Source organism: Chiloscyllium punctatum, chromosome 20 (genome assembly GCF_047496795.1).
Source record: "Chiloscyllium punctatum isolate Juve2018m chromosome 20, sChiPun1.3, whole genome shotgun sequence".
Lineage (NCBI taxonomy): Eukaryota > Metazoa > Chordata > Chondrichthyes > Orectolobiformes > Hemiscylliidae > Chiloscyllium > Chiloscyllium punctatum.
In genome coordinates this window covers 7,064,242-8,159,921 of record NC_092758.1, presented here as the reverse complement: position 1 = coordinate 8,159,921, position 1,095,680 = coordinate 7,064,242, and the positions used below count along the sequence as shown (strand labels likewise).

Here is a 1,095,680-nt window from a genome sequence, read left to right as displayed (position 1 = left end):
GACAATATTTGGCAAGAACTTTCAAAAGATGATTACAAGCAGATGATCGAGGTAAACGGCCGGCTGTGAAATGGGAAGCCTTCAGAAATTAGATAATTAGAGTCCAGTGACAGTATATTCCTATCAGGGTGAAAGGAAAGGCTGGTAGGTGTAAGGAATGGTGGATGACAAAAGAAATTGATGGTTTGGTTAAGAAAAAGAAGGGAGCATATTTCAGGTATAGGCAAGACAGATCAAATGAATACTTAGAAGAGTATAAAGGCAGTTGGAGTATACTGAAGAGGGAAATCAGCAGTGCAAAAAGGGGATATGAGATAGCTTTGGTAGTAGTGTTAAAGAGAAACCAAACAGTTTAACAAATATATTAAGGACAAAAGGGCAACAACTGAGCGAATGGGGCCCCTCAAAGATCAGCAAGGCAGCCTTTGTGTGGAACCACAGGAGATGGGGGTGATAGTGAATGAATATTTTGCATCAGTGTTTACTGTGGAAAAGGACGTGAAAAGTATAGAATGCAAGGAAATAGATGGTGATATCTTGGAACATATCCATATTACAGAGGAGGAGATGCTGAATTTCTTGAAATGCATAAAAGTGGATAAATCCCAGGACCTGATGAAGTGTAACCTAGAGCTCTGTGGGAAGCTAGGGAAGTGATTGCTGGGCCTCTTACTGAGATATTTGTATAATCAATAGTCACAGTTTAGGTGCCAGAAGACTGGAGGTTGGCAAACGTGGTGCAACTGTTTAAGAAAGGTGGTAAGGACAAGTCAGGGAACTATAGACCATTGAGCTGATGTTGGTAGTTGGCAATTTGTTGGGCGCAATCCTGAGGGATAGGCTGTACATGTATTTGGAAAGGCAAGGACCGATTAGGGATAGTCAACATGGCTTTTTGCGTTGGAAATCATATCTCACAAACTTGATTGAGTTTTTTTTGACGAAGTTACAAGGAGGATTGACGGGGGCAGAGTGGGAGATGTGATCTTTATAGATTTCAGTAAGACGTTCAACAAAGTTCTCCATGGGAGAGTGGAGTACAAGGTTAAATCTCATGGAATACAGGGAGAACTAGCCATTTGGATACAGAACTGGCTAAAAGGTAGTTGTTTTCCAGACTGAAGGTCTGTGACTAGTGCAGTGCCACAAGGATTGGTGTTGGGTCCATTAATTTTCATCACATATAAATGATTTGGATGTGACCATCAGAGGTACAGTTAGTAAGTTTGCTGATGACAGAAAAATTGGAGATGTAGTAGACAGCAAAGAAGGCTACCTCAGGTTACAACGGGACCTTGATCCGATGGCCTAATGGGCTGAGAAATGGCAGATGGAGCTTAATTTAGATAAATGTGGGGTGCTGCGTTTTGGGAAATCAAATCTTAGCAGGACTTATACACTCAATGGTAAGGTCCTAGGGAGTGTTGCTGAGCAAAGAGACCTTGGAGTACAGGCTCATTGCGTCTTGAAAGTGGAGTCACAGGCAGATAGGATAATGAAGAAGGCGTTTGGTATGCTTTCCTTTATTGGTCAGAGTATTGAGTACAGTAGTTGGGAGGTCATGTTGCGCCTGAACAGGACATTGGTTAGGTTACTGTTGGATTATTGCGTGCAATTCCGGTCTCCTTCCTATTTGAAGGATGTTGTGAAACTTGAAAGAATTCAGAAAAGATTTGCAAGAATGTTGACAGGGTTGGAGGATTTGAGCCACATGGAGAGGTTGAATAGGCTGGGGCTGTTTTCCCTGGAGTGTTGGAGGCTGAGGGGTGACCTTATAGTGGTTTACAAAATCATGAGGGACATGGATAGGATAAATAGACAAAGTCTTTTCCCTGGGGTGGGGGAATTCTAGAACTAGATGACATAGGTTTAGGGTGAAAGGGGAAAGATATAAAAGAGACCTAAGGGGTGACGTTTTCATGCAGAGGGTGGTACCTGTATGGAATGAGCTGCCAGAAGAAGTTGTGGCAGCTAGCACAAATGCAACATTTAAAAGACATCTGTATGGCTATATGAACAGGAAACGTTTGGCGGGATATGGGTCAGGTACTGGCAGGTGGGCCTAGATTGGGTTGGGATATCTGGTCGGCATGGACGAGTTGGACCAAAAGGTCTGTTTCCATGCTGTACATCTCTGACTCTATGACTAAGTGAAACTGAATCACAATATGCAGTATATTACTGGGAATACTGTCATGATTACAGTAGGCATTTATGTCCTGGACGATCATGGATTAGTTGGAATAAAACAGCAAATGTTAGAGAAACGCAGTAGGTCTGGCAGCCTCGTGTAGAGAAAACACTCAACATTCTTCTGAACATGCCCCATTAATTGTTTTCTCTCCAAAAATGTTACCAGGTCTGCTAAATTTTAGGATTTTTTTTTGTTTCAGTCCTCTAGCATGCACAGTTCTTTGTTTTGCTTTGCTTATTAATTGGAAATACAATTCCAAGGAGAATCAGCCTTTCTGCTGCTAGGGAACGTTATACCTATGTTACATAGAATACGAAAAAATACAATGCTTTGACTTGTGTTTCTAAAGGTCTCTGGATTTGCACATGCACCGTCCTTTGATTTCATGCAGTTGCAATAAATCCTGAAACAATATATCATTCAGGACAATTGCTGCAATTATTGTTTGAGTCTGTTCGTGTCGCTGTCTACCAATAAGAAGCTGAAACGCTGCCCTGCATCTGCAGTGCCTCATTCTCCAGCTAAAGGACCACAGCGAAAAAGCGACAAGTCCAACAGGGCCTGCCTATGTGCCGTGCAGCCATGAACTGCCAATTTCCTCTGTTCTGTGTTTCGTTTACTTCCTCTCTTCCATATTAAAGTAATGACATGCATCCGTACCATTATCCTGCAAGAGACAAGATAAGGTCATCGGTTTGCCGATCTATTTTACAGCAACATCTACCTAAGAACAATGGCAATAATGAGCGGACCTCTTTACGGAGCTTGCCCTTTGATCGGTTCCCGAACAGCAGGAACACAAGCCCTTTGTTGAGAAGATCGCTGAGTATTTGAGACCAAGTATGTGGGAATTATCCACGCGGACATCTCGGCTGTTCTTTGATGAAAGACGTTAGTACATTGAGGTTAATTTGGAAATTTGAGTTGTATTTGTTAATTAACCGCTGAGAGTCGCAATGGGGAGACATTTGTGTGGAGGTCATAGCAGTCAGAAATCTAATGCTCTGGGCACGTGGGTTCGAATCCCACAGCGGGAGGTGAGATTTGAATTTAAAGTTGACGTGAAGTCGAGAGCTGGCCTGATGGTAGGTTGATGTACAAATGCATTCTTTAGAGGGGTGGCAAACTACTGATCACAGCTACTGCATGTGACTCCAGATGTACAGTATATATTGTTAGCAATTTAAATGGATGAGCTATAACTGCTGATCAAGCTGATGAAGTCCTCATCCAGCAAAGCAACAAAAAACATGAATATTAATCTTCAATTCAAGAGGATTAGTGTCTATAGATAATCGAGTACTGGTTCAATTTTGTAAAGATAGCTTCCACGGCAGAGGGAGTATTTTACACAGTACCTGAAGAACTTTATTATTGAAACAGAGGGAGTCCAGCACAGGTTCATCAGACTTGTACCTCTGATAGCCTGACTGTCCTATGAAGAACATTGGGCAAACTGAAGGTGTATTTTCTAGGGTTTAGAAGAAGTGATCTCATTGAAACCTGCAGCATAATTAAAGGGAAGGACAAAACAAATTTAGATTTTGTTTGGATTTTATTGTCACGTGCACACAAAAACAAATGCATCCGAGTATACTGAAATGTTTTCATTGTCGCCACACACAATGGTCCGTCTTAGTACAAGTATTTCGATACAAAAAGTTAAAAATAAGGTAAAAAGAAATATGGAACAAAGTTAAAAGTTAAATATTACAGTCAATACATTTCAGATGCAGAAGGGATGATTCCCTTGGTTGGGGATCCTAGTGCTACCCGGGGCAATTAATATAAGGAATGCCCACGTTGGACGAGGATGAGGAGATTTTTTGATTAAATAGTTGCACACCCTTGGAAATCCCAATACAAAGTGCTGTAGAAGCACAATCTTAAAGGATGGTTTAACTATGCTTAAAACATACTTTGATAGTTTTCTAGCTACCAACGGGGTAGAGATTTGTGAGGATAAATGATGAAAGACATTAAAGTGTTAGATTAGTAATAATCGCGTTAAATAACATGACAGCCTGGCAGGCTGAATGACCTACTCCTGCTTCCATGTTTCTAGGTCCGATCACTGAAAATGTAGCATTGCGCCTGCTGTGAGTTCCATGGACTGCGTTCTCTTTTGGAAAATCTTCTATTGTAATCTGCTACCAGTGGCCTCATCTTTGGTGTCCACGTTGTCCATCATCAAGGCCGATCGTTGCGATGTAACATCCATATGTCGGTCTACTTTCTTCCTTCGAACTCTTAGACAAAACCTAACATTTAAACCATTTAGGATTCGTCACTCATTTTAACAGATTTGTTTTCGTTTCAAAAGCTATTACTTCCCCTTGTGCGTTTTTAAGATGATGGCCCGAGATCCTCACATTCTAACTCATTTTCGCTGTTTCCGTCCAACTCATCTTTTCATTCTCAACCTCACGAATATAAACAGTACCCACGCCGCACTTCAACATCTGCGGCTTCATGAGCATGTTTCATAAATCGCATTTACTTCTGCGATGTTAAAGCATAATTTTCCTTAATCAAGTAAATTATTTTAAAAAGCAGATTGAGGTATAGAACAATCGAATTCGGTGATACTTCAATCTTGCAGTTATTCAGTTTGGTGTCGATCAGATATCGGGTCAATTTTTACAGTGTTTAATGACTGTACAGTGAGATTTGAGATGCTTCAAAAAGTAACTCACGTAAAGGCTGCAAACACCAACGATTTTGGTCGATGTGATGATGTTCAGTTTGTTATGTTTATCAAAGAATATGAAAGGGCACGTAGTTGTCTATCTCATTCCTACCATGTAACCGCATGGGTTAATTAGTTTCTCGTAATATAGACATACAGGCATTTTCTTAGTTTCAACAGAATATTTAAATTTTGGAGCAGCGCACCTAATTATTGGGCATATACTTTCTTAGAAACGGTCAGGGTGCCGCTGTTTGATTCTGGACGAGGGATAATACGTTCACCAGAAGTGTATTCCAGTAACATTCAAAATGAAGTAGCGTAGGTGAAAAGAACCAAATAAACTGATTTGTGACGCCTCCTGAGGGAGAGAAAACAAAACTGTTACCAACGTAGCGATTACTGTCAGTGCTATTTAACAGAAGAAAATTAGCGTCCCGGAAATACTGATAGCTTTTTCAAGTACTAGCGATATCGAAACACTTCTAGAATCATTAACTCGTATTTAAAACCAAGAAATACTTATAAATTTCGTAATCTACGATTTATTAAAATTAAGCCGTGGAATGACAATATAACAACTAAACATGAACAACCGTTGATGACGAGAATGATGTGATTATCAAATGGCTCGGGAATCCGATACAGCACATTGAAAATGCCATTTGTGAAATGCGATTTGTCTGGATATTTTTAATTGTGCACCCATAATTTGACAAGAACTCTGAAGGGTCTAGCTTTAAGAATAGTTGCAGTTATTGGGCGAAACTCTTCGTGTCGCTGTCGACCAATAAGAACTCGAGACGTGGGAAGAGATCGACCGCCTCCTCTGAGACAAACAGAACCTTACGGGCAGTAGGTGTCTGCGTTGCTCCTGTGCGGTCACGGTCAGAAAAGCTCTCCAGGTGATATCCTTAACATTGCTCAGTTCAAAAATAGGATATTGATATAGAGCTAGTTATTTTTTCTGTTAGAATTGACGTATCAGTATGACAATGGCCACTATTCTGATGAGCCGAGTGTCCACCATTTTTTTGCTATGCATTTCTGACCTGGTTTCCGAACAACTTCGCTACTCGATTCCCGAGGAAGTGGAACGTGGAACATATGTTGGCAACGTCGCTGAAGATCTAGGATTAAAGGTTTGGGAATTGGCGAGTCGCAAATTTCTTCTGATTTCTGATTACTCGAAGAAATACATGGAGGTAAATGTAGAAAATGGTTTCTTGTTTGTTAATGAAGAAATCGACAGAGAACAGCTTTGTAGCAAAACCGCTGCCTGTCCACTCTCTTTCCAAATCACGCTCGATAATCCTTTGGAAATGTATCCCCTTGAAGTGGAGATACTAGACGTAAATGATAATTCACCCATCTTTTCGAGGAAGGAATTCTATTTGCAAATCAATGAGTTAAATGCGCCGGGCGCTCGCATCCCTCTCGAGAGCGCGCGTGATCTGGACGTGGGTACAAACACAATCAACACATACCAGATCAATCCGAACGAGCACTTTGATATGAAAGTGCAGACAAGAAGAGGAGGCAGTAAACGTGCCGAACTGGTATTAAAGAGGTATTTGGACCGTGAACAACAGTCAATGTTTACTTTGGTATTGACAGCCATCGATGGTGGGATTCCGCAGAGATCTGGCACAGCGCGGATCATCATTAATGTCATTGACGCAAATGATAACGCCCCCGTATTCGATCATGAAACTTACAGGGCGTCAACGTTAGAAAACACTGTGAATGGCTCTTTGGTGCTTAGAGTTCATGCTACTGATATTGATGAAGGGACAAACGCAGAGGTAACATATTCTTTCACCCATGATGTTTCCCAGAATATTCGTGATTTGTTCAAATTGGAACCTGTGTCTGGAGAAATCAGAGTTCGAGGTGTACTAGATTTTGAAGAAACAAATGTTTATGAGTTTGACGTCCAAGCAATGAATTCCGCTCCACCTGAATTGTCAACTCTTGCAAATGTTGTCATTGATGTAGTTGACACTAACGATAATCGTCCTGTTTTGCAATTAACGATGGTGTCCAGTGCTGTGCGGGAAGATGCTTCTTCGGGAATTAGTATAGCACTGATCAGCGTCACGGATCGCGATTCTGGCGAATATGGGGAAGTTCATTGTCAGATCCCAGAGAATATTCCCTTCAAGATTGAAAAATCTTTGAAGGGCAAGTACAAGTTGATTACCAATGGCTTTCTGGATCATGAGATTACCCAACTGTACAACATCTCCATTTCAGCCTGGGACGGTGGATTTCCTCCTCTTTCAGCAATGACATTCATTGTTGTTTCAGTAATTGATGTTAATGATAATTCACCAAGTTTTACACAGTCGACATATAACGTGTATCTGATGGAGAATAACGCACCCGGTGCTTCTATATTTGCTGTCAGTGCAAATGATGCTGATTTGAACCAGAATGCAGAAATCACTTATTCCATTGTCGACAATCGACAGCAAGAAGAAATACCCTCCTCTGCGTACTTTACGATTAACTCCAAAAATGGGAACATTTACGCGTTGCGCTCCTTCGACTACGAGCGACAGAAACATTTCCAAGTGAAAGCTCAAGCTCAGGATGCTGGGTCGCCTCCATTGAGCAGCACTGCCTTCGTGAACATTATTATTTTGGATCAAAATGACAATGCACCCATTATTGTTTCACCTTTAACATGGAACAACTCAGCAACAGTGGAGGTAATACCCCATTCAACACATCCAGGATATCTGATCACCAAGGTAATTGCCACGGATGAAGACTCTGGCCAGAACGCAAGGCTTTCCTACGAGTTATTGGAAACCACTGATCCTAGTCTCTTTACTGTTGGACATCTCTCTGGAGAAATTAGAGCAACGCGAGCATTTAGTGATCAAGATATCTTTGCCGTGCGCGTAGTCCTCTGCGTGAAGGACAATGGACAGCCGAGCCTTTCCAGCAGCGCCACAATATCCTTTATCGTAATGTCCAATGTTACTGAGAAATCATTTGAACAACGCGATGAACCCAGACACTCGGAATTTTTTTCAGGTATAAACAGTTATCTAATCATAATTTTCGGATCCACTTCCTTTTTGTTTCTCATAATAATATTATTTTTGCTCACCCTGAAGTGCAGACAAGATAGAAATACTGCTGATATTTATAGCTCTGCAGTCTGTTGTAATGGGAGAAATTCGACTGATGGCTTTAATCGGACACCAACAGGAAGGGATCCTTTGAATTATAGCGGGGCAGTTCAGACCGGAAGTTATCATTACAGTGTGTGCTTGTCACCGGAATCATCGAAGAGTGACTTTCTGTTTTTAAAACCTTGTCATTCTACGTTGCCTTTCAACGATCGGAGTGTTCGTAACAGCACCGCAAGAAACTAACCAGACAACAAACTATTCTTTCTGTGGCAGGTAATTCTTGATGAATAATTACGTACTATATTTTCAAGTATAGAGTCAGAGTCACTGCTATACAGACAGGATTTTCATATTGATACTGGAAAGTTTATTGCTCAAATTTCTCACTGCTGTTGCCATCCTGCCAGGGGTTGTATAATAGTTATCCTTGTTGAATAATCTAATTTTTTTCTGCTTTGAAAGTTTTTCTTTACTTGTATTTTTCTTGCGGCAGGTAATTCTTGGTGAATAATTATGTATTATACTTTCAAATATAAAGACACTGCTATACATAGACAGGATTTTCAAATTGATACTGAAAAGATTATTGCACAAGTTTCTCAATCCTGTTGCCATCCTGCCAGGGGTTCCATAAGAGTTATCCTTGTTTAATAATCTAATTTTTTCCTGCATTGAAAGTATTTCTTTACCTGGAAGTTATTACAATTTTTGTTCCTCTCCCCCAACAATCCTTTTAATGTTTCTGATTTTGATAACTACTGCTTAAAAGTTTCAGAAGGCTAATATTCTAACGGTGTCGAAAACCATTTACTTTGAACAGCATGTATTTCTCTTCTCTTTGAAGACCGGAGGGCACCTTCATATCAACGCATTGCAGGAAAGAAGACATTAATTTTGGACTTGAGAGTGCTCTGTGAAACAGTGATTAGAGAACAAGATGTTATTTTTTGCAATCATATGCGTTCAGGTGTCAACTGTGGTTAATTTCACAGGATTCTTACCAGATTATCCCTCCAACGTCTGTCCATTGTGCGCAACACGCTCGATGCTCTGCATGGCTTGTTTATCTTTTGATGTGGGCTCATGTGTTGGCCATTGCTCCCCCACACAGCATATCCGGCGATAGTTCACAGTTAACCACTTTCAAATCTTCGAGGAATGTTTGCTCTAGCCTCAACTTTAGAAGATTTAAATCATAATCCAAAACTTCTAAACATAAAATGCAAGCTGTATGTCGCGTGTCGTTCAAAAGGCGAGATATACTGTTCGTGATGCCCAGCTCTGGATAACAAAGATACTTGGCATACGTTAAAAAGAAAATCCTATTTTGATCTCATGTATATCAAACCGTTCCTATGACACTATTTCAAAGAATAGAGGAGTGTCCTTGTCACTATTCATCCCGAAATCAGTAAAACGCTGATTAACTTTCTCTTGCCTCGTAGCTGTTTTTGCCATGGTAGAATCATAGAACCGGATATTACCGAAGAGGCCATTCAGCCATCGAGTCTATCCCGCCAAAAAATACGCTAAATCTACACTCGCTCCACTTTCCAGCAATAGGCCCTGAACTTTGAATGTTACGATACTTCAAGTGTTCATCGAAGTAGTTTTCAATGTTGTGAGATTACCGGTTAAAGTTTACCTCGCAAGCAATTGATATCAAAATTCGCCACACCACCATGTTATTTTCGTTTGAATGGTTCGGACTGAGTCGAAAAGCTCTTATAGGGACCCTGAATCAGAGAAATGTATTGTGAAATCACAATTTCTTCTCTGCTTTAACTATTGTTTAATGTTATCAATTGGTTAATGCTTTGGACGTTATTAGTATTTTCCGGCTAACGTTCAATTATTAATAAAATAGTTTGGAAATTGATATTGAGAAGGTGAATATTTCATGTCCGCACCACAAGAAACAGTATTTCAGAGTTTACAACCACAGTGTCCCTTATCTGTAATGCAGACCGACCACCGTTTTAGAGATATGTTAATTGTATCTACCAATGTCTTCCTGCCGGCTTACTGATTCTCTCAGCAGGCAACTATTTTGCTCTTCTGTTAAGCGAACTGAAAATGGAAGAACTGTTACATTGCTCACAGAGAGTCTGGACAAACGTAGCGACACTGTATAATAAAACTGGGATATTTAACATAGTACAGATTGTTTTCATCTAATAATCGAAATTAAAGAATTCAGACTTTGGGCTCTCATGATTTTGACTGTTTGGTGGCACATAAATTTAGACAGTCAGGAACTGAAGTGCACTGCACTTCAAAAGCCTAATCTGAGATAAATCGTGGAACTTTTGTTTCCAAATTCCACGATACACAACCTTAAGATTGTTAGACGAATATCTCGATGCTACCCAATTGTCCCTACACGTGTGTTGGGTTGCTTCTGTCGTCGAGGACTCAGGAATAAAGCTGTGCATAGTGGAATTTGAAAAAAACAGTTCCATGATTTATCTCACCACGAAGATAGGGCCGTTGATGAAGTAGCTGAAGGTCGGTATTGGCCGTTATGGTGATGGCCTCCTGCCTTTTTTCCGGGATAAAAATGTTTGACGCATTTCATTTAACTTTGTTCCAGCTTTCACTGAATCCTACTTGAGGATCTCCTTTGCCTAATCGCGACTGTTTCAATTTCCATTGAGCTTCTTAGTTCTATATTCGGAAAATGCAGCATTGCTACCAATCAGGGCAGTTTATTTATCTCACAGTTTGAGTGACGATGTTTCGTAGGATTTGAAGATCAGTTGTAAAGATTTGCAGATGGAGTGATGCTTGCAGAATCCTCACTCTGTGCCACGCATAGATTTGCTAATGAGCAACTGTTGCTTAGTAGTACGACTGATACAGATTCCATTACCCTGATCCTCAATTATGGGTAGACCAACAGGGTGGGAGTTGGCTGGGTTGTGCTGCTTGTTTGAACAGAGCCCATCGAGACAACCTTTCACATAGATATTAGCAGTGTAGACGGTATAAGGAAATTCAGGCTAGGGCGCTTATTATTTAAACGAAATATACATGTCTCGCACGCCAGCTGGTGGTTTTGTCTGGTGCAAAATCGGTCGCGCGTTCAATGTGCAGTTTCATTACGTAGTGTCACATAGAGAGAATACAATGTGTAAAATATTGTCCTGGGCAGGAGTAGTGATTTCAGCAAGATAAATGAGCAAACTTTAATTACTTACTGAATGGCTTTCACGCTGCTCATCATGGAGATTGGAAGATAAACGAAAGAAAGTGAAATATTTTACTTAAATATCGCACCTTTAATTTTCAAGGTATCTTAAAATCTTTAGAGCCAAACACACAGTTTTGTTCATTTGGGAGATATTTATTGCTCGTCCCTAGTTGCCCTTGAGAAGGCGGTGGTGAACTACCTTCTTGAACTGCTGCAGTCCATACACTGTAGGTGGCTCACAATATCATTAAGAACAGAATTTCATGATTTTGACCCAGCGACTGTGTTTGGCGACGTATTTCCAAATCAGGAAGATGAGAGCCTTGGAGAAAAACATGCAGGCAGTGGTGTCCCCAAATATCTGCTGCCCTATCCTTCAGGAAGTTGGAGTGGGCTTGGAAGAAGCTGTATAGGGATCTAAGACGAATTTCTGATGAGTAATTGAAGTTGCAAAGCAGAAAGCACTGTCGTCGATTTGAGTCTACTCAGACCCCGAAACCACCCATAACGATAATGGGCAGAGTGTTGAGTGTATGTGGTGCTGTTGGATTAATTGACCACCACTATCTATGGTTGCATTCGGCACGATTTATTTCAGTGCCGGTGTGTGTGTGTGGGGGGGGTGGGGGTGGGGGGGGGGGGGAGGTGGGGGGGGGGGGGGAGGTGTGGGTGGGGGCGCAATTTGGCTGAAGAGCTAAACCTTCTTGTCATTTCGCAAAAGCTTCAATTTTAGCTTCACCGTGCTTATAGCTCGTTCGAAGTCTGCTAATGCAACTGGTGGATTTACGCAGAGAGCATATTAATTCAGGTTTTCTAATCTGAATTAATGGTAATGTATGGACGTGAGTAATTTAAAAGGCCTACAGATTGTGAAGCTCCATATTGTGCTGTTTTAAATATTACTGCTGTTGTCCCACATTACCAAATTAGTTTTCATACTTTAATTCATCGACCTTTGTTCAGATAGGAAGGCAAACGGCTCAAATGATCCACTGTGCCAGGCACTCCATCCAATTTTGACTGGTCAATTGGATGGTAATCCATGGTGGAGGACGAAAGAAAATTCAGGTTGTGACAGGCTGCTCCTTTATTGAGGTATTTTAGTTGTTAGAGGTGATTCCCTTAAATTGCAGGAGCAGGAATTGCTGTTTTATGTGCTGTTGCGTTGCTTTGGAACTTTGCGGGAAAAAGACGTCAAAGCAACAGCACTTTTAAAAGGGAGAAGGACAGACTAAGGCAGCACATGGTGAGGTCAGTGCAGGATAGAGAGAGAGAGACAGAGAGAGAGAGACAGAGAGTGAGAGGAAAGAACTCAACACTGCCAACTGACACAACAGTGAACCTGCGCAGTTACTTCCTTTGCTGTTTGAATTCATGTATCGCTGGACATCGGATTGCATCTGGTAAAATTAAAAAATAGTGAAATTCACAACTAATCTTGGAGGAACCTTTTGGGAGAGGTCACAGCACAGAAACGGACAAGTGAATATTTTTCAGTTTGGCCTATAGAACATCTGCAGCAGTGAGTGGAGTCGTTTCTTTCTTGATTATATGTTATATTGAGATATGTCTCTTGATTAAACTTAAAATATAACTCACAAGTATTAAATCAACCTGGAGCAGTATTTTTGCCGAGAAATGAGACAGTGCTATTTTCTGTGACTGTAGATTGGAAGAAGCAAAACTGGCCTTTAGTACAGTGATATGCTCTTCTTGTCAGATGTGGGAGTTTAGGGAGAGTTTACGTGTGACTGAAGGTTATATCTGCAATAAATGACGGTTTGCGTATCTTGTAAGATTGAACGATCAGTTGGAGAGACAGAAGCAATGAGGAATTTACAAGAGCAGAGGGATGTGATGAATGGAAGTTTTTGGAAGGGAAAAAAGTTGCAGATTCAGTCACATTGATGAGTTAACTCAAGGAAAGGTAAGAGAGGTAGGCAGGTAATGTAGGAGTCTTCTGTGGCGATCGCTATTTCAAACGAGCATGCTGTTTTGGAAAATGTAGGGGGTGATGGATTCTCAGGGGAATGTAGCAAGAACAGCCAGATTTCTGGTATCGAGATTGGCTCTATTGCAATGAGGAATACGTCGGGGTTCAAAAAGATCAATTGTGTTTGGGAACTCTCCCGTCTGAGGCGCAGATAGACGTTTTTGTGACCAGCAGTGAAAAATCAGAATGGTGGTTGCCTCCCTGGTGTCAGGATCAAGAATGTCTCAGGGAGGGTGCAGGATATTCTCAACGGGGAGAGGTCATTGTACAATTGGAACTGATGCCATAGGAAGGCAAAAGGAAGAGATTCTGAAGGGAGAACGTAAAGAGTTAGGCAGGAATTTTAAAAAGGAGATCCGCGAGAGTAGTAACACTGGATTTCTCCTGGTGCTCCGAGCTTCTGAGGGTAGCAATAGGAAGATAGAGCAGATGAATGTATTGCTGAGGAGCTGGTGTGTGGGAGAAAGACTCACAGTTTTGGATCATTGCAATATCTTCTGGGGTAGAAATGACCTGAACGAGAAGAACGGATTGCACCTGAATTGGAAGGAGACTAATATACTGGCAGGGAGATTAGCCATAGCTGCTTAGGAGGAATTTAAGTATTAAGATGGGGGTGGAGCCAAGGAAGATAGTGAGGAAAGAGATCAATCTGAGATTGGTACACTTGAGAAAAGAAGCAAGTCAAACAGTCAGGGCAGGCAGGGGCAAAACAGAGAACAAGGTGAAATTGATAAATTAAACAGCATTTATTTCAATGCAAGAGGCCTAACAGGGAAGGCTGATGCACTCACGGCATGGTTAGGAACATAGGACTGGGATATCATAGCAATTGCAGATTTGTGGCTCAGGGATGGACAGCACTGGCAGCTTAATGTTCCAGGATACAAATGCTACAGGAAGGACGAAAGGGAGGCAAGAGAGGAAGGGTCGTGGCATTTTTGATAATGGATAGCATTACAGCTGTACTGAGGGAGGATATTCCCAGAAAAACATCTAGGGAACTTATTTGGGTTGAACTGAGAAATAAGAAAGGGATGATCACCTTTTTGGAATTGTATTATAGAACCCCTAATAGACAGAGGGAAATTGAGAAACAGACGTGTAAGGATATTGCGATTATCTGTAAGAATAATAGGGTGGTTATGGTAGGGGATTTTAACTTTTTAAACATAGACTGGGACTGCAATAGTGTTCAGGGTTTCGATGGAGAAACATTTGTTAAGTGTATACGAGTAAAGTTTCTGATTCAATATGTGAATGTACTTCCTGGAGAAGGTGCAAAACTTGACCTATTCTTAGGAAATAAGGCAGGACAGATGACTGAGGTGTCAGTGGGGGAGTACTTTGGGGGCAGCGACAATAATTCTATTAGATTTAAAATAGTGATGGAAAAGGATAGTCCAGATCTAAAAGTTGAAGTTTTAAATTGGAGAAAGGCTAATTTTGACAGTATTTGGCAAGAACTTTCAAAAGCTGATTGGGGGCAGATTGTTGAGGTAAACGACTGGCTGTGAAATGGGAAGCCTTGAGAAATGAGATAACGCGAGTCCAGAGACAGTATATTCCTGTTAGAGTGAAAGGCAACGCTGGTGTAAGGTATGGTGGATGACGAAAGAAATTGATGGTTTGCTTAAGAAAAAGAAGAACGCATGTTTCTGGTATCAGCGAGACAAATTGAAAAAATACTTAGAAGAGTATAAAGGCAGTTGGAGTATACTTAAGAGGGAAATCAGGAGGGCAAAAAGGGGACATGAGATAACTTGGGCAAATAGTGTTAAAGAGAAACCAAACAGTTTAACAAATATATTAAGGACAAAAGGGCAACAACTGAGCGAATGGGGCCCCTCAAAGATCAGCAAGGCAGCCTTTGTGTGGAACCACTGGACATGAGGGTGATACTAAATGAGCATTTTGCATCAGTGTTTACTGTAGAAAAGGACGTGGAAAGTATAGAATGCAAGGAAATAGATGGTGATATCTTGGAAAATGTCCATATTACAGAGGGGGAGGTGCTGGATCTCTTGAAGTGCATAAAAGTGGATAAATCCCAGGACCTGATTAGGCGTACCCTAGAAATGTTTGGGAAGCAAGGGAAGTGATTGCTGTGCCTCTTCCCGAGGTATTTGTATCATCAATAGACACAGGTGAGGGGCCAGAAGACTGGAGGTTGGCAAACGTGGTGCCACTGTTTAAGAAAGATGGTAGGGACAAGCCACGGAATTATAGACCAGTGAGCCTTATGTCAGTGGTGGGCAATTTGTTGGAGGCAATCCTGAGGGATAAGACATACATGTATTTGAAAAGGCAAGGACTGATTAGTGATAGTCAACATGGCTTTATGCGTTGGAAATCATGTCTCACAAACTTGATTTAGTTTTATTTTAAGAAGTAACAAAGAGGAATGATGAGGGCAGAGTGGTAGATGTGATCTGTATAGATATCAGTAAGGCGTTCGACAAGATTCCCCATGGGAGAGTGGTGAACAAGGTTAGATCTCATGGAATACAGGGGAAACCCGCCTTTTGGATACAGAACTGGCTAAAAGGCAGTTGTTTTTCAGACTGGAGATCTGTGACCAGTGGAGTGTCACAAGGATTGGTGCTGGGTCCACTAATGTCCATCGTTTATATAAATGATTTGGATGTGAGCATAATAAGTATAATTCGTAAGTTTGTTGATGAAACCAAAATTGGAGATGTAGTGGACTGCAACGAAGGTTACCTCAGATTACAACGGGATCTTGATCAGATGGTCCAATGGGCTGAGAAATGGCAGATGGAGCTTAATTTAGAAAAATGTGAGGTGCTGCATTTTGGGAAAGCAAATCTTAGCAGGACTTATATAATTAATGGCAAGGTCCTGGGAGTGTTGCTGAGCAAAACGACCTTGGCATGCAGGCTCATAGCTCCTTCAAAGTGGAGTCGCTGGTAGATAGGATTGTGAAGAAAGTGCTTGGTATGTTTTTCTTTATTGGTCAGAGTATTGAGTACAGTAGTTGGGAGGTCATGTTGCTTCTGTACAGGACATTGGTTAGGCTACTGTTGGAATATTGCGTGCAATTCCGATCTCCTTCCTATCGGAAAGATGTTGTGAAACTTGAAAGAGTTCAGAAAAGATGTACAAGCATGTTGGCCGGGTTGGAGGATTTGAGCTATAGGGAGAGGTTGAATAGGCGAGGGCTGTTTTCCGTGGAGTGTCGGAGGCTAAGTGGTGACCTTATAGAGGTTTATAAAATCATGAGGGGCATGGATAGGATAAATTGACAAAGTATTTTCCCTGGGGTGGGTGATTCTAGAACTAGAGGGCATAGGTTTAGGGTGAGGGGGAAAGATATAAAAGCGACCTAAGGGGCAACCTTTTTCACTCAGAGTGTGGTACGTGTATGAAATGAGTTGCCAGAGGACGTGGTGGAGGCTAGCACAATTGTAATATTTAAAAGGCATCTGGATGGCTATATGAATAGGAAAGTTTGGAGGGATATGGATCAGGTACTGGCAGGTGGGACTAGATTGGGTTTAATATCTGTTCGGCATGGACGAGTTGGACCAAAGTGTCTGTTTCCGTGCTGTACATCTCTATGACTCTATGACTAAGTGAAACTGAATCACAATGTGCTGTATGTTACTGGGAATATTGTCATAATTTCAGAAGGCATTTGAATCCCGTACGACCGTGGATTATTTGGAACAAAACAGCAAATGTTAGAGAAACGCAATAGGTCTGGTAGCCTCGTGTAGAGAAAACACTCAACATTCTTCTGAACTTGACACAAATGTTTTCTCTCCACAAATGTTACCAGGTCTGCTACATTTTAGGATTTCTTATGTTTTAGTTCTCTAGCATCCACAGTTCTTTGTTTTGCTTTGCTTATTAATTGGAAATACGATTCTAGGAGAATCAGCCTTTCTGCTGCTAAATTCGTTATATCGATTTTACAAAGAATACGAAAAAAACATGCGATTACTTGTGTTTCTAAAGGATTCTGGATTTGCACGTGCACCGTCCTTTCATTTCATGCAGTTGCAATAAAGCCCGAAACAATATAACTTTCAGGACAATTGCTGCAGTTATTGTTTGAGGCTATTCGTGTCGCTGTCTACCAATAAGAAACTGAAATGCTGCCCTGCATCTACATTCTCCAGCTAAAGCACCACTGCGAAGAAGCGACAAAACCAACGGTGCCTGTGTATGTGCCGTGCAGCCATGAACTGCCAATCTCCTTTCGTTTACTTCCTCTCTTCCACATTAAAGTATTGACATGCATCCGTACCATTGTCCTGTAAGAGACAAGATAAGGTAATCGATTTGCCAATCTATTTTACAGCAACATCCACCTGAGAACAATGGCAATAATGAGCGGGCCTGTGTCGGACCTCTTTACGGGGCTAGCCCTTTGATCGGTTCCCGACCAGTAGGAACACAAACCCTTTGTTGAGAATATCGCTGAGTATTTGAGACCAAGTATGTGGGAATTATCCACGAGGATATTTCGGCTGGTCTTTGATGAAAGACGTTAGTATATTGAGGTTAATTTGGAAATTTGAGTTGTATTTGTTGATTAACCGCTGAGAGTCACAATGGGGAACATTTGTGTGGATGCAATAGCAGTCAGGAATCCAATGTTCTGGGCAAGTGGGTTCGAATCCCACGGCGGGAGGTGAGTTTTGAATTTAAAGTTGACGTGAAGTCGAGAGCTGGCCTGATGGTAGGTTTGTGTACAAACCCATTCCTTGCAGGGATGGCAAACTACTAGCCACAGCTGCTGCATGTGACTCCAGATGTACAGCAATGTGGTAAGCAATTTATATGGATGGACCATAAATTCTGACCAAGCTTAAGTCCTCGTTCAACAAAACAATAAACAAAGAAAACTGATTGACAGCGGCTGGAGTCCTAAAGTGGCTGCAGTAGGAAAGAGGCTCAGTGTCTGTTTTGGGCATTGAAGTTCTCCAATATTTCGCCCATAGCCTTGCATGTTACGAAGTCCACGTGCTCATTTAAATAGTTGTCTCTTGAGGCTTCCTGCTTTTACCACCGTTTAAGGCAGTGAAGTCAAGATGTCCACAACGCTCTCGCTGAAGAAGAAAAATCCTTAAATCCATTCTAAAACTCCTGATCCTTACGTTAATATTACGTCGTATTGATTATTGACCCATCTAATAAGGGGATAAGCTTCTCTTTACCTCGGCTTTTAATGCCCCTTCGAACGTTGTACCCCTCAATATCAATGCTCCTCATCCTTCACTGCGGTAAGAGAATCAATCACAGTTTACCTCTTCTTTTTTCGTAGCTGAATCGCTGCAGTCAAGACAACACGCTCCCTTATTTAATCACATCCTTCATCCATTGCGACCAGAATTGCATAATGCACCTGTTGTGACCAAACTTACGTTGTAATCAACTGAAACATAGTTAACTTGCTCTTGCTTTCAGGCAGGGCGACCAGAAGACAGAGTTATGCAGCGTTGTATCCGTTCTCTTTCTTTGCTAATACAAGTGGATAATTATTTGAAAATATTCCTTGCTGTAGTGCGAATATTATATGTAGACGATTTCCAAATGAAGATTTCAGTTGCAGCCCAGTCTTTCAATTTAGCTGTTGAAAGAGCGCAAGACCAGATGCTGGTCCTAACACAATCAATACTTCCTAGATCTTTCCTAAGAGATGGCTTGGAGTACCATTGCGACTGTGGATGGTATTTTAATTGAATAAAAGTCTGATCTCAATAACTAGTCGAATGGGGATGTAATTTAAAGTCTGCGATATTATTACTTCAATGGCATGAAATTGCAAAGTGTCGGTGTATAAAGAGACCTGGGTATCCTCATCAATGTGTCACTGAAATCTAACATACAGGTGCAGCAAGCTACTAGGAGAGCTAAACGAATATTAATCTTCAATTCAAGAGGATTTGTGTTTACAGATAATCAAGTACTGGTTCAATTTTGTTGAAGACAGCTTCCACGGCAAAGGCAGTGTTGTGCACAGTACCTGAAGAACGTTATTACTGACACAGAGGGAGTCCAGCACAGGTTCACCAGATTTGTTCCTCTGATGGCGTGACTGTCCTATGAGGAATATTGGGCAAATTGAAGATGTATTCTCTCGGGTTTAGAAGAAGTGATCGCATTGCAACCTGCAGCATAATTAAAGGAGACAAAATAGATTTAGATTTTGTTTCGACGTTATTGTCACGTGCACATAAATACAAATGCACGCACAATAGTCCATCTTAGGTACAAGCATTACGATAGAAAAAGTTAAGAACAATGTAGAAAGAAACAAGGAACAAAGTTAAAAGTTAAATATTAAAGTCGCTATATCACAGATGCAGGAGAGATGGTTCCCTTGGATGGGGATCCTAGTCCCATCAGGGACAATTAAAAATAAGGAGTGCCCACATTGGACTAAGATGATGAGATTTTTTGATTCAGTCGTTGTGAACCTTTGGAAATCTTAACACAGAGTGCTGTGGAAGCTCAATCTTCAAGTATAGCTTAACTATGTTTAAAACATACCTTGATAGTTTTCTAACTACTAAAGGGGTAGAGATTAGTGGGGATAGATAATGAAAGACATCAAAGTATTAGATTAGTAATGATCGCGTTAAATAACATGGCAGGCTGGCAGGCTGAATGGCCTTCTCCTGCTTCCATGTTTCTCAGTTCCGATGATTAAAAATAGAACATTGCCAGTGCTGTGCGCTCCAATGGACTGCGTTCACTTGTGGGAAACGTTCTATTGTAATCTGCTACCAGTGGCCTCATTTTTGCTGTCCACGTTGTCCACCATCGAGGCTGAACGTTGCGATTTTACACCGATATAGCGATCTACCTCTCTTCCTTCGAATTCTGAGACAAAATCTAACATTTAAACCATTTAGAATTCGTCACACGTTTTAACAGATTTTGTTTTCGTTTCAAAAGCTATTACTTCCCCTTGTGCGTTTTTATGATGATGGCCCGAGATGCTCGCATTCTAACTCTTTTTATATGTTTCCGTTCAACTCATCTGTTCATTCTTAACCTCACGAATATAAACAGCACCCATGCCGCATTTCAACATCTGCGACTTTATGAGCATGATTCATAACTCGCGTTTACTTCTGCGATGCTAAGGCATGATTTTCCTGAATCAAGTGAACTATTTACAAAAGCAGATTGTAGTATAGAACATTCGAGTTCGGTGATACTTCAATCGTGGAGCTATTCCGTTTGGTGTCGGTCTAGATATCGGGGCCATTTTCGCAGTGTTTAATGACTGCACAGTGAGATTTGAGATGCTTCAAAAAGGAGCTCAGTAAAAGGTTGCAAACACCAAAGAAATTGGTCGATGTGATGATGTTCAGTGTGTTACGTTTATCGAAGAATATCAGAGCGCGCACAGTTGTCTATCTCATTCTTTTCATGTTACCGCATGCGTTAATTAGTTTCTCGGAATACAGACGTATAGGTATGTTCTTAGTTTTAACAGAATGCGAGCAGAATATTGAACGTTTGGAGCAGCACAACTAATTATTGGGCACATTCTTTCTTGGACACGGTCAGGGTGCCACTGTTTGATTCTGGACGAGGGATGATAGGTTCACCATAAATGTATTCCAGTCACATTCAAAAAGAGGTAGCGTGCGTGAAAATAAATTGATTTGTGAGGACTAATGAGACAGAGAAAAGATCTGTTACGAATGTATCGATTTCAGTCTTTGCTATTTAACAAAAAAATCAGCGTCTCGGAGATAATGTTAGCTTTTTCAAGTATTAGAGATATCTAAACACTTTTAGAATCATTAGTTCAGATTTAAGGCCTAGAAATGCTTGGAAATTTCGTAACCGACGATTTATTTAAGTCGTGGAATGGCAATATAACAACTAAACATGGACAGCCGTTGATGACGATAATGAGGCAAGTATCAAACGGCTCAGGATTCCGATACAGCACATTGAAAATGTAATTTGTGAAATGCCATTTGTCGAGATATTTTTAATTGTACACCCATAATTTGACAAGATCTCTACAGGGTCTAGCTTTAAGAATAGTTGCAGTTATTGGGCGAAACTCTTCGTGTCGCTGTCGACCAATAAGAATTCGAGACGTTGGAAGAGATCGACCGCCTCCTCCGAGACAAACAGAACCTTACGAGCAGTTGGTGTCTGCGTTGATCGTGTGCGGTCACGGTCAGTAAAGCTCTCCTAGTGATATCTTAACGTTGCTCAGTTCAAAAAATCGGATATTGATATGCAGCTCGTTATTTTTTTCTGTCAGAATTGACGCATCAATTTGACAATGGCAACTACTCTGATGAGCCGAGTATCCATCATTTTTTTGCTATGCATTTCTGACCTGGTTTCCGAACAACTTCGCTACTCGATTCCCGAGGAAGTGGAACGTGGAACCTTTGTTGGCAACGCCGCTGAAGATCTAGGATTAAAGGTTTGGGAATTAGCAAGTCGCAAATTTCTTCTGATTTCTGATTACTCGAAGAAATACATGGAGATAAATGTAGAAAATGGTTTCTTATTTGTTAATGAAAGAATCGACAGAGAACAGCTTTGTAGCAAAACCGCTGCATGTTCTCTCTCTTTCCAAATCACGCTCGATAATCCTTTGGAAATGTATCCCCTTGAAGTGGAGATACTAGACGTAAATGATAATTCACCCATCTTTTCGAGGAAGGAATTCTATTTGCAAATCAATGAGTTAAATGCGCCGGGCGCTCGCTTCCCTCTCGAGAGCGCGCGTGATCTGGACGTGGGTACAAACACAATCAACACATACCAGATCAATCCGAACGAGCACTTTGATATTAAAGTGCAGACAAGAAGAGGGGGGAATAAAAATGTCGAGCTGGTATTAAAGAGGTCCTTGGACCGTGAACAACAGTCAATGTTTACTCTAGTATTGAAAGCCATTGACGGTGGGATTCCGCAGAGATCTGGCACAGCGCGGATCATCATTAACGTCATTGACACAAATGATAACGCACCCGTCTTCGATCATGAAACTTACAGGGCGACGGTGATGGAAAATATTGCGAATGGCTCTTTGGTGCTCAAGGTTCATGCTGCTGATATAGATGAAGGTACAAACGCTGACGTGACTTATTCTTTCACCAATCATGTTTCCCAAAATATTCGTGAGCTGTTCAAGTTGGACCCTATGACTGGAGAGATCAGAGTTCGAGGAGTACTGGATTTTGAAGAAGCCAATGTTTATGAATTTGACGTCCAAGCAATGAACTCTGCTCCGTCTGAATTGTCAGGTCTTGCAAATGTTGTCATTGATGTACTTGACACTAACGACAATAGTCCTGTGTTGCAAGTTACGGTGGTGTCCAGTGCTGTGCGGGAAGATGCTTCTTCAGGGGTTGGTATTGCTCTGATCAGCGTAACAGATCGCGATTCTGACGAATATGGGAGAGTTCAGTGTCAGATCCCAGACAGCATTCCGTTCAAGATTGAAAGATCTTTGAAGGGCAACTACAAGTTGATTACCAATGGCTTTCTGGATCATGAGATTACCCCACAGTACAACATCTCCCTTTCAGCCTGGGACGGTGGATTTCCTCCACTTTCAGCAAGTACATTCATTGTGGTTTCAGTAATTGATGTCAATGATAATGCACCAAGTTTTACACAGTCGTCATATAACGTGTATCTGATGGAGAATAACGCGCCCGGTGCATCTATATTTGCTGTTAGTGCAAATGATGCTGATTTGAATCAGAATGCGGAAATTTCTTATTCCTTTGTCGACAATCGACAGCAAGAAGAAATAGCCTCCTCTGCGTACTTTACGATTAACTCCAAAAATGGGAACATTTACGCTCTGCGTTCCTTCGACTATGAGCAACAGAAACATTTCCAGGTGAAAGTTCAAGCTCAGGATGCTGGGTCGCCTCCATTGAGCAGCACTACCTTTGTGAATGTTATTATTTTGGATCAAAATGACAATGCACCCATTATTGTTTCACCTCTAACATGGAACAACTCAGTAACAGTGGAGGTTATGCCACGTTCAACATATCCAGGATATCTGGTCACCAAAGTAATTGCCACGGATGAAGACTCTGGTCAGAACGCAAGGCTTTCCTATGAGTTTTTGGAAGCCAGTGATCCTAGTCTGTTTACTGTTGGACTTCTTTCTGGAGAAATTAGAGCAACGCGAGCATTTAGTGATCAAGATATCTTTGCCGTGCGCGTAGTCCTCTGCGTGAAGGACAATGGACAACCGAGCCTTTCCAGCAGCGCCACAATATCCTTTATCGTAATGTCCAATGTTACTGAGAAATCATTTGACCAACGTGATGAACCCAGACACTCGGAATTTTTTTCAGGTATAAATAGTTATCTAATCATAATTTTTGGATCCACTTCCTTTTTGTTTCTCATAATAATATTATGTTTGCTCACCCTGAAGTGCAGACAAGATAGAAATACTACTGAAATTTATAGCTCTGCAGTCTGTTGTTGTAATGAGAGAAATTCGACTGATGGCTTTAATCGGACACCAACAGGAAGGGATCCTTTGAATTATAGCGGGGCAGTTCAGACCGGAAGTTATCATTACAGTGTGTGCTTGTCACCGGAATCATCGAAGAGTGACTTTCTGTTTTTAAAACCTTGTCATTCTACGTTGCCTTTCAACGATCGGAGTGTTCGTGACAGCGCCGCAAGAAACTAACCACGACAACAAACTATTCTTTCTGTGGCAGGTAATTCTTGACGAATAATTATGTATTTTATTTTCAAATAAAGAGTCAGAATCATTGTTAAACAGACAGGATTTTCATATTGATACCGGAAAGATTATTGCACAAGTTTCTCATTCCTGTTGTCATCCTGCCAGAGGTTAGAGTTTTCCTTGTTTAATAATCTAATTTTTTTTCTGCTTTGAAAGTATTTCTTTACCTGAAAATTATGAAAAAAATTACTTCCCCCCCCCCGATCCTTTTAATGTTTGTTTTAGATAACTGCTATATAAAAATTTCAGAAGGCCAATGTTTTAATAGTATCGAAAACCATTTCATTTGAACAGCTTGTATTTCTCTTAAGACCTGAGTGTACCTTTATATCAACGGATTGCATGAAAGAAGACATTAATTTTGGACTAGAGAGTGCTCTGTGAAACAGTGATCAGATAACAATATGCTATTTTTTGTAATTCATATGCCTTAAAGAGTCAACTGTGTTTACACTGACAGGATTCTTACCAGATTATCCCACCAACGTCTCTCCGTTGTGCGCAACACGCTCGATGCTTTGTATGGGTGTTTAACCTTTGATGTGGGCTCACAGCATATCCTGCGATAGTTCACAATTACCCACCTTCAAATGTTCGAGGGATGTTTGCGCCAGCATTTAATTTAGAAGATTCAAATCACAATCCAAATCTTCTAAACGTAAAATGCAAGCTGCATGTCGCGTCTCGTTCAAAGGGCAAGCGAAACTGTCCGTGATGTCCAACTCTTGATAACAAAGACACCTGGCACAAGTTAAAAAGGAAATCCTGTTACTGATCTCATGTATATCAATCCGTTCCTCTGCCACTATTTCAAAGAATAGGAGAGTGTCCTAGTCATTGTTCATCACGACATCAATAAAACACTGATTAATTATCCCTTGCACGTAGCATTTTGTAGGAATGTAGAATCAGAGAATTGTATTACAGAAGAGGCCATTCAACCATCGAATCTATCCCGCCAAAAATACACTAAATCTACACTCGTCCCACTTTCCAGCACAAGGCCCTTTGAATTTTATGATGCTTCAAATGTTCATCCAAAAACTTTTAAATGTGAGATTACCGTCAAACGTTAACCTTGCAAGCAATTGATGTCAAAGTTCGTCGCACCACCATGTTATTTTCATTTGAAAGGTTCGGCCTGAGTCAAAAAGCTCTTTTAGGGACCCTGAATCAGAGAAATGTATTGTGAAATCACAATTTCTTTTCTGTTTTAACTACTGTTTTATGTTATCAATTGGTTAATGCTTTGGACGTTATTAGTATTTGGTGGCTAATGTTCATTTATTAGTAAAATAGTTTGGAAATTAATATTGAGAAGTTGAATGGTTCATGTCCGCACCACAAGAAGCATTATTTTAGAGTTTAAAACTACAGTGTCCCTTATCTGTAACGCAGACCGACCACCGTTTTGGAGAGTTGTTAATTGTGTCTACCAATACCTTCCTGCTGGCTTAGGTTTGCTGCTGATTCTTTCAGCAGGCAACGATTTTGCTCTTCTGTTAAACGAACTGAAAATGGAAGAACTGTTATATTGCTTACAGAGAGTCTGAACAAACGCGGCGACACTTTATAAGAAGACTGGGTTATTTAACGCAGTACAGATTATTTTTGATTATTAGATGAAAACAATGAATTCAGACTTTGGGCTCTCATGAGTTTGACTGCTTCGTGGCACACACATTTAGACAGACAATCAGGAACTGAAGTACACTGCATTTCAAAAGACTAATCTGAGAAAAATCGTGGAACTTTTTTTTTCAAATTCCAGATACACAATCTTAAACTTGACAGACGAAAATCTCGATGGTACCCATTTGTCCCTACACGTGTGTTGGGTTGCTTCTGTCGTCGAGGACTCAGGAATAAAGCTGTGCATCATGGAATTTGAAAGAAAAACAGTTCCACGATTTATCTCACCACGGAGATAGGGCCATTGCTGAAGTAGCTGAAGGTCGGTATTGACCACTGTGACGATGAACTCCTGCCGTTTTTTTTCCGGGTGAAATTCTTTGACGCATTTCATTTAACTTTGTTCCAGCGTTCACTGAATTTCACTTGAGGATCTCTTTTGCCTAATCGCGAGTGTTTTAAAATTTCCATAGAGCTTTTTAGTTCTATATTCGGAAAATGCAGCATTGCTATCAATCAGGGCAGTTTATTTATCTCACCTTTTGAATGACGATGCTCGGTCAGATTTGAACATCAGTTGTAAAGATTTGCAGAGGGAGTGAGGCTTGCAGAATCCTCACTCTGTACCACGCATAGATTTGCTAATGAACAACTGTTGCTTAGTAGTACGACTGATGACAGATTCCATTACCCTGATCCTGAATTAGAGGAAGACCAACAGGGTCGTAGTTGACTGATTTGTGCTGCTTATTTGAACAGAGCCCATCGAGACAACCTTTGAGTTGATGTCTAAGGAAATTCAGGCTATGGTCCTTTTTATTTAAACGAAATGTAGATATCTTGCACGCCACCTGGGGGTTTTGTTTAGTGCAAAATTGGTCACATGTCTAGTGTGCAGTTTTATTCCGTGGTGTCACATAGAGAGAATACAATGCGCAAACTACTGACCTGGACAGTAGTCGGGAATTGAGTAAGATAAATTAGCAAACTTTAACTACTTACTGAATGGATTTCAGGCTGCTTATCATGGAGAATGAAAAACAAACGAAATCAAGAGAAATATTTCACTTAAATATCGCACCTTCATTTTTCAAGGTTTCTCAAGCCCTTTCGAGCCAAACACAGATTTGTTCATTTGGGAGGCATTTATTGCTCGTCCCTAGTTGCCCCATGAGAAGGCGGTGGTGAACTGCCTTCTTGAACTGCTGCAGTCCGTGCACTGTAGGTAGGCTCACAATATCATTAAGAAAAGAATTTCATGATTTTGACCAAACGACTGGGTTTGGCGACATATTTCCAAATCAGGAATGTGAGAACCTTGGACGAAAAATTGCAGGCCGTCGTGTTCCCATGTATCTGCTGTCCTGTCCTATTTGATGGAAGTGGGCGTGGGCTTGGAAGAAACTGTATAAGGATCGAAGGCAAATTTCTGATGAATAATTGAAGTTTCAAAGCAGGAAACATTGTAGTCAATTTGTGCCTACTCAGGTGTCAAAACGACCCATAACGATAATGGGCAGAGCGTTGTGTGCATGTGGTGCTGATTGATTAATTGACCACCACTATATAAAGGTTGCATTTGGCTTGATTTATTTCAGCGTGGGGGCGGGGCGAAGCAATTTAGCCGAAGAGCTAAACTTTCTTGCCGTTCAGCAAACACTTCACGTTTTGAGCTTCACTATGCTTATAGCTCGTTAGAAGTCTGCCAATGCAACTGGTAGATTTACGCAGATAACATATCAATTCAGGTTTTGTAATCTGTATTAATGGTAATATATGGACGTGAGAAATTTAATCGGGCCTACAGATTGTGAAGCTACATATTGTGGTATTTTAAATATTTAGTGCTGCTGTCCCATATAATCAAATGGGCATTCATACTTTCATTCATCGAACTTGGTTAAGAATGGAAGGCAAACAGCTCAAATGATGCACTGCACTAGGCACACGAACTAATTTTGGCTGGCTAATTGAGTCAACTTCATTAGGATGGTAATCCAAGACAAAGGACGGGAAAATTTCTGGCGGCAACAAGCTGCTTCTTTTTTGAGGTATTATAGGTGTTGGAGGTGATTTCCTCAATTTCCAGGAACAGCAATTACTGTTTTATATGCTGTTGCATTGTTTCGGAACTTCGGAGAAAAAAAAGGCAAAACAACAGCTCTTTTAAAAGGCAGAAGAACCGACAAATGCAGCACATGGTGAGGTCCGTGCAGGAAGAGAGTGACAGACAGAGAAAGAAAGAAACCAGCAGTGCTAACTGACACAGCAGTGAACCAGCGCAGTTACTGCCTTTGATATTTGAATTCATGTATCGCTGGACATCGGAGTGCATCTGGGAAAATTAACAAACAGTAAAATTCGCAACTAATCTTGGAGGAACCTGTTTGGGAGAAAAAACAGACAAGTGAATATTTTTAAGTTTAGCCTACAGAACATCTACAGCAGTGAGTGGAGTCGGTTCTTTCTTGATTATATGTTTTATTGAGATATGTCTCTTGGTTAAAATTAAAATATAACTCACAAGTATTAAGTTAACCTGGAACAGTATTTTAGGTAACAACAAGGACTGCAGATGCTGGAAACCAGAGTCTAGATTAGAGTGGTGCTGGAAAAGCTTTTGCCCGAAACGTCGATTTTCCTGCTTCTCGGATGCTGCCTGACCTGCTGTGCTTTTCCAGCACCACACTAATCTAGACTCTAGAACAGTATTTTGTCGAGGAATAAGACAGTGCTATTTACTGGGTCTGTAAATTGGAAGAAGCAAAACTTAGCCTTTACGCTTTTCTTGCCAGATGTGGGAGTTTAGGGAGAATTTATCTGTTGCTGAGGATTATATCTACAATAAATGCCGTTGTTTGCGAATCATATCAGATTGAATGATGAGTTGGAGGGACAGTTAGAAGCAAAGAGGAATTTACAAGAGCAGGGCGATGTGATGAATGGGAATTATAGGAAGGGAAATAGTTGCAAATACGGTCACATAGATGGTTTAACTCGAGGAAAGGTAAGAGAGGTAGGCAGGTAGTGCTGGAGTCTTCTGTAGCTCTCCCCATTTCAAATGAGTATGCGATTTAGAAAATGTAGGGGGTGATGGATTCTCAGGGGAATGTAGCACGAACAGCCAGGTTTCTGGTATCCTGACTGGCTCTATTACAATGAGGGTTACGCCAGGTTCCAAGAGATCAATTGTGTTAGGGGACTCTTGCCAGAGGGACAGACAAACGTTTCTGTGGCCAGCAGTGAAAAATCAGAATGGTGCCTTGCCTTCCTGGTGCCAGGATCCAGGATGTCTCAGAGAGGGTGCAGGATGTTCTCAAGGGGGAGAGGGACCCGCAGGCGGTCGTTGTACACATCGGAATCAATGACATAGGAAGGCAAAAGGGTTAGATTCTGAAAGGAGAACATAGAGAGGTGGACAAGAATTTAAAAAGGAGATCCGTGAGAGTAGTAATATCTGGATAATGATGCTGCCAGCTACTGAGGGCAGGAGTAGGAGGATAGAACAGATGAATGCATGGCTGAGGAGCTGGTGTATGGGAGAATGATTCACATTTTTGGATCATTGGAATCTCTTCTGGGGTCGAAGTGATCTGTTCAAGGAGGAAGAATTGCACCTGAATTGGAACAGGACTAATATACTGGCTGAGAGATTTGCAAGAGCTGCTGAGGAGGATTTACACTATTAATGTGGTGGGTGCAATGGAGGGAGATAGTGAGGAAAGAGGTCAATCTGAGACTGGTGCAGTTGAGAAAAGAACTGAGTCAAACAATTAGGGCAGGCAGGGACAAAGCAGAGAACAAGGTAAAATTGATAAATTAAACTGCATTTATTTCAATGCAAGAGGTCTAACAGATGAACTCAGGGCATGCTTAGGAATATGGGACTGGGATATCATAGTAATTGCAGAAATGTGGCTCAGGGATGGATAAGACTGGCAGCTTGATGTTCCAGGATTCAAATGCTACAGGAAGCACAGAAGGGGAGGCAAGAGAGGAAAGGTAGTGAAGCTTTTGTTAAGGGATTGCATTACAGCTGTACTGAGGGAGGATATTCCTGCAAATACATCCAGGGAAGTTACCTGAGTTGAACTGAGAAATACGAAAGGGATGATCACCTTATTGGGATTGTATTATAGACTCCCTTATAGTCAGAGGGAGATTGAGAACAGATTTGTCACAAGATCTCGGCTATCTGTAAGAATAATAGGATGGTTATGTTGGGGGATTTTAATTTTCCAAACATAGACTGGGACTGCCAGTCTATAGCATTAAGCATTTAGATGGAGAAGAATTTGTTAAGTTTATACAGGAAAATTTTCTGATTCAATATGTGGTTGGACATACTGGAGAAGGTGCAAAACTTGACTTACTCTTGGGAAATAAGGCAGGGAAGGTGACTGAGTGTAAGTAGAGGAGCACTTTGGGGCCAGCAACCATAATTCTATTAGTTTTAAAATAGTGATGGAAAAGGATAGACCAGATCTAAACGCTGAAGTTCTAAATTGGAGAAAGGCTAATTTTGATGGTATTTGGCAAGAACTTTCAAAAGCTGATTGGGGGCAGATCTTTGCAGGTAAAGGGATGGCTGGAAAATGGGAAGCCTTCGGAAATGAGATAACGACAGACCAGAGAAGGTATATTTTTGTTAGGGTGAAAGGAAAGGCTGGTAGCTGTAAGGAATGCTGGATGATGAAAAAAATTGAGGGTTTGGTTCAGGAAAAGAAGGGAGAATATTTCAGGTATAGGCAAGATAGATCAAATGTATCCTTTGCAGAGTATAAAGGCAGCAGGAGTATACTTAAGAGGGAAATCAGGAGGGAAAAAAGGGGACATGAGATAGCTTTGGCAAATGGTATTAAAGAGAATCCAACAGGTTTTTACAAATACATTAAGGACAAAATGGTAACTCAGGAGCGAACAGAGGCCCCTCAAAAGATCAGCAAGGTGGCTTTTGTGTGGAACCGCAGGAGATAGGGAAGTTACTAAATGAGAATCTTGCATCAGTGTTTACTGTGCAAAAGGACATAGAAGGTATAGAATGTAGTGAAATAGATGGTGATATCCTGAAAAATGTTCATATTATGGAGGAGGAAGTTCTGGATGCCTTGAAACACATAAAAGTGGATGAATCCCCAGGACCTGATCAGGTGTACCCTAGGACTCTGTGGGAAGCTGGGGAAGTGATTGTTGGTCCCCTTGCTGAGATATTTGTATCATCAATAGTCATAGGTGAGATGCCAGAAGACTGGAGGTTGGCTAGCATGATGCCACGGTTTAAGAAGGTTGGTAAGGACAAGTGAGGGGACTATAGACCAGTGAACCTGACATCGGTGGTGGGCAAGGTTTTGGAGGGAATCCTGAGGGATGATGTACATGTGTTTGGAAAGTCAAGGACTGATTAGGGATAGTCAACATGGCATTGTGCATGGGAAATCATGTCTCATGAACATGATTGAGTTTTTTGAAGAAATAACAAAGAGGATTGATGAGGTAAGAGCTGTGCACGTGATCTATATGGGATTCAGTAAGGCATTCGACAAGACTCCCCATGAGAGACTGGTTAACAAGATTAGATCTCATGGACTACAGGAAGAACTAGCCATTTGGATACAGAACTGGCTCAAAGGTAGGAGACAGAGGATTTTCGTGGAGAGTTGTTTTTCAGACTGCAGGCCTGTGACCAGTGGAGTGCCACAAGGGTTGGTGCTGAGTCCACTACTTTTAATCATTTATGTAAATGATTTGGATGTGAGTGTAAGAGGTACATTTAGTAAGTTTGCAGATGACACAAAAAATAGAGGTGTGGAGGTGTAGTGGACCATGAGGAAGATTACCTCATTGCAAAGGTCTCTTGATCAGATGGGCCAATGGCCTGAGAAGTGGCAGATGGAGTTTAATTTAGATAAATATGAAGTACTGCATTTTGGGAAAGCAAATCTTAGCAGGACTTATACACTTAATGGTAAGGTACTGTGGAAAGTTGCTGAACAAAGGGACTTTGAAGTGCAGGTTCATAGGTTCTTGAAAGTAGAGTCACAGGTGGGATAGGATAGGATAGCGTTCGGTATGATTTACTTTATAGGTCAGAGTATTGAGTACAGGAGTTGGGAGGTCATGTTGTGGCTGTACAGAATATTGGTTAGACCACTGTTGGAATATTACGTAAAATTATGGTCAAATTTCTATCGGAAAGATGTTGTGAAACTTGAAAGAGTTCAGAAAAGATATGCAAGGATGTTGCCAGGTTTGGAGGATATGAAGTATAGGGAGAGTTTGAATAGGCTAGGGCTGTTTTCCCTGGAGCTTCGAAGGCTGAGGGGTGACCTTATTGAGGTTTATAAGATCATGAGGTACATCAATAAGATAAATAGACAAAGTCTTTTCCCTGGTGTGTTGGAATCCAGAACTAGAGAACATATGTGTAGGGTGACAGGGGAAAGATATAAAAGAGATCTGAGGGGCATTTCTTTCACACAGAGAGTGATACATGTATGGAATGAGCTGCTGGAGGAAGTGGTGGCAGCTGATCAGGTGTACCCGCGAACTCTGTGGGAAGCTAGATAAGTGATTGCTGGGCCTCTTGCTGGATGTTTGCATCATCGATAGTCACAGGTAAGGTGCCGAAAGACTGGAGTTTGGCAAACGTGGTGCCACTGTTTAAGAAGGGCAGTAAAGACAAGCCAGGGAACTATAGACCAGTGAGCCTGACCTCGGTGGTAGGCAAGTTGTTGGAGGGAATCCTGAGGGACAGGATGTACATGTATTTAGAAAGGCAAGGACTGATTCGGGATAGTCAACATGGCTTTGTGCGTGGGAAATCATGTCTCACAAACTTGACTGAGTTTTTTGAAGAAGTAACAAAGAACATTGATGAGGGCAGAGCAGTAGATGTGATCTGTATGGACTTCTGTAAGGCGTTCGACAAGGTTCCCCATGGGAGACTGATTAGCAAGCTTAGATCTCATGGAATACAGGGAGAACTAGCCATTTGGATACAGAACTGGCTCAAAGGTAGAAGACATAGGGTGGTGGTGGATGGTTGTTTTTCAGACTGGAGTCCTGTGACCAGTGGAGTGCCACAAGGATCGGTGATGGGCCCTCTACTTTTTGTCATTTACATAAATGATTTGGATGCAAGCATAAGAGGTAACGTTAGTAAGTTTGCAGATGACACCAAAATTGGAGGTGTATTGGACAGAGAAGAGGGTTACCTCAGATTAAACAGGATCTTGACCAGATGGGCCAATGGGCTGAGAAGTGGCGGATGGAGTTTAATTCTGATAAATGCGAGATGCTGCATTTTGGGAAAGCAAATCTTAGCAGGACTTATACACTTAATGGTAAGGTCCTAGAGAGTGTTGCTGAGCAAAGAGACCTTGGAGTGCAGGTTCATAGCTCCTTGAAAGTGGATCGCAGGTAGATAGGACAGTGAAGAAGGCATTTGGTATGCTTTCCTTTATTGGTAAGAGTATTGAGTACAGGAGTTGGGAGGTCATGTTGCGGCTGTACAGGACATTGGTTAGGCCCTGTTGGAATATTGCATGCAATTCTGGTCTCCTTCCTATCAGAAAGATGTTGTGAAACTTGAAAGGGTTCAGAAAAGATTTACAAGGATGTTGCCAGGGTTGGAGGATCTGAGCTACAGGGAGAGGCTGAACAGGCTGGGGCTGTTTTCCCTGGAGCGTCGGTGGCTAAGAGGTGACCGTATAGAGGTTTACAAAATTATGAGGGCATGGAAAGGATAAATAGACAAAGTGTTTTCCCTTGGGTCAGGGAGCCCAGAACTAGAGGGCATAGGTTTAGGGTGAGAGGGGAAAGATATAAAAGAGACAACTTTTTCACGCAGAGGGTGGTACGTGTATGGAATGAGCTGCCAGAAGATGTGGTGGAGGTTGGTAGAATTGCAACATTTAAGAGACATTTGGATGCGTATATGATTAGGAAGGGTTTGGAGGGAGATGGGCCAGGTGCTGGCAGGTAGTACTAGATTCGGTTGGGATATCTGGTCAGCAATGACGGGTTGGTCCGAAGGGTCTGTTTCCATGCTGTACATCTCTATGATTCTATGGTACAATTGCAACATTTGAATAGGAATGGTTTAGAGGGATGTGGGCTGGGTGCTGGCAGGTAGGACTAGATTGGTTTGGGATATCTGTTCAGCATGAATGAGTTGGACTGAAGGGTCTGTTTGTGTGCTTTACATCTCTATGACTATGACTCTAAATAACTCGAGCAAGTGACTAATGTGTCAATGGGGGAGAACCTTTGGGCAAGATATCACAATTGTATTAGTTTTAAAATAGCTGTGGAAAAGGACAGAATTGATCAAAAAGTTGAAGTTCAAAGTTGGAGTAAGGCCAATTTTGACAGTATCAGACAGGAACTTGTAAAAAATGATCATGGGATATTATTTGTCAGTAAAGCGGATGTGAGGCATTTAAGGATGAGATAACGAGAGTTCAGAAACAGTATTTTTCCATTAGTGTGAAGGCAAGGCTGGTAGGTGTAGAAAAAACTGGATGATTAGAGAAATTGAGATACTGTTCAAGCTGTTCAAATATAGACAGCTGGGATTAATTGAATCCCTGAAAGAGTATAAGGGCATTCAAGGTATACTGAAGAGGTAAATCAGGAGGCCAATAATGGGACATGAGTTAGTTTTAGGAGAAAGTGAGGACTGCAGATGCTGGAGATCAGGGCTGAAAATGCATTGCTGGAAAAGCGTAGCAGGTCAGGCAGCATCCAAGGAGCAGGAGAATCGATGTTTCGGGCATGAGCCCTTCTTCAGGCATGAGTTAGTTTTGGCAAGAAGAGTTAAGGAGAATCCAAAGACCTTCTGTAAATACATTAAAGGCAAAAGAGTAACTAAGAATAGAATAGGGCACCTTTTAGATCAGCGTATCCATCAAGGTGTGGAACCACAGGTGATGTGTGTGATAATAAGGAAATCCTTTGTATCTGTATTTGCTATGGAAAAGGACATAGAAGTGAGGGAACTTGGGAAAATAAGTAGTGATGTCTTACAGAAGAGGAGGTGCTGGACGTCTTAAAACACATAATTATATATAAATACCTGTGAGCTGATCAGGTATTTCCCAGAACTTTGTGGGAGCTAGGAAAGAGATTGCTGTTTCCCCTGCAGAGATACTTGTGTCATCTATTGCTATGGGTGCCAGAAGACTAGAGGTTGGCTAATGTGGTACCACTATTTAAGAAAGTCTGTGAAGAAAAGACGGGGAGTTAAAGGCCAGTGTTCCTCACATCAGTGGTGTGTAATTTGTTGGAAGGGATTCTGAGGGACAGGATTTACATGCAGTTTGAGAGGCATGGACTGATTAGAAATAGTCGGCTTGGCTTTGCATGTGTGAAATCATGTCGCACCAACTTAACTGAGATTTTTGAAGAGCTGGCAAAGAAATTGATGAAGGCAAAACAGTAGGCGCTATTTTTATTGACTTCAGAAAAATGTTTGAAAAGTTTCCACATGTGAGACTTGTTCGTAAGGTTAGATCATATCAATCCAGTGGAAGCTCGCCATTTGGATATAAAATTGGCTTGAAAGAAAGAGACAGAAACTGATGGTCGAGGGTTGTTTTGCAGACTGAAGGCCTGTGATCAGTAGTGTATCACAAGGATCAGTGCTTGGTCATTTATGTAAATGCTTTAGATGTGAATATAAGAGGAATGGTTAGTAAGTTTTACAAGTTCCTGTCCGATACCATCAAAATTGATGGTGGAGTGGAAAGTGGAGAAGGTTACCTCAGATGACAACAGTACCCTGATCAGATGGGCCAATGAGCCAAAGAGTGGAAGATAGAGATTAATTTAGATAAATGTAGTATTGCATTTTGGAAAGGCAAACAAGGGCAGGACATGCAGTTAATGGTAGTGCTCTGGGGAGTGTTGACAAACAAAGAGACCCTAAGGGCACAGTTACATAGCTCTTTGAAAGTTGAGTCATCGGTAGACAGAGTGGTTTTGAAGGTGCCTTCATTGGTCAGAACACTGAGTATAGAAGTAAAATGTCATTATGCAACTGTACAGGACATTGGTTTGGCCACTTTTGAAATATTGCATACGATGCTGGTTGCCTGTCTATCGGAAGAATATTGCTAAACTTGAGAAGGTGCAAAAATTATTTACAAGGATGCTGTGAGGAGTGGAGGAATTGAGCTGTAGGGAGCGACTGTGTAGGCTGGGGCTTTTTGCCCTGTGGAGAATTAGAGACTGAAGTGTGACCTTAGAGAGGTTTATAAAATCATGAGGGATGTGGGTAGGGTGAATGGTCAAGGTCTTTTTCCTAGGGTGATGGAGTTCAAAATGATAGGACCAAGATTTAAGGTGAGAGGGGAAGGATTTCCCTGAGGGGTAGCTTTTTCATGAGAGGGTGGTGTATGTATGGAATCATCTGCCAGAGGCAGTGGTGGAAGCTGATACAATTAAAACAATTATAAGGTGTTTGGATGGATATATAAATAGGAAGGGCTGAGAAGGATATGGGTCAAATCATGACAAATGGGACGAGGTTAGATTGGGGTGTCTGCTTGGTGGGGATGAGTTGGACCAAAGTGTCTGTTTCCGTGCTGCACAACTCTATGATTCTATGTAATAAACAAGGTCAATAACTGGTGTCCTATAGATGTAATTTATCTTGACATCCTAGAGGCAATTGTCCAATACATATACAACCACATGGCATTAAGGGTTATATATTAGTTTAGATAGAGGATTAGCTACTGAACAGAAATCAAAGATCAGGAAAAACGGGCCCTTTGCTTGTTTACAAGTCGTAATGGGATGCCACAGGGTTCTGTTCTCAAGTCCCGACTATTAACAGTTTATGCTAATGACCTGGATACTGCAATAGAATGCGCTGTAGCCAAATTTGTAAGTAACACTGGGTTGTGTGGGCATGTATGTCACAATGATGATACAAAAAATTTACAGATGGATATGGATAGGTTAGGTGAACAGTCAAAATTAGGTAGATAGAGTTTAATATAGATAAGTATGAGGTTATCAATTTTTGTCAGAAGGGAAAAATAAACAACTTACTAAGTGAAGAGAAAATTAAAAATGTTATTGTGCAGAGGGTCCTTGTGTCCTTGTGCACGAGTCACAGAAAGCTAGCATGTAGGTACAACAGGTGAAAAAGAGATCAGATGGAAATTTAGCATTTATTGCTGACAAATGGACTATCAAAATAGGGACAATATATAAGATAAACATGATTTGGTATCTGGATTATTGTGTACAATTTTGGTTCCTTTGCTTGAGACAGAATGTAATTCCTTTGAGGCAGATCAGAGAATGCTCATTAGATTTGTTGAGGAGATGAAAGGCTTGCCTTATGAGGAGATAATGCACAGTTAAAGTCCATATTTGCTTTAGGCTGGAGAATTAAAGGAAATCTAATTGAAGGATATAAAATGATCTAGGAGATTGACAAAGTAGAAACAGCGTTTTCCCTTTTGGAGCAACCTAAAATGAGAGGTCATAGTTTTTTGGCTAATGGGTAGCAGATTTAAAACAGAGATGAGGAGCTTCTCTCAAAAGGTCTTGAATCAATGAAACTCACAACTGCAGAGTGTGGTTAATGTTGGACACTGAATAAATTTAATCTGGAGTTAGATTTTTAATTAATAATGGGTTCACAGATAAAGGACAGCAGGCAGGAAAGTGGAGTTGAGGCTGAATAGAGAAGAATCATGATCATATCAATGGCTTGAATCATGATTATGTGAATTGCCTACATCTCCTCCTAGATTTTATGTTATTATCTGGCATTACAATCACTTAGGAGATAAAAGGTGTCATAAGGAGATTGGTTGTGAAATAGGTCACAATCAGAGGCTGGTATCCCAAAACCAAGTCAGCCTTTATTTACACATGGACAGTCCTTGACATTGATCCAAATCCTTGAGAGCCAGTTCTCAGAATGCAAAGGATGTCTGACATTTCTGTTCTTAATCATTAACCAGGACTCCCTGATTGGATGAGAATCAAAACTGTAATCATGAAATTCATATTCTATGAGGTCCTCATGCCCGATCTCTTTGCAATCACCACATTCCCCCCCCCCCTCCCCCACCTCCACCCACCCGAGTCTGAGGACATAGGCTGTTTATTTTTTTGTAGATCCTCCTAAGGCATTGTAACACCTGTCAGGTTCTTTCAGCTCTGCCTGGGATACGGGTGACACATAAAGCACAGTAGCTCACCTCTTGTGCCCCAGAGCATCTTGGAAGACATTCGTTCACTTCTTCAGGTGACAAAAGCATCGAGGCAGCAACATCCACCATGCCCATCTCAGATTCCAAAGTATCTTCAATGCTTGATGTAGGGAGTGAAGCCACAGGTTCCCGATTAGTTAGAAAGGCTGTTCAGGAGCTGGGCCTGTTTTTCTCCCAGACTCTTTATGACTTTCCAGGTTGCATATGGTCCACATACTTGATCAGGACCATCACACCTACCTGAACTTTATTCATCACTGGAGCTGACCTTATGACAATCATGCCTCTTACCCATAACAGGGCCATTCCTGTGGCTCCTCCACCAAATGTCATCCCCTGTAGTGAACTGTCTCTCTCACTTAACAGTCTTGTGTCTAGCATTGGTGTTCCTGGTGTGGTTTCACCCAACCCTCCAGGTCTAGGAAGATTAGGTTTAACCTGGTACAGAGTCTTCTAATTCACAACTCTGCTCAAGCTATCCCTGTAGTTGCATGAGGGGTGCACTTTAATCAAATAGAAACTGGGGCACAGCTTAGTAACTAATGGTTCTTTAAGCCTGCCTTCGAAGTTTGGACGGCTCTTTCTGTGAAATCATTGGATGATGGATGGTAAGGAGCTGTCCGTGTATGTTAAAATATCATTCAATTTCAGGAAATATTCAAATTCCCTGTTGGTGAACAATAGCTCATTACCTGTGACCAACAATTCTGACATTGTACGTATTGCAAAAGATGCATACAGTTTTTTTTATTGTCGCCCCCATGTTTGACAAATGAGCTGTATGCATGTCCAGCCACTTTGAGTGGGCATCCACAATGACTAAAAACATTGAGACCATGAAAGAATTTGCAGTATTGCTGTGTCACCAAGTCCAGAGTTTACCCAGTCATTCCCATGAATATGGGGCAGCTGATGGCAGTAACCTTTGTCCTTATTGGCATTCGGGGCACTGCCCTGCCAGCACGGATATGTCTGCATTTTATCCTGGACACCAGCCATAAAGTCTCACCAAATGTTCATTTTGATAACTTCTGGATGACACTCATGGAATTCAGCCAGTTTCTAGTGAGGAACAACCATTTTTTGCTCACCTTAATAGGATACTGTACTCTACTTTGATCTGGTCTCTCCTGGTCCAAAAATAATTCATTTCTGGTAGTGATAGTCCTTTACTTTCCCCCATCACCATAGACTGTTTCAGTCTTGCTTAGACTAGATCTTTCTTTGCTAAAACTCTGTTATTGACAGCTGTGACTGAAAGTGTATCCAAAAAATTTAAAACCAATACGGACCCTCCCAGTGACCGTACCACTGGTACTGTATCTGCCAATGGGAGACAGCTCAATGCATCTGCATTTGCTTTTTCCACTCCTGAAAGGTATTCCAATGTATAATTATATGTATTTAGGATTAGAACCTACTGATGAATTTGGCCAGAAGCTGTTGGGCGGGGGTGTGGGGAGCATTGTTTGGCCCACTTTAAACGGACATAGCAGGGACTTGTGCACCATATTATTACAGATATACATTCATTAAGGTATTGGAGGAAATTCTTGCTTCAAAATATGGCCACCAAACCTTCGTACTCCATCTGGGTGTATTTACACTGTGCAGTAGCCAAAGTCCTGGATGCATACACTATTGGACTTCTTCTCCATTGGGCCTTCTATGAGCTAATACGACTCTGATACTGTATGGTGTGGCTTCAAATGTCAGCACTTGAGATCTCACTTGAGATCATAGTGTGCGAATACTTTAGAGCATTATAATTGTTTCCTCACTTCCCCGAAAGCTATGGCTTCGCTATGCAAGCATTTCCATGAATGACTCCTTTTTAAGAGTCGATGCAAAGATGCCAGAATAGATGCTAGTTTATGTTTGAACTTTCCATAACAAGGAAAGTGGGCTACGTACCCTAGGCTCTGGTATAGACATGGGAGCTGGGCCACTTTTGATCATCCTCACTTTGTCTTCCAATGGTTGCAACCATGTCTGGATGATTCTATGGCACAAGTAGGTCACTTGGGTGCCTGGAACACACATTCTTTCCTTCTAAGGAGTAGACCTGGCTGGAAGAAATGTCTAAGGACCATGCCCAAGTTATTTAAGTGCTCCTTATTGGTTTTCCCTGTCATTAGCACATCATCTAGATAAATGGCAACCTGTGGTAGACCCTGTAAAATGTTCTGCATGATCCAGTGAAAAATTGCATATACTGATGATAGGCCAAATGGCAGTATCATATATTGATACAAACCTTTATGGGTGGTGTACTCATGGGAATCCTCATCTGATCACAACTACATGCACTCATGGCTCATGTCCAGCTTTCTGAAAGACAGCCCCCCGCTGAACCAATGTAGATGAATTTTTGTCAATCATTGGTTCAGATAAAATATGGAAGGAAATCTGCAGCTGAACAGTATGTACCATTTTGCACACCCTCAACTGATGAATCAGTGCTCATTCATGTTGAACAGAAATTGGAGGAAACACTGAGAGTGAATGAGTACAGAATTTACTGTGATTGGGTGAGTTCAGTGTTCACTATTAAGAGTGGTTCAGCAGCACCACTTTTGAGTGAGCTGGTGGAATTCTAAAATACTGTAGAGGCTTGACACCATCCAGGATAATGCATCACATTTGATTGGCCCGACACCAAGAAGTATCCATTCTGTCCACCGCCATTGACGCTCAGAGCAGCAGTGTGTACTATCTACAAAATGTACTGCAGAAATTTACCAAAAATCCTTAAGCAGCCCCTTCCAAACCCACAACTAGTTCCCCCTAGAAGGACAAGCGCAGGAGCTACATGCTGATATTACCATCAAGTTTTCCTCCAAATCACTTACCATCTTGACTTGGAAATACATTGCTTATTCCTTCATTGTGAAATGGTCAAAATCCTACAGGTCCCTCCCAAATGCCATCATGGATCTACCTACAGCACATGGATTGCAATGGTTCAAGATGGAAGCTTACCAACACCTTCTCAAGGGCAGTTAGGGATAATAAATAAATGCTGGTTCAGCAGTGACAGCCACATCCCATGTCCCAAATTTAAAGGAAAAAAAAACATTGCTGCTAAACTGAGTCTGTGGCGGGTGATGAGGGAACTATCGTGAGGTAAAAAATATACCAACTTCATCCTTGGTGAACTGACTCCTGCAGTTGCATGTATTCATGATAATATGGGTAGAAGTAACATTTCCACAGTCCTTCTGGAGTCAATTTTGAGCTTCACATTGAGAATATCCTTTTTGTGTTGTGGTAATATCATCATACTGAAATAGGTTGAGCAACTCAAGTCAGAATCCGTCAGGCACTGTGATTCACCAGCAGCAGAAAAATTGCATTCCAACAAATTTCAAAGCTCATAACCATGAATGTCACATCATTTTACAATTTATACTAAGACACCAAATCCACCCTTATTAAATGGAAAGTGTAGGAGGGCATGTCAAGAGTGGCCCATACCTATACATGAGGTGTTGACTTGTTGAAGCTACAAAATGAGGCCAATTCTTACCTAACAGCATAAGCAGCAAGTGACATGGATAATTGATACCACAGCCAACTGATCAGATCAAAGCCCTGCAGGTGCTTTCAGATTGATTCATTAATGGTAGTGCATAACCAAATGAATTACTGGAAGGAGTGGCTTCACAAACATTTTATCCTCAGTCAGTTGGAGCCCAGAACATCAGTGCAAATTATAAGATTGAAACATTAACAATGATTTTCAAACAGACTGGTGAGTGCATTATCCACCTTCCCTCCTCCTCAGGTCCACAGTATCATAAACACCAGACTTCAGCCAATTCTATTCAGGGCACATGATTTCACTGGAAACATTAGATTCTGCAGAGGCTCTAGACCTAGATAATAGTCTTGTGAGAGTACTGAAGAACTGTGTTCTGGAACTCACTGATTCATAATTTAACTATTTCTGATAGAGCTACAACACTGGCCATCAACCTGACCATGTGGCAAACAAATGAGTTATGTTCTGTGAAAAAAGTTGTAGAGTTACAATCTGGTCAACTACTGCCAATATGTCTATTCCCTATCATCAGCAAAATGATGCAGGGTGTCATCTACATCTACTTACTCAGCAATAACCTGCTAACTGACACTCAGTTTGGGTTCTACCAGGGCCACTCAACTCCTCACCTCATTACAGCCTTAGTTTAAACATGCACAAAAGTGCTTATTTCCAGAGACGAGGGAAGAAAGCATAACATTGACATCAAAGCTGCAGTTGATTGAGTGTGTTTTTAAGGAGCCCTGGCAAAACTGGAGTCAATGGGAATCAGGGGAATTTACTCCACTCGGAGTCATACCTAGCATAAATTGAAATAGTTTTGGTGATGGAAGGTCAACCATCTGAATGACAGGACATCTCCAGAGGATTTCCTCAAGGTCATGTTCTGGACTCAACCATCTTAGGCTGTATCACCAATGATGTTCCCTTTATCATAAGGTCAGAACTGAGGATGTTCACCAATGATTGCACATCTATCAGCATCATTCATGAATCTTGATTGACTCAAGTCACCTATGTCCAAATGCAGCATGACATGAACATGATAATAGAATCCCTACAGTGTGGAAGCAGGTCATTTGGCCTATGATATCCACACTGACACTCCAAAGAACATTCCAACACCTTGCCCTATCCTCGTAACCCTGCATTTCCCATTGCTAATCCACTTAATCTAAGCATCTTGGACAAAATGGGCAATTTAGAATGGCCAATACACCAAACCTGCACATCTTTGGAAGGTGGGAGGAAACTGGAGCACCTGGAAGAAACCCATGCAGACACAAGCAGAATGTGCAAACTCCACACAGACAGTTGCCTGAGATTGGAATCAAACTTGGTTCTCTGATGTTGTGAGGCAGCAGTGCTTACCACTGAGCCATAGTGCTGTCCCAAATAAATACAAGTCAGGTAGAAATCAATCTTGCAATCTCTGATCTGTAATCACATGTGTTATCCATTCCACCACTGACCCAAATGACAAAAGCTTGGATTGACAAGTGACAAATAATAATTTCACCATGCAAGAGCCAAACAATGACATTCTCCAACATGATGAAATCTGAATATCACTGTTGACAATCAATGGCGACATTATTACTAAGACTCACACTATCAAATTTCTTCTGGTCAAAGACCATAGCCCAGAAACTTAACTGGTGTGGGCTGGTTTGCCTGACCTTGGTTGTTGGTAAGATTGTAGAGTCCCTCATTAAGGATGGGTTTGTGGATTACTTGGAAGGACATGATAAAATACAGCAGAGTCAGCATGGCTTCATCAAGGGGAGGTCATTCATTACAAATCTGTGAGAATTCTTTGAGGATGTAAAGTGTAGGTGGGACAAAGGAGAGCCAGTGGATGTCATCCATTTGGGTTTCTGGAAGACCTTTGACAGAAAACTGCTAAATAAGATAAGATGATAAGCCCATAAGACATAGGAGCAGAAATTAGGGCATTCAGCCCATTGGGTCTGCTCCACCATTCAATCATGGCTGATAAGCTTTTCATTTCCATTGTCCCGCTTTCTCTCCATAACTCTTGATATTCAAGAACCTATCTATCTCTGACATAATCAATGACCTGGCCTCCACAGCCTTCTGTGGCAATGAATTCAATAGATTCACCACTCTCTGGCTTAAAACGTTTCTCCTTATCTCTGTTCTGAAAGGTCTTCCCTTTACTCTAAGGCAATGCACTCAGATCCTAGTCTCACCTACCAATGACAGTCAATGGTGTTAAAGGCAATATACTGGCATGGGTAGAGGGTTGTCAGACTGGTAGAATGCAGAACATACAGATAAAGTAGTCTTTTGCAGATGACAGGTGATGACTAGGGGAGTTTCACAGGGATCAGTACTAGGACTTCAACTTTTGACCTTATACATTAACAATGTGGATGAAGGAACTGAGGGCTTTGTTGCTAAGTTTGCAAATTATCCAAAGACAGATGGAAGAACAGACATTGTTGTGGAAGCAGGGAGGCTGCTGAAGGACTTTGAAATGCGAGATGAATGGTCAAGGAAGTAATTGATGGAATTAAATGTGAAAAGTGTGAAGTTATACATGTTGGAAGGAAGAATAAAGACATGAGCTATTTTTCAAGTGGGGAAAGGCTTTTGAAATCTGAAGTGCAAAGGGACTAGGGAGTCCTAGGTCAGGATTCTCTTCAGCTTAGCATGAAGATTCATTTGGTAGTTTGGAAGACAAATACATTAGTGGCATTAATTTCAAGAGTGCTAGAAAACAAGAGCAGGGATGTAATGTGGATGCGCTATAAGGCATTGATCAGACCATATTTGGAATACTGTGAGCAATTTTGGGCTCAGTATTTAAAAAAAGATGCGCTGGCATTGGAGAGGGTCCAGAGGAGGTTTACGTAAATGATCATGGGAATGAAGGGCTGGTCATAAAAGAAACAGTTGAGAAATGTGGGTCTGTTCTCAATGGGGTTTAGAAGGATGAAGAGAAATCTCATTGAAACTTAAAGGATACTGAGATGCCTGGATGGAGTTGTTGTGGAGAAGATGTTTCTACCAGTAGGAGAGACTGGGACCCAGAGCACAGTCTCAGAATGAAGGTATGATGAGGAATTTCTTCCGGTTGTAACTCAGTGGAACTCATTGCCACAAAAGACTGCAGAGGCCAAGTTATTGATTGCATTTAAGATAGAGGTAGGTTCTTGATTAGTAAGGGAATTATCGGGAGAAAGCAGGAGAAAGGGGTTGAGTAACATATCAGCTATTATCGAATGATAGAGAAAATTTAATGGGCTGAATAGCCTATTTCTGCTGCTATATTTTATGGTCTTATAGTCTTAATATGTTTCCAAGAGCAGGTCAGCGGCTATGAATCTTACAATTACTAACTCATCTTCTGACTCCCCAAATCTCTCCACCATAAAGTTTGAACTGACAACTTTTAGCTAATTATTTAAATGACCATTTATTTTGAGAAGCAGCTCTGAATTACATTTTATTAGTTATTGTAATGTTATAGACTGTACAATAATTAAAGTAATTAATGCATTGAGAAGGAATTGCTGAAATGACCTGATGTGATCAACTGAAGTAATGAATTCACTTAGAGATAATGGTGGTTGTAAATATTTGGATAAACTGAAGTGTAAAGTAACAGTTCTACTTAGAAAAACAACAGTTTTCAACTGCACCTAAAAATAAAGAGGATATACAAACTAGTATCATATAAAACTTACACCTCTAATCCAAATATGAATTCATTTTATTCTTTTCCTTGTCTCAGAATTCCACAAGGAATGGATTAGATCAATATGGTGCAGTGCTATCACATTCAGTCATAAATGGTGGTGGACAATTAGTCATTTCAGCGAAGGAAGAGGATCCACAAATGTCATCAATACTTGGACAAATTTAACCTGGCCAGTTACAGTCTCATCAGTTTCCTTTCCATCATCAGTAAAGATTTGGAATATATCATCAACAGTATTGTAAAACGAATTGCCAAAACGTAACATTGGAAACAATTCTGAGTGTGGCAAACTATTAGTTAACTTCATTCTGGATTAGTGGTGCAAGAAGAGCACAGCAGTTCAGGCAGCATCTGAGGAGCAGTAAACTCGACGTTTCGGGCAAAAGCCCTTCATCAGGAATAAAGCTTTATTTCTGATGAAGGGCTTTTGCCCGAAACGTCGAGTTTACTGCTCCTCGGATGCTGCCTGAACTGCTGTGCTCTTCTAGCACCACTAATCCAGAATGAAGTTAACTAATAGCTTGCCACACTCAGAATTGTTTCCAACGTTACATTTTGGCAATTCTTTTTATCCTTTTTAAACATATTTTTCAAGCTATCGAATTTTGTTTCAAGCATAACACATTAATTGCTGACTTAGTTTGGTGCTTGTACACACAGGATCAGCAGACTGTACTATTATGACCCTCCTATTCTGTTACTTGAATATTCATACAAAAACCATAATATCAGCAGTAAGAGTCTACAAAGCTTTCATTAAGTGACTTTTTGATGATGATAATAGAGTCCATAGAATTAAAACATTGCACAGTTCCAAATTCTATTTGTTTTTGTTTGAAGTTGTAAATACTAATGACATAGCAATGCCCTGCAACAAAATTTGACTTTACAATTTCAGTAATTCTTTTAAGAATTGCAATTTCAATAGATTTCTTATAATGGGATTTCTTTGGAAAAGAAAATCAATGCTAAACAATGATCTTCAAATAAATATTTTGGCCATCTGTGTTGAGAAAATGTTCTCAATGGAAAAAGTATGGTTGAGAGAGACGGACTGATTAAAAATGTACTTATGCACATTATTTAAAGAAGAAAGAACACAAAGTGTTTTTCATTCCCCCAGAAAGACAAATAAAATGTGAAGCATGTAGACAAGAATTTAACTTAGACATCTGTAAAGTGCATAATTCAAATTGCATGATGTGAGTATACTCTATTATGACTAATTGCCTGCATGAGTCTTCACACTCTGTTGTGTTATGTCGCTGTCAAAAGTGGGATAGATTGTGAGTATATCTAGCAACTCAAGACTGGACAACCATGAGGTGTTCTGGGCCATCACAAGCTTCAGAATTGTAATGTAAACACAATCTGAATCATCCTGACACAATATATCCCTCACTCTACAATTACCATCAACCCAGGGATCAGCCCCAGTTTAATGAAGAATACAGGAGGGCACGCCAAAAACAACACCACACATTCCTTAAATTAAGTAGTAAACTTGCCGATGCTCCAAAACAGGACTAACTTTGTGCAAACAATGCAAACCACGAGCGACAGACAGACCTGCGCAATTCTACAATCAATGAGTCAGATCTAAGATCTGCAGTTCTGTGATATCTAGTCAGGAATGTGGACAGACAAATTAACAACTTAGTAAAGATTGGGGATAAATATTCTTATTATCAATAATGGGGAACTCCAACACAGGTGTAAATATCTTTTGAAATAATCTTCAGCCAGAAGAGCCAAGTCGGTGATCCATCGCAACCTCATCTGGATGGCCCAAACATTGCAGATGCCACTCTTCAGTCCATTTTAGCATTTCTTGTGACATCAAGATATGGACAAAGGCATTGAATACTACCAAGGAGGGTTGCCCTGTTAACCCTTCAGCAATAGTGTTCAGGATTTTTGATCCAGAATGAGATGTGTCTTGAGCCAACTGCCCAGTATAGCCACAAAACTTCCAGTAATCTGTCCCTGTCAAAGATTGTCCATGTACATCCTCTACATAAAAAGCAGGATAAATAAAGCCAAGCCAATTACCATCCCACCAGTCCACTCTTGATCATCAGTAAAGTGATGTAAATGGCCTTCAACATTGCTATCAAGTGGCACTTGCCAAGCAATAAGCTGCACACAATATTCATTTTTGTATTCTGCCAGGGCCACTCAGATCTGACCACATTATAGTCATAGAGCAAAATGGAAATAGATCTGAATTCTGGAGATGTGCTAAACGTGACTGCCCTTAAACTCAAGTCTGCATTTTACTGAATATTACATCAAGAATCCCTATCTTAATTGAAATCAATGGGAATAAGAGGAAGAGGAAAATTATTTTTTGGTTGGAAATATATCTGGTGGAGATAAAAATGATTGATGTTGTGGGGATCAGTCATTAATGTCCAGTATATTTCTGCAGGAATTCCTCAGGGCTGTGGTCGAGGCTCAAACACCTTTAGCTGCTTCATCAACGTTCCTTTAGTCAAAAAGTCTAAATTTGGCACGTTTGCTTTGATTGTACAATATTCAGGCACCATTGATAATTCCTCAGGTACTGCATCTCACCATGTCCAAATGCAACAAGATATGAGCTTTGACCTTACAAGTGGCTATTATTGTCTGTACCACACAGGTGCCAGGCAATAGCCATCGCCAACAAGCCAAAACCTATCTGAGGTGTGGCAAATAAGCTGAATGGCAATTGGCATATTTAAAATGATTCTCAGATACTAAACTTACAAAGTGCAAAAGCAGCCATCCAACTTCATTGTAAATTTCGTTTGATCCAGTAAATAATATCACAAAACCATCTTTGAAGGATAAAATGCAAGTTGGTTGGTGCTTACTATCCAACCACATCCTGTCATTCTGTTCTGGATAGATGCACATTCATGGTGTTAGTTCTGCAAACAACAATTCTTTCCATAAAGATAAAGAATCCTTGGCTCTCAAGCATGCCATTGTACAAAAGACTTTAGCTTTTGTTGTGACAGGAGTGAATGGATATTGTCTGGGGCTATTTGAGGTGACAATGACCTGCCCCATTTCTTAATTAGATTACAGGCTGGTGGTTATCCTATCTCATTGCAGTGATGTCCTAAATGTCAGTCTTTCTAAGAAAAAAGTCAGCCTTTTTCGAGGTAGCACTGTGTTTGTAGATACGATAGGAACTGTTTAAAGTTCTGTATTGTTGACTAATTGCCCTGATTTACCAATGGAGACCATTGTCTCACTGGTGTAAAATAAATACTGCTTGATGTTTGAATGAATGACCTTGTGATGAGTGTGAGTTTGAAACACTCCACAACATGAACTGTTGACTGTCATGACCATCAATCAATCCCACATTATCAGCAAAGTTGATTTAGTATTGATCACAAAAATAACTACTGGATTGGGAGGAGGCAATGACCTGGGATTGGGAGGAGGTCATTGTCACCATCAAATAGCCCTAGACAATATCCATTCACTCCTGTCACAATCACAGCTAAAGTCTTTTGTGCAACGACATGCTTGGGAGCCAAGGATTATTATCTTTATGGAAAGAATTGTTTTTTGCACTGTTAATCCAGAGACCCTGAGAATGTTCTGGTTACCTATATTTGAATCCTGCCACAGCAGACAGAGGAATTTGAATTCACATAAACAAAAGTTGGAATTCAGCCTTTAATAATGACCATGAATCCATTGTTGAGACAATGCATCTCATTCAACTAATGTCTTTTAGGGAAGGAAACTCCCATCCTTACCTGTACAGGTCTAAATATGGCTCCAGATCCATAGTAATATGGTTGACTCTTAACACTGCTCTGGGCAATTAGAGATAGGTAATAAATGCTGCCTAGCCAGCAATGCCCTCATCCTGTGAATTAATAACAATGAAAAAGTTCTGCAACTAGAAAAGACAATCAGCAGCTAGAAATGTTGCTGGCTCCCCAAAGCCTGTCCACCATTTCCAAGGAATGTATCAGAAGCATGATGAAATGCTTCCCATTTTGTATGATGAATACAGCTCAAACAATATTCAAGAACCTTGACACAAACCAGTACAAAGAAGCCTACTTAATTGACAGTACAGTTACAAGCATTCACTCTACTGATGCACAGTAGCAGCAGTATGTACCACCTCAAGACGCACTGCAGAAATTCAACAAATATTCTTAAAATGCACCTTTCAACCCCATGAATACTACCATTATGTTTAAGAAGGGTTGTAAAAATATGGGGATACCATCACCTGTAAATTCCCCTCTAAGCCACTTATCATCCTGTCTTAGAAATGCAGATTTGCAAAATGCAGAAATGCTTATGTTTGCAAACCAGTTAAAAAATAGATCTAAATCTTATTTTGCAATTAACACAAAGAGAGGGAATGTTAACGCAATACAGTTATCTGACTATGAGCTGATAAATTTTAAGTCAATGCTCTAGTGCAGGATGCTGAAACACTCTAATGAGCAGCACTGTCATCTTGAATGTTATTAACCTGTTTCAAAGTTACAATATGTTTGTCAGCTGTGAATGTCTGGGCTAGTCCTTTTTCTCAGATATTTGGTCACTAAGACAACTGCAACTGTTGCAGATTTCAGGTAGAATATAGATTTTTCCTTCCACATTCTGAAGACCATTGATCCAAGTCACTTCATTCAACTCCTCAATTTATTTTGGCCATGTTTTCCAATAAGAATTTGAAAACAACCCCAAAAATTGTCAATGATACTTTTAAATAGGAAGGCCTCCAGTGCTGGTTGTGGTTATGTTTACTCTTAGTTAAATTTTCTGCTTCAAACTTTAAGAGAAAATGTCTTTAAAAGGGCTGTTTTGTTATTGTATCTCATTGATAAATATAACTCACAACATTACTTGTATTTGTGAGCAATTTGGATGGAAACAATCACTGGAAATATGGAAAAGAACCCATAAATGTGATCATGCAAATTTTATAATACTGGTGCCCCCATTATCTGAAAGTAGAGCATTCCTATGAAAACATTCGTGAGCCAAAATGACTTACAATGAAGAAGCAATTACCATTAATTTACATAGGATAAATGTCTGTGCATTCCCAGACTCAAAAATGTAACCTACCAAGTCATAACAAATAACACATAAAACTTAAAGTAACACTAATATAACAGAGCAAAGGCTATTAGAGGTTGGGGTGATGGGAGGTACAGGAGACTGTGGTGTGGGAGAGAGAGGAAGAGGGCTATCTGTTAACATCTTATTGTCATCTGAATCTATCAGGGCAGGCAGGTCACTAATGTCTACACTTGCTTCTATGACTGCCTGCCTCAATGTGAAAGGTTAAGGTTCATCATTTGCTGTGGCTGAGGTGGAAAGCTTGAAATGTGACAGTATGCTTCACTGCTTATCCTCAAGCATTTTTCTATTGTACATTCTTTATAGACACTGAAAACAAACTGCAAACCTGCCCTTAATCAACGTGTCCTTTCAAAATTAAAGTCATACTTTTCTGCAATCATTGCAGCACTGTCAATTGTTGTGAAAACCTCCACAAATGCTTCACTTTCAGCTCTTGGATAACTTCACCTTTGGGCTTTTCGCTATTGCAGTCTGTTTTGATTGTATCCTTTCCACTTGCAATTGCACCAGATCTTTATCTGTCAGTTGTTGCTCATGGGATGCCAGAACTTCTTCAACATCATCTTCATAAACTTCCACAAAATCAGTCTACTTATCCAAAGTCACTGTTGCCATATTTATTGTTGTTGGTTCAAAGCCTTTAAAATCGCTCACTGCTTCAGGACACAGTTTTCTCCAATCGCCATTTCTCATCGAGACTGTTCGCCGACCGAGAGCATCTCCAAGGTTGGCGATTGGCAACTCTATGTTGTACTCTTCCCAGAACTCTCGCAAAGATGCTTCAGAGTTGCCCTCTCTGTCAATGGCACTTACAATAAAATGCATCACATTTTGCAAATACTGAGCCTTAATTGTGGCTAATAGGTCTTGGTCACACTGTTGTAGCAATGACGTCGTATTCGGCAGAAAGAATACAACATGAATGTTACCTTCATAGTCGGCAATGACAGACAGATGAGCAGTACAACTATCAACAAACAGAAGGCACCTATTATCAGGGTTATTTTCTCTCCAGTATTTTTCAGCAAAAGGACTAATGTATCCATTCATTTACTCAGAGTAAAATCATTTAGGTATTCCAAACACTTGGATGTGACTGAAACACAACAGGAAATGTATTCTTATCAACGCTTTTAAGTGCTTTCAGATTTTCTGAATGGTATGCTAGTTGAGGCCTAAGGACAGGAGCACCAGGGGCATTAATAATAGGCATTCGGGTAAAACTATAGAAGAAAAGCAGGCAAAGGCACACAAGGCATTGAAGGAAGGCATCAAAGCGGTTGGCATACCTGTGATTTTTTTTATGTTAGTGTTAGTTTAGGTTTTATATGTTACTTAGTATGATTTGGTAGGTTATTTGTTTGGGCCTGGGAATGCCCAATAATTTTTCCCCTATGAATTAGTAGTTATTGATTCTTTGCTTTAAACATTTTGGCCTGCGAATGGTTTCAGAGGAATGCTCTACTTTCAGATAGTGGGGGCACCTGTGCATGTATATGACACACGTTTTTACATAACGGTACTATTTGGAGATAACCAAAAAATTGCAAAGAATCCATTTTTCTCTTCAATCTTAGCTACATTTTACCACCACCTCAGTTAGATTGCATTATTGAAACAATTTTGATTTTAAAATATTCTTGTATTAATTTTACCCTGTTTATTTCATCTACTTATAAATAGCAACATGCACCAACTCAGCTGGAATTTTGGCCTGTTCCATTGAACCTGTGTTAATGTCAAGATATAACTACGCGTCATGGCTCACCATGTTCTTTTGCAAAGTCAGGCATGCAAGGTGTGAGAAGTGGAACATCAACTGAAAATTCTAGGCCATTTCAAGTAAAGCAAATCTCAAAAATGATCAGATCCAGTTCAGGTGATCACAATGATGATGAGTTACATTGCTTGTGTGCATTCTCTGGCTGTGAAAATGCCAAAAAGACCTGTTTTTTTTTTCACCATTCCTTGTTGCTTTGATTAGCATCTTCTTGAAAACTTGCAATTTGTGAGGTGAAGCTGCTTGCAATCCAAAGAATTTGCAGTCACTTAATCAAACCAGAGGTGTGGGCACTATTGGCCAGGTTAGTGTCTGTTGCTCCTCCCTAATTAACTTTGAACTGAGTTGGTTACCAGGCCATTTCTAAACAGTGTTATGAATGAGCCACATTGCCACAACTCTGGAAGCATAGACAGGACAGATTGAGTTAGAGTGTTCTCCATGACAATGTTTTTCCCAACTACAATCAGCACACCAACAAAATCAACACATTCATCATATCAGTATTATTTTCCTTTACATTGGTATTTCCTGTGAGTTATCACAATGAGCTCAAGACAAAACACTTTCACAAAACTTTTCAAAAAGCCTTTTAAGATTCAAATCTGTAATAGTATCATTTTACCTTTTCTGAGACTAGATTCAAATCAAGATTTAATAATTGAATTTAACTTTTATCAGCTACAACTCTTTTAAGCAGTAAGTTCGGGATGTCCACAACTGGATGGCAAATTTTATTTTTGGCCTCGAATCCCCTCTAAACCCCCTGCTGCTTAAATTAAAATTTTGTCTGTTGGATAATGAGTGCTCTGCTAAGTAGAAAGGTTTGTTTAACTACCATATTTGTTTCTCTCAGGATTTTATAAACTTAAATCAGATCCACCTCAGCCTTCTCAACTCTAAGGACGATAACCCCAACCTTCATAGCTGAATCCTCTAGCCAAGGTGACATGCTCTGAACCTCTTGTGCACCCTGCCTAGTATAATTAATCCTTCCTATAATTTGGTGACTAGAACTGCACACAGTACTGCAGATGTGGCCCAACTATCAATGCACTTAGTTCCATCACAAGCTCCTTGATTATGCAAAGGACCCACTCTGTTCTACATCCTCAGGAGATTTCATACTCTCAACAAACAGTATTTGAATTCCATCTCAAACATCACAAACTGTAAGTACAACAACCTTTTATCTCCCCACCTCCATAACCAGTGCTCCTCAAACATTCCAGAAGATTCCCCTGGCCTCGGAATCTACTCATGCCATTAGCCATGCGGCTTATGCAGCTGCCACCCCCACGCTGATTGATGATGCTACTTCCGCCCCCATCATGGCCACTCCTACATGCACTTCCACCCCTCACAATTCCTCATGCATCACACGTGACATCACTTCCGCCTCTCACATCATCACTGATGCCACATGCTCAGTGACTTTCGCCACCCCTTCTGCCGTGGGGTCACCACCACTTCCGCCCCCACCAGCGCCACTCACCTGCATTCTGCAGACATGCCCTCCACAGACCCCACTGTCACTATCCCCACCCCCCCAGAACCCCGAGGGGAACACTACCCCTAATCATGACTCGACCCCCATTCCCCCCACTCCAGTTACAGGTTCCGCCCCCACTCCCAGCTCTACACCCACACCAGATCCCAGCTCCCAGCCCTGCCGAGTTTTCACCATCCCCCCAGACCTCCCCCTCACTGAGGATGAACGATCAGTCCTCAGCAAAGGACTCACCTTCATCCCCCTCCATCCACGCATCAATTAAATTAATACAGACTGTGACGTCGAACAATTCTTCCGTCACCTCCCCCTCCAAGCTTACTTTCACAATCAGGATTCCCGCCCACCTTCTGAGGACCCCTTCACCCACTTCCAACACACTGCATCCACCTGGACACCCCGCGCTGGCCTATTACCTGCCCTTGACCTCTTCATTTCCAACTGCCGCCAGGACATTAGCTGCCTTAACCTGTCTATCCCCCTCCCCCACTCCAAACTCTTACCCTCACAATGCGCAGCCCTCCAATCCCTCTACTCCAATCCCAAACTCACCATCAAGCCAGCGGATAAAGGGGGCGCAGTGGTAGTCTGTCACACTGACCTCTACACCGCTGAAGCCAAATGCCAACTCGAGAACACCTCTTCCTCCTGCCCCCTCGACCATGACCCCACCCCCCATCACCAAACCATCATCTCCCAGACCATACAGAACCTCATCACCTCAGGAGATCTCCCACCCACAGCTTCTAACCTTATAGTTTGGGAACCCCGCACTGCCCGGTTCTACCTCCTTCCCAAGATCCACAAGCCTGACCACTCTGGCCAACCCATTGTCTCAGCATGCTCCTGCCCCACTAAACTCATCTCTACCTACCTCGACACTGTCCTATCCCCCCTAGTCCAGAAACTCCCTACATATGTTCGAGACACCACCCATGCCCTCCACTTCCTCCCAGACTTCCATTTCCCCGGCCCCAATGCCTCATCTTCACCATGGATATCCAATCCCTCTACACCTCCATCTGTCATAACCAGGGCCTCCAAGCCCTCCATTTTTTCCTCTCCAGACATCCCCAACAGTACCCTTCCACCGATACTCTCATTCGTTTGGCTGAACTGGTCCTCATCCTTAACAATTTCTCCTTTGAATCCTCCCACTTCCTCCAGACCAAAGGGGTAGCCATGGGCACACATTTGGGCCCCAGCTATGCCTGTCTCTTTGTTGGCTATGTAGAGCAGTTGATCTTCCGTAATTATACTGGCACCACTCCCCACCTCTTCCTCCGCTACATTGATGACTGCATTGGTACCACCTCGTGCTCCCGCGAGGAGGTTGAGCAATTCATCAACTTCACCAACACATTCTACCCTGACCTTAAATTTACCTGGACCATCTCTGACACCTCCTTCCCCTTCCTGGACCTCTCCCTCTCCATTAATGATGACCGACTTGACACTGACATTTTTTACAAACCCACCGACTCCCACAGCTACCTGGATTACACCTCTTCCCACCCTACCTCTTGCAAAAATGCCATTCCATGTTCCCAATTTCTCCGCCTCCGCCGTATTTGCTCTCAGGAGGACCAGTTCCACCACAGAACACACCAGATGGCGTCCTTCATTGGAGACCACAATTACCCTTCCTACGTGGTTAAAGATGCCCTCCAACGCATCTTGTCCACATCCCGCACCTCTGCCCTCAGACCCCATCCCTCCAACAAGGACAGAACGCCCCTGGTGCTCACCTTCCACCCTACCAACCTTTGCATAAACCAAATCATCTGCCGACATTTCCGCCACCTCCAAAAAGACCCCAACCACCAGGGGTATATATCCCTCCCCACCCCTTTCCGTCTTCCGCAAAGACCGTTCCCTCCATGACTACCTGGTCAGGTCCACGCCCCCCCTACAACCCACCCTCCAATCCTGGAACTTTCCCCTGCCACCGCAGGAACTGTAAAACCTGCGCCCACACCTCCTCCCTCACCTCTACCCAAGGCCCTAAAGGAGCCTTCCACATCCATCAAAGTTTTAGTTGCACATCCAATAATATCATTTATTGTATCCGTTGCTCCCGATGCGGTCTCCTCTACACTGGGGAGACTGTGCGCCTCCTAGCAGAGCGCTTTAGGGAAGACCTCCGGGACACCCGCACCAATCAACCACACCACCCCGTGGCCCAACATTTCAACTCCCCCTCCCACTCTGCCGAAGGACATGGAGCTCCTGGGCCTCCTTCACCACCGCTCCCTCACCACCAGACGCCTGGAGGAAGAACGCCTCATCTTTGGCCTCAGAACACTTCAACCCAGGGCATCAATGTGGACTTCAACAGTTTCCTCATTTCCCCTTCCCCCACCTCATCCTAGTTCCAAGCTTCCAGCTCAGCACTGTCCCCATGACGTGCCTGGACTTGTTCTACCTGCCTATCTCCTTTTCCACCTATCCACTCCACCCTGTCCTCCCTGACCTATCACCTTCATCCCCTCCCCCACTCACCCATTGTAGTCTATGCGACTTCTCCCCATCCCCACCCTCCTCTAGCTTATCTCTCCATGCTTCAGGTTCACTGCCTTTATTCCCAATGAAGGGCTTTTGCCCGAAATGTCGATTTCGCTGCTCTTTGGATGCTGCCTGAACTGCTGCGCTCTTCCAGCACCACTAATCCAGAATCTGGTTTCCAGGATCTGCAGTCATTGTTTTTACCCCTATGTATTTATTGTCTTGACCAGCAAAGACAAATATCCCATATAATTTTTAACCACTTTCTATCTGCCCTATTACAGTCAAGGATCTATGACCATGCAAGCTGAGTCCCTCTGACTCTCTGTACTTCCTAGGATCTGACTATTCAATGTGAATGACCTTGGCTTGCTTATTCCACAACAAAATGCATCACCTCACACTTTCAGGATTATGTTGCATTTGCTACTATTCAGACCATCAGACCAGCAGTGGTGTAAGATTCAACACTTTTCTCCTCTGTTTTTACAGCAAGAAAAATGTCCACATCAATCCTGAATTGTAAACCATTTGTGAAAGTTGTGAATCGCACCTCCGAGGTTCATGTCTAGACCATTAACATACACAAGGCATCCAGCACTGAACCTTGTGCTATGCCACTGGACACAGTTTGAAAATCGCAAAAATATTTTCAACCATCACACTTTTCTTCCTGATGCTAAGCCAATTTTGCATCCAGTTCACCAAATTGTGCTGTATCCACAGAAGCACAGTAACCATGAAAATAGTAACAGAAATATTCCAATCATCCCCTTGAGCCTTCTGCACCATTCAATACAGTCATAGGTGACCATTGTACACAGTATCCTGTTGCTTCTTTTGCCCTGTATTCTTTGATTCCTTTAGCCTAAGAAATGTCTATAACACCTTCCTGAAAACATTGAATATTTTAGCCTCAAATGTTTTCTCTGACAGAGAATTCAACAGACTTACCATTCTCCAGATAAATTAATTTCTCCTTATCTCAGTCCTAAACTCAGTATCCTTAAACTGTGGCCTCTGGTTTTGGACTCCCCAGTCATTGGCACTCTCCTTCCTGTGTTTACCATGTTTACTGCTGTAAAACAAAATATCATTTTCTATGAAATTCACCCTCATTCTTCTATAACTGCAGTGAACATTGTCCTGAATGATCCAGTCGGTCTTCATATGTCAGTACTGCCATCCGAGGCGGGGCAGTCTGGTAAAACTTTGGTTAAACTGTTGTTGCTTTCTATAAAATCCAGAATATCCATCCTCAATTATAAAGATCAATGCTGCATACAATACTCCAGGTGTGGTCTCAGTAATACTTGATGCAATTGCAGCAAAGTATCCCTGCTCCTGTACTTGAGTTCTCTCATTCTGAAGGCCAACATGCCATTTGCCTTCTTCAACACCTGCTGCACCTGCATGGTTACTTTCAGCAATTGGTGTATAAGGACACCCAGGTCCTATTAAATCTTTCCCTTTCCCAGTCTATCACAATTCAGATAATAATTTGCATTCTCATTTTTGCCTACAAAGTGGATAAGCTCACATTTATCCATGTTATATTTCACCCGCCTTGCATTTTCCCACTTATTCAATTGATGCAAAAGACACTGAAGCAGGTCAACATCCTCTTTACAGTTCAGCCTTCTATGTAGCTTTGTGTTAACTGCAAACTTGGGGATTTAACATTCAGCTGACTTTTCCAAATCACTAAAATATATTGTGAATAATGGGATCTAATCACCCAACTGTTTCACAGAAAATGACCCGTTACAACTATTGTTTTCTGTCTGCCAGTCAGCTTTCTATCTGTGTCATTTCCAATGGTCTCTTAGCATCTTAACCAGTCTCACAGGCAAAACCTTGTTAAAACCTTTGCTGAAGTTTATGTGGGCTATATAACTGCACTGCATTCATATACACACCTCATCACCAGCTCAAACACTTCAAAGAATTTTGTGAGAAATGATCTACCCCTTAGAAAACCATGCTGACTTATTCTTGATTGAATTTTGCCTCTTCAAGAGGTGATTATTTCTGTTCCTCTGAATGATTTCCAATAGCGTCCTTACCAGTTTTGTTTGAATGCCCTTCTTAAATAATCATATCTCATTTGCTGCCCTCCAGTCTTGTGGTACCTCTCCTTTGGATGAGAGAGGAATTGAAAATTATTGTCAGAGACACTTCAATTTCCTAACTATTTCCATCCCCAGTACCTTTGGACATGTCTCATTAGTTCATTAGAAATAAGAGTAGGAATAAGCCTTCAGTCCTGTCAAGCCTGCTCCACCATTCAATGAGAGCATGGCTGATCTTTTCACGGACTCAGCTCCACTAACCTAACTACTCAGCATAACCCTTACTTCCTTTACTTTTCAAAAAATTATTATCTTTGTCTTCAAAATGTTCAAAAAAGTAGCCTCAACTACTTCACTGGGCAAGGAATTCAACAGATTCACAACCCTTTGGGTGAAGAAGTTTTACCTCTAATCAGTCCTAAACTACTCCCCCTTATCTTGAAGTAATACCCCCTAGCTCCAGTTTCACCTGCCAGTGGAAACAACCTCCCTGCTTCTATCTTATCTATTCCCTTCATAATCTTATATGTTTCTATAAGAGTTCCTCCTCATTCTTCTAAATTCCAAGGAGAATAGTCTAAGTCTATTCAATCTCACCTCATAAGCCAAACCTTTCAACTCCGGAATCAGCCTAGTGATCGTTTGTTGTGCCCCATCCAGTACCAGTCCATCCTTTTCAAGTAAGGAGACCAGAACAGATACTGCCGCAGCACAACCTTCCTATTTTTAAACTCCACCCCTCTATCAACGAAGGAAATGTTTCCATTTGCCTTTTTAATTACCTGCTCCTCCTACAAACCAATGTTTGGTGATTCATGCACAAGGACACCCAGATCCCTCTGTACAGCAGCATGATGCAATTTTTCACCATTTATATAATGGTGCATTTTGCTGTTATTCCTACCAAAATGGATAAACTCACATTTACCAACAATGTTCCCCATCTGCCACACCCTTGCCCACTCACTTAACCTATCTATATCCGTCTGCAGACTTTCAGTGTCCTCTGCATATTTTGCTCTATCACTCACTTTAGCATCATCCGCAAACTTTGACACACTATACTTTGGTCTCCAACTCTAAATCATCCATGGAAATTGTAAACAATTGCAATCACAACACTAATGCCTGAAGCACACCACTAGCCATTGATCACCAATCAGAAAAACAACCATTTATCCCCACTCTTTGCTTTCGGATAGTTAACTAATCTTCTATCCATGCTCATGCCTCCTTGCCATCAATTATTGCCATGTTATTTGCGTCTTCCACATGAAAACTGGCACAAAATACCTTTTCAACAACTTGGCCATTTCCTCATTTCCCATCATTAAATCCACATTCTTATTCTATAAAGAACCAATGTTAACATTAGCCACTCTTTTTCATTTTATATATTTGCAGGATATTTTGCAATCCATTTTTCTATTCTGAGCTAGTTTACTTTCATAATCTATCTTACCTTACTTGATAGCTTTTATCGTGGCTTTCTGCTGACCTATGAAGATTTCCCAGTCCTCTTGTTTCCCCCTCATCTTTGCCACTTTTGTATGTATTAGCTTTCAGTTTGATACCCTCCTTTATTTCCTTAGTTATCCGTGACTGATTATCATTTTTCCAACAGGCCTTCCTTTTCACTGCATGTACCTCTGCAGAGCATTGTGAAAATCACTTTGAAAATTCTCTATTCTTCCTCAATTGTTCTACCACATAGTCTTTGGTCCCATTCTACTTTAGTCAACTTCTCCCTCATCCAATTGCCAGGGTCTATTCTGTTTAAGCACAGGACACTGATACTGGATTTTACCTACTCATTTTCCATCTGTATTTTAAATTCAACCATGCTGTAATTGCTCCTTCAGAATGAATCCCGAAGTATGAGATCATTTACTATTCCTGCCTCATTACACAGGATCATATCTAGGATAGCTTGCAGCCTCATAGGTTCCATTAGATACTGTTTGAGGAAACTATCACAGAAGCATTCTATGAAGTCCTCCTCAAAGCTACATTGACTGATCTGGTTTCACCAATCAATTTGTAGATTAAAATTCCTGATGATAATTGCTGTACCAATTTTATATGCATTCGTTATTTCTTTATTTATTGCCCATCCCATTGTGATGTTATTATTTAATAGCCTATGGATTATGCCTCCCGATAAGATATTCCCCTTACTATTTCTAATTTCCGTCCACACTTTTTCTGCATAGAACCTATATCATCTTTTACCACCACTCTGATGTTATCCTTAAATATCAGAGCTACACCGCCTCACTTTCCTTCTTGTTTGTCCTTCCGAAAGGTCTTAGATATTTATCTCCCAGTTATGACGATGCTGCAACCATGTCTCTGTAATGGCCTCTAACTCGTACCCATTTGCATTCATTTGTGCTGTCAACTCATTTACCTTGTTGCAAATGGAGTGTGCATTCAGATAATGTGCTCTTAAGTTAGATTTATTCCTTCTTTTTGAATTCTAACTCCTCCAACAGAAGAACATTTTTTTTTAACATTCTCACTTTTTCTGACACTACCTGGCTTCCTCTTATCTTAGTGCTAAACTGCTCAGCTGTTTTTTGCTTTCTTATTTTCTGTCTTGATTCTTATTTTCCTTAAGCCCTTACCCATTCCTGCTAACTCAGAGCATCCCCTTATATTTCCTGCCCCTGCCAAACTAGTCTACCCAGCAGTGGTAGCAAAACCACCCACAAGAATGTCACTCCTGCCACCTACTGGGTGAAGAAAATCCATCTTAAGCAGGTCCCATTCACCCCAGAAATGGATGCAGATATTCAGGAATCGAAAGCTCTCTCTCCTACATCACTCCCTCTGCCATGTTTTAAGCTACCGAACAGCATATATCATCCTGCACACCCTCAGCTGATGAGTCAGTGCTTATTCATGTTGAACAGAAATTGGAGTAAACACTGAGAGTGAATGGGTACAGAATGTACTGTGATTGGGTGAGTTCAATGTTCACTATTAAGAGTGGTTCAGCAGCAATACTTTTGAGTGAGCTGGTTGAATTCTAAAATACTGTAGAGGCTTGACACCATCCAGGGTAAGGCATCACACTTGATTGGCACCACACCAAGAAGCATCCATTCTGTCCACCACCACTGATGCTCAGAGCAGCAGTGTGTACTATATGCAAAATGTACTGCAGAAATTTATCAAAAATCCTTAGGTAGCCCCTTCAAAACCCACAACTAGTTCCACCTAGAAGGACAAACGCAGCAGATATATGGTGACATTACCATCAAGTTTCCCTCCAAACCACTTACCATCTTGACTTGGAAATACATTGCCATTCCTTCATTGTGAAATGGTCAAAATCCTGCAGGTCCCTCCCAAATGCCATCATGGGTCTACCTAGAGCACATGGATTGCTATGGTTCAAGATGGAAGCTTACCACCATCTTCTCAAGGGCAATTAGGGATAATAAATAAATGCTGGCTCAGCAGTGACAGCCACATCCCATATCCCATAAATGAATTTAAAAAAAACATTGCTACTCAACTGAGTCTGTGGCGGGTGATGAGGGAACTATCATGAGGTAAAAATATACCAACTTCATCCTTGGTGAACCAACTCCTACAGTTGCATCTGTTCATGATAATATGGGTAGAAGTAACATTTCCACAGTCCTTCTGGAGGCAAGGTTGATCTTCACATTTAGAATACCCTTAAGTGTGTTGTGTGGTAATATCATCATATTGAGTCATGTAGAATAACTCAAGGCAGAATCCATGAGGCACTGTGATCCATCAACAGCAGACAAATTGCATTCAAACAAATTTCAAAGCTCATGACCCTGAACATGACCTCACTTTACAATTTATATCAAGGCACTGAATCAACCCATGTTAAATGGAAAGTGTAAGAGGGCATGTCCAGAGTGGCCCATACCTACAAATGAGGTGTTGGCTTGTTGGAGCTGCAAAATGAGACCAATGCTTGTCTAACAGCATAAACAGCAAATGACATGGATAAAGAATTCCCCATCCAACTTCAGATCAAAGCCCTGCAGATGCATTCACATTGAGCCATGAGTGGTAGTGCATAACTAAATGAATCACTGCAGGGGGTGGCTCTACAAACATTTCATCTTCATTCACTTGGAGACCAGAACATCAGTGAAAATTATAATACTGAAACATTAACAATGATTTCCAACCAGACTGGTGAGTGCATTATCAATCTTTCCTCCTCCTCAGGTCCACAGTATTATAAACACCAGAATTCAGCCAATTCTATTCAGGACACATGATTTCACTGGAAGCACTGGATTCTACAAAGGCTCTGGACCCAGATAATAGTCCTGTGGTAGTACTGAAGAACTGTGTTCTATAACCCAATGATTCATTAATGAAATATTTCTGATAGACTTACAACACTGGCCATAAACCTGATCATGTGGCAAACAAACAAGTTATGTTCTGTACAAAAAAAGTGTACAATTACAAATGGTAAATTACTTCCAATCTGTCTACTCCATATCATCAGCAAAATGATGTCGGGTGTCATCCACAGTGCTCTCAAGTAGCATCCCTAGACAGAATGGGCAATTTAGAATGGCCAATTCACCAGACCTGCACATTTTTGGACAGTGGGAGGAGACTGGAGCACCTGGAAGAAACCCATGCAGACACAAGGAGAATATGCAAACTCCACACAGACAGTTGCCTGAGACTGGAATCAAACCTGGTTCCCTGATGTTGTGAGGCAGCAGTGCTAACCACTGAGCCACCATGCTGTCCTAAATAAATACAAGTCAGGTAGGAGTCAAACTTGCAATCTCTGATCCACAGGCAGGTGTGTTATCCATTCCACCACTGGCCCAAATAACGAAAGCTTGGATTGACAAGTGACAAATAAAATTTTCACCATGCAAGTTCCGGGCAATGATCTTCTCCAACATGGTGAAATCTGAATATCACTGTTGACATTTAATGGTGACATGATTACTAAGACCCACACAATCAAAATTTTTTCTGGTCAATGGCCATGGCCCAGAAACTGAAGTGTTGTGAGTTGGTTAGCCTGACCTTGGTTGTTGGCAAGATTGTAGAGTCCATCATTAAGGATGAGTTTTCGAATACTTGCGAGTACATGGTAAAATAGGGCAGAGTTGGCATGGCTTAGTCAAGGGGAGGTAATGCATGACAAATCTGTCAGAATACATTGAGGAGGTAAAATATAGGTAAAACAAAGGAGAGCCAGTGAATGTCATCTATGTGAATTTCTGGAAGATCTTTGACAGAAAACTGCTAAATAAAATTAGACCATAAGACATAGAAGAAGAAATCAGGTCATTCAACCTATTGGGTCTGCTCAGCCATTTAATCATGGCTGATCAGCATTTCATTCCCATTCTCCCACTTTCTCCACGTAACTCTTGATCTGATTGATATTCACGAACCTATCTATCTCAGATATAATCAATGACCTGGCCTCCACAGCCTTCTGTAGCAACGAATTCCACAGATTCACCACTCTGGCTGAAAACATTTCTCCTTATCTCCGTTCTAAAAGGTTTTCCCTGTACTCTAAGGCTATGCACTCAGATCCTAGTCTCTCCTACCAATGGCAGTCTATGGTGTTAGAGGCAATCTACTTTCATGAACAGAGGTTGTCTGACTGGTAGATGGCACAGAATACATGTAAAGTCATCTTTTGCAGATAACAGGTGGTGACTAGTGGAGTTCCACAGGGGTCGGTACTAGGACCTCAACTTTTGACCTGATGCATTAACAATGTGGATGAAGGAACTGAGGGCTTTGTTGCTAAGTTTGCAAATTATCCAAGACAGATGGAAAAACAGATATTGTTGCAGAAGCAGGAAGTCTGCAGAAGGACATGGACATGTTAGGTGAGTGGTCAAAGAAGTAGTAGATGGAATAAAATGTGACAAAGTGTGAGGTTATACATGTTGGAAGGAAGAACAAAGTCATGAGCTATTTTCCAAGGGAGGAAAGGCTTTGGAAATCTGAAGTTCAATGAGACTAGGGAGTTCTAGTTCAATATTCTCTTCAGCTTAACATGAAGATTCATTTGGTGATTTGGAAGACAAATATATTAGCGGCATTAGTTTCAAGAGTGCTAGAAAACAAAAGCAGGGATGTAATGTTGAGGCTATATAAGGCACTGGTCAGACCATATTTGGAATATTGTGAGCAGTTTTTGTCCCAGTATTTAAAGAAAGGTGTGCTGGCATTGGAGAGGGTGCAGAGGAGGTTTAGATAAATGATTGTGAGGATAAAGGGTTGGTCACAAAAGGAATGGTTGAAAACTGTGAGTCTATTCTTCATGGAATTTAGAAGGATGAGGGGGAATCTCATTGTAACTTCGAGGATACTGAGATGTCTGGTTGGAGTGTTTGTGGAGAAGGTGATTCTACCAGTTTGAGAGACTGGGACCCAGAGCACAGCCTCAGAGTGAAGGTATGATGAGGAATTTCTTCCAGTCGTGACTCTGTGGAACTCATTGCCACAAAAGGCTGCAGAAGCCAAGTTATTGATTGCATTTAAGATAGAGATGAATTCTTGATTAGTAAGGGAATTACAGGGAGAAGGCAGGAGAAAGGAGTTGAGTAACATATTAGCCATGATCAAATGGAAGAACAAACGTAATGGGCTGAATGGCCTAATTCTGTTGCTATATGCTATGGTCTTAATGTCTTAATATATCTCCAAGAGCAGGTCAATGGCTATGAATCTTACAGTTACTAAGTCAACTTATGACTCCGCAAATCTATCCACCATAAAGTTTGAACCAACAATTTTTAGCTCATTTATTGAATGACCTTTTATTTTGAGAAGCAGCTCTGAATTACACTTTTAATATTAATGATTGTAATGGTATTGGCTGTACAATAATTAAAGTAATGAATGCATTAAGAAGGAATTGTTGTAATGACCTGATATAATCAATTGAAGTAATAAATTCACTTAGAAATAATGGTGGTTATAAATACTTGGCTAAACAGAAATGTAAAGTAACAGTTCCACTTAGAAAAACAACAGTTTTTAATTGCACCTCAAAATAAAGAGGATACACAAACTACTATCCTGTGAAACTTATAACTCTAATCCAAATATGAATTTATTTTTTTCTTTTTCTTGTCTCAGAATTCCAGAAGGAATGGATCAGATACAATTGGTGCAGTCGTATCACATTCAGTCATAAATGGTGGAAGACAATTGCACAGTTCAAAGACGGAGAAGAATCCACAAATGTCATCAATTCTTGGATAAAGTTAACCTCGCCTGTTACAGTCCCATCAGTTTCCTTTCGATCATCAGTAAAGTGATGGAATATGTCATCAACAGTATTCTAAAGCTGCATCTGCTTCGCAATAAACTGCTCTCTGCTGCCTGCTTTGGATTCCACTCGGACCACTTCCTTACTTCAGTACAGTCTTAGTTCAAACATGCACAGAAGAGCTTATTTCCAGAGGTGAGGGGACAGTGATGGACCTTGACATCATGGCCACATCTGATCAAGCATGACATGAAGGAGCCCTAGCAAAACTGGAGTTAATCAGAATCAGAGAGCAAAACAATCTACTGGCTGTAACCATACCTGTCACAAAAAAGGTGGCTGTGGTTGTTGGAGGTCAATCACCTCAGGATTTAACCATCTTCTGCTACTTCATCAACAACTTTAATTCCACAATAAGGTCAGAGGTTGGGGTATTTTACATTGATTGCACAATGCTCTTCACCACATGTGACTCAGATACTGAAGCAGCCCATGTCCAAATGCAACAAGGTCTAGACAATATTCAGCCATTGTCTGACCTGTGGCAAGTAACAATCATGCCACACAATTACCAGGCAAAGATGATCTCCGATAAAAGCCAATCTAACCACTCCTCTTAATATTCAACAACATTACCATCACTGAATTCCCAACCATTAATATCCTGAGGTTACCATTGAGGGGAAATGGATATGAACGAGCAATATAAATACAATGGCTACAAGAGGATATCCAGGGCTTTGAATTCTGCAGTATGTAACTCAGTTCCTAACTGCCAAAACCTTGTCCACCAAAAACAAGGCACAAGTCAGGAGTATGATGAAATATTCCCCAACTGCCTGGATGAGTGCAACTTCAACACGTACAAGAGACTTGATATCATCGAAGATAAAACATCTCACTTGACTGGCAACACATCCGTTCACATTGACTCCCAACACAACCAATTTTCAGTAGCAACAGTGTGAACCACGTGCAAAATGCACTGCAGAAACTCACCAGATCTCCTAGACAGCACCTTCCAAACCCATGACAACTTCCATCTGGAAGGATAGGGGAGCAGATACATGAGAAACAGCACCATGCAGTCCTAACTTGGAAAAATACCACCACTATTTCACTGTTACTGGTTTCAAAATCTTGGAATTCCCTCTCTAATGGCATTATGGGTCTAACGACAGCACACATACTGCAACAGTTCAAGAAACCAGCTCATCAATGCTTTCTCAAGGGCAACTGGGGAAAATAATAAATGCTGGTCCAAAGAGATGCCATCACTGCATGAGTGAATTTATAACAAAATGGGGAAATTGAAATCACCTATTACAATCACACCATTAATTTTTCATCTCTGAGGTTTGACTATGTATCTGCTATTCTAACCCTACCTGACTGCAGTTCTACATGTGTTGTGTCTGTTTTAAAGTTGCATGAAGTTATCTAATAGCTTGCCACACTCAGAATTGTTTCCAATTTTACTTTTGGCAATCCTTTTGATTCTTTTTAAACATATTTTTCAAGCTACCTAATTTTGTTTCAGGCATAACACATTACTTGCTGACTTAATTTGGTGCTTGTACACACAGGATCAGCAGCAGACTGTACTGTTATGACCCTCCTATTCTGTTACTTGAATATCCATACAAAGACCATAATATCAGCAGCAAGAGTCTACAAAGCTTTCATTAAGTGACTTTTTGATGATGATAATAGAGTCCATAGAACTTAAAACATTGCATAGTTCCAAATTCTACTTCTTATTGTTTGAAGTTGTAAATACTAATGACATAGCAGCACTCTGCAATAAAATTTGACTTTACAATTTTAGTAATTCTTTTAAGAATTGCAATTTCAATGGATTTCGTATAATGGAACTCTTTGAGAAAGATAATCAATGTTAAAGAATGATCTTCAAATATATATTTTGGCCATCTGTGTTGAGAAAAGGTTCTCAATGGAAAAAGTACGGTCAAGAGAGAACGGATTTATTAAAAATATATTTATGCACATTAATTAGAGAAGAAAAAACACAAAGTGTTTTTCATTCCCCAGAAAGACAAATAAACTGTGATGCATGTAGACAAGGATTTAACTCAGACATCTGTAAAATGCATAATTCAAATTGCATGATGTGAGTATACTTTATTATGACTGTTGTGTTGTGTCACTGTCTGTTGTGTCAATTGTGGGATAGACTGTGAGTACATCTAGCAACTCAAGACTGGACATCCATGAGGTGTTATGGGCCATCAAAGGCATCAGAGTTGTAATGTAAACACAATCTGAATCATCATGACACAATACATCCCTCACTCTACAATTACCATCAACCCAGGGGATCAGCCCAAGTTTAATGAAGAATGCAGGAAGGCATGCAGAAGCAGCACCAGGCATTCCCTAAATTAAGTAGTAGAATTGCTGATGCTGCAAAATGGGACTAACTGTGAGCAAACAATGCAAACCACGAGCGACAGACAGACCTGCGCAATTCCACAATCAATGAGTCAGATTTAAGGTCAGCAGTTCTGTGATACCTAGTCAGGAATGGTGGGCAGACAAATAAACAACTTTGTGGAGAATAAGGATGAATATTCTTAATATCAATAATGGGGAATTCTAACACAAATGCAAATATCAGGCTGAAGCGCTTGAAATAATCTTCAGACAGAAGAAAGAAGACAAAGTTTATCTGAGGTATGGCAATGAGATGAATGGCAATTATAGGTTTTTAAATGATTCTCAGATACTAAGCTTACAAAGTGCAAAAGCAGCCATCCAACTTCATTGCAAATTTGTTTTCATCCAGTAAATAATATCACAAAACCATCTTTGGAGGATAACATGCCGGTTGGTTAGTGTTTACTATCCAACTTAACCCTGTCATTCTGTTCTGGATAGATGCACATTAATGGCATTAGTTCTGCAATCAATAATTCTTTTCATAAAGTTAAAGAATCCTTGGCTCCCAAGCATGTCATTGTATAACAGACTTTAGCTGTGGCTGAGACAGGAGTCAATGGATATTGTCTAGGGCTATTTGATGGTAACAATGACTTCCCCCATTTCTTAAATTGATTAAAGGCTGGTGGTTATCCTATGTCATTGCTGTGATGTCCTAAATGTCAGTCTTTCTAAAAAAAAGTCAGCCTTTTTCAAGGAGGCACTGTGTTTGTAGATATAATATGAACTGTTTGAAGTTCTGTATTGTTGACTAATTTGCCTGGCTTACCAATGGAGACCATTGTGCCACTGGTGTAAAATAAATGCAGCTTGATGTTTGAATGAAAGACCTTGTGATGAGCGTAAGTTTGAAGTATTCCACAACGTGAACGGTTGACTGTCATAACCATCAATCAATCCAACATTTTCAGCAACATTGAGTTAGTATTGATCACTAACTGATTGGGATGACATAATGGCCTAATGGCATTATCGCGGTACTGTTAATCCAGAGACCCTGACAATGTTCTGGTGACCCATGTTTGAATCCTGCCACAACAGACAGTGGAATTTGAATTCACTTAAACAAAAACTGAAATTAAGAGTTTAATAATGACCATGAATCCATTGTTGAGACAACCCATTTAGTTCAACTAATTTCTTTTAGGGACGGGAAACTCCCATCCTAACCTGTTAGGTCTAAATATGTCTCCAGATGCATAGGAATATGGTTGACTCTTAATTCTGCTCTAGGCAATTAGAGATAGGTAACAAATGCTGCCTAGCCAGCAATGCCCTCATCCTGTGAATTAATAATAATTTAAAAATCTGCACCTAGAAAAGATGATCAGCAGCTAGAAATGTTGTTGATAATAACTCAACCCCTGGCTCCCCACAGCCTGTCCATCATTTCCAAGGAATGTATCAGAAGCATGATGAAATGCTTCCCATTTGGTATGATGAATACAGCTCAAACAATATTCAAGAACCTTTACACCAACGAGTACAAAGAAGTCTACTTGATTGACACTACAGTTACAAGCATTCCCTCTACTGATGCACAGTAGCAGCAGTTTGTACCATCTCAAGATGCACTGCAGAAAGTCACCAAAGATTCTTAAAATGCACCTTTCAACCCCATGAATACTATCATTATGTTTGAGAAGGGTTGTAAAAATATGGGGATACCATCACCTGTAAATTCCCCTCTAAGCCACTTAGCATCCTGTCTTAGAAATGCAGATTTGCAAAATGCAGAAATGCTTATGCTTGCAAACCAGTTCAAACATAGATCTGTATCTTATATTGCAACGAACACAAAGAGAGGGAATGTTAACGCAATGCTCAAGCGCAGGATGCTGAAACACTCTAATGAGCAGCACTGTCAGCTTGAATGTTATTAACCTGTATCAAAGTTACAATAGGTTTGTCAGCTGTGAATGTTCTGGACTAGTCCTTTTTCTCAGATATTTGGTCACAAAGGCAACTGCAACTGTTGCAGATTTCAGGTAGAATATAGATTTTTTTCCTTCCAAATTCTGAAGACCATTGATCCAAGTCACTTCATTCAACTCCTCAATTTATTTTGGCCATGTTTTCTAACAAGAGTTTGAAAACAACCCCAAAAATTGTCAATGATACTTTCAAATAGGAAGGCCTTCAGTGCTGGTTGGTGTTATGTTTACTCTTAGTTAAATTTTCTGCTTCAAACTTTAAGAGAAAATGTCTTTAAAAAGGCTGTTTTGTTATTGTATCTCATTGATAAATATGACTGACAACATTACTTGTATTTGTGAGAAATTTGGATAGAATCAAATCACTGGAAATATGGAAAAGAACCCATAAATGTGATCATGCAAATGTTATAATATCAGTTCCTCCATTATCTCAAAGGACAGCGTTCCTGTGAAACCATTTGGAAGCCGAAATGGCTTAAAACGAAGAAGCAATTACCATTAACTTACATGGGAAAAATTGCTATCTATTCCCAGACTCAAAAATTCACCTACCAAATCATACCAAATAACACATAAAACCTAAAATAACACTAACATAGAGTAAAGGCTGTCAGAGGTTGTGGTGGTGGTAGGTACAGAAGACTGGGCGTAGGAGAGAGAGGAAGAGGGTTATCTATTAACATCTTATTGTCGTCTGAATCTATCATGGCAGGCGGGTCACTAATGTCTATACTTGCTTCTATGTCTGCCTGCCCTGATAGATTGTGAAAGGTCGAGGTTCATCATCTGCTGTGCTGATGTGGAAGGCTTGAAATGTGACAGTGTGCTTCACTGCTTATCCTCAAGCATTTTTCTATCATACAGTTCTTTATAGACACTCAAAACATCCTGCAAACCTGCCCTAATCCAACGTGTCCTTTCAAAATTAAAGTCATACCTTTCTGCAATCATTGCAACACTGTCAATTGTAGTGAAAATCTCCACAAATGCTGCACGTTCAGCTCGTGGATAACTTCACCTTTGGGCTGTTTGTTATTGCATTCTGCTTTGATTGTATCCTTTCCACTTGCAATTGCATCAGCTCTTCATCTGTCAGTTGTTGGTCATGGGATGCCAAATCCTCTTCAACATCATCTTCATGAACTTCCACAAATTCAGCCTCCTTAGCCAAAGTCACTGTTGCCATATTTATTGTTGATGGTTCAAAGCCTTTAAAATCGCTCACTGCTTCAGGACACAGCTTTCTCCAATTGTCATTTCTCATCGAGATTGTTAGCCTACTGAGAGCATCTCCAAGGTTGGCGATTGGCAATTCTATGTTGTAGTCTTCCCAGATCTCTCACAAAGAGGCTTCTGAGTTGCCCTCTCTGTCAATGGCACCGACAACAAAATGCATCACATTTTGTATATCCTGAAACTTAATTGTGGCTATTAGGCCTTGGCCATTCAGTTGCAGCAATGACATTGCATTCGGAAGTAAGAACACAACATGAATGTTACCACCATAGTTGGCAATGCCAGGCGGATGATCAGTACAATTATCGACAATCACAAGGCACCTTTTATTGGGGTTATTTTTTCTGCTGTATTTTTCAGTTAAAGGACTAATGTCTCCACTCATTTCTTCAGAGTAAAATCATTAGGGTATTCCAACTGCTTGGACGTAAATGAAACACAACAGGAAGTGTATTCTTATCAATGCTTTTATGTGCTTTCAGATTTTCTGAATGGTATGCTATTCGAGGCCCAAGGACAGGAGCACCAGGGGCATTAATAATAGGCATTCGGTTAAACCTATAGAAGAAAAGCAGGCGAAGGTACACAAGGCATTGAAGGAAGGCATCCAAGCAGTTGGCATACCAAAGTGATTTTTTTTATGTTAGTGTTAGTTTAGGTTTTATATGTTACTTAGTATGATTTGGTAGGTTATTCTTTGGGTCTGGGAACACTCGAGAATATTTCTCATATAAATTAATGATAATTGCTTCTTTGCTTTAAACCATTTCGGCCTACGAATGGTTTCAGAGGAATGCTCTTCTTTCAGATAGTGGGGGCACCTGTTCACATATATGACGCATGTTTTTACATAACAATACTATTTGTAGGTTACTAAAAAATTGCAAAGAATCCATTTTTCTCTTCAGTACTATCTTAGTGAGCTACAGTTTACCACTACCTCAGTTAGAGTGCACTATTGAAACTATTTTGATTTTAAAATATTCTTGTATTATGTCATGATATTACAACGTGTGATGGCTCACCATGTTCTTTAGCAAAGTCAGGCATGCAAACTGTGAGAGGTGGAACATCAGCTGAAAATTCTAGGTCATTTCAAGTGAAGTAAATCTCTAAAATGATCAGATACAGCTCAGGTGATTACAGTGATGATGAGGTACATTGCTTGTGGGTATTCTCTAGCTGTGAAAATGCCAAAAAGACCTGCATCTTTTTCACCATTCCTTGTTGCTTTGATCAGCATCTTCTTGAAAACCTGTAATTCATGAGGTGAAGCTGCTTGCAATCCACAGAACTTGCAGTCACTTAATCAAACCAATTGACATGCTTTTTCTTTTCAGAAGTGGGGGCATCACTGGCCAGGTTAGTGTCTGTTGCTCCTCTCTAATTAACTTTGAACTGAATGGGTTACCAGGCCATTTCCAAACAGTGTTATTAATGAGTCACATTGCCACAAGTCTGGAAACATAGACAGGACAGATTGGGTTAGGGTGTCAATTTTCCTACTCAAATAGAAAGAAGGGTCATGTGGCACAGTCGTAGTATCCCTACCTTTGAAGGGGGAGACCCAGGTTTAAATCCCACCTGCCCCAGATATGTGTAACAACAACACTGAGCTAGTTGATTGGAAAAAAGCTCCTGTTCTAGCAGCTATTAGTCAATGAGACAGGTACTTCTTACAATTGATAACAGTCATTTGGAGACACACTGTTGCTGAATAAAAAACAACAATACTTTTAATCTTGCACTCATCTCAGACAATTTGTTCAAAATAACACAGGAAAAGTAAGAGGGCATGGAATTACCTTGACCAGAGTCAAACTGGGTAAAAACAATGACTGCAGATGCTGAAAACCAAATACTGGATTAGTGGTGCTGGAAGAGCACAGCAGTTCAGGCAGCATCCAACGAGCAGCGAAATCGACGTTTCGCTGCTCGCTGGATGCTGCCTGAACTGCTGTGCTCTTCCAGCACCACTAATCCAGAGTCAAACTGCCTGGCTTGTATTTAAATAAAGACTTTGCAGTTCCCTGTCAATTAGCATTAAATGGAGTATCCTCCATGACAACACTTTTCCCAACTACAATCAGCACACCAGCACATTTATTATATGCACTGTAAGTGTTATTATCCTTTACACTGGTATTTCCTTTGAGTTATCACAAGACATAAAACATTGACAAAACAGATCTTTTCAAAAAGTCTTTTAAGATTCAAATCTGAAATAGTTTCATTTTACCTTCTCTGAGACTAGATTCAAATCAAGATTTAATAATTGAGTTTAAATTTTATCAGCTACACCCCTTTTAGGCAGTGAGTCTAGATGTCCACAACTGGATGGCAGATTTTATTATTGGCCACGAATCCCCCATAAACCTCCTGCTGTTTAAATTAAAATTGTGTCTGTTGGATAATGACTGCTCTGCTCAGTGGAAATGTTTGTTTAACTACCATATTTATTTCCCTCAGGATTTTGTAAACTTAAATCAGATCCACCTCAGCCTTCTCAACTCTAAGGACAATAACCCCAACTTTCATAGCTGAAACCTCTAGCCAAGGTGATATTCTGCTGAATCTCTTGTGCAATTAAACCTGTTGGACTATAACCTGTTGTTGTGTGATTTTTAACTTATTAAAGACAGAATAGCCATCCTCAATTGTGGTCTCAGTAATGCCTGATGCAATTGCAGCAAAGCATCCCTGCTCCTGTACTTGAGTTCTCTCATTCTGAAGGCCAACATGCCACTTGCCTTCTTTAACACCTGCATGCTTACTTTCAGAAATTGGTATAGAAGAACACCCAAATCAGATTAAATCTTTCCCTTTTACCAGTCTATCACAATTCAGATAATAATTTGCGTTCTCGCTTTTGCCGACAAAGTGGATAAGCTCACTTTATCCACATTATATTTCACCTGCCATGCATTTTCCCACTTATTCAATTGATGCAAAAGACACTGAAGCAGCTCAACATCCTGTTTACCGTTCAACTTTCTGTGTAGCTCGTGTCAACTGTAAACTTGGGGATTTAACATTCAGCTAACTTTTCCAAATCACTAAAATATATTGTGAATACTGGGGTCTAAACACCGACTCCTGCAGTACCCAACTGTTTCATTGAAAATGGCCCATTACAACTAATGTTTCCTGTCTGCCAGCCAGCTTTCTATCTGTGTCATTTCCCATGGTCTCTTAGCATCTTAACCAGTCTCACAGGCAAAACCTTATTAAAACCTTTGCTGAAGTTCATGTGGGAGAAAGTGAGGACTGCAGATGCTGGAGATCAGAGCTGAAAAATGTGTTGCTGGAAAAGCGCAGCAGGTCAGGCAGCATCAAAGGAGTAGGAGAATCGACGTTTCGGGCATAAGCTGGGAAGAAGGGCTTCCCAGGAGAAGGAGAAGGTCGATTCTCCTGCTCCTTTCATGCTGCCTGAACTACTGCACTTTTCCAGCAAAGCATTTTTCAGCTCTGAAGTTCATGTGGGCTATATAAGTGCACTGCATTCACTGACACACCTAGTCACCACCTCATACACTTGAATGAATTTTATTAGACATGATCTGCCCTTACAAAACCATGCTGACTTATTCTTGATTCAACCTTGCCTCTCCAAGTGGAGATTAATTCTGTCCCTTGGAATGTTTTCCAACAGTGCCCTTTCCAGTTTTGATCAAATACACTTCTAAAATAATCAGATCCCATTTGCTGCCCTCTAGTCCTGTGGTACCTCTCCTTTGGATGAGAGAGGAATTGAAAATTATTGTCAGAGACACTTCATTTTCCTCCCTATTTCCATCCCCGGTGTCTTTGGACATGTCTCATTAGTTCATTAGAAATAAGAGTAGGAATAGGCCTACTTTCCTGTCAAGCCTGCTCCACCATTCAACGAGAGCATGGCTGATCTTTTCACAGACTCAGCTCCACTAACCTGCCTGCTCACCATACCCTTACTTCCTTTACTGTTCAAAAATTTATTATCTTTGTCTTCAGAATATTTAATGAAGTAACCTCAACTACTTCATTGGGCAAGGAAATCAACAGATTCACAACCCTTTGGGTGAAGAAGTTTTTCCTCAACTCAGTCCTAAACTGTCCTTATCTTGAAGCAATACCCCCAAGCTCTAATTTCACCTGCCAGTGGAAACAATCTCCCTGATCCTATCTTATCTATTCCCTGCATATGTTTCTACAAGAGTTCCTCCTCATTCTTCTAAATTCCAATGAGAATAGTCTAAGACTACTCAATCTCACCTCATAAACCAAATATTTCAACTCCTGAATCAGCCTAGTGAACCTTTGTTGCACCTCATCCATATACCTCACATTTACCAACATTGTTCCCCATCTGCCAGACCCTTGCCCACTTACTCAATTTATCTGTATACCTCTGCAGACTTTCAGTGTCCTCTGCATATTTTGCTCTGTCATTCATTTTATCATCATTCGCAAACTTTGACACACTATACTTGGTCTCCAACTCGAACACATCCATGGAAATTATAAACAATTGCAATCACAGCACTGATACCTAAAGCACACCACTAGCCATTGATCACCAATCAGAAATACACCCATTTATCGCCACACTTTGCTTTCTTTTAGTTAACCATCCTTCGATCCACGCTCATGCAATATCTGTAATGTAGTGTACCTTTATTTTATGTAGCAGCCTTTTGAGTGGCACCTTGTTGAATTTCTTCTGGAAATCCAAATATGTCACATCAATTGGTTCCCTATTTTCTGCCGTGCTTGCAATGTCTTTGAAGAAATACAGAGTTAGTTAAACATGACCTGACTTTCATGATCCCATGCTGCATCTGACTGATGGAACAATTTCTATCCAGATCTCCCACAATTTCTTTCCTGATGATAAATTCAATCATTTTACCCACTATAGAAGTTAAGCTGACAGGCATATAGTCACCTGCCTTTTTAAACATTGGCATCACATTCGCTATTTTCCACCTCAGAGTCCAGCAGATTTTGGTAAACTACCATGAGCGCTTTTATTATTAAACCTGCCATCTTCTGTAGAACCCTGGAATGCATTCAATCAGTGACTCGCTTAACTTTAGCCCCATTAGCTTGCCCAAAACTACCTCTTTCATGATGATGATCACTTCAAAGTCCTCATCAGCTATCAGCCTCCTTGCCATCAATTATTGGCATGTTATTTGTGTTTTCCACATGAAGACTGACACAAAATACCTATTCAACAACTTGGCCATTTCCTCATTTCCCATCATTAAATCCACATTCTTATTCTCTGAAGGACCAATGTTAACACTAGTCACTCTTTTTCATTTTATATATTTGCAGGATCATTTGCAATCCATTTTTATATTCTTAGCTAGTCTACTTTCATAATCTATCTTACCTTACTTGACAGCTTTTATTGTGGCTTTCTGCTGACCTATGAAGATTTCCCAGTCCTCTTGTTTCCCCCTCAGCTTTGCCACTTTTGTATGTATTAGCTTTCAGTTTGATACCCTCCTTTATTTCCTTAGTTATCTGTGACTGATTATCATTTTTCCAACAGGCCTTCCTTTTCACTGCATGTACCTCTGCAGAGCGTTGTGAAAATCACTTTGAAAATTCTCTATTCTTCCTCAATTGTTCTACCACATAGTCTTTGGTCCCATTCTACTTTAGTCAACTTCTCCCTCATCCAATTGCCAGGGTATATCCTGTTTAAGCACAGGACACTGATACTGGATTTTACCGACTCATTTTCCATCTGTATTTTAAATTCAACCATGCTCCTTCAGAATGAATCCCGAAGTATGAGATCATTTACTATTCCTGTCTCATTACACAGGATCATATCTAGGATAGCTTGCAGCCTCATAGGTTCCATTGGATACTATTTGAGGAAATTATTGCAGAAGCATTCTATGAAGTCCTCCTCAAGGTTGTATTGACCGATTTGGTTTCACCAATCAATTTGTAGATTAAAATTCCTGATGATAATTGCTGTACCAATTTTACATGCGTCAGTTATTTCTGTAGTTGTTGCCCATCCCACTGTGATGTTATTATTAGATGGCCTATAGATTATGCCTACAGATGACTTTTCCCCTTTACTATTTTCCCAGACATGACTTCGCTGCAACAATGTCTCTGTAATGGCCACAAAATCATACCATTTGTGATCATTTGTGCTGCCAACTCATTTACCTTGTTTCAAATTGAGTGAGCATTCAGCTAATGTGCTCTTGTGTTAGTTTTTATTCCTTCTTTTTGAATTCTAACACCTCCACCAGAAGAACATTTGTTTTGAAGCATTCTCATTTTTCTGTCACTTTTGAGTGAGCTGGTTGAATTCTAAAATACTGTAGAGGCTTGACACCATCCAGGGTAAGGCATCACACTTGATTGGCACCACACCCAGGAAGCATCCATTCTGTCCAGCACCATTGATGCTCAGAGCAACAATGTGTACTATCTGCAAAATGTACTGCAGAAATTTATCAAAAATCCTTAGGTAGCCCCTTCAAAACCCACAACTAGTTCCACCTAGAAGGACAAGCGCAGCAGATACATGGTGACATTACCATCAGGTTTCCCTCCAAACCACTTACCATCTTGACTTGGAAATACATTGCCATTCCTTAATTTTGAAAGGGTTAAAATCCTGCAGGTCCCTCCCAAATGCCATCATGGGTCTACCTACTGCACATGGATTGCTATGGTTCAAGATGGAAGCTTACCACCACCTTCTCAAGGGCAGTTAGGGATAATAAATAAATGCTGGCTCAGCAGCGCCAGCCACATCCTATGTCCCAAAAGTGAATTTTAAAAAAAATTGCTGCTAAACTGAGTCTGTGGCAGGTGATGAGGGAGCTACCATGAAGTAAAAATATACCAACTTCATCCTTGGCGAACTGACTCCTGCAGTTGTATCTGTTCATCACAATATTGTTAGAAGTAACATTCCTACAGTCCTTCTCTAGGCAATTTTGATCTTCATATTGAGAATACCCTTAAGTGTGTTGTGTGGTAATATCATACTGAAACAGGTCGAACAACTCAAGGCAGAATCCGCGAGGCACTCCGATCCATCAGCAGTGGACAAATTGCATTCCAACAAATTTCAAAGCTCATGACCCTGAACGTCACCTCACTTTACAATTTATATCAAGACACTGAATTAACCCTTGTTAAATGGAAAGTGTAGAAGGGCATGTCCAGAGTGGCCCATACCTACAAATGAGGTGTTGACTTGTTGGAGCTACAAAATGAGACCAATGCTTGCTTAACAGCATAAACAGCAAACGACAAGGATAAAGAATTCCACATCCAACTTCAGATCAAAGCCCTGCAGTTGCAGTCACATTGAGTCATGAGTGGTGTTGCATAACTAAATGAATCACTGGAGGTGTTGGCTCTACAAACATTTCATCCTCAATCAGTTGGAGAGTGTTAGAAATGGAGAAAAGTGTTGTTTTTGCAGATACAGAAAAAGCATGCAGAAAAAGGGGTCCAGCAGGAAAACTATTAACTCTGCAGGTACTTAGGGAAGTGTATCTTTACTTTTAGTGAATAATTATGGTAAATTAAATACTAATTCTGGAGTATAATCAATATAAGCAAGTTAACTCTTTTAAAATTAAGTTTTCAGCAAAAAAAACTGAGATAACCAAAATGCCTGAGCTGTACAAGAATGATACAAAATTGATGAAATGTACAGGGAATGGAATGTACCCAGTATTGATACAAAATGTATCTCAATGAACTGTCGACAAAATAATGCGCATGTCAGCACTAACAGAAAGGAAAATTGCCAACATGGGGAAGGGGAAACAATAAGGGTGGAGTGAAGATGGGCAGTTGTATAACCCAGTAAAAGAGATTGGGTAATTCGGAGTCTGGAGAGGTGACCTCACTCAGCTCAAAAGGTATGATTGTAAACTAACTGAAGTCTAAATTGCTCATTTGCTTATGCAATTGAAGCCCTTACTTGCAAGTTCGTAATAAATTGTCTTGTTTCCAGATTTGTTGGTCTAGTCTAAATATTATTGAGTTTGTTTCTTACAGAGACCAGAACATCTGTGCAAATTATAATACTGAAACACTAACAATGATTTCCAATCAGACTGGTGAGTGCATTATCCATCTTTCCTCCTCCTCAGGTCCACAGTATCACAAACACCAGAATTCAGCCAACTCTATTCAGGACACATGATTTCACTGGAAGTACTGGATTCTGCAAAGGCTCTGGACCCAGATAATAGTCCTGTGGTAGTACTGAAGAACTGTGTTCTAGAACTCACGGATTCATTAATGCAATAATTCTGATAGAGCTACAACACTGGCCATCAACCTGACCATGTGGCAAACAAACATGTTATGTTCTGTGCAAAAAAGGTGTAGAGTTACACCTTGGTCAATTTCTGCAAATCTGTCTACTTCCTATCATCAGCAAAATCTTGTCCGGTATCATCCACAGTGCTCTCAAGTAGCATTTACTCAGCAATAACCTGCTAACTGATACACAGTTTGTGTTCTACCAGGGACACTCAGCTCCTTACCTCATTACAGCTTTGGTTTAATCATGCATAAAAGAGCTTATTTCCAGAAATGAGGTGAGAGTGAATAACCTTAACATCAATGCTGCAGTGAAATGAATATGTTTTTAAGGAGCCCTGGCAAAACTGGAGTCAATGGGAATGAGGGGAATATGTTCCGCTCATTGGAGTCATACCTAGAGTAAATTTAGATACTTTTGGTGGTTGAAGGTCAGCCATCTAAATGACAGGACATCTCCAGAGGAATTCCTCAAGATCATGTTCTGGACTCAACCATCTTAGACTGCATCACCAATGATGTTCCCTCCATCATAAGGTCAGAACTGAGGATGTTGACTGATGATTGCACAACATTCAGCATCATTCATGACTCTTGATAGACTGAAGGAACCCATGTTCAAATGCAGCATGACCTGAATATGATCATAGAATCCCTGCAGTGTTTAAATTGGTCATTTGGCCTGTCAGCTCCACACTGATCCCTCCAAAGAACATCCCAAAACTCTGCCCTATTCCCATAACTCTGAATTTCCCATCACTAATCCACTTAATCTACACATCCCTCGATACAAGGGGCAATTTAGAATGGCCAATTCACCAAACCTGCACATCTTTGGACACTGTGAGGAAACTGGAGCACCTGGAAGAAACCCATGCAGACACAAGGAGAATATGCAAACTCCATACAGACAGTTGCCTGAGACTGGAAACAAACCAGGTTCTCTGGTATTGTGAGGCAGCAGTGCTAACCATTGAGCCACCATGCTGTCCCAAATAAATACAAGTTAGATAGGAATCAAACTTGCAATCTCTGATCCATAGTCATGAATTATCAATTCCATCACTGGCCCAAATGACAAAAGCTTGGATTGAAAAGTGACAACTAATGTTTTCACCATGCAAGTGCCAGACAATGACCTTCTCCAACATGATGAAATCTGAATATCACTGTTGACATTTAATGGTGACACAATTACTAAGACCCACACTATAAAGTTTTTTTCTGGTCAAAGACCATGTTCCAGAAACTGAACTGGTGTGGGTTGGAAAGCCCGACCTTGGTGGTTGGTAAGATTTTACAGTCCATCATTAAGGATGAGTTTGTGGAATACTTGGAAGTACATGGTAAAATAGGGCAGAGTCAGCATGGCTTCATCAAGGGTAGGTCATGCATTACAAATCTGTGAGAATACTTTGAGGAGGGAAAGTATAGTTAAGACAAAGGAGAGCCAGTGAATGTCATCTATGTGGATTTCTGGAAGACCTTTGACAGAAAACTGTTAAATAAGATAAGACCATAAGACATAGAAGCAGAAATTAAGTCATTCAACCTATTGGGTCTGCTCAGCCATTCAATCATGGCTGATCTGATTTTCATTCCCATTCTCCTGCTTTCTCCACGTAACTCTTGATCCCCTTGATATTCAAAAACCTATCTATCTCAGATATAATCAATGACCTGGCCTCCACAGCCTTCAGTAGCAATGACTCCCATAGATTCACCACTCTGTGGCTGAAGAGGTTTCTTCTTATATCCGTTCTAAAAGGTCTTCTTTTTACTCTAAGGCTATGCATTCAGATCCTAGTCTCTCCTACCAATGACAGTCTATGGTGTTAGGGACAATATACTGTCCTGGATAGAGATTTGTCTGACTGGTAGAAGGCAGAGAATACATGTAAATTCATCTTTTGCAGAATACAAGTGGGGACTAGTGAAGTTCCACAGGGGTCAGTACAAAGACCTCAACTTTTGACCTTATGCATTAACAATGTGCCTGAAGGAACTGAGTGCTTTGTTGCTAAGTTTGCAAATTATACAAAGGCAGATGGAAGAACAGATATTGTTGCAGAAGCAGGGAGTCTGCAGAAGGACTTGGACATGTTAGGTGAGTTGTAGTAGTAGTAGATGGAATAAAATGTGACAAAATGTGAAGTTATACATGTTGGAGCTATTTTCCAAATGGGGAAAGGCTTTGGAAATCTGAAGTGCAAAGAGACTAGGGAGTCCTAGTTCAGGATTCTCTTAAGCTTAACATGAAGATTCATTTGGTAGTTTGGAAGACAAATGCATTAGCGGCATTAATTTCAAGAGGACTAGAAAACAAAAGCAGGGATGTAATGTTGAGGCTATATAAGGTACTGGTCAGACCATATTTGGAATATTGTGAGCAGTTTTCGACCCAGCATTTAAAGAAAGATGTGCTGGCATTGGAGAGGGTGCAAAGGAGGTTTAGATAAATGATTGTGAGGATGAAGGGCTGGTAAGAAAAGAAACAGTTAAGAACTGTGGGTCTGTTCTCAATGGAGTTTAGAAGGATGAGGGGAAATCTCATTGAAACTTAGAGGATATTGAGATGCCTGGATGGAGTGGTTGTGGAGAAGATGTTTCTACCAGTAGGAGAGACTGGGACCCAGAGCACAGCACCAGAGTGAAGGGATGATGAGGAATTTCTTCCAGTTGTGACTTTGTGGAACTGATTGCGACAAAAGGCTGTAAAGGCCAAGTTATTGATTGCATTTAAAATAGAGGTAGGTTCTTGATTAGGAAGTGAATTATGGGGAGAAGGCAGGAGAAAGGGGTTGAATAACATATCAGCCATGATCGAATGGCAGAGCAAACTTAACGGGCTGAATGGCCTAATTCTATTGCTATATTTTATGGTCTTATAGTCTTAATATGGCTCCAAGAGCAGGTCAGCGGCTATGAACCTTACAGTTTCATGACTCACCTTATGACTCCGCAAATCTATCCACCATAAAGTTTGAACTGACAATTTTTAACGAATTATTTAATGACCTTTTATTTTGAGAAGCAGCTCTGAATTACATTTTATTAATGATTGTAATGTTATAGACTGTGCAATAATGAATGAATGCATTGAGAAGGAATTGTTGTAATGACCTGGTGTAATCAACTGAAGTAATGAATTCACTTAGAGATAATGGTGGTTATAAATATTTGGCTAAACAGAAATGTAAGGTAACAGTTCTACTTAGAAAAACAACAGTTTTCAACTGCACCTAAAAATAATGAGGATACACAAACTAATATCCGATGAAACTTATACCTCTAATTCAAATATGAATTTATTTTTTTCTTTTTATTGTCTCAGAATTTCACAAGGAATAGATCAGATTGAAGTGATGAAGTCCCAGCACATTCAGTCATAAATGGTGGCAGACAATTACCCAGTTCAGTGAAGGAGGAGAATCCACAAATGTTGTCAATACTTGGATAAATTTAACCTGGCCAATTGCAGTCCCATCAATTTCCTTTCCATCATCAGTAAAGCGATGGAATATATCATCAACAGTACTCTAAAGCAGCATCTGCTCAGTAATAACCTTCTCACTGCTGCCTACTTTGGATTCCACTAGGACCACTTCCTAACCTCAGTACAGCTTTGTTCAAACATGCAAAGAAGAGCTTATTTCCGTAGGTGAGGTGACAGTGATGGACCTTGACATCAAGGCCACATCTGATCAAGCATGGCATGAAGGAGCCCTAGCAAAACTGGAGGAAATGAGAATCAGACAGCAAAACAATCTGCTGGCTATAACCATTCCTGTCACAAAAAAATATGGTTGTGTTTGTTGGAGGTCAGTCTCCTCAGGATTTAACCATCTTCTGCTACTTCATCATCAACAACATTACCTCCATAATAAGGTCAAAGGTGGGGGTATTTTCCATTGATTGCACAATGCTCAACACCATGTGTGACTCAGATACTGAAGCAGCCCATGTCCAAATGCAACAAGGCTGAGACAATATTTAGGCATTGTCTGGCATGTGGCAAGTAACAATCGTGCCACACAATTACCAGATAATGATGATCTCTGATAAAAGCCGATCTAACCACTCCCCTTAATATTCAATAATGTTACCATCATTGAATGCTCAGCTATCAATATCCTGAGGTTACCATTGAAGGGAAATGGATATGAACCAGCAATATAAATACAATGGCTACAAGTGCATATCCAGGGCTAGGAATTCTGTAGTGTGTAACTCACCTCCGAACTGACAAAGCCCTGTCCACCAAAAACAAGGCACAAGTCAGAAATATGATGAAATATTCCCCAACTGCCTGGATGAGTGCAATTTCAACACATACATGAAGCTTGATACCATCGTGGATAAAACATCCCACTTGACTGACAACACATCCATTCACATTGACTCCCAACGCAACCAATTTTCAGTAGCAGCAGTGTGAACCATGTGCAAAATGTGCTGCAGAAACTCACCAGAGCTCCTAGACAGCACCTTCCAAACCCATGACAATTTCCATCTGGAAGGATAGGAGAGTAGATACATGAGAAACAGCACCACACAGTCCCAACTTGGAAATATGCCACCACTCTTTCACTGTGATTGTTTCAAAATCTTGGAATTCACTCCCTAATGGCATTATGTGTCTACCTACAGCACACGAACCGCAGCAGTTCAAGAAGGCAGCTCATCACTGCTTTCTCAAGGGAAACTGGGGATAGATAATAAATGCTGGTCCAGAGAGATGCCAAAAATGCATGAGTGAATTTATAACAAAATGGGGAAATTGAAATCACCTATTACAATCACACCATTAATTTTTCATCTCTGAGATTTGACTATGTATCTGCTATTCTAACCCTACCTGACTGCAGTTCTACATGTGTTGTGCTTGTTTTAAAGTTACCAGAAGTTATCTAATAGCTTGCCACACACAGAATGGTTTACAATTTTACTTTTGGCAATCCTTTTGATTCTTTTTAAACATATTTTTCAAGCTACCTAATTTTGTTTCAGGCATAACATGTTAATTGCTGACTTAATTTGGTGCTTGTACACACAGGATCAGCAGCAGACTGTACTGTTATGACCCTCCTATTCTGTTACTTGAATATCCATACGAAGACCATAATATCAGCAGTAAGAGTCTACAAAGCTTTCATTAAGTGACTTTTTGATGATGATAATTCTACTTTTTTTTGTTTGAAATTGTAAATACAAATGACATAACAGAACCCTGCAACAAAATTTGACTTTACAAGTTCAGTAATTCTTTTAAGAATTGCAATTTCAATGGATTTCGTATAATGTTCAAGAATGATCTTCAAATATATATTTTCGCCATCTGTGTTGAGAAAATGTTCTCAATGGAAAAAGTATGGTCGAGAGAGACAGATTTATTAAAACTGTATTTATGCACATTAATTAAAGAAGAAAAAACACAAAGTGTTTTTCATTCCCCCAGAAAGACAAATAAACTGTGATGCATGTGGGCAAGAATTTAACTTAGACATCTGTAAAATGCATAATTCAAATTGCATGATGTGAGTATACTCTATTATGACTAATTGCCTGCATGAGTCTTGACATACTGTTGTGTTATGTCTCTGTCATAAGTGGTATAGATTGTGAATATATCTAGCAAATCAAGATTGGACATCCATGAGGTGCCATGGGCCAGCACAAGCATCAGAATTGTAATGTAAACACAATCTGAATCATCATGACACAATATATCCCTCACTGTACAATTACCATCAACCCAGGGGATCAGCCCCAGTTTAATGATGAATGCAGGAAGGCATGCCAGAAGCAGCACCAGGCATTCCTTAAATTAAGTAGTAAACTTGCTAATGCTACAAAACGGGATTAACTGTGTGGAAACAATGCAAACCACGAGCGAAAGACAGACCTGCGCAATTCCAGTAAATAATATCACTAAACCATCTTTGAAGGGTACCATGCTGGTTGTTTAGTGCTTACTATCCAATTTAACCCTGTCATTCTGTTCTTGATGGATGCACATTAATATTGTTAGTTCTGCAAACAACAATTCTTTCTATAATGTTAAAGAATCCTTGGCTCCCAAGCATGTCATTGTATAACAGACTTTAGCTTTTGTTGTGACAGGAGTGAATGGATATTGTCTGGGGCTATTTGATGGTAACAATGACCTCCCCCATTTCTTAATTAGACTACAGGCTGGTGGTTATCCTATGCCATTGCAGTAATGTCCTAAATGTCAGTCTTTCTAAAAAAAGGTCAGCCCTTTTCTAGGTGGCACTGTGTTTCTAGATACAAGAGGAACTGTTTGAAGTTCTGTATTGTTGACTAATTTGCCTGGTTTAGCAATGGAGACCATTGTGTCACTGGTGTAAAATAAATACTGCTTGATGTTTGAATGAAAGACCTTGTGATGAGTGTAAGTTTGAAGTACTCCACAACATGAACCGTTGATTGTCATAACCATCAATCAATCCAACATTTTCAGCAACATTGAGTTAGTATTGATCACAAAAATAATTGTACTGGATTGGCAATGGCCTAAAGGCATTATTGCTGGACTGTTAATCCAGAAACCCTGATAATGTTCTGGTGACCCATGTTTGAATCCTGCCACAACAGACAGTGGAATTTGAATTCACTGAAACAAAAACTGAAATTAAGAGTGTAATAATGACCATGAATCCATTGTTGAGACTACCCATCTAGTTCAACTAATGTCTTTTAGGAAAGGAAACTCCCATCCTTACCTGTTCTGGTCTAAATATGGCTCCAGATCCATAGTAATATGGTTGACTCTTAACACTGCTCTGGGCAATTAGAGATAGGTAACAAATGCTGCCTAGCCAGCAATGCCCTCATCCTGTGAATTAATAATAATAAAAAAATCTGCAACTAGAAAAGATGATCAGCAGCTAGAAATGTTGCTGTAAAGTACTCAACTCCTGGTTCCCCAAAGCCTGTCCATCATTTTCAAGGAATGTATCAGAAGCATGATGAAATGCTTCCCATTTTGTATGATGAATACAGCTCAAACAATATTCAAGAACCTTGACACCAATGAGTACAAAGAAGCCTACTTGATTGACACTACAGTTACAAGCATTCTCCCTACTGATGCACAGTAGCAGCAGTTTGTACCACCTCAAGACACACTGTAGAAATTCACCAAGGATTCTTTAAATGCGCCTTTAAACTCCACCATTATGTTTGAGAAGGGTTGTAAAAATATTGGGATACCAGCACCTGCAAATTCTCCTCGAAGCCACTCACCACCCTGTCTTAGAAATGCATATTTGCAAAATGCAGAAATGCTTATGCTTGCAAAACAGTTAAAACATAGATCTGTATCTTATATTTCAATTAACACAAAGGGAGGGAATTTTTATGCAATACGTTTATCTGACTATGAGCTGAAGAATTTCAAGTGAATGCTCAAGTGAAGGATGCTGAATCCCTCTAATGAGCAGCACTGTCACCTTGAATGCTACTAACCTGTATCAAAGATACTATATGTTTGTCAGCTATGAATGTTCTGGGCTAGTCCTTTTTCTCAGATATTTGGTCACTAAGGCAACTGCAACTTATGCAGATTTCAGGTAGAATATAGATCTTTCCTTCCAAATTCTGCAGACCATTGATCCAAGTCACTTCATTGAGCTCCTCAATTTATTTTGGTCATGTTCTCCAATGAGAGTTTGAAAACAACCCCAAAAATTGGCAATGATACTTTCAAATAGGAAGACCCTCAGTGCTGTCTGCAGTTATGTTTACTCTGAGTTAATTTTTCTGCTTCAAACTTTTACAGATCATGCCTTTTTGCGGGCTGTTTGTTATTGTATCTCACTGATAAATATGACTGACAACATTACATGTATTTGTGAGAAATTTGGACAGAAACAAATCACTGGAAATGTGGAAAAGAACCCATAAACGTGATCATGCAAATTTTATAATACTGGTGCCCCCATTATCTGAAAGTAGAATGTTCCTATGAAACCATTCGTAAGCCATAATGGTTTAAAATGAAGAAGCAATTTCCACTAATTTACATGGGAAAAATTTCTATCCATTCCCAGACTCAAAAGGTCACCTACCAAATCACCACAAATAACACATAAAACCTAAAATAATACTAACATAGAGTAAAGGCTGTCAGAGGTTGGGGTGGTTGGAGGTACAGGAGACTGGGGTGTAGGAGAAAGAGGAAGAGGGTTATCTGGTAACATCTCATTGTCGTCTTATTCCATCAGGGCAGGCAGGTCACTAATGTCTATACTTGCTTCTATGTCTGCCTGCCTTGATGTGAAAGGTCGAGGCTCATCATCTGCTGTGGCTGATGTGGAAGGCTTGAAATGTGACAGTATGCTTCACTGCTTATCCTCAAGCATTTTCCTATCATACAGTTCTTTATAGACACTCAAAACATCCTGCAAACCTGCCCTAAACCAATATGTCCTTTCAAAATTAAAGTCATACTTCTCTGCAGTCATTGCAACACTGTCAATTGTAGTGAAAATCTCCACAAATGCTGCACGTTCAGCTCGTGGATAACTTCACCTTTGGGCTGTTTGCTATTGCATTCTGTTTTGATTGTATCCTTTCCACTTGCAATTGCATCAGCTCTTCATCTGTCAGTTGTTGGTCATGGTATATCAAAACTTCTTCAACATCATCTTCATAAACTTCCACAAATTCAGCCTCCTTAGCCAAAGTCACTGTTGCCATATTTATTGTTGATGGTTCAAAGCCTTTAAAATCGCTCACTGCTTCAGGACACAGATTTCTCCAATCGCCATTTCTCATTGAGACTGTTAGCCTACCGAGAGCATCTCCAAGGTTGGCAATTGTCAATTTTATGTTGTAGTCTTCCCAGATCTCTCACAAAGAGGTCTCTGAGTTGACATTTCTGTCAATGGCACTTACAATAAAATGCATCACATTTTGCATATATGGAGCTTTAACTGTGGCTATTAGGCCTTGGTCACATGTTTGCAGCAATGACGTCGTACCCAGCAGTAAGAACACAACATGAATGTTATCGCCACAGGTTTGATGAGCAGTATAATTATCGACAATCACAAGACACCTAGTATCGAGGTTATTTTCTCTGCAGTATTTTCCTGCAAAAGGACAAATGTATCCACTCATTTACTCAGAGTAAAAGCATTTAGGTATTCCAACTGCTTGGATATGAATGAAACACAACAGGAAGTGTATTCTTATCAATGCTTTAAAGTGCCTTCAGATTTTCTGAATGGTATGCGAGTCGAGGCCTAAAGACAGGAGTACCAGGGGCATTACTAATAGGCATTCGGGTAAATCTGTAGAAGAAAAGCAGGCGAAGGTACACAAGGTATTGAAGGAAGGCATCCAAGCGGTTGGCATACCTAAGTGATTTTTTTAATGTTAGTGTTAGTTTAGGTTTTACATGTTACTTAGTATGATTTAGTAGGTTATTCTTTGGGTCTGGGAATGCTCTAGAATTTTTCCTATATAAATTAATAGTTATTGCTTCTTTGCTTTAAACCATTTCGGCCTACGAATGGTTTCAGAGGAATGCTCTACTTTCAGGTAGTGGGGGCACCAGTGCACATAAATGACACATGTTTTTACATAACGATACTATTTGGAGATAACAAAAAAATTACAAAGAATCCATTTTTCTCTTCAGTACTCCCTTAGTGAGCTACATTTTACCACTACCTCAGTTAGAGTGCATTATTGAAACAATTTTGATTTTAAAATATTCTTGTATCAATTTTACCCTATTTATTTGGTCTATTTTTAAATAGCAACTTGCGTCAACTCAATAGGAATTTTGGCCTGTTCCGTTGAACCTATACTAAAGTCATGATATTACTACGTGTCATGGTTCACCATGTTCATTAGCAAAGTCAGGCATGCAAACTGTGAGAGGTGGAACATCAGCTGAAAATTCTAGGTCATTTTGAGTGAAGCAAATCTCAAAAATGATCACATCCAGATCAGGTGATCACAATGATGATGAGGTACATTGCTTGTGGGCATTCTCTGGCTGTGAAAATGTATTTTTTTCATCATTCCTTGTTGCTTTGATCAGTATCTTCTTGAAAACCTGTAATTCATGAGGTGAAGCTGCTAGCAATCCACTGAATTTGCAGTCACTTAATCAAACCAAGTGACATGCTTTTTCTTTTCAGAGGTGTGGGCATCACTGGCCAGGTTAGTGTCTGTTGCTCCTCCCTAATTAACTTAGAGCTGAATAGGTTACCAGGCCATTTCCAAACAGTGTTATGAATGAATCACATTGCCACAAATCTTGAAGCATAGACAGGACAGATTGGGTTAGAGTGTCAAGTTTCCTACTCAAATAGAAAGAAGGGTCATGTGGCACAGTCGTAGTATCCCTACCTTTGGAGCGGGAGACCCAGGTTTAAATCCCACCTGCTCCAGATGTGTGTAACAACAACACTGAGTTAGTTGATTGGAAAATAGCTCCTGTTCTAGCAGCTACTAGTCAATGAGACAGGTTCTTCTTACAATTGATAACAGTCATTTGGAGACACACTATTGCTGATAAAGAAGCAGTTATAGCTTTTCATCTTGCACGCATCGCAGACAATTTGTACAAAATAACAAAGGAAAAGTAAGAGGGCATGGAATTACCTTTGACCAATCAGAGTCAAACTGCCAGGCTTGTATTTAAGTAAAGACTTTGCAGTTCACTGTCAATCAGCATTAAATGGAGTGTTCTCCATGACAATGCTTTTCCCAACTACAATCAGCACACCAACACAATCAACACATTCATCATATGCACTATCAGTGTTATTATCCTTTACATTGGTATTTCCTGTGAGTTATCACAATAAGCTCAAGACAACACACTTTGACAAAACAAGCCTTTTCAAAAAGCCTTTTAAGATTGAAATCTGTAATAGTTTCATTTTACCTTCACTGAGACTAGATTCAAATCAAGATTTAATAATTGAGTTTAAATTTTATCAGCTACACCCCTTTTAGGCAGTAAGTTCTGGATGCCCACAACTGGATGGCAGATTTTATTTTTGGCCTTAAATCCACTCTAAACCTACTGCTGCTTAAATTAAAATTGTGTCTCTTGGATAATGAGCGCTCTGCTAAGAGGAAAGGTTTGCTTAACTACCATATTTATTCCACTCAGGATTTTGTAAACTTAAATCAGATCCACCTCAGCCTTCTCAACTCTAAGGACAATAACCCCAACCTTCATTGCTGAATCCTCTAGCCAAGGTGATATGCTGCTGAATCTCTTGTGCACCCTGCCTAGTATAACTAATCCTTCTTATAATATGATGACCAGAACAGCATGCAATACTGCAGATGTGGCCTATCATTGCACTTAGTTCCATCACAAGCTCCTTGATTATGTATTTACTATCTTGACAACAAAGACAAATATCCCATGCATCTTTTAACCATTTTCTATCTGCCTTATTACTGTTAAGGATCTATGACCATGCAACTGAGTCCCTCTGACTCTCTGTACTTGCTAGGACCTGACTATTCAACGTGAATGACCTTTGCTTGCTTATTCTGCAACAAAATGTATCACCTCACACTTTCAGGATTATGTTGCATTTGCCACTGTTTAGATCATATGACCAGCAGTGCTGTAAGATCCAACACTATCCTCCTCATTTTTTACAGCAAGAAAAATGTCCACATCAATCCTGAATTGTAAATCAATTGTGAAAATTGTGACTCATACCTCCAAGGTTCATGTCTAGATCATTAATGTACACAAGGCATCCAGCGCTGAACCTTGTGCTATGCCACTGGAAACATATTTGAAAATCGCAAAAATATCTTCGACCATCACACTCTACTTCCTGATGCTAAGCCAATTTTGCATCCAATTCACCAAATTGTGCTGCACCACAGAAGCGCAATCACCAAGAAAATAGTAATGGGCATAGACCAATCATCCCCTTGAGCCTTCTTCACCATTCAATACAATCATGGGTGACTATTGTACTCAGGATCCTTTTGCTGCTTTTGCCCTTAAGCCTAAGAAATGTCTATAACTCCTACCTGAAAGCATTCAATATTTTAGCCTCAATTGTTTTCTCTGACAGAGAATTGAACAGACTTACCATTCTCTAGATAATTTAATTTCTCCTTATCTCAGTCCTAAATGGACTACTCAGTATCCTTAAACTGCGAACTCTGGTTCTGGACTCCCCAGTCATTGGCACCCTCCTTTCTGTGTTTACCATGTTTACTGCTGTAAAAAAAAAATCATTTTTTATGAAATTCACCCTCACTCTTCTATAATTGCAGTGACCATCATCCTGAATGATCCAGTCTGTCTTCATATGTCAGTCCTGCCATCCCAGGTGGGGCAGTCTGGTAAAACTTTGATTAAACAGTTGTTGTTTTTCAATGAAGCCACAATATCCATCCTCAAATATGAAGACCAATGCTGCATACAATACTCCAGGTGTAGTCTCAGCAATACTTGATCCAATGCAGCAAAGTATCCCTGCTCCTGTACTTGAGTTCTCTCATTCTGAAGGCCAACATGCCACTTGCCTTCTTCAACACCTGCTACACCTGCATGCTTACTTTCAGCAATTGGTGTATTAAATCTTTCCCTTTCCCAGTCTATCACAATTCACATAATAATTAGCATTCTTGCTTTTGCCTACAAAGTGGATAAGCTCACCTTTATCCACATTATATTTCACCTGCCATGTATTTTCCTATTTATTCAATTGATGCAAATGACACTGAAGCAGCTCGACATCCTCTTTATGGTTCAACCTTCTATGTAGCTTTGCGTCAACTGCAAACTTGGAGATTTAACATTCAATTGACTTTCCCAAATCACTAAAATATATTGTGAATATTGGGGTCTAAACATCGACTCTTGCAGTACCCAACTGTTTCATAGAAAGTGACCTGTTACAACTATTGTTTCCTGTCTGCCAGCCACCTTTCTACCTGTGTTATTTCTCATGGTCTCTTAGCATCTTAACCAGTCTCACAGGCAAAACCTTCTCAAAACCTTTGCTGAAGTTCATGTGGACTATATAACTGCACTGCATTCATCTACACACCTAGTCACCACCTCAAACACTTCAATGAATTTTGCTGGACATGATCGACCCCTTACAAAACCATGCTGACTGATCCTTGATTCAATCTTGCCTCTCCAAATGAAGATTAATTTTGTTCCTCGGAATAATTTCTAATAGCTTCCTTTCCAGTTTTGTTCAAATGCACTTCTTAAATAATCATATCCCATTTGCTGCCCTCTAGTCTTGTGGTACCTCTCCTTTGGATGAGAGAAGAATTGAAAATTATTGTAAGAGACCCTATAATTTCCCCCCTTGCCATCCCGGCATCTTTGAACATGTCTCATTTGTTCATTAGAATTAGGGGTATGAATAGGCCTTCTTTCCTGTCAAGCCTGCTCCACCATTCAATGAGAGCATGGCTGATCTTTTCATGGACTCAGCTCCACTAACCTGCCTGCTCACCATAACCCTTACTTCCTTTACTGTTCAAAAATTTATTATCTTTGTCTTCAAAATGTTCAGTGAAGTAGCCTCAACTGCGTCACTGGGCAAGGAATTCCACAGTTTCACAACCCTTTGGGTGAAGAGGTTCTACCTCAGCTCAGTCCTAAACTGCTCCCCTTTATCTTGAAGCTATGCCCCTAAACTCTGGTTTCTCCAGCCAGTGGAAACGGCCTCCCTGCTTATATCTTATCTATTCCCTTTATAATCTTATATGTTTCTATAAGAGTTCCTCCTCATTCTTCTAAATTCCAATGAGAATAGTCTAAGTCTACTCAATCTCACCTCATAGGCCAAACCTTTCGACTCCAGAATCAGCCTAGTGAAGCTTTGTTGCACCCCATCCAGTGCCAGTACATCCTTCTCAGGTAAGGAGATCAGAACTCTGTCGAACCGAAGCATAAACTTCCTATTTTTAAACTCCACCCCTCTATCAATGAAGGACATGGTTCCATTTGCCTTCTTAATTACCTGCTGCTCCTACAAACCAATGTTTCGTGATTCATGCACAAAGACACCCAGATCCCTCTGTACAGCAACATGATGCAATCTTTCACCATTTATATAATAGTGCATTTTGCTGTTCTTCCAACCAAAATTGATAACTTCACGTTTATCAACATTGTTCCCCATCTGCCAAGACCCTTGCCCACTCACCTAACCTATCTATACCCCTCTGCAGACTTGAAATGTCCTCTGTATAATTTGCTCTATCATTTTAGCATCATCCGCAAACTTTGACCACATTATACTTGGTCTCCAACTCGAAATCATCCATGCAAATTGTAAACAATTGCAATCACAACACTGATACCTGAAGCACACCACTGGCCATTGATCACCAATCAGAAAAACCCATTTATCCCCACTCTTTGCTTTATGTTAGTCAACTAACCATCTATCCACGCTCATTAATACCTGTAATGCAGTGCACCTTTATTTTATGTAGCAGCCTTTTGAGTGTCACCTTGTTGAATTTCTTCTGGAAATCCAAATATGTCACATCCATTGGTTTCTTATTGTCCGCCACACTTGTAATGTCTTTGAAGAATTATAGTAAATTAGTTAAACATGACCTGCCTTTCATGAACCCATGCTGCATCTGACTGATGGGACAATTTCTATCCAGATCTACCACAATTTCTTTCCTGATGATAACTTCAATCATTTTCCCCACTATAGAAGTTAAGCTGACAGGACTATAGTCACCTGCCTTTTTAAACAGTGGCATCACATTCGCTATTTTCCAATGTGCGGGGACCACCTCAGAGTCCAGCAGATTTTGGTAAACTACAATGAGCACATTTGTTATTTCCCCTGCCATCTTCTGTAGAACCCTGGAATGCATTCAGTCAGAGACTCGCTTAACTTTAGCCCCATTAACTTGCCCAAAATTACCTCTTTCATGATGGTGATGACTTCAAAGTCCTCACCAGCCTCCTTGTCATCAATTATTGACATGTTATTTGTGTCTTCCACGTGAAGACTGACACAAAATACCTATTCAACAACTTGGCCATTTCCTCATTTCCCATCATTAAATCCCCATTCTTATGGGTGGCACGGTGGCACAGTGGTTAGCACTGCTGCCTCACAGCACCAGAGACCTGGGTTCAATTCCTGCATCAGGCGACTGACTGTGTGGAGTTTGCACATTCTCCCCGTGTCTGCGTGGGTTTCCTCCGGGTGCTCCAGTTTCCTCCCACAGTCCAAAGATGTGCAGGTCAGGTGAATTGGCCATGCTAAATTGCCCATAATGTTCGGTTAGGGGTATGGGTGGGTTGCGCTTCGGCGGGGTGGTGTGGACTTGTTGGGCCGAAGGGCCTGTTTCTACACTGTAAGTCATCTAATCTATTCTCTAAAGGACCAATGTTAACTTTCGCCACTCTTTTTCATTTTATATATTTGTAGGATCTTTTGCAATCCATTTTTATATTCTGAGCTACTTCACTTTCATAATTTATCTTACCTTACTTGATAGCTTTTATTGTGGCTTTCAGCTGACCTTTAAAGATTTCCCAGTCCTCTCATTTCCCCCTAATCTTTGCCACTTTTGTATGTATTAGCTTTCAGTTTGATACCCTGCTTTACTTCTGAATTAGAGATGTCGGAGTTGGACTGGGGTGTACAACCTGATGAAGGAACAACACTCCGAAAGCTAATGTACTTCCAATTAAACCTGTTGGACTATAACCTGGCATTGTGTGATTTTTAACTCCTTTATTTCCTTAGTTATCCATGGCTGGTTATCATTTTCCCAACAGACATGCTTTTTCACCGCACGTACCTCTGCAGAGCATTATGAAAATCACTTTGAAAATTCTCTGCTCTTCTTCAATTGTTCTACTACATAATCTTTGGTCCCAGTCTGGTTTCGTCAACTTCTTCCTCATCCAATTGCCAAGGTCTATTCTGTTTAAGCACAAGACACTGATACTGGATTTTACCTACTCACCCTTCATCTCCATTTTAAATTCAACCATGCTGTGATTGCTCCTTTGGAATGAATTCCTAAGTATGAGATCATTAATTATTCCTACCTCATAGCTCAGGATCATATCTAGGATAGCTTGCAGCTTCATAGTTCCATTAGATACTGTTCGAGGAAACTATTGCAGAAGCATTCTATGAAGTCCTCCTCAAGGCTGCATTGACCAATCTGGTTTGACCAATCAATTTGTAGATTAAACTTCCTGATGATAATTGCTGTACCAATTTTACATGCATCAGTTATTTCTTTATTTATTGCCAATCCCATTGTGAAGTTATTATTTGATTGCCTATAGATTATGCCTATCGATGCTTTTCTCCCCCTAGAATTTCGAATTTCCACCCACACTGATTCAACCTTTTTCTGCATAGAATCTATATCATCTCTTACCACCACTCTCTGTTATCCTTAAATATCAGAGCTACACCACCACCCTTTCCCTCCTGTATGTCCTTCCAAAAGGTCTGATGCTCCTGGATATTTAACTCGCAGTCATGACGACGTTGCAACCATGTCTCTATAATGGCCACAAAATCATACCCATTTGCGATCATTTGTGCCGTCAATTCATTTACCTTGTTTCAAATGGAATGAGCATTCAGGTAACGTGCTCTTATGTTAGTTGTATTCCTTCTTTTTGAATTCTAACACCTCCACCAGAAGAACATTTGTTTTTAAACATTCTCACTTTTTCTGACACTACCTGGCTTCCACTTATCTTCATGCTACACTGCTCAGCTGCTTTTTGCTTTCTTATTTTCTGTCTTGATTCTTTTTTTCCTTAAGCCCTTACCAATTCCAGCTAACTCAGAGCCTTCCCTTAGATTTTGATCCACTGATAAACTAGTCTTCCCAGCAGTGGTAGGAAAACCACCCACAAGCATGTCGCTCCTGTCACCTTTTGGGTGAAGACTGTCCATCTTAAAAAGGGCCCACCTAGCCCAGAAATGGATGCAGTTATTCAGGAATCAAAACCTCTCTCTCCTATATCACTCCCCCTGCATGTATTAAGCTGCCTTATGTATCAATTCCGTGCCTCACTATCACATGTCATAAGTAGTGTTCCAGAAATTATTACCTTTGAGCTACTTGTTTTCAATCTTGCTCCTAACTCACTTGTTTTAGTCTTCAGGACCTCATCTCTCCTTTGTTATATCTATGTACCTAGACAATGCACTGCAAAAATTCACTGCAGCAACACAGTAACCTGCTGGACTCTTGCACCAGGGAGGCATCACACCATCCTGTTGTCACTTGAACAGCTGCTGAAGCGCCTCTCTATTCCCCTAACGATTGAGTCTCCTACCACTATAGTCCTAACTGCCCTTTCTCCTCCTTGTGTACAGATGAGTGACATGTGGTGCTGTTGGTTTTGCTTTAGCTACAATTCCTGGAGGCATTATCACCATCACCAGAACTCAGCACAGAGTACTGGCTAGCTACTCCTATGGCCTTAGGAGACTCCAGCACTACCTGACTCATCTTATGCTTGCCTGCAATGTCACCCATTGCCTATCCTCCTGTGTCTCTTTACACTATGGGGTGACTATCACCTTGTAATGTACTACCCACATAACTCTCATTTTCCCAGATGTTTCTCAATGCCTCCAGACTTTGCTCAAGCTCCATAACTCTGCGCTCAAATTGAAGGTATTGACAACACCTCCTGCACTTATGTTGCTCATCAATGCAATTAGCATCCAAGAACTTCCACATATTACAGGTGGAGCATACTGCTTAAAAGAGCTGACATGCCAGCCCTTTAATTAACCCAAATATTACTCACTAAAAAAAGCTAATTCTCACTAACACATACTAATAGCTAACTAGTAAGTACAGCAATTTCACAGATTATTTGATTAGAGTAAGAAAATTTAATGAGTTATACTCACCCTTCAAACAGCCAATCAATTATCAGCTTGGCTGAGACATCACTCTGTAATCTTGCATTCCCTTTCACCAGAAGTTGAGTCTCTGCCCTCTGTCTGCTCCTGGCTCCGAGTTAAGTTTCTGTGAGACTAAGCCCGAAATCTGCACTGAGCTAGATTTATCGGCCTTATTGGTTTCCAAGTCGCCACCCTCCTATAGTTCCCAGCTCTGAGATAAATGCCTGCTAGACTAGGTCCATTATCTGCACCATGTTAGAATAAGAGCCCTCACTGTTTCTGAATCTCTACCCTCTAGCTGCCTCCAGCACTGAGCTATGTCCCTGTAAGACTATGCCCGAATTTCGCACTACGCTAGATTTATTGCCCTTACTAATTCCCAAGTCTCCGCCCACCGACTGCTCCTGGCTCTGGAGTTTGTCTCTATAAGACTCACCTAGGCCTTAGGGTTTATCATCTTTCAAGCCTTCTAAACCTGCTAATATTCTCTCTCTTGTGATGCTAATCCATTCAAATATATCACAGTCCCCCTCCCTAATTCATATGGCAACATTAACCTTCTCTGCAGTGAACACAGATGCAAAGTACTCATCTAAAACTTCAACTCTGTCTCTGACTCCATACACACATTGTCACTTTGGTCCATAATGGGCTCGTAAAAAAAAATGATTTTGAGACTCTAAGGATACTTCTATTCTTGAAGTAGAAGACAGGTTTAAACTTTTTTATGGCATGAACTGATGCACCTGAGAAACTAATTTCTGTAGGATCCCTGTAGGCATTTGTGTAAACAAGAGAAAATGTTAATGAAAACATTGCTGTGGAGATGCCAGTGTTGGACTGGGGAGGACAAGGTGAGAAGTCACATGATAGCAAGTTATAGAACAACAGTTTTGTTTGAAATCACAAGCTTTTGGAGCACTACTCCTTCATCAGGTCACTTCACCTGACGAAGGAGCAGTGTCCCAAAAGCTTGTGATTTTAAATAAACTTGTTGGACTATAACTAAGTGTTATGTGACTAATAAAAACATTCTAAGAGTAGCTTGGAAGGAGATTGTATAGGACAGACACTGAAAAAGAAAGAAACAGTAACATCCAGGGTGAAAGTGATTGCTTACACCTTAGCTAGGTTTATGAGATCTTAACACATTAACCTAAAACACCAAAGGGACATCTGCTTTATTTACTGAGTATGAGGGAAGAATAGAATATGGACAAAAGGATGCTGAAAGTATAAAGATTATCAAATCTTTTGTGTGCTTTATAGTTTTACTTCAGGTTTTCACTTTCAGAAGGAACTGAGAGATTGCTGCATGCTCTGTTTCATGGAGACTTGACTCATTCCTGCTATACCTGACTGTGCCTTACAAGCTGACAGGTTCTCCGTACACTGCATGGACTGCAAGACGTCTTCAGGTAAGGCAAAGGGCGGAACGGTATGCTTTCTAATGAACACCACCTTGTGATCAGACGTGGTGACCCTGACGAGCCATTGCACCTTGGACCAAGAATACCTTGCAGTAAAATGCCATCCCGACTATCTGTCACGCGGGTTCACCTTTGCCATCCTGACAGCAGTCTGCATACCACCCCAGGTGAATGTGAAGAATTCCCTGGATAAAATCTACACCGTCACTATTACTCCAGAGACAAAATTCCCTGAGGCCTCATTCATCATGGCCGGTGATGTCAACCAAGCCAACCTCAAGAGGATGTTGCCAAAGTACCACCAACCCATCCCTGCCCCACCAGAGGACCGAACAACCTGGACCACTGCCACACAACCATCAAAGATGCCTCCATACCCCATCCACACTTTTGGAAAACCATTCACAACTTTGTATTCCTCCTTCCAGCTTGCATGCAGAAGCTGAAATGATATGATCCTTACAGAGAGAAATACAGCTCTGGTTCATGGCAGGTGAAGAATGTCTCTGGGACTGCTTGGAATTGGTGGACTGGACAGTATTCAAGTACTCAGCATAAAACCTAGATGATTACGCCACCATTGTCAGGGACATCAATAGCAAATGTGTGGAGGACTGCAAGCCAAAGAAGTCAGTCCGGACGTACCCAACCGGAAACGTTGGATGAACTGATGAATCCACTATCTACTGAAGATGAGGCAAGCAGCATACAAGTTGAATGATCCAGACCTATAGAGAAAATCCAAATATGATCCCTGCAAAACCATCAGATATGTAAGAGGCAGTACCGGACCATGTTAGAAGCTCAAACCAACCATGTTTTGGGAGGCAATGGCCTCGTGGTGTTATCGCTTGGCCTTTAATCCAAGCCCAAAACGTCGATTCTCCTGCTCCTTGGATGCTGCCTGACCTGCTGCGCTTTTCCAGCAACACATTTTCAGCTCTGATCTCCAGCATCTGCAGTCCTCACTTTCTCCTGTTAATCTAGAGACTCAGGTAATGTTCTGCGTCAAATCTGACCCAGGTTCAAATCCCTCCACAGCAGATGATGTAATTTGGAAATAAGAATAACTAAAATCTGGAAATAAGAATCTAATGATAACTGTGAATCGATTGTAAGAAAAACTATCTGATTCACTGATGTCCTTTAGTGAAGAAAACTGCCATCTTTACTGGTCTGGCCTATGTGTAACTCCTGACCACAGCAGGAGTCTTAACTGCCCTCTGGGGATCGGGGATGGGCAATAAATACTGGTCTGGCCAGTGACGCCTCATCCCATGAATGAATTAGAAAAAGAGTATGGGCATTTGTTGCCTATGGCAAGGCCTAAACAACATAATTGGATACAGAATACAGCAGAGCAAGATAGCTGTCAAATACACATCCCGCCCTGATGTGCTCAATGCTTTTTATGTCCAGTTCAAGAAGAATGCCAATGGCATGGTGTCACCTGCCCCAACAGCCTTGGATGCATCTGTTCCTCTGTCACCTCTGTTGATGTCAGAGTGATCTTCCTAGAAGTCAACTCAAGGAAAGCAATGAGCCTGGATGGAGTCCCCAGCTGTGCACTTAGGTCCTGTGCGAACCAGCTGGTGGAGGTATTCACTGACATTTTCAACTGCTCCTTGCTCCAAGTTGAATTCCCCACTAACTTCAAAGAAGACCACCATCCTCCCATTAACTAAGAAAGCATATGCAACATTCCTTAATGACGACCACCCAGTGGCTCTGACGTCTATAACTGTGAAGTACTTTGAGATGCTTGTCATGGCCACATCAGCTCTAGCCTCCCAGCCTATCTCAAACCCCTGCAATTTTCCTATTGATGTAGCAGGTCCACAGTGGATGCCATTTCCCTAGCCCTGCACTTGTCTCTGGAACATCTGGACAACAAGGACACCTACATCAGACTCTTGCTCATCGACTACAGCTCCACCTTCAAAATCATTATCCCCTGCAGGTTGATCTAAAAAAATCAGTGACCTAGGGCTCAGCATCAACTTCTGCCACTGCATCCTCAGCTTCCTGACCCATAGTATGCAATCAGAGTAGATAGACAATTGCACCTCCTCCGTGAAAACATTCAACACTGGAGGCCCTGAATGATCCATTGTCAGGCCTCTACTAAGGCCTTTTAATACTCCCTGTATACCAACCACTGTGTAACCAAATTCTGAATGAACGCCACCTACAAGTTTGTTGATGACATCATCATGATAGCACAGATAGTGAACGATGAGTGAGAATACAGAAAGGACACAGCGGGCTTATTGACATGGTGTAATGATAACAACCTCTTTGTGAATGTTGGCAAAATAAAACAACTGATCATTGATTTCAGAAAGAAAGGAAGAGAACACAACCCCATCTACATCAACACAGCAGAGGTTGAGAGGGTTGAGAACGACAAGTTCCAAGGAATGACAATAACCGACAACCTCTCCTGGACTTCCCACATCGATGGGTTCGGCATGAACTGGAGATGAAACCCAGTATGGTCTGCAGGTGAGGCCCAGTGCAGTCTGGAGGCCAGGTCCTGCATGATTTGCTGGTGAGATCCAGTGTAGTCTGGAAGCCAGGCTCGGTGCACTCTGCAGACAAGGCCCAGTGCAATCTGGAGACAAGGCCTAGTAGGCACTGCTTTAAGGACTGTAGTGCTGAACTTTTTATTTCTTTATTTTACAATTTTTTTCACAAGATCCAGTACCTAGGTGCCTTTGTACCTAAGATGGCGCTATAAGTAGTGCCTTTTTAAACTTTTATTGCATTCATTTCAGTATATGTGACAATAAACTTAATTCTAATTCTACAAATTACAGACCTGTTCAAAATCTCCAGTCTTTTCTGTTTATATTTCAGCCTGTTCAGTTTGCATGTATTGAAAATAAACATGATTCTGATAGACATGACTTTGTTCATCAGCAAAGCTTGTTTTTTTTATTGATTTGTGGGATTATGTAAGGATGGTATTTATTTTATATTCATAATTTCCTTTGAAAATATAATATGACATAACCTGATTAAGTACTCCTGCTGTACTATTAAGCATGAGTGTAGAGATCTTGTTTAAGTGCTGGTGAATAAGCTGAAGTTTTTCCTTCATTTTTCACTTGTTCAAGTAAAGATGTGTGCAACTTTTAGAGGTCTTACAGTTGACAGCATTCTCATATATCAAATGCCATTGTGTCATTTGGCCACAGATACCACTATAATTTAATGACAAGGTATCAGAGCAGAAGTCTGCTATTTGGCCTATCGGGTCTGTGATGCCTTTCAATGATCTGAAATCCTCAACTTCACTCCATTCCCTTGGCTTATCCCCATAAAACTTGATTCCCTTTCTCACAAAAAATCTCTCTAACTTCAGCTCAGCTACTCAGATTAGACAGCTCTCTATAGAAGAGTTCCTCAGGTGAACCACTCTGAGAGAAGAAATAATTCCTCATTACTGTCTTAAAGGGATCTTCCTCAAGGGAAAAAGCTTAGCAGTATCTATCCCATCTTTTCCTCTAAGAATTTGATATGTTTCACCATACTATAGTCTTGTTTATCTAAACTCCAATGAGTGCTAGTCTAATCTGCTCAAATTCTTCTTAGGAGATCCAGTGCCAGCATTAACCTAGTGTACTTACTTTATCTTCTGAAGACAGATTGACCAATTTAGGCCTACTTCTTAGAAGAATCTGAGGAAGTCTAATTGAGGCTAAGAGGAGGCAGATTTAAACAAAGATGAGAAAGAATTACTTTTCTCAAATTGTTGTGAATTTGTACAATTCACTACCACAGAGTCTAGTGAATACTGAGACACAGAATCAGTTTAGAGGTGATAGATAGATTTTTAATTAGAAATGTTTAAAGGGTAATGGGAAGCAGGCATCTAAAACAAGTTGAGGCCGATGTGAAGTCAGCCAGGATCATAGTAAATTATGGAGAAGGTTTGAGGGGTTGAATGACCTGCGACTGCTTCGGTTACTTATTTTGTTTGGACTACCTCCAATAACCATACCTTTGTGTGTGCATGTATGTGTGTATTTTTCTGTGTGGGTTTGTAACTAAAATTATTGCAGTGTTCCAACTGGAGTCTGACAAGTGCATTGTATACAAAAACTGATATTGCCAGAAAAGCTCAGCAAACCTGGTAGCATCTGTGAAGAAAAATTACAGTTAATGTTTTGGATCAGGTGACCCTTCCACAGAATTGATGGTAGCTAGGAAAATGTTGGTTTATATGAAGAAGAGAGGGTGGGGGAGGGGGTAATGAATAAATGATAGATGGGGACAGAGCCCAAAGTGAGTGAAGAGCAGTTGGACAGAGAAAGGAGTGGATAACAATCTGGCTAAGAGGGTAAATAGCTGTTAGTGGCTAACAATAGGTGGTGTGCAATGGCAGACAAAGTGATAACAAGGCCCGGTGTGTGGGGTAGGGGCTAGAACATAGCAGAGTTTGGACTCAAAAATTATTGAACTCGATATTGACTCTAGATGGCTGCCAGGTCCCTAAGTGGAAAATGAGGTGCTCTTCCAGTTTGTGCTGAGATTCGCTGGAACACTGCAACAGAGATGCCTGCCAGGGAACACGTTGGCTAAAGTGACAGGCAACTGGAAGCCCAGAGTTTTTTGTGGACAGAACATAGATGTTCTGATGACTAGCCATCCAGTCTATGTTTCATTTCCCTAATGTAAAGGAGGCCACATTGTGAGCAATGAATGCAATAGACTAGTTTGTGAGAAGGGAAGGCAAAGCGCTGCTTCACCTGGAAGGTGTGTTTGTGTCCTTGGATACTGAGGAGGGAGGAGGTAAATGGGCAGGTGTTACACCTTTGGTGGCTGCAAGGGAAGGTGCCGTGGAGCTGTGGGGATCATTTGGTGTGAGGGAAGAGTGAATTAGAATGTTCCAGAAGGAATGGTCCTGCAGAAGTCAGCCAAAGGAGAGGAGGGGAACATTTATGGTGGTGGCACCTTACTGAAGCTGGTAGCAATGGAGGCTGATGATCTTCTGGATACTGGTGGGGAGGTAGATGGGGACAAGTGGAACCCTATCACTGCTGCAGGAGTGAAGAGAGAGAGGGAGGACGGAAATCTGGGAAATCCTTGGTTGAGAAAGAAGGTGGACATTTCATAGGCTCCCTTGTCAATGTTAGCCTCATTTGAAGATGTACAATGGAGATGGAGGAACTGGGAGAATGGAATGGCGTCTTTACAGGACGCAGGTTGTGAGGCTGTATATTCCAGGTAGTTGTGGGGGTCAGTGGGTTTATAGTGGATACTAGCGACCAGAAATTTCTATCCCCAGAAATAGAAATAGACGTCGAGGAACAGAAGTGATGAATTAGAGAATGATCAGGTGAAAATGAGGATGGGCTGGAAATTGGAAGCAAAATGATGAACTTTTCCAATTCTGAATGAGAAAGGAAAGCAGGACCCATGCTATCATTGATATATTGGATAAAGGGTTGTGGATGGGGATCAGAATAGGACTAGAGCAAGGAATGTTCCATGTACAACATGAAGAGACAGGCATAGCAGGGGCTCATCCAGGTATTCATCGTCACCCCTCTGACTTGAAGAAAATGAAATGAATTAAAAGAGAAGTTGTTGAGGATGAGGATGTGCTCAGCCAAGTGGAGGAGGGTGGTGGTGGGTGGGGATGGTTCAGGCCTTTACTCCAAAAAGAAGTAGACCATCCGAGTGTGAGATTGACATGTATAGGGATTGCATGCCCATGGTAGAGGAGGTGGTTAAAGCCTACAAACTGGAAATTCTGAAACTGGCATAACGCGGAAAAATGGATGTATGTGGGCAGGGACTGTACCGGGGGACAAAAACTGAGTCAAAATAGGAAGAGATGAGTTCTGTGGGCCAGGAGCAAAATTGAAACAATGGATCTGTCCAGGCAGTGCTGTGTGTGTGGATTTTGGAAGGAGGTAGAAGTGGGTTTGGGTGACTATCAGCTTGGAGGCAATGGGGGTGATGCCACCAGATGAAATGAGATCATTGGCCTTTATGGATTTGGTAAGTCGTGTTTATTTTTATATTCCATTTTCTTTGAAATGGAGGCTAACAGTTCAACTGCCTTCCTTATTATTCCTGCTGAACTTGGAGAGTAGCTGGTTGTGATTCATGTACTCAAATTCAAATAATATTTAGCTTCTCTTTCTTCCAAAGTGCATAGCCTCATAATTTCTCATATATTCCAACTACCTCATATTTACCCAATCACTTAACTTGGCTATATATCCTTCTTTGTGTCATTTTCACTTTGTGTCTCCACAACTATTTTTGTATCATAAATAAACTTCTCTATCATACATTCATTTTCATCATCAAAGTCATGCCTGCTAAGCACAACACTATCTGTTTGATTAGCCAATCCTCCATCTGTGTAATTAAACTACCCCCAACAGCATCGTGGTCTCTTATTGTATTAAGTAGCTTTGTGCACTGTACCTTAACAAATGCCTTCAGAAAATCCAAGATAATAGATATACACGCTCAACTTTATTGACCCAGTTTTTTATATCCTTAAAGAATTGTAATAAATTTGTCAAGTGGATTTCCCCTACATAAAGCCACACTGACACTGCTTAATTATATTATATATTTCTAAGTGCTCTACTATTGCAACCTTTCTGATAGAATGTAACATTTCCTAATAACAGATATCAAAATAGCAGGCTTGCAGTTACCTGTTTTTTATTCTCCTATTCTTTTTGAATAATGGTTTTCCAATCTTCTGGAATTTTTGCAAACTTTTATTAATTCACAGGTGTGTGTGTGTGTAAGGGGTTATGGTACTAATTGGTCGTGAGATGTGCTGACAGTTCATAGTCAAGAGTTCACAGTTCATAGTGAAGAAATTGAAGATGGTTGGGCCTAGAACAGTAACATGAGGAACTCCTGCAGAGATGTCCTGGAGCTGAGATGACTGACCTACAACAACCACCAACATCTTTCTATGTGTCAGGTATAGCTCCAAACAGTGAAGCGTTTGCCCCCATCCCCACCCCGATGCCCACTGATTCCAGTTTTGTTCGGGCTCCTCAATGCCACATTCAGTCAAAAGCAGCCATATGTCAAGGCCTGTCACTCTCACCCCATATCTAGAATTCAGCTCTTCTGTCCAAGGCTGTAATGAGGTCAGGACCTGAGTAGCTCTGGCTGAACCCAAACTGGATGTCACTGAGTAGGCTATTGCTGAGCAGGTGCAGCATGTAGGCACTATTAATGATAGCTTCTATCACTTTACTGATGACTGAGAGTTGACTAATCTAATGGCAATTGATTGGTTTGGATTTGTCCTGCTTTTTATGTAGAGGTCATACTGGATAATTTTCGAGGAGGTGCCAGTATTCTAACTGTACTGGAACAGGTTGGCTAAGGGAGCAGCAAGTTCTGGAGCACAAGTCTTCAGTACTATTGCCAGAATGTTGTCAGGCCCTGTAGCCTTTCAGTATCCAGTGTCTCCAAACTGTTCTTGATATCAAGTGGAGTGAATCAAATAAGCTGAAGACTGGCATCTGTTAAACTGGGGACCACTAGAGGAGGCCAAGGTGGATTATCTACATGGCACTTCGGGATGAAGGTTGCTGTGAAAATTTCAGTCTTATCTTTTGCACAGATGTGCTGGGTTCTTCTATCCTCCTCCAGTAAGTTGTTTAATTGTCCACCATAATTCATGACTGGATTGGCAGGACTGCAGAACTTACATCTGATCATTGTTTGTGGGATTGCTAAGCTCTGTTGATCACTTGCTGCTTATGCTGTTTGGCATGCAAGTCGTTCTGTTTGCTGGCTTCACCAGATTGACACCTAATCTTAACACAGAGGGTGGTGGGCGTTTGGAATGCATTGCTAGCAGAGGTGGTAGAGGCTGGCATGGTAGATTCATTTAAGATGCATCTGGACAGATGCATGAGTAGGTGGGGAGCAGAGGGATACAAATGCTTAGGAACTGACCAACAGGTTTCGACAGTACATTTGGATCGGCTCAGGCTTGGAGGGCCGAAGGACTTGTTCCTGGGCTGTAAATTTTCTTTGTTCTTTGTTCTTTGTTCAGCTGTGCCTGGTGCTGTTCTTGACATGCTCTCCTGCACTCTCCATTGAACCAGGTTTGATCTCCTGGTTTGATGGTAATGGTTGAGTGGGAGATATGCTGGGCCATGAGGTTACAGATTGTGCTGGAGTATAATTCCGCTGCAGTTAATTGCCAACAGCACCTCATCGATGCCCAGTCTTGAGTTGGTAGATCTGTTTGAAGTCAGTCCCATTTAGCATGGTGATAGCACCACAGAACACGATGGAGGTTATTCTCACTGTGAAGGCAGGATGTCATTTCCACAAGGATTGTGTGGAGTTCATGCTTACTGATACTGTGATAAACAGATGCATCTGCAACTGGCAGATTAGTAAGGATGAAGTGAGTTATGTTTCTCCCTCTTGTTGGTTCTCTCATTACTTGCTGCAATCTCAGTTTAGCAGCTAGAACAAAGAACAAAGAACAAAGAAAATTACAACACAGAAACAGGCCTGTCAGTCCTCCAAGCCTGCACCAATCCAAATCCTCTATCTCAACCAGTCACCTACTCTCTAAGGATCTGTATCCCTCTGCTCCCTTCCCATTCATGTATGCTGCTGTGCCCGCCTCTACCACCACCCTCTGTGTAAAGAACTTTCCACACATATGTCCCTTTACCTTTCCCCTCTCACCTTGAACTCATGACCCCTAGAAATTGAGTCCCCAACTCTGGGAAAAAGCTTTTTGCTATCTGCCCTGTCCATAACTCCCTTTGTTGACCTCAATCAGGTCCCCATCAACCTTTGTCCTTCTAATGAAAGTAATCCCAATTTACTCAAGTTCTCTTCATAGCTAACACCCTCTATACCAGACAGCATCCTGCTGAACCTCCTCTGCACCCTCTCCAAATCATCCAAATCCTTTTGATAGTGTGGCAACCAGAACTGTATGCAGCATTCTAAATGTGGCCAGCCCAAAATCTTATACAATGTTATGTCCTTTATTACCCAAACAACTTGATCGGTAGTACTGCCTGAGCCACTCTTGGTGGTGGACATTGATGTCCCCCACCCAGAGTGCATTTGTGCCTTTGCCATCCTCAGTGCTTCCTCTAAGTTTTGTTCAACATGGAGGAGGACCAATTCATCAGCTGAGGGAGGACATATTTAATAATCAACAGGAGGTTTCCTTGGACATGTTTAATCTGAAACCATGAGACTTCATGAGGTCTGGAGTCAATGCTGAGGACTCTCAGTGCAACTCCCTCCTGACAGTATTCCATTGTGCTGCCACTACTGCTGAGTCCAACCTTCCTGTGGGCAGAACATATGCAGGAATGGTGATGGTGGTGTTTGGTATATTCTCTGTAAGGTACCGTTCACTGAGTATGACTATGTCAGGCTGTTTCTTGACTGGTCTGTGAGATGTCTCTCCAAATTTTGCCTCTAGCCCCCATATGTTCATAAGGAGGACTTTGCAAGATCAACAGGACTGTTTCTGCCATTGACTTTTCCTAGGACAATGCCAGGTGATCCATGCAGTTCCATTTCTTTGAGACTTTGTAATGATTGGAACAGCTGAATGGCTTGCTAGGCCATTTCAGAGGGCAATTATGAGTCAACCACATTGCTGAGCATCTGGAGCCACATGTAGGCCAGACCAGGTGAGGATGGCAGATTTCCTTCTCTGAAGGACGTTAGTGAACCAGATTATCACTTGCCATTCATTAATTCTGTCGGCTTAATGTCTAATTGTGTCATCAGTAATATAAATTTTGTGCCTCTGTAAGTTGATAGGTGGTTCCTCTCCTTTATCATTCAGACAGACAATATGAGTATTAGTTAGACATACATGGTTATGGCCAATTTCACAAATGATTGTATCATTGAGTAGTAACTTTCTCCATGTGCAAGTACCCCTGCGAAGTTCTACACAGTTCGAAGGTAGGGGTATGCAAGGGGCATATCAGGCCTTCTAGGTCATTTTCATAATCATCCTCTTGGTGGGTTTGGTTGTTACCATTGAACTACTTGACATTAAACACAGGTGTCCATAACATGTCTCCAAACAAAGGAGGTCATGTAATAAACTGGTATCAAATTAGCTGATGCGTAGTATTTAAAATCAAAACACTACCGTTGCATACTCTGGCATTGTGATTTTAAGTTGAGCTAAAGCATTTAGTTAGCATGTGTAAGATGAAATAATCATTTCCAAGGCAACAGATTAGGATAGCAAGGAAATAGTTAGTTCATGCCAATGTGTCAAACCATAGCTCCAATAAATGATGGAGTATTTAACTAGCCTCAGCAGTAAGATTTGTTTCTGTGTAATATGTTTCCCCAGGCAGTGCTATTACCACCCCACCAAACCATGCTGGTTAGAAACTAATTTGCTAAGTCTCTATGTGCTAATGGTTTGACCCATACAGCAGATAATTTCAGAAATTCCCAAGTTAGTTGCCCAGCCTTAGGAGGCGTATTATTAGCGTCTCAATATCCATAGAATTCAATGCACTTATCCAGGTCCCTGCTCTGAAGAATGAGAGAGAATATGTCTCTTCTACCTCTGTAGTATTAATGGTATGTGCACTGGTTGAATATAAGAAGATAATTTATTCCCATTATCATTTCTACAATCATGGTTAACACAGCATTTAGTTTAAACGCTAGGGTACTTGTATCATTCAATTGCTGAAGATGTGGTAACTGTTTGGTTCTTGATGGGCCTTCATAATGCTCATTATCTTTGTCACATTTTGACATAATGGACATTCACTACATTACAATTTTCCATTAGACCACAGGGTGGTTTTGAGCTGGTGTCAGTTTTATAACCTACTTCAAAACAATCATATTCCAACTAGCGGTGTTTATGTCATTCAATTTAGTGCCGTGAATTAAAGGTGTGTTTGCATTTAACCTGACTGTAGGCTGGGCCTCAACCTAATTTGAGTGTCAACATTGGGCAGTAGTCAGCTCAAATTACCAGATTCTGCTAGAGAAGTGCATGTATTGTTGCATCTATAGGCCACATGCAACAAAGTACTGTTCACACTCGCTGGGCACCTAGTATTAGGACCCCATTCTATGTTCTATTTTAAGTTCTGGAAATATTAATAAACACTCCTGTGCCTCCCCCTTTAATTAACTTAAATCCCTTGTCATCTTGATTTACCTTGATTTACACCATCAATATATCCACCTTATTCAAAATGCTTCATGAATTATGATACAAAGCCTTTAAATTTGTTCTATTATGAAGGTTCCCTACACTTTTATGTTTCCTTCTAACAGTATGACACTCACACATTCTGTCCTTTCATTTTATTTCCTAGTAGCAATCAACCAGATCACCAAACAGAAATCCTACCTTCCACTTTATCTTCAATTTTATAATCTTCCATGAAAATGATCCCACCCTGCCCCCAATATTTAGTTGAAATTCTCATCAACCCGAGTTAAGTAACTCACCAAGATGTTGGTCTTAACATGATTCAGTTAGAGCCCGTCCCATCAGTACTTGTTCCAATATTACATGAAATCAAGTCAGTTTTACACACTCCAATCTTTGAGCCATGCATTTTTCGTGATTTAATCTTGATGACCTCTACTAATTAGTTTGTGGTTCAGGTAGTAATCTCGAGATTGTTACCTTTTTGGTTCTGCTTTTAAAGTTCATCCCTTGCTGCTCACATTGCCTCAGGAGAACCTCTTTTCTCTTTCAACTTATATCATTGGTACCTAAATGGACCAATTTAAATAGATCTCTTGTCACCCACTCCAGGATCCTCTCCAGCCCAGATGGGATATTCTGAATCCAGTCACCAGGAAAGCAACACTGTCTTCACAACTCTTGAACCTGGGGATGGAGAACAGAGTCTTATCCTCTGACTGTACTATCCCTCATTACAAATATATTTCTTTTTTGCTCCCCCTTCTTGAATGGCTCCCTGTACCATGGTGCTCTGGTTAGCTTGCTCATCCTCTCTTCAGTGCCCACTCCTATCCACAAAGCCAGCAAGAATATAAAATCTGTTAAACAAGCTCAGGAGCTGAGTCTTCTTCAGCACTACCTCCTGGATCTCTACTTGTCTCACTGGTAGTCATACCGTCCTAACCCTGACCAAATTCAAGGCAGTTTATCTTCGGGATGTGATTACCTCCTGAAACAATAACAATAATAATAACAACAGCTCTCTCTTCTCTGATTGTGAGCATTTTCAAAACTCAGACTCCAGCTCTTCTAGTCTAAGCTGGAGTTCCTCAAGCAACCATGACTTGCTACAGATGTAGTCAATGAGGACATCAATGTGATACCACATCATGCCTGTACAACATATTGCCTGCATTCTATTTGATTTCTCTGGTTCTTTGTTTTAAAATTACCTACTGGTGTTTAAGTTTGTAATGTGTAACTAGTTTTCCAATTTACCTTCATTCTCAAAGTAATCTACATTAGATAATCAAATTAATAGCTATTACCAAAGAATGAAATTATGCTTTTCCGATGATGTCACTCTTTGCATTTTTGCTGTTCCCCCTGATTCTGGGCTTCAATTGATTCTCTTAATAAAAGAAAACCTTACAAACTATGAAACAAAAAAGGAGGCACAAAGCACCTGAGTTTCCATTCTATCTCCAAAGTATCCAAACTATATATTTGCTCAGGCTGTGTCTCACTTCAGAGGTGATCTCTCTTTCCTGAGCATGCTAAATTAGGGAGCTGTGCTGTCTTCAATAGAGCTGAGGTGAGCTGAAATCACTCACTGGTTAAACTTGAATTGGAATTAACACCTATTGAGGCCTTATTCAAACTTGAGGTGATTTACTCATAACTGCCCTCGGTTAGTTGAGTTGGGTAACTTATTAACCTTTTAACTAGACACTGAACTTTAAACTTTTAAAGTGGAGAATTAAACGAAAGATTTACCAGTTCTTTTCCCACACTGCCTCCAAAGTCCATAAAGTGTGTACTCACTAAGGCTGTATCTCACTCTGGATGTGATTTCTCCTTCCTGACCACATGAAGCTTATTGCATCAAGTTTCCAAAGCAATCCTTTATCCAACTTACCACTTACTCAACTCTTGTGCAGTAAAATTGTTGAATTATTCAGTTGAATTAACTTTTTTCAATTAGCTAAGACACTTCTCGAATCTAAGGAATGTTTGTGCATGGCAACCATTGTAAAAAGTTAATAAAGTGTATTATTGTCATTATTGAAGTTTTGATTGTGTCTAAATGAGAAACATATTAATATGAGTTATTCTGTTAAAGTTTTTTTTAAAAAGTGGTCAGCATTCATTCTGTTCCAGTGTGCAATATCCCATATTTCTCAGAAAGAAAGTGCCCATCAACCCAACGATGTTAATGAAATGAGATTTATATATTTATTTTATTACAGGCAATGTTAATGCATTAAGGCCATTAGTTTTGTCATCAGTTCACTGAAGACTGAAATGGGATTGAGTAGAGAAGAGGTTTATTAGCTCAGTTTCAAAAACAGTAGAGCTGCATTCAAACGTAAGTTTTAGTTTTGTCTCTTAGTTCAGAATAGTTGAAGAATGCTAGTTAGCTCAGCAGAAGGTTTTAGCTTGTAAAGTTTCGAGTACAGGAGAGTTTGGATAGAAATTGATAATTATTAAAATTGAGACAGTTTAGGTCCTCAGATTTGGTAATGCTTCATGTCAGGAGACTCAAAAAGGAATCAACAAATGGTTGCCAATCCAAAGGAAGTGATTAGATTAGATTCTCCACAGTGTGGAAACAGGCCCAGAGGTTGGTGAGGTGGAAGGTGAGGACCAGTGGGGTTCTGTGCTGGTGGCGATTGGAGGGGCGGGTTCAAGGGCAGAGGTGCGGGAAGTGAAGGAGATGCAGTGGAGAGTATCGTCGACCACATCGGAGGGGAAATTGTGGTCTTTGAAGAAGGAGGCCATTTGGGTTGTTCGGTAGTGGAATTGGTCCTCCTGGGAGCATATGCAGCGGAGGCGAAGGAATTGGGAATATGGGATGGCATTTTTACAGAGGGCAGGGTGGGAGGAGGTGTAATCTAGGTAGCTGTGGTAGTCAGTCGGTTTGTAGTAAATATCTGTGTTGAATAAGTCGCCCGAGATAGAAATGGAGAGGTCTAGGAAGGGGAGGGAGGAGTCTGATACAGTCCAGGTAAATTTGAGGTCGGGGTGAAAGGTGTTAGTAAAGTGGATGAACTGTTCAACCTCTTCATGGGAGCACAAGGTAGTGCCAATACAATCATCGATGTAGCGGAGGAAAAGGTGGCAGTGTAGCAACAGAAGATGGACTGTTCCACATATCCGATGAAGAGGCAGGCATAGCTGGGGCCCATGCGGGTGCCCATGGCTACTCCTTTGGTTTGGAGGAAGTGGGAGGATTGGAAGGAGAAGTTGTTAAGAGTGAGGACCAGTTCAGTCAGTCAAAAGAGGGTACTGGTTGGGTCGGCGGGAAAGGAAGAAGTGGAGGGTTTGGAGGCCTTCGTGATGGGGGATGGAAGTGTACAGGGATTGGATGTGAGAGATGGAAGTGTTATGTTGCAATAATTGTTCGTAGGTCCATGGCTTTTAGTCATTTATGTTAAAGCTTTGAACATGAATACAGGAGATATAGTGAGTAAGTTCACAGATAACACCAAATCTGGTGGCATAGTGGACAGTGAAGGAAGTTATCACAAAGTACAAGGGGATTTCGATCAGATGGGCTCATCGGCCAAGAAGTGGCAGATGGAGTTTAATTTAAGTAAACGTGAGGTGTTGCATTTTGGTAAGGCAAATCAGCCAAGGACTAAAAGGTATAATCCTGGGAAGTGTTGAAAAACAAAGAAACTTGAAAGGAAAAATTCATAGTTCCTTGAAAATTGAGTTGTTAGTAGACAGGGTAGTTAAAATATGTTTGGTTTGCTTGATTTTATTTGTCAGTACATTGAGTATAAAAGTTGAGAGATCATACTGCAAGTGTACAAGACATTTTATAAGCTGTTTTTGGAGTATTGCATTCAATTTTTGACTCTCTGCTAAAGGAAAGATGTTGAATGTGAAAGGTTTCAGTAGAGATTTACAAGGATTTTGCTGGAGTTGAAGAGTTTTAGCTATAAGGAAAGGTTGAATAGGATGGGGCTTTTCTTGCTGGAGCATCAGAGGCTGAGCGGTGGTGTTGTAGAGGTTTATAAAATCATGAGGGACATGGATTGGGAGACTACCCAAGGTCCAAAACTAGAGGGCGTAATTTTAAGGTGAGAAAGGAAAGATTGGAAAGGGACCTAAGGGGCAACTTTTTCATTCAGAGGGTGGTGTATCTATGAAATAAGCTGTCAGTAGAAGTGATAGAGCTGACTGGCCAGCACTTATTGCCTGTTCCTAGTTGATCTTCCTTCTTGATATCATGCCCTCCCCCTACATGGGTTGACTCACTATGCTGTAGGAGAAGGAATTCCAGAATATTGACGCAGCAACAGTGAAGGAACTGTGATACATTTCCAAGTCAGAATGTTATGGGGCTGGATCTTAAAGGTGGTAGTGTTCCCACGTATTTGCTGCCCTTCTCCTTCCAGATGGAAGTGGCCATGGATTTGGAAGGTGGATCCTTGGTGATTTTCTGCAGGGCATCTTGGAGACAGTACACACTGCTGCAACTGAGCATCAGTGGTAGAGCGAGTGGATGCTTGTAGATGTAATACCAATCAAGTGGGCTGCTTTGTCCTGGATGGTTCAAGCTACTTGAATGTTGTTGGAGATGCACACATTCAGGCTAGTAGAGAGCACTTTAGCACACTCCTGACATGTGTCTCATAAATGGTGGACAGGTTTTGGGGAGTCAGGAGGGGAGTTACGCACTGCAGTATTCCTATCCTGCTCTTGTAACTACTTGTATGTGTGGCAAGTCTATTTGAGTTTCTGGTCAATGGTAACCCACAGGACATCAACAGTGGGGATTGCAGTGATGGTAGCACCATTGAATGTCAAGGGATGGTGGTTAGAATGGAGATGGACATAGAGTGGCATTTGTATGGGGTGAAGTTTAATTGCCACTTGTCTGTCCGAACCTCGATATTGTCCAGAGCTTGTTACATTTCAACATGGACGACTTCAGTATCTGAGGAGTTGTGAATCACATGGAACATTGTGCAATCAAAGAACAAAGAAAAAAGAAAACTTACAGTCCAGGAACAGACTCTTTGGCTCTCCAAGCCTGAACCGATCCGAAACCACTGTCTAAACATTTCAACCGATTCCTCAGCATGTGTAACCCTCTGCTTCCCACCTACTTGTGCATCTGTCCAGATCTCATGAACAAACATCTCCGCTTCTAACCTTATGATGGAGAGAACATCAATTCCAACATTAAAAAGGCATCTGGATGGGTATACGAATAGGAAGTGTTCAAAGGGATATGGGACAAATAATAGTAATGGGACTACATTAATTTAGAATATCTGGTTGGTTTGGATGAGTTGGACCAAAGAGACTGTTTTTGTTCTGTCTTACATTGTTCCTTGATGATTGTAAGTTATCTTACTTCTGGGTTATATGAAGGTGGTCTTGCGTGTAGCATGTGAATTGCCAATAGGATGTGGTTTAGGAGTAAGTAAAACTCAAGCTAAAATAGAAGTGCATCTTTATTGGCTGGACTGTATAAGGATGTGTGTAGATATTTACTGACAAGTCGTGCATATCAGTTAATTAGAAAACTTCAGGCAGTGATAAAACCAGAACCCTTAACACTCATTCCCGCATTTGTGGAATCTTTTATAATTCTTAAGTGATTGTATAGAAACCTTACCTAAAACAAAAAAAGGAAACCAATATTTGTTGGCCATAATGATTGTATCTACTAGATTTCCAGAGTTTATTCCATTATGCAGCATTGCAGCAAAAATGGTTGCAGAAGTGTTACTCAAGTGTTTTACTTGTGTTGTGAGTAAATCACTACCTTTAATTTGGCTACTTTTTAAGAAATCTCACAGACAATCAAGTACTGATACAGAATTTTTGATTCCTATACAGATTTTTGTTGTTCAGAGTCTGAAGTGATTTCTTAAAATGTCCTTTCATCAAAAACAAAACTGCATGTCTACAGCTTGCCTTCTTATCAAGTGTAATTGTTTTTTAAAAAAATACAGTTAGCCTTAACTGTCTTTACAAATACACAGAAAGTATATTCCTGTTAGAGTGAAACGAAAGGCTGGTAGGTATAGGGAATGCTGCATAGCTAAAGAAATTGAGGGTTTGGTTAAGAAAAAGAAGGAAGCATATGTCAGGTATGGACAGGTTAGGTTGAGTGAATTCTAAGAAGAGCATAAAAGCAGTAGAAGTATACTTAAGAGAGAAATCAGGAGGGCAAAAAGGGGAAATGAGATAGCTTTGGCAAAAAGAGTCAAGGAGAATCCAAAGGGATCTTACAAATAAATTAAGGACAAAAGGGTAAGTAGCAAGAGAATATGGGCCCTTAAAGATAAGCAAGGCAGCCTTTGTGTGGAGCCACAGGAGATGGCGCAGATACTAAACAAGTATTTTGCATCAGTATTTACTGTGGAACATAGATGGTGACATCTTGAAAAAGGCCCATATTACAGAAGAGGAAGTGTCAGATGTCTTGAAATGCACCAAAGTGGCTAAATCGCCAGGACATGATCAGGTGCACTCTAGAACTGTATGGGAAGCTAGGAAAGTGATTGCTGTGCCTCTTACTGAGATATTTGTATCACCGATAGTCACAGGTGAGGTGCCAGAAGACTGGAGGTTGGCTAACATGGTGCCACTGTTTAAGAAAGTTGGTAAGGATAAGCCAGGGTATGAGAGACCAGTGAGCCTGACTTCAGTGGTGAGCAAGTTGTTGGAGGCAATCCTAAGTGACAGGATGTACATGTATTTGGATTTGCAAGGACAGATTAGGGATAGTCAACATGGCTTTGTGAGTGGGAAATCCCCATGCCTCACAAATGTGATTGAGATTTTTGAAGAAGTACCTAAGAGAATTGATGAGGGCAGGGTGATAGATGTGATCTATATGAACTTCAGTAAGTTGTTCAATGAGGTTCCCCATGGGAAACTGGTGACCAAGGTTAGATCTCATGGAATACAGGGAAAACTCATCATTTGGATACAGAACTGGCTAAAAAGTAGAAGACAGAGGGTGGTGGTGGAGGGTTGTTTTTCAGACTGGAGGCCTGTGACCAGTGGAGCGCCACAAGGATCGGTGCTGGGTCCCCTGCTTTTTGTCATTTACATAAATTATTTGGATGTGAGCGTAGCAGGTATAGTTAGTAAGTTTGCTGATGACACCAAAATTGGAGATGTAGTGGACAGCAAAGAAGGTTACCTCAGATTACAACGGGATTTTGATCAGGTGGGCCAATGGGTTGAGAAGTGGCAGATGGAGTTTAATTTAGATGAATGTGAAATGCTGCATTTTGGGAAAGCAAATCTTAGCAGGACTTCTACACTTAATGGTAAGGTCCTAGGGAGTGTTGCTGAACAAAGAGACCTTGGAGTGCAGGTTCATAGCTCCTTGAAAGTAGAGTCACAGGTCGGTAGGACAATGAAGATGGTTTTTAGTATGCTTTTCTTTATTGGTCAGAGTATTTAGTACAGAAGTTGGGAGGTCATGTTGTGGCTGTACAGGACTTTGGTTAGGTCACTGTTGCAATATTGCATGCAATTCTGGTCTCCTACCTATCGGAAAGATATTGTGAAACTTGAAAGGGTTCTGAAAAGATTTACAAGGTGTTGCCAGGGTTGGAGGATATGTGCTATAGGGTGAGGTTGAATAGGCAAGTCTGTTTTCCGTGGAGAATCAGAGACTATGGGGTGACCTTATAGAAGTTTATAAAATCATGAGGGGCATGCATAGGCTAAATAGACAAAGTCTTTTCCATGGGGAGGGGGAGTCTAGAACTAGAGGGCCTCAGTTTAGGGTAAGAGGGGAAAGATATAAAAGAGGCCTAAGGGGCAACATTTTCACTCAGACGCTAGTATGTGTATGGAATGAGCTGCCAGAGGAAATAATGAAGGCTAGTACAACTGCAACATTTAAAATGCACCTGGATTGGTATATGAATAGGATGGATTTGGAGGGATATGGGCCAGGTGCTGGCAGATGGGTCTAGATTGGGTTGGGATAGCTGGCCGGCATCGACGAGTTGGACTGAAGGGTCTGTTTCCATGCTGTACATCTCTATGATTCTATGACTCTTAAATTCTTCTGCATGGCAATCTCTTCTCTTTGTGGTAATAAAGCATTCAGTTTATCAAGTCGATGTTGAAGCAGTTTTGTTTATAAAATCTTGCCAAGAAATGGCTAATTGTTTGATTCCCTGTGTAATAGCATGTTTTCTTTCTCTCTTGAACAGCTTATTCCAGAGAGTTATTGATGTAGGTAACAGTTTATCTTTTGTTGATTCATTCAGACCACAGTTATTAAGATTCTGATGTTTAATCTGTCAGACAAAATATGCAAAACTCACAAAAATACAATCAGATCAAGGATCAAATTTTAAATCAAAACAATTCAAGGAAATTATGAATAGCTTTAGGAATAAAGAGCAGCATGGTGGCTCAGTGGTTAGCACTACTGCCTCACAGCACCAGTGACCCAGGTTTAATTCCTGCCTCAGGTGGCTATCTGTGTGGAGTTTGCACATTCTTCCTGTGTCTGCATGGGTTTCCTCTGGGTGCTCCGGTTTCCTCCCACAGTCCAAAGAAATGTAGGTTAGGTGAATTGGCCATGCTAAATTGCCCATAATGTTAGGTGCATTACGTTAGGGGGAACAGATCTGGGTGGATTACTCTTTGGAGGGTCAGTGTGGACTTGTTGGGCTGAAGGGCCTGTTTCCACACTGTAAGAAATCTAATCTAATCTAATCTAATCTATATAAAATAATTCAAATCCAGTGCATGCCTTCCCGAATCACAGGGAGCAAGAGAATGATGACATCAAACTTTAAAGACAGTGTAAAGGACTTATAGTCAAGACCAGCCAGAGGATTGGGATAATAGACCTTTGCAAGTAGGGATACTCCCAATGAATCAACTGAATTAAGTTCATTTCAATTAGTTTTTGGGCATGAGGTGAGAGAACCATGGAAAATAATTAAGGAGAAATTGGTAAGTCTGAATTCAGAGATCATAAATTTTGACTATGTGTCAAATTTTAGGGAGATGTTACATACCCCACGTGAGTTGGGTAGATAATACTTAAAGGTGGCATAGCATGTGATGAAACAAAAAGCAGACAAGGAATCAAAAGTCATAACTTTGCTACTGGAAAGAAATGTTAGTGATACTGTTCATGTAAGATGAGCCCTTAAAAGCAAGATTTAGTGAGTCTTATCAAATTGAAAGGAAATTCAGTGAGATGAATCTTTTGATTAAGATGCTAGATAGAAAGAAATCTCACAGACTATGCCACATAAGTATGCTCAAAAAGTATTTTGACAGGTAAAGAGAAACAAAAGGAGTGTTTATTACTCTTTACAACACAGAGTAAAGAACCAAGTTCAGATGATTCTGAATTTGATTATACTTAAATTAAGTTGGACAATGAGAAAGTTCCCATAATATGGATAAATTATTGATTTACCTTTGAGAAGAAAGTCAAAATAACATGGAAGAGATAATACAATCACGTGGGAAGGTATGGCAGAATAATATGGAAGGAATAATCTGATTGTGCTTGATATAGATATAGGAAATGCTGTTCAGTTGAGCAACATCCTTCTAGACTTCCCCTCTAAAGTTGGCATAAATCCAAAAAGAGATTGAATGCATACTCAAAGACAATATAAACAAAGTGATTTGCAGCAAATGGAGCACACCCAGAGGAATGGAGAAAAAATGGGGATATACCCAATGATTTAATGTCGACTATCACAAAGTCAATGCTGCTACAATATCTAATTTATATTGTATTCCACATTTGGAAGCCTGAATTTAGAACGTGGGACAAGCAACTTGCATTTCAAAGTTGAACTTACTCAGACTTTCTTCACCAAAGAGTGAAAGAAATTTCAGACATTGTGACACTGAATGCATTGTATCAGTGAAGTCATGCAATTTGGTATGAAAAATGCACCAGACACATTTTAAAGATGAGCTAATAAAGTCATTTCAGGATTAGCAAATTGTGTGGTGTACATTGATTATCTGGTGATTTTTAGTCACATATGGAAGGAACATTTTGAGCATCTATTAGAATTGTTCAATCAACTTCTGAAGGTGGGCTGCATGATAAACATGACTAGCAGTGGGTTTGTAAAAGCCTTTGTCTTAGTTCTGGGCCATTTATTGAATATGGACAAATGGTGCCCCAGATTGTGGAATCATAGGGTTTTATGGAGTTTCACATACAATCAATGAATAAGGAAGTACTATGACTCCAAGGACTGAATGGCTTTTGTCATAAGTTCATATCGAATTTTAGTAGTGTCGTAGCTCCACTGACTGACTTGTGGAAGAAGTGCAGAAAACATGTAAGAGTGTTAGAAGGCATTTGAGAGTCTGAAACCTGTGTTAAGTACTGTCCTAGTGTAAGCCGCACCTTTTTGCGCATAGCCATTCAGAGTGGCTATGGATGCAAGCGATATCTGTATTGGTGCTGTATTCCTGTAAAAAAGACATGAGAAGGTAGAACGACATAATGGGTACTTTTGCCAGAAAAAAAATAATAATCACCAACAGAAATATTTCAGATATTAGAAGGTGACCTTGAGCTTGATGTTGGCATTGCAATATTTCGTACGTATTTTGCCAACAACGTGTGTAAGTCAATTGTATTTCCTGATCATAACCCCTTCATGCTTTTGGAAAAAAAATATAAAAATTGCTGACTATTTAAATGGAGACTATTATTGCAGCCATCCAAGTTGAAAATTATACACATGGCAGGATGAAAGAACGTAATTGCTGACGTGTTGTTACCACTTTGATGAAGGAAGCTTTCGATGCTGGGAAAGATGCACTGAACTGGGCTGTAATCGCGAATGTTTGCATGCTTAGAGTCAAAGCAATATACACGTCTTGTAATCTACGAATAGGGTAAGACTAAAGGTTTCTAACAAATGAAGCTACCTTTGTATATTGATGGTTTATTTCTTGAAGGGCGGAGATTTGATGACATTATGGGTTTAAGAGGTGCATTTTATCATTTTTTATGCGTAGTAGTTAAGATAGATGTGATGACCTGTCTGCCTCAAGCCAATAAAGAAAAGAGGGTGTGATACTTTGTGTTCTTTAAAAGCTGGAAAAATAGAAGCAGCCCGAATGAGTGGGATCAAATGACAACAAAACAAATATTTTAGTTTCTGCTTTTTGTAGCTGTTAGATTTGTGAACGCTGCTATTTCTTTATCCCCATCTCTCTTTCAGCCAAAAGCTAAGGTTATCTTCCTGTTAGAATTGCATGTGAATTTGTCTTTGCCAAGGACATGCTGATAAACTGATATTATGTGCAATTGTGCGCTAGAACTCACCATTCCCTAGCCAGGCTGTTCCAGTACAGTTACAATACTGGCATCTACTTAACAATGTGGAAAATTGCCCAACTATGTCCTGTAAATAAAAAGCAGAACAAATCCCACCTGACCAATAGCCGTCCCATTAGTCTACTGTGGCTTATCAAGACAAATGCTATCAAGCCACTCCTGCTCAACAATAATCTGCTCAGTGATGCTCACTTTCAGTTTTGACAGGGCCACTCTACTCCTGAACTCGTGAATTGAAGTAGAGGTGCCGGTGTTACACTGGGGTGGTCAAAATCAGAAGTCACATATTACCAGATTATAGTCCAACAGGTTTATTTGAGATCACAAGTTTTCGCAGTGCTGCTCCTTAGTCAGGCAAAGGCTGAATTGAATATCAAAAGCATCCGATTAAGTGCTGGGATTAAAGAAAGTATTCAGCATAAATTTTCAAACTGCAGGATGTAGCGTATGATAAGTCATTTATGATGTGAGAGAAAATAGTTTACCAGTAATCCTAGTTTTTGTTGTGTCACCATCGTTTTACCAGACCATTGGGGCTGCTATCTTATTAGGTGATGATTTAACTTGAGGGCCACCTGACCTCAGGCAAAGGAAGCAATTAAGAAGGAAACCCCGTCATGGTAGCCTCAAAATCTTGATGGGAATTAAACCGAAGGCGTCCTCATTGCACTATTTGGCAAAACGATAAGCCAGCCAAATGAGTTAAACCAATCCTAGCTGATAAAGGAGCACAGTTAAAATTGATCCTCCATGTGACCGACCCTTCTTGTAGTGAAGCAAAGCTGGCGTGTAATGTCACACCGAATTGAAGTAATACAAAGGTGGATGTAGCGGGCAGGTATATTTACAAAAAAACTCAATTCTGCACGAGCTACTTTCCTCCAGTGAGCTTTAACATGCCCACCATCGAAAATATAGATTGTATTCCAAAGAGATTACATGACTTTTAAAACGTGAACATTCATATCATTCCAGTCAAATCATATTGTTCGCAAACATAAAATATTCGATAAAAATTGAGAAGGAAGTAAAATTGTTTTGAAATGGTGAGAATTTCTGCGGTGTGAACACTACATTTCTTTCCCAGTAAAAACTCATATAGGGTGAATCTGGAGGGCAACTATTTTAAATTCAGAATTTGGAAATTGTTTTAAGGATAAAATATGGTACCACATATGTAGATGAGAGAAAAAAAATCTTGTTCTATAGGCTTGCGTTTTTATTAAATTTGGCGTTATGGAAATATTACACATGGTTAGTAATATAATCAGAATATTTGACAAATGCCATAGAAAGGAAAATGAAAATTCACAAGGCAGCTTTCAATAATCGGGAGATGTTAGGGGTTCCTTAAAATAAAATATAGACAATAACGACATTGTGAAAACGAGTGACTTGGGACCTTTCCCATCTCAGAATAGCAGAGGACTAACCTTTTTTTGCTACCAGCTCTTAAAATATTGCCATATTGCTGGATGTGCGGTATTGGACATTAATACATTTACATTTCCAAATATATAAATATGATTAGATGATATTACCCCATTGGCTTCTATCCAGATACGCATTGGGTCTCTTTTTTGTTGTCTCCTTTTGATAATTTTTCAAAGGCTACCTCTGTACTGAGCTCATAGTAGGGGATCCAGGTAACTTGCAGATTCAAGAATTTACCTGCAGGGATCAAAGGGACTAAAGGCCAACCATGTAATTTATTATATTCTGGGACAGCATGCTGGAGATTGGGAGAATTCTGAACTGACTACAATCAATTTTGTCTCCAACATGAAAGCATTGCTTAAAATTACGAAATAAATGTTGAAATAACTTAAAATCACCAAACCTTAACACAGTTGTTTCTGATCTTGGAATTCATAAAGTAACTTGATACAATTTGTGTTGCAGACGTTTCGTCCCCTGTCTAGGCGACATCCTTAGTGCTTGGGAGCCTCCTGTGAAGCGCTTCTGTGAACTTTCCTCCGACATTTATAGCGGTTGTCTCTGCCGCTTCCGGTTGTCAGTTCCAGCTGTCCGTTGCAGTGGTCGGTATATTGGGTCCAGGTCGATGTGCTTATTGATTGAATCTGTGGATGAGTGCCATGCCTCTAGGAATTCCCAAGGAGTTGCATCAAGGCACTGTTCTAAAGGGCTACAACACACTACAGTACATACACCAGAACTGCAAAAAGAGGAAGAACACCTATGCAATGTATTCGCCAAAAACGGATATCCGCGCAATTTCATCAACAGATGCCTAAGGGATGCCGCAACCCAAAGGACTAGCCACACTACTATACATCAAGATCATTTCCGAACTGACAGCCAGACTACTGCGACCACTAGGACTCATAACAGCACACAAACCAACAGCCACTCACAGACAACAACTCACCAGAACGAAGGACCCTATACCCAGCATGAGCAAAACCAATGTAGTGTTCAAAATCCCATGCAAGGACTGCACAAAACACCACATAGAACAAACAGGAAGACAGCTAACGATCCGCATCCATGAACACCAAATAGCCACGAAACGACACGACCAGCTATCCTTAGTAGCCACACACGCAGATTGCAAGCAACATGAGTTCGACTGGGACAACACTACTATTATAGGACAAGCCAAACAGAGAACAGCCAGGGAATTCCTAGAGGCATGGCACTCATCCACAGATTCAATCAATAAGCACATCGACCTGGACTCAATATACCGACTACTACAATGGACAGCCGGAACTGACAACCGGAAGCAGCAGAGACAAACCACTATAAATGCAGGAGGAAACATCACAGAAGCGCTTCACAGGAGGCTCCCAAGCAATGAGGATGTCACCTAGACAGGGGACGAAACGTCTGCAACACGAATTCTCAGCTCGGCGAACAGAACCACAACAACGAGCACCCCCGAGCTACAAATCTTCTCACAAACCTTTAACTTGATACAAGTTGTTACTTCAACAATCAATGGGAAATTTGCATGAAGTTTAAGGAGACGCACAAGATTAAAGTTTTAATTTAAAACAAGAATCAATGGAAACATTTGAGGTGATTTTAATTTGTATAAAATAGTAAAGGTTGTTTTGGAAGGAAATTATTTAGTCTCTAACTGAATCTGTCACTGCTGTGGTGAATACAAAACAAGACCTTAAAAATGTTGTTGCCATATTTGGAATTGAAATAATTTTAAAAGCAGGAATACAATCAAGTATAATGTAAAATAGCAACATTTGTGAAAAGTGTGCGTATTTTTTAAAGATAGAACAGGCAAGTAGACTTTGATTGTATGTGGATCCATACAGCTTGCATTATGTTTTACAAGTGCTTCAAATTAAATTTTTTGTGGCTGTAAGTTTTCTCCAGAGCTCCTAAATCGATTAAATTGGTAATTAGTCTGATAGCTGACTTATAATAAAAGAATAATAACAGTAATATGACACAACATTGAATGAGAATAACCCACGTTACATATGTTGAAATGGAGTATGCCAAATTAGAGGAATGTATCGGTGAAATTAATCTACCGGTAGCTTTGGAAACATGTTGGGCATATATGTGGCTGTACCCGTGATTTTGTTTTAAATAGTAAACTGAATACTTGACTTTCCCACCACAGGAAACACCAAGACCAACCAGTGAGGATGTTCATGGCCTTTTTTCGATATTTATCGTTCAATAAGATCAGCAGAATGTCACCAATGCATGCATGGTCTTGCTTAAATGTATCAAAGTTACCCGTCACAGCTAACATACCAAACTTTAGGGAATACACCGTGAGAATGCTCTGAGGTGTGTGCATCTACTTGACAGAATGGTTATTGATGCTTAAAGAGCAATGATATATAGTTAAATGATTATGATATTGACGTATTACCCATCGAGAAACTGATTTTACATTGACGTATTATTGGTGTGAGAGTATTAAGATAAATGTGAAGTAATTAGAATATTGGATTGGACAATTACAGATGAAGAGGTCTGAACAGAAAGACTTTGATATGTCATCTATCTGGAAAGCAAAGTTGTCGTTTAGAAATAGATAGGTTAGTTAATAATTAGTTATGAATGTTACAAATTATGTTTCCTTTGCAAAGAGGACGGTGTTGGAAATCAGTATCCTTTCAAAACTGAATTTTTCAATTATTTACAGTGGATTATGAGATGTAACTTGCTTGTTTACAAATTACTAGAATATGAAAGCCAAAGGAAATAGCATAAAAATCACAAGAAGCACGAAGCCCATGATCCCCTTCGAACTAATATTGATAATTTACCTGGTGCCCCAGGTTTCCTTTTATCAACACGTTTGTTTGGGAAGTACTAAGTGTCTTTTCAGAGAACTATCCGACCTTTACGGGCAAACAAGGTAACAATGATTATCCTGGCGTCAACAACTGCAGGCCATGATATTGAATAAAAAGGTTTCAGATAGGTAATTATAGATATAGATTTCCAGCACTCAAAGTAAGATATATTAACAGGTGAAAAAAAAGTGTGAGAGAGGGGAAGTATCGAGGGGAAGGTGATATCATCTTCTCTGGAGAAGGCCAAACATTCCAGGGAAGAATAAAGTCTCACATCACAAATTACCAGCAAACTCTGCGAAACATCATGCACGAACACACCAACGCATTAAATCGGAGGGGTTCTTTGCCTTCTTATGTCCATTCTGCAGAATTGCTTTAGATTTGTTTTTTTTTTCAGGAATTGCAAACTTGGTTTATTTTTCTCCAATCAAATAATGCGTAATATCGAAACATCTGCGTCATATTAAACAAAATAAACTATTTGACAATTGGGCACAGATGGTTGACTCCCGTATTAGATATTACTCTACCACATATCATATTCGCCTGGTCTTTGGAAATTTTGTAGTTTGGCATTGTAATGTGTTTTTTTCTTGTCGATTTTCGTCTCAGAATTTTGATTCTGAATGTTGCAATATATTCAAAATCCAACACTAAAAGATTTCTTCACAGCCAATAAAGACGTGGATCTCAGAGTTGTTTTATAACATTACAGCGCAGTATTCGCCCTTCGGCCCTCGATGTTGCGCCGACCTGTCATACCAGTCTGAAGCCCATCTAACCCACACTATTCTATGTACGTCCATATGCTTGTCCAATGACGACTTTAATGTACTGAATGTTGGCGAATCTACAGTTGCAGGCAAAGCATTCCATACCCTTACTACTCTCTGAGTAAAGAAACTACCTCTGACATCTGTCCTATATCTATCACCCCTCAATTTAAAGCTATGCCCCCTCGTGCTCGCCGTCACCATACTTGGAAAAAGGCTCTCCCTGTCAACCCTGTCTAACTTTCTGATTATCTTATATGTCTCTATTAAGTCCCCTCTCAACCTTCTTCTCTGTAACGAAAACAGCCTCAAGTCCCTCAGCATTTCCTCGTAAGACCTTCCCTCCATTCCAGGCAACATCCTAGTAAATCTCCTCTGCACCCTTTCCAAAGCTTCCACATCCTTCTTAAAATACGGTGACCAGAACTATACAAAATACTCCAACTGCGGTCACACAGAGTTTTGTACAGCTGTAGCACACACTCATGGTTCCGGAACTCATTTCCTCTATTAATAAAAGCTAAAACACTGTATGCCTTCTTAACAACCCTGTCAACCTGGGTGTAAACTTTCAAGGATCTGTGTCCCTGGACACCGAGATCTCTCTGCTCATCTACACTACCAAGAATCTTACCATTAGCCCAGTACTTTTCATTCCAGTTACTCTGACCAAAGTGAATCTCCTCACACTTGTCCACCTTAAACTCCATTTGCCACCTCTCAGCCCAGCTCTGCAGCTTATCTCTGTCTCTCTGTAACCTATGACATCCTTCGCCACTATCCACAACTCCACCGACCTTAGTGTCATCTACAAATTTGCTAACCCACCCTTCTATGCCCTCATCCAGGTCGTTTATAAAAATGATGAACAGCAGTGGACCCAACACCGACCCTTGCGGTACACCACTAGTAACTGGACTCCAGGATGAACATTTCCCATCAACCACCACCCTCTGTCTTCTTTCAGCAAGCCAATTACTGATCCAAACTGCTATATCTCCCATTATCCCATTCCTCCACATTTTGTACAATAGCCTACTGTGGGGACCCTTATCAAAAACCTTGCTGAAATCCATATACACCACATCAACCAGTTTACTTCCATCTACCTGTTTGGTCACCTTCTCAAAGAACTCAGTAAGGTTTGTGAGGCACGACCTACCCTTCACAAAACCATGCTGACTATCCCTCATCAAATTATCCTTTTCTAGGTGATTATAAATCCTATCTCTTATAACCTTTTCCAACACTTTATCAACAACTGAAGTAAGGCTCACTGGTCGATAATTACCATGGTTGTCTCTAGATTAGATTAGATTAGATTAGATTACTTACAGTGTGGAAACAGGCCCTTAGGCCCAACAAGTCCACACCGCCCCGCCGAAGCGTAACCCACCCATACCCCTACATCTACATCTACCCCTTACCTCACACTACGGGCAATTTCGCATGGCCAATTTACCTGACCTGCACATCTTTGGACTGTGGGAGGAAACCGGAGCACCCGGAGGAAACCCACGCAGACACGGGGAGAACGTACAAACTCCACACATTCTGTCGCCTGAGACGGGAATTGAACCCGGGTCTCTGGTGCTGTGAGGCAGCAGTGCTAACCACTGAGCCACCGTGCTGCCCTCTAGTCCCCTTCATGAACAGGGGAACCACATTTGCTATCCTCCAGTCTTCTGGCACTATTCCTGTAGACTATTTCGGTTTAAAGATCAATTCCAAAGGCTCGGCAATCTCTTCCCTGGCTTCCCAGAGGATCCTAGGATAAATCCCTTCCGGCCCATGGGACTTAGGTATTTTCACACTCTGCGGGATTTCTAATACTTCTTCCTTGTGAACCTCAATCCCACCTTGTCTAGTGGCCTGTATCTCAATATTCTCCTCGACAACATTGTCGTTTTCTAGAGTGAATACAGTTGAAAAATATTCATTTAGTGCTTCCCCTATCTCCTCTGACTCCACACACAACTTCCCAATACTATCTTTGATTGGCCCTAATGTCACTCTCGTCATTCTTTTTTCCTTAAATACCTGTAGAAAGTCTTAGGGTTTACCCTGATCATTTCCGCCAACAGCTTCGCATGTCTCCTTCTTACTCTTCTGTGCTCTCTCTTTAGGTCTTTCTAGACTACCTTGTAACCCGCAAGCGCCCTAACGGAGCCTTCACATCTCATCCTAACGTAAGCCTTCTTCTTCCTCCTGAACAGAGATTCCACTTCCTTTATAAACCACGGCTACGATGCTCTACAGCTTCCTCCATGCCTGATAGGCACATACTTATCTAGGACACTCAGAAGCTTTTCCTTGAATATGCTTCACATTTCTAATGTGCCCATCCCCTGCAGTTTCCTTCCCCATCCTATGGTTCCCAAATCTTGCCTAATCGCATCGTAATTGCCTTTCGCCCAGCTGTAACTCTTGCCCAGTGGCATATACCTACCCCTTTCTATCACTAAAGTTAACATAACAGAATTATAATCGCTATCACCAAAGTGCTCACCTACTTCCAAGTCTAATACCTGGCCGGGCTCATTACCCAGTACCAAATCCAATGTGGCTTCGCCCCTTGTGATCAAAGTCAGCAGGAATAGGCGCATTTAGAACGGATACCACGTTCAAAAAAACATTTTTTCCAAGGTATTTCAGTGAATTGAATCAGATAAACTTAATATTTCAGCAACCATGAATTAAATTCTTGAAAAAAAAATTACGAACATCTCTTGCATCATCTCACCTTCTCGAAAGTTTTTTTTAAAAATTGCATTATTTTCAATGATCAATTGCAAACAATAAAAATTAGACAAAATAAATAAAAAGTTTGGGAATAAAGTATTAACTAGATTAAGATTGAATTTTAATTGCGCACCATTAAAAAGACAACCTATTGGTGTTGGAAATCCATGAAAACAGTTCTGCTTTAAGAAAAGCATGATGCAGTTATGGGTCAGAACTCTTTGCGTCGCTGTCTACCAATAAGAAAGCCACACACTGTCAGTGATCTACCTCCTCTTTCTTTTCATACAAAACCCAGCGCAGAACCGACGAGCAACGCAAACGTTGCCCGTATCCGAATCCAGCCTACATTGACATATCAGTTAGTTCGAGATTTCATGTTTATCAATTTAATGTCGACAATTTCCTACACCGGGAAGGATATTTTATTTCACAAGACAACGATATTGGGCGGCATTGCGACAGATTTATATTTAGATCGAACGCGGAACAATGGCGAAAGGGCTCAACCGGCTGTACTATTTTGCATTCCTGACTTGCGTTTCGGATTTAATTTTCTGTCAAATACAATATGTGATCCCTGAAGAACTGGAGCGCGGTGCTTTTGTAGGAAATATTACGGAGGATTTAGGCCTAACCATTGGAGAGATGTCATTTCGCAAATTTCGGCTCGTCTCTGTTGACGGGATGCAGGTATTTAAGGTGAACACGGGGAATGGCGTCTTAGTTGTAAACGAAAGAATCGACAGGGAAATTCTCTGTGGACAAAGCGTGACTTGTTCTGTTTCTCAGGATGTAGCGGTAGAAAATCCTTTGGAAATGCACCGTGTCAATGTGGAAATATTGGATATAAATGATAACTCGCCCAGATTTCCCAAAATGAGATACGCTTTACAAGTATCTGAGGTAACTGCAGCTGGAGCTCTTTTCCCACTCGAGAGTGCGCAAGATGCAGATGTGGGTACCAACGCTGTGAGTAATTATGAAATCAGCACAAACGAGCACTTTAGCCTGAAGACTCGGACGAGAGGCGATGGGAGTGAAATGGCAGAGTTGGTGTTAGAAAACCCCTTAGACCGCGAGCAGCTCTCAAGTTTTCATCTGACACTGACGGCCTTTGACGGTGGAACTCCTCGTAGATCTGGCACTGCAGCAATAATCATCACTGTACTGGATGTTAATGATTATTCCCCAGTATTTGATCATCAGACATACAAAACTAACGCAGTGGAGAATTTACCTAAAGGTGCATTGATTGCAACAATAAATGCTGTTGATTTAGACCAGGGAACAAATGGCGAGGTGAAGTACTATTTAAGCAGCCACGTTTCTCACAGTGTGAGGGAATTGTTCAGTTTGGACCCCGCAACTGGGCAGCTCAGAGTTCAAGGTTCACTAGACTATGAAAAAAAGAAAGTTTACCAACTTGATGTGGAAGCTGTGGATGATGGTACACCCGCATTAGTTGGGCGTGCTGAAATCCTTGTCGAATTAGTTGATGTTAATGATAACGCCCCGGAGTTAAAAATAAACCCGTTATCCATTGAAGTAAGCGAAGATGCTGCAAGAGGGACTGTGATCGCGATAATAAGTGCAACCGATTCTGATTCTGGCGGAAATGGACAAGTGCGGTGTGAGTTGCCACCAAATATCCCATTTAAACTTCAAAAATCTTTGAACGGGCAATACAATTTAATAGTGAGTGACACACTGAATCGCGAATCCTCTCCGCACTATAATATTTCCATTTCTGCCTGGGATGCAGGATCACCACCTCTTTCCGCAAATAAAACTATCCAAGTTTCCGTTTCTGATATCAATGATAATGCACCACTATTTACTCAGGCGGTATATAATGTCTTCCTGATGGAAAACAATGCTCCTGGTACATCAATATTTGATGTTACCGCTTTCGACCCTGACGTGGGCAAGAATAGCGCTGTATCGTATTTTCTATTGGACAGTTTCACACATGAAAGTTCCGCGTCTGGCCGCTTTAGTGTTAACTCGGAAAATGGGCACCTTTACGCGCTACGCTCTTTTGACTATGAAATACAGAAGAAATTTCAGATCAAAGTTCAGGCTCAGGATGGCGGTACTCCCTCACTGACCAGCACTGCTCTCGTAAACGTTATTATCCTGGACCAAAATGACAACGCCCCAGTCATTGTCTCACCTTCAAATTACAGCAGTTCGATTTTGATTGTACCAAAATCTGCACATCCCGGGTACTTGGTGACCAAAGTAATTGCGACAGACGCAGATTCTGGACAGAATGCACGACTTTCTTACCAGCTCATAGAAGCTCCTGATCACAGCATTTTTCATGTGGGACTTACCTCTGGCGAAATTCGAACAACTCGAAATTTTAGGGATCAAGATGCTCTTAGACAGGCGCTTGTAATTTTGGTCAGGGACAATGGGCAGCCGAGTCTCTCTAGTACAGTTTCAATTCTCTTTACATTCCAAAGTAATGTTACTGAAAATACCTTTGAACAAAAAAGCAAACCTCGAAATCCAGAATTATTTTCAGATTTAAATTTTCTGTTGATCATAATTTTAGGATCAACTTCCTGCATATTTTTATTCATAATAATTTTTCTGGTCGTTGTAAAGTGCAAACAAGATAGGAATAGTTACTGTTACGCGTTCAGATTCTGTTGCTACAGACAGAGAAATTCAACGGGTGCCACTTATTGTCGAGACGTCACAAAAGCAAATTTAAATTATCTAGATTCTGCTCAAACTCTGCCAATTCGAGAATCATATAATTACACTGTCTGTCTGTCACCCGAATCCTCTAAGAGTGATTTTTTGTTTTTAAAACCCTCTAACCCGACATTGCCTCTGGATGATATTAATACTCGTGGTACTAGGTATGATTAATTGTGTTAATCTGCACTGTAATTAATTTGCAGTTTGTACCTCTATGAGTACCAAGAAAGAAAGGAATAAAACCTTAGACGTATGTTTTTTTTTAATGGCATGCTTGTAGGTCTTCCGTATTAGTAGAGACAGAGGCAAACCTTGTAGTTTTATTACCTGAAATGCTACTTTAGTATTAAAATTAGAATAGACGCTGAGCTTTTTCGGCAGTTAATCTGTTCAGTATCAATCGAGAACGCTGAGATAACAAATACATTGCAACAAGTAAGTCAATTCAATGGAACATGTTTATTCTTAGTGTTGTAATTCGTTCACTGCTTGTCATTCAACGAATCACGCTAACATAAATACTGTTGGTTTGGAATACTCGTGATATTCTATGAGTTCTTCAACACATTGAGACAAGAAACACATGGTTGGTAACGCATAATTCTGATTAATTATGGAGAATTTTTGAACAAGCAGCAGAAGTAATTATTCAATACCCAACCTTCCCCAGTATTGAATTTCACCAGAATTGATGTGACTGCAGCCTGAAATCTCTATTCCCCACTATTCATAACGTTTCACCACGTTATTTCAGGAGAAACGTTTCACTTTATCCTTTAAAAAGAATCAAAATTCTTCTCCCGCAAATCTTTCAGGAAGATACTTATAAAGACTTATAATGTTTTGCGACACGTAAAAAGTCCTCGTCTCTTTTTAAAGCAGGAAATCCCAGGTTTCTAAATAATCGTCGTTGGTTCTTGAGAATCGTAAACGATAAAACATCCTACACATACCTATTCTACCAAGACTCTTTGGAATCTTATATGGTTCAATCAAGTATCCTCCCCTTCCAAACTCCAATTTATGCAAAATAACGTTTTCAAACTTTATTTTTAAGACATCACTCATGGCAGGCATTAATCCAGTAAACCTTGTCAAGTTTATTGGATTAATTCATTTGCAATCTTCCGGACATAACATGAGCAATACAGTGCACTCCACATCTTGTTCACTGCTGTCCTGTACAAATTAACTATAATCTCACTATTTCTTACAATAAGTAATAACCTGGTAGAAGGTATAAAGTATTGGTCTCGTAACTTGAGGAAAGATGCAACACCATTGGAGGAACTTCAGTGAAGGTTCACTAGAAAAATTCCAGAGATTAAAGGTTAAACGTTTGAGGAGAGATTAAAAATAAAATTAAGCCAGACATCCCAAGTTTCCACACTGTCTGGTAAATGTTAATGTTCTAGCTATACTGCATCGGGGCACAGCAACTTTATTTACTGGGACACAACAACTTCTGGAGTTCATAGATTTGCTACTCTTGCAGATGGGTTGTTCGGCCCACAGTCATGCCAGTTGCATCAACCCAGTTTCACTCTATTCTCAAAAATGAGAAGAATACAAGAAGTTCAAATTCTTCTTAAATTTCAATCAGCACTTCTGTGTTAATTCTGCTTCACAACGTCCATACTAGTATGTTTTTGTTATGCATACAGGGGATGTGGACATCGCTGGTTTTGGAACAATTAGTGTCCATTCATAATTGACCATAGAGTAGTTCCGAGGAAACCCTGTGTGAGTCTGGATATGCGTGCAGGTCAGACCAGGTTAGTTTGCTTCCCGAAAGAACATTAGTGGAACTGATGTGTTTTCCCTCACAACTAGCAATGGTTTCATTGTCTTGTTAAACTCTTCACTTCAGATTCTTAGTTAATGTAAATTCCACTCTCTAACATAGCAGGTCAACCGTGGGTCCCCAGAACATTTCCTGAGTTTCTGTGTCAATAGTCTAGCGATGAGACCACGAGTCCATCTCAACTTTTGTGATAAAGCATACACATTAGAAGTCAAACCAGGATTAGCTGTGATTTTATTATATAGTTGTAAAATGTTGGTCTTGTTAGTATGTTCACATGTACTGTAATGAAACCGTATTGGATGTTAAAGGCTCAAGACTGGGTACCATGATGCACAGCTAAATACCAAATGTAGCAATAATTTGCATTTACGTGGAAGCCTGAACCATATAAAGTGTCCCAAATCAAAACAATAAATCACCAACACCAAGCCGCAGTAGCAGATTGTACTTTTGGTGACTGTGCGCCTTGTGAAAGTGGTTGATTTAAGATGTGTCTTAAAGGGACATGTAAAAGAGGCTGAGAAACTTGTGGAGGGCATTCCAGACGTTAAGGCCAAGGCTAGTAAAAACACTGGCTTCAAATCCAGACGTATTCACATTGAGGATTCTCGAGGGTCTAGAATTATACAAATGAGTTAAAGGTCTGGAGGAGCTTACTGAGGCCAAGAGAGATCAGACGATTTAAATTTATTTCCACCATTTTAAAATAAAGTTAGAATATGTAAATCAAAGAAGCAGATAATGAGAGTCAGTGTAATCCATCACAGAAAGGAGTGATGAAAAGATTTTTTTTTTATGATTTAACACATAAGGAGGTCTGTTTCGCAAATCCGTGCGTTTCTAATGGACAGAGTGGAGAAAGCTGGCAAGGAGAACGTTTGGATGGTTAAGTCTAGAAATAAAAAATGAATTGAGAAGTCTCTTAAAAGCAGAAGAGCACAAGCAAATGTGGTTAATTACATGCTTATCGATGTACAATGTGCAAATGGTTAGTTGTAAGAAAGTCCTCACAGTGTTTTTGAAAGTTCTTGTGAAGGTCAGCCGAGTCACCAAGTGGTAAACTATCTGAACAGTAATGGCAATATTTTAAACCAACAACTTCTGTTTTCTAATTTTCAGCTAGAGGGAGTTTCAGGATATTCTGAATAAGCTGTTTTACAATTTATAGGCAGAAGAACAATCATAACAAAGGATGACAACATAAAATTGTTGTGAATTGTTATGTGGATATAGTTAAGAATTACATGAAGGTGGGCAGTTGGGGATATAAATGTCAACCAAGCAGGAATAAGTAAAACAGTGAATTATAATAAGATTAGATAGATGAGAAATGAACCAGGCAAGTGCAGGTCCAACAAACTGTAGAAACGTAAAAGTTCAATGGAAGAGCAATGTGTAATAAATTCAGGAATAACATGCATACTACGCAATAACTTAATGGGTCGACAGTTGGAACTTGCCACTGTCATATTGGAGATGATCTTGTATTTGACAAGAACGTTTGATATTGTGACAGGCATTGAAACTTGTTTCAAGTTTTACAATAAAGGGTTCGAGGAAAACTTGGACGTGGATTCTCAAGGACACAGCACCTTTAGGCATTGTGAGGCTTAAAGCTGTTTACAAATGGTAGGAGGGATGTGGATTTGATAATGGTGGCATTAATTAGTAACGATGGTTTTGTTAACTGTTTAGAGATATGTTAATAATGTCAACATTGAAGGATACGGAGTGAAATTCATCACTGCTAAAGAATGTACATATTATGGCAGTATTGATCACACAATAATTTTGATAGAAAGTGAAAGAACTGGTTATGCAATATTAGCGAGCAGAAGTACCCATAGTACAATAAAATAGAACATAGAACATAGAACATAGAACATAGAACATAGAACAATACAGCATAGAACAGGCCCTTCGGCCCACGATGTTGTGCCGAACTTCTATCCTAGATTAAGCACCCATCCATGTACCTATCTAAATGCCGCTTAAAGGTCGCCAATGAATCTGACTCTACCACTCCCACGGGCAGCGCATTCCATGCCCCCACCACTCTCTGGGTGAAGAACCCACCCCTGACATCTCCCCTATACCTTCCACCCTTCACCTTAAATTTATGTCCCCTTGTAACACTCTGTTGTACCCGGGGAAAAAGTTTCTGACTGTCTACTCTATCTATTCCTCTGATCATCTTATAAACCTCTATCAAGTCACCCCTCATCCTTCGCCGTTCCAACGAGAAAAGGCCGAGAACTCTCAACCTATCCTCGTACGACCTACTCTCCATTCCAGGCAACATCCTGGTAAATCTTCTCTGCACCCTCTCCAAAGCTTCCACATCTTTCCTAAAGTGAGGCGACCAGAACTGCACACAGTACTCCAAATGTGGCCTAACCAAAGTCCTGTACAGCTGCAACATCACCTCACGACTCTTGAATTCAATCCCTCTGCTAATGAACGATAATACTCCATAGGCCTTCTTACAAACTCTATCCACCTGAGTGGCAACCTTCAAAGATCTATGTACAAATATACAAAATATTGATAGAAAGTGACAGAAATGCTTGTGTATCACTAGAGAGGAGAATCACCCATAATACAACAAAATATTGTTTTCTTTTGTCGAGATTCTGAATTCATTACATCCCCCTGATACAATTAAAATGCATCGTGACCTGGCAGCATGTTAACAAAAGGCCGAGGAGTAGCACAGAGAGTTTGGCATTTCGTGCCTGTTCATAGTTTCAATAATACCATTGCTCATGTGATTCTTATCTCAATTTTATTTTGCTGTTATGTGCAATAATCTATCGCTACTTGTTTATGAAAAATCTATAGCGCTCAAGTTTGAAGTATTTTGATGTCTCAATAACCTTCTCTATAACAGATGTTGTGCCAGCTGATGTATTGGTTACTGCGTTCTGTCTGCCTCCATTTTCAACGTAACTATTTTCTAATCTAACAGAACCTGAATATAGACAAATTGGAAAAAATAAAACCAACGAATTAACGATCTTAGTAGAGAATTTCTTATGAGACTATTTCACGAATCACTACTTTAATAATGAAATGAACTAATGAAGTAAAATGTCCTTGCTCTTATTTCTATTCCCGTCATAACAAGCAACAATTTCCCTTTACCCTTCACCACTTGCTTTACTTGCAAGCTAATTCAAGCTCATACCTACCTTCACCAGAACACCTAGATTTCTCTGTCCGTTTAAATTCGATAGCTCCTCTTCAGTGAAATTGTGCACTGATTCTTGGGTTTTCCTGTAAATTTGACTTATGCCCGTTATGACACGTTACACTCATGCTGCTAATTATTTGCCTATTCATTTGTTTATGTTCCATTGCAAATTGTGTACATCACCGTGTCAACAGGCATTCTTACTTTTTCCAGTGTCATTCGCAAGTTTAGCTGCATTCATTCCATTGGTAAAAGCCAAGACTGTGCTATGGATGGTAAGCATTATTTACAATCAGACAACCTGAAAAACATCTTTCATTCTCATTCTCTGCGCCATGCTTTCAAATCAATCTCTTATCCATTTTACCATTCACTCGTGTGTGGGTAACGTTTTGAACGATTCTGTTACATCAGTGTTTTCGAAGTCACTACAACCCTTCCAAAATCGAAGGAACTTTGACGCATTACAAGTATTGTAAAAGATTTTGAACTTACGTCATTACCGTTACTGAATCTTGGACTGAATTTAAATGTGACACAGATTGATACTGGTCATTCCTTTGAAGTTTCGAAAATGTTTCGAAAATCTGAAACCATTTTTCAACCGTGAGCTTTATCCTATATTGCTCAAAGGTACTTATTATTGGACCACTATGATATTTGCGTATTTTTCCTTATGACCGGCAATGTTAACTCAAGAGTGCCATCGGCTTTGTTTTTTCTCACTTCAGAAGGGTCAGAAATTGAATTCAGGAGAAGATTTTTCAGATCAGTGGAGAAAACTGCAGAGCTGAATTCAGAAGCAGATTCTGGTTTCCTCTAGTAATTCAACTAAGAAAGCCTGATACCTCAGCAAAAGTGTTTTTTTTAAAGCTTCCAGGCAAGATGAATTTGGATAGAGGTTGGCAACTACGAGCTATGCAAAGTTGAGGCGCTCATATTTCTCAACCTTTTATGTCAGCAGACTCGAAAAGGAATCAACAAACGGTGTCAACAAGTGACGTAACGACTAAAACAATTGAGATAGGTTTGTACTTCCCTGGGTTTAAATTCTTCTAATGGATAATGTTGGAAATCAGATTGAAATTTTGTTTTCATGTTTCTATTAATTTTTAAAAATTGGAATACAAGCATATCGAATATTGTTTGCATGCTTTATTACTTGGGAGCAATACAAATATTTTCTCGTATTAAAGCGCATCTTCAGACTTGTTTGACCAAGTTCCATTATATTAATTATAAACGTAAACGATCTGTCAGGCCAAGCTTGATTGTAACAATACAGCAGCTGAGATGAAAACGCAACCGATCGGCCCTCTATTTTGCCTGGTGAAGCTATAAATAAATGCTCATCAAACGTTTGAAGCAGGATTAAATAGCTAGAGCTAAGCGATTACAAATCAGATTAGATTTTTTTTTGCAATCCGTTCAAATCTAGTCATTAATGATGGACAATTACGGAACTAAGGGGAGAAGTACGCTTCACAAATATACCCAAGTTTGACCGTCAAGGACCCCAGACCACAAGTGGAAATATTAAAGCTGAAGTTATTGCAATCATCTTCAGCCTGAAGCGAACGAAGTGATTCAACCATCTTCGCCTTCTCTAAGGGATCTGAGATCTTTTGTTCCAGCACTCTCCTTTGCCCAATTGAGTGTTTACCATTACTGCAACAGTTATGTGTCACCTCGCCAAAAGTGTGGAAAATTGCCAAGATATATTCCACAAAGAGCAGGAAAAAATTAATTCAGCAGCCAATGGCCATTCAGCAATTCTCGATCACCAATGTTATCCTCAGCAGTTCAATGAAGTGTCAGTTGCGCAGTAGCAATCTGCTCAACTGTGCTTAATTCGATGTAAAGGATGGAGACTGACCTGATTACAGGCTTAGTGAAAAAAAATGAATTCAGGAGAGAGTTCAAAAAGTGTTCTCTTGAATAAAGTTAGTATGTTATTGTATTGATTGCAAATTACCTCGAATAGTTAAATAGGAGAGGAATAAGGGAAAACACTCCACTGTTAGACTTCGGCTGGAGGATTGTGTACAGTTGTGGATACGACATTATAGGAAAACTCTGAATGCATTGTCGAGAGTCGATGAAGTGCAGAATGGTTTCAGGAATGAAAACTTCAGTTACGATGATAGTTTGAACAACTTGAGACTGTTCTGACACGAAGCCTTGTGCAGATTTAGTAGAGCTTTTACAAATCATGAACGGGTTGAATAGAGTTAATAGGTAAAAGTTGATCCTGCGCCTGAAAGGAACGAGGAGAGAGAAAATATTTACATGCGTTTTCACTTCGCGTGTAGATCGAAGGATATCCTCAGTCTGGAAATGTGGCAGATAGAATCATTTGAGACATTCAAGAATGCATTTGAATTATTTGAATATTGATAATGTGTAATGATGTGGATGGACGTAGTAGAAAGTAGGAAATTGTCACAAAGCAATGATGCTCATTTGACCAGCCAGTGCAGACACAATGGGTCACGTATGTGCAGTTTGTGCTCAACCAATTTGTGATTTTGTGTTATGGTCATTCTTAACAAAAAGGAAATTTTCAATAATAGTTTCGTGACAATAATTTCAGCCTTAAACTTAAGCCATAAGTATTCATCAGGATAATGTCCTCGCATCAACCAATTCTTCCAAGCATTGCCAAAATTTAATGACTGGGATATAGAAGTTTTTTTTTCATTTCGTTTGAATGACCATCTGAGTATTGGTGATTCAAAGGTGATAGTTAGGGCAAGTGCGGTATTTGCATCACTATCAGAGGCAGTATGAGGGGTATGACGAGGTGAACAATTCATCTTAAATGTACATAAACTAGTGCGAGAAGCCGACAGAAAGTGTTTCAGGAAGTGAAGGAAAGAACCTGGTCAAACACACACTGAGTTTGAAAGGGTCAGTCAAAGTAACTTTGATAGGTAGATGAGGCATTAAAAATAGATCAGAAATACGACAAACTTAAAGTAACTGTTATTTTGAAGAGGTTCAAAATGCACTTTCTGATAGACTGAGAATTCATATAGAGGATCAGAGTTAAGACTGTAAAATTAGCAGCTGAAATGGCAGGCGGTTCATAAATCAAAGTTTGGCTTCTGACATCAATTTCAATCAATGAGAATAGAAATTGGGCAGCAAGATACATTATTGTTGCCTCTATCATTTTATTACAAATTGCAAGCAGTCATTCAGTACTCACCGCTTGAATCGAAAAACAAATCTCTAATTTTGGCACTCTGGATTAAATGCCGAATGGTGTAGGGGTGGGACCATTCGAGTCAGTTGATGCCAGAAAGCATGGCTGCGATGGAAGTCGGAGAAATAACTATTGGTGTCTTGAATACAGTCACATTACTGAGGACGAAGCGTTAGAGGTCTTAAAAAGCATAATGGTGGATAAATCTTTGGGACTGATCAGATGTGTCCCACGATAAGGTGGGAAGCTAGCAAGTAAATTGTGGGGCCTTTGCAAAGGCATTTGTATCATCTATAGCCACTGGAGAGGTGCCGGAGGATTTCAGATTGGCTAACGTTGTGGTTTTAGTTCAGGAAGGCTTTATGAGAATCCTGGGATTATAGACAAATGAGTCTGACATCCGGAATGAGTAATTTGTTGAAGGGGATTGTGCGACGTAAGATTCACATGCACTGTTTTCGATTGAGGCTTTTGAAGATGTAATCAAAAACATTGATGAGGCAAGAACAATAGAAGTTTTTTGCATGGACTTCAGAAAAGCCTTTGACAAGGGCCTGCCCAATGGAGTACTTAGTAAACTTAGATTACTTGCGATTTAGAGAGAGATTGTCAACTGGGACAACATTAGCTGGATGGTAGGAGACAGAAGATGGTGGCACTGGGTTGTTTTTCGGACGAGAGCTTGTGACCATTGGTGCTCCACAGGGATTTTTGCTGAATCCAGTCTTTTATTCAAACGATCTGAGTGATGATATTGGAGACGTGGTTAGTAAGTTTGCAGATGACACTAAAGTTGGTGGCATACTCGACAGTAAAGAAGGTTACCAAAAATTAGAATAGGATGTTGATTAATCGGGCAAATAGGCTGAGGAGTGGCAGCTGGAATTTAATTTGGACAATTGTGACGTATTTTGGTAAAATGAGGGACAGGACTTTTACAGTTAATGATATCGCCCTGATAATGTTGTGGAACAGAAATACCTCAGGGTTTCAGGTGGATAGTTCTTTGAAAGTTGCATCACAGGTAGACAAGGTGTTTAAAAAGGCGTTTAGAACACTTACCTTCCTTGTTCAGATTATTGAGCATAGGAGGTGAGACGTTAGAATGAGGTTGTACAGGACGTTGAGGAGGCCACTTTTAGAGTACTCTTCACAGTTCTGGACACCCGGCTGTAGGAAGGATACATTAAATAGGCGCGCATTCAGAAAAGATTTACCAGATTGTTGCTCGGCCTGGAGGATTTGAGTTATATGGAGAAACTGGACCGGCTAGGGCTTTTTTCAGTGGATTGCAGGACGATGTTGAATAACAAGCTAGAATTTCATAAAATCATGAGGGGCACAGATATGATGAATAGCAAGGACATTTTACTGAGGGTGGATGAGGTCAAACTTGCTGGCATATTTTTAACATGAGAGGAGCAAGATTTAAAAGGGACAGGAGGGGTATTCTTTCACACATAAGTTGGTTCATGTGTGGAATGAACTGCCAGAAAAAGTCGCCCATGCAGGTACAGTTGCAACATTTAAAAGGCATTGAGACACCTGCACAAATCGGAAAGGTTTAGAGCGATATGGGCCAAATGCTCCAAAGTGGGACTCGTATAATTTGGGAACCGAGGTGGACGAGTTGGACCGAAGAGTGTCTTTCTGTCGTGTATGAGTCCATGACTCAATGATTCTATGACATGACAATTTTGTAAAAGGAACATTGATAACTTCAAATTTCAACAAATAACACGTGGACAGAAATTGCGATAATTGCACGATTAAAAAACAACCAAGAACATTTGTTTCAAAATGTCAACTGATTACTTGGGATTGAATCATCTCTAGAAAACTTCAAAAGGAAATGTTCCAACTGCATAGCATGATTTCATGGGTCGTTCTGAAAGTTGTAACACCTTCAGGAAGCTGCGGTCTGTGTCATGTATGGCGATTTCTGGTGTAAATTCGCAGCATGAGAGAAGATGCGATTTATAATCATGTATTTTCATCTGAAAAATGCTAATTTTCGTTACAGTGTATCACAGACGACCATTCTCCATCAATTGCTTCATTTAAAGGAGGATTGTCTCTCAATTTGAACTGTTGGTTTGTCGTTCTGGATAATGCACAGTTTAAAAGAAATGAGAATATACCGGTTTATTTGCGAGCGTTTTCATGATTATTAAGAAAAGACTCAGTCAGAGGAAGGAGAAGACCAAAATGATGGTGAATAATGCGACTCGCCAAGGCTCAAAGGCCTCTTTCTGAAGGTCTCTAGCCATTCGGCTGAGCGTCAGTAAATCAATTGGGCGAAATAAACTACGATGCCTGCAAAGCCTGACGATAACTCTGTCGTTTCCTTGGCGGAAGTTCACTTTTTTTTTAGGTAGCAGCCATCGAGGGCTACTCATTAAGCCAGATGGCTGGGCTACCTATGAACACTGTGCAAAGAGGAGGTACCAAGTATGCTGTTCCTTCTGCAGTTGTCTATGTGATTGTTGCAGCGAACATCATGGGCAACTGCCTGATAAAGTGGGCATGCCCTGCACCCTACCTGCTCTCTCGCTCGATATCTCCTACACGTTGTAGTCATGAACATGTTGAATTCATAAAGTAACTTGATACAGGTTGTTACTTCAACAATCAATGGGAAATGTGCATGAAGTTTAAGGAGACACACAAGTTTAAAATTTTAATTTAAAACAAGAATCAATTGAAACATCTGAGGTGATTCTAATTTGTATAAAATAGTAAAGATTGTTTTGGAAGTAAATTATTTCGTCTCTAACTGAATCTGTCAGGCCAATGACACTGCTGTGGTGAATACAAAACAAGACCTTAAAAATGTTGTTGCCATATTTGGATTTGAAATAATTTTAAACACAGGAATACAATCAAGTATAATGTAAAATAGTAACATCTGAGAAAATTGTACGTATTTTTAAAAGATAGAACAGACAAGTAGACTTTGGCTGTATTTAGATCCATACAGTAATGCTTGCATTATGTTTTACAAATGCTTCAAATTACATTTTTTTTGTGGCAGTAAGTTTTCTCCAGAGCTCCTCAAACGATTTAAATAGAAATTAGTCTAATAGCTGACTTATAATAAAAAAAACACAGGAAAATGATACAACATTGGATGAGAATAACCCACGTTACATATGTTGAAATGGAATATGCCAAATTAGAGGAATGTATAGGTGAAATTAATCGATTGGTAGCTTTGGAAATATCTTGGGCTGTACCCGTGGTTTTGTGTTAAATAGTAAACTGACTTTCCCACCACAGGAAACATCAAGACCAACCAGTGAGGATGTTCATGGTCTTTTTTCCGATATTTATCGTTCAATAAGATCAGCAGAATGTCACTAATGCATGCATAATCTTGTATAAATGTACTAAAGTGTCCCGCCACAGCTAACATACCAAACTTCAGGGAATACTCGGTGAGAATGCTCTGAGGTATGTGCATCTACTTGACAGAATGGTTATTGAGGCCTAAAGAGCAATGATATATGCTTAAATTATTATGGTATTGACGCATAACCCAAAGAGAAACTGATTTTACATTGAAGTATTATTGGTGTGAGAGTATTAAGATAAATGTGAAGTAATTAGAATATTGGATTGGACAATTACAGATGAAGAGGTCTGAACAGAAAGACTTTGATATGTTATCAATTTTAATTACGAATGCAACAAAATAATCATAATCCAACGCACAAAAAATTACTTCACAGCCAATAAAGATGTGCAGCTGCAAAATTATCAAATTCAGCAGAAATAGGCGGATTTAGAACGGATAGCGCATTCAAGAAAACATTTCCCCAAGTTATTTCAGTGAATTGAATCAGATTAAGTTAATGTTTCAGCAACCATGAATTAAAATATTGAAAAACGTTACGAATGTCCCGTGCACCATTTCACCTTCCTGCAAGTTTTTTTTAAAAATGACGTTATTTTCAAAGACCAATTGCAAGCAATAAAAGTTCGCCAAAACAAATAAAAAGTTTGGTAATAAAGTATTAAACAGTTTAAGATTGCAATTTTAATTGCGCACCATTAAATAGACAACCTATTGGTGTTGGAAATCCATGAAAACAGTTCTGCTTTAAGAAAAGCTTGATGCAGTAATGAGTAAGAACTCTTTGCGTCGCTGTCTACCAATAAGAAAGCCACACACTGTCAGTGATCTACCTCCTCCTTCTTTTCATACAAAACCCAGCGCAGAACCGACGAGCAACGCAAACGTTGCCCGTTTCCGAACCAGCCTGCATTGGATGATCGCTCAGTTCGTGATTTCACGTTTATCATTTTAATGACGAGAATTTCCTTCACCGGGAAGGATATTTTATTTCACAAGACAACGATATTGAGCGGCATTTTGGCAGATTTATAATTAGATCGAACGCGGAACAATGGCGAAAGGGCTCCACCGGCTGTACTACTTTGCATTCCTGACTTGCGTTTCGGATTTAATTTTCTGTCAAATACAATACGTGATCCCCGAAGAAATGGAGCGCGGTGATTTTGTAGGGAATATTGCGGAGGATTTAGGCCTAACCATTGGAGAGATGTCATTTCGCAAATTTCGGCTCGTCTCTGATGACGGAATGCCGCTATTTAAGGTGAACAAGGGGAATGGCATTTTAGTTGTAAACGAGAGAATCGACAGGGAAATTCTCTGTGGACGAATTGTGAGTTGTTCTGTTTCTCAGGATGTAGCGGTAGAAAATCCTTTGGAAATGCACCGTGTCAAAGTGGAGATATTGGATATAAATGATAACTCGCCCAAGTTTCCGAAAATGAGATACGCTTTACAAGTATCTGAGGTAACTGCAGTAGGATCTCTTTTCCTACTGGAGAGTGCGCAAGATGCAGATGTGGGTACCAACGCTGTGAGTAGTTATGAAATCAGCACAAACGAGCACTTTAACCTGAAGACTCGGACGAGAGGCGATGGGAGTAAAATGGCAGAGCTGGTGTTAGAAAACCCCTTAGACCGCGAGCAGCTCTCAAGTTTTCATCTGACACTGACGGCCTTTGACGGTGGAACTCCTCGTAGATCCGGTACTGCAGAAATAATCATCAGTGTACTGGATGTTAATGATTGTGCCCCAGTATTTGATCATCAGACATACAAAACTAAAACATTGGAGAATTTACCTAAAGGTTCATTAATTACAACAATAAATGCTGTTGATTTAGACCAGGGAACAAATGGCGAGGTGAAGTACTATTTAAGCAGCCACGTTTCTCACAGTGTGAGGGAATTGTTCAGTTTGGACCCCGCAACTGGGCAGATCAGAGTTCAAGGTTCACTAGACTATGAAGAAGAAGAGGCTTACCAACTTGATGTGGAAGCTGTAGATAATGGTACACCCGCATTAGTTGGGCGTGCTGAAATTCTTGTCGAAGTAGTTGATGTTAATGATAACGCCCCGGTGTTAAAAATAAACCCGTTATCCATTGAAGTAAGCGAAGATGCTGCAAGAGGGACTGTGATCGCGATAATAAGTGCAACCGATTCTGATTCTGGCGGAAATGGACAAGTGCGGTGTGAGTTGCCACCAAATATCCCATTTAAACTTCAAAAATCTTTGAACGGGCAGTACAATTTAATAGTGAGTGACACACTGAATCGCGAATCCTCTCCGCAATACAACATTTCCATTTCTGCCTGGGATGCAGGATCACCACCTCTTTCCACAAATAAAACTATCCAAGTTTCCGTTTCTGATATCAATGATAATGCACCACAATTTACGCAGGCGGTATTTAATGTGTTCCTGATGGAAAACAATGCTCCTGGTACATCAATATTTGAAGTTACCGCTTTCGACCCTGACATGGGGAAGAATAGCGCTGTATCGTATTTCCTATTGGACAGTTTCACACATGAAAGCTCCGCGTCTGGCCACTTCAGTGTTAACTCGGGAAATGGGCACCTTTACGCGCTACGCTCTTTTGACTATGAAATACAGAAGAAATTTCAGATCAAAGTTCAGGCTCAAGATGATGGTACTCCCTCACTGACCAGCACTGCTCTCGTAAACGTTATTATCCTGGACCAAAATGACAACGCCCCAGTCATTGTCTCACCTTCAAATTACAGCAGTTCGATTTTGATTGTACCAAAATCTGCGCATCCCGGATACTTGGTGACCAAAGTAATTGCGACAGACGCAGATTCTGGACAGAATGCACGACTTTCTTACCAGCTCATAGAAGCTACTGATCACAGCATTTTTCATGTGGGACTTACCTCTGGCGAAATTCGAACAACTCGAAATTTTAGGGATCAAGATGCTCTTAGACAGGCGCTTGTAATTTTGGTCAGGGACAATGGGCAGCCGAGTCTCTCTAGTGCAGTTTCAATTCTCTTTACAATCCAAAGTAATGTTACTGAAAATACCTTTGAACAAAAAAGCAAACCTCGAAATCCAGAATTATTTTCAAATTTAAATTTTCTGTTGATCATAATTTTAGGATCAACTTCCTGCATATTTTTATTCATAATAATTTTTCTGGTCGTTGTGAAGTGCAAACAAGATAGGAATAATTACTGTTACGCGTTCAGATTCTGTTGCTACAGACAGAGACATTTAACGGCTGCCTCTCATTGTCGAGACGTCACAAAAGCAAATTTAAATTATCTAGATTCTGCTCAAACTCTGCCAATTCGAGAATCATATAATTACACTGTCTGTCTGTCACCCGAATCCTCTAAGAGTGATTTTTTGTTTTTAAAACCCTGTAACCCGACACTGCCACTGGATGATATTAATGCTCGTGGCACATAGGTTAGCACACAGTGCTAACCACTGTGCCACCGTGCCACCCATACAGCTATGTGGTGGTTTGTACAGCTATGAGTATCCAAGAAAAAAAAGGAATAAAACCTTAGACGTATGTTTTTTTTTAATGAAATGCTTGCAGGTGTTACGTATTACTAGAGACAATCGCAAATCTTGTAGATGTATTATCTGAGATGCTGCTTTGGTGTTAAAATTAGAATAGACGCTGAGCTTTTTCGGTAGTTAAACTGTTCAGTATCAATCGAGAACGCTGAGATAACAAATATATTGCAACGAGCAAATCAATGGAATGGAACATGTTTATTCTCAGTGTTGTAATACGTTCACTGCTTGTCACTCAACGAATCACGCTAACATAAATAACGTTGGTTTGGAATAATCGTGATATTATTTGAATTCTTCAATACATTGAGACAAGAAACATATGGTTGATAACGCATAATTCTGATTAATTTTGGAGAGCTTTCGACCAAGCAGCAGAAGTAGTTATTCAAAACCCAACCTTCGCCAGTATTGAATTTCATCAGAATTGATGTGATTGCAGCCTGACGTTTCTATTCTCCACTATTCATGATAACGTTTCACCACGTTATTTCAGGAGAAACGTTTCACTTGTCCTTTAAAAAGAATCAAAGATTGTTCTCCCTCAAACCTTCCAGGAAGGTAATTATAAAGACTTACAATGCTGTGCGACACATTAAAAGAGATCGTCTTTTTTACACAGGAAATCCAAGATTTCTAAATAATCATAGTTGGTTCTTGAATACCGTAAACAATAAGACATCCTCCACATATCTACCCTATTCAGACTCCTCCTCTTGCAAATATCAATTTATGCAAAATAGCGGTTTCAATTTTTATTTGTAAAACATCCATTCATGGCAGGCATTAATCTAGTAAACTTTCTCAGAATTGCATCAATATATTTGCATACTTCCTGACATAACATGATCAATACTGTGCACAACACACCAGATCTTGTTCACTGCTGTCCTGTATAAAATAAGCGTAATCTTACCACTTGCAATAAGTAGTAACATGGTATAAGGTAAAATGTATTGGTCTCGTAACTTGAGGAAAGATGCAAAACCATTGCAGGAATTTCAGTGAAGGTTCACTGGAATTATTCCAGAGATGAAAGGCTAACCTTTTTTGGAGAGATTAAAAATACAATTAAGTCTTTCATCCCTAATTTCCAAACTGTCAGGTAAATGGCAATGTTCTATCTTTACTGCATCGGGCACAGTAACTTTATTGACTCGGACACAACAACTTCTGGAGTTTATAGATGTGCAACTCTTGCAGGAAGTTTGTTCGGCCTACCGTCTTGCCAAATGCATCAACCTAGTTTCACTCTATTCTCAAAAAGTTCAAGTTCTTCTTAAATTTCAATCAGCACTTCGGCGTTAATTCTGCTTCACATTGTCCATACTTGTATGTTTTTGTTTTGCATACATGGAATGTTGACATCGCTGGCTTTGCAACAATTATTGTCCATTCATAATTGGCCGTAGCGCAGTTCCGAGGAGACCATTTTGTGAGTCTGGAGTTGCCTGCAGGCCAAACCAGGTTAGCTGACAGTTTGCTTGGCGAAAGAACATTAGTGGAACCGATGTGTTTTCCCTCACAACTAGCAATGGTTTCATTGTCTTATTAATCTCTTCACATTCTTAGTTAATGTAAATTCAACCATCTAACATAGCAGGTCAACCGTGCGTCCCCAGAACATTTCCTGAGTTTCTGTGTCATTAGTCTAGCGATGAGACCATGAGTCCATCTCAAGTTTTGTGGAAAAGCAGATACATGTGATGTCAAAACATGATTAGCTGTGATTTTATCATTTGGTTGCAAAAGTTTGTTCTTGTTAGTATATTCACATGTACTGTAAGGAAACCTAATGGATGTGAAAGGCTCAAGACTGAGCACCACAATGCATAGCAAAACAACAAAAGATAGCAACAATTTGCATTTACATGGAAGCCTGAAAAATTTAAAGTGTCCCAAAACAAAACAAAAAACAATCACCAACACCAAGCCGTAGTAGCAGATTGTACTTTTGGTGACTGTGCGCCTTGGGAAAGGGGTTGATTTAAGGTATGTCTTAAAGGGGCATAAAACAGAGGCTGAGAAATTTGGGGAGGGCATTCTAGACGGTAGGGCCAATGTAAGTGAAAACACTGGCTTCAAATCCAGAGATATTTACATTGAGGATTCTTGAGGGTCCAGAAGTATACAAATGAGTTAAAAGTCTGGAGGAGCTTACTGTGGCCAAGAAAGATGAGACGATTTAAATTTAATTCCACCATTTGAAAATAAATTTAGAATACGTGAAGCAGATAATGCGTGTCAGTGTAGTCCATCATAGACAGGAGTGATGAAAAGATTTTTTTTATGATTTAGCACATAGAAAGATCTGTTTCACAAATCCTTGCGTTTCTAATGGGCAGATTGTAGAAAGTTGGCCAGGAGAACGCTTGAATTGTTAAGTCGAGAAATACAAGATGAATTCCGAACTCTCTTAGAAGCAGAAGAGCACAAGCAAGTGTGGTTAATTACATGCTAATGGACGTACAATGTGCAAATGGTTAGTTGTAGGAAAGTCCTCACTGTGTTATTAAAATATGTTCAGCCGTGTCACCAAGTGGTAAACTATCTGAGTAGTAATGGCAACATTTTAATCAACGACTTCTATTTTCAGCTAGAGGGAGTTTCAGGATATTCTCGTTTGGAAGGTGAATAAGCTGTTTTACAATTTATAAGCAGAAAAACAATCATAACAAATGATGATAACTTAGAATTGTTGTGAAGGGCAGCATGTGGATAAAAATAGAAATATACCAGGGTGGGCAGTTGGGATATCAATGTCAACCAAGCAGGAATAACTAAAGCAGAGATTTATGATAAGACAAGATACGTGAGAAAAGAACCAGAGAAGTGCAGGTCCAACAAACTGTCCAACAAACGTTGTCTAAGGTCAATGGAAGATCAATGTGTAATCAATTCAGGAATAGCATGTATACTACTCAATAAGTCAATGCGTAGACAACTGGAACTTGCCACTGTCATACTGGAGATGATCTTGTATTTGACTACAACGTTTGTGACAGTCATGGAAGCTTGTTTCAAGTTTTACAATAAAGAGTTCCAGGAAAACTGGACATGTATTCTGAAGGACAGAGCGCTTTTAGGAATTGTGGGGCTTCAAGCTGTTTGCAAATGGTAGGAGGGATGTGGATTTGATAATGGTGGCATTGATTAGCAACGATGGGTTTGTTAACTGTTTGGGGATCTGTTAATAATGTCAACGTTGAAGGATATGGACTAAGACTCATCACTGCTAAATAATGTACATATTATGGCAGTATTGATCACAGAATAATTTTGATAGCAAGTGAAAGACATGCTTACAAAATACCTGTGAACAGAAGTACCCATAATACAATAAAATATTGATAGAAAGTGAAAGAAATGCTTATGTAATACGAGAGAGGAGAAGCACCCATAATACAATAAAACATTGTTTTCTTTCGTCGAGATTCTGAATTCATTACATCCCACTGATACAATTAAAATGCATCATGACCTGGCAGCATGTTTACAAAAGGCTGAGGAGTAGCACAGGCAGTTTGGCATTTCGTGCCTGTTCTTCTTTTCAATAATTCAATCGCTAATGTGGTTCTTATCTCGACTTTATTTTGCTGTTGTATGGAATAATCTATCGCTACTTGTGTATGAGAAACCTATCGCACTCACGTTTGAAGTATTTTAATGTCTCAATAACCTCCTCTACAACAGATGTTGTGTCCGCTGATGTATTCGTTGCTGCGTTCTGTCTGCCTCCATTTTGAACGTAACTATTTTCCAATGTAACTGAACTTGAATATAAACAATTTGGAATAAATAAAACCAACGAATTTACGATCTTAGTAGAGAGGTCCTTATGATTCTATTTCACGAATCATTGCTTTAATAATGAAATGAACTAATGGAGTAAAATGTCCTTCCTCTTATTTCTATTCTCGTAATAACAAGCAACAACTTCCCTTTACCCTTCACCACTTGCTTTTCTTGCAAACTAACTCAATCTCATGCCCACCTGTACCAGAACACCTAGATTCCTCTGTCCGTTAAAATTCGATAACTCTTAAAAGAAAGTGTGCACTGATTCTTGAGTCTTCCTGTAAATTTGACTTATGCTCGTTATGACACGTTATACTCATTCCGCTAATTATTTGCCTATTCATTTGTTTATGTTCCTTTACAAATGTTGTGCATCACCTTATCAACAGGCATTCTTATTTTTTCCAGTGTCATTCGCAAATTTAGCTGCATTTATTCCATTGTCAAAAGCTACGGATTGTAAGCATTATTTACAGCCAGACAACGTGAAAAAACAGCTTCATCTTCATTTTCTGCGCCATGCTTTCAAATCAATCCCTTATCCATTTTATCCATTTTACCACTCGTGTGTGGTCAACGTTTTGAACAATTCTGTTGTATCAGTGTTTTCGAAGTCACTGTAACCCTTTCAAAATCGAAGGAACTTTGACGCGTTTCAAGAATTGTAAAAGGTTTTGAACTTGCATCGTTACCGTTAATGAACCTTGGACTGAGTTTAAACGTGACACAGATTGATACCGGTCATTCCTTTGAAGTTTCGAATATGTCGGTATGAAACCATTCTGTAAGCGTGAGCTGTATCCTATATTGCTCAAAGGTAATTTTTGGTGAACCCCTATGTTATTGGTCAAAAGATATTTGCGTATTTTCCTTTATAACAAACAATGCTAAGACAAGAATGCCACCAGCTTTGTTTTTTTTTTCACTTCAGAAGGGTCAGAGATTGAGTTCAGTAGGCGATTTTTCAGATCAGTGGAGAAAACAGCAGACCTGAATTCAGAAGCAGATTCTGGTTTCCTCTCGGTATTCAAGGTAGTTGAAAAATGCCAGATACCTCAGCAGAAGTGTTTATTTTCTAGTTTCCAGGCGAGGTGAATTTGGATAGAGGTTGGCAACGATTAGCTATGCAAAGTTGAGGCGCTCATATTTCTCAACCTTTCATGTCAGCAGACTAGAAAAGGAATCAACAAACGGTGTCAACAAGTGACGTAACGACTAAAACAATTGAGATAGGTTTGTACTTCCCTGGGTTTAAATTCTTCGAATGGATAATGTTGGCAATTAGACTGAAATTTTGTTTTCATGTTTCTGGTAATGCTTTTTAAAACATTTTAATACGAACATATACATATATATTGTTTGCATGCTTTATTACTTGTTAAAGAGCATCTTCAGACTTGTTTGACCAAGTTCCATTATATTAATTATAAAGGTAAACGATGTATCAAGCCAAGCTTGATTACAGAATAGAACAATACAGCAGCTGAGATGAAAACTCAACCGATAGGTTTTCTATTTTGCCTGGTGAAGCTTTAAATAAATGCTCATCAAACTTTTGAAGCAGGTTTAAACAGCTCGATCTAACTGATTACCAGTCAGATTAGTTTTTTTTTGCACTCCCTTCAAATCTAGTCATTAATGATGATGGACAATTAAGAAACTAAAGTAACTAAAGAAACAAACTATGCTTCACAAGTTTGACCGTCACAGAGCCCAGACCTCAAGTAGAAATATTAAAGCTGAAGTATTTGCAATCATCTTCAGCCTGACATGCCCTCTTTCGCAGGGTCTTACCCATGATGGGAGTAAGAAGTTTCGCCAGTGATTCCAGCAAGCATGGTGCAGTTAAAATTGATGATTATTCTGACTTACAGTTAATACAACGCTGTTGTGTAATGTCAGGCATGACAGAAGTAATTCAAAGTGATTCATCCATCTTGGCCTCCTCTGAGGGATCTGAAGTCTTTTATTCCAGCACTCGCCTTGCCCAATGTCGTGTTTTCCATTTCAGCAGCAGTTGCTTGTCACCTCTCCAAAAGTGTGGAAAATTGCCAAGATAAAATCCATAAAGAGCAGGAAAAAATTAATTCAGCAGCTAATGGCTATTCAGCAATTTTAGATCACCAATGAGCAGATGGATGTTACCCTCAGCAGTTCAATGAAGTGTCACTTGCACAGAAACAATCTGCTCAACACTGCTCAATTCGATGTGAAGGGACAAGAGACTGATCTGATTACAGACTTAGTGAAAAAGAAAGATAAATTCAGGAGAGAATTCGTAAAGAGTTCTCTTGACTAAAGGTACTATTTTATTGTATTAAGTGCAAGTGCCAAGTGAATATTTAAAGAGGAGAGGAATAAGGGAAAACCCTCTACTGTTAGACCTCGACTGGAGGATTGTGAACAGTTGTGGATAGGACATTATAGGAAAACTCTAAATGCATTTTCGAGAGTCAATGAAGTGCAGAATGGTTCCAGGAATGAAAACTTCAGTTACGATGATAGATTGAACATCTTGGCACTGTTCTGACACGAAGACATGTTGAGAATTGGTAGAGCTTTTAGAAATCGTGAATGGGCTAAATAGAGTTAATAGGTGAAAGTTGTTCCTATGCCTAAAAGGAACAAGAAGGAGAAGGCAAATATTTACGTGCATTTTCACTTCGCATGTAGACCATAGTCTGGAAATGTGGCAGATAGATTCATTTGAGACATTCAAGAACGTATTGGAATTTTTTGAATTTTGATAATGTGGGTCGTGGTAGTGGAAAGCAGGAAATTGTCACAAAGCAAGGATGCTCATTTGACCAGCCGGTGTAGACACAATGGGTCACATATGTGCAGTTTGTGCTCAACCAATTTGTGACTTTGTGTTATGGTCATACTTAACACAAAGGAAACTTTCAATGATAGTTTCGTGACAATAATTTCGGACTTAAATCTGAGCCATAAGAATTCATCGGGTTAATGACCTTGCACCAACCAATGTTTCCAAGCATTGTCAAAGTTTAATGAATAGGACGTAGAAGTTTTTTTTAAAATTTCCATTGAGTGACCATCTGAATGTTGGTGTTTCAAAGGTGATAGGGCAAGTACGTATTTGCATCACTATCAGAGGAAGTATCTGAGCGGTATGATGAGGTGAACAATTTTCTTAAATGTACACAAACTAGTGCGGGAAGCCGATAAAAAGAGTTTCAGGATGCGAAAGAGATAACCTGGTCAAACACACACTGAGTTTGAAAGAGTCAGTCAAAGTAACTTTAATAGGTAGATAGGGCATTGAAAACAGATCAGAAATAGACACACTTAAAGAGAATGTTATTTTGAAGAGGTTCAAAAATTCACTTTCTGATAGACTGAGAACTCATGTAGAAGAGCAGAGTTCAGACTGCAAAATTAGCAGCTGAAATAGCAGGTGATGGAGAGTTGGTTCATAAATCAAAGTTTGGTTTCTGACATCAATTTCAATCAATGTGAATAGAAATTGGGAGCAAGTTGCATTATTGTTGCCTGTCTCATTTTATCACAAATTGCAAGCATTAATTCAGTATTCACCACTTGCGTCGGAAAAGAAATATTTGCTCTAACTTTGACACCCTGGTTTAAACGCGGAGTGGTGTAGGGATGGGACCATTAGAGTCAGTTGATGCCAGAAAGTATGGCTGCGATGGAAGTCGGAGAAATTAATATTGGTGTCTTGAATACAGTCACATTACTGAGGACGAGGTGTTAGAGGTCTTAAAAAAGCATAAAGGTGGATAAATCTTTGGGACTGATCAAATGTGTCCCAAATGTGGGAAACTAGCAAAGAAACTGTGGGACCTTTGCAAAGGCATTTGCATCATCTGCAGCCACTGGAGAGGTGTCGGAGGTTTGCAGATTGGCTAACGTTACGCCTTTACTCTTGGAAGGCTGTATGCGAAGCGTGGGATTACAGACGAATGAGTCTGACATCCGGAATGATTAATTTGTTGAAGGGGATTGTGAGACGTAAGATTCACATGCATTGGAGAGGCAACGTCTGATCAGGAACAATCAGCATGGCTTTGTTTGTGTGAAATCGAGTCTTCGATTGAGTTTTTTGAGGATGTACCCAACAACATTGATGAGGCAAGAACAGTAGAAGTTTTCTGCATGGACTTTAGCAAAGCCTTTGACAAAGGTTTGCACGATAGAGTACTTAGTAAACTTAGATTACTTCCGATTCAGAGAGATTGTCAATTGGGTTCAAAATTAGTTGGATGGTAAGAGACAGAATATGGTACTGGATTGTTTTTCGGACTAGAGCTTGTGACCATTGGTGCTCCACAGGGATCTTTGCTGGATCCACTATTGATTGTCATTCATACAAATGATCTGGGTGATGATACGGGAATCATGGTTAGTAAGTTTGCAGATGACACCAAAGCTGGTGGCATGCTCGAAAGTAAAGAAGGTTACCAAAAATTAGAAAAGGGTCTTGATTAATCGGGCCAATGGGCTGAGGAGTAATAGCTGCAATTTAAGATGGACAATTGTGAAGTATTTTGGTAAAATGAGGGACAGGACTTGGACAGTTAATGATATCGCCCTGATAATGTTGCAGAACAGAAATGCATCAGGGTTTCAGGTGGATAGTTCTTTGAAAGTTGCATCACAGGTAGACAAGGTGTTTAAGAAGAGGTTTAGAACACTTATCTTCCTTGCTCAGATTATTGAGCGTAGGAGTTGAGACGTCAGAATGAGGTTGTACAGGACATTGAGGAGGCCACTTTTAGCTTACTCTTCACAGTTCAGGTCGCCCTCCTGTAGGAAGGATACATTAAATAGGCGCATATTCAGAAAAGATTTACCAGATTGTTGCTCGACCTGGAGGATTTGAGTTATAGGGAGAAACTGGATCGGCTGGGGCTTTTTTCAGTGGACTGCAGGAGGATGTTGAATAACAAGCTAGAGTTTCATAAAGTCATGAGGGGCACAGATACGGTGAATAGCAAGGACATTTTACTGAGGGTGGATGGGGTCAAACTCGATGGCATATTTTTAACATGAGAGGAGCAAGATTTAAAAGGGACAAAAGGGGCATTCTTTCACACATAAGTTGGTTCATGTGTGGGATGAATTGCCAGAAAAAGTCGCCCATGCAGGTACAGTTGCAACATTTAAAAGACATTTGGACAGGTACATGAATAGGAAAGGTTTAGAGCGAGATGGGTCAAACGCTAGAAAGTGGGACTACTTTAATTTGGGAAACTATGTGGGAATGGACTAGTTGGACCGAAGGGTGTCTTTCTGTGCTGTATGAGTCCATGACTCAATGATTCTATGACATGACAATTTTGTACAATGAGCATGGATAAATTCAAATTGTAACAAATAACACGTGGACAGATAATGTGATAACTGCACGATTAAAAAACAACAAAGAACATTTGTTTCAAAATGTCACCTGATTATTTGGGATTGCGTCATCTCTCTAAAAATTCAAAAGGAAATATTCCAACTGCTTAACAGGATTTCATGGGTTGTTCTGAACATTGTTACACTGTTAGGAAACTGCGGTCTGTGTCACGTGTGGCGATTTCTGCTGTAAATTGACAGCATTAGAGAAGATGCGATTTAGAATAATACCTTTTGATCTGAAACGTAATGTCCTGCAAATTTTCGTTACAGTGTATCACAGACGACCATTCTCCATCAATTGCTTCATTTAAAGAAGGATTGCCACTTAATTTGAACTGTTGGTTTATCGTTCTGGATAATGCACAGTTTAAGAGAAATGAGAAAATGCCGGTTTATTTGCGAGTGTTTTCATGACTATTAAGAAAAGTCGCAGTCAGAGAAAGAAGAAGACCAAAATGATGGTGAATAGTGTGACTCGCCAAGTCTCAAAAGCTTCTTTTTGAAGGGTTCTAGCCATTCGGTTGTGCATCAGTAAATCAATGGGGCTAAATGATCTACTATGCCTACAAAGCCTGAGGATAGCTCTATCTTCTCATTGGCGGAAGTTCACTTTCTTTTTTAGGAAGCAGCCATCGTGGGCCGCTCATTAAGCAGATGGCTGGGCCACCTATGAACACTGTGCAAAGAGGAGGTACCAAGTATACTGTTCCTTCTGCAGTTGTCTATGCGATTGTTGCAGCAAACATCATGGGTAAGAGCCTGCGAAAGAGGGCATGTCCTGCACACCATCTGCTCTCTCTCTCTCTCTGTCTCTCCTATACAGTGTAGTCATAAACATTTTGAATAACGTCTAGAGGCAGAAACCGAGGCGATGTGTCACTACGGGTTATCCAACAATGCTGGGCTAACAATCCAGAGTTCGTTCAGACTGCTGCATGCATTCCAGTGAGAGATGTTGCTCCATCACTAATGTGCTGTATGATGAAGACCGTTAATCTGTAGGGTTGGTGGTGAAGGCTTTCATTAATTACGACAAGATGGCACTGGCTTACTTGGCGGTCTTAACGAGAATTCTTTCCCAAGCTCTATTAAATGCTTAACACAAATCCTGACAAGTTTCAAGACAGAGGTCACCTGGAATTGAATTGAATGTCAAGTGCAAATCTGATTGAATGCGGTGAACAAAGAAAATATCAGGCATAAATCTGAAAACAGTGGGACATTGCTACTGCTATCCCTTAATAAGGTCAAATGCCCATGATGCTCCTTGGTAAGTGTGGGAGTAAGAAGTTTCGCCAGTGATTCCAGCAAGCATGGTGCAGTTAAAATTGATGATTATTCTGACTGACTGTTAATACAAAGCTGTTGTGTAATGTCAGGCATGACAGAAGTAATTCAAACATGGAAACATGCAGCCGAAATAGAGAAAAAAAATCAGAATTCTGCGCAAGTTATTTCCCCCAGTGAAGTTAAGGACACCGACTATAAAAATTACATCGTATTTACAAAGAGATTACATAACTTTTACATTACCAGCATTCATTTCATTCTGGTTAAATCTGTCGTAACCCATAGTGCTTTTGATAAAAATCTGAGATTTAAAGTTGTATTAGAAAGAAGCTCAAATGTTTGGAAATGGTGATAACTTACTTTTCAAATTTAATTTCAAAATCAGTATTCTGTTCTGTGAAACCTGCAATTTCTTTCACAAAACATACAGGTGACTACTTCTGCAGGCATCCAATTTGAATCCAGAATTAGAAAATTGAGGGATTGTGGTTCATTAAGGAGAGGGACAAGTGGCTTGTTCGTATGCATGTTTTGTATGATGTTACGTATGAATGTCTTTTTGACATTCAGAACGTTTGAGTGAAGTTCTTGAAAGGTCAATGAAATTTCAAGACAGATTGTAATTACCTGCAGCTATCAGGATTTTCATAAAACGAAATCCATTAAATTGCCACATGGTGGCACTTCGTGACTTCGTGTTTGTATATCAGCAGTACACTAACTCTTCCTGCTAACAGCTGTTTATAATTTACCCATAAATTTTCGAATTTCCACATTCAAAAATTGCATTCCTAAATTTACTTAAGCTTGGATGTTATTATCCAAGTGGTCTTATATCCAGAGGCAGACTGGGTACTGTTTTCCATTTTTAAAGAGTTTCAAGAGCTACACAAGTGCTGACAGGACTGTCGTGTAGCTGGGTATCTTGGAGATTGAAGAAATTTCTTTCAGCCATTAACTTTAGATGATAGGGCAACAATATACTTAGTTGTATTCGGGGACAAGGTGTTGGAGAATGAAATAACACTGAACTGACTCCAATCACTTTTGTATCTAACATGAAAATACTGTTTAAAATTATCAAGCTTCAATGCATTTTTTTCGTGAAACTGGAAATGAATAAAGAAGTCCTATAATTTGGTATTTTCATGATTCAATGGGAAACGTACACAGAATTCAACAAAGAAACAAAAGTAAATGGAAACAACATAGGTAGCTTTGGATTATATCATCAGAATGGCAAAGACTGTTTCAGAAATAAATGATTTGCTAACTCACAAAATCTGTCAGCCCAAAAGCTCTGCTCAGAGTAACACAAAGAAAACCTCAAGAATTGTATTGTTATAATTGGTTTGGAATAAGTTCAAAAGAGGTAAGGTCAAGCATAATCTAGCCAGATTCTTTTCAGAAAATTGCATGTTTTTTTAGATAGATCACGTACGTAGTTGTACTTGGAAACGTACAATAATGATTGAATTCAGTTTTGCAAAATATTGTGAATGGCATTGTTGAAGAGTAAAGGTTCTTCAGAGCTCCTGATTCATTTTCAACGTCATTTAGTTGGATGATTTCATTGGAATACAATGATAATGACGGGAAAATGGCACAACATGGAATGGCAGTAACTCACTTTAGATACAGTTAAACAGAATACATCATATGAAAGCAATGTGCGGAAGGAATTCATTAATTGATAGCTTTGGCGATATCTTGGAGATATAAAAGGACTTATCCATTTTTTTTTGTATGGAGACCTGAATTGGATGATTTCATCTTCACACGAAAGACGAAACTTAGCAGTAATGATCGACATGTCTTCTCCTCCATTTTGATCATACAATAAGGTCAGCTGAAAATCAGTGATGCATGCCATGAACTTGGCATAATGGTGTAAGCGTGCAGAAGTTGAAAAACATTGCGATGGTTAAGCACAGCAACATCTGAGGAGCAGGAGAGTCGACTGTTCAGGCATAAACCATTCATCAGGAATGTGAAGAAGAAAGGGTGCTAAGACATAAATAAGGGGTGGGGATGGGGCTTGGGGGGAAGTTGGCTGGCAAGGTGATAGGTGGATGCAGGTGGGGAGTAATAGTGCTAGGTCGGTGTGGAGGGTGAAGTGGATAGGTGGGAAGGGAGATGGCTAGGTCGGACAGGTCAAGAGGGCAGAGCCAAATTAAAGGGTTGGATCTGAGCTGAGGCAGGGAGGAACAGATTTGGAAACCAGTAAAATTGAAGTTGATGCCGTGTGGTTGAATCTCCCAGGGCTGAAGATGAGGCATTCTGCCTCCAGTTCTAGGGTGACTTTGATTTGCTGTGCAAGAGGCACACGACTTGAATGCCTTTGGGGAAGTGGGAGGAGGAGTTGAAGTGGTCGGCCACAGGGCATTGGGGTTGTTTGGTGCATATGTCCCAGAGAAGCTCCCTAGCAATTGGATGGAGGTGTGGGGAGAGGCTTGGGCTCAGGTTCTATAGCTTCTGTGGTAACAAATGATGGTACCAGATATGGAGGGTGGGTTGGCGGGAAGATGTGGACCTAACAAAGGAGAAACGGAGGGGATGGTCTCTGCAGAATGCAGATAGGGATGGGGAGGGAAATATATCTTTGGTGGTGGGATGTGATTGCAGGTGGCAGAAATGGCAGAGGATAATGCACTGTATCTGGAGATCCGTGTGGGTGGAAGGTGAGGACTGGGCGTTTCTGTCTCAGTTGTTGGAGGAGTGAGGCTCAAGGGCGACCGTCTAGGACATGGAGGAGATTTGCTGGAGGGCCTTGCTGACAACGTGGGTTAGGAAATTGCATCTTCGAAACAGAAGACCACCAAGGAAGACCAGGAGTAGAATTGTTCCTCCTGGCAGCAGATACTGCAGAGGTGCAGGAAATGTGAGTCAGAGATCACCAGTTTACAGGGAGAGGTGTTGGAAGACGTGTGATCAAGGTAGCTGTGGGAATTACTGGGTTTGAAATAGATGTTTCTGTTGAAAGGGAGAGGCCCAGGAAGGGGAAAGAAGGTCCATGTGAAAATATGATCAGGGCAGAAGCTGTTTGTGAATTTGATGAACTATTCAACCTTCTCATGCTAGCTTGAGGTAGCACAAGGGAAATCTCCCCTCCCCACAGCTTATCCTAGATCCAACCCTCTAATTCAGCTTCACCTTCTTGAGCTGCCCTATCTGTCCATTTCCCTTTCCATCAATCCACTTCAACCTCTCCACCCACCTATCCCTATTACCCGCACTTGCAGCCACCTATTGCCTTCCCAACTACCAAGCACCCCAGACCCAAACTCACACCCCTATTTATATCTAAGACCCCTTCCCCATCCCCATTCCCGATTAATGCCTGAAAAGTCAACTCTCCTGCTCCTCGGATGCTGCCTGACCTGCTGTGCTTTTCCAGCGCCACACTTTTTGATTCTGGCTCCAGCATCTGCGGTCCTCACTTTCTCCAAGTGTGCAGAAGTGACAACTTCAGCAGAGATTTTTAAAACCCTAATAATTTTACAATAATCCCCATCTAAATGCTTGTGTCACTCCACAGCCCAATGTTTATTTAGGCCCCAATAATTTTATGACAACTCGCCCAGCCCAGCAATTCCATCATACTTTGCCCAGCCGAGTGACTATGTAAACCTCCAATCTAATGTTTTGTATTTCCCAACAATTTTAATACAGCCATTCCCAGCCCAATCATTTTATAACCTCCAATAATTTCATAACTCCATTCACCCCAATACTTTTTGTAAGTCCCCAATCTAATGCATACCTAAAGCCAAGTAATTTTATGGTATCCAAGTCGAGAGTTTACGTAACTCCTAAAAAATTTTATCACAACGCATCGAGCTGAGTGTTTCTATAATGCACACCCATTAATTTTTAGCACCACGCAGCCCAGTAATATTAAAACACCCAGCCAGACCAATGCTTATACAACTACCCTACTCCAGAGTTTGTTTTGTTTTTGTTATAAATCATCCAGCAATCTTTATAATATCCCCCAACACAGTAATTGTATAAGACCCTCCCAGCCCAGTGATTTCTTTTATTAACAACACTTGCGAGCCTAGTGTTTTATCAAACACCCTCACACAGTTTCAGTGATTTTATATGCGCCCCAGCCCAGTAACTTATAAGACGCTTCCAGCTCAATGCTTACATAAACTCTACCAGTGCAGTAATTTCCTAAAATAGTCACCCAGCAGTTCAGTGATTTTATAAATCTCCCAACCCAGTTTAATGTTATTTTTAAAATAACCTCCTCTTACCCCCAGCCGTGTGATCGTACAAACCTTCACTCTCAGCCCAGTGATTTCAAAATCACAGACTGAGAATGATCAGCACAACGGCGGCAACTGCACTGTTCTTCTTGTCCTATCCCCTTCCAACCACTCTCCTCACTGCTGACCTCCCACTAAACCAATGGGAGGCGCTGCCCAAAGCTGAAATATTTGCCTGCAGTGCACCACAGGCAATTTTATTCCAAACAGCAGAGCCTGGTCTCCAGTTGCCTTGGACCCATCTGGGCCACTGGTCCAAGACTTTGCACTGCTAAGCTCAGGTGGAAACCAATGTGCAACGGTTTCCCCACCTTGAAAGAATTCTTGCTCAGGTACCTTTCACACCCTCAGGATTAAGTTTGGGACCGAGAACATCAGGACCCTTACAGACAATCCCGCCAGTGACAGACCGGACTGCCATCGTTGCTCAGGGAACTCAGGTCTTATGATACTGACATTGCCACCCTGAGTAAAACTCAGTGGGGAGAGAAAGGACAGTTCAGAGAACAAGATGGTGGTTGCACCCTATTCTGGAAAGCTAAGTCCGAAGAAAAGCACTGCATCCATAAAATTGGCTTTGCAATCAAAACAAATTGGTGGACAACTCAGAATTATCCCCCTGCAGAATAAATGACTGCCTTATGATACTTCAATTCACCTTTGCACGGAACCTTTTGTCAACTATTCAGTGCATGTGCACCAATGCTCGATGCAACAGCTGAGGACAAGGAGAACTTTTACTCCAGCTTTGACCAATCGCTTTCAGGGGTCCATGCAGTGAACAAACTAATTGTCCTCAGTGACTTCAATGCCAAAGTCAGCAAAAGTGCAGGCCTTTGGGGCGATGTAATCAGGACAGTGGGAGTAGAGAAGCAAAACTCCAACGGCACTCACTGCATAACCAGATTCCACGAGCCTAATCTTCTCATCACTAACAAGTTGTACTGCCAAACAAGACAACATCACAGCACATGATCTCCAAACACTGGCACTTCCTCGATAGAGTAAGGGATTGGAAAGACATTATAATCATTCTTATCATGAAAGAAGCCGATGACAGCTGGAGAGATTATTGCTTGATTCCAGCCAGGATCAACAGAAATATAGCCTCCCCATAACAGAGTCAACAGAAACAGTACCACAAAAATGTTCAACATTAATGTTCTCAAAGACCAGGAAAATATTATCCTCAGACAACCAACTTCCCTACACAAATATAGCGATCCTTGATGATGCGGAGTCATGGGATGCCAACAACCTCTGGTCCACTTCATCATTAATACCAGCAAACACACTGTAAGACACTCAAAGAGAAAACACCAAGATTGGTTTGATGACAATGATCAGAAGATGAAAAAAACCGTTTAGCTGGAAGTACATGGCATTTCTGAGTTTAAAACAACAACCACATTCAGAAGAGAAAGGGTAGGCTTACAGGCCGAGGTCCAACAACAAAGCCACAACAGAAAGAACAGGTGGTGGATAGAGAAATTACTGGAAGGCAAATGAATGCCGACAACTAGGATATGCATGGTTTCTTGTGTGCCATCATGACGACTTACAGACTGCATACACATGGCACCACCCCACTTCTGGCTGAATAAAAGATAAAGAAGCCATCAACCAACACTGGGGGAGCAGTTCAGAGTCTTCCTGAACCACAAATCTGTCATCGATCCAAGCATCCTTCAAAGTATCCCACAACATGTGACACACCATGAACTCAACAAAACCTTCGTTCCGCACAAAGGAGAATAAGACGTCTATCAGCTTAACAGCAATCAGCCTGCGGAGAAGCCACACCATGAAAGAAGACAAAAGTGAAGACGGGCTGATGAAGGGCATTTGCCTGAAATGTTGATTTTCCTGCTCCTCGGATTCTGCCTGACCTGTTGTACTTTTCCAGCATCACTCTAACCTAGACACCATGAAAGAAGCCAGATGCCACCCCCGCTAAGGCATTGGGGCAAAGAACTCCTACTCTTGTCTGCCTTCTCTGGAAAGAAGTGAGCATCCCGGGAGTGCACCAAGATGCCACAGTTGTGAGCATTTTCTAAAACGAGAACAAGTCCGACTGTGGTAGCTACAGAGGAATGTCCCTGCTGTCAACTATTAGAAAAGTCATCACAAAGTCCCTCTTCAACTTTCTCCTCCTTGTGGCCGAGGAACACCTCACTATAAGGCAGCTGTAGGAGAAATGCAGAGAAGAATCTACCTCTGCACGTGGACTTCTTTGACATGACAGAGGCCTTTGACACCATCAATAGAGAATCATTATGGAGCATCCTTCCCTGCTTTTGCTTCACTTCAAAGATTGTCACCATCCTTCACCCGCTGCACAACGACATGGAAGTAATGGTTTTAACAAATGACATCACCACTGATCCATTCCCTGTTTGGACCAATGTCAAGCTGGCTGCTTCATCGCCTCAACACTTCTCTCTACATTGCTACAATGTTTTACCTCACTGCTGACAAGCTCCCCATAAGAGTGGAGATGACTTATGGAACCTGCGCAAAATTATTCAACCACTACTGCATTCAAGCCAAAACTTAAACCACCCCTACTAGTTTCATCGATCTGCTGTACACAGATGATGCTTGAATTTGTGCATTCTTAGAGCTTGTACTCCAAACCATTGTCAGCACCTTTACAGAGGCAGATGAAAGCGTGTTTCACTCTGAACATCCACAAAGTGAAAACCCTCAACCAACCTGGCGTGGCATTGTGGAACGAACCTCTGATCATAAAGATCCACGTGGAGGCCTGAGGGAACATTAATAATTTCCAATACCCTGGGAGTTCCCTATTTGCCAAAATCAGCTATTGATGAAGAGATACTACACTGCCTGCTGTGTGTGATTGCAGCCTTCATCCGCCTGAGGAAAAGGGTGTTCGAGGCCAACAATGTCAGATCCATCTACAGCTGACATCTTAAAGCCCTGGAACAGTACCACCAATGCTGCCTGCACAAAATCCTGTGAAATGGCTGGAATATAGATACAACAATACGACCAAATTCGACCAGGTCAGCATCCCCAGCATCAAAGCACTGACGACTAATGATGATCTATGATAGGCTGGGCACATTGTACGTGTGACTGACATAAGATTTTCCAAGCAGATGGTGCACTCCCAGCTTCGAAATGGCAGGCAAATCCCAGATGTACAGAGGAAGCACTTCAGTAATACCTCAATGCCTCACTGCTGAAATGTGGCATTCCCACAGACACCTGGGAATCACTGGCCCAAGACCACCCAAGTGGAGGAAAAGCATCCTGTAAGTTGTCATGCACTTCAAAACCTGCTGTTAGGAAAAAGTGGACGCCAGATGATAAGATGCTCCACTCACCCCTTCCCGTAATAACCTTCTGCCCATAGTGCAACCTTGTAGCCACACTGGTCCGTACAGTCACCCACTGACTCATTCTGAGAGTGGAAGAGAGTCATCCTCAGCTGTGAAGAACAGCGAATGAAAATGAATAGGAACTGGCTCTTAAATCAAAGTAAATTGGTAAGAGGTCATTACAGGGAGAAAGTGAGGACTGCAGATGCTGGAGATCAGCAAGGATGCCTTCCTTGAAAAAGCTCTCTGCATTGCTGGAAAAGCGCAGCAGGTCAGGCAGCATCCAAGGAGCAGGAGAATCGACGTTTCGGGCATAAGCCCTTCTTCAGGAATGGAAGGAGGAAGAGAGCTTCTTCACGGAAGGCGTCCTTGCTGATCTCCAGCATCTGCAGTCCTCACTTTCTCCTAGTTGATTTTCACCTACTGCGAATCCTCTTGCAAGGATGCCTTCCTTGAAGAAGCTCTCTTCCTCCCTCCATTCCTGAAGAAGGGCTAATGCCCGAAACGTCGATTCTCCTGCTCCTTGGATGCTGCCTGACCTGCTGCGCTTTTCCTGCAACGCATTTTTCAGAAGAGGTCATTACAACAAATATAAATTAATATGGATGTTTGGTTGGATAGCTGAATACCACCAAGCGATGGGTAAAATACTTAATAAGAAAAGGAAGATATTTCTTTGTCCAACTTGCTGAAGTCACGGAATAAGCAAAAATGACCCCAGTCAGTCTGCTGTGTTTTTGTTGTTTTCAAATGGGCTACAGAATACTCCCACTATCCTTGTACCTCAAACTAATTCTCTGCATGACAAACACATCATGATCACATCTAGTTCATATGGTCCAAATCAAAAAAGAGAAATACTAGGAAAGAAAAATATAAAAAGTCAGCAAGTTCGAGAATGTTGGCTTATGTGAAGTAGTCACTTAATGGTTGATACCAACTAATCTGATACTTTTGGTATCTTTTCTATGATAGATAATCAAAATATCAGGAAATCATACTTGTACTTTATAACTGGATAGGTTCGTTAATATTTAGTTGTGAATGTCTAAAAGCAGTTTTCCTTCGCAAAGAGAACACTGTTAGAAATTAGTGACCCTTCAAAGTGGAGGTTTCCTGTTACTTACGGTTTGGCACGAAATTTAATTTATACACTGTTGCAGCAAAAACGAACTTTGCATATAGTTATCGCGTGAAATCAAGGAAAAAGTGTTATGAAGGTGTGGAGGTACTGTACTTTTAAGAGAGTTACAAAGCTAGCAAGGACAAAACACACAGAGTCTGGAATAAGGTAACAATGTAACACTTTGTCGAAACAAATAGCAGCAGCTGCGTTGCTACGAACTAAAAACAAATTCAAACTCGGCCAATCAGTTTAAATTATGCTCAAGATACCAAAATTCAATCGAAATTGAATTTACTATTTTGATAATATCAAAAGCCAATAACATGATCTGAAGTTTTGGAGCATAAAACCGGATATTTTGAACAGTTGGACAGGAGAACTGCCAAGCAACCAACAAGTACTTTTTGCCAGCAGAACAGCTCTCTGAAAGGTACCTGTCTATAAGAAGTTTGTACAGCATAACATCGAAAAGACAACAGAGGAAAATCTGCAGAGGAAGATACAATGAGAAGATTTGATAGCTGACGTGTTTTGAAAGTTGATTTTTTTTTTGTAACTCTTAATCGGGATTTTTTTTAATATCAGACCAGTCTTGCAGAGTGGGAGGTAGAAGAAAGTTTTAAGGGAAAAGATTTGTAAATAGTTGTTGGTTTTGATATTCTCTGCTGGTCTTAAAAAATAAAGTTGTTAATTTTTACTTTAAATAGTGACCTTTGAGATAGCTATTTGGCTCTCGAAATTTAACCGATAACAGCAGGAAGTGAATCTTTTTTGTGTGGCTGGTTTAAAATAACAGATGGGTTTACCCAATGCCCTAACAAAAGACACAAGAATCATGTGAATTATTAAGGCCATGAAGACCGAGTGAACGAGCACCAATTCCTGATGCACCACTAAACGTATCCCAGTGCCAATGTACCATTTTGAGAAAATAATCGTTTGCCTTTTTAAAAAAAAATGATAAAGTACTCTTCGGTGAGCGCAGACAAGTGAGAATTGTCATGCCTGCATGATGAGTAGCTGCTTATGACATTGACTTAACGTTTTTAGGTTGGTGAGTGACACAGTACAGACTTGCAGCTCGCAAAATAAAATATACTGATACGTAAGAGGAAAATGCTTGTGTGACGGAGAGAGGGGCTGCAGGGAAAAGAACATCATCTTCTTTGGAACAGGCCAAAGTTTTGACGGAAGAATAAAGAACATTCCCATCACGGAATCACGTAAGACTGCAAAATATTAAGGATGAACACCCAAGCACTCTAAGTCAAATGGTTGGGAAAGGACACCATCTCCATTCTATCGAACAGCTTCTGTATGCTTAAAATGTTCTTATCTATCAGGGGTTGTACATTTCTTTTCTTTCTTGAATTAAGTTACATTTCATATCTGAACTGTTGCTTCATCCTTAACAGAATAAACCATTTGAAAGTTGTATGCAAATGGTAAACTGGAGACGTTTGATATATACTGCACCAAACACTATCTCGTAAATCAAATAGCTGGGAGGTGCCAAGAAATCTAGAAGTGTCGACACAGAATCCCTAAAGGCTATTCGCCCATCTAGTTCACACCAAAAAGAGCCCACACCTCTATTTCCCATGGCCAACTCACTGAGCATGCACATCCCTCGACACTCCAGGCAATTTAGCTTGGTCAATTCGCTCTATTGGACGAAATCCACAGAAACACGGATAGAATCGAACCCAAGTCCCTGGTGTTGAAAGGGAGCAGTGCTAGCCACTGATCCATGTGCTGCCCACGATATTGCCGTCATGTGTTTTCCTGTCAGTTTTCTCTTCATGAATTTGATTTGAGAATAACAGTTCAAAAATTCGTAATCCAGAAGAAAAAACATTTTCTGCAAAACCAAATAGATATGGGACCACCCAATAATCAAAATCAGTAAGAAGAGCATTTAGCAACGATGTCTGTCCATCAATGTATCATTTCTTCAATACTTCTCAAATCGTTGAATCAGTTTGGTTTAATCCAATAAACCTGAATGAAAGTATTGAAATAATAGGATTAACGCCCCTTAAAATTATTTCACCTGGATAAAAGTCAGTTTATTTTCCCATTACACTATCATTGCTTGCCAATAGCCAATTGCAAACAATTGATCTCCTTCAACAAGAAAAATACTTTGAGGATATGAAACAGCGTGAGGGCATTTTAAGTGTGCACCATAAAATAACTGCGATATGGGTATTGTAACTCCTTGCGAACAGTTCTGCTTTAAGAAATGCTTGGTGCAATAATGGGTAAGGACTCTTTGTGTCGCTGTCTACCAATAAGAAAACTAAACGCTGCAAGAGATCGACCTCCTCCCCCTCTCCTATCATAGAAAACACAGCGCAGAAGCAAAGAGCAGTGTAACGTCGCCCGCAACTACACCATCTTGCACTGAAAGATTGGCCAGTTCAAGATTTCACGTTTTGTCATTTTAATGTCGACATTTTTCTTGAGCAGAAAGTGTATTTCATTTCGTAGGCAATCAGATAAGAAACGGAGGGTAGACGACATTTTTGCAGATTTCTATTGGATCCCGAACCCACAACAATGGCGAAAGGGCTCAGCCGGCAGTTCTATTTTGTGATACTGACTTGCGTTTCAGATTTAATTTTCGCTGAAATACATTACGTGATCCCCGAAGAAATGGAGCGCGGTGCGTTTGTTGGGAATATCGCGGAAGATTTAGGCCTAAGCACTGGTGAGATGTCGTTTCGCAAATTTCGTCTCGTCTCTGACGATGGGAGACGTGTATTTAAAGTGAATATGGGGAATGGTGCTTTAGTTGTGAACGAGAGAATCGACAGGGAAATTCTCTGTGGACGAAGTGCGATTTGTTCTGTTTCTCAGGATGTAGAGATAGACAATCCTTTAGAAATGCACCGTGTCGATGTGGAAATATTGGATATAAATGATAACTCGCCCAGATTTCCCAAAATGAGATACACTTTACAAATATCTGAGGTAACTGCAGCAGGAGCTCGTTTCCCACTCGAGAGTGCGCAAGATGCAGATGTGGGTACCAACGCTGTGAGTAGTTATGAAATCAGCACAAACAAGCACTTCAGCCTGAAGACTCGGACCAGAAGCGATGGAACTAAAATTGCAGAGCTGATGTTAGAAAACCCTTTAGACCGCGAGCAACTCTCGATGTTTCATCTCATACTGACGGCCATTGACGGTGGGACTCCTCGTAGATCTAGCACTGCAGAAATGGTGATCACTGTGCTCGATGTAAACGACAATGCCCCAGTATTTGATCATCAGATATACAGGGTTAACGCATTGGAGAACTTACCTGAAAATACGTTGATCATAACATTAAATGCTGTTGATTTAGACCAGGGAACAAATGGTGAAGTGAAGTACTATTTAAGCAGCCACGTTTCTCAACGTGTGAGGGAATTGTTCAGTTTGAACCTCGCAACTGGGCAGATCAGAGTTCAAGGATCACTGGACTATGAAGAAGAGAAAGTTTACCAATTTGATGTAGAAGCTGTAGACAGTGGTACGCCAGCATTAGTTGGGCTCGCTGAGGTTATTGTTGAATTAGTTGACGTTAACGATAACGGCCCGGAGTTCAAAATAAGCTCGTTCTTTATTGAGGTCAGCGAAGATGCTGCAAGTGGGACTGTGATCGCTAAAATAAGCGCAACCGATCGTGATTCAGGTGAAAATGGGCAAGTGCGGTGTCAGTTATCACAAAATATCCCGTTTAAACTTCAAAAATCTTTGAACAGGCAATACAATTTAATAGTGAGTGACACACTGAATCGCGAGATCTCTCCCTACTACAACATTTCCGTTTCTGCCTGGGATGCAGGATCACCACCTCTTTCCACAAATAAAACTATCCACATTTCAGTTTCTGATATCAATGATAATGCACCACAATTTACGCAGGCGTTATATAATGTGTTCCTGATGGAAAACAATGCTCCTGGTACATCAATATCTGATGTTACCGCTTTCGACCCTGATATGGGCAAGAATAGCGCTGTATCGTATTTCCTATTGGACAGTTTCACACATGAAAGCTCCGCGTCTGGCCGCTTTAGTGTTAACTCGGAAAATGGGCACCTTTACGCGCTACGCTCTTTTGACTATGAAATACAGAAGAAATTTCAAATCAAAGTTCAGGCTCAGGATGGCGGTACTCCCTCACTGACCAGCACTGCTCTCGTAAACGTTATTATCCTGGACCAAAATGACAACGCCCCAGTCATTGTCTCACCTTCAAATTACAGCAGTTCGATTTTGATTGTACCAAAATCTGCACATCCCGGGTACTTGGTGACCAAAGTAATTGCGACAGACGCAGATTCTGGACAGAATGCACGACTTTCTTACCAGCTCATAGAAGCTACTGATCACAGCCTTTTTCATGTGGGACTTACCTCTGGCGAAATTCGAACAACTCGAAATTTTAGGGAGAAAGATGTCCTGAGACAGACGCTTGTTATTTTGGTCAGGGACAATGGGCAGCCGAGTCTCTCTAGTGCAGTTTCAATTCTCTTTATAATCCAAAGTAACGTAACTGAAAGTACCTTTGAACAAAAAAGCAAACCAAGAAATTCAGAATTATTTTCAGATTTAAATTTTCTATTGATCATAATTTTAGGATCAACGTCCTGTATATTTCTATTCATAATAGTTTTTCTGGTCGTTGTGAAATGGAAACAAGACAGGAATAATTTCTGTTACATGTCCAGGATGTGCTGCTACAGGCTGAGGAATTCAGCCGATGACTCCCATTGTCGAGGCGTCCAGAAAGCAAATTTAAATTATCTAGATTCTGCTCAAACTCTCCCAATTGGACAATCATATAATTACACCGTCTGTCTTTCACCCGAATCCTCTAAGAGCGATTTTTTGTTTTTAAAGCCGTGCAACCCGACATTGCCTCTGGATGAGATTAATATTCATGACACAGACACATAATATGGTGTCATTGCGCAATGAAATTAAGTTGCAGTTCGTACATTCATGTGTATCGTGGAGAAAAAAAATCAACCCTTCTACCTATGCTTTTTTAAAAAATCGAATGATTGGATCTCCCACGTATTAGTAGGTTTCATTCTTTGTAGGTCAGACATGGTTATCTGTCCATTTTTTTGTAGATTCCTCAGTGTGTTGTTTATCCTATTGGTGAGCTGTGGGGTGGGGTCAAACCCCCCTACCAAAAGAGAGACAACGGAACGAGGACATGCCGTAACCCAAAGGACTAGCCACACGACCATACATCAGGAGCATTTCTGAACTGACAGCCAGACTACTGCGACCACTAGGACTCATAACAGCACACAAACCAACAGCCACTCTCAGACAACAACTCACCAGGACAAAGGACCTGACACCCAACATGAGCAAAACTAATGTAGTGTCCAAAATCCCATGCAAGGACTGCACAAAACACTACATCGGACAAACAGGAAGACAGTTAACGATCCGTATACACGAACACTAACTAGCCACGAAACGACACGACCAGCTATCCTTAGTAGCCACACACACAGACGACAAGCAACAGGAATTCGACTGGGACAACACTACCAATATAGGGCAAGCCAAACAGAGAACAGCCAGGGAATTCCTGGAGGCATGGCACTCATCCACAGACTCTATCAACAACCACATCGACCTGGACCCAATATACCGGCCACTACAGCGGACAGCTCAAACTGACAAACGGAAGCGGCAGAGACAGGCCACTAAAAATGCCGGAGGAAACAGCACAGAAGCGCTTCACAGGAGGCTCCCAAGCACTGAGGATGTCACCTAGACAGGGGACGAAATGTTTGCAAGACAAATTCCCAACTCGGCGAACAGAACCACAACAACGAGCACCCGAGCTACAAATCTTCTCCCAAACTTTGAACTGAACGTTAGTACTTGAAAATCGTAAACGATAAAACATCCTCGACATAGTCACCCTGTCAACACTACTTTGAATCTTACATCGTTCAATCAAGTCACTTGTTTCTCTTCGAAACTGCGACTATACAAAAGAGCGTTAAAACTTTAATGATAAGATCCTCACTCATTACAAATATTAATCTAGTAAACATTCTTCGAACTGCATTAACACATTTTGACCTTTCCTGATATAACAGAACCAATGCTATGCACAACATTCTGGATTGGATGAATCGCTGCCTGTATAAATTGAGAGTAACTTTACAAGTTCTTACATTCAATTTCCCTCACAATAAGTGATAATCTGGAATAAGGTTTGTAATCCTGGTCTGCGAATTTGAGGATGGATGTAACACCATTGGCGGAAGTTCACAGAAGGCACGCTATATTAATCACAGTTAGGAAAACTTTTCGTTATAAGAAAGATTGAAAATACGATAAAGTCAGTCACCCCTATTTCCACATTGTCAAGAAACTGCCATTATTGTAGCTGTGAGGCGCAGCAACCTCTGGAGTTTGTAGCTTCGGTATTATTGCAAGAAGTTTGTCGGCTCCACCGTCTTGCATTAAGCTTCAATCTAGTTTACCCTGTTATCATATAGTGAGAAGAAAATATGAAGTTGAAATTCATTTCAACTTTCAATCAGGATTTATGCGTTAATTTTGCTTCACAGTGCCCATAACAGTCTGTTTTTGCTGTTTATTCACGGGGTGGGTGCATCGTTAGTTTTTCAAAAATTATTGTCCAATCTCAATTAACCATAGAACGGTTGCGAGAAAACTCGTTTCTGGGTCTGGAATTGCATGCAGGCCAGACCAAGTAAAAATGACAGCTTGCACCCCGAAAGGACTTTAGGAAAACACACGTTTTCCTCACAACTAGCAACGATTTCAGCTTCTGAGTTAATTCAAATTCTAAAATCTGCCACTGCACGTAAAACACAGGTCCCTGGAACATCTCTTGAGTTTCTCCTTTATTAGTCGAAAGAGAAAACCGCGACTCTACCGCAAATTTGTGACAAATCATATCCATAAGTAGTCAAAATATGATCAGCTGTGATTTAGTTACATGGTTCAGTAGATTGATAGGATTCTGTTGCTAATTTTTGTGCGTTTTAGAAAGTTCAAACGTGCTGTAATAAAAATTTATTGGATGTTAAAGGCTCAAAACTGGGCACCATGATACACAACAAAACAACAAAAGCTGCAATAAATTGCACTTACATGGAAACCTGAACCATTTCAAGAATCCCAAAGTGCTTTACAGAAAGGTTAAAAGAAAACAAAGAAAAACCGGTAGCAGATTGTACTTTTCTTGATTGTAAGCTGTGTGAAAGTGATTGGTTCAAGATATTGTGATAAATTGGAAAGCAAATTACAGAGGCTGAGATACTTGGGGAGAACATTCCAGACGCTAGGGCCGAGGCAAATGAAAACACTGGCTTCAAATCTGAAAATATTAACATTGGAAATTCTCAAGTGACCTGAATAATATGAATTAATTAAAATGTTGAAGGAGATTACTGAGGACAAGAGAGACCAGACTATTCAGGTATTCCAAAACAATTTCAATATCTAAATTGGAGAGGCAAATAATTAAAGCGAGTGTAATCCATCATTAATTAGTGTGATCAAAAGTTTTTTTTTTGTTTTAGGGCACAGAAAGATCTGCTTTGCAGACCCTTTCATTCATAATGTGTAGAATATGGAATTGTGAAGTCTGGAAGTGTGAATGATTTGGAAGCATCTCAGAAATAGACGAGTACAGGCAAGTGTGGTTACTTACATGTTTAGGGATGTAGAATGTATATTGGGTTGGCGTTAGCAAAGACATCAACGTGTGATTGAAAGCTCATGTAATGTTCAGTCGTGTTACCAAGTGGTAAACAATCTGAGTCGTTATGGCAGTATTTTAAGTCAATGACTTTTGTTTTCCAATATATAATTAGAAGGAGTTTCAGATATCCTCTACTGGACGTTGGATAATTGAAAATTTTATGCAGAAGAAGAATTGTGACCGATGATGATCATATAAAATTGTTGTGAAGAGCAGCATGTATATATATTTACGAATGTACCAAGATGGGGAGTTGGGGATATCAAAATCAGCCAAGCCAGAATAGTTGAAACAGTAGTTTCCGACTAAGATTAAAAAGATGAGAAGTGAACCAGAAAAGTAAAGGTCCAACAAAATGTTGAGCTGTCGAATGCCAACGGAAGATGAATGTGTAATCAATTCAGGAATAAAATGCATACTATTGAATGAGTAAATGGACAGACAATTCGCACTTGCTACTGACATACTTGAGATAATCTTGTAATTGACAAGAGCGTCTGATACTGTGACAGGCATGGAAAACTGAAGTTTTAACATCATGGGTTCCAGGAAAATTGGAAATGAATTCGGGAGGACTCAACACTTTCAGGTATTGCAGGAATTAAAGCTGTTGGTAAATGGTGGTAGGGATGGAGACTTAGATATGTTGCATAAACTAACAACGATGATTTTGTCAAAGTGATTTTTTGGGGATTTGTTGTTAATGTCAACTTTGAACAATACAGAGTGAAAATTAACATTGTTAAAGGATGTCCATTCCATGGCAGTATTGAACATATATAAGAAATTGATAGGAAGTGAAAATATCCTTTATAATATTAAAGAACAGAAGTATACACAACACAATGAAATATTTCTTTGTTTTTTGGAGATTCTAAATACATTATGTCCCACGAATATAATTAAAACATATTTGACTTGGCAGGATATTAGCAAAAGATTGAGGAGCAGCACAGGACGTTTGGCCTTTCGTGCTTTACTTCTATTCAATATTTCCATTCCTCATTTTATTTGCTCGTTTCGTGTAATAATCTATGGCTACTTTCGTACATGAGAAATCTATCGAACTCAAGCATTGAAGAAATTCAATGAAACAGTATCGTTCTCTATGGCAGATGCTGAACCTGTTGAGAAATGGTTTGCTGCGTTCTGTCCCCCTCCATTTTGAACATAATCACTTTCCAATGTAACTGAAACTGAATGTAAACAATTTTGAAAAAAAAACCTAAGAATGAACGATCTCGGTAGAGAATTCTTTAAGAGACTATTTCATGAGTCATTGCTTTAATAATGTTAAAGATCACGTTCTACTGAAGTAAAATGTCACTGCTCTTCTTTCTATTTCCTTCACTACAATCAACAATTTCCTTTACACTGTTCACTACTTTCTTTACTTGCAAGGTAAGTCAACCTAATACATGCACCAGAACACCTAAATCCCTCTGTCCATTGAAATTCGATGACTTCTCTTAAATCAAATTGTACACTGATTCTCGACTCTTCCTGCAAATTTGATTTTTTTAACGTTATGACACGTTATACTCATTCTACTAGTTATTTGTATTTTCATTTTATTTATCTGTGTTCCTTTGTAGATTTTGTGCATTATCTTGTCAACAGGCATTCTTACTTTTCTCAGTGTCACTGACAAATTTAGCTACACTCATTCAATTGACAAAAGCCAAATCTTTGCTATAGATTGTAAGCATTATTTAGAGCTAGAAAATCAATAACAATTCCTTTATGCTTATCCTTTGGGCCATGCGTTCAATCCAATCCTTTATCCATTTTACAACTCACGCAACTCTTATGTGATAAATTGTTTGAACGATTCTGTTGCATCAGTGTTTTCTAATTCATTGTAACCCTTTTAGAATCGAATGAAGTGTTGTGCATTACAAGAATCGTAAAAGGTTTGTACCAAATGTTATTATCATTATTGAATCATGGAATGTGTTTAACCAAGACATAGATTGATACTGGTCCTTCCTTTAAAGTCTCAAAAACGCCATCTGCAAACATTCTCTAACAGTGAATATATATCGTATATTGCTCAAAAGGCAAGTGCAAGTGGAACCTAAGGTATTAGTTGGAATGCACTTGCACATTCCAATTTTTGATAGGCAATTTTAATACAAGAATATCACCAACTTTGTTTTTCTGTTCACTTCAAAAGAGTCAGAGATTTAGTTCAAGAGAAGATTTTTTTCAGCTCAGTGTAGAAAACAGCAGAGCTGGATTCAGAAGCAAAATGCATTTTTCTCTCGTACTTCAGCGCAAAGTGATTTTGGTCGAGACTGGGAGTTATTAGATACAGGAAAGATAAGGCCCTCATATTGCTCAATACTTCACTTCAGAAGAATCGAAAACGAATCAACACATGCTGTCCACAGTCCACTTGAAGTAATAATGCAACTAAAATAGTTGAGATAGGGTTGAATTTTCCTTGACTTAAATTTCTCTTATTGATGATGTTGGAAATATGATTGAAATGTTGTATCGATATTTCCATTCATGTCATTCTAACTGTAATACAAATATATAGATATATTGTTTGTATGCTTTATTACTTGTTTGCAAGAAGATTGTTTTCTCTAGTTAACAAAAATCTTCAGACTCGTTTGATCACGTTTTATTGTATTAATTATTAAAGTAAATTATCTATCATGCGAAGCTTGATTATAGAATATGACAATCCAGCACCTAAGATCAAAACTCAACCAATAGCAGGGTGGCACGCTGGCTCAGCAGTAAGCACTGCAGTCTCACCGCACCAAGGTGCTAGGTTTGATTCTAGGCTTGGGTGAGTGTCAGTATGGAGTTTCCATATTCTCCCTGTGTCTGCGTGGGCTTCTTCCAGGTGCTCCAGTTTCCTGGCAACGATAAGGCAGTTAGGTGAATTGGCCTTACTAAATTGCCCATGGTGTTAGGTACATTAGGCAGAGGGAAATGGGTCTGGGTGGGTTACTCTTCGTAGGGTCGATGTGGACTGGTTAGGCCGAAGGGCGTGCTTGCACACTATAGGGAATCTAATTTTGGGTGGCACAGTGGTTATCACTGCTGCCTCCCAGCGCCAGAGGCCTGGGTTCAATTCCCATCTCAGATGACTGACTGCGTGGAGTTTGCACATTCGCCCCCTGTCTGGGTGGGTTTCCTCCGGGTGCTCTGGTTCTATCCCACAGTCCAAAAATGTGCAGGTTAGGTGAATCGGCCATGCTAAATTGCTCGTAGTATTAGCTGTAGGGGAATGGGTCTGGGTAGGTTGTGCTTTGGTGGGTCGGTGTGGACTTGTTGGGCCGAAGGGCCTGTTTCTACACTGTAAGTAATCTAATGACTCTTATATTTTACATGGAAAGCTATAATTAAATGTTTCTAAAACTTTGGAAGCAGGCTTGAATAGCTAGTTTAAAGTGATCACAAGTCAGATCAGATGAAATGTGTGCAGTATTTCAAATCCAGCCATTCATAGTGATTGGCAATTAAGAAATTAATGGGAGGAATATGCTTCACAAATATATCCAAATCTGATTTTTGAAACCTCAGCTGCAGCGGACTCACAGAATCCCTATAGTGTGCAAGCAGGCCATTTGGCCCATTGAGACCACACCGACCCTCCAAAGAGCACCCCACCCAGACCCATTCCCCTACCCAAGCCACAAGTGGGAATGTTAAGTCTGGATATTTACAATCACCTTCAACCAGAAGTGAACGAAGCCATTGAACCATCTTAGCCTCCTGTTATGTGATTGAGGTCTTTTGTTCCACTTGCCGTACCCAATATCATGTTTCTCATTACAGCTATTGTTACCTGTCATAGAGTCACAGAGTCTTAGATTGATACAGCATGGAAACAGGCCCTTTGGCCCGAGCTAGTCTATGTAGACCATGGGCCAGCTCGTTCTATTTGCCCGCATTTACTCCATATCCCTCAAAACCCTTCCCATCCATGTATCAACCGCAGGGTTTTTTTTAAACCCGCTATTGTACCTGCCTCGACAACTTTATCTGGCAGCCCATTCCTTACACGCACCACTCTCTACGTTAAAAAGTTGGCCCTTATGGCCTTCTTAAATCTTTCCCCTTTCACCTTACACATCTCTCCAAGTTTGGCAAATTGCCAAGATATATTCCATAGAGAGGAGAAAAACAAAATCAATTCAGCAAGGTAATGGCTGCTCAGTCATGTTCGACCACCATTAAACAGATGCATGTTATTCTTAGCAGTTCGATGAAGTATGACTTACAGAGAAACGATTTGCTCAATTCGCATTTGAAGTGACAGAGACGCGGAACTGATTATCTGCTTCCTGAAAGAAAAGATAAAATCAGGAAAGATTCATAAGAGTTTCCTTGACTAAAGGTATTATATTTACTTTATTTCAAGGAACGATTGGTAATTAAAGAGGAAAGGAATCAGGGAAAACTCTCCATTGTTAGACCATAGCTGATGGATAGTGTACATTTGTCGGCACTACATTATTGAAAAAATGTGAATGCATTGTCGAGCTTCCAGGACTGCAGAATGGTTCAAAGAATGAAGAACTTCAGTTACAATAATAGATTGAAGAACTTGGGACTGTTCTGAGATGAAACTTAAAGAGATTTGGTCATGATTTTACAAATCATGAGCATGCTGAATAGAGTTGACAAGGAGAGGGTGTTCCTGTGCTTAGAAGAAACAAGAAAGAGAAGGCAAACATGTAAAGTGATTTTCACTTCATGTGTAGATCCAGTGACATGCACAGTCTGGAAATGTGGCAAAAGCAACTTCATTTGAGACATTGACGAACCCATTTGAATTATTTGAACTGGATGAGCTGAGGATTATTCGAGAGGCTGAGAGGGTGATCGATAGAAGCTACAGGGACATAGTTACGCCGGAGAACAGAGGTAGCTGGGTAACAGTTAGAGGTGGGAAGGGGAAGAAGCAGGCAGTGCAGGGTTCCCCTGTGGTCGTTCCCCTAAAAAATAAGCATACAGCTTTGGAAACTGTTAGGGAGGACAGCCTTGCAGGTGTAAGCTGCAGTGAAGGGGTCTGTGGCTCTGAGACTCAGAAGGGAAAGGGGGAGAAGAGGAGAGCGCTAGTTATAGGGGACTCTCTAGTTAGAGGGACGGACAGGCGGTTCTGTGGACATGGGCGAGACTCTCGGATGGTTTGTTGCCTCCTGGGTGCTAGGGTCCGAGACGTCTCGGACCGTGTCTTCGGAATCCTTAAGGGGGAGGGTGTGCAGCAAGAAGTCGTGGTACACATTGGCACCAATGACATAGGTAGGAAGAGGGGTGGTGAGGTCATTCAAGAGCTCAAGGAGTTAGGCTGGAAGCTAAAAGCTAGGACAGACAGAGTCGTCATCTCTGGGTTGTTGCCGATGCCACGTGACAGAGAGGCAAAGAATAGGGAGAGAGTGCAGTTGAACACGTGGCTGCAAGGATGGTGTAGGAGGGAGGGCTTCAGATATTTGGACAATTGGACTGCATTCTGGGGAAGATGGGACCTGTATAAACAGGACGGGTTGCACCTGAACCAGAAGGGCACCAATATCCTGGGGGGTAGGTTTGCTAGCACTCTTCGGGGGGGTTTAAACTAATTTGGCAGGGGGATGGGATCCGGACTTGTAGTCCAGCAAGTAAGCTAGCTGTGTGTCAGGATGCCCAAGACTGTCGGGAGGCTGTGGAGAAGGTAGCACTGACAGGGACTACTTGCGGACACAGAGATGGGCTCCAGTGCGTATACTTCAACGCAAGGTGTATCAGAAATAAGGTGGGTGAACTTAAGGCGTGGATCGGTACCTGGGACTACGATGTTGTGGCCATCACGGAAACATGGATAGATGAGGGACAAGAATGGCTGTTGGAGGTTCCTGGTTACAGATGTTTCAGTAAGATTAGGGAGGGTGGTAAAAAAAGGAGGGGGGTGGCATTGCTAATTAGAAATGGTATAACGGCTGCAGAAAGGAAGTTTGAGGGGGATCTGCCTCTGGAGGTAGTATGGGCTGAAGTCAGAAATAGGAAAGGTGCAGTCACCTTGTTGGGTGTTTATTATAGGCCCCCCAATATCAGCAGAGATGTGGAGAAACAGATTGGGAAACAGATTTTGGAAAGGTGCAGAAGCCACAGGGTCGTAGTCATGGGCGACTTCAACTTCCCAAATATTGATTGGAAGCTCTTTAGATCAAGTAGATTGGATGGGGCGGTGTTTGTGCAGTGTGTCCAGGAAGCTTTTCTAACGCAGTATGTCGATTGTCCAACCAGAGGGGAGGCCATATTGGATTTGGTACTCGGTAATGAACCAGGACAAGTGGTGGGCTTGTTAGTGGGTGAACCTTTTGGTGATGGTGACCACAATTCTGTGACTTTCACCTTGGTTATGGAGAGAGATAGGTGCGCACAACAAGGAAGATTTTACAACTGGGGGAAGGGAAATTACGATGCTGTAAGACAGGATTTGAGGAGCATACGTTGGGAGCATAGGCTGTCAGGGAAGGATGTGGTGGAAATGTGGAACTTTTTCAAGGAGCAGATACGACTTGTCCTTGATATGTATGTACCGATCAGGCAGGAAAGAAATGGTCGTGTGAGGGAGCCTTGGTTGACGAGGGTGGTTGAATGTCGAGTAAAGAGGAAGAAGGAGGCTTACATAAGGTTGAGGAAACAGGGTTCAGACAGAGCAGTGGAGGGATACAGGATAGCCAGAAGGGACCTGAAGAAAGGGATTAGGAGAGCTAAGAGAGGGCATGAAAAATCCTTGGCGGATAGGATCAAGGATAAGCCCAAGGCATTCTATGCGTATGTGAGAAACCTGAGAATGACGAGAACGAGGGTAGGTCCGATCAAGGACAGTAGTGGGAGACTGTGTATTGAGTCGGAAGAGATAGGAGAGGTCTTGAACAAGTACTTCTCTTCAGTATTTACGAACGAGAGGGACCGTATTGTTGAAGAGGAGAGTGTGAAACGGACTGATAAGCTAGAAGAGATACCTGTTAGGAAGGAAGATGTGTTGGACATTTTGAACAACTTGAGGATAGACAAGTCCCCCGGGCCTGACGGGATATATCCTAGGATTATGTGGGAAGCAAGAGAGGAAATTGCAGTACCATTGGCAATGATCTTCTCGTCTTCACTGGCAACGGGGGTGGTACCAGGGGACTGGAGAGTAGCGAATGTTGTGCCCCTGTTCAAAAAAGGGAATAGGGATAACCCCGGGAATTACAGGCCAGTTAGTCTTACTTCTGTGGTAGGCAAAGTAATGGAAAGGGTACTGAGGGATAGGATTTACGAGTATCTGGAAAGACACTGCTTGATTAGGGACAGCCAGCACGGATTTGTGAAGGGTAGGTCTTGCCTTACAAGTCTTATTGAATTCTTCGAGGAGGTGACCAAGCATGTGGATGAGGGTAGAGCAGTGGATGTAGTGTACATGGATTTTAGTAAGGCATTTGATAAGGTTCCCCATGGTAGGCTTATGCGGAAAGTCAGGAGGCATGGGATAGAGGGAAATTTGGCCAATTGGATAGAAAACTGGCTAACCGGTCGAAGGTAGAGAGTGGTGGTAGATGGTAAATATTCAGCCTGGAGCCCAGTTACAAGTGGAGTTCCGCAGGGATCAGTTCTGGGTCCTCTGCTGTTTGCAATTTTTATTAATGACTTAGATGAGGGAGTCGAAGGGTGGGTTAGTAAATTTGCAGATGATACGAAAATAGGTGGAGTTGTGGACAGTGAGGAGGGCTGTTGTCGGCTGCAGAGGGACTTAGATATGATGCAGAGCTGGGCTGAGGAGTGGCAGATGGAGTTCAACCCTGCCAAGTGTGAGGTTGTCCATTTTGGAAGAACAAATAAGAATGCGGAATACAGGGTTAATGGTAGGGTTCTTAGTCAGGTGGAGGAACAGAGGGATCTTGGGGTCTATGTACATAGATCTTTGAAGGTTGACACTCAGGTGGATAGAGTTTGTAAGAAGGCCTATGGAGTATTATCGTTCATTAGCAGAGGGATTGAATTCAAGAGTCGCGAAGTGATGTTGCAGCTGTACAGGACTTTGGTTCGAGCACATTTGGAGTACTGTGTGCAGTTCTGGTCGCCTCACTTTAGGAAAGATGTGGAAGCTTTGGAGAGGGTGCAGAGAAGATTTACCAGGATGTTGCCTGGAATGGAGAGTAGGTCGTACGAGGATAGGTTGAGAGTCCTCGGCCTTTTCTCGTTGGAACGGCGAAGGATGAGGGGTGACTTGATAGAGGTTTATAAGATGATCAGAGGAATAGATAGAGTAGACTGTCAGAAACTTTTTTCCCGGGTTCAACAGAGTGTTACAAGTGGACATAAATTTAAGTTGAAGGGTGGAAGGTACAGGGGAGATGTCAGGGGTGGGTTCTTTACCCAGAGAGTGGTGGGGGCATGGAATGTGCTGCCCGTGGGAGTGGTAGAGTCAGATTCATTGGCGACCTTTAAGCGGCATTTGGATAGGTACATGGATGGGTGCTTAATCTAGGTTAGAAGTTCGGCACAACATCGTGGGCCGAAGGGCCTGTTCTGTGCTGTATTGTTCTATGTTCTATGTTCTATGTTCTAACATACTTAATGTGCAATGATGTGGGTGGTGGTAGTGGAAATAGGAAATTGCCACTAAGCAATGATATCCATTTGAAGAGTCATGCATAGGAAAGTTTCATGACAATAATTTCGGACTTAAATTTGAGCTTTAAGTGTACTCGCACCAAACAATGTTTCCAAGCATTATCAAAGTTTGATGATTTGGATGTAGAAGTATTTTTCATTTCGTTTGAAATGAAATTGCTGGTGACAGTGTGGGTACTGGCCATTCAAACAAAGGGTGGTAAGGTAGGGCTAGTGAGACAATTGCATTACTCTCAGAGGAGGTATATGAGGAATTGAAAAGAAAGTTCTTAGCTGGATATGAACTAGTGTCAGAAGACAGCAGACAAAGTTTTATTAAACTAAGGATGGAACATGGTCAAATATATATTGAGTTTGAAATGATTAAACAAAGTTACGTTGATTGGTGGATATAAGCATTCAAATAAATCAGAAATATGATACACTTAAAGAGACTGTCAGTTTGAAGGAGTTCTACAATTCACTTCCCGAATGAGTGAGAACTGGTGGAACAGCAAATGGTTAAGACTGGAAAATTAGTGGTTGAAATCTCAGGTGCTTAGAAGTCGGTATATAAATCAAAGATTGGCTTCTGACATCAACTTCAATCAATGAAGATTTGAATTTGGGAAATGAAAAATCCTCAGATGGTAAAGGAAAGGGATCTCTCATTGAAGATAGTAAAGATAGTTTACCTCGGGGTGATAAGGAAAGCTATTAGGGTGGAAGAGGCGTAAAAATAAAACTCAGGTGCATTTAATATAATAATGTAGGATCCATGACGTTGGAGCTTTGGTGCTTTATGAAAAACAATGGAAAGACAGATGTGATATTTTAGCTTAAACTGGTAAGGTTTATTGAAGTAGTAAAGGACATCTCAGTGAAAACTAAAGAACTGCAACAAAATGTACAGTCTAGTCCGCGGTTGGTTAATAAGAAAGTATCAGATCTTTAAAAAATAACCTTTCTGTGTAAGATTTCTTCATGTGTACAGGGGAGAAAAGGTAAATAAATAAAAAAAGGCGATAAAGGAGCAATTTAATTATTGATGGTGAGGGATAAAGCGGTGTGCACTTTGGAAGGAGTATTGCCAGAAAGGGTGCTAATATATCGGTTTTATGGGTGAAATGTGTGGTGTTCCATTGTATAAGGTGAGGTTGGAGAGTCCAACGAAAAGTGGTGAAGTTATGGTCGGTATAACAGAGAAATTCTCTGTTCTGAAAATGAAGCTTATCCTCGTTAATGATAAAGCTGGATCACAGGTGGGAGTGATGCCTTCTGTCGTTGAAAAGCCAACGGAAAATCAGGCAACAGAGGTGTGACAGAATGCGTAGTCTGGGATTGTTACTGATTGTGTGCTGACAAGGTGGCAAATTCACAGGTTCAAACACAAGGTAAAATCAAAGAAGAAAGATAAACAAATTGACACTAATTTGTCTGAGACTATATTTGATCATATGGTTGGAAAAAAAAGAACAAACCAATAAGTAAACGGCTTGCGATGCCCTTTTTTTCAAAAATTAGAATCATAGAGGCAGCGTGAACGTACGGAGACAAGATCGCACAAAGCCAAGACTTTAATTTAGTTTGTTGCTGAGGGGGTTTGGAAGCTGGTTGTGGAAACTGCTACACTTCTCTCTTTCTGCGACTTGCGGTTCTCTCCATGCTTCCTGAATCAGATGTGAAATAATCTGTTTTAGTGACTTTGCTTTGCATAGGATGTGTTTATGGGATGCGATCATATTGGAACAGTTACTGATTAATTGTTAAATAATCAGTTATTCTGTTAAATTTTCCAGTACAGTTACAGTTAGCCCGATTCTTCTTTCTTTTTTGTATATTAACTAGACACAAAAATAAAGTATGTTTTACATCCAGCCGAGTAGTGTGACCAATCAAATTCCATCTGGAACATAGCACTTTACACTTGCTTTTAAATTGGATAAAGTTTACACTCAAGGCAAACTCCTTGATATACCTGGTGGGCGTTTGGTTTGGTCCATTCAATTATGGAATTCAAGTTCCAACAGAACATGATTCGAATAGGGCTCTTTCTGGATTATCTAATGTTAATACTAATATGACATACAACCAATACTTTTCTCGTGACCTTTAGCATTTTATTGCAAATTGCAGGCAGCAATTCAATATTCACTACTTGCATCAGAAAATTTTATTTGCTGCCATTTTGAGATCCTAGAATACACGTGGGGCTGGGCATTATAGTCAAATTACACCACAAGGGCATGGCTGCTCGGAGACTCTGGAAAATAGTTCACATTACAGAAGAGGAGGTGCTCAACGGCTTAAAAAGCATAACAATTGATAAATCTCGGGGATCTGATCTACTGTATCCTAGGCCATTGTTGGAAGTTAGGAAGAAATTGCGGCACCCATCACAGAGATATTTGTATCATCTATACCCATGGGAGAGGTGTCGAAGCACTGGAGAGTGAGTAATGTTATGCCTTTATTTAAGGAAGGCTATAAGAAGAAGCCTGGGAATTACAGAAGAACGAATCTGCATCAGTGGCAGGGAAGTTGTTGGAAGGGATTCTGAGAGATAGGATTCATATGCATTTGGAGAGGCAAAGTCTGATCAGGGATAGTCAGCACGGCTTTGTGGGTGGGAAATCGTGTCTCACAAATTTGTTTGACTTATTTTAAGATGTAACTAAAAAGATTGATGAAGCCAGAGTGGTAGACATTGTTCACATGGAATTCAGTAAAACGTTTGACAAGGTTCCACATGATAGACTGCTTAGGAAAGTTATCTCACATGAAATTCCGGGACAGTTTGTCACTTAGGTACAAGATTAACTTGGTGGTGAAGACAGAATTTGCTGGTTGATGTTTTTATTTCTGACTGGAGACCATTGATGTTCTGCAGGGATTCGTACTGGATCCACTGTTGCTTGTCAGTTATGCAAAGGACTTGAATGGCGATTCAAGAGGCACAGTTAGTAAGTTTGCAGATGACACCAAAGTTGGTAACATGGTCGACAGTGAAGAATGTTATCCAAGATGAGAGAAGGTCGTGTTCAATTGAGCCAATGGATTGAGGAGTGGAAGGTGGAGTTTAATTTGGACAAATGTGAGGTATGTCACGTTTTAGTAAATTGAAGGACAGAGCGTATACTCTAATAACAGGACCCTGGGAACTGTTGTCTAACAGAGATACCTCGGAATTCAGGCAGATAGTTCTTTGAAAGTTATGTCACAATTAAACACGATGGTTAAGAAGGCTTTTAATATACTTTCATTGCAAAGGCAATTGAGCACAGCTGTTGGGATGTCATGTTGAGGTTGTACAAGACTGCTTTTGTAGTACTATGCACAGTTTGGTAGCCCTGCTATCGGATCAATGCTATTAAATTGGAACGGGTCCAGAAAAGATGGGCCAGATTTACCAGGACTGGAGGCTTCGTGCCCAAAGGAGAAGTTGGATTAGCTGGTACCTTTTTTCAATGGATGCATGAGATTGTGGAGTGACAATACAGCCGTTCATAAAATCATGACGGACATAGATAAGATTAACAGCAAACATCTTTTTACTAAGGTGGGGAGGTCAAAATTAGGGGGAATATTTTAGTGTGATAAGCAAAAGTTTTAAAAACGACCTGGGGGGCATGTTATCATCGCACACAAGGTGGTTTGCATGTAGAATGAATTGGCAAAGAAAATCATCAATGCAGGTACACCTACAACACTTAAATAAAATTTGGACAAATGCATGAATAACATAAACTTTGAGGGATATGGACCAATCTCCAGCAAGTAGGACTAGTTTAATTTGAGAAACTTAGTGGGGATGGGCAAATTGGATCTAAGGGTCTCTTTCTGTGCAGTATGACTCTCTGACTCTATAACATGACAATTTCGTACAAGGAGCATGGGTAACTTCAAATTGCAACAAATAACGTGCACAGAATTTGTGCCATCTATTTGTTTTACAAAGAGATGAAAACCAGCAGTACGATGAATTTTTCAGCATGCAGCTGCATGAATATTATTAGACACTCTTTGCTTGTGAATGCAATTTCCTGAGTTCTTCTCCATTATTCTATTTTCAGCGATGTCGAATTCTCTCAGCATTGGTATGCTGTCATTGTAACTGTACAGTGATGCAAAATACTTATTCATTTCATTTATGTTTGCCTTTGTCATTATCTACACTCGTTGTGTAGATAATGACAAAGGCAAACATACTGTGTCCGTCGTCTTATCTTTATCTAATGGTAACCTGAAAGTACTGGAGAAATTCAGCAGGTGAGAGTGAATCATAGTGAATACTTCAAGCCCAGTGCCAATTTCATACTTTGATTATGTGTAGTAAATTGTATTGAATAGCTTTCTTTCAATTTTGTGTGCTTGTAAGACTTGCATTTACATTTGTGATTAGAGATGTTTGTTACATTCAAATAGACGGTATTTATTATACTACAATTACTTTTGTAACTTCTCGAATTATCTGCTCCTTTACTTTGAGATTTGTTCTCTCCATCCTTTTTAACACAGAAGATTATTTCAGTTTTCTGCATTATATTTTATCACTTGTCCTTTCACTTGTTTAATCTCGTACATTGCCCAAATTTGACATAATTCAAAACATTTACTGATTCTTTTCAATAACTGCAGAAAGAAAATTACACTATTTGTAGTGCTTTCCACAAACGCTATGAATTATATTCGCTGATTTATTTGGGGGCAAATTTCATTTGCATGCCATTTAAGCAATAATTTAAAACATTGTCCTCTCTTACAATAACCACACAACTACTTTACCGCAGCTCTTCAACTTCTGAGAAGATTGGAGACCCTCTGCTAACTCTCTTGTTGAAATGAAAATTTCAGTATTTCGCATGATCAAAATGTTAGCAACAGACTACAGGGTAAATCACTTCAAAGTGATACCTCATCCTGGACAATCATCATCATGGAAACATATGAAAATTACTGGCAACTTTAGATGATAACATTAATTGTGCGTTGAACATGAGCATGACTGATATTTTCTCTCAAATGGATTTTCGATCCCATTCTGCATGCGACTTGATTCTACAAGAGACCAAAACGTTTCTTCAGTCATTTCTTGAGCCATCTCAGCCATGAAACTTCCCTAAGCTCCGCTGTGGCAACGTCTTTCGGAACATGTACATACCTAACACATGTACCAGAGACTCGGGTTCAATTCCCGCCTCAGGCGACTGACTGTGTGGAGTGTGCACATCCTCCCCGTGGGTATGCTCCGGTTTCCTCCCACATTCCAAAGATGCGCAGGTCAGGTGAATTGGTCAAGCTAAATTACCTGCAGTATTAGGTGAAAGGGTAAATGTGTGGGTGGCGGTCAGGGTCGGTGTGGACTTGTTGGGCTGAAGGGCCTGCTTCCACACTGTAAATAATCTAATCGAATTATGATTGGCTGTTTGCAGTTGGATAAGAGTGAGTGAATCTGCCCAGCTTCAACACGTTGATTGGTGATATTGTCGTCTATTTGCTTAACACATCTTGAGTTAGTCTTCAAAACACATTCGTCGCAATGTGTTTTCGTTCGTGAATATTTCAGTAATTTGGTGCCTAAGTCTGAGCCTGAGTTCACAATGGGGGAAAATGATCAATTTCTCCGACTATTCCAAATATATTTTGGGAATCGCAGACAGAACTTGCCATCTCGGCATGCAACGTATTAATTGCAATAATACAGTATACAGTATGCATTGAAATCCGTCGATGATTCGCCATTTTTCATCTTCTAATTTTCTTCTAGCTCCACGGAGACATCTTGCCTTTTCCATTTGTAATCTGACGGGTACCTGGTATTTTATAACTCATTCATGAGGAATATCCATAAAGCTAAAAAAAAGGGAACTTCAGAACTCCACACGAAGGGCCATCTACTTAACATTCACACTTTTCTCATTTATGGTGCTCTTTAACATAAAACCCCGTTAACATTCCTTTTTGTTGTTTACGCCACTCAAATATCTATTCATAGACCAATAACAAACATTGCATGATGATACTCCCAAATACAATCCGTGAAAGCCATTTAAGGAACTTTGCATATCTGTAAGCTCTTGGTGTTACTACTTCATATTAATGCCAGAAGAGATCTCCAACAGTCATCAGTTTGCATGGATGATTGCAACTCAAACAAAAGCAATTCTCATCTTCACTTCGATATTCAATAGACACTGTAACATTGTGCAAACATACAAAAACAAATTCTCATCGGATTAAAATCAGTTAGACTTCCCAACGAAACATTAAGTGAAGTTTCAACCAGAATGGATTGGAAAGAAAGTACATTTCTCCAGCGCCATCCAGCCATTCTAATTGTTTTACTCATCGTAAAGACTTGACTCATCACAGTCAACCCGCCAAATACTAACCTTTTTCTACCGTAGTATAAATTCTATGAGTTCAAATTTAGCATTCATGCATTTGTGCTGGTGATTGAAAGATTCAAATCTTCAGCAACCCGACTCTCATTTAAACAATTTTCAAGTAATGCAGTGTTAAGTGAGCTTGCAATACATTGCCAACTTAAAATAAAAAGAAGTTTTGACTTCATTGATTGGAAAATTATGTTTACCATTCTGTTTTGTTCTTTTACTTGTTTGTCTTTTGTCTTAAAAATTCTCTTATAACATGGGCGTCACTGACTTGCCAGGATTTATTGTCCATTCTAGTTGCACTTGAAAGGCGGTAGGAAGCTGTCTTTGTGAACCACTGCAGTCCATGTGCTGTAGGTAGACCTACAATTCTGGAGGGAGGAAATTCCAGGATTTTGACTAAGTGAAAGTGAAAGTAAAGCGATATGTTTCCAAGGCAGTTTTGTGGTTGGCTTGGAGGACAGCTTGCAGGTGATGGTGTTTCCATCTTTCTGCAACCTTTGACCTTCACGGTGGAAATGTTTGCATGTTTCCAAGATGCTGTCTAAGGATCTTCATCACATTTCCACAGTGCATGTTGTAGGTAGCATACACTGCTGCTATTGATCAAAGTGAATGCAGTTTTAATAAAGCAGGTTGCTTTGTCTTGAATGTTGACAAGCTTATTGAGAATTGATGGAGAATCACTGTCCAGCCAAGTGGGGAGTCATCTATCACAGCCCTGAACTGTGCCTTGTTGATGGTGGAAAGTAATTGGGGAATTCAGGAGATAAGTTACTCGCTATGATATTTCGAGTTTCTGAATCACTGCTGTAGCCACTGTGGTTATATGGCAAGTACAGTTGAATTGCTTGTCACTGGTAAACACCAGCATGCCAATAGTGGGGAATTCAGGAATGGTAAAGGTATTTCATATGATTGGCAGTGTTTAGAGGTTCTCTTCCTTGAGAATATGAACGGCCTTTGATGGATGTTTTGTAGAAAATTGTGAACCTCTGTAAAGGAGTCTACAGAACTGTCCACAGCCTTTGTAGGTATAATAGTTCAGTTCACACCATTTCTTTACTGGTTGATGGCTGGAACCCTTGCATGCCATACATGTTACTTGCCACTCTTCAGTCCAAGACTTGATATGGTCCACGTCATGTTCCATTTGAACACGGGCCGCATCGTAGCTGAGGGTTGAAAATGGTGCTGAACATTTTTTACTTCTGACGTTATTATTGAAGGAAGTGTATTGATGAAGCAGCTGATGATGACTGGTCTTAGGATATTCCCCTGAGTAACTCTGAGAAAGATGTCCTGGTGCTGAGATGGCTTCCGTCCAACAATTACACCAATTATGTTTTGCCCAGTTATGACTCAAACCAGTGGAGATTTCTGTTGATGACTCCCACTGATTGCAGTTTTGCTGTGGTTCCTTATTGCCAAAGCAAATCCCAAAACAAGAAAGCAATTACATACAGTTCCTTTTTTTTTCATTTTGATATAACACTGATTCTAAATTGCTTATCTGATTGATTGTATATGTGCATTTTCATATTATGACGATAGTTTAAAAATTCTGGAAGGGAATATTTTAAATTTGTTATTTTAAAACATGAAACACAAGCGTTTCAATGCCTATGTTTCAACTGCATGATTAAATGCCATCTATGTAAATGTGTTCCAAAATGTCAGCTGATAATTTGGCAATGCATTATCTCTCTGAAAATTCAAAAGGAAACATTCCAATTGCAAAGCAGGATTTCATGAAATGTTCTGAAAGTTGCAATACTTTCAGGAAACTGTAGTCTGTATTATATATGGTGACATTGTATACAAGTTGGCAGCAAAGGAATAGATATGATTTGTAATCATGCATTTTCATATGATGCATAAATTTCTGGTAATCTTCGCTAGTGTATTTTCCACTAATTCACAGATGTGTATTGTCCATGAATTCTTTTCTTAAACGAAAGATTGATTTGAACTGTTGGTTTCATCGTTCTGGATTCTCCACAGGTAAAACAAAAAAAGAGAAAATGCCACTTTATTTGTGAAAATGTTCATGACTCTTCTCAAAAGGCTCAGTCAAAGGAAGTCAATGAAACAAATCATGGTGGATACTTCGTCTCTCCAAGTTTGAAGAGCTTTTTTTTCTGATTGGTTCCAGCCATCAATAAGTAAAGCAATGGTAGGAACTGAATTATTATACTCACAACGCCTGTGTACAGCTTTGTCGCCTTCATTGTGGACGTTTAGAGGTTACATCCATCAGAGGCTGTCCATTAAGCCAGATGGCCTGGCCACTTATGAACACAGTGCAAAGGAGTGAGATTTAAGAAAGGGATAAGAGGCAATTATTTTTATACTAAGGGCGATTCATGTGTGGAATGAATGTCCTGAGGAACTGGTGTATGTGGGTACAATTACATTTAGAAGACATTTAGATGTTTACATGAATAGCAAAGGTTTGGTGCGATATGGTGCAGGACCAGGCCGATGGGAATGGTTTGGTTTTCTAATGGTCGACAAAAGGGGGAATGTCCCTTTTGTTGACCATTAGAAACGTCATCATCAAAGTCCTCCTCAACCATATACTTTCTGTGCGGGAGGAACCTCTCCCGGAATTGCAATGTGGCTCTCGACCACGGAGGGGCACAAGGGACATGATTTTCTCCCCACAATAGAGGCAGAAAAAATCCAGATAAAAGAATCTACCCCTGCATGAGGTCTTCTTCGACCTTATGAAAACATTTGCACTGTCAATTAGGAAGACTTATGGAGCATACTTCTCCAGTTTGGTTGCACTATGATATTTGTCACCATCCCTCACTTGCTACACAACGACATGAAAGTCATGGTAACCACAAAGAGCTCTACCACTTACCCATTCCAAATTCAGACCAGTGTCAAGTAGGCTGTGTCATTGCCCCAACATGCTTCTCGATCGGCATCACTGCAATGCTTTACCTCACCACTGACAAACTCCACAATGGAATGGAGCTAACTTATGGAACATATGGGAAGTTATCCAACTTCCAACGCTTTCAAGTCAAAACCAAATTCACCCCAACAAATATCATCGAGCTCCAGTATGCTGGTGATACTTGGATATATGCAATTTCAGAGGATGGAACCAAACAATCATCAGCACCTTTATGAGACCATGGGTCTTACTGTGAACATCCACAGGATAAAGTATCTCCAGAAACCTAACCTGGCATTGTGGAGAAAACCCCCGATCATCAGCATCCACGGGAAGGCCTTTGAGAATGTTTACCACTTCCTGTACCGAGGGAGTGTCCTATCAGCCAAATCAGCTATTGATGAACTAATCCAGCACCGCCTACAGTGTGCTAGTGCAGCTTTTGGCTGCCTGAGGGAAAGGGTGTTCGAGGCCAACAACATCAAATCCGACACCAAGATCATGGTTTACAGAGCTGTGGAGGTTCCCGCCCTCCTATGCTTACAGCAGTTACCTGGAAGTGCTGGAGCAGTACTACCAATGCAGTCTCAGCAAAATCCTGGGAATCTGCTAGAGAGAAACGTGCACAAACACCAGCATCCTCGACAAGGCCAATGTCCTCAGTATTAAAGCAAAGCTACCCTTGATCAGCTTTCATGGCTGGACACGTCGTCTTCATGACGGACAAGAGACTCTTCATGCAGGTGGTCTACTGCCAGCTTCGACACGGTAGATGTACCCCAGGAGGACAGAGGAGGTGTTTCAGTTATACCCTCAAAGTGAAGTGTGGCAATCTCACAGATGCCTGGAAATCACTGGCCCAAGATCGCCCAAGGAGAGGATGAGTATTAGGGGAGGTGTTGCAAACCTCAAGACTTGCTGTTGATGGAAGTGGATGCCATGTGGGAACAAGAAAAGGAGCATACTGCTGCATGAAGGTCACACTCATTCCAGCAACCATTTGCCCCAAGTACATCTCTTCATCCAACAACAGACTCCCATTGAGAGTGGAAGAGAGGGATCCTTGTCTGCACCAATGAAAACGAATAGGAATTGACTTTAAAATCAAAGTAAGATTGGTGAGACGTCATTACCATAAATATATATGAAGATGCATTTTCAGTTGGACAGTTGAAGGCTAAGGGTGGTGATGGGGGCGTGGTGGTTGGGGGTAGACTCAATGTGAAAAAATCCACCCAAAAATACTCAATAAGGTAAAAATGAGAGCTTACGTTCTTGTAAGTCCAAGCATCGTGTATGTTTGTAACTACATGCACCATTTAGAGCCAATGACTGTCCAAAGTCCTCAGAGGATATTTGGATAGTTTCAATGGAGAATCAGTAAAATACAAAGAGAAATATTGGGTAAAAAAAGGAATTTGGAAATCTGCTCTTCCAATTGGGAAATAAAGTGAGAAGGAATAGGCTCCACAAACTGTGAAGCGAGTAACTGGTTGTTACTCCGATTCATGAGTGCATATACAATGACGTGAGACATGAAACAGTTCCAGACCTACCACACGTTGTTCTGAAGAGGAGTGACATACATGTTCTGTTGTGAAATTAGAAACCCTGCTGTGCTGCGAGTTGCCTCCAACCGAAACATAAAATCACCCAATACTGGCATGCATGTTCAATAAAGATAAGCGCTGAGTGATCATAAATAGTGTGTCCAGATGCAGACCTATTGCTTCACAATTAATATCAGGACAATGAATGACTAATTGGGTGTGATATTTATCTGGAATGTTTCTAACATTCTGAAACTAAGATATAGGGTTTTTTATCCACCCTTCTAACATCATGGAATAATCAGAAACCATCGAGTAAGCATACTGTTTTATGCCATCTCTGAATTTGGCCACTGACTCTCCCATTATCCTTGGACATCAAAGAAATCCTCTATATACCAAACATAACACGATCACATCTAGGTCACAAGGTCCAGATCAAAAAATTGAAAGGCTAGGAGAGAACAAGTGGTATGACTTTGGAAACAATGTCAGTCGGACCCCTTGATGGAAATGTCGACTTACATTAAATAGTCACGTAATAGTTGACATCAACCAGTCTGATGCTTTTGGTATGTTTTCTATGTCAGATAATCAAAGTGTTAGGAAATGAAACTTGTACTCTAAAACTGGACAGATAAGTAATATTAGCTGTGAATGTCGAAAAGCATTTTCGCCTCTCAAAGAGGACAGTGTTCGAAATTAGTGACCCTTCAAAACGGACTTTTCCTTTTGCTTGCTGTGTGGCATAAGATTTAATTTACCAGCTAATTTACCTGAAACTAACTTTGTACATTGCGAGCACAATAAAAAGGAAAAGGCGCAAAAATCATGTGAATTACTGGTGAACTAGCACCAATTCCTGATCTGCCACGATAGGTATCCTATTATCAATACGCATTGACTGTTTTAGTGGGGCAGGCAAGTGACACTGGTCATCTGAGCATATTGACTAGTTATCAATGTCATTATCTCAAGGTTTTCATACTGGTGAGTGACACGGCATAGCTTTCCAGCTTACAAATAAACCATATTAAGAGTTCTAGGAGGAAACTGATTGCAAGAGGGAGAGGTTACAAGGAAGAGAGACATCACCTTCTTTCGAGCAGTTCAAAGGTCCGAGAGAAGAATAAAGAACATTCCCATCACAGAATCATCAAAGACTGCAAAATACCAGGGATTAACAACCCAACACTCTAAAGCCGAAGCACATAATCGCCATTCTATGGAACAGTTTCTGAGTATTTAAAATGTTCTCCTCTATCAAGAGTTGTACACTTCTTTTCTTCCTTAAATTCAAATTATGTATCATATATAAACTGTTGCTTCAGTATTGACATAATTAACCATCTGAAAGTTGCATGCTAAAGGCAGACTGGATACTCCAGACGTTTGCCCCAACAAGCACCGTATGGGCACTATCTTCATAAATTTCATAGTTGAGATTTGCTATGAAACCTAGTAATATCAACGTACTCTGTAAGAATGTCATGTATTTTCTTGTCAACCTTCACCTTGTAAGTTTGATTCTAAACGTAGAAAAACAGTTCAACGAATTAACAATGCAAACGAAAAACAGGTTTTCCTCATATCCAAAAAAAACATATAGGGCTGCACAATAATTAAAATCAGCAGAAACATGCTTTGAGAAACGGTACTTCATCATCAAGAATTCATTTTGTCAACACACCTCACATGGTTGAAACAGGTTGATGTAATTCGAAAAGCCTGAGTAAAAGTATTTTTATAAGATTGACGTCTCTTAAATCTTTTCGACTTCATTAAATACAGTTTATTTCTAAGTTACGCTGTCATTGGTTATGAGTGGGCAATTGCAAACGATTGACCTTCACTAACAAAAACCATACACAATATCAACCAGCGCAACGGAAGATTTTAATTGCGCACCATTAAATATAGGATTGATTGGTATTATAACTCATTGTGAGCAGTTCTGCTTTAAGAAATGATTAGTGCAATAATGGGTAAGGACTCTTTGTGTCGCTGTCTACCAATAAGAAAACCAAACCCTGTAAGAGATCTACCTCCTCCCTCTCTCCCATGATAGGAAACACAGCGCAGAAGCAAAGAGAAGGCTAACGTCGCCCACATCTAAACCATTTTGCACTGAAAGAACGGTCAGTTCGAGATTTCACGTCTACCATTTTAATGTCATCATTTTCCTTCATCAGAAATGCGTTTCATTTCATAGAGAGCCAGACAAGGAAATATATTAGGCGGCATTTTGGGCAGATTTACAATTGGATCGAACACGGAACAATGGCGAAAAGGCTTAGCCGGCTGCTCTTTTTTGTGTTACTGACTTGCGTCTCGGATCTAATTTTCGCTCAAATACAATACGTGATCCCCGAAGAAATGGAGCGCGGTGCTGTTGTTGGGAATATCGCAGAAGATTTAGGCCTAAGCATTGGAGAGATGTCATTTCGCAAATTTCGGCTCGTCACTGACGACAGAATGCAATTGCTGAAGGTGAATAAGGGGAGTGGTATTTTAATTGTGAACGAGAGAATCGACAGGGAAATGCTGTGTGGGCAAAGTGCGACTTGCTCTATTTCCCAGGATTTAGCGGTAGACAATCCATTAGAAATGTATCTTGTCGATGTGGAAATATTGGATGTAAATGATAACTCACCTACATTTCCCAAAATGAGATATGCTTTTCAAGTATCTGAGTTAACTGCAGCAGGAGCACTTTTTCCACTCGAGAGTGCGCACGATGCAGATGTGGGTACAAATGCAGTGAGTAATTATGAAATCAGCACAAACAAACATTTTGGAATGAACACTCGGACCAGAAGTGATGGGAGTAAAATTGCAGAGCTGGTATTAGAAAACCCCTTAGACCGGGAGCAACACTCGAGTTTTCATCTGACACTGACGGCCATTGATGGTGGAATTCCTCGAAGATCTGGTACTGCAGAAATAGTCATCACTGTACTGGATGGAAATGATAATGCCCCAGTATTTGATCATCAGATATACAACATTAACGCATTGGAGAACATACCTGTAGGTACCGTGATCACAACATTACATGCTGTTGATTTGGACCAGGGAACAAATGGCGAGGTAAGGTACTATTTAACTAACTACGTTTCTCACAGGGTGAGGGAATTGTTCAATTTGAACCCAGAAACTGGACAGATCAGTGTTCAAGGTTCACTGGACTATGAAGAAAAGAAAACTTACCAACTTGATGTCGAAGCTGTGGACAATGGTACGCCCGCATTAGTTGGACGCGCGGAGATTCTTGTTGAATTGGTTGACGTTAATGATAACGCCCCGGATTTAAAAGTAAACTCTCTATCCATTGAGGTAAGCGAAGGTGCTGCAGGAGGGACTGTGATCGCCATTATAAGTGCAACGGATCGTGATTCCGGCGAAAATGGGCACGTGCAGTGTCATTTGCCACCAAATATCCCGTTCAAACTTCAAAAATCTTTGAACTGGCAATACAATTTAATAGTGAGTGACAGACTGAATCGCGAATCCACTCCTTCCTACAACATTTCCATATCAGCCTGGGATGCAGGGTCACCCCCTCTTTCAACAAATAAAACTATCCACGTTTCGGTTTCTGATATAAATGATAATGCACCACAGTTTACTCAGTTGTTATATAATGTGTTCCTGATGGAAAACAATGTTCCTGGTGCATCAGTATTTGCTGTTACCGCTTTAGATGCTGATTTGGGCAAGAATAGCGAGATATCGTATTCCCTATTGGACAGTTTTTTAACTGAAACTTCCGCGTCTGGCCAATTTATTGTTAATTCAGAAAGTGGGCGCCTTCATGCACTGCGCTCTTTTGACTACGAAATACAGAAGAATTTTCAGATCAAAGTTCAGGCTCGAGATAGTGGAACTCCCTCACTGAGCAGCACTGCTCTCGTGAATGTTATTATTCTGGACCAAAATGACAATGCCCCAGTCATTGTATCACCCTCAAACATGGCGATTGTGTTTGTGCCAAAATCTGCACATCCCGGATACTTGGTGACCAAAGTAATTGCTACTGACGCAGATTCTGGACAGAATGCAAAACTGTCTTTTCAGCTCCTAGAAGCTACCGATCATCGCATTTTTAGCGTGGAATTTACTTCTGGAGAAATCACAACAACACAAAATTTTAGAGAGCAAGTTGCTGTTAGACAGGCGATTGCAGTTTTGGTCAGGGACAATGGACAGCCAAGTCTTTCCAGCACAGTCTCAATTCTCTGTACAGTTCAACATAACGTTACTGAAAATACCTTTGATCGAAAATACAAACCTCGAAATCCTGAATTATTTTCAGATTTAAATTTTTTATTGATCATAATTTTCGGATCAACTTCCTGCATGTTTCTATTTATAATATGTTTTCTGGTCGTTGTGAAATACAAGCAAGATAAGAATATTTATTGTTACACGTCTAGAATATGTTGCCATGGACAGAGGAATTCAACCAATGCTTCCCATTGTAGAGACGTCGCAGAATCAAATCTAGATTCTGTTCAAACTCTGCCTGTTCGGGACTCATATAATTACACCGTTTGTCTCTCACCTGAATCCTCTAAAAGTGATTTTTTGTTTTTAAAACCGTCTCACCCAACGTTGCCTCTGGATGGTATTAATATTCATGACACAGAGAGATAATGTAATACGTGAATGCGCAATCAATTTGTAGTTTATATGTCTATGTGTAGCACGCATCCCACAAAAAATATCAAACCCGAGGCATATGTTTCTTTTTGGAATGCATATTCTCCCTTTGGAGTAGAGACAGATGCAGAATTTGGAGATGCAGTATCTAAAATGCTGTTTTGTGATTGCTGTTAACATTAGAATAGATGCTGAATCTTTTAGAGTGTTAATTTGTTCAGTTTTAAATACAGAACGCTTTGATACCAAATGAATTGCTCAAGCGCAGCTCTTCTATTGAAGAGATGAGTTTTTGCAGTTTGCCTACTGCTTGTCACGCAATGAATCACATAAATTTAACAAATATCATCGGTTTAGAAATATTCCTCAATGTTTTAAATTATTCAAATTGGTTCCTAAGTTCATTAGATATAATTGCAGAATTAGGCCATTTTGCCCATCGAGTCTGCTCCGCCTTTCGATCAAAGCTGATGTGCTCCTCACCACCATCTTCCTGTTTTCTCTCCATATCCCTCCATTACCTGTCTAACTCTTCCTGAAATTTGCACACTGTCTCAGCATCCACCACACTTCAGCGTAGCGATCCGGGATAGCGAATTCCACAGCTTTACATGCCTTTGGGAGCAGTCATTGCTCTTAGATTCTGTTTTAAATTTACTACCCTGGATCCTAAGGCTATGACCGCTCGTCCTAGAATGTCCCATAAGAGGAAGCATCTGCTTCACATCTATTTCATCCACATCTTTTATCATCTTGAATACCTCAATTTGATTGCTCCTCATTCTTCTAAATTCCAGAAAGTACAGGACGAAACTGTTCAATCTCTCCTTATTTGACAAACCCCTCATCTCTGGGATCAATCTAGTGAACTTACTCTCAGCTACCTCTAATGCCACTGCATCTTTCCTCAAATCAAGGAACCAAAACTGTGCATAAAATTCCAGGTGCGGTTTCACCAATACCTTGTATCGTTGCAACAATACTTCTTTACATTTGTATTCTATTCCCTCAGATATAAAAGCCAAACTTCCATTTGCTGTCCTTGTCTGTTAGTTTTCTGGGACTCACAAATAAGATACAGTTCGCCATTTTACTTCACAAGAAACTTTCACTTCATCCTTAAAAAAGAATAAAGCATTTTGTTTTCACGATCTTTGTAACGACTCATGATGGTGTTTAGAGACAAATCAAAAACCTTGTCTCTCTTTAACTAGGAAATCCCTGATGTTTAAGTAGTGACTGTTCGAAACTGAAAATCGTAACTAATGAAACATCCTCCAAAATCCACTCTAGTAAGTCTGTTTGGAATCGTATGTAGTTGAATACAGCCCTCTTCTCTTCTTCTAAACTTCAATGTATACAAAATCATGTTTTCAAATTTACTTTGTAAAACACCTGTTCATTACAGGTCGTAATCTAATATATATTTTCTACGCTTCATCAATACATTTGAATTCTTCTTGGCATTTAGTGCAGTTTTGGGCCTCATATCTCAGGAAGGAGACTGGCCCTGGACCGTGTTCAGAGGAGGTTCACAAGAATGGCCCCAGGAGTGAAAAGCTTAACATATGAGGAAAGTTTGAGGTCTCTGGGTTTATACACATGGTGTTTAGATGGATGAGGGGTTCTAATTGAAACATACAGAATATAGAATGGCCTAGATTGAATAGAGCAGAAAATGTGTTGCTAGAAAAGCACAGCAGGTCAGGCAGCATCCAAGGAGCAGGAGAATCGACGTTTCGGGCATGAGCCCTGCTTCAGGAATGAGGAAAGTGTGTCAAGCAGGCTAAGATAAAAGGTAGGGAGGAGGGACTTGGGGGAGGGACGTTGGAAATGCGATAGGTGGAAGGAGGTTAAGATGAGGGTGATAGGCCGGAGTGGGGGTGGGGGTGGAGAGGTCAGGAAGAAGATTGCAAGTTAGGAAGGTGGTGCTGAGTTCGAGGGTTGGGACTGACACAAGGTAGGGGGAGGAGAAATGAGGAAACTGGAGAAATCTGAGTTCATCCCTTGTGGTTGGAGGGTTCCTAGGCGGAAGATGAGGCAATCTTCCTCCAGCCGTCGTGTTGTTATGGTCTGGCGATGGAGGAGTTCAAGGACCTGCATGTCCTTGGTGGAGTGGGAAGGGGAGTTGAAATGTTGAGCCATGGGGTGGTTGGGTTGGTTGGTCCGGGTGTCGCAGAGGTGTTTTCTGAAACGTTCCGCAAGTAGGTGGCCTGTCTCCCCAATATAGAGGAGGCCATTTCCCGCCGTACCAACCAGTAGCCTTCCACTGATACCATCCTTTGACTGACTGAACTGGTCCTCACTCTGAACAACTTCTCTTTAAAATCCTCCCACTTCCTCCAAACCAAAGGAGTGGCTATGGGCGCCCACATGGGCCCCAACTATGCCTGCCTCTTCGTAGGAGATGTGGAACATTCCATCTTCCGCAGGTACACTGGCACCACCCTCCACCTTTTCCTCCGCTACAGCGATGACAGTATTGGTGCTGCCTCGTGCTACCACGAGGAGGTTGAACAGTTCATCCACTTTACCAACACCTTCCACCTCGACGTCAAATTCACCTGGACCGTCTCAGACTCCTCCCTCCCCTTCCTAGACCTCTCCATTTCTATCTCGGGCGACCGAATCAACATGGACATTTACTACAGACCGACCGACTCCCACAGCTACCTAGACTACACCTCCTCCCACCCTGCCCCCTGTAAAAAGGCCATCTCATATTCCTAAATCCTTCGTCTCCACCGCATCTGCACCCAGGAGGACCAGTTCCAATACTGAACAACCCAAATGGCCTCCATCTTCAAAGATGCAATTTCCCCCCAGACGTGATGGAGATGCTCTCCACCACATCTCTTCCACTTCCCGCCCCTCCGCCCTTGAGCCCCGCCCCTCCAATAGCCACCAGGGCAGAACCCCACTGGCCCTCACTTACCACCCCACCAACCTCCATATACATTGTATCATCCGTCGTCATTTTTGCCACCTCCAAACGGACTCCACCAACAGGGATATATTTCCCTCCCCTCTCCTATCAGCGTTCCAAAAAGACCACTCCCTCCGTGACTCCCTCGTCAGGTCCACAACCCCCACCAACCCAACCTCCACTCCTGACACCTTCCCTTGCAACCGCAAGAAGTGCAAAACTTGTGCCCACACCTCCCCCCTTACTTCCCTCCTAGGCTGGAAGGGATCCTTCCATATCCGCCACAAATTTACCTGCACCTCCACACACTTCATTTACTGCATCCGCTGCACCTGATGTGGCCTCCTCTATATTGGGGAAGAACTCAGACTTCTCCAGTTTCCTCATTTCACCTCCCCCCATCTTGTCTCAGTCCCAACCCTCGAGCTCAGCACCACCTTCCTAACTTGCAATCTTCTTCCTGACCTCTCCACCCCCACCCCCACTCCGGCCTATCACCCTCACCTTATCACCCTCACCTTAACCTCATTCCACCTATCGCATTTCCAACGTCCCTCCCCCAAGTCCCTCCTCCCTACCTTTTATCTTAGCCTACTTGGCACACTTTCCTCATTCCTGAAGAAGGGCTCATGCCCGAAACGTCGTTTCTCCTGCTCCTTGGATGCTGCCTGACCTGCTGTGCTTTTCCAGCAACACATTTTCAGCTCTGATCTCCAACATCTGCAGTCCTCACTTTCTCCTAGATAGAATAGATGTTGGTGAGACGTTTCCATTGTTAGGAGAGATTCGGACTGGAAAGCACTGCCTTAGAGGAAAAGGCAGACTTTTGGAATTAAGATAAGAAGAAAATTCAGCCAGAATGTGATGAATCCACGTAATTCATTGCATCAGAAGGCTGTGGAGGCCAGGGCATTGACAATATTTAAAACAGAGATAGATAGATTCTTGAATATTGGGGGATGATGAGTTATGGGAGAAAGTGGGAGAATGGGGTGGAAAAACTTAGCCATGATGAAATGGCGGAGCAGGCTCATGGGCTGAATGTCTTGATTTTGTGCACCTATGTCTGATGGTCATATGACATAATCAATGCTGTACACAGCACTCCAGATCAGGTGCACTGCTGAGCTGCATAGCACGCATTATTGCACTAGCTTTTACATTCAATTCCACTCACAGTAATGGGTAATCTCGAGTAAGGTATAGGACTTTAGCCCACTAACTTGAGGAAGGATGTAACACCATTCAATGATGTTCAGAGAACGTTCCCTCGGTTAATTTCCAAAATGAAGGACTTGCCTTATGAGGAAAGATTAAAACTGCAATTAAAGTCGGTCACTCCAATATTCCACATGATCAATGCCAATATTGTAGATTTATTGCATCGACCACACTTGGAGTACCGCAAAGTCTGCAGCTCATACCTTCTTTATCATTGCAGCAATGTTGTTAGGTCCATGGTCTTGTAAATGCTTCAATCTAGCTTCACTCTACAATCATATAATGACAAGGAAACAAAACGTTCAAATGTTTCTCAAATTTCACTCAGCACGTGCAGGTTAATTCTGCTTCATAAATTCCATGCCAGTGTGTATTTATTATTCATACATGACATGTGAGTATCGCTGGTTATTACCCATTCTTAAACCACCATGGAGCAGTAACAAGTAAACTGTATTACTGCTGGTCCGGAGTTGCATGTCGGCCAGACCAAATGAAAATGACATTTACTTCCCTAAAGGAAATTAGTGAAAAAGATGCCTTTTCCCTACAATTCGCAATGGTTTCATTTTCTTATTAATCTCTTAATTAAAGATTCTTAATTAATTTAAATTGCACCATCTGCCATGATGGGTCAAATACGGGTCCCCAGAACATTTCCCGAGTTCCTGGATTAATAATCTAGCAGTACGATCTTTGGTCAAGCTCAAATATTATGAGAAATAAAATATATGGGAGTTCAAAATATGATCAGTTGTGAGCTTATTATATAGTAGAGCAGGACTGAGATTATCCTTATGCAAGTGTGTATGCCTGTTAGTACTTACAGGCGTTTCAAATGAAACCTTATTGCATATTAAAGTTCTAAGAGTGAGTACCAGGATGCCAAGTAAAACAGCTAACTTAGCAATAGGTTGAACTGACTTGGAATTAAGACCCATATAAAGTATCTCAAATTGCTTCGCAGAGACGTTAAACCAAACCAAATCAGAACAGCACCAAGCCCCAATAAGGGATTGTGTTTTAGCCGTCTCTAAGCTTTGGCAGGATTGAAAGTCGACAACTTCCGCCTTTCGATACTTAATTAGAGGGAGTTTCAGGAGATTTACCACTGGACGTTCAATAAACAGTCTAACAATTAAGAAACTGAAGACCAATCATAGAATCATGTCATCCCTAAAGTGTGGAAACGAGCCCTTTGGCCCAAAAAGTCCACACCCACACTCCGAAGAGTAACCCACCCTGACACATTCCCCCACCATATATTTACCCCTGATTAATGCACCTAACCTACACATCCTTGAACATTATGACAATTTTAGCACAGCCAATTCCTAACTTACACATCTTTGGACTGTGGGAGGAAACCCAAGCAGAATGAGGAGAATGAGCAAACTCTAAACAGATAGTGACCTTAGTCTAGAATTAAACCCGGGTTCCTTGTGCCGAGAGGCAGCAGTGCTAACCATTGAGCCACTTATCAATGATGTTAATGAAAAATTATTGCCGAGTGTAGCTTGTGGACATAAGTAGGTAAAAGCCGAGATGGGTAGTTGGGGATATTAAAGCAAACCAAGCGGCAATAGCTAAAGTAGTATTTTCTGACTAAGAATAGATAGGTGAGAAGTGAGAGAAGCGAGGACTGCAGATGCTGGAGATCAGAGTCGAGAAGTGTGATGCTGGAAAAGCACAGCAGGTCAGGCAGCATCGGAGGAGCAGGAGAGTCGACGTTTTAGTCATAAGCCCTTCATCAGGAAGTGAACCAGACAAGTGCAGATTCAAGATACTGCAGAAACAAGTTTGGTCGGAAGTGAAAACAAATTCGTATGAAATATTGGAAAAAATAATTGAATCAAATGTTGGTTTGTTAAATTGCAGATTTTAAATACATTATGTCCTGTCGATATAATTACAGCATTTTAGGACATAGCAGCGTGTTAACATAGGACTAAAGAGCAGAGCAGCAACAGACGAGTTGGTCTTTCAACAGCTCTCAGTCAAAAATTCCATCATTCCTACGATTGAAATCACAAGTTTATTTTACTGTTTTAGTGAAATAATCTTTGGCTCCCATGTATATGGGAATTCTAACAAGCTCAAGCTGAAAGAAACTTAATGACTCCATCTTCGTTGTTTACTGTTGGGAATATTTGCATACCCAAATGATTTTGTAAGGGGAAAATCATCTCTTCATCAATTTTAATAGCAAACGTTTTATCATTTAACTGTCTCTCCTAGTTGTAATCTCCTGTGAGGGAAAACGCCCTGCCAATGTCTACACTCTCTAGTTCACAGAGCAGATTACACGTAGAATTATTTTATTGTTATTATCACTTCACATGATTATTTCTTATTCTCCTAAACTCGTGTGGCTGAAGTTCCAATGTGTTCAAATTTTCTTCATAATGATTATGACGTGGACAAATGATCTGTGAGAAGTATCTCATGCACTGTATCCTTTTTGAAGTAAGGACAATGAAATTGTATACAAGCCTTCAGATATTGTCTCATCAGGTAATATGCATCATACCCATAAGGGCAAGAACCAGTCGTCTATTTATTCCTACTCCGTCATTCTTTAAGACCACTGGGAGCTGATTATCCACATTCTATCCAATCCGCAAAAATCTTGCAAGCTCTTAATTATAAAGAAATCCTCCATTTCTGCCTGAAAATGTTCAAAAGCGCTGCTTCCACCACATTTTGAGGAAGACAATTTCAAAACTCCACAAGCCTCGATGAGAAATAAAAATCTCTTAAATTTTATACTATTTACTATAGTCAAGTTTCTCCCATAAGAATAAACTTTTGTTTCAATCAAGTTGCCTGTTACTTTGTGAAACTCCAATGCTTCCAAGCATAAACTGTCAAATATTCTTGATGTAACAGCATGTCTGTCTCAGTTGTCAATTCAGTAAACATCTTTGAAAAACATTCAATATATTTGCATTTGTCGTTAAAACCAAGATTAGTGCTTTAAATAGTAATCCAGATGTGGCCCTACAATCATTCTGCTTTTGCATTGAATCCCTCACAATAAATTATGGCACCCTATTAGCCTTCATAATTACTTGCTATAACTGCATTCTAACATTTTGACAATAACACGCAGTGCAGCCATAACCCTCTACTCCTCGGAGCTCTGCAGTATCTCAATATTTAGATGATAGTTTTTTAAAATTAACCATTGAAATGTAAAATGTCACATATTATGCACCATTTGATAAATATTTCCACACTAACCTGACCTAAGTGGTATCATTATGTGCCCTCCATAAATTAGTTTCCTGACGAGCTTTGCGTCATCAGCCAATTTAGGAAAATATATTCAATCTCTTCATCTTTGTGACTTAGGCAAATTTCAAATTTGAGGCACTAGCGTTGATCCTTTTGGTACTGCAATGAACTCACCTTGCATTACAATAAGAAAAAAAAGTTTCTTTCTTTGTTAGCTCGGCAGTCTATTATCCATGTCAATGTGTTATTCCCTGAGCCATGAGCTTGAACTTTCTGCAATATCATTTGGTATGATACCCGACTAAATATCTTTTTGAAAAAAAGAGATGTTGCATCCAATTGTTCTTATTATAGATTCAAGAACAGCTTCTTCCCTACTGTTACCAGACATTTGAATGGACCTCTGCAATGTTAATTTTAATCTCTGTTCCTGCACCATCTCTGCAGCTGTAACATCGTATTCTGCACTCTGTTTTGCTGCGCTGATCTGCCTTTTTAACACGAAAAATTACACGTTTCATTCTATCTCAGTACATGTGACAACAATGAATCAATCAATCCCCTCTAACCACACTAACCTTTACTGCTTCATAAACATCTCACAATCACTGTTTCTCCTTGAATTCTCTGAAAGTAAAATTTACGTATGTGTCCTGAATACTTTGCTTTTGGACTGGCCTTTCGAGATATCTTATAGCATATTAGTAATAACCACTATAACCTTCTGCACAACAGACGTTAAACAACTGATACATAATTTCCTGTTTTCTGTCTCCCTCCGCTTTGATGATATTTTCCAATGTAACTGAACCCGAATGTAGACAATTTGTAAAAAGTAAAACCAAGACGTTATCTCAGGAGAGGACTCTTTATAAGACCATTTAACGAGCTGTTGCTTTAATGATGTTAAGTATCATGTCTGATCGAAGTAAAATGTCCCTGTTTTCATTTCTATTGCCCTCATAACAATCAACAGTTTCTTTTGCCCTGTTAAATGCTTGCTGTACATACAAGCTAACTTAATCTGATAATTTCACCAAACCATCTGGATCCCTCTGCTCTATTAAGATTGGTAACTTCTCAACTTACGTTGTTCATTGATTCTTGATTCTCTTGAAAGTTTGATGTTTTCACATTATCACACATTATATTTATTATATTAGTTTTCTTATTCACTTTATTTATCTATGGCCCATTGCAGTCTTTGCGCAATATCATTTCATTGGGCATTCTAACTTTACCCGGGGTCATAGGCAAATTTATCTATGCACATTCATGCAAAAATCCAACTGTTGCTATAGTTTCTAAGTATTATGTACAGCTCGACAATCTGAAAAGCACTGTTAATCCTTAATCTCTGCTTCATGTTTGCAGACCAATCTTTTACTCATTTTCCCACTCAACTCTTATGTGGCTGACTTTTTAACGATTCTGTTGCATCATTGTTTTCCAATCAGTTGTGGCCATTCCAGAACTGAAGGATTTTTTTGGCAAGTACAGCCATTGTAAAATACTTGCAACGTGCATTCTTGCCATTATTGTAACTTGGATTAAGTTCAAAGAGACAACCATTGACACTCGTCATTCCTTTCAAGTTTCAAAAAGGTTGCAAACACTCTGCATTAGTGAACAATATCCCATATTACTCAGAGGGCAAGAGCTAGCGGACTCCTGTGGTGTTAATCAAAATATGTTTGCATGTTTTAATTTATGATAGGCGATGCTAACCCATGAAGGCCACTAATTTTGTTTGCTCTCTATTTCAGCAGAGTTCAGAATTGAGTTCAGAATAGTTCAGTGTAGAAAACAGCAGAACTGGTTTCAAAAGCAAGTGTTGGTTTCCACTGATACTTCACAGTGTTTGACGAAAGCCATTTATCTCAACAGAACTGTTTAGTTTTCAATGCTTCCAAGCAAGGTTAGTTTGGATAGAAATTGACAAGTATTAGATATGAAAAAAAATTAAGCCCTTAGATTTGTGAATCCATAGTGTCAGCATACTCAAAAATGAAGCAAAAAAATGGTGTATACAGTCTGTATGAACTGATTTCACAACTAAAACAGATGAGATGGCCTATGTTTCCCTGGAAATCAGTTTGAAATGTTGTTTTGATGTTTCTGTTCACATATTTATAATTGTATTGCAATCTGTATATGTATTGTTTTATGCGCTATTGTTTGTGTGCAATAAACTTACTTTCTCTTCTTAAAGAACATCTTCAAACCTATTTGACCATGTTTCATTGAGTAACCATTATATTGATTATGCAAGTAAATGAATTATCAAGCCAGGTTTGATCCTAGAATATGACTATCCAGTTGTTCCAGTCGTTGAAATCAAAACTGAACCAATTGGTCTTCTATTTTCCCTCGTGAAACCACAACTAAATGTTTATCAAACATCCAAAGCAGGTGTAAATATCTGGAGCTTCGCGATTCCTGATCAGATCAGATCAAATCCAATCAGTAATAACGGTGGACAATTGAGAAACTAATAGGCAGAACACACTTCATAAATATGCCCAATCTTGAGGGTCATGAAGTCCACAACACAAGCAGTCTCTCTCTCTTCAGTCTCTCTCCTGTAAGAACCTGTGTTTTAACTCACCTTTTCGCCAAGATGTGTGTGTTATGAGATGATACAGGAACTTGGAACAACTCTTTATTAGTTGTGTTTTCGGTTCAGTTGGCGTTTCAAACAGCTATAATATCCTAAATTTGGTGTTCTTTTGTTCGTGTAAAATAAGTTCTGTTTTGTTTAAAACTGAGTGGTTTGACCAGCTGCATTGTTCCTGGGATAGTTACCTTAAAACAACTAGAAAAAGGTAGGTTCTATGTTACCTTCTTAAAATGTCTTAAGAGGGTCTGACCTGGTCCCCACAACAGTAATAATAATATACTTAAATAGAACAGAAATCAGGGAAAGCTCTCCACTCTTAGACGTCAGCTAGAGAATTGTGTACAGCTGTGCCACTACATTACATGAACGACGTGAATGTCTGCTCGAGAGTGCAAATGTGAAGAATTTTTCCACGAATGAGGAGTTTTTGTTATGATGATAGATTGACGAATCTAGGACTATTCTGACATGAAAATTTACAGAGATTTTGAATCAAGAACAAATTGGATAGTCATTTGGATATAGATAGTGTGCAATTATATGAGGGGTAGTGTTGGAAAGCAGGAGATTATTAGTAAGTAATTAAGCTTGCTTGAAGAGCCAATGCAGGCTCAATGGACCGAATAATTACCATCTGTATTCTTACAATTTGTGATTCTCTGATTCGTTGTTCTAGTCATACCTAGCACAAAGGATCTTGCAATTGTTTTATGACAATAATTTTGCCGAAATTTGAGCTGCAAGAGTTTATCAAAATAGTGCTTTCGCAACAAACATGGTCTTTTTTTTATCAGACATGGATACGTATATTTATAATTTTTTTCTGATTTTTATCATTCCTATTCCTCAGGTAGTGAAATACTCAATGTTTCTATGGAAATCGTGGACTGCATTGAGACTTCAACTGCTAAGTTACGAGTATTATTCAAGACACGCAAGTGCCAGTTAAAAGTCTGCTTTAGCAAGAGGAAAAGTGCTGTGATGGTCATGCGACTATTGATAAATCTTACAGCGATGAAGCCATTACCATTCTGATGTTAGCTTAACTCAGTAGCTTGAATGGCTGTTTTGCTAATGTAGGGAGTAATGCCATACGTACATTCAAGAAAACTGAAGAATTGCACATGCTGTAGATCAAAACACAAACATAAATGACCCAGTAAACCATTTAGTTGAAGTTCAATTCGAGATTGAATAAAGAAAACGTCTATGTCAGTGATGTCTACATCCTGTGAAAGAATAGTACAAAAAAACCTGGTGCTTTTATTTTGTGAGAACCAAAATAACTGCAGTTGCTGTAAATCAGACACAAAAACAAATTACTAGAAAGCTCAGCAGGTCTAGAAGCATTTGTCAAAATAAATCTGAGGTTTGAATCCAGTGAGGAAGGGTCACTATTCTCTTACTTTGTGAATTGGCCGCTGAAGCAATGTGTTGCACTAAAATTCAAAAATGTCCAATGTCGCTATTTACCAAAACATTTCTGCAATTACCTCCTTTTATTGCCCTACTATTAATTGTATTTCTGAAATTCATTAATATTGCTTATTCAAAAATTTCAAACCACAAAATCTACTAAATATGACGTTTATTTTGGATTGTTGTCACTCAATATTTTCCACACTGCCAGGTAATTTGTCGTGCAGTCTTGGAGGTATATCTTCATGTCTGAAATACCAAATACCACTTGCTTTAGTGTGACTCTTCCTTGTTTTGCTGAAACTTTACTGAAACATTTCAGAAAATAAAATTTGCATTAGTCATTTATGAGGCATTAGGCACTGTTAATTTCTCATTAAAAATGATACTAATATATGCATGACTCATTTATTGCTTTGCAATTAATTAAAACAATATTGTGGAGTTGTTCTCATCCTACTTTCTTATTGTGTTGTGTAATATCCAAGATTGATAAACTGCACCCTTCTCCTTCTCGCCAACTATGTTATCCAATAGATTTTTACCAATGGGAAGAACAGATAAACACGTTAGGACCATTCAGGTTACCCTTCGATGTCTGTTTTGAGAATATGCAAGGGCAGATCATTAACAGTCCTCAGGGGGTATTTTCGCACGCAAATGTAAAACCAGTTTACAGCACAATTGGTTTTTCATAGCATTTACCCAAAAATTAACACTGTGTTGATAGGTCAAAATGAATCGATTTTCAGGGGCTAACACGGACTCTTCTGCATAGGTTAGATTGATTACATCAAAATTAAATTCAACACATTGAAACTACAATTATAGCGTCATATAGATGTACTGCATAGTCATTTCTAAGATGTTTTTGATGTAGGGTGTTCCGTTGGTTTGTCTGTAGGTTTTGTTGTTGAAGGTGAAGGGTGTGGCAAGGCATAGGTCCAGTAACTTGATGATACTGTCTTTGCTGATGACGTTAGTGGTGTTTGGTGTAGTGTTTTGGGGACTTCTAATAGTGTAGTCGGTGTTTCCTTGGCCAGGTTAATATTGATTGACGTAAACAGGGCTGTTACATCAAAGGAGACCATTATATCATCCTCTTCTATCTTAGTATCTTTGATGGTTGTCAGGACTTCTTGGGTGGAGTGGGTGGAGTGGCGTGAGTCTTCTAAAGTGAGTCATCAGTTTAGTCATCAATGAGTCATCAGAACATTATGTCACCGAGGCAACACACATTGCAGCACAGAGGAACTGTGCAAAGCAGAGAAAAATTACCTATACCGAGTATTCAGAAGGAATGGATACCCAATGAACATAGTCCGCTGATTTCTTAGCAACAAACCCAAGCAAGCAGACAAAACAAGTCCAGAAACCCTAGCCACTCTCCACTACATTAAAGACATCTCGGCAATGACGACCAGACTACTCAGCTCCCTTCGCATCATAGTAGCCCACAAACCCACCAACACACTAAAACAACAGCTAATTATCTTGAAAGACCCTATGCAGTCACCAAGCAAAACTAATGCCATTTACAAAATACCATGCAAGAACTGTAAGAAACACTACATTGGACAAACAGGCAGAAAACTCGCCACCAGGGTAGATGAACACCAACTAGCCAGAAAACGACAGAACCCTCTCTCATTAGTATCCTTACATACAGATAAGGAAGGACACCACTTCGACTGGGACAATACATCCATCTTAGGACAAGCCAGAGACATGCATAAGAATTCCGAGAAGCATGGCATTTCAATCGGAACTCTATCAACAAAAACATCGATTTAGATCCCATCTACCACCCGCGAGAAAAAGAACAGGAAATGACATCACCACAGGAAATGACATCACCACTGGAAATGACAACACCAACCCAAAGAAACCAAAACATATAAATTGAAAGCAGGAATCATGTACAGTGCTTCGCCTGAGGTCCACTGAAAATGTTACCTAGTAGAGTGACGAAACATCTGGAAAAGAACCTTCCAGTTCAGCGAGCAAACCTACATCTAGAACCTCAACCTGAACTGCAAGTCATCTCAAAACTCGGTAAGTGTTGAGTATTGTTGGCGCATCACTTATACTGTCAAATGTGGAGTACTCCAAGACAATCCTTATTTGTGCCTTGTTGATGGTGGACAGGCACTGGGGAGTAAGGATTGGGTTACTTACTGTAGTATTCCGAGCCTCTGACCTGTTGTTGCATACATTGTGATTATGTGGTGAGTCAAGTTGAGTTGCTGGTCTACGGAAACCCCCAGCATTGCAAAACTGGGGAATTCAGGGGTGGTAATACTATTGAATGTGAAGAGGTAGAGGTTAGATGGCTCTTTTTACAGATTCTGATTGCCTGACATTTGTGTGGTGTCGATGTTACTTGCCATTTTTCTGCCTAAACCTGGAAATTGTCGACATCCAGTTGCATTTGAAAATGGGTTGTATTACTATCAAAGGAGTCACAAATAATGCTGAATACTGTGCAATCGTTGGTGAACGTACCCACTTCTGGTTTTATATTGGGAAGAAGGTCATTGATGAAGCAGCTGATGGTTTGTCTTACGACAATCCCCGACGAACTCCTTGCGGAGAGATATAGGAACTAAGATGGCTTACTGGCAACAAAATAATCATTTGTTTTTGTGCCATGTGTGACACCAACCAATGTTAAGTTTTCTCCCTGATTCTGATTGCTGATCGCTTTACTTTGGCTCCTTAATGTCAGGGGAAATTCTGAAAGGAAAAGGTAACAAGCTACATGCAGTTCTTTTTGCCATTTCGATGTGCTACTGCCCGACGTTACCTGCCTGATTAATTGCTTAAGTGTGTTTTTATATAATGATCAAGTTTGAAAATTCCGAAAGTGAGTATTTAAAAATTGTTACAATAAAATTTGAAGCAGAAGTTTTGCAAATCATATGTTTTAGTTGCCTGATTAAGTAACTTCCATGAATACGTGTTCCAAAATGTCAACTGATTATTTTGGAATGTGTCACGTCTTTAAAATTTAAAAAGGAAAAGTTCCAACTGTCGAGAAGGATTTCTTGGGATATTCTGAATGTTGTAATACATTCAGGAAACTGTGGTCTGTATTCACATATTGCAGGTTTGGATATAAGTCGATAGCATGAGAATAGATCCTATTTATAATCATGATTTTTTATATGACACCTAGTGTTCCAAAAAAAAAGTTGCAGCGTACATTCCATTAAATTCACAAACGCCTGTTCTCCATCAATTGCTGCCATTTTTTTTTAAAAAAAGCTGTTTAGTTTTAGCCGTTAGCTTCATCGTCCTAGATGCACTCGAGTTTAATAGATGAGAGAATTCTGGTTTATTTGCATCAATCTTCATGACTTTTACCAAAAGATTCTATGAGAGGAAAGAGGGCACAAATGATGGTGATTACTGCAACTCTTAAGTTTCAAGAGTTTCTATCAGATGGCTCCAGCCATCAATCTAATCCACATTAGGATGCACATCACTAACTCAATGTGATGAATTGAATTGTTGTGACTACAACGTCTGTGGACAGCTCTGCAGTCACCTTTGTAGAAGTTTACAAATATTTAAAGTAGCAGCTAGTGTGGATCGCTCATCAAGACATTGTGCAAAGAACGGGTATCAAATAATCTGTTCCTTTTGCAATTTGCTGTGTAATTGCTAGAGTAAACATCATGGGTAAGAATCTGAGAAGGACAGCAAGTCCTGCTCCCCACCTGCTCTCTCTCTATCATACTCAAGTGTAGTCCTACCATCAAAAACAGAAATTGCTGGAAATCCACAGGATGTCTGATAGCATCTGAGCAGAGAAAGCAAATTAAGCGTTCACAACTACTGTTCTGTTTTTATTCCTCATTTCCAGCATCTGAAATTCTTTCATATTTGTTGTTCAGACTATCACAAATCTGCTTAACAGAGACAGAAATAAAGGCTACGAAGATCAGAAACTGATTCGACAGCTCACTAACTGTGATACCCTACAATACCAGGCTCACAAGCCGAAATGTAAGATTACTGCATACCTCCAAAGTTAAGGCAGGGATGTCCTGCCACTGATCTGATGCTTGTTGAAGGACTAAATCTGTACTGCTGATGGTGTAGGCCTTCAGCAATTACTGCGTGTTCTCACTGGCTCACTTGGTCATACTATCTAGGATTCTTGCCCAAGCTCCATGAAACGTTAAACACAAATCCTGTAAAGGTACCAAACAAAGGTCAAATGGCATTGAACCGAATGTGGAGAAGATCTGATTGAGTACTGTGATCAAACAAAGTAGCAGGCATTATTCTGCAAAAAGCAGAACGGTGTGACTGCTATGAGATGGAAAGGTCAGGTGACCATGCTGTTCCTGAGAAAGTATGATATATATTTTCCAGTGGTAAAGTAGCACTTATAAAATCAGTTATTCTTCTGACCGACTGTTCGTGTCATGAAGCAAAGCTGACGTGCAAGGTCAGGCCGGACAAAATTAAGACAAGAACGAGAGCAAGACGGAGGCCCATGCAGCAGAGATAGCAATTACACCACCAATCTGTGCAAGTCCCTTTCTGCAGTGAAGATTAAGAGCCTTCTGTGAAAATTGGTAAACATGTACAAACAGATTGCACAATTTTTGTAATGCAAGCATTCATTTCATTTTTGCTAAATTTGTTGTAGCGCATACTGTTGTTGGTAAACATCAAAGGTTCAAAATGTATCAGAAAGAAGTTTAAATGTTTGTAAATAGTGAGAACATCACATTTGAAATGTAATTTCAAAGCATTTTGTGCAGTAAAACCTACAATTTGTTTCACAAACAAAATGCTGGTAGACTGAATTTTCAGGATTACAATCTGAATTCAGAATTTGAAAATTGGAAGCGTGGGTCAGAAAGGAAGGACAAGTGGCTGGTCTCTCTGCAAGTATGTCTTCTAAACCTAGTGGTATGTAATAATGCATTTTCAGACAATCAGAATGCTTACATAAAGTCAAGGAAAGAACAATTAAATTTCAAAAGACAAATTGTAATTGTAGATTATCCTTCCAGTTTCCACATTAATAAATTTACATTCCTAAATCTACAGTTATGATTGGACATTATTATCCACACTAAAGCTAGAAGTAGACTGGATACTGTTTTTCTGTTTTTAAACAGTTTCGAAAGCTGCCCAAGTACTGATAGCACTGGCGGAAAGCCAGGCATCTTATATTTGAAGAACCTACTTACACATAAAAAATTTTACAGTAATATTTTCTATTCTAATTGAAGACAACGTGTTGGGGAATGAAAAGAAAACTGAACTGACTGATCACTTCTATGTCAAATATCAAAGTATGGTTTAAAATCATCAAGCTTGGACTTTTTTTATTCCTCTGAAATTCGAATACAAAATTAAATATAAATTGCTATTTCAAATAATCAGTTGGAATTGTTCATGACGTTCAACGGATAAACAAACGTAAATAGAAACATGGTCGTTTTGTACGTATCAGAAAGGGGAATATTGTTTGAGAAAGAAATGATTTAGTACTGGAGAATCTGTCAACACGAAAAAAATACATTGCTGAGGCGAAAACAACGCAAAAACTTAATAATGATGTTGACATATTTGATTTGGAATAAGTTTAAAAGAAGGCAAAATTGCGAAAATTCTAGACAGTTATTTTTCAAAAAGTATATGCATGTTTTAAGGTTGAGCACACTAGAAAATAATCGTAATTGGAACATTACAGTAGTGATTGAATTCAGTTTTTTCCAAAATGTTGTGAATGACATTTTTCGACAAGAAAGTTTCTTCAGTACTCCTGACTCGTTTTCAATCGCATTTAATTGGGTGACACCTTAGAAGATAATAATAATACCAGGATAATCGCACAACATGGAATGGCAATAGCTCACTTTCGATGCAGGTAATTAGAAATATGATGTTAAAATTAAGCGTGTAAGTGCTGAAATATTTGGCAGATTTTGTGGCTGTATCAAAGCACTTTGGGGCCAGCGACCATAATTCTATTAGATTTAAAATAATGATCGTAAAGGATAGACCAGATCTAAAAGTTAAAGTTCTAATTTGGAGAAAGGCCAATTTTGACGGTATTAGGCAAGAATTTTCGAAAGCTGATTGGAGCCAGATGTTCGCAGGAAAAGGGCCGGCTGGAAAATGGGAAGCCTTCAAAAATGAGATAACGAGAATCCAGAGAAAGTATATTCCTGTTAGAGTGAAAGGAAAGGCTGGTAGGTACAGGGAATGCTGGATGACTAAAGAAATTGAGAGTTTAGTTAATAAAAAGAAGGAATCATATGTAAGGTACAGACAGGACAGATCGAGTGAATCCTTAGAAGAGTATAAAGGAAGTAGGAGTATACTTAAGAGGGAAACCAGAAGGGCAAAAGTGGGACATGAGATAGCTTTGGCAAATAGAATTAAGGAGAATCCAAAGCGTTTTTACAAATACATTAAGAACAAAAGGGTAACTACGGAGAGAACAGGGCTCCTCAAAGATCAGCAAGGCAGCATTTGTATCGAGCCACAGAAAATGTGGGAGATTCTAAATGAGTATTTTGCATCAGTACTCACTGTCGAAAAGGATATGGAAGATATAGACTGTAGGGAAATAGATGGTGACATCATGCAAAATGTCCTTATTACAGAGGAGGAAGTGTTGGATGTTTTGAAACGGATAAAGGTGGAAATATCCCCAGAACAGGTGCACCCTAGAACTCCGTGGGAACTAGAGAAATGATTGCTGGGCCTCTTGCTGAGATATTTGTATCATCAATAGTCACAGGTGAGGTGCCAGAAGACTGGAGGATGGCGAACGTGGTGCCACTGTTTAAGAAGGGTGGTAAGGACTAGCCAGGGAACGAGAGGCCAGTGAGCCTGACATCAGTGGTGGGCAAGTTGTTGGAGGGAATCCTGAGGGACAGGATGTACATGTATTTGGAAAGGCAAGGACTGATTAAGGATAGTCAACATGGCTTTGTGCGTCGGAAATCATGTCTCACAAACTTGATCGAGCTTTTTGAGGAAGTAACAAAGAGGATTGATGAGGGCATAGCGGTAGATGTGATCTATATGGACTTCAGTAAGGCGTTCGACAAGGTTCCTCACGGGAGACTGATTAGCAAGGTTAGATTTCAAGGAATACAGGGAGAACTAGCCACTTGGGTACAGAACTTGGGTACGTTTGCAGCTGACACCAAAATTGTCGGTGTAGTGGACAGTGAAGAGGGTTACCTCAGAATACAACAGGATCTTGACCAGGTGGGCCAGTGGGCAGAGAAGTGGCTGATGGAGTTTAATTCAGATTCCTTCATTTTGGGAAAGGAAATCTTCGCAGGATTTATACACTTAAGGTCCTAGGGAGTGTTGCTGAACAAAGAAACCTTGGAGTGCAGGTTCATAGCTCCTTGAAAGTGGTGTCGTAGGTAGAGATAGGATAGTGAAGAAGGCGTTTGGTATGCTTCCCTTTGTTGGTCAGAGTACTGAATACAGCAGTTGAGAGGTCATGTCCCGGCTGTACAGGACATTGATTAGTCAACTGATGGAATATTACGTGCATTTCTGGTCTCCTTCCTATCGGAAAGATGTGAAACCTGAAAGTGTTCAGAAAAGATTGACCAGGATGTTGGCAGGTTGGAGAACTTGAGCTATAGGGAAAGGCTGAACAGGCTGGGGCTGTTTTCCCTGGTGCATCGGAGGCTGAGGGTTGACCTTATAGAGGTTTACAAAATCATGAGGGGCATGGATAGGGTAAATAGGCAAAATCTTTTCCCTGAGGTGGGGGAGTCCAGAACTAGAGGGCATAGGTTTAGGGTAAGAGGGGAAAGATACAAAAGAGACCTAAGGGGCAACCTTTTCACACAGAGGGTGGTATATGTATGGAATGAGCTGCCAGAGGAAGTGGTGGAGGTGGGTAGAATTGCAAAATTTAAGAAGCATTTGGATGGGTATATGAATAGGAAGGGTTTGGAGGGATATATGCTGGGTGCTGGCAGTTGGGACTAGATTGGGTTTGGATATCTGGTCAGCATGGATGGGTTGGATCGAAGGGTCTGTTTCCATGCTGTACATCGCTATGACTCTATGAGAACCGAATTGGTAAATTTCATTTCAACACGAAGGCGACGATCTATCATGAAGATTGTCCTTGCCTTCTCCTCCATTAAAATATTTCAATCATGCCAGCTAAAAGTTAATAATGCATGACATGAGTATAACATACTGATGCAAGTGTGCAGAAGTGACTTGCTGTCTGAATTAACTAATATAAGGAAAGACATGGTGAAAATAAAACTGAAGAATGTATCTCAGACATCTGCATTAATTGTTATCAGGTCTGAAAGGCAATAATTACAGTATTGTCACGCAATTCATGTATGAGCTAACTTTTACATCAAAGTAGTATCGCTGTGAGGCCATTACAAAAAAGAAGTAATATGGATGCTCGATTTTATAGCTAAAGCAGAGAGGGTGGAAATAATTAATATTAAAAAAAACAGAAATGATACAGGGGAAGTGAGAGTTCAGAATCTTTTAAATTCAAGAATAATTTATTGTTGTAACTGTATGTATCGTAAGAGCCAAGGATAATCCAAAGCCCTCAGGAGATATTCAGATAGTTGCCGTGTAGCACCGGGAAAGAGAGCAAGACATTTCGAGAAACACAATGTCAGGAAAAAGGTGAAGCAGAAAATCGCTAGACCAGCTGGGATGTAAAGTGGGAAGAAACAGGCTCCAGCAATTGGGGAAGAGAAGAATAAACCGACCAGTTGTCACTCTGAGTCATGAGTACTTATGTAATGATGTGAAACATGAAACATGTTCAGGTGTGACAACAATTTGCTCTGAAAGGGAAGTGACATACGTGCGCTGTTGTGAAATTAGAAGTCTTGGTGTTCGGTGATACATTTTCATCTGAGACCTAAAATCATCCACTGGTGGCATAAATATTCAGAAAGAGTAAGGGCTGAGCGATTGCACACAGAATGTCTAGATGCAGACCTTCTGCATAACATTTAATGTCAGGCTGCTATGGGGCAGCCCAGGCACCCTCAAGAAGGCAGCTTAAACACTGTGTTTTTCTAATTCTAAAGGCAACTTTAAATTCTTGTGTTCCAAATGCAGCGAAACTTGTCAAACTGCCCGACATAATTCAAAGCATATTTTATTCAAACACTATAGTTATAATACAACAAGGAAGAACTTCGAATAACTTAACTCTACTGGAAAACTTAACAGAATCATAGATGCATTAGTTATTACTAATTAATAGTACCAATCCAGCAACATTCTATTACCGCACCATTTGGCAAAAAGAAAAGTCAGAAACAGATTGTCTCAAGTGCAATCCAGCAGCAGAGAAAAAAATAACGTGAAAATGCAGAGAAAATAAAAAAGCCAAGGAGACATTTACTGCAGGTTCCAACACTGTTGAGATTCCAACAGCAACTGATGAAAGCTCACTAAAAATCCATGATCTGTGAGAGCTTGACCACACCAATTCAGACCGTTTCTATAGTTCGAACTTTTAAAGAATCTAGTCCTCACAAGTTGTTTACCTGCTTCCGTCTGTGCTACATCTAGTCCTGTAGTGTCTCTTGAAAAGAAACCAGGACGAAATGCCACTCTGAAAACCACAGCAGCATCACACAGGATAATGAAAGATGGATCAGCTGTGATATTCATCCCATCTATAAGCATACCATCTATTTTTAATCTTCTGAACCAAATATGAAAGAAAGGTGTTTATATGTCCACACCTCCAAAGTCACAGTCCAAGAGAAAATGACTACAGTCAGTGTGCTATATGCTGCAATCTCAATTTGACCATACAATCCTCCCATTATCCTTGTACCTCAAATACATCCTCTGCTGGACAAACAAAAAAAAGGATGATTGCATCCGGTTAATATGGTCCAGATCAAGAAATTGATGCTCTGGGAGACAACATCTGTTATGACTTAATGACAATGGTTGTGCACAAAGTCCCCTTGGTTGAGAATGTTTTCTTACGTTATATAGTGCCTCACAGTTAATGTCAACTGGACTGATACCTTTAGTATGTTATCTACGATATATAATCAAAATATTAGGAAAGCAAACTTGTACGTTTTAGCAGAAGATGTCAGTTAATAATAGTCGTGAATGTCAAAAAGCACATTTCTTTCTCAAAGAGGAGAATGATATGCATTAATGCACCTTAAAAAATCGTTGTCCTACTATTTACTGTTTTTCCTACTATTCCTACTATTTGGCATGCGATGTAATTTATCTGCTGTTACAGCAGAAACTAATCTTGCATATTGCTTGCACATGAAATCAAATACAAAGTCACAAGTATTACTGAGGGCAGAGTGACCTCGTGAACTAGCGTAATGCCTGGTCTCGCACTGTAGATGTCATATTTTCAGTGCTTGTCTGATAAAATAACTGGCTACTTTTCTTGAAAAGAATGATAAACTTCTCTTCAGTAGGGGCCGGCAAGAAGCAATGATCACCCTAGCATCGTGAGTAGCCTTCGATGTCATTGAGTGAAGTTTTCAGATTGGTGATTGGCACAGTGTACATTTTCAGCTCGCAAAATAAAATGCATTAAGATGTGTCAGAGGAAAGTGACTGTGAGCGAAAGAAAGGCGACAGGGACAAGAGGCATCGCCTTCTTTGAAACAGACCAAAGATTCGAGTGAAGAATAAAAAATGTTTCCACCACAAATTTACCAAAGACAGCGAAATATCAGGGATGATCATCCCAGCACTCCAAATTATAGGGGTTCCCAGGCACCCTACCTCCATTCTACTGAACTGTTTCCAAGTATTTAAAATGTTCCCGTCTGTCAGATTTGTATATTACTTTTCTTCCTAAAATTAGGTTATGTGTTATATCGAAACTGCAGCTTCATGGTAAATAGAACAACCCATCTGAAAATTGCGTACAAATGGTAAAATTCATAGTTGGGAGTTGTAATGAAATGTAGAGATGGCAACATAGTCTGTATTAACGTAATGCAACTCGCATTAATGTATTTTTTCTGGTCAATGTTCTCTCCATAAGTTTAGTTTTAAATATTGAAACAAACAGTTCAGCGAATTCACACCCCAACCGGAAACAATGCTTTCTTCATAGCCAAAATGATGTCGGCCAGCCCAATAATTAAAAACAACAGAAAGATGCATTTAGAACCGACAATCACCGCCCCCCCCCCCCCCCATCAAAGAATCATGTTCCAAAACTGCACAGATAATAAATTAGATTGATTTAATCTAACAAACCTGAATGAAAGTACTTAAATAATAAGATTGACTGTCTTTAAATCATTTTATCTGGATTAAAGAGCCTTTATTTCTCAACTATACTATCATTAGCTGTTAGTGGTCAATTGCAAACAATTGAGGTTCGTTAAAAAAAAACTTTGGAAATAGCAACAAACGCAAGAGGGGATTTTAAATGCGCACCATTAAATACAAGATTCATTGATATTGTCACTCTTTGGGAGCAATTTTGCTTTTAAAAACGCCTGGTGCATTTATGGGTAAAGACTCTTTGTGTCGCTGTCTACCAATAGGAAAAGCAAACGCTGCAAAAGATCTACCTCCTCTTCCTATAATATGAAAAACAGCGCAGTAAAGAAGAGCAGGCAAAGTCGCCGACATCTACATCATCTTGCACTGAGGGTTCGATCAGTTTGAGATTTTACCTTTATCATTTTAATGTCATTTTTTTTATCAGAAAATGTATTTGACTTCATAGAGAGCGAGGTAAAACAAAGAGATAGGACGGCATTTTGGCAGATTTACACTTGGATCAAACCCGTAACAATGGCGAAAGGGCTCAGCCGTCTGTTCTATTTTGTGCTGCCGACTTGTGACTCGTATTTAATTTTCGGTCAAATAAAATACGTGATCCCCGAAGAAATCGAGCGCGGTGCTTTTGTTGGGAATCTTGCGGAAGACTTGGGCCTAAGTGTTGGAGAGGTCGTTTCGCAAATTTCGACTCGTTCCTGGTGATGGAATGCAGTTACTGAAGGTGAACATGGAGAACGGTATTTTAGTTGTGAACGAGAAAATTGACAGAGAAACTCTCTGTGGACGAAGCGCATCCTATTTTGTTTCTCGGAATGTAACAGTAGAAAATCCATTGGAAATGCATCGTGTAGATGTGAAAATCAGGAGCGATGGGAGTAAAATTGCAGAGCTGATGTTAGACGGCGAGCAAGAGTCAACATTTCACCTGACACTGACGGACATTGACGGTGGTATTCCTCGAAGATCTGGTACTGCAGTAATAGTAATTACTGTACGGGATGTAAACGATTATGTCCCAGTATTTGATCATTAGTTATACAGAGTTAGCGCATTGGAGAACATACCTAAAGGTACCTTAATCATAACATTAAATGCTGTTGATTTAGACCAGGGAACAAATGGCGAAGTAAAGTACTATTTAACCAGCCACGTTTCTCATAGTGAGGGACTTGTTCAGTTTAGACTCCGACACTGGTCATGTCAGAATTCAAGGATCACTGGACTATGAAGAGGAAAAGATTTATCACCTTGGAGTACAGGCTTTGGACAATGGCAACCCCGCATTGGTTGGACGCGCCGAGATTAATGTTGAATTAGTTGACGTTAGTGATAACGCGCCGAAGTTAAAAATAAACTCGCTATCCATTGGAGTACACGAAGATGTTCCAAGCGGGACTGTGATCGCTATAATAAGTGCAATGGATCATGATTCCGGTGAAAATTGACAAGTGCAATGTCAGTTGCAATCAAATATCCCGTTTATTCTTCAAAACTCTGCGAACAAGCAATATAGTTTAGTCGTCAGCGAAACACTTAATCGCGAAATCTCTCCTTTATTATAACATCTCCATTTCAGCCTGGGATGCAGGGTCACCCCGTCTTTACACAAATAAAAATATCTACATTTCGGTTTCTGATATAAATGACAATGCACCACAAATTACGCAGTCGTTATATAATGTGTTCCAGATGGAAAATAATGCTCCTGGCGCATCAATATTTGCTGTTACCGCCTTGGATCTTGATTTGGGCAAAAAATAGCGAGATATCGTATTTCCTATTGGGCAGTTTCATACATGAAACTGGCGACTGTACTGTTAACCCCGAAAGTGGGCAGATTTACGCGCTGCGCTGTTTTGACTATGAAATGCAGAAAAATTTTCAGGTCAAAGTTCAGGCTCAGGATGGTGGAACTCCCTCACTGACCAGCACTGCTCTCTTGAGTATTGTTATTCTGGACCAAAATGACAATACGCCAGCCATACTTCAAGCGACAGCAGTTCGGCTGTAATTGTACCAAAGTCTGTAAGTCCCGGATACTTGGTGAGCAAAAGTTTTGCAACTGACGCAGATTCTGGACAGAACGCACGACTTTCCTACCAGCTCATAAAAGCTACTGATCAGAATATCTTTAGCGTGGGATTTACTTCTGGAGAAATCAGAACAACTCGAAATTTTAGGGAGGAAGATGCTGTTAGACAGACGATTGTAGTTTTGGTCAAGGACAATCGGCTGCCGAGTCTCTCCAGTATAATCTCTATTCTCTTTACAATCCAAGAAAACATTACTGAAAATACCTATGAACAAAGAAGCGAACCTAGAAATCCTGAATTATTTTCAGATTTAAATTTCCTTTTGACCACAATTTTAGGATCAACGTCCTTTATATTTCTATTAATAATACTTTTTCTGATCGTTGTGAAATTCAAACAAGGTAAGGATATTTCTTGTTTCACATCCAGAATTTGTTGCTATGGACGGAGGAATCTAACCGATGCCTCTCGTAGTAGAGCCGTTCCAAAAGCAAATTTAAATGATCTAGATTCTGCTAGAACACTGCCTATTCGGGAATCATATAATTATACAATTTGCCTCTCCCCGGAATCCTCTAAGACCGATTTTTTGTTTTTAAAACCGTGTCACCCGACGTTCCCTCTGGATGAGATTAATATCCGTGACATAGAGCGATGATGTAATGAGTCAATATTTATTGCGATCAGTTTGCATGTTTCTACCTCTATGTGGTTTTTTTTTTGGAATGCTGGCTCCGTCTGTGCAAAGGTTGAGGCAGACGCAATCTTTGCGGATGCTGTACCTGAAATGCTACTTTGTGATTGCTACTAACATTAGAACATATGCCGGGCTTTTTCGAGACTTTGTCTGTTCAATTGAAGTACTGAAAATTATGATAATAACCTGTGGTGACAGGAAGAGATTACAGTGGAACCTTCAATTTTTAGTATCCTGAATGCTATTTATGTATTGTAGTTTAACCATTGCTTGTCACGCAAAGACTCACATTGTTTGAATGACATCCTAGTCGCTTTAGAAATATTGCAGTATGACTAGAATTTTTCAGAACACTTTGAGGGGAGTAACACATCGCTGAGTGCGCAAATTTCTGAATAATTTTGAAGCATAAAAAAGAACATGGAGCAGACGCCTTCTAGTTGAACCCTAACGCCTGCCTCGGCATTTAGTTTCATCATGGCATATGAGATTACTTTGATCTAATAACTTTTCACCACTTACGTGAGAAGAAACCTGCTACTTTGGCCATGAAATTATTCAAGACTTCTTATCCCAACATCTTTGCAAGAAGGCTCATTGATGCCCTTCAAGTGAGAAAAAAACAAACGTTCCCTCACAGTTTCATGTGGGAACACTGATGAAAATAGCTACCGTAAGGCCTTCAAAATCCTACAGGTTGAAACTTTCTCTCCGAACATATCCCATCAAGACTCCTTAGAATCTTTTATGGTTTAGTAAAGTCGGCTCTCCACCTTCTATCCTCCAACATGCACAAGAATATCCTGCCCAAACTTCCTTTCTAACACGTTTCCTCAATACTGGTGTTACTTCCTTCAAAGGGCATGAATATGTGGAAATAATTTTCCCAGATTATGGTGGACACCAGGGGCTTGAATGTATTTAGGGAGGAGACAGATTATCAATTAACACCGGGTTAAATGGTTATGGGGAGTTGACTGTAAAATGGAGTTGATGTCCGCCTTAATCATCTTAACTGGCACAGCAGACTCGATGGGCTCTTTTCTTTCTTTCGTGGGACGTTGCAGGGTGGACGAGCGCCTTATACATGCCTCTCATAACTTTCTTAATAGTTCTATCATGTCGCTTCTCAGGATCTGACGCTCCAGAAAAGAAATAATCCAGGTTTGCCCAACTTCTCCTGATAGCTAACGCACTCTGATCCAGGCAAAATCCAGGTAAACCTGTTTTGCACCCTCAGCAAAACCTCCACATCCTTCATATAGTATGACGGCTTGAATGACTTACAATTCTCCAAATATAGCTTAACTGAAGCTTTATGTAGCTGCAACATGACTTGACAACGTCTATATCCAAACGTCATTATTGATGAAGTAAAGTATGCCATGCATCTTTGCAATTTGATTCACTTGCGTTGCTGCTTTCAGGACGCTATTTACTTCCACCTCAAGATCTACCTGTGTGTCAAAACTATTAAAAGTCCTGTCATTTACTGTATACTTTGCTTTGGAATTTGTTCTCCATAAATAAATGAGTTCACATTTGTCGGATTAAATTCCAGTTGATATTTCTCATTCCAAATTTTGCAACGGATCCATATTCTATTGCATCCTGTGACAAATGTCTTCACTAACCACACTTCCATCACTTTTTTAAACGTTGGCTGCAAACGTACTAATCAGACCACCTGCATTCTCATCCCAATTAATTTATCTATGCTATAAACAACAGAGGTCCTGGCACTAATCCTTTTCCAACACTACCAGTCACAGAGCTCCAGTCAGAAAAAAACCCTCTATAACTACATTCTGTTTTCTATTGTAAAGCCAATTTTGTGTTCAACTTAGTTACCTATCCTGGATTCCATGTGACTTAACCAGTTGGACCAGCTAGCATGACGAAACTTGTCAAATGTTTTAGTAAAGGTCATGTACACAGCATCCATTAACTTACACTATTATCTTCTGCAATTCCTCAAAAGGTGCAATCAAATTTGTGAGACAAGCCCTCCACCCACACAACATTATGCTGACTATCCCTAATAAGACCATTCTTTTCCAAACACAAGCAAATCCTGAACCTATGATTCTTCTCAAATAATTTCCTTTCCACTGATTAAGACTCACTAGCCTATAATTTACTTGATTATTCCTGTTGCCCGTCTTAAACAAAGGAAATACGTTGCTTCTTCTCCAGTCTTCTGTGACATTGCCTGTGGCCAAAGGAAGATCGCTGTCAAGACCCTAACAATCTCCTCCCTTGCATCTTTCAGTATCCTGGAATGCATCCCATCAGGTGTTCATAACCTATCCACCTTAATGTGTTTCAAGACACCCAACACGTCCTTCCTTTTAATATCGACATGGACTAAAACATTAGTATAAGCATCCCTAATGTTATCATCAGACACGTACTTCTCTTTGGTGAATACCTGTGCAAAGTACTCACGAAGGCCCTCACCATTTTTTTCTGGCCTCATGCACTAAAGACGTTTTTTTTTGTTTTGCAACAATCCAAATAATAGACGTCATTATTTAAAAATCATGGCTCACCCATTTAAAGAGTAGGAATTTTTTTCTTTCTCTCTCAGAGGGATGTGAATCTTGGAACTCTATTCTAAAGAAAGTTGAGGTGTAAGGTTTTTGAAAAAGTCCAGGTTGAATGTGGATTTGAGCTTGCAGTCAGTTCATTAATGATTTGATGGAATAGCAGAGCATGATCTTGGACCTAAACAGTCTAGTTCTGCTCCTAGTTCGTCTGTTGCTATGTATGTTTGCATGTTATCCTGCAGTTCAGAGTTCCCAAAGTTTCGCCTCATACATAATATATTTCCTTTATATTATTCGTACTAAAGTAAACAATTTCATGTTTTCCCACATGAATATCCATTTCCCACATGTTTTCTGCTCACAAACTGTATTATTGTCTTTTCTTAGTCTTCTTGTGTCCTCATTTCAACTTACTCTTTATCTACCTTTGTTTCATCAACAAATTTGGCAATGATATCTTCAGTGTTGTCATCCATTTCACGCAACTAATATGTAAACTTTTGAGATATTTTCATCCATTTCTATGGGGTACAATTTGTCATATATTGCGAAACTGAAAAGAAACATCCATTTATAACACCAGTCTATTTAACTTTACCCAGCCAGTGTTCTTAGTCTGCCAATAATGTTATCCTTTGCATCATGAGTATTCATTTTCAGCATTAACATTTGATGTGACATTTCATCAAAAGTATTCTGAAAATCAACACACAACAATCTCCTTCAGCAACAGCACGTGTTATCTCCTTAAATAACTTCAATAGCTTGGTCAAAGAAGATTTCCTTTTCACAAAACAATGTTCATTGTTTGATTGCCTTAAACTTATCGAAGTGCTTTGATGTCACTTCTTTAGTTGTTGATTGCGAGACAATGTTCAGTTAAGTAGCCAGTAGTCTCCTGCGTTCTGACTTCCCACCGTTATTATTAAAGGAGTTACACTTAAAGTCCATGAATAATTGGGACCATCCTTGAATCAATTCAGTTTTTAGAAATCGAATCCAAAGGAACAATTATTCCGCTAGCTATTGAATTTATTACTCTCGGATGAAATTCAGGGTCCGGGCACCTCTTAGTTTGCAGTTCCACAAAGCTACTTTTACTGCTTCACTGATAGTTGTGGTCACACTGCGTTCTCCGACATTTCCACTTGATGATTTACATCTGTTTCTACAACGCTATTTGTGTACAATATAATGAAGGCCGATGCAAAATACTTGCTCCATTTCCTCTCTTACCCCGAACAAGAGTGAAGAATATTTATAATTTGTCTGTATAAATTGTCTCCAAAGTCTTTACAGCGTATTTTCACTGGTTGCCCTGTACTTCGTTTTTAATCATTCTAGACACGTTAAATCTCCAGAAAGAAGACCATTGATTTCTCTTTGCATCTTTAGATCTTCAAGGGTAACCGTTGAAATTGGAAACATTTAAACTTCCGAGATTAAACCCACTCTTGAACTGCTGTGCTGCGTCTAGTGATGATAATTACTCAACAACTTTATACAGGAAAATGTCTTTGCAGAGGGAATGAAGGGATGGTGATACATCTTGAAGTTCTCTTTTCACGAAATAAGACTATCCTCCAAATACCTGCAACCCCACTGTCTCATGGATTTGATTTATCTTGTGTAAGGAAAATAGAACGTTGCATTACATCATTTTAACGGTATATACTGAAGCCCTTTTGCTTGGAATAGAAATCGCTGTTAATGATTAGAAAGGTTAAACAGCATCATGAGAAACTAGAATCACAATTAATGTTGGTCGCTTACAGGTAGTATTGTATGTACCTTCTCGAAAACAAGCACTGAGCTATTCGGGCTTTATCTGTATTCAGTGTTTGATAAATTCTAAACATCGCGACCTAGATGGAGCAAAGATGAATAAAACGGGCAAATCAATTAATGTATTGATTTATTTTATTAAAATTGTTAGCATTTGTCAGTAAAACACTAAGAGATTTTCAGAGGGCACAAAGCCAATTTTAGCTTGCATATTCTTAAAAATCACAAACTATGTCGAACATTTTTAACAGTGGCAAATAATAATCTGAAAGTAGCAAAAGGGAAACATAGCATGAAATAATGAGAATTGGATGTTTATTATCTGAGTTGCTACAACTTCAGAAATAGATTGAGAAGGAAAGAAGATGAAGAGTTGTGGCATTACTGTTTAAAAATGCACCAAGAAGGAGGGGCATTGAGGAAAATGTGTAGAATTTATTGTAAGACTTGACAAACCAAATAGGAATGATTGCACGACTAGTCATATTCTATAGCCATAAAACTATTGGGAAACAGAGACCAGGGTAAACAATCTTCAAGAAAACATATAAATTTGCATTAAACTGAGAGTGGGGTTTTCTGGGATATTAATTATGCAAATGTCGACAAAGTTAATGTTGGACTAAAAAGATAACAGGACAGAAATTACTTTTGAAATTGGATCAATAGAAAGTTCATGTCCATTAGGCTTTTTGTTAAACTGACATGGATCCATTGCTGGATCTGGTGTTGAATACTGAGATGGACAAAACTGAACAACAGTTGCGTGGAACACTCTAAAGTGGTTATTAGGTCACCGAGTTTATTGTAGCAAAGAACGTTAATGCATGATAGTGACATAATCTTTTTTAACAAACCCTTCCCCTAACACTCCCTCACCCCATCACCACCTCGCTCCACCCATCCACTCTCCTGCCCTTATCACGCTACAATGTTTTCGCAGTATTGGTTTATTGTCAGAATTCACAACAGTGGTAAACACTAGGTTGTTAGCGTTTTATTGTTTTTTCAGCGCAATCAAAGATTGATTTTATTTAAGAAAACCAAAATTGGAAGACGGTTAGGACAGTTGTTGTCGTTTACAAGATGGCCGCCTGGATGCTTTGAGCTGACACAAAATGGCGGAAAGAGGTTGGCAATTATATGTAGCAGACGTTCACAGCCAGATTTGTGGTTTCCACACAGATTTTCTGGGTCACATAATGAAAGCTTTTGTGGGGTCTTAAAAGGGTCCTGGTGAGAAGAAACATTATGGAATTTACTTGGGTTTTATGAAAACAAGCAGTTCTAAACATATAAGCATTTTAATGAAGGGCATTTTTGAAACGTCTAGCGAAGTCACAGTCCGAGGTTTGTTACTTATTCAAAATTAGAAGAAAAAGCTTCTAATGATCCCACAATAATCTAGGCTGTTTGTGTAATTCTCAGTATATATTAAACATTAAAGTTGTGCTTTATAACAACTTCTGTGTAAGTACTCGTATAAGTAATGTGAAATGCAAACCACAAACATCCATACAGAGGTGTCATTGTTTTTTTTATGAGTAGCCAACTGTAAACATTAAAACCAGTCCCCCTCTCGATGGCAAAGAAGATGGAACAACGAATGATGTAAATAGAGAACATCTAAGAGAGCAAAAGAAGTTGGTGGGATAAACAATTGCTGCTAAGTTCAGATTCTCACATCCAATGATCCAGGGAAGAGTGACAGAGAGATTACAAAATAAAGGGTAAAGCTGTGATTGTGTCCCCTAGTTAGTTGTGAATTCTAAACAATTTTTGAAATGTCTTGGTAACGTTGTAAATTGATTGAATTCACCCTCATCAATAAAATTCCAATAGATGCTTTCTATTAATAGAAGAAAATTAGTTATGGAAATGTTTGGATAAGAAACAGTAAAGGATTAATTCAGTAATTAACCTCTAACTAAAACTAACTTAAAATACGAGAATCATAGGCATTTCAATTGAAACTGCAAGTCAGAATGAATGGTTGACGACTCTGGGTCCATACTCGATGGAGTTGAGAAGGATGAGGGGGGATCTAATTGAAACATACAGAATACTGAATGGCCTGGACAGATTGGATGTTGGAAAGATTCCATTGGTAGGAGAGACTAGGACTCGAGGGCACAGCCTTAGAGTAAATGAAGAACTTGTATAATGAAAATTAGTAGAAACTTCTTCAACTAAAGCATGGTAAATCTGTAGAATTCACTGCCATAGAAGGCTGTGGAGACCAGATCATTAAGTATGTTTAAGACTGAGATAGATAGTTTCTTGATTGTCATAGAAATCAAAGGTTATGGGGAGAAGGTGGAGGAAAAAGGATGAAGAATTTATCAGCTGTGATTGAATGGCGGAGCACACTCAATGGGTTGAATGGCCTACTTTCTGCTCCTAGGTCTTATGGTCTTATGGCTGTTTGATCTACAAGAGTGACGTGATAGTGGGTTTATGTCCAAATTTATCAAAAATATCACAGAATTGTAACAATTTTCTATTACAGTTGATTTTAAAAATGTATAACAACTGGTAGAAGTGAATGTCTTTTCAAACCTGCCAAACGTAAGTTGGTGCAGAATTTGGAAGAGTTCTTAATGATAAGCAAGCACTTAGGTTATTGGCAAATAATTCAATGCAGCTGGAAAATATAAATTGGAAGGAGTATAACTGTCAGAAGAATTGTAAGGTCCGAAAGACTGGTGATGAAGATATCTGGTAAACATCATGGGGCTATGGGAAGACCTAGGGCTGCCCATAGAGTTGGTCATCGTTGATTGTGAGTTTACTGAATTAGATGTATAAATTAGGGGGATGTGGCCAACAATGACACAATGTTAGGGTTGGAGGATTTGAGCTATAGGGAGAGGCTGAACAGGCTATGGCTGTTTTCCCTGGAGCGTCAGAGGCTGAGGGGTGACCTTATAGAGGTTTATAAAATCATGAGGGGCATGGTTCGGATAAAGAGACAAAGTATTTTCCATGGGGTGGGGAGTCCAGAGCTAGAGGGCATAGGTTTAGGGTGAGAGGGCAAAGATATAAAAGAGACCGAAGGGGCAGCTTTTTCACGCAGAGGGTGGTACAATGAGCTGCCAGAAGAAGTGATTAAAGCTGGTACAATTGCAAAAGTTAAGAGGCATTTGGATGGGTATATAAATAGGAAGGGTTTGGAGGGATATGGGCCGGGTTCTGAAAGGTGGGACGAGGTTGGGTTGGGATATCTGGTTGGTATGGATGGGTTGGACTGAAGGGTCTGTTTCCATGCTGTACATCTCTATGACTATAACTGACATTTGGATAAGTGCATAAACAGGAAAAGTTTGGAGGGGTATGGGCCTAACGCAGGAATGTGGGACTAGTTTGGGAATATGGTTGGTATGGATTAGTTAGACTGAAGGGTCTGTTTCCATGCTGTATGACTCCAGAAGTATTTAATTCGGAAGAGTTAATGTTCTCATTTTGCCAGCAGAGGGCAGCTTAGTCTGCTTTGCCTGCGAATTTTTTCTCTTTTTTTGTGGTAAATAACAGTGACGAACAGCTTTTGCAATGCTCAATAATGCATAAGCGCAAACCAAATTACTTGGGCTAACTTTGCGCACTCTCTTTTATCATCTAAAATGAATTAGCATAGTGTTTCTGCCTTGCAGCCGGAAAGCAAGCTTTAAATCCCGTCGCGTAGGTACTAGAGGTATAAACTATAGGTATAATAATCTACTTCCATTTAGAGCAATAGCCGTATTCTTAGCTGTTCTGTGACATCATGCAAGGCCATAGCTTTCTTTTTGCCCGAAGTAATTATGAACGTTTCTGAAATTTACCCTTTTTAAAAAAAGTCTCTCGTTAACTAAGAGCATAAACTACTGGAATTATTTTGTTTTTTTTTAGATAGTACGTTTGACGTGGCGAATGAAGAAGAGTTAAAATTCCGGGGCTGCTGTGATCTTTCATCAGAGCCATTGTGATGATCGTGAAAGTGAGATCCAAATGTATTTTCAACACAGTTCACAAAGAATCTTGATCAATCAGACGCACAAATCTTGATTGATTTATATTGAGAATGATGTTGTGACGTGGATAACACACGAACACACAGAGACACAGACACATCCATACATATAACAAAAGTAAAATCTCCAACTTTTATGTATAGGGGTTACAAGACAGTTTCCTCGAAAATGCGTTTATGTGCTGGGTTCCCCCTCTTGCACATTATACGTCAAGCGTTGGCCTAGTACAATTCTCGCTGGACTGTTAATCCAGACGTCCAGATAACTTTCTGGAGATCTGGGTTCGAAATCTGCTGTGGCAAATGGTTGAATTCGAATTCAATAAATATGTGGAATTAAGAATGCAATGATGACCAGTTGTGAATTGTCAAAGCCGCCTCTGGTTTAGTACAGCCATTTGCGGAAGGAAACTGCTATCCTTACTTGATCTGGCCTGCTGGGGACCCAGATCCACAACAACGTGGTTGACTCTTAACTGCCCTCTGGGCAATAAAATGTTGCCTCGCCAGCGATACCCTCATCCGTCCAAAGATCAAAAAAAAGTTAGTAACGACCGATTGCTCATGAATAGGTGCGTTCGTATTTGCTCAAATTTGAAAATTGATGAAAAAAGTGAAAATATATTCCTGTCCGAGAGACCTGTTCAAACTTTATTTTTCAATAAATAAAGGCTCTTCGTGTAGAAAATGTAGGAAACTTTTATTTGTGCGCCGCAATTCAAATCATACAAATTGCGAAGGATTCTGCAATCGTTCTGTCTTCAGGGCACACGCTGTAATAAAATGATGATATCATGATCATGTGCCTTGTAGTATACTGGTCGTATACCCATCTGGAGAGTTATATAACAAAAACAGCAAATGCTGCAGAAATACAGAAAATCTGGCAGCGCTTGTGGAGAGAAAACACAGTGAACCTATTGATTCCAGTGGCGCTTCATTAGAACATGATTAACAGTGGATTATTGAGAAGTCTAGATGGTAAGAGGTACCATATCATACATAGTTGTGGATCGTTTAGATCAGCAGACAGATTAAACATTCAATTGTTAGCCTTTATCGGGAGAATAAGAGGAAGCAGACTATGATGGTACTTTAATATGTATTCGTTAGGACGTAGCTGTAATTATGTTGTAAAACCCAACTATTTTAGTAATATAATTTGGCAAAGGAAATCCTCTGCCCTTACCGGTTCCGGGCTAAATAGGGCTCCAGTCCCATGGCAATGTGTTTGGCTCGTACCTGCAGTCTGAAATGGCCGAGAATTAAGCGATAATTTCACAAAAGGATGAAAATGGTTCGATGGGTCAAGCAATTCAGCTTTATTTCAATGTTACTCAGCGTAGCTTCCACATTCAGCAGTCTCTGCCCTTTGGGTAATGAAGGCAGCGCGGTGTTATTACGTAACTAACAATAGTTTAACTTCAAATGACACTTACCAAATCTAAGGTCATGGAGCTGACATTACAATGGGTGAGATGAACGTTTCAGGTCGAAGATGACGTTTGTTGAAATTCTGTTCCTCTATCCACAGATATTATTGGACCTGCTAAGTAGCTCCAATAATTTTGGTTTGCGTTTCAAATGTTGAAATCTCCGTTTGTTTTTAAGTAAAATGGATAGTGTCACTTAATTTTATTTGAACCAAAAATGAAGACGTTTAGCTCTGACTGAAAATCAAAAGTAAAATACAGAATTCTGACAGAAGCCGCTCTGAGAAACATTTAACATTGTTAAAATAGTGCCGTTTTGCACTTTCGAGACATGAACGATCCATCTTGTAAAATATGCTGAACCTGTGCACTCCGCAGCTTGAATGCGCTTTGTTTAGAAGTTATCTTGCAAGTATAAAAGAAAAATTTCCAAGCGATATTATTCACGTTTATCTAAAATATTAGTCGACAATAATAGCAACTTTAGCGTGAATTAGTCATGCATTATCGAAAGGCTGCCAAGGAAAATTGCCTTTCACCTAACCTGCAGATCTCTGTAGTGTGGAAAGAAACTGGAGAACTCGGCGTATAACCACGCAGACACGGAAAGAACCGGCAAACGTCACCCAAAGTTGGAATCCAACCGGGTCCCTGGAGATAAGAGGCAGCAGTGTTAACCACTGAGCCACTGTACTGGTCATTGCTTAAAATATATGAACTTCTCATACGTATATCCTCCGGATTTTCTTTGAACACTCAAATATGTGTCAAGCATTTTGAGACAAATGCGTGCTTCCAGGGAGATAAAAAATCTTGCTACAGTTATTGGCAAAGATTATTTGCGTCGCTGCCTGCCAATAAGCAACATTAGCTCTCTGAGATATAAAGACACCACAATTCCTTCTCCGCTGTTATTAAACGCAGAGCATAATCATAAGGAAAGGACGCAGCTCTTGCACCCCTCTCCGCGCCCCCCGCACAGCAAAAATCCTTAGAAGAAGCTCTTATTTGAATTTCTGTATAAAATATTGATCATTATATGCTAACACAACATCCAACCTAAACTGGAGCAACAATTGGGATTATTGCCATTAATTCTGATTTGAAACAAATAGAAAAAAAATGAAGTGATAGCAGATATACTGTACAGCTTAGTATATTTTCTGCTTCTGTTCTGCTTGTCCGACATGGTTGTTAGATAAGATTCTTACCAATTTTTGTAGATGTACCTTAGAAAGCATTCTATTGCGGCTTGGTATGGAAATTGCTGCGCCCAGGACGGTAAGCAACTAGAAAGAATTGTCCCTCACGCAAGCCAGCTTTCCATCTATTGGCTCAATCTGCGCTCTCCATGCTTTGGGATGGCAGCCAACATAAGCAAAGACCCCTCCTATTCAGGTTATTGTGTCTTTCAAGCTGTTCTGTCGGTCAGAAGGTACAAGAGCTTACACTCACGTAGCAATGGAATCAAGACCAGCTTCTTCTGTGCTATTGTTAGACTTCTGATCAGACCTCTCAGATTTTAAATGTGATGCTGATCTCACTATTTGTGTACCTTCTTTGCATTCGTAATATGCTTTGTTCTGCTACCCTTATGCACTTTGTGTCGAATGATCTGCCTGCACCTCATGCAAACCGAAACTTGTCAATGTGACAACAAAAAATCAGGTAAATTTCGCTTATCGGTTTTATTGTAATTTCAAATTGGTACATCGACTGGAAACGTCAAAGTCGACTTAAGTGTAAGTAATTGGGTGCTATAATTGAAGATATTTAATCGGCTTTATGAAAAAAGGAAATTATCTCGAGAGGTAAATGTGTAAAATGGTGCGTTATTTTTTAATGAAAGAATAGACAGGGAACTTCTTTGAATGGAAATCTCGATCTGTTCCATGTCTTTGGAAGACTTTCGTGAAAGTCATTTGGAACTTTCTCCTGTTGAAGGGGATATATTGGATACAAATGAGAACTCACTGCATTTTTTGAGCATTTTCATTGTCCATTTCTGAGTTAGTTGCACCTAGAACACGCTTCCCACGCAAAGGCATGGATAATCTAGATATTGATTTGAAAATGATGACCATTTATTCGATTAGTTTACATAAATACTTTAGCCTCAAAATGCAGACAAGAAACGATGGCAGAATTACTCTTTGTAAAACCATTGAACCTATAACACCAGCCATTCTTTGAACAGATATTCTCTGTTATAAACTGAGGTTTTCCAGGCAGGTCTTGCCAAATTCAAATTATTGCTACTCTAATAGACGTTAATTTTGACGCACAAAGGAATTCTGTATCCTCCCAAAGGGCACGTTCGTGATAAAGCTGCATTCATATTTACTTAGATGAACGTACCAACGCTGAATTCCAATATTCCTTTAGCAATTTCGGCTCATCCAAATTGCACAATTTGTTCAATTTATGTAGAGGAATTGCGAGAACAGTTTTTGTGTTACTTGCTTCTGAAATATCAAGCGATGTTGACGTTGATGTACAAACTATGGGCAACTTTCCAATTTTGGAACAGAGAAGGTTATGGTTCATGTATTTGAGAATGCCAGTTGTTGTGTATGGTAACGCTACAGCGGTAAGGTTGAAGTCAGTGACCAAAATGGCACCCAAGCAAGCGGCATCAGGTCGTGTGGTCACTTTAATCAGATAAACGATCGAGGTTCTGGGGCAACATTGGATGCCAAGTTCAGTCAATATCACATTCAATCTCCAAACATCTTCGCCCAATTGCTCTGCATTTTCAAGGAATGATAGCTGAGAACGTGATCAACTGCGCAATGCAACGCATCTATTTTAGCTTGGGATATTGGATCCCCCTCTCTACCTAACACTCAGATGATTGTCGTTTCAAATTCAGATATAAATGACAATGACCTGTGCTTTGCGCAGTACTCATACAATGCGCATATTATGGAAAATAAAACTTCTGCTCCTTTTTTTTCCTATTATGCTTTGAATCTTAATACAGAAGAAAAGTAATCGCCTATTCTATCAAGGGCAATATGATGCCAAATCTTTCTTGTGCTCCTTACATCACAATAAGGATATTAAAAAGCTTAGAATATCGTTGTATTTCACTCTGTTTCTTATGATGAGTGGAAAATGTTGCTGATCAAATTTCAAGCACAGTTATTCTGAAGAAATCAGAGCACCATGAAGTTTATCAAATAAGATAGTAGTAGGGTCGAAAAATACAATATCTTGATGAAGGACATTGGAGAATTTGTCAGTCCTCTTAGCAAACCAGGAAAACATTGCAGAGAAGGATTCACATTTTAGGATCATTGGACTCTCTTTTGGAGTAGAAGTGAACTGTACAAGAAGGACGGATCGCACCTAAATTGGAAGGGGACTAGTATACTAGCAGGGAAATTTGCTAGAGCTGCTCAGGATGATTTATACTAGTAAGGTGTTTGTATGTGTGTGTGTGTGTGGTGGTGGTGGTGGGGGGGGGGGGTGGGGAGTGTGGCTTGGGATCCAGGGAGATATTGAGGAAAGAGATCAATCTGAGACTGGTACAGTTGAGAACAGAAGCGAGTGAAACAGTCAGGGCAGGTAGGGACTGTATGACTAATAAATTAAACTGCATTTATTTCAATGCAAGGGGCCTAACAGGGAAGGCAGATGAACTCAGGGCATGGTTAGGAACATGGGACTGGGATATCATAGCAATAGAAACATCGCTCAGGGATGGGCAGGACTGGCAGCTTAATGTTCCAGGAAACAAATGCAACAGGAAAGATTGAAAGGGGGACAAGAGAGGAGGTAGAGTGGCATTTTTGATAAGGGATAGTATTACAGCTGTGCTGAGGGAGGATATTCCCGGAAATACATCCAGCGAAGCTATTTGTGTTGAACTGGAAAATAAGAAAGGGATGATTATTTGGATTATATTATAGACCCCGAATAGTCAGAGGGAAATTGAGAAACAAACTTGTAAGGAGATCTTAGATATCTGTAAGAATAATAGGGTAGTTATGGTGGGGATTTTAACTTTACAAACAAAGACTGGGACTGCCATAGCATTAATGGTTTAGATGGAGAGGAGTTTGTTAAGTGCGTACAAGACAATTTTCTGATTCAGTATGTGGACGCAGGTGCAAAACCTGACCTACTCTTCAGAAACAAGGCAGGGCAGGTGACTGAGGTGTCAGTGCGGGACCACTTTGGGGCCAGCGTCCATAATTCTATGAGATTGAAAATAGTGATGGAAAAGGATAGACCAGGTCTAAAAGCTAAAGTTCTAAATTGGAGAAAGGCCAATTTTGACGGTGTTAGGCAAGAACTTTCGAAAGCTGATTGGGGGCAGATGTTCGCAGGCAAAGGGACGGCTGGAAAATGGGAAGCCTTCAGAAATGAGATAATAAGAATCCAGAAAAAGTGTATTCCTGTTGGGATGAAAGGAAAGGCTGGTAGGTATAGAGAATGCTGGATGACAAAAGAAATTGAGAGTTTGATTAAGAAAAAGAATGAAGCATACGTCAGGTATAGACAGGATAGATCGAGTGAATCCTTAGGAGAGTATAAAGATAGTAGGAATATACTTAGAGGGAAATCAGGAGGGCAAAAAGGGGGACATGAAATACCTTTGGCAAATAAAATTAAGGAGAATCCAAAGGGGTTTTTTTTCCAAATACATTAAGGACAAAAGGGTAACTAGGGAGAGCATAAGGCCCCTCAGATCAGCAAGGCGGCCTTTGTGTGCAGCCACAGAAAATTGGGGAGATACTAAATGAGTATATTGCATCAGTATTTGCTGTCAAAAAGGATGTGTAAGATATGGACTGTAAGGAAATAGATGGAGACACCTTGCAAAATGTCTATTTTACCGAGGAGGAAGTGCTGGATGTCTTGAAACGGGTAAAGGTGGATAAATCCCCCGTGCATGATCAGGTGTACACGAGAACTCTGTGGGAAGCTAAAGAAGTGATTGCTGGGCCTCTTGCTGAGATATTTTTATCATCGATAGTCACAGGTGAGGTGCCAGAAGCCTGGAGGTTGGCAAACGTGGTGCCATTGTTTAGGAAGGGTGGCAAGGACAAGCCAGGGAACTGGAGACCAGTGAGCCTGAACTCGGTGGTGGACAAATTGTTGGAGGGAATACTGAGGGACAGGATGTACAAGTATTTAGAAAGGCAAGGACAGATTAGGAATAGTCAACATGGCTTTGTGCGTGGGAAATCATGTCTCACAAACTTGATAGAGTTTTTTGAAGAAGTAACAAAGAGGATTGATGAGTGTAGAACGGAAGATGTGATCTATATGGACTTCAGTAAGGCATTCGATAAGGTTCCCCAAGGGAAACTGGTGACCAAGGTTAGATCTCATGGAATGCAGGGAGAACTAACCATTTGAATACAGAATTGGCTCAAAGGTAGAAGACAGAGGATGGTGGTGGAGGGTTGTTTTTCAGACTGGAGGCCTGTGACCAGTGGAGTGCCACAAGGATCGGTGCTGGGTCCTCTACTTTTTTTCATTTATATAAATGATTTGGATGCCAGCATAAGAGGTACAGTTAGTATGTTTGCAGATGACACCAAACTTGGAGGTGCAGTGGATAGCGAAGAGGGTTAGCTCAGATTAAAACAGGATCTTGACCAGATGGGCCAATAGGCTGAGAAGTGGCAGATGGATTTAATTCAAATAAATGTGATATGTTTCACTTTGGGAAAGCAAATCTTAGCAGGATTTATACACTTAATGGTAAGGTCCTAGGGAGTGTTGCTGAACAAAGGGACCTTGGAGTGCAGGTTTATAGCTCCTTGAAAGTGGACTCGCAGGCAGATAGGATAGTGAAGAAGGCGTTCGGTATGCATTCCTTTATTGGTCAGAGTGTTGATTACAGGTATTGGGAGGTCATGTTGCAGCTGTACAGGATAATGGTAAGGCCACTGTTGGAATATGCCTGCAATTCTGGTCTCCTTCCTTTCAGAAAGATGTTGTGAAACGTGAAAGACTTCAGAAAATATTTACAAATATGTTGCCAGGGTTGGAGGATTTGAGATATAGGGAGAGGTTGAACAGGCTGGGACTGTTTTACCTGGATCGTTGCAGGCTTGGTGTTGACTCTATAGAAGTTTACAAAATTATGAGGGGCATGGATAGGGTAAATACACAAAGTCTTTTCCCGGGGGTTGGGGAGTCCAAAATTAGAGGGCATAGGTATATGGGAGATAATCATGAAAACAGTTGACACGAAGATTGAAATTAATCTCACTTTAAGCAAAAAATAAAAACAGGATATTGTGAATGTTGGAAATCTAATATGTGAAAAAAAAACCTAGAGCAACCTGGAGAAACACGGCAGAACTGACAGCATCAGTGGAGAAGAAACATGCATAGGATCAGCATCACTAACTATGCTAAATCTCATCAACAGCCTTTTCAAGCATTATTTTCTTTGCAAGCAAAAAACATGCCCAGTGAGGCCAGGTTTGGGTTCTGCCAGAGCCTCTCATTTCCTTTCCTCATTAGAACCTTTGTTTAAATATGGACAAAATAGCTGAACTCCAGAGGTGAGATAAGAGTGTCAGCGCTTGACGTCAAGTTCACATTCGACCAAGTGTAGCATCGAGCTGACCGAGCAAAAAGGAATCAATAGTTGTCAGGGATGAACCCTCTATTGGTTTGAATCATGCCTGGTACGTAAGGATATTGCTGTTGATGAAAGAAGGTCACCTCAACTCCTAGACATCTCCTCATGGAGTATCCAGGACTAAACCATCTTCAGCTGCTTTATCAATAATCTTCTGTCCAGCATAATATAATAAGAGGGAGTATTTTCTGGAGATTGCAGAAAATTCAGAAGCGTTCCTGACTCCTCAGTTAAGGAAGCAGTCCGTGCTGAAATTCAGCATGATACAGATAGTATCAGTGCCTTGTCTGATAAGGGGCATGCAGCATTTGCACCACAAAAATGTCAGCCAATGACCCTTATCAATCTAACAACGAGTCTTTGACATTCAGTAGTGTTACTATCAGTGATTGCCCAATCATTAACATCCTTCGGGTTACAATTGACTAGAAACTTAACGTGACTCGTCACATAACACCATTGTTTCAAGAGTAGGTCAGAAACTAGGAATGCTGCGACAAGTAACTCACCTTATGAGCCACAAAACCTGTTCACCCTCAATAAGGCGCAATCAGGAATGTTGTGGAATACTCCTCATGTGTCTGAATGATTGCAGCTCCAACAACATTAAAGAAGAGAAGCTTGACACCATCCAGGTCAGAGGAACCCGTCAGACTGGCACTACATTCACAAGCACCCACAATGTCCATTACTGACACTCTGTAGTGGTAGTGTGAAATACCTATTAGCTGCACTGCAGAAATTCGCAGAAGATCCATAAATGCACCTTTCATACCCATGACAATTTACATATAGAGGATCAAGGGTAGCAGATGCATGAACAACCAACTACAATTTTCCCTCCAAGCCGCTCATCATACTAACTTGGAAATGTGGTGTTTTCTTTTTCGCTGTCGCTTGATCACAATACTGGAATTCCCTATCTCCTGGTATTGTGTGTTAACTCGCAGCACATGGGCTGGAGATTTTCAATTAGGCAACTATTTATGTACAATAAATGCTGGCCATTCAGCGATGTCACATCACACGAGTGACTTAAAAATGCTTGACAAATGATTATGCACAGTTTAGATCAGATTCATGCTGGAAAAGCACAGCAGGTCAGGCAGCATCCAAGGAGCAGGAAAATCGAAGTTTCGGGCAAATGCCCTTCATCACGATGCTGCCTGACCTGCTGTGCTTTTCCAGCATCACTCTGATCGAAACTCAGGTTTCCAGCATCTGCAGTCCTCTCTTTTGCCTAAACGATTATCCACAAATTAGTAACAGCTGTGGAACGGATATGTGCGATGAGTAGTGACATTATGAAAGAGAATTCGACAGGTAATATCGCTGAATTATTTCCTGAACATTTTGGGAAAGGTAAAATAAAAATCTTTGAGAAAAAATGTATTGCATACCGATCAGTGATGGAGAAAATCATTATGATTCTTGTGGCAATGACAGCAATTTTTGGGAAGTAGAACTGGACTGTTGGGCGTTGATCACATCAATGCCAGGACAAATGCTTTTGAGAACTGTATAACTAGAGAGGTGGAAAAGGCTATAAACACAATGATGAGGGAAATGTTCATATGAGAGGAGATGTATTCAAGTTGGCGGCAAAATGTTCTAAATACAGTTTTCATAGCTTATTTCATGATCTTTGCAAGCCAAATCTCAATTGTCAACGATTTTGATGCTAGGACAAATATATCAGATTATGAAGTTTACTGGAGTGACAAAGAAAATGAGAGAGGGAGGAATAGAAACATAATCACATCCATGGTGAGAGAAGATACAATGAGAGGAAAAGAATCAGTTGTGCCTTTGTGGGTGGAATTGAGAAACCGTAAATCAATCGAAACAATAACATATGTTATATATAGACCACCTGGAAGCAGCTAATAAGTGTTATATTGTCTAAACACTGACATTAGGCAACAATATAACAATGGCAATATAGCATTAATGGGAGATTTTAATCTTCACATAGACTCGGAGAGACAGACATGCACCTGCCAAATCGTTTGTGAAATTTAGAGTATATCTGGGATAGTTTCCTGTAACAATATGCCTTGGCTGTGACGAGAGAGCAAATGGCATTTGATCTAATAATGAACAATACACTTGATTGAATTTGTTGCTTACTTCTTCGTGAGCACTTCTCAAATGTAGATCATAATATGATCAAATTTCATGTACAATTTGTAAGAGATAATTGTGACGATGCTGCACCTTTAACAAGGTTATATTGTCCTTTTATTTTCAAAAGCGTTTGTAAAGGAAGAGGTACCGATTTGTCTGAGATAGGGTCACCGGATCTGAAACATTACCTGTGATTGCTCTTCACAGATGCTGCCAGACCTGATATCTTTTCCAGCACCTTTTGGTTTTGTTTCTATTGACAGCTTCCGCAGTTCTTCCAGTTTCTCTTTTCCTCGATATGAACGACCAACTGAGATGCAATCTGATGAATATCCTAATTTATATCAAAATGTTTCCAGGACATTATTTGTAAATTGGATATCAAACAACTGAAGCCAACTGCCTGGAATCCATAGACAAAGGGAGCCTTTGGAGTTTGCTATTAGATTCTCACAACAATGTTTAAGGCAATTTGTGACCAACGCCAACAGGACTTGGAAAAGGATTAGACTTGCAATTTGATAATAAAGGTTCCCCAAATGCAGATACTTGGTTTACTCCACTTGAATTGATTTAGAGTAATTCTTTTTGAGATTCAATAAAAAATTATTCAGAACACAATCTGAAAGAAAAGAAAGATTTGTCCACGTGTCAGGCTTTTCTGACAAAGTCACACATTAGAGATCATTGGGGAAACTAAGACAGTACGGTTGGGATGGTTTACACCTGAAATATTCTGAGATCAGTATTCCAGTCCATCACCTAGCTGGAAAAGTAGGGACAATTTTACGCTCATAATGGGTTTAACAGCCCCAGAGAGCGGCGGGAGCTGGGCGGAAGTGAAGTCGGAGCGCAGAGCTGGTCGGGAAGGTAAGTGATTGTTATTTAAGAACTTACTTCGACGCCAACGGTCTTTTTGCAGCAGAGAGCGGCGGGAGCTGGGCGGAAGTGAAGTCGGAGCGCAGAGCTGGTCGGGAAGGTAAGTGATTGTTATTTGAGTGGAGAAAGGAACCCGAGACTCTGCACATATAGTGTCTCCCACCCTCCCTCCTCCTCTAACCTAAAAAGAAGGGACTCAGTCGGCTGAACAGATAAACTACTTAAGTGTTCTTGTTTTGGAGACTAAGTGCAGAGTTATGGCAGCGCAGGCAGTGGAATGTTCCTCCTGCAGGATGTTTGAGGTAAGGGTGACCACCGATGCTCCTGCCGACTTCATCTGCAGGAAGTACAGCCAGCTCCAGCTCCTCACAGACCGCGTTAGGGAACTGGAGCTGGAGTTGGATGAACTGAGAATTATTCGAGAGGCTGAGAGGGTGATAGATAGAAGCTACAGGGACATAATTACGCCAGAGAACAGAGGTAGCTGGTAACAGTTATTTTTAAAGTTTTTGCCTAAAACCGTCAAAATTAACCTTCCTCCAATTTCGAGCTTCCACTTTTAGAATTGATCTAATCTTTTCCATCACTATTGTAAAAATAATAGAATTATGGTCGCTGAACCCAAAGTCCTCCCCCGCTGACACCTCAGTCATCTGTCCTGCCTTATTTCCCAAGAGTAGGTCAACTTTTGCACCTTCTCTAATAGGTACTTCCACGTGTTGAACCAGAATATTTTCTTGTACAAACTTAACAAATTCCTCTCCATCTCAACCCTTAACACTCTAGCAGTCCCAGTCTATGTTTGGAAAGGTAAAATTCTCGACCATAACCACCCTATTATTCTTATAGATAATTGAGGTGATTGCTCCTCAACAAGAGCAGCCATCTCCGTTTTTGCTCACTGTGACACAAATACATATTGCACTTTTTTATGCTGGTTCCTATTTGTTCCGTTATACTTGTCAAACATGGCCTGCACGCTACGGGAGTTACTCAACTCAATTCCGATATTCACCTTTTTTCTCTCTTTTTGCACAAAGTTCTCCATAATAGAGTCAGCAGCGTTATAACACCAACGTCATAAAACAGAATACCATTATGCAGTTTGTTATTGAGCAAGTGCTTCTCAATAACTTTGGTCGGGACCTCTGTCCTAGCACTGCAGGAGTTCGACAGTGGCTTCGATCTTTCGTGGTTTGTTCGTAGTCAGACTTGCCCATAGCACAATTTGAACTGAGCACTTATCAGTTCCAGGGCAACGTTTCGTCCCCTGTGCCCTTCCCTTCTGTACACAGTGCACGTTATTCGATCTCCCTCACACATGATATATTAAATCCTTATCGGGTAGCTAAGTCATATCCGGACGTCAATTCGACTCTGTCCACCAGCAGACGACTGTAAAGATAGCAAAACCTCCACGCTTTTTGTCACCATGCACTCACCATCTGCCCAATAATGCCTCATTTTAATTAGTTCACGTGCTTTGTTTTGAAATATACGTATTTACGTCGGAAACTTCGCAGCGTCACCACTGATACTTTTCACTCGCGAAGCCCAAAAATGTCCTTCGTACAAGTTGGATAATATTCCAGTCCTGTTTCCAATTCACTGTTTACTGCCCGGTGCCCTTCCTTTGTGTACACAGTGCATAATATTCAATCTCTCATGTGATATTGATAACATTTCTCACTTATAGGAAGACATTCTCTCCCATTTTTCGAAGTTGCCACCTTTTCTCTCATCGCCGACAATGGTTTTTGCCTGCCAAGAAGATGACTGCCCATCTTCTTTCACTCCCTGCGCGTCTGAAACAGGTCACCACGAAAAAAATACAACTTTCCCCTACCACCTGCAACCTTCCTCTGCCCAACATGCAACACTGCTGTCGTTTTTGATATTGCTGTTCAGGAATAAGAATTCTGGAATATATGAGATAGAGATAGTGAGAGGTTTGAGGGAGAATGGGACTTGTGGGGTAGGGTGGCACTGTGGTAAAATTTATCGGGAGGAATGGAGAGGTGGCTGCTCAGAGTGGAGTGAGTGCATTCCGCGGACGGTGGTGTGTGTGGGGGGAGGAGGGGAGGGCGAGTGGAGTGCGTGGTGGCGGGTGTATATCGCGGGAGATGGGTGACAAGTGCGCTATTACATTGGACGCCATGACACTTCACCTGATACAGTTCGCTTTGCATTCCGCAGTACGCTTCACATCCGCCAAAGGAAATATGAAAGAAAATTCGTGTTATTTTAAAGAAAGAAAAATACGAATAATTGTCGGAGAAATAGTCTTCGTGGATGCAGCTATCGAAACCGTTAGCCCCTTAAGAAATCAGACTGCACATCGGTCGAGCAAAATCATCGACTAAATATTGAAAAGCTTCGCATAAGTACGTGAATGTACGTTTGGGGTGGGCCTCCCTTTGCAACTGCAGGCGCATGGGCGACATTTGAGACATTCGTCGCTGCATCGTATACTTTACAGATCACTTGCTAAATCTAAGCTGGAGGATATTGTCCTGGTTAGAACTGGATACTTTAGGAACCCTTTGGTACAGTATGATGCTTATGAGGACTTTTGCACGACAGTACTCGGAATGTGGTTTGAGTTTTATTGAAATGTAGTAGAAGCGGCCTTGCCCACCTCAGGGCAGGTATGCGTAAGGGAAAACCAACGAGAAATATTTGAGATGATATGCTGTTTTTAATAAGGAAAGTGGAAACAAATATTTTGTTTCGTGAGTGGCGATTTAACCGACGGCAGTTTTTTTTTAATTGTCAAAGGATTATGCAGTGTTTTAGCCATCGAGATTTGCGATCCTGAACAAATTACCTGAACAAGTGATGGAATCAAATTATATTAACTGTTACAAAGCAATTAATCATACATTTAATTGGAACGATTTTATAGGTCTATTGAGCAATAGGGCATGGGAATCAACTGGACAGTTTTCTCATAATGACACATTAACAAACACCCAAGTGGGCACTTTATGTACCTTTAAAATCTGTTTTATTAATTATTCCTTTTAAGTCGGATTGGAAATGTACTATTGTTCTCTGCAGATATTAAGAAATAAACTAAAACCCAGACTGAATTTCTCTGACAATGAGGAAGTCATGAAAGGAATGTTAAATATGCGAATAAATCATGTGAACACTGTATTGGAAACAGCGTTTGGAAAAACGTAATTGAGACGATTTGTCTCGATATACTTTTTGCTTGTATTCGTCATGGCATTTTTCATTATTCTAAATATATATCATTAGAAAGAAGCCATTACTTGTGTGAAGTGTTTGACTGTCAGAAAAGTTGAGGTCAAAGTTACATGTAAAGGGCGACAAATAGTCAATGGTAGTCATACCCTTTTAAAGTGATTTTAAATAAGTAAATGAATATATTAGTAGCATACAATTTTTTTTCCCACAAGTAGATGGTATTTATGTTGTGCAAGGTTAATTAAAAATTATCTATGTCCTGAAACAGCCTCGCTTTAAATGCTTGAATTGGGCTGGACTCTGCGTGACGCTTTGTACCAATAGAAAGCACGGTTGCTCTGAGAGATCTACCCTCCTTCATCTCTGATCGGACTCGAGCAAGAAGACAAAGGACCTCTGCAGCTAAGTATTGCGGCGTTATTCTGCAAGGCGGAGGTTGAATATTCACGTTTGTTTTCAACTTTGACATCGCTACTTGCAGGTATTATGGCTTCTCATAAAAATAACTGAGTGCGAACGGTTCAAGACAAAATTCTATTCCGTGTATACATCGATTCAGCAATAAAATAGCATGGCAGAAGGACGGAGCATTAGCTTAGCATCGCGCACCCTGCTTTTTTTACTTCGCTTATTTTTCGTCACTGATATTGTTTTGGGGCAAATTCAATATTCAATTCCGGAGGAACTAGAGCATGGAGCTTTCGTGGGGAATATTGCCGAAGATTTAAAGTTAAGTATTAGGAGAATGGTTACTCGCAAATTTCGTCTCGTCACTGATGAGACGTGTAAATACTTCGATGTCGACTTAGAAAATGGGGTTTTATTTGTTTCTGAAATAATAGAAAGAGAACAAATTTGTGGGCATATTTCAACCTGCGTAATTTCATTTGAAGTTGTGATGGAAAATCCTTTGGAAATATATAGCGTTGACGTGGAGGTCAGAGATATAAATGATAATTCACCTACATTTGTAAAGGACAAGATTTTCGTGGAAATCGCGGAGTCATTTGCCCCTGGAGCGCGCTTTCCTCTGAAGGGCGCACAAGATTTGGATGTAGGCAGCAATTCTGTCAGCGCTTACCGGATCAGTTCGAATGAATACTTCAGTCTCAACACACAGACCCGAAGTGACGGCAGTATAGTTGTTGAGTTGTTATTAGAGACGTCTTTGGACCGAGAAAAAGATTCGACATTTCATCTTGTACTGACGGCGATGGACGGTGGCATTCCCGAGCGATCGGGTACAGCGGAAATAATAGTTACAGTTCTGGATGCCAATGACAACGCGCCTGTGTTCGAACACGAAAAGTATGAAGTCAGCTTGTTCGAGAATGTCCCGCAAGGCTTTTTGGTCATCCAGCTCAAAGCGAATGATGCAGATGAAGGGACGAATGCTGAGGTACAATATTTTTTCAACACACATACATCTCAAAGGGTGCGTCAGCTGTTCAGGCTGAACGCTGAAAGTGGAGAAATTGAAGTTCAAGGTGTTCTAGACTTTGAAGAGTCAATTGTTTATGAAATTGAAGTGCAAGCTGCAGATAAAGGCACGTTATCACTGGCGGGACACACTCAAGTCCGGGTCACATTAATTGATGTCAATGACAACACACCCGAAATTAAAGTGACCTCAGTATCCAATGCAATCCCTGAAGATGCGGCGTTAGGTACGACAATAGCTTTAATTAGTGTAACAGACAGAGATACTGGAGACAATGAGAGAGTTGATTGTCAAGTGCTTACGGGCAGTCCTTTTAAACTCCAAGAATCTCTGAAGAACCAGTATAAGTTAATTACAAATGGCATACTAGATCGTGAAATGGTTCCTTTGTACAATGTGACCATTATTGCCTGGGACGCTGGGACTCCACCTCTTTACACAAATAAAACTATTGTGGTGTTAGTAACAGATATAAATGACAATACGCCGAGGTTTACGCAGTCTTTATATACTGTATACGTGAAGGAGAACAATGCTCGGGGTACTTCATTCTTTACAGTTACGGCTTTGGATCCTGATTTTGGACAAAATTCGCGCGTATCCTATTCTATTCTGGGTAACCAATACGAAGACTTTTCAGTTCCAATTTATATTGATATTAATTCCAACGATGGAAACATCTATGCGCTACGTTCTTTTGACTATGAACAAACAAAAAGCTTTCAAATTCGCGTGCAAGCAACGGATAATGGAATTCCTAAACTGAGTAGTAGCACGACTGTTACTGTGACTGTTCTCGATGAAAACGACAATGCCCCCGTAATCATTTCTCCTATAATGAGAAATGGTTCAGCGACTTTGCAAAAGGTACCTCAATCAGCATTTCCGGGATATTTAGTTACCAAGATAATCGCGTCTGATGCAGATTCTGGCCAGAATGCACGACTTTCCTTTCAATTACTTGGAGCTACTGACAGTAGTCTAGTCAGTTTAGGGCCTCAATCTGGGGAAATCAAGTTAGCTCGGCCACTTACTGATAAAGATCTCAGTACACAACGTCTGAATATCCTCGTGCAGGACAACGGAGAGCCAAAGCTTTCGAGCAAAGCATCCTTATTGTTTTCAATAATGAGCAGCGCTAATGAAACATTTGTTGAATCGCGTGATTTGCTCAAGAAAACCGAGTACTTTTCAGATCTTAATTTGTATTTAATAATTATTTTGGGGACAATTTCCTTGATATTTTTTGTGGCAATTATCATCCTTTTTGTCGTTAAATTGCGTCAAGGTACACATGTTCGTGATTACAATTCTAAGTTTTGTTGTGCGGGTTCGAATTCTTTGGATAACCGTAATCAGAGGCAGTCTCCAGGAGAATATCTGAACTATCTTGGAGAAAACCAAACAATATCTGTTCGTAATCGCCAGGACTATAGGATGTATTTATCCCCAAATGCACAGGGAACTGACTTTTTGTTCATAAAACCCTACGATGCAACTTTGCCCTGCAGTGAAGTGAAGGAAAATACTATCAACACCTCGACAGAGCATGCTGACGAAGCAATTACGTTGAACGATAGGTATCGCAAAGGGAAACAGTTAAATGTACGTGGCCAAGATTGATGCAAATGTGAGTTTAGTTTTCAATACCTGCCTAAGAATTTCAAAAGACTTCAAAAGTTCGAAAGTTGATTTAACCTCGGGCTATTTTCCAAGGTCTACTCCACAATGATTCAGATGCCATTCATGTCTTCTCTTATTTCCTCTTTTAATTGAACTTATGACGGTAGCGTTCTTGTTGTTTTTAACAGGATTAAATTAACATCTCTCAATCGTATTTTAACATTGTCACTGGTATGAATCAACTAACATATTTCATTTTCTGACATTTTCCTCTTTGCCAAAACGCACAGGGTTAAATTTTCAACATGTTCTGTGCGTAAAGGTGATGCTGAACATCGTCATGCTATTATGCTATTTTTTTTCGCTGATAGCAATGTTACCAGAATGTAGGTTTTGTTCAAAGGAACCGAGAGAACACCCGATCGTTTCAATACAGAACAGTGGAAGATAATATTGAGTACACACTGTGTCCAGTAGAAAAGAGTGAGTAATATGCACATATGGCTGGTCATCTTTGGACTATCCACGCCACTGTCAGGAATCGAAAAGGCAGCGAATGGAGGCGGGTGGGGCCAGGGTCATTTGCGGTAGATTCCTCGGCAGTCCCAGTTTAGTCAATGCATCTGGAGAGTGTTCCGCCCGACTATACTCCAAGTGAAAGCAAATGCATTCTTAGCTGATCCTGAACCATATGCCAGGTGTAACTTTTCTCGGAATCCGTGTTGTACTCTCCACTGAACAGTGCCCCTTCCCTCCCCCCAAATAAAAACACGCTGTAGAATTAGACTTGTATATTAAAGGGATATTCATGTTTTATAAAATTAGGACGCAACTTCTGAAAGGCCCAAAAGGATAAGCAGTATAACTGACACCCATAGATTTCGTTGAAATGTTCGTGTGAAAACTAAGCTTGCAATGTTTTTATCGTGGAGAATAGCTTCTTTCCCAATGGCTAATTGAAAAGAAAATACATGAAAAACTCGAAAATTATTAAATATTTCTCGCTAAATTTCGTACAAAATTAATGCAGTGAAATGTGTCTCATCGCCAATCCATTGTTCACAGTGGGGTGAACTGTGCATAATGGGAAAAAAAGCCCAGTGATATTAATTTGACTCCCTTGGTCAACCTTTTGAACTTAAATATCATGGTCAATATATACATCAGTTCAGGCAGACTCCTGTTATAGTAATATCAGCACACCTTTAAAACGGTGTGGAATTTTACATGTTCACTGGCATTTGAGATGGATTGCAAGCATTGCAAGCTAAACACATATTGTACTTTGGGACAAGTAGATTTGGCTTACTGTGCTGGTATTCCAATATAACATGCTCCAAACAACGAAGATAAGAAATACCTATTATAGTGAATTAACCAAATTATGAACTACATTTTGTCCATTCAATAGTTATGAAAGCATAGAAATCAATATTGATAAATAATTGTATTATTATTCCTTATGGGGTTTTTTTTTCTATGCATTAGTGCGATTGGATTGCAGTAGTTGTATTTAAATTCGATCAATTGGAAGTTTTATTGTCTGTTTCTCTATCGTATAGAACTAACAGGTTATATCTGTGCACTTCTATTAATATTCTCCATGCATTATTTACGCTAAAGTTAAAATGCTTTATCTTTTATACTACAGAATATAACAACAACATTTGGACATTGACAGAGTTCACTGGATTTCCCAAATGATTAATAGCAATCCATCGATGCCATTGCAACAATATTGAACTAATGACTTCCGTATATGTGTTCTTGAAGGATTTCTTTTTAATGGCTCCATTACCCAGCATGGTTCCAACGATATTAAGACTTTTCACAAATTGTAATGTGAAAATTAATTGTTATTTACCTGCGTGTTTTTTTTTGTCAGATGATATACAAACGTTTGAGTTCACAATTATTTTTGAATTGCTTGGATCAAATAAACTACTGAAATAATCAGTAGTGTGCAAAATGGATATGTTCTTAATTATTGTACGATGTTTTGAAGAACCTTGGATTTTGTATCCTGTAAATTTCTTAACCATTCACCGACATACACGCTTAATTTATCCGTCTGAATGCTATGCATGAAATGATACAACATGCAGCCATCAATACAGTCACCAGTGATACAAAAGGCCTTGTATTAAAGACATACTTGGTTAAGTTTGATGAAGAACAATTCTCATCACAGATGTTCTTCCGTGCTAATTTATGAGATTTCTTTATTATTATTCACTCGTGGAACGTGTGCATTGCTGACTCTGTCAGCATTTATTGTCTCTTACCAGATGCCATTGAGGGGTGGTGGTGAGATGCTAATTTATAAACTATTTGCGGTCGTGAAAACAGATTTATTTTGCGAGATAGCGACTATAACAACAATTAATTACTGTATTTCATTATTTACATTAAGCAGAATTCTGATTTTTTTTGTGGCAACGTTTAAAAGCATGACGATTTTACAACCAAAAATGAAGATGCTAGTCGACAAATATGTATTAACATGCAAACAAATGAACTAGGAGCAGAAATAAGCTGTTAAGCCATTCTCAGCGAGCTCTTGCACATTTAAAAATGATTAGGGAGAGTTATCCTTGGTATTAATAGAAATGAAAATAGTCAATAAAGTTAAATTAATGTCGATTGTCAAGATCTGACTTTTTAAAAAAGTGTTTTAGAAAATAATCAGAGTTGCAAATTTGCTAGAGGTCAGTGTGATGGTACAAGAATGGAAATGGGATTAGGACAGTAAGATCTTTGTTGACCACAGGTAATAGGCTGAACAAACCCCTTCTGTAGTCCAAACGTCTTCCAATCCATGAGATTGTCAGCATTTGTGGAGAGATGAAGCGTGTTAACATTTTGAGTCCAACAGGACAATTCTTCATAACTGAAGAGGGCTGGAAAATGATGTTTTTACACTGTTGCCCAAGACCTGTAGCAATTGGAGTAGATGGTGAGGGTGCTGAAAGCAAAGTACATAGGATTTATTAGTTGTGCAGTTGCCACCCATGCTCTTGCTCCTCCTCGCCCTTGTGAGTGTCATAAAGAAAACATAATTTTCCATCCCACTTTCATTCTGAAGTTGAGTCACATTGAACACAAAAATATTAACACCGTTTCTCTTTTCATACATGTTGTTAGAATTTCCGAGTTTCACTACCACCTTCTGATTTTGTAAGAAAATTATTCATTTTGCTTGGCTTGATCCTTTGGATGTAATCAGCTCTGGAAGTGAAGCAGGTGGCATTCCTCATTAAATTATATTTTAAAATGTTAGACCTTGAATAATCTACCTCACCAGTACATATTCAGAAAACAGAACACGGGATTAAATTGTATTCTTTGCTTCCAAACTCGCACTTGGTTTTGTTTAAATCACTTTTGGAATGGCAGGACAATCCTATGAGGGGATATTGGATACTGGCTCTGTGCCCATTAGAATTTGGGGGAATGTGAGATGATCAGAGTGTTTCCTAGGCTGGCTATAAGAAGGATGTTTTTCTTTTATGGCGACAAAACATTCAGATATAGTTTCAGAATAAGTGGTCTCCCTCCCCAGAAATACACGAATGATAGTTTTATAATTCTTTCGTGGAGTCACCAGAATCTTTTTCCACAGAACAAAATAAGAAATTTCGTTGTGAAATTAATTCCATGTGCAAGCAGATGGGGTTTTGACAGATGAAGGAATCGAAAGCTATGAGTAGACAAGAAATAGGGCTGAAATCACAACTGGATCAGCTAGGAACATATGTACCGTTGTTGCATTTGGGTTGAAGGATTAGTAGGTTGTCGAATACTAACCTGTGACCCAATAAAGCTGTGTTGTTATTGTTACATTTTAGTTTAATGAACAGTACGTAGTTACAGAGTTATAGAGGCACAGATTCTTACACCTCAGAGAGAAATACTTTGGCCTAAACTGCTCCATGCCGAAGAAAATGTCTATCTAGGCTAATCCTATTTCCTTGAAGTTGGCCCAGATCCTTCGAAATCTTTCTTATTCATGCATTTGCCCAAATACCATCAAACTGTTGTTAATGTTTCCGCCTCAACCACTTCTCATGGCGCATCATTCTGCATATGTACCACCTTCTATGTAAAAACATTGCCACTCATGTTTCCATTTATCCTTTCCCCCTTACCCTAAACTGGTGGCCTCTCATTCTCAATTCCACAAACCTGCCTAAAAGATTGAGTGCATTCACCTTATCTATGGCTCTTATGATCATATAAACGTCGATGAGATCCACACCTTCACCCCACTCCAGTCTCCTGCGCTCTAAAGCAGAGTCCTCAATTGTCCCATTTAAATAACTCAGATCGAGTAGACAGGATTTTTAAGTGGGAAGATGAGCAGCCAGAAGTCGTGGTACACATCAGTACCAATGTCATTGCTAGGAAAAGGGATGGGGACTTGAAAAGTGGATATAGCGAGTTAGGATGCAAGATAAAAGGCAGTACGAACAGAGTAATTATCTCAGGATTGCTATTGGTGTCATGGGCTAGTGAGGTTAGGAGCAGGGAGTAAGTACAACTGAACATGTGGCTGCACAGTTGTTGTAGGAGGGAGGGCTTCAGATATATGGATCGTTGGGGTACCTTACGTGGAAGATGGGACCTGTACTAGTGCGGCAGGTTGCACCTGAAAGGGAGAGGTACCAATATCCTGGGAAGGAGGTTTGTGAGATGTCTTTGGGAGGGTTTAAACTGATTTGTCAGTTGGGATAGTAACAGGAGCTACGGATCAGAAAATGGAGCAACTGGTAAACAGGCAAGTAAAGCGTGCAGAGTCTGAGAGGAAGGATACACAGTTGATATGGCTAAGTTGCAATCAGTATGTTGAGTTGATGTGTGTCTATTTTAACGCAAGAACTGTCAGAAATAAGGATGATGAACTTTGAGCATGGATCAGTACTTGGAACTATAACGTTGTCACCATTATGGAGACTTGAATATCACAGGCTCAGGGTGGTTGTTGGATGTTCAGGGGTTTAAGTGTTTCAAAAGGAACAGGGAAAGCAAAAAGGGGTGGGGGAGTGGCATTGCTAATCGGGGAGAGTATCACAGCTGCAGAAAAGGATGTCATCAAGGAGGATTTGTCTACTGATTGGAAGCCATAAATAGGGAAGGAGCAAACACTATATTGAGCGTTTTCTATAGAACCCCAGAAGTGCAGAAGTAACGGGGTTGTTTCATGGGTGACTTCAATTTACCTAATATTGATTAGAGCCTCCTTCGTGCAAATAGTTTGGACGATCAGACTTTGTCAGGAGTGTCCAGAATGTCATCCTGACTCAATATGTAGATAGGCCGACTAGAAGGGAGGTGATATTGGATTAGGTGCTTGGCAATGAACCAGATCAGGTGTCAGATTTCTTAGTAGCAGAACATTTCGGTAATATTAATCACAACTCCCTGGCTTTTATTATAGTTATGGAGAGGGATTGGATCAGGTTCTATCGGAAAGTGTTTAATTGTGGGAGGGCGAATACAGTGCTATTGGGCAGTAACTGTGGAGCATCAACTGGGAACATCCGTAGTGAAATGCATGACTGAAATGTGGAGGTTGCTTAGGGAGCACATGCTGTGAATTTTGGATAGGTTTATCCCAATGAGGCAAGAAAGGGATGGTAGGGTTAAGGTATCTTGGATGACAACAGAAGGCAGGTTACTTGAAGTTGAGAAAACAGGGATCAAACAGGGCTTCAGAGGATTATAAGGTAGCCAGGAAGGAACCAAATAATGGACTTAGAATAGCTAGAATGGGGCATGGAAAAGGCTCGGCAGGTAGGCTTAAGGAAATCCCCAAGGTGTTCTACATTTATGTGAGGAAAAAGAGGATGGCCACAGTAAGGTTAAGAGCTGAAAATGTGTTGCTGGGAAAGCGCAGCAGGTCAGGCAGCATCCAAGGAGCAGGAGAATCGACGTTTCGGACATGAGCCCTTCTTCAGGAATCATGCCCTTCTTCAGGAATCATGCCGGAAACGTCGATTATCCTGCTCCTTGGATGCTGCCTGACCTGCTGTGCTTATCCAGCAACACATTTTCAGCTCTGATCTCTAGAATCTGCAGTCCTCACTTTCTCACAGTAAGGTTAAGGCCGATCAGGGATAGTGGAGAGAACTTTTACCTGGAGCTAACGGAGGTTGGGAGGTCCTGAATGAATACTTTGATTCGGTATTCACTAGTGAGAGGGATACTGTCTTTCGTGACAACAGTGTGAAACAGGCTGATGTGCTCGAATGGTTTAATTTTAAAAAGGAAAGTTTGAAAAACATGAGGATAGATAAGTTACTTGGGTAACACGGGATATACCAAGATTCTAACAGGAAGTGAGGGAGGAGATTGCTGTGCCTTTGGCGATCATCTTTGTGTTTTCACTGTCGACTAGAACAGTACCAGATGATTGGAGAGTGCTAAATGTTGTTCCCTTGTTCAAGAAAGCAAATAGGGATAACCCTGGGAATTACAGAACAGTCAATCTTACGTCAATGCTGGGCAATTATTTGGAGAGGATTCGAAGAGAAAGGAGATAGGATTGTTTGTAAAAGCATAGTTTGATTAGAGACAATCAAAATGGCTTTGTAAGGGGCATTTCATGCCTCACCAGCACTATTGGATTCTTTGAGGATGTGATAAAACACATTGATGAAGGTAGAGCAGTGGGTTTGGTACTAATGGATTTTAGCAAGGCATTTAATAAGGTTCCCCAAGGTATTCTCATTCAGAAAGTAAGGAAACATGGGATACACGGAAATTTAGCTGGCTATATACAGATTTAGCTGGCCCATAGAAGACAGAGGGTGCTAGTCGATGGAAAGTATTTATTCTGGAGCTCAGTGGTGTTCCGCAAGGACTGACCTCTGCTCTCTGTGATTTTTATACACGACTTGGATGAGGAAGTGGAGGAGTGGGTTAATATGTTTGCTGATGAAGGTTGGTGGAGTTTGGATAGTGTGGGGGGCTGCTGTAGGTTGCAAAGGGACATTGACAGCATGCAGAGCTGGGCTGGAAAGTGGCAAATGGCGTTCAACCTGAAAAAGTGTGAAGTCATTCAGTTCGAATACAGAATATAAGGTTAAAGGTAGGATTCTTGGCAGTGTGGAGCAACAGAGGGATCTTGTTGTCCACATCCATAGATCCCACAACATTGCTACCTAAGTTGATAGGGTTGTTAAGAAGACATATAGGATGTGTGCTTTCATGAGCAGGAGGATTGAGTTTAAGAGCCACGAGGATATGCTGCAGCTCTACAATAGACAATAGGTGCAGGAATAGGCCATTCTGCCCTTCGAGCCTGCACCACCATTCATTATGATCATGGCTGGTCATCCTCAGTCAGTATTCTGTTCCTGCCTTATCTCCATATCCCTTGATTCCACTATCCTTGAGAGCTCTATCCAACTCTTTCTTAAATGAATCCAGAGCCTGGGCCTCCACTGCCTTCTGGGGCAGAGCATTCCACACACCCACCACTCTCTGGGTGAAGATGTTTCTCCTCCTCTCGGTCTTAACTGGCCTACCCATTATCTTTAAGATGTGTCCTCTGGTTCGGGACTCACCCATCAGCGGAAACATGTTTCCTGCCTCCAGAGTGTCCAATCCTTTGATAATCTTATACATCTCAATCAGATCCCCTCTCAGTCTTCTGAACTCAAGGGTATACAAGCTCAGTCGCTCCAATCTTTCAACATAAGATAGTCCCGCCATTCCAGGGATTGACCTCGTGAACCTACGCTGCACTCCCTCAATAGCCAGAATGTCTTTCCTCAAATTTGGAGACTAGAACTGCACACAATATTCCAGGTGCGGTCTCACCAGGGCCCTGAACAGGTGCAGAAGAACCTCTTTACGTCTATACTCAATCCCTCTTGTTATGAAGGCCAGCATGCTATTCGCATTCTTCACAACCTGCGGTACCTGCATGCTTGCCTTCATTGACTGGTGTACAAGAACACCCAGATCTCTTTGTACTGCCCCTTTGCCTAACTTGAATCCTTTTAGGTAGTAATCTGCCTTCCGGTTCTTGCCACCAAAGTGGATAACCTTACATTTATTCACATTAAACTGCATCTGCCATGCTTCTGTCCACTCACCTAACCTATCCAGGTCACCCTGTAATCTCCGAACATCCTCCTCACATTTCACCCTGGCACCCAGCTTTGTATCATCAGCAAATTTGCTAATGTTACTATTAATACCATCTTCTATATCATTAATATATATTGTAAAAAGCTGCGGTCCCAGCACTGATCCCTGTGGTACCCCACTGGTCACTGCCTGCCATTCCAAAAGGGAGCAGTTTATCACTACTTTTTGTTTCCTGTCAGACAACTAATTTTCAATCCAAGTCAGTACTTTGCCCTCAGTACCATGCGCCCTAATTTTGCTCACCAAACTCCTGTGTGGGACTTTATCAAAAGCTTTCTGAAAATCCAGGTACACTACATCCACTGGATCTCCCTCGTCCATCTTCAGATTTACATCCTCAAAAAATTCCAGAAGCTTAATCAAGCATGATTTCCCCTTGATAAATCCATGATGACTCTGATCTATCCTGTTACTGCTATCCAGATGTGTTGTAATTTCATCCTTTATAATTGACTCCAGCATCTTTCCCACCACTGAGGTCAGACTAACTGGTCTATAATTTTCTGCTTTCTCTCCCCCACCTTTCTTAAAAAGTGGTACAACATTAGCCACCTTCCAATCCGCAGTAACTGATCCTGAATCTATCGAACTCTGGAAAATAATCACCAACGCATCCACGATTTCTAGAGTAGAGCTGCATCCACGATTTCTACAAACCCTGGTTAAACCACACTTGGAAATGTTTTGTTCAGCTCTGGTCACCTCATTTTAGGAAGGATATGGAAGCTTTAGAGAGGTTGCAAAGGAGATTTACCAGGATGCTGCCTGGACTGGGGGGGCATGTCTTCTGAAGCAAGGGTGGGGAAGCTAGGACTTTTCTCATTTGATCGAAGATATTTGAGCAGTGATTTGATAGAGATGTACAAGATGGTGAGAGGCATAGATAGAGTGGATGGACAGAGACTTTTTTCCAAGCAGTAACATGCAGAAATGGCTATCACGAGGGGACATAATTTTAAGATGATTAGGGGAAGGTTTAGGGGACATGTTAGATGTAGGTTCTTTATGCAGAGAGTGGTGGGTTCATGGAATGTACTGTTAGCAGTGGTAGTAGTTTCAGGTACATTAGGGACATTTAAGTGACTCTGCGATAGGCACATGGATGATAGTAAAATGAAGGGTATGTAGGTTAGTTTGAGCTTAGAGTAGAATAAAAGGTCGACACAACGTCAAAGCCCAAAGGGTCTCTCCTGTGCTGTATTATTCTATGTTCTATGCTATCTCCCTATAACTCAGTCCCTTGAGTCCAGGTAACATCCTTGTAAATTTCTTCAGCACTTTTTCCAGTTTAATAACACCCTTCCAATACCAAGGCAACCAAAACTAAACACAGCACACAAAGTATGGCCTCACCAACGTCCTGTACAACTGCATCATAACTACCAAACTAAGGTTCTCGATGCCCAGTGTGTCAAACGCCTGTCTACCTGTGATTCTAGCTTCACAGAACCATGCACCTGAACGCCAAGATCCCTCCCTTCCATTACATTCCTTAAGGCCCTACTATTCACTGTGAATCTCCTGCCTTGATTTGACTTTCCAAAATGCAACCACCACACACTTTTCTATATTAAATTCCATTTGCCATTTCTTGGCCCATTTCCCCAGCTGCTTCAATCTCTAATAACTTTTCTCACTCTCCACAATACCTCCTATTTTAGTGTCAACTACACATTTAGAGATCATGCCTTGTACTTTCTCATCGAAATCATTGATAAAGGTTGTAAACAGCAATGAGCCCAGCACCGATCCCTAAGGCACAACAAAAATTCCAGGCCTCCTGTCCGACAAGCATTCTTCCACAATTAACCTCTGCCTCCTATGATCAAGCCAGCTGTGGAATCCAATTTGCTAGCTCTCCCTGGATTCCATGAGATCTAACCTTCTCAATGAGTCTATCATGTGGAACCCTATGAAAGGCCTTCCTGAAATCCATGTGGACTACGTCTACCACCTTGCCCTCATCAATCTGCCTGGTCATTTCATCAAAGAACTCTAACAAATTTGTGAGGTATGATCTCCCATTCACAAAGCCATGCTGACTACTCCTTATCAAACCCTGTTTTTTCAAATGCATATATATCTTATCTCTTGGAATCTTCTCAAGTAACCTACATACCACAGATGGTAACCTTGCTGGTCTATAGTTGCCAGGTATTTCTTTCCAGCTCTTCTTGAATAACGGCACATTTGCTACCCTCCACTCTTCAGGGACCTCGCCTATGGCTAGCGATGATGCAAAAATATTATCCAGGGCCTCTGCAATTTCTTATCTAACCTCTTGTAGATATTCTTGGATATTTCTGGTCAGGACCAGGAGAATTATCTACCTTCATGCATTCTAACATATCCAACACCTACCCTACTGTGTTATGGACTGTCCCCACGATATGACCACTAACCTCCCTAAGTTGCCAGGTCTACTTAATGTCTGATGCTACCTCCATGTTGATTCATCCCCCGATTTAGTTACTACGTTAACTTTAGTTTCACTCCAGGAGAAGAGTCATGTTATTCTCGAAATGTTAACTTGTGTATCTCTCCAGCAATTCTGACAGATGTGCTGTGTTCCTCTTGTATTTTCCCTCTTTACTTCTCTTTAACTAGCTCTGCTTTCATGCCTGACTTTTTGTACTGTGTTAATGAAAAATATTTCATCTGACCAAATCTACTATGATACATATACTTAATGATTTTTTTAAGTTGACATAAAATTATCATTAGACAACTGAAGTAATATACAAATGTTTCATGATGAACATTCATGACAAAAAAATGCCATGCAAAATAAAATGTAGCAAATAAGATCCCCTTATTCGCTAGCTTTGTCTATGAATCCCTCACTATCAATATGCTTTGGGTTGCCAGAAACTCAATTGCACATATCATATAAATACAATGGATGCAATAGCATGTCAGAGGCACGGAAACCTGCACTGAGAAACTCTTCTCCTGACTCCCCAATACCAGTGGACCACCTACAAAGCACAGTTCAGAAGTGTGCTGGAATGGTCCTCCCTGATCTGAATGATTACAATTCCAAACGCACTGAAGAAGCTTGACATCGATCAAAGCAGAGCAGTGGACTTGATTATAACTACTTCAACAAATGTGCACTTGCTTCCCCATTGAGCTTATTGCAGAAGTATGTGTGTTCGATTAGTTGCAGAAATTCTTCAAACTAATTACCACTCCATATGGAAGAATAGGGGCAACAGACACGCGGGAGCGTGGACATATGGAAGATCTTGGCCATTAACAAGTTCATTACTTCCAACAAGTCACGGGGCGACATTATGCGACAGCAAGTGGCAGATGTTACATAGAACACAGAAAAGTACAGCACAAAACAGGACCTTTGACCCACGACGTTCTGCCGTGATTTAATCCAAATGTAAAATATAGTAACTTAACCTACGCACCCCTCAACTCACTGCTATCCATGTGCAACTGGGACCTTGTGCGTCGGTCAGTCTGACGGGAGCAGTTGAGAGTTTTGACCTGGTACTTTGTGAGAATGAGTTTGGCTACTGGTGTTCCAGAATGGAGTTTTGAAATTTCTCTGCCTAGCCTCCCGTTATCAACTACTGGAAGTTCATCACAGAGAAACAAACTTATAAGTATTACCGAATTCTGAGTGTATTTTCAAAAAGTGGCACTGATTGACATCAGAGAAAATCAACGAAAAAACAATTATCTATGCCAGTGAGATAACACACCATGAAAGCTAACTATGCAATCTGGCCAGTTTTGGTATTTGCTTTTATTTATTCCTTAACTATGCTTGTTGGTCAGTCTGTCTTTTGTGTGAATGGGGCTGAAAACAGAAATTATTGGGTTTAAATATAAATGTTGATTCCATTACTTGGTGGTTTACATTTGCTCTGCTAAAGCTACAGTAGTGCTAATATTTTAATAAAGCTATAAACTGATGGTGAGAATTATGTACTTGCAGAGTCTGAGATAGTTCTGCTGAAGAGTCATTGGGTACATTTTAAGATTCTTTAAAAGTTTTAACTTTATTGTGTTGAGAATATAGGGGTAGAAAGGCGAATTTGGTTCAGTTGCCAATCCACGTGTTATAAAAAGTGGACTGAAGCATTTCAAGAAGACAACTCATTACCACTTTGTCAAATGCAACTGTGGGTGTGCAATAAATGTTGGCCAACTAGAAACATCCGCATCCCACGAGTGAAGGAAAATACTCACGTTATTTCAGAAACAATACCTGCCATGCTTAAGATTAATCACAAAATGGTGGAGCGAGGGAGTTTTGGATATAAGAGTTGCTTCTCTTTTTGAGCTTTTTCTCAGTGCTGGAACTGATTTCTTCCATTTCTGGCAGCAATAATTGCTGTTTTTATTTTTTTTTTCTTTACTTTTGGAACTTAAAAAACAAGCTAAAAAAAATGTTACTTTAAACGGGAGTAAAGGGAGGTTGCAGAGAATGGCTCGAGGTTCAACAAAAATTGGAGAGTGTACTTTCACAGCTGACTGATTGTGGAACAGCAAGCTTACAAACATCTCTGGAAATCGGAGTTTGTTCCAAGAAAACAAACAAACAGTGAAAATTTTACAGCTGACTCTGGAGAGACAACATTGTCGGAATTAAAGGCACCTGGGAGTGTCAGAGTATCAGCCAAGTGTTTGCTGTTTTAATAATTAGAAAATTCATAGTTTTTTTTTAATGTTTGAAATTCCATAATCGTGAGTAAGGTGGGATTTTCTTTATGTTTTACTGAGATCTGTCTTTTTTTTAAAGAAATTGCAGAACATAAGTAAAAGGTTAAACCAGACCAGTGTTTTTAGAGGGCTCACACTGCTACTTCCTGTGTCTGTAGATTAAGGCGCGGAGAAAGCCTTTAATACGACGATGTGCTCTTCATGTCAGATATGGGAGATTAGGGAGGATTTCAGTGTTCCTGATGATTATGTCTGCAGTAAGTGCATTTAGTTGTGAATCTATTAAAATATGAGTGAGAGAGACCTCCAAATTCTAGTATTTAAAGAAAATAATGTCAATTTATTCTTTAACTTTAAAAGTAAACATTAAGCAACAGTTGTTAACAACTCTAAGCCCCCCACCCCCTCAAAATTTCTTGTTATCTGCCTCCAACTCGAGAACAATATACTATTCCAATAAAATTCCATATTAAAATTACATCAACTTAATTTCAAAACTACAAAGTGCTAGTTATCATCAGTGTCTTTCTTCTTTTGGCTGAAGATCTCTCTGGGTCATCTTTTTTTAACTGTGAATATGTTTCATGTGAAAAAAAGTACCTTTGATAGAGAATGTTTTTGAATGGCAATCTTTCTCGATGGCAGTTACTCTGTCGATGACAGTTACTCTCTCTGAATTTCAATATGCCTTTTTTTATATCCCAAACATCAGATTGTCTCATTGGTTCGACGTTGGCAAAAATAGTAGATTGAAACTCGATTAGATTTTAGTATCTTAGGGCATAATTTAAACTGATTGGTTAAATTCAAATTGATGTCAAAACGGTAACCAAGGCTTCGCTTTTGCAGCCAAATGTTACACATTTTCAATTTTGCAGTACACTCTGAGACTGCTAACTAGACATATGACAGGTGCTTGTAAGCTTTCAGTGCAAAAGAGCTTTCACTGTCTCTTGAAGGTACAATACCCGCCTTCAACTTCATAACAATAGTAATTGAATGCATCGAATTTGTATCATGCAGAGGTCAACATACCAGATGTAAATGATAATTCCCCCAGTCTCCGTACTGGTGAGATGCATTTCAATATTGCTGAATCAGCTTCACTGGAAACACCCTTCCCTTTGGAAGGTGTGCACAGTCCTGATGTGGGGATCAATTCAGTAAGAATCTACAAACACAGTCCAACCAAACACTTTGTTTTGGATGTGCTGACAAGGGGTGAACCTAAATCAACTGAACTCGTTCTTGAAAAGACATTGAGTCAAGAAGAAGAAACCATATGTCATATGCAGCTTACAGTGATTAGATGGTTGTTCGTCAAACAAATGTGGCACCATTCCCATTACTGTTGCAGTTTTGGGGTGCAAATGATAATTCACCAATATATGAAGTCAATTTGGCTGAAAATGTATCAGTGGGTATGTTGGTGATGAAACTTAGCATTGCTGATAAGGTGGAAGGTCCAAACAGTGTTATCGAGTATTACTTTAGTTGTAAACTGTGAAAGCTTTTTCACTTGGAGTGCAGAACACATAGTCTGAGAGTTAAAGGACTGATCAGTTTCGAAGAAGACAAACGCTTTGAGATTAACATCATGGCTGAAAACAAGGTTCCATGTGCAGTTTCAGTGTATTATACTATGTTGTTGAATATTGATAATGCAAATGACCATACCTCCAGCACTCTCGGTGAGGATTCTCCACCTTGAAACTATGATGACTGTAATTATCGTGATGGACTTAGATTCATAAGGCAATGGATGAACCATTTGCCTCTTTCTAAGCACCTTCCACTTCGACAGAGTCTAATAATAAAGATCCCTACATTTTGGTGACCAATGATTCGCTGGTCAGAGAAACCATGTCGAAATATGACATTAAATTTCATGTACAGGCACTGGATTTCCCCACATTTCACGAACAAAACCACAGAACTCCATGAGACAGACGTTAATGAAAACCTGCCACAGTTTTCACAACCTTCTTAGAGGGGTTATGTTATGGACAACAGTATTCCTGTAACTTCCATTTTTTACAGTAATTGGAGTTGACTCAGACTTAGACAAAGTCTCTAAGATTTGCTATGCTATAGTGGACACTCAGACTGGGCGTGTTTCGGTTTTACCGACATTCCATTCATTCAGAATGCACATTTATGCAAAACATCAATTTGACTATGAGCAGAAGAAAACCATTCAATTCCATGTACTACCACAAGTTGCCGGATTAAAATCTCTGAATGTCAACACTATGATAAACTTGCTTTTCCTGGATCAGAATGACAATGAATCTATACTCAACATTTTAGTCGCTGAAGAGTCCTAGGATAACAGTTCCAGGTTTGCTAATCCAGGATATCTTGTGAAAGTAATCGCTATGGATGCTGATTTAGATCAGATTTCCTTGTTCAAGAAAGGGATTAGGGATAACCCTAGTAACTATAGGCCAGTGAGTCTCACTTCTGTTGTGGGAAAAGTCTTAGAGAGAATTGTAAGGGATAGGATTTATGAACATCTGGATAGGAATGATGTGATCAAGGATAGTCAGCATGGTTTTGTGAAGGGCAGGTCGTGCCTCACAAACCTTATTGAATTCTTCGAGAAAGTGACTAAGGAGGTGGCCGAGGGGAAAGCGGTAGATGTGGTGTATATAGATTTTAGTAAGGCGTTTGATAAGGTTCCCATGGTAGGCTACTGCAAAAAATACGGAGGTATGGCATTGAGGGTGAGTTGGAGGTTTGGATTAGGAATTGGCTGGCTGGAAGAAGACAGAGGGTAGTAGTTGATGGTAAAGGTTCATCTTGGAGTGCAGTTGGTAGCAGTGTTTTGCAAGGATCTGTTTTGCGACCATTGCTGTTTGTCATTTTTATAAATGACTTGGAGGAGGGTCTAGAAGGTTGGGTGAGCAAGTTTGTGGATGATACGAAAGTCGATGGAGTTGTTGACAGTGAGGAAGGATGTGTCAGGTTACAGCGGGATATAGATAAGCTGCAGAGCTGGGCAGAAAATTGGCAAATGGAGTTCAATGTAGCTAAGTGTGAGGTGATTCACTTTGGTAAGAGTAACAAAAAGATGGGGTACTGGGCTAATGGTGGGATAGTTGGTAGTGGGGATGAGCAGAGGGATCTTGGTGTCCATGTACACAGATCTCTGAAAGTTGCCACCCAGGTAAATAGTGCAGTGAAGAAGGCATATGGCGTACTGGCTTTTATTGGTAGAGGAATTGAGTTCCGGAGTCCTGAGGTCATGTTGCAGTTGTATAAGACTCTGGTGCGGCCGCATCTGGATAATTGTGTGCAGTTTTGGTTGCTATACTATAGGAAGGATGTGGAGGCACTGGAATGGGTGCAGAGGAGGTTTACCAGGATGTTGCCTGGTATGGTAGGAAGATCATATGAGGAAAGGCTGAGGCACTTGGTGCTGTTTTCATTGGAGAAAAGAAGGTTTAGGGGTGACTTGATAGAGATGTACAAGATGATTAGGGGTTTAGATAGGGTTGACCATGAGAACCTTTTTTCATGTATGGAGTCAGCTATTACGAGGGGGTATAGCTTTAAATTAAGGGGTGGTAGGTATAGGACAGATGTTAGGGGTAGATTCTTTACTCAGCGAGACGTGAGTTCATGGAATGCCCTGCCAGTAGCAGTGGTGGATTCTCCCTTTTTATGGGCATTTAAACGGGCATTGGATAGGCAAATGGAGGATAGTGGGCTAGTGTCGGTTAGGTGGGCTTGGATCAGCGCAACATCCAGGGCCAAAGGGCCTGTACTGCGCTGTATTCTTCTATGTTCTATGTTCTACGTTCTAGATTGCATGCCTTTCCTACTGAGTTGTTCATGATGCAAAACCAAGAATATTCACTGTTGGACTAAATGCTAGTGACATCACAACTGTCCGTCGGTGTAAAACTCAAGATTTTAAAGTATAGACTCTTGTTATCACTGTGGAACAAAATAGATATCTAATTCTATCAGCTTCTCCAACTATCGAATTCTCCATAACTGACACCAATACTGAAGGAATTTCTGGGCTTACGAGCGTTGCCCAAACGAGGTAACATTCGTTAGATTCATCCTTTCATATAATAATGTATATAGGTCAATCGCATTGCTTCTAAAATTGGTCTAATTGTTCTTATTGCCTTCATCTGCCACATGCACAGTGGCAGACATCTTACAAATTATTATTATTTAAAGAAAAACACACAGGAAACCATAAATACAGAAATCATTTTTTGGAGAGTTGCTAACTCTAACTTGCTTTCTAATTTTATTGAAGTTCATGGTATAGGGCGTCTTTCACAAGGCATAGCTACAAGTTATCTTCAGAGGAAACAACAACCCTTCTTAAGTCTATAGTTTTTCGACCACGTTGGTCCAGAGAAAACAACAATTACGTTAAAATAAAGGTTGACCCAGCTTGTTGAGAAAGGACTGCCAGGACATCAAATAATTTGACCAATGGTGCTGATGAGGTACAATAGGAAAATCATCAATATATGTGAAACAATTAACTTTGCTCATATTTAATTGTAAATGGTTACGATTGTATGTCCTTAATTTTTATTTCATTGTCATGACTATAAAATGCAGAGAGGGATGATAACGTCTTTATTAGTATGGGAAGACAAAATATCTGAAGTGAAATGTTTCTTAGTAGGTTTGGCAACGTTATTTGTGAAGACAGATAACGCACAACCGTTCACAGTATCGCCTACTACTCGGAAGAGTCCGAGTATGTTTGTTCGTTGCACAGTAATTCATGTGTCGCTTTTACTACAGAAACTATTAGTCTTCTGTAATTTGTAAAAGTTACCAGAATCCATTTCTTACTGAGAGTGTACATTTTATTACTTAATATCCGATAGCTTCTTACACATAGAAATCCGTGCATGATTTACCAATAAGGGCAACAAAACTCAGGTTAATTAATTCTAGTCTTAAGAATAAGGTAGCTGTTTTTAGAGCTGCAGTTATTCTCCCATGTTAATATTATACGATAGTGCATAAAATCTCCTGGATCTAATTGCGTGAAAATATACATTTCCTGTGTTCTCTGCTGCATAATAAGAGGAATCTGGTCTGTCTGCTGCTTTTAAACAGGACTCATGAAACAATATGTTGGAGCAATTTCCAGAGAATGTAACATAGAATTCAATATTTCTTATAAAATATCTAATTTCACGGACACTTGAACATTATTATTGACTCTGCTGCAGTGCAAGTGTTTTTCAAGTTGGTGGTTCAAGATCCAGTCCAAAAACCTCAACTCTGAGAAACCAGAGACAATATTGAATAAATGCCATTTAAAATAGATATGAAACAGAGTCGCTATTTCTAGTCGCATAACATTCGACCATCTTACCAAGTAAAACTTTGTCCACTTCAAGCTCGAATGTACTTAATATTTGAACCTCAATAGCGCCTTGCCGTTAAAAAAAAACTGAGAAATTTACTACCTTCTAAGAGAAGCATTCACCTTTGTCTTAAATATGTGATCCCCACTTGGATATTTTTCCTTATATTCTGATACTTTCACACAATAGAAAATAACCTTTCGGAATCTACCCTGTCAAGCCCGTGAAGCTTCCACCCTGCTTTTATGACCACACTGTCTAGTTCACTTTGGTTCTCAATTGAATGCCTAGAACTTCAATAAGGATTATTGGCGGTCATCCCAAGGAACGCCTGGAGAAGATTGATAGATCTTCTTCTGTTGGAGAATGTAAACACCTGGCATATAAGATATAATGCATTATTTCCTTTTATCAGTGCAGATATGAATGATGGCCAGGTCTTGTTGCAAATGGATCTCAGGAATTGTGAATGATGCCTAACGTAGTGCATTTGTCAGTGAAAGTACTAAATACTCACTTTACTGTGACAGGAAGATCAATGTTGAAATAGTATGATATTATGCAGTCAAGGAGATTACCCCATTCAACGATGCCTGAGATTGAGACAATTGAATCCCAATGCTGCCAGCTATCATTCTTTACTTCAGGTATGATTTCCAATTAAGATGTCACCTCAATAATTTCAATTTCACTTGGGTTGTGTGATGCAAGATTTAGCCAGATGCTGCAAATGTATGCAATTTTGTTCAGCATTTTCCTCAGGTCACTTGAGATTTCCAGTTGGGAGATGAGAGAATCACATGTAATTAAGCAGATATCTGATACCATATTCCTAATATAACTTGCTTAGTTAGCTTTCAGGTTACTTACCATGACATCCCTGTCTGCACTGGTAATGTTGCAAATCAAGGATAGGTGTTTATACCATTTTGTATTTGTGATGTTCATTCCTTGGTACCTAAGTGAGGTTAATGTCCATTTTAATTTTTCACCGTTCAATTATTGTAGTAGCAAGACATATTTCAATCTCACAGAAATGCATAATGAATCCGAACTATGGGAGAAAAAAGTCACTTCGACTTTAAGTTGGCATGAAGATTTTTGGTGCTACGTTTGACAAAATGAGTCCTTGCACTTTGCCTTGAGGGATTCTTCTGCTCATATACTGGATCCATCAGAAAAAAATCGAACAAAGGATTTTCTTGTCAGAACGTACTCCAGCAGATACAGATTTGTTTTTCTTCACAGTTCACTTTTGCTGTTTTCTGTGTTAACATACTGTCTAAAATACTACCTTAATTTCGATTTTCATTCAATTTGAATTCAATGTTTGTATTCATAACTGAATGCGTCAAATATCTTTTGAAATATTTCAACTGCAAGCCCATAAAGATTTCAATAGATAGTCAGCAGTGCATAAACGTGATTGCATCCCTAAATGTTTGAGATGATGCAGCTGGCATCAATGGGAGAATATTGAGACATGCAAAAGTAAGAGGTATCTCTGTGACAGACTGCAAATTCCTGAATGTGCCAGGGCAGTCAATGAAAAGGGCTGAAGGCATATGTAATCCTTCACTTGATTAGCTGACATTCCGAATATAAAATCCAGGGTGGTTATGCTGGAACTCTATAAATCACACTTGAGATCAGTGTGCAGACCTGGACACCCCATTAATGCTCGTGCATAATTGAACTAGACAGCTCAACAATGAGACTAATGGGGATATTGCTAGGAACGCAAATATCACTCTAGAAGGAAAGGTTGCATAGCCTGTGATTCTTTCCTCCTCGGATCAAAAGAGGCTGAATACATATTAGACTGAGATATACAACATCTTGAACGGCCAAGATCGAGTAAATAAGATGAATTTGTTTACCTTGGCAGGTAAGCCAAACGCAATAGGGAAGAAATACCAGCGAAGAGGTGGGGATATCACTACTGCAAGAGCATTGCAGTGTTCTTAAACCCATTGCGGGAATTACACGAGAGGCAGAAACCCTCAACCTAGTTAAAAAGAACTACATATGCACGTCAAATGTCGTAAGCTACAGGCTTACTGACCAAGTGCTGCGAATTAGAGTGTGTGGCTCTTTTTTTCCAGCAACTAAATGCACGATAGTTCCAATTCCTTCTTTCTGTGTTATTTAGTTTTATTATTCTAAGATTCTAGCTCTATGAGTTGGATAACAATTTGCGATGTCTGCTTCAAGACAATTCAATTTGCATCGTAATCAGTGACACATTCCCCCCAACTTTACCCACCTTTCCCATCGTAATAATTTTCTTGCATACATAGAAAGTCACAAAAGTCAAACGATAGTTGGACAACACAATTTCATGAATAGTGCGCCTGGAATTGGTTTCATGTGCTATATTTTCAAAATGTTGTATGTAAACCACAGACAGTCATATGGAACGCATGGATTTTTTTTAACAATGGCAAGAAAATCTACTGTGATAATATAGTGGTAGAGTTTTTTTTAAGGACCTTTGTATTTCAGCATGAACACAATCAAGAAATTTGTGGCAAAAAATTGCTAAATGAATAGTTTAAACATCATCTCAGTGTGGTTATACACAGAGATACTTTATGTCGCTATCTATCAATAAGGAGATGAAACGTTGGACTTCGAAGAGTTTGAAGTTTATGAGATTAATGTCGAAGCTAAGGAGAGTGGAGATCCTTCATTAATAGCACAATACAACGTGCGAGTGAATATTATGGACGTGAACGATAATACCCCTACACTGACCTTTCATTCAATTTCAAGGACAACCTCTGAAGATGTTCATATTGGGACATTGAAAGCGTTAATAAGTATAACTGATCAGGATACCGGTAAAACTCGATAAATGGAGTGTCAGGTTTCCTCAATCCTCCCATTTCATCCGGAATTTTCATTTATAAATTCGTACAGGTTCGTTATAAAAGAGCATCTGGATCCGGAATGTACTGCAGAATATGAAAATCTGTTACACACATGGACCACGGCACTCCACTGTTCTCCACCAACAGAACTATCCTTGTATATGTTACTGGCATTAATTACAATGCACTACGATTCCTACAACTTTCATACACCTTCTGTGTGATGGAAAACAATCAGCCTGGCGCTTCTATTGGATCAATAGAAGCTGTGGATATTGACCAAAATTCGCAGATTTTTGAACATCCACCTTCAAGGGCAGCCTGTGGCTTTGGATGTGTTTTTGATCACAGAAACCTGAGCCATTGTTTCACACATTAATTTGACGATGAACTACTTAAACATTCTGAGCTCCAAATTCAAGTTCAAGATGCGGGATTCCCACCATTGTCAAGCAATGTGTCTGCAAATATAATTATTCTTGATCGGAATGATAACTCTCCTGTAATACTATTTCTCGGGTCCACTAACTCTGGCAAGGTAATAGTGCCTCGAACTGTACATCCAGGTTACTTGGTCCAAGGTAATTGCAGTGGATGCCGATTCTTGCCAGAACGCACGGATTTTCTAAGAGCTTGTGCAAGTCACTGATGCAGTTATTGTACAATTTCTCCTGGTTCTGCAGAAATCAGAGCTGACCGTCCACTTGAAGGCAACCATGTTACCGCACAAGAGCTGGTGATCTGGTGAAAGATAAAAGTCACCCAACTCTCTATGCCAGGCCATGGTGACAACAACTGAAAGCTGCACAGAAATGAAACACAATACTAGGAACCTCACAGAGATTTAGATTTCTCTTCAAATTTGGCCTTTTATTTAATAATTACCTTGGCGTTAATATCGTTAATATTCATTGTTGTTATAATCACACTTGTTACAACCAATTGCTCTAAAGAACAAATGTGACTTCACCTCGGAGGTGGTTATTATCCAGGTGGTATTGCGAGAGCTCATTGAATGCTTCCAAACCTTACCGTCGTTCAAACGTCAATCTTCAGGTAGTACCGAATTCAAAACTCACAATAACTGTGCTTGAAGTTAGAGGCAGTGGATCCCTTTCACATGCGCACCGTTATGAAGTGCATTCGTTTCCAGAACCAAGTAAAATGGAAATCATGCAACCCAATAAAGCCAGATTCCCTCAGGGAATTGACGAGGACATCAAAACCAGAACTGAGAGCAAATTCAACAGACATCTGGGCTTGTATATCCGGTGAGGTGAGTCACATCTGTATTAAACTGAACAAAAACCGTTCCTATCTTCATTTAATTTGTTTACCTCTCTAATATATATCTAAGAAATATCCAATATGTTGAGCTTTTGTATGTTAGGAGATTTTTTTCTATTTTAGTTAACAACCCTAAGGCGTGTTGATGCCTTTAAATCAGGCAACAAACAGTAAACAATTATCAATTGGCCATACATTAATTTAACCAGGATGAGACATGAATGTAAATACAATTAAATCACATGGTAAGTCAGGAAATAGTTGTATATTTAAAAAAGTAAAATTTCACAAATAGTGCAGATTTCTAAACAAGTGATTATAGATGACAAGGATTTTGGTAGTACAAACTCAATGGACAAAGGGCCTCTTTGGTACTGTTTGATTATATGATTCTGTGATAATTAGCGCTGTCATAGAATGAAATGAAATACAAAGCGACTCAAAGACCAAGACAGAAAGGAATAAGCCATTGCACCATTAAGATAATTTAGCATTTTCATCTGAGAAATCTAAATCTAAAGAAACATCGATCGTCATTCTTGCTTCAGTAATCTAAGTTTGCTACGTTTCCTCCTTCTCTAACTTCTGATGTTTTAATCCTCCTTGAATTATCATGGCAACTATGTCATGTGATAATTTGATGAAAACTAACATAACTAATGTGGCCTTACTGAAAAAACTTGTAAAGCAAATCAATTTGCAACACTATGTTGTTGTCCATCTATACTTGTAATGTCGATCACTTATGAAATGCTCATGATGCATTTGATTCTTATGCTGCTCAAATACTGCATGAGACAAAGAGAACATCATATTAAGGCAGTGTAAATCTCTCCAACTATTCCTGGAAACTGGCCCTATGGGTCTTATTTACCTATGCTAGGTAATCTACCAGCATAAAAGACACTTTCATGTGCAGTTTGTCAAAGGGAGATTCAACTTCTTACATCGTGGAAGGGAAAAGTGAAGAACATATGAAACAGGAACAGAAATGGATCATTCAGCTTTTCGATCCTGTTTCACTGGTCAAAATGATCATAGCTGAATTAATTGCTGTTTTGGTTCTATTTTGTGGCCTTTCCTAATAACTAATGATTTTCATTGATATGCGCCTGACCAAACCTGCTCAAAATATATGAAAGATACAGCCCAGATCCTAATATTTATTTTATTTTGAGGCAAGCATAAGGAAGTGTGCTCCAGGTGTGATTCCATTGGTCCGCTAAACCTATACTTTAAATATTCACCTACCACTGGTAGAAACAATAATACTTTATCTCCACTAGCAAAACTGCAAAGCTTTGATTTCTTGTCTGCTTCCTATTTCGTCATGTGCTGTGTTACTTTAAATTCTGTCTAATCAACTCACCTGCTCTTTAATCTTTCCCTAAGATTTGGTACATAGTCCGACTGAGTGAACTCTGACTCATCAATTTCTCCTTAATGATTTCTGTGGTCCTCTCACTTCATATCCGAAAACTAATTCAAATGAACTGAATTTAGTTGATTCATTAGGTGCATTACTACTTGCAAAACGTACAAATGGAATTCCTTAGTTCCAATTCTCTGTATAGTATTGACTGTAGGCTTTTAACATTGTCTTAAAAATTTGATGCCATCATTCTAATATTCACTGAAATTCTAGATAGTATGCATTTGATTTAAATTGTTTTACTCCTAAGCCAGCCATAATTTCTTGAATAACTTTGATGTAAAATTTGATCCCTGATCCGATTGCATCTCTGTGGATAGACCATAATTTGTAAAAAAAAAAGTTGGACAACTCTTCGATAATACTTTTAGCCTTGATGTTGCATAATGGAATGACCTCTTCAAATTTAGTACACACTTCCATCATGGTCAACAAATATCGGTTTCACTTTTTGTCTTGGAGATCAATAGAGATGCTTGTAATAGTTTCTTCAAAGACTGGAAAAAAGGTATAAGTTTCATCACTACTTTACGTTTTCCTATGACCTGACAGGTGTGATATGGGACATGTGTGCAGCAAAACTCAACAACATCTGTAAGCAATCAAGGCCAATGAAAATGTTTTATGTTTTGGCTTGAGTTCCCCTTACTCCCAAATTTGATCTGTTGGTAGCACATTTTCTACTCACAACACCTCCTTTCTGTAACCCACCAGTAAGACAACTTGATGAAATTGTGAGGAAGGATCACTGGACCCAAAACGTTAATTCTGATTTCTCTCCTCAGGTGCTGGGCTTTTCCAGCAACTTCCAGTTTTTGTTGTTGATGTTGATGAACTTCTGCCCATTTCTAATTCGCCTGAATATGTTATACTCTCCATGTCCACATCAAGATTTCATTTTTAAGGTAATAACATTCTAGGATATACTCAGATTTGTCTTCTTTATATGCTTTTTGATACATTTGCTTTATTTTTCACATTTCTGAAAAATGTCAACGAATTTCTCCGAATCAAAATATCAACTTTATCCTCCATCTGCTTTTTTTCTCAACCATGTGATCATACATATTTCCTGACAACTAAACATCAACTGCTTTATCATTACTCTTTGATTTCTTCTCCTGTTTCAACCTATAGTTTTGTGATTTGGTTACCACACAGTCAGGAAAAACCCTAGGATATAGTCCCTGCAACATCTCAGTTGCCTGATTTTCCAATGGATTTACAACCACCGTGGGCAGCACTGCTATCTATAATTCAGTTATATTATTGCTGAATATAAACTGTATTTCCAGAACAGAGGATTTCTCTATTACTCCTACAACAAATTCATCACTATTTATTGGACTCTCCAACCTCACCTTATCCAATGGAACGCTTCTCTTTTCACAATGATTTCTACATATTTCCCTTTGTTTTCCCTGACAATATTCCAGAATTACATATAAACTCATCTCTCACCAACAAAGCTTGATTTGCTCCCGTATCTCTGAAAATCTCAATTTCATTGCATTCTCCTCCTGGGACTCATAAGTTAATCAAACGCAGACTGATAAATTATTTCAAGAGATCTGGTACTTTCTTAACGACCAATCCCTGTCCAGGCTGAACATTATTCTGCAGCCTTTTAGCTTTCATTGTGATCTCCATTACTGCTATAACAAACTCCACTGGCTTATCCAGTTTCACTAGCTACCCGATAAAAGAGCAGCCGTGCAGAAGCTTGTACTTCCAAATAAACCTGTTGGACTATAACCTGGTGTTTTGTAATTTATATGGTTATCCTGTTTTATCACATCCATTTTCCCAGTGTTTTTTTTTGTTTCATACCACAGTCACTGTGACTTTATGAGTCCTATATTAGTACATTAAAAACACCGAAGATCCTTTACTTCTCTTCCTCCCTCTTGGAATTTATTTTTAACCAGTGCCAAACTGTCTTTATGACTTTCAAAGCAATTTCATTTTCCTTTACTACCTGAGGATTTCCCTTTTCCACAATGTGTATGTATCACAGACAGAAGTTGTTGTCAGAAGGCATTTGATTTATGAACTAACTCATAATTATCTGCCATTTTCAGTTGTTCATCTGCAGTATTAATCTCTGCTCTTCCATATGAGTTGTCACTAGTTCAGAAAGTCAATATGTTTAGCTCCTCCACAACAATAATGTCTCTAATACGTCTAATCTATTTTCAATGTTCTAATCCACATATCAAAGTTAATTTGCTTCATCCTTTCAAACTCTACATACGTTTGACCAGAGTCCATGTTTGGATTCCTAAAACGTTGTCTGTAGGCTTCTGGTACTAATTTGTGTGAAGTTAAATTGGCTTTTTTCACCTCATTACACCACCTGGTTATGTGTTTGATAGTGACACAAGCACGTCACCGACTTTACCTAGCACCTTTGTTCATATGGTCAGTAAACATTTCATTTGTTCAGCCACTTTCTCAAATGGCCTCTACATCCTTCTCGTCGAACCGAGGCAATGCTTGGCCACATTTGAACAGATGCTCCTCAGGCCTTTGGCAATGATCGGTTTGTCCTTCCTTCCTTACCTGACGTTCTACTCCTACCTCTGCCATTTTCAGTCAACTTTCACTATTCATTGTGAGCTTCTCTAGATCAAAAATTCACTTTCTCCCTTTCTTCTCTCTTTATATCACTTTCTTCTGCTTTTAATAGTAATTCAAGCTGTAAATTCCCCATTGATATTCAAGTTTTAAAAAACTATTTTGCCCTTTGTTCTTGGTTCCACTGCAATTATCTTCCCCCCTCTCCTGTGCTTCTTTACATATTTCCTTTTACTTTTTTTTCTGGCAGGGCTACCCTTTCTTTTTCTTTTGCCTCTAATTCGAATTGCTTCATTTACAATTGAATTTTAGCTATTAGAAAAGATCTCGATTGCATTCCTGACAACTGTAAATGCTGAACAATAGCTGCAGTTACCTCCCTTTTCCTTATGGACAAAGGTAAGGTCAGGTTAGCTCCTGGGTTAATTTTGAAAGTTTTGCCTTACACACTTCCTGTAAATCTCTCTAACTGACTTGTTCCTCATCCAGGACACTCTTATGCACTGAAAGAGCCATATTTACACCAAGCACGCCCTATAATAGAATGCAACACCTGAAAAGAGAACACCATTACTCACCGCTCATTATCTTTGAGTACAACAATTTTACACCCAACTTGGAATGAGAGATCTTGATCCAGGACAAGCCCCCAAGTTGTTTTGGACCTGACCAAATCCCCTCAAAATATATCAAAAAGATAACTGAGACCCTAACGTTTATCTTATGTAAAGGCAAGAGTAAGCTACTGCGTTGAGATGTAGTTTGATTAGTCAAACTACTAGGTTTTAATCACAACACACTTTATTCTTAGACCACAGTTAAAATACAAAAATAAATAGCATAACTTTAACTCTTTTAGTTTACTTATAGATGTAATATATAAATTAAGAATAATTTTTTAATTAACTTCCAATCATCAACTGTTCCAGTGTAGCAACATTCCATCAGCACACCCTTGGCAAAAGCAAGATCAGCAAATCAGATTTTCTTCTGTGATATATGAAATAAACATCTAGCAGCATAAGGAGGATTGATGCATTTTCATTCAACATGAGAGTGCGCTTAATCTATCAGCATCAACCCCCAACTACAACTGAAAGTAAATTTAAAACCCTAGGTGTGTTTGAGCTTGACTCCATCCACTCATGCCTCGTTTGTCTAATTTTTTTTTAAAAACTCTCTGAGTTCAATGCTGTTTACCCATTACTTTGCAAACCGACAATCTTGCACCACTTCCCTGCAATAGAAACAGGACAGAACAAATCATCTTCCAGGCTGTTGCATCGACGAGTTCAGAAATTTGTCTAACTCAGATTTGACATAATGCCATGACTTCACTGTCCTCTGGAATAGAGGTTTTTTTTTAAATTAATGAGTCTCAATCCAAAATGGGACAAGCTTTTTAATTCCAGTCTTTGTTTTTGCTTCTAGACTTACCCAGAAGAAAACGTGTACTCCGCATTAACACTGCCAAGTAGCTTCAGTATTTAAATCTTTCAACAGTTTTCTACACAACATCAAGATCAGTTCTAACCCGTGCCTCATTTCTTCCCAAGACAAGGTTTCCTCCCAGGATTAGACCAAACATTTGCTTTCAAAGCAAGATGAACTGCCCATTTTATAAGGACAATTTAAAAAAAAAGTTATAAGCCGTATCCCAGTATGTTCTTGCCCATGTCCCGTCTAATCTTGTATCTTGTATGTAGGCTCAGTGTTACTGAAATAAAAGTCATTTCTGAAGTCCAGATGCTGCCATACATGAATGCTACCATTTTATTTTCATTCAGTATTCACCTCTACTTCAAAACGATGCCTTGGGAGGAATTGCAATCATTCTTTTTTATCTGGTCAAGGATAATTGGATAGCTATGTTTTGCACACTGCAATTCATAAACTAATTTTCCATTATAAGCAAGTTTCAACAAAATGGTCGATAATTTGTTAAAATCCGATCACTCGAGCTATAGTAGAGTACTAAATATGTCACTGGACGAGTAACCTTGGACAAGCATTGACTGAATTCTAAAGAGGTTCATTGAAGACTCATTGACCTACCAGCCAAACTGCTATCAATTTGAATTATCATCGAGAGTAAACATTACTGGGATGCAATATGAAATTCTGAGAACAGGCAGATTTAAGATAGATTTCTATGATTTATTCTGTAATCATGGATATGATTCTGAGACTGCAAACATGGTAAGGAGTATGTAGAAGGCAGAACTTGAGTAGCCTCATCCATTGCAATTTTCTAAGTTGTTAAAGGTTCTTGCAGCTTGCAGAAACAATTGCGACAGCTGCAGGGATCATTAGCAAACTAACTTTTACATAGAAACACCTTCAACAGGTAACCACCAGATGGACGAAGTGGTAATAGATGACAACAAGATGAACGGCTTAAGCATAGTGCAAACGTGCTGAAGACTGAATTGAATGCCCAGTGTTAGGGATCAGATGTTTGCTCTGAGCACGGAGGAAAATTGTGGTGGGTAAAATTGGATGGTGTGGGTGTGTGTGTGGGGGGGGGGGGGGGGGAGGAGGAGTGGTGGTGGGGGGGGGTGAAGTTGCATGGGTGGAGCGTGGCGGCCGCGTGGAGTAAAGACTCCACGTTAGTTGTCAAAATGGATTAAGTGGTTTTTGATTTATGGGGCACGGACACTAATTCTATAGAAAATTGGAAGTGTAACTTTGGCTGAATAATGTTGAGATAATTTTGTTTTAAGCAAAAAAAAAACAGGCCTGTAGACATGTCCTTAACCTAAATACTGTCCTGGTAGAATACATCATGTGAGTTGAGATGTGGCAAATCAAATGGAAACCAAAAGGATTGAAAATAGAACAGTGATTTGACCAATGGTAACCAGGGAGCGACAGAAAGCGAGTGTATGCAAACCAAGAAAGCATCAATAGATAAGGCTATGGCGTTTTTGTTTGGAAAGTGCAATATTAAGCATTCTATATCTGATGATATGATTGATAATATTATAGATTAATTGTTAGCAGAGATATCAGTACATATATATGAATTACTGTTCTATGTTCTAATTATTCACAAAGATGACTGCAGAGCAAAATTTCCACCTTAATATAGTTGGTCATTAAAAATTTAGAATAAAAATGTCACTAAGAAAAGGCAGTTCAATGTCACTGTTAAATAAAAATGCAATTAGTACAGTGGTGAGAGAAGACTGTAGCTGGAAAAGCCTATACAAAGAATCAGATTGTATAAAGGTAAGATACAGAAAGTAGAATGTCACTTGTGGCAGTCATTTATAACCTCTCCAGCAATGGTTAGCTTATAATCAAAACAATGTAGGAATGTATAAATCTGGTATTTAGGAAAGTTACTGCAATATATTTGGGCGAATTCAATCTACAAGTAAACTGGTGAACATAGAGGACATCCAGAAAATGAGCTCATGGAATGTATTCTGGATTATTTCATCATCCATTTCATTCTCAAATTAGCAAGGTCAAAAGTTGTTCTATATAATCGTATGATTAATTAGACAAGATTGGCAAACAACACATGCTCAAGCGACATCCAGGTGAAAGCTATTATAACCTAAAAACAATAGATTCAATTTGATGGGGAGAATTGAAAATCTTAAACGAGCAATGTAAATATGAAGAAATAGAGAATCAGTTGCAATGCAATGACAGGCTTTGAAGAAAGTTTTAATAATAGTGGGCAAAGGCTCATCCCTGTCAAAAAGATGGATTCTTTGAGAATAATCCGTAATTAAATAAGAAAATTAAGGACTGGGTCAAATTAAATAGATCATTACACAGTTGCAAACAAAAATCAGAAAAATGTGCAGTGTTTGATTCCAAGAAAGATACGATATTTCTATGATTCTATGATTAAAACGTGGATATATTAGAGAACAGAAGAAGCTAGCTCATAATGCAAAAAACTGATAAAGAGAGTTTCAAGAAAGAAAGTGAAAAGAATTGAGGAAATGGAGGACAATAGCGTATAAATGTAAGCTTGCACAGATATGCAAACTTAATATAAAAGGTTCTGTAGGTATGTGAAGACAAAAAGATTGGTAAGACAAATATAGATCAGTTTACAGTTGATCAAACGTGTAAGTTATCATGGGATGGTTAGAGACGGCAGACCACTGACTACATAAGTTGAGCTAGCTTCGCAAAGAAGCACACAAATAATTTTCCAAAAATATGAAGGATGACAGGACCTAGTGTGAGGAAGGAACAGAAAGAAATGAGCATTAATATGAAAACAATGTTGGGAAAGCTAATAGAATTGAATGTTATTAAATCCAGAGGGCCTGGTAATCAATGCCCGAAGTACTTGGAGAAGTCCATGCAGAAATAATGGATGGGTTGATGGTCATCTTTCGAGAGTCTATAGGCTGTTTTCACAAAGCTGGTCCTTTTTCTTTCTAAAAGTTGTTCCTTTTCTCAAGAATACTGTGCCCTTGATTTTTTTTCTCAGAGTGGTTATAAAACACTCCAGGCACCGAAATGGCTGGGTTTGGGACACAGGTATAGGGTATTGGACGCCTTTAGGCTTTTGCGTAAACAGATGAGAGTTTAGGCCAAAGCTTTTATTTTTTTTAGAAATAATCTGGAACTACAAGAGGGCGTGCCCAGTTCTCTAGTTGAGCAGTTTAGTTCAGAACATTAGTTAGAAGTTCAGCTGTGGCGGAGTATGCAAACAGCTTGCTAAACTCTCTCACCTTGTATCCTTCCAACTTCAAGCTGTAAGCTTTGTTTCATTTTTATTGTGTTCAAGGGATTTGTGTATTGGGACTGGTGTGCATATTTAGAACAGCATAATTAAGTCCAGTTTGGACAGCCTGAATTCTGTTGTTCGTTGTTCTGTTCTTTGTGTTGCATGGCGTAATTTTGTGAATACATTTTTGCCTGTTTTAAAACCTTGTAGTCAACCGAGCTAACTTACTCTGGGTAATTTTCACTGTACAATTAGTGAAACAAATCGCAAAGTTATGGTCTGGGCTGCCTGCTTAAGAATGTTTTGAGTGGTCTGCCCTAGTCCATAACAGAGTGGAGGTTATTTTTGTGGTATTTTAAATAGCGAATGGTTGGTGCCAGTGTCTTTATTTCGGGTGTTGGTTTGGTTGGGTAGAAAAGGATTCGGATAGCAATGCTTCTTTCAGTCACCAAGACTTTTCTGGAAGCAGACGAGGTGAACGCAGTAGTTTTGCAAAAAATGAGTAAGACCAAGGTGCAGGAATTAGTAGACAAGATGGGGTTGGAGCTGTCTCCTTCCGTGAGGAAAGGAGAGATAACTACAGCAGTAGCTCAGCATTTAAACTTGCGAAAAACACCATCAAACTCTATAGAGATGGCAAGAATTCAATTGCAAATCAAGCAACTTGAGTTAGAGACAAGAAATAAGGAAAAGGCAGCCAAATGGAAACAGCCTGAATTACGATTAAAAGCAGAACAGAGGGGGAAAAAAGAGAGCAGCAGAATAGAGGGAATTGAGAGAGCAGCTAAAGAAAGAGATAAACAGTGAGCGTTTGAACTTCAGAAATTGACACTTAAAAAGGGAAGTCAGCTTAAAAGTTTGGGGATAAAGAGAGTAAGGATGAGCAAACCCCTGTTAGTCAAAAGCCTAGTGAGAAACTGTTTAAGTATATTCAAGCATTGTCTAAAATTGATTAGAAGGATGTGGAAACCTTTATCACCAAATTTGTGATCCAAACTAAACTTGTAGGTAGGGCTAGTGAGGTCTTCGCATCAGTATCAAAGGAGGTTTCTGGGGAGCATGAGGTGAAAAAGCCATCTGAAGTGCATTTGAGCTTGTAGCAGAAGATTATAGACAACGTTTCAGGAATCTAACGGGGGCAAAGTTAGCAAGTGAAGGAGCTGATAATTATGAGCTGGTCCAGAAAACACGGTTCGGCTTCCAGAATCAATTTCAGTTCATGAAGGGGCAAGGAGAAATCCTCATGTTGAAAGGGGAATGTAGATCTCAGTAAAGATCATAAGGATAACTTACCACAGGGTAAAAAGGAAACACTTGAAGTGGACAAAGAAATTAAAATGCTTTGCGTTTTCATTGCAATAAAGTGGGCTACAGTAAATCACTGTTTTGGTGAGCTAGGCAAAGGCCAGATGCAGGAAAACAGAACAAGCCTGGAAATGTTGTTGGCATGGTAACAGAAAGCCCAATGGAAGCTAGAAAGATGAATTGGTGGCTGATTTAAGGAGGAAGTGCCAGATCTGCTAAAATAATATACATTCAAGGCTAAAGTTTATTCACATAGGCCATGAATAACAGACAAAGACATTACAATATTAAGGGACACCAGATTTTCTCAGTCTATGATGCTGAAGGATGAGGAGATGTGTACTCCTGAGGGACTATTGCCAGAAAAGGTACTGGTAACGGGAATTCATGGCGAGACAAGAAGTGCTCAATTATGTAAAGGGAGGCTAGAGTGTCCAGAGAAGAGTGGAGAATTTGTGATCGGAGTACTGGACAAACTCTCAGCTCTAGTAATGCAGTTTGTCCTTGCAAATGATATACCTGATTCACTGGTAGGTGCGCTGCCTATCCTAGTTGAAAAAACAGTGAAGCACTGCAGGAGTCTTATTTGGAAATTTTCCCAGTTTGTGCCTTAACGACGTCAGAGAGGAACAAGCTGAAGCAGGAGAGGTCAAATCGTATAGATAAGGAAGCTGAAGTTGTATTATCAGACACGTGTTTTGTTCAGGTAAGGGGGACTGAGCATGAGCAAATAGGTGAACATGCAAGTATCTTTAGCTCTACAAAGCTTATTGAGTTGCAGCAGGAAGTTGAGAACTTAAAACAATTGTATCAAAAGAGGAGGAGAGTGAATGCATTCCTGTGTATTATTACTTAATAAATGATGTCTTAATGAGTCAATGGAGACGTTCACACATTTAAGCAGATGAGAAATGGGCAGACGTTCATCAGATTGTTTTGCCAGTAGTGTATAGAAAGGAGGTGCTGTGAGTGGCGCATGAGCTAACACTTGGAGGTCATTTAGAATTGAAGAAAGCACAGGTTAAAATATAAAGACATTCTTGTTGGCCTGGACTACACAAGGTTGTAGTTGAAATTTGCCAGACGTGTTATACATGTCAACTAATCGGAAAACCACAGGCAGTAATAAAACCTGCATCTTTAATACCTATTCCATCATTTGAAGAAGTTTTCACAAGATTCTTGATTGATTGCGTCGGTCCCCGACCTCAAATAAGAAGTGAAAATAAGTATTCATTAGCAAAAATGGATGCATCGACTATATACCCATTGCAATCCCATTACAGTTCAAAGGTTTGTAAAAGAATTAATCAACACAGAACAAAGAAAAGAACAAAGAAAATTTACAGTTCAGGAACAGGCTATTTGGCCCTCCAAGCTTATCCAATCCAAATCCACTATCTAAACCTGTCGCCCAATTCCTAAGCATCTGTATCCCGCTGCTCCCCACCTGCCCATGCCTCTGTCCAGACACACCTTAAATGAATCTGCTGGTAACGTGTTCCAGGCACCTTCCACCCTCTGTCTAAAGTATGTACCATGAGTATTCCCCCTTAAACTTTTCACCTCTCACTTTGAAAGCGTGACCTCTCGTTATAATATCCTTCACCCTGGGAAAAAGCTTATCTCTATCTACCCTGTCTATATTCTTCAGGATTTTGTAGACCACAACCAGGTCCCCCCAATCTCCTTTTTTCTAATGTAAACAATCCTAACCTACTCAACTTCTCTTCATAGCTAGCACCTTCCGTACCAGGCAACATCCTTGTAAACCTTTTCTGCACACTGTGCAAAGCATCCACATCGTTTTGGTAATGTGGCGACCAGAACTGTACACAGTATTCTAAAAGCAGCCGAACCAATATCTTGCACAATTTTAATATGAGCTGCAGCATAATATCTCGTCTGATGTGGCAAGCATACCATATGCCTTCTTGACCACTCTGTCCACCTGTGCAGCCAGCTTCAGTATACAATGGACCTGAACCCCCAGATCTCTCTGTTCGTCAACATTTCCCAAGGCTCTTCCGTTTACTGTATAATTCACTCGAGAGTTAGACTTCCCAAAATGCATCACCTCACATTTGCTTGGATTTAACTCCATCTGCTACTTCTCTGCCCAACTCTGAAGTCTATCTGTATTCTTCTGTATTCTTTGACAGTCCGCTATGCTTTCTGCAACTCCACCTATCTTCGTGTTATCTGCAAACTTGCTGATCATATCAACAGTGCCCGCTCTTCCAGATCATTAATGCATTTCACAAACAACAGTGTCCCCAGCACTGATTCCTGTGGAACACCACTACTCACCTTTCTCCATTTCAAGAAATTCCCTTCAATTACTACTCTCTGTCTCAAGTTGCTCAACCAATTATTTATCCACCTAGCTAGAACACCCTGCACACCATGTGACTTCACTTTCTCCATTAGTTTACCATGGAGAACCTTATCAAACACCTTACTAAAGTCCACATACTAAAGTACTAATCGCAACAGTTATCTAGTTGGCTCTTAATTGTCTTCAAAAATGGCCTAGTGAGTCACGATTCAGTTTTGTTTAATAATGTGTTCCACAAAAGTCTTCTCAAGTGCAGTTCGATGCAGGCATCCATATCCCATGAATAACAAAAGGAAAACAGTCTTACGATGCCTTGACTGAAAAAAAGGAGATACAGGGTACGACTAACTACTAACATCGTGTTTGTAGTACGTATCAAGTAAGTGCAGTGTGAGTGGACGACAATGTCGAAGGGTTCAATGAATCAAATGATGGGAAACTAGTATCAGTACTTTCGGGAACTTAAATAATACATATACATATTTTGTAAAGTCTATCTTTTCATTTATGTGTTTATCAAAATTGTTGGCTGAAGTAGGGAAGAACAGTTATCGTTTTCAGGATTGCTCCATGTTATAAATAACAATTAATCTGACACTTACGAGAAGCATTGTCTATCTAACTGTTTGAGAAATCAGTAGATGAAGAGGTTTTAGGAATTGGAACTGGTAACTTCTATGCACAGATGAAGCTGGGTGACAGCAAGCAGTAGTTTAGCCCATGGACGAGTAATTATTTATCGATGACAAAAGCATTCTGCCTACCCATATCCATGTGATTATTTCTCAGGGAACTGAGCAGACTGGGGTTGGCCAAAAAATAGAGAGAAGCGTTTGATTTCCACTGGCACAGAAGCTGTCTCCAAGTACTCTGCAGTCAAACCCACTTTAAACCTCAGAAAACCAGTTTTTCGTTCCTTCACAGTTGTTTTAAGCAGTGGAGTTTGATGGCTTAGTCAGAGACATATTTAGAAGAGAACTAGCCACCTTACATATCTTGCAAACCAATAGCAGCACCCAGACAATAGTGACTGAGAAACATTATACAGATTATCACAGCAGCTCGTGAAGAGAAACCATTTCACTGCTTTCCAGAATTCCTATGTTCACAAGTTATTTGTCGTGCCGTGTGCTTTTCAACAAAAGTTTATATTTTAATTTGTAGCATTATATGCTGATTCTGTCGAACTGCTTAATACATAACTAGATTCTAATAACTTGATTTTTTAAAAAAAAAACTCTTATTAGGACAGAAACCATGGCCGTGTGTTCTATCAGCCTCAGTCTTCTATCAGGTAAATTGTGCGATTTCATTCATTTACTTTTAAATCTTTATTTTTTACGATGACTCCATTAACAGTAGGGCTTGAATTTCCAGAGAATGGTCCCAGTTATTCGTGACAATGTAATAAACATTATAATAATTTATTAATGAACATTGGTTGTTGCATATGTGTACTTTAAGAAAATGTCTGAAAAACTGATCCAAAAGATACTGGATTGCTATGTTTCTGTTCATCTAACAGGATGGTCGGCATCAGCTTGAATAAAAATTGGCTCAAGACCATAAAAAGACCAGTTGTCTGTAATAGGTGATTTAGTTTGTTCACACTGAAAGCTTGTGGAAGAACATAGATTGGTGAGCAGAATGGGTAACAAAATGCGGATGGACATTCGTACAGAAGAATATCAGGGTTTCTTTTGGCAGCCACCATAGCAAGAGACAGAGTATATGATGAATAGGCAAAGTTCGAAAGACTTTTGTATTGGATAAAATGAATTGCTTTTCAAGTCCATTGATCTTTCAATATACACAATGTTTTGTCGCATTAGCAACAACATCTATGAAATTTTAGACTTCATAGATAGATGTTTTGCATTCGAAAGCAGGGGATTACTGCAAAATGTATGTAAGAAATTTGTTGTGCCACATAAAATGTTCAGAACAAGTTCTCTGACCATGATTAATAGCAGAATTTCTTTTTTCATGGAGATGACAATACTCACAATGAGCCATATGTCATGTTAAGCCGTGGCTCGACATGTTGCTGTGAAAAGGGTGTCAAAGTATTTTGAACACTTCAAAATATTACAGGGAGTAATATTTCATCATGCTACAAATGAACCAATTAGTAATTTATAGAAAACTTTTTTTCCATTGTTTTGGTATGATCTTGTTCTCTTTTGACGCTCCATTGATCTGTCTAATAATCTTGTTATGCACACGAAATTGTTGTACTTTGGATTTTTTGGCCAATCGTCCATCGTTGTTGGCTTTCATATTGTCTCCATCACTCTTGTCTTTCCGCTGTTTAGTATTCACTTGTCTTCTTGTATAAGAGTGAAAGATTTTTTTTCTGCTAGTAGCTTCAGTAAACCTCACTATATTGGAACAGATTATAATTTCCCGTTCTCCAGATTTTTTTCTAATTTGCCCTTTCATTCCCCTCTCCAAATTTTTACTCTCAGTGTCGTCTGTTCTTAGCAGTTTTATAACAACGCTCTTGCTTTACTACATTGCTATGGAAGATGCTGATTCCCTGTTTGAATATAACTTTAAGACTTTCAGTCAAGCTGGTTTATCTTTTACAATTTCTTTCTCCTCATAATATTAATTTGTTTCTCTTCCAACTATTTCGCTCCAGATACTTCCTAACTTTTGAACATACAGTTTTTTTTTCCCCATTATTCAAGCATTGAAGCATTTGTTTTTGTAATCCGCTTTTAAAGTAGCATTTACAATGGTAATTCTTACATGGCACGTATTCAAACCACCAATTCAATGTTGCTCATTTATAAAATATGTGGATATTTCCAGTATTGTGTACAGGCATTCTCACTTAAGTTTGTTTCTTACAAATCACACCCATGTTCAGGTTACAGACCGTCGAGATTAGGACTGTAATCAATTTTATCAAACACAATCAAAATATTTCGTTTCCTCCTGCTCCTTAAATTTTGTGGCACACTAAGGCATCATTGAACTCATAGGTAAATATTCTCTCCAATGCGTCGGCAAAAATTGAGAGAAATATCGAAATAACCACACTAATGAGTTAGGTGTCAGTTATTAAGGTAACGGAATTTCCATTAGACACTAGACAGGTTGGTCATTTTCAAATTATTGCTTCATCCATTTGTATCTCGTACACGAGGATTTATTACATGAACTACAAATAGTCAACAATTTTCTTGTTTATTCTACTCGATAGTCACAATCGCAGGAGCATCATTATCTACGTTTTACGTGAATGTCAAGTAGTTAGACTGGCTGTGCACATATTTTGCAACGAAACTCTTAATATACCCCATCTTTCTAGTTTTATTCAACACTACATAATGATCTCATTCTTTGATCTCTAAACACAAATTTGAAAACCTTCAGAAAGAGTCACTCGACCGGTAAGCTTAACTCTGATTTCGCTCCACAGGTGCTGCCAGACCTGCTGAGCTTTCCTAGCAAGTACTGTTTTTGTTTGTGTTTGTCATCAGCGCTGTTCATACTCCCAACGCTCCATTTTACAACATATTCAATCAGCACTCGATACATGGATTTTTTTGTGTATCATAAGTGATATGAAAAGTTTGCAGATTTTAACTAGATTATATAAAGTACTGTGGGTGTATGAAACAAAGCAAAATTTTGCTGGAGGTTCCATCAAATTTATAACTACGTTGTATCGAATTTTCAAACCAACATTCTCTAAATGGCATGTGGAGTTTGTACATGACAGTGAAAAGATTGTGATAAGTGATTGAAATAGCAATAGATTTTTTAAATTTATTTTTAAAACAAAGTACACAATACAGCAATATGCAGGAACATTGATATTTTCAATTAAGTTTCATATGGATGTAATCTCATGTAGTTATAGGTGAAGACACTTTGTGTCGCTGTCTACCAATGAGGAGGAGAAATGCAGCCAGTGATCCACCACCCAACCGTTCACATCCGGAGGAGGATGCAAACGTAATGCTTGCGTTTATGTGGACCAAATGAGCCATCTCCTCTGCGACTGTTCCAGGTTTCGAAACCAAATCATGAATGACATTATTTATGGGAGAGGTAAATCACAGTATTAATCAGCATTTACTTCTACGCGCTGCGCAGAATTTATACCGCAAAAGAAATGTCGCGATCAGACTGCCATTGGATGTTGAACAAGCCAGCGATACCGTCCATCTTTTTGCTTTGTTTCTGGAATCTAGCTACGGGGCAGCTTCGCTACTCCATTCCTGAAGAGCAAGAGCCCGGTGCTTTAGTAGGAAATATCGCACAAGACTTGGGATTGAATGTGGAGGAACTTACACGCCGTAAATTTAGAATTGTCTCTGATTCGCCAGCGCAAAACCTGAATGTTGATCTAAAGAGCGGACTCTTAATTGTGGAAGGTCGAATAGACAGAGAACAACTCTGTGGACAAAGCTCGACCTGTTTAGTGCCTGTACAGGTCGTAATTGAAAATCCCGTCGAACAATATCGCGTGGATGTCGAAATCCTGGATATAAACGACAATCCGCCTAGATTCCCGGTAAGTGAAATCCGTTTGGAAATTGCTGAATCAGCCATACCTGGAACGCGCTTTCTGTTGCAGAACGCGCACGACTCTGACGTGCAAGCCAATTCCCTTCGCACGTACCAATTGACTCCAAATGATCATTTCAGTTTAGACGTGCAGTTTCGCGGAGAAACAAAATTACCAGAATTAAAACTGGACATGTCTCTAGATAGAGAAGAGCAATCAGAGCACAGCCTATTGCTTACAGCTCTTGACGGCGGATCTCCAATGAGGACAGGTACCACCCATGTAATTATTAATGTCTTGGATATTAATGACAATGCACCAGTTTTCGAACAATCTTTGTATGTTGTCAATCTAACTGAAAACGTGTCTTCGGGGTCTCTGGTGATTAAACTTAATGCGACTGACTTGGATGAAGGGTCCAATGACGACATCGTATATTCTTTCAGTAGTTATAATAAAGAGAGGATCCGTGAACTTTTTAGTATTGATGCTATTTCAGGTGAAATCAGGGTCAGCGGAATGCTGGACTTTGAAGAAGTAAGTACTTACGACATTGATGTGGAAGCTAAGGATAAAAGTTCCTACCCTTTATCCACACACTGTAATGTTCGGGTGAATATCAAAGATCTGAACGATAATGCACCTAATATTACTTTAAATTCCATTGCGAAAGAAGTACGTGAGGATGCTTCGAGAGGAACATTGATAGCTTTAATCAACGTGAAGGACAAGGATTCTCATGAAAATGCTTATGTTGATTGCCGCATATCTCCAAATCTCCCATTTGTTCTTAAATCATCTTTCAAGAATTCTTACATGTTGGTGTTAAATGATCCATTGGACCGGGAACGTGCTTCTGAATATAAAATTGTGGTAACGTGCTACGATCGGGGGAATCCTCCATTGACTTCCAACGCAAATATAGTTGTGCACGTTTCAGATATAAACGACAACGCGCCCAGATTTCTGCAGCCTTCATACACCATTTATGTGATGGAAAACAACGCACCAGGCAATTCAATTGGGGTAGTGAGAGCCTTCGATCCTGACGTAGATGAAAACTCACATCTTTCTTATTCAATTGAGGAGAGTGAAGTAAAGGGGACGCCAATCAGTTCATATGTGTCTATCAATTCTAAAACTGGTGTTATCTATTCACAAAAGAAGTTCGATTACGAACAGCTTAAACATTTTCAGGTCCACATCCAAGCTCAGGACGGTGGAGTTCCATTACTTTCTAGTAATACTACTGCGAACGTGATTATCCTTGATCAGAATGATAACCCTCCGATAATAAAAATGCCCAAGTCAATGAATTATCCTCAAATAGCTGTGCCCCGTTCTGCAGCTCCGCGACACCTGACGGCCAAGATAATTGCTTCTGATGCTGACTCTGGACAGAATGCACGGCTTTTCTATCAGATTGTGCAAGCCACTGATCTCAGTCTATTCACAGTATCACACAATTCAGGCGAAGTTCGCACTGCTCGCCATTTTAAAGACAGCGATGACATTTCACAAAAACTCGTCATACAGGTGAGCGATAGTGGACATCCACCACTCTCTGGCACTGTTACTCTTACGATTTCCGTCGCTGAACAGAGCGCAGAAATTCGCTCAAATTTTGCTGAACCGCATGAGGAATTAGAAAACGTTACCGATTTAGCATTTCATATAGTTATTACTTTGGGAGTACTATCGTTCATACTTCTAGCTATTATTGTTGTCCTCATTGCCCTCATTTGGCCTGTTAACAGACACATTGCATTCTCCAGACGTTGCGTGAGATGCTGCTGGGCCAGTGAATTCGAAACCAAGAATAGATTCCAAGGCTCGAACGTCAACCTGCAAATTGTGCCTGATCCTAAAGTTATTGCGAATGTCCTTGAGGTAGAAGGGAATGGATCCGTTTTAGATGCATATCAATATAAACTTCACTCGGCACCACAGGTTGGCGCATTGGAGTACATGGTTGTCGTACCATTCAGCCCAGGAACGTCTGGAATAAATGCCAGGAATAGTAGACCAACTTTGGCAGAACGTGACATAAGAGCGACTAATGACTGGCTTACGAAAATGAATAAGGTGAGTGCACACATTGAATTATAATACATGCAGCTTACAAATAATGTTTGCTGCACCATACAGCTAATTCACAATTCGAGGTTAAAATAAATGATGATGTAGCACTATATCCCCCATTTTATTTCCCAAATGATATGATTGATTTATTTGCCTATTTAATCCACTTTCATGAAAGGAATTTCAATAAACATGTTCGGAAATAATAGTATTTTGTCAATTCCCAACAGCTGCACATATTTTGAATAATGCAATAACTAAAAGAACAAAGAAAAGTAAACTAAGAAGTAGATTGTATTCACCAATAGCTCTGCGTACTAGGCTCGTTAACTATTGTTTAAGCTGTAGTGATAATAAACATGTAGGAAATAGCTGCGTTTTTCTCCCTTCTGCAAAATTCTGGCAACTGTCCACGGTCAACTATTATAACATATAATACCTGCGAGATCTGGGTAGGACTGATGGAATCTAATATATGGTACTATATTGTATTAAGTTGTATGTTTTTTTTTCTAGAAAACCAGTCATAATCATAAATAACCTCGATACAAACTGGTTAAGTGCTGTGCCTAACAATATATTCGGAAATCAAGCAGAGAAAATAATAGTGTTCTAATCTAACATGCGTTTATTGCTTTTAAAATACACTTCTGATTGTTGGTGTTTATGGTGCTTTGTTCAATTTTTCTGTGCAACCTTTTGAGTTTCCAATCACATTTCCTACCTATCGTTTTGTACAACCGTCTGAATACAGAACGGGATAATTCAATGTGTAGGATGTTAAATTGATAATTACGTGTTTTCTGGTAACTTAGTTGGCTCTGTGTTAGAGTTTTTACTGATTCTTTAATCAAAGGTAGTGGACAATGGACTTTTGTTCTTTCATTATTTCAATGAGTGCCTCCTTCAACTGTAACTGTTTGATTTCCTGTAACACCAAGTTGTTTCTGTTTGCCTTTCTATATTGGCTACATCAGAGATAGCCTGCATTTCAGCCCTTTTTTAAAAAATTTGGATTTCAGAGATTCTAAATTTCAAAATTTGAAAGTAAACCTTTAACTTGAATTTCCCTTTTTTGTGAATGTTGTTTGCGGTGGTAAAGACACTTCCTCGATAACTTCAGCTCATTGGAGAGTTGTGATTTGTTCTTCCGAAGCTCACGAATCAATAGGACCAGAAGGAGGCGATTCAGTCTGCCAAGCCTACCCTGTCATTAAATATGACCACGGCCGATCCAACACATCAGTGCCTCTTCCCAACATTATCACCATAAACCTTGATTGCAATGATATTCAGAAATGCATAAAACTATGATTTAAAACGTTCTCAAATACTACGCTCCCGCTGCCCCCGGACGATAGAATTCTAAAAATTCACAAGCCTCTGATTAAACAAAATGCCGGCCAAATCAGTCTTGAATGGCAACCTACGTAATTCAAAATTGGAGCTGCTTCCAGCGACTTTTTGATAAGGACTCCTAAATCCCTTTATACATTTTCCAAACGCTTAAATATTCAAGAAATAGTACGCATAATGTTTCCTCCTGCCAAAGTAGATAATCTCAGTTTTTTTTAAAATTGTGTATCCATTTGCTATTTTCTTGCCCATTCCATCATTCCTGTCCAAAATCTTCTGAAGCCACTTCAAGACATTCTCGCAATAAGCCTTGCTGCTTAGCTATATATCAAACAACAGTTTTGAAAATTGTATTTAGTCGCCAAGTCCAAATTTTTGAAATATCTGGTCAACAGCTAGGCCTAAGTACTTTTCGACGTAGTAACTCGCAAATTGTCGCTGTAAAAACACAAATGGCTCTATTTATGCCTTTCTCTATTTTCTGTCTGTTGGTGAATCTTCATCTTTAATATTGCCAATGCATTATCTTGTACTTTATTACTGCTAAATAACCTCTTGTGTGGGATCTTCATAAAAGCCTTGTGAAATTAGATGTATGATACACCCATTGACTCCCGTTTACGAGTGTTATGAGTAATATAGTCAAAGAACCCTCTCAAAAATTCGTTAAACATGCTTTCCCATTCGAAAATCCATGCTGATTATTCAGATATTCATTCAAGAAAACCTACTGAACGCCACTAAAAAGCTGCACCTCCTCACCACCCTGATCCAAGCCCCTGGCAGCGAGGGAGTCCCAGTCAAAACAAAGGAAGTTAAAATCCCCCACCACAACAACCCTATTATTCTTCGATATACTGCTGGCTGTTGGGAGGCCGATTGCACACCCCCATCAAAGTGATTGCACCTTTCCTATTCCAGAAATCTGTCCATATGACCTCCGTGGATGAGCCTTCCTAGGCGCCCTCTCTCAATACAGCTGTGATATTTTCGCTAATCAGCAATACAACTCTCCTACCTTTTTTGTGTTCATCTCTATCTAGCCTGAAACCCAGAAATCCCAGAACGGTAAGCTACCAGGCTTCTCCCTCTTTCATCCAAATCCTTATAATAGTTACAACATCATAGCAATATGTACTAATACAGCGGTTAAGTTCATCTGCTTTACCTTCTATATTCATCACGGTTACAAAGTAAACTTGAGATCGCCAGTCTCAATATGTTCAGTAACTTCTCACTCTCTGGCGTTGTCCTTAGTTTTACTAACCTTAATCTCAAACCCCACCTCGGTCACTTGTTAGCCTACTGCTCTGCTCCCCAACCCCTGCAACACTAGTTTAAACACTCCCGAGTGACGCAATCAAACCTCCCTGTCGGATATTGATGTTCTGCAGGAGGAAGTGTTGGGATCTATCCTGTTTGTGCACTGGCAAGGAAAGAATAGTTCTCAAAGCAGTGATAAGGGGAAGTTTCTTTATGTATAAACTTTCACTCAGTTCTCTCTCCGGTGAGGGTAAACATTCTCAAGAGTATCAATTTTGTCAAATTTACTCTTCATCTTTTACGTTTCAGCACAATCAACTCTCATTCTTCTGTATAGCTTGGTTTCCTCTCTGAAGGAAAAGTATATTTCGCAGAGGGAATCGATAAACTTTCATAAGACTCATTCCTGGGTTGATAGGTTTTTCCAATGAGTTGAAACTGAGAAGAATTCACGGAAAGTTTCCACAGTTTAGAAGGATGAAGAGCCATCGAATTGAACCACATTGAATTCTGACAGACCTCGATAGTTTAGAAGCTGGGAGAATGTGTTCTCTGATTGGAGAGCCCAAAACCAGAAGTCATGTCTCCAAATACGAAGTGACAACTTTACAGTTGTGAAGAGGTAGAATGTTTTTCGTTTGAGTGTGTTGGTTCTTTGGAATTCTCCAGAGGGCTAACGGAAACCATAAGATAATACGATATGGGAGCAGAATTGGGCCATTTGACAATTCCTGATGAAGGGCTTTTGCTCGAAACGTCGATTTCGAAGCTACTTGGATGCTGCCTGAACTGCTGTGCTCTTCCAGCACCACTAATCCACAATTAACTTTCCCTGTCATTCAAATATACCTGATACTTTTCTTAACCATATTCTCCTGCCTTCTCCCTCCAACTCCATGCTTGTCAAGAACCTACCTATCTCTGTCTTAAATGGAATCAATGACTTAGGCTCCACAACCTCCTGTGGCAATGAGTTCTACAGATTCAAGCCACTCGCTGGAGAAATTCTTCCTCATCTCAGTTCTAAAGGACTTTCTCTCCATTCTGTTTTTATGCCCTCAGGTCCCAATCTCTCCTGCAAGTGGAAACGTCTTCGCTATCCAGGCATTTCAGTTTTCTGTAAGTTTCAATTAGATCTTGTGTCATCCTTCTAAACTCCATCGAATACACACCTAGAGTCCTCAGCCACGCCACGGACGTTAAGCACTTCCTCCCTGAGATCATCCTTATAAACCTTCTCTGGACCCATTTCAATTGCAGCACATGAACCCTTAGATATGAGGCCCAAAATTGCTCACAGTGTTCCAAATGTCGTCTGAGCAGAGCCTTATACAGCCTCAGCAGTACATCCCTGCTATGGTATTCTGGCCCTCTCTAAATGAATGCTAACATTGCTTTTACCTTCCTGACTGCCAAATGAACCTGACTGTTAAGCTTTGGGGAATCCTGAGCAAGGACTCCAAACTTCCTTAGTCCTTGACGATTCCAGAGCTTTTCCCCATTTAGAAAATCATGTTAACTTCTATTATTTCTACTCTCAAGTTCAAAATTTGACATTTTTCTATATTGTATTTGATCTGATACTTCTTTCTGAAGAAGGGCTCATTCCTGAAGAAGAGCTCATGCCCAAAACGTCGATTCTCCTGCTCCTTGGATGCTGCCTGACCTGCTGCGCTTTTCCAGCAACACATTTTCAGCTCTGATACTTCTGTGTCCATTTTTCTAGCTTGTCCAAGTCTTCTACAGCTTCCCCACTGCCTCAATATTACCTGCTCCCCGCAGCCATCTTCGTGTCAGTGCAAATTTCTCTACAATGCTTCCAGTTTCGTTGCCTAGATTGTGGAAATGTACCATAAACAGGCATGATGCCAGCATTGAAGCCTGCGGAATACCACTAGTCACCGGCTGCCATTCTGAAAAAGGTCTGTTCATCCCACACTCTGCTCTCTGCCTTCTGCCAGTCAGACAATCCTCTGTCTGGAGTCACATGTCGGCCCGACCAGGCAAGTAAGATTTTTCATTGTCTAAATGAAGTTCGTGAACCAGATATCTTGTCGAGAATTGGGCAGAACTTTCTTTGTTTAAACGTCATTATGGTTAGCTTTCGATTCCACATTTTTACATTAGTTGACTTTAGATTCCAGCAGTTTCGATTGCTGTATTTGATCTCGTTTACCTTCGAGTCAAATGACATTAGCACTAGGCTACTATCTTCCCACTTATGCTGTCTTAGCCGACCTTGAAATGTATTTGAGAACAAAATGTTAAAAAGTTGAATATTCCAACTGGTAGACAACTTTAATTTAATGAGAACATTTCCTGCACAGTTACTTCACTTTTCATACTTTATGAATTCCAATTGATAGTACACATTGATGATCAAAATTGCATATCTAGGAACATTGGATCCCTAGGCTCTGACATGACTTTTAGCCAAAGTGTGTACATAGCTTATCCAGTTAAATTTCAGGACGCCAGAGACCCACTGCTTGTTTTTGCTTGCAGATTCGGTAATTTCGATCACTGTAAAAGTCAAAGGAATGTCCTTACTCTGTCGTTTTATTTGAGATGATCATTACCTGCCGATTGTCATGCCCGATAAATTGTTGCTTCTTCGAACCCAAATTTTAAGCGGTGCCCAGTGCATGTTGCGTGCAAGCACGTCCTTGTTTATTTTGCAAATACCGTGTAATCTTGAGTTAATATACCAACCTCTGGTCTTAAATTGAAGTGTCCTTGTGGTCTCTTCAGATCATGCGTCCTTGTGTGTTATAGTGTTGATTGCTAAACCAGCTCGATACGGTTGGGACCAAGAAGAAAAATCGTTGGAGAAATTCATCGGTGTCCAGCAGCACCTGTGGAGATAAAACAGAGTGAACATTTCAAGTCCAGTATCCATTCTTCATCTGAAATGTTGACTCAATTTTCTCTCCTCAAATGCTACCAGACCTGCTGAGTTTCTCCATAAATGTGTTATTGTTTCAGATCTCCAGCGTCTGCAGTTTTTTTTTTTGTTTTGTTTTATTGACATGGTTTGGGCTACGGAACGGCCTTAGTGAACGTTTGCAACAACGTCGTTGAATATTGATAAACTACAACAGCTACAATTAACTTTGCTTCAAACGTACTGCCGTAAGGCAGAGGAGAGATTAATATACGATTACCCTTTAATTCAGTTTTGCTTTGGCTTCCAGATACCACACTTGCCCAAAGGCTGTCGTGTGATCAAACAATTCACTCTCACCTTTACACGCGTTTCTGCTCTTTTGTCCATGTCTGTACCAAGGCTTAATGATTAATGGAAGCACGTAGTTCTGGTCATGGTGAATAGATGCTGCTTTGTAGAACTGCAAGCGATACTTTGCACCACTTTTTTTGATGATTGAGAGAAAGTTGGAGAATTGCTTACAGTCCTACTTTAATTGTTTCTGCACTTTGTGCCCCTGAATATTTACTTCCATTTGTCGGCTAGATGGCAGTGTTGTAGCTGTACTGGAGCAGCCTGATTAGAGATGCAGAGAGTCTTGGAAGCCAAACCTTCTTCACCATAACTGGGACACTAAATCTGTTCAACTATTTCTTAATATCATTGGCTAACATCTGGTATTTGTGATTCTGGAGATCTCAGAAGGAGACCGAGAGGTATTTCTGCCTGCTGCCCCTGGCTGAGTATTGTTAGAAATGCTTCCACTTTGTATTTTGTTCTCACATAAGTAGCTACAGTGCCATTGTTAGTACAGCTATCATAGTATCATATCAATACTGCAAGAATATTATCCAACTCCATTTGTTGTGGGGTTGCTTGACTCTGTCCCGATCATGTTGCTTCTTCTGGTTAGCATGAGTGTTGTTGTTTGTTGTAACTTAAACAAAGTGTTTAATACTTCTTGGCTACGTATGGCACGGCTTCTGGCACGCACTTCTACATCCCTCTTTGAAGCACGGTCAGTCTCCTTGTTCAAAAGCTTTGTCAGAGTTAGATTAATGTTGTCTCCTGGCCGCAGTTCTTTTGCAGTGCCAATCCTTTGTTTGTACTCACCAACAGCACATGGGACGCCGTTTTGAACTGCTCGTTCAGCTCTAGGTCTATTCGACATAATTCAGGTATTAACACAAGGTGATGCACATGACTTCAATGTGATGATTAGACTTTGCCTCCACAAAGACACTGGGCTGATTCTGTACTATGCAAAGTAATACAAGCACTAAACCACAAGCAGGATGGTCTATATATCATATTGACTAGCATATAACATATTTATTAGATAAGAAAATTACGATTTAATATGCATAATTTGTCAGGATATAGAACCATAAGGGATAAAAACAGAAAGTACTGGTAAACTGAGTCGGATAGGTAGCATCAGAAATAACGCTTCGTGTCCAGTTATCCTTCTTTATAGATGGTCACTGGATTCGAAACATTAACTCTGTTTTCTGTTCACAAATGCTGCCAGACCTGCTGAATTTATCCAGACTTGTTTTTAGATTTCCGGCATCAATAGTTCTTTGTTTAATGTTAGACTTGTAATAGATGTCTCCAGCCCGCACTTCTTAAGATTACCGTTGAATGGTTATGATGTAACCAAGTTTAAGTTCTGTTGGGCCTGATTTATTAGGCAGAGAAGGATTAACCAGTAATAAGTCTGAACAGAGGCAAGTCCTTCAGCAACAAGAATTACTTTATTACAAATAATAAGACAGTAGGGCACATGATCATTGAGAAAGTTCCATTAACTAGGTAAATCTATTGTTATTTCTTTAGATGGCTAAATGCGTTACATTAAATGTAGACAGCAAGACAGTGAGGACTGCAGAGCAGGGAGAACGTGGTGCTGGGGAAAAAAACGTAGCAAGTCAGGCAGCATCTGAGGAGCAGGAGAGTCAACGTTTCGGGCAGGAACCTTTATTAGGAATAGTCAACTAACAAAAGAAAAACTGTCTCAGAACTGGCGATCTACTTTCCAGGGTCAGTCTATTTCGCAATTAGTTCTGAGCTTGTAAGTATATGATCATCGAAATGTGAAAGTATTTGCATCCTCTGCACTTGTCTGGGGGAAATTCTTAAATAACCATGACCTTACAAATCAGATTTAACACCAAATAACCATTCACAGATATTGGCAAAAAGAGTAGAGGCAATAGAACAAAAATATGCAAATGAAGACAGATTCACTCCACGAAGCTGATATGGTACTATAATTTTTTAATCCCTTAATCTTGGATATTTTTTTTTCTTTAGTACTGAAATTTTCTATAAGTTTTGAATCAGCTTTTGTTAAACAACGGAGGCAATGTATTAATGGCATTTTCATAACGATGCACAACTGCATCTTGACTCCATTTTATTACCAAAATTGATAATTATTGAAGCTGTCATGTATAGTAGATTCGGTCCTTTAACATTGCTTGCGATCTGGGAAGACAGGTTTGTACACTGTTCATTATCTGACAAGATGTATCAATGTCGTGTCACCAAGGTGAGTGGTTGATTGTTTCCAGGCACTTGAACGTCAAAATTACTTGAACTAAAGTGAAAAACAATATTGAAAGTGTACTCAATAATTGTGCTTAGTCCTGAATTATACTTACGACCATGGTAAATATTCATTGAGATTAAGAATATGCAATTTAGACCTAAGGAATATTTTACCAGGTAAGTATCATGACACTAAATGGAAGTGACAATATAATTTGAATTCTATCGGTAAAGGTACAATGAAAGAACTGCATGTTTGCATTTAATTATTTCTTCTGCTTGCATAAATGTGAGCTTAGTAGGGACTTCGATCCAACAATTTCAAATATAAAACTTATTCTGTACCCTGATGAATAGTAAACAAATTATTATAATTTCAATATTTTCAATGAATTGCTAATATTTTCTCAGTGCAGTAATAGGTCGAGACTCTTTGTGTCGCTGTCTACCAATAAGGAGATGAAATACAGCTAGTGATCTACCACCCATCCCCCAACACCCGGGGGAAAAAAAAGCAGAAGGAATGGTGGTGCCTGTACAAACGAAGGAGCCATCTCCTCAAAAGATCTCTACGCGTTGCAGTTAATTCGTCACTCTGATCGATTTACTTCGAGTAAGATGCAGCACGTTATCCCCCAGAAGAATTTTTAAGGCTTGGAACTGTCATACCAGCAAAAGAAATGGCACAAGCCAGCAATCGCATGTTGCCGATAGCGACCATCTTTCTGCTTTGTGCTTGGAATCTGGTTTCCGGGCAGATTCGTTACTCCATTCCCGAAGAACTGGAACATGGTGCCTTCGTCGGAAACATCGGAAAGGATTTGAATTTGGCAGTGGAGGAACTATCACGCCGTAAATTCAGAATGGTGTCTGCCTCTTCAATACAATATGTGGATGTAAATCGTCGGAGTGGCGTTTTATTTGTTAATGAAAGGATAGACAGGGAGCACCTCTGTGGACAGAGTGCGACGTGTTTATTGTCTCTGGAAGCAGTAGTTGAAAATCCTGTGGAGCAATATCAAGTCGAAATTGAGATTGTCGATATTAATGATAATTCACCGATTTTTCCTAACAGTGAAATTCATCTGGAAATTGCAGAATCAGCGGTTCCTGGAGCGCGTTTTCTCTTGGAGCACGCGCATGATCTTGACGGAGGAAACAATTCTATCCGCACGTACCAGCTCACACCAAATGAACATTTTACTTTAGATGTGCAAAGTCGCGGCAGACGCATACTACCCGAATTAGTGCTGGAGAACTTTCTCGACCGAGAAAAGCAAGCAAAACACCGTTTATTGCTCACAGCGTTTGACGGGGGCTCTGCAGAAAGGACAGGTACCGCGCACATAACTATTACAATCTTTGATATTAATGATAATGCCCCGGTTTTCCGACAGTCGTTATATACTGTTAGTCTCATGGAAAACGTGCCAAAAGGTTCTTTAGTGATTAAACTGAACGCCACTGATTTGGACGAGGGTCCTAATGGTGACGTGGTTTACTCATTTAGTAGTCACAATGAGGAAAGCGCTTCGAAAATGTTTACGATTAATTCAACGTCGGGGGAGATCCAAGTGAAGGGAATACTTGATTTTGAAGAAACAAGTTATTATGAGATTGATGTAGAAGCTAAGGACCGGAGTGTACCACCACTATCTGCTCATTGTAACGTGCGAGTGGAGATCAAAGATGTCAATGATAATCCTCCGGATTTACTTCTTAATTCTATCTCACAGTCAATCAGTGAGGATACTCCCAGTGGAACGCTGGTAGCATTGATCGGTGTAACAGACCGAGATTCCAATAAAAACGGACACACGGATTGTTTTATCTCTCCAAACATCCCTTTTGATCTGAAATCGGCGTTTATAAATTCTTACAGGCTCATCACGAATAAAGTGCTAGACCGGGAAAGTATCCCTCAATATAAAATCACGGTAAAGTGCACAGACCGCGGATCCCCCTCACTCTCCACCAACAAAACAATCGTTGTGCAGATTTCCGATATAAATGACAATGCGCCACGCTTTACACAGCCTTCATACAAAATCTATGTGACAGAAAACAATGCGCCTGGAAGTTCCATTGGATCAGTGACAGCTTTTGATCCTGACATTGGTCAAAATTCTCAGGTTACATACAGAATTGTGGAGAAGCCTCTTCAGCAATTGCCAATGTCTTCATATATCTATATCAATCCGAAAAATGGCACTATATTTTCAAAACATCCATTTGACTACGAACAGTTTAAAAGTTTTCAGATCCACGTTCAAGCTCAAGATGCTGGTTTGCCGTCACTTTCGAGTACTGTTGCTGTGAATGTGATTGTTCTTGACCAAAACGATAACCGTCCTGTTATAATATCCCCTGGATCTAAAACGCATGTCAATTCAAGTGTTCTTCGATCTGCAGACCCAGGATATTTGGTAACGAAGATCATTGCTTCCGATGCAGATTCTGGTCAAAATGGACGACTTTCCTATCAAATTGTGCAATCCAACGATCCAGGTCTTTTCACAATTTCACGTAATTCTGGAGAAGTAAGGAGTGTTCGGCGATTTAAAGATACCGACGCGGAAACGCAAAGGTTAATTGTTCAAGTGAAAGACAATGGATATCCACCTCTCTCGACCACGGCCACTATTATATTGAAAATAGCTGCGGAAAGCACAAACACTCAACCGGATGTCAGTGAACCCCGCAAGGATTTCCAAGGTTCAGAGAGATTAACCTTTTACATCATCATAACTTTGGGAGCAACCTCATTTGTTCTGCTAATGGTTATCATTGTTCTTGTTGTTGCTGTATGCCCTATGGGTGGGAGTTCTGCTCATGGTCGAGGTTGCTCTCTTTCTAATTGTTGTTGCAGCAGAGAATTGGAATATCAGAGTTCGAGTGTCAATCTTCAATATGTACCGGATTCCAATTTAATTCCAAACTTTTTGGAAGTCCATGGTAATGGATCGCTTTCAGAAAACTACCGTTGCAAAATCCGTTCAGCGCCAGAAACAGCTGAATTAGCTTTCACGAGGTTCAGTCCACAAATGCCTAGAACGATTGAAAGGAACGTAATGAATATTTCACCACAGTGTGGAAAGCTGAAGGGTAACTGGTCTGAGAAACCCAATGAGGTGAGCAACTTTTTCACTAGTTAACACCTAAATATTAAAATGCTTATGCAGAATAAGCTAATGGGGTCGACAAGCGCACGGCTAATCTCTACATACAGGAAGAAGATCTGAGTTTCCAACGTTTTCTGCAAAAGCCCAGCGCTTTTGGAAACTAAATGTTTTGTAAAAGGGGCATGAGCAGCTTGTCCCTGTCGCATTACGCATTCTGAATTTCTTGCTTATTTTTTGGATATTGTAATAGTTTCATAAATGCCAGCTAAACCAATGGAATTCATGCAGTAACTTCAGTAACGTACTACTTAGCAAGAAAGCACAAAATCAGGAGAATTGAAGGTTTCTTCCAGTATGTCATGGCATTAAGTAACGGGAACGCTTCTCAGGCAAGTAGTAATTGCCAGCATAACTTCAATGCATAGAGTCACACAGCACGGAAACAGACCCTTCGGTCCAAATATTCCACGCTGACCATGTTCCCAAACTAAACTCATCCTACCTGCTTGCGTTTTGCCCATGACGCTCCAAGCTTTTCCTATTCATGCACTTATCCAAATGTCTTTTAAATGTTGTAACGCTACCTGAAACCACCACTTTCTCTCGCAGTTCATTCCATACACGAACCACACTCTGTTTAATAGAGCTGCCGCTTATCCTTTTTATGTATCTAGCCTCTCACCTTAAAAAAAGTCCCCTAATTTTTCACTCACCCACCTGAGGGAAAAGACTGTCGCTATTCACCTTATCTATGACCTATTATTTTACAAATCTGTCTAAAGTTGCCCCTCAACCTCCAATGCTCCAAGTAAAAATATTCAGAGCCTATCCAAACTATTTTTATGATCCAAACCCTCCAGTCTTGGCAACATCTGGATGCATCTTTTCTGAACCCGCTCCAGCTTAGTGATATCCTTTAACAGGGCGACTAGACCTGCACGCATTACTCCAGAAATTAATTGTAACCTTCCATCTTGCGAGTTCATGTTTTCTTGAGTGATGGTTAACTCTTTGTTAAGTATTGCGTGGCGTAGCTCAGGAGCCCCGTCTGACAACCTTTCGCTTTTGCAGCAGAGGCGGGCAGCGTATTATAAGCTTGCAGAATTCAGTTATCTTTGCTTCCCCTCGGTCCACTTCTTCGTCAACTGAAATTAGTGTTTTGACTCTTAACGTACGACTGTCGATTTCAGGGGCTTAAATAAGTCAGGTGGCTTCTAAAGCGCGGTTTCGCCATTCGTAAGATAATAGCTGATTTTATTATTTGACTGTCTCACCAAACCCAATAACATTTCACCCCCTCACTGACTAAGAATCCACTTATCTCTACGTCATTTCTTTTCAAATGTGTCGTGTTTTGAAGAGTGCAACGTTTATAATTAATGGTAGGGCCTTAGGTAGTGTTGTAAAACAGAGAGAGACCTTGGGGTTCAGGTACATAATTAGTTCAACTTTGGGGTCGTAATCTGTGAGGGTGGTCAAAAAGGCGTCGTGTTGAGGACATGACAGGACATTGGTGAGGCCTCTTCTGGAGTCGACCAAGTATGGAAAGGATAGCATTTAGCTGGAGAGAGTTCAGAAGAGATTTACCTGGATGTCGCCAGATATGGAAAGTTTGTGTAATAAAGAAAAGTTAGATAGGCTAGGGATTTCTTCTCTGAAGTATAGAAGGTAGAGAGCTGACCATAAAGAAGTTCATAAAATCATGAGGGGAAGAGATAGGATTAATGGTTGGTGCATTATCCCTAAATAGTGGATTTTAAGAGTAGGGGCACATTTTTAAGGTAAGAGGAAAGAGATTTTAACAAGATATGAGGGTTTTGTTTTTGCACAGAGAGTGGTTAGCATGTGGAGCAAACTTCCTGAGGAAGTGGAGGATGTGGGCAAAATTACAACTTTCATAAGACATTTGGATAATTATATGAATAGGAAAGATTTGAAGGTTATAGACCAGGAGCAGGCAGGTGAGATTAGTCTCGTTTGGGATTATCATGTTCGGCATGGTCTGGTTGGACAGAAGCGTCAATTCCCACGCTGTATGACTCTGTGATTTTATAAGTACCTATGACTACACGGGAGAGAGAAAAAAAAACTTCTCAGCGTCATCTGAAATGCATATCCCTTTACTCACTGACCCCTATATTTAGATTCTCCCACAGAAGAGGCATTGTCCCCATTTCCACAAGCCAAGACCTATCAGGATCGCATATCAACTCACCTCTGAATCTTTGAAACATTCTGGGCTGCAGGTGTAATCTGTCCTCGTAAGACAACCCAACAATTCTAGCTCTTAGTTAGCATACATTCTTTGAATCGATTCCAACCATTTACATAGCATTCCTTAAATAAGGAAATCGATATTTTATTTGGTTTTCTCGATAGGGTCTCATCAATTCCCTGTATCACTCAACCTCTCCACTTTCTACCAAGTCTCCTACAATAAGGAATAGCACTTTACTCCTTTCACCAATTGCCTGTGGCACCTGCAAACTAATCTTCTTGCAACATTGAGGTCAATTTACATCTCTGTGTTCTGCGATCACTCATCAATTAGAGAATGTCCTCTTTTCTTCTTCCTCTTGAAATGAACAATTTTAAATTTCTCCCAATATACTCAATTTGTTAGATCTTTGCAACTCATGTAATTCCATTGCAGCCTGCTTTATCTGATTGACAAAGTACTTTCCCATGTAACATTGCGCGATCAGGCTTTCTTACCTATTATTGTGTCATCACTCATTTCTATTCCAAAACCTTTCCACCAAGTCAACCTCCAATGGTCATGACCTTGGACCAGTAATTTCAAAATCGTCAGTGTCAATGCTTGTCATTTTCATAGCATGCTTGTTGCAATGTGAGTATGTGAGAAAACTGAGGCAGCCATGAGTCGAGACTTAGATAACCAAATGCAAAATCATCCATTCAATTAACTAGGCATTATTTTAACAACAGGTATTAGCTGAATTAGTTATTATGCTCCAGGATCTCTGGGTTTGTGCCTTAGTGACGCGAAGCAGTGTCAAATAAACGAGTGAGATAGTGAAGACAATACATTTTCAATATTTTCTTCAACGTGTCAGATGCTCTGCATGTCTCAGTAAAGAAGCAGCCAAGCTCGACTCACAATTTGTTTTCTCAGTCAGGTTGTTGTTCCATAATTTCTTAACCAACTTGGAACTATCTGCCACTATTCTGATTAATGTGTTGATTTCGGCGCTGTGTGACATATGATTATTGGATTTTGAGTCCAGATATGTAAAGCTATCAATGATCTCCACCATCACACAGTCAATGGCCTTAGATATTGTTATGGCAAGGTCTTCGATCAAACCATTGTGTTCCTAAAGTTGAAGCCAAAACAATAATGCAATAGCATATGCCATTTAAAGCTGAATGTGTTCCTTGATAAAGAGTACTGATGTTGCATGGCCAGCATAGAGAAACTCTGAATTGGTACTCTCTATCATGGATTTCACTTAAACAAAGCTGAAAAAAAATTCCATCAGTTCTACTATACAAACAGATATTGTCAGAAGGTGACTGAAGTCATTCGGCAGTAGCAATGAGAATAAGCATAAGAATATCAGTGCTAAAATACAACCATGTTTGACACTATTATGGACCTCAGCTGGTTCTGATATTGCTCAATCATTGTTGTCTTATCCATTGCAAGATTCTGAAGAGAGGGGTGATATTGAACAGCCTCAGTGACAGCCAATTTTCTTCACCAGCTTGTATAACCTACTTCTATTCACATTTTCAGATGCCTGGTGAGACTAAGGAAGGCAATGCATTGTGGGTTCCTACTTTTTATGACATATCCTTTTATCCTTTTATCTACTACAATGAGAACATCTTCAGCTCTTCTATTTTTAAATCTATAGTGGTTTGAGGTAGATGTCTTCAGCTCAAGATTTTCAGGTTAAGGAGGACAGCTTAAAAAACATTTCTTCACATTCTTGAGCTCAGTCTTGTTTTAATCGCTACTTCTTTACAGTGTTGCAATCTTTGCATTACACACACTTCGTGGCATTACAATACCTCTCCATTCGAGACAGTTATTGAGCATACTGCAGAATAGCAACCATTTCGTGCTTGGTGATTTCAAGTGGCATTTTTATTGGAGCATTCAATGCATTTAGTTACTTTTGGGAATGATTATTATTTAATAAATCAATCACACTTCTCAGTATTACAACAGCATTTGTAGGTCACCATGAACTCCGTTTCTGACATTCAATTTGACAGTTTTCACTCTGTAATTGTTTCTGACTTTCAAGCTGCTTTCGGAGAATCAAGTAGAATCGTATATTCTCAGTGGTGACTACTTTTACATCGTATGTTAGGTTTCTCTCATTTCTGTTGGAAAGGGATTTGTACCAAAAATGTAATGTATTTGAACTTTCAATATGTAAAAATTCCGTTAGCGTATCTTTCATAATAAGCAATCATTCTTGCAGTTATTCATGTCTATTTATCACGATTAAGTCCTCTCTCTCTCTCTCTCTCTCTCTCTCTATATATATATATATATATATACATATATAATATATATATCTGCAGTGCATTGCATGCAACATCAAGCATAAATGAAAATGACGTGTTGCCTGTGCACAAAAGGGCAACCAAGTTTTTTTTCTCAATATTAGTTAGGGTTGCCAGCAGTTTTCTTGAAATAAACAATGTATGCAAAATAAACAGTCATCTTACGCGATGGGGTTCAGACAAAAGTCAGGTGTTTAATTAAATATTGTTACTTTACCTTGCATAAATGTAGGTTCACCAACATTCAAGAAAAGTGACATAATCAGAGCAAATTATTTCTTCCTGATTGGCAATCAGCTATAAGCTTCAGCATTCACTCATTTCACCACTGACACACAGTGACAACAGCTTGTGCCATATATAAACAACTAACCAAAGATCTCGCGAAAGTACCTTCCAAACATACAACATCTGCCATGTCTTTAGACGAAGCCAGCAGATGCATGGCATCACCATGACTTGCAAGTTATCCTCCAGCATTTGCAGCACAATGACTCACAAATATGTCACTGTCCATTCTCTGTTAGTGAGTTAAAGCACTGTAAATTGAATTCTACAAGCACACGAGTTAATCCATTCACTCCAAGGATTCCAGTCTACCAAGGCGAATGCTCACCCACAACTTCTTAATGGTAGTTAGGGACTGGAAAAAAATGCCCATCAAATTACCTGCCAGCAATGCCCAAATTTCTTTTTATTTTCAAAAAAGAAGCAAAATCACACAATGCAAGGTTAAATATCTCAATAGTTTGGTCAACATCCAAAATTCAAGATTCGTGTCAGTGATATTTCATATTAGAACTTTCAGCAATAAAGATTTCGTCAGGAATAAAAGCAAGGATGGAAGGAAGGGAAATAATTAAATGAAACTATGAGATAACATGGAAATCGGAAAACAAATGGTGCAAGGCAAAGGGGCCACTAGAAAACTCAAATGTGCTCTCAAAGTAGGCAGAATTTGCAACGTTGTAGGCAGTAGCAATATTGTGTTCCTGCAAACTGAAGCCCAGGTAATAATCTGAAATTTCTGAACTCAGCATTAATTTCAGACATGTGTCTAGGATCTAACAATAAGTTACGATTGTCTTCCCTCAGTTTCTGTTAAGATTCATTGGAGAAAATGCAACACAACAAATTCGGAGAGATCGAAGTGAGCTTGAGAATGAAATTGTAGAAACCAAAAGTTCAAGGACAGAGTTATGAGTTGAAGAGAAGTGTTTCAGGAAGTGATCATATGATCTTTTCTAAATAAAACTGTATGGGAAATATTTTGTATGGAGATCAACAGAGTCGAGGGAAAATGCATCCAAGTCTGGATTTAAGCAGCGGAGAGGATGTCAACTTAATTTCAAGAAGGAGAACGAAGAATGGCGGTTAAGTGTAATGACTTCAACAGGCAAGAGCTGTTTAGTAGCATTCAGAAAGGGTTGGTGCTGCGCCTACATTGGAGAGGCCTCTTCTACAGTAAAGTGCCCAGTTCTAGTCGCCCAGTTATACAAAGGTTATCATTAAACTGGAGTGGGTTCAGAAGAGATTTACCAGGACGTTGCCGGGTATGTAAGGTTTGAGTTATAAAATAAGGTTGGGACTTATTTCACTGGAGCACAGAAGGTTGAGAGGTGACCTGATACAAGTTTATAAAATCATGAGGGATATAGATAGGGTTAATAATATTGTCTTAGAGGATGGGGGATTTCAGGACTAGAGGATCACGTTTTTTTTAAGTGATAAGAGTGAGAGATCTATAAAAGAGGTGCATTGTTTTCTACACGGGGGGGGGGGTGGGGTGGTTCACATGTGGAATGAAGTGGTGGGTGTCAGTACAATTACGATGTTTAAAAGACATTTGGATAAGTATATAAATAGGAGAGGTTTGGGAGGATATAGGCAAAGAGAAGGCAGCTGGGATTTGTTTAGTTTCGGATTATGTTGGACATGGACTTGTTGGACCAAATGGTCTGTTTCCATGCTGTATGACTTTATGACACAGTGACTATATGATTTCATCATCGAAAGTTGGGATACAGTTTCAAAGTTGAAGACGATTTCAAGTTGTGGCCGTGACCAATATAAAGAAATACTCGAATAACTGCAAAGGCACATTACTGAAATAGAGGAAAATACTAATACACTTCCAGAATTGTGTCTAATTAGCAAAACAATTGTATGTCAGTTAAATGTGAGGTGATACATTTTTGGAAAACTCTGGAAAGCAAATTATCACTGAATGTCTAAGTCGAGTGGAGGAGCAGATATCCCAGGGTACAGACACAAATATGCAAATATTTCAATACACGGGAAAAGTAGCAGAATGTGCTAATTTAGCGACTACATATGTAACCAAAATATGAACAGTCTCAGCTTTCTTTCTCTGAATTTTCTATATTTTTGCACTGGATGTGGGCACCCAGGGGGCCAGCATTTACTTTCCATTATTCATTATATTTAAGGAAATGGCTATAAGGTCATAGTCATACAGCACTGAAGCAGGCCCATAGGCACATCTCACCTATACTAAGCAAGTTTCCTAAACAGGTCCAATCCCATTTGCCTGCACCAATCTTCTTGGTTACCTCTTCAAATAACTCAATCAGGTTTGTGATAAACGATTTCTAACATACAAAGCCATGCTAACTGTTTCTAATCACTCCTCCCCTTTCCAAGCGCAAGTAGATCTTGTCTCTCAGAATCCCTCCAACAACTTATCCACCACTGATGTTAGGCTCATCCACCTGTACTTCCCTTGCTTTACGTTGCAGCCTTTCTTAAACAATGGCACATCATTAGGCACTGTCCCAGTCTTCCAACACCTCATCTGTTGTGTCGATGATAAAAATATCTTTACCAGGAGTCCTGTACTTTCTTCCTGACCTCCCACCGTTTTCTGGGCTAGATCGCCGAGATGTATCCACCTTAATGCATTTTTAGACCTCCAGCATCTCCTCTTCTATGATGTGGACTCCTTTCAAGACATCACTCTTTATTTCTCCGGATCCAATAGCTTGCATGACATTCTCCACGGTAAATACTGATGAGAAACATTTGTTTAGGATCTCTTCCATCTCCTGTCGCTTCTTACATAGAGGACATTATTGATTCCGAAGTATTCCGAAGTGTTACTAAGTAGCAAGACCCAGGATTTTCCCCAGAACAGGTAAGAATTTCGAAAAAAAAAGTGCAGACTGATTTATGAGGTCAAAGAAATGAATGATTAAAATAGTGAATGAGCTATAAAACGAACGGACTGATGGTATCGTGTTAGAACTGAATTTTCCCAGAAAAGTGAGTCCAGTTAACCACACTAATAGCGTCTGCTTCATAGATACTGAAAGACCTAATGAAAGACAAACACACAATAACACGCAAATGCTAAGATGTTCTTGTAGCTGTGATATTGTATGACTCGCTTTTGGGTCAAGGGCAACCAAGGTACTGATTTGGAAGTATTCAGCAATTGTTATTTCGTTTAATTCTGAAGTGAGAAATTTAGCTGAGAGTTTATTGGAAATGGTCCTTGTCCAGTGTATGTGTGGTGCAACTGCTCCGGACTGATTACTAAACTAAATCTGGATTTTTCTCGGACCTTTATGCAAGTAAAAACGTTATGATCATGACTTGAAGACTTAATAATAGACACGAGTAGTGTGAAATTGTCAATGATCTGCCATATCCTTCGACCGTTGGACAGATAAAAACTATGCATGAATCAGCTTCAGTCCAACAATATTGTGCTATTAAACTATTGAAAGCCAATTTCAGAGACTGAGAAGATTGATAGCCAGAAATCGGAACCACAATCACTGTAATTTGCTGTGTTTCAATTCTCTATTCCAATTCCCCAGCATTTGATGCAAATACCGTGTCCCTGAATGAACACCGATTTGATTTGGTACATGCATATTGTGGACTACTCAATGAATTGTGTGCTTTTCGCACACTGTCTGAATACATGGTGACGATGGGGACCTAAGTTTGAAGCCATACATCGTTATCTGCGAGCATGAAATCATCATTTTCAACAAGCATGAGCATTTTATACAAATACAAACTTTTCTTAAAAATGCCTCAGATTCATTTCAAGTAGACCCAATAGTAAAAATGTTGGCAAGACCCTGATCAAATGAAGGTTTTAAAAATGTTTGTTAAACATTTGGAAATATAACAGGTATGATAAGTCTTGAAATACTATTGTCATTGTTGTTGAAAAAGTTGGTTTGTCAAGTGAGTAGAAACACACATCGTTTTCAGTCAGACTTTTATTTGTATATGATCGGTGTGAAGAAGGGAGAAAATATAGTTTTAGTTTTGTTTTAAATTTTGAGTTCTGTGAATATTGACGAATTAGCTGGAAGTATGTTTACATGCATTAAGTTAAGCTTTATAATAAATCCTTTGAGGTGAATAGTTTAATGCTTAAGAAATCAAAGCAAGGAATTGTAAGAGAAAAATTGCCTGGTACTGAGCAATAAGATGATCTAAGACACTTAGAGACAGAGAAAAGCTCTTTTCTAAGGACAGTACTATCCAAACGTCAGCCCTTGACTTCCAGAGTAAATCAGATCATTTAGAAGCCAAAAACCGCTAACATCAGCAGTGCAGCTCAGCAGCTACCAAAATAATCAGAGCGAGGGCAACATAGTTGGAAGGGGAAAACTCCAGAAACAGAATGATGGGGTAGCAGAGTTTAAGGAATCGAAGTTAATAAATAAGTGTGCTGTTTTAACTGTCTCTTTAAGGGTCTTGTGAAGAGACATAAATTAATTTCGTGAATGCAAATATTTCTGTGAAAGAAAGAAACTAACCATAGGCCTGTCCTCTAAACAAATGGAAAAGGTTGGACCAGATCTAAAAGCTGAAGTTCTAAATTGGAGAAAGGCTAAATTTGACAATAACTTCCAAAAGCTGATTGGGGGGAAATCTTTGCAGGTAAAAGGACGGCTGGAAAATGAGAAGCCTTCAGAAATGAGATAATGAGAATCCAGAGAAAGTATATTCCTGTTAGGGTGAAAGGAAAGGCTGGTAGGTGTAATGAATGCTGGATGACTAAATAAGTTGAGGGGTTGGTTAAGAAAAAGAAGGAAGTATATGTCAGGTATAGACCGGATAGATCGTGTGAATCATTGGAAGAGTATAAAGGCAGTAGGAGTATACTTAAGAGGGAAATCAGGAGGGCAAAAAGGGGACATGAGATAGCTTTGGCAAATAGTATTAAGGAGAATCCAAAGGGTTTTTTACATTAAGAACAAAAGGGTAACTAGGGAGAGAATAGGACCCATCAAAGATCAGCAAGGCAGCCTTTGTGTGGAGCTGCTGAAAATAGAGGAGATCCCAAAACGAATATTTTGCATCCATATTTACTGTGGAAACGATATGGAAGATATAGAATGTAGGGAAATAGATGGTGACATCTTGAAAAATGTCCATTTTACAGAGGAGGAAGTGCTGGATGTCTTGAAACACGTAAAGGTGGATAAATCCCCAGGAACTGATCAGGTGTATCTGAGAACTCTGTGGGAAGCTAGAGAAGTGATTGTTGGGCCTCTTACTGAGATATTTGTACAATCGATAGTCACAGGTGAGGTGCCAGAAGACTGGAGGTTGGCTAACGTGGTGCCACTGTTTAAGAAGGGTGCAAAGGACAAGCCAGGGAATTATAGACCAGTGAGTCTGACGACAGTGGTGGGCAAATTGTTGGAGGGACTCCTGAGGGACAAGATGCACATGTATTTGGAAAGGCAAGGACTGAGTAGGGATAGTCAACATGGTTTTGTGCGTGGGAAATCCTCACAAACTTGATTGAGTTTTTTGAAGAAGTAACAAAGAAGATTAATGAGGGCAGAGCGGTAGATGTGATCGATATGAGCTTCAGTAAGGCATTCGAGAATGTTCCCCATGGGAGACTGGTGAGCAAGTCTAGATCTCACGGACTACAGGGAGAACTAGCCATTTGGATACAAAACTGGCTCAAAGGTAGAAGACAGGAGGGTGGCGATCGAGGGTTGTTTCTCAGACTGGAGGCCTGTGACCAGTGGAGTACCACAAGGATCGGTGCTGGGTCCTCTATTTTTTGTCATTAACATAAATGATTTGGATGTGAGCATAAGAGGTAGAGTTAGTAAGTTTGCAGATGAGATCAAAATTGGAGGTGCAGTGGACAACAAAGAGGGTTACCTCAGAATACAACAGGATCTTGATCAGATGGGCCAATGAACTGAGAAGTGGCAGGTGGAGTTTAATTCAGATAAATGCGAGGTGCTGCACTTTGGGAAAGCAAATTTTAGCAGGGCTTATACACTTAATGGTCAGGTCCTAGGGAGTGTTGCTGAACAAAGAGACCTTGGAGTGCAGGTTCATAGCTCCTTGAAAGTGGAGTCGCAGGTAGATAGGATAGTGAAGAAAGCATTTGGTATGCTTTCCTTTATTGGTCAGAGTACTGAGTACAGAAGTTGGGAGGTCATGTTGCAGCTGTACAGGACATTGGTTCTGCCACTGTTGGAATACTGCGTGCAATTCTGGTCTCCTTTGGAAAGATGTTGTGAAACCTGAAAGGGTTCAAAAACATTTACAAGGATGTTGACAAGGTTTGAGGATTGAGCTATAGGGAGAGGCTGAACAGGCTGGGGCTGTTTTCCCCGGAGTGTCGGAGATTGAGGGGTGACCTTATAGATGTTTTTAAAATTATGAGGGGCATGGATAGGATAAATAGAGAAAGTCTTTTCTCTGGGGTCGGGGAGTCCAGAACGAGAAGGCATAGGTTTAGGGTGAGAGAGGAAAGATATAAAAGAGAACTAAGGGACAACTTTTTCACACAGAGGGTGATACATGTGTGGAATGAGCTGCCAGCGGGAGTGGTGGAGGCTGATACAATGGCAAGATTTAATAGGCATTTGGATGGATATATGAATAGGAAGGGTTTGGAGGGATATGGATCAGCTGCTGGTAGGTGGGATTAAATTGGGTTGGGATATCTGGTCAGCTTGGATGAATTAAACTGAAGGGTATGTTTCATGCTGTCTATCTCTATGACTCTATTACTCTATCTAAGTTCTATTTTCATGTCTGTAAGGTTGTTGTCTTTCGACAAAAGGTTTAGAACTTGTTTTTTATATCTGTATTAGGACTGATTTCTGAAGATATTGAATTGTGCAATATAATTTGTGATTTATTTTCCCCTTTCACCTGAACAAATGGTTAGAAGACACTGTTCACTATTGCATTTCCATGGCAATCTGAAACAATCAGAGTTAATTTGCCTAAGTAAAAGCTTTTGGTAACTGCATGTAAATCTTGCATGGCGACATCTTAACCAATAAGGGTCCAGTGAGCAGTCAATCAGTGCGCATGCAGTACATATTCTTATTGTTTTTTAAAGCTGTTTTTCTTGCATCTGTCTTGTTTAGTAAAGTTTGAATAGGGCATTTTGCATAACGCTAGGATAGCCGGTCAAACCAAATCAGCCCGACATCACTGGGTTTGCAACAAAGTGAAATTAAAACATTCAATAAACCTCAAAAGTGCTGACATGTTCCTAACCAGATATTACAAATTACCGATTTTAGACCACAAATTTATAACTTAAACAAAAATTAACCATTTAGAATTCAGAATACAACATTCACAGAACATTGAGGAACAACAATCATATTTATTATCTAAGCTGAATATTCTTTGATCATAAATCCACAGGCACAGACAGACAGACAGACAGGCAGGCAAGAGCAGTTGAGTGAATTTTTAAAAAGAAAATAAACGAATGACAATTTTTCAGTTTGATGAATATGTCAACAATGAATACTAGACTGTCTCAAAATTCTTGGACAATAAGTTATCTTACAGATATATCTTGCTTGAAGTTCAAAGCCATTTGTCAATGCAATCAGCTTTTGCAGACATCTGGATATTTTTACAAACTGAGGTTGTTTCTTCAACCTTCCAAGAAGTCAATAATTGGAGAATAATTATACAGAGCCAAAACCAGATATTACCCAGTGCAGAAACTTCCAACGTAACAGTACCTCCTGGCCATAAACCAGTCAGAACCAGTTAATTATTTTTTTTCCTTTTTCTTTCAACATCCCCCATGGTAAGCTAACCAGTACCTGTCCTCCATTGATCGACAATTTAACATTCAAACAATTCTTAGACACTGAGCAGAGTCCTATTCTGCGCCAGTTCATCTTCAGTGTCTTTACAACTGTAATTAACATCGATGTAGGTTTGCTCACTGAGCAGAAATGTTCATTTTCAGACGTTTTGTCTCCATACAATGTAACATCTTCAGTGAGCTTGCAAATGAAAGCACTGGTGATATAGCCCACTTTGTCTTTAAATGTTTGGGTTTCCTCAGGTTGATGATGTAATTTCCTGTCGTGACGTCATTTCCTATTGCAACGTCATTTCTTCATTCTTTGTCTCAGGGGTTGGTAAATGGGATCCAAGTCAGTGTGTTGGTTGTTAGAGTTCCGATTGGAATGCCATGCTTCTTGGAATTCTCCTATGTGTCTCTGATTGGCTTGTTCTAGGATAGATGTGTTGTCCCAGTCGAAGTATAATTAACATGCATAATGTTTCCAGCTAGTTCCCAACATCAATCATCTGCCTTTTGTTCTTTCCTTCATTTATTTTTAAGAAGTACAAGTTCGAAGTTCAATATAAACTATAAGACAAAAAATGAAAATAGTGATGCTAAACAACCTGTTTTATCGGTGCTATTCAGATTATGAACTACAAAATAATCAATTTGCAGGAACAGCATGAGGCAAGTTATTTTCCCACATCACAATTTTGACATTTCCAGGGTTTACAACTGGTCATATTTTCCAAACAATCAGCCACTGTTACATCTGAGCTTGAGCGAGCCAGAAACCCTGCATCAAGTTCCATCTGTTTCAGATGTGTTTTGTAACATGGGTGAACTGCAGAGAGAGTGCATTTAAAGTATCCCCACAAACAGTGGTTGAGATTAATCAAATTCTGTGAAGGCTGGCACCAGTGATGCTGATGAATTCTGAAGGAGCTGTAATCATGGATCAACATGTTTTCACAGTATGTGTCTTGTACATTACAGGCATATTCTGCACTTGCTTTCACAGAAAATGTGAATGTTCATGTATCACCCTCTGCTCATTCGTTGGTTAATTTTCCCCAAACATGCAGTAATTTGGACCTTATATCTCAATCCATTATTGCTGAGAACATTTTAAACTCTCCCCAAAGCTTTTTTAAATTAAGGTATTCATCCATATTATGAAACACATCTCCAGCAGGTGAGACGTGAACCCAGTATTTCCAATTTAAAGGTAGAGACACTGCCAATGCTCTTTTGATATTACAGCAGTGAGGCAAGCAGAGAATGCTGCTACTTACATCAGCAACATGCAAGCAACTGGCAATTGCAATATATGCTGGCTGTCTATTTCATAATCATTTGGAATATCAATGCAGTGCATTATTGCGATTGGATTTTGAATTCCTCTTGCTCTATTTATGATGGTTAGACCTTACACAGATTAGTTATCTGATGGTAAATGAATGAATTTAATGTGCCTCAAACCTGCCACGACTGTTATTTCACATTTACATTGTTTCAGAGTCTTTGTTTTCCTTAGAGAAGAGGATCCCTTCGAAATCTAGGGTAAAACAGATATTTAACTGAGAATGTTTCATAGGCATTTAGCCTGGGAATCTAAAGTATGAGCTCTCTATGTTCAGATCTCAACCACCTACCTGGCCATGCAGTGCTACTTTGTCTTTTCCACATACAGCAGACTGGAACTTATAAATTCTAAAATCAGGATTTCCGTAAAGGACGAGCTGAGTATGCATTACAAGAAGGCAGAATTTCTTCAACCAACTTTTTTCTATCTGCTGAGTTTCACTCCTCCTACTTCACTGTTGCAGAAGATTTTTTTTCATCTTAAATGCTTTCCACGTGAACTACTCTACACAGCAATTTATGAATATCGTGTTAAATAAATGTTGCCATGTTGCAAAATCAGCTGAGCTGAGAATATGTACTTTCGTGTGTTGTTGCAGTGATGAGAGTCCACTTTCAAATTAGTTGTCTTGATATGTGACCTCTAACTTATATATGTCGATGAGTATCCACTCTGACCGGAAAATGAAAAACTAGTTGCAGGCATAACATTCAAAATTAATTAAAAACACAATGCTGTGAATGCTGGAGGTTTAGAATAAAAGAAAAAAGTGTTGGTAATAGCTTTGGGGAGCATCTATGAAGAGAGAAACAGCGAAAAGTGCTATATTTCAGTTATCATGTTTACTGAACTCGGTGCACACTATCTGCACGTCCTGGGTAGATGGCCGGAGAGTTCACATTGATTGGCGTACCTCTTTGCAATTCACCTCTGTTCCCACTGCAAGCATAAATCAGAACATTCAGTTGCTTGTCCCTTTTAAGTTTCTACTTTGCTCTCATTCTCATATCCCTGTCGTCGGCCTACTGCACTGCTCCAGTGAAACTGAAAAAAACTTGACGAACAGCATTTGATTTTTCAATTTATGACTTTACAGGTTTAGAAATTCAACGTTGGATCCAACTATTTTAAACCAAATCTTGGTGATCATATTGTTTTCTTCTCAGTGCTCGTCACTTCCACACCTCCATCGCACCCTTTATTTGTGCTTTCAGAAAGGAGCATATCCGGCCGAGGCACATGCATAAGGTCTTTGCCTCTTTTTCTTGTCAGCATCCCGCCCTTTGGTTCTGGACTAATGAGTCTCTATGGTTCAGTCTCTTAAGTTCACGTATCGCGGATGTTCTTTGTACTATTCTTCGTTCATCACCTACTCAAAAACAACCACATTTTCTCAGTTCCGATAAAAGATTATGGTCTTGAAACTTTAACTCTGTTCCTTTCTCCACAGATACTGCCGAATCTTCTCGTCATCGCTCGTACTTTATTTTTTTTTTAAATTTCAGCATAGTAAAGCGTTTGGTTTGAAAAATAAAGTATATCAAGTATTATGGGAAGCACTGCATGTGGACGCAATATTATATTAATGACAATTTCAATAGCGCAGCAAATGTAACATTTTATTTACATAATAGTACCTAAATCAATAGTAAATTAGCAACACCACTACTTTTTAAAAGTTGTGAGCTCGCGAAATTAATTTACTGATTTCAGAAAGTAATGTTTCTCATAATTTACATGATGTACAGCTTTAATGTGACCTCAGTGTAGTTATAGGCAAAGACTCTTTGTGTCGCTGTCTACCAATAAGGGGAAGAAATTTAGCTCGAGATCCACCACCCATCCCCCAACACCGAGGGACGAAAACAGGCAGATTATTATCGTTCAGATGAATGTACCGAGCTACCCCCTGAGAAGGTCTTCTCGGCTTTCGACGTACGTCGTTACTTTGGATGAATTAATTGATAATTCCAGGCAGAAGAAATAATGAGGGCCGAAAGACACATCTCTGCAGAGGAAATGACACACAGGGACGGTTTCTTCCTGTGCAGAAAGACTGCGATACCGTCCATTTTGCTGCTTTGTGTCTGGAACCAGGTTTCGGGGCAGATTCGTTATTCCATTCCTGAAGAATTAGAACACGGTGCTTTTGTAGGGAACATCACGAAAGACTTAGGATTCAATTCAGCCGACCTCGCAACTCGCAGATTCCGGATCGCCCTACAAGCGCCATTGCAATATTTCGATATAAATCTTCAGAATGGAATGTTATTCGTCAATAAAAGAATAGACAGAGAAGTACTCTGCGGGCAAAGCCTCACCTGTTTACTGCCTTTGGAACTGGAAATTGATGGTCCTGTGGAGCAGTATGATGTCGAGATCGAGATTATTGATATAAACGATAACTTTCCCAGTTTTTCAACCGGAAAAATCAATTTGGAAATTGCGGAGTCTGTCACACCTGGAACCCGGTTTAATTTAGAAGCTGCACAGGATCCTGATGCAGGAAGCAATTCTGTGCAGATGTACCAGCTCACCTCCAACGAACATTTCTTTTTAGATGTACAGACGCTTGGGAAATGGAAAATACCTAAGTTGGTGTTACAGAAGTCGTTAGACCGCGAAAAAGAATCAACACAGCGTTATTTGCTCACTGCTATTGACGGCGGAGTGCCTGAGAGGTCAGGCACTGCTGAGGTAACTATCATTATCTTAGATGTTAATGACAATGCACCAGTTTTCCAACAGTCCTTGTACGCTATTAGTTTAACAGAAGATACTCCTCTAGGCACTTTAGTTATTAAGCTTAACGCGACGGATTTGGATGACGGGTCCAATAGCGACATTGTTTACTCTTTAAGTGTCTATGGTGAGGAACAAATAGCGAAAGCATTTAATATTGATCCCAAAACTGGAGAAATCACTGTTAAAGGAATACTGGATTTTGAAGAAAAAAGTATTTACGAAATACATGTGGAAGCTAAGGATATGGGGACGCAGTCACTTTCCACACATTGTATTGTTCAAGTGGACATCAAGGATGTGAATGATAACGCTCCGGATTTGATTCTAAAACCGATTTCGAGCACAGTCAGCGAAAATGCTCCCACTGGGACGTTGATAGCGACGGTGAGTGTTACGGATCGGGATTCTGTTGAAAACGGACGTACGAGTTGTGATATCTCCCCGAATGTCCCATTTGAGTTGAAACCTTCCTTTAGGAACACTTACAGACTAACCACGAATGGCAATCTGGATCGGGAACATGCCCAGGAATTCGCAATTACTGTGACATGTGAAGATGAGGGACGCCCTCCACTATCCACAAGCAAAACCATGACTGTGCATATTTCAGATGTAAATGACAATGCGCCCAGCTTTACGCAAACTACATACACGCTCTACGTGACCGAAAACAATCCAGCTGGACATTCGATTGGATCAGTGTCAGCGTTCGACCCCGACTCTGAACAAAATGCCCAGATTGCTTACAGACTTCTGGACACCAAAGTCCAAGGCCATCCAGTCTCTTCATATGTTTCAATTAACTCAGAAAATGGCGTCATTTATTCACAACGATCATTTGATTACGAGCAGTTGAAAAGTTTTGAGATCCTTGTTCAAGCTCAAGATGCGGGACTGCCGTTTCTTTCCGGGAATGTCACTGTGTATGTAATTATTCTCGACCAGAATGACAACGCGCCTGTCATTACAACACCTAAGTCAATGAATTACAGCAAGGCGACTGTGCCTCGATCTGCCGATCCAGGATTTTTGGTAACTAAGGTAATTGCTTCTGATGCTGACTCAGGACAGAACGCACGTATTTTCTATCAGCTTGTGCAAGCCACTGATTCGGGTCTATTTGCAATTGCACGGAATTCGGGAGAAATCAGAAGCGTTCGTCGATTTAAAGATGGTGACGCGACCACACAAATACTAGTCATCCGGGTGAAGGATAATGGTTACCCATCACTCTCTGCTAGTACCACTATCACACTCATTATCTCTGAACAGAACGAAGAATTTCAGTCAGAAGTTGACGACTTCCACCAAGATTTACAACAACCTTCCGATTTGGCATTTTATATAATCATTTCTTTGGGAATAACATCGTTCTTGCTTCTTGTTGTCATAATCGCGCTTGTTATTGCCATTTGTCCGAACACAGCACAAGCTGACCGCAGTGGAAATTGTTTCCTGACCAATTGTTGCTATGCTACAGAATTGGACTCCAAAAGCAGAATGAAAAATCCCCGTGCCAACCTTCAGGTTGTGCCAGATTCTAAGTTAATTACCAACGTCCTTGAAATTCGAGGAAATGGATCCCTTTCAGACACATACCGTTACAAAATTCGATCAGCACCAGATGCAGCGAAAATGGAATTAATGTACTTTGTTCCAGTTAGTCCAACAACTTCTGGAGTTTCCGGGAAGAATATTAGAACATGTGCGTCAAGTGAATCTGCAAACATAGTGAACAGATGGCCGCATGTATCTAATGAGGTGAGTATATTGCGTTTCAGTAAAACAAATTTAAAAATGAAGACTGCAGCGTGATCAGCAGCTGAAGAGTCAGGTTTCTTATATTTAAGACGTTGATCCAGCTGTTTTCTCCACAGCTCTATTTTGACTCAGGTATAATTTTGTCCAACTCTCAGCTGTGTTTTGCCAGACTTTATGGTAGCTAACATTACATGTTTTGTTTTGGCAAATTGCAATGCATTGGTATTATATCATTCGGCTATTAAGCATTTACACCAAATTGACTACTTTCACTGTAAGCTATTGAGTAATCACAGCCTAACATCTAGTTTTGTCACGTTGACTGCCATCTCGTTGGATCTTTATTACGTAACAATCGCATAAATTCCTCAACTATTCATGGGCGTACAAGTGACTCGTATGGGATAAAACCAAGACGAATCACCCGATCAAGACTATTTAGTCAGCTAAGTACTTTATAAGTGCATGTACTCCTACTGCTAAATATGCCTCATACTCTGCCCATTAACTAGGTTAATCCATCACAAAAGATATGGAAACAACATGGCTCAAGACAGTGCATTTAGGGCAGTAAATTATGTAATGTACACAGGCCTAAATGAGATCGATACAGATACTTTGTGGATGTGATAGCATTTCAATTTACCAACAGCAAATTTAACGATCACAATGTAACAGCAAAGAACACGCGTTTGTTTAAATCGTCTAATGTAGTATCATTACATATTCCGCGTGATTAGGGAACGAACATTGGAGAAGTAAAAGTACTCTAAGTATTTGCATTAAATTGCTGGAGCATTTACAGTCAGCCATCACTTTGGAAGTAACTTCCAAGGTAGGGCAAAGCTGCAAAGCTACATTTTAGAGGAGAGATGGACAGTCACGTTAGGAAAGAAACACACTAAACGTGAAGGATTTATGATTTAGCATCTATTTTATTGTATTCAAAGTTTCGTAGATATTAAGACCTTGCATCTCTAGCACTGCGATTTAAGCCGACAAGTAACATCTTAAAGGTCGCGTTCCTCCGCTCGCAATAGCTGCAGCACAATTATAATTCAAGCAAGTTTTTTTTTAATTCATCCATCTTTCGTTGCGTTTGGTGCCATCGGTTCCTTTTCCAAGATTTATGTTAGAATCAGTTGTCTTTCACGTTGTGGATCATCATTTAACTGAATGAGCTGGAGGGAAAATACAATTTCCTTTCTCTTATACTCGAGAAACGTACTTACAAACATGCTTTTCAGATTGAACATTATGTCACGTGCGCTTTGTTCAATCTTGAAAACTATTTTTGACCAAATTATTGCTTTGTGCACAATGGGAAATATAAGTTTTGGTTGGACAACATCACTGGGGCTTTTTATTCTTTCCCCAACTATTAGCCCAATCTTTCTTTGACCTCATTCATTTCGACCTCCTGCAGTACGTCAATCAAGTTTGAGAAGCAATGATACAGATTCAAAACGATAGTAGGAATTACAGTTTGAAAGGTATTAAGAAGAGAGCACGAAGTAAAGGCAAACATATGAGATTGCAATTGTGAAGTATTGTTTATTAAATGTCTCAATATAGCTTAATGGGTGGGTTGATAATTAGAATCTGTGCAAGGTAGAACAAGTCTTGTACCAATTTCAATCAGGTAAATTATAAATTACAAGTTTATCAGAATATCATTCATTTAAATGATATCAGAACGACAGCTTGGGGTTTCATTGGGTTCTTTAGAAGGGGAGGCGACCAATAGAGTGGTACTGCAGGGAATTAGAACAGAGTTTAAAAGTTAGTGTATATGCCAAGTAAGTTTCAAGCCATCTACAGCTGTTTGAAATGGTGACCACATGAAGAAGATGATTAGAGTGCATTGTTTGTGAGAATACCTTGAGCATTCTCAATTTAAAATGGAGGATTAATTACTCAACAGGTTCAAAAGAAGATTGGGATAACGATAGCGTCGAGGGAACAAATATTTTGAAGTAGGTAGACAAAGAGTGAGTTTCTGCCACCAATGTATTATTTAACTCATGTCTATGGTTGATGATTCAACATGCAGAAAACCTTAGGGGAGACATTGGCACTCCAAGTCTTTCCTGCTCTCTCTTCCTGTGCTTTGCTTGGTCTGTGTCACTTGTTTTATCTCATATCATTCTAATGGCCTTATGAGAGTTAACTATATGATTGTGAGATATAAATGGAAGTTGTGTTTTGTGACTACAGTTAAGTCATTTAAGTCACTGTCAAATATCATAAGTATCCACTTCAGAGATCAAAAACATTGGATTTCATTCTGGTGAAGAATGCACAGGATACATTAGTTTGGCTTAATGCCAAGCCTTAGAATGAATAGTGTCTCCAGCAGAATTAGCTTATAATTCTTGCATATATCGTATCTATTTTACCTAAATTCTGACAAATCCTCCAGTACGTAATGCAAACTATAAGCCCACATGGGTTTCTTTTACTTATCAGCCATACGTACTCCAGATTAACTGCCTGTTACATTGGAGAACAGTTCATTTCTCTAAAAGGATGGGTGATGCATATTTTCAATTTTCATTCGTTACTTTGTAGATTATGTTAGATTTCAAGCTTTTCAAGCCACTTCCTCTGTGCTTCACAAACAGCATGTTGTTAGTTCTCTTGAGCTTGGCATCTTTTACCAAGCATGGACTAAGCTATTGAACAAAAGAGTTGAGAGGAGAGTTAAAGCCCTTGACAGTGAAGCAATAGTTGACTGTATGCTGACTACACCAAGGAGATTTTTTTTAAAAAGAACGCCTTGGGGAAATAGGGAAGATAAGGGAAATTCCTCATTAGTTGGAGTCATGCCTAGCACAAAGCAATAAAACTGTGTTTTCTGGATCCCGACCTCATTAATCCCAGAAATGCCTCAGAACAGATTTGTCTAATTAACCTGTTCAGAGAAATTATTACACACATCTGGGGCACATAGAAATTGAATCTGCCCTACTGGTACAGACGTAACGACACTGTCACTGCACCAGAAGTACTCTCACGATAAATTCCTCAGCATATAGATCTGGCCAACAGTCAGGCTTGGCCTGTTGTGATAAAAAAATCACACAACACACTTGGCAGGTAATGCCCACCTCCAAGGAGAAAAACAAATCTAAGCAGCTGCCTGGATGGTCAATGGTATTACCATCACTAAATGTCCCACTATTAACATCCTCGGTGTTACCATTAACCAGTGCCTGACAGGACCCATGGTCTGAATACTGTCACAGGATTAGGTCAGAGACTGAAAACTCTGCAATGAAAAACTGACTTCTTTTCTTTTCAAAGCCTGTCCACCATGGGCAAGGTACAAGTCAGGAATCTGATTGAATACTCTGTACTTGCTTGAATATCTGCAGCTCTGACAGCAGACAATTCAGCATCATCCAGTCCAAAGCAGCCTGTTTGATTGATTACTCATCCATAACATTCAATATTTGGTCCCTCCACCAGAGTTACACAGTAGCAGCAGTGTGTCCAATCTACAGGATACACTACAAAACTTACAAAAACTTCTTAGTCAACACCATCGAAAAATCACCTATAAGGACTAAGGTAGCAGCTGCAAGGTAGCCCCTCAACAAGTCACAAGTCATGCTCGCTCGTGTTGCCCTCCTGTCTACGATTCAAGCTCCTGGCATTCCCTTCATAATAGTACACTGGAGGTCCATACATCATATAGAGTACAATAGTTCAAGAAAGAGACTCATCATCGCATTCTCCATTACAATCAGGGATGTAATAAACATTGCCTTGGTGGGCAGCACTCACATGTATCACAGAACAAAAATAAGATGGAAATCAATTTTACTAACGTGAATCAACAACAGAAGTTGCTCGAAAACCTCAGCAGGTCTGGCAGCTGTGAAGAGTTAACATTTCGGGTCCAGTGAACCTTCCTCAGAATTAGATCTGAAACATTAACATCTTCAGAGATGCTGCCAGACCTGCTGAGCTTTTCCATCAACTGTTGTTTTCGTTTCTGATTATTCAGCATCCACAGTTCCTTCGGTTCCGAACCTTGAATAGTAGGATAAATAATTAGCTGTACTTGGTTCACTCAAGTATTCTATTGTAACCTTTGCTGGCCCAAGACTTGCATTCTAAATGAAGCTTGAAGCTATTGGGTGATAATTTTCAATGATACCAATGTGAATGTGTGTGACTTTTCAACTTGGACGAAACTCTGTGTGATATGCTGAGAAGGATCATGGGATGCACCACATTTTCTTGCATTCCTAACATTCAAATGGCTCCAAGACTTGATTTTATCTATTCAGGATAGGTTTTCATCTCACCATATTATTTTCAGATAACCTACTGATTATCCACTAATCCTTAATTATGCCTATGCAAAATTCATTAATTAATGTTGATTTTTTTGTGTAATAGTCTTGGATGGATTGCAGTACGCAGCCACTAAATTAGTAGATTCTGGCTTCACATTCTGCTCATCGACCTATATTGACACTTTAATATTTGATTGACATCATATCCACCAAATTGTACAAGACTTTGGTCCTTCTGCTATTACAATACTGTGTACAGTTCTGGTCGCCACATTACCAAAAGAATGCAGACGCTTTGGAGAAGGTGCAGAGAAATTCTCCACCTGGTATAGAAGGTGCTAGCTATGAAGACATTTTGAGTAGGTTCGGATTGTTTTCATAAGAAGAAAGGAGATTGTGGGGGGACCTGATTGAGTTTTACAAAATCATGAAGGGTATAGACAGGGTGAATAGAGATATGCTTTTTACCAGGGTGAGGGATTCACTAACGAGAGGTCACACGTTCAAGGTAAGAGATGAAATGTTTAAGGGGGATACACGTGGAAAATACTTTACACAGAGGATGGTAGGTACTTGGAACGCGCTGCCAGCAGAGTTAGTAGAGGCAGGTACGGTAGATTAATTTAAGATGCGTCTGGACAGCTGCATGAGTAGGTGTGGAGCAGAGGGATACAGATCTTTGGGAACTGGACGATAGGTTAGACAATGGATCTGGATCAGCACAGGCTTGGAGGGCCGCAGGGCCTGTTCCTGGGCTGCACATTTTCTATGTTCTTTCTTTATATCCCTAATATTCAACATTCCACATTCAATCCCTCCGCTATAATTGTACAAAGGCAGCAGTGTGTTGCATCTACGAGACTCCTTAATATGCACTAATTTGTTGGAGGGAGACTCTGTCTGAGTATTTTACTTGAGTGTTTTTGAAAAGACGACTCCATATATTGTTGAGGTTGGTGCAGTTGATGTAGTTTCTTGGACCCCAGTAAGACATTTAATAATATCCCACATGGAAGGTCAGTCCAAAAGGTAAGAACCCATGAGATCCAAAGGAAGTTAACAAACTGTATCCAAATAGGAGGCAAAGGATGATGGTGGAGGGTTATTTTGTAATTGGAAGTGTGTGACCAGCAGTGTGCCACAGGATTCTGGGTGGGGACCCTTACTGTTTGTTATCTACATTTATGATTTGGATATAAACGCAAAAGGTATGATTATTATATTTGTGAATGACTTGAAAATTGATGGTCATGTTAACAGTGAGGAGGATGATCTCAGATATTGATCAGATGGAAAAATAGGCAGAGTAATGGTAGATGGAATTTAATTCTCATAAGTGTTCGGTGTTATATTTGGAGAGGTTTCATAAGGGAAAGATACACATCATGTATGGTAGGTCCTAAGGGTGTAGTGAACAGCAAAGACCCTTGGTGTACAAGTTCATAGATGCCCAGAAGGTGTCAGCACAAGTAGACAGAGTGGCGAAGAAGGCATGTACCATCTTGCCTTCAATAGCTAGAGCATAGAACATAGGAACAAGGATGACTTCTTACAACTTTACCAAACATTGGTTAGGTGAAGATGGAATACATTTTTTTAAGTCTGGTCACCACACTATCAGAAGTAAATTATTACACTGGAAAGGGTGCAGAGAGGACTCACCAGGATGATGCCTGGATTGAAAAATCTCAGTAATAAAGAGAGGTTGCATAGACTGAGCTTAGCTTGGTGCAAGTGATGGGATTGGAAAGGTCTGTTTAACATATACAAAACCATGAAAGGCATTGACAACAGATTCGATTACCTACAGTGTAGAAACAGGCCCTTCAGCCTACATCGACCCTCCAAAGAGTAATTCACCCTGACCCATTTCCCTATATTCACCTCTGACTAATGCACCGCACACTACATGGCCAATTCACCTAACCAACATATCTTTGGACTGTGGGAGGGAAAACCGGAGCAAACCCACGCAACACGGGGAGAATGTGCAAACTCCACACAGACAGTTGCCTGAGGCAGGAATTGAACCCAGGTCCATAGCACTGTGAGGCAGCAGTGCTAACCACTAGGCTACCGTGCCACCGCTCCAACATTCGCTCAGGTCGTGAGAACCCCTTTCTGTGGCAGATGTGTCTAACACAAGAGGACAAACGTTTAAGGTGAGGAACAAGTGATTTCGAGAAGATCTGTGGAAATGTGTTTTTTTCTCCCCCAGAGACTTTTAATCATGTATGAAACGTGCTGCCTGAGAGGGTGTTGGAGGAACGTGCTCATAACCTGTAAGAAGTATCCGGATGAGCACTTAAAATACCAGGGCATAGTAGGTTTTGGTCCAAGTGAAGTTAAATGGGATTAGTATAGTGTAGTGGCTGTTGGTCAGTATATACATTGTCAGCCGAAGGGTCTGTTTCTATGATGTATGACTTGATGACTAATACAGCGCTTTTGCATTTTATTGGAGCTAAAAATCACATAAAACCAGGTTATAGTCCAGTAGGTTTATTTGGAATCACTAGCTTTCATAGCGCTGCTCCTTAATCAGGTGGTTGTATAAGACTCAGAATTTATAGCAAAAGTTTACAGTGTGATGTAACTGAAATTATATATTGAAAAAGACCTGGATAGTTTGTTAAGTCTCTCATCTTTTAGAATGACCATGTTGCTTTCAGTTCTTTCATATGTAAATCACAGAACTTCTTTAAAAGTTACATTCTCAAGTGGAGTTTAACCATTGGTGTCATGTCGCCTCGATAATGCATTTAACGTGTGAGGTGCCCTGTGTGAGACTGTCTGTGCCACAATGGTCAGACTGATTCTACTACAAAAAACGGATTTATAGAATCTTACATAGATTCATGCGGTTTTTGAACAAAGTAAAATGTAATTCTGCCAGTACAAACTCCCCCCACAAACTTATATGCGTATGTGTGCATGTGGGTGTGTGTGGGTTGGAGGTGGGGAGGGGGGTGCGGTTTAAGAGTGTCTGTCAGCGAGTGTGTGTATGTGTGTGTGAGTGGAAAGGAGTATAAGTCTGTGAGAGCGTGTGTGTGAGAGTGCAGGAGTGTATTTGTGAGCGTATGAGAGAAGGTATGCATGAGTGTATAGGTCTATAGGAGATGGAGTGTGTATATATGTGTGTGTGTGTGCGTGTATGTGTGTAGGAGTGTGGGTGTCTGTGTGTGTTGGAGTGTCTGCGTGTCTGTGTCTGTATGTCTGTGTTTATGCGTCCATCTGTGTGTGTATAGTGCAATGGGATCACCTGTAGTGTGACATGAGCCCAAGGTCCTGGTTAAGGCCATCACCATGGGTACCAAACTTGATTATCAGCCTCGGTTCAGTTACTTTTCATTGTTGCCTGTCCCGAAGTCCGCCTTGGGGAGGATAGTCACCCGAAGGTCCGAGGTCATATGTCCGAAATGGCTGAATTGTTCTCTGAATGGGAGGGAACACCCCTGTCTGTTGATTGTTGTGTGGTGTTCATTCATCCATTGCTGTAGCCTCTGTTTGGTCTCCCGAAACATTGATTCTCCTGCTCCTTGGATGCTTCCTGACTTGCTGCACTTTTCCAGCAACACATTTTCAGCTCTGTTTGGTCTCACCAATGTACCATGTCTCAGGGCATCCTTGCTTGCAGCATATGAGATAGACAACATTGGATTATTCACATGAGTACCTGCCACATAAATGTGGGAGGTGTCTACACGCATAATGGTGCTATCCATGTCATCATTCTGACACATCTTGCAACATCTACTGTGATAAGGTCGTATGGTGTTGTCCTGAAAGCCGGGTAGTTTGCTCCGAACAATGATCTGTTTGAGGTTTGGTGGTTGTTTAAAGGTGAGAAGTGGAGGATTGGGGAAGATCTTGGCGACGTGCTTATTCACATTGATAATGTGTTACAGGTTGCAAAGAACACGGCATAGTTTCTCAGCTCCTGGGAAGAACTGGACAATGAAGGGTAGTCTGTCTGTTGAAGCTTGTGTCTGTCTCCTGAGAAGTTTATTATGGTTTCTCGCTGTGCCACATTGGAACTGGATGTTGATTTGTTGAACATCGTACCTCATTCTTATGAGGGCATCCTTGAATGCCTACAGGTGCCCATCATGTTCCTCCTCATCTGAATAGATCCTGCGTATGTGTAGGGCTTGTCCATAGGGGATGGCTGTTTTAATACTTTTCAGGTGGAAACTGGGCAAGTGTAGCATTGTGAGGTTATCTGTGGGTTTGTGGCAGAGTGAGGTGTTGAGGTGTCTATCCTTGATGGAGATGTATGTGTCAAAGAATGGGACAGATAGTAGAAAGTAGTCCATGGTGAGTTTGATGGTGCGATGAAACTTATTGAAAACACTGTGAAGTTGTTTCAGTGACTTCTTGCCATGGGTCTGGAGGAAAAAAAAATCATCAATGTACCTGGTGTTTGGTGTTGGTTCGGGGTCCTGTGTAGAGAAGAAGTATTTTTCGAACCTGTGCATGAAAATGTTGGCAAATTGGGGCGCAAATTTGGTCTCCATGGATGTTCCATGTGTCTGGATGAAGATCTGGTTGTCAAAGGTGAAAATGTTGTGGTCAAGGATAAAGCGGATGAGTTGCAGGAGTGGTGCTCAGAAATTGGCAGCTGTTGGTGTTGAGTACTGAGACTGTTGCCACGATTCTGTAATTGTGGGGGATTAGTGAGTTTTGAGAAGATTTGTAGCCCAGGTTGAGGTTCTGGATGTAAGTTCACTCACTGAGCTGGAAAGTTCATTTCCAGACCTTTTGTCACCCCACTAGATAACATCTTCAGTGCGCCTCTGTTGATAATTCCTGCTTTCTATCTGTATGTTTGGGTTTCTTTGGGTTGGTGATGTCATTTCCTGTGGCGACATCATTTCCTGTGGTGATGTCATTTCCTGTTCTTTTTCTCAGGGGGTGATAGATGGGGCCTAAATCGATGTCCAACAAGAACTCTATCAACAAACACATCGAGTTAGACCCCATTTACCACCCCCGTGAAAAAGAACAGGAAATGACATCACCACAAGTAATGATGTTGCCACAGGAAATGACATCACCAACCCAAAGAAACACAAATATATAAATAGACAGCAGGAATTATCAACAGTGCTTTGCCCAGAGACTCACTGAAGATGTTACCTAAAAACATCTGGAAATGAATCTTCCAGCTCAGCGAGCAAACCAACATCCATTGTAGGGGATGCTGGTGTAGAGTGCTGAAGCATCCATTGTGACGAGGAATGTTCCTGCTTCAAATCTGTAGTTGCAACAGAAGCAGAAAGTCCCCTGTGCAATGGGTTTCAAGATGCCTTTGACATAGCCAGAGAGATTCTCACACAGGGTCCCATTGCCTGATAACTTTAAATGTAACTCTTAAAAAAGATTTTGAGATTTACACATGAAAGAACTGAAACCAACATGGTCATTCTAAAAGATGAGAGACTTAACAAACAATCAAGGTGTTTTTCAATATGTAATTTCACTTACCTCATACTGTAAGCTTTTGCTATAAATTCTATATCTTACGATCTTATACTTCCTAATCACCTGATAAGGAGAGCACTCCGAAAGCTAATGCTTCCAAATAAACCTGTTGGACTATAACCTAGTGTAATGTGATTTTTAACTTTGAGCACCTCGGTCCAACAGCGCCATCTCCAAATCATGACTTTATCAGCCACGTAACCTTTCAGATGAGCGTCAACTGAGCTACATTTGTTTGTCGCCTGTCTGAGGCCATACAAAAGAGAATAGCGAAATTCTGTCCGTTGACCTCAAACAATTCTAGTAAATTAGTTTTTCTGTGTTTTACTTCATTTTTAAAATGGAATTTGGGGCCATCGGATGAAGCTTGTAGTCTTCGGCGCAGTGGCGTGTCAACTATTGCTTTGGCAATTGGGAACGCCAGCCGAGACATCCGCCTGGCGACGGCTAATTAAACATTAGGGCATGACGTAGATGTGGTGTCCCTGTCTCTGAGCTAGGACACCAGGGCATAAGTCCCACCTGCTCCAGAAGTGCATATTTCTGAACAGGTTAGTTAAAATATATCGAACTCAGAATGTAGAATTTTCGAAGATCTGAGATTACCGATGCAGGGAGATGGTTTTGGGAATGGGGATGGTGTGGGCGGCGAGGGGGTTGGGGGTGGCATGGAGAGCCTCTTGAAAGTGAAGCTATGGTCTGCTGAGGAAGCCGAATCTGTCTTAAGTGTTAACAATGAGGGCGAAGGCGGGAAGTCCCAGGTGGCAATGTCAGGTTGATGGCAATTTCAGATCGCCAGAGGCATGAACGCTGATCCGACGCTGTCTTCTGTTAATTTCTTCTCCAGCCGTTCGGAAGATTCTACTATTGACTGCTTTTTTTCTGCTCTCCCTCAATTACGCTTGCTTAAGGTGATCTGCAAAAGAAGCAAAGGTTAAAGTGAGGTAAAACTTTTTTTCACTTAGCCAAGAGTTCGGGTTTAAATGCACTTCCTGGAAGTGAGTTTGGGAGAAGATTCGACTGAGGCATTCCATGAGTCATTGGATGATTACTTGTATTAAAATAATGTGTAAGGATATGAGGGAGAAAGCAGGAGTTGAGCACGAGTTAGTGATGCTTATTTAACGAATAGGGGCAAGATAATTGGACCAAGTGTCCTCCTTCTGAGCCGTGACGTTTCTCTGATTCTGTGACAATAGGAACTAAACATCGTAAATATTTATATCTCTCCGAAATGCTTTCAAACGTTCCCAGCCTCCGAAATATGCAATATAAATAAAGTTTATTTTTCCTTGTTTACGTTAATGACAGCAAAGTTCCGATCTAGAGTTAGCTAATGGCATCGAATGCATTCCTGTCAATCATCTGTCTTTCTAGTCAAATAGCTGCGGAACGGAAAGGTTTTCGAGAATATCCTCACCAGTTATTCTGCATTTGTAGTGATGTTTTGGTGTCGTGGCTCTTTCTTGAAGCTGCTTGTGTGAATTCGAGAGTACCTAGCTGAGGACAATGAGAATGATACTTGACTGAATTGAGGAAGAGGCAAGTATTTTATATGAAGATTTATGTTAATTTTTACTTTGCAATTCAGTCTGTAGGGCATACCAAATATAATCTATGTACTCAGTTGCTTCACAGTGAAGTGTACTGACGCCCTTTTAAAAAGCGCGCCTTCCCCTGTTCATTCATATCATGTCGGTTAGCTCAACGGACTCAATGCTTGGTGAGTGAGGCTAGTTCCCATGTGGCATTAGATTGTTTCAAAGGACTCTCCTTCTTAACCTCTTGCCACACCTGAGGTTTGGTAACCTTCAATTTAAACCACCACCAGTCGTTTCCTTTTAACGAGAGGGCAACTTTATCCTTATTATATCACGTTCAGGCAAAATCTGTTTAAAGTTAAATGGACAAACTATTGTGGTTACTGTTTTATTAAGAGTGAACTTGTAAGCTGAATTCAAGGAAAATCAGACTAAGCAAAGCATTTGCGGTGTAACAACAGATTTAAGTGTCTGAGTCAATTTATGATTATTTTTTTCGAATTTATTTAAGCATCTAATTTATCAAGGCCTACCAATGTTATTGAGGTTCTTTCAAAGGCAGAACTACAGACTGACTTCCATTGTGGCCAGGTCTGACAACTCAGTTTCATGGGCAGCCAGATTACTGCTGGATTAGTTATGCAGGGAACACTGGCTGTCAGCAAAATTAAGGCGATTCTTAAAACAGAAAGAGGGGTACAACATACACATTTTAAAAATTCATATGCAAAAAGTTATGATACAGTCAGCGTGTTATTGCCACTGCGCAACTAAAACTTTGTTAAGTTTCAGTCATAGGTTTACGAGTTCCCTGAAACTGGTCACCCCAGTTCAGTTAATTATGATAGCAGACTATTTCAAGTTCAATTTACTCGGTGATCTTTACACTGAGGAATGATGTAACTTTTGGAAGTACGATGTGTAATTATTGGATAAGACTCTTTGTGTCGCTGTCTACCAATGAAGAATTGAAAAATGAAGACATCCATCAGTCCTTCCGCAGCCCCGTACACACGCTGAAGAAGGAAGAGAAGGGAAAGCCAGCACCAGATTGCGGTTGCATCTCAGCCATCTTTGATCTCCTTTTATTCGAGTCATTCTACACTGGGAGGGCATGTTATTTATCAATCATTGTCCCTTGGACTTTGCACCAAGTCAAGAAGCTCTGATCGATATCTACACTTTATTACTATTTGCGACTGAGTTCGAATGAGAGGACGTCTTTACACAGATAATGCAAACGTCGTTTTCCATTATCTTGCTTTACGTCTGGGATTTTGTTTCTGCCCAGATTCATTACTCAATTCCAGAAGAATTAGAAGACGGCGCTTTCGTTGGGAATATTGCTAACGATATTGGATTAAATGCGAGAGAACTGTCCATCCGCAGGTTTCGGATCATGTCAGCTGCAAAGAAGAGGTATTTCGAAGTTAATTTAAAGAATGGTATTTTGTTTGTTAATGACAAAATTGACAGGGAGCAGCTCTGCGGCCAAACTCTTACGTGCTTGCAAAATATCGAGATTGTTACAGAAACACCATTAAGACTGTACCGTGCTGAGGTTGAAATACAAGATATCAATGACAATTCCCCCAGTTTTCCGCAGGATGCGCTACGTTTGGAGATTCTTGAATCAACACCTCCGGGAACTCGCTTTCCACTACAGAGCGCGCATGACCCCGATATCGGTACAAACTCTGTTCACACTTATAACCTCAGTCCAAATGATCACTTCACGCTGAATGTTCAAAACAGCAGTGATGGAACTAAGAGTGTATTTTTGGTGCTGGATAAATTCTTGGATAGAGAAAAACAAGCTGTACACACTTTACTTCTCAGTGCCTTAGATGGCGGGATTCCAACACGATCTGGTAATGCCCAAATTATTATCGCTGTACTTGATGCCAATGACAATGTGCCTGTATTTGATCAGTCTGTTTATTGGGTGAAAGTGATTGAAAATGTAATCGCTAATACATTAGTTATTAACCTTAATGCTACTGATTTGGATGAAGGCACAAATGCAGAAATAATTTACTCTTTTAGCAGTTACACTCCAGACAGATTGCATGAACTGTTTAGTATAGAACCTCATACAGGAAAAATCACAGTTAATGGAGTATTGGATTATGAAGAAGCCAACGTCTACGAGATTAACGTGCAAGCGAGAGACCAGGGTCCCAATTCTGTTCCTGCATATTGCAAAGTTGTAGTGGAGATTGTCGACATGAATGACGTCATACCTGAGATGACGCTGATGTCATTATCCAGCTCCATAACTGAAAATGCTACGATAGGAACGATGATAGCACTAATTAGCGTAGCGGATCCGGAATCTGGAGAAAATGGCAAAATTAGTTGTTATGTTCCCAATAACCTTCCATTCCGGTTGAAACCGTCTTTCAAGAACTCTTACATGTTGGTTATTCGTACATTATTGGACAGAGAAACTGTTCCTCAATACACAATTAATGTCACTTGTTCAGATGCTGGATCGCCTCGTCTCTTCACCAACAAAATCATTGTACTGGCGATCTCTGACATTAACGACAATGCACCACACTTCACAAAGTCAACGTATACAGCCTATATATTGGAAAACAATACGCCCGGAGCAATAATCTGCTCGGTTACGGCTTTTGATTCTGACCTCGGTCAAAACTCTGACATTTCTTACTCTATTATGGCGAGTCAGATTCAAGGCATGCCTATCGAGTCCTTTGTATCAATTAATTCAGAAAATGGAGAAATATTTTCACAGCGTTCATTTGATTATGAGCAATTTAAGAACTTTCAAGTCCACGTCCAAGCTCGAGACGCTGGAACCCCATCCCTCAGTAGTAATGTTATTGTAAACGTTGTAATCCTCGACCAAAACGACAACTCTCCTGTTGTCGTATCTTCCCTGTCAAAAAATGGAACTTACGTAATGATGCCTCGATCAGCAAATCCAGGTTACCTGGTGACAAAAGTGACTGCAGTTGATGCTGATTCTGGACAGAATGCCAGATTGATTTACCAATTGATCCAATCTACTGATAGAACTCTTTTTACTGTTGCACACAATTCGGGAGAAATCAGAACAATGCGACTCTTTGAAGACAGAGACTCAACTACGCAAGTGCTCATAATCTTGGTAAAGGACAATGGTCATCCTTCCCTCTCCACTACTGTCACAGCTACATTGTCGCTGATGGATAAGACTGCTGCAATTATGTCAGATGTTAGCAATCAACCCCAAGATATTGAGCAATCGACGGATTTCGCCATCTATATAATAATATCCCTAGGTACTGTCTCATTCATCCTTTTTTTGATAATAATTGCGCTCGTTACCACAATGTGCCACAATAGCAATGATCACAGCGACGATTGTTCTTTGATGCATTGTTGTTTTGGACGTGAGATTAGAAAGAATACATCGAAGCAGTCTCATGCAGATCCTCGAATAGCGCCCAACGTTCAACCAACTACAAATGTTATGGAAGTTCGTGGTACTGGATCACTCTCTGAGACGTATTGCCTGATTCGTCCAACAACTGAACGCGAGAATGGGAACTGCATACTTCTCACGCCTTTCGGTTCTGCAACACGTAGAAGCAATATCAAGAATACTGACGTGCATTTCTCAGAATACAATCAGCAAACAAAACAAAAGCCGAATATTATCTGTGAGGTGAGTGAAAGAAATATAAAACAAACTCAACCCATATCACTCGGACTTACGCGAAATGATATGACGAAAGTTGCAAAATGTGCATCGTTATTGGTGGGAATTGCCAATTCAGTCTAATACAGGAGTAAGGGTGAACGAAGAAATTACTAGATTTTATCAGTTCTATTATAATGCGTTATTTTACTTTTTTAAAAACAAAATCTCAGTATAGAGGACCCACTTTATCTACAGCACAATTTTTTCCAATTGTTTATTTCACTCTTCAATAATAACCTAAATAACCTGAGCAATGGACCGATAACAAGCAAGTTTCATTTAGAAGTTGTTGCTAAAAAGATTGTACAATCATACAGGGGAAGTGAGGGTTTGGGAGAGGAAAGTCATCCACACGATTATTGTGATCTGGAACTGCCTTCCTGAAATATGGTAGAGAAATGAATCAAACATTTATGCACGACTGAGTGCATCCCGAATTTTGCAATATTGGTTGAACTAAATGGGAAAACAGTCACATAATATTCAAATATATTTGTTCCAGTTTTATTCGTTTGCCTTCTGGAAGAACCTAACTACGTCCCTATGAATTTTCCTGCGAGTTAACTCCTTCCGTTGCTACGTTCAACAAACAAAACAACCTACGTTTGAATAAAACTTCCCAAGGCAACAGATTTCATTTGATGGATTTCTGGAAAGGTGGTGGCATTTTCATTCATTGCTGGTGCTTGCAGATGAGGAAAACTCCTTTCCACTCTCAGGGTGAGTCCGTAGGTGACTGTAGAAACCAATGCAGCTACCGCAGGCTCTGTTACACTTGTGGTAGAAGGTGGTCATGGAAAGGGGTAGATGGGACATTGATGTGGCAGCACCCTCCTTTCACAGTTATCACTTGGCTTCACTTTTTCCTGATGGCAAGTCAGGAAAGTTGCCTTCCCAGATGTTCCTCCTCCACTTTGGACGGTCATCGGCCGATGATTTCCAGGTTTGTGTGGGAATGCTGCACTTTACGAGTGAGCCCTTCAAGGCACCACTGAAGTGCTTCCTCTGTCCAGCTGGAGCTCCGGCCGTTTCAAGGCTGGGAATAGAGCACCTGCTTTGGCAGTCTTGTATCGGTCATATGGATCATGCGCCAGGCCCATCATAGCCGATTAAGGATAGTCAGTGCCTTGATGCTCGGGATGTTGGCCTGGTTAAGGACATTGACGTTCCTGCATCTTTCTTCCTCGTGAATTCACAGGATCTTGTGCAGGCAGCATTTGTGGTACTGCTCAAGCACCATGACGTGTCTGCTGTAGACAGTCCATGTCTCAGAGCACCATGGGAAGATGGGAACAACCACAGCTCTGTAAACCATGATCTTGAATTTGCATCTGATGTTGTCTTCACTGACCCTTTTCCTCAGGCGGCCAAAGTCTGTGCTGACTCATTAGAGGTGGTGATGGATCTCTTCTTCAATAGTTACTTTGGCCAACAGGATACTGCTGAGATATTGGAAGTAGACAATATTATCTCAGGCCTCCCAATGAACCTTGATGATTGGGGTGGAGGCATAGTTCTAATTACACTTATCTAATAATCTGGAAACTCAAGGTAATAAATTAATCATATTCCAAATTGGTAACATTTGAAATGTAAATGATATGAATAAATTCTGAATTTAATAAAAGCTAGTCTGAGTATTGGTGACAATGCAACTATTGCTGATTGTTGCGAAAAGTTTTGTTTATTAACATACATTCTTATTTGGTCTGGCCTAGATGTGACTCCAGAGTCACTGTAATGTTGTTTGTTCTTAACTGCCTTCTGTAAATGGCTCAGCAAGCTACTCAGTTCAAGAAAAAAATAGACAGGAATCTTAAGGTGAAGGAACCTCTACCACATTTGGATAGAATTCATCCTGCAGTTTGATAGGTAGCAGCTTGCATCAGACATAATGGTATTACAATTAAGTAACGTTAACTACAAAGATATGAAGGATGAACTGGCCAGAGTTACCTGGAAGAAAAACAGAGCAGGGTAGTACTGCAACAGCATGAATTTCCAAGGATAATTCAGGAGGCATTGCAGAGACTCATTCGAAGAAGAAATATACTGAGAAGAGGACTAAGGCCACCATGGCTGATAAGGGAAGTCAGAGACAGCAGAAAAGCTGTTGTGCAGATTAGTGGAAAACCAGAAGATTGGGAAAATTTTAGAAGTTAGCAAAGGAAAACCAAAACAAATCGATGAAATATGAGAGTAAGCTTTCCATTAACATAAGGCAAGTGTGGACTTTGGACCGCTGGAAAATGAGGCTGCAGAATTAGTAATGAGAACAACAAAATGGATGCAGAATTGCAAAGATATGTTGTATCAATCTTCATGGTGGAAAACACCAGCAGCATACCAGAACCTCAAGAGAGTCTGGAGCAGAGGTGAGTGTAGAGGCCATCAATCAGGCAGACGCTGAAAAGTCTGAAGTTGAATAAGTCACCAGATTGTTTTAAGGGTTTTGAGCTTACTGTTAAAGATGATATTTCAGAGTACTTGGACATGCACGGTAAAATAATTCATCAAGGAGCGGTCATATCTGAAACATCTGTTGGAATTCTTTGAGGTGGTAATGAGCAATTTAGGCAAAAGAAAGTTGGTTGAGGTAATCTATTTGGATTTCTAGAAGGCCTTTGTTAAGGTGCCATGCAGGACGCTGCTAAATAAGGTAAGTGACTATGGTGTGAGGGGAAAGGCATTGGCATGGATTGAGGTTGGCTGACAAGCAGAAGGAGAAAGTGAGGACTGTAGATACTGGAGATCAAAGTTGAGCACGTGGTACTAGAAAAGCACAGCAGGCTAGGCAGCATCCGAGTAGCATGTGAATCGATGTTTCAGGCATAAGCACTTCATTCCAGCACCACACTCTCAACTCTGATAAGCAGAAGGCAGAGAGTGGGATAAAGTGGTCTTTTTCAGCATGGCAGCCAGTAACTAATGCAATTCTGCAGGGGTCAGTGTCAGGACTAAAACTATTCATATTATACATTCATGAACTGGATGTAGGAACTGAGGGCATTGTTGCTAAGCTTGCAGATGACACCAAGCCATGTGCACGTACCTGTACTGTTGAGAAGGTGGAGAGGCTCCAAATGAATTTGGTTAGGCTCGGAGAATGGGCAAAGAAGTGACAGACGGAATACAGTGTGTGAAAGTGTGAAATTATGCACTTTGGTGAGAAGAATAGATGTTTAGACTATTTTCTAAGTGAGGAACAGCTTTGGAAATCTGAAACACAGAGGGATTTAGCAGTCCTATTTCAGGAATGTCTCAAGTCCAACATGCAGGCTCAGTTGGCAGTTGGGTGGGGGGAGGGGGGGAGGGGTGGGGGCAAATGCAATATAAACATTCATTTTGAGAGGGCAAGAATACAAGAACAACGATGTACTGCTGATGTTGGATAACACTCTGGTCAGAATATTGAGAGCAGTTTTGGAACCTCATATCTGAGAAAGGATATGTTGACCTTGGAAGGCGTGCAGAGGAGGAAAACAAGCATGATCCTCGGGATGAAAGGCTTGTCAGACAAGGAATATTGGGGACTCTGAGTTTGTTCTCAATGGAATTTATAAGGATGAGGGGGTACCTCATTGAAACTTACAGATTACTGAGAGGAAAAGCTAAAGAACTGTGGATGCTGGAAATCAGAAACAAAAACATAAATTGCTTGGTAAGTTCAAAAGGTCATGCAGCATCAACAGAGAGAAAACAGTGTTAGTGTTTTGGGTCCAGTGACTGTTCTGAAGAAAGTTGACTTGACCGAAAATGTTAACACTGCTTTTTCTCCATTGCTGTTGCCAGACTTGCTAAGCCTTCCCAGCAATTGAATTTTCTTTTCATAATATTGAGAGACTTGGATAGTATGGATGTGGAGAAGGTATTTTCACTGGTAAAAGAAACAAATACCCTACAGCATAGCTTCAGGATGAATGTACAATTGTTGAGATGAGGAGAAATTTGTTCAGCCAGATGGTGGTGAATCTGTTGAAATTGTTGTACAAAAGGCTGTGACGACCACATCATGGAGTTTATTTAAGACAGGTAGATAAATTGTTCATTACTTCCTAAGAGAGTCAAAGATTACTGGCAGAAAGCAGGAGAATGGGATTGAGAAACATATCAGCCATAATCAAATGGCACAGCAGACCCAATGGGCAAAATGGCCGGATTTTTCTCCAATATGTTATGATCTTATAAATGCTGGCCCTGCCAGTAAGACACACGTTATGGAAGAATACTTCTCATGTTTGAAGGACTTTTGTAGGGTAAAACTGTATAATAATATTCTAAATAAGGAAAAAACCAAAAGCTTGATGAAAGATGTAGGTTTTAAGTGCATTTTTATGAGGAGTGGAAGAGACATTTGGAAGGGAATTCTGGACAGTCAAGCTGAGATAGCAGAATTGAGAGCCACCAATGGTGGATAAAAGCATTAGTACATTAAAAAAATGGTCCAAATTTAGACACATAGAACAAACTCAAGACAGTGATAGTTTGTAACATAATATGAGCATACTGGTAATGGAAGGATTTTGTCTGTTTTACAATATTGCAAACAGAGTTCTTAATAAATTCTAGATGTTCAAGGTGCAAGATGAGCGAATTCATCATGACAGGATTTATGATTCTGTGGGTATTAGTATTTTTGTACTGTCATCTTTTCTTCTTATTGTACCCACTTGCATCGCATTAAACATCATTTGTTGATGGTCAGAAGAATTATTTTGGTGTTGTCTGTGATAATTGTGGCTGAGGAAGATAGTGGCTTGAGAGGGCACAAGATTCATTGAGGTGTCTTTTCTCTGAGATTCTCATCTCAGCTGTCCCCTTACAATGCATCTCCAAACAGTCAGCTTGGAAAAGTCACAATCATCTTTAACTAACTATAGCTACCAATGGCAAAGCTTTTATTTGAAATTCTTGCATGGTCTTTGTCGCACAGGCATTGATTGCACAGCAGGCCAAAACCCAATTACCAGTTTACGAAACAGAAGATATTTGAATATGTTGCTGTGATCCATGTGCTGATTGTGGTCTAGCCAGTGCAGGTGTTATTTAGTTAGCAATCGGTGTATGCAGATGGAATTTAGCACAGTCCATAACTCTGCCTTACGAATTTTGACCTGCCAAAGAACTCAAAGTTGTTTATGAGACAGCAAAGGTGGAAGTTGTTCAGAACAATCTGCTGCCAAATATTTATTGCCTTGATCTCATGACAGTAGAGAAGCGTGCTGAGAAGCTTGGTCAACTTACAGTTTTCTGTAGTCAGTTTGCTGTTGTTGCAGAGACTATTGCTTAGGTTGTATGTAACATCTGAAGATATTACAATAGCTGAGTTGGTCGATGTGAGACTGGAAAAGCACAGCACTTCAGATAACATCTGAGGAAAGTCAACGTTTTGGGCCGAAACAGTTTGTTAGGACTCGGAAGGGAATGAGAGCCCAGAAGTAAATAGAGGGAGGGCGTGGGGTGGGACTGCTGGAAGGGCAAGTGGAGTGGTGATAGGTGGATGCATGTAGGAGGTTATTTTGATTGGTCAGTGGGAAGGGTGGAGCAGATAGGTGAGCAGGAAGATGGACAGCTAAGTTCTGGTGAAGGAGGTGAGAGGAGGGGAGGGCTGGACATGGGAAAGGACTGGGGGTGGTGGCTTTTTGAAGCTGGTGAAGTCAATATTGAGGCCATTGGGCTGTAAACTTCCCGGATAAATATCAGGTATTGCTCCTCCAGTTTATATTTGGTCTCATTCTGACAACAGAGGAGGCTAAGGATGGATGTGTTGTCAGAATTAAAATGGATAGTAACTAGAACATCGGGTTCGTTGATGCATGCACAGAGCAGATGCTCTGCAAACCAGTCCCTAAGACTGCATTTGGTCTCCCTGATATAAAGGAGACTACACTGGGAGCAACAGACACAAAAGGTGAGTTTAGGTGAAGCGCAGGAGAAACTCTGCCATGTCTGGAAGGACTGTGTTGGGCTTTGAGCTGAGATGAGAGGGGAGGTGTAGATGCAGGTGCTGCATCTCCTATGGTTGCAGGAAAAGGTATTGGATGTGGTGGTGAAGTTGATGGAGAGTGTAGAGTTGACAAGGGATTTATGGAGTGAATGGTCCCTGTGGAAAGTGGATTGGTAGAGGAAGGAAATATCTGTCGGTGGTGGGGTCTGATTGTTGGTGGTGGAAATGTTGGAGGATTATGCATTGGATTTGGAGGTTGGTGGGGTAATATGTGAGTACTAAGGGGGCTCGATTCTTATTGTTATTGAGGGAAGGCAGTTTGTGGGCAGAGTGCAGCAAATGGAGAAGATGCACTTAAGGGTATCCTCAAATACTGAGGAGGCGAAGCTATGGTCCCTAAAGTTGGACGATATTTGGAATGTCCTGGCGTAGAACACATCATCCTGGGAGCAAATGCTGTGGAGGAGGAGGAATTGAGTATGGGTTATCATTTTTGCAGAAGGGTCAGTGAGAGGAGATATGGTTGATGCGGTTGTGGAAGTCAGTGGGTTTGAAATGGATGTCAGTGGTCAATTAGTTTCCAGGGATGGAGACAGAGAGGTCCAGGAAGGGGACAGAGGTGTCAGAAAAGGCCCAGGTGAATTTGAGTGTGGGGTGGAATTGTTGGCGAAGTTGATGAACTGTGTTCATTTGGTACCCATCCTTTTTGAATAGACTGTATAGGTGATTTTCCTCTGCTCTTGATAGTTCCTCTGTGCTGCAGTGTGTGGTGATGCTAACAAACCATCACACACTGCAGCACAGAAGAACTATGAAGAGCAGATGAAAATCACTTATATAGTGCATTCAAAAAGAACGGGTACCCAATGAACACTGTCTACCGATTTCGCAGCAGAAAACTCAAATAAGCAGACAAAATGCATCCAGAAACCTTAGCCACCCTCCCCTACATCAAACACATCCTGGAAATGACTGCACAACACTCTACCTCTTGGCATCATGGTAGCCCACAAACCCACCAACACACTAAAACAGCAGTTAATGAATTTGAAAGATCCTATACAGACAAGTCATTTACAAGATATCTTGCAAGAACTGTAACAAACACTACATTGGACAAACAGGCAGAAAACTAGTCACCAAGATACACGAACATAACTAGCCACGAAAAGATGTGACCCACTCTCATTAGTATCTTTACATACAGATGAGGAAGGAAACCACTTCGACTGGAACAACACAGCCATCCTAGGACAAGCCAAACAGAGACACACATGAGAATTCCCAGAAGAATGGCACTCCAACCGGAACTCTATCAACAAACAAATTGACTTGGATCCCATTTACCACTCCCCCGTGAGAAAAAGAACAGGAAATGACATCACCACAGAAAATTACAACACCAACCCAAGCTAACCTGAACACATTAATACAAAATGGGCCATATCACCAGTGCTACATCTGAAATTGAACCATTTAGCTCAGTGAGCAAACTTACACCCAAATCTCTTTATGTACTGTGAGAAGGTTCCATTTTGTTTCTTGTTATGGAATGCAAGTATAGTATTCAGCAACTTTCTAATGAAGCCTTGATATGTATTTGTCTTCAGTCTGAGGTAATGAACACTGACAAGATTTCTATCATTTTTGATTTGTAAGTAGACTGGTTTAGTAGATGAACATAGAATGCAGCAGTCCAAGATGGTGGCTTATTACTACCTCTTCAAACCTAAATAGACGCAAGTAATAAATGCTGGTCAAGCCTGCAAGCCATGTCCATTTTATCATGGAAAGGCAAGATCACATTGAGCAGCATTCAAATTCAAACAGTATGTTCAGCAGCTTAAATAGATCAGCTCTGCTCACAGGATTGCATGTCTTGTTGAGATCAATGAAAGTGTTGTAAAGTGATTTTCTATTGTTTGTAGAATTTTCCTTACAGATTCTAGACGGAGGACATCAAATAAATCTTCTAGTTATGTATAGACCCTGGTGTTAACAGGAGCATGAATGAACTTTTCAGTAACACATAGGATGAATCAGGGCAACAAATAATGCCATGTCAATGCAGTAACCAGCTTTTATGTAGGAATGGTCATGACTCAAAGTTCTTAAATTCTAAACAATTTTGTTCCACAAGGTACAATTATTAGACGGTGAAATCAAATCAATGTGATTTTAAAAAAATAAATGGAATATGTATCTGAAAACATGTGAAACTGTAGCAGAATATTGCATTTAATGAGATCATCTTAGCTATTGCAATTAAATCTGTGTAAATAAACTACAAATGTAATGCAATGGGGATTTCTAGTAAGACTTTTCTAATTTCCTGTGCAATATGGACATGACAGACTTTTGCCAATCCCTAACTGATTGAGATAAGGTGGTTGGGAGGTGCCATCCCAAAATGTTGCTTTCCTTGATGCATTGGAACGTCCAGAGTGCTGTGAGGAAGGGAGAACCAGGATTTTAGCCCAGAAGCAGTGAAGGAATTATGATATAATTCCAAGTCAGGATTGTATATGTCTTGATGGGCAACTTGCAGGTGGCAGTGCTTTTTTGCAGCAAGAACATAGAACACAGAATATAGAACAATGCAGCACATGGCAAGCCCTTTGGCCTACCATGTTTGTGCCGTCATGATGCCATTCTAAAGTAATCTCATCTGCCTGCATATGGCCAGTAATACTCTATTTCCTGCCTGTTCATGTTTCTACCTGAATATCTCTACTGTATTTGTAGGTGGTAGAGGTCAGCTGGATGGGCTTTGGTGAGTGACTGCATTGCAATTGGGAGGTGGGACACAGTGCTGCTACTTTAGTTCACTGGTGAAGGAAGCGGATGTTACAGATGTGGATGTGGCACCAATCGTGTGCACTGGATGATATCAAGTTTCTTGAGTGCATTCATTACAGTCCTGATTTTGTCTCATCGAAGAAAAGAGGTGAATTACATTTGACATAATTCCAAGTCAAAGGCGGACTCTTGTGATTATAGTATTTAGATGGCTTATCTAGTTTAGTTTCTGATGGAGATAATTAGCAGGTTGCTGATCGTGATGATAGTTAGATTCTCTCTTTGTTAAATTGTTAATTGCTTCAATGTGTGGGGGAAATCATGTCTCACAAACTTGATTGAGTTTTTTGAAGAAGGAACAAAGAGGATTGATGAGGATAGAGCATAGATGTGATCTATATGGACTTCAGTAAGGCATTTGACAAGTGTTCCCCAAGGGAGACTGATTAGCAAGGTTAGATCTCACGGAATACAGGGAGAACTAGCCATTTGGATACAGAACTGACTCAAAAGTAGAAGACAGAGGGTGGTGATGGAGGTTGTTTTTAGACTGGATGCCTGTGACCAGTGGAATGCCACAAACAATGGTGCTGGGTCCTCAATTTTTTGTCATTTGCAAAATGATTTGGATGCGAGCATAAGAGGTACAGTTAGTAAGTTTGCAAATGACACTAAAATTGGAGGTGCAGTGGACAGCGAAGAGGGATATCTCAGATTACAACAGGATCTTTACCAGATGGGCCAATGGGCTGAGAATTGGCAGATGGAGTTTAATTCAAATAAATGCGAGGTGCTGCATTTTGGGAAAGCAAATCTTAGCAGGACTTATACACTTAATGCTAAGCTCCTAGGGAGTATTGCTGAACAAAGAGACCTTGGAGTGCAGGTTCATAACTCCTTGAAAGTGGAGTCACAGGTAGATAGGATCGTGAAGAAGGCATTTGGTATGCTTTCTTTTATTGGTCAGAGTATTGAGTATCGGAGTTGGGAGGTCATGTTGCTGCTGTACAGGACATTGGTTCAGCCCCTGTTGGAATATTGTGTGCAATTCTGGTCTCCTTCCTATCAGAAAGATGTTGTGAAACTTGAAAGAGTTCAGAAAAGATTTACAAGTATGTTGCCAGAGTGGGAGGATTTGAGTGACAGGGAGAGGCTGAACAGGCTGGGCTGTTTTTCCTGGAGCGTTGGAGGATGAGGGGTGACCTTATAGAGGTTTACAAAATTATGAGGGGCATGGATATGGTAAATAGACAAAGTCTTTTTCCTGGGGTTGGGGAGTCCAGAACTAGAGGGCATAGGTTTAGGGTGAGAGGGGAAAGATATAAAAGACCGAAGGGACAACTTTTTCACGCAGAGGGTGGTATGTGTATGGAATGAGCTGCCAGAGGAAGTGGTGGAGGCTGGTACAATTGCAACATTTAAGAGGTGTTTGGATAGATATATGAATAAAAAGGGTTTGGAGGGATTTGGGCCGGGTGGTGGCAGGTGGGACTAGATTGGGTTGGGATAACTGGTTGGCATGGACAGGTTGGACCGAAGGGTCTATTTCCATGCTGCCCATCTCTAAGACTCTAAATTTATGTGGGATGAATGTTACTTGCCATTTTTCAGCACAAAGACTAGTTATTGTTTAAAACATACTACATATATACATGGAATGCATCAGTTCCACAAATGGTGCTGGATGTTATGCTATCATCAATTAATATTTTCACTTTTGACCTTAGGTAGAGGAATAATCATTACTCAAACAGCTAAAAATCATAAAGTCATAGAAGGCTACAATATAGATAAACACACTTTTGTCCCAGGAGTCAAAAACAGCTACCTAACTACTCTAAGCCCAAAGGTCCAGCAGTTGTCCCCATAGCTTTGGCATCAGAAGTGTACACCTTAATACTTCTTAACTGTTATAAGTGCTCCTGCCTTTACTATCCTTACAAGCAGTGGTTGAGCTTCTCACCATCCTCTGGAGAAAATATTTGTCGTCCCATCCCCTAGAAATCTTGTGCCCCTTACTTTAAATGTATGCTCCTGGTCATTAATCCCTCCACTATGGAGAAAAGTTGCTGTCTGTCCATCCTATCTATGTCAAAAATTGTGGTGCTTGAAAAAAACAGCAAGTCAGCCAACATCCAAGGAGCAAGAGAGTCAACATTTTGAGCATAAGCTCTTCATCAGGAGTGTCATTCTTCATGAAGAGCTTATGCTCAAAACTTCAGCTGTCTTGCTCTTCAGATGCTGCCTGACCTGCTGTGCTTTTCCAGCACCACAGTTTTTGACTCTGATCTCCAGCATCTCCAGTTCTCACTTTCTCCCATTCTATTTATGTCCCTCTTAAGTTTACACATCTTAATCATGTTCTCTCTCAATCTCCTCTGCTCCAAGAAAAACACCCCAGTCCAGTCACTCTCTAAAACTTTCCAGTCCAGGCATCATCCTTGTAAATCTCTTCTACACCATCACCTTCATCATGCAATCACATTCATCCTATAATGTGGATTCCAAAGCCACACACAATACTCTAACTGTGGCCCAAGCAAAATTTGATAGTTCCGGCATCACATCCATGCTTTTAGACACTGTGCCTCAGTGAATAAAGACAAACATCTCATCTGCCTTCTTCAAAACTTTATTTACTTATCCTGCCATCCTAAGGGGTCATTGGATCTAAGACACTATAACCTAAAGGAAACTGAAAGAACTGCAGATGCTGTAAATCGGAAACAAAAACAGAAATTGTTGGAAAATGTCAGGAGGTCTGACAGCATCTATGGGGAGAAATCAGTGTTAATATTTGTGAAGGTTCACTCTACCCAAAACGTTATCCCTGATTTCTCTCCAGAGACACTGCCAGACTTGCTGAGCTTTTCCAGTAATTTCTATTTTTAAATCATAAGGAAATCCTGAAATGATATTCTGAGGCTTAGATGATTTATCTTCAACCACCCACAACCCTCTTCTATTGTACCATATATGATTCCAATCAGCAGAAAAACATCCCCTGTGTTTACATTGATGCCAGTTTTGCTGGGTTTTTTTGAAGCTTATTCAGTCAAGTCAGGGGAGTCTCTTTCACATCGCATGTCAATTTGAGCTCTATTTTCTATGTTGGCACACATGAGACAATGAAGTTAGGTGAAAATCTGTCAGAACCTAAACGGAGCATTATTGAACAGGTTATTTCTCAGTAATACTGATTGATAGCACTATTGATGACCCCATCCACTACTTTGCTGACGATCTAAGATAGAACTAGAAAAGGTGGCTTTGTACACTTTTAACAAATATTGATGTTTTGAAAATAGTTCACATTACAGAAAAAGAATTGCTGGAAGTCTTAAAAAATATGAAGGTGGATAAATTTCCAGAAATTGATCAAATGTATCCCAGGATGCTATGGGAAGTTGGGGAGGAAATTGTGGGACCCTAGCAGAAATATTTGTATAATGCATGAACAAGGGTCAGGTGCTGGAGAACTGGAGGGTGGCTTTTGTTGTGTTTCTTTTAAAGAAAAGCTGTAATGAGAAGCCTGGAAATGATAGAGTTGTGAGCCTGATATCAGTGATGAGTAGGTTGTTGGAGGCGATTCTGAAAGGTAGGATTTACATGAATTTGGAAAGAGATAGTCAACATGATTTTATGCGAGGGAAATCATGTCTCTGAGTGAGTGTGTTTAAACAATAACCGAAACGATTGTTGTGGGCAAAGCAGTAGAGATTGCTTACATGGACTTCAGTAAAGCCTTTGACAAGATTCTGTGTGATAGACTAATTAGTAAAGTTCGATCACTTGGAATTCAGAGTGAGCTTGCCAATTGGAAACAAAATTGGCTTAACTGCAGGAGACAGACAATGATGGTGGAGGGTTGTTTTTCAGACAGGAGGTCTGTGACCAGCAGTGTTCCACAGGAGTCAGTACTGGATCCATTTTTGTTTGTCATTTATATAAATGATTGGGATGAGAATATAGGAGGCATGGTCAGTAATTTTGTGGATGACACCAAAATTGTTAATTTAGTGAAAAATGAAGAAGATTATTTAAGATTACAAAGGGATCTTGATCGACGGAGCCAATGGCTGAGGAGCAGGCAGATGGAGTTTAATTTGGATAAATGTAGGTTCTGCATTTTGTAAAATGAACAAAGGCTAGATAGGCTGGATGTTTTCACTGGCGTGTAGGAGGTTGAGGAGTGAACTTATAGAGGTTTATAACATCATGAGGGGCATGGATAAGGTGAATAGAAAGGGTCTTTTCCCTAGGGTGGGGAGTTCAAAACGGGTGACATATTTTTGAGGTGAGAGGAAAACATTTTAAAAAGGACATGAGCAGCAACTTATTTTACACAGAGAAATGTGGAATGAACTGATGGAGGAAACAGTGGATGCAGATAGAATTGCAACACTTAAAAGACATTTAGATAAGTACATGAATAGGAAAGATTTGGAGAAGTATGTGACAAATGCATGCAAGTGTTTGAGAATATCATTGGTGCAGACTAATTGGATTGAAGCTTCTATTTTCCTTGCTGTATAACTTTAAGGCTCTATGACTATGACTTTTCAGTGCACGCATGTATCCCTGTACTTGAGTACATAAGACAATAAACATAATAATTCAATCAAAATAGACGATTAGGTAGTAATTTGGAGAGTTGGATTTGTTCTGCTTCTTGAACACTGGACATGTCCAGACACTTGCTTACTTTGTTTGGTAGATTCCATCTTGTAGTTGCACTGCACCAGCTACACTGTACCTGGCTAGTTCTAGAGAATATATTTTCTATACTTTCAGCTCCATCTTCATCTACCTATCACTTTCCCAGCAACTTCCCCCAAACCCCAACCCCCTCCCATTTAGCTCTCAGCCCCCTTAGCCCACAAGCCTCATTCCTGATGAAGGCCTTATGCACGAAATGTTGATTCTCCTGCTGCCTGACTGGCTGTGCTTTTCCAGCAACACACTCTACAACTTTGATCTTCAGCATCTGTAGTGCTCATTTTGTCCTATTGCCAGAAAATTGTCAGGGCCCACAGTATTTGCCATATCCAATGTTTTCAATTGTTTCTTGATGTCACATGGCGTGAATTGAATTGGTTGAAAACTGCCTTCTGTGATGCTGGGGACCTCAGGAAGAAGCCAAGTTAAATTAATCATGCATGCAAATACTACAGCATTGCTTTTGGTACTGATATGCTCAGCTTCATCATCATTAAGAATGAAAATAATTAGGGAGCATCCATCTTCTTTTGTTTAATTATTCACCACCATTCTTAACTGAATATTCTAGGACTGCAGAGCTTTCATCTGATTTGTTAGTGGTCTGATTGCATTAACAGTATCTATTGCATTTTGTGCCTGCTGTTTGGCATGGAAATAGTCCTGTGCTGTAGTTTCATCTGACTGATGCCTCTTTTTTTTGGCACATCTGATGATGGTCCTGGCATGCCCTCCTGCACTCTACATTGACTCACAAGACTGCATATGCCATGGCCTTCACCAATCACCTTCTATGTCAAAGCTGCTGTCACATTTCACACAAAACCATCTGCCTTATGAACAACATCAATCATTTCCAGGATACATGAATGTCCTTTAGTTATTCAATGGCCATTTTGAGAGTCACCTCACTGTGTTTTCATTGCAACACAAACTGTTATCCAAAATATCTAACCTTCATGAACTTTTGAATCAGAACAATAATGTTTCAAAACAGACCTTAAATCCAGGTCACATCAATGCATTTGGCTTGTCATTGACAATCCTGTGAAACTTTATGAGATGTTGCCAATACTAATCTTGCCTCCTAGTCAGAATTTATCTTTGAACTAATGCCATATAACTAAATCAATTGTTCATTATCATACTGCTTTTTTTTGTGGGAATTTACTGTTAGTTATTTTCCCATAGTTTTGTCTGTGTCTGTTAAAAGGTATTTGATCCTTTTTTTAAAAAAAACTCCTTTATAAGTTGTTCAAAATTGTTGATGCCTGAAACTTTCTGTTTTTAAGATACACAATGTTCCAATCATTATAATGAATGAATTCATTGTCCACTTGGCTACACATTTGACATTTGATCTGCTATAATAATATTGGGGGAGCAATTGTGCTGCACCTTGTAAGCATCCTGTAACCAAAGTAATGACAATTGGAGCCCATTACTTTTCCAATAGAAAATGTGTCAGAAGGATGTTTAATGTCATTTTGATCAGTTGCTGGAATTGAACATGGGATGCTGCCTACAACATACAGAAGCATCATTTAAATATAACATTAAAGATCATGAGATCAAATCAATTTTGTCTCATGCTTGAATCTGGAATCAGATGGTTATGGGATACAGTCTGACAGTAATGACTTAGGCACAGAGGGCAAAGTCTTCCAGCCTCCAGATCATCAATGACTGGATATGTGACAGAAGTGTGTTAGAAACCTATGTAAGTTCTCACATATGAATTTATGTGCAATTTGCCTGCAATGTTTCACTAGGTTCTGACCTATGTATCTGCCTTTGAAATTTCAAACAATTTACAACCTTGTCTAATAACTGGGCAACTACACAATTAACAGGACCAATAACACCCCAGGCTATCTGACGAACATTCAGCTACCCATATAATCCCCAAAAGCTCAATTATCCCCAACCACCTGATGACACCACATACCCTACACAACGACTCTCCTGACAAACTATATCTGACAAACTGACTATTCCCGAGACACAACTATTGCCACTAGTACACAACATCCCTCCCCACCCCCTAAACATCTGATGATCTTACCAGTCTAATCTGACTCAGCTACACACCTAATCATGCTCTGATTACCCTACTACATCCAAGTTGACCCAACTAGCTCCAATCATCTGACTGTGACCCAATCTCTCAAATGGATATACATGACGACCACACTCCATCCAAACATGGCACAGCAAATCCTCAACACCAATCATCCCTGAAACCAACATGATAGGAGCAGTGATAGGTCATTTGGTTCTCCACCCCAGAAGCTCCCTGCCTCTTCAACCCAGAGGCACCCTGTGTCATTCCTGATGAAGGGCTTTTGCCCGAAACATTGATTTTCCTGCTGCTTGGATGCTGCCTGACCTGGTGAACTTTTCCAGCACCACTCTAATCTTGACTCTGATCTCCAGCGTCTGCAGTCCTCACTTTCACCCATTTAGTCCTCCATGCCTGTTCCACCATTCACTATGACCATGGCTAATGATCCAACTCAGTACCTGCTTCTCACTTTCTCTTCATACCCTTGTATCTATTTAGCCCTAAGAATTATAACTAATCCTTTGCAAATATTCAATGTTTTAGCCTCACTTTCTGTGGCAGAGAATTTCATAGGATCACCACTCCCTGCATGAAGAAATTTCACCCCATCAAAGTTGCAAGTTGCCTGTCCTTTTTCCTTAAAATGAAAACCTAGTTCTAGGATTTCCAGCTCCTTCCTGCATTTACCCTGTCTAATCCTGTTAGAATTTTATAAATTTCTGTTAAATGATGCTAACCTTTTCTGAACTCCAGTAAATATAGTCCTAACAAATCCAAAACCTCCTCATATATCAGTCCTGCTATCCCAGAAATCATTTCTAGTAAACCTTTGTTGGACTCCTTCCATTGTCAGAACATTTAGGGTGGCAAGGTGGCACAGTGGTTAGCACTGCTGACTCACAGTGCCAGAGTTGTGGGTTCAATTCCTGCCTCAGGCAACTGTCTGTGTGGAGTTTGCACATTCTCCCCTTGTCTACGTGGGTTTCCTGCGGGTGCTCTGGTTTCCTCCCACAGTCCAAAAATGTGCAGGTTAGGTGAATTGGCCATGCTAAATTGCCCACAGTGTTAGGTAAGGGGTAAATGTAGGGGAATGGGTCTGGGTTGGCTGCTCTTCGGAGGGTTGGTGTGGACTTGTTGGGCTGCAGCGCCTGTTTCCACACTGTAAGTAATCTAATCTAATCCTTTCTCAGATATGGAGACCTAAACTGCACACAATCTCAGGTATGGTCTGACCAAAGCCTTGTATTGCAACAGGAAAGTCCTGATCCTGATATTGAATATGAAGGCCAATATTCTATTTGCCTTGTTCATCTCCTGTTGCAACTGTACACTTTCAGTGACTGGAGCACAAAAACACTCAGGTCTCATTGCATCTCTCCATTTTCCAATCTACCATCACTCAGACAATAATCTGCCTTTATATTTTTGCAATTAAAGTGAATGACCTGACTTTATTCACAGTATAGTTCATCTGCCATGCATTTACCCGCTCGGTCAACTTGTCTATATCACAAACTCTTCACCGCTCACTCTCTTGACCAGCTCTGTGCATTTGCAAACTTGGAAATAATACATTTTGTTCCCTCATGGAGTCATAAGGTCATGGAGATGTACAGCATGTAAACAGACCCTTCGGTTCAACTCGTCCATGCTGACCAGATATAGTAACCTAATCTAGTCCCATTTGCCAGCATTTGGCCCATATCCTCTAATTTATTCCTATTCATAGACCCATCCAGATGTCCTTTAAATGCTATAATTGTACCAGCCTCCATCACTTCCTCTGGGAGCTCATTCCAAACACACACCACTCTCTGTGTGAAAACGTTGCCCCTTAGGTCCCTTTTATATCTTTCGCCTCTCACCCTAAACCTATGCCCTCTAGTTCTGGATGCCCCCACTCCAGGGAATATACCTCATCTGTTTATCCTATCCATGCCCCTCATTAAAATATATCTTGTAAATAGCTGGGGTACAAGCACTGATCCCTGTGGTGTCCTACTCATCACTATCTATCACTCAGAAAATTCCAAATATTTGTTTCCTGTCTGCTCACCAGATTTCCATAGACATGTCAGTTTTAGAATTAGAATTCCTACAGTGTGGAAACAGGCCCTTCGGCCCAAGTCCACACCAACCCTCCTAAAAGTAATCCACCCAGACCCGTCCCCTACCCAATATTTACTCCTGACTAATGCACCCAACCTACGCTTCCCTGAAAGCTATAGGCAATTTAGCATGGCCAATTCACTTAAGGGGTATGTTTGGATTGTGGGAGGAAACCCACACAGACACAGGGAGATTGCTCAAACTGCACACAGACAGTTGCCTGAGGCTGGAATTGTACCCAGGTGCCTGGCACTGAGAGGTAGCAGTGCTAACCACTGAACCACCATGCTGCATGAATTCTATCTCTCTGTGATCTTGAAAATCTTCAGTAGATTTGTCAAGCATGATTTGCCTTTTGTAAACCCATGCTGATTCTTTATAATCCTATCATTTCTTTTCAATAGTTCTGCTATTAAACCTTTTATAACTGACTCTAGTTTTTCTCCCCTCCTGATGTCAGGCAAGCCAGTCTACAATTTTCTATTTTCTCTATGCAACTTTTTAAAACTGTGGGGTCACATGAGCTAATTTCTAATCCATGGTAACTGTTGCAGTGTTGATAGAATGGGGAAGCAGTGGTGTAGTGGTATGACCACTGAACTGCTGATCTAGAAACTCAAGTAATATTCTGGGGACATGGGTTTGAATCCCACCATGACAGATGAAGTAATCTACATAAAGAAAATTTTGGAATTAAGAGTCTAATGATGACCATTAAATCATTGCTGTTTGTTGAATAAAAACTCATCTGGCTCACTAATGTTCTTTAGAGCAGAAAACTGCCATCCTGACCTGGATTGGCTTACCTGTGACTCCAGACCCACAGTAATGGACAGTTACGGATGAACAATAACTGCTTGTCTAGTCAGCAATATCCACATTCTGTGAATGGATAAGAAATAGTCTTGAAAGGTGACCAGAATACACCAACTGTTTCTAGGTCCATTTCCTTAAATACTGTGGGATGTGAACTATTGGGCTCTGAACATTTATCAACTTGTTAACCCATCAATTTCCCCAACACCATTCCTGTCCTAACATTGACTACCTTCAGTTCTTCTCTCTCACTAGACCATGTGTTCCCATACACTTTGGGATGCTATTTGTGTCCGCCTTTCTGAAAATTGAAACAAAATAGGTCTTTAATTGGTCTTCCCTCTCTTTCTTCCGCATTCTAAATTCCCCGGTTACTGACAGTATTTGTCTTCACTAATAATCTTCTCTTCGCATACCGAAAGAGGCTTTTACAATCAAGTTTTCTGTTCCCTGTAAGCTTACTCTTATACTTTATTTTCACCATCTTAGAGTCATAGAGATGTTCAGCACAGAAACAGACCCTTCGGTCCAACTTGTCTACGCCGACCAGATATCCCAACCCAATCTAGTCCACCTGCCAGCAGCTGGCCCATATCCCTCCAAACCCTTCCTGTTCATATACCCATCCAGATGCTTTTTAAATGTTGTAATTGTACGAACCTCAACCACTTCGTCTGGCAGCTCATTCTATACACGTACCACCCTCTGAGTGAAAAGGTTGCCCCTTAGGTCTCTTTTCTATCTTTCCCCTCTCAACCTAAACCAATGCCCTCTAGTTCTGGACTCCCCAACCCCAGGGAAAAGACTTTGTCCATTTATCCTATCCATGCCCCTCATGCTTTTATAAACCTCTATAAGTTCACCCCTCAGCCTCGGACAGTCCAGGGAAAACAGCCCTAGCCTATTCAATCTCTCTCTATAGCTCAAATCCTCCAACCTTAGCAACACCTTTGTAAATCTTTTCTGAACCCTTTCAAGTTTCACAACATCTTTCCGATAAGAAGGAAACCAGAATTGCACACAATATTCCAACAATGTCCTGTACAGCAGCAACATGACCTCCCAACTCCTGTTCTCAATACTCTGACCAATAAAAGAAAGCATACAAAATGCCTTCTTCCCTATGCTACCTACCTGCAACTCCACTTTCAAGGAGCTATGAACCTGCACTCCAAGGTCTCTTTTTTCAGCAACACTCCGGCAGACCTTACCATTAAGCGTAAAAATCCTGCTAAGATTTACTTTCTCAAAATGCAGCACCTCACACTTATCTAAATTGAAATCCATCTGCCGCTTCTCAGCCCATTGGCTCAACTGATTAAGATCCTGTTGTAATCTGAGGTAACCTTCTTTGCTGTCCACTACACCTCTAATTTTGGTGTCACCAGCAAACTTACTAACTATACCTCTTATGCTCACATCCAAATCGTTTATATAAATGATGAAAAGTAGTGTACCCAGCACCGATCCTTGTGGCACTCCACTGGTCACAGGCCTCCAGTCTGAAAAACAACCCTCCACCACCACCCTCTGTCTTCTACTTTTGAGCCAGTCTTGTATCCAAATGGCTAGTTCTCAATAATCCTTTTGTTTTTCTTTCTGAAATCTAAACTTTGCCTAATTCTGAAATCTGCTGCTTTTTTTCTTCCTTTTGGTCAATTTATATGCCCCTTCCTTGGATCTAATAGTATATTAATTCCACTTCTTAGCCATGGTCAGACCACCAGACCTGATCAATAGCCCATCAACTGACTACTCTTGAACCAGCTGCTTCCCCAAACCAAATCCATATTACCTGATATAACTAACAGCCAACTCAATCTGGTTAGACCTAGTCATCTTCTGACACTCTCACCATGTCCTGCCAACCCACTTAGGCATCTGATTGAAGCCTTGACCACACACCACCGTCCAGCCACCTAAGTCCCATAACCTGGCATTAGCAAACTCATCTGCCCTGAACACTTAACTAGGTTATTAAACTCAGATAATCCTTGATCCATCCCTAATTTGTCTCAATCTATACTGACCACTCCTTGATCCAACACCACTACATCTCTGACTATCTGACTTCCCCCAAGCAACCAACTACCATCCAAATCAGACTCAAAAAACAGCCTCATTAAATGACTAACCCACTCTGTTCTGACACACAATTTCATAACTCAACTACACACCTGAATCTAAAAGAAAAACAAAAATAACACAGAGAACTGTGGATGCTGGACTACTGGAACAAAAACAGAATTTGCTGGTGAAACTCATCAGGTCTGACAGCATTTGTGGGAGAAAAGAGTTCATGCTTTGAGTCCAGTGACCCTCCTTCAGAACAACTGACTGTGTGGTCTTGAACAGCAGTGATCAAAATATAAAATAAATTATTTAGCTCTACAGCAAATGAATTACTTCTACCAGCAGGACTTTGCTGTACAATAAAAATTAACGGCAGTTCTTTAACTTCCCTGGAGTCAAATAGTGAAATCTTTGCAATTTTTCTCTGAAATAATTGTAGAATAAGGGCCACTGTCTCTTTTCATTAGGAAACTTTGGTATGGTTGTGGAGTGCTGGTATAATGAGAACCAATGTCATACATAAAGTCTAATTTAGCAAAGTATCATACTGAAGTCATGGTCTGTTGTCGAGAATGTAGAGAGTCATCATCAGTATGATGAAGCTGGTTTCACAATTTGGTATAATTTGCTGCATACTTCACATTCTTCACAAAAAAGTCATCAAATAGCAAAGGTGGTTAGAATTAAGTGGATTTATACATTCAGAATAGAGAAAATAGAGATAAAAACCAACAGAAGAATATATTATTTTAGAGCTATCGAATCACAGTGTGGTACAGCATGGAAACAGACCCTTTGGTCCAATTCATCCATGCTGACCAGATATCCTAAATTAATCAAGTCCCATTTACCAGCTTTTGGCGTATTTCCTTTTCATCCTTCATATTCACCCATCCAGATCTTTAAATATTGTAATTGTACCAGCCTCCACCACTTCCTCTGCCAGCTCATTCCATATGCACACTACCCTCTGCATGAAAAAGTTGCTCCTTAGGTCCTTTTTAAACCTTTCTCATCTTACTTTAAACCTAGGCCCTCTAGTTTTAAACTCTCCTATCTTGGGAAAAAGACTTTGGCTATTCACATTATCCATGCCGTCATGATTTCATAGCGTGGGTTTCCTCTGGGTGCTCCGGTTTCCTCCCACAGTCCAAAGATGTGCAGGTCAAGTGAATTGGCCATGCTAAATTGCCCGTAGAGTTAGGCAAAAAGGGGTACATGTAGGGATATGGGTGGGTTGCGCTTCGGCGGGTCGGTGTGGACTTGTTGGGTCGAATGGCCTGTTTCCACACTGTAAGTAATCTAATAAAACCCGATAAGGTCACCCCTCAGCCTCTAATGCTCCAGGGAATAAAAACCCAGCTCTTCAGTCTCTCCTGATAGCTCAAACCCTCCAACACCAGCAACATCCTGGTAAATATTTTCTGAACTCTTTCTAGTCTAACAATATCTCTTCTTTAGCAGGGAGGCCAGGATTTAATGCAGTATTCCAAATCTCACCTGACCAGTGAGCTGGACTGCTGAAACATGACCTCCCAACTCGTATTCTCAATGAACTAACCAATAAAAACAAACATACCAAATGCCTTCTTCACTACCCTGTCCACCTGGGACTCCATTTTCAAAGCCGAATGAACATGCACCCCAAGGTCTCTTTGTTCAGCAACACTCCCCAGAACCGTCCATTAGGTGAATATATCCTGTACCAATTTGCCTTTCCAAAATGCACACCTTACATTCATCTAAATTAAACTTCATCTGCTGCTACTTGGCCCATTGACCCATCTGATCAAGGTCACATTGCACTCTGAAATAACCTTCTTCACTGTCCACTAAATCTCAAATTTTGTTGTCATCTGCAAAACTTATTAACCATTCCTCCTCTATTCACATACAAGTTGCTTATATAAATGACAAAATGCAGTGGACCCAGCGCAGACCCTTGTTGCACACCACTGGTCACAGGCATTCAGGTTGAAAAACAACCCTCCACCACTACTCTCTGTCACCTACTTTCAATCCAATTTTGTTCCAAATAACTATGTCTCCCTGTATTCCATGTTATCAAACCTTGCTAAGTGCTGGTGCTGGAAAAGCACAACAGGTCAGGCAGCATCCAAGGATCTGATCTAAACTCTGGTTTCCACCATCTGCAGTCCTCACTTTTGCCTAGTTGATTTTAACCTTACTGCGAATCCTCTTGCAAGGAGGCCTACCTTGAAGAAGTTCTCCTCCTCTATCCACAAGAATCTCAGTGAGTCTCTCCCTCTCACTGCAACCCCCAGGTCATCTCCTCTGCCCTGAAGCTCTTACTCTTTGCGACCTTTCCCCACCCTCCTCTCTGACCTATCTCCTCCATCCCCACCCCCATTCACCTATTGTACTCCTTGCTACCTTCTCCCCAGCTTCCCCCCACCCACCCCAACCCAATTTATCTCTCTACCCTGGAGGCTTCCTGCTCTATACCTGATGAAGGGCCATTGCCATATCATCAATTTTCCTCAATGATCCTCGGATGTTGCCTGACCTGCTGTGTTTTTCCAGCACCACCCTGAGCTAAACTCTAGTTTCCAGCATCTGCAGTCCTCACTTTTGTCACAACTTCTCTAGTCATCCAGCATTTCCTACACCTACCAGCCTTAACAGAAACGAACTGCGTCTGGATTCTCATTATCAACATCTGGATAGGAATAATGTGATCATGGATAGACAGCATGGTTTTGTGAAGGGCAGGTCGTGCCTCACAAACCTTATTGAATTCTTTGAGAAGGTGACTAAGGAGGTGGACGAGGGTAAAGCGGTAGATGTGGTGTATATGGATTTTAGTAAGGCGGTTGAGAAGTTTCCACATAGTAGGCTACTGCAAACAATATGGAGGTATGGCATTGAGGGTGAGTTGGAGGTTTGGATTAGGAATTGGCTGGCTGGAAGAAGACAGAGGGTAGTAATTGATGGTAAAAGTTCATCTTGGAGTGCAGTTACTAGCGGTGTTCCGCAAGGATCTGTTTTGGGACAATTGCTGTTTGTCATTTTTATAAATGACCTGGAGGAGGGACTAGAAGGTTGGGTGAGCAAGTTTGCAGATGATACGAAAGTCAGTGGAATTGTTGACAGTGAGGAAGGATGTGGCAGGTTACAGCGGGATATAGATAAGCTGCAGGGCTGGGCAGAAAGGTGGCAAATGGAGTTCAATGTGGGTAAGTGTGAGGTGATTCACTTTGGTATGAGTAACAAAAAGATGGGGTACTGGGCTAATGGTGGGATACTTGGTAGTGTGGATGAGCAGAGGGATCTTGGTGTCCATGTACACAGATCTCTGAAAGTTGCCACCCAGGTAAATAGTGCTGTGAAGAAGGCATATGGCGTACTGGCTTTTATTGGTAGAGCAATTGAGTTCCGGAATCCTGAGGTCATGTTGCAGTTGTATAAGACTCTGGTGCGGCCGCATCTGGAGTATTGTGTGCAGTTTTGGTCGCCATACTATAGGAAGGATGTGGAGGCACTGGAACGGGTGCAGAAGAGGTTTACCAGGATGTTGCCTGGTATGGTAGGAAGATCGTATGAGGAAAGGCTGAGGCACTTGGGGCTGTTTTCATTGGAGAAAAGAAGGTTTAGGGGTGACTTGATAGAAGTGTACAAGATGATTAGGGGTTTAGATAGGGTTGACCATGAGAACCTTTTTCCACGTATGGAGTCAGCTATTACGAGGGGGCATAGATTTAAATTAAGGGGTGGTAGGTATAGGACAGATGTTAGGGGTAGATTCTTTACTCAGTGAGTCGTGAGTTCATGGAATGCCCTGCCAGTATCAGTGGTGGACTCTCCCTCTTTATGGGCATTTAAACGGGCATTGGATAGGCATATGGAGGATAGTGGGCTAGTGTAGGTTAGGTGGGCTCGGATCGGCGCAACATCAAGGGCCAAAGGGCCTGTACTGCGCTGTATTTTTCTATGTTCTATGTTCTATCTCATTTTTGAAGGCCTCCACTTTCCAACTGTCCCATTACCTGCGAATAGCCTAGGTCCAATATTACATAACGAGATAGAGATAATCAGTGATCTAATGGCAAGGGATCACTTGGGAGGAGTGATCATGATGTGGGGTAATTTCAGTTTACAAATATGGGCTTAAATGTAAGCAAAGCCAATGTGAGAAGCATTGGGAAGGTCTTGCTGGGATAGAATATATGCTGATGTAAAGGATGTTGATCAAACCGTTTGTGCCTGTCTGCACAGCAGAATATGCAAACAACCAGCCATAATATAGGGAAACAAGGGAATAAAAATGAGAAACTTAAAGAACTTAATATAAGTAGATGATTAAAAAAGGAGGGTGAGAGAAAACTGGGAACTAAAGTTTAGTTATTTGGGCATCAATTGTAAATGGTTACAGTACATTTCAAAATTTACAATATCCAGCACCAATTTACAAAAATAGATTAGGTTTGTCAAATCTATTAACAGTTTGAAGCCTTTGCTAATGGTCTAGTTAAGAGAATGAGGTACATTGATTTTTGGAAGATGCACAATATATACATAAGATTTGGAATTAAGGATTAAAGAGCAGCAAACAATTCTCATTACAGCCAAAGTCCAAACATGGATAGAAGAATTGAATTCTTGAGGTGTGGCAGAAGAGACTGTCATGGACAATTTTGAAGATGATATTTTACTGATTATGGCATCAAAGGATCTAAGCATAACTTGACAGTATTGCATAAAAGGAACTTTAGTAGAAGATGGCTCTGGTTGTTTTGGGGCTCCTATTTAAATCCCAGGACATTGGTGCAAGGATTCCATAGGGGTGTGTTTAAGACACAAACATTTTCACAGCATTGTTAATGAAAGGACACTGTACTAACACTTACAGTTAAGTCCTAGAATTGGGATGCTAGACCACCAGAAATGAAATTCTTCTTCTTTTGTGCTATGTATGACTCAAACCAGTGAAGAGATTTCCCCTGATCGCTAATGATTTCAGTTTTGTTAGAGTTCCTTGATGCTGGATACAGTCAAATGCTGGTGAATTTTGAGAAGATTTTTAGCTCAGGTTGTGGTTCTGGATGTAGGTTTGCTCGCTGAGCTGGAAAGTTCATCTTCAAATGTTTTGTCACTATATGCTACCACATGGGTGGTCAGTCTCACTTCATTTTTAAACTCACCTCTTTTGTCCATGTCTTGTCTAAGCTACAATGAGGTTAGGGGCTGAAAGGCAGAACACAAACTAAGGATCTATGAACAGACTCATAGAATCATAGAATACATTAAGTGTGGAAGCAGTCCATTTGGTCATTTGTGCCCACACCACCCCTCCAAAGAGCATCCTGCCCAGACTCATCCCTCCAACCTAACCTTGCATTTTCCATGACTAATCCACCTAACCTGCACATTGCTGTACATAATAGGCAATTTAACATGGCCAATCCACCTGACCTGCACATCTTTGGACAGTGGGATGAAATCGGATCACCGAGAGGAAACCCATGTATACACTGGAAGATCATGAAAACTCCATGAAAGCTGCCCAAGTTTTGAATTGAACTGGGTCCCTGGTGCTGTGAATCAGTAGTGCAAACCACTGAATCACCATGCCCCCCCCTTATTATTGCATAGTGAATGCAGCTTGAAACCACTGTCGATAATTCCTTCTACCACTTTGCTATTGGTCAATAATAATTGGTGAGATGATAATTAAACAAGTTGGATTTTTTGTATATCTTGTGCAGGAAATAATTAGGCAATTTTTCATGTTGTCCAGCAGATGCAAATGTTTTGGCTGCACCAAAGCATTGTGGCTAGAGTTGCAGCTAGAGCTCAAACCCAAATCTTTCAGTACTCATGTATGTAAGGAGGAGTAGGTAAAGAAATTAAGATTGTAAGAGATATGGGAGCAAGTCAATTCTTGATGGTGAGAGATGAGGAGGTATGTAATTCAGAAGGGGTGTTTCCACAAAAGTGGAAATATTTGGAATTCATGGTGAGAAGAGTAGTGTTCCATTTGGTAAAGAGAGCTTGGATAGTCTGGTGAAAAGTGACAAAATGGTGATGAGAGAAATAGAGAAGTTTCTGATTCCAGACATACAGTTTATCTTTTGTAATGATAAAGCTGGATCACAGATGGGAGTGGAGCCCACTGTGGTTAAAAAGCCAGTGGAAAGTCAGGCAACTGAGGTTTTATGGGAGTATATCCTGAGATATTTTCTGATTGCGTGGTAAGAAGGTTGCAAAGCCACAAATTGAAGATGAATGAGAAATCAAGGAATCAAGATAAGGAAGTTGAAGTTCAATTATCAGAAACTATGTTTGATCAAATGGTCGAGAGAAAAAAAAACAAAAACAGATTGAGGGCAAAATGGATATTTTTTAGTTCTGAGAAATTAGCTGAATTACAACAGAAGCAGGAAAAACTAAAGCACTGGTGGTTCAGTGGTTAGCAGTGACCTGGATTCAATTCCACCTGCGTGTGATTGTCTGTGTGGAGTTTGCACATTCTTCCTGTGTTTGCAAGGGTTTCCTCCTGATGGTCTGACTTCCTTCACAATCCAAAGAGGTATAGTTTATGTTGATTGACCATTCTAAATTGCCCATAGTATCAAGGGATGTGCAGGATAGCCATGTGAAATGCAGTGTTACAGGGATAGGGTGGGTCTGGGCAATATGTTCTTCAGAGAGTCTGTGTGGACTTGATGAGCTGAATGGCCTTCTTCCATACTGTACGGATGGTTCTCTTATTAAAAGACATACATTGAAGAAGAACCTGAGTGTACTTGAAAATGAGATCTTGATGAGGAAATGGAGACATTCACATATTCAGGCGATGAGAAATGGACACAAAATCATTAAGTTGTATCACCGCTGGGTTATAGTAAGGAGGAATTGTGTGTAGTACATGAACAAGACATATTACAGATCAAAAAGTCTGAGATAAGCTGAAACACTATCAGACCCATACCTAGTGTAAAGCTCAGGAGCGATAAATAAGAACATAAGAATAAATTGGAAATCTACAATTTTAAATCAGAAGCCAAAAAATACCAGGTTATAGTCCAATAGGTTTATCTGAAATCACAAGTGTTTGGAGTGCTGCTCCTTTGTCAGGTGAAGTCACGTGACTTATGACTTTGTCCACCCTAGCCCAACACTGGCACCTCCACATCATAGTTATAATTTTAAGGTTTGATGCTTTCCTTGGCAGCAGTACCATAAGAAGACCATTAAAATATAGACATCATATGGCACACACACAAGAATATAGAGCATAAGTGAAGAAAGGGCTAAGAGTTGAGGGAGTCCCAGAAAAAGAATGCCATTTAAGTAAAATTGCATGCATCATGGAATCAAGCTTAAACAGAAGCTGATGCCTTTGGAGGGTTGTTTAGAAGAAAGACTGCAATTCTGCTTGAAAGAACAGTTTGTGAAGCTGAGGTTGTACAGCTGGTTAGTCTTTGCTATACATTCTATTCCAAGTGTAGTTAGTTGTTTTTATAGCAAATTAGAAATTACTAGTTAATTCCTGCATTGATTCTAATTCATGTTAAAGTTCCAAGAAGTGAAATGCTGGTTATTATGGTTTACTTGACCCTACAAGGATTAAAACTACAGACAACTTTGGACTTGGTGAGAAGTACAAATGAAAAATTACTTGTTCAAACAGTAACACTTTCAGAAAACTGTCACCTAATTCAGCAGCAGTGTTACAATAATCACAACCTCATTGTCTTCAATACTAGAAAACCTCTGAAGCACAACAAATTTCAGGTTGGCAGTGCCAGCAAAGTTGGCAGCATTTGAGCTCTCAGGCCTGTCCAATCTAATGGTTATTTCCTCCCTTCCTTCTTTATCCTTTGGTTTTCTTTCTTTCTCTTCATCGTCTTCCTGTCAGTGGCAGCAGGGGTGACATCATGGAGGGGAGTGACCGGAGCAGGACACTTGGCGGAGCAGTGGTGGTGGAGCCAGTGATTCTTGGTTGTGGTAGGCCCAGACTGAGGACTCCAGACATTGGCGAGGCAGCAGCGGCAGTGGACTCAGGGACTCATGGTCACAGTAGGCCTGGAACAAGGACTCCTGGTTGTCGGGGTGGTGGCAGCAGAACTGGGGGCTCCTCATTACAGGGCAAGTGTGGCTCCAGTACAGGACACAGCTTTGGCAGCCTGTCAGCAAGGTGGGCCCAGTGACAAAAAGAATAGTACCTGAAGAGTGGTAGTTGGTGATTCTGGCATGGGTGTTGTTGGTCAGCCAGATCAGGGTTTGGGACTCATGGTGGAGCCATGGAGCAAAAGTAAACTTTCTTTCAGCTTTGTCTTTTTATTCTTGAGGTATTCAAATGGCACCAGGTTGTGGTGACAGTTGAATTTTTTCACTGTATTTTACCATGTTGTTTATTGTAGAGTATAAGTGACATTAAATTACCATTCATTCATTCATTCAATTACCAGCAGGAAGTCATTTCGGAATTAGCCAAAATACAAAAATGTCTTTATTGGCTGGGACTGCAAAGGGATGGGATTGATCTTTGCCATGCATGTCATATGTGTCAGATAACTGGAAAACCTCAGGCAGTGATAAAACTAGCACCCTTAATACCCATGTTGGTTATTAAGGAACATTTTACAAAAGTTTTGATTGATTGCACACGACCCTTATGTAAAGCAAAAAGTGGGAATCCCTATTTGTTGACCATGTGTTTGACTGGATTTCCAGGGGCCGTTCCACATCACAGTATCATAGACAAAAGAATTGTATTTATAGAATGTTCGTATATTTGAACAGTTATTAGCAGTAGCTAACACATATATATTATTTTGTTAGTTACAGTTGTGCTCATTTTTTTTCTTTTGATGTATTTTAACTGTAGTGGAACAATAAAGTGTATTTTGCTTAACATTGAGTTGTTTGACCAAACAGGAATGTATGTCTTACACTTACCTGAAAATAACAATAACTCACTGGCTCATTCTCTAAATTCAATGAGAAGATAACTAAAAAAAAGTCAGTATCCTTGCTGAAGCCAGTTATACAAACATTTAGTCAAAGATCTTGCAAAACCATTTACAATGGACTGGACACTGTGTGCAGATTGCTGAATAACATCCCACCAGGACATGTTTTCTCGGCACTTAGTTGGCCAGAATTCCAGGACGACATATGGAAAATTCCACATTGAAACTCTGAAGCCCTTCATGAAGCATGGTAGCATTAACATTAATTACTGAGAGGAGATCCTATCAATTTTTTGAAATACAGCCAGCGTGACCAGCAAGCTGCAACATTCTTTAAGTTCAACCACCTAAAAGTTGAGGTAGAGCAGCAGCAGAGAAGGAGGTTAAAATGTCAGCACATCCTATTTTCCAGACCATACAACAATGAAGGAGGTCCTTTCTGCAGGTCCAGAATTAGGTTGTTGAGTCACATCAACATCCATGGAGAGAAGAAGTTGAGATGAGGATGCTAAGACAGGCAGTCACCGGGAGCTACCTCTGCTCTGGCAGCAGATAAAGAAACAATGAGACTTGGGCCTTCACTCACTTTCAGCTGGACATGTGGGAGACACCTCTACTAGGGGCTGTGTTTAAAAAAATATCTGAGATTGATACCATAAGAAGACTGCAAGTTTATTAGTTGGTAAAGAAGCTGTTGTTAAGGAGCAAGTCTGAGTAACATAAAACTGAAAAAATGTATTATTTATAAAAAAGAGTTATCTGTATGTATTTCAGTAAGGAACATGAGCAAAAGGGAGGTAAAGTTCAGTCATGTCAAAGAAAATTATAAAGCAAGCCAAAAGAGAAAAGTTAAAGTAAGTGAAGAAAAGTTAACAATAAGATTTTATAATGATGTTATATTTATTAGAGAGGCTATAAATAGATGGAGTCTTTTGCATTACAAGATGTCAGTTGGCCACGCCAAATAGATAGACCATGTGTCCCACATTAAGATATATGCAAAAGGTATCACCAGGTGCACAAGTTTGATCTCCAGGTATTGGAAAGTGAACACTGATTGAAGTCACTACTGTGCATCCACAAGACATAGGATGACTTGAAAGTAGGGCGGCACGGTGGCACAGCGGTTAGCACTGCTGCCTCACAGCACCAGAGACCCGGGTTCAATTCCTGCCTCAGGTGACTGACTGTGTGGAGTTTGCACATTCTCCCTGTGTCTGCATGGGTTTCCTCCGGGTGCTCCGGTTTCCTCCCACAGTCCAAAGATGTGCAAATCAGGTGGATTGGTCATGCTAAATTGTCTGTAGTGTTAGGTAAGGGGTAGATATGGTTGGGTTGTGCTTCGGCGGGGCGGTGTGGACTTGTTGGGCCGAAGGGCCTGTTTCCACACTGTAAGTAATCTAATCTAATCTAGGGAGGTGGACACTCTCTAGATTAAGAGTGTACAGCCAGAGAGGAAATGGGTGATTACCAGGTGTGACGATATTATGCATTTATGTTCTTTAATTAAGTTGCAATCAAGTCAATTCCTTTATTTTTATTTGTCTGTATTTTAATTATAGTGTATGAATAAACTGTGTTTTGTTTCAAGCCTGGTAGTTTGACACAATGCCTGACACTTACTTTAAAAAGAAGAGAAAAAAAGATCTAGACTTAGTTCCTGATATATTTTGAGGTGGTTTGGTCTGGTCCATAACACAGGCAATCTAAGAAATCCAGACACGCAGTGTAAGAGCCCTCTCAGTCTATGATGCTTGACAATCAGTAATCTATTTTGGAAACCAGAGAAATGATGTTTCCTGTGGTGAGTGCAGCCAGGGACAAATTCATGGCTTAAAGGATGTCTGACTTGAAAACGTGGTGATGGTCAGGGAAGAAACAAGAATGTAAGGGCAGTAGTGATGGGCAATACCTTTCTGCAGAAAAGAAACATGACTGCAGGATGATGCATGACCTCCCTGGTACAGAGTCAATTACATTGTTGATCAACTGCAGGGTCAGCACTTGAGAGAGCAAGGAGAGACATTGGGACCAACAATTTAGGTCGAAAATGAGATAAGGTCATGAAAGCAGGCTTTGGGTCCCCAAACAGCAGTAATCTCACATTTATTCCAAGTGACACAGGGGTATTCAACAGACTTTTCAAATACCTTTAGAACACTTTTAGAATACTGTGTATAATTCTGGTTGTCCTTTAACAGGAAGGATATTGTTAAACTTAAGAGGGTGTGGAAAAGATTTACAATGAGGTTATCAGGGATGGAAGTTTTGAGTTTCATTAGATTCCCCACAGTGTGGAAACAGGCCCTTTGGCCCAACAAGTCCACACTGACCCTCTGAAGAGCAACCCACCCTGACCCATCTCTGACTAATGCACCTAACACAATGGACAATTTAGAATGGCCAATCCACCTGGCCGGCAGGAGAAAACCAGAGCAAACCCATGCAGATATGGGGAGAATGTGCAAACTCCACACAGACAGTCGCCCAAGGCTGGGATTGAACCTGGGTCCCTGGAGCTGTGAGGCAGCAGTGCTAACTACTAAGACAGCTGAATAGGCTGGGGAGTTTTACCCTGGAGCTCGGAGGTTGAGGCATGATCTTATAGATGTTTATAAAATCATGAGGGACATGCATTGGGTGAATAGCCAAAATTTATTTTTTAGGGCCGAGGAGTCCAATACTATATAGCATAGGTTTAAGTTGAAAGGAGAAAGATTTAAAAAGGACATGAAATGTAATTTTTTCACATAGAGGATGGTGCATGTTGGATTGAGCTGCCAGAGGAAGTAGTTGAGATGGGCACAATTGCAACATTCAAAAGGTAACTGGATGGGAATGTGAATAGGAAGGGTTCAGAGGAACATGGGCCAAATGCTGGAAAATGGGACTAGATAAGATTGGGATGTTTGTTCATCATGAATGAGTTGGACTGAAGGGTCTATTTCCAAGCTGTATGACTCTATAGTAGACTTATGGTGCTATTGCTCGATGAGTAATCCAGAGATCATAGAGTCATAGAGTTATATAGCATGGAAACAGACTCTTTGGTCAAATTAATCTATGCCGACCAAGATTCCCAAACTAAATTCATCCCATTTGCCTGCATTTGGCCCAAATACCTCTGAACCTTTCCTATTCATGCACTATCCAAATGTTTTTTAAAAGCTGTAACTGAACAGACATCTACCACTTGCTCCAATAGTGCATTCCACAAACGAATCACCATCTATGTGAAAATCTTGTCCTTTAGTTCCCAGTCACATCTTTCTCCACTGACCTTAATAATATATCCCCGAGTTTTGAACTCACCCACCTTAGGGAAAAGACCCTTGCTATTCTCCTTATCTATGCCCCTCCTGCTTTTATGAACATATAAGTTCACCTCTCAACAACTTACACTCCATTGAAAATATCATGGTAGCAAAGGATTTGTGTACAGCTGGGAGTTGCCCTGAGAGTCCTCAACACTGACACTGGACCCCATGAAGTTACATGGCATCAAAGCTAATCAAACATGGGTAAGGAAATCTCTTGCTGATCACAACCTATAGTCTATACCCCAAATCAGATAATGAAAGAGTATTCCTTCATGTTGAGTAACACTTGGAGGAAGCCCTGAGGGTACAAGGTACAGAAGGCACATTCGCTGGGGACTTCGAAGATCACCACAAACAGTAATTGTGCAGCACCACTACTGACCAAGCCTGTCATGTCATAAAGGACATCACTGCTGACTGGCCAGTTGCCAACTCTCCGAGATAATAACATTTGGGATTAGTTACAGAATCCACGGTAGTGAAAGACAATGATCGAAATATCTCTCATTGTTAAAATCGTGTGTTATTCACTTAAGTACTTAATAAATTAATTGAGTTTTACAGAGCTCTAAGTGTCTCTGCTGTATGTTTATCTATGTATACCCTGTAGTCTCACAGAGACAGACTACATGAACAAACCAGAGAATCAGCCCTGGTTTAATGAAGAATACAGGAGCACTATGTATACCTATAAATGAGGTGTCAATCTAGTGAAGTGACAAACAGAACTACATGCATGCCAAACAGGATAAACAGTGGGAGATATATAGAGCTAAATGATTCCACAACTAATGGCTCAGATTGAAGCTCTGCAGTCCTGCTACTTACACTCATGAATGGAAGTGGACAATTAAACAATTCACTGGAGAAGGAAGCTCCACAGATATCTACATTCTCAATAGTGGAAGAGTCCAGTTTATTAGTGCACAAAATAAGGCTGAAGCATTTCCAGCAATCTTCAGCCAGAGGAGCCAAGTAGAAAGTCCATTGTGGCATTGTCTAGAAATTTCCATTTCCAACCAGTTTAATTCATTCCACATGATATCAAGAAATTACTGGAGGCGTTGGATACTACAAAGATTATGAGCCCTGATAACTCTCCAGCAACCTTCCTGAAGTATATGCTGTAGAACTTGATACGCCCCGAGCCAAGCTGTTCCAGTTCATCTCCAATACCCAATAATGTAGAAAGTTGTCCATGTACGTCCTGTACACAACATGTGTGATAAATTCAACCGAGTTAATTACCACCCCATCAATCTATACTCCCCATCAATAGTGCTATCAAGCAGCACATGCTTAGCAATATACTGATCATTGATGCTCACTTTGGGTTCCATCAGAACCTTAGTTTACACATAAAGAAAACAGCAGAATTCCAGAGATGAGGTGAAAGTGACTGACCTTGACATCAAGGCTACATGTGATAGAGTTTGCCATGAAGGCAAGTTAGAAAAAAAAACTAATCAATGGGTATTGGGGATAACTCTCAGCTGGTTAGACTCACACCTGGCAAAAAATAAGGACGACGATTGTTTTTCTTGGAGGTCAGTCATCTGAACTCCAGGATATCCCTGCCAGAGTTTCTCAGGTGAGTGTGCTACATCCTATGACCTTCAGCTGCATCATCAATGACCTTCCCCCCATTATGCATGGGCAGAAGTGGGGTTGGAAGCACCAGCACCTTCAAATTCCACTGCAAGCCACTCAACATGCTGATTTGGAAATAAATTGCCACGTCTACAGAGAGACTGGATAAAAATCTTGGATCACTGTCCCTGATGGCATTGTTGGTTTACTTCCATCAAATGGATTGCAGCAGTTCAATAGTAAGCTCAGCACTACCTTTACAAGGGAAACTAGGGCAATAAATGCTAGTTTAGTATTGCCTGCATCCCATGAGTGAATTAAAACAGAAATCATTCTTTGGAATTCTCTATTACTGACAGCCAGTGACGCTCAGTCTCTGGGTATATTTAAAGTAAACGTTAACAGATTTCAGATTACCAATGACATAAAAGGTTATAGAGATAATAGGAGTAAAAAATGTTCAAGTAACCTATTAAATGGCAGAAAATACTTGACGGGCTGAATGACTTACACCTATGTCCCTACGTTCCGATGGCAGAAACTCACGCCACTATAAAACATCATCCTCAAATCAAGGGACAGCGAATACGCGCACATTTTTCTATCTACACCACAACAGTTCAAGAAGTTGGCTCTCAATCACTTTCGCAAGGGTTATTAGTTAAAAGATAATAACGACAAGCAACAAATGCTGCGTAATTTCTTTACCTGCATTTAAACATGCTACGATACGGACTCGGATCAGGAGGTCACACGACCCTTCGAGCCTCCTCTGCCATTGGATAAAATTATAGCTGATTTAAATCTGGCTTCAACTCCACCTTCCCACTTAGACACACACCCTTTGACTTTCTTTTCAATTAATAATCTGTCTGCGTCAGTGTTCTGGGTCTGAGTAGAGTTTCTCAACCAAAATAAAAGGATGTCTTTTTACAGACACGATTGAGCTGAGACGTATTGCTTTCTGAAAGAAGCAGCAATTTTTCAATATTTAGGAGGAAATTACTGCAGCTCTGATGAAGAATCAGCTAGACTCAAAATATTAGCTTGTTGTCTCTCCATGGATGCTTCCTGGCCCGCTGTGATTTCCAGCATTTTTTGTTTACCGCACTTTATCACTCATCATTTTGGTAGATACAAGGTCAGAAATCCGGAAATATAGAACGTTTCAGGTCAACCGGAGGTACCAAAACGCTTTTAAAAAAATGAAACGATTTTGAAATGCCGTCAATGTTGTAATGTGGAAAAAACAACAGCCAAATTATGCATAGCAAACTCCCACAAACAGCAACATCACAACGAGAAAGCTATTTGTTTTGTGATTTTCGGGGATACCTGTTGGAATAACACTTAGGATAGTGCCATGGGATCATCTGCACCTTGAGAGCGCCGGAAGTGTATTTGTTTAACGTCGCACCCTAAACATCACATCCTTAGTATTAAGTTAAAAATCACACAACACTAAATTATAGTCCAACAGGTTTATTTGGAAGCACTAGCTTTCGGAGCGCTGCTCCTTCATCAGGTGGTTGTGGAGTATTTGTTTAAGTCTCTCATCTTTTAGAATGAACATGTTGGTTTCAGTTCTTTCATATGTAAACACAGAACGTTTTAAAAGTTAAATTCTCAGGTGAACTTTAACAATTGGTATCATGTCGGCGCAGATAATGCATTTAAGGTGTGAGGTGCCCTGTGTGAGACTGTCTATGCCACAATGTTCAGACTTATTCTAATCTAAAAAGCGGATTTACAAAATCTTTCATGGATTCATGCATTTTTTGAGCAAAATTAAATTTAATTCTGCAAGTACAAATTCAACCCACAAGCTTAAATGTACCCATGGGGATGGCCTCAACTTGGACCTTGGGTTCATGTCATACTACAGGTGACCCCACTGCACGACACACACGCAGACACAGACGCACACACACAGACTGATGCACACTCACAGAGAGACAGACACAGACACAGACACACTCCTACATACACACTCCTACAGACACACACACACACTCCTACAGAAGCATATACCCACTCAGGCCCATTCGCATATACAAACTCTCTCCCATACGCTCACACATACACTCCCACACTCACAAGCACACATGCGCCCTCTCACAGACTTATACCCTTTTGCACTCACACTCACTCACACACACTCTCTCACAGACACTCATAACCGCCCCCCGCACCATCACCCCCACACGCACACAGATCCGCATCCACACATACACATGTAAGTTTGTGGGGTGAATTTGTTACTTTTATTTTGCTCAAAAATTGCATGAATCCATACAAGATTCTGTAAATCCAATTTTTTACATTTGAATCAGTCTGAACATTGTGGCACAAGCAGTCTCACACAGGGCACCTCATACCTTAAATACATTATCTGGGTCGACATGATACCAACTGTTAAAGTGCACTTGAGAATGTAACTTTAAAAAAGGTTCTGCCTTTATATATGAAAGAAATGAAACCAACATGTTCATTATAAAAGATGAAAGACTTAACAAAAAATCCAGGTCTTTTTCAACATATAATTTCAGCTATATCTAACTGTAAACTTTTACTATAAATTCTGTGTCTTACAATCTTATACTCCACAACCACCTGATGAAGGAGCAGCGCCCAGAAAGCTTGTGCTTCCAAATAAACCTGTTGGACTATAACCTAGTGTTGTGTGATTTTTAACTTTGTTCATCCAGTCCAACACCGTCATCTCCTAATCATCCTTAGTATTGCGCGAGTGTCTCGCCTGAATCCCTAAGCCAATGTATTGCAGCAGGAACTTAACAAGAACGTTGAGTGAATAGGGAACAAAAGTTAAGAATCTGAACTTTCCCTTGGTGCAGGTATTCAGCTTCAAGTCACAGTATTGTGTAGGAAAGGTCATTGATCCCAGATTTTTTTCAATTCATCTAACACTCCTACTCTACTTTTATCTTTGCTCTATGCTCACCTCTCTGTCACCTCAGCAAAAAATTCAATCACGACTGTTAATCATGACTTGTCGTTAACCGATGTTGGCTGTCTTTTATTAGTTAATGCTTCTGCAGGTGGCTGGTAAAACAAAGTATGTTTTTTTCAACCATATAGGTTAAACCGTCTGCCTTATAACCGCCAGACTTACCCTTTTTGTAAACATAAGCGTAAACTTTCATATCTTCCAGTTCTCTGGCAGGAATCTAGTTTCTGAGGCTGAATTGAAGTTTGGATTAAGTTCCTTTGTAATTTATATCTTTACATGTTTTGGTAACAAAATGCATCTCACCGGACTGGGTGACTTATCCACTTGAAGTAGATGCAGGTTAAAGGTACATGAATGATGATTGACTGCGTGTACTTTAGTAATATACAGCATAAGATCACATCTTCTTATGTGTCCCGGTGTTTATTGCATTCGAGGTTTTTTCTTCCTTGGTCGTTTTATATCTGGTTGGCAGAGAATTTCGCCAGTATCTTGAGTTTGTGAGAAAGTGAAACTTTCGTGTTCAACTTTTCTGATGAGCACACATGAGGAATTCACCGTTCAGCCACGAAGAAACGCAGACGCCTTCAATATTCTTTAGCCGCCAACTTGCAGAACTTAAATGTTCAATGTTTGACTTTTGACCCACTAACACAGCACTCAGAGTTGAGTTGGAGTTCTGGGACAAGCGTTAAGTTAGACAGTCACTTTCGTTGCTCAGTACGTACACCGGAATACGTGTAACTTTCACACTTTGCATACGTCCATCTTTAATAAGCATTCAGTGTAATTATTGGCAAAGACTCTCTGTGTCGCTGTCTACCAATGAGGCGCTAAATGTTGCGAGCGATCTATACCCCCTCCCCCAATTCTACGCATAATGCAGAAACAGAGAGGAAACAGACTCTCACTGTTTGTAATCGTGCATCGGAACCGTTATTCCTGGTACTCTTATTCCGATATACAGATGTAAACTGGTCAGCGTTTTGCTTGATTTATACTGGATATCAATAATTGATTTTTTTTGGAAGGTGGAGTGTTAATTATTTTGTATCTTTGCGAATGCAAGGGCGAATTCGGACAGAGAATGCAAGCATTGTTTACAGTTTTCCTGCTTTGTATCTGGAATATCGGTTATGGTCAAATTCGCTATGCTATTCATGAAGAATTGAAGCATGGTGCCTTCGTTGGGAACATTGCTCAAGATCTGGGTCTGGATGTGAAAGAGCTCTCCAGTCGCAGGCTCCGCATTATGTCTGCAGTAAGAAAACGGTATTTCGAGATTAATTTGGAGAATGGCGTTTTGTTTGTGAATGAAGTGATAGATAGGGAGTACATATGTAGACAGAGTCCTGCTTGTTTTATGAATCTGGAGGTTGTTGTAGAAAACCCATTGGAACTCTACCGTATCGAAGTAGAAATATTAGATATTAATGACAATTCACCCAGTTTTTCAAAAGCTGAGATCCATTTGGAGGTCCTGGAGTCAGCGCCACCGAGAACTCGATTCCTTCTTCAGAGTGCTCATGATCCGGACTTGGGCATCAATTCTGTCCGTATTTACTATCTCAGTCCAAATGAACACTTCGCTTTAGAAGTGCAGAATAGCGGGGACGACAGCAAGTTCGTCCACCTGCTTCTCGAGAAATACTTGGACAGGGAACAACAGGCGATTCATCATTTGCTCCTGACTGCTGTTGACGGGGGATCCCCGGAGCGGACTGGTACAGCCCAAGTTATCGTCACTGTGCTGGATGTCAATGACAATTCTCCCGCGTTTGACCAGATACTCTACAAAGCCAGTCTACTGGAAAATGTACCGATTGGCACAGCGGTTATCAGATTAAATGCGAGCGATCCGGACGAAAGCACGAACGCAGAAATAGTGTATTCTCTCAGTGACCTCACTCCAAGTACTGTCCGAGAACTTTTTGAAATGGATTCACGAACAGGTGAAATCAAAGTCAAAGGGATTATAGATTTTGAAGAAACCGAGACTTATGAAATTATAGCGGAAGCCAAAGACAAAGGTCCATTTGCACTCCCCGTGCATTGCACTGTCCTCGTTGACATCAAGGATGTCAACGATAATGCGCCCGATATGACTCTGATGTCAGTATCTAATTCAGTCCGAGAGGATGTGCCTTCTGGAACTGTGATAGCGCTGATCAGTGTAACCGACCGAGATTCTGAAGACAACGGACTTACTACCTGCTTACTTCATCCCAACCTGCCGTTTGAACTCAAATCGACATTTAAAAATACGTACACGGTGGTTGTCCAGCAGCCGCTGGACAGGGAAACCATGTCTGAATACCGAATTGGAATCTCTTGCTATGATTCAGGATTTCCTCCTCTATCTACTAACAAAACTATTCCAGTGCAGGTGTCAGATGTAAATGACAACCCGCCACGTTTTGCAAATGCCTTTCACACTGCATACGTGATGGAGAATAACGCCTTTGGGGCTTCCATCTGTTCAGTTTCTGCTTTTGATCCTGACTTGGGTCCAAATTCCCACCTTACCTATTCCGTTTTCGACAGCCTGCTCCAAGGTATGCCCATCTCATCGTATGTCTCCATCAATTCAGAGAGCGGGATCATCTTTTCACAGCGCTCCTTTGATTACGAAAAGCTGAAGAATTTCCAGATTTATGTTCAAGTGCAGGATGCTGGTTTGCCGCCGCTGAGCACAAATCATACAGTGCATGTAATCATTCTGGATCAAAATGACAATGCACCTGTAATTATGTTTCCTCTAACAAGGAATGGATCCGCAGTAACTATTCCTCGACTAGCAGATCCAGATTATTTGGTCGTCAAGGTAATTGCCATTGATGCCGATTCTGGACAGAACGCACGGTTGTTTTATCAGCTTCTCGATGCGACAGATAAGAATCTTTTCGTTATGAGGATTAACTCGGGAGAAGTGAGGACTACTCGTCAAATTGATGACAGAGATGTTGCAGTGCAGATGATGGTCGTACTGGTAAAAGACAATGGGCATCCTCCTTTATCTGCCACTATTACCATCACGCTATCAATTGTTGATAGCACTGAAGACGTTATTCATGCCGTTACACTTATGCCTAGAGTCCCTGAGTATCCCTCCAGTGCAGCCCTGTATATAATTATATCTTTAGGGGCAATCACACTTACTCTGATGGTTGCGCTAATAGCTCTTGTTGTCACAGTTTGTCGCAGTTCAAGCAATGATGAGGACTGGTGTTTGTGTTTTGAACATAGCGATTCAGAAACGATATATCGAAATTCCAACTTAAATTTTCACACCGTGCCAGACTCCAGTCTAATTAAAAACGTTATTGAAGTACGTGGGTCTGGTTCTCTCGCTGAAACGTACTGCTATACCCTGCGGACTGCCTCGGAATCGGGTAAAGGTGATTCCCAATTCCCGACCCACTTAAATGCAGCATCCACCAGATGCCAATCTAATGCTGCTGATAGGTATTTTTCTGACTGTAATCTAAAAGAAATGGACAACGCCACAATGTTTGCCACTGAGGTAAGTGTCTTGGACTTTAAGACTTCATATTTATTTCATTATTTCCATTACTTTCATGCAAACAGCGGAAAACAGAGATTTTCATCTTTGAAGTACGGCAACTGTACGCTAAAGAGTGAACGTTCATTGTGCAATAGCAATTCTTGTAACCTTTTAATTTTCTCAGCTAATTTGTTGTTGAAAGTGGCTAACAATTTTGGAGTCTGAACAGTAATAGACCACTCAATTGTGAATTTCCATTGGTGGAACAGTGAGTGTTAGCATAATGATCAATTGGGAATCTCTACCTACCAAGCATCAAAGAGAAAGTGAGGACTGCAGATGCTGGAGATCAGAGCTGAAAATGTGTTGCTGGAAAAGCGCAGCAGGTCAGGCAGCATCCAAGGAGCAGGTTCCTGAAGAAGGGCTCATGTCCGAAACGTCGATTCTCCTGCTCCTTGGATGCTGTCTGACCTGCTGCGCTTTTCCAGCAACACATTTTCAGCTACCATGCACCAAATCATGTAAACATACCCTGTGTCAATAGTCTTCAAAATTTGAGATAACAAAGAATCTGCGAGTAAGCTTGATGTTCTCAGACCACATTCATTACCCAGTGCTCAAAGCATTTTACAGAAGTCCCATATTTAACACAAGATTCAGTGTGTTTATTTTCCAGACATTTTGTGATCAATGTGGGTTCATGGTCCTTCAATAAGCAAACGAAACATGATGACAGTGAGAACTGTAGATGCTGCAGAAGTCCGAGTCGATATGGCATTGTGCTGAACAAAAGCACAGCAGATCAGGCAGCATCTAAGGAGCAAGAGAGTCAACATTTTGGGCTTAACACTTCATCAGGACTGGGGAAGGGGAAGGGGCTGAGAGATAAATGGGGGTGTGCAGCATGAGAAAGGCAGGTGGGACGGCGATGGGTGAGTGAAGACAGGAAGTGATTGTGAAAGCTTTCCTTCCCCTTCCCCAGACCTGATGAAGAGTAATGCCTGCAATGTCGACTCTCATGCTTCTTAGATGTTGCCTGACCTGCTGTGCTTTTCCCAGCACCACACTTTATTGAATTGGACTTCTCTAGCACTCACGTCCTCACTATCTCCTAGTTGCTACAAATTGTACTGCAAAATCTCTCCCAAATATGCTGACCTTGAAAATGTTTTCCCCCACCCTTCACAAAGAAAACCACACCTTCCAGTGGCCATCAATTTCAACTCCCACTCCCACTCTCCTGATGACATATCCATTCTGGGTCGCCTCCACCACCTGTACACAGCCACCTGCAAACTGGAGGAGGAACACCTTATCTTCTGCCTCAGGAGTCGACAACCACACAACCTCCACATTGAATTCACCAGTTTCCAAATCTTTCCTCCCCTCATCCTATCCAGATCCAACCCTCTGGATCCACCCTCTTGATCTGGCCCTACCTGTCTATCTTCCATCCCACCTATCTGCTCCACACTTCCCACGGACCTATCACAATCACCTCTTACCTTCACCCAACTATCACCATGCCATCTACATTTCCCCAAGCCCCAAACCCTCCCCCTATTTATTTCTCAGCCCTCTTCCACCTTCCTAGTTTTGATGAAGGGTTATGCGCAAAACATTGACTCTCTTGTTCCTCAGATGCTGCCTGGCCTGCTGTGCTTTTTCCAGTGCCACACTTTACACAAATATGTAACATGGTGCCCATGCCATGTGTCCCAACCTCTGAGTTCAAGTTCCACTGCACCGATGTGTGTCAAAACATGTCTGAACAGGTTGATTGAAAATATCTGGGAAATATAGGTACAAACGAGCAAAAAGAATGGACCAACAAGTCTATTGAGCTTGTACCTGAAAGTAATGTTAATAACAAAAGAGTCTTCCCTTCAACAAATTAAACACCCAATCAACTTACAAAGGCAAAAGTAAGAAAAGTTAGGCAAAAGTTTAGAAAAGAACTCTACCTCTCTTTAAAAAAAGCAGATTATCCTCTCTGGTCCCACAGAATAATTAAAAATATATTCCATTATATCATAGAGACATATGGTCCAAGCGTAAATCCCACCTAGCTTCTTGGCCATTTGATGCAGTTGCAGGATCTGTCAAAACTTCTATATTTTTAACACATTTATAAAATAATTTAAAAATGTCTAATTCTGGACATCTGCATTGCTTTATTGTTCATCCCCAGTTGTCATGAGAAGGTGGGTGATTCAATCATTTTTTGTTCAGCGACTTCAGAATAAAGTCAAGAACCATGATGATACGGGACTCCAGTCATTACAGATCAGAACAACTATTGGCAAAATAAGCTGTCTGACACAAGTGATGCTTTATCTAAATTACGTGTTAGATCAGTTCAGGGAGCAGGTATTAATCACTAACCTGTATGGAATCATATACAAGTCAGAACAGTACAATACAAGAGAGCAATTTGCTTTCTGGCAGGAACTGTTCAGGCCCAACAATTTTAGGGAAGTTTTCTGGGGAGACTTTACATGTAGTAGTTGGTTGTTAGTGGTGGTGGTGGAGAGACAGGGAGTTGGTGGTAGGGGGGGAATGGCAGAAGAAGGCATTCAGGTAGGTTCTCTGATAATGTTACCACCTCCTTGGTGTTTTTCATGGAGAAGAGGATGTTCCACTCTGGCAGTGGTGGGTAGCCAGTTACAGTATTCAATACACAATGAATTGTGCTAACATGTTATCAATACACAGAACACATCTACCTCTCACAAGCCCACCCCACCGTCCCGTGTTTAAACACGTTTGTGTTCAATGATGACCCTGACAGCTCTAATCGGTACTTTTCATACCTCTAGTACTTTAATGTTTCTAAACTGAATGCAATTTCAAGGAGTGACATGACCACATGATCTCTTCTGATGTATAACCAATTCATTTGGCTGTTCAGTTTTTTGATTTGCTTTTATGCATTGATTCTACTAAGATCACTATCAAGTGCATTCCAGATTCACCCCTGAGTATACCAACACCAATAATGGAATATGCATTTTGTTTCCACTTTAGAAAAATATGTTTCAAAAACGCTGAAAGTTTTGAAGGACAAAGCAGATCATGCCTTGGTATATAATGAAGGGAGAACAAAATGTAGAAAGTAATAAGTAAAATCTCATAATGATCATCAGCAATAGAAACAAAATGCAATTAACTCCATAGTAAACTTTAAATTTGCAAAACCTGATGAGACAGTGGTACTTGGCGAAGTAATCTAGGATCCCAGATTAGGGTTTCAGCGACATTAATTCAAATCCAACCAAGACAGAGAGTGAAATTTGAATCTACTTTAAAACTAGAGTTTGAATTTTAAAACTTTAAACTTGAATCTGTTTCATCAGTCAGAGCACTGAGTACAGGAGTTGCGGCATTACATTACAGCTGTACAAGACATTGGTGAGCCACATTAAGAGTACGACATGCAATTCTGGTTACCCTGCTTTAAGAAGGATGTTGTTAAACTGAAAAGGGTGCAAAAAAGATATACACAGATGTTGCTGAGACTGGAAGTTTTGTTGGATAGGCTGGGTTTTTCTTCCTGTGAACCATAGGAGGCTGTGGGGTGAGGTCAGATATTTTAAAAATCATGTAGGGCATAGATAAGTCAAAATCTTTTCCCCAGGGTAGGGAAGTCAAGAACCGGAGTGCATAGGTATAAGGTGAGAGGGTAAAGATTTAAAAGCGTCTTGAAGGGCAAATGTTTCACACAGAGGTTGGTGCATATATGGAATGAGCTGCCATAGGAAGTGATAGAGACAAGTACAATTACAATATTTAATAGACATTTTGACAGGTACATGAATAGGAAGGTTTAGAGGGATATGGGTCAAATGTAGGCAAATGAGACTAGTTCAGTTTAGGAAACCTGGTCAACATTGGACGAGTTGGACAGCAGAGGCCTGTTTCCATGCTATGTACCTCCATGACTCAATAATTGAAATTAATAGTTCGTGTAATCTTGTAACAAATGTCAATAAATATAAATATTCAACTAGTTCACTAATGTTATTTAGGAAATGAAATCTGCTATCCTTACCTGATTTGATTTGTATGTGACTCCAAATGCACAGTGGTCTCAACTGCTCTATAAAATGACCCATCAATTTATTCAGTTCAAGGGCAATTATGGTTGGGCAATAAATGGTGCCCCAGCCAGTGACACAAATCCTATGAATGAATAGTTTAAAAAAATACACAACCACCTCAAAGAAAACTGTAATAGGTGCATACAAGTATCTGCAATTTCCTTGCTGTGGTATATAGCACTCTGCTGTGGATGTATACCACAGTGTTTTCACAGTACTTACACCACAAGGACTGCAGCAGTTAAAAAGTGAAACTTACACTTTTTCAAGAGCAATTGTGGATAGGCAACAAAATTGATCTTGTGAATAATACTTATATTCCAAGAACAAACAAAAATAAATCTGAAAATGCTTATAAATTATAATTGAAGAGCTTTTACAAATGTTTGCTCCCAACATAACAATTTCTCTACTAGGGGCAAGTTTTGGGAAGTTAAATTTAGAGTCCAACTGGCATACGTACAGTAAATTCTGTAGGTACTGTAGACTTTAGCACACAATTTTCTAGAATGTTTTCCATTGAGTAAAATTCTGACATGAAATAAATGTTTGTGAATTAATATTGAAATACACAACATTTCAAATATGTTTTAAAATAAAAATACTTGAAAAATTAAAACAAAAATTAAGTCAAAACAAAAGGGGCAAAATGCTGTAAGTAAATGTCATTTATTTGGCAAAATAAGCAAGAATAAAAATACAACAGTTTATATTTCTTTTATAATGTCATAGGAAATTTTTGATAAAGGAAACCAACCCTTAGGCCTTTAACATCCAAAGCATATAACTGATATCTCTCTAGTATAACATCTTTCATTTTCATAAAGAGATCCTTTGATCACCAGTCTGATCATCTCTGATCGTCAGATCTATTTCGAAAGGGGAGTTCCCTATTCAGCACTTGCAATGTTTTCTGCTGTTTTTCCTTTTAATTCCCAGCAATGATTTATGATATATCTTCAACATAAGAAGTTATTGATCTGTGCAGGGCAATGAAAACAGGAATTTAAATATTGATTAACTGCATGACCATATCTTAAACATTTGCAGGCAGCATCCTATCTATTTTCAGGAGCTGCACATTATTAATTACTTTCAACAAATTTAAAGAATATGAAGCTTGATTTACTGTCATTTCTGATGTAAAGTCATCAGTCTGAAACATTAACATTCTGTTCACATCTGCTAAGTTTTTCCAACATATTCTGTTTTAAATTCAGGTTTTCAGTACTCACAGTATCTTACTTTCATCAGAAAAAAGATACATTGTTTAGAATACAAAGAGGCAAAGCTATATTTTAGTTAGATATAAACTTGTTTACACCTCTTCTTGAGTAGCGTTTTTGCTTCTGGGTAGTGTACCTTAGGAAAATATGTTAGCCTTAGCGATACACCAGAATCATGTCAGTTCTAAAAAGATTGAATTGTGAACACTGGTTGCATGAACTGTTTTCTTTAATTCATAGGATGTGGGAATCACTGACAAATCCAGCATTTATTGCATATCCCTAACTGTCCTTCAGAACATGGTGATGAGCTCTCTTCTTGAACCACTGCAGTCTGTGTGATGAAGTTACTCCTGTTGTGATGCAAAGGAGGGAGTTCCAGAATATTGACCAGGTGACGATGAAGGAATGAAAAAATATTTCCAAGTTAGGTTTTGTCTGATTTGCAGGGGAAATTGCAAGTGATCATGTTTCCATATGCCTGATTTCTTTGCTGTAACAGGTATAAGAAGTCACAGATTTTGAAGAAACTAAGGTGAGTTTATGCAGTGCAACTTGTGATTGGCTTATACTGATGGTCCTTGAGTTATAGAGTCATACAGCACAGAAACAGACTCTTCGATCCAAATAGTCCAGGCTAACGATAATCTAAAATTAGACTCATCCCACCTGCCTGACTTTGGCCAATATCCCTCCAAAATTTATCATTCAAATAATTATCTAAATGTCTTTTATCTCTGTAACTGTACTCACATTCACTGCTTCCTCTGGAAGTTCATTTCACACACAAACCTGTCTCTGTATATAAAATTTGTTCCTCATGTCATTTTTAAACCTTTCTCCTCTCACTTTAAAAATATGACTTCCAATCTTGAAAAATCTCCTATCCAAGGGAAAAGACACCTGACATTTACCATATCTATGTCCCTCATGATTTTATAAAGCTCTATTAGGTCACCCATCAACCTCTTATGCCCCAGTGACAAAAAAAACCCAGCCTATACAGCCTCTCCTTCTAACTCAAACCTTCCACACCTGGCAGCCTCCTTGTAAATCTCATCTGAACCCTCTTTTAATGCAACGACCAGAACAGGACACAGTACTATGGAAGAGGCCTAACCAATGTCTTGTGTAACCACATCATAATGTCCCAACTCTTATATTCAAAAGTCTTTGCAATGAGGCAAGCATGCTAAATGTCTTCTTAACTACCCTATGTGTTACAAATTTTGAAGGATTATGTTACCTGAAACTCTAGTTCTCTCAGTTTTACAAGGTCCTACCATTAATTGTATAAGTTCTGCTCTTGTTTGTTTTACCAAAAACAATACCTCACATTTATCCAAATTAAAATCCATCTGTCACCCTTCAGCTTATTCACCAAATTGATTAAAATTTCAATTTCAAATTTCAAGTTTCAAAAGGTTAGCTTTTTTCACTGTCTACTATACCAACAATTTTGGTGTCCTCCACAAACTTACTAACCATGCCTTTTATATCCTCATCTAAATCATTTACATAAGTGACAACAAAAGGAGACCTAGCACCGATCCCTGTGCAGCACTGGTGGTCACAGGCCTCCAGCCCAAAAAACAACCATCCACTATTATTCTTTCTCTCCTGCTGTTAAGCTAATTTTGTATCCAATTGGCAAGCTCACCCTGAATCCCATATGATCTATCTTTACTAACTAATCTGCCTTGCAAAGTATTGTCAAAAGTTTTACTAAAATCTTTGTAAACAATGTCCACCACTGTGTCCTCATCAATCTTCTTGGTTACTTCCTCAAAAAACTCAAAGAAATTTGTGAGAAATGAGTTCCCTTGCACAAAATCATGTTGACTATCTCTAATCATTCCATGTCTCTCTACATACATATAAATCCTATATTTAAGAATCAGTTCCAACAAATTGCCCACCTCACAGGTCCATAGTTCCCAGGCTTCTCCTTAGATCGTTTCTTAAACAAAGGCACATCAGCCACTCTCCAACTCACCAGTCATCCAGCACCTTACCTATAGCTATAGATGATACAAATATTTCTGCAAAATGCTCTGCAATTTCCTTGCTAACTTCCCACAACATCCTGGAAAGTACTATACCAGGTTCTGGAGATTTAGCTACCTTTATATTTTCCAAGAATTTCTTCTCTGCAATGGGAAGTGTTTTCAAACATCAATGTTTATCTCCTTGAGTCTCGAGCTCCTGTGCAACTTTGAAATTCGAATGAGTGTCAATAAGTTGGGCCGCTTTGTCCAGAATGATGCTGAACATGGTGGAACTGCACACATCCAGGCAAACACAGTATATCATCATACTCCTGACTAGTGCCTTGTAGATGGTACAAAGGCTTTTAGGGAGCCCGAGATGAGTCACTGACCATAGAACACTCATCGTCCTACCTGATCTTGTAACCACAGTATTTGCATGGCTGGTCTAATTAAGTTTCAGGTGAGGCCAGAATATTAATGCAGCAGTCTAAGCAATGGTAACGCATTGAATGTCAAACAAAGGTGTGTAGATTCTATCACAATGAAAATGATAATCGCAAGGTACTTGTGTGGAATGTGTATAACGTTTGGTACGTTGTCTAGATATTGTTGTATGTAAACACTGATAGCTTCATTGTCTGAAATCTTTGTACCAGCATCAACAACTATTCTTAGGACTATCTTTATGATGAGGGTGTTGATTATTGCTCATGGAACTAAAAATGGTGTGCTCAGTACACCGCCCTGTGGAACTCCTCTCAGTGTCCGGCAGTTGAGGCAAATGGACTCCAATAATTAGAACAATTTCCTGTTGTGTAGGGTTATAACTACAGCCAGTGGGAGATTTTACCTGTCTCCAAGTGAATTGAACTTTATCATGTTTGTTTCAAAATGTTGCCTTCATGTCAATGGCAGTCACTGTAAGGTTATGTATGGAAATCAGGTCTTTTGTCTGTGCTTGGAGAAAGGTTCCAATAAAGTCTGAAGATGAGTGACCATGGCAGAATGCAAATGGACTGTTAATGAGCAAGTTATTGGTGAGTAAGCGATGCTTGAAGGTGTTGTCAGTAACAATTCCCATAAACAATGTTGATGATTGAAATTGGATTAATATGGTGAGAACTAGATTAAATTTGCCCTGCTTTTTGTTGATAGATTCTCTTTCAGTCAGTATTCATTTTTGTCAGGTAGATGGCAGTAGGTGGCAGTTTGTGAATGGCTTGAGTTGAGGCACATCTTGTATGAGAGTACATATTCAGCATTATAGCTGGGGCACTGCTGAAGCCCATAGCCTTTGTTATATTCAATGTGCTTTGCCAATTCCTTGTGTCAAATGGATTCATGAGAATTGGCTGAACACTGTTTTCTGAGATAGTAGGAACTACAAGAAGAGACTAAGATGGATCATCCACTTGGAACTCTTTGATAAAGATTGTTCTAAGTTCTTAATTTTCAACTTTGCACTCACCTACTGAACTCAACTATCAGAGATTGGCAATATTTAAGAAGATTATATCTTCTACTAAACCTTGTTTAGTTTCCCATCAACATTCAAGATTCCATATGGAATGTTGGTCGAGATTTGATCTTATCTGTGAACTTGCTTAATTTTATAAATTCATACCTTCAGATTTCGGTTGTTCAAGTCTGCACTGACATAACTATCACAAAATGTGCAGTAATATCAATTTCCTGCCCTTGTCCCATATCCCTGAATGTCATTTTATCTCATGTGCTCATGCAGATTCTTTTTAAAAGTTGTAAGGTTTTCTACCCCCACTACCTTGCCAGGCAGTGCATTCCAGATTTCCACCATCCACTGAGTGAAAATGTTTTTTCCCACATCCCTGTGAATATCCTGCTCCTTATCCTGAAATGATGTGCTGTTATGGATTAACGCCTCAAACAAAAGGAACAGCTGGTCTCTATGCACCCTGTTTGGGGATGTGGGTTTGAATCCCGCTATGGTAGATGGTGGAATTTGAATTCAATAAATATCTGGAATTAAGAATCTGATGATGACCATGAATTCATTGGCAATTGTCAGAAAAAAAACCATCCAGTTCACTAATTTCCTTTAGGGAAGGAAACTGCCATCCTAACTTGGTCTGGCCGACATGTGACTCCTGACCGACAGCAATGTGGTTGACTCTTAATTGCCTCTGGGCAATTAGGGATGGACAATAAATGCTACTTTATGGTCTTAACCACTCTACCAATCTTGGCATTGTCTGTCTGAAAACTTGCTTAATATTCCCATCACAATTTCATCCATATAATTTGCCTACATAAGAAACAATAACAGTCCGGGTACTGATCCTTGTGGTTCACCATTGGTCACCAGCTTCCAATTACTCAAACAGCCTTCTCCCACTACACTTTGTGTCCTAATTCTAAGCCAGTTTCTGATTTATCTCACCATGTTTCCCTCAATTCCATCAGCTTTAAACTTCTCAATTAGATTAGATTACTTACAGTGTGGAAACAGGCCCTTCAACCCAACAAGTCCACACCAATCTGCCAAAGTGCAACCCACTCAGACCCATTCCCCTACATTTACCCCTTCATCTAACACTATGGGCAATTTAGCATGGCCAATTCACCTAACCTGCACATTTTTGGACTGTGGGAGGAAACCGGAGCACCCGGAGGAAACCCACACAGACACGGGGAGAATGTGCAAACTCCACACAGTCAGTCGCCTGAGGCGGGAATTGAACCCAGGTCTCTGGCGCTGTGAGGCAGCAGTGTGTGCCACCGTGCCGCCCACAATTAATCTCTCATGTGGGACTCTGTTAAAAGTTTTGATAAAATCCATATGAACCACATCAAACTTTTTTCCCACATCCACACACTTGATCACGGTTTTGAAAAATTATTAATAATTTGTTACGCATGACCTCCACCTGAAAGCGTCATGCTGACTATTCATACGTAACCCAAGCCTTTCCAAGTCGATATTAATTCACTAGTTCAGAATTTTTACCAATAGTTTCCTGACCACTGATGTGAGAATCACCAGTCTGTAATTTCCTGGCTCATTTCGATCCCACTTTGTGAAAAGTGGAAACACATCAGCCATCCTCCAGTTCTCTGGCATGTCCCCCATGGCCAGAAATGAATTAAACATTTGTGTCAGAGCCCCTGCAATTTACTGCATTACTTCCTAAAGCAGCCTGAATGCAATTCATCTGGGCCAAGGCATTGTCTATTTGAAGTCCAACAGAGCCTCCAATATTTCCCCATTTCCTACGGCAAGCTGTGCAAGTTCCTCTCAGTCCGTCTTTCTGAATTCTATAACTGTGTTCTTCTTTTCCAGCATGAAGACTGAAGGTAAGTATTTATTTAGCACCCTTCCAGTATCATGTGGCTTCACATACAGGTTGCCCCCTTGGTCTCTAGTGGGCCCTACTCTTTCCCTGTATAACCTTTTAATGTATTTTTAAAAAAACTTAGGATTTGCCCTTATCCTGTTCACAAGTCCTTTTTCATGTCTCCTTTTTGCTTTTCTACTTGCTTTATTTTTGTCTGAAACATGCTGTTTCCACGATTGTGCAAGCATATATTTTATATATATTATAAGCATGTATCTTCAGAAGCTTTGCACCTCAACTTTAGACACATGTAGTTTTGATCCTGACATTCTCTTATACACTACTTCTTGAAACAGAGTTGGTCACATGGCTGGACTGTAATCAGAGTGAAGAATAAGTTCGATCATGAGGCTAGAAATTGTGGTTGCATCCAATTCTGCTGTTGACAATGGCTTCAAGATTTCTTCTGAATCTACCCCATTTCATTGTCATCAGCAATTTGTATGACTGCCCATCCAGGAAATTTCTGATCCCATTTAGGACAAGGGTGAAGCCACACAATATGATGGAAGGTTCCCTAGCATGAAGAAAGGATTTTGTCTCCACAAAGAATGTGACGTGGCCACTTCTACTATCATGGTCAGTTCTAAATTAGGTGAGATCAAGGTGAAGTCAGAGTTTTTTTCTCATACTGGTTCTTTCAGAACTTACCACAGGCCCAGTCTGGTGGCACAGTCCTTCAGACTTATGCCAACTTAATCAGTAGTGATGATACTGAGTGACTCATGGTGATGGATGTTGATGCTCCCTCACATTCACTACATTTTATGTCTTTAGGGCTTATTACTATTTGGACTACTATGGTGAACGCAACAGTGAATAATACTCATTTCTGTGAAACAGAAATCAGGGAATAATAGTAGAAGGCTTTTGCTTGGCTCACATCAAATGGTGTCCCAATAAAGACGTTAAAAGTGATTTAAAAATACATTCACCAAGTCAGAATTACAATCCTTTAAAACACTAAAGAAGTAGGCCACTATCTACCTATTCTAGATCTTCAAAAGAATTGCAAGTTACTGCTCATCCTCTATTCATTGTACATAACCCCCAACATTTTTTTGCGTATTCAATTTGTTTTTGTAATTACTATTGACTGCTGTAGTTCACAGATCCCACTGTCACCATTCCTGCATCCCAGAACCCTGAGGGGAACATCATCACTGCTCATGCCTCCACCTCCATTCCCCCCAACATCACGCCCACTCCAGTTACAGGCTCTACCCCCACTCCCAGCTCCACACCTACACCAGGTCCTAGCTCCCAGCCCTGCCGAGTTTTCACCATTCCCCCAGACATTCACCTCACTGAGGACGAACGATCAGTCCTCAGCAAAGGCCTTACCTTTATCCCCCTCCATCCATGCATCAATGAATTTAATACGCATCGTGACGTCAAACAATTCGTCCAACGCCTCCACCGCCGAGCTTACTTTTACAATCAGGACTCCCGCCCATCTTCTGAGGACCCCTTCACTCACCTCCAACACACTCCATCCACCTGGACACCCCACGCTGGCCTATTACCCACCCTTGACCTCTTCATTTCCAACTGCTGCTGAGACATTAACCACCTCAAACTGTCTACACCCCTCCCCCACTTCAATCTCTCACCCTCACAATGCGCAGCCCACCATTCCTCTGCTCCAATCCCAACCTCACCATCAAACCAGCAGATAAAGGGAGTGCAGTGGTAGTTTGGTGCACTGACCTCTACATCGCTGAAGTCAGACGCCAACTCGATGACACCTCCTCCTACCACCCCGTCAACCATGACCACACCCCCATCACCAAACCATCATCTCCCAGACCATACAGAACCTCGTCACCTCAGGAGATCTCCCACCCACAGCTTCCAACATCGTGGTCCAGGAACCCCACATCACCTAATTCTACCTCCTTCCCAAGATCCACAAGCCTGACCACCCCGGCCGACCCACTGTCTCAGCCTGATCCTGCCCCACTGAACTCATCTCCACCTACCACGATACTGTTCTATTCCCCCTAGTCCAGGAACTCCCCACATATGTTCCAGACACCACCCACACCCTCCACCTGCTCCAAGACTTCCATTTCCCTGGCCCCAATGCCTGATCTTCACCATGGACATCCAATCCCTCTACACCTCCAAGCGCCATGACCAGGGCCTCCAAGCCCTCTGTTTCTTCCTCTCCCAATATCCCCAGCAGTACCCTTCCACCGACACTCTTATTCGTTTGGCTGAACTGGTCCTCACCCTAAACAATTTCTCCCTCGAATCCTCCCACTTCCTCCAGACAAAAGGGGTAGCCATGGACACCCGTTTGGGCTTAGCTATGCCTGTCTCTTTGATGGCTACATAGAACAGTTCATCTTCCATTGTTACACCGGCACCACTCCCCACCTCTTCCTCCGTTACATTGATGACTGCATCGGCGCCACCTCATGCTCCCACGAGGAGTTTGAGCAGTTCATCAACATTGACATATTTTACAAACCCACCAACTCCCACAGCTACCTGGATTACACCTCTTCCCACCCAACCTCCTGCAAAAATGCCATCCCATATTCCCAATTCCTCCACCTATGCCGTATCTGCTCCCAGGATGACCAGTTCCACCAAAGAACACACCCGATGGCCTCCTTCTTTAGAGATCACAATTTTCCTTCTCACGTGGTTTAAGATGCCCTCCAACGCATCTCATCCACATCCCGCACCTCCGCCCTCAAACCCCACACCCCCAATCATAACAAGGACAGAACCCCCCATTCCTCACTTTCCACCCTAACCTTTGCATTAACCATATCATCCGCCGACATTTCCGCCACCTCCAAACGGAACCCACCACCATAGGTATATTTCCCTCCCCACCCCTTTCCGCAAGGACCGTTCCCTCCGTGACTACCTGGTCAGGCCCAAGCCCCCCAACAAACCACCCTCCCATCCTGGCACCCTCCCCTGCCACCGCAGGAATTGCAAGACCTGTGCCCTCACCTCCTCCCTCACCACCATCCTAGGCCCCAAAGGAGCCTTCCACATCCATCAAAGTTTCACCTGCACATCCACCAATGTCATTTATTGGTTCCGTTGCTCCCGATGCGGTCTCCTCTACATTGGGGAGACTGGACACCTCCTCGCAGAGAACTTCAGGGAACATCTCCGGGACACCCGCACCAATCAACCCCACTACCCCCTGGCCCAACATTTCAACTCCCCCTCCCACTCTGCCAAGGACATGCAGGTCCTGGGCCTCCTCAACTGCCACTCTCTCACCACCCGATGCCTGGAAGAAGAACGCCTCATCTTCCAACTTGGAACACTTCAACTCCAGGGCATCAATGTAGACTTCACCAGTTTCCTCATTTCCCCTCCCCCCACCTTACCTTAGTTCCAACCTTTCAGCTCAGCACTGTCCTCATGACCTGTCCTACCTAACAATCTACTTTCCCACCTATCCACTCCACCCTCCCCTCTGACCTATCACCTTCATCCCCACTCCCATTCACCTACTGTACTCTTTGCTACCTTCCCCCACCCTCCTATCTGACCTATCACATCCATCCCCACCCCCACTAATCTATTGTACTCTTTGCTACCTTCTACCCAGCCCCACCTTCTCCCCTCCCTCCCCCCATTTATCTCTCCACCCTTCCTGCCTCTATTCCTGATGAAGGGCTTTTGCCCGAAACATCGATTGTCCTGCTCCTCAGATGCTGCCTGACCTGCTGTGCTTTTCCAGCACCACTCTGATCTAAACTCTGGTTTCCAGCATCTGCAGTCCTCACTTTTGCCTTGCTGCCAGTTTTCTGTCAATCAACATACGACAATTCAAAGCCTAAAAACTAATATTCTTCTTAACTCCCCCACAGTATTTCTTTGGCCAATTATCTTGAAGTTGTGTGCATCAATTCCCCTCTGTCAATGAAAAGCAATTATTCTCAATTTGTTACATCAAAAAGTCTCGTACATTTCCTTGTTCTGATTGGAAACTTGCTGCTGAGCAAAGAAGTTGGAGCAGAAACAATCAAGAATTCCAAAGGGAAACTGGATGGTCACTTAAAAGAAATAATCTTGAAGAGTACAGAAACTGAATGAGAATCGACTTGGTTCTACATGGAGGCCACATGCCCTCCTGTGTCATAAATGTCTATGTCTCACTTTGAATAACTTTACAAAATGTTTCCTAAACCTTTTTTGTTTGAAGAGAACAATCCCAGTTTGACTAAACATACTTAAATGGACATAACTGAATTCTCTCATTTCATTGTTATTGATCTCCTCTGCATCTAATTTAAAGTTCCAATCTATTTTCTGTCATATAGCGTACAGACGTGAACAATCATGAAATTGCGATCTAACCCAAGAGGGAGATTATAATCAGAGTTTATCTCAAGGCAATCAAGCATAATAAAGACAAACAATTTCATTTGGGGGGGTATTCAGAAGAAGAAAGCAGTTTCCTAAAATTGGAGTAATGTCCTACAGGAAAAAAAAGAAGACATTTTTCTTCATATACAAGGTAATATAATTGTAAAGCTCCATCCTCACTCCCCACCCTAATAAGTCTGTGGATACTGCATCAACAGAAATGACCAAGACTGAGAATAACAATTTTTTGTCAGACAAGATTATCAAGGGTTTTAAATCAAAGATTGCTCAATGAAGGGGAGGAAGACATAAGTCCTGAACTAATAGAATCATAAGCCTTGACAGTCTGAATATCTTTCTGCTGTATCTCCATTACTAACACAGTTGCATTTTTGGTTAGGTATTGATGCTTTAAATGAGACTATCATAAAAGATGTGTGAGATGAGAATATAATTTTGTTTAATCACCTTTGTTGATCAAAATCCAGTGTAGAATGCTCCCTGACAAAATATGCTGGTAAGATAGATTGAAGAGACAGCAGATCTTACAGATTTGTGAGAACATAATAATGTAAAGTCCAACTAAACCGTTGTTGTTCTAAGCTGTTGCATTATTTGCAAGAGCAGTATAGTAACCCAACTTCTTCCTTATTACCTCCAAATACCTTTCTGGATAGCGATTGTTGAAAGGATTTGTAGCTCAGGTTGAGCTGGAAAGTTTGTTTTCAGACATTTCATCACCATAACCAGATAACATCATCAGTGAGCCTCTGGTGAAGTGCTGTTGGTCTATCTGGCTTTCTATTTATGTGTTTAGGTTTCTCTGGGTAGGTGGTGTCATTTCTGGCTCTTTTTCTCAGAGGATGATAGATGGGGTCAAAATCGATGTATATATTGATAGAGTTCCGGTTGGAATGCCATACTTCAGGGAATTCTCATGCATGTCCCTGTTTGGCTTGTCCTCGAATAGATGTGTCAAGTGTCTCAGTCAAAGCAGTGTCCTTCTTCGTCTGTATGTAAGGATACTAGTGATAGTGGGTCATGTCTTTTTGTGGCTAATTGATGTTCATGTATTGTGATGGCTAGTTTTCTGCCTGTTTGTCTAATGTAGTGTTTGTTACAGTCCTTACAAGGTCACACACACTGCAGCACTGAGGAACTAAAAAGAGCAAAAGAAAAATACCTATACTGCATATTCAAGAAGAACGGGTATCCAATAAACACAGTCTGCCGATTCCTCAGCAACAAACCGAAACAAGCAGACACAGTGTTCCCAGAAACCCTTGTCACTTTACCCTACATCAAAGACATCTCTGTAATGACTTGCAGACTACTCAAGACATCTTGGCATCATGGTAGCCCACAAACCTATCAACATACTAAATCAGTGGCTAATTAACTTAAGAGACTCTATACAAACAACAAGCAAAACAAATGTAACAAACACTACATCAGACAAGCAGGGAGAAAACTAGCCACCAGGATACATGAACATCAACTAGCCACAAAGAGATATGATACACTATCACTAGTATCCTTACATACAGATGAAGAAGACACCACTTTGACTGGGACAACACATCCATCCTAGGACAAGCCAAACAGAGACATGCACAAGAATTCCTTGAAGCAGGGCACTCCAAATGGAACTCTATCAATAAGCATATTGATCTGGACTCCTCTGAGAAAAAGAACCAAAAATGACATAACCCACCCAAAAGAAACCTAAATAACATAGATAGAAAGTGGGACATATCACCAGCGCTTCACTGGAGGCTCACTGATGATCTTACCTAGTCTGGTGATGAAACTTCTGAAAACAAACCTTCCAGTTCAGCGAGCAAACTTACGTCCAGAACGTTTTTGGATAAATTAGAATAAACCATTTGTTAAATGCATACTTATACAATATTATCCAACCTGATTAGTCACATATTTGCAATACATTTAATAGCAGTTACTCGACTTGTTACTTGAATGTAATGCTGCTCCTTAAAGTCCTTGCATTATGTCTGGCAGTCAGCAAGTGAAAATTTTAAAAATGGCTGAACTATCATGACGAAGGTAGAATAATTTGTGGGAAAATATCTGAGAAATGTAAACATAATAGGATGATAATAGTCAGAAATTTCAACTGGGGTAGAATTATTTTTAAAATGATTTGGAGATGCCGGTGTTGGACTGGGGTGTGCAAAGTTAAAAATCACACAACACCAGGTTATAGTCCAACAGGTTTAATTGGAAGCACACTAGCTTTTGGAGTGATGCTCCTTCATCACTATCACCTGATGAAGGAACGTCGCTCCGAAAGCTAGTGTGCTTCCAATTAAACCTGTTGGACTATAACCTGGTGTTGTGTGATTTTTATCATTTTTAAAAGTTATAGAGGAGACAGAATTATTGAAATGAAATGAGGAAAATGGCTTCAAAACAGCAGTTTAGGACTTAGCTTTAGGAAAAGCAGTTCAACAGTTGGAAGCAGCATTAGGAAGCCAACATTTTTGATAAAAGTCATCATGACTCAGTTAGATTTATGTTAATTATGAAGAAGGACAAAATAGACAGAGAGCACATTCTCATTTGAGGGAAAAAGAAATTTCAAGAAGTTTGATTATGATGTAGAAAATGTGAACTGCAAATAGCTACTTAAAAGTAATTCAATATCAAATGGTGTGAAAGACTTACGGAAAAAATATGGAGTTTTTTTATTCATATAGAGGATATGGGCTTTGCTGGCTGGAATAGCATTTATTATCCATCAGAAATTGCCCTTGAGAAGGCAATGGTCAGCTGCCTTCTTGAAACACTGTAGTCCATTTGGTGTAGGGACATCCATAATGCTGTTAAGGAGGAATTTCCAGGACATGGTGATACAATTCCAAATCAGTATAATTTGTGACTTGAAGGGGAATTTGCATTTGGGTGGTTTTCCCAAGATGGCAGTGGTCATAAGTGTGAAAGTGCTATCTAAGGGGCATTGGTGAATTTCTGCAGTGTATCTTGTGAATGGTTCATACTGCTGTTATTGTGTATTGCTGTTGAATGGACTGAATGTTTGAGAATGTGTGCCAAACAAGTAGTTTGTTTTGGCCTACATGGGATAAGGTTGAAGATACTGGCCCTGATAAGAGACTTTACAATGGGCTGTTATGTGAGTGGAGTTACTTTGAATCATTACGATCAGCGGAGAGCTAAGATTGCATGAAATCACCAACTGCTGTCTCTACTAAATGACGACAAATCATTTAGTATTGGTTACATGCAGAGTTGATTTCAAATAAGGCATATTCATGTCACAGAGACCTGTATAAAAGCTGTCCAGGAAATCCCTGATATCAGCAGCAACTCCAGAGACCAAAAGCTGTGAAGAAATCGTCTGCATCAGGAAGCATGATGAATATACTGAGAAGAACCCTCCTGAGTAATCATGCTTAGGTTTGGTTACAGATCCTGGGGCAATAAGGGATGGTGGTTGAGATACTTCTAGCAGTTAAAGCTTTGCATCATTCACTTAAATACTTAATAAAGTAATTCAGCTTGATAGAGCTGTAAGTGTCTCTTCTGCATCTTCATCTACATATGTACAGTTGTCTCACCGAGATGGGCAACACCAGCTTCTTGAGTGTTGTTGGAGCTACCTTCATCATGACAACTGGGGATTATTCCACCATACTCCAGCTTTGTGCGTTGTAGACAGTGGAGAGAAATTGGCAGTCAGGGCATAAACTATAGAGTGCAGGATTCCCAACTTCTGACTGGTCTTGCAATCACACTAGTGATATGAATAGTCCTAGATCAGTTCTGGTCAATGTTGAAGCACGAGATTCAGTGTTGATAATGCCATTGAATGTTCAGGGGAAATGCATAGATTCTCTCAAGTTGCAGTCTAACATTGGCTGCTACATTTGTGGCACCAATGTTATTTGCCACTTGTCAGTTACCTGGGTTTTGTATGGGTCTTGTTGTTTTGGACATGGACAGCTTAAATACCCGAGGAGTCGTAAATAATGTTGAACGATATGCAAACATCATCATACTTGATTTTCTGATGGAGGGAAGGTCATGGACTAAGCACGTGAAGATGTATTAAACCTGCCTCATCACACAAGGGGAGAAAGTGAGGACTGCAGATGCTGGAAATCGGAGTTGAAAAATGTGGCACTGGAAAAGCACAGCAGTTTACGCAGCATCCAAGGAGCAGGAGAATCGACATTTTGGACATCAGGATTGATGAAAGGCTTTTGCCTGAAACGTCGATTTTCCTACTCTTTGGTTGCTGCCTGACCTGTTGTACTTTGGCAGCACCAGCACACTTTTTTGACTCAGTACACATGACAATATCTAAAATGGCCAAACCTTTAGTCTGATCCATAAAATATTATTCCAGGAAATCATCCCAAGTACACAAATGAATTACTCTTCATGGCTACCTCTGCCAATCTGACCATTCCAAGTCACCCGTGATTAATGTACCACCTTTGTAACATGCTGATTCACTGCTGATTTATTATCTGTCCCAGCCTTAGATATTGTAAGGGGATCACAGATGACTACTACCATTTCATTTTCACTTCTTACCTCTAGCCATATGGATTCTATGTCTACTGATCCAAGACTATTTCTTGCTATCACACTTATTCAATTCTGCTCCCAAAAATGCTAAGCAACCTTGCTTCCTACCTGTCCTTTTGAAAGGTCACATACGCCTGAATACTAGGTTGCTAGCTTTGAACTCCTCATAAACCACATGTCTGTAATGATTAATTCATTTATTTTGTTCTGAATTCTACTCACATTCAAGGAAAAAGTAATCAATATTGCTTTTTTAAATGACTTTTTCTTCCTTTGACCCTAGTAACAGCAGTTTATTTTTCTGTATTTGTATACTCTGCCCCTTTCTGTTTCACTGTTGGTATGCCTTAACCTTCAGGGCTATGGAATAAGGGGTGAAAAGTATGATGAGTCATTTTTTTTAAACCAGCCAATGCTAATGATGAAGCAAATGACCTCTTCCTGCATCTTACAGTTCTGAGGTTACAGTAATGCGTTTTAACATGGACAAAACAAAAAATGATTAAACATCATTGTCAATACTTCTGCGACACAGCAATATCAGGTAATCAGCTGTTGGTGTTCCATTACTTTGTCAAAGTACTGCATTTTAAGTGAAGCTGCAGTTGCATTAGTATGAATGGTCACTTGACTCTTCCTTCTCAGCTGTGACCTTAATTGTTGCATAAGAATCGTCTAAAGAAATTAGTTCTGTGTTATTGAGCTTAACATGACAACTTTACTCTCGTGCCAGGATTACGAAAGCTGGATTCCCTCCTGTCCGTTTACATAACTAGACTCAAGATCATCGTTAGCGGTTTCTGTCGTTCATTGAAGTATTTTCTGTGCCTTTAAAGTCTACGTGTGGGAGTCATTTATTTTGATTAAATGAAGTGCCACCACCATGAATATAACACTGACGGAGAAAGAAATTTAATTTTCAGCAAATGGTTTCTTTCGCTGCTTGTCCCTGCTATCGCCTGTGCGTGGAATAGTAAACAGTGTGACTGTGCATTCGAGTTGCTTTACATCGCCTGGAACTTCCAATCAATGCAGCAGCCAAATGGATTCCGAATAATATTGAGATTGTCTGAACTGTTGTAAGCAAACTCTTTTTCGGCTAGACATAACTGATTATTCTTCAAAGCACACGTTTTGAATATAGCCCGGGAAAAAATAACAAGGACATCTAATCTTAAAAATCCGATAGGTTCATTATTTTAAGAAGATAAAAAAAACTTCTGCATTTAAAAAAACTATAAGTCAGCAAGACATGACAAATTGTTTCGTTTGAAGTTCGCTTAACCAAGTCTGTAACGGAAACTGGCAATAAGATTTCTCGACTCACAATAACATTTCTGGGAGTTTTATCTTCGCCATTGTTTTTTTTTCAGGAACTGACGAACACGGTGGCGGGAATGATTTCCACTGCACAAGTCGTAAATGCATGTAGCACGTTTAAAATACTAAAACAAAAAGCCTAGCTTTACAATAGTTGGTCGGATTTCATGCAATGTACACATACCCACACCTCTTTTATTTCTTAACTATTAACGAACTACACGCCAAATGACAACTTCCTTCTGCACTGTTGACGCAGTCCACGACTGTACCGTGCAATAATTGGCCGAGACTCTTTGTGTCGCTGTGTACCAATGAGGTACTCAAATGCTGCCAGAGATCCATCTCTCCTCCCCCTTACACCACGTACAGCGAAGAATCGGAAAGAAGGGAAAGCACTGACTCGGTGTTTACATTCACATTCAACAGCCATCTTTTCCATGCAGTCTTTCTCAACTATTGGGAACGGATATCAAGTATTCATCGCGACATTTTGGATCATACAAGTGGTTGGCGCCTTGGATTCCTACAGCACTCCGAATGCGAAGACTAATTCAGACAGAGAATGCTAGTGTGGTCTTTTATTTTCCTGCTTTGCATCTGGGAAAATGTCTCTGGACAGATCCGTTATTCAATTCCTGAAGAACTGGAACAGGGAGCCTTTGTTGGGAATGTCGCCAGGGATTTAGGTTTAGACGTGAACAAGTTAGCTAATCGCAAGCTTCGGTTAATGTCTGAGGCCAATGAGCGGTATTTTAAGGTAAACTTAGATAATGGAGAGTTGCGCGTGAATGTTAAGATAGACAGAGAGAAACTGTGTGGACAAAATGCTAGATGCGTGCTTACTAATAACATTATCATCGAAAATCCGGTGGAGCTCTACAGCGCTGAAGTTGAGATATTGGATATAAATGATAATTCACCCAGTTTCTCAAATGATGAGCTCCGTCTGGAGATCGTGGAATCAGTTCCGCTGGGAACGCGCTTCCTGCTCCCGAGCGCGCACGATCCAGACGTGGGGACCAATTCCATCAACGCTTACCATTTAAACGCAAATCAACACTTTGCCTTAGAGGTCAAGAACAGCAGTGACGGCAGTATAACTGCGGTCTTAGTGCTAACCAAAGTTTTAGATAGGGAAGCGTTAGCGACTCATCGATTAACTCTGACAGCTATTGACGGTGGAACTCCAGTAAGATCTGGCACATCCCAAATTCTTATCACTGTTCTCGATGTCGACGACAATTGGCCGGTGTTCGAGCAGGCAGTGTACAAGGTGAAGTTACCGGAAAACGTGCCAGTGGGTACTTTGGTTATCAAGCTCAATGCCACTGATTTGGATGAAGGTTCGAATGGTCAAATAAGCTATTCCTTCAGCAGCAGTACCCCAGCCGGAGTGCGTGACCTCTTCAGTCTCGGGTCCAGAATGGGAGAAATTAGAGTCAAGGGAGTATTGGATTTTGAGGAGGATAACTTTTATGAGATTAATATTGAAGCAAAGGATAGTATTCACTTTGCGGTTTGCAAAGTTGTAGTAGAGATAATTGACGTGAATGATAATGCACCCGAGATAACCTTAATGTCAGTATCTAGCCCGGTCCGCGAAGATGTCCAGCCCGGGACTGTAGTAGCACTGATGCGTGTAACAGATCGAGATTCCGGAATAAATGGACAATTTGAATGTCAGATTCCGGGTGAGCTACCATTTAATCTCAAGTCATCCTTGAAAAATACATATACACTGACCATCAGTCATCACCTGGACCGAGAGATGAATTCCCAATATACGGTCCATGTAATCTGCACTGATACAGGATCTCCTCCTCTCTCAGCGAACAAAACCATTCTGGTTCAGATTTCAGATATGAATGACAATGCGCCACGTTTTGCACAGCTTTCCTATACGGTATATGTCCCCGAGAACAGTCCTGCTGGCTCATCTATTGGTGCTGTCTCTGCTTTGGATCCGGATCAAAACCAGAACGCACATATTGTGTATTCGATCCTGAACAGTCTGGTTCATAACATGCCTGCGTCTGCTTACGTTTCAATCACCTCGGACACCGGTATCCTCTACTCCCAACGCCCCTTCGACTACGAGGAACTCAAAAACTTTCAGATCCACGTGCAAGCTCAGGATAGTGGATTCCCGGTCCTTGACAGCAACGTTACCGTCAACATTGTGGTCCTTGACCAGAACGACAACGCACCCCAAATCATCTCCCCATTGACCAACAACGATTCTGGGATCACTGTGCCCCGCTCTGCGGACCCCGGCCACCTCGTGACCAAAGTGATGGCTGCAGATGCGGATTCTGGCCAGAATGCACGTTTGACTTACCAGTTGCTCGAGGCCACTGACTCGGGCCTATTCACCATAGCACATGGTTCAGGAGAGATTAGGACAATTCGTCATTTCATGGAGAAGGATGACCCCATTCACAAACTCATTGTTTTAGTTAAAGACAATGGCCACCCACCCCTTTCAAGCACAGTAACCATCAATGTATTAATAACAGATAATAACGCAGAAACGCTATCCGATCGAATTCCTCAAGTCCATGATGTCCGTCCTAATTCTAACTTAGCTTTTTACTTGATAATTACTCTAGCTTCAACCTCCTCCATTCTCCTTGTGATTCTAATCGTCCTCATCGTGACCATGTGCCATTCTGATAGAAGTAGGTCTCGTTGCTGTGACCTTTCCCCATCCTGTTGCAATTTAAATCGGTGGCACACGGACGACACTTTTCCAAATTCCCATCTATATTTTCAAACTGTACCCGACTATAAAGGAACGCCACACTTCGTTGAGTTGGTGGGTAATGGGTCGCTCTCTCGAACATACTCCTACAAAGTTCGTCCAAATCAGTTATCAAGTAAAGGAGATTTCGTCTTCTTAGCACCGTACAATACAGCAACTTTGCAAAATGACGCAGCCAATACTGATACACTTCTAGCAGAGTGGAGAGGGGAGTTAACGAATAATTGGAAAAATCCACATTCTGAGGTGAGTTGTCATTTGATTTCACTAAATAATCTTGGCACAATCAAACTATGAACAACTAAAGTCATTACGTTCCAATAGTAATCTTGCAGTGTGAATTGAGTGTCAATGTCTTTCTTCTTCCCAGATGGTGATGTTTTCTGAGGAAGGGTCACCGACCCTCAAACTTAACTTTGATTTGGCTTCACAGATGCAGCCAGACCTGCTGAGTTTTTCCAGCACCTTCTGATTTTGTTGTTGGTGGTGAATGTCTTTCTTGCAGTTGCCCTGTTGGTAGTTGATACCTGATGCCAGATTGAACCTGCATTAAAAGGGTCACTGCAACTTTGCTGTCAAGTCAAGCTTTTTTGCCTTAAAACTACACTTAATGTTCAAATATATCCTGGGACCTGCATGGGCCAACCTGATCAAGAAATCCACTTTATTGCTTTCCTGATTTAGCTATGATGTACAAAATGAAAAGGTGTGCATAAGTCAGTGGAGTTATGGGAATGTTTAATACCTAATGGGTATGGCTGCTTAGATAAAGACAAACCACTTAAGTAATGAATAAAGAACTGCAGATGCTGAAAATGTAAAAGAAAAACGGAAATTGTTTAAGAAATTCAGCAGCTCTGACAGCATCTGAGAATGTTCTGCAGAACTGAAGTGGGGGTTACTGGGCTTGAAACTTTAATTTTGCTTTCTCTCTGCAGATGCTGCCAGACCTGCTGAGTTTCTCCAGCAATTTCTGTTTTTGTTTTATTGAGGTAATGCCTTCCATGCCTATCGGAAAAAAAACAAGGAAATTGGGATCACTGGTAGCTCAAGTCAAACTTTAGGTATCCAATATCATTTGCACCATAGTATCACATTAAACATTACATAACAGAGATGACATTCAGCCCATCATATCAGCACCACTGTATCCTTTGCTGTTTTCTTTAAATGATATGTACAGATGGGATCTAGTTCTAAAATTGATTGAGAGATATTGCATTGAATGAAACTCCAGTCCAATACCAAATCCAGTTTTAAAGATCTCTTGAGCTCCTGGGTGCCTTAGAGAACTGCACAGAGCTTGAAATTGATTCAGAATGTGGACATTACAATTACACTGTCAAAACACATTTTATTCATCTTCTAACCATCTGTGCAGAGGTCTCACTTGTAGTCCTGAAAATTCAATTTGGAAAAAGGCAGTAAAAATAAGTCACTGCACTGTTGTAATCAATATTGTAGCTTCAGGTCTCAGAATCTGTTCTGACTTGGAACAAACATAACTGAAACCTAACACATCAGTCTTTTCACTCCCTGTGGTTATAATATTATGGAGTGATTTTCAGCTTCTGCCTGCTTATTCAACACCTGATAAATGGATAGTGGACACACAAAAAGCAGGGGTAGGAACCCTTTGTTTCTCCTTCCACACATAAGGTCTGCATGATATAATTATCAGAAGGACTTCTAAATATGAAAATAATAGTCTTTCCAACTTCAGGCAGGCAACAATTTAAACACAAAAAGCAACATTATACAGCACATCATGTGAAACTTAGATTTCCATATTGCCATTCCATTAGAACAACAGAAACTGATCAATTTATTTGTACCTAATGGCAAGCTGAAGCAGTGGTTCTTAAAGTGTATGCTGGTAACACCTATGCAAAAATATTGCACATTCTTGTGCACCTGATCCAATCCTGATCTTCAAGCTGTGACAGTGAATGTGGTACTTATTTTGAGGGTACAGTTCATGACCTGCGTTAGAAGTAATCTGAGAAAGGAAACAAGTTAAATTACATCTTTTAGTTGGAAGTAGAAAACTCTCTGCATCTTACCAAGGAAGATTGTTAAAAAGATGCAAGCCCACAACAATATGGAGATCATGGTATTTTAGGGATCTGAACTGGACTAACACTATAAATATCATGCCTGAAGAGGAAGTCATAGGCCAGAAATCCAGAAGGGACTAACTCACATCGTGATTTCCCAAACTTTTCCACTGTCTACAAGGCACAAGTCAGGAGTGTTTGGAATACTCCGAGTTTGCCAGAATGAGTGCAGTTCCAACAATAATCAAGACACCATCTCGACAAAACAATCTGCTTAACTGCTTTATTCACTTGTGGGATCTTGGGATCACTGGCTGAGTCAGCATTTATTACCCTTCCCTTGTTTCCCAAGAGGAGATTGAGGTGTGTCACCTTCTTTAACTGGTGTAGTCTATGTGCTGTGGGTGACTCTCATGCTGTTAGGAAGGGAGTTCCAGAACTTTCATCCAGCAACAGTTAAAGAACAGTGATATAATTCCAAGTCAGGATGTGTGTAGTTTGGAGAGGAACTTACGGGTGATGGCATTCATATGTAACTGCTGCTCTTGTTCTTCTGATGAAAGTGGATGTGGGTTTGGAAGGTGCTGAGAAGCCTTGGTGAATTTCTCCAGTGTATCTTGTGCAAACTGCTACTGAGTGTCAATGGTAGAATGACAGAATGTTTCTGGATGCGGTGCCAATCAAGCAAGCTGCTTTGTTCTGAATGATGTCCAACCACTTCACCATTATACCAAAAGACGTCAGAACAGGAGCGTCTGTTTAGCCCCTTAGGCCTGCTCCACCTAATCAATAAAATCATGGCTGATGTGACACGCTTCATATCCACATTACTGTCCCTTACCCAAAACCTTTGATTCCTCGACTGATCAAAAATCCATTTACCGCCTAACCATAATCATCTATTTTAAATATATGCAAGGAATCTGCCTTCATGCCTCACAATGACAAGAAGCTTAAAAGACTCACAACCATATGAGAGAAGAAATTGTCCTCATCTCAGGCTTTAATTGGTGCCCTTAATTCTGACACTATGACATTTGGTCCTGTACTGTCGCATGAAGGGAAACATCCTCTTAGCATTTACCCTGTCAAGCCCTGTGAGAATCCTACATATTGCAATGAAATCATCTCTCCTGATTCTAAATTCTAATGAGTACATCACAGCTGTTTAACGTTTGCTTAGAAGTCAATTCCTCCAAACCGTGGATCACCCTAATGAACCTTCTCTGATTTGCCTCCAGTGTTATAATACCTGAGTATTGTTGGAGCTGAACTCATCCAGGCATGTGGAGAATATTCCTTCACACTCCTGATTTGTGGCTTGTAGGTGGTGGACAAATGTTAGAGTCAGGAGGTGAGTTACTCACTGCAGCATTCTTTATCTCTGACATGCTCTTGTAGCCACTATATTTACATGTTGAATGCAGTTGAATTTCTGGTCAATGCTAACCTACAGACATTGATTGTGAGATTTCAGTGATGGTAACAACATTGAATGTCAAGGTGGGGATGGTTAGATTGTCTCTTATTGGCGATGACTATTACCTGCTATTTGTGCAGCGTAGCTGTTGTTTGCCGCTTTCCAACTCTTTTGCAATTTAGACATGAACTGCTTTAGTATCTGAGGAGTCATGAATGGTGCTGAACATTGTGCAATTATCAGCAAACATCTCCACTTCTGACCTTATGATGGAGGGAAGGTCATTGATGAAGCAGCTGAATGTGGTTTAGCCTAGGACTGTACCCTGCAGAACTCCTGCAGAGATGCCTTGGAGCTGAGATGACTGACTGTGTCCATCTTCCTGGGTATCAGGTATGATTCCAACCATCTGAGAGTTTTCCCCCAATTCCCATTTACTCCAGTTTTGCTAAGGCTCTTGACTGGCATGATATCCACAAACATTCATTCCCTCATTTCAAAGCTCAGTAGCAGCACTCTATACAATCTTAATCACTGTAGAATTTCACAAATGCTACTTAAATATCAATTTCCATATCTACAGCCACTGACACTAGAGGAGCAGCAGCATAAGATACATGGGATCACTACCATCTGCAAGTTTCCCTTAAACTCATTCACCATCCTGGCTGGAAATGTGTCATCGTTCCTTCAGTGCCTTTCGGTCAATATCCTGGAACTCCTCGCCTTACAGCACTGTCGAGGTATCTATGTCAAATTGACTGCAGTGGTTTAGAAAGACAGTTCACCAATAAATTCTCAAGAGCAACTAGGAATAGATAATGAATGCTGGTCCAGCCTATGACATCCACATTCCATAAATGAATGAATAAGTAAAATGACAATCTGGATATTGAATTAACTCAGTGACAGGAAGTGGTGAGTGGTGGTAGATTTTTTATACTGAATGATGGATTGTGGTTGTGCTTCTTGAAGGTCAGCTTTGGATCCTTTAGGTCTTTTACTTCCCACAAACAATCTAAATAAACAAAGAACAAATAAAATGTACAGCCCAATAACAGGCCCTTCAGCCCTCCAAGCCTGAGCCGATCCAAATCTACTGTCTAAACCTGTCGCCTAATTACTAAGCATCTGTATCCCTCTGCTCCCCACCTACTCATGCATCTCAAATGAATCTACCGTGCCTGCCTCTACCACCTCTGCTGGCAACGCCCAGCACCCTCTGTGTGAAGTACTTGCCGCATGTATCCCCCTTAAACTTTCCACCTCTCACCTTGAAAGCATGACCTCTCATTATTGAATCCTTCACCCTGGGAAAAAGCTTGTCTCTATCAACCCTGTCTATACCCTTCATGATTTTGTAAACCTATTTTTGTAAACCATCTAGACTGATGTATTGGGAGCATCAATGTGATGCTTATAGTTGATATAAATATAGACAACTGATGAGGATAATTGTAGAAATCTGATGAAGTACATTGGATGGTTAAAAGCGAAGATGCATAATAGGATGCTGTGAAGTGATGCATTGAAGAAGGACTCATATGGAAAAACAGTATTCTATAAACTACAAAATTGTCAGAAGTGTACTTCAGCAGAGATCTTAGTGTGTATAGAAAAAGTATTAACAGCAACATGGAAAATTGTAGCTTGATTAAAAGTATATAAATAGCTTGCGTTTATATGTATGAGTAGACAGGCAGGAGAAACAAAGCGATGACACGAGAAATGTTACCTTTTAAGCCTCAGCTGGAATATTGTGGACAATTCTGGCAACACTTTTCAGGAAGGGTGTAAAGACATTATAAAGCATATATGAGAGGTTGCAGGTGCTGGAGATCAGAGTCAAAAGTGTGGTGCTGGAAAAGCACAGCAGGTCAGGCAGCACTTGAGGAGCAGGAAAGTTGACATATTCGGCATAAGCCTTTCATCAGGAATGTGATAAAAGAATTTCAGTTAGAAGGAAGTTTGAAAACATTAGGACTATTTTCCGTGGAATAGCTAAGAGTAAGTGGTAACCTAAGAAAAGTTTTCAAGATGATGAAAGGTTTCAATAAAATAGAGAACAACAATCCCTCCAGTGAATGAGACTATAATGAAGATCATTGATTTTGCATTTGATTGGTAAGAAGGGAGAAGAGGTAAGCTAAATTGAATCTTGAACATACTACCTGAAAAATTGTTGTAAGCTGTTTCCTTTAAAATCTATGAGACTGATTTGGGCATGTACTTGAGAATAAAGATCAATGAAGGTTATAAATCAAAGGTGAGGATTTGGGACTAAGCACAAATATTCCATCAAACAATCTGCTTTAGGAAAAATGGGCTGAATGGCTTCATTCTCTGCTGTAAATTTCTAGGGACTTATGATTATATTTCTTAGATCTTTATCTCATATCATTGACATAACGCTAATATATTCATGTAAACTTTTTGTCTCATATTCCACTAAAAGAAGATTTTGATTTTTTTTAAAGCATAGCCTGGATGACCCCTCATTGTTTAATACACAAAGGGTGGTAGAGATTTGGAACTCTCTTCCAAAAGCTGCACTTGATGCTAGATCAGTTACTAGTCATAAATCTGAGACAGATAAATTTTTGTTCAGCAAGAGTTTAATGAATATGGGTCAAAGGCAGGTATATGGAAGTAGGTAACATTGAATAGCAGAACAGGTTCATGTGACTGAAAGGCTTATTCCTGGTCCTGTCTAAAACTAAAATGAGTGTCAAATAAGACAGATGTGGTAATATTGTTTTATAGTGAGATGGTGAACTAATGAGTCTTGTTGCTTCATCATGTTTGTTGCAACTTGGTTACAGAATGTGAGTGATAGGGAATGGATTACATTTCCTGTTCTTCCAATGAGTATAAAGATAAATCCTGTAGTACCAGACTAGTTATGGAGGAAAGCTCCTTTCATAGCTGAAGCAACATTATTTAACTTTGCTTTCAGATGATCCCCTCAGACTGAAGCAGTATGACATTTTCCAATTTCCTTTGCAAAAGCCATCACTGTAGCTTGTTTTCCAATTTCATTACCTTTGAATTATAGATTGTTTTCTTCTGTAAATTTACACCCACCATGAAGTGGGTTGCGACTGCCAAAACTAATTTGTTTCAGAGATCGTTACAGCCAACATTGATTGAGAAAAGACCTTGCATTTAAATAGCACATTATGACACCCTCAGAAGTCCCAAAACACATATTCAATGAATCATTTTAGAGGTGCAGTCATAATTATTATTTAGTTGGATTTTTGAGAGGCATAGGAGTCAAGGACAATTTTCGGCAAACAGGAAAGAAGAGTTTTGAGCTCAATCGGTTTAGTCATAATTCGACCAACTAACAGAAGAGGTTCAAAGGGCCAAAAAGCCTACTGTTGCTTATAAGTTCTTTTTCCTATCTTCCAATGCAGGCAAATGTGGCAGCCACTATGCAAAAAAGGATAATCCCATAAGTGGCAATATATTTCAAAAACAAGTAATTGTTTGATTAAACAGTTTTCACTATATCGTTGGGACCCCATTCAACATTTATTTGCCACTCAGGTTGCCATCAATAATCTCTATTTACCTCTTCTTTATTTCTCTCCCTCTCTCAGCACTGTGTCCATGTGTTCTATTTACCACCCCACACCCCATTGTTAGTACAAATACCACCTTTCCTCAGTTGCTTTTGATCTGATGAAGCGTCACTTGACTTGGCATGTTAACTCTGTATTTTTCTGTACAGATGCTGCCAGGCCGACTGATGTTTTGAGCACTTCCGGTTTTCCTTTAACATTAAATGTTCATGAGGAAAGAAGACATGTAATTCAGAAAAAAAACTTCTTCAGCTAATGAGTAATGAAAATATCGATTTTGCTGCCACATAAACTATTGGAAGTCAATAATATAAAGGAAAGTCAGACACGCATTTGAGGGATGAATACAAAGGAAAATTCTGGAGATGCTTCATATTTGATATGTAAACAATAAAGAAACCCCACTGAAACCCAACAGGTCAGGCAGCATAGGTGAAGAGAAACCAGTTGAGATTTTAGATTCCTGGTCTTTCATTGAACAAAAAAGAAATAGAAATGTTGAAGTTTGATTGCTGTGAGTGGGGTGGAGCAGGGGCAGCAAAAGACAGGATCTATGAAAGGGTGATGATTTACATAATACCACATTTTATGATGCCACATCCAAAACAAGTGCCAATGCCTTGAGTGAAGGAACATAGATTGTGCCCACATTAAAACCATTTGTCTGAATCATGAAGGGACAAACTAAGAAATAAGACAAAGACCAACATGGCACACAAAAAGGCAGAAAAACACTAGAATAATGTTGTAGTAAGCTATTCAGTCCTATCTTTACATAGAACATTACAGCGCAGTACAGGCCCTTTGGCCCTTGATGTTGCGCCGACCTGTGAAACGAATCTGAAGCTCATCTAACCTACTCAATTCCATTCTCATCCATATGCCTATCTAATGACCATTTAAATGCCCTTAAAGTTGGCGAGTCTACTACTTTTGCAGGCAGTGCATTCCATGCCCCTACTACTCTCTGAATAAAGAAACTACCTCTGTTATCTGTCCTAAATCCATCACCCCTCAATTTAAAGCTATATCCATTTGTGCTAGGAGAAAGTGAGGACTGCAGGTGCTCGAGATCAGAGCTGAAAATGTGTTGTTGGAAAAGCGCAGCAGGTCAGGCAGCATCCAAGGAGCAGGAGAATCGATGTTTCGGGCATGAGCCCTTCTTCAGGAATGAGGAAAGTGTGCCATGCGGACTAAGATAAAAGGTAGGGAGGAGGGACTTGGGGGAGGGGCATTGGAAATGCGATAGGTGGAAGGAGGTTAAGATGAGGGTGATAGGCCAGAGTGGGGGTGGGGGCGGAGAGGTCAGGAAGCAGATTGCAGGTTAGGAAGGTGGTGCTGAGTTCGAGGGTTGGGACTGAGATGGGGGGAGGGTAAATGAGGAAACTGGAGAAGTCTGAGTTCATTGCTTGTGGTTGGAGGGTTCCGAGGTGGAAGATGAGGCGTTCTTCCTCCAGCTGTCATGTTTCCAAACCAAAGGAGTAGCCATCGGCACCCGCCTGGGCCCCAGCTATGCCTGCCTCTTCGTAAGATAAGTGGAGCAGTCCATCTTCCGCAGCTACACTGGCACCACCCCTCACCTTTTCCTCCGCTACATCGATGACTGTATCAGTGCTGCCTCATGCTCCCACGAGGAGGTTGAACAGTTCATCCACTTTACCAACACCTTCCACCCCCGACCTCAAATTTAGCTGGACCGTCTCAGACCCCTCCCTCTCCTTCCTAGACCTCTCCATTTCTATCTCGGGCGACCGAATCAACACGGACATTTACTATAAACCGACCAGCTCCCACACCTCCTCCCACCCTGCCCCCTGTAAAAACGCCATCCCATATTCCCAATTCCTTCGTCTCTGCTGCATCTGCTCCCAGGAGGACCAGTTCCAATACCATACAACCCAGATGGCCTCCTTCTTCAAAGACCGCAATTTCCCCCCAGACGTGATCGACGATGCTCTCCACCGCATCTCCTCCACTTCCCGCTCCTCCGCCCTGGAGCCCCGCCCCTCCAATCGCCACCAGGACAGAACCCCACTGGTCCTCACCTACCACCCCACCAACCTCCATATACATCGTATCATCCGTCGTCCTTTCCGCCACCTCCAAACGGACCCCACCACCAGGGATATATTTCCCTCCCCTCCCCTATCAGCATTCTGAAAAGACCACTCCCTCCTTGACTCCCTCATCAGGTCCACACCCCTCGACCAACCCAACCTCCACTCCCGGCACCTTCCCCTGCAACCGCAAAACTTGCGCTCACACCTCCCCCCTTATTTCCCTCCAAGGCCCCAAGGGATCCTTCCATATCCGCCACAAGTTCACCTGCACCTCCACACACACATCATTTCCTGCATCTGCTGCACCCGATGTGGCCTCCTCTATATTGGGGAGACAGGCCGCCTACTTGCGAAACATTTCAGAGAACACCTCTGGGACACCCGGACCAACCGACCCAACCACCCTGTGGCTCAACACTTCAACTCCCCCTCCCACTCCACCAAGGGCATGTTGGTCCTTGGACTCTTCCATCGCCAGACCATAGCAACATGACGGCTGGAGGAAGAGCGCCTCATCTTCCGCCTAGGAACCCTCCAACCACAAGGGATGAACTCAGACTTCTCCAGTTTCCTCATTTACCCTCCCCCCCACCTTGTCTCAGTCCCAACACATGAACTCAGAAACACTTTCCTAACCTGCAATCTTCTTCCTGACCTCTCCGCCCCCACTCCCACTCTGGCCTATCACCCTCATCTTAACCTCCTTCCACCTATCGCATTTCCAATGCCCCTCCCCCAAGTCCCTCCTCCCTATCTTTTATCTTAGTCCGCTTGGCACACTTTCCTCATTCCTGAAGAAGGGCTCATGCCCGAAACGTCGATTCTCCTGCTCCTTGGATGCTGCCTGACCTGCTGCGCTTTGCCAGCAGCACATTTTCACACCTTGTGCTAGCCATCACCATCTGAGGAAAAAGGCTCTCACTGTCCAACCGATCCAAACTTCTGATTATCTTATATGTCTCAATAAAGTCACCTCTCAATTTTCTTCTCTCTAATGAAAATCGCCTTACTCCATCCGCCTTTCCTCGTAAGACCTTCCCTCCATACCAGGCAACATCCTAGCAAATCTCTTCTGAACCCTTTCCAAAAATTTCACATCTTTCCTCTAATCCGGTGATCAGAACTGTACACAATATTCCAAGTGTGGTCGCACCAGGGTTATTGACAGCTGCAGCATGACCCCATGGTTCCGAAATTCAATCCCTCTACCAATAAAAGCTAATGCCTTCTTAGCAACCTTATCAACCTCAATGGCAACTTTCAAGGATCTATGTACCTGGATGCTGAGATCTCTCTGCTCATCTACACTACCAAGAGCCCAGTACACTGCATTCCTTCCAAATTGGCACATTTTGCTTTCGTGATGATGGAGATATTGCTGGAGCCTTATCCAGTGTGTTGTTAAACGTCCACCATCATTCGTGACTGGTTGTAAAAGGACTGCAAAGCTTAACTCTGATTAAGTAGTTTTGGCATTTCTTAGCCCTGTCCATCACTCACTGCATATGTTTGGCATGCAAGTAGTTCTGTTTTGCAGCTTCACCAGTCTGACATCCTTTTTTTCTGGTGTACATATGCTCCTCCCAGTATGCTCTCTTGCCTTCTTCATTAAACCATGGTTGATCCCCTGGCTTGATGGTAATGATAGAGTGGGGGATATGCCAGGAGTTTACAAGGATGCCATGGAGTACAATTTTGCTGCAGATGACCCACAGAGACTTGTGGATAAGCTAGTCTTGAGTAGCTGGATCCCTTCAAAATCTTTCCCATTTATCACTGTGATAGTACCACAGCCTTAATGGTGAGTACCATCCAATGATCTTTCATCAGAACCAAATGGTGAGTGGACTCAAAATGTTAACTTTGTTTTATCTCCACAGATGCTGCTAGACCTGCTGAGTTTCTCCAACAATTTGCTTTTATTTATTTAACATGAAAAACACTAATTCATCAGCCAATGGGGTTGTTTGGCAATTACAGTGGCTTCCTTTCCCATTTTGACATTATGTCAAGAGGCTTAATGGGGTCTGGAGTCAAGCCCCTGTGACTGTCCAATAGGGTGATTTTGTGAGTATGCTATGTGAGGATATTGCTTGACTGGTCTGAAAGATAGGTCTCCCAATTTTGGCTCTAAGGAGATCTTTGCAGGGTGAATCCAGCCATATTTCACATTTCTGTTGTCTACTTCAGTGCCAACTGGTCTGTCTGTTCTTATTCTACTTTTGAGGCTTTTTAGCAGTTTGATGCACCTCAATGGCTTCTGGGCCATTCAGAGGGTAGTTACGGGTCAATCACATTGGGGTTAGAGTCACATGTATTAAAAGACCAGATAAGCATGCTGGATTTCTTTTCCAAAAGGGCATTAGTGAACCAGATGGGTTTTCATAACATTGGACTAATGGGTACCCTTATACTTTTGATAAATTGAAATTCTACCATTTGCTGTGATGGGATTCAAACACAGAGCAGTATCCTTAACCCTGGATTACTGGACATGCAACAAATCCAGTACACTATCAGCTCTCCATTTCCATACTGGATAAGCATTCCATACACTTTCCATCCAAGTGTTGTGAAACAATTTCCTAGACAAAATTCAGACCCAGAATGCAGAATGACATTGTTATTTTGATTTAATTATGTCAAATGTCAAAAGAAAATTCATTTTGCATCCACCAGTATGTCAATTCTTCCATATTTTTTCATGTTTAAAAACGTGTATTCATTTGAACGTTTCCCCTCAGTTGCAATCATAATTTGTAAGCATATTGTAGAAAAGTAGAGCTACAGATTTCTTTTTCCTTTTAGGGATTTTAAAATTTTCTTAATTTCAAGACTGCAATTGGTTTTAATCTAGAGCTCTACGACTTGTATAAAAATTGCAATTTTTTTTTGCTGAAAAGCAGTTTCAGTTTTGTGTTAATGGAAAACATGAAACAGAACTGCAGAAAATAATGTAACTTGGCTTTTGAAGTGAGACTGCCTCAAGCAAATAGCCTCATACTGTCACAGCATGATGCTGTCTACGATATAATGATAGCTGTTGGAAATTGAATTACTTCAACTTTAAAATTGAAAGTTGAAAATTTTGAAGTTTGTTGAATTGCTCTTAAAGTTCTGCTGTTACCAATTGGTTGAAAGGATGATCTGTTCTTTTGTAGTGCTAAAGTTTAATCTCCATTTAAATGACAGCAAAACCAGGAACTTTAATTTCGTTAGCGTGTTTTACAATTTCTTTCACATCAAAAAATCCCTTACGAGCAGTGAAATAGTTTTGGAGTACTGTCACTGTTGTAATGTAGAATACTAAGTAATTTACATGCATTTGCTATGGTGTCACGTCAAAGGTTGCTACACGAGACAATAGCACATGGTTCGTCTGTCATATATTAGCTGACCAATTCTCAATTCATGCAAACATTTGGAATATATGGGGTCCTAAATTATTCACAATCTATATCAATGGCTTGGATGATGTGGCCAAATGTATGGCAGTTAAATCTGCTGAGGACATCAAGATAGGTAGGAAAACATAGCAAAATAGAAAATAAAAGCAGGAATAGACCATTTAGCCTTTGCGTCTGCCCCACCATTCAATATGATCCAACATGATACGCTGTACCCACTTACTCCCCAAACTCTTTCTATCCCTTTAGCCCTGAGAAATGTATCTAACTCTTTCTTGAAAACATTTAATGTTTTAGCATTAACTGCATCCACAGGCTCACTATTTTCTGGATGAATATATTCCTCATCATTTAATTCCCATAGTTCTTTTCCTATGTCCTTAAATTGTAATAGAAAGCAATTTTTTAAGAGTAGTCTTCAAATCTGCAAAGGGATGTAGATTAAGTAAGTGGAAAAAATATATGCACAAACGTAAACTTGCCCATTTGGCCATAACAATAGTGAAGCTACTACTAGTACTAATTCAGTGGAGATTGCTTGGAGAACTTGGTAATACAGAGCAAGTTGTGTGGCCTGGTACATGATGTAAACTAATATCCATTTACAACACGTTATAAGGAAGGCCAAGGGAATCTCATCATTTATTACAATGGGACTTGAATATAGAAATAAGGAAGTTATAATACATCCATACAGGATTCTGTTAAGACCACATATGGAGTATTATGTAGAACTTCAGTTGCTTTATTTAAACAAAAATGTAGGTAATTGGTTTGAAGCAGTTCAGAGAATGTTCATTCAACTCATTCTGGAATGAAATACTTAGTTTATGAAGAAAGGTTGAACAAATTAAGGCTATAACTTTGAAGTCTGATAAATGATCTTACTGAAACCTGTAAAATATTGAAGGATTAAATATAGTGGATAATTGGGGGTTGTTTATTCCCATGGAGAGACTAAAAGTAGAGGACATAATTTCAGGAAATGCTGTCTCGCTTTTTAAACAGAGAATGAGTAGTATTACTTTTTTCTCAGAGGGTTGAAGGAATGTTATATTCTCTTGCCCACAAGGTTGGTTGTTTAAATATACTCGCATCTGAGGTAGGTAAAAAATTGATAGATAAGGGAGTGAAAGGTTATGGAGTACTGACATGAAGGTTAGGATAAGGCCACAACCATGTCAGCTGTGATGTTATTGAATGGGTGAGCAGACTCAAAGGACCAAATGGCCAGAACGGGTTGTGAGTTCATGGAATGCCCTGCCAGTATCAGTGGTGGACTCTCCCTCTTTATGGTCATTCAAGCGGGCATTGGATAAGCATATGGAGGTTATTGGGCTAGTGTAGGTTAGGTAGGCTTCGGTCGGCGCAACATCAAGAGCCAAAGGGCCTGTACTGCGCTGTATTTTTCTATGTTCTATGTTCTAGAACCTGTTCTGAAGTCCCTTTGTCCTAATAGACTCCCATAACAACAATAAAATTACATCAACAAATCTGCTTCAGTGATGGTGATTGAGGGACAATTATTGGTGAGGACAAAGGGACAATCCCATGGTTTTCTGCAAACAAAATACTGCCATGAGATCTACAAAAATAACACAGAGAACTATGGATCCTGGAAATGTGAAACAAAGGCAGAAAATACTGGAGAAACACAGCCGGTCTGGCAGCATCTGTGGAGAGAAAGTAGAGTTAATGTTTCGTGTCCAGTGAGCCTTCTTCAGAACTTATGAGAGTGATTATCTTCATCTGTGAAAATGGAAGAGGCCTTGACTTAATATATTGTCTGGAGTTTTGCCATGATAGAAAGCCTCACCATCTGGTGAAAATTACAATTAAAGTTGGAAGTGACACGTCCCAGCCCCAAACAATGCAATTCTCATTTTCCGGGGCAGGAATGGGTTGGGTTAGAATTTGTATATGTACAGTTCATGGAATTAGTTGATCAATTAAGGTATCAGCAGTCTTCATGGAAGTAGGGTTTTGGTAGCCCTGGTGTGTGAAAGGAAAAGGGAGCAGATGTTCGTATAGCTCACTTCCACAGATGAATGCTTAGTGGCCAGCTAACTCGCCAATTATAAGGCTGCTCTGTCTATCTAAAGGATTATGGCAGGCTAAATGATCTCCTCTGAATCAGGAGGTGCTAGCCAATTTGATTGGTTGGCAGCTCCAGCTGTTGCAGCAACACCATTGCCCCAACGAGGACACTGGTGGACTATAGTAAGGCTCAGGAAAATGGCTGGACTCTAAAGTAAGTAAAACGTGGGTGTTTTTGGCAGGGTTTATTTCAGTCCCTCTGCTGACCATGTGGTGAGGGATGCAGTAAAGTTTGGGTGACTGCCACCAAGGCACAGCGGGGAAACATCGCTGTCTGAGGTCTGCTTGCTGAAGTTAAGTGGGGGTCTAGTGTCTCAATGCACGTAAGTATCTTGTAAGTATAATAGTTGTCTTTGGTCTGTTTGGATAGAATCCAACTCAATTTTTTTTTGTTTCCGTGATATGCTACGATATCGAACTGAACTGTGTTTGTGACAGTGTATATACACAAAGATATTTCTTATTTAAAATAAAAAAAATTGAGGAGGGTGGAGAGTCAGTAAATCCAAATTGGCAAGTGTCAGGGAAGGTTTCTTTTATTCATTCCCGTGATGCAGGTATTCACTGGCAGTATCAACATTTATTGTGCATCCCATGTTGCTCTTGAGAAGGTGATGGTTAGCTGCCTTCTTGAAATACTGCAAATCATTTGGTGTGGGTAGACACAATGATGTCAGGAATAGATTTCCAGGAACTAAACACAGCAACACTGAAGGAATGATGATAAACTTCCAAGTTAGAATGTTGCGTGGTTTGAGGAATTTGCAGATGCTGGTGTTCTCAAATATCTGCCATGCTTATCCTTCAAATCAAAGTGGTTGTGGGTTTGGAAGGTGCTGACTAAGGAGCCTTGTTGAATTTCTACAGTGCAGTTTGTAGGTGGTTCATACTGCTGCCGCAGAACATTGGTGTTGTAGGGGGTGATTGTTTGTGGCTGTGTGCCAATGAAGCTGGCTGCTTTGTCCTAGATGGTGTCAAGCTTCATGCATATTACTGGAGCTGCACTCATCAGGGCAAATGAGGAGTATTTTATTACACTCTTGTACCTTGTAAGTGATGGAGAGGCTTTGCCAGTCGGTGAGTTATTTGCTGAGGGATTCCTAGCCTCTGACCTCTTCTTGTAGACATTGTATTTACATGGCTAGCCCACTTCATTTTCTATTCAATTGTACCCCCCAGAATGTTGATAGCGGAGGGATTCAGTGGTGGTAATTCCAAATAATGTCAAGGGGCAATGGTTAGATTTTCTGAAGTTGGATATCATCATTGTTTGATACTTGTGTGGCACAATGTTACTTGCCACTTGTCAGTCCAAACCTGGATTTTGTCCAGGTCTAAATGCACTTGGACATGAATTCCTTCAGCTGAGGAGTCACAAATGGTGCTGAACATTGTGGAATCATCAGCAAACATCTTTGCTTTTGCTCTTGTGATGGAGGGAAGGTCATTGATGGAGCAGATGAAGATGGTTCGTTTCTTCCCTGAGGAACACCTTCACAGATGTACTGGGGCTGAGAAGACTGATCTTCAACAATCATAACTATTTCTCTTTGTGCCAGTTTAGATTGTTCAGCCAACTGTTCAAAATTCTTTAAATTTCGCACTGGGATATCAGTCTAGACCAAAGTTAATTTTGTAGGAGATTTGCTCAAATTCTTCAGCACCTGCCTTCAAGAACACGAACATTTCTTTGATAGTCAACCCATAGAGTTCAGAAAATATGACTGAGGTATCACTGATGAGATTTCTCTATTTCTCTAATGTAGTTCTGACATTTGTCTAGGTTTATCAACAAGTGTGATGATGATAATTCCTCTGTACACTCAAAACTTTGTTGACATGCCAAAGTCTTTTTGTAACAGCTTGTAGAATGCTGAGTTCTGTACTAGAACATGCATTGGATCTCCTTAAAAATGCAGGCCTTTTGTCAGAGGTAGCTACCAAGTTATGGAAATGCTCAAAACATTCAAAAGCCTATCCTTCAACATATATGGATGTTGAAATCTTTGGCTAATTCATGTGGATTGTATATAGTTTTATTTTATTTGGGCAACATTTACAAACAGATTGAATTTCATGCCTGTAAAATTGAAAAAATCAATAGTGCCTTGCAAATCTAACACAGATTGGGCAAAGACACTTCAGTCATCCGCAGTTCATAGATCATGTAATACTATGGTTTTCAATTTAGCTTTGGAATGGATATGGTTGATGTTAAAGGGGTTAAATAGACGGTCTAAACACTTGTTCTGACTTATTGAAAAGCAACTCATTCACATGGCTCTGTTTATCAACTCTCAAATACCTTACTTTCTTGGAGGTATAGAGAAAGAGACATTCTGAAGCTCTTCTTACAAGTGATGACTGCTACCAAATATTTGGAATGGCAGCAACTTGTCCATCAAATTATATTATTATTCAAGTAACAATGTCTTAATGGTGAGGCAAAGAAGAAAACAAAAAGAAAATGAATTCTGCACTCTGGATCCCATGAGCTTGTGGGATGTCCTGTCCCTGTCCCTGTCCCCAAATATCCATATGTCAGTCCGAGCAGAGATAGCAGCAACAACAGAGTGAAGGGGAGAGAGAACCAGAGGTAAACAGCAGCAGCAGCAGCGGGATTAATACTTGAGTAGCAGAGTCAGTCAAAGTGAACCTGGGGGTGAACAGCAGCATTAGGATAAATACCTGAGGAGCTGGGTCAGTCAGAGCAAACATAAAATTTAATCTCAGGGTAGAACTCAGGAGGCGATGTCATGAATCAAAAAGTGACATAGGTTTGGCTGCCCAAGAGCCAGGACTGCAGACTGAGTGATGAATGTCTGGAGAGAGATAAAGTACTTACTTTTTCCAACTGTAGTCAGTTAGAAAGAGAGACCAGTTAGGAAAACAGACCAGGCGTGAGTCTAGTGGTGGCTAGTGGATTAGGTTGTGTAATCAATTCCTGGATTATTGTCTGTAGTTGATAAGGTTGATTTAGTCAATAATAGTGGAAATGGACCCCATGGAATGCTTCTCTTGCAATATGTGGGAAATCAGGACACTTCCAGTGTCTATATATGCAGGAACTGTGTTTAGGCACAACTACTGATTTTCCAGATAAAGCACCTAGAGCTGTGGATGGACTCACTTTGGACACTCCATGACCAGAGAATGTTGTCAATAGAACATTAGCGATCTAGTCACACCACCCATAAGGGCTACAAAGACATAGAAAAATTGGGTGAACATCACAAAGACAAGTAAGTGTGGCACATAGTGCAGGAGTCCTATGTGGCCATTTCCCCCTCAAACAGGTACGCCGTTTTGGATTATTTTGGGAGGAAAGCGTTTTAGGGACAAGCACTAGTGGCACTCAGATCATTAACACCAAAACTGACACTGCTGTACAGTAGGGAGGGTCAAAGTGTTGGCAAACAATATAAAAATGAGTTGGAGGAAAATGTAGGTGGCCTTACTGACAAGTTTGGGAATGACTCAAAAGCTGGGGGAGCTGCAGATAGTGAGGAGGATTACCAAAGGATACAGCACAATATGTGCAGGATGGTGACTTGGGCACAGAAAAGGCAGATGGAATTTAATCTGGACAAATTCGAAGTGATGCATTTGAAAGATCTAATGCAGGAGGGAATTAAATGGTAGAACCCTTAGTAGCATCAGCATACAGAGAGATTAGGCACACAGATCCATGGTTCCCTGAAAGCACATAAATAAGCTGATCAAGAAGGCATATAGCATGCTTGCATTCATCAGTTGGGGCATAGAAAATAAAAATTGGCAAGTCATGTTGCAGCTGTATAGATCTCTAGATAGACCACATTTGGAAGATTGCATACAGTTTTATTTGTCGCTCTACAAGTTGTAGAGACTTTGGAGAGAGTACAGAAATGGTTTAGTAGGCTATTGGCTGGTTTAGAAGGTATTGGCTCTGAGGAGAGATTGAACAAATTTAGGATTTATTTTTAATTGAATGTCAAAGGATGAGAGGCAATTTGTTGGAAGTTTACAAGATTATAAGAGGCAATGATAAAATGGATAGTTGGAGTTCTGTTCCCAGGGTAGAAATATCAATTACTGGAGGAAGTGGGTTTAAGGTAAAAGGGGGTAAATTTAAAGGAGATGTGAGAAGCAACTTTTTTAAACAAAGGGTGGTAAGTGCAGCCAGAGGAAATGGTGGATTCATAAAGCTATAGAGTTATTCAGCACGAAACAGACCCTTCGGTCCAACTTATCCATGCCAACCAAATATCCTAAACTGATCTAGTCCCATTTATGAGCATTTGACCCAAATCCCTCTAATTCCTTCCTATTCATGTACCTATCCAGATGCCTTTTAAATGTTGTAAATGTACCCACCTTCGCCGCCTCTTCTGGCAGCTCATTCTATACACTCACCACCCTCTGTGTGAAAACATTGCCCCTCAGGTTCCTTTTTAGATCGTTCTCCTCTCACCTTTAAACCTAAGCTTTATAGTTTAGGATTCCCTTGCTTTGGGGGAAAAAAAGACCTTGGCTATTCACTCTATCCAATCCCCTCAAGATGTTATAAACCTCTATAAGGTCACCCCTCAACCTCCAATGCTCCAGGGAAAAAAGTGCCAGCCTATTCAGCTTCTGAAACCTTCAAATGCAAGCATCATCTTTGTAAATCCTTTCTGAACTCTTTCAAGTATGACAACATATTTCCGACAGAAGGGAGACCAGAATTGAATGCTGTATTCTAAAGGTGGCCTCACCAAAGTCCTGTAAAGCTGCAACATGACATCCCAACTCCTATTGAATGAGCTGATCAATGGAGGCAAATATGCCAAACACTTCTTTACCACCCTGTGTACCTGTAACTCCATTTTCAAGGAACTATGCATTTGCATGCCCAGGTCTCTTTGTTTAGCAACACTCCACAGACCCCTACCATTAACTGACTAAGCCCTGGCTCATGCCCGAAACGTCGATTCTCCTGCTCCTCGGATGCTGCCTGGCCTGCTGTGTTTTTCCAGCACCACATTTTTCAACTCTGGTCTCCAGCATCTGCAGTCCTCACTTTCTCCTAAGCCCTGGTCTGTATATGTCAGAGGCATATTGACAGATATAAGAACAGGTGAGGAATTGGGCAAAAGGATTGCATAGAAGCAAAAGGGTTTGAGTTTAGAAAAGCACCATTGTCATCCTGGTGGCCTGAAAGGCCTGTTCCTGTGCAGTACTTTTTTTTTGTTCTTCGTTCTTTGGCCTTTGATTGTTCGTGTGTTCATCACATGAAGACCCATGGCAAAAACTCACAACACTGCAGAGATGTAATAATCAAACTGAGGGATTATTGCTGACACTGTGAAGCTCTGTCTAGATATCAGCTCAAGCTTCGAGCATAGGACTTGAAGTGACATATTTGTAATTCAAAGATAAATTGTACCGCTACCACAATGGCTGACACATGCATTTGTTATTGTGCTCACAGCATTTTGCTTTGTCTGCTAGGAAAGTAGATTATCTGAGGTATTTGCAGTAATCAAAAGAGCTCCTTTTTGTGTAGGTGGTACTTCCAGGATACTTGTACATTCGGCATTCTCTGTGTATGGGTCAAGTAAACGATAACGAAACTTGCTCAGTAGGTGGAGTTCATAATTCACAAGATTGACTATTAAACCTAAAAAATCTTATGGTATGCACAAAAGTCCACTGCACATTCCAATACAAACATACATCCAGCTTAAATCTTAAGAATAAGTGCACAGTCCAGTCCAGTTCTTAAATTATTGTTTTCTGAGATGTAGACATTGCTTCCAAGATCAGCATTTGTTGTCCACATCAAATTACCATTGAACTCAGAACCTTGTATGGCCATTTTAGAGGATGCTTAAAAGTTAACCACAGTATTGTGCATCTGGAGTCACATATAGGCCAGACCAGATAAGAAAAGCAGATTTACTTCTTTCAAGATATTAGTGATCCAGATGGAACTTTTTTTTAAATGACAAAATTTTTGCTTTTATGGTCATCATTACTGAGAGTCACTTTCAATTCCAAATTTGATAAACAACATGTTCACAGACATGATGACATACCTCTGCCGGTGTTGTGATTTGAACCCATGTCTCCTGGTTGAAGGGTAGGGAGACTGCCATTTCATCACAAGAGGCCTCAAATCCAAATTTTGTTAATTGTATTTCAGTTCAACAATTGTGGGATTTAAACACCTGCCCTGAATCTATACCGTAGCCTTCTGAATCATGAACCCATGAAAAGACTACTACTCTCCACAATGGTGTTACTTTAACGTTCTTTATTTGGCCAGCTTCTTTCCTTGAACAGACATATTTCTGTAGGTCATTAATAATTCTGATGAAAGATCATTAACTTGAAATGTTAACCTCTATTTGTTCCTGACAAAATCTGTCAGTCCTGCTGAGTACTTTCAACAATTCTTTTCCTTTACAGATTTCCACCATCTGTAGTATTTGCTTTTGTATTAATAATTGTTTTTTTGTGTCTGTATATGTTTGTAGGTGGGACAAATGAATGCAGACTGGCGTTCATCAGAACCTCACATAGTTGGAAAGATCAGGTATTATGTTGTTCTCTCTAAAGTCTTTTCAATTGTAGCCCTTAGACCGTTAAGAAACCAAGTTAAGTCCCAACTTATGGATGTGCAAACCTGATTAATCTCTCTAATGCATGTGAGTTTATAGTCATCTATCAGAAGTCATTTTTGTTTTGTTTTCCTGACAAAGAAAACCTATTTTAAGCAGTACAGCAATTCTGAATATGCAAATTGTGGCACAAAAATATCAGTGGTTCATCAAGATTTTAATTAACGATATTCATGATATGTATGAACCGCATATGTGCCTTTAATATTATAAGATGTAATGATGTAAGATGTCAGATGAAGTCTTTCACTGTTTGGTTTACATTTGGTTGAAGAATTGTTGCAGCTGATACAAAAACACATTTGTGCCAGATTGTGTTCTAAAAATGATGGTGAGTTAAAGACACTTATGATTATTATATGCACAAACGATACGCCAACTTCAGGCAAGTGACAGATGTGAGATTAAACATGAATATTGAAAAGTTACACTCCAAATCATTTTGTTGCACTGTCGATTTCTGAGAAACAATATCCTACAGTCTACTTCAGCATTGAAATGCACTGAATGGCGTCAAGCTGCTGTATTTGAGGGGGAGATGCAAACTAAATTCATACCAGAAAACTAATCCTTCGTCTTTCAAATCTAAGTTACTTTGAACAACATAATCATTTTTAAACTATCATTATTCAACTACTTTGGGACTGAATGTTAACTCTTGCAATTATGAAGCCTCATTCCTTTAATTTATGCTGCAGAGCTTTTAAGAAATACATTAAAATTAAAAATACAATTAAAAAATAATTTTAACCTTATTTATTTTACTTTCTTTTATTCCAGTCTGTGTTTCTTTTTATCCCTTTCACTCTATCTGATTTACAGTTAAATAACCAACTGTAATTTCAACTTCCCTCTGGGTCTTTACACTGTTTAATTAAAATCCCAAATTAATTGGATAAGGAATTAAAAATGGAAAGAACTGTGAATGCTGTAAGTCAGAAACAAAAACAGAAATTGCTGGAATAGCTCAGCAGGTCTGGCAGCATCTGTGGAGAGAAATCAGAATTAACATTACGGTTCAAGTGACCCTTCCTCAGAACTGGATAAGGATTTGCCTTGTTCATGTAGGTTTAAAATACCCAATGTTGCTTCACATTTTGCTTACCCAGTACTGTCCTAAAAATGTTAAATGTGCAGTAATAAGTAGAAACTAACAATGAGTTACAATTATTCCATAGTCTAATGGAGTAATTGGTGGGCAATGTTTAAACATAAATATTATGAAATGGGTGTCACAGTATTCAAAGGCAGCATTCATAAATGGCAACCCAGTCTCTCAGTGCAGCTCAACAATCAGGACTTGAGGACATTTTGGCTATTTTTGAGACTGAGCAAGCCACAGGTGTGATTTGGTATGGAATTAGCACATAATGAGCTATAAATCTGAGTTGTCAGAGCGCTGCAATATTTTTGTGGAGCCAGACAGAACACAATAATTACAGTATAGTGAGGGGATCAGTGAAAATCTGCATTCCAGCAGCACTGAAGCGGAGCAACCACCTTTGATAGCATATCCAGCACAATTCGGTATTCCATAGACTACAGAGATGGTACACATGAGAGAGATCTCAGCACAGGATAAAGGTAATTTCATCAAAATAAGTTTAAAATTCAGATCATCTGAGAGTTTTAAAGTCATATTTTCTTTACTAGAGAAGAATTTGCTGCCTCAACATAAAGCATTAACCTACCCAAGCATAATGAATTCCTTTCTTGACAGCAACCTAATTCATGTGTGTTACACACAGCACATGGCAGTCTTAGATCAGTATTTGTAGTGTAATTATATCTGAGAAAGCAGTTAATGCTCTTAATTAAAACAAATATTATTTTTAAAAGGGGGATTTCAGGGTGAAAGCTAAGAATTATCAAATGCTGCATGAAAGATCTTGAAGGAGACACTTGGAATGTAAAATAAACAGACATCCAAGCCTGGATTGTAATGTTCAATTAATATTCTCTAGTTTTACTCAAATAATCTCAGGGTGTTTGATGATCATACACATCTTGAATTGGAATGTAAAGTAATAGATATGGTTGCTTAATGTGTTTGAAATCTCTGTATAATGAATTTTAATGAATGCATTAATCCCTTTATTTGAAAAGAATAAAGAAACAAAGGGGATTTCAGCTGAATATATCGAGTATAATAAATGATCTACTTCAAACAGTCAAACTATAAATTAGCACATGAATTGCTGATAAAACAGAACTTCAAGATCTTATTAGTATAAGATATGGGTAGAAATGTTTGGTCTAGCTCCACCAACACTCAAGAATCTCAACAACATCTAGGACAATACACACGGCATCCACATTATACATTCACCCCCTTCAGCACTGGTATCTCATGGTTGCAGTGTACAGCTCCTACAATTTGCACTGTAGCAATTCACTAAGTCACCTCTGAAAACAGCCTCCAAACCTGTGATCTCTGACACCTATAAGAACTGGAGAGCATAGAAGCTCCCATATCAAATACCAGTCGAAGTAGGTCATTCATGCCATCAAACCTGCTCTGCATTCAACATGATCATAGCTAATCGGTTATCTCAACACCATACTCCTACTGTTGCCCCATACTCTGTGACATCTTTAGCTTCTAGAAATCTATTTCTTTCTCAAATGTATTCAGTGACTTTGCTTCCACAGGCTTCTGAAATTTCTCCTCATTTAAGTCTGAAGTACACAATACCATTCATCCTGATACTGTGACCTGGCATTCAGGACCTCCCAGCAAAGGAAAGTATCATTGTTGTATCCAGTTTGTCTAACCCTGTCAGAATATTTTATGTTTTAATGAGACAACCTTTCAGTCTTCCAAATTCCAGTGAACAAATGCACTTTCGGCCCAATCTTTCCTCATTTGACAAACTTGTCATCCCAGGAATCAGTCTGAACCTTAGTTTCACACCCTCTATGTCAAGTACTGTATTTTTTTTCCGGTAAGTAAGTCAAAAGCTGCACACAGCATTCCAGATGTGGTCTCACCAAGATCCTGCACAGTTGACGTAAGGCTTCCTTGTTCCAGTACTCAAACACTCTTGCAATGAAGGCCCACAAACTACTTGCCATCCTAAGTGCTTGCTGAATCATGCTTGCTGTCAATGATTGGTGTAAAATGACACCCAAGTTCCCCTCTGGACTTTACTCATTCCCATCTGATCACCATTTAAATAATACTTTATTATTTGGTTCTCCTGAAAAAGCGATCAATTTAACATTTACCCACAGTGTACAGCATCTGCCATGTATTTTCCCACTCCCTCAATTTGTCTCAACCACCCTGAGGACTCTTTATATTTAATCCTCTGACTACTTACACTCCCAATTAATTTTTGTGTCATCAGCAAATTTTGAAATACTATGTTCAATACATCTATTGGTATGTATCATAAATAGCTCAAATCCAAGTACTGATCCTTGTGGGTACCATACTTATTACTGCATTACATTCTTTATCTCTGTTCCGTTTCTTGTCTGCTAGTCAATTTATAATCCTTGCGAGTACATCACCATGTGCTTTTATAATTGAGTAATAATTTCTTATGAGGGACCTTATTGAAAATTTTCTAAATAACCAATACTGAGTCTGTGACTAGTAGTAAGGAAAACGACATGGGGGTAAACTGTACCTGACGTCATTCTCACCAGTTTGCCAGCCACAGATGCATCTGCCCATGACAGTATCAGTAAGAGTAAACACTGCACAGTTCTTGTGAAGTCAAAGTTGTGCCTTCATATTGAGAATACCTTACGTAATGTTGTGTGGCACTGTCACCATGCTGAATGGGAAAGACTTCAAATAGATTAGCAACTGCAGAGTGGGCATTCATGAGATGCTATAGGCCATCATTAGCAGCAGAACCACAATGCAATACAATCTGCAATCTTAAGATCCAGCATATCGTCTTGCCGTACCATTACGATCAAGCCAGGGGATCAACCATGGTTTGATGAAGAGTGCAGGAGAGCATGTCAGGGGAAGCACTAGTGTCACAAAGCTGGTCCCCTTTTTTTTTCTAAAAGCTGTTCCTTTTCTCGAGGATATTGTGTTCTTGTTTTTTTTCCCGAGGGTTTGTAAACAGCTCCCAGTTCTGATTAGACTGGTTTGGTACGGAGGTTAAAGGGTATTGAGATGCCTTTTTGTTAATATGTAAACAGTTGAGATTTCAGGCCGAAGTGGTCATGTTTTAGAAGTGACCTGAATAATGAGTGGGAAGTGGTCAACTCTTGAACTGAGCAGTTCAGTCCAGAACTAGTTCGGAGTTCAGCTGTGTGGAAGCAGGCTCTGTCTCTTCTTCTGTCTTTCTAACTTCAACCTGTAAGCATTTGTTCCATTTTTACTGTTTTTTAAGGGGGTTTGTTTATTGGCACTATATATTTGAAACAACATAATTAAGTCTTGTTTGGATAGACCGAGTTCTGTAGGGGTTCTTTATTCTGTTCTTTGAGTTTCTTTTGTGTAATTTTGTGAATATATTTTTGTCTGTTTTAAAACCTGGTCGTCAACCTAGCTAACTTACTCTGGGTAACTTTCACTGTACACTTACCAAAAAAAAAGGTAAAGTTATGGTCTGAGCTGCCTGCTTAAAAATGCTTTGAGTGGTCTGGCCTAGTCCATAACATTAGGCATAACTAATAATGATGTGCCTGATGAAGGTACAAAACAAGACTATTTGCCTGCCAACAGCATAAACAGCAACTGATAGACAGAGTTGAGAGATCTGCTCTAAGATCTGCATTCTTGCCACATCCAGTCACCAATGTTGATGGACTGTTAACTGACTCACTGGAGGAGAAGGCTGCACAAATATCCCATTCTCAATGACTGGGAAGCCCAGCATATCAGTGCAAATGGTACGGTTGAAGCATTTGCACAATCTTCAGCCAGAAGTTCCAAATGGATGATGAATCTTAGCCTAATATAGAATTCTCCAGCATCACAGATACCAGCCTTTAGCCAATTTGGTTCACTTCATGTGCTATGAAGAAACATTTGGAGGCATTGAATATTGCAAAGATGTTATGGGGACTGACAACACTCTGGCAGTAGCACTGAGAACTTGAGGTCTTAAATTTATTGCACTCGTAGCCAAGCTGTTCCAATACAGCTACAACATTGTCATCTACCCGACAATATAGAAAATTACTCAGGTATGTCCTGTACACAAAAAGCAGAACAGATCCAACTCTGCCAATTACGGCCCATCAGTCTATTCTTGATCACCAGTAAAGTGATTAAACATGTCACCAAATGTTATGAAGCAGTGCTAACATATATACCTGCCTAATGTATATTGTCACTCAATCCCTTTCTGCCTGTGCACTCTTTACCTGTGGTATGGCCTCTCAACTGTATGCAACTTCCAGTGAAGATCTCAGTCGTACAGAAACTCCAAATTGACTTCAACTGCTGCTCCAGATCTGAAATGTGATTTCTGAAATGGATAAACCCAGATAGATGACAACTCCAGCGCCTGCAAGTCTTCCGCCAGATCAAACTATTCTGACGTGGGAATATATCAGTGTTGTATAATTCTTCTCTTCAATGGTATTATGGGTGCACCACATAGTCTGCAGACATTCAAGAGAACAGCTCAATACCAGATAATGAGCAATTAGGGATTGACAATAAATACTGGCCATGTAAAAGGTGTCCCATGATTGAATACATATATCAAACATTTGATGATCTAAACATCAAACACAGAATTCTGAGTGCATTTTCAGTTATAATTTATACATTACACGTGATAATATATTTATTAACCTTTCTTTCACTTCAACATTTCTAATTCCTAATATTGTTCATTAAGCAACACATTTTTAAGCTCTGATCTCCAGCATCTGCAGTCCTCACTTTCTCCTAGTTGATTTTAACCGACTGCGAATTCTCTTGCAAGGATGCCTTCCTTGAAGAAGCTCTCCTCCTCCGTCTCTCACTGCACCCCCCAGGTCATCTCATCTGCCCTGAAGGTCTTCAGCCACGTCCTCAAACAGACTCACTCCTTCCACCTATCGCATTCCCAATGCCCCTCCCCCAAGTCCCTCCTCCCTACCTTTTATCTTAGCCTGCTTGGCACACCCTCCTCATTCCTGAAGAAGGGCTTATGCCTGAAACATCGATTCTCCTTCTCCTTTGATGCTGCCTGACCTGCTGCGTTTTTCCAGCAACACATTTTTAAGCTTAGTGTATGTGATATCAATTATGTAAACGAACTTAATGTTGAAAGTCAATAAAGATATAAATGAAACTGTGCTTACAATTTGTTTAAAATTCATGAAACCAATAAATATTGTTACACCTCATTGAGGTAGTGCACTGGAAATCAAGCCCTGCCTCTCCTGGAGGAGTGACAACAATGAAAGATTTGAAAAATCTCCATGAAAATCCCTAATTTATCCATCTTTTAGATCCAAGTTGAAAGAAAGTACAGAACAAATTTCTTTATTTAACAAGATATACTATTTATTCCAAACAAGTAGATTCCAACCACAGGTAAACAATTATGAACTGTTGACACGTAACTACTAGTTAAAATTTTACCCCCTAATGAAACTTCTCCAACATATATACAGAGAGACACAAAAGGCAAAATAGATTCAGGTAGAGGGAAGTCCGGGAAGGCAGTTCCATGGCTCTTTCCAGAGGGGTTGCTAAAATGATCCTTTTGGCACGTTAGGACTTCCTTTTCCAGGTATTTCTATGTTAGATTAGATTCCCTACAGTGTGGAAACAGGCCCTTCAGGCCAACCTGTCCACACCGACCCTCCAAAACGTAACCCACCGAGACCCATTTCCTTCACACTTACAAAGATTATGACTTCTGTTTAAAGCCAGAGACTACAACCACTGATCAGGGAAGTAAACTGGCTTTTGTCAACCTTGAAATGTTTCTTTACTGCAAGGAAATGACAACATCTTTGTTTCTGGAATCTGATGGCTTCTGCCCAAACATTAACATGTTTAGCTACCGATGGGGCAATCACATAGTTGTTGGCAAGCATAAGGCCTTTGTCAATGACAACTGGTCACCATTCCTCAGACCAATTAGCTATTTATTACTAGTTGAATCTCCCCCACTTGCACAAGCAGCAGTGTAAAGAATACTTACAATGAGTTTCAAGTAACTTGCTTTTAGAAAATACAGCAATTCTTTAAACACTCCGAGATTTTTAAAATTTTTGTTTTCCAATTTTCACAATCGAAAACACAGAAAAATGAAATTGATTTATTTTAACACTTTTATTCCTTTACCTTGACTCAAGTGGAAGACATTGCAAAAATCTGGTGTCTTGAATCATAGTATGTCCCCCTTTATCCTTGTGTTTGTTGGCCTATGTTGGCTCCCTGTTGAAAGAATTACTTGATTTTAGGTTTTATTCTTGGTCAAAAATCCCTCAATCTCTACCTATCTATACGACTGGCCTGAGTCTGACAATTATATGATATCTGCTTTCCACTCATGCTGACCTCTTGTGCACATCCAATTTTATTCGCTTTACAGTTAATGCCCATGCCTTACTTTGCCCCTCTTACTTTTATCCTTTAAGATTCCTGTTAAAATGTTGATCATGCTTTTGATGATGTCAATTAATACTCCCTTACCTCAGTTTCATACTTCGCTATGTAATTCTCTATGGAAAGTTGTGAGCTGCTTTATTTCATTAAAGGGGGCTAAAGTATATAAGTTGTTGATCAATTTGTTGGAAATCTATGTGAAATAAGTTAAAAGAAAGTAGCTAGCAAAACGCATTTAATGATTGGCTTAAAGTTCACTCTGTGATTTATGTGGAAAAATTGCACTTTAAACTTCTTAACTGGCTTGAAAATTGAAATGTTGGGAGAAGATTTGCAAAATTTGGTGTGTCTAAAATTAAGGATTACGGTTAGATTAATGCAGTCTGTGACTGCAGATTTACAGTGAATTAAAATAAACTTGATTGTTCAAATGATTTTGGATTTTGTGGGATCTTTTTACTCGTTAATTATTTCACAGATGTAGAATAGTAGATTTTTTAGATGGTGGGCTAATTAAAGGTTACAGGGATAATACAGAAGGTTCTGTTAAGGCAAATGGCCAAGTCATGATTGAAAGCAATGACAAGGCTGACCTAAAGTGCTGAATAGCCTACTTGTGCTTTTATTTCTTTTATATTCTGTGTTCTTATGCAGAATTGAGAATATATTTCATAATTGCAATTTTTCATGCTATTTTTTAGTTCCCAGTGTTTGGAAGAAAATCAGGATGAAATTAAAAGAGAATTCAACAGAAGACACACAGCAGCAGCAGGTCAGTGATAGAATTATATGACTGTGTAAAAACTAATATAGTACAAGAATATAACAACATTCATGTTGCTAATAAGAGCATAATTAAATGTTGCTACACTGATGATGTAGCTGCAATCTTTTTAATATTGCAACTTTTGTCTGTGTACAAATTAATTTTGTAATAGGTTGACCTTTCTTCTGTTCCAACAGCCGTTCTCAATGTGCAAATTTTGCCTGAAGCAATCAGTAGATTGTAGGTAGACTGGTATCATCAAAGGGGAGTTTATCGCATTTATAATTTTTGTGAAATATTCCAATTAAAGCTGTCAAACATTTGGCGTTGTTCCCAGTTAAATCATTGTAAATTGTAATTATATCATTAGAGCTTCATCTAAATTTTATTGTTGCATTGACACACAGTAATGACTTGACAAAACTTCAAACTCTGATTTCAAACATTTTTGAAATCATTATTTCAGTAATAGGATCTCAACTTTTCATTATTAATGCTTCATCAACTTTAATTTATGAATATGATCTGTCATATACTCAAGCCACACAGATGGGAGGATTTGAAAGTAAATTCCAACCTCTAGTACAATCTCAAATATGCGAATCCAAGAATCTAATTGCAATTTTATGATTATACATAAGCTGGTCCACCTCTACTAAAGAATAACGGAAGGTTTAGTAAAAGCAGTATTTTCACAAAGAGAAAGGTCAATTAGGATATGAAACAATCAATATGAACATCTGTCAAATGCCCTTTGGCCAGGCTGCATTAAGTAGAGCACTGAATGGAAAAGGACAATTGTTCTGCTTTTATTAGAGGTTTAAAATGTAAGGCTGCTTTGAAACTGCCAACTTAGTATCTATAGTACCGAAAATTCAACAATAAATTCAACAGTGTGGGAACAAGTTGGCCTCTTTCACTTTCTATCCAATTTCGAAAAGTACAGGTTCCTCTGAGTATTAACATTCATAATAATTGCATTTGCCCTTCAAGATCGTTCTCATGGTAATCTATTCATCTATAAAAGGATTGGCTCACTTTGATCTGGTAAGTATATTCTGGCAACTGAGCATGGAAATCCTTAAAGTGTATTTTGTTTGTATTCAGTTCTTTTGTGTATTACTTTAAAGCATCTATTAACCAATTTAATGTGACTGGATGAACAGATTTCAAATGAAACGTTAAACCAAGGTCCTCTCTACATGTTCTTGTAAGAGAACCTATGGCACAACTTGAAAATGAGCAGGCGAATTGTCATGGTGTTACTCGTTTTAGTGCTTGTTAGTCTTTGTTCTGTACAAAGTACCTGCTAAATCTGCCTATGTAACAGCAATGACTCCATTTTACAATTAATCTATTTGCTGTGAAGACTTGTTGGCATTTATTATAAATACTGCCAGCAGCAATTTCTTTTCACTAAGTTGATTCCATGCATTGGATTTTAATTGTGCAAGCTACTATCTCTGCAGTGAACCAGGTCACACTCACAAAGTTCACTTATCACCCAATATGTTATTGTCAATCTTTACTTTCCATTAGGGAAAGCACTGTCCTCAGTTGGATACAGACCATCAGTGTTGTCCTTACCAGCTTTATGATGTAAACCATTGCATTACAAGACAGTTTCTTTATCCTGTACCTTTCTACATTTCAGTAAAGTCCAGTCAATTTTATGGCACTCATAATGTGCAAGGGTGGAGGGGGTGAAGAAGCAGAGCTATTGTGGTAGGGCATCTAATCGTAAGGTGAACAAGCAGGTGTTTCTGCAGCTGCATAAGAGTCTCCAGGATGGTACATTTCCCCCCAGTGCCAGGGTTAGGGATGTGACTAAATGGCTGTAGGGCATTAAGAAGGGGGTGGGCAAACGAACAAAGATCATATTGCTACATATTGATATCAATGATAATGGTAGACAAGGGAATGAAGTCTTGAAAGCAGAATTTAGGGAGCTAGGAAATAGTTTAAATAACAGGACCCAAAAGGTAGTAATCGCTAGATTACTTCTGGTGCTATGTGTGAGTGAGTATAGAAATATGAAATTGGTTCAGATTAATATATAGCTGGAGAAATGGTAAAGGAGGGAAGGCTTATAATTTCTAATATAGTGAGATAGGGTGCAACCTGTAGAAGGCAGATAGGTTACACCTGAACCAGAAGAGGATCAGCATTCTTGTGGGGAAGTTTACTAATGCTGTTGGAGAGGGTTTAAACAAACTTGGCAGGGGAATGGTATCCAGAAAGAATGCTCAATAAGAAAAGATAAACAGCCAGAATTAGAAGAGGCAGCAAGTGAGTCAGGAAGACATTGATACTATAGGCCAATTAAGGCTCTAGTTTAGTTAGGTGGTATTTATCTTAATGTGAGGTGTCTGAAAGAACAAAGCAGATGAGTTGAGAGCACAAATTATAACATGAGGTGCGATATTATTGCTGTCATTGAAATATGATTGAAGGAGGCAGGATTGGCAGTTTAATGTTCCAGGATAGGTATACTTCAGATGAGGAAGGTAAAATAAAAGGGCATGTTGCAATGTTGATCATGGAATCTAATTCAACAGCAAGGAGAGATGACATCTTAGAAGGCTGCTCCAATGATGCCATATAGGTAGAACTTAAAAACCGAAAAGGAGCAATCCCATTGCTTGACAGCCCCATCACAATTCAAGTGAAATAGGAGAACAGATATGTAAGCAAGTTTCAAGGAAGTTTAAAAGTAAGAGGACAGTGATAGTGGAGATTTCACTTCCCCAACATTTACTGGGGTAGTAGAATGTGAAAAGTTTAGAGGGAGCAGAATTCATAACATGTATCCAGGTCAGCATTTTAAGTCAGTAAGTAGGCCTGCAAGAAGTGGACAGTCCTAGACTTAATTTACGTATTGAAACTGATCAAGTGATTGAAGTTCAATGGGGGAGACTTTTACAGACAGTGACAATAACTTCATTAGACACAAGGTTGTTGTGGAAAAGAACAAGGATGGGCCAGAATCAAAGTTCTCAACTGGGGGAAAAACTGACTTTAAGAAGATCAGTTATGATTTGACCAAAGTGCACTAGGAGCACATATTTTCAATTAAATCTGTCTCAGAACAGTAGAATGCATTCAAGAAGGAAATATGAAAAGTACAAGGCCACATCTTCCAGGAAAAAAAAAGGGTGGCAATACCAAATCCTCTGAACAGTGGAAATTGAGGGATATGCAGCATTGGCTTAAGACTATAGAGAGGTTTATGGAAGAGACCAAGAGCTCAAAACAGCAAAAATGTTAGAGGAGTATAGAATATGTAAGAATGAACTTAAAAAGGAGAGTGGGAGAGCTAAGAGGGGATATGAAAGGATACTGGCAGGTATAATGCAGAAAAATTCAAAATTATTTGAGAGATACATTAAGGGTAAAGGAATAATGAGGGAAAGATGAAGGCCCATTGAGGACAACAGTGTTAATTTGTATGTGAAACCAGAGGATATAGGTAGGGTTCTAAATGAATATATTGGGTCAGTGTTTACAAGTGAAGGGATGATATTTGTGGAGAAATCAGAGAAAAGATCTGTGATATAGTTAAAATAATTAGCATAGACAAGGTGGAGGCTCTGAGTGGTCTAGCAGGCTTAAAAGTAGATAAATATCCAGGGTGGGTTGAAATGTATCTCAGGATATTGAGAGAGGCAAGGGGGGAGAAGTTCGGAAAAGTTTTCAATTCTTCTCTGGCACCTCTCTAGTGCTAGAGGACAGCCAATTTGGTACCACTATTTAAGAAGAGAATTATGGATATACCAAGAATCCATAGGCGAGTCAGTCTAACCTCGATGGTGAGGAAACTATTGGAAGAGATTCTGAGGGAAAGAACTAACCTGTGTTTGGAGGGGACAGGGATTAATCCAGAACATTCAAAATGGTTTTGTGGAAGAGAGGTCAGGTCTGAACAAATTGATTGGATTTTCTAAAGAGGTAACTGGGTATGCAGATAAGGACAATGCTTTTGATATAGTTTACTTGAACTTCAGCAAGGCTTTTGAAAATGTCTCATGGGAAATTGATAACAAGGCTAAGAGCCCATAGATTCCAAGGAAATTTGACAAATTGAATGCACAATTGGCTGAGTAGAAGGAAGCAGAGGTGATGGTTGAAGAGCATTTTTTCCAACTGGAAGTCTGTTTCCTATGAGGTCTGACAGGGTCAGTGTTGGGGCCTTTACTGTGCGTGGTTCATACAAGTGATTTTGAGTTGAATGTAGGTTGATCATTAATATTGCAGGTGACACAAAAATTGGATTGATAGTAAATAGTAAGGAAGATCACCTTTGATTACAGGAGGATATAGATAGGTCAGTCAGATGAGCTTATCAGTGATAAATTAGATTCAATCCAGATATCTGTAAGGCTTGTGCAACACCAACAAGGCAAGGGAATAGATGTTGGACGGTGACACCATAGGAACCTCTGACAATGAGAGGGAGTTTAGTATGCATGTCCACCAGCCCCTTTAGGTATCAGGTCAGGTGAATAGAATGGTTATGAAGGTATATGAAACTCTTGCCTTCATTAGCTGAGGAATAGAGTTTAAGAGCAGGCTGGTAATGATGGTACTAGATAAAATGTTGTTTTGGCAACAACCTTATTGTGTGCAGTTCTGGAATCCACATTGTAGAAGGGATATGATAACACTGGAGGGGATGCAATAGAGATTTACTAGGATGTTTTCTGTGCTGGAGAGTTTGTTATGAAGAGAGATTGACTGGAATTGCTTTCCATGGAACAAAGGATATTGATAGGGAACTTAACAGATGTCGAAAATTATGAGGCACACAAATAGGGTAGAGAGAAAGAAAATGTCCTTTAGATGCAGGTGTCAGTGAAAAAAGTGTATAAATTTAAGGTATGGAGAAGAAGATTTAGAAGAATGTGAGGAAAAATGTTTTCATGGTGGGAATCTGAAATACTGCCTGTAAAAGAGGTAGAAAACGTCTTAAATTTTTAAGAAGTTTTGAGGTGTGCACTTGCGATGTCAAGACTTACAAGGCTAAAGACCAAGTCCTGGGAAATGCGATTAAAATAGTTAAATGGTTGTTTTTGACCAGCACAGACTTGTTGGGTCAAAGGGCCTTTTTCTGTTCTGTCAACCTCAATGACTCTGCAACTCTGACTATTCCTGATGATGTTTTCTTTAATATGCGCTGTACAGATGAAAAGGATAATTAAATAAGTTTCCAAAAACTTGAAAGTATCAAAAATATTTTCTTAAACTTTGGTGATAAAATTTATTGATTTTACAGAACATTAAATTCCATTTTCAATGTAACATGAGTTGATGGTGACGATGCTAATTCAGAACAAGTGTGATTAGAAGTTGATTTGTGCATGAATTACGACTTGATTCTGAAGCAACTGGCATTCAATAAAACAAATGGGAAGACCAAATAAAATCGATCAACTGTTTGGATTTTCTGTGAGTGCCAGTCACAGGAAGAGCAAAATCTGATCATCAGTGAGACCCCCTGAGTTGCAGAATATGTGAGAAAGGTAACTCATAATTAGCAGGCCAAAAACTTAATGATCCATCTCTACAATAAGACAGGTGAAATCTTTAAGCATTACATTCAGAGAGACAGTCTGGTTTAGTTGCCAAACATTGAGAATACACTCAGGCAACATAGTACAGTAACTCACGAATGAATTCTGTTAAGGACCTCTCTAAAGGTGTTATTGTCCCAATTTGCAAAACAACCTAAGGCCTGTTTCAAATGCAATGCTTGAACATCGACACAGAAAACTTCACCAAAATGACACATACATTTATTCTAGCATGACATGTGTATACACATATTTTCCCTGTATGGAAATCTTTGTCATTTGTAAAATTCCTGGAAAACAGGCATGGCACAGCCTAATCTCTAGGCTCAGTAATGACATGAATATGGTTAGTATGAGCACTGAGGTACACTAATATTCTCCATTACTCCGAGTAACTTGTTATCCTGTCCAAAGTCAATGACAATTAGTTTTAAATTCTCTCAAGAGAGTTTTACTATAACTTACAAAGTTATTCCACTCATTCTAAACTAATTTTCCAGATTATTGTAGAATTAGTTGCATATTAATGGGCGGCACGGTGGCACAGTGGTTAGCACTGCTGCCTCACAGCGCTAGAGACCCAGGTTCAATTCCCGCCTCAGGCAACTGACTGTGTGGAGTTTGCACATTCTCCCTGTGTCTGCGTGGGTTTCCTCCGGGTGCTCCGGTTTCCTCCCACAGTCCAAAGATGTGCAGGTCAGGTGAATTGGCCATGCTAAATTGCCACTAGTGTTAGGTAAGGGGTAGATGTAGGGGTATGGGTGGGTTGCGCTTCGGCGGGGCGGTGTGGACTTGTTGGGCCAAAGGGCCTGTTTCCACACTGTAAGTAATCTAATCTAATTATTTAACTTTGCAGCTTGAAATGTCATTCCTTTTCAAATACAACTTCTGTCATTTTCGAACAATAAAGTCTGCTCCTGCAATTCCCCAAAATAGAAGTAAATTGCCTGCTACTACCATAAAAAGATAAAATATAATGATGTATAATTGTTTAACAATTTGATAAGTGTGTCAAATTGAAGTGGTAAACATGTTTTACTCTTAAAAATGTGTTGCTGGAAAAGCGCAGGAGGTCAGGCAGCATCAAAGGATTCTCCTTCTCCTTTGATGCTGCCTGACTTGCTGCGCTTTTCCAGCAACACATTTTTAAGCTCTGATCCCCAGCATCTGCAGTCTTCACTTTCTCCTAGATGTTTTACTCTTGCCGAGCAGATAATAATGGAATTCTTTTTTGTTGTTCTTGAGGAGGAAGAGATGCTACAATAGATGAGAATATTGCCTATTCCTGAGCGTGACCGGGATTTATTTCTAACCCAAGTTAGCATGAATGCTTCCACTCTCAATTTATTCTAGATACCATGTGAAATTCTTTTGGACAGTTTCAAGTTAGATATAATGGGCACACGTGTGCTTTGTTCTGAACAAATTGTCTGAGTGTAAGATGGAAAGATTTAATAAATATAAAAAATGCATTTGTATATGTATATTTTTTAATGGCATACCAGGCAAATGTAAATGACAATGAAAGGTTAAACCACTTCAGAAACAATGGAGAAATGCTAAGAACTGCATTTTTTAAGGTGTCAGTACATCAGAGATTCAGGACATATGTCTGAATGCATCTTGATACCACTCCAGTTAAAGAACATTTTAATTGTTCTGCAAAGAAATCTCTCATGTGCAGGTGTCAAGACATTACACTGCTTGCATTAGCCTAAACATTATTTATTCAATATCATTTTAAATAATATTGTGAGTGACTAATTTCATACCAGCAATATTTACAAAACACACATTTTCATATTCAGGCAGAGTAAAAAAGCCACCTTTACTTTTTGGCTATGTCATTCCTAATTGACATTAATTTGTTCAGCATTAATCAGTTCCTGTGAGGAAATAATATATCACAAAGAATGTCAACTATCCATTAATAATTGCACTAAATTGGCAGTCAATCTGAGAGACTGTTCAATGAGCAATGGTGGGAGAAACTGAAAGTTATCCAACTATCAGAAAGGGTCCTCTTGTGCAAGTCAGTGGTTCAAGGCTGAGTGAAGATAGTGTTGATGAAAATTTATCCTTCTGCCAGCTGAGTAAAGATGATGTTTTCATTTTACCATTGATTGTTGAGCTGAACAATAATATTCTGGTCTTCAATATTGATACATACCATATGTTAAAGACAAATGGACATATATCCACAAAATCATGGTTGTTACTTTATTTGTAATTTTCACTGTTGAGCATGCACTCTTCTCAAAATTAAAATAATCCTGATTATAGTTTCAAAAAGTTTTTTTAGTAAATTTCACAGAAATAAAATAATCTTATTTGTGCCTTCCACAAGCGGAGGTTGCTCGAAAGAATCTCACAGCTGTCATTTGAAGGGGATGCAGCAGTAACACAGTAGTGTACTGGATTAGTAACCCAGAACCCAAGGTTAATGCTGTGGGAAATAGGTTTAATTCAAAGACAGCAAATGGGGAAATTTGAATTTAATAAAATCTGGACTTAAATGATAGCTTAATGGTAACCATATGATAGCTGTTAGTTGTCACGCTAACGTTGTTTTGAGTAGGAAATGTTCTGTCCTTACCTGATTTGATCACGATGTGACTCCAAACCCAGCAATCTGGTTGACTCTTATTTACCCTCTGAAATGGCCAGTGAGCCATTCACTTGTATCAAACCAGTACAAATTCTTACTTATCAACAACTGGGGACATGTGCCAAAATTGGACAAACTGTTGTTGTGGTTCTGTTCGCCGAGCTGGGAATTTGTCTTGCAAACGTTTCGTCCCCTGTCTAGGTGACATCCTCAGTGCTTGGGAGCCTCCTGTGAAGCGCTTCTGTGCTGTTTCCTCTGGCATTTATAGTGGCCTGTCTCTGCCGCTTCCGGTTGTCAGTTCGAGCTGTCCACTGTAGTGGCCTGTAGTGGCCGGTATACCCAATATACCGGCCACTACAGTGGACAGCTCGAACTGACAACCGGAAGCGGCAGAGACAGGCTACTATAATTGCCGGAGGAAACAGCACAGAAACGCTTCACAGGAGGCTCCCAAGCACTGAGGATGTCACCTAGACAGGGGACGAAACGTTTGCAAGACAAATTCCCAGCTCGGCGAACAGAACCGCAACAACGAGCACCCGAGCTACAAATCTTCTACCAAACTTTGAATTGGACAAACTGTCTCAGGCTAGTCAAGCAACAGCCAAGCATGGTCATTCTCAGAATCATACTTTACAGATAAAGTACTTCCACTTGCTTGGATGGATGTGGCCTTAAAAGCCCTGAAGAAGCATGACATGATCCAGGACAAAGATGCCACCTACAGTAGTCAAATTCACCACCTACAATAGTCTCTCCCTTCAGCATTGATGTGCAATTTGCACCATCTACCAAATCTGTGACATCTAAGAATGATAGGGGCAGCAGGTGCATGGGAAAACCAGCAACTGCAAGTTCCACTCAACTCACACATCATCCCAACTTGGAATAATATCACTATTCCTTCACTATCACTGGGTCAAAGTGCTGGAACTTCCCTCATGACAAGTGGGTTTTCCTTCTTCCCCCCCCCCCCCCCCCCAATTAATGTCAAAACAGCAGTTCAGTCCACCATTTTTGGGGCAATTACAGATGGCTAACAACTACTGACCTAGTCAATTGTGTTCGCATCACCTGCCCAAATGAAAAAATTTACATAGTATTTTGAAACAGAGATCAGTGTCAATCCAGAGCTGAGGAGAGGTGGATGGCATGAGGAGTAATTAATTGAATTTGAAAACCTCAACAACAAGTTACTTTCAGACCTCCTGATTTTAATGGCAGATTCTGATTGCCATTTTTCATCTCCACTTCTTTGTTGCAACAACTGAATTAAGAGGCTTCTCTAACTGGCACGGCAGACAGATGTTTTGCAACAGGCCTCAGACAGGGAAAGAAGATTAGGATGGAAGAGAGGAATCAGGGAGGCTAGAGGGAGGAAGATCAGGATACTAAGCTGGAAGGTTGAAGATAAACAGAGTCCTCAGGCAACACTGCAGAGACTAAATGGCGATGATCAGAGAGTGCAGACAACACCCAGGGAAAATGAAGCTGAAAAGATGATGGGGAAAAATGGTTAGAATTTGCAGACAACATCAGTGAAGCTCAAGTAGGGGAGAAAGATCAGAGCCAGAGGCAACATTATAGACACTGGAGTAAATGTCAGTCAGATTCTGGAAACTACAGGGAAATTCAGAGCCAGAGCAGAGGTTGGAAGGGTTGAGATCGTAGAGGTGAATGGAAGGGTTGAGGAGCACAGCTAAGGTGGGAAGGGAGTTAAAGACTTAGGTCTAATAGAGAGCACTCAATTGGAATGAGTTGAGGTGAGCAGGATTCAGTTGAAAAGTGGAAAGCCGTCCTAGATTCAGTAGTCTTCACTTCACTTTAGTCACAGAGTCTTCCAGATTTTGGAAGCACGGCTCACCAGTTTGAAATTCAAAATGATAGATAATTATGAGGCACGCAGTTTTATTTAATATTTAACTTGCTATTGCACCATCTTCAAGAGGGATTTCCACCATTTCCCTGTTTTTCCTCTATTAACATCAAGGGATGGATTATACTCTCCCCGGTGGTAGGCCTGAAGGTGCTGGGGCAAATAAAACCAAACAGATTGCCTTTGTGCATTGGCGCAATCACGCCTGATCTATGTCAAGTTTTATGAGAATAATTGAGCTCCATCTGCTGGAGCAGTTACATGGCCATTTATGACAAATTCTGCCACTATTTTCTCTTTGATGGGGTAAGGTTTTTGCCGTTTGGGAAGCCTAGAACCTGTAGCTGCATATGTTTATACCAGGTACGTTATTGCTCTCTGCTGTGAGAGTTCCTCAACCTGTTGGAGATAATCCCCAAGATCAATCCCCCGCCCCTACTCTCCCTTCACCTCTCCACTTTCCCCTTGCACCCATGCTCCCCATGTCAATTTAGCATCTTGAATGCAGATCCCACATTCCCAATTCACCCTCCTCAACATGACCCCAAAGCACAGACATACCTCTCAGTCTGAGTTCCTCTGTATTTTGGGCTGCTTATTGTTCCATTAGCAATGCAACTGCGATAAAGTTCTCATCCAGTCTGACTGGAAGTCTCACGTTAATGCAGCTAATGCTGCCCTCAGTATTTTATTGCTGTAGAACAGCCTTTGGACGTCCACCCAACTTTTTAACTGGCACCTATAAAATCCAACCTCAGACATCACCAGTCTGGGGTCAAGATGCAACTTTTCCATGACACCAGGCCCAAACACACACATTCTGAAGGTTAAATTATTCATTTTGTTGCTATTATAATGCTGGAGAAAAATTGTACCCAATTTGCATGCTGCAGTTTCCTAGAATGTGCAGTGAGATAAATGAACAGATTGTTTATTTCTGGTTATGTTAATTGAGAGATAAGTATTGACCCAGACATGAGGAGAACCATCCAGCAGATATCTGAATCATGCCTTGGGATATTTTGTGTGTATCTGAGAAGCCCTTGATTTAAATTTGGACCAAAAACTTAGCAACTATGAACAGTGCAGCACACCCTCAGTGTGAGGTGTCAGACGAGGCTATGTGCTTAAGCTATGTGTTGGTGTTGAACTGATTAACTTATGAGTCAAAAGTGAATGTTATTTTTGAGCAATTGCCAAAATGAATTATGATTAATGTAGTATAATTTGTATGAAAGTTAACAAATGACATAAATGTGAATTTTGTGAACAGCTGCAGGGGTGGAGGAAGCCAATTAAAGAAGCAACATTAACTTTGGTGTTAATGTGTTATGACATAGGCATCTCTGGTCATCCTCTCTTTTACAAGATACTGTACTGAAGCAGGTTGTACCCTGCAATGCAGTATAACAATACTTCCATTTTGAACTGAATTTTGAAAAATCTCCAAGCAAATGAAGATATGCCAGAACTATATAAGTTTGATGCTCTCACTAAGAACAACTCAGTGTTGCTTTGTTTTCTTATGAATAGCAGTGTCATCAATTTTCCTTCACTTTTAGCAGTAAAAAAAAATTTTACAGTCGGACACAGAAAGTTGCTAGCAGAAACCATTGGTTCATGTAGCAATTTTTTATTACATCAACATGTAATTTGCATATTTCTTACCTCTGTTGTTTCATTAGTAGCAGCAGTAAGTTAGTTTCAAACTAAAACAAAAGCAATTTTTAAATCTCTGGCTAACTTTCACGAATATCAATGACTTGGCAGTGACGTAAACTCTTGCCATTCTGTAAAACATTCTGAAAACTAAGGATGCTTTTCCTTGCGAACAGACTTGAACTTGTATAATTATAATTAGATTTGAAGTGAAGCAGTCGGTCATATTTCCGTGTTGATTCAGGTCGTTGGCACATTTTGCAAAACTCATGTCTAACAATAAACTTAAAATGGCTAGACTGAATTAGCAAGTGAAGAAGGAAAGCATGAGTGGGTTGGGGAATGATTTATTCTCTCAATTTTTGTGAGGTTGCTACTTCACATAACAGTGAACATGACTAGGAAATGCAACAGGCCTCCCAGTGTTGCCAGCGCACTGCAGAAATAAAAGAAATAGAGGTGTTATTGAATACTGAGTAGATGCTAGAAGCAGCCATTGAGCTGTGAGATCTGCCAGGTCAGTTAGAATTAAAAATGCTCTGCCACACTTAATAAAGGAAGGTTCCATTTGGCTGACATTTGGTTTTCTACCAGTACCACTAACAAGTCCAAAAATCTTATCAAGCCAGTTTTGCAATATAAGAATAAGATTTACATACTGTATCACGCTCTTGGAACCTCTTTTGTATTACAACAATCCATCATAACCAAAGGGGCTTAAACAATAATAAACATGAGGTTTTAGAGAAGTGACAAATAGATGAGAAATAGTACTGCATGCTAATGCAGAAGCAGCAGAGCTAATACTTTACTTAGCCTCAGAGTCTTAAGCTAATGATGAGGAAATTGCAGTAAGGCGACTCAATGCAATTGGTGCAGATTCCTCCTCTTTATTAAACAGCTGGTAACAATATGAGAAAGTGAGGACTGCTGATGCTGGAGATCAGAGTCAAAAAGTGTGGTACTGGAAAAGCACAGCAGGTCAGGCAGCATCCGAAGGGCAGGAGAGACGATGTTTTGGGCATAAGCCCTTCATCAGGAATGGGGGGGGAGTTGCTGAGAGATAAATAGGAAGGTGGGGTTGGAGGGAAGGTAGCTGGGAAGGCGATAGTTAGATGCAAGTGGGGGTTGATAATGATAGGTCAGAGGGGAGGATGGAGCGGATAGGTGAGAAGGAAGTTAGACAGATGGGACAGTTCAAGAGGGAAGTGCCGATTTGGAGGGTTGGATCTGGGATGAGGTGGGCGGAGGGACAATAAGGAAACTGGTGAAGTCGATGTTGATGCCATGTGGTTGATTGGTCCCAAGGTGGAAGATGAGGCATTCTTCCTCCTGTTGTTGGGTGAATCAATAGGTTAAAATGAAGAATCAAGCTAGTATTTTTGACTCCTGTTTAATAAGGAGTGGCTGAGTGCCTTGATTTTACCCAGTGAATTTGAATTAATTTGATGGCTGAACCTGAGCATTTTGTTCCTGCTCACACAATTTGTATGTGAATGTTTGGGTATAGGGTTGGGTAAAGATCCTGTGGTATTAACATCACATATTACATTACTTGGACTCAAGTTTGGGGAATATCTAATCAGGGGTGGAAGATTTTGGGAAATACTTCTTAGTAATTGAGTACCAGAGGTGAGGTAGGCATCAAATTAGAAGAGCAAAGAAAACAAGATAAATTAGGAACCACAAGACTAAAATGTTACTCCTAGTTTAGCTGTGTGTTTCTAAAATAAGTAATGGGTGTCGGAGTGCTGGAGTTTGCCATTCAATCCACTTAACCTGCTCCACTATTCAATTAGATCATGGCTGACCATGAATTTTAACACCAATTTCCTGCATTAGCCCACTATCTCTTGATGTCACTCACTGTTTTGAACATGTTTCATGATTGACCTTTCTTTTTCTTGCGATGGGTGAAACGAATTTCCTCATTTTTTTTTTCTTATGTATCTGCATGAGGGCAATTCTTTGTGGAGTTAATTGAGCTGTGAATAGCCTATTCAGCCATGAGGATGAAGGATGGGGAGAGTAGCATTTTCTGAATCCATTTCGTTTCACATTCAACATTGATCTTTCTCTCCTGTGACTTTGTTGGAAACTAAAACAGGCTGGGTTATATAAGGTTTTGCCCATTTTTTATCAACAATCTTACACTGACATTGAAAGTTGGAATGACTCAAAATTGACAACTTTTGGCAGCTTGCCACATGACAGTGGAAAATGGTGCAGAACAAATTGGCCTTAAATTACCCAGGCCATATGTTGAATAAAATTCAACTTCATGCCACCAGGTTGGACAACTCAATATGATAATGGACCCAAGTTTGCACATTACATGTTTCAACTGTTTGTAGATTATGTAGAACTCCATTAATATATTAATATATATTATACAGGCTGCTTCTTGTTTCAATCAGGTGTGGAATGTACCCATTTGTCAACACACCTGAACAGTGCAGCAAGCAGATTCTAGCATTTACTGAGTAGTCCCTCCTCTGTCCCTCCAATTGTTCATTGTCAAGTTCAAACCTTTTGAGTAAGAAACTGACAGGTAATACAAAGCAAATGACCTCATGGTGTCAGTTGCTGAAAAGATTATTTCAAAGCTATGTATTATTGTAAAGTTCTCGTTTGATTTACCTAATCTATTCAAGACAAGCAATATGCTGTTGCATTGCATGTTTTGCACATTCATCTTAATTCTTGTGTTTCAAACCAATGTAAAGAACTGTGCAATAACCGGTGTGTATTTATTTGACATTGCTATTCAGTTACACTAAAAATGAAATTAAAGTTAGTACAGCATTTTTTCAGAGCATGGAATAATGCTTATGCCAACAATTATCTCCTATTGTTCACTCAGTTAAGAAATTTGGTCTAATGCATTCAAGTTCATTGTTGTTTTGCTATGGAAAATTGGGCAAACTAGGTGTACAGTTGCCAGTGCTTGTGAAACCTCACCAAAAATGAGTTATGGCTTTGAGAAAAGGGTGTTGCAACATTTCAAAGAATAAAGAAAATAAGCTACTTTTGATGGAATATGGACGGAAATGTTAATGCTTTTTAACAAATAAATTTCATACATTACGAAGCACATGAAAAGAGCTGAAATATATGCGATTCTGTTAAAGTTAAGAAAACGCTGCAGGAAATAATTCATGCCTCTGTTGACTTGGTGTTATTAAGAGGGAGTGTATTGTCTAGCGATGTACTTCAGGGAATTATATCCTTTAGATAATAGTTCAAGCAACCTTGCCAGTTACCATAGCAACTGGATGCTCAGATTTTCTTGTTAGGTTTCATGAAGTACAGTACTAAGAGCAAGATTTAACTATCTTCTTTCAACCATATTAATATGAATGCTGCTCTGATTTTTATTTTGTTATTTAGATAAACTTCAAACACAAGATATTGAAGAATACTTCTTGTTTTATGATTTTTAAAATTATCCTTATACAGTCATAATCTGAATTATTGTGGTTGGGAAAAAGGGTGCAAATACAAGTACTTCTTTTTGTTTACAATTATCATTGACTTTTCAAATGTATAAACTTTCTAGGTCCAATGGGTTGAAACTGATGTCATATTAACAATGAATGCATTTACGATTTGTGCAAAATTTTCATTTAAATTCACTAATACTATTTAATTTGATGCTTCAATAACTTGTTTGAGACCATAGACATAGGAGCAGAAGAAGGCTATTCAGCCCATTGAGACTGCTATGCTTTTCTATCAGATTATGGCTGAACTCAAAATTCTCAACGTCACTTTCATGCTTTTTCCCCAAAACCCTTTACTGAGGAACCTTGATTATCCGAATATCAATTATCCGAATATCGGATTATCCGAAGGAGATCTTGAAGTCCTGATAGAAACATTACATCAAAGACGTGCTTCCAACACTGATCGCGTCTTTTGTTTGAAATGATTAAACAGACATTGTCTCCAAATAACTCACCTCCCACCCTTTCTGTCTCCCCATCCTTTCCCTGGACGTCTACTGAGGGGTGTACGCTAACCCCGCCCCCCCCTCCTCCCCCCCCTGCCCCCCACCTCAGATAATCTCTCCAATATTGTCCTGTACAGGGTAAAAGTGGAACCTGTCAAAAAGTTGCAGGAAAAAGTTGTGTGTGTGGCTGTGTGGTTGTGTGTGTGCGTGCGCTAAGGCAGCAGCAGTCTTTTTGTTGGTGTCCAGTCCGGCTGCCCTGGGTTGGTGGGGAGGGGGGTTAGCAGAAAGGGATGCTGCACGGGGGCTGGGCAGGCGGGGGCAGTGTTGGACAGGGCGCGGGCGTGCGTGGGGTGGTGTTGGATGGGAGGGGGCAGGGGCTCACGTGCAGTGTGCTGCTGCCTCGTCTCCTGAATGGGGAGCAGACTTAAAAAACTCCGAGCCCCAAAGGAAAGGCATTTAATCAATTAACCGAATAATCAATTATCCGAATGAAATAGTGCCCACCCATCTCATTTGGGTAATCAAGGTTCCTCTGTACACCCTTATGTATTGAAAATCTATCTTGGCCTTGAATATACATTTTTTAAAAATTTTAAAATCACACTTTATTCACAAAAAATGTCTTTATTATATATGTGCATTGTCACAAATGTTTCTGTACAATAGCATATGAAGAAAATTAACAAACATTGGAGTTTGACTCTATCCAACAAACAAACCAAAGGCATCTCTTACTTGTATAAGATTATATTTACATGCAATTAAGATACCGAGGGGGCCTGATAACTGAACACATCCCCAATTTAACTTTAGTGGAAAGGCATCAGCAGTGGTCTTTTCCCACCATGCCTTGGTGGCAGCTGCCCCCAGCTTTAGTGCATCCCTCGGCACATAGTCCTGGACCTTGGAATCTGGCATTATTCTGAAGAATTTACTCAATGACCTATCCTCAAAGGTTGTGCCAAGGAATGCTACAGATTCACAACATTTTGTGAAAAAAATTTGACCTCATCTCTGTCTTAAATGTGTAACGCCCTGATTCTGAAATTGTTCCCTTTGGTCCAAGACACTCTCAGAAGTGGAAACAAGCTTTCCACATCTACCCTGTCAAGACCTCGAAGAGTCTTGTATGTTTCAATTAGGTTGTTCTGCACTCTTCTGTATTTTAATGAGTGGAAGCCCAATCTATTCTTTCCCTCGATTAAGACAGTCCCTCCACATGCGATGTTAGCCGAGTGAAACCTCTCTGCAATGCCGTCAATGTTAGTGTATCTTTCCTTAGGTAAAGAAACCTTAAATCTGACCAACTTATTAGTATGCTCATCTTCATGTTGAAAGGTTTTGGTCAAGTGCTATTGAAGAACATGGGCACAAAAATTTGTCCTGACACTTCAATATATTATTGAGCAACTGCTGCATTTTCAACAGAGCTGTCTTCCAGGTGGGATGTTAAATCAAAGCTTTGCTTGCCCAGTCAAATCATTGCAAAAGAAGAATCACAGAATCACGGGTTTGTTACCTGTGCCACGTGATAGAGAGTCGAGGAATAGGGAGAGAGAACAGTTAAATGCGTGGCTACAGGGATGGTGCAGGAGGGAGGGATTCCGGTATCTGGATAACTGGGGTTCTTTCTGGGGAAGGTGGGACCTCTAAATACAGGATGGTCTATACCTGAACCTGAGGGGCACCAGTATCCTTGGGGGGAGGTTTGCTAGTGCTCTTGGGGAGGGTTTAAACTAACTCTGCAGGGGCATGGGAACCTAGACTGTAGCTTTAGGGTGCAGGACCTGGAGTGTAGGGAGGTTAGGAACATGGCATCAATCTTAAAGGAGGGTGCCTGTAAACAGGAAAGTGGCTTGAAGTGTGTATACTTCAATGCAAGAAGTATACAAAATAAGGTAGGTGAACTTGCAGCGTGGGTTGGTACCTGGGATTTTAATGTTGTGGCTATTACTGAGACATGGGTAGAACAGGGACAGGATTGGCTGTTGCAGGTTCCGGGGTTTAAATGTTTTAGTAGGGTCAGAGGTGGGGGTAAAAGAGCGGGAGGTGTGGCATTGCTTGTCAAAGGTAGTATTACAGCGGTGGAAAGGACGATGAATGAAGACTCGCCATCTGAGGTAGTTTGGGCTGCGATTAGGAATAGGAAAGGTGTGGTCACCCTGTTAGAAGTTTTCTACAGGCCTCCTAATAGTCTGAGAGATGTAGAAGAAAGGATTGCGAGGATGATTCAGGAGAAGAGTGAAAGTAATAGGATGGTTGTTATGGTGGACTTTAAATTTCCTGACATTGACTGGGAAAGCTATAGCTTGAGTTCGTTAGATGGGTCGGTGTTTGTCCAATGTGTGCAGGAGGGTTTCCTGACACAATATGTAGACAGGCCAACAAGAGGTGAGGCCATACTGGATTTGGTTCTGGGTAACAAACCAGGCCAGATGTTAGAATTGGAGGTAGGTGAGCACTTTGGGGACAGTGACCAGAATTCGGTCACTTTTACTCTAGTGATGGAGAGGGATAAGTGTGCACTGCAGGGCAAGAGTTATAGCTGGGAGCAGGGAAATTATGATGCGGTGGGGCACGACTTAGGATGCGTGGCTTGGAAAAGTAGGCTTCAAGGCAAGGGCGCAATTGATATGTGGAGCTTGTTCAAGGAGCAACTATTGAGTGTCCTTGATAAGTATGTACCTGTCAGGCAGGGAGGAAAGGATCGTGTGAGGGAGCCGTGGTTTAATAAGGAATTGGAATCCCTTGTTAAGGGAAGAGGGCGACCTATGTAAAGATGAGGCGTGAAGGTTCAATTGGGGCGATTGAGAGTTATAAGGTAGCCAGGAAGGAACTGAAGAGAGAGCTAAGAGCAGCAAGGAGGGGACATGAAAAGTCCTGAGTTGGTAGGATTAGGGAAAACCCAAAGGCTTTCTATAGGTATGTCAGGAATAAAAGAATGACTAGGGTAGGAATAGGTCCAGTCAAGGATAGTAGTGGGAAGTTGTGTGTGGAGGCTGAAGAGATTGGGGAGACACTGAATGAATACTTTTCATCAGTATTCACTCAGGAACAGGACATTGTTGCCGATGTGAATACTGAGTCACAATTAATTAGAATGGACAGCTTTGAGGTATGTAGGGAAGAGCTGTTGGAAATTCTGGAAAGGATGAAAATAGATAAGTCCCCTGGGCCAATTGCATTTATCCTAGGATTCTCTGGGAAGCAAGGGAGGAGGTTGCAGAGCCATTGGCCTTGATTTTTATGTCCTTGTTGTCTACCGGAATAGTGCCAGAAGACTGGAGGACGGCAAATGTGGTTCCCTTGTTCAAGAAGGGGAGTAGGGATAACCCTTATAACTATAGGCCAGTGAGCCTCACTTCTGTTGTGGGCAAAATCATAGAGAGAATTGTAAGGGATAGGATTTATGAACATCTGGATAGGAATAATGTGATCAAGGATAGTCAATATGGTTTTGTGAAGGGCAGATCGTGCCTCACAAACCTTATTGAATTCTTTGAGAAGATGACTAAGGAGGTGGACGAGGGTAAAGCGGTAGATGTGGTGTATATGGATTTTAGTAAGGCATTTGATAAGGTTCCCCATGGCAGGCGACTGCAAAAAATACGGAGGTGTGGCATTGAGGGTGAGTTGGAGGTTTGGATTAGGAATTGGCTGGCTGGAAGAAGACAGAGGGTAGTCGTTGATGGTAAAGGTTCATCTTGGAGTGCAGTTACTAGCGGTGTTCCGCAAGGATCTGTTTTGGGACCATTGCTGTATGTCCTTTTTATAAATGACCTGGAGGAGGGGCTAGAAGGTTGGGTGAGCAAGTTTGCAGATGATACGAAAGTCGGTGGAGTTGTTGACAGTGAGGAAGGATGTGTTAGGTTACAGCGGGATGTAGATAAGCTGCAGAGCTGGGCAGAAAGGTGGCAAATGGAGTTCAATGTGGGTAAGTGAAAAGTGATTCACTTTGGTATGAGTAACAAAAAGATGGGGTACTGGGCTAATAGTGGGATACTTGGTAGTGTGGATGAGCAGAGGGATCTTGGTGTCCATGTACACAGATCTCTGAAAGTTGCCACCCAGGTAAATAGTGCGGTGCAGCAGAAGGCATATGGCGTACTGGCTTTTATTGGTAGAGGAATTGAGTTCCGGAGTCCTCAGGTCATGTTGCAGTTGTATAAGACTCTGGTTCGGCCGCATCTGGAGTATTGTGTGCAGTTTTGGTCGCCATACCATAGGAAGGATGTGGAGGCACTGGAACGGGTGCAGAGGAGGTTTACTAGGATGTTGCCTGGTATGGTAGGAAGATCGTATGAGGAAAGGCTAAGGCACTTGGGGCTGTTTTCATTGGAGAAAAGAAGGTTTGGGGTGACTTGATAGAGGTGTACAAGATGATTAGGGGTTTAGATAGGGTTGACCATGAGAACCTTTTTCCACGTATGGAGTCAGCTATTATGAGGGGGCATAGCTTTAAATTAAGGGGTGGTAGGTATAGGACAGATGTTAGGGGTGGATTCTTTACTCAGTGAGTCGTGTGTTCATGGAATGCCCTGCCAGTAGCAGTGGTAGACTCTCCCCCTTTATGGACATTTTAATGGGCATTGGATAGGCATATGGAGGATAGTGGGCTAGTCTAGGTTAGGTGGGCTTGGATTGGCGCAACATCGAGGGCCAAAGGGCCTGTACTGTATGTTTCTATGTTCTATGAATAATTCCTGACCAATACAAATCCTTCACTGAATATTACCAAAACAGATTATCAGGTTGTTACCACATTGCTCCTTGTGGGGGTTTACTGGGGATAAAGTGACTGCTCAGTTTCCTAAATTACAACAAAAGCTAAACTTCAGAAATACTTAATTAGCTGTAAAACATTGTAAACTATAAGCTGTAGGACCTTCTGTTGTCACAACAAATGGTAAATTTAAAGCAAGCTTTTCTTTCTCATCAAATACAAAAAAGGGTTCCAAATTCAATTTTACCAACTGGCTAGTTAAGAGGTTGAAATGAAATTGGCAACAAGAACAGAAGCCCCTGGTCCTCACCTTCCACTCCACCAACTCCGGATACATCTCATCATCCTCCGACATTTCTGTCACCTATAACAGACACCACCACCATGGCTATATTTTCCTCCCCATCCCTTTCTGTGTTCCATAAAGAGCATTCCCTCTGAAACCCCCTTGTTATGTCCATGTCCCCCACCAACCCACTCTCCCCTTCTGGCACCTTCGCCTGCCACCGGAAGAAGTGCAAAACCTATGCCCACACCTCCCCCTTACCCCCATCAAAGACCCCAAAGGAGCCTTCCACATGCATCAGAGATTTACCTGCACTTCCACACATGTCATCTCTATCCATTGTGGTCGCCCCTACATTGGGGAGACAGGACATCTACTTGCGGAATGTTTCAGAAAACATCTCTGGGACAGATGCATGAAACAACCTCACCGCCCTGTGGCCGAATACTTTAACTACTTCTCACACTAAGCCAAGGACATGCGGGTCCTGGGCCTCCTCCCCTGTCAAATCCTTACCACCCGATGCCTGGAGGAGGAAGGCCTCATCTTCCACTTTGGGACCTTCCAACCACACAGGATCAATGTGGACTTCACTAGTTTCCTCATTTCCTCTCCCCCCACCTTATCCCAGATCCAACCTTCCAACTCAGCACTGCCCTTTTGACCTGTCCTACCTGTCCATCTTCCTTCCCACCTATTCGCGCCACCCTCCTCTCTGACCTATCATCTTCACCCCAACTTCATCTACCTATCTCATTCTCAGCTACTGTCCCCCCAGTCCCACCCCCTCTTCCCATTTATCTCCCAGCTCCCTCGGGCCACTTTCTCATTCCTGATGAAGAGCTTATTGCTCGCAATGTTGATTCTTCTGTTCTTCGGATGCTGCCTGACCGGCTGTGCTTGTCGAGCACCACACTCTGTGAAAAGAAAGCAGAGTTAACGCATTAAGTCTGGTGTCACTTCATTATTTCTTTGCCAGCAATTTTGGTTTTGTTTCAGATCTCCAACATTTGTAGTTCTTTCTTTTATTTCTGTAAATAGATTTTAATTTGGAAAGATGAATTAAAAGTATTTTACTTTTTAATTCCTGTCATTTTATTTTTCCATCTCAAGTCCTTCATCATGTAATTTTCTTTTGTATAATGATAATGAAAAAGGGTTGTATTTTTCTTTCTGTCGAAGTCATCACACATTGTTTTTATTTGGATATCTTGTAAAATATAATTCATTATTTGCAAGTAATATAATGTTTCTGAGATAGCACAATGGAAGGCCACTAGGGCCAGAAAGTCTAGTTTTTTATTCTGGTGGATCTTAATTTGACTGCCTGGAAATTCAAGTTTGTTCAGTTTTGAAATAGACAAGGTAAGGGTACATTGGCTCATGCTCTGCATCTGCTGAATTCTGAGGCATCTCATTGCACTGTAGCCATCACAGCATAAGAAAGTCAGCTGGAATGAAGGACAGTAAGGTTGGATCATTGTTAATTTTATAGCAACTCCCAGAGCTATGAAGCTTAGAGAAATGGTAAAGAGACATACAGTACAAAGTGGCCCTTCAGCTTATTGAGTCTGTACTGACCTATCTTCACTAATTCCACTTCTAACACTTGTCTCATCACCTTCAATGTACTTACAATGGGGTTAGTTGGGCAAAGATCAGGGATTGAGTGACAAGAGAAGAGTGTGGGGAAGTGGAGGTTAGAAGGACAGGAGTTGTACAGATTGGGGAGAAGGGCTGGACAGCAGGAAAGTCAGGATTTGGATGTGGTTGGAAGTGGTGATCTTTGCGAATTTTCTTTAAATGTAGTGTAAATTGAAGTACTCATGCTTGCTTGGGCTTCAAATTCAGTTAAGTAAATTCAAAAGCTTAATTTGGAGGCTACAAACTAATTGCAGATAAAACCAGTTTGTATACAAAGAATTTGTTTCATCTATTATCCTGGAGGACTATTTTTCTCTCATTGCTATGTCAAGCAGTTCACTTCCAGCCAATTATATAAGAGGATCACTGTAATGCAGAAATCAAGAGTTGCTTGGTCAAATGATCTATCTTTATGCAGTACTGATTTGACATCCCTATCCATCCATGTGAAGCAATAGGCAGTCTCTATTGAGGGAGAGGGAACTTGATAAAAATATGAACAAATTTCATCACACATATTTGTACTATCTTAGTAAATATTTTGGCACATCTTATAACCATAGAGTTCTTAACCAAGTTACCATCAGATTTCAAATCTAATCTGCTTCTAATTAGCTCTTAACAATTCCACATATTGGATCACTTTATCTACAGAATTTACTTCCTCTGGTTAAAATTCATTTAAATGGTTTTTGCCACAAGGGATTAGTTAATTTAATGAATTAAAGGACAGTCTAAATTATCAAAAATTGAAATATTACAATATAAATGTGCACACTTAGTTAATGTGATTTAATGATTTTTTATTCAATTCTTAACACTTGTCACTGATAAAGGTTAATTTCTGTGTGTCACAAATTAGTAGCAGATGGCCACAGTGATGGATTAAAAAATAAATTAGCTCCCAATAAAGTATAATTACAACAAGATAGCTGTCGCAGACATAAACACTGAAGAAGCAGCAGCAATTGGAGAAAGATTTTATTCATGAAGTTTTGGTATTTCTTCCATTTTTCATTTTCACTGCATGATAAGCAAATGCTTATTTTATGGTATCAAAATTATAATAATTTTAGTGAGGATTATGTGACTCAGTGAGTAAATAAACACGCAACTGGTGGTCATTAAAAACACTTCAACAATGTTATTTTTTTAACCAAACATAGAGACTACAAAATTTATAGGTTTGATTTGTGCTGTATGTGAGATGCTTCATCTCATATGTACAAATTAGGAGCTGGGTAGGCCATTCAGCTAATTAGCCCTTTTCCACCATCTGTTAAGATCATGACTGACCTGATTGTGAGCTCAACTCCATGCTCCTGTCTGCCCTCTATAATCTTAGAATATCTATTAACAAGGGGGTGGATTTAACTTGACCTTTAAACTAACAATGATCTAGCCTGTACTGTTCGTTTAGAGACTTCCAATAATTATGACCCTTGGAGAGAGAAAAAAAATGTCTTCAATGGGAAAACCTTTTTTTTTGAAAGATGTCCCTATAGTTCTAACCTCTCTCACATGGGGATGTATCCTATTAGCATCCATCCTGACAAATTCACAGATGATCTTCTGCTTCATTAAAATCCCTTGTATTCTTTTACACTTCAATGGATTCAGGCCTGACCTGTTCAACCTTTGCTCATATCATAATCCATTCAATCCCAGGGATCAGTTTAATGAAACTTCTCAGGAAGATTATTGGACATAGGAGCAGAAGTCCATCAAATCTGCTGTGCCTTTAAATGAGACCACAGCTGATCTGATCGGCCTAAAGTCCAGTTTCGTGCTTTTTCCCCATTACCCTTGATTCCCTTAGCTTTGAATGTACTTAATGATTTAGCCTCAACAGCCTTCTGCAGTAAAGAATTCCACAGACTCATAACCCTCTGAGAGAAGAAAATCTTTCTCATCTCTGCACTTATATCTTTTCTTAAGTAAAAAAGCCAAAACCATACAGAATATGGCAAATGTTATCTCACCTATGCCATGTACAACTGTACCAAAATATTCTCTGCAAGTAGAATTGATCTTCTTTACAAATAAGAACACATTGCATTTACCTTCCTAATCATTTCCTGTACCTACCTGTTAGCTTCTTGTGATTCACATCAAGACATTCAGATTTTTCTGTAATATAGAGTTCTGCAGTACCGTCCCTTCTAAACAACAAACTGATTGTCAATTCTTCCCACCAAAGTGAAAATGTTTACATTTTGCACATGATACTCCATCAGCCAGCTTTCTATCTCTTCATGATGTTTATTTATATCTCTTTGTCCTGTTCCCAATTACTTTCAGATCTATTTTTGTGTCATTGCCAAATTTCATTTCTGATCATATCCATCATCAATGTTAGCAGTGCCTACATAGGCATCAAAGCAAGAACTTCACTGAGTGGACATGTTCAGTGTTGATTATGGTGATCCCTTGGAGAAAAGACCTTAGAAGTGAAAAAAAATTAACTTGTCTGGCACCTTTTATGTTTGCAGCACATTCCAAAGCACTTTATATTAAATGAAGTAAATTTTGTCGTCACGTAGGAAAGGTGGCAGTCAATTTACAAGATTCCACATATAGTGATGTGTGAATGACTAGATAATATGTTTATTGTGGTGAAAACAATGACTGCAGATGTTGGAAACCAGATTCTGGATTCATGGTGCTGGAAGAGCACAGCAGTTCAGGCAGCATCCAAGTAGCGTCCCCCACCCACCCATTGTACTCTATGCTACTTTCTCCCCACCCCCACCCTCCTCTAGCTTATCTCTCCATGCTTCAGGCTCACTGCCTTTATTCCTGATGAAGGGCTTTTGCCCGAAACATCGATTTCGAAGCTACTTGGATGCTGCCTGAACTGCTGTGCTCTTCCAGCACCACTAATCCAGAATATGTTTATTGTTGTTGCCTGAAGAATAACTGTTAGGCACTACACTGGGGAAAGTTCCCCAGCAACACTTTGCAATAATATCATGGAATCTTTTATATCCACATACACAGTGGGTTCTGGTAGGATCAGTTCAACATTTTGTGTGAAAAATGGCACTTCCAGAGGTTCAGCATCAACCTTAGAAAACATGGACATACAAGTCTAGATTTAGTCCAAAGTTTCTAGTGTTAGAACAGGGAAACCTGATCTGCTGAGTTTTAGATGAGAGTGCAATCTATTGAACCTCAGTTGAAATGAAAGCATTTACTATCCACTGAGATTCCCTTGATTATGCACCATAGATTTGATAGATGACCCACTTAAGTCCTTGAGGGTGACATTGACAGCATTTTCATGGTTTATCTGGGTTTTCTGTAAATCCTCTTTGCTGCAGATGACCATAAGAACACTCACTGCCCAATCCCTGATTATTCAAACATACAGAACATATGGTTGAGAGACAGATGCCTGTTAATTCCCATTTCCTATACGTTATCATCATTGACCAAACTGATAGAACAAATAATAGAAAAGCATCACAGAAAAAACTACAGGAGAGGGGAAAATATGTGACAATGATATTTCCTTACACCACCATTTATACCTAAAACAAAAACAATAGTTTCATAGAAAACTGAAATACTGACTGTTCTTTGATTATCCGCTCTTTCTAATTTTTGGGCAGATTTTAGTTTAGAACTCCTTATTGTCAGCAAGAAGGGTCTAATAAATAATTAATACTGTGTGAAGATTCTAACATTGTTTTTATCTGTGTCTGCTTTAGTATAGACAGTTTCCACTCACGTTCACTCACCATAGGCAGTAGACTTTGGGCGATGACCATGTTGAGTGTCCACTAAAAGCATCATTCATTGCTTTAAGGTTTGGCACTGCAATTTTAAATGATGTTACTTCGTGAGACTGTTTAAACCTTGCAACACTTAACCGGCCTGAGTCCGACTGCAGGAAGTACAGGTGAATCTCTGTCGGATGTAGAAGGAACCTTTGGGGCCTTGGACGGAGGTGAGGGGGGAAGGTGTGGGCACAGGTTTTGCACCTCCCACAGTGGCAGAGGAAGATGCCGGGAGTGAAGGGTGGGTTGTTGGGGAGCGTGGACCTAACAAGGGAGTCAGAGAGGGAATGGTCTCTCCGGAACGTAGATGGGGTGGGGAGGGAAATATATCTCTGAGACAAAGATTCACCTGTATTTCCATACAGGTCATCTATTCTGTCTATTGCTCCCGATGTGGTCTCCTCTAAATTTTAGAGACAGGACACCTACTTGAGGATTGCTTCAGAGAAAGTCTCTGGGACATGTGAACCAAACAACCCCACCTCCGAGTGACTGAACACTGTATTTCCCCCTCCTACTCCATCAAGAGCATGCAGATCCTGGGCGTCCTCCAGCTCAAAATCCTAAGCACCTATGCCTAGAGGAAGAACGCCTCATCTTCCGCCTTGGGACCTTTCAACCACAAGGGATCTATGTGGATTTCACCAGTTTCCTAATTTCCTCTCCTCCCACCTTATTCCAGATCAAACCTTCCAACTTGACACCATACACTTCAACTTCCTATCTGTACATCCTCCTTTCCACCTATCTGCTCCACCCTCCTCTCTGACCTATCAACTTCACCCCCACCTCCATCTACCTATCGCTTTCCTAGCTACCTTCCCCCAGCACCCCCCCCCCCCCCCCCCACAGCCCTATTTATCTCTCAGCCCCCTTAGGCCACTAACCTCATTCCTGATGAAGAGCTTATGCTTGAAACATCGATTCTCTTGCTCCTCGGATGCTGCCTAATGGGCCGCGCTTTTCCAGCACCACATTCTTTGACAAATATTACTTGCCACTTGTTGACCCAAGCATGGATATTGTCCAGATCTTGTTGCATTTGTGCATGGGCTGCTTCGGTATCTGAGGAAAACATCCCCACTTTTGACCTCATGACAGAGGGAAGAACATTGATGAAGCAATTGAAGATTGTTGGGCCTAGCCAACTACCCCAAGGGACTCCTGCAGAGATATCCTGGAGCTGAAATGACTGACCCTCCATAACCACAACCACAACCATCTTCCTTTGTCCAGGTATAACTCTAACTAGTGGAGTGTTTGCCCCTGATACCCACTGATTCCAGTTTTGCCAGGGGTCCTTGATGTCATACTTGTTCAGATGCAGCCTTGATGTCAAGGGCTGTCACTCTCACCTCACCTCTGGAATTCAGCTCTTTTGTCCATGTTTGAACCAAGGCTGTAATGAGATCAGGACCTGAGTGACCCTGGCGAAACCTAAATTGGACATCACTGATCAGGTTGTTGCTGAGCAGGTGCTGCTTCATAACACTGTTGATGACTCCTTCCATCACTTTATTGATGATGGACAGTCAATTGATTGGGCGATAATTGGTTGGGCTGGATTTGTCCTGATTTTTGTATACAGGACATACCTGGGCAATTTTCCACATTGCCAGTGTTGTAAATGTACTGGAAGAACTTGGCTAGGGGAGTGGAAAGTTCTGGAGCACAAGTCTTCACTACTATTGCTGGAATGTTATCAGGGCCCATTGCCTTTGCGGTATCCAGTGCTTTCAGCACTTTGATTCCATAAGAATGACTATGTTAGGCTGTTGCTTGACTAGTCTGTGAGATGCCTCTCCCAATTTTGGCACTAGCTCCAATATGTTGGTAAGGAGGACTTTGCATGGTCAACAGGGCTGTTTGTGTTTTTGCCATTGTCTTTTCTGGTTCCAAGGTCGATGCCAGGTGGTCCATCCAGTTTCATTTCTTTGTTGTGACTTTCTAGCAATTGGCTTGCTAGTCAATGTCAGAGGGCAGCTGAGAGTAAACCACAGTGCTGGAGTCACATGTAGGCCACATCAGGTAAGAATGGCAGATTTCCGTTCCTAAAGGACATTAGTGAACAGATGGGTTTTTCAAACAATTGACAATGGTTTCATAGTCATCAGTCAACTCTTAATTCCAAATTCTTTTTTATTGAATTCAAATTCCACCATCTGTTGTGGCGGGACTCTAACCTCGGTCCCCAGGTCATTGTTCTGGGTTTCTCGATTAATATTAGAGCGATAATACCACTTGGCCATCGTATCTCTGTATATCTATTATGGGATAAAGAGCCAAGAGTAAAATCTTCTAAAAAAAAATTACAAACTTCATATATAATCTTTCCAGTAGTATTACTAAGCAGTGAAAATGCCTGTTTATCTTATTCGCGGATTTAGCATTATAAGTAAGAATAACCCCTCAAATTAACTATGGTGCATGCAACATAATCATTGCTCTCAGCTATTCTATTAGGTAGCATGAACTATGAAAGATAATTAGGTTAATTCAGCAATCAGTGGATAGAGAGAAAAACATTGCTGAAACGCAAAAATATTCTTTCAGCTGAGCATAAATTTGTATTGATGAAGGTAAACAGTGACAGCTATCCATTTGTTCTGCTATCAGAATAATTTATAATGATGAGTGGAAACACCTGAAAGCACCCATCGCTGAAAGAAGTATTTATGGATAAAAATGCAATCTTGAATTACCTTGGGTTGAACTCATTGTTGCGAGAGAGTAGCCTATGGTCCTCTGGAACTGAGGTAACATTCATCATTACTTATTTATATGCCTCACAAGTAAGGCATCAGTAATTAGGACAAATTTAATTGGGTTGAATGTTGTTTTGGAAACTGGCCCCTCTGCCAAGCTTTGAGAATTTCTCCAGATGCTGTCTGTTGTATAGTTTAATTGTGTTTAAATAGGTTAATTGTATTTAATATATCACAATCAATTTTTTTTTGTTGAGTAAGGTTATGGAGTAAAGAGGGGTAAATACCATTGTGGTATAGCTTTGTGCGACATATGAATACACCAAAACAGACTCAATGGCTTAACACGCCACTGTAAGTGCCTTTATTCCTGTAATTCTGTAAAAAGCAACTACTCCCAATTTAAGGATTGAAAGGTGATATCAAGCAGGAATAGTGAGTAAAACGCAAATATGGTCAGCTTTCCATTCATCCTTTCTGTTTTTTAAAAAGCACGGAAATAATATCAGCATAGTATACAATTCAATCAAAGCATAAACTAAGCACAACAGGTAGTTTGGCACAGACCATTTGAATTTTGAATTGGGTTAATTATCACATGTACTCACATGAGTACAGTGAAAAGTTTAAAAGTCGTCACTACAGTCCCACCTTAGGTACAAAGGCACCTCTACAAAACAGAAGAGTAAAGAAAATAAAGTTAAAAAGTCAAACATTACAGTCCTTTTTCTTTAGAGAAACTAAAAAACACAGTTAAGAGTTCGACACCACAGTTCATGCGTGGCAATCCATGCTGGGCCAGCACTCCTTACAATGGCTTGACCTCTGTGGCAGTTGAAGAAAATAGCATGATTACTTCTTGTCACAACCTAGTTGATTCTGCATTCAATGAAAAATAAAAAGAAGTTGACATACTATCAATTTCACTGAACACTTAGAACTCTGCACTCTTTTAACTGGAGATGAAAAATGAACACAACTGAACTTAGAAGGTAGTATGTCTCAACAACTTTACAATTATTAGAAGAAATGTTGAACTGTACAGTGATGATACTGAATGCCAAGAACATTTGGTTCTCATAAAAATACTTGTATAATACAGAAGAGGACAAACTAGAAATTGCAACAGTCAAAACTAAATAATACACTGATATAGGGCCTACAGATAAAATCATAAACTGGATTTTATGGATTTGGAATTGTCAGTTTTGTGATATTATTTCACACTGCTGAACTTTTTAGCATAAAACATCATTAAGCTACAGATGACTGTAAGTTTGATTCAGCATTCCTTTGGGGTTTTTAAGCTACTGCACTGAGCAATGCAGGATGAACTGGGTTTTGGAGCAGTCTTTGCTAAGCTAACTGTGCTTAGCCAAATTGACAGTGAGAAATGCATGAATTGAGCCTGATTAGAAGATAGTCTGTGGTTTAAATCCTTGATCAATATCCAATGATCTTTGTGGGTACATAATGATTTGGTAAGAACATGATTCAACCCATTTTCAATCACCTACAGATTCTTGAGATGGGAACATTGGAAAGGTACCAGAATGTCTCTGTTTTCCAGAGAAGTTGACTAATAAATAATTGCATGGGATAGAGTTTCTTGCATTTGATTTCAAGACATCAGAGGATACAATTTTGATGGCTCTTCCTTAAGGTGGCCACTTGAGCTGGCTATTTCAAGGACCTTGGCAAAATAGCAATGTACATAGGCTTGGAAAGGAGTGACCATTGCACAGTATTTGTGGAAACTAATTTTCATCTTTACCTCCGTCATGTATTTCATCGTGACCAAAAATTAAATGGGATAGATTCAGAACAGGTCCAAGAATTCAAACCAGGCATCCAAAGGGGTCCTGTGAACCATGAGCAGCAGCACAAATATACTCTACTATAATCAGTAACCTTTGTAAATTACAGTCTGTCAGATCACTCACCCTCCCACTACTATCAAGTCAGGGGTTTAACTGTGGCTGAATTGAGGGTGTAGAAAAGCAACTGAAGGTCAGCACCATGCATTTAAAAATCAGATATTACCATAACAAATCTATAGCACAGAACCACATGCACACAAAATGACATTTGCAGCATGCGGGTAGTGTTAAGTAATCCTACCTCTAATGTTTCAGATCTCGAGTTGCCATGTTTGTTTATGAATGGTCATGGATCATAAAACAACTAAAGAAAAGATGGAGTTTCATTTATATCTTCATCCAGAATGGTTGGGAAGATAAGTGTCTGAGTATAAAAGATACTGCTGAAGCACTTGCAACCATCTTGAGCCAGTACTTTTTATTAGATGATCCATCCTTCTCTCCTAAGGATGCTACTTTTACCTGAGCTAGTCAATAGTCAATTCCATTGGTTTCACATAATATTAACAAACCAATTTAATGCATTGAATATATGAAAGCTGATGAGCCCAGACAACTTCCTCTAGAAAGCTCCAAACTGTTCCAAGACAGTTGCAGCAATGAGGAACAACTCAAGGATATACTCAAAACAACAATAAGCAACAAAGATTGAAATTGTTGAATGAACAGTATTGCCACATGACACATAGCAACAGACTGCACTCTGAGAGTAAGGTAGAGGAATGTAAGGCCATTCAACCCTTTGTGTCAGCTCCTCCATTCAGTGAGTTCATGACCAAACTAAAATCCTCAACTCCACTTTCCTGCCTTTTCTCCATAACCCTTGAATTTCATACTGACTAAAAACCAATCTTAGCTTTGAAAATATACAACAACCCAACCTCAACAACCCTCTGTGATACAGAATGTCACAAATTTCCTTATCTCTGTCTTTAAAAAGGTGATTCCATATTGTGATATGTTGCCCTCTGGTTCTAGACTCCCCACATCATTCTTTTCTACAGCTACCCTGTCAAGTGTACTAAGAATCTGTATGTTTCAGTAAGATTGTTCCTCATTTTTCTAAACTCCATCACCAAACCATCATCTCCCAGACCATACAGAACCTCATCACCTCAGGAGATCTCCCACCCACAGCCACCAACCTCGTAGTCCAGGAACCCCACATCACCCGATTCTACCTCCTTCCCAAGATCCACAAGCCTGACCACCCTGGCCAACCCATTGTTGCAGCCTGCTCCTGCCCCATCAAACTCATCTCCAACTACCTGTCCTATCCCCCCGAGTCCAGGAACTCCCCACGTACATTTGAGACACGACCCATGCACTCCACCTTCTCCAAGACTTCCGTTTCCCTGGCCCCCAACACCTCATCTTCACCATGGACATCCAGTCCCTCTACACCTCCATCCACCATGACCAGGTCCTCCGAGCCCTCCATTTCTTCCTCTCCCGACGTCCCCAACAGTACCCTTCCACTGACACTCTCATTTGTTTGGCTGAACTGGTCCTCACCCTTAACAATTTCTCCTTCGAATCCTCCCACTTCCTCCAGACCAAAAGGGTAGCCATGGGCACCTGCTATGCCTGTCTCTTTGTTGGCTACGTAGAACAGTCCATCTTCCATAGCTACACCTGCACCATTCCCCACCTCTTCCTCGGCTACATTGATGACTGCATCGGCGCCACCTCGTGCTCCCACGAGAAGGTTGAACAGTTCATCAACTTCACCAACACATTCCACCCCAACCTTGAATTCACCTGGACCATCTCTGACATCTCCCTCCCCTCCCTGGACCTCTCCATCTCCATTAACGACGACCGACTTGACACTGGCATTTTTTACAAACCCACCGACTCTCACAGCTACCTGGACTACACCACTTCCCACCCTACCTCCTGAAAAAATGCCACCCCGTATTCCCAATTCCTCCATCTGCGCCGTATCTGCTCCCAGGGGGACCAGTTCCACCACAGAACACACCCGATGGTCTCTTTCTTTAGAGATCGCAATTTCCCTTCTCACTTGGTTGAAGATGCCCTCCAACGCATCTCATCCACATCCCGCACCTCCGCATTCAAACCCCACCCCTCCAATCGTAACAAGGACAGAACCCCCCTGGTCCTCACTTTGCACTCCACCAACCTTCGGATTAACCGCATCATCAGCCGACACTTCTGCCACCTCCAAACAGACCCTACCACCAGGGATGTATTTCCCTCCCCACCCTTTCCGCTTTCCGCAAAGACCGTTCCCTCCGTGACCACCTGGTCAGGTCCACACCCCCCAACAAACCACCCTCCCGTCCTGGCACCCTCCCCTGCCACCGCAGGAATTGTAAAACCTGCGCCCACGCCTCCTCCTTCACCTCCATCCAAGGAGCCTTCCACATCCATCAAAGTTTCACCTGCACATCCACCAATGTCATTTATTGTATCCGCTGCTCCTGATGCAGTGTCCTCTACATTGGGGAGACTGGACGCCTCCTCGCAGAGCGCTTCAGGGAACATCTCTGGGACACTCGCACCAATCAACCCCACCACCCCGTGGCCCAACATTTCAACTCCCCCTCCCACTCTGCTGAGGACATGCAGGTCCTGGGCCTCCTCCACTGTCGCTCCCTCACCACCCAATACCTGGAGGAAGAACACCTCATCTTCCACCTCGGAACACTTCAACCCCAGGGAATCAATGTGGACTTCACCAGTTTCCTCATTTCCCCTCCACCCACCTTACCCCAGATCCAAACTTCCAGCTCAGCACTGTCCTCATGACCTGTCCTACCTGCCAATCTCCCGTCCCACCTATCCACTCCACCCTCCCCTCTAACCTAACACCTCCATCCCCAACCCCATTCACCCATTGTACTCTTTGCTACCTTCCCCCACCCTCCTCTCTGACCTATCACCTCCATTCCCACCCCCAATCATTTATTGTACTCTTTGCTACCTCACGCCAGCCCCACCCTCCCTCCCATTTATCTCTCCAGCCTGGAGGCTTCCTGCCTCTATTTCTGATGAAGGGCTTTTGCCCGAAATGTCGATTGCTGCCTGACCTGCTGTGTTTTTCCAGCACCACTCTGATCTAAACCCCAGATACTTTCACAGTCCAGGCTAGTTGCAAGAAGGAGTCAGCACATTCTGACTCAACTGAAAAAGGGCAAGTAACATTGTACTGCACAAGTACCAGGCAATGACCATCTCCAAGAGAAAATAATCTGTCCTCGAAGTCTAAAGTCATAGAGTCATACAACATGGAATCAGATCCTTCAGTCCAACCAGTGCATGCTGATGATAATCCCAAACTAAACTAGTCCCACTCTTCTCACTTTAAAAATATGCCCTCTAGTCTTGAAATCCCCCATCCTATGGAAAAGGACCTTCACTGTTCACCTCATCTATACCCCTCATTATTTGATTTCATAATAATATTATTTTATAAACTAATAGTAATAATAGACTGATCACATAAATATCTGGTGGTCATCCTTGATTAGAAACTTTGGTGGGCCAGCCATACACACACTTCTGCTGCAAGATCAAAATCTGGGTTTTCCTTAGCAGTAACTCTCCACCTAACTCGCCACAATCTTTCCATCATTTACAGTGACCAAACAAGAAGTGTGATGGAATGCTTTGCACTCACCTAGGTAAGTTTAGCTCTAGTAACATTCAAGAAACCTTAAGGTAACACTGAGGACAAAACATTATCCATATCTGATACCCCATCCATCACCCTAAATATTCACAGCCTTTACCATTAGCATTCCTTGGCAGCAGGGGATGCTTTCTAGCAATTCACAAGCTATCTTTAACTTGACCTGCCAAATCTACAGCCCAGAAGGACAAAAAAGAACACCACCCTTCCAAGTCACACAACATGACGTGGATGATATCAGTGTCCCTTCTTTGCAGCTGGGTCAATTTCGCTTATAGCACTGCGAATTGATCTAAACCAACTGCAGTAGTTCAAGAAAGAAGTTCATCATCACCTTCTCAAGCGCAGTTGTGGAAGGGAAATAAATGTTGACCGCATCTCATAAATGGAATTAAAGCTAGAATGCAGCACTCTACTTCTTCCCCCATCTTCCTCTGACACTGTTGGTTTATTTTCACCGAGTAGCAGGCAGTGTAATCTCCCCAGCATTTTTAGAACAGGAATGCAATTGGTGTAAGTTGTTCAGAGAAAATGGATTTGTTGCAAAATCCTTTTGCAACAGCAAGTAATAAAAAAGCTATTGAAACGCTACTGCACTTAATTATTCCCAGAAGGATCAATGTTTGGTGTGTGATATTGGCAATAAAACCTCTTGTGGACAAATGTTGAAAATATTGAATTTTTATTTTAAAAGTATTTTTGTCTCAGAACTTACAGAGTTCCTTGCATATGCTGAATGTACAATGCACTGTTTTTGTTAGTGAGAGAGATGGACAGTAAATACAGAGAGTCATAGAGTCATGGAGATGTACAGCATGGAAACAGACCCTTTGTCCAACTTGTCCATGCCGACCGGATATCCCAACCCAATCTAGTCCCTAGCACACCTGGCCCATATCCCTCCAAACCCTTCCTATTTGTATACTCATCCAGATGCCTTTTAAATGTTGGAATTGTATTAGCCTACACTGCTTCCTCTGGCAGCCCATTCCACACATGCACCACCCTCTGCATGAAAAAGTTGCCCTTAGGTCTTTTTTTTATATCTTTCCCCTCTCACCCTAAACCTATGCCCTCTAGTTCTGGACTTACCCACCCCAGGGAAAAGACCTTGTCAATTGACCCTATCCGTGCCCCTCAATATTTTATAAACCTCCATAAGGTCACCCTTCAGCCGCCAATGCTCCATAGAAAACAGCCTGAGCCTATGCAACCTCTCCCTTTAGCTCAAATCCTGCAACCCTGGCAACATCCTTGTAAATCTTTTCTGAACCCTTTCAAGTTTCACAATATCTTTCCGATAGGAAGGAGACTAGAATTGCATGCAGTATTCCAAAAGTGGTCTAACCAATGTCCTTGTTCAGCCGCAACATGATGCCCCAATCCAGTAGTCAATCCTCTGACCAATAAAGGAAAGCATACCAAACACCTTATTCACTATCCCATCTACCTGTGACTCTACTTTCAAGGAGCTATGAACCTGCACTGCAAGGTCCCTTTGTTCAGCAACACTTGCTCAGACCTTGCCATTAAGTTTATAAGTCCTGCTAATATTTGCTTTCCCAAAATGCAGCACCTCGCATTTAGCTAAATTAAACTCCATTTGCTCCTCCTCAGCCCATTGGCCCATCTGGTCCAGATCCTGTTGTAATCCAAGGTAACCTTCTTTGCTGTCCACTATACCTCCAATTTTGGTGTCATCTGCAAAATTACTAACTATATCTCTTAATCTCCCATCCAAATCATATGTATAAATGACGAAATGTTGTACACCCAGCACCAATCCTTATGGCACTCCCTGGTCTCAGGCCTCCAATCTGAAAACTACCACCCTCTGTCTCCTACCTTTGAGCTAGTTCTGTATCCAAATGGCTAGTTCTCCCTGTATTCCATGAGATCTAACCTTGCTAACCAGTCTTCCATGGAGAACCTTGTTGAACGGCTTACTGAAGTCCATGTACATCACGTCTACTGCTCTGCCCTCATCAATCCTCTTTGTTACTTCTCGAAAAAACTCAGTCAAGTTTGTGAGATATGATTTCCCATGCACAAAGCCCTGTTGACTGTCCTTAATCAGTTCTTGCCTTTCCAAATACATGTACATCCTGTCCTCAGTATTCTCTCTACGACCTGCCCACCACTGACATCAGGCTCACTGTCTACAGTTCCCTGGCTTGTCCTTACCACCTTTCTTAAATAGTGGCATCACGTTAGCCAATCTCCAGTCTCCCGGCACCTCAACTGTGATTGATGATACAAATATCTCAGCAAGAGGCCCAGCAATCACTTCCCTCACTTCCCACAGAGTTCTCAGGTTCACCAGATCAGGTCCTGGGGATTTATCCACTTTTATGCATTTCAAGACATTCAGCACTTTCTCCTCTGTAATATGAACGTTTTTCAAGATGTCACCATCTATTTCCCTACATTCTATATCTTCCATGTCCTTGTCCACAGTAAATACTGATGCAAAATACTCGTTTAGTATCTCCCCCATCTCCTTCGGGTCCACACAAAGGCCACCTTGCTGATCTTTGAGGGCCCCTATTCTCTTCCTAGTTACCTTTTGTCCTTAATTTTTTTTGTAAAAACCCTTTGTATTTTCTTTAACTCTATTTGTCAAAGCCTACACATGTCCCCTTTTTTGCCCTCCTGATTTCCCTCATAAAAATACTGTTGCTTTTATATTCTTCTAAGGATTCAGTTGATCTATCCTGTCTAAACCTGACATATGCTTCCTTTTTTTTAACCAAACCCTCAATTTCTTTAGCCATCCAGCAGTCTCAGTTGTATAGTCTCACATGTACAGTTAGGAATGGAATACAGTTATCGTGGATCTCTGGATAGAAGTCCAAAAATTGGGATCAACGTATATGTCAAGTATAATGTGAACTGTGAATGTGGGTGGTTTATGACAATGCAATACCATCATGAAGATAAGCTGAATTCACCCTGTTTTTAAGCTCATCTACTGCTGAAAGTCTCATCAATGCATGTGTTATCTTTGGACTTTGTTATTCCAGTGAACTCATGATTGAGCTCCGATGTTCTTCCCAAGTGAATTAGTCCATGCAAAACTTGGCTGCTTTGTTCTTACTCATAAGAAGTCTACTTACCCATTGTTGACGCATGATGAAACAGTTTTAAAATCCTTGTCCTTGTTTTCCAATGTCTCCAAAGTCTTACTCTTCCCTCTCTCTCTGTAATCTCATTCAGATCTGAAATTTTTCTTTACATCTACATCTATTTTGTACCCATGGCACAAAATATTGTATTGGTCAGAATGAAGAGCACACTCCCGTTTGAATAATGTTTTGAGATCTTTTATGGGTGAGCATGTGTCCTAATTCAACATCTTGTGCCACATCTTTAGAATGAAGTGTTGCACCCAGAATATGTTACACCTTCAAGAGTGGGCTTGAACTGATAATAAGTACATCTCAATGTGAGAACCCCATGTTAATGATTTAGCAACAGTAATTTAGTTAATTAGCAGCATTGGAATAATTTGTTACAAGGAAATACAATAGCATTATTTGATTCGTTTAGGGGATGTTGTCTTTGCTGACAGCATTTATTGCCCATCCCAAAGTGTCTTTGAGAAGGTGGGGATGAGTTGCCTTGAACTGCTGGAGTCCATTTGCTGTAGGTACATCCACAATGCTTTTAAGGAGGGAATTCCAGAATGTTGAGCAAATTACAGTGAAGGAACATTCAAAGAGTTTCAGGTTAGAATAGTGTGTGACTTGGGGGGGAACATGGAAGTCGTGGTTTCCCTCTGTCCTTATCGGCGGTCCTTATCTTTCTACATGACAGTGATTGTGGCTTTGGAAGATGCTATCTAAGGAGCCTTGGTGAATTTCTGCAATGCATCTTTAGACAGTACACATTGCGGTTACTATGTGTTGGTAGTGGAAGGAATGAATGCTTGTGAATGTGATGCCAACCAAGTGGGATACTTTATCTTTGATGATATGAAACATCAAGAGTGTTGAAGGATGTGCACTCATCCAAGCAAGTGGGAAGCATTTTATCAAACTCCTGACCTGTGTCCTGTAGATGTTGAATAGGCTTTTTTGAGTCAGGAGGTGAATCACTAACTACATAACTCAGCATTATTTATGTAACTGTTCTGGTTCTGGTTAATGGTAATCTCCAAGATATTGAGATTGATGTTTCAGTGATGGTAATGCCATTGCATGTTAAAGGGTGATGGTTAAATTCTGCTTTGTTGCAGATTGTCATTGCCTAGCAATTAAGTAGTGTGAACATCACTTGCTCGTTGTCAGCCTAAACCTGGATATTATCCAACTATTGCTTCATTTGGACATGGACTGCTTTGTATCTGAAGAGCCGTGAAAGGTAGTCAGCATTGTGCAAAATCAGCAAGTATCTCCACTTCTGATATTATAAAGACGGGAAGGTACTTTTGGGTAAATCTGTGCAACGACAGTGGGATGCATTGGAGAAGGAAACAGGTAGAGTACAGAACCAATATGTTCTAATCAAGATAAAGGGTAGGACCAACAAATTGGCCAAATCCTGGAGATCAAGGAATGTACATATTTGGATCAAGAGTAAATGGGAGGCTTATGGCAAATAACGAGGGTTCAAAATGGCAGAAGCCCTTGAGAACGACAGGATATACAAGTAGAAACTTGAAAAGGAAATTAAGAGAGCAAAGAGGTGGCATGAAAGTGTAATGAAGGGTAAACTCAAGGAAAATCCTAAATTATATTACAAGTACATTAAGAATAAATGGAAATCTTGGGGAAGAGGAGGGCCCATTAAGGAACATCGGGGTCATATGATCATGGTGTTAAAGGACAAAGATAGGATTCTAAATGAATACTTTGTGTCTGTATTCACTAGTGAGTGAAATGGTGTAGGAATAGAAATTAGGGAAAAGGATTGTGAAATTCTGACAGAAATTAGCATAGAGAGGGGAGGTTCTGCATGGTCTGGCAGACTTAAAATTATTTAAATCTGCAAGGCCAGATGAAATGTATCTCAGGCTGTTGGGTGAGGCAAGGGTGGAAATAACAAGTGCACAGGCAATGATTTTCAATTCCCCTCTGTCCGCAAAAGAGGTTCCATAGGACTAGACACAGTCAATGTAGTACTGTATTCAAGAAGGGAGCAAGGAATAAACCAGGAAACCAGAGGCCAGTCAGTTGTGGGGAAACTAGTAAAAGCAATTCTGAAGGATAAAATTAATCTGCACTTGGAGGGGCAAGGATTAATCAAGGACAGTCAGCGTATTTTGTTATGGAGACGTCATGTCTGACCAACCTGATTGAATTTTTCAAAAGGGTGGCATGGTGTACAGGTGAAGGTGATGCATTCGACATAGTCTACTTCGTATTCAACAAGGCTCTTGATACAATCCTCCCATGGAGATTAATGGTGAAAGATCCCATGGGATCCAAGGAAATTTGGCTAAATGAATCCAGAATTGGCTGAATGACAGGAAGAAGAGAATGACAGCTGTGGAATGTTTTTACAATGGGAAATCTATATCCAGTGATGTCTCACAGAGTCAGTGTTGGGGGCCCTTGCTACTTGTTACAGAGTCATAGAGTCATTGAAGCACGGAAACAGATGGAGGGTTGTTCAGTAAATTCACATATGGTACAAAAATTGGTGGCGTGGTGAATCATGAGGAGGATAGCCTTAGATTCCAGGGGGGTTTGAGGGCTTGTCTAATCGGTTAATCAGTTTCAAAAGGAATTTAATCTGGAAAATTGTGAGGTAACTTGGGCAGGACAAACAAGGCAAAGAAATACATCATGAACAGTAGGACCCTGGGAAACACTAAAGATCAAAGGGACCTTGGTGTGCATGTCCACTGGTCCATTAAAGTAGCAGGACAGGTAGATAAAGTGGTTGTAAGGCCGTATGGAATACTTACCTTTATTCATTGAGACACCGAGTTGAAGATTATGCTGGAACTGCATAGATGTTTGTTAGGTTACAACTAGAGTATTGTGTGCAGTTCTGGAATCTACATAAGAGGAGGGATGTGATTACACTGGAGATGAAGCAGAGGAGATTTACCAGTACACTGATTGGCTGGAGAGCTTTTGGAATGAAGATAAATTGAATAGACTGGGGTTGCTTTCTGTTAAATGAGATATCGAAGGGGAAACATGATTGAGATGTATGAAATTGTCAGATGCATAGACAGGATAAAAAGGAAGGAACTTTTCCCTTTACTGGAGGGGTCAATGACCAGCGGGTCAGATTTAAGTTAGAGAACAGGCAATTTAGAGGGAATGTAATGGAGAAGTTTTGTTTTTCACTCAGAGACTGATGGAAATCTGGAATTCACCATCTGTAAGGATGGTACAGGAAGAAACCTTCAAAATATTTGAGGAGCATTAGATGTGCACTTATGATGCCAATGCATACAAGGCTAAGGCAGTGCAGAAAAGTGCGATTAGAATAGCTAGATGGCTGGTGCAGACTTGATGGGCCAAAAGGCCTTTTTCTTTGGACATCAATGATTCAATGACCTCACCTGTGGAGTTCATTTCTTTTTTTTCATATTTGAACGAAGGCTGTAATGAGGTGGGAACAGACTGGCCCTGGTAGAACCCAAACTGAGCATCAGTGAACAGGTTATCTGTGATTCATTAAGTTAATACATTATCTTGCTATCTAACAAAACCTTTTGCTTATCCCCTTCCAGATGTATCAGCTTTCCATGTATACTTTTCAATATAGCTGTTTCGTACTTTAACCTCTCTGTGCCCAAGCAACTAACAATGGATATGATACACTACAATGGCTTATAGGTCTACTCACCAGTAGTTGGCAAATTAGATTTTTTTTGTTCAACAATGGGCATCTAATGATTAAGTATAGGTTGTTTTTGCATAAAGATTTCACTCTTACTTCATCATGCTTTCCACATCCAATTTCCACTCCATTACAGATATTCACAAAACCAATCTTTTAGCCTCTGGTTTGGGCCATCCCTGCTCATACCTTGCCAGTGTCTCACATGCCTTTCATATCAACTTCCAGTTGTGAAGATACTTGGGCCAATTTTCTTTACGTTAAATACAGATATTAAATTTTGTTTGAACCTGGTCTTTAGATTATTGTTTTTGTATGCATGCATTTTTAAAAATCAAGGCAATACCACTTCCTATTTTTGAAGCATCATATGTGCACTTACTTAAACATAAATTATTTATTTTATTAATGGAGTGTTAAATGAGGTGTCGACTTTCTGATTCTTGATATGAACTGTTTTGTAATTCTTGAAAGCTTAAAATTTCTTACCTAAATTACTTTTGTTTACAACTCAACACCATATGGTACCAACCAACTGCCAGTCTCATTTACTTTTCCTGATTTACGTAGAGTCATAGTCATAGGGTCATACAACATGGAAATAGACCTTTGGTCCAACTCATTCACACCAATCAGGCATCCCAATCTGATGTAGTCCCATTTGCCAGCATTGTGCTGTTATCCCTCCACACTCTTCCAATCCTTTGCCCATCCAGGTGCCTTTTAGGTATTGTAATTCTACCTACTTCCACCACTCCCTCTGGCAGCTTATTCCATACACGCATGACTCTCCACTTGAAAATTTAGCCAGACCCTAAAGAAACCAGGCTGCTGAAATTCCCCATGGGGATGGACAATGTGCTTCTGCTTTTTTTGGACAAGCCCAATTCAAAATATGTAGTTCTCCCAGAATCCTTGATGCTTAACTGAGATTAAAGATGTGGGGCAGTTGACCCAGCCACATGCACTTTAAGATTCTGCAAGTCTGTCTGCAGCCAGTGGCCCAAGGAAAACAGTGACAGCTGTCCCTTGTCTCATTTCTCCAGTCAAATGGCCAAGTAGTTGTGATAGCTGATCTATTTTCTCCAGTTCGTGAAATATTTCAGGTGACTAGGAGAAAATGAGCACTGCAGATGCTGGAGATCAGAGTTGGAAAGTGTGGCACTGGAAAAGCACAATAGATCAGACAGCATCTGCGGAACGTATGTGAGATGCGCAATTCTCCTGCTCCTCAGGTGCTGCCTGACCTGCTGTCCTTTTCCAGAGCCACATTTTTCGACAATATTTCAGGGGATCCTACCAGACCATCTGTATACTGGAGTCCAGTGACTGATTTTGGAGTGATCTCGATTTTGAATTGATCTGGATGCTGAACATTTTCCTGTCTGTTCACAAAATTATTTCCATGCCTGTGGGTAATTTTCTGGAGATAAGGTATGGTCTTGCAAGGAGGATCAGGGTGAAGAGGTTTGCTTTGATGACACAGCTTTGTTTAACCCCAGACTTCATTGAAGTAGGGAGTGTGGTACTTCCATTTGTGAGAATTATCATCTCCATGACATTAAGGAGTAGGTAGATCATGACAACAAATTTCTGAGGGTAATCAAATTTGTGAGTATAATCCACAACCCTTGAAAGAGTCAAAGCAAAAGCAGATTGCAAATCCCCCATGGGGAATTTCAGCCGCCTGGTTTCTTTAGGGTAACTTTTCATGTGGATGGAGATGTGGGTATGGAAGGAACTGCCAGAGGAAGTGGTGGAAGCTGGGATAAGAACAACTTTTAAAAGGTATCTGGATGCGTAAATCAATAGGAGGACTTCAGAGAGGTAGGTGCCTGCTGGCGAATAGGACTAGATTAATTTAGGTTATCTGGTCAGCATTGGTGAGTTGGACTGAGGGATCTGTTTCTGTTCTGTACAACTTAGTGACTCTAATAAATCTTCTAACCTGATTTTAATAGGATCTTGGAAAGAATGCATTTGAGTTCTGAAGTGGTCTGTGCACCCAGAAGGAAAGGTGAGACTGAGGTCTGATTTTGATGGCCAGACCTCATTGACAGGTTGTTTGCTCACTACTCAATGCAAAGAATTGGTACATCAATAAGCAGCAGGTCTCACTCTGATTATTTTAATATTGCTAGTCAGACACCAGTGCTTGGGCTCAGATTGATAGATTCATCTCAGAGACAAAATTATAAGTCAAGAATGGGGATATTTCAGTATAGGGGTGACATTTGCGACAACCCTACTTTTAATGTGCAAGGAAGCAAAGGAAATTATCAGTGAACCACTTATGTCTCAGTCCACTCCCTGAATTTGTCCAGACTGGAAAGTCTACTCCTTTGTTTCAGCCTCAGACACATGGACTTAAGATACTATTAATGCCAATTTGCCCATGTCAAATAGGATGTCACTAGCTTTGAATCAGCAACATTGCCATCTGTTGCTTAAAATTAAAGTTGGCCAGATTGGAAAGGGAAATAAATAAGTGAATTATGTGATTGCCAAATATCTGCCAGAAGTGGGACGTTGTTTCCTATTGGATTATTTAATATTTTTCTGAACAAACCAACGGATTTTCTCCATTGGACTAATTCAAAAGTCTGCACATTTTCAGTAATGTTCAGAGTTATGTATAATATACACACACATAAATATATTTACAGATATATTTTTAAAATGTTCAGTATATGCTGTTTTGTGTTCCACATATTGATTAACTAAGATACCAGACTTGCCAGAGATATTCTGTCAAATATGTTACAATGGATTAAATGATTAAATAACTTCTCAGAAGTAAATGCAATTTCAGCCAGAAATCAGTGCCTGACAAAAGTAAGTTAAATATTAATCAGAAGGAACCAAATAAATATTCATCAGCAATACAGAGGTAATACTTCAATGCAGACTAGTACCTAATCTTAAAAAAATGTGTGCTCAATTTTCTTTTCTTTCAGCATCAATCAATTTCTTGTTGATTGTCATTTTGAATTACAGTGGTTGAGTTTGCAATTGGTCAGACACTGTGTTTTTGCATGTGAGTGCTAGGTTCAACTACAACCTGGATTAAACAGATAATCATCTCCTTTGTTTGGCAGCTGTGAGGGTCCAGCATTAAATAACTTTGGGCAGTCTCATTTCGGTTTCTGGACTCACAGCAATAAAATATCTTATTTTTACATAAAAGTTCAATCTCATTCACAAAGGCCACAGGGTAGTTAATGCAAAAATGGAAAGGATGTCATATAGATGAAGCAGTGAGTTTGGTCTGAAAATGTGTCTAGATATTTTGTTAGAGGACAGTAATGGGAAATTTGCATCTAACCCTTCTTACTCACTGTTTCAAGCATAGAACAAGCCATTTAGTACATTGTGTTTATGCCAATCAACAAAGATCTGGCTTCACAATGCCCATTTTTCAGTCTTTGGCCCATAGCCCTGGAGTCTATTGAAAGGCAAGCAAATTTCTAAGTCTTGCTTAAATGTAACAAGAATTTCAGGCACCATCACACTTTTGGGCATTGAGTTCCAGACTCTCATCATGCTTTGAATGAAAAAAAAATTCTCAACTCTTCTGGTAAACTTGTACCATTTACCTTAATCTATGTCCCTTGAATATTGATCTTTCTATCAATGGAAAAAGTGCCTTTCTTGCCACTCTACAATGCTTCTCATGATCTTATACACCTTCGTCGGGTCCCTCCTCAACTTTTGCTGCTCCAAGTAAAACAATTTCCCAATATCAGAGGTAGGTTCTTTACTCAGACAGTAGTAAGGGCGTGGAATGCCCTCCCTGCAACAGTAAACTCGCCAGTTTTGAGGGCATTTAAGTGGTTATTGGATAAACATATGGATGATAATGGAATAGTGTAGGTTAGATGGGCTTCAAATTGGTTTCACAGGTCGGTGCAACATTGAGGACCGAAGGGCCTGTACTGTGCTGTAAAGTTCTATGTTCTACTGTATCCAGTCTTTCCCTTTAGCTCACATTGCGTGTTATTTATGCTCATCGAATCCTGGCCACTTCTGCATGCTGATTTTAATTATTCCACTATTGGAAGCTGTTTTCAGATGCCTGTAATGTCTAAGTACTGGACTACCATCTTTCTACCACCGTATCTTTCTTTCCTCCATCAAGATTCTCCTAAAAACCTGTTTGACCAAGTTTTTGGTCATCTGAGTTAATATCTCCCTACATGGCTCAGTGTCATATTTTATTTTATAACATTGCTATCCATCACCTTGGGACATTTATGATATTAAAGGTATTGCTGTTGTTTTAGTATCATCCCAGAAGCTTGCGGTGAGAATGAATGTTCAAGTGAGATGAAAGGATTAATCTGTTCTCCAAGAGTAAATTGAATGAAGCTGCACCAGCAGGTGGCTGTTCAATGGACCCATCATTTTTGAATGAAATACCTCGCTTTCACAATAGTATAAAGCCTGTAATGTATTACCTTGAAATTCAAGGGGTAGATTCAATTTGCTGTTTAACAGTTGGACAATTTTAGCCATGGAAAGTAATGAGAAAAGAACACTTTGTTTTGAAAATTATTGGCAAAACAGAAGACAAGAAGTGACATTTTTATGAGCACATTTTGAATATTTGTTAATGAAAGTAAATTAAGGAATTTTATGTATCTGTGACAGATGGCAGTGAACTGTTCTGCTGATTCCCCAGTATCTATTACTGTCTTCCAGAATATTCTCCCGGAAGTGGCAGTGTGGTTTTAAAACATAAGATTTTGTTTTCCCTCCGAGACCCAGGCAGTTAATTTCAACCTAGATGCTGATTATTGGCAAAATCGGCCCGTAGATGTCATGTATACCTAACATCCAGCATTGCAAACACAGTAAAGGTGGGCATAAAAGTTTTAAGAGCTTAAGACTGAGATTAAAAAAAAGAAACAAATTTCATCTGTGCTCAAGTGCTGCAGCAAATTGTCTTTGCAATCCTCCTCCTTGTGATTTTACCTTTCTAATGTAATCTCAGCTTTTACACTGCTTACGTTTTCATTATTAATTACCAGGGGTGGCTTATTGGCTCAGTGGTTAACATGGCTGCCTCACGGCACCACAGAACTGGGTTTGATTCCAACCTCAGGCAACTGCCCTGTGTGGAGTTTGCACATTCTCCCTGTGTCCACGTGGGTTTCCTCCCACAGTCCAAAGATGTGCAGGTTAAGTGCATTGGCCATGTTATATTGCCCATAGTGTCCAGGGATGTGCAGGGTGGGTGGATTAGCCTTGGCAAATGTGAGGATAGAGTCCGTGGGTCTAGGTGAGATGCTCTTTGGTGTGGACTGGATGGGCCAAATGGCCTGCTTCACACTGTCGAAATTCTATCTCAATACAGAGTACAAAAGGATGGAATTAATGCAACAAATATCATAATAAAACTGTTATCAAACTGCATTTTGAGTATAGCTTTCAGTTTTGGTTAATGGGCTTCAGGAGCAGTTGCAGAATAAATTATCAGAGTAGGACCACAGCTAAGATGATTTAACTATGATGTCAGGTTGCAAGTACCAGTTTTATAGTAGGAGAAAGTGAGGACTGCAAATGCTGGAGATCAGAGCTTAAAAATGTGTTGCTGGAAAAGCGCAGCAGGTCGGGCAGCATCAAAGGAACAGGAGAATCGGCATTTCGGGCATAAGCCCTCCTTCAGGAATCAGTTTTATATTGTCTTGCATATTAAAGAATAAGAGATCAAATTAATTAAGGTGTTTCAGATGATCAACAGACTTCATAGGGTAGATGGAGAGAAACGATTGCATTTATCATGAGACTCCAAAACAAAAGTACATTTCATGAATGATGTCACAAATAATTCTTCACACAAATGGAGGTAGAAATCTGGCAATCTCTCTCAGGAAGCTGTTGACATTAAGTCTTTAGCAAATTTTAAGACTGTGATTGATAGATCTTCATTATGTAAAGGCTTGAAGAGAGATGGAGCCAAGGTGGGACCTTGAGTTGAGCCACAGATAAGTGACAATAAAATTAGATATCAAAAAGGCTCTTGTTCCCATCATCTTTGACAATTGACCTCGTGATTCTGCACAGAACTTTCACAGAGAACTGAGCCTCATCCTAGGGGATCTGTAAGATAATCACCAGTCATGACAAATTCAATGCTTTAATGCTGATTTTGTTTCATTTTCAGTAGAGTAGAATATCTGTGACTTTAACTCCATCTTCACCATAATTTAGCATTCTTCATCTTGAGATCCACTGAGAAACAAGAGAGAGCTCCATTGCTACTGTGTTTGAGACATGTTTAGAATATGTTTGGCCATCTGAAGGGGCAGACAGGATTTTCTTTAGTAGCCCAACAAATGATGTCACCTAGGATGAACTTTTCCCAAATACATTTGCATGTCTAGCTGCTAGGCACAGAAGGCATAAGTAGAAGGAGTAGAAGTAGGCCATTCAGCCCATTGAGTCTGCTATGCCATTCAATGAAATCATGGCTGATCTGCTAATCCTCAACTCCACTTTCCTGCCTTTTACAAAAGCACCCATGATTTCCTTAAAGAATAACTCTACAAAGGTCAGTACCCTGTCACCAAGCCACCCTTTATTTACACATGCATAGTGCATAACACTCATCCGGCTAGCTTAGAGCTGGTTCCAAGAGTTAACAGAAACCTTGACACTCCTGTTTATATCTGTGAGCCAGGACTCCCTGATTCGACCAGGTTAACAGTCCCAGTTCGGAAACTCATATTCCATGATGTCCACCTGGCTGACCTCGTTCCAAACACTACAACTTATTCTTTAAAAATACCTGTCTTAAATGTGTGACCACTTACTCTGAGATTATGCTCTCTGGTCTCACACTGTCCCACAAAGAGAAAGAACCTTTCTACATCTAAACTGTCGAATCCCCTAGGAACTGTGTATGTTTTAATAAAGTCGCCGCTCGTTACTTTAAACTTCAATGAGTAAAACTCCGGCCCATTCAAGCTGTCCCCATAAGACAGTCCATCTATACCCTGGATCAATCTAGTGAACTCTCTCTGTCGTATGTGTCTCATCTATCCTTTCTAAGATAAGGGCATGGAATCTGTTCAAAGTATTCCAGCTGTTGCTTAATTCATACTTTATATTGTTTAAGCAACACTTCTCATTTTTATATTCCTTTTCCAATTAAATGAAGGCTGACATTCTATTTGGCTCCCTAATTACCTGCTAAACAGGTATTCACTTTCTTGGCAAGTTTATATCCATTCACCTAACTTGTCTACAGTGTATCCCTCTGCAAACTCATTGTGCCATCTTCACCACATGACTTGCTACCTATTTTTATGCCATCTGCAAACTGGTCTCTATTCACTTTGTTCATCTGCACTGAAATAAATATTGAGAACTTGTGCCATCCAGGACACCTCAGCCCACTTGATTGGCACCACATGTACAAATATTTACTCCCTTCCTCCCTCTCTCCATCTCCAGTACACAATTGTAACAGTGAATACAATGTCTAAGATGACCCACAATAACTTAAGGAGGCTCCAAAAACAAAAGCTTCAAAAACTATGTCCACCAATTGGACAACCGCATTTTAAGAAAATAGTTCACCTTCTCAGGGGCAGCTGCATTAGACAATAAATGTTTGCCCAGCCAGAAAAATCCATATCCCATGAATTAATTCATAAAATATTAAATTATAAAACACTGAAGGCACTCAATGCCAGAATTACCAAAAACCACAACATCCTAGCTGTAGCACTGAAATACTTTCCTCCAGATTAAGTTGTACAAATAATTAAAATCTTCCTGTCCAGCTACAAAACTAGCATCTACCTGCTATTATGAATAAAAAAATGAAAAAGAAAAACTGAGTATGGAACTAAAGATTCCCTTACAAAATTGAAGTCAGTCATAATCACGGGGAAAACTCTCTACAATTTTGAAACATGAAGCACAGCACAACGTGAACAATCCTCTCAGCTCCATGACTGCACAAGGTCCTCTGGGTAGTTCCTTGGCCCAATCATCTTCACTGTTTCATCACTGACCTTCCATTTAATGTAAGGTCAGAAATAGAGATATCACTCCTGATTGCACAGAGTCATAGAGTCATCGAGATGTCCAGCATGGGAACAGACCCTCTGGTCCAACTCATCCATGCCAACCAGATATCCTAACCAATTCTAGTCTTTCAAGACCAATTACAACTCCTCAGGTATTGAAACTGTGCATACCTGTAACAGCAAAAGCTGGATAACATCCCAGATTGGGTTGATAAGTGACAAGAAATACCAAACAATGCCAACTTGCAACTGACTCTATGATAGAATCTAACTATCTCATTGACATACAATGACATTAGCATCACTCACACCATGAACATTAATCTTCATTGAGATTACTATCAACTAAGAATTTAACTGGACCAGCCATATAATTACTTTGCCTGTGAGAGCAGGTCAGAAGCATGGAATTCAAAACATTAGTTCTTGGAATGTGAATATAGATGGCAGTGAGCATTTGTTGCTCGTCTCTAACTGTTCTTGAGAGGTAGTGGCAACCTACATTCTTGATGCACTGCTGTCCATCTGGTTATAGGCCATAGTCACAGCAATGGTGGTATAGTTCCAAGTCAGAATTGCATGTTATTTTGAGGAATACCTGCACATGGTAGTGCTCCAAGACATCTGCTGCTCTGGTCTTTCGAAGTCTTTGAGGTGTGGACTTGGTAGGAGTTGTCAAAGGAGCCTTGACAAGTTTCTGCTCTGTGTCTTGTATTTGAGATGTCCTACTGCTACTATGCCTCAATGGTGGCATTATCAATGTTTAAGGTGGTTGATGTGGTGCTAGTCAATTGCGCTGCTTTGACCTGGTTGGTATCAACCATCTTGAATGTTGTTGGAGCCACATTCATCAAGGCAAGTGGAATGTATTCCATCAGACTCCTGACTTGTGCCTTTGGAATGATTGACAGAATTTGAGGAAGTTGCACGTCACCGGAAAAAGAAGTTACCCCTTTCTGAACAGCACTGTGGGTGTACCTTCAACATATTGGCTACAGTGCTTCAACAAGCACACCGTCAATTTCACGAGGGATGAGCTGCAAGCATTGGCCTTGCAAGATTTTTTTTCAATGCAAATTAAAAATAGGACAGTCTGATTAAAGCAAGAAAGTGAGATGGTGAACAGTCATGTCACTTCTGATGACAAATAGGGAGCAATTAAACTTGAGAATGAAAATAAAAACAGTGGAATTACTCACAAAATGCGTCTAAGTCATTAAGACATTTGTGATGATGTTATTGGGCAGTTTGCTGAGAGTAACAATATAATATGGTGCATCAGGAAGAAAGGAGGAGAAAGTGAGGACTGCAGATGCTGGGGAGTCAGAGTCAAAAAGTTTGGCACTGGAAAAGTACAGCACATCAGGCAGCATCCAAGGAGCAGGAGAGTTGAGGTTTCGAGCATAAGCCCTTCATCAGGTAGAATAACTGGGAGAATTTGGGAAGTACAGCTAGAGGGATAGAGCACAAATCCCTGGCTGAGGTAATGATGCTGGACAAGCATGGTTATGACCAAATTTGAATCTCTGTATAAAATGTAGTCATTGTACCATAGCAAATCTTTAAATTATCACTGAAACTATGAGACCAACATTAAGCTTGCCTATAGTACAAAATAGACAATAGGACTTGGTAGTTCAGTAGAACAGTTGATGATTTGAGTTGCCCATTTTGCACCCCTGCCAGAGACAAATATAATCTCATAAAAATCTCATTCCTGCTGTATACAAGTTTATTTTTAAAGCGTCAATCAACACATATTTTTGTTCAAATGTAGAGATACGACATGCAAGCTTTCATTACACGCTTCAGTTGTGTGTCATACATATAAATTCTTTGATGGTTTGAATCTCTACACAGAGTCTAGTTCACAAATCGAAGGAAGTAAATATCTTTATTTTGGATATTTTGATTTTATTCTGATCTATGGGCAAAGTAAATGTTTAAGATGCAAAAATTACTTTTAAAATATTACATTAATTGTATAACAATGTTTGATTTTATATATTGTTAAATGTATTTTGTTACAAAATACAGTGAAAAGTGTTGTATAGTGTTGCCCCTCTCCGGCACCATGTTAATATGTCAATTGAAAGAAAAGAACTAATTCAGCTCCAACTCAATGCATTCTGTCGCTCAATTCCAAGCTTGCTCAAATTGAACTTTTCGTTTGAGGAGGCAACTTCACCCTCTTTGTTGAATGGTATTAAAGAGTGTCAAACAAAATTTGAGAAGCTTCCCAGATTGAGCAAGCATCTTTGTTAATCTTTTAAATGTTGACAAAGGACTGACTGTCCTATCACCCTTCTGTGAATAGTAAAATTCAACAGTAATTGCTCTGTGTGTGCTTGTACATCTGCACAGAGTCTCAATTTTCCTGGCATAACAGCACTGTGGAGCTGGCCCTGAGTCACTGAAAAAGCATAATGTCTAAGGTCTGTATGTACTGGGTATTTAAAGTCATTTGAATAAAATTGCTTGGAACAATTGCATCATATATTATTATATTTTATAATCTAAATCATTCCTTGTTATTTTAATTTTGTACTGCAATTTTTATGAAGTTTACAATCATCCTCCACCCAATGACGTCCTCTATTAGTCAGACCAGTTTTGCTGAGCACCCAGTTAAAATAAGGAACAAATTACGTTTGCAACAGAAAATAAGCTTAAACTACTTTCATGAAGGGACAAAGGTGATTTTTCTTTAGGACCACCAAGTTGAACTTAATCTCATGTGTATAGCAGACCATATCAGATTACCATGCAATAAAAATACTGCCTCACTTGATGGGACAGATATCTCAGAGATATTCAAATTATGCAATGTCAACAAGTCTACTTTGTATCATTTTGCTTTGGAATTTTTGGAAACAATATGCAATTTTTTAAAGAAGATGATGTCAGTTTTCTTTGGAGTAAAAAATCCGACTTAATTTGGAACAGATGCAAATTTACAGCCAATTTTAGTTAGTGGAAGTTGTGTGAAAGAGTATAATCATGTCAGTCCTATCAGGCCAGAAAACAGGTAAACACAAGAGGTCCGCAGCGACTATAATTTGTACACTCCATCACGCTTTAGCCTCCAAGCTCACAGAAGATGTTGCAAGTTATTAAGGATTTCCAGCAGACACACAAATTAGTGATTACAGACTAATAGAGGAATAATCATCAACTTTCATACAAACTAGATTAATTAGTGAGAAATATACCTGTGAATACAATATAGAGTCAACGTTAAAAATACAGGTGTCTGAGTCACTGCATCAACTGCTGCGCCATAAGAATATAGAACACTCACTGCACAAGAGTAATCCTATTTTGAGAAGCTGGGTATTATTCATTGTTCAAATAAATACAATTTTCTACTTGAGTAGAACGTGTATTCTTTGCAGACATGGATTTTTTTATGGATAAAGTTGGATTAGTCTCCAATTACATACAAGAGAAATCTGGCTTCAAACAAAAATAATTCCAAATACCTCTTGAGCACTTTGGGAATAAATGGCTTTAATATGTGTTCAATTCTTCAGAAGAAGAATTTATGTTAAAGTGGTTCCTGTTATTATGTAAAGAATAAAGGAAGAAAGACTGACATTTTTTTGGGAAATAAAGAATAGAGTGACAACATGCCAAAAGCTTATGAATGATGTAGCTAAGAATGATTTGAAGGCATGACTCACTGTTTTATCTTGGAAAATTCTCTCGGATTAGTAACAGATGTAAACAGAACATGACATTTTAACATGGAACGTTTGGTTCTGAAATTTGTCAAGTCGTATTTTTTGATGAAAATATTTTCCTTTCTTGCTATCTGTTCCATTGGAGACATTTTGCGAAAGTCTTTAAATGTTTTTACAGTAAGATAATTTGCCTTATTGTGCTAAAACTTCATGTGGTGCTGGGAAAACAAAAGCTGCTCCTCCCACAATGGCTGAAGGTATTATAAGTGCTGAAATGTATAATGCAGGCCAGGAAAATCCTGTCTTCTGTTGCCTGAATTGAGTTAGATCATTCTCGGCTATTATCCAATAACTCTGCTGAAACAGCTCTTGTTGGTTTGTCGGGAGACAAGCAGGAGACTGGAAGAACACAGCAAGCCAAGCAGCATCAGGAAGTGGAGAAGTCAACGTTCCCGGTGTAACCCTTCTTCAGGACCCTTCTTCTGCCCTGAAGAAGGGTTACACCTGAAAAGTTGACTTCTAGCCTTCCTAATGCTGCCTAGCTTGCTGTGTTTTTCCAGCCTCCTGACTTTTGACCTTGGATTCCAGCATCTGCAGTTGTTTTGCCTCTAACCAGGTTTGCCATCCATAGTCGAATTACCTTCTGACTCACTGACCAGGCTCACCTTTAAAGCAGAACCTAAATGTTGCTGAAAAGAGAGACACCTTCCCAAAGATTTACATCTTGCACTCATCAGGAAAAACATGTGCATATCAAATTTCAAAGAATGACTACAATGGGAGAAATGGGTGCTGATTGATTGACAATCAACTCTGATTCATTAACAAAGTTAAAAATCACACAACACCAGGTTGTAGTCCAACAGGTTTATTTGGAAGCACTAGCTTTCAAGGTAGTGTCACTTCATCACCTAATGAAGAGGCAGCACCTCGAAAGCGAGTGCTTCTAAATAAACCTGTTGGACTATAACCTGGTGTTGGACTATAATCTGGTGATTTTTAACTTTGTCCATGCCAGTCCAACACCGGCACCTCCAAATCCTAATTAATTGAGACAATGCAGAAAGTAATTGGGGTGGAGTTTAATTCAGATAAATGCCAGGTGCTGCATTTTGGGAAAGCAAATCTTAGCAGGACTTATACACTTAATGGTAAGGTCCTAGGGAGTGTTGCTGAACAAAGAGACCTTGGAGTGCAGGTTCATAGCTCCTTGAAAGTGGAGTCGCAAGTAGATAGGATAGTGAAGAAGGTGTATGCTTTCTTTATTGGTCAGAGTATTGAGTACAGGAGTTGGGAGGTCATGTTGCGGCTGTACAGGACATTGGTTAGGCCACTGTTGGAATATTGTGTGCAATTCTGGTCTCCTTCCTTTCGGAAAGCTGTTATGAAACTTGAAAGGGTTCAGAAAAGATTTACAAGGATGTTGCCAGTGTTGGAGGATCTGAGCTACAGGGAGAGGCTAAATAGGCTGGGACTGTTTTCCCTGGAGCGTCGGAGGCTGAGGGGTGACCTTATAGAGGTTTACAAAATTATGAGGGGCATAGATAGGATAAATACACAAAGTCTTTTCCTGGGGTCAGGGAGTCCAGAACTAGAGGGCATAGGTTTAGGGTGAGAAAGGAATGATATAAAAGAGACCTAAGGGGCAACTTTTTCACGCAGAGGGTGGTACATGTATGGAATGAGCTGCCAGAGGATGTGGTGGATGCTGGTACAATTGCAACATTTAAGAGGCATTTGGATGGGTGTATGAATAGGAAGAGTTTGGAGGGATATGGGCCGAGTGCTGGCAGGTGGGACTAGATTGAGTTGGGATATCTGGTCAGCATGGACGGATTGGACCGAAGGGTCTGTTTCTATGCTGTACATCTCTATGACTCTATTTCTATATCTGCTATCCGCATTTCAATGTTTGAATAACAGTGTAGGCTCAATTAACCAGATGACTCCTGTTTCAATTTACTATGTTGTTATGAACATGTATCTTTCATTTGCAGAGAACAGATCTCTATGTGTGAAGATATTTTACTTCTCGGAAATTTAAATGAACCATATTACAAGCTCAACTGATTATCTGAAGTTATTCATTAGTGTAGCTATTAGCATACTCAGGATTTAGGCTGTGAGAGGCGATGGCCTAATGGTATTATTGTTGGACTATTAATTCAGAGGCCCAGATAATGTTCTGATACCTGGGTTTGAATCCTGCCATAGCAGATGGTGGAATTTGAATTCAGTAAATATACAGAATTAAGAGTCGAATGATGACTGTGAATCCATTGCTGATTGTTGGAATTACCCATCTGCTTCACTAATGTCCTTTAGGGAAGGAAACTGCTGTCATTACCTAGTCTGGCCTACATGTGACTCCAAACCCACAGCAATATGGTTGACTCTTAACTGTCCCCTGGGTGATTAGGGATGGGCAATAAATGCTGGCCTGGGCAACGTTGCCCTCATCCCGTGAATGAATAAAGAAATTGTTCAACAAGTGCTGGTCAAGCATGTAATTATATCCAAAAGTAGACTTTTTGGGGTATTTGCTGGTGTGGGCTAGCATTATAAACAACCAAAGAAACATGTTACTTGATTCACTCAGCCACTTGTTTTGACATCCACCTTAAGTAGCTGCCATTGCACTGGCACTGAAATTCATACATGACCTTGTTTAATGGTGTGGTAATGTAGTTGGACTGATGACAATGTTATATTAGTGGAAAATATCACTTCCTAGTTACTACACAGTAGCAGTATGGCGTGGTTTGTTTCACCTGTTGTTCATCAATTTAAGATTGACCATTCCAGAGTAATGTGAGGTTGACTGTGTTCATTTCAGGTCCAAAAGTGAGCTTGCATGATCAGCTATAGTTAATGAGTGTTAGTAACATAGCCAATCAGAGTAATCATGTCAATAAATCAACACACTTTTCACGAAGTAAACAACATTATCATTATTTGAAATTTGACATTTTTGTGTTTTTCCTCATGAGTTCAAGACAAAAGGATTCAGCAAGATATCTCTCTTTTCAGCAATATTCAAGATTTGTAATATTAATTGTTTCCATTAATTTGTGAATAAAATTATCATCTATTCATCTATATCATTGAAGTTGAATTTTGTCTCCAGTGTGTCAAAAAGAGTTAAAGTTTGAGTGAAAAATACCCAACTGTCTAAATGCATCAGAATTGCCGATGGCATAATAATGCTGGGAATACTCAATAAGTCTGACAGCAACTGTGGGGACAAAATGTGAGTTCATGGCAAGGATTTGGTTGGGACAGCAGGGACTCTGTTGAGAATGTGGAATGTTGACAAAAGACCAGCTTCAGGCATTTTGGGAGCCCCAGATGGGTCTTAAGTCTACTTCATCAAGACTCATATCTCTTTAAGTAGTTAGACCCCAATTTCAAGACCTGCCAGCCATTTGGAGGGCTGGGTGTTCTTTAATATCAGCAACCTCATGAGGAACACTGATATCTACTCGTACTGCATCCATCCAAGACAAGCAGCAGGAATGCTGCCCTTGGATTCAGGACAAATGCATCATCAAGGCTAATCTGGGTCAGAGTGTGGGTGTTAGTGATATGGCATTGATTGGTGAGGACAGTAGGGGTGTTGCTTTGGAGTGGCCCTGTGTCACAGAGTACAAATCAGAAGAGTAAGTATTCAAGCCAACAGAGTACCTACTTACCTGCTCCCCATCACTAGCAAAATAAGAGTGGTAGCAGAAAATTGCAGTCAGTTGGTTACTGACATTGGTTACTCTAGGCAAAAGAAAGCCCTTTATCCTTCAGCTGCCAACATGCCAAACCACTGAAGGCAACATACATTCCAGAACAATTCTCTCTCCCAATTTTTTAGCCTTTCTGTCTCATATCCTGCACTTGTAGGGCCCAAAAAATCCCAGCCAAAGATTAAATGGAAAACTCAGAGATCCAAGATGTAAAGTTCATTTCCCTCTGCACAGTTGAGTATTTCCAGTTGAGTATTTTTAATTCAGATTTGCAGCTTTTTGGTCATCTAAAAACATTCATATCACTTGTGTTTGAATATTGCACATTGCACAACCTGACCCTGCTATCAATTCCATTTGCCTGGATTTTAGTGCACTACATTCTTATTTTGATTAAAGTCGAGTAATTGATCTTCCTCGCAGTTTGTCCTGTATCCAGTAACTCTGGCTGATTCTAATCATTTGCTTGGCAGTTGCTTCATTGGCTGGACATGAGTCTGCTTATTGATACGTAGCAAGAATATGTTCTTTTGTCTGCAAAGATTACTCTTAACACAAAATGATACAGACCCTAGGAAACATTGAGATGAATAGTGTGTTCCAAAATGATCACAATATTGTAAATAGTGCACAGTTGGTAACTGTAGTTAATGGCTGAATAGTATAGCTTAGGGAACTATTCACGAAGTTTATATTTTAAAAATGCTTGTGTCATGCAATTGGTGTTGTTCAAAGAATAATACCATGTCGTATTTGGTGATGAACCACCCATAAACTGCCATACACTGAATCAATGTAATCCTTTCCTCTTGGTTTTTGTGTTTTAAAACATGTTGTGCAGGGTCAAAAGAAATTTCTTCATGTACTCTGTCTCTTTTAGTTATTTACTTTGCTGTACACAGAAGTGACCTTTTGAGAAGGGAAGGCAATTTTCTTCAACTCATTTTGGATCAGGTGGGGTAGCTGCTATAGTTTCAAAAATTTGTTCAGAGGGGAATGGGAAAGGCAACTGGAGTCTTAGCTTATATGTTAAAGGAAGTGCAATATAAAATTAGGGAAATCTTATGAAGCGCAGTTCAGATCAGCCATGAAATTCATTAAATGGCAGAGAAGACTCAGAAGACCAAATAGCTTATACTAACTCTTATATCATAGTTATAGAGTCATCGAGATGTACAGCATGGTAACAGACCCTTTGGTCCAATTCATTCATGCCGACCAGATATCCCAAACCACACTAGTCCCATCTCCAGCATCTGACCCATATCCCTCCAAACCCTTACTATTCATATACCAATTCAGATGCCTTTTAAATGTTGCAATTGTACTAGCCTCCACCACTTCCTCTGGCAGCTCATTCCATACATGTACCACCCTCTGTGTGAAAAGGATGCCCCTTAGGTCTCGTTTATATCTTTTCCCTCTCACCCTGTACCCTCTAGTTCTAGACTCCCCAACCCCAGGGAAAAGACTTTGTCTATTTACCCTATCCACGCCCCTCATGATTTTATAAACCTGTATTAGGTCACTCCTTAGCCTCCAATGCTGCAGGGAAAACAGCCCTAGCCTATTCAACCTCTCCCTGTAGCTCAACTCCTCCAACCCTGGCAACATCCTTGTAAATCTTTTCTGAACCCTTTCAAGTTTCACAACATCTTTCCAATAGGAAGGAGACCAGAATTGCACACAATATTGAACAGTGGCCTAAACAATGTCCTGTATAGCCGTAACATGATGTCCTAACTCCTGTAATCAATACTTTGACCAATAAAGGAAAGCGTACCAAACGCCTTCTTCACTATCCTGTCTACCTGTGACTCCACTTGCAAGAAGCCATGAACCTGCACTCCAAGTTCACTTTGTTCAGCAACACTCCCTCGGACCTTACCATTAAGTGTATAAGTCCTGCTAAGATTTGCTTTCCAAAAATGCAGCACCTTGTATTTATCTTAATTAAACTCCATCTGCCACTTCTCAGCTCATTGGCCCATCTGGTCAAGAACCTGTTGTAATCTGAGGTAACCTTCTTTGCTGTTCACTACATCTCCAATTTTGGTGTCATCTGCAAACTTTATGATCTGTTAATGCAATGCAAAGAACTGAGAACAGTACATCACAAGAACAGGCCCTTCAGCCCACCATGTCTGTGCCGACCATGATGCCATTTTAACCTAATCATATTTACTTGAACATTGTTAATATTCATCTGTTCTCTGACTGTTCATATTACTGTCGAAATAGGTCTGAAACATTGCTATTGTATTTGTTTCTACTACTTCCCATAGCAGCATGTTACAGGTACCTACCACCCTCTATGTACATAATCTTTAAAGTTTCTCCTTCTCACTTTAAACCAATGCCACTGAGTATTTGACATTTTCATGCTGGGAAGGAGACTCTGACTATCCACCCTATCCATGTCTCTCATATTTCTATCAGGTCACTCCTTAGCCTTCAATGTTCCAGTGAAAACAATCCAAGTTTGCAAAAACCGAAAGAACTACAGATGCTAGAAATCAGAAACAAACACAGAAATGCTGCAAAAACTCACCTGATCCAGAATTGGAAAAATTTTCTTGATCTCTGGGCTGAATTTATTGACCAAAGCATTCGGGTTTAATAAATTAAAGTGTTAAAATATCTCTAAATTCGAAGAACAGTTTCAAAGATTGTGCGTCTTTTCAGCAACGGAAGAAATTGTGGTGCCTTTGGCAATGATCTTTGCATCCTCACCATCCACTGAAGTAGTGCCAGATGATTGGAGGTTAGAAAATATTATTGCCTTGTTCAAGAGAGGGAATGTGGATAATCCTGGGATTACTGAGCAGTCAGTCTTATGTCTGTGGTGGGGAAATTATTGGAGAGGATTCTGAGAGATAGGATTAATGATTACTTGGAAAACCATAGTGTGATTAGAAATAGTCAGGATGGCTTTGTGAGGGACAGGTCATGCCTCACAAACCTTATTGAAATCTTTGAGGACATGACAAAACACATTGATGAAGGTAGAGCAGTGGATGTGCTGTACATGGATTTTAGCAAGGCATTTGGTAAGGGTCCTGATTGTAGGCTCATTCAGAAAGTAAGGAGGCATGGGATACGGGGAAATTTAGCTTTTTGGATACAGAATTGGCTTGCCCATCGAAGACAATGGGTGATAGTAGATGGAAAGTATTCAGCCTGGAGCTTGGTGACCATTGGTGTTCTGGGACATCTGCTCTTTGTGATTTTTATAAATGACTTGGATGAGGAAGTGGAAGGACAAGTTAGTAAGTGTGCTGATGACTTGAAGGTTGGTGGAGTAGTGGATAGTGTGGAGGGCTGTTGTAGGTTGCAAAGCGACATTGACTGGATGCAGAACTGGGCTAATCAGCAGCAGATGGAGTTCAATCTAGAAAAGTATGAAGTGAATAATTTTGGATGGTCAAATTTGAATACAGAATACAGGGTTAAAGGCAGGACTTCTGGCAGTGTGGAGGAACAGAGGGATCTTGGGGCCCATGTCCATAGATCCCTCAAAGTTGCCACCCAAGTTGATAGGTTATGACGAAGGCATGTGGTGTGTTAGCTTTCATTAGCAAGGAGACTGAGTTTAAAAGCAGTGAGTTTATGCTGCAGCTCTATAGAGCCCTGATTAGACCACACTTGGAATAGTGTGTTCAATTCTGGTCGCCTCATTATGGATTTGGAAGCTTTAAAGAGGGTGCAGAGGAGATTGACGAGGATGCTGCCTGAACTGGAGTGTATGTCTTATGAAGAAAAGTTGAGGGAGCTAGGGTGTTTCTCATTGGAGCAAAGAAGGGTGAAAGGTGACTTGATAGAGGTGTACAAGGTGCTAAGAGGCATAGACAGGGTGAATAGAAATGGCTATCACAGGGGACATGGTTTTAAGGTTATTGAAAGAAGGTTTAGGTAAGATGCCAGGTGTCGGTTCTTCACAGATTTGTTTCAGATTCTCCCTATCACTAAATTCTGTGTTCCCCATCATTTACAATAGTTTATTTGTGTCCTCCTTTGTGAAAACAAAAATAAAGTATAAATTGAGCTTGTCAGCTTTTTTCTTTGCTCCTCATTCTAAATTCCCCCATTTCTGACTATAGGGGACATACCTTAGTTTTCACCATGCATTCTGTATTGGCATACCAATATAAACTTTTATAGTTAGATTCTTTGTTCCCTGCAAGTAACTCTGATATTCTATTTTTTCCTTCTTAATCAATCCCATGGTCAGAGGCGTATTCCCAGGGCAGAAATGGCTATCACAAGGGGCATCATTTTAAGGTTATTTGAGGAAGATTTAGGGGAGATGTCAGAGGTGGGTTCTTTACACAGAGAATGGTGGGTGCATGGAATGCACTGCCACGGTGGTAGTCAAGTCAGATACATTATGGACATTTAAGCGACTCTTGGATAGGCACATGGATGATAGTAAAATAAATGCATATGCAGGTTAGTTTGATCTTAGAGTAGGATAAAAGGCTGGCACAACATCAAGGGCTGAAGGTCCTGTACTGTTCTACAGTACTGCTGCACTGTTCTATGTTAGCTCCTTCTTTGCAATCAAAAGTATATCTAAATCCCCTCAAACATTGGCTTAGAGCGACATATGCCATTCTGAAAACATCTGGTAAGATGACACTTCCAGAGGAAAAGAAATTTTCAGTTAAGAAAATTTTATGACTCTGTGCAAAGATTTTATAATGAATCAGATGACTGGAAATATAAAGGATCCTGTTGTTTCTGGTTTATACACATATGTGTTTTCCAGGAAAGCTAAAAAGTGATCAAAAGTGTTCAGCAAACAATTCTAAAGTTGTGAATGAGGGCAATGAATACATGTAGCCTGCCAATGAAAAGATATTTAATTCATTTTTTTTCTCTTTGAGAAGAGGATAACCTCATTTAACTTAATAGATTCCACTTTCAGAAATACTGTGATTCTTTGTTTGTGAAAGATAATTGCTACTTCCTCTCTGCTTGTTGTTGCCTTTGCCCTTTCACAGAGAGCAAATTAAACAAAGTGATCATTCTAACTACTTTCAGGCAGCTCACTATTTCCCCTATTCTCATAAAGTAACCAAATTGTTAATTGCACATACATCAGCAAAATTTTTAAAAATGCATTTTCCTATTTGGTCCAAGTGAATATGATGGGACATATTTTCAGTTAGCTGTGTAGTTTTGCAGGTGGAAACCAAGACTTATTTTGATATTTGCATTTTAAAATATGAACTGACGCTTGGTATTTATCAATTGGCACACATACAATTTCTCATAATTTTTGAAGGCATCCCACTGTATACTCAGCCATACATCTGCAGTAGCTTTAAACAAAAATTCAGGGACAGAGACATTTTCGTGTTTTGTTTAGATAATATTTATGCAACTTTTTTGTGGCTTTCCTACCTTTTGTTCTTTAGCATTTTTGTTTGGTTCAAATTTTACTTTTGTTACAGCATAAAAAGAAGACTTATTGTCTATCTGGCTCAAAAGAAAACAGAGTAATCACTGTCACTTTGCGTTTCTGCACAGCACTGTAATTTTTTTCCTTTTCTACTATACAATCTTCTTTCAGAATTTACCATTAAAACTGCTTCCACAACCATTTTGAAAAGTGCATTAAATTGTGTCCTCTTTTGTCCAATTATGGCAGCTCACAAGCACTTTCTGAAGGGAAATTAAGAATGGACAACAAATGCTGGTTATGTAACAATGCCCACATGCCGTGAAAGAATTTATAAAAATCGTTCTGCTATTTGAAATTGTTTCTTCTTGACAGTCAAAATATGTTGTAGTTTAAACCCAGCTATTAACTCTTTTCTTGAGCACATCTGGTCTACAGAGAAACGTTGTACAATGGGATATGAATCTGGTAGTTGTGTTGGTGAAAACAATACTACTGCTCTAACGTCAGCAGAGCAGAGCAAAGAAAAACATGAGATCAAGACTTGAGAATTAGAAGAAAAACACTCTGTCCGAGACCTGTATTCTATATTACAAATAGTTTAGTGTAAACATATAATTTTTGGTTGAATCAAGGATGTGACATTGCTTTTTTAAGTTAAAAACAAATTAGGAATTCTAGTGTCAATAGTAGGCTAGTAAGACAGTGCATGTGTGGGCACAGAACACTGGTGAAACAAGCAACTATAGAATCCATGAAGGAACAGTTGAAATACACGAATCTGTGGAAGATGTGCAATCAATAAACTTAGCAATAGTGTCCAAGGTTTGCTTACCACAGATTTTATTTTCAAATGAAGCATAACCTCAATTTCTCATCATTGGTATCATTCTGGTTAATGTCCTCTGCACCATCTCCAAGGCTTGAATATTTTTTGAGGTTTTGTGTCCAGAAATTGATGAGTACTTTGCAGTGAAAACAATAATACTGGATTATTTTGACACTTTCCCAGGAAGTTGATTATTTGAATAATTTACAAGATTTCAGCAACAACCATAAGATCGTGAACCAGTAAAATTTAGACTAACAATTACAAATCAAATGTTTCCTCAAGTAAAAGGATCTATAAATGACCTCATGCACTGTACACTCTCATTGCCAGAGCCTCAGGTACTTCACAGAGGCTAGCAGAACAACTGAAAATTAATAATGTGGTACTCTGAAAGTAGCTAATTTGTATTTTGAACTTATAAAGGGGAAAAAAGATATGCAAAGGAAACCAGCTGACATCAAAACCAAACAGATTTCATTGGATTTCTGCCCCCAACCACATTTCCTGCCTCAATACCCCAACTACAAACTAATTAGGTGGGCTCCAGATCAGTACTAACTTTGTCTATCAGAAATTGAAAGGATATGTGTTTCCAACCTTCAACAGGTGGCAGACATGGTGCCCAAAAAATGTAACAGCATACAATACTCAAACTACTACTCTCCCTTTGTTCAGTGTTATGCTCAAATATGCTGGGAGTTCCAAAAAGAATTAAATTGGCCAGAAAATTCTCTCATATGTTGAGGTCAGACTGTACTTCTGTTGTTCTACAGCCATTAGAGAACACTGACAGCAGTGTGCCTTCATAATTAAGTGCAAAATTTTGAAAATGAACAGCTTGACCATCAGAATCTTAAAGGCAACAATAAGTTAATGCTTCAGAAGAAAAGCTCCATGTTAGCATTCCACCTAAAACAAGTTCTTTCAATATGGCATGGTGGCAGTTTGGGATGTCAAGTGAAAGGTTCTAAAATTAAACGAAATAGAAAAATAAATAGGGTATATTTATCTATTCTTGCATTTGGTGTTATTAGGTTCTTTCAGTGCAGCACACACAGGAAGTTGTGCAGATGGGGACTCAAAGGGGCCCATCTTCTCAATAATTTAAATAAGTAGTGAATTACATTTTCTCCATTATGGATTTGCAATTGCACGTGCTGGACCTTCCTCTCCTTAACTGAGCAAAAGGAATCAGTTGCCTCAGGAACTTTTAAAAGCTGGATATTTTACCCCAACATGAGAAGGGTCACTGGACCAAAAGATTAACTTTGCTCTCTCTGCAAAGATGTAACCAGGCATGCTGATGTTTGCACATGTAAAAAGCAAGAACTATTACAAGTATCATCATTTAATTCCAACAATTAACAAATTAAAAGCTGTCAATGTTAGAGGGGTTAATAGTTAAAGTTTGCAAGTCTTTATGATGCTTCCTGCCACAAATTGCATTGTAGAGAATCTGAATTAATTTGCAGCAGTCATTCTTGAAAAATCACTTCTGCATTGCTCTGTGGATTTTTTTGTTGTGGAAAATAATCCCTGAGGAGAACAGTTGCTGCTTGGCTGGCTATGTGCCAGGAGATTCATGAGACACGTTAAAGTGGTTCACTCCCAGATAGTAAAGCACAGCAACTGTAGACAAGTTCCTACCCCTGAAGGCAACATCAGTTTTCAATAACTGTACTGGAGCCTTTGAAGGAGACCAAAACTCTTTCATGTTTCATCAGCTTTGAAGCAGTTCAAAATTTCATGAGTAGTTTATCATGTGATTGAGCACTCCATCAAATTTTATTTACATAGATGAGGCAGTAAGTCTGCTATTAGTCATGTTAAGAGTCCAAGCTACCCATTTCCTCTCAATACATAAATGGCAATCAGCGTCTTTAATTCTAGCCTGATTAGAGCTCAATAAATTATAGAGTATGAACAGAGTATTTAAAATAGAGTTAGATATAATCTTGACTCAAAGGGGGTTTAAAGATGATCAGGGATAGGCAGGAATTACAGTTGAGGCCACATTCAGATCTGCAATGATATAATTGAATAGTGAGCAGATCTGAGGCCCTACTGCTGCTGCTGCTATTTCACAGGTTTATGTGAAATATGGAGGAAGATAATTTTACCACTGGCAAGATCGACAAAGCATGCAAATGTTTTAAAATTGCCAATTAAATAAAGTTGTTATTAACAAAGTGTAAATTATATCCCAGATTTGGGGTAGATCATCACTATATTAACTGTACTTAAATGATTTTTGTTAATCCCATTGTGTTTTGCAAAACATAATTCCCTTTTATAATTGGCCATGTGCTTCTGCCAGTTTTCCTCTTCATTTGTTTCTCCCCATCTTTCTAAATGTCTGTGTTTTTCATTATTTCTATTTGTCCTGTTCCAACTGTATAACTTTGATATATTATTCAAGATTTCTCTTCCCTGAAGGTCAGTCAGGCAGGATGTCAACTCACAGCAGAAAGACCCCCATGAGCTTAAGAGATTTCTCACAAGTGCACTGTTAGATAGAACATAGAACAATACAGCATAGAACAGGCCCTTCGGCCCACGCTGTTGTGCCGAACAGTTGTCCTAGCTTAAGCACCTATCCATGTACCTATCCAATTGCCGCTTAAAGGTCACCAATGATTCTGACTCTGCCACTCCCACAGGCAGCTCATTCCATGCCCCCACCACTCTCTGGCTAAAGAACCTACCCCTGACATCCCCCCTACACCTTCCACCCTTCACCTTAAATTTATGTCCCCTTGTAACACTCTGTTGTACCCGGGGAAAAAGTCTCTGACTGTCTACTCTATCTATTCCCCTGATCATCTTATAAACCTCTATCAAGTCACCCCTCAACCTTCGCCGTTCCAATGAGAAAAGGTCTAGCACTCTTAACCTATCCTCGTACAACCTATTCTCCATTCCAGGCAACATCCTGGTAAATCTTCTCTGCACCCTCTCCAAAGCTTCCACATCTTTCCTCAAGTGAGGCGACCAGAACTGCACACTGTACTCCAAATGTGGCCTTACCAAGGTCCTGTACAGCTGCAACATCACCTCACGACTCTTGAACTCAATCCCTCTGCTAATGAACGCTAATACACCATAGGCCTTCTTACAAGCTCTATCCACCTGAGTGGCAACTTTCAAAGAGCTATGAACATAGACCCCACGATCCCTCTGCTCCTCCACCTTACTAAGAACCCTACCGTTAACCCTGAATTCCGCATTCTTATTTGTCCTTCCAAAATGGACAACCTCACACTTGACAGGGTTGAACCCCATCTGCCACTCCTCAACCCGGCTCTGCATCATATCTAAGTCCCTTTGCAGCCGACAACAGCCCTCCTCACTATCCACAACTCCACCAATCTTCGTATCATCTGCAAATTTACTGACCCACCCTTTGACTCCCTCTTCCAAGTCATTAATAAAAATTACAAACAGCAGAGAACCCAGAACTGATCCCTGCAGAACTCCACTTGTAACTGGGCTCCAGGCTGAATATTTACCATCTACCACCACTCTCTGACTTTGACCGGTTAGCCAGTTCTCTATCCAACTGGCCAAATTTCCCACTATCCCATGCCTCCTGACTTTCCGCATAAGCCTACCATGGGGAACCTTATCAAATGCCTTACGAAAATCCATGTACACTACATCCACTGCTCTACCCTCATCCACATGTTTGGTCACCTCCTCAAAGAATTCAATAAGACTTGTAAGGCAAGATCTACCCCTCACAAATCCTAATCAAGCAGTGTCTTTCCAGATACTCATAAATCCTATCCCTCAGTACCCTTTCCATTAGAAGTAAGACTAACTGGCCTGTAATTTCCTATTCCCTTTTTTGAACAGGGGCACAACATTCGCCACTCTCCAGTCCCCTGGTACCACCCCCATTGACAGTGAAGACGAAAAGATCATTGCCAACGGCTCTGCAATTTCCTCTCTTGCAACCCACATAATCCTAGGATATATCCCATCAGGCCCGGGGGACTTGTCTATCCTCAAGTTTTTCAAAATGCCCAACACAACTTCCTTCCTAACAAGTATCTCCTCTAGCTTACCAGTCCATTTCATACTCTACTCTTCAACAATACGGTCCCTCTCATTTGTAAATACTGGAGAAAAGTACTCATTCAAGACCTCTCCTATCTCTTCCGACTCAATACACAGTCTCCCACTACTGTCCTTGATCGGACCTACCTCGTTCTTGTCATTCTCATGTTTCTCACATACGCATAAAAGGCCTTGGGGTTATCCTTGATCCTACCCGCCAAAGATCTTTCATGCCCTCTCTTAGCTCTCCTAATCCCTTTCTTCAGCTCCCACCTGGCTATCCTGTATCCCTCCAACGCTCCAGCTGAACCTTGTTTCCTCAGCCTTATGTAAGCCTCCTTCTTCCTCTTTACTAGATATTCAACCTCCCTCGTCAACCAAGGTTCCCTTACACGACCATTTCTTTCCTGCCTGACAGGTACATACGTATCAAGGACACGTCGTATCTGTTCCTTGAAAAAGTTCCACATTTCAATGACATCCTACCCTGACAGCCTATGCTCCCAACTTATGCTCCTCAGATCCTGTCTTGCAGCATCGTATTTACCCTTCCCCCAGTTGTAAAACCTACCCTGTTGCATGCACCTATCTCTCTCCATAACCAAGGTGAAAGTCACAGAATTGTGGTCACCATCACCAAAATGCTCACCCACTAACAAGCCCATCACTTGTCCTGGTTCGTTACCGAGTACCAAATCCAATATGGCCTCCCCTCTGGTCGGACAATCTACACACTGAGTTAGAAAAGCTTCCTGGACACACTGCACAAACACCGCCCCGTCCAATCTACTTGATCTAAAGAGCTTCCAATCAATATTTGGGAGTTGAAATCGCCCATGACTACCACCCTGTGGCTTCTGCACCTTTCCAAAATCTGTTTCCCAATCTGTTTCTCCACATCTCTGCTGCTATTGGGGGGGCCTATTGTAAACACCCAACAAGGTGACTGCTCCTTTCCTATTTCTGACTTCAGCCCATACTACCTCCAAAAGCAGATCCCCCTCGAACTGCCTTTCTGCAGCCGTTATACCATTTCTAATTAGCAACGCCACACCCCCTCCTTTTTTACCACCCTCCCTAATCTTACTGAAACATCTGTAACTAGGATCCTCCAACAGCCATTCCTGTTCCTCATCTATCCACGTTTCCATGATGGCCACAACATCGTAGTCCCAAGTACCAATCCACGCCTTAAGTTCACCCAACTTATCTCTGATACTCCTTGTGTTGAAGTATACACACTTGAACCCATCTCTGTGTCCGCAAATATTCCCTGTCAGTGCTACCTTCTCCACAGCCTCCCTACATTCTTGGACATCCTGGAAAACAGCTAACCTACTTGCTGGACTACAAGTCCGGATCCCATCCCCCTGCCAAATTAGTTTAAACTCCCCCCCCCCACCCCGCCCCCCGAAGAGTGCTAGCAAACCTACCTTACAGGATATTGATGCCCTTCTGGTTCAGGCGCAACCCGTCCTGCTTGTACAGGTCCCACCTTCCCCAGGATGCAGTCCAATTGTCCAAATACCTGAAGCCCTCCCTCCCACACCATCCTTGCAGCCACGTGTTCAACTGCACTTTCTCCCTATTCCTTGCCTCACTGTACCTGGCACCGGCAACAACCCAGAGATGACGACTCTGTCTGTCCTAGCTTTTAGCTTCCAGCCTAACTCCCTGAGCTCCTGAATGACCTCCCCACCCCTCTTCCTACCTATGTCGTTGGTGCCAATGTGCACCATGACTTCTGGCTGCACACCCTACCCCTTAAGGATTCTGAAGACACGGTCCGAGATGTCTCTGACCCTGGCACCCGGGAGGCAACAAACCAACTGAGAGTCTCGCCCATGTCCCTCTAACTATAGAGTCTCCTATAACTAGCGCTCTCCTCCTCTCCCCCTTTCCCTTCTGAGCCTCAGAGCCGGACCTCGTGCCAGACACCCGGTCACTGCAGCTTACCCCTGCTAGGCCGTCCCCCCGAACAGTATCCAAAGTGGAATATTTATTGTTGAGGGGAACGACCACAGGAGATCCCTGCACTGCCTGCTTCCTCCCCTTCCCACCTCTAACTGTTACCCAGCTACCTCTGCTCTCTGGTGTAACTATGTCCCTGTAGCTTCCATCTACCACCCTCTCAGCCTCTCGAATAATTCTCAGTTCATCCAACTCCAGCTCCAGTTCCCTAACACGGTCTTTGAGGAGCTGGAGCTGGCTGCACTTTCTGCAGATGAAGTCAGCAGGAGCATCGGTGGTCACCCCTACCTCAAACATCCTGCAGGAGGAACATTCCACTGCCTGCGCTGCCATAACTCTACACTTAGTCTCCAAAACAAGAACACCAAACAGCTTACCTTTTTTTTAGGTTAGAGGAGGAGGGAGGATGGGAGACACTACACGTGTAGTGTCTCGGGTTCTTTCTCCACTCAAATAACAATCACTTACCTTCCCGACCGGCTTTGCGCTCCAACTTCAGTTTAGCCCAGCTCCTGCCGCTCTCTGCTGCAAAGAAAAACTGTGAAACTGAGAATGTTAATTATTTGATGCTGCTGGTCAGAATAAGATCAGAATGTTAGGTGGTTGTTTTTGACCAGTACAGAAGTGATAAGCTGAGGGCATTTTTCTGTGCTGTAGATCTCTATGACTCTAATGGAGGTGAACATGGATATGACTTGGTCCACTAGCTCCAATTAACAAGTAAGGAATAGGCACATGCTATTACAATGAGCACTGGAATTTGCCTGCTGGTGGTTGTTGTTGAACCCATTTGACAAGAAGATACAAATCAACAACAAAATACTGTGGCTGCTGGAAATCCACCAGAAAATGCTGGAAATACTTAGCAGGTCTGGCAGCGAGTATGTCAAAAGAAAGAATTAATATTTCAAGTCTGTGAACTTCAGAGGGAAGATAGAAATGCTTTATGCAAGCGAAAAGGAATGGGGCAGAAAAATAAAGGGAAATTTTGCAATTGAGTAGATGGCAGGAAAAATGACATGACAAAGGGCTTCAAGGATGATGTAATGGATTGCAGTAAAGAAGTATACGTTTTGATGAGAGCTGGTGTGAATGGTAAACTAATGGCTAGCTATGATAAAATGCAAAAGTATGAAAACTGGCATATGCAAAAAAGAAAGTATAATAAAGTAGGGGCTTTAATGTTGAAATCAATGTTCAGTCCAGAAAGTTGCTGACTGCCTACTTAAAATATATGGTGCTGTTCTCTTAGGTTGCATTGAGCTTCATTTGAACGCTGAAGGGACATTTACTGGCTTGCTGGGGCCTGCCCTAACTATCCATTCCTGATTAAGGGCTTTTGCCCAAAACGTCAATTCTCCTGTTCCTCGGATGCTGCCTGACCTGCTGTGCTTTTCCAGCACTATACTCTCGACTCCAACCTCCAGCATCTGCAGTCCTCACTTTCACCTAAATATCTACTGTTTTTCCAACCAAATTTACTTATGGTTTAAGCTGGCAGAATAATGGAGAACAGTCAAGGTCTCTATACTTTATTGTGAGTTCCATATTTCTGACTGCAATTTTTTTCTGCTTACCCACTAGTGAAATGCTCTCTTCACCCACTCTATGGAACTTATTTGATTTCAGTAATAATAAAAATCAGAAGAGATGGACAATTGCCAATAAATCTAATATCTCACACTAATAAAGTCCAAAATTAGATCCAGTATGTTCTGTTACAAGCCATGAACAACACAAAACTTTTGCACTTGTCAACCACATGGTAAATGCCTCACAAAAATTGCTTTTATTTTACATTTTAATCATTTCTGACATGCTTCCACCTTGGGAAATTTAATTTCCATGCGACCATTTTCCATCTGGATCACTAGTTCAGTTTGCGAGGTTAGTGATCTTTGGCTATGCTGATCGTTTTACTCACACGCTTCTACCAGATGACATAAATTTCCCTTGGGTGGCATCTTCCAAAAAAAAGCATCCATATTTCCTATGCATTTTCCAAGAATATGATCTAAGCCTTAAATAGAAATGTTAACTATGCAGTAGCTTCAAAACTACTCATCTTAATTTCATTTCTTTCTTCCAGAATTCCTTCCATAATCCATTCAATACAATACATATAAAAATTGACTAATTTTATTTGACAAAATCAACAATTTTAATATTGACTGTTTTTCATCTTTTAAAATTTCTGTATGAGGTATCCCATATACTGAAGAGGTCCATGCCCATATGTAGTTGGGTTGACGTGTCATAAATTAGCTTTGCCCCTGGCAATGACCATCTCCAGCAAGAGAGAATCTAACCATTGCTCCTCATCATTCAGTGATATTGTCATCACTTTTAACATCCTATTGATGATTTGGAGATGCTGGTGTTGGACTGGGGTGTACAAAGTTAAAAATCAGACAACACCAGGTTATAGTCCAACAGGTTTAATTGGAAGCACTAGCTTTGAGAGTGCTGCTCTTTCATCAGGTGGACAACTACCTGATGAAGGAGTGGCGCTCCGAAAGCAAGTGCTTCCAATTAAACCTGTTGGATTATAACCTGGTGTTGTCTGATTTTTAACTTTGAACATCCTAGTGGTAATTATTAATCAGAAACTGAAGAGGACTAACCACATGAAGACAGCTGAGCGTCTAGGAATTCCACAGTGAGTAATCCACCTTATGATTTCCCAAAGTGTATCTGCAATTTAAAAGCACAAATCAGAAGTCTGATGGTAAACTGTCCACTTGCCTCAATGGGTGCATCTCCAGATACTTGGTACTGTGCAGGACAGATCAGCCCACTTGACTGGCACCCCATCCACCAACTTCAAGATTGGCTTTCTTTGTTGTTGTGCATGGGGTAACAGTGTATACCATTCACAATGTGCATTTCAGGAATCACTAACATTATTCTGGCAACATCTTGCAAACCCATGACCTCAACCACCCAGAAGGACAAGGCAACAGATGCAGGTAAAGGCCACCAGACTCAAGTCACTCTCCAGGCAACACCCCACTGTGCTTTGGAACTATATCATTCACTGTTGATAGATTAGTGTCGTGGGATTATGTTCCTCATACCACTGTACCTAAACCCCAAAGAAGTTTGTAAAGGCAACATATTATCACTTTCTCCATGCTGTCCCAGCCTGTCAGAACTATATTCCATGAATGAATAAACAAACTCAGTCTTGTGCCACAAAATATACAATCGCAGTTGTGATACATTTTGTACTATCCTATTTTCCTATGTGCTACTCTCGCAACTAATATGATGACCATTCTCTTGAAACAAAATACCATTGACATTTGAACTTTGATAGACTTTTGCTGGGACAAAATCTTTATTTTTTTTCCTGCAATGGTTTTATATGTTTCCTGAGAATAGTTGACAGTTTCTATCATTATGCATTGCTTGATGTCAGCTTCAAATCTCATGTCTTAAGGCATCTCACTGTCCTATACTTCTCTACTGTGATCATCTGTGTTTCAACTTTCAAATCTTTTCAGATCCTTTCATTCATCTTTGTTGCTGCTGCCTCTTTTCCTTGTTCCAAATGTTTCAGGCAAGATGCATCCCTCAGAGAGGGGTAGATTAAAGCCAGAGCTTCAGTCGTTCATTGAATCATTCAAAAGGGCTAGAAACTATTTGGCCCATCGTGTCTGAGCAATGCAATTAGTCCCACTCCTTTGCTCTTTATATATAAGCCTGCATTTTTATTTTCTCTTTCAAGTAGATGTCTGTGCTATTTTCACCACTGGAGTATGGCTGGTTAACATGGTTCACTATCAATAATCCTTTGTCTGTGTTCTGTCTAGACATTGTCTAGGCATCAGTGGTAGAGTATATATAAGTGAATCTAAACAAAAGAGGCACTTGTCTTAGTTAACAAGATGGCTTGTTGCATAATAGCATTGCTTTATTAGTCAGGCAAAATTACAGAAGACTGTCTGGAGCTGCACTAGATACATCTGCAAAATAACAGACAGGAGGCTGGAAGAAAATAGCAAACCAGGCAGTATCACGAGGTGTAGAAGTCGATGTTTCGGGTGTAGCCCTTCTTTAGGACTTGGGGTGGGTGTGGGGGGAGCTGCAGATAATGGAGGAGGAGGGCAGGGTGGTGAAGTGGAGGTAGGTGTAGACATGTAGAGGGTACAACCTGGTTGGTCAATAGGAGGAGTGAATCCAATTGGTGGCAGGGAGCAATGGAAGGGAAGTGAGAGGGGCTGGGAAGGGAGTCAGGGGATGGGAAGAATGTTATTTGAAATTGGAGAACTCAATGCTGAGTCCTCTTTGGTCCTTCCAGTATGCAAGCAGAGCTCAACTATCTCCACAAAGAAGATGTGGTGTCATAAGAATGAGTTGAGCTCAAAGTAACAGGAACATTATTGTCTTAAGATTCATTATTTTGTACAACAATATCCAATTCCCTTTTGTATGTCAATGTTGGGTTGATTTCCACCTCCCTTTTCAGGCAATGCATTCCAGCTCATAACAATTATCTGTGTTAAAGAAAAAAGATCTCCGAATCTCCCCTCCAGTTTCTTCTAACATTTGCTTCCTCACCATGATGATGGTCTTCCATGTGGAAATAATTTCTTCAAATGCACTTCATCAAGTCTTAGTTGGACATTTGCAGCATTTTGTGTTTCCTTTGAATCTTGTCAGTAACTTCTCTTTCTCCATTGTCGTTTCAATTGTTTCCTGATGCCTGGTTAGGAACTCAAGGTCAATTGGAACTTATAGTTTATTGTCCAGGTGAAAATATAGAGAAAATGCCAGGTGAAGTGAAAGGTTATGTATAAAGTAAAGAGTGTGAATTTGAGAAAGATGCAAATATTTTCCACATGGAGAGAAAAGATGAGGAGTCACAGACCGGTTAGCTTAACTTCTGTAGTGGGAAAAATGCTTCAGTCTGTTATCAAGGAAGAAATAGCAAAGCATCTAATTTGAAATTGTCCCATTGGGCAGACACAACTTGGGTTCATGAAGGGCAGGTCATGCTTAACTAATCTACTGGAATCCTATGAAGGTGGGCGGCACGGTGGCACAGTGGTTAGCACTGCTGCCTCACAGTGCCAGAGACCCGGGTTCAATTCCCGACTCAGGCGACTGACTGTGTGGAGTTTGCACGTTCTCCCTGTGTCTGCGTGGGTTTCCTCCGGGTGCTCCGGTTTCCTCCCACAGTCCAAAGATGTGCAGGTTAGGTGAATTGGCCATGCTAAATTGCCCGTAGTGTTAGGTAAAGGGGTAAATGTAGGGGAATGTGTGTTGCGGGTCGGTGTGGACTTGTTGGGCCGAAGGGCCTGTTTCCACACTGTAAGTAATGTAATCTAATCTAATCCTCATTTCCCCTCCCCCCACCTTATCTCAGTCCCAACCCCTGGATTCAGCACAGCCCTCTTGACCTGCAATCTTCTTCCCGACCTCTCCGTCCCCACCCCCTCTCCGGCCTATCACCCTCACCCTCACCTCCTTCCACCTAACATATTCCCAGCGCCCCTTCCCCAAATTCCCTCCCCCCTACCTTTTATCTCAGCCCACCTGGCACACCAGCCTCATTCCTGAAGAAGGGCTTATGCCTGAAACGCCGATTCTCCTGCTTCTCGGATGCTGCCTGGCCTGCTGTGTTTTTCCAGCACCACATTTTTCAACTCTGGTCTCCAGCATCTGAAGTCCTCACTTTCTCCTACTTCATCCTCCAAGAGGGAAGAGCCTCAAATTTAGAGGGAGCAGATTTAGGACTGAAATGGGAAGGAACTTCTTCATCCAGACAGTTGTGAATCTGTGGAATTCCCTGCCCAGTGAAGGATTTGAGACTCCTCATTAAATAGTTATAAAGCTATTTTAGATTATTTTACAAACAGTAAAGGAATTAAGGGTCACAGTGAGAGGGTGGGTATGTGGAGCTGAGGCCACAAAAAGATGAACCATGATCTTATTGAATGGTGGAACAGGCTGCAATGGCCAGATGGCCTACTGCTGCTCCTAGTTCTTATGTTGCCAAAGTTTTATCAGCTTGTTTTGTCATTGGAGATGACTGGTGGTAGTTTAACTTGAGGTTACCATGCCTCAGTTAAGTTGTGAGTTGTGAAGAAGAATCCTTCATGGTAAACTCAGCCAATATGGGAAACTGAAACCTTGCTGGTAGCATCACTGTGCATCACAAACCAGCAACCCAATACAACTAACCTACTTCTGAACGAAGCATGCCATTGACAGGTCATGTCTAATAAACTTTGATAATTTGAAAAAGTGTTTGGTTCAGAGAAAATGGAATTTAAAACAAAAATAGAAGTTGCTGGAAAAGCTCAGCAGGTGTGCAGCATCTGTGAAGAGAAATCAAAGTTAACATTTTGGGTCTGGTAACCCTTCCTCAGAACTAATGGTAGCTAGGGAAAGAGAGGGAAGAACAGTTGGACAGACAAAGGAATTGATAACAATCTGGCTGGGAGGGTGATTTGCTGTTAATGGTTAACAATAGGTAATGTGTAATAGCAGACTATGTGATAACAAGGCTTGGTGTGTGTGATAGGGGCTAGGACATGGGGGATTTCACGCCCTAAAATTAGCAAGGGCTAATATGGAGTATGGTATGGAATTTATCTAGATTTATTGTTAAGAATAAAAGTTAATATTTTAAAGCCAAATATGAATTGTGATTTTTTTTTGTGATGTGGATGGCATCAACATACTAGACATTTCACTCATACCACTTCTCGAATTAACAAGGCATTGATCTCATAAACCTGGATGTTGTGTTCAAATGAGTCTAAAATGTAAAATGCCTGAGAATAAAGCCAGAGCTTACCTGAATATCGGTGTAACTGCTTCCTGGTAGTTCTGCTTTTCTGGAAAACAGAGGTAATTGTCATGACAACAGATCCCAGAAATGATTGCCTTGGTGACCTCATTCAAACTGCAGAAGATTAGCACAATTCAACAGTTTAATCCGTTGACAAGAGAGTGTCAACCAGGGCAATTAGTGAAACAAAGAACAATCACCAGGTGTAAAATCGTTGGTATGTAACATCATTTCCAAATTCTCACTGATGAAAATCCATGTGGTGGGGGGCCTCTTATGTTGCAGTGGTTATGTCACTACCCCTGAACCAAGAGACATAGGGTTAAGTTCCATCTGCTCCAGAGGTGTGTGATAGCAAGGTTGATTAGAAAAATAGGTTAAATGAAAAGTCCATAAATAAATAATCCATATGTCATTTTAGATTTGGAAATGATTTGGAGATGCCAGTGTTGGACTGGGTGTGCAAAGTTACAAATCACCCAACACCAGGTTATAGATTTGGAAAAGAGAGGAAGTGAAAATGTGCCAATCTGCAAGCATTTAAAGCAGGATGAGAAAAGCCCATGTTTGGATAGGATTAATGCTGAAACTGCATGAAATGCCTTCGTTTAAGCTGCAATCTCATCAGTGCTAGAGACATGTGTTGCTATGTAATTGAGTTTCTGTTTAAGAAAGACTGCTTTTACATTTAATTCAGTGATTATTCATGCCATCAGAAATTAGACTAGTAAATCTAAATTTTCAATAAATCTGCGTTTTTATTAGTTTACTTCCATTGTAAATCACTTGATGCAGATTCATGTTGGGGCATTATTCCACAGGTACTGAACCCAATTCTCATTTCTGCATGGCTAGGATCTCAAGGATTTTTAGGTGAAAGTGAGGACTGCAGATGCTTGAGATTAGAATTAAGATTAGAGTGGTACTGGAAATGCACAGCAGGTCAGGCAGCATCCGAGGAACAGGTAATCGACATTTCGGGCAGGAGCCCTTCATCAGGAATGAGGCTTGGAGCCTCGGGGGTGGACAGATAAATGGGAGGGAGTGGGGCTTGGGACAAGGTAGCTGGGAGTGCAGTAGGTAGATGGAGGAAGGGGTAAAGGTGATAGGTCGGAGAGTAGGGTGGAGTGGATAGATGGGAAGGAAGATTGATAGGTGGGACAGGTTATGAGGATGGTGCTGAGCTAGAAGTTTGGAACTGGAGTACGGTGGGGGGATGCGGTGAAATGGGGAAACTGGTGAGGCCCACATTGATGCCCTGGGGTTGAAGGGTTCCAAGATGAGGTGTTCTTCCTCCAGGCGTCGAGTGGTGAGGGAGTTGCGGTGGAGGAGGCCCAGGACCTGCATGTCCTCGTCAGAGTGGGAGAGGGAGTTGAAATGTTCGGCCACTGGGCAGTGGGGTTGATTGGTGCGGGTGTCACGGACATGTTCCCTGAAGGGCTCTACAAGAAGGCATCCAGTCTCCCCAGTGTAAAGGAGATTGCATCAGGAGCAATGGATGCAATAAATGACATGTGTGGAAATGCAGGTGAAACTTTGATGGATGTGGAAGGCTTCATTGGGGCGTTGGATGGAGACGAGGAGGGGGGATGTAAGTACAGTTTTTGCAGGTCCTGCGGTGGCAGGGGAAGGTGCCAGGATGGGAGGGTGGGTTGTTGGGGGGGGCGTGGACCTGACAAGGTAGTCACGGAGGGAGCGGTCTTTGCGGAAAGCGGATAGGGGTGGGGAGGGAAATATATCCTTGGTGGTGGGGTATGTTTGTAGGTGGCGGAAATATTGGCAGATGATGTAGTTTATGCAGAGGATGATGGGGTGGAAGGTGAGCACCGGGGGGTACTGCAGTGGCAGTTTGGCGCACTGACCTCTAACTGCTGAAGCCAGGTGCCAACTCAAAGACATCTCCTCCGACCGTCTCCTCAACCATCACCTCACCCCCCCATCACCAAACCATCATCTCCCAGACCATACACAACCTCATCACCTCAGGGGATCTCCCACCCACAGCTTCCAACCTCATTGTTCAGGAACCCTGCACCGCCCGATTCTACCTCGTTCCCAAGATCCACAAGCCTCACTACCGCCTGGCCAACCCATTGTCTCAGCCTGCTCCTGCCAAACTGAACTCATCTTGACCTCCATACTGTCCTATCCTCCCATTCCAGGAACTTCCCACAAACATTCGAGACACTGCCCACGCCCTTCATATCCTCTAAGACTTCCATTTCCCTGGCCCATCTTCACCATGGACATCCAGTCCCTCTATACCTCCATCTGCCATGACCAGGGCCTCCAAGGCCTCCATTTCTTCCTCTCCTGACGTCCCCACCAGTACCCTTGCACTGACACTCTCAGTCGTTTGGCTGAACTGGTCCTCACGCTCAACAATTTCTCTTTTAAATCCTCCCACTTCCTCCAGACAAAAGGGGTAGCCATGGGCATCTACATGGGCCCCAGCTATGCCTGTCTCTTTGTTGGCTATGTAGAACAGTCTATCTTCCGTAGTTACCCCGGCACCACTCCCCACCTTTTCCTCCGCTACATTGATGACTGCATCAATGCCACCTCATGCTCCCACGAGAAGGTTGAGCAGTTCATCAATTTCATCAACACATTCCACCCGAACTTTAAATTTACATGGACCATGTGACTCCTCCCTCCCTTCCTAGACCTCTCCATCTCCATCAACAACAACCGACTCAATACCAACATTTTTTACAAACCCACCGACTCCCACAGCTACCTGGATTACACCTCCTCCCACCCTACCTCCTGCAAAAATGCTATCCCGTACTCCCAATTCCTCCGCCTCCACCGTATCTGCTCTCAGGAGGACCAGTTCCACCACAGAACACACCAGATGCCCTCCTTCTTTAAAGACTATAATTTCTCCTTCCATGTGTTGAAGATGCCATCATCCATGTCCTGCACCTCTGCCCTCAAACTCCACCCCTCCAACCGCAACAAGGACAGAACCCCCCACCCCGGTCCTCACCATCCAACCCACCAACCGCCGCAAAAACTGCATCATCTGCCGACATTTCCGCCACCTAAAAACGGACCCCACCACCAGGGATATATGTCCCTCCCCACCACTATCCACTCTCCACAAAGACCGTTTCCTCCGGGACTACCTGGATGGGTCCACACCACCGCCCCCCCCCCCCCAAATCCCCAACAACCTACCCGCCCCTCCTGGCATTTTCCCCTGCCACCGCAGGAATTGCAAAACCTGCACTTACTCCTCCCCCTCACCTCCGTCTTAGGCCCTAATGCAGCCTTCCAAATCCATCAAAGTTTCACCTGCACTTTCACCTGCAAGTTATTTCATCCGTTGCCCCCGATGCAGTCTCCTCTACACTGGGGAGACAGGACGCCTTCTCACAGACCGCTTCAGGGAACATCTCCGTGACACCCGCACTGATCAACCTCACCGCTCCCTGGCCGAACATTTCATCTCCCCCTCCCACTCTGACGAGGGCATGCAGGTCCTAGGCCCCCACCACCACCACTCCCTCACCACCCGATGCCTGGAGGAAGAACGCCTCATCTTCTGCCTTGGAACCCTTCAACCCCAGGGAATCAATGTGGTCTTCACCAGTTTCCTCATTTCCCCTCCCCCTACCTTACCCCAGTTCCAATCTTCCAGCTCAGCACCATCCTCATGACCTGTCCCACCTGTCAAATCTTCCTTCCCACCTATCAAGGATCTTTGTCAAAAGTGTGGTGCTGGAAAAGCACAGCAGGTCAGCCAGCATCCGATGAGCAGGAAAACCGACGTTTCAGGCAAAAGCCCTTCGTCAGGAATGAGGCTGGAGCCTTGGGGGTGGAGAGAAAAATGGGAGGGGGAGTGTGGCTGAGGGAAAGGTAGCTGAGAGTGCAATAGGTGGATGGACATCGAGAAAAAAGTGATAGGCTGGAGGGGAGGGTGGAGCGGTTAGGTGGGAAGGAAGATCGACAGATGGGACGGGTCATGAGGATACTGCTGAGCTGGAAGGTTGGAACTCGGGTAAGGTGAGGGGAGGTGAAATGAGGAAACTGGTGAAATTCACATTGGTGCCATGGGGCTGGAGGGTCCCGAGGTGGAAGATGAGGCGTTCTTCCTCCAGGCATCAGGTGATAAGAGAGTAGCGATGGAGGAGGTCCAGGGCCTGCATGTCCTCGGAAGAGTGGTAGAGCGAGTTGAAATGTTCAGCCACAGGGCGGTGGGGTTGTTTGGCATATTCTATAATAATAGCAATCTTGTCCCACTTGATATTCTTATATCCATTTTGTTGCCAGTAATGAACACTGGAGCATTCATCCTAACTGGCTTCCCCTCTCAAATCCAGTATGTTGGGTGCAAAAAACAGGTTATAATTTGGCTGACTCACGACATGCTAAGGGGACCATTTTCTGATTTTTTTTTGTTCTATTACTATACCTGTTAGCATTCTATTTGATTTCGGTGTTATGTTATTTAACTTCTATTCTTTCTGCCATAGAGCTTACTTTGCTTGGCATTCGGTTCTTTTACCCTGAAATCAACTCCCCTTGGTTCTTCCTGCCCCCTCTCATTTCCAGTAGCTTAAAACTTACATTTGTATTTTTCTTCAGTTCTTGACCTCAAATTTTGGTTCTTGATTCTCACTCCATATTTGCTGCTTGCACTGTTATGCAATTCCACTATTTTCTATTATTATTTCAGCATTGTCAATATCTTGGTTTTGTATTGAGAAAATTTTATCCTGTTCGAAAAAAAAACAGTTTTGTTCTTTTCTTCCATTCCACAAACAAAATATGTGCATTCTATTCCTTTTAGTCTGAACTGCGAATGGACTTGTGCTTATTTTGCATCATTTGGAAAATGCCTTGTCATTATTTTAATGTAATAAAAGGAAACTGCACGATTGAAATGTTTCTTTTTGCTCTGATGCTCTCCATAATCATAAAATAAAATAATGTTTTCACACCATTAAGCAAATTATGTTTAATATTTTGTCAAGTCTCAGGGAAAAATGAATGAATAATGACCCAAAAGGATAAAAAAAAGGGGAAGAAAGGAAGAGCTTGTATTTGGCTATAATTTTTCACAACACATGAACACCCAAAATGTTTTATAGTCAATTAAACAAGTCTGAAATGTTGTCACTTTTGTAATGTAGGATTTTCAGCAGCCAGTTTGCTCAATACAAGCTCCCTCAAACAACAAATAATGAGAAAATAATCTATGATCAATGATGTGCATAAGTATCAGTCAAGACATCAAGTAAATCTTCCCTGCTCTTGAACTTATGATACAGATTATTTTATGTTCACCTAGGAGATCAGACAAGGCATTGGTTTTGCAACTCATGGGAAAGATGGCACATTTGATGGTACAGCACTCCCTCAGTATTGCTCATAAATGTCAGCCAAGGTTCTTTGCTTTGAGTTCTATTGGAGCAGCTTGGTATAGCTGGCATATCAAATACTGCAGATTAGTCCAAAAAATGAGCAGTATTATTAAACCAAGTCCACAGTCAGAGAAATGATTACTTGTGATGCTGCTCAGGGCTGTTTTAGAGCTGTGCCAGGAATGGAAACTTAATGGATGATAAACAAGCAACTTGCAGGAAATATGAACAAAGATTTAATTGATCTCAATGAATGGCAGAGTAGACTTGATGGGCTGAGTGACCTACTTCTTCTCCTATGTTTTATGATCTTGTTAGGAGGCAAAAATATTCTAAAGAACTTTGAAAAATGTTATGGAATTTGGATGTGACCCGACAACGTACAAAGGCAGAATGCAAATATCTTTGAGGAAATTAAGCTTCTACATAGAGGAGATGAGAGCGAAACAACAAACGATGTGGATTCGTGTGACTCGGGTGACCGACTAAAAAGATATTTGGCTTCTTATAAAAGAAGAGTGAAGAAGCAGCAGAATTGTGCTTATCTAAATGAACCTTAATTATTTTTTCATTTGTTTGGGTGATGTGGGCATTGCTGACCTGGTTAGCCCCAGAGAGAAGTGAAGAGTCAGCCATATTTCAGTGGGTCTGGAGTCACATGTAGGCCAGTCTAAGGGAAGACCGCAGACTTCTTCCCTCAAGGATGTTAGCCACATGTTTTTTCTTATGACAGTTGAAAGTGGTTACATTTTGAGGTTAACGTTTTATACTAGACTTTGATTGAAAGACTGAATTTTATTCAATTCAACTTTCATTCTGCTGCCATGGTATTATTCAAAACTATGTTCCCAGAAAATTAATGTGGGGTTCTGGATTACTGGTCCAGTGACATTAGTATGATCATATTACACTACCACAAATCCTTGAACTCAAGCATTTTGTTTATGCTGAGGGTGGATGGAGAAGAGGAGATGGTTTGAGATAGTTAGCAGTGGATAACATAATCTGGGAGTCATTTTTGCTCGCAGAGTCATACAGCATGGAAATAGACCCTTCGATCCAACTAGAACATGTCAAACATGTTTGCAAATTAAACTAGCCACACTTGCCTACTTTTGCCTATATCCCTCTAAACCTGTCTTATTCATGTACTTATCCTAATGTATTTTAAATGATGGAAGTATATTTGCATCTACAACTTTCTCGAGCAATTTATTTCACACACAAACCACATGTTGTAAAAGAATTTGTCATTCATGTCCATTTTAAACTTTCTCCTCTCTCCTTAAAAAATACCCCCTAAATTTGAACTCTCCCATCCTAGAGAAAAGATCCTTGCTATTCACTTTATCTATGCCCCTCATGATTTTACAAACATCTATAAGGTCACCCCTCAACATCCTATGCTCCAGTGAAAAAAGTCCCAGCCCATCCAACCTATTGTTATAACTCAACCCTCTACTCAGCAACATCCTGCTAAACCTTTTCTGAATGCACTCCAGTTGAATAATATCCTTCTTATAGCAGGGTAACCAGAACTGTGCACAATACTCCAGAAGAGACTCGCCAATGTCCTGTACAGCCTCAGCATGCCGCCCCAACACCTATGCTCAAAAATATGAGCAATAAGGTCAAGTGTTCTAAATGTCTTCTTAACCACCCTGTCTACCTGTGATGCAAATTCCAAAGAATTATGTATCTGAGCCCCGAGGTCTGTCCTACAATGCTACGCAGGCCCCTTCCATTCACATAAGTCCTGCCTCTATTCTACCAAAGTGCAATATCTCACATTTATCCAGATTAACCATAATCTATTACTCTGGAAGAGCACAGCAGTTCAGGTAGCATCCAAGTAGCTTCAAAATCGACTGGAAACCTTTGACCAATGGTGTTCCACAGGGATCAGTACTGGATCCACTTTTGTTTGTCATTTATATAAATGAATTGGATGAAAATATATAACACATGGTTTTTAAGTTTGTGGATGACACCGAAATTTGTGGTATAACGGACAGTGAAGAAGATCTAAGATTACAAGGAGATCTTGATTAATTGGGTCAATGGGCTGAAGAGTGATAGATTATGAGGTAAAAACAATGATTGCAGATGCTGGAAACCAGATTCTGGATTAGTGGTGCTGGAAGAGCATAGCAGTTCAGGCAGCATCCAAGTAGCTTCAAAATCGACGTTTCGGGCATAAGCCCTTCATCAGGACAAGCAACATGAATTCGACTGGGACAACACTACCATTATAGGGCAAGCCAAACAGAGAACAGCCAGGGAATTCCTAGAGGCATGGCATCATCCACAGACTCTATGAACAAACACATCGACCTGGACACAATATACCGGCCACTACAGCGGACAGCTGGAACTGACAACCGGAAGCGGCAGAGACAGGCCACTATAAATGCCAGAGGAAACAGCACAGAAGCGCTTCACAGGAGGCTCCCAAGCACTGAGGATGTCACCTAGACAGGGGACGAAACGTTTGCAAGACAAATTCCCAGCTCGGCGAACAGAACCACAACAACGAGCACCTGAGCTACAAATCTTCTCCCAAACTTTGAACCATGTGTTATATATTTTCATCCAATTCATTTCTATAAATGACAAACAAAAGTGGATCCAGTACTGATCCCTGTGGAACACCATTGGTCAAAGGTTTCCAGTCTGGAAAACAACCTTCCACCACTACCCTCTGTATCTTACCATCAAGCCAATTTTATATCCAATTGGGAAATTCACTCTGGATCCCATGTGATCTAACTTTACTAATTACTAACCTTGTCAAAGGCTTTATTAAAGTCCATATAAACAACATCTAGCAATCTGCCCCGATCAGTCTTTTTAGTTACTTCCTCAAAGTTCAGTCAAGTTTGTGAGACATGATTTCCCTAACACAAAGCCATGCTAACTAACAGTAATCAGTCCTTACCTCTCCATCTGCATGTAAATCCTATGTTGATGTACAGCAGAGATGCAGACCCTTCAGTCCAACTTGTCCATACTGACCAGATAGCCTAAATTAAACTAGTCCCATTTGCCAGCATTTGGCCCAAATGCCTCTAATCCCTTCCTATTCATATACCTATCTGGGTGCCTTTTAACTATTGCAATTCTAACAACCTCAACCACTTCCTCTGGAGGTTCATTCCATAGATGCACATCTCTGTGTCCCCTAGGTCCCTTTTAAATCTTTCCACTCTCACCTTAAACCAATGACCTCTAGTTTTGGACACCCCTACCCTGAGGAAAAGACTTTGACTATCCATGGCACTCATGAGTTTATAACCATCTATAAAGTCACCCCTCAGCCTTTGACACTCCACAGAAGATAGCCCACCCTATTCAGGCTCTCCCTTTGGTTCAAACCCTCTTACCCTGGCAGCATCCTTGCAAATCTTTTCTGAACCCTTCTACGTTTCACAACATCTTTTGGATAGCAGGGAGTCCAAAATTGAATGCAGTATACAAAAAGTGACCTGACCAATATCTTGTATGTCTGCATGTATTCTACATGACTTCCCAACTCCTATACTTGGTGTACTGACCAATGAGTGCAAATGTACTAAACGCCTTCTGCACTAACCTGTCCACCTGCAACTCAACTTTCGAGGTACTATGAATCTGGACCCCAATGTTTCTTTGTTCAGCCATTCACCCCAGGAATTTTGCATTAAGTGTATAAGTCCTGCCCTGATTTGCCCTGCCAAACTGCGCTTAATGTACTTGTGGAATCTCTTTGCATTATCTTTTATCTTACATGCTAAGACTGTCTCAAATTCCCTCTTTATCCTCCTGATTTTCCTCTTAATTCTGTCATAGAGTTATAGAGATGTACAGCACGGAAACAGACCCTTCGGTCCAACTTGTCCATGCCGACCAGATATCCCAACCCAATCTATTTCCACCTGCCAGCACCTGGCCCATATCCTTCCAAATCCTTCCTATTCATCTACCCATCCAGATGCCTTTTAAATGTTGCAATTTGTACCAGCCTCCACCACTTCCTCTGACAGCTCATTCCATACACGTACCACCCTCTGAGTGAAAACGTTGCCCCTTAGGCATCTTTTATATCTTTCCCCTCTCATCCAAAAGCTATGCTCTCTACTTCTGGACTGCCCCACCTCAGGGAAAGGACTGTCTATTTATCCTATCCATGCCCCTCATGATTTTATAAACTTCTATAAGGTCACCGCTCAGCCTCCGATGCTCCAGGAAAAACAGCCCAAGCCTTTTCAACCTCTCCCTATAGCTCAAATCCTCCAACCCTGGCAACGTCCTTGTAAATCTTTTCTGAACCCTTTCAAGTTTCACAACATCTTTCCGATAGAAAGGAGACCAGAATTGCAAGCAATATTCCAACAGTGGCCTAACTAATGTCTTGTACAACCGCAACATGACCTCCCAATTCCTGTACTCAATACTCTGACCAACAAAGGAAAGCATACCAAATGCCTTCTTCACTATCCTGTGTTCTCTTCAAGAGATTATTTTGATCCCAGTTGCCTATATTTAATATATGATCCTTCCTTATTCTTGACTAGAACCTCAATATCTTTATTCACCCATTGTTCTCTACTCTTATCAGCCTTACCCTTTACTCTAACAGGAACGTAATTCTTCTGAACTCTTGTTGCCACACTTTTGAAAGCCTGACATTTGTCAGTCAATTCTTTACCTGCAAAAAATCTACTCTTACCAACTTTTGAACATTCTTGTCACATACCATTAAAATTTTCCTTACTCCATTTGAGAACTTTAACTTTTATGGAAGGTTTATCCTTTTACATAACTATTTTAAAACTAATAGAATTATGATCACGAATCCCAAAGTGTTCCCCTACTAACACTTCAGACACGGGTCCTGCCTTACTTATCAAGAGAAGATCAAGTTTTGCTCCTTTTGTTATTATGTTTATATATTGATAAAGGAAACTTTCCTGAACACGTCTAAAACATTCCTCACCATCCAAAATGTTAATACTGTGGCAGTATCAGTCAATGTTTGGAAAATTAAAATCCCCTACCATTACAACCATATTATTCTTCCACATATCTGAGTTCTCTCTACATACTTGCTCTTCAATTTCCCTCTGACTAATGGGGGGTGTACAGTACAATCCCATCGAGGTGATCGTCCCTTTCTTATTCCTAATTTCTTCCTATATAGTTTCACTGGACAATCCCTCAGAAATATCCTTTCTATGTACATTAGTAATGTTTTCTTTAATCAAAAATGCTACTCACCCCCTTCTTTTGCCTCCCTTTCTATTGTTCATCAGCCATTTAAAACCCAGAACATTGAGCTGCCAGTCCTGTTCTTCCCTTAGTCAAGTTTCTGTAGGTGCAGTGACTGCTTTGTTTGGCAGAGGAGACTGAGGTCTAGTGGTATTTTGTCAAATCAGATCTGATGGTGAATAGTGAATCAGAGTTGGACCCAATCCACTCAGGCTTCTGCCTCTGGCATGAGAAAACAAAGTTTGAAGATAGCAAGATAAGGAAGAGTAAAACTTCATAGATTCCCTGCAGTGTGGAAGCAGGTCCTCCTGCCCAAGAGGTCCACACCAACCCTCCAAAGAGTAACCCACCCAGACCCATACTCCTACCCTATATTTAACACTTACTAAATCACCTAACCTACCAACCATCCCTGAACATGATGGGTGACTTAGCATGGTCAATTCACATATTTTGCACATCTTTAGATTGTTGGAGGAAGTACCCATAGGAAACCCATGCAGACACAAGGGAAATGTGCAAACTCCACAAAGACAGTGTTACCGGAGGCTGGAATTGAACCGAGGTCACTGATGTTGTGAGGCAGCAGTGCTAGTCACTGAGCCACCATGCCACCTTTTTCCTGGTAGCTAGGGCAACAAGTGATGAGATAAGGATCAATTAGGGTTTCTGCTGTTGTTTGCCCTCCATTAATCCTTTTAGAAAAAAAATCACATTTGTGCCCTATTTGTATGACGAGAAGATAAGGCCTGCTGTAATTATTCCTCTCCTCATACATTGTGCAAATCATTTCCTTACTGTTGTGGCTTACAGTTTAAACAGAGGAATGTTACCAGTACAAAATGGTAAATGACCACAACTTACAGAATGGCAACATGAACTGAAGCATTAATCAGAACTGGGTACAGAGAAGTAAACTGAAAAACAAAGTATTAATGTTTCACCAAACATTTTTAATGCTTTCCAAGCATTAAAAAGTCATAACAATTTGTGTTGCACAACGTACATTGAATTTACTGAATTTTACTGGATTAAAACACTTCATGTGATATTAAAGGGGCTACATCAGAATATTGCAAGATTTGTTTTTCTATTAATCATAAAACCCTTATATTGATGTTGAGACAGTTATGCGAGCTTATACATAAAACTTCACATTTGGGAGATGCACTCCAAGTATTTAAAGCACTCACTTGGCAAAACGATTACCAGCCATATCTAGAGTCTTTAAAGTTCATGCATTAAAATTCTCTCCTTTAAAACCCCACGTCACAACTTACCTTTCTTCCTTTAAGGTATACCTTAAAGTGGGGGGGGGGGGGAACAACATGGGACGGCATGGTGGCTCAGTGGTTAGCAGTGCTGCCTCACAGCAGCAGCGTCCCAGGTTCGATTCCAGCCTCGGGCGACTGTCTGTGTGGAGTTTGCATATTCTCCCTGTGTCTGCGTGGGTTTCCTCCCATAGTCCAAAGATGTGCAGGTCAGGTGAATTGGCCATGCTAAACTGATCATAGTGTTAGGTGCATTACCCAGAGGGAAATGGGTTTGGGTCGGTTTGGGCTGAAGGGCCTGTTTCCACACTGTAGGGAATCTATATTAAAAAAATACCTAAACTCAACCTTATCACTAAACATTTCTAATACAATCTTTCTTGACTCTGGTCTCTTATCCATTTATTCTCCATCCCTGATTGCCTTTTAAAAGATGCTGTTGAGCCACCATCTTGAACATTGCATTTCCATCTTCTGTGATTGTATCCAGAATGCTATTAGAGTTCTGGGTTATGGGTTTTTGACTCAGCAATGGGGATGTGGTTTCAAGTCTGTTTGATATCTAGGTCAGTGGAGAACTTGCAGGTGGTCATAGTCCCATGCAGCTGCTGTTATCCTTCTAAATAGTGGAGGTCATAAGTTGCTGACATGGATCTCGGAGGTGGTATACCATGATGCTACAGAGTACCAATGATGAACTTTTAACCTGGTTCATGCATTGCTGATCTATTAGGTTCTTTGTCCTGGATATTGATGAGCCTCCCAACCTTAGAGTGAAATTGATGAACTTGGTTCAACCTAGGTCATGACCCAATGGAACTTCTGCAGTTTTGCATTGGGACTGAACTGAATTTCTTCTAACAGTCTTCCAACCACTTTATCCTGGGTTTGTCTCCAACCAGTTGAAAGTTTTCTCCCTAATTCCCATTGGCTTCAGTCTTTCTTAGTTACCTTGGTCACCAAATGAAATGCTGTCTGTCTATCAAGGGCAGTCACTTTCACTGTTAGGTTGATTCCAGTATTATAGTTGGACTGTACAGCATGGGTGTGGGTGTTTCTGAAACACAATCTTCAGTCTGACAGCCAAGATGACTTTGCTGTATCCAAACATTAAGTGTGACAAATGACATATGCATTATACCGGTGATAAAACAGTCATCATCTATGGACGACCGGGTTGTCAGGGGTGCAGACAACAATAGATAACAATCCAACAAGTCTGAATCGTGGGCACAAGTCCATGAGAGACAAAATACATTTTTATCCAGTAATGTGGATGTCTTGAAGTATGAAACAGAGGAATCCTTTCTCATAAAGCAGTTCAGAACTTTGTGAACCATCAAGTCCAGATTTGCCAACATGGTTTGTGTTTCCTTATTGGAAATTTTATTTGACATACTTCTACACTGATAAATATTTACAAATTAGTAGTGTTTTTTTCTTTATCTGAAAGACTTGCAACTGTGTGTCTTTAGGTAACCACATTCCTTTCATTTTATGTTGCAAATAGATATCCTATATCATATTTGTATTTTTAATACAGATGCTGAAAAAGTCTGTGCCCCACTTCTAACAAAATCTGGACAATATCAAGGCTGAGTCTGATAAGCATGAGTAACATTCGTGCCATATAAATGCCAGGCAATAATCATATTGAGTAAGAGAGAATGTAACCATTTCCCCTTGACATTCAATGGAATTAGTACCACTGAAACCCCTGTTATCCATATGGTGGGAACTATGGTTGTCTACAAACTTAACAGGCTCAGGGTTTTTTTAAAATGGTAGCTCAAGAGTAAATGAAGGGCTTCTGCCCAAAATGTCGACCTCCCCCCCCCCCCCCCCCCCCCAACAAAGAGATTCCTCAGATGCTGCCTGAGTGGCTGTGCTTTTCCAGCACCACACTCTTCAACTCAATGGTAGATCAAAGGTTAGGAATTCTGACTTGAGTAATTCATATCCTAACTCCATAAACCATGTCCACATCTACAGGGTGCAAGTCAGGTGTTTGATAGAATACTCTCCAATTGTCTGTAAGACTGCAGCTCCGTCAACACTTAAGAAACCTACATCCAGAACTTCAGCCTGAGCTACAAATCTTCTCAAAACTTGCTAACACTCAAGAAACTTGACATCATGCAGGGAAAAGCAGACTGTTTGTTTAGCACCTCATCCATCTCAGCATTAACTCCTTCCACCACTGAGGCACAGTGGCAGCAAAGTTTCCATGCCTGTTTTTCCCTTTCTGTGGAATGGGGACATCACAAGCAAGACCAGCATTAATTTCTATTCCTAATTGCCCTTGAACTGAGTATTCTGCTTGGTCATATCAGAGTCAACAACATTGATGTTTGTTTGAAGTCACTTGAATGCCAGACTGGACGAGGCTAGCAGATTTACTTACCTAAAGGACTGTAGTAAATAAAATGGATTTTGCTTACTTTTGATAATAACTTAATTACTAAAAGTGCATTTGATAATAATTTCATTTCTAAAAGTATATTTAAATTACTCATTTAGTAAAGGAATGCAGATTTTTCCAGCTTCCATGGTGAGGTGTAAACCAGCCTCCCTACAGCCTCAGTCTCTGGATTAAGAGTCAAGTGACTGTTAAGGACACACCATCATCTCCACAAGGTTTTACAAGATGCACTGGAGCAATTCATTAATCTTCAATAGCACCTTGCAACACACAACTTATGCCAACTAAAAGGATAAAAACAGCCACTTAAATCCCCACCAAGTAGCACACCATCCGAGCCTGGCATTGTATTGTCTTTATGTCATTGTTACTGAGTCAGAATCCAGAAATGCACTTCCCAGCACCTGTATGTGTCTTTATGTCCCATGGTTCAACAAGACAACCATGGATCAGCAAGAAATGCTTGCTCAGTCAACAATGTCCATACCTCATGAATAATTTGTAAGAAAAGCAAATTCTAATGATATCGAATGCAGGCTTTTGGAGGTTATAAGAAGACTGGATACTAATATTCAAAGGTGAAGTGGTTATATACTTGCATTGGGAAGTATTTGAAAGGCTTTTGAGTTCGTGAAATGGGACAAATTAGATGGTTCTTTCAAAGAGCCAGCACAGGCACAATGGGCCTACTGGCCGCCTCCTTGCTCTAATATTTGATGATTTTATGGTCTTACATTAAACAGTCTAGTGATATTTGGACAATGCATTGTTGGGAGCTCATGCTAATTATTCAGTTGATATGCACGCTGTTATCTCAGTGCACTGTGGCTAGCTTTTCATCAGCAGTCACATTTTCCAGACTGACTTTGGTCAGAGTGTAAAATCACAATGACAGTTTTTTTTCCAGTTTGTATATAGTACCCGCATGAAAAATATTCAAGTTTTAGGAAACAAGTTGAATTTGGATGCTTAGTAAGTTTTTATTACTTGAGCTGAAGCATTGCCTTTTATTGTGTGTCTGCAGTAGAATTTGTTTGATGTGAATTTAGCTGCTGGCAAAGTTATTTTCGTGAACGCCTGGCAGCAGGAGAAACTCTTTTATTCTCTACGAAGTTACAGCTATCATTGAATAATATATTTTATAAAATAATACTTGAGCCTGGACCTCATTATTTTTCTGCCTCAGAATGGCTGCTACTAAAAGCCTCATTTAGGTTTTGTTACCTTTAGATTTGTTTATGCAAAAGCTCTGCTCGCAGCATTCTTTTTACACTACAGAATGTTGTTTTCATCCAGTACTCTGCTGCCCACATATGAATGAACAGAGATCCCCATTTTACCAGCACCCCTGTGCTTACATAGCCACAGTTCTTCATGTTTAAAAATCCTCAGATTGAGTTTCAAAATCCATCCCTTGCCTCATTCCTCTATCTATGCAACAGTATGTGCTATGAGATCTCTGAACAGCTCAAACTCAGGTATCTTCTCCTTTTAACCATACAGTCATAGAGTCATAGAAACATACAGCATGGAAACCGACCCTTTGGACCAACTTGCCCTTGCCGACCACATAACGTATGTAAACCTAGTCGCATTTGGCCAATCTCCCTTTCAATCCTTCCTACTCATATACCCATCCAGATGCCTTTTAAATATTGTAATTATACCAACCTCCACCACTTCCTCTGGCAACTCATTCCATACATGCAACACCCTTTGTGACAGCTGTGAATTTTGCTCCTTGTTTATTTTTCTTCTACAAACTTGGATGTCCAGAGATACTTGAAATGAAAAAGCAGAGGCAGTAGCTGTGAAGGTTCACTGCTGGGTCAGACAGCAGTGTAGGTTTCTTTCTCTGTTGATTCACTGTCCACCCTGTCATCAGTGTCTTTGTCTCTCTTCCTCCTTGGGTAAAGTGCCATTGTTTTGATTTATTTTCCCCAGAGCTCCAATAGAATATAGCAGCTTATAAAACAGTAATTAATGCTCTTAGAATTCGAAGAAATCAGCTCCAACACCGAAAATAGGAGCAGCTCTTACAGGCGAATTTTTTTTCTGGTCCTCTGTCTTGGATTACCCAGAATCAAGTTGGCTGTGCCAATTATATGTGCTGCTGCCTCGGCCCTCAGTTCAAGAACTTCTTCTTTCAAGCACTTCATCTCTCTACTTATAGATTTTGCTTAACATCTATCATTTGTCCCAAGCATTTGTTCATTTATCCTGATTTCTCATATTGTAGCCCAGAGTTGTTAACGATCTTGTTAACCACTTTGCAACATTTTGTTATATTAAGCATGCTATATAAATGCAAGCTGTAGTCAGAGTAAATATGAATGAAAACATAATAAAAAAGTAATGCAGACACTGCCAAAATCTCAATTTTAATCTAAAATGGCATGTGGGTTTCAGTTGGAAACCTGTTCCATGTTCTGCCAAATATTATATTCCGTGAACCTGAATAGAAAATGGGCACAATCTGGATTAGACTAATAACTCATTCTTCATTTTTGACAAAGACTATGATCACTTCTCAAAAACAGAGTGGAGACTTGTGTTACATACAGAATCGCACAGGAAGCAAGGTTTACTTCACCTTGCCCATTGCCCATATTTTCCTACTTCAAATTAAATAGTCTGCGTTTTCACACAATCCTTGTTGGAATACTTAATTGAATGTGCGCTGGAGTGACACTGATCCTACTGAGGTTAATTTAAAAAAACACTCTTGCCTTTATGAAGGTGAAATGAAGATGAGTTCAAGAAAATGTTATGTATCTTTCTCTGTGTTCATGTGTTGGTCTTAATGTTCATAGTGTTCATGTATTGGTCTTAAAGCTTTTTCTTCAAACCATAGTCGTAAAAGTTCTGGGTTGTAACTGGGTTGTTGTAGGCTCCTGTCCTAATCAAAGTCAAACTCTCCTCAAGATCACTCATAGCCCACATGTCTCTTCTATGCACAAGTAACTGATTTTTAAAAAAGTTTTACTCGTGGGATGTGGACATCTCTGGCTAGGCCAGCGTTTATTATCCATCCCTAATTGCCCAAAGGGCAGTTGAAAGTTAACCACATTGCTGTGGGTCTGGAGTCACATGTAGGTCAGACTGGGTAGGAATGACAGATTTCCTTCCCTAAAGGAGATTAGTGAATCAGATCAGTTATTCAGAAAATCGACAATGGATTTATGGTCATCACTTGACTCTTTATTCCAGATTTCTAGAAAATTCAAATTCCGCCATGTGCCACAGCAGCATTTGAACTCAGGTCTCCAGAACATTAAACAAATATCTGTATTAATAGTCTAGTGATAATACAACCAGGCCATTACATCCCCTCTTAATAACCTTTGAAGGGGCATGTAAATAATATTTAAGATGAAGGTCAACTAACTTCTCAGGACAGTACTGCATGGGCAAAAAGTTCAGACTTACAAAGAGATATCATAGGCTGACTTTTCATAAAGACATAGAAACTAGGAGTCGGAGTAGGCTATTCATTATGATCAAGGATGATAATCCAACTCTATATGCTATTTATGCGTTCTCCACATATCATTTAATGCCTTCAGCCCCCAAAGAACAATGTGTAACTCCTGCTTGAAACCATTCAATGTTATGGCTTCAGCTGGTTCCTGTTGCAGACAATTTCACCAATTTTGGGGGGAGAAAATTTCTCCTGATCTCGGTCTTAAATGGCCAGCTCTTAGACTCTGACGCCTGATTAACTCCCTGGTCATCATGAGCATGATTCCTGTGTTCACCCTGTCTAGTTCTGTTAGAATTCTTTAGGCTTCCATGAGAAAGACCCTCATTTTTCTAAACCCAAGTGAATATACTCCTAACTGATCGAATCCCTCTTCATATGTTAATCTTACCATCTCAGGAATCGGGTCTAGTAATACTTTGTTGCACTCCCTCCATATCAAGAACATCCTTTCTCAGATAAGGAGAACAAAGCTGCTCACAATGCTCCAGGTATGGTCTCTTCAAAGTGTTGTATAATTGCAGCAAGGCATCCTTGCTTCTGTACTTGAGTCCCTTGCTGTGAAAGCCAACATACCATTTACCTTCTTCAGTGCCTGCTGCACCTGCTGTCTCATTTTCAGTGACTGGTGTCTGAGGACTCCCAGGTGTAGTTGCACCTTCCTGTTTGCTAATCTTCACCATTCCTTCCCCTGATCGATGCAAGTAATAACACGTCAGTTTGAAAAATGTAGCAAGATCAGAAAATGAGGTTCCTGACATTGAGAAAATGCTCCAATTTTCCACCCAGTGGAAAATTTGAACAGCGAAATAAGAATCTCGCAGTGTGTGTTGAATGGCCTATTTGCATGAATTTACATCTCTTTAGTACCTAATCTCATGTCATTTATATGCAACTACCTAATCTCCCACACACCAAATAGAAACTAGAGAACAAGAATTCCTGACATGAAAGCTAAAGCTGGTGTCTGGTAGCTTCAGCTCAATTCTTAAGACCTCTGGGCCTCCATCTAGGCCAGCACACCAAATATCTAAGACTATATTCCGTGAGCAGCAACTGCCTACACCGCCAATCTGCAAAACTTGGCATGAGACCCATGCCACATGACTATAACCTTATGGCACATTTTGGATTGACTTGGAGTACAGTTCACCATTTCAGTGCTGCATTTTTAGAACTCATTAACATCTTTCATTGTAATATTGCTGCCAGTCGACTTTGCATACAGGGAACCATTTCATGCATTAGAGCAGTTTGCATCTTAGGGCTCTTAGTTTGCTCTATGAGCTCCATCTTTCTGCACCTACTGGGATACTTGTTGCACCTCTACCTTGTCTTACCTTTTTGCACATTCTGAGCTTCCAGGCTCATCATAGTTTTATCTTGCCTTGTCTCTTCACACAGACACAAAGTCATTAAGCTTGCCATATTGTCAGCAGTAACCAGTCTAGTGGGCAAACATGCTGCGTTATGAAAAAGTTATATGAGGTGTCGTCCTCAATCAAGTCAAGGGGGATTATCATCAACAACAAAAACTCTGTTGGACATGGTTCTAATCTGTATTGTGGTAAGGACAGGTGAACTGTGTAGCTTGATTCAGTCAGGTGGTGATGTAAAGTCTCAAGACATTTATGATTGTGAGCTTCTGTTTACAATGCAGTGTCACCCATGCCACCTGTGTGTCTCTAGACCTTTCCTTTTTCTCATTTCTCCTCCGCCACATGTACTTAAAGTTCTGTTCATGGCTAGTACAAAGCTGGGCTTTAAATTAAGGGCCACTAGCCGATGTTCCAGCACATTCTAGCAGTGGAAAGTACTTCTCTTGCTGAGTAATATAATATTACATGAAATAGCTCACTACAGCTCAGGGAGAGAAATATTTCCCGAAATTGAGACTCAGACCATTTCTCATAAAATTTCGCTCCACATCTTGTGAACCAGAGATTCACTTAAAAATGGCTTTATTGAAGAATAACAACTTTGATTAAGTTTGCACTTCTGCTTTGAAAATATAACATCGAGAGACAGTATGGAAATATCATAGAACATAGAACATAGAACATAGAACATTACAGCGCAGTACAGGCCCTTCGGCCCTCGATGTTGCGCCGATCAAAGCCCACCTAACCTACACTAACCCACTATCCTCCATATACCTATCCAATGCCCGCTTAAATACCCATAAAGAGGGAGAGTCCACTACTGCTACTGGCAGGGCATTCCATGAACTTACGACTCGCTGAGTGAAGAACCTACCCCTAACATCAGTCCTATATCTACCCCCCCTTAATTTAAAGCTATGCCCCCTTGTAATAGCTGACTCCATACGTGGAAAAAGGTTCTCACTGTCAACCCTATCTAACCCCCTAATCATCTTGTACACCTCTATCAAGTCACCCCTAAACCTTCTTTTCTCCAATGAAAACAACCCCAAGTGCCTCAGCCTTTCCTCATAGGATCTTCCTACCATACCAGGCAACATCCTGGTAAACTTCCTCTGCACCCGTTCCAGTGCCTCCACATCCTTCCTATAGTATGGCGACCAAAACTGCACACAATATTCCAGATGCGGCCGCACCAGAGTCTTATACAACTGCAGCATGACCTCAGGACTCCGGAACTCAATTCCTCTACCAATAAAAGCCAGTACGCCATATGCCTTCTTCACTGCACTATTTACCTGGGTGGCAACTTTCAGAGATCTGTGTACATGGACACCAAGATCCCTCTGCTCTTCCACACTACCAAGTATCCGACCATTAGCCCAGTACCCCATCTTTTTATTACTCTTACCAAAGTGAATCACCTCACACTTAGCTACATTGAACTCCATTTGCCACCTTTCTGCCCAGCTCTGCAGCTTCTCTATATCCTGCTGTAACCTGCCACATCCTTCCTCACTGTCTACAACTCCTCCGACTTTCGTATCATCTGCAAACTTGCTCACCCAACCTTCTAACCCTTCCTCCAGGTCATTTATAAAAATGACAAACAGCAATGGTCCCAAAACAGATCCTTGCGGAACACCGCTAGTGACGGCACTCCAAGATGAACCTTTGCCATCAACTACTACCCTCTGTCTTCTTCCAGCCAGCCAATTCCTAATCCAAACCTCCAACTCACCCTCAATGCCATATCTCTGTATTTTCTGCAGTAGCCTACCATGGGGGACCTTATCAAACGCCTTACTAAAGTCCATATATACCACATCATATGTTGTTTGAATTTATATCTCTTTGATTTGTTAGCACAAGCAAAAGGGGGAAAGTATTAAAGGAGAGGGTCAAATTATTGGGGAGAAACTCAGCATTAGCCACAAACATCTGGTAAAAGTTGTGCTGTGGAGAATACTTACACTTGTGCAATATTGATTCATATCCTCAAAACTGCTAAAAGTACTCCACTGTTGAAGTACAGAGAGAACTATTTGAGCAAACACAGCATCCACTTTGCATGCTGCAAAATTCCACTTACAGCAATTGAATAAATTACTGAGTAATTTATTTTTGGCAGTGACTATTGAGAGACAAATGCTTGCCGGGACAGAGGAAAAATATTGCACTCTCCATAGGATCTTTTATGAGTGTCTGGGATGACAGAAGGAGCCTCAAATTTAATGTTTATTTTAAAGATGGGACATTTGTCAAAACAGCATTTCCTCAGTAATGTAGTGAAAGCAACAGCCTGAATTATGTCACTCCATCACTCTTTGTAGCACCTATACAGATTTCATACAAATCCCAGGACTAAAAATGTCAGCTATTTCGAGAACCTAGAAAATCTGGAATTGTTCTTCTTAAAGTCAACAAACTAAAAAGACAATTTCTAGATAGATTCAACGTTTTGAAGAGTTTGTCATAACTAGAGAAACTCTTTTCATCAGCAAGATCATTAATAACTTATGGACACAGATTTAAAATATTTACAAAAATAGAAAATACAGAGGTATTAAGAAATGATATACACAGTGTAAATCTGAAAAGCACAACTTGTAAGTCTTAAAAGTAGATCCAACAGAAGTTCCAAAAGGGAAGCAGACACACACCTGAGATGTTAAATTTGCAGAGTTATGGGGAAAGGCAGAGATGTGGGACTAATTATGTAACCCTTACAAAGAGCTGGCAGAGGTACAGATAGCTTCCTCTGTACGATAAGATTATATGTTCCTGACTTTGACTTGTCAATCAGTTTTCAGCTTTCTATTCCTCTGGCATTTGGAATTGTACCCATCATTTGTCCAAAAGATCATAAAGCTGTTGCAGATTGACAGAATTGTCTTCTTTCCACATTAAAAGTTCAATTGTTGTGAAATACAGAGATTATTCAGTGACTTAAAAAACAGCTCATTTTTGTGCAGCGCAGTTCTGAGACCATGCGCATAACCACTTCGGGAAAAGCATGGTAAATTTTTTAGAAGGTGTAAACTTGTGAATTACTTAAATTCTTGTGTTGCCTCAATTTTTCCTTTCCGAAATGAGTGTTCAGTTTGTGTGAGGAGAAAGTGAGGACTGCAGATGCTGGAGATCAGAGCTGAAAATGTGTTGCTGGAAAAGCGCAGCAGGTCAGGCAGCATCCAAGGAACAGGAGAATCGACGTTTCGGGCATAAGCCCTTCTTCAGGAATGAGGAAAGTGTGTCCAACGGGCTAAGATAAAAGGTAGGGAGGAGGGACTTGGGGGAGGGGCGTTGGGAATGCGATAGGTGGAAGGAGGTCAAGGTGAGGGTGATAGGCCGGAGTGGGGTGGGGGTGGAGAGGTCAGGAAGAAGATTGCAGGTTAGGAAGGCGGTGCTGAGTTCGAGGGATTTGACTGAGACAAGGTGGGGGGAGGGGAAATGAGGAAACTGGAGAAATCTGAGTTCATCCCTTGTGGTTGGAGGGTTCCTAGGCGGAAGATGAGGCGCTCTTCCTCCAACCGTCATGTTGCTATGGTCTGGCGATGGAGGAGTCCAAGGACCTGCATGTCCTTGGTGGAGTGGGAGGGGGAATTGAAGTGTTGAGCTACAGGGTGGCTGGGTTGGTTGGTCCGGGTGTCCCAGAGGTGTTCTCTGAAACGTTCCGCAAGTAGGCGGCCTATCTCCTCAATATAGAGGAGGCCACATCGGGTGCAGCATTCAGTTTGTGTGACTTTAAATAATGGACATTGTTCTCTTTACTTCACTGCATCAGAGTTGTGATGGATCTTGTTCTCAGCAGTTGACTGTCCTGGCACTTTCCCCTGCCACCGCAGGAACTGTAAAACCTGCGGCCACACCTCCTCCCTCACCTCTATCCAAGGCCCTAAAGGACCCTTCCACATCCATCAAAGATTTACTTGCACATCCACTAATATCATTTATTGTATCCGTTGCTCCCGATGCGGTCTCCTCTACATTGGAGAGACTGGGCGCCTCCTAGCAGAGCGCTTCAGGGAACATCTCCTGGACACCCGCACCAATCAACCACACCGCCCCGTGGCCCAACATTTCAACTTGCCATCCCACTCTGCCGAGGACATGGAGGTCATGGGCCTCCTTCACCGCCGCTCCCTCACCACCAGACGCCTGGAGGAAGAACGCGTCATCTTCCGCCTCGGAACACTTCAACCCCAGGGCATCAATGTGGACTTCAACAGTTTCCTCATTTCCCCTTCCCCACCTCACCCTTGTTCTAAACTTCCAGCTCAGCACTGTCCACATGACTTGTCCGGACTTGTCCTACCTGCTTATCTCCTTTTCCACCTATCAACTCCACCCTTTCCTCCCTGACCTGTCACCTTCATCCCCTCCCCCACTCACCCATTGTACTCTATGCTACTTTCTCCCCACCCCCACCCTTCTCTAGCTTATCTCTCCATGCTTCAGGCTCACTGCCTTTATTCCTGATGAAGGGCTTTTGCTTGAAACGTCGATTTCGAAGCTCCTTGGATGCTGCCTGAACTGCTGTGCTCTTCCAACACCACTAATCCAGAATGTGTACACACACTGTTAACATTTCATTCTTACAAACAAGGTTGAAACTTAAATTTTTTGGTGAAGTGTCAGTTCCATCGAGATTTTTGGAGGGTTTTTGGTTGGGAGGCCTAGAGAGATTTTTTTAAAAAATTCACTTGTGGAACATGAGCTTCACAGGCAGGGTAGCATTCATTGCCCATCACAAGTTGCCCTTGAGAAGGTGGTGGTGAGCTGCCTTCTTGGACTCCTGCAGTTGCTGTGCTGTAGATAGACTTGCAATGCTGTTTGGGAGGGAATTCTGGGATATTGTCCCAGTGACATGAGGGGCACCAATGTATCCCTTGCCATATTTTCCAGACTCACAGTTTTAAATGTATATCACATCCCTATGGTATTCCTCACATCCAATTCTATCCCTGTTTAACTACATGCTTTTCCCAGAAATAACTTGAGAACCCACTCATTTAGCTTAGATTAGATTCCCTACAATAAGGAAACAGGCCCTTCAGTCTAACAGGTCCACACCGACACCGCCTCCAAAGAGTAACCCACCCAGAGCCATTCCCCTACCTTATATTTACCCCTGACTAATGCACCTAATACTTTGGGCAATTTAGCAGAGCCGATTCACCTGACCTGGGCATCTTTGGATTGTGGGAGAAAACCGGAGCACTCAGCACGCAGACACAAGGAGAATGTGCAATCTCCACACAGACAGTCACCCGAGGCATAAGCTGCACTCCCAGAACAACTCGCTGCTCAGTGGCTATTCAGCAAAAGAGCGACATCATTGGCATATGTGCCATATTAAAAAGGGCACCTAGCTCCCGGACGAGCGCCGGCATTTGAAAGTTGACCGACTCAGCAATGGACATTCAGTCCAAAGGTTTTGGAGAAGGGAAGATAGTGTTGTGAGTCTGCAACAGGGACCTGGAGGTCCTGATAGAGGGGATGATACAGGGTAGAGGTAAGCTCTTGCTGGAGGACTAGCAGTGGTGACTACACACCAGCCCCTGAAAGTCTGCTCCAATACAGCCTCCTGCTCAGTGCAGATGCCACATTGCAGAAGAAAGGCTGGTGGTGTCACACTCTTCTCTCTGCTGCCTCATATTCATCTTATCTGTGTGACTGCACCTATGCCCTACCAAGGTTTAAGTACTGCCACTTCCACTATTGCATGCAACATCTTTCCTTACTTGCTCTCATTCTCCTCTATCCTCCCTGAATATTTGACCATGGGCTATCCCACTGAATTGGTGCCAGACACTGCTTTGAATTACTGTGCCAGAACTCTCTGACTAATGGGTGTCTCCTTGGATTTTGTTGAGAATTGCCAACCATAAGACTTTGAGACATGGCTGTTGTTTGCTGCACATGCATTATTTGTAGAGGTCTTGGTTAAGGTGCCACACAACGAAATAAGATAATGGGAAGATACTGGCTTGGATGGAGGATTGGCTGAAAAGCAGAAGGCAGGGAGTGGTAGAAAGGGCTCTTTTTCCAAGAAGACAGCAATGATTAGTGGAGTTCCACAGGGTCAGTGTTGGGATCACAACTATTCACATTCCACTCTAATGATCTAGATAAATGAACAGAGGACATTGCTGCTAAGTTTTCAAATGACACAAAGATAGATGGAGGGAAATATCGTGTTGAGGAAGCAGCAATGCTTGCACATGCTGGAAGAATGGGCAAAGAAGTGACAGATGGAACACAATGTGGGAAGGTGTGAGGTTATACAACTTGGTAGGAAGAAGAGGCATACACTATTTTCTATGTGGAGAAAGGCTTCAGAGATTTGAAACAAAAAGAGATTTTGGAGTCCTAATTCAGGATTCTCTTAAGATTAACATGAAGGTTTATTTGATGGCTCAGAAGGCAAATGCATTGTTAACATTCATGTCAAGAGGGGTAGAAAACAAAATTAGACACCTATTGCTGAGGCTTTGTAAGGCTGCAGTCAGTTGACGTTTGGAATATCGTGAGCAGTTTTTCGTCCTGTACCTAAGGAAGGATGCACTGACACTGGAGGGGGTTCTCCGGTAATGATATTGGGGATGAAGAGTTTGTCACATGAGGAGCAGTTGAGGACTGTGGGTCTGTACTCAGTGGAATTCAGAAGGATGAGGGGAGATCTCCTTGAAATTTACAGAATACTGAGATGTCTGGTTAGAGCAGAAAGGGAGAAGAAGTTTCCACATGGAGAAAAGGCCCTGACCTGAGGGCACAGTCTCAATGTGAAAGGATAATCCTTTAGCAACAACTTTCAATTTTACATAGCATAATAAAAGGGAACTATAGCTAAATAAGAGTGTACTCTGATATCCATATCTGGTGACATTTTCGATCAACACATGATGGTTGAAAGTATTGAAATGTCTTAAGTTAGCTTTTTGTGATGACTTTAGTTCATATCCACCAAAAGAAATCCACCAAACAGGCTCAAGAATTTCATGTCACTAAGCACGATAGTCAGATAATCAAATGTCATTTTGGGAAGCAAACAGTGGAATAGTGCATGCAACACACCAACATTTCGGTTTCTAAGTTTAAACTTTCATTAACAGGAATAGCATTGAGAGTTTCCGGAATGAAATAAGTATTTGCTGTAAGTCAGGAATGTGCAAGTGGATTTACAAGTAAAGAAATTATGAAAGGTTTGTGTATATGCGGAATTCGCTATCCCAGAGTGTGGTGGATGATGGGATATTGAATAAATTTAAGGCGGAGGTAGACAGATCGTTAATTTGTGACACATTAACGTATTATGGAGAGTGGGAAGGAAAGTGGAGTTTGGGCTGAGAAGAGGTCAGCCATGATCATATTAAACGGTGGAGCAGGCTCGAAGGGCTAAATGTCCTACTCCTGCCCCTAGTTCTTATGTTCTCATGTTGAAATAGAAGTAATAAATAATGTAAAACAGGAGCTAAAATAATAGCCTTGTAAACACCCGATAGGATATTACAATAAGTTTGCTCATTTTGCTTCTCTGAAATTCATCTCTTTGCAATTTTAGTGGAAGTGGTAACTTATACAAGAAAAATAACTAAAATATATGTTTGCATCAGATAGGAGTGAAATAATTTTAAAGGGATATGTTAAGATTTCATAGCATGACTTAAAGTTTCTGCTTTTATTTTGCTTTTAAGCAGTAATTACATCATCGTAATTTCTTACATATCTTATATCACAGATGATCATCTGCTTTCTAGTTCTTGGGAGGTATAAATTTTACATAGCAATATATTGTACTCTTAATTGTCTGAGGCATTTTAATCTTACCATTGCCCTTGTTCAGTGATCCTTTGTATTTCCATACTTTTCCTTTCATAAACTGTCACTTTTGATTAGCATAGTAACTTTTCAAAAATGTGCCAAGACTGCATATAGTTGCATTTGCACTGTATTTAATTTACCAGTACACTGCATCAGCCTAATGTTCCATTTAAATTGGAGAATCACTTCAGCCTGTTATGGTTCTGCAAGGTTTTAGCTTCAGGTGCTCTGAAATCCATTCCATTCACAATGTTCACTGTTTAAAATCATGATTCAATGACTAATTTATGATGCTGAAGGCCCTTCTGTTTTTGACAAAACCTTTTTGTTCAGATGGTTAGATGACATCAGAGAACAATGAACACCTTTAAGTGTGCAGCTAACAAAAGAACTGTGTGCAACCTGTGATCAAAACATGTTGGATAAAATTGCTAATATAAATTTTGCATTCATATTGGCATTTCATGACCTTGAGGCATTTCAAAAAAATTTAAGACAGTTAAGCACCTTTTGATGTTGGCATGTGAAGGATCTGTGACAGCCAATTTCTGCACAGCAGGATGCTACAAGCAGCAGTGATAATGACAAAATGTTCTTTTTTTTATTCAGCAGTATTGAATCAGAGATGTACATTTGTTGAAATTGTGAAAAATGATCTTTTCCATCCATTTGAAAGGGTATATACTACTTTGATTTGAAGGGCATCTGAAAGGCAACATCTCCAGCAGTACAGCAATTCCTCGCCCTTAGTGTTGCACAGGGACTTTCAACAATGCTTAAGTCTCTGGAGCTGGCTTTGAACTGATAGCCTTATGATCTATTGTTGGAGGAAGCATGGGGCTAGCACTTGGTTTGGGGCTTCCAATACTGCTGTGGTTCTTAAATGGATGATTATCTACCCCTTTAAGTTGCTTCATATTTTCAGAAATTTGTTTGAGGGCTGCAAATGCACATCCATTGAATGTTTAGATAATGCAGTGATAAAACATAACCAAAATGAAATAACTTCACAGAGACCAGTATCCAGCCACATAGTTAATCTTTATTTATGCTTAAAGTATCCACGACTCTGCTCCAGTTCTTTCAGAGCCACTTCTCAGAATGAACAGGATGTCTGAAACACCTATTCCTATCTGTCAGCTAGGACTTCCTGATTGGACCATATTAACAGCCGCAATCAGGAAACTTATATTCTATCAGGTCGACTGACTAACCTCATTACAACCACTACACATAGTTTGGTAATGCTTTGCTTTGTTAAGCTGCATTTGATCTTGCTGAGCTCGAAAGGATATTTAACTGAATTTGTGTAATATAATCAATGCACAGTGGTTTGGCTTGATTACTCTTCAGAACCTTTTCCTGCCTCTGGATTGAATCACGTTCATTTTTTAAAAAATCTCATTCTCAACTCAAGTGACATTGTCAATTCTGCATTTGCTATGTAAACATAGTTGCATCCAGAAAGTGAAGTCATAATATTTATAGATGACAAAATTCATCAGTCCAGCGTACTCTGTGGACTCAACAAGATATTAAAGTTTCTCTACGCCAGCAGTTGATTGATTCTGTAGAGTTCCTAAGACCTTTGTCTCCATTTTTCTTCCTACAAATCTGTTCCACTTGCCAATCATCTTTACATAAAGAAAGTCTTCCAACCAGCTGATTTAAATTTGTCTTTAACTTATTTAAATCTATTTACCATTGTTCTATGCTCAGCTGCCACATTACCATGACATTATTAAATGTATTCCATATGCATTTTGATTACTTTTCTTGTGAAGATGCCTCTTCTAAAGCCATAAAACGTAATGTTTATACTTGCTTGCTCAAAAAGGAAAGTATTTAGCTCCACACTGCCTCAATGGCCTCAGTTTTTCCTTGTGTCTTTGGAACCCAGAATTCACCAGAATGGGCTGTATTTTGTTCTATTGAACTAGTGGGTTTGAAGTCAGGAAGGCTGCATTAAATCCTAAGGTAGCTAGTGTGGTGCTTGCTCTGTCATACCAAAATTAATTGGAAGCCTGGATTCAAGTCCTTCCTCCTCCAGATGTGTGTCAGTACAGCATGAGTTTTAAAAACCTACAAAAGTCCCGCAGTTTAGACATTCAATTCCCTAAACCCATGAATTGTTTGATTAGTTGAACCCAATTTCACATGCCTTCTTTGAGTTCCTAATCCAATGGGATTATCACACTACCATCCTCTTTCAATCAGGAGCAAAGTTAAGCATTGATTTCCCATTTACACTGAAAAATTTTAATTTCATTTCAGAGCAATAAATGACTTTCCATCTGACTCTGTTCTTGCAGGATGAATTCTCAGTGTTTGCCAACAAGGTTAAGGAAAAAAAGCGTGGGCAGTGGTAATTTGATCCTTGCATCGGAACAGTGTGGAAATTCATTCTCTGATTAAACATATGAGAAAAACTCTCAAAGAACATACTGGAAGATTATACCTGTCTGTGTGGACATTCTTTCAAAACAATTCAAGAATAGCTTCTATCAACTTGCTAGGAAATGGTGTAAATTATGTGAATAGTTATCGGGAAAAGTGCAAAGATTTGACAACATTACTTTATTACTTGTCTCTAATTTTTGACTAGTATTCACTTCTGTATTATTTTATATTGAAACATATTCATATATACAATATGATGTTTGTAAAATGAGTCAGTTGACAGCATTGCACATTGTTAATTTCTGCTCAGAGAATATGAATCAACTATCGACCTTTTTGGTCTTGGATTCTTGAAATAATTAGTCACTAATTATAAAGAATCACTAAAAGTCAAGATGGATTATAGTACTCTTGGTTAGTGGTAAGTTACTGTGCTTCAAAGCAGCAGTTGTTGGATGAAAGTACAAAAACAGACTCCAGACATTTCTGAAGTTGCAAGTGGAAAATGGACAGCACTTATTGTGATATGGGAAATATCCTATATGTGCATCCATCATATATTTTTGTGATAACGCACTTTGTCATACAGATGGTTGCATCTGCTTTAAGCGATGAGTAAGAATGGTACTACCATATTTGATTTGGGGATATTTGCATTTGTTAGTAGGCAGATCCAACAAGTACTAAACTGATCCTTTGCATCTGTGAAACATGATTTAAACATCATCGTGTGTTGGATGACAATCTATAATAATAAATTATCCTATCATCAAATCACCCTATCTTTACACATGGACAGTCATTGACACTTGTGACTATACTATCACTTTAAAAAGGTTATTGTGTTCTTTTTTTCCCATGACAGGTCATAAAAGCGGAGGCACCAAAGAGTTTAGGAAGAGGCGAGTTTAACAATGGAGAGGGAGTGGCCAGTTCTCCTAGTTCAGTTTTTTTCTAGTTGGTTTTTAGCTGTAGCAGTCACAAGATGTGTCAGTCCAGGGGAGTTGCAAACCTCAGTAAATAACTCCTCTGACCTTATTCTGAAATCTCTTTAGATATTGACCCTCCTGCTTGTAAGAATCTGTGTTTGAATTTATCTTTTTGCCAAGGGGTGTGTTTGTGGAATGTTGCTGTATTGGAACTGTTAATTAGTAATAGTTACTGTGTCGGGTCAGTTACATTTTCCAAAAGTTAAATTATTCTCAATTCCATTCTCTTTTGTTCATGTTTCAACTGTCGTATTTAAATAAATCCTGTTTTGCTTAAAGCCAATTGGTTTGACCAGCTGCATCACACCTGGAATATCCACTACACAGCTACTTTTAAAACAAGAAAAAGTTAGGGTCGAGGCTACCATCTTAAAATATTTTGAGGGGTTCTGGCCTGGCCCATAACACATTGATCCAGTTCCTCCAGAGGCAGTTCTCAGAATGAACAGGATGCCTGACACTCCTGTTCTTATCTGTCATTCAGGGCTCCCTGACTTGACCAGATTAACAGCCTCAGTCAGGGAACTCATATCCTATGAGATCCACCTGGCTGACCTAGGTTGAATCTAGAATAATGCCATAGGAATTGAGATGAGAGTATAATTTTAACATATATTTCTTAATGTGTATTTAAACTGTTATGTGCATTTCCACTAAAAACGTGCATTTAATTTGATAATAAAGGTGTTCGAGGAGAATGTCCAGTTTAAAACTCAGCCATTCAAAGTGCAGAATGCCAGAAGATTGGATTTTAGGAAACGGCTGCAGATGACCAAAAATCTAATAAAGAGGAGAAATTGATGGTGAAAATAAATTATCAAGAAATATAATAACAAACAACAAGAGCTTCTACGGCTATGGAAATGGCAGAAAAGTTAAACCAATATTTTGCATCAATCTTCAAGGTGGAGGACATGATAAAAATCCAAAATTTAAGAAATAAACAAGATATTAAGAGAAGGAAAGATGCTCTATTACTCACAATCTGTCCTAACTTATGTTGATAAAACTGGATCCAGTGATGAAGGATGGCAGTTATGGAGTAAATCACTATTTTCTTGCACCTGTATGCATGTGAATTATCAGCAGCTTAAAGACTGAGTATTGCACTTCAACTAGCTGTTTCCTAAATTTTGAAGATGGTACACAGGTGCTTGGAATGGTGGTAAAAATGTCACAGGTGTAAGAATGTGCAATTTCATCACTCCATAAGATAATCAATATGCAGAAAGTGAAGTGTACAACCAAATACAGATCAGCAAATAGCTTATGTTGGGAAATCTTTTTAAAATGTATGGATCATTGTCATTTGGCTCTTGATATTTCTGCATTATTTACATTTGATTCTCCAAAACATATACATACACATCAAGCACCAGTTTCACAATTCACAGGTACAGCAGGCCAAGACAAAACAACAGTTGGAGAAAGAGCTACAAAGATTTCTAATGTTAGAGGAAGAAAGAAACCAGACACATGAGGATAGACAGCCCAAAACTTGCACATGAAGTTAATGAAGAGGGGCACTGATAAACAAAAGAACAAAGAGAGGCTTTAAGAGGAGACAGATAGATGGTAACTGACAAAATAGAGAATCAAAAGGAATAATAGAGAACAACAGACACAAATGGCAACATCGGTGTTGAATTTCTGTCTGAACACTTCTAATAATTTAACAACATAATTACAAGGTCCATAATGTTCCTGGAGCTTAATGACTAAAATCATATTTTTGTTGTTTCTTAATTAAATGTTCATCCAATGTTATTGAAAGTGATTGCTAAACTCACACAAAAAATTAATTCTATAGAAAAAAAGACAACCATAGATATACAAAGGAACAGAGGGGAAAAAAATCTAGCTCTGTGTATCAATGTAGAAAACAAACATGAAGATAGAAGGATGTTGGGATAAATTTAATTTAGGAAACTCCCACTTGTTCGCTCTAATAAAATGGTTTATGCTACTTTCCCATGGTATTCATGGCTTTTCCTCTGAAGTTCTGGCAATCGAGTGAGCACATATTGCAGAAACGATATCAAACAGGTACTGCGATAATGATATTTTGAGACACAGGGGAAGGAATAGAAATAAACACAGAAATTTCTAGAAAAAAATCAGCAGTCTAGCAGCACCTTTCTTTATTAACTTATTCACTTGTGGGACCGTGTAACTAGTCAGTGTTTCTTACTTTTCTCAATCTGCCCTTGAGGAGGCGATGGTGAGCTGCTTTCTTGAACTGCTGCTGTCCACATGCTGTAGGTTGACCCACCATGCCCCAAGGACAGAAGTCCAAGATTTTTACATAGTGATAGTGAAGAATGAATGGCATGGAGGGGAACTTGCAGGTCACGGTGTTCCCATGTATCTGCTGCACTGGTCCTTCGATATGTAAATGGTCATGGGTTTGAAAGGAGCTGTCAAAAGGATCTTTGATGAATTTCTGCAGTGAATCTTGTAGATTGTATACACTACTGCTACTGAGTGTAGGTGGTGGAGAGAGTGGATGCTTGTGGATCAGGTACCAATCAGTGGGCTGGTTTGGCCTTGGTGGTGTCCAACTTCTTGAGTGTTTTTTTTAGATTAGATTAGATTACTTACAGTGTGGAAACAGGCCCTTCGGCCCAACAAGTCCACACCGCCCCGCCGAAGCGTAACCCACCATCTACATTTTACCCCTTACCTAACACTATGGGCAATTTAGCATGGCCAATTCACCTGGCCTGCACATCTTTGTGATTGTGGGAGGAAACCGGAGCACCCGGAGGAAACCCACGCAGACACGGGGAGAACATGCAAACTCCACACAGTCAGTCGCCTGAGGCGGGAATTGAACCCGGGTCTCAGGCGCTGTGAGGCAGCAGTGCTAACCACTGTGCCACCGCGCCGCCCAAAGTGTTGTTACAACTATGCAGGCAAATGGGGAGCATTCAGTCACGCTCCTGACTTGCGACTTGTCGATGATGGACAGTTTGGAGAGTTAGGGCATGAGTTACTTGTCACAGCATTCTTAGCCTCTGACATGATCTTGTAGCCACTGTGTTTATGTGGCCTGTCCAGTTGAATTTCTGATCAATGGTAACCTTCATGATGTTGAGAGGAGGATGCACTGATGGTAACACCACTGAATGTCAAGGAGTACTGGTTAGCTTGTTTCTTATTTGAACATGGTCATTGCCTGGTACCTGTGTGGTAGAAAGAAAAAGAGAGTTTTGTTCAAATCCAGTGACTCCTGTTAAGAACTATCAGTTCTGAAAAGCATCACTCAACTCTCTTTCTCTTTCTACACATGCTGCTGGACCTGATTAGTTTCTCCAGAACTTCCTGTTTTTATTTCAGACTTCCAACATTGCAGTTTTTATTTTTATTTGGGAGAAGTAGTCATTAGATTATTTGCTTTGAATGAGTTATTGTATGAATGAGTAGTGCTCAAAAGCAACCTTAACTCAAACTAAAATATAGAAGTAATTTCACTCTATAACATATGAATGTCCTGTTTCTTTTTCTTGCTCTCCAGCAAAATATGACATGGAGAATGCTATGGGGAGGCAGGTTTGCTCCAACTCCATATGTTATAGCATTACATTACAAGTAGAATTATTCAATACTGCTATTCAGCCTCCAGCTTATCTTCGCCTGTCTAACCTTTATAATGTAAATAATCACAGTGGCATGATTAAAACTAGGAGCAACCGTATTGGGAATTCAGGTTCTGGACTTACCACTTGGTTGAGCAATTCGGTTAGAATTCACAAAAATGTAAATAATACAGAAGCAGCAAGCGCTTATTGACAATGATTGCTGTATTTTAAAGGCTTTCCCTACATAATGCAAGACACTATGGAACGTAAAATGCAAATCTTTTTCTGTACAGATCCGGCTTCTATGATCTTTTGGTCCAGTTTATAAAACGTTGTCCCTACCCACATATTAGGCCATGTCCTGACATCTCCTTTGGGAGCTCCCACCAAAATGTTCATCTGGAGGCCTACAAGGAAGCTCCAAAGTTAAGCATTACTTTTTGCCCCTAGGGTATTAAGTCTTTTCCAAAAGGCTCTTCATGATTTTCTTTTAATAGCAAACAAGCTATTCCAATCTTAAATTATTCAATCTCAACTAAACACAAAGAGTAAAATTTCTTTGCAATCATTTTATTTTGGGCAACTTTAAATAAATTGTGGCAATTACCTTATTTAAATGTATCAATAAACATTTTTAGCATGTTGTGGCAACTGCAAATGATTGCCCACCAGGCATTGAGTACAGCTCAGTGATTATTTTGTTCAAACAAAGTAGGGAGAGTATCAATCTACTGAGTCCAGAACAAAACTCAGAGGAATACAGAAAAATTGAGTACCTTTACACAATCTTAGGGTCGCGTGATATCTCATTGTTTCAAATTCTGATCTCACTTCATACAAACGTAAGAAACAGATGCCCAATCAAGGAACAAATAATCCGGGTTTTGCCCATTCCTCATCAGTATCTGTCACTTGCCAAGATGTCTCCTGATTACAAGGTGTCTCAGAATGTTTTTGATAACATTAGCTTCTACTGGTACAAGCTGCTTACAGATCCTTGCAGATGTTAACTTCTAGGATCCATAGAAACATTCTCTGACACAAAGTCTTTACTTTTACAATGAATAGTTCTATTTAATCCTTACAAGGTAAATTCAGTCCAAATAAAATATATTTTGAAAAAAAGAATGAATAACATTAATGCATTGCCTGATTGTGCTGGTTCAAGATACATTTTGCATTCTGTGATATCCAAGACATTGATGTGTCAAACATACATGGCATATTCAAATAAATGGTTTTATAACTGTTCAGTATTCCAAATGGCAAGATTAATTTGCCATTGGAAAAGCAGGGCTTTAAAAATAACAGTCAAGAGTGTGGTGCTGGAAAAGCGCAGCAGGTCAGGCAGACAGCATCTGAGGAGTAGGAGAATCAACATTTCAGGCATAAGCCAGTCACCAGGAACTTCTACTCCTCGGATGCTGCCTGACCTGCTGTGCTTTTTCAGTACTATATTCTCGACTCTGATCTCCAGTATTTACAGTCCTCACTTTCTCCTTTAAAAATAACAGCCTTTTTAGGCTACAGTCAACAAGCTATGTTTGTATAATAAACTGAATTGATTGTGAAATCATGTAAAGCGTTAAGGTGAAGAGCAGCTGCTGTTGCCTACCCACCTCTCCATCTATGGCCCTCAGTGATTGCCAATTGCCCACAAGTGGTCACCTTTATTTCCTTGCTCAAATACTGTTACCTTCAGCTCTGAACCCATTCTGACATGATCACCAACCCATTTTCATTTTCCTGAGTGGTGGCACCCATGCTGCTATGGCCCAATCTTAATTTAGATTTAGTTCATAGCTCATTAGCTCAGGCATCACTTTCAGACACCAAGGAAGTAATCTATGGCCCAAAGTATCTAGAAATACAACACAAAGTTAATATATTTTCACTTGTTTCTGGCTGAGAAGGTCTATTGGTTATTTTAAAATGTTTTGCTATGGCATTTCACAAGTGGGTGGTGAAAAAGATTATGTCCAATATAACATTTCAGAAATTTACAACTATGGGCCATCTTTCAGTCCTGGAATTTTCTGTCACTTGATTAAATTACTTTTATATTGTTTTTTTCATTAAATCCATGAAAATTTCATTTCAGGCTGCAGCATTTGGCTCTGGCAGCTATGAGTGCCCATTTTATTGTACTTCACAAATGGATTGTAATGATTTTCATTTTTTTCTAATCAGGTATTCTGTGACGTGTATGATAAAATAATTCCACAGTATCCCATCACTAAGTCACCCTTTATTTACACATGGAGAGTCCATGACACTGATCCAGCTCCCTCAGAGCCAGCTCTCAGAGTGAACAGAATCTCTGACACTGCTGTTTATATCTATTAGTCACAGCTCCAAGATTGGACCTGATTAACAGCCCTGATCAAGGAACTCATATTCTATGAGGTACACCTGACAGACGTCATTACAATCACTACAGATAGTAACCCATAATTATACTTAATTAATGCAAAACTCATTCATCCTGAATTTCTATTTGTCCCACCTAGACCATGCATTCTCCTCCTTTGAGGCAATCTACTATTTACCTAGATTCAGAGAAATTGGAGGTTGGCAAGAGTCAGGGCTTCTGGAATACAGGAATGCTCACAAAGAGGCAGCTGGAATTTGGTCAGCTGGCTACATATTGTACAAGCCATTAGTTAGTTTTGTTGCTGTCCTGTCTGTCAGAGCTCAGTGAGAGAAAACCAGCTCCCACTTTCAAGTCTAACCCTTCAACTGCCATTAATGAATAACACTGGCTGATCAATCATCACAAATGCCTCAGAATCTTCAAGTTCAACTAAATCAAATATTGCATTGTCAAATGTTTCAAGGAGATTTGGTTCTGCTTCAGCCTTCCATCCACTGGCTTGTATTCAAGCAGCCATACTACTAGACATCTTTTTTCCCAAAGTCGTTAAACATTTGAAAGACTTGGCTTATATTCATGTTCAGCAGGTAGCAGCTAATAGAACAACAGCAGAAACAATAAAACAAAGTAGGAATTGCTGGATTAACTCAACAGGTTAGGCAATATCTGTGGAGAGAAAATAGAATTAGTATTTCCAGTCCAGTAACCCTTCCACAGACCCCCTTTCCAGCATCTGTTTTATTTTAGCAAGTTTTGAGAAGATTTCTATCTCAGGTTGAGGTTTTGGATGGAGGTTTAGTCGCTGAGCTGAAAGGTTCATTTCCAGACGTTCTGTTACCTTACCAGGTAACATCTTCAGTGGACCTCATGCAAAGCAATGCTGAAAATTCCTGCTTTCTATTTATATGTTTGGATTTATTTGGGTTGGTGATTTCATTTCCTGTGGTGATGCTATTTCCTGTGGTGAAGTCACTTCCGGTTCCTTTTCTCAGGGGGTGGTAGATGGGGTCTAACTCGACGTGTTTGTTGCTAGAGTTCCAGTTGAAATGCTATGCTTCTAGGAATTCTCAATTGTGTCTTTGTTTGGCTTGTCCTAGGATGGATGTGTTGTCCCAGTTGAAGTGGTGTCCTTCCTTATCTGTATGTGAGGATACTAGTGTCCCTCTCTCACTAGTATGTCACATACGGATGAGGAAGGACACCACTTCAACTGGGTCAACACATCCATCCTAGGACAAGCCAAACAAAGACACGCATGAGAAATCCTAGAAGCATTGCATTCCAACCGGAACTCTATCAACAAACACAGTGAGTTAGACCCCATCTACCACCCCCTGAGAAAAGGAACAGGAAGTGACTTCACCACAGGAAATAACATCACTACAGGAAATGACACCACCAACCCAAAGAAACCCAAACATATAAATAGAAATCAGGAATTTTCAGCATTGCTTCGCATGAGGTCCACTGAAGATGTTACCTAGTAAGGTAACAAAACGTCTGGAAATGAACCTTTCTGTTTTATTTTATCATGAACACTGGTTGCAAGCTGAAAATGGAAAGCTTTGGTTTTTGTAGCTTGTTTAGTAGCTTCATTTCTGATGAAGTGCTTTTGCCCGAGACGTCGATTTTCCTGCTCCTCGGATGCTACCTGAACTGCTGTGCTTTTCCAGCACCACTCTAATCCAGACCCTAACTTGTCTTGTAACCCATTCATAGAACTATTCAACGCAATTTAGCTATTTGGTTTTTACTTAACAATTAAATTAGCCAGTATCAGGCTCACTCCTTATTATGTAAAGCAATTTACTGCAGATGTTGGAAATCAGAAACCAAATACCAAGAATGCTGGAGAAACCCAGTGCATTTTGGCAGCATCTATGAAGGTAGAAACAAACAGGTGAAGAGAACTTGAAACAATAACTCTGTTTCCCTCTCCATACGATGCTGCCAGATCAAGGGCTGTTGAAGGGCTTTTGCCTGAAATGTCGATTTTCCTGCTCCTCAGATGCTGCCTGACCTGCTGTGCTTTTCCAGAACCACTCTAATCTTGACTAGAATCTCCAGCATCTGCAGGCCTCACTTTCGCCTGAGTTTATTGAGAGTTCTCTGTGTTTGTTTCACTCCTTGTCAACCACTTAACCTAAGTTTTGATCTGAGCTCAGAAGATGTGCCCAATTGGGAGTTAATATCAGCTCAGTTTAGTTTTTTTTTGTAATTACTCCCCACTTTGCTACATTACAGACTAGTTGCTAAGCTTTCACAGGGAGCACAGACGGCCCTTTCATTGCTTGATTGTTAATATCGAATCATGAAAGGGAAGTGTATGAGTTCACTCTTTGTGCACTAAAATGAACCTTAACTGAGGCTTAATGTCACTGGCTAAATGTCACTGAGTGTTTTTGACCTATTTCAGTGCTGTCCTAAAGAATATGACAAAACTTAAATCACATCAGCACAAGTTAGCAACTAGCACATGAATAGTCAGTCTGCAAATCCATGCTGCTTGGTCACTCAAAGTTGTATTGCTCCATTTGGGAACATCATCACCCAGTTTTTCATGTGGGCAAGTTGAGTGCATTTCTTCCCAACCAAATTTGCAAACAATACAATGGAAGTTAAAATATAAAACTCAGAATCGAAATGGGTAGTTGGAGCAAATATTTAAGGCAAATCTAGATAAAGAACATCAGGGAGAAATGAATTGAAGGCTCTGTTGAAAGGTTGGATGAAGTAGGCTGTGAGAATCATGTGGAGTATAAACACCAGCAAACCAGTTGAAGACAATGACCTCATTGTATGCTATAAATTCTACACAGTTTGTATTGAGATGATGATGATTGTCATACAAACAACAAGAATTTAGAATTGTGGTACCCTTAATGTGTTAATGAGTCAATGCATTAAGCATTGCAATAAGACACAAAGATTCAACATCCCCACATAGATTTTCATTTGGTGTTGTTAGCTGAGCTCAGCCAAGTTAGCCGATGGAGCCCATCAAATGATTCTCTCGTTCCAGACAACTAACGAAAGGATAATGCTTCCATTTCTCAACCATATTTGTCCACTTATTTCTAGTCACTTCTAGTGTTGAGGGTTAAATAGTGGTCTATCATAGAGTCAAAAGCACAATGACACTCTGTGTCCAGACAAACATGAACTTAATAATTTTGAGGAAGGATTGGTGGAGAACATGATGGTTGAGAATGTAATATAAACAGAATCTAACTATTAATTCTAAATGGGATTTGTCACAACAGGTCTAATTAAATGTGAAACCTTTACTTGTGAAGGCTGCATTATTATAAGGCCAGTCACATATGCGCTTCCACCAACAGGGAGCTTCAAACAGATTGTGCTATGAACAAGTTGCATCCTGTTTCAACTGCCAACTACCACTCAAGTAAATATTTAGTTTTGTTACACGTAAATATTCGTGAATTGAAAAAAAACCTTGTGTTTTCACTCATGCTAGATCATGCAATAGAGTAGTTACATTAGAAGATTTCATATTCATAAGTAAATAAGGATTGAACAAATAAGAAGGTGACATTCAAATTGCATCCAGTTCAAAGATAGTTATATCAAGTGCCGTTACTGAGAACATATGAAAAGAACCCTTTAAGAATGAGTCATAATCACAGATTACTATAATACAGAAAAGAGTGAATGAAAATTTTCGGTACTTTTGAAAACTGAATGAATATGGAGGCTGCAGAACAACCAATGATGACAATTGGGTGCAACAGGACAGACTGCAGGAAGCATCTTAGCATATGCCAAAGACACCACCATGTTCTGTGTGGAGTGAGGCTATCATTAGCACATGAGGGAGCAGGGAGAAGAGATGGAGTCTGGGCCCCCAGTTGGAGCTGGACAAAAGCCAGGAATGGGAACACGAAATAGGTGGGAAGTCTGCAGCAGGAGTAGCAAGAAAGAACCCTGCATTGTGAGCCTGCCTCTTTTTTGCCTTGGAGTAACACAATGTCTGGGGAAAGATTGGAGGCCGCAGGGAGATGGGCAGAGAAAGCGGCTGCTTGGAGAACAAAATAAGCTATTTTCAGTTGTGTCGGCTGCATTACTTTACACCCAAGAAGCTTCATCCTGTTGGTTGAGGATCAGCTTTCTTTCTACTCTGCACCACCTAGAGGTGGCATTTGTAAAATGCACAGCCTTCTGAAAATTCTTTGAGCTATCTGAAAATGTGCAGGGACAGGTGTAGGTAGTCCAAAGAAGTATAGGGCCATCAATGGCTGAGATGGTGAATAATGTCCAAGGAAGATTGTACACATAGCGTAGATGCTAGGGGAGAGGGCAGACTAAGCTTGCAGTGAACAATCAGCTGTTAGGTCTATAATTTGCATGTTTTAAAAGTCTGAAGGCTGTTTCATTTATAGAGAGAACATATCAACTTTTTGGCATTTACCAATGTGTCAGTCAGTACCTTTCTTCCACATAATGAGCAAATACTTCTTCATTGCCTTTCTGGAGGCTTTTGAATGACAGTTAGCATCACAAAAGCTAATGTTAAGAGACTAAAATGTTACGCCATGCAGTTATTCGACAGGCACAGGTGTTGGATTTGTTGGAACTGAACCAATGAGAAAAAAGTGTGTAAATACAAATCCATTCTAACATGCAGATTAATTCTGTATAATTTATGTAAAGCATTCAAAGCTCATTGTTCCATCACTGCAATTAGTTCTTGAAGCTAATTAATATATTTCTCGACTGACCAATTTCAAATTTATGAGCACATTGTGCCTGCAGCCAATCTTTTCCATCTCGAGATTTCTGCCAACACTTTTCCGTCAAATGGAATTAATTTATTTTCTTATCCATTTGTAAAATAAAACAGCATCAAAATAATTACCCCTTTGTTCACTAAGGAATCACGGTGCATAAAATTAAAAACTTCATGAATATGGAAACTGTGTATATTTTTCAAACACTGCAGAGAAAGTATATAAATTTAAAAGATATATATTTGCCATACCTCCTCCAGTAAATAGCAATTGCTAAAATGGAAATTAGGAAATGTCATTAGTAGCATAGCTAGTAAAAGCAATGTAATCAGTGTGCAAAATTTAGCGATGCAATTCGCTAGTTTCTGGTTCAAATCTCCATATGTGCTGAGTGAGCTGACATGTTAGTATGAGAAATGAAATAGTTTTAATGGAACAGAAACTGATTTTCAATGCTGGTGCAAAATGGGTAATAGTAACAAGCAAGCTACTTCTCTTGCCCAATTTGAATGGGAAAGATTTCTGTTGAAATACAAAATGAGCTGTTGATTCACCAATTTTGAATTGCTGTTAATTACCAATTTCCCAGTTTTTTAAAATCTGTACTAAGGAGGGACAAAGGGCCACATAGAATCCCTAATCACTCTGTAGGACATACAACAACAAGGGTCATGAATCTGTAGGAGTCAATACAGTGGATGCCAGGGTAGTGAATAAATTTAGACAAGATAGATTTTTGATTAATATGAGTTTATGGATTTACAGGCAAGAAAAGAGAGTTGCGATGAAATCAGCCATAATCATATTAAATGGAGCAGGCTTGAAGGGCTGAATTGCCTATTCCTGCTCCGAGTTGTTGTGTTCTAGCAATCAGTTTTTAGGTCCAAATGGCTGAATCCCATAACTGAATTTCATACTCGCTATCAATCTCTATGCTTGTGCTCAAAAAATAACAAAATGGTCAAGATGCTGAAGGATCTCAATTACTTGTAAATAGGCAGCTTATCATAAATGAATGAGTTCAGAAGGATGACAAATTTGGTAAAAGTAGCAACCTGCAGTTATTCCATTCACTTGGTATCTTAGCTGCCCAGTAGTGTTTTGTTACTGATAGCAAAGGTACGAATAACTTACACCAACTGAATTCCTGTTCACCTCAGGCAGGTAATGGTAGGAATTTCAAGTCCTCAAAATGCTTTGAGCTCTACACTGACAGGAAGGGGAGAGAGTTCCATTCCCTATTCTCTGTCTGGTATTTAAATCTAACAGAGAGCTAAAAACTTTTCCCTTAATTTGGAATAAATTAAGATAATGTATTGTCACAAGCACAAAATTCTTAAGTTATTTGAAAATATCATGTTACTTGGTAATAAAGAAGTTGAGTATTTCTGAAAAAGACACAATCAGATTCAGCCTATCTGGATTAAAATTAGACAAACCAGTCTGTTACTTGTTAATTAGCATTTATGGGTGAATCCTCCATGGCAACAACACTACTAATCAGAGTCCACTTGCCAACCAATCAGCATTAACCTTTCATGCAGCAACAATGTTGGTTTTCCTCTTGAATTGGTATTCTTGTAAAATGTCTTGGTAAACGCAATGTGTTCAATGAACAATGTATTTTTTTTAAGCAAAATTCAAAATGTCTTCTGGTGTGTTTTGTACTGTTGCAACAGTTAGATTATATTGTTTTGTCTTTTTCATTTTCCAAAAATTCTCTTATCGCATCTTAATGAAGCGTTCTGAATGTAAATAGGCAAGCATGCAATATGAGGATGAAAACAACTGCAGATGCTGGAAATCTGAATTAAAAACACAAAGTCAGATAAACTCAGCAGGCCTGACAGATCTGTGGAAAAAGAAACAAAGTTGATATTTTTGAGTCCCATGATTCTGAAGAAGACCAGAAATATGACTTCTGCTTCTCTCTCCAAGGATACTGCCAGACCTGCTGAGTTTCTCCATTGCTTTCTGCTTCTATATGATGTTGAAGCTGAATGCTCATGAATATTTGAATGTCATTTGTGGCTTGCACTGAGATTTCTCATGTGCTGACAACTAGTAGTAAAGGATGGGTATATTACTGTCAGGTGAGAACAAACAGATATTCTACTCCAACAATTGCAATCCACAAAGGATGCTTAAACACGCAGCTAACTTTCATATTGGAAGCTTAAATATAAGGAATAGTTAATCAGTGAAATTTCAGAAATTGTTAGCTCTTACAGACTTTAGTCCCAAAATGAGTCACTTGCTTCAGGTGAGAATTTGGTTGATTTCATTCATTTATTGTCACGTGTACCTAAGTACAGTGAAAAGCTTTGTTTATGGGAGTACAGGCAGATCATAGTAAGCAAGGGCATACAGATCATAGGATGGGAAAAAAATCTTAGATGGAGGCATACAGGTTAGATCACATTAGGCATGTGTTAGGCAAGATCAACATTAACAAAATCAGCATTATTTGAAGGTAGAGTGTCCAGTCATCAGTTTAATAATGGCAGGGAAGAAGCTGTCCTGAACATGCTGGTACATGTGTTCAAGCTTCTATATCTTCTGCTTGATGGAAGAGGTTGTAGGAGAGCATTATCAGGGTGTGCTGGATCTTTGATGATGTTGACAGCCTTTCCGCGGCAGCAAGCTGGAGTCTATGAATGGAAGTTTGGCTTCCATGATGGTCTGGCCTGTGCACACAACCTTCTACAGTTTCTTACAGTCGCGGGCAGAGCAAATGCCATTTATGCACCCTGACAGTATGGTTTCAATGGTGCATCTGTGAAAGTTAGTGAAAGTCCTTATGGATATGCCACATTTCCTGAGCTGCCTGAGGGAGAAGATGACAATTGGAAGTAAAGCGTATAAAATATATTGATAATGTCCTAATGCACTTGACGATATGAGGCACAACAAGTTGGACCACCAATACTCTGCACTGAACAGTGGCACAAAATCTTTTATCTCATCATTGTTTACTGGTAAGCCCTGGTCTCCATCATAGTGGTCAGATAGGTGCTATTCACCTGGCTTGAAACTGGAGAGTGTAGGAAGGAAATTTAGATGGACAATGATCCAACTTTGCCTTGCTCATCAACTGGTGTGTTCGTTTAGCAGAAATGGATTGTAATTGCAAAGCATTAATGAACAGAAGTAGCAGTTGCACTGCATCATTCTCAACTGTTTATTGAAACAAAAGTTCATATATTCACTATGCTCATCTGCTACACATTAAAAATTCTGAGTAGTGAGAATAATCACTTTCTAAATACATTTAAAACTGCAAAATTCAGTATGAATGGTAAATCTTTCATCAGTGTGTCAATGTGAAATTGATACAGAGATTGCAATTTGGTAGTATGGAATTTGTGTAATTCTTCATGTTTTATGGATCTTCTGACAAAGTTTAATAAGACTAGCAAGTGATCAGAAGATGCTTAAAAAATGAAGTCTCACTGAAGAGTTTCTGAATTTTTCAGCTTCTAATGTGTTACCAGCATCCTCCTCTGCCTCCATCAATTTTTAGACCTTATCTGCCAATGCAGGTAGATGTTAAATTTACTGACAGTACTTAAAGAGAATTTGCCCTTTCCTGCATCCTTGCTCCATGGCCTCAACCAATCTAAACAATTTAACTTTTATCCCATTTAAGTTTGTGAAACCACGCAGTTTACAAATTGGCTCATCAATTTGCCTGTAAAACAATGATGACAATTTTGAAATTAATTGATCACAAAGATTCTATTCGAAAAATTGCATATATGAAGAGTGCTATATAAAGAAAATTTATTTCTTCCTAAATAAAAATATGAACTTTGTACAACTGATAGATTTGTGTGGAGGGATTGCCTGAAATGAGATTTGTATAGATGACACATATTCAAATCAAGGAAAGAAGTAATGAGTGTTGCCTTGGGTCAAGGTCTTGAATATGTCAAGATAGTTTAAATTAAGGCACACGGATGACAATAATGGAAACTTAAACTGTAGAGTCACTGACTTAGATAAATACGTATTTAATATATTATAAGAAGTGACAGGAACTGAGTCGCATTTTCTTGCTTCCAATCTTTTTGAGTGTTTTCCTCGATAATTAACAATCATAGTGAAGAAAGTATTACTCAAAAGAAGTTCCATCACTCAAACTAATATGTGGACAAACTACTTATGTATTTTATTGTTTTATATAATTAAGTTATGAATATGTGTGGCAACACGTTAAATTTCAAGCTACAGTTATGAATGTCACAGCCAGGCATTTGCTTAGTATTGACATATTGAGAAAAAAGAATTTTGAATTCTGGTAGGAGTGTTTGATTGAGCAAAAGGGAAAGAACTGGCTGAGGAGAAAATGCACATTTTTTTTCTAGAAAAAGGCAATTATATCGGACGGTCATTGACTCCTTGGTAACAAATACTACGTCACTAAATTTATTTACTCTCCAAAGTCCTTGAATGTACAGCCATCACAGAATTTGCATGCCAATACGTCTTGGAATGCCTATATTTGAAAGTCACTGATCCATTTCCATCCCTGCCTCTGATCAAAGTCCAAATTGGCCATCTATGCAACTGTGACAGTATCATGTCATTCCTCCTCCTGCTTGATATGTCTGCACTGTTGACCAAACTATACTTCTAAAATTCCTCTCCACCCTCATTCATCTTCCTGGTTCTGTATTCTCACAACCTTAAGATGTAGGAGCAGAAGTAGATTTTTGAGTCTGCTCTGCCATTCATTGAGATTACTGTTTGTCTGATAAACCTCAACATCACTTTTATCCCTTTGCCATAACCCTTGATTACTGTTTAAGAATTTGTCTATCTTAGCGTTTAATATACTTATCAACCAACCTCTACAGTTCTCTGTGATAAAGAACATGGAACATAGAACAGTGCAGCACAGTACAGACCCTTCATCCCTCAATGTTGGGCCAGCCTTCTATCTAAATCTAAGATCATACTAATCTATATTCCCTTCATTGTGCTAATATCCTTGTGCCTATCCAAGAGTCACTTAAATTTGCCTAATATATCTGACTCTACTGCCACTGCTGGCAGTGCATTCCATGTACCTACCACTCTCTGAGTAAAGAACGACCTCCCCTAAACCTTCCTCCAGTTTCTTGAAAATAATTCCCCCTCGTGATAGACATTTCCACCATGGAAAAAGTCTGGCTATCCACTCTATCTATGTCTCTCAACATTTTGTACAACTCTATCAAGTCACGTGGGCAGCACGGTGGCTCAGTGGTTAGCACTGCTGCCTCACAGCACCAGGGTCCCAGGTTCGATTCCAGCCTTGGGTCACTGTCTGTGTGCTCTGTTTGCTCATTCTCCCCATGTTTCCATGGGTTTCCTCCGGGTGCTCAGGTTTCCTCCCACCGTCCAACGATGTGCAGGTCAGGTGAATTGGCCATGCAAAATTGCCCATAGTGTTAGGTGCATTAGCCAGAGAGAGATGGGACTGGATGGTTTGCTCTTCGGAGGGTCAGTGTGGACTTGTTGGGCTGAAGGGCCTGTTTCCACACTGTAGGGAATCTAATCACCTCTCAGCCATCTTCGTGCCAATGAAAAAAGCTTGCTTCCTCAACATTTCTTCATAGGAGATGTCCTCCAGTCCAGACACATCCTGGCAAATCTCCTCTGCATGCTCTCTAAAACTTCCACATCTTTCCTATAATAAGGCAACCAGAACTGAACACAAAATTCCAAGTGTGGTCTAATCAGAACTCTATAGAGCTGCAGCATAACCTTGCAGCTCTTAAACCCATTCCTCCTGCTAATGAAAGACAACACACCATACATCTTCTTAAAAACTGTATCAACCTGGGTGGCAACTTTGAGGAATCTATAGACATAGACCCCAAGATCCCTCTGTTCCTGCACACTGCCAAGAGTCCTGCTTTTAACCTTGTGTTCTGCATTCATATTTGATCTTCCAAAGTAAATCACTTCATACTTTTCCAGGTTGAACTCATCTGCCATTTATCAGCCTAGTTCTGCATCCTGTCAATGTCTCCTTGCAACCTACAACAGCCCTCCATGTTATCCACAACTCCACCAACCTTCATGTTATCGGCACATTTACTAACCCACCCTTCCACTTCCTCATCCAGAGTTGTAGAGATTCACTACTCTCTGATAGAACATAGAACATAGAACAATACAGCGCATAACAGGCCCTTCGACCCTCGATGTTGCACCAACCTGTGAACTAATCGAAGCCCACTCCCCTACACATTCCCATCATCATCCATATGCTTATTCAAGGACTGTTTAAATGCCCCTAATGTGGCTGAGTTAACTACATTGGCAGGTAGGGCATTCCACACCCTTACCACTCTCTGAGTAAAGAACCTGCCTCTAACATCTCTCTTAAATATCTCACCCTTCAATTTGCAGCTGTGCCCCTTTGTACAAACCAATGTCATCATCCAAGGAAAAAGACTGTCACTGTCCACCCTATTTAATCCTCTGATCATCTTGCATGTCTCTACTAAATGCCCTCTTCGCCTTCTTCTCTCCAGTGAGAACAGACCCAAGTCCCTCAGCCTTTCCTTGTAAGACCTTCCCTCCAGACCGGGCAACATCCTGGTAAATCTCCTCTGCATCTTTTCCAATGCTTCCACATCCTTCCTGTAATGCAGCAACCAGAACTCTACATAATATTCCAAGTGAGGCAGCACAAGCATTTTGTACAGTTGCAGCATGGCATCACAGCTCTGGAACTCAATCCCTCTCCCAATAAAACTTAATACACCTTATGCCTTCTTAACAGCACTATCAAGCTGGGTGACAACTTTCAGGGATCTATGTACATGGACACCAAGATCCCTCTGCACATTCACACTACCAAGAATCTTTCCATTGACCCAGTATTCTGCTTTTCTGTTATTCTTCTCAAACCTCACATTTAGCTGCATTGAACTCCATTTGCCACCTCTCAGACCAATTCTGCAGTTTATCCAAGTTCCCCTGCAACCTGTAACATTATTCCACACTGTCCACTCCTCCACCGACTTTAGTGTCATTTGCAAACTTACTAACCCTTTCACCTATTCCAGCATCCAAGCCACTTATGAAAATGACAAACAGCAGTGGTCCCACAATAGATCCTTGTAGCACACCACTAGTAACCGGACTCCAGGCTGAATATTTTCCATTAACCACCACTCACTGCCTTCTTACAGAAAGCCAGTTTTTAATCCAAACTGCGACATCCTATGCCTCTGCATTTTCTCCAAAAGCCTACCATGTGTAACCTTATCAGAGGCTTTACTGAAGTCCATGTACACCATGTCATCCACATGCTTGGTCACCTTCTCAAAAAGCTCAATGAGGTTTGTGAGACACGACCTGCCCTTGACAAAACCATATTGACTATCTGCAATCAAATTGTTGGCTTGCTCGATGATTGTAAATCCTATCTCTTATAATCCTTTCCCAAAACATTTCCTCGAACAGACATAAGGCTCACTGGTCTACAATTACCTGGGTCATCTCTACTGCCTTTCTTGAACAAGGGCACAACATTTGCAATCCTCCAGTCCTCTGGTACTAAACCTGTAGACAATGACAACTCAATGATCAAGGCCAAAGTCTCCACCATCTCCTCCCTAACTTCCCAGAGAATCCTCAAATAAATCCCATCCATCCCAGGGGATTTGTCTACTTTCATACCCTCCAGAATTGAGAACACCTCCTCCTTACTAACCTGAATCCTTTCTAGTCTAATAGCCCAAATCTCAGTCTTCTCCTCTACAATTGTCTCCTTTTCTTGAGTGAAAACTGATGAGAAATATTCATTTAGCACCTCTCCAAAAATAACTTTCCATGTTCATCTTGGACTTTTAATCCTCACATACCTATAGAAAGCTTTAGGGATCTTTTTTATTCTACCTGCTAAAGACTGCTCCTGACCCTTCTTGCTCTTCTTAACTCTCTTTCAATCCTTCCTAGCTAATCTTTAACTCTTCATCGCCGCATCTGAACCATCTTGTCTCAACGTCACATAAGCCTCCCTCTTCCGCTTAACAAGAGATACAATTTCTTCAGTAAACCACGGTTCGCTTACCTTATCACTTCTTCCCTGTCTGACAGGAACATGCCTATCAGGGACATGCAATATCTGTTCCTTAAACTAGTTCCACATTTCGATTGTCTCCATCCCCTGCATTTTTCTACCCTATTCTATGCCTCCTAAGTACTTCCTAATCACATTATAATCGCCCTTCCCCCATTGATAACTCTTACCCTGTGGCATGAAACTATTCCTTTCCATCACTAAATTAATCTCTCTCTCTCTCTCTCTCTCTCTCTCTCTCTCTCCAAAGTGCTCACCCACCACTAAATCAAACACCTGGCCTGGTTCAGTTACCAAGTACCAGATCCAGAGGCTCCCCTCTTGTCGACCCTTTGACATTCTGCATCAGACAACCTTCCTGCACATATTGGAAAAAAATGGATCCACCCAACATATAGAGTTGTAGCATTTCCAATCAATGTTGAGGAAGTTAAAGTCTCCCATAATGACCAACTTGCTCCTTTCACTTCTACCCAGAATCATTTTGCCAGTCCTCTCCTCCACATCCCTGGAACTTTGCAGAGGCCTATAAAAAACTCCCAGCAGTGTGATATCTCCTCTCCTGGTTCTAACTGCAGTTCTTACCACCTCAGTAGATGTGTCCTCATCAAAAGGTCTTTCAACCACCATGAAAGGATCCTTGACTAACAAAGCCACACCTCCCCCTCTTTTACCACCTTCCCTGTTCTTGATGAAAGTTCTAACTCCTGGAATCTGCAACATCCATTCCTGACCCTGCTCTATCCATGTCTCTGAAATGGCCACAACATCAAAGTCACAGTTACCTATCTGTGCTGTAAGCTCACCTACCTTATTCCGGATACTCCTGGCGTTGAAGTAGACACACTTCAATGTAGCTTGCTATCTGCCAGCACACTCCTGTAACCATGAAATTCAGTCCATGTCCTCCCTATTCACATCCTCCTGTGCACTGGAACTGCACCACAGGTTCCCATCCCCCTGCTGAGCCTGTTTAAATCCACCTGAATAGCACTAGCAAATATCCCACCCAGGATATTAGTACCCCTCTGGTTCAAGTGAAGACCGTCCTGTGTGTAGAGGTCCCACCTTCCCCAGAATGAGCCCCACTTATCCATATATCTGAAACCCTCCCTCCTGCACCATCCCTGCAGCCACGTGTTCAGCTGATATCTCTCCCTGTTCCTCACCTTCCTATCTCGTGGCACGGGTAACAAACTAGAGATAACAACTCTTGTCTATTGTAGCTCTCAGCATCCACCCTAGCTCCCTGAAATCCTGCCTTACATCCCTATCCCTCTTTCTACTTATGTCATTGGTACCTATGTAGACCACAACTTGGGGCTGGTCACCCTGTCCTTTCAGGACCCCAAAGACATGATCCGAGACATCACGGAGCCTGGCACCTGGGAGGCAACACAACAACCGTGAGTCTCTTTTGTTCCCAACAAACCTTCTATCTGACCCTGTAAATATTGAGTCCCCAATGCCTAATACTCTCCTCCTTTCCCCCTCTTCCCTTCTGTGCAACAGGGGCAGACTCTGTGGCAGAGACCTGCACCCTAATGCATGCCCCGGTGAGTTGCTCCCCTCAACAGTATTCAAAATGGTATACTTGTTTTTCTAGGGAACGACCACAGGGGATCCCTGCACTGACTGTTTTTTCCTCCTTCAAACAGTTACCCAGCTTTCTTCGTGCTTAAGAGTAACTACATTCCTTTAATTCTTATCTATCACAGACTCTGCCTCCTGAATGAGAGGAGAAATTATTTCTCATCTCTCGCTTAAATGGGTGACCACTGATTCTGGGATTATGCTCTCTGGTCCTTGACTCTCCCACATGGGGAAACAACCTCCATGCATATTTTTTTAAAATTCATTTGTAGGATGCGGGCATTTCTGACTGGCCAGAATATATTGCCCATCCCTAGTTGACCTTGAGGAGGTTTGCGGTGAGCTACCTTCATGAACTGCTGCAGTTCATCTACTTTGACCCACAATGCTATTAGAGAGGGAATTTCTGGATTTTGACAGTGAAGGAACAGCAACATATTTCCAAGTCAGGATGGTGAGTCACTTGGAAAGGAACTGCAGTTGGTACTGTTCCCATGTATCTGCTGCCCTTGACTTTCTAGATGGAAGTGATTGTGGGTATGGAAGTGCTGTCAGAGGATCTTTGGTGAATTTCTGTAGTTGTGGACAGTACAACTGATGCTACTGAGTGTTGGTGGTGAAGCAAGTGGATGTCTTGCCAATCAAGACGGCTACTTTATCCTCGATGCATCTAGCCTGCCAAGTCCCCAAAGAACCTTGTATGTTTCAATAAGGTTGTTTCTCATTCTTCTAAACTGAAATGAGTATAGGGCCAACCTACTCCACCTCACCTTTTAAGAAAATCCTTCCATACCTGGGGTGAATCTGGTGAACCTTGTCTGGAATGCCATGATTCAAGAACCCCCAACTCCCTTTGTGATGTCACTTTCTGTAGTTTTTCTCCATTTAAACAATGTTCAGCATTTCTATTCTTCCTGTAAAAGTGCATAACCTCGCACTTCCCCACTTATATTTCATCTGTCAATGTTTTGCCCAGTCATTCAACCTGTCTATATACCCCTGCGGACTCTTGTGTCATTCTCACCCCTTGCCTTTCCACCTATTGTTCTGTCGTCCACAAATTTGGCTATAATACATTCGCTTCTTTCATCCAAGTCATACTATCTTTTATAAATAATTGTGGCCTGTGACATTCCACAAGGTACAGATTGCCATCCTGAAAATGCTCCCATTATCCCAAATGTCAGCCTTCTATTTACTAGCCTATCCATTATCCAATCTAATTTAGTACCTCCAATACAGTCAGTTCTGCTATAACACGGCAGGCCTATTCTCATGCAATCCCATGTTACCAGAAAATAATGTAATAGTAGCACCATTTAAACCAATGGGGCCAGAATCGCACTATAACCAATACATGCTTTAAAACTTTGCACTTTAGAAACAATGGCCCCAATTCATCGATCATGTTACAGCAAATTCGTATTAACAAAACACGTGTTATCGCAGAACGACCTGTACCATGGGCTTTTATCATATAAAGTAGTTTAATGTATGATACCTTATCAAATGTATTCTGGAAATCCAGACATATTACACCCACTGTTTCCTCTTTATCTATTTTGCTTGTTACTTCCTTAAAGGATGCTAATAAATTTGTCAGATATGATTTCCCCTTCATGAAATCATGCTGACTGTGCTTGATTATACAATGTATTTCTAAATGCTCTAAGGTTTACATGCTTTATTTTAGATTTACTTTCCTAATGGCAGATCTTAAGCTAAGTAACCAATAATCACCTTTTTTTTGTCTGCTTTTCTTTTCAAAAATGAGTGTTTCACTGACAGTTTTATAGTCCACTAGAACTTTTCCAGGATCTAAAAATTTTTCGGCAATTACTACCAGTGCATCCACTATCTTGGTAGCTATCTAGATGCATTCCATAACGTTCAGGAATCATGTGGGTCTTCAGCCTCATTAGTTTCCCGAGCATAGTTTTGCTGGAGATACTCTGTATTTATTTCCTCTCTCACTTTTGACCCTTGATTATTTAGTATCATTGGAATGTATTAGTATCTTCTACACTGAAGACTAATCCAAAGTATTAATTCATCTTTTCTGCCATTTCATGGTTCCAATTATTATTTCCTCAGCCTTATTCTATAAGGAATTTATGTTCATGTTGGGTGAGGATTAGAATTGGTAATGCACTTGGTTGGATTCTTATCCATTCAGGCATGGTCAGATAAACATTTAAAAATGCTTCTCTTCCTGCTCTTTGATCATCACCATTGTGTTCCTCGATGATCTAAACTTTCTTTCCAAATGTCTCCTTTAATTATCCTATGCACAAATACAGCATTGATTTCCATATGACCTTTGATGACACTCAGCTCGACCTCACCACCAATTCTCTCAACCCTTTCTCTATCTTAAAGTCAGGCTGTTGTTCAGCACCTGGTATTCAATGTGCCAAAAAATAATGCAGTCAAATAATGAGAAGACTAAAGCCACTACCATTGGGTCCCAACATAAAACTCAATTTCTTTCTCACTGAACTCAGTCACCTCCCTTGAGACTGTCTGAGGCCAAACCAGATAGCTCACAATCTTTCTTTCATAGTTGAGTCCAGTATATTTTACACATCCATGCAATCTCTAAAACTGTCTCCCTTCATGCCAATAATATGACCCAATTCTAAACCTGCTTAAGCGCATCAGGTGCTAAAATTCACCATGCACATGTTATCTCTTTATTTGACGATTTCAAAGTCAGTTAGGAGAAAGTGAGGACTGTAGATGCTGGAGATCAGAGCTGAAAAATGTGTTGCTGGAAAAGCGCAGCAGGTCAGGCAGCATCCAAGCAGCAGGAGAATTGACACTTCAGGCATAAGCCATTTCAAAGTCAGGTGAGCACCAGATATGAGAACTGCTTCTTATCTGCTGTTATCAGATTTATGAATGGACCGCTCATAAATTGGATCTTTCTCTGCACCCTGTCTGTCGCTGCAACACGATATCCTACATTCTGTTCTATTACATTGATATACTTATGTAAGGTATGATTTGTCTGAATAGCTCACAAAACATTGCTTTTCATTGTATCTCACGAATTACCTCTGCAATTGCTGTTCTACATAGTATTCTATTTAAGCAATACCTAGAATTCAATATTTTCTCATCTGACCAGCCATTTCCACTTCAATCAGGATCTGAAAAAATATGATGTCAATCAAAAAATTAGATTTGTCACATCAGGAAAAAGAAAAATCTGATTTGGTGCGTAAGGTTTTAACAACTAGATGAATATCTCGCAGGTGAGCAGTGAGTGACTTAGTTCTGCATATTAACATCTAATTACTTCATAATCTTACCTCATTTATATGCAGCTTGCTACTTTCCCAGGCAGTGAAAAGAAACTAGATGGCCACAGTTCCTGACCTGAAACCCTGAGGAGGTACCTGGCAACTACAACTCACCTGTGTCTTCTCTAGGTGTCTACTTTGGGAAGCATTCTCAAACATCTCAGGGTACACTCTGTGGGTAGCAAAGGCCTGCAGCTTTAATCCATGGAAGTTGGCATTGGAAATGCGCCAGCCTCACCACACCTTCATGGTATATTTTTCACTCACACACAGCAGTTCAGCTCTTTGATTCTGCACTTCAGAGCTCACAAACATATTTTATTGCAGTGCTGCTGTCAGGGTGTTTTACAGACAGGAATAGACACCCACTTCATGAATTAGAACAGGGTGCATCTCAGGGCTCTGAGCTTGCTTTATTAACTTTCAGTCACTTTGCACTTACAGGAATGCTCATAGCATTGATGTTTTGCCTCACCTCACCTCACATTTTTCTGCGTTGCCACCTCATTTAGCAGTCAAAAGTTGAGAGTACTTCTGTCTAGCCTTGCCTTTTAGTGCAGATACAAAGACAGGCAGCTTATCATGTTTGCTGTCAATGATTAGTCAAGGGAGCTGATAGGTTGATATACATTAATGTCATATCTATAGCATGAAGAAAAAATGTGCGTTAACCAAATGGGCCATGTCTCAAAATCTAAGGAGATACTCCTCAGTCAGGGGGACTGTCACCAGCCAGGGGATATTGACACAGTGAGTAAAAGGCAGCATCTGATTTCAGTCCAGAGGTTTGGATAAAGTCAGTTAGCCACTTGGGGCATTCAGCTTCTGGAATTCCGATTTTTGTACTGTGAAAGTCCACAGAAATTGGTGAGAAACACATGCTTTTGAAAACTCAGGAACAACAGAAACCTCCAGTAGAAGTGGAGCAGTCTCTATACGTAGAGCTTACAGTGAAAAGTGCTCTCACGATGTGGCAAAATTGCAGGAGACCCGCAGCCATTCATCGTCCATACAATATCATGAAGATGAGAGAGGGACAGTGGTTCTATACTCTGTATGGAGGTGGGTATCGGAACACCATGACATGATGATGCCTAGCATATCTGCAATGTGATGCTTTCTTCCACAAGGGACATTGCAATCTGTAAAATGTCTCCTCAACATGAGATTCCCATGCTTGTCAGGTCTTGAGGTTTGCTGCAGTACAATACAGTTGTAAAAATTGTTTGGATGCTTTCCTCCAGATTGCTGGAGGTTGCAGTGAAGATGAGTGATAGATGGTGAGGATCTGTGAGAGCCAGGCTTGTACCCATTTGAAAAATGAAAATGTTCATCAGAAGGGACATCACATTCATCAACTTACGGCGCAGTATCATTGAATACAGCAAAGCTAGCAGCATTTGTCCAGCAAATACTTTCAATGGAACTATGTTGCATACTGTCGTCTGTCATTGATTGTCAATGTTTTGATACTGCAGAGACCAGCATCCCCTCTTTAATCATCACTGCAAATTCAGCTTCCTGGTCTGTTTTTTTTTGCTTTTCCTGTTGCTTCATTAAGGTAAAGGTTAGAAACTGGCGAAAGCTTTCACAGCATCGGATGCTCCCTCATTCAATCAGAGTGTTTCCAGCTGGCACAGGACCTATAGAAATAATAGCTGTTCAGCGATCGTGGCTGGAATATTGTGTTGTGAAAATGTGGCTAGCTTTACTGGCTTCATCCTTTTTGTGCAGCTAATTTGATCATGTAACTGTTGATGAAAAGTGAACATGAATTTATAATGTGATAACCTATTTGCAATGAAGTTTTAGCCATGGCACTTATGTCCCGTCTTGATATTTCCCTTTTCCTTCAACTTGCATTATGTTTAGGTGCAGTCCCAGGATCTGCAGCTGGAGTGGTGGGAATCTGGCCTATGGTGGAGCCTGCTGGCCTTGGAATTTTAGCTAGGTGACCCTTGGGGCATTTGTAGCTCAAGGGTCCATGCATGCTGAGAGTGTCCTGACAAGATGAGGAATACCCTTCTTGGGTTAGGTGTCCACAATGTTGAGGGTTGCAGGCAAGGTAGAAGTGGAGGGTCCTCTGGAATGTCCTGATGAAACATGTGATGGTCTGCATGTGGTTCCTTCTCCAGCTAGGCACTACCTGATGTCCTCTTCCCACCCTATCTCTTGCAAAAATGCCATCCCGTATTCCCAATTTCTCCGCCTCCGCCGTATCTGCTCCCAGGAGGACCAGTTCCACCATAGAACACACCAGATGGCCTCCTTCTTGAGAGACCGCAATTTCCCTTCCCACGTGGTTAAAGATGCCCTCCAACGCATCTCGTCCACATCCCGCACCTCTGCCCTCAGACCCCACCCCTCCAACCGTAACAAGGACAGAACACCCCTGGTGCTCACCTTCCACCCTACAAACCTTCGCATAAACCAAATTATCCGCCGACATTTCCGCCACCTCCAAAAAGACCCCACCACCAGGGATATATTTCCCTCCCCACCCCTTTCCGCCTTCCGCAAAGACCGTTCCCTCCGTGACTACCTGGTCAGGCCCACACCCCCCTACGATCCCATTCTGGCACTTTCCCCTGCCACCGCAGGAACTGTAAAACCTGTGCCCACACCTCCTCCCTCACCTCTATCCAAGGCCCTAAAGGAGCCTTCCACATCCATCCAAGTTTTACCTGCACATCCACTAATATCATTTATTGTATCCGTTGCTCCCGATGTGGTCTCCTCTATATTGGGGAGATTGGGCACCTCCTAGCAGAGCGCTTTAGGGAACATCTCCGAGACACTCGCACCAATCAACCAAACCGCCCCGTGGCCCAACATTTCAACTCCCCCTCCCACTCTGCCGAGGACATGGAGGTCCTGGGCCTCCTTCACCGCTGCTCCCTCACCACCAGACGCCTGGAGGAAGAACACCTCATCTTCCGCCTCGGAACACTTCAACCCCAGGGCATCAATGTGGACTTCAACAGCTTCCTCATTTCCCCTTCCCCCACCTCATCCTAGTTTCAACCTTCCAGCTCAGCACTGTCTCCTTGACTTGTCCAGACTTGTCTGACCTGCCTATCTTCTTTTCCACCTATCCACTCCACCCTCTCCTTCTTGACCTATCACCTTCATCTCCTCCCCCACTCACCCATTGTACTCTATGCTACTCTCTCCCCACCCCCACCCTCCTCTAGCTTATCTCTCCACGCTTCAGGCTCACTGCCTTTATTCCTGATGAAGGGCTTTTGTCCGAAACGTCGATTTCGCTGCTCGTTGGATGCTGCCTGAACTGCTGTGCTCTTCCAGCACCACTAATCCAGTATTTGGTTTTCAGCATCTGCAGTCATTGTTTTTAACTTCCTGATGTCACCCTGTCTCTGAATGAAAAAAGAGAACTTGGAATATGGTCAAAATCCTTCATTGCCTTATCACAAATCTTCCTGTTGTTCAGTAAAGTTAAGTTTTCACTGCTTTTTGGCTTTGAGCAAGTTGATGTTATTCAGTTGACTATATCATATAAAGAGGAAAGCACACATTTTTCCTCAAAAGTGAGAAGTGTTAATGTTTTGATGATTCCACATAGGTTACTATCCATGTTTTATAATGAATCTCAACATTCCTTTCAGTTTTTAGTGACATTTACCCCCGTGCCATGCAGCATTCTTCAGAAGGTTAGCTTTTTTTAATTTACTGGCATAACATGGGCATTGCTGTCTGGGCCAGCAGTTATTGCCCAATCCTCGTGGCCCTTGAGAAGGTGGTGGTGAGCTGCCTTCCTGATCTACTCCAGCCCATGTGCTGCAGATTAACGCACATTGCCATTAGGGATGGAATTCCAGGATTTTGACCAAAGAATACTGAATGAATACGTTTCTAAATCAGGATGGTGAGTGATTTGGAGGAAAACTTGCAGGTGATGGTGTTTCCATGTATCTCCTGCCCTTGTCCTTCTTAGCACTCACGGTGATTTTGGAAGGTGCTGTCTCAGGATGCTTGGTGAATTCCTGCAGTGCATCTTGTTAGTAGTACACACTGCTGCAACTGAATGTTGGTGATGAAGGTCATGATGCTTGTGGATGTGACACCATTCACACAGGCCGCTTTGTCCTGTTAGTTTCAAGCTTTTTGAGTGTGGTTCAGGCTACATTCATCCAGGGAGGTGGGGAGTATTCCATCAGACCCCCTGACTTGTGCTTTATAGATGGTGGGCAGGCTGTAGGGAGTCAAGAGATGTATTACTCGCTGCAATACTCCTAGCTTCTGACTTGGTCTTGTAGCCACTGCATTTATATATCTAGTCCAATTGAGTTTCTGAGTGAATGGTAACCCCCCCCAGGATGTTGACAGTGGGGATTTCAATGATGATAACACCATTGAATGTCAGTGAGCTGTGGTTAGGTTTTCTCTTATTGGAGATGTCATTGCCTGACTTTCATCATCTCCAATCAGGAAAAGCTTCATTCTCGTCAATCAAGGAGTAATATTAGACATTACAATGACACTTAACTTGGTATCAAGTATGAAATGAGTTCGATGACTGTTAACTTGTATGAACTCTGTTATATCTGGTTCAAATGAGTCATTTATTACCCATAAGAATAGGAGAGTCATGATAAGCAGAGAAGGTTTATAAATGAACACTTAATAGTTAGTTACTTTATATGAAAGTCTCTTGTGAGATCTGAGATGTAAGAGTAAGTACACATTGCTACGTTGACTTTTACACTGAACTTGCAACTGGAACTGGAACTGAATTAGAATTAGAACTGGCTAACTTCTCCCAGGAATATCGTTTATTTCCTGATGGGTGGAACTTTTTGCATGATGCTAGTTACCACTTTCAGTTTATGATTGTTTTATGCAACAATCTGTTGTCTTCAGATTATGATCATTGTGTTCATGTGAGTTTTATTTTACAGATGTAGACTACATTAAAGCATCTCCAGATCTGGAAGATGGTTTACCTACCTGGGCTCCCAGGTTTGGATCACAGCATGTTGAAAACTTAGAACCCGATGAGTACCAGTCTAACATTTACATGGGAGGCACTCCAGTCATGCTGTCCAGCAAACAGGATCAAGTTGTCAAGCAGGATGGGCAGCATTCTGCCTCGTCGACTAAAAAGAAGAAGAAGCGCACTAAACGATCAGAAAAGCGAGAAAGCAAATCTACCAAGGAGGAACCAGAAAATGAGTAATGCCACTTGCCATGGCAAGCTAGTAACTCTCAGTAACCAGGTCAGATCACAAGTTAGGCACAAGGGTTCTGTAAATTCAATTTAATGTCACATTTGTAAAAGGTATTGTTGTGTGTCCACAAATTTTAATTTGTTTGACTTGGATGTTTTATAATTCTAGTTAAAGTGTTTTATTTAGCATTGCTCCACTTCTTATGTCAAACAACTTTAATTTCTTCTCTGTTCAACTGTAACCACATGAAAGTCAACAGCAAAAGTAATGTATAAAAACAATCTGCTAACATACAGTCTAAGCCAACACCTTTTTGTGAAATATGTATTATTAATTTTTACACCCTTAGTGTCGTATCTCAAGGTCTGACCGCAGAACAGTTTAACTGTACTATACATGTTTAAAGTGAAAAATTATATATGATGTCAGTGAATATTGATTAAATCTTGAAATAACCAGCTGAGGAAACAATCAAAATTCACCTGAGATGAGTGAAAACAAATGTACGCAAAATCTGAAAGCTGTGTTAAACAGTGCTTATTTCCAGTGCCAATGCATAAAGAGTTTTATTCCACAGGAATCTGAATGAAACAGTTCTTGAATCAATGCATGTCATGCCAAACTAGTGGCTGCAATTTCTCCATGTCTCAATAAACTGTGACTTGGATTGAAGAACAGCATGTATTTGCCATTACTTTTGTGGTATTTAAACATCTGACAGTTGGAGATATTTTCCTCTCTATGTAAAGTTAGAGAGAATAATCTGACTGAATTATTATGAAAACTTGGAAACAAAATGAATGAAATTTCTTTAAGTACACATTCAGAGCAAAATGCACCTTTGTGTATCTGACAGAATGGGGGAGAAACAGTAAGCTGGCTTCAGCTACTCGCTTTAGCTAGGTTAGTCTGTTACTGCTTAATATTCATTTGAAGCATTTTGTACATTATTGACATTGGAAATCATAAAAATACTTCAATTTTGTCCCCATCACCTGTGGCCAACTATGCATTTTTGTTACATTTGTACCAAAGGTGGCTTTCTTTCTCAATCACTTCTAATGTAACCTTTTATGCTTAGTTTATTTTCAGATGTATTCTGTTTTTGCATGTGTAAGTAAATGTGATCCGGACAATCTTTACCATGTATGTGTTTTTAATGACTAATTATTTTAATTCTGTAGTGTTAAAGCTTTCTGCATACAGATGAGTGTCTTAACTAAAGTAGCTCTTTATTCAATCCTCAATATCCGTGCATCTACAATTTTGTCACACTGTTTGCAACTATGTGAGAAAAGAATTCAGCCTTATGGAGCTGAATGCAAATTCCTAGCTGGTGTTTTTGTTCAACAACAAAACCCTTAAAGTAAGTAAATATCTCAGGCCACAAACAGGCACTTTATCGAGCTGACACAAGCCAAAGAAGGAGAAATTAGGAGGGTTAGATAAAAGCGTGTTAACAACATAGGTTTTAAGGAAGATCTGAGCAGTGGCAGATATTGAGATATTGAGCATTTTAGGAAACAAACTGCATAGCTTAGAGTTATGGCAGTTTGAAACTATGAATCATTAGTTGTAGGATTTGAGTGAACATTGCAGAAAAGGCCAGAGGCCAGTTGTTCCAACTGTTATGGGACTAAAATATGTCAGATAAATAGAGAGAGTGAGAACACATAGGGATTTGAATACAAAGTAGAGGATTTTAAAATTGAAGCACTGTTGGATCAATAACCTAATTAGATCAGCATTCACAAGAATCACGGATGAATAAGACTGGTTAGTCTGTAAGCATCAGAATTTTTAATTAAGTGAAGTATATCTTCTCCAAACCATGCTTCATTCATCTTTTATGGGTACAAAATGTAGTTTATTTAAGATTACCAGAAATATTTCCTAATATAAGCAATGTCCACAAAACAAAACGCAGTTAAAAGTTTTTGTATTAACACAGTCAAGTCAACTCCCTGGGAATTCAATTACACCGAAAAATGTTACGTGCTGTATTGACCTGATGCCGTCTCACTTCGCTTCTGTTTCCATGAACAAGCCAGTTATGTAGGAAAATGTGACATTTTCCAAGTAGTCCCATCAATGGGTGCAGAGCACAATTTTATTGGTTGCCATTTTGCAAGAATCCTGTTCTCTTCATAAAAGTATATGAAATGGGAATGTGTGTAGGCTGCATAGTCCTTAAATTCGACTCCACTATTCAATAAAATAATGATTGACCTTTTACTTCAATCCTATCCTATGCACAATCCATTTAGAACCTCCATTCATTTCTCCCATAATATTCCACCTTTTATTACATGTTTACTATAACATGAAATTGGGAAGATTATCTCTAATTCATATTAAAGCAAAATACTGCGGATGCTGGATATCTAAAACAAATGCAGAGAAAATCAGCAGATCTGGTAGCATCTGTGCAGAGAGAAAGGCTTTGAAATGCCTTAATTAATTGTACTGCTTACTGAATCAATGGACAGACAAAATGGAGGAAAAACAGAAACTATAATGCCTTCTTAAAACTTAGAGGTATTGTGCACGCACAATTTCAGCACATCATAATGCTTTATCATGCATTTCTGAGTTTCTCTTGAGTATTGAAATAAAAACTATAATAACAACTTACATTTATATGGCATTTTTAACATAGTAAAAAATAACACGGCATTTCACAGGACTGTTATCAGCAACATGTAACACTAGCCGCTTATGGATATTGTCTGAAACTTACTAAAGAAAGATAAATTGGTAAAGAAGTGGAAAGGCTTAGTGAGTGAATTCCAGAGTTTGAAGCTAAGGCAACTGAACACATTGCCAACTTTCAAATCAAAAATGCACAACGCCACAGTGATTTGAAAACCAGAGTAAGAATTTTGGAAAATTGGGAGTTATGGGTTCTGGGAAGCAATGCAGATCAATGAACAGAACAACAATAAATTAACCAGACCTAAGAATATAATAAATAGGAGCAGGGGTAGACCATGAAGCTGCACAAACAAACTTGAAAGGGTTCAGAAAACCCTTCCAGGGTTGGAGGATTTGAGCTATAGGGTGAGGCTGAACAGGCTAGGGCTGTTTTCCCTGGAGCGTCAAAGGATGAGGGGTGACCTTATAGAGGTTTACAAAATTATGAGGGGCATGGATAGGGTAAATTGGCAAAGTCTTTTCCTTGGGGTCAGGGAGTCCAAAACTAGAGGGTATAGGTTTAGGATGAGAGGAGAAAGATATAGAGAGACCTAAGGGGCAACGTTTTCACGCAGAGGGTGGTACATGTATGGAATGAGCTGCCAGAGGGAATGGTGGAGGCTGGCACAATTGCAACATTTAAGAGGCATTTGGATGGGTATATGAATAGGAAGGGTTTGGAGGGATATGGGCCAGGTGCTGGCAGATGGAAATAGATTGGGTTGGAATATCTGGTCGGCATGGACGGGTTGGACCAAAGGGTCTGTTTCCATGCTGTACATCTCTATGACTCTATAACTCCAGTCATCATGGGGCGGCACAGTGGCTCAGTGGTTGGCACAGTGGCTCAGTGGTTAGCACTGCTGCCTCACAGCACCAGAGACCCGGTGTTGATTCCAGCCTTAGATGATTGTCTGTGTTGTGTTTGCACATTCTCCCCATGTCTGCACGGGTTTCCTCCAGGTGCTCTGCTTTCCTCCCACAGTCCAAAGATATACAGATGAGGTGAATTGGCCTTGCTAAATTGCCCATAGTGTTCTATGATGTGTAGGTTAGGTGCATTGGTCTGGGGTAAATGTAAGGTAGTGGAATGGGTCTGGGTGGGTTACTCTTCAGAGGGTCAGTGTCGATTTGTTGGGCCGAAGGGCCTGTTTCCACATTGTAGGGATTCCAGATGTAATACCATGCGAGTTAGGATAGGAACAATATGGCTTTTCACATCAGTTCAAGCTTATTAAGAATGGAGAATAGGAGGCCAAGCAAGAGAACTTTATAATTGTCAAATTGACATTATTTGATGGCCATTCCTTGCTAATTCACTCAATTGTGAAAAAGGGCGTAAGAAGTTTCACTTTGTGATTTTCAAAAGTTAATCTCTGAGCATTCTTTTAGTGAAGGTTGATGGTTATTTTAAAACTATGTCTTTTGATTGGAATAAATCATCTTGAACAATTCCTTAGAAAATAGCTAAAATTAAAAATCATACAACACCTGGTTATAGTCCAACAGATTTAGAACACAGAACAAAGAACAATACAACGCAGTACAGGCCCTTTGGCCCTTGAGGTTGCGCTGACCTGTGAACTAATCTAAGCACATTCTCCCGAAACTATCCCATCATCATCCATATGCTTATCCAAGGAACACTAGCTTTTGAAGCACTGTTTCTTCTTCCACAACCACCTGAGAAAGAAGCAGCACTTTAAAAACTAGTATTTCCAAATAAACCTGTTGGGCTATAACCTGGTGTTGTGTGTTTTTTTTAACTTTGTCCAACCTAGTATAACACCAGTGCCACCAAATCTTACAAAAATAGCAGTATTTTTGTCTTCTGACCTTGCTAGCTTCTGACATCCATGTCCAGTGATGTCTGTATAATGAGAAACAATGTAATGAAAACAACCTTCCAACTTCTTTCCTTCTCCAGTTTCACCAACCTTGTTCTCCACTGCTATTCAACTTCTCTCTGCTCCTTCCATTAGCAGAAAACACAGGAGAAGCAGACTGATTGGAGGAGCAGGTCCTTTCAAAATTTTTCAGTGACATGTATGGTGGGTTGGAGTGAGGGATTTTTCTTTTGCTTGATCATCCCTATGATTATTTTTCCTGGCTGATTTAGACATTATGGTCCAATTATGCGTTCTGTCCTCATACATTCTGAGCACTGATACAGACTCAGGAATGCTGAGAAAGTTGTTGACTCTGCAGCAACATAGCGGCATGCCTTCAGGAAAATAAGGAAAATAAATTGAGTTGTCTGGAAATTGTTATTTTAGATAAGAATAGTTATTTTGCATTTGGATCTATATTAAATTCAGATGGGTCACAGCTAATTTTGCACTTCGATTAGAAAAGCAATCTTAAATTGCGAATGTCTGAAACAATTCCTGAACACGAGAAACCTGAAATTATGCAGTCTGATAACAATCTATTCTCAAATTCTTTTCTCTACTAAAATAGTAGGATGCTGAGTTTTAGGCAAACACAATATATTACCTCTCAATTTCCTCAGTTTGACATTTAAAAGATTTTCTTCTGCTTTATAAATAGAAAGGTGACATGCACTTTCAATTTAATGAAAGGGAAATATTACAGTCCCTCTAGACAACAAATGACTGACAGTCGAGATAACAACCATGGTCAAAGACCTTACTTCTACTGCATTACCTACAAACTGCACAAGACAGAAAAATATAAGTCCCTATTGCCAGTTATATTATGCTACTGATCTGAAAACCACGAATTACAACTGATTGGAAATATTCACAAGCACTTTGTTACTCGCTACCACTTTTCCCTGAAATTGAATATTTGTATGATTTTTTTCTCTAAAGTTAACAAAATGGTTACCAAAGTATATGCATGTGTAAAATAAGCCTTTCTTTACCTGTTTTCTATGGTATATTTCCTTGAATTCATTTGATTCTATGCATTTCGGTAACACTTGATTCTTCTTACCAGTTCTTAAAGTACAAACACAGTGCTACTGCTTATCAAACATTTACCTCACACTTATGCTTGAGTGAATGCAAGAAAAAGTAACAGCTGTAAGTTAATATACTTGGGCACCAATGAAAGACTAGTTTTTTTTATTATTTACTTGTATGTGTATATCCTTGGAAGGCCAACTTTTGTTGCCCCTTTCTTATTGCCTTTAAACTGAGTTGCATGCTTGGACTATCAAAAGTCAATTGCTGTGGATCTATGCCACGACAGCAGACAAGTAGACTGGAAGGAAAAGAGCATCTGAAGTGTTATTCATTAAATTAAAAATACAATAACAATGATTCCAATTCGAGACCATCAAGTTACGTTGTTGGTATATTTCATCAACGAAGAATTGCAGCAGGAAATGTGAGATAGTGGCCCTTCTCCCTTCTTTCTTCCCAATCCCACTCCCGATTAGGTCTAGGCATAGGGGAATATGGGCTCTGAATTTCTTTCTGGCTCATATCCACTGCCACCCACCAACCATTCGGCCGTTTTAAAGAATCATTAACCCAAATATATCAGGGGAATTGTGATACAGAAACATGACGCTACATCAGGTAATTACATTGAACTTCTGTATTACTTCTGTTGAATATTGATTAATGTAAAGCAAAGAGGCTGCAAATCAGGATACAAGGGAATAGATGCATAAATAAGAAGCAAGTAAAATGTCAATAAACTACCAAAAAGAAACTTTGAAATATTTGTGATGAATCAGTTCACAATGCATTATTAGGTGAAACTCTCAAAGTTTGTCACGATCTCTATTTAGTTTAGTGCATATTGACAGAAATTCCAGATTACTGCATAACATTTGACCAAATCAGTTGCCCAATACAAAGGCACTGGTAATGCAATGTGTCCGCATGGTATTTCTGGAAACCACATTCCTACTTTACACCTTGAAAATTGGATAGCACCCTAAAGAATATTGATATGCTAATGTTTTCAAGAATAATTCAGGTGCTAAAGATCTCCACTTACATTTTGTTCTGAAGTTCAGAATAATCTATTATAATCAGTTAACTTTTATCATCATCTGTAGGTAATAACAAAGCATCTTTTTATAATTCATTATTAGAATGTCATCATGGCAGACTGGGTGAGAATTTACTGCCCATCCCAACTTGCCTACGAAAGTGGTGGTGAGCTGCATCCTTGAACCATTGTAGCTCATTTGGTGCAGAAACACCTGTGCTGCCATTAGTGGGAGAGTTCCTGGATTTCGATCCAGCAAGTCAGAATGGTAAGTAGCTTGGAGGGGCACTGGCACAAGTTAATATTCCTATGTATCTGTTGCATTTCTCCTTCTGCATGGGAGTATTCATGGATTTGGAACATGCTGTCGAAGGAGCCTTAGTGAATTTCTGCAAGACATCTTGGAGACAGGACAGAACAATGCGACTGATTGCTAGTGTTTGAGGGGTTCAGTGTTTACATATGTGTCAATCACATGAGTTACTTTGACCTGGATGGTGTCAAGCCTCTTGAGCTTTGTTGAAGCAGCATTATCCAGACAAGTAGGGATTATTCCATCACAGGAGAAAATGAGGACTGCAGATGCTGGAGATCAGAGCTGAAAATGTGTTGCTGGAAAAGCACAGCAGGTCAGGCAGCATCCAAGGAGCAGGTGAATCGACATTTCGGGCATGAGCCTTTCTTCAGGATTCCTGAAGAAGGGCTCATGCCCGAAACATCGATTCTCCTGCTCCTTGGATGCTGCCTGACCTGCTGTGCTTTTCCAGCAACACATTTTCAGCATTATTCCATCACATTCCCACATCATATGTTGGAGATGGTGAATAGGTTTTGCGCATCAGGAATTGGCTCACTGCTGGATTCCTAGCCTCTAACCTGCTGTTGTAGCCACAGAATAAATGTGACTATTGTAGTTCTGTTCCTGATCAATAGTAGCTCACAGGATGTTGATACTGGGATTATGCCATTCAATGTCAAGGGATGATGGTTATATTCTCTTTTTTTGAGATCATCATTGCATGGCATTGTGTAGAATTAATGCTTCTTGCCACTTGTCACCCCAAACATGGGTATTGTACAGGTCTTGTTGCATTTAGATAGTGACTGTTTCAGTATCTGAGGTGTCATGAATGGAGCTGAACATTGTGCATCATCAGCAAAGATTCCCACTTCTGACTTTATGATGGAGAATAAGGTCTTCATGACTTAGCTGAAGCTGGTTAGGGGCAGAACACCACCCTGTGTAACTCCTACAGACATGTCCTGCATCTGAGGTGACTGGTCTCCAACCACTCTAACCATTTTCTTTTGTGTGACTTATGATTCCACCCAGTGTGGGGTTTTGCCCTGATTCACATTGACTCCAATTTTGCTAAAGCTCTTTGATGCTATATTCAGTCAAATGTGGCACTGATGTCAAGGGCAGTCACTCTCATCACAACTGTGGAAATCAGCTCTTAAATGCATTTTTGGACCAAGGCTATGAAGGCAAGAACTGTGTGGTCCTGGTGGAACCCAAATTCGGTTTGGTGAGCATGTTATTGTTGAGCAGATATTACTTGATAGCATTGTTGATGGCACCTTTCATGTTTTTATTGATGATGGAGAATAGATTGAACTTGAATTGCTTTTTAAGTACAAGGCATATCTGGGCAATTTTCCACATAGTCAGGTAATTCCTGTGTTGTAACTGTACTTGAATAGTTTCACTGAATGTGCAGCAAGTTATTCAGCACTAGTCTTCAAGACTATTACAGCATTATTGGCAGGGTCCATAGTCTTTGCTGTATCTTGTGCCTGTAGCCCTTCTTGATATAATTTGGAGTTAGCTGAATTAACTTAAAACTAGCATCTGTAATGCTGGGGACCTCTGGAGCAAGCCAAGTTGGACCATTCACTTGAAACTGTTGACTGAAGGTTGTTGTGAATGTTTTAGCCTTACCTTTTCCAAAGATGTTCTGGGCTTTTCCATCATTGAGGATGGGGATATTTGTGGATCCTCCTTTTTCAGTGATTTGTTTAAATGTCCACCACCATTTGCAATCTAGAATTGGCAGAACTACAGAACGTAGATCTGATCTATTGGTTGCAGAATTGATCAGCCCTATGTACCATTTTCTGCTTGTGCTATTTTGCAAAAAGCCTTATTTTGTAGCTTCATCAGGTTAACTCTTCATTTTTGGGTAGGCCTGTTGCTGCCCCCAGCATTCTTTTCTGCACTCTTCGTTGAACCATTAAAATGACAAAGTAGTGGCTGCTATTTTTGACCAGCCTACAGGTTTCTGGGTTTCTTTCCAACTGCTGCAATGCAATTTCTTAGAACTTTACAGGCTCACAGCTTTTCTTTGGTTGGTATTTTGGAGGCATTGTGACAGTGAGCAATAAATCTCAGAGTACTCCAGACAGAATATCCACAACCATCGTTCTCAGGTTGATGATATTCATGCAAATTCTGTGTATGAAATGTTTTGTCTGTATTACTTCCTGATACAGCAAAATATTATTAAGAGGTACTGTACCTTTAAGAGATTTGAAAAGTCAGTCAGGACAAAGCACGCAGAGTCCGGAACAAGGTAACAATGTACCACTTGGTCAAAACAAATAGTTGGAGTTGGGTTGCTATGAAACAAAAGCAAATTCAAATTCAGCTAATCAGTTTAAATTATGTGATGTGAGTGTGGTGCTGGAAAAGCACAGCAAGTCAGTCAGCATCCTAGGAGCAGGAGAATGGACGTTTCGGACATAAGCCCTTCATGAAGAATGCTCATTCCCTAATGAAGGACTTGTGCGCAAAATGTCAATTCTCTAGCTCCTCGGATGCTGCCTGACCTGCTGTGCTTTTCCAGCACCACACTCTCAACTCTGATCTCCAGCATTTGCAATCCCCACTTTCTTCTAGTTTAAATTATGCCCCAAGATTACAAAATTCAATCAAGTTTTAAGTTAGTATTTTGACGATATTGAAACCAATGAGGCGATCAGATGTTTTGGGGTATAAAACTGGACATTTTAACAGTTGGGGGAGAACTGCCAAGCCACCAACAAGTACAGACTCCCAGCAGAACAGCTGTCTGAAAAGTACCTGTCGATGAGAAGTTTGCTCAGCAAAACATTGAAAAGAAGACAGAGGAAAATCTGCAGAGGAAGATACAAAGAGAAAATTTGACAATTAACTGGTTTGGAAAGTTGAATTTTTTAATAAAATTTTAATTGGGTTTTTTTAATCTGACTGGTATTGTAGAGTGGGAAGTACAAGAAATGTTTACCAGAAAGAAGTGTAAATAGTTGCTGGTTTTAATATTCTCTGCTGGACTTAAAGAATAAAGTTGTGAATTTTTACTTTAAGTACTGACCTCTTGGATAGATCTTTGTCTCTCGAATTTTAACAGACTACAGCATGAGGTGATTTTTTTTCTGTGTGGCTGGTTTAAAGTAGCAGAGGGTTTTACCCTGTATAATAACACAAAGTTCCAAGAATCTTCCTTACAGTAAACATGCTGATTTTTCTTGGTCTATTGGAGTTAGGCTCAGAGGCAGGAGAATGAGGAATTTGACAGTGGAAGCCATTGGCAGGGAAGTCTGAAGTGGATAGCCAGTTGAGTCAATTAAAGTCCACTTCCAGCTCTGCCAGTAAAAGCTCAAATCCTTTGGCCCCCTGTATTTTGGACACAGTAACCCCTGATGGATTCTTCCAATGGTGAGGACTGCCTAATGAGTGTTCCATGTCCCAGGTAGAGGACCCTTACTTCAACACTGCATCTGATTTGATATGAAAGTAACAACCTTCCATCACATTAGCCTCCCATCTCCAGCCACCCACGTAGAATTGCTTGGGGCAAGCCTTTTGCTCCATGCTTTCCCAAAGACACTAAGTTATCCTTGAGGATATCATGTCATGAAGGTGGACTCTCCCTGAATTTGAAGCTTCAGTACTGCTGCAGTTCATGGGCGGTACTGCGGAAGCAGCTGAGCTGCTAGCCTTTTAATTGGGCAAGAAGCTCTTGGCAGCAAGATACCCTGGCAGAATCCAAGGAGCAGGAAAATCGGCATTTTTGGCAAAAAGCCCTTCATCAAAAGCCTTCTCTCCACCCCTGAGGCTCCCTGCCTCATTCCTGATGAAGGGCCTTTTCCCCAAAATATTGATTTTCCTGCTCCTCGGATGCTGCCTGACCTGCTGTGCTTTTCCAGCACCTCTCTAATTTAGACTCTGATCTCCAGCACCTGCAGTCCTCACTTTCACCCTGGCAAAATACCACCCGCAGGAGTAGGATTGGCTCTCACTTTTGTCCTTGATGGCAAGAGATCACCATGCTTGGAAAATTTCAGCCCAAAATATCTGCCTTATTCTCTTATCTTTTGGTACTTAAAGCGAAGTATCCATAATTTCCCTGACTGTTTGCTCTATTATTTGAGATGAGGGGAATTATGGTGAGTATTGATGGGTGATACAAGCAAAGTTTGACAATTTGGTGATTCCAACTTTACAATTATTTGTCAGTTACTTCAAATACATCAACATTTAAATTCAGTGACATTCCAAGTTTCATGCAACCATCTGCCTGAAGACACAAAAATAAATCTATAACATATGCTTGCGTGACAAAGAGTGAAAATATTTATATCAATTAAATAAGATTCACCAGAGACTGCATTAAACATACTATCCCAACAACAATAATATAATCTGAATAGGTGTGATGAAATGTTGCAAAGTGTTTCACAAGACTATCACTAGAAAAATGTTTCACAATAAGCCATATATGTTTTATTAGGTCACATAGCCAATTTTTTGGTTGAAAGAGTAAGTTTTCTAAAGTTTCTTAAAGGAGTGCAATATAGAGAGGCAGAGGGAATTCCAGACCTGGGGCCAAGGCAACGGAAGACAGGACCACCATTGTTGAACTGATTTATTAGCATCACATGTGCCACAATGCAAAGTATTGTTTTTGCATGCTAATCAGACAAATCATATCTTATGTAAGTATATCATGGTAATAGAACAAAATTTAGAATATAGTGTTACAGCTGCAGAGAAGGTGTAGAGAAAGATCAACTGTAATATATGTGAGGTCCTATCGTAAGTCTGAAAACAGCAGGGAAGAAGATGACCTTAAGTCTGTTGGTATGTATTTTCAAACTTTTAGATGGAAGCCATTTGTCTCACCATATCTGTACCAGCTCTCAAAATGAGCATCGCAATTCTGCCATCCTTCCTCCATAACCCTGTGCATTATTTACATGTAAATAATTATCTAATGACTGGTTGAATTAATTAATTGAATCTACTTCCAGGCAGTGCATTAATGAGTCAAACCACAGGTTGTTTGAAGCAGATTTTTTCCTTCACACTTCATTCCTTCCTTTATAGATTCCTTTAAATCTGTGCCCATTTACTTTGATTAAGAGTGGAGTTCTGTCAAATCGCCTTTTCACATGTATATTGTCATGTGCACTCCAATGAGTTTGTAATGTTGCTTCTCAGTGCCATCATAGGTACTGGGTACCGAGATAGATACTTTTAATGTTGTCATAGAATTGACACATTAAAAACATAGATTAGCATGAAAATGTAGAGTTTAAACATCCAGAATGAGAATAAAAATTGTCCTTAAATATTCAAGTTATAATCCTTTTCCAACATGAGTCTGTGCCCGTCGGGCTTCAGAATATGAGGCTACGTTGCCTCCAGGAGCTGGCCTCCATCCAGGTCTCGCTCCGCCCCCACTCCAGGCTCTGGCTGCGACTTGCTTTGCTCCCCACTCAGGGATTTGGTCCGCGCTCGCTCTGCTGCTGCTCCAGGCTCCGGCCTCTCAGGGCTCCGGCTACGACTCTCTCTGCAAAATAAACTGTAGGGAACACGAGTCACACTTACATGGGCGCTACTTCACTGTAATTTATGGTTAAAATATGCTGACAAGGATGGATTATTTTCCAAAGAATCAAGCAGCATGCTCAATCATGCAAAATACAGTAATTATCCTTTGATTCTTCAAATAATTTCCAGCTATTTTAAGGATCTCTTGACCCTCCCCCTAAATTGTTCATTCCTTTACTTTTGAAAGGGAAGACAAGAGGATGCATAGAGAGATGCAGAAATGTATTTCACATATTTTACACAGCTAATTGCTTTAGTGCAAAACTTCAGTTTCAAAAGCTCATGTTTGCATGTGGATTATGCGTAAACACGTTCGCTTTGTGCACCAGCTATGCATTGCTATGCTTTTAGATTCCACTCAGAAGAAGAGCACTCAAGGGAATGCCACAGCATATAAATGTCCCTTTATGTTGCCGATATACTTCATCACCATATAAATCACATTAACCCTATTATTTTTAGGCAATTGTTCTGATTTATCAGTGTGCATGGGAAATGTTATGTGGAATGTATTAATGTATATTCACTTCAATCTAATGCTCTACCTTTTGGGTTTGTACAACAATAATAAAATCTGAACAGGCTTCGATTGTGAACTTGATCTGACCAATATTTTCATGTTAAGTCTGATATGAAATGCATTTGTGTAATGCTTTTATGAAGCATCACTTTTGAAACTAATGTTTTATTATTTACTTTGATCAATTCAAAGTGATCAATGAATAAGCAATATTTCCTTCTCTATATTTTCAGTTAAATATATGTCATTTAAAAGTATTTGGTACCCATTTATGAAACCAGGCAGAAAGAGACCTAAGGGTTATGGGGAACAGACAGGAAAGTGCAGTTGAGGTCACAACCAGAACATCAGTGATGTTATATAGATTGGATTGTAGTGTCTTTGTAATTATAATAGAATTTCCTGAATTTTGAAAGTTTGAGGGTCATTTTAAAATATTGTCCTTGAAAATTTACCTTTGTAAAGCATTTTTGTTTGTCATATACACAAAACAGTAAGTACAAACCACACTGTTGTAATTGCAGCATGGAAATGAATATATAAAGTACTGTCTTCAAAGTGACGACATTCATCATTTTTCTCTGATATCCAGTGGCGGTGACTGGAAGAGATTATATACCCTTCTGACCCATCAAAGCATGTTTGCAGTGTGAAAATACTCAAAATCTATAGATTATTAAACAATTTTCTTGACAAAAAGAAATCAAGATGGACCAGAACCAAAGATTTTCTGAATACCCTGGAAAGAAATCAGTTAAATTTCTGTGCTTGAAGGGTGCTGAGATGCAGATACTCCATTTAGTATAATGAAAAAAGCACATGTGAAAACTTTGCTCAAAAGTATGCACATGTTACTGGAATAAAAATGACACAATTAAATTAGTAATTTGCTTAGATAACATCACACAGTGTTCATATAGTTTTAGGAAACCAGCAAATAACATTTGTGTTTAAATCAATGCATTCTCTTATTCAAACAGATGAAACATACTTTATTTTATCATTGGTTCACTGTTAACGATTTATTAACAGAAGGCTAGTCGTCCTTCATTAAATTTTATACATTAGCAAGTTTTGAGAAGAGTTGTAGCTCAAGTTGAGGTTCTGGATGTAAGTTTGCTCACTGAGCTGGAAGGTTTGTTTTCAGATGTTTCATCACTCTCACTAGTGTCTTTACATACAGATGAGGACAACTGGGTCAACACATCCATCCCAGGACAAGCAAAACAAAAGCATGCAGGAGAATTCCCAGAAGCATTTCAACCACAATGCTATCAACAAACATATTGACTTGGATCCCATTTACCACTCTCGGAAAACAATCAGGAAATTATGTCACCTCAGGAAATGACATCATCACAGGAAATGATGTCACCAACTCAAGGAAACCTAAACACATAAATAAAATGCAGGCCAAGCCACCAGTGCTTCATTGGAGACTCACTGATAATGTTACCTAGTATGGCAATGAAACATCTGAAAACAAACCTTTCAGCTCAGCAAGCAAATTTACATCTACAAACTTTATATATTTTGATCTTGGGCTGTTTTAATATGAACCAATTGGTCCATGTGGACAAATGAGTTTTGTGTGCTTAGGAAGAGTATCACTAGATGCTCAAATTGAAAATAAAAATGCACATGATGGAATAACAGAAATTCAAAATATATCAGGATAGTGACAATCCTTTAAAATCCTAAAGTTTTGTTTGTTTGCCTTGCTTGTAAAACTTACCAATTTCATTTTTTATTCTGGTGCGAAATGTAATTATTTTTGTTCATAATCAGAACACTTTATCCTTCTTACTTCAGGCACTTCTAAATTACAATCACGTACAACATTAAAAAAATGAGATTTTTTCAAATACTTGAAACGATAGAGTTGTTAAACTGGGGAGAGGTTTAAACTGGGTGATTTGGGAGGGAGGTACAGCAGTTTGGAGGGGAGCAAGGGAATGAATAATTCTAGCCTCTCAAGGGATGTTTTTACCTGGAACTCATTTTGCATCTTGACATATTTTTAATGAACCTTTCCCTGTAAACTTTGCAATTGATCTTTTTTTCTGAAATAATTAGACACTTACACCATGCAATAATGTCTGCAACAAAATATTATTTTAAAATGCTCGATGTATATACATTGCCTTGTCTTGACAAAAGAAACCCATATAATCAGAGGCCTTCGGCAAAACAGTACAATTCTTCTGTACATCAGATCACTGCATGTGAAGTCACTGGAACCTATTAGTATACTAAAGGAACTGTGCATGTGAAGAATAATCTCAAGAAAGACTTGTTTCATAATATATTCAAGCATTTATGATAGATATTTAATGAAACATTGATATGTCACGCTGATGTGTTTTGTGTTTTGTGATCAAAAAATCTCCATCTGTTAAAATAATATCCTGATGGATAGATTGTCTATGCAGAAGACATCAAATTCAGACATAAAATCACTCATCAAGCATATTACTGGATGCGGATAGTATTTATGGCTGTCTTCTCGAATTATCTCCTAAATCCTTGGTCAGGCATTAGCCTGTTGCGAGCTGACAGATTAGAGGAAGAGAGGGGATGAAGGGATTTCATTGCAAGCCTTCACAACAGTGTAAGTAGCCTCTTAGCTTTGTCAAAGATTTGCATCAGAAAAAGCTAGTTGGTTTCCCCAGAGTTGTTCAGGGGAAGGTGAGGGCCAAATATAACTTTTACCTTAGAAACAAGGTGAGAGTGTGGAAGACAATTAAATGCTGACTTAATTTATTTCACATTCTAAACTTATACATTTTATGCAATATAAATAACTTGTAATTGGTTAATGCCTTCAGCATAACAAAATATCACAAATCTCTTGGAAGCAAGATAAAACAAAATATCATACTGAAGCACAGTAGGAAATATTGAGGTAGACAGGTTTGGCCAAAGCAGAAGACTTTCGGCAATGTTTTAAAGGAGAAAAGTGAAGAAGAGTGACAGAGAATTCTGGAGTTAAGGGACTAAACATCAGAAATAGGGGAGCAATTAAAATAGTGGATGCTCAAGAGTCAAAGTTGCATGAATGTCAATATCCTAGAGGACTGTGGGATATTCAGCTTGCCCCCACTCTGCTACTATTTCCCCATGGCCTGTTTTATTTTTGTTTCCCCTTCACGTGCTAATCTAATTCTCCTTTGAAAACCACAATGAAATTTTCTTTCATGACCCTTTCATACAGTGCATAACCTAAACAAATCTTTCTTCAAGTTGCTTTTGTTCTTTTTTAGCCAATCATCAAAAGTAGCATTTTGGTTCTTGGTACTTTTGCCTGTAGCATCAGTTTCCACCAAGCTACTTTCTCTAAACCCGGTATGAATTTAAATAGCATTAACAAATCTCTTATAAATCTGCTCTATCTCAAATGGCAACAATTTCAGTTTTTCCAACTGATCTAATTAAATGAAGTCCCCCACCTTTTGAATTATTTTCATACATCTTCCACAGCAACAGGATGCCACAGTGGCTAGTGGTTAGCACTGTTGCATCACAGTGCCAGAGACTTGGGTTTGATTCCAGCCTCAGGCAATTGTCTGTGTTGGGTTTGCATGTTCTCCCTGTATCTGTGTTGGTTTCCTCTTGGTACCCTGATTTCCTCCCACAGTCCTAAGATGTGCAGGTGAGACCGATAGGCCATAGTGTCCATAAATTGCCCATAGTGTCCAGGGATGTGAAAACTAGGTGGATTAGCCACATGAATTCAGGGTTAGAGGGAAATAGTAGGAGGGTGGGTCTGGATTTGATTCTGTTTGGAGGAGCAGTGTGATTCAATGGGTCAAATGGCCTGCCTCCACATTGTATGAATTCTATTCTATGATCTTTTCTGCACCCTTTCTAAAACAATTATATCCTTCCTAAAGCATGCTGCCCAAAACTGGGCACAATTCTTCAATTGAAGCCTAAGTAGCATGTCATAAAGTTCAAACTAACTTACTTGTCTTTGTTATTTATTTTGCCATTTATAAATTATAGGATCCATTATGCTTTTAAACTACTTTATCAAACTGTCCAGCCACCTTCATTATTGTGTGCACATCGAACCCTGCCCCATCCCTGTCCCCTTTTTTCCAGCATCCCTTTAAATTTGTATCCTTTATTTTCTATTGTCCCGGATTGGTCATTCTCCTAAAATGTATCATTTCAGTGCATTCAATATCAGCTATTACATTCTGCCTATGCAGGGAAATCATTAAATCTTGATGTTCAGAGGATTCATGTGTTCTTGTATACAAATTACAGAAGGCTAAAATTCATAAATAATTTGGAAGTCAAATGTTATGTTGACCTTTATTGCAAGGGAATTGGATTACATGAGTAAGTACAATACAGCTTTATAGTGAGATGACAACTTGAATATCTTGTGCAGTTTTATCTCTGCACCAAAAGACAGATTGAAAGGCAGAACAACAAAGTTCGATAGATAGGTCAGAGAAGCTCAATGATCCTTGTGGATTACTCCTGCCCTTATTATTTAGTTTGTTACATTCAAATGACAAGGAGAAGCAGAAGTGTAGAAGTCCAAAAATTGGCAAGTCATGTTGCAGGTGTATAAAAATTTCTTTAGGCCACATTTGGAATGTTGCTTACAGTTTTGGCTGCTACTCTTACCAGAAGGATGTGGAGATTTTGGAGAGGATACAGAAACAATTTACCAGGATGTTGCCTAGTTTAGAGGGTATTAGATATGAGGAGAGATTAGTCAAACTTGTTTGTTTTTACTTGAATGTTGAAGGATGAGAGGAGATTTGGTAGACGTTTACAAAATTATGAGAGGTATGGATAGAATGCATAATTTTAGTCTTTCTTTTTACGAAAGTAGAAATGTCAGTTGTTATGGGGCATAGGTTTAAGGTAAACCAGGGTAGGTTGAAAGATGTGAGAGGTAATTTTTTAAAACATTAAGCACTGCCTGAAGAAATGGTGGAGGTGGATACAATAGAAGATTTAAGAGGCACCTTGACAGGTAAATGAATAGTGAGGCAATAGCATAGAGGCAAATTGTTTTCAGTTTCGTAAGTCATCATGTGTTGGTGTAGTCTTGGTGGGTTGAAAAGTCTGTCCTGAGCTGTAGTATTCTCTGTTCTTTATTCAGAAGGACAGAGAGAGACTGAAGGCCAGAGAAGTTGACAAAGGGTTGGGGAAGAGTGCAAAACAATGGGAAACACAAAGTCATAAGAAAGTGTTTTCTCCTAATATTTTTGTTAGTATATACTCTGTCATGGAGCTGATTTTTACTGAAATTGCCAACTAATTAAAATAGGTAAAAGAATATGAGCAAAAAAAAAGGTTCAAGACTGATAAATGTTGTCAGTATGTCACAAAATGGTTGTCAAAAGTCCTGAAGAGAAATGTCTCATCTATATTTAACTCTAATCACAAACAAACTTTCAATGTTTCAAGAGCAACTCAGGGATAAGCACTTGTAAAGCACTGTTCAGGACTTTAGAATGTTCCAAATGACTTAGAATAAGAAAATTACAAAATGGTTTCAAATCAGAGCAGAACACTTGGCCCATTGTCTCTGTGCAAAAGTAACTTACTATGTCCTACTCATGACATTTTCAACATATTTTACATTTCTTTTCAGAGAACTATCCAATCTTCTTTTCAAAACATGAACCTGAATTTACCTCCAACACACTTTAATGGCACAGAATCCAAGATCCCAAAGACTGATTGCACTAAAACATTTTTCTTCATGTAATCTGTGGTCCTTTTTCCATTCACTTTTAATCTGTGGCTCTCTTACTTGAGCTAATGGGATCAGTTTCTCCTTATGTAGACTGTCCTAACTTATTATGATTCTAAATACCTCTATGAAAACTCTTGCAACTTTCTCTTCTTTAAAGAAAATGCCACAGATCCCCTAATCTGGATAACAGGGACACCTATGTCAAACTCCTATTCATCAACTACAGCTCCTCCTTCAACACCATCATCCCCTCCAGACTGATCACAAAACTGTGAGACCTAGATCTTGTCTATACCCTCTGCAACTGAATCCTCAGCTTCCTGACACACAGACCACAACCAGTGAAAATAGACAACTGCACCTCCTCCATGATAACTTTCAACACTACAACATGTAGAGCCCCCTACTCCATGGATACATTCTCAGCCCTCTACTGTACTCTCTGAACACCCATGACTGTGGAGATAAATTGTAATCAACACCATCCACAAGTTTGTTGATGACACCACTTTTGTAGAATGGATTTCAAACAATGATGAGAGAGAGAAAATAAATAAGATAGAGGGCCTGATGTCATGGTGCAGTGATAACAACCTCTCTCCCAATGTCAGCAAAACAAAAGAACAGATCATTAACTTCAGGTGGAAAGGAAATATATCCTCATCTATATCAACAGAGCAGAGATTGAGAGGGTTGAGAGTGTTAAGTTCCTAGCAGTAATGATAACCGATAAACCGACTTCCACAAATGCACCATAGAAAACATGCTATCTGGTGCATAATGGCCTGGTATAGCAACTACTCTGCCCAAGACATAAGAAACTATACAAGGTTTGTGCACAGCCCAGACCATCATGGAAGCCAATCTTTTATCTATGGACTCCAACTAAACTTTGCATTGCAGAGGAAAGGCTGCCAACACCATCAAAGAACCCTCCCAGCCTAGTAATGCTCTCCTACAATGCCTTCCAGTCAGTCAGAAGATACCGAAGCTTGAATGCATGCACCGACAGGTTAAGAACAGTTTCTTCACTGCTGTTACTCAACTGATGAATGGACTCTCTAACTTCAAATAATGCTGATGTTGTTAGTGTTGATCTTGCTTTATGCACATCTTTGCAGTGTAACCTACATGCCTGACTCTATACCAGCACCCTGTTATCTGTATGTCCTTGCTTACTATGATATGCCTGTACAACTTGCAAAACAAAGCTTTTCACTGTACTTGGATGAACATGACTACAATAAATCAAATCAATTCAAATCACATCTCTACATGCAAGTGAAGTCTCTCTCACAGGGCGTGTTCATAAAAATTCTGTGCATTCTTTGAAGACTTTATCCAATTCTTTACTGGAATGGTGTAATATTACAATTGAAGCCAAATAAATGTTTTGTAATGGTTCACTATAACATCCCTGTTTTGTACTCCATCCACCTTTTCACAAAGTCCAAGATCATGAATGGCCTCTATTCCTGATGAAGGACTTTTGCCTGAAACGTCGGTTTTCCTGTTCCTCGGGTGCTGCCTGACCTGCTGTGCTTTTCCAGCACCACTCTAATCTAAACTCTGGTTTCCAGCATCTGCAGTCCTCACTTTTGCCTAATTGATTAATTTCTCAGCCTACCATTCAATTTTCACAATTTGTTCTCATATACTCCATGTTTCTTTACTCCTGCACCCATTTTAGAATTGTATCCTTTGTATGTGAATATTCCTCATTTTTCCTTCAACTGTGTACAACTTCACACTTCTCAAAAGTGTCTCTTAAGCTTCATTGGCCACCCCTTTTCTTGAGTAATTGATGGGGGAAGACAGCCTAGTGTCTGATTAATTGACATGGGGAGATTGTTAATTTGAAATTTCCCTTAATGAATGCTGACAAGACTGGATACATCATATGTTGTATTTGCTGTTAAAAGACAAATATGTTTTATGAGCTATTTTGTTCATTTGGTACAAATCAAACCTTGTATTTGTGGGCTGGCACATGAAACATCCTTCTGCACTCCCAAATTAATTGGAATTAAAAACACTGTCCAAAATATTTTTGGACACAGATAAAGGTAGTGAAGTGCCCCAACAAAATAATGAAGGGAAGGCACTGAAATACTTTCATATTCAGTACTGCCACTATACCATATGGAGACTTAACTGTGTAGTATCAGTCAAGATGAGGCTGGAATACAGCAGTTTCAGTGCAAAGATGTTCCGTGAATGAAGCACATTCACAGTCTTAATGCCTATTTGTTGTACATTGTTATTAGTAAATTTATTTTCTATCCCTTTTACAAGTTGAGTTGATATATATTTCAAGTTTCAACAGCAACATGTATAACTGTAATAATTTCTTGTTTGTATGCTTCATAGATAAAATGTTTAAATATGGAAGAATCATTAGGCGTTTATATGTTTATGTATTAATTTGAAAATGACCTATATTATGTAACAAGGACAGAACGCCCCTGGTGCTCACCTTCCACCCTACAAACCTTCGCATAAACCAAATCATCCGCCGACATTTCCGCCACCTCCAAAAAGACCCCACCACCAGGGATATATTTCCCTCCCCACCCCTTTTCGCCTTCTGCAAAGACCATTCCCTCCGTGACTACCTGGTCAGGTCCACACCCCCCTACGACCCACCCTCCCATCCTGGCACTTTCCCCTGCCAACACAGGAAATGTAAAACCTGTGCCCACACCTCCTCCCTCACCTCTATCCAAGACCCTAAAGGAGCCTTCCACATCCATCAAAGTTTTACATGCACATCCACTAATATCATTTATTGTATCCGTTGCTCCCGATGCGGTCTCCTCTACATTGGGGAGACTGGGCGCCTCCTAGCAGAGCGCTTTAGGGAACATCACCGGGACACCTGCACCAATCAACCAAACCGCCCCGTGGCCCAACATTTCAACTCCCCCTCCCACTCTGCCAAGGACATGGAGGTCCTGGGCCTCCTTCACCGCCGCTCCCTCACCACCAGACGCCTGGAGGAAGAACGCCTCATCTTCTGCCTCAGAACACTTCAACCCCAGGGCATCAATGTGGACTTCAACAGCTTCCTCATTTCCCCTTCCCCCACCTCATCCTAGTTCTAAACTTCCAGCTCAGCACTGTCTCCTTGACTTGTCCGGACTTGTCCGACCTGCCTATCTCCTTTTCGACCTATCCACTCCACCCTCTCCTCCTTGAACTATCACCTTCATCTCCTCCCCCACTCATCCATTGTACTCTATGCTACTCTCTCCCCACCCCCACCCTCCATCTCTCCACACTTCAGGCTCACTGCCTTTATTCCTGATGAACGGCTTTTGCCTGAGATGTCGATTTCGCTGCTCCTTGGATGCTGCCTGAACTGCTGTGCTCTTCCAGCACCACTAATCCTATATTATGTAACTTGTAAATCAAAGAACAAAGACAGTGTTTGGTTTATCGTGTCTGAGTAGTATTTGAATGACTGTTAACACAGAATGAATAATAATCATCTAGAATTCTTTCCTAAAGATGTTTTAATCTTACATGTTCCATGATTGTGTGAAGACCAATTGTCCTCAACTTCATTCCTTAACTAAATGACCATTTATAATTGTATGACTTCTGACACTGACAATTTGCTACTCAAATGTGGAAGTCATGAGGTTGTAGATAATGTGGGCAGGGACTGGGATTGGGTGACAGTGGAGTTGGAGTGGAGTGGAATTAGGTAGGGAAAAAGTGACTGACAACATCTTGGAGGCAATCATTAACCAGGAACAGAACAGGTCAGCCCTATGCATCTGATGGTTGTAAAAGCAGGTTAGATCTTTGGAATTCTTCAATGAGTGATATGCCTTCTGGCTCCTGAAAGCCTGTCAATTTTCTAGGAGGCACAAGTCAGGAATATGTTAGAATACTCTCCACTTCTCTGAGTGGGTGCAGCACCAACACTGCACAAGAATCTTGATGAGCACCTATTCACCATCACATTGTGTGCATTCAAATGCATATTTGGAGCAATGTGCACAATGAACAAATTGCACTGCAGCAACTCATCCAAGCATGGTGCACCACTCCCTTCAAATTACCTGCCAAACCACTTACCATACTTGTGTCTACAGCTTCTGGCATCACAAGTGGCTTGACTGTACAGTGGGTGGAGTGTGTGGGGAAGTGGGTGCAGGAAGAGGAAGAAGGAACAACAGTGGTAAGGGAATCTTTAATCAAGGAAGAAGATAGACAGTTCTGCAGCTGAAATCATGACATCAAGCTGGTGCATTACCTCCTTGGTGCCAGGATCAGGGATGTCATTGAATGGCTTCAGGGCATTGTGAAAGGAGAGGGTGATGAGTTAGAGATCATGGTACAGATTGGTACCAATGACAGGGGAAAAGTTAAGAATGAGGTCTTGCATCAAGAATTCAGGAAGATGGCAGTCAATTAAAAAGCAGGATCTCAATGGTTGTAATATCTGGATCACTTCCAGTGCCTCATGCTAACGAGTTTATGAATAGGAAAATAAGACAGAAGAACGTCTGGCTGAAGAGTTGGTACAAGAGAAAGGGTTTAAGATTCCTTAATCACTGGGACCATTTTGGGGAAGGTGGGACATGTACAAACAGAAAGTTCTGCACCTAAACTATATTGGGACCAACATTCTTGCAGGTAGATTTGCTAGTGCTGTTGGGAGGAGTTTAAACTTGTCTGGTGGGGGAGGGGGCACAGAATATCAATGGAACAGAGGCACATCAGGCTGCAGAAAAGTCACAGTGAGGTCAGCTGTTTTGAGTGTCAAGAGAGTAAGGCAAGGCTGGGTGGTCTTTATTTTAATGCTCGGAGTGTAATAGGTAAGATTGATAAATTAATGGCATGGATTGACACATGAAGGTGTGACATTGCTGCCATCATGGAAACATGGTTGAGGGAAAGGCTGGATGGGCAACTCAACATTCCAAAGTCTAGGATCTTTAGATGAAAGAGAGAAGGGTATAAAAAGGGTGATGGTACAGCTCTTTTATTTGAGGAATCAATTACTGTAATAAGGAGAGATAATATCTTGGAAGGGTCCTCAAATCTGGCTTTGTTGATAGAATTTAGGGGTCAGCAAGTTTTCTGGGTGTTTATTATAGGTCCCCAAAGAGTCAGTAGGAAATAGAGGAGTAAATATATAGACAGTTTACAGAGGTTGTAAAAATAACAGTCAGTAATTATAATAGGGGATTTCAACTTCCCCAACATAAATTAGTATCATGATATAGTTAAGGGTTTAGAGGAGGTGGATTTCTTGAAGAGGTTTTCGCAGCAATATGTAGAAGGCCCAACAATGGATGGTGCAGTGCTAGATGTGGTTCTGGAAAAGAAGCTGGACGAGTGTTTGATGTGGCACTGGGGGGATTTAAGCAATAGTGACCACAACACAGTTATGTTTCAAATCTTTTCTGGATTAGGGGAAGGCAGATTTTATTAAATAAAGTAGGATCTGGCTACAGTAAACTGGGTAAAGGTTCCTGTGGATAAGCCGACAGTGGAGCAATGGGGAACATTCATACATAGCTGGGGAGAGTGTGCATCTAATATATACGCTAAGAGGGAAATGTGGGAGAACACTGGATATCTGGGACAATTCGGAACTGGATAAAGAAGAAGAGTAGGGCTTTCTGCAAGTCCAAAGGGAACAATTCAACCGTGGCCCTTGATGAATACAGGAAGTACATGAGGGTACTTAAGAAAGTAATTAGAAGAACAATAAGGGGGCATGATAAAGGGCTTGCAAATAGGATTGGGGAGAATCTGAAGATATGGAAGAATAGGGCCCATTAGGCACCAAGGGGGCAACCTGTGAGTGAAGCCACAGGATACTGGAAGGTTATTGAATGAATACTTGTCCACGATCTTCACTCTGGAAAAGGAGAATGTAGGTACAGAATTCAGAAAAAGGGACTGTGAGGAACTTGCACAGTTTGACGTAGGAAATGGGGTGGTATTAGGGCCTGTCAGACTTAAAAACAGAGAAGTACCCTAGCCCAGATGAATTGCATCCTAGGCTGCTGTACAAGGTGAGGCAGCAAAGTGCAAGGGCTCTGACACAAAGTTTTTATTCCTCTCTGGCCATAGGGGAAGTGCCAGAGGACTGGATGTAGTTTCACTTTTTAAGAGATGGTAAGCGTGGTAAAGATGAACCAAAAAATTACAGACTAGTGAGTCTCACATCAATAGTATGGAATAAATTGGAGAAAATTCAGAAGGAGCAAATTAATATCCATTTGGAAAGCCAGAGGTTAATTACAATAGTCAGCATGGCTTTGTCAGAGTGAGGCCATGCTTAACAAATTTGTTAGAATTTTTTGAAAATGATGAAGTGTGTGAATGAGGGAAGTTCAGGTAATGTAGTTTATATGGGTTTTAGTAAAGCTTTTCAGAAGGTCCTACATGGAAGACTAATTGAGAATGTTAATGCAGCTGAAATTGAGGGAAATTTGGCAAGATGGATCAGAATCAGACTTTGTAATAGGACACAAAGGGTGATGATAGAGGTTGTTTGAGTTACTGGAGGCTGGTGTCCAGCAGTGTACCACAAGGATCCATTCTGGAATGCTTATTTTTTGTCATATACATAAATTATGTGGATAAAAACATGTGGAATGTTAAGCAAGTTTGCAGATGACACCCAAGATTGGCAAAGTGGTTAATAGTGAAGAAAATGGTTGGAGATTACAGGAAGATATAAATGGGCTAGTCAGCTGGGCAGACCAGTGGCAGATGGTATTTAACGCTGATTCCAATCTAAGTGTGAGGTGATGCATTTTGGAAGAAGAAGCAAGCTGAGGGATTATTTAATGAATGGCAGGATACTGGGTATCTTAGATGAACAGAGGGATCTTCAGGTAGTTTTTCACAGATCTCTGAAGTCAGCAGAGCACATGAATATATGAGTCAAGAAGGCATATGGGGCACTTGCTTTTGACAGTTGTGGCATAGAATATAAAAGCAAGGGGGTAATGTTGGAGTCGTACAGATTATTGGTGACGGCACAACTGAGGGACTGTGTTCAGTTCTGGTCACTCTATTGCAGGAAGAATGTGATAGTACTAGAAGAGGAGGTACAAAGGAGGTTCATCAAGATGTTGCCTGGGATGGGGAAATTTAACTATAAGGTGAAGTATGAGCTTTGATTGGTTTATTAGAGCAGACAAAACTCAGGACTGGCATTATTGAGGTGTATATCATTATGAGGAGTATGGACAATGTGAATAGAGAGCAGCTCTTCCCCTTGGAGGAGGTGTCAGTCATGAGAAGTCCTGAGGGGATTTTGGAAAAATCTTTTTCTCTCAGCACGTGGTGGGAATCTGGAATGAACTGCCTGGGAAGGTAGTGGAGACGAGAAACCTTACAACTTTTTAAAAAGAAATTGGAGTGTACTTCAAGTATCGTAACATTCAAGGATATGGGATAAGTGCAAAAGGTTGGGATTAGCACATTTCACTGTTGTTGTGCAGTGCAGAAACAATCTGCTAAAGGGCCTTTTCTGCGCTGTATGAATCTCTGAATCTTGACTTGAACCTAAATCACAGTTCTTTCACTGTCACTGAGTCAAGCACCTAGAGTGACCTAGCAGCTCACCATCCACTTCTCAGGAGCAATTTGGATGGGCAATATATGCTGGCCTAGCCAAAAATGCCCACATGCTGTAAAAGAATAAAACAAAACGTATCGAGGCAATCATTAAATGACTACATTTGTACTAGTTTGATTTTTCTCTTCATAATTTGCAAAAGTGAGATTAACTTTGATGCTTCTACTTTGACAGGTTAGGTCCAACTAATTTATTGCGGGAAAGGAGCTTTGCTAACCTATACACGTGTGCTGTTTAGTAGCGAGAAATAAAAGACACTTCTTGGGTTGTGAATCTATATTGATTGAATGTATTTCAAGAGCATGCAGCAAAAGAAAATGCATCTTCGTTTTCCACATATAATTTAAGATCCCTGTCAGGCATTTTAGGAAAGATATATTTTACAAGCTCCAGACGAAAACTCCCAGCTCTTCTCTAATCCCCTGGCTCAGTCAAGCACATTTCAGATTCTTACCTTTAGGGCTACATTCTCATCTGTAAGCCAGCTCAGGTTCTAATTCAAAAGGATTTCAGGGTATTTTTTATTCAAGCCTGCACCTCAACATATTGCACTCAAAGCAACCGTTTGTATCTTATATAACAATTGTGTCCAACCCTTTCGTGTCAAGGAGAATTATTGTTCTTGCCAGTGGCAATCTGGATCAATTGCAGCACCAAGAGACATGGCTTCAGCTGCTTGTGTCGTTCAATTAGTGGAGAAAGTCTGGCCCTGGACAGCTTTGTGCTAAGTCGTAGACTTCCTTCACAAACTCAGGTCATGCTTCATGACTTTTCATATTCCACTACCGCCCACATTCCCTTCCCCACCCTGAATTAATTTCGCTCTTGGCATCTGCATGTCTCATGCACCAACTCAGGACAAGAAAGATCAGAGGTCGTTTGTTTTGTTTCCATGGGAACCCGTATTTGAAATTTCGCCCTGAGTGCGTTTATAATATCAGCTTTATGTGAAGGAGTTTCGATTTCAGAAGGCTGATGTCAAAAATGTATTTTTTTTGTGTGCTTTGCAAACTTGCCCGTATTCAACTTCTTCATGTCCAGAAACAAATTGCAAATTGAGAACTGTGATGGTACAAAAATTATTCAGTGTATTTTAAAATGTGCAAATACTGGGTTGTATTTTTAAACATCCAGTCTCATATGTTAACTAGCAGATCCCCTTACATTCAATGAAGCCGCAAACAGCAGAGAAAGTAAGGGCATCTGCTTGCAGAAATGGTGGCAACGCATTGCCTGTTTGATGACAGATTATAATAATAAAGTCACCGTGGTCCTTGGGGACGATAGGGCTGCTCACTCATTAGCGAGAGACGACTGGTGGTGAGTTTAACCGGAGCGTCACCACGCCTAAAGCGAGGTTGAGCAGGTGGGACCTTCATGGTAACTTGCATGGGAACGAGAAAGTAAAACACTCCAGTGGCGTCATTCTGTGAAGTCGGTTTACCGCCTACGAGATTCCACACTACATTTTCTGTCAGGGTTTACTGGAACCTACTTCTCCTCGGAGGCACCCATGAGACAGTTGGACCATTCATCATGGCTGGTATCTGTTTTGTGGTCGTAAGAGCGGAACAGCAAACCACTGGGGCTGGACGCCACACGTGTGACGGTGTGGAGGGTGAGGGATACAGGTCTCCCTCAAATCCCTTGGAGTTTCGTCTGGGTCGGCGAGGTAGCCAGGAAAAATACACCTCATGCTTGGGGAGCAACCTGCCAGCGCTGACAGCTGGTAGCAAGAAGTGCGAAGCCACTGGCCACTATGCACCACCCTCTGCTAACACATGACATACCACATCAAGTGGGCTCACACTGCTTGAACAAAGATGCGCCAATTTTCAGCGGATTTTGGAACAATTTGCGAGGCTACATTACAGAAGAAGATCTAACATTTTTTAGTCTCTGAAAATTTTAAAAATCCAGCAAATGTGTTTAAAATCCTAAACCACAGGTACTTTGGTTGCAATTGAACCTCGCTTTGCATGCATACCTAACAATTCTTGAGTCCGACCACTGGTTTTCCTTTAAACTTGAATGGTCTATATTCTCTAATTCATATCACTCATTGGATTGTTCTCCCTGCTTCTGCTTTCTTGAAGGTCACAGGTTTGAATGACTATCACTAAGCGAGAAACTGTCTTTGAATTTGTGTGTCCATGTTCTAGTCTGCTACTTCTTACTTGACTTGTGTATTGTTGCAGCCCCTTATCTAGCTAACTCTTCAGTACTTCATCTCTGTAAAGCTTCTTATCATTCCTTTCGTAAGTGCACACACAATCTGGAAATGCAGGTGATGTGTAGATACTTAGTAAATGTGCCTTTACTCTATGCATATAAAATATTGCAACCGAAGCCAGCTAAAGTAATTGCATTACTTATTATATAAGGTTCGGTGCAGAAGTAATTCGGGTCCCTTTAGGATTTCTGCCAAAGGTCCATTGAAGAATTGTTCATGGCTTATTAGGTTTGGACATTCACTGGGAACTCCGGAAGCAAGTTTTCACGCGAATGCACAGTAATGAGTTTAATAAGTTAACTCCAAATATAGGAAAGAGCGAATACTGCCGAATATGCAAGATGTTTGGCAATGAAATGGGAACGATTTACCTTCCCTTATTGCACACATCACTCAATTGTCAACCTCCAGGTGCTCAATTTTCATTCACGTGAAATGCGCTCGTTTCTGAAGAAAAAAATAGTCATTAGCCATGGTCTGTCAGCTTTTCAATGTACATTAATGATAATATAACATGGTCAGCGGGCATTCTTTATGGAAAACACGAGCTCTAATAACTTGCACTGAAATAGCATAGGCAGAAAACGGAGAAATACATTGTCACATTTCACAAGTCAGTTTTAGACATTTTGAACATTGAGCATCGCAGGAAGATAAAATTGTCTGTTAGCTTTAAAAATCTGGATCTAGAAGACAGAATGTTGACTTCTTCTAATAATTATATTTTACGTGCATCGTGTCTTTCACTCCCATGTCAAATGTTAAGCGTTGTTTTCTCGCTGTTGCTGTCCGCTACCCAGTACTGAAATGAGTGCAGAGAGCGTTCAGACCTGCCACACAAAGAAGCCACCTCCACAGACACACGCACAGGGCGCGCTGTGCGATCTTAAGTACAGCATCGGAATTGCAGATATCATTACGGCTCTACTGTCCACACTGAGAGCAGATGGGAACAACGCTACAATGAAAGCGGACAGCTTTCTTTGGGAAGAAGTATTTTATTGAAACTATACACGAAATCTGAAGATTGCGTGGATTAATGTATGCGCCACTGATATAAGTTATTAACCAATATGTTCTGGCGGCGATTTCTCTTCAAAATCTCCCAATAGGAATCAGAAACCATCCCGATTGCGGAGAAATGATGACTGGAAAGAGATCGTGGGCAGGAACAAGGCAAGTGCTGTGCTTTATTGCCGTGTCCTGCTTTGCAAATTTGATTTCTGGACAGATCCGCTACAGAATTCCGGAAGAACTAAAGCATGGAGCTTTTGTTGCCAACATTGCTGATGATTTAGGTTTAAATGTCAGTAAGCTAACTGCCAGAAGACTACGTATCGTGTCTGGTGCCTCTACGCAGTACTTGGAGGTAAATTTGGGCAATGGTATTTTGTTCGTGAATGAAAAAATAGATAGGGAACAGCTCTGCGGTCTGATTCTCACTTGTTTTCTACATCTGGAAGTTGTTATCGAAAATCCTCTTGAACTGTACCGTATTGAAGTAGAGATTCTAGATATAAATGATAACTCACCAACTTTCTTGAGGAAGGATATCTTTTTGGACATTGTAGAATCGGCTTTGCCAGGGACACGATTCCCTCTCGAGAGTGCTCACGACCCAGACGTGGGCACTAACTCAGTTCACACCTATAGGCTCAGTCCAAATGACCATTTTATCTTGGATGTGGAGACACGAAGTGATCGCAGCAAATTTGCAGAGCTGGTGTTGGATAAAATGCTGGACAGAGAGCAACAACAGACCCATCATCTAGTTCTGACGGCAGTTGACGGAGGGGTTCCAAAGCGGTCTGGTTCTATCTTGATCACTGTTAATGTCCTGGACGCCAATGACAATTTGCCTGTTTTCGAACAGACAATTTACAAAGTTTCCTTGGAAGAGAATGCACCAAAGGGGGCGTTAGTATTAACATTGAACGCCAGCGATTTAGACGAAGGTTCCAATAGCGAGATAGAATATTCTTTCAGTAGTCATACTCCTCCGAGAGTGCGCGAACTGTTTAACGTGGACTCCCATACAGGTGAGATTCGTGTTAAAAGTACGATAGATCACGAAGAAATGAATACGTACGAAATTTATATTCAAGCCAAGGACAAAGGTGGCCCCTATGCAATACCCGTGCATTGTAAGATTCTTGTAGACATAATTGATGTGAACGATAATGCGCCTGAAGTGATCCTGACTTCTTTGTCCAGTCCAGTAATGGAAGACGCCATGATCGGGACAGTAATTGCTCTCATCAGTGTTACAGACCTAGATTCTGGGGAAAATGGGCAGATTAACTGTGTGATTACTCAGGAAGTTCCATTTCGGCTTCAGTCATCTTTTAAGAACTATTACACATTGGTGACGACCGCTCCGCTAGACCGCGAAAGAGTACCAGAATACAACATCACAATTATGGCAATTGATTCAGGATATCCTTCTCTTTCTACAAACAAATTTATATTTCTCAAGGTTTCAGACGTGAATGACAATGCTCCAAGATTTTCGAAATCTTCATACACAGTGTATGTCACAGAAAACAATGCACCTGGCGCTACCGTTTGCTTTGTGACAGCATTGGACCCTGATGCGAATCAAAACGCCTACCTATCTTATTCTATCATGGACAGTACGATCCACGGATTACCCTCCAAAACCTATGTCTCAATCAATTCAGATAATGGCAACGTCTACGCATTACGTTCATTCGACTACGAACAACTAACAGATTTTCAAATCCAAATCCAAGCTCAGGATGCTGGATTTCCACCACTCAGTGGTTCTACCAAAGTTAATGTGATCATCTTGGATCAAAATGACAACGTTCCGGTAATTGTCTCCCCAAAGCCAAGGAACGGTTCAGTTGCACGACATAAACTGTCGCAATCTTTGCACCCGGGGCAATTAGTGATCAAAGTCATTGCCACAGACGCGGACTCTGGACAGAATGCAAAGCTCTCCTATCTATTACTGCGAGCAACAGATCCTACTCTATTCAACTTGGCACTCCATACAGGCGAAATAAGGACGACCCGGCGTCTGGGAGACAGAGATATCCCGAAGCAAACTCTGCTCATCCTCGTGAAAGATAATGGGCAACCTCCTCTTTCTGCCACGGTCACCATCGTATTTTCAATAATGGAGAACATTACAGATATTCTGCCTGAAATCAGCAATTTACCCGAGAATGCAGAGCAAAATTCTGCTTTATTATTTTATATAATTATCACATTGGGATGCATTTCACTTGTATTCATTGTGGCCATTATCATCGTCGCTACCATCAAGTGCCACCAATACAGAAACAATGCCCACAACTGCAACACCGCCGTCGGGAATTGTTGTTGCATTCAGCATTCGAATTCGGCAGATATTTTGCAAACCTCTAAAACAAATCCCCAAGTAACCACCAATCCTAAAGCGCCACCTGACTTTTTAGAGGTAGGTGGAAGTGGGACAGTCTCACAGGCCTATTATTACAAGGTGTGTTTGACCCCTGAATCTGCGAAGAGTGATTTTACTTTCCTCAAACCATACAGCCCAGGGAAACCCGAAGGTGGGACAAGCACTAGTGACCCAGATGGAGTGGAATGGAAAGGATATTCACCAAAACGTTTAAATACTGATGTTTCAACTGCCAGTTTCAATTCGAAAGTCATTAAATTTCGCAAGTGGAATGGAGATTTATCCAGTCAGGTGAGATATTTATTTGGTCAATCATGAGAGTTGTTCAATTATGTGATTATACTTATTTTCTAAGTTTAGTGACCATTTCTGCTTTGAGCTAATATCAAGACTCCTTTTGTTGATTTAGTTATGCATGCATCATGTCAACTAGCTTTCATCTCAAGAAGTTCTTAATTTGAATTCATGGTTTGTTTACTGATCTTATGTATAGTTACTTGAAACTTAACCTTAAGTACTAGTTATGGTACTCGCTTTGCCTAGCAATTCTATATATTTAGCTAGTTCCTATTCCATAACTTATTAATTTGTTGCAAAGTAGGACATTTGAGCACAATCAAATTATGTTTAGTGGAAAAGTACAAATCAGACATGTACAAGTGTAAGGAAAACATTTGCTGGAATTATACTTTTGATTGAAATCTGACTAAATGCCATTTGTTATTTTATTGAAAATTACTGTGCTTTAAGCATATAACCATATCTGTTCATTTGGGAATTATATGTAGCAAGGATGCTTTCATTAGATTGCATTAAAGATGATGAGGTTTTTAATAACCACCTACTTCACATTATTAAATATTCCTGATCATTAACTTGCTGAATTATAATGTGACATGCCAGCAAAGAATGAAATTGAATACCTTTCCTCTGCCACATTAGATAGCAAAATGCTTCTAAATATATTTTCATTATGTTTTGCATGTTTCAACAATTGGTGATTGAACATATCTATTGATGCAATTTTAGATTACAATAGACTGTACTGTATTTCCTTATATCAAATACACAAACCTTCAGTGAATGAAGTATGGTCTGTGCTTTAACCTGTGGATCATCATCTGATTACAACTATATATAGAACAGCAGATGATCCATGACTCATTTGCAATTTTTCAATGCAGTAATAAAACAAAGAAAAGGATTAAGAGCTGACAATCGACTGCAGGTTAACCAATAATCACATGTTAACTGAACTTGTGTTTTAAATTTCTCAGTGTTTTCCACTGATATTCAATTCTATTGGAAAACCTTCCACTGGGGCAGCACATTAATTGCTAAAGCATACATCAGTCATAATTATAAGTCATTTTTATAAAACAAGCCTTTATGAATGTCAATTGATTTTTTTTTACTACTTATGAAATAGTCTAAGTAGTGCAAACTGAATACTTATGCAAATGTTGTGAAACCAATGTGGCACCACAAGCCTTACAAATGTATAATTATGGAAATCAACGTTTGAAAGAGCCAAACAGTGCTAGAGAGCCAACTAAAGAACATTATTTTGCTAACATTCAATTCAACAGCAAGCTAGTATTCTCCTCCACATGTATACAATTTGGATGCATGTTAAATCAGCTTAGATATGATTGGCAATTATACTGTTATTCTTCATCTCAAAGTATTTTCTCTGCTCTTGGCAGTGATGGATTAGCTGCTAATAAATGTATAGACCACCATTTGCATCCAATGTTATCCCTGGTGTTCTTGATGCATAGCTCCTCTGTATTGCTTTATTCCTGTTGCACTTCATTTGTTAAGGAGATGCACATATCTTTGGAAAGAGCAGTATTTATTGCCCATCCCTTTTTGCCTTTGAGATGACGACGTTAAGCCACCATCTGGAATCCCTTTAGAATGCAATTGGTATGGAGAAGTTAGTACTGTTAGGTAGCAAATTCCAAGGTTTTAACCAAATAAAAATGAAACTATATGTCCAACTCAGAACATTGTCTGACTTGAAGGAGAAATTATATATTGTTCTATTCCACTCCACTATTTAAGAAAGGTGAAGAAGAGAGAAGAAAAACAAGTCTATACACCTGTTAGTCACATATCTTTTATCAGGAAATTACTTGCATTGTTAGTAAGGATTGTTTGATGAATATCTTTAAATTTTCAGGCTAATCAGAGAGATCGAGAATGAAATTATGAAGGGCTTGTTATGTCCGATCAATCTCAGGGGATTTTAGGAGGTGACTAAAGTACTGGAAAGGGCAATGTCTCAGGAAAATTTGATGTAGCTTTCATTAGGCATTTGATGCATTTCCAATAAAGCAAAATCATTAATGTTAAAAATTGACAAGTCATTGGCATTGATGTAGACACCAGAAATGACAATGGCAAACTTAATTCTTTTGATCATGCAACATCATGCTAACTAACATCTCATATTAAAATTGGAAGAGCTGTCCCAACATTATTCAATCAAGAGCCTGACAAAGGCATATGCATGGAATCATACACTTCAGACAATTTCCAGGCACCACCATTACCATCCTTGCATTTGCTCTGCCCCATTGGCAGGAAAGAACAATTAAAGGTGGTGGCAAAGCATAGATATTCAGATGGAGCTGCCTTGGGAATCTTCAAAATAGTCTCTGGATCACTATGAGGAATTAAGACATCAAGTTAAATATGAACAAAGAATCCTCCTGCTGAATGCCACTTACTGCCTCACCCCCCACCCATTGGCAAATGAATCATAACTCCTCCATTTTAAACACCAATTGGAGGAAGTAATGAGGGTGGAAAGGACAAACAATGTATTTTGGGTAGGGGAGTTCAATGTCACTCACTAAGAGTAGCTCAGTAGAAACATGATTGACTGATTTGACAAACTCCTAAATAATATTACTGTTAGAGATAAAGGATGGCAGATAATAAGAGAACCTACAAAACCTACTTTATCTCACCCTCACCTGTTCAATTGTTTCTGTGCACAGCTGTAATGGTAGGAGTGACCACAACAGAGTTACTGGAATAAATACAGACTTCATATTGAGGAGTCACTGAAGCTGTTACATTGTGCTACCACTATGTGAAATTGAATAGATTTCAGACAGATCTAGCAACTCAAAACTGAGAATATTTGACACAAGGTGATTCATTCGAAGGAGCAGGATTGTGCACAACCACAATCTGTAATCTAATTATGGAGCATATGTCCCAATCACTCACTACCATGAAGCCAGTTGAATTTATTAGTGTAAGAGGCCATGCCAGGAGGAGTGCCAGGCATATATAAAACACGAGTGAACCTGGTGAATCTACAAATCAGGAATACCAAACTGCTTAAACAACATCCACAAACCGAGCTAAGAGACCTCACAACTACTGGAACAGATCTAAGCTTGGCAGTCTTGCTGCACCTAACCATGACTAGTGCTGAACAATTAGACAACTAACAATAGATGATGATTTCCTAAATATCTGTGTCATTAAAGAAGGAGAGAGTCCAGAACATCAAAGAATTTGCCACTATTGTCAGCCAAATGTGCCGAATAGATGGTCCACCTTGGCTTCCTCCTGAGATCATAAATGACAATCTTTAGCAAATTTTATTCCCTCTGGATGGGATCAAGATGTTACTGAGTACTGCAAAGGCTAAGGACCCTTACAACATTCTGGTAATATGTGTTGAGATTTTGTGCTCCCATACTCCAGTACTCTAGTTAAGTCTATTCAAGGCTGAGAAGACAGATTTTTAATCAGTAAGGGAATCAAGAGTTGGGAGGATAAGACAAAAAAGTGGAGTTTACAATTATCAGCTCAGCCATGATCTCATTGAATTGTGTAGCAAACTGGATGAATGATTTCTGCTCCTACATCATATGATTGTATGATTTTTGTCATACAAATAACAAAGCTGTTCCACCTCAGCTACAATACTGGCATCTGCACGGCATGTGGAAATTAGCTCAGGTATGGCCTGTTTGGGAAAAAAAAACAAAATAAATCCAAGCTTATCTATTGTCAGCATTCTTTTGATCATCATCAAAGTGATCAAAGGGCTCATTAACAGTGCTACAAAGTGACACCTGCATATTAATAACCTGTGCATTGATGCTCAGTTTGTACTCTATTGGGCCCACTCACATCCTGATCTCATAACAGCCTGTGTCCAAACATGGAAAGTGAATGGGTGTGGCATTAAGGTGGCATTTGACTGAGGAATACTTCAAGGAACATGAGCAAAACTAAAGTCAATGGGAATCAAATAAAACTCTCAAATGGATATAATCAGGCACAGTGGAAAGAAAATGACTGCTTTTTGGAGGTCAATCATCTCAGTCTCTGAATATCTCTGCAAGAATTCTTCACTGTGGATATTTTCTAATCAACCTGTTCAAAGATCTTATAACCACTGCTGGAGACAGTGGGACTTGAACCCACGTCTCTTGGCCCAGAGATAGGGATACCATCACAGCAGTACAAGAGCCCCAAGTTCATCAGGGTAGAGACCATGAACTTGACAGAGAAGTTTACAAATGTCACTTGGGAATATTTAAACTAGCATATGGCAGAGGTTTGGGAACCATGCAATAGGTCAGTATGTGAAATGACCAAGGAGGAGTTCGAGACTAAGGCTAGATAAACTAAGAGGAAGAACATCCAAGAACTGGTTACTGAATACAACTGGACTGGCAATCTGAAGTGCATTTGTTTTAACACAAGGAGCATGACAGATAAGACAGATGAACTTAGAACTAGGATTAGGACATATAACTATGAAGTTTTACATATGACAGAGACTTGGATGAGAGATAGACAGGACTGATAGCTTAATATTCATGGATTTAGATGTTTAAAGCAAGGTAGAGAGGGATGTGAAAGAGGTGGAGGAGTTGTGTTACTGATTTGGGAGAATATCAAAGCTGTACTCAGGGAGGACACCTTGGAGAGTTCAGCCAGGGAGGTCATATGGGTAGAGTTCAGGAAAAGGAAATGTGCAATAACTTTGATGGGGTTGTACCACAGGCCTCCCAACAGCCATTGGGTGATAGAGAAACAGATATGTGGACAGATTATGGAAGAATGTCCAACCAAAAAGGTTGTTATGGCCGATGATTTTAATTTTCCCTGTATTGACTGCAACTCCCTTAATGCCAGAGAATTGGATGTGTGAGATATTCTGAGGTGAGTCCTGGTGGATTGTTGAAGTAATATGTTAATAATCAAATGATGGAAGGCAAATACGAGATTGAGTATTGAGGAATGAACCCATCCAGACAATCAAAATTTCAGTGGGGAAGCATTTCAGGAAAGGTGATCATAATTTGGTAAGTTTAAATTGTGAATCAGGGTAAGAGTAGTCATAGAGTCATAGAGATGCACAGCATGGAAACAATCCCTTTGGTCTAACTCAAGCATGCTAACCAGGTGCCTTATAAATGTTGTGGCTGCACCAGCCTCCAGCACTTCGTCTGGCAGTTCATTCCATACACTAACCACATTCTGCATGAAAAAGTTGCCCCTTAGGTCCTTTTCAAATCTTTCCCCTCTCAACATAAACCTTTGCCCTCTACATCTGGACTCCCCTAACCCAGGGAAAAGACCTTGTCTATTTACCCTATCCTTGCCCCTCATGATTTTATAAACCTCTATAAAGTCAACCCTCAGCTTCCGATGCTATTGGGAAAACAACCCCAAACTTTTTCGCTTCTCGCTATGACTGCAACCCTCCAACCCTGGCAACATCCTTGTAATTCTTTTCTGAGCCCTTTCAAATTTTACAACATCCTCTGATAGGAGGAAGTGCAAAACTGTACACAAAATTCCAAAAGTAGCCTAACCATGTCCTGTACAGCCATAACATGATCTCCTAACTCAAGGACTCAAAGCTCTGACCAATAAAGGAAAGCATATCAAACACCTTCTTCACATACTATCTACATGCGATTCAATTTTCAAGTAACTATGAACCTTCACTCCAAGGTCTCTTTGTTCAGCAACACTCCCCAGGTCCTTACCATTAAGTGTATATGTCCTGCCCTGACTTGCCTTTCCAAAATGCAGTGCTGCACATTTGTCCAACTTAAATTCCATCTGCCAATCCTTGGCCCATTGGTCCATCTGACCCTCAGGTGAAAGTACGAAACTGGGGGAAGGCTAACTGTGATAATATTAGGCAGGAATAGGGAATGTAGATTTGGGGGAACAGGTTGAGGGCAAATCCACATCTGTCATGTGCGACAATTGAAAATGACAGTTGATTAGAGTTCAGGACCAGCCTGCTCCTGTGAAAATGAAGGATAAGGATGGCGAGATTTGGGAAACTTTGATGACAAGATAAATTGCTAACTTAATCAAAAAGCACAATGAGACATTTGTAAGATTTATGAAAGTGAGCACAGGCAGAGCCATTGAAGAATATAAAGAAAGTAGGAAATAACTTAGATAAGACATTAGGAGGGTTAAATGGTCCATGAAATGCCCTTAACAAACAGCTTTAAGGAAAATCCCAAGGAATTTATCTATCTATCTATCTATCTATCTATCTATCTATCTATCTATCTATCTAGCTATCTATCTGATATATATATATATATGTGTGCAAAAAGGAGAAAGGGGGTAGCTAGCGAAAAGATAGGTCCACTCAAAGACAAAGGAGGAATTTTTTACATGGAGCTGGAGGAAGTGGATGAGGTCCTTAATAGATAACAAGGGCAGCATGGTGGCTCAGTGGTTAGCAATATGCTTCACAGTGCCAGGGTCCCAGGTTTGATTTCCCCCTCGGGCAACTTTCTGCATGGTGTTTGCACATTCTCCAAATGTCTGCATGGGTTTCATTCTACAGTCCAAAGATGTGCAGGATGCTAAATTTTGCATTGTGTGCAATTTAGGTGGGTTAGCTATGGTAAATGCAGGATTACAAATTTAGGTTAGAAAGGTGGATTTGGGCGGGATACTTTTCTAAGGGTCATTGCAGGATGGTAGATACTGTGTATGTGAATTTAGCAAGATTCCACACGACAGGCTGAGACAGAAGATACATGGGCCTCAGGGTGAGCTGTAGCATGGATACACACAGTATATCATAGCTGCTTACAATGTGGTATTCTCCACATGGGGAGACAAAGCGCAGACCTGGTGACTGCTTTGCAGAACACTTATGCCCTATCTGCAAAAATGATCTTGAGCTTCCAGTTACCTACTGCTTCAACACACCACCATGTTCTCTGGCCAATATCCTTCTCTCAGGCTTGCTCCAGTGAAGTTCATTGCAAGATGGAAAAAGGGCACTTCACTTTGCATATATAAACTGCAAAGTCTTCTGGAGTCAATATCAAGTTCAACAATTTTAGGGCTTATGCACCTTCTCTCATGTATTTACATGTCCACCTCCAACACAAGGCCTTGTCATCACATGGGATGCTACCACACAAAACCAATTGCCAGCTACTAATAGTCCCTGTTAGCAGTGCTTCATTCTCCCAGGCTCATTTTTACCCACTCATTTGTCGAGGGGAAAGTGAGGACTGCAGATGCTGGAAGTCAGAGTCGAGAGTGTGGTGCTGGAAAAGCACAGCAGGTCGGGCAGCATCTGAGGAGCAGGAAAGTCAATGTTTCAGATATTAGCCCTTCATGAGGAATGAGCATTCCTCATGAAGGGCTTGGACCTGAAACATCAATTCCCCTTCTCCTCGGATGCTGCCTGACGTGCTATGCTTTTCCAGCACCACACTCTCGATCTCAGTCCTTTGTCTGTCCAACTCTTTTTCTCTCTCTTTGAGCTCTATCTCCACCTACTTTTTACTCCCCCATGCACTTGCCAAACCATCTTCTGTTTTGTCTCCATAGATGTTGCCAGACCTGCTGAATTTTTCCAGTAATTTCTGCTTTTGTTCTGATTTCCAGCATTTGCAGTTCTTTTTTGTTAAGGTGGATACAGAATGGGTATGATCAGAGAATACAGAGAGTAGCAGTGGAAGGGTATTTTCCTGACTGGAATTATGTGATCTATTGTGTTCTGCAGGAATTGGGGACCCCTATTGTTTAATATATATAATTATATATGATTTGGAGGAAAATGTAGGTGATCTGACTAATTTTTTTGTGGAAAAAACAAAGGTTGGAGGAATTGTGAATAGTAAGGGGGATTGCCAGATGTTTTAGCAAGATACAGATCAGCTGGAGACTTGGGCAGAGACATGGCAGATGGAATTTAATCTGGACAAATACGAGGAATTGCATTTTGGAAGGTCGAATGCAGTATTCAGTGAATGGAAGAGCACTTATAAGCATTAACACACAGGTCCCTGGAATATGGCAACATAAGTGGTTAAGGTTGTCAAGAAGGTATACAGCATACTTGCCTTCATCAGCCCAGGCACAGAGTATAAAAATTGGCAAGTCATGTTGCAATTGTATAGAACGTTAGCTCAGCCACAATTGGCATATTGTGTACAATTTTACTCATTACACAATCAGAAGGATTTGGAGGCTTTGGAAAAAGCACAGAAAAGTTTTCACAGATGTTGCTTGGTGTGGAGGGCATTAGCTATGAGAAGAGATTGGACAAACTTTCTTTGTTTTTACTTGAACCTGCTAGAAATTTTCAAAATTCTGAGAGGCATGGACAGAATGGATAGTCAGAGTCTTTCCCCAGGATAGGCATGTCAATTACTAGTGGAGATTGATTCAAGTTCATGGGGAGAAAGCTTAAAGGAGATGTGAGAGGCAAGTTTTTAACACAAAGGGTGGGAAGTACCTGTAATATGCTTCCAAAGGACGTGGTAGAAGTGATGCAATGTTTAAGAGGCATATTGATAGTTACATGAATAGGCAGGGAAGAGAGGAATATGGACTGCATAGAAGCAAAAGGCTTTTAGTTTCAAAAGGCATCATGTGTCAGCGCAGGCTGGGTGTTGTGAAGGGTCCATTCCTGTGCTGCACTGTTCCATAGAACATAGAAAAGTACAGCATAGAACAGGCCTTTGGCCCATGATGTTGTGCTGAGGATTAATCCTAATGTAAAATAAAATAACTTAACCTACATGCCCCTCAATTCACTGATATCCATGTGTATGTCCAGCAGTCACTTAAATGTCTTTAATGACTCTGCTTCTGCCACCATTCTGGCAATATATTCTATGAATTCACAACTCTCAGCGTAAAGAAACTTCCTCTGACGTCTCCTGTATACCTTTCTCCGAATATCTTAAAATGATGATGACTCATGCCAGTCAATCCTGCCCTGTGGAAAAGTCTCTGGCTACAGACTCTATCCATGCCTCTCATTATCGTGTATGCCTCAATCAGGTCACCTCTCTTCCTCCTTCTCTCCAGAGAGAAAAGTCCGAGTTTAATCAACCTCTCTTCATAAGGCAAGCCCTCCAGTCCAGGCAGCGTCTGGATAAACCTTCTTTGCACCCTCTCCAAAGCTGGTGTATCTTTCCTATAGTAGTCAACCAAAATTGGACACAATATTCCAAGTGTGGTCTCACCAGGGACTTGTAGAGCTGTAGCAAAACCCCGCAGCTCTTAAACGCGATCCGCCTGTTAATGAAAGCCAAAGCACCATATGCTTTCTTAACAACCCTATCCACTTGGGTGGCAACTTTGAGGGATCTATGTATTTGAACACCAAGATCCCACTCTTTCTCCACACTACCAAGAATCCTGTTTATAATCCTATATTCAGCATTCGCATTCGAACTTCAAAAATGCATCACTTTGCATTTATCCAGGTTGAACTCCATCTGCAATTTCTCAGCCCAGCTCTACATTCTGTCTATGTCATGCTGCAGCTTGCAATAGCCCTCGATACTATCGATGGCACCTCCAACCTTTGTGTCATCTGCAAATTTACTAACCCACCCCTCAATCTCCTCATCCAAGTCATTTATAAAAACTACAAAGAGCAGAGGCCCAATAACAAAGCCCTGCAGGACCCTACTCAACACAGAATACTTTCCATCTACAACCACTATCTTCCTTCTGTCAGCAAACCAATTCTGAATCCAGATAGCCAAATCTCCCTGTAATCCATGGCTTTATAAATAAACCTATCATGGAGAACCTTATCAAATGCCTTGGTGAATTCCATATACACCACATCCATTGCTCGAACTTCATCGACTTGTCTTGTCACCTCCTCAAAGAACTCAATAAGATTTGCCCGGCATGAGCTGCCCCTTCAAAAGCCACGTGGACTGCCTTTAATCACACTATGCTTTTCCAAATAGTCATAAATCCTATCCCTCAGAATTCTTTCTAAAACTTTGCTGACCACAGGCGTAAAAGTGATTGATCTGTAATTGCCAGGGATTTCCCTATTACCCTTCTTGAAAAGAGGAACAACATTCACCTCCCTCCAATCCTCTGGTTTGACTCCAATGGAGAGTGAGGTAGGAAAGATCTTCGCCAACAGCTTAGCAACCTCCTTATTCACTGCCCGGAGCAGCCTAGGATATATCTGGTCTGGAGTTTAAATCAGAGTGGTGCTGGAAAAGCACAGCAGGTCAGGCAGCATCCGAGGAGCAGTAAAATCAACGTTTCGGGCAAAAGCCCTTCATCAGGAATAGCCTATGGAGGGATTTTGCCCGAAACATTGATTTTCCTGCTCCTAGGATGCTGCCTGACCTGCTGTGCTTTTCCAGCACCACTCTGATCTAAACTTTGGTTTCTAGCATCTGCAGTCCTCACTTCTGCCTAAATCTGGTCTGGCCCTGGGGACTTAATCTTAATGTTTGCCAAAATTTCCAGCACATCAATTTCATCAATCTTGATCTATTCAAGCCTGTATCCCAGCTCCTCAAAGTTCTCATTCACAACCAGGTCCTTTTCCTTAGTGAAAATCAAAGCAAAAAAAAACTCATTTCGGGCTTCTCCGATCTGCTCAGACTCTACGCACAAGTTCCTTACACTATCCCTGATTGGCCCTACCTTCCCCCGATCATTCTCTTATTCATTACGTATGAGTAAAATGCCTTTGGGTTCTCCATAATCCTTCTTGCCAAGCCATTTTATTGCCCCTTCCTGGCTCTCCTCATTCCATTTCTGAGTTCCTTTCTAGCCAGCCTGTGCTCCTCTAAAGCTGTGCTAGATCCTTGCTTCCTCCACTTTACGTAAGCTGCCTTCTCCCTTTTGATGAGAAGCTCTTCTGTTCTCGTCATCCAAGGTTCCTTAATCTTACCCCTTCTTACCTGTCTCAGAGGAACAAATTCATGCATCACTCGCAACAACTTAAACAGTCTCCACATGTCTGTGGAATAATTGCTCTCAGTCTGTACTTCCCAACTCCTGTCTGACAGCATCATAATTTCCTTTTCCCCAATTAAATATCTTACCTTGGTAACTGCTCCTTTCCCTCTCCAAGGTTATGGTAAATGTGAGGCAGTTGTGATCACTGCCATCAAAGTGTTCTCCCACCACGAGATCTGACATCTGTCCTGGCTCATTGCCGAGCACCAAATCCAAAATGGCCTCTCCCATTGTCGGCCTCTCTATGTACTGAGTAAAGAAACCCTCCTGAACACACCTGACAAAAATGGTTCCATCCAAACCATCTGCACTAAGGAGGTTTCAGTCAATATTGGGAAAGTTGAAATCACCCGTAACAACAATCCTGCTACATCTTCATTTTTCCAAAATCTGCCGGCATGTAAGTTCTTCAATCTCTCTACTGCTATTAGGGGGTCTGTAGAAATCCCCCAATGAGGTGGCTGTTCCCTTGCTGTTCCTAACTTCTATCAATACTGACTCAGTAAACAAACCTTCCTCAACAACCTTCATTTCTGTAACTGTGATGCATTCTCTGATTAGCAATGCTACACCCCCTCCTTTTTTTTCCAGCCTCCCGGTTCTTTTTAAATGTTCTAAACCCTGGAACATCTACCAACCATTCCTGCCCCTGTGAAACCCATGTCTCCATTATGGCCACAACATCATAGCCCCAAGTACTGATCCATGCTCTAAGTTTGTCACTCTTATTTCTGACACTCCTTGAATTAAAGCAGACACACTTTAACCAATCCCTTTGTTTCATCACGTGAGAAACCTTCCCGATACATTCACTACATCCTGTCACTGCCCCATCTACAACTGTCCCCCTCTCAGATATGTAGCTCTGATTCCCACCCCCCCCTGCCAAGCTAGTTTAAACCGTTCCGAACCACACTAGCAAATCTCCCACTCAGGACATTTGTGCCCCTCCTGTTCAAGTGCCACCCATCCTTCATGTACAGGTCCCACTTTCCCCAAAAGGTATCCCAATGGTCTAGGTATTTGAAGCCCTCCCTCCTGCACCAACCTCGCAGACACATGTTAAGCTGCATTCGCTGACTATTCCTTACTTCACTATCTCGTGCCACCGGTAACAAACCCGAGATCACTACTCTTCAGTTTCCAACCTAGCTCTCTGTAGTCACTTTTCAGATCCTCAATCCCTTTCCTGGCTACATCATTGGTACCAATATGTACCACAATTTCTGGCTGCTCCCCCTCCCCCTTCATAATCCTGTAAACCCGAATGACAACATCCTGGACCCTGGACCCGGGGAGGCAACATCATTTCTGGGAGTCCCATTCTTGACCACAAAATCTCCTTGCACTTTTTTCATCCATCTTTCAACTGTTCCATAAATGGCCATCCCTCCATTGTTAACTGATGAAGGCACAATGTTCAGCTGCATGAAATGCAGAAACCTTGACTTTGCTTCCTGTCAATTTGCATTTAAAAGACATGTAAAATTGGCCAATCTCAACTTATGTCATGACTCCAGAAATAGCAAGGTTTGATTTCTAAAGTGCTGCCCCAGTGAAACATGCCAAAGTTTTGGCAGCTCAGCTTGGAAAAAATAATTTGAAGCAGAGGCAACAAGGATTTGTATGTGATATCAGTAACCAAAGCAAGTGAAAGAAAACACCAAGTTCTGTACTGCATTTAATACATAGTATTTGAAAATATAAATAATTTTCCGCTGGTGGCAGAGTGTCTGTGAGAATCAAAGGGATATCTCAAAATCTATATTGCTTGACTCGATGGTAAACAAGAGATAGCATTGCCTTGAAGAGCTGGGAAGGCAGAAAGTATTTGGGTTTAGATGAAGTAATAAAGAAGGACAAGTAATGCAATATTCAAAAGGCATCTTGACACATACATGAATAGGCAGGGAAGAGAGGAATATGGGCTGCAATTTCAGGTAGTGAAACATTAGAATCAGGTGAAATTGGATTAGAGTTAAAGCAGTTGAACAGAAGGAAAGATGAAGAAATGAGTGATGGTCATGAGGAAACTAAAACTGTAATTGCAAGAGAGGGCAAAACTGAGGGAAAATGAATATTCGCTTAAAATAATGCAGTGGAAACAGCATCACTATGTGATGCAAGCCCGAGTGGGGAGAATCAGAGTAAAGAAATACTTAAGGCTACACAGACCCTACCAAACTTTCTGGAAAGGAATGTGGAGGCATTGTTCATGCTATCTGAGAAAATGGTGAGGCAAAATAATTGGGCAAAAGAAGATGGAACATTCTCAGGCAGAATACATTGACAGGTAAAACATTGGAAAGTTATGCTTCATTTTTAGATAATATTTTTTGGGATTATGGTGCTTTAAAAAAAAGCTATTTTAGCTATATAAATTATTGCCTGATGCATATGGGCAAAGGTTCTGGAATTAAAGAGAGCAGCTGAGACAAATCTATATTGAATCCAAAGGAGTTAAGAAAAATAATTTTGATAGAAGCATTCGAGGCTAAAAATGGAGAAATTATTTTCTTCTATGAGTTTAAAAACTCACTGAAGTCCATAAAAAGAAGATATGTTGAAGTCCATTGGATTGCAATTGCTTGATACACAGCTATATTGGCTGATGATTAAGAGCTAATCCATAAAACTAATTTTTTTCATCATCTCCATAAATTTGAAAGGGAGAGAAAATACGAGAGTGAAAGGAATATAGTCATCAAGGTAAGGAATGGATAGCTGCAAATGCTCCAAAATCTCCTCCTAAAATCAAAAGGCATATTACTGAGAGTAGACATGAACATCAGAAACCAAAGTGTTGCCAATATAGCAAAGCAGGACACATTCATTCAGAATGCTGGAAGCTGAGAGGGAATCACATGGGACTTGTTGAACTTCATAATATCAAGTCTGAAAACAAGACTCAGAGGCCACTTTTGGAATACTGTGTTCAATTCTGGTCTCCCTGATATAGGAAAGATGTTATGAAACCTGAAAGCTTTTGGAAAAGGTTGACAGGGATTTTGCCAGGGTTGAAGGGTTTGAGCTATAGGGAGAGTTTGAATTGGCTGGTGCAATTTTTACTACAGCTTCGGAGGATGAGGGTTGACTTTATAGAAGTTTACAATATCATGAGGGGCACGGACAGAGTGAATATTCAAGGTCACTTCCCTAGGGTAGGAGAATCCAAAACTAGAAGGCTTAGATTTAAGGTGGGAAGGGACAGATTTAAAAGGGACCTAAGGGGCAAATTTTTCAAACAAAGGGTGATGTGCGTACAGAATGAGCTGCCAGAGAAGGTGGAGGAGGCTGGTCAAATGACAACATTTAAAAGGCATCTGAATAGAAAGGGTTTAGAGGGATATGGGCCAAGTGCTAGCAAATGGAACTAGATAAATATAGACTAGCATGGATGAGATGGACCAAAGTGTCCATTTTCGTGCTGCACATCTCAATGAGCCTATGACTCTAAAAGGTCACAGTGGCTTTAACGTGAGATTGGAGTTAGGTATTGCTATGAGTGCAGAAGAAGTACATAGGAAATATGAGACATAATAAAACGTTTTTAAAAATCAACTATGAAGATAACTCATTTTTCTTTGAATGCATTATCCAAATTCATGACAACATTAAGAGATACAGGGGCCATGCCAACTGAGTTGTGGAAGAAGCATTTAGTTTTCCCTTTAGAGAATCCAATAAAGAACTTATATGTAATTTTAGCAAAATAGCTACACCTTTAACAAATTTTGTAAAGAAACAAGCAAAAGTAGTATCATCAACAGAATGCCAAGTAGCCATTGAGAAGATGAAGGAATCTTTAAAAAATGAGCCAATATTGATCAGCCCTGATTTTCCGTACTTTCAAATCACAATTGATGACAGAGACTCAGGGGTAGGTGCTGTGTTGTGACAGAATAGAGAAGTCAGTGGAGTATTTCACTCAGAAACTACACCAATATCACAAGAAGTACTTTACCATAGAAAAATACTTTGTGATTGGTATTGGCTCTTTAATATGCTGAAGTATCTGTTCAACATGCTAACAAGAAGACACTGATTTGCATTCATCATAATAAACTAATCTTTCATGAAAAGTGCAAAACTCAGAATGTGATACTGCTTACACAGAGTCATTTGCTGCAACCATTTAATATAAAGATTATTCACATTGCTGGAAAAGATCATGCAATTGCTAATGTATTGTCCCAAGTGCAAAATTTTAAAATAAATTAAAGATTTAAAATTGCTAAGATTGTATGAGGTTGTAAATGTCGGGAAGAATGGATGTGAGCCTTGTATTTTGTTACGATACTTTTTAATGAAATATATTTGTGAAATGGTGTTTCAATCCCCTGAAGGGACATACCACGACTTTTTATCTTTATGTTTTTAATTATGAACTGAAATGAGATAAGAACTATTTTTAAAACCAAATATTCCTGCATGGTTAGAAAGCAAGCAATTTGATACACATTGTAAGCACTTTTTATATAGCTTTGGGTTACAGCAGTGTTTGGAGATGAATTGGAGCTGAGGGGTTATGTACACAAATGGAGCTTTAGTTGACACCAAGCAGTTGATTGGTTTGTGGATTGGTGTGTGAGCTATCAGCACCAAAAGCCTTCTTGCTGCCTGTGATTTGTTCTCAGCTAAATGAATGTCTTATGGTAGAGAACAAGACAAAGAAGAGCCTTCAGGTCTCCCCGAGACAGAAGCATTCATTCTGTTCTCTGCAGTGGGCACTTGAAGAAACTTGATTCATATTTTCTTTAACTTTGAACCATTGCTTATCCAGCTTCAACTCTTTTAATCAGGTTCCCCCATCCACTCTTTCCCATCCCCACCTCATACACCTGTAGTTCCTTTTATTTATATCAAAGTCACCAGTTTTTGATTGAACTACTTCACTTCCCACCTAATGAAGAATTCCATCATAATATGATTGTTCTCCACAAGTGTCCCTGCACAACATTGTTAAATAATCCTTTCTCATTGCACAACAACAGAATGGCTTTTCTGTGATTGCTTTCTCAAAGTATTGGTGTAAAATTCCATCATGTATGCAATTCTAGAAAATTCTCCACCACAACACATTTAAACTTACCCAAGGTTACAGTTGCACCCTTATTCCATGCATCTCTGATTTATTTTCAATGCTTTCCCTTACATCTCCATTACTGCATGTGGGCAAACTGAAAAACCTCAACAACATTTTCTCTCTGCTTGGTGTTCTATACCTCTGCCCGTACAGATTCCAGATCATAATTTTTGAGGTAATATGGTTTCCCACCAATGCATTGATTTCATAATTCACTAACAAGGCTGAAGCAATCACAGAAATCTTCACTCAGAAGTGCCAAGTGGATGATCCATCTCAATCTCCTCCAGTGGTCTCCAGCACCTCACATACCAATTGTCAGACAATTTGATTCACTCCACATGGTATCAAGAAATGGTTGGAGGTATTGGAAACTGCAAAGGGCATAGACATTGATAACAGTCCAGCAATAGTACTGAAGACTGTGCTGCAGAACTTGCTGCTCCATTAACCAAGCCCTTGCAGTACAGTGACAACACTGGCATGTATCCAACAATATGGAAAATGCCAAGGTAAATTCTATACACAAAATGCAGGACAATTCCAACCCAGACAATTACCACCCCATCAGTCTACTCTCAATGATCAGTAAAGTGATGGAAGTTATCATCAACAGCGCTATCAGCAGCACCTACTCAGCAATAACCTGGTTCCATCAGGCCCATGCAGCTCCTGATATCATTAGATCCTTGGTTCAAACATGGACAAAAAGAGCAGAATTCCAGAGGTGAAGTGATAGCCCTTGACAATAATGTCATAGGCAATCAAGTATGTCATCAGGATACCTGAGCAAAACTGAAATCAATAGTTTCAGTGGCAAACTCTCTGCTGGTTAGAGTCATACCTGGCAAAAAGGAAGATGGTTGTGGAAATTGGAGGTCAGTTATCTCAGCTCCAAGACATGTCTGCAGGAGTTCCTCTGGGTAATATCCCAGGCATAACCATCTTCAGCTACTTCATCAAAGGCCTTCCCTTGATCATAAGGTCAGAAGTGGAGATGTTCACTGATGATTACATAATGTTCAGCACCATTTGTGACTCTTCAGACACTGGAGTAGTCCATGCTCAAATGTAACAAAATCTGGACAATATCCAGGCTAGGGCTGACAAGTGGCAAGTTACATTCACACTACATAAATTCTGGGCAATGACCATTTCCAATAAGAGATAATCTAACCACTACACGTTGACACTTGATGGTATTTTCAATCATAATTTAATTCCCCACTGTTAACATCCTTGGGGTGACCAATGTCCAGACACTTAACTGGCCACATAAACACAGTAGTGATAAAGGCAGGTTAGAATCTAGGAATACCACGATGATTAATTCACTTCCTGATTCCCCAGAGGCTGTCCATCATTAACAAGGCACAAGTTAAGAATTTGATGAAATACTCCCCACTTGCCTGGATGCAAATAGTCCCAACAACATGAAAGAAGCTTAATATCATCTAGGACAAAGCAATCCGCCTGATTAGCACTACTTCTACAAACATCCGCTCCCTTCATTATCAATGCTCAGAAGCAGCAGTATGTACTACCTATAAGATGCACTGCAGAAATTCGCCAAAGATCCTTAGACTGCACTTTCCAAATCCATGATTGCTTCCACCTAGAATGGCAGGGGCAGCAGATACATGGGAACAGTACCACCTACAAATTTCCTTCAAAGTCACTGACCATCCTGACTTGGAGATATATTGCTGTTTCTTAAGTGTTGTTGGTTCAAAATCCTGGAATTCCTTTCCAACAGGCATTGTGGCTTGCAGTGGTTCAAGAAGGCTACTAGGTACTTTCAATAAATGCTGGTCAGCCAGTGATACCCATGTCCCATGAAAGAATAACAAAAAAATGTTCCCCAATCGCTTTTCCATTTTGTCTGTTCTTTCTGAGTGATGACTATCCCTGGCTAGTCAGTTCCTATTCTTGGTCAGCGTGCAGCATGTCTCTACCCTCACAACTCATCATAAAAATTTATATCTACTTGTGTTACTAATTCATCTCCCCTGTTGCAAATACTCCATACATTAAAACACAATGCCTTCTGACTTTTTTTTAACCTTGGTAATGTTTCTACGTTTGTTTTGTCCTATGTCCCTATTTGTTTCTTTCAGCCTTCCACCTATGTTTCTTATTTTTCTGTATGTTGTTTCATTCTATGTGTCCCCCTTGTCACTCCCCTTATTGAGGTTTTTTCTTACCATTCTAGTTTAAACTCTCCCTGACAGCACAAGGAAATCTGTTCCATCCTGTCCAGATTCAACATATCCTGCTGTCCTGGTCCTACCTTTCCCAAAACTGGTTTCAGTGTCTCAAGACTCTGAATCCCTCTCTATTACAACATTTTTCCAGCCATGTTTTTTATGGTATATCCAGTTATTTGTCCTCTTACTAACATGTATCACTGGTACTAATTATGAGGCAGCTACATTTGAGATCTTATATTTTCACTTACATCTGAAATCTCTATATGCTGCTTGTATGACCTCCTACTTTTTTGACTATGTTGTTATTGCTGATACATACAATGACCACTGGCTGTTCACCTCCCAGTTCAGAATTCCTTGCAATTTTTCCTCGACATCCTGTCTCCTGGCACCAGAGATGCCACATACGAACCTGGAGTCTTGTTTACAGCCACAACACTACCTGTATGTTCTCCTTACTATTGAATTATCTATTAATATTGCCCAGTTTTTGTTTTTCCTTCTCTCTTGTGCATCAGAGCCACCCATGGCATCATGTCATTGTCTTCCATTGTCATTCCTCTTGAAGTCACTATCCCCTCCAACAGTAAACAAAACTATATATCTGTATATTTGTATATTTGAGAGGGGAATGGTAGCAGAGGATTCATGCACTACCTGCCTTCCTTTATACTGTCTGATAGTCACTCATCCCCTTTCTGCCTGTTCAGTGTTTACCTATGGTGTGACCGCCTCCTTAAACATGCTGATCATGGGTGCATTGGCCTCTCCAGCTCCGATATGAAGTTAGCCAGTTTTTGTAACTGGTGACCAGAGACATGTTCTTGATTTGCCACGTAGTCCAGAAAGAGCATGTCATAAGTGCAATCTCTGCTTTCATGACTTCTCTTTCGGTTAGGCTTGTTAGTTACTCCCTTTCAAGAATACTAATTTTGTTAGGGACATTAGTTCACTTCAAAAACTCCTGCTGCAATGAAAAGTCCTTGCCTTAAGTCTTTGGAGATCTTTCTTTAAGTCAAAACATTAGTTTCTTTGTGGCTTTTGTTATTATATTGGCCCTAACTTTCTTAATTCAATCCAAGTATGGTTACTTACATGAAAATATGCACTAATTTAGTTTACATCAAATTGTAAGCAATTCCTAAAAGCAGGTTCAAGCCAACTAATTAACTTAAGATTTTCCTATGATGGCATTCTTTGCTTTTACATACTGTTTCAAACACAGTGCAAACTGATCACGACCTAAATGGAGTCAAGTTGGGTAAAGGGGCAGTACAACAAGATCTAGGTGTTCTTATACATCAGTCAATGAAAGCAAGCATGCAGGTACAGCAGGCAGTGAAGAAAGCTAATAGCATGCTGGCCTTCATAACAAGAGGAATTGAGTATAGAAGCAAAAAGGTCCTTCTGCAGCTGTACAGGGCCCTGGTGAGACCGCACCTGGAATATTGCGCGCAGTTTTGTTCTCCAAATTTGAGGAAAGACATTCTGGCTATTGAGGGAGTGCAGTGTAGTCTCGCAAGGTCAATTCCCGGAATGGCAGGACTATCTTACGCTGAAAGATTAGAGCGACTGGGCTTGTATACGCTTGAGTTTAGAAGGCTGAGAGGGGATCTGATTGAGACGTATAAGATTATTAAAGGATTGAACACTCTGGAGGCAGGAAGCTGATGGGTGAGTCCTGAACCAGAGGACACAGTTTAAAAATAAGGGCGAGACCACTTAGAACAGAGTTGAGGAGAAACTTTTTCATCCAGAGAGTGGTGGGTGTATGGAATGCTCTGTGGAGGCCAAGTTTCTGGATACTTTCAAGAAAGAGTTGGATAGAATTCTTAAGGATAGTGGAATCAAGGGTTATGGGGGTAAGGCAGGAACAGGATACTGATTGAGGATGATCAGCCATGATCATAATGTATGGTGGTGCTGGCTCGAAGGGCTGAATGGCCTTCTCCCCCACCTATTGTCTATTGTCTATTGATCCCTCTCAGGTTAGTACCTCTCAGACTCCCAAACTAAGTGGTGTAGGCCTCAAGCCTCAGCTCTAGTATTTAATCTCCTTTCCCGAGCTACTTCCTTGCAGGTCTGCAGTCTCACTGCCAGCTTGACTTCAAAGATAAGTGATGCAGCCTGAAGCATTAGTCCCAATTTACAGCCTCCTGCTTTGAGCTGCCCCCTTGCAGGTCCACAAATTTCATGAGGTTGATTCCCGAGATGAGGGATCTGTCTTATGGGAGACAGTTTTAGATCTGTACTCTATGGATTTTAGACAAAATGAGAGAGAATCTAATTGAGGTACATAAGATGCTAAAGGGATAAAACAGACTTGAAGATGGTCTTTTCTTTTGGGGAAACAGAATGAGAAGTCACAGTTTTAACATAATGGGCAGCAGATTTAAAAGAGAGGTGAGGACAAGTTACTTCTTGAAAAGGGTCATGAATCTGTGGAATTCGCTCCTCAAATATGGTGGATGCCATCATACTTTAAGGAGGAGATAGACAGATTTCTCATCAGTAATAGATTCATGGTTATGGAGATTAGGCAGAAAAGTGAAATTGGGGCTGAAATGAGATCAATCATGATTTCATCATATGACAGAGGATGCCCAAGGGGTTGAATTGCCTACTCCTGCTCCTAGTTCCTGTGCTCTCTTCTTATATCCCTGCTGCCTCTCTGATTCCCAAGCAAAGCAACGTAAGCCTTGAGTCTTAGGTCTAATTTTTGCTTATTGCAAATGTTCTCAGTAAATCAGGCACTTATTATGAACTTTGTGCTCTGTCATAGAAGTCAATTGTTCGGTAGCTTTTTGTTTTGTCTCGATGGTGTTTGACTGCCTGGAAAGAGGCTTTATGCCCTTTTTTTTGAAGACAAAATAAAAAGGGTAAGAAGTTTTGTTTAACTTCTAAACTATACAAAACTAATACAGAAGTTCACAATGTACTTATGCAACATACTGCCATGCAATGCATGTAAAAGCAGTGACATAGTGAAATATTCATCACTGCATAAGTCTTGAATGATGAATGTCTAAAGTATTATAGAATACAAGCTTAAGCATTGTTGCAAAGTTAACTCTAATACAAAGATTATAATGAATTAAAAGATTATGTTTTGTCATAAAAGATTGTTTCATTGCTAAAATAATGTTTTAAAAAAGCCAGAGCAAAGCACAGTTTTAACTACAATTTTTCAAAGCTATCATTTATTTTGATAACTGCAAAGGAGGTAGCAAGCTGGCAGGGTGCAAATTCTGTCTTATTCACCTTGAAACTTGCTTATTCTCACAATCATGAAATGGAACTTTGCTAAATGATGAACACTCAGCCTTGCTCTTATCTCTAAAATATTAATGTGTTGTCTTCAATTTGTTCACAATCCCACTGTGCATTTCTTTATCAAGAGAGTTTTAAGCAGAGCCACACAATATTAAAGTAATAAAACATGCATTGACCACAGCTGAGTACAAAAGAACAAATGGATTAATTGATAATATTCTTTGTGTAATTACAACTAAACTAAGTCAATCATGAAATGTTAATTTCCCCACAAAGATTAGGACTCTGCAACTCCCTTCCAAACAGCATCTGGGTGCAGGAAAAAGTGAGGACTGCAGATGCTGGAGATCAGAGTTGAAAAATGTGGCGGTGGGAAAGCACAGCAGGTCAGGCAGCATTTGGGGAGCAGTAGAATCAATATTTCGGGCATAAGCCATTCATCAGGAATGTGGGAGGAATGGGGGCTGAGAGATAAATGGGAGAAGGGGTGGGGCTGGGGGAAATGTAGCTGGGAAGGCAATAGGTAGTTGGAGGTGGGGAATGATGGTAATAGGTCAGAGTAAAGGGTGGGGTAGGAAGGAGGATGGACAGGTAGAACAGTTCAAGAGGGCATTGCCGAGTTGGAGGGGTGGATCTGGGATGAGGTAGGGTGGAGGGGAGATGAGGAAACTGGTGAAATCGATATTGCTTTCCAACCCACTAGCCACATGACAAAGGATATATTTCCCTCCCCACCCCATCAGTATTCTGCACAGACCATTCCCTCCGTGATTCCCTCGTTAGACTCACGCCTCCCACCATCCTCCACTCCCATCATCTTCCCTTGTCACCGCAGAAAGTGTAAAAGCTGCACCCAAACCTCCCCTCTCACCTCCATCCAAGGCCCCAAAGGATCCTTCCACATCCGGCAGAGATTTTCCTGCATATCCAAACACCTTATCTACTGTGTCCATTGTTCTTGATGTGGTCTAATCTACATTGAGGAGATAGGATGCCAACTCATGGAACATTTCAGAGAACATCTCTGGGACACACGCACAAAACAACCTCACCACCCTGTGGCCGACTACTTCAACTCCCCCTCCCACTTCACCAAGGACATGCAACCCCTGGGCCTCCTCTATCGCTAAATCCTCCCCACCCAATGTCTTCCATCTTGGGACTCTCCAACTGCATGGCATCAACAGTTTCCTCATCTTCACTTTCCCACCTCATCCCAGATCCAACGTTCCAGCTCCAGACCACCCTCTTGAACTGTCCTACCTGTCCATCTTCCTTCCTACCTATCCGCTCCACCCTCTGCTCCGACCTATCATCACCCCCCACCTGCATCTACCTACTGCCTTCCCTGCTACTTTCACCCCAACCCCACACCCTCTTATGTATCTCTCAGCCTTCTTTATCCCACCACCCCCCAGAGTCCTGATAAAGGGCTTATGTCTGAATGTCAATTCTCCTGCTCCTCAGATGCTGCCTGACCTGCTACGCTTTTCCAACCATTTTTCAACCATTGGGTGCAACAGTACATGAAGACAGCTTATCACCACATTATCAAGGACAATTTAGAATGTCAAGCAAGCATTGGTATTGCAGCCTTAACTATCACGGTATTATTAAATGCTTACATTCATGGTTCTAAGTCAAGACATATACTAAAAAAGAAAAATCCACAAATCAAAATTTGTAGATAATACAAAGAGAGAATGCATTGTAACTCATTCATATAGCCAATTAAAATCATGGGAATTTTCATAATCGTTTATTTGTGTCAGCCGTTCCATGGTCAATTGTTTTAGTTTGATACAGCAAAATATGATGCCATGGGATTTTATGTCATAAAAGGGTCAATTCTAAATGATGACTGATGTAAAACTTGGCAATTTTTTTCCCCTTATGGGATGTGGGCATTGCTGACTGGCCAGCATTAATTGCCCATTCCTAGTTGTCATTGAGAAGGTGGGGGTGAACTGCCTTCTTGAACTGCTGCAGCCCACCTGCCGTCTGTGGACTAACAATGCCCTAGGGAGAGAATTCCAGTATTTTGACCCAGTGACAGTGAAGGAATGGTGATATATATCCAAATCAGGGTCATGAGTGGCTTGGAGGGAAACCTGAAGGTGATGATATTTCTACATATGTGATGCCCTTGTTCTTCTACATGGAAATGGTCTTGGGTCTGAACGATGGTGTCCAAGGATCTTTGGTGAATTCCTACAGTGTGTCTTATACGTAGTACATACTGCTGCTACCGAGCATTGGTGATGGAGAGACTGGATGCTTGTGGATGCAGTGTCAATCAAACAGGCTGCTTTATCTTGGATGGTATCAAGCTTCCTGAATGTTGTTGTGGTTGCACTTATCCAGGCAAGTGGTATTTCATCACACTCCTGACTTGTGACTTATGCCTAGGAGATGAAAGACAGACTTTGAGGAGTCAGGAGGTGTGTTAATTGCTACGGCATTCCTAGCCTCTGACCTGTTCTCGTAGACACTGTATTTATGTGGTGAGTCCAGTTGAGTTTCTGGTCAATGATAATTCCCCAGGATGTTGGCAGTGGAGGATTTAGTGATGGTCACATCATTGATAGAGTTGCTGATAGATAGGAGTGTGCAGAAGGCGTTTGGTATGTTTTCCTTTATTGGTCAGAGTATTGAGTACAAGAGTTGGGAGGTCTTTTTGCAGCTGTACAGGACATTGGTTAGGCCACTTTTGGAATAATGCATGCAATTCTGGTCTCCTTCCTATCAGAAGGATGTTGTGAAACTTGAAAGAGTTCAGAAAAGATGCACAAGGATGTTGCCAGGGTTGGAAGAGTTGAGCTAGAGAGAAAGGTTGAATAGAATGGGGCTGTTTTCCCTGGATCATCGGAGGCTGAGGGGTGATCTTATAAGGTTTATAAAATCATGAGGGGCATGGATAAGATAAGTAGGCAAGGTCTTTTCTCTAGGGTAAGGGATGCAAGGTGTAGAAGGCATAGGTTTAAGGCGAGAGGAGAAAGATATAAAAGAGACCTAAGGGGCAACCTCTTCACACAGAGGGTGGTGTGGTATGGAATGAGCTGCCAGAGGAAGTGATGAAGGCTGGTACAATTACAGCATTTAAAAGGCATCTGGATGGAAATATGAAGAGGGAGAGTTTAGAGGGATATGGGCCAAATGCTGGCAAATGGGATTAGATTATATTAAATAAAAGCAAATTACTGCAGATGCTGGAATCTGAAACCAAAAGAGAAAATGCTGGACAATCTCAGCAGGTCTGGCAGCATCTGTAAGGAGAGAAAAGAGCTGACGTTTTTGAGTCTAACTGACCCTTTGTCAAAGGGTCAGTTAGACTCGAAACGTCAGCTCTTTTCTTAGATTATGTTAGGATATCTGGTTAGCATGGACAAGTTGGATTGAAGGGTCTGTTTTGTACTGTACCTCTCTATGACTCTATGAATGTCAAGGGGTGGTGGTTAAATTGTCTCTTATCGGTGATGGTCATAGACTGGCATTTATTTGGCGCTTATGTTACTTGCCACTTGTCAGCCCAACCCTGGATATTGTCCAGATCTAGTTGCATTTGGCCATGGACTGCTTCAGTATCTGAGGAGTTGTGAATAGTGCTGAACATTGTGCAATCATTGGCAAACATCCCCACTTTTGACCGTATGATGGAGGGATGATCTAATGAAACAGCTGGAGATGAATGGGTCTGGGATACTACCCTAAGAAACTTCTGCAGAGATGTCCTGGAGCTGAGATGACTGACCTCCAACAACCATGACCCTCTTCCTAATTGTCAGATATGTCTCTAACCACTGGAGAGTTCACCCCCAGATTCCCATTGATTCCAGTTTTGCCAGAGCTCCTTAATGCTACACTCAGTCGAACACTGCCTTGACGTCAAGGACTGTCACTCTCACCTCATCTCTGGAATTCAGCTCTTTTGTCCAAGTTTGAAACAAGGCTGTAATGAGGTCCAGAGCTGAGTGGCCCTGATGGTACCCAAACTGAGCAGGCTATTGCTTGATAGAATTCAATCACTTTACTGATGATGGAGAGTAGAATGATGGGGCAGTAATAGACTGCATTGGTACAGGACATAGTTACACAATTTTCTACTTTGTCGGGTAGATGCCAGTGTTGTAACTGTACTGGAACAGCTTGGCTAGGGAAGCAGAAAGTTCAGAGCACAAGCCTTCAGTACTATTGCCAGAATGTTATCAAGGACCATAGCCTTTGCAGTATCCAGTGTCTCCAACCATTTCTTGATATCATATGGAATGATTCAAATTTGCTGAAGACTAGTGTCTACAATATTGGGACCACTGGATCATCCACTTGGCAACTTCTGGCTGAAGATTGCTGTGAATGCTTCAGTCTTATCTTTTGCACTGATGTGCTGGGCTTTTCCATCATTAAAGATAGTGATATATGTGGAGCCTCCTCCTGCAGTGAGTTGTTTAATCATCTACCACCATTCACAACTGGGTGTGGCCGGACTGCAGAGCTTAGATCTGATTAGTTAGTTGTGGCATTGCTTAGCTCGGTCTATCATTTGCTGCTTATGCTGTTTGGCAATAACTAGTACTTTTGGGTGGCTTCACATGTTGACACCTCATCTTCAAATATGCCTGCTGCTACTCCCAACATGCCTTCCTGCACTCTCCATTGAACCAGGGTTGATCCCCTGTCTTGATGGTAATGGTTGAGTGGGGGATATGCCAGACCTTGAAGTTAAAGATTGTTATGGAGTACAATTCTGTTGTTGATTTCCCACAGTGCCTCATGGATGCCCAGACTTGAGTTGCTAGATCTGTTCGAAGTCTGATCCATTTAGAATAGTGATTGAGCCACACAGCACTATGGAAGTGATTCTCAATGTGAAAGTGGGACTTCATCTCCACAAGGACTGTGCGGTGGTCACTCTTGTCAATACTGTCATGGAGAAATGTATCTTCAGCTAGCAGATAGGTAAGAATAAGATCAAATATGTTTTTTCCACATGTTGGTTCACTTACCATCTTGCACAGACCCAGTCTAGTAGCAGCTATGTCCTTTAGGACCTGACCAACTCAATCAGTAGGACTGCTACTGAGCCACTCTTAGTGGTGGACATTACAATACCCCACTCACAGTATATTTTTGCCCTTCCTCAATGCTTCCTTCGAGTCCAACATTGTAGAGTACCGAGGGAGAATGGTAATCAGCAGTAACTTTCCCTGCTCATGTTTAACTTGAAGCTATGAGACTTCATGAGGTCCAGAGTCAATGTTGAGGACTCCCAAGGCAACTCCCTCCCACCTGTATACCACTGTTCCACCACCTCTGCTGGGTCTGTCCTGCCAATGGTGAAAGTGGTGTCTGAGACATTGCTCATAAGGCATGATTCCATGAGTATTACTATGTCAGGCTGGTGCTTGACTGGTCTGCGAGACGGCTCTCCCAATTTTGACATTAGCCCCCAGGTCTTTGTAAGGAGGACTTAGCAAGATCAACAGGGCTGTTTCTGCTGTTGTCATTTGTGGTGCCTCGATTGATGACAGGTAATCTGTTCAGTTTCATTTCCTTGAGACTTTGTAGAGATTGGTACAAATGAATGGCTGATTTAGGCCATTTTGGAGGGCAATTGAGAGTCAACCATGTTGCTGTGGGTCTGGAGTCACATGTAGGCCAGACGACATAAGGATGGCAGATTTCCTTCTTTGAAGGATATTAGTGAACCAGATTAGTTTTTCTGCCGATTTTGTGGTTATCAGTCGATTCTTAATTCCACCTGCTGTGGTGGGATTTGAACCCAGGTACCCAGGTCTCTGGATGATTGTCAAGTGATAATATCACTAGGCCATCACCTACCCTGAAGTTCACTGTATATAGACAATTTATGTGTCATGAAAAGGCATAAAAGAATCAAAAGTGTCATCAAATGGTGACATTTATCTTTGGAAAACAAAGGATACAACAGGTAGAAAGTACGCTTCAGCCATACAACTCACTGGTCAACTCACACCTTAGAATAAGGTGAACATTCTTTGTTTTAACAGGTAAGGAATGAAATATTGGCCTTTGAGTGTAACATAGATTCGCTCAACTGATTTTTAGATATCAGGGCTAAATTAAAAACAGTACATTAGATTTGATGAAAGGACTGAAGGCACTTTTGTGAGATTCACTGATGACACAAAGACATATAGAAAAGCACATTTTAGGTAAGTGTAAAGAAGATACAAAGTGATATATTTGGGTTGAACAACTGGGGAAAGATCTGATAAATGCAGTACAGTGTGGCAAACATATTCCTGGGGTTTAGAAGTTTGAAAAGTTGGTAGATTGAAGCTGTCAGATACTTAAGGGGAACAGATACTTTCTCCAAATTTATCTTGTTTTCACATATTGTGGAGTTGGGGGGCAAGGTTTTGCTATGATGGCCATGTTCAAGGTGGCCAATATGAAAGCTGGTGAATTTCTATTTGTATGGATTTACAAGTGACATGTGATGATCAATTCAGAATGCAAGTGGCCCAACAAATAGCAGAATGGAGAAGGGAAGAGACGTAGGAATGCAACATGTTGGTGAACCCTGGAACATGTATTCAAACTATATTTAAACAGATGCTAGTACTTATTATCTTGGAACCTACCAAGTCACAGGCAGCAAGGAAAGAAAGATGATTTTAAGGAAGAAGATCTCAGTTTGTAGAAGCTTAGAAGTTCACTGTTGCTTCCTTGCAAGCTTTCCTGTTGTATATTTGGACAAGGTTCGCTAACATTTTTTCTCTATAGCTATGAGGAGACCAACTGACCGATCAAGCAAGCCTGCATTCAGATTTCAGAGGGAGTCAGAGGCCCCATAAGTTGAGCATAGTGTCCCATGAATGGTCAGCTAGCAGACAATACAAAGATAGTTATTGAGAAAGTGGGGAGGCTGTAGAAGGATTTGGACAGATTAGGGGAGTGGGCAAAGAAGTGGCAGGTAGAATACAATGTGGGAAAGTGTGAGGTCATGTGCTTTGGTAAGAAGAACAGAAGCATTCACTATTTTCTAAATGGGGTGAAAAATTCAGAAATCTGAAGTGCAAAGAGACTTGAAAGGTCTATTCCAGGATTCTGTCAAGATAAACTTATAGGTTGAGTCAGTACTTAGGAAGGGAAATGCACTTTTGACATTTATTATGAGAGGACTGAATATAAAAGCAGGGATGTACTTGTGAAGTTCTATAAGGCTCTGATCAGACCACATTTGGAGTATTCTGTGCAGTTTTGGGCCCCATATCTGAGGAAGGATACACTGGCCCTGGAGCAGGTTCATGAGAATGGTCCCAGGTATGAAAAGCTTAACATTTGAGGAACGTCTGAGGACTCTAGGTCTATCTAAATGGAATTTCAACGGATGAGGGGGGGATACAATTGAAACTTACAGAATACTGAATGGCTTGGACAGAGTGGATGTTGGGAAGATATTTCCACTGAAGAGAGCAGTGGACAAACCATGGCTAATTGGAGAAATTAAAAATATCATTGGATGGGGAAGGTGATGGCCTAATGGCATTATTACTACAATGATAATTTTGGAGACCCAGGTAATGTTCCAGAGACCTAGATTCAAATCCTACCATGGCAGTTGGTGCAATTTGAATTCAACAAAACAAAATGGAAATGCGAATTGAATGATGACCATGAACCATTGTGTTTTTTCTTGTTGGAACAACATATCTGGTTCACTAATGCACTTTAGGGAAGGAAACTGCCAGCTGGTCTGGCCTACATGTGACTCCAGACCCACAGCAATGTGGCTGACTGCCCTTCTGGGCAATTAGGGATGGGCATCAGGAATGTTGATCCAGCCAGTGACACCCTCATCATGTGAATGAATTTTTAAAAATTAGATATAAAAGAAAGGCACACATATAGACAATAAAAAAAAGACCTGAGCATTGGGCACAATTTACAAGTCAGCAAAGGGAGGACCAAGGGATTGATTAAGAAGGAAACAATAGAATATCAGAGTAAATAACGGAGAACATAGAACTAAATATAAAATTTTTTATCCGTATGTAAATACAGAATGTGTGGTGAAAACTAAGGTATGTCCCCTACGGTCAGCAAAAGAGGGATTTATAATAGGGAGCAAAGAAATAGCTCACAAACTCAATTTATATGTTCTTTTGTCTTCACAAAAGGGGACACAGATAATGTGCCATAAATGATGGGGAACACAGAGTTTAGTGATAGGGAGAAGCTGAAGCAAATTTGCATTAAGGTAGAGAAATGGTGTTGGAAATGTTGATGGGATTGAAGACTGATAAATTCCCAGAACCTGATAATTTGCATTCAGATTACTTAAGGAAGTGGCCATAGATATAAATGTGCCTAACTAAATGATGGATTCTTTGACAACAAGACCACTGACAGTCAGAGGACAGTCATGGGAGCCAGGATGATGGTGCATCTCAAGCTGATGACTACGCTCTGTTGTTATCAAATTGGAAGAAAATACCAGAACTCCAGTGTAAGAATCTGGTAGAGCTTGCAGAGCTGTTTTTTGAATTCACTCATGGAATGGAAGTGTTACTGGCTGGGCTAGCATTTATGATCTATCTGTAGTTGCCCTTGAGAAGGTAGTGGTCAGCTGCTGTCTTGAACCACTTAGTTCATTTCGTGAAGGTAAATCCACAGTATCATTAGAAAGAGCTTTGACCTAGCAACACCAAATGAATGGCAGTATTATCCACATTATAGTTATGAGTGTTTTGGGGGTGGGGGGAGGGTGGGTGGTGGGGAATTGACAAATTGTGATGCTCTCAGGCACCCTTTTAACAGCATTCAGGCCACACCAAGCAACTCTTGAAAGGTCCTGTCACAAACTGCCAAACTTTGCCTTACTCAAATTAAGAACTTTAAGTTTTATACAAGGCCAATTCTTTTCCTTAACCATGGGGTCATAAAGTTATAGACATGTACAGCACGGAAACAGACCCTTCGGTCCAACTTGTTCATGCCGACCAGATATCCCAAGCTAATCTAATCCCACCTGCTAGCACCCAGCCCATATCCCTCCAAATCCTTCCTATTCATATATCCATCCAGATGCCTTTTAAATGTTGCAATTGTACCTGCCTACACCACTTCCTCTGGCAGCTCATTCCATACATATACTACCCTCTGTGTGAAAAGGTTGCCCCTTGGGTCACTTTTATATCTTTCCCCTCTCACCCTAAACCCTCTAGTTGTGGACTCTACCACCCCAGGGAAAAGACTTTGTCTATTTATCCTATCCACGCCCCTCATAAACCTCTATAAGGTCACCCCTCATCCTCCGACATTCCAGGGAAAACAGCCCCAGCCTATTCAACCTCTCCCTATAGCTCAAATCCTCCAACCCTGGCAGCATCCTTTTATGAACCCTTTCAAATTTCACAAGATCTTTTCAATAGGAAGGAGACCAGAATTGTAAGCAATATTCAAAAAGTGGCCTCACCAATGTACTGTACAGCCTCAACATGACCTCCCAACCCCTGTACTTAATACTCTGACCAATAAAGGAAAGAATACCAAATGCTTTCTTCACTATCCTACCTACCTGCAACTCCATTTTCAAGGAGCTATGAACGTGCACTCCAAAGTCTCTTTGTTCAGCAACACTCAATAGAATTATGATCACTGGTGCCAAACTGCTTCCCCACTAGTACTTCAGTAACTTGCCCTGCCTTACATCCCAAGAAAAGGCCAAACTTTTCTCCTTCTATAGTAAGTGCATCCACATATTCATAAAGAAATTTTTCTTGAACACATTTAATGAATTCCTCACCATCCACGCCCTTAAAATATGGCAGTCCCAGTCTACATTTGGAAAGTTAAAAGTTAAAAGTTAATGCTACAACCCTGTTATTCTTCTATATATCTGAAATCTCTCAACCTATTTGTTCCTCAGTTTCACACAGATTATTGGTGACTGTATAGTATAATTTTATCCAGATGATCATCCTTCTTATTTCTGAGTTCAACTCATATTGCTTCACTGGATGATCCCTCCGGAATATCCTTTCTAAGTACATTAGTAATGATTTCCCTAAACATAAATGCCATTCCCTTCACCTCTTGTCTCCCTTTCTGTCACAGAACATAGAACATAGAACATAGAAAAATACAGCGCAGTACAGGCCCTTCGGCCCTCGATGTTGCGCCGACCGAAGCCTACCTAACCTACACTAGCCCAATAACCTCCATATGCTTGTCCAATGCCCGCTTAAATGACCATAAAGAGGGAGAGTCCACCACTGCTCCTGGCAGGGCATTCCATGAACTCACAACCCGCTGAGTAAAAAATCTACCCCTAACATCTGTCCTATACCTACCACCCCTTAATTTAAAGCTGTGTCCCCTAGTAACAGCTGACTTCATTAGCGGAAAAAGGTTCTCACTGTCAACCCTATCTAAACCCCTAATCATCTTGTACACCTCTATCAAATCTCTCCTAAACCTTCTTTTCTCCAATGAGAAAAGCCCCAAGTGCCTCAGCCTTTCCTCATACGATCTTCCTACCATGCCAGGCAACATCCTGGTAAACCTCCTCTGCACTCGTTCCAATGCCTCCACATCCTTCCTATAATATGGCGACCAAAACTGCACACAATACTCCAGATGAGGCCGCATCAGTCTTATACAACTGCAACATGACCTCAGGACTCCAGAACTCAATTCCTCTACCAATAAAGCCCAGTACACCATATGCCTTCTTCACAGCACTATTTACCTGGGTGGCAACTTTCAAAGATCTGTGTACATGGACACCAAGATCCCTCTGCTCATCCACACTACCAAGTAGTCTACCATTAGCCCAGTAATCCATCTTCTTGTTACTCCTACCAAAGTGAATGACTTCACACTTAGCTACATTGAATTCCATTTGCCACCTTACTGCCCAGCTCTGCAACTTATCTATATCCCGCTGTAACCTACCACATCCTTCTTCGCTGTCCACAACTCCACCGACTTTCGTGTCATCCGCAAACTTGCTCACCCAGCCTTCAAGCCCCTCCTCCAGGTCATTTATAAAAATGACAAACAGCAATGGTCCCAAAACAGATCCTTGTGGAACATCGCTAGTAACTGCGCTCCAAGATGAACCTATACCATCAACTACTACCCTCTGTCTCCTTCCAGCCAGCCAATTCCTAATCCAAACCTCTAATGCACCCTCAATGCCATACCTCCGTAGTTTTTGCATTAGCCTGCCATGGGTACCTTATCGAACGCCTCGCTAAAATCCATATACACCACATCTACTGCTTTACCCTCATCCACTTCCTTGGTCACCTTCTCAAAGAATTCAATAAAGTTTGTGAGGCACAACTTGCCCTTCACAAAACTATGCTGACTATCCTTGATCACATTATTCCTATCCAGATGTTCATAAATCCTATCCCTTACAATTCTCTCTAAGACTTTGCCCACAACAGAAGTGAGACTCACTGGCCTATAGTTACTCGGGCTATCCCTGCTCCCCTTCTTGAACAAGAGGACCACATTCGCTATCCTCCAGTCTTCTGGCATTATTCCCGTAGACAACGATGACATAAAAATCAAGGCCAATGGCTCTGCTATCTCCTCCCTAGCTTCCCAGAGAATCCTAGGATAAATGCCATCAGGCCCTGGGGACTTATCTGTTTTCATCCTTTCCAGAATTTCCAACACCTCTTCCCTACATACCTCAAAGCCGTCCATTCTAATTAATTGTGACTCAGTATTCACATTGGCAACAATGTCCTGTTCCTGAGTGAATACTGATGAAAAGTATTGATTTAGTGTCTCACCGATCTCCTCCGCCTCCACACACAACTTCCCACTACTATCCTTGACTGGACCGATACCTATCCTAGTCATCCTTTTCTTCCTGACATACGTATAGAAAGCCTTTGGGTTTTCCCTAATCCTACCAACTAAGGACTTTTCATGTCCCCTCCTTGCTGCTCTTAGCTCTCTCTTCAGTTCCTTCCTGGCTACCTTATAACTCTCAATCGCCCCAATTGAACCTTCATGCCTCATCTTTACATAGGCCGCCCTCTTCCCTTTCACAAGGGATTCCAATTCCTTGTTAAACCACGGCTCCCTCACAAGACCCTTTACTCCCTGCCTGACTGGTACATACTTATCAAGGACACCCATTAACTGTTCCTTGAACAATCTCCACATATCATTTGTGTTCTTCCCTTGAAGCCTATTTTTCCAATCCACGCATCCTAAGTCATGCCTCACCGCATCATAATTTCCCTGCCCCCAGCTATAACTCTTGCCCTGCAGTGCACACTTATCCCTCTCCATCACTAGAGTAAAAGTCACCGAGTTGTGGTCACTGCCCCCGAAGTGCTCACCTACCTCCAAGTCTAACACCTGGCCTGGTTCATTACCTAGAACCAAATCCAGTATAGCCTCACCTCTTGTTGGCCTGTCTACATATTGTGTCAGGAAACCCTCCTGCACACATCGGACAAACACCGACCCATCTAACGAACTCGAGCTATAGCTTTCCCAGTCAATATCTGGGAAGTTAAAGTCCCCCATAACAACCACCCTGCTACTTTCACTCTTCTCCTGAATCATCCTCGCAATACTTTCCTCTACTTCTCTCAGACTATTAGGAGGCCTGTAGAAAACTCCTAACAGGGTGACCTCACCTTTCCTATTTCTAACCTCCGCCCAAACTACCTCAGATGGCAAGTCTTCCTCCATCACCCTGTCCTTCCGATAGCACCTAAATCAGAATCTCCAGGACCAGTTCAAGTGTATCCCAGAACATTATGGGAAGAAATTGCTGGGCCCCAATAGAAATATTTGTATCATCTACAGCCAGAGGTGCCAGAGAATTGAAGGATGTCTAATATTGTGCCTTTACTTAAGAAAGGCTGGAAGCGAAAGGCTGGTTATTGCTAGTTTAATTTTGCCAATCTATTTGTAAACTAAAATCACCATGATTACAGTTGTGTTGGCCCCCAAAGTCAGTAAAATGTCATCCTGGTTAAAAGGAGCAGCAAGGTACAGTAGCAACTGAAACAGGGAGAGGGAGCTTCAGAATGAAGTTGATGCCAAGCCAGCCAAACTGAGCCCAACAATTTGCAGAAACCCATAAGGTGACTGGAAATTCTATCTGTCTCCTTTAATCAGCATTTTGACAGTTTCTGAGCTGTGTTACCTACATGTAGAATGTGAATGCATTGCCTCTTATCCCATTTCCAGAAAAATGCTTAAGCCATGTATAAAGTCAGGTAAGCTGCACACTGGAAAACAGTACCATACCTGCTTCTGTTCCAGTGCAGCACTGAGTCCTGTTTGTCACACAGGGCCAACACAAAAAAAAAGCTTTTCCTTTCAAGTACTAAACTGTGAAACATTTCACACACAAATCCTGACAGAAAGTTTAAGCTTTCCGTTTAAGAGCCATTTATCAGCGCCATGTTCTGGTCCAGGGCTCGTCCCCATCCTCTTTTCTTTAATTTTTTAAAACTTTGATCTTTTCCTCTCTGTTTCTGTTTCTCTTTATGTCTTTACTCCCCTTTGAAGTAATTTATTGGCATCTTTGTAGGGAAAGAGCAGGCCCAGCCTTCTGAGCTTGTTCTGCGGCTGCGGCAGCAGGAGACTGTGGGCCCTGCAGCATGGAAGGGAGAGTGAGGCCTTCAGTGCAGAGGAGAGGGCAGGCCCAACTATTCAAGATGGCAGCATCAGCACAGTAGGGTCATCTGCTCCAGGCCAGGTGCATTCTTTTTTCTCTCTCCATTGTATCATTTTTCTTTTCCGTCTTCTTTACTTCATCTTCCTGACATCATGGGAAGGCCAGAGTGGTGTAGATGGTGCCTGAATTGGGGACTCCTGGCTTTGTCGACCCAACATGTGGACTCCTGGAATTGGCGGTGAGGTGTGAACTGTAGTGATGGCAGAACAGTGACTCCTGGCTGCAGGAGGTCCAGAGCAGGCACCTTGCAGAGATGTTGCTTCAGTCCTGGAGCCATGCTTGGACCTCAGCTGATGAAGATAAACTTTACTTAAACATTTTCTTTTTATTCTTTTGTACCTCAAAATGGTGCTAGATTGCGACAAAACACGTTTCACTGTATCTCCCGAGATATAGGTGTCAATGAATCATTCATTCATCAAATTTGGAACTTACTTTTGAAAGTGGCATTTGATGTTTTCTCCACATTTAATTGCAAATTTAAGCCCAAATAATTGTGTTATCTAAAGATATCAAGGGGTTTGGGTCAAAATGTGGATACATGTTCACGTTGAGTCACAGATCAGCAAACACTACATTGGACGACAATGAGATCTGGGGCGAAGTGACTTACACCAGGTCCTATATTCTTATCTTGTTATGATGGTGTTCATGTAACTATTGGCCTTGTTGTTTGAAATAGATCAGAGTTTTGGAAAGTGCTGTTGAAGAAGCCTTGACAAATTGCTGCAGAAGATCACCTACATTTTCTCCACAGCAGCCATAGTATATGGGAGGTTAGAGATACTTTTTTAAAAAATGCCTGGATGTTGCACTTATGGTCTGATGTCAAGATGAGCAATGCATTTAATGGCTTAACTGATAAAATGGGAATGGTTCTGATATCACCAGAAATAGACTCCTAAGAACAGGAATTCTGTCCATGGGCAATGGTCTGCCTTGGGTGGGTAGTGTTGTTCCTCATCTTTCTTGTGCAGCATCTTCTCTAGCATGTCCTTAAATAGCTGTTGGATGTACAGATCCTTCATTTGAAACATGGAACCTCCCCTTCAGATCCTTGATTGAATTATAGTTTGTGATGTTTGTAATCAACTAGGAGGCACAGACTTGAGGCTGACTTCACATTCCATTGGGTATGTCAGATTCAGACAGATATACAGTTTTCCTTTGATGTCCTGTGACAAATCAGAGTGCTTTGCTAGCTGTTAGGCAGTGATGGTGCTCCAAGAGGTGCTTTCCAGCATAAATCCACAATTCCAATGGATGCTAGCACAGGAATCCAGTTGAGCTGTGTTGGTCTCAGAGTTCCAGGAATTATCCTCAGAATTTACCAAGCTGACATCGATAATGTTTCAGTAATAATTCCAGAATAAGATTGAGATGAATATGTTACTGTTAGATTGATGGAGAAAGTGAAGCAATGTGTTGCACGAGGGTTCTGATTCAATAACATCTTGATCTTAGTTCTAATCTCATTACTTATTGGTGAATGTATGTTCAACAACGATACCAAGGCAATTAGGTGTTGGGTCATGGTTGACTGGTCAGCCATAGAATCGGACAGCACTTTGTTCCTTGGCCATTGAGTTATTTAGTTTGAAAGATGAAGATCATAAGACAAAAGACGTACGAGCAGAAGATAGAAGGCGTTTGGTATACTTTCTTTTATTGGTCAGAGTATTGAGTACAGGAGTTAGGAGGTCATATTGCGGCTGTGCAGGACATTGGTTAGACCGCTGTTGGAATACTGCATGCAATTCTGGTCTCCTTTCTATCAGAAAGATGCTGTGAAACTTGAAAGGCTTCAGAAAAGATTAACAAGGATGTTGCCAGGGTTGGAGGATTTGAGCTATAGAGAGAGGCTGAAAAGTCTGGGGCTGTTTTCCCTGGAGTGTCGGTGGCTGAGGGGTGACCTTATAGAGGTTTACAAAATTGTGAGGGGCACGGATAAGGTAAATAGGTAAAGTCTTTTCCCTGGGTTTGGGGAGCCCAGAACTAGAGGGTATAGGTTTAGGGTGAGAGGGGAAAGATATAAAACAGACCTATGGGGCAACGTTTTCACACAGAGGGTGGTACGGGTATGGAATGAGCTGCTAGAGAAAGTGGTGGAGGCTGGTACAATTGCAACAGCTAAGAGGCATTTGGATGGGTATATGAATAGGAAGGGTTGGAGGGATATGGCCCAGGTGCTGGCAGGTGGGACTAGATTGGGTTGGGATATCTAGTCGGCATGGACAGGTTGGACTGAACGGTCTGTTTCCATGCTGTACATCTCTATGACTCTATAAGACCATTCACCCCATTAGTCTGCTCCACCTTTCAGTCATAGCTGATACGTTTCTCATTACCATTCTCCCACCTTCTCTCCGTAACCCCTGAATCCCTTGAAAATCAAGAGCCTATATATCTCAGTCTTTAATACACACAATGACCTGGCATCCACAGCCTTCTGTGGCAGTGAATTCCATAGATTCACCACTCTCTGGCTGAAGACGTTTCTCCTTATCTCTGTCTAAATGGTCTTCCCTTTACTCTAAGTCTGTGCACTCAGGTCCTAGTCTCTCCTACCAATGGAAGCATCTTCCCAACATTCCCAACCCGATGTGGCCTCCTATACATTGGGGAGATAGGCCACGTACTTGCGGAACGTTTCAGAGAACACCTCTGGGATACCCGCACCAACCAATCCAACCACCCCGTAGCTGAACACTTTAACTCCCCCTCCCACTCCACAAAGAACAGGCAGGTCCTTGGCCTCCTCCATCGCCAAACCATGGCAACACGACGCCTGGAGGAAGAGCAGATCATCTTCCGCCTAGGAACCTTCCAACCACAAGGGATGAATGCAGATTTCTCCAGCTTCCTCATTTCCCCTCCCCCCACCTTTTCTCAGTCCTAACCTTCAGACTCAACACCGCCTTCTTGATCTGCAATCTTTTTCCCGACCTCTCCGCCCCATCACCTCTCCAGCCTATCACCCTCACCTTAACCTCCTTCCACCTATCGCATTCCCAATGCCCTTCCCCCAAGCCCCTCCTCCCTACCTTTTATCTTAGCCTGCTTGGCACACTTTCCTCATTCTTGAAGAAGGGCTTATGCCCGAAACGTCAATTCTCCTTCTCCTTTGATGCTGCCTGACCTGCTGCGCTTTTCCAGCAACACATTTTTAAGCTCTGATCCCCAGCATCTGCAGTCCTTACTTTTTCCAACATTCACTCTGTCTCAGCCAAATAGTATTTTATAAGCATCAATTAGATCCCCCATTACCCTTCTAAACTCCATCATGTATAGACCCAGAGTCCTCAGATTTTCCTCATATGTTAAGCTTTTCATTCCTGAGACCAATCTCATGTACCACCTCTGAACACGCACTAAGGCGAGGAAGTTCTTCCTGAGATATGGCACCCAAAACTGTGCATAATACTCCAAACATTGCCAGACCAGAGCCTTTTAGAACTTCAGAATTACATCCCTACTTTTATCTTCAAGTCCTCCCAAAATAAATGCCATCATTGCATTTGCTTTCCTAACTACTGACTCAACCTGCAAGTTTACTTTGACAGAATCCTGGACTAGAACTCTCAAGTCTCTTTGCATTTTAGACTTCTGAATTTTCTGCCCATTTAGAAAATTGTCCATGCCTATGTTCTTCTTACCAAAGTGCATGACCTCACACTTTCCCACATTGCACTCCATACGCCACTTCTTTGCCCACTCTCCTAACCTGTCCAAATCCTTCTACAGTCTCACCACCTCCACAGTGCTACCTGTCCCTCTAGCTATCTTTGTATTGTCTCCAAACTTAGCCAGAATGCCCTCAGTTCCTTCATCTAAATAATTAATGTATAAAGTGAAAAGTTGTGGTCCTAACACTGAGTCTTCTGAAACACCACGTGTGACCTGAGAAGGACCCTTTAATCCCCATTCTCTGCTTCCTACCACCCAGTTAAGCTTCTATCCACACGAGAACTTTGCCTCAAACACCATGGGCCCTTATCTTACTCAGGGTCTCCTGTGCAACACCTTTTCAAAGGCCTTCTTAAAGTCCAGGTAGGTAATATCCAAAGGCTGTCCTTGGTCTAAGCTGCTCATTACTTCCTCAATGAATGCTAGCAGTTTTATCAGGCTTGACTTCCCCTTGATGAAACCATGCTGGCTTTACTATATTTTACCATACACTTCCAAGTATTCAGAAATATCATCCTTTGCAATGGATTCCAGGATGCTACCCAGGACTAAAGTGGAGCTAATTGGTCTGTATCTTTCTGATTTTTGCCTTACTCCCTCCTTAAACGGAGGTGTCATATTGATGACATTCCAGTCCTCTGGAACCTCCCTGATTCTAGTGATTCCTGAAAGATCACCACTAACTTCTCCACTATCTTTTCAGCTATTGCCCATAGAACTCTGGGGTGTAGTCCATCTGGTCCAGGGTGATTTATCCAACTTCAGTTCATTCAGTTTCTCTTTCTCTTTATGTCTTTACTGCCCTTTGAAGTAATTTATTGGCATCTTTGTAGGGTAAGAGCAGGCCCAGCCTTCTGAGCTTGTTCTGCGGCTGCGGCAGCAGGAGACTGTGGGCCTTGCAGCATGGAAGGGAGAGTGAGGCCTTCAGTGCAGAGGAGAGGGCAGGCCCAACTATTCAAGATGGCAGCATCAGCACAGTAGGGTCATCTGCTCCAGGCCAGGTGCATTCTTTTTTCTCTCTCCATTGTATCATTTTTCTTTACCGTCTTCTTTACTTCATCTTCCTGACATCATGGGAAGGCCAGAGTGGTGTAGATGGTGCCTGAATTGGGGACTCCTGGCTTTGTCGACCCAACATGTGGACTCCTGGAATTGGCGGTGAGGTGTGAACTGTAGTGATGGCAGAGCAGTGACTCCTGGCTGCAGGAGGTCCAGAGCAGGCACCTTGCAGAGATGTTGCTTCAGTCCTGGAGCCATGCTTGGACCTCAGCTGATGAAGATAAACTTTACTTAAACATTTTCTTTTTATTCTTTTGTACCTCAAAATGGTGCCAGATTGCGACAAAACACGTTTCACTGTATCTCCCGAGATATAGGTGTCAATGAATCATTCATTCATCAAATTTGGAACTTACTTTAGAAAGTGGCATTTGATGTTTTCTCCGCAGTTAATTGCAAATTTAAGCCCAAATGATTGTGTTATCTAAAGATATCAAGGGGTTTGGGTCAAAATGTGGAAACATGTTCATGTTGAGTCACAGATCAGCAAACACTACATTGGACGACAATGAGATCTGGGGCGAAGTGACTTACACCAGGTCCTATATTCTTATCTTGTTATGATGGTGTTCATGTAACTATTGGCCTTGTTGTTTGAAATAGATCAGAGTTTTGGAAAGTGCTGTTGAAGAAGCCTTGACAAATTGCTGCAGAAGATCACCTACATTTTCTCCACAGCAGCCATAGTATATGGGAGGTTAGAGATACTTTTTTAAAAAATGCCTGGATGTTGCACTTATGGTCTGATGTCAAGATGAGCAATGCATTTAATGGCTTAACTGATAAAATGGGAATGGTTCTGATATCACCAGAAATAGACTCCTAAGGACAGGAATTCTGTCCATGGGCAATGGTCTGCCTTGGGTGGGTAGTGTTGTTCCTCATCTTTCTTGTGCAGCATCTTCTCTAGCATGTCCTTAAATAGCTGTTGGATGTACAGATCCTTCATTTGAAACATGGAACCTCCCCTTCAGATCCTTGATTGAATTATAGTTTGTGATGTTTGTAATCAACTAGGAGGCACAGACTTGAGGCTGACTTCACATTCCATTGGGTATGTCAGATTCAGACAGATATACAGTTTTCCTTTGATGTCCTGTGACAAATCAGAGTGCTTTGCTAAGTGTTAGGCTGTGATGGTGCTCCAAGAGGATCTTTTTCCAGCATAAATCCACAACTCCAATGGATGCTAGCACAGGAATCCAGTTGAGCTGTGTTGGTCTCAGAGTTCCAGGAATTATCCTCAGAATTTACCAAGCTGACATCGATAATGTTTCAGTAATAATTCCAGAATAAGATTGAGATGAATATGTTACTGTTAGATTGATGGAGAAAGTGAAGCAATGTGTTGCACGTGGGTTCTGATTCAATAACATCTTGATCTTAGTTCTAATCTCATTCCTTATTGGTGAATGTATGTTCAGCAATGATACCAAGGCAATTAGGTGTTGGGTCATGATTGACTGGTCAGCCATAGAATCGGACAGCACTTTGTTCCTTGGCCATTGAGTTATTCAGTTTGAAAGATGAAGATCATAAGACCAAAAGACATATGAGCAGAAGATAGAAGGCGTTTGGTATACTTTCTTTTATTGGTCAGAGTGTTGAGTACAGGAGTTAGGAGGTCATGTTGCGGCTGTACAGGACATTGGTTAGACCGCTGTTGGAATACTGCATGCAATTCTGGTCTCCTTTCTATCAGAAAGATGCTGTGAAACTTGAAAGGCTTCAGAAAACATTAACAAGGATGTTGCCAGGGTTGGAAGATTTGAGCTATGGGGAGAGGCTGAACAGGCTGGGGCTGTTTTCCCTGGAGTGCCGGTGGCTGAGGGGTGACCTTATAGAGGTTTACAAAATTATGAGGGGAATGGATAGGGTAAATAGGTAGTCTTTTCCCTGGGTTTGGGGAGCCCAGAACTAGAGGGCATAGGTTTAGGGTGAGAGGGGAAAGATATAAAAGAAACCTATGGGGCAACATTTTAACACAGAAGGTGGTACGGGTATGGAATGAGCTTCTCGAGAAAGTGGTGGAGGCTGGTACAATTGCAACAGTTAAGAGGCATTTGGATGGGTATTTGAATAGGAAGGGTTGGAGGGATATGGGCCAGGTGCTGGCAGGTGGGACTAGATTGGGTTGGGATATCTGGTCGGCATGGACAGGTTGGACTGAACGGTCTGTTTCCATGCTGTACATCTCTATGACTCTATGACTCTATAAGACCATTCACCCCATTGAGTCTGCTCCACCTTTCAGTCATAGCTGATACGTTTCTCATTACCATTCTCCCACCTTCTCCCCATAACCCTTGAATCCCTTGAAAATCAAGAAACTATCTATCTCAGTCTTTAATACACACAATGACCTGACATCCACAGCTTTCTGTGGCAGTGAATTCCATAGATTCACCACTCTCTGGCTGAAGACGTTTCTCCTTATCTCTGTCTAAATGGTCTTCCCTTTACTCTAAGTCTGTGCACTCAGGTCCTAGTCTCTCCTACCAATGGAAGCACCTTCCCAACATTCCCAACCCGATGTGGCCTCCTATACATTGGGGAGATAGGCTGCCTACTTGCGGAACGTTTCAGAGAACACCTCTGGGACACCCGCACCAACCAACCCAACCGCCCCGTAGCTGAACTCTTTAACTCCCCCTCCCACTCCGCAAAGAACAGGCAGGTCCTTGGCCTCCTCCATCACCAGACCGTGGCAACACGACACCTGCAGGAAGAGCGACTCATCTTCCGCCTAGGAACCCTCCAACCACAAGGGATGAATGCAGATTTCTCCAGCTTCCTCATTTCCCCTCCCCCCACCTTTTCTCAGTCCTAACCCTCAGAGTCAACACCGCCTTCTTGACCTGCAATCTTCTTCCCGAACTCTCCGCCCCCCACCTCCTCTCCGGCCTATCACCCTCACCTTAACCTCCTTCCACCTATCACATTCCCAATGCCCTTCCCCCCAAGCCCCTCCTCCCTACCTTTTATCTTAGTCTGCTTGGCACAACCTCCTCATTCCTGAAGAAGGGCTTGTGCCCGAAACATCAATTCTCCTTCTCCTTTGATGCTGCCTGACCTGCTGCGCTTTTCCAGCAACACATTTTTAAGCTCTGATCCCCAGCATCTGCAGTCCTCACTTTCTCCAACATTCACTCTGTCTAGGCCAAATAGTATTTTATTAAGCATCAATTAGATCCCCCCTTACCCTTCTAAACTCCATCAAGTATAGACCCAGAGTCCTCAGATTTTCCTCAAATGTTAAGCTTTTCATTCCTGAGACCAATCTCGTGTACCACCTCTGAACACACACCAAGGCGAGGAAATACTTCCTGAGATATGGGACCCAAAACTGTGCATAATACTCTAAACGTTGCCAAACCAGAGCCTTTTAGAACTTCAGAAGTACATCCCTACTTTTATCTTCAAGTCCTCTCAAAATAAATGCCATCATTGCATTTGCTTTCCTAACTACTGGCTCAACCTGCAAGTTTACTTTGATAGAATCCTGGACTAGAACTCTCAAGTCTCTTTGCATTTTAGACTTCTGAATTTTCTGCCCATTTAGAAAATTGTCCATGGCTATATTCTTCTTACCAAAGTGCATGACCTCACACTTTCCCACATTGCACTCCATACGCCACTTCTTTGCCCACTCTCCTAACCTGTCCAAATCCTTCTGTCGCCTCCCCACCTCCACAGTGCTACCTGTCCCTCTAGCTATCTTTGTATTGTCTCCAAACGTAGCCTGAATGCCCTCAGTTCCTTCATCTAAATAATTAATGTATAAAGTGAAAAGTTGTGGTCCTAACACTGAGCCTTCTGAAACACCATGTGTGACCAGCTGCCATCCTGAGAAGGACCCTTTAATCCCCATTCTGTGCTTCCTACCACCCAGTTAAGCTTCTATCCACACGAGAACCTTGCCTCAAACACCACGGGCCTTTATCTTACTCAGGGTCTCCTGTGCGACACCTTTTGAAAGGCCTTCTTAAAGTCCAGGTAGGTAATATCCAAAGGCTGTCCTTGGTCTAAGCTGCTAATTACTTCCTCAAAGAATGCTAGCAGGTTTATCAGGCTTGACCTCCCCTTGATGAAACCATGCTGGCTTTGCTATATTTTACTATACACTTCCAAGTATTCAGAAATATCCTTTGCAATGGATTCCAGGATTTTACCCAGGACTAAAGTGGAGCTAATTGGTCTGTATCTTTCTGATTTTTGCCTTACTCCCTCCTTAAACAGGGGTGTCATGTTAATGACATTCCAGTCCTCTGGAACCTCCCTGATTCTAGTGATTCCTGAAAGATCACCACTAACTTCTCCACTATCTTTTCAGCTATTGCCCATAGAACTCTGGGGTGTAGTCCATCTGGTCCAGCGTGATTTATCCATCTTCAGATCATTCAGTTTCTCTCACTCCTTCTTCTTGGTGATGGCCACCATACTGAATTGACAGACTCAGCAGTATTTATCTCGATAATACAAAGTAAACTTACAGTGAACACTTATCTTCACTGCATGTTTCCTTAATGTATGAAAATGTTCTTGAACCAGTCCTCAGTTATCATGCTTTGCAAAGAACCTTAACTTTGTGGGTTGCAGATCACAGGTAAATATGTTACAAAAGGCCAATATGAGAACTGACCCTGTTGGAGAACATTGTAGTTCTGCTTTGACATTCAAGACGCACATGGAACTTTTGGCTCTGGATCATGGAGTTATTTAATTGTAGGATTTTCACATAGCAGATACTGTTGGGGAGTTTTAGTGACATGTCTGTATGCCACACTTTGACATGAGCACAGATTATGTCAACAAATTCAATTCCTGCTTTCAAGCTTTTGTTGAACCCAGAATTAATAATTGAAGCCAATATAAGGACTTGCTCAGAGCAGTTTAATCTTTTTGAAAATTTTCCTGTTTAATTTGAGTTTGAGGGTATGGGTGGTTGTAGGGGTAGGGGTATGTAATTGGTGCTTCTATGGTTTTGAATTTTTAAACATTTAATCATTCATGTGAAGTGGACATTGCTGCTGGGCAACATTCATTGCTTGTTGGTAGTTGCTCTTGAGAAGCTGGTGGTGAGCTGCCTTCTTGAATTGCTGTAGTCCATTTATGTTACTGCCAGCTGTGTGATGAGATGGTAGATATGTCAGCATTCCTGGTTTGTCAATGGCAACTATGTTGAATTGCTGCCAGATTTCTGAGAAAGGTCTCTGGGCTATGGATGTGGTCAACTGCTTCATTGGTTTATGTTATTCAAAACTTTTGTGTAAATTCTATTGGTTCCCTCTGATTGCTATCAATCGTCATACACTTTGCAAGTATCAGAGCTGGAGAAGCTTACTTACTTTGGTGCAGTCTTCAGAAACTGTTCAGAGCTGTTTACATTTTGCTCACCATTCCTGCAGACCTTTCAGTTATAAACTTCAAATACACCATTGAGTTCATTTGAAGTTGTGAAGTAATAGTATCGGAATTGATTCTGAGCCACTGGTAGATACTTTATGAGCAACCTTTTTAGAGATGTTACACACCTCTGCATCACAAGCGTACTCCTTATTTGGACCACTGATATGGCTGCTGCTGGATCGATCATTGGGAGTGTTAGAGATTGGGTGATCATTTGATTTGACTGACTGAAATCAAATCTTTCCTGATGAAAGGCTTATGTCTGAAACGTTGATTCTCCTGCTCCTTGGATGCTGCCTGACTTGCTTTGTTTTTCCAGCACCACACTCTTGACTCTGATTGCCAGCGTCTGTAGTCATCATTTTCTTTTTATTTCAAGATTTGCTAATTTGCCTGTATGCAGAAGGCGATTGAAATTTCTCTGAAGCTTCACTAAACAAATTTGGTGGTTGTCAGTTTAAGAATTTGACTCAAGTACTTGCATTTCTCAAGGAAGGATAGGATCTGATTAGTGCAGGTTTCTACGTGTCTGCCATATGTATGCTTGTTATCCTTTCAGTGGTTTTCACTTTGAATCTATTCATTGTAGTTTGAGACTGATGTGTGAATGATATTTCGGGAGTGTGGCAAGATTGGAAGCACTGCTGAGAGCACATAAGTGGTTGACCTTTGCTGATGCGGTTCATGAAGAAAATTTCAAGTGACTAGTCTTTCCAACTGACATTATTGAAGGTGCTAGGCTGCTTTGCATCGTTTACAATTTTGCAGACATGCAATTAAGATCCAGTTTTGCCACTGTTCTCCCATGACATTGTTGTTGAGGTACCCCCACAAATGCATTTGCTCTTGAAGCTGTCTTTGTAGATTGCTGGGGTTGCAATATAGCAAGCCATGATCCTCAACAATGGATCCACCACTGACCCAACACAAATGCAAACCAGGCTCATGCAAGGATGTGTTATGACATCAATGCAATTTCCCAAATCCTTTCCACAAAACCCACTGGAACATGTGGATGAATTCCATTTTTCAGAAGTCTCCTCCAAGTGGGGGCAAATATCAACTGTAGAATTCAACATTGCCTCCAGCATCCCAGTACACAGGTGTGTGTCATCTGTGAAAGAATGTTTGATAATGAAGATCTCAAGCCCAACACCCACCTCATGTTCTACAGCACAGTGATGCTACCAGTGCTCCTGTATGAGCAAAGCTATGGGCAATGGGCAACACATACATTGGAAACTTCGAGAAATATCACCATAAGACCATAAGACATTCAAATAGCAACAGACCATTCAGCTCATCAAGTCTCCTTCATCATTCAATTAGAACATAGGCAATTTGATAATGCTCACCTCCATTTTCCTGCCTTTTACCCCATAATCAAAAGAAGGTGTTATTTATTGAAAATCTGTCTATCTCGGCCTGAATGTACATAATGACCCAAGGTCAATAGCTCTCTGTGACAAAGAATTCCACATTCTCATCTCTTTCTTAAAAGTGTGATCCCTATTGTGAGATTGCACCTTCTGGTCTGAGATTCTCACATGTGAAGAAACAACCTTACTGCATCTACAGTGTCAAGTCTTCTAAGAATCTTGTATAGCTCAATAAGGTCATCACTTGTTCTTCGATATTCCAAACAGCACAGATGCAATCTACTCAACCTCTCCTTTAAGAAAATCCCTTCATACCTGATATCAGCCAAGTGACCTCCTTTGCACTGCCTCCAATGTCAATACATCTCTCCTTAGTTAATGTCCATGCATAATGTTAAAAATTCACAAGCAAAATAGGTGCTTCAATATTTGTGCCCTCTCTTTAACCAACATCCCTGTATTGAAGTACTGATTACTATCAATAAGCTGCTTTTTGTGGGCAACATTTCCTGCATGCTTGACACAAGATTTCCAAAATAAACTCTTGACTCTGAGGTCTTTCACATCAATTGCAGGGCAGAGAAAATGCTTTTTGGATGTATTTAAAGCCTCCCTGAAAAAAAATCCTACTATTTCACAGGAATCTTTAGACCATCCAAACTGGAGAAAAAGCATTTTTGAAGGTGTTGACCATTATTAACATCTCTGACAGGCTCAGATAGAGATCAAGTGCAAACAAGTACGCAGTAACCAGTGCATCCCAGCACCCATCTCTTCAAACACATGTGGCAATCTGACATAGAACTGTTTAGACACTTCAGGACCCAGAACACCTGAGTGGAAGCAAGTCAGTCTTTATTCTGAAGGACTGATGATATTAGGCCAACAGTCATTTGGTGATTTGTGGACGTTTATGATGGTTAAATAAGTATCTTAATGCGGATGATGTAGGGGTCATCTGATTTTAGCTCTTCTACCTACTTGGTGATCTTTTCCTTGATGTATCTGACAAGGTTACTCCTGTATATCCTTGTTTTCTTGTGTGCCTTTCATGGATAGCTGGAATATGAGCTTGATGGATGGTGTAAGGTATTCTTCAAGGTGATTAATCCATATTTCTTTCAGTCAGCACTGATATGAATAGTTCACATTGTGCTCAGAATATACATTTAATATTGACTTGGTAAACTCTTATTGCTAGTTCTACTTCTTAGCTTTACAGGTGGGATTAATTTAGTTTGAAAATTTGCCTGGCATAGACCCATTGGACTGAAGGGCCTGTTTCCATGTCGTGTTACTCTATAACTCAAGGATAATTAATTTTCCAGTCAACTTTTACCGTGTACTGAGAGCCTGCTATTTATGTTTGTTAGGACTTTTGAAGGCAATATCTCCCATTTTCAAGTCGAATATTTGCTTTACAAGGGCGATCACATGTAGATTTATGTCTTCTAACTGGAGGTAATGACGTTTTTGTAATGGGGTATAGTGCAGAAATAATGCAAGCTGATTTGTTCTGTATAATATTGAGCATTGTTGCATCCAGACTTATCCAAGCCTTTGCAAAGAATGCCATCATAGTACTGACGTCTGACATGAAGTTGGGAGTAGAACAGACGTTTCTGGAATATTCCTTGTCTCTGATCTAGTTCTTTATCCACAATACCTGTATGGCTGGTACAGTTAAGTTTATGGTCAATCAAGACGTCCAGAAAATTGACGCTGAGATATATTTCAATGGTTATCCATTTGAAAATCAAGAGCATGAAGTTGGATCCTCACTTGTTGGAGCTAGTCAATGTCTGGTACCATGTGCATCCAAGACTATGTATTGATTGTCACTCCAAACATTAAGATTGTCCAGATATTTCTGAAAATTACTACAAAAAGCAGGAAATGCTCCAGAAACTAGCAGGTGTGACAACGTTTGTGAGCAGAATCTAGTAAATACCACTTCTTCCGAGCTGCTATCAGTTCTGATGAGGAGTCACTTGATGAAAAAAACATTCTAGGCTATACACAATCTGCTTACTGGAAGGACACAATTCCATTCTCCCATTCGTCTGTCTCCATCGCTAAGATGATTGGCTTCGAAGAATTTCTCTGGATTCACCTGCATGTGCCTTTTCAACATCTAGGTTATTATTTTCAGGTTGAATTCTGTTTTTTTTTAAACATAGGAAGCAAAGAGCCAAACAATGCCAAACGTTAAATTAATTCAATCACAGAATCCAACTGTAATAAGGCACTGGAGGGGAACATTCGGCCAGCGGAACATCCGCGAGCTCATTTGGAGAGTATTTCAATTAGGTCCACTATGCTAGTCCTAACCCACACCCTATTTTTCTCTCTCTTTCAAATATTTATTCAATATCCCTTTGAATATTAGGGATTGAGCTGTATCAATCAGCTTATCAGGATCCGCATCACAATTTGGAGCCATTGTGTTTTAAAAAATGCTCGTTATCTCCGTTTCTTTTACTAGTCATCCGTCTTTTCTGGTCATCGACCCTTCAGCCATTGGAAACAATTGTTCTTTCTCAATATTCTTGTTGCTGTTGTTATAACCTCTATAAAATATTTTCTTAGCTTTCCTGTTTATTTAATGTAAACAAATTATCCGTTTTCTCCAAATATGTCATTCTTCATCCCCGGAATCTACCTGGTAATTCAGATTAGTTCCCTTTCCAAAGCCGTCAGGTCTTTTATAAAATAGGGATTCCCCCATTATGCATAATACTTAAGCAGATCGAGAAAAATGTGCTCTAAATGATGAGCTTAACTTTCTGACTTTTCTGCTCTCTTGATCCATTCACAAAATGCACAATGGACTTTATTTACTGCTTTGGTAACCTGTCCTAGCATCTTCAAAATTGTGAACCTTAGGTTTTTTTTCTCTTGATCCTGGCATGGAGGGATTGCCTTCCCAATGAACAAAGATTAAAATGGTTCGGACTCTGGAGTTTAAAAGAATGAGAGGTGATCTCTGAAACATATAGGATTCTTAAGGGGTTTGGCAGGATAAACGCTGAGAGGATGTTTCTGCATCATAAGATCTAGGGTCAGAGGCTAAGAACTAAGGGCGCCAATTTAACACTGAGATGAGGAGAAACTTCCTCTTTCGAAAGATTGTAAGGTATTTTGGAACTCCTTATTGTGGGGACAGAGTCCTCGTGCACATTTACGGCTTGTGATTAGTAGGGGAACCAAAGTTTACAGGGAAAATGCAGGAAAGTGGACATGAGAAGTGTTTGATCAGCCACGATCCTATTAAATGGTAGAGCAGGCTCGAGAGTCGAACGGGCTACTCCTGCTGCTATTTCTGATCGTTTTATGACCATCTTCGAGCTTTCCCTATAAAATTGTTTCATTAGGCAAGTATATACTCCTCCTCTTCTTCCTTTCAAACTATGCCCTGTGACGTTTTTTTGGTAAACTGTATCTTCCAACCAGACAGCCACCGACGTCTTTTGTACTCATCGTTTTCTTCAGTATTCCCAAGTTTGATGACAGCTGGTGCAGAAAACGTCAAGGTAGTAGCAGCACATTGCATTGAAATAACTTATATCCAGATCTCATATAGTCTGTTTTATGATCTGTATATAACTTGATCTTATATTTTTGGTCATATTAAAACAGCTAAACTTGACTAGAAAAAACTATTTGAAGCAAAGGGGTTCCTGCACTTTCCAGACTGAATAAATGTGAGAAAGACTTTTTCATCACCACCACAAGAGGGTGTAACTTCAGCGAAGGAATCTTTGTGTCAGTAGCGAACTCCCTCGTGTACTTGTAGTACAACGCCAGCTATAGCTATTGGCCGGTTACGTTATAATACTTACCACGAGGTATGTTCATTTTCAAGACCGGCCCTTACCCGCTTTGCGACTGGCTGACTTGCCCGAGATTGAGTTCCACAGGCCATTCTATTTTCAGGCAGAATAAAATAAATTATTGGTGAAGTGTCCGGTATCTGAAGGAGGCTGGAGACGACGCAGCAGACCAGTTCTTTGGAGGCTGCTTCTTTGTACACGACGAAGATTTCTTAGGTTGCTGTTCAGTGCTGCTCGCATTTAAGTGGTTAGAGAAAGTACTGCACACTGTATGCCAATTTTAGTGCACAAATACTTAGATAACATAGAATCTCAGATACATTTTGAATGAACGTGCCTTGCTCGGGTTAACTGCCTATCACAACGTAGCCCAGGGAAAGAACTGGCAGAACAGTAGGCACAATGGCATTACCTGCATTTCCAATGTAATACTGACCAGTTCCTTTAACTTGGACGTAGTAATTGAAATAGAATAATAAACAGAAACAGCACTGAGGACTGCAGATGCTGGAGAGTCAGAGACGAAAAGTGTGACGTTGGAAAAGCACAGCACGTCAGGCAGCATCCGAGGAACAGGACAGTCGACGTTTCGGGCATAAGCCTTTCATCAGGAATGAAGATTAAGAAACAGCACTGAGACTTGTTTTGTTTAAAATAAATTTATTACACAGCAGCATGATGGAATAACAAACATTCGAATAACCTGAGCGCAGAAAAGTTATCATTTGCCCCATGGACGTTTATTCGTCGAACTTGCTGGGGAGCTGGGAGATGATTTCAATTATTAAATTCTCTACAGTGTGGAAACAGTCCGTTCGGCCCAACAAGTCCAACACCGACTTTCCGAAGAGTAACCCTCCCAGACCCATTTCCCTCTGACTTATGCACCGAACACTATGGGCAATTTAGCATGGCCAATTCACCTGATCTGCACATCTTTGGAATGTGGGAGGAAACCCACGTAGATACAAGGAGAATGTGCAAACTCCGCACAGACAGTCACCCGAGGCTGGGATCGAACCTGGGACCCTGGTGCTGTGAGGCAGCAGTGCTAACCACTGAGTCACTAAATATTATGGAAATATTACTGGATGTAAGGAGTACCTAAAACAATAATAGTTTATGAAGGCATCTTTCCGAAATTAATTTAGAAAACGATAATTGTGAAAATAGTTTGCAAAGTATAATGAGTGCTGCGGTACTGATACTTCCCTCTCATACTGATGTATCAGTATTTCTCCATGCTGAGCAACTCTTGGAAGAAACAGAGTAAAACAAAGAACTGCGGATGCTGAAAATCTGAAACAAAAACAGAAATTACTGAGGAAACTCAACAGAAAGAAAACACAGTTACCGTTTCGAGTACAGCACCGAGGGGAGCAGGGTACAGAATGCTTTTTGCTTAGGGGACTTCAATAGTAATCAGGAAGTGGGGCTTGTGAGTGGCACTACCACTGAACTGGCCATGCAGTAAAAGACATTGCAGTCAGGTGCACATGCAGCAGAGAAAGCATTACTTGACTATTGTTTTAATCTAAGAGGCGCCAGATTTAAAACAGAGATGAGGAGGAACTACTGCTCTTAAAACGTAGTGAACCAATGAAATTCACTACCCCAAAGGGTACTGGACGCTGGAACACTGCACCGAGGAAAATACTTTTATAATTAGTAACGGGTTAAAGGGTTATGGACAGTAGGCAGGAAAGTGGAATTCAGACTGAGATGAGATCAGGCGTGATTCGATTAAATGGTGCAGCATGGCTCATGGGGCTGATTGCCTACTCTTGCTTTTGGTTCTTATGACTGAGACCCAGATATATCCTTTTATTACAGAATTGGCAGGAGTGATCTCGTTAGAGTGCTTGTGGAGGGCAAAGAGGTAGATGTAATCTATGTGTGCTTCAGTTAGGCATTCAACAAGATTCCCAATGGGAGATTGGTGAGCAAGGTTAGATCTCGTGGAATATAGGGAGAACTTGCCATTTGGATACAGAACTGGCTCAAAGGAAGGAGACTGAGGGTGGTGGTGGAGGGTTGTTTTTCAGACTGGAGGCCTGTGACCAGTGGAGTGCCACAAGGATCGGTGCTGGGTCCACTACTTTTTATCATTTATATAAATTTGGATGTCAGCATAAGAGGTATAGTTAGTAAGTTTGCAGATGACACCAAAATTGGAGGTGTAGTGGAAAATGAAGAAGGTTACCTCAGATTACAACAGGATCTTGATCGGATGGGCCAATGGGCTGTGAAGTGGCAACTCACTGTGGAATAATCATTTGATCCAGAACATTTTCAACAGAGGAGGTCTGGCCTTCCATGAGTCAGAGTGAATTATAAGTAGCAGATGAATTATAATACATCATAAACGGTAATTGTGTAACTGAACACATGCCAGCCAACCAGATTTTAAAAAAAACTTGCTAGAGTCATACAGTCATAGAGATGTATGGCACAGAAACAGACCCTTTGGTCCAACTCGTCCATACCGACCAGATATCCCAACCCAATCTAGTCCCACCTGCCAGCACCTGGCCCATATCCCTCCAAACACTTCTGATTCATATACCCATCCAAATGCCTTTAAAAGTTTCAATTGTAGTAGCCTCCACAACTTCCTCTGGCAGTTCATTCCATTCACCCTCTGAGTGAAGACGTTGCCCCTTAGGTCTCTTTTATATCTTTCCCCTCTCACCCTAAACCTATGCTGTCTGGTTCTAGACTCCCCCACCACAGGGAAAAGACTTAAACTATTTATTCTATGCATGCCCCTCATGCATTTATAAACCTCTATAAGGTTACCCTTCAGCTCTTGACGCCCCAGGGAAAACAGCCCCAGCCTATTCAAACTCTCCCGATAGCTCAAATCCTCCAATCGTGGCAGCCTCCTTGTAAATCTTTTCTGAACCCTTTCAAGTTTCACAACATCTTTTGGATAGGAAGGAAACCAGAATGGCACACAATATTCCAACAGCGGCCTAAACAACATGACGTCACAACTCCTGTACTCAATACTCTGACCAATAAAGGAAAGCATAGCAAAACCCTTCTTCACTATCCTATTTACCTGTGACTCCACTTTCAAGGAGCTATGAAACTGCACTCCAAGGGCTCTTTGTTCAGCAGCACTCTCTCGGACTTTATCATTAATTTGATTTCCCAAAATGCAGCACCTCACCTTTATCTATATTAAACTCCATCTGCCACTTCTCAGCCCATTGGCCCATCTGATCAAGATCCTGTTGTAATCTGAGGTAACCTTCTTCGTTTTCAAAAATTTAAACAAGTTTTTGGGACATGATTTCCCACGCACAAAGCCATGCTGACTATCACTAATCAGTCATTGCCTTTCCAAATACATGTACTCCCTGTCCCTCAGGATTCCCTTCAACAACTTGTCCACCACTTATCCCTTGAAACCCTCCTATTCACATATCCATCCAATTGCCTTTTAAAAATTGTAATTGTACCAGCCTCCACCATTTCCTCAGGCAGCTAATTCCATACACGCACCATGCTTTTGGTGAAAAGGTTGCCCCTTAGGTCCCTTTTAATTTTTTTCCTTTTCACCCTCAACCTACGCCCTCCAGTTTTGGACACCCCACCCTAGGTAAAAGACCTTGTCTATTTATCCTATACACACTCCCTAATGACTTTATAGATCCCTGTAAGGTCATCCCTCAGCCTGCAACATCCCAGGGAAAACACATACGGCCTATTCAGCCTCTCCCTGTAGCTCCAACACCTGGCAACATCCTTGTGAGTCTTGTTTGAACCCTTTCAAGTTTCATTACATCCTTCCTACAGCAGGGAGGCCTGACTGCACACAATATTCCAGAAGTGGCCTAACCAATGTCCTGTGGTGAGCAATGTGTGTGAAAATGCTGGAGGAAATGCACAAGGGAGAACTCCAAGGTGAAAGTGAGAGACAGGACTAAGCACATGTCAAACAGTGGGAAGCAACTTGTAGGTAGAACTGTCTGGGTTAATAATCAGCAAATCAGGCCGAAACTCTGCAGACCAGCAATATGCAACTGTTGATTGTAAAGGTCTATCCCATATCAAATATTTCCTTTCCAAGTGGAGATTAATTCTCTCCTTCATAATTTTCTCTTATGGCTTCTTACCACTGATATGAGACATGGGCTTGTAATTTCTTGGTTTATCCCTTCCTGCTTTCTTGAAATGTGGAACCACATTTGTTCTTATCCAGTGCTCTGGCACGTCCCTTGTGGCTAGGGAGGAATTAAAAAAAATTGGGTGTCAGCCCCTAACTCACTTAGCACAGCAATGCAACTCAACCAGACCTGGGGATTTGTTGACTATTAAGCGGAATGATATGCCCTCACTCTCTATGTCAATCTGCTCAAGATTGCATGGCCCCACTCCCAAAATTCTGTACCTATCTCCTCCTTCTTCCAAACAAAGACAGATGTCAAATATTCATTTAATATTCAATCAATGTCGACTGGCTCCACAAACAAGTTGGCCTCTTAATACCTATGTGGGCCCTTTTCTTTCCCTGGTTATCCTATTCCACTTAATATACTAAAGGAATATCTTGAAATTCTCCCTAATTTTACCACTCGATTTTTTTTCTTGCCTCCTCTTTGGTGTCCTAATAGCTTTCTCAAAATAACCTCTGTACTTTCTATATTCCACCAGAGCCTCCTTTGATTTGCTCTCTTTGCACCTGGTAAAATCATCTTTTTATAATTCTAAATATTCTGAGATATCATAGTTCTCTGTAACTTGTTGCTCAAACAAATGGAACATGTGGGGACCCGTACTCTCCCCAGTTACATTTTGAGTGTGGCCCACTATTCTGCTGTACATTTTCCAACAAGTAGTTGTTCCCAACCTACTTTGGCCAGATTCCACCTCATTTTAATTAATGACACATAATTGACACACTTCTCGGACTTGAGCCTTGGACAGTTCACTGTTGAGAAAAAATAGTTTTGAATTTGGCAAGATCACTTCGTCCCTCTGTCCTGTTTGAGACTCGAGCTTCTCTTCTACCTGGCTCCATTGCCCACTGAATCATCGGGTCTTCTGTTGCTTAATTAAGGGTGCTGATGCTTGGTCGGTATCAGGGTGAGAAAGGGTAGCCAAGGGTGAAGAGACAATTCACCCAGTTGTGAAACAAAACAAAAATTCACCTTCCCACTGTTCACTGTGACTCCAGTCACCACCCATTTCCCTTCTGCATTTGCTTTCAGTTGCAAATGAGGAACAGAAAGGGCCTATGATCGAAGGAACTGCTCCTTGCAAATCTGTTACTTCCTCTTACCAGTATTTTGAACTGAGAGTCAGCTGGTTGCACGAAGAGGAATGGTGGAACCACACATAGATGATACTGGAGAAACTCTTCATCAGTGAAGCAAGAAACAGAGTTTCGAGTCTGGTAGAGACTGGCACGGTGGGCCAGATTCTGGTCATCAGCGATTAAAGAGAACTGTTAAGTCGATAGTTAAAAGGCATGGGTTCACAACTGACAAGTGGACCATGATGACATGTAGGAGAAAGTAAGGACTGCAGATGCTGGAGATCAGAGTTGAAAAGTTTGGTACTGGAATATCACAGCAAATCAGAGAGCATCCGAGGAGCAGCAGAATCGATTTTTCGGGCATAAGCCCTTCATCAGGAATGTTTGATGAAGGGCTTATTCCCAAAATGTTGATTCTCCTGTTCCTCAGGTGCTGCCTGACCTTCTGTGCTTTTCTAGCCCCATACTTTTTGACTATGATGATATGTAGAGAACAAGTGTTTAGTTTTTGATGTGCACTGTTTTGTCAGGTGGCAGATATATATTCATTTGTAACCTTCAAAGGGAATATAACTATTCCCTTGATAAGTATATACCTATCAGGCAGGGAGGTAGTTGTCCAGAGAGATAGCCACAGTTTACTAAGAAGTTGAAGCTCTTGTCAAGAGGAAGAAGAAGGCTTATGTGAGGATGAGGCATGAAGGCTCAGTTAGGGGACTTGAGAGTTATAAGCTAGCCATAAGAGATCTAAAGAGATGGCTAAGAAGAGCCAGGAGGAGATATGAGAAGTTGTTAGTGGATAGGATCAAGAAAAACCCTAAGGCCTTCTATGCGTATATCAGGAAGAAAAGAATGACTTGGGTAAGATCAGGGCCAATCAAAGACAGTAGTGGGAAGTTGTGTGTGGAATCTGAGGACATAGAGAAAGTACTTAATGAATACTTTTTGTCAGTATTCACAATGGAAAAGGGCAATGTAAATGAGAATATGGAGGTACAGGCTACTAGATTAAATGGGATTGCGGTTGACAAAGAGAAGGTTTTAGCAATTTTGGAAGATCTGAAAATACCTAAGACCCCTATGCCAGACTGGATTTATCTTTGGATTCTCTAGGAGGCCAGGGAGGAGATTGCAGACCCTTTTGGCTTTGATCTTTATGTCAACATTCTTGACAGGAGTAGTGCCAGAAGACTGAAGAATAGCAAATGTTCCCTTGTTTAAGAAGGGGAGTTGGAACAACCCTGCTAATTATAGGCCAGTGAGCCTTACTTCAGTTGTGGATAAGGTTTTGGAAATGTTTATAAGAGATAGGCTTTATAATCATCTGGAAAGGAATAACTTGATTAGAGATAGTCAACACGATTTTGTGAATTGTAGGTCGTGCCTAACTAACCTTATTGAGTTCTTTGAGTAGGTGACAGACAGGTGAATGAAGGTAAAGTGGTTGATGTGGTGTTTATGGGCTTCAGTAAGATGTTTGATAAGGTTCCACATGGTAGGCTATTGCACAAACTATGGAGTTTCGGGATTGAAGGTGATTTAGCGATTTAGATCAAAGATTGGCTAGCTGAAAGAAAATGGAGGATGGTGGTTGATGGGAAATGTTCAACCTGGAACTCAGTCATCAGTGGTGTGCCACAAGGATCTGTTTTGGGCCACTGCTGTTTGTCATTTTTATAAATGATCTGGAAGTGAGCAAAGAAGGATGGGTTATTAAATTTGTGGATGACACTAAGGTAGGCAGAGTTGTGGATTGTGATGAAGGATGTTGGGAGTTACAGAGGGACATAGCTAAGATGCAGAGCTGGGCTGAGAAGTGGCAAATGGAGTTTAATACAGAAATGTGTGAGGTAGTTCACTTCAGAAGAAGTAACAGGAATGCAGAGTACTGGGTTAATGGTAAAATTCTTTGTAGTGTCAATAAACAAGGAGATCTCGGTGTCCAAATGCCTAAATCCCTGAAAGTTGCCACCCAGTTTGATAGGGTTGTTAAGAAAGCATATGGTGTGTTGGCATTTATCGGTAGCGGGATTGAGTTTCGAAGCCACGAGGTCATGCTTCAGCTGTACAAGACACTGGTAAGGCCACACATAGAGTTTTGTGCATAGTTCTGGCCATCGCCTTATAGGAAGGATGTAGAAGTTTTGAAAAAGGTTCAGAGAAGATTTACCAGGATGTTGCCTGGTATGGAAGAAGGGTCTTACAAGCAAAGGCTAAGGGAACTGAGGCTGTTTTCATTGGACAGAAGAAGGTTGGGAGGTGAATTAATCGAGACATATCAGATAAACAGAGTGTGAGATAGGGTGGACAGTGAGAGCCTTTTTCCTCGGATGGTGAAGGCTAACACAAGGGGACATAGCTTTAAACTGTGGGTGATAGATTTAGGTTAGAGATCAGGGTTAGTTTCTTTACTCAGAGAGCAGTCGGGGCATGGAACGGCCTGCATGCAACAGTCGTAGACTTGTTGATGTTAGACCATAAGACCATAAGACATAGGAGTGGAAGTAAGGCCATTTGGCCCATCGAGTCCACTCCGCCATTTAATTATGGCTGATGGGCATTTCAACTCCACTTACCAGCATTCTCCCCGTAGCCCTTAATTCCTTGTGACATCATGTATTTATCAATCTCGGCCTTGAAGCCATTTAGCGTCCCAGCTTCCACTGCACTCCATGGCAATGAATTCCACAGGCCCACCATTCTCTGGCTGAAGAAATGTCTCTGCATTTCTGTTCTGAATTTACCCCCTCTAATTCTAAGGCTGTGCCTATGGGGGCCTCCAAATGGGGCCTAACCAGAGCTTTATAAAGGCTCAGTAGCACATCGCTGCTTTAATATTCCAACCCTCTTGAGATAAATGACAACATTGCATTTGCTTTCTTAATCACGGTTTCAACCTGCATGTTTACCTTTAGAGAATCCTTGACTAGCATTCCCAGATCCCTTTGTACTTTGGCTTTATGTATTTTCTCACCGTTTAGAAAGTAGTCCATGCTTGTATTGTTTTTTTCCAAAATGCAAGACCTCACATTTACTCACGTTGAATTTCATCAGCCATTTCCTGGACCACTCTCCCAAACAATCCAGATCCTTCTGCAGCCTCCCCACTTCCTCAGTACTACCTGCCTGTCCATCTAACTTCGTATCATCGGCAAACTTCACTAGGATGCCCCCAGTCTCTTCATCCAGATCATTAATATATAACGTGAGCAGCTGCGGCCCCAACACTGAACCCTATGGGACACCTATGTCACTGGCTGCCATTCCGAAAAAGAACCTTTTACCTCAATTCTCTGCCTTCTGTTAGACAGCCAATCCTCAATCCATGCCAGTAGCTCACCTGGAACACCATGGGCCCTCACCTTACTCAGCAGACTCCCATGTGGCACCTTATCAAAGGCTTTTTGGATGTCTAGAAAGACCACATCCACTGGGTTTCCCTGGTCTAACATACTTGTCAACTCTTCAAAAAATTCTAACAGGTTTGTCAGGCACAACCTCCCCTTACTAAATCCATGCTGACCCTGCTCTTCCAAGAATTTAGAAACCTCATCCTTAACAATGGATTCTAGAATTTTACCAACAACCAAGGTTAGGCTAATTGGCCTATAATTTTCCATCTTTTGTCTTGAACCTTTCTTGAACAAGGGGGTTACAACAGCAATCTTCCAATCATCTGGGACTTTCCCTGACTCCAGTGACTTTTGAAAGATCTCAACCAACGCCTCCGCTATTTCCTCAGCCACCTCCCTCAGAGCTCTAGGATGTAGCCCATCGGGGCCAGAAGATTTGTCAATTTTAAGACCTTTTAGCTTTTCTAGCACTATCTCTTTTGTAATGGCAACCATACTCAACTCAGCCCCCTAACTCCCTTTAATGGTTGGGATATTACTCATGTCTTCCACTGTGAAGACTGACGCAAAGTACTTATTAAGTTCTCCAGCCATTTCCTTATCTCCCATCACTAGCCTTCCAGCATCAGTTTGAAGTGGCCCAATGTCTACTTTTGCCTGTCGTTTGTTTCTTATGTATTGAAAGAAACTTTTACTATCATTTCTAATATTACTGGCTAGCCTACCTTCATATTTGATCCTCTCCTTTCTTATTACTCTCTTTGTTATCCTCTGTTTGTTTTTGTAGCCTTCCCAATCTTCTGATTTCCCAGTGCTCTTGGCCAATTTATAGGATCTCTCTTTTTCTTTGATACATTTCCTGACTTCCTTTGTCAGCCATGGCTGTCTAATCCCTCCCTGTATAATCTTTCTTTTCTTGGGGATGAACCTCTGTACAGTGTCCTCAATTATACCTACCAACTCCTGCCATTTTTGCTCTACTGGTTTCCCCACTAGGCTCTACTTCCAGTTGATTTTTGTCAGTTCCTCTCGCATGCCCTCATAATTACCTTTATTTAACTATAACACCATTACATCCGATTTTGCCTTCTCTCTTTCAAACTGAAAGAGTTTGAACTCTACCATATTATGATCACTGCTTCTTAAGTGTTCCCTTACTTTAAGATCTTTTATAAAGTCTGGCTCATTACATAGCACTAGGTCCAGAATAGCCTGCTCCCTTGTGGGCTCCATGACAAGCTGTTCCAAAAAGCCATCCTGTAAGCATTCCATGAATTCTTTTTCTTTGGATCCACTGGCTACATTATTTACCCAGTCCACCTGCATATTGAAGTCCCCCATGATCACCGTGACCTTGCCTTTCTGACATGCCTTTTCTATTTCCCGGTACATGTTGCGCCCCTGGTCCTGACCACTGTTAGGAGGTCTGTACATGACTCCCATTATGTTTTTTTTTGCCTTTGTGGTTCCTCAATTCCACCCACACAGACTCCACATCATCCGACCCTATGTCGTTCACTGCCATAGATTTAATTTTGTTCTTAACTAACAAGGCCACCCCACCCCCTCTGCCCACCTCCCTGTCTTTTCGATAAGTTGTAAGTCCTTGGATGTTTAACTGCCAGTCCTGAACCCTCTGCAGCCATGTCTCTGTGATGCCTACTACATCATAATCATTTATGATGATCTGTGCCGTGCCTTAATGCTAACTTTCTTATCATTAGAGATATTGGAAGTCATAAGATGTCCGAAGTTATCCTTACTTTTTGTTGCATTCCTAGTCTGCCTTAGGCTTAAATCCACATGCATACATATTATCCTCCTGCTTATCTTTCCATTTAACTCCGTACTCCCTGTTGCTTTCACTTTCCCTTCCCCATAACTCAGAAGTTCAAAGTCCTACTGACCACCCTATTTATCCTCTATGCTAGAACATTGGTACCAGATCGGTTCAGGTGGAGACCGTCCCAACGGTACAGATCCCCCAGTTCCTAAACTGATGCCAATGCCCCATGAAGTGGAATCCCTCTTTCCCACACCAATCCCTTAGCTACGTGTTTACTTACCTAATTTTCTTGTCTCTATGCCAATTGGCACGTGGCTCGGGCAGTAATCCAGAGATTATGACCCTTGATGACCTGTACTTCAATTTCCTTCCTAGTGCTTGATAGTCCCCAAACAGGTCCTCCACTGAGCTTTGCCTATGTTGTTAGTCCCAACGTGGATCACAACAACTGGATCCTCCCCCTCCCGCTCCAATATCCTTTTAAATGTTAAGGGAATTTAAATGGGCATTGGACGTACATATGGATAATAATGGAACAGTTTAGGTTAGATGGACATCAGATTAATTTCACAGGTTGGTGCAAAATTGAGGACTGAAGGATCTGTGCTGTGCTTTAATGTTCTAGGTTCTATTTGTAGCCACCATCAGACTGAAGTATTTCTGTGGTCCATGCACTAGGATCTCCAACCTTTCTGTGCTGCAGCTTTCTGTTGTCTTTCCACATTTAAATATTCAGCTCTTCTATTATTCCCATCAAAACGTTTAACCTCACAAATACCGATATAATAGTCCATCTGCCAAGCTTTGGCCCACTCAACTAAAGTGATTATATCTCTCTACAGATTCCATGTGTCATCGTTAATACACATTTTCCACTATTTTTGTGTCATCAACAAATATGGTGTTAGAACACTCACTTCAATCTCCAAGTCATGAATTTATATAGTAAGTTCTTATGGCCCTGTGGCACATCAATAGTTACAAGTTGCCATCCTGAGAACTCTCCATCTAAAACATCACTCTGTTTTCTATTAGTTAACCAATCCTGAATCACTGCTAACATACCAAGTCCACAACATTACCCTATTCAGTATTCTCATGTTCAGTACATTATCTAATGTTTTTCGGAAATCCAAATATAGTATGCCTACTGGTTTCCCTTCATCTACCCTGCTTTTTACTTCCATGAAGAATTCTAATAAACTTGTCAGTCAGAATTGCCTCTCATGAAGGCACAATGATTCTTGGATTACATTGTGTTTTTTTTTAATTCTTTAAATTACTACTATATTTTTCATAACAGAATATCATGCTTTTTTAAGAACAGATGTTTATTGGATTTAAGTTACCTTTATTTTTCTGTCTTTCTTTTTGAATAAAGATGTTACATTGGCAATTTTCCAGAACCTAAGGATACTCAAAAAAAATTTTACTGGTGCATCTCTTTCGCTATTCCCTTTAGAGTCCTCAGACCAACCTATTTCAGCCTTCTGCCAATTGGTTTTCCTAGACATTGTTTTTTAGTGGTAGTTATCGTGTTCACTTCCTCTCCCTCTTTGCTCCTTGTTTATTTAGTATATTGGAAATGTTCTTCGTAATCTCTACTATGAATACCATACCATAGGAACTAGGAGCAGAAGTAGGCCATCTGGCCATTCGAGCCCTCTCTGCCATTCAATATGATCATGGCTGATCTTTACATGCTTTATGTCCCCTTACCCACTCATAACCCTTAATTCCTTTACTGTTCAAAAAATGATCTATCCCAGCTTTAAAAACATTTACTGAGGAAGCCTCAACAACTTCACTCGACAGGAAATTCCATAGATTCACAACCTTGTGGGTGAAGAAATTCCTTCTCAATTCAGTCCTAAATCTGCTCCCCCTAATTTTGAGATTATGCCTTCTTGACCTAGTTTCAACCGCCAGTGGAAACATCCTCTCTACCCATATCTTATCTATTCCCTCCATAATTTTATATATAGTTCTATAAGATTGCCCCCTCATTCTTCTAAATTCCAATGAATATAATTCCAGTCTATTCAGTCTCTCCTCGTAAGCCAAGACCCTCAACTCCGGAATCAACCTAATGAACCTCCTCTGCACTGCCTCTAGTTCCAGTACATCCTTTCTCAAGTGAGGAGATGAAACTGCAGCAGTACTACAGGTGTGGCCTCACCAGCACCCTATATAGCCGCAACATAACCTTCCTGTTTTTAAATTCAATCCTTTTAGCAATGAAGGGCAAAGTTTCATTTGCCTTTTTAACTACCTGTTGTACCTGCAGACCAAACCTCTGTGATCAACGCACAAGGGCACCTTGGTCCCTCTGCACAGCAGCATACTGTAATATTTTATCATCCAAATAATCCTTCTTATTACTTCTTACTACCAAAATCAATGACGTCACATTTATTAATATTGTACTCCATCTTCCAGACCTTTGCCCACTCAGTTAAAGTCAGTTATGTCCCTCTGCAATATTTCACAGTACTCTGCACACTTTGCCCTACCACTCACCTTAGTGTCATCTGCAAAATTTGACACACTACACGTGGCTCCAAATCATCTGTGTGAATTGTGAATAATTGTGGTGCTAACACTGATCCCTGAGATACGCCATTAGTCACCAATCACCAACCAGAAAAGCACTCATTTACTCCTACTCTTTGCTTCCTGTTAGCTAACCAATCCTCTATCATGCTAATACACTCTCTGTAATGCTATCTTTATAATACCTATCTTTATCTTATACAGCAGATGTTCATGCAGCACTTTGTCGAAAGCCTTTTTGAAATTTAGGTACACCACAACTACCGGGCCCCCATTGTTGACTGTACTCACATCCTCATAGAATTCCAATTGGTTAGTTAAGCATGATCTGTCTTTCATGAACCTATGCTGCTTCTGCCCAATGAGACAATTTCTATCTAGATCTAGATACCATGCCACAATGACATGTTGATTGTCTATTAGTTCTGGCCAAACATATTCTGTCCTCAGCCATTCTGGTTCATCCTTTCTACCCAACATTAAAATATTCTCAATTTTTAGTATGTCAATCCATTTACTTTCTTTTGTACCCTATCTTTGTTGAACACTTGATATCCATGAATCCTGATCCTGCATTATATTTGAAACAAGAGTTTCATCTGCAGTATATCATAATGTTACCTGTTTACCATCTGCAAATTGAGAATCGAAGAGTGAGGTACTGGAATAGCATGGCTGATCAAGCAGCATCCTGATGAAGGGCTTCTGCTCGAAATGTCGATTCTCCTGCTCCTCAGATGGTGCCTGACTGTCTGTGCTTTTCCAGCACTACACTCTTCAACTCTGATCTCCAGCATCTGCAGTCCTCACTTTCTGCAAGTTGAGAATGCCAATATTAACTACCATGCCACTTACGACATTTCCTCTTATTTGACTCTACTTGATGCCATGTTCTTTCTTATTAGGAGTTAGTTTTCATTCTGACTCCTTTCTCTGGCTTGTTTCATTTTGTAATATTGCGTCCTTCCTCTGATTTCCCTTGCCAAGTTCATTTAAGATCTCCCCTTTAGCACTATTAACATCGTCTGATCACCCTGCCTCTCAGAGGGCTCGGAAGTTGCTAGTGATACATCAATGTTTGTTATGTTTTTCAGCCAATAAGCAAATCATATTTCAGGAACATGCTTAACATATTAACACCATATCATGGCAAAAGATGCAATGGTTTCAAGGTCATATAGATCAATAGTATATCAGTTCTAATAGTAGACAGAAAGAGTGATGGGGTCCTTCAATGGGAGTTCAGGATGTTAGGTTGTAAACTGAAAAGCCAGACATCTGGGCTTGTAATCTTGGGATTTCTCCTTGTGCTATCTGTCAGTTATATGAGGAATATGAACATAATACAGTTAAAGTGTGGCTAAAGAGTTGATCTAGGAGAGATGGCTTCAGGTGTGTGGATCGTTGGGACGTCTTAGTACATAGAAAAATACAGCGCAGAACATGCCTTTCAGCCCTCGATGTTGCGCTGACCTGTGAACTAATCTAAGCCCATCCCTCTACACTATCTCATCATTATCCATATACTTATCCAAGCATTGTTTAAATGCTGCTAAAGTGGCTAAGTTAACTGTATTGGCAGACAGTGCATTCCATACCCTTATCACTCTGAGTAAAGAACCTGCCTCTGAGAACTGTCTGAAATCTATCACCCCTCAACTTGCAGCTATGCCTCCTCGTACAAGCCGACATCATCATCCAAGAAAAAAAGACTCTCACTGTCTATCCTAGCTAATCTTCTGATCATCCTGTATGTCTCTATTAAATCCCTCTCAGCCTTCTTCCCTCCAATGAGAACAGACACAAGTTCCTCAGCAATTTCTCATAAGACCTGCCCTCTAGACCAGGCAACATATTGGTAAATCTCCTCTGCACCTTTTCCAATGCTTCCACATCCTTCCTGTAATGGGGCGACCAGAACTGTACACAATATTGCAAGTGAGGCCACACTAGCGTTTTGTACAGTTGCAGAATGACATCACGACTCCAGAACTCAATCCCTCTACCAATAAAACCTATCACACCATATGCCTTCTTAACAACACTATCAACCTGGATGGCAACTTTCAGGGATCTATGTACATGGACAACAAGATCCCTCTGCACAGCCACACAACCAAGATTCTTTCCATTTACCCTGGATTCTGTGTTCATGTTATTCTTTCCATGGTGAATAACCTCACATTTATCTGCATTGAACTCCATTTGCCACCTCTCAGCCCAATTCTGTAGTTTATCCAAGTCCCCCTCCAACCTGCAACCTTCTTCCACACTGTCCACTACTCCACCAACTTTAGTGTCATCTGCAAACTTACTAACCCATCCCTCTATGCCTGTGACCAAGCCATTTACAAAAATGCCGAACAGCAGTGGTCCCAAAACAGATCCTTGTGGCACACCACTCATAACCGGACGAGTGAAAAGGGGTAGGTACATGCCACAAGGCAAGAGCTATAGATGGGGGACGGCAATTACAATGCAAGAAGGCAAGACAAAGGAGGCATAGAATATTTCCATTCAACCACCACTCGCTGCCTTAGAGAATGCCAGTTTCTAATCCAAACTGCTAAATCACCCTTAATCCCATGCCTCCACATTTTCTCCAAAGGCCTATGATGTGGAACCAAATCAAAGGCTTTATTGAAGTCCACGTACACCACATCAACTGCCCTACCCTTATCCACATGCCCTCACCTTCTCAAAACACTCAATGAGGTTGGTGAGACACAACCTTCCCTTGATGAAGCCATGTTGACTATCTCCAGTCAAATTGTCACCTGCTAGATGATTATAAATCCTATCTCTTTTAATCTTTTCGAAAACTTTTCCTCCAACAGACGTAAGGCTCACTGGCCTATAATTACTGGGTCATCTCTACTGCACAACATTTGCAATCCTCCAGTCCTCTGGTGGTACTAAACCTGTAGACAATGACAACTCAATGATCAAGGCCAAAGGTTCCGCCATCTCCTCCCTAGCTTCGCTGAGAATCCTCAGATAAATCTCATCTAGCCCAGGAGACTTATCTACTTTCACACCTTCCAAAATTGATAACACCGCCTCTTTACTAACCTTAATCCTTTCCAGTCCAATTGCCAGTATCTCAGTCTTCTCCTCTACAATATTCTCTTTTTCCTGAGTGAAAACAGATGAGACACATTTGTTTAGCACCTCTCCGATCTCCACAGGGTCCACACACAAATTCCAACTTCTGTCTGACTGGCCCTATTCCTACCCTAGTGATACTTTTATTCCTTGCATACCTATAGAAGGCTTTAGGGTTCTCTTTTATTCTACCTGCCGAAGACTGCTCATGTCCCCTCCTTGCTCTTAACTCTCTCTTTAAATCCTTCCTAGCTAATCTGTAAAACTCCATCGCCTCATCTGAACCATCTCGTCTTAACGTCACATAAGCCTCCCACTTCCGCTTAACAAGAAACACAATTTCTTTAGTAAACCAGGGTTCCCTTATCTTATAACTTCCTCCCTACCTGACAGGGACATACCTGTCAAGGACACAAAATATCTGTTCCTTAAACCAGTATCATATTTCGATTGTCCCCATCCCCTGCATTTTTTGACTCCATTCTATGCCTCCTAAATCTTGCTTAATTGCCCTCCCTTATCTATAACTCTAGTCTTGTGGCATGTACCTATTCGTTTCAATTGCTAAAGTAAATGTAACTAAATTGTATTCAATCTCTCCAAAGTGCTCACCTACCACTAAATCAAACACCTGGCATTGTTTATTACCAAGTACCAGATCCAGTGTGGCCTCCCCTCTTGTCGGCCCTTCGACATACTGTGTCAGGAAACACTCCTGCACATATTGGACAAAAACAGATCCATCTGATGTACTAAAGTTATAGCATTTCCAGTCAATTTTGGAGATGTTAAGGTCCTCCATAACGACCACGCTGCTCCTTTCATTCCTATCCAGAATTGTTTTGCCGATCCTCTCCTCCACATCCCTGGAACTTTGTGGAGGCCTGTAAAAAACTCCCAGCAGTGTGACCTCTCCTCTTCTGTATCTAACCTCAGCCCATACCACCTCAGTAGATGAGTCTTCATGAAAAGTTCTTTCAGCCATCATTATACTGTCCTTGACTAACAAAGCCACACCTCACCCTCTTTTACCACCTTCCCTGATTTTAATGAAAGATCTAAATCCTGGAACCTGCAACATCCATTCCTGACCCTGCTCTATCCATGTCTCTGAAATGGCCACAACATCGAAGTTCCGGGTAACTATCCATGCTGCAAGCTCACCTACTTATTCCAGATACTCCTGGCATTGAAGTCAACATACTTCAAACAAGTTTGCTATCTGTCAGCACACTCCTGTGGCCGTGAAATCCTGCCCATGTCCTTCTTACTCATATCCTCCTCAGGTTCCCATCTCCCTGCTGAGCCACTTTAAACCAACCTGGATAGCACTAGAAAATTTCCCATCCAGGATATTAATACCCCTCTGGTTCAAGTGAAGACTGTCCTGTTTATAAACGTCTCACCTTTCCCAAACTGAGCCCCAATTATCCATGTACCTGAAACCCTCCCCCATGCACAGTCCCTGCAGCCATGTGCCCAGTTGATATCTCTCCCTGTTCCTCATCTTGCTAGGACAGGTGGTACATGTACAAAAAAATTAGTTGCACTTAAACTGGAGGGGCACAAGACCCTGCCATGGTTGGTTTTCTAGTGTCACTCAGGAGAGTTTAAGCTAGTGTGGCAGGGAATGAGAACCAGAGTAGTCAGTCACCAGGTGAAATGACTGAGGAATTAGTGACTATTTCCAGTAAGGCTAAGAAGAACAGGCATTTAGAGGTGACTGAACATGACAGAACGGGTGCTCTGAACTGTATTTGTTTATGAAGTGTATGACAAGGAAGATGAACTTAGAGCTTGGATTCGAACATATGACTATGACATTGCAGTTATTACAGTGTACTGGCTGAGAGGGATAAGAGTGGCAACTTAGCACTTCTGAATTCAGATGTTCTGGTGAGACAGAGAGAGATTTAAAAGAGGTGAGTGAGTTGCATGACTGATTAGGTAGAAAATCACAGCAGTGCTGTGTGAGGAGTATGTAAGGAGGAAGAGGGTAGCTCAGGAAAGGATGCATCCACTCAAAGACAAAGGAGAAAATTTATTTGTGGAGGAAATCGGTAAGGATTTTAATGAATACTTTGCATCAGTATTCAGAAAGGAGAAGGAGATGGTGGATGGCGAGTATAGAGGTATACTAGGGCGTGTTGGTGTAAAAGAAATGAGGTTTTCATTGTTTTGATAAGCATTAATGGAGATAGATCCTGAGGACTTAATGGGATCTATTTCACAATACTGAATGAGGCAAGCAAGGTAATTACTGGGATTCTATTCAAAATTTTTGTATCATAGGTATGCAAGTTGCCTCACTGAACTAGAAGGTTTGTTTTCAGATGTTTCATCACCATACTAGGTAACATCATCAGAGAGATTCTCCGGTGAAGCACTGGTGGTATGTCCCGCCTCTCTATTTATACATCTTGGTTTCTTAAGGGGGGGTGGTGTCATTTCCAGTTTCTTTTTTAAGGGACGGTAGGTAGGATCTAAATTGATGTGTTTATTGATGGAGTTCTGGTTAGAATGTCATGCCTCCTAGAATTCTTGTGCATGTCTTTGTTTAATCTGTCCTAGGATGTATGTGTTGTTCAAGTCTAAGTGGTGTCCTTCTTTGTCCGTATGTATGGAAATAAGTGATAGTGGGTCATGCCGTTTGGTGTTGTGTATTCTGGTGGCAAGTTTCATGCTTGTTTCTCTGGTGTAGTGTTTTTTACAGTTGTTACTGAATATGGTGATGAAATGTCTGAAAACAAACCTTCCAGTCAGCAAGGTAACTTACACACTTATCATCAATGTGAGCTACAAATCTTCTAAAAATTCACAATCTTTGTATCATCTTTGGTAACAGAAGAGGGAGAGAACTTGGGAATGGTCAATGCTTTTCCTTGTTTAAGAAGTGCAACAGGAATAATCCAGGAAATTACATGCCAGTGAGCTTTCAGTCAATGGTACAGAAATTATTGAAGAAGATTTTTAGGGATAGGATTGACTCACATTCTGAAAAACATGGTCTTATCAGCATGGCTTTTTGTGGCAGGGTGGGGTCATCATGTATCACAAACTTGATTGAGCTTATCGAGGGAGTGACAAAGATGATTGTTGAGGGCAGGGCAGAGGATCTTGTGTCCATGGACTTCAGAACACAGAGGTAAAGTCACATGTAATCATGGTAAGCTGGTAAAATGGATACAGAACTGGCTTGATCATAGAAGATAAAGGATAGAGGTGGAAGTGGAAGTGCATTTTTTTCGACTGGAGAGTTGTAATTATTGGTGTTCCACAGGGACTAGGGTTGGGCCCCGTGTTTTTTGCAGTGAGGAGGATTGCCAGAGGAATTGGCAGGATATAGGTAGGCTGGAGACTTGGGCAGAGGAATGAGAGATGGAGTATAATCCAGACAAATGTGAGGTGATGCATTTTGTAAGGTCTGATACTGGAGGGAAGTTGACACTAAATGTCAGTATCCTTAGATGCAAAATCTTACATGGATGCAGCCATATAAGTCCACAGTTCCCTGAAAATTGAAACACAAGTGTATAAGGTGATCAAGAAGGCATAGAATCATAGAATCTCTATAGTGTGGAAGCAGACCATTCAGCCCATTGAATCCACAATGACCCTCTGAAGAGTACATTGGTTAGCACTGTTGCCTCACAGGTTCAGCACCCGGGTTTGATTCCACCCTTGGGTGACTTTATGTGTGGAGTATGCACATTCTCCCCCTGTCTGCATGGTTTTCTCCGGGTGCTCCGGTTTCCTCCCACAGCCCAAAGATGTGCAGATTAGGTGAATGGGACATGCTTAATTGCCCATAGTGTTTAGGGATGTGTCGGCTAGGTGCATTGGTCAGGGGAAATGTAGAATAATAGGGTAGAGTAATAGGTCTGGGTGGGATACTCCTTGGAGTGTCAGTGTGGACTCGTTAGGCCAAATGGACTGTTTCCACACTGTAGGGATTCTATGATTTCTGTGATCAGTCATGGCATAGAGTATAAAAATTGGCAAGTCATGTTGCAGCTGTAAAGAACTCGAGCTGGGTCATATTTGGAATATCCCATACAGTTCTGGTCGCCACAACACCAGATAGATGTGAAGACTTTGGAGAGGGCGCAAAAAACGTTTATCAGGATGTTGCCTGGTTTGGAGGTGTCACAAAGGTGGTCCTTCTTTTTCAAAAAAGCTGTTCCTTTTCACAATGATACTGTGTTCTTGATTTTTTTTCAGAGAGGTCGTAAAGCACTGAAATGACTGGTTTGGTACAGAGATAAAAGGTTATTGAGAGGCTTTTTTGTTTATATATAAACAGATGAGATGTTAAGCCTAAGCTTTTATGATTTAGGAGTAACTTGTATAAGGCAAGGAGTGTGGCCAGCTCTCTCGCTGAGCAGTTCAGTTCAGAAATTAAGTTAGAGTCAGTTCAGCAGTGGGCTGTGTGGAAACAAGTTGCTAGACTCTCTGTCCTTCTGCCCTTCTAACTTCGACCTGTAAGCCTTTGCTTCATTTTTACTGTGTTTAAGGGGTTTGTTTATTGTCACTGTTGTGCATATTTGGAACAGCATAATTAAGTCTAGTTTGGATAGACTGGGTTCTTGCAGGTGTTCTTTATGCTGTTTCATTCTGTAATTTTATGAACAAATTTTTGTCTGTTTTCAAACCTGGTAGCCAACCCAGCTAACTTATTCCAGTTAATTTTCACTGTGCACTTACCAAAACAAATTGCAAGTTATGGTCTGGGCTGCATGCTTAAGAATGTTTTGAGTGGTCTGGCCTAGTCCATAACAGAGGACATATTAGCTGTGAGGAGAGGTTGCACAAACTTGGTATTGAGAAATCGTCTTATGAAGAAAGGCTAAGCAGGCTGGAACTGTCTGCATTGAATATTAGAAGAATGAGATATGACCTCACTGAAACATAAAGGATTCTTCTGGGGCTTGACAACGAAAATGCTGAGAGAATGTTTCCCCTCATAGGAGAATCTCGAATTAGAGTAAACGGGCAAAAATTTAATACTGAGATGTGGAGGAATTTCTTCCCTCAGAAGACTGACAGACGTTGGAACTCCTTGTCACAAAGAGTTGTGGGGGGCACAGTCCTTTTGTACCTGTAAGGCTGAGATATATGGATTTTTGATCAGTCAAGAATCAACGGTGCAGGAAAGGGCACATGAGGACTGCCAACTCAGCCCTGATCCTACTGAATGGCGGAGTACGCTTGAGTTGCAGAACGGCCTACTCCAGTTCCTACTTCTTATGGCCTTGCAACCTGTTTTCATGAGCACCAAACTCCAACTTGAATTGTCATGACGAACTGTTACTTTATTTCGACTTAAGGCCTATCAAGGTAGAAGTCCTTTATCCCTTTTTTTGAAAAACAATATAAACTGAGTTTCAATATTCTTACGGCCATAAAAGTTAAGGTGGAAAGGGCTCCTTGTAGGTTTGAGCAAAATCCACAGTTAAAACGCTTACTACATCGTTAATACGTACGTTTAAAGCCAAAGTTCGTGTAACTTACTAGTCTCGTGTCCGGAACAAAAGCTGTTTTAAGAACTGACATGTTATTTGCTCGCTTAAAGACGCTTAGATCGATGAAATATCCAGTTTGTTTTCGCCATTTTCCTTTTCCATTTCGGCGCCAAAACTGTTGTGACATCATCACTCCTTAGAGGTTGTGATCTCCCTCTCGTGGCTGAAACCTGTAACTATAGCCTTCAACATTTTAAGGCACAGACCCACACAGGGTAAAACGATCAAAGAGAGGTCATAACAGTGCAGAGGAAAGTATATACAAAAGAAGGAAAATAAAAGGGTAGAACATCAAACCAAGTAAAAGACAGAAACAAACAAATACTGTATCCAACAAAATTAAAATAATGCAACAGCCACTCAACAAAAGAAAGTCGCAGGGAACATTCGATTGTCAGTTGAATGGCGGTTTATATCTTTACTCAATTACAGCTATACGTGCGATATGCATCTTTACTTCACAGATCAGACCATAAATGAATCAGAGAGGAGGCCTCTGAGTATCAGACTTGTTATGGGTAAGGAGGTGCTTTGAACAATAAACATTAAGTTGTATTTCTGTGGATGAACACATTCATCCAGGACAGATCTGGAGAGAACAAGCAAAAGACTGCGATCTTGGACATCTGGAACAATAACGGAAAATACTGGAGAAACTTTGCAGGAATAGTTGCATCTGCAGAGAGAAAAGGAGAAAGAGAGAAAGACTGTCAATATTTCACTGTTCTTTAGATCGGAAAGGAGCTGTAAAATCGCGATTTTCCTTACTATTGACCGCGCCTGGAGCAGAGGGTGAGGATCCCCAAAGCAAAATACATCGGAAGTACTAATTTTGTTAAAGGTAAGATGAACATGTGGGTATAAATGCTAGGTTTGACAAAGAGAAAACGAATCTACTCGGCTGAGAGCAAACCTAACAGGACAAAAACAACACAAAAGATTCAGAGTTCTTGCCCTGAAATTGTTGGTTACTGCAGTGTGATCAAACGATAGTAAAGTACCGATACAGAAAATTACACCATTGATGCCTTGCTGGAAGATAGTTGCGAGCATGAAACCATTTTCTTTTCAGAACATCAATTACAGCAAGCTTTTGTTGTAAAACTTGTATGCACCCCCCATCCCCCCCAACCTCGTCCCCCCGCACCCACCCACCGTATTTTTGACTGTGGGCTAAATGAAGGAGAAAAACAGTTTTAAAGGCGAAAGATGATTCAGGGCTTTCTGACTTTTTTTAAAAAAATAGCAACCTGACACTCTGTTAGAGTGTTGTTTGCAAAAGTGTTTGTGCAAGCATTAGGGCAAATGTAATTAAACACGAGCTGGGGACAGGAGGATGCACGCAAATGGAGATTTGGCTGGTAACGCATAGCTGATGGTCAGTGAAACAGGGACCAGGTATTGATGTCAAAGGCCTTCAGCTTGCGGAATCAGTAAACAATGTGACGAGCTCCCAGTTATCTGAACAACTTGGGATGTGAATGTTCAGGTCAGATGAGAAGGATTTGTTGTTGGTCTGTACCTAAACAAAACTCAACGCTGAAGATAGCCAATTTATCACCCTCTATTAATACCGAAATAAAAGGCCTCCTATTAGTGGCAGCCAGTCATCCTGTGAGTTCTACAAGCAAATTGATGTGATAGAGAAGGCAGATTAAGAGGCAATCTTCCTGACAAACCAAACAGATCATCTCAGTGCACCCTGGAGCGAGGAACAATTGAACGTTATACCATAATCGTCCACCCATAATCTCCAATGTTTCTTTCCTATCCTTATGTCGCAGGGTCACATTATAAACACGAGAAGACTGGCAACCTGGTGTGTGCGCGCGCGTGTGTGTGTGCGTGTGTGTGTATTACAATGCAAGGAGTATGGCAGGCATGAAAGATAAGCTTAGACCCTAGATGAGTTTAGCAACATGGAACTACGATGTTGAAGCGAATACAGAAATTTGGTTGAGAGAAGAGCAAGACTGGAAACTCAACCTTTCAAGGCTTAGATGTTTCAGGCATAATAAAGAAGTATGCAAAATACGCGGGGAGTTGCATTAGCAATTAAGGAGAATTTTACAACTGCACTGAGAGAGGGCATCTTTGGAGGGGTCATCTGGTGAATGTGTATGAGAAGAACTCAGGAATAAGAAAAGAGCAATCACTATGGTGGGGGTTATCGTATCGACCTTCCAACAGCCAACAGGAGATAGAGGACTGATACGTTCGAACATTGTGGAAATATGTGAAAATAACAGGCTTATTGCAGTGGTTGGTCTTAACTTCTCAATTTAACTGGAACTTTCATATTATCAAGGGCTTAGAAATGGCAGAATTTGTTATGTGCATCCATCTTGAAACAAGATACAAATAATCCAACTGGGGAAGAGAGCGGTGGTACAGTGGTTAGCACTACTGCCTCACAGCGCCAGCGACCTGGGTTCAATTCCCGTCTCAGGCGACTGACTGTGTGGAGTTTGCACGTTCTCCCCGTGTCTGCGTGGGTTTCCTCCCACGGTCCAAAGATGTGCAGGTCAGGTGAATTGGCCATGCTAAATTGCCCATAGTGTTAGGTTAGGGGTATGGGTGGGTTGCGCTTCGGCGGGGCGGTGTGGGCTTGTTGGCCCGAAGGGCCTGTTTCCACACTGTAAGTAATGTAATCTAGAATGCAAAAAACCTCGCATAAGGAATAATCTGGCCAGATGATCGAAATTTCAGTGGGAGTGCATTATGGGAAATATGACCGTAATTCCGTAAATTTTAAGGTAGTTATTGACAAAGATATGGCTGGTCCTCAATGCAAAACTAGGAAGAAGGCTAATTACAACAGTATTGGGAAAGAAGTGGAGAAATTAGATTGGGATCACCTACTTTAGAGGAAATTCACATCTGACATGCAGGAGCCTTTTAAAATCTAGTTGATCAGAGTTCAAAAACAGCATTTTCCATTGAGATGAGATAAGAATAGCAAGATTCGGGATCTGGGTGCCGAGATATTGAGCGTTTAGTCAAAAAGAAAACAGGAGGCATATGCAAGGTTTAGGAAACCAGACAATGCCCTTGAGGATCATAAAGGAAACAGGAAAGACCTTCAACAAAGAATTGATAGGGCTAAAAAGACCATGATATGACCACGACAAGTAGAATTAAAGAGAATCCCCAAAAACGTTGTACATAAATAAAGAGCAAGAGCGTAGCTAGAGAAAGAGGAAGTCCACCCTCGATTAAAGGAAAAAATAATTTGCACGGAGTGACAGTAAGTATGTGAGGTCCTAAACAAGTTCTTCACTTTGGTACTCATCAAAGAGATCGACATGGATGATGGTAAGATTCGGGATGGATATTTTGAGATTCTATAACATGTCAATATTAAGAAGAAGGAGGTGTTGGGTGACTTGAAAAACTTTAAAGTAAATACGTCCCAAGAGCCTAATGGGATCTGTTCCAGGATACTGAAGGAGTCAAAAGAGGAGATTGCTGGAGTTTTGACAGAGAATCGCAATATCCGCTTTCTCCAAAGGCAAGTGCCAGAACAATGGAGAATATCCATAGTTGTTCGTTTGTTTAAGAAGGGAAATAGGGCTAACCAAGGAAATTATAGGCTCAGAAGCCTTATGTCAATAGTACAGAAATTGATGGAGCAGGTTCCTCGGGACAAAATTTACTTGCATTTGGAAAAGAATGAACGTTTTAGGAATAGTCAGCGTAGCTTTATGCAAGGAGATCTTGTCTCACAAATTTGATTGCTTTTTTTTGAGGACGTGATGAAGATGATCAATGAAGGTAGGGCAGTGGGTATTTATGGACTCTGCATGGACATTACTAAAGCATTTGACAAGAGCTGTCATAGTAATCCGGTCCAGAAAATTAGGTTGCATGGGATCTGCAGTGAGTTAGTAAGTTGGGTCTAAAATTAATTTGGTCGTGGAAGATAGAAGTAGGTTGTGGAGGGGTGTTTTTCTGACCTGAAATCTATGACCAGCGGTCTTCTGCATAGATCAATGCTGGGACATCTGTTGCTTGCAATTTACATGAATAATTTGGATAAAATTTGGGTGGTCTGATTAGTAAGTTTGCAGATGACATGAAAATTGATTGAGTTCTGGATACTGAGGAGGATAACAAACAAGCTGTAAAAAGGAAAGCCAGTGGATGTGACCTACTGGGATTTCCAGGAGGCCTTTGACAAAATGCTGCACAGGAGGCTGCTAAATAAGATACCAAACCATGGTATTTGGACAAAGTAGTGTCATGGATAGAGGATTGGCTGACTGGTAGAAGATAGAGAGTCAGAATTATATGGTCTTTTTCAGGATGGCAGCTGGTGACTTGTGGAGTTCTGTAGTGTCAGTGTTGGGACCACAACCATTCCTGTTAAACATTAATAACCTGGATGAAGGAATTCAGAGTATTATTGCTCAGTTTGCAGATGAAACACAGACAGGTGGAGGGACGTGAAGTGTTGGGAAATGGGGAGGTTGCAGAAGGTCTTAGACAGGCTAGGAGAGTGGCAAAGAAGTGGCAGATGGAATATAATGCGAAAAATGTGAGGTTATACACAATGGTAGTAAGGATAAACGCATAGACTATTTTTTAACCGGGTTAAAAAGCTTCTGAAATCTGAAATACAAAGAGATTTAGAGTCCTAGATCAGGATTTTCTTAAGGTTGCCACGTAGGTTAGGAAAGAAAATGCAACTTTGCCATTCAGTTCAAGGAAGCTCGAATACAAGAACAAAAATGCGATGCTGAGGCTGTGTAAGGTTTTGGTCAGACAGTATTTGGATCATTGTGAGCAGTTTTAGGTCCATGTCGAAAGAAGAATATATTGTCATTGGAAGGGGTCCAAAGGAGCTTCAGAAGAATCATCCCAGGCATGGATGAGGTACTGGAACTGAACTTGATGGAGTTTAGGAAAAGGGGAAATCATTTCCTTTCAGAAACTTACAGAAAACTGAGATGCCTGGGTAGAGTGGATTATTAGAAGTTGTTTCCATTCACCGGAGATAGTAGGAACTGAGAGCACAGTTTTAGAGTAAAAGGATGACTCTTTAAAACTGAAATGATGAGAAATAACCGAGCCAGAGGGTGGTGAATTTGTGGAATAAATTGCTGCAGAATGCTATGGAAGGCAACTAATTGAGTGTCTTTAAAATTTGTAAGGGGACCAAGGTTTATGGGGAGAAGGCAGGAGAATGGTGTTGAGAAATGTATCAACTATGACTGAATGGCATAGCAAACTCAAGGAGGTGAATGACCCAATTCTGCTGTAATGTCTGGACTTTAAATGTTTTTTCACATTGAGACCATGTGGATGTCCACGTGCGTCACACGCGCTGAAATGTCTGGCAAGCTTACGTTTCCAATTGGCAAGATTTCGCTGCCTGCTTCTAACTCACAATTCTCTTACAGTGTGGTTTTAATCACTGTAATGAACTGAATGAATTGAAAACAAATCTGTTCGTGGGGCGACGGTTCCAATCAAAATTCACGCTGCACCGCCTAGTTTATTTCCTATAGCATTATGTGGTGATTGTAATGAGTAGACGTTTCATGGCTTTAATGTTTTTCTGATATGTGATTTATAGATTTTTTTTAGGTTTTGGAAGGCCAAATTTGAATGCAGGATACAGGGTTAAAGGCAAGATTCTAGGCAGAGTGGAGATCAGAGGGATCTTGTGGTCCATGTAAATAGACCCCCCAAAGTTGCCACCCAACCTGATAGTGTTGTTAAGAAGGTGTGTGGTGTATTAGCTTTCATCAGCAGGGCTATTGAGTTTAAGAGCAGTGAGGTTATGCTGAAGCTTTACAGAATCCTGGTTAGTCCACGCTTGGAATGTTGTGTTGAGTTCTTGTCACCTCATTATAGAAAAAAATGTGGAAACTTTAGAGACGGTGCAGAGGAGATTGATGAGGATGTTGCCTGGACTGGAGAGCGTGTCTTATGAAGAAAAGTTGAGGGAGCCAGGATTTTTCTCATTGGAGCGAAGAAGGAGGAGAGCTGACTTGATAGAGGTGTACAAAGTGTTGAGAAGCATAGATCGAGTGAATTGATATAGACTTTTTTCCCATGGCAGAAATACCTATTATGAGGGGACATAATTTTAAGGTAAATGGAGGAAGGTTTAGAGGAGATGTCAGACGCAGGTTCTTTACTCAGAAAATGGTGAGTGCATGGAATGCACTGTCAGCAGTGGTAGTAGAGTCAGATACATTAGGGACATTTCAGCATCTCTTGGATAGGCACATGGAAGTTATTACAATGAAGGTTATGTCGGTTACTCTGATCTTAGAGTAGGATAAAAGGCTGGCAGATCTTTGAGGGCAGAAGAGCCCTCAAATACTGTGCTGTATTGTTCTATATTTTATGTTATTGTGTTCCCAGATCAGTAGTGTTTTCCTTGTGGCAAACATAACTTCTAGTACAAATTTCTCATGTTTAACTTGTATTCCATTGTTTCATGTTCATACCCAAACTATTTTTTTAACATTCCATGTTTAAAACAATTACACCATTAAGCTTCATCATTCCATGTCCATTCATTTCCATATAGATGTATACTACTTTTTGCGAGGTCTTGCATTTCGGAAAAAAGAATACAAGCATGGACTACTTTCTAAACGGTGAGAAAATTCGTAAAGCCAAAGTACAAAGGGATCTGGGAGTGTTAGTCGAGGATTCTCTAAAGGTAAACATGCAGGTTGAGTCTGTGATTAAGAAAGCAAATGCAATGTTGTCATTTATCTCAAGAGGGTTGGAATATAAAAGTACCATTGTGCTACTGAAACTTTATAAAGCTCTAGTTAGGCTCCATTTGGAGTACTGTGTCCAGTCTTGGTCCCCACACCTCAGGAAGGACATACTGGCACTGGAGCATGTCCAGCAGAGATTCACACGGATGATCCCTGGAACATACGAGGAACGGCTGAGGATCCTGGGATTGTATTCATTGGAGTTTAGAAGATTAAGGGGAGATCTAATAGAAGCTTACAAGATAATACATGGCTTGGAAAGGGTGGACGCTAGGAAATTGTTTCCGCTAGGCAAGGAGACTAGGACCCGTGGACACAGCCTTAGAATTAGAGGGGGTAAATTCAGAACAGAAATGCGGAGACATTCCTTCAGCCAGAGAGTGGTGGGCCTGTGGAATTCATTGCCGCGGAGTGCAGTGGAGGCCGGGACGCTAAATGTCTTCAAGGCAGAGATTGATAAATTCTTGATGTCACAAGAAATTAAGGGATACGGGGAGAATGCAGGTAAGTGGAGTTGAAATGCCCATCAGCCTTGATTAAATGGCGGAGTGGACCCGATGGGCCGAATGGCCTTACTTTCACTCCTATGTCTTATGGTCTTATGGTCTAACATCGATGAGTCTACTACTGTTGCAGGCAGGCAATAAATCTGGGAAACGGTTATGTGGAACAAGGAAATCGCAGCGAAGTTTAATAAATAGTTTAAATGAGTCTTTACAGGGGAAAATGCTTTGAACATCCCAGTTTTACTAAAAGAAAGGCGATGAATGAAGTACTAATCGCTATCATTTAGACAAACCACTGAAGTAAAAGACATATAAATCCCCTGATCCTGATGGCAGGCATCCTAGGATCCTAGAAGATATAGTTGCAGAGATTCTGGATACATTGTTTCTAATTTTACAAATATTGTTGGATACTGGAGAGGTTTGGAGGACTGTCTATGCGACACACCTGTTCAAAAAAAAGGAGGTAAAATCCAGGTTAGCCTACCAATCAGCTTACCATCTATTGTTGGAACAGTATTGGAATTAGTTATTAAGGCAATAATATCAGAATATTTGAAAAGTGATAATTTAATCAGAGTCAGCATTGCTTCATGAAAGTGAAATTGTGTCTGACTAATTGATTGGAGTTTTACAGCAAGTACCAACTAGAGTTGATAGAGGGAAACCAGTAGATGCGTTATATTTGGGCTTCCATCACATGCTCCAGAAAAGGTTAAGTCATAAGATAAGAACCCATGCTGCTGAAGGCATTATATTAGCTTGGATATAGAATTGGATAATCCACACGAAACAGAGAGTGGGTTAAAGGGTTTTATTTCAGGTACTACATGGCTGGCACCAAACTGTTTGCTACATATATTAATACCTTGGAGGAAGAAAGCCAGTGCATTGTAGCCATCATTTCAAAGTGCTAAAATAGGTGGAAAGACAGATTTCAAGAAATTGGCCAAGGAAGTATCATTTGTGAAAATATAAAGTTGTTTGTTGTGGAAGGGAGACCAAAGCCTTATTTAAATGGAGAAAAAGAACTGCAGAAATCTGAAACATAAAGAGACTTGGGCCCACTTTTGTATGAAATTCAAATTGCTCGCACACATGATCAGCAAGTAATCAGGAAGGCAAATGAAATGTTAACCGTTGTTTCTAAGTGATTGGAATACAGCTATAATGAAGTCATTCATTACAAGGTGCTGGTGCAACCACATCTGGAGTACAGTGAGCAGGTTCTTTCGCTCATTGAACAAAAACGTATCATTTCAAAGGAGGCAGTTCAAAGAAGGTTCATGAGGATGATTCTTGTTATAGACAGATTGCCTTATACATTGCCAAACAGGTTGGGACACTCTTATTGTGGAATGTTTGAGAAGGAGAGGTCATCTCATTGAAGTATACAAGTTTTTAAAGGGATTTGACAGGGTGAATGCTGTGCATTTCTTGTGCAAATCTTGGACTAAATCGCCTTGCCTCAGATTGGACTTCAGTAAGGTATTTGACAAGCTTCCTCATGGTAGAGTGGTTAGCAAGGGTGGATCACATGGAATACAAGGAGAACTAGCCATTTAGATACAAAATTGGCTCAGAGATAGAAGACAGAGGTTGGTTTTGGAGGGTTGCTTTTCAGAATGCCACAAAGATTTTGCTGGTTCCACTGATTTTCATCATGTATATAAATGATTTGGGTGTGAACATAGGAGATATAGTTAGTAAGTTTGCAGATGGCACCAAAATTTAAGGTGCAGTGGTTAGCGAAGAAAATTACCTCAGAATATAGTGAGATCTTGATCAGATGGGTCAATGGGCTGAGGAATGAACAATGTAGTTTAATTTAGAAAAAGTGTGAGGATCTGAATTTTGGAAAGACAAATCAGGGTAGGACTTATGCACTTAATGGTAAGGTCCTGGGGAGTTTTCCTGAACAAAGAATCTTGGAGTGCAGGTTCATAGTTCCTTGAAAGTGAAGTCTCAGGTAGATAGAATAGTAAAGAAGGCATTTAGTCAACTTTCTTCTATTGGTCAGAGCATTGAGTACAGGAGTTGTGAGGTCTTGTCATGTCTGTTCAGGACATTGGTTCGGTCACTTTGGGAAATTACATGCAATTCTGGGCTCCCTTGTATTGGAAGGATGTTGTGAAACCTGAAAGGGTTCTGAGAAGATTTAAGAGGATGTTACTAGAGCTAAAGGGTTTGAGCTATAAGCTGATGGTGAATAAGCTTGGGCTGCTTTCCCTGAAGCATTGGAGGCTGAGGGGTGACCTTATAGAGCTTTATGAAATCATGAGGGGCATGGATAGGATAAATATACAAGATCTTTTCCCTGTGGTCTGGGTGTCAAGAACTAGATGGCTTAGGCTTAAGGTGAGAGGGAAAAGATTTAAAAGGGACCTAAAGAACAACCTTATTCATGCAAATAGTAGTGCCTATATGGAATGACCTGTTAGCAGAAGTGGTGGATGCTAGGACAATTAAAACATTTAAAAGGCATCTGGATGGTATATGAATATGAAGGGCTTACAGGGATATTGGCCAAGTGCTAGCAAATTGGACTAGACTAATTTAGGACATCTGGACTGCAGGGACGAGGTGAACTGAATGGTCTGTTTCCATGTTGTACGTTTCTATGACTCCATAAATCTATGACTAAAGGGGGCTAACTAAAAATTGAGATAAGGAGGAATTTCTTCTCTCAGAAGATTTTACGTCTTTGGATCTCCTTGCCTTAGAGAGCTGAGGGGGTAGATTCCATGTATATAGAGAATTTTAGTTACGTTCATGCATTTGCATTTAATGGATATTGCCCATCAGAATGTTAGAATTACATTCATAGAGGGGGATATGCCTAGTCATATTATTGCCAAACTATTAATCTGGAAACTCAGCTAATATCCATCAGTGAAGGAAAACTGCTATCTTCGCCTGGACAAGCGTGGATGGCAGATTTCCTTCAACAACACTTGGAAGAAGCACTGAGGATGACAAGAGCACAAAATGTACTCTGGGTCGGGATTTCAATGTCCATCACCAAGAGTAACTCTGCATTGAATTATTCGGGTCCTAAAGGACATAGCTGCTACACTGGGTCTGCAGCAGGTGGTGAGGGAACCAACAAGATGAAAAAAAACACTCTTGATCTCATTGTTCCCAATACATTAGCTACAGATTCATCTGTCCGTGACAGTATCAGTAAGAGTGACCACCTCACAGTCCTTGAGGAGACGGCATTCCCTTTTACATTGACGATAACCTCCATCGTGTTGTGTGGCATTACCACCATACTAAATGGGAGAGACTTCGAACAGACCTAATAATTCAAGGCTGGGAATTCATGAGATGCTGTGGACCATCAATAGAAACAACATTATACTCAGCATAATGTACAAACTCATGGCACGACATGTCCCCCACTCAAACATTACCATCATGTCAGGGGATCAAATATGGGTCAATGTTCAGTGCAGGAGTTTATGCCAGGAAGAGCACCAAGCATATTTGAAAATGAGGTGCAACCTGGTGACGCTACCAAACAGGACTATTGTAAGCTAAACAGCATAAGCTGCAAGTGATAGACAGAGTTAATGATCCCACAATGAAAGAATCTGATCTAAGCTCTGTCGTCCTGTCACATTCAGTCAAGAATGTTGGTGGACAGGAAATAACTAACTGGAGGAGTAGGCTCCACAAATAACCATATCCCCAATGAAGGAAGAGCCCAGCACATCAGTGCAAAAGATAAGGCTGAAACATTGGCAGCAATTTTCAGTCACGAGTGCTAAGTGGATGATCCATCTCAGCCTCCTCCAGTGGAATCCACCATTACAGATAACAGTCTCCAGCCAATTTGATTCACTCCAACTGATATTAAGAAATGGTTGGAGGCACTGGGTGCTGCAACGTCTGTGGGCCCTGACAACGTTTTGACGATAGTATTTGAAGGCTTGGGCTCACATACTTGCCATTCCCCAAACCAAGCTCTTCTAATACAGTTACTGCATTGGCATCTATCGATAATGGGAAAATCACCCAAGTGTATCATATGTATAATAACCAGGGCAAATCCAACCTGGCAAATCACTGCCCCATCAGTTTACTCTCGATCTTCAATAAAGTGATGGAATGTGTAATCGACAGTGCTATCAAGCAGCACGTGCTCAGCAATATCCTGCTCAGTAACATTAGTTTGCATTCTGTCAGAGCCACTTGGTGCCTCATTACAGCCTGCCTTTAAACATGGGGAAAAAAAGAGCTAAATTCCAGAGATTAGGTTGCAGTGACAACCTATGACATCCAGGATGCATTCGACAATGTTCTTATTGAACAGGTTAGACCCCCTTGAAATATTTTGAGAAGGTTGCCTGGACCCTAACCTTTTCTTACTTTAAAGGTAGATATGAAAAGTGAGTGTTCCAGGTGTAATACATCTTGTCAAACCACTTAGCTTTAAGCAAAAGAGAATTTATTTAAACAGCACAGTTGTAGGATGGACAAGAGAAAGCAGAATTTAAATAACTTAATTCTTGGGAAACTTAACCAAAACTCAATACTGTAACACAATTACCTGTTCCAGTGTCGTAACATTCCACACACACACCACCTTGGCAAAAAAGATAAATCCAAACACAGATTCTTACAGACAGGAATGAACAGCATCCAGCTGTGTTTTAGAGAAAGTCAGTCAGGAATCGTTTACTGAAGCTTGCAAGCCCTCTGGTACTCATACATCTTGTGACTGTTACACTGAAAAAAATTGAACCTACACTGGGAGAACTGGTCAACCCCACTCCATTGTTAGATCTGTTTTTTAAAAAAAGGCAGATTCAGGCTAGCTCCATAGCACTTTGGTACCTCTGCCTTTAGAACCTCTCTTCAGAAATACCCAGGACAAAATAAGCTTTTTAAGGTGACAGCATCGTCACAGCGAGACATCAAGGAGCCTTGGCAAACTGGAATCACTTGATATCGGTGCACATTCTTCGCTGGTTCGAGTCATAGCTGGTATGTGGGAGATGGTGGTGGTTGTTCAAGGTCAGTCATCATAGCTTCAGGACATCTCTGCAAGAGTTCCTCCGAATAGTTTCCTAAGTCCAAACATCTTCAGGTGCTTTATCAATGACATTCCCTCCACCATAAGTTTAGAACTGGGATGTTCAATGATGAATGCATGAAGCATTAGAAATAAGATGGATGAGCTTGAGGGTCTTTTGGAAATTGGCAGATACGATATTGTGGAGATAACTGAGACATGGCTTCAAGTGGACAGGGCCTGGGAAATGAATATTCAAGGCTACACGTGCTAGACTGACGGGAAGAGGGGGTGGGGTGGCCATGTTGGTAAGGGATGATATTCAGTCCCTTGCGCGGGGCAACCTAGAGTCAGGGGATGTAGAGTCAGTGTAGATAGAGCTTATAAATACTAAGGGTAAAAAGAACCTCTTGGGAGTTACCTACAGGCCACCAAACAGTAGTCTGGATGTCGGATGTAAGTTGAATCAGGAGCTGAAATTGGCCTGTCGCAAAGATGTTACAACAGTTTTTATGGGGGATTTCAACATGCAGGTAGATTGGGAGAATCAGGATGGCATTGGACCTCAAGAAAGAGACTTTGTGGAGTGCCTCAGAGATGGATTCTTAGAACAGCTAGTGCTGAAGCCGACCAGGGAGAAGGCAATTCTGGATCTGGTATTGTGCAACGAACCAGAATTGATCAGGGACCTTGAAGTGAAGGAGCCATTGGGAAGTAGTGACTATAATACAATAAGCTTCAATCTGCAATTTGAAAGGGAGAGGGTACAATCGGAAGTGACAATATTTCTGTTGAATAAAGGGAACTATGGAGCTATGAGGGAGGAGCTGACCAAAGTTCATTGATGCAATACTGTTGCAGGAATGACAGTGGAGGAACAATGGCGGATATTTCTGTGTATAATGCAGAAGATACAGGATCAGTTCATTCCAAAAAGGAAGAAAGATCCTAGGAGGAGGTATGGGTGACCGTGGCTAACGAGGGAAGTTAAGAAACATATAAAATCAAAAGAGAAAAAGTATAACATAGCAAAGATAAGTGGGAAAACGGAGGACTGGGAAGCTTTTAAAGAACAACAGAGGATTACTAAGAAGGAGATACGCAGAGAAAAAAAAAAGAGGTACGAAGGTGAACTGGCCAAAAATATAAAGGAGGATAGTAAAAGCTTTTTTTAGGTACGAGAAAGGCAAAAAAATGGTTAAGACTAAAATTGGGCCCTTGAAGACAGAAACAGGGTAATATATTACAGGGAGCAAGGAACTGGCAGAAGAATTGAATTGGTACTTCAGATCTGTGTTCACTGGGGAAGACACAAGCAATCTTCCTGAGGTAACAGTGGCTGAAAGACCTGAACTTAAGGGAATTTACATTTGCCAGGAATTGGTGTTGGAGAGACTGTTAGTTCTGAAGGTTGATAAGTCCCCAGGGCCTAATGGTCTACATCCCAGGGTACTCAAGGAGGTGGCTCAAGACATCATGGATCTGTTGGTGATTATTTTCCAGAGTTCGATAGATTCGGGGTCAGTTCCTGTGGATTGGAGGGTGGCCAATGTTGCACCACTTTTTAAGAAAGGTGGGAGAGAGAAAACAGGAAATTATAGACTAGTTAGTCAGACCTCAGTGGTGGAAAAGATGCTGGAGTCTATTATAAAGGATGAAATTACGACACATCTGGATAGTAGTAACAGGATAGATCAGAGTCAGCATGGATTTATCAAGGGGAAATCATGCTTGACTAATCTTCTGGAATTTTTTGAGGATGTAACTCTGAAGATGGACGAGGGAGATCCAGTAGATGTAGTGTACTTGGACTTTCAGAAAGCTTTTGATAAAGTCCCACACAGGAGGTTAGTGAGCAAAATTATGGCGCATGGTATTGGGGGCAAAGTACTAACTTGGACTGAAAGTTGGTTGGCTGATAGGAAACAAAGAGTAGTGATAAACAGCTCCATTTCAGAATGACAGGCAGTGACCAGTGGGGTACTGCAGGGATCAGTACTGGGACCGCAGCTTTTTACAATATATGTTAAAGATATAGAAGATGGTGTTAGCAATAACAGCAAATTTGCTGATGATACTAAGCTGGGTGGCAGGGTGAAATGTGAGGAGGATGTTACGAGATTACAGGGTGATCTGGAAAGGTTAGGTGAGTGGTCAGATGCATGGCAGATGCAGTTTAATGTGGATAAATGTATGGTTATCCACTTTGGTGGCAAGAACAGAAAGGCAGATTACTACCTAAATGGAATCAATTTAGGTAAAGGGGCAGTACAAAGAGATCTGGGTTTCTGGTATACCAGTCAATGAAGGTAAGCATGCACGTACAGCAGGTAGTGAAGAAGGCTAATAGCATGCTGGTCTTCATAACAAGAGGGATTGAGTATAGAAGCAAAGAGGTTCTTCTGCAGCTTTACAGGGCCCTGGTGAGACCACACCTGGAGTACTGTGTGCTGTTCTGGCCTCCAAATTTGAGGAAAGACATTCTGGCTATTGAGACAGTGCAGCGTAGGTTCACGAGGTCAATTCCTGGAATGGCGGGATTACCTTACGCTGAAAGACTGGAGCAACTGGGCTTATGTACCCTTGAGTTTACAAGACTGGGAGGGGATCTTATTGAGACATATAAGATTATTAAAGGATTGGACACTCTGGAGGCAGGAACCATGTTTCCGCTGATGGGTGAGTGCTGAACCAGAGGACACAACTTAAAAATACGGGGTAGACCATTTAGGACAGAGATGAGGAGAAACTTCTTCACCCAGAGAGTGGTGGGTGTGTGGAATGCTCTGCCCCAGAGGGCAGTGGAGGCCAGTCTCTGGATTCATTTAGGAAAGAATTGGATAGAGCTCTCAAGGATGTGGAATCAAGGGTTATGGAGGTAAGGCTAGAACAGGATACTGATTAAGGATGATCAGCCATGATCATATTGAATGGTGGTGCAGGCTCGAAGGGCAGAATGGCCTACTCCTGCACCTATTGTCTATTGATTACATAATGTTTAGCACAATTTGCGTCTCGCCAGACAGTGACAAGATGTTGACAATATCCAGGCTTGGGCTGACAAGAGCAAGTAACAATCGTACCACACAAATGCCAAGCTATGACCACCACCAAGAAGAAGCAATCTAACCACCACCCCTTGACATTCAATGGTGTCAATCACTAAATCCACCATTATCAACATTCTGGGGGTTACCATTGACCAGAAACCTCAATTGGACTCTCCATATAAGCACAGTAGCTAACAAAAGCAGACCAGAGGCTAGGAAGACTGCAGCAAATAACTCAGCTCCTGAACCCACCACCACATCCCGCCCTTCCCCCTCCCCCACCCCCCAACCAAAGCTTGCCCACCATTTGCAAGGCAGAAGATAGGAGTGTGATGGAATATTCCCCATTTACTTGGATGGATATACCTCTAACAATACTCAAGAAACTTGACACCATCCAGGACAAAACTACACTTGATTGGCATGACATCTATAAATATCCACTCCCTCGCTTCCAACACTCAGTAGTAGCAGTGTGCACTATCTACAAGATGCACTGCAGAAATTCACCAAAGATCCTCAGACAGCACCTTCCAAAGCCATAGCCACTTCCATCTAGAAGAACAAGAGAAGCAGATACATGGAAACACCATCACCTCTAATTTCCCCCAAAGTCACTCATCATCCTGACTTGGAAATATAACATGGTTCCGTGACTGCCACTGATCAAAATCCTGGAATCACCTCTGTGATGGCATTATGGGTCAACCCAAAGTAGGTGGATTGCAGCAGTTGAATAAAATAGCTCACAATCACCTTCTCATGGGCAACTGGGGACGAGCAATAAATGCTGGCCAGCCAGCGATGTCCATAGCCCAGAAAAATGACTAAAGAAACAAAATCTCTGTAATATGACAAAATGGCTGGTTTACAATGCTGAGTTGCACAAACACCTATGGCGTTCAATTCCCACACGAGCTGAGTTATGAAGAATATCATGAAGAATGTCCTTCTCAACTCCACCAGTTATCACTCCTTGGCGAGAAAGCAGTCCTGGCGAAACTGTAACAACTTTTAACATCTTTAACCCAGCACTAAAAAATACTTTCACAGCATATAAGTTATTATGTTGAATAAAACATGCTAACTATATGATGTTAATCGAATTGTAGTGTTTTCCATGTACACCTTACACTATTTTAGGCTGACTTAAAGTTTGGCCATTGCAAAACACCATGAATAATGTACTTAAATACATTTAAAAATCAACTTGCGAGCAGTCACAATCAATACTATATTGTATTCAAGCTTTTGCACAAACCATTAACAACCTAAATAACTACATGGTATGACAATGCACTCATATTTAAAGTTGTACAACGTGATTCGGTTCAATACTGCTTTAAGAGGAGTTGGTGTTATAATTGGTCGATACTCGCTGTGTCGCTGTGTACCAATACGGTGATAGCAATGTGGTTGGAGATCCAGCCCCACCCCAACAAAACGAAACGCTCGGCAATATCCGAGAATGAGCAGCACACTCTTTGTTTTTTGTTCTTCATGACATCTGAGAAAGCATATTAGTCGCTAAAGAAGCTTCGTGCAGATAATGCTATTGTTTCCAACTAGAAGTTGGAAAGAAGCGAACCAGGTACCTTTTGATGTGGCGTTGTGTGCGGTATGATAACTGCAGTGCGATTTCTTGGTGTATTTGCCCGCAGTATATGTTTTGGTCTTTGAGTACGAATGGCTTATTTAACGTTCCCATTATTTTTTGTGCAACTTCTTTGTTTGATATTCGGCCAATTTCTATATTCAGTTTACGGAACCATTCGCTATTCAATTCCCGAAGAATTGCAGAAAGGTTCTATGGTTGGGAACATTGCAAAAGACCTCGGGATAGATTTACGGCAGCTGTCCGTTCGGAAGTTTCGGATTGCAACTGAAAAGCACAAGCAATATCTGGACATAAATTTTGAAAACGGCATTCTGCTCGTCAATGAGAAAATCGACAGGGAACAGCTCTGTGAACCGATATTTGCATGTGTGTTGACTTTGGAAGCTATGACTGAGAACCCATTTGAATTATATAATATTGACGTTGAGATTATCGATATAAACGACAATCCACCCGGGTTCCCGAAAGGCGAGACCCGTTTTGAAATATCAGAGTTTGCTTCACCCGGAACCCGCTTTCCACTTCAAAGAGCGTACGATCCTGATTCTTCAAGCAACAGCGTCCACACTTATCGACTAAGCCAAAATGATTTCTTTGCTTTGGATCTACAAACCAATAGCAACCAAATAATGACTCCAGAGCTCGTCCTCCAAAAAGCCTTAGATAGAGAGCAGCAAGCGACTCATCGGTTAACACTAACCGCAATCGATGGAGGCTCCCCGAGCAAATCAGGGAGCACACAGATTGTCATAATCGTTTCTGATATAAATGATAATGCACCGGTTTTCGATGAGAATGTGTACCAAGTTGCGATTCCTGAAAACGCACCGAGGGGTTCTTTAATAGCAAAGGTTAATGCTATAGATTTAGACGAGGGAGTAAATGGTGAAGTAATATATTCTTTCAGCGAGGGCACTGATGATAAAATACGTAAACTGTTCAGCATTAATGCTGAGAAAGGAGAGATCAGAGTAAATGATATAATTGATTTCGAGGAGATGGAGAACTACGAGATGACGGTGCAAGCAAAGGACAGAGGCATTGCAGGAATACCATCGTACTGCAAGGTCCTAGTAAAAGTTACTGATGTTAATGATAACGCCCCCAGAATAATGATCAGTTCTGTGCATGCCCCCATTCCAGAGAACGCCCCTGAAGGGACGTTGGTAGCCATTTTGAAAGTAACGGACAGAGACTCCAAAGAAAGACAGGCAGTTTCTTGCCGTGTTTCTAAGGATGTTCCTTTTAAGCTTGACAGTTCTTTGAATAACTATTATACAGTGGTTACTGACGGTGTCGTAGATCGTGAAAAGGTGTCTGAGTACAACATTACAATTACATGCACGGATAAAGGCAACCCCCCACTTTCGACTAACAAGACTATCCCAGTGCAAATATCGGATGTAAATGATAATGTACCACGTTTTACGCAGTCTTCTTTTACAATGTATGTGACGGAAAATAATGCTATAGGCGCTTCAATCGGATTTCTATCAGCAAATGATCCAGACAGTAATCAAAATGGCCGACTGTCATATTCCATTCTGGATAGTGCAGTTCATGGTGTTCCTGTATCCACATTCGTCTATGTCGATTCAGACAGCGGAGTGATGTTTGCGCAACAAAGATTCGATTACGAGCAGCTTCACGATCTTCAGCTTTCTGCGCAAGTAATGGATAATGGAACCCCTCCGCTTGCCAGCAACGTAAGTGTAAATGTGATTATAGTCGATCAAAATGATAACGCTCCCGTGATCCTATCGCCATTGGCAAATGGAGACTCCGCAGCAGAGGAGACCATACCCAGATCTGCTGATCCGGGTTATCTTGTGATTAAAGTGACAGCCACAGACGCTGATTCAGGACAGAACGCCCAGCTATTTTATCAGATTAGCCAGCCCACGGATGAAAGTTTGTTTACCGTGTCTTCCGAATCAGGAGAAGTATGGACTATCCGCCACTTTGGCACAAAGGATTCACTGAAACAGCAAATCGTGATCCTGGTCAGAGATAACGGAAAGCCTTCACTTTCTTCGACAATCAGTATCAACTTGTCAGTGTTGGAAACTGATCAGACAAGTGCATCTAATGTCGCTGCGCTGGGGAACTCCGAGTTCTGGACACATGATATCAGAATGTATTTGATCATTTCTTTTGGGATAATCTCCTTTGTTTTTCTTGCGGCTATAGTAATGCTCGCTATGAAAATTCAGAAGGGCGCACATGGAGATCATGGCGACTGTTGTTGTTCAGAGAGACTCTTCTGTGGTGTGCAAAGAGATTCACTGCGAGGTGTTCAAAAGGCCAGTGCGAATATTCCAATTCCAGTTAATTATCCAGATGTGTACGAAAGAGTGTCGGTCCCTCACACGGCTGGATATGGCAAGTGTCCGACTTCAAATGCATTCACGAAGGATTTCACCCTGTTAAAGTTACATGATCCTCTACAATCCGCGCTTACTGTGAAACATGGTTCTTTTCTAATAGACAACACTACAAAAGATCCCTATTCTACTGTGAAAGAAACCGTTCAATCACACGAGGTGAGGCATGTAACGTACTTGCAGAATCCGTATTTCCTTGGCCAAGGAAGTCAAGCATGATGGAATTGTGTATGGGATAGGGTAGTGGAAACCGGAGGTTGTGTGACGTACAGGGAGAGAGAGTGGTGGGGGCAAATTAGGACGAGGCATTAAGACTATAATCAGATCAGTCATAATGTTACTGAATGTTAGAGCATCTACGAAGGGCCCAATGACCTGAGCTTGCTCTTAAATTCTTTATTTCTCCGCTTCATGCAATATTGAATTGACCAATCGTGAACGGGTTGAACAGTCGTAACTGTTCATGTATTCAGTCGATAAACTGAACGTTGCTTATCTGGAAATCAGGGGACAAAGATGTTGGTCTAATATAACATGGACAAAATAGTGACATGTTCTGTCGCAGGACCTTGTGATCAAACTTATTACTTGCATGTTGCAGTTTTTACGTTGCACAATTGTTTAGCAAGGATTTAATTCTAGTATTCTAATCCAGTTGATTACATAAACAAAATCAGAGTCATGCGAAGAAAGTCGACTGGATTGGCAGCGTTTGTCGGGAAAGCGACAGAGTTATGTCTGGAGTCCACTATGACTCTTCTTCGGTACATTTCTCGAAAAGAGTCATAGTGGAGTCGAAATATTCTTTCTGGTTTATCTTTCCTTGCTATCAGACCTGCTAAGTTTTTCGAGCATTCTCTGTGTTTCTTATTTGCAGCATGCACTGTATTTTGTCTTTACACGATCACACAGTTATGTAGAAATGCTAACTGAATGGTGTTGACAGCACTGGATTTTGAGTGTTGGTCCTGTTAGTGGGGGTGACGGGAGAGGTGGGGGGTGTGTGTGGAAGTGGTAGTAGCGAATGGTGGAGAGAGACAGAGAATAAAATGAGATCTACACGTTGAAACAGAGAATGGCAAATGCACTGCAAGGATTGAATGAATCCCTTGGAGAGTATAAGGTTTGTAGGAGTATACTCAAGAGGGAAATCAGGATGGCAAAAAGGGGACATGAAATAGTTTTGGCAGATAGTAATAAGGAGAATCGAAAGGATTTCTACAAATACATTGAGGACAAAAATACTGGGTAGAAGTTACGGCCCATTATGATCAGCAAGGCCACCTCTTTGTGGACTCGCAAGAGATAGGAGAAGTATCAAATGCATATTTCACATCAGTACTTAGTGCAAAGAAGGATATGGAAGCCAGGCAACTTGGGGAAACAAATACTAATATCGTGAAAAGTGCCCATAATTACAGAAGAGGAGGTGCTGGATTATGCCTCATGAAACAATGGATAAATCCCTGGGACTGGATCAGATGAAAGCTAGAACATTGTGGGAAGCTAGGGAAATAACTGCTGGGCCCCTTGCCGAGATATTTGTACCATCAGTAGCGAGGGGGGAAGTGCTCGAAGACTGGAGTTTGGCTAACATAATGCTTTTATTTAAGAAAGGTGGTAAGTAAAAGCCAGGGAACTACAGATCAATGAGCCTGAAGTCAGTGGTGAGTAAGTTCTTGGAGGGGATTCTGAAGGACAGGATTTACTTGTATTTGGAAAGACATGAATTGATTATGGATTGTCAACATGTCTATGTGCGTGGGAAATCATGTCATCATTAACATGATTCAATTTTTTGAAGAAGCGACGAAGAAGATTAATGAAGGCAGACCAGTGGACATTGTCTATACCGACTTCAGTAAGGCATTTACCAAGGTTCCATAAGACTGGTCTGTGAGGTTAGACCACATGGAATACAGGGGGAATTAGACATTTTCGATGCAAAAGTGACTTGAAGGTAGGAGACAGAGGGTGATGGTGGAGGCTTGCTTTTGAGACTGTGACCAATAGTGTGGAACAAGGATCTGTACTAAGTCCCTTCCTTTTTGACGTTTATATGAATGCTGTGGATGTGAATACAGGAGGTATGATTAGTAAGTTTGAAGATGATGCCAAAATTGGTAGTGTACTGAACAGAAAAGAAGGTGATCTCAGGGTACAATGGGACTTTGATCAGATTGGAAAATGAGTCTAGGAGTTACAGATGGAGCATAATTTAGATAAATGTGAGGTGCTGCATTTTGATAGGGCTATTAAGGGCAGGGCTTACACACTTAATGTTCAAGTCCTTGGGACTGTTGCCGAATAAACAGACCTTGGGCTGCAGCTTCATAGTTCCATGAAAGTGGAATTACAAGTAGACAGTTTAGTGTAGAAGGTGTTTGACACGTGTGCCTTTGTTGGTCAGTGCATTGAGAATAGACGTTGGAAAGCCATGTTGTGGCTCTACAGGATATTGGTTCGATCACTTTTAGACTATTCTGTTCAATTCTGGTCTCCCTGCAATAGGAAAGAGGTTGAGAAACTTGAAAGGTTTGATAAAAAATTTACAAGCATGTTGGATGGTTTGAACTACAGGGAGAGGATGAGTGGGCTGGAGGCTGAGGGGTTATCGAAGTTTATAAAGCCATGAAGGGCATGGATAAGATGAACAGTCAAGGTCTTTTCCACAGGCTAGGTGAGTCCAAGCTAGAGTGCATCAGTTTAAAGTGAGAGAAGAAAAAATTAAAGGGTCTTAAGGGACAACATGTTAATGCAGAGGGTGGTATGTGTATAGAATGATCTGGCAGAGAAAGTGGTAGATGTTCATACAATTATAAAATTTGGAGTCATAGTGTCATAGAAATGTACAGCATGGAAAACAAAACCTTTTGGTCCAACTTGTCCATGCCAACCATATATTCTCGTCCTATTTGCCAACGTTTGGCCGATATCCTTCTAAATTTTTCCTATTGATATATCTATCCAGATGCCAATTAAATTTTATAATTGTACCAACCTCTCCCACTTCCTCCAGCCACTCAGTCTGTACACGTGCCACCTTCTCCATGGAAAAATTATCCTTTAGGGTCATTTTAAATCTTTCCCCATTCAAGTTAAAGCGTTGCCCTTTGGTTTTAGACTCGCCAACCCCAAAGGAAAATACCTTGACAATTTACCCTACCCATAGTTTTATTAATGACTTTATAAACTTATATAAGGTAACCCCTCAGCTTCTGACGCTCGAGTATAACAGCCCCAGACTATTCAGCCTCTCCCTACAGCTCAAACTCTCCAACCTTGGCAACATCCTTGTAAATATTTTCTGAACCCGTTCCAATTTCACTACATCCTTTCTGTAGGGGGAGACCAGAATCACATGCAATATTCCAAAATTGGCCTATCCAATGTTTTGTATGGCTGCAACATGTCCAGCCAACTCCAATACTCAATGCGCTGATCAATAAAGGCAAGCGTACCAAGCACTTTCTTCTGTATCCAATGTACCTGAGACTCCACTTTCAAGGTACTATAAACCTGCACTCCAAGGTACCTTTTCTCAGCAACTCTTTCCAGGGCCTTACCATTAACTGTATAAGTCCTGCCCTGATTTGCCTTTCCAAAGTGCATATCCTCACACTTATCTAAATTAAACTCCATCTGCTACTCTTTGGCCCATTGCCCCACCTGATAAAGATCTCTTTGCACTCTGAGGTAACTTTCTTTGTTGTCCACTACACTTCCAATTTTTGGCGTTATCTGCAAATTTACTAGCCATATCTCCTATATTCACATTCAAGTCATTTATATAAATGATAAAAAGCGATGGATCCAACACCGATCCTTGTGGCACACTGCTGGTCACAGGCCTGAAAAGCAACCCTCCATTACCACCCTCTGCCTTTTACTTTCAAGCCAGTCCTGTATCCAGCTGGCGAGTTCTTCCTGCATTAAGTGTAATCTAAGCTTGTCAATTAGTCTACCACGAGGAACCACTTTGAATGCCTTACTAAAGTGCATATAGTTTACGTTCACTGCTCTGCCCTCATCTATTCTCTTTGATACTTATTGAAAAAACTCATTTCAGTTAGAGAGACACGATTTCTCACGCACAAAGCCATGTTGATTAACACTAATCAGTTCTTCCCTTTCCAAATACATGTAAATCCTATCCCTCAGGATTCCATCCAACAACGTACCCAGCAGCAATATCAGGCTCAGTGATGTGCAATTCCCTGGCTTTTCCTTATCACCTTATTAAATAGTGTCACCACGTTAGCCACCCTCCTGTCTTCTGTCACCTCACTATTACCTCATTAACTATTGAAAATAGGACTGTAACTGAACATGTTTACTCATAAACACAATAGGTAACTTACTAGAAAAATACCCAATTATACTTCTAAGGGGGAACAACGGGTACTTTTTTGGAGCATGAGATTATTTTCAATACAAAATTAGTTAAGTAGATAATGAAAAAATAATAACAAGAGTTCACAATTAGATCAGTTGTAACAGAATACTGTATGAGGGTTATGCAGAGATTACTATTAGCAGAAACCAGAGGGATTTCTGCTCTATTAATTGTAAAGAAAGAGAGCTGTTTGCCTCAGTATTAGATTCATCCGATATAATGACTATAAGAAATTTACTCTTGCCATTTTTCAATATACTTACCTGATGTATCCCTTTCTGTCTCACTAATTTTTGTGCAAGTATAGTTAGCTTTATTTTATTGGCTTAAAAAAGTTAAAATATTCTTGTTTTGACCGAGAATGAGCATAATATCTCTGTATTTGTTTTCGAATGTGAGATTCGATTAAGGAATCTAAACATAATCCATTAATGCCCATTGCCTTATCACTTACATTATTTTTATGCATCACTCTGCTGGATTTTTAAATCTGGCTTATATTATTTACCTTTATTTCTGCTTAACTTTTCTATTTTATTCATTTTACAAACGATCCTATCTTCTTAATAATGAGATTGATAGACCATTAGACCATGATGATGAGACAGTGGGCACTAACAAGTTGAACCTACTTGGCTGAAGTTGAGAACCAGGATTGCTGAGATCTATTTTCCACCTGCCTGTAATGAATATTTACTTCAACAACTGTCTGTCGTTTGGCACAAACCAATCAATCTAGTTTCAGTCTAATTTCCCTTTGCTAAATTGAATCTATTCTACTGTACTAGATCTTTACCAAATGTTGCCAACTTTTCTTTCTATTGTATCTAATTGTGATGGTTTTCGAAACAGAAAATGTTATCAGCAGATATTGTCTGATGAACAAAATTACTTTGATGGTATTTTGACATCCCAGATGCAGACCAATTCTCCATTTCGTTCTTCAATTGTATTCACTATCTCAGACGTTACTCTGCGCATTTCACAACTTCGCATTTTTGAAACATGTACCTTCTAAAATCAGTATATTTTGTATTCCTCTTAAATGTTATCTTTTATTTATAGTAATACAGTTTATAAATATTTGTGTTCATTTCCTCCTCTCATAATACAACTTGCATCAGCATGTATCAGCTCTCTGCCAACACTATCTTTGTGGAAACATTTTGAAGCCTCCATTTCAAGTGAATGGTGCAACATTTCCAGAAAATGACATACACACTCAAAGTGACTACTCCCTATATGTAATGTGTTTCCTCTGCCACATTCTATGATGTACAAGTGCAAGGGAACTTTGTTTAGATCGCATATTTATTCAACATTATTTCAATTTGAGCAAGTATATCACAAGTTACAAGCCTTTCAAGTAGCATAAATTTATCTTTGACGAATGACTTCCATTAGCCTAAACTATACACCACTTATTTTATAAAATAAGCCCTGTGTTCCAGGAATAGGTCGAATAAATCTTGTCTGACCTATCCAAAGTGTTTTCAGTGTAATCATTGCAATCTTCCAACGCAAAGGGGCACCCTTTGAGATTGCAGAGATCAGGAACCCATGATCACATTGCAAGTGGTTCGCTCATCTGTATATTTTAAGTTCGTTTGGGAATTTAGTGAACATTACTTGGTATACAATTATTTATTATATTTAACTAGCCAATCATTATGTTGCTTTTGTAAATTTGTCATGCCTTTCAACTTGTGCAGTGTAACTTTTTGGTTACAATTTTTCTTCAAATTCCAGATCACTTTATTCATTTGAGACATGAATGAATAAGGCGATAGCAGACAGTCTGGTCCAGCAACTCAAGGAACATAGAACATAGAACATTATAGCACAGTACAGACCCTTCAGCCCTCGATGTTGCACCGACCTGTCATACCAATCTGAAGCCCATCTAACCTACACTATTCCATGTACATTCATATGCTTGTCCAATGACGACTTAAATATACTTAAAGTTGGCGAATCTACTACTGTTGCAGGCAAAGCATTCCATACCCTTACTACTCTCTGAGTAAAGAAACTACCTCTGACATCTGTCCTATATCTATCACCCCTCAATTTAAAGCTATGCCCCCTCGTGGTCGCCGTCACCATTCTTGGAAAAAGGCTGTCCACCCTATCTAACCCTCTGATTATCTGATATGTCTCTATTAGGTCACCTCTCAACCTTCTTCTCTGTAACGAAAACAGCCTCAAGTCCCTCAGCCTTTCCTCGTCAGACCTTCCCTCCATATCAGGCAACATCCTAGTAAATCTCCTCTGTACCCTTTCCAAAGCTTCCACATCCTTCTTATAATGCGGTGACCAGAACTGTACACAATACTCCAAGTGCGACCGCACTAGAGTTTTGTACAGCTGTAGCATACCCTCATGGTTCCGGAACTTGATCCCTCTATTAATAAAAGCTAAAACACTGTGTGCCTTCTTATCAATCCTGCCAACCTGGGTGGCAACTTTCAAGGATCTGTGTACCTGAACACCAAGAGCTCTCTGCTCATCTACATGACCAAGAATCTTACCATTAGCCCAGTACTTTGCATTCCAGTTACTCCGACCAAAGTGAATCACCTCACACTTGTCCGCATTAAACTCCATTTGCCACCTCTCAGCCCAGCTCTGCAGCCTATCTATGTCTCTCTGTAATCTACAACACCCTTCATCACTATCCACAACTCCACCAACCTTAGTGTCGTCTGCAAATTTACTAACCCACCCTTCTATGCCCTCATCCAGGTCGTTTATAAAAATGATGAACAGCAGTGGACCCAACACTGACCCTTACGGTACAACACTGGTAACTGGACTCCAGGATGAACATTTCCCATCAACCACCACCCTCTGTCTTCTTTCAGCAAGCCAATTACTGATCCAAACTGCTATATCTCCCACAATCCCATTCCTCCCCATTTTGTACAATAGCCTACTGTGGGGAACCTTATTGAACGCCTTGCTGAAATCCATATATACCACATCAACCGGTTTACTCTCATCTACCTGTTTGGTCACCTTCTCAAAGAACTCAATAAGGTTTGTGAGGCACGACCTACCCTTCACAAAACCGTGCTGACTATCCCTAATCAAATTATTCTTTTCTAGATTATTATAAATCCTATCTCTTATAACCTTTTCCAACACTTTACCAACAACTGAAGTAAGGCTCACTGGTCTAATTACCAGGATTGTCTCTAATCCCCTTCTTGAACAGAGGAACCACATTTACTATCCTCCAGTCTTCTGGCACTATTCCTGTGGACAATGACGATTTAAAGATTAATGCCAAAGACTCGGCAATCTCCTCTCAGGCTTCCCAGAGTATCCGAGGATAAATACCATCTGGCCTTGGGACTTATCTATTTTCACACTCTGCAAGATTTCTAATATGGTAGGGCTTTTGCCCGAAACATTGATTTCGCTGCTCGTTGGATGCTGCCTGAACTGCTGTGCTCTTCCAGCACCACTAATCCAAGATTTCTAATATGTCCTCCTTGTGAACCTCAAACACACCTATCTAGTAGCCTGTATCTCAGTAATCTCCTCGACAACATTGTCTTTTTCTAGAGTGAATACAGTTGAAAAATATTCATTTAGTGCTTCCCCTATCTCCTCTGACTCCACACACAACTTCCCACTAGTGTCCTTGATTGGCCCTAATCTTACTCTCGTCATTCTTTTATTCCTTAAATACCTATAGAAAGCCTTAGTGTTTACCCTGATCCTATCCACCAACAACTTCTCAAGTCACCTCCTGGCCCTTCTGAGCTCTCTCTTTAAGGAACTTTACTTACGTTTTAAGTACTATTTCACAAGCAGTACAGGTGTACTACAGCCCTTGCTTTCTGATTCAGCTTAGGACATGTGTCAATATTTGGTTTCTCTTCTCCCTCTGATACTTGTTTGCTACCACACGGAAAACAGGATCAAATTTGATATGTGCTCTGGTCACTGACACATTTTACTCTATTAACTTTTTCCAAGCTACAAAACACATCAGTTAAATCGCTACATTTTAATTGGCCTTCGTGAAGAGAGCTTTATTGTCTGCCATCATCCTAAATTATACTACTTAATTTCTTTGTTTGGAATGTTAATTTAATTGACTTTACACCTTTTGCACTTTTGGGGCAATGGGTGAGAATGCAGATAATGAGAAAGCATAATCTTTTCTTGGACTGAGATAACCTATAAATGACTTACAAAGTGGTAAAAAAGAAGTAAACAGACAGGGTTCACGACTATGCTGGAACTTGGAAATTCCATGAATTATCAAAAAAATACTAGGAAGATCACAATGAGCTTGTTTCGTGAACTGAGGGAATGGTTGAGTTAGGTACAGTATATACTGAAAGATTTGTGGTGTAGGTAATGAGAACTTTTTTGACGTTGCTTATAATTTCTAAATGAAGGCAATTACAGAAGGTGTACTATTGGATCACAGGAAAATGCAATAAGGAATTTGAGCTCATTAAATGTGGGCCAAAAATATAAACTAATGCCAGCAGCATATTTGTGGAAACTGACAATAGGCTTGAAAGGTAAACATATAGGTTCACTGTAATAGATGCATTTTGACTGCAGCATGACAGCAGAGAGTGGGCTATAGCAAACAAATACCATAATACCTAATATTGTGAAAATAATCTAAATCAAAATTCGGCACCACCCAGTTTAATGTTACACTGCTGGATGAGAATGACAATGTACCTGTTTGCGAACAAGACTTCCATCATACAACCACTATCGAAAACGTGCACAAAAATACTTTAATTTTGAAGGTCACTGCGGTGGATATGGACGAAGGCATTAATGGTGAGGTAGTTTATTCTTTCAGCGATCGCACTCCTGATCGAGTGTGGGAGATATTTAGCTTAAACTCAGCGATCGGAGAAATCAGAGCAATCGGCGCGGTAGACTTTGAAGAAACGCATAATTATCAGATTGTAGAACAAGCTGTGTACCGAGGTCCACTTTCACGGCGAGTGCATTGTAAAGTTTTAGTAAAGGTCACTGATGTTAATGATAATATTCTAGAAATAATATCAACTTTACTGTCAAGCCCTGTTCCAGAAAATACTGCTTGGAACACTGTAGTAGCTGTTCAAAGAGCGACAGACTCACAAACGACTGTTTATTTCTGAATAGACAGGGGTATTCCTCTTAAACAACTCCTTTAATAATTACTCCAGGCTAGTCACTCATGGTGAAATAGACCGTGAAAAAATGCCAGAGTTCAACATTATCATAACGTGTGCGGATGCTACCTCCTCCCCCCCCCCCCCCCCCCCCCCACCTCTCTCGGCCAACACAACCATCTGTGTTGAAATCTCAGACATATATGACAATGCGCCACGCTTTATCCATAATTGTTATCGGTACTTCAATTGGTTATGTATCAGCCTTTGACACGGATTCAATCAAAATACTCAAATATCAATAACTATTGATATTTTGGATGGTTTGGTACACGAGTTGCCCGTATACACATTCGTGTCAATAACTTCGAAAGTCTTTTGATTTTGAGCCGCTTAAAACATTTCGTTTCTGAGTTCAAGCAAAACATGCCGGATTCCCTCAGCTTAAGTGCAGCGCAAACGTAGATGATAACTCCCCGTAATCATGTCTCCATTATCAATCAAAGGGAGAACAGTGCATGAGACAACACCAAGATCTGCTCACCCAGGTTATCTGGTTGCAAATGTGACAGCCACTGACGCAGATTCTGGATTGAATGCTCGCATTTTTTACCAATTCAACCAACCGATAGATGGCAACCTGTTGACTGTAACTCCAGAGACAGGAGAATCCTGGACTATTCGCCGTTTTAAGGATAAAGATCCATCGAGACAAATGATAGTCATTCGTGTGAGAGACAATGGAACCCCTTCGCTTTCAGGTAAAGTCACCATCAGTGTATCCGTGCAAGATGATACTGCAGAAAACGCATCTCATACCGGCGCGTTGATGAACTCTCAGCTATGGATATACGATTTAAAATTTTATTTGATTATCTGTTTTGGTACAATTTCATTCCTATTGTTTCTGGCGATTGTGATCCTCAGTATTAAGGTGCATAGAGGTAGAAATGGAGCTAAGACCTTCTGTTGCTCGTGGCAACATTACATATTTCCAGAAGGGATTCGCTGTGCGGAAAACAAAAAGCTAGTGTTAACGCTCAAATTGGATCCAATTCCACTTTGGAACATGGAAGCAGGGCGTTGGAGCGTTCACTTCCCTGTGCGGTGCCTCAAGCTTCAAGCTTGGATGATTTTCGATTTCTTAGATGACATGACAACAACTATGAGTGATGTTTGTTCTACCATCTGGATCCCAAAGGAATATGGAAAGACGTCACAACCGATCTGCAAGGAAAACTGCGAATTTCACAAGGTGAGTGGTACTTCCCTTCTGCACTGATTGGTAATGGCGATGTATCCTGGACTCGCAGTCGGGAGATCTGGGCTTGTCATCGAGAAAATGTATATTTAAGAACCATGTGTCGGCGATGCAGTCTTTTTCATTTAAAGCTACTTCGTGAATAATCTACGTTAGGGAAACGTGAACACTAAGGACAAAAACAGAAATTGCTGGCAAAGCTCAGCGGGTCCGGTAGCATCGGAGGAAATAAATCAGAGATAATGTTTCGGGTCGAGTGACCAGTCCTCAAAAAGGTCTGAGGAAGGGTCATTCCACACGAAAGGTTAACTCTGATTTCTCTGCACAGATGCTGCCAGACCTGCTGAGCTTTTCCAGCAATTTTTGTTTCCATTTCTGATTTACACTAACCGCAATCGTTTCTGGTTTCCTTTTTGGGTGAATACTAAGGTGCTGAATCAAGTTTTGGAAAACAAAGCTGATTATCAATATCATCAGGTTGCGCCTGAAGAAGTCTGCTGTTCTTAACATGGACAGCTTGTCTGGCTACAAAATTTGATTGAGCCACGACTGTCAGGCGGCCATAGCAAGGCTTAGGAAGTCTGGAAAAGGAACGGTTTGTCCAGTAAGTGCTCTGCGCAGCTCAAGGGTGTGATCTGCTCCTCCAAGCAAGGTTATTTAAGATGCTGGAAAGTTGCTGAAAAAAGCAGCTCCTCTGATCAGATGCTTTTACTGCAACTATTTGAGGTAATGCAAGATTGAAATCGTTGATGACTGGAGAACTAGTTTTACTCAGCCCAGGCATACAGCCATGGAGGAGAATCTGCAGTACAGGGACGGTGAATGTATAACTGGGCTGGTGAAAAGTCCCTGGGATAGTGACGAGTGATTGACGAGGAGGGAGGTGGCTGATTCAGTGAGTCAACTGCATTTGTGAGCGAGTTGTTGCGAGATTGGCCCTAAAGTTGAGTAATTGGGACTGGGTGAGAAAAAATGAGTGTTTGGGGTGGATATGAGTAACGGAGTTTGGTGATTAATTGACTGTGGGTGACTAAATACCAGCAGCGAGTTGAATTAGTGACTTGGCTCGATGATTGAGTTAGTGGCTATGCATGGGTGGGAATATGACTGGGAGGCAGTGGGTGGATGGCTGAGTGCATGAGTGAGTGGGACTAATTCGAACATGCACAGGCATACATTTCACCGAACCATCCTCCGACTCCTCCCATCTCCACGTAACAACATTGACATGGATAGGGCGAAAACTCAAAATGAAACGCAAATCACTTCACACCCAGACTTGCATACGGTACGGTGAAAAGTTTTGTCTTGCGTGCAGTTCAGCAAATCATAATAGATGTGACGATGCTGCACCTTTAAGAAAGTTATGCCGTCCTTGACTTTTATTTTCAGAATCGTTAAAGACACAGGTTCCGAAAAGTCTAAGTTGAAGGGTTTTCGGGCTAATTTTATTATAGCTATCAGATTCAGTCTCAGGCAAAAGGCCTTTCAGTTGATATAAAAAAAAACACTTGTACAATGAAAGGGAAGTGGCCATTTCTCCCAGCTCAGACTTTCGCTGGTTTGATTTAATTTTTAGCAGCAGTGTTGTAAAACCTGCTGGACACAAAGAAGAAGGTCAGACCGATTCTCCTCTCTTTCTCTCTCTCTCTGAGTTTTGTCTGAAAAGAACCTGTATTTGATTTTTACCTTTGAGCCAAGGGGTGTTTATGGGGATTGTTGCAACTATTTGGAACAGCATCATTAAGTTGGGATGATCTGCTGGTTTTTTGGGTAGGTTACGTTATTCGGTATTCTGTTCTCTTTTGTGTTTCATTCGGTAATCGTGTAAATACATTCTGTTTTGTTTAAACCTATGTGGTTTGACGAGCTGAGTCACCCCTGGGATATCTGCGTTACGCCTGCTGTAAACAACTAGCAAAGTTAGGGTCTGGGTTACTTTCTTGAAATGTTTTGAGGGGACTGACTTGGTCCAAAACAGAAACAAAGACACAAAGATCGCAGGGTGCTTGAACAAAGTGAAGAATATAAACTTACTACTGCAAAGAAGGTATGCACAAAGCAAGATCGACATTAGATTTTAAATTTGAGGAGTTCCTTCAGAAGTATAATAATGGCAGGGAAGAAGCTGTTATTGAACCTGTTGGTTCATGTCTTTCCAAGATGAGGTGATGGAAGGACAGTTAGTCGCAACATTTTAGTAGGGCACCTGTCTTCCCTCCTTCACTGGTGTTCAGGATTTTGTGCATAGACTTCAATTTTTGCTCCATCTCTGCTTTATTTCCTATATACCAGAAAGGAAGAACTTACTAGTTAGCTATGCTGATCGAAGCTTTTAAGTTGTTACTTCCATGAATTTCTCATTGAAATAACCAATACATTGCTTCCAATATCATCCCTCCAATCACTGTTTAAATTTGTCACAAGGCTTAGCTTTCTGAAACTTGTTGACTGACAGAATATGTCTTTCCCTAAGCGAAAAGACTGGATAACAGCACAATCAAGTAACAACATAGTCATTCGACCAACGTGTGTATGCTTGTTCATTATAAAAACACTCCTGTCAGTGCCATTCTTTCTTGATCCTTTCATCACCCAGAAAGCTAATTTCCTTCGAGTCATGGTAGCCGGTGGTGTAGCCTGGTGATATTGCTACTTCAGACTACAGTTCTGCGATATGTTCGCATCCCATTGTTGTAGTTATGGAAATTTAAATTCAACGAAAAACTAGTCTAATGGCTAACCACTAAAATCCCATCTAATTTATTAATGTACTTCAAGTAGGTCTGCTGTTCTCAACTGTCCTGGCCTACATGTGACTCCTGACGCCCACAATTTGATTGTCTCTTAATTCAGGGCGGGCAATAAATGCTAACTCAATTCAATAAACAAATAAGATGTCAAACTCAATTTGCCATCAAAATAATTCAACGTTTCAGCATTCGCTGCTCTTTCACACGTTCTGCGTCACCGCCATTCACTCACGTAAAAAATGTTATCCTTCACATCGATGTATTTCGTGCCCAGAAGCAAACTCCTTGTTCTGTAGCAACAACATGATTTGCTTTTTTTTGTGCTTGTAAAGACCAGTTAAACTATTGCAATTGTGTGAAATGTTTCTGCCTCGTTTCTTCAAAGGAAAATTATCTTAGTATCTTCATTTTTTTTTGTTTCAACCTCTCATTACTGGAACGATGCTTTCGATTCCAATTTTAACCCTTTCAAGAATTCCTGATTTCATTTTTATAAATATGTTTGGTTAATGAAGCAGTATCAGAATTTGACAGATCTATGCTTCTTTTACTCAATTAGCTCAAACTTCTCCAAATGTTGCTTTCTGTTTTTCCTTATTGTTGTCTCTATAATATTACCCCTCACAGATGTTTAACAGTTTGTTCAAGGAATTTTTAAAAAATGCACTTTTGAACATTGTCATAATTCAATTCTCTGCGTACTTCATTGTGTTTAGGAATAACGGAAGATTACAGCAAGGCTTTCATCTCATCTCTACTCCCAGATGTTTTGTAACCTCTGATTTTCTTTCCCTGTAGACTTGTTCTTCTTTCTGTCTGTCCATGCGTGGAGGCACATATCATACTGACAGCAGGATAATCATCCCGGTTTTGTTTTCAAACTCGGACCAAATCAATTTTGCTTTTGCGTCTTCAAATAAATCATTTCTTTCCAAAACCAAAGTAATCACAATCAGAGATGTCGCTGACGTTTTTTTTCCTTTTCCAATGTTTTCTAAACACTTCGCGACTTTGAAAACTAATCAGCCAATCATCACTATGTTTAAGCTAAGTTTTTGATACTGTCACTGCTCCACTTACCGGCATGACTATTGGCATTTACATCTACGAACTGTCTTCATTGTGTGGTGCGTGCTTGCATAAATGTGATGCACATTGGTTCTTAATATTTCGTAGTACTTAAGCCTTTTGTTTACCACAGTATTACTTCTCTTTAAAATACTGTTCAATGTTATCGCTTTTTAATCAAGATTTAATTGATTTTTTCCACGTTTGCATGTAGGTTTCACACCGCCACCGCCCACCCCCATTCCCCTGTTAATTTCCTTTAAATGCTTTGCTGTCACACCTTAAAATGGGCATTTATCATAACACTGTTAAGATGCCAGTGGCAACTTTTGAAATTCCACCTTTTCCAAAAAATGGTTGCATAGTCCCAAGACATTGGCGCCATTTCCCACACTCACACAATGTCTCAGTCCTATATATCGACCTGAGACCAAGTTTTTTAGGACGTGGCAATGGGAGTAACGGAGCTATCACGACCTTTGAAGTCTTATAGTTTAGGCTTCTAGATTGTAGAAAATCTGGCCATTTATCTCGACAGTAATACTGTTGGCGTAGATGTGTGCACAACGTCTAGCTCACATCCTTAACAGGTCAAACTGAAACGTGACGCTCAATCCATAAAAAGGCTGTTGACTGTTAACTGTCCTCTTTCATGGTCCACTGTGTCACTCAGTAAAATGGCAATCAGGGATGAACAACAAATGATATCCTTGACAATGATGCCCACATCTCATGAAAAAATAGGAATAAAGTATACTGCACGCTCTTTCTGTACTCTTTTACCTTCGTATCATGGAAGTAACATATATGGAAATTATGATGACTGTTATATCAATGTGCTTCTGTCCTCCGAAGGCACTTGAAATAAAAACAAAATGCACTTCTAATATTTGACGTTCCTATTTTGCAGTCAACTTCTTATGGCCGTAAACTATCTTAAAGCCTCATACCTTTGGCATTACCACCATGTGGAAAATAACATCTAGAAAACTGTCATCCTCCCTGAACGTGGCAATGACTCTAAATGTATGCCAAGTTCAGAAACCCTAAACGAGAGCTCAAGCAGCTGATAATACTTCATGAATATCTGTTCACCCACGACACCCACCTCCGAAGATGCACAGAGTGCAGCAGTTGCATGCAACAGGCCAACACTTGACCATCCATGATTAGGAAAAGCTTGGCCCCGCATTTACCTACTGCATTGATTCAATTATTACTTACAGTAACGTATATCGACTTGCTGTATGCTAATACTCCTGATACCAATTAACTTACTGTTGCCCATAACCGAATTAAACTTGAGCTCATCAGTTTAACTCAGTGACTGGGCCATATAGATGCTTATGCATACTCCACAACTGAAAAATAAAACTGAATGTCGGTATCTTCAGAAATCAAGGAAGATACAATCCAATGTGCCTGCGATATTACATATCATGAAGTCTGCTTGAGTGAACTGGCCATTTCTTTCACTTTTGTTTTAGGATTTATTCCTTAATTGTGTCTGTTTTCCTTTCTTGGTATGTGTAGCAGGAGTGGGAGGAGGAGGAGTCTTGGAATAAAAAAAAAGATTGGGTCTAACTTATACACATAACTTTGACTACTTTGGCATTTAACATTGCTCCGCTGAAGCAGCTGTAACATTAATACATGTTTAAATATGAATTCGTTATGAACAAAGTCTGGCACTGGTTATGTAAATGATCCAGGTAGATAATTTTTGAGGGGGGTGGGGTGGGGGGGGGAGGGCAATTAATGTCTAATTTCACCATATTATGAAAATAGGGATAAGGATTCTGATTTGACTTGGCTGTCTGCCTCCATGTTGCAACATAATTTATGACAGCTTCATGACCACCATTTGTGAAATAAGATTGATAAATGAAATTAATTAATTTAGTTGATTTTGAAATCCATGAGCTGCTGTGATGGGTTCTGAGTACATGTCACCAGAGCATTAAAATTTACCATCGGGTTACAAGTCTATTGACAAAACTATTATGTTAGTATATATTAATTCCAGCCAACATTGAGACAAAATGCTGCATCACAGATGTTGGGAGACAAGAAAAGATCAGATTAGTAAATTCACGTTCACAAATAAACTAATTTTGGTTTACAAAAAATAGATTGTGTAAGCAAATTACTTGGGTCACATTCAATTTTAGGATTGAAAACCTTAGAAGAAAAAGTGCTGTTTAAGTACAAAGTGGTATGGTCAGTTTGTTTCTTGAAGGTATCATTGATCTCAAATACATTTCACAGTAATTATTAGAAGGTTAAAACATTACCAGGAATCGTTCAAATCTAAAACATGAGTGACCTATCTTGCAATTGTGGAATACACTGGTATCAGAGTAAGAAAGCTTTCATCAATCATTATAACTTTTGTTGAAATTTTGCTCTTTCCCAGTTTAACAATTGGAAAAGGGAGCACCATTATCAATTCTAAAAATAACATGACACCAGGTAATAGTCCAACAGGTTTATTTGTACGTACAATTTTTCGGAGTGCTGCTCCTTTGTCAGCGAGCTAATGAGACAGGTTCTATAGGACACAACTTTTCAGCAAAAAAATCGAAGTGACATGCAGCTGATGCAATGTATTGGACAAACCTAGATGGCCGTTAAGTCATTATCCTGCCCCATTCGCTACCAAGCGAAGGAGGAGCACTCTGAAAGCTTGTTCCTTCAATTAAACATGTTGGACTGAAACCTGATGTGTCATTTTTCATTTTGTTCACCCCAGTCCAACATCAGCGCCTTCACATCATAATCAATCCTATCATCATTCTATACCACAAACAACAAAATACAGTCATTGATGTACTATATGGTAGGGTCCTACGAGTGTTGCTGAACAAAGACACCTCGGGATGAAGGTGCATTCTTCCTTGAATGTGGAATCGCCAGTAGACAGGGTGGTGAAGACGTTTGACAGGCATGCCTTTATTGGTTAGGGCATTAAGTATGTCATGTTGGAATGTCATGTTGTGACTGTACACGGCATTGGTGAGGTCACTTTTAGAATTCTGCATAATATTCAGGTTGATTTTCTATAGGGAAGATGTTGTTAAAGTTGAAAGGGTGCAGAAAAAGGATTTACATGGATATTGCTGAGACTGGAGGGTTTGGCTTACAGGGAGAGACTGAATAGGCACAGACTTTTTCCCTGGAATATTGGAGACTGAAGGGAGACTTTAGAAAGATTTATAAAATCATGAGGGTCATGGATAGGGTGCATAAGTCCAAAACTAGAGAGAATAGGTTAAAGGTGAGAGGGGAAAGATTTTAAAATGACCTGAGGGGTATCATTTTCACACAGAGGGTGGTGTGTGGATGGAACGAGCTTCCAGAAGACGTCTGTGCAGCTGATACAATTACAGCAGTTTGAAAGCAACTGGATGGGTACGTGAATAGGAAGGGTTAAAGGGACATGGACCAAATGCTGGCAAATGGAAGGGGTCAGATTGTGATGTTTGGTCGGCGTGGACGAGTTAGACCTCAGGGTATGTTTCCATGTTGCATAACACTGACTCTGTGACTCTATGATATGCTGTTGGTGCGAGACAGTATACAGGCAGCAGAGATGAGGATATTGTAAAGATTGGACAGAAGAATGGGGGGGTTGAAAATAAAAAAGAAATATGAGTTTATGTAGATAGAAAATGTATGGATGAGGTTTACATTTGAAAATTGGTAAGAAAAAATATAGTGTTATGAAATGCCATAGTTAGAAGCATACAACAGCAGATTATGGTCCAACAGCTTTATATGGAAGTACGAGCTTTCGGACCGCTACTCCTTCAACCGGTAGCTGTAGACCAAGTTCATAAAACAATGAATTTATAGCAAAATATCACAGTGTTATGCAACTGATACGATTTATTTAACAAACCTTGATTGCTGATAAGTCTTTCATCTTTTAGAATGGGTTGCAGGTTTCAGTTCATTAATATATAAATCCCACAACTTCTTTCAAGTCACACTCTCGAGATAACTTAAGGTTTTATTTATAAAAAGTGAAAACTCAGCTCAGAAAATGCCTGAAAGGTATGAGGTTAGAGCCTGTCTGTATCCCAATCTTGAGTCAGACAGCTTCTAATCCCAAAGTAGGAATTTCTAAAACATTCCACGGATTGACTCCCTGCATTGATTGCCTGCAGATTGTGTGCTTTTTAAAAACAAAATAGAATGTATCTGCCATTACAATTCTGCAAATGCAAATACGCCCCCTAGACCTACATGTGTGTGTGCGCACACATGTGGTCATCCTCAACCAACCTCAACAAAAGGTTTTCACCTTTGATGACCAGTTCTTCATCCAGACACATGAAACAGCCGTGGAAACCAAATTTGCACCCGAATTATTCCAACGTTTTCATGCACAAGTTTGAACAAGACTTCTTCTCTGCACAGGACCCACAACCAGCACTACACACCAGATGTATTGATGACATTTTGTCCCCTCTGGATTCATAGTGAGGAGTCACTGAAACAACTACACAGTGATATCAAGAAATTCCATTCCACCATCAGACTTATGATGGACTACTCTTTAGTAGCTGTATCATTCTTGGACACATGCATTTCTATTAAGGACGGGCACCTCAGTACCTCATTCTACCACAAACACACGGATAATCTCATGATGCTGCACTTCCCTAGCTTCCACCCTGAACATATTAAAATAGCCATCCCCTACGGACAAGCCCTATGCATACACAGGATCTGTTCAAATGAGGAGGAACACGACAGATACCTGAAGGTGCTGAAGGACGCCATCATAAGTGCAGGGAACAATGCTCAACTCATCAATCGCCAGTTCTGATGTGCCAGAGTAAGAAACCATAAAATAACTTCCTCAGGAGACAGATACAGGATGCAACCGATAGAGTACACTTCATTATCTAGTACTTCACGGGAGCGGCGAAAATATGACATATTCTTTGCAGCCTGCAATACATTATCAATGAGGACGAGCACCTCGCCAAGTCCTTCCATACACCTCCACATCTCGTCCTTAAACGACCACCAAACCGTAAACAAACCATTGCTCACAGCAAACTGCCCAGCCTTCAGGACAGCATCGACCACAACACCACCTAACCCTGTCATGGCAATCACTGCGAGATGTTTCAGAGTGTCGACATGGATGCTGCCATGTTGTGGTTCTGTTCGCCGAGTTGGTAATTTGTGTTGCAGACGTTTCGTCCCCTGTCTAGGTGACATCCTCAGTGCTAGGGAGCCTCCTGTGAAGCGCTTCTGTGTTGTTTCCTCCGGCATTTATAGTAGTTTGTCTCTGCCGCTTCGGGTTGTCAGTTCCAGCTGGCTGCAGTGGCCGGTATATTGGGTCCTGGTCGGTGTTTGTTGATAGAATCTGTGGATGAGTGCCATGCCTTTAGGAATTCCCTGGCTGTTCTCTGTTTGGCTTGCCCTATAATAGTAGTGTTGTCCCAGTTGAACTCAAGTTGCTTGTCATCTGCGTGTGTGGCTACTAAGGATAGCTGGTCGTGTCGTTTCGTGGCTAGTTGGTGTTCATGGATACGGATCTTAGCTGTCTTCCTATTTGTCCTATGTAGTGTTTTGTGCAGTCCTTGCATGGGATTTTGTACACTACGTTGGTTTTGCTATTATAGGGCAAGCCAAACCAGGGAAGAGCCAGGGAATTCCTAGAGGCATGGCACTCATCCACAGATTCTATCAACAAACACATCGACCTGGACCCAATATACCGGCCACTGCAGCGGACAGCTGGAACTGACAACCGGAAGCGACAAAGATAAACCACTATAAATGCCGGAGGAAACAACACAGAAGCGCTTCACAGGAGGCTCCCAAGCACTGAGGATGGCACCTAGACAGGGGATAAAACGTCTGTAACACAAATTCCCAGCCTGCGAACACAACCACAACAACGAGCACCCGAGCTACAAATCTTCTCACAAACTTTGAAAATGCTACCATTACACGTGGGGACAGTTCCCACCTTGTACATTGCAGGTACTCATATTACTCGGCCAATGTTGTCTATCTCATTCGCGGTAGGCATGGATGCCCTGAAACATGGTACATTGGTGAGACAAAGCAGACTCTCTGACAATAGATGAATGGACCCCGTGGAACAATTGCCAGACAGGAATGTTCTCTCCCAGTCAGGGAACACTTGAGTCGTCAGGGGCATTTGACCTTTGATCTTCGGGTGACCATCATCCAAGGCGAACTTCGGGATAATCAACAACACAGAGTGGCCTAGCAGAGGCTGATAGCCAAGTTCTATACCCATCAACATGGCCTCAACTAGGATCTTGTGTTTGTGTCACACTATAGGTGACCCCACTACACTGTACACTTTCACACATACACATACATGCACACCTTTACATACTAACACACTTACACAGACCCTCTCTCATACACTCGCTCTGTCTCAGACGCACATGCGTGCATCCCTCCCAAGAGGTGCACATATGCAAGCACATTCTCTCACATGCACTTACACTCCCACATGCACACTCACGTACACACACTCACACTACCCCCTCCTCACACACGCACATACACACACTCTCTGTCTCTTTCTCATTCATTCTGTCTCCCTCACATGCACACACACATATAAGTCTATTGGTTGAATTTGCATTTGCAGAATTGTAATTGCATATATACTCTATTTTGTTGAAAAAGCACACAATCTGAAGGAAGTCAATGCAGGCAGTCAAGCCATGCAACATTTTATGAATTCTTACTATGGGAATAGAAGCAGTCTGATTCAAGATAGGAAAATAGACAGACTCTGACCTCATACCTTCAATGCATTTTCTGAGCTGATATGTCACTTTTTTTTAATAAAACCTTAAGTTGTCTTGAGAATGTGACTTGAAAGATGTTCTGGGATTTACATATTAATGAACTGAAACCTGCAATCCATTCTAAAAAATGAAAGACTCATCAGCAATCTAGGTTTGTTAAATGTGTTGTATCAATTGCATGCATGACACTGTGATCATTTGCCATAAATTCAGTGTATTATGATCCTGCTCCACATCTATCAGATGAAGGAGCAGCGCTCTGAAAGCTAGTACTTCTAAATAAATCTGTTGGACTATACGTGGTGTTGTGTGATTTTTAACTTTATCCAGCTCTGTCCAACAGCGGCATCTCCACCTTAGTCAACAGATGTGGAATGGAGTTTAAATCATTGTTTGAGATTACAGTTACAATGCAGAACAGGAGTATTGGACCGTGTGGGATTATTTGGGACATGTTCATATATCCATATCCACACTATGTGGAAATTCTACACGATATTTGCATAAATCCACACTGGCAAAATGCATTTGGATTTGGATGTTTCAAGCTGACAACTTAGTAGTATTTAATATACTTGTTAAAACCGTAAAACACAACTCATCTCAAGCAATGTAAATGTAGCCGATATTAATTACTAGAATTAATTATAAATAGTAAACGTGAAATTATATGATATTTGGAGAATACTTAGTGAGTTTTGAGAAGATTTGTAGCTCAAGTTGAAGATCTGGATGTAGGTTTGCTCGCTGAGCTGGAAGGTTCATTTTCAGACGTTTTGTCACTTTACTAGATAACATCTTCAGTGAGCCTCTGGATGGAGCACTGATGATAATTCCTGCTTTCTATTTATATGTTTGTGCTTCTTTGGACTGGTGATGTCATTTCCTGTGTTGGAAAGCAGGAATCACCAGCAGTGCTCTATCCAGAAGCTAAGTGAAGACGTTACCTAGTATGGTGGTGAAACGTCTGAAAATGAACTTTACAGTTCAACGAGCAAACCAACATCCATTGGATAAAAGTGGTCTGATTAAGTAGAATTATCGTGCATTTATTACAGAGAAATCATGTTTGACAAACTTGTTTGAGTCCAAATTTTAGAATATGATTAACGGTATAGATAAGTACCAGAGCACAGTAGATATGATGTGCTGCATTTAGATTTAGAGATCCTTTCCATACAGCCTTACACAAGAGGGTAATACTCAAAATTTAATCATATGAAATGGTTGTTATATATTTGCATTGCTATGGCATTGTTCATAACATATTATTATTAGCAGTGGTATTGTGATTTGACAAATTAAATTTGGTGGTGGAAGAAATTTGAGTTTAGTTTTCTTCTGGTCTAATATATGAGGTTTTTTTGGAAGTCAGCAAGTCATTTTTATCATTGATTTGCATACAGTTCTTAGAATACATGGTGCGATTCCAGTTCAATGGCCAACAGGCCACCTGGATAAAATATTGTTAACGAGTTATCTGACTTGAATCTCCTGTTGCAGTGGCATCATGCCTGTGGAGTATACCTCAGTTGATTGCAACTCAGTGAGAAAAATCTAGAGGTGCAGAGCACTATGTAGATGTCAGAGAGGAAGACATTCAACAACGCTGTTAAGTTCAAAGTCAGCTCAGTTAGCAGTTTGTTTTAAAAGTCTTAGGGAGGGGCATCAACTGAAGAAAATTGCATCGAGCAAAAGTGATGTAATTACCCAAAAGATAATCTATCAAATCTAGGCCAGTAAAGCAAGAAGATTTAGCAGCCAATAGGGTTCATATTTCGCTGAGATTTGAGTCCTTACAGAGTTCTTGTTGAGATACAACGTGTAATTCCTCGTATTTTTAAAATTTCTGATGAAATCTTGCCAATTGCTTTTGTTAATATATTGTACTTCATCATTTTTTCGTGCTGTGGAATAAATTGTTGTGTTACTTTATTCAGAGTACTTTAATTGATTTTTGTTAATGTGCTCCCTGACGTTACTCCATATTGAGCAAAACTAAAAAATATGAAGTATAGTTTTTCAGGCCAGGTGCCATTGCGGGGGCTGTCTTACCATACTATGATCCACTGGGATAATAGTCACATGGATTCAGCAGCTTTTCACATGATACTTCCGAAAGGACCTATTTCTGCCATGTCTGTGAATTAAGCACTTTCCCTTGAAGTGGATAAATTTTCAAGGGACTTAGAGGAAGTGGAAAAAATAATTAATAAGAGAGATAAATTATGGAGAAGCTGGCAAGTTATATGCAGGATTTTCATTGTGAGATAAGTATACAACAAAACATAGTACGGTCAGCACATGACCAGGCCCTTTGGTCCACCATATCAGTGCTAACTATAATGCCATTCTAAACTAATCCCATCTGCCTGTGCACAGCCCTTCTCCCTCTATTTCCTGCCTGTCTGTCTGAATGCCTCTTAAACATTGCTTGTGCATTTGCTTGTAATACTCTCCCAGGTAGGGCATGCATCGCACCAACCACTGTCTGCATAAAGAAAACCTGCCTCTCACATTTCCTTTAAAGCTATCTCCTCTCACTTTAAAATTATGTCCCCTAGTAATTGACCGTTCTGCCCTGCGGAAAAGACCCTGACTATCCATTAAATCTATGCCTCTCATAATTTTGTAAACTTCTATCAGGTCACCCCTCATCTTTCAACATTCAAGTGAAAACAAACCAAATCTGTCAAATGTCTCTGCATAACTAAACCCATTGACACCAAGCAAAATAACCTGATAAACCGTTTCTTTACACTCTCCGACGTGTCCATACACGTCTAGTAGTGTGGTGACCAGAGACACGCACAATTTTAAAGTCTATTTAGTTGCAACATGATTTAACAATTTTTATACTCTATGCCCCTATCGATGAAGGCAAACATGGTTGTCTTATCCACTTGTGTTGGCCTTTCAAGGAACTGTGGACCCGTTCATCTAGGCTGACTGCATGTTAATACTACTTAGGGTTCTAGCATTTACTGTACATTTCTTTCCTGTATTAGTTCCCTCAAAATGTATCACGTTACATTTGTCTGAATTAAACTTCATTTGCCATTTCTGTGCCCAAGTCTCCAGCGTATACTTATCCTACTGTATCCTTTGGCAATCAACCTCACTATCCACAGCTGACCCAATTATTGTAGCATGCACAAGTGTACCGATCAGGCCACTTAAATTTTTCTACACATAATTTATAGTTATAAAAAACGACAGGGATCGCTGATCCTTGCGGAATACTCACTGGTCATAGATCGACGGACTGAAAAACACTGTTCCTGCACTAGACTTTGTCTTCTACGATTAAACTAATTCTGTAGCTACCTTACCAGGTCACTAACCCTCTCCTTTTTTGTCAGCCTGCCATCAGGGATTTGTCAAATGTCTTGATCAAGTCCATATAGCCAATATCTACCGCCCTGCCCGCATCAATCATCGTTGTCATTTCTTCAAAAATCTCAGTAACGTTTGTGAGACATGACAGTCTCCATCAAAAATATGCTGCCTATTGCTAATAAGTCCATATTCATTTTACAAAAGTGATTAAAACCTATCGCTAAGAATCTTCAATAATTTCCCTACCACTGTCATGAGGCATGAATCTTGTAATTTCCCAGATTATCCCCATTGTCTTTCTTAAAGAAAAGAATAAAGTCAGTTATTATCCAATCCTCTGGGATCTCTCCTGTGATCCAACGATTTCGGACAAGCCCCAGCAATTTTCTGACTGGTCTCCCTCAGCCTTCTGGAATAGTGACCATCAGGTCCTGGGGTCTTGTCTACCATAATAATTTTCAAAAAGCCGCCACCCCCAACATTTTTGTATTGACGTGCCCTAAAATATCAAAAATTGTGTGGAAAACTAAACTGTGAACAGGGTTTAGAACCTCCATAAAAGATTCCATCCAGTGTAAAGCATCTTTGCCTCGTCCTGAGGCCCTCAGCCTCACAGAGGCTGCCTATATTCAGCCAATATGATGTCAAGTACATCTGTTCGTTACTGCAAAGAGTTTGTGCTCTGAGAAAATTGCTGCAAATAGAACTGACGACACGTGTTTCAGAACATGTCAAGCTGTTCCAGGGCTAGTGGGCGGCACGATGGCACAGTGGTTAGCACTGCTGCCTCACAGCGCCAGAGACCCCGGTTCATTTCCCACCTCAGGCGACTGACCGTGTGGAGTTTGCACGTCCTCCCCGTGTCTGCGTGGGTTTCCTCCGGGTGCTCCGGTGTCCTCCCACAGTCCAAAGATGTGCAGGTCAGGTGAATTGGCCATGTTAAATTGCCCGTAGTGTTAGGTAAGGGATAAATGTAGGGGTATGGGTGGGTTGCACTTCGGCGGGGCGGTGTGGACTTGTTGGGATGAAGGGCCTATTTCCACACTGTAAGTAATCTAATCTAATTCAAAATCAGCCAGTTAATATGAAATATTCTGCAGGAATGTCTGCCTGAGTGATGCAACTGCTGGTATTACCGGACAAATGAGACCCCAGAATAAAATTTGGACTGCAAGTTTTCCTTTTTCCAGTTAACCTAGCAACCAGTCACCAGAACAGTCAATATGTCTTTTTCTTCTTATCTTGAATTGGTTGAACTGATGGTTTGTGGTACAAAATGGCAAAAACAGCTCTTCTTCTAATTCCACACCAGCTAAGGTCACTATGAAAGTTCCACCGTCTCAACCTCCCATCCCGCCTGAAGCATGGGACCCTCAGCTTAAACTCATCACCATTCTAATGAGAGAACAGTTGTGTGGTCCTTTGGGAGTATGGTAACTACTGTAGCTGTAAAACAAATGAGAAGTTAAAGCAAACTTCCAAGCCAATGGATATGTCTAAGAAGGATAAAGAATGTAGCAATGTCTGTGTATGAATGGATCCAATACATGCTAGTATGAGAGAGAGTCATAGAGATGTACAGCCCGGAAACAGACCCTTCAGTCCAACCCATCCATGCCGACAAGATATCCCAACCAAATCGAGTCCCACCTGCCAGCACACTGCCGTTATCCCCCCAAACACCTCCTATTGATATATCTATCCAGATGCCTTTTAAATGTTGCAATTGTACTAGCCTCCACCACTTCCTCTCACAGCTCATTCCATACACGTACCACATTCTGTGTGAAAATGTTGACCCTTAGGTCGCTTTTATATCTTTCCACTCTCACCCTAAACCTATACCCTCAAGTTCTGGACTCCCCACCCCTGGGAAAATACTTCGTCCATTTATCCTAACCATGTGCCTCATGATTTTATAAGCCTCTATAAGGTCACCCCTCAGCGTCTGACGCTCCAGGAAAAACAACACTAGCCTATTCAGCATCTCCCTATTGCTCAAATCCTCTAGACCTGGCAACATCATTGTAAATCGTTTCTGAACCCTTTCACGTTTCACAACACCTTTCTGATAGGAAGGAGACCAGAATTGCATGCAATATTCCAACAGTGGCCTAACCAATATCTTGTACACACGCAACATGACCTCCCAACTACTGTACTCAATACTCTGACCAATAAAGGAAAGCATATCAAATGCCTTCTTCACTATCCTATCTACCTACGACTCCACTTTCAACGAGTATGAACCCGCACTCCAAGGTCTCTTTGTTCAGCAACACTCCCGAGGACCTTACCATTAAGTGTATAAGTCCTGCTAAGATTTGCTTTCCAAAAATGCAGAACCTCACAGTTATCTAAATTAAACTCCATCTGCCACTTCTCTGCCCATTTGATTAAGATTCCGTTGTAATCTGAGGTAACCTTCTTTGCTGTCCACTACATCTCCAATTTTGGTGTCATCTGCAAACTTACAAACTATACCTCCTATGATCATATGCAAATCATTTATATAAATGATGAAAAGCAGTGGACACAGCACCGATCCTTGTGGCACTCCACTGGTCGTAGGCCTCCAGTCTGAAAAACAACCCTGCACCACCATCTTCTGTCTTCTATCTTTGAGCCAGTTCTGTATTCAAATGGTTAGTTCTCCCTGTGTTCCATGAGATCTAACCTTGCTAACCAGTCTCCCATGGGGAACTTTGTGAGCGCCTTACTGAAGTCCACATAAATCACGTCCACCACTCTGCCTCATCAATCCTTTTTGTTATTTCTTCAAAAAACGCAATCAAGTTTGTGAGTCATGAATTCCCACGCACAAAGCCATGTTGACGATCCCTAATCAGTCCTTGCGTTTCCGAAAAATGTACATCCTGTCCCTGAAGATTCCCTCCAACAACCTGCCCACCATTGATGTCAGGCTCACTGGTCTATAGTTCTTTGCCTTGTTCTTACCACTGTTCTTAAACAGTGGCACCACGTTAGCCAACCTCCAGTCTTTCGGCACCTCACCTGTGACTATCAATGATACAAATATCTCAGTAAGGTACAACGTTGTTAAAGAAACATACATGAATGATTCATATCTTATATTAGTAACTGGTCAATACCTCGATAAAAAAAACACTTTGATGCGAATTCAAGGTATATGAATAGTTGTCAGTAATGCGGCCCATTCAAAAGCATTATCCCCTTGAGACTGATTACTAAACATGGTGGTCTTGGACTAAGCTACTCTCTGCAACTGGATCCTCAATATCCTGATGCACAGGCCACAATCAGTGAAGACTGGGGACAATATTTTATCCTCACTAACACTCAATACTTGAGCCCCGCCAGGAATACATACTCAGCTCCTTACTGTACTCACTGAATACCAATGACTGCATCATCAAAAAAACAGATTAATTCCATTTACAACTTCACTGATGACATCACCATAGCCAGTCGAATCTCAGATGGTGATGAAATAGACGAGAGGTTGAAGACCTGGAAAATTGGTGCACTGAGTACAACCTAGCTCTCAATGCTGGCAAAACCAAGGAACTCATTATTGACTTTCCATGGGATATTACCCATGCCCCCCTACACATTAACAGCACAGAGGTGGAATGATGGAGACTGTCAAACCCCTTGGAGCAGTCATTAACAAAAAGCTTTCTTGCACGCTTGATGTGGATACACTGCTTACAAAGGCCCTTACAATGTCTCTTCTTCCTCATGCAGCTGAGAAAATTTGGCATGACGGTGAATACTCTTGCCATTTTTTATAGGTGCGCCATTGAGAGCATTCTGTCTGGATGTATCACTACCTGGTATGGTAACTGTACTATGCAAGATCTGAGATGGTTCCAGAGAGTAGTGAACTCGGCACAGACGATCACAAATGCCAGCCTCCCATCTATAGAATCTATCTACCAGGCCTGCTGTCAAGGAAAGGCCACCAGTATGTTCAAAGATCCATCTCACCCTGGCAATGCTTTTCTACAACCTCTACTAATGGGGGAAGGTACAGAATGGGGACCACATGAACACATTCTGCCGATTTCTCAGCAGCAAACTCAAACAAGCAGACAAAACACATCTAGAAACCTTAGCCACTCTCCTACATCAAAGACATCTCGGAAATGATTGCCAGAGTACTCAGACACCTTGGCATCATGGTAGCCCACAAACCCACCAACACACTAAAACAGCAGCTAATGAACTTGAAAGACCCCATACAGACAACAAGCAAAACTAATGTCATTTACAAAATACCATGCAAGAACTGTAACAAACACTACATTGGACAAACAGGCAGAACACTAGCCACCAGGATACTTGAACAGCAACTATACACAAAACAATATGACCCTCTCTCACTAGTACACTTACACACAGGTAAGGAAGGACACCACTTCAACTGAGACAACACATCCATCCAAGGACAAGCCAGATAGAGATACTCATGAGAATTCCTAGAAGTATGGCATTCCAACCAAAACTCTATCAACAAACGTTTGGCTTGGACCCCATTTACCACAACCCTGAGAAAAAGAACAGGAAATGACATTTCCATAGGAAATGACATCACAACAGGAAATTACATCACCAACCCAAAGAAACCCAAACATATAAATAGAAAGTAGGAATAATAAGCAGTGCTTTGTCCGAAGGTTCACTGAAGATGTTACCTAGTATAGTGATGAAACGTCTGAAAGTGAAACGTCCAGCTCAGCGAGTAACCCTACCTCCAGAACCTCAACCTGAGCTACAAATCTTCTCAAAACTCACAGGTAACTATATGCAATCCACTCAAGTATCCATTTCCTGATTCAAAGATTCCTCTGAAACTGTGTTCAGAATCCAGCTGTTCCACTTTCTGAATTATTTTATTGTGCATTAAGTGATTCTGCAATATGTTAATGCACAGAATTATTTTTATTTATTTTATCACAGAATGTCAGCGATGGTATTAAGACAATAACTTAATGCAGTTCAATTATTTCCCTAGAATTTAATGGAATCCACATTGCTGTGGACAAAATGACAGGTCAGGAAGTAATGATAGATATCATGCCCTAAGACATCCTTAACTCAGATTTCTTTTTAGGTAAGTGACAATCGTTACGTTGGTCATAATTATCAAAGCTAGCTTAATTATCCAGATGAATTAATTGAACTTAAATTCCTCCAGTGTTTCTGGAGAGTTGAACCTGCGTGGAAACAGCAACAATCTAGGCTTCTGGATTACAGGTTTTGTGTCATTGCCATTATACTGTAACTTCGTATATGTAAATTACGTATGTCGAATATTCAGTTTGAATGAAATTATTCCACAATGTGTCACAATTCAGATACCAATAATCATGCACCTAACGACTATGCAATCTTGCTGCAAATACTTGGTGCATCTTTTTTTCCTCCTCAAGTCTGAAAGGGCAGTCACTGCAAGTGTGAACATATTCTTTTTCACAGGTTGCATTCTTTTGGAGACTGATGACTTCATTTAAATTTGACAAAGCAACAGGATTCCAAGGCTGAGGCACATATTACATTAACAATAATACAAATATAGACAGACATATAGTAGAGAATAATTAGATTGTTTAAAAAAGTCAGACGTGCAATCTGACAGAACAATATGAGATTATATTTTTGTTGACAAACCCAGCTAATTACAAACTGTCTTAACCAATTCAATGGGGTTCAGATATGGATGGAATTGGGCCAATTAGAGTAAAGGTCAATGCGATCGCAATTTGAAGAAAAAAAAGTATTGCCAGTAATGCCAATTAACGTTGCACAACAATAAATGCACCAAACAGTTCTTTTCACTGCAGAGGCACTCTTGCTTTAAGAGTACGAGCTGTTATTATTGACGGAGTCTCTTTGTGTCGCTGTCAACCAATGAGGTGAGTAAATCTGGCTGAGGATCCAGCAGCACTCCCCCAACACCAAACACTGTGCAGTATCGAAGAAACGAGGAACATCCATTACTCCACGCGCTCGATTCATATCTGACTATACATGGGAGGCAATCTGCGGGATTTGTACAAAAAGGCCTAGCTACTTTGAAAAGGTACTGCCGGCGCTTGAAGAAAAACGCAGCTTTTTCTGAAATTTGCAAATCCAAGGTAATAAGCAAGTATATTCTCCTGCTTTAAATAAGGAGCGTGGAATTAATCTGAGAACCAGTTACCTACAATTCTTTGAACCAGAATGGTATTTTTGCTAAATTACCGAGAATCGCAATGGCTCGTTCATTACTTCATTCTTATGTATCTCTCCGAGTCTGTACACGGAAACATTCGCTACTCAATTCCCGAAGAGTTAGAGGTTGGTGCCTTTGTTGGGAATATTGCTGAAGACCTCGGCTTAGATATTAATAAACTGTCCGAGCGTATGTTTCGGGTTGCATCTGAAAATGAAAGACAATACTTAACGGTAAATTTAAAAACTGGAGCTTTGCTTATAAAGGAAAAAATAGACAGAGAGCAGATTTGTGAACAAGGCCTCAGTTGCGTTTTAATGTTAGAGGCGGCGATCGAGAATCCGCTTAAAATTTATCGTATTGAAGTGGACATTATCGACATAAACGATAACGCGCCAGTTTTCCAGAGAAAGGAAGTTAGCCTGGAAATATCTGAATTGACGCCGCTTGGAACGGTCTTTCCACTCCAGGGTGCGATTGATCCCGACACTGGAACCAACAGTGTTCGCTCCTATCACCTGAGCCCTAACCAGCATTTCACATTGAAATCACAACCAGACGGCGGGCAACCTGGCATCCCAGAACTGGAGCTGCAGAGAAATTTAGACCGAGAACAGGAACCGAATCTTGAACTAACGCTAACGGCGTCTGATGGAGGGAATCCGAAGAAATTCGGAACAACGCAAATTAAAATTAATGTAGCTGATGCGAATGACAACGCTCCCGTTTGCGAACAAAGTATCTATCACGTTACAATTGCAGAAAATACACCTAAAAATACTTTGATTATGAAAGTAACTGCCGTTGATATAGACGAAGGCCTGAACGGCGATGTAGCGTACTCTTTCAGTGATCACACTCCTGATAAAGTACGCAAGGCCTTTAGTTTAGATGCTACTACCGGTGAAATTAGGCTGACTGGAATCCTGGACTTTGAAGAATCAGATCGTTACCATATTTCAGTACAAGCTAAAGACAGGGGGCCATATTCAGTCGCAGTATATTGCAACGTTTTGGTAATGGTTACTGATGTCAACGATAATTCTCCTGAGATAATAATGAGAACCACGTCGAGCACGATTCCAGAAAATGTTTCACCAGACACTGCCGTGTCTGTTTTTCGAATTACCGACAGAGACTCTCAAAATACAGCAGAGGTTTTCTGCAGAATTCCTGGAGGTATCCCGTTTAAGCTCATAAACTCTTCAAATAATTACTATACATTAGTCACGCACGGAGTTATAGATCGCGAGAAGGTATCAAAGTACAACATTACAATTATGTGTAAGGATGCTGGATCCCCTCCACTTTCGACGAGCAAAAGAATACAAGTTCAAGTTTCAGATATAAATGACAATGCACCACGTTTTACGCAGCCTTCCTTCGCCATGCATATTACAGAAAACAATGTAATTGGAGCTTCAATTGGTTCTGTATCAGCCGTTGATCCAGATTCCAATCAAAATGCAAAACTTTCATTTTCGATTTTGGATAGCCTAATAAGCAATTTGCCTGTATCTACGTACATTTCGATAAACTCTGTCAATGGCGTGATCTTCGCTCAACACTCATTTGATTTTGAACAAATAACAGGTTTTGAAGTCTACGTGAAAGTGACGGATGCTGGGTCTCCTCCACTCAGCAGTAACGTAACTGTCAATGTGATCATCGTGGACCAGAATGACAATGCCCCTGTGATTGTGTCGCCTTTGCCAGCGAAAGGGTCTGAAATCGAGGAAACAATACCGAGAACCGCTGAACCCGGTTACTTAGTCACAAAAATTACAGCTACGGATGCCGATTCTGGTATGAATGCCAAACTTTCTTACCAACTTCATCTGTCCAGTGACGAAAGCCTCTTCACAGTGGCTCGGGAAACAGGAGAAATATGGACCATTCGCCAATTTACAAGCAAAGATTCACTCCGCCCAAAAGTTATAATTCTGGTGAGGGACAATGGAACGCCATCACTTTCATCGACACTTACTATCAATCTATATGTACAGGACGATAAAACAGCAACTATTTCAACCACTGGAATGTTGGGGATCACTGGACCATGGAAATCCGATTTGAAATTTTACCTGATGATTTTATTTGGCACAACCTCATTTATTTTACTCTTGGCTATTATATTTCTGGGTATTAAGGTGTGCAGTAGTAGAAATGAAGTCACCAATGATTTTTGCTGCTTCTCCCGGGGAAATTCTCTCCACGGAATTCAAAAGGCAAGCGTAAATCTGCAGATACCACCGAAGTATACGCAGACTTATGAAAACGAAAGTCTTCCACAACAATTTCGCTATGATCCCGTTATGAATGATTTACTGTTTCTAAAGTTACACGATTCGGCTCCATCAATGTTTGATGTGAAGACTGGGACATGTGTCGCCACACAACATGAAAATGCATTAATCTCAATAAACAAAGACATGGATTGCGAGGTAAGTGATGCTTTCTTTAATACATCTTGGGCATTTAAGGAAAAAAAAGCAAACGAACAGAAGTTAGAACATAAACGTGGCAAAAATTCTAACTACTTAAACTATAATTTCTTGAAAAATGTGATGGCAAGCCTTGGAGTGATCTCTGTTATGCTTAGAAACTGTTATTAAATTGAATTGTTTTAATACATATGTAGTAGCTAGCAACACCAAGAAGTACAATTATTGAAATGGGAGTCATTGCAAAGAATTGAAGGTTTTGAACTATTAGCAACAACTGGTATAATTCCCTTACTGGTCAGTTTCATGAAGCATATAGCCTTTCTTGACATTAAGCTGTTAGTGATTACTTGGCAACTTTATCAATCAGGGAAGAATTAATGACCCGGGGAAGGAAAAACAAGACCAATCATGTTGATTAATTAATTGAAATTCCAACAAATCCATTTTCAACGTGTTCTAATGACATTCCTGTTTATAGGACAAACAGTCGTATTAACATTACATTAAAAACACAAAAAGGAATCAATAATCATACAAGATAAGGAACAATGGTATGTAAAACAAGAACTATGGCTTCAAAAATAGAATTGTGAAAGTGGAATTTATAAGTTCAAAGAGATGGTGGCGGAGAAAACTCCTTCTGTCAGGTGGTGGAATGCTTAAACACAGAACAAAACAGCAGGAGTAGGCTATCCTGGGCCTCGTGACTGTTCCAGAATTTTACGCCATCATCATTGATGACAATATCAAATTAATAAACTATACCTTGCTTCCTTGATGTCGTAACTCGAACTCAATCAATCTCTGTCTTCAACTTACTCATTGACTAAACATCTTCAACATTTTAGTGCAAGCAACCACTGACAGAGTTATGCAAATCCTGTCCATCCAAACCTAAATAACTCAACTTTAATTCTGAAATTAGGTTTCCTATACGAGATTCCACTGCCTGTGGGAGCAAACTTTCTGTACTTACTCTGTATACCACTTTAAGAATTTAATATGTTTGTTTGAAATCGTCTGCCATTCTTCTAAACTCCAGAAAATTCACGCCCCATTTCCTCAGCCTCTACTTTAAGGTTGTTTATCAATTCCTCTGCTGCACTGGAGTAATGGTCAGCCTGTTATTCCTTTGGCAAAGCAGCAAAAACAAAACACAGTACTCCAAATACAGTTACACTAACGTCCCGAACAATCGAAGGAAGTATTTGCATCTCTACTGAAGTCACCTTGCGATCAAATCAAAAATATTGAAATTCCGATTTTGTTGCTGCACCTACATGCCAGCTTCCAGTTATTCATACTTCCTAATATTACAGAGTTAAGAAATGCACTACACGTTCATTGCCCCTTCAAAGATGATAGGCTTGTGCTTATCGTTTTGATAGTTAATTTGCAGTGATTTTTCCTGTCATTCAGTGAATCTACATCCAAGTTTAGCCTCTTTTTTTATCATTCCCTACCTTTGACTGCGCACTTCATGTCATATTTTCAACATTTTTACAATATTTGCTGATCTAGAAATGTTTGCCATATTTTCATTATTTATATGGATTTTGAACACTGGGGCCCTGGATCGATCTCACTCGGAATATTGTGTTCAGTCCTAATTGGCTCATTCTAAGAAAGATGTGGAAGATTTAGAAAGGATGCAGAGGAGATTTATTGGAATGTTGCCTGTACTCTAGGCCATGTCTTACGAAGAAAGATTGAGGGAGTTAGGGCTTTTCTCATTGGACCAATGAAGGATGAGAGGTGACTTGACAAAGGTGTACAAGATGAGGAGAGGGATAGATAGAGTGGATAACGAGAGACGTTTTCCCAAGGCAGAAATGGCTATCATGAGTGGGCATAATTTTAAGGAGATTGAAGGAAGCTTTAGGTGAGATGTCAAAAGTAGGTTCTTTACACTGCTGGTGAATGCTGGGTGCGTGGAATTCCCACTGCCAGCAGTGGTGGTAGATTCAGATACATTTGGGACATTTCAGTGACTTTTGGATAGCCACATGGATGAATGTAAAATGAAGGATATGCAGGTTAGTTTGATCTTAGAGTAGGATAAATGTTTGGCACAACATTGAGGGCCAAATGTACCGTGCTGTACTGTTCTATCTTCTAATACTTCAAGGTACCAAAACATAGAAAAGGCAGTTCGGCTAAGAAAGAGAATTGAGGTATATCTAAGTTTAAAATAAAAGGCATGTGAAGTGGAAATAAATTGGAATAAGTTTGAAGATCGAAAATGTTTTAGAATAGAACCAAGGAGCAACACGAGTTTTTTTTTTAAAAAGTGAGAGAATAGAAAACATATTCAATGGTGATAAGTATGAAATAGATTACAGAAATTTGTAGAGGTAAGTGAAAAAATGCATAAGTTAACTCTAAATTGATTAAAACATAATCAAGAAAGTTTGCAATGGGGAAGTAGAGACATTGCTACTTAGAAACGTTGAAGATAGGAGAAGGAGGAGGCTAATCGGCCTTTCAAGCCAGCTCGACCATTCATCGTGATCATGGCTGATCGTCCAACTCAAGTTCATAATACTGCTTTCTCCCCATAGCCTTTGATCCCAGTCACTCCAAGTGCTATATCGAGCCGTCTCTTGAATACATTCAATGTTATGGCATCAATTACTTCCTGTGGTAATTAATTCCATATTCTTTCCACTCTTTGGGTGAAAAAATGTCTCCGCATCTCTGTCATTAATGGTCCATTCCGAATTCTCAGACTATGACCCATGGTTCTGGACACCCCCACCATTGTTAACATCCCCCCCCCCCCCCCCACCTTCATCTATGCTGTCTAATCCTATTCAAAATTTGTAAGTCTCTATGCGATACCCCACCATTCACCTGAACTCCAGCAAAAGCAATTCAACCTCTCCTCATACATCAGTCCCACCGTCCCTGGAATCAGCCTGGTAAAACTTGACTGCACACTCTGGAAAGCAAGAATATCCTTCCTCAGAAAACGAGACCAAAACTGCACACACTGTTCTAGGGATGGCCTCACCAAGGTCCTGTATAACAGTAAAAACATATTCCTACTCCTGTGCTCGAAACCTCTCGCAATGAGGGCAACATGCCATTTGCCTTATTTACCACCTGCTGCGCCTGCATGCCTACCTTCAGTGACTGGTGCAGAAGGACACCCAGATCCCGCTGCACACTCAACTCTGCCAATTTGCAGTCATTCATTAAGTAATTTGCCTTCTTGTTTTTGCTTCCAAAATGAATTATGCTATATCTGCCATTGATTTACCCACTCACCTCGATGTCCAGATCATGCCGAAGAATCTCTGCATCCTCGTCACAATTCACCCTCTCACCAAACATGGTATCATCTGCAAACGTTGAAATATTACATTTTGTTGCCCTCATGCAAATGATTAATATATATTGTGAATAGTTGGTGTCCCAGGACCGATCCCTGTGGCACCCCACGATTTATTGCTGCCAATTTGAAAAATACTCATTAATTCCAAATCGTTGTTTCCTCTCTGCCAACCAGTTTTCTCTTCATCTCAATACACTTTCCCAGTCCCATGTGCTTTAATCTTACACAAGAATTTCTTATGCGGAGCATTTTAAACACTTACTCAAAGTCCAAATATACTACATCAACTAACTTCCCCCTTGTCAACTCTATTAATAACATCAGCATAGAATTCAAACAGATTTGTCAAGCATGATTTCGCCTTCATAAATCCATGCTGAAACAGGCTGATTCTCCCACTGTTTTCTAAGTGCTCCATTATAAAGTTCTTGATAATGGATTCAAAAATTTTCCCCATTACCTGTGTTGTGCTTACTGGTCTATAATAACCTGGTTTCTCTCAACTTCCCTTAGGATATAAGCTACCCTCCAATCTGTTCCAGAGTTTATAGAATCCCGGGAGATGATCAAAAATGCATCCACTATTTTTAGATCCACTTCCTTAAATATTCTATGGTGTCGATTATCAAGCCCTGGGGATTATCTGCCTTCAATCCTCTCAAACTTCCCAGCACCATTTCTCGACGAATATTGATTTCCCTCGGTTCACTCCCTCACTAAATCTTGCATTCTCCAAGAATTCTGGTATCTGATTTTGTCCTATTTTGTGAATACAGAACCCAAAGTATGTATTCAGTTGTCAGACATTTCTTTGTCCCCTATTATGCATTCCTTCGTTTCTGTCTGTCGAGCACCTACATTTGTCTTCATCTTTCTGACACTTAGTGTCATTCTTTTTGTTCCCTGCAAGCTTACTTTTGTATAATATTTCTCTCTTAATCAATCCCTTGGTCATTATTTTTGCTGAATTCTAAACTGCACCTATTATGAATTCTCAGACCTATTATTTTCCTTGGCCAATCTGTATGTTTCTTCCTTCGATCAGATATTATCCATAAATGCCTTTTCAAGCCATGGATTGACAAAAGGTTCTATCAATTATGGTCACTCATCGTCAAGGGATTTGGCACTGCCAGATTTGCGATGGTTTCCTTCTCATCACACAGTGCCCAGTCTAAGTTGGCCTGGTTTGTAGTTGGTTCCTTCACATATTGTTCAAGAAAACCATTCCATATACACTCCAGGAATTCCATATCTACGATATTGTAGCTAAATTGAATTGTCCAATGTGTATGCAATTAAAATCACCCATGATCACCGATATCCCTCTTATCAAAACATCTCTGACTTCACGTTTAATGCCAATCCTAACATCACCACTCCAGTTCGGAGTATATATATGAGACCCACTAATGTTTTTTGCACCTTGGTATTTCTTAACTCTATTCTTACAGCTGACACATTGTCAGACCTAATATCCTTTCTCACTATTGTATTAATTTCCTTCCCACCACCTTTTCCTTTTTGTCTGTCCTTCCTAAATACTGAATACGCTGCGACATTCAGTTCCTATCCTTGGTCACCCTACAGCCACGTCACAAAACTCATCTTTTTTTTCCTAAAAGCTGTTCCTTGGCACGAGGAGATTCTGTCCTTGTTTTTTTTTTCAGATGGACAATAAACTGGTCCAGACTCCGATCAGTCTGGTTTGGTACATAGCTTGAAAGGATTTTGAGAGACCTTTTGTTTATATGTAAACAGATGAGACTTCAGGCTAGAGTGACCATGCTTTAGAAGTGACCTGTATAATGAAAGGGGAAAGGTCAACTCTTTAGATGAGCTGAGCTGAGCAGGTTTTATTTCAGTCTTGAACTAGGAAGTTCAACAGGGAGCTTTTTCTCTCTCGGTACCGCCCTTCAACTTCAACCTGTAAGCATTTGTTCCATTTATACTTTTTTTTTACAAAGGAGGTTGTTTGTTGGGACTGTTGCGTAAATTTAGAGCATACTTAAGTCTAGCTGGATAGGTTGAGTTCTGTAGGGGTTCGTTTTTCTGTTCTTAGGGTTTCATTATGTAATTTTGTGAATAGTTTTTTGTCTGTTTTAAAATCAAGTAGTCAACCTAGCTATCTTATTCCAGATAATGTTCACTGTACACTTACCGAAGCAAATTGCAAAATTAGGTCTAGAGCTGTTGCTTAAGAATGCGTTTAGTGGTCTGGCCCAGTCCATAACAATGTGTTTTGCAGGGGAATGGCCACAGGAGATTCCTGCACTGTCTGCTTATCTCTCTTGTTCTGTCTGGTAGTTACCAATTCCTTCCTGCCTGCATCGTCTGAGCCTGCTGTGTGACCGCCTTTCTATACGCTATCCATGATTCCCTCTACCACGCAGATGTTCCAGTGTTCGCAGCCACCGCTCTAGCTCTGAAACTCAAGCTTGCAGCAGCTGTAACTGCAAACACTTCTTGAGTACATGATGACCCAGGGGACTGGCACTGTTCCTGGCCTGCTGTACGGAGCAAGTGAGCAAATCAAGACTTTGAGCTGTGAATGTAATAGATCCATTCTGTATGCATTCATTTGAGGAAGATACAAGTAACCTCCCAGATCTAGGAAGAATACAGAGTTGAAAGAATTCGTAAGGACGCTGAACTGGAGAAATTAATAGGGTTAAAAGTTGAAAAGTTCTGATGATTTCACAGTCTGCATCACAGATTGTTGAAGCACTTGGCTACAGGATTCGTCGTGCATTGGTAATTCTTGACGTGCTGGAGTGATTGCTGCAGATTGGAAGTTTGAAAATCTCACCATGCTATTTAAGAGAGGAGCAAACGGAGAAGCAGGTAACGAAAGGCCCTTCAGCGTTGCATCATAAGTAGGTAAAATGTTAAGAATATATCATAAAAAACGTCAGGAACCGACAGCAGAACGCAAAAATAAAAATTATCTAATCGGGCAGGGTCAGCTTGGATTTGCAAGTGGAAATTCGTATTTGACAAGCTTTTTCGAGATTTTTTAGGATGTTATTAGCATAATTATTGAAGAGGATTCGATGGATGTGGAATATTTATACTTTCACAGGCTTTTTGGTATGATGACACATTGCACGTTGGTCTGCTAAATTAGAACAAAGGGTATGGGAAGTAACATGGATTAAGGAGTATCCAGAAAAATAAAAGATAAGCAAGGTGCAATGCACGGTTCATTCTTGTGTTAGCTGACTGATAACTGACAAGGAGCATCATTTTGATTGCAGATATTCACAATATAACTTAGCAGTTTGGTGATAGTCACCGATTACAATCTTTCCAAATTTGCAGATGATGCAAGGTGAGCAGAAATAAGTGTTTTGAGGAAAAGGTAGAACTATTCAGGAGGATTTGGTCAGGCGTAATGACTAGATACCAACATGGCAAATGGGACATAACGTGGAGAAATCTGCAGTCATTCACTTTGGAAGGAAGAACTGATGTGGAGCGTATTTCTGAAATGGTGAGTGAATGGAAATGTGTAAAGGAAATTGAGTGTCCTTGTAAATCAGCCACTGAAAGGTAACACGCATTTGTAATTATCATTTAGGAAGCTAATACAGTTGTAGCCCTTATTGGGAAAATAAAAACAAGATTTGAGAGCAGAAGTAGTAACATCTATTTTCAATTGTGCGAGTTTGGTTAAACTGCGCTAGAAACAATGTTTCTAATTTGGGTTTCCTTAACTGACGTGGAAGCAGAGTACACAATACATTGGTTATAACATTCCGAACTATTCTGGGTGTCGAAAAGATTACAGTAGACTGGAATAAAGTTAATCGAGCACCACTATTCAAAAAAAAGGACGGAGTCAAACAGTGGGTAAGTAGGAGACAATAGACCAGTCTGTTTAATATTGGTCACCTGGTAATTGTCAAAATACGTTATTAGGAAGTTACAATGGGACATTTGGAAATTTAAAACACAATTCATCATAGTCGCCATAGTTTATGAAAAGTGACTCGTGTTTGACTAATTTATGAGGGTTCTTTGAAGTTGGAACAAGCAAACTGACTAATCAGGACCGTGTGGATGCAGTATGCCTGGACAACGAGAAATAAAGTAAGATCATATCAGGTTAGAGGTAATGTATTAACTTAAACAGAGGATTGGCTAATGAACAAAAGGCAGAGAGTCAGGGAAAAAAATCGTTTTATCTTTCTGGCAAAAGTTAGCCTGTGGAGTACCACAGTGTTCAGTCTTCCCACCCTATTTAATAATCTATATTAATAACTTGGATGCATAGATCGAATGTCCCTCAGCCAAATTTGCAGCTGACACAAGTTTTGTGTGAAAGTCAGTTGCAATATAAAATGAGCGGTTTGTTAATGGATATGGATAGTTTAGGTAAATGAACCAAAAGTTTGCAAATAGAGTTTTATACGGATACATGTGAGATTACCATATTTAATGGGTAGAACAGAAAGGCAATTTGTTATGTAAATAGAAAGTTCAGAACACTTCAGTGAGAAAGAATCAGACCTCCTGTATGAATTGCAGAAAGCTAATCTACAAGTGCTGCAGGTAGTATAAAAGGACATTATTTTTCAAAAACATGTAACTATAAATATAGGAAAATGTTGCTGTAACTCTACAGGACATTAGTGAAACGGCACGTGGAGTATTGTTCACCGTTTTAGCGCCTTACTGAAGGAGAGATGTTGTTTCATTTGAGGCAGCTTGGAGGGGATTCACGAGATTGAATTCCAAGGTGAGGAGCCTGTCCTATGAAGTGAAATTGAGCCGTTTAGGCCAATACATTTTTGGGTTTAAATAAATGAGGCAACCTAAAATGAGAGGTGATTGCTTTAAGATAAGGGATAGCAGGTATAAAATAGAGATGAGGAGAAATCACATCACACAAATGGTCTTGAATCTGTGGAATTCAGTACTCCAGAGAATGATAGATGCCAGGACAGTAAATTTAAGTAAGAGATAGACATATTTGCAATTCGTAATATTTTGAAGGGTTAAGGAGAGTGGGCAGGAAATTGGAATTGAGGCCAATATGAGATCAGTCACGATCATATTGAATGGCAGATCAAGCTTGAGAGATTGATTTGCTGACTCTTGATATTAGTTGTTATTTTCATCTTTTAGGAAATGTATTGTTTGCATCAAGGAAGTACAATTAGAATTCATCAGATTTGTTTAACTAATGGCAGGACAGTACTTTGAAGAGTGTAAGTAACCAAGTCTGTATTTGCAAAAGTTTTCACGAAGAACAGGTGAATTTATTGAAACCAGGAAAAAAAATGAAAACGGTAGACAGGGTAGATAACGATAATGCAACCAATGACAAGTCTGGAAACAGACAGCACAACTTAAAATTATGGGGTGGCATTTAGGATTGAGATGATTAGAAAATCTTTCCTCAGAAGTGGTGAATCTTTTGAACACGCTCCCTCAAATTGTTATGAATATCATTCTGTAGATACATTTAAAGTAAAAGTTGATAAGTCTTTGAATACGCACAGAATATAGGTTATGACGTTAATGAGTGCAAACAGTATTAAAATGTTCGATAAGCCATTGTTTTATTAAATGGCAATGCATGCTCAAAGGGCTGAATGAACAGCTCTTGTTTCTGTATTTGCATGCTGATATTGTCTGACACTAATGTGGCATGGAAATTGTTCCTTATTTGCCAGCCGAAGCATGATTTTTATCTCGCTCGTGTACATAGCAAGTGAGCTCTTTGTTGTTATTGTATTTATGGTATATGATTTACTGACATCTGTGCAAATTCAGTAAAAGAAGGAAGTGAGGACTGCAGATACTAGAGATCAGAGTCAAAAAGTATAGTGCTGGAAAAGCACAGCTGGTCAGGCAGCATCCGAGAAGCAAGAGAGTCGATGTTTCGAGCATGAGCTCTTCATCAGGTTCTGATGAAGAGCTCATGCTCGAAACATCAACTTTCCTACTCCTTAGATGTTGCCTGGCCGGCTGTGCTTTTCCAGCAACATAATTTTCGACCAATGTTCAGTAAATGTCCATACTGCTGACCTGATAAAGCTGGTGCAATGTGATTATAAGAAGATCATTAAGCAAGAAAACGTAAATTTGTCAGCATATAACCAGTCCACAAAAAGCAGATTAAATGCAATCCATCCATTAAGTGCCCTCATGCCCATCTGTCCACATTAGAGCAACACAATGATGATTTTGTTACCAAAAGTGAATTAGTTAGCAATGATTTGCTCACTGATTTTTTTTTGTTTGCTTCATTTTGAATTAGCTAAAGTTCACTATATAGCCATTCCAAACATGTGTCAACGAACTTGATTCCAGAGCTGAGTTGACAGTGTCTTCCATCGACTCTGAAACAACATTGGTCGGAATATAGAAGCAAATAATTTCAGATTTTGCAGTCAAGAGAAGTGAAGGGCGATGTCCTACATTGGCTGAAATTATTGTAGTGCTTAGTTTATTAATTGTAGTTTTGGAAACCAATTCCTTCACCACCACATGTTTTTGCATTTTGCTCAGAACATTATTCTGGGACTAACAATGTTCAGTTCCTTCACTGACAGATTTCACACAACAGCACATTGCCTATGTTTCCAAAGGTTTTGCTTTGTCAATGTCAACCATAATAACTGTGTCAACTTTGTTTTTCTCTGCTCTACAAATCTCAATTTATTACTCCACAAAGCATTTGCACTACCTCAAGGCTGTAAGTCAGATGTACACAATGTGCACTTGCTTTTTTGTGCCCAATAGCACTCAAGACGCTCGACACAATTGAAGGCCAATTAGCCCAGGAGAATGAAGCTGAAGCCATTACTTTATGGCTATATTTCTTTTTTCACCATCATGGTTGCAATGTGGGCCATCTTCAAGAAGCACTGCAGCAATTCGTCAAGGCTTCATTTTCAGTAACTTCTAAACGTGGAAACACAATGGCAGAGTTGACCAAGAGCAGTGGGTGCGTGAGAGTATAGCCATCAAGAAGTTGCATTTCACATTACACAGCATGGTAAGTTGGAAAAAAAGTAAATTGGTTTCTTTTTCACCAAAGGGTCAAAATACTTGAACTTCCAATGAAAATTGCGACAATAGTGACAATGCAGAGATCGTTTCCTGTCAGTAAACCTCCTACAGAATCATATTTTTATGGGTAATTAAAATCAGACAGGAAATATTAGCGTTGACAGTGACACCACCCGACTCAACAAATGAATTAAAAGGCTGCTTTTTTTAAAGGGAATAAAAATTAAATTCGCAATTAGCTGTCTATTGGAACATTGGTCCTTAGTTATTAGCTAAAGTATATGTAGGGCAAAGTCAAGCTCGGCTTTAACTTCAGATAATCGTTCCAAAACGGTGGCAGAGTTGAAAAACAAGTTACCACCGAATACCGCCTGTCTTGTAAATCATACCTGCATATCAAATTGTCCCCAGTACAAGTGTGAGGCCGGAACTTGAGCAAAAAAGTTTACAGTGACAGCCCAGTGAAATCTTGAAGGAATGATGCATAATTGAAGACGCGTTTTCTTTTCATGGAATGTGTCATCTTTCTGCTTACTTGACTTGAAAAGATCCATGGCACTATTTAGAAGAATAGGCAGGCAATTTTCGTGGTATCCCGACCATACTTATCCCTCAATCAGCACCAGGAAACAAAGTATCTCGGCTTTGCTGCATTTATAGTCATGTACAAGTGTGACACGAAACCAACTATCCATTGTTTTAAATTACGATTACATAGATAAACTCCTTACAGTGGCATGATTGACAAGATATCCTCTTCAATGTAGCAGATGCCTAAAACGAAATGGTATTGAGCATACATGAAGTGCACTATGCAAAAGAGGTTATTGTCAGTTATAACTAGCAAAACTAACATTTGTTTTTAAATACGCCTATGAAAATTTATGCTGCTCCTGCTCCTTGGATGCTGCCTGACATGCTGTGCTTTTCCAGCACCACACTCTCGACGACGAAAATTCATGTGAATATGTCAAACGACATAATTAGAACTGAGAGGTTAATTATTTTAATCACTTTTCAAACATACCTGACGGCAAAATATCAGCGTTTGTACCTCGTGAATAGTTTATTCGAGTAATCATGTGAGTAGCAAAGTGAATAGGCAGTCTTATTCATTAGATCACATACCGAAGCTGCAAAGAACAATGTTACTCAAATGGATGGTGTTGCGACCGATAAAGCATCCTACCTATCAGATTGCACGGCAGTGGCACCATGCGGTACCATGTGGTATCATGTGACTAATGATTCGCCGGAAATGTCAATTGAAGTTGCACAACATTAAATACACAAAGCAGTTCTTACCGGTTTCTGTAGAGGCACTATTGCTTTAAGAGTACTAGCTGTTATTATTGGCCGAGTCTGCTTGTGTCGCTGTCTACCAATGAGGTGACGAATTGTAGCTGAGGATCCATCTCCACGCCCGCCCCCCTCTCACCCTGCAACATATACTGATCAGTGTCGACGAAACGGGGAAGATTCCTCTCCCCACTCGCCCGATTCACATCTGAGAATTAGTCGCCGAAAATCTGTGGAGATTTGCACAATCATCGCGAATGTGATTAACAAAATATTCTCGGATATCTACTCAAAATTGATCGTTTATTTAAAAAACCAGGAAACGTAAGGTAATGAACGATTGTATATGCTTCCTTACAATAGGACCGTACAAAATAACTGAAAACTATTGTTTTATTTGCAATTCTTTGATCTAGAATGGCCTTTTTGCGAAAATACCGAGTACCGCGTTGGGCGTGTATTTACTTGATTTATGTGCATCTCACCAGTTCGGTCTTTGGAAATATCCGCTACTCAATTCCTGAAGAATTAGAACTTGGTGCCTTTGTTGGAAATATCGCTGAAGACCTCGGTTTAGATGTTAAGCAAATGTCAGAGCGCAGGTTTCGGATTGCATCTGAAAACAAAGGACAATACTTAACAGTCAATTTTAAAACTGGAATTTTGCATGTCAAGGAAAAAATAGACAGAGAGCAGCTTTGTGAACAAAGTCTCAGTTGCATTCTCATGTTACAGGCTGTGATCGAGAATCCACTTAAAATCTATCGTATTGAAGTGACCATTCTGGACACAAACGATAATGCACCAGTTTTTCAGAGACAGGAAGTTAACCTGGAAATATCAGAAATGACAGCCCTCGGAACAGCCTTTCCACTCCAGAGTGCTGTTGATCCAGATGCTGGAACAAATAGCGTTCATTCTTATCAACTGAGCCCAAACCAGTATTTTACATTGAAATCACAACTAGATGGCAGACAAAATGGCATCCCAGAATTGGTGCTGCAGCGACATTTAGACCGAGAAGCAGAACCGAATTTTGGATTAATGTTAACGGCGTTTGATGGAGGGAACCCCAGGAAATTCGGAACTATGCAAATTAAAATTAATGTTGTTGATGCGAACGACAACGCCCCGGTTTGCCAACAAGACATTTATCAAATTACGATTTCAGAAAATATACCCAAAGACACATTGATTGTGAAGGTAACTGCCACTGATATGGACGAGAGCCTGAACGGTGAAGTAATCTATTCTTTCAGTGATCACACCCCTGTAAAAACACGTGAGGTATTTAGCATAGATTCAATGACCGGTGAAATCAGAGTTGCCGGCACGTTGGACTTTGAAGAATCAGATCGTTATCAGATTTCAGTGCAAGCAAAGGACAAAGGCTCACATCCGCTGGAAGTACATTGTAACGTTTTAGTAACGATTACTGATATTAACGACAATTCTCCAGAAATAATACTAATCACGACGACGAAAACGATCGCAGAAAACGTTTCACAGGATACTGTCATAGCTGTTCTCAGAATTGTAGACCGAGATTCTAAGAATGCAGAAGACGTTTCTTGCAGAATCTCACGAACTATCCCGTTTAAGCTTATCACATCATTTGATAATTACTATGCATTAGTAACACATGGTGATATAGATCGAGAGATTGTGCCAGAGTACAACATCACTATCACATGTACTGATAATGGGTCGCCTCCACTCTCGGCCACAGAAACCATCCAACTTCAAGTTTCAGATATAAACGACAATGCGCCACGCTTTACGCAGCCTTCCTTCGTGATGCATGCAGCAGAAAACAATGTTATTGGTACTTCAATTGGTTCTGTGACAGCCTTTGATCCAGATTCCAATCAAAATGCCGAACTTTCATTTTCGATTTTGCATAACCTAATACATAATTTACCTGTATCCACGCTCGTCTCTATAAACACTGTCAATGGCGTGATTTTTGCTGAGCAATCCTTTGACTTTGAACAAATAACAAGTTTTGAAGTCCGTGTGAAAGTGACGGATGCTGGGGCACCTCCACTTAGCAGTACTGTTACTGTCAATGTGATTGTCGTGGATCAGAATGACAATGCCCCTGTGATTGTGTCGCCTTTGCCGGTGAAAGGAAATGCAATCGAGGAAACAATACCGAGATCCGCCGACCCCGGTTACTTAGTGACAAAGGTCACAGCTACCGATGCGGACTCTGGTATGAATGCCAAACTTTCTTACAAAATTCACCAGTCAAGTGATGAAAGCCTCTTCACTATCGCTCAGGAAACAGGCGAACTGTGGACGATTCGTCACTTTACACGCAAAGATTCAATCCACAAAAAAGTTGTAATTTTGGTGATGGATTATGGAACACCATCCCTTTCATCGACAGTCAATATCGATGTATATGTGCAGGATAAAACAGAAAATGCATCAAACACTGGCATGTTGGGTACCATTGGACAATGGAAAACTGATTTCAAATTTTTCCTGATGATTTTATTTGGAGCAACCTCGTTTGTTTTACTCTTGGCTATTGCTTTTCTCAGTTTTAAGGTGTGCAGTGATAGATATGAGACCAACAAAGTTTTTTGCTGTTGGAATGCATCATGTTTCTCCCAGAGGAATTCTCTACAGGGAATTGAAAAGGCTAGCGTAAATCTACAGATAGCACCCAAATGTACCCAGGCTTATGAAAGCGAGAACCTTCCACGACAATTTCGCTATGATCCCGTTATGAATGATTTACTGTTCCTAAAATTGCATGATTCGGCTGCATCAATGATTGACCACAAGACTGGCACTTGTATCGCTGCAAAACACGAAAAGACATTAATCTCTACCAATAAAGAAACCAATTACGAGGTGAGAGGTTTACTCCTAAATATATTTTGGGCATTTAAGGTTAAAATATTGACGAGAACTAAGAAAGTACATCTGTAGTAAACGCATTTGTTATTATGTAAGGATAATTTAAATCAACTCCTTACGAAAAGAAGCAGCAGTTTTGGTGATATAGAACATTACTTAGAATATTACAGCACAACACAGGCCCTTCGGTCCTCGATGTTGTGCCGACCTGTGAAAACCAATCTGAAGCCCATCTAACCTACGCTATTCCATTATCATCCATATGTTTATCCAATGACCATTTAAATGCCCTTAAATTTGGCGAATCCACGACTGTTTCGGCAGGGCGTTTCACGTCCTTACTACTCTTTGAGTAAAGAAACCATCTCAGACGTCAGTCCTATATCTATCACCCCTCAATCTAAAGCTATGTCCCCTCGTCTTAGCCATCACTATCCCAGGAAAAGACTCTCACTGTCCACCCTACCCAACGCTCTGATTATCTTATATGTCTCAATTAAGTCACCTCTCAACCTTCCTCTCTTTATCGAAAACAGTCTCAAGTCCCTCAGCAATTCCTCATAGGGCCTTCCCTCCTAGCCAAGCAACGTCCTAGTAAATCTCCTCTGAATCTTTTCTAAAGCTTCCATGTCCTTCCTATAATGTGGTGACCAGAACTGTACACAATACTTCAAGTGCAGCTGGTGCTCTTGGTGAAGCACAGTTAACTTAAAATTGCATACTAATGAACCTTGAGGGTGAACAAAACGTCAGATTTTCAGTAAGAGTAACCAAGGCAGGACTAATTCTGCTGAAGTAAACATCGTCACAATTTTACTGTCTATGAGAAAGGCCGTAGAATAAGTAAAGCAAAATGGCTCCAAATGTAAGAGAGCATGGTCAGCAGGTGAATGTGGGGACAATCTACATGGAAAATCAGGAAGCTAGCCGAGAAAGAGATAATAAGCATAACGTTGCACACAAGTTAAGGCAATGGTCCTGCAAAATAATTACATTAATGGTGATGTGTTTACATCGATATACAAACGCATCACATGGAAGTGGATATGAATAAAACGAGAAAAGGGGTATGTTGGCTGACTCGAAAGAGTCTTGGCATCACTGGGGATGAAACATTGAACAAAACGATCAAAGTTTCTTCTTTGGAAGCCGCCATTTATTTTGTTTCTGTTGTCAGAAAATGGGAGACAATTTCCTATCAAATGCTTTCTGCCATAGCATAGAACTGGTTTCTTGTTCAGTTTCAAGACCAGATCAATTAATTGTAGAATGAATGGATCGCAATACTCCAGTACTGCAAATGTGATCCAGAAGGTTATCGATTTCTGAAGATGGATATTGTTAATGCAGCTGAGATATTTATAGCTTAACAGGCAGCATCAGAGAATATTGCGTGTACAAGTGTTGACTTTAAAGTGCAGCAACGGAGAAAAACTTGATAACTAATGAAATCGGTTACTTTGTTTTTGCATTGTTATGCTGCAGAACACATTTTTTACAGACATGGATAATGATGCCAGCAAAAGAATTCAGGTCGCACCATCTCAGTTAGGGAATTTACTTCAGTTAGTTCAGCAAAAATCTGGAATTAAATGGCGATAAAACGGACCAAGCAAATTTTCAGTCAGTTCCATAAATTTACGGAAGTTCTTTAGAGGACAAATGTCCATTCTGAATCTACCCTGACCTAGGTTTAACTCCAGACACTATACAAATTAATTTGTATTCAATTGTGCTCCAAAATGTTCAAGCAAGGCACTCTGTTGTTTCATACCGTAACACAAATGTGTATTAAACACAAATGAAGCTTTTGGACCATGCGTTAATTCAATTACACAACCAGACATGAGCAGTCTCATTGTCCGCCTCAGTAATTTTCATGCTTCTATGTCAACATTTGGAGATCTGTCCAACCTTGACGTAGCTCTGAGCACATGCACATATCTTTACAAAATGACATGGCACCTCCACCAACACTGCTTGGAACGGCTTGACACAAGAGCAGAGCAGAATCATCGAAACGTTTGTTATAGTGTTCATGCAATAGAGAATGGCTGGACTGAGAGGGTCCAAAATTATAAACACACCCATGTGTTCTCGAGTATTAGTTCAAGTTAGGAAATAACATTTCCAGTTAGTGAACAGGTGCCATTGCACTCTGCTGATGAATATTATTCTTCCATGTTCAAAGCCACTGGAAGGCACGCTGAGAATGCAAAAGGTATTAAATTTATTATGAGTGGGAGCCATCTGCATTCATGGCCAAGATTATCTCAGCAGGGTTACTATGAGCCATCCCATGAAGAGCAGAGCTACAAATCTGGGCCTGCATCGAATGATGTGAAAACCAGCACAGTGAAGAACCCACTTACGAACATCCCCAACATTCAATCTGTCCGAAATTATTGGGAGTACTGACAGTTGTATAACGCTTTCTGTGAATGTGTTGCCTAGCATGAGACTTTCAATAGAGTAAACAGAGGTGTAGTCATTTAAAGTTGGGCATCTGAGACTGTGTGCACCATCAGCAGAAACAGATTCCAAAAAAAAATATAAACCTATAACCTGGCATATCACTCACCATACGATTTCCTCAAAACAGGGGTCAATTTTGTTGAAAAAAGAGTATTGAAGGTTAGGAAAGAACAAGAGCCAGTGATGCGAATGAAATAGAAAGTCTATATGACTAAACAATCTCCAGTACTTTTATGAATACACCGTTGAAAGAGATGGCAGCAAATTTAAAACGAGAATGTTGATGTGGAGTGGTGTTCTTTCGAAAACAACACCTGGAAAGGAGGCAGATGTTTAAATTAAGCATAGTGAGCAGGGAATCATTTCTTATCGTGGTTAGAAGAGGTAATCAGTTTAAAAATTGAACGTGAGGAGGAACTTTAAACTATGCACATGGCAAGAGAGGAGACAGGTTTATTTTTAAATCAAGAGAGTAGAGGGTATCGGCATTCTGGAAAGAGCGTCGAGAAACTCTGAGTGTGAAAGCAAATTCAAGAATGATGTCACATGAAACCAATAAATTTATGAATTTGTAAGAGGCTGCTGTTGAAGAGTGAGAATAAATACCGTAAAACTGAAAAAAAAATTATTTATAAAGAAGGGCAGACACTTGGATTTCAGAAAGGAAGCAAGGATATTAAAATAAATCAGGTCAACGTAAAATGAAAAATAAAACTGAAGAAAAACAAAGTCACGGTAACTGTTCTAAAATATTTTTGTGATAAATGTATATTTATTCTAAGCGTGTAGTTTCCAGAGTTATAATTTAGCAAGTCAACTTGGAAAGGTGGAGTGTTCATACTGTATTCAAGCGTAGTAAGTGTGAAGTCATGGATATTCCATGTGTCCCAGACAAATGCATCTGGAAGAAGTGCCAACATTTTGCAGTGGCTTCAAAACATGAGCAGTAGCTGGTGTCACATTTGTGCATCGTTAGGAAGAGGAACAGGTGCATATGGCTATCTGGAGAGGGTCACACCTAGTTTGCAAGTACATAAAACAATAATCATTGTGCGACCACAACACAGTCGAAGCAAACTAGGAATTACAGGATTCCTCTGAGAATTCGATTTTTGTCAATTGGTATACTATTTTGGAAAGCATTGAGCATGATGTTCACTTAGGAGAGTTCACCAAGTGATAAGTCCATGCTGCATGGATGTTGTAGATGCAGAAGGAAGAATGGGGAGACGTAATGGAGGCACAATAAAGCTTGTGGATTTCATTGTGAAAAATCAGACAGAATTCCTGAAGTATTTTTCATCATTCTAGGTTGGTGCATTGACTCCCTGGACATCAAGGAGAGGCTGTAGGATTTTTTTTTAGAAGGGGGGATCATGCAGAAGGCCTTGTCCATATTGGTACCAGAATCATAGATAAGAATCTTGATGAACTCCAGAAAGCAGACAATAAGGAGTTAGGAAGGAAAATTTAAAACAGATTCTCAAGATCTTGAATCTCATGATTAGTGCCAGTACTGCATTCTCGTAACCATAAGATAAGTGGTTGAATCAGTTCAACCCGTGGTTGGAAAAGTGATGTCAAAGGCAGGACATGAGCAGGTGGATCTATACAAACTGGATTGGTCACCTCTCAGCAGGACAATTACTGATAAACCCGCGTGGATATTTGCTGGTGCTGTTGGGACTAAGTTAAATTAACCTCTCATGGGAACGAGAACGTGAGGAATACAACAAATTACAATGAAGATATGGTGATAACAATAAGTTCAAAAAATACATGAGGGAGACTCATGATTCCAGGTTAGTATGTTCACTCCCTGTTCCATGGTGAAGGATATAATAGAGAGGCTGTAGGACATTCATTTAGAATAAAGAACAAAGAACAATATAGCACAGGAACAGGCCTTTCAGCTCTCGAATTTATGTGCTGCTGAAGGGGACGTAGTTGGCACCACATGGTTTGCAAACCCATGAGAGAGACTAGAATAAAGGAGAATCAATGATGAGCACGAATGATGTGAAAAAGAGAGTTAATGCACTCTAGCTGAATCCGTGCCGAATTTGCAGTAGAATAAATTATGTAAATGCATCATGAAAAATAAATGTCTGTGATGCATTTACTATTACAGAAGCAGAGTTACATGACAAGCGGGCCTGTGAACTAAAAAATGCAAAATATTGAATATTCATAAATGACACACAATAAGGAATATTAGGTGAGGTTGTATTGATATTTTGAGGTGGAATCAGTGTATTAGTAAAAGAGGTGTCAGGTCGAAATAACAATGTGTGCGATCTGTTTGACTGGAATACGGGACCAGCAGTGGATAACAGATGATATTTAAATGTTGATATAGGCCACCAGAACATTGTGGTGTTATTGGAACATTTCATAAACCAATATGTGAGAAAAGCTTGGAACATGCAAAATACAGTCATTCTGAATGAGTTCAGTCGGTGTGTTGGCGAGGCAAACCAATTGAGCTCAAAGGGTTTGCAGGAAGGTTTTCTGAAATGCCTTTGTGATGATATTCTGTAGAAGAACCTCTGAACAAATTATCTCGTTGTTACTTCATTTCTATTCATATGCAAATGTGAGCAGAAAGCAATTATTCTCAGTTTTCAGATAGGAATATGTCTACAAAAATATTTCAGTGGCATATTTAATAAAGATAACTTCTTCAATGTTATTCATATAGCAGAAACCCTCTCCCGACGTCCTCAACAGTAACCTTCCACCGACATTCTCATTCGTTTGGCCGAACTGGTCCTCACCCTTAACAATTTCTCATTCGAATCCTCCCACTTCCTCCAGACCAAAGGGGTAGCCATGGGCACACGTATGGGCCCCAGCTATGCCTGTCTCTTTGTTGGCTACGTAGAACAGTCGATCTTCCGTAATTACACCGGCACCACTCCCCTCCTCTTCCTCCGCTACATTGATGACTGCATTGGTGCCACCTCGTGCTCCTGCGAGGAGGTTGAGCAATTCATCAACTTCACCAATACATTCCACCCTGACCTTAAATTTACCTGGACCATATCAGTCACCTCCCTCCCCTTCCTGGACCTCTCCATCTCCATTAATAACGACCGACTTGACACTGACATTTTTTACAAACCCACCGACTCCCACAGCTACCTGGATTACACCTCTTCCCACCCTATCTCTTGCAAAAATGCCATCCCGTATTCCCAATTCATCCGCCTCCGCTGTATCTGCTCCCAGGAGGACCAGTTCCACCACAGAACACAACAGATGGCCTCCTTCTTTATATAACAGCAATTTCCCTTCCCATGTGGTTAAAGATGCCCTCCAATTCATCTCGTCCACGTCCCGCACCCCCGCACTCAGACCCCACCCCTCCAACCGCAACAAGGACAGAACGCCCCTGGTGCTCACCTTCCACCCTACCAATCTTCGTATAAGCCAAATCATCCACCGACATTTCTGCTACCTCCAAAAAGACCCCACCACCAGGGATATATTTCCCTCCCCACCCCATTCCGTCTTCCACAAAGACCATTCCCTCCATGACTACCTGATCAGGTCCACGACCCCCTACAACCCTCTCTCCCATCCTGGCACCTTCCCCTGCCACCGCAGGAATTGCAAAACCTGCGCCCACACCTCCTCCCTCACGTCCACACAAGGCCCTAAAGGAGACTTCCACATCCATCAAAGTTTTACCTGCACATCCACCAATATCATTTATTCTATCCGTTGCTCCCGATGCAGTCTCCTCTACATTGGGGAGACTGGACGCCTCCTAGCAGAGTGCTTCAGGGAACATCTCCGGGACACCCGCACCAATCAACCACACCGCCCTGTGGCCCAACATTTCAACTCTCCCTCCCACTCTGCCGAGGACATGGAGGTCCTGGGCCTCCTTCACCACCGCCCCCTTACCACCAGACTCCTGGAGGAAGAATGCCTCATCTTCCGCCTCAGAACACTTCAACCCCAAGGCATCAATGTGGACTCCAACATTTTCCTCATTTCCCCTTCCCCCACCTCACCGTAGTTCCAAACTTCCAGCTCAGCACTGGCTCCATGACTTGTCCTACCTGCTTATCTTCTTTTCCACCTATCCCCTCATCCCCTCCCCCACTCACCTATTGTACTATATGCTACTTTCTCCCCACCCCACCCTCCTCTAGCTTATGACTCCACCCTTCAGGCTCTCTGCCTTTATTCCTGATGAAGGGCTTTTGCCCGAAACGTCGATTTTACTGCTCCTCGGATGCTGCCTGACCTGCTGTGGTCTTCCAGCACCACTAATCCAGAATCTGGTTTCCAGCATCTGCAGTCATTGTTTTTACCCTGATATTGAAAATATGTTAGTACATAAAATCATTCCAAACGTTGGTCATCATTCACAACGTTCTTGTACCAATATTATTTAATGGTCTGTAGCTTTCACTGACAAGACCAGCATATGCTCCCCTTTCTTAACTTCTCCTGAAAGGTTCTGAATGATTTGTGAGGCCTGTTTTTTGACAAGCACGTCGCTGTGACTCTGACGTCATTTGTAGGCCAGACAAGTCAAGGATGGCAAACTTCATTTCTTATAGAATAAGTCTGAGTCAGTTATTTTACTCCATGAATCGATAGTTGTCATGGTCACTTCAACATGTATTAATTGAATTTTAATTGCACCAGCAGTCATGGTGCGATTAAAACATTTCTCAGTATCTCTAAATGCCAGTGACCTTTTTTTGAACCACACTCCATCTCCACTTCATTTTATTCTGAATGGTGCACGAAAAGTTGGAAAGAAATTATTCACCTAACTGGACTGCAGCTCAGACTGCAGTCATGTACCATATCAATGAGGCAACGCTATTTGTCAATTTCGCTGTACTATTAACGCGACGTTTTATCCGTTTTCATAGGTACGAAGGAATAGTTATTGCAAATAAAAACTTGATGAATAATTGCATTTCCTAAAAATATGTTGACATATATAAATCCATCAAAGCAGACCGTCAAGACGAGAAACTTCATTACTTTAATCATTTTGTGAATATACTCGGAGGGTAAAGTATGATTTTTAAAAATTTGATGAATAGATGATTCGAGCAACAATGTGAGCGATATGAATTTGCAATCTTATTCATTCGGTCGTTTTTGCTTGTATATCCAAGCAGTGGTGAATAATATTCCTCAAATGAATCGTCTTGAAATCTGTAGTGCCCGCTGCTAACTATTTAACAAGGAAATAGAGACACAATGTGAATCATATCGTACGTATTGCTGAAAAGATCAATTAAAGTTGCACAACTTTAAATACACATAGCAGTTCTTCTCAGGATCTGTAGAGGCACTATTGCTTTAAGAGTACTAACTGTTATTATTGGCCGAGTCTCTCTGTGTCGCTGTTTACCAATGAGGTTAGGAAGTGTGGCTGAGGATCCAGCGCCACTCCCCCATCAACGAATAGTGACCAGTATCGAGGAAACGAAGAACACGCGTCTCTCTGTGCGCTCAATTCACGTCTGAGGAATAGTCGCAGAACGCCCACTGGGATTTGTGCATGTATTCTTGGCGAATTTAACAAAGAACTACCGGAACTGTAAGAAAAACGATCGTTTCTTTCTAAAATCAGGAAACATGAGGTAGTGCATATTTCTATTCTCTTCTTTTCAATAACAGAGTAAAATTTATAAGAGAATCAGAAATTATTCTTGCAGTGCTTTGATCGAGAATGGCTTTTTTGTGGAAGAGCCGAGTATCGCAGTGGCCCGTTCTTTGCCTGATTCTAGTGTATCGCACCGATTTCATTTTTGGAAACATTCGTTACTCAATTCCTGAAGAATTGGGGCTTGGTACTTTTGTTGGGAATCTTGCTGAGGACCTCGGTTTAGAGATTAAACAGCTGTCCGAGCGCAGGCTTCGGATTGCATCTGAAAACAAAGAGCAATACTTAACCGTGAATTTAGAAACTGGCATTTTGCACATCAAGGAAAAAATAGACAGAGAGAAGTTGTGTGAACAAGACCACAGTTGTGTTCTAATGTTACAGGCGGTGATCGAAAATCCACTTCAAATATATCGTATTGAAGTTGATATTCTCGACATAAACGATAATGCGCCATTTTTCCAAAGACAGGAAGTTAACCTGGAAATATCAGAATTGACGCCGCTTGGAACGGCCTTTCCACTGCAGCGTGCCTTTGATGCGGATGCTGGAACCAACAGTGTTCGCTCCTATCAACTGAGCCCAAATCAGTATTTCACATTGAAATCACAGCCAGACGGCGGCGATGCTGGTATCCCAGAAATGATACTGCAGCGACATTTAGACCGAGAACAGGAGCCGAATTTTGGAATAACGTTAACGGCGTTTGATGGCGGGAACCCGAAGAAATTCGGAACCACACACATTAAATTTACTGTCGTTGACGCAAACGATAACGTCCCTGTGTGCGAACAAAATATTTATCAAGTTACGCTTGCAGAAAATACAGCCAAAGATACAGTGATTGTGAAAGTAACTGCCGTAGATGTGGACGAGGGCCTGAATGGAGAAGTAATCTATTCTTTCAGTGAGCACACTCCTCATAAAATACGTGAAACCTTTAGATTGGATGCGACCACGGGCGAAATCAGTGTAAATGGACTCCTGGACTTTGAAGAAGTAGATCGTTATCAGATTTCAGTACAAGCTAAAGACAGAGGCGCACATTCAGTGGCAGTATACTGCAACGTTTTGGTGATAGTTACTGACATCAACGACAATGCTCCAGAAGTAATATTAACCACTACGTCGAGCACGATCTCAGAAAACGTTTCACCAGATACCGTCGTAGCAGTTCTCAGAGTCGTAGACAAAGATTCTAAGAATGCAGCAGAGGTTTCCTGCAGAAGCCCACGAACGCTTCCATTTAAGCTAATCACTTCTTTTAATAATTATTATACATTAGTGACACACGGTGATATAGATCGAGAAGATGTACCAGAGTACAACATTACAATAGTATGTACTGATCATGGCTCCCCCCCACTCTCGGTCAAAGAAACCATACAAGTTCAAGTTTCAGATGTAAATGACAACGCGCCGCATTTTACTCAGCCGTCCTTCTCAATGCACGTCACAGAAAACAATGTCGTTGGCGCGTCCATTGGTTCTGTGTCAGCCTTTGATCCAGATTTCGCTCAGAATGCCGAACTTTCATATTGGATTTTAGATAACCTGATAAATGGTTTTCCTGCATCCACGTTCGTCTCAATAAATGCTATCAATGGCATGATGTCTGCTCGCCAATCTTTCGATTTTGAACACTTAACAAATTTTGAAGTCCACGTGAAAGTGACGGACGCTGGGTCCCCTCCACTCAGCAGTAATGTAACTGTCAATGTGATCGTAATAGACGAGAATGACAATGCCCCTGTGATCGTGTCGCCTTTGCCAATCAAAGGATCCAGAACAGAGGAAACAGTACCGATTTCGGCCGAACCAGGGTATTTGGTGACAAAGGTTACAGCTAAGGATGCTGATTCTGGTGTGAATGCGCAGCTTTCTTACGAGCTTCACCGGTCCAGTGATGAAAGTCTGTTCACTATTGCTCAGGAAACGGGAGAGATATGGACCATTCGACATTTCACACGCAAAGATTCAAACCGTATAAAACTTGTAATTTTGGTGAGGGATAATGGAACTCCACCTCTTTCATCGTCGGTCACTATCTATGTATCAGTGCAGGATGATGGAAAAGGAAAGGAATCAAGCACTGGAATTTTGGGGAACCCCGTGCCATGGAAATCTGGTATCAAATTTTACCTGATGATATTATTTGGCGCAACATCATTTGTTTTACTTCTGACCATTGCTTTTCTCGGTATTATGTTGCACAGCCGTAGAAATATTTCTTGCTGTTGGAATACGACATGCTTTTCTGAGAAGAACTCTCACCAAGGAATTCAAAAGGCTAGCATAAACTTGCAGGTACCACCTAATTATACCCAGGCCTATGAAAATGAAAGATTCTCTCAACAATTTCTCTATGATCCAGCTTTGAATGAATTAATGTTTCTAAAGTTACACGATTCTGCTGCATCCATGATTCGTCACAAGACTGGCACATGTGCTAACGCAAAAGATGGAAAGGCATCAATCTCTACCAACAAACACCCAGTTCACGAGGTGAGGGGCTCATAACTAAATTTATTCTGAGCACTAACTATTAAATATTTGTGCACAAAATGTTGATGAAATGTAACAACGTGCATGGAATGATAATTCGGACTTTATCAATTGAAATAAAATATCAAGCAGTTCCTTAAAAGGAAAAGCTGACGGAGAGATTCTGTATAAATTCAAGAAACAACTACAAGTATAATAAACTATGATTACGCATCTATTAGTAGCTTGAAAAATCTAAACAGTAAAATCATTCAAGTAAGAACCATTTTGAATCCTTTGGAATTAGTCCATACATGCCATGATGTTTAGTACCATTAAGTATATACATTTTGCCAAGACATAAACAATTCAATCTATAAATAAATAATTGATGTAAGTAATCATGGGGATGTAAGTAATTGTTGATATTGAATGATTCAACAAAGTGTAATAGAACAATCCTGCTAAATGGATTAATTAGACATCAAAAAATTCTGGCATTCGAAAAGGTATATTAAGTAATGTATTTAAAGGGGAAATATATTATATTATAGCAAGGAAGAAATTGCACAAGATAATGGTTGGAAAAGTATAGGTTTGGAGGATATATTGTAAAAGTTGAAACATAACTTGAAAGAAAAGGTTACGGAACAAAATTATAACCAACAGATGAGGACAGTTGGGACCAGAGGAAATCCTTTGGATGGCAACGTTTTCCAATTTCCTGCTTTGTAAGGAATACTCTTCATCTTAAATCCTCCAATCAAATTGTATAACCTCAAACTATTCCACAATTTATTCCATCAGCCTCTCTGTGTTCCCCTGAAGGCTGTCTAATTTCTCCTCACAACAAAAACTCTCTTCAATCTTTGTACCTTCGTGAAAGTTGGAAATATCACAATTGATGCCCCCATCCTAATCATTCATATTAATCTGGAGTGACTGAGTCAACAGGCAATTACCTTTATAGTACATCAATGGTTGGAATCTCTCTGCCTGAGAAAAAACAAATAATTTCCACTCTCTGCTTTGCAGATATTATATTCATTAGTGGGGCTTGGGCATTGCTGGCTGGCCAGCATTTATTGCCCTTCCCCAGTTGTCAATGAAATGACCATGGTGAGCTGTAGTCTATCTGATGCAGACTGAAGCACAGTGCCTTAGCGAGAGAGTTCCAGAATTTTGACTAAGTAACAGTGAATGTACAGTGATATATCCAAGTTGGATGAGATCTTGCAAGTGGTGGCATTTCCATGTATCTGCTGCCCTCGTCCTTCCAGATGGAAGTGGCCATAAACTAGGAACCTTTTACGGATTTTTGATGAATTTCTGGGTTTTTTTCCTGCAATCAGTACACACGGCTGCTGCTGATCGTTGGTGGAGGCTGTGGATGCTTCTGAATCTGATGCCAATCAAGCAGGCTGCTTTATTGTGGATTGCATCAAGCTTCTTGACCGTTGTTTAAGATTCATCCATATAGGCAAGCGAAGAATATTCCATAACACTCCTCACTTGTGCCTTGTATATCGTGGAAGATCTTTGAAGAGTCAGGGGTTGAGTTACTCAACAAAGTATTCCTAGCCTCTGACCGTCTCTTGTCGCTAAGGTATTTGTAGTGAGTCCAGTTGAATTTAGACCATAAGTTATACGAGAAGAATTAGGTCATTTGGCCGATTGGGCCATTCCACCATACGATCATGGGTGGTATCCTATTTTGCTTCCTTGTCCTTGTATTCCCAAATCTCCTGATCAATCATGAGAGTAGCTAACGCTTCTTAAATACACTCAAAGGTTTGTCCCCCCGACAGCCCTCTGTGGAAAGGAGTTCCACATAATTGCCATCCGCTGACTGAATACATTCTTCCTTATCTCAGTTATGAGGAGTTATCCTTCACTTTCAGGCTGTCATCCTGGTACTTGTATCTCCAACTAATGGAAACATCTTCTCCATGTGCAGTCTATCTCAGCCTCTCGTATTTTGTAAGTTTTCATGAGATCCCACCTCATTGTTCTGAATTCCATTGAGTACAGAGACTGGGTCCTCAACTGTTCTTCATGCAACAAGTCCTTCATTGCTGGGGTGATTCTTGTAAACCTCCGCTGGACCCCTCAAATACCAGCATATGTTTCTACAGATATGAAGCCCAAACCTGCTCTAAAAATTCCAAACGTGATCTGACCACAGACTTATCTCACCCATCTCTGTTCTTGTGTTCTAGACTTTTGAAATGAATTATAACATTTCTTTTGATTTCGTAACTGCCATTTGAACCTGTCTGCTAACCTTAAGAAAATCCTGAGATAGACATATCAAGTCCCTTTGTGCATCAAACTTCCAGTGCCTTTATTAGTTCATAAAATAGACTGCGTCTCCATTCATCAAACCAACGTTCATAAACTCACACATTTCCACATAGTATCCATCTTTCACTTCTTTGCTCACTCCTGTCACCTTTCCAAGCCCTTCTGCAGTCTCCTTGCTTCCTCAACACTACCTGTCTCTCCATCTGTCTTTGTATTATCTGCAAACATAGCAGCAATGCCTTTAGATCTGTTTGAAAGAGAGGGAACTCGATGTAAGTTTTGTATTAGTGATTACTTTTCAAGTCTATTAAGACTGCAATGGTCTTTGGAACTACAAACAGTGCAAATGTAACCCATCTGTGTCAGAGAGAAGGTAGAAAAAATAATTTCCAGTCAATGGTAACCCTCAAGATGTTGATAGTGGTTGATTCGGTGATGGAAACACAACTGAATATCAAAGGATGGTGGTTACATTGTTTCGTATTGGAGATGGTCATTGCCTGGCATTTGTGTTGCTGCTTTTCAAGCCTCTATACTATCCAAACCTTGTTGCATTGAGTATGGACTGCTTAAGTATCTGAGGAGTCATGAGTGGTCGTGAACTTTATGGAATCATCAGTAAACATCCTCACTACAGAGCTGTTACCATGCTCCAATCCATGCTAGTGTATTTCTCCAGTTCAATACACATCAATTTTGTTTAATCACGCTGTTATGTGAAACCTAACCAAATAAATTCTGATAATGCATAACATCACAATCACTGTTTTAAATTGCTGCCAACATTCTCAAAAGATCTTTCAAATTGACAAACATAATTCCCTTTCATAAATCAATGCTGACGTTTTCCAATCAGACAATTATTTAATGAATACTCAAAGACCATCTGCTTTCTAATTAATTCTAGTCTATTCCCTACTATAGCTAGCAAGTCTGCTGTTGGTTTTTATTGTCTTCCCCGTCTTTCTGACACAGGAGAGTTATACTTGCAACCCTCAATTTGCAAGCACAGTTGCAGAATTAATATGAAGATAACCACTCATGCATAAAGTGTATCGATAACCCTCTCTTTGAATAATCTAGGCCAATAATTATCAGATCTTGGGGATTTGCCAACTTTTATCTGGTTAGTTACTCCAATATAATTTTTCAATATAACAATTTATTTCTGTTCTCTTTTATTACTAAAAAACAGTCGGTTGTTAATGAATTGAGAGACATTTTGTGTTTTTTTCTCTGTGAAAAGAGAAACAAAACGTACCGAGATAGCATCATTGCCATTATTTTTTCTAACATGGATTTTCCAGTCTTTCTCTATGATAGACTCACATCTGTCTTTTCTTAAATGTTCCATTTAACATTCCTGCAGAAGGTATTGAAATCCTTTCTCGTGTTTCCTTCGTTTAAAAAAAATACATTCTATTGCCATTTTCATCATCAATTCTTTCATCCTTCTTTCCCGAATTCAAAAATTCTCCAATCCTCGGGCCTACAACTTACTTGCCACTTTATAATATCCTCCTTTGTCAAAATACTATGTTCAGCATCGTTTTGTATGCACAGCTCTGGCAGTTGTCCGAAGGGAATTCATGATTCAAAAGCAATTTTAATAATTTTTATAATAATCATTGCCTGGGAAACGTTAAATCTTTTAATATACTTTTCTAATCCACCACAACACAATTCATCCTTATAATCGTCCGTCATAATTGCACTTCTTTGCATTTCAGACCATGTTTTCAGATCTAGCTGCATTTTCTCCAAAAATAATGGGAATTACAACCATAATTTGGTCACTATTTACGATTTTTTTCACTAAAACAGACTATTAAGTTGTGATTTCTCTTGCATTGCATTTGAACTGAAATGGCTGAAACGCTGTTTTGGTCCTTACTAAACTTTAGCAACAAACTACCCTGAGCAGAGTTCAGGAAATCTTCCTCCAATGGTACTCAATGGATGTAGACAATCTGTGTTCAGATTGAATGCTCCCATGATAATTGCATGCCCATATAGCAAGCAACGTTTTAAATCCTAATTCCAGAATTGTGCAGTGGCGTCTAAACCACCATTTCTCATCTTTTATGCCTTCAGTTTCTTTGCTGTAATGCAAGCAAGTTCCACATCACCACATAGTAGAAACAAACCACTGTGGATTTTTGAAATTTGAAACAGTCTCAGAGAATTCTGGATGAACTCAACAGGTCTGACAGTATCTGTGGAGTGAGAAATAGAAGTTACGTTTCCAGTCCATTATAACTCTTCTTCAGAATATCACATTCTTCTCGTTGAGGAACTTCTCTCTCAATTAATATTATCCGAAAACATTCTTAATAGAAATCTCTACCGTTTTTCGCTTTTTGCCTTACTTCCTGAATGTTGAATATCCATTAATACTGAGTTTCCAGACTTGACCAACTTGCAACAAGTCATCAAAATGGCGAAAAAAAAATACATTTTTCCTTCTGCTATCAAATCTCCTTTCTTGCAATGAATGCTGCATGCACGTAGAGGGAGAGCTTTAAAAGTTATCTTTTTTAAAAGAAAAGTTCAATAATTTGACCCTGGCTGATTCTGGGATTTGTTTATGCCATTCTCTACTTCAATTTACAGATGTTCAAATTCCTATTGCAAGTCTTGCTTTGTTCTACCTGATTTAGTTCTTATATGTTATTTTCAATCTTCCCAGAAGCTTCAGCAAACCCTACCTACGGGGATATTTGTACCACTCATAATAAGGTGCAATTTCCAACTTTACACAGATGCCACTTGCCTCAGAACTGGTAACAGTACTCCAGAAATCCAAAGTCCTCTCTCCTGGACAATTTCTTTTTCAATCACCTTCTCATTGTCTCGAACTTCCTATTCCTCTGCTCACCAGCCTGTGGCACACGAGCAATCCTGCAGTAGAGATGCTGCTTTTTAGTCTCTTGGGATATCTCCAAATTTTACTTCATCCATTCCATTCATTTCTCCAACATCATCGGAGTTAACACATACCACTACTTCTATCTCTTCACCAATTTCAAAAATAATAATCTGTGATTTCTCTTGAATTTTTGACTCTGGCAAGAAGGAGGCAGTATGACATCCTGCAATGACAACGATAACCATAGAAACATCTATCTTTTCCAAACAATCGCATTGCCTATGAGGATTTTCTTCCACCATTCCCCCTCCCATCTGTGATATTCACCCACTTACAGTGCCATAAGACTGCCTCTGACTTCATTTTGTCGATTGATCATCGCCCTCACCAGTTTTTAGTAAAATGCCAATTTGTGAGGGAGATAATCTTTGGGAACTCGTGCACAACCTCACAAGTCTTCATATGTTGCCTACTGGCCTCCCGTGATCTATAGAAGCTTCAATGCCCAAGTGTAATATCTCAGGTGGCATGGACTTTGTCGAGGGTAGAGCAGTTTCACGGGATTTTTGGTACTTCACAGTGATATAGCTTGATATTAAAAAAACGAACTTGTCTCTAAACATTAGAATGTTAATGCATTTGCATGCAATTTAGACAAAACCTTTATTAAACAGAATTAGATTAAACTGGAATATAATTTGAAAGACGTCGTCCATTGTTTAAAAACAATGGAGTTATTTTTAAATGACTATCTGTTTTATGCATGAAGTTATGAAATGTTTCACATTTCAGTCTATATTCGAAACCATTTCAGTAAAATTGCACGTAAAATTAATGAAACTTATGTGAGGCTATTTAACTAAAGAGAATTATCAAATATTGAATGGTTGCAGAGCTAGTTTGATTGAAAATCTGAAATTGATGCACAGAGGTTGACACAATTGCTGAGCAGCAAATGTCACATCTTAAATAAAAGCAAAATATTGCTAATGCTAGAAATCTGAAATAGATGCAAACTCTGTTAGAGTAACACACCCGGACTGACATAATCTGTGAAGAAGGAAACAGAGTTAATGGTTAACCACAGTATAACTCATATTTATTTACAGAAGAGTCAAACTGAATTCGAACCGTGAATGTTTTTTTTTCCTTCTGTCCAGAAACTGCCAGACATCTTGAGGTTTGTTAACACTTCTTAAAAATTTTTCAGTCGCACGCCTTGCCATTTTATAAATCACCCGTGTCTATACTTCTTTTCTCCCATTTGTTTTGCATTTTCTCAAGGGTTAAGCAAAGTAGAGTGCTGGTTTGAAATTGCCATCTTCACAGTGGTTGGCCAAAAAGACCACACCGTTTTGCTTGCAACCTGCTTTCGAACAGATTCAAGGAGTTACAATTGACTAAGGTCAACCTGTTTGGTTGTGTGACAATACTTTATGTGACTGACACGGAGCTCAATCCCACAATTCATAATGCAGACAGAGATATACTATTGTTGTGCCACAAGAGTTTCTGGGAAACTTGTTAATACCTTAAACTTATATACTTCTGCTTCTTCAGGATTAAGAGTGTGTATTAGTACTGGGAAGTTCAAGAAACGATCTAAACACGATTACCCCTCCAAGGATATATGTAAGTGACAAGAGCTGCAAGCAACATAGGTCGATTCTACAAAAAGCGGGAACACAATATAGTAGTTGCAACCAAAGTTTTGCACAATGATAAATGCACAAAACAGTTCTTCATGCGTACAATAGAGGAACCATTGCTTTAAGAGGGCTTGCTGTTATAATTGGACAAGTCTCTCCGTGTCGCTGTCCACCAAATGAGGTGAAGAAAAGTGGCTGGAGATCCACTTCTCTGATCCCCTCCGTCTCAACCCCTACACCATCACCCTGGATCGCACACTGCGCAGGAGAGAAGAAGCGAAAAGAACTCCATAATCTCCGGTCTGAATTCATCTCTCGAAGTCGCTCTGCAATATTGAAAACTACTAGTCCAATTGCTCGTTTAGATTTTGTTAAAGAAAACTATTTCTACCGCAAACGTAAAACAAAATCTTTCTTCTTCCGGAAAAGCAATCAAATGAGGAAGAAAATGTCATGCAATTATTGGGAAAATCTGGCAGCGAGATTAGCGTGCATTAATCCATAAATGATTTGGAGATGTCGGTGTTGGACTGGGGTGTACAAAGTTAAAAATCACACAACACCAGGTTATAGTCCAACAGGTTTAATTGGAAGCACACTAGCTTTCGGAGCGACGCTCATTCATCACCTGATGAAGGAGCGTCGCTCCGAAAGCTAGTGTGCTTCCAATTAAAACTGTTGGACTATAACCTGATGTTGTGTGATTTTTAACTTAAGCCAGAAATGGTCTACATGTCAATCTGCCAATTGTCACAGAGGCACATCCTTGTTTTAATACTCGGATATACCTTGAATTCAGTCTTCCAAAATATTCGATACTCAATTCCTGAAGAATTAGAGTTTCGTGCCATTGTTCGAAACATTGCTGATGACCTGGACTTGGATGTGCACCAACTTTCATTGCGCTGATTTCGCATTATATCCGCTTATCAAAAGTAATGCCAGGACGTTAATTTAAGTACTGGGATCTTGTTCATAAGAGAGAGAGTGGACAGGGAACAAATTTGTGAAGAAAGGCTCACCTGTCTGCTGATGATGAAAGCTGTAATGGAAAATCCCCTAAAGTTGTATGGCGTGGAAGCTGAGTTTCAAGGCATAAATGACAATCCACCCGTCTTCCAGAAAGCGGCTTGTTTTGGCAGAATCCGAAAATGCGTTAGTGGGATCGCGTTTCCAACTTCACAGTGCACCTGATCCGGATGCTCTGACCAACGGCATGCAAACCTACCGGCTGAGCGAAAATGAATGTTTAGCTTTATAACTAAAACCACATAAGAACCATTATGTCATCCCAGAGATAGTAATTCAAAAACCCCTCGATCGACAACAACAGACTGCCCGTCATCTAACACTAACTGTGACTGACGGAGGAACGCTTGAAAAAATCGGGAACAGCGCGAATTATAATTACATTGTCTGATGTGAACGATCATGCTCTGGTCTTCGAGCAGACAGTGTATGAGATAACTACCACAGAAAATGTAACTGAAGGTTCTCTCACAGCGGAAGTAAATGCCAACGATCTTGATGAAGGTCTGAACCGCGAGATAATCTATTCTTTCAGAGTTAAAAATCACACAACACCAGGTTATAGTCCGACAGGTTTAATTGGAAGCACTAGCTTTCGGAGCGCTGTTCCTTCATCAGGTGGTTGTGGAGTATCTTGATCTGACAGATTGTGAAAAATTTTCGGATAAACCCTCACAACGGAGAAATCAGGGTCAATGGCATTGTGGACTTTGAAGAGACAAAGGATTATACTTTTTCAGTACAGGCTATGGACAGATTCCACACGCTGTGCCAGCGTATTGTACTGTCCTAATAAAGGTTATGGATCTTAACGACAACGTTCCAGAAATAACAATCACTTCTAATTCCAGTCCAATCTCAGAGTAGGTAGCACTTTTAAAGGTAACACATCGGGATTCTAAAGGTGTGTGTGTGTGGGGGGGGGGGGGGGGGGGTGTTACTGCTCTATCTCGAGAAATCGTCCCTTTAGACTTAATAAACCGCTCAATAATTACTACACTCTGGTACGTTCTAGTCTCTTAGATCGTAAAACGCCATCTGAGTACATCACAATCACCTGCAGTGATAGAGGTACCCTCCGGTAACAAATCATAAAGTTATCAGTATTCAAGTCTCAGATGTAAATGATAACCCACCCCACTTTAATAAGGCTTCGGTTACTGTTAATGTAACTGAGAATAACCGCATCCCTGCGTCTATAGGTTCCGTGTTAAGATTTGATCCAGACGTTAGTGAGAATGCCAATCTGTCTTATTCCACTTTGGATGTCCTGGTAGACCGCTTGCCTGCGCCTGCTTTCGCCTCAATCGATTCGGCCTCCGGTGTGATCTTTGCTCACCGTTCATTTGATTACGAAAACTTGAAACGTTTCCAGCTTTCCATGCAAGTAAAGAATGCAGGAACCGCTCCGCACAGCGACGCTGCAACAGTGAATGTGAACAGAATGATAATGTTTTCTGTGATCCTATCGTCTGTGGCAATTACACCCTCTAAAGAAGAGACAATGGCAAACTCCGCGTTCCGGGTTAATTAGTTGCTAAAGTCACAGCCAGCGACGCCGACTCTGGACAGAATGCACATCTTTTCTATCAGTTATTACAGACATCAGAAGGAAATCTGTTTACTATCTCCACTGATACAGGAGAAATCTGTACTATCGGCTTTTTGGTTTTAAGGATTTAACCAAGCAGAAACTCGTAATTGCCGTCAGCGACAATGGAAAACCAACACCAGACGTCAGCATCAAGTTAACTGCGTTGGAAGATAATACAGAAAATATGTCTACTATTGGTCTGTTGTCGAATTCAAAACCGTGGATGTTCAATTTAAGACGTTGTTTGATCATATCTTTTGCTGCCATTTCCTAGATTTTTCTGATGACTATCATAACCCTTGCAATGAAGATTCACAAAGGCCGAGATTCAATGAATGACTGCAGGTGTTCTTGGTCCATGTTAATGCAGAAAGACTCGCGACATGAAATTCATATTCCTGCACCGAATATTGCAAGGGTGTATGAAAGCGATACATTCCCTCAAATTGTTCTTTGCGAATTAGGTAGAGAGCAAGCTATGAATGACACTATCTTTCTACAATTGCATTGTCCTGATTCACCAATAATTAGCATCAAGACTGGGCAGTGTATGTCACAAGGAAGTGGAAAAATATTGAATTCTGAAATGAAGGGAAGTGTGGAGTCCACCGAGGTGAGCCATACTTACAAACGTTTCAGAATACATTATGGCATTCAAACTAGCAATTAATTTAAGCATATCAGTATTGACAATGACTTCGAAAAACACTAAATTGTTTTGTTAAGATAAGCCTCGACAGTAATAGAATGCCTTTCCTGAAATTTCTTGAACTGAACCCATTTCCAACATTCCATCAGGCAGCGCAAATTAGACCAGAACAAGACATTTATAGTTTTGTTTCTTTAAAGCGCTTCTGGTTATTTAGTCTGTCTTTTTCTAATCATGTATGCTGCCAAACTGTGGAGCATATAAGGATTGTGTTGCTTTCAGATGTTCAATACTGACTGCATATTGCTCTTCTACATAAATAAACTATTGAAGCAAACAGTGTAAACATATTTCCAATTGGGAAAAAATAATGCATCATGTAACAAAAACAGAATTTGCTGTAAAACTACAAAAAGTCTGGCAGCATCTGGTGGACGGAAATCAAAGTTAACATTTCCAGTCTGCTGTCCCTTCTTCAGAATTTCAACATCTGTCAAATAATTTCAGAGTATTTCCTGATCATTATTGTGTAAGTTTGAGGGCAAACTAGGAATAAATGGGCGACATGTTGTCTAAATTGAAATGAACTTCAGAGTGCTTCAGTGCAGAGAGATCTGATTGTCTTGGTCCAGTCACTTGAGCAAATTAGTGAGCAAGGGCTGAAGGAAATAAGGAAGGCCAATGGAATTTTGGCATTTATTTCTAAAGGACTAGAGTATAAAAGGCGGAAAGAGTTGCTTCAACTGTATGATGGCTTAGTGAGAACAAACCTGGAGTATTACGTGCAAATTTGGCCCCTTTACTTGAGTAGAGATGTAGTAGCATTGGATAGAATTTAGAGGACATTCAGTCGATTGGTTGTCTTTTGAAGGGAGATGCAGCAGTTTAAGACTATACTCTCTGGGGTTTAGACGAGTGCAGTCCTCTTCAGTCCACCTCTCAGTCCATTTCTCAGTTTTTTAAAATTTGTTTTCCCGATATTTTAAACTTTTCCTTCTGATTTATTTATTTCCTTTTCCATATAATACTAAATCTGATTTGTGGTCACTGTCCCGGTTATGGTCGCCCATTGTCACTTCATCCGCTTGCTCATCTTCATTTCCTAGAACTAAAACCAGAATTACGTCTCTGCTGGTTGGGCTTCTCAAATATATTTTATTAAAACATCCTGGGCACAGTATATGGATTTTCCAACCTCAGCGTCTCCTATATTGCTTGAAACCCAGTTGATATTGGAATAGTTACTGTCCTAGTATTATTGTCCTCTTGTTCCTACTGGCGGAAACCTGTGTGCATAAGTGTTCTTCTATTGTTCTCTCTCTATTTACGCATGTGTAATATATTCCTAGTTGTGTGATCGCCCCTTGCCCGTTTAGTATATCATCCCTTCTCACAAATGTAATTGGTTCTATAACCAATACTGCTACTCACATCTTTTTGTCACCCACTTTATCCTGCAGCAAAACTCTATATCCAGCGGTATTGAACTATCAATTTTCTCCACAATTTAATCAGGTTTCAGTTTTGGGGTTACATCGTACTGCCATATGTTTATCTGTGCTCTTAATTCATCTGCGTTGTTTGCAGTACTCCTTTCATTGAAGTATAAACAGCTCAACTCCATCAATTTTCTTTTCTTTGTATTTTTCACCTCTTTTGCTTTTCCAAGTCACTGATTACATCACGAACTAATATGATACCTCCCATTTCCTGATATGAATCTGAACTAACAAAGCCTACAAGTTGCTTCGCATTCCCTTGCCGTACTCGGTTAAAACCTGACCAAAGGAACGAGCAAACAAAACCCACAAGAATATTTATCCCAGCTCTGACCAGGTGCAATCCTTCAGGCTTGTACAGGTTCCACCTTCTCCTGATTGCATGAAATAGTGGAGCAGGCTCGTGGGGCTACATTGCCTGCTCCCGATCCCAGTTCTTCGATATGTTTTCATGCATCTGCTGCTATTGTCTTTCTGGGATGTAAAGCTCGCAAGTTTGGAAGTTGCTATCAAAAGAGTCTTGATGAATTGCTGAAGTACATACTTTTGACGAAATGTACATTGCAGTAGTGGAATTAATAAATGTTAAATACAATACTAATCCAGTAGGCTGCTTATCCTGTATGGTGACGAGTTTCTTAACTGTTGCTGCAGCTACATAAATCCAAGCAAGTTGAAAATATTTCATCACAATTTGACATGTCTGTCATGGACATTGGGTGATCAGGAAGTAAGTTACTTGTTAGAGACGTGCAATCCTCTGACCTATTCCTGAAGCTATCATATATAAATGATTCGTATAGTTTAGCCTATAGTGATAATTTTGCAATTGTAATGCCAACGACAGTAAATGTGAGGTGCTAGGTTTATCCCCAATGGGAGATTGTGCTATGAAACAAAATGATATTATTCCTGGAGAGTCCCAAACTAGATAGAATAATGGTTTGCTAGATGACATCATGTTCAGTCCTTTCATATTAACAATGTAGGCTACTGCAGAAAATACCCCCATGGTAGGCTACTGCAGAAAATACAGAGATATGGCATAGAGGGTGAGTTGGAGGTTTGGATTAGGAATTGGCTCTCTGGAAGAAGACAGAGGGTAGTAGTTGATGGCAAAGGTTCATCTTGGAGTGCCGTCACTAGCGGTGTTCCGCAAGGATCTGTTTTGGGACCATTGCTGTTTGTCATTTTTATAAATGACCTGGAGGAAGGGTTAGAAGGTTGGGTGAGCAAGTTTGCGGACGATACGAAAGTCGGAGGAGTTGTAGACAGTGAGGAAGGATGTGGCAGGTTACAGCGGGATATAGAGAAGCTGCAGAGCTGGGCAGAAAGGTGGCAAATGGAGTTCAATGTAGCTAAGTGTGAAGTGATTCACTTTGGTAAGAGTAATAAAAAGATGGATTACTGGGCTAATGGTAGACTACTTGGTAGTGTGGAAGAGCAGAGGGATCTTGGTGTCCATGTACACAGATCTCTGAAAGTTGCCACCCAGGTAAATAGTGCAGTGAAGAAGGCATATGGCGTACTGGCTTTTATTGGTAGAGGAATTGAGTTCCGGAGTCCTGAGGTCATGCTGCAGTTGTATAAGACTCTGGTGCGGCCGCATCTGGAATATTGTGTGCACTTTTGGTCGCCATACTATAGGAAGGATGTGGAGGCACTGGAACGGGTGCAGAGGAAGTTTACCAGGATGTTGCCTGGTATGGTAGGAAAATCCTATGAGGAAAGGATGAGGCACTTGGGGTTGTTTTCATTGGAGAAAAGAAGGTTTAGGGGTGATTTGATAGAGGTGTACAAGATGATTAGGGGGTTAGATAGGGTTGACAGTGAGAACCTTTTTCCACGTATGGAGTCAGCTATTACAAGGGGGCATAGCTTTAAATTAAGGGGGGGTAGATATAGGACTGATGTTAGGGGTAGGTTCTTCACTCAGCGAGTCGTAAGTTCATGGAATGCCCTGCCAGTAGCAGTAGTGGACTCTCCCTCTTTATGGGTATTTAAGCGGGCATTGGATAGGTATATGGAGGATAGTGGGTTAGTGTAGGTTAGGTGGGCTTTGATCGGCGCAACATCGAGGGCTGAAGGGCCTGCACTGCGCTGTATTCTTCTATGTTCTAATGTGGTGCCTCACTGAAAAACAAGCATGTAAGTTTGCCTTGAACATTAAAAACAAAGATTATTAAGTAAATTAAATGCAGATAAAATAGAATAAACCCAGCTTTTCATAACTAACACAAAATCAGCTACTTCTCTGGTAAATCTGAAAACCGCATCCTCTTTCTCATTCATATGTCCAAGTTTAAACATTCTCCGCCTCAAATAATGTTTTCAGGGTTTTATCCAAATGCCTGTGGCCTCAAACCAGTACTAAATTTCTTGGTCTAAGCTAATCAATATTTTCATATCTCTTTCTTTCTCGGAAGCATTGCTTTGTATATCTGTCTTCAGCCAAGATCAGCACAACTGATCTAATGTGAAACAAAGCCCTTTTTAGCTCTGTATGTTGCCCATAACCTTAAAAAATAACTAGAAAGTTTCACCAGAAGGCTTAGGCAGGATGGTGTGTACCTTGCACGCTCTTAATCTCTCCTGTCTCAGCAGAAACTCATTAATTCTGTGAAGCATAGCTCTCAAAAATATTGTAAACAAGTCACTATGGTTCTAAAAATAATGATAAAACAATCATTAACACCGTTGGATACACAGGAAAATCCACAAGTTATTAATTCAAAATTCAAAAATCGAAACATAGAAATTAATAATAATAAAACCATGTATATTAAATCAAAATTATCATTTATTTACACTTGCATGGGTACACGTTATCGCATACTCCTGTGTCAATGAGCGTCGTCACTTCTAAATTTGAGATGTAGGAGTAATTGGTGGTGAAGCAGTTTAACATACTTAGGTCTAGAACAGAACCAAAGGAACTCTTACTTGGATGTCCTTGGGCCAAGATGAGTAAACTCGAAAAGTTAGACTACTTTCCTCAGCATTAATTTTGATTCTAATCAATGGAATGTCTACCCCCAAATCCTATTGATTTACGTTTTGCCAGGGTTCTGTGATGCCACTTTTGACAAATTCTGACATGATGTCAATGACATTCGCTTGCACGTCACCTTTTGAATTATGAATAAGTTTGGACCAACCTGTAGTGCATTTAAGAGCTAAGTGTCTCTCCTGGAACCAAGCTGTGTGTCAGTGAGCAACTGATAATGGAATAAGTGTTGCTCAATCGCATATTAGAGCCTTCTTCAATCGTTTTACTAATTATTAAGAGTAAGGTGAGGGGGTAGTAACTGTTGTGTTTTGAAATGTCGCTGATGAATGGACAAAACAAAATGGGCAATTTTCTAAAGGCCCAAGTTGTAACTGTGATGGACAAACTTAGCCATATTAATGGCTCATACTACAAAAACTGTAACTTTATCAGGAACCAGAGATTGGCAGTGTACCATGCTTTCAGTTATTTCTTTTTACAGTGTAGTGTATCAAATAGCTGAAGACTGACATCTGTGATAATGAGTACACAAGAAGGACGTTGTGACTGATTGCCCATCTAGATGGTTCCAGAATAGTCAAGACTGTCTTTTTCACTAGTTTCTCCAATAACTGAGCATTTGTTATATTTTAAAAGCCTCCTTCACTTGTTAAGTGTTTAACATTTCACCATCACTGTAAACGGGATGTGGCAGAACTGTAAGACAATGATTTGATTGATTCTTTATGGAAGCACTTAGTTCTATTGACTATATGCTGCATATTCTTCATTCGCAAATATCCCTGGGTTATAGTTCCACAAGATTGATACTTTAGATTTAACGATGTTTCTGGCATGCTTTCTTTCCTGTGCTGTTCACTATACTGAGAATATGCCAAATCACGAAATTAAAAATTGTGGTTGAATGAACATTTGCTGCAACTAACAGTCCACACCACCTAATGGATGTCCAGTTTTGAATCGCTAAAATTGTTGCATATATTCACTTAACACCCATATTGGGAAGGAGTTTGCCTGCAGAAGATATGTCAATGCTGTGGTGCACAGATGTATCTTCAATAAGAAAACTACTGAAGAAGAGGTCAAGTGCGTCTTTCCCTTCTGTTTGTTTCATTAAAAACTCCCCCGGATGTAGTCCTGTCATTATCTCATTCTGCACATGATAAGATAGGTTAGTCATGATGTAACCAACCTTCACTCTTCTAAAGGTTTCTGAAGTCTTCCACCGAGTACATTTTGACACTGACACCGTTATGTTTCATCCAATTTGTGTTTTGTTTGTTTCAAGTTCTCATTTGTCTGCAGAAGGTAGTCGATAGTAATCAGAAGGAGATTCCATTGTTGATATTTAAATAGAATCCATGAGACCTCCCAGCATCCAGACTCAATGTTCCACATTCCCAGTGTTGAGTGCAGTGTGCTGCCAACTTTGACAAGACTGCCCTTCGTGTGGGACAATTCAATGCAGAAAGCAATTCCGGAGACCAACAGTATATTGACCTTCATTGAAAGTGGGTGTGAAGTCGAGATATCTTCAACCTAAGGAATTACATATTTAAAATAATGGGAATGCAGTGCAGATTCATTAGACGGATTCTAGGTATGGCAGGATCATCCTATGAAGCAGACTAATCTGACTTAGCCTGTACTCTTAGAAGAATGAGAGGTGATCTGATTAAAACGTGAGACATTCAAACAAAGCTGCACAAACGAGGTGCAGCAAGAATGTTTTCCCTGGCTGGGGGGTCTAAATTAAGACTGAGATGAGGAAAATATAACTCACTGAAAGCCTGTGGATTGCTCTAACACAGAAGGTGGAGGAAGGTGGAAGAAACTAGAGCACCCAGAGGAAACCCATGCAGACAAACCTCATACAAACAGTCATCCAAGGGTGTAATTGAACCCGGGTCCATTATCACAAAGCTGGTCTTTTTTTTACTAAAAGCTGTTCCTTGGCTCAAGGATACTCTGTTCTTGATTTTTTCTTTCAGAGGGCTAATAAACCAGACTGGGCTCCAGGTCAGTCTGGTTTGCAACAGAGATGGAATGGATTTTGAAAGGCATTTTGTTTATATGTAAAAGGATGAGACTTCAGGCCAAAGTGGTCGTGTTTTAGAAATGACCTGTATAATGAAAAGGGAGTGGTCAGCTCTAGCTGAGCAGTTTAGTTCAGTCTTGAACTGGTGAGGAGTGCAACAGTGGGCTGTGTGGAAACTCTGTCTCTCTTTCTGCCTTTCAACTTCAACCTGTAAGCATGTATTCCATTTATACTGGTTTTTAAAAGGAGCTTGCTTATTGGAACTGTTGTGTATTTTCCGAACAGCATAGTTAAGTCTAGTTTGGACAGACTGAGTTCTGTCAGAGTTCTTTATTCTGTTTTTTTGTGATTCATTGTGTCATGTGAATAGATTTTTGTCTGTTTTAAAATCTAGTAGCCAACTGAGCTAGCTTACACTGAGTAAGTTTCACTGTCCACTTACTGAAACAAATTGCAAAGTTGTGGCCTGAGTTGCCTCTTAAGAATGTTTTGAGTGGTCTGACCTGGTCCATAACAAACTGGGGATTCTTTGCAGGATTTTAAACAGTAAGTGGTAGGTTCTAGTGTCTTTATTTCAGGTGTTTGTTTCGTTGGGTAGACAAATCTTGGGATAAGAATGACTCTTTCAGTCGCCAGAGGTTTTCTGGATGTAGATGCGATGACTTTGGAAGTTTTGCAAAACGTGAATAAGACCAAGTTGCAGTAATGAGCAGAAAATCTGGAATTGGAACTGCCTGCTTTTGTGAGGAAATGAGAGAAAATTGCAGCAATAGCTCAGCACTTAAACTTACTGGAGAAACATCAGAATCGATAGAGATGGCAAGAATTCAATTGCAAATGAAACAGCTTGAATTAGAGGCAAGAGATGAGGAAAGGAGCAGAAATGAAGCAGTTTGAGTTACGATTAAAAGCAGAAAAGATGCAATAAGAGAGAGAAAAGAAAGAAAAAGAGAGAGCTTTTGAACTCCAAAAACTGATACTTCAAAAGGAAAATCAACTTAAAAGGCTGGAGATAAAGACTGAGGGTAGGCTTAGTGAGGAAAAGAGTGAAGATGAGCAAGCCCCTGGTCGTCAAAAACCTAGTGAGAGGCTGTTTAAGTATGTTCAAGTGTTGCCTAAATTGCTGAAAAGGATGTCAAAGCGTTTTTCATCTCATTTCAAAATATGGCTAAACAAATGCAATGTTGTTTATCTAAACGTAACTTGTAGTAGGGCTAGTGACGTGCTCGCACCACTATCAGAGGAGGTATCTAGATGTATGAGAAGGTGAAAAAAGCCAGTTTAACTGCATATCAGCTGTTACCAGAAGCCTATAAAAATCGTTTCAGGGATCTAAAGAAGCACCCTGGTCAAACCTGATCAATTTGGAAGGATCAAATAGAGTAATTTTGATAGATGGATAATAGCTTTTAAAAGTGTGCAAACCTATGACACTCTTAGAGAGGTAATTATTTTAGAGGAATTGAAAACTTCACTGCCTGAAGTAGTACAAACTCATGTGGAAGAGCAGAGTTAAAACAGCAAGGCTAGCAGCTGAAGTGACTGATGATTATGAGCTGGTCCATAAAACTTGGCTTGGCTCCCAGAATCGATTTCAGTCCATGAGGGATAGACACTGGGGCAAAGAGAAATCCTCACATGGAAAGGGAAAGGTAGATGCCAGTTAAGATCGCAAGGATAATTTACCATAGGGTTAAAAAGAAACCCTTGATGGGGAAAAAGAAGTTTAAAAGCTCTTGTGTTTTCATTGTAATAAAGTGGGCCAGATGAAATCACAGTGCTGGTGGACGAGGGGAAAGCCAGATATATGAAAACCAGACAAGCCTGAAAGTTTCGTTGAACTAGTAACAAAAAGCACAAGGGAAGTTAGACAACTGCTTCAGATTGTACAAGATGATCAGAGATTCATTAGGGAGGAAGTGCCAGATCTGTTTAAAAAATATACATGCAAGGGTAAAGTTTATTCACATAGGCCAGGAGTAATGGTTAATGAGATTGCAGTATTAAGGGACAGAGGCTCCTCTCAGTATGTAATGTTAAAGGATGAGAAGATATGCTGTCCTGAGGGACTATTGCCAGAAAAGGTACTTGTAACAGGAATTCATGGTGAGACAAAAGTACTCAGTTATGTAAAGTGAGACTAGAGTCCAGAGAGGAGTGGAGAGTTTGTGGTGGGTGTACTGGATAAACTCTCAGCTTCAGGAATACAATGTCCTTGGAAATCATATAGCTGATTCACCAGTAGGCGTGCTGCCTACTCTAATTGAAAATCCAGTGGAGACGTAGGCAACTTAAGACCTGAAGGATGTTTATCCAAGAATTTTCCCTGATTGTGTGATAATAAGATCGCAGAGGCACAATTTGAAGAAAGAGAGATCAAAAGGCACAGATAAGGAAGTCGACATAGCGTTATGCGAGACATGTTTTGATCAGATAAGTGGAACAGAGAAGGAGCAAATAGGTCAGCATGCGAGTATCATTAGCTTTGCTAAGCTGACTGAATTTCAGCAGAAAGATAGGAGTTAAAGCACCTTATATCAAAAGGCATTTATTTAGAAAGAAAGTGAACGCTTCCCTGCGTATTATTATTTAACTAATTATGTCTTAATAAGCAGTTACAGTGACTGGAGCTCACCTATAGTCATGGTGCTATCACAAAGTCAATGCTGTTACAAAAACTGATGCATATCCAATTCCACGGTTGGAGGACTGTGTTGCAAAAGTCGGACAAACAACTAACACTTCTCAGTTGGATTTCCTCAGAGGCTACTGGCAAGTACCTCTGTCAGAACGTGCAAAGGCAATTTCAGCTTTGATAACACCAAATGGTTAAAAGTCATGTTGTTTGGTATGAAAAAAGCTTCAGCAACATTTCAGAAACTGACTAATAAGGTCTTTGCAGGATTACCCAAGTGTGTGGTGTACTTTGATGACCTGGTGATTTTTAGTCACTCATGGAAGGAACATTTACAGCATTTACCGGACTTGTTCAATTGATTTTGGAAGGCAGGCTTGGTGGTAAACCTCGCTAAATGCGAATTTACCAAAACCAAAGTCACCTTCCCAGTCTATTTCCACATATCTCCCCATGTGATAGCAATAACTCTTTCAGGTCATTTTAATGCTCTTATGGAATGTAATTCAATAATTTATCCCAATTTTTGACAACTTCCTCATTGTCCAATTTGATTTGAAGAATGTCCAATTCAGAATCTTCTGAACTCAGTTCTTCTTTCTGTGCTGTAATCTTGAACACCTTCTCCCCTTGCTTTCTTTCCCTATCAAAATACCTTTTGAGCATATTCGTATGATGCACTCTGTGAGATTTCTTCCCGTCTGGAGTTCTCATCAAGTAGTTCACCCCACTCATTTTCCTCTCGATTTGATCAGGTGAATTTCACCTGGCTTTAAGAGGCTCACCTGTTGCTGGAAGTAGCACAAATACCTTATCCCCAGTTTCAAAATTGTGAATTAATGATTTGTTATCCACTTCCTCTTTCATTGTATGCTGTGATACTTTTAAGTGATATCTAGTAACTCTCAAAATCGATTCAGTCGTTCTCTGAAATGTGATACATAGTCCAAATGGGTGGTCTCTGAAGTTTGACTTATTAATTTCTCCTTAATTAATTTTAACGGTCCTGTTACTTCATGACCAAAAATTAATTCGAATGCACTGAATTTGGTCGATTCATTTAGCACATTTCTGATTTCAAAAAGTACAAATGGAACTCCTTCATCGCTATCATCTTGATAATCTAGACCATAAGCCCTCAACATGGTCATCAGAGTTTGAGGGCCTCTCTGTCACACTCACTGCGATTCTGGATGGTATGCAGTAGATTTGAATTGCTTTATTCCCAAGTTAACCATAACCTCCTTGAATAGCTTGGAAGTGAAGTTGATCCTTGATCTGACTAGATTTCTACTCGTAGTCCGTATTGAGTAAAAAAAAAGCAGTAATTATTCTGCAACCCTTTTTGCTGGATGTTGTCTAATGGGATTGCCTCTGGAAATTGAGTCGACACATCCATTATTGCTAATAAATACTTATTCCCACTTTTTGTTTGAGGCAGTGGACATATGCAATCAATAAATACTCTTGAGAAAGATTCCTGAAATGCTGGAATAGGTATTAAAAGTCCAAGTTTTATTACTGCGTGTGGTTTTCCAATTAGCTAACATGTATGACATGTCTGGCGAAATTCAACTACACCTTTCCGTAGTCCAAATCAGCAAAAATGTCTTTGTATTTTAGCCTGTGTTTTCCTCACCACAAATGACTGTCAAGTGGTAGCCCATGTGCCACTAGCAGCACCTCCTTTCTCTACCCTACTGGCACAACAAGTTGATGAATCTTTGCACAATTTTCATCTGCATGAATATGTCATTGTCTCCATTTTCTCATTAAGAAATCATTTGTTAAGGAGCAACATACAGGAATATATTCACTTTATTTCTCAGTAAATGCCTTTTGATAAAACTGTTTTAAAACCTCATATTTCTGCTGTAGTTCAATCAGCTCAGCAGAGCTAATAATACTGGCATGTTTATCTATTTGCTCCTTCTTTGTTCTGCTTATCCATTTATCTGATCAGAGTGTTTCGGATAACACTACATCCGCTTCCTTATTTGTGCATTTTGATCCCTCCTGCATCAACTTATGCCTCTGTGACCTTGTGATCACACAAACAGGGAAAATTCCTGGATAAACATTTTTCAGGTCTTAAGTTGCCTGCGTCTCCACAGGCTTTTCAACTAGAGGAGGCAGCACACTTACCAGAAGGATTTAAAGGGAGAATTACGAAGAGCAAAGAGAGGACTTGAGCATTTTTTTTGCAGGTAGAATGAAGGGGAATCCAAAACCTTTTTATCGGTATGTGAGGAATAAAAGGATGGCTAGGATAGGAATAGGGCCAAGGTTAGAGTGATGCTGGAAAAGCACAGCAGGTCAGGCAGCATTTGAGGAGGAGGAAAAAAAATCGATGTTTCAGGCAAAAGCCCTTCATCAGGAAACGTAGGAATAGGGTCAGTCAAAGACAGAATTGGGAAGTTGTGTGTAGACCCTGTAGAGATCAGAGAGGTGCTAAATAAATATTTCCCATCAGTTTTCACTCAGGAAAAGGAGAATGTTGTAGAAGAGAAGAATGAGATGCGAGATAATGGACTAGAAAGGATCAAGGTTCATAAGGAAGAGATGTTATCAATTCTAGAAGGTGTGAAAGTAGTAAAGTTCACTGGGCTGGATGGGCTTTTTCGCAGGATTCTCTTGAAAGCTAGGGAGGAGCTATTGGAGCCTTTGGTTTTGATCTTTGAGTCGTCATTGTCTATGGGGTTAGTAACAGAGGACTGTACTGCAAATGTTGTGTCCTGGTTCAAAAAGGGCAGTAGAGATGACCCCGGTAATTATAGACGAGTGAGCCTTACGCCTGTTGTAGGAAAAGTTTTGTAAAGGATTATAAGAGATAGCATTTATAACCATCCAGCAAGCAACAATTTGATTTCAGATAGTCAACATGGTTTCGTCAAGGGCAGGTAATGTCTCACAAACCTCATTGAGTGTTTTTGAGAAGGTGACGAAACATTTTGATGAGGGTAGGGCAATTGACGTGGTGTTCATGGACTTCAATAAAGCCTTTTATAAGGTTCCACAAGGTAGGTGTTTGGAGAAAATGCAAAGGTATGGGATCGAGGGTGCTGTCGCAGTTTGGATTAGAAACTGATTTTCTGTAAGAAGGCAGTGAGTGGTGGCTGATGGGAAATTTTCAGCCTGGTGTCTGGTTACTAGTGGTGTGCCACAAGGATCTGTTTTGTGACCACTGTTGTTTGGCATTTTTATAAATGACTTAGACGCAGGCATACGTGGTTGGATTAATAAGTTTGCAGATGACACTAAAATCAGTGGAGTAGTGGACAGTGTGGAAGAATGTTAGAGGTTGCAGGGTGACTTGAATAAACTGCACAATTGGGCTGAGAGGTGGCACATGGAGTTCAATGCAGATAAATGTGAGGTGATACACTTTGGGAAGAATAACAGGAAGGCAGAATACTAGGTCAATTGAAAGATTCCTGGTAGTGTGGATGTGCAGAGGGATCTTGGTATCCATGTACACCGATCCCTGAAAGTTGCCACCCAGGTTGATAGTGCTGTTAAGAATGCATGCAGAGTGTTTGGTTTTATTGGCAGAGGGATTGAGTTCTGGAGCCATAATATTAGTGCGACCACACTTGTAATATTGTGCACAGTACTGGTCACCCCATTACTGGAAGGTTGTGGAAGCATTGGAAAAGGTGCAAAGGAGATTTACCAGGATGTTGCACGGTCTGGAGGGAAGTTCTTATGAGGAAAGTCTGACAGACTTGGGTCTATTCTCATTGGAAAGAAGAGGGCTAAGAGCAGACTTGATGGAGACATGCAAGATGATCAGAGGATTAGATATGGTAGACAGTGGAGGTCTTTTTCCTGGGATGATGACGTCAGCTTGTATGGGGGGCGTAGCTCCAAGTTGAGGCGTGTTAGATTTAAGACAGATGTCAGAGGCAGGTTCTTCACTCAGAGAGTGGTAAGGGCGTGGTATGCCCTGCCTGCTAATGTAGTTAACGCAGCCACATTAGGGAGACTTAAACAATCTTTAGATAAGCATGTGGAAGATGATGGGATAGTGTGGGGGTTGGCATCAGATTAATTCACAGATGAGCGCAACATTAAAGGACGAAAGGCCTGTTCTGTGTTGTATTGTTTTATGTTCTATGGCCTACCACTGAATCAGCTCTATCATTTGCAAGGACAAATTGTATTCCTGGAGCTGAGAGTTTGTCCAGTACTTCAACCACAAATTCTCCACTCTTCACTCGACTCTTCAGCCTCACTTTACGTAACTAAGCATTTTTTGTCTCACCATGAATTCCTGTTACCAGTAACTTCTCTGTCAATAATCTCTCAGGGGTGCAAACCTCCTCATCCTTCAGCATTACAATTTTAGAGAATCCCGTGTCCCTTAATATTGCTACCTCCTTATCTACTACTCCTGGCCTATGTGAATAAACTTTACCGTTGCATGTATATTTTCTAAGCAGATCTGGCACTTCCTCCTTATTCAACCTCGGATCATCTTGTACAATCTGAGGTATTTGTCTAACTTCCCTTGTGCTTTTTGTTACTGTCCAACAAAACTTCCAGGCTTTTCTGGTTTTTCTATACCTGGCTTTCTCCTACCCACCAACACTGTGATTTTATGTGGCCCACATTATTACAATGAACACACCGAAGCTTTTTAACTTCTTTTTCCCAATCAAGTTTTTTTTAACCTGTGGTAAGTTATAATTAAGATGTTCACTGACATCTACCTTTCCCTTTCCATGTAAGGATTTCTCTTTTCCCCAGTCGTCATGGACTGAAATTGATTCTAGAAACCAAACCGAGCTTTATGGACCAGCTCATAATCATCAGCTACTTCAGCTGTAAACCTTACTGTTTTACCTCTCTGCTCTTCCACATCAGTTTACATTACTTCAGGCAGTGATTTTTTGAATTTCTCCAAACTAATTGCCTCTCTAAGAGTATCAAAGGTTTGCTGGAATTTTAAAGCTCGTATCCAGCTATCGAAATTACTCTGTTTGATCCTTTCAAACTCAATATGGGATTGACCAGGTTCCCTCCTTAGATTGCTGAATCGTTGTTTATACGCTTCTGGTAAAGGCTCATATGCACTTAAAATGGTTTTTTCATCTCTTCATATTCCACAGATACCTCCTCTGATAGTGATGTGAATATTTCACTATCCCTACCTACATATTTCATTTGGATCAACAAAACTGACATTACCACTGGCCACTGCATTTGTTTAGGCACTTTTTCAAATGAGATGAAAAAGGCTTCCACATCCTTTTCATCAAATTGTGACAATGCTTGAACGTACTTAAACAGTTTCTCCCTAGGCTTCTGACTATCAGGGTCTTGCTCATCGTCACTCTCTTCCTCACTAAGCTTTTCTCGCTGTTTAAAATCCCACAAAGATCCCCCAATCTGTTATGGACTAGGCCAGAACATTCTTAAGCAGACAGCCCCAGACCATAACTTTGCAATTTGTTTTGGTACGTGAACAGTGAAAATTCCCAGAGTAAGGTAGCTAGGTTGATTGGTCCAAATCTTACTCTACTCATTCTTTTATTCCTGATATACCTGTAGAAAGCCATAGATTTTCCTTGATCCTACCTGCCAATAACTTCTCATGTCCTTTCCTGGCTCCTTTTAATTTCTCTTCACGTCTTTCCTGGCTAACCTGTAACTCTCAAACACCCTAACTAAGCCTTCATGTCTAATCTTAACATAAGTCTTCTTTTTCCTCTTGACAAGAGCTTCAACTTCTTTATTAAAACCATGGCTCCCTTGCTCGACCAAAACCTCCCTGCCTGATAAGTACCTACTTATCAAAGACACGTAGTCGCTGTTCCTTGATTAAGTTCCACATTTCCATTGTGCCCATTCCCTGAAATTTCCTTCCCCATCCTATGCATTCCAAATCTTGCCTAATTACATCATATTTGCCTTTCCCGCAGCTATAATCCTCGCCCTGCACTTTATACCTATCGCATTCCATCACTAAAGTAAACATATTGTGGTCACTATCACTAAAGTGCTCACCTTCTTCCAAATCTAGCACCTGGCAGGTTTCATTACCTAGCACCAAATCGAGTGTGACCACGTCCCTTGTTGGCTTATCTGCATACTGTATAAGGAAATCCTCCTGCACACATTGGACGAAAACTGACCCATCTAAAGTACTCGAAAAGCAGTATTCCCCGTCTATATTTGGAAAGTTAAAGACCCCATGACAACTACCCTGTCATTCTCGCTCCTATTAAGAATTATCTTTGCTAACCTTTCCTCTACATCCCTGGATAATAGAGCATGATTTCCCTTTCATAAATCCGTGCTCACTATTCGATTGTGTGACTGTTTTCTAAATGCTCTGCTATTAAATATTTCCTAATGAGCTGCAGCATGTTTAACACGAGTATTGTCAACCTTCAACTAGTCCATAATTTCCTGTTTCTTGATTTCTCTACTTCATTTTTTAACCAGTGGGTTTATATTAGATATCCATGGGCACTGTTCCAGGGTTTACAGAAGTTTCAAAAAAATGACTAACGAAGCATCCAATATTTCCCAAGCCATTTTGTCAGGGGACTATGGGGTGTAGATTTTCAGGCCAGGGAATTTATTGGCATTTCTTTACATCAATTTCCCCAACGCCGTTTTCCTACTAATACTGATGTCTTTTAGCCCCTACCTCTAACGAGACCACATATTATCCAACATTCTTGATACATAGAAACATAGAAGAGAGACGTAAGAGTGGGCCACTCCATCCCTCAAGCCTGCTCTGCTCTTCCTTATGATAATGGCTAATAATTGAGTTCAAAACCCTAATCTTACCAAGACCCCATATCCATTGATTGCAGTAGATACAACAGTAATTTCTACCCAAGCTTTGTCAAGACAGAACTAAAGTTCATACTTAATTGTTCTGTCATCTCTTTCTTCGCAACCTCCCAAATTTCTGAATGCAAGTTATCTACATTTGTCTTCACTAATGCTTTTCTCTTTACACACCAGTAGACTTTTTTATGTTCAGTTTGTATTTTCCCTGCAAGGTTAATCTCATATTCCACTCCCCCGTCATAATCTATCCCTTTATCCTTTTTTAACTGAAATCTTTTCCATTAATGTATACAAATATCAAATATCATTGATAGCAGGAAGGTAAACTCTATATGGCCGTAGAAATGTTTTGAAAACCATGACAAAGGTGAGTCAAAATAGGTGGAGCATTAACATAACTACTATTCCGATCAGAAAACTGTACGTGTGTCACAACTGAACCAGATTTCCAACAATAGGAAAAAAACTCAAATAGACTACTTCAGTAGAGATACAAATGGTATGCTGATAATAATTTAAATACATCTCATAATTAAATATGACTTCATGCGATGTTTTGCAAGTAAACTTTTTTCTCACACGACATGCGGAAATAATTTGTTGTTCACACAGTAATTCCTTGTTTTTACTTCCAAGTGTGCAGATGAAAAAAAAATCTAAAACTTGCTTTCTCATTTGTGTTTTCAGGCATACAGCAGCAGACCGCGGGATTTGGAGCAATCCTCCTTTGAAAGATGCTCTTCAGGACAATATGGGATGGGGTTATATACTTCGGATAAATGCGAAGTGGAACCTGATCCCAGAAGGCTCGTAGAAATACATTCTCGAGCCTTGTAGGTGCGCTGAATGGGTACATTGTGACTCGAATTAATGTTTTGTCAGTGTGATGAGAAAGTTGACAAAAATGTATTTGGTCTGCTTACTCTGGCTAACTTAATTGAAGAATATTACTCAAACTTGCATCACATTATGTTCCAAGATGAATAAGCTCTGTACAGTCAAATTGCATGCTTCCCGAATGAACGACGGCAGTGTACATCACAATAATGTTTGGCTATATATAGATATTAATAAAGGAAATGTCTCTTCACGTAGTTGTAGATGTGCGTACCCATTTCATAATGATCTGGATTTTTGCACCGTAAGACTGTCACCTGTATATAGCACCCGGTATTCCTTGTTTTGTGAAAAGACGATTTTAATTGAATGTGTAACACACTTTCTGGAAGGACTACTGCTTTTTTTAAGCTTCCTGATATACTATTCTGCATTTACCTTATTTGAACGGAATACCCCACCAACCCCACACCCCATCATCTCCCAACCATCAGCTCAATCTCTCCCAATTCTGATCATTCCCGTCATCTATTTCTGGACAATGCACTGAGTCGTCATTTTTTCTAAATGCAATAGAATAAACATAATGGCTGAGTCATGGATATATGGATAATAGGCAAAATATATATTCTATACCCAACAAGGGATGGAGATGAATGTTGATATTTTTCAGAACCAATGTGCAGATGCTAGTGACGAGCAATTGTGGACCATTAAGAAGGCAAATTGATACTTTGAACGGCTTCAAAGACTTTATTTTTCTTACTTGTGCATTGAAACTTAATTTTTAATCTATCTACTCCATCAGCTGTTGAGTCCAGTTAACTTGCTACGTTACTTGATATCAGTGTCTATGCAGAAGCCTTCGACAGAGGCACTTAGATTCGTCAATGTTTTAAAAGTGCATTTTGGTGTTAGTGAATCCAATTTACTTAATAAAGAAATAATTCTGATTCAGAGCATTCTGTCTTGCATCCTTATTAGCTGCAATTCCATTTGCTGGCCTTTGGATATCAAGCAAAACTGGTTTTATTTTCTAATTCTAAATGTGTGTGAAAATGTGCTGCTCAGTTACATTGATACAATGCATTTAACTTTGAAGATAAAAATTCATTGATATCGTTTAAAAAAAACCTAACATTGAAAACGCGAAATATCACGCACCATCCAATTATTTTTTAGTAAACTTCAATCAATCATCATGAATCAATTGTTGTTTGTCTATAACAAAATTATTTGCACTGTTATTTCGAATATGGGTATTCTACTTCCATCGAAGATGGAAACCCATTTCATTAAAGCATAATCTAATCTGATGGTCAGCTCTTTGAACTAGATTTAATATAAATAATAGACATTAAGCACTTTTTGGCATTTGGAATATTAAAAATGCCCATCAACCTTGAAATATAATTTTTAAAAATATCTGAGGACTTTGTACTTGAGACATGAGTTCTGAAGACAATATCAAAGAAACTGAATAGGCACTTATACTAAATAGGTACAAACACAGCAGCAGAAGATGCAACAGTGGAATTTAGAGATTATGGACAGTGACTTCTGCAATATTCAGTGAACTCTATACCATCAGCTGGATGAGTTCAGCGACATGGAAATATAATTGCTCATGCAGCATAATTTCATTCAAGATGGTAATGCCAATACAATGATCAGAAATCGGATTAATTGTCAACCATTCTTGCTTGTGATGCAAGAGGGAAATCTGCTGAGACTAGGTTCTTCAGTTTGACATTTATTGATTATTTAATAGTGGTGAAGGAAGTTGTTATTAACATATGGCGGTTGCTGACATAAAGCGCACACAGTTAGCACCCAAGACATAAAATTTTGGTGAGCGTGGCAAGTTGGGAGTATTATTGTTAAGGCTTGTCATGATCAGAGATCAGCCAGCGCAGGGACTCATATGAGTGATGCAATTGCATAAGAGTGAGTTAATTCATTAATGTCATGCTTCATTTCTTAATATAGAAGCACATGTCCCTAAAGCAACCAAATATTGGTTCATAAACGTTTCTTTTTAATTGTGCACCATTTCAAATTAGAACAAAACAAAGAAATGTTTTAGCCCAGGACCAGGACCTTCACCCCGCCAAGCCTGAGCTGAACCAAATCTACTTTCTAAACTTAATGCTCAATTCCTAAGCGTCCATATCCCTCTAATCCCCACCTGTTCATGTATCTGTCCAGACGCAGCTTAAATGAATCTGCCGTGCCTGCCTCTACTATCTCTACTGGCAATGTGTTCCAGACACTTGCCACTTGTATCCCCCTTAAACCTTTCACCTCTTACCTTGAAAGCGTGACCTCTCATCATTGAATCCTTCACCCTGGGAAAACGCTCCTCTCTGGGCAAAAGTGAGGACTGCAGATGCTGGAAAACAGAGCAGAGATCAGAGTTGTGCTGGAAAAGCACAGCAGCTCAGGCAGCATCCGACGAGCAGGAAAATTGACATTTCGGGCAAAGCCTTTCATCAGCAATGGAGGCTATGGGCTTCCAGGATGGAGAGATAAATGGGGGCTCGGTGGGGCTGGGGAGAAGGTAGCACAGACAACAACAAATGAATGGGGGTGGGGATGGCGGTGATAGGTCAGAGAGGAGGGTGGGGAAGTGAAAAGAGTACAATAGGTGAATTGGGGTAGGAATGGAGGTGAAAGGTCATAGGGGAGTGTGGAGTGGATAGGTGGGAAGGGAGATTGGCAGGTAGGACAGGTCATGAGGACAGTGCTGAGCTGGAAGGTAGGAACTGGGGTAAAGTGGAGGGAGGAGAAATCAGCAAACTGATGAAGCCCACATTGATACCCTTGGGTTGAAGTGTTCTGAAGTGAAAGATGAGGCGTTCTTCCTCCAGGCGTCGGGTGGTGAGGGAGTGGCAGTGGAGGAGGCCCAGGACTTGCATGTCCTCGGCAGAGTGGGAGGAGGAGTTGAAAGTTTGGGCCGTGGGGCGGTGGGGTTGATTGGTGTGCATGTCCCGGAGACATTCCCTGAAGCACTCTGCGAGGAGGCTTCCAATCACTCCAATGTAGAAGAGATCGCATTGGGAGCAATGGATACAATTAATGACATTGGTGGATGTGCAGGTGAAACTTTGATGGAGCCGAGGGAGGAGGTGTGAGTGCAGACTTTGCAATTCCTGTGGTGGCAGGGCAGGGTGCCAGGATGGGAGGTTGAGTTGTTGGGGGGAGTGGACCTGACCAATTAGTGATGGAGGGAATGGTCTTTGTGGAAAGTGAAATGGGGTGGGGAGGGAAATATATCTCTGGTGGTGAGGTAAGGTTGGTAGGGTGAAAAGTGAGGACCAAGGGAGTTCGGTCCTTGTTACGGTTGGAGGGGTGGGGTTTGAGGGCAAAGGTGTGGAATGTGGATGAGATGTGTTGGTGGGCTTCTTCAACCAAGTGGGAAGGGAAATTGCGATCTCAAAAGAAAGAGGTCATCTGGTGTCTTCTGTGATGAAACTGGTCTTCCTGGGAGCAGATACAGCAGAGGCAGCGGAATTGGGAATATGGGACAGCATTTTTGCAGGAGTTGGGTGGAAAGATGTGTAATCCAGGTAGCTGTGGGAGTTGGTGGGTTTGTAAAAAAAGTCAGTGACAAGTCGATGGTCATTAATGGAGATGGAGTTCCAGGAAGGAGAGGGAGGTGTCATAGATGGTCCAGGTGATTTTAAGGTTGGGGTGGAATGTGTTGGTGAAGTTGATGAACTGTTCAATCTCCTCGCGGGAGCACGAGGTGGAGCCAATACAGTCATCAATGTAGTAGAGGAAGAGGTGGGGAGTGGTGCCGGTGTAACTACAGAAGATGGACACCAGAGATATATTTCCCTCCCCACCTCTTTCTGCTTTCCGTAAAGATCATTCCCTCCATGACTACCTGGTCAGGTCCACGTCCCCGAACAACTCACCCTCCCGTCCTGGCACCCTGCCCTGCCACCACAGGAATTTCAAAACCTGCACCCACACTGCCTCCCGCACCTCCACCCAAGGCCCCAAAGGAGCCTTTCACATCCATCAAGATTTCACCTGAGCATTACCAGTGTCATTTATTGTATCCATTGCTCCTGATGTGGTCTCCTCTACATTGGGGACACTGGATGCCTCCTCACAGACCGCTTTAGGGAACATCTCAGGGACACCCGCACTAATCAACCCTACCGCCCTGTGGACCAACATTTCCATTCCCCCTCCCACTCTGCTGAGGACATGCAAGTCCTGTGCCTCCTCCACTGCCACTCCCTCACCACCCGATGCCTGGAGGAAGAATGCCTCATTTTCCGCCTCAGAACACTTCAACCCCAGGGCATCAATGTGGACTTCACCAGTTTCCTCATTTTACCTCCCCCTACCATACCCCAGTTCCAACCTTTCAGCTCAGCACTGTCCTCATGACCTGTCCTACCTGCCAATCTCCCATCCCACGTATCTGTTTCACCCTCCTCTCCGACCGATCACAATTTCCCCACCTCCATTTACCTATTACATTCTTAGTTAACCTCCCCCTAGCCCCACAACCTCCCTTTTATCTCACTACCACCTCGGTTCTCAGCCTCATTTACGAAGAAGGGTCTTTGCCCAAAACTTTGATTCTCCTGCTCCACGGATACTGCTTGACCTGCTATGCTTTTGCAGCACCACACTCTCAACTACGAGCTCTTATGATAAACAAGAGCAAAAATCTCACTGCCATTCATTTGTTGTCCCACCTTTTCTTATTCATTATTAAAGTTTTTGTCACATTATTAAATTAACGACACTTCGCATTCAAGATAATGGAGCAAGAAAAGTTTTTTCTTTCCTGGGAATCTGTACAAAGTTTATGTTAAATTGCTGCAAATCTAGTTTTATCTGAACAATCTTGGAGTTTTATTTTTAAAGTTATCAATGAAATGCATAGATTAGGAGAGGCGGTAACTGCAATCTCATCTTTTTCCATATTGGATAAAAAGTCTGAATCATTGAAGAGCTGTTCACACAATCAGTGTTTTCTTTTGCATCACTGAAACGTGGCTTGGGTATGTATCAGGTGTGGCAAATGCAGAAGTTACCTTCATTCTCATTGCCCTTGATACTTTGCAATATCCTTTCAACAAATCAACTTCAAATAAGAATGATGCACTGCCAACTCTATCAATGCAATTCCCTTGTCTAGGAATGAGTATGAATATATCCTTGTGACTGTATGGACTTTATTGTATGTTACACATAATCCAATGCACAACCTGGTTCAGGAATAAAACTACAGGAGAAATTCAATGACTCTGACTTGGTTCAAACAGCTAATTATCCAACAGATATTAAATTCTCGTTGTTACTTTGGCCTGTTATTTGGTGTTAACCGAAGTGGTTTGTGTTTTCAGTCATTTACATAAAATGCTGATCTCTTTCTAACATCAACGTACAGAGAGTTGAAGATGTATCGTGCCACAGTTCGCTGCATGTGGCAACAGAAATTGTTAATCTGATCAAAAAGGTATATGTCAGGTTTGCCTTCATCTGTCAAGGCTATGATACAAGGCATTAGCAAATCTTGTTACAGCTGCATAACACTTTAGTCAGGCCACATTTGGAATATTGTGTGCAGGTCTGTCCGACAGAAGGATGTGGAGGTCTCGCAGAGAGCATAGAATCAGTTTACCAAGACATTGACTGATTTGCAGGGTATCAGCTATGAGGAGACATTGGATTAACTTGATTGGCTTTCAACTGAACATCGAAGGAAGAGGATACACCTGACAGAACATAGAACACGGAATTGTGCAGTACAGGGAGGGGGTCTTTGGCCCATGATCTTGTGCCAAACATGATGCCAAATGGAACTAATCCCTTCTGTCTGTGCTCGATCCATATCCCTTCATTCCTTGCAAATTCATGCACTTATCTAAACGTCCCTTAAATGCACTTGCCATACCTACCTCAAATACCATGCCAGGCAGTGTGTTCTGTGTAAACAGACTTGCCCTTCATCTCCTTTGAACTTTCTCCCTCTGACCTCAAATGCAAGTTTCCGAGGAAGAGACATTTCAACTCTGGGGAAAGAAGGTCCTGACTGTCAATCCTATCTATGCATCTCATAATTTTGTAGACATCTTTCAAATTTCTCTTCAGCCTCTGCCACTCAAGAGAAAACAACCCGAGTTTTTCTAGCCTCTCATTATAGCTCATACCCTCTAATCCAGGCAGCATCCTTGTAAATCTCTTCTGCACACTCTGCACAGCCTCCACATGCTTCCTGTAATGTAGCACCCAGAATTGAACACAATAATCTAAGTGTGGCCTTACCAAAATCTTATAACGTTGAACGTGACATCCTGATTCTTGTACTCAATTCCCTGACCAATAAAGGCAAGCATGCCATTCGCCTTCTTTACCACCCTATCTACGTGTGTGGACACTTTCAGGGAGCTGTGGACTTGAACCACTAGATCCTTCTGTACATTAGTTTTATAAAACTTTGGGAGTCAGGGATGAAATTGATATTCAGAGTATTTTTGCCCAGGATAGAAATGTCAATTGCTAGGGAGCATTGGTATGGGGTACGAGGGGATAAGTTTAAAGAAGATGCAAGAGGAATATTTTTATACATAAAGGATAGTATGTATCTGAAATGCACTGCCAGGGGATCTGGTGGAGGTGGATACAATAGCAGCATTTAAGAGGCAGCTTGACAGAGATATGAATAGGCAGGAAATAGAATGAAATCGACCACATAAATTTAAAATGTGATTCATTACAAAAGCCCTCATGTGTCAGTGCCATCTTGGAAGGCTGATGGACCTGTTGGTTAGCTACACTGTTCTTTCTACTTTGGAAAAAAAAACTCACATCTGTGGCATGCTTGGTTACATCCAAAGGTATCTTTGCATTTTCTAATCAATCTCCCAATATCCCCTTGTTGACCTCTTTCTAGTTATGAAAATACTAAAAACTCCAAACTTACAATAGTCAGAATTTTACTTTGGGAATGGTCCTGTTTTCTTTGGCAGTCATTCTTTTTCATATCCTCCTCTACTATCCTTACTACTTGAAACACCTGCAAATTCTCACCATATTCTTTACGATTGTACATTTTTAACATGTTCACATGATACAATTGAATCTTTTTTCTATAATCAAGAGATTAAATTAAATATGTTACCTGACTAACTATTTTAACCACTTTATAGAAACCACCGAATTTAACTTTTAATGGATAGCATTGCAAAGGTTGAAGTGTCAAATCTTCATCTCCCGCTTTAAGACTTCTCTTCGCGTGTTTACCTGTCCACTTTTTCATCTTACGTTAGGAATGTTTTAGACAGTTCTGTGCAGTTCTACATGTTCCTATTAGCTTTTTAAGAAATGTGGACATATACTCTAACATTGAAGATTCATATTTCTGCCTAATCAATTTATCACTCATCCATTTTAATGGTGTTCTAATGGTGTTTTAATGACCATAAACTAATTTGAATAAGCTGATGCCAATGGATTCTTTGGAGAATCTCTGTTGACAAATAAGAGAAAATCTAACAATTTGCCCCAATTTGTCAGACACTTATCACAATAAAGTTTCATCATGGTTTTGAGAGCTTGATGACACTTCATAAACTCTCATTGGGTGTGCAAATGGTCCACAGTAGATTTCAATTATTTCATCCTTAAACTATTAATGATATGTTGAAAAAGTGGATCTATTAAGTTTGATCCTCGATCAGACTATACTTCGATTGGTAGGAAATAACATGTGAAAATCTGAGAGTTTTGCCACTCTGATTGTAGTTTTGAATATTTTAAGTGATCAGCCTCCTGAAATTGGTAATTATACCTATAATGCTAACAATGCATTCATTTCTGGCTTTTGTCTGAGGTAACAGTCCTACAGATTCCACTAGCACATGAGTGAATGATTGCTTGAAATTTGGTAGAGGAATTCAAGGAGCTGGTTTAATCACGTTTTGAGGTACATCTACAGCTTGATAACAGTGACATATTTTATAAAACTCCACATTTTATGCAATTTTGGCCAGATAAACCGTTTATGGATGCGTGAGTCTTCCGAATTCCTATATATCCTACCAAGGGAATCATGGGTGCTACTCAAATTATCTCCTGACGATAGCTGTGCAGTACCACTACCTGATGTACATCCGACGATTCGTCATTGTTTTGTTGATGTGAGTCTCAATACTTTCTCGTCTGCACTCCTTTTTTAAAGAAAACAGCACACTGGAACTCCTTTGGCCTGTAGCTCTGTCTGAGCCGAAAGTGCTAATTTATTTAATTCAGAATCTGATTTTTCTGAGGTAATTCAGGATCTTATACTAAATATTCTATCCTAATTATCTTCACCTCATAGGGAATTTTCAGCTATGCTTTCACTTGCTTGTGGTGTCACCTCAAATTTTATTGATTGATTTTGTTCCATCATTACACTCATTGCCATACATAAAAAAATACGAATCAGTTCTTGTAATTGCTCTGTTTTTTGTACCTCCTTTGGGTATGCTTTAAGTATCATTGAAGTGACCACCTTGAGTCCTTTCAAAACATTGCACAGAAGTAAATTAATTACTTCAAAAGCTAACATCTTTGCTACTCCGACAAATACATCTCATGGTAACAAAACAATTGCTTGTTGTATTTCATTTAGCACACCCAGAATGTAATCTCTACCCATCCATTTAATAATAATTTGTATCCCACCAAGTTCTCTAGAGGGAAAATCAAGTCTTTCTCAAGTAAAAGTGATGGCGTTACCCCGTAACAATTAGTTTGATTTTAAGTTTAGCTACCTTGCCTGAAGAAAAAGGGGTCAAAATCACTTCTGAGAAAAGTCCTGTTTACCTCTCATAAACATTACAAAGTCCATTGCTAAGGATAGAATTCATCTCTGGTCCTTTTGTTATTGTCAGAGCTACAATCTAGTCTATGGCATTATCTTTTGCTGACCCCCTTCTCCAACTCGCTTTTAATCCTGTGAGTCCTATGTGTCTACTTTCACAACTTCAAAAATTCTGAACACGCTTGGCCCAACTTATTAAAAAAAAATAGTTTCCAAACATCACCACCACCCACAGGAATTTCATTCTTGAACAGACGAGGAATCCTCGGGTATTCCCCACTATCTATTCCCTATCTCTGAAAAAAAACTTCCCTTTCTTTGAGTCTCATATATTTATTTTTTTCAAAATTTCTGGGGGTCACACAAGACAGTTTTATGGCTCAGTTCATAATCATCAGCCATTCTCACTGTTTCCTTTACCATTGCTACACTGAGGTCTTCTCCATGAGATATGATTGCAATAGAAAGTCTCAGAGGCATCATTATTTTAGAGGAACTTAAAACTTCCTTACTTTCTATAATTGGATCTCATGTCGAAGACTATTTTTAATCAGTATTCATTTGCAGGACTTGGACGTCGCTGGCTGGCCAGCTTTGATAGCACATCCTTATTTGCCCCTGAGAAGGTGGTGGTGAGCTGCTTTTTTGAATTGCTGCACTTCACTTGCCGTGGGTTGACCAACAATGCCTGTGGGAAGGGAATTCCAGGATTTTGACCCAACAATTGTGAAGGAACTGAAGTATATTTCCAAGTCAGGGTGGTGAGTGGTTTGGAGGGGAACTTGCAGGTGGTGATGTTCCCAAGTACTGCTGCCCTTGTCCTTCTAGGTGGTAATGGTCAGGAGTCTGGAAGGTGTTGTCGAAGGATCTTTTGTGAATTTCTGCAGTGCTTCTTGAAGATAATATACACTGCCACTACCAAGCACCGTTTATGGAGGGATTGAAGTTTGTAAATGTGGTGCCAAGTGGGTTGCTTTGACTGGATGGTGTCAAGCTTCTTGAGTGTTGTTGGAGTTGCTCCCAAACAGGCAAGTGCAGAGTATTCCATCACACTCCTGACTTGTGTCTTATACATGGTGGATAGATTTTGGGTGCCAGGAGGTGAGTTACTCACCGCAGTATTCCTAGTCTCTGACCTGTCCTTGCAGGTGAGTCCAGTTGAGTTTCTGGTCAATGGTAACCCCAAGGATGTTTACAGTGGGGGGGATTCAGTGGTGGTAACACCGTTGAATGGTAAGGGGCGGTGGTTAGAGTGTTTCTTATTGGTGATGGTCATTGTCTTGCATTTCTGTGGCATGATTGTTATTTTCACTTGTCAGTCCAAGTCTGGATGTTGTACAGATCTTGTTGCATTTGAGCACCGACTACTTCAGTATCTGACGAGTCACAAGTGGTGCTGAACACTGTGCAATCATCACCAAATACCCCCACTTCTGACCTTATGACAGAGGGAAGGTCATTGATGAAGCAGCTGAAATTGTTAGGCCCAGGATACTACCCCGAGGGACTCCTGCAGAGATGTCCTGGAGTTGAGATAACTGACCCTCCACGACCACAAGCATTGTGCGAGGTATAACCCTAACCAGCAGGGTGTTTGCTCCGATATAATTGATTCCAGTGTTGCCAGGCTATTGTTGTTACAACATAAAGATTCAAAGCTCTCTGCCTAAATTCCCATACCAGATCATGGAAGCTCAAAAAATATTGAGCAAAGTTATAAGCATTACCACCTTCAACTGATTGTACTTTAAAGCTCAACTTGTTCAGCATCTTCAGAAAATCTACCAAAAGACATGTAGAACACATGCCTTTGGAGCAACGCATTAGAGAATCTACTTAAATAGTCTGCCCAGCTTTGGCACTCTCTCTATGCGCTAAATCACCTCACTTCAGCCTATCAGCTTAGACCGACTATGAACCTTAATATAGTCGAGAGTGTGGTGCTGAAACAGTACAGCAGGTCAGGCAGCATCTGAGAAGCAGGAGGGTTGACGTTTCAGTCAAAAACAATTCATCAAGGAAGAGGTTGTGAGCTGAAAGGGTGGTGAGATAAATGGGAGGGGGGTTGGTCTAGGGGGAGGTTAGCTGAGAATGAAATATGAAGATGGAGTTGGGGGTAATGATGATAAGTTGGAGAGGAGGATGAAGCGGATAGGTGGGAAGGAAGGTGTACAGGTATGACAGGTCATGAGTGCGGTGCCAAGTTAGAAGGTTGGAACTGGGATAAGATGGCAGGGAGGGAATAAGGAAACTGGTGAAATCTACATTGATGCTGTGGGGTTGGGTGGTCCCTGAAGTGGAAGATGAGGCATTCTTACTGCAAGTGTCAGGTGTTTAGGGAATGGCAATGGAGGAGGCCCAGGACCTGCATGTCCTTGACAGAGTGGGGGGGGGGGTGGGAATTGAAGTGTTCAGCCACGGGGAGGTGGGGTTGATTGGTGTTGTCCTCGACATATTCTCTGAAATGCTCTACGAGTAGGTATCCTGTCTCCCCAATGTAGAGGAGACTGCATCGGGAGCAACAGATACAGTAAATGACATGTGTGGTAATGCAGGCAAAATTCTGATGGGTGTGTAAGACTCCTTTGAGATCTTGGATGGAGGTGAGGGAGTCATGAAGGGAATGGTCTTTACAGACAGTGGATAGGGTTTGGAAGGGAAATATATCTCTGGTGGTGGGGTCTGTTTGCAGGTGGCAGAAATAGTGGAGGATGATGTGATGTATACCGAGGTTGGTGGGGTGGAAGGTGAGAACCAGGGGAGTTCTGTCCTTTTGCGGTTGGAGGGGTGGGGTTCGAGAGCAGAGGTGCAGGAATTGGGGAAGGTGTGCTGGAGGGCATCATCAACCACGAGGGAGGGGAAATTGCAGTCTTTAAAGAAGTAGGCCATCTGGTGTTTTCTGTAGTAGAACCGGTCCTCCTCGGAGCAAATTTGGCAGAGGGGGAGGAATTGGGAATAAGAGATAGCATTTTTGCAGGAAGTAGGGTGGGATGAGGTGTCGTCCAGATAGTTATGTAAGTCAATGGGGTTTGTAGAAGATGTCAGTGTTGAGTCAGTCATCTTCGATGAAGATGCAGAGGTCCAGGAAGGGGGGGATGATGTCTGAGATCGTCCAGGTGAACTTAAGGTCAGGGTGGAACGTGTTGGTGAAGTGGATGAACTGTTCAACCTCCTCATGGGAGCATGAGGTGGTGTCAATGCAGTCATCAATGTAGTAGCGGAAAAGGTGGGGAATGGTGCCAGTGTAACTGCAGAAGATGGACTGTTCCACGTAGCCAACAAAGAGGCAGGCGTAGCTGGGTTCCATGTGGGTTCTCGTGGCTGCCCCTTTTGTTTGGATGAAGTGAGAGGATTGAAAGGAGAAATTACTGAGGGTGAGGATCAGTTCAGTCAAACGAATGAGAGTGTCAATGGAAGGAACTGGTGGGGAGTTCGGATGGAAGTGTGTAGGGCTGCATGTCTATGGTAAAGATGAGACTTTGGCAGCCAGGGAAACAAAAGTCTTAGGGGAGCTGGTGGGCATGGGGGTGTCCCGAACGTATATGGGGAGTTCTGGACTGGGGGAATAGGACAGTATCAAGGTACATGGAGATGAGTTCGGTGGGGCAGGAGCAGGCTGAAATGATGGGTTGTCCGGGTCAGTCAGGCTTGTGGATCTTGGATAGGAGGTAGATCCGGGCGGTGCTGTTTCCTGACCAATGAGTTTGGAAGCTGTGGGAAGGAGATCCCCTGTTGTGATGGGATTGTATACTGTCTGAGAGATGATGGTTTGGTGATGGGAGGTGAGGTCATGTTCAAGCAGGCAGTAGAAGGAGGTGTCTTCAAGTGGGCAACTGGCTTCCGCAGTGTAGAGGTCAATGCACCAAACTACAACTGCCGCACACACACACCCGTCTGCTGGTTTGATGGTGAGGTTGGGGTTGGAGCGGTGGAAGTGGAAGACTGTGCGTTGCGAGGGTGAAAGGTTTGAGTCGGTGAAGGGGGTAGACAACGTCTGTATACAAATATATTGCATTATTCTCCACCATGTCTGCCACCTACAAATGGATGCCCCCACGAGAGATATATTTCCCTCCCGACCCCTCTCCATGTTCTGTGAAGACCATTCCTCCGTGACTATCTCATCAGACCCAACACTGGCTCACCAACCCACCATCCCCACCTGACACCTTCCCCTGCCACCACAGGAATTGTAAAATCTGCACACAACCTCCCCATCACCTCTGTCCAAGGCCCTAAAAGAGCCTTCCACATCCATCAGACTTCAGCTTGCATTTCCACACATGTCATTTACTTTATCTATTCCTCCTGATGCAGTCTCCTCTACATTGGGGAGACAGGACGCCTACTCACAGAGTTCTTGAGACAACATCTCTGGTACACCTGCACCAACCAAATCCACCGCTCCATGCCTGACCACTTCAACCCCCTTTCCCACTCAATCAAGGACATGCAAGTCCTGGCCTCCACCTTCGCCACTCCCTAACCACCCGACACCTGGAGGAAGAATGCCTCATCTTCTGCCCTGGACCCTCCAACCCCACAGCATCAATGTGGATTTTACCAGTTACCTCAGTTCTCCTCACCTGCACCTTATCCCAGTTCCAACCTTCCAATTCGGCACCACCCCCATGAGTTATCCTCCCTGTCCATTTTCCTTCCCATCTATCTGCTCCACCATACTCTCCTATCCATCACCATTACCCCCATCTCCATCAATCTATCACATCTTCAGCTATCTTCCCCCCAGCCCCACCCCCTCCCGTTTATTTCACCACTCTCTTGGCTCACAGACCCATTCCTGATGAATGGCTTTTGCCTGAAGCGTCAATTCTCCTGTCCTTGCATGCTGCCTAATCAGCTGTTCTTTTCCAGCACTCTCTACTTTGATCTCCGAAATCAGCAGTCCTCACTTTATCCTAGTCGATTTTAACTTAATATGTGTGCAGTCCAACCTCTGATGACCTGCCTTGCTCATTAACTGGGTATAATTCCAGCCATAGACATCACTCAGAAATAGTGCTGTACAAATTACAAAGTTGTCTGTCATCCAGTTTCAGGCTCAATCTTGGAAAGTTAGCACCTTAACTATCGGCAAAGCAGCTCGTGTCATCTCCACAAACACATTGGATGGCAGGGTGTGACAGTTCACTATTCAGTAAGTCCTGTCCATGGATTTGGCTGAGAAAAGGAAACTGAGGCTATTAGGAATTAAGCCCTTTTTTAAATGAGAGGAAAGCTTTTCGTGAAATCACAAGAGTTGTGCGCTGGGACCATTTTTAAATGCGTTATGGTATAGAACAGAATTTAAAACTGTGTGAATGTTTCGAAATTTAGAAACATCGTAAATTGTAAAGAGCATGATATAGAACTTGAAGGTGATACATCGGTGGGTTTGTGCAATGAGCAGACAAGAGGAAATACAATGCAGGAAAGTATAAAGTTATACACTCATAAGGTGAATGGAAACAAGTTACATTTGTTGCACAATTGTAAAGAGCTTGCAGGACCAGATGGATGTGCGAGTATGTGCATGAATTATTGAAGTTGGCATAAATAGATGAGAGTACAGTTAATTAATAAATAATGAAGCATCTTAACTTTCTGAATAGGGACATGTTGTGTAAAAGCAAAGATTGTTAATGTAAAGTTTTATAGAATACTCTTGCAACCTCAGCTGCTGTGTTATGTTAATATCTGTGTCTGGCTTCACAGAGAAAACCACAAGAACTCTCTCTTCAATAATTAAGATCCAAAGGTCTTTTGAGAGTGGCAAAATCGGTATTAGTACAATAGTAGCATCGTGAAACCTAATGACACTGAAAGTTGAGAAGACTTCTTTTGTTTTCTCAAGAATGTATTCTGTTAATTTCTCGGAGACACCCATGGGAAATGACGGAAAGTCCTTTGAGACAATGTATCCAAAACTTCCAAGATTGGTCACAGGGAAGATGAATTTCATATTTATGGATTGATTTAAGATCTTGGGACTGTTTTAGAACATAGAACATAGAAACGTACAGCACAGAACAGGTCCTTTGGCCCACAATGTTGTGCCAAGGATTAATCCTAATCTAAAATAAAATAACCTAACCAACACACCCCTCAATTCACTGCCGTCCATGTGCATGTCCAGCAGTTGTTTAAATGTCCCGAATGACTCTGCTTCCTCGACCACCACTGGCAACGCTTTCCATGTGTTCACAACTCCCTCTGTAAAGAACCTACTTCTGATGTCTCCTCTATACCTTCCTCCGAACACCTTAAAAATATGACCCCTCATGGCAGTCAATCCTGCCCTGGGGAAAAGTCTCTGGCTATCAACACTATGAATGCCTCTCATTACCTTGTACATCTCAGGTCACCTCTCTTCCTCCTTCTCTCCAGAGAGAAAAGTCTAAGTTTAGTCAACCTCTCTTCGTAAAACAAGCCCTCAATCCAGGCAGCGTCCTGGTAACCCTTGTTTGCACCTTCTCCAAAGCCTCTGCATCTTTCCTATAATTGGGGGTCCAGAACTGGACACAATATTCCAAGTGCGGTCTCACCAGGGTTTTGTAGAGCTGCAGCTTTTGAAATCGATCCCTCTATTAATGAAAGCCAAAACACCATACGCTTTCTGAACAATCCTATCCACTTGGGTGGCAACTTTGATGGAACTATGCACTTAAACACCAAGATCCTACTGTTCGTTCAAACTGCCAAGAATCCTGTCTTTAATCAATCAACATTCAAGTTCGACCTTCCAAAATGCATCACTTCACATCTATCCAAGTTGAACTCCATCTGCCATTTCTCAGCCCAGCTCTGCATGGACAAGGAAAGGATAATTAGCAGTTTCATAAAGGTACCAAACTTGTGAGGGATATAGACAGAGTAAATATTGAGCAATTGTTCTATCTGTGAAAACAGGGCATAATATTATCAGAATGGGTCTCCAAAACTCAGGCCTGGCATTTGGGCTCAAATCGTACCAGGCCAAATGGTGTAATTTAAATTGTAACCTGCTTGGCTGGAGCTATGAAAGAGCTGGGACAGCCAGCACTGAAGTTCTTAATTTAAAAAATTAGTCAACCAGTTCAGACATTGTAACACACATCCAACTTAAATGAAAATTGAAGCTGTTTTTTTTTCAGACGTAAGGGCATTACCACTGAACTAAAATATTGCTTTATGGGGATTTTGACCGCTACCAACAGAAGTAACAATTTGGGTCACATAAATTACAAAATTAGATATATATGCATTAAGCGAGAGAATGCAATAACCATGGGTGACCATGACTCAACATATGAACTAATAAAATCTAATGAGCATCAACTTTGTGGAGGATGAATTCCTAAAACATGTTTGAGATAGTTCTCTGGAGCAATATGACGAGACCAAATAAAACATATTCTATTTTGGTTCTAATATCACGCAATTGCAAAGGGCTAATTAATATATTTGTATTAAATATATTTTTAGGAATTCATTCCCAAAGAATAAAATATTCCATTTTGATAAAAGATGTAGATTATTCAGAAATAACTTCATCAATTTGAAAAATGGGGAGTATGAAGGTATGAGGAGGATTTTGGCTGTGGTCTGTTGTAAAAACACAGATAATAACCAGCATTTTGTTTTGCAAATAATACACAATCCACGAGAGAGAGAGAAGAGCTGTGATTAACACGATATCTTATAGATAGCATGCGATCTAACAAGTTACCAAGAAAAGTTGTAAGCCTGAGCATTGGGAAAATTTTAGTTAATGCATAGAAGGACAGAAAGGATTGAAAAAATAGAATGAACTAGTAACATTACACAAAAAGGAACATAGAAAGAGGTAGAAAACTATGTTTGCAAGAAGGAAAAGTTTTGCAAAGACAGATATCCAACAATTACAGTATTAAAAAAGTTATTTGTAATGTAGCAAGCGTAGAAAATCTAAATATTTGCTTTGTGTATGGATTCACAGATGAAGTCTCAAAGCTCTCTCTTGAATTCTTGAGATCCAAATGGCCTCGAGTGTGCCAATGAAAGAAATCAGTATTACTGTAGAAGTAACATGGTTGAACTAAATGAAACTGAATGTTGAGCAAACCGATTACCTTCAACCAGACAATTAAAAGACATGGTCACAGAAATGGTGGATGCATTAGTGAACAACTTTCAAGATTCTATTAATTCTGCGATAGTACAGACAGATTAAATGGTTGCAAACAAAACTGCACTGTTTAGAAAAGAAGTGATGACTTCAAGAAACTATGCATCTTTTAGTCTGTCGTCTGGGGAATGGAAAAATACAATCATCTATCATATATAAAGGAGATGGACTGATACTTTGAAAATAATTACTTGATTTAACGTTGATAACATGGATTTATCAAGGGAAAATTATGTTTTACAAATTTGATAGAGTTGTTTGAGGGTATGACGAGCAGAGAAGGATGTAGTCCACTTCGATTTTCACAACTGTTTTGATGAGGCCATGACCAACTCCCTCTTGAATATATCTAACGATCTGACCTCAACAGCTTTCTGTGGTAGAGAATTCCACAGGTTCACAACTCTGAGTGAAGAAATTCTTCGTCATCTCAGACTGAACGTTTTATCCCTTATTCTAAGACTGTGAACCTGGTTCTGGACTTTCCCATCATGGGGACCATTCTTCCTGAATCTAGCCTGTCCAAAACCCACCAAGAGTTTACAATTTCTACACAATTCACCTCATACTTTTAAATTCCAGTGAGTACACGCCTAATAGATCTAGTCATTCATCGTATGTCAGTCCTGCTATCCCAGGAATCATTCTGGTGAACCTTCGCTTTACTTCCTCAATAACAAAAACATGCTTCCCCAGGCTAGGATACCATGACTGCACACAATGCTGAAGGTGTAGCCTCATAAAAGCCCTACATAACTGCAGCAAGACACTCTTACTCCTATATACAAATCCTCTCGCTGTGAAGGTTGGCATGCCATAAGATTTCCACACTGCCTGTTGCACCTGCATGCCAACCTTCAGCGACTATTCCACCATGACACCATGACATTTTGCATCTCAGCATTTCTTAAATCTCCACCATTCAGATAATAAATGACCTTCCTGTTTTTACCACAGGGGTGGATATCTTCACATTTATCCACATTATATTCCATTTGTGAAATATTTTGCTACTCTGCCAGTCTGCCCAAGTCACCTTGCAGCTGCTTAGCATCTCCCTCACAGCACACACACTGTCACCCAGCTTAGAGTCATCTGCAAATTTGGAGATATTGCATTCAATTCATTCATCCAAATTGTTAATGTTTATTATGAACCTCTTGATTCCAGCGTTGAACCCTGTAGTACGTCTGCCACTCTGAAAAGGACACATTTGTTATAACTCTCTGCTTCTGGTCAGCCAATCAGTTCCCTAATCACTTCAATGCATTTCATTCCGTACCATGATATTGAAAAACTAAATGCCTCAGTCAGCCATTTCAGAGGGCAGTTGGGTGTCAAACACATTACTGTAGTTCTGGTGTCACATGTAGGCCAAATTCGGTGAAGATAATAGATTTCCCGAGCCAAATCGATTTTTCCATACAATCCATAATTTCTAGTTCTCAATACATTTGTAATTCCAGACTTTAATATATTGAGTTCAAATTCCACCATCTGCCGTGGGATTTCAAACCCACGCCCCCGGAATGTGCTTTCTGAGATTCGAGGCTCATCTTTCAAGAATAATCCCACTGGGCCATCCCCTTCTGAGAGGAGCAAAAGTGCTTCAATTGTGTAAGCGAAAGTGCAGCATAGCAAGCTTGTGACAGCAAATCTGCCGAATAGCAAGCTGTAATGGTCCCCTTGTTTAAGATAGCTAAAGCAGAAGTTCACGAGACTGTTTCAGAAGGTTTTAAGCTTGTCCTACGAGGGGAGATTGAGAAAACTGTGGCTCTATTGTATGGAGATGAGAACAACCAAAAGACAATGATACAGATAATTTCAAAATTTGCATATGCATTGGCAGCATAAATGGAGTAAGTATATTTCATCTTACTGTAGGGTGTCGAACCAAGGAACATACATTGACATTAAAGAGTAAGCAACACAGACTGAAAGGAGAAAGAAATTGGTCAACAACAGCGTGGTGAAATTCTGAAATTGTAAAGTGCACACGGTATGTTCTGTCACCAAGTGATGCTAACAGAGACAGATAAGTTTCCAGTTACTAGTGACATCAAGAGATGTGCACTAACATTGGATGAAATGAATTTTTATGTATATATATAAATATGATCAGGCATGACCTAGAATGGCAGATTGGGCTACAGAAGTTGAATATCCTCGTCCTGCTCCCAAATATTTTGAAGAAACACACGGCGCAGTTACAGTGAAATTGAAGAATTGACAGAATAAGTAATATAAACATGAAAAACATTTCACAAGGCGAGATTTTCCTTTTTTTGTTTTTTTTTGTTTATTTAACGTCACATATGACATGGTTAGTAAGTTTGCTGATGACACTAAAATTAGAGGTGTCGTGGATACTAAGCAAGATTACCTCAGAGTACAATAGGATATCATTCAGATGGATCGGGCAGCATCCGAGGAGCAGGAAAATCAACGTTTCGGGCAAAAGCCCTCCATCAGGCTTTTGCCCAAAATGTCGATACTCTTGCTCCTCGGATGCTGTCTGAACTGCTGTGCTTTCCCAGCACCGCACTCTTAATTTCCAGCATCTGCAGTCCTTTCATCTCATTCAGATGGTTCAATGGACCGAGGAGTGACTGATGAAGTTTAGATAAATGTGAAGTGCTGTAATTAGGGCAGTAAGATCCTCGAGAGTGTTGATGAACAAAGACAACTTGGATGGAAGGTTCATAGTGGCGTGGTAGGTAGATAGGATAGGGAAGAAAGCAATTGGTATGATTGCCTTTGTTGATAGCGCATTGAGTATAAAAGTTGGGAAGTCACATTGCAGATATACGGGTCATTGGTTAAGCCATTATTGGAATACTGCGTACAGTTCTTGTCCCTTTGCTACAGGAAGGATGTAGTGAAACTTGAAAGCGTTCAGAAAACATTTACAAGAATGGTTCCAAGGTTGGAAGGTTTGAGCTAAAGGGAGAGGCCGAATTGATTGGAGCTATTTTCCTTGTAGGGTCAGAGGCTGAGGGGTGACCTTATAGAGGTTTACAAAATCATGAGGAACATGGATAGGGTAAATAGACAAATTCTTGTTCCCATGATGAGGGAGTTCAAAACAAGATGGCATAGGTTTAAGAAGAGTAGGGAAAGATTTGAAAGCAACCTAAGGGAGAACATTTTCATACAGAAGGTCGTGTGTGAATAGAATGAGCAGCCAGAAGTTGCAGAGGTTGATACAAGTACAACATTAAAAGGCACCTGGATGGGTATAAATAGGATGGGTTGTGCGGGATAAAGGGACAAATGCTGCCAAATGGAGCTAAATTTATTTGGGATATCTGGTCAACCTGAATGAATTGGACAAAAGCATTTGCATCTATGCTGTATGTTTCTATCACTATGTGTTTTGTTACAAAATGCAAAGTGTTGTATAATGTCACCATTCTCAGGCACCAACTTAGTATACATAAAATAGACCAAAACATAGAATATTAAGTCAGAAAAATAAGAAATAAAGAAAATTGTTCAACTTTGCTATCCATCTTGTTAACAACTCCTCCTTGGGCCAAGAGTCGGATGGTCAGGCAGGAATCCCATTTGCTACGCCACCACCACTGGGATGAAAGCCACCACTCTTTGGCACCATCTCACCGCTACTAATGCCCTCTTCAGTATGCATCTTCTGGAGACCTCGTGAAAGCAGACACCACTGATGGTGCCAGGTACTGCAACATCCCAAACTCTACTCTGCCACCACAATAGAACATAGAACACTACAGCACAGTATTGCCCTTTGGCCCTCGATGTTGCACTGACCTGTGAAACCAATCTGAAGCTTATCGAACCTACACTATTCCATTATCATCCATATGTTTATCCAATGACCATTTAAATGCCCTCCGATTTGGCAAGTTTAGTACTTCTGCACACAAAGCATTTCACACCCTTGCTTCTCTCTAGGTAACGAACTTACCTCTGACATCTGTCGTATATCGATTATCCTGCAATTTAAAGCTGTATCCCCTCATGCTAGCCATCACCATCAGAGGAAAAAGGCTTTCACTGTCCACCCTATCAAATCCCCTGACCATCTTGTATGTCTCTATTAAGTCACCTCTTAACCTTCTTCTCTCTAACGAAAACAGCCTCAAGTCCCTCAGTCTTTCCTCATGAGACCTTCCCTCCATTCTAGGCATCATCCTGGTAAATCTCCTCAGTAAACTTTTCAATGCTTCCACATCCTTTCAATAATGCGGCGACCAGAACTATACGCAATACTCCAAGTGCAGTCGCACTAGAATTTTGTACCACTGCAGCATGACCTCACGGCTCTGGAACTCAATCCCTCTCCTAATAAAAGTGAACACAATGTACATCTTCTTAACAACCCTATCAACCTAGGTGGCAACTTTCATGGATCTATGCGCATGGATACCACGATCTCTCTGTTCATCCACCCTACCAAGAATTTTACCATTAGTCCAGCAATGTGTATTCCTGCTACTCCTTCCAAAGTGAATCATCTCATCCTTCTCTGCATTGAACTCCATTTGCCACCTCTCAGCCCATCTCTGCAGCTTGGCTATGTACATTTCAAACCTGAATCATCTTTCTGCACTGTCCACAACTCCACTGACTTAACTGTCATCCGCAAATTTACAAACCCATTTTCTAGCACTCATCCAGGTCATATATAAAAATGACAAACAGCAGTGGCACTAAAACAGATCCTTACGGTATACCTCTAGTAACTGAACTCCCGGCTGAACATTTCCCAACAACCATCACTCTCTGTCTTCTTACAGCTAGCTAATTCTGATCCAAACCGCTATATCACACTCAATCCCATGTCTTCTTATTTTCTGCAATAGCCTACGGGGAAACTTATCAAACACTGTACTGAACTCTATTTCCACCACATCAACTGCTTTACACTCAACCACCTGTTTGGTCACCTTCTCAAAGAACTCAATAAGATTTGTGAGACAGGACCAACCCTTCACAAAACCGTAGTGACTATCCCTAGTCAAATTATTCTTTTCTAGATGATTATAAATCCTATCTCTTATATCCTTTTCCAACACTTCACCCACAACTGAACTAAGGCTCACTGGTTTATAAGTACCAGGGATGTCTCCACTCCCCTTCTTGAAGAAGGGGACAACATTTGCTATCCTCCAGTCATCTGGCACTATTCTTGTCCACAATGATGACATAAAAATCAAAGTCAAAGACTCTGCAATCTCCTCCTTAGCATCCCAGAGAATCATAGGATAAATCCCATCCAGCCCAGGGGACAGAACTATTTCCACACTTCCCAGAAATGCTAACATTTCCTCCTTGTAAACCTCAACCCTGTCTAGTCCAATAGCGTGTATCTTAGTATTCTCCTCAACAACATTGTCTTTTTCCTGTGTGAATACTGATGAAAAATAACTATTTAGCACCTCTTTTATTTCTTTTGACTCCATGCACAATGTCCCACTATTGTCCTTGACTGGCTGTAACCTTATTCTAATCGTTCTTTCATTCTTGACATACCTGTAGAAAGCTTCAGTCTTTTCCTTAATCCTGTCAAACACTTATGTCCCCTCCTGGCTCTTCTTAGCTCTCTCTTTAGGTCCTTCCTGGTAAACCTGTAACTCTCAAACGCCTTAACTGCACCTTCATATCTCATCTTTACATAATCCTCCTTATTCCTCTTGACAAGATTCAACTTTTTTAGTAAATGACAGTTCCCTCGCTCGACCACTTCCTTCCTGCCTGAGAGGTACATACTTATCAAGGACACGCAGTAACTGTTCCTTGAAAAAGCTCTACATTTCAATTGTGCGCATCCACTGCAGTTTCCTTCCTCATCTATGCATCCTAAATCTTGCCTAATAACATCACAATTGCCTTTCCCCAAGCTGTAACTGTTGCCCTCTATCCCTTTGCTTTGCTAAAGCAAATGTAACAAAATTGTGGTCACTATCACCAAAGTATCACCTACCTCCGAATCTAACACCTGACCTGGTTCATTACCCAGTACCAAATGCAATGTGGCCTCGCCTCTTGTTGGCTTATCTACATACTGTGTCAGGAAACTCTCCTACACACATTAGACAGACACTAACCCATGTAAAGTACTCAAGCTATAGCGTTTCCAGTCAATATTTGGAAAGTTGAAGTCCCCCATAACAACGACCCTATTACTTTTGCTCCTTACAGAATCATCTTTGCAACCCTTTCTTCAACGTCTCTGGAACTATTTGGAGGCCTATAGAAAACTCCCAACTGTGTGACCTCTCCTTTCCTGTTTCAAACCTCAGTCCATACTAGCTCAGTAGACGAGTCCTCCAACATTCTTTCTGCCACTGTAATACTGTCCTTGACTAACAATTCCACACCTCCCCCTCTTTTACCACCTTCCCTGTTTAGATTAGATTAGATTCCCTAGAGTGTGGAAACAGGCCCTTCAGCCCAACAAGTCCACACCGACCCTCCAAAGACTAACCCACCCAGACCAATTTACCCCTGACTAATCCACTTAACACTAAAGGCAATTTAGAATGGCCAATTCCCCTAACCTGCACATCTTTGGATTGTGGGAGGAAACCGGAGCACCCAGAGGAAACCCCCACACACATGGGCAGAATGTGCAAACTCCACACAGACGGTTGCCCGAGGCTGGAATTGAACCCGGGTCCCTGGCGCTGTGAGGCAGTGTTCTTACTGAAATATGTAAACTCCGGAACCTGCAACAACCATTTCTGCCCCTTCTATCCATTTCTTCAAAATAGCCTCAACATCAAAGTTCCATGTGCTAACCCATGCTGCAAGTTCACCCACCGTATTCCGGATGCTCCTGGCATTGAAGCAGACACACTTCAAACTACTTTCCTGTCTGCCGGTACAAATTGTGACCTTGAAACAATCTTCATGACCTCATTACTCACATCCTCCTGTACACTGGAGCTACAGTTCAGGCTCCCATTCCCCTGCTGAATTAGTTTAAACCTTCCTGAAGATCCATAGCAAATTTCGCCCCGAGGGTATTGGTTCAGGTGTACACCATCCCGTTTGTAAGCTCCCACCTACCCCAGAATGAGCCCCAATTATCCAGGCATTGGAATCCCTCCCTCCTGCACTATTCCTGTAGCCATGTGCTCTCTATCTCTATTGTTCACCTCGCCAGCACATGGTAAAAAAAAGTACTAGGTGACAAACCAGAGATAACAACTGTTTGTTCTAGCGCTAAGCTTCCACCCTAGCTCCTTGAATTTCTGCCTTGATGTGGACAATGTCTTCGGGCTGCGTAAAAACAGGATCTGAGACATAACGGACCCTGGCACCTGGGAGGCAACACACCAACCGCAACAATCTCCTATCTGTCCCCCTAACTATGGAGCAACAGGGACAGACTCTGTGCCAGAGACCTGCACCTCATGGTTTATCTGTGCTAAGTCATCCTCCCTAACAATATCCAAAACAGTACACTTATTATACAAGGGAAAGACCACACATTATCCCTGCACTGACTGCTTCTCACCCTTTTTAACAGTCACCCAATTATCTTCATTTCTAGAAGTAACTACCACCCTGTAACTTATATCTATAACTGTCTCTGCCTCCCAAATGATCCTGAGTTCATCCAGTTTCCAGCTCCAGTATCCTTACTCAGTTTTCAAAGAGCTGGTGTTAGCTGCAATTCCTGAAGGTGTACTCAGCTGGGACATTATTGGTGCCCCTCACCTCAAACAACCCACAGGAGGAACATTGCCCCACCTGCACTGCCGTTCCTGCTAACTTTCCCTAACAAATGAAAGGGGGAGAAAAGCATACCTGATTTCCCTCTTGTGGTACAAGATTAGAGGAGGTGGGTGGATAGGAGGCCCAACAGGTGTAGGGTCTCTGGTTTAGCAAACACGCAATTTATATATCAGCAGGGAAAGAAAAAAGTCCCAGAAACCGCTGCACTCTGATAGATTTTTAAATAAAGAACTTAGTTTCCTGACAGCCCTGGTTTCCACTCATGCTGCTCCCAAATACGTCAGTTTTTAAAATGGGCAATGTACCTTCCTGACAGCCCAGTGGATTCTGCTCCCGCCCTCCCACTGCAGAAGCCAGCGCTTTGAACTCACCTCAATGATGGAGCCATGGCTGATGCTGCATCACATATTGGCCCAAACCCACGTCATCTGTCACCTCCATGAATCTGGGCCGGACGCAGAATCTGCTGGGAGCACAAACTCGCCTCAGACACTTGCATGGAGAAAGTGAGGACTGCAGATGCTGGGGAACAGAGTCGAGAATGTGGTGTTTTAAAAGCACACCAGGTCAGGCAGCATCCAAGGAGCAGGAGAATTCCTGATGAAGGGTTTATGCCTGAAGCGTTGATTCTCCTGCTCTTCAGATTCTGCCTGACCTGCAGTGCTTTTCGAGCACCACACTCTCGACTCCAACACTGCCATCACGAGTCCACATTGCTGGGTCCATTTGAGTTTGTGCTCAGCTCATTTGCTGCTGCTGATGCCAATGCTGCGACCAAGCACCCCAACAAAAGATAAGTAAAATAAAAAGAAAAAAACAAGGAAAATAATAAACAAAATAGAGCAAAAAGACAAAAAATAGAAAGAAAAGCATATGAGCCTCAAGCTCAGAAGTCCTACTCCACAGCTGTCTTGCCAGTATTTTTTTTCATGGGACATGATTATACTTCTTCTGGTCAGTACATGTTTCCCATTCTTAAGTGCACTGGAGAGATGGTTGAGGCCTGTCATCTTGAACCACTGCAGTGAATGTGGGACATCATGTTACTGCTTCGAATGGAGTTCCAGGATTTCGACCCAGGAACAGTGAAGCATTGGCAATGTTGTTCAAATTAGGGTATTGATTGGAGGAAGTAGTGGCTTTCCAATCTATCTGGTGACCTTGACTTTCTCTTTGGTAGAAGATACATATTTGTAAAGTGCCATTGAAGAAGCCTTGGCCAGTAAATACAGCACACAGATTAAACACACGATTGTTATTTCGCCTTGGTGATTAATGGAGTAATTTTGGAGATAGTGGATGGAATGGCAATCAAGTATGTGAAAATATTATTGCATTAAGGGTTTTTCTTTTTAATAACGAAAGGATTAGACAGATGAGATGAGCAGTCTGTTCAAAGACAATAAAGTAAACAACATGAGATTTATTTTTCTTATAGTTGGAACAATCGAAACAGGCTGAGTGGGTTGGGCCAAGCTCCCACAGAACCACGATTTTTTTGATTTCGCATTCTCACTTACTGTGGTCTTGCAGCTGGATGTATCAGTTCTTATTCCTCTCTCTGTTAAAGCAAAAAAAAATGTTTCACTTTGAATCAAGAACTTCCCTGAATGGAAATGAAAATGTATGGAGAAACCTTGACAGACCAGTATATTGAGGTTGTTGGGGGTGTTTTGCTTACTATGAAACATGCCCAACATTGACTTCAATGAAGACAGGCTTCATTGTCCACAGCACATCCAGGTCATCTACAGACAAGCTATTTCTTGAATAAGATTAACACAGATGAAAATTTGAAGTTAATACAATCTAATGCAGTACAAACAATGAAGTGAGCCCTTCAAAATAGAAAGGAAATCCTCACATGCTTATTTCACCATTATGTTGAGACTTCTCTGTGAATGTGTTCGCTGTTTTAGCATTTCAGGGGAAAGTGCGTTATTTGGCAAGTGTACAGCAAGCCCACGAGAATCTATGGCAGCTTTACTAGCCACTGAAGTTTAGTTAAGTTACATGAAATGCTAGAATTTGTTGCATTCTCTGAATATTTAAGTTGAAATTCTGTGGAAAAGAGCTATGACCGTTTAATATCTCTGTGCAAAATTAGTTTCTTTGGAAGCAAGATTCTATGAACAAGTTTATTAATTCTTTTTTTTTCCAGTCTCATGGTTTGCAAGTAAATTAGACCTAGTGGTTTTTGAATTCCAAAAGAATTTGATCAACTCATTTTGTATTAGTATGGGAGTTGGGGAACACTTCAGCGGGCAGGGACATTTGGCCTCAGATCTTTGGGTGACAGTCCTCCAAGATGAACTTCAGGATATAAAACACTGCAGAGTGACTGAGGAGCGGCAGATAGCCATGTTTGGTACCCCTGAGGATGACCTCAGTCAGGACCTTGGGTTGATGTCACACTACAAATGACCCCAGTACATGATACACTTTTACACACACACAGACATGCAGGCATGCACGCACTCTCCTACATACTCACACTCATGGAGACTCTCATATATATGCTCTTTTCCAGACACACACACATACATCCTCTGCACTCACACCCAGGCACTCACCCTCTCACAGCGTATACTCCGCCACACTCACGGACACACTCTACCAAACATGCACACATACAATACACACTCACACACTCACACTCTCCACCTCCCCCACCCCGCATGCCCACACACACACATGAGGTGAATTTGCATTTGCAGAATGGTTATTGCGGATACATTCTATTTTGTACAAAAAGCACAAAATCTGTAGGCAGTCAGTATAAGTAGTCAAAGCATGTAACTTTTTATAAATTCCTACTTTGAAAATAGAACCACTCTGGCACAAGATTAGGCTCGAAGGGCAGAATGACCTAATCCTGCACATATTGCCTATTGTCTATTGATACAGACAGACTCTAACTTGCACCTTCCATGCATTGTCTGAGCCGAGATCTCACTGTTTTTTTTATAAAACCTGAAGTTATCTCGAGAATGTGACTGGAAAGAAGTTCTGGGATTTACATAGCAATGAACTGAAACCTTCAACCCATTCTAAACGATGGAAGACTTAACAGTAATCTCGGGTCCGTATATAATTCCAGAGTTTAGATCAGAGTGGTGCTGGAAAAGCACAGCAGGTCAGGCAGCACCCAAGGAGCAGGAAAATCGACATTTCTGGCATTTTGTCCGAAATGTCGATTTTCCTATTCCTCAGATGCTGCCTGACCTGCTGTGCTTTTCTAGCACCACTCTAATCTTGAATCTGATCTCCAGCGTCTGCAGTCCTTACTTTTGTCTAGTTGATTTTAACCTTACTCAGAATCCCTTTGCAAGGATGGATATACTGAAGAAGTTCTCCTCCTCTGTTTACATTCCTGGTGGAGGGATTTTGCATGAATTATCGATTTTCGTTCTCCTTTGATGCTGCCTGACCTGCTGTGCTTTTCCACCACCACTCTAATCAATCCATCAGTATACCCCAGGTTTTCATTGGCACCATAGGGACACTTGTGTTTCCTCGAAATCCAAGACCAAATCAAAATAAAATGTGACTAATTGTTAATGTTAACCAACACACTTGCAAAAGCAATTAGCAATAGGCAAAAATTCCAGCCTTCCAATGATGCTTAAATATTGTGAATAATATTTCAATCAAACAATTTCTACATTTAAGTACTGCTTCATCAATATGTGCAACTGCAATATTTTATGAGCGATGCTAAAATGATTCCCATGGACCAATCAAAAGAACAAAACTATTTACTAAATGTTTCAAATGACAGTCAAGAATAATGAATTTTGTTAGCTGTTTTACGTATGCAAGAGTGTGCGTAAGTTGTTTTTCTCTCTGTGATGGAATGTCCTGGTTTTGAGTGAGGAGGCCACAATTACAAAATGTCCAAATGACACGCAACTTGTGCTTTGAAGATGATAGTAATATATATCAAGAGTCGAGAGTGTGGTGCTAGAAAAGTACAGCCAGTCAGGCAGCATTCAATGAGCAGGAGAATCTACATTTTGAGCATAAGCTCTTCATTAAGAATGAAGCTTGCATGGGGCTGAGAGATAAATGGGAGGGGGCTAGAGTTGGGGGGAAGGTAGCTGAGAATTCGACATGTAGATAAAGGTGAGGGAGAAGGTGATGGGTCAGAGAGGAGGGTGGAGAGAATGTGTGAGAAAGGTGATGGTGGTGCCGAGTTTGAGGTTTGGCGATAGGAGAATGCTCGGGGAGGGGACTTGAGGAAACTGATGAAATCTACGCTGATCTGAAGTGGTTGCAGGGTCCCAATGTGGAAGATGAGGCGTTCTTCCTCCAGGCATCAGGTGGTTAGAGTTTGTCAATGGAGGAGGCCCACAATCTGCATATCCTTGGTGGAGTGTAAGGGTGAGTTGAAGTGTTCAGGCGTGGTGGGGTTGGTTGGTGTGGGTGCCCCAGAGGTGTTTGCTGAAATGATTCACAATTTGGTGTCCAATCTCTCTGATGAAAAGGAGCCCACGTCGGGTGCAACAGATACAGTACATGATATTGGTGGAGGTACAGGAAAGTTTCTGTCGGATGTGGAAGGATCCTTTAAGGCCTTGGACGGAGGTGAGGGGGAGGTGTGGGCACAGGTTTTGCACTTCCTGCGGTGGCAGGGGAAGGTGCCGGGAGTACGGTGTGGGCTGGTAGGGGTGTATGGATCTGACAAGGGAGTCTCAGAGGGAAGAGTCTCTCCAGAACACCGATAGGAGTGGGGACGGCAATATATCCCCAGTGGTGGGGTTTATTTGTAGGTGGCAGAAGTGGTAGAGGATGACGTAATGTATAAAGAGTTGGTGAGGTGAAAGGTGAGAATCAACACGCCCTCCCACTCCACCATGGACATGCAGGTCCTGTGCCTCCTCCATCAACAAACTCGAACCAAAATGACTCCTGGAGGAAGAACACTTCATCTACCACCTTGCAACCCTGAAATCATATGGAATCAATGTAGATTTCACCAGTTTCCTCATCTTCCCTTCTACCCCACATTACCCCTGTCTCAAGCCTCGAACTCAGAACTGCCCCCCCAACCTGTCCATCGACTTTCCCATCCATTTGCTCCATCGTCCTCTCTGACCTATCACCTTCTCCCCCACCTTCAACTATCTATCACATTCTCAACTACCTTCCCCTCAACTCCAACCACCCACCCCCCACCCCCATCCATCTCTCAGCCCCCGGCCCACAAGCCTCATTCCTGATGAAGGGCTTGTGACCAAAATGTGGATTTTCCTATTCCTTGGATGATGTCTGACTGGCTGTGCTTTTCCAGCACCACAGTCTTGGCTCTGATCTCCAGCATCTGCAGCCCATACTTTCTCCATATATATCTATCAAAAGGACAGGAACACAGATTAGTGGACCGGATGGGCAAATGATAGATGAAGTTAATGCAGCAAAGTGAAAAGTAACATGGCTTTTCTTGGGTAGGAAGAATGAAGAAAGTGAATACAATGTAAAAGATACAGTTGTAAAGCTTGTATATGAGCAAAGGTACCTTAGTGGAAGCAGAACAGTTCAGATAGTAAGGATAAAAAAGTAGATCCTGGATTTAGAAGAAGACACAGAAACTACAAAACAAAATATTAACATTGAAAACAACATGGGGTTTCAAAACATTTTATTCTGCGCTTAACTGTACAAAAATAATAGTACCAAATGTACAAGGTGACACAATGTGTACTACGTGAGAAAATGATGCTGTTTCGCCACACCATTGTGTTGCAAAAAGCATCAGGGAGTAGTTGCCAAAGTATTGGTTAAGTTCAAAAAAGGCAAAGGAAGTCTCATTGTTTGATGTGTTACCACTCAGCATGAACAGTCCTGCATGCAATAAACCAACACAAACTTGCCAGCTAGACTCATAATTGAGTTTGATGTATGCTTGTTAGGAGCTAGATATATTCATAAATCATGTGCTCTGGAAGCATTTGGAACTCGCCCAGGTGCAGGACTATTTAGTAAAACAAAGTCAGGGCGACACCACTGGTTGCTTTTTCCCATTGCTTGGCTTCTGATTTTCACTCGAATAATTATCCAATCCCCTTTGAAAGTTGATGGAATCTGCATTCACCACAGTCTGTCGAGGGGCATTGTTGTTCCTGACCACTTACTATATAGAAACATCTTTCCTCCTAATATTTTGGAAATCCCCTTAAAGTGATAGTGCCATACAGGCATAGTGATCTATAGCACTGAAAAAGACCCTTTAGGCCACCATAGCCTTTCCAAATAAAATCAATCACCTAACTATTCTAACTCATTTTTTCCCGCACTTGACCAATCGCTTTGCCATTGCACATGCACATGTAAATACTTTATACGTGTCTATGAATCTTGCAGTTCTAATTTCCCTGTAGTTGAAAAAGTTTAACTTTCTCACATTTCCTCTAAAACTTCTGTCCCTTATTCTTAAAAACTGTGCCCTCAGTAAATGATTCCTCAATCAAGAGTAAATGTTTATTCCTATCTATTATGTCGATGCCCCTCACAGTTTAAAGAACGTAAGAAATAGGAGTAGGAGTAGACATTTTGGACCCTTGAACCCGCTCTGCGAGTAAATAAGATCATACCTGATCTTTTCCTGGACACCCCAACTGCATTTACCTGCCTGCTTATCATTGTCCTTAAATGCTATACTATTCAAAAATCTTTTTATCTTTGGAATATAAACACTCGAGGAGGTAACGTCAACTGTTTTACTGGACAGGAAATTCCACAGATTCACAATGCCTTGAGTGAAACAAATCCTCCTCAGCTCAGCTCCCCACTATTTTGAGGCGCTGCCTCACAGCTTTAGTTTCACCAGCCAGCCAACCTCCCTGCTTCAATCTTATCTATTCCCTTCATAATTATATATTTTTTCTATAAGATTCCCCTCATTCTTCTAAATTCCAATAGGTACACCCCAGTCTACTCAATCTCACCTCATAACCCAAACTTCTCAACTCCAGAGTCAACATAGTAAATATCCGCTGTACCTCCTCCAGTGCCAAGAAAGGAAACCAAAACTGTACACTGCACTCCAGGTCCAGCCTCACTAGAACTATATACAGCATAAACTCCCTGTTTTTAAACTCCTTCTCTCTAGCAGGAAGGAAAATACTTTATTTGTCTTCTTAATTATTTGCTGTACCTGCAAACCAACTTCTTGTAATTCATGCACAAGGACAACCTGGTTCTTCTGAACAGCAGCATGCTGCAATTTTTCATCATTTAAATATTAGTCCACTTTGTTGTTCTTCCTACCAAAATGATGGCCTCACATTTACCAACATTGCACTCCATCTGCCAGTCTCTTGCCCACTTTCTTAAACTATCCACCGACCTCTGTGGACTTTCAGTGTCCTTTGTACACATTGCAACCATGCTAATACATTACCCGCATCCCCATACACCTTGCTCTTATGCAGCAGTCTTTTGTGCTGCACCTTGTCAAATGCCTGCTGGAAATTCAGATACATTACACCCACCAGTTCTCCGTTATTCACCATACTCATCCTCGAAGAATTCTAGTAAGTTAGTTAAACATGACCTACCTTTTGTGAAGCCATACTGTGTCTGCCTGGTGGATCAATTTCGATCCAAATATCTTGCTATTTCTTCTTTTATGATGGCATTTCCTCAATACAGAAGTTAATTAGATTAGATTAGATTAGATTACTTACCGCGTGGAAACAGGCCCTTTGGCCCAACAAGTCCACACCGACCCGCCAAAGCGCACCCACCCGCACCCATTCCCCTACATTTACCCTGCACCTAACACTATGGGCAATTTAGCATAGCCAATTCACCGAACCTGCACATTTTTGGACTGTGGGAGGAAACCGCAGCACCCAAGGAAACCCACGCAGACACGGGGAGAATGTGCAAACTCCACACAGTCAGTGTGGAACTGAACCCGGAACTGAACCCGGGTCACTGGCTCTGTGAGGCAGCAGTGCTAACCACTGTGCCATGGGCCTAAGCTAATGGGCCCATATGTCTACCTCACCTTTTAAACAGTGGCATTATATTTTCTGTTTTCCAAACTCTTTGAACTGCCCCAGAGTCCAGCGAATGTTGCTAAATTGCCACAAGTGCATTTGTTATATCCACTACCATCTCTTTAGTACCCCTGAGCTGCATCCCATTAGGGTGAAGAGACCCATTAACTCGCCCAATACTACCCATTTAGTGGTAATCTTTTATGCATTTTGAATCATGTCCACTCTCAATCCCCTCTGCTCTAAGGAAAATTACCTCAGCCTGCCCTATCTCTATTTATTAATGAAACTTCAGTTTCATTAAAAACTCCTCTGCATCTTTTCTAATGCTATCACATCTCTCCTATAATGTTGACACTAGAACTCTACACAATACACCAGCTCTAGCAAACAAATGTTTCCACCAATTTTTGCATTGTCTATGAATTTGCTGATCAATCCTTGTACATTCAAGTCTAAATCAATTATACACACCACACCCAAATAAGGGCACCAACAATGACTTCTTCGAAGCCTCACATGATACAGATATCGAGTCAGGAAAAAAAACCCTGACCACCGCCATCTGTTCCCTGCCACTTATATTTTCAAATCCAACCCATGGACAAAACCAACGTCATCTATAAAATTCCATGCAAGGACTGCCACAAACACTACGTAGGACAAACAGGAAGAAAGTTAGTCACCAGGATACACGAACACCAGCTAGCCAGAAAAAGACACGACCCCGTCTCCCTCATAGCCCTACACACGGATGAAAAAAACTATCATTTCGACTGGGACAACATATCTATCCTGGGACAGGCTAAGCAAAGACATGCCAGAGAACTCCTAGAGGCCTGGCACTCCAACAACAACGCCATAAACAAGCACATAGATCTAGATGCCATCTATCAACCCCTCAGAAAACGAACAGGAAATGACATCACCACAAACCCCAGGAACTCCATCCAGGAGAAAGATATAAATAGAAAGCAGGAGACAACAACTTCGCTTCACTTGGAGGTCGCCACTGATGATGCTACCTAGCCAGGTAATGAAACGTCTGGATATCAAACCTACAGCTCAGCGAGCAAACCTACACCCTCAATTATAATATGTTCTCCTTGATTTCTCTACTCTCACACTAACAAAAACAGGCCCAAAGTGTTCGTTTAGAACTGAACTGCACCCTCTGACTTGATGCACAAATTATCAGTCTTAATATCCCTACTCTTTCCCTTGTTAACTTTCCCTTAATGAACCTGGAAAGCAACTCGGGACTTCACTTTATTACAACTGCCACACTTCGTTCATATATCCATTTCCCTCTCCTCATCTCCATTTCAACTTCCCTCTTGCATTCTATACTCCTCTTAACCTTCAAAGGATTTGAACACTCCATATCTCCCTTAAGCCTCCCTTCTTCTTCTCTGAACCCAATACTTCATGTCCTTAGATAGCCAGTACCAATAATATTTTGTTGTTCTACTCTTTTAATTTACTGGAATGCATGATCTTATTTTGACCATATTTGCTTCTTGAGTGCATTCTACTGTTCTGAGACAGATTTACCTGACACTATCTACTCCCAGTCCACTCTGGCTTAATCATGCCCAATTTTGCTAAACTTAAACCTCCATAATTGACAATATGATTTCAGGCGCACCTGTGGCCTTTTTCCATAACAATCGGGAATCTACCATGGTGTCCTTTAATCTAGTCTTGCTGCCAATGGGAGCATTTTCTCTTATCCACACTGTCTTGAACTCTCAATATTAAATGTATTCAAGGTTGAGAGAGACTTTCTTTAATCAATAGCGAAATATGGAGTTTTGGGGAGATGACATGGAAGTGGAGTTGAGGATTATTACATCAACTGTGATCTCCTTGGATGGCAGATTACACTTGATGGGCTGAATGGCTTATTTATGTCCCAATATGTTATGACCTTAAAATGTATAAAAGACCAAATTCATAATAACCGCTCTGTACTATATTTTCCTTTTTTCAGCACCATTTCAAATACCTTCAGTCCCTTCCAAAAATGTATCATTCTGAGCTGGATGCAATAGTTACATTGAGGGATAGTACGTCACAGAAATGTTATGGCACAGAAGGCCAATTAAATGGACAGCACTACCTTGTGGCTATGCCCTTTTGTTGTCCTCTGTATACGTTCATTTTTTAATCCAAATCATAAATGTCCTCCTAAATGCTGCTGTTGGATCTGCCTCGACTACACTTTTCATGCCCCAACTATTTGCTGAGTGGAAATGCTTTTCATTACTTCAATTTTGTGTCATTTGCCAATCATTTTCAATCTGTACACCTTGTTATAACTCATTTTATGTGCTGGAATATTTTCTCCTTATATTTTCTAATTATGATTTTCAAGTTTACTAAATTCTTAGTAAACGCTTCTTAGCATTTTTTCTGTCCAAGGAAACCGATGCAACTTCTTCAATCTATCCTCATGACTGAAGTCTCCTATCTCTGGAACCATTCATGTAAACCACCCACTTCAACATTTTCTCCAATGAATCAAACTTTTCATAGAGTCATGGAGTCACAAAGTCATGAAATCATCCAGTATGCAAATATATCCTTTGGTCTACTAGTCCCTGCCAATCATAGTCCCAAACCAAACTCGTCGCACTTGCCTGCATTTGCCTATATTCCTCATTTTTTCCTATTCACAGATTTGTCCAAATATTCTTTGAATGTCTTTTAACAGCACCTGCATCCACCCTTTACTCTGTCAGTTCAATACACGGCAAAACACCTTGGGTAAAAACATTGCCCGTCACATTCTTTTTAAAATAATTCTACTTTCAGCTTTAAAATATGACCCTAGTTTTGAACTCCCCCACCTTTTGGAAGAGACCCTTGATATGCACTTTCGCTATAACTGTAATGATTTTTGAAACTTTTACTGGATACCTTTCAAACTCCTACATTTCAGTGCAAGATGTCCCAGTTTATCCAAACTACCTTTGTAACTCAAGTATTTCATTCGTGCAACATCCTGCTAAATCATTTCTGAACCCTTTCCAACTAATAATATCCTTCTTATAGCAGGGCGACCACAAATGCATACAGTATTCCTGAAGAGGCCTCGCTAACGTCCTGTATAATGTAAGTGTGATGGCAAAACCCCTACACTCAAAGTCCGGGGCAATGAAGGCAAGCATGCTAAACACCTTCTGAACCATTCTGTCGATGTGTGATGCAAATGTTGTAGAATTATGCACCTGAACCTCTAGGTCTCTCTGATCTGCAACAATACCCAGGGCCCTACCATTAATTGCATAAGGTCTACTCTTGTTTGTTGTACTAAGATGCAATACCTCACATTTGTCCAAATTAAACTCCATCTGCCACTCTTCAGCTCATTGACACAATTGATCAAATCTTTTTGTAATCTTAGATAGCCTCCTTCACTGCCCACTAAAGTAGTAATTTTGGTGTCATTCACAAACTTACTAACCGTGCCTCCTAAACATTCATCCAAATCATGTCAATAAATGACAAACGAAAGTGGACGATGAGCCAAACACTGTGGAATACCACTGGCCACGGGCTTCCAGTTTGAAAAACAAATCTCCATCAATACCCTCAGTTTCCTACTGTAAAGCCAATTTTGTATCCAACTGGTAAACTCTCCCTGAATCTCATGTGATCTAACTTTACTCGTTTGTCTACCATGCGGAACTTTGTCTATATAAATAACGCCTACTGCTCTGCCTTCATCAATCTTTTTGGTTACTTACTCAAAAAACTTAATCAAGTTGGTGAGACATGAATTCCCTCACAAAAAGCCATGTTGGTTATTCTAAATCAGTCCTTGCCTCTCCAAATGTACGTAAATTTTATCTTTCGGAATCACCTCCAGCAACTTACCCACCACCGATGTCAGATCTACCCATGTATTGACTTAAATAAAAACATAATATTCGCCACCCTTCAGTCCTCCAGCACCTCGCCCGTGTTTATAGACAGTACAAGTATCTGTGCCATATAATGTGGCGCCTAGAACTGTGTATAATCCTCGAGTTGAGTACGCAAATTGTCTTATACATGTTCAATATGACCTCTTGCTCTAGGACTCTATACTCCTGTTAATAATGCCGAGGATATCGTCTGCTTCACTCGTTGCTCATTGTATCTGCCCTGCCCCTTTTAATGATCTGTGCACGAGACATCCAGGTCCTTCTACTCCTGCACTCTTCTTTGAATTATACTTCCTAGCTTATATTATCTTTTCGCTGGCATTCCTAGCAAAAACACATCGTAGTTCTCTGCTTTAATTTCCCTGTCAGAAAGTCATGCTGATTTTTTTTTCAAATTCAGTTGCCTGTTTGCAAATAACTACCAATTATATGCAGATACCTGCTTGTAGATTTTCCCCACCACTAAATTTAAACTGACTGGTTCGTATGTGCTGAGCTTATCCTTACAAGTTTGTGTTTGTCTTAACAACTGAACAACCTTTTTAACAATAACGTTTGCAATTCTCAAGTTTTCTAGCATTTCTCCCTATTGGAATAAAGGGAAGACTAAAATATTAGAACCATTATCCCTGCAATTTCCACTCCCACTTCTTTCAAAATCTTTGAATGTGTCTCAATTGGTCCCCGTACTTTATCAACTTTAAGTACCAACAATGTATTCAGCACGTCTGCCCAATCAAATTTTACACCTTCTCGTGGCTGAGTTCCAGCTTCTGCCATCATGGCCGAGCTGCATCTCTCTTTGGTAGAAATAAAGGCAAAATAATCATTTAACAGCCATTTCCCCTTCTTTAAACAGCGTCTCCTTTTACCACATTTGCACTGTATATTTCCAAAGACGATATTGTGGTACTTATTTATGTTGACTGGCAGTCATTTCTTTGCATCTCTTCTAATTGACACCTCTTTGAAGTTTCGATATTCCCCTTATTCTTAATTTAATTGCACATGACACTTTGTCAGAAGCATACGCTTCGGTCCTAATATATTAGTATCTCCTTTGTCATTCAGACAGATCTGGACTTGTTTGTTCTATTTCTCCTTTTAGTGAACATACGTTGACTGTATCAGAACTATGTCCTCTGTTCACTTACTGTATTTCACGTCAACCTATTGCTCTGCCTAGCTCTTTCCTTACGCTATAGAAATCCACTCTAAATTAATTGTTTATTTTATAAGTGGGGCAGGTACTGATTAAAAATGTTGTACTGAGGTATGAAGTATATTCCTGGATGAAAGAAAAGATAACATTGCCGTAAATAATGGGTTCTAGTAAGTATGTGCGCAATTAGATATTTTATACGCTGTACAAGTCTGAAAAATTGAATAAAATAGTTATCAGTACCTTCATATACTTCCTATGCTCTGATATATTCTAGTCAATGGGAACGAATTAGTAATACGGCAAAGATGTTTTAATGTCACACGAAAGAAAGCTCTGTTGTAGATTTGACTGAAGTAGCTGTAAGTTACGACGTACCAATAATTCATCAGGACTTGATTAAAGTGCACGACCAAACTAAACTGCATAGTCAGAGGGCGAGAGACTTCACTGAATTGTCACTGGCACAACGTGATGCATTTTGTGAAAATTTGAGTAAAAGTGGAACTCCCATTCAGATGATGAAAGTGGTGTTTTAATTAAGTTTTATATCAAGAAAAATAGTCTCCCGAGCATGAGATAAACAGGAGAGGACATAAAGGGCAGATTGAAAGGTCTATGTCCAATTTGTCCAATGATAACATGAATTCGCGAGGGCGGAGAAAGCAGCTGACTGATGGTTTTCTTGATATTTCCAATCTTCAAACTTAAAGTTCGGTATTTACATGTGTCTGAAAAGTTTTCCCCTTTTTATCTGAAATAAAAGTTGCTCGTTTTCATAGTACATCAACAACTATTCTGTGAATAACAGATAGTTTTCCGAGGTAGGAAGGTCTCAGGACAGTAAGACAAAAGAGGATTGTACATCGAGTCAAGTGGATTGCACATCCTGTGGTAAATATAAAATCATAACCATACTGTGTGTCACAGACAGCACCACTGCAGAAAGAGTGGTCATCTGCATAAGTTTGTGCTCTGGATTTCAGAACCTGAGCAATAGTTGTGGTCACTGCTGTTCATCTGTGAGACAAAGGACTTTACGGATGCCACATAAAGGAGTTCATCATATGGTTGATTAGTTATGCATAGATAGAGAGGAATGTGTGGTTATCAGGCAGTCAGAAGAAACCAGCTAAATAATACTGCTTGATGTTTTGGTTCTGTTCGCCGAGCTGGGAATTTGTGTTGCAGACGTTTCGTCCCCTGTCTAGGTGACATCCTCAATGCTTGGGACCCTCCTGTGGAGCGCTTCTGTGAGTTTTCCTCCGGCATTTGTAGTGGTTTGAATCTGCCGCTTCCGGTTGTCAGTTCCAGCTCTCCATTACAGTGGTCGGTATATTGGGTCCAGGTCGATGTGCTTATTGATTGAATCTGTGGATGAGTGCCATACCTCTAGGAATTCCCTGGCTGTTCTCTGTTTGGCTTGTCCTATAATAGTAGTGTTGTCCCAGTCGAATTCATGTTGCTTGTCATCTGCGTGTGTGGCTACTAAGGATAGCTGGTCGTGTCGTTTCGTGGCTAGTTGGTGTTCATGGATGCGGATCGTTAGCTGTTTTCCTGCTTGTCCTATGTAGTGTTTTGTGCAGTCCTTGCATGGGATTTTGTACACTACTATTGTAGGACAAGCCAAACAGAGAACAGCCAGGGAATTCCTAGAGGCATGGCACTCATTCACAGATTCAATCAATAAGCACATCGACCTGGACCCAATGTACCGACCACTGCAACGGACTGCTGGAACTGACAACCGGAAGCAGCAGATTCAAACCACTACAAATGCCGGAGGAAAGATCACAGAAGCGCTTCACAAGAAGGTCCCAAGCACTGAGGATGTCACCCAGACAGGGGACGAAACGTCTGCAACACAAACTCCCAGCTCGGCGAACAGAACCACAACAACGAGCACCCGAGTACAAATCTTCTTACAAACTTTGAATGCTGCTTGATAATTGGTATTGCATTTCAGAAACCGGTGAGGGTGATGATGCTTCAGTTGAGTGCAGCCACAGCCAAACCCACGGCAGAGCAATGGTTATAGGGTATTGCTTATCCAGTGGAGTAAATATAGGATTTTTGGGAATAAACCTGGCGCAAGTATGGTATAAGGAACTCAGAACTTGCTTCTGAAGGGGGTGCATCCGCTAGAAGTCGTTATCCAAATTGAACAAATGCAGGAGGAGGGTTGATTTCCTGAAGCTAAACTTCAGTAAGTTAGAAAGGAAATTGAAAAGCAGGCCCTCAAGACCAGAAGTGGCAGTATCTTTCCTTGTACCATGCGCGAGTGGTCAAAATAGCAAAGGAATTGCGGATTAAGAACAGTATTGGGGGGACGAGAACAGATTTCTGAATAATTGGGGACAGTTTTTCTTCCTTTTTAACCTGTACAAGCTTGACAGGTTACACCTTAATATCCTCGAAGGAAGATTTTCCAATTTTATTGAAGATTATGTAAGCAACTGCTCAGGTGGACATGAGCCTGAGGGGTGAACCAAAATGTAATGACGTAAAATCTTAATGAAAAGTCAAAACGTTTCTCGGCAGTGGAGAAGACAGGAGAAACAAAGTCAAGTATCATGGAGGCTTCAAAGGCGAAATCAAGTAAAAATGACAAAGCTAAGCGTACTGTCACTGAATGCACGCAACATTTTTAACAAAGTGGATGATCTACAATCACAAATAGAGATATATAGTTCTGGCCTAATTATCATTATGGAACACAGGTGAGGTGCCCGAGGATTGCAGGGTTGCTTATGTTGTCCCCCTGTACAAGAAGGGTAGTAGGGATATTTCAGATAACTACAGACCAATGAGCCTGACTTCACTGGTGGGAAAGTTGCTGGAGAAGGTACTGAGAGATAAAGTCTATTTACATTCGGAAAAGAATGGGCTTATCTGTGATAGGCAACATGGTTTTGTGCGGGGGAGATGGAAGGTGTTAGCTATGAAGAGAGGTTTATTAGGTTAGGATTGTTTTCATTAGAAAAAAAAGAGATTGAGGAGGGACCTGATTGAGGTGTACAAAATCATGAAGGGTACAGATAGGGTCGATAGAGATAAGCGTTTTTTCCCACAGTGAGGGATTCAAAAACGAGAGGTCGCGCGTTCAAGGTGAGAGGTGAAAAGTTTAAGGGGGATATACATGGCAAGTACTTTACCCAGAGGGTAGCATGCATTGCCAGAAGATGTCGTAGAGGCAGGCACGGTAGACTCATTTGAGGTGCATCTGGACAGATGAATGAGAAGGTGGGGAGCAGAGGGTCACAGATGCTTAGGAACTGTGATAGGTTTAGACAGTGGATTTGGATCTGCTCAGACTTGCACATTAAAGCAGTGCAGGATGCGTTTTTTTAATATGTTACGAATGGTTTCCTCGATTATTATGCTGAGGAACCAACTCAAGAACTAGCTATCTTCGAGCTAGTATAAAATAATGAAAAGGGGCTACTTAACAACCACGTTGTAAAAGATGAGTGATCACAATGTGAGAGAATTTCGCAATATGTTTGAAAGTTAAGTAGTGTATTCTGAAATATAAGTGTTATATTTCAAGAAGGAAAATTATGAGGGCATCAGCCACAGATTGCCCAAAGTCGATAGTCAAAATACTCTATAGGCCATCACAGTACTAGTCTTTCAAAATGTATGCCATGACTTGGAGCAATTATAAGTCCTTTCAAAGTGCTGAAACGCAAAAACGTCAGTCAATTGTGCCTATCAAAGGAAACTCAGATTCCAAACGATTAAATAAAAAAAACACGTGAAGTTCCCCAAAAAGAAGCAATTCTGAGGATTTGGAGGGTTTTTTTAAAAAAAAAACAAATATAGCAAAGAAAGGTCAAAAAATATATGCAAATAGAGAATGCATCGAATAGAATGGCTATAAGGACAGTCAATACATTGGTGATTATTTTTCAAAATTCTATTGAGAATAGAATATCAGTCAAATCTGGCAAAACTTCATACAGATGGGCCATATAAGTTTCTTATGGCTATGTAAAAAGGAAATGTTTGACTAAAATTCATGTTCTTGTATGGTTGATTAAAAGAACGATAATTTTGATAAGGAATGGAGATATGGCAGAGAAGCTAAATTATTATTTTGTGTCTGTTTTCACTGAGGAAAGTATGGTCAATTTTCTAGAGCTAGGGATCAATTGGAGAATATGTATTTGAAGGAACTTAACATTTGTAAGAATATTGCACTGGTGAAAATAATTGGGCAGAAAATTGATAAATCCCCAGGACCAAATGTCTAAATCTCACAGGTTTGAACCAGATGATTATAAGGACAGTCGATACATTGGTGATTATCTTTCAAACTTCTATCGATTCTGCAAAAATTCTTGCAGATTAAAGGTATCCAAGATCACTGCGAAGAAGGGAGTGGTAGAGAAAACAGTGAATTACCAACCTCCTAGCCTTACACCAGAAATAGAAGAAATGTTAGAAATATTATAAAGGATGGGATGAATAAATATCTGTCTGCTAACGACCTGATTGGGTACAGTCAGCGTCGATTTTGAAATGGTAAATCGAATTTGCGAACTTGTTGTGGTTCCTTAAAAATGTTATGCACAAAATTCATAAAGGAGATTGGATAGATATAGTATAGCCTGAGATGGTTTTTGATGATGCTCCCCATTGGAGACTCACTAGAAAGATTAAAGCATATTCGATAAGAGTAATGTGCCTACAGGGATTAACAAATGGTTAACAGAATAAAAATAAAGTATAGAAATAAATGGGTCATTTTTGCGATGGCAGGTTATAACGCATGTGATACTGCAAGGTTCATTACTTCAGCTTCAGCTTTTCTCAATATTTAGCAACAAGGGGTGACCAAATTTAACCTGTACATCTAGACACAAATTACATACTAGATGGAAATATATGTTGTGAGGCGTATGTAAGGCGGCATCAGGAAGTTTTAGACAGGGTTACTGAATTGACAAGAACATGGCAGATGCAATGTATTGTGGAAAAAAAGCGAGGTTATCCATTTTGGTAGGAGATACAGATGGCAAAGTATTTATTAAATAGTAAGAGGTTGGAAAGTTTAAATAAATAAAACGAGTTAGATATCCTTGTCAATAAGTAACTGAAGGATAACAAATACGTGCAATAAACCTTTGCAAAAACTGGTGGATTGTTAGCCTTTATTGAAAAGGAATTAACTACAACAGCGTTGAAATCTTTCCTCAGCTGAATACGAGCTTGAATTTACTGCACCCAGAGTACTGTGTGCACAAAACTGTGTGCACAATTTTGGTCCCCATGTGCCAGAATGAATATGATTTCACCATAACGAGAGTTCAATGAAGGCACCAGACTTGTTGTCGAGATCGTGGAATTATCTGACAAAGAGAGATTATGCAAATTAGTTTCTAAGAATGAGAGACGATTTAATTGAAATTTACAAAATAAATAAAGGGATAGACGATAGATACAGATCAGACCATTTCTTTGACTGGGGAGTTTATACCCTGGAGGTGTAATTTAAAAATAAGGGTGATACGACTTGGATTTGAAATTAGGAAAGTTTTCGCCTCAAATTATTCTGTAACTTTAGAATTTTTAGGCACGAGGGGCTATGTAGGCTCAACTTTAAGTATATTTGAGATATAAATTGGTAGATTTCTGACCTATTTTATGTTTGTGGCATAAACATAAAGGATCGAGCTAATAACCTTTTCTTCTTTAAGGTGCAGTCAATGGATGACTGACTTCAGAAAGCATGATGTATTAAGAATGGAAGGTGCATCAGTAGAATTGAACTGACAGACCTAATCAGCAATATTGACTTCGTTCCTTCTTATGTCTTTATTTTGTCTCAACTGATTCACCTGGTTGACCTTAACACGTTCTTAATTCATTTTGTTTTCTTCTGCGCAACAGATTAAGTAGTCAGAATGCTGAAAATAGTTCAGCTCAATTTTAATTGTGCAATAATAAATGTAAGTCTTGGACGCGGGAGATTTGGCCTTTCAGCTTTAAGAAACGGGTTGCGTTCTGATTGTGTGACTCTCAGTGAGCCTTTGTTCACCAATCAGAGGCAGGTATTCGGCTGGGGATCCGGACTGCCCCTTTTCATTACCCACATAGCATTACGTCTGATCAGAGCAGAATTGGATAGCGGGCAGCTCGGAACGATTTGTACACAAATCCACTAGCAATTTTAAGTGAAACTAGAAGATTGGAATGAGATGAACATGCCCTTTGTGTATCGTAGGTAACCGATTTTATCGTTCAAAATTATCCAAATATCGTTTAATTGAATATTTTCCGGGCATCCAAGCACTGAAAAATTGCAATGCATTGACTGGAAATGAGACTTAAAACATGTTGCTTGCTAAATTGCGAGATAGTATGCTGCGTATTATCGTGGAGTCTCGTTTTGGGGCAGATTCATTATTCGATTCCTGAAGAACTGCAAATAGGCGCCTTTGTTGGAAATATCGCAGCCGATTTGGGATTAGATTTAGAGCAGCTCTCGTCTCGCAGTTTGCGGATTTCACCCGGGTCTAGGAAGCTGTATGTGGACGTGAATTTTAAAAATGGAGATTTGTTTGTGAAGGAAAGAATTGATCGCGAAAACCTTTGTGCATCGAGTCTCACTTGTGTATTATCCGTGGATGCTGTGCTTGAACATCCCTTGAATTTGTATCAGGTTGCAGTTGAAATTCTCGATGTAAATGACAATGCTCCCAGTTTTCCAAAAAGCCAGTTCCGCCTCGAAATCTCAGAGGCTGCTGCAACTGGAGCACGTTTCCGCCTCGAGTCCGCTCATGATCCGGACATTGGAAATAACTCCATACAAACATACCAGCTGCTTCCGAACGATTATTTTACTCTCGATATACAAATGCACGGCGGGGAAAGAAAGCTACCCGTATTAGTGTTACGGAGACCATTAGATAGAGAAACAGTGCCGATGCACAGGTTAAATATCATAGCCAAAGACGGCGGGATTCCCATAAGGTCAGGTACTGTTCAAGTTGCAATAATAGTCAAAGATGCGAACGACAACGCTCCTGTTTTCCCACAGTCAGTTTATAGAGTCAATGTCTTGGAAGCAGCAACGGTGGGAACTCGAATAATCAGATTAAACGCCACTGACTTGGACTTTGGCAAAAATGGAGAGATAATATACTCGCTCAGTAGCCATAACTCTGACATCGTTTGGGAAGTTTTTGAGGTGGATTCAAAAACTGGCGAAATTAGAGTGAAAGGAAAGTTGGACTATGAAGAAAACAAAGCCTTTGAAATTAACGTTCAAGCAATGGACAAGGGATATGATGGAGTGCCTAGTCACTGTGACGTGCTGGTAACTATTATTGATGTGAATGATAACCCTCCTGAAGTGACGTTGGTGTCTTTGTCCAGTACAGTTTCAGAAGACGTTCCAGTTGGGACTGTGGTCGCTTTGTTCAGTGCAGCAGATAAAGATTCAGGACAAAGTGGGCACGTACAATGTCAAATTTCAGAGAGATTGCCATTTAAATTAGATTCATCCTTGAAAAACTATTATAGACTCCTTGTTGATGATCTACTGGATCGGGAAAATATTTCCAGTTATGATATTACATTAAGCTGCACGGATGCAGGAAACCCTCCTCTCACAACGACGAAAACCATTCAAGTAGAGGTTTCAGATATAAATGACAATGTGCCACGGTTCTCACAGCGTTTTTATACTGCAAATGTTATGGAGAATAACGTTATTGGAAGCTCCATATTCTCATTGACAGCCTTTGATCCAGATGTAGCTGACAATGCTCGCCTGAAGTATTCTATCCCAGAAACTCGAGTTCAGAACGATTCGGTATCCACTTATGTTTCTATTAGCTCGGACACTGGTGTCATATTTGCTCAGAGACCTTTTGACTACGAGCAAATGAAAAACTTTCAGATGCAAGTTCAGGTCAGGGATTCTGGATCTCCATCGCTAACCAGTAATGTTTCAGTGAATGTTATTATCCTCGATCAGAATGACAATGCTCCCGTCATCGTTCATCCACTAACTGAGTTTGGATCGACAGCAGTCGAGACAATATCTAGATTTGCAGAGCCAGGATACCTGGTTGCCAAGGTATCAGCAACAGATGCTGATGCCGGTCAGAATGCTCGCCTTTCTTATTCAATTTTTCAGGCTACCCAACATAATCTTTTTACTATTTCATCAAATACTGGGGAAATTTGGACTGCCCGTCCTATTGTGAATAGAGATGCTTCCAAACAACGATTAGTGATTGTGGTAAAAGACGCTGGAACGCCACCACTTTCTGCCTCAGTGACAATCATTTTATCTATGGTGGGAAAAGATATAGAAACATTTTCCAGCGTCAGCAGCTCGTCTGAAGGTCCAGCTTCCACTCCTGATCTGACCTTTACCTTGGTAATATCCTTAGGAACAATTTCTATTGTGTTTCTGATTATTTTGATTGTTCTTGCTATTAAAGTTCATAAAAGCAGGGAAGCTGTAGGTGATCGACACTGTTCCCTTGGCGTCTGTTGCTGCGTTGACACGAGGAAATCTCTGAATGGAATTCAAAAGGCAAGTAGAAACCTACAAATACCCTCGAACTATATTGAAGTATTTGGAGGTGACCCGCTTTCTCAACGTTTCCGCTACGAGTCATGTTCAACATTGCAATCAATGAAGACAGACTTCATAACTTCGAACACATTCAGGTCATCTGCAGACAATAATTTTAGTCGGAATCAGTCTAACAGAAAGAAAAGCTTGGAAATTATTAACTCGCAAAAATGCAACAACATTGTAAGTAGCGAGGTGAGGTGTATTTAAGAAAATAATATACTTTTCAGATTTAATTGTAGTGCATATATATAATTACAGTGTCAAAGATGTGCAGCACAGAAACAAACACTTTCACCCTATTTGTCTATGCTAACCAGATATCCTAAATTAACTTAATCCCATTTGCCAGCACGTGGCAATTATCCCTCTAAACGTTTTCTGTTCATGTACCCATCCAGATGGCTTTCACATGTTGTAATTGTACCAGCCTCCATCACTTCCTCTGGCAGCCAATTCCATACACGCACCACCCTATGCTTAAAAAGTTGAGCATTAGGTCCTTTTTAAATGGTTCCCCCTCACCCTAAACTATACCCTCTAGTTATGGTCTCCCCCAAGCCCTAGTTTATTTACTCTATCCGTGCCCCTCATGATTTTATAAACCTCTACAAGGTCAGCCCTCAGCCTCCAATGCTGCAGGGAAAAGAGCCCCAGTCTATTCAGCTTCTCGCTTTACATCAAACCCTCCAACCTGAGTAACATCCTTGTAAATCTTTTCTGAACACTTTCAAGTTACATGACATCCTTCCTGTAGGACAGGGATCAGAAATGCACACAATACTCCAAAACTGGCCTAACCAATGTCATGTAAAGCCACACGAGCTCCCAAACGCTATACTAATTATCTGGAAGAATTCTAGAATAGAAGTTTTTAATATGTTACTTTTAGTGAATTATTTCAGTTTTCTCCACAATTTCTAATTCCTGTCAGCATCTTACGTCATTTCTATGAAATTCTCGATTGTAATGTGTTTGCGTGACTATTTGCTACTTTTTAAATGTCAAGTTAAGTTTAATGTTTGTTCTAGACACACGTTAAGTTGCTTGGTTAGTTCTCAGTTGTCATGAGCTCAGCACGTTAGTTCTGCTTCAATAATATCAACACTTCACAGAGATGCTGCAGAAAGGCACACTTCTTTCAATCCATTATTTTAAAACACCACATTTTTCATCTCTTTTCATGTCAGATAGGGAATTAGAACCGCAACTCTTCGAAGACATACGCAGTGAATAGCTTTCTGCTTGCATGCTTTAATATGTTAAAGCATTTCTGTATTTGACAAGACTGCAGATGGAACCATCATCCACATCTGTTCATTCCTTTACATATATTTGAGGTCTAAAGATGTCTAAAGCCACAGTGGAGATTGCAGAACCTTTGGCTTCGATCTTTACGTCATCATTGTCGACAGGAGTAGTGCCAGAAGATGGAGAATAGCAAATGTTGCTCCCTTGTTTAAGAAGGGGAGTCGGGACATCGCTGGTAATTATAGACCAATGAGTCTTACGTCAGTTGTGGGCAAGATGTTGGGAAAGTTTATAAGAGATAGGATTTGTAATCATCTGGAAAGGATAATTTGATTAAGGATACTCAACACGATTTTGTGAAGGGTAGGTTGTGCCTCTTTAAACGTATTGAGTTCTTCAAGAAGATGAAAAAACAGATGGATAAAGGCAAAGTGTTTGGTGTGGTGTATATGGACTTCAGAAAAGCGTTGGATAAGGTTCCACACTGTAGGTTTTTGCACAAAATAGGGAGTTTCGGAACTGAAGGTGATTTAGTGGTCCGGACCAGAAATTGGCTAGCTGAAAGAAGATAGAGGGTGGTGGTTGATGGGAACTTTTCATCCTGGAGCTCAGTTACCAGTGGTATGCTGCAAGGATCTGTTTTGGGGCCACCGTTTGTCATTTTTATAAATGGTCTGGGTGTGGGCATACAAGGATTCATTAGTAATTTTGCAGATGACACAAAGGCAGGCAGAGTTGTGGATAGTGCCGAACGCTGTTATGGGTTACAGAGGGACATAATAAAATGCAGAGCTGGGCTGACAAGTGGCAATTGGAGTTTAATGCGCAAAGGTGAGGTAGTTCACTTCAACAGAAAGAGCAGGAATGCAAGTAGTGGGCTAATGGTAAAATTCTTGGCAGTGTAGATACACCGAGAACTCTGAAAGTTGGTGCATAAATCCCTGAAAGTTGCCACCCAGGTTGATAGGGTTGTTAAGAAGGGACATGGTGTGTTGGCATTTATTGGTGGGGGATTGGGTTTATGAGCCGAGAGTCCATGCTTCAGTTGTACAAGGCATTGTTAAGGCTGCACCTGGGGTATTGCGTGCAGTTTTGTCCACCGCATTTTAGGAGGGATGTGGAAGCTTTGGAAAGGGTTCAGAGGAGATTTACTGGGATGTTGCCTCCTATGGAAGGAAGGTTTTACGAGGGAATACTGAAGGAACTGCGGCTGTTTTCATCAGAGAGAAGAAGGTTGAGCGGTGACTTAATCAAGACGTATAAGATAATCAGAGGTTTAGATAGGGTGGACAATGGGAGCCTTTTTCTCGTCTGGTGAAGGCTAACTTGAGGGAACATAGCTTTAAATTGAGGGGTGATAGATTTACGACAGAAATTTGGGGTAGTTTCTTCAATTAGAGTAGTAGTGTTATTGAACAGCCTGCCTGCAACAGGAGTAGACTCGCCGACATTAAGGGAAATTAAATGAGCCTTGGGCACACATATGGATAATGATTGAATGGTGTAGATTAAATGAGCGTCAGATTATTTTAGCAGGTCAGACAACGTCAAAGGCCAAAGGGCTGAACTGCGCTGTAACGTTTTATGTTTTATGAGGTAGGAATCTGTTCCTGCAAAATCTGGCCATCAACAGCAAAATCAGAGAATGGCAAATTAGTTCAATTGGTTTGGGTAGAATCTAAATCCATGCATTTACTCATCCTTCCCTCCTCGATATGCAATTTGTTTCCTAACTTGTACATCTAAAATCAAGATAGGTAATTGGATTTGGAGTTTGTAGATTTGTTTAAATCACCATAACACCAGAATTATGACATGTCGAGTTCGACAAATTTCTATTATTCCGACATCTCTAAATGCAACAGTTAAGGCACAGAGCAGAACATCAGTTTTAATATTCAAGAAATAAGAATATGATTATACTGGCAATACTACCTACTGGCCATCTTCTGTCCAAATTTAGAAATCAGTTCGAATTTATTCAATGCATGGTTCAATGGTTCAAGTGACAGACAAGGATACTAGTCATCTGAAAGAAGTTTTGCACCTTGAATTACAATAGAATTATCTGAGACAGTTAACCACGTTAAGCATTTAAATATTTTTAAATTAGACTTTCTATGGGCACTTGGTTAGTAGGACTGGTCTATTTTAAAGACACGTGGAATTAATTACCATCAATACAAATGAAGTGAAAATCATTATATTATTTTTACATGCGTCAAAACAGATGAGAAGTAATACTTGGCAGTTGTCATAAAGTGATATAAGTAATCAAGCATTAATTTAATCAATGCATCATGGACAATAATCAAATTAGCAGTCGTAGCCAGGATGAGCAGTTCAAAGAATGCTTTTCTGATAGTTTCTTGAAGTAGTATGCTGTGGAATAGTCCAGAGTAAGTTGTGTTTGACTTGGTGTGATATAATGTGACAAATTGATTAATGTGTTCAGGGTTATTCCTGACTATACACCAGCAAACACAATATGATAACAGATTGTATCCAATTGAGGAGAACATTGGGTCTAAACAATAATTTTGCGCTTCAACAAGAAAGTCTATAAGCTAGCTGAAGTGGTTGGCTTACTTGGTTTGGAGGCTGATCAATAAAGGGTTAGTGACAGACAGTCAAGCGGATATTTTAGAAAATGCAGAATAAAATGCACTGCTATTTAAAAGAGAAAAAAATCTAAAGGGATGACCAACCATCCCTTATCAAACAAAGAAATTGGATGAAGCATCAACGTTAAGAAAAAGCAGCACAAAGGTCGGATGATTAGCTTTAATGTAATGAGCGTCAGTAAATAATTAGCAAAGTTCATTAGATTGTAAAGCATGACTATGAGAGGATGATACATAGAAATTCAAATGGGCTTTAAAATTGACTAGAGTCTGTCAAATATATGCTGGTTCTCAAGAGACTGAGAACAAGTATTTAACAATAGTTAATAATAAAATAGCAGATGATATTAAGTTCTGAGGAAAGGTCAATGGAGCCGAAACTTTAACACTGGTTTCTCTCAACAAATGCTGCCAGACCTGCTGAGTTTTTCCAGCGATTTCTGTGTTTGTGTTCCATTCGAGAGGTATGGTTGGAAGATGTCATAGAAGGTTACATGACATCTGAGAGGACAATAAATTTAAGCAATGGTGGGTCTTCGCTTGTTTATTAAAATATGGTAGTCAATACAGATTGTTGACCTACATTCAAGAGATTTGGATGGAAAGCTGATTTGGCATAGATGATTTTATTTTTAAAAAGCGAGAAAACAAATGTGGGAGCAGTGTTCTCTATCAAAAAAAGAAATCATAGGAGATTTCACACAGTTTTCAAAGTAACTATTTTTTACACTTCCTTCTAGACTGGAAAGATCAAATGGGCAATGATAACCTAGATGTCAAATCCACAGAAAGTACAGTATCCACAATGTGGCAGTTATCATATTTTCCTCATAAGCGTAAAGTCCCCAGTTCCGTCCTGGGTAGAAACTTTTTGGGGGCAGTATGGTGGCTCAGAGATTAACACTGCTGGCTCACAGCACCAGGGACCCACATTCAATTCCACCCTTGGGCAACTGTCTGTGCAGAGTTTGCACATTCTTCCCATGTCTGTATGGATTTCCTCTGGCTAGTCCAATTTACTTCCACAGCACAAAGATGTGCAGGTGACGTGGATTGGCATTTTCAAACTTGTCCCATAGTGTCCAGAGATGTGTAAGCTATGTGGAGAGGCCATGGGAAATGCATGTTACAGGGGTGGGGTGAGTCTGGATGTTATGTTCTTTAGAGGGTTGGTATGGATTCCATTGTCCAAATGGCCTCCTTCCACACTGTCGGTATTTTATGATTCTCTGTGTCCTCAAGGTATTTCCTTGTAAAGGGTGTTTGCTTTAACGCAAGGAGTATCACGAATAAAAGTGATGAACTTAGAGCATGGATCAGTACCTGGTGCTATGATGTTATGGCCATAACAGAGACATGGGTTTCTCAGGGGAAGGAACGGTTGCTGGACGTTCCAGGGTTTAGAGCATTTAAAAAGAATAGGGTGTGGGGAAAAGAGGAGGGGGTGTAGCACTACTATTCAGAGCGGGTATCACAGCTACAGAAGCTTCCATTGTCGAGGAAGATCGGCCTACCGAGTCAGTATGGGTGGAAATTAGGAACAGCAAGGGAGTAGTCACCTCGTTATGGGATTACTACAGGCTGCCCAATAGCAGCAGGGAGATGGAAGAAAGCATAGGTCGGCAGATTTTGGAAAAGTGTCGACGTAGTAGGGTTGTTGTAATGGTTGACTTTAACTTTCCCAATATTGATTGGAACCTCCTTCGAGCAGAAGATTTGAAAGGAGCTGTTTTTGTAAGGTGTGTTCAGGAGGGTTTCCTAACTCAGAACATTGACAGGCCGACGATGGGAGACGCCATTCTAGACTTGTTGCTCGGAAACGAGTCAGGGCAGGTATCAGATCTTATGGTGGGAGACCATTTTGGTGATAGTGACCACAACTGCCTCACATTCAACACAGGTATGGAGAAGGAGAGGATTAGGCAAAATGGGAGGATATTTAATTGGGGAAGAGGAAACTGTGATGCGATTAGACTTGAGTTAGGAAGCATGGATTGGGAGCAATTGTTCCATGGTAAAGGCACGAGAGACACGTGGAGACTATTTAAGGAACAGCTGTTGCAAGTGATGAATAAATATGTCCCTCTGAGACAGGCAAGAAGTGGTAAGATAAAGGAACCTTGGATGACGACAGCGGTGGAGCTTCTCATCAAAAGGAAAAGGGTAGCATACATAAGGTGGAGGAAGCTAGGGTCAAGCTCAGCTCTACAGGATTAGAGGCAGGCGAGGAAGGAGCTCAAATATGGTCTGAGAAGAGCCAGGAGGGGGCACGAGAAAGGCTCGGCAGAACGGATTAGGGAGAACACAAAGGCATTTTACACTTATGTGAGGAATAAGAGAATGGTCAAAGAAAGAGTAGGGCCGATCAGGGATAGCATATGGAATATTGTGTGTGGAGTCTGAGGAGGTAGGGGAAGCCCTAAATGAGTTTTTTTACTTCTGTCTTTCTGAAAGAAACGAACTTTGTAGCGAATGAAACCTTTGAAGAGCAGGTGTGCATGCTGGAATGGATAGAGATAGAGGAGGCTGATGTGCTGAAAATTTTGTCAAACATTAAGATTGACAAGTCGCCAGGCCCGGACCAGATTTGTCCTCAGCTGCTTTGGGAAACGAGAAATGTAATTGCTTCGCCACTTGCAAAGATCTTTGCATCCTCGCTCTCAACTGGAGTCGTACCTGAGGACTGGAGAGAGGCAAGTGTAATTCCTCTCCTCCAGAAAGGAAATAGGGAAATCCCCGACAATTACAGACCAGTCAGTCTGACGTCTGTCGTCTGCAAGGTGTTAGAAAGGATTCTGAGGGATAAGATTTATGACCATCTGAAACAGCTGGCTTGATTAAATGCAGTCAACACGGCTTTGTGAGGGGCCTCTTTGTGAGAGGCTTTGTGCTTCACAAACCCTGTCGAGTTCTTTGAGGATGTGACTAGAAAAGTTGATGAGGGTCGAGCTGTGGATGTGGTGTATATGGACTTCAGCAAGGCATTTGATAAGGTTCCCCATGTAGGCTCATTCAGAAAGTCAGGAGAAATGGGATGCAGGGGAACATAGCTGTTTGGATACAGAATTGGCTGGCCAACAGAAGACAGCGTGTGGTAATAGAAGGAAAATATTCTGCCTGGAGGTTAGTGGTGAGTGGTGTTCCACATGTCTCTGTCCTTGGGCCTCTATTGTTTGTAAGTTGTATTAATGACTTGGATGAGTGGATTGAAGGATGGGTCAGCAAGTTTGCAGACGATACAAAGGTTGGAGATGTCGTTGACAGTATAGAGGGCTGTTGTAGGCTGCAGCGAGTCATTGACAGGATGCAGAGATGGGCTGAGAGGTGGCAGATGGAGTTCAACCTGGATAAATGCGAGGTGATGCATTTTGGAAGGTCGAATTTGAAACCTGAGTATAGGATTAAGGATAGGATTCTTGGCAGTGTGGAGGAACAGAGGGATCTTGGTGTGCAGGTACATAGATCCCTTAAAATGGCCACCCAAGTGGACAGGGTTGTTAAGAAAGTATATGGTGTTTTGGTTTTCATTAACAGGGGTATTGAGTTTAAGAGTCGTGAGATCTTGTTGCAGCTCTATAAAACTTTGGTTAGACTGCACTTGGAATACTGCATCCAGTTCTGTTCGCCCTATTATAAGAAAGATGTGGATGCTTTGGACAGGGTTCAGGGAAGGTTTACCAGGATGCTGCCTGGACTGGAGGGCTTATCTTACGAGGAGAGGTTGACTGAGTTCGGACTTTTTTCATTGGAGAAAAGGAGGAAGAGAGGGGACCTAACTGAGGTAGACAAGATAACGAGAGGCATAGATAGAGTCGATAGCCAGAGACTATTTCCCAGGGCAGAAATGACGAACACGAGGGGTCATAGTTTTAAGCTGGTTGGAGGAAAGTATAGAGGGGATGTCAGAGGCGGGTTCTTTACACAGAGAGTTGTGAGAGCATGGAATGCGTTACCAGCAGCAGTTGTGTAAGCAAGGTCATTGGGGACATTGAAGAGACTACTGGACATGCATATGGTCACAGAAATTTGAGGGTGCATACATGAGGATCAGTGGTCGGCACAACATCGTGGGCTGAAGGGCCTGTTCTGTGCTGTACTGTTCTATGTTCAATGTTCTAACAAATTCTGGGACGAAACCGATATCAATATATGTTATACTGGGCATTGTGCAACGATATAAAATTTGAAAATAACCTCCAATGAGGATATCCTCAGTAGCAATTGTCATAAAATGTTTGCATGTTCTGTTCCATTTGAGAAAAGAATTGCGATTGCAAGGCTTTTTAAAATTTTATTTAAGGACAATGTGAGAGAGTAATGGCAGACATAGAAGAGAACTGATAAACAGGGATAAGTGATAGGTCAAATTGCTATCAGACATTTAAAGTTTTATTTCCAAAATGCATCGAATTTTCCAGCAGAAACAGCAACTCCAAGGAATGGAAACACCATCTTATGAAAATCCATGATAAACTGGAAAGGATAAAAATAATGTTTACCTTAGAGAAAAAGAATATAATTGTGGAATGATGGGAGCAGGTCAGAAGATTAGACTTTACGGAAGAAAGGCAAAGAATGACTAATATTGTAATAAGGATGCAAACATTAGTAAATGAGTGAAAACCAACATAGAAGCATGTACTAAAAGTTGAAAAATAAAACAGATAACAAGGTGAACATTCCTCCAATGGACTGTTGTGCTATGGAATTGATGATGATAAATAAAGAAATGACAGATGAAATGATTACTGTGTTACATCACTCTTTGCTGTAGGATTACAAGCCACATCCCTGAAATAGTCCAAAAACATAAAACAAAATTTAGAAGAAATTCAAGAAAATTGAAAACATTAGAAAAGTGGTACTGGGTTGACTATCAGGTCTTGATAAAATCTAGGTGTAACTACCTCAGTGTCATTTTGTGGGTGGCACGGTGGCACAGCGGTTAGCACTGCTGCCTCACAGCCTCAGAGACCCGGGTTCAATTCCCGCCTCAGGCGACTGACTGTGTGGAGTTTGCACGTTCTCCCCGTGTCTGTGTGGTGCTCCGGTTTCCTCCCACAGTACAAAGATGTGCAGGTCAGGTGAATTGGCCATGCTAAATTGCCCATAGTGTTAGGTTAGGGGTATGGGTGGGTTATGCTTCGGCGGGGCGGTGTGGACTTGTTGGGATGAAGGGCCTGTTTCCACACTGTAAGTAATCTAATCTAATCTAGTTTTGTCAACTTGGCATCAACCACATGTTTCACAGTGGCCGTGGGATACTCCATTAGATGTTAAATATTTACAGTGGATCAAACGAAGGCAGCTGTTCCTCTGCATTTCAGTCTGGAAAGTGTCATGAAAACTCTTGGCAACTTATGGATGGGTATCTTTGAATAACTGATTTTCTCAATTTTGTTAATAATGTATGCACATTATTCTCACAAATTTACTGTTGTGCAGCTAAGTAACACGACAATGAAAAGTAAGTAATTTCTGAGTAAGAACTGACAATTGGTTTTAAAATGTTTTAATGGAGGAAGTATATATAATGTGGCTGACAATGCATTGTCAGTTTGGGTAGGAAAAGCCAGAAAAATGTGTGATTTTATTTTAAAAACTGATCAAGTCTCAGCAACTGAAAAAAATATTAATTCAACTGGGGCTGTCCTGGTCCCTACCTCTGGATCAAGAGATCCTGGTTCAAACGCCAACTGCTTTAGAATTATGTAGTAACATAACTAAACGTGTTGATTTGGAAATATCTGTGCAGAGATAGTCGTATCTGAACTGGTTATTTAAAGAAAAACATCCCGTCTGTTAAAGAATAAGAATAAGATGGCATAGAATAGAAGTGATGCGCAAATGAAGCAAGAATGATGTGAGAAAGGAAACTTTTCACACTGTGAATAGTTATAATATAGCGTTCAATACGTGGAAATGCCAGGGGCCAGATTCATTTGAAGTATGCTACAGGGCATTGTATCATTACTCTGATAGAAATAGTCTGCATGGATATCCGAAATAAAACAAGAGGTTTGGCACTAATTAATAGAATTGGTGCAGATACAATGGGACTAATCTCTTTCTGTACAATAACAATTTTGTGCTTCTGTGTTGCAACATAATATGTCATTACATAGATTAATGTTAGCCGATTTTGGTTTATTCATTCATTGAATGTGGGTGCCGCTGGCCAGGCCATTATTTATTCTCACACATAATTTACTGTTCTAATTAAGCTTCATTATTGAGACGTTTCCAGGTGTTTATGAATGCTGTGGTTTATCTACGAAGCAAATTCCAATGTTTTGACGCAATGATAATGATGAAACTGCAAAATGGCTCCGAGTCAGGATTGTGATTGACTTGAAGGGGAATTTGTAGATGATAATACCGCAATGTATTTGCTGTCTCTCATGTCAGTGGTAATGTGCTTACAAGATACTGTTCAAAGAGGTTTGCCGAGTTCCTACTGTGTATCCCATGTTGCACGTGGCTACCTGTGTGCTAGTGGTGAAGAAGGTGAAGGGTGGATAGGGTGCTAAATATGCATGCTCCAAGTGTTCCTGGATTGCACTTAATCTGGTAAGTGGGGAGTTTTCAATCACACTCCTGATTTGTGTCTCGTAAGATGTAAATGGGCATTGGGCAATAGGGTTGAGACAATTACTATAACATTCCTAGTCTCTGAGCTGCTCTTCACGTCATTATGATTCAGAGTGTTCGAGTTCAGGTTTTTTCAGCAATGCCATTGAAAATCGAGGGGTAATGCTAAGGAGTTCCTTGTCAGTGATGGGATTACTGAGCATTTGAATGCTAGTTGCTTGTTTTGCGTTCAAGCCCAGATATTGTTCTCATTTGCTTAGTGTGGATCCGCCAATTGCTCAGTATCTGAGGAATCCAAAATGGCTTTCATGAGCAAATATTATCACTATACACCTTATGATGGACACAGGGTCATTCATGACTGGTTGAAGATGGATAGGCTTTGGACATGATCTTAAGGGACTCAGGCAGCGATGACCTGGAACTCAGATGGCAGAACTCCATCAAACACAGCCATCTTAGAGTCATAGAATCTCCTACGCTCCACATTGACCCTGTGTCCACTTATGACTGATGCTTTAACTAAGGGGAACAACTGCTCCTTATCCATTCTTTCCATGCCACTCAGCGTCTTGTACACTTCAATCAGACCATTCCTCAGTATTCTCTGCTTTAATGAAGACTACCCAACCCTACCCAGTCTTTCTTCATAACTTAATACAATTCTTTGTGCAAGATCTGTCTCCAAATTGTGAAGAGTTGTTCATCAATTCTCAAAACTGTGCATAACTTAGTGATAAAAGCAACTTGACACGTTAAAAATCTCGACTTAAGGAAAGGTTCTTAAAATCTGTTGATGCTGCTGAACTGCATAACTTGGTGAGGCAAGCAACATTGTGCATCAAATCTCTAAGTTCTATCAACCTTCTTAAAATCTACTGTAGATGTTCTTAATGTGTATATCTTGGAGAGATAAGCAGGTTTGAACAGCAATATCGTATTTCAAGCAAACCTCTGCAATTTTAGATACTGCTAAAGTACACAACTTGGTGAGATAAGCAATGTTGCACATAAAAATCTTTATTTCCAATAAACTTCTTCATATCTACTGCAGATGTTACTAAACTGCATAAATCAGTGAGATAAGCAACCTTGAAAAGTCAAATTCCCGTGTTGGCATGTTTTTATACACTGTTTTAGATGTTACTAAAGTGCTTATCTTCGTGAGCTAAACAACTTTGCACATCGAAATCTCCATTTCAAGCAGACATCTTAAGACGCAAGTCGAAAGGATGTGCAGTTTAGGTGGATTGGTTATGGATATGCAGGGTTACAGAGATAAGGTTGGGGCTGGATCTGGGGTGGGATGCTCTTTCGAGGGTCAATGTGGGCCCAATGAGCTCAATCGCCTGCTTCCACACTGTAGGAATTGTATGATTGTATGCTTCTTGATGGCTTCGTTACACAAATGCACCCATGAGATCAAGGGTACTGCTGAAAATGTGTTGCTGGAAAAGTGCAGCAGGTCAGGCAGCATCCAAGGAACAGGAGAATCAACGTTTCGGGCATCAGCCCTTCTTCAGGAATCAAGGGTAGCCACGTGCACCTCACACTTGCAGTTCAGCTCTTCTTTTTACCCTTAAAATGGACTCAAATTAGAGCAGAAATTAAGCTGCCCTTGTAAAACCCAAACTCTGCTCAGTGAGTTGGTTCTTCTTCTGCCAATGCTGTTTGGTAGCATCATTGATAATACTTTCCATAGTGTTGCTGATCTTCGAGGTAGACCCAAAATTAGCTGAGATGGATTTATCCTTTTTTTTGTCAATAGGATATCACTGACTTGTTTTTCACATGGTTGGTTGATAATTTCGTAGCTAAACTGGAGTAGCTTATCCAGAATGCACCTGCTTCCCCAGTACAAGTTTTCTACACTATTGCTGGAATACTGTCAAAAAGTTTTAGTGTCTTCAGCCATCTGTTGATTTTACTTGGACTGAATACGTTTGGTCAAACACTGATCATTGCAATGATGGGAACCTCAGTGGATCTCTGAAATAAATCATCCACTCAGCATTGCCCGATGAATGCAAATGATTTGGCATTTTATTAAGTAATGATTCACTGGACTCTCCAATGGCTGAGATAAAAGTTACTTTCGGAGTTCCCACCTCTGTTAGTTATTTTGTTTGTCCACTAGCATTTCCTACTGGATCTGGCAAGATGGCACTTATTAGAAATAGGCTGTTCTTTATGGGACTAACTTTAAACGTTTTCTTTTCAGAAGCAATCCCACAATTAATGGATTAGATCTAAGCTCTGCAATCCTGCCGCATCTACACATTATTTATAGGAACCTAAGCAAAGACTAACTGAAGGAAAATCCATAAATATCCCTGTCCTATATCATTTTACATTCCTGATGAAGGGCTTCTACCCGAAACGTAGATTCTCCTGCTCCTTGGATGCTGTCTGACCTGCTGTGCTTTTTCAGCTCCACACGTGTTGACTCAGTCATGACGGAGTTCAGCGTGTTTCTTTTTTTCTGCAAAAGAAAGGTTTTCATTTTCATCCATTTTCAAATAGTTCTGGAGTATGAACTGTGGTGCTCATCAAAAGTATTTTTTTCCGCGTTCGTACCTGAATGCTGTGTCTGAAGGCTTGAGCTTTTTTTCAGACAACGTAATCAACTTTGTGTATAACTCACTTCAGAAAACTGCGTACAGGCTTTATTTATGCATGTTTTCACAATTTTAAATGGTGTCGATGAAATTGACAAAAATAAACTTAATTTTGAATCTATAGGGAAGATGTCGTACTAGGGCAGCATGGTTCAGTCCTGATGGCGGGCTTTTGGCCGAAATGTCAATTTTCCTGCTCCTCGGATGCTGCCTGACCGGCTGTGCTTTTCCAGCACCACTCTAATCCAGACTTTTGCCAACATGGGTAATATTTGCACAAGGTCTGAAGAAAGAGCAAACGTTTTCAGAGGTTGATGGGCATGTGAGACAATGAATAAAATTAATTACAAGGCAAAAAAATCATCAATAAGATGGAAGATAAAGCACTGGAAGAATAACAGAGGATTATGGCTATCTGAATATAGTACAAGTGTATAGTTCTTGTGGAACAGGTTTTCGTGACGAGAAACCAGCACAAAATAATTAGGCTTGCGTTATGAATTGAATCATGTTAATCAGACCAATGCAGATTCCATGAGTCTCTTCATATGTAATTTCTTTCATAGCATAATCCGGAATCCTATATCGTAAATCATTTGTTGTAATTCCGTTCTAAAGATATTTTCAGCATAGCACAAAAGTGGGCAATTTTGAATGAAAATCGAACTGCAAATGTTAATTGTGGAACAATAAATGTAACTGTCAACCCTGATATCGGGTCTTCCTGCTTTAAGAAATCAACAGAATTTTGATTGGTCGAATTTGTATGCGACTGTTTTAACCAATCAGTGGCTGAGATGAGACTGGAGATCCGAACAGTTCGTTCACTACCCAGACAGCATCACTTCTGATAAGACGCAGAGTAGAAATTGGATAGCGAGCAGCTCGGCAGCGTTTGTTCACGAATCCATGACTTCAGGGCGAACATATGAGGTTTAAATAAAATTGCCCCAGCGACAGGTAAAACGTTAGCACTTGCTAAATCACAGTTGTGTCAAATTTCGAATAATTTGATATAACGGTGAAGACGAGAATAAATGCTGCATGCACGATCCGACAGAAGAGAAATTTTTAACGCTCGAAATGAGACGTAAACGGTATTGGCTGCAAAATTTTAAACTTTTATACTGTGTCCTCTCCTCCTGGAATTTAGTGTTTGCGCAGATTCGTTACACGATTCCAGAAGAGCTCTAACCTTTGTTGGGAATATCGCTGAGGATTTGGGTTTAGATATAAAGCAGCTCTCAGCTCGTAATTTCCGGATTGTACCCTGGTTAAGAAAGCAATATATGGACATAAATTTAGATACTGGCATTTTATTTGTGAAGAAAATAATTGACAGAGAAGAGATTTGTGGCTCGAGTTTGAGTTGCGTGCTAACCTTGGACGGTTTGCTCGAAAACCCCTTAAATCTGTGCCAGGTTGCAGTGGAGATTCTCGATGTAAATGACAATGCTCCCGATTTCCCAAAAAGACAGCTCCGCCTTAAAATCCCTGAGCTTTCTATGCCGGGAACGCGCTATCCACTCGAGTCCGCGCATGATCCTGACATTGGAACCAACACCGTGCAAAATTATGAGCTCCTTCCGAACAATAATTTTATTCGCGGTGTACAAATACGCGATGGGGAGAAATTGCCAACGTTGGTGCTGCAGAACATAGAACATAGAACATAGAAGAATACAGCGCAGTACAGGCCCTTCGGCCCTCGATGTTGCGCCGATCAAAGCCCACCTAACCTACACTAACCCACTATCCTCCATATACCTATCCAATGCCCGCTTAAATACCCATAAAGAGGGAGAGTCCACCACTGCAGAGTTCCTTAGATCGAGAAAAAGAATCTAGCCAGTTTAACGTTGATAGCCAAGGACGGCGGTGTCCCGGTGAAATCGGGCACTGTTCACGTGACGATCAAAGTAAAGGATACAAACGATAATGCACCTGTGTTTTCTCAGTCAACTTATCGAGTCAGCCTATTGGAAACTGCACCAGCAGGAACGCAGGTAATTATCTTAAGTGCCACTGACTTGGATGATGGTCCCAATGGAGACATAGCCATACTCGTTGAGTAGCCACACTTCAGGTCGATCTCAGAAACTGTTTGGCGTGGACTCCAAATCTGGCGAGATAAAAGTGAAAGGGAAGCTGGACTATGAAGAAATCGCAGCTTTTAGCACGGACGTGCAAGCTATCGACGGCGGCACCGAGGCAGTGCCCGCACACTGTGATGTTCTGGCAAATATTATTGATGTGCATGATAACCCTCCTGAGGTGACGTTGACGTCTCTGTCTCGCACAGTTTCAGACAATGCACCAGTTGGGACTGTACTTGCTCTGTTCAGTGCAACAGATAAAGATTCGGGCAGAAACGGGGAGGTAAATTGTCAAGTTTCAAATGACCTACCAGTTAACTTGGATTCCTCTTTAAAGAATTATTATGGAATATTCGTTCATCATCCAAAGGATCATGAAAATACCTCCAATTATGACGTCAGTATAACATGTACGGATGCAGGAAATCCTCTAACATCCGAGAAAACCTTTCGGGTAGAGATTTCCAATGTAAATGACAACGAGCCACCGTTCGCGCAATCTTCCGACACGGCAAACGTCATGGAGACCAACGTTATTGGTGCGTCTATATTTTCCATCACAGCCTTTGATCCAGATGTAGGATTAAACGCTCGACTTAAATACTCAATGCTGGAGACTCAAGTTCACAACGCTTCAGCATCCACTTACGTCTCTATTAACTCAGAGACTGGTGTCATATTCGCCCAGAGATCTTTTGACTTCGAGAAATTGAAAAACCTTCAAATCCAAGCACAGGTCATGGACTCTGGTATACCACCGCTCGCGAATAATGTTTCAGTGAATATTATTATCCTTGATCAGAATGACAATGTTCCAACTTTCGTACAGCCATTAGCCGAGTTTGGGTCAACAGTAACAGACACAATATCCAGGTTTGCCGAACCTGGCTACTTGGTTACCAAAGTATCCGCCACGACGCTGACGCCGGCCAGAACGCTCACCGTTCTTATTCGATGTTTCAAACTAGCCAGAATAACCTCTTTGCTATTTCACCAGACTCAGGAGAGATTTGCACAATCCGCCATCTTGCAAATAAAGATGTCGCTCACCAAAGTTTGGTGATTCTAGTAAAAGATAATGGATCACCATCACTTTCTGCCACAGTCACTCTCATCTTATGTGTGATCGATGGTGACACCAAAGCATTTTCCAGTATCAGTGACTCATCTGAAAGCCTCGGGTTTACTTCTGATCTCAGCCTTTCATTGGTCATCGCATTAGGAGTAATTTCTGTCAGTCTTTTCGCAAGTTTAATTGCCCTCGCTGTGAAGATTCGTAAAAGCAGAAATGCTGTGGATAATCATCACTCTTGCTTCGATGTTTGTTGTTGCGTTCAAACAAGGTACGCTCGGAGTGATATTCAAAAGACGAGTAGAAATCTTCAGATACCCTTGAAATATGTTGAGGTTTTTGGGGGAGATCCACTTTCTCAAAGGTTTCGTTACGAGTTAGGCTCAACATTACAATCTGCAAAGGGAGAATTCAAAACCCTAAAAACAATAACAAACCAAGAATTGCATCAGAAACGAGTCCATTAGAAACAAAAGCACGGGAATGAATCAGCCTGAATATTACAGCAACTCTGTAATCAAAGAGGTGAGGCCAAATTCATGCATCCTTAAATGGATTGTTCACACTTTGCTACCCTATGTGCAATTTCTCTCGACTGCGTAAATTAAAATGGCATCATGTTGGACAAATTAAAAATCTTTGCTCACTGTTAGATTATACAGCGGTGTTTGAAATCCTCCGATGTCTGTTGGAGCAACAGAAATTTTTTTGAACATACAGGAGTTTCTGATTTTGTTTCACGAATTTGAAAGTTTAAATGTAAGCATTTCGTAAGAAGACAATACAGGATACTGCACAAGTATGGGGTGTTTTGCTTGGAAGTAGAATAACGGTTCTTCTAGGCATGTCCTATAAACAGTTGGATAGTTTGTCACGATTTCAGCTATGTGATTCTAATTAATTCATATTAGCGTGTTTCTGGGTGTAAATTGTAAATTGATCAGTTTATCTTATTTTAGTGGGCTTCACACAAATGAATAGAACTGACTTTAGATTGTTCAATCTTTGAAAAACAGTCGTTTTGAAGCATTTTTGTCAACAGAGAATCGGTATCATATTTCTGTGAATTGGCATTTAGATCCCAGGAAATGGAAATATGTACACAGATGAAAAGAAGGTTTCAAAGGGATAAGAGGTGAGATCACTGTCCAACTCCCACCATTCTTTTTGATGCAATTTCGCTCTGAAGTTATGTTTGGTATTAAAGTCATAGAGTAATTCAGCATGGAAACAGGCCCTCTGGCCCAAATTGGTCCATGCTGACCATGGTACCCACTCAGCTAGTTCCAATTACCCGCGTATTGTCCATATCCCTCTAAACCATTCCGATCCCTGTTCCTATCCAAATGTATTTTTGCAAATGTTGGTATTGAACCTGCCTCAACCAATTTCTCTGGCAGCCCATTTCATCTATATTCCATTCTCTGCGTGAAGAATTTGCCCTTCAGATATTTTTAAAATATCTGCTCACGTTAAACACAAGCCCTCTAGTTTTCAATTCACCATCCCAGGGGAAAAGACTATTTGTATTAATCCTACCTATGCCTCTTATGATTTTGTACACCCCAATAAGGTCACCCCTCATTCTCTTATGTTCGAAGGAATAAATTCCTGTCCTGGCCAACCTCTTCCTCTAACTCAGGCCTACTAGTCCTGGCAGAATCCTAGTAAATTTTCTCTGCACTCTTTCCAATTTAACCATCCCTTTCCTACGATATTCCTATTCTCTGGCTCTTTTTTCACAAGGAGAGGCATGAAACAATATCCAATACGACTGAGCAGAATTGAAACCCCTGCATGACAGCAAAAAAATGTTTGGCCATAAAATATGTCAATCATCATTCTTAGCTTGTAAGTTGATTGTCTCATGTAAAATCACCAACAAATCGTGCATAACTAAGATCACGATGAGTATGGAGAACATGGCGTTTTCTTAAGTTTATTAAATCATGACAACATGAGCATAATGTAATATAATTGTTTCCAGTTCAACAAAAGCAATCAGGATAAATGATAAATAATCAATTCGATACCCAAAAAACTGTAATGAACTGTGGCAATGATGACCCACCTCCTAACTTCAGAAAATAATTCTGAAACAATCAGAGAATTGTTCAAGCGGAATCCAAGGCCAGCGGTATGCTAAGGACTTGTATCATAAAAAAACACACTGCGTAATAAAAGTGTAATTATTTGAGAGTCACCAAAGTTTCATAAACATTAGGTTTCAAGTGAATATTTGAAAGTAGGCTACAGGTAAGATTTGAGTTGGAATTAAAGAGTCAAGTAATTTGTGGTAAGATGAAATGATAATCGAGATGGTGTCAGACATCATCACACATTGCTTTTGCTACCAGACCAGACCATTTGATTAATTTACAGTGATATAATGCTCAAAACAACTTCAATACAAATTAATCAGAACTACCGCACTGAGACCTGATTCTTATAAAGTTACAATCTGATTTACAGAACGTGCCTGAAGGGAAGTGATTTGCACCTGTGCAGTTATGTATGCACTCAGAATTCTTTCCAAGTCGGTTACATTTAGCTATTTAGAGTTTGTGGAACAAAGTCAACGTCTCCTATGTATTTAAGTTTAGGGAATGCCAGTAGAACTTCCCAGCACTTTGTACGTGTATCCTTTCTTGGCTCAATGCTTTAATTCTCTGAGTCACATGGAGGCACTGTAGTCAATCACTTTTCTCACTTTCCAACAGAGGCGGGTGTAGATAATGGACTCAAGGAAAAAGAACATTTTTTTGTGTTCTTTTTAACAACCTTGAACATTTATGACGTGTATAAAGTGCATTTAATGTGGATAGAAATAAGTTTTAAAATACATGATCAAAAAAAAGAAAATGGGACAGATCTCTTGATCTGTTCTTAGAATATGGGATTTCTTGTTACAGCAGAATTTGTTGTGCATTTCTAGTTGTCCAGAGTTCACTTAAAGGTCAGTAACATGATTCTGGATCTGGACTAACATGTAGGCCAGACTAGGTAAGGAGAGCAGAATTCCCACCTTAATGGACATTAATGAACCAATCAGGGGTTTCTTGTTTTCACAAATAACCATTAGTGATTCCATAGTGATCATGAGACTTGCTTACAATTTCTGGTTTTTATGAAAACCGAATTAGCACCGAATTATCAGACCAATGACATTACCATTACATTTCGCCTTGTTGCTATGTATCATGCAGTCAAATAATCTTGCAACATGCATGATAATAACGAAAATAGAAATTGCTGGGAAAAGTTATCAGATCTGGCAGCATGTGTGGAGAGAAATCAGACATAACATTTTGGGTCTAGTGACCCCTATTCAGAACTGAAGAATCATCTTCTTCACTCTGATTTCTCTCCACAGATACTGACAGGCCTGCTGAGTGTTTTCAGCAATATCTCTTTTTGTTTATGATTTGGATTTCCAGTATCTGCAGTCCTTTGAGGGGTTTTAAAGTAAAGATAATAATAGAGCAAATACAGAAGCAACTTGTCGTTAATGGATTTTGAAGTCATCATTTTTAAATAAGTCTAATTAATTTATGCCTAGTTCAGATAAATCAACAATTGTATTGAAAGTAGTTTTGTACCTGATCAATAACGTCAAAGGTGGTGGTGATGATTTTTGCTTTTGTGGTTGTGAGCGTTCAAATATTTTCAGAAGTTCCCTTTAGTAAAGAGTACACATGTGTATGCATTTAAAATTCAAAATGATAGTGATAAAATGAGCATACTACTTAATTGGATCCGAGAGTGACATTTGAATGGCATGGAAGGCACAAAGGTTTACAATTATATTTCTCAATGCTCAAGATGGTTTCGAGTTGACAACGCACATTTAATCACAATTGAAAAGAAATTTCTGGGAAAGAAGTATATATCTTATGAAAGCACTTCAGTTTGCTCTCATCAGAACATTTGGCAAGAATGGATGTTGGTTTGCTCTCTGAGCTGAAAGATTTGTTTTCAGACGTTTCGGCACCTTACTAGGCAAAATCATTAGGTAGTATCCAGATAAAGCACTGCTGGTGTAGCCCACTTTTATTTATATGTTCAGCTTTCCTGTGGTTAGTGATGGCATTTCCTGTGGTGATGGCATTTCCTGTGGTGATGTCATTTCCTATGGTGATGTTATTGCCTGTTCTTCTTCTCAGGGGTGGTAAATGGGATGCAAGTCAATATGTTTGTTGATAGAGTTCCACTTCGACAGCACTTGCTCTGGGACAACACATCCATCCGAGGACAAGCCAAACCGAAACACGCACAAGAATTCCTAGAAGCATGGCATTCCAACCAGAACTCTATCAACAAACACATTGACTTGGATCCCATTTACCACCCCCGAGAAAAAGAACAGGAAGTTACATCACCAACCCGAGGAAACCTAAACATATAAGTAGAAAGCAGGCTACATCACTAGTGCTTCATCCGGACGCTCACTGAAGATATTGCCTAGTAGGGTGACAAAAGTCTGAAAATGAGCCTTCCAGCTCAGCGAGCAAACCTATCTCCAGAACCTCAACTTGAGCTACAAATCTTCTCAAAACCCGCTAATTTGGCAAGAATATTGTGACAATACTGTGGCTTTAAGAGGTGTATTTTGTCATTCTTTCCTGAAGAGTGTTTGAGATTGAGGAACCATGTAGTCTGTTCCCAGCCAATGTAGTAAATAGCTTTTAAGGCTTTGGGATCTTTTTCAATAGAAGGAGCATGAAGGGGTGGGGTCAAGCTCCGAAAGAACGAGGATTTTAGTTTAACTTTCAGTAGCAGTTAGTGTTTGGAATTTGTATTCATCTATCCCTGTTGCAGCAAAACGCTTCAGCTCTCTTTCTCTCTGTCTCTGCGTTTTCTCTTGATTTTATTTCCTCCTGGACTGAAGAATTGCATGTGAAACTTTCTATTTTACTGAATTTGCGTTTGCCAAAGGTGTGCTTGAGAGATGTTACTGTATTGAAATAGTTGTTGTTTCATAGAAATATTCTGTGAAGCCTTCCAATAGTTCAGTTATCCCACTTCTTATTTATTTTGTTTGTATTTAAATTTAGTGTAAGAACAAAGTGTGTTTTATTTCATTTGATCATTCGAACTGCAATCAGAAGACAACGCCTTACACTTGCCTTTAAAAATAAGAAAACGTTGCAGTTGAGCTGATTTTTAGTATATTTTGAGGGGGTTTGTTCTGGTACATAACAATATAAATTCAGTATTGTTCATTTCAATGGCATGCCTGAATTCTTCAGTAGGTGTTTGGGGGCTGATGTGGCACAATGGCACAAAGCGAAAAGACTTGCATTCAGATTCCATCGCTGCAAAGATGTGTCATTACATATCTGTGTAGGTTAATCGAATGTATTTACAGTGAATTTTTTCATTGGAAGTCTTGTGAAGCAGTGCTCATTTCCTTTTATTAGGGCCAGGAAGCCTGGTTTAACTGCCATGTGCTCTTGATGTGAATTGTAACATAAGAAAAGATGTTGTTTCCAAAGAACTGCAAATTCAAAGTGAACCATCGTTTCTGCTGCACACGATGAGATCACTGATTATTTGACAAGTGGATTCTGATTGGTAGAGGCATAAACACTGCTTCAGACATGCCATTGAAACGAGCAATACTGAATTTATATTGTTATGAACCAGAACAAACCCACTCAAACTATATTAAGAAATCGTTAATGCTGATTGGTAGTTAACACACTGATTTTATTAAATTTTAGCACAGCCAAGTTTTGTTGCCTGGTGAGTGTGTTACCTTTAGAAATGAACTAGCGAATGCTTTTCATCTATTTAATCTATTTCCAGGTGCAGTGCATGTGAATGGTCTTTCTGCTTGAAAACATCAGGGCCTTAGTCATTAATAGATGTAACTTCAGCAGTCGAAAATGTGTCATTCTACAAGAACAAATGATAATCCTATATTTTTGTTCACTTTTATACCACACACAATCTGATTACGCAGCAAATGTTGGTCAATTGCACGATTACATCTAATGTTTGAAACTGTGTTTGAACTATTGCACTGTTTGGGTGTGGTCAGTATCTTGCTTGTTGCGAACAGTCAAAGGAACAGGTGGGTGATCCACCAGGCTTTCGGCCATGCAGCCTATCTGCCTCACAGCACTCCAGCACTGAAATTCACAGACCAAGTAATCATCTGTGTGATGGGCAAAATATACTTTTAGCTGGATGGCAGCAATTGTTACCATCAAAACGTTACAATTAAATATCACATATCACCAGGTTATAGTCCAGCAGGTTTATCTCGAGTACTCACTTTCAGAATGCTGGCCCTTCGTCTTTGAAGGAGCAGCGCTTTGAAAGCTAATATTTCCAAATAAACCTGTTGGACTATAAACTGATTTTGTGTGATTTTTTACTTTGTTCATCCCAGTTCAACACTGGCACCTCCTATCAAAACGTTTCATGTTGCTCCGAAGTATAAGCACAAAACCTCTTGCTTCACCTGTTGCTTTATTATTCAGAAGCTTTAATCTTCCTCGATAATCTCAGATGTACTGGAAACTATTCTGAAAAAAAAATAGACTGACTGCCTTAGGGGCGTTTATGATTTTGTGTAAAAGAAAGTACGAACTTAGCTAACGGAGATATTTATTCACACTCCGATGGCTACAGGTGAAGGGCCACATGAGTACAGAATAGCAAATACAGTTTCTTGTTCAAGAAGATCAGCAGAGAGAGAGAGCGAGACCAGCTAATTACAGGGCTGTTTGTCTGATGTCAATTTTAGGACAATTATTGGAAAACTGTCCAAGGAACAAGATTAAGCAACATTTGGAAAGGGGTGTCAGCATGGATTTCTTAGGAGATCCTATCTGTCTCGTTTAATTGAGGTTTGGAAATTGTGGCTAAATATGTTGATGAGTGTAGTTCAATTAATGGGGTGTACATGAATTTCTTGACAAGCTTCCATATTATAGGCTGGTCCAACATATAAGAGCTCTTGAGATTCAAAGAACACTGGATAAGAAATTTCATTGCAAATAGAATGCAAATGGTACGAGTGAAGGGTAGGACTTGTGCTGGAAACCTGTGACCAAAGGAGTTGCATTAGGATTTGTGCTGGCTTTTATGTACATTAATGAGGTGGACGTGTCTGTCAAAGTTATAATTAGTGAGTTTTCAGATGACACAAAAATTGTGGTGTTGTTCATAGTGAGGAGGATAGTCTCAGGCTATAGACTGATATTTATAATCTGGTAAATTGGATAGAGCAATGGTCGATGGAATTTAATCCTCATAAGTACGAGGTCGTGCATTTTAGGACGTTCATTACAGGATGGATATGTACAATGATTACTATGTCTTTAAGGTGTACTGAGGAGCAAAATGTTCATGATGTACAAGTCCATAGATGAATGAAAGTGTCATCAGAAATAGAAAGGTTGGTGAAGAAGACATTCAGGATGTTTGCCTTCATTAGCAAGGTGGCAGCAGGGTAAAACGCTGCAATGGGGCTTCCTCTGCTCCACCCATTCTTTTTCTTTTTCTTTTTTTCTCACACTTTCTTTTCAAGCTTCTAACTTCAAGTTACCAGACACGAATGGACATGGTGAGTCCCAGAGATAGTTCCCAAGTGAGTCCCTAAAGCGAGTCTGTGGGGGTGGCAAGTCAATGAGTTCTGGAGGTGAGGCCCAGGCCAGACTGTCATGGGAGTGCGGTGTTCAGTTGAGTCGCAGAAGCAAGTCCCAGGCCAGACTGGCATGGAGGCAGTGAGTCCAGCAGGTCCCAAGGATTTGGTGTATAGATTAAAAATCGAATGTCTTTTTAAATAAAACACTTCTCCATTCTTTTGTCTAATGCTGAAATTTTCTTTATGAATCTTTGTACAAGTCTGTAAAAAACATTAAGTATTCAGTACCTTGGTACCGTGTACCTAAGGTGGACCCAAAGCGGCAACATTACTAACTTTTTACTAACTCATTCGAGTGACAATAAAGGCTATTCTATTTTGTTAGCCAAAGTATGGAATACAGGAGCAAGGAGTCTCATTTCAAAATGATAAAGCGTTAGTGAGGTCATACTTTGAATACTGTGAGCACTATCATGAGGACAAAATCAAGGCGCAATGATAGCACAATACTTCTGAGATTCCAGGCCATTATTTAAATCGTGCTCCCTTATCCCCTCCCACCTAACTCACCCACTCCCCCTAAAGTCCCAGGAATTGCAGACATCATGGTCCTGTCTTCTGGCTGTCCTTCCATTTTCGGATAGAAGTGGCCAGGTGACATACAGGAGGCTTTGTAAAAATCTGGAGCTCATCTTTTAAATGGGACTCAATGCTGAAACCAAGCCTCAATTTTGGAAAGAATGGATATTTGTGGATGTGGTGCCAATCAAGCAGACTGCATTTTCTTGTATCGTTTCAAGTTGCTTGTGAGATGTTGCAGCAACGATTATCAAGGGAAGCGAGGTGCATTCCATCACGCTGACTTGCCCATTGTATTTGGAGCACAAACTTTGGGGAATGAGGGAATGCATTACATGATGCAGAATACATAGTCCCTGACCTGCTCTTGCAGCCATTGCATACATATGGTTACTCTAGTTCAAATATTTTTCAATGGGAACCCTCAAGAAGATGATAGAAGAGAAATAGAATGACCCCGTGCTATCCCCATCCTCCCGCTGGACGCTGATAGGAGATTGAGTAATAGTAACTCTACTGAATGCCAAGGAGTGATGTTAAGACTTTATCTTTCGGTAGATGGTCATTTACTGGTACTTGCATGGCATTAATGCTACTTCACATTTATCAGCCCAAGTCTTAATACTGTTGTTATCTTCCAGTAATTGGATTCAGTTTGGTTCCCTGTAACAGCTGTTTACTATGGTGCTGAACGTTGTAGAACTATCAATGAATATCCCTCGTTTTCTACATTTTGATGAAAAAAAACTATTGATAATTTGATCTGTGACATTGCCAGCTGGAACTCCTGCAATGATATCCTGAAACAGGGATTTTTTTTATTATTATTTATTTGTGGCATGTGTAAGTTACTGACTGACCAGTATTTATTGCCCACCCCTAGTTGCCTTTGAGACGCTAATGTTGATCAGCCTTCTTGAACCATTGCAGTCCACCTGCTATGGGTTGACCTACAAAGCTATTAGGGTGGAAATTCCAGGATTTTGACCAAGCAACAGTGAAGTTATAGTGAAATATTTCCAAGTCAGGATGATGAATGGCTTGGAAGGGATTTTGAAGATGGTTATGTTCCCATGTATCTGCTACCCTTGTCTTTCTAGATGAAAGTGGTCGTGCATTTAGATGGTGCTATCTGAGGACATTTGTTAAAATTCAGCTGTGCATCTTGTAGATAGTGCACATTGCTGCTACTGGCAATCGTTGGTGGGGGGAGTGGACGTTTGTGGATGCAGTGCCAATCAAATAGGCTACTTTATCCTAGATGTTATCAAAAATCTTGAGTGTTGTTGGAGTTGCATCCAGCTAAGCTAGTGGAGAGTATTCCATGACACTTCTGCCTTGTGTTTTGTAGATGGTCATAGAGTCAAGCTATTGCGTTCAGGGGGTTATTTGATCGCTGCAGTATTCTTAGCATGTGACTTGCTCTTGCAGCTACTTTCACTATTTATGTGCTGAATACTCATGGAACAGTGCTGTATCATTGTCCAAGCAATGATACGTTATTATCTTGCTTTCCACTGACTACAGTTTTGTGAAGCCTGGAGGGTAAAATGTTTGGTCATATGTTGCCTCAATGTCAAGGGCAGTCACTCGCAACTCACTTTGGAGAGTTAAAAGACAAACGACAGTGCCCCCGCCTTCCTTGAGTCAGTTTGCGGAGTTAGCCTGTTAGAGAATGCAGATACAGGAATTCAGGTAATCATATTAAATGCTACCGACTTGGATGATAATTCGTTGGACACTGCAAGCATAATGGAGAACTATGTTATTTGCGCTTCTATATTTTCTATTACAACCTCTGATCCAGACATTGGGCTGAACGCACGACTCAAGTACTATATCCTGGAGAGACAAGTTCAGAATGCCTCCCTATGCACTTTCATCCTTGTTATCCTCGAGACTGGTGCCATATTCGGTCATAGATCCTTTGTCTACGAGGGATTGAAACGCTTTCAGATCCAAGCTCGGGTCATGGACTCTGGGATGCCAACGCTTGCAAGTAATGTGTCAGCGAATATTATTATGTTCGATCAAAATGACAATGTTCCAGTTATCGTGCAGTCATTAGCCGAGTTTGGATAAACAGCTATAGAAACAATGTCCAGGTTTGTGGAACCAGGCTGTTTGGTTACCGAGCTATTGGCTACTGAAGCTGACGCTAGTCAGAACGCTCAGCTCTCTTATTCCCTTGTTCATGCTTCCCACCATTTTTATAATTTCACCAGATACTGGGGAAACATGGATTGGTCGGCGTTTCGATAATAAAGATGTCACCAAGCAAAGTTTGATTGTTGCAGTGAAAGATAATGTAACACCATCACTTTCTGCCACACTCACCATCATCATAACTGTCCTAGATACTGACAGTGAAACATTCTCGACTGGCGGTAGTTCGCCTGAAGGCCCCCAGACTATTCATGATCTGGGTTTCCCCTCAGTTATCGGATTGGGAGCAACTTATTTTAATTATCCTCACTGTGAAAGTTCATGAAGGCAGAAATGCTTTGGCTGGCCTCTGCTATTCCATGGGAGTCTGTAGTTTCCTTGAACCCAGGTATTCGCTGAATGGAATTCAAAAAGCCAGGAGAAACCTTCAAATACCGCTGAACTACGTTAGAGTATTCGGAGGCGACCCACTTTCTCAGCGATTCCGCTCTGATTCCTGGTCACGTTGCAAACAACAAAGAGAGAATTCATAGTATCCAATGCATCCAGGTCACCTACAGATAGGAATTGCGTTCTGACTGTCTCTATCAGGAAGGAACCCACAATAACGATTGGTTCTAAAAATTATAGCAACACCACAAGCACCGAAGTTAGTACCTTTTCATAAGGGAATGGGCATCTTTGAAGATCTGACCTGGATGCGCATATCGATTTGTGCAAATGGTTTGCTTGAAGTTGGTCGCATTGACCTCTGCAAAATAGATAATTCAAGGTTACTTGTACTGTTTCTACATCCTCAAATCTCGAACGGATCGTAATGGTGTTTGTAATAAGTCCCCAAACTCTCTCCTAATTGTGTATCTCTTATACAACATTAGCCAAGTTAAAATGGTTTCGAGGATCCAACTCTGTTTGTCGGCACCTTCTGCACCAACGAGAATGTAAGTAAATATATGGGATATGCTGACTTTGCCAAGTGCACTCAAAACATTGAAGTTGAAGTATCTGGCAAGTCAACTTGTGTATACGTTGACTACAGCCCATCATCGTTGCAGAATATTGCACATTCGACTTGCCGTTCCACACAAGTTACATAACTAGGTTGTCCAGTTCCTAGTTATCATGGTCTCATTTTGGCCGCACTAACTATGTAATGTTGACATATTTCTGAGTCTCTGAACATTATACATTTATCAGGTTGTCTTATATTATCAAACATCGTACAAATGAAACAAGTGAATTGTTTAAACAATTCAATGTATGAAAAACAATCATTTCGCAATTATTTTACTGTGCCATATGTCCTTGAAGTAGCATTTCTGAGCATAATCTTACAACAAAAACGTCACATGCGCATGCAATATGTCACTCTTCTCTCCTGTATTTGGAATCGTGAAACAACTTTGAGAAACAAAGGACAAAGTGGGTAATTAGTACAAAGGTTTACATGTTTGCTAAGTTACTGCAAAATTACTATGGTGGATTTTTTTTCATTTATGAATAGTTTTTTCAAATTATATAAGTGCACTTCACTAACGCTGGAAGAAAGCTTTCTTTACGTCTGTACAATATTTTATAAGAATATTTATTCTAGTAGCTTTTGTGTCCATAGGGTATAAGTGCTATTTTTATTCTGACTCAAAACTTAATTAAAATAAGTTCAGGCGCTTTGAATTGTGAAATTACATGCCCCTATTTGGGATATTTTATAGAAACATAGAAACATAGAAAAAATACAGCGCAGTACAGGCCCTTTGGCCCTCGATGTTGCGCCGATCCAAGCCCACCTAACCTACACTAGCCCACTATCCTCCATATGCCTATCCAATGCCCGTTTAAATGCCCATAAAGAGGGAGAGTCCACCACCATTCTGCCAATGAGACCGCTGTCCAAACCAGTCACTTCTTCCAAAGACATTGTGCTCTAAGGATGCAGGATGAATCTGGTACATGTTTTGACTATCCCATGAAAGTAAAAATTGTCTAGCCCATTGAAGTACATGTGTTGTCTAGCCCATGACGATTTCATCCAAGCAGTAGAGCCAAAACTGAAGCCAATGCATTCAATAAGAGAGAGTACTTTTATAATCCGATGTTCGAACCTTCTCTTCTGGACTTGAATTTTAATCAGAATGTTTAATCTCTACGGCAATTTTACCTCACTAACATAAAGGTTAAAATGAGTGCTTGCACGGTTAGTGAATTACATCAGAATGAGCAGAATGAAACCTTGATTTTGACCTGATAATATATTTCAGGTTTTTGTTTAAGTGCGGTACCAAGTGCCAAAAATTGATCAGTTGTCGTTTTAAGTCTTGAGGTGGTGGACTTTCGTGATGATGATGCATCAGTCCAGCTATAGAACAAAAAAAAGGAAACATGTCTCAACCATTGACCGAGTCATCCAACTAAGATTCAGGAAGCACCAAAATCTGCAGATCATAATAACAATAATAAGTTGCATCATGAACTAAAATAGAATCGATCAAAGTATTCCCAAATCTGGAATAAATCAATGTATCACGTTAATGAGGATTTTCATGGACAGAGGATTTTCAAGACAGAAGTGGTTCTGGTACTGGATTTTAAAAGTCATAGAATTGATGACAAGTGACAAAGGAAATGAAAGTTCACATGGCTCCAGGTGAATGTAGTTTTTTTTTTCACACAACATACGGACAACTGAGCAACACTATCAAGCCATGGGATTGCAATGACTAGGCACTCAATTGGACCCGCCATACAACCATAGTGGCTACAAAAACAGGTCAGAAGCCAGGAATTCTATGGTAGGTTTAGTCAGCTCTTGACTCTCCAAATGCTGTCCAACATTTACAAGGCACAAGTCAGGAGTGTGATTTAATAATCCGCATTTACATCAATGGGTAAATTTCCAACACTCAAAAAGCAGGGGAAAGCAACCTGCTTGATTGGCACATCTACAAGCATCCATTCCCTCCACTGCTGATGCTCAGCAGCTGCATAGTGTATTATTTGCAAGATGCAGTACAGAAATTCATAAAAGTTTCTAATAAAACACATTCCAAATCCACAAACACTTCCATCTAGAAGATCAAGAGCAGCAAACATATAGGAACATCTTCAAGTTACGCTCCAAGCCACACACCATTCTGACTTGGAAATATGTCACGTTACCTTCATTATCACTGGGTCAAAATCCTGGAATTCCTTTCGCAAGGGCATTGTGTGTCCACCCACAGTGCAGGGACTGCAATGGTTCAAGAAGGCAACTCATTCCCACTTTCTCAAGGCATCTCGGGCACCCAGCAGTGAACTCATTCCGGTCGTGAATTTAAAACAAGACCTAAATATTTTAGGAACTGGAAATCAGAACCATCCTGATAATATCTGACTTGAATTGTTACAGTGGACTTCGCAATTAACCACCTGGTTTACAGCACCTGTGCATATCTCCTCAGGTCTGCACCTGCATGGTTATTTGGATTGTAAAAGGTCCTCACAGTATACTATGTTACATCATGTAGAGTATATATAATAAATGGCAAGTTCTTCATGAATACCTTCTTGGATCTCTACCTTTCCTAACCATTCTAAATTACTCGGAGCCTCAACGATCAGATTATTACTTCATTCCATGAAGCAGAAGTGCATCGGAAGAGAAGGGCTCTGAGGAAAACAATTAGTTCCAGAATCACATTTAATAATTATAAGGGGTGTCTTTGAGACATTAGGTTTATTTGCTTTGTATAAAAAATAACAAGTTCATACGTGTTAAATTAGAGAGAAAACGTCAGAAAATGGAAGGAAGCATATGTTTAACGCTGAACTACTGAGGCAAATGAAAGATATACTAATGTATAAACCGAAAATGTACTTAAACGTTAATAATTGAGTGTCACAAAAAGTAATTGCACTGAAATAGAAATAATGTCATGATTGGTTTTTGAGTATTGTCTTTGATACTGAGCAAAACTGTTTTCACTACGTTAGAACTTGTACGTTTGCGATGATGATTATAGTCATTTACAATACTTACTTTCGAACAACAATAGGTGCATGATTCACTGCAGAAAAGAGAACAGCAAGGGTCGTGTATGTTTGCATTTCAACTTTTGAAAGTCGTTAGTTAAATTGAAGAGAATAAATTTCGCATATAGGCCTTAGTGTGAGATTTTGAAGGAAATGTGATGTTGATTCAGCATTTGGATCTGGAGTTTGCGCTGGTTTCGACATCTATATGTGTTGTCCACAGGTCAGTGTATGTATGACGCAAAGAGTGAAGGTTATTGCAGAATAAACAGTTTTCTAACAGCATGAAAATACTTAAAGCTTTGAGTTCAAAGCCTTCTGGTCGGAACTGAAGGAGCAGAAAATCATACATGAATGGGAGTTGAATAAAACTAATCAGTCTAATAAGTGGCTTTGAATCTTTTAGCTCTTCCTTTTGTTCTACACTGCTGATAAAACCCTGGACAATCACACCATCTACTTTATTCGCTCTTCCACCCCTTTGTTAACAGCATATAAAACAATAACTTCCAGGACCCATCAGGTCTGAAATAAAACCTTTGAATTTAGCTTAACTCGAAAATGGTAACTCTGTTTCTCGCTCCACAGACACTGCCAGACCTGCTGAGTTTCTCCAGAATTCTCTGATTTTGTTTTAATACTGTATCAAGTGTCCAGCATCTATTTGATTTTGCTTAACTGTAACAAAATAGTGAGCTGGATTTTTAGAAAGGAAATCGAGGATTATGGAATTGTCAACAGATTAATGAATAGTAATTGGTTGCGTCAGAGAATGAGAAATCATTTAGCTTTTCTTTCGTGAAGTATCAGCTTGTTGGTGATCAACGCAAGAAGTGAACATTCATACATGCATGGGAATTGAATAAAACTACTCAGTCTAATAAGTGGCTTTCAATCTTTTAGTTCTTTCTTTTGTTAGCTTTTAAGAAACCCAACTCTTATTTTTTTTTGCACTGTGGCTATAGAGTTTTCATCCGTGCGAAAAGGCAGAAAGAATGCATTTCACTAACGGAACGCTGAATCCAATTTTAAATTGTGCAACAATAAATCGAAGCACAAACACTCGCATTAAACAGTGCAGCTTTAAGAAGCAGAGCATGCGTTCATTGGTCAAATTTCAATGTGTTATTCTTCTCCAATCAGAAGCTCAAATGTGACTGGGGATCTGGACTGCCCCTTCCCTACCCAGACACCATCACGCCCGACCAGACGCAGAGTAAAATTGGAGCAGCTCGGGTGCACATTTAGACAAGGTTAGAAGATTTAATTCCAATAATTCGAGCGATTCGGGAAACATCCAGGTATTTGCTACGTCGTAGATGTTCCAACCTTATAATATAAACCTGCAATGAGGATAATTCAAGGTGCGAGCACGTTCTGAAACAAAGGGGAATGTTTGAAGCTAGAAATGAGATGTAATATTTATTCGCTGCTAAAATGGCAATTATTGTACTGTACTTTCTCCTCGTGGAATCTAGTGCTTGGGCAGATTCGTTACACGATTCCTGAAGAACTGCAGCTGGGCGCCTTTGTTGGAAATATCGCAGAGGATTTGGGCTTAGATGTAAAACAGCTCTCAGCTCGCAGTTTTCGGCTTGTACCCGGTCCCAGAAAACAATACGTGGATATCAATTTGGACACTGGTATTTTATTCGTGAAGGAAAAAATTGACAGAGAAGAGATTTGCGGCCCGACCCTAAGCTGTGTTTTATCCTTGGGCGGTTTGCTTGAAAACCCTTTAAAGCTCTACAAGGTTACAGTGGAGATTCTCGATGTAAATGACAATGCTCCCTCTTTTCCAAAGAGACAATTCCACCTACAAATATCCGAGCGTTCTATTCCGGGAATGCACTTTCCCCTCGAGACGGCGCACGATTTGGACGTTGGAACTAACTCCGTGCAAAAATACGAGCTCGTTCCCAACAATTATTTTGTTCTCGATGTTCGGACTGGCGAAGGAAAATTGCCCGTATTGGTGCTGCAGAATTCATTGGATAGAGAAACGGATTCCAGCCACAACTTAACGTTGATAGCCAAGGACGGCGGGATCCCTGCGAGATCGGGTACAGTTCAGATCATAATCATTGTCAAGGATACAAACGACAACGCTCCTATCTTCTTCCAGACGGAATATCGAGTCAGCCTATTAGAAACTGCACCAACAGGGACGCAAGTAATCATACTAAATGCTACCGACTCTGACGATGGTCTAAATGGAGAGATTAGCTACTCGCTTAGCAGCCACACTTCAGCTCCAGCTCGGAAAATGTTTAGGGTGGATGCCAAGACTGGCGAAATACTAGTTAAAGGCAAGTTGGACTATGAAGAAAGCAATAACTTTGAGCTTAGCATACAAGCCATTGACGGGGGACCAGACTCAATGTCAGGGCATTGCGTGGTTCTGGTGAATATTATTGATGTGAATGATAACCCTCCTGACGTGATGTTGACATCTTTATCTCGCACAGTTTCAGAAGATGTTGCACTTGGGTCCGTGGTCGCTCTTTTCAGCGCCGCAGATAAAGACTCGGGGAGAAACGGACAGGTACAATGTCAAATTTCAAATGAATTACCCTTCCGACTCGATTCTTCTCTAGAAAACTTTTATGGAATACTTGTTCATCAGGCACTGGACCGGGAAAACGTCTCCAATTATGGTATTACAATAACATGCACGGATGCCGGAAATCCTCCACTTACGTCGGAAAAAACCGTTCGAGTAGACGTTTCAGATATAAATGATAATGCCCCACTGTTCACACAGTCTTTATATACCGCACATGTTGAGGAGAACAATATTATTGGCGTTTCTATTTTTTCCATCACAGCCTTTGATCCAGATATTGGACTGAACGCTCAACTGACATACTCTATCCTGGAAACTCAAGTTTTAAATGTTTCGGTATCCACTTACGTGACTGTTAACTCGGAAACCGGTGTCATATTTGCACAGAGGTCTTTCGACTACGAGAAATTGAAAAACTTTCAGATCCAAGTTCAGGTCGTGGACTCTGGGACGCCACCACTCACAAGTAATGTTTCGGTAAATATTATTATCCTTGATCACAATGACAATGCTCCGGTCATTGTACAACCATTAGCCCAATTTGGATCAACAGCATTCGAGACATTATCCAGGTTTGCAGAACCAGGTTACTTGGTTGCCAAGATATCAGCCACTGACTCTGATGCTGGTCAAAACGCTCGAATTACTTATTTGATTTTTCAGGCTACCCAGCATAACCTTTTTACTATTTCACCAGACACTGGCCAGATTTGGACAATACGTCGTGTCGCGAATACGGATGCCTCCAAGCAAAGATTAGTGATTATTGCAAAAGATAATGGAAAGCCATCACTTTCTGCTACAGTGACCATCATCTTATCAGTGGTTGGTGGCGATACTGCAACATTCTCCAGCGTCAGCGGTTCGTTTGAAGATCCTACCTTCACTCCTGATCTGGGCCTTTCCTTGGTCATCGTATTTGGAGGAATTTCTATCATATTTCTCGTGGTCTTAATTATTCTCGCTGTAATGATTCATAGAAGCAGAAATATTACTAGTAGTCAGCACTGTTCCCTCAGACTCTGTTGTTGTGCAGAAAGAAGACATTCTCTGAATGGAATTCAAAAAGCCAGTAGAAATCTCCAGATACCCCCGAACTACGTCGAGGTGTTTGGTGGTGATCCACTTTCTCAGAGGTTCCGCTATGAGTCATGTTCAACATTGCAGTCAACAAAGGGAGAAATCATTCACCCCAACATTTGCAGATCATATACAGACAGCAATTATGTCCAAAATGAGACTATCAGGAAAGAAAACACAAGAGCAATTAATTCTGAAAATTGCAGCAACACGTTAAAGAATAAGGTGAGGGGCCTTTTTAATGAAGAATATGAGCCTCGCAGCTTTGAATTGGATGTGTGGCAATAGTTGGAAACATGCATGTTTAAATTATTAAAATAGAAGTAGCAACTGTTATTGCCGTAAGTAATCTCTGCTGGTATCATACCTTGTAATATTTATATGCTTTCCTTTGCAACAAGATTACAGTATTAGATTGTACAGCTGAGTTAAAATTGTGTTCTGGCAGCTTTGGTTACCTGTTGGGACTTACTAAAACTTTTAGAGTTTCTTTGAAGCTATGAAAATTATTAACTTTTCACATACTGAATATTGGAATGTAAATACCTATGAGAAACTCTTTGCAGACACACAGTCACGTAGATAACACTAACTTCGAGAATATAGTAGCCATTGCACACGGGTCCAGAAAACAATTTGGTTAGGTTTCAGTTGTTTCAGCGGTAGCTGTTAGGTCTTAGGAATTAGCATCAGTATTTTTCTGACGGCCTGGTGCTTCTAAATTGATCAGGTAATCCGATATTGTTAGACTCCACGTAAACTTGAAAACTACTGAACTAAAGTTAATTTAGTTTTTTTCAAAATTTTCCTATTGAAGTCTTTTAGTAACCAAATTGTATAGATGTCGTATATGTTCGAACTGAAATTTAAACCTGAGAGAAAGATGGCGTCTTCGTGTGCTTTACTTGTTGAATGAAATTTTCTTATCTGGAATATTCTGGCGATGAGACCAGAGTCAATAAGAATGCAGCGTAACTCCAGTCATTACATCATATTGTTCTCGAAAAGTAAGAATATAGTACTGTAGTCAGGAAATTACATTAATGAGTCTCCATGTTCAAAAAAGAAGCTAGGGACTACAATGGTAACAAATTCCAGTTTATCTACCATCCAAAACATCGCATCATTCAGTAAATCGCAGAAACAATACCCATGGTGCATAGAAATGTTAATATGATATGAGCATACGAAATACAATAGAATGTTTGAAATAATCATCTGCGTGATCTTCAATGAATAGATATCTATTTATTTAACTAATATTTACAATGGGCATTTGAAAACATTGCAGAAGTGAAACTGGTTCAGGATTTGAAGTTTTATGGAATTTTTGTTGGTAATCTAGAGGAAATGTCAATTGCTTCGGAATCACAGGACTGAGATGATATTCACACAATACAAGCCATTGCGATGAACTTGGGAGGGAGCAAACTAAGAGGGCTTGATTTAACATAATCGCGACAGCCACAATGGATACTGCATAAGTTTGGATATCATCACCGACTTTCAGCACCTGTGAGAAACTCTCGACCTCTGTAAGGGAAATGTTCTGTACTTGCACATGTGATTTGTATGCTCGGAGTGCTCACGTGTCATCATTTAAAATGTGTAGGACGTATTATGCCTTTCACACTGAAAAGTAACTGGAAAACTTGATGGATCGTACCATGCATTCTGACATTTCAGAATTATTCTTAATCATTTGCAAAAATCATAGGCTTGGAACTTCTTGCAGTGGTGCAGATGGCTGACAGTAGATAATGAAATGAAAAAATAGTTATTTCAAAGTGATACTTAACAACTGTAAAAATTCTTTGAAGATCTGAAAATACATTTAATCTGGATAACAATAGTTGAATACGTGTATTATCTGCTACAGAAAATATACAATACGTGGGAAAGATAATAAATAAAACAGAAAAATATTTAATTTAAAGAGGGCTCAACATTGCAAACTCCAAACGTAAGTTGATTTGAAAGTAAAGAGTTTCAACAAATTGGAAGTTCATGTATGGCAGTGTGCAAAAGAATTCATGCCATTGCTAGTCTATTGCTTCTATTACTAATTAATCTATTGTTTCTGCCTTGGAACTTGTAAAGTGACTCCATTGATTTTAGGCCTTTGAAACTAGATCTTTTCCATAACTGTAGTAATAACAGATTTGTTCTGGTTTATAATCTATGGAAAGGAGGCTCACACACGTGTATCCTTAAAACATTAAATCTATTAGTTGACTTCGAAAATGGCAAACTATTGATCTTGGACCATGATGAAAGATAGGGGGATTAGTAGCTGATTATGTGCTTATCTTTCGATATTTATCAAGGTTCGCAATTTGTACACTTTTTAATTGATTAATCGTTTTGTGAAACAGAGAAGCGAGTTTAGGAAACGTTAAACAATAATCTAAAAAGATGGCCAATTGGATATCTGGAATAGAAATGGAGAAATATGAACATGTCAGTATTGTAATTTCCATTATTTGATTTCCTTGCAGAACGATAAAGATAATTAGTTTTGCTTTGGTGAGCAATAACACCTAGTCAGTAAGGAATTCTAGAACACACCTATCGTGTATAGATTATAACTTGAATTGTATTATTGAAACAAAGAATGATCTTAACAATTAGGAACCGTCATTGGCCTTTACCTGTCACATGTTCAACAATTTGGAATTTGACGTATTCCTAGTAATTTGTTTCCAACTGGACTTTTGCAGCACAGAGTGAAATGCAGTATAGAATAGAAAACCGTTAGGCAAATTTGAGTTGTGCAATAATAAATCAAGTCTTGCGCTCATTTTAGACATTGCAGCTTTAAGAAATGAATCACATTTCGTTGGTGAATATCAATGAGCTAGCGTTCACCAATCAGAACATAAGATAGGAATGGAGATCTGGACAACCTTCTTCACTACCCAGACACCATCACGTCCGATCAGACACAAAGTAAAATTGGATAGCGAACAGCTCGACAGGAATTGTTCACGAATCCATTGACAATTTTGGACAAGAACAGAAGATTTAGATGAAATTATCCGGGCGATTTGAGAAAAGTTCAGGGATTTGCTGCATTGCAGTTAATTTATGTCAGATTTATATCAGATAATAATTCATGAACGTTTTCGCGGTGCGGACATATTCCGAAACAACGGGAATGTTTGACGCTGGAAATGAGATATAAAATATTTTGGTTTCTAATATACCGATTGTTCTACTGTGTATTCTTCGTGTGGAATCTAGTGCACGGGCAGGTTCGTTACTCGATTCCTGAAGAACTGCAACTCGGCGCCTTTGTTGGGAATATCGCTGAGGATTTGGGTTTAGATATAAAGCAACTCTCGGCTCGTAGTTTTCGAATTGTGTCCGGGCCCTGGAAACAATACGTGGACATAGGCTTGGACACTGGCATTTTATTTGTGAAGGAAAAAATTGACAGAGAAGAGATTTGCGGGCCAGTTTTGAGTTGTGTTTTATCCGTGAACGGTTTGCTTCAAAACCCCTTAAAGCTGTACCCGGTTGAAGTGGAGGTCCTTGATTTAAATGACAACGCTCCCAGTTTTCCAAAGAGACAATTCCACCTTGAAATTTCAGAGCTTTCTTCGCCGGGAACGCGCTTTCTACTCGAGTCAGCGTATGATGCGGACGTTGGAACCAACTCCGTGCAATCCTACGAGCTCCTTTCTAACCAGCACTTTGTTCTCGATGTGCAGATGCGCGATGGAGTGGAAAAATTACCAGTGTTGGTGCTGCATAGTTCGTTGGATAGAGAAATGGAATCTACCCACAGTTTGACACTGATAGCCAAGGACGGTGGGGTCCCTGTCAGATCAGGCACGGTTCAGGTTATAATCATTGTAAAGGATGCAAACGACAACGTCCCTGCCTGTTCCCAGTCAGTTTATCGAGTCAGTATATTAGAAGATGCACCCACGGGAACGCAGGTGATCGCATTAAATGCCACTGACCCAGATGATGGTCACAATGGAGAGATAACTTACTCGATCAGTAGCCACAATACCATCAGAGTTCGAGAATTGTTTAGCGTGGATTCAAAAACTGGTGAAATCAGAGTGAAAGGGAAATTGGACTATGAAGAAAACAAAGCCTTTGGTATTAATGTTCAAGCAACAGATAGGGGTCCTCACACTATGGCAGGGCACTGTGATGTGTTGGTGAACATTGTTGACGTGAATGACAACGCACCTGAGGTGACGTTGACGTCTTTGTCTGGCGCAATTTCAGAAGACGCTCCTATTGGGACTGTGGTCGCTCTGTTCAGTGCAGTGGATAAAGATTCTGGGAGAAACGGGCAGGTACAATGCAATATTTCAAACAAACTACCCTTTAGACTAGATTCTTCTTTGAAGAATTATTATGGATTGCTTGTTCAACATCCACTGGATCGTGAAAATAATTCCAATTATGACGTTACAATAACGTGCACGGATGCAGGAAAGCCGCCGCTGACATCCAGGAAAACCATCCATGTAGAGATTTCTGACATAAATGACAACCCACCGAGATTTTCGCAGCATTTGTACACCACAAATGTCATGGAGAACAATGCTATTGGTGCTTCTATATTTTCCCTCACAGCGTTTGATCCAGATGTGGGACTGAACACTCAACTGAAATACTCTATCCTGGAGACTCAAGTCCTGAACGCCTCGGTAGCCACTTACATCTCTATTAACTCGGAGACAGGCGTCATATTCGCGCAGAGATCTTTTGATTACGAGATACTGAAAAACTTTCAGATTCAAGCTCAGGTTGTGGATTCTGGGACACCGCCACTCGCAAGTAATGTTTCGGTGAATATTATTATCCTTGATCAGAATGACAATGTTCCAGTCATAGTGCAGCCATTATTCGAATTTGGATCAACAGCAGTAGAGACAATATCCAGGTTTGCAGAACCAGGCTATCTGGTTGCCAAGGTCTCGGCCACTGACGCAGATGCCGGTCAGAATGCTCAACTCTCTTATTCTATTTCTCAGGCTACCAATCATAACCTTTTTACTATTTCAGCAGATACTGGTGAGATTTGGACTATCCGTCCTATCGTAAATAAGGATGTCTCTAAACAAAGGTTGGTGATCGTTGTAAAAGATAATGGAATGCCATCACTTTCTGCCACAGTGACCATCATCTTTTCTGTGATTGGTGGGGACACTGAAACGTCTTCTGGCGTCAGTGGTTCGTCTGAACTACCCAGGTTCAATCCAGATCTGAGCCTTTCCTTGGTCATCGCATTCGGAGTAACTTCTATCATATTTCTTGCGATTTTAACAGTACTTGCTGTGAAGGTTCACAAAAACAGAAATGGTTTGGGCGATCAGCACTGTTCCCTGGGGTTGTGTTGCCTTCAAAAAAGACATTCTCTGAATGGAATTCAAACGGCTAGTAGAAACCTCCAAATATGCCCCAACTATGTTGAGGTATTTGGAGGTGATCCACTTTCTCAACGTTTCCGCTATGAGTCATGCTCAACATTGCAGTCAACAAAGAGGGACTTCAGAACACCCAACACCTGCAGGTCATCTCCAGACAAGCATTTTGTCGGGAATGAGTCTATCAGGAAAGAAAGTACGGGAATCATTAATATTGAAAATTACAGCAACCCTGTAAACTATGAGGTGAGGGAAATTTTAAAACAAGTATATGATGATTATCACAGAATTGATCTAATGTGCGTCTTCATTTGGGGAAAATTGCTCACATCATAAATAATTGGATGGAATAGTTTCTTAAATGAATTGCACATTGTTCTCTGCACTGCCTCCAATTATGTGAAAATCCCGTATTATTTCTTTGTTACGGCATCTTGTAAGATCTATTTCAATTCCTTTAGATTCCTTGTGATTAAATACATTTAACTGTCGATATTAAGAAATGTTGAGGAAACCCGTGCTCCCCTTGACAATTTCTAAAACCACCAGAGTTTACTTAAAGGTTGAGAATCTTTGACAGTCTCGAGCCCAGTCCAAACATTTAATTGCTATGTCTTGCTAAGAATCTACGTGTCCATAAATTATCAGATGCAGTTATGAACTTGCTCATTTTGATAGGAAAACTAGAAATGGAATATATTATTCAAATGGGAAAATATTGCAGATCCAGGTGTACAGAGCAATCTTGATGTCTTTGTGTGGTGATCCACTTGGGAGAGTGCTTAGTACTTGAGCCCTTTTACTCCCGGATTGTCAGAAAAATATAAAGATTACTCTAAATGCTCAATTTACCTGTCTGATGAACTTGGGTTAACGGAAAACTCTGAGACCAGATTGTTGTACTTAACAAAATATCATATTTACTACAAAAAGATCAATTCAAATATCAAATGAAATATGGTGTATCTACCTATAACCCTAAGAACTTAATCTCTAACTTGTTATTAAAACATTGCACAAAGATGCAGATAGACACAGGAAAACAAAAAAAGCACACATTTTGTGGATGGAGAAAAAAAAGTAGATGGTAATCCAATTTAATAGCATTGGTACATTAGTTTCGATTAGATCATAAAACATAGGATCAGAAATTAGACCATTCAGCCCATTGAGTCTGCTCCACCATTCAATCATGGCTCAAGAATTCTTAAACTCATTCTCTGGCTTTCTACCCTTAGCCCTTCATATCCTTGATAATCAAGAATATGTTTATATCAGTCTTAAATGTACTCAATGACCTGGCCTCCACAGCCCTCTGTAGCAATAAAGTCCATAAATTCACCAATCTGTGGGTGAAGAAGTTTCTCCTTATCTTCATTATAAACGGTAATGACCTTCATACTAAGGTTATGCCCTCGGGTTCTAATCTCTCCTACCAATGGAAACGACTTCCCAACATTTACTCTATACAGGCCAAATCAGAATTCTGTATGTTTCAATTAGGTCAGCCCTCATCCTTCTCACTCCACCGAGTATAGACCCAGAGTCCACAAACGTTCCTCATATGTTAAACTTTCATTCCTGGGACCATTCTCGTGAAACTCCTCTGAACATGCTTCAGGATACTTCCTGAGATATGGGCCCAAAACTGTGCACAGTGCTCCAAATGTGGTCTGACCAGAGCCTTATAGTGCCTCAGAAGTACATCCCTGCTTTTACCTTCAAGTGCTCTCAAAATAAATGCCATCACTGCATTTGTCTTCCTAACTAACGATTCAAGTTTACCTTGACAGAATCCTGGACTATAACCCCCAAGTCCCTTTGCACTTCAGACTTCTGAATTTTCTCTACATTTAGAAAATAGACCATTCTTTTATACTGCCTACCAAAGTGCATGACCAATCACTTTCCCATGTTGTACTCAATCTGCCATTTCATTGCCCACTCTCCTAACCTATCCAACTCCTTCTCCAGCCTGCCCACCACCTCAATGCTACCTGTCACTCTACGGTGCAGCACGGTGGCACAGTGGTTAGCACTACTGCCTCACAGTGCCAGAGACCCGGGTTCATTTCCTGCCTCAGGTGACTCTCTTTGTGGAGTTTGCACATTCTCCCCGTGCCTGCGTGGGTTTCCTCCCACAGTCCAAAAATGTGCAGGTCAGGTGAATTGGCCATGATAAATTGCCAGTAGTGTTAGATGAAGCAATAATTGTAAGGGAATGGGTCTGGGTGGGTTACGCTTCGGCGGGTCGGTATGGACTTGTTGGGCCGAAGGGCCTGTTTCCACACTGTAAGTAATCTAATCTATCTTTATATCACCTGCAAACTTACCTAGAATGCCCGCAGTTCCATCATCTAGATTGCATACCGTGAAAAGTTATGGTCCCAAAAATTAATCTTGCGGAAACCACTTTTCACCAGCTGCCATCCTGACAAGGACCCTATTATCCTCACTCGCTGCTTTATGCCAGACAGCCAAGCTTCTATTCACGCTAGCCCTTTGCCTCTGAAACCATGGGCCCTTATCTTACACAGTAGTGTCCTAGGTGGCACCTTGTCAAAAGCCTTCTTGAGGTCCAGGTAGATAACATATTGTGGCTGTCCTTGGGCTAACCTTCGCGTTACTTCCTCAAGGAATTCTAATGGGTTTGTCAGACATTGCCTCCCCTTGATGAAACCATGCTGATCTTGCCCTAATTTGCCATACACTTCCAAGTATTCAGAAATCTCATTCTTCACAATGGATTCCAGGATCTTACACATGACCAATGTTAGGCTAATTGGTCTGCAATTGTCCATCTTCTGCCTTGCTCCCTTTTTAAACAGGGGTGTCACGTTACTGATTTTCCAGTCCTCTGGGATCCTCCCTGATACTAGTGATTCCTGAAAGATCACCACTAACACTTCCCATACCTCTCCAGCTTACAACTTTGGAGTGTAGTCTGTCTGGTCCAGGTGATTTATCCACCTTCTCCTTAGTGATGGCAACAATACTCTGTCCCCTGAATTCCTTGTGATCTTCAATCTTCTTATTGCTGGTCGATTCGGTTTTTTACAGCAGATGCAAGATAATTAGACACTGTTGTTAGGGCTGTGGGTCGCTGATTCGAGGCAGAGGTTGATAGAAAATAGTGGGAGAGAATGGCGAGCTACTTTCCATTATATTCCTGCTTCACTGCATAAAGAGAGAGAGAATGAGTTGGGCAGGGACAGAGAGACAATTATGCGTTTTGCTGTCAGTTTTCTGCTTCTGTATTATTCATACAGCATCTGTCTACCTGCCCACGAGCCAGTTAAAGAGCTGTCGACATGCTGATCGCATCTGGTCGAAATTGAAAAGTAAAAATAAACAAGAGTCTATGAAGCAAAATCTGCACTGAAAATACATATATGGTGCTGTTCAGAGTCAAACATGTTCACGTTGACTAAAGCAACAGTGTCAATACAACTCACACAAAGTTTCATCAACTTGCTTTTCCTCCTAAAATCTTTGGTTTACAATAGTATCCTTTTCTCATTTTTGTAATCAATCCAAATTTGAGAAAACTTGGAAAGTTATAGTTTTCACGTCTATATAAGCCAGAAAGTGATCATATTCAGATTCAGCAAATACGTTGGAAGGCAAGTTGAGGGCTATAATTTATTTGAAAGGAACGTAACATCAAAGTGCTGGTGTTTTGCTGTATTTGGACAGGCCATTGCTGAGAAAATGTCTGAATTATTGTGTATAGTTCTTCATTGCTTGTCGAAGAAGGGAAATAAATGAATTTGTAGCAACTCATAGAGTGCTAATTCAATGAATACCATGAACAACAGCACCTGGAGGGGTAAGGCGGGGAGAAGGGGACAGAGTATTTTATGCTGAAAGCTTACATATGTCGGGCATTTATTGACTGGATTCGAGAAGAAAGTTCAATGCAACCTCATTGAAACATACGAGATCCTGAGGGAACTGTACAGTATGAATGCTAATCGATGCTTCCTCTTGTGGAGAGGACAAAACACAGTTTAAAATGAATGGGTCACTCCGTTAAGACAAAGATGAGAACAGATTTTTCTTACTGAGGTATGTTGGAATGTGGAGTTGATATCACAGTAAAATCAGCCATGATATTGTGGAATAGCAAAGGACATTCGAGAGGTTGAATGGCCTACTCTTACTCCCAATTTTAATGCTCCGATGATAAGCACAAAAGAAAAGACAAACAGAAGTTAAAATACATTAAAAACTGAAAGTATCTACGCAAGATGAAGGAATTAATAATGTAGCAAAGCAAAAATGGAGAAGTATCTAAATGTTAAAGCTTCGAGAGTTTAAATGGTATTATATTTGATTAAGCAAATTTGTTTTGTGCCTAGATAAGACGTTTGAAGTGCTTTGCTGGAAGAAAATGATGATTTTAAACCATTGTCATTAGATGTTTTCAAACACCTAAAGTAACTACATGTATGATATGCCTTAAAACAGAGGAGCGAAATGTTTGTGTACAAATCCTTTCAGAATATTGAACATGATAGAATAAACTGAAGAAACAATATATCGACCGAAGTGGACGCATTGGGGTGATGATAGAGAGGTGTGATCATTACTAACGAGTAACTAATACCATGAGAGTTTCGAGATAAGAATACACATTTGTGCATGTTAAAATGAATGCATGATGCAGAGAAGGCAGTTGTTCATGGTTAGAAAGTATTATAAAAAGATGGGTAGCCGGCTGTTTGGATGCAAGGAGGCATTTAAAATAATCTCCATACAAACTTGCCAAATAATTATTAATATAATAGAAACAAAAAGAATGCTTCATCTCAGTTTAGTATAAATTAACAAGTGGATGCGACTGGAATTAATCTCAGAATATTAGATTTGTTTGGGGCTGTAGAATTACACTGACTTCATAGAATCGTAGTTACTTACCTAAATATGGATTTCTATTACCACATGTCCCACAAACCTGACATACAAAGTTCATTTAATTATGGTTCAGAGATATATTTTAGAACATAGAACATGGAACAGTACAGCACAGAACAGGCCCTTCAACCCACGATGTTGTGCTGACCACTGATCCTCATGTATGCACCCTCAAATTTCTGTGACCATAAGCATGTCCAGGAGTCTCTTCAATGTCCCCAATGACCCTGCCTCCACAACTGCTGCTGGCAAGGCATTCCATGCTCTCACAACTCTCTAGGTAAAGAACCCACCTCTGACATCCCCTCTATACTTTCCTCCAACCAGCTTAAAACTATGACCCCTTGTGTTAGTCATTTCTGCCCTGGGAAATAGTCTCTGGCTATCGACTCTATATGCCTCTCATTATCTTGTACACCTCAATTAGGTAGCCTCTTCTCCTCCTTTTCTCCAATGATAAAAGTCCGAGCTCAGTCAACCTCTCCTCATAAGATAAGCCATCCAGTCCAGGCAGCATCCTGGTAAACCTCCTCTGAACCCTCTCCAAAGCATCCACATCTTTCTTAAAATAGGGCGACCAGAACTGGATGCAGTATTCCAAGTGCGGTCTAACCAAAGTTTTATAGAGCTGCAACAAGATCTCACGACTCTTAAACTCAATCCCCCTGTTGATGAAAGCCAAAACACCATATGCTTTCTTAACAACCCTGTCCACTTATGCGCCTACCATGGGGAACCTTATCAAATGCCTTGATGAAGTCCATATTCACCACATCCACAGCTCGACCCTCATCAACTTTTCTAGTAACATCCTCAAAGAACTCCATAACATTTGTGAGGCATGACCGGCCCATCACAAAACCGCGTTGATTGCATTTAATCAAGCATTGGTCTTCCAGATAGTCATAAATCCTATCCCGCAGAATCCTTTCTAACACCTTGCAGACGACAGACGTCAGACTGATTGGTCTGTAATTGTCGGAGATTTCCCTATTTCCTTTCTTGAAGAGAGGAATTACATTTGCCTCTCTCCAGTCCTCAGTTACAACTCCAGTGGAGAGCGAGGATGAAAAGATCCTCACAAGTGGTGAAGCAATTACACTTCTCGTTTCCCAAAGCAGCTGAGGACAAATCTGGTCCGGGCCTGGCAACTTGTCAATCTTAATATTTGACAAAATTTTCACCACATCAGCTTCCTCTCTCTCCGTTCTGCCAAGCCTTTCTCGTGCCCCCTCCTGGCTCTCCTCAGACCATTTTTAAGCTCCTTCCTCGCCTGCCTCTAATCCTGTAGAGCTGAGCTTGACCCTGCCTACCTCCACCTTATGTAAGCTACCTTTTTCCTTTTGACGAGAAGCTCCACTGCTCTCATCATCCAAGGTTCCTTTGTCTTACCACTTCTTGCCTGTCTCAGATGGACATATTTATTCATCACTTGCAATAGCTGTTCCTTAAACAGTCTCCACATGTCTATTGTGCCTTTACCATGGAACAATTGCTCCCAATCCATGCTTCATAACTCATGTTTAATCGCATCATAGTTTCCTCTTCCCCAATTAAATATCCGCCCATTTTGCTTAATCCTATCCTTCTCCATAGCTTTGTAGAATGTGAGGCAGTTGTGGTCACTATCACAAAAATGCTCTCCCACCACAAGATCTGATTCGAGCACTAAGTCTAGAATAGCCTCTCCCCTCTTCGGCCTGTCAACGTACTGAGTTAGGAAACCCTCCTGAACACACTTTACAAAAGCAGCTCCATTCAAATCTTCTGCTCGAAGGAGGTTCCAATCAATATTGGGAAGTTAAAGTCACCCATTACAACAACCCTACTACGTCAACACTTTTCCAAAATCTGCCGACCTATGCTTTCGTCCATTTCCCTGCTGCTACTGGGGGGCCTGTAGTAAACCCCTAAAGAGGTGACTGCACCCTTGCTGTTCCTAATTTCCACCTGTACTGACTCGGTAGGCAGATCTTCCTCGACAATGGAAGCTTCTGTAGCTGTGATACCCTCTCTGATTAGTAGTGCTACACCCCCTCCTCTTTTTCCCCCTCCCTATTCTTTTTAAATGCTCTAAACCCTGGAACATCCAGCAACCATTCCTGCCCCTGAGAAACCCATGTCTCTGTTATGGCCACAACATCATAGCACCAGGTACTGATCCATGCTCTAAGTTCGTTACTTGTATTACTGATACTCCTTGCGTTAAAGCAAACACACTTTAACTGATACCTTGATTCCTTGCCAGGAAAATCCTTCCCACTAGGTGGTCTACTTCTTGCTATTACCGCATCTGCATCAACTCTCACCGCCAGCATACAGCTCAGGTTCCCACCCCCATGTTTAAACCCTCTCAAACTACTCGAGCAAACCTTCCACCCAGGACATTGGTCCCCTTCCAGTTCAGATGCAACCCAACCTTCTTGTACAGGTCCCACCTTCCCCAGAAGGCATTCCAATTATCTACATATCTCAAGCCCTCCCTCCTCCACCAGCTGTGCAGCCATGGATTCAGCTGCACCCACTCCCTGTTCCTCGCCTCGCTATCTTGTGGCACCGGTAGTAAACTAGAGAACACTACTCTGTTGGTCCTGCTTTGCAGCGTCCATCCTAACTCCCTGAAATCACTTTTTATATCTTTGATCCTTTTCCTGGCTATATCAGCCTTGCTGATATATATGGTCACTGCTTTCCTTCCCGGCTGCCCCTCTGGTCTTCGTCACTTCCCCCGCTGCTCCCGCTCTTTCTGTGAAGTGGAAAACACCGCTGTCCGCTACTGGTAAGTAATGTTTTAAAAAAACTGTCTTACCTTAGCTGCAGTCTTTCGGGTTCGTCTTACCTCCGCTGCTGCTCACACTCAAACATTTTATAGAGAACAGAAATATGACGTATTGTCAATGAAAAATCTGAACAAATTTTAATTGCACAACAAATAAATTGAAGAATAATCATTGATTGCAGACTTCCCAGCTTTAAGAAATGAAAACCAATTCTATTGGTCAACTTCATTACGCCTTCATTAGCAATCAATGTCTGAGATGAGTCTAGGAATCAGGACAGTCCCCTTGATGACCCAGATACCACCACGTCCAATACGGCTCAGAGTAAATTTGGATACCGATTAGCTCAACAGGAATTGTTCATGAGTCCACCAAAATCTTTTGACAAAGTAAGGTTCCTGCGAGATTGAGCACAGTAAAGGTCTCTCTATTATTGTAAAGGATACAAACGACAACTACCCTCTTTTCCCCAGATCAACTGATAGTGTCAGTCTGTTGGACAATATAGCAACATGAGTTCTGAGGAGGTGGGGAGGCTGCAGAAATATTTGGACAGTTGGAGTGGTCCAAGAAATGGCTGAAGAAATTCAACGTTAGCAAATGCGAGGTCTTGCACTTTGGAAAAAAGAATACAGGGACAGATAATTTTCTAAACGGTGAGAAAATTCATAAAGCCAAAATGCAAAGGGATCTGGGAGTGCTCGTCCAGGATGCTCTAAACGCTGTCTTGCAGGTTGAGTCCGTGGTTAAGAACGCAAATGTAATGATGTCATTTATCTCCAGAGCGTTGGAATGTAAAGGGGGTTGGAATGTAATAGCAGCGATATGCGACTGAGACTTTGCAAAGGTCTGATTAGGCATCATTTAGAATACTGTGTCCAGCATCTCAGGAGGGACATATTGGCACTGGAGCATGTTCAGCAGAGATTCACAGGGATGATCTTTGGAATGGTAGGTCTACCAAAAGATGAACAGCTGAGGATCCTGCAATTGTAAACATTAGAGTTTAGAAGGTTGAGATGAGATATAATAGAAACTTACAAGATAATGCATGACTTAGAAAGGGTGGATGCTGGGAATTTGTTTCCATCAGGCGGGAATACTAGGACCATGGGCACAGCCTTAGAATTATAGGGGGTCAATTTAAAACGGAAATAAGGAGACATTTCTTCAGCGAGAGAGCAGTGGGCCTGTGGAATTCATTGCCACGGAGCGCAGTGGAGACTGGGACGTTAAATGTCTTCAAGGCAGAGATTGATAAATTCTTAATCTCGCAAGGAATTAAGGGATACTGGGAGAGAGCGGATAAGTGGCGTCGAAAATTCATCAGCCCTGATTTAATGGCAGAGTGGACTTGATGGGCAGAATGGCCTTAGGTCCACTTCTATGTCTTATGGTCTTATGGTCGTAGGAGCACAGGTAATCATTTTAAATGCCACTTACTTGGACGATGGTCCCAATGGACAGATAACCTACTCGATCAAGTGTCACTCTTCATCTCGAACTCAGGACGTGTTTGGCGTGGATTCCAAAACTGGTGTAATCAGCAGGAAGGGCATGTTAGACTATGAAGAAAACGACGTCCTTGAAATTAACATTAAAGCAATAGACAGGGGATCTTATGCTTTACCGGCGTACTGTGATGTTCAAGAGAATATTGTTGATGTGAATGATAACACCTCCCCCTCCCCCCCCACCCGAGGTGACGTTGAAGTCTTTGTCTCCCACAGTTTCAGAAGATGCTCCAGTTGTGACTGTAGTTGCTCTGTTCAGTACAACAGATAAAGATTCATGCAGAAAATGCCAGGTGCAATGTCAAACTTTAAGTAAGTTACCTTTTCAGTTCGAATCTTCTCTGGAGAGTTATTATGGAACAATTGTTCAACATCCACTGAATCAGAAAAATGGGTGCAAATATGACGTTACTGTAGTATACAGTGATGCAGGAAATCGGTCTCTTAACATCTGAGAAATCCGTTCATGTAGAGATTTCTGATATCAATGCCAAACGCCACGGTTTGCGCAATCTTCATACACCACAAACATTATGGAGAACAACGTTATTGGCTTTTCCATGTTTTTGATTACAGCCTTTGATCCAGATGCAGTACTGCGCACTCAACTGAAATACTCAATCCTGGAGACTCAAGTTTAGAACGCTTCATATCCAGTTATGTTTCTATGAACTCGGAGACTAATTTGATTTTAACTATATTTTAACTATTTTATCTATGAAGAACTGAAATTCTTTCAAATCCAAGCACTGGTCATGGACTCTGGGATACCACCACTCACGAGTAATGTTTCAGTGAAAGTTATTATCCTTGATCAGAAAGACAATATTCTCGTCTTTGTGCAGCCATTAGCAGAGTTTGAGGCAACAGTAGTGGAGAGAGTATCCATATTTGCAGAACCAGACTCTGGTGGCCAAGGTATTCACCACTGACGCTGGCGCCGGTCAGAACGCTTGCCTTTCTTATTCGACTTTCCAGGCTACCCAGACTAACTTTTTTTTACTGTTTCCCTAAATGCTGGTGAAATTTGGACTATGCGTCAAATTGCAAATCAAGATGTTTCTAAGCAAAAGTTGGTGATTCTGGTGAAAGATAATGGAATGCCAGCAGGCATTGGGAGTTTTGAAGTCTGTCTTGGTTGACTGCAATGTCAAAACATTTTTCAGTGTCGGTGGCTCAGCTGAAGATTCCGGATTCACTCCTGATCAGAAATTTTTTCTTGGTCATCATATTAGGAACAATTTCTCCGATTTTTCTTGTAAATTCAGTAATTCTCATTATGCAGATTCTTAGAAGTAGAAATGCCGTGGGTGGTCAGCAGCGTTCCTTGGTGGGGTAGTGTTGCGTTGAAACAAGACTTACTCTGAATGGAATTGAAAAGTCAGTGGAAACCTCCAGATATCCTCAAATTATGTTGAGGTGTTCGGGGGTGATCCCCTTTCTCAGCAATTCTACTGTGAGTCATGTTCAAAATCGCAGTCAAACAAGAGCGACTTCAAATCTCCCAATGCCTCCTGATTATCTACAGATATGACGTACGTTCAGAATGATATCACTGGGAAAGAAAACATTTAAAAAATTCTGGCTATAACATCAACTCTGTGCACAATGAGGCGAGAGGCTTTCAAAAAGGTTAAATAATTGCAGATATGATCTGCTAGTGAGGATATATTTGGACAAATTGTGTGGGTGATGTGTGTTTAATTGCTATATATCTAGTTGTTGGAAATAGCAATATTATGTAGGATTTTTAAACAAATTTGTGGGATTATATTGAAATTGTATGCTGGCAACCTGAGTTTATGCTTTGTTTTAGAAGCCTTGCTTGTTGTTGAAACTTTCTGCACCCACCAGAGTTCATTTGATTGTGCGAGATTTGCTGACTTTATGTCGTACTAAATATTTAATTGAATTAGCCTGTGCAGCCATGTATCTGTGCAAGAACAGGGCACTTTTCTGCATCCTGGAATACAATTGCACACAGGTTCTGTGAACCGGTTTGGCAGTTCTAATCTCAGCTTTGAATTCCCAATAATTAGTACCAGCATGCCCCTAACTGTCAAATCACTGTAAATTGATAGAGAATCTTGTTATGTTCGGGATTCGCTTAAGCTTGAAAACAACTTCGATCAATTCAATGTTTCAAAATAAATAATTTTGCATCCTTTCTATGTCACAGGGTCAAGGTTTCTATTCCTTATGATATAAATGTAAGTAACTGAGAAAAGGAACCTGGGCACCACTTGGTGAAGAAGGCAAACTGTTGGTCTCATGACAAAAATAAAATTTAAGTACAAGAACTGGAATAAGAACATAAGGACTAGGAGCAAGAGCAGGTACTATAACCCCTCCAGCCTGCTCCACTATTTATGGAAATTACGTGGTGGTTTGATTTTGACTCCACTTTCCTCCTCATTACCCATCATATCTAACCTATTACTAATTTAAAATCTGTCCATCTTTCCCTCGTCTACCCCCACCATTCAATTCAGGGTGTCTTGCTGCAATTGTTCAGAATCTTGGTAATAACACCCCTGGAGCATTGTGTACTGTTCTGGTGTTCCTATCTAAGGAAGCATGCTCTAGTTCAGGAGGGAGTGGAGCAAAGTTTTACCAGATTGATACCTATGATGGCAGAACTGACCTATGAAGAGAGATTGGATTGGTTAGGCTATGTTTGTTGGATATTAGGAAAATGGTGAGAGATGTCAAACCTATAAAATTAGAATAGATGTGAACAACATTAATGCAGGAAATATATTCCCAATAATCTGGGAAGTCCAGGATTTAGGGGATAAAGTTTTAAGATATTGGATAGGCCATTTCGGAGGAGACAGTTTGTCAACCAGAAATTGGTCAACTGGTGGAAGCCTTTTTCTCATAAAGTGGTTGAGGTTAAAGCATTAATTAATTTCAGAAAGACTAGATATATTTAGGGCTAAAAGGATCAAAAGGTATGGGAGTAAAGTTGGAACAATATACTGAGTCTGATGGTCATTCATAATCATACTGAACAGTGCAGCAGACTCGAAGAGAAAAATGATTTATTCCTGTTCCTGTTTTCTATGTTTCTCCGTTCACCTGCTTTAACTAATGCACTAAATCTCCCAGTTTGGGAGATACAGGCAATGAGGCCATTTGATTTGACCACGGTCCATCTCCAGTCAGTTCTTCAGAGACCTTTCTGTTCTAAAATTAAGAATCTGGTGTATGTAATATCTGATACTAGAGAAAAACAATGGTAAATCGCAATTTCTTCCAAATATTTTGTACTTAGTTGACCTTCTGCATCAGAGAAAACGATGGGATAGAGATATAATGAAATATACCAAAATTCTCTTTTGGATTTTGGTCACTACTGATTACTGTGGGTCCTAAAAAATATTACGTCCTGATAAAAATTGTACATAATTGTTTCAACTGGAAATTGAGGATCTGTTTTATAGTACCTATCTAAACCTTCTGTTTTGTTATCAGGAAAATGCTCTGTCCGTGCGCAGATTATTTGTATTGACAGAACTTCTCATAAGTGGGTAACATTAGTTAGAATTCATAGTACAAGGATCACACTTCTGTTAATTTCAGTTGGAAAAGTGACAGGAGGACTCCTTTCATATACCTTAACTTTGATCCCTACGTTTAATAATGTTCTGAAACATAGGGTTAAACCATTGTTGTGTACTTGCTTTTTTCAAGCAGTTCAGGTTTGCATGCTCAGATAGTGAGGTAAATAAACATTTATTATTTTCAGTGACATGGAAATGCCAGTCTTGGACAAGAGTGAACGAGGTCTAAAGTCAAACAACACCAGCTTGTAGTCAACAGGTTTATTTGAAATCACAAGATTTCTAAGCAGTGCCCTTCAACAGATGAAGTGAGAGACGCACACATAGGCACAGAAATCAATAGACAAACAAATGAAAATATCATGCAAATGATGTGATTGAAGTATCCAGAAGCCAAATAATAGAACACTGCAGGTGATCAAGAGTTTCAGACAGTGTGAGTAAAGTGTCAACAGGTGAATATCGAGCGAAGGGATGACCTATAATCTGATTAAATGAGGCAGCGAGATAATTACAAACAATTATTTTTTCTATTATTTGGCCTGTTGGCACTCCACTCACACCATTTGTCTGATCTTTTGACCTCTCTCTCCATTAATATCTCTGCCTATAAGTTCTGTGCCTGTGTGTTTTTTTTCTCTCACTTCACCTGATGAAAGACCAATACTTCAAAAGCTTGTGATTTCATATAAACCTGTTGGACCATACCCTAGTGATGTCTGACTTCTGACATTATTTTCAGTGACATACAACAACTTTAGGAATTGCTTTTGAGTAAGAAATGCATTTAATTTGGAGAAACAATAGGCATGTAGGCATACTATCAGTATCAAAATCTAAGAGAACAGGGCACTTCACAAGTGAAAGAATACAACAAAAACAGAAATTGTTGGAAAAGGTCAAAAGATATGGCAGCATCTTTGGAGAGAAATCAGAGTTCAAAAACGAATGTGTTTCAGCAAACCAAAGCTGTGATGTAGTAGTTGAAAATATAGGAAGTTAATAATTTTGAGTCATGACTAGTTAAAATACTCACATAATGCAGATTTCTGTTATTTCCTTTACAGCATATGATCTTTCACATTAATCAAAATACATTTTCTCTGCCTTCTCAGCTTGAAAATTGGTCTTAATGATTTTAGCCGTTTGGGATTAGTTGTTTCAAGTGACTGAATGAACTAAAAGTGTGATTCACTTCAGAAAAGATTGGTTTAGATATATGTGCCTGCAAAATATTGAATGTTGTCGATAACACTAAATATACAATCATTTAACTTTGAACTACGTGCAAGGCTTACGAGAGAATTGATGACTCAGCATAAAATTGGTTGGCGATCAGACTATTTTCTTCATGGTTATTGCAGAGTATGAAATTTATTAAACATCAAGTAACTCTGACAAAATAGTTGCAAAGATAAACACAACGTACTGCAAATGCTGGATACCTCAAATAACAAAATTAAATACTGAAGAACCATAGCAATTCTGGCTGTATTTTTGGAGAGAAGAAAAGTTAATATTTTAAGTCTGATATAACTCTTCTTTGAAGCTTGTTCTTCTGAAGAATTCATATCAATTTGACACATTGACTTTTTTCATTCTCTGCAGTTGTTGATAGACCTGCTGAATTTCTACAGCTCCTTTCATGATGATGTAGATGTCTAGAAGAGAAATGGCAGTTTACATGAACTTCATTACAGGAATCATGTCATTAAAGTGGGTGAAAGAAGGATGAAATAATCTATCTTCCTTTAGTGAGAATTGACAGCAAGTTAAAGATGGAAGAACATTTCAGAATAGTCCGAACTGGGTTATAAAGGGATTCAATTGCTTACGGAGTATACTTGGACTTTGCTTTTTTTTCTATCCTTGGACTTTTTTATACTACACACCTGGATCTTACAACCTCCGATACAATTCAGGGCTTAAGATAAATATGGGAACAGGGAACGCTAGTACAGAATTGTAAAATAAGCGTAAACATAATTTTTAATTGTCCAACAATAAATGTAGGTATCTGCACTCATTCCAGACCCCTCAGCTTTAAGAAGTGAGCATTATTTTGATTGGTCGAATTTCAACGCGCTGGTGTTCACCAATTGGAAGCTGAGATGTGATTGGGATCTGGACAGCCCCCTGCACTACCCAGACAGCACCACGTCCGATCAGACACAGCGTAAATTTGGATAGCGAACACCTCCGTCGGGTTTATTCAGGAATCTTTTGGAAATATTAAAGAGATGTAAGAGATTTTACATGCGACGATGCGGGCGATTTATGAAACAATCAGACATTTGCGATATCGCTGTTTTCATGTTTAAAATACTCTGGTATAACTAATGAAGATAATTCATGGTGCGGGCATGTTCTGAAAAGGGGAATGTTTACTGCTAGAAATGAGACATATAATATATTGGCTGCTAAAATGCCTATTATTGTACTGTGCACTTTCCTTGTGGGATCTAGTGCTTGGGCAGATTCGTTACTCAATTCCCGAAGAACTGCAGCTGGGCTCCTTTGTTGGGAATGTCGCTGAGGATTTGGGTTTAGATGTAAAGCAGCTCGCGGCTCGCAGTTTTCGGATTGTACCCGGGCCCAGGAAACAATATTTGGGCATAAGTTTAGACACGGGAATTTTACTTGTGAAGGATAAAATTGACAGAGAAGAGATTTGTGGCCCGAGCCTGAGCTGTGTTTTGTCATTGAACGGTTTGCTCGAAAACCCCTTAAAGCTGTACCCGATTGCAGTACAGATCATTGATGTAAATGACAATGCTCCCAGTTTTCCAAAGAGACAATTCCGCTTTGAAATTTCAGAGCTTTCCACACCGGGATCGCGTTTTCCCATTGAACCTGCATACGACTCTGATATCGGAACTAACGCCGTGCAAACCTACGAGCTCCTTCCGAATGATTATTTTATTGTCGAAGTGCTCAGTAGTGAAGGAAAGATGCCTGTACTGGTGCTGCAGGGGTCCTTGGATAGAGAATCCGAATCCAGCCACAAGTTAACGCTGATAGCCAAGGACGGCGGGGTGCCTGTGAGATCGGGCGCTGTGCAGATCTCAATTATCGTAAAGGACGCAAATGACAACGCCCCTGTCTTTTCCCAGTCATTATACAGAGTCAGCCTATTGGAGAATACAGCCGCAGGTACACAGGTAATCAAATTAAATGCCACTGATTTGGACGATGGTCTCAATGGAGAGATAAACTACTCGTTTGGTAGCCACACGTCAGCTAGAGTACGGGAGCTGTTTGGCGTGGATTCCAAAACTGGTGAAATGAGAGTGAGAGGGAAGTTGGACTATGAAGCAGACAAGGTCTTTGAAATTACCGTGCAGGCAATAGACAGAGGTTCAGAGGCAATGTCCGGGCACTGCGTAGTTTTCGTGAATATTATTGACGTGAATGATAACCCACCTGAGGTGACTTTGACGTCTTTGTCGACTGCAGTATCGGAAGGTGCGGCAATTGGGACTGTAGTCGCTCTGTTCAGTACAGTAGATAAAGATTCGGGGCGATATGGGCAGGTGCAATGTCAAATTTCAAACAAACTGCCATTTAAGCTGGATTCCTCATTGGAGAATTATTATGGAATACTTGTTCAAAATCCACTCGATCGTGAAAATACCTCCTTGTATGACGTTAGTATCACATGCTCAGATGCAGGAAATCCTCCTCTTACGTCGGAAAAAACCGTTCGAGTCGACATTTCCGATATAAACGACAATGCCCCACGGTTCACGCAATCTTTATATACCGCAAACGTCATGGAGAACAACGTTATTGGCGCTTCTATATTTTCTATTACAGCCTTTGATCGAGATGTCGGACTAAACGCTCTGCTGAAATATGCTATCCTTGAGACTCAAGTTTACAACGTCTCAATTTCTACATACGTCTCGATTAACTCGGAAACTGGTGTCATATTCGCTCAGCGATCTTTTGATTACGAGGAGCTCAAAAGCTTTCTGTTCCAAGCTCAGGTCGTGGACTCTGGGTCGCCGTCACTCGCAAGTAATGCTTCAGTAAAACTTATTATCCTTGATCAGAATGACAATGTTCCAGTCATTGTGCAACCATTAGCCGAATTTGGGGCAACAGCTGTAGAGACAATTTCCAGATTTGTAGAGCCAGGTTCTTTGGTTGCTAAAGTATCGGCCACTGACGCTGATGTTGGCCAAAATGCTTACCTTTCATATTCGATTTTCCAATCATCCAATCCTAACCTTTTTACTATTTCCCCAGGCACTGGGGAAATTTGGACTATACGTCGTATTGAGAATAAAGATGCAACTAAGCAAAGTTTGCTGATTGTTGTAAAAGATAGTGGAACACCATCACTTTCTGCCACAGTGACCATCATCTTATCTTTGATAGGCAGTGACACTGAAGCATTCTCCAGTGTCAGTGATTCGTCTGAAGAACGTGTGTTCACTCCTGAAGTGAGCCTTTCCTTGGTTGTTGCATTAGGTGCAATGTCTATCATTTTTCTCATGATTTTAATAATCCTTGCCGTGATGTTTCATAAGAGCAGAAATTCTTCAGTTGGTCAGCAATGTTCCCTGGGGGTGTGTTGCTGTCTTGAATCCAGACATTCCTTGAATGGACTTCAAAAAAACAGTCAAAACCTTCAAATACACCCGAACTATGTTGAAGTATTCGGTGGTGATCCACTTTCTCAGAGATTCCGCTATGAGACATGTTCAACATTGCAGTCAATGAAGAGAGACTTCACACCCTCAAACGCATCTAGATCATCTACAGACAAGAACTATTTTTGGAATGAGTCTATTAGGAAGGAAGGCACGACAATAATTAATTCTGAAAATCACAGCATCCCATTAAGTAATGAGGTGAGGCACTTGTCATAAGAAATATTATAAAGGAAACTGTTTCGGATCTCTGGATATATTTGCAATAACGTTATTGTGTTGAATTGAATAAGATAAAACGTGAGACTTTAAACTCATCATTCACACTTTTCTGTAAAATTTCTGAATTCTGTTAACAGTATAGTCTGCAATACTATCCCGCAGGAAGGTTCAACTTTCCTTTGCAATTTTCTGTAACTTATTATGCTGTCTGGCTGAGTTTTAATTGTTTTAAGACCATAAGAACATAAGACATAGGAGTGGAAGGAAGGCCATTCGGCCCATCAAGTCCACTCCGCCATTCAATCATGGCTGATGGGCATTTCAACTCCACTTACCCGCATTCTCCCCGTAGCCCTTAATTCGTCGAGACAACAAGAATCTATCTATCTCTGCCTTGAAGACATTTAGCGTCCCTGCCTCCACTGCACTCTGTGGCAATGAATTCCACAGGCCCACCACTCTCTGGCTGAAGAAATGTCTCCGCATTTCAGTTCTGAATTGACCCCCTCTAATTTTAAGGCTGTGTCCACGGGTCCTAGTCTCCTCACCTAATGGAAAAAATTTCCTAGCGTCCACCCTTTCCAAGCCATGTATTATCCTGTATGTCTCTATTAAGTCTCTCCTTAATCTTCTAAACTCCAATGAATACAATCCCAGGATCCTCAGCCGTTCCTCATATGTTAGACCAACCATTCCAGGGATCATCCGTGTTAATCTGGCAGTCCTGTTTGCCGGTTGGCTCTTTCTAAAATGCTGAAGTTAACTTGAATCTAAGAGAATTGTTGAATTCTTTCTTCATGTAGCAACAATGAAGATTACCATGCAGCCACGTACCTGTCGAAGTACAGAACACTTTCATGGACAGTAGAAACCAGTAGTTACTTGTTGGGTATCGTGCTCTCAGCGGGCAGTTGTCATGAACTTATAACAGCATTTTTTGTTTGGTCTCATATTATCCTAAATTGATCAGGTAGTGATGTAGATTTCAGTTACAAACTGTAACTCATTGTATGCCAGAGGAATCAATGGCTGGGGCCAGAATTTATTTTTGTACATATCGAAAGTGAATGTACAATAGCCAAGTTTGCAGATGACAAAAATAAATGTGATTGCAAGCGGTGGTATGACATGAAGAGTCTTCAGAGAGATGTGCACACGTTAAGAAACTGGGCAAAGTCATTTGCAGATGGAATATATTGTGGAAAAATATGAGATTGTGCACTTTGTTAGGAATAACTGAAGAGATGAATAGTATTTACATTTGGTAAGACTGCAGAACGCTACAGATCAAAGGGATTTGTCCTCATACATGAATTACAAACGTTAGCATTCAAATTCAGCAGTTAATATGGAAGGAAAATTAAATGTTAGATTTTTTTCCAAGGAAATGAATAAATGTAGGAAGGTTTTACTGAAACAATTGGAATAGTGTGGCCAGTTTTGGTGCTGGTTATTTAGAAAATATATGCTAGCATTGGAGGCAGTCCAGAGCATGTTCACTTGGCTAGCACCAGGTATGAAGGGATTGTCTGAAGAGGAGAGGTTGTGTATTTTGGGCCTGTCCTCGCTGGAATTTAGAGGAATGATATATGACCTCATTGAAACATGCATGATCTGTTAAGGCACTTAACACAGTAGATGCAGAAAGGTTGTTTCCACTAGTGGGAGAGTCTACGAGAAGAGGGCATAATCTCAGCATAAAAGTTCACACATTGAAGACAGAGATAAGGAGTAATTTCTTCTCTCAGTGAGCAGTGCATCGGTTGAATTCTTTAACGTAGATAGCTGTCAAAGTTGTGTTGTTAAACAGATTCAAATGCTGGCATAATTGGATTTTTGATCAATAAGGAAATTAAGGGTCATAGGGAGAACGACTAAAAAGTGGTGTTAAAAATTAACAGGTCAACCTGATCTAATTGAATGGTGGAGTAGACTTGATTGACTGAATTGTCTTCTTCTGCACTTACATCTTATGATCTTATAGCAATAGTAGTTGGCAAAAAAAAACCCTGCTTTGCATGAATTCAATATTTTTAAGTTATTCTTTGAGAATCTTGTAGGGAGCATAGATTAAGAGTATCATATTCATTCAAGTGTAATTTTAAATATTACCAAAATATTAACAGTTGCAATCCGACAATTATTGAAAGTAAATGTACAGTTTGGGAGATTCTGACAATAAGACCAATTGATTTGAATATTACCTATTGCTGGTCACTCAGTTAGAATCCATTGTGCTCTCAAGGCTGTATTCTGTTAAATGCAGCATATGATGTTTAACAGCAAAAGAAGAGATAGGAATTTTATCTCATAATGTTGTGCAGAACTGTACCCCTTGCAGAAGACCAAAAACAGCAGTGTTAGGGTCAATGTGCCAACTTCTCTTATGTATATGATATTTGGTTAATTTCACAAAACTAAAATTAAGATTGAAGTTAGATTAGGAGTTTGGAAGTTACTAAATCTCCAAAATTTAAGTACAATGCAATATTAATTTAGTCCTGACCACATTTTTCAAACATTTAAAATGTGCAGCATTTAGAATTAAAGTAATCAGTTTCCACATTCAATAAGAAAAAGAGATAATGTCATTTGAGTCCACTTTCATTCAAATGAAGAAAACATTTCTTAATTAAGGAAGTGACATACCAGAGACACAAAACTCATAAAGTGATATTTGCCAAGAAAGTCCACACAATTAAACTGAATAAAATTCTTCTCAGACATACCTAAGCATGTGTAAAGCAATCAATACCTTTAATGAGCAATTCCAAAGAGGATTTGACAGCTGCACAAAAGTGACACCACTCGAAATTTTAAAACTCATAGAAGTGATGTTAGGTGGTCTTGAGGAATTCACAATTAGGTTTGTTCCAGAAGACTGAGATGATTTTCTAAACTAATTAAACAAATTCAAACCGGAAGAAATGGGAGCATAAATAAGACGTTTCGTCCGTCAAATATGTTTCATAACAACTAATTTGGTAATCCTCAGTGTTATTTTTCCTCATAATTCTTAATTCCAGAACTGACTAAAGAATTAGTCTACGTCAGCCTTGAATATACTTAATGGCCCAACTTTGATAGCTCTCTGTAATAAAGAACTTGACAGCTTTATTTTCCTCTCAAAGAAGACACTTCTCCTTATTTCTGTCGTAAATGTATGATCTTTTATCCTGAGATTAGGCTTTCTAGTGCTAGATTCTATCACAAGGGATACAACCTTGCTGCAATTGCCGCATTATGTCCTCAAAGAATTGTGTATGTTTCATCAAGGCCACCTCTCATTTGTCTGTATTCCAACGCGTACAGGCCCAATCTACCCTTCTCATAAGTCTTTCTCTTCATACTTGCTGTCAGCCTCGTAAATCTCTTTGGACTGCCTCCAATGCCAATACATTTGTTTTTTAGATAGGGGGCTCAAAACTGTTCTCAATATTCCAGCTGTGGGTTGACAAGTGCCTTGCATAGATTCACCAAAAAAACACTACGTTTAAACTCAATTCCCTTTGAAACAAAAGCCAATATTCCACTTGTCTTCCATATTGCATACTAAAGTTAGATATTCAAAGTTTGGTAGAAGATTTGTAGCTCGGGTGCTCGTTGTTGTGGTTCTGTTCGCCGTTCGGCGAACAGAACCACAACAAAGTTAGATGTTAACTGTTTGAAATTCATGGACTAAGACTCTATCTGTTCTGTAGTTCTCTACAGTCATTGTCAACAGACTGACAATCAAACAAAAACGCTGATACTAAACAGTTGCAAAAGCTACAATAACAGGGTGTAAAATAAGAATGAACCACTTAGTTACAGTCCCTATTTCAAACACCTACTTTGTTGTTAGGGTTACCACAAGTACTGCTATGGGTTATTTGCATGGCCAGAGCTCCTCACAGGACACTTGCATTTCATCATTTAGACCATGGAGAACCAAAAGAAGACCATCTACATATTTCACGGTTGGAAAACGACAGTAGGACTTCTTTCATGAATCCTGTCTTGAATTCTCACCTCTTACGATGTATCTGAATGATGAAAATACTATATTGATGTAATTAATTTTCCTACTGACGCAGATTTGCATAGTTGGATAATGAGCTAAAAACAAATAACTACTTTCAGGCAAACATGTTTTAAGATTTGCATTGCTTTTACCTTGGACGAAATAAAACAACTTATGCAGAGTAAACACTTTGATAAAATTGATAAGTAAAACCCTTAAGCACATCGGAAAGATCAAAGAAGTAGCAACATCACAAACAGAAAATATGAATGGATTCCAAAGTTAATGGTTTCGAGTCATGACTAGTTAATGTGCTGGCATTATGTAGCTTTATTTTTCTTTTGCTTTGACAAATGGAACGTTGATTTTTGCACTGATCAAAATACGTTTTCCTACCTTACAACTAGAAAGGTGTGCCTGCAATTAGTAGACCTCTCTGAGTGGTTGCTTTTCAACACCTGAATAAACAACAGGTGCACTTCAATTTTAGAAAGCAGAGACTCATGTATGCTTAGCTTTATAATGTTAAAAGCAATAGAAGACATTGAAGATAACAAACCATTTAAGTTGGATGACAGTGCAAGACGTATGAGGGGTGGATGGTTCCGCATTTAATTCTAAACAGTCGTGTACTGTTCAAAATTAAAATGATTTCTTTCATAGGTTAAAAGATATGGCACACAAAGAATGCCATTTATAGCAAATTGAACAACACTATGACGAGATGGTTATCTGGATTTCTGGAAATTAAACTAATTATCATGTCTATAACAATACAGTTTTGTACATTGTTTAATTAGATCAAGGAATGTGTAAATAATTAAGTCTTAGTTTCGTGAGAATTAGTAATTGGGAATGGAGAATTACAACACTGGAATCACAGGTGAACCATATTGATTAAGACAGTGAGCCACACTGAATATTTTCATTTGTTTTTCTCCAGTCACATATGCTACAATGCTGTCAAATAAGACTATTGGTGACTTTTTATTCTGGAGATAGGTTGGTTGCATGCAGTTTGGCAAATAGGTCGTAATGTAATTATTAATTGTGCAATAATAAATCTAAGTATGTGCATTTAATTCAGACCGTCCAGCTTTAAGAAATCAAGAGTAATTTGGTTGGTTGAATTTCAATAAGCCGGTATTCACCAATCAGATCCTGAGCTACGATTGGGGATCCGGCCAGCCCCTTCGCGACACAGACACCATCACGTCTGACCAGACGCAGAGTAATATTTGCTAGCGTGCAGCTCGGCAGGATTTGTTCACGAATCCACTGAACATATCAGAGAGAAAAAAGAATGTTTAAATGAAAAAATCCAACCGATTTGTGAAACATTCAGGTATTTACCAGATCGCTGTTGTTTCAGATATAAAATATATAGTTGTGAAGAGACTAATCAATGGTACGGAGACGATCTGAAACAAGGGGAATGTTTCACGCTGGAAATGAGATATAAAATATTTTGGTTATCAAAATGCCGAGTACTGTGCTGTGTACTCTTCTTGTGGAAGCTTGTGTTTGGGCAGATTCATTACTCGATTCCTGAAGAACTGCAGCTGGGCTCCTTTGTTGGGAATATCGCTGAAGATCTGGGTTTAGACGTAAAGCAGCTCGCGGCTCGCAGTTTTCGGATTGTACCCGGGCCCAGGAAACAATATGTGGATATAAGCCTGGACACTGGCATTTTGCTTGTGAAAGAATCAATTGACAGAGAAGAGATTTGCGGCCCGAGCTCAAGTTGTGTTTTATCCGTGAGCGCTTTGCTCCAAAACCCCTTAAAGCTGTACCCGATTGCCGTGGAGATTCTCGATGTAAATGACAACAGTCCCATTTTCCCAAAGCGACAATTCCACCTTGAAATTTCGGAGCTTTCTACGCCGGGAACCCGCTTCCCTCTCGAGGCTGCGAACGATCCGGACGTTGCAATCAATTCCGTGCAAACCTATGAGCTCTTTCCCAACAATTATTTCGTCCTTGACGTACAAATGCGCGATGGAGAAAAAATGCCAGTATTGGTGCTGCAGAGTTCGTTGGACAGAGAAACGGAATCCAGCCACAAGTTGACGCTGATAGCCAAGGACGGCGGGATCCCTGTGAGATCGGGTACGGTTCAGGTTTTAATCAGCGTAAAGGATACAAACGACAACGCCCCTATCTTCCCCCAGTCAGTTTACAGAGTCAGTCTATTGGAGAATGCAGCCATAGGAACGCAGGTAATCAAATTAAATGCCACTGATTTGGATGATGGTCCGAATGGAAAGATAACCTATTCACTCAGTAGCTACAATTCAGCCAAAGCTCGGGAAAAATTTAGTGTGGATTCTAAAACTGGTGAAATCAGAGTGAGAGGGAAGTTGGATTATGAAGAAAACACAGTATTTGAAATTAATATTAAAGCCATAGACGGGGGTTCTGACGCTATGACGGGGAACTGTGATGTCCTGGTGAATATTATTGACGTGAATGATAACCCACCTGAGGTGACATTGACGACTTTGTCGAATACAATTTCTGAAGATGCTCCAGTTGGGACTGTAGTCGCTCTGTTCAGTGCAACAGATAAAGATTCTGGGAGAAACGGGCAGATACAATGTAAAAGTCCAATCAAACTACCGTTTAGACTAGACTCGTCTTTGGAGAATTATTATGGATTAATTGTTCAAGATCCACTGGATCGAGAAAATACCTCCAAGTATGACGTTACTGTAACATGTATGGATGCAGGAAATACACCTCTCTCATCTAAAAACACCATTCGAGTTGAGATTTCTGACATAAATGACAATGCGCCGAAATTTACGCAGTCTTTGTATAAAGCAAGCGTAATGGAAAACAATGATATTGGCGTTTCTATATTTTCCATTTCAGCCTTTGATCCAGATATTGGTCTGAACGCTCGATTGAAATACTCTATTCTGAAGGCTCAAATTCACAACGCTTCGGTATCCACTTATATTTCTATTAACTCGGAAACTGGTGTAATATTCGCGCAGCGATCCTTTGACTACGAGAAATTAAAAAACTTCCAGATCAAAGTTGAAGTCATGGACTCTGGATCGCCACCACTCGCAAGTAATGTTTCAGTGGATGTTGTTATCCTTGATCAGAATGACAATGTCCCAGTCATTGTACAGCCATTAGTCGAGTTCGGATCAACAATAGTAGAGACAATATCCAGGTTTGCAGAACCCGGCTATTTAGTTACCAAGGTATCCGCCACTGATGCTGATGGGGGTCAGAATGGTCGCCTTTCTTATTCCATTTTTCAGGCTACCCATCATAATCTATTTACCATTTCACCAGACACTGGGGAGATTTGGACAATCCGACGCATTAGGAGTAAAGATGCTTCTAAGCAAATATTGGTGATTCTGGTAAAAGACAATGGAAAACCATCTCTTTCTGCTACAGTGACCATTAGCTTATCTGTGGTTGGTGGTGACACTGAAACATTCTCCAGCATTAGTGGTTCGTCTGAGGACCCCCGGTTCAGTCATAATCTTAGCCTTTCCTTGGTCATCGCGTTAGGAGTAATTTCAATAATTTTTCTCGTGATTTTAATTATTCTCGCTGTGAAAGTTCATAAAAGCAGAAATGCTTTGGGTGGTCAGCACTGTTCCCTGGGGTCATGTTGTTGTCTTGAAACCAGACATTCTCTGAATGGAATTCAAAAGGCTAGTAGAAACCTTCAGATACCCCCGAATTATGTTGAAGTATTCGGGGGTGATCCCCTTTCTCAGCGTTTCCGTTATGAGTCGTGTTCAACATTGCAGTCAACAAAGAGAAACTTCATAACCTCCAACACGTGCAAGTCACATGCTGACAAAAAGTATGTTCGGAATGATTCTCTTGAGAAAGACAGCACGAGAATGGTTAGTTCTGAATGTAACAGCAACTCTGTAAACAACAAGGTAAGGATCGTTTAAAAAGGTAAGATATTCACAGATTTGAATCGGTCATAGATTTCGCAAAGTTTGGGTCATGGGGAGACGCTGAATAGGCTGGGGCTTTTTGACTGGAGAGTTGGAGGCTGAGGGCTGACCTTATGCATGTTTATAAAATTGTTATGTGCATTGATAGGGTTAATACATAGAATGTGGGAGCCCAAAACTAGAGGGCATTGATTTCAGATGAGAGGGGAAAGTTTTTAAACGTACCCGAGGAGTAATTCTATCACGCAGACATTGGTGCATGTATGGAACAAGCAGCTGGATGAAGTGGTAGGTATGGAGAATTAGAGCATTTAGAAGTCGTCTGGTTGGATATTTGAATAGGAAGGGTTCAGAGGAATATGGGTCAAAGGCTGGCAAATATTATTAACTCAGATTGAGATGTTTGGCCAATGTGGCCGAGTTGGGCCGAAGGATTGATTTCCGTGCTCTACGACTCTAACTCGCTGTGAACGAATTAGGAAATGTTCTGTGTTGAACAAAAGGGAAGTAATGGCTTTGATGCATTTACATTTTTCTCCTCGTCAACAGTAATGTTCTGTAATAGCATTTTTTGAATATGTTTACCTTACTTTCTGATTATATGCAAGTTTTGCGCTGCCAAACGGAGTGTAAATTTTCTTTTGGAAGTCATGGTTGCTTGTTAACAGATTCTAAAACCGGTGTTTACATGAATCAATGAGAATTGTTGACTTTGTCCAAGGGTAAACATTTAAGAGCGACTACTTTGTGAAACATTTTGTGACAATACATGGCAGCGAAAGTACAGAACAATTTCTTGGTCAATGGAACAGTCATTCCTTGTAAGACATGTGAACATATTGGTTTGTTCCTCATTGCCATGTTCTCAGCTGGTCGTTTTTGTTAACTAATATGCGCACGTTTCAGTGTGTCAGTTTTTTAAAAAAAATTAAGTTGGCGAGGTACTAATGTATGATACTGTTTCATTTTGTCGAAAAACTGGCTACAGATCAATACTAAAAGTTATTCATTTAAATATTATTTTTGGATCATTTTAATGTGCATAAATTATGGGGTTGGCATTTCTTCAAAATATTTAAGCACCATAGATTGAATGCTCTATTTATATGTTTCAACTGGTAAAAGAAATCTCTCTGCTTGGGAGTTGCAAGTTATGGTATGTAAAATCCCAGAGAAATCTTTGTGGGCTGTTCTGTTTAGAGAGGGACGACTGCTGGTGGCTTAATCTCAGGAACACCATTCATCAAGTGAGAGGCAACGTTATGAAGATGTGATCGACTTGGTGATCTTCGTTTGCATGGATGAATTGAACTTGTGCTGTCAGCATCATTTCGCTTTAGACCGAAAAAACTGAGCTAAATAACTCCTTTGTACTTTCACTGCAGTTGAACTCCTATCACTCCCTTAGAACATATTATGCTGTCAAGGTAAAGATGTGCTTCTGCAATATCTGGGTCTTGACATCAAAAGGGAGGGGGGAAATTTCAACCAATTATTCATGGATAATTAAATTTCTGTATTCACGCAAGAACAGCAGCGTCAGAAAACAATATGCTAAACTTCGCCAAGCATTTGAAATTTGATCAGTGCATGCAAACGTTGCACTACAAATTTGTGGACAAAGATGAATGTATAAATTAGAAAAAAAAATTGTACATTTGGTAAAATACCAGAAGATAAGCAGAAATATTAGCTTATTCTCTTTAACATATTTCTGACTTATTTAGGTAAAGAACATAGAATTGAATTAATCAATTTCTATGTTCCATAAGCAATCCAAGTAAAAATCAAATTGGGCAAATATTGTTCAGTCATTGATTGAATCATCGAAATAACAATCTGGAAATGAGGACATAGTAATGCAGCGTTTGCGAAGTAGGCTATGGCAGAATATATAATAGAATTCTTCTGATAGATACCTAATTGATTAAATCAATTGACATCCTTAACGAAGCTATTTAATGGATATTTTTTTAAATAGCTGAGGTGAGGCTGAATCCAGCTTTTAAGACTCAAAGAATGGATAGCAACTAAGTTTATCTGGAGGAAATGAGAATTGAATTTGTTGCAGAGCACTGTTGTGATTTTTCCAAAACACAAGAAAATCTGCTCAACTTCGGGGCAAGTAATTTTACCACTCTTCCCCCTCCCCCCCAAAAACTAAATAGATGCAAATGTGGTATGTGGCATTTCAGTTAGGAACTAACTATCTGGATTAAGCCTACATGACTGAATCTCCTACTCTGCTGTTTGGGAAAGGGTCCTCTGGCATATTATGTTCGTTATCCACCATACCAGAACCCCTAAAAATATTTTAAGAAGGTAGTCTAGACCCTAACTGTTTCTTATTTTAAAGGTAAAAGTGGAGTGTGTGTTCCCAATATGATGTGACTGTTCAAACTACTCGACTTTAAGCAAAACAGAATTATTTAAACGCTGTAGTTAATATATAATAACAAGAAAGAGAAATTTAGTAACAATAAACACACCCCTTGGCTAAAAAGTAAATTCAGTCACAGATTCTTATATGCAGTTCTCCATTATGGGAGGAAACAACATCAAGAGAGATTTCAGAGAAAGTAGCAGCTAGGAATCATTCACTAAAGCTCCAACTCTTCTGCGACCCCAAAAAGCTTCTAACTGCTAAAGTTAGAAAGAAGTTAGAAAGCCTGGTCTGTGAGAGCTGGCCACTCCACTTCTGCTTTTATATTTAAAAAGACTTAAAAGGACTCCCAAGTTATTTACCTGAGCCTATTTCTGTAACCGGTTTGTAAACTCTGCCTTAACATACCCTCTTAAAACAAAAATGGACAAAATAACGTTTTAAAATGATAGCATCGTCACATTTGTATGCTAAGAAATTCTCAAAGGATACAAACAACACTTGAAGGCCTTGATGCTATGTCAGGGAACTGTAATGTTTTGGTTAATACTATTGATGTGAATGATAACCCACCTGAAGTGAAGCTGACGTCTTTATCTAGTACAATTTCGGAAGATGCTCCAGTTGGGACTGTTACCGCTCTGTTCAGTGCAGCAGATGAGGATTTGGGGAGAAACGAAATACAATGTCAAATATCAGATAAACTACTCTTCAGACTAGATTCTGCATTGAAGAATTATTGTGTAATACTTGTTCAACATTCATTGGTTCGTGAAACTACCGCTGAGTATGAAGTTACAATTACATGCATGAATGCAGGAAGTCCACTTCTTATATCTGAGAAAGCCATTCGCGTCGAGGTTTTAGATATAAATGACAACGCGCCACAGTTTACACAGTCTTTATACTCTGCAAATATAATGGAGAACAACGTTATTAGATCTTCCATATTTTCCATTGCTGCCGTTGATCTGGATATTGGAGTGAACGCTCGACTGAAATGCCTTATCCAGGCGACTCGGATTCACAACGCCTCTGTATACAATTACGTCTCTATTAACCAAGAGACTAGCGTCATATTCGCTCAGCGATCTTTTGACTATGAGGAATTGAAAAACTTATAGATTCAAGCTCAGGTTATGTACTCTGGGACACCACCACTCGCATGTAATGTTTCAGTGGATGTTCTTATCCTTGATTAGAATGAAAATGTTCCAGTCATTGTGCAACCATTAGCCGGGTTTGAGTCAACAGCAAGAGACAACATCCAGGTTTGCAGAACTAGGCTACTTAGTTGCCAAGGTATCCGCCATTGATGCTGACATTGGTCAGAACGTTCGGCTCTCTTTTTCCATTCTTCAGGCTACCCAACATGGCCTTTTTACTATTTCGCCAAACAGTGAGGAAATTTGAACTATCCATCGCTTTGTGAATCAAATTGCTTCTCAGTAAAGGTTGGCGATTCTGGTACAAAGTAATGGAACACTAGCACTTTCTTCCACAGTGACTATTACCTTATCTGTGGATGGTGGCGAAACTGAAACATTCTCCAGCATCATTGTCTGGTCTGATGATCCAGGGTCCACGGGTGATCTGAGCCTTTCATTGATTATCTCAATCGGAGCTACGTTTTGCATGTTACTAGTGATTTTAATTATCCACGCTGTAAAGGTTCATAAAGGCAGAAATGTATTGGGTAGTCAGCACTGTTCTCTGGGATTTTACTGTTGCTTTGAAACCAAGCATTCTTTAAATGGAATTCACAAAGTTAGTAGAAACCTTCAGATACCCCCAAATTGTGTTGAGGTATTCGGGGGAGATCCACTTTCTCAGTTTTCACTATGATTCATGTTCAACGTGACATTCAACAAGAAGAGACTACAAAATTCCCAATACATGCAGGTCATAAATGGACAAGAATTTTGTCCAGAATGAGTCTTCCAGGAAAGAAAGCACGAAAGTGATTAATTCTGAAAATAATAGCAACTCTGTGTAACGAGGTGAGAATGTTCTAAAAAGATGACGGTTTTGCATGTTTCATTTGGATATCTCATTATGTGTGTGTTGAAGTTAATGTTGTGGAAGTAAGAGCTTAAGTGCACCATTTGCACTTCTCATTTCGGTTTCTCATTCTTGCCAACAGTAATATCCTACATGATAACTTATAGGGTGTACTTACGTTACTCTTAGGTTATATAAAACATTTACGTTGTGACCTTGAGTTTGAATTATTCTGTGGAAGTCTTCCTGCTGGCAGTTAATTAAACCATTGGCATTAACTTGGATCGATTATATTTGTTGACATTTCCTTTGATAATCATTTAAGTAAAAGTTCTGTATGCTCTACAGACGTATAACTATTAAAGTTCACGCTTTATTGAAAATTGGGTTGACTGTTCTGCAAAGGTCCTGTGTGCGATCTGTCTTGTTGCCAGTTGCCACGTCCTCAGGTGGTTGTTATGATTAACTCATATCAGTATTCTTGTGAGTCTGAACTCTTTCTGAATTGATGAAGTACTCCTGTATTCTACAGCTTCACTTTTTCTGGCGAGAATATACTTTAGATCAATTCAATATAATTTTAAACAATTATTTTAACACTTCTTGTGAGCATAGATTATAGGCCTCATATTTCTTCAAACTGGCTTTTAAATGCCATAGAATAAATAAACTTGCTTCAACTAGTTAAAGCAATCTCCCTGTTTTGGAGATACTTGCAACGAAACTAGCTGATGTCACTGCAGTCTATCTCCAATCAATCTATTTGTACCAATTGAGCACTGGAATTGTAAACTTAATCCCTGTAATATCTGGCCATGAAAGGCAAAAAGGGAACGGAGAATTGCATCAAATTACGCTGAGCAAAAATGTAAAACCTGCATTAGAATAGAAAACGAATGTTTCAAAGCAATATGCCAACTTTTACCTTTATGTTAGAAATTTGGCCATCCCATACTAATATATATACTGCGCTGGAAATTTAGATAAGTAAGAATAGCCTACCAATTAGAACAGGACATTGTAATTTTGGCCTTTCAACAGAATGTAAGCATAATGGAACATTGATGCAATCTTGCTAACATGTTTCAAACTTCCATATGTACAGAACCTAAACTCAAATAAAACAGTTTCCACAGTCAATAAAGAGGTGATTGTTTTCCAGCCCAGTTACAATCCAAATTGACCAAATATTGCTCAATCATTGTCTAGATCATTTAAGTAATACCTAGAAGTACAAAATTAGCCTTGTGGCATTTTGAAAGGCATGTTTATTCATAATATATAACATAATTCATCAGACTGTTGTCCAAGCGAGACTAAATTGTTAGATATAATATTGAACTTGTACAAGGTAACTCGTTAGACCTCACCTACAGTAGTGTATTGTTGTGAGTTCCACATTAAAGAAAATATGCAAATGAATTGAAAAGAGTGCAAAAGCGATTTACTAGAATGTTTCCAACATAAGAAACTCCAGTTATCAGAACAGGTAGGAAAAGTTGGGATTATTCTCCCTGAAGACAAGAAGATTTACAGGAAATCTGATCGAGTTAACTGTCACACAACACAACTAGCTATTGGAGCGATGTTCCTTCATCTGCAGCTCCACCACATCAGGATATATTGACATTTACAAAACTGAAAGTGGGCTGGGCAGAGCAGCTAGGGTGAAGCCATTTAACTTGCAAAGGAAATAAGAACAAAACAGTATAGTTTTCAAGTGATGTGTAGATGAAGCAAATGTGATGTCAGACACAAGCATTCACGCAGCCACATTTAGGGTATGGAATACACTCCTTGAAAATGTGGCGGAGGCAATTCCAATTGACGCATTCAAGATGGTATTGGATTCTTTTTTCGATAGCATGTTGTGCAGGTATATTGGGAAAAGGCAGGAGACTCATACTAGATTATAGAACTGGACCAGGTAATACAGATAGCGAAGGAACGATGGGCTAAAGTTTCTCCTTCTGCATTGTAATAATTCTGTGATTCTTTGAAATCGTTATGGAAACTATTCATAGACATTCCAAATACTACAGATGAAACAAGTTTTGGATTTTAAGATTGGACGAATTAATGGAAGTTCACCTATAGCGTATAAGAATTGGATTGTTGCCTAAAACTCTGCTGAATTTGCCAATACACAAGAGAATTTGATCGATTTACGAACTGTTAATCTAAGAAATGCTGAGGTCAAAACTTACAGGTATGGAATTGACATAATTTCCTTTGCGAAAATGCAATCCAATTTGCAGTACATATCTCAACCTTCTACTCTGTCGCCAGTGAAAGGATCTCGTGCTGCCATCAGAGATTTATATGCTCAGATCTCACAAGACGTTTACACTTCACGACAGTGTTTGAAGAGCAAAGAGAATACTTCCTAGTCATTTCCTAGAATGCAACAGATCGACTTCAGGGAGCCTGTCTTGAACCTCTATTTTTCAAAAGGTTTCTTAATTATATGATCGTACTGTGGTTCTGTAAGTACATTTCTCAGTGAGTCAGAATTGTGTGGACAGTCAGTGAGATGGAAGTAAACTCCTTATTTTCAGGACGACACTTTATAATGAGAAAAGTTGTTTGACGATATTGAGTTATACAGCATGGAAAAAGACCCTTCAATCGAACTCATGTACCCCAACCAGGTTTCTTAAACTGAACTACGTTTGGCTAATATCCCTCTAAATCTTCCCTATCCATGTACCTGAAAAGACTAAAAAGTACCTAATTTGGAAAATAAATCAGTCAATGATTTACAAGAACTTAATAAACTGAGAATGATCTTAAATCAAGCAATTAAGCAGAAGCATAGAAACATAGAAACTAAGGCCAGACCTAGGCCATTTAAACTTCCAAACCTCTTTCACGAACCAATATTTTCATGGTTTATCCCCTATCCCATGACATATTTATCCTTTCGCCCCAATCTCCTTGATGACTTTATAATTTAAATATGCATCTTTCTCTTTCTTAAATATAGTCAGTAAGTTGGCATCCACAGACTTTTATGGTGGAGAATTTCATAGACTCATGACCATTGAGTGAATAAATATTTCCTTATCCCAGTCTTAAATAGCCTAATCCGTATCCTGAGACTGTGACCCTTGGTTCCAGACAGCTCAACTATGGAAAACATCTTCCCTGTATCCAGTCTGTCCAGCATGTTCGAGTTTTATGTTTCAGTCAAATCTCCTCGCATCCTTAAAAGCTAGCATGATTACAGAGCCAGTCAATCCAATTTTCATAGGCAGTCCTGTCATTCACAGTGCTAGTCTAGTGAAACCTCTTCCACAATCTCTCTATGAAAAATGCATTGTTTGTTAGAAAAAGAGTGCAAACCTGCACACAATACTCATAATTTCACCAAACCTAAAAGTAGCAAAACATCCCAAATTGTGAATATATATCTTCTTAAAAGGATGCACACTATATCCCCTGCCTGACTACTTTCATTGGCAGATGTACAACGACACCAACTTCTCTTGTATATCGACATCTGGATGCCTTCTTCCATTCTTCTCATGATTCACAATCCCACCCAGTACTGTGTCGTCAACAAACTTCGAAATGTCACATAACAATTGGTTACCTCTTCCAGGTAATTTATACATACCACAAATATCAGGAACCCAAACAACGATCCTTGCAGTACCCCAGTATTCACTATCTGCCACTGAGAAATGAACACCCCTTTATTCAGAAACTATCAACCTATTCTCTATGCATGACAATTTGTTAACCTGTATACATGCAATTTTATTTTGCCCACTGAACTCACTTGTGGGAAATTATCAGGGTGAATACCCAAAACCAAATTAGTTAGCAAACAAACAAAAAATGCACTCCGGTGCAGTTGGAAATAAAACGTTCCGAATCCTGACAAATTAATGTGCTGGCATAATTCAAACTCATTGCATGAGCAATTCTGGAATATTAAGCTTTGTATTGGTTAAAAATACTTTTCGTGGTTAGAAATTAAACGTTGTTCCTGGTCTTTTGAGACCAGTATAACTGTATGTGTTCGAATACCTGATGGAATTACACATATGATTCAACTTAGAAAATAGGGGTTCACGTATGCATGCCTTCAAAATTCTGAAAGCTACAGATGATATTGATAATAACACACCACTTAACGCGGACCAGTGTGTAAGACCCGGGGAGAAATAACTGGGTCAGCATCATGCATGGTTCGAAATTTGATTTTTTTAAATCCACCAGTTAATATATGTATTGCACAGAGAACAGAGTATTAGAGGTGAAACTGAGTCTAAAGTCTGAAAATCGAAATCAAAATACAGAGATATTTATTCTCTCATTACAGAAGAGAACAATGAAATAGATTTGCGTGCCTGAGGTGAGAAATACCTAAAATGGAAATAGCATACAATGACAGAAGAACCGTAGCTGAATTAGAAATTAAATAATGCTTACACACAAATGAGGCAGAACGCTCAAGTAATTTTATTCTTTTTTTCTCCTGCCATTTGTAATGTGTTATCATTTGGTTCTATTTATAAACTTGGAAACGGGGAGAAACAGTGCATTGACAAACATCTTAATTTTTTTAATTGTGCAACAAAAAATCTGGCTTTGGCACTCACTTCTGCGAGCCTAGCTTTAAGAAATCTACGGTAATTTGATTGGTCGATAATTAAACATGCTACTATTCACCAACCAGAAGCTGAACTGTGGTTGGGGATCCGGACAGCCCCTTCACTACCCAGACACCATCACGTCCGATCAGACACAGTGTAATATTGGATAGTAAGCAGCTCGGTCGGAATTGTTCACGAATCGACGGACATTTTCGAAAAACTAGAAGACTTAAACCATAAAAACCAGCGATTCTTGAAGAATTCAGGTATATACTACGTCGCAGTTGCGTTCGATACAAGACAATGATATAATGATAAAGAGAATCATTAATGCTGTGGCGACATACTGAAATAAGGGGAATGTTTGACTTTGGAAATGAGATATAAAATATATTGGCTTCTAAAATGCCAATTCTTGTACTGCATGTTCTCTTCTTGGAATCTAGTGTTTGGACAGATTCGTTATTTGATTCCTGAAGAACTGCAACTCGGCGCCTTTGTTGGGAATATCGCTGAGGATCTCAGCTTGGATATAAAGCAGCTCTCGGCTCGCAATTTGCGGATAATAACCGGGCCCAAGGAACAATATGTGGATATAAATTTGGACACTGGCATTTTAATTGTGACGAAATCAATTGACAGAGAAGAGATTTGCGGACAGAGCCTCAGTTGTGCACTAAGCTTGGACGTTTTCCTTGAAAATCCTTTAAAGCTGTACCAGGTTACAGTGGAAATTCTCGATGTAAATGACAATGTTCCTAGCTTCCCAAATGCACAATTTCGCCTTGAAATCTCAGAGCTTTCTATTCCAGGAACGCGATTTCCACTCGAGCCCGCGCACGATCTGGACGTTGGAACCAACTCCGTGCAAACCTACGAGCTCCTTCCGAGCAATTATTTTAATCTCGATGTGCAAATGCGCAGTGGCAATGTAAAATCGCCAGTATTGGTGCTGCAGACATCTTTGGATAGAGAAACAGAAAGTAGACACATTTTGACGCTGGTAGCGAAGGATGGTGGTGTCCCTGTCAGATCGGGCACGGCTCAGGTCACGATAATCGTTAACGATGCAAACGACAATGCTCCTGCCTTCCCGCAGTCAGTTTACAGAGTCAGTCTGTTGGAGAGTGCAGCCGCAGGAACGCAGGTAATCATATTAAATGCTACTGACTTGGACGATGGTGCCAACGGAGAGATAAACTATTCGTTTGGTAGCCACACTTCAACTAGAGTTCGGGAATTGTTTGGCGTGGATTCTAAAACGGGTGAAATCAGAGTGAAACGGAAGTTGGACTACGAAGAAAATAGTGTCTTGGAGTTAAATATTCAAGCAACAGATGGAGGTTTGGACGCGATGTCGGGGCACTGTGATGTTTTGGTAAATATTATTGATGTGAATGATAACCCACCTGTAGTGAAGTTGACGTCTTTGTCGACTACAATTTCGGAAGATGCTCCAATCGGGACTGTAGTATCTCTGATCACTGCAATAGATGAAGATTCGGGCAGTAATGGCCAGGTAGAATGTTACATTTCAAATGAACTTCCATTTAAACTGGATTCCTCTTTAAAGAATTATTATGGAATAATTGTTCATCACCAACTGGATCGTGAAAATACCTCCAAGTATGACGTTACGATAACATGCACGGATGCAGGACATCCTCCGCTTACATCCGAGAAAACCATTCGGGTAGAGATTTCCGATATAAATGACAATGCGCCGCATTTCAGGCAATCTTTATTTACAACAAACGTAATGGAGAATAATGATATAGGCGCTTCTATATTTACCATTACAGCCTTTGATGCCGATATTGGAGTGAACGCTCGACTGAAATACTCTCTCCTGGAGACTCAAATTCAAAACTCCTCTGTATTCAATTACATCTCTATTAACTCGGACACTGGTGTCATACTCGCGCAGAGATCTTTCGACTACGAAGAATCGAAACACTTTCAGATTCAAGCTTACGTTATGGACTCTGGGACGCCATCACTGGCAAATAATGTTTCAGTGGATGTTATTATCCTCGATCAGAATGACAATGCTCCAGTCATTGTGCAGCCATTAGTCGAATTTGGATCAACAGCAGTAGAGACAATTTCCAGGTTTGCAGAACCAGGGTATTTGGTGGCCAAGGTATCCGCCACTGACGCTGACGCCGGTCAGAACGCTCGCCTTTCCTATTCGATTTTACAAGCTACCCAGCATAATCTTTTTACTATTTCACCAGACTCTGGGGAGATTTGGACAATCCGTCGTATCATTTCTCGAGATGCCTCAAAGCAAAGACTGGTGATTCTGGTAAAGGATAATGGAATACCATCTCTTTCTGCCTCCGTCACTATTATCTTATCTGTGATTGGTGGTGACGTTGAAACATTGTCCAATGTCATTGGTTCCTCTACAGACCCCGGGTTCAGTCCTGATATGAGCCTTTCCTTAGTCATGGCACTAGGAACCATTTCTAGCATTTTTCTCATCATTTTGATTATTCTCGCTGTGAAGGTTCATAAAAGCAGGAATTCATTGAGTGTTCAGCACTGTTCTTTGGGAGTTTGTTGTTGCCTTGAAACCAGACATTCCCTGAATGGAATTCAAACGGCTAGTAGAAACCTTCAGATACCCCCAAATTACGTTGAGGTATTTGGTGGTGACCCACTTTCTCAGAGCTTCCGCTATGAGTCATGTTCAACGTTGCAGTCAACAAGGGGAGGCTTCATAACCTCCAACAGATACAGGTCATCCACAGACAAAACGTCTGCCCACAAAGATTATCTTGGAAAAGAGGATCCAGAGTTGCTGCATACTGATAAGGTTAGCAACCCTATGAACAATGAGGTGAGCTACTTCAAAAATGAGAATACAATCATCACAGATTTTCTTTCTTTAAAATTCTTTTAAGCAATTTCAGCATCACTGCTTCTCCAGCAATTTAGTACCGCCCCAGTTGTCCTAAAGAATGTTATTTCTTGGTGCCTTCCTCAACTGATATCTTCCATTTCGCGTTTGTCCATCCACCCTGTGTTTAGGAAGGAAGGGAACCCCATGATTTCACTCCACGACAGTGTTGGAACAATATCATACTTACAGATCAGGACAGTCTATGCCATGTCAAATTGCTTTTCTTGTATTTACTATTCTTGCCCTCCTCGTTACTACTTCTCTTGCATTTGCAAAGACTATAACAGAAGTCTTGGTTAGTTGCTGCATTGCACCTTATAGATGGTTCACACTGCTTACAAACTCATTGATGGTGGAAGAAGTCAATATTGAAGATAATATGGAAAGTGCCAGTAAAATGGGTTGCTTGGTTCTTGTTGGTGTTAAATATCCTCAGTGTTGTTGGAAATGCATACCTCCAGGCAAATGGATCTCATTCCATCACACATCTAATTGGTGCTTCAACACGGTTCTGGGGAGCCAGGAGTGAGATTCTTGGCCAGAATTACTGAGGTCTGACTTTCTCGTCTAGTCACTATACTTGCCTAGGTTGGTTTGTCAATTAGCTTAGTTGGCAGGATGGGAGGTGTGTCATGCAAAATAACACCAACAGGTGTTCTGTTCCTGCATTTCTTGAGGTTGTTATGAAGGATTCTCCTTCCTGACTTCTCCCTCACTTGATGTGGTAATTCTTAGGTTTAACCACCACCATCCATCCCTCCATAATGAGAGAGCAGCCCTCAGGATCAGTAAGAATACAACAACTTTATATTTTACCATTTCATTTTCTGATCGTTTGGTAAACATCGACAGGTTGATGTTTGGATGTATGAAAACGTTAGGAAATGCAACCTTGTAAATGTGAGAATATGAGCGTTTATTTAATATATATATAGTTTCTGCATAATAACAATTGCTTCTCAAAATTCCTGATTTACTGCAGTTTGGTTTTATCTCCACAGATAGGTTTATTTTTCTAATTCAATCATGGGACATGGGCGTCCCACGCTGGTCAGCATTCATTGTCTATCCCTAGTTGGCACAAGAAGGTGGTGGTGAGTTGCCTTCTTGAGGCAGTCCGTATGCTGTGGGTGACTCACAATGCCGTTAGAGACAAATTCCAGGATTCTGACCCAGAGACTGGCAATATATTTCCAAGTCAGGATGGTGAGTGGCATGGAGAGGAAGTCATAGGTGTGGTGTTCCCATTTATCTGCTGCACTTATCTTACTGAATGGAAGTGCCATGGATTTGGAATATGCTTTCTAATGATCTTTAGTCAATTTCTCCAGTACATGCTGCCGAGAGGACACGTTGCTGCTGCTGAGTGGTGGAAGGAGTGGTGACAATCAAGTGAGTTGCTCTGTCCTGGATTGTGTCAAGATTTCTGAGTGTTGTTGGCGTTGCACCCATCAACACAAGGCTGAAACATTCCATCGCACTGCTGACTTGCACCTTGTAGACGGTGGACAGGGTTTGGAGAGTCATGAAGTGAATTACTTCCTAGCCGCTGACCTGCTTTTGTTTACTGTCTATAAGGTACAATCGCCCTGTTATAAGAAGGATATTATTAAGCTGGAGAGGTTTTAGAAGAGATTTACCAGGGTGTTGCCTGGAATGGTGGGTTTAAATTATAATGAGAGCTTTGACAAGCTGGTACATTTTTTGTCTGGAGTGTAGGACGTTAAGGGTGTCGTGTTCGAGATCTAGAAAAGCATTAGGAGTTTAGGTAAGATGAATGGTAGTTGTCCTTTCCCCAGAGTGAGAAAGTTCAAGACTTTGGGCATATTTTTAAGGAGAGATTATAAAGATTTTAAAGAGACATGTGAGGTATATTTTTACACAGAGAGTATTTCGTGTGTAGACTGAACATCCAGAAGAACTGGTGGATGCAGTAACAGTTACAACATTTAAAATACATTTAAGTAGGTAGATGAATAAGAAATGTTTGTAAGGATATGGACCAAATGCAGGTATTTAGGCTTAATTTAGTTTGGGATTATGGTCAACGTGCAATGGTTGGACAGAAGGGTGTGTTTCAGTTCTGTATAACTTTGTGACTCTACTGCGATGAAATGTAATCCCAGTACATTGTAAAGACATGTTTAGCAATTGTTCTGTAATCTAGTTCATATTAAGATTGTTTTTAAATTCATATTTGGTTATCTATAAGCATAGAATGTGTGAGCAACACAAAGAACAAAGAACAGCAACAATCTACTTGACCCATCAAGACTATTCCTACCCATGACGCCTTGCTAAACTAAAATCCTTTATGCCTCTCCATGGTCTGTATCCTCCTGCTCCCTGCCTACACATGTATCTGTAAATATGCCTCTTCAACATTTCTGTTATATCCATCTCCACCATGTTTTCTGATACCACATTCCAGGCACTTACCACCCTTTATGTAAAAAAAAAACCTGCTTCTCACGTCTCCTTTGACTTACTTGCTTTTAATTAAACTGATGTTCTTTAGTAATTACCATCTCTGCCCTGGGCAAAAGAACTCTAACTATCCATTCTATCCGTGCCCTTCCACTATCTATACTTCATAATCATTTAGATTTTAACTGTGTGGCAAAGCTCTCATAGCTTGGATGTACGCAGACAAGTATAGAGCATAATTGAAATCCCAACCAGAGTTTCCAAAGTAGTTATGCAATGGCTGGATTCGAAATACATCCAAACAAAAAAAGATCTAAAACAAAACCGGAAGTTGCTGGGAAAGCTGAGGCCCAAAAGATTACTGGACCTGAATTGTTAACTCTGATCTCTCTTCACTGATGCTGCCAGACTTGCTGAACCTTTCCAGCAACATCTGTTTTGTTTCTGATTTACGGCATCTGCAGTTCTTTCAGTTTTTATGTCGAATATATAAAATTGCTAAGGGATCTGACACAAATTCCTTTCCCAGCCTGTGTTTCTAGTAAAATAGTGAGCAAAATCACTGAATCATCCTGGTAGTTCTGGACATCTCCTAACCATGCAAATAAATCACCTTATGTCTGTATAAATGCATTGACAAGCACACATTGAAGTAATTAATGATACATGAATTAATATAAGTCATTTATTCCCACATGACCCTGTGCTGTATAATGCAATAAACAGCAAATCCCTAATATTCCATTCGTGGTGAACAATAATATGAATTATGGTACTACATCGTATATTTCCCCAATGTTAAGATTACAAATTCAACCAGGCCTGTTCTGTCACCCACTACACAACGCCCACTCTCCCTCTACACCCATCTGTTCAATAAACCCATAGAGAATACAAGGCCAATCTTAATCCACCCTGCATCAGACACTGAAATCATACTTAAATAAAATCAAAATGTGTGAGAGAAACTCAACAGATCTGGTTGCATCGGAGCAGGGGAAACTGAGTTCATGTTTTGAGTCCAATGTGACTATGCATCGAACATTTCACAAAACCTTTTTTTTTAAAGTAACTGTATTTCTCTCTGTCAAGTATCTGCCAGGACTGCTGAATTTCTCCCGCACGTTTTGCTTTTAATTCAGTGTCTACAAGATTTTACCTTTTAGTTTACAGTAACCATACTTCTCAACCATTTCTTTACTACAAGTCATCCTGTTATTGAGTCAAAAATGTTGCTATCATGAATGAGTAAGTAATAAATATTAATGGCTAAATTCAGAAAACCATTTTTAAATAGTGATACAACAGAAAATTAATGGTTAGTGTAATAATTAGGGCCTAAAGAAATGTGCTTAGTAGAAGAAGAATATGATCCTGATCTGATTATTCACTATAAAACATCTCACACGTAATATTTAGCAAAGGGAGCTAAAATTACGAACGAACTAAAATGGATATTATTTTCAGTTGCACAAACATAAATGTTCATCTCAACTAAATTCATTCTGCCAATTCATTCCAGCTTCAATAAGGTGTATGTACGGGGATTGGTCGAACATGAGAGCTCCCCACCAACCAATCAGAAGATAAGATCTGAGTGTTGATCTTGACTGCCCCCTTCTCTGTTTACACGCAGGCAGATACAGTGGAGAATGAAATAGTGAACTGCTGAACATTTGAGAGGTTTATATTGTTAATTAGGGTTTTCAGATACATAGGAATGTTTTGTCAGAAAAGTCCCAGCGAAGTGCAAACCTGAACGTATTTTATGCACATTTTCACACAGTAAGTTGTTAGGGTATGAAACACAGTCCTCGGAAATATGGTGGAGGCAGTTCCAGTTGAGGCATTGGAGTGGGCATTCGATTTGTTTGGAACAATGTGATGTACAGGTATAGAAGAAAAGGCAGGAGATTGACACTAGATAGCAGAACAGGACGAGATAATAGAGACAGTGTAGAAACGATATTTTGAATTTTCTCCTGCATTGCAAAAATTCTGTGCTTGTTTAATATCGTTATGGAAACTTCAATACACATTTCAATACACCACAGATGAGAATTTGTTTGGATTTTGAGACTCAAAGAATTGACAGCATTTCATCTATGTGAATTGAATTTGCCACAGAAGACTATGATGATTCTGGGAGGTAAACACAATGACTGCAGATGCTGGAAACCAGATTCTGGATTACTGGTGCTGGAAGAGCACAGCAGTTCAGGCAGCATCCAAGGAGCTTCGAAATCGACGTTTCAGGCAAAAGCCCTTCATCAGGAATAAAAGCAGTGAGCCTGAAGCGTGGAGAAATAAGTTAGAGGAGGGTGGGGGTGAGGAGAAAGTAGCATAGAGTACAATGGGTGAGTGGGAGAGGGGTTGAAGGTGACAGGTCAGGGAGGACAGGGTGGAGTGGATAGGTGGAAAAGGAGATAGGCAGGTAGGACAAGTCCAGACAATTCATGGGGACAGTGCTGAACTAGAAGTTTGGAACTATGGTGAGGTGGGGGAAGGGGAAATAAGGAAACTGTTGAAGTCCACATTGATGCCTTGGGGTTGAAGTGTTCTGAGGCGGAAAATGAGGCGTCCTTCCTCCAGGCATCTGGTGATGAGGGAGAGGCGGTGAAGGAGGCCCAGGGCCTCCATGTCCTCGGCAGAATGGGAGGGGGAGTTGAAATGTTGGGCCACGGGGCGGTGTGGTTGATTGGTGCAGTGTCCCAGAGATGTTCCCGAAAGCGCTCTGCTGGGAGGCGCCCAGTCTCCCCAGTGTCGAGGAGACCGCATCAGGAGCAACGGATACAATAAATGATATTAGTGGATGTGCAAGTAAAACTTTGATGGATGTGGAAGGCTCCTTTAGGGCCTTGGATAGAGGTGAGGGAGGAGGTGTGGGTGCAGGTTTTACAGTTTCCTGCGGTGGCTGGGGAAAGTGCCAGGATGGGAGGGTGGGTTGTAGGGGAGTGTGGACTGACCAGGTAGTCACGGAGGGAATGGTCTTTGTGGAAGGAAGAAAGGGGTAGGGAGGGAAATATATTCCTGGTGGTGGGGTCTGTTTAGAGGTGGCGGAAATGTCGGCAGATGATTTGGTTTATGCGCAGGTTGGTAGGGTGGAAGGTGAGCACCAGGGGTGTTCTGTCCTTGTTACGGTTGGAGGGTTGGGGCCTGAGGGCGAAAGTGCAGGATGTAGATGAGATGCATTTGAGGGCATCTTTAACCATGTGGGAAGGGAAATTGCGGTCTCTACAGACGGAGGCCATCTGGTGTGTTCTGTGGTGGAACTGGTCCTCCTGGGAGCAGATCCAGCGGAGGCAGAGGAATTGGGAATACGGGATGGCATTTTTGCAAGAGGTAGGGTGGGAAGAGGTGTAATCCAGGTAGCTGTGGGAGTCAGTGGGTTTGTAAAAAATGTCAGTGTCAAGTCGGTCGTCATTAATGGAGATGGAGAGGTCCAGGAAGGGTAGGGAAGTGTCAGAGCTGGTCCAGGTAAATTTAAGGTCAGGGTGGAATGTGATGATTCTGCCAATGCACAAAGCAATTTGATCGATTGTTGGAACAGTTAATCGAAGAACTGTTGGTATTAAATACTTATATCTGAGGGACTGACAGAATTTCCTTGGTGAAATGGAAACCTAGTTTACAATATACACCGGAAACTCATATTCTGTTGACAGGGAAAGGATCCTCTGCTTGCATAAGTGATTCAGTTGCTCAGACCTCACAAGATACTTACATTTCATGACAGAATTTGAAGGGAAAATAGAACACTTACTCGTCATTTCTTCGAATACAACGCTGGAATTTATGTATCCTGACTTGAATCCCTAGCTTTTAAAATGTTTCTGAATTATATGAGCACACTGCAGTCGTGTAAATATATTTTTTAAATGAGCCAGAATTGCATGGCCAGTCCGTGAGATGAAAGAAAAAGCCTTATCTTCAGGGTGACACTACGAATAGAAACGTTTATTGAAGATATGGAGTCATTCAACAGAGAAATGGACCCTTCTGTTCTGTTTGCCTACCCTGACCAAGTTTCCTAAACTGAACTGCATTAGGCTAATATCGATCTAAATCTTTCCTATCCATATACCTAAAAATACTGAAAAGTGTCTAATTTGGAAACTAAATATGTAAGTGTGTGCATCATCAATTACAAGAGGTAAGTAATGATCATAAATCAAAAACAGTAAAGTAGAAACATTGAAATATAGCAACTATGGCCAGAACTAGGCCAATTGGACATTCAAACATATTCCACCATCCAGTATGATCATGGTTAGTCCTTTATCTCATGATGTATTCATTCTTTCCCCCCAATCTCCTTGATGCCTTTAAAATCCATATACTTACCTATCGCTTTCTTTAATAGACAATAGACAATAGACAATAGATGCAGGAGTAGGCCATTCTGCCCTTCGAGCCTGCACCGCCATTCAATATGATCATGGCTGATCATTCCTAATTAGTATCCTGTTCCAGCCTTATCTCCATACCCCTTGACTCCACTATCTTTAAGAGCTCTATCCAATTCTTTCTTAAAAGAATCCAGAGACTGGGCCTCCACTGCCCTCTGGGGCAGAGCATTCCACACAGCCACCACTCTCTGTGTGAAGTAGTTTCTCCTCATCTCTGTCCTAAATGGTCTACCCCGTATTTTTAAGTTGTGTCCTCTGGTTCGGCACTCCCCCATCAACGGAAATATGTTCCCTCCTGCCAGAGTGTCCAATCCTTTCATAAGCCTATACGTTTCAATCAGATCCCCTCTCAGTCTTCTAAACTCAAGGGTATACAAGCCCAGTCGCTTCAGTCTTTCCGTGTAAGGCAATCCTGCCATTCCAGGAATTGACCTCGTGAACCTACGCTGCACTCCCTCAATAGCCAGAATGTCTTTCCTCAAATTTGGAGACCAGAACTGTACACAGTACTCCAGGTGTGGTCTCACCAGGGCCCTGTACAGCTGCAGAAGCACCTCTTTGCTTCTATACTCAATCCCTCTTGTTACGAAGGCCAGCATGCTATTAGCCTTCTTCACGACCTGCTGTACCTGCATGCTTGCCTTCATTGACTGGTGTACAAGAACACCCAGATCTCTCTGAACAGCCCCTTTACCTAATTTGATACCATTGAGGTAGTAATCTGCCTTCCTGTTCTTGCCACCAAAGTGGATAACCAGACATTTATCCACATTAAACTGCATCTGCCATGCATCTGCCCACTCACCTAACTTGTCCAGGTCACCCTGTAATCCCCTAACATCCTCATCACATTTCACCCTACCACCTAGCTTTGTGTCATCAGCAAATTTGCTAATGTTATTGCTGATACCATCTTCTATATCATTTACATATATTGTAAAAAGCTGCGGTCCCAGCACGGATCCCTGCGGTACCCCACTGGTCACTGCCTGCCATTTCGAAATGGAGCCGTTAATCACTACCCTTTGTTTCCTATTAGCCAACCAATTCTCTATCCAATCTAGTACTTTGCCCCCAATCCCGTGCGCCCTAATTTTACTCACTAACCTCTTGTGTGGGACTTTATCAAAAGCTTTCTGAAAGTCCAGGTACACTACATCCACTGGATCTCCCTCGTCCATCTTCCGAGTTACATCCTCAAAAAATTCAAGAAGATTAGTCAAGCATGATTTCCCCTTCATAAATCCATGCTGACTCTGTCCTATCCTGTTACTATTATCCAGATGTGCCGTAATTTCATCCTTTATAATAGACTCCAGCATCTTTCCCACCACTGAGGTCAGACTAACTGGTCTATAATTTCCTGCTTTCTCCCGCCCACCCTTCTTAAAAAGTGGCACAACATTAGCCGCCCTCCAATCCTCAGGAACCGACCCCGATTCTATTGAACTCTGGAAAATAATCACCAGCGCATCCACGATTTCCCGAGCCACCTCCTTCAGTACCCTGGGATGCAGGCCATCAGGTCCCGGAGACTTATCAACCTTCAGACCTAACAGTCTCTCCAACACCAAATCCTGGCAAATAGAAATTCCCTTAAGTTCAGGTCCTTCAGCCACTGTTACCTCAGGGAGATTGCTTGTGTCTTCCCCAGTGAACACAGATCTGAAGTACCCATTTAATTCCTCTGCCATTTCTTCGTTCCCAGTAATATATTCCCCTGCTTCTGTCTTCAAGGGCCCAATTTTTGTCCTAACCATTTTTTTGCCTTGGACATACCTAAAAAAGCTTTTACTATCCTCCTTTATATTCTTGGCCAGTTTACCTTCGTACCTCATTTTTTCTCTGCGTATTTCCTTCTTACTAATCCTCTGTTGTTCTTTAAAAGCTTCCCAGTCCTCCGTTTTCCCGCTTATCTTCGCTAAGTTATACTTTTTCTCTTTTAACCTTATATGTTTCTTTACTTCCCTTGTCAGCCACGGCCGCCCATGTCTCCTCCTGGGATCTTTCTTCCTTTTAGGAATGAACTGATCCTGCATCTTCTGCATTATACACAGAAATATCTGCCATTGTTCCTCCACGGTCTTCCCTGTTAAGGTATTAAACCATTGAACTTTGGCCAGTTGCTCCCTCATAGCTCCATATCCAGTGAGTTGGCGTAGCCAGTCTTTTATGGTAGAGAATTACATAAACTCACGACCATTTGAGTGACGAAATGTTTCCTAATCTCAATTTTAAATGGCCGACTCCATATCCCAAGACTGTGACTCCTGGTTCCAGTCACCCCAACCAGGGAAAGCATCTTCCCCGTATCCAGTCTGTCCAACGTGTAAGAATTGTATACATTTTATTCAAGTCTCCATTCATGGCTATATGCAGACATGATTATAGAGCCAGTCTAACCAATCCCTTCTCATAAATACTCCTGCCATCCACAACATTAGCCAAGTGAAACCGCTTACACACGCCCTGTATAAAAATTATATCCTTTCTTTGGAGAGAAACCAAACCTATGAACCATTTTGAGGGCATAATCTCAACAATCCCTGTAATCATAAGACATCCTCACTTCTCAACATGTATTTTCTTGCAAAGAAGGATAAAATATCCTCTGCCTGACTACTTGCATTGGCAGATGTACAAGGACACCAAATTCTTTTGAATATCCACATCTGGATGTCTTCTTGCATCCTTCTCATGCTTCAGAATCCCACCCAGTTTTATGTCATCAACAAACTTGGAAATGTCACATTGCTATTGTTTCCCCATCCAGGTCAATTATTTATACTATAAACAACTGGCACCCAAGTAACGATGCTTACTGCACCCCAGTATTCAATACCTGCCACTGAGAAAAATACAGACCTTTACTGAATCTGTTTCCTCACTGTCAACCAATTTTCAATCCATGAGAATTGATTGAATGAAATTTCATTTTGCCCATGAAACTCATTTGTGTGATTTTATCAGGTTGACTAGCTAAAACCACATGGGTATTAGTTTATCAAAATGAAAACGTCCACTTGGGCGTATTTGGAAATGAATTGTTTTGAATCCTGAGAAATTAATATCCTGGTTTTCTTTAACTTCATCGCATGAGCAATTCTGGAATGTTGAGTTTTGTACTGGTCAAAAATGCATATTGTACCTAAAAATTGAGCACTATCTCTTATTTTTGGAGTCGTCTGTAATTATGTGATTTTGAGTAGCTGATAGAACTGTCTGATTCAGATTAGAAAACAGGGGTTCACATACATATGACTTTAATATTCTGGAACCTGCAGATGACCTTCTAAGTAACAAACTACTGAAGTTGGACCGGAGTGTAAGACCTGGGTAAAGAATAAAATGCTTCTGCATATAATTTGCCATGATCACGCATGGCTTGAGATTAGAAGACTTTTTTTTAACAGAGTAATGTAGCTATTACAACAAGAATGGAAAATATTACAAGTAAAACTATAGTTATATGGAGTCTAAAGAAGGAATCAAACCATAATAATACTGTTGTCGCATTACAGGGGACAACGATGAAATAGTATTTGTCCCTGTAGTGAGAAATGCCGAATTTGATAACATAATGCAAAACCACAAAAACAGTAGCTGAATCATAAGTTAAGCAATAATGACACACAATTGGGGCAGATGGCACATGTTCTTTTATTCTCATCACCCCTGTGATAGGTGACTTGTTGTCATTTGGACCTAGATATCACTTCGTGAACGTGGAGAAACAATACAGCGAAATACGTCTTAAAATATTTTTTATTGTACAACAATAAATCTAGGCATTCGCATTCACTTCAAACTCTCAGCTTTAAGAAATCAAAGGTAACTTGATTGGTCGAATTGAAACACGAATCAGAAGCTGAGATGTGATTGGGGATCCGGACAGCCTCTTCACTACCCAGACGCCATCACGTCCGATCAGACACACAGTAAAATTGGATAGCAAGCAGCTCGGCAGAAATTGTTCCCGAATCGACTGGTCACGTAGACCAAGTAAAAGACTGAAATGATATAATCCTACCGATTCGTTAAAGGTCCAGGTACTTAATGCATCGCAGTTGCTTTCGATCTGAAACCATTGACATAACGATAAAGAGAATAATTGATGCCGTGGTTACATACAGAAATAAGGGGAATGTTTGACTCTGGAAATGAGATATAAAATATATTGGCTTCTAAAATGCGAATTCTTATACTGTATGTTCGCTGCTTGGAATCTAGTGTTTGGACAGATTCGTTATTTGATTCCTGAAGAACTGCAACTCGGCGCCTTTGTTGGGAATATCGCTGAGGATCTCAGCTTGGATATAAAGCAGCTCTCGGCTCGCAATTTGCGGATAGTAGCCGTGCCCAAGAAACAATATGTGGATATAAATTTGGACACTGGCATTTTAATTGTAACGAAATCAATTGACAGAGAAGAGATTTGCGGACAGAGCCTCAGTTGTACCCTAAATTTGGACGTTTTCCTGGAAAATCCTTTAAAGCTGCACCAGATTACAGTGGAGATTCTCGATATAAATGACAATGCTCCTAGTTTCCCAAATGCACAATTCCGCCTTGACATCTCAGAGCGTTCTATTCCAGGAACGCGTTTTCCACTCGAGCCCGCGCACGATCTGGATGTTGGAACCAACTCTGTGCAAAACTACGAGCTCTTTCCGAACGATTATTTTGTTCTCGATGTGCAAATGCGCAGTGGCAATGTAAAATCGCCAGTATTGGTGCTGCAGAGTTCCTTGGATAGAGAAACAGAAACCAGCCACAGGTTAACGTTGATAGCGAAGGATGGTGGTGTCCCTGTCAGATCGGGCACGGCTCAGGTCACGATAATCGTTAACGATGCAAACGACAATGCTCCTGTCTTCCCGCAGTCAGTTTACAGAGTCAGTCTGTTGGAGAGTGCAGCCTCAGGAACGCAGGTAATCATATTAAATGCCACTGACTTGGACGATGGTACCAACGGAGAGATAAACTACTCGTTTGGTAGCCACACTTCAACTAGAGTTCGGGAACTGTTTGGCGTGGATTCTAAAACGGGTGAAATCAGAGTGAAACAGAAGTTGGACTATGAAGAAAATAGTGTCTTGGAGTTAAATATTCAAGCAACGGACGGAGGTTCAGACGCGATGTCGGGGCACTGTGATGTTTTGGTAAATATTATTGATGTGAATGATAACCCCCCTGACATGACTTTAACATCTTTGTCAAGTATAATCTCGGAAGATGCGCCAGTTGGGACATCAGTCGCTCTGTTCGCTGTGGCAGATAAAGATTCGGACAGAAACGGGCAGGTACAATGTCGCATTTCAAATAAGCTTCCATTTAAACTGGATTCATCTTTAAAGAATTATTATGGAATAATTGTTCATCATTCACTAGATCGTGAAACTATTTCCACATTTGACGTTACAGTAACATGCACAGATTTCGGGAATCCTCCTCTTTCATCCCAGAAAACCATTCGAGTGGAGGTTTCCGATATAAATGACAACGCGCCGCATTTCAGGAAATCTTTATTTACAGCAAACGTAATGGAGAATAATGATATAGGCGCTTCTATATTTTCCATTACAGCCTTTGATGCTGATATTGGCGTGAACGCGCGACTGAAATACTCTATCCTGGATTCGCTCATTCAGAACGTCTCTGTGTTCAATTACGTCTCCATTAAATCGGACACTGGCGTCATATTTGCACAGAGAGCTTTCGACTACGAGGAATTGAAAAACTTTCAGTTTCAAGCTCAGGTCATGGACTCTGGGACGCCATCACTCGCAAATAACGTTTCAGTGGATGTTATTATCCTCGATCAGAATGACAATGCTCCAGTCATTGTGCAGCCATTAGTCGAATTTGGGTCGACAGCAGGAGAGACAATTTCCAGGTTTGCAGAACCAGGGTCTTTGGTGGCCAAGGTATCCGCCACTGACGCTGACGCCGGTCAGAACGCTCGCCTTTCTTATTCGATTTTTCAAGCTACCCAGCATAATCTTTTTACTATTTCACCAGACTCTGGGGAGATTTGGACAATCCGTCGTATCGTTTCTCGAGATGCCTCAAAGCAAAGGTTGGTGATTCTGGTAAAAGATAATGGATCACCATCTCTTTCTGCCTCAGTCACCATTATCTTATCTGTGATTGGTGGAGAAGCTGATACATTCTCCAGCGTCAGTGGCTCATCTGAAAATCCTGGGTTCAGTCCTGATCTGAGCCTTTCCTTGGTCATCGCATTAGGAACCATTTCTAGCATTTTTCTCTTCATTTTAATTATCCTCGCTGTGAAGGTTCATAAAAGCAGGAATTCCTTAAGTGCTCAGCACTGTTCCCTGGGTGTTTGTTGTTGCGTTAAAACCAGACATTCTCTGAATGGAATTCAAAAGGCTAGTAGAAACATACAGATACCCTCAAATTATGTTGAGGTTTTTGGTGGTGACCCACTTTCTCAAAGTTTTCGCTATGAGTCATGTTCAACGTTACAGTCAACGAGGCCAGACTACATCACGCCCAGCAGTTACAGGTCATCCACTGACAAAAAGTATGTTGTGAGTGGTTATATTGGGAAACAGGATCCAAAGCTGCTGAATGCTGAGAAGATTAGCAACCCTTTGAACCATGAGGTGAGCCACTTCAAAAATCGGAATATGATCCTGGCAGCTTTGATTTGTTTTTGTTTCTGTTTTTTCACGCAACCTGAACATCATTATTTGGCGAACATTATTGTATAGCTCCAGTTGTCCGGAAGAAAGTAGTTTCCAAGTGCCTTCCTCAACTGACATCTTCCAGGTTGCATTGGTGCATACAATCTGTACGTAATAAGGAAATCCTCCAAATTGATTCCACTACATTTTTGGCCCATGTTTTATTTCCATGTCAGGACAGTCTGTGACATGTAAAGTTGCTTTTCTTGCATCCACTATTCTTAACCTTCTAGGTGTTACTTGTCGTACATTTGCAATGCATATCACAGCAAGTTTGGTAAGTTGCAGCAGTGCATCTTGTACATGATGGTGGAAAGAGTAGACATTGATGATATTGAAGATGTTATGTGTTATGCCAGTGAAACTGGCTGCTTTGGCCTGGATGTTGTTAATTATCTTGAGTGTTGCTGGATATCCAAGCAAATAGAGCTTATTCCATCGCCGTCCTACTTTGTGTCTTCCATATTCAGGTATGTCTGGGGAGTCAGGTGATGTGGTACCTGGTCTAAATTACTGTTTTCTAATTATTTCTTATAGCCACCATACTTTTCCAATTCTGGTTTTCAGTTAGCTCAGTGGGCTGGATGGTAGGTTGTTCCATTCCTGCATTGGTTGAGGATACCATGAAGGATTCTCCTTTTTGACCTTTCCATCAACTGAGGTGTGTTGATCCTCAGGTTAAAACACCACCACTCATCCCTCCCTTATAAAAGGCAAATGGTCAGAAGAGCTATGGCAATTTTACCTTTTACCATTTCAATTTCTGGTCGTTTGTTAAACAACAAGTAGTTGATCTTTGCACAAAAAAAGGAAATGCATCACTTGTAGATGATATGAGTCCTTATTTAACTGATATAGATAGTTTCTTGCATAACAACAATTTCTTTCCACATTTCCTGATTAATGGTGGTATCTCCAGAGTTTTTGTTTGTTTTAATTTACTCATGAGACATGAGTGTCGCTGACTGACCAGAATTTATTGTGTGTCCCTATTTGCCCAGATGAGGTGCTAGCGAACAGCCTTCTTAAACTACAGCAGTCCTTATGCTGTAGTTTGACCCACAATGCCATGATGGAGGAATTTCAGGAGTTTGACCCAGCAATAAGCAATATATTTCCAAGTCAGGGTGGTGAGTGGGTCGGAGACGAACTTAAAGATGGTGGTGTCCCCGTGTATCTACCACCCTTATCCTTTTTGCATTGGAGAGGTTTTGGGTTTGGAGGTGTTTTGTGAGGATCTTTGGTGAATTTCTGCAGCCCCTCGAGTCGTACACTCTACTGACACTGAGCATTGGTGGTGGAAGGACTGGATCCTTGTGCGTGTGGTGCTACTTAAGTGGGCTGTTTGCCCTTGATGGTGTCAAGAGGTTTGAGTGTTCTTAAGGTCGCACCCATTGAACCAAGTGTGAAGTATTCTATCAAACTGCTGACCTGTGTCTTGTAGGTAGTGGACAGGCATTGAGGAGTCAGTAGATGTTTTACTCCTCGCAATATTCTTAGCCTCTGACTTTGCTCTTGTTTACAATTTATAATTTACAATCTAAAATTTACAATTTTACAAGAAGGATATTATTAAGCTGGAGAGAGTTCAGGAGAGATTTACCAGGATGATGCCACGAATGGAGGAGATGGATAGGCTGGGATTTTGTTCTATGAAACATGAGAGGTTGAGTAGTGACCTCATGAAAAGCTATCAAATCTTGAGGGGTATAGATAAAGTAAATGGCAGGTGTCTTTGCCCTAGCATGGGAGATTTCAAGACCACGGGGCATATTTTTATGGTGAGAGGGGAAATATTTTACAAAGACATGAGGACTGACGTTTTAACACAGAAAGTGGTTTCTGTGTGAAATGAACTTCCAGAGGAAGTGATGGATACGAGTACAGTTACAAAATTTAAAGGATATTTGGATGAGTACATGAATACGAAATGTTTGCAGGGGTACAGGTCAAGTAGAGGCAAGTGGGACTAGTTTAATTTGTGATCATAGACGGCGAGGAATGTCTCCATGGAAAGCTCTGTTTCAGTGCTGCATGAATCTATGACACGACTTGTGATTAAATTTAATTCCAGTAAGTTCAGAAGTCTTTTTTTAGCCAGTTACTCTGTGGTCGACATCGTTTTGAGATTCTTCTTAAGTATATAGTTGCTTATCTATTAGCATTGAAAATGTGGATGGCAAAGAGCAAAGAACAGTGCAGCACAGGAACAAACCATTAGGCTCTCCATGATGGCACCAAAACATGATGACTTTTAAAACTAAAACGCTTTTTCCTGTATATGATCTATATCCACCTGTTCACTCCCTACTCACATATCTCAACATGTCTCTTAAATCTTGTTTTTGTGCCCGCATCCATCATATCCTCTGATAGCTCATTACAGATACTTATCATCCTCTGTTTAAAAACCTGTTTTTCTCATCTCCATTACACTTACCCTGTTTTACCTGAAACCTGTGTTCCCTAGTAATTGACAGTTCTTCCTTTGGGAAAACACCCTGACTATCCAATCAATGCCTCGATCATATATGCAGTAACTGTTCAGCAGAGATCTCTCTGTTTTGATGCACCGAAAGAAGTACAGCGGATTACAGTACTCACCCGAGGTTGCAAAGTAGTTATATAATCATTGGATTTGAAATAGGTCCAAACAAAGAGGATTTGAACTTGCTGAGGGCTCTGAAAGAAACTTGTGCAAAATCAATAAATCATCTTGATAGTTTTTCATTATGTCGTGCATAATGCACTGAACAGTAAATCTTGTATATATGGTGAGTAATATTATGAATCGAGAGGCTATGCCATGTACTTGCAAACTGTTTAGAATACAAACTTGACGAAGCCTGTTTCCCCACCTAAAACATGACGCCCACTCTCCCTCTAAACCCAACTCTTATCCCAACCCCATGCAAAATACTAAACCAGCCATAATCCATCTTGCATTAGACACTGAAGTTGTACTTAAATAAAATCGAAACGCGAGTTAGGAACTCAGCAGATCAGATTGCAGCTGAGGAGAGAGAAACAGAATTCATGCTTTGAATCCTGTATGACCCCATTAAACATTCTCTTAAAAAACTTAAAAGTTAACTCTGTTTCTCTCTCTGAAGATTCTGCCAGACCTATTCAGTCCTCCAGCACATTTAGTTTTAATTCAGATCTCCACCATCCACAATATTCTACCATAATCTTACTTGTCTACCATTTCTTTACTTCAAGTGATCCTCTTATTGAGTCAAAAAACGTTGTTACCGTGGATGAGTAAATAAGAACAAGTAATTGCTGATAAGTCATTGGTTAAATTCAGTGAAGCACATTTACATGGTGAAGCACCAGAAAATTATTGGATACTGTAATTGTGATTCCAAAGAAATGTGTTAGTAGAAGAAAAAGATAATCCTGATCTGGTTAATCACTATCAGGCATCTCACAAGTAATATTTTTGAAAAGGAAACTAAAATCATAAATGAAATAAAAATATCTAATTTTTAATTTAACAATCACAAATATTAAATTCAACTAAACAAAAAACTGCCAAGTCTTTAGGAAGTGATCTGTACGGTGATTGGTTGAACGTGAGAGCTCCCTGCTGACCAATCAAAAGCTGAAATGTGAGTGGTGATCTCGATTCCTCCCTTCCCTGCTCCCACACAATCAGATACAGTGGCGAATAAATGGCGAAGTGAGGTCTATTTGTGAGGTTTCTGAGGTTATTGAAGTTTTTATGAAAAATAGGAATGTTTGTCAGGAAAATGATTTGTAGGAGCCTGTGTTGTACTGGGGAGGACAAAGTTAAAATCGCACAATATCAGGTTATGGTCCAACAGGTTTATTTGGAAGCATTAGCTTTCAAAGCACTGCTACTTCTTCAGGTGGTTGTCAAGCAGATCCATTAGACAGACAATTTATAGCAAAGGTTTACAGTGTCATGCAAGTAAAATGTTATATTTAACAATCCTTGATTTTTTTTAGAATGGGTTACTGGTTTCAGTTATTATTATTTAAATCACAGAACTTCTTTTAAGTCACATGCTCAAGATAACTTAAGGCTTTATAAAAATAAGGTGACATCTCATCTCAGACAATGCATTAAAGATGTGAGGTCAGAGTCTGCTTGTATCCTAATCTTGAGTCAGACTGGTTCTATTTCCAAAGTGGAATTTACAAAATCTACACACTCTGTCAATGCACACAGTCAACCCTTATAAAATTTTGTAAATTCTACTTTGGAAATAGAACCAGTCTGACTCAAGATTGGGATACAGACAGACTCTGGCCTCACACTTTTAGTGTGTTATCTGAGGTGTGATGTCACTTTTTAAAAAATAAAACCTTAAATTATCTTGAGAATGCGACTTAAAAGAAGTTCTGGGATTTGTATATTAATGAACCGAAACTTGTAACCCATTCTAAAAGATCAAAGACTTAATAACAATTGAGGTTTGTTAAATATATCATCTTACTTGCATGGCACTGTAAACTTTTGCCATAAATTGTCTGTCTTAAGGTTCTGCTTCACAAGCACCTGAAGAAGCAGCAGAACCTCTGGACAATAACCTGGTGTTGTGCGATTTTTAACTTTGTCGGGAAAATCTCAGTGAAGTTGAAGACCTGAATGTATTTTATGCAAATTCTCACACAGCTCGTTGTTAGGGAACAGAATGTATTCCATGGAAATGTGATGGAGACAGTTCGAATTGAGGCCTGCAAGACACATTGGATTTTTTAATAATATGATGTGCAGGTGTGTGGGGAAAAGGCAGGAAATTGACACTAGTTAATTTAGCTGGAGTAGACAAAAGAGACAGTGCAAGTGCAATAGATTGGATTTTCTCATTCTGCATTGTCATAATTTTGTGATTCTTTGATAACGTTACTGAAACTATTCAGCCAACATTTCAATACATTACAGATGAGACTTGGTTTGGATTTTGAGACTCAAAGAACTGATGGTAGTTGATCTCTAGCATATGCAAACTGGAATTGTTGCATAAAACTGTGATCATTTTGCCAATGCACAAAACTATTTGATCGATTTAGGAATGGTTACTCTAAAAATGCTGACTTTAAATCATTACAACTGTGGGATTGACATTATTTCAGCCAGGAAGTGGCAACTCAGTTTGCAGTAGATACCTGAACCTCCTAGTCTCTTGTCAGGAAAGGAATTCATGTGCTTGCACAGGTTATTTACATGTTCAGACTTCACAAGGCGCTTACATTTCACGACAGAGTTTGAAGAGCAAAGAGAACACGTCCTACTCATTTGTTAGAACACAACAGATGGACTTTACGGAGCCAGTCTTAAATCCCTTGTTTTTAAAAATCTTTTCTGAATTACATGAGCACACTTTATTTGTGTAAGTATATTTTTCTGTGAGCTAGAATTCGATGGACAGTCAGTTAGCTGAAAGGAAGATCCTTATTTTCATGGTGGTATTTTACAATGAGAAAATTTGTTTGAAGATATACCGTCATACAACATAGCAACATGCCCCTCGGTCGAACACTTCTATCCCGACCAGGTTTCCTAACCTGAATTGCATTTGGCCAATGTCCCCCTAAATCTTTCCTATCCATGTAACTGTACAGACTGAAAATATCTAATTTGGAAATTAAATATGTGTACCCATGTATCATAAATTACAAGAAGTAAGTAAACCGGGAATGATTAAACCATAAATGATCATAAATCAAACACTGGATGCAGGAAAATAAAAATAAAATGGAAACTAAGAACTAGGCTATTTGGGCCTTCAAATCTGCTCTACGATCCAACATGTTCATGTCAAATCTTTTATCTCAAATCTTTTATCTCCTTTCTCCACAATCCCCTTGGTATGTTTCAAATGTAAAGGTTATCTAATGCTTTCTGAAATATGTGCAATCAAATGGCCTCCCCAGTCTTTTATGGTAGAGAATGCCATTGTCTCACGACCATTTCAATGAAGTGGAATGGCAGAGTGGCTCAGTGATTAGCACTGCTGCCTCACAGTGCCAGGGACCCAGCTTGAGTTCCAGCTTCAGGCAACTGTCTGAGTGGAGTTTGCACATTTTCCCAGCATCTGTGCACATATCTGCTGGGTGGTCCGATTTGTTCCCATTGTATAAAGATGTGCAAATGAGGTGGACTGGCCATGCTAAAGTAGCTGGCGTGTTCAGGCATGCACAGGTCAGGTACAACAGCTGTGGGCAATGTGGTGTTATGGGACTGGAGTAGGAGGATGGATCTGGGTGGGATGCTGTTCAGAGGGTTGGCGTAGACTTGTGGTCCGGGTGGCCTGTTTCCACATTGTGGAAATTCTTCTCGATTCAGTCAATGTTTCTGCATCTCAGTCTTAACCTCGTATCCTGAGACTATGACCCCTAGTTCTGGACATCCCAACTCGAGAAACCATCTTTACTTTACGCAGTCTGACCAGCCTGTTAGAATTTGCATGTTTCAGTCAAATCTCCTCTCATCTTTATAAGCCCTCCTGATTACACAGCCAGTCGAAATATCTCATAGGGCGATCCTGCCATCCACAATATTGGCTGAGTGAACCTCTTCCACAATCCCTCTGTCGTAAGGTATCCCCATTTCTGAGTGCATACCATATTAAACTCAAAGACAAAATACACCCTGCATGACTACTTTCATTGGCGTACAATAACACCAGATTGTTTTGTATATTTGCACCTAGATGTCTTCTTGCATCCTTCTCATGAATCATAATCCCACTCAGATTTGTCTTACATTACAATGGGTTCCCTCATCCAGCTCATAATTACTTGCCATATATAGATGGGGCCCAAACACCAATCCTTGCAGTACCCTAATATTCACTCCCTGCCACTGAGAAAAGAAAACACTTTTATCATTGTCCTTTTTATTGTCTATTGACCAATTTTCAGTCCATGAAATTTATTGACCTGCATCATATGTAATTTGTTTTTGCCTAATAAACTCATTTATGGGCTTTTACCTGGTTGATTACTCAACACCATATATGTATGAATTGAGCCAACTGAAAACTTGCATCTGTGCGCATTTGAATGTGAATCATTTCGAATCCTGACAAATCAATATGCTGGCATTCTTCAAATCCATTGCTTGAGCAGCTCTGAAATGGTTGTACTGATCAAAAATACATTTTGTGCCTTCAAAATACAATACTGTCCCAGAATTTTGTATACTTTCAAACAGTAGATGAAAATACACGTATCATTCAGCTTAGAAAACAATGTTTCACATATGTGTGCCTTTAGTATTTTGATAGTGACAGATGACCTTAAAAATAACACACTATTTAACTTGGACCAATGTGGAAGACATAAGGAAGGAACACATAGTTCTGCAAATTATTCTCCATAATCATTTGTGGCTCAAGATTGGACTTTTTTCCACAGATTAGTATATGCATTGCGCACACAATGGAAAGTAATACAACTGAAACTGGGTAGTTATATGGAGTCCGGAAATGGAAAAGAAAATGTAATCATGACACGGTGGCACAGTGGTTAGCACTGTTGCCTCACAGTGCCAGTGAACCGGATATGATTCCATCCTCGTGTGACTGTCTGTGTGGAATTTACGCAATGTCCCCATTTCTGCATGTATTTCCTCTGGGTGCTCCAGCTGCCTCCCACAATCCAAAGACGTGCAGGTTAGTTGAATTGGCCATAAAAATTACCCACAGTGTTGAGGGATATGTGGGTTAGGTGCATTAGTCATGGGTAAATGAAGTGTGATAGGGTAGACCAATAGGTCAGGGTTGGTGACTCTTCAGTGTGTTGGTGTGGACTTTTGGGCCAAATGGCCTGCTTCCACACTGAAGGGATTCTATTGTCTCATTACCAAGGAGAGTGATAAAGTTATTTTGTGTTTTTATAGTGAGAAATACGTAAATTGGGAACTGAATTCAATAACAGAACAATCGTAGCTGAATTAATAAGTAATTAATACTAAAAAATAAATGAGACAGATCGAACTTTTTTAATTCTTATTTCATCTGTCCTGTGTATTATGTTGTGATGTGGTCCGAACTAATACTTTGGGAACAGGGAGAAACAATACCGGAACGTACTTAAAATATTTTTCATTGTACAACAATAAATCGAGGCATTGTACTCACTTCAGAATGCCCAGCTTTAAGAAATCAACGATAATTTGATTGGTCGAATTTAAGCATGCCGCTATTCACCAATCAGAACCTGAGATGTGATTGGGGATCCGGACAGCCCCTTCACTACCCAGACGCCATCACGTCTGATCAGACACACTGTAAAATTGGATAGCAAGCAGCTACGTAGGAATTGCTCACCAATCGACTGAATATATTCAACAAAGAAGAACTAAATCATATAATCCCAGCGATTCAGGAAACACCCAGGTATTTACTACGTCGTAGTAGCTTTCAATGTAAAAAAACATTGATACAACTCAAAAGAGAATAATTAATGCTGTGGGTACAGACTGAAATAAAGGGAATGTTTGACCCTGGAAATGAGATATAAAATATATTGGCTTCTAAAATGCCAATTCTTGTACTGCATGTTCTCTTCTTGGAATCTAGTGTTTGGACAGATTCGTTATTTGATTCCTGAAGAACTGCAACTCGGCGCCTTTGTTGGGAATATCGCTGAGGATCTCAGCTTGGATATAAAGCAGCTCTCAGCTCGCAATTTGCGGATCGTAGCTGTGCCCAAGAAACAATATGTGGATATAAATTTGGACACTGGCATTTTAATTGTGACGAAAACAATTGATAGAGAAGAGATTTGCGGACCGAGCCTCAGTTGTGCGCTAAGCTTGGACGTTTTCCTTGAAAGCCCTTTAAAGCTGTACCAGGTGACAGTGGAGATTCTCGATGTAAATGACAATGCTCCTAGTTTTCCAAATACACCATTCCACCTAGAAATCTCAGAGCGGTCACTTCCAGGGAGGCGCTTTCAACTCGAGCCCGCGCATGATCTGGATGTCGGAGCTAATTCCGTACAAACCTACGAGCTGCTTCCAAACGATTATTTTATTCTCGATGTGCAAATGCGCGGTGGTAAAGTGAAGTCTCCAGTACTGGTTCTGCAAAGATCTTTGGACAGAGAAACGGAATCCAGCTACAGGTTGACGCTGATAGCCAAGGATGGTGGAGTCCCTATCAGATCGGGTACGGCTCAGGTCACAATTGTTGTAAACGATACGAACGACAATGCTCCTGTCTTCCCGCAGTCAGTTTACAGAGTCAGTCTATTGGAGAATGCAGCCAAAGGAACGCACGTAATCCTATTAAATGCCACTGACTTGGACAGTGGTGTCAATGGAGAGATAAACTATTCCTTTGGTCGGTACACTTCAGCTCGAGTTCGGGAAATGTTTACCCTGAATTCCAGAACTGGTGAAATCAGCGTGAAAGGCAAGTTGGACTATGAAGAAAACGACGCCTTTGAAATTAACATACAAGCTACAGACGGAGGTCCTGACGCTATGTCGGGGCACTGTGAGGTTTTAGTAAATATTATTGATGTGAATGACAATCCACCTGAAGTGACTTTGACTTCTTTATCGAGTATAATCTCAGAAGCTGCGCCTGTCGAGACTGTAGTCGCTCTGTTCACTGCAGCAGATAAAGATTCAGGCACCAACGGGCAGGTAGAATGTCAGATTTCAAATAGACTACCATTTAAACTGGATTCCTCTTTAAAGAATTATTATGGAATACTTGTTCATCGTCCACTGGATCGTGAAAACACCGCCAAGTATGACGTTACGATAACATGCACAGATTTCGGGAATCCTCCTCTTTCATCCCAGAAAACCATTCGGGTAGAGGTTTCCGATATAAATGACAATGCGCCCCATTTCAGGCAATCTTTATTTACAACAAACGTTTTGGAAAATAATGCTGTAGGTGCGTCTATATTTTCCATTACAGCCTTTGATGCCGATATTGGAGTGAACGCTCGACTGAAATATTCTATTCTGGAGACTCAAATTCATAACGACTCTGTATTCAATTACATCTCTATTAACTCGGACACTGGTGTCATATTCGCGCAGAGATCTTTTGACTACGAGGAATTGAAAAACTTTCAGTTTCACGCTCAGGTCATGGACTCTGGGACGCCATCACTCGCAAATAATGTTTCAGTGGATGTTATTATTCTCGATCAGAATGACAATGCTCCAGTCATTGTGCAGCCATTAGTCGAATTTGGGTCGACAGCAGGAGAGACAATTTCCAGGTTTGCGGAACCAGGGTCTTTAGTGACCAAGGTATCCGCCACTGACGCTGACGCCGGTCAGAACGCTCGCCTTTCTTATTCGATTTTTCAAGCTACCCAGCATAACCTTTTTACCATTTCACGAGACTCCGGGGAGATTTGGACAATCCGTCGTATCGTTACTCGAGATGCCCCAAAGCAAAGGTTGGTGATTCTGGTAAAAGACAACGGATCACCATCTCTTTCAGCCTCAGTCACCATTATCTTATCTGTGATTGGTGGAGACGCTGAAACATTCTCCAGCGTCAGTAGTTCATCTGAAAATCCCAGTTTCATTCCTGATCTGAGCCTTTCCTTGGTCATCGTATTTGGAACGACTTCTAGCATTTTTCTCGTCATTTTAATTATCCTCGCTGTGAAGATTCATAAAAGCAGGAATCCACCGGGTGGTCAGCACTGTTCTCTGGGCGTTTGTTGTTGCCTTCAAACCAGACATTCTCTGAATGGAATTCAAAAGGCTAGTAGAAACATACAGATTCCCCCAAATTACGTTGAGGTATTTGGTGGTGACCCACTTTCTCAGAGTTTCCGCTATGAGTCGTGCTCAACGTTGCAGTCCACGCGGCCAGACTACATAACGCCCAACACTTACAGGTCATCCACGGACAAAAAGTATGCCCAGAATGATTGTATTGGGAAACAGGATCCACAGTTGCTGCATACTGAGAAGATCAGCAATCCTTTGAATAATAAGGTGAGCCACTTCGAAAATGGGAATAAGGTCCTGGCAGCTTTGATTTGTTTTTTTTTCAAGCACGTGAGCATCAATGTTTGGCGAACATTATTGTATAGCTCCAGTTGTCCTGAAAAAAGTAGTTTCCAAGTGCCTTCCTCAACTGACATCTTCCAGGTTGCATTGGTGCATTCATTCAGTATTTAAAAAGGAAATCCTCCAAATTGATTCCACTACATTTTTGGCCCATGTTTTAATTCCAGGCCAGGATCAGTCTGTGTCATGTAAAGTTGCTTTTCTTGCATCCACTATTCTTATCCTTCTTGATGCTACTTGTCTTGCATTTGCAATGAATATCACAGCAGTTTTGGTAAGTTGCTGCGGTGCATCTAGTACATGTTACACTCTGCTGCCACAATGCATTGATGGTGAAAAGAGTAGATATTGAAGATATTATGTGTTATGCCAGTGAAAAGGCTGCTCTGTCCTTGATGTCGTTAAATATCTTGAATGTTGTTGGATATGCATATCTCCAAGCAAATAGAGTTCATTCTATCGCAGTCCTAATTTGTGATTTCCATATTCAGTCGTGCCTGGTGAGTCAGGTGATATTGTATCTGTTGTGAATTACGGTTTTCTAATTATTTCTTGTAGCCACCAAACCTTGCAAATTTCGGTTTTCAGTTAGCTCAGTTGGCTGGACGGCAGGTTTGAAATGCAAAGCAACACCAGGAGGTGTTTAATTCCTGCATTGGTTGAGGTTACCATGACGGATTCTCCTTTTTGACTGCTCCCTCAACTGAGGTGTGGTGTTTATCAGGTTAAAACACCACCACTCATTCCTCCCTCATCAGAGGCAAATGATCAGTAGGGCTATGGCAACTTGCGTCTTGTAGATAGTGGACAGGCATTGGGGAGTCAGTAAGTGTGTTATTCCTCACAATATTCTTAGCCTCTGACCCTGCTCTTGTTTACAATCTATAATTTACAATCATCTTTGTACAAGAAGGATATTATTAAGCTAGAGAGTTCAGGAGAGGTTTACTAGGACGATGCCACGACTGAAGGGTTTAAATTGGAAGAAAAGGATGGATGGCCTGGGAATTTGTTCTATGGAACATCAGAGGTTGAGGAGTGACTTTATGAAGGGTTATCAAACCTTGATGGGTATAGATAAGGTAAATGGCAAGTGTCTTTGTCCTAGCATGGGAGATTTGAAGACCACGGGGTATATTTTTATGATGAGAGGGGAAATATTTTACAAAGATATGAGGACTGACGTTTTAACACAGAAAGTGGTTTCTGTGTGAAATGAACTTCCAGAGGAAGTGATGGATGCAAGTACTTAAAGGATATTTAGATGAGTACATGAATAAGAAATGTTGGGAGGGGTACAGGTCAAGTAGAGGCAAGTGGGGCTAGTTTAATTTGTGATTATAGACGGCGAGCAATGTCTCTATGGAAAGCTCTGTCAGTTCTGAAGTCTTTTTTTAGCCAGTTACTCTGTGGTCGACATCGTTTTCGGATTCTTCTTAAGTACTTAGTTGCTTATCTATTAGCATTGAAAATGTGGATGACAAAGGTAAAACAGCATAGGAACAAGCCATTTGGTCCACTAAGATGGCACCAAAACATGATGCTTTTTGAAACTAAAACTCTTTTTTCCTTTATACCATCTATATCCACCTGTTCACTCCCTATTCACAGATCTGTCAAGATGTCTCTTAAATCTTGTGTTATTGCCCGCATCCACCATATTCTCTGATAGCTCATTATGGACACGTACCATCCTCTGTTTAAAAACTTGTTTCTCACATCTCCATTATACTTATCCTGTTTTACCTGAAACCTGTATTCCCTACTAATTGACAGTTCTTCCTTTGAGAAAACACCCTAACTATCCAATCGATACCTCATCAACTACCACACTCACTAATCACGTATGCATTAACTGCTGAGCAGAAATCTCTCTGTTTAGATGCACCCAGAGAAGTACAGTGCTCACCAGAGGTTGCAAAGTAGTTATGTAATCGATTGAAGTAGGTGCAAACAAAGAGGGTTTGAACTTGCTGAGGGCTCTGAAAGAAACTTGCGCAAAATCAATGAATCACCTTGATAGTTTTTCATTATGTCCTGCATAATGCACTGAACAGTAAATCTCACTCTTGCATATATGGTGAGTAATAATATGAATTGAGGGGATATGCCGTGTATTTACAAACTGCTTAGAATGCAAACTTGACGAGACCTGTTTACCCACCCATTACAGAATGCCCACTCGCCCTCTAAACCCAACTCTTATTCCAACCTCATGCAAAATACAAAGCCAGACATAATCCATCTTGTATTAGACACTGAAATTACACTTAAATAAAATCGAAATGTGTGATAGAAACTCAGCAGATCTGACTGCATCTGGGGAGAAAGAAACAGAATTAATGCTTTTAATCCATATGACTCCATTAAACATTCCATAAAAAAGTTAAAAGTTAACTCTGTTTCTCTCTCTGAAGATTCTCCCAGACCTATTCCGTTCTCCAGCATGTTTAGTTTTAATTTATGGGCGGCACGGTGGCACAGTGGTTAGCACTGCTGCCTCACAGCGCCAGAGACCCGGGTTCAATTCCCGCCTCAGGCGACTGACTGTGTGGAGTTTGCACGTTCTCCCCGTGTCTGCGTGGGTTTCCTCTGGGTGCTCCGGTTTCCTCCCACAGTCCAAAAGATGTGCAGGGCAGGTGAATTGGCCATTGCTAAATTGCCCGTAGTGTTAGGTAAGGGGTAGATGTAGATGTAGATGTAGGGGTATGGGTGGGTTACGCTTCGGCAGGGCGGTGTGGACTTGTTGGGCCGAAGGGCCTGTTTCCACACTGTAAGTAATCTGATCTAATCTAAAATTCAGATCTCTACCATCCACAATATTCTACCATAATCATACTTCTCTACTATTTCTTTACTTCAAGTGATCCTGTTATTGAGTCAAACAATGTTGCTGCTGTGGATGAGTAAATAAAAAACAGTAATTGTTGATAAGTTGTTGGTTAAATTCAGTGAATCATGTTCAAATGCTGGAGCATCAGAAAATAATTGTATAGTGTGATATGTTGGTCTATAGAAATGTGCTCAGTGGAACAAAAACGGTAATCCTGATCTGGTTATTCACTATTAGGCAACTCGCAAGTTACATTTCTGAAAAGGAAACTAAAATCATAAATGAAATAAAAATATCTCATTTTTAATTTCGCAATGATAAATGCTAAATGCAACTAAAAACATTGCCAAGTCTTTAAGAAGTGGTCTGTTCAGTGATTGGTTGAACGTGAGAGCTCCCTGCTGACCAATCAAAAGCTGAAATGTGAGTGGAGATCTTGACTATCTCCTTCCCTGCTCGCACACAATTCGATACAGTGGTGAATAAATTGTGAAGTGTGGCCTATTTGTGAGGTTTCTGAGGTTGTTGACGTTTTTCAGAAAAATAGGAATGTTTTTTCAGGAAAATGATTTGGACTAGTCTGTGTTGGACTGGGGTGGACACAGTTAAAAATCACACAATACCAGGTTATGTTTATTTGGAAGCACTCGCTTCTGAAGCGCTGCTCCTTCTTCAGGTGGTTGTGAAGCAGAACCATAAGACACACAATTTACAGCAAAGGTTTACAGTGCCATCCAAGTAAAATGATATAATTAACAAATCTCGATTTTTGTTAAGTCTTTGATCTTTTACACTGGGTTACAGGTTTCGGTTCATTAATAAACAAATCCCAGAACATCTTATAAGTAACATTCTCAAGATAACTTAAGGTTTTCTGAACATAAGGTGACACCTTAGCTCAGACAAGGTCAGAGTCTGCCTATATCCTAATCTTGAGTCAGGCTGGTTCTATTTCCAAGTGGAATTTACAAAATCTATACAACCTGAAGACAATGCACACACTCAGCCCTTACAAAATTTTGTAAATTTCATTTTGGAAATATAACCAGTCTGACTCAAGATTGTGATACAGACAGACTCTGACTTCACACTTTTAATGTATTGCTGTGGTGAGCTATCACTATATATAGATATAAAACCTTAAAATATCTTGAGAAAGTGGCTCAAAAGATGTTCTGGGATTTACATATTAATGATCCAAAACCTGCAACCTATTGTAAAAAATGAAAGACTTAACAACAATTGAGGCTTGTTAAATATATCATTTTACTTGCACGACACTGTAAACTTTTGCTATGAATTGTACATCTTATGATCCTGTTTCACAACCATCTGAAGAAGGAACAGCATTTGAAAGTTGGTGATTCTAAATGAACCAGTTGGACTATAACCTGGTGTTGTGTGATTTTTAACTTTGTCGGGAAAATCTCAGTGAAGTTGAAAACCTGAATGTATTTAATGCAAATTCTCACACAGCAAATTGTTGGGATACGGAATGCATTCCATGAAAATGTGATGGAGGCAGTTCAAAGTGAGACATTCAAGGAGCATTGGATTTTTAAAAATAGTATGGTGTGCAGGTGTTTGGGGAAAAGACAGGATATTGACACTAGTTAATTTAATTGGAGTCGATAAAAGAGACAGTGCTGGCGCAATAGACTGGATTTTCTCCTTCTGTATTGTCACATTTTGTGACTCTTTGATATCATTACTGAAACTATTCAGTCGACATTTCAATACATTACAGATGAGACCTGGTTTGGATTTTGAGACTCAAAGAACTGATGGTAGTTCATCTGTAGTATATGCAAACTGGAATTGTATTTTGCCAATACACAAAACTATTTGATCGATTTAGGAATGGTTAATCTAAAAAAAATGCTGATTTTAAATCATTACAACTGTGGGATTGACATTATTTCAGCCAGGAAGTGGCAACTCAGTTTGCAGTAGATACCTGAACCTCCTAGTCTCTTGTCAGGGAAGGAATTCATGTGCTTGCACAGGTCATTTACATGTTCAGACTTCACAAGGCGCTTACATTTCACGACAGAGTTTGAAGAGCAAAGAGAACATGTCCTACTGATTTCCTAGCACACAACAGGTGGACTTTATGGAGCCAGTCTTGAATCCCTTGTTTTTAAAAATCTTTTCTGAATTACATGAGCACACTTTATTCGTGTAAGTATATTTTTCTGTGAGCCAGAATTGGATGGACAGTCAGTTAGCTGAAAGGAAGATCCTTATTTCCATGACGGTATTTTACAATGAGAAAATTTGTTTGAAGATATATAGTCATACAACATAGCAACGTGCCATTCGGTCGAACACTTCTATCCCGACCAGGTTTCCTCACCTGAATTGCATTTGTCCAACGTCCCTATAAATCTTTCCTATTCGTGTAACAGTTCAGACTGAAAATATCTAATTTGGAAATTAAATATGTGTACCCATGTATCATAAATTACAAGAGGTAAACCGGGAATGATCATAAATCAAGCACCGAACGCAGAAAAGCAAAAATAAGACACAAACTAAGTTCAGAACTAGACTATTTGGGCCTTCAAATCTGCTCTCTCATCTGATATGTTCATGTCAAATCCTCCATCAGAAGACTTATTCCTCCTTTCTCCACAATGCCCTTGGTGTGTTTAAAATCACTTTCTGAAATATGCGCAATGAAAGGCCTCCCCAGTCTTTTATGGTAGAGAATTCAATTGCCTCTCGACCATTTCAATGAAGAGGGTTGGCAGAGTGGCTCAGTGATGAGCACTGCTGCCTTACAGCACCAGGGACCCGGATGGAGTTCCAGCTTCAGGCAAATGTCTGCATGGAGTTTGCATATTTTCCCCATATCTGTGTAAATGTCTGCTGGGTGTTCCGATTTGCACCCACTGTTTAAAGATGTGCAAATGAGGTGGACTGGCCATGCTAAAGTACCCAGTGTAATCAGTCATGTACAGGTCAGATACAACAGCCATGGGAAATGTGGTGTTACCGGGCTGGAGTAGCGGGATGGATCAGGGTAGAATGCTGCTCAGAGGGTTGGTGTGGACTTGTGGTCCAGGTGGCCTGTTTCCACACTGTGGAAATTCTTCTCTATTCAGTCAGTGTTTTTGCATCTCAGTCTTAAATGGTCTACCTCGTATTCTGAGACTATGACCTCTAGTTCTGGACATCCCAACTCGGGAAAACAGCTTCATTTTACACAGTCTGTCCAGCCTGTTAGAATTATGAATGTTTCAAGTCAAATCTCTGCTCATCTTTATGAGCCCTTCTGATTACACAGCCAGTCGAAATATCTCATAGCGCGATCCTGCCATCCACATTATTAACCGAGTGAAACCTCTTCCAAAATCCCTCTGTGAAAAGAAACCTTTTCTTATGGAGAGACATTAAAACTGCATGCAATACTCAAGGTGCAATTTTACCATGCCCTGCAGTCGTAAGGTATCCCTACTTCTGAATGCATACCATAATAAACTTAAAGACAAAATACCCCCTGCCTGACTACCTTCATTGGCATACAATAACACCAGATTATTTTGTATATTCACATCTAGATATCTTCTTGCATCCTTCTCATGAATCACGATCCCGCTCAGTTTTGTGCCAACAACAATCTTGGAAATGTTACATTACAATTCGTTTCCTCATCCTGCTGATGTATACATGCCACAAATACATGGGGCCTAAACACCAATCCTTACAGTACCCTAATATTCGTCCCTGCCACTGAGAAAAAGAAAATCTTTTTATTTGTTGTCTCCTTTACTCTCTATCAACCAATTTTCAATCCATGGCAATTTATTAATACGTATCATATGTAATTTATTTTTCCCTAATAAACTCATTTGTGGGCTTTTATCCGGTTGATTATTCAACACCATATACGTATGAATTGAGCCAACTGAAAACGTGCATTTCAAAGTGAATCATTTCGAATCCTAGCAAATTAATACGATGGCATATTTCAAATTCATTGCTTGAGCAGCTCTGAAATGATTGTACTGGTCAAAAATGCATTTTGTGCCTTCAGATTAGAATGCTGTCCCAGCCTTTGGACGTCTCTGTGACTGTATATTTTCGAACAGTTGATGGAACGACATGGATCATTCAGCTTAGAAAGCAATGTTTCACATATGTGTGCCTTTAATATTTTGAAAGAGACAGATGAAATTAAAAATAACACACTATTTAACTTGGACCAATGTGCAAGACCTAGAGAAGGAACGTGTAGTTCTGCATAGTATTCTCCATAATCATTCGTGGCTCAAGATTGGAATCTTTCACAGATTAATATATAACGCAGACAATGGAAAGTAATACAACTGAAACTGGGGTACTTAAATGGAGTCTAAAAAAATGGAAATCAAAATGTAATCATGACACGGTGGCTCAGTGGTTAGCAGTATTGCCTCACAGTGCCAGGGTACCGGATTTGATTTCAGCATCAGGCGGCTTTCTGTGTGAAATTTGTGCATGCGCTGCATTTCTGGGGGGGGGGGGGGGGGGGGGTTCCTCCAGGTGATCCAGCTTCTGCCCACATTCCAAAGACATGCAGGTTAGGTTAATTAGCCATTTAAATTGCCCACAGTGTTTAGGGATGTGTGGGTTAGGTGCAGTAGTCAGGATTAAACATAGAGTATTAGTGTAGGGCAATAGGTTTTGGGTTGGTTACTCTTCAGAGTGTTGGTGTGGCCTTTTGGGCCAAATGGCCTGCTTCCTCACTGAAGGGATTGTATTGTCTCATTACCGAGGAGAGTGATGTGTTCTGTGTTTTGTGTTTCTGTGGTGAGAAATATCTAAATTCGGAAATGAATTCAATAACAGAACAATCGTAGCTGAATTAATAAGTAAATAATATACACAAATGAGACAGATCATACATGTTCTTTTCATCCTATTTCACCTGTCCTGTGTAATATGTTATGATATGGTCCGAAATGTAATTGTGCGAATAGGGAAAAATAATATAGTGACGTCCTTCTTAAAATATTTTTTATTGTGCAACAATAAATGTACGCATTTGCACTCACCTCAGAATGCCCAGCTTTAAGAAATCAACGATAATTTGATTGGTCGAATTTAAACATGCTGCTATTCACCAATCAGAACCTGAGATGCGATTGGGGATCCGGACAGCCCCTTCACTACCCAGACACCATCACGTCCGATCAGACGCAGTGTAAAATTGGATAGCAAGCAGCTACGTCGCACTTGCTCACGAATCGACTGAATATATTCAAGAAAATAGAAGACTTAAATCATAGGCTCCTAGCGATTCACGAAACGTTCAGGTATTTACGACGTCGTAGTAGCTTTCGATGTAAAAAATATATATAACTCTAAAGAGAATAATTAATGCCGTGGGTACATACTGAAATAAGGGGAATGTTTGGCTCTAGAAATGAGATATAAAATATATTGGCTTCTAAAATGCCAATTCTTGTACTGCATGTTCTCTTCTTGGAATCTAGTGTTTGGACAGATTCGTTATTTGATTCCTGAAGAACTGCAACTCGGCGCCTTTGTTGGGAATATCGCTGAGGATCTCAGCTTGGATATAAAGCAACTCTCGGCCCGCAATTTGCGGATAGTAGTCGGGCTCAAGAAACAATATGTGGATATAAATTTGGACACTGGCATTTTAATTGTGACGAAAACAATTGACAGAGAAGAGATTTGCGGACAGAGCCTCAGTTGCACCCTAAATTTGGACATTTTCCTTGAAAACCCTTTAAAGCTGTACCAGGTTACAGTGGAGATTCTCGATGTAAATGACAATGCTCCTACTTTTCTAAATACGCAATTCAGCCTAGAAATCTCAGAGCGTTCTATTCCAGGAACGCGCTTTCCACTCGAGTCTGCGCACGATCTGGACGTTGGAACTAATTCCGTACAAACCTACGAACTGCTTCCGAATGATTATTTTATTCTCGATGTGCAAATGCGCGGTGGTAAAGTGAAGTCTCCAGTGCTGGTTCTGCAGAGACCTTTGGACAGAGAAACGGAATCCAGCTACAGGTTGACGCTGATAGCCAAGGATGGTGGAGTCCCTGTCAGATCGGGCACGGCTCAGGTCACAATTGTTGTAAATGATGCAAACGACAATGCTCCTGTCTTCCCGCAGTCAGTTTACAGAGTCAGTCTATTGGAGAATGCAGCCAAAGGAACGCATGTAATCATATTAAATGCCACTGACTTGGACAGTGGTGTCAATGGAGAGATAAACTATTCTTTTGGTCGCGACACTTCAGCTCGAGTTCGGGAAATGTTTGCCCTGAATTCCAGAACTGGTGAAATCAGGGTGAAAGGCAAGTTGGACTATGAAGAAAACGACGCCTTTGAAATTAACATACAAGCTACAGACGGAGGTCCTGACGCTATGTCGGGGCACTGTGAGGTTTTAGTAAATATTATTGATGTGAATGACAATCCACCTGAAGTGACTTTGACTTCTTTATCAAGTATAATCTCAGAAGATGCACCAGTCGAGACTGTAGTCGCTCTGTTCACTGCAGCAGATAAAGATTCAGGCACCAACGGGAAGGTAGAATGTCAGATTACAAATAGACTACCATTTAAACTGGATTCCTCTTTAAAGAATTTTTATGGAATACTTGTTCATCGTCCACTGGATCGTGAAAATACCGCCAAGTATGACGTTACGATAACATGCACAGATTCTGGACATCCTCCGCTTACATCCCAGAAAACTATTCGGGTAGAGGTTTCCGATATAAATGACAATGCGCCCCATTTCAGGCAATCGTTATTTACAACAAACGTAATGGAGAATAATGATATAGGCGTTTCCATATTTTCAATTACAGCGTTTGACGCTGATATCGGAGTGAACGCTCGACTGAAATATTCAATTCTGGAAACTCAAATTCAGAACGTCTCCGTGTTCAAGTACATCTCCATTAACTCGGACACTGGCGTTATATTTGCTCAGAGATGTTTTGACTACGAGGAATTGAAAAACTTTCAGATTCAAGCTCAGGCCATGGACTCTGGGACGCCATCACTCGCAAACAACGTTTCAGTGGATATTATTATCCTCGATCAGAATGACAATGCTCCAGTCATTGTGCAGCCATTAGTCGAATTTGGGTCGACAGCAGTAGAGACAATATCGAGATTTGCAGAACCAGGGTCTTTAGTGGCCAAGGTATCCGCCACTGACGCTGACGCCGGTCAGAACGCTCGCCTTTCTTATTCGATTTTTCAAGCTACCCAGCATAATCTTTTTACTATTTCACCAGACTCTGGGGAGATTTGGACAATCCGTCGTATCGTTTCTCGAGATGCCTCAAAGCAAAGGTTGGTGGTTCTGGTAAAAGATAATGGATCACCATCTCTTTCTGCCTCAGTCACCATTATCTTATCTGTGATTGGTGGAGAAGCTGAGACATTCCCCAGTGTCGCTGGTTCATCTGAAAATCCCGGGTTCAGTCCTGATCTGAGCCTTTCCTTAGTCATCGCATTAGGAACGACTTCTAGCATTTTTCTCGTCATTTTAATTATCCTTGCTGTGAAGGTTCATAAAAGCAGGAATTCACTTGGTGGTCAGCACTGTTCTCTGGGCGTTTGTTGTTGCATTCAAACCAGACATTCTCTGAATGGAATTCAAAAGGCTAGTAGAGACCTCCAGATATCCCCAAATTACGTTGAGGTATTCGGTGGTGACCCACTTTCTCAGAGTTTCCGCTATGAGTCCTGTTCAACGTTGCAGTCAACGCGGCGAGACTACATAACATCCAACAAATACAGGTCATCCATGGACAAAAAGGTTGCCCAGAATGATCACATTGGGAAACGGGATCCAGAGTTGCTGCATACTGAGAAGATTAACAAACCTTTGAACATTGAGGTGAGCCACTTCGAGAATGGGATTAGGATGCTGGCAACTTTGATTTGTTTTTGTTTTTTTCAAGCAACTTGAGCATCAATGTTTGGCGAACATTAATGTATAGCTCCAGTTGTCCTGAAGAAAGTGATTTCCAGATGCCTTCCTCAACTGATATCTTCCAGGTTGCATTGGTGTATTCACCCGCATTGAAGAAGGAAATCATCCAAATTGATTCCACTTCATTTTTGGCCCATGTTTTACTTCCAGGCCAGGACAGTTTGTGCCAGGCCAAGCTGTTTTTTCTTGCATCTGCTATTGTTGTTCTTCTCAGTGCTACTTGACGTGCATTTGCAAAGAGTATCAAGTAGATTTGGTAAGTTGCTGCCGTGCATCTTGTACGTGGTACACACTGCTGCCACTGTGCATTGATGGTAGAAGGAGTAGATCTTGAAGATATTATGTGTTTTGCCAGTAAAACGGGCTTCTTTGTCTTTGATGCCATTAAATATCTTGAGTGTTGGTGGATGTGCATACCTCTAAGAAAATATTGCTCATTCCATCACACTCCTAATTTGTGCCTTCACGATTCTGCACGTGTCTAGGAAGTCAGGAGATGCGATACCTATTCTGAATTAGTGGGTTCTGACTATCTGTTGTCGCCACCATACTTTTCAACTGCTTGTCAGTTAGCTCAGTTGGCAGGTGTGTAATGCAAATTAGCACCAACAGGTGTTCAATTTCTGCATTGGTTGAGGTTCCCATGAGTGATTCTCATTCTTGACCTCTCTCTCACCTGAGGTGATGGTTCTTATGTTAAACCACCACCACACATCCCTCCCACGTATGCGAACAATCCTAATGATCAGAAAGACTATGGTGACTTTAACTTTTACGATTCCAATTTGGAGTCTATTGGTAAACAATCAGAGGTTGATCTTTGGATGTACAAAACATTCAGAACATACAAAATTTGTAAACAATGTAAGTGTTTATTTAGTGTATATAGATACATACTTAATTTCCTGCGTCAAGCCAACGTCTTCTCACATTTCCTGATTCAATAGTAATACCTCCAGAGATTTGTTTATTTTTCTAATTCACTCATGGGGGCCGCTAAATGACTACCATTTATTGCTTGTCCCCAGTTGCCCTTGAGAAGGTCGTCCCTGCTGATTACACTTGCAGGAAGAGCACCCATCTCCAGCTCCTCCAAGACCGTGTTCGGGAACTGGAGCTGGATTTGGATGAACTTAGGATCATTCGGGAGGCAGACGGGGTCATAGATTGGAGCTTTAGGGAAGTAGTAACTCCAAAGATTGCAGACAGATGGGTGACAGTGAGGGGGGCTGGGAGGAAGCATCCAGTGCAGGGACCTCCTGCGGCCGTTCCCCTCAAGAACAAGTATACCATTTTGGATACTTGTGCGGGGAACAACTTACCAGGGGTAAGCAATGGGATTCAGGTCTCTGGCACGGAGCCTGTCCCCGTTGCTCAGAAGGGAAGGGTGGAGAAGAGCAGAGCAATAGTTATTGGGGACTCGATAGTTTGGGGCACAGATAGGCAGTTTTGTGGGGGCGAGAGAGACTCACGTTTGGTATGTTGCCTCCCAGGTGCAAGGGTATGTGACGTCTCTGATCGTGTTTTCCGGGTCCTTAAGGGGGAAGGGGAGCAGCCCGAAGTCGTGGTCCACATTGGCACCAACGACATAGGTAGGAAGTGGGCTGAGGATGTTAGGCAGGCTTTCAGGGAGCTAGCTTGGAAGTTCAGAGTTAGAACAAACAGAGTTGTTGTCTCTGGTTTGTTAGCCATGCCACGTGATAGAGAGTCGAGGAATAGGGAGAGAGAACAGTTAATGTGTGGCTACAGGCATGGTGCAGGACAGAGGGATTCTGGTATCTCGATAACTGGGGTTCTTTCTTGGGAAGGTGGGACCTCTATAAACAGGATGGTCTACACCTGAACCTGAGGGGCACCAGTATCCTTGGGGGGAGGTTTGCTAGTGCTCTTTGGGGGGGGGGGGTTAAACTAACTCTGCAGGGGCATGGGAACCTAGACTGTAGCTTTAGGGTGCAGGACCTGGAGGGAGGGAGGTGAGGAACATGACATCAATCTCAAAGGAGATGCCTGTAAACAGGAAAGTGGCTTGAAGTGTGTATACTTCAATGCAAGAAGTATACGAAATAAGGTAGGTGAACTTGCAGCGTGGGTTGGTACCTGGGATTTCGATGGCTATTACGGAGGACATGGGTAGACCAGGGACAGGATTGGCTGTTGCAGGTTCCAGGGTTTAAATGTTTTAGTAGGGTCAGAGATGGGGCTAAAAGAGTGGGAGGTATGGCATTGCTTGTCAAAGATAGTATTACAGCGGTGGAAAGGACGATGAATGAAGACTCGCCATCTGAGGTAGTTTGGGCTGAGGTTAGACATAGGAAAGGTGAGGTTACCCTGTTAGGAGTTTTCTACAGGCCTCCTAATAGTCCTAGAGACATAGAAGAAAGGATTGCGAGGATGATTCAGGAGAAGAGTGAAAGTCATATGGTGGTTGTTATGGTGGACTTTAACTTTCTAGATATTGACTGGGAACGCTATAGCTCGAGTTTGTTAGATGGGTCGGTGTTTGTCCAATGTGTGCAGGAGGGTTTCCTGACACAATAGATAGACAGGCCAACAAGAGGTGAGGCCATACTGGATATGGTTCTGGGTAACAAACCAGGCCAGGTGTTAGAATTGGAGGTAGGTGAGCACTTTGGGGACAGTGACTACAATTCGGTGACTTTTACTCTAGTGATGGAGAGGGATAAGTGTGCACTGCAGGGCAAGAGTTATAGCTGGGGGCAGGGAAATTATGAAGTGGTGAGGCACGACTTAGGATGCGTGGCTTGAAAAAGTAGGCTTCAAGGGAAGGGTGCAATTGATATGTGTAGCTTGTTCAAGGAGCAACTATTGAGTGTCCTTGATAAGTATGTACCTGTCAGACAGGGAGGAAAGGGTCGTGTGAGGAAGCCGTGGTTTAATGAGGAATTGGAATCCCTTGTTAAAGGGAAGAGGGCGGCCTATGTAAAGATGAGGCGTGAAGGTTCAATTGGGGCGATTGAGAGTTATAAGGTAGCCAGGAAGGATCTGAAGAGAGAGCTAAGAGCAGCAAGGAGGGGACATGAAAAGTCCTTAGTTGGTAGGATTAGGGAAAACCCAAAGGCTTTCTATCGGTATGTCAAGAATGAACGAATGACTAGGGTAGGAATAGGTCCAGTCAAGGATAGTAGTGGGAAGTAGTGGAGGCTGAAGAGATTGGGGAGACACTGAATGAATACTTTTCGTCAGTATTCACTCAGGAACAGGACATTGTTGCCGATGTGAATACTGAGTCACAATTAATTAGAATGGATGGCTTTGAGGTATGTCGGGAAGAGGTGTTGGAAATTCTAGAAAGGGTGAAAATAGATATGTCCCCTGGGCCTGATAGCATTTATCCTAGGATTCTCTGGGAAGCAAGCGAGGAGATTGCAGAGCTATTGGCCTTGATTTTTATGTCCTCGTTGTCTACAGGAACAGTACCAGAAGACTGGAGGATAGCAAATGTGGTTCCCTTATTCAAGAAGGGGAGTAGGGATAACCCTAGTAACTATAGGCTGGTGAGTCTCACTTCTTTTGTGGGCAAAGTCTTAGAGAGAATTGTAAGGGATAGGATTTATGAACATCTGGATAGGAATAATGTGATCAAGGATAGTCAGCATGGTTTTCAGAAGGGCAGGTCGTGCCTCACAAACCTTATTGAATTCTTTGAGAAAGTGACTAAGGAGGTGGATGAGGGCAAAGCAGTAGATATGGCGTATATGGATTTTAGTAAGGCGTTTGATAAGGTTCCCCATGATAGGCTACTGCAAAAAATACGGAGGTATGGCATTGAGGGTGAGTTGGAGGTTTGGATGAGCAATTGGCTGGCTGGAAGAAGACAGAGGGTAATAGTTGATGGTAAAGGTTCATCCTGGAGTGCAGTTACTAGCGGTGATCCACAGGGATCTCTTTTGGGACCATTGCTGTTTGTCATTTTTATAAATGACCTGGAGGAGGGTCTAGAAGGTTGGGTGAGCAAGTTTGCGGATGATACGAAAGTCGGTGAAGTTGTTGACAGTGAGGAAGGACGTGGCAGGTTACAGCGGGATATAGATAAGCTGCAGAGCTGGGCAGAAAGGTGGCAAATGGAGTTCAATGTAGGTAAGTGTGAAGTGATTCACTTTGGTAAGAGTAACAAGAAGATGGGGTACTGGGCTAATGGTCGGATACTTAGTAGTGTGGATGAGCAGAGGGATCTTGGTGTCCATGTCCGCAGATCTCTGAAAGTTGCCACCCAGGTAAATAGTGCTGTGAAGAAGGCATATGGCATACTGGCTTTTCTTGGTAGAGGAATTGAGTTCCGGAATCCTGAGGTCATGTTGCAGTTGTATACGACTCTGGTGCGGCCACGTCTGAAGTATTGTGTGCAGTTTTGGTCGCCATACTATTGGAAGGATGTGGAGGCACTGGAACGGGTGCAGAGGAGGTTTACCAGGATGTTGCCTGGTATGGTAGGAAGATCCTATGAGGAAAGGCTGAGGCACTTGGGGTTGTTTTCATTGGTGAAAGGAAGGTTTAGGGGTGACTTGATAGAGGTGTACAAGATGATTCGGGGTTTAGATAGGGTTGACCATGAGAACCTTTTTCCACATATGGAGTCAGCTATTACGAGGGGGCATAGCTTTAAATTAAGGGGTGGTCGGTATAGGACAGATGTTAGGGGTAGATTCTTTACTCAGCGAGTCGTGAGTTCATGGAATGCCCTGCCAGTAGCAGTGGTGAACTCTCCCTCTTTATGGGTATTTAAACAGGTGTTGGATAGGCATATGCAGGATAGTGGGCCAGTGTAGGTTAGGTGGGCTTGGATCGGCGCAACATCGAGGGCCAAAGGGCCTGTACTGCGCTGTATTTTTCTATGTTCTATGTTCTATGTTCTATTAAACCGCTGCAGTCCATATGCTGTACTTTGACTATTAGGAAGGAATTCCAGGATTTTGACCCAACGATAGGCAATATATTTCTAAGTCAGGATGGTGAGTGACTTGGAGAGAAATTTTAGGTGCTGGTGCTCCCGTGTATCTGCCACCCTTACTCTTCTGCATGGGAGAGGTCATGGATTTGGAAGGCGCTGTCGAAGGAGAGTTAGTGAATTTCTTCAACACCTCTTATCACTGCTGACACTGAGCACTGGTGGAAGGAATGGATCCTTATGGATGTGGTGCCAATCAAGTGGGCTGTTTTGCCCTGGATGCTCTCAAGATTTCTGCGTGTTTTTAGGGTTGCACCCATTCAAGCAAGTGGGGATTATTCTATCACACTGCTGACTTGTGTCTTGTAGGTGGTAGAGAGGCTTCAGGGAGTCAGGGGGTGAGTTAGTCGCCAAAGTATTCTTCATCTCTGACCATGCTTTTATTTTCAATTGATAACTTATGATCGCCCTGTTTTAGAAAATATATTATTAAGCTGGAGAGGGTTCAGAAGAGGTTTAGTATGATGTTGCTGAGAATCCAGGGTTTAAGTTATAAAGAGACGCTCAATAGGCTGGGAGTTTTTCACTGGAGCATAGAGGCTTGTCAAATCATGAGAGATATGCATAACGTGAATAGCAGGTGCCTTTTCCCTAGAGTGGGAGATTTAAAGACCATGGGGCATATTTTTAAGATGAGAGGACAAAAAACTTTAAAAGATACGAGGAGTGCCTTTTTTATCGTTCAAAGTGGCTTGTCTATGAAATGACCTTCCAGAGGAAGTGATGGATGAGATTACAGTGGCAACCTTTGCAAGACGTTTCGAAGGTGGCATGAACAAACATTTTTTGGAGGGCTATGGGCCAAGCAGAGGCAGATGAGACTAGTTCATTTTGAGATTATAGTAGGCGTGGAATGATTGGCTAGAAAGGTCTGTTTCAATGCTGTGTGACTCTCTGTCACTACTGTGATTAAATGTATCTTCAGTAAGTTCTGAAGTCATGTTTACCAGTTGCCATGTGGTCGACATCGTTTTAGGATTCTTTTTAAGTATATAGTTGCTTATCTATTAGCATGAAAATACAGACATGACAAAGTACAAAGAACAGCACAGCGGAGGACAAGTCATTTGGCCCACCAAGACTACAACAACACAAAATGCCTTTTGAAACTAAAAACCTTTGTTTCATCTACATAGTCTGTATCTATCTGTTCCCTACCTATTCACCAATCTGCATCTTAAATGTTCTTATTGTAATTGCCTCCACCAAATTCTCTGATAGCTCATTCCAGACACTGACCACCCACTGTTTAAAAACATGCTTCTTAAATCTCCTTTAAACCTGTTTTAGCTTAAACCTGTGTTCCCTAGTAATTGACAGTTCTTCCCTTGGGAAAATACCCTGACTATCCATCCAATCCGTGCCTCATCCTCTACCCACGCCCTTTAATCAAGTAGAAGTTAACTGTGCAGTAACACCTTTCAGGTTAATTGTTCCCATACAATTACGCAGGACTACAGTCCTAACCAGAGGTTGTGAAGTAGTTATGCAATGGTTGGATTTGAAAACAGATCCAAACAAAGAAGATTTGAACTTGCTGAGGGTTCTCAGAAATTCGAGCAAAATCTTCTTGATAGTTTTTGATTGTATATGACAGAATGCAGTGAACACTAAATCCCACTTTTGAATACATGGTGAGTAATACTATGAATTGATGGAGTTTGCCTTGCCTTTACACCCTATTTAGAATACAAACTCGGCGAGGCCTGTTTACCCACCCAATAATCAATACCCCATATTCAGGAGAAAATGAGGGCTGTAGATCAAAGTTGAGAGTGTGTGGTGTTGGAAAAGCACAGCAGGTCATGAAGCATCTGAGGAGCAGGAGAATTGATGTTTCGGGCAGGATGAAGGGCTTCTGCCTGAAACGTCAATTCTCCTGCTCCTCGGAACCTGCATGGCCTGCTGTGCTTTTCCAGCACCACAATACCCCATACTCAGTCTATTACCATCTGATAACCAACCCTGGAGAGAATACTAAGCCAGCCACAATCCATCTTGCATCAGACTTGTACTTCAATATTGTACTTCAATAAAATGTGCGAGAGAAACTCAGCAGACCTAGTTGCATCTGAGGGGAGAGAAACAGAGTTCATGTTTTGAATCCAACATGGCTTTCCAACGAACATTCCATAAAAAATTAAAATGTTGACTCTGTTTCTCTGTCTGAAGATTTTGTGAGACCTACTGTTTCTCTGCCTGAAGATTTTGCGAGACCTATTGATCTTCTCCAGCACGTTTTGTTTTTAATTCAGATCTTCAGCATCCACAATATTTTAATGTATTCGGACTTGTCGACCATTTCTTTACTTCCAGTGATCCTGTTATTAATTCATAAAATATTGCCACTGTGGATGAGTAAGTAATAAATAGTAAATGTTGTTAAGTCTGGTTAAATTCGGTTAAGCACTTTTGAATGGTGAAGCACCAGAAAATGAATAGATAGTGTAATAAGTAGGGTCTAAAGAAACGTGCTTAGTCGAAGGAGAAGGTAACCCTGCTCTGGTTCTTCACCATAAGGCATCTCGCAAGTAATATTTCCAGAAAGGGGACTGAATTACAAATGAAATTTTAAAAATCTTATTTTAAATTACGCAGCTATAAACGTGAAACGCAACTAAAAAAAGTTGCCAAAATTTCAAGAAATAGTATGTATGGTGATTGGTTGAACGTGAAAGCTCCTGACTGACCAATCAGAAGCTGAAAAATGAGTGGAGATCTTTACTAACCCCTTGCCAGCTCACACACAATCAGTTACAGTGGAGAATGAAATGGCGAACTGTGGACTATGTTTGATGCTTAAGAGGTTATTGAGGTTTTTCAGAAAAATAGCAATGTTTGTCGGGAAAATCTAAGTTAAATGGACAACCCGAACACATTTTATGCAAATTCTCAAAAAGTGAGTTGTTAGGCTATGGAATGAACTCCAGGAAAATGTGGTGGAGGCAGTTCCAATTGCGGAATTCAAGGGGGCATTGGAATTTTTAAAAATAAAATGTGCATGTATATGGGAAAAGGCAGACTATTGACACTAGGAAATGGAACTGAAATGAATAAAAGATACAGTATAGACAGATTATACTGATTTTTTTTCCTTCTACTTTGTCATAATTCTGTGATTCCTTGATATGATTATCAAAACTGTTCAAAATACATTTCAATACATTACAGATAAGACTTGCATTGGATTTTGAGACTCAAAGAACTGATGGTAGTTCATTTGTTACATGGAAGAATTGGAATTGTTGTGTAAGATTGTGAGGTTTTTTGCCAATACACAAGAAAATTAGACTGATCGAGGAACTGTTAATCTAAAAAGTGTTGATTTTAAACACTTTCAAGTGTGGGATTGTCATAATATCATTTGGGAACTTGCAACTTAGTTTACAGTACATACTTAAACCTCCTATTCTCTTGTCAGGGAAAAGATTCCAGTGCTTTCTCAGGTTATGTATATGCTTAGATTTCACAAGGCGCTTACAGTTCACGACAGAGTTTGAAGACCAACAAGAACACGTCCTAGTCATTTTATAGTACACAACACGTGAACTTTATGGAGGCAGTCTTGAATCTATTGTTTATAAAATGTCTCTGAATTGCATGAGCATACTTTATTCATGTAAGTATATTTTTCAGTGAGCCAAAATTGGATGGACAGTCAGTGGAGTGAAAGAAAACTCCTTATTTTCATGGCAGCATTTCACAATTATAAAAGTTACTTGAAGATATCCAGTCATACGACACAGAAACAGGCCCTTCAATCATACTCTTCTATCCCAACCAGGTTTCTGAAACTAAACAACATTTAACAAATATACCTCTAAATCTTTCCTATCCATGTATCTGTACAGATTGAAAAGTATCTAATTTGGAAAATATGTATGTATGTGCAGGTATCATCAATTACCAGAAGTAAGTAAAGCGGGAATGATAATAAATCAAACACTGATCGCAGAAAACCAAAAAGAAAACAGAAACTAAGGTCAGAGCTAGACTATTTGGCTGTCAAACCTGCTCCACCATCCGATATATTCATGCCAATTTCTTTAATTTAAGACTTATTCCTCCTTTTACCCAATATCCTTTATGCATTTAAAATCTAAATATTTATCTATCCCTTTCTGAAATACGTTCAATGAAATGGTCCCAATAGTGTTTTATGGTAAACAATTCCATAGGATCATGACCAATGCAGTAAAGCAAGCCTTCACGGTGGCTCAGTGGTCAATACTGCCATCTCATAGCAACAACGACCTGGGTTCAAGTCCAACCTCAGGTGCACTATCTGTGTGGAATGTGCACATTCTCCCCATGCCTATGCCGGTTTCTGCTGGGTGCTCTAGTTTGCTCCTACAATTTAACGATAACCAAATTAGGTGATTGGCCAGGCTCGACTACCTAGAGTGTTCAAGGTAAAAACAATGACTGCAGATGCTGAAAACCAAATACTGGATTAGTGGTGCTGGAAGAGCACAGCAGTTCAGGCAGCATCCAACGAGCAGCTACCGAGAGTGTTCAGGCATGTGTTGGTTAGGGGAAGTAGCCATGGGAAATGCAGGGGTACAGGGATGGTGTAGGGGAATATATTTGGGTGGGATGCTCTTTGGAGCGCATGAGTGGCCTTTTTCTACACTCTGGGACTTCTGTTCTATTTAATCAATATTTCCACAACTCAATTTTAAATGGTGCACCCTGTATCCTGACACTGTGACCCCTGGTTCTGGACATCCCAGCAAGGAAAACATCTTCCCTCTGTCCAGCCTGTTAAATTTTGAATGTTTCAATCAAATTTCCATTTATCCTTATAAGACCTCATGATTACAGAACCAGTTGAAACTTCTCAGCAAGTAATCCTACCATCCATATTATTAGCTGAGTGAAACATCTTCTATAATCCAACTATGAAAAGTATATCCTTTCTCAGGGAAAGACAGTAAACCTGCATGCAATACTCAAGATCCAATTTCACCAAGCTCTGTAGTAGTACGATATCCCTACTTCTGAATGCATACCTTATATGAAATGAAAGACAATATACTCGGTATCTGGCTATTTTCATTGGCTGACATACAGTGACACCAGATTCTTTAGTATATTCACATCCAGATGTCTTCTTGCATTCTCGCTCATGACTCATAATCCCACTCAGTTTTGTGACATCACCAAACTTGGAAATGTTACATTACAACTGTTTCCCTCATCCAGCTTAAGTGTACATGTCATGAATAGATGGGGCCCAAACACCAATCCTTGCAGAATCCCAGTATTAACTCCATGACACTGAAAAACAAGTCAATTTATTCACTATTTCTGTTTACTCTCTATCAATCAAACTTAAACCCATGACAATTGAATAAACTACGCCATATACAATTTATTTTTGTGCACTAAATTCATTTGTGCATTTTTATCAGGTTCATTATCCAACATCATATAGGTATTAATTTAGCAAACTGAAAATGTGCATTTGGGCGCATTTGAAAGTGAATCAGTTCGAACCCTGACAAATTAATATGCTAGCATTAGTCAAATTCATTGCTTGAGCAGTTGTGAAATGGTCTTACTGGTCAAATATACATTTTGTGCCGAAAGTGCAATGCTGTCCCTCATCTTTGGAGGCCTCTGTGATTGCATGTTTTCGAGCAGCTGATGGAACTACATGTATCACTCAGCTGAGAAAACAAGGGTTCACGTATTGTGCATTTAATATTTTGAAAGCGACTGATTACCTTAAAAATAACAGACTAAGTAACTTGGGCCAGAGTGTAAGACCTGAGCAATGGATATATAGTTCTGCATATGATTGTCCACAATCAACCATGGCTCAGAGTTGGAATATTTTCACAGATTAATGTATTTATTAAGGAGTGAATTGACATTAATACAAGTAAAACTGGATGTTTAAATGGAGTCTGAAAATAGAAGTCAAACTCTAGTCATTCCTACTGCCTCATTACCGAAAAGAATAATGAAAAGACTGTGTGCCTATGGTGAGAAATACCTAAACTGGGAAGAGAATGCAATGACAGAATGACCATACCTAAACCTTTAAGTAAATAATGCTGACACACTGATGAGACAGATTGCACATGTTATTTTATTCTTATTTCTCCTAACATACATAGTGTGTTATCATTTAGTTCTAGAAGGAACATTGGGAACGGGATAAACAATACATTGACGTACATCTTCAAATATTTTTTATTGTGCAACAATAAATCAAGATATTTGCACTCGCTTCAGAATGCCCAGCTTTAAGAAACCAACGGTAAGTTGATTGGTCGAATTTAAACATGCTGCTATTCGCCAATCAGAAGCTGAGATGTTGATTGGGGATCCGGACAGCCCCTTCACTACCCAGACACCATCACGTCCGATCAGACACACTGTAAAATTGGATCGCAAGCAGCTCCGTAGGAATTGCTCACCAATCGACTGAACATACCAAAGAAAATAGAAGTTTTAAATCATATAATCATTGTGATTCACGAAACATCCAGGTACTTACTACGTCGCAGTTGCTTTCGATGTAAGAAAAATGATATAATGATAAAGAGAACAATTAATGCCGTGGGTACATATTGAAATAAGGGGAATGTTTGACTCTAGAAATGAGATATAAAATATATTGGCTTCTAAAATGCCAATTCTTGTACTGCATGTTCTCTTCTTGGAATCTAGTGTTTGGACAGATTCGTTATTTGATTCCTGAAGAACTGCAACTCGGCGCCTTTGTTGGGAATATCGCTGAGGATCTCAGCTTGGATATAAAGCAGCTCTCGGCTCGCAATTTGCGGATAGTAGCCGGGACCAAGAAACAATATGTGGATATAAATTTGGACACTGGCATTTTAATTGTGACGAAAACAATTGACAGAGAAGAGATTTGCGGACAGAGCCTCAGTTGTGCACTAAGCTTGGACGTTTTCCTTGAAGACCCTTTAAAGCTGTACCAGGTTACAGTGGAGATTCTCGATGTAAATGACAATGCTCCCAGTTTCCCAAAGACACAATTTCGCCTAGAAATCTCAGAGCTTTCTATTCCAGGAACGCGCTTTCCACTCGAGTCTGCGCACGATCTGGATGTTGGCACTAATTCCGTACAAACCTATGAGCTCCTTCCGAATGATTATTTTATTCTCGATGTGCAAATGCGCGGTGGTAAAGTGAAGTCTCCAGTGCTGGTGCTACAACGTTCCTTGGACAGAGAAACGGAATCCAGCAACAGGTTGACGCTAACAGCGAAGGACGGTGGTGTCCCTGTCAGATTGGGCACAGCTCAGGTCACAATTGTTGTAAACGATGCAAACGACAATGCTCCTGCCTTCCCGCAGGCAGTTTACAGAGTCAGTCTGTTGGAGAGTGTAGCCGCAGGAACGCAGGTTATCATATTAGATGCTACTGACTTGGACAGTGGTGTCAATGGAGAGATAAACTATTCTTTTGGTAGCCACACTTCAGCTACAGTTCGGGAACTGTTTTCCGTGAATTCCAAGACTGGTGAACTGCGAGTGAAAGGCAAGTTGGACTATGAAGAAAACGACGCCTTTGAAATTAACATACAAGCTACAGACGGAGGTTCTCACGCGATGTCGGGGCACTGTGAGGTTTTGGTAAATATTATTGATGTGAATGACAATCCACCTGAAGTGATTTTGACGTCTTTATCACTTACAATCTCAGAAGATGCACCAGTCGAGACTGTAGTCGCTCTGTTCACTGCTGCAGATAAAGATTCAGGCACCAACGGGCAGGTACAGTGCCACATTTCAAATAAGCTTCCATTCAAACTGAATTCCACTTTAAAGAATTATTATGCATTACTCGTTCATCGTCCACTGGATCGTGAAAAAACCGCCAAATATGACGTTACAGTAACATGCACAGATTTAGGAAATCCTCCTCTTACATCCGAGAAAACCATTCGAGTGGAGGTTTCCGATATAAACGACAATGCGCCCCATTTCAGGCAATCTTTATTTACAGCTAACGTAATGGAGAATAACGAAATAGGCGCTTCCATATTTTTCCTTACAGCCTTTGATGCCGATATTGGAATGAACGCTCGACTGAAATACTCTCTCCTGGACACTCCGATTCAGAATGCCTCCGTGTTCAATTACATCTCTATTAACTCGGACACTGGTGTCATATTTGCACAGAGAGCTTTCGACTACGAGGAAATCAGAAACTTTCAGTTTCAAGCTCAGGTCATGGACTCTGGGACGCCATCACTCGCAAATAATGTTTCAGTGGATGTTATTATCCTCGATCAGAATGACAATGCTCCAGTCATTGTGCAGCCATTAGTCGAATTTGGGTCGACAGCAGTAGAGACAATATCCAGGTTTGCAGAACCAGGGTATTTGGTGGCCAAGGTATCCGCCACTGACGCTGACGCCGGTCAGAACGCTCGCCTTTCCTATTCGATTTTTCAAGCTACACAGCATAATCTTTTTACTATTTCACCAGACTCTGGGGAGATTTGGACAATCCGTCGTATCGTTGCTCAAGATGCCTCAAAGCAAAGGTTGGTGATTCTTGTAAAAGATAATGGATCACCATCTCTTTCTGCCTCAGTCACCATTATCTTATCTGTGATTGGTGGTGAGGCTGAAGCTTTCTCGAACATCAGTGGTTCATCTGAAAATCCTGGGTTCGAGCCAGATCTGAGCCTTTCTTTAGTCATCGCATTAGGAACCATTTCTAGCATTTTTTTCGTCATTTTAATTATTCTCGCGGTGAAAGTTCATAAAAGCAGGAATTCACTTCGTGGTCAGCACTGTTCTCTGGGAGTTTGTTGTTGCCTTGAAACTACACATTCTCTAAATGAAATTCAAAAGGCCAGTAGAAACCTTCAGATACCCCCAAATTACGTTGAGGTATTCGGTGGCGACCCACTTTCTCAAAGTTTCCGCTATGAGTCATGTTCAACATTGCAGTCAATGAAGAGAGACTACACAACTCCCAACCCATCCAGGTCATCCACGGACAAAAAGTATGTTGCGAGTGGTTATATTGGGAAACAGGATCCAGAGTTGCTGCATTCAGAGAGGTTTGGCAACCCTTTGAGCAATGAGGTGAGTCACTTTGAAAATGGGAATAGGTTCTTGGCAGCTTTGATTTGTTTTTGTTTTATATTTTCAAGCAACGTGAACATCTCTGTTTGGCCAGCATTATTGTATGGCTCCAGTTGACCTGAAGGAAGTGTGTTCTATGTGCCTTTTTCCATGTGGTGTCTGTATATTCGCCCTATATTTAGTAAGGAACTCCTCCGATTTGACTCCACAACATTACTGCCTCATGTTATACATCCAGGCTAGGACAGTCTGTGCTATGTCAAGTTGCTTTTCCTGCATCCCCTATTCTTGTCCTTCTAGGTGCTACTTGTCGTGAATTTGCAGTGAACATTCACAATAGGCTTGGTAATTTGCTGCAATGCATCTTGTACATGGTACACACTGCTGCCACTGTGCATTGATGGTGGAAGGAGTGGGTATTGAAGATATTATGTGATATGTCAGTCAAAAAAGCTGCTTTGTCCTGGATGGTATTGAATATCCTGAGTGTTATTGGATATGCAAACCTCCAAGCAAATGGAACTCATTCCAACAGTCCTAACTTGTGCCTTCACTATTCTGAACGGGTCTGTGCAGTCAGGCAAGGCGATACCTGTTAAAATATTTGTGGGTTCTGACTGTCTCTTGTAGCCACCATACTTTTCAGCTGGTTGTCAGTTAGCTCGGTTGGCAGGTTTATAATGTAAAATAACACCAACAAGCGTTCAATTCCTGCATTAGTTGAGGTTCCCATGAATGATTCTGCTTCTTGAACTCTCCCACACATCAGGTTAATCCACCATCGTTCAACCCTCCCTAATACGAGATTAATCCTAATGATCAGAAGGACTATGGCAACTTCACCTTTTACTATTTCAATTTTGGATCAATTGGTAAACAATAAAGGTTGATCTTTGGATGTACAAAAAAAAGGATAATGCATCTTTTGTAAACTATATAAGTGTTTATTTAGTGTATATAGATACATACTTAATTTCCTGCATAATACCAATTTCTTCTCACATTTTCCGATTCAATGGTAGTATCCCCAGAGATTTGTTTTTTTTTAATTCACTCATGTGGGTCGCTAACTGGCCACCATTTATTGCTTGTCCCCAGTTCCCCTTGAGAAGGTGATAGAGAACTGCCTTCTTAAACCATTGCAGTCCATATGTTGTAGTTTGACCTACAATGCCATTAGGAAGGAATTCCAGGATTTTGACCCAGAAGTAGGCAATATATTTCCTGGATGGTAAGTGGCTTGGAGAGGAACTTATAGGTGGTGGTGGTTCTGTCTATCTACCACCCTTAACCTTCTGCATGGGAGAGGCAATGGATTTGGAAGGTGCTGTCTAAGGATCGTTTATGAATTTCTGCAGCACTTCTTGTCGATGTCACACACTTCTGATACTGAGCATTGGTGGTGGAAGGAGTGCATCCTTATGGATAAGTTGCCAATCAAGTGGGCTGCTTTGCCCGGGTTGGTGTCAAGATTGTTGAGTGTTTTTTAGGGTTGCACACATCCAAGCAAGTGGTGAATATTCTATAACACTGCTGACCTGTGTCTTGTAGGTAGTGGAGAGGCTTTGGGTAGTCAGGAGGTGAGTTAGTCACCATAATATTCTTGGCCTCTGACCATTCTTTTGTTCACAATCTATAACTTACGATCGCCCTGTAATAGAAATGATATTATTAAGCTGGAGAGGGTTCAGAAGAGATTTACCAGGATGTTGCTGAGAATGCAGAGTTTAAGCTGTAAGGAGACGCTGCATTGGTTGGGAGTTTTTCACTTCAGCACAGAAGGTTGAGGGATGACCTTATAGAGGCTTATCAAATCATGAGAGATATGCATAAGGTGAATGGCAGGTCTCTTTTCACTAGGATGGGAGATTGCAAGGCCATGGGGCATAATTTTAAGGTGAAAGGACGAACATTCTACAAAGACAGGAGGAGTGCATTTTTATTGCAAGAGAGTTGTTTGTGTGTGGAATGACCCTCCAGAGGAAATGGTGGGTGTGATTACAGTGGCAAGGTTTACAAGACGTTTCACTGAGTACATGTACAAGCAATGTTTGGAGGGATATGGGCCAAGCAGAAGCAGGTGGGATTAGTTCAGTTTGCGATTATGGGTGGTGTGGAATGGTTGGCTAGAAAGATCTGTTTCAATGCTGCATGACTCTGTGACACTATTGTGATTAACTGTAATTTCAATAAGTTCTGAATTCATGTTTACTAGTTGCTCTGTGGTTGACATCGTTTTAGGATTCTTTTTAAATATATAGTTGCTTATCTAATAGCATTGAAAGTACGGACATGACAAAGTACAAAGAACAGCACGACATGGGACAAGACATTTGGCCCACCAAGACTGCAGCAACACATAATGCCTTTTGAAACTAAAAACCTTTTTTCATCTACATGGTCTGTATCTACCTGTTCACTACCTATTCACATATCTGACAAGATGCCTCTTAATTGTTCTTATTGTAATTGCCTCCTTCACATTCTTCGATAGCTCAGTCCAGACATTGACCACCACAGTTTAAAAACGTGCTTCTTACATCTCCTTTAAACCTGTTTTAGCTTAAACTTGTGTTCCCTAGTAATTGGCAGTTCTTCTTTTGGGAAAATACCCTGCCTATCCTTCCAATCCATGCCTCACTCACAACCCACACTCTCTCATCATGGACATTAACTGTGCAGCAAACACCTTTCAGTTTCGATGTAGCCACACAAGTACAGAAGATTCCAATTCTAACCAGAGGTTGTAAAGTAAGTATGTAATGTTTGGATTTGAAACTAATCCAAAGAAAGAAGATTTGAATTTGCTGATGGCTCTCACAGAAGTATGAGCAAATTCAATTAATCTTCTTGATAGTTTTTGATTGTGTACTATATAATGCAGTAAACAGTAAACCCATATAATTAATCATATGCATACATATGATTAATTATATGAATTGAGGGGCTATGCCGTGTATTTGCACAATGTTTAGAATGCAAACGCGATAGTCCTACTAACCCAATCACTAAACAACACCCTACTGTCTGTTTATTCCCATCTGTTAATTAACCCCAGAGAGAATAATAAGCCAGCCACAAACCATCTTGCACCACACTGACACTTCAATAAAGTCAGAATCTTTGAGAAAAATTCAGCAGATCTGTTTGCATCTGAAGAGAGAGAAACAGAGTTCATGTTTTGAATCCAATATGATTTTGCATCGAACATACCATAAAACTTAAAACGTTAACTCTGTTTCTGACTCTAAGATTCTGCCAGACCTATTGAGTTTCTCCAGCACGTTTTGTTTTTAATTCAGATCTCCAATATCCACAATATTTAACGTAATCATACTTGTCAACTATATCTTTACTTCAAGTGATCCTGTTATTGAGTCATAAAATGTTGCCACAGTGGATGAGCAAGTAATAAATAGTAAATGTTCATAAGTCGATGGTTAAATTCAATTAAGCACATTTGAATGGTGAAGAACCAGAAAATGAACAGATAGTGTAAAGAAATGTGCTTCGCAGAAAAAAAAGGTAATCCTGAACTGGTTAGCCACTATAAGCTATCTCACAAGTAATATTTCCAAAAAGGGAACTAAAATTACAAACGAAATAAAAACGAAATAATTGCACAACCATAAATCTTAAACTTAACTAAAAAAAACTGTCAAGACTTCAAGTAGTAGTCTGCACAGTGATTGATTGAATGTGAGAGCTCCCTACTGCCCAATCAGAAGCTGAAACGTGAGTGGAGTTCTTCACTATCCTCTTGCCTGCTCAAACATAATCAGATACAGTGGAGAATGGAATGGCGAACTGTGGACTATTTGTGAGGTTTATGAGTTTATTGAGGTTTTTCAGAAAAATAGTAATGTTTGTCGGGAAAGTCTCAGTGAAGTGCAAAACGTGAATATATTTTATGCAGATTATCACAAAGTGAGTTGTTAGGGGATGGAATGCTCTCCATGGAAATGTGGTGGAGGCAGTCTTGATTGAGGCATTCAAGAGACTACTGCATTTTTTAAAAATAATATGACGTGGGAAAAGGTAGTCTATTGAAACTAGGTAATGGAATTGGAGTAGCTGAAAGAGAAAATTCAGACACAATATACTGAATTTTCTCTTTCTGCTTTGTCATAATTCTGTGATTCTTTGATATCATTATCAAAACTATTTAATATCCATTTCAATACATTACAGATAAGACTTGCTTTGAATTTTGCCACTCACAGTAGTTCATGTGTTTCATATGAAATTGGAATTTTGTGTAAAATTGTGATTGATTTACCAATGGACAAGAGGATTTGGCAATGTAGGAGCTGTTAATCGAAAAAGAACTGATTTTAAATCCTTATAGCTGTGGGATTGACATAATTTCATCCAGGAAATGGCAACTTAGTTTACACTCACATACTTGAATCTCCTGGTCTCTTGTCAGGGAAGAGATTCTGGTGCTTTCACGGGTTATTTATATGCTCTGACTTCACAAGGTGCTTACATTTCACGACAGAGTTTGAAGAGCAAGGAAGGCACTTCTGATTCATTTCCTAAAACACAAGAGTTCTTTGAGGAAGTGACCAAGGTGATAGATGAAAGAAGGGCTGTAGATGTCAGATACATGGACTTTAGTAAGGTGATTGATAATGTTCCTCATGGTAAACTAATGGAGAAAGTGAAGTCACATGGTGTGCAGAGTGTTCTAGCTAGATGGATAAAGAACTGACTGAGCAACAAGAGACAGAGAATAGGGAGTTTCTTGAAATGGAGCAAAGTTACCAGTAGGTTTCTACAGGGATCAGTGCTGGGGCCATTATTGCTTGTGATATACACACATGATCTGGAAGAGGACATTAATTGGTCTGATCAGTCAGTTTGCAGGTGACACAAAGATTTGTGGAGTAGCCGAAAGCATAGGTGACTGTCAAAGAATACAGGAGAATATAGATAGACTGGAGAGTTGGGCGGAGAAGTGGCAGATGGAGTTGAATACAGACAAATGTGAGGTGATGCATTTTGGGAACTCTAATTCTAGAACAAACATACTGTAAATGGAAGAGCCTTGGGAAAAGTTGATGAGCAGAAAGATCTGGGAGTTCAGGTCCATTGTACTCTGAAAGTGGCTCCACAGTTGGATAGAATGGTCAAGAAGGTATGCTTGCCTTCATCGGACAAGGTATTGAGTATATGAGCTGGCAGGTCATGTTAAAATTGTACACGACTTACAGTGGCCCACATTTAGAATACTGCATGTAGTTCTGGTCACTACATTACCAAAAAGGATGTGGACACTCTGGAGAGAATGCAGAGAAGATTTACGAGGGCGTTACTTGGTGTGGAAAGTGCTATCTGTGATAGCAGTTGAGTAGGTTAGGATTGTTTTCATTAGAAAAAAGAGATGGGGGGGTATCTTGATTAAGGACTACAAAATCATGAAGTGTTTAGAGATAAGCTTTTCTCCCAGGGCGAGGGATTCAATTACTAGAGTTCATACATTCAAGGTGAGAGATGAAGCATTTCAGGGGAACACGTGAAAACTACTTTACAGCGAGGGTGATAGGTGCCTCTAATGCATGGCCAGCAGAGGTAATAGAGGCAGCCACGGTAGATCCATTCAAGGTGCATCTGGACAGATGCGTGGGTAAATGGGGAGTAGAGGGATACAGATGCTTAAGAATTGGGCGATAGGTTTAGACAGTGGATTTAGATTGGCTCAGGGTGGGAGGGCCAAGGAATCTGTTCCTGGGCTGTAAATTTCATTTGTTTCTTGTATACCACGTGGACTTTTTGGAGCCAGTCTTGAATCCCTAGCCTTTAAAATGTTTCTGAATTTCATGAGCATACTTTATTCATGTAAGTACATTTTTCAGTGAGCCAACATTGGGTGGATAGTCAGTTAGGGGAAAGAAAAATCCTTATTTCCATGGTGGCCTTTTATAATTAGAAAAGTTGTTTGAAGATATACAGTCAGACAACATAGAAACAGGCCCTTACGTCAGACTCTTCTATCCTGGCCAGGTTTCCAAAACTGAACTGCATTTGTCAAATATCAAGCTATATCTTTCCTATTATTGTATCTGTGCGGACAGAGAAGTATCTAATTTGAAAAATAAATATGTATATGCAGGTATCATGAATTAAAAGAAGAAAGTAAACCGGGAATGATCATAAACCAAACAGGTGAAAGCAGAAAAATAAAAATAAAACAGAAACTAAGGTCAGAACTAGACTATTTGGCTGTCTAGCCTGCTCCACCATCCGATATGTTCATGCCAAATCCTTTATTTTAAGACTTATTCCTCCTTTCTCCCCAATCACCTTGGTGTATTTAACATCTAAATATTTATCTATCTCTTTCTGAAATACTTTAAATGGCATGGCTCTCTTCGTCTTGTATGGTCGAGAAGTCCATAGCCTCAAACCCATTACAATGAAGAGGGGCTGCACAGTGGCTCAATGGTTCGCACTACTGTCTAAGTGCACGAAGGACCTGGATTCATTTCCAGCCACAAGCAACTGTCTATATGGAATTTGCTCATTCTCTCTGTTTCTGCTCGGTTTTCCAATTTCCTCCCAGAGTCCAAAGATGTGCAAATTAGGTGGATTGGCCATGCTAAATTACTGGAGTGTTCAGGCATGTATATTTTAGGTGCATCAACCATGGGAAATGTGGGGTTAGGGGGATGGACCTGAGTGGGATGCTCTTCAGAGGATTTCTGTTCACTTTATGGGCCAAATGGCCTGTTTTCACACTGTGGACATTCTGTTCTATTCAGTCAATGTTTCCACATCTCAGTCTTAAATGGTCCACCCCATATCCTAAGACTGTGACCTCTGGTTCTGGACATCCCAACAAGGAAAAACATCTTTCCGCTGCCCAGCCAGTTCAACATTGTATGTTTCAATCAAATCTCCTCTCGTCTTTATAAGCCCTCATGATTGCAGAACTATTCAAAGCTTCTCATACGGTAATCCTACCACGAGATTATTACCCAAGTGAAATCTCTTCCATAATCCCTCAATGACAAGTATATCCTTTCTTAGGGAGAGACAGTAAACTTTCATGCAATACTCAAGGTGCAATTTCACCAAGCCCTGTCATAGTAAGATATCCCTGTTTCTGAATGCATACCTTTTTAAAATGAAAGACGATATCCCCCACCTGACTCACTGATTCATTGACTGGTATACAATGACACCAGATCCTTTTGTATATCCACATCTAGATGTTATCTTGCATTCTCGCGTGTGACTCGCAATCCCACTCAGTTTTGTGTCATCACCAAACTTGGAAATGCTACATTACAATTGGTTCCCTCATTCAGGTCATTCATACATGCCATAAATAGTTGGGGCCCAAACACTGATCCCTGCAGAACCCCAGTACTCACTTCCTGCCAGTGAGAAAAAAAATTTTTTCACTATTTCTGTTTACTCTCTATTAATCAATTTTCATTCCATGACAATTTAATAACCTACATCAAATGCAACTTATTCTTGCTCACTAAACTCATTTGTGAGCTTTTAAAGGTTCATTACACAACATCATATGGGCATTATTTTAACAAACTGAAAATTTGAACTTGGGCGCATTTGAAAGTGAATCATTTCGAACCCTGACAAATTAATATGCTGGCATTCGTCAAATTCATTGCTTGAGCAGTTCTGAAATGGTCTTACTGGTCAAAAATACACTTTGTGCCTTCAAAATGGAATGCTGTCCCTCGTCTTTGGTGGCCTCTGAGATTACATGTTTTCGAACAGGTGATGGAACTACGTGTATCATTAAGCTTAGAAAACAAGGGTTCACAGATGTGTGCCTTTAATATTTTGAAAGCAATACATTACCTTAAAAATAATACACTTTATAACTTGGACCAGGGTGTAAGACCTGGGTAAGGGATACGTAGTTCTGCATATGATTCTTCATAATCATCTGTGGCTCAAGGTTGAGCTATTTAACAGATTTTGCAGACAAAGGAAATTAATACAAGTGAAACTAGATCGTTATATGGAGCCCGAATTTATTGTCTTATGACCGTGGAGAGCAATGAAATGATTGCTGTTCCTATGGTGAGATGTACCTAAATGGGGGACAGAATGCAATAATAAAATAACCGTAGCTGAACTAAAAAGTAAATAATACACGCAAATGAGACAGATGGTGCATGTTCTTTTATTCCTATTTCTTCTAACATACGTAGTATGTTATTAGTTGGTTCGAGAAGGAACTTTGGGAATGGGGAGAAGCAATATCTTGTCAAACATTTTCGATTTTTTTAATTGTGCAACAATAAATCTCGGTGTTTACACTCACCACAGAACGTCCAGCTTTAAGAAATCAACAATAATGTGATTGGTCGAATTTAAACATGCTGCTATTCACCAATCAGAAGCTGAGATGTGATTCGGGATCCGGACAGCCCCTTCACTACCCAGACACCACCACGTCTGATCAGTGTACAATTGGATTGCAAGCCTCTCGGTACGAATTGTTCACGAATCTAGTGAACATTTTAAAGAAAATAGAAGATTTAATTGATATAATCAAAGCGATTCGCGAAACGTCCAGGTATTTACTACATCTCAGTTGCTTTCGATAGAAAAAACAATCATGTAGCTGTCAGGAGAATAACTAATGCTGCGGGTACATATTGAAATAAGGGGAATGTTTGACTCTAGAAATGAGATATAAAATATATTGGCTTCTAAAATGCCAATTCTTGTACTGCATGTTCTCTTCTTGGAATCTAGTGTTTGGACAGATTCGTTATTTGATTCCTGAAGAACTGCAACTCGGCGCCTTTGTTGGGAATATCGCTGAGGATCTCAGCTTGGATATAAAGCAGCTCTCGGCTCGCAATTTGCGGATAGTAGCCGGGCCCAAGAAACAATATGTGGATATAAATTTGGACACTGGCATTTTAATTGTGACGAAAACAATTGACAGAGAAGAGATTTGCGGACCGAGCCTCAGTTGTGCGCTAAGCTTGGACGTTTTCCTTGAAAACCCTTTAAAGCTGTACCAGGTTACAGTGGAGATTCTCGATGTAAATGACAATGCTCCTAGCTTCCCAAATACACAATTCCACCTAGAAATGTCAGAGCGTACTATTCCAGGAACGCGCTTTCCACTCGAGTCTGCGCACGATCTGGACGTTGGAACTAACTCCGTACAAACCTATGAGCTCCTTCCGAACGATTATTTTATTCTCGATGTGCAAATGCGCGGTGGTAAAGTGAAGTCTCCAGTGCTGGTGCTACAGAGTTCCTTGGATAGAGAAAAGGATTCTAGCTACAGGTTCACGCTGACAGCCAAGGACGGTGGTGTCCCTGTCAGGACGGGTACGTCTCAGGTCATAATCATCGTAAAGGACGTAAATGACCATGCTCCTATCTTCCCCCAGTCAGTTTATAGAGCCAGTCTATTGGAGAATGCAACCACAGGAAGGCAGGTAATCAGATTAAATGCCTCTGACTTGGATGATGGAGCGAACGGAGAGATCACCTATTCGTTTGTTAGCCACACTTCAGCTCGAGTTCGGGAAATGTTTGCCGTGAATTCCAGAACTGGTGAAATCAGCGTGAAAGGCAAGTTGGACTATGAAGAAAACGACGCCTTTGAAATTAACATACAAGCTACAGACGGAGGTCCTGACGCTCTGTCGGGGCACTGTGAGGTTTTAGTAAATATTATTGATGTGAATGACAATCCACCTGAAGTAACTTTAACGTCTTTATCGAGTATAGTCTCGGAAGATGCACCAGACGAGACTGTAGTCGCTCTGTTCACTGCAGCAGACAAAGATTCGGGTACAAACGGGCAGGTACAGTGCCACATTTCAAATAAGCTTCCATTTAAACTGGATTCCTCGCTAAAGAATTATTATGGAATACTTGTTCATCGTCCACTGGATCGTGAAAATACCGCCAAGTATGACGTTACTATAAAATGCTCAGATGCAGGAAATCCTCCTCTTACATCCGAGAAAACCATTCAGGTAGAGGTTTCCGATATAAATGACAACGCGCCCTATTTCAGACAATCTTTATTTACAGCAAACGTAATGGAGAATAATAAAATTGGCGCTTCTATATTTTTCCTTACAGCCTTTGATGCCGATATTGGAATGAACGCTCGACTGAAATACTCTCTCCTGGACACTCCGATTCAGAACGCCTCCGTGTTCAATTACATCTCTATTAACTCGGACACTGGTGTCATATTCGCTCAGAAATCTTTTGACTACGAGGAATTGAAAAACTTCCAGATTCAAGCTCAGGTCATGGACTCTGGAACGCCATCACTCACAAATAATGTTTCAGTGGATGTTATTATCCTCGATCAGAATGACAATGCTCCAGTCATTGTGCAGCCATTAGTCGAATCTGGGACAACAGCAGTTGATACAATATCCAGGTTTGCAGAACCAGGGTCTTTGGTGGCCAAGGTATCCGCCACTGACGCTGACGCCGGTCAGAACGCTCGCCTTTCCTATTCAATTTTTCAAGCTACTCAGCATAATCTTTTTACTATTTCACCAGACTCTGGGGAGATTTGGACAATCCGTCGTATCGTTGCTCAAGATGCCTCAAAGCAAAGGTTGGTGATTCTTGTAAAAGATAATGGATCACCATCTCTTTCTGCCTCAGTCACCATTATCTTATCTGTGATTGGTGATGACGCTGAAACATTGTCCAACGTCATTGGTCCATCTGAAGACCACGGATTTAATCCTGATCTGAGCCTGTCCTTGGTCATCGCATTAGGAGCCATCTCAAGCATTTTTTTCGTCATTTTAATTATTCTCGCTGTGAAGGTTCATAAAAGCAGGAGTTCACTAAGAGGTCAGCACTGTTCCCTGGGAGTTTGTTGTTGCCTTGAAACCACACATTCTCTGAATGGAATTCAAAAGGCCAGCAGAAACCTCCAAATACCCCCAAATTACGTTGAGGTATTCGGTGGTGACCCACTTTCTCAGAGTTTCCGCTATGAGTCATGTTCAACGTTGCAATCAACGAGGCGAGACTTCATAGCTCCTAACACACACAGATCATCCACGGGCAAAAAGTATGCCCAGAATGATCGTATTGGGAAACCGGATCCAGAGTTGCTGCATACTGAGAAGTTCAGCAACCCTTTGAACAATGAGGTGAGCCACTTCAAAAATGTGAATAGATTCCTTGCAGCTTTGATTTTTAAAAAAAATGTTATTCTTTGAAGCAACGTGAGCATCGTTGTTCGGTCAACACTTTTATATGGACCCAGTTGTTCTGAAGAAAGTGGTTTCTAGGTGTCTGGCTCGACTGATATCTTCCATGTGGCGTTTGTGCATCCACCCTCTCTTTAGAAAGGAGTTCCCACTATTTGACTCCACGACAATGTTGGAACCATATTTAGTTTCCAGGTCAGCATAGTCTGTGCTGTTTCAAGTGGCTTTACTCGTATCTACTATTCTTGTCCTGCTAGGTGCTAATTGTTACGCATTTTCAAGGAATATCCAAGAGGACTTGGTGAGTTTCTGCAGTGCATCTTACAGATGGTACAAAGTGGCCATTGTGCATTGACGGTGGAGGGAGTAGATATTGAAGATATTATGTGGCATGTCAGTTAAACAGTCCTTGTTGGCATTAAATTTCTTGAGTGTTACATGAGATGCATACCTCCAGACAAATGGAACTCATTCCATTACACTCCTAATTTTTGCTTTAAAATTCTGGACTGGTCTGGAGAGTCAGGAGAAAGTGAGGTCTGCAGATGCTGGAGATCAGAGCTTAAAAATGTGTTGCTGGAAAAGTGCAGCAGGTCAGGCAGCATCATAGGAGCAGGAGAATCGACATTTCGGGCATAAGGGCTGAAGAAGGGCTTATGCCCAAAACGTCGATTCTCCTGCTCCTTTAATGCTGCCTGACCTGCTGCGCTTTTCCAGCAACACATTTTTAACCTGGAGAGTCAGGAGGTGGGCTACTTGCCCAGAATTACTGGGGTTTGATCTCCTCTTCTCGTCACCATGCTTGTCTGATTTTGCTTGTCAGTTCACTCAGTTGGTGACATAGCAGGTTTGCAATGCAAAGTGACACCAACAGGTGTTCTATTCATCAATTAGTTGAGGTTTCATGAAGGATGTTTCTTCTTGACCTCTCCCTCACCATAGGCGTGGTGATCCTTCGGTTGTACCATCGCTGGTCATCCGTCCCATATGAGAGAGCAGCCCTAATGATCAGTAAGACTATGTCAATTTTATCTTATACCATTTCAATTTCCATTTGGTGAGTAAATAGCAGGAGATCGATCTTTGGGTGTAGCAAACAAATCAGAACTGCATCTTTGCAAATATGGGAATCTGAGTTTTTGACTATGAATATATAATTAATGTCATGTGTAATAACAATTCTTCTCAAAATCCCTGATTTATTGCTGCGTGATTGTATCTCCAAAGATGTTTTTTTTAAATGCATTCATTGGACATGGGTGTCGCTGGGTCATTTAATGCCCGACCCCCTTTGACCCTGAGAAGGTGCTGGTGAGCTGACTTCCTGAACCAAGATGTTGGGGGGGGGGGGGGGTGCAGATGTTGGAAGGGGGTGGACATAATTAAAAGTTTCATCACTCCAGGTTATAGTGCAAAAGGTTTGTTTGGAAGTCTAAGCTTTTGGAGCACTGGTCCTTTGTTAGGTAGCTAGTCTTTTTTTAACCCAGAGTATAATTCAGTGATTGTGCCTTTTTATTGTATTTAATAAAAATCCAAAACGTGTACAGTACTATTGTCTTCAAAATGAAGATTTAAAATCTGAATTGACTATATTCAAAAAGCATGGAGGATATAAATCTTAATGCATTGCAAATAAACAGGATGTCCAGAATGTGCAAAGTAGGTCTCTAAGAAGTCTGATGACGAAACAAAATAAGGCCAAACACTCTGTTTTATATGAGGAACAAGTAGTCAGTAAGGTGCAGCATTTCATCCTACAGCTTTACTTAAAAGTACTTGGTAGCACAGAACTTAAAACATTACTAAAAGATAAAAGCTTGTTATGTTTCACAGTGCTGATGAGTTCAAACCAAAAGTGTGAACTTCTTTAGATTGCAAAGTGCTTATCACTATTTGACAAAGAAGCAGCACTCTGAAAGCTTGTACTTCCAAATACACCTGTGGGAATATAACTTGGTGTGGTGTGACTTTTAACTTCTCGAATCACAGCAGTCCATGTGCTGTTGGTTAATACACAATGCTGTTGGGGAGGTATTTCAGGATTTTCACCCAGCAATAGACAATAAATTTCAATTTAAGATGGTGAGTGGCTTGGAGAGGAACCTATAGGTGGTGTTGTTCCCATATCTTCTTTATCCTTCTGCATGGAGGTGATCATGGATTTGGAATGTGCTGTCTCAGGAGCTTTACTGAATTTCTACAGCACGTGTTGTCGAGAGTACACATTACTGCTCCTGAATATCGGTGGTGGAAGGAGTGGATGCTTTGGATGTGTTGCCAATCAAGTGGGCTGCTTTTTTTTCTGGATGTTGTCAAGATTTTTGAGTGTTTTTAGGTTAGCACTAATCCAGGACTCGTGCCTTGGAGATGGTGGATAGGCTTTGGGGAGTTGTGAAGTGAGTTACTTTCTAGTACTTGATCTGCCCTTTTTACAATCTACAATTTAAAATCGCTCTGTTATAAGAAGGATATTATTAAGCTTGAGAAGGGTTAGAGGAGATTGACCACGATGTTTCCTTGAACAGAGTGTTTGTGGTATTAGGAGTGGCACAATCAGGTGAGACATTTTCCACTGGAGCCTAGGAGGTTGAGGGTGAACTTATAGAGATTTGCAAAATCATGAGGCGTCCAGATAAGATGAAGAGCAGGTGTAGTTTCATTTTGGTGGGAGATTTAAAGACCAGAAGACATACCTTTAAGGTAAGATGAGAAACATTTTCAAAAGGCAGGACGGGCAATTTTTTTTTACAGAGAATGGTTCACCTAAGGAATGAACTTCCAGAGGAAGTGATGAATGTGATTACAGTTACAACGTTTAAAAGGTGGTTAGAAAAGTATATGAATAAGAAATATTTGGATGGATGTGGGCCAAACACAAGCAGGTGGGTCTAGGTTAGTTTAGGTTTCAGCGTAGAATAGTTGGACTGAAGGGTCTCAATACTTAGAACTTAGAATCCCTACAGTGTGGAAACAAGCTCTTTGGCCCAACAACTTAATACCGACCCTCTGAAGAGTATCCTGCCCAGACACATTTCCCTACCCTTTTCCTCTACATTTACCCCTGACTAATGCACCTAACCTACACATCATTGGACACTGTGGACAATTTCACATGGCCAGTTGACCTTACCTGGACATCTTTGGATTGTGAGAGAAAACCGGAGCACCCAGAGGAAACCCACATAAACATGGGGAGAATGTACAAACTCCATACAGACAGTCGCCCGAGGCTGGAATCAAACCAGGGTCCCTGGCAGTGTGAGGCAGCAGTCCTAACTACTGAGCCACTTGCTGCCCAAACTGTATGACTTGACGAGTCTGCTATGATTAAGTGCAATTTCAGTACGTTATGAATTTATTTTTAGTAATTGCTCTGTGGTCCATATCATTGAAGGATTGTTTTTAAATGCGTAGTTGCTTATCTATAAGCATAGAAAGTGCACACTCTGTGAAAAAGTGCAATGAGCCATTTGGCCCACCAAGAGGGTACCAAAAAGTGATGCCTTTATAAACCAAAAATCTTTTGCAGCTACGTGGTCTGCATCCTCCTGTTCCCTGCCTACTCATTTATCTATCAAGATAACTCTTAAACGTGGCTGTTGTATTCATTTTCGCCACCTTCTCTGATAGCACAGTCGAAGCACTTACCACCCTTTGTATAAAAAGAATTGCTTCCCACATATTCTTTAACCTTACCCCTTTATCTTAAACCTAGTAATTGACATGTCAACCCTGGCGGGGAGGGGGTGGGGGGGTCCCTGACTATCCATTCAATCCATTCTCCATCCACCACCTACACTCTGTAATTATTTATATTTTAAGTGTGTGGTAAAGAATTAGATGTACCCACAGAAGTACAGAATATGTTCATTGACAGCAGGATTGCAGTCCTAACCAAGCTTGCAGACTAGTTATGTAACAGCTGGATTTGAAATTGATTCAAACAACGAAGATTTAAACTTGCTGAGGGCTTTGACAGAAATTACTCTCCCCACCATTGTTTCGAGAAAAAAGTCGAGCAAAATCAATTAATCAGCTTGATAACTCTGGAACTCCCCTCGACATGCAAATAAATTACCCTATGTCTGTATAAATGCAATTGCAAGATTGCATCGAAGCAGTTAATAGTATATGCAGTACTTAAAGTCATTTATTTATATTATGGTCGTTTCCTGTATAATGCATTAAACAGTAAATCCCACGATTGCATGCATGGCGAGCAATAATATCAATTGAGGGATTACACCATCTATTTCCACATTGTTTGGTATAGAAACTCGACCAGGCCTGTTTTGTCATCCACTGCACAATCCTCACTTTTCCACTACTCTCATCTTTTCCCCAACCTATAAGTGAATACAAAGCCAGCCTTCATCCATCTTCCATCAGGCACTGAAATTATACAAAAATAAAATCAAAATGTGTGAAAGAAACTCAGCATACCTGGTTACAGCTGACAGAGAAAAACAGTTCATATTTTGAGTGCAATATGACTCTCAAAAAGTTAAAACATTAATTCTGTTTCTCTCTCAAAAGATTTTGACAGCACATTAGTTTCTCTTACACATTTTGCTTTGAATTCAGATCTCCAGTGTTCACAGTATTTTACCTTTTAGTTTACAGTAATCATACTTCTCAGCCACTTATTTGTTTAAAGTGATCCGGTTATTAAGTCATTAAATGTTGCTACATTTGGATGTGTAAATAAATGTTAGCAAGTTGATGGTTAAATCTGGCATTTAAGCATATTTAAATGTAGAAGCATCAGAAAATGAATGGTTAGTGTAATAAGTAGGGTTTAAAGAAATGTGCTTAGTAGAAGGAGAAGGCAATCCTGATCTGGTTATACACTAGAAAACATCTCGCAAGTAATATTTCACCAAAGGGAACTGAAGCTATGTACGAAATAACACATCTTATTTTTAATTGGACAACCATAAATGCAAAATTCAAATGAAAATCAATCTGTCAAGTCATTCCAGCTTTAAGAAGTCGTCTGTATGGTGATTGGTTGAACGTTAGAGCGCCCTATTGACCAATCAGAAGCTTAAATGTGAGTGGAGATCTTGACTGCCCCCTTGTCTCCTCACACACCATCACGTACAGTGGAGAATGGAATGGCGAACTGCGGAACGTTTGTAATGTTTATGCGGTTACTGAGGATTTTCAGAAAAATGGGAATGTTTGTCGGGAAAAGCCTCAGTGAAGTGGAAAACCTACACGTATTTCACGCACAGTAGCATCGCTTCTCCCTGAAAATGATACATGAAGACCTCGATTTTAAGGACTGAATTAACGGCGCCGTACAACACTGAAGCAATTGGAATGCTTTGTGCTGGCGATGGGATGTTATCAAATATTTTGGTGGCTTAATTGGCAACTGGTGTATTGTGTATCCCTATTCTGGGCTGTGATTTCTGGACAGATTCGTTATTCGATTCCCGAGGAGCTACAACCAGGCGCCTTTGTTGGAAATATTGCGAACGATCTGGGATTACGTGCAGAACAGCTCACGGCTCGCAATTTTCGGGTTGTGTCTGGTCCTCGGAAGCAATATTTGGAGGTAAACTTAAACAGTGGGATTTTGTTTGTGAAAGAAAACATTGACAGGGAACAGCTCTGTGGATCGGGTCTCACGTGCATGTTATCTTTGGAGGCGGTGATTGAAAATCCCTTGACTGTGTATCACCTCGAAGTAGAGATTCTTGATGTAAACGACAATGCTCCTCGTTTTCCGAACAGTCAGTTTCGCCTTAAAATCTCAGAACTTGCTGCACCGGGGGCTCGCTTCGCCCTAGAATACGCGCACGATCCGGACGTTGGAACCAATTCTGTGCAAACCTATCAGCTGGTTGCTAACGACTATTTCGCATTGAACATTGATTCGCGAGGCGGCGACGGAAAGTTGCCTGTGTTAGTGCTGGAACGGCCCTTGGACAGAGAAATACACTCGACCCACCAGTTAGAACTAATTGCCAAAGACGGCGGGATTCCTCCAAAGTCAGGTACTGCTGAAATTATAGTTGTGGTGCAGGATGAGAATGATAACGCACCCGCCTTCCCAAACTCAGTTTACAAAATTAGTTTGTTAGAAAATGCACCTAAAGGAACGTTGGTTATCAAACTAAATGCCACTGATATGGATGATGGTTCCAATGGAGAAGTATTGTACTCCTTCAGTAGTCATACCTCTGTTAGAGTCCGTGAACTGTTCAGTGTGGATTCTAAAACTGGTGAAATCAGAGTGAAAGGGATTTTGGACTATGAAAAAGACAACGACTTTGAGATTAACATGCAGGCGCTGGACCAGGGAATTAATCCAATTCCCGAGTACTGCCACATTCTGGTTAACATTATCGATGTGAATGATAACGCACCTGAGGTGATCCTAACTTCCTTGTTTAGTCCGCTCAGTGAAGACTCCAAACCCGGGACTGTGGTGGCTCTGATCAGTGTGTCTGACCGAGATTCGGGAGAAAATGGACAGGTGACCTGTGAAATCGCAAATAACTTGCCATTCAGATTAGATTCGTCATTGAGGAACTATTACAGATTGCTGAGTCGTCAGCTGTTAGATCGAGAAAATGCCTCAAAATATGACGTTGGTATTCGCTGCAGTGATTCAGGATCTCCTCCTCTGACAGCCAGGAAAACGATTCGCGTGGAAATCTCCGATATAAACGACAATGCGCCACGCTTTACGCAGACTTCCTATACAGCCCAGGTGATGGAGAACAACGCTGTTGGGACTTCAATCTTCGCAGTGACGGCTCTTGATCCAGATTTGAACCAAAATGCCCGGTTATCTTACTCTATCCTTGATAGCCAGGTTCACAACGAGCCGGTGTCCACTTTCTTGAGTATCAATTCCAAAAATGGGGTAATTTATTCTCAAAGAACGTTTGATTACGAGCAACTGAGAAACTTTCAGGTTCAAATCCAGGCACGGGACTCTGGAGAGCCACCACTCACCAGCAATGCTTCTGTGGATATAATTATCCTGGACCAGAATGACCACGCCCCTGTGATCATTCACCCTTCCGTGGACTACGGCTCAACAGCGTTGGAAACAGTGTCAAAGTTCGCAGAGCCAGGCTACCTGGTCACCAAGGTAACAGCTATGGATGTTGACTCGGGCCAGAATGGTCGACTGTTTTATCAGATTCTTCAATCTACTGACCCTGGACTTTTCACAATCTCACCTGATACAGGAGAAATTTGGACAATCCGTGGCTTTGCGAGCAAAGATGCAAAGAAACAAAGGATGGTTGTGTCTGTCAATGACAACGGAACGCCGATGCTTTCTGCCACAATGACTCTCATCTTGTCAGTGGTGGAGGGAGATGCAGAGATGCTCTCTGATATGAGCAACTTATCCCAAGATTCTGGTTTGTCTAATCACACTAGTTTTTACATAGTTATATTTTTGGGCACTATTTCGGCCATTTTTCTAGTTGTTTTAATTGCACTTGCAATTGCAGTCCATAAAACCAGGAATGGGGTTGATGCTCCTCACTGTGCCCTGGACATGTGTTGCTGTTTCCGAGCAAGGAATTCGCTAAATGGGATTCAAAAAGCTAGTAGAAATATTCAGATACCTCCAAACTACATCGAAGTATTTGGAGGAGATCCACTTTCTCAGAGTTTCCGCTATGGGACTTGCTCAACATCAGGTTCGACGAAAGGAGAGTTGTACTCTAATCGTTGTAGTTCATCCACGGGCAAGAATAATATCAGCAATGAAACAATGTGGGATCAAGAAAAACCACAAACATCACTTTCTAATTGTAGGAACATTAGTGAGGTGAGCCAGTTGTGATGCAACCTTTTGGTTTTGTCTAATCCCACAGATATCTATTGTAAAACATGCTGAAATGTTCTGTTTGGTAGATCTGTGCTGCAGAGATTTGTGAACTTCTCATTTCTTTTTTCTTTTTCTTTTCTGTGTATCATGTGCAAAGCAAAAACTCTAAACTCTAAATGGTACCTATGAGAGTGTTTCCACACACAGAAAAGTGAAATCATTTGTAACTGTTAGCATGTTTTAGCAGTCCACTTCCCATTCATCGGTGCATTTTACCAAGTCATTGTGTGTGCACCTTACAGGCGCACTACAATCAAAACGAGGAAACGTGTGCAAACAAGAGCTACTAAGTGATAAGAATTGGACGTTTTATCACGTACATTTGATAGATGACATAAAACTAAAAACTTGAAGGTGTGATGCATAATATTTCGTTTTGAGTGGCCGAAATTCGCTTTGATGAAGGTGTGTTAACGTCAAAGACCCACTATTTGTAAAAGGTATGCCTAGCCAGGAGACAAAGCAAATAACGAACAGTATTGCAGTCAAGTTCAGAAGATACATATAGTTTTAGTGACTATGTCTATAGGTATGATGTCTAGCTCAATATCCATAAGTGGTGCAATAACAAAAAAGGTTAATGTCCTAACTGAAATTGTTGAACAACGTGCTAATCAAATCAATATATTTCCTATATTGCCATGGTTAAATGTATTGGATTTTATATTGAGAAAAATATTAATAAATTAATTAATAAGATTTATTTTCAAGGGTGCTGGGTGAGTGTTTCTTTAAACATTTTGCTTAGAGTGGAGTGTTGCTGGTGAGGTCGGCGTTTATTGCTCATTCCTAATTACCCTTAAGAAGATTGCAGTGATACTTTCTGAAATACCCGAAGCAGTTCTGTGCAAATCATTAAAGGAAGCATTGGAGTAGAGCAGAATAATTTAATATGATTTTTGGACATCAGCAGTTTCATAAGAAATTGTTAATCAATTTAAGATGACTTTATTAAGGGATAATATATTTTCTAGAAACGTACTAGGTTATGAAGGGGCCTATAATCATAAAACACATAAATTATTATTCTGGGAATAATTTCAGAAAACAGAATATATCTTTGATAAAGATGCTGTAATAAGGAAGAAAGAAAGTCAAATTAGCAGTAAAGGGGAGTGCATGGAATGGATGGGCAGACAGTATAAAAGATGGGCAATGGTGTTTATTAATTGGCCTAATTTGGTTAAGAAAAAAGACAACTTTATATGCTGTAAATGTGGCAGTCAGTCATGATACATGAAGATGAAAAATGTTTTTTTGAGTAGCAAATTTTTATTCGTAAAATATTGTGCTTTGTTTAGTTTCAACACTCAGAATAAAATTCTCATTCCAGTTAAACAATTCAGAGCAATGTCAAATGCTGTCATGTTAGGTACATCACAGCAACCTGTGAGTAAAATTAGTAAATCAAAATAAGCAGCACGGGACTAAGATAATATAATGACATAGATTGGGCATTGATGAATAAGCTGGAAACAGAGAATAGAAATATTATTGGAGCATTCTCAGGTTGGAAGGCCCTGATCATTGGGGTATCACATAGATCCGTTCATGGACACTAGCTATCACAAAATGTAATAATGTGAGTGTAAGGATCAACTGTAAAATTTTAATAGTGCAGTCAACACAAAACTTGGTGGTAATTTGTGAGGAGAATTTAAAGATTCTTAAAGGGGACTTCAACAGGTTAAGTAAGCAAGAACTTAGTAGATGAAATGTACCATGATTGGAGAGATAAGTGGACCGGAATTAATTTGGGGACGGGGAGTGAAGGAGCAGAATACTTCTTAACTGATGAGAAATTAGAAATTATTGATGTCCAAAGGTGCCTTGGTGTCTGTGTTCGCATGTCACTGAAAACGTGTGCAGGTGCAACAAGCAATTCAGAAGGCAAGCAATATATTTGCCTTTCTCACAATAGGATTTTTTTTAACAAATCACTCATGGAACGGGGGCTTAGCTAGTTGGGTCGGTATTTTTTGGCCAGCTCTAGTTGCACATGACATGCTGGGGGGGAGTTGACTTCATGAATCATTGCAGTTAATTTGGTAAAGCAATACATATTTGTATTTGGAAGGGAGTTCTTCGGTTTGGACATAGTGGCAGTGAAGGTTTAACAGTATGTTTCAAAGTCAGGCTGTTGAGCAGCTTTGAAGAAACATGTAAGTGATTGTGCTCCCATGTAGGTGGTGTACTTGTCCTTCCAAATGGCAGTGGTTGTCATAGAATGCAATTTCTACAATGTGGAGGCAGACCATTCGGCTCATTGAGTCCACACTGACACTCTGAGGAGCATCCCACCCTGTCACACCCATCCCTGTAATCCTGCATTTCCCATGGCAAATCCATTTAGCCTGTACATTATTGGACTTTGGGAGGAACCCTGAGCATCCAAAGGAAACCTATACAGACACAGGAAGAATGTGTAAACTCCACACAGACAGTTTTCCGAGGCTGGGATAGAACCCAGATCCCTAGTACTGTGAGGTATCAGTACTAACCACTGAGCTACCATGCCATCTAAGAGGCCTTGGTGAATTTTGGCTATACATGTTGTAGATGGTACACACTGCTGTCACAAAGCATCAATGATGGAGGGAGAGATGTGGTGCCAATCTAGTGGAGTGTGTTGTCCCAGGGTGGTGTCAAGCTTCTTGAGTGCAGTTGGAGATGCACTCATCCAGAAAAATGGGGAATTTTCGACCATACTGACCTGTCCCTTCTCCATGATGGGTGGTTTATTTTATGGTGTACCAGAAAATAAATTTGTTGTTACAAGATTCCTAACATCTGACCTGCAGGTGTAGCCACAGTATTTATTTAGTTGCTCCTGTTCAGTTTCTGGTCAATGATAACCACCTAGATGTTGACAGTGGTTGCTGCCTAACTTGGTTCTAAGAGAAATTTAAGTCTTGTTTCAACTGTGTGGAACAGTGGTCAGATTGGACCTGTCATATTGTGTGCCTTTCTGGTCACCTTGTCTTAGGAAGCATATGCTCACCAGAGAGAGGGAGTGTAGTGGGTGTTCACTAGACTGACTCCTAGGATGATGGGATCATCCAGTAAGGAGACACTATGGAGCATAATCTTTCATTCGTTGGAGATTGGAAAAATAACAGAATAATCCATAGCAATGTAGAAAAACCTTCAAGGCACAGGGCAGCGTTAATGCAGAAATTATGTTTCCTTTGGCTGCTAGGTCTAGAACCATGCGATGGAGTTTCAGAACAAAGGGCAGCTATTTTGGAATGAGAAGAGGAGGAGATCCTCACTCAGATGAACTTTTGGGATTTTGTATCACAGATGGTCTTGCAGGTTAAAAACAGAGATTGGTAATTTTCTGTTCACTCCTGAGGTCAACCACAGTTTGACAGCTTATGAATATGGCATTTAAGTGGATGATCAGCATTTGTCCAGAATGAATACAGTTAAAATGACCATTTGCTTATTGTATATGACCTATTGGGAAAAAAATGGCTGAGGGTTAAGGGTAATAGGCTTGCTCTTTCAAACGGATGGCACATATATGAGACTAACATATATATTAGATATATATATATATTTGTACTGTACAGTTCTATGATCTTCTCTGCCCTCTTTTTGGATACTAATTCCAATTGACCCTTGTTCAGAGCTGAGATCGTTCTGAGCAGGTTTTTTGTACTTTGTTTCTAAACAGCTAGCAGACTTGTTATCAATGCAGAGAGAACTTGTGTCCATGGCTCAATATTAGGAAAACGGCAATCCTATTGCAATGAACTATTATTTTTCTCCACTATCTCAAACGTGATTAGCATTACTGACTTGTTGTGAAGTTGTTAATGACAAAAAAAGCCAATCAAATTTATCTACCTGGCAATAATATCCAAAAGCCTGCGATTTAGGTGAGAATCGTCAGAGTTTAACAAAATGAGACATGCATAAAAATCAAACAAGGAAGTTTGGATCCTGCAGATCTGAAACAAAAAAAAATGCTTGGGAAACTCAGAAGCACTGGCAGCATCTGTGGATAGAAAGTGGGGATAATATGTCAAGTCCAGTAATTGTGCTTTGGAATAAAAATGTGTTTCTTACATTGATTTCTAAGCGTTGTGGGTTGCAAATGTTCAGTGTATCCATAACTATAAAAAAAACAATTTTTTGAATCAAGAAAACTTCCAAAGAATTGAAACATTGTATTATGTTTTTGGCTGTACAACAAAAAATTGAAATAACAACGATTTAGGAAACATTGTAGCTTTAAGAGCTGAGCTATATTCTGATTGGTTGAATTTGAGTCTACCAATCAGAAGCTAGTAGCTTACTGGTGATCCGGCCTGCCGCTTTCCTTCCCATCCAACATCGCACTCCGCCCGAGACAATGTGAAATTGGGCAGCGAGCTACAGAGGGTTTGCAGTCGTTTCCGCGGATACATTTGTAGGAGATTTTAACCACACAATGGAGGCCATTCGGAAACCATTTCGACCATCTCTTAAAAGGTGAAGGTATTTTCCCTGCATTGTAGCCTTTTTAATAATGAAACTCGGCACAAATAATTTTAATCTAAGGAAACGCCGAACACCACGGAACTGCGCTGAAACGATTGGAATGCTTAAAACTGGCAATGAGATGTTACAACATATTTTGCTTTTTAAAATGGATTCTGTTATGTTGCACGTTTATCTCCTGGGATCTAATTTTAGGAGAAATTCGTTATACGATTCCTGAAGAACTGCAACTAGGTGCATTCATTGGGAATATCGCAGATGATTTGGGATTGGATGTTCAGCAGCTTGCTGCTCGGAATTTTCGACTTGTTTCAGGTCCAAGACAGCGATTTGTGGAAGTCAGTTTAGACAATGGGATTATGTTTGTAAATGAAAAAATCGACAGGGAACTAATCTGCGGCCCTAGCCTCACTTGCGTTATGTCTTTGGAAGCTGTGATCGAAAATCCTTTGAATTTGTATCAGATTGAGGTAAAGATTCTCGATATAAACGACAACGCTCCCAGTTTTGCAAAAAGCCAGATCCGCCTTGAAATTTCTGAAGTTGCTGCGCCAGGAACGCGTTTTGCCCTGGAGTGTGCGCACGATCCGGATGTTGGAACTAACTCCGTACAGACTTACCAGCTGGTTGCAAATGAATACTTCTTGCTAAATACTGAGGCGGGCATGGGAGATGGAAAATTACCTGTGCTAGTGCTAGAAAAGCCCCTGGACAGAGAGAAGCAATCGACCCACAGGCTATTGCTGTTGGCCAAAGACGGCGGGGTACCCGAGAGGTCTGGTACTGCCCAGATCAATATCATTGTCGAAGATGCCAACGATAACACGCCTTTGTTTCCACAATCGGCTTACAGAGTCAGCCTAGCAGAGAATGTGACCAAAGGGGCCTTGGTCCTGCAGGTAAACGCCACGGATTTAGATGATGGTTCTAATGGAGAGATTTTGTACTCTTTCAGTAGTCATACGTCTGCAAAAGTCCGTGAGCTGTTTGGTTTAGATTCTAAAACGGGCGAGATCAGAACCAAAGCGAATTTGGACTATGAGGATATTAATGTTTTTGAGCTTATCATACAAGCAAAGGACAAGGGACTTAATGCCAACCCAACATATTGTCATGTTGTGTTGAACATTATTGACGTCAATGATAATGCTCCTGAGGTGACACTGACATCCTTATCTAGCCCTGTTCCAGAAGACTCTCTGCCTGGGACAGTAGTAGCCCTGATCAGTGCGTCAGACAAGGATTCCGGAGCATATGGGCAGCTGCAATGCAAGATCAACAATCATCTTCCCTTTGCGCTGGATTCGTCCTCGAAAAAATATTTACGGTTGATCACGCAGGAACGGCTGGACCGCGAATCCGTCTCTACCTATGAGGTGACTATCACTTGTAATGATGGAGGAATTCCGCCTCTCTCCGCCAACAAAACCATCCTAATTGAAGTTTCAGACAAGAATGACAACACGCCACAATTTGCGCAGCCATCCCTTACAGCGTACGTGATGGAGAATAACAAAATAGGTGCGTCCATTTTATCGGTGTCAGCCTTGGATCCAGATCTAGGGCAAAACGGCCAGCTTTCCTATTCTATCCTGGAGAGCCAGGTTCAGGGCGAATCGGTAAGCAGGTTCATCCACATAAATGCGGAGACTGGCGTGATATATTCCTACCGATCTTTTGACTACGAACAGTTTAAAAAGTTTCAGGTTCAAGTTCAGGCGCATGATCGTGGAGTCCCGCCACTTGCTAGCAGGGTCTCCATAGACATCATTATCCTTGACCAGAATGACAACGCACCAGTGATTGTGCACCCAATAACAGAACATGGGGCAACAGTGAGAGAGACCCTATCCCGATTGGCTGACCCTGGGCATCTTGTGGCCAAGGTGACAGCCACTGATGCGGACTCTGGACAAAATGCTCGCCTATCCTATCGGATCCACGATAATAACTTGGGGCTTTTTACAATTTCACTGGAAACTGGTGAGATATGGACAACCCGGAGGATTACAAAGATAGATTCAAACAAGCAGAAATTGGTGATCTTTGTAAATGACAATGGAACACCAGCACTTACTGCGACAATGACTATCATCCTGTCGATGGCGGAACGCAGCGCAGAAATGTTCAATGACCCAGGCAATTTAGCTGAAAGCCCTGGCTTGAATTCTGATACGAGCCTTTACTTGGTCATTTCTTTGGGAATTATTTCGTCGGTTTTTTTGGTGGTTTTAATCATATTGGCTGTTAAGGTTCATGAAAGCAGAACTATTTTTGATGGACACAAATATGTTTTGGGCACGTGTTGCTGCTTTGAATCGAGAAATGGAATACAGAAAGCCAGCCGGAACCTCCAGATAACTCCTAACTATGTTGAAGTATTTGGGGGCGACCCACTTTCCCAAAGTTTCCGCTATGACACATGTTCGCCAAAGAGGGACCTCCATTTCCCCAACACGTCCACAGGAAAGAATAACGCCTGGAGGGAAATCGCTTCAAACGGAGAGGAAGTTGTACTTGGTGAGGTGAGGCGCTTGGGTGGAAAGGAAAGGAAATATTAATCGAGCTTGGGCAACTGAATCGGCCTCAGGAATTTGCAACACGTGTTTCACAGGTTCACGCAATTTATTTTAGCTATTGCAGGCTGGTCCAGATGCCGGTTTGAAAACAAATACTTTAAATTTGTTTATCTGTAAATACCCACTATAACTGTCACTGTCATTCTAATTTGCTCCCACCGCCCACCAGCCCCCACCCGATTACGACACACAGTGGGCTAGAAGACAGATTGGGCTCTTCATTGCTACAGCTGATCATAATATCACGGTAAAAGAAAAGGAGCAGGTGTAGTTCATTATAGATTACGGATATCTGAATGCGACCTTATTTCAAATTTTCTGCCAGCGCCCTGTAACGCTGACATCCCCTGTCCCCAAAAGTCGGTGTTAGACAACCTTGAATATATTTAATGGCCACCACTACTCACTGTAGAAGAGAGCTTCAAAGACCAATGACCATCTGAACGAAGACATTCCCTTTCACCTCGATCTTAAGTCCAGTACTTTATCTTTAAACTGTGCCCCTAAGCATCCTCTCCATCAAGTCTCCTCAGAAGATTTCATTGCGTTTCATGAGGATCACTGGTCATTCTTTTAAAATCAATGATTATAGGCTCCATCAATTTCTTCAGTATGCAGGTTTAACAGCATATCAATGATCATTCGTCCCTCAGTTGTGAAACGAAGGATGTCAGTGGAGCACTCAAATTTGCTTTAGCCCACTGAGTGTTGTAATGGGGGTCAGGAGTGTACAGTGCAATGCTAATTACAGTTTCATTTCCTGGAGGTGAAGTAAAAACAGTTGCTGCCCATATTCTGGCCATGAAGTTATAACTGTTGCAAACATATTTCAATTTGATGTTGAGGCAACTGATGGAATTCTTTTACATTTTTTTTCAAGAAGGTTGATTAAACTTCACGTGTCCTGTCTAAGAACGTAATGCAGAGGAGCAGAAGGAAGCCATTTAGCCCATCGTAGCTACTCTGCCATTCAGTGAGACTGTGGCTGAAATTCTTTCTTCCTAATCGTATTTTAACAATTTTATGTTCAATTGAATTAGACGTACTTAATAGAGAAATCAATCAGGCCACGTGAACTTCATGGTGGTGGAAACATTCAGCTCATCAATTAAATACGCAGTGAAGTGAACGTTTTGGTCAGATTTTAATCTCTTAGAAGCCAAGGTAATTTAAGATCTCTTTAGAACATAATTATCAATTCAAATGAGTGAAACAGTACAAAAATAATGAAGGAAGTGGTTGTTTTGATTTTACATTGCACAACAATAAATGTAACTATTGAGCAAAGGTTTAGAAATGCATTCCAGCTTTAAGAAATGTTCAGTGTCGTGATTGGTTAAAAGTGAGTCTGCCTTTTCCTCCAATGAGTAGCTGTAATGTTACTGGAGATCCTTACTGCCCTACCCTCCCCTTCCGCCATTACATCCGACCAGATAGAGCTTGGGTTGAGCTGTGTCTCGTTACATTAGGTTTTCTACTTTTCAGATTTCAGAAACAATGAGAAGGTTTGTTCGCAATAATATCACAGTTTTATTTTATTTTAAAACTATGTTGGTCTGGCAACATGGAAACATTTCGCCAAAATGGAAACATTATTGATTCTTTTGCCGGGATTTTTTTGTTGTTCTACGGCTCTTGAATGAGTTGAAACGCTTTGTGCTGGAAATGGAGCATTATAAAGCATATTGGCTATTGAAATGGCAACATTTATACTGTATTATCTTTTCCTGGGAACTAGCCTATGGACAGATGCGTTATTCGATTCCTGAGGAACTGAATCTGGGCGCTTTTGTTGGAAATATCGCCGAGGATTTGGTTTTGGATAAAAATGAGCTCTCAGCTCGCGGCTTTCACATTGTGGCTAGTCCCAGTAAGCAGTATCTGGACGTGAATTTAGACAATGGGAATTTGCTTGTAAAGGAAAAAATAGACAGAGAGCAGCTCTGTGGGCCAGCTCTCACTTGTACATTGTCCTTGGAAGCTGTGATTGAAAATCCCCTGAACGTGTACCATTTTCAAGTGGAGATTCTGGATGTGAATGACAACTCTCCGCGTTTCCCAGAGAGTCAGTTCCGTGTGGAAATCTCAGAGGTGGCTGCTCCTGGAACCCGATTTGCTCTGGAGTGTGCGTTCGACCCGGACATTGGAACCAACTCCGTTCAGAACTACCAGCTGTCAACCAACCGTTATTTCAACTTGGACGTGGAAACGCGCAGTGGGGACGGAAAGCTACCCGTTTTAGTCTTGGAAAGAACTTTGGACAGAGAACAGCAAAATATGCACAGGTTAGTGTTAACTGCTAAAGACGGAGGCATCCCTGAGAGATCTGGCACTGCTGAAATAGTAATCGCAGTGGAAGATGCTAATGACAATGCACCTGTTTTTCCGCAGTCAGTCTATAAGGTCAGTTTGTTGGAGAATGTACCTACAGGTAGTTTGGTGACGAATCTAGACGCATCTGATTTGGATATTGGTCTCAACGGGCAGATAGTGTATTCATTTAGCAGTCACACCTCTAACAGAGTCCGAGAACATTTTGCATTGGATTCAAAAACTGGTGAAATCAAAACTAAGAAGAATTTGAACTATGAAGAAAACAGCGTTTTTGAGATTAATGTACAAGCAAAGGACAAAGGACCTTATGCAACTCCTGTGTACTGTCACGTGGTAGTTGACATCGTTGATGTCAACGACAACTCTCCTGAAGTGACCCTAACTTCTCTCTTCACTCCTGTCCGTGAAGACTCCATCCCGGATACGGTGGTGGCTCTGATCAGTTCAACAGACAAAGACTCAGGAGAAAACGGACACGTGCAATGTCAAATCTCAAACAGTCTTCCTTTTAAGCTGGATTCCTCCTTACGTGGCTATTATAGATTGGTTACTAGGGAGACACTGGATCGGGAACATTTATCAAACTACAATGTAACTATCGTGTGTAGAGATGGGGGATCCCCTCCACTCACAGTCAACAAAACCATTCAGTTGGACATTTCAGATGTGAATGACAACCCACCGCAGTTCAGGCAACCTTTATATACAGCTCGCGTGATGGAGAACAGCGCTATTGGTGAGTCTATATTCTCGGTCACTGCTTTTGATCCCGATTTAAATGAGAACGCCCGTCTGTCCTACCACATCTCGGAGACTCTCATTTATGGCATGCCAGCATCCACTTATGTCTCTATTAACTCGGATAATGGTGTCATATATGCTCAGCGAACGTTTGACTACGAGCATCTCAAAAAATTTCAAATCCAAGTTCTGGCATTTGACTCTGGAGAACCGCCCCTTTCTGGTAACACTTCCGTGCATATAATTATTCTTGACCAGAATGACAACTCTCCGGTGATCGTTCATCCCTTGCCCGAGTTCGGTTCCACGGTGTTGGAGACGGTATCCCGGTTTGCAGAGCCAGGCTACCTGGTTGCCAAAGTTTCTGCTACCGACGCTGACTCCGGTCAGAACGCACGCCTCACTTATCAGATTCTGCAAGCTACTGACGCTGGCCTTTTCACCATTTCTCCAGATACGGGGGAGATCTGGACAATACGCAACGTCGTGAATAAGGACGCTTCGAAGCAGAAGTTGGTCATTGGGGTTAAAGACAACGGAATACCTCCGCTGACAGCCACAGTAACGTTCATGTTGTCTGTGACGGGAACGGATGTACAAATGCCCTCTGATGTGACCAGCAAGAACACCGGGTTCGTTTCCGATAGCAGTTTTTACCTGGTGATAACTTTAGGCCTCACCTCCTCCATTTTTCTCGCAATTTTGATTGCCCTTGCGATTAAGGTGTACAACAGATCTTCCGTAGAAACCTGTGGCTGTTTTACTGCAAGGAACTCCCGAAGTGGAGTTCGGAGAAGCAGTAGAAACCTCCAGATACCAGCGAACTATGTTGAAGTGTTTGGGGGTGATCCACTTTCTCAGAGTTTCCGTTACGATACATGCTCATCATCATATTCCATAAAGAGAAATTTCTTGTCTTCCAACAGAGGCAGTATGTCTGCCCGGAAGAACAACATCCTGAGTGGTGATTGGGGGAATGGAGACACCCCACGAACACCAACCCATGCGCAGTGCAGAAACACTGTGAATTCTGAGGTGAGGTTCTTATTCGAAAGCGAAAAGAACGCCTCATGGGTTTGATTTGGAGGTACAGTTGTCCTCGGGAAACATGTCGATCATGGAGATCTGGGTTAGGAAATGCACAAGTGGGAATCCTTTCATTCGGCTTTGTTATCTGAAGGCCCAGTGGCTAATTCTGAACCAGCTCCTATGCTAATGAATAAGTTGTCCTTAGGTGCGTTCACATGGTTTTACCATCACGTTGATTGTATCGGTTAGAGAAAGGTACCATTAAGTATGTGTGTTCAAAGCAAAATTCAAAAACCAGAAGTACCACCTGCAAACGATATCATCTATACATTGGAATAGAAGGAAATGATAGCTTGCTCTGGAATTCATCCTGGTCTGTGAGGAGAAAATAAGTTAAGCATCAGTGCTGTGATGATGGTTCTACATGTTGTTGCAATGTGTTATAGTTTAGGACTTATACTTTTAAGCAGAATTAAAACATTTCATATTTCACTGGAGGAGGGGGGGGGAGTATTCTGACCAGCAGACAGTCAAATGAAATAACTGAAGAAGTGTTCTAAAGAAGAGTCACTGACTCGAAATTTAACCCTGCTTTCTCTCCATAGATGCTGCCAGACCTGCTGAGTTTCTACAGCAATTTGTGCCTTTGAATATGAAATAACTGGATGGACTCAGTGGAGATTAAATATTACATGTGAACAAAGTGAGAAATGTGTACTGAAAGGCAGGGTGCTTGAGGGGTCAGTCAAGTGGTTTAACACCTCATTAGGGAAGAGATAAAATGATTTCAGATTTTTAAGTTAGGTTTGAAGAAAAAAACTTTTGACAATCCACTAAAATATGGAGGGCGAGTCACCAAAATAATGTAGGAAAGAAGAATAAGATAAATTTAGATTGCACAATGCTAAATGTCAATATCACTGAGTTATTTACAGAGACATTCCGGCTTTAAGAAATGGTCCGCATGGTGATTGGTTGAATCCCCATGCACCAATGAAAACCTGTAATGTGTCTGGAGATCTTGACTGCCCCCTTCCCTCCCCATCCACCATTACGTACGATCAGATACAGTGTAAACCCCGTATAGAGAGCTGCGTAGCGCTACACCGGGTGTAATATCCTTATATATTGGCAATTTTACAAAGAAATAAGAAGAGATCGACTTCTCAGTGATATGTGAAAAATACAGGTACATTCACATAATATTGTTCCTTTTTTATCGTTGAAAATCGTTAAAAAACGGGATCTTTTTCCAAGGAATCGCTGAATGGCGAGACGCGCCGAAGCATTTGGAATGAATTGTGCGGGAAATGGGATTTTCTGAAATACACTGGCTGTTAAAATGGTCACTTTTATTCTTGGTACTACCCTCCTGGGTATTTGTTTCGGGACAGATTCGCTATTCAATTCCTGAAGAACTGCAACTGGGCGCCTTTGTTGGGAACATCGCAGATGATTTGGGTTTAGACGTGAACGAGCTCAAAGCTCGCAGTTTTCGGATTGTGTCTGGACCCAGGAAGCAGTATCTGGATGTAAACGTGGACAATGGGATATTATTTGTGAAAGATAGAATTGACAGAGAACAGCTCTGTGGGCCAAACCTGATATGCAGCTTGTCCTTAGAAGCCGTGATTGAAAACCCTTTAAACGTGTATCATTTCCAAGTGGACATTCTGGATGTGAATGACAACGCTCCCAGATTCCCAAAAAGTCAATTCCGATTGGAAATCTCAGAGGTGGCCGTACAAGGAGCGCGTTTTGCCCTGGAATCGGCGCAGGACCCAGATGTTGGAACTAACACTTTACAGACCTACCAGTTAGACAGTAACGAATATTTCACAATAGATATCCAGTCGCGCAGTGGAGATGGCAAATTGCCAGTGTTAGTGTTGCAAAAGACGCTGGACAGGGAAAAACAAAAGACATATAGGCTAATGCTAATTGCCAAGGACGGGGGAGTCCCTCAAAAATCTGGAACTGCCCAGGTAATTATTATCGTACAAGATGCGAACGACAACGCGCCAGTGTTCCCACAGTCAGTGTATAGGGTGAGGCTGCTTGAAAATGCATCGAAAGGCACTCTTGTCATCAAACTAAACGCAACTGACTTGGACGATGGCCCCAATGGAGAAATTGTATATTCGTTTAGTAGTCACGCCTCTACCAGAGTCCGTGAACTGTTTAATGTGGATTCCAGAAGTGGGGAGATTAGAATCAAAGGCAATTTGAACTATGAAGAAAACCGTGTTTTTGAAATTAATGTACAAGCTATGGACAAGGGGCCTTACGCAACTCCTGTATACTGTGATGTTCTGGTTAACATTACTGATGTTAATGATAACCCACCTGAGATAACTTTGAATTCTCTGTTCAGTCCTGTTAGTGAAGACTCCCCGCCTGGGACAGTGCTGGCCCTGTTTCGTGTGGAAGACAAAGACTCGGGACATAATGGACAGGTCCAATGCCAAATTGCAAATGGTTCTCCTTTCAGACTAGATTCTTCTGTGAAGAATTATTACAGGCTGCTCACTCAGCAGCCACTCGATCGCGAAAAAACGTCAGAGTACGACCTTACAATCCTGTGTAGCGACAGAGGAATCCCTCCTCTCTCAGCCAAGAAATCCATCCGCGTGGAAGTTTCCGACATCAATGATAATGCGCCACGTTTTACACAACCTTCATACACAGCCTATGTGATGGAAAACAACGTTATCGGTTCCTCTATTTTCACCGTGACAGCCTTCGATCCAGACTTAAACCAGAATTCTCGACTCTCCTACTCCATCCTGGAAACTGGGGATCAGGATTTACCAACATCCGCCTATGTGCAGATTAATGCAGAAACTGGCGTGATATATTCGCAGGCAACATTTGACTACGAGCAACTTAAAAACTTTCAGGTTCACGTGCGAGCACAGGACTCTGGAGCTGTCCCGCTGACCAGCAACGCCTCAGTTCAGTTTATTATCCTTGATCAAAATGACAATGCACCAGTGTTCACAATGCCATCACCAGAGTATGACTCAACGGCGATAGAGACAGTTTCGAGATCCACCGAGCCAGGATACTTGGTTGCAAAAGTGTCCGCAACCGACGTGGACTCCGGCCAGAATGGTCGCCTTGTTTACCAGATTTTTCAGTCTACTGACCCGGGACTATTTACAATTTCAGCGGACTCGGGGGAAATATGGACAGTTCGTGGTATCCTGGACAAGGATCTCAGTAAGCAAAGGTTGGTCATTATCGTAAAAGACAGTGGAGTTCCACCACTTACAGCAACAATGACCATCATTATATCAGTGGAACCAAGTAAAACAGGAATGTTATCCGAAATGGACAGTTTACCAAAAGGAGCTGCTTTGGGCTCGGTTACAAACTTTTACTTGGTTATAGGTTTGGGGTTACTCTCGATCATTTTTCTAGTGATTTTAGTTATTCTCGCCGTTATGGTTTACAAAAACAGACCTGGTGTTGACCGCCGGAGCTCCAGTCAGGGCACTTGCTGTTGTTTTGAGGCAAGAACTCACAAGGCCAGGCGGAGCCTTCAGATTCCTCCGAACTACGTGGAAGTGTTTGGGGGCGACCCACTTTCTCAAAGTTTCCGCTACGAGACGTGCTCGTCTTCAGATACGCTGAAGAGAGACTTCATGTTTCGCAGCATGTGCAGTTCTCGTGCCGGAAAAGCCGCCCCTACTGGCAAAGACCCCCCACCACTGTTGAATTCTGCAAACTCTAGAAACACTGTTAACAGTGAGGTGAGACACCCGCCTTCTGGGTGGGTGGGGTGTAATATTTTATTGGCAGATGTACAAATGTCAAGCTGAGGTTATGTACATGTGGATATGACGCGATGGGAGACATTTTGCCTGGGCTTTCAAGATTCCTCGCTTTTCAAATTTCTCACTATCTCAACATCTCTAGCCAGGATCCAGTCCAGATTCTTTCCTTCATGATTAATCCGTTATATTTATCATTGTAATTATTGTTCTATTTAAACGTTTTATAATGCTTTCCGTATCTTGTGAATAGCAGAGTAATTCATTGTTCTCGACATAAAAAAAGTAAGAGTTTTAAGACGCTGAGATTCTGTTTTCCCTCCCTTGAGTCAATACTTTGGTCATATTCTCAAAGTGATGGCTCAGTTATATAGCACTAACATGGAGAGAAAACTAGAGAAATAGGAAAGATGGTGGCATTGTGGTATATCACTGGTATTTCAGAGTCCGAATGGATTTGAATTCAATCCATAAATCTAGAATATAATGCTAGCCTAAATAATAGTGACTAGGAAATTATCATCGATTGCTGTACAATTTCTATTTGGTTCACGAATGTACTTTGTATAAGGAAACTTGCCAGTCTTGTTTAGTCTGCTCTACATGTGACTTCAGACACACAGCAATGTGATTGACTCTTAAGTGTACTCTGAAATGTCCTAACAAATTATTTAGTGCAAGGGTAATTTGGGGTAAATAACAAAAATTGTTCTTGCTAGTGACACCCACATCCCAAGAAAGAGTAAACAAAAAAAAAACTCGGAGGATTCTGAATTCTCTACCCAGCAGAAATGTGGATGTTCAGTCAAGTATATTCAGGATTGAGATTGGTTTGAGCACATGAACTGAACCAAGGGATATGGGGAGATCGTGAAAAAGTGCAATTAATGAAGATATTGAGTCATGTTCTTATTGAAGGGGGAAGAAGTTCGAATGCCCTTGCAGGCTACTCATAACATGTCTTATGTTCTTGTGTATCAATACCTATGACAGTGGGAGCAAGTGATCGTTTTCGAAAGAATTTGTTCCTGCGTAACAGACAATCTCATATATGTACTTTATATGGGGTCACCTGTGCGTGCCATACGGTTAACAAAAAGAAACTGCTGTACCTTTTACCTGCAATAATAACCAAGATTATTAGCCTTGCTATTTTGTCAGAAAATGTTGTTGTATTGTTTAAAAACTCTTTGATAGAACAATGATTAGCGTAAAAAGGTTGAACGAAAGAAGTGGAAATATTTTTGGTTGTACAACCATAAATATTGCTTTTACGCAAAAGTTTGCAAAGACATTCGAGCTTTAAGCAATGCCTAGGACAGTGATTGGCTGAATGTGAACATGCCTACGTTCACCAATCAGAAGCTAGAACTTGCCTGGAGATCTCTTTGCCCACCCCATCTACCATCAACGTTAACATCGGCGACAGTGTAAAAATGGACAGCAAGCTGTGTGTTGCTCTATTACGATTTGCACGTACATCTACGGATGATTTTAGAATTAATAAGAACAGTCGTCACAAATAAGGCCAGGATGTACAAATAATACAGGTATATTGCAAATTATACCTCACATTAAATTATATATACAGAAGTTTATTCAGACGAGTTGGCAAACGGTGCGGTGCTGCGCTGAAGCATTTGAAATGTTTTGTCGCTGGAAATGGGATATTATAGAATATACTGGTTGGTAAAATGGCAACTGTTGTACTGTGTATTTCCCTCCTGGATTCTGGTTTCGGGGCAGATTCGTTACTCGATTCCTGAAGAGCTACAACTGGGTGCCTTTGTTGGCAACATCGCCGAGGATTTGGGTTTAAATGTGAAAGAGCTCTCACCTCGTAATTTTCGAATTGCGCCCGGTCCCAACAAAAGGTATTTGGACGTAAATTTAGACAATGGGATTTTGTTTGTGAAGGAGACAATTGACAGAGAGCAGCTCTGTGGGTCGAGTCTCACTTGTCTGTTATCTGTAGAGGCTGTGATCGAGAGTCCTTTGAACGTCTATCGAGTTGAGGTGGAGGTTTGGGATATAAACGACAACGCTCCCCATTTTCCAAAGAACGAAATCCGCCTTGAAATATCTGAAGTGGCCGTACCGGGAGCGCGCTTCCCTCTCGAGTGCGCGCACGACCCTGACGTTGGAACCAATTCCCTACAAAGCTACCGACTGCTTGGGAACCAATACTTCGGCTTGGACATTGAAACCCGCAATGGGGACGAGAAGCTGCCGGTGCTGATGCTCGAAAAGACACTAGATCGAGAGAAAGAATCAACCCACAGGTTAGAACTAATTGCCAAGGATGGCGGGATCCCTCCGCGGTCCAGCACTGCTCAAATAATAATCACGGTGCAGGACGCCAATGACAACTCTCCTGTCTTCTCTCAGTCGGTTTACAGGGTCAGCCTGAATGAAAATGTGCCCAAAGGAACAGTGGTGATCAAACTGAACGCAACTGATTTGGATGATGGTTCCAATGGTGAGATAGAATATTCTTTTACCAGTCATACGTCAGCGACAGTGCGTGAGCTGTTTCATCTGGACTCCAGAACCGGGGAGATCAGAGTGAAAGGGAATTTGAATTATGAACAAAACAGTGCTTTTGAGATCAATGTTCAAGCAATGGATAAGGGACCTTATGCTGCTCCAGTATACTGTCACATACACGTCGATGTTATCGATGTGAATGATAACTCACCAGAGGTGTTAGTGACTTCTTTGTTCAGTCCAGTTCGTGAAGACGCTGTTCCCGGGACTGTGGTAGCTCTGATCAGCACCACCGACAAAGACTCAGGAGAAAATGGGCAGGTCCATTGCCAAATCCCAGATAACATTCCATTTGAGTTGAATTCGCCTTTAAAGAACTATTACAAATTGTTAACCCAGCAGGAACTGGATCGGGAAACCGCCTCCAAGTACGACATCACTATCCTCTGTAGTGATTCAAGCTCGAACCCACTATCTTCCAAGAAAACATTGCGGGTGAAGGTCTCCGATATAAATGACAACGCGCCACGCTTTAAACAGTCCAGGTATACAGCCTATGTGATGGAGAACAATGTTATCGGAGGGTCAATCTTTTCTGTGACAGCGTCTGATCCGGATGTGAACGAGAATGGTCAAATATCTTACTCCATTGCGACTAAAGAAATTCAAGGCGAGCCAGTGACTAGCTACGTGCACATTAATTCGAAGAACGGAGTCATATTTTCTCAGTCAACATTCGATTATGAAAAACTTAAAAACTTTCAGTTGCAAGTTCAGGCACAGGATTCTGGAGTCCCAGCACTCAGCAGCAACGTTTCAGTGGATGTTGTTATCCTTGACCAGAACGACAATGCTCCAGTGATTCTGCACCCACTACCTGAGTATGATTCGACAGCAATAGAGACAATGTCCCATTGGGCAGAACCAGGATACCTGGTTACCAAGGTATCTGCCATTGATGCAGACTCTGGTCAGAACTCTCGCCTATCTTACCAGATTATTCAGACTACTGACCCTGGGCTTTTTACGATTTCGCCAGATACTGGCGAAATCTGGACAGTCCGTAGAATTGAGACCAGAGATTCAATAAAACAGAGTTTAATAATTATTATAAAAGACAACGGAACACCGCCACTTTCAGCGTCCATGACGATCAGTATATCGGTGGTGGATGGGGATGCACAGTTGCCTCCTGATGCCGGAAGTTTAACTGAAGGTCCCGGGTTCCCTTCCGATTTGAGTTTTTACTTGGTGATATTTTTAGCAATAGTTTCGTCCATTTTTCTGGTAGTTTTAATCATCCTCGCTGTGAAAGTGCACAAGAACAGAACTCGGCTCGGTGTTTACAACTGTGCCCTGGACGCTTGCTGCTGTTGTGATTCAAGACATTCATTGAATGGCATTCAAAAGGCCAGCAGAAACATTCAGATACCTCCAAATTATGTGGAGGTATTTGGAGGCGACCCTCTTTCTCAGAGTTTCCGCTACGAGACATGTTCAACCTTAGGTTCAACTAAGCGGGACTCTGCCTTTTCAAAAGTGTGCACTACCTCTGCATTGAAATATAATGCCAGGAGTCAATATATTGAGAAAGGGAAAACCTCTCCACACATCTCACCTCCTGAAAAATGTACAAACGCTGTAATTAGTGAGGTGAGATTTTGCTTCAAAGAGGAAAAAAAGATACACCACAAGTTTGAGTTGGTTGCACATAAGTCGATGGGCTGAATGGTCTGCTTCTGCTCCTTCGTCTTGTGGTCTTACATACAATGGAGATGACCAACGCATAGCTAACTATTTCTGTGTGGGTCAATGCAGTTGAAGGTGAAAATAAATATCCAATCCCAAAGGATGGCATTATTTCGGTGCATTTATGGAATTAGATTTTATGTATTTATGGTAAAAAGAAATCCCTGGAGGTGGTGGAAGGAGTGGGGATAGCAGAGGTTCAGTTGTGTCAAATTGATAAGTACTGTTGAAGAATGTGCCTTCTAGCTGAAAAAAGCACAATGAAATTTCAATATGCATCACAGAAAAACAGGGTACAAAAATTAAAATGATAGATATATATCTAAAAGGGAATAATTTAAAGCAAAAATCTACAAAATATAATCATTTAGCAGAACAATTCTGATAGTTGAATGCAGATTTAACGTGATGCAAATTGTGAACCCAACTGTATCTTGTAATATATTTATTGAGAAAGAGTGAACATCACTTTGGCATAGAAAAGCAGAAAACTGCAGGTGCTGAAAATCTGTTTTTTTTCTTAAAATCTGAAATGCTGTGCCAACTCAGCAAATCTGACAACATGTGTGAAGAAAGAAAGAATCAACATGTTTCAGATTTGCGACTGCTCATTAGACTGTGAAAAGTTAGAAGTATTTTGGGATTTAAGTAAGAAGTAGGTGAGACAAGGACAAACAAAGGTCTGTAGCAAAATGAATGCCAAGAGAAATGTAATGACCTAAAAACTAGTATTCGAGAGCTAAAGGGAACAGGGCAAGGGGAAAAAATGCCTTCAGTAGATGTATCACAAGTTGTAACAAAAATGTAAAGAGAAAACCTGAAACAGTAAAAAGAAGAAACAAAATGGGTGCAGAGGTCGTTGTCAGAATTTTGTTTTTATTAATTAATGACATATGTGTGTGACTGGCTGGACCAATATTTAATGCTCATCCCTAATTAGCCCATACAGTAGTTAAGAGTCAAACACATTGCTGTGGGTCTTGAGTCACATATAGGCTAGACCATGTAACAATGGCAGTATCCTTTTCTAAAGAACATTAATGAAACCGGATGGGTTTTTCTGACAACGGATTCATGGTTATCGTTAAACTCTCAATTCCAGATTTTTATTGAATTCAAATTTTCAAATTCCATCATTGACCATTGTAGGATTCGAGCCCAGCTCCCCAGAACATTACTTAGCTCTCTGGATTGACAGCCACACGAGGCCTTCCTCTACTAAACTCAGTGCTGAAATTGGACAGGTGTAAAGTGTCTATCAAAAGATAAGGTGCTGTTCCTCATGTTCATGTTGCTCTTCACAAATAGTGATGCTGACTGAGGACAGAGATGTCAGTGAAAGAATAAAGTGCAGGATTAAAATGACAATCCATTGGAAGCTCACGCTCATGTCTGCAAAGTGAGCAAAGGTGTTCCACTGAGCAGTAAGGCAATCTGTATTGACACACGCACCAGGTCTTCCCTCAGAAAAGAGAAAAACTATGTTTTGAACAGTGAATATAGTAAACCAAATTGAGAGGAATGCGTGTAAATTGCTGCTTCAGTTGGAAGAAGTAACTGGGGAGTTGAATACTGAGGAAAGAGGATGTGCAGATGCTAGATCTCCTGTGATAGCCTGGAATGTTTTGTTAAAAAGGAGGTATTGTTGGGGTTTACTAAAGACTGGCCTCTCCCCCAGAGTGTAACAGAGGGAACAGAATGCCAAAAGAGGCTTCTGAAATTGTTCAACTCATTGTGAAAGGTGGATATCCATTCAAGAGCATTTTAAAGGGACCAGACGATGTGTTTCCAGCTTTTTCTGTTTTCATATCATTTATGTGTAGTTTAGAGATAAAAGATAAGGGATAGTCATAGAGATAAAAGATAGTCATAGAGATAAAAGATAGTCAAAGATAGTCATAAGGCACAATACATAAGTCACAATGCGACAAGTGAAACTTGTGTATTAAGTACATCGTTCAGTTTCTTAAAGGGTTTCTGATTTTTAAAAAAATCACTTTCACTAGTTAAATTGCGTGCACAACAATATGTGTTTAGCAGGGAGTGTAGATAGATGCATTTTCAAATATTCTCCTTTCTGCAGTTTCTTTTGAGAGTAGCTTGACGGATAGAGTTAGATCACAAAAATAATGGATCAAGGATTTTGATTGTACAACAATAAATGTTCGATTTCCTGGCCTGATAGCTTTAAGAAATGCTGCGAGCTGTGATTGGTCGAGGACAAATGGGTCTCCATCCACCAATCAGTAGCTGAACGGGGACTGGAGATCCAGACTGCCCCCTTCCCGTCCCATCCGCCATCACATAGGATCTGATACAGAGTGATATTGGATAGCGAGTAGCAGGACGTTTTATATTCCCAACCTTTAGTGATTTTGGAAGAATTGGGAAGACTTATCAAAATTGCCCCGGAGAATGTATCTCAAGCGCAGGTATTATGGCTGTTTATTTTGGATTTTGAAAAATGAAACGTAATCATTTTATTCCAAGGAGTAAAGTGGGCAGCGCTGTGACGTGCTGAAGGGATTGAAATGCTTTGTGCTAGAAATGGGATTTTATAACATAAATTGGTTGTTAAGATGGCAACTACAGTTATTGTGTTTAGTGTTCTCCTGGAATCTGGTTTCTGGACAGATTCGGTATTCCATTCCTGAAGAATTGCAGCTGGGCGCCTTTGTTGGGGACATCGCAGCCGATTTGGGTTTAAATGTAAAGCAGCTCTCTACTAGGAATTTTCGGATCGTGTCCGGTCCCAGGATACAGTACTTCGGTGTGAATGTAGACAATGGGATTTTGGTAGTGCAGGAGAATATTGACCGAGAGCAGCTCTGTGGATCGAGCCTCGGTTGTACTTTGACGCTGGAGGCTGTGATCGAGGAGCCACTGAATGTGTACCACGTTGAGGTGGAGATTCTGGATATAAACGACAACGCTCCCCACTTTCCGAAGGGACAGCTCCGTTTGGAAATATCCGAGTTGGCAGTGCCTGGAATTCGCTTCCCACTGGAGCCGGCCTACGATCCCGATGTAGGCACCAACTCCTTGCAAAGCTATCAATTGGCTCCTAATCAGTATTTTAATTTGGATGTACAAACTCGCAGTGAGGACGCTAAACTTCCAGTTCTGGTGATGGAGCAACCTCTTGATAGAGAACAGCAGCCCACACTGCAGTTAGTGTTGACCGCCACTGACGGGGGCACCCCGCAGAGGTCTGGCACTGCACAGATTCTCATTCACGCACTGGATGCCAATGACAACATGCCTGCCTTTAGCCAGTCCCTTTACCGTGCCAGTTTGATGGAAAACGTGCCCATAGGAACCTTGGTGATCAAAGTGAACGCCACTGACCCAGATGAAGGTTCCAATGGAGAAATTGTCTATTCCTTTGGTAGCCACGCTTCAGCTAAAGTGCGTGAACTGTTCAATGTGGACCACACAACTGGAGAAATTCGAGTGAAAGGACATCTCGATTTTGAATCAGCAAAGCAGTTGGAGATTAGTGTGCAAGCTGTGGACAAAGGTACTTTGTCTGTACCCGTGCATTGCGATGTGATAGTGCAGGTTAATGATGTGAATGATAATGCACCTGAAGTAACGGTGACATCTTTGTCCAGTTCAGTTCCGGAAGATGCCCTACCAGGGACTGTGCTAGCTTTAATCAGTGTCACTGATTCGGATATGGGCGAGAATGGAAACACTCACTGCCAGATCCCAATGAAGCTTCCTTTCGAATTGGATTCAACATTTAAGAACTATTACCGATTGGTCACCAAAGATTTACTCGATCGAGAAATGGTTTCTCAATATGACATCACCATTACCTGCAGGGATGAAGGTTCGCCCACACTCACCTCCAACAAAACCATTCAGCTAAAGGTTTCTGATGTAAACGACAGCCCGCCACGTTTCTCACAGACTTCATTCACCACCTATGTTACCGAGAACAACGTCATTGGCAGTTCCATCTACTCAGTACCCGCTTTTGATTCGGATTTAAATCAGAACTCCAGACTGTCCTATTCTATTTTACAGACACAAGTCGGTGACGACCCTGTGTCTAATTATGTCTCCGTTAATTCAGACAGCGGTGTAATATCTGCCGAGCGTTCTTTTGACTACGAAAAATTGAAGAAGTTTCAAATCCAGGTCCAAGCAATAGATGCTGGTGTTCCTCCGCTGAGCAGTAATGTGGCAGTGTTCGTGGTCATTCTGGATCAAAATGATAATGCCCCGGTCATTATATCACCAATACCGGAATACGGGTCGACAGCAGTGGAGACAGTATCTAGATCAGCAGAGCCGGGTTACTTGGTGACCAAGGTATCAGCCACTGATGCGGATTCAGGTCCCAATGCAAGGCTCTCTTATCTACTGGCTCAGGCTACTGACCCTGGTCTTTTTACCATTGCTCCGGACACCGGAGAGATCTGGACAGTCCGCCGCATTACGGGGCAAGATGCAATCAGACAACGCTTGGTTGTCCTGGTAAAAGACGATGGGCTTCCCCCTCTGACTGCCACTATCAACATCATCTTATCATTGGCGGACAGTGATGATGAAACCCTTTCTGAAGTCAGTAGTTTAACTGAAGATGCCAGGCTGCCCTCAGACCTGAGCCTATACTTAGTCATAGCTTTAGGGACGATCTCGTCCATTTTTCTAGTGATTTTGGTTATCCTGGCTGTTAAAGTCCACCGAAGTAGGAACGTTTTTCACCGTCACAGCTGCTCCCTGGATACGGGCTGCTGTTTGGGGTCAACGCATTCTCTCAATGGAATACAAAAGGCCAGCGCGAACCTTCAGATTCCCCCGAATTATGTTGAAGTGTTTGGCCGTGACCCACTGTCTCAGAACTTTTGTTACGAGGTATGTTCTACAAGGGATGAAGAGACAAATGGCAGCACGTTTCCCAAAATTCAAACTCTTAATCGCGTTAGACAGCCGTCTTAACGTGACCAATAGATATGATCAGGCTTCAAGTGTTGTAAATGATGGGGTCACTTTCTTCAGTGACGTAAGGCGCGCCATGCACAAAACTGGAGGTCCTGAAGGCCCATCATTGGATTTCCACATATCCTCAGAGTATTAGTTGTTCGTCCGGGTGTAGCACAGCTCCGTTTCTCATCCGAAAGGGCAGTTCTCTGCACTTTTATATTGATTGTTATCCAAGTGCATATCATTTTGTAGCCTTTGGTTTCTCAAAAAATGTAAACATAATTTTTCAGATTGTTTTGCATTGGCTACGCATGGACTCGTTAAGAACCTGATGAAGCATAATTTGGAAAGAATGTTTCCTCACTTTGGAGAATTTAGAATTCAGGGTCACTGATTAACGGATGGCCCATTTTCAACATAGAACATTTTTAAAAATCTGACCAAGGATATGAGTGGTTGGAACTCTCTTCCTGATAAGGCAGAGTCTTTAAATACTTTTAAGCAGATGTAGATAGATTTTTGGTGAGCGAAGGTGTGAAAGTTAATTGGGAATATCGGTTTGAGGCTTTTAATTGATCAGCTATGATCTTATTCAACGGTGGCGTAAACTCAAGGAGCTTAATTGTCTACTTCACTTCCTTGTTTATATGTTCAAACGAATTAGGACAGTTCTAATTTTAGTGTTGCAGATGTTAGTGTCATATAGAGAAGACCAATACAAATACAACACAGGGGCAGAAAAGCTGACCTGTATTTTAAGGAAGAACAATTTCAATTTTAATTTCTAGGTGCCTAATGTGCGTTTCAGCCATTGAAATATTTTAGATGCGTAGAACATTACACGCAGTGCAAGTCCTTCGTCCCTCGATGTTGCGTCAATCTGAGAAACCGATCTGAAGCCCAGCCAACCGACACTGTTCCGTTATCATCCATACATTTATTTTTGTCGGTAGGGCATCCCACCCTTACTACATTGTGAGTAAAGAACCTACCTCTGATATCGGTCCTATATCTGTCATTGGGAGAACATTGGCAGTCAAGGGACTGAGTATTATCAAACACAACTTTAAAAAAAAAACTTTTTGTGGGGGTAATTTTAATTTAAAGTTTAAAATTGGTTCAGCAAATGAAGTCACCAAGACAAATGTGAAAGGTATGTTTCACTTCAAAACATTGGATGAGGCAACCAGTATGTCTTTATGTAGCTTATTTCATTGTTTATTTACAAGATGTGGGCATGGCTAGGTCAGCACTTATTTCCTATCGCTAACTGCCCATGATAAAGTAATCATGACTGCAGTATTCAAACCATTCACAGGGTTTAGGTGCATATACAGTGCTAAAATATAACCAAGATTCATTAAATGGATGTGAATAGGTCAACAAGTAATTAAATGTATTTGTGACAGACTTTCCTGGAATGAAAATGGACAGGGGTAGGACAATAAGCAATAAAAGTCAAATGAAATGGATTGGATTGTGGAACAGTGGTTAGAATGTCAAAAGGAGGATACTATGGATACTGGAAATCTTAATTGAAATCATAAAATACTTAACAAATTTGTAGGTGTCTGTGGAGGGACCAGCAGTGTTATGTTGTTGCCCTTTTATCTGAATGCTCTTGAAAAGTATTGGGTGAATTTTAGTTCAGGTTTTAATTCTTCCACAAGTAAATAAGACATTTGAAATTGAAAGCATGGCTTATTTTTAAACACCTCCTAAAAGTTTGTTACTCAGAGGTCTCGTTTTGTTAGCTAAGAGGGGTGACCTTATCAAAGTTTCTAAAACCATGAAAAGCATTGAAAAGGTGAATGAAAAGGGTCTTTTCCTGGAGTGGAGGAGTTCAAAACTAGGATGCATTTTTTTTATGGTGAGAAGAGAAAGATTTAAAAAGGACATGAAGACCAACTTTTTGACACAGTTTGTGTATGGAATAAACTGCCAGAGAAAGATGCAGGTACAGTTACAACATTTAAAAGACATTTGGATAAATTCATGAATATGCAAAGTTTGGAGGGATATAGGCCAAGTGCAGGTAGGTGGGACTAGTTTGGTTTGGTAACATAGTCAGCTTGGATTGGTCAGACGGAAGGGTCTGTATCCATGCTCCATGACTCTATGACTCAGTAAGTTTGCAGAGATATGTGGGCTCTATTTGTCCCTATTTGGGAATCCAGTTCTTTGCAAATATACCTGATATACCAGAAGGACTGAGTCAGTATAGCTTGATTTAGATTGGTTTATATGGTATGTTTGTAAAGAGGCTGCTCAGCATAGAGTGGTAACTTCTGACACCAAGAAGTCATGTTCAGTGAACTGTTTGGAAAACCCTTCAGCAGCACAAACTTTATGGATCCTAGACTAACCTTACAATTTTGTGAGAAGTGCACACAACTGAAGAAGGACTTGTCTGTGTAAATGAAATATAATCACAGCTTTCAAAGAGATAAAAGTCATTCTGTGCTAGTGAAGCTTGCTGCATCAGGAGCAGATTTACATGAAGTGTCTCATGTGAATAACTGAATGCCATCCCAACTGTAAATGCAGTTGCCTGAGATTCTGGCAAACCAAACATAATTATTTCTAGTATTACACTGTTCTTGAAATTGAACTTACATTGTCATATACTGGTCAGAAAATGAGTTCTGCCATGTGGACCTGTGTACTGTAGAACATTGTTTATTAATTTAATCAGGCTCTGCAGATTTCAGGTATGAATGACAATCAAGTAAATTTTAAGCAGCTTTTATATGTTGTCTGTAATTTTGGAAAATTGTATCAGCTGTATATGTTCAATGATGTTTCTAGTAGAATGTGTGTTCTGTTGCTTTATTCTGTAGATCAATTTATTGAGGGCAGTTTTATATATTTATGTCTCATGGCAAACTCATATAATGGGAACATTGACCCATTTCCTTCTTTTATTGAGATCTTTCTTTTATTGAGAAGAATGATATATTGGAATCTTGTGCTGAGTGACAGTATATTCACATAATTTGGAGGAGCTGGTGTTGGACTGGGGTGGACAAGGTTAAAAATCATACACCACCAGGTTATAATCCAACAGGTTTATTTGGAAAAACTAGCTTTCAAAATGCTGCTTCTTCATCAGGTGGTTGTGGAGCAGGACCATAAGACATAGCATTTATAGCAAAAAGTTACAGTGTCATGCAGCTGAAATATATTAAACAAACTTCATTAAATCTTTCATCTTTTAGAATGGTTTTTCTAGTTTTAGTTCATTAATACGTAATTCCCAGAACTCCTTTTTAAGGCACATTCTCAAGATAACTTCAGATTTTCAACCGAAGTGTTTCATCTCAACTCAGACAATGCATTAAAGGTGTGAGATTAAAGTCTGTCTGAGTCCCAATCTTGAGTCAGACTGGTTCTATTTCTAAAGTGGGATTTACAAAACCTTACATGGATTGACTGTAGGTTATGCATTTTTTGAGTAAAAATTATATTTTGTTATATTATATTTTATTTTGCTCAAAAAATGCATAACCTACAGTCAATTCATCTAAGATTTTGTAAATCCCACTTTAGAAATAGAACCAGCCTGACTCAAGATTGGGACACAGACAGACTTTAACCTCACACCTTTAATGCATTGTCTGAGCTGAGATGACACATTTTGTTAGAAAACCTGAAGTTATCTTGAGAATGTGACTTAAAAGGATTCTGGTATTTACATATTAATGAACCAAAACTAGCAAAACCATTCTAAAAGATGGAAGACTTAATCTAAGTTTGTTTAATATATTTCAGCTGCATGACACTGTAACTTTTTGCTATAATTCTATGTCTTATGGTCCTGCTCCACAACTACCTGATGAAGTAGCAGCGCTCAGAAAGCTAGTGCTTCCAAATAAACCTGTTGGACTATAACCTGGTGTTGTGTGAGTTTTAACTATCTTCACATAGTTTGACTTGTATTGCAAGGTATTCATATGCAGCGGAATTGATAATGGTTTTAGTTCCAAAACATTAGCTTCTTCTCAATTCCACTTGGAGCTATCTCATGCCTTCAAAGAATCTTTTGGGTAGCTTTCATTGTCTAATTTTCTTTTCCAAACTGCTCAACATTGAATGTTTGGATTAAAAGTCTACTCAAGTTCAGTTTAATTCAGTGGAACTCTTTTTTTGAATATGAAGTGGTATAGATAAAACTATTACTTTGTTTACGTGCTGATCTCAAACATTCAAGTCACAAATGAATATTTCACAACAAAATTGATCTGCATTCGGAGATTTGTCATTTTTTGAAGGCTGGGATATTTTTGAGTGGTGCTCCACCATAGCTTATAGGTCTTCTTATCACACAGGAGATTGTTTAATATAAAAGTGAATTTCATGCTATCATCTCTACAACCACACAATATTTAATTTGTATATTGATAGTCAGCTGTTCTGGTTGGAGAAAAGTTTTTTTTCCCATGTGGTTGACATCAATCTAAGCCCAATATCTTCTGCTAGCTATCCAGAAGATTCAAGTTATGTTTTCAGTTCCACATTGTGCTTGTCCAGGAAAAATTGAGATCAAAGTAAGATGCTTTCAGGCATGAACTAAGTTCACTCATTAATTAAATTTTTAATGTCCACAGAAAGCTGCCTGCCCATTTGGCAAGTGTTAAGGTTGCTTTTTGGCCATATTAGCAGTTATATTGCAAGTAAAATGATATTAAAATAAGGGGGACTACTCCCTGGAGAGGTACTCATAATACATGTTGTAAGTGATGCTGCAATACTGACAGTGTTCTATCAAAGCAAGGAGACAATATAAGTTATATTTAATTCAGAGAAGATGTCTCACACTCTTTTGAGTATGCACAAAGCTGTCTAGCCAAAAGCCAATTTAATGAGTTCAGGCAATCAGTTGAAAATTTTTAATGTTACGTTTGTCTTATAATATGAGAAAAGCGATATTGTGTCTAATTCTGTCTCAATATTACACAGTGTCTGCAGACAGCATGCAGTTTTGTTGGGTTTCAGAGTATGTGTCATTCTTCCAGTATAACTTTAATTTTTCTTTGCTTGATAGATTCTTATAACTGCTATTCACAGCTCAGTACTACTATATAGTTTGTTTCAGTACAAAAACTCAAACCGTACTAAATGCATGCAAACATCAGAACATAATTTGCGAGAAAAATGCTCATTAGAAATTTGATGAGATTTCTAAATATAGGGCCAGGACTAGATCACTGGAGCATTAGATCAATTATTCAACTTCATATCATTTAGTTGATTTTTTGCCATTTTTTTCTCAAATAAGTAATTGAGAAAGTTGCATCCTTTTTTGCTGTTTTGATGTTCTGAAGACTGTTGTTACACTAAACAGAAGTATATGCTGAATCGTGTATAAACTGAATAATGTGTAAAGGAATACTAAAATCTTTCAGCATGCAGAAAATAATTATACTGAATACTGGAAGGATTTACAAGCTAAATCATTAGAATTGGGGTTCATATTAAAGAAAAACCTCTGGTGATATCCTGCACAAATGGTTGCTAAGCAACAAATGTGTTGGATGGTCCAAAGTGCAGCAGTAAATCACAAATGTAACATTTTCAATGGATACAGAGCTTTTCCCCCTTAATGTTAGCCATTTTATGTTGTGGAAATAATTTAAACATATTTAATATGTGATTTTATTCCATTTGATTGAATGACGGTGGGTTTTGTTCCTGTGGTGTGACATATTAAGTGCAACTAAATCCCCAGTCAAAGGAATCTTCATCATTGTTAATAAATTATATATATTTGTGGTTTTATTTACATAACTGTAAAATATGTTAAATAACTCTGTTACAAATTTCTCTAAATTGTGTTGAGGTAGAAATGGTACCCACGATAGCCCCCATTTTAGAACTGCAGCCTTATTGTGTACTGCAGAGGCAGTTTTGTGCCTGGGGATCATTTGACACTTTACTGAACCAAAGTGAGAGCCCCGGAAGGATTCTCAGCTAAGTCAGACCTTCAAATATGATTTATGATCAGAGGTTAACATTGGGGAATAGGTGTTTTAGTTTCACACAAACATCAAACATGAATGGTGTCAGTATACCATTTGTATATGTAGATATACAGCATACTTACTGTAACAACAAAGCTGGTGGTTTAACTCCTAAGCTATAGATCTCAAACTATAGAATGAGAATAACATTCAAAGCACACAGTTGAATAACAGAATGTCTTGTGCTTTGTGCTATGATAACATGAATCAGCTGTTGGTCTCTTTCTATCTTATACTGGAAGCTGCCAATGTTGAATCAGAAATCTGCGGTTTACTATAAAGTTTGCCATGCTGCTAGCCAATTCCTTATCTATTTGCCCTAGTGATGAACAAGCATTTTTCTGAAACTAATTTTCTATTTTTAAATTTAAATGCTTCTGATGATAGTGAGTCTAAATTAAGAAAGTGCTTATTTTAGCACAATAATCAATAATCCATTTAAATATTGCATTTAAAGTTGTAACTCATTGTCAACATTGCATTATTCATATTAAGTCCACTTAAATTTGGTCCATTTTCTCTTCTTAATTAATAAGAAGGCAGCAGTAATTAATCACGAAAATAAAAGAAAAATAATGCACATGCAGATGATATGAAATAAAATGAAGTGGGAGAAATCAGCATGTCTGGAACTAGCAACAGAGTTAACATTTCAAATCCAGATTACTTTTTCTTGGTTCCAAAGTAGAGTTATATTGCATGCAAATTATCAATTCAGTTTTTTTAGTTACTGACTTTCGCTACCATTTTATATTTTAATTATAGAATTAATTAGTGACCAGTTTGAAAGATTGTCTGGTGTTGAACAATTTAGATGTATCATTAATCATCCATCTCTGCCAATAGAAACAGAAGAAGGCTTAGGGGCGACATGATGGCTCAGTGGTTAGAATTGCTAATGCACAGCACCAGGACTTGTGTTCAATGCCACCCTGACATGACTGTCAGTGTGGAGCTTGCACGTTCTCTTAGTGTCTGCGTGGGTTTGCTCCAGGTACTCCAGTTTTCTTGCACAGTCCAAGGGTGTGCAGTTTAGGTGATTAGTCATGCTAAATTGCCCATAGTGTCCAGAGATGTGCAGGCTAAGTGGATTAACTGTGGGAAATGCAAGGTTATGGGGATAGGGGAGGGGTTGTGGATCTGGCTTGGATACTGTTCAGAGGGTCACTATGGACTTAATGGGTCGAATGGCCTGCTTACACACTGTAGGGATTCTTTAATTCGAGTTCACTAAATTTGCACACAGCCAGCTCACAATTGCTATCAATGGTGACCCCAATATAGAAACTGAGACATGTGCATCTCCTTTTAAGTTCCACATCATTGTGAAGATAAAATATGGTTCTACAGGGCTGTATTCAGTAATAAAACACATTACAACTCTGTCCTTTTTCTTGAGAAAATCCAGCTCATGAGTAAACATTCCACTGGTGACATCCCCAATCAATAAGTCATAGGGTCATACAGCATGGAAACAGATTTATTTTACCATTTGCTAAAAAGTTAAATCGAAAATGAGCATACAATCAAATTTCATTAATTCAGGAAAAACCTAAATTTTTAATGATATTAGATATAAAGGATGATGACCCTGTATGAAACTCCAGTGAGTCTTCAGAATATTTTGTGTAGTAATGGATGTCGCAAGGACAATGCACAAAACTCAGCTTCTATCTCACCTCCAGGTTATGTTGTCCTTTTGTCTTTTGTTCCCAGAATTTTGAAATAGTCACACTTTTACTTTGGAAAGATGAGAGTCCTTTCTTTTTCTAAATGCTAACACACCATGCTTCATGGTGAACACAGTTTAAAAGCCAGTATCATGTTACACACAAACCTAAACCTAAGTGTCAAATGCAACTGTGAATATGACTTACAGATACAATTTGTTCTCGGCTAATTAGTTCTTTAACCATACTGCAGTATCATATGGAGATATTACAGAAGAAGTTTGGACATGCAGAATTTTTGATTGAAGTAATACTGATTGCATGACAGTATGATTTCACTGATAAGAATGCTGAATGAATAGGACAAGGTATGTCAATAGTTGAGGGTGAAGAATAATTTGAAGCCATTATATAAGACTTAAGGTAAAAGATTTGGAATAGAGCTCAAGATAACATTTTTTGTTTTATGAAGATTAATGAGACTGTAGGGTTTATTTATATTAGATAGTGAGGCAGAAACGAGGTTAATTATTGACTCTTCAAGTGGGCTTGTTAACAGTTACATCAGTATCAAATTGGGGCTCAACTGCACATTAGACAGGAGCCAGACCAGTGGAGCTACTTATCCAGGAGGCAATTTCCTAATTGACTGTCTCTATCCTTTCCTTCATATTAAAGAAAGGAGACAGTGTGGCTGACCTAATCACAAGAATGTCAGCTCCAGAGCCATGCAGCTCAAATGGGAGGTGAGCCCCTGCCTCCACAGTCATCACCATGGGGTGAGGAAAATGCAGCCCAATGTTCAAGAGCAAACTGGATAGGTGAATAAAGAAAAATATAGCTACATTGATTTTGGAACAAGGATCTGAATTATTTTCTGACATAGAAGTAGAGTGCTGCAATGTATTGACTGGGCTAAATTACCCGTTCCTGTGGTGTAACTTCTATTTATTTCTATGTGTACATTGAGGATTTTTTTTTAAAGTTCTCATTAGTACCTGGGAAATGCTTTGAGCAAAAAGAACAGCTTTTTGATTTTCCTTCCTCTTTTTCAATGGGGTTAAAGTTGTAGATAACATTTAAACTTGTCTACATGTCATGAAACATGTCATGCATATTAACCAGAACTTTTTTTTGTAGGTAAAGCAACCGAATGCTGACTGGCGTTTCTCACAGACTCACAGAGCTGAACTAAACAGGTACTTGTAAATCTTCTTTTGATCTCCTGGGGTTTATTTCAGTCCAGAATTCGTGGTTGTGGACATTGTACAGCAATTGGCAAATGGACTACATTGAACACATTTCATGAACTTGACTTTAATGTTTTTGTAAACATTGGTGATTCCTTCAGAACATTTAGCTGCTTTCTTATAATATCAACAATTCACTCTTTTCCACCTAGTTGTGCAATATGTGAAAGTAATAATGTGAAATGGGGTACCCATCCATTTAAACCTAAATGAGCTAGCATTTGATTCAATATTTTTATGATGAGTGTTTCATTATAGCATGGATACGACAATAGTTCTCAGGATAAAAAGAATGTTTGCATGTTATCCTATAGCTACTGACAGAAAGGGCATTTGAGAATGTCAGCTGTAGGCAACATTGAAATTAACTTTGAAGTTTTTTGATTGCTGAATAGTTTGTCATTGCTTGCTTTCTAGGTTTGCATGTGAAGTGATGTAACAGGGAAAGGGAATATTTTGTGAATGATAAAAATAAATTGTTTTAAGGAAAAAGTAGCTGAGGGTATGTTTAGTTGTTAAGAGAAGCTTAAATAGAGTGGATAGGAAGGATTCATTTCCACTAATAGAGAGGTTAGTCATCTGGCAGAATTGATTTTTTAAATTAGTAAAAGGTGAGACTGAAACTCACTGCTTGAAAGGATACTACAAAGCAGAAATCCAGGAATCACTTCAAAAGATTTAGAAGTGCATTGAAAGTGTTTGACTTTGTAGGGCTATAGTTCATGTGCTGCAAAGTGCAATCAAATTATCTGTCCATCAGGCTTGTTCCATTTGATAAAAAGAGCTAACCAGATAGAATAGAATGAAATCAAAGGTCATTAAATATTTTTAAGCCATGGATTCTTGTTAGACAAGGACATTGAAGGATATCAAGGATAGATGAGAATATGCAATTCATTAACCAAAAAACTCAGCTATGATATTATTGAATTATCAAGCAGGCATGAAGGGCCAAAAGAAATATGACTGCTAATAATTTATAAATAGCTTTTTCTGCCCTGCTCTTTCCTCATGATATATTTTCTTCTTTTCAAGCATCCAGCTAATTCCCTTTTCAAAGTATTGAATCTGTGTCAACCACCCAGTATTTTCCAGGTCATAGCAACTACTGTGTTAAAAAAGCTCTTTCTCTACTCTTTAGTTCTTATGCCAAATCCTAAAACTGTGCTGTCTGTTACTGACCCTTCTGTCAGTGGGAACAATTTCTCCTCACACACTATTAAAACTCTTAATTATTTTGCACATCTCCATTAAATTTTCTCTAACCTTCTCTGCTCAAATTAGAACAATCACAAATTCTCCAGTTTCTCCATTAAACTGAAGCCCCGCATTACTAATATTAATCTAAGTCCCTTATTTGTGACCTTATTCAGGTATGGAGGATGGATCTGCAAATGAGAAAACAGTATATGCCAAATTTGCTTTAAAATATATTGTAAAAGCAAAGTAAAAACTAATGTCAGAAAATTCTGGTACTTAGGTGTTTCATATAAAGTGTAATCAATGTGTGGAATACACTCCTAATAAAATGGTGGCAGTGTGAACATTGGAAATATTTAAACAATCAATGCAACACTATGGTGAGATTGCAATAAAAGATTGTTCTAAATGTAGAAGGAATTAAGAAGGGTTTAATAGTTCTGCACATGAAAACGAATTGCTCTGAAACTACAATCACATAGTATTGTGCATTAAATGAAAAGAAATTGAACTACAAAATAAAACAGACTAATCAAAATGTTCCCACAGTAACAAAGCGACAATTCAAAATAGGCATTTTTCCATGCACAGTTATTGTAACTGGAATTTATTGCATTTTACCAGATTTGAATGACAGCTGGCTTATAAATAAGTAGAAGAAAACTCTGGAATCTGATTCTCACATTAGTCAGCATTTTTAAAATATTCATTCATGGGATGAGAGTGGCACTGGTTAGGCCAGCGTTTATTGCCCATCCCTGAGTGCAGTTAAGGGTCTGGAGCCAAATGAAGGTCAGACCAGGGTAGTAGTTTTCATTCCTAAAAGATATTACTGAACTAAATGAGCTTTTCCTGACAATTGAAAATGGTTGCATAGGTCATCAGTAGATTCTTAATCCCACATTTTTATTGAATTCAAATTCTACCATCTGTTGCGGCAGGATTTGAACCTGTGCCTCCAAACATTACCTGGATCTCTGGATTAACAGTCTTGCAATAATCCAATGAGATCAGTGCCTCCCCTTGTAGATCAGTTTATTTTTGTTCATTCATGGGATGTAGACATTGCTGGTTAGGCCAGTATTTATTGACCATCACCAGTCACCCTGAAACTAAATGGCTTCCGAGGCCATTTCAGAGGGAAGTTAAGAGTTAAACACTGGAGACACATATCAGCCCGACTAGGTACAATGACAGTTTTCCATCCCTAAAGGAAGCAGTGGGGTTTTTACGATAATAGTTTCATGGTCATCATTTGACCTTTTATTTTTTTAAAAACAATGAAAACAAATTCCACCATCTGCAGTGGTGGGATCCAAACATTACCTGGGACTGCAGATTACTTGTCCAGCAACAGTATCACCAACCTGCATAAAGGAATATGTGAAAATATTGTTCACAGCCAATACTCAACAGTCTTACTCTCTTTTCCAATTTCTCCAAGGATGTCCGAGACCTCCCGCCTCTTCCCAACTGTGCACAAATCATAATATAAATATGATAGAAAGTCCATAATCTGATGGCACTTTCAGTTATGTTGGGTATTCTGAAGAAAAAAATTAACTGGTCTGCCTGCTATTTATATTGGCTATTTCAATTTCCACTTCAAACGTACTTTTAAAAGCCAGTAAGATTACTTGGTCTTCAATGAGAAGATTGTTATCTGGCAAAATTGGATATTTCCACTGATTGTGCCTGTTAAAAAAAACGGACCAAGTAGTGTAGAACAAAAGAAAAACATTTCCTACATAAAGGCACAGTTATAAAGTGATAATTTTTCAATGAGCACTGCTTACAATTTAAAACTGTTTGATCTGTAAGCAAATTGTTCAGACATAACAAAGTTCTAAAAATGGAACTAACACATACACATTAATCTTTACTGTATAAATATTTATGTGTTCTATCATTACTTCTCCTGAATAGTTCTGCAGCACTGAGTAAATTATGTTATGAATGAATTTACTGTTCCTTTTTTTGGAGAAGGTTGTTTGCTGATATTCACCATTTAGGCTGATACATTTGCCATTTACTTAAATCAGGGAAGTCACCTCTGACCTGTTGAAACCATAGTGCCCAATGCGTAAGGATAGTACATGAGGTGAAAAGGAATGGTGAAATCTCAATCTCTCCTCAAATGTTCTTCACATTTTTCTCTGGATTTGTTCACTGATGCTCAGGTTCAAGCTGTACAGACACCTCCCATTCAGCCAAGTTGACTATATTCACATACTGTAAAAGCTTTCCACTGTGCACTGAAAGATTAATTAATTGAATCACAGAATTACTTAGCTTATCATATCTGCTCTAACTCCTCAAAGTCGCAGTGTATTTCTGACAGTCTCTTGATCTTTCATCATAGCCCACAAATTTTATTTTTAAACACATATTAAACTTCATTTTGAAAGTTACGTTGAATCAGCTTCTGCCACCTTTCAAACATATATTGAAAATCATCAAAACCCACTATTTAAAAAAAAATTCTCCTCAGCTCACGTTTAGCTCTTAATTATCTAAATTTGTAGCTTTTGGATGCTTACCCTACAGAAATTGCAAGCATTTTCTCCTTCCTTTCTCTATAAAAACCTTCATGACTTAGAGCATCTTTGTCAAATTTTCTCTTAGTTCTCCCTGTGTTAAGAATAGTTCCAGGTTCTCTGGTCTCTCCGTGTACCTGAAACCTCTCTGTGGTATCACTCCAGTGAATATTTTCTGCATCCTCTCCATGTTCTTCCAAAAATGTGGTTTCAAGAACTGTACACGAAACACCAGTTGAAGATTAGTGCGGTGACTAGTGATTTAGAAACCTTAAGTAAAAAATCCTTGCTTTAGTATTTTATTCCTTTATTGAGAAATCCTAAGTTCTCATCTACTTTGTCAATTGTTCTGCTGCCTACAAATTTTGGGGCATTACAACCAGAATCACAGACTTGTTAAAATGGAGGCCATTCAGCCCATCATGTCTGCACTGGCTCTCTGAGCATTTTCCATCAGTGCCATTCTCCTGCCTTTTCCCAGTAACATTGTACATTCTTTATATTTAAATAACATGTAACACCTCAATTGAAATTGCCTCCATCACCCTTTAAACATTCGTAATGTTTCTTCACAAATTTTTGAAGTTCAATTGGAAACTTGCCCCATCTTAAAAAAAAGAAACTTGCATTTATATAGTGGCTTTAATGTAACAAAATGTTCCATAGCTCTGCTAAATTAGCTCTGCCCAATCCTAAAACTAACCCTATTGCAAAAGAATGCCATCAAAGAAAATAAAACACCTAGGTGCAAAGAGAGATTTAGATAGGTGACCAAAGATTTGTGAGAGTTTTAGGAAGTGTATTAAAGGAAGAGAGAGTGGGTCCAAGCACCTTAAGAGATGGACACCAATGGTGAGGCACTAGAAAAGCAGTGCCCTTAGGAAAAGCACAGAGGAATTTGGGGAAGAGAATGCAATACAAAAATAGGGAAAAATTAGGAAGTCTTGCTAATACTATACAAGGCACTAGACAGACCACTGCTGGAATACTGTGAACAGTTTTACTGTCTTTACCTAAGGAAAGATATACTGCCAAAAAGGCAATCCTGAAAAAGTTTACTATGTTCATCATGGGTTTGGAGGAATTTTGTTATGAAGAGAGATAGTGTACTTTGGGCTTGTACTCATTGTAGATTAGAAGAGTGAGATGAGACCTTTTTGAAACATATAAGATTCTTAGAGGGCTAGACTGGGCAGATGCTGAGAGGTTTTTTTTTCATTTTTCAGAAAGCCTAGGATGACACAGCATAATTTCAGATTAAGGGGATCATCCATTAAGATAGAGATGGGGAAGATATTCTTCTCTCAGAGAGAAGTGAATCTGAGGAACTATTACCACAGAGGGTTATTAGGTCTGTTCATGAATTATCTTCAACACTGAGATAGACAGTTTTTTTTAATCAGCAAGAGAATCAAGAGTTATGGGGAAAAGGCAGGAAAGTGGAGTCAAGGATTATCAGATCTGCTGTGATCACTTTGAACATTGGAGCAAATCCAATGGGTCGAATAGTCTATTTCTGTTGCTAAATCTTATGATTTAAAGCTAGTGAAAGAAGTTCCTTGATTATAACAGACAGCATAAGTCACAGTAGAAATTCCCATTTCAGGTCTGCTCAGACTCTGGTTGATCATCTGCAACTTTCATACGCACGTCTGTATGTTCAGTGACTGTGTCCCTGTTGTTTCTGCAGTTCCCAATATCGGGAGGAGGAAGGAGTACAGCGTGATATACAGCGTGAAGTTCAGCGTGAGGTGCAGTGCGATGTCCAGTGTGAAGCACCTCGTGATGTCCAGTGCAATGTGCCCCATAACATTCAAAATGAGGTTCAGCGTGACGTTCCTTGTGAAGTGCAGCGAGTGGTTGAGAATGAACCTAGTGGAGCAAGGAAACCAGCGTGTGCAAGGCCTGTAGCCATCCCTGGTCAGTGCTGGACAAAAAGCAACATACATGTTGAAGACTAATGTTCAGATAGGTCAAAGTAACTTTTCTCAATGCTTTTCCTTTTTACAGTGTGACAGAATTATGTGCTTTTAGCAGACTTGCCATGATTGTGTAGAACATAGAGAAATGAGCAATTACTTAACCAGTGCTAGACACAACCAAAGTGGAAATCACACTATGTGAACATTAGCATAAAAACACACAAACAATTTTCATAAAATAATTTTTTTTCACTGTCTTAACAAATGCTAGAACATTTAAGATAAACTATTAGTATTCAGTTAATATAGGTAAAGCAATAATTTACATTCATTTTTCAATGACTTTATTTCAAGGCTGTTATGAATAAGTAAAATGAATTCATGTGGATTGTGAAAAGAACTCCAGCAAACAGAAGTTGAGAAAGAGAATGAAAATTGAGAACATTTGGAGCATTTTGTGGAAAACTTAGTGAAAATATAATTTTGAAGTGAACCATTTTGATGTCAGGCTTCATAACCTAGAAGTTTTCCAGGCGCTTGTAACTTCTATTTGCAGATTGCATGATCATGTGTTCAACTGGCCTAAGTTGCTATTGTCATATTAGTATTAAAGTCCTTGAAATGGTAAAGGAGATTGAAATCATTGTCAGCAATATTAGTAATGGAATTAGTACTATGTTCGTGCAAGATGAACAGATTAATAAAGGCATTGCAAATTCTGCTGTTGTCAACTGCACCACCAAAATCTGAAAATGTGTATTGTTAGTAAGTGTTCAAGAAATATTCGAAGGAAGATATGACCCAAACAAAACACAAAATATACTTTGAGCCTTAGAGTTGGTGAGCTACTAAGGTACAAATACTAACTTCCATTATATCAAATTCCTCTATCTCTTTTTGAGGGAAATCAGTGTAGAATAACCTCTTTTAAACTAGTTATTGTCATTACTCAAATATTATTAAATGTTTTAAACATTTGTGCACTGGTATCTCACTGCAAGAGCCTTTATTTCCTTGATTAAGTGGTTTGTTCTGGCTAAAAAATGAGCAGGATGTAAAGAGTCTGGATTTCTTCCAAATGTTCTTGCCCCTTGATTAATAAGAGGAGAACAGAAACGTAAAGTCATTTTGTTAGTAACTTTAAAAATCACTGTCTGCAAAGATATATTCACTCAATACTGCCCAAATAGGACAGGGAGTAAATTAATCAACTTTTGTGTGCTATATTTAGAAACAAATGAGAACACAATGAACTCCAGAGTAAGTTAGGATTACAGAATCCTGAAAGCACAAAGTAGAAAAACATGTATTTCCACATCTGGAGATTGGTTGAAACTTCAGATGGAACAATTTAGGGGCCAAGTAAGGGTGTTCACTTTCTGCAGGAAGTCATATAAACTATATAGCGTTTGTTACTGAAATCCGTGTCAGACACATTTTTGCTTGCCAGTAGTGAGTTGGGATAAAAGCTGGCACTATTGTCATTTGTAAGTGGTATTTCATTTTATTACCAGGTTATAGTCCAACAGGTTTATTTGGAAGCACTGGCTTTTGGACTGCTGCTCCTTCATCAGGTGGTCGTAGAATGTCCACAACCACCTGATGAAGAAGCAGCTCTCCGAAAGCTAGTGCTTCCAAATAAACCTATTGGATTATAACCTGGTGTTTAGATTAGAGTGGTGCTGGAAAAGCACAGCAGGTCAGGAAGCATCCAAGGAGCAGGAAAATCGACATTTCAGGCAAAAGCCCTTCATCAGGAATAGATGAAGGGCTTTTGCCTGAAACGTCGATTTTCCTGCTCCTCGGATGCTACCTGACCTGCTGTGCTTTTCCAGCACCACTCTAATCTAGAGTCTGGTTTCCAGCATCTGCAGTCCTTGTTTTCATCTCGTTGATTATAACCTGGTGTTGTGTGATCTTTAATTTTGAATACCCCAGTCCAATACCAGCATCTCCAAATCTTCATTATATTAAGTTTCCCTATCTGAGACAGATGCATCACATTGTTGGACTGATGCATCACCTGCTTTCTTTCAATTTGGAGGTCTCCATTATATCAAACCTTCAGTGTTGTGAAAGTTTATTTGGTCTGTCTAGTGTCTTTTTAAAAGTTATTTGCAATCATTCCTATCCAGCACAGCCCTTTAACAATCTGTAGGAAAAGAGCTACAGAAAATTTCTCTACTTCCAAAAAGCTTAAGGAGTAAACTGGAAGTGAGGGATATAGAAATTAACAAAATTGTACTTGTAGTCACTTGTAGCAATATCATATAAAGTATTAACCAACGTTTAACAGCATTTACTCTTGAAATTAGTTTGTTTGTGACATTATATTTGTTACTTTTATACAGCAATTCTGTCAGTCATTTTAACATTGTGTTGTACTGTCTGGGATACAGATCAGATTGAACTTCCCACCACAATATTCTTTCAGCAGAACTTTGTGGTTCACAAAGTTATGTCTTGGTCAATGATGAAGGATGAGATAGTATCATCTGCACAATATAATTGAAACCAGCCTAGTTACTGACATTAAGCCAAACACTTTACGGTTTCATTCTTTGAGTTGATAGACTCACAATGAAAGATCAAATTAACATGGAGTCAACTGGACTCCATTAACTTTCGGGATTTGAGTGTACTTCATGATAAAGCATTAATACCATATGCTGCAGATATTGCTACATACTGTGTGATACAGCATTTTACTTCAATAATTTGTGCTTATAACTTTTCAATTGATGATAATGTCAATACAATCTGGCCACTTTGAACAGGGAGTGATAGAGCCAAAGGAGAGTTGGGCAAAGAAGAAGGAACCTGGGGGCAGTCATTGTGGATTTTCAAGCATTGTTTAGTTCGCAATTTCAAAGCAGCAAAGCTAGACACCAGGGGACAAGCTGCCTAAGTTGAAAACAAAAAGTGCTGGTGAAACTCAGTAGACATGGCAGCACCTGTGGAGAGAGAAACTGATAACATTTTGAGTTTGATACGAGTATGAATTCCAGTTCTGAAGAAGAGTCACAAGGACTTGAAACATTAATATTGTACCTCTCTTCACAGATGCTGCCAGACATGTTAGGTTTCTCTTGTCTCCTGTTTTTATTTCAGGTTTCTAGCATGTGCTGTACTTTGCTTTTATTTAAGTTGGTCATGAGTGATATTGTTGTGATCAATGTCATCAGATTCATCATTCAAAGATCACCACGATATCAACTAGAATACTTTGAGTTATATTATGGCAGCAATGTGTTTGAATAGAACCAATCAATCCAATTTAAGCATGAAAAGATCTGTTACATGGTGAGCGTACATGCATTGTTGGCGTGAACAAAGTGCTTGAAACCCTGGTTTATGAAACTAATGCTTTTGAGGGCCATTGGGACACTGTTCTGTTCATGGAAGGTTTTCCTTTATAAAAAAATGCTGTGCAACATTCTCTCATTTTCAGGAATAATATTAAATTTCTACAGTAAAACATCCAGGTTGCTCTTGAAACATATTCCTGCCTTCATGTGAATATTTCCCTTCAATTAGCTTCCCTTGGCAGAGCTTTCTTGGCATGCACTCATTTGGCATTCTGTTAACAAGTCCTGTCAATCTTTCTGCTCAGCAGATTGTAGATACCAGGCATATTGGTCAGGGACAGCATCACAGCATTAGGAAACTTGGAAATATGGCACACATTGTCAGTGTGTATGCTTTGGCTGAGCTACAATGGCATTGGATGTCCTTTAGATTAGAATAGATTAGATTCCCTACAATGTGGAAACAGGCCCTTCAGCCCAACAAGTCCACACTGACCCTCCGAAGAGTAACCCACCCAGACCCATTTCCCTCTTACTAATGCACCTAACACTATGGACAATTTAGAATGGCCAACTCACCTGACCTGCATATCTTTGTTCTGTGGGGGGAAACCGGAGCACCCGGAGGAAACCCACGCAGACACGGGGAGAACGTGCAAACTCCACACAGTCAGTCGCCTGAGGCGGGAATTGAACCCGGGTCCCTGGTGCTGTAAGGCAGCAATGCTAACCAATGAGCCACTGTACCACCCCTTTATGTAAATCTGTGAGTATAGCTCAGATGTCAGATAGATCCCACAGAAAGTGATATGCAGATTTCACATGGATTAAACTTTAGGTATATAACTCATGGATGTAGGCATTTTATAAAAGTTCACTACGCTTCCGAGTAATGATCAAAAGTTGATTTGGAGTCTATTTAATATTAGGATGCATGTATCAGCTGATTCATCATATCAAAGATTATTTTGGAACCAGATGAGTGGAACTCTTCAGATATGACGTACAAATACATGGCAAGTGCAGATATCCACTCTCATTACTTTGTATAATGTGTGAACTGGCAGCTCCATGTGATACCCCACATGCACTGTGTTCAAGATTATTGTCTGCACCAAAACCTCTCAGCGTGTCTTGACACCACAACAGTTGATCTGCTGCAAAGCACTTCCACTAAGCAACAACACTATGATTATAATGTAAATGCAAATTAGAGTCTGACAGTAGAGTAGCACAGCAAGATTCCTTGGAGCAGGAAATTCATTCTGCTGCATTTTGGCCTTGAAACGTAATTTTCACCCTATAGGAGGGATTTTAAATCAGAAATTGGTGAGCAAAAATGGAATGAAGCTTGGTCCTTTTAAAGACCCCAGCTTCATTTTTGGGTATCTGTTAGTGAGGCATGGATAGGGTGAACACTCTTTTTCCCAGGGTTGGGGAATCGAGGACTAGAATCGCTTCAGTTTAAGGTTAGTAGAGAAACATGAAAAGGAAACCTGAGGGGTAACCTTTTAACACAGATGGTTCTGTGCATATGGAATGAGCTGCCATTGGAAGTGGTTGAGTTGGATATATTAGCAACAATAAAAAGGCATTTGGACAAATACATGGAAAGGAAAGGATTAGAAGGATGTAGGCCAAGTGCAGGGAAATGGAGTTAGCAAGGACGGACATTTTGGTTGGCATGGACCAGTTTGGGCCAAAGAGCCTGTCTCTGTGCTGTAGGATTCTATGACTCTTTGACTCTATGTTTGCTAGTTGGAGGAGGACACACCTCCAAACCTGACCTGCCTGAAAGTTAGAACTGTAACAGTGAGTGTTGTCAAATGAGCAATGCACCAGCACCTCCTAGCAATATCAATGAAATGGCAAACTTTCATGAGACACTTTGTAAGTGGCCACTGGACTCTCCTTTAAAAAACATTGATCAGTCTGCTCAATGTTTGGTACAAATAAGAGCAATCTTTGCTGAGCACACAGTTTTTCTACATTGCGATTCCAAATGGTTTTAAGTAGGTAATAAGGACACAACCTTATTCCAGTGGCTTCCTGTCTAAAACAGGATGTTTCATCAACTGCCCCCACAGGAAGATGGTGTCTGTCACACCTGGATAAATGGGTCAGTAAGTGACCCGTTTTCAGACACCGCCGCAGTAGCTGGAAGGGAGTTAAAATCAGGCCTTGCATCTTTAATACACAGTTGAAATCACTTGGCTGCAAAATTAAACTTATATGATGAAGACACTGTCATGCTTAAGAAAAGTAGGGAAAAGGTTAGTGCCAGATTAATTCCTTCAATATAGGACAGGTCAAACTCCCTTTAATACTCATGCACTGCCTCTTTGCAACCATATTTATAAACACAACTTCTCTCTTGCAGCAGCAACCTGACCTGTATATTGTGTCCCAGAAAAGCTCTTGACAAGATAATTGCTCCATCTCTGCTGTAATATATTTTTGCTTGAGGTTTCATTTTATTTCATTACAAGTAAAAAAAACTGCATCAAATTCATAGATGAGATACCCACTGCAGAAGAAATTCTGCACAAATGTACAATATATCATAAGAATTACTAATTCAGAAGAAGACTAAATTGCTTCATATCATATTACATAAATCTGCATTCTCTTCTAGCTCACATTTTAAATAACTTGTACATTAACTTGAATATGAGAATTTGAAATCAGTGTGGATATTTGTGAAAGCATTTGTAGTGACTTCAAGGAGCTAAGCATTGGGTGTTTTCCATCGTCTCTGATGGGGGATGGGTGAGTAAATGTTCAGACATGCTGCAATACATTAAATCAATCTAATAGCAATGCACAATCTTGGTGTAACATATTTTTGAAATCACTCAGGGTCTCTACTCTCATGCAATATGTGACAATGGCAGATTTCAAATTTTAACTAAATAACCTTTGATAAAGTCATCAGTCTTTTACATGATTTGCTTGAACCTATTGTGTTGAATACAGTTTTATGTTGAATATTGATGATGTCATCATATTAAGATAAGCTTTTCAATGAGGAAAATGAATTCTTGCATTGGTATTTGGATTCAATGGACAATTTATTTGCTGTCTTCTTTCTGCTAGTTCCAATTTTAATTTGCTTTGATTAATAGCAATGGATACTTTATAGCCTCCTGTCTATGACAATGACAACCGCCCTTTTAACTGTCACCATTGAAGCATCACTAGTGAGAATGAGACCACAGATGGTTCATGCATGGTTTAATCCTGGGATTTTTTTTTAAGAAATGAGCCTTGGTTCAGCACTCCCATCTCTGAGCCAACAGATAATACTGTAGATTCAAATCCCACTTCAGAGACTTAAACACATAATCTAGGGTAATACTTGATGCAGAGCGCTGATGACATTACGCATTCTGAGGTGCTTTGTTTCAGATGAGACTGTAACTTGAGGTGTTGTGTTCACTTTGCAGGAGATGTAAAAGTTTATGACGCTGTTCAAAAAAGAATAGGAAAGTTTTCTCCTGCGTCCTGCTCAACATTTATCGTTCTATTAAAATAACTGGAGACATCTGCATTTAAAAAGATGGATAGATTATCTGGTCTTTGCTGTTTGTTAGATTGCAAATTAAAGAAGGATTGGCATGTAGTTGCTTGGATACTGTGTTATTCTGTATGGCACCAAAAAGTAAGGATAGGACAGTAGATCTGTTCTGTATTTGCTGATCTCAGAACAGCCAGTGACAGGGGTGCTAAAATTATACTTGAGATCTATGCTCAGAGAAGAAAAGACAGACTTCTCTGGAGACAAATGTTGGAAAGTGAAAGTGCTTGTTGATTTGGGATGAGGACAATTTCAGATTTAGCTGTGATGCCCCACACAGTTGAATAGTTTGCTTTCGAAGCTCATTACCAGGTGTCACTTGACTTTCCTGCCCCTTGAACTGAGCCAGCCTTGAGTCAGAGCCTTCAAGGTGAGATTAGAATAAATGAAAGAACTGGCATCAAATCATGAGTATTTGCTACCAAAAGCCAAATCAAAATTTTATAACAAAAAGTGATCTTTTTGAAGACTCCCCGGCATTTATTTTGTTACTTCAGTGCATAATTATGTTCAAATAAGAGCAAATGTGTCATTTAATTTTTCCTATTTTAATCACTCCTATTTTAATCACCACCTCTTTCACACTCTGACATCAAACCCCTATTCCCCAAAGCAAACACCACCCCAACCACCTCCCCCACAACCATGTCCCAATGCAATATCTCATGGTAGCAGACATCCTGATTTATAATCTCTGAAGCGCGTTCACCATTATGCAACAGCAATAGACGCATTGTCCACCAGGGGTCAGTATAAAGAGATCAAGTGCAAAGGCTTGAGCTGTTTTGTATTCTGTGTTCATTCAGGGGAAATAGGATCACTGGCTAAGCCAACATTAATTGCCTTTCTCTGAAAGCCCCTGAAAAGGGCTGAAGACCCAGACTGGAACCTGCCTGATCTTTATAACTCTAGTTATACAAGTCACACCCTTAGCAGTTGAAAGGACCAAAGGCTTTAGAAATCTTCAAAGTTCTAAACATCTGCAGATAAGTAGCATAAGATTTAAAATGGAAGCTTTTGCAAAGGCAATTTGGATAACGTTTAATTCACATGAGAAATTAAAGAAGTATCAAAGTGAAGAATGGTTGAACTGGTGTGAAATAGTTATGTAAAATTGTAATTGTTACTTTGCTTCTTGGAGAATTAGAAAATAAAACACCCACTGAAAAACTATAGCATCCCTACAGCATGGCAACAAGCCATTAGGCCTAAGACATCCACACTGACCCTCCCACACACCAACATTTCCTTGGCTACACACCCCTGAAAGCAATGGGCAATTTAGCATGGCCAATTTATCTAACCTGCACACCTTTGGATTGTCCGAGGAAACTGGAGCACCCAGATTAAATGCACATTGGCATAGGGAGAATGTGCAAACTCCACACAGACAGTTGTCTGAGGCTGGAATTGAACCCAAGTCACTGGTGCTGTGAGGCAGCAGTGCTAATCACTGAGCCACCATGCCATGTTAAACAGAGCTGCATCCCTCCTGCTCCCTCACTCACCACTATATTCACATTATAATATTTGAATTGCATCATTGTTTTTTTAAATTGCTGAAGTTACACAGAGGTAATATTTGAGTGCGAATACAGTTCAAGGTAGTATGTGAATATAGGAGCAGGACTAGACGAGTAAGCCCCCTCAATTTGGCATGTCAGTTAGATCATGCTAAAGTGTACTTTAATTCCATTTACCTGCCTTTAACCCACATCCCTTAATATCTTTATGTAACAAACAGCCATCTATCAAAGTCCCACAAATTTCAGATGGCCCCGAGCAATTGCAGTTTTTTTAGGGTGGAAAAGGATGTTCAAATTTCCTTTTGAAAAGCAGCTTCCTGATTTTGCAGCTGAATGGTTAATATTAAAATTGAGCTCCTGATTTCTTTTCAGTGGAACTGGCAGGAGCGATTTATTCTGTAGTCTGTGCACTGCACTCAGTTAGGAGAAAATTAAGGCATTCCATACGTGGTCCTGTACATACATTACACTAAGTTAAAAATCACACAACACCAGGCTGTAGTCCAACAAGTTTATTTGGAAGCACGAGCTTTTGGAGCGCTTCCAAATAAACCTGCTGGATTATAGCCTGGTGTTGTGTGATTTTTGACTTTGTCCACCCCAGTCCAACACCAGCTCCTCCACATATACATTACACCAGACACGTTTTCTGATCAGTAACAGATCTGATCTGATTTAAAGTGAATAAGGAATTATCTTGGGTAATGACGAAAAAAAAATTCTATTGATTTTTTTCATCTTGCACTTATCAGGACAATTTACAAGAAATACCAGTTGAAGGGAAAACAACATTGATACTATATGTGCAAAGAGGGCTGATTGGCTGGCATGTGGACTATGATTGGTAGAGGAATTCGCCAATTAGAATTTAAAATGTTACAATGCTTCAAGTCTGGTAATGGATTAAACATTTTTCTAAGGTTTATAAAGTCTTGCTACATTCAGTGTAAAAATTGAAAGTTGTAAAGAAATTGAAAATTTGAAAACTTAGGCTTTTATTTTCTCCTAAGTAGGAGTGACAATACATTCCCACTTGCCTCCAAACACCCACCCACCCAAGGAGGGGGACAATGTGGAGACCAGATCAATCTAAATGGCTGAGTTTTCTCCCTATATCTGTTCTCAATGGCCCACCTGACCCCAGTTACTAATAGGGCAGGAGAGAGACAGAAGCCTGCAGCCAAGGCTCTATTGAACTGTTTTCTGCAAGTTGAATGCATAGTGAAAACAACAAGAACAAAGAACAAAGGGAACAAAGAACAATACAGCACAGGAACAGGCCATTCGGTCCTCCAGTTCTGTGTCGACACATTTTGCCCTCCCATATGAAAAGTGTCTTCACTTACAGGATCTGTTGCCCTCTATTCCTTTCCTATTCATGTATTCATCCAGGTGTTTCTTGAATGCTGATATTGTGTCTGTTTCCACCACCTCCTCTGACAGCACATACCAGGCACTCACCACCTTTTAAACACCCCCCACCCGCCTCAAAACCTGAACCTGTGTCCGTTAGTAACTAACACGTCTACCCTGGAAAAAAGCCTCATACTTTCCACTCTATCTATGCCATTGAGAAGGGAGGTCTTGGAATCCGAACAGGGTCAGGGTAAGTGAACTGACGTATATGAATGCCCAAACCTTCAAAGGAAAGCAATTTTATCCTCCAAGTTCACCATAAATAAAACTAAGAACTTTCATTCTTCAGCATCTTCTGGTCAGTGATGTCTCTCCTTTTCCAACAGATATTACTGGAAAAGCTCAGCAGTCTGGCAGCATCAGTGGAAAGAAATCAGGGTTAACATTTTGGGTCAAGTGACCCTTCCCCAGAACAATTTACTTTCCTGACACTGCTGCCTGGATAGTGAATCTGTCACAGTCTCATTTTCATGCTTCTGACTAAATTTGCAGATCGGGTCACAGTGTAGGTTTAAACAAAACTGACAAATTTGGATCAGATTTAGTTAAAAGAGCAGGCAAATGCTATATAAAGGTGTAAGGATCTGAAAGGGTTAAAATGCTGACGAATGCATTAGGCACTATCCAAAAGGATGTTGCATTCTGGATTTAGAAAGAGAAACAGTTCTGGATCTCATAGAAATTTGACCTAACATTGAGGTCTCCCTTATTGTCTTAGTGACAGTGTCTATCATATTGATGTAAAATGTTGCTGACATGTAATAAACTCCCTCCTGTTTATGAGAAGAGCCTGTTGGTGGATATACTGCCAGGTGGTTTTCCCCTACCTCGTTAGATGAAACAAGTCCAGTAGACCATTATCAGGAAAGAGGCTAGTAGCAGCAAATCTATGAGAAGGATATTACAACATGAACAGTTGTGGTATGGTTTTATCTTATAGTATGGTGGTAAATGGTATAGATTCCTTTTAGCTGTCAACAACAGTTAACAAAAGGATGCATGGAGGGGGTCAAATGCTGATCTCATTTAAATGGTCCCTTCCTTTCTGCTTCAGTGAGCTATGGGTAATTAAAATCAATATTCTGAACTCATAAATTGTTAGGCACACCTTCTATACTTTCCAAGTACTGGAATCACAAGAATATCAATTTCCTTGGAATATATCACTTTTGCACATTGAATCATCTTGAATTGTTAGTTAACCTTTTCACCAACTACCAGGATGAGAAAAGATGGCTTTTGCTTTATCTAGTAATTATGTGAAAGGTACATACAATTTTCTGTTCTTTTCTTCTGCTCCAAGTATAACATTATCCCCTAATGTTATTTTTCATGAAGCCAACATCCCCAACGTATTTTGAATATAATTTTCCTTTCAAAATTGTGAGTCAAATTATTTGGAAATTGATTTGGAGGAAGGTTTTAAAGACAGAGAACAATAAAGAACCAACATTTCACACATTACCAGAAGAAGATTAGATTAAAAGAATTTGCTTTTATATAGCGCCTTTCATAACCGTACCACTTTACAACCAATGAAGTATTATTGAAGTACAGTGTACAGTGTTATTTAATATAGGAAACATAGTAGCCAATTTGGGCACAGCAAGCTCTCACAATTGCCATTGTCATTGCAGTCTAATAACCTGTTTCATTATAGTTGGTTAAATATTAATTGCCCTGGACACCTGGGAGAACTCCTGTACTCTTTGTCAAAATATTGCTGATCTTGGTTCACTGTCTCTTCCAACAGGCAGCAAGCTGCATACCCTCGGCACAATACTGGAATGTTAGCCTAGATTTTCTGCTCCAGTCTCCGGAGTTGTTTCTATACCTCATAGCATCTGACTCAAAAGTAAGGGCACTATCACTGAAGCATGCATACATTTGTTAGAATTATAAATCAGGATGGGGATGAGTCATGTCGCTTGGGACCTGAACATTTAGATATTTTGCAGCTGATGACCAATTCAAAAGCTAACATTGTTTCCTAAGCTGAGTTGTTTTATCTAACAAGTGGGGATTGGTTAGCTCAGTTGGCTGGACAGCTGGTCTGTCATACCAACAGTGTGGGTTCAATTCCCACACTGGTTGTGGTTCCCATTATTGTCCCACTTTCTCAACCTTGCCCCTTGCCTAAGACGTGGTGATCCTTAGGTTAAGCTGCCACCTGTTGTCTATCTCTCACAGGAAAGTACCCTACAAACTTGTGGGGCTGTGCTGACAAATTAAGATCATAGTATTTCAGTTGCACAAACATGTTTAAATTCTGGAAGTTCATGGAGAATTGCATTTCAGAGCAAAGAAAGGGTCTGTCCTGTTGTCTAGTCTGTCCAAAACAGGATTGCCAACTCTCCAGAAGGCTTTAGCAATCAATTGAGTTGCAGGACTCTGGTATAGACAAACAGGGGAAAAAAAACACAGGAGTAATGAAAAAAAATGCTGTTCAGTTTTCTTTGAACAATGCCATTTAATGGTATTATCAATATTGTAGATGAGCTAACAGGATTTGGTTGACAATCTCAAATCATCCAACTGGATAATCCACATTCACATTCCAACTGGTGTGGGAAGGTATGGTACTGATGGGATGAAAGAATTAGGTTATCAATGGCAGAATGTTTGGAGGCAGGGGTTTATATGTTGGGATATAAAGGAATACACGCAATCAAAATTATCAAATCTTTAACATGTTCCAGTCAAAACTACCAGGGAGACCGAAAGAGCATAGCAAGGGGTTGTGGTGCAGAATCTAATTATAAATCTTCAAGCTGAACGTGGGCTGGCCTGACAGGAAAAGAAAGGGATTCAATTTCCTTCCTGTTTCCTTGGCCTCCACAGATCACTCAGCAGTTGGACTGCAGGATGTGAAACAGTCTGGAAATCATCAAGGCTATGTTAAAGACTGACAGCTTGAGCACGTATGTTTTTATTTAATGCCATGGACATGCAAAATCAGGACAGTATTGACAGATTGCGAGCAGCAAACAGAATCTGGGACTTGTGTGTACTTTGACATCATGGCTTTTTTTTATAATGCATGTGTCAGTCTTGGTTTGAAAAATTGATTTTCTCGTAAGTGACTTTGCCAATTATGATAAAACACAAACATCTCTTTCTGTGAAAATGTCTGATCACTACCTCAACTGTTAACCCGTAAAGTGGTCATTGCAGCAATTCCTATGCTATTGCATCTGTGGAGTACATGTCCGTTTTGCAGCTTAAATTCCCTTTGATCCACCCAGCATCCATGTATTTGTATATAGTGGCAAGACTGTTTAAGAGATTTTGAAGGATTGCTTCCATCTGTAGTCTTGGAAATAAAGATTTGAATCTTTATTCTGGACTGTATAAAAATCAAAAATCTGAAATGCATCAAGACAAAACAGGACAAGGTTCTCAGAGCTCCACATCATGCTGATGTAATATGTTGACCTTGCTTCCAGAACATCTTGTTTGTCATTTGAATGACCTCTTCAGAACCCTTTTTATTACTATTTTAATGGGTTTGTCTGTGATAGTTTGGACAAAGCAAACCACTTTGATATAAAATGCAGTTCATTGTAAAACAAGATGCCAAAGTTTTATCAACTTGGAAAATGATAAAAGGCAGTTTACAGGGGCAGTTATTGGGACGACTAAGCTTTTACCATTAGGCAAGTCGGAAACTGCATTACAAAATCAGCTTTTGTTTTCTGTTTCAATTGCAAGGCAATTTTTTTTATAACCATGAATAGTACTATAGTTCTTTTCCTATCATGCTGAGGCCATTTAGAATGTTTACTTAGACTTACTGGCACTGGCGTGAGCCAGCAATCTCTCTGATTGATTGTTCTGGAAACCAAGCCAGCCACGCTGTAAAATTGTATTGAAGTGGGAGTGAAGACATGGCATTGAAACACACTGGAAACTGTTTGCACTTATATCACACATTTAATGTAGTGAAAAGTCCCAGTATGCAACACAGGAGAGAAAAATATATCGCAAGCCAAGAAATGGTCAATTAGGAGAGGTGAGCTGACAGATTGGTCAAAAAATTGACTTTAAAAGATTTTAATTGAGGAGAAGATGGTGTGATCGTGGATTAGGAATTCAGTGGCAGGGAATGACAAAGAGTTGGCTGAAGTCATGGCTACCAATAGTCAGTAAAGGTAATATGCTTGGCAAGGGATTGGAAGCCATTCAGTCCATCCGTCCATACCAACTGTCTGAAATGCATGCCACCAGATCCATCCACCTTATACTATCCCTGTAACCCTATATTTGCCATGGAAAATCCACCTAGCCTTTACATCTTTTGACACTACGGACAATTTAGCATGGCCAATCCACCTAACCTACAAATGTTTGGACGGTGGGAGGAAACCAGAGCATCTGGAGGAAACCCATGCAAACACAGGGGCAAACTCCACACAGACAATCACACAAGCTGGAATCAAACCCAGGTCCTTGGCGCTGTGAGGCATAAGTGCTAATCACTGAGCCACCATGCCACCCCTACGCATATGTATTTCTGCATATGTATTTTCAGAATGTGCATACATTTTGTGTACCATGTTCTTTGTAATAAGTGTGCAGTATGAAGGTTTGTCTCCAAGCTTCTTGCCATATCATCTTTCTTATTTAGTTTTCTCATCCTCGTCATTAGTTCCTTACAGATTTTCTGTGGAGATTGAGATGCATATTTTACATTAAATGGGAACATATGTGATGGAAATCATGAGCAACTGAGCTGTGATCAAGTTTGTGAAACTCTGGGGTACTTTGGAAATGGTTGCAGATGTTTAGACCTAAGTTAGAAATTGTTAGCCATCACTCCTATTGGAAGGATGTTGTGAAACTTGAAAGGATTCTGAAAAGATTCACATGGATGTTGTCAGGTTTGAAGGGTTTGAACTACAGGGAGAGGCTGAATAGGCTGGGGCTGTTTTCCCTGGAGCATCGAAGGCTGAGGGGTGATCTTATAGAGATTTTATAAAATTATGAGGGACAAGGGTGGGGTAAATAGACAAGTTTTTTTCCCTGGGGTCAGAGAGTCCAGAACTAGAGGGCATAGGTTTGTATTGAGAGAGCAAATATTGAAAAGGGATGTAAGGGGCAACTTTTTCAGGCAGAGGGTCGTGTGTGTCTGGAATGAGCTACCAAAGGAAGTGGTGCAGGCTGGTACAATTACAACATTTAAAAGGCAACTGGATGGGTATGTGAATAAGAAGGGTTTAGAGAGATATGGGCCAAGTGCTGGCAAATGAATAGATTAGGTTAGGATATCTGGTCAGCATGGATGAGTTGCACCGAAGGGTATGTTTCCATGCTGTACATCTCTATGACTCTATAACTGTGGAAATTTCTGTTTCTCTGCAATGGTACCTTTCTTATGCCAGAGAGGACAAAACCAGGACATAGGTCACACCCAGATTAAGATAATAGTGATGTTATGATAGCTTTGATCTAATTGGAAAAACAAAAGAATTGCGGTTGCTGTAAATCAGAAACAAAAACAGAAATTGCTCAAAAAGATCAGCAGTTCTGGCAGCATCTGAGGAGAGCAATCAGAGTTAACATTCTGGGTTGAGTCACCCTTCCTCAATGACCTAATTGTAGTCTAGATGGACACAGAGAAAGAATGTTGTTAAGAAAGTTCCAGTTTCTCAATTTAGCATACAATATTGTGGGCCTCTTCTGATATAGTGATAGTGTCCCTACCTGCAGGCCAGAAGGCCTGGATTTAAGTTTCTGCTCCAGACGTGTGTCATAACCTGCCTGAACATGTTGGTGAAAAATATTTACGGTCTTGTCTGCAGACAAGACAGGAGTATCTCTGGCTAGTCCATGCAAATTAAACTGTTTACACATGGCTTGCACTCAAGGGACAGACTGAGACAACTAGACAGCATATGTATCAATGAAAGAGAACAAACACAAACACTTGACCTTGCCATAAGGGGATTCCTTCTCAACATGATGTAACTGATGACCTTGAATAACACATTCATAATATTGATTTGCATCGTATGCTATTGCTACTGTGTGAAACAACTGGATTATTTCTCTACCATAGACCGAAAAAAAGACAGTCTGCACGCCCTTCTCTGGTCGTAACCCCGAAGATATTAGGGCAAGCATCAATATCATAGAGTTCCGGCTAGAGATGCTAATGAGAAGATACCCTTTGCTACCTCATTCCCCAGAAAACTTTCAAAACATCAGAAGATTCAGAAACTTACAGAAAACAAATTCAGTAACGACAAAATGCATGCTGAGCCTCTCATATTGTTAAAAAGAAACTCGAGTTTATATAAGGTATTTTACATCTGAGACCACTTCATAGCCAAGGAAGTACTCGTGAAATATATTCACTGCAGGAACACAGCGTTTAATTTATGCACAGCAAACTTTCACAAACAGCATGAAGACAATTTATTTTTGAGGTGGTGATTAGGGAATAAATGTTGGGCAAGCAAAAGCACCCCTTCTGTATTTTTAGGATCCTCTGTGTCCACTTGAAAGGGCAAACCAGATTTAATTTTTAAATCTCTTCTGAAAATCAGCCACTCCAACAATACAGAACTCTATAGGAAACACACTTGAGTGTCAGCCTATATTATGTGCTTTTATCTCTCGAGTGGAACGTGAGCGCACAACCTTCAGGGCTCAGAGGTGAGAGTTCTACCCAAATATATTCACAATCACTGACCAACCTCAGCAAGGCTTGACTGATTCATGAACATGTCAGCAATACAAAATTCAAGCCTACAGTTAGGAAGCTTCCTGCTTTTCTGCCAGCACATCTGCTGACCTAGATAAATGGAAACATCCACTCACATCAAATTCTCAGGGGTGTGAGCACATTGAAGTTGAATGCTCTCTCTTGCACATACACCTACTTCTCACATTGTCAAGACTGCAGCTCTACAGGTGCAGATCTAAAAATAAAATGTTCACTTCACGTCAGCACAATCACAAGGGAGCCAGTGCTGTTCAGTAATTGCTCTCTGTAAAGATTTCCCCCTCCCCCACCTGACTTTATCAGAACCTACCCATTTTAGATTTTTGTGCACTGATGTGATTATCTCCTGATGTGTTTAAATTATAAGAATTTGCATGGTGAATTTCAAATGCCTAAGTCCAGTAAAGAAAAATATTCCCACCACTGACAAAATGAATTCAGAAGCACACAATATCTCCATGTAGCTGAAGGGACAGTTAAATCCTTCATCAGTCTGATTCTGAAGGTACATCCCATTCACAATACTTGACCATCTTCCTCTTCAAAATGTTCACCAAGTATTACAGAATTGTATACACTTTAAAAAAAATCTTATATATGCATAATGGTTGAACATTGCAAAGTAGGTAAAAATAGCAATTATTTGTGTGCTTGCTGGCTTCAAACTTATCTTGTCATGGATACCAGGGACTTAGTTGTTAAATGCACTTTGCAATATGTTAGCAAGCTAGAGAGCAAGATGGGTCTTGGGCTGTCCTCACTGGTCTAAATTGAGCTGCTTACTTTGCATCTTGATGATCATGCATGGTCTACCATTGGCGAAAAGGATAGCCTTTATTGAATGTTGTGAGTCATGCTGGGATCTGCATATGCATCAGGTAACAGCAGAGTTTCTCTCAACAGTGATGCCTCCCCTATTTGACCAGCTTCTGCAAAAATTGACCAAAACTCTGCAGCAATATTCTCACATGAAGATTGACTATTTGGATAACAATACCTGCTGTTTCTGTAAATATATATTCCAACATATATCAATAATTTCAGAGATAAGGCAAAGATAAATTGCACATTTTGATGAACATTTTGAATTTGATTTTCTGTAAATTTCTCTCTCCATCCCACTCCCACTCCATCCAAAAATAATATTCGAGTAATCTAGCTTTAGGGAATCTGCTTAATCTTGAAGAAATGTGAAAAAAGTCACCAGGGAGATATTGTCATTCTTATAAAGTATTGAACTAACTTTGTATTACAGAATGATTCACTGCCTTTCTGGGAATAATGCAGCCTAGGCCAATTATCGATATTTCCACAGGCTAAGGAAACGGAAAGAACTCTCACGAGATTGGTCACCTTCCATTGTAGGCAGGTAGCTCAGAAATCTATGCACAGGCTAAATACTTCTTCAAAGAAAATTACTCTTTTATGATTTTTTTTAACGTACAATAGCCTGCAATTCAAATTGCAGTTTTATTGAATATATTTCCTCCAAAAGGCTGGGAATGATAAGTGCCTTTGTATTTGGGTTCCACAATATAAGCAATTATTCCGGGATGTAAGTGTTGCTGATTCATGCAGCATTAATGATCCACTTAAATGGTCTAAGCAATGAAGATGCTGATCTGCCTTCCAGAAGCTCTTCAGTCCTTATGGTAGATACATCAACAGGGCTGTTAAGCAGGGAACTGCAAGATATTGACCAAGTGACCATGAAGGAATGGCAACATATGTCTTCAAGCATCTCTTCAGTACCTTTCCAATTCTATGATGAAATTAGAATAGAGTATATATGTTTTCTTTTTTAAAAGTTGTCAGCTCTAGATTTATGAACATAGAACATTACAGCGCAGTACAGGCCCTTCAGCCCTAACATTGAGCCATAAACTTTTTTGTTTTGCACCTTGATGATCATGCACGGTTTACAGTTGGCTAAAGAGATAGCCTTTACTGAAGATTGTGAGTCATTTTGGGATCTGCGTGTGCATCAGTCAAGAGCCGAGTTTCTGTCAACAGTGATGCCTCCCCTATTTGATCAGCCTGCCAAATTCCAGGAGCAATGTTCCCTCATTCCTGATGAAGGGCTTATGGCCGAAATGTTGATTCTCCTCCTCCTCAGCTGCTGCCTGACCTGTTGTGCTTTTTCAGCACCACTCTCTTGACTCATACAACATTGAGCAGTACATAAAACCTTTGAGCCACCAGGAGGTGCCATTAGTTGTTGTATTGTTGCTAGTATCTGGTCTTATTGGAAAATAACAACAGGTCAGGTGCTCAGAGGAAGGAGAGGACCCAGGTCCACAAAGAGATCATTCAAGAATGGCTGCCACAAAGCCCATTTTCAGGTCTGGGTGAATTGGACACGCTGGATTCAGAGTCAGGCAAAGGCAATCTGGGAAGAACTGAGGAGGCTCCCAGTTCCACAGGGCAGAAAGCCTTCCTCAGGCCTCTAACTCTCTGTTCCAAAATTAAAATAACATATAAAACTTTACCCAGCCTCATCCTTAATGAACCCCTTACACCCATTTACCTACACACTCCATGCCCCATTCATGCTAACCCATGTCATCAAGTAGCCTCTTTCCATCCCCATGTCCTTTCAAACCCCCATGCCACCCTTTATAACTTAGCCATCTCCATGGATTCTCATATTCCAAATGCCACTTCAATTCTCTCTACATGTCCCCTCTTCATTCATACCCCCACTGTTACTCCATGAATCAACTTTGTGCTAGCTCATGGCAACTAAAGAGGTTCACCTTTTCCCCTGCACTTACCATGCCAATTCATATAATTCCATTAGTACCCAAGAACACTGGAAAATTCAAGTTCTGCAACTTACATTACATCTACTTTGCACTCTTCACTCTATTGTCATTGGTTACAAACACATTTTGATAATTATTGACAGAGTTCATGCTCCTTGACAGTTTTAGATTATTTAAAAATCTGAAACTTCTTGACAAGTTTGACACTTCTTTACATTCTTTACATTGATAATTTGTGATTGTTCTTGACAAACTTTGTGCTTTATATGAGTTTTACAGTTCCAAGGGGTTTTTGCACCTTTTCAGCACAATCCTTTTGATTGTCAGCAACCCCACAGGTTACCTGACTGTGCTCCTGAGGTTATGTGATTTCCCCCTCCCAAGCGTGCTTGACCTCTACCTAAGCAAAGCTGTTCCCCTTTATAGTGTGAGCATGGATCATGTCCATATGGTCTACTTTAGCTCTCCAAAGGGATTCCCCAGCTATTCAAACAAAATTCAGACATACTCTGATCAGGTCTAATGTGCACACCAAGCTTCCACATGCCAAAATCATATTTCAGTGGAGAAAGATAGTGTTTTAAATGACCAGCTGCCTCTGTAAAATGTGCACAAAACTTTACCTGACTCCACTCCATACTCTTCAAGAAAGCAAGGTGCCATGTTCACAGTGTTGAACTATATCCGTACAGAAGTATCTTTGTCACGTTGGACTGTGACTTTGCATTAACAGTTCTCTGCATTATGTTCCAAATCCAGCTCCGTGAGTTGATTTCAGGGAAACCTGTGCCCAGATCAGTGCAGAGTGATGAAGAAAGAGAGAGAAGGATAGCTTTTATGTAGGGTGCCTTTCACATTATGGAGACACCAATTAATTTTTTTAACTATATTCCCTTTTGTAATGCGGGAAACAAAGAAACCAAATTAAGCACAAGTTCCCATAAACAATAATGAAAACTAGATTTTTTTGGTGCTGTTGCTTGAGAGATTAACCATCTTAAAAGCATTATGCATGTACCTACACCATGGTCTGCAACAGTTCAAGTACTCAACATCACCTACTCAAGGGAAATTAGGGAAGACCAATAAATTCTAGCTTGGCTAGCAATGCCCATACCCAGGAAAGAATGCTGGGATGCCAGGTGGGGTATGGACTATTTACACTAATCTTAAAAAGGAATTAGGGTCCACAATTGAATTTTTAACCTGATGGACATCTTCTTCAATAGTGCAGTACTTCTTGATTCTAGATTTTGTATTTGAATTTCAAGACTTAGTTAAACCCATGGTATTCATATTCAAAGGTAGGATGGCTACTGCTGGGTCTGGGACATGTTTAAGCCCAAAGCAATTACTTACTCTCATGTTTAGGGAAATATGTGGGAGGTGCTAAAATGCTAGATGGCACATGAGGATTGGTGACTTTGTCATTCATTGGGTTCAGCACCGGTGGTGTCAAAGTGGTAGTGGAAGGACATCACTGTGACATTGGTGAAATGGGCCCAGCAGCGAGAGATGTGACTCTGATGTTGGTGGGTCCAGTTCACGCTACAGTGAGGAAGTGACGGAGGAGAATCAGCCCAGCGGTGGAAGATGGCACCTGAAGAGTGGCAAATTCAGCATTGGTTGGGTCCAGTGTAGACAGCGGTGAGGCTGTGGAGGAGGGATGGCAGCACAGGCATCATTGGCTCAGCACTGATGGACTCTCTTTAAGCTATATCTTTCTATTTTCGTACTTATTCTTAAAACTATTCAAAATGGTACTGGATCATGGTAACAGTGGAAAAAGCTTTTCACTGTATTTTTCTGCTTTTCTCACTGTAAAATACACACGACAATAAAATCATTCATTCATTATAGGCCAGCAAGTTGAGACATTGCAATCTCCAGCCTGTGTTGGATTAACGCAGCTCAGACACTGAACAGCAGGCATACCCTGGCATAGAATGTAGACCATCACAGAAACTTTCCTCCACTAATTAGATGAATGACTCTGCTTAGAAAATACAGGTGCATGGATGTTGGGTGAGAGTTATAGGAAACATGCCTCTGACAGTTACAAAGGTAGAAATAGTTGGCAGACACCTGATATTTGGGTTTACAGATGAAGAATCACAACTTGCATAAAGGAATAAAGTATGAGATTAAAGCCCTTAAACTCTCAATTCAATTTTTAATTGCTGACACCATATTCTTATTACCTTATTTGACGTAAAAGTGTATATATTGTAATGAAGTCAACCATGTGGACCTCATAGGATGAGTTCCCTGATAGGGGCTGTTAATCTGGTCCAATCAAGGAGCCCTAGCTGAAGACTGTTTAAGAAGGGTGGTAAGGACAAGCCAGGGAACTATAGACCGGTGAGCCTGACCTCGGGATTGGGCAAGTTGTTGGAGGGAATCCTGAGGCACAGGATGTACATGTATTTGGAAAGGCAAGGACTGATTCGGGATAGTCAACATGGCTTTGTGCGTGGGAAATCATGACTCACAAACATGTTTGAGTTTTTTGAAGAAGTAACAAAAAGGATTGATGAGGACAGAGCAGTAGATGTGATCTATATGGACTTCAGTAAGGCACTTGACAAGGTTCCCCATGGGAGACTGATTAGCAAGGTTAGATCTCATGGAATACAGGGAGAACTAGCCATTTGGATACAGAAGTGGCTCAAAGGTACAAGACAGGGTGGTGGTGGAGAGTTGTTTTTCAGACTGGAGGCCTGTGACCAGTGGAGTGCCACAAGGATCGGTGCTGGGCCCTCTACTTTTTGTCATTTACATAAATGATTTGGATGTGAGCATAAGAGTTACAGTTAGTAAATTTGCAGATGACACCAAAATTGGAGGTGTAGTGGACAGCGAAGAGGGTTACCTCCGATTACAACAGGATCTGGACCAGATGGGCCAATGGGCTGAGAAGTAGCAGATGGAGTTTAATTCGGATAAATGCGAGGTGCTGCATTTTGGGAAAGCAAATTGTACGTGTATGGAATAAGCTGCCAGAGGATGTGGTGGAGGCTGGTATAATTGCAACATTTAAGAGGCATTTGGATGGGTATATGAATAGGAAGGGTTTGGAGGGATATGGGCTGGGTGTTGGCAAGTGGACCGAAGGGTCTGTTCCATGCTGTACATCTCTATGACTCTATATAAACAGGAATGTCAGATATTCTGTTCACTCTGAGAGCTGGCTTGGAGGGAGGTGGATAAGTGTCAAGGACTCTCTCTGTGTAAAGAAAGAGTGACTTGGTGATGGGGTACCAGCCTCTGTGGGGTTACTTCAAAAAGTATTTTAATAGATTGCAGTAGTCAATTAAAAATTTACAAAATGCAGTCAAGTACTATATTGCCCTGTTGTTCTTTGCCTCGAAGCTGTGACTTAAAGCCCAAACCCACTACATTGAAACTCTTGTCGACTTGCCTCGTTCCCTGTTTTGATCTCTCCCCGATTTAACCTTGAGATGCCTCCTTGTTTCCTGAAAATTCCCTTCATTCTTTGTCATGCATCCACCACAATGATCACAGCCTCTTATTACTTCCAGTCTTATGACCCAATATGTTCCACTTTCTGATGATCTTATTGAAACTTTTAAGGGTAGAATAGGATAGATAGAGACAAAATGTTTCCTCTTACACAATCCCCCTTTAAGATGGTGATGAGAAAATTTCTTTGCAGCAGGGGAAGTTTTTCTATGGAATTCTTTTGCCAAAAATGAATTGGATGCTGAATCATTCCATTTATTCAAGAATGAGTGAGACAGAGTTTTGATTGTCAAGGGAGTAAGGTTATGATGGGGGTGCAGACATGAAAGTGGAATTGAGTGTGTAAACAGATAGCCATAACTTTATTGAATGGTGGAGCAGTGCAAAAAATCAGCTGGGCTACTCCTTCTCCTAAGTCATACCTTCCTACAGTAAAGATTCAAGAAATGAGTCAGTGCATATTTATAATTGTGGTTTACAAAGTTCAATGTTTGAGGTGTGTATAAAATTATTTTTGCAGAGATTAGTAATAGCAGGGATATGCCATTCAACCCCGTGAGCCCTTGCTGCCTATCAGTTAGATCATAGCTGATCAGCACTTCAAAATCCATGAACTTGTCTTTACTCCATTTCCCCTGCTATCCTTACCTAACACAAAACCATTGATCTCAGCCTTGCAAACATTGATTAAATCTTAGCATCCACAGCTTTTTGAAGGGGGTCGAGAGAAAAATGTTTCCAAATTTCTCATCTGAATGGGCTAGCTCTAAATTTAATGTCATGTATATTAAGGAAAAACAAGGACACATGTTGAAAACAGCAGGGAGTGGTCGCACTCAATCTTCATGAGGTAATACAGTTAAGTGTGTCAAACAAAGGATTAAAAATTGAATTGTGAAATGCTATCTCATATATTAATTCATAGCAGATTAAAATAACTGCCTGGAGTTTTCAGACAAAGGAGGCATCAAACGCAAAGGTTAAAAGAGAAGCAAAGGGGTGATTTGAACTAAATCCAAGATGCAGGAAAGCATCTAAATGAACAGGTTGTCATGGAAACTTAGGGAAGGAGAACAGAATTGAATCATTGATGGGAAATGTTCATGTGACAGGGAGGGAGGTGGGGCAGAAAAAGACGTATCTGTATCACTTTATTATCTTAATGTTTCAGCTACAGAGCTGCTCAAGATTCTTGCATTTGGGTTCCATGATGATTTTAAATCAAAACATTCACTTTATTATTCTATTAGCTATGGTTCTCACTGGATGATATTAGACAACGGAGAAAGCTTGACCTGTAAGTTAAGAGGAAAGCAAATAAAGTAAACAAGTTCACAATATAAGTCATGTAGAGAAAATCAGATTAGATTCCCTACAGTGTGGAAACAGGCCCTTCAGCCCAACAAGTCAACACCAACCCTCTGAAGAGTAACCTACCTAGACCCATTTCCCTCTGATTAATGCATCTTACACTATGAGCAATTTAGTATGGCCAATTCACCTGACCTTCACATCTTTGGACTGTGGGAGGAAACCCACACAGACACAGGGAGACTATTGCAAACTCCACACAGACATCAAACCTAGGACCCTGGTGTTGTGAGGTAGCAGTGCTAACCACTGAGCTGCCCCAATATTGAAATAATGATGAATCAACAGGTAGAACAGTTAAGAGGAGAAGGCAGCCATATTTACCTTAATGATCTGTTCCTGTTACAAATAAAAACCCTCTTTTATCTCTGTATCATTCAGATTTTCATTCTGTACTAATTGGTTTAATTCTTGCAAATACCACGTTGTGCATTTTCACACTGATCCACCAAGTTATAGAATCTTAAAGTACAGAAAAGCTATTCAGCCCACAATGCCCGTTTCAGGAAGAGTTGCTCAATTTAATGTCATGCTACAGTTTTCTCCCCATGACACAGAAAATTAATTCTCTTAAAAGAATCCATCTCCCTGTTTAAAGCTCCTGGGTAATTTGATTACACGACCCTTCAAGCAAGCAGTTAATTCCAAACTATAAAACCCTTTACATGACATAATTTCTCTCCATCTTGTCTTTTTTTTTAACTTGCTAAATATATTGTATCGATGCCCTTTGGTTATTGGTTTATTTAAGAGAGGAAACAGATTTGCCTTGTTTGGTTCATCAAAATCCTCGTAAGTCAAATCTATCGTGAGCTCGTTATTCCATTATATAACTTTGACTTTAAGACAGCAGTTGTCAGAGTAAATATCTGGAAGGCTATGAATTGAGATTAGAAGCAAAAATGATTTTTGTACAATCTGATTTGAAAGTTAGCAAACCTGAGTTTCCTTTCAGGAGAAAGTGAGGTCTGCAGATGCTGGAGATCAGAGCTGAAAATGTGTTGCTGGAAAAGCGCAGCAGGTCAGGCAGCATCCAAGGAGCAGGAGAATCGACGTTTCGGGCATGAGCCCTTCTTCAGGAATGAGGAAAGTTTGAGGAAAGAATGAGGAATGAGAAACCTGAGTTTCCTTTCAGAGTATTTTAGAATACAGATACCTTCCTGTGAAACACACTTGAGATAATTCTAATATTTACCATGAGTAGTATCAACTGAATCATAAAATCCTGTGAATACTACTAATGTGTACTAACATAAGAATGTTGATTGCAATGCTATAACCTTTCTTTCTCAGCTATTTTGATTGATGCTTTGATCCTAGTGCAGACTGGTTTAATCCTTCCCTCAAGGAGCAATGTGCAGACATGTGAGTGTTGAGGATTGGTGTACAGTATTGCATTTTCACATTGAACACTGCATTTTACTGTCACTGTTAAAAATAAAAATGCTAAGTGTACATTTTTGGAGAAATAATCTGGAACAATATGAAAATGCAATCGTTGAAGTCCGGTAAAATGCTTTCACTAAAAATCTTGCAGAAAATGTATCAAGGGAATCTAATTGAAGTCAACAACATTAATGTGATCAAGAGGAACTCATGTCAGTATTCAGAGAAGGAGGAATTGAAGGATGTATGAAAAAATTAGTTTTAAATGCCTTTGTTTGATTTTGACTCCCTGTGCAAACACTCATAACAGGGTTTTAACACATGCTGTGAAAGCTGCTGTTAACATTTCTCTATTCACATGCAGCAAGAATTCAACTCCCACATGTCATAGAGGCAGTGATGTACAAAGTAATTTGCTGTCTTCATTGTGGATCATTGCTGAATTTCATTACAAGTGTAAGATAGTTCTGCATTTCAAAATAAAAAATATACTCACCAATTGATGATCATAAATTGGTTATACATAGTATAGATGCCCTCCTATATCTCTCATTAGGTTTTCATATGTTATTGAACTTTTTTTAAAGAGCAAAGATGTGTATAAACATTATCAATGGTTTGTTTTTCTGCTGATGGAAGTGAGATGGACAGGCATTATGAATTTTACAACTTGCAATTGTAACTTTAACATTGAAAAATGTCCCGCAATGCTTGACAGAGATCAAGTAAAAGACAAAGGCTATATTAAGAAGTATTACGATAATCTTGCTTAAGTAGGTAGGTTTTAAGGAAGACCTTAACGGAACAGATGGAAGGACATAATTAGAGAATTCCAGAGGACCTGGTCGAGATGGTTGAAGGCACAGCTGTCAAGAGTGGGATGTGGGATTTCAGTGTAGGTTAGAAAGGCAAAATGTTTAGGTCAGGATATAGTGCTGACAAATTAATATCATAAAAAGTACAAACAGGTATAGGTCATTCAGCCTCTTAAGCCTGCTGTGCCATTCAATAGGATCATGGCTGATCCAACATTCCTTACATCCACTTTCCTGCTCTTTCCCTGTAATGCGTTTTGATCAAAAGTCTGTCTATCTCAGCCTTAAATACACATAAGGACTCTGCCCCACAGATCTCTGTGGCAAGCAATTCCAAAGACTCACAAACCGCTGAGAAGGGATTTCTCCTCATCTCCTTCTTAAGTTGGCCTCCCTTTGTGACTATGCCATCTGGCCCTAAACATTCCCATGAGAGGAAACATTTATCCTGTCAAGCCCCTTCTGAGTCCTACATGTTTCAATAAGGTCACCTGTCATTCTTCTACATTCCAGTGAGTACTGTCCCAAACTGTTTAGACTTTGCTCAGAAGACAATCCCTCCATACGATGGATCATCCCAGTGAATGTTTTCTGAACTGTTACCAATGAAATTATTTCTTTCCTTAAATAAGGAAATCAAACTGCTCATACTGCTCCAGATGTAGTATCACCAGAATCTTGGACAGTTGCAATAGGCCATCCCTACTCTTATACTCAAATCCCTTTGAAATAAGAGCCAACATTCAATTAGCCTTCCTGATTCTGCAGTTTCTCTCCATTTAAGTAATATTCTGTTCTTGTTGGGTTGGAGGAGGTTAGAAAGACAGAACAGGAGCAAGACCATCGGTTAACATGTTTAAGTTAGAGTAGTGAGTGACAGGATCTATTGTGGATAAACAGGGAGATAATGATAGATGAATTTGACTTAGGGGTGAGGTAGGATACAGGCAGTGAGGCTTTGATGAACTCAACAGTTTGCATGATGAACAATATGAGGCTTTCCAAAGGGTTATTTGGAATTGTCATGCTGGAGTTGAAACAACCATGGATGAAAGCTTCAACAGCACATAGGCTTAATTGGGACAATGGTTGGTGATGCTATAAATTCTGAAGTTGGAAGCTGTGGTGATGGAAAGATAATGAAATCAAAATCTTCGTTCAGGATGAAGTAAATGTTAAGATTCCAAACAGTCTTGTTCATCTTTAGACAATGGCCAGGGATAGGAGTGGGCGAAAGTGAGGACTGCAGATGCTGGAAACCAGAGTTTAGATCAGAGTGGTGCTGGAAAAGCACAGCAGGTCAGGCAGCATCTGAGGAGCAGGAAAATTGACGTTTCGGGCAAAAGCTCTTCATCAGGAATAGAGGCAGGGTGCCTGCAGGGTGGAGAGATAAATGGGGGGGATGGGGGGCTGGGGAGAAAGTAGCAAAGAGTACAATAGGTGAATAGGGGTGGGGATGGAGGTGATAGGTCAGAGAGGAGGGTGGGGGGAGGTAGCAAAGAGTTCAATGGGTGAATGGGGGTGGGGATGGAGGTGATAGGTCACAGAGCAGGGTGGAGTGGATAGGTGAGAAGGGAGATTGGCAGATCAGAGAGGTCATGAGGACAGTGCTGAGCTGGAAGGTTGGAACTGAGTAAGGTGGGGGGAGGGGAAATGAGGAAACTGGTGAAGTCCACATTGATGCCCTGGGGTTGAAGTGTTCTGAGGTGGAAGATGAGGTGTTCTTCCTCCAGGCGTCAGGTAGTGAAGGAATGGCAGTAAAGGAGGCCCAGGACCTCCACGTCCTCAGCAGAGTGGGAGGGGGAGTTGAAATGTTGGGCCACAGGCCAGTGGGGTTGATTGGTGTGGGTGTCCCGGAGATGTTCCCTGAAGCACTCTGCGAGGAGGTGTCCAGTCTCCCCAATGTAGAGGAGACCGCATCGGCAGTAACGGATACAATAAATGACATTGGTGGATGTGCAGGTGAAACTTTGATGGATGTGGAAGGCTCATTTGGGGCCTTGGATGGTGGTGAGGGAGGAGGTATTGGCGCAAGTTTTGCAATTCCTGCGGTGGCAGGGGAGGGTGCCAGGACAGGAGGGTGGTTTGCTGGGGGATGTGGACCTGACCAGGTAGTCACAGAGGGAATTGTCTTTGTGGAAAGCGGAAAGGGATGGGGAAGGAAATATATCCCTGGTGGTAGGGTCCATTTGGAGGTGGTTGAAATGTTGGCGGATGATATGGTTAATGTGAAGGTTGGTAGGGTGGAAAGTGAGGACAAGGGGGGGCGTTCTGTCCTTGTTATGGTTGGAGGAGTGGGGTTTGAGGGTGGAGGTGTGAGATGTGGATGAGATGCGTTGGAGTGCATCTTCAACCACATGAGAAAGGAAATTGCGATCTCTAAAGAAGGAGGCCATCTGGTGTGTTCTGTGATGGAACTGGTCCTCCCGGGAGCAGATACAGCAGAGGCGGAGGAATTGGGAATACAGGATGGCATTTTTGCAGGAGGTGGGGTGGGCAGAGATGTAATCCAGATAGCTGCGGGAATCTGGAAATTGCACTATTCACTTTCACGTTAATATTGAATAGTTTTATATTTCTTTTAAAAGTACTTGACAGAGATATTAGAAAAGTGCACTAAGTATTCATATGATAATTTGGTAATGTTCAAGTTCATATGTAATTCCTATTAAGTATTCTTCAGGTGAACACGTAAGACAACCTTTTGACATCTAAGGACTTGGAACTGTTTTAGTTATGTAGATGTCAAAGTAAGCATAACATTAAATTATTACAGCTTATCCATCTTCCTGTTATTACAAATTAAATTTTGTCAACCAAATGTCCCAGGGATGTGGGCTATTTGATAAAATAAATCAAGGTATTTAAGTAATTAAATCACTAATTTATTTATAAATCTCAATTAGTCGACAATGCCAGACAGAGTTCAGAATCAGATATCAGTACCTATGGTATAGGGAACCTGAGTGACAAAGGAAATCATGTGCTGCTACAATATCTAGATTGCTTTTCTGCTCAATTACATTAACTATCAAGGCCATGGCAATGTGCCAACAAAACCCTGATTAAATTAAAATAGCAATGATTTGATGATTATTTAGGACAGGCATAGCATATCTATATAACCCATCATAATTGTTGGCAGAATATAAACAAGTTCAGTGTGTTGTACCAAATGACATGTGGAAGCAGCTTGCAAATACATTTTATGCTATTCTGTTTTTGTTAAGCTCTAGATAAGACATTTAGCTCCATTCCTGATCTCCGCCTTCCACAGTATAAGATTTGTCATTCTGAACAGTCTTACAATTTACATATTGCAGTTTAGTTTCCATTTGTTCCCTCTATTTTATGTTCAAAACACTGTATACCCTTATCCCTACCTATCAGTGTACCTGTCCCTGTCATAGTAATAGGATTGATCGAATAAGCAAACATTTATCAGGGATCCATTAACTTTGTGGGTTAGTTTGCATAAAGCAGTAAAATATATTACACATCATGAAGCAGATATTACAGCAAGCAACATACAACACTTCCAAGCACTACAAACCTCTGAGATTCCTGTGATCCTTCAGATCTGGTCTCTTACACCTTGACAATTTCTTACTCTCCACTGACGATAACTATTTTCCACTGCCTAAGCCTTCAAATTTCTTACTAAATCTTGCCACTTCTCACCTCTCTCTGTCTCTCTCTATCTCTCTGTCTTTCCCTCTCTCTCCTCCCTCCTTCAAGTCAATCCTTAAAACCTATCTCTTTGATCAGGCTTTTGGTTACATCTTAAATCTTATGTGGCTCAATATCCAATGCCATATTCTATCTAAGTACATTGCTGTTCAAACACTTTGGGATGTTCATTGTCTTTAAAGACACTAATTAATGTCACTTGTTGTTGCTGTTCCTTCAGAAGAAGAAGAAGAAAAGCCTTAATTATTTAAATATAATTTTAGTGGCTTTCTTTATATCTTGTGGTCTCTTAGGTTAAGGCAATAGGTGGAAGCTTATATAACCATATGGTATTTGTGGCTTATGTTTCTTTTAGTAATTTAGAAACACCCGAGTGAGTATACTCTGCATGCCAAGCAAATCAAGAAATCTCCAAGTCAAGTTGCTATTAGTTAATGTTAGCTGAAGACATGGATGAAGTGGTAGAAATCAGTAAATCAAACACAAACCAAGCACTTAGAGGCATAGAGATGTATAGCATGCAAACAGACCCTTCAGTCCAACTTGTCCATGCTGACCAGATATCCCAACCTAATCTGGTCCCATTTGCCAGCACTTGGTCCATATTACAAGTATATATATTCTTCATTGGACATCACTAAGGTTGTCACATTGTTGGTTCTGTGACCATGCTATGTGCAAATTGGTTGGTCAACTGTGTGCCCCAGCAGGTCCGGATTTAAGTTCCACCTCCTTCAGAGGTGTGTGATAATATCGAGAAAATATCTAGAACATTGACTGCACTTTAACAGCACATCATAAATTAATTTAGGACATCCCAAAACTGTGAAGAGCTGACATAAATGCACGTTCCATGATTGTATATCCATTATAGCCACATTACTAATGAATTCCTATTTTAAGTTTTATAGTTAGAGAATTACGCTGTGCATGTTTGACAAGCAATTTGCCAACACATCCATACTATTCTTTGGCACTTCCTGATGGTTCACTTGGCAAAGTCAGTCTACAGCTTAGTGATATTAAAAGACGAAGTGCCAGATCAATGCAAGGCTCTATGGGAGCACAGTCAGAGTAGTAGGCATCAGTCCATTGTTTGCACCAATCAATTAGAGAAGGAATAAGTGAAATAAATCATGTCTAGCAGCTGCTGGTGACCCCAGCTGGAGAAATGCATGCAAATGCTAATGAGAAGGATAGGAACCAGAGTTGAACTTTATGCCCTGTAAAGATAGGTGGCTTGGCAGACATCACTGATTAATTTCATAGATAAGTAATGGCCATTTTGGACAGAGTCCATCACTTGTATTATTGAGTTCCAATATGACTTTGCATTTTTGGGAAAAGATTTGGGAGTGCAGGTGGGGGCGGCGGTTGGTGAGTGGGTGCCAAATACTTTATAAAAGGTCTTGGGTCAATATGATATGATTGATTTCTCAACTGCTTGCTGGCACAACCTAACTCTGAAGCATTCTGCATTCAAAATAGTATCACACTGTATTTTTAGATCAACACACAGCTGACTTCCTTTCATTGAGAAACTAACAAAGACATCATACAACTGCAATATTTCATGAATGAATTTAACTAAAATAGATTTAATTCAGCAAGGACTTGCAATAAATAATAACCGTAGGCAGAGTGTTGATGCCATGTCTCGAACAGCATGCTTTGTCTGACGTCAGTGTAAATGTCTATTTGCAGCTAATAAGAAAAATAACTTTTTGTTTTGCAGGACTAATAAATGTCTTGAAAAACAACTGAAGCAAAAAGAAACCAGTGCCTTATTCTGTACTTACTTGTTTTACAGTGTCTCTTGCTGTTTGTTGGCGCGAATGGCCAGCTTTGAATTATAGGGTTGTCTAACTTGCATGGCCTCTCTTCAAACAAGATCTCTGCACGTGAATGTATCTTAAAATCAAATCATAAGATATTGAGTTGACAATGACTGAATGCACTGGGCTACTCATGCTGCCAATATCATAGTATGGTGTTTATTGGGTTTGAAATTTGTCTTCTGCCTAAAGCAACCACCATTTTGGTGGGCAGGTAAAAGCACATCAGAACTACCAGTGAACTGTAAAACCAGGAAGGTGGCTGTGGGAGTCAGCTGACCAGTCAGGTGGTGCAAACAATCCCATAACAAAGGAACCTCAGACAGAGTAGTTTTTGTGAGTTCCAGGAGCAGCTTTCCTCTTCCTTCTGTTGCTGCTATATAATTAGAATAAAATGTCTTTTATGAGTAGTTTCAAGCCCCTCTGACAAAACCTGGCTAGTCTGCAAGGTGTCTTTTATAAATGGGCAAATCTATTTGTTTCATCTTAGATTGGCATTGCACTTTGGGATGTTATATCAATGTAAGTAGCTGAAACCATTTTAAAACATATCCTATAGAACAGTGTCTCCTATAGTAATACATATGTAAGTATAATATGTGACAAAATAATCCAAGATCATTGTGTTAAAATATACCAGGAGAGCTGGACAAGTGTAAGAGAGGTTCATGGTTGGCTTGGGCAATGCCAGGAAGTTAAACTTTAAACAAACACAGTTAGCTGTTTAAATAGATTGTAAGGCCGTGATGGACTCATTTGTAATTTGGCTAGTTATGGCTAGTTGTGAAGATTATGGTTGGAGTGTTTTTCAATGACAGGATCAAATAAACCAAAGAACCATTTTCATCCAAAATGACTTTGTGATGTGCATGGCACCATGGAATCAAAAAATGATTCATCACAGAAGGAAATCATTCAGCTCATAATGTCTGTGCTTGGTCCTTGAAAAGGTGATCTGGTTAATCTCCTGATCTTTCCCTAACCCTATACATTGCTGTAAATAAGTATCCATCCGATTCCCTTCTGAAGGTTATTGAATCTGCCTCCACCAATCTTTCAGGATGTATATGGCAGACCATAACGAGTATCTACATAAAGAATTCTGTTTGTTTTCCCTTTGGATTTTCATCAGTTATCTTCATTTGTATCCTCTGGTTACTGATCATCCTGTTAGTGAAAACCGTTAGTCCCTGTCTACTCTATGATTCACTGCTGTATTTCTACAATGACCATTAATTAGATTCTGTGATCAGTTGACCAGAGAAGCAGTTCAATGAGGTGGAGTGAGCAAGGTCTGCCTTCTTTCAACAATTGCAGTGTTCTACACCTTGTTTAGGTGTGTGTCCAGTATATGGTCAAGGATTGATCAAACACACCTGACTGAGGTAGGCTAATTCGACTTTCTTTAGAAGGCAAAACACCCACTGAGTGGGTCATTTATTATCACATACATTTTGCTCACTTTATTACTGAAAATCTTTCACTTTTTTCTTCTGTTAAAGTGCACTTTTACCCCTTTAAATTTGCTATGCTCATTCAAGGTTACCTTTTATTTAATTGCCATGATCCCTTTCTGCAGCAGGTGCTATAATTTCTGCATAACTTCACAAGTTACTTATTTTTTGCATTTATTTCCCTGATTTGTTTATATTTCTCCCACGTTTCCCGCCTCCATGTACACTCCATCAGCCGGTAGAGACGGGTGGACACTACCACGGACAGCTCCACGAATGCAGTTGCAGATGACGCTAGGCCCTCACGTACCAGGAACCTTGCGAAGTCAGTATCTCATCCCCCGAGGTGAGCTCCTCAGCTGAGGCATGGTGAAGCTCATCAACATGGCTTCCCTCTGCTTTGTTTTCAAAGTTGTTACCTTACTTGGTGGTTCTCGAAAATTGTTACTGATGATTACTAATGCTGGCTGTTGCTCTTGATCTTCCAGACTTTTTCATTAGGTGTGCAGTTGTTGCTCTTGCTGCCACGACTTTAACTGTCAATGTGTTCAATGTTCCAGGCTGCTCTTGCTGACTTCAAAGCTTTGTATGGCCGCTGCTGCACAAACATTTCTCAGTTTTATATCTTGCCAAGTTCTTTTATTTTTCCCAGTCCTCCTAAAAGAGGCCAATCCTAGCCTCATCCAATTGACTCGTCTTCATTTTTGAGTTTCAGTTAATGAGAGTCAGTAGGCTATTTGCCATTATTGGATACCCATGTCTATTGAATATTGTCCATGTCTGGTCTCATGCTTATGTACTATCCAATGAAAATGACCAGAATGCAAAGAGGAATTATAAGCCTGAATGATTTGTTCTCTTTCTTACTCCTCCACTGAGAGCAATCATAGTTTCTCTACAACTTCCCAGATGAGGGCAGCTTACTCAACACAAACTGGGGACTGACCTATGTCTTTTGTGCTTTCTGTGTTCTGGCTTTACTGTAGACGGTGTCCTGGTCTTTTGAGGATTTTCCTTAATTTTCACTTGTAACCATGTGGTATTTTTCTTCTCTTGTGTCTTTGTGCTCTGTCTTTCCATTATCTCACTGTCCTGCTTCAGGTGAGCATCAATACAATCGAAGCTACAGACTTCTTCATAATTTTATCACTATAGCATCAATATGCAGTTATTGTCTTACATGAAGAGCACATGCTCTAGTCCCTTGGTGATTTTCTGTAGCCCTTGCCAGTGAGGGGTCTCTGCTAGAATTAACAGAAGTCTCCACCTATGAACCATTGAAGTGAGTCTATGGGGAAATAGCTGAAGTTTTATATTTGTCAAGGATGCAGTTCAAAACTAAGAGTTCATGCACACGGGATTTAGAAGCTGACCATACAGTAAGTTTCAGAGTTGGAAACCGAACAGTAAGTAAGGGAATGATCAATGGCAGCAGTGGACTATCATCCAGTAATGAATTAACATCTTCCATAATTTTTAATTATCAGCTTTCCCCAACGTGACTATTTTCGAAAGGTTCAAAAAGATATATCAATATATTGCCACCTTTAGTCAAATGGGAAGACTAAATTATTCTTGTTCTATTATTAGTATGAATAAAGTAATACAGGTTTGTTCATCTTTTTAAAACTAGCAATAATACTAACTGACAGGTAGCACTTTGGATTTATCACATTAAGTTCTTGCTGATAGTAAGTTTTTAAGAAATAGACACTAGATCTGCACACACATTCCAGCAGGCTCATTGATTCTGGTAGCAATTTCCAAGTATTTAGTCTCTAGCTTATAGACTTATGTATTATAAGGTTATGTATGTTACAATAATGCTCATGTCCTGAATTCCTCAATTTATTCAGTTTAAGCACATTCATTAATCACACAAAGTGAATTTTTAATCACCAATCTGACAAACAATTTCACGCTTAAAAAGCATCATATTACAGGTCAGAGTATTGAGTACAGGAGATGGGAGGTCATGTTGCAGCTGTACAGGACATTGGTTAGGCCACTTCTGGTCTCCTTCCTATCGGAAAGATGTTGTGAAACTTGAAAGGGTTCAGAAAAGATTGACAAGGATGTTGCCAGGGTTGAAGGATTTGAGCTACAGGAAGAGGCTGAACAGGCTAGGGCTGTTTTCCCTGGAGTGTTGGAGGTTGAGGAGTGACCTTATAGAGGTTTACAAAATCATGAGGGGCATGGATAGGATAAATAGACAAAGTCTTTTCCCTGGGGTCAGAGAGTCCAGAACTAGAGGGCATAGGTTTAGGGTGAGAGGGGAAAGATACAAAAGAGACCTACGAGGCAACTTTTTCACACAGAGGGCGGTACGTGTATGGAATGAGCTGCCAGAGGAAATGGTGGAGGCTGGTACAATTGCAACATTTAAAAGGCATCTGGATGGGTATATGAATAGGAAGGGTTTGGAGGGATATGGGCTGGGTGCTGGCAGGTGGGACTAGATTGGGTTGGGATATCTGGTCGGCATGGACAGGTTGGACTGAAGGGTCTGTTTCCATCCTGTACATCTCTGACTCTATGACTCTACATCTTCAAAACTTACTATTAGCCAGCATGAAGGTAAAAGCTATACCTGGAGGCACTGTGATGCAGTCAATCATTTTATGATTTTACTGAGACAAAAGCTGAGTTGTTGAGTGTAAGAATTATACAGGTATAGATTATTCCATAGAATAAGGTGATGAACATTGAATGAAACTATTTAAATAGGTGGAGAACCATAGGATTATGCTGGGTCAAAAAACAATTTAGACTGATTCATAGATTTGCCAAGCAAGATTTTCAGACTTGTAGAGGTGAAAATGTAAATAGAGTATTGACTGCTAAATGGATACCAAGGTGACCAAAGAAACTCTATTTTGCAATCAAGATTAGGAATGATAAGGTGGGGCTTCAGAGAATTGTAATGGGTATTCATGCATGCAGTAATAAGCCTAAAAGCCGTACAAATTGATCAAATGCTCCTTACTTAACCACTAAATAAATCAGCAGCACATACAAAGAGGGTAAACGTATATTGGACTCAAACATCAACTATACTATAGTTTTGCTCCAGGAACTAGGCTGAGCCAAGTATGAAAAATGACAAGTTGGAAAGACTTTAGTCACTTCAATATTCAGATTTTTGAAACCTGTAGAGGAAAGAGAAGTTGAGGGAAAATTTGTCTTGTGGCTGAGAAGTGTAATGGATCAGAGAAAGGGAATGGCATGAAGAGTTTTGGTTCCAAAAGCAGGACACAAGCAGAAAGACAAAATCTGAAATGGAATATAAGGGAGAAAGAGTACTAAATGTTCCAACGATCAATGGACTTGGGGATAAGAAAAGTTGATACTTTTGTCCTTTCATTTCTTGGAGCAAATTTGCAACTGCCTTAGACAAATTGTTACTTCATCTCTGGCAACTGTTCAGGGTGTTTGAAAATAGCTTTGGCAGGCCCCATTCCTATATTCAGTGAACTGAATTTCCCACAGGATTACAATGGTAGGATAATAAATAAACAGACAATTAGCTCTACATTCACATTTTGAAAAAGACATCACTAGCAAAAACGCAGCTAATGCCAAGTTAGCTTAACTCATTGAGTATTGGTACAGTGCAAAGCACAACCCCTTTTTATGTTATGCAATAAATCATAATGATAATTAGCAAAATATAAAGTCCAGAAACAACAAGGCACCATAGGTCAAAAGGCCTTTCACCTGAAAATTAACATTAATCACCTGTCTCCTCAGATGCTGGCTCACTTGTTGAAAGTTGCCAATATCTTTTTGGGGAGGGGGGAGGTGGTTCCAGCATCATAGGGGTTTCTTTGTGAATAATCTTCTTTCACCGAACCAAAATTTGAGCCTTTTTCAATTGAAGTTATTATTGTTGATAATAGAATATTGAAATTAATGAAATAAAAACATTTTCCCCAAAACAAAAATCTTGGAAAAGTGTTGCAAGTCCGTTAGTCAGAAGGGAAGATTGCTTTTCACGTGGGAAGGTGGTAAAAAGATTTTAAATGTGATATTGCTAGAGTTTATGCAAGACAAGAATATAAAAGGCCATGAAACTAACATATGCAGTTGGGGTTTAGTTACAGATCAATCATGAGCTCACTGAGTTGCAGAACAGGATCTCGTTGCTGACGAGTGACCTACTGCTCATATGTTTCTGAGAGTGGACATGCTTCCTGAACACAGGAAGGTCATTGTGCAAAAGCCCCTCATGTAGGACTGGCTAAAACTCACAAAGTAAAACACAGAAAGAATAGAAAAGAATGCTATCTGTTCCCTTGGCACATAGAGATTTGACAACTTTCCAAGAAAGGAAGAAGTTCAGAACCAAATTGATGTGCTAATTGATCTCAGTCAGTGAAAGGTTAATAGCTACATTTCAGTGAATATGCTAAGGATAGCTTGATGTTGCTAATTAGTGTCTAGACAGATGCTGCATTTTCCAAAAATGCTGGAGGATAGTGATCAGGAGAGGGATCTCTTCTCATGCTCACTAACTTCATAGCATATGTCAGTTTAGCTCATTTGGTATCACTCTCATCTTTGAGTCAAAAGATTTTAAATTATGTTAGTGTTACATTGTTTGAAACATTATAATTATTAATCTGGAGCCTGATCTAGCTAGACGAGCTTATGTGATGCTATTGGAAGAAAGGCAGAAAGGTTCTCCAGGTGTTTCAGCCAAATATTGCTCCATCAGGTACTGCTATGCCAAAATATAACTTACCTGATCACTCATCTCATTGCTGTCTGTGGGACATTGCTGTGGCTGCCCCATTTGCCTACATGATAAAAGTGATTGTGAGTCAGTGTTTGCTTTGCAATGCTTGTGAGGAATGTGGTAAGATATTTATAACTGGATGTTCTTTCTTTTTCCTTACCTCGCATAGGAATGATGAGGTGAATGTAGAACCTCAGCTGCACCTCTGGTTGTAATCAGCTGATTCAGCAGAGCCCAAGGACCTTCTGCTCTGTGTGTTTCAATGCACATTTGGTATCATATTTCTCCAATGACCCATTGGGCAAAACTATGATGTGTACATATCCTCATTCTGGCAAATGCCTAGGCTCAAAAATGGTTTCTAAAGCTGTTTAGACATGTATGCAGCACTAAAGGGTAAATGATTGGTTTGTTTTGTTGAATTCCTTTGTACATTTTCACATTCAATGTCTCAATGAGATAGCATAGATTTACACATTGGCTATTCTTAAATCAGTTGACGGTAGCTGCAGACACCTGCATCCTGCTCTCCGAACCATTCCTACATTTGCAAAATTTTTCTTTCCTATGGCATCATTCATATGCATAGGTGACCTACAAGACTTCAGCTGCTTGTGATAGATGACGCAGGTAATGTCACTTCAATGGATGGATTCATTTTTTTAACTTTACAGCTTGGGATGTTGATCAGTGTGTTAATGCAATTTCTCTGAAGTATTTTAAGCTGTTGTCATTTATTATTTGAGTACCTGAAAGTGGCAGCTTTTAATAAAATGTCACCAACTCCAGTGGACCTGAGATATGAAAGGTTCATGCATTTGTCTTTATTTTGTGAAAGGAGTTTTTAAAATGTAAGTTGCTTTATACAATTCATTACTTTTTTCTGGCTTCCCTTCCAGATTTATGGGGGTCCAACTTCTTTCAGTTGTAAAGCAATGTTATGCATATATTTGTGAAGAATTAATCTTTTCACTATTTGTGGGGTGAAATCATATCACATTATAATAGAATGGGGTAAATAATCTGACAGCTGTTATTCTTCTACTAATACTAAATCTGTTCAATTCCTTTTAACACAGGTTAACCATACATTAAAGAACAGAAACAATTACCTCAGAGTAGTTTGGATTATATTAGAATTACCCATTACAAGTATATATATAACTGTAATTGCATCCAAGCAGACAAATACTTACATTTCCTTCTTCAGGGGAGAAGGGCACAAATTGGAAGGTTGAAACAATATAACAGCAAAAGTTTTCAAATAAGTTGCTGCATATATTAGTGTTCAGAGATCTACACTCAAAAAAAATTATCAAGTTTATACGTTGTTAACCAAATATGTATGAAAAAGTATTGTGATTCTTGGTCAATATTCAGTCTTGGATGAGCCACAAATTCCTCCATTAGGAATACTGAACTCAATTCTTCAGCACCACCAGCTCCCATCACTGACAGATATTCCAATGTCTTGTCATGAAATCAATGCCTTCATCTTTTCCTCCTTCCCTCACTGACCACAGACGTTTACTTCCAACATCACAATTTCCTTGCCCTTATGTCTACCACTCATCTTTGCCATTGAAATATTTAAGCTTGCCTTCCATTGGCCTTATGCCAATTTGGGAAGAACTTTGAGATGTTCTTTCTTCAAGATGCGTTACAGTTGGTTTTGTTGTTTTTGTAAACCAGTTCTAATCTATAGCCACCACCATTGCCTTGTCCTACTTAATATCAAACTCTTCATTCCTTGTCTCCTCCTCTAATTCTTTGCCTCTGGCCTCATATGACCATCCCATCTCGACTTGTCCATTGTTGGTAGCAAAGACTTCAGATACATTTGACATTCTCCACCTCATGGCCACCACAGCAAAATTCTTTTATGATACATCTCTGTCTTTGTCCTAAAAATAAGTTTTGAATGTCCTCTACAATGAAGCTTTAGGTAATTTATTATTTTCCCCACAGAACCTGGATATTCAGTCTCTTATCTACTTATATCTGTGAACTTTCTTGGGACAATATTTGAGTTAAAATGTCAAGTTTAAGGAACTTTTGCCATTATTGTTTTTGCTGTGACAGTTGTAATACCATACTTGTTGAATGTACCCAGATGCAGATTTTCATTATATCTGAAGCTTTAACTTGTACATATCTTCTGTTGTCTTCTTTACAGAGCTACATACGAGTGGAGCACGTATCAGTAATTCAAGCGTGGAATTCATTGCACCCATTGTTGGCAGCCTGCATGGTCCATGGGCTGCAAATCAGACACGGTAACAACTACACTTGAATTCCTGATATGCGCTTCAAACTGTGCCTTGAGCACAAAATTATAGCACTAACCCCTTCTGCACAATGGCTGTAAAATTATTCTGAGCATATATTGACATGTTACTGCTAAATTTGCTCTGCTGTCTTTTCAAAAGGCATTAATCCATTTGTAATACATAGGTAAAAACTTCTAATATGTTAATATAATTTTATTAATATGACATAATTTTGATGCCATTGAGTTTTGTTAATCACCTTTTATATAAAAACAGTGGAATTCTATTACTTTTCAATCCTAAATGTTTGGGAAGCTGCCATTACATGAAAGCTATTTTTTCAATAGATACCTGTGTTAAATATTTACTTGTTGTTTTTTGAGATTATTTGCTAAATTGTAGGACTTTATTGAGGTTACAAGCCAGCTAAAATAGCCTTATGCCAGAATGGAACTAATCCCCAATGGCTAAGTTGAGAAATATGATTATCCAACGTGCGATTGAGTGACACAGTCAAGAATGTCCCAGACCCAATCAGTTGTCTATACTGAGTCCCCTGAGATGGCAGTAGAAATGTAAGGCTTCATTGACAATACAACGCACAAGTGGAAGTGAAGTGGTGTTCCTACTCCTGATAATTTGCCTGCACATGTTCTTCCATGTGCACAGTAGATGAATTATCCCTTTTGTGATGACTAGTAAGGAAAGAGTCAGGATCACTCCCATGAATCACAAATGACAATCAAAAGGACTCATTGATGGGGAGCCAACACTGAGGGATCAGGAGTCAGTGCCTTGAGGAGAGGAAGATGAAGACAGAAGAAACTTGAAAAGACAACTGAATTGAAACAGAAGCATAAAGCAGAATGTAGTTTCACATCTTCTGCGAAATTGGTTTATGCTTATCCAGCATTATGTTCCACAGCTTTAAATAATCATTAAAATTCCTCATTTTTTTCACCTAGCACTGTTAAGATATTGGTTAAGCAAAAGGAATATTACAGAATGGAAGCTCTCCTTAAAAAAAATGAACCACAAAAGATCCATCGAGGAGGCACCTTATTCAGAAGTTAAAAAAAGATCAGAGTTGAAGTAAAGCATAATTTCAATTCAGGTCTCCCTGTTATAGGAAAGAAGCTGTGGAACTTGAAAGGGTTCAGAGAATATTTACAAGGATGTTGCCAATGTTGGAATGTTTGAACTCTAGGGATTGGCTGAATAGGTTAGGGCAATTTTCCATAGAGCATCGGAGACTGAGGGGTGACCTTATAGAGGTTTATAACATAATGAGAGGCATGGATAGTGTAAGTAACCAAGGTCTATTCCTCAGGGTAGCAGACCAAAACTAAAGGGCATAGGTTAAAGGTGAGAGGGGAAAGATTTAAGAGGCACCTAAGAGACAACATTTTCATGCAGAGGATGGTGCGTGTAAGAAATGAGCTGATAGAGAAAGTGGTGGAGGTTGGTACAATTACAACATTTAAAAGGCATCTGGATGGGTATATGAATAGAAAGTTATTAGAGAGATATGGGCCAAATGCTGGCAAATGGGACTAATTAATTTAGGACATCCAGTCAGCATGGAGGAGTTGGACCGAAGAGTCTGTTTCCATGCTGTACAGTTCTATGACTCTCTGACTCTATATGGTTCTTCAGTTTGCTTCTTTGTCATTCATGGAATTTGAGCATTGCTGGACTTATTGCTTATCCCTACTTACCCTTGAGAAGATGTGGCGTTCTTGAAACACCTTCTTGAAACACCCAAAAGGAAAAACCAGCAAAACTTGTGAATGGCACGTACTGATCCGACTTTTCTTGCACTCCTCAGAACAGAGCTGCGGTAAAACCAGTACATTCATTTCGATGTTCTGTTTTCTTTTAAACTGGGTTTTGTAGTCCATGTGATGTAGGCAATTCACAATTCAGTTAGGATGTGAGATCCACGATTTTAACCCAGCAACGCTGAAGGATCTGTGATATATTTCCAAGTCAGGATGATGAGTGGCTTGGTGAGGAACTTGCAGGGCATGGTGTTCACAGATACCTGTGGCTTTTGTCCTTCTATATGGAAATATTTGTGGGTTCAGAGCTGCTAAGAACCCTTGATATAACTCTACAATTCATCTTATGGATAGTACACACTGCTACTACATGTTTGTGAATGTGGTGTCAATCAAGCAGATCCCTTTGTTCTAGATGGTGTCATTTTATAGAGTGTTGTTGGGTCTGCACTCATTCAGACAAATGGGGAGCATTCCATCATACTCTTAACTTGTGCCTTGTAGATGGTGGATACACCTTCGGCAGTCAGGAGATGAATTACCTGCTCCAAAGTCTTAGCCTCTGATGTGCTCAGGTAGCCTCTATATTTATATGGCTGATCCACTGATGTTTCTTGTCAATGTTAACCCCAAGATGTTGATAATGGGGAAATTCAGTGATGGCAGTGCCATTGAACCGATTGCCAATGGTTAGGCTGTCTTTTACGGGAGATGGTCATTGCCTGGCATTTGTGAGGCACAAATGTGACTAGCTGGTTTTCAGCCCAAGACTGAGTGTTGTCTCGGTCTCATTACATTTGAGTATCTATGGAATCCAGAATAGTGCTGAACATTGTGCAATCATCAGAGAATAGCTTCACTTCTGTCTTTATGATGGAGGGAAAGGTCATTGATGAAGCAGCTGAAGATGGTTTGGCTGAGGACACTATCCTGAGGAACTCCTGCAGAGATGTCCTGGAGATGAGATAACCCAACCTCCGACAAACACAACCATCTTCTTATGTGTGAAGTATGAGCCTGAGCAGTGCAGAATTTACCCATAATTCTCACTGATTCCAGTTTTGCTAGGGCTCCTCAGTGCTACACATCATCAAATGTGATCATCTTGTCAAGGACTGTCACTCTCACCACACATCTGGAGTTAAGCTCTTTTGTCCATGCTTGAAACAAAGTTAAAATGAAGTCAGCAACTGAATGGCCTGGCAGAACCCAAACTGAGCATCAGTGAGCAGGTTATTGCTGAGCAGGGTGCTATTTGATAGCACTGTTAATCACACCTTCCACCACTTTGCTGCCAATTGCTAGTATACCGATGGGGCTAGATTTTCTCTAGGTAGTGATCAGGTGTGGACGATATCACTGATATCGTTCAGCTTTCATGGCATGAGGTTACAAGTATTTCTATTGCTATCTCAGATGGCATCAGCTTAAACTAGGGATATCAAACTGGGGCCAGGTTTGAGGGTGCAGGGGGAGGGGACTTTCCCTGTTCTCTATTTATATTCCAGGTGCATGTTTCATAAAACACTTTTTCTTTATGCTGCTGAAGACCACATACAACAGATGAAGAATCTTGACTCTTCATGCTAAATCAAGTGAACAAGAACTAACCAGAAAACCTTTATATTAAACCTCTTTATTTCTGCATATGTCTTCCACTTGACAAAGGTATGCTTATTAATAAGCAATTACTGTGCTGTGAATGAATATCTAGTATCAGTACACTGCTTCGCAACATGTTCCTGTTGTGCCCAGCCTTTCATGTAATCCAAACTTGCAAAGAGAAATATGTCTTACACTTGCATGTTACTGCAGTGGCAGTGTGTTAGTCTATGAGATTCTAATCCTCTTTTAAATTGAACAGATCAATATTTGGCACAGCAATTTCTGCACTTTGACAGAAATGATGAGACATTAATTGTCTAACATCAGAAATATCATGTGAAATATTAAGCTTATAATTTCATGAGCAAGGGGATAAAGCAACTCAATTATAAACACTTCCTTGAGGTATTTATATGATTTCTTGTTTGGAAATAAAAAGTTTGCTTGGAAGTAAACCTGTGTTTTACTCCAACCTTGACATTCAGTTGATAGGATCCTAAAGATTGGAATAAATATCAAGGGCAATTTGGCCAAGGATACCTCATCCATTCACAAATGATTTACTGTCATCTTTCCACAGGGGTTCACCCTCCCTCACCCCTTCACAGTATCTAGCTGTTTTCAAATTGATTCATGGATTTTGTTGCCATGATGTTAACTTCAGTCCATCACTGGGAGGGTTGAGAGAAGCACCTGTTTTCACCTGAACATGATATACTGCTGAATATGGTGCAGGATTGGCTTCAAGAAGTCCAAGTTTTCTTTTAGTTGTTTGAGCTTATCTTCACAAATTGATTTATGGTTGAAACTGGTAAGCTGACATTCATCATTTGTTTTTGGAAAAAAGGAAAACTTCGACAAATCAATGCCAAATGAATAGTGGAGTCGGGAATATGTTGGGTTATGAACTGTTGATTTAGATAGTGCTTTCAGACTCCAGTCGAAAGAACAGTGCTGGCTATGTCACAGTCATGGCAGTGTGACTGAAGGTCTTTCTTGTCAGTTTTACCAGGATAATAAAGCACCTGCTTAAAAGGTAAACCATTTAAACAGCAGCATTGGAAAAGCTATCTCTGACCTCAAAGGTAGTAGATGAAAAGATAAAGAGCTGACCAAGCCTGTTTGAGATACGAATGATCCAGGTTATTAGGGAGTACTAAGAAAGGCTTATTCTGAGACAGTTTTCCAAAGACACTGATGTCACTGATGCAAGGTTCTGACACAGAATACAGAAATAAAGGGAAGAACAGCAGAAATAAGGAGTCTGAATTTATTATAAATTTTATTTATCTGATAAGGAAAAGTAAATTGCACCAATAAAAGGACAGGGAATAAGTATGTGTTTCCAAGCACCCACTGGATTCCTTATCGCAAGCTGCATAAGGCTTCTCAACAGCAGCAAACTGAAAAGCAACAAAATAAAAGACTGAAACATGGGCTGCAGTCTAAGAAACATGCAAGAGGCAAAAACGATCATACGTTACTGTTTCGCGCTTGGGTATTAACTGATGTTTTACTCAAAATCTTCTTTTCAGAGATCATAGAGGCATCTCCAGTTCGAGTGGCAGGAGACCAGAGCTGGACACCCAGGCTTGCGGTCAAATTCCCGGTTCACCATCAGGCCAACGACTATCTACACAATGTCTACATTCCCGGGACGACCACCACTCTCTCCGGGAAGTCAACTACTGAACGTGAAGGGAGGAAGTCCTTCATTACATTCGGGAAGAAGAAGAAGAGTGGTAAATAAAGTGAAGAAGAAACAAGACGGAATTGAATATTAATGGTGAGAATTATAAAATGGAGCTGCATGACTGAAGCACGTTTTTTAAAAATAAATTACTAAATGTCACTCAAAAGAAATCACTGGACCAAAGCAGGTCCTTTGCTGCACTAAGTATTAGTTTGAAAGGGAATGGAGGTTTCTTTAATTGCATTTCCAGTGTGTAAGTTCACAATGCTTCAATAATCCTCAATGAAATAAGGATCAACTGCACCAACTGCAAATGCTTTCTTGTTTAAGATAGACTGTGTGCTTATAGGTGCGAACATTTCTCTCCGAACAACCCACAGATTAAGGTAACTGAGTCCAGGCTGTGTGGCTGTAATATCATTGCCAGATGAAATTTGACAGGATTGTTGTTACTTCATCAAATACCATTGAACAACTAAAACTGGTTTCAGGCCAGTATTACAACATTTCTATCAATGGGCATGATCCTAAGCACTGGCTTGACAAAGGAATGATTTGAGGAATACTCCCAACATGGTATACTATGCTCTGATGAGACACAAGTCCCTCCACTCTTCATGATTCCTCTCATGGTGGGCTGATAAATTCAGTTCTGACATAGTGATTGCTAGACCCTTGGCAGAAATTGCATGCACGTGGCCTTTCTTTGTCACCTCTGTTTAAGGAGCAAGATAATAGAATGTGCTGGAGGCCATCAACATCTGGGATGGCTGTAACCAGAACTCCACAGATAGATAGAAGAAACAGATTTTTCTGAGTTTTTCAATTAATGAGGAGCGAGTCTGCAAAACCTTTGAACCATGCAATGCGAACTATTGGCATGGACCATCTTTCTCCACTTCATAGCATGCAAAGGCTGCATACCAAGTTCTGGAACTGGAACTAGGGTAGGTGTGTGTTTGATGATTGGCATGGACAAAATGGGCCAAAGGGCCTCTTTTCCCACTAGAAAACACTATGACTACACATGTCAGCAGCAGCAGAGAGAGAGATGCTCTAACTTAAGTCACTGAGAAATTGTGCCTTCTCTGGAGAAATGGAAGTTTGATCATCACCATGATGGGGAAAAGTTAAGGAAAACATTTAAAGAAAATCCATTCCCTTCAGTAAACAGGTGTTGCACAATGCTAGCAGCCACAGTTTTAATTCAGTCAACCATTCATTATATTGTGTCTCCATTTATTCAGTACAATATGATAAACAGCCTTAACATAGATTAAGGAATACTTTAAGCGTCCATTTCCTCATTGTGCATGTTAGCCACACTGAGGGTTATCGCTTGCATTACATGTTCTGTAATTTATTCACTGTTTAACACCCCATATTTAGCTTAAGGAGGGGTGAAACAGGTCAGAAAAGAAACAAAAGGAAAAAAAAAGTGGAAAAGAAAAATATTTGCAATATGATTTCCTCCATTAGTTTGTTGAATTGTATGAGTTATCAGTCAGAGCTAGCAGGTGGAGTACTAACCAGGAATGGCATCTGCCCAAGAACTTTGACATTGTCTGTCCCATTCCTTTGGAGTTCCACTTGATCCTAAGCTGGCAGAAATGGTGACTATGGGCATACACAAGCTCATGGATTTGAGTGCTATTTCATCTGCCTGAAATAGAAAATTTGGTGGGACAAGGCTTACTAAGAGGGAAAGAATGAGCAGTAAGAAAGGAGGGATGTAGAGCGCAATGAAATACCAAAAAAAAAGATGCAGTTACAAATGGAGCTAAGGTTATCACCGAGAAAAGGAACCAAAACCGAATAGGAGGGTTAGATCAGATAGAACCATAGAAAAGAATACCCTGAGGCATCCTTTGGTGAAGATAAAAATTTGTTAAGAACTTAATAATGCTTCTGCCTCAATATACATGGTAGTGGAGACTAAAATTCAACAAATTTTCATCTTGTTTAGAATGTATTTAGAAATTCCAGACCAACTACAATGGAGCAGATCTCAACTTTGACTGGTCATGTTAATTGGAAGATAAGCAAGTTAGCAAATCCTGTTACACCTCAGTTTTTATTTCTGTCAAAGTGCATAGATAATTGGGTGCAGCACAGAAGATATTACCAACTTGCTATCATCCAATCCACACCATTGTACAATGTTAAGATCTACCTCTCTTTTCTTCAGTGTCAATTAACTTTAGCACGGATAGCAAATAGAGAGCCCTAACGTCCTAAGTTCAGCGAGGAACAATCACCTGGCCTTCCTGCCCCTGCTTGCAAGCTAAAAACCACTACCAGAGGTCCAAGTGGACTATTCATTAGGACCAGTTATAGGAGTGCAGGCTGTGCCCAAGGATCCATACAGAGTCAGTGCCTTTAAAAGAACAGAAAAGAACAGAAAAAGACATTGGCAGAGTGGAAAAACAAAGATTCATTGAGTTCATTCCCATAGAGGTGATAAATATGGATTGAGCTAAAGTTTTGTGGAACAGGGACTTGAACTATTTAGAGATTATTTGGAGTCCTGTCATTTAACTTTATTTAAAAACTAGCGATAACCCTATAACATATTTTCTCTAATACTGGATCCATCAGCCATAGCTTTGAGAGTAAAGCTTTGGTAGCCAGTGCAGGAGAGGTAGTCTGTAGTTGTTTTAATATGTAGGCATGCTGAATATGTCCTGTGAGTATTGAATATACATATATCCACATACAAGTAACTGTTTTATTTCTTAGAAAAAGCAAAAGACTGAATTAGATCTCGAGACATTGTGAAATTCTTTGTAGATTTTTGGATGTTTTTTGCTAAAACTTGTTTTATTACAATTATACTGTGTGGTGTTGTAGATTTCTTATACACTGCTTTTTAAGTACAATTATCCAACAGTTGTAGAACATAAAGTGGTAGATTCTTTCTAATGATGTACATGTCTATTTCTGAAGTTTGCTTGCAATTGCTGACATCAGTATAATAGTCTGTATGACACTTAGTGAATATATTGTGCCCTGTATTTTTCTTCAAAACTAAATTGCTGTAATCCTAGTGTGACAATCTTGCTTTCCTTTAATTGCAGTAGATTATAGTAGTAATGTTTTGCTCTAACTTCAGTCTTTACATTAAAATTATTCCTTTAATCCAACATGGTGTCTGTGTTTTGATGTTCAAAGGTTCTTCTGCAATAGGACTGACAAATTCAGTTTTGCAATATGTTGCTAAGCTATGTTATCATATAACCAAAACATTTAAAATAACACAGAGATGAGGGTGATGAAAGCCTAGTAATCCTGTTAAACTTCTCTTATGCAAATTGTCCCAATGTAACTCCAAACTGTACCTTAAATGACATTGAAAATCGTTTTTAACATTTTTCATTTATTTAGTAAAGAAGTTCTTCCTGAAACCCATTTGAAATTTTCCAGGGGAAGGGATCGATCATTTTGGACTGAAATGAGAAGAAATCTCTTCACTCAAAGAGTGGAGACATTTTGGAGGTTTTTGACACAAAGGGATGCAAATGCTCTATTTTTTTGAATATATTTAAGATTTGTGTAGGCAGATTAAAGGTGTGTCAGAAAATCAGGATAAGTAAGGAGTTGGTGAGAAAATAAACTTAAAACCCAAGACCAAGCTTCCTTATTCCACAGCAGAAGTTCAAAAAGCCGGTCTACTCCTTTTCCTATTTCTTAGGTTCTTACATTTTCTTACCATTAGAGCCCGAGAATCAAAGAATCACAGAATGAATAGTGCACAAAGGAAGTCAATAAGTCAGCTGAGCCCATGCAGGCTCTCTGCAAGAGCAATTTGCGAGTCCAATCCTCCCAGCCATTTCAAAAGAGAGAAAGAACAGTACACCACAGGAACAAGCCCTTTGGCCCACCAAACCTATGCTGACACATAACTGCTCTCTAAACAAAAAAACTCTTTGCCCCTATGTCACCTAGTCATTGACTTTTCTATCCTTGGAGAAAAAGCCTCTGACTATCTATCCTATCCATACCTCTCCTGATTTTGTAAACTTTTTTCTGGTCGTCCTCTCATCCTTCAATGTTGAACTGAAAACAAAGCAAGTTTGTTCAATCTCTCCCCATAGCTAATACTCTCTGAACCAGGCAATGTCCTTATAAAGAATGTAGTACTGGAAAAGCACAGCAGGTCAGGCAGCATGTGAGGAGCAGGAGAATCAACATTTCAGGCATTAGCCCTTCATCAGGAATGCTGGAAATATTGATTCTCCTGCTCCTCAGATGCTGCCTGACCTGCTGTACTTTCCCAGCACTTCACTCTTGACTTTGAGCTCCAGCATCTGCAGTCCTCACTTTCTCCAATGTCCTGGTAAACCTTTCTGTATCCTCTCCAAACCTTCTACAACCTTCTGGTAGTATGGCTGCAATATTCAAAATTTGGCCTAATTAAAGTTTTATGCAGCTACAACATGACTTGCCAATTTTTATATTCTGTGCTGCGACAAATGAAGGTAAACATGCCATACACCTTCTTGACCAGCTCATCCATTTGTGTTGTCACTTTCAGGGAACTGTGGATCTTTATGCCTAGATCCCTCTGTATGGTAATGCTTTGAAGGATTCTGCCATTTACTGTATTTTTTTTAAGTGCTTACTCAACTTCATTTGAAGACCATGATTGAATCTGTCACCACCATCCTTTCATGCCAATAAATACATAATGCTCCATTATAATCATATTTCCTTGGTCCTAATTTCTTGCTTTATGTGAACTAAATTCAGTTAAGCTTTTTAAGAATCCTGCCGCATGTAATAAGACATTGTACAATGAGTTCACCAATAAATTGGTTAGGCCACTTTTGCAATTCTGGCCTCCTTCCTATCGGAAAGATGTTGTGAAACTTGAAAGGGTTCAGAAAAGGTTTACAAGGCAGTTGTCAGGACTGGAGGATTTGAACTATAGGGAGAGGTTGAATACACTAAGGTTGTTTTCCCTGGAGTGTCAGAAGCTGAAGGGTGACCTTATAGAGGTTTATAAAATCATGAGGGGTATGGATAGGATAAATAGACAAAGTCTTTTCCCTGGGGTGGAAGAGTCCAGAACTAGAGGGCATAGGTTTAGGGTGAAGGGGAAAGATATTAAAGGGACCTAAAGGACAACTGTTTCATGCAGAGGGCGGTACATGTATGGAATGAGCTGCCAGAGGAAGTGGTGGAAACTAGTATAATTCCAACATTTAAAAGACATCTAGTTGGGTATATGAATAGGAAAGGTTTGGAGTGATATGGGCCAGATGCTGGCAGGTGGGAGTAGATTGGGTTGGGATATCTGGTCAGCATGGACAGGTTGGACTGAAGGGTCTGCTTCCATGCTGTACATCTTTATGACTGTCAGTGCGTTGTTTCCTGGCTGGTGTGAGTTTCTCTGGGTTTTTGATTAACTCATGGGTTGCAGGTGTCACTGGCTGGGCTATCATTTAATGTATATCCCTGGTTGTTCTTGAGAAAGTGATGTGAATTGCCTTCTTGAACAGCTGCAGTCCTCATGCTGTAGGTGAAATCAGAATCCTGTTAAGGGTGGAGTTCCAGGATTTTGACTCAACACACTGAGGGAACAGCCATATTTTAAGTCAGGATGGCAAGTGGCTTGAAGGGGTACTTGCAGCTGGTGGTGTTCCATGTATCTGCTTCTTTTGTCCTCCTGGATTGAAGTGTTTGAGTTCAGAAGTCATTTGTCTAAGGAGGATTGGTGAATTTCTCCAGCGCACCTTGTCGATAGTACACACTGCTGCTGATCATTAGTGGTGCAGGGAGTGGGTGTTCAAGGATGTGCCACCAATCAGACTGTTTGCTTTGGCCTGGACAGTGTCAAGCCTTTTGAGTGTTTTTGGAGTTGCAATCATCCAAGCAAGTGGGGAGTATTCTATCACACACTTGTTCTGTGCCTTGTAGATGGTGGATAGGCTTTGGGAAGTCAGGAGGTGAATTCTTCATTGCAGAATTCATAGCCTTCACCCTCTTGCAGCCATAGTATTAAAATGGTTAGTCCAGTTCCATTTCCAATCAACAATAATTGATGGTGGGAGATTCAAACGTTGGTAATGCCATTGAATGTCAAAGGCCGATGGTTAGGTTTTCTTATTGGAGATGGTCATTGCAAGACATATATGCAATGTCACTTTACTTGCCACTTTTCAGCCCAAGTCTTGATCAAGGGTTCTGTCCAAAACATCAACTCTCCTGCTCCTCTGATGCGGCTTGATGTGCTGTGCTTTCTCCAGCTCCACATTTTATTGACTCTGGATATTTGCGGGCCTTGCTGCATTTGGACATATTCTGCTTCATTAAGTGAGGAGTCATGAATGGTGCTGAATATTGTTAAATCATCAGCAAAGATACCCATTTCTGGCTGTATGAAGGAGCAAGGTTGAAGCAGCTGAAGATGGTTGGGCCTATGACATTACCCTGAGGAACTCCCACAGAGATATCCTTGACCTGAAATGACTGACCTTCAACAACCATAATCATCTTCTTTTGTACAAGACACAACACAACCAGTGGAGAGTATTCCGCAACCCCTATTGATTCCAGTTTTGCAAGGGCCCTTGGAGCCACAATCAGTCAAATGTGGGCAGAACGGTGGCTCAGTGGTTAGCACTGCTGCCTCCGAGTACCACGGACCTGGGCTCGATTCCAGCCTCAGGCAATAAAGTTTGCACATTCTCCCTGTGTCTGCGTGGGTTTCCTCTGTGTGCTCTGGTTCCCTCCCACCATCCAAAGATGTGCAGGTTAGGTGAATTGGCCATGCTAAATTTCCCATAGTGTTCAGGGATGTATAGATTAGGGACATTAGTCAGAGGTAAATGTAGAGTAATAGGATAGGGGAATATGTCTGATTGCTCTTCAGAGGGTTGGTGTGGACTTGTTGGGCTGAAGGGCCCGTTTCCACACTGTAAGGAATTCTACGATTCAGGATTTCAGCTCTTCTGTCCATGCTTGAACCAAAGCTGTAATGAAGTCAGGAGCTGAATAGCCCTGACAGAGCTCAAAATAGGTGTCAATGAGCAGGTTATTATGATGTGAGTGCTGCTTGATAGCATAGTTCATGACTCCTTGCAACACTTTACTGTCAACCACTGAGCAGTAACTGGCCAAGTTGGATTCATCCTGCTTTTTATGTGCAGGCCAAACCTCGACAATTTTTCGCATTGCAAATTAGATTTCAATATTGTAGGTGCATCTGTACTGCTTGGCAAGGGGCACAGCAGGTTAGAACAGAGAACACCGACAATGTGGAAACAGGTCATTTGGCCCAACAAGTCCACACCAACCCTCCGAAGAGTATCCCTCCCAGACCCATCCCCTTAATCCTTAACCCTACATTTACCATGACTAATGGGAGTTCTGGAGAATGTGTCTTCAATATTATTGCTGTAAATTGCTAAGGCCAGCAGCCTTTGCAATATCCAATGCCTCCAGCTGTTCCTTGATATCATGTAATGTGAATCAACTTGGCCGAAGCCGAGCACCTTTCATGCTCGTGACCTTTATTTATTAGATTTAATTGTGACACACACAACAGCCCCACTGCCCTGTGGCATAGAGTACAATAGGTGAGTGGGGGAGAGGATGAAGGTGATAGGTCAGGGAGGAGGGTGGAGTGGATAGGGGGAAAAGAAGATAGGCAGGTAGGACAAGTCATGGGGACAGTGCTGAGCTGGAAGTTTGGAACTGGGGTGAGCTGAGGGAAGGGGAAATGAGGAAACTGTTGAAGTCCACATTGATGCCCTGGGGTTGAAGTGTTCCAAGTTGGAAGATGAGGCATTCTTCCTCCAGGCGTCGGATTGTGAGGGAGCAGCGGTGAAGGAGGCCCAGGACCTCCATATCCTTGGCAGATTGGGAGGGGGAATTGAAATGTTGGGCTACAGGGTGGTGTGGTTGATTGGTGTGGGTGTCCCAGAGATGTTCCCTAAAGTGCTCTGCTAGGAGGTGTCCAGCCTCCCCAATGTAGAGGAGACCGCACAGGGAACAACAGATACAATAAATGTGGATGTGCAGGTTAAACTTTGATGGATGTGGAAGGCTCCTTTAGGGCCTTGGATGGAAGTGAGGGAGGAGGTGTGGGTGCAGGTTTTGCAATTCCTGCGGTGGCAGGGGAAGGTGCCAGGACGGGAGGGTGGGTTGTGGGGGGGGGAGGGGGGCGTGGATCTGACCAGGTAGTCACGGAGGGAATGGTCTTTGTGGAAGGCAGAAAGTGGTGGGGATGGAAATATATCCCTGATGGTGGGGTCCATTTGGAGGTGGCGGAAATGTCAGCGGATGATGCAGTTAATGCTGCAGTTAAAGGTTGGTGGGTGGAAAGTGAGAACCAGGGGGATTCTGTCCTTGTTACAGTTGGAGTGGTGGGGTCTGAGGGCAGAGGTGCGGGATGTGGACGAGATGCATTGGAGGGTATCTTTAACCACATGAGAAGGGAAATTGCGGTCTGTAAAGAAGGAGGCCATCTGGTGTGTTCTGTGGTGGAACTGGTCCTCCTGGGAGCAGATACAGTGGAGGCGGAGGAATTGGGAATACGGGATGACATTTTTGCAGGAGGTAGGGTGGGAAGAGGTGTAATCCAGGGTGGGAGTCGGTGGGTTTGTAAAAAATGTCACTGTCAAGTCGGTCATCATTAATGGAGATGGAGAGTTCCAGGAAGGGGAGGGAGGTGTCAGAGATGGTCCAGGTAAATTTAAGGTCAGGGTGGAATGTGTTGATGAAGTTGATGAATTGCTCAACCTCCTCACGGGAGCATGTGGTGGCGCCAATGCAGTCATCAATGTAGCAGAGGAAGAGGTGGGGAGTGGTGCTGGTGTAACTACGGAAGATGGACTGTTCTACATAGCCAACAAAGAGACAGGCATAGCTGGGGCCCATACGGGTGCCCATGGCTACCCCTTTGGTCTGGAGGAAGTGGGAGGAGTCGAACAAGAAATTGTTAAGGGTGAGGACCAGTTCGGCCAAATGAATGAGAGTGTCAGTGGAAGGGTGCTGTTGGGGACGTCGGGAGAGGAAGAAATGGAGGGCTCGGAGGCCCTGGTCAAAGCGGATCATGGCCTTCGTCTACCAATCACATTCCCAGCTATTTCCCCGCCCAGTCCCATCCTGCCATTTATCTCTCAGCCCCCTTGGGCACCTCACATTCTCGATGAAGAGCTTATGTTTGAAACGTTGACTCTTCTGCTCCTCAGATGCTGCCTGACCTGCTGTGGTTTTCCAGCACCACACTCTCAACTCTGATCTCCAGCATCTGCGGTCCTCACTTTCTTAACAGGAATACAGAAGTACAGTGAAAAGTGTACAAGTTGCTATTGTCCAGCACCATCTTAGAATACAAAAGACAGGATTAAAAACAGAAGCAGAAATGAAAGAAAGAGCCAAAGGTAAAGGAAACATCAGATCACTCCCCTGCCTCTGCCAGGCATCTTCACTGCCAGCAAAACAATGCCATAAAGTCTCTGCCTCAGTTTGTGAACACTCAGGTTACCTGGGCCCCTGCACACCACCGCAGCTGAACATCATAATCTCTGCCATCAGGTAGCCAGGCCCAGCCATGGCCTGGAGCTGTGCCATCACCACTGGAAACATGTCACCATTCTTCAGCGCCATTTTCCCTCCATTGACATTGCCGACATGGATCTGGGCTGATTCGGTCTCCACAATGCAGCCGCTGGTGAAACTCTCGGGTCTGAACTGAACTCAAACCTGATGCTGGGCCCACCGCACTGAAGCAGCTGGTGCCTCGTTCTGGCTTATGTCACTTCGGGAAGAAACTGCTCCCGTTGCTGCCAACACTCCAGGAAGAAACTCCCCTGGGATGAACGCTGGCTTCAGTCCAATACTTAACTAAATCTTTCGATATGGGATTAGGTAATGAACACTGTATTATGCATTCCTGATGAATGGCTTATGCCCCAAACTTCGACTCTCCTGCTCCTCGGATGCTGCCTGATCTGCTGTGCTTTTCCAGTGCCACACTTTTCAGTTTTGATCTCCAGCATCTTCAGTACTCACTGTCTCACTGCAAGTAGTGGGGTTGAGAATTTAGCACTTCAAACTGCTGATGTCCCCTTGGTTCAATGAGGTATCAGCTCTTCGACCTTTTGATCTATACATCATGATGTTCTTTTACCCAAAAAAACTTTCAAAATTAATCAAGTGTAAAGTAGTCTGGAGCTTCTTTTTAGTTTATTGTCTTATGGGCTATCAGCATCACTGGTGCAGTCAGCATTTGTTGCCCAAACCTAATTTTCCTTGAACCAAGTAGCTTATGAGAACATTTCAGAGTCAACCATATTGTTGTGGAACTGGAGTCACATATAGGCAAGACAAGGTAAGAACAGCATATTTCCTTCCTTAATGCACATTAATGAACCAGTTGAACAACTATTAATGATGACTTCTTGATCACTCTTGATGAGAGTAGATTTCAGCTCCAGATTTGCTACTGTGCTGGCATTTGAGCACATACCTCTAGGGCATTAGTCTGGACACTACCAATAACAACATTTTGTCTCCCTACATCAAATGATCTACCCTCAAAGCTTTCCCTGCTGGATTCCACATACAATCATACACAGAAGGACTATATTTGGTCCATTGTGCTGGTTCTTTCCCATAGCATGGAAGGTAACGAACCAGGCCAGGTATTAGAACTAGAGGTAGGTGAGCACTTTGGGGACAGTGACCACAATTCGGTGATTTTTACTCTAGTGATGGAGAGGGATAAGTGTGTACTACAGGGCAAGAGTTATAGCCGGGGGCAGGGAAATTATGATGCGGTGAGGCATGACTTAGGATGTGTGGATTGGAAAAGTAGATTCCAAGGCAAGAGCGTAATTGATATATGGAACTTGTTCAAGGAGCAACTATTGAGTGTCCTTGATAAGTACGTACCTATCAGGCAGGGAGGAAAGGGTCGTGTGAGAGAGCCGTGGTTTAATAAGGAATTGGAATCCCTTGTTAAATGGAAGAGGGCGGCCTTTGTAAAGATGAGGCGTGAAGGTTCAATAGGGGCGATTGAGAGTTATAAGGTAGCCCGGAAGGACCTGAAGAGAGAGCTAAGAGCAGCAAGGAGGGGACATGAAAGGTCCTTAGTTGGTAGGATTAGGGAAAACCCTAAGGCTTTCTATAGGTATGTTAGGAATAAAAGAATGACTAGGGTAGGAATAGGTCCAATCAAGGATAGTAATGGGAAGTTGCGTGTGGAGGCTGAAGAGATTGGGGAGGCACTGAATGAATACTTTTCGTCAGTATTCACTCAGGAACAGGACATTGTTGTCGATATGAATACTGAGGCACGAATAAGTAGAATGGATGGCTTTGAGATATGTAGAGAAGAGGTGTTGGAAATTCTGGCAAGGGTGAAAATAGATAAGTCCCCTGGGCCTGATGGCATTTATCCTCGGATTCTCTGGGAAGCAAGGGAGGAGATTGCAGAGCCTTTGGCCTTGATTTTTGTGTCCTCTTTGTCTACAGGAGTAGTGCCAGAGGACTGGAGGCTAGCAAACGTGGTTCCCTTGTTCAAGAAGGGGAGTAGGGATAATCCTAGTAACTATAAGCCAGTGAGTCTCACTTCTGTTGTGGGCAAAGTCTTAGAGAGAATTGTAAGGGATAGGATTTATGCACATCTGGATAAGAATAATGTGATCAAGGATAGTCAGCATGGTTTTGTGAAGGGCAGGTCGTGCCTCACAAACCTTATTGAATTCTTTGAGAAGGTGACTAAGGAGGTAGATGAGGGGAAAGCGGTAGATGTGGTATATATGGATTTTAGTAAGGCGTTTGATAAGGTCCCCCATGGTAGGCTACTGCAGAAAATACAGAGATATGGCATTGAGGGTGAGTTGGAGGTTTGGATTAGGAATTGGCTGGCTGGAAGAAGACAGAGGGTAGTAGTTGATGGCAAAGGTTCATCTTGGAGTGCCGTCACTAGCAGTGTTCCGCAAGGATCTGTTTTGGGACCATTGCTGTTTGTCATTTTTATAAATGACCTGGAGGAAGGGTTAGAAGGTTGGGTGAGCAAGTTTGCGGATGATATGAAAGTCGGAGGAGTTGTAGACAGTGAGGAAGGATGTGGCAGGTTACAGCGGGATATAGAGAAGCTGCAGAGCTGGGCAGAAAGGTGGCAAATGGAGTTCAATGTAGCTAAGTGTGAGGTGATTCACTTTGGTAAGAGTAACAAAAAGATGGGGTACTGGGCTAATGGTCGGATACTTGGTAGTGTGGAAGAGCAGATGGATCTTGGTGTCCATGTACACAGATCTCTGAAAGTTGCCACCCAGGTAAATAGTGCAATGAAGAAGGCATATGGCATACTGGCTTTTATTGGTAGAGGAATTGAGTTCCGGAATCCTGAGGTCATGCTGCAGTTGTATAAGACTCTGGTGCGGCCGCATCTGGAATATTGTGTGCAGTTTTGGTCGCCATACTATAGGAAGGATGTGGAGGCACTGGAACGGGTGCAGAGGAAGTTTACCAGGATGTTGCCTGGTATGGTAGGAAGATCCTATGAGGAAAGGCTGAGGCACTTGGGGTTGTTTTCATTGGAGAAAAGAAGGTTTAGGGGTGATTTGATAGAGGTGTACAAGATGATTAGGGGGTTAGATAGGGTTGACAGTGAGAACCTTTTTCCACGTATGGAGTCAGCTATTACAAGGGGGCATAGCTTTAAATTAAGGGGGGGTAGATATAGGACTGATGTTAGGGGTAGGTTCTTCACTCAGCGAGTCGTAAGTTCATAGAATGCCCTGCCAGTAGCAGTGGTGGACTCTCCCTCTTTATGGGTATTTAAGCGGGCATTGGATAGGTATATGGAGGATAGTGGGTTAGTGTAGGTTAGGTGGGCTTTGATCGGCGCAACATCGAGGGCCGAAGGGCCTGTACTGCGCTGTATTCTTCTATGTTCTATATTTCCTTTTCAAGGTCTCATCAACTCCCATTTGAAAGTTCCTGTTGAATCTCCTCCCACTGCTCTTTCAGGCAGCATGTTTGAGATCACAAACATTCACTGTGTAGAAAACAAAGTTAGTCTTTTGTTCCAGTAACTGAAAAGACTTGTGTTTTTCTGTAGATAGAGCCTGAACTTCTGAGTCAATTATGTCCTGAAAAATATGTGGCACTGCCGTATTAAATATTCAGTGTTTATTCATCATTTAGGAGTCCTGAGCAGATTAAACATCATTCATTAAAGTGACAATCACGCTTTCCACAGGCACAAACAGTATCCCTGCAAAATGCTTCATACCAGTTCTCCAACTGCCCTGTGGTAGCTGCCTAACTGACACCAGAGCAAAGCCATAAGAACTTAATTTCTTCTTAAAATGCAGTTTGGATTGCATGTCCTAAAGTCTGAAGAAGCCCAGGAAAACTGAAGAAAACAGGTCTTTCTTTTTGGTCGCACATCAAACAGATCAGATCTAAGTTCTGCAGTCCTGCTGCATTCAGTCATAATTGGCGATGGACAATTAATTATCTGGAGGAGGAAACTCCAGAAATATCCCCATCCTCAGTGATGAAACAGATCAGTGCAAAAGATAAGGCTGAAGAATTCACGGCAATCTTCAGCCAGAAGTGCCAAGTGGATGATCCATGCTGGCCGTTTCTAGGGATCCCCAGCATCACAGCTGCTAGTCATCAGGCAAATCAATTCACTGCATGTTAAATCAAGAACAGCTGGAGGCACTAGATACTGCAAATACTATGGGCCCTGACAACATTCCTGCGATTATACTAATGAATTGTGCTCCAGAACTTGCTGCTCCCCTAGCCAAGCTGTTCCAGTACAGTTACAACACCGGCAACTACCCGACAATGTGGAAAATTGCCCAAGTATGTCCTGTACATAAAAAGCAGGTCAAATCCAACCCAGCCAATTACCACTCCATTAGTCTACTCTTGATCACCAGTAAAGTCATGGAGGTGTCATCAATAGTGCTCTGAAGCAGCACGTGCTCAACAATAACCTGCTTAGCAATGCCCAGCCAGGGCCATTCAGCTCCTGATGTCATTGCAGCCTTGGTTCAAACATGGACAAAAAAGCTGAATTCCAGAGGGAAGGTGAGAGTGACATCAAGTCTGCTTTTGGCCGGGTGTGGTATCAAGGAGCCCGAGCAAACTTGAAATCAATGGGAATTGGGGGCAAACACTCCTCTATTTGGAATCATATCTGGAAGATTGGAAGTTGGTTGTGGTTGTTGGAAGTCAGTTTTCTCCAGTCCAGGATATCTCTGCAGGAGTTCCTAAGGGTAGTGTCCTCTGCCCAACCATCTTCAGCTGCTTCATCAATGACCTTCTCTCCATAATAAAGGTCAGAAGTGGGAACATTCACCAATAATTACACATGCTCAGCACCATTCACAACTCCTCAGATACTGAAACATGTTCAAATGCAACAAGATCTGGGACATCCAAGCTTAGGCTGACATGGGTGAGTAACATTCAAACCACACAAACACTAAGCAATGACCATCTCCAAAATAAGACAGTCTAATCACCTTGACATTGAGTGGTATTACCATTACTGAATCCTCCACTATCAATATTCTGGGGGTTATCATTGAGTAGGAACTCAACAGGGCTTGCCATATAAATACAGTGATTACAAAAGCAGGCCAAAAGCTAGGAATACTGTGGTGAGTAACTCACCTCCTGACTCCCCAAAGCCTGTCCATCATCTACAAGGCCTAAGTGAGGAGTGCGATGGAATATTCCCCACTTGTCTGGATGGGTGCAGGTCCAACAACACTCAAAAGGCTTGACACCATCTAGCACAAAGCAGTCCACTTGATTGGCACCACATCCACAAGCATTCATTCCCTTCAACATGCAGTAGCAGCAGTGTGTACAATTTACAAGATGCACTGCAGAAATTCACCAAAGACCCTTAGACAGCCCCTTTCAAACCTTTGACCATTTCCACCTAGAAGGACAAGGGCAGCACATACAGAGGTACACCACCACCTGCAAGTTTCCCTCCAAGCCACTCACCATCCTGACTTGGAAACATACAATTGTTCCTTCATTGCCACTGGGTCAAAATCCTGGAATTTGCTCCTTAACAGCATTGTGGTCTACCTACAGTACATGGACTGCAGCGGTTCAAGAATGCAGCTCACCACACCTTCTCTAGGGCAACTAGGGATGGACAATAAATGTTGGCCATTCAGCAATAGCCACATCTTATGAGTGAATGAGAAAAATGTGGTTCTCTATCCGTGGGGTGGAGGTGCACTGATTCCTGGATCTACTGCTGAGAGGATTGCTTCACACATGTTCAATGCTTGGACATCCATCAGCACAATTCAAGATCAGATTAACCATAATCCAGTGGAGTAGGTCAGGGAGGAAGGGGTGTGTGTGTGTGTGTGTGTGTGTGTGTGTGTGTGTGTGTGTGTGTGTGTGTGTGTTTGTGTAAACAGGCCATTTGGCCCAAGTCCACACTGACCCACCGAAGAGTAGTTCTGTACCCTATTACTCTACATTTCCTCGACTAATGCACTTAACATACACATTTCTGATCAATATGGGCAATTTAGCATGGCCAATTCACTTAACCTGCACATCTTTGGATTGTGGGAGGAAACTGGAGCACCTGGAGAAAATCCACTCAGACACAGGGAGAATGCGCAAACTCTACACAGATAGTCGCCTGAGGCTGGAATTGAACCCAGGTCCCCGGCACCGTGAGGCACCACTGAACCACCAAGTTGCCTGTGCATTTCTGTGTGCACGTGGTGGCAGAGGGATAGGAAGGTGAGATCGGGGTGAGAAACAAAGCCGCAGAAGGTGAAAGAGGAGCCTGAAAATGGAGAGTGGGCTGCAAAGAGAGAAGAGAAGGGGGAGGACTTCAAAAGTATTGAGAGGAGCTACAAAAACGGGAGGTAGGGACTGGAGACAGGGGTGAAAGAAATGACAAGAAAGAAGAGGGAAAGGTACTCATCGAACAGCCGACAAACTCAGTTTCTGCAGAGCCAGGAATCACTCCGTTACCATTTCTGACCTTCGTCTCAGAGATTCAATAAAAACAAAAAAGGCCAAGAGGAAAATTTCCATTCAAAAACAGTCACTGCTTTGGAAGAAATAAGAAGATATCACTAGAATTTTATGAATTTCATTAATCTCATTGTTGCTGCAATGAAAATGTACCAAACTGTAAAATGTCTTTACAGAATTCATGTGAAAATAAACAGCAAGCATCTGAGTTTCTAACCAATTGGAGAAAGCCTGCATTGTTCTGTAGAGATCACCATAGGCCATGCTAAAAGATGCAGTGTCTTTACAACATTGTATTTCAAATATCAAAGTAGACAGTGAGTTTTATATGTGATCCTGAGGAAAAAGCAAAAGTACCAAATGATCAATTTCCTAGTATACCTTGCAGCACAGATTTAAGATGTTGTGAAACTTGAAAGGGTTCAGAAAAGATTTACAAGAATGTTGCTGGAGTTATAAGTTTGACCTATAAGAAGAGGCCGAATAGGCTGGGTCTGATTTCCCAAGGGCATCAGAGGCTGAGGGGTGACCTTATAAAGGTTTATAAAATCATGAGGGGCTTGGATAGGGTGAATGACCAAGGTCTTTTCCCCAGGGTGAGGGAGTCCAGACTAGAGGGCATAGGTTTAAGATGAGAGGGGAAAGATTTAAGATGGACGTAAAGGGCAGAGGGTGATGTATGTATGGAATGAGCTGCCAGAGGAAGAGGCTGGCACAGTTACAGCATTTAAAGGGCACATGGATGGGTATATGAAAAGGGTTTAGAGGAATATGGGCCAAATGCTGGCAAATGGGACTAAATTAATTTAGGATTTCTGGTCAGCACGGATGAGTTGGACCGAAGGGTCAGTTTCCACGTTATGCATCTCTGTGAGTAGACAAGTCGGAGGCTGGAAGAACACAGCAAGCCAGGCAGGATCAGGAGGTGAAGAAGTCCACGGATTGGGTGTAACCCTTCCTCAGGAATGGAGGTGGGGATAGTGGATGATGAACTGGCCAGGCATATTAAATCTCATTTTAATGAAAACAATGCTTGAAATTATTGCAAGAAATAAATATAAATAAAGCTCCAGGTTGAGACAAAATCCCTCCCTAGATTTTAAAGTTATCAGCTGATAAACATGTATTGAACAAGATTCAATCATCACTAATTATTTACAGGAACAGAGGAGATAAGCTAATGTATGTGGTATATATTGAAAAATGGGGGTGGGGGGGGGGGATAGTCAGGCAGAAAACCTCAGACTAGTGTTTCACATTTGCACATCGTTTCAAGATGCCTTTAATCTCATAACACAAAGTAATTTGAGACTCTCGATATCCTGGTAGATGGCATAGTTCCAAATGCAGAAAATAATCAAGAAAGCTAATGGAAATGCTGGGTTTTATATCCAGGGGACGTGTAGCATGATGATGCAGAAATTATACAGCAGCTATACAAAACCCTGGTGAGACTCCATTTGGAAGACTGTGAGTAGATCTAGGCACCATTTTCTGATGGATATATTGGCCTTGGGGGGTGGGGGGGGATCAACATAGATTTACAAGAATGATATCTGGAAATATGAAGAGAGATTGTACAGATTGAGATTGTTTTTTCTAGAATTTAGAAGGTTAAGTGGTAATCTGATTGTAGTCTTCAAAATATTAAAAGGAAAAGACAGGGTAGATAAAGATAAATTGAATCCACTGATTGGGATTCGAGAACTAGGAGACATAATCTAAAAATTAGGGTTATAACATTCAGGATGTTAGGAAGCACTTCTATACAGAAGGTATATATCACAGTTGATGCGAGATAAATTGTTCATTTTAAATCTGTATTAATATTTTATTCAGCAAAGGTATTCAGCGATATGGGCCAAACGTAGGCATATGGAGTTAGGCCACCAATCAGTCATGGTCTTTTTGAATGGTAGGACGGGCTAAAGGGACTGAATGGTGTATTCCTGTTCATGTGTAAAGATCTATTGAAACAAATTTTGCAGCATGTTAATGATCCAACTTGAAGGTTCACTTATATCTTTGAGGTTAAGAGTATTTTATTGGACTTTGAATCTGGCAGGCGTGAAGCACGGAACTGCTTCAGAACACAGAATCAGTGTGCACTGCAAATGATATTCAGAATGACTCAATGAAGATCACATAGTCATGCAAATGGCTCAGACGGAACTGGTGCAGATTGTTGTGATGGAGATATGTCATCTTGGCTGCAGAATGTGTCAACCCCCATGGATTTAAAAATAAATGCTAACCCTGTAAATAAATTTCTTCATAAAACATAGAAAATGGGAGCAGAAATAAGCCATTAAGTCCTTTGAACCTTCCAGACTATTCATTATTAACATGGCTGATCATCCAACTCAATCGTCTGTTCCTGCTTTTCACCCATATCCTTTGATCCCCTTAGGCCCAAGTGCTATATCCAACTCCTTCTTGAAATCATACAATGTTTTCACATTGATTGCTTTCTGTAGTAATGACACTCTGGTTGAAGAAATTTCTCCTCATCTCAGTCCTAAATGGTTTACTTAAGTGCCTAAACTGTGACCACTGTTTCTGCATTTTAATTATCTTGTTTTCTCCAATGGGCTGAAAACAAATCTCCTAAACTAAATTAATGTGCAGACGTTGGTGTCAGCTGTGGCTCAGTTGGCAGCAGTCTCACCTCTGTAAGGTCCCAAGTTCAAGTCCACTGCAGGTATTTCTTGACTAATGCAGTCATTATATTCCTGACAATCATCACGTTATTCATATTCCCACAGAAACTTATGTTAGTGTTCATGTTACATTCTTGGAATGTCAAAGAAGTACTGAATATAAGCACAAAGTTAATTTAAAACACCAAATTAAACATGAAAATATTGGAAACAACTTCTAATATTTCTTGCTACTTGGATGCTGCCTGAACTGCTGTGCTCTTCCAGCACCACTAATCCAGATTCTAATATTTCTTGCCTTATAGATAAAATTGCTTATCTGGAGGCAGAAGGCTGTGGACATTGTTTTAAAAATGTATCTAGCCTTAAGTGAGGCAGGCAAAGGCGAAAATGAGCTGAACGAGCAGGAACCTGCCCAGGAATGCTGAGTTTTGATGCACATCTATCCTCCTGCACATTTGTAAATCAGGGAAGAGCTGTCTTCTCTCGAATCAAGGACATGTTACTGGAATCATAGGTAGTAAGAAGAAGAAGAAGTAAGTGTGCAATTCCTGCTCCCTCGACTAAGATCAAACAAAATCACAAAGAATAGTCTGTTATCACATTGCGCTTTGTGAGATTTTTAATGAACACAAATTAGTTGTGGCATTTCCAACATCACAACAGTGAATTCAATTCAAAACATACTTAACTGGCTATAAAATGCTTTGAGTTGTCTAGCAGTTGCAAAAAGAGCTATGTGAATGGACGACTGAAATAAAACAAAGAACTGCAGCTCGTGGAGATCTGAACTGAAAACAGGAAATGCTGGAGAAATGTAAAAGGTCTGGGAGCAGCTATGGAGTGAAAAACCGAGTGAACATTTTGAATCATTGGGCCTTTTAGTTCTGATGAAAGGTCACTGGATTTGAAAAGCTAACTCTTTTTCTCCCCACAAATGCTGCTAGACTGGCTGAGTTTCTCCAATATTTTCTGTTTTTGTTTCAACATCATATGAGTGATGCTCACTGTGGTTTGGTAACTCACTGATAAAGGAAGCTTAGGTTCAAAACCCAACTCTCCAGAGGTATACAATAACAGCCCTGAACAGATTGATTAGAAAATATTTAGATGATTATTTTCATATGGTTAAGTGATGAGAATGGGAAGAGACTCATGGGGACCAAAAGTGAGTCATAGACCATTTGGATTGAATGCTTATTCTGTGAAATAGATGCCATTGTACCCTGTACGTTTAACAAGTCCATGAAATGAAGGCTCTGCTCACTCCTTTCCCCAGTTTGAAGAACAAAATATTCATTAGACTTCTCATTATTTCTGGAAAACTGTCCTCAGCTGTTAGCCAAGAGAAACATTGTGAGTCATATCAGATTGATTTATTCCGCTTGTGAATCATCACTTTAATCACCAATCCATTTTACGGTATTCAACATACATTTCAGAATAGCAGATTGATCATGTTACAGCAATAGTTTGAATTTATTCCACCAATTCAGATTTAACTATGAAATCAACTTGTTTTTGCTGTTATTCAATCAAGGGATGTGAGTATTGGGGCTAGGTCAGCATTTGTTGCACAGCCCAATTGTTCCTGAAGAGCATGGTAGTGATCGGCTATCTTGAACCATTGCAGTCCTTGAGGTGTAGGTAAAGTCAAAGTGCTGTTATGAAGCGAGTTGCAAGGTTATGACTCAGTGACAGTGAAGGAGCAATGGTATATTTCCAAGAGAGGATGGGGTGACTGGAGGGTAATTTGCAGGTGGTTGTGTTCCAATGTATTTGCTGTCCTTGTTCTTCTAAGTTTTTGAAGTTGCAAGTTTGGAAGGTGCTGTAGTGAGTTATTGTTGTGGATCTCATAATTAGTACAAGTTGGTACTGCTGCAACTGTACTTTGGTGGAGGAGGGAGTGAATGTTGCTGGATCTGGATATGGTACCAGTCAAGAGGTCTGCTTTTTCTTGGATACCGTCAAACTTCTTGAGTGTTGTTGGAGCTACAGATATCCTGGCAAGTGAGAGTATTTCATTGCACTCCTGAATTGTGTCTTGTTAATGGCGAATAAGCAGTGGAGAGACAGGAGGTTAACTATTCAGCCCAGAATTACTAGCCTCTCACCTGCTATTTTAACCATAGCATTTATAAAGGGATCAAATTGAGTTTTGGGGCAATGGCATCTCCCAGGATGCTGATGGTGGGGATTTGGTGACAGTAATGCTATTGAAGGTCATGGGGTGATGGTTAGATTCTCTCTTGTGCAAGAGGCTCAATGCCTGGTATATATATAGTGAGAATGTTACTTGCTGCTTTTTTTTAAATAAAAAGCTTGGATGTTATCTAGGTCTTACTGCATTTGAACATGGTCTGCTTCAGTATCTGAGATGTCATAAATGATGTGTAATCATCAGTAAATGGCCCTATGTCTTACCCTAAGCTAGCGAGAAAGTCATTGAAGGTGCAGCTGAAGATGGTTGGCCTTAGGATGCTATAGTGAAGAATGCCTGCAGTAATATCCTGGGGCCGAGATGGCTGATCCTCAACAATTATGGCCATCTTCCTTTGTGTCAGGCAGCAGCAGAGAGTTTTCACCCTGATTCCCATTAACTCTAGTTTTGCAAGGACTCCTTGACATACACACTCTGTCAAATGCAGCCTTGATATCAAGTGCAGTCTCCCTTATTTCACTAGTTCTGAAGCACAGATCCTTAGTACTATTGTTAGTATGATGTCAAAGTTCGGAGCCTTTGCAAAACCCAATGCTCCACTCCAACACTACAGTGCATGTGGTTTTGAATCAAATTGGCTGAAGACTGGTATTTGTGATGCTATGGACATCAAGAAAAAGTCATGATCAATTATCAACTCAGCAACTGGTTGGAGATGGATGCATATGCTTCCAATTTGTCTTTTGCACTGATTTTCTGGAACCCTGGTATTTGCTATCATTGAGGAGCCAAACCCTTCCTGTTATTTGTTTAAGTATTTATCATCATTCATAAGTGCATGTGAGGAGATTGCAGAAGATAAAGCTGATGGCTGTCAGATTGCTTCACTCTGTCTAGTGCCTGCTGCTATCACTTAGTGTACAAGTAATCTTGTCTTGGAGTTTCAGCAGTTGGTACTTCATTTTTTGGGATGCTGGATGCTACACCTGGTGTGGTCTCCTACATTCTTCATTGAACCAGGCTTGATTGCCTTTCCTGATGGTAATGGTAGAGTGAAGGATATGCTGGACCACGATGTTACAAAGTGCAATTGAATACAATTTTTCTACAGCTGGTGGCCGGCAACACCTCATTGATGGCACCTTATTGTTTTTGTTGGCAGATCAACTCAAAGTCTGTCCAATTTAGTACGATGATAGTGCCAGATACCATGACAGAGGATACCCTCAATGTTAAGACACAATCTCAACTCCATAAGGATGTGTGATGGTCACTCCTCCCAATAGAGTCATGGATAGATGCATCCTTGACAGATTTTCCCTCTTGTCGATTCCCTCACTATCTACCATAGACTCAGTCTTGCAGCTATGTTCTTTCAGACTCGATCAATTTAGTCAGTAATGGTGCTACTGAGCTACTCAATAATCATAAAAGCAACAACTGCAGATTTTGACAATCTGAAATGAAAATGATGGTGAAACCCATCAAATCTGTAACTCCATGTGGCAGCATCCATGGAGAGAGAAATACAGTTAACATTTGGAGTCCAATGTGATTTTTTCGGAACAGTTCATGGTGATGTACATTGAAATTCCTCCTTGAATACATTCTGTGCCCATTATTGGCCTAATGCCTTGAGATTTCATGGGGTCAGAAACCAATGCTGAAGACTCCCCGGCCAACTCCTTGTCAATGGTATTGCACCATGCCTTCACTTCTAGTGGGCCTGTACTGCCTGTGGGACAGCACATACTGAGCCGTAATGGTGGTGTATGCCTTTAATGTGTGCTTTTGCTCAACAGTCTATAGGACAGCTCCCCTGATATTGGTAGATGCCCCCAGAGAATTGTTCGGTGTCAACAGGGCTGTGTTTGCTGTTGTCCTTTCTAGGACCTAGCTTGATGCCAGAACTGAATGAAGAAATTTAACCTGACAGGTGCATAACTTAAAACATATGTGAGAATAGAAAGCAAATGTAATTAATTGTAATTTTACAACCAGTGGACCTTCATTCAGGCATTAGGGTGATCTTACTTCTAAATCTGTCCATACATTTTGTAAAAGTAAGTTCATTTTACTTTTCCACATTCTCTGAGTAGGTATCATGATGCACATAATTTTCTAAAGATCACAATGATGAATCACCAGTCTAACTCTGTAAACCTGATAAGGTCACTGTGTATAATAATATCGACGCAAAAACCATTAACAATGAGATGGCAAACACATAAACCTCATTTTTTGTATTCCAAAAGTATCATTTCCAATCAATCAGAATTAACATATTAAACTCATAAGTGATCGGATGTGCAATGTTCAATTGCTTAATAATCCACTTGGTGTTGCACAATATCAGATAGGGTGCATCTAATGATTGTTCTATGGTATATGCTAAATTGACTGACCTCAGAATAACTGAAAGGGTATTAAAGGTATCCATGGGCCATGCAAGAGAAAAATATATGAGTCAAGATACAATCAGCTGGTACTTCTGTAGTGCTTTTCATAACCTCATGAGATTCCAAAGTGCTTAACAGCTCATGAAGAGGTTTTTGAAGTGTGGTCGTTATTGTATCGTGTGACTCTTGGTCACTAGGCAGTGTCTAGGAAAGTACACTTCAGTTTGAAGCCAATACAAATTTATTGGAAAATCCAGGAAAATATTCATTATGTCAAAAGTACCGTCTGAAAATCATCATGGTTAATATGAATGTAATTTTAATATTAATATTGAACTGATATATTATATTAGAATGTGTATTATTTACTTGCATCTGTTTGCAGCAAACAAAACTTAGATAGCAATCAGATTAAAGGCAAGTATAGAATGGGGAAAGACAATGCAGTTCAGTCCCTAGCACTAATTCCTTCAATCACTTACTCCCTCAAATAAGTAGGAACATAGGAACATCATTAAAATGACCTAATCTGGTGTTCAATACATTAGCCATCACTTAATGAAGAAAATCCAAAGAATTGCAAATTCTGGAAATCAGAAACAATAAAAGAAAATTTTGGTTAAAAACTCTGCAGGTCTGGAAGGCAGCTATGGACAAAAAGTAGATTTAATGTTTCAGACCCTTTTTCAGGACTGATTGTGTCTAGGTAAAGGTTGATAGTTATGTTGAAGATGGGGTTCAGGGGGTTGAGGAAGGAATAAGTGATAGTTGGAGGTGGAGCCCAGAATGAGAGAGAAAAACAGTTTGGCAGACAAAGGAATAGAAATAGTAAGGACTGCAGAAGCTGGAAAGTCAGAGCTGATAAAGTGTGGAGCTGGAAAAAACACAGCAGGTCAAGCAACATCAGAGAAGCAGGAGAGTCCAGTCCTGACGAAAGGTCCAAATCTGCAACATCGCCTCCCCTCATCTTCTGATGCTGTTTAACCTGCTGTGCTTTTTGCAGCTCCAGATAAAGGAATGGCTAAAGATCATCCTAAGTGAATCAAAAGCTGCTAATGGAGACCATTATTAGCTGGCAATGGGTTATTTATGATAGCAGTCAAGAATGTGGTGCTGGAAAAGCACAGCAGGTCAGGCAGCATCTGAGGAGCAGGAAAATCGACATTTAGGGGAAAAGCCCTTCATCAGGAATGACCTTCTCACCACACTCTTGACTCTCATCTCCAGCATCTGCAGTCCTCACTTTTGCCTTGTTTATGATAGAAGCATACGTGCTGACAAGGTTTCATGCATGGCGGGATTAATATAGGGATATAGGAAAAGTTGTTTAGTCCCTAAAATATTGAACTTGTTACTGAGTCTTGAGGAATGCCAGGTATGCAAGCAGAAAATGAGGTGCTGCTCTTCCCGCTTGCACTGAGCTTCATTGAATCACTGCAGCGAGCCTGAAACAGAGGTGTTGGCCAGGGAACACGATGGTGTGTTGAAGTAACAGGTAAAAGGAAGCTCAGGGTAATTTTTGCAGATAGAATGTAGGTGTTCTGTAAAATGGTCAACCAGTCTACATTTCGTCGCCCAAATATAGAAGTGAACATATTGTGAGCAGCAAATACTAAACTACAACAGCAGACTAGATTGAGTGAAGTGTAGGAAAATCACTGACTCACTTGTTTGAGGCCTTGGACACTGAGGAGGGAGGTAATATAAGGACTGGTGTTACACTTTCTGCAATTGCAAGGTGCTGGAAATGGCAGCTAATGATCCTTTGGATGTGGATGCTGGTGGAATGGTAAGTGAGGGCTGGGGGACCAGGGAGGGAAGAGAAGGGGTCAGGGCTGAAATGCGGGAGGTGGGTCGGATAAGACTGAGGACCCTTGTTGACCACAGTGGTGGGGAATCCTCAGTTGAGGAAGAAAGTGGACATTTCAGAGGCCCTCGTGCAGAGAGTGGCATCATCAGAATGGAGTTTGAGGCAAAGTTTAGTGATATCATTGTACTTATAAAAACAAACATTGGATCTTCAGATTATGTCACCAAGCAAAAGAGCATCGATGAAAAACAGGAGGGGGAATAAGGATTGATCTTAAGGGGACAGTGGATACCATGGTGCAGTAGGGTAAGAAAAGTCATTGTAAATGATTCTCAGAACTAAAAACACTATCAATATTACAATTTAAAAATATCATTCATGGGATATGGATGCCACATGACTGGGCCAGTATTTATTACCCATCCCCAACTGCCCAGAAGGCACCACATTGCTGTGGGTATGGAGTCACATGTAAGGATGGCAGTTTCTTTCCCTAAAGAACAGTAGTAAAGCAGATGAGCTTTCCCCTGACAATGGTTGCATATTCATCATAGACTCCTAATTCCAGATATTTATTGGATTGAAATTCTACAATCTTCTATGGGAGGAACTGAACCCAGATCCAGTGGAACATTGCTGGATTAACAGTCTAGCAATAATACCACTGGATCATTGCCTCCCTTTGCTGCTTGCATCCACCACAGATCAGTGATAGATCTCTTCGCTTAGTCAGAAAGACATAGATCCAATTGTCTCCACTGGAGAGTTGAGCATAAAGGCCTCAAAGGTATCATCTTCAGGATACATAATAAAATAAACCTAAACAGGCTTGACACATTTCTGACACTGGGAGATCTCTCAAGTGATGTGACAAGGTGCTACATGAATTTACATTAGTGATAAAGCTATGGAACAAAAGATTACCAAAGATACTGTTGGAGCAATATGACCACCCTAGTGCTGAAAATTTAACTATTCAAAGTGGAATATTCAATGTTGGCATAATATGGGAAATTAATAATGGCAATTTGTAATTCTGAAAAATCATCAGGACGAATCATTTTTAACAATGTGCAGGATCTATTTTATTGACGACATTATAGCTGGTTTCACAAAACATGTTAGAGTGGGAGTCTTTTGAGCATTGGACTCAGAGATTACACAGATAATATTAAAGGCTTTGCCCTTGAATCCTGGAAGGACACATTAATCCATTATAGCACCACCTACCAGTATGTTGTTTTCATCTTCTGAGCTTTAAGGCTTTAACACTGTTGCCGTGGATGACTCTAAATCTGCTAATGTCACAACTGTATTAAAAAACTGAAAATAACTATTTCCCTTGCTGTCTTTATTAGGTGCCAATGATGCCCTCACTTCTTTCCCCTGAGATTGTTCTTCACACAGATGGACATTAATAGGCTGGGCTTCAGTCCAATTGTCCATGAAGATATCGAGTTGTCTCCATAATTTATCAACTAGGCGAAAGTGTGTACTGCATATGCTGGAGATTAGAATCAAGAATATGGTGCTGGAAAAGCACAGCAGGTCAGGCAGCATCCGAGGAGCAGGAAAGTCTATGTTTTGGGCAAGTTTGAAGAACACACTACACAATAAGGTCTCATTCCATTTCCAAAGTCCATCTATCACAGAGAATTCCAGAGAAATGACCTCTCTAAGTCAAATGTATGAGTCTGACATAACTGATTCTTCCCAGTTCTTTTATGGTAACTATGACGCCATATCACATGAATACTGACAAAACTGAGAGATTACACTTTCTCAGCTTTTAATAATATGTAGCTTTCTCTGCAAACAATCTTGGTATGGAATTTGCACAAACAAACCTTATCTATTGAATAATTATGTCTTCTCTGAATTGTCCTATCCTCCCTATTTTCGATGGAAAACTATATTAGTTTTTGTTCACAGTCAGGTCTCAACAATATTGGAGATAAAAAGTTTGAGAGGAGATGGGATGGAAGCTTTGAAAATCATGTGCAGAGTACGCAGAGTAGATAGAGGGAAACTGTTTCTGTTTGCAAAAGAAGCAAAAATGAGAAGGTGTAAATTTAAAGTGATGTGTGAATGAAGCAACATTGAGGTGTGAAAATATTTTTCACACAGTGAGTTGTTAGAATATAGAATGCACTGCCTGGAAATATGGTTGAGGCAGGTTCAATTGAAGCATTAAAGAGGGTATTTAATTTTTTTTTGGATATTAATGCTGTTGCAGGATTATGGGGAAAAGACAGGGGATTGGCTCTGAATGATAGAGCTGTTGCAGGTATGATGGGCCAAATGGCCTTCTGCATTATCCTGGTTCTGTGTTTCGATGTTTACCCTGCTTTTCACAAACTATCACAGAGAAAAACAAATTTCCTATTAAAGTTCCACAGGTTTCTGCAATCTGAAACCTACTGGATTAGCTCACTCTTCTGGAAGGACTGTCTCACCTTTCATTTTAGAAAGTTTTTGACGAAAGTAACTTATGTCTATGAAATGCATGCATGGATGCACAATCACGCAGCTCCCCTCACATTTTCCATGCTACAGGATATGGGTGACGAGATGGCCTTCACTGCATGGCCTATGTCCCTTGAGAAGCTAACGGTGGGCAAATTGAGTGGTTTTCCAGGTGTGAAAACCCCAACAAGGTCCTTAGGAAATCTTGAATTAATCTCCCTGTGGAATTTGTTGAGTAGGAGTTCTCTTGAAAACAGGCAATGGCCTGCCTAGCGAGAACTTGACACCTGAGCTCTTTATAAAGCAAAACCAGGCTGGGACTTGCCTGCCTACATTTAAAGTAGGGGGCTCTATTTTTGTGTTCAATAATAAACAATATTCCTTTCCAATCGGGCTTCCTGAGCTATTACATCAGCCATTTCACAGTACAATTAAGAGTTTACCCACATCAATATAGACTTCGAATCACACAGGAGCCCAGGTCAAGTAAGGGTGGTTGGTTTACTTCCTGAAGGAGGGCTTATGCCTGAAACATCGATTGTCCTGCTCCTTGGATGCTGCCTGACCTGCTGCGCTTTTCCAGCAACACATTTTTCAGCTCCTCCTTACTTATGGAACTAGTCAGTTTTGCAAAATGTTATGATCATGGAGTCAAACAGCACAGAAGATGCTCTTTGGCCCATCAAATCTGCACCAATCTATCTACATTCATTCTTCTCTGTAGCATTTAGCTTTAAATGCTATAATATTTCCATAGCTTTAAATGTTATGATATTTCAAGGGCTCTTCCATGTATTTTTTAAAGTTTGGAAGGTTTCCTGGCTCTACCATCCTCACAGCAAGCCTCTGGGTGAAAAGAAATCAAATCACCTCTAAACCTCATGCTTGTCATATTAAGATGATGGACAAAGTGAGGACTGCAGATGCTGGAGAGCAGAGTCGAGATTGTGGTGTTGGAAAAGCACAGGAAGTCAGGCAGCATCCAAGGAGCAGGAGAATTGACATTTCGGGCATAAGCCCTTCATCAGGAATAAGGCTTGTGGGCCGGAGGGCTGTGAGATAAATAGGAAGGGAGTGGGGTTGGGGGGAATGGTAGCTGAGAAAGTGATAGGTAGATGAAGGTGAAGGATAAAGTGATAGGTCAGAGAGACACCACTCCCCTCACCTCTGTCCAAAGCCCCATCCGACAGAAATTTACCTGTACCTCCACCAATGTTATCGACTGTATCCGTTGCACCTGATGTGGTCTCCTCTACATCGGGGAGACAGGATGCCTACCTGCTGATCGCTTCAGAAAATATCACTTGGACACCCGCACCAACCAACGCCACCGCCCCGTGGCAGAACACTTTCAACTCCCCCTCCCACTCCACCAAGGGCGTGCAGGTCTTGGGCCTCCACCATTGCCAAACCCTTACCACCTGATGCCTGGAGGAAGAACTCTTCATCTTCTGCCTCGGGACCATCCAACCCCATGGGACCAATGTGGATTTCACCAGTTTCCTCATTTCCCCTGCCCCCACATTATCCCAGTCCCAAGCCTCCAACTCAGCATCGTCCTCCAGACCGGTCCATCACCTTTACCATCTATCCACTCCACCCTCCTCTCCGACCTATCACCTTCTCCCTCACCTTCATCTACATATCATTTTTTCAGCTACCATCCACTCCCCCCACAACCCCACCCATTTCCCATTTATGTCTCCCCCCCCCCCCCCCCCCCCCACCCCCCGGCCCACAAGCCTTGTTCCTGATGAAGGGCTTCTGCCCAAAAAGTCGATTTTCTTGCTCCTCGGATGCTGCCTGGCCTGCTGCTCTTTTCCAGCATGTAATCTTGATGTTAAACTGACTCTCCCTCATTGTGGATCCTTCAATTAAGATGCTTCCTGTTCTTCGATTCTATCCATTCTGTCCTTGCCGCACATAATCTTACAGACTTCAGACAGGTCCCCTTCAATCTTCTCTGCTGTAAAGAAAATAACCTAAGCATATCAAACCACTCTCTTCACAGTTAAAATGCTCCAACACATGCAAGATACCAGTGCAATGCCAATTTATTATTTCAATTTTTAAAACTGAATTCAAATGTTCAAATAATTATGGTGGGATTTAATGCAATATTCACTGGTTTATTAATCCTGACCTGTAAATAATCAGCCCAGTGATATAGCCATTGTGTGCACAATGATAGAGCTCAGTACACATGTATGTATAAATATCCTTCACTAAAAAACAAATTTTGGGGGTGTTTTCTTGTTGTCATTTTAGCAACATTTTCCCAATGGAAATTACAAGAACATGATTGGATTGATCACAGCTCGTTGTATCATTTATAATTAGTTACAATTCGGGACACTTTAATTTAATAGGGAGAAATTAAATCCACTGTCAGTAACGGTGAACATATTGCCTTGGTACAGTAGCTATCTGCTGTACCTAGCTTTAATCATATAAACAATCTAGGCCATAGCAAATCAATAGAAAGCATTACAAATGGAATAGGATGTCTGATTTCAATGGGAAAACATAGCATCGAGTTGACTGTTGAGAGCTAACATGGCAAGTGAGATCATTGTCTGGAAATGCTGGGCTTTATTATTTTAAATCAGGTAGTTTCAGTCTAGAATCTTTCTTATACTGAATTTGTTGGGGTTCTTGCAGCGCAGAGGTGGTGCCCCTACCTCTCGGCCAGGAGGCTTGGGGTCAAGTTCTGTCTAATCCAGAGGTGTGTTTAACATCTCTGAACATGCAATTAAAAAAATACTGCATTTGTTTATCTGAATGAGGATTGCAGTATCGGGAAAATCAGTTTGTTTCAGGAGGTCAGGAATCAGTCTCATTTGCCTTTCCAAGTGTTTGAACTTTGCAGGACTTATGAAAAATGAATCTATTCTTTACAACTTGGAACCATCTACCTACAGTCTTATCTTCACATCAGTTATCAAATTGCTTTTTAAGTCATATCTGGTCTCTGCATTAAATAATTCTCTGTTATATATTAAAAATTCCTTCAACCTTCTCCTTTCATTTTTCCTTGCCATAATCTGGACTTTATGTGTCTTGTTAAACATTTCTCAACAAATGGAATTTTGCAATATTGACCCGGTCAAAATCATACATGAATTTTCCTTCCTCATAAATAAATCCCCTTTTTTTTACTTATTTACTTAAAACTTTAGACTTCCACTTTTCAGTTGCTTTTGTTAATAATATTACCACTTCAAATCCTTTTACAGTGCATTTAAGAGCAAGCTGGACAATCATAAGAAAAAGATGGTTATTATGATAGGGTTAGATGATGACAGGTGGAAAGAATCTTATATGGCACAGAGATATCAGCATGGGTCCTTTGGGCTGAATGGCCTGTTTCACTATTGCATGTTTGATGTAAACCTCCCTGTTGGCTTTTTATTTCCTTAAAATATACTGCTTCACATTTCTCTGCATCAAGCAGAATCTATTACCTCTCTGAATTCTCTACCAACCTAAGTATTTGTCATGCACCTAATTAGGTGCTTTTCTTAATATCTAAATACAGTTCTTGGTAATTTGCTGCTGAAGCTTTTGTTTGTCCATTATGGAGTTCAATATTATTCCTCTTGGGTTGATATCCAAATATTTGATACAAATAGAAAACAATATGGCCTCCCTTTGAACCTTAAACAACAAGTCTCATAACATATGCTTATTATTTGGGAACTTAGAATCCCAATAGCACAGATTGAGGCTATTTGGCCCATCACGTCTGCACCAACCATCCAAATGCAACTCTAACCTTGCATTTACCATGTCTAATTCTCTTGGCCTACACATCCTTAAACTCCATAGGGCAATTCAGCATGGCCAATCCACTTAACCTGAACATCTTTGAATGTTGGGAAGAAACCAGAGCACCTGGCCGAAACCCACACAGACTTGAGGAGAATGTGCAAACACCAGACAGTCACCCACGGCTGGAATATAACCCAGGCAGCAGTGCTAACCATTGTGCCAACATGTTGCCCTTGGATTCCAAAGTGTAAGAAAAGTAGATTTTAGTGTTAAGTTCTGTGAACACATGATCTTAATTCTTAAAAAGTCAGAAAGTCATTTTGAACACAGAGTCAAGTAAGAATCAACACTTTAAGAAACCACTTGCTTTGAGAGCTCTAGTTGCTTATGTCATATCTGTCCTTCCACTCAGACCCACTGCTGCTCCAATCACAGATTCCCTGTCTCCTGTGCTTGCTGCTTGTTCATGTTCCTGCATGGTGACACAATACTCAGCACTACTGCCTCACAGCAGCAGGGACCCGGGTTCGATTCCAGCCTCGGGTGACAATCGATGTGGAGTTTGCACATTCTTCCCGTGTCAGCATGGGTTTCTTCCGGGTGCTCTGGTTTCCTCCCACAGTCCAAAGATGTGCAGGTTAGGTGAATTGTCCAACCTAAATTGCCCATAGTGTTCAGGGATGTGTAGGTTAGGTGCATTCGTCAGGGGAAATGTAGAGTAATAGGGTAGGGGAATAGATCCGGTTGGGATACACTTTGGAGGGTTGGTATGGACTTGCTGGGCCGAAGGGCCTATTTCCGAACTGTAGAGATTCTACAAATTCTACAATTCTACCTGTGCCTGTCTGGGTTTCTGGCAGGTGGTCTGGTTTCCTCCCACAGTCCAAAGATGTGCAGGTTAGGTGATTGATCATGCTAAATTGTCCTATAGAGTCCAGGATGTGCAGACTTGGTAAATTTGCCATGGTAAACGTGGGGATAGAGTAGGGTTAGGTTAAGGTGGAATGTCCTTTGGAGGGTTGGTGCAGACTTGATGGGCCAAATGGCCTCTTTGCATTGGAGGCATTCTATGATTTCAGGAAGAGATGTTAACTAAAGAAAACAGCATAAAGTAAATGCAGAAATTTGCTGCAAAGGAAATAACTACAATCATGTCAGGGAGCTTTGGTGTGGAGAGAGGAGTAACTCTTCACTGCTGCTCCAATCACAGATTCCCTGTCTCCTGTGCTTGCTGCTCGTTCATGTTCCTGCGTGGTGACACAATGCTCAGCATTACTGCCTCACAGCAACAGGGACCCGGGTTCGATTCCAGCCTCAGGTGACAATCTTCCCCTGCACATTCTTCCCGTGTTTGCATGGGTTTCCTCTGGGTGCGCTGGTTTCCTCCCACTGTCCAAAGATGTGCAGGTCTGAGTGTCTGTGGCTGTTTTGGGAAAAGAGTTCAAATTTTCTGAAAATTGCAACTTCGTGATTTCAAATAGTTTCTGTAAAGTGTGATATAATTTGTCTTCCTCTTTTGTGTGTAATAATTTTGATTTTTTTTGTGTTGGCAGTCTTTTGAGAGTATGTTCAGTGACAGACTTACACAGTAATAAACAATAACAATCAAACAGCCTCACTCTGGTATCTGACTTATTCAAAATTATAATCAGTTGAAATTATAACATGTGGTCCTTTTGAATATTTATCATCAGCAGTATCATATCCACTTTTCTTTCAGAAGCTGCTTGTTTCCTAGAGAATACATTTGGGTTGAGGTTGTTGTAAGAGACTCACAGCTATGGGCAATGATGGTTTAAGCTGGTACCTTGATTATAGTGCAGGACTATCTCAATCTCCATGAGGCAATATCCCAGCACCATTCAGGAGGAGGAGTAGGAAAGGTTTGATGGGTGAACGCTGGACTGACATGATGGAGGAAGAACCCAGCAATGATTTTGAACAAACTACAAGTAATTTATCCTAAAGCAACATACTGAAGATTGTGGAAATCTAAAATAATGACAAAAGTGCTGAAAATAGTGGGTCAGACAGCACGCACAAAGTGACAAATGGTGCATGCAATTTAATCCAGTCCATCTTTTTGGAAATCTGGCAGCTGGAGAGGCTGCATGTCAGTCTGCAACTAAAGAAAAAATCTCCTGCAATGTTATAAGCATGAAGATGCCAACATGTGAAACCTGCGCACTCACAGCAGGATGTTATTTAGGCTCATTAATAAGCATATCAAATACCCCTGAGCCCAGATAGTGATGAGCTTGTGGAATTGGCTACCACAGAAGGTGGCTGAGGTCAAAACATCGTATGATTTCAAGAAGGAATTGGAAATAACACTTGAGGCTAAGGGCTATGCAGGAGAAGTGGAAATAGGCAATGAGTTGGATGATCAGATATGATGATAATGAATGGTGAAGCTGACTCAAAGGCCTGAATGACCTACTCCTGCTCCTATTTTCTACAAAAACACTGGAATTTAGTGGTGACCCAGAGATTCAATGGCTTTCCTTGTGCCTCACGAAGGCCACTCAGCGAAGGTAGCTGTATTTTCCAACAATATTACCGAGAATTGGGAGGGTGGTGGGAGGCTCCCTCCCATTAGTAACTGATCATAGGATCACATATTCAGTAAAAGCTGGGACGCCACTAAAATTAAATCCAGTCTAAACTTACCCTTTCCAGTCATGATCTTTCATCAGAACTGGGCAAAGTTAGAAATGTTAAAATTATATTAACATTTCAATACTTTGTTTTTCATTCTTCAATAATCCACTCTCAGTGAATTTACTGCAGGCAATACTTCAGTTCAAAGTTGGATAAGACAGGGCTTGTAACTGTCAGAAAGGCACATCAGCTCCTCATACCCATATCCCTTAGGCAATAACCTTTGTTGAAATGAAGAGCAATAACGCGTAGCCCACATAGAAAATAAACTCTGCTTTATTAATGGATATTCACATTCCTTCCTATTTGATACAATGTCCTTAATCTCTGACAATCTTGTTGCTTTTATTATTCCTGTGAAATATTCTCTTTGGAATAGCTCTGCAAAAGGATTTAACAGCAATTACAAGCTTTGGATTTTATTTCTATCATCGATACAATCAGCAATAGCTTTTGAGTGGAGTGTAGCCAAGGACACACAAATCATTTTCGAAAGCCGCACCCTAAAGTGAGTCCATTGAATGCAATGCTCAGTGCTATCGTCAATGTTTTGAAAGACCTTTTATGGACCTCCATATTTTAGAATAAAATGCATGAAAGCATTTATGAAACATGGTTAATTAGTTCAAAGCTAAGAAGCTTTTCAATGTGACTGGTGTCTCACCTTCAGTAACATCCATCAATTTGTAATTCCCATAGACATGTCTGCAGCCTAGCAACAGGAATATCAATGCAAAAGCTGCTTCATTCTCTGGGTTGGTACAAGCTCAGCTTTTAAAGAGGCTGTAATTAATTCTCTTAAAAAAATGTGAAATGTTCCCAAAATAAGCTGAGCAGATTTTATTCTTCAATTTGTCATTTTCTTGAGCTTTTATTTGAAGTCTCAGACCATGGATGCTGCTGTTCAGCTGCTACCTGGGGCCACGCGAGACGCAGACCCAGACTGAGTTGTGATATTATGCTGATTCCAGCAGACACATAGCCATATAGCCATAAAACAACAAGGTCTTGCTAGAGGGAAAGATATGGCATATTGCAGCAGACTTCAACTTTCTGGCTCAATTCCAGGTTACAGAATGCATCAAAGAGAAAAGGCTGTGCCCTCACTTCTCATTTTCTTTCCAAATGGAAAAGATAAAATTCAACATTATCTTTCTGAATTCATCACAGAGGAACAGCTTTGAAGACAATACCTTAATAGCTTAATAACCCAGAAAATGAATGAAAAAGGAATTTAGACCAGGGAAGTACATTTTTATGTGTATAGGCAAACTAATTTCACTGTATTTTCATGTATTTTGAAAAGGTTAAACTGCTGCTGGATTAGTGACCTGTCATTCTTCATCTTCCTCCCTCCAAAGCTGCTCTTCACAGGCTGAACCCTCTTTTTTTAAGCCATATTGTGAGCCTTAACTTGCTTCAATTTGCCTTGTTGGTTGAATTAAGGAATATTTCTCATTGAGGGAGAAAGTGAACTCCATAATAATGTCATAAGAACTCTAGTGTAAAGAAAGAATAACTACATTTGTGTAGCACCTTTCATATTCACAGGATGTTCAAAAGTACTGTACAGCCAATGCCTTTTGGGAAGTGTGTCACTGTTGAATGTAGGTCACGGCAGCCAATTTGCTCACAGTAAGCTCTCATTTACAACAAGGAAATAAATGACTAGATTATCTGCTTTTTTAATAGATAAGTGCAGATTAGAAAATTCCAGTGCTTCTGTGAATATTGCCTTAGTTCTGCACAGAAGTCTGAGCCTTTGTGATGTGCTCAATTTTTGCAATGTTTCTGAAATTAGACCATACAAAATAGGAGCAGGAATAAGGTATCCAGTTCTTTAAATTTGCCACACCATTCAGTACAATTGGGGGTGATCTTTGACCATTTTCCTGCATGATCTCTGTCTCCTTCAGTTCCTCAGAGTGTAACAATCTCCAGAATTCTAAACACGGCTAATAGATTCACAGTCTATATCTCAGTAAACTTCAGAGAAGTTTCATTCTTCTCAATCTCTCCTGTTATATCAGTGGATCACGCATAGAGAATTAAGCTTATGTATTCTTTCACGTCTAGAGTCAGTGGGGGAAAGATGCACACAAAATATTGGAATCTTTTAAGTGTTAAATAGGTAACACACAATATATAATTCTGAATTTAAGGTTATATATAATATGGCTTGTCACTTAAAAGCAACTTATCACAGCCTTTCACATGCTTTTTCATAAGACATTTTGCCAATGGTTTTCCACGTTTATAATTTGCTGCTATTTTCTTACTTCTCATATATTTCAGCTGGTCACATTCTGTACAGGTATTAAGAGTTATGGAATGTCAAGACACCATTATTCTTTCCCAGGCAACTGTCTGAAGCAGATTATTTGCAATCTTGATGTCATAGTTGACCCTGAAACAAGCTTCTGACCAATATTTGTACTATTAACAAGACTATCTATCCCAAACTCAACATCACATTCCAACATTGTCTCAGCTCATCTGCTTCTCTATGCCCTTGTTAACTCTAGATTTGCTTATTCTATTGCTCCCTGAGCAAAGATTGCAATTTTTAGCCTCTAATCAACTTGAACTTATCCAACAAATCTGTATTGTAACACCTACCAAGATGGTGCCTACTACCAATGTTGCCACTCAGCATGTAGTGTCATAATAGGCAGAATTTTCTTGGCCTGTCCAGAGATTTTCGAAGAAGGTCATGTATTGACTTGGATTAATGACTGACGGAAATTGGAAAGTAGGAATAAATGGGTCTTCATTGATTTGGTTGGTTCTGATCTGTGGTGTCCCACAGGGATCAGTACTTGAGCTGCAATATTTATCAATGATTTGGAAGTGAGGCTAAATGGGAATGCATGTACAAAGAGGATGTAAAGTGGTTTCAAGAGGAATTGGACAGGCTTAATGTATGGGCAAGAAATAGGTGACTCCTGATTCTGAGATGATGCTCTGAGGCCCTGAACTCTCTCACAAGGGGAAACAACCTATCCATATATACACTGTCAAGTACCATAAGAATCTTGTTGTTTCAATAAGAACAACTCTCATTTTTCTATATTCTAATCATTGCAGGCCCAACCTATTCACCCTCTTCTCAAAAGACAGTCCTTCCATACCTGGTGTACCCTAGTGAACCTTCACTGGACTGTCTCCAATGCCAGTCTATCTTTCCTTAGATAAAGTTAAAAATCACACAACACCAGGTTATAGACCAACAGGTTTATTTGGAAGTACTAGTTTTCAAAGTGCTGCTCCTTCATCTGGAAACTAGTGGGGCAGGATCTGTGTGTTATGATCTGTGTGTTCTGAAAGCTAATACTTCCAAATAAACTTATTGGTCGACAACCTGGTGTTGTGCAGTTTTTAACTTTGTCCATCCCTGTCCAACACCGGCACCTCAATATCATGGCTTTCCTTGGATAAGCAGCCCAAAGTTATTCACAGTCTTCCAACTGTGATCTGAGCAGAGTCTCATGTAGTTTTAGCCAAGCGTCCCTACTTTTGTACTCCATTCCATTTGAAATAAAGGCTAACATTCTATTTGCCTTCTCTATTACTCACTGAACGCAGATTTGATTGATACATGAGCATTCCCAAATCCCTCTATTCCGTAGCTTTCTGAAGTCTTTCTCTTATTAAAAAAATATTTAGCCCCTCTATTCTGAATTGAATTTATTGTCATGTGTACTGAGGCATCGTGAAAAGCTTTGTCTTGCAAGCAATACAGCAGATCACAGAGTTCAGTAGCATAAATAGTAAATAATAGTTAAACAGCGGCAAAAACAAAAACACAGGTACAGGCGAATGTAAAGAGTTTGTGAGTCCATTCAGTATTCTAACAACAGTAGGGTAGAAACAGTTTTGAAACCGGCTGGTGCGTGTGTTCAGGCTTCTGTTCCTTCTTCCCGATGGTAGAGGTTGGAGAAAAACATTGCCGGGGTGGATGGATCTTTGAGAATACTGGCGGCCTTTCCTTATAGTGGGCCTGGTAGATGAATTCTATTGATGAGAAGTTGGCCTTTGTGATTGTCTGGGCTGAGTTCACCGCTCTCTGTAACCGCCTCCGATCTTGAATGGTACAGTTGCCATACCAGGTAGTGATACATCCAGACAGAATGCTCTCGATGGAGCACGAATAAAAGTTGGCAAGGGTATTCGCCGTCATGCTAAATTTCCTCAGCTGCCTGAGGAAGAAGAGACATTGTTGGGCCTTTGTAACCAGTGCATCCACATGAAGAGTCCAAGAAGGCTTGTTATGGATGACTACTCCCAGGAGCTTGACACTCTCCACTCGTTCCACCTCTGTGCTGTTTATGTATAGGGGTGCATGAATAATTTCCTGCATAAAGTCAATAATGAGTTCCTTAGTTTTACTGGCATTGAAAGCTAGGTTGTTCTCAGTTCACCATTTTGCCAGGTCTTCCACCTCCCGTCTGTAGTCTGTTTTGTCGCCATCTGAGATTTGATCAATTATGGTGGTGGCATCAGTGAACTTGTAAATGCAAATCATTGATAGATATTGCAGCTCAAGTTCTGATCCCTGTGGGACACCACAGATCAGAACCAACCAAATCAATGTAGTCTGGTATTTGGCGACAAAGTCATGGGTATACAATGAGTACAGTAGGGGGCTGATACTCCCCTCTGGGGAGCGTCAGTGTTGAATGTTAACGACGATGAAACACTGTCCCCAGTCTTCACTGATTGTGGCCTGTGGGTCAGGAAACCGAGGATCCAGTTGGAGAGAGTGGGGCTTAGTCCGAGATCACTAAGTTTAGTAAGTCTCAGTCGCTCAGTTGCGAGGGGATATTCTTCCTGTCAAAGTGCATAACCTCACAATTTTTCCACATCATATTCCATCTGCCAAGTTTTTGATCATTGGTTTAATCTGTCTAAAGCCCCCTGCAGGCTCATTGTGTCATTCTCATCACTTGTCTTTCCACCTATTTTTGTGTCATCTGCAAACTGGTCCATATCACTTTCTCTATCCTCATCGAAGTCATTAAAGAAATTGTAAATAATTGAGTTGGGATCCACAGTTAATGAGGATGGCAGCAATGATAATACCCCTTAATAGGCATGTCACTGCAGCCCTACAAGAATCTCATCTTGATGTCTGGAACTCTACTGTAAAATGCTGACAGCTGCTCCCAATATCATGACAGGCTCTCACTCAATTTTATCAGATTTCTTCCCATAGTTTTCATCATTCAGACACTTATAAGATTTCATCCAAAAACGCCTGACCTTGTAAGTCAACGAGACCTTTTAAAGCTTTGAGTTTGATCCTACCTAATCTTCTCCATGCCCTGTCACAATGTGAAATTCTGCTGCAATATTTAGTGTTTATGGTTCGTGTCTCGTGTGACTCCTTTCTCCAACCATAATTTGTAAGCATCATGGTCTAATATAGACCTGACGACAGTGAATTGTGTTCCATGCAGATTGTGCACATCCAAACAGCACAGGAAAATAGGAAATGACAGCTGTGTGTGGCTCATCCGCTTAAAGGCTTGGTTTATTAAAAATACAGCATTGCAACAACTGAAAAGGCAGAAGGACAGGAAAGCAGGAAAGGATATCTGACAGAAATAAAAAAGGCAGCTTTATGATAGTGTCACAGTATATTTTATGACTAACATAAATTGGTTAGGTGAGAATAGTTGAGAAAATTAATCAGAAAAGGAATTGCAGATACTGCAATGCTGCTGTGAGTTTGATTTATTTTGGACACTGCACATTACCCCTTTCTGTTTAATTTTTAATGTCAATAATCCACCAGGGTGAACAGTCTGCCTTTTCCAGAGAAAAGAACACCAGTCTGTTTAGTTGTTTTTGATAGAAATCCATTAAATATTACATGCTCATTCTCAACTGCCCACTATGCTTCCTGATGCACTGATGTGTACAATGAAGTGTCAAGCTCCTTAAGCAGCATGGCATAGTGACATACACCACCCACATAAGGGTAACCTTTGTCTCTGTTTCACTCCATTGGGATCCAATGAAGTGACTACTTTGGAAGTAAACATCTCAGCTCAGTGATTTGGAACTGACAAATCATCCTGAGGCACGTGTATAAGAGAAACACAGCCTGTTGTAGGAGGTAGTCAGGGAGAGACGGCATTTATTAAAGTCTGAACCTGAAGCAGCACCAACACCAAGCAGTCAAATTAGGAGGAAGAGGAGAGGAGTGTAAGGAGGAGTTGAAGTCATTTATTTACATGTGGATTTCTGCACTAAGTGTACAGAATTTGAATACTATAGCTCCTACTGGTGATGCATACGGACAGAATAAATAATTGAATAATACAAAGAATTGTGATTGTTGGAAATCTGAAGCAAAAACAGAAAGTGCTGGAGAAAGAAAGTGTCAACTTGAAATGTTGATTCTGTTTATTTCACTACAGTTGCTGCTAGATCTGTTGAGTTTCTCCAGCACTTTCTGTTTTTGTTTTTGAATGAATATGAAACATTTTCACAATGGTCAATGATATGGTGAGACCAGAGTATCCAGCTTAAATTCATAGGCTGTACTGAGTCAATTGAAACCAATTAAAATGTTGATTAGATACATTAGTTTTGATATGCAGCTCTACAGGACATTGGTTAGGCTACTTTTGGAACATTGTGTGCATTTCTGGTTTCCCTGCTTTTGGAAGGATGTTGTGAAACTGGAAAGGGCTCAGAAAAGATTTACAAAGATGTTGCCAGGGTTGGAGATTTTGGGCTAAGGAAGAGGCTGAATAGGCTGGGACAGTTTTCACTGGAGCTTATCATATGACCATTTAAATCTCCTTAAAGTTGGGTGAGTCGATTACTGTTACAGGCAGTGCGTTCCGTTCCCCTACTGCTCTCTGATAAAGAAACTACCTCCGACACCTGTCCTACATCTATCACACCTCAATTTAAAGCTATGCCCCCTTGTTCTAGCCATTACCATCAGAGGAAAAAGGCTCTCACTGTCCACCCTATCTAACCCTCTGATTATCTTACGGCTCAATTACGTCACCTCTCAACCTTCTCTCCAACAAAAACAGCCTCAAGTCCCTCAGTCTTTCCTCACAAGACCTTCCCTTCATACCAGGCAATATCCTAGTAAATCTCCTCTGAACGCTTTCCAAAGCTTCCACATCCATCCTATAATGCCGTGACCTGAACTGTATGCAATACTCCAAATGTGGCCACACCAGAGTTTTGCACAGCTGCAGCATGACCTCATAGTTCTGAAACTCAATCGCTCTACTAACAAAAGCTGACACACCATATGCCTTCTTAACAACCCTATCAACCTGGGTGGCAACTTTCAGGGATCTATGTACATGGACACCGAGATCTCTCTGCTCACTTATACTACCAAGAATCTTATCATTAGCCCAGTACAATGCATATTTTTGCTCCTTCGAAAGTGAATCAAATCACACTTTTCCACATTAAACTCCATTTTCCACCTCTCAGCCCAGCTCTGCAGCTTATCCATGTCTCTCGGTAACCTACAACATCCTTCTGTACTGTCCACAACTCTACCGATCTTAGTGTCACCCGCATATTTACTAACACATCATTCTACACCCTCATCCAGGTCATTTATAAAAATGACAAACAGCAGTGGACCCAAAACATATCCTTGCAGTACACCATTAGGAACTGAACTCCAGGATAAGTTTCCCATCAACCACCAGCCTCTGTCTTCTTTCAGCTAGTTAATTTCTGATCCAAACCGCTAAATACCCCTCAATCCCATGCCTCCATATTTTGTGTAATAGGTTACCATGAGGAACCTTATCAAATGCCTGACTGAAATCCATATACATATATCAACTGCTTTACCCTCATCCAGCTTTTTGGTTACCATCTCAAAGAACTCAATAAGCTTTGAGAGGCATGGCCTACCTTTTACAAAAACATGTTGACTATCCCTAATTAACTTATTCCTTTCTAGATGATTATAAATCCTATCTCTTATAACCTTTTCCAACACTTTACCCACAACTGAAGTAAGGCTCACTGGCCGATAATTACCAGGGTTGTCTCTATTCCCCTTCTTGAACAAGGGGACAACATTTGCTACTCTCCAGTATTCCTGTAGACAATGATGACATAAAGATCAAAGCAAAAGGCTTGGCTCCTCCCTGGCTTCCCAGAAAATCCTAGGATAAATCCCATCCTGCCCAGGGGATTTACCTATTTTTAAACTTTCCAGAATTGCTAACATACCCTCCTTATGAACCTCAATCTCATCTAATCTAGTAGCCTGTAATTCAGTATTCTCCTCGACAACATTTTTCTAGTGTGAATACTGATGAAAAATATTCATTTAGCTCTTCTCCTATCTCCTCTGACTCTATGCACAACTTCCCACTACTATACTTGATTGGCCCTAATCTTACTCTAGTCATTCTTTTATTGCTGATTGACCCATAGGAAGCCTGAGAGTTTTCCTTGATCCTATCTGCCATCAACTTCTCATGTCCCCTTCTGGCTCTTCTTAATTCTTTCTTTACGTCCTTCCTGGCTAACTTGTAACTGTCAAGCATCCTAACTGAGCCTTCACATCTCATCCTATGATAAGCCTTCTTCTTCCACTTGACAAGAGATTCAACTTCCTTAGAAAACCATGGCTCTGGCACTCAACAATTTCCTCCCTGCCTGACAGGTACATGCTTATCGAGGACCCGCAGTAGCTGTTCCTTGAATGATTTCAATAGTACCCATCCTCTGCAGTCTCCTTCCCCATCCTATGCATCCTAAATCTTTCCTAATTGCAATGTAATTACCTTTCCCCCAGCAATAACTCTTGCCCTGCGATACATACCTATCCCTTTCCATCGCCAAATTAAACATAACTGAATTGTGGTCACTATCAGCAAAGTGCTCACCAACATCCAAATCGAATACCTGGCCAAGTTCATTACCCAGTACCAAATCTAATGTGACCTTGTCCCCTTGTTGGCCTGTCTACATATTGTGTCAGAAAACCCTCCTGCGCACATTGGACAAAAACTGATCCATCTAAAATACTTGAGCTATCGTATTCCCAGTCAATATTTAGAAAGCTAAAATCCCCCATAACAGCTACCCTGTTGCTATCGCTCTTATCCAGAATCATCTTTGATATTCTTTCATCTATATCTCTGGAACTCTTTCGAGGCATATAGAGAACTCATTTTCTACCTTTTCAACTATATAACATCAAGATTAGAGTGGCGCTGAAAAAGCATAGCAGATCATGCAGCATCTGAGGAGTAAGAAAATCAACATTTCGGGCAAAAGCCTTTCAACAGGAAGCTTGATGAAGGGCTTTTGCCTGAAGCATCGATTTTCCTGCTCCTCCGATGCTGCCTGACCTGCTGTTCTTTTCCAGCACCACTCTAATCTTGACTCTAACCTCCAGCATCTGCAGTACCCAGTTCTGCCAACCTTGTAACATCGCCTATCTTTGCCTCATCCACTAATCAGTTCAGTCATGCCTCTGTTACTTCTAAACTTGAACACCTCTTTTATATACATGTCTGGTAGAGTATCATTAGCACAAACAATGGTGTTGAAGTCACAAAGAGACATACAGAGTTAGTCTGAGACAATCAGTGGTGAGACAAGGAAGGGTTTTAGCATGAACAGCAGCAGTGGTGGAAGTACTCATGTAACCTGTATATTGTTTACAGTAATTCAACTACTGTTTACTTTATCCAAATCTTGAAATCTCTACTAGTTTGACTAAAGAGCTGGATTGCCCCATTCCACAACAAGCCACAACATGCAACCCCAGGCAGTGACAGTATTGTGTCTCTAACAAAACCAGCATACATAAAATATGTTGAACATTTAATGCCAGAAGTAAAATCATGATGGAACAAAACAAAAAGGTCAGAGCTACAGAACAAGGAACCTGAGAGCTCCAAGGCTGCACTTCATGAGGTGATGCTCTCCAGGTGGTTCCCAAGTCCAGTTTCAACCTATTGATGATCAAGGATTAGGTGAGAAAATCCGAGCTGTCGAGCAAAATACTCCCACAATGGCAAAGTAAAACCAGACGGAGAAGGTTTTAAAAATTTTTGCAGATCAGAGAGAGCATCACCACCATTATATACAGGAACCAGGAGGCAGGAGTAGTGTGTTATGACTCTGATGGGAAGATTGCATTGGAAATTAAGTCACACTAAGGACACCAATTCAACTGGGACAGTGTTATGATACAAGGAGAGGCTAAACAAAGACAAGCTCAGGAATTCCTGGAGCTACAGTTCCATAAACAAACATGTTGAAATAGACACCATCTACATACCACTATAGTACAAAACCAGAAGTAGAACCCCTCCACTCTGACCGACAGAACCATATAAATTTGGAGAGGATCACAATGACAGTGCTTCATCCAGAAGCCAACCAGCACTGAAGATGTCATCCAAGAGCGAGATGAGAAGTTTGCAAAAAAAAAACAGAAATGCATTTTATCACAATGCAATCATGAGATACATGACAAGTTAAACACAAAAAAATTAGATCATTTATCCTTTTTCACTCTTTATACAGGATTCATACAATTCCTTCCCACTTGGCTGAGCAGAGGCTGATAGAGGGTACCCATGGGGATGGCCTCAACCAGGACCTTGGGTTCATGTCACACGACACACACACACAGACCCTCCCTCATACACAAGCTCTCTCTCATATGCACACACATACATCCTCGCACTCATACTAACACAGCACCCTCTCACACATACCCCATCACACTCACACACACACTTAACCAAACTTCCGCACACACACATATATACACACACTCCATCACATGCACTCACATCCACACGCACACACTCACATGCACACTCAATCTGTTGCTCCTACATGCGCACACATATAAGTTTATGGGGTAAATTTGTTTTTACAGAATTACATTTCATTTTGCTCAAAAACTGCATTAATCCATGTAAAACTCTGTGAAACTATAGAATGTTTGCCAGTCTGACATAGTATTGGGGCACAGACAGACTTCACACCTATTGAGCTAATTTGAGAATGTAATTTAAAATAAATTGTGGGATTTACATATCAAAAATCAGAAACCAGTATATCCCATTATAAAGATGCAAATTTTAATCTCAGATTGTTTACTGTATCACATCTCCATGACACTGGATTCCTTTGGCTTTCAATTCTGTGAGCATGATCTTAACCTCCACAACCACCTGATGAAGGAGCAGCGCTCTGAAAGCTAGTGCTTCCAAATAAACCTGTTGGTCTGTACCTTGATGTTGTGTAATTTTTAACTTCAATAAAGCAATCTAGGTAAGGCAGGAGGCACTGCCAAACTCATTGATACAATCTTCTGATCAAAGAAATGGATATGAATCTATTCTTTTTTCAGTAATCTATGCAGAATCTAGTCAACTCACCAGGTCCAAGGACACCAATTACTTTGGCTCAGTTCAATCAACTAATTTTGTAACATGTATTGAATTTCTGTTTTCACCTCATATTTTTCCGAGCTTAAATGATAAGGATGTTAATGTATTAGAACTACAACCACAATGTATCCCCTACAACCACATAATGTGAGCCTAAATTTGTAGACTCTAACTTACCTTTATAGATCTTCTTGAATTCCATATGTGACATTACTCAATCTTTCCACAGCCCTTCACTTTGTGAATTGTTTAGATCTCCTTTTACCGCATTCTCAAACCCCCTCTGACCTATCACCATGACCCCTCCACCTGTATCTACCTATTGCCCTCACAACGATCTTCACCTGAGTCCCATTCCCACCATCCTATTTATCTCTCAGCCCCCTTCTCCCACTCCACATTCCTGATGGAAGGACTAATGTCCAAAAGGTTGACCCTAATGCTCTTTTCCCTAAAGACCTGCTGTGCTTTTCCAGCACCATACTTTTTGACTCTCACTGTCTCTGCCATCCTCCATTGCTCATGCCACCTGATATACTTGCTTCTTCTTATCTTCCTGTCTTCCTGTTTGAACACATTAATGCGACATAACCAATTATCCTACCTGTGATCTGGAACATTTATTGAGTCATCAACTTTGCTAACCTCCTTAATTACCTGGGTATGGATCACTGAACTT

General features: G+C 40.5%; 20 protein-coding genes and 2 pseudogenes across 32 annotated transcripts; all 22 read left to right on the top strand.

The window, feature by feature from the left end:
• Positions 1-5,728: 5,728 nt before the first annotated feature.
• LOC140491851 (protocadherin gamma-A1-like) lies at positions 5,729-10,230 on the top strand. Of its 2 annotated transcripts, none has more exons than XM_072590260.1 (2): positions 5,729-7,928; positions 8,850-10,230. In XM_072590260.1, exons 1-2 carry the CDS (start codon positions 5,873-5,875, stop codon positions 9,011-9,013), a joined length of 2,220 nt encoding a protein of 739 aa, XP_072446361.1. In that variant the 5' UTR covers positions 5,729-5,872; the 3' UTR covers positions 9,014-10,230. The 2 variants fall into 2 exon arrangements, with proteins under 2 accessions (XP_072446361.1, XP_072446360.1); XM_072590259.1 differs by having other exon boundaries at positions 5,729-8,302; positions 8,850-8,998.
• Positions 10,231-21,373: 11,143 nt separating this feature from the next.
• On the top strand, positions 21,374-68,637 carry LOC140491852 (protocadherin gamma-A11-like). Of its 3 annotated transcripts, none has more exons than XM_072590263.1 (2): positions 21,374-23,552; positions 65,218-68,637. In XM_072590263.1, the coding sequence occupies exons 1-2, from the start codon at positions 21,503-21,505 to the stop codon at positions 65,397-65,399; spliced, it is 2,232 nt and encodes a 743-aa protein (XP_072446364.1). In that variant the 5' UTR covers positions 21,374-21,502; the 3' UTR covers positions 65,400-68,637. The 3 variants fall into 3 exon arrangements, with proteins under 3 accessions (XP_072446364.1, XP_072446362.1, XP_072446363.1); XM_072590261.1 differs by having other exon boundaries at positions 21,374-23,930; positions 65,218-65,371; XM_072590262.1 differs by lacking the exon at positions 65,218-68,637 and adding an exon at positions 45,132-45,210 and having other exon boundaries at positions 21,374-23,930.
• A 60,625-nt stretch (positions 68,638-129,262) lies between these two features.
• LOC140491850 (protocadherin gamma-C3-like) lies at positions 129,263-135,384 on the top strand. Its single transcript, XM_072590258.1, has one exon. It carries the CDS (start codon positions 129,449-129,451, stop codon positions 131,840-131,842), a length of 2,394 nt encoding a protein of 797 aa, XP_072446359.1. The 5' UTR covers positions 129,263-129,448; the 3' UTR covers positions 131,843-135,384.
• Positions 135,385-144,108: 8,724 nt separating this feature from the next.
• Positions 144,109-176,296, top strand: LOC140492298 (uncharacterized). The gene is made up of 5 exons (XM_072591250.1): positions 144,109-146,668; positions 151,520-151,620; positions 154,903-155,017; positions 156,596-156,724; positions 168,517-176,296. Exons 1-5 carry the CDS (start codon positions 144,289-144,291, stop codon positions 170,961-170,963), a joined length of 5,172 nt encoding a protein of 1,723 aa, XP_072447351.1. The 5' UTR covers positions 144,109-144,288; the 3' UTR covers positions 170,964-176,296.
• Positions 176,297-195,328: 19,032 nt separating this feature from the next.
• Positions 195,329-198,246, top strand: LOC140491768 (protocadherin beta-15-like). The gene has a single exon (XM_072590170.1). The coding sequence runs from the start codon at positions 195,408-195,410 to the stop codon at positions 197,892-197,894; it is 2,487 nt and encodes an 828-aa protein (XP_072446271.1). The 5' UTR covers positions 195,329-195,407; the 3' UTR covers positions 197,895-198,246.
• Positions 198,247-221,128: 22,882 nt separating this feature from the next.
• Positions 221,129-284,012, top strand: LOC140492297 (protocadherin-10-like; annotated as a pseudogene).
• On the top strand, positions 246,301-252,564 carry LOC140491849 (protocadherin gamma-B1-like). Of its 3 annotated transcripts, none has more exons than XR_011963441.1 (2): positions 246,301-246,431; positions 250,666-252,564. XR_011963441.1 is itself a non-coding variant. In XM_072590254.1 (2 exons), exons 1-2 carry the CDS (start codon positions 246,522-246,524, stop codon positions 250,690-250,692), a joined length of 2,502 nt encoding a protein of 833 aa, XP_072446355.1. In that variant the 5' UTR covers positions 246,317-246,521; the 3' UTR covers positions 250,693-252,528. The 3 variants fall into 3 exon arrangements, 2 of the variants coding, with proteins under 2 accessions (XP_072446355.1, XP_072446356.1); XM_072590254.1 differs by having other exon boundaries at positions 246,317-248,996; positions 250,666-252,528; XM_072590255.1 differs by having other exon boundaries at positions 246,317-249,021; positions 250,666-252,528.
• A 3,842-nt stretch (positions 284,013-287,854) lies between the features above and the next one.
• Positions 287,855-295,818, top strand: LOC140492296 (protocadherin alpha-C2-like). Its single transcript, XM_072591249.1, has 3 exons — positions 287,855-290,335; positions 294,678-294,873; positions 295,727-295,818. The coding sequence occupies exons 1-3, from the start codon at positions 287,855-287,857 to the stop codon at positions 295,816-295,818; spliced, it is 2,769 nt and encodes a 922-aa protein (XP_072447350.1).
• Positions 295,819-298,943: 3,125 nt separating this feature from the next.
• Positions 298,944-565,258, top strand: LOC140491848 (protocadherin alpha-C2-like). Its single transcript, XM_072590253.1, has 5 exons — positions 298,944-301,561; positions 332,661-335,045; positions 420,757-420,815; positions 429,127-429,197; positions 563,851-565,258. The coding sequence occupies exons 1-5, from the start codon at positions 299,111-299,113 to the stop codon at positions 564,126-564,128; spliced, it is 5,244 nt and encodes a 1,747-aa protein (XP_072446354.1). The 5' UTR covers positions 298,944-299,110; the 3' UTR covers positions 564,129-565,258.
• Positions 565,259-593,642: 28,384 nt separating this feature from the next.
• Positions 593,643-774,415, top strand: LOC140491846 (protocadherin-10-like). 8 transcript variants are annotated; one of them, XM_072590247.1, is made up of 3 exons: positions 732,454-733,388; positions 733,476-735,924; positions 773,307-774,415. In XM_072590247.1, exons 2-3 carry the CDS (start codon positions 733,477-733,479, stop codon positions 773,454-773,456), a joined length of 2,598 nt encoding a protein of 865 aa, XP_072446348.1. In that variant the 5' UTR covers positions 732,454-733,388; position 733,476; the 3' UTR covers positions 773,457-774,415. The 8 variants fall into 8 exon arrangements, with proteins under 8 accessions (XP_072446346.1, XP_072446347.1, XP_072446351.1 ...); XM_072590252.1 differs by having other exon boundaries at positions 732,458-733,388; positions 733,795-735,924; XM_072590251.1 differs by lacking the exons at positions 732,454-733,388; positions 733,476-735,924 and adding exons at positions 743,802-746,554; positions 752,816-752,886 and having other exon boundaries at positions 773,307-773,418.
• LOC140491837 (protocadherin alpha-C2-like) lies at positions 697,039-699,144 on the top strand (annotated as a pseudogene).
• A 43,170-nt stretch (positions 774,416-817,585) lies between the features above and the next one.
• LOC140492295 (protocadherin gamma-A10-like) lies at positions 817,586-820,066 on the top strand. The gene has a single exon (XM_072591247.1). The coding sequence runs from the start codon at positions 817,586-817,588 to the stop codon at positions 820,064-820,066; it is 2,481 nt and encodes an 826-aa protein (XP_072447348.1).
• Positions 820,067-834,023: 13,957 nt separating this feature from the next.
• LOC140492294 (protocadherin-10-like) lies at positions 834,024-836,583 on the top strand. Its single transcript, XM_072591246.1, is given in 6 exon segments — positions 834,024-834,129; positions 834,132-834,582; positions 834,747-834,791; positions 834,793-835,000; positions 835,002-835,947; positions 835,950-836,583. Coding segments are annotated over 6 exon segments (2,382 nt in total). The 3' UTR covers positions 836,576-836,583.
• A 15,286-nt stretch (positions 836,584-851,869) lies between these two features.
• LOC140492293 (protocadherin-10-like) lies at positions 851,870-854,395 on the top strand. The gene has a single exon (XM_072591245.1). It carries the CDS (start codon positions 851,870-851,872, stop codon positions 854,393-854,395), a length of 2,526 nt encoding a protein of 841 aa, XP_072447346.1.
• Positions 854,396-857,280: 2,885 nt separating this feature from the next.
• On the top strand, positions 857,281-859,836 carry LOC140492291 (protocadherin-10-like). Its single transcript, XM_072591244.1, has one exon. It carries the CDS (start codon positions 857,281-857,283, stop codon positions 859,834-859,836), a length of 2,556 nt encoding a protein of 851 aa, XP_072447345.1.
• Positions 859,837-874,436: 14,600 nt separating this feature from the next.
• Positions 874,437-881,097, top strand: LOC140491843 (protocadherin-10-like). Its single transcript, XM_072590242.1, has 2 exons — positions 874,437-877,136; positions 881,002-881,097. Exons 1-2 carry the CDS (start codon positions 874,674-874,676, stop codon positions 881,074-881,076), a joined length of 2,538 nt encoding a protein of 845 aa, XP_072446343.1. The 5' UTR covers positions 874,437-874,673; the 3' UTR covers positions 881,077-881,097.
• Positions 881,098-882,377: 1,280 nt separating this feature from the next.
• LOC140492290 (protocadherin gamma-A5-like) lies at positions 882,378-888,605 on the top strand. Its single transcript, XM_072591243.1, has 2 exons — positions 882,378-885,077; positions 887,934-888,605. The coding sequence occupies exons 1-2, from the start codon at positions 882,612-882,614 to the stop codon at positions 888,603-888,605; spliced, it is 3,138 nt and encodes a 1,045-aa protein (XP_072447344.1). The 5' UTR covers positions 882,378-882,611.
• Positions 888,606-894,510: 5,905 nt separating this feature from the next.
• Positions 894,511-896,994, top strand: LOC140492289 (protocadherin-10-like). The gene has a single exon (XM_072591242.1). The coding sequence runs from the start codon at positions 894,511-894,513 to the stop codon at positions 896,992-896,994; it is 2,484 nt and encodes an 827-aa protein (XP_072447343.1).
• An 11,044-nt stretch (positions 896,995-908,038) lies between these two features.
• LOC140492288 (protocadherin Fat 4-like) lies at positions 908,039-946,753 on the top strand. The gene is made up of 11 exons (XM_072591241.1): positions 908,039-910,377; positions 910,774-911,010; positions 918,712-918,806; positions 919,099-921,497; positions 922,131-922,184; positions 925,882-925,936; positions 929,886-932,284; positions 932,595-932,636; positions 941,240-941,258; positions 944,028-946,426; positions 946,727-946,753. The coding sequence occupies exons 1-11, from the start codon at positions 908,039-908,041 to the stop codon at positions 946,751-946,753; spliced, it is 10,065 nt and encodes a 3,354-aa protein (XP_072447342.1).
• Positions 946,754-954,665: 7,912 nt separating this feature from the next.
• LOC140491844 (protocadherin-10-like) lies at positions 954,666-956,703 on the top strand. The gene is made up of 2 exons (XM_072590243.1): positions 954,666-956,415; positions 956,525-956,703. Exons 1-2 carry the CDS (start codon positions 955,099-955,101, stop codon positions 956,546-956,548), a joined length of 1,341 nt encoding a protein of 446 aa, XP_072446344.1. The 5' UTR covers positions 954,666-955,098; the 3' UTR covers positions 956,549-956,703.
• Positions 956,704-962,347: 5,644 nt separating this feature from the next.
• On the top strand, positions 962,348-1,052,791 carry LOC140492287 (uncharacterized). The gene is made up of 8 exons (XM_072591240.1): positions 962,348-965,431; positions 966,536-966,596; positions 970,040-972,504; positions 998,440-998,498; positions 1,003,977-1,004,206; positions 1,037,797-1,037,907; positions 1,044,476-1,044,575; positions 1,049,491-1,052,791. The coding sequence occupies exons 1-8, from the start codon at positions 962,969-962,971 to the stop codon at positions 1,049,645-1,049,647; spliced, it is 5,646 nt and encodes a 1,881-aa protein (XP_072447341.1). The 5' UTR covers positions 962,348-962,968; the 3' UTR covers positions 1,049,648-1,052,791.
• Positions 981,995-982,909, top strand: LOC140491845 (protocadherin gamma-C4). Its single transcript, XM_072590244.1, has 2 exons — positions 981,995-982,720; positions 982,827-982,909. Exons 1-2 carry the CDS (start codon positions 982,101-982,103, stop codon positions 982,846-982,848), a joined length of 642 nt encoding a protein of 213 aa, XP_072446345.1. The 5' UTR covers positions 981,995-982,100; the 3' UTR covers positions 982,849-982,909.
• Positions 1,052,792-1,095,680: the final 42,889 nt, after the last annotated feature.

Coding starts and splice junctions, on each gene's coding strand:
- LOC140492289 (XM_072591242.1), top strand. CDS start 894,511: ATGTTCTCTTCTTGGAATCTAGTGTTTGGACAGATTCGTTATTTGATT.
- LOC140492288 (XM_072591241.1), top strand. CDS start 908,039: ATGTTCGCTGCTTGGAATCTAGTGTTTGGACAGATTCGTTATTTGATT. Junction 922,185..925,881: donor CTCAGTTGGCTGGACGGCAG/GTTTGAAATGCA, acceptor ATTCTCACACAG/CAAATTGTTGGGATACGGAA. Junction 946,427..946,726: donor GCAACCCTTTGAGCAATGAG/GTGAGTCACTTT, acceptor TTGTCCTTCTAG/GTGCTACTTGTCGTGAATTT.
- LOC140492296 (XM_072591249.1), top strand. CDS start 287,855: ATGTCGCGATCAGACTGCCATTGGATGTTGAACAAGCCAGCGATACCG. Junction 290,336..294,677: donor GGCTTACGAAAATGAATAAG/GTGAGTGCACAC, acceptor CCATTTTTCTAG/CTTGTCCAAGTCTTCTACAG. Junction 294,874..295,726: donor CGGCTGCCATTCTGAAAAAG/GTCTGTTCATCC, acceptor TGTGTGTTATAG/TGTTGATTGCTAAACCAGCT.
- LOC140491850 (XM_072590258.1), top strand. CDS start 129,449: ATGGCGAAAGGGCTCAACCGGCTGTACTATTTTGCATTCCTGACTTGC.
- LOC140492298 (XM_072591250.1), top strand. CDS start 144,289: ATGGCGAAAGGGCTCCACCGGCTGTACTACTTTGCATTCCTGACTTGC. Junction 151,621..154,902: donor GTTTCCTCTCGGTATTCAAG/GTAGTTGAAAAA, acceptor GGTGCTCCACAG/GGATCTTTGCTGGATCCACT. Junction 156,725..168,516: donor TGTTGCAGCAAACATCATGG/GTAAGAGCCTGC, acceptor CAATCAGATAAG/AAACGGAGGGTAGACGACAT.
- LOC140491844 (XM_072590243.1), top strand. CDS start 955,099: ATGAGATATAAAATATATTGGCTTCTAAAATGCCAATTCTTGTACTGC. Junction 956,416..956,524: donor CATCCGAGAAAACCATTCAG/GTAGAGGTTTCC, acceptor TTTTCCTTACAG/CCTTTGATGCCGATATTGGA.
- LOC140491845 (XM_072590244.1), top strand. CDS start 982,101: ATGGGATATTATAGAATATACTGGTTGGTAAAATGGCAACTGTTGTAC. Junction 982,721..982,826: donor GAGAAAGAATCAACCCACAG/GTTAGAACTAAT, acceptor GTCTTCTCTCAG/TCGGTTTACAGGGTCAGCCT.
- LOC140492293 (XM_072591245.1), top strand. CDS start 851,870: ATGAGATGTAATATTTATTCGCTGCTAAAATGGCAATTATTGTACTGT.
- LOC140491846 (XM_072590245.1), top strand. CDS start 593,893: ATGATGACTGGAAAGAGATCGTGGGCAGGAACAAGGCAAGTGCTGTGC. Junction 596,452..773,306: donor ATGGAGATTTATCCAGTCAG/GTGAGATATTTA, acceptor TTGTGTTTTCAG/GCATACAGCAGCAGACCGCG.
- LOC140491768 (XM_072590170.1), top strand. CDS start 195,408: ATGTCATCATTTTCCTTCATCAGAAATGCGTTTCATTTCATAGAGAGC.
- LOC140491848 (XM_072590253.1), top strand. CDS start 299,111: ATGGCACAAGCCAGCAATCGCATGTTGCCGATAGCGACCATCTTTCTG. Junction 420,816..429,126: donor CACATAGTTGGAAAGATCAG/GTATTATGTTGT, acceptor GCTATTTTTTAG/TTCCCAGTGTTTGGAAGAAA. Junction 429,198..563,850: donor AAGACACACAGCAGCAGCAG/GTCAGTGATAGA, acceptor TTTATTTTACAG/ATGTAGACTACATTAAAGCA.
- LOC140491849 (XM_072590254.1), top strand. CDS start 246,522: ATGGCAGAAGGACGGAGCATTAGCTTAGCATCGCGCACCCTGCTTTTT. Junction 248,997..250,665: donor GCAAAGGGAAACAGTTAAAT/GTACGTGGCCAA, acceptor TTTATACTACAG/AATATAACAACAACATTTGG.
- LOC140491843 (XM_072590242.1), top strand. CDS start 874,674: ATGAGACATATAATATATTGGCTGCTAAAATGCCTATTATTGTACTGT. Junction 877,137..881,001: donor GCATCCCATTAAGTAATGAG/GTGAGGCACTTG, acceptor CTTTGTTGTTAG/GGTTACCACAAGTACTGCTA.
- LOC140492295 (XM_072591247.1), top strand. CDS start 817,586: ATGAGACTTAAAACATGTTGCTTGCTAAATTGCGAGATAGTATGCTGC.
- LOC140492287 (XM_072591240.1), top strand. CDS start 962,969: ATGGGATGTTATCAAATATTTTGGTGGCTTAATTGGCAACTGGTGTAT. Junction 965,432..966,535: donor ATTGTAGGAACATTAGTGAG/GTGAGCCAGTTG, acceptor GAATAATTTCAG/AAAACAGAATATATCTTTGA. Junction 1,037,908..1,044,475: donor TCAGTATCTCATCCCCCGAG/GTGAGCTCCTCA, acceptor TCTTCTTTACAG/AGCTACATACGAGTGGAGCA.
- LOC140492291 (XM_072591244.1), top strand. CDS start 857,281: ATGAGATATAAAATATTTTGGTTTCTAATATACCGATTGTTCTACTGT.
- LOC140491852 (XM_072590261.1), top strand. CDS start 21,503: ATGGCAACTACTCTGATGAGCCGAGTATCCATCATTTTTTTGCTATGC.
- LOC140491851 (XM_072590259.1), top strand. CDS start 5,873: ATGACAATGGCCACTATTCTGATGAGCCGAGTGTCCACCATTTTTTTG.
- LOC140492290 (XM_072591243.1), top strand. CDS start 882,612: ATGAGATATAAAATATTTTGGTTATCAAAATGCCGAGTACTGTGCTGT. Junction 885,078..887,933: donor GCAACTCTGTAAACAACAAG/GTAAGGATCGTT, acceptor TTAAAATGATAG/CATCGTCACATTTGTATGCT.